The sequence below is a fragment of the Lissotriton vulgaris genome, chromosome 4_1 (genome assembly GCF_964263255.1).
Source record: "Lissotriton vulgaris chromosome 4_1, aLisVul1.2, whole genome shotgun sequence".
Classification (NCBI taxonomy): domain Eukaryota; kingdom Metazoa; phylum Chordata; class Amphibia; order Caudata; family Salamandridae; genus Lissotriton; species Lissotriton vulgaris.
Window position 1 is genome coordinate 542,789,961 of NC_141691.1, and position 1,153,433 is coordinate 543,943,393.

The 1,153,433-nt window shown below is 44.1% G+C and overlaps 2 protein-coding genes across 2 annotated transcripts; one reads left to right on the top strand and one right to left on the bottom strand.

Moving 5' to 3' along the window:
* Positions 1 to 88,147: 88,147 nt before the first annotated feature.
* LOC147722214 (rho GTPase-activating protein 6-like) lies at positions 88,148 to 876,058 on the top strand. The gene is made up of 13 exons (XM_086964682.1): positions 88,148 to 88,447; positions 193,041 to 193,121; positions 302,417 to 302,573; positions 566,439 to 566,501; positions 691,516 to 691,772; positions 694,150 to 694,345; positions 699,889 to 699,944; positions 721,165 to 721,315; positions 721,667 to 721,815; positions 737,024 to 737,200; positions 786,339 to 786,436; positions 824,156 to 824,403; positions 870,177 to 876,058. The coding sequence occupies exons 1-13, from the start codon at positions 88,148 to 88,150 to the stop codon at positions 870,707 to 870,709; spliced, it is 2,466 nt and encodes an 821-aa protein (XP_086820808.1). The 3' UTR covers positions 870,710 to 876,058.
* Positions 207,957 to 221,594, bottom strand: LOC147722215 (uncharacterized). Its single transcript, XM_086964681.1, has 2 exons — positions 221,490 to 221,594; positions 207,957 to 217,420 (listed from the first exon to the last, which is right to left on the bottom strand). The coding sequence occupies exon 2, from the start codon at positions 217,379 to 217,381 to the stop codon at positions 210,923 to 210,925; it is 6,459 nt and encodes a 2,152-aa protein (XP_086820807.1). The 5' UTR covers positions 217,382 to 217,420; positions 221,490 to 221,594; the 3' UTR covers positions 207,957 to 210,922.
* Positions 876,059 to 1,153,433: the final 277,375 nt, after the last annotated feature.

Here is a 1,153,433-nt window from a genome sequence, read left to right on the forward strand (position 1 = left end):
CTGTTCTCTTAAACTCTCTAGTGAAAAGAGAACATTAACCACTACATTTGCATAGCAGTTGACACCAGAACTGTTTTCAAATTGAAAACCGACAACATCTTCAACAGAATCCACTTTCTTTCTGCTAACAATTTTCGGTTCATTGACTTTTAGTCTTTTTGCAACAACCTCCCTACTATTACTGATATTTCTACGTTTCCGGCCTACCACACGTTTCTCAAACAAAGGATATTGAGGCAAATGTGGCGCATACTCTCTTCTTAACCTATTGTATTCCTTAACACAATCTAGATCCGCACAAATGTTTGTGACATCAGTCAATCCAGTACAATCCCGATAAAGTTCTAACTCGTGACAATGCCACATATGCCATACCCTCCTTGAACACAGAACTGCCAATATTCACCAATGCGCTGTCTACACTTAAACCTTGCGATTTATGGATTGTCACCGCATATGCCAAGCAAACAGGAAACTGTTTACGGCGAACATATAAGTCTTTAACAAGCAAAAACCTAGCAGAACAACGACCAATTTGCTGTACTTCCTCAATGCCATCAAATTTAATTCTTAAAAATTCTATTCCATCTCTATTTCTGTATTTCTCAAAATCAACAACATTACCCATTGATCCATTTACCAGACCTCTTTCTACATGTAAATTCCTTCTCAAAATGATTCGGCAATTTAAACACACATTCAAAGTCTTTTCAAAACCCGCTGTTTTAGATATAGTCTTCTCTAATGAATCCAATTTTGATTTCAAATTGTCTGACAAAATAATTGTTGATCCCATATGCTCTAATTTGTCGATAGCTTCAAGTTTCACAATCTCTTGCTTTTCTAAATTCAACATTTTGTTGTTGAAGATGGCACATTCTGCAAGAGTTGGCATCAAACATATCCCGGATTTCTTCTCAGTAATTTTCTGAAAAATATTCTCAGGCACAATCTCTTGTTTGGGATATAAATTTGACAGTAATCGTGCATTTAAAGCTTCTTTCCCATGCTCTGTCACTTTTCCAATTCTAATATCTTGTAGAATATTCTTGTAATCTTCATCCTTTGCCTGACGCATATTTTCATGCAGTTCAGCATAATTGAAGTTTAACCATATATTGACGTTGCCAATGCTCCCTAGGCACTTCCTGGTATCTTCATGCGTGAGTATTTTGAACACAGGTTGACCTTTTACTGGTGTCAGCTGCAGAAGATCTCCGAAAACAATGATGTGTTTGCTACCAAATAACACATCATACTCTGTTTTAAGTACTTCTTGCATTCTCAAATGCACAAAGGCAAGCATGACATTAGAAACCATGCTTACTTCGTCAATGATAAGTAGTTTCATTTTCCTCAAGACTCTTGAAACTTCACAGCAAGCATCCCCAGATAACTTGTTGTATTGTAATTTGTTGTCATGCTCCACGGGCAGCATCAGTAGACGATGCAAAGTAATACCTTTAATGTTATGTGCTGCCAGTCCAGTAGGAGCGGTGACAACACAAGACAGCGATGACTCAGTCCTTTCCTGCAAATAACAAGAAATTGCTTTAATGAGGAAACTTTTTCCAGTTCCCGCTTCTCCACTCACGTACAGTCGGACAGGCTTCAACGATGTACATGAGCACTCGTTCTTCTCATGACTTAATCCGTGCTCAATTTCCTTGGTAACTTCATCATATATTTTCCTCTGCTCAACGTTGAGTTGTTTTTCCAAGTCTTCTAAGTTAACTGAATCCTCCTGAGCATGTGCCATGGCTCTTTCTACTTCATTCATAGCAGTGGCAGCTTCATTTTCGATAATAGGTCCTCCAAGTGGATCTTGACTCAATGAAACAGAACTCTGACTGTCCTGAGAACTGTCTCTGGCAATCTCGGCTGCAATCGTTGCTTCCTGCTCAATTTCCAAAGTTAGCATTTCTTGATATTTAGGAAAAGCAGGACATTCTATGGACTCCTTGGCTGCATTGAAAGAGTCTTCGTAACAGAGGAAATCTCCAAGCAGTTCCTCTTCTGCACTCCAAGGCTTGAAAAGTTGCAAAAGTGCTAAATAGAAAAACTCCTTTTTTTCTGGAGATTCACCACTCAATTTTCGATGGTTTACTAATTGGCATTTTCTTTGCTTGACCAGGCATCCCTCACTTCCAATTACAGCATACACTCCTTTCTCAATATCTTCTTTGATGTTCCTCTTGAATATATAATTTTGGAGAACCTCATATAGACAAACATTCTCAAGGTGACTGCTTCGATTTGGATAATATGTATCCAACATGTTGCTCTTCAAAATGTCGGTACTGTTTGGTTCCTTTTCTGCCAAATACTCAATTTCCCGGACAGGTTTTAGAACTCGATTTCGCGTTGCAGCAAGACCAAGACTCGCCCAAACGAGACTCCTGGATTTGGCATAGAGACTTGCTGAAGACAATCGATCAGAACATTCGTAAGCTCCGATTTCTCGATGCGACAACATCTTCAGACTGAAACTGTACAACTTCTTGCTGAGGCTCTTTTCATGGGAAATGTCCTCCCACATATCCTTCAGTTCTGTCTTTTCTTTTTTGGTGAAGTAAGATGTCACATACCGAGCCACAGCCATACAGTTGTCAGCCACAAACTGTATATCCATGTTAGCATTCCACATTGACAAAATCACTGGGTTGTAGTCATTGATGTACTTGGACTCTTCGTTCCTTTTCAAATTGTATGTATTCTTGGGTGATTTCCTCGTCACATTATGTCGCAGCGAAGACATCAAACTGTTCACTCTTCCTTTAGAAATCACCGGTCGTGGAAAGTTGAAACGACATTTGGTGTAGAACTTGTCCTTGTTTCTGAATTTACGACAACAGTACTTTCCACAACGATGGCTTTGGAAACGTAGAACTTGTTCTCTTAGGCTTTTCTTCTCCGTTGCGTTTGGAACAGCACATGTAGAATATTGTTCTATGAAATTCATCACTAAGTCATCCGGATCTGTTCCAAATTTAGGTGCATCCTTGATCCACAACAACATATGTATATGAGGGGCACCTCTTGCTTGGTACTCCTTTCTCCAGAAGAAATCCAACACCTCTCCAAGAGGTGGATTCTTTTTATTTGTGATGAAAGACATCATAGCTTCAAATCTATGATTGAAGTACCTGCATACATTCACTGGATCCAAAGAACACAGTTCTCCAGGTGTCTTGAATTCAATGTTTTCAATATTTCCATTTGCCTCTCGTAGAAATTCAAGTAAATCTTCCCAGCCATACTCGGCACAGCTCAGAGTGAGGAACCATGTTGGAGTTCCTAAGTTCCTCAGCATACATTTTAAATCACCATGACGACGGTACCAGTACTCATTAGTACCACGCTGACACGCCATGAGATTAATTAAGTGAGAATCCAAAATACTGTCTTGGACATTGACTTTATGCATAAAGTCACTTGCCGAGATGTTTCGCATCTGTATACCACTTTTTAAAATGTGGTTCACTGCATATGACAGTCCTGACAGATCGCTTTCAAACAGGAGATGAAACAAATAGGGAATGCATTGACGAAACCTAGGATCTTCTGCATACAATCGTAAAGTCCGGTATTCAGACGCAGGAATTTGATGAGGTCGCTCATCATATCTTCCTCCTTGACCTGTGGGAAATAGCTGTGGGAAACACCGAGCTTCCAAACTTTCCTCCCAAACACTAATGGGACTCCCTTTGGCTTGTTTCATTTGAAACAACTCAATAGCATTCCCCATGACTTCCTTGGAATGCAAAGGATGAACACTATAATGTTCATATATTTCTTCACTATTAGACACCTCTACTTTCTCAATTTGGCCAGCACACAAAACGCTATCCTCTTCATCACTTACTTCTTCTTCTGCAACATATACATTCTTATAGTACTTATTATTTTTCTTCAAATACAAAGTTGCATTTTTCACTTTCCTAACATCCACTAAATCTTGCCATATTTTCTTATTCTTTGTCGGAACCCCATTAACCAAGATAACCAGAGGTTCCTCTTCCACTTTCTCAACTCCAATTGTGTTAATGTTTTTGTTCAAATCTAGAGGCAAATAAACAACTCTTCCCTTTAATCCTCTCTGTAAATCTGCTGGAGGCAACTTCCCTGTCTTTGGCTCCATTCTTACAATAGCCTGAAAGGGATGGATACTTTGAATCAAAATAGATTCATAAGTATTTAAATCCTTCAATTCTGAAGGAATCTCAACCAATTCCAGATTATTATGAACTGCCCTAGCAGGCATCTGGTTTTGATTTAATTTATTACAACAATAAGTACACACACGTTGGTCCACTCCCAAATCAAAACAATTTTCTACCATCAAGTATGTGGCAAAATCCTTCCATTCACTATTATTTTCCCTTTCAGTTTTTGCATATAAATCCACTAACTTAGTCTGATTCTTATAATAAGTGCGTCGACAACATACACAAGTGAAATTAGGCCTCTCACTTGATTTCATCTGAAAAGTGGCAATTTCCTTCTGAAAATTATCTGTACTGGAAACCTGTACATTATCTTCAACTTCTGGGTCAATTTGAACATTCTCATCTCTACTACCAAAGTAACAAAACTCAATTTCTTCACAAATATTCTTCACATCTATTTCAGACCCATGCAAAAGAGCAGCACATAATTGTTTAAGCATAATTGCTGGACTCTTAGCATAATACAACATTCTCACTAATTTTCTCACTTTATTATGATGCACTGCTAACATCCTGAAATGATGAAAAACACTCTGGCATACTCTCCTGGAAAGACAAGCCAGTGAATGACCATGCAAACCTGTCATTTGTCTCACTCTGCAAGGATCTAAATCTTGCAACAACTTCATTTTCTGCTTCAAACTTTTCTTATTAAATGTCCGTATAAAATCACAAAGCAAATTGATGGAAACCTGTCGCATACTGCAAATAGAACTACACTTCCAAATGTACACAGGACCCTTAGGACGTCTTCCTAAAACCTCATCACTTAGCGCCTCTTCTGTCTCTGTTGTCACAAGTTGTTCTTTTTCAACTGGACAACCATCCTTCACTTCATAAGCTCGACCACTGGTGTCAACTGCAAACACCAAATCATTATCCTGAAAATAACTCTTCTCATTAAAAAATGCCTCACAACTTGAACTATGCATCCATTCTCCGGAAAAAACTTCACAAAAGTTAGTACGATTTACTACTCTCTTCCATCTACTTTTTGTTTTGAAATCAGAAATTACCTTGCTTAGTTTCCTAATTCTATTGATTACCAAAATAAACAACTTTCGCTTAATTTCAAAAGCGTGATCAATAATTTTCTCTACATTTTTCTTCTTCTTATAAAATGCCGCTTTCTGTTGGCCTTTTTTTAAAATATTTTTCAATAAATTAACTATTATCCTGTTACGGAACATTCGATGTCGAATGTCCCTAAACTGTTGTTTCCTTCTACTATCATGCACAGAGTTATCTCTTCCTCTACCAGTAACATTTTTGATGGGTCTCTCCTTTCCATTTAAATTGCTTTTCTTTTTGTGGACTGAAACATTTTTTGGAGAAATACTTTTTTTACTACAAATATTTCTTAAGAATGATTTCGTGCTCTTACCAGGAGCTTTCTTGGTGTTTTGACAAGTATTTGGGGAAGAGGACTGCTGCAATAAAACATCATCCTGCTGTCTTTGACGTTTTCTAGCCTTTCTAATTCTATTTTTTGTAGGCATTTTCCAAACTATGAAAGAATCTGCAGTTGAATCTGTGGAAAAATATAATAAAAAATGTTATTAACCACTATTACCAAACAGTAAATGAATAACAGTCATCAAAAACTTAATGCCCTACTTATTATTTAACATAGCAAATCTTTTGCACCAGCACTGCATCACAAAAATGACACACAGTGGTACAAAACAGGCATACAACAGTCATAAATCTCTCCCTAAAAAAGGTGTATGACCCCAAACAACCTATGAAGCTCTAGCAGGACATATTCAGAAATTTATTGAAATTGATTTCAAAAATGGTTTCAGCTTACATAAGAGACCATGGAATGGGCTTCATATACAACAATAACTTGTGTTACTGCATGCCAGAATGGTGCACCGAATATGCAATTACAATTTCTCAAAGAAACAAAATCTATTTCTATATCACTACAGACAAAGCCACAGTTTAAAAACACAGCTTTCTTCATCATTTTCTCCTTAGCAAGATTTATGGCAAATGCGATAAAAAAAGGCTGCAATGCATGAATATCGCTGAAAAGTCAGCGATATTCATGCATTATCCAGCAAATGCTCTTAGCCATGTTATCCACCTTCCATTGGATAACATGGCTAAGAACTGCTCGCAAATGCAAAAAAAAAACGGCCGCAATGCATGAATATCAGCAAATGCTCTTAGCCATGTTATCCACCTCCCATTGGATAACATGGCTAAGAACTGCTCGCAAATGCGATAAAAAAACGGCCGCAATGCATCAATATCGCTGAAAAGTCAGCGATATTCATGCATTATCCAGCAAATACTCTTAGCCATGTTATCCACCTTCCATTGGATAACATGGCTAAGAACTGCTCGCAAATGCAAAAAAAAACGGCCGCAATGCATGAATATCGCTGAACAGTCAGCGATATTCATGCATTTTCCAGCAAATGCTCTTAGTCATGTTATCCACTTCCCATTAAATAACATGGCTAAGAACTGCTCAGGGCCCCATGAGGAACACTATCCATTTTAAAAGGAAAACAGAACATCAAAGACACTCAAAAGCCTTATAAATATGGCCCAAAACAACCTATGAAGCTCTAACAGTACATATCCAGAAATGTAATTGATTTCAAAATTCGTTTTTAAACACAGCATATAAATCAATTGTATACCTGTTTTCAAGAGGAAAGGACTGAAAATGTCCTAGACACAGGAAAGCGTTTTCTTGAATGCCCTACCACCATTGTTTGGACATTATTAACATGGCTATGTAACTCCCATAATCAAAATCTAAATTTGCAAAGCACAAGTGGGAGCGTATTTACAAGAAATTTGCACCATGAAGAACGTAAAATAGCATAATAGACACTCAAATGCCTTATAAATATGGCCCAAAACAACATATGAAGCTCTAGCAGTACATATCCAGAAATGTAATTGATTTCTAAAATCGTTTTTAAAAACAACATATCGGTTTCAGCTTACATAACAAACCATGGAATGGGCTCCATGTACCACAATAACTTGTGTTACTGCATGCCAGAATGCTACACCGAATATGCAATTACAATTTCTCAAAGTAACAAAATCTATTTCTATATCACTACAGACAAAGCCACAGTTTAAAAACACAGCTTTCTTCATCATTTTCTCCTTAATTCATACTATTCTCTATCTAAAATAAATAAATCTTTTCTCACCTTAGCAAATACTTTTTGAGTTTTGAAAACAGTCTCAGAAATACACCAAATTGTCTTCAGCAGAAGAAAAACGATGCACTCCAGAGGCTGCAGCTATTGAAAGCACAGAAATACAGATATTCATTTCACATATCTCTCATATTAGCCAATCATAACTCTTCCCTCACTTTTTTCAAAACAAAACCCTTCCCCCCTCTGCCCTCTCTGCCTTTTTTCCATAGCAACCACCTCCTGGAAGACCTCTCATGTTTGCAAATTCACTCAACAATGTTTCAATTGAACTCTGAACTCTCAGTGCACCTGCGTATCCAGTGCAATCTTTCATTAAATGTTTCTTCCTTGACCATTCAAATTACATCTTTCAAAGAACACATCCATGCACCCTAACTTTCTGTTTTCAGAAATGGAAATGCACCAATCACTGCTAATGATTCATTAGCATTGGAAATCCACAGTTTTTTTTCTTTACAAACTCCTACTGTTTCAACTGCCCTTTCATTACCACACTTCATCTGACTGCAGAACAACCTTCTCCCACCATGTTTAAGGTCTGGATTGTTGGACATAGTTACATCCACTGGGCTCAAAGGTATGCTGAGAACAGAAATTTACACAACCTCAATTTACAGGATGTGGAAATTAAGTGGTTGGGCCAAAGAGGATTAAAATGTCACCAATTGATACCATTGGTGAAAACCTTTATGCATTTGCCAAAACCTGACCTGTTAATAGTGCACTGTGGATGTAATGATTTGGGCACTTTGACAGGGGTAGGTCTGGAAATGCTTTTAAAGGACACCTTTGAGCAATTAATGGCACTTTTTCCTCAAACTGCTTTGGTATATTCCAATATATGCCAAAGACAGAAATGGAGGTGGTCCAACCAATTTTCTCCACAAATTGAGAAAGCGAGGAAGCATGTAAACAAATCTGTTTCAGCTTTCATGAGAGACCATGGAATGGGCTCTCTGTACAACAATAACTTGCGTTACTACATGCAAGATATCTACAGAGGAGATGGAGTTCACTTCTCAGATGAGGGCAACAGAATTTTCATTCTGAATTTAAGACTGTGCATTGGTACCTACTTATAAGTACCTAAATGTACCATAAACCCAAAAGCTCTTCTCAGAGCTACCCTTCATCTGATCACACACTTTTATTATTTTTTTTCTAACTTTTTTCTGTAATTTTCAACAAACTACGCTCAAAGAGCGCTATCCGGTACGCGAACTGGAAGCTAACCGCGCAAAATTTCAAAAAAAAAGTTTTTCCTCGCACATATAGTCCTCCTCAGCCACCCTCAGAAAACGTAGGGGGGCAAAATACTTGTACCATGCCCCCTTCTACCCATTCAGAACATTATTTACCCGCCATTTTATACCTTGATTCGACCGAAACACAAAATGGTGGACTCCCGTTACGTTCCTAGTTCGCGGACCGGACCGCTTTCCGGGAAACGGTCCAAAAAAAGGTGGGAAAGTAATTTACAGAAAAACGACTAGAGACACTCTCACCAAATATAAATTAGCTCATACTACATAACAATCCCTTTCATTCTCACAAATTTGATTGAAATTTAATTTAGCCATTTAGCCTGTAGACCTCTCCAAGTACCGTGAGGTAAATTACTTCACAAAACACATCTGAAGTGTTGGAATTGACAACCAATGAAAATGTTACTTTCATTTTCTACTTTTATTACCTGACATTTGATTGGTTATATACTTGAATATATAAAGGAAGAGAAGAAAACACAGCCATTTTGACTACTACTTCTTGTTGTACATCACATTTCAATAGCTTCCAAAAACTTCAACTTCTTTGTGAAGGTAAGTTATAATTTTTAAAAATGAAATATATTGTGCACTATAACTTAATATAGTAGACTTTTTCTGCTAGATATACACTATCCCTCTGTACTAGGAATGTATTTAGATAGACTTCTCTGTTATAGTTATGAATGGAGTTAGGCTTGTCGTGGTTAAATCACATACACTTTTTTATAGTCCTATTTCCACTCTGATACTATACACTGCCAAAAGATAAATTCACTGATAAAAAATGACTATCTAAAATTAATCCCAACAGTGCCCTATCTCTACTAATATATATTTTTTTAATCCAAATTTCAGGCAAAATGGAAGGCGAAAACCAAGTTTCTTTTGAAATGGACCTGCAAGAGAGCAGCCAGGAATTGATTGAACAAATTGACATGGAATTTATGGATCAAAGCTTGGATAATGAACTGCTGCAATGTGTCCAAGCAGTAGATGCCCTCCTTGCAAATGAGGACATTTTACAACCTCACAGATTGCAAACAATATTTCAAGAAAATAATGACATTTCAGACACTGAAATGTTAGAAAGTTTAATAAATTATGAAAAACAATCAAAATAAAAAAAAAAAGTTAAAAATAAAGAAAACAACAAAAACAACAAACAATTAACATTTAGTCTTTGAAAAGTATATCATTCTATTATCCTTATAGTACGCTGCCTAGAACGCTTTCCGGTTCGCGTACTAGGCGCTCAACGCGAAAAAAAAAAAAAGAAAAATTTTTTTGGAACCCTGCTGGGCCCTTTTAAAACCTCCACATAAAACCTAGGGGGTCAGGGAGGATCTACTATGCCCCCTTATGGAAATTTCCCCCTTTGTTTTGGCCTCCTCTTGTCTCTCGATCCTACCGAGAGACAAGATGGCGGCCGCACCGGACTGTTTAGAATGTTGACAGACACCGAAGAGCCAATCAGCTTTCCGTGCGCAAAGTTCCGATAAGCGAAAAGTACGCGAACCGGATCGCTGCCCGGAGCGCTGTTACAGATATATATCTTGATTTAAACGTTAATTACTCAAAATCCACTGGAGCACATATATTGAGACCTAGCAAAGGCACATCGGGCTACCAGTCCCTACAATTTTGCCAAGTTTGGTGGAAATCCATTCAGCCGTTCGGGCTAAAAGTGAGTCCAACCGCCCTATGGAAATTAACATGGGAAAAACGCGTTTTGGGACCCCCCTTTTTTCTCAGCCCCCCCTTGACGAACCCCCCCCCAATTTCCAGGAGCTGCTCAGAAACAAAATGTGCCATTTTCCTGAAAATTTCAACCGATTCCGTCCACAAACGCCAAAGTTATTAGACATAGAATTTTCAGAAATCCCATAGGGAAAAAATCCTAACTATATATACCTACTGGCGACCGCCAGTAGGTAATATATATATATATATATATATATATATATATATATATATATATATCAAGCTCCAAAGTTGCCCACGCAATGAGTCGCACTCAGAATCAGCGGTAACCAGAGTCTTTATTCAGGTAAAAACATCGCCTGCAGCATGATCCGGTTTAACAGCCTTTCCATCCTGTAAGCCTGACGCGTTTCAAAGGGTAAACCTTCTTCCTCAGAGGCTGGATGGATCCTGTTTTCGCATGCCACACCTCCTTTCTTTAAAGCCAATGTCCACGCCCTCAGATGGGCTGTTCCTATGACTCAGTGGGGCTTATGGGAGATGTGGTCCTCGCATTACATACTGTTCCTAAAGGTTTAAAGCCCACAGATGGGCCTCATGCAGCAGTGTCCGTTCTGAATCCTGCGCTGAAATGCCACCAAAAGGCTCCATAGCTGCGGAACCCGTGGCCCTCCAATTCTCTCGGGGTGGTGCGTCCTCGGCGGCTGGGTCTGCCGCCAGTATATCAAGCTCCAAAGTTGCCCACGCAATGAGTCGCACTCAGAATCAGCGGTAACCAGAGTCTTTATTCAGGTAAAAACATCGCCTGCAGCATGATCCGGTTTAACAGCCTTTCCATCCTGTAAGCCTGACGCGTTTCAAAGGGTAAACCTTCTTCCTCAGAGGCTGGATGGATCCGGTTTTCGCATGCCACACCTCCTTTCTTTAAAGCCAATGTCCACGCCCTCAGATGGGCTGTTCCTATGACTCAGTGGGGCTTATGGGAGATGCGGTCCTCGCATAAGCCCCACTGAGTCATAGGAACAGCCCATCTGAGGGCGTGGACATTGGCTTTAAAGAAAGGAGGTGTGGCATGCGAAAACCGGATCCATCCAGCCTCTGAGGAAGAAGGTTTACCCTTTGAAACGCGTCAGGCTTACAGGATGGAAAGGCTGTTAAACCGGATCCTGCTGCAGGCGATGTTTTTACCTGAATAAAGTCTCTGGTTACCGCTGATTCTGAGTGCGACTCATTGCGTGGGCAACTTTGGAGCTTGATATATATATATATATATATATATATATATAACACTCAATCTTTTACAAAACACTGATACTCACTGTGAGATGTCATGAGTGATGTCATTGACCATGTCATGAGTAATGTAATATGTGAGGTCATAAGCAGGGCATTGCGGGGTGTAAGTTATAGTTAGCTCAGCTAACTATAGCTGCTGATTTTCACTGGTTTTATATGAGTGAAATCTAAGCCTAACTATAACATCCCTAAAAACTTTTTTTTTCCAGTATATATATATATATATATATATATACTAGCAGCCCGTCCCGATCTTGTCCGGGAGCAATCAGGCTGCCCCGACCCCCGCCTGCCCCGACTTTGCCCATCAGCCCCGTCCCCCGGCTGCCCCGACCCCCGCCTGCCCTGACATTGTCCTCCGGAGGCTTACCTCACACAATTATGCCAGAGGCCCAGTGTTGCAGTGGTGGCCAGCAGCAGCGCCTGAGGCACTGGGGAGCTTTCTGGGTAAGTGGGGCTTTGGCGCTCTGTTTGCAGGGAGGCGAGGATGAGCAGAGGTTGCAGGGATAAGAGTAGGAGTTCACAGTGTATGGAGCGGACGGGGGAGTCGGGAGCTTGAGGACAATTATGCCAGAGGGTCCCCCGCCTGTCCCGACCCCCGCCTGCCCTGACATTGTCCCCATGAGCCTTTTTGTTGTAACTCCCCGTGCCCCGACCCTCGCCTGCCCCGACATTGTCCCCCGGAGTCCTACCTCCGGGCAGGCGGGGGTCGGGGCACGGGGAGTTACAACAAAAAGGCTCCAGGGTACAATGTCAGGGCAGGCGGGGGTCGGGGCAGGCGGGGGACCCTCTGGCATAATTGTGCTCAAGCTCCCGACTCCCGCCGTCCGCTCCATACACTGTGAACTCCTACTCTTATCCCTGCAACCTCTGCTCATCCTCGCCTCCCTGCAAACAGAGTGCCAGAGCCCCACTTACCCAGAAAGCTCCCTAGTGCCTCAGGCGCTGCTGCTGGCCACCACTGCAACACTGGGCTTCTGGCATAATTGTGTGAGGTAAGCCTCCGGAGGACAATGTCAGGGCAGGCGGGGTCGGGGCAGCCGGGGGAGCAAGGGTGGATGCCCGAAATGCGTCAGATTTTGTTGGACTCAACCTTTTAATAAACTTTGTGCCTTCATCTACGCTGGATTCGTGTGGTTTTCCTGGGTCGTTTGTTACACGGAGCTTTGGGAGACTGCTGTTGATATATATATATAATATATTTCTGAACCACAAATCTCAGAAGTGCCAGGATTCAGCAGCCAGGTGTGTGTCAGGGTCTGAGGGAGCCCTAATTATGTTCTTTTTCACCAATTGCGGAAACTCTGCACAACACGCACTCCAACCAGAAGAAATCATGAAGAGTTCAATTAATGTTCCAGAGTGAGTTTATTCTGAAGCCAAACAAACCCAATGCATTTCGGCGTTGAGTGTCATACTGTGGCATAGCATATAGTGTAGTACCGTAGAATTGATTGGCGCAGAGTGTAGTGCTGTAGAATAAATTATTGTACAATGTAATAGCGTACAGTGGAGTGGCAAATAGTTGAGTGGTGTACAGTTGACTGGCGTATAGAGGAGTGGTGTAAAGTGGATTGGCATATAGTGTACTGCTGTACACTGAAGTTGCATGCAATGTAGTGGCATAGCGTGGAACAGTGTAGAGTGTAGTATTGTGCAGTGGAGTTGTGTACAGTGGAATGGCATACAGTGGAGCAGCATAGAGTTGAAAGGCGTACAGTTTATTTGCATACACTATACTGTCATAAAATGGTGTGGCATAGAGTGCTATATAATACAATGTAGTAGTGTAGTGTAGAGTGGAGTGGACTTGCATACCATGGATTAGCATAGAGTGGAGTTGTGTATAGTATAGTGATATATAATAAAGTGGCATAGAGTGTAAACGTGTGGGATGCAGTGGGATGGAGTGTAGGTGCATGCAGTGGAGTGAGGTAATTGGTACAGATGTAGTGAGAAAGTGTGTAAATGGATGTAGATGCAACGTGGCAGGAAAATAGAATATTTGATGTAAATGGTAATTGTTGGCAGTGTGTGTGAATAATGTACCTATTGTTAAAGTTATTATTTTTAAATTACTTAGTTCTGTGGTATATTGCAAGAAGTGTTAATGGGTAGGGAAACATGTCAAACCCAATACTTAACTACATCTAAGGGCTAAACCCAAAACACAGGTAAGCTGTACTTAAAAACAACAAGGTAGCCTTTAACCCTTTAACTTTTGAAAAGGCAGTCATTAGCAAATCACAGAATGACTTATTATCACTATGCACCATGGTACTTCCACAAAATACTGTGGAATACCGTGAAAATACAGCAACAACAGATATAACCAAGTTAAAATTACTTATAACTTAACACATACTTACCCTACTCACCTGTAGTATCCGAAAGGATCATCTGCACACCAAAATGTCTAATCATGAGAAGTTTCACGTAAATCCGTACAGTTGTTTTGATACTATGTCCAATACAAATGTCTATGGAAAATGCATTGGTGGAAAAACGCATGTTAGTACTCCCTTTTATCTTTGCAACCCCTTGACCAATCACCACAAAACTTTACATCATCCATCAGTGTAACAGGAGAGAATAGGTCTGCAATGTTTCGTGGAGAGCAGTTACACAGGCGCAGTTGATAATGGTGAAAAATCCAAAGAATTCCAACCTCTGGCAACTCTAAACGTAAGTACAGAGTAGTATATATGGTTATGCCTACCTTAAATATACTTACTATGCATGGTAAAAGCATTCATGGTAAAGTCATCTGCAAGGCTTGTATGGTAAAGGCATGCATTGTAACATTTTTCAGCCTTTTGAAAAACACCTATGACTCAGTCACTTGAAAAAGCGATTGCAATAAAAATACGCCCACCCATAAATGCACACAATACACAATAAATGCCTACAGAATGGAAATGCCAACTTACTGTAGGGGGAAACACTGAAATCCCTGCACTACATTAACCCGTTCTATAAAACCTCATCAAACTGGTTGATATGAAATTCAGTCCGATGTAGTTCCATTAAAGAAAGCAAATTGCTTTATTTCTTTGCAATCGGGTGTAAATTACATAAAGGGAAACTGGTATGAAAGATAGAGGTGAATGGAATATGGTAGATGAAACACAGGGAGGACAATAGAAAACAAGTCAGAGAGTGACTCTAATAACTACTAGGATGATTTTTATTTAATTAACGGAGATAAAGTAAAAGCAATGCACTTATTAAAAAGATGTCACCCCTCCTCCCCCTTTAGATTCGATGAGACAAGAACAATAAATAATACTGCACATTTTCAGGTGAATCAGATGATAAAAATCCTATGATGTTATGGACATTAAAGATTTAGGACCAGATGTGCATAGCTTTGGATTTGCAATTTCATAATAGTACGTTTTTGTGATTCCAAGTGGGCTGCAATTGTTCTACCTCATTATTATTCTTGAGGTTGGTCGCAAATTGCGACCCGTTGGGAATCAATAAAAACACAGGGATTGTGGCCTGCTGGGAACAGCAGACCACCATGTCTGTGTTTGCTTTTAAATACGGCAAAAAAAATTTAATGTACCCCATTTTCCTTATTGGAAAACAGGATGCGTTTCAAAAAGAAAATGAAGCTGAAGAAAACTTAATTCATCTGGTCCATAATTCACAAAACCCCAACAATACACAGGCGCACACTTGAAAATGTGCACATTGTAAATGGGACTTTCGGTCTTAGATGTATGTTCTATTCACCACAGCTGCTGGACATACACCAACCTAAATTCAAATGGATATAGCAAAGATCCGAATTCAGGGGTGTGCTGTGAATTGAGGACAGTTAAATATGCGCAGTGGGTGTGCAAAAGGAGAATCTAAGGGAAGATCAAATCAACTAAAATGAAAATCAGCAGTTTAGTAAATGGGAGCTGATTCATAAATACTTCTCTGCTTTAAGAAAGTGTAGTATTAGTTGAGGTGGATCAGAATCACCTCAAGTAATAATCACAATCCTTGACCAGGTAAACCACAAACGTCACTAAATAAAACTGTGCTTAACCCTTTGCTACCTTGGCATAAAATAGTCAGCCTTAACTTACAGGCAATTTGTAAAGTATTTATGTAGCTCTCAAACAAAAATAAACTGAAAACAAAACACAAGTAAAAAACAAAAACAATTCAGAAAAATAGAGTTGATTTTACAAAATAAACTGACACCAAAACAATAAAAATCTTTTAAGTAGAACCAGAGATTTGCATGTTTGATTTTTGAATGAAAAAATAGCGTCAAAAACCACAAAGCACCAATCAAGATTATCTGGTTGTGCTAGTCCAGCGCAAAGTAAGAGGCAAGGCAGACCATGAGAGGGCATGTTTCGGATATAGGGAACAGGTTCGTCCTGGTGAAAGTTACCAGTCAGACTAATAAAAAGTGGTAATTGACAAAGTGTTGACGGTAAAAGCTGCAAGCTTGACCCTGAAACAGAGCTTGATGCCGGCGGCTCATTAATGAGTGGGGTCCTGACATGGTAGTCATCGAAGGCAGAAAAACTCATGAACGGGCAAAGTCCAAAGTCTGTGCCTAGGATGGTTTTGATGTCAACTGGTTGCTGCTCGGCATCGGTCTACATGGCGCTGTCTACGTTCATATGTAGAATGTTTTCTGGAAGTCATATCTCGGAGATATGAATTATTAGATAGTAAATGCTTTCTAGTGCCTAGAAGCCAAAAGAATCAACTTAGTACACGTTTCAGGATGACTGCTATGGAGCGCCGGTCGGAAACGATGAGGGTAGGGTCAGGTCAAAATGTAATCTTCTGACGTAGTCTCTTTTTTAAGGGTCCTCCTCAGGCTGGGTTGCAGTTCTATGACAGTGGCTTGCTTCAGCAGAAAGCCTCGGTGAACTCCCGGAGATCTCGTTGATGGTAAAAATCTCCAGAGCTTCAGCATGGAAAACATAAATGTCAGGTCGAGTTACAGTTCTAAGTCGCTGGCTTAACTCTTGATGATGGGTTGTTCAAGCTATGGAGCTATCTAATAAATTCTCTAAATGGTCTCAAACTTCTGGATCGTCATCTAGAAGGTACTTTTGGGGTATTGACGTGTCCACAACACCAGTCCATGGTTCCAGAAGCTCTGAGTTGGTCCTTGGGAAGTTGGGACTACAAGACCTATAATGCAACTGGTCAAATCTAGTTAGAGCAGGCAGACCCTGAAGCAGAGGTCAGACCCGGGACCAGGGTTCGATTCCCGACGCGGCAGGGTGTTGAGCTCAAATGTCCACGGACTCGATAATTCTCACTTCGGTGCCTGACCTAATCATGGGTTCACACTCTGCAACTCTGGGCATTAAGCTTGCTTAATCTCCACAACGGCCCCCCGCGGCGGGATGCCTGGCTTTCACCTTGGGGATGCCCTGTAGGGGCTATCTCACAGGGAAAAACCAGGACGGGTTCCCAAGGCAAGCGCGGAGATACCCCTTCGGGGGTCGATTCTGGCGCTATATAAGAAATGTAATAATAATAATAAATCCTTCAAAGTCCAGGTGAAGCTGGTCAGCTGGGTTCTCCTTTCTGGAGAAGATGCAAGTGGAGCTGTTTTAATGTGTTGCTTTCAGGGAGTCCATCTCTGGCGCTATAAAAGAAATGTAATAATAATAATAAATCCTTCAAAGTCCAGGTGAAGCTGGTCAGCTGGGTTCTCCTTTCTGGAGAAGATGCAAGTGGAGCTGTTTTAATGTGTTGCTTTCTGGGAGTCCATCTCTCATGCTTTTAGAGCAAGGCAAAGTCCTGCCTTTGGTGGAGCCAAAAGTGTGCAGCAAGTACAGTCTTTAAGAGTGCAGTCGTCTTGGTGCAGTCCAGGGATTCAGCAGGGCAGTTCTTCGTATTCTTGTTTTTCCAAGCTGGATCTGAGTTGCTGGGTAGCTCTCTGATATTTATCCAGACTTCTGGGCTGACTAATAGGGTGTTGGGTGCTACTCTCTGTGATCACCACATCCCCTGAAGTATGGCATTTTCTTGTCCCAGAAAGCACTATTCCACAAAAATCAAAATGGGGATAATGTCTCATGGAGCCTCAGGTCTGGCTAACCCAACCTACAGGTCTGTATGCATTTCCCTAAAACTCCCATTCCAGCCCCTCTTCTAATTTAATTACAGGGGCTCCCATCTGGCTGGTAGTGCAGGGAATGGGGATGGGCCTGGTTCCTGTCCTTACTGTCGTTCTTTCTTTGAAGATCAGTTTCGCTACCCAGCCTCCTTCCTGACTTTTGCTCTCCCTCTGAAGATGTCCTCCCACCAGATTTCTCATTGTTTCTTTTCTTTTAAGACCACTTCATACCTCATCACAGCAGTTTGGCTGAGCCTGTCAAAGTCTGGCCAATCGGGAGCGGATGCTCCAAAGCTGGATCCAGGCACATCAGAAAAGCAAGTTCTAAAACATATTTTCTGTCATAGTTATAATAAATGCAAACTTTGAAAGTTGTTGGGTTTATTCTAACTATTATTTTAACACTTTGAATTATTATTTTAGCTCACTCTGCTCAGAAGTTAAACTTTATTAGAGTTTAATTGAGTCTTTCCATATTTGCCTGTGGAGCTAGTGTAGTACAATGGGGAAAACACAATTGGCAGTTTTTCCCTCACCAGGGCTTCTAAAACATTTTAAAATGTTCCTGCTTATGATTAAAAAGCACCCTACTCTTGGGACACCTAGAGTATATCTTAAGGGAGACTTATATGTAAGAATACAGTAGTTTAAGACATTGGACCTACTTTTAATTTCATAGTCCGATGTTGACATTGTTTATTATAAAAGCAATCAGCAAAGCAGGGCTGGCTTTTAATATTCAACAGTCAACACAGCCGTGCACACTCAATTGCATTAAACCTACATGCACTACCATGTACAAGGGGCTTATTGTTATTTTTTACACCATGCTGCCTCAGTTTTTACCCAGCCAAATGCAAATCAGTCTTGACCCTGCTCTAATGGGAGTAGTCCAGACTGAACTGCAAGGCCAGGTACTCCCAGAATAGGAACACCAGTAATCCAGGCCTGGTTTTACAACAGTTAGGGCTTTTCTGCCAGGTATAGTTGGATTCCAGTGACAGTGTGCACAGGACCCACATCTGGGCACACCCTTCTCACTTGGCTAGACCCCTGTGCTTCCACCTCTCAGCACTCAATCAGCGCCAGGAAACTTATGGCGACAGAGCGCTATACAAAATCCCCTTAAGATAAGATAAGACCCTTCTCACTTAGGGTGACACACTGAAGTATACAAAAAAAGTGTTGGATGAAATGCCTGAATTAATCTCAGCCACTGGTAATCACTTGTGGCTGCATCCCAGCCCATTATTATTTTGCACACCGTGCCACCTAAGTTTGGACTGAGCCATATGCAAATCAGTTTGACGCTGTACCAGTGGGTACAGTCCAGACTGTAATGCCAGCCCAGGGCCTCCCTGAACTGGAACACAAGCAACCCAATACCGTTTTCACCAAAGTTAGGGCTTATCAGCCAGGTATAGCTTGGTGCCAGTGACACAGTGTGCACTGAACCCACATCTGGGCATACCTGTCCCACTTGGGGACACTTAATATCTTTAAGTAATTCCACAGAGAAACAGACTAGAATGTTGCTTTAAAATTGAAAGTTTGCAAGGTATTGATGAACTCAGTCTGTGAAATCTCATGGAATGCGCACCAGAGAGGAAGGCAATTTGAGATGGTTAGGAAATTATGCCAGAATGATTTCATATAACTGCATATACTTCCAGGACTTGTGACCGTAAAGTTTGGCAAAAAATGTGTCACCTGGCAGAGTATGCAGACAGAGTTTTTTTTTTTATAGCAAAGTTAATATAATTAGTTTTTTTGTTGTTGATCACTCTGGCGTAAAATAGGATTCTGTTTGAATATGTTTGAAGCTGTAGATGATTATTACCCCTCCTCCAGATATCTAGCACCTTGGCCAAGGTCAATGATAGGATTATTTTCAGGGATAAGCAGATCCAATATGGTTTTGAGAGCCTTATTCATCAACACCCCCATTAAAAACGTGGTTTTACTTTGCAAGATAGTTCTGTTAGAAAAATCTAGACTATGTTTGACCATGGTCTACAACTGCAGTAAGTATCTCAGGAAGGAGTAAATGACTTTGCTTGTAGGAGTAGAGGCTAATATCTCAGTGATAGTTGGTTGTTAAGTTTATTCTCTTTACCAGTAACGGATGATGCAAGAGGCTCTGACCTACGACTGTGGAAATGTGAAGCTGTACTTTAGATTTTGCTGAGGAATCAAGTGGCCCTACATGTAAGCTCTTATCTTGGACTAAAGTGAGGATATCTATTTAAGTGAACTAAGAAACCAGTATGTAAGGGTGTGTTTTTTAGTTGTATCTATGCACGTCATGCATGGATAGATAGTTCATAAAAGAGGAGGGAGGGATATTGTTTGAGTGTCTTTTGAGAGATTTTGCACATCAGAATTGGTTAGCAAAATGTCCAAGAGTGGCTAGGTTAGTTTCAAGGAGGAAGTATCCATCTTGTTAACTAGTAAGATCTACAATATCATACTCCTTGCACAAAGTTCATCTTTGTTTTCTATTTAGCAGAACTAGCATTAGCAGCATAACTGGAATGGAAAGAATGAGTCACTTTTGAGGAATGAAAGAACTGGATGATTAGTCCATAATGCATAAAAGAGATCAATTAAATCTTACATCATGCCCCTGCCTAGGATGTACACATCAGACAAGTTACCAAAGTGGTGTGAACTAAGTTATAGAAAACTGAAAAGATATTCTTGGAGTTTACATGCTGATTACTAACATATTACAAAATGCTTTTTGCTAAATCCCACCCCACCACATCCTATCATGTATTTCCCATCAAATTATCAATGTATCTTTATCTCAAATAGACATTTTCTATCTGAATCTTGATCAATCATAGATTATCCATTAGAACACATAAAACTGCAGCTTCATCAGCTATTAATAAGCTATTATGTTGCATTTATGGGGGTGTTTGGACAAAATATCGAGTTGCAAATATTGGGAGACATAAATATCATAAAACAAATATCATGACAACAATATTATGGTACAAAACTATTGCTGTCAAGGATAATGTTTTTCTGAGTAAGTAAAATCATTTTTAAGACTATCGTTTTTAATATAGTTTTCAATAATATAGTTGTTAAAAAAGATAGTTTTAAAGTATTTTAATGTGTTTACGTGCATATATTAATTCTAGGTGTTAGTATTGTTTGAATAATTGTTCTTCATTTTTAAATAAAGTTTGTCATTTTGAGAGATTTACATTTTTTTACTTAATTGTTAATAGTAATTTGTAGTGGGTTGTTGGGTTTGTACGGTGAAGGGTAGTAAGTTAAGTAAGTAAACACTAATTAGTAAATATTTTTTATTAATTAGGTGATTAATATTAATTAGGTAATACTGATTTATTGTAGTTATATTTTAGGTGTGATTTGCTAGGTTTGTAGGAGTGTAAGTTAGGAAGTTAATTAAGTAATAATGAATTGACAGTTAATTATTATTTTATTAATTGTTTGATTATTAATTATGCAAAGTGTTTAATAATTATAAATTATTGTCATCTTTAGGTGTGGGCTGGTCGGTTTGTAGGGGTATAGGGTGGGAAGATAATTATTCAAATATATTGTTTGATTACTAAAAACCATAACAAAATGTTAAAACCATGTGACTCATGAATACATATACAAAGATTTAAAAAAACAAAAAAGAACCTTGGTCAGTGCAAGAACAGGGCAATAATCTTGCGATAAAAGTGGGTTGAAATAAAAAGTTGTCTGAAAATGCATTTGTCTTTTATGGATCAGGCTTGTTGAATAACATAACTGTCACGGAATGATTTTAAGAAAATCTAGAACAAGGAACAAATAAATAGGGCAGCTAGTTTCAAAATGCTGAAAACAGTGTCTATGTACGTCTAGCGGAAGGGGTCGGTGGCCGCTAGAGTTTTTATTACAAAGAAATGGCAAGGCCAACCAGCAGAAGAATTGCTGCCTTCTCTTTCCACAGCACTTTAGCAGCTCTGACAAATTTAGTGAACCGAATGTTCAGCTTTGTATTTTTTTGGTTCATAGCTGCTATTATGGCCTGACGACATGTGCGAGCTCCTAGTTTGTTCCACTCCGCTCGCAATAAAGTCCTTCTGTCATTTAGCAGAGCTGAGCATGTGTAGGCTATGGGCTCCCAGCTTTCTGAGTGGTAGCCGCAATCCCTGCATTCGATATTGAGACTGAGGTGCCGCCATTGTGGCAAATACTTTAAAAAGGGCCACTCGCCTAGTCTTAGGGCCATGAACTTAACCTTTCCAAAGAAGGAGTATGTGCTTGATAAGTAGGATGACTCAACCCCCGGTTTGTAATCGGAAACAACGGCCCAGACATGTTTTCTTCTGGATAATTTTGCCCTGTCGGAGTGGAAAGACCAGAGCCGAATGCTTTGCTTAATTAGGGTCTTCAATGCTTGTTGTGGTGGATTTGTTCCCCAATATTCCGTGACTCTGAGAAGTGGGCCAAATGGTGCCAATATTTTTGGCTAAATGCGCTGGTCGGTATTTCATTCCAGAGTTTGGACTCAAGACTGCCATCCTACATGATGCGCAGTCTATTACAGAACTTGATAAAAGCACCAGCCTCGACACCGTTGTGACCTAGCAGGCCGAGTTCTAATCTGACTTGTGCCAGAGATGAAGACCTCGGCAGGCCCCATGCTAGCTTAAAAATTCTGGTGGTTGATTTATTTAATAAGATGTTTGTTGAGCCCATCATAATCTCGTGTCCGTATGATAAGAAATTGGTGATCTTGGCCTTCATCACCTTGAGCAGAGGAGTTAGGCTTGGCCCTAGTAAATGTTTTGAAAGTTTTGCCAACGCAACCTCCAGCGACCGTGCTGGGAAGGTAATTAAGTAATAGTTAATTAGCAATAAATGATTAACTGCTAATTACTTATTTACTGATTATCAATTATGTAAATTGTGCTATACTTATTTATTTTAGTTACATTTTAGGTATGGGTTGGTAGGTTTGTAGGGGTATAGGATGGGAAGTTAATTAAGTAATAATTAACAAACAAAAATTAATAATGTATTATTAGTTATTGACTATTGATTATGTAAATTGTCTAATAATTATATATTTTTGTTATGTTTTAGGTGAGGGCTCCTGGGTTTGTAAGGCTACAGGGCAGGAAGTTAACTAAGTAATATTTAATTAACAATTAATTATTCATTGTTAATTACTTTTTTTAACTGATTATCAGTTATGTAAATTGTGCTAAATTTATTTATTTTAGCTATATTTTAGGTGTGGGCTGCTAGGTTGGTAGTGGTATAGGAGTGGGGAGATAATTAAGTAATAATCCAATAACTATTTTTTAAAGGATAATTAATTATTTAGTTGTTTAATAATTCTGTATATTATTTCATTGTTTTTAATTTTTATATATATATAAATATTTTTAATCTAATAATGTTAATATTAAGACTTTATTATTTGTTCTAAATTAATAGGGGTATTCAAATATGTAATGTGTTTGAAGTAAAGTACTTTCCCTACTATTGCTTGAACTGGAGTGGAAATCGTCAATTTAACCTCTCCAGAGTCCAATACTTTCCCTACTTGTTTCCTGTTTGGAATGGGAATAGTAAATCTAATCCCTCCAAAGTAAAATACTTTCTCTATTGCTGTGATGACTAGAATGAGAATAGTAAATCAATCAATCAATCACATGTTTGTTAAGCGCTACTATTTACCAGTGAGAGTCTCGAGGACCTGGGGGAGGGGGTTTTGCAGGTTCCAGTCCAACAAGGAGGGGGTCTTTTGAAGAGCCAGGTTTTTGAGGTTGCTTGTGAAGATGGGGAGAGATGTTGTCTGTCTGAGGTGGAGAGGGAGGGGATTCAGGGCTCTGACCGCGAAGGAGAAGAAGCGGCTGCCTGATCTTGTCTTTCTGGTGTGGGGGACCACAGTGCAGGAGAGCTGGGCTGATCGTAGAGTCCTTTGGGGTGCGTGGAATTTGAGTCGGCTGTTCAGGTATGCTGGTCCGGTGTCGTGGAGGGCCTTGTGAGTGTGGGTGAGCATCTTGAAGGTGACTCTAGCTTTGATGGGGAGCCAGTGGAGTGTGCTCAGATACTCGGATATGTGGCAGTATCTTGGCAGGTTGAACACCAGTATTGTAGCAACGTTCTTGATATTCTGTAGCTTGCCTGTGAGGTTTTTCTTTTTTTTTTTTCCGGCATAGAGTACATTGCCGTAGTCAAATCTGCTGGTGACCAGGGCGCGAGAGGCGGTCTTTCTGTGTTTGAGGGGGATCCATTTGAAGGTCTTGGGACGGAGGCAGAGGGTGTGGAAGCAGGAGGATGAGGCGTTGTTAATCTGGTGGTCCATTTTGAGTTTGGAGTCCAGGATGTTTCCCAGGTTGTGTGTGTGGTCTGTGGGATTAGGTGGACCTCCGAGGGCGGGGGCCACCAGGTGTCGTTCCAGGCGCGGGGTGTGGGTCCATGATGAGTACTTCTGTTTTGTTGGTGTTCAGTCTTAAATCTTAACATTCTGAAGTTCAACGCTTTTCCTACTGTTGCACAGACTGGAGTGGGAATAGTAAATCTTACCCCTCCGAAGTCAAACACTTAGACTGCAGTGGGAATAGTAAATTAAATCCCTCTGAAGTCCAATTCTTTACCTACTGTTGCATAGACTAGAATAGGAATAGTAAGTTGTACCCCTCCAAAGCGCAATGCTTTCCCTACTGTTTCACAGACTGGAGTTGGTTTAATACATCTTAACTCCTCCAAAGTCCAGCACTTCCCTGCAGCTGCATAGACTGGAGGTGAGATAGTAAATGTGCGCTGTGTGGAGTGGGAAGAGCAAATCTAGCCCCTCCGAAGTCCAACACTTTCCCCGCTATTGCACTGTTTAGAGTGGGAATAGTAAATATGACCCCTCTGAAGTCCAACACCTTCCCTACTATTGTGCTGTTTGGAGTAGGAATACTGTATGTTATCTCTCCAAAAAACCTACACTTTCACTACTGTTGCATAAACAGGAGTGGGAATAGTATATCCAACATTTCTTGACTCCAATACTTTTCATAGTATTTGTTAAATATATGTATTATTTTTTTATATTTTAATTAATGATACTTTTGGTAAATGTCTTTATTTGTTTTATAATATTACTAGCAGCCCGTCCCGACCTTGTCCGGGAGCATTCAGGCTTCCCCTACCGCTGCCTGCCCCGACATTGCCCAGCAGCCCGTACCCCCGCCCGCCCCATACCCCGCCTGCCCCGACCCCCGGCTGCCCCAGTGTAAGGTGCGTTCCCCTGTCTTCGTGGTGGGGTCTACTACCAAGCCGATTCTGACAGTGAATGGGAAGACAGATGAGGTGGTGATTGTTATGCCCCCGAGACTCTGACTTTCGCCTCTGTGCTCCATAAAGACACACATGCATCTATTCATTATTAGAGCATGTTGCAGTAACCCCAAATGGTAGCAGGAGTATCTGTGCATCTTGTGAACTTTCCTCAGCCGATCCCCATCCCCCACCTGGCCCGACATCCGCCTGCCCCGACATTGTCTCCGGAGGCTTACCTGATGCGTAGCAGGAGTATCTGTGCATCTTGTGAACTTTCCTCAGCCGATCCCTGTCCCCCGCCTGCCCCGACATTGTCCCCAGAGGCTTACCTGATCCGTTACTCCTCAGTTTACCGCTCCTCGCCTCTCTGCTCCTCACCGCCTGTCTGCCGCCGCTCCTCCCCCGCTCCATGTCCACCTCTCCGCTGCTCCCACCGCCGCTGGCCTCACGTCACCGCTCCTCCCCGCGTTATGTCCGCCGCTCCTCGGACGCCTCTCCTCCCCGTGGTGATGTGAGCACGCACGTCGCAGCCAGCGCTACTTTGGGGGGACTACTTTTTAAAAAAATATAAATATTGTAAATAACGTTTTATTTTGACATTTATATAGTCTATAACCATCTACACACCCTGACGATTTCAACGGTGTATCAGGTGTGTAGATTGGCGCAGTGGTTCCCGAGTTTACCCGCCTCAAAGCCTGAAAGTTCGTATTCTATTATAGTAGTATAGATTTCTGATATTTTTGTGCTTACCCTTATAAGTATAGGGCCACAGTATTTTTGTAAACTTTAGTTTTTACACAATATTTGTTTCAATTGATATTCTTTACCTCCATATTGTGTCACTGATCCATTTACCGATGATTGTGAGCAGCTCAGGAAAGCATTTGCTTTATAAGTCACTGTTCGTCACAGAACACAAGCTGAGCAATCTTCTTTGCTACTCTGTTGATAACACTTGGGTAATTAATTCACACCTCACTAGGTACCTCCAGACACACTGATGGGAAATCAGCTTTTCACACATCCTTTCAGGGACTCAATTTATGATGCCTCTTCTTTGTCTGCTCCTAATACCTCTAAAGCTTGGTTTTAAAAAAATGTCTGGGTTGTAATTAACAAGTCATGTGCTTGTTTTAATTTCACTCTATTTATTTACAAATATAAGCATTTTCTTAGATTTTGACAAATAGTGTTCAGAAAATGAGCAATTTGCAAGTAGCATTGACAGTCCACAAAGTAAGAGGAGATATTGTCAATGTTTGTTTGTAATCTATAATTCATACAACTACTTCCACAGCTTGATTAGGTTTTCCGCTGTTTTCCTTTCTGATAGCTTCTGCTCCACAGAAGAAGAGGTTATCTTGATTGAATCTGATTCTTTAGTTAATGGAGAAACTCCAACATGCTTTTCTACAATACCAAGTCGAAATGAAAAAGCAGGACATCCTCCACATCAACATTATGCTGTGCGCTTATTCAAAATGGGGGTCAAGATTTAGGTGCAAAAATAGATTCCGTATTAGAGAAGACATTTGCCCTTAGCACTAATTGTCAGATTTTCTGATTATTTTTCAATCTGAGAATGCAAAATTAATCTGTAGAAAGAATGGAAAAAAAACGCACATCTTGCACATGAGCACGTTGATAAAAAGTATTTCTGGTTTTGCAAAATATAACGGCCAGGGATTTAGTGGGGCAGAAGCAGGGGCATTGGTCATTCAAAAGGGTATCTGCCTGCTTCGATGCCCGAGAAGCATTTATTTCAGACCTTGCAGCGGGCATGCCTTCATAACCTCTTTATCTATATGGAATTCATATAGCATGAACCTAGCCAAAATGCATTGCAGCACTAAACGGGGTCAAAGATATAGGCAACCCTTAATGAATAAGCCTATGGGATAGTTTGAGGTAACACTCTTTTCTTAGGCTTTCTCAATGATCTGGCAGCCCATCTCACAGACAAGCTTGCCCCCTCCGCAACCACGACAGGCAACGCCCCAGGAAGGCCACCTGGTTCTACGCCGACCATGACAGAATACAACCAACTCATCAGATCCATCAAAAGGAACGTAATCCGAAACATAATCCACACCAACGCCAGCAACTCCAAGGAACTCTTCAGCATCATTCAGGAATTCACCAGGCCCCCAGCAAAGCCACAGACATCACACCCTCACAGTACCTCTGCAACAAACTCGGCTCCTACTTTCACCCAAAAATAAGTTCCCTTTACGACAATTTCAGCGAATGAACTCCGGACACCGAAACCACTCCTCCCCCAGCAAGACAACCAGCCCACCATCCTCTCCTGGACCCCAGTCACCACTGAAGACACAACATCGACTAAGAAAGGCATCCACTCAGGAGCCCCGAGGGACCCCTGACCTTCGCACATCTTCCACAGAGCCATCCCTCCATTGCACCTGAACTTCGACGCACCATCAATGCCACCTTCAAAGCTGGTACCTTCCCCGATGACTGGAAATGTGCAGAAGTCAAGCCCTCCTGAAGAAGCCCTCAGCAGATCTGACAGACCTGAAGAACTACCAACCCATCTCTCTCCTCCCTTTGACGGCTAAACTCACTGAGAAGATCGTCAACATCCAACTAATGAAATTAATCTAAGGGAACTTCATCCTCAACCCATTCCCAATCAAGATTCTGCAGCAATTACAACACTGATACCACCCTACTCGCCACCACAGATGACATCCACACCCTTCCTCGACCAAGGCCACACCGCGGCTGTTATCCTACTTCACCTCTCTGCAGCCTTTGACACCATCTTCCAGCACACTCTCACCGCCAGACTCCATGACGCCTGCATTCAGGGAACCGCCCTCGACTAGATACACTCCTTCCTCAACAGTAGAACCCAAGGAGTCAGACTTCCACCCTTCCTGTCTGAACCCACAGAGATCAACTGCGGAGTATCCCAGGGATCATTGTTCAGACCCACGTTTTTCAACATCACACATGGCCCCCCTCACCTCCATCTTCAGACAGCATGGACTCATCGTGGTATCCTCTGCCGATAACACCCGGCTCATCCTCTCCCTCGCTAAAGACTCCCTCACCACCAGACTCGGCTTCGAGGAAGGAATGAAGGACATTGCATCCTGGATGAGCAGTAGTGCCTGAAGCTTAACTCCGAGAAGACAGAAGTCCTCGTCCTCGGACTCTCCCCGCTGCATTGAACAACACCTGGTGGCCCACCACCCTCGGCAACCCCCCACCCGCACAGACCACGCCCAGAAACTCTGCATCATACTGGACTCCTCCCTCACCATGACCGGACAGATCAACGGATCGCCTCTACCTGCTTCAACACCCTCCGCATCCTTTGCAAGACTATCAAATGGATCCCCCCTAATCAAGAAAGACCGTCACCCACACATTCATAACCAGCAGATTGTACTACGGAAACACCCTGTACACCGGGATCAACCTATCTCTACTCCGCAAGCTCGAGACCATATAGGTCACCTCAGCCAGACTTGTCCTCTGCATCCCCCGATACAAACACACAACACAACACCTGCGAGACCTCCACTGGCTCCCCGTTGAAAAGAGAGTAACCTTCAAGATACTCACCAATGCCTTCAAATGCCTTCACAACACTGGACCCCAATATCTCAACGATAGAATCTCCTTCACGTACCAAAGAAAACCCTCTGTTCCTCCACCATTGCCCTCTCCAAAACCCCACGCATCAGCAGAGCCAGAACGGGCGGAAGAGCCTTCTCCTATCTCACGGCAAAGACCTGGAACAAGCTCTCAATCAATATCAGACACGCCACCACTCTGTACATCTTCAGGAAGACCCTCAAGACCTGGCTCTTCGACTGACCAGAGCTGAACCAATCCACCCCCTGCGCCTTGAGATCCTTACGGGTGAGTAGCGCACTTCACAATTCCCTAATTGATTGCTTGATTGATCATGCAGTTGCCGGTAGGGGACATGCTTGGGCAGAAAGCTGGCACAGCTCCAAGTCTTAAATATGTACTATCTTCCAATCCACATAGAAAAGCTGTTGTTACATGAGGAGAACTCTCCTTAAGGATCGGACTGATCGAGGACATTGTTTGTCTGACATTGTGGGAGTTGATTTATTGGACATGAGGACATGAGTTTATTCTTGCTTTTTCAATACCAATTGCCGTAGTTGCCCTGAGGAAGTCAGTGGCTACTTCTACAAAAGCAAAACGCGTGTTGGCTAAAATTATTTAGCTGATAGCCGAAGTAACTATAACCATACAGAACTTGGAATAAACGAGATCAAAGAAGATTTCTACGAAAATGTGTGGACTCATTAATCTATCACGGACTCTTGTTGCTCAGGATATTGAATCTTAATGTAGAATATGGTTGTAATTTCGGCTGCATGGTTCATAAGTGCCCACATGAATGTCCTATCAGTTAGGTAGTCTGTTACTGTTAAGCATCCTACGGCGCACCAAACCTGCAGGGTCAGAATTGGTAGCAAGGCCTTCATGGTAGCAGCATCAGACCTCTGGAATGTATCTTCTTCCAGCCTCCATTTCCAATCACTATCCAACCTTCTGTAGACCGTTCAGTGTCTGTTCCCAGGACCATTCATTCATTCTTTATTACACCTTGAACATTTGGACAGCGGACACAAGCCTAGGAAGTCACACTGATAGTAAAAGACCAATGAATATACTATTAATGAAACATTTAGATCTTTAATTATGAACACTACACTACAATAGGAGAATACCAGATAATAGAGATAATTTACAGAGGACAAGTCTGGAAAACCAGCAAACACAAACGCTGAAAATGTAAATGTGAACAGTAGTCTAGCGATACAGTGAATAAGAAGGACTATCATATTCTGCTGACTATGGATTATCGAGCGTCAAGACTAATATCACTTTGAGTGTCAGAGGACTGGAATATGGGGTTCTTACTGCAGCATTATCAATCCTCTGAGAGGGCTTTATACTCCGATAATTGCTGGCCACCCAAGTTAAAGGGGAGGGAACATATGACAGGTGAATGGTAGTAATCTTAATAGCAATGCCATTCAAAATGTTCATTAAAGTAAATGTAACAACCAGTAGCAGTACCTAGATTGCCCTTGGTTGATTTTTGTATTTACATGTTCTTACACCCTCACTAATAACATTCACATTGGTGCCTGGAATGAGTAAATGACGTCTTTACGAGGTCTTAGCTTAAAAACCTTTAATTAATTATGTGATTTCACTGATCTACTTACAAAGTTATGTTGTCGGACAGGAAGTGATATGAAACATCATGATGCGAATCAGACTGAAAGTTCTGCTGTTTAGAAGGGCCTTAAGCTGAAGATGTTCTTGGGAGCTTTGACTGCACTGGGGCACTCTCGAGAACGGGTCTTGAATGCAAAGTGCTTAATTTGTAAAAGAATGAGTGCCGGTACCCATATCCCTGCTCTGGTTCGGCAAATAAAAATTGGCATGCCGAATCGAGTTTTGAATAGTCTTGAATGCACCCCATGTCTCTTTAATCCACTGCCAGAAAAGTCTGCCCCTTTATCTCGCTCTTGTCTGTCCCTGCTTTCTCCCTTTGTGCTGGTTTTTCCGTTTTTCTCGTCCTCAGCCTTTTCACTTTGTTTGTTTTTCCCTCTCTAGCTCACGGTCTGATGAGGGAAAATAAGTGCTGGTTGCTAAAAATGAGTGCCGATGACCCTCACAGGCAACCACTGGCTCAAATTCAGTACTGTGAATACAACATCATTTTATGGAGATTGCACCCTCCAATCACCTTCCTTTGGACCCATTACACCATTCTACAATATATGGCTTGAGTAGAAGCTAATAGTTTCTCCAGATTCCAGTAAAGGAATTATTAATTTGCTTCCGAAGAAAGAGAGAAAAGCAAGTCTTTGGGGAAGAGAAAAAATACGATACTCTATAAAACAGACTGAGTATTGCGCACTGTGAGTCAGCATTGTTGATCAGAAATGATCAATAGTGAACTCAGCCTGCTCTCACCAATAAAGTTCTATCAAGTGCTTGGCTCTCCTCACAATCCCTACTCTGCCCGAGCTCACCCTCCAGACAATCTTGGAGGGAGGTCCTGGCATTCTGTGTGCTCCTGAATGTTTCTGCTGCTTGATAAATATTGTGCCTTGTGGCTGTGGGAGAACCGGTTGTATGACGTTTCAACGCATGCTTTTACAACGCATGCCATTACGATGCAACTTTTACAACGCAAGTCGTTACAACGACTTGCGTGGGGGGGCGCTGGATAGTGAATAGTTTAATTTACTATTCCAACTCCGGTCCCTGTGGATAGTAGGGAAGGTGTTGGATAGTAATTAAACTATTCCCTATCCTAGAGCGCCCTCAAGCGCAATTCGTTGTAATGACTTGCGTTGTAAAAGTTGATTCGTAATGGTAGTGCGTTGTAAAAGTTGAGTTGTAAAGGATGTTTCCCGGGAGAACCTGTCCTATGGGAGTTACTGGGATTTAATCCAGAGCACCTATTGTTCCACCACTTAATCAGCATAAGGAAAGGAACTCGGAGGGCATGGAAAGACACCTTGACCCGTGAAAATATGCAGGTCTCCCACAATTTCAATGAGGGGGTTTGACCAGACATGGTTATGGTTAGATACGGTCTGCAACTTTTTTTTATAAATTGCAGTTAGGTCATGCCTTAATCCTTCACTAGGTGCTCCAATAATTCTCTTCCTCCAAACGTTCTACCCTTATTTTACCAAACCATTAGAAATGCTCTTCATTGGAGTGTCAGATAAGCTCAGCAATAGAAGGTTGCATCGAAGTGTTTTCCAGGAAAAGGAAGCAGAGACTCTGTTCTTCCTGTTACTCATGCATGACTAGAGTACTAACATACTGTATAAAGCAACCTTGACGATCTCTTGAGGAGACTTCTAAATCATCCTAATTCGCGTCCTACTTTCCACACCACACACTCGTGAGCCTCTGACGTGTCTGTATTTAAAGTGAATCATGCGCCTCTTCTCTTGATGTTTCTAAACTTCTGTGTAAAAATATAATGGCATATTAACTGTTTACGTTTACCATCCGGGCCATAAAATTGGCCTCTGAATGATTCATGCCCACGTTGAATCACTTACTTACTTAAAAGAATCAGTCCAACTCCTTCATTTACGTTGTGTGCTAGATTGTACATATGCACCCTTGTGCATTAGATTATAGCCCTGGGCACCAAGTAGTCAAGGAGCTAGAGTGCTAAAGGCACTTAGGGTCTGATGGAGCTTTGGGTGGGAATAGCATAGTACCCCTAGTCTCCATTTATAAACACATTTCAAATTGGGTCCTACATTTTGAGTTAGGGATTACGATTGTCTGACCTACTTACGGGGAGTGTCGTGAAGTTAACTGTAGCCACTGACTACACACACTCCATCCTCCTGCATGCATACCTGCGTCATCACTCCGTCACTTCCAGGAGGAGCGGTGCTGTCAGTGAGGAGGGGAGTCATGGAGGAGGATGCAAAGATACCAGAACATATCTACTGCCACCTACCAGCCTCCCGAACTCTCTCACGGCTCTCAACGCAAACATGACGCCTCTCCTACATGACGGTCCCAGCCTCGTCTGCTGTCCCTTTCCACCCTCTCCGCATGCACAGGAGGGACGCACTGCCCGCTCTCAGGGCTGGAGAGGAAGTAGCTGGAGGAGTTCATACACAGCCCCATCCACACAGAGCCTCCCAGTCTGGCGAAGACCCTGTTATGCTTGCACATATGCCTGCCTGTTCTCTTCCATCTTAGAAACCGAAGGACGCTCAGGAGAGCAGAAGTAGCCAAACAGTGCGAGGGTTCTTCTTTAAATCAAATCTGTGACCTATGACGTTGCGGGGAGTCAGACTTTGCTCTCCCATTTATTCCCAACAACCTACAGGGCTCTGCTGGGCTGCACTTTATCGTTTTTATAAATATACCTTAATGTCCAACTTATACAACATTCACCATGCAGCTAAAGAAAACATCTATGATGTGATCACAACATTTCAGTCATTTTACAGCTTGCTACGTGCAATCCATTTACAACAGAATAAATTCACATATTACTGCAGCATAAATGAACATCATTGATGTTACTGAGGAATATATCCATTCCAATGCATGCATGTCTGCAAAAGCGTGCCTGATTATGCTTATGCTTTAGCCAAAGGCCTTTGCTGCATTCCTTGCTCTAGTCTTTAGGCTCAGCTGTTCATCACTGATTCCTTTCTTCTCCTCTATATTGTCACCACTCTGAGTTCAATGGATCTCTCTCTTGTTCTGTTTTTCGGCCTCTGTCTTTCTCACTTAGCCTTTTTCTATTTCTCCTGGCTCTTTCTGCTTTTTTACCTCTCTCTTTTTTTTATCCCAATCTGTTTTTTCATTCGCTCTTCTCCTAAATGTCATCCCTTCCCATGCTTTTTCTCTGTTCCTCTTTTGTTTCTCAGCACTGCGATGTCTACACTCTTCACACGCAAACTTTCCTTCTTTCTCGCTCATCTTTCCTTTGCCTGCCTCTGCGATATGTATACCCCTACAACCTGTCTCTTACCAACTATTCGGTATATTTTTCTCCCTGCCCTTTCTCTCTACCTTTCCTCTGTTTTATGTCTCCATCTCTCAGGTCTTTCATTGCTCTCTCTATCCCCCTCTGGTTATTTTATTTTTTTCTCGTGTCACTCTTTAAGTCTCTCTTCCCTGTGTCTATATCAGTAGTGGTGCGTGAATGTAAGTGCGGTGGGCGGGGTGGGTGAAAGTGAAAAAGACAGGATAGGGAATGTAAAACCAATAAATAAATTAAACCACTTACCTTGCGGTCTCCATAATGCCTAGTCGGCGATGTAGCGAGCGCAAGGTAAGTGGCTTTATTTATTTATTTGTTTCACTTTCCCTATCCCGTCATTTGCCACTTTCGCCCCCCCACACCGCCCCACCGCGCTTACCTGCACGCGTCACTAATGATCTAGACTAGACAGATGCCGACCTCTTATGGGAATGTTTACAGGGGATGTTCAAAGACTACTGAAGTGCTAATCGCACATACTGGGTAAACTAATATTATTGCATGTAGAGACTGGAGGCTTTGCCAGCCACATGTAGCCATCCCAGCGCCCTGATAATTTGAACGAAACTAGTTAGCTGGATGTTGCTCTGTTTGTACCAACTGTTGGACTTGGCCCTTTTTGTCGGGTCATCCCTGAACTTTTTGCCTTCCTCCTGTATTTTGTCTGACCTGTTTTTGTTGATTTTATGACTCTGGGCACTTTATTACTGCTGTCCAGTGCTAAAGCACATATGCTCTCCCTATGGTAAATTGATGTATGGATTAGTGATTCCATGATTGGCTGGTTTGGTTTACCTGTCAGACCCTAGTACAGTGCATTAGGAGTGCCCAGGGCTGGTAATCTAAATGCTGCTAGTGGGCTTACAGCACTGGCTGTGCCACCCACAGAAGCAGCCTGTAAAAGTGTGTCTAAGGCCAGCCACTGCAGAGCCTGTGTGCAGTATGGTACTGCTATGCTGACTGGGCAGGTGCACCCACTTTCCAGTCCCCAAACCTTCCCTTTTCTTCATATCAGACACCCCTATGGTAAGCCCAAGCCCAAGTGCATGGTGCATTGGAAGTATAAGGTAGGACAAGCCATGATGTATGTGGCATGTCGTAATAGTGAAATACAGCCATTTTTGTTTTTCACTATTGCAAGGCTACCTGTTCTCAATAGGCCAGAATGGGCAGTTAGATTATTAAATTTTATAATCCTAACTGACTCAGGGAACATAGTTGAAATTCGAGTTTATTATGCCTGAACTCAGAATGATAAAATTCATCTTATAGTGAAGTTGGCTTTAACATTCTGTGTTTGAAAATACCACTTTTAGAAAGTAGGTATTTTCTTGTCTAACTATCCAAGACGGCCTCTGCTAGGTTGTGTATTCCTTGTCTGGAGTTTGAGTGACAGGGCTGGGGGATTCCAGGAGACAGGGTGAGTCCACCCAGTGGTGAATAGAGAGATCTGCATCTAGCTGGGAGGGAGAAGTTGCACCTGGGACCTGAATAGGATTGTGCTTGTCCCCCCCCCCCCCCACAGTTCTGGCTCCACCCCCTGTGGAACATCTGATGTCTCTGCCCTGCACTGTGAAAAGAGAGATGGAGTCAGGTCAACAAAGTGCTCCAGGGCTGGGCCTTCCCTCCACAATACTGGCTTCACCTCCTGTGGTGCGTCTAATATCTCTGCCCTGCACTGTGAAAGGAAAGAAGGAGTCATGTTAGAGTGCTCCAGAACTGGTTTGGACTAGGCAAAGGCCCCTCTGCCCTCAGAGGCCAAAGGATATTGGGGTATAAATATTGGGATCCTGATCCCAAGAAATTATTTCACTTTTGGACAAACTTTTGCTGAGGAGTGGAACTAGAGAGACTGAGGAGAGACTATCCCTAAGCTGAAGTGCGGCTTTGGGGATTGGCCTGCAGTGGTTGCCTGACTGCCAAAGAAAGAAGAGAGGAACTTTGTGTACTTTATTTCAACTTGTGAAGGATCTCCAAGGGCTTGGAACAGAGTTTGCTTCCTGCTGAAGTAGTGCGCTATATAAATGCCTATACATACATACATACACTAGCTCCCCAAGAGTCTTCCTGAAGTGCCTGCAGATGTGCTGGACTTTTTGAGGACTGGTGTGTCGCAGGGAGGTGGAAGCATGACTCAAGAACACGAAGCGTGTCGCCGAACTGCCGCTGACGCTTCACAACACAAAGCGCCTTGCACCACCGGAGAAGAGGATCAACGTCGCAGCAGACGCCGCCACATCACCGGTAGGCATGTCGCAGGAGAAGAGGATCGGCGTCGCATCAAACGCTGCCACATCTCCGAGAAGTGTGTCGCAGGGCCTGCCACGGCTCATCGCTGGGGAAGAGGATCGACGTCACAGCAGACGCCGCCGCACCGCCGGGAAGAGTGTCGCAGGGCCTGTCGCGGCTCACATCGCTGTGGAAGCAACTCACATCGCCAGGAGAGAGGATCAACATTGCAACAGATGCCGCCGCATCACTGAGAAGCGTGCCACAGGGCCTGTCACGGCTCACATCGTGTAAAGCATCATGCATCACCGGAGAAGAGGATCGATGTAGCAGCAGACGCCGCCGCATCACCGGGAAGCGTGTCGCATCAAGGAGAAAGCGCCATCTTTATTTCTTTGTACCAGATCTTGCCGCATTTTCATCCTTGCAACACTTTTGTTGCCCTGCGTGTCGCACATTAAGGCACCTTGACTCAAAGTATTGCATTTTAAGAACTAAAGAGAACTAAGCTAAACATACCATTTTAAATGCCTTATTGTGGATTTTTGTCGTTTGTGGTCTTGTGTTAAATCTATATAAAGAATACTTATTTTTAATATACAACTTGTGTGGTGTCCCTGTCCATCTGTAGTGTTGTCACTTGATTACTGTATGTGTTCACAAATGTTTTACACACTGCCTCTGAGATAAGCCTGCCTGCTCGTGCCAAGCTACCAAGGGGGTGAGCAGGGGTTATTTTAGGAGTGTACCCACATACCCTGTCTAGAGACAAGGGTCCCTATTTGTCACAAGTATCTAACTGTGCCAACTAGAGACCCCCAAATCTAACATCAACTAAATAAAGCTGATGACTGAATTGGATACTTGGCTGGACTTATTATCTGGATAGTAGTGAATTTGAGTACTGTGTATGGTGCACAACTCCATTAATTTTATTATGTTTTTCTGCATCTGCTGTTGCACCTAACGACGGCAGGGTGTTTGTGCACTGACCATTGTTATAAAAAGGAAACAGAAGAGCGAAGTGCGGCGTTCACAGTCCGCCGATGATGGTGCTGATTTAATCATTGCCTGGTTAACATGGTTCTTACGGGTTGCTAAGCAACCTTTTAGTGTAGGGGTACTCTGCCCCCATTTGTTGTCCTTTTCGGGCAAGCCCAGCAAAACTCATCCTTATGGGTCAGATATGGTCAATGTTATTTTATTCCCGAATTGCTGTTGTGGTGAAGCTGCGCCCTTGATAGTATTCCAGTGGCCTTTATTTTGAAGGACTTAGTATGCCCCCTGCTGGGCACTGCTGCTTTCTTTGTAGTTGAATTGTCAGCGTGGAAGTCCCTTAATTGAATAACATCTTAGGACTGTTTGAGCTACCAGGGCGACGACTGCTTTTGTTCCTAATTGGTACCGTCTCTTGGTTCCTGTTGCTAGGCATCAAGGGAAATTCAAATTTGATGAATACATTTCCCTGCTCTGGCGAGTAGGCAGGTGTATTTTTCTGACAGGCACCAATCCGAAGCTTCCATGCAGGACCTCATGCCCTTGATCCATAGGATAGGGCGTAACAGTCGGGTGCGATCACTGGCCAATTTGGAGCAACAACATAGAAGATTTAGCAAAGATTTTTTGTGGTAGTTACAGAGCCAACAAAAGACTGCGTTGTCTTTTCGGGCCCATGTTTGGTTGAAGTCCAAAATCTCGAGGGGAATAAACCGCATGAACAAGATTTTCCTTCAGACTTGAGCTAAGAGTGCATCTTGCAGAGAAAGTTGAGATTTCCCTGGGATGTACGAGCTGTCCAATGACCGTGTAAAGGGGTTGTGGCAATTGTGGCGGAGTGAGGCTTGATCCAATTTAAAAGAGATAGTCCGGAAATGCTGTTTCACTGCATTAACCCAGGTGGAGTGTGGAATCTCATGTAGCGACATGCTTTCTGCTCCTATTTTCAGGGTTCCTATTGCTTGGTTCAACTTGGTGTTTCATGGAGGTTCTGCTTCCCTGAAGATCATTTTGAAGTAATGTTTAAGGGAGGTGTCGGGGGCATTAGGCACCCTGATATAATATTGTATTAGGTCCCCAGTAGTGCCAGATCCGGTCTATTGAGTCCCAAATCCAGTCTTAGCCTCGTATTCCTGCAGCTCTAACTTATATGCTTTTGTCTGGGCTACAATAATAAGTTTCTCTAAAGCTCATGGGAAGGCTAGATGGCCATAATTAATTGCTGGAATTAGTTTTGCCCTGAGTACTATCAGCATAGACTCTGCTGTTGGACTTGATAGGCGCTGACTTAGGCATCTGAGTGAAAGAATTATTCTATTGATTTTTTAGGTTTAGCTCTTTTGTGTGTTTAACTGCTGTAGCCCGCTCTGTTAGCAAAACCCCCAGATAATTGTAAGAGGGTACCGTCCTTATTCGATGGTCGCCCAATATCCAGGTCACTTGCTTTTTATGAAGGTATTTGCCAAATACTACTATCTTTGTTTTGTTCTCATTTACTACCAAGCTATTTTCCTGATCATACACTGCTAGGCTCTTTAAAACTCTCTGCAACCCCACCTTAGTGTGGTTCACTGTATCATTCGCATACTAGAGAGTTGCTAGGCTCACCTTACCCAGTCCATGCACCACCTTCAGCAATCTCCTTGTTGGAATAAAACACAGCAAGCGTATGGTTGAGGAAGAGCTGGTTTATTCACGTCTTGGTCTCTCGCACTCCTGCGCCTCACACCAACGTTCTATCACAGTCGCCCTGCTAACATTCCAGAGCGCTGATAACACGGGGAAGGGGAGGGGTGTTGGAACATACCATTATAGACAACCAGTAAAAAGGAGATTACAACACATCTCCCTCTGTACGGAAATAATAACAATTTGCGACCATTTCTCTTAGGAAGAGAAGCTACTACAACCTACCATTTGTATGCTACTAGGAACAATAGACAAATCATGTGGAAGGTCCTCGGAGAGGAAAGGTTACATCGCTTAGGTTACATAGTCCTTTTGCCAACTAGGTGGCTGACGCATCCTGGTCACTCTGTTTCCCTGCGTGTCCGATGAATCATCGTCTGGGGTTTGCTCACCAACAGCCGTTGGTACGCACACATCTGGGCAAGCACACACATTGTCTATACTCCATGTACTTCCGTCGTCCAGTACTAAGGAGTTATTATTCACACTCTGTATCCTTGCAGGTTTAGAGAAGGAGGACACTTTAGCTCGACCCACAGCAGGTCTTTTGACCACCACCCACTGGCCCACATAGAACTTCTTGGATGATGTTCCCCATTTTTGGTCGTACCTGGTTTTGTACTCCTTTTGGTGTAGTTCCACCTTGTCTTTCACAGACTGCCTGTCCACCCATACAGGACTATTCCCATTCAACCAATTTGGGTTAAGCTTGGACCCAGGGTTTCTCCCTTTGAGGGACACAAATGGAGACACCCCTGTCACTGCATTAGGGGCAGAATGATACGACCACAGAGTTTTCCTCACTGCCTCCTCTACTGGTTCACACATAGTAACAGCCATTTGAATAGAACTCTTTACCATCCTGTTTGCCCTCTCCACCATACCGTTGGCCTTGGGACAGTAAAGAGGTGTTTTTATGTGTGAGATGGCTAAATCAGACAGAAATTTTTTCATGACTTCTGACGTAAATTGGACCCCATTGTCAGTCACTAGGGAACTGGGGATACCTTCAGTAGCGAATAATTCCTTCAGGAATTCTATCATATCCTGAGTGGTTATAGAGTGGACAAACTTGGTGCTGATCCAATGTGAATGGTAGTCTATAATCACAAACATGAATCTCTGGTTGGCTCTGAGGAAATTCATGGGCCCAATTATGTCAAGTCCCAACTTGTCCCACGGTTTACTGGGAACCTCTACAGGAATAAGGGGGGCTTTGTGTACAATTTTAGACTTGTCACTCCTGCCACACGCTTCACAATTCTTGACCATGCTTTCTACCAACCCATCCATACCTGGGAACCAATAGTGTTGTCTCACTTTACTCTTTGTCATACTTCTTCCTGGATGACCCTCATGTGCAAGCACAATGATCCTGTTTCTCATTCCTACGGGGGGAATGACCTTGCTCCCTCTCCACAGCTGACCATTCATGCTTGATAATTCATCCTTCACAGACCAATAAGGTCTGAGGTTCTCAGTTAACTCTCTATTGTGCTCAGGCCACCCTTTCTCATTTAAATTTCATAAGATCCTTTAATTCTGGGTCATTTAGGGAATCATTCTTCCATTCCTCTTTACCAATGGCTGGAAGTTCCACCGCAAGTATAGTTTCATCTGGTGGCTCACTTACACTGTCTTCACCTTTTTATGGGCAACCTAGACATACAATCTGCAATGGTATTCTTCTCACCAGCCACGTAACACATTGTGAAATTGTACCCTTGTAATGCCAGTACCCATTTGGCGATACGTGGAGTGGCTCTCTCCAAATTCTTAGTTGAGAAAAGGGGAATCAATGGTTTATGATCAGACCTTAGTGTGAAAGGGATACCCCACAGGAAGAATTTAAAGTGGATTATAGCCCAATAACACGCTAAGGCTTCCCTCTCAATGGTGGAGTAATTTGATTCAGGGTCCTTAAGTGTTCGGGAGGCGAACGCAATGACCCTTTCGCATCCACCATTGGTTTGGGTGAGGGACGCCCCTAAGCCCTTACTGCTGTCATCTGTAGTAAGAGTGGTCTTTTCATTGGGATCAAACGTCCCCAAAGTGGGTGCTCTTGCGATGGCTGCTTTAATGTACTTAAATTCCTTCTCGCACTCCTCACACCACTTAAAAATGCAATTTTTCTTTAGGAGTTCTCTCATGATACTTGTGTGACTGGAGAAATTCTCCACAAACTTGCTCATGTACTCGACCAAACCCAGGAAGGATCTGACCTCCTCTTTAGTAGACGGAGAGGGCGCAAGGGATACAGCATCTACCAAACTGGTTTTTGGTTTTATCCCTTCCCCAGATATGGTATGCCCAAGGTAGGTCACAGTTTTGACTCCTATTTTACATTTGTCCTTTTGTGTAGTAAAACCAGCTTTACTTAATTTACATAAAACTACTCTTAAGATAGAGTTATGCTCGCACTCAGAGTCCCCATAAATCAATATGTCGTCCTGGAAACACAGAACCTTACTGAGGTCTTCCAGGATGTGTTGCATTATGCGTTGGAAAACCGCCGCCGCGGACGCCAACCCGAAAGGCATACGATTATACTGGTATGCTCCGAATGGCGTAATGAAAGAGGTAAGGTTCTTGGACTCCGGATGGAGGGCAACCTGGTGGTATGCCGCCGAGAGATCCAATACACTGAAAAATTTGGCACCCTTTATGACACTGAGCATCTCATTTATCCTAGGGAGGGGATGCCTCTCTACCCAGATGTTGGCGTTGAGATCCCTAAGATCCACACATAAACGAATCCCTTTGCCACCACCTTTGGAAGCGACCACAATGGGGGCCAACCACTCAGAACTCTCAATTTTTTCAATCACCCCCAAGGACTCCAATTTCTCCAACTCCTTTTTAAGGGAATCTCTCACCACCAATGGCACTGATCTGGCTCTGTGTACCGTGGGCTTGCAATGTTTTTTAAGTTTTATTTTATGAAGGAATCCCTTTAACAAACCTAACTCACTGGAGAATACTTCAGGGAACTCCTCACACACCTCATTACCGATGTTGGGTAACTCAATCAGGTAGACAGGTTCTGAGGCGTTGGGGTCTAATCTTATGCCTAGGTCCTTTTGATGTCTCCATCCCAGTAAGCACGAACCTTTCTTGGTTAGATACACTTTACCCACTGTGGCTCTATCTTTAAATCTGATGTGCATAACGATCATTCCTACCACAGGTATGGTATCATGGTTATAACCACCCGGGTTGATGTCAGTGGGTAAGACTTCGTAAACTTTGTCAACAGACTTGGTCTTGAATGTGGTTTCATCTATAAGGGTGTACGGTGAACAAGAATCCGCATAAACTTTATACGCCACACCATCAAGCAATATTTCACATTCAGGATAGCTACATCCAGTATTTTCCAACAACTCATTAACCATAAACACAATGTCCTCCCTTGGTTCCTCATCATTCCAAATCATATGGGTCATTTCTTTCTTAATATCATGACACACCTTGGTGAAGTGTCCCCTCTTGTTACATTTTCTGCATATGGCACCCCTTGCTGGACATTTTATACTATTCGCCAGGTGATTAGGATTACCACAACGGAAACATTTCAACTTTTGAGACTCTTCTTTTACGACAGTGCTACTCTTCTGAGACAATTTGCTCTTGTCATATTTGTTGGACACCTTAAGGATTTCATCCTCACATACTTGTTTCACCTCAACCGCCTCTTTCATTTCATTCATACAGAATGCTGTGTGCTCAATGCTTTTGGCTATGTCAATAGCTTGCTTCAATTCAGGGGCATCAGCCAGTAACTTTTCCTTTATTTTTCTATCAGACGTGCACCTGACCAATTGGTCTCTTATAAGTGAATCTGTGAGATTTCCAAAATCACAGGTGGAAGACAACCCTCTAAGGACAGCTATGTAATTCACCACCCTTTCTTGTTTTCCTTGAACCCTTGAAAAAAATTTGTGTCGCTCTAATACCACATTAATTTTTTTTCCAAACTGGACTTCCAATTTTTTCAAAGCAATACGGTAAACATCTGGTGGAACATCCCCTTCTCCTTCTCCACCTCTATTTTCCAACTCAACTTCTGGTAAATTATCATACATTTCTCTAGCATGTTTACCTAAATTGTGTAACAATATGTGCAATTTCCTTTCTGATGAAAACCTGTTACCTCCTATAGCTATCAAATAAGATTCAAAAACCTTCTCCCAATTCTTCCATGGAGTGAGAGGTTCTCCATCATCATTGAGAAATGGAGGGGGTTGTGACATCGACATTGCAGTAGCCATTAGAATCTAATCACTCAATACTCCCAGTGAAATTTAAAATTGCAAAACACTTTTAAATAGCTCTAGGCAAAACGTGACGAAATAGGAATAAACAATGTCACAGAAAAGATTCAGTCTCAATAAGCTGTGCCCATCAGCGTGACACACACAAACAGGCTCCTGAAAAAAAAAAAAAAAAAATGCCTAGTAACGTTGAAAATATTTAAACAGAGCAAAGGCAACCTCCGAAAAGCTTTAAGATGAAAGCTGAATGCTGTGCCTGTCAGCGTGAATGCTCAACAGGCTCGCGAATAAAGTGCCTTGTAACATTGAAAATATTAGACAGAGCAAAGGCAACCTCCGACAAGCTTTAAGATGCAAGCTGAATGCTGTGCCTGTCAGCGTAAACGCTCAACAGGCTCGCGAATAAAATGCCTTGAAACGTTGCGAATATTTAACAGCGCAACAGCAACCTCTGACAAGCTTTGGATGAAAGCTGTGCTTGTCAGCGAAGAATATCTTCATCTGCGCTTCACTCCCATAAGCCTAACATTGGCTTTGTATGGGCATCAAACAAAGCTCAGGCTCCTTAATTGAGGAAATTGCCATAAAATCAGCTACACAGCGTCACTCCTGTGCTCACGTTCACTCACTGGATGCCCTCCAATAACCAGAAGACTCCCAAGACACACAGCTTGGCTTTGTAGCTGAAAAATGACGGAGCGCTAAACTGCAGGAATAGCTGGATGCTGTAGGTGGCGTCAAGGCTGATATCAGCTGACAGGACTCCTCTGAAGGCTTCTCCGCAAAGTCTCTCACACGACTTACATACGGAGAAGTGAGACGGCTGCACAATACTCTGGCACCGTGACAATTATTACGATCATCCGAGATAACTTAGGCTAACACGCTGCTCCGTTCAAAAGTCAAACAGTGGCGGCAGTTACAGATGAAACGTCACTCTATGGACAACTCACGGAGCGAGGCCCTCCGCAACGATAGTTAAGAACTGGCCTCAAATAATATACTTCTTCCGTAAAATGTCACATGTCACGTTTCAAAGAAATCAATCATCTCTGATATGCGGGACAGTCTAAGCTTGCGTACCGTTCACCGCAATCTGTCCTCCGCTCAAAAACGATAAACTGCGCACACTTTAAGGATGACTCACGGTTACTTCTCGGGCTGGTGTAGTGGCTCACGGCAGTGCTGAATGAACGGGGGAAGACCAGGACCTGCCCCCCGCGCAGCCCCGTCGCCAATTTGTTGGAATAAAACACAGCAAGCGTATGGTTGAGGAAGAGCTGGTTTATTCACGTCTTGGTCTCTCGCACTCCTGCGCCTCACACCAACGTTCTATCACAGTCGCCCTGCTAACATTCCAGAGCGCTGATAACACGGGGAAGGGGAGGGGTGTTGGAACATACCATTATAGACAACCAGTAAAAAGGAGATTACAACACTCCTCACAGACTTCATCTCCACATCTCGATCAGCTTGAAAAAACTAATCTTACTCTGCGACCTTAACTTCCATCTCGACAGCTATTGTGTTATGACTATTGTCTAGCGGCAAAGTGATTTTTGATCTATGTGAAGTTATGACAATTGCCCAGTTGGCAAAGTGATTTATGTACTTGTGGTCTATGTGTTTTATATTAACCCTGGGCGTAGTATGCGTAGTGGGGCTACGCGAAGCTATGCAAAGTGGGCAAGAAACTACGCCCACCTACGCACTTCGCATAGCCCCACTACGCGCCGCCTGCCCCCCTCCGCTACATACCTAATTTTTGTAAATTCAAGAACTAAAAGTAAATCAAAGGCACTTACCTTGTCTGCTGCGTCCCGGGGCTCCCTCTGCTCGTTCGCGCCACCGCCATCTTGGATACCAATGCGCATGCACGGCCGCCCGCGCATGCGCATTTCTCACGAGAAATGTGCATGCGTGGGTGGCCGCGCATGCGCATTGGTATCCAAGATGGCGGCGGCGGCGAGCGAGCAGAGGGAGCCCCGGGCGGGAGGGAGGCGGGTGGCGGGCAACTTCGCTACGCCCACGGAGTGGGCGTAGTGTTGCCTGCTACGCCTACTTTGCAAAGGGCGAAGTAGGCAACACTACACACACTCCAGGGGCGTAGCGAAGTCCTTCGCCCAGGGTTATTTTATATACAATATACACGTTATTTTTATGTAACCTGATGTGGATTCTCTTTTGTGGTGTACCTAGTGTGTAACTGATGTGTGTGTGCCTCTGGGATAAGCCTGACTCCTCTGTCAAGCTACCAAGGGGGTTTTGTTGTGTGTGTGTGTGTAACTTCCTTACCCTGACTAGAGTGGTGGGCTCTGCCTGAATTATGTGCATACCCTAGTCAACCAGAAACCCAATGTCTAACAGATGCAATCAGATGTATGCTCTTCAGCAACAAGACTCCCCACTGACACTAGAGTCACCCAGGCCCTCATCACCAGCAAACTGGACTATACCAACATCTCAAATCAACTCTTACAAGGACTCCAGACCACCCATAATGTCACTTCCAGACTCATCTTCAACATCCCCTGCAGTGCACACATCATACCCCTCCTCAGAGAGCTACACTGGCTACCAATCCAGAAGCGATGCCAATTCAAACTGTTCACCCACACATACAAAGTCCTACACCTCCTCGAACCTGCCTGCCTCAACTACTGACTCAACTTCCAAAAAATCACCCCTCAACGGTGCTCAGCCTCAATCCTCCTCACTCACTACCTCACATCTGCAGGAGCAAATCAGGAGGACGTTTATTTTCCTACATCGCTGCCAAGTCCTGGATCAACCTTCCACCCCACCTCAGGACCTCACCTTCCTTTCTCGAATTCCAAAAGTAACAGAAGACCTGGATTTTCGACCAGGAGCTTGATCGGCCTACTCATCTACTCCACCGCCTGGGTACCCTTTCGGTGAAAAACACGCTCTATAAATCCTCATAGCATATCAACATAACAGAACATATCATAACAATACATGACATAACATAACATAAGAATCTGCCCCTTCATTTCTCCAGACCAAGCACTCTTAACATATAATGCCTACCAGCATGGATGGGATGTGACTACTACACATTGTATTCCTCATTATCTTAAGTAACATATACTATACATTGATTTACACACCTGTATGACTTTTTATGTATAATATATTTTTGATGTAAAGCAGTTTAACAGTCTACATTGGATTGAGCACTATATAATAAATCTATGTATATGAGAGGGAAGCCAAGGTGAGATGAGGGGCACCGTTGGAGGGTGGTAGTGAGGGAATCTGTTAAAAAGGAGGTCAAGGGGAGGGGCCTCCAAAAAATTAAGCACCAGGCGCCATTAAGGCTAAAGCCAGCCCTGCCTTTATGTATTAAGAGATAGTGGAACTCTCACAAAGCATGGTTACTGTAAAGAATCATATTCCCACAAAGATTTTCACCAGCTCTAGGCCTCTAGGCCTACAAGTTTCCATCATAGTCACTGTCTAGTGCATGTGCCAGTAAATGTGATCACACTGCAGGTTAGGTAAATGTATAAAAGCATGTTTTATTAACTTATACATAACAGTATATTTTGTCACAAATTTCCGTACATTATTTGTGACTAACACCCATCACCATTACAAAAGAACAGGACGCTCTTTAAAGTCAGCTTGGCAAAAAAGCACACACTTAAAAAAGCACTCGGAAAACTTTACATTAAAACTGGTGATGGCCCTGATATAGAACCCTTAACTTTATACTTTCAGGGCTGTCATCATTATCGTCTTTTCATGTGCTCCTAAAGACACTTATGGTAGATACCCTGGACTTAATGGGTTGTGACCATTTTCTGAAGTCTCTACTGAGTTGAAAGTTTCTTGAGTAGTCGACTGGCAAATGTGCCTTCCCAAAAAACAATCAATGCGTTTTCGACGTTCTGTATTAAGGCTTTTGAGTGGTATCTCTATCAGGCCCTAGGAGCTGCATGGGCCGCCGTTCCCTCTGGCACAATACACGTGTATCATGAATATGCCTCCGGATTACTGGGCACCAATGTTATGTTCCGCCGGTCTATTTTAAAATGCTCATCAGTGTGATCCATGAACGTGGCATAGGAAAGGACCTGAGCCGGCGTCCGCCAGTGCCTCGCGCTCTGGGTCGGGGTTCGCTTCAGATTTGCATACGTACATGTAAAGTGTTGCCTATCCAAGTTTTTGCAACAGGCACTCTTTCTGAACGAACTATGAATATTCGCTGTGGCCCTGCTGCAGTTCAACATTTTGGGCGTGATTTACAAAGACTTTGGAATGACATATTCTGAAAGTACTACAGGCGTACTCCTACGCTCCGGGAGTAAGCCGGAGGGACTACACTTATTCCAACCGATATGTTTGGGAATCGGTCCCATCGAGGCAACATGTAACGCAGTATCCATTCCAATATGATGTTTGTCTTAAAGAACCAAGAATGTTTAGGTAAAGTACATTAAACAGTAATGTATCCTAGAATTTCCAAGTTATATTTACTGTTTTCTGCCTGGAGATGCCCATCCACGGACAAAGATGGTTTTGTGATGTCAGTTTGACAGAGTAGCTCAGCCTCTCAGTGCTTGCCTCAGTCACTCGGACATACTTAAAACGGCTCCGTCTACCTTTTGGCATTCCCGGGCGTGTTTTGTGGATTCTTTCCACATGCAGAAAGAGCAAACAGATGGGATATCACATTTCAGATGGGCCGCCCAAAGGCCCTTTGCTGTTACGCCCTCTACGTTAATGTGTACATTTGAGGGAAGTGGAATGTGATGAAACAAAAAAGGGGGGGGGGGGGCACAGTTCTGGTTTCCTTTTTGATCCCTTTTCCCACCCTTATGATAGTTTCCTCTGTGGTGGTGTTGCCACTCACTGCTCTCCAAAGAGACCGTTCCTTGGTGTAGTGTGTGACTGTGTGCTGTGCTGTATTGTATATTCATGCGCTTATCATACAGTTTACCAACTTGCATCACATTGAGAGATCTGGAAAGCCCGACTAACCTCTAATTTGACTCCCTCGTGCTCTCCAGGAGACAAGATGTGCAGACTCCCAATCAATAACCTCTCTAGCCGCGGACTCCCTGTTCAACCAGTGATGGAAGGCTGTGTTGATCAAGGGCGGCACAAACCTAGAAAAGCAACATCCCTGCCTACTTTTCATGATGCTGTCACTGAAAGGGGGGGGGGGGGGTGGTGGCAGGCGCTCGAGAGAGAGGGGGGGGTGTTTGGGGGGCAGTGGCGCGCATGGAAAACACTGCAGCAGGGGCCGATATTGCAGCTTGGCACCCTGGCGGCCCACCAGGGAAAAGCCCTGTGCTCGCTTCGACCAGTCCGGCCATGTTTATATCCTGAGTGGGAGTATGTGAAAAAGGGGTAACAGAACTTAAGTGCAACGTTTAATTATGTTCAGACATATTTAAACTTTGATAGTTTAAAAGAATAATTGTGAAAAATTGAGGCGGGGTGATTTTTTTTTTTTTCTATTCTTATACACAGCAGTCGGGGTGTCAATAAGTTTAAAGACCACTGACCTTGAGTGTCCTACAATCAAGAAAATATCTCGGCTATTGAAAAAATGGGAAAAATATGAAGCACAGTCCTATTTAATTTTGAGGCAGACTGTTAGACGGACCGGGAGGGTCGGCCGAGGACAAGGGGAGAGGTCTCCGGGGAGAGCCGTCTCCAGCGATCGTACAGACGAGTAACTTCCCCCCCCACAGAGGTACACCACACAGAAATAAGGTTTAACGTTCTTTATAAGCAATTCGTTAAGTACGGTGGAATGGTACAAGGAGGTCTGGACTCAGGGGTCCCCTCGATTCTAGTCTCTTGGTTTGGGGAGAAGGGGTAGCGGGACAGTCTCGTTACCAATCTGGTAGATGCGATGATAAGATGGATAGCTCACAATCCTCGAGCTCGGCGTTCTAGATGATCGGGCCGCGGCGGAGCCAGCAGGTCCTGAGAAGGTGGTAGTTACAAACGGTCCGCGGCCACGCCAGCAGGTCCCGACGAGGATGAAGGCTTCAGAAGGTTGCGGCAGCGCCGGCAGGCAAGACGATAGTTCGCAAGGCAGGGCTACGGCAGCGCCAGTAGTCCGTCAAGGATGAGTTCTTCACTGCGTCTCTCGACTCCAGGATACAACTGCCTTCCTGCTCTGGAGCTGCCCCAGTTATAGGTCTGGCGCCCTTTGATGTCCGGACCCTCGCACTTGGAGGTCGGGAGGTCCGGGATGAGGGAGTCCAGACACCCAGCAGGGGGGTGGAGCCAGCGCCCGGGGGAGCTGGGGGGCGATCGGCACCTGGCGGGGGAGAGCCATCGACACTTCTTTCTCCCGTTGACCTGCCAAGTGGTCCGTTCACCTCCTGGGTGGATGGTGGTGCCGGGATGTCGGGGCCTGGCCAGGCCCAGGGTTAGGGTCGATCGGAGGCCACGCGGCCTCGTGGTGCAATGTCCAAGATGGCGCCCAGGCCGGGCGAGGGGGCCGGTAGTGATTTGGGCCCATGATGCAGGGATGTTCGGGGGCAGGGGTCCCGTATGAGACGGGGAGCGGGTGGTTACTGTGGGTTATACCTGGAGGGCCGGGCTCGGGCCTTGTCATCAGGGAGGGAGCAAGCACTTCACGTGGCCTGTCCAACATGCGTCCCCCCCCAGCTGAAGGCGGGGAGAGTCACCCATCCTCTTGGGGACTCTCCTCGTCGAGGCGGAAAAAGCGTGACAGGCCATCTGCGTTGGCGTGGTCTTGCCGAGGTCGATGTTCCACAGTGAAGTCCATCCCCTGCAGGGAGATGGACCAACGCAATAGTTTTGGGTTTTCCCCCCGCATCTGCATCAGCCACTGCAGGGGCCGATGATCTGTCTGCACCCGGAAGTGGGTACCAAAGAGATAAGGCCGGAGCTTTTTGAGGGCCCACACCACTGCGAAGGCCTCCCTCTCGATGGTGCTCCAGCGCTGTTCTCGGGCCAGGAGACGTCTGCTGATGAAGGCCACTGGTTGGTCAAGTCCTTCGGGGTTTAGCTGGGAAAGGACTGCCCCAATGCCATGGTCGGAGGCATCCGTTTGGACGATGAATTCCCGACTGTAGTCGGGGGCCTGGAGCACAGGGGCGGAGCACATGGCGGCCTTCAGTTTCTCGAAGGCCGCTTGACAGTCTGGGGTCCAGTTGACCTTCTTTGGGTGGTTTTTGGATGTGAGTTCCGTGAGGGGCCCCACAATGCTGCCATAGTCCCTCACGAACCACCGGTAGTAGCCTGTGAGTCCCAAGAAGGCGCGGACCTCGGTCTGGGTGATGGGGGGCTGCCAGGACTGGATGGCAGCGATCTTGAGTTGCAGAGGGGCCACCAGACCGCCTCCCACCTGGTGCCCGAGGTAGGTCACGGACCCCTGGCCAATTTGGCATTTGCTGGCCTTGATCGTGAGGCCGGCTCGTTGTAGGGCCTGCAGAACCTCTCGGAGGTGGTTGAGGTGGTCGGACCAGTGGCGGCTGTACACAGCGATATCGTCCAGGTAGGCGGCGCTGAATTCCTCAAGTCCCGCCAGGACCTGGTTCACTAGCCGCTGAAAAGTTGCTGGGGCATTCTTCATGCCGAATGGCATGACCTTGAAGTGGTAGTGGCCATCAGGAGTGGAGAAGGCAGATCGTTCTTGGGCCCGGGGTGTGAGACCGATCTGCCAGTAGCCCGCTGTCAGGTCGAAGATGCTGAGGTAGCGGGCAGCTCCCATGCGGTCGATCAGTTCATCTGCTCGGGGGATGGGATGTGCGTCGGTTCTGGTAACGGCGTTCAAGCCCCGGTAGTCGACGCAGAACCGGAGCTCAGGGGTGGTGCCGGGGGAGGCCGCTTTGGGGACCAGTACCACTGGGCTGGCCCAGGGGCTGTCTGAGGGCTCTGACCCCGAGCGTGAGCATTTTCGACACCTCCTCCTGGATGCAGGCCCGTACCCGATCTGGTACGCGGTAGGCCCGATGTCGGATAGGGGGACTGTCTCCAGTGTCCACGTCGTGCAAGCACCAGGGGGTGACCCCTGGGGTGAGGGAGAACAGGGTTGCGAACTGCAGTAGGAGGTCTCGGCAGCCTTGGCGCTGTTCCGGGGTGAGGGCCTCTGAGAGTCGGACCCCGTCCACGGAACCGTCCTTCTCCCGAGTCCGTAGGAGATCAGGAAGGGGTTCGGAATCCTCTTCGACTCCGCTGTCTGTCGCCATCAGGAGGCTGAGCTCCGAACGCACAAAGTGGGGTTTTAATCTATTGGCGTGGAGGACCCGGAGGGGGTTCCGTGCAGATTCCATATCGATGAGATAGGTGACAGGGCTCTTGCGCTCGACCACTTTGAAGGGTCCGGTCCACTTGTCCTGCAAGGCGCATGGTTCGGTGGGGGACATCACCCACACTTGTTGGCCGGGTTCGAATTCGAGGGAGGAGGCATTTTGATCGTACCACCTTTTCATGTCTTCCTGACTGGCCTCCAGGTTCGCTTTTGCCATTTCTCTGAATCGCCTGGTCTGATTGCGTAGGGTCAGGAGGTACTTGAAAACATCTGGAGGGTTCTTCAGGGGGGGCATCTCCCAACCTTCTTTGACTAGGCTGAGCGGCCCTCGCACAGGGTGTCCGTATAAGAGTTCGAACGGGCTGAAACCAAGGGACTTCTGGGGGACTTCTCGATAGGCAAAGGGGAGGCACGGCAGTAGCACATCCCACTGGCGACGGAGGGGCTCTTCCAACCCCCCAATCATCCCTTTGAGCGTGCGGTTGAACCGCTTGACTAGTCCGTTTCCTTGAGGGTGATAGGGGGTCGTGAATCGGTAGGTGACCCCGCACTGTTGCCAGAGGGACCTCATGTATTTGGAAATAAAGTTCGTGCCTCTGTCGCTGACGACTTCTCGGGGGAAGCCCACCCGGGAGAAGATCCCCATCAAGGCCCGGCCGACCACCGGGGCTGTCACAGTTCGCAGGGGAACAGCCTCGGGGTAGCGGGTGGCGTGGTCCACCAGGACCAGGATGAACCGATGTCCTTGTGCTGTACGGGGGTCCAGGGGCCCCACAATGTCTATCCCCACCCTCTCGAACGGGGTGGTGACAACTGGGAACGGTTGCAGAGGTGCTTTGAGTTTGCGGCCGCTCTTCCCGCTGGCCTGGCACGTGGGGCAGGACCGGCAGTGGTTGAGGACGTCGTTTCTCATCTTGGGCCAGAAGAAGTGGGTCACCAGGCGACTGTAGGTTTTGTCTTGACCCAGGTGACCAGCCAGGGGGACATCGTGGGCCAGGTTCAGTAAGAAGTCTCTAAAGCGGAGGGGCTCTACTGGCTCGACTGGCCCCTAACTCCGCGATTCTCTGTTCGCTATACAACAGGTCGTTGTCCCAATAGACCCAATGGGCCCCGGAGGTATCCCCTGCGCTCTGGGCGAGGGCTTGTTGGCGGAGTCCCTCGAGGGAGGGACAGGTCTTCTGCTCTTGACGAAACTGTTCCTGGGTGGGCCCACCTTCTTGACGCCACTGAGCCAGGTCGGGAAGGTCTTGGGGCTGAACGAGCTTTTCGGGGGTTTGCTCTTGAGGGTCGGTCCGGTCGGCGTCTTCTGCTGGAGCGACCGGGGGAGGAGGTGCTGGCCATTCTGGTTCTTCAGGTCGGGGGATGGCACGGGCGGCCATGGACCGGGTGGTTACGCACGCCCAGTCCGGGAGGCCCAACATCCCCAGGTGTTCTCTTCTCTCTACGGCGGCCCACGGGGAACTCTCAAGATCATTCCCCAGGAGACAGTCCACGGGGGAATCATCTCGGACTGTTACCTTCAACATGCCGGAGACCCCTCCCCACTCGAAGGGGACGCAGGCCATCCGGCATAGACTCTCCGAATTGTCGGCTGAACGGACAGGGCAGAGAATGTTCGGCAGGATCTGTTCTGGGGTCACCAGGTGACAGCGGACGGCTGTCACACTGGCCCCTGTGTCACGTAGGGCTTCGGCCCGGCGTCCATTAATGTTCACCCACTGACTGTACTTCCTGGTGTTGGCGGGTAGGGGGGCCCGCGGGACCATGTCTCTTCCCCCTAGGCATGCGAGAACCATGGCGGCTGGTTCCCACTCTTGGTGTTCTTGCTCGCACTCCTCTTGTTCCTCGGAGATTTGTTCTTCCCCCAGGGCGGCGGCAGCCATCTGGCGGGGTCTCGGAGTCTGGTTCTGTGGACAGCTCGGGTCATTTGCGTAGTGGCCGACTCGCTGGCATCGGTGACACGTGACATTGGCTCTGTACCCCGGGCGCGCCGGGGGGTTGCCCCGGTTGGCCGGGGGTGGGGTGCTGGCAGCGGGAGCGGCCGGGGTGTTGTCTCTTCCTCGTCCCTGGCCCCCTCCTCCTCCTCGGGGACGGTGCTGGCCATGGTCGTTCCGGTTCTGTTCATGTGGCCCATTCCGGCCCACTCGGGTGATTTCCCACCGGTCAGCCTCGGCTGCGAGCTGCCGTGGATCAGTCAATTTACTGTCGAGGAGGTGCTGCCTGAGCTCGACGAAGCAGTTGTTAGATAGGTGTTCCCACACTATGAGATTGAAGAGTTGCTCATATGTCGTTACATTGCTTCCCTTGATCCAACCCTCGAAGGCTCGACTGAAATAGTTCACATACTCCACCCAAGTTGTACCCGGGATCCGGGTGCAGTCTCGGAACCTCTGGCGGTACATTTCGGGTGTGAGCCCATAGCGGGTGAGGAGGGTAGCCTTCATGTGGTCATAGGAGGTCATCAGGTGGTCGGGGAGCTGTAACAGGGCGTCGCGGCCCTCATTGACGAACCTCCCCCATAGCCCGGCTCCCCAGTCACTTCGATCGATCCGGTGGGAGGTCATAGCGATCTCGTAGGCCTTGAACCATTGTTGTATGTCGTCATCTCGGAAATATTCTCGAACGACATCCTTGGGGATGTGTACTTTCTTTTCTGTTGCTCCTGGGGTGCGCGGTTGCTCGGGCACCCCTAATTTTTTGTTCTGCTTACGTAAGTCTATTTCTGCTAGCTTGCGCTCGTGTTCATACGCTAGTCTCTTTTCTTCGAGTTCTCTTTGTCTCTGTTTTTCTTCCCGTTCTTCTCGGAGCCGCAGATGTTCTAGGTTCAGTTTTTGTTCGGCTAATTTGAGTTCGCCATCCATTTTGAGCCGGGCCATTTCTAACTCATGTAGTCTGTTTTTTTTCTCTCTCTTGGATCTCTTCCTGCGAGAGACCCGTTCTTCGCTCCTCGGGAGCCGTGGTGTTCCTCTCTGATGCTGCAACATTTTAGTCCGGGGGTCTGACGGCCCCGGTTTCTGCCCATGACTCAATGGCGTGCTTGAAATCGTCTTTAGTACTCAGACCGGTGGTAGCGATACCTAGTTCAATGCAGAATTGTTTCAACTCACGATGGCTGTATTCTTCCAATTTCTCCATCTGGAATTTCTCGGTGGATCCGCTCTCTTTGGTTGTCATTGTGGTTTCGTCGTGGGGTGAGCTACTCTCTGTACGATTACGCGTTGATTCGGATCGCGCCGCTGGCCACCAATGTTAGACGGACCGGGAGGGTCGGCCGAGGACAAGGGGAGAGGTCTCCGGGGAGAGCCGTCTCCAGCGATCGTACAGACGAGTAACTTCCCCCCCACAGAGGTACACCACACAGAAATAAGGTTTAACGTTCTTTATAAGCAATTCGTTAAGTACGGTGGAATGGTACAAGGAGGTCTGGACTCAGGGGTCCCCTCGATTCTAGTCTCTTGGTTGGGGGAGAAGGGGTAGCGGGACAGTCTCGTTACCAATCTGGTAGATGCGATGATAAGATGGATAGCTCACAATCCTCGAGCTCGGCGTTCTAGATGATCGGGCCGCGGCGGAGCCAGCAGGTCCCGAGAAGGTGGTAGTTACAAACGGTCCGCGGCCACGCCAACAGGTCCCGACGAGGATGAAGGCTTCAGAAGGTTGCGGCAGCGCCGGCAGGCAAGACGATAGTTCGCAAGGCAGGGCTACGGCAGCGCCAGTAGTCCGTCAAGGATGAGTTCTTCACTGCGTCTCTCGACTCCAGGATACAACTGCCTTCCTGCTCTGGAGCTGCCCCAGTTATAGGTCTGGCGCCCTTTGATGTCCGGACCCTCGCACTTGGAGGTCGGGAGGTCCGGGATGAGGGAGTCCAGACACCCAGCAGGGGGGTGGAGCCAGCACCCGGGGGAGCTGGGGGGCGATCGGCACCTGGCGGGGGAGAGCCATCGACACTTCTTTCTCCCGTTGACCTGCCAAGTGGTCCGTTTACCTCCTGGGTGGATGGTGGTGCCGGGATGTCGGGGCCTGGCCAGGCCCAGGTTTAGGGTCGATCGGAGGCCACGCGGCCTCGTGGTGCAATGTCCAAGATGGCGCCCAGGCCGGGCGAGGGGGCCGGTAGTGATTTGGGCCCATGATGCAGGGATGTTCGGGGGCAGGGGTCCCGTATGAGACGGGGAGCGGGTGGTTACTGTGGGTTATACCTGGAGGGCCGGGCTCGGGCCTTGTCATGCGGGGAGGGAGCAAGCACTTCACGTGGCCTGTCCAACACAGACACACAATATATTTTCTTAATTTGGTTACGTAAGTCTATTTCTGCTAGCTTGCGCTCGTGTTCATACGCTAGTCTCTTTTCTTCGAGTTCTCTTTGTCTCTGTTTTTCTTCCCGTTCTTCTTGGAGCCGCAGATGTTCTAGGTTCAGTTTTTGTTCGGCTAATTTGAGTTCGCCATCCATTTTGAGCCGGGCCATTTCTAACTCATGTAGTCTGTTTTTTTCTCTCTCTTGGATCTCTTCCTGCGAGAGACCCGTTCTTCGCTCCTCGGGAGCCGTGGTGTTCCTCTCTGATGCTGCAACATTTTAGTCCGGGGGTCTGACGGCCCCGGACTAAAATGTATAGAGTTTTGTATAGAGCAGACAATGTCATTTTAAACGTCACAACACTTACACATTTATAAATAACAGTGTGTAAACATTATGGTAGTGATTGGGTTACGGTTGACAGAATGTTCAAGTGACAACAAGCAAATCGTAATCAGTGACATTTGAACAGTAGCTTCTTCAAAGTCTCAACCTCATGAGTACCTTCACAATGAATTACAGAGGAAGGGGTTTCTGTTGAGGTTTTGTTGTGGTCTACTTTTTAAATGTCGAGAAAAATGGTTTAAGTAATTTACTTGCTTGCATTGAAGAACAGCAGGGACAGTGTTGCCAGAAATGTTACTCCATCTCTTCAAGATCTGTAACGTTACCAACTGTAGTGGAAACTGAGGATCGAATAGGAAAATAACAGGAAGATGGAGTTTAGAAAGTGCCCCTGCATAGATGACAAAAAGCAAATCCATCATAATGAATATTATGGTCAATGTGGTAATGAGGCAATGTGAAAAAGTAGCCATATACTGGATAATACAACTACTTTCAGGAGCATGTGTCCCTACGTGGAATTATCTAAGGTTCAGTTGGCTGGTTGGCTAAGGGTGAAACATCCTTGGGTCGCAACTGTATTGTCGCTGATACAATAGTTACTGTATGTCAAATTAAAAGAGAAAGTAAAGCCCTGACTGCCCCTAAAAACAGCAGATAGAGAAAAAAATGTAACTCTTATTTCATTCCACACATCAAGCAGCTGAAACAAACATTTTGCTGGTTGGAAAATAAAAGAAGGAACATGTATATTTGCTGTGGATAAAATGGTCTGTAGACAATAACAAACAGTGGTAGAGAAATAAGTTAAGAAGGCAAAGAAGATCTATTATAAATGCATTATTATCAAAAAGACTATGGGCCACATGCACGTCTGTCAGGTTTTGCGACTCACAAATTGTGATTTTTAGCAATTTGCAACTTTCAAAACTTGACACTGTTTGTGATTCCCAAATGGGTTGCAAGGGACCTGCCTTACTAATATTCATGAGGCAGGTTGCAAATTATGACCCATTGGGAATGGCCGGCACTCACAGGGATGGTGGCCTGCTGGCGTCAGGAGACCCCATGTCTGTGACCACTTTTTTAATAAAGCAGTCTTTTTTTTAAATGCAGTCTGTTTTCCTTAAAGGAAACATGATGCATTTCACAAAATAAAAATGACAAGTTTTCTTCATGTTTTTTACAGTGGGCAGTAGTCCATGGGATATTTATTGCCTGCTCTAATATTCTTTTGGCGCCCCTTTCACAAAGAGGGAGGGGGCCCATTCCCATTTGTGAATGGCTTACCACAAATTTGAAATTTTAATCTGTGTTCTCGTCACAAAACAGTCCTACATACCACTGCACCTCACCATTAGGAAGGGATTCCCTTTACTCGCCCCTTCCTAATAGCAACTCGCAAACCTATTTTGCGATCCGGTAATAGGTTACCGATGCGTAAAATAGGGATAGTACACAGGAAAATGATTTTTACCTCTCACAATGGGCTGGTACATCTGATCCTATGTATCGGACGTGTTGAAAATGTTTAGCAAATGAACTTGCATACCTAAACATGAATTCTGTGGCTTCTCAGGAACCGTCTGAATAATGCTGAGAAAGCCAAGCTCACTGTAAAGCAGATAGTTTCCTAGTCCATTGTAGCAGTATCATCTAAGTTCAGAAAATATATTAAGCATGTCTTGGAGAAGCCAATAGGATGCAAAGTGCCTGCCTACAGAGACTCCACTGTTTGTTACCGGGTGCTCCTTGCTGATTTGTGCCCCCACGCCTCGCGGCCCCCGCTGCGCGGGAGCCGCTTGAGGCTCCTACCGCCTTGGCTGTTGACCGGCTGCATCGTCGAGGGAATCTACCACCACCAGGGACTGCGAGGACCAGTGGGCGCTGCGTTCTAAACTCGCCACAGCTGGTCCTCTTCCCGCCCCTCCCGCTCGACTTGAAGTAAGGAGGCGAGAACTCACCTCGGTGTGCCTGCCTACAGAGACTCCACTGCTTGTTACCGGGTGCTCCTTGCTGATTTGTGACCCCACGCCTCGCGGCCCCCGCTGCGCGGGAGCCGCTCAAGGCTCCTATTGCCTTGGCTGTTGACCGGCTGCATCGTCGAGGGAATCTACCACCACCAGGGACTGCGAGGACCAGCGGGCGCTGCGTTCTAAACTCGCCACAGCTGGTCCTCTTCCCGCCCCCTCCCTTTACATAACTTCAACCTACGACGCGCTAGCGGGACGCGCGCGGGGCAAAGCGTGGAGCTAAGCCCGGGCAAAGGGCGGTCCCTCTGAGGCCCTCAGAGGACCGAGGAGACCGGACTGGACATTACCCTCTGGTATTTTATCTTTTTGTACCTTAACTATTTGTTCATTTCCGCTGGACCTCTGTAATCCTTGTTTTATTTCTTCAGATTAGAACACCCATTATGTCTGACAAGCAGGGAGGGTTGTTAAATAAAACACTTGATGACTATTTTACCAAGGCTTCGCCAGACATCCCCTTGGAAATTGCCTTAGCAGAGCGCCGAGCTGAACGCCGTCGCTCTGTGGAAAGAATGAAAAACCGCCCACTGTCACCATTATTCCTAGCCCCTTCCTGTACTATTGAGAATCCCCAGTTAGCTAACGTTATTGTACATATATCAGCCAGCCAGCCACAAGAAGCAATTAATATCACACCATCCTTAATTGCTTCCCCTGAACTGGATATAAACGGTACCCCTCCAATTATCCACATGAGCACCCCTAATGTCACAAAGCCATCTGCCCTCATACCAACTAAAACAACGTGCAATAGGGGAAAGAAACCTATGCCAGCTTCTAAGATTCATGGACCCCCTCCTTGCAAGAAGAGGCGTAAAGGGGGGAATGTACCACAACCTAAGTTAAGTCATGCTGACTTTGGGAAAAAGGCGAAGAATTCTGTCAACAATACTGATAATCTATTAGTAGACACAATAGGGGTTACCACTATACCATCGCTACCATCTAACATCCCCATAGATATAGAGGGTGGAATGGAAGTCTCCACGATGGACAAAGTGCCCCAAGTAAATGGTGACCCTGTTACCTTAGATACTCTAGAAAGTTTAATCAAAACCTATTCTGCTTCAATTCTAGAGAGGCTGATTGAAGTGGAACTTAGACTAAGCACAATCGAGCTGGCACTGGGAAACAAGGGTGCTGATAACATCATAACCCCCAATGTAGTAATGCATAAGACCATTACTCAAGTTGAACCTACCCCAGTTGCTTCAGCTCCTATAGCTAATTCTACTTCGTTGGCAAATCCTTCTACTTCTATGTCTAAAGTGAACAAAACTATTGTTCCGTTAATTCCTTCATCCAAAAATCCACATAAGTCAGATCCTACGCCGGTTACCTTGGTAAGCAAGCCTCCAAATGTTACGGCCAATACTCCCCAGGAAAGAACCACGGCAGAGGCGGGGGGCCTGAAGTCTAGCTGGGGGAGACCTAAACAGGCTCCCATTCCCGAATTACCACCAGAGGCAGTGCCCTTTGTGGTAGTCCTAACAGGGGTCCCTGTGTTACAATCCAACAAACGGGAGGGTTTTGCACAATTAAAAAATAAGATCATGCATTGGCTAGGTCTTTACAGGCCAATAGCAAACCATGTAAATGGTGATATTGTGCATGTTCGCCGTCTTCAATGGTTGGGAGGTAGACCCAAAAACATTGAGGGCGACGTGGTGGTTTTGAATTTCAGGGACCCCAATGCTGTACAATATATTCTAAATTGGCCGCCAGGTACTACCAGCAATTGCATAATCCCTAGACCACTGACATATTTTTATCCTAGGTCAGTGGTATTCCCTCCCCAATACCAACCACCCCCGCTTATAGCACCCCAAACCCAGTCCAGTTGTTATCCACCATTTACACAGAGGGCTAGTAACACTCAACATATATTGCAACCGCCAACTAGACAAAATCCCAGGGACCCCTACTATCCACCAAACCCCGTGCCCATACCTGATCCCCTTGGTTGGAACTGTGTTCCTTATAGACCCCTCAAATCTAACAATAGAAGAATGGACCACTTAAAGCCTTTCACACCCCTAGAAACCACTAATAGATTCGATATATTTAGTGGACTAGATGATTGTGATTGATGCCATATGTCCATTGGGAGTGGGGGAAATGTATCTGAAACTGTCAACTCGGGTGGGGAGGGGGTTGTGGGAAATGAACTTAGTTTATTGAGATCTGGTGGTATCACTAATGAAACTGAACCTATGGCGAATATAGGATCCCTACCCCAGACTGTACTAACAATTAGGGATAGCTATACATTAAATGAAAGTGTTATTCACCCAAGTAATCCTTTGCCCCCCCAGGATGATGTGACCAGACCAGAAGGGTCTTTAGTTGAGCAACCTGAGGTTTTTCCCAACTGTAATGTGATGGAAAATGAACCCTTGGAAAAGGCACCAGAAATAAGACAACCACTCAAACTGGTCTCTTGGAACATAGCAGGGGTCCTAAAAAATCTAAGGGACCCCAAATGGGCAAGTTATATCGATTCCTTCGACTTCTGCATGCTACAAGAGACCTGGTCAGTCGAAATCAAACACAGACTAGGGTACAAATCGTATGGTATTAGTGCCATTCCATCTAGGTGTGGAAGACCCTCGGGTGGGCTGATAACTTGGGTGAAAGTCAATCTAAGGGTGAATATTGAGGTGGTGGATGCCAATTCACCAGATATACTGGTCTTAAAAATTACTGCAAGAGAAGGGAAAAAATTATTCCTAGTAAACATCTACAATAGGCCATCACCCATAACAAGAGAATCCCCAACACTTTCTTATCTAGACACCTTTCTGAGCAATCTGGACATCAGGGAGGACCTTATTATCATGGCTGGCGATTTTAATTGCAACTATGAGCTGGTCGTGGGAATTAGTGATATCTTTCTAGAAGAAGATGAAGCTAACAAAATCCCTGCTTTAGGCAATATCAAACCAGTTAAATGTTCTACTATGGCCCTCCAAATGACGAAAATATGTACAGAATATTGTCTTAGGGCCTGTAATGGCTGTTTACCGTCGGATAGCTTGAAGAAGCCTACCTTCTTTAGGGGGAACTACAAAAGTAACATAGACTTTGTCATTGCCTCCATACCAACTTGGGCATACCTCCTTGACATGGAGGTAATAGAAAGATTAGAAAGCGATCACTTCCCTCTAGACCTTAGAATGGAGGCCTTGCTACTAGAAGATACAGCTTCCTTCAGGTCTCAAGAAGGAACCAATGGTGAAGATAATGAGACCCACATTAGCAACAACAGACGATCTCTAAAATGGCCATTTATTGTGGACAATGGCGAAATTGTCGCAGAAATATATACACTTTTCGCATGTACCTTTGGCCCATACTTAAATCACTCCCTAGTTGAGGGAAATAATAGCCACTTCAAGATGTTACACCAAAAATTCTTTGATGCCTTAAAACTGTTAGTCACCAAAATGCCCAAGAAAAGCCAGCAGAATACACATAATCTGTCTCACAGCAAACCCTGGTACAACAAAGCTTGTAGGGAGTCCAAAAGGGCACTTATAACTGCGATTAAATCCAAGGCACTTTTAGATATTAAATCAGCTAGGAACAACTATAAATTGGTTCAAAAGACATCCAAATTAGTTTGGGAGGAAGAGAAATGGGCTGATTTGCTGCACGCAGCAAAATCACGTGACAAAGTAGCTTTTTTGGAGGCTAGTAGCGAATGGAAACCACCAAGGGAGAGTGACCAAGGACGTCTACTTGGACGAACAGACCTGGGTAAACCACTTCACTAGCCTTTATAAAAAATATGAAGAACTCCCCACTGATATGGTTGTCCTAAGCAATGCTCTTCCAACAGACCATTTGAACTTTACGCTAGGAGAGACAGAACTGGCAATAAGCCAAATTAAACCTGGCAAAGCTCCTGGGTTAGACAAGATCCCGGGTGACTTGTATAAACACGATTTGAAAATATGGGCACCCTACATTAATTACTTGTGTAATGAGTTATCCCGAAATCTAGACTACCCAGAGAGTTGGAAGGGAGACGAAATCGTTTTAATTTTTAAAAAAGGAGACAGGATGGACCCCTCAAATTACCGGCCAATAAGTTTAATGGACATACTCCAGAAAATATATGCACGACATATTTTATTTCGTGTTAACGATTGGCTGGACGAAAAGGCAATTTTGACTAGATAACAAGCGGGATTCAGACCCAAAGTAAGCACAATAGATCAAATTTTCCAATTCTGCTGCCTCTACTGGAAATATGTTAAGATTAAAAAGGGCCAACTTTATGTTGCATTTGTCGATCTAAGGGCAGCATTCGACCTAGTGCCACGCAAATTACTATGGGAAGCATTGAGTGCAGTAGGGATGCCAACCACCTTAATAGTGCAAATCAAAGAGCTCCATAGAGACAATTTTGCGAGAATCCGTTGGGGCCCTAATGGAGAACTAACCCAAAAATTCCTATTGACCGTGGCGTGCGCCAGGGGTGCGTCCTGGTCCCTACACTCTTCTCCCTTTTCGTGAACGATATTCCATCATATTTAGAGGGATGTAAAAACGACTCCCCCAAGCTTAATGGAGAAAAGGTAACTTCCCTATTATTTGCTGACGACACTATTCTTATTTCCCAGACAAAAAAAGGTCTCCAAGCACTTCTAAATTCCTTCAGCGAGTACTGTAGCAAGAAAGGATTGGAGATAAATGGGAAAAAGACTAAGTGTATGGCCCTAAATCCAACTAAAACAGATAAAGGCTGTTTAACCCTTAATGGTTTAAAATTAGAATTCGTTCCTTACTTTGTATATTTAGGAGCGACCTTGGATTCCAAATTTTCATGGAAAGCCCAACTGGAAAAAAGTATGATGACATTTTGCCAGAATGTAAAACCCATACTTAGGGAGCAAAGTCTGAGTACCAGCAAAGCCGTATCTCCTGCGGTTGAACTCTTTAAATTTAAAGTGCAGCCAGCAGTGCTTTACGGCTCAGAAATCTGGGGCCCTGAGTCGAGAGGCACTTTTAGTGTCTTAGATAACAACTTTCTGAGAAGTCTGGTTAGGGTTCCTAGAAGTACCCCTCTGGTGCCCCTTCAATTGGACCTAAACTTTAGAAGAACGGACCATCATATTATTTTACGTCCTCTGCTGCTATGGATAAGGCTATGGCAGGTACCAGAATTACTAGACTATAGAAATGGCCTTAAAGAAATTATGGAGCTCGATCATTTCAAAGCAATATCGTGGTTTAAACGTATCAAAACCTGGCTTCACAATTTGGGCCTGAAACACTACCCCGGACTCATTACCACCTAACTCAAAAAAAATAGTAAAAAGGGCATTCTGGATATACATTACAGACATGACTAAAAGTGCTTCATCTAGTGGGACACTGGTAACAAAGTTTCTCACCTTTAAAGACGATCCAATTTTTGAGACCTTTTTGGATGAAATAGAACCGCCGCTTGCAAAGACTCGATTTTTAAAATTTAGATATGGCAATCTCCAAATAGGCTCTACATTGGCTCGTTGGACTAGTGGTGCAAACACCTTAAACCAAGTGGTAGATGAACTCTGCCCCATGTGTGGAAGCCGCCAAAAAGAAAATGAGCAACATATCCTCTTTTTCTGTCCTTTATATGCCCAGGCCAGGAAAAGATGGATCAAACCAATATGCCTACTGTTACGTTTGAGATCATGTTCCCAGGCGCTGAGAATTCTTTCTACCAACACAAGCCAACCCATAATATTTAGTGTTAGTAGATTCTTGCATTGTATCTTTTTCCAAAGAAAAAAAACTGGGCTATCGACTGTAAATAGGTAATACTGTCAATTTCCTTTCAATTAACTAATGAGGTGTCCACTGCAGAATTTTAATGCTGTTGTTTACAATTGTCCCCTACAAAAATGAATTGTTATTTATGAATGGTTTTATGTTCCACGCTGTACAGTTTTTAATATGGTCTTATTGTATGTATTTGAACTGCTTCTTTTATGGCATTCATGCCGAAATAAAGATTCTTTGAATTGAAATTGAATAGGATGCAAAGTGTACTATAAACAAATATTAAGATCCGGTTACATGCTCATTTATACCTAATTTAGGAATACGCTAATTTGCAGGCTTGTGTAGGAAGGCAAGTCGAGCACTCCTTAAGAACCATGTCCAGAATGAGTGCCAATGCATTTAGTGACCATTCATAGCCGCCTTGCTGACTACTACAGTAGATGAATCTTTGAGTGAGACGTCTTTGAGGCTCTTAATCAATTATTGTCATACTGCAGAGCACCAAGCACGTTCTCATCTGATTTTGAATTCGCCCATTGACAGAAGGGGTGGTTCAACAACAGCTCAGACGATGCCAGAGTAGTTGTTTATCACACAATATCTCTCAGCAGGGCCGTGGAAGTAGGGGTGTGGGTGATGCTGCAGCACCCCCGAAATAACTTTGTATGAGGCCTGGAGGAGAATAAGCTAGAAAGAGGCCTTTACATTTTGTTTTTATTTTGTTGCTATGTATTCAAGGACAGAGATCAAATATCAGACAATGGCTGTGTTCTAACACATTGCTGCATTTTCTTTTAACGTGGAGATTTGCTGATTTCTTTAATTTCTTTAACTGTATGTTAAAGGAAATTTGTAATGTGAATGAGTGACAATCTTGCTGGTAGTAAAGGGAGGATGTCCAATATTTTATAACATAAACAACATTTAAATAGTTGCAAATAAACTATACAATTATTTCAAAATATATCAGAAGCAAGCAAAGTATAAACAAGGCATGCTGGGGTTGTAGTAAGTCTAAAATGTGGGGTAAACAAAGATTTCAATGTAATAAAAATAAAACAAGACACTTTACGCAAATGAGAAATATGCACTAAAGCCCCATTGTATGTGTGCAATATATGTTTAGCTGTAAAACCGCAAGCCTTACGACAATTTAGTCTCCCTTTCAAGAACCCATTCCACAGATAAATGGCAGAACACTATCCGACATGCTGTAGCCATACATTAGGGACCATGTCACCCATATGAATTCAAAACCCCCTATCCGGTTATGTAAAAACACAGTTCTAGAGAATCTCTGCTCAACACCTGATAGCTTTGGCATAAGCAGCAAGCAATTACCAGAGAAGTGTGTGCCAAGTTCAATCAGAATCAACAATTGTAAAGGAAAGAAAATAACATAATAAAATTCTCACACACATTCCTTAAATATAAAACAATGTAATGTGCATCATGACATACAAATCATCTAAATAGGGTAAGGTAAACCATGGATATGAATATTGAAGCACAGTGGAAATAGAACAGTTTGTGGCAGACCTGGACCAGGACCATGAGCCAATTTCAAGCCAACCATGATGGAATGGGGGTCAGATACACCAAGCAGATTGTCCCGGTAGAACATTTTACCTTCTGCCTTAATGCCTGATTTAGAGCTTGGTGGACAGGTACTCCATCACAAATGTAGCAGCCTTACTATAACTGCATCCTATTATAATGCAATCATAATAAGGTGTACGGATACCTGTCACCTATATGAAGGAGTACCAGTCTGCCAAACTCTAAATCAAGTCCTTAGACTCCAACAGTGACAAAAGATTCTACTGGTTAGTCCTGCAAATGCTAGGACCTCAGTTGAGGCTTCTGTACTCCAGGCCACTCTCCAGACAATTCTCCTGCAGGGTCCAGTCCTCTATAGTCAAATGGGTCCTCTTGGAGGCTGTAGTTCTTCTCTTTTTTTTTTCCCTGTAGCAGGTAAGCAGGAGGCTTACCCCCTGGCCCTGGTAGAGCAATTCCGGTCCCTGGGTGATGACAGGATTCTGGGGTTCTTGAATCCCTATGTGAGTCCCTATCCTTCAGCAGGAGTAAGAAGTCAGGATATATTCAGCCCAGCCCTTACTCACCCTGTAAAGGCAGGACACACCTCAACCTCCCCCCCCCCCTCCAGTGGTTGTCTGAACAGAATGCTCATCCCAGCACCTGTGACTCCAAAGCCAGACAATCATTTAACAACCTATCAGAGGCACACTGAATGGGTAGGCAAAGAAATACCTACTTTCTAAAAGTGGTATTTTCAAACCCAGAATGTAAAAATAACCCTTAGTAAAAGATGCATCTTAACATTCTGAGTTCAGGCACATCAAACTGTATTATCCCATCTTGTTCCCATGGGCAATTTTGCTTTTAAAATGTTATAAGCAAACTCCCCTCATTCTATCCTATTGGGACAGATAGCCTTACAATAGTGAAAAACAAAATTGGCAGTATTTCACTATCAGGATATATGACACACACATCAAGGGATGTCCTATCTTTCACATACACTGCATCCTGCCCACAGGGGTACCTTGGGCCTAACTTAGGGGTGACTAACATATAAAAAAGTAAATGTTAGGGCCTGGCAAGTGGGTGCACTTGCCAAGTCAACTGGGTATTACTGCACTGTATATAAGGTCTCCCATGGCAGGCCTGAGATCTTGTTGCAAGGCTGCTTGTGTAAGTGGCACAATCAGTGCTGCAAGCATACTGGCAGAATTTGGTTTAGAGGTCCTGGGCACACACAGTGCACTATACTAGGGACTTAACAATAAACGAAATAGACCAATCTTGGAAACACCAATCCATAAGAACAATTTATGAAAAGGAGCACTTGCACTTTGGCACTGAACAGCAGTGAAACACAGAAGGCAAAGGCAAAAATACAGGGGAAACCCAAGCAAATGATGCCAAGTCTAACCAGGTGTAAGATGTATCATGTGCAATACCCAGTGACTGGCTAAAGTCTACCACTCAATCCTATTTTCTCAGTCCCCCACCTAGCTTTGCAGCACTTCCTCTTTGCCTTACTGTAAATTTGCCCTGAATCTGCTATTTCAACATGAAAGGACGCCACTGCCTCCTACTGTGGCTGGAGGCTGACTGTCTAAGTGGACCCCAAGGATGAAAAAGAGAATCCCTTCATGGCAACTTCAAGATGAAAGATGTAGTGCCAAAGTTGGACTTTGGTCCTGTCCAATCCCAAATAGATAATCCATGCTATGTGGGAGTAGTTAACACCCATCCGCCTTTCCTGGGCTTAGAGACAGGCCACTGTTGTATGAGCCAGAGTCAATGACTCTGCCAGTCAAGGATGTGTTTTCTAACTCTGGCGGTGTGATAAGTAGCAAAACTGGTTTAAGCCAGTACATGCTCAGACAGCCTAAAGTACATTTTCCTCTTTAAGTTACTATAACACTAATTTCACCATTAAGCTACATTTTGAAAAAACGAAGCCGGAAATAACTTTGAAGCACTTTTCTAGCCCTTTATTAAGAAGAGTTAGGAAATAAAGAGTTAAATCCCACCTAGGTCTATTAGGTAAAGGTCTAGTCTGACATACACTTGAAATATCTTTTGGATTTAATTTCATTGTGAAATATATATTGCGCAATATTTATATTTATTAGCACAGTTACCTGTGCACTTACAAGTCACACTGAACAGGGGCACTGGATTATGCATCAGAGAAGCACCAAATTATGCAGCAGGGTAGACTAAATTAAGTGTCAAGACAAAATCATATTGAGTGCCATAATACAGCATTGATTTTGATAGCATTACTTCATATTTTGTAATGTTTACACATGGTTATACTATCTGGGCATAGATTTCACTCATAAGTACCAGTTTGACAACCAAGTAGAGAAATAGCCAACTAAAAGATGATCAGTTAAGATTTTCGAAAAACCTCCCTCTTTGTGTGAACAAACGTCGCTATGTTTGTAGTAACTTTTGATTCCTTTGTGCTAGAAATATTTTTGGGGTTAAAATCTGCAGATTATGCATCAGATGATTGCATAATTATGGATTTGCCACATAATCAAAGAAAAGCTTATGAATATAATAGACTTTTCCTGTATGATAAAGGAGTTTTTCCCCGTCATGTGTTGCAGCACTACATTTGAGCTGCTTACAAAATTCAAGCCGCAGCCCAGCCAGAGCACAATGGTAGGCTCCTGGGATATATTTGGTCATATCTGTGGGTGGGTGGGGTAAATACACATTGGAGCTCAAATATGACTTTTAACTATCCATGTCATATGTGCACTTTCAAACCCATTCACAATGGACTTAAGGGAAGTAAAATAGGCCAAAGAGGAAGCTCCAATGTGAGCCGTATGATTCACAGTGGACGTACAGTCACTTTATTGGAATAAGCATTGGAAAAGTGCAAAGAGTCGTAATGCTAGAGAAGATAGGGTCCAGAAACATGTGAAAAATCTTGGGTGACCATGCAGAAAAGGTGGATTAGCTACACTTAAGATTAAGATGGTCAGAACAAAGACATGTAACATGTAGGGGGGAGACTTGGCCTAATAGATATTTGTATGGTGGAATGGATACCATGAAGCAGGATCTACAGTTTACATGGACAGTGACAGAATGTGGGTAGTATCGGTTCAGAATCTACGGATTACAGGAGAGTGATCTAGTGCAGTAATCAAGAGAATATAATAGTTTTATTGAAACTAATGTGTTCAAGATTATCAAGGAATGTGAGAAGATGGAAAGAGAAAAGATCTGGTGATAGGGACATTCTGTAAGTTAAATACTGGTGATGATGTGTTACTTGTTTAACATTCTTCAACTAGCTCAGCTTTTGCTGTACAGCATTAATAAAAACATTTTAAAAAGCAAATACAAGAAATAAATAACACTAGAAAGAAATTGGATGGGAAAAAACACAATGAAAACAGTGACAAAAGAATAACAACAAAGAACATAGATGTGGTAGAAGCAGTCCAGTGTTTAATTTGAGCAGGCGATAGCAAGTAGGGGCCATCTAGATTCATTTTTCGGTCGAGGACCGGAAATGCTGGCTTGCCATCTTCCGGGAGGAGATCGTATGCTGTGTAGTAGACAGTTTAGTCCCGCCTCTCAGCTCCGTTCGCTTCCATTGGCTGGCTTCCTAAACAGAGGCCAGCCATTGGAAGAGAAGTGAGTCATTCCAAACAAGCCCCGTCTTTTTCGGATTTGGGGGCGCCATTTTTGCTGTTCTTTAGCTCGTGACGTTGTCCGTCACTCAGGACAGCAAAACACGCCCCCAAATCCGAAAAATTTTAGAAGCTCGAGGCAGCCATTGTTGCCCAGCCGGCGCCGAGTACGGTGATGCTGCCGCTTTCCACCCACACTAGTGCCGCTTCCTCTGCTCTGACACGGGCAGTCAGGTAAGTTTTTTTTTCGTATTGTATCGTCACCGGCCCTCGATCTCCAGAAGTGATGCGGGCATGCTTTAAATTCACCGCCGACTGCCCGAGGCCAGAGGAGCCGCATTCGGCTGCTCCCAGGGCTGGGCGATGCAGGCCCCTGCTCCGGATTCCTCCTGCTCCGGTTGATGTGCCCCATGGCTTTTCTCTAATTTGCCTCTTGCCTGCTGAGCGTGCTCTCAGAGGCACAGTCCGCTCCACTCGCTGCCTGTCCCAGCCTGCTCTGTTCTCAGCTGAGCTCTGGAACACGAGCCTGAGCTGCTGATAGTCTGGTGTCTACGCCCGCCCGCACAGGATCTCAGCATCGGGGAGGGGGGGTGCTAGACTGGAGTGCGGGTAGCAGCTGGTATCCGGCGCTCTGCCAACATACATTGCCCCCTGCCTACCTCCTCCACTCCTGACTCAGCTCCCCCTCGCCTCCGGGCTCCCATGCAGCGCCCTCAGTGAAGTCGGAACCTGAGCCTGAGACCATTGTGGAGGGGAGCGCTGCCGGCGGGCCATGTCCTGCTGATTTGGGAGCTGGGTTGGCCGGGTCACATGCACGCCATTACAGGCGTCTGGTACCGAAGCCTGCTTACAGGAGGCATTTCGCAAATCTTACTTCCTCACCTCGTGTACAGAGCTGAGGCGCTAAGGGGAGCTGTGTAGCGTCTTTTTTTTTTTTTGCATTAAATGCCACACACACACAGAGCTAGTCTAGGGATTTACGGAGCCCGGGCCTGCTGCTGACTGACTCTCTTTGTCCCTCAGTAATGGTCCCTGCATGCGCTGATTGTGCGCGCTGAATCTGCACTTGGCCAGGGTTACCCCTGCCCTTCTGTGGTGGCACATTTACTGCTCATCTTGAGTGAGGGTTAAACGCATGATCTGTGCTCCCCCCCCCGCTATCCCCCCCGCTGCTCCCCCCTGCTCCTCTGTGCCCTTACACGCGCCTCCTCCGCTTCCCTCTCCTTCATCGTTCATTTGAGTGTCGTGTTTGCACCGCCTAGTTCCTTCCATGCCCCCCCATTACCCTCCTTGTTTCCAATATGTTTGGTAATAAATTTACATTTGAATCTTTCGTGTACTAGCGTGGGTTTATGGTCCGGGTTTGCCTAGTCTACAATGGTTTGCTCTTCGAAATCTACTTCACTCTTCATGTGACTGTGTAAGGCTTTGTATCGGTTTTCTCTTCTGCAGAATGCCTTTCTGTACCTCAGCTATTTAACATAAGCGATGAAAGTACTGTCCCAACACCTGTCCCTCCCTTGTGTCCCGAGAGACTTGGGTTACGGCTTGTTCATGGTTCGTGGAATTGTTCCCCCCCCCCCCCGCGAGTCCCGCAGTTTGTATTGACCGCACGACTCCCAGCTGCTCTTGAAGTGCTCTTTATGACTTTCATAGGGAACCGTTCTACATGAATGAGATTCGAAGCCCTGTATTCTCTTTGCAGTGCATCACGTCAGTAAAAACCAAAACCTGGCTTCGGTACCTGTGTCTTCCTTCACTTCCTGTGTCTGTCCTTCACTTCAGAGCATATCTATAGGTACGGGGGGAGCCTGGGGGTGACAGGGCGCGTTATAATTTTGTATGACTCACTCAGATGGCCGAATTAGACCGACATACATTCAACATTGTGCCCAGAGCACAGAGTGAGAGTCTGCTGTTGTACGTGTGATGCAACAAATATAAACCGGTCCTGCTGTAACTGCCACTACCTCCTTTTGTCTTCTTTTCCCCTTCCCATCTCCCGCATTACTCTGCTAGCTTCCCCAATTCCCTCCGCTCTTCCTTTTCTCTGAGGCTTTCCTCAGTCTTTGTCCTGCTTTCTCATCCTACTTACTTTCTTCTCTCTCTTTCCTTCTTTCTCTGTTTGTTTCGTGCACACCAGCTCTCTTAGTTAGTTAACCGGCTCTCAGGTTACACAAGCACGTTTCATTTTTCTCACACTTTAGATCAATGTTTTGTGAATAACATGACAAACATTACTAATGTGCCGGCCCAGTGCGCACTCGAGAAATAAGTCCTAATAGCATAAATGCATAAGGAGGAGAGTGAAAGATGAGCCTCGGTTGTTGGGTGTGTGAGTGTGGGGGGGTATCTCGAGCTCCATTTGTACAATTGAGGAAAAGGAGAAACTAGGCGTAGGAAAAAGGAGTATTAATCTATTAATGTTTCTTAGTTAGGGGGTTTGAACCCGCCCCTATTGACATTGTAAATGACAATGCCATTTATTTATGATTTAAAAAAAATGTTTAAAAAAATGTAATGAGCAATGCCAATAGCTCTACCTTTAATAATGCCGAGACCATTGCATTGTAAATGCTTGTTGAGATTGAGACTTAATTTTTCGTCATCAGACTTTGCTCCAGCGCAAGAAAAAACAGATAAATACTCAAGCGGGGACATGGGGGGGAGAGAGGTAGACACACAAACTGACATGGGGAGAAAGCAGGAACCTGAACAGTGAAATAAAAGGGCAGGGAGTGTCTTAATGTGGATTAAATCCTTGCATGCATTGGACGGCACCCGGCCGTCCGACGCCGTGGTACTCGTGTACGTCGGACGGCCGGATCTGTCCGATTTGCGCTCATGGGAATTTTGCCACACCGCGGCAAAATTCCGGGCGCGCCCAAGGGGTTAAAGAGTAATGAAGTAGAACCAAGACTACATAGCCTTGGTATTCAGCACACTGACATTCAGTAGTGCCAGATGTGGATTTCTGAGCAAAACTTTGGACCACTGACTTTATTATTTTACAAATTAAACACTGGGTAGAAGAAGTGAGGATGAATCACAGCACTAGACATGGAAGATATATTAAGACCATATGAATGATGGGGATTAAGCATGTTGCCAATGGCTCATACTTAAGGCCATATTAGAACAGGTGGTGCAGCTAAATTTGTTGTAGATTCCAATGAGCAGCCTAAGCTTAGCTAGAAGGGACTGACAGTGTCATGCTATGAACCCAGGATTAAACGTACATTCAAGCCACTTTGTGGAAGACCATTCTAGACAAGACAGACCACAGAAATGTGGTTAAATTGCTGTCTCTGGAACCAGTTTGAACGTAATCAGTCTCACTGCCTTATTCCCTGGCGGCAAACCCCTCCTTACAGTATTCTCAGCCTATTGCATTACCAGACTTCATCATCAGCCATCCTTAATAATTTACAATGCTCCGATGTAGACACTTTGGGAATGCTGATTATAGCCATGGTCCAAGGATCTTAAATATTTGCTCAAGTCTCCCATTCAACGTGGGTGCATTGTATCTTCAGCTAGTAAGTACCATCTCTGTGATGCAGAGAAACATAGGAAAAAAGCCACAACCCTAAGATGCAACTGGTGTTTGCCTTATGCGTCCTTATTATACGTTTCTGTTAAGTTTGTGTGGGTTATTTCTTGGCTGGTAAAGAGGAGTTTATAACTTTCTTAGTTTGTCAACCAATAATTTCTGAGACCTTTATATTGGTTGGTAGGGCTGATACAGGAAAGACCTCAACTTCCTTGCTTTGTGAGTTAATCTTCCTATTTGCTTATTTCAAAACAGGCGAAGGGCATGGGTCTGAATTGGAATCTAGTGGCTTCTAATTGAAGACTTCTGTGTTTTGATTAACTATTGATTGCTTTCGTAGAGTGACTGACTTGTAAGATGATGCGTTGATTCTGTGCTTACTCTATGATATCAACCACATTTTTCCTTACCAGATTATTGTGAAATGTACATATTATCTTGTCTCATGGATTTGTCCTTTTGCAACCGCAACTCAATGAATGTGACTAGCTCTCAGCGGTGGTCCCACATAAACAAAGTGGTGAGGCATGGTAGATCGCACACGGGGGGGTGCAGGTAAATGGAGCGTGGCAGAAGATGTTTAATAATAATACCATTTTTAAAAAGTCTTATTTGTCCCAGCAGACACTGGGACGACGTCACAAACTCCTTTTCCAATCCCCGCGCTGGTCCCCTGCGAGGAGAGCAGCGCAGGGATTGGTCTAAGTGGACTCAAAGACACTCAGGTCAGGAAGATTGTGAGGGTTCTCCAACCCATCTGTTCAATACAGCCGGTTTAGAGAAACGTAAGTGAGCATGCGTGTTTGGCCGGCCTGAGGCAGCCGGCCAAACATACATGCTCACCTAGAGAGTGCGCATAGCACTCTTCCTCTCCCCCAGGCACCGCCCAGGCCCCGGCCCACCCCTACCTGTGCACGTTGGCTGAGCCAGCTGATTAAAAATAAAATGACAATGGAATATCATTTTATTTTTTTTCTTTTGGCTCTGAGCCAGTGGGGCAACGGTACTCCGCCATTGTGGAGCAGCCGACCCTGTAGCACTGTGTTTTCGTTATTGGGTTACGATGCCAATGCCCCATGGAGAAGGGCCCCTATGGGCCGATCTGTATTAGCAACTGAGGTCAAGAGGCCTCACTTGTTTATGTGATAAACTACAATGAACGATCGTACGGATACTCTGGTGGACTCGACCTCCCATTTGCTTCTGTTTAACAGTAACAGGATCATTCTCTCACTTTTAACAACTATTTCAGACTCGTCTGGGAATAGGGGCACTGCAGGTCTCTTACAATGTCATTCAGAGTCCACTCATATGGGTTTTCTCTAAACTTCCACTGTTGCAAGGGACAGCCTCGCATACTCAGTAATTGCTCTACTGCGTTCCCTGTCTGACTGTCATGTGCCATAACTTTGGATGCTTCAGAAGTTCTAAAAGGTCACTATCATGGCTTGAAGTGCTGGAGGTTTTCTTTGAATATGAGTTTGAATTTCTGCACATATCAAAACGTATCTCGATGTGGATGAGTCGTGCATGTATATGTGGCAACTCTCACTCTTCCTGAGAGATTGGTCTGATGTTGTTGAGGCAGGTTTTGATTTGTGTGTATGAGTCTTGCATGTATATGTGGCAACTGTCACTCTTCCTGAGAGATTGGTCTGATGTTGTTGAGACATGTTTTGATTTTACAGCCACTTGTTTTGCTCATTGTTTTGTTTTGAGGGCCAAAAGGGGATTTGAAAACTTGGGTCGCCCTGTGAAAGCTTGGTTACCTGCATGATAGAAAACGTTTCATATTGGGCCCTGAGAACATGGATCACAATGGTACCTTGTTCCACAATGTAAGAATGGTTGAACGAGGCTGATACTTAGAAAAGTAGCTTGTTGAGCTTGTATTTAGATGTTTTCCTATTTGCACTTAAAATTACAAGTCTTATGCTTTTGTGACATCATGTGTTGCATTAGCCTAGGGAAGGGTTTGTTTTCTGTAATATAGGGCCATGAACTGGTTGCTGCTGCCATGTCTGGAATGCATCACGTATTCAGGATAAATTGATACTTAAAGAAAAGCTGATAAAGAGAACTGCATCCATACTTATTTTGTTCTTGATGATGTGCCCAGCATAGGCAAGTTGAGCCAGGATATTGTTACGTTCAAGTTTGTGATAATCCGACCTTGCTTGACCATTTTGAAATCAGTTTCTTGAATGTAAATAGTAATTCTTTCTATAAGAGCCAACTGAATCTAGGGTGTCTATGTTTTCTTCCCAAACTCGGTTCTGACTGAAGGCTTCCAGTGGATGATGAATCCAAGTATTGTTGATTTTCTTGAGATCTGAAGTGTGAACCTGTACCTCTTCACGTTTAGGAGCCATACATGGTTCTTGAATTGTTTGGACTTGTTAGTGGTGATCATGAATTCAGTCATCAATTGATTCAGTTTGAGGTGGGCTCTTGATTTCAAGGCATGGATGAGATTGGGGCAATCTGAATAGATCTGCATCCTTTAAAGTAGAGACTTTTAAACAGAGTTGGGTTTATGTATCATCAAGGTACCTGTAAATGTTGGTACCCTTTTTGACAAGGTTACTCTCAGATGCTTCCTTCACACATTGAAGTTTGGGGGGTGTGCTGTTAACTTCAAATACCTAACAAGTAAATCAAAGCTGTTAGGATCTGTACATTCTCTGCTGTATGAGTTGGCAATGGCTGGAGATATAAGACAAGAACCAGAAGAGTACATTGATGTCAAATCACATGTACAAAACAAGTCACATGATATTGCATTTGGCTTGAGAATACTACATGTTTTTGAGAGATGAGGCAAGGGCAGGATTCCATGACCACTGCTGCCTGTGAGGTGGGAGGAATTAACAATAGCTTTAGGAGTCACATATGAGTGATACACCTAGATGTGAGAAATACTCGTGGTTGAATAATAGCTGGTTGTAGTAATGGTGGTCTTGTGTACGAATTTTGAGTGATTGGAAGGTAGCAGGTGAGGTCATCAGTGTTAAGGTTTGCTTCCTTCTATAGTAGGAGAACCTTCTCTATTTTAAAGATAGCTGGGGAGGGTATCGGTGTTCGGGTCTGCTTTCTTCTGCTGTGGGGGGACCTTATCTATATTAAGTATAATGGAGAAGATGTATTGAGCAAGAGAGGAGTTTATGATGGTGAGATGATGTGGCAGTTATTCTCCAGAGATAGATGTACTTCAATTTGACTGGTGATGGGAGTATGTCACCTTCACATTTGGTGGATTTAAGAGGTTTAATAAGGTCTGTGATTGATACCTTTTTAAAGGTGATCTATTTAGCTATGTTTCAGGGTGGAATTGATATAATCTTAGCAAGTTGATTGATGCTTACTATGTGGTGCCTAATTGTACTCTTGCCTGTTCTTGAGGAGAGGAATACGGCCACCCACATACATTGTTGATATATGGGGCCAGATGTACTAATCTGTTTAACAGTTGAAACTCCTCCGATTTGCTTGATGATTTACAACCACTAATAAACATTTTTGGATTTAGTAAATCCATTTGCAGATTCAAATAAACATTTCCAAATTGGTAAATAAGATTGGAAATACATTACGAATTGCAAATTGGAATGGACTCCCACAATATACCCATTCTACTTGTGAATTGTACTCTGATATAGCAATGGTTTACAACTGTAATTGTGGTTGAAAACCATTGAAGAGTTACTTTTTCCCTGTAACGGGGTAGTAGCTGATGCACAAGTAGAGTGGCATGGAGTTCAGTGGTGAAAAGTGCAGTGTTGGCGAGTAGAGTGTCATAGAGTGCAGCGGTGTAGAGTGCATTGGTGTATAGTGGCGTAGATTACAGTGGTGCATAGCAGTGGCCTAGAGTGCTGTAACAGAGAGCAGTTGTGTAGAGTGCAGAGGCATAGAGTACAGTGGCATAGAGTGCAGTGGTATGGTGTAGATTGGGATAGACTTCAGTTGGTAAAATAGTGGCGTAGAGTGAAGTAGAGTGGTGTAGAGTAGATTGTTTCAAAGCAGAGTGAAGTGGTGTAGAGTTCAATGGTACATGGTAGAGTGCAGTTTCATAGAGTGTAATGGCATAAAGTAGTGTAGAGTGCAGTGGCATAAAGTGCAGAGTAGATTAGAGTGGTGTACAGTGGATTGGTATAGAGTGCAAGGGCATAGAGTTGAGTGTTACAGAGAAAAGCAAATTGGAGTAGAGTGTATAGGCATAGAGTGCTGAGGTGGAGAATGCAGTGTTGCAGAGTGGTGTAGAGTGGAGTGGCATAGAGAGGAGATGTGCAGAGTAGATTGGAGTGGCCTAGACTGGAATGGTGTAAAATGCAGTGGCGAGGAGTGCAGCACTGTAAAGTAGAGTGTCATAGAGCACTGGCATAGAGTAGAGTAGAGTGGTTAAGAGTGAAGTGGAGTAAAATACAGTGGCGTGGAGCAGAGTGCAGTGGAGTACATTGTAGTGGTGTGGAGTGTTGTAGAGTGGAGTGCTGCAGAGTAGGGTGCAGTGGCATGGAACAGTGCAGAGTAGAGTGGAGTGGGTGCGTGTGGAGTATGCATAGTGTGGTAGTGCACTGCTATACAGACAATACATTTTCAATTGAACTGACTATTACATTTAAACGATATGCAGTTTTACTCATAAAACTATATAGCGCACAAATGATAATGTGTTGAAATGCCATCACCTACTGTATTGATTTGATACATTAAGGTTTTGTTTCCAGCACCCTTCAGAATTACTCAAAATGATGTTTCATTGATTTGCATGCCTGTTTACAGAAAAGAGCACTTGTGAAAAAATACCAGGGGAGTTGGTGTGAAAAGGCTTTTCTCCTCGAGATGGAATATGAGCAGGGCCAGAATGGCAGTAGCGGGGATTGGGTATTTCCCTAGTGGGCCGCCAGGGTGGGGGCGGTTTTGGGCCCCTGGGGGCTGTTTTTGATACTGGGACCAGCAATATCCGCCCCTCTGGCAGTTTACCAGGGCCGATTTCGGATCAGTCTGGCCCTGAATGTGAGTTACAAACCACAAAGCCAAATATAAACAAGCACTTGCAATGCAATAGGACTTTCATTTACAAGAATTTAAGCTATTGGCATTGTAAATGACAATGCCTTTTTTTATCTGTTTTGAAAACCAACACATTAATAAAAGACATTGTCATTTACAATGTCAATAGCTCAAACTCTCGCAAACGCGAGACCTATTTCATTGCAAATGCTTGTTTTTAAATAGTGTGCTCTCAGTTGAAACCCGTGTACAGTGTTTGAATACCGCTATACAAAAACTAATAGAAAGAAATAAAATACATTAATTTCTAAGTAAATCTGCTGCCATGTATGAGACCATTTTAAACCTGTGGAAAATTATCAGATAGCCGCATCTTCGTTGTGATTGGTGTAATACACATATTAAAAATTATCTATAGATCCTCGGGGGTTGACAAATGGTGCCATGTTGGTGTGTATATAACAAATGCTTCACAAGGTTTCATACACATGACCCCATATTTGCAAGGTGTTATAAATTTTCAGTTAACACAAAAGTGTATACTCCTTACGTGCATAGTTCTCTGACCTTCCTACCGAGCTTACCTCTTTTCCGAGCTGCTACAGGGGAGGCGCTGTGCACCGGGACTGCTGACCTACTGACCTGCTCGTGGCTGTTGCCATTTTACTGCGGATCCGCCACCAGCGCCCTCACTCCAGTGGGACTACACCTCCCAGAAGTCCCAGTGGCGCCGTGTTACTGCGTCACCATCCAGTGCCGGAGGCGCTTTAAATTGTGGGTGGACCCACGCAGCGCGGGACGCACGGGCGTGCTCGGGCGCTGCCCGAGCGAAGTCCGTGCCAAGGGCTGGCCCGTCCGCGCCCGTCAAAGCCAGGATAAAGCGGGGCTGGGCCACCCCCCCTTCAGTTTCCATCTGGCATCTACAAGGACCTGGTTAGTATTTGTTCCTGGATTGCCATTTAGGAAATTATTTGCTTTTATTACTTCTGGTTTTATATTGCAAGTAGGTTTTGGGACTAAGAGTGAACAATGACTAAGACTGCTCAAAAGGGGGTTGTTGGGACTCTTGACACATTTCTTTTACGAGCAGAATCTGTTCTTATCAAAGAAATTGAACTTACACAAAGAAGATTGCCTCTCGACCCCCGTAGAGTATCAGCTGGGGCTCCTTTAGTGTGTCTCCTGGAGGGGGTGGGTTTACCAGATGATGAACCACAGCAGCATCTGTTGGGGCCTTCACTCCCAGTGCTAGTAGTTTCATCCACCCCAGATAGAGCACCTTCGCCCACAAACCCATCTTCTGATATGGTGCTAACACGCCAGCAGCATCAAAACCAGGCTAAGAAGGGGGACAGTCGAGCTTTAGCCTTACCTAAGAAAAGAAAAGCTGGTGAGCTTCTTTCTACCTTGCACCAGGCTAGCAAAGTGGCCAAAACTAAAGGGCCCGCTCGTAGTAGAAAAGACTGTGTTCAAGAGGCTGTTACATCTAAGTCTCCTAGTCCGGTACCTATGGCCTCCACTTCCTCTAGCCAGATCCCATGTGATATGGAGGATAGGCTATTAGTCAAGTTTGAAGAACGACTTCAGAAAATGATTGAACCACTGGTGTTAAAATTGGATGTCATCTGTTAAAGATTGACAACTATTGAGGATCGCCTATTACCATCAGAAGGTAATACTATGAGTCATATTACTGCTTTAAATGAAGCATTGGTTCCTGCCCCTATGATCCCTGCTAGAATACCGGCTAGTAACAACGCTATGATCGGCACTAATGTAGTCAATCCTACACCCACCTCATTTGGCAATCCCCTAGCACCTGATCCATCAGTATTCCATGGGAGAGAAGCTTCGGGGTGTAGTATAATCAACAAGGTCTCACAGGGAGGTATGAATAGGCATCACCCCAATGATTTCCTCAACCTACCCCCGCGTCTACCCCCTACACTATTGTACTCACCAATGTACCGCATCTGCAATCAGGTGCTGAGAAAAATTGGGCCTCTCTGAGGAATAAGGCTCTCCATTTAATTCTAAAACTAGATTGGGTGGTTCCTTATTTGGGAGCTTCAAAATGGCATGCAGAACAAATTGGGTAAGCCCCCGAAGGAAAACCAGTAGAGTCGATTGTGTGGTGGTGAATTTTGGGTCACCCCATCTAGTCAAAACAATCCTTGACAGGGCTGGCTCATGGTATTTGAGAGAAGAAGGCAAAAATATCGTCCCGTTAGGGTTTTTTTACAAAGACACGCAGCCACTGAAATTATCTATGGGTGACCGTAACTTTGTATCACAAGCACAGGGATGGTATGAGCTTTCTGTTCCGACCTTCAACAGATTTGAATCATTTACCAACTTGGAGGACATAGACTGACTGGGTCAGGACACCCAGTCATGTCTAGCCCTTCGTAGTCAGGTCCAAGAAGGTAGTGGCCGTGGTGCCCCTAATACAAGTAGTGGGGGGAACCCAGTCCTACAAGAAAGCAGTTTGGGTCACCAGGTAATACCGGGGCTTTGCGCCATTGATGAGGGTCCATTATGTATAATCAATGATCAGGCATCACTCACCCCAATGTCAAATTCGGAACCAGGACAGTTAATTAATGTACCAGAGGAGTCTTGTGCAGCTCTTAAAATTGTCTTGTGGAACATAGCAGGGCTGGCAACTAAACTCGTTACTAACGAATGGACCTCATTTGTCGAGAAACAAGACATCATTTTTCTACAAGAAACCTGGGCAGTGGACCAGGTATTTTATGAGGGTTTCATTAACTTTTCTAAACCAGCTGTACGGGGTGACAGGGGCAGATCAAAGGGGGTTTATTAATCTGGGTTAGACAGCTCCATTCTTACAAACTTGAGGAGATTGCCACTGACAGACAGGACATCCTTATAGTGAAACTTTCATTTGGTAACTCCCCAGACATTATACTCATTAATGTCTACTCTAGGGGGCAGCAAGGAGTGAGGGCATCAGCTACAATTGATCTTTTTGATATTTTATTCATACATCATAGAGACAATAATAACATTATATTTGCAGGGGGCTTCAACTGTACCTATGAACCGCTTGAGTGTGAGGACATGAGCGTTCGTTTTGAGGAGCATGACCAGTGGCTGATTCCTCCACTGGAACTTCCTCTAATAAAAAAGTGGACGAGAGCAGCACTCCAATTAAAAGATTTCTGCCTGGAACATATGCTAAGAGCAGCAAATGGCTGTACAAAGTCCGACAAATTAGGGATGCCAACATTTAGCAATGTATTAAAAATAAAGTGACTCAGTCTCGATTTTATTGAAGCTGCTTTTTATTCAAAGCAGACTTTATACCCCTTTAAATTAATTCTTGGGTATCGATGTATTTTTCATCAAGTGTTTAAATTGATTCAATTCATACATTTACTATTGAAGATCGTCCACGTTTTACACATTGCTGTACATTTATAATTCACAAACTTATATAAAACATTACTACACAAGACAATTGTATACATGACAAATGGCATTATTTACAAAACAAATTAAATTAGTACCCTAGTACTTCTTTTCTAACAATCCTACAACCCTTTTTGTTTGGCTATGTTTTAGGACTGGTCACACAAGGGATGGTTATTTTTTAAATCATGACTTTTATACACTTATAACCATTTGTGGATATGGAAATTGTGAAACAGCCGATGCGTTTCCAAACCCGTTACCAAGTTGCCGGGTTTTTCATCAGGGCTTAACTGGGTACCTGTTGAGGGATCAGGGGGAAACAAATAAGTGTTTTGTACTTCACCTCTATTCGATTGAGGTATGTGCATCTGATGCTTGAAATTACCTCTTTCTTGCTCGTGCACTTGATACTGCGATTGTTTTAATCTAGAATGAAAGACTACTTATTTGTCTTAGGCTACATGAGGCATTTTTGGAAGAGACGAATTTTAAGAATATGGCCCATGGACTTACTTGGAGAGATCTTGTTTCAGTCAAGTCTATCTGGTCCTGTTATTCGTGTTCAAAACCTTTGACTCTGTTTCGATAGGAAGTGGCAGCGTCTATCTATGGATAGATATGATTGCTGTGATGAGGTGTATTCTTTTTTTATTACTAATACCAAAAAAGGGCCAGCTCCATCCACCATAAAGGAGCACCGTGGTATAATTCCAATTGTCGCACAGCCGATAAATCCCTGGCAGTTGCAATTAGGAGCAAGGAACAGGCCCATGTTTGAGAAAGGAGGCAGGCTTACAAGAAAGCAAAATCCAAAGCAAAACGTGAATGGGGTGAGGCACACTGGGCGGAACTTCTTGAGGCTTGTTCAGGGAGGGATAAGACACGATTTGGATACCTGGTGAAATAGGGGATTGGTACTCCCAGTAATGTCCCCGTAAACCAAGTGGAACCAGACCAGTGGATTTTCCACTATAGTGGCCAATTTGCTAACACTTCGGGGGCTCAGGACACCTTTGTTGTGCCGTTGGCCTCTGTTCCACTTAACATCACCAAAAAGGAAGTGGAACAGGCCCTCCTCCAAGTTCCAAAAGGTAGGGCCTCAATCCTTGATTGGATCCCTGCAGATCTTTTTGCCCAAGACCTGACATCCTGGGTAATGTATATCCAAATTTTGATGAATGCCATTGATGACGGAGCAGCGATTCCTGGTTCATGGGCAGGAGTAGTTATCCTTCCTATTTATAAAAAGGGGGATCCCTAACAACCAGGAAATTATAGGCCCAAAAGCCTGATTGACTGCATTCAGAAGGTTGTGGCAAGAGTAATTCTATGCAGAATGCAGGTATGGATGGACGACTTCCATATTCTCTCAGATTTACAAGCAGGTTTCCGACGAGGGATTAGCAGAGTGGACCAGGTGTTAAGGTTCATTCTTATATATTGGCATACTGTTACTTTGGGGAAGGGTCTTTCTATGCAGCTGTTGTGGACCTTAGGTCCACATTTGACCTAGTACTGCGTTCAAAATTGTGGCAAAATCTTATAAAGTTGGGTATGCCACAGGAAATCCTGGCCTTTGTGGTTAAATTGCACACGGACAACTTCACCCAGGTTAGATGGGACAATGCAGGTCATACTACTGAAAACTTTCCAGTGGAAAAGGGGGTTAGGCAGGGGAGCGTCCTCGCACCCACCCTTTTTTCTATCTATATTAATGGGGTATTAGAATATTTTGAAAATGGCCCCACTGATGCCCCTACCTTAGGTGGTAAAAAGATCCCACTCCCAATGTTCACTGATGACACCCTTATCCTCTCTAAGACACGTCAAGGGTTACAACGTGCTTTATATAGGTTTGAAGAGTTTTGTGCAGATCATGACTTGGCTGTCAAAGTAGATAAAACTAAATTTATGATTCTCCACAACTCTAGCAAACCAATCTGTGAAGTTAGGATGCATGGAGGTGCTTTAGAGCAAACAGATCTTTTCCTATTTGGGAGCAACCCTAGACAAACGGATGAGCTGGAGGCCGCAAATTGACTGTCTTGCGGTCCGACATGCCCAACTTTCGGGTGTGCTGCTTAGGGAGCATAGTCGCTCTTTTACTAAACCCATATCTCCAGTATTGCACATTTACAACACTAAAATGAGTGCCTCTATTTTATATGGCTCCGAGTTATGGGCCCATGTGAACTTGGAGCCTTTGGCAGTGGCACAAAATACTTTTTTCCGGTCATTGATGGGGTTGCCTCAATCTACCCCTCTGATTCCCCTGTTTTTGTATCTGGGGTGCAACTCCATTAGACATATAGTTTGATATAGGCTATTATTATACTGGAGAAGGCTTTGGGTGACTCCTGAACTTGCCATCTATGCTTCAGCTGTCTTAGAAATTCGAGACATGGATGTGAATAATAAAATTGAGTGGTTCAGGAGTATTAAAAATGTCCTCTATGAATTGGGTATGAATCAACTGTTGACTTTCCAAGTTGGCAGCCCATTTCCTAGCAAAGTAGAGCTCAAGGCAGCATACTGGCATTTGATCTATTCCAGGCAGTTTGCATCTTCCAGCAGTCCAACTTTGTCTAGCTCCTTTCTCCAAACTAGATTCAAACCCAAATATGAACCGTACTGGGATCTAGTCACCTCATCTCGTGATAGAAAACTTTTCCACCAGTTCAGAGTAGAAACCCTACCCACAAAGGAGTTCACTTCTAAGTGGTCTAATTCATATCCTAATATCAACAATTGCCCCTTCTGCTTGGCCCAGGTTGAAACTGTGAACCATGTGTTATTTGCTTGTCCAGCGTATCGCAACCCAAGAAGACGCTGCTTGAAACCAGTGTGCTTAACTCTGGGGACAAGAGACCACAGTGTGGCCTACAGATTATTTAAAACAGCAGTGGATGGCCCCCTTGTGGTCACTCTAGCCAAATTTTTGGCCTGGGCATGGGGGATTCTTTTATCTGCAGGGAGGAACAGATAAAACTCCTCCATTTTATTAACATTGATTTAATGTCTAGAACTTGGATTTCTACTTTTACTTTTGTATGACGATGTTCTTTTAAAAAACAAATAGATGCTGCTCTTTTGGTTGCCACCTTGATGTGGTTTTTTAAAATGTACTAAAGTGTTATTTATTGTTTTAACAATGTTGTAACCGATCGTGATACTCAAATCGTGCTTCATGTGTTAGTAATATCATTAATTAAATCGGTCCCCGTGTTTGCGCTGTGATGATGATTTATTTTAAAATCGAAATAAAGTTTATAATCGGTATACTCCTTACCTTTGCGGTGCATACTACATTATTTATGTTACAGCGCCACTTGGTGGAAGTTTTGATTCATGCCGACCCGTTGTTTGCCACTGCTGTGTCTGTCCAGAATTAACTACACCCCCCACGCTTGAGAAGAGACAAAACAAGAAAGACCTAGGCAAAGAGAAAAGGTGGTCGCCCAGCCACACAACCCACCTACCTCACTGGAAGGCACCTGACATGGTAAAAAGGTCGTGTAAATACAAAATATAAACCAGCCTCTATAGAAAAAGACAACAATTGGAGAAGCTCCTAAGCAAGATTTCAAAATGTGTTGGAAAAAAATGACATATAACTTTATATGTATTGGATTCCCATCAATCACCAAGCCTGGTGATACGCTTCATCATTTGGGTATCCTTTATGGATAGTATGACAATCAAGCGCCATATATATCAGAGCTCTTGAGTGTCAAAGGATATGTTTAACCAAGATGAGCAATGTTACGTTTGTGGGATCAAAGTATCATAGTGCAGTGCAGAAAGTGAAGTGTAAAAAGATATAGAGTGCAATGGATATAAAATTGATGCGTGAACAATCTTAGAATTTATTAATGTAAGTCACGATCAATGGTTAAAAACAAAACTCTAGGACCAGTTTTAACAAATAGCTGCCCTTAGCAAGAATGGTCAACATGTTTCAGCACTTCTCGGCCAAATATAAAGCCATGTGCTTTCGTCAGGACCTTTTTGAAGAAAAAGCTACTGCTATTTACAATACTAGAAAAGGATATAGTGTGAGTATAGCATCTCACAGCCCAGGAATCCTCACAGTGTTCATGAAATTCTGAAAAATTAAAAAACAGAAAACAACATACATTTGAAACTTGCAAAAGGAGGGGAACTCTATCGTTCTCTATTACTGTGTGGCTCCAAAATTGTGCCATCACCCACACACCCACTCAAAGGGGCAACATTCCATCTTACCTTGATAAGATAGAGGACAAAACCTCGCCCCACCTGGCAACAGCTCAAGATAAAGGAGGCACTACTCTAAAAAGAAGAGTACACCAGACTAAAATTATTGATATGTACTTTTCTTTAACATTAAATTACAAAGACAAGTGTCCAAAGTGTACAGTACAACAAATCTCCCCAACTCCTGAACACACATATGTAATTATATAATTCCAAAAATAGTACATTGCAGGCTCCAAACCGCGCCAAAGATGGTGTACACAACTTGGCTGAAGCTTTGCAACTGTCAGTAGCAAACAAACAAAATTACCAAAATTAGCCATATTTGTAGAAGCCGATATTTAGCAATATTCACAGTCAGGACATACAGTGAATCCTCTATGACTGCATGACGTGTGTCTAGAGTATAGCCCTGGTGTTTACATGTCTTTACCACGGCCAGTCCCAACCCTCAAAACCCTCAAAACAGACGGATCAGCCCAAACAGCCCGAGAAAGCACAATGCACAATCAGAGCCTCTCACCTTTCCGTCAGTACCTCAGACGGTCAAGAGAACCGTTGGGGGGGCGGGGGGGTACGGAATGGGAGGCTTCAGTCAGTTAAATAGCCTTGGATCATCAGTTCCTGTTTGTCGGAGTCACGAACAGGAAAATGAACGATGTAATCTCGCGGAATTACAAAATGGACTACAAAAAAGATGGGCATTGTAGTTCCACCGCTACATGTTAGCTTCTAGATGCATGGGTGGTTACAATAAAATGCACAAAATATATGAGGTAAATAGTAACTAAATACCTAATATCCATAAAGGAAACTAATTATATTTAAAACGAGAGACCCAAAAAGAGCGGGATCACGCGAGATTACGTATGGAACTACAAAATAGTTTGGGCAATGTAGTTCGTGGTATCTCCGGTAATAGCGTTAACAAATTACAAACAGAAGGAAAGGACCAATCATACATGAACTACCTATAGATACCCAAGGGTCACGGGATTTCAAAGCGTGGCGTATGTATGAAAAATCTAGCATTGGTGCTGAGAAGTATGCCCCATAAAGTAAATCTAGAATCAAGGTGCACACATCTAGGACTGTACAATGACTGGTCTGGTGGTCAAGCTTAGAGTCACAGCTTGCCTCATCCCTGGAACCGTGGTTGGACGGAGACCAGGTGGCATTACAAGTCCTGTAGATACCTTTCTAAAAAATGCATACTTCTCAGCACCAATGCTAGATTTTTCATACATACGCCACACTTTGAAATCCCGTGACCCTTTGGTATCTATAGGTAGTTCATGTATGATTGGTTCTGGTGAAAAACTCTAAAGACTTTGCAAGTGTACTCGCTTGTCGGACTGCTTCTACCATGATGCTTAAGGTGACCCTGTTGGGAGGTGAAGCAGGGTGCTCCACACCAATTTTCTACTTGAATGCTCCCTCGAGCTGCAGTGGGCTGACGAGCTCGTGGAGAGGCACATGTGCGCCTGGAGAGATACTACGTTCCACGGATACGGCAGCCTGCTCAGCAACCCCAAATAATGCCTAATCTCTGCTGATGACAGATAATAATCTAGAAACACGTGTCCAGAGATGGCCAGCACTAATCTGCACCCACCTGGTGAAACACTCTAAAGACTTTGCAAGTGTACTCGCTGGTCGGACTGCATCTACCATGATGCTTAGGGCGACCCTGCTGGGAGGTGAAGCAGTGTGCTCCCACACCAATTTTCTCTTTAGCAAACTAGACAGCTGTGTAGTCTGGTAGGCTTTGACCTAAAAAAGTAGTTCATGATGTGAGCTACGAGCAGATACACGTCATCCGATGAGAACAATGGTAAAGAGCCATACTCCAGAAGCGGGAGAAACACAAGAATAGGAAGGAAACCAATCGAATAAGAAGTTAATAAATGAGATTGACAAGATACCAATAAATAATAAGCAAGGGGCTGCCCCAAAGTCCACTTGAAGTATTGGTATTGCAGCAATAGGTTTTCTACAGCAGACAGATGTAGATGGCACCTAAAAATAAGGGACAAAATTAGTTGCAAGGGGGAAATAATGTAAGAACAATATGGCAACAAATGTGTTGTGGTGCATTAATCACTTGTCAATGCCTCCTTCTACACGTTTCAAATAGTATCTGCCTTCCCAAAAACAAAATCTTGGAGTGGGAGTTTCATAATGAATTCTCCTGACAGACCACCATCTTGGAAAGGGCAATGTAAATAAAGGTCGTGTCCAAATCACTTTTCAGAAACTCTTGGTGTCGATTTGACACGGGAAGAGGTGCAAGTTTGTCATTCTTTGTGCAGAGGTGTAATCCGTGGCCTGACAGCCAACATTCTTGCCTGATGTTCCATGCGGTTGATTGAACACCACTCAATCAAGGTGATCGGAAACGCCATGAACATAAATTGGTGTCTGATGTAACAGGTTCCCATTTTAACATTGTTGCCAGGAAAAACAATATTTTAGAGTGCATTTTATTCACATCTCTGATGTTCTTGCAATTGTATTTGCTGAGATAATTCTGGCTTAGGTCACGGGTTGTATGATGTCACTTACAGTGACATTATCAAATATGCTATGTAATGCACACACCTGATAAAATTGAAAAGTTGAGGTCACTGTTGGTGTATTCAGACTTACCCTTCTTATGACTATATATATTTTAATTCGAATACGGGACAACCAGGTGGTCAAATTACATTTCATAAGATCACACAGTGTGTCCGTGATAAGCATTGTACTGACCAGAAGCCAGGAGTCAAGCCAACAAACAACAAAACATCGTATTTCTGATCTGATAACAGTAATCCCTTTTCATTCACATGGTGCAGGGCACTGGGCGGGCTTTCCTAGGAAATACAGGTACTACCCCCTAAATGGATTGCGCTCGTACTGTGAAGTGGCAGCATTTGCACTGCCTTCAAGAAAGAACGATTGCGCCCACGGCTTGGTCCAGTACCTCTGCAAAGAAAGCTGCGCTTTTCAGCTTCACACAGGAGGAAACGTCGCCGTCATTTTCATCTCTCTGCTTCAGTACCAGCGCATAGGATTTCAAAGGCTGCGCATGGAGCCCGTTTGGGCGAAACAGGCGGCACTGTTGCTTTAAAAAGCAACCCTGCGGGCTCTCTCGAGCCCCCCTCCCCTCGCATCTACACATGGAGTTTATAGAAAGTCCTTTTGGCAGCGCAGGAAATGCCTCTCTATCTCCGTCCGCTGCCTGTGCCTTCTTTCCAGATGGGGAGTGCGGCTCGCTCCGCTCCGACTGCAGTTCCCGCTCTCCCTCTCCCGAGGAAACTTTCAAGGCGCCTTTGAAGCCGCTCTGCTGGACCTGTTCGGGGCCCCGGGGAGCCGCTGCGCAGTCCGATCTGAAGAGCGGGAAGGCACAGAAGCGACGCGGTGGGCTCCCTTCATCCCCTCTCAGCCAGTGGAACATCGGGCATCTATTTTCCATTCAGGTAAACAGACTTCGCGTGCCTTGTCTGTGGCGATGCGTGAGGTATGTGTGAGGTGTTCTGACAGATTCCCTCGGTGAGAATCCACCGCACGTGTGCTGCTGTTTGACGTTCAGGTGAGGGACGGGTTTTCCGTAATCTTTGAGTGGTACTCTGACAGTTAAATTGTTTAACACGAACCTTTCACATTCCCAGACAGCGGCTTCTCCCCGGACTCTTTCTTCCTCTCACTTGATAGTTTGGGCGTGAAGAAGCAGCCCGGGCTGTGCGTATTTTGTAATTTGATAGTCCAAGTGCTTCCAGTGAAGCGAAAGGAAACTACAAACCCCAAAATGCATTTAGCTAGTTTAAAGAATTCCAGTGGTGTAAACACGCGTCATTCAGTGCCTCGGAGACAGTGGGCGACCCCAAATCCCACCTGCAGCGGGCCACGACCCCTTCAGGGTAGTCTAGAGGGGGCCAGTTGCAGTTCCTGGTCTTAACCCTCTGCTAGATCGGATGGGCAGTGTGTCCGCCTCGGTTTATGGCCTCATGGCTTCAGGTGTGGGTGGGTGGTGTGAGGCTGCACACGGGGTATCCTTTAAGAGGTCAGCAGGGTGCCAAGGCCTCTTTTGTTGTCGTCCCCCCACCTAATGCCCCCTATCGGCTGCCCACTAATCGCACGGTCCATCCAAAAAGAACGTGGAGCGCATTAACTACGAGGAACCTACAGGGGATTGGTGACTTGCGAATACTGCACGTAGTGAACGCCTGTGGACACACACAAGGAAGGAGTGATGCGCCCTCCACACATGGAAGGAGTGATGTGCGCTCCACACATGGAACGAGTGATGCGCCCTCCACACATGGAACGAGTGATGCGCCCTCCACACATGGAACGAGTGATGTGCGCTCCACACATGGAACGAGTGATGTGCGCTCCACACGTGGAACGAGTGATGCGCGCGCCATATTATAGGGCTGGTTTTATTAGCCCAGCCGAACGCTTTAGAAGCCAAATTGAGAGGTTCTCATCAGTTCGCACAATATGAACATTGGGTACAAACTTGGCACCAAGAGAGCCCTGATAATTACAGATTTGATGTCCTGCGCAACTAGGTTGAAACAGCAGTGGGATTTTAGCAAGAGCATTTTTATTGTAGCTTTTGCATCTGATAAAATAGTGCTTGTAAGCTTGTGTAATCTGCACAATGTTTTAATGTAATGAAATCAATCGCCTTTGTGTCATTTAAGATATCAACTTGATGTGTTTGCTTTATAAATGGTAATAAAATATGGGTCGCTCGCTAAGAAACTATATTCGTTCTTTGTTCTATTTGCAAATGGTCAGAAGGATTGTACTTCGTTTATGTTTCAACTAAACGAATGTTAAAATGTTTATAATTGCATGCGCTTTTTTAATATAGTCTTCTAAAGCCTTCAATGTTTTCCTTTCGCAGACATGTGTACAACTGCATGGGCGACACTATACTATTTATCTGATGACCCTGTACTTTACAACTTGAAAGTTTATTTTATTTCCTGTCTGCTATTTGTACAAACCTTCTGTTTCCTGAAGCGTTCTCTCACCCATAGGTACTGCCGGCGCAAGATAAAAATGACAAATAATTAAATGCATAACTACATGGCATGTGTATCAATACTTAACTTTTATGCCCACATATACTTTCTTAGGAACGAAGTAAAAAGATTCTATCTCTGTTTTGCCTGTAAAATATGCTCGTTCCGGAGGTTGCATTATTTCCGGTCACGTAACATCCCCACGTGATGTCATTTTGTGTTATCTATGCCAATTCATTCCCCATTTATGTTGTAAGATGTGTGCCCTGGTGCATAGTATTTATTTGCTCAGGGCCTCATTGGTCCATCTGATAGTTCTGCCCTGGTGTGCGTCAGAGGGTATCTGGGGCAGTCACTTCTCTGCCCCTCCATTCTTGGCTGTGACGCATGCGCCTTGCTTGGTTGCTATCCTCAGCATCTGCATGGGCTGTCAAGCCTTGACGATGTGGTAGCCGTGCACAGGCCCTCAACTTGGAAGAGTTGTCTTATTATTATAATGAAGGAATCGCCTGGTACAAGTGGCCTATCCTGTTCGCTGTCTTACAGTGAGCTAGGATATTGTCATGCGCTCCTGCCCTCATGGCTAGTCTCTCTGATTCATGGAGTGCTGAGACCCGTGTTTGAAGTGTCTCCTGCACTTTGGCAGGCCATAGAGCAGGAGTTTCTGATCAATATTTTAAAGTCGTTAAATCATTATGTTTGCCGGAATTATAGGTTGTTGACCTAGTACACCCGTTACAGATACCTGTAGATAAGTGGACATATTTTTTTAACCCCTTCACTGTGGCGGCTATTCCGCCGCCGTGCTAATGGGGCGGGGCGGCCGCGCGGCGGCCGCATGCTGGTGACGGAACCGCTCCGTCACCAGCGTTGGTTGCGCTCTGCTTATGACGGAGCGGTTCCGTCATGGCCCCGCCCACTCAATGGAACGCTCAGCGCAGGCGCGGAATTCGCGCCGTGCATGAGCGGCGGGCGGGCCCTGACGGAACCGCTCCGTCATCAGCACAGCGCCACCGCAGCTGATGACGTAGCGGTTCCGTCATCAGCACTTAAGGGGTTAATAGTCAGAGTGGGTACGCTTTTTCAGAGCTTTAAGTGGGATGAAAAAATTAGGGGGAGGGTCTCAACAGGGCGTGGCCGATGTAATTAAGGGTGTGGCTTATAAACACCTAATCTAAAAACCTCTGCTTGCCTAGTATTTTGATGCTTCTATGCTTGAATCCAGATATATGATACAACAAGTAGCATTACACCTACAACAAGCCAGGACTATTGGCTTTGTTAATGGTTGTTAGTTGCATAGGATAAATAAGCAGCAACCATGGCTTTGTTGCATAGACTATTGAAAATGCTTCCAATATGAAACGAGGAGACTGCAAAAGTACAATGAAAGACTTTGAAATTACATCAAAGGCAGTGAAGGGTGGGACCGCTGCAGAGTTGAGATTTATTTTTTCACCCTGAGGGTGAGGGGAAAAATGGAGAGCCTGATAGAGACCCGTCTCAGTACCTGCTATATGGAACTGCCGGTGCTGAGCACCGGCGGGACCCGGCCCACTTAAAGCTGTGGTGCTTGGATAACACAGGCATCAAAGTGCTCAGTTTAGAGAGAGTTAATGTTAGAAAGTGGGACTCCCGCAAACTCCTCTGCTCTGCCCCTGAGAACCTTTACTGGTGTACCCCCTGGATGGCAGACGCCCCTCCTTCGGTCCCTTAGAACCTTCACTGGTGTACCCCCTGGACGGCAGAAGCCCCTCGTTCGGTCCCTCAGAACCTTCATTGGTGAGCCCCTGAACGGTCGATACCCCTCTGTTGGTTCCTGAGAACCTTCACTGGTGACCCCCTGAAGGGCAGAAGCCCCTCCTTCGGTCCCTTAGAACCTTCAATGGCGACCCCTGAACTAAACCCCTCTTTGGTCCCTCAGAACCTTCACTGGTGACTCACTTAATGACAGGAGCCACTCCTTTGGTTCCTAAGCGCATTCACTGGTGTACCCCCTGGACGACAGAAGCCCCTCCGTTGGTTCCTGAGAACCTTCACTGGTGGCTCCCTGAACGGCAGAAGCCCATCCTTTGGTCCCTCAGAACCTTCACTGGTGACCCCCTTAATGGCAGAAACCCCTCCTTTGGGTCCTTGTCTGCTCAGCTTTTGACTTTGAGGTTCTATTCAAGTGAGTTGCGGGAGACCAGGGGTTTGGCAGGAAGACAGCATCTGGGCTAAAGATAGGGAGGCGCACAAGAGACCAACCGCAGCCTTTCTGGATCCTCGGAGGCTGTACCTGTACTCTTCATGTCAACGCTTTTATCCAACCACTCATGGAGGCACAGGAACCACATCGACTCTATATCAGTACAAGGACTTTGGCAGTTTGTGTGAATAATTCAACTTCAGCAAAATGATGAGGGCTGAAATATTAACGTTTTTTACATCAAGTGTTCAGAAATCGAGTAGAGTTTTTGATCCGATAGGGACCCGTTTCACTGTTCTTTTTTAATGACTACCGGGTCTGAGATCTGGAAGAGCCCGTCTCACCTAAACCCCTAAAAGGATTGAAAACAGATGCTATAAACAAGGTAGGTGTAGTATCATAAGAATGAATTAAAAGATGAATTGAAGTAAAATAAGGTTAGGTTTATTCCATAAGTAAGAGCACATCCATACAGATCTTCTGTCAGCATACACAGTGAGTAACTGTCCTCACAGCGATTACATCATGGAACATAGAACACAGATAATGAAATGAATACAAGCCAGTTAAAGGGGAAATGCAAAATATATAATAGAAACAATGCCAGATACTACAGTAGGCTACCGCCGGCTATGTTTTTGTGTTGCGAAGTTTACAGATTCGTGGAATATTGCAAAAGGTAAAGAGACAGCAGCAGTAATACCGGAGATCCGAAGTCCCTCCTCACAAGCGTGCACAAGGCTAAGCCTTTGTATAGCGCCTCTTAAGAGCAGTTCTGTGCCCCGAGGGCCGCCTGTAAACTCGGTTCTGAGGATTGTCGCTGAAGGGAGCTGTGGCCATGCGCCATCTTGTCTGGCCTGTGTAAAGACAGGTCTGTGCTGCTCAGCGTTTAGTGATGGTTTCTGCAGGGAAGAACGGTGGATGGTTAATGGCTCTGTTTCTCAGGTTGCAGGGACCTTCGTGGTGGGCGGTTTCTCATCTGGTGGAGTGAATCATATGCCTTTGACGTTTAGCTTGTGACGAAAATAGCAGTCCTCCTGAACCAGGTCATGAGTGGAAGTACACATTATATAATACACAGCGGACTAACAAGCTGAGACCATGGCAGTAGAGTTCTGAAGTCTGTGACGTCACTAAATACAAATCGTTTTTGTTTAATTATGAAACGACTTGGCAGTGCACATCAGAGAACATTGCATTATTGAATTGAGCCACGAAACCGCATGGGGAGAGTGTTGTGTAATTCAAGGGTTTGAAGGGACGGAAAAGTTCTTCTTTCCTGTGACTCTATCTCGTATGACTTAGAGCACAGTTATTATTGGGTACAGAGGGTCAAAAGAAGGAAAGCGGGAACACAGGAATGTCTTGTCTCGGGGCTTGCAATGTATGGATGCTAGAGTGCAATGTCCATTGCCTTTGAAGGTTTTACCAAGCCTGGCTCTGTTAGGCATCACAGTGCAATAGCATGGTGTACTGAACAGCTTCTGAAGGGGCTGTATGCAAGACCCCTGGAATTATGCCATTCTGCGGCTGCAACTTTTTCAGATAATTTTGGATCTGCCACATAATCCACAATCCGAAGATTTTAACAAAGAAAATAGTTTCTAGCTCAAACGGATCAAAAGTTACTAAACTGTTGAAACGTGTTTGCGTGCAGTGAAAGGACCTCCGCCTTGGGTTAAATATTTCTTATGATTTTCATGTTACATATCTCCATCTATTGAAAGAATAAATCAAATAACACTACGATCTCTCCATGTTAAGATTTTAAAAGCAAAACATTACACTTAAGTACTGTCTCTAAAATGCGTCTCAGTATCGTTGTAAATGGGGCATGGAACTCCAAAATGTCAGCTCTTCCATTTCCTATTTACTTAGCGATTGAAGTATCTTAATAAACAGTGTTCATATGTTGTTTGACAGGATTAAACTGAAAGTTAGCTGTTGTAATATGGGTTGCAAAACCCACTTGCTTGCTGCTGAGATTTTAATGTGTGTCAGTCTATGATGTTCAGAAGTAAATATTATAAAAATGAATGCTTTAAAATATTTCTATTACTTGTTTTGTATCTCCTGCATGCGTGCTTTATGTGCGTTGAACAGAAAAAACACAATAAACTCGGCATCTCTACTTCTTAAATCGGCCAATGTTTAGAGTAGACTTTTCCCAAATATTCTGAAGGCTTTAACAAAATAAGTCTCTTTGTACTTATTTATACTGAGGTTCTTGAACATTTCTTGTCATCATGTTAACTTCAGTAATCTTTGTGATCGCCGCAAGCAGTTTATAATTTGTTCCCTATAAGTTAATATATGCGATTCCTTGGGGTAAATAAAGTTGGCGTTCTCAGGGATAACATTTCTGCTGTTGGTAAGACTGCACAGTACACTGAGTATTCCTTCCCAATATTTGATTGTAATGAGAGCTAAATTCTTTATAGGATGCATAGAGACCATCTTGAATTCTATGTGAGAAACAGTGTGCTGATTGGGTGTATTCTGCTCATATGAAACTAGCCCTCGTGCATTCTAAAGGAAGCACATACTAGTATGTGGAATGGTACCCCAAACAGCCAGCAGCATGAGGTAAGAGAGCGACAGTCCTCAGGATGGAGCCAAAACCTCACTCTGTATTTTTTAATGAATTGGCACACTGGCTGTAAAAAACGGTGTTGCCTAGTGATGAGCAGTGTTCAGACACGATGTCCAGTTAGTAAGCTCAGCACATGATGATTCAGAAGCGGTCAGCTGCTTTGGCAGCCACAGTAGAGCACTCTGTGTATGATGGGACTTCAGTAGCTTAAAGTTGTTTTGATGACCCATGTTGTTTTTTATTGAACTTTTTCTGCCAAGAATTTGTCTCAGGAAATCACTTGAAGATTTTCTCTGGTTCAAAAAAGTTTTTATATCCATGTGCTTTTTTTATTTTTTATTTACGCAGCAAATAACGGCCATTCAGTGTAAAAATCAATGAAGTAAATGGGGGTTATGAGAAATGCTTCAGATGTAGTTAAGCATCACTTGGTGAAAAACAAGTGGTAAAATGGAAAGACGTGATTTATAAAACCCCCTTCCTGTTAGTTTTGCATGAACGAAAAGCAGAATGAAAAGCACAAATAAAAATCTTAACAGCAGCCGTCCGTACAGGTAAACGTGGTGGGGCGGGGAGGGGAGAGGGGAGGGGAGGGTAGAGTAGGGATGCCGACAGAGGAGTAATTGTTTATTTATTTAAATTTCTCTGTTCCGTCGTCTGTCAAATTCCCTGCCCAGCCCCCGCCTTACTTGCAAAGACCACCGCTGAATCTTAAATCGACGATAGTAACAAATTACTTATGTACATGTTTCAGGCAAAGTGCCTCAATGATTGACAAAGTTGTCCCACTCACATATCTCCCATGTAAAGCGACCACTGCCAACCAACCTCCAACACTCATGAGCTTTGTGGACTATTCTGTGGCTTTTGATGGAGTGGATGGACATATTATGGAGGAAACTGTCAGACTGGGGCATCCCCCAAACCCTTTAAAAAGCAATTCTCGCTCTCTACATGGATACATTGGTGCCAGTTAATCTTAGCCAAGGGAACAGGGTATCGCAAAAAAATCTACACAAATAGGGGCATTAAACAAAGCTGCACATTTAGTCCACTACTATTCAGTCTGTACACCGCAGATCTGGGGATCCGCACATTTAGTCCACTACTATTCAGTCTGTACACCGCAGATCTGGGGATCTCGATCGCAAAGGCCAAGTCATTTCAAGATCATCTCACAAAAAATCCCAAAACTACAATATAAGGACAATCTAGTTATCTTGGACCAACCTACAATAGATTCTTCCGCGATACTGAGATGAAGTGCATAAATTCAATCAAAGCAACAGGATGGATGCAAATAAAAGTAAATTCACTGCCTCTGGGAAACTCATGGAGGAAGCAAAGAAAGTTCGGAAGCTGGCCCCCTAAGATTAGAATACACAAGAACATACAAGTATTTGGGGGTTCGACTATCTGATATTAGCACAGCATACGCTCACATTAGGGCTCTGTAGAAGAAAGCACAAAGCCGAATATTTACCCTATGTAAACTAAATGCAAACTTGTACAGTCCATTGGCTTAGGCCAAAATAAGAGTCTCTAAGGCCACATTAATGCCAATAATCTCTTACGGTCAACAAGACTTTCCATCAAAATTGGAAGCCATGCTGGATAAAATCCAAACCGAGACCTACAAAAGAATATTTCAATTACTTGATGCATATAGTGAGCCCAAATCCGGATAGAGTTTGGATGAGTAAAACAAGATTAATATGTAAATCACAATTTTTCAAGGGCTGCTATCAGATTTTTCCCGCCAGGCTCAGAACATTAAAGGCAGGGTTGCAGGGCATCTTCAATAGACTGGCTAATGACATGTCTCGATATTTAGATCAGACTTGTTTCGATCTAGCCCTTGACCTGGATATACTAAGGGAAGGCAGACTACCATATTCTGCAGTAAAACAACTAATACTACAGTGGAAAAGATTAAATCTTGGGAAAGGTATAAACCAACCTTGTAGCTATAGGATCAATTCAAAGTAATCCCCCCTTCATATGTAACCTTATGGTCACAATATTACTTGAAATATTATTTTTTTCAAGTCTTGTAGAAGAAAGATACTTGCAGCAAGGCTTTTGGCACTTCCCATAAATGATTTTCAACCTCAGTGGAGGCATGATTCAACTATTCCTCCAAATTGTAGATTCTACAGCCACAAAAAAATCCTTAACTTATTTGTTACTCTGCTGCCCAAAATTTGGGACCGCTCGCCACTCCCTTTTGAAACCTTTGTTCTTGTTATAGGGATGCCAAACTTGCAATTAGGCCTTATCTTTACGGTTTAATCCTCGTGATGACCCAGTCTTGGCTCACGAAGGGAAATTCTTTAACATCATTTTACACACATTAAGCGTGGGTTAACAAAAAGATTCCAGGTAGTCGGCAGCATGTCTCTGACCCCTGATAGTGCAAAGTGGGCACAGACAATAGGGTATCTAAAACCCAAGGGCCACAGCCGCTATCTTCGCATATCTGCACAGCGATTTCTGCTTTAAGCCCAAGGATCACTGATGATGAGAACCTTCTGTGTGGGGTTATTGTTGGGGTGGGTGGAATATACACTGATTTAATTTGAGTCAAGTCTCCTTGAATCGGCCCAAGACAGACGTCCTTATCACATGGAATAATTCTTCTTCTTGTTTTACGTCCTTTTCTATTGGTGGGTTTACCACTCTGTGTATTTGTAAAGATTTTTCAATAATCATACAGAATACAAATTATGCGTACATAGAATTCCATTATAGTCACCATCTGCATTTTGGTGCAATTTAAAATACTGAAAAAAAATAACATACATTGTAACTGTTGTTTTGTTCTGTATGGCGAATATTGCTCCATATGGTTTGCATATTTTATTCTTGTCAAGTCTAAAATAAGTCCTTAAAACCACACACATTCTTATTTTTTTTATCTTGTTGTGTTATGTGGGTGGTAGGATGGTTTAGGGTGTTGACCACTTCTCACTGAAAATGTAGTGTTTTAGAGCCCATGAATTAAAGTTCGAGCAAAGCTAACTTAGCCTTTTCTTTTTTTAGAGTTGATAAATTGAGCACCATTAAAACGGGTAATGGATGTATTTTTTATTTCTATGCGTAGAAGTAGCAGAATTGTAGTATGAAGTGTTTCCTCAAATACATTTTAATTTCTGTTGGCCAGAAAGTTGCCCGGAACAGCTACAACCCAGGGTTGTATTATTTTATTAGTATGGAACCAACTTCAGTACAGCGAAGGGAATGTGAATCCTTTTACTGAGGGGGAAGGACTACCTGGCCACATGATAAATTTAAGATGTATTACTATTTGTAACAGGATGTCCTTGAGTGGAATAAGATAAATATGAAGTGACTTTTGCATGCCATAAGTTTGTCAAGTGAGCAGCAAATGAAAGTTGCCCCCTTCATGAAAGAATACTCTGCAAATGGGAGCCCATATACCCACTTATGTAGTAGAATATTGTTGGAAGTTACCATCTTTTGTGTGGTATTCCCTCAGATTTCTGCCTTCCTTGGCTGAACTCATTTTTGGGACATAGGACTCTGCACCCTTTACTCCTGCTAACCACTGATAAAGGTCTTGTGCTTTCAATTTTAAACATTGTAAAATTGGCTTACACCTAGTTGAACCATTTAATGTACTTCTAAATCCCTACTATATTGTTCTACATGCACAGAAGACCTGTAAATTAAAAGCTACAAGGGGCTGCAGTACTCTTTGATCGCCCACTGAAGGAGCTCTGAAAAACATGTCTCCAGGCCTACCTTGCCAGACTGTGTGTGAAGTTTTAAACAGAAATTTCGACCTGGCAAAATAACCCTTAGGACTGGCCTAAAACAATCCTTTTCTGTACTTCTAAGTCACCCCTAAGGTAGATCCTGAATGCCCCTATGGCAGGGTACATGGTATTAAAAACAATGTAGGTGTATATTTAAAGTTTTACATGTCCTTTCAGTGAAAAAACTACAAAGTCATTCTTCACTATGGCAAGGCTGGACCTCCCTTAGAAAATACTGAGTTACACAATAAAAACTTGTTTCTGCTTGATTTCAGTTTGGAAGCTACAAGAAAAGTGGTTCAAAAACCTAATGCCTAAGTCAGATTTTTGTACTACTATTTTGAAAATTAGACCTTTAGAAAGTTGTAATTTTCCCTCATAAGCCAAATGAGCCTTTCTGCCACTGTCCACAGTAGCCTGACTGTTAATGACTTGCCTGTGATGAGATGTGGATTGCTCCCAGACAGTGAAAAATATGGTGGGTAATGAGCAGGTGTTTTTCCTTCCTTGGGCAGAATGGCCTTGGGTGTATTTCCAGCTCATTCATGAGCTTTAATGGATGCCTACCTTGTCACTGGACAATATTGCACATGTCTCTCTTTGTTCTCATAGTCAGTTTGGCTTCAAACATAGTGGGAGGGGGGGCTGCCCGAGAATAGCCTTGGGGATATTTCCAGCTCATTCCTGAGCTTGAAAGGATGCCTACCTTGTTACTGGCAGATGTAGTTCACACCTAGGCCTCTCTCCCTTTGTTATTGTTGTCAGTTTGGATTAAAACCCAATGGGAGGGGAGGCTGCCCCAGAACTGGCTTAGAGTGACCTCAAGGTAGGGTTTGCCCATTTATCATAGCCACAACTCTGGCCTGGCAGTAGAGCTCTGACCAGGGGAAGAAAGGTTCTGCCATGTAGGATTTAGGTAGAGAAGGGGACTGTGGGATAGTTAACAGCAAACACACACAGCAAATGTTCCGAAAGTGAGGAGAGTCTCCCCTGGGAACTTTTACACCTTTTGGTCAGAGAGTGACTGGGAGTTTCCCTCACCCATAGGCTAGCACTAGACATGCAAGTGGCATCCTGAGTACACATCTCAGGACACTTGTGGACCTGAGAAGAATCAAATGAAGGACTACTCTGCTGTCTGAAGAACATGAGGGAAACCTGACCAGCTTGTCTTGAACTCGGGACCCCAGAAATGATGTTGGGACAGAAGGGTCAGTTGGCTGACTTGCGTGATCTATAGGGACACAGCATGTTTGCAACTGCCCTTTTCCTTGTGGCTGCCCGGCTGACCAGTTCCAAGTGGACCTTCCTTGAACCCTACTGTTGGCCTCTGCTGAAGTGAGTCCTAAACCCAAATTGTGTCACCCAGGTCCTGGAACCTTGGCTGGAATTAGAGTGTACTCATCCTTTCTAAACTGCAAAAGCTGGGACTTATAAACGTTTAGCCAACTTTCTGCCTGGAGAACCGTCCAAGACAGGGGCCACCATTGAAGCCACAGCTGTCATAACACTGGTCAGCCTTGGCTTGCTAGTTTGCCCTACCAAACAAGTTAAGACTTCCATAAAAGTTCTAAGTCCGAACGTAGAGGGCTTCAACGAGACCAGCACTGAGCCAAAGTCAATCGACGCTGAGACCTTCCTGTGCGCAGACTTTGGACTTTGCCAACTTGCAGCTTTCTTACCTTTGTCAATAAATGCACGTGGAATGTCACTCTAAAAAGTAATCTGTCATCATTGAACCCTGCTTCAGATACAGCCAGCATCTTGCCCCGCCAGTGACTCATCGACGACTATTTTTTCTAAGTCAGAAAGTAAACTTACTGTCCAGACGAACCTGGTCTCTACTATATATCCAACATTCCCTTGCAGTCAGACTTAACTTTTTGACTTTGATCAGGTCTAGTGCGACCAAATAACCATAATTGGCACTTTTTGAAATTCAAACTTAATTGGAGATTTGTCGTTTTGGTGTTATTTTATTTATTGAAGTTTACTCTATTTTACTAAAGTGGTTTGGGATGGTTTCCTTGTGTTTTTATTTTATTGCTGTTTGATTACTGCATAAATAATTTACACAGTGCCTCTAAATTAAGCCTGTTTGCGTTGTATTAAGCTACTAGAGGGTGAAGCACAGGTTTATGTACTGACTTTTGTGGTTCACCCGGACCAGGTTTATAATTATTTTAACTGAGTAGTCATCCCCTCAACTAACATTCCATTTTCTTACAAATATTTATTCCAACCACACCTAATGAGAGAGCAATAACTACTATGCTGTGTCCTACTTTGGCCCTATCTTGCTTACCTCTGAGAGACTGACTCGTAGACTATTTGACCAATATTTTTTCCAAATAGGAGTTGCTATATCATAACATTTACTTATAGATAGTCCTGTTGGATAATGTACCCAGCCACTGAACACACAGCCCAGATGTTAGAAAAGTATTTTCTTCTTTGTTCTGAGACCGTAGTAGAGTGATAAATGGAATTGGAGAACAAAAAATAAAGTAATGAGCTTTGACAGATTTGGAAGTTTAGAAATCTCAGTGATGGCACAGCAACCCAACGCATAAATGGGATCAGAAAGAGAGGATTATGTCTTATCTACCTCTCGCTATCCCCAATTGTCTGAATGATTGATCTACTTGCAGTCTCACCATACTTTTTCTTTCTATCTTTAAAAAAATTAACTTCCTCTTCATCTTGGAAAAAAATATTCTCCTCTCCCCCTTCATGGCTACTGTGCTCCCTTTTAGCCAATTTACACTCTTATCCTTCTTTCTCGTATGCCACTTTCTTCTCTGATTCCCCTTTCTCACTGTTATATGGAAATAGGTGTCACAGAAGTATAAATCACTCCATCCAATCACCTATAAAGTTATGTTTACGAGCTTCATTCATTAAACCATTTAGGGAGCAGTGAGGTTTACTCAGACCTCCAGCTAATCCACAGATTCTTTTGCCACAGCAGGAGGTGTCACTCTTAAACGTATTAATACATAAGCTAAGCAGACCTTGTTTAGTTACTCAGACATTGTATTCTTTTTCATGTAACACATTTGGAAACCGTAGGAATTAAAGGCAGTTCTGTTGTTAACTAACCCCTTTTCACTAGATGATTAGTCTAAAAAGTCTTCATTGACACTCCTTACCCATGCTTTTTTTATTTCAAAGTATTTAATTAATTTCATAAGCAAACACATTAGCATTTCTGTTACAAGGTTAGCCATACATAGTTTGTACAGCAGTGTTTATAGACACTTCGAAAGATATGCCTAGCCTTTAAACATAATGGTATACTGATTTTGCTTTAAATTATCAATTCAAAATATTGGAAAGATGTGATCGAAAATTAAGTTTATATTATGACTAATCTATTGTGTTATGCACTCAACTGGTTCCAACTGCAAAGATAGTACTGGAACTAATGCTGAACGTCCTATCCCTGCAGGGATTTGGGGAGGGGGATGGAGGGGAGTTGACAGAATAAGAAAGAATAGATTTATGATACTAGTTCGTCAGCAACTGTGCGGCACAGCATTAACAGGAGACCCTCTGAGTCTGCTAGGTAGATGTGCACAGGGCCATAACCTTTGATTTTATGAAGACGCAATACACTAGAAATGACAAAAAGAGACAAATATCATCAAATCACTACAGGCCTCTCAACAATGGATTTGCAATAACTTCAGTAACTTACACGTAAAGTCTCTTTCAAAAACACAGCAAGGACACAGAATAACCAGAACCACAGATTAGAGCTAGACACTCCCAAGGAAACACTTGGAACATAGATTGGAATTAATGACACTCCCAAAGATAAACTTGAAACATAAATATCAGTACAGAGTTCATACATGAATAAAGCAATCTAAGAATAGTTTCTTAGGCACTATTGTTCATCAGAAAAGCATGGAGGAAAGTCTCTAGTCCTTGTATAAACAATTCAAAGGCCAAGGTTGCAAGAAGAGTCCGGAGCAAGAACAATCAAGAAGTCACTGGAAGGAAACTTGAAGAGAAGTCTATAGTCTTGAAGATGCTGATACTCCGGCCTGCTTACTACTATTAAAGGGTAGTGCACACTAACTCTATACTTAACCAAGTACTTTAGCTTGTTCTAAGCTCGAAGAAGGTCTTGACTCAGGAAATCTGAAAGGAATTGGAGTAGCTGAGCAGGATGTGGAGATGAAGGATGCGTCGAGGGAGCAGGAGCCAATGGAATCACTGGAGGAGCTTGAACTGCAGCCGAGAAGTGCACTGCAAGGTCCGATCATTTGTTCAGGTGAGTGGGTAGGCAGGAAGCTTGTTGGGCAGGGAGCTAAGGCCAAACATGGGACTCTGGTTTAGGTGTGGTTTATGTAACATGTTCAGGGTCCAATGGATACATTAGGTTCACATGGCACATGTGGCATTCAGGAAGGTTCTTCAAGGCTCCTGAAGGAAACGCGTGTTAGTACACTGGCTATGGCCTTACAGAAAGGGCAGGTGCAAACTAACAGATGGAAGCAGTTAACAGGAAGCAAATGTTTAGTTTTGTCTAAACGTGCGCAAGGGTGACACTCCAAGGACCTAGTACCAGTGGGAGCAAGGCAAGCTATTCGTTCACGTGTTCAGTAAATGCTTGCAAGCTCAGGCATACTGAAATCAGGGAGATTGGGGAAACCCTGACATGGAATAATAGCATGCCACAAGGCGCCACAGGAGTAGCATAACCTGAGCACTGCGTGCCAGGCCCACTACACCGGGGCACATGAGGGGGTCGTGACATATTGATAAGAATTAGTTCTTCCAACAAGTGACCATTAACCCAGTTATTACTTTCATTGACTTCAGATTCAGTAGAACACACAAATGAATCAAAATTAAAACTGAAAACTTTGAAGGATTAACAGTGGCAGCAAGAGGACCGTCATATGGATGCCTCACCTGTTTACAAAAAAATGAGTTGAAAATGTGGCAGTAAAAGATTAGGTGGCTGGCAAAGGACATTTTCAGAGAGTTTTACCATGAAGTGGATATGGTAAGAGCCATTTAAAAATAATTCCACAGTGTAAGATTTGTTTTTGTTGTATTACAATAAATGATTGTCAAGGAGGCTGGTATTGAGAGAGTAGGCACATCATTCTAGCAGGTCACAAGAAGTTGTAGTAGGTAAAAGGCAAAGAGGGCAGCCGTACTACTTTAAAAGGTCAATGGTGGAGATAATGAATTTTCTAGTGACTGCTAAACTTCGAATTCTGGCAATTCCCTCCTGTTTTTTTGATGAGTTACTATCATCAATATGATATGATAGTGCACCCTTCTGGGAAACATGTGTCCCTATTCGATTGCCTAAGTGGGTATTTGAGTTCAACGTTGGCAACAAAAAACTTTGGGCTACCTCAATAACTCTTGGCTGGAAAGTGCCCTCCTCCTTCCAGCAAATTACTTTTCCACAATTTTTACATATGTCTTTAACCTTTCAAAGAAGGATGGGTTTTATCCACCAGACCTTAAGTTGGTCACAGCCACCCCTCCCACCCACGTTGATGATGTTGGAATAAGCCAGCTGATCCTCCATTTCCATCTACCTTATGTTTGTGGTGGGTATATTGATCTTCTGAGAGCTGCTCTAGAGCCATCTTGGAGGGAAGCAGTCAGAAATAATGGAATGGGAGTATTTACAGGTACCTGGTAAATATCACTTGTGGTTTCCCTTTAAGGCTCCTTGTTATCCCCTTGTATCTGAAATATCTACTTCAAACCTCCTTAATAATGTTGTCTCGGGTAATTTATCATTGCTATGCTTATGGCACATAGATCTTATTTCATAGTCAAGGGGGAGAAGGTCATCAAAAGCTTATACCATGCTCCAGGCTATTTAAACTTAGATGTCCGAGAGCTGGTTAAAAGTCCTATGGGCTGCACCTAAAATGAGAAATACCACCACATTTATTTGTCTTCCTTGCATTGTTTGAGCATACTTTAACTCCAGGTTTCAAAACCAATAATCATCTTGGTATATAATCTTGATAACTCCCATGTAACGGAGCTGCAAGGATCAGTAATCTAAATTCTGCAGTTTGATTGGTCTGGGGGCCCTAAGAAAAGAGCAAATACATAGAGATGATGGACGGAGCGCTGAAACTTTTCAGACACTCACCCCCCAGTCACCGATTAGGGTTAAATCCATTATTGTTCTTTAGCTCACTTTGCCACACCCAGTTTAAACGCTGCCATATACAAATCAGTCTTGACCCTGTGGATGCTCGTTTCCGTTCCAGAGGGATATACGTTGTTACAACGCATGCTTTTACCACGCATGCCTTTACAACGCAGGTTTTTCAACGCAAGTCGTTACAACGACTTGCGTTGGGGGGCGCTGGATAGTGAATAGTTTAATTTCTATTCCAACTCCAGTCCCCGTGGATAGTAGGGAAGGTGTTGGTAGTAAATTAAACTATTACCTATCCTACAGCGCCCCCCAGCGCAATTCGTTGTAATGACTTGCGTTGAAAAACCTGCGTTGTAAAGGCACTGCGTGGTAAAAGTTGTGTCGTAAAGGATGTTTCCCATTCCAGAGAGCACCTGGCTTCGCAGTTCGAGCTGGACTGTTCCCATGAGAAACGGGGTCAAGACTGATTTGTATATGGCTGGGTCTGAACTAGGGGTGGCGAAGTGAGCTAAAAAACAATGATGGATTCAACTCAGATTTTTGAGTTGGAGTGAGTGTCTGAAAAGTTTCAGCGCTCCGTCCATCATCTCCTTGTGTTGGCTTAAGAAGGCAATTGTTTTGTCCTTCTATTTTTCAGTTGGAGGTATGATGTCAAAAGCTAGCTTTGTTTCTGCTCTGCAGTGGTTTTACAGTTCGGTGCTTTGCATCAGCTTCAGTTTCTGGTGACACTGTACAAATGCAGTCTACCAGAACAAGCACATCTGGCAAGTAGGCAGCACTGGAAGTGGGGACACTGTCGATCTGTCCAGCAGCTCTTTAGATGCTTTGTGTCTGGTAAAAGTGTGGAATGGTTGGTGAAAGGAATCTGTATTCTGCAAATGCTTTAACATAACCTGTAAGCTTAGAAGCATATGTAAGTTGAATACTAGGAGGTAAAATGTTCAAAAAGATTAACCTCCGTGAACTCTATCATCTAGAGGAAGTTCTGGAGAAGAACATTTTAGGAAGACACCTTGCATATTAAACACAAATGATTAGATTCACAAAAGCATGTATTACTGCCGGGAGTAGCACTATAATGTGGATGTATGTATGATTGAACCATGCATGCAATTACCATGCATGCCTTTACTATGCTGTCAATATAATGCATGCATCATTAACTCGCACGCATATACAACAAACTTTTTTACTAAGCATATTCCTTTACCACACATGCATTTACCAAAAAGTTTTAATTGTAAAAGCATGGTTGGTAAAAGCTTATACATGCTCTAAATTTGGCATGTGTGATAATGGTCAGGTTAGGCTGCGGGTAAAGTTTGCGCTATATAAAATCGCATTAAATAAATAAAAATAAATAAATAACGTCCACTTGTGGTTATAACTGTGTTGTAAAGGCTGTTCCCCCTATAATTCATTCTTTTACGTGCTCTTGAATGCCTTTGTCAGTCGCCCCACAACTTCCAACTCCATAGTAATAACCGTGCAAAGAGGACACTATCCTTTCTATTTGTGCTCACTGTGTATGAATATTTCCTGAGTATTCCCATTTTATATCCGCTTTAGATGTTTTGGCGCCAATTTACAAAGGCATGCAAGAGGATGTAAAAAGCATTCTTCAAGAGTAATTCTTTACATACTACGAATTGCCTTTGTGAATTGGCCCTAGAGGCTCGACAATCTAGCACATGGAGCTGTTTTGAATTTGAAGTGGGACTAGGAATAGGCTTGCCTTTTTGTTTAATCTGACAGATTTTTGGGGATTTGTGTGACAAGATTGGCCATTTCTGGTATAGCGGAGATAGTGAGGGTTAGACGTCCCCTTGTGAAAGAGACTGATAAACATGAGAAAGAGCTGTGAGAACTAGAGGTGGGAAGACCGGGTAAAGCAGAGGTAAAACAGCTTTTGGATGCCAGGGAGCAGATAGCGTTGGATATGGAGAAATCGCACAGTTTTGATTATAGAGAGCATAAGAAAAGAATGGGTGCGGAACGTGACAAGGCAGGTGCTTTGCTGCCTGGCTCACAAACCTTAAGAGTAGAGGCAGACAGATATTGGAAATAGATTCTGAGGGTACACACATCCGTACACAGGAAGCCAACAATAGAAGATTTAGTAAATGCCATGCAGGTTTGTAGGCTATGCAATTGGAGCTTTCACCACGTTTTATAAATGAGTTTTTAGAGCGAGTTGAATTGACTAAGATTGCAGAGGAGGAGAAAAAAAACCTGGGTGGGGAGGTAACAATTCAAGAGGTAAATGCTGCCATAGTGCATATGGCAAGAGGGAAAGTCCCCGGAATGGATGCCTTCAATGTGGAATTTTATTTGACTTGTATAGAAGAATTGGCACCAAGATTAGTGCATCTTTACTTGGCAGTCTGATAGGCAGGGTGATTGCCCCAGACAACTGCAGAAGCAATAGTGATCCCATTGTTAAAGACAGGAAGGGCCTCTGAGGATTTACAGGCTTATTGCCCACTTTCTGTGGTAAATCTGGATTACAAGATATTGAGCAGATTATTGGCGATGCACCTATCTCCATTAATCTCTTAGATAATACAAACAGACCAGTCTGGGTTCATTCCGGGAAGCAATCCGCTCACATTATTAGGAGGGTATTAGCGATCATGGACTCTGATTTTGCAGAGAAGGAAAAAGTGGTAATTGTAGCAATTGACATTGAAAGGGCATTTGATAGTTTATATTGGGCTTTCCTTTGATGAAATGCTCAGTAAGATGGTTTTGGGAAACCAATTTATTGCATGTATTAGGCTTTTGTATGCAGCATCTACTGCTCGTGTCAAATGGGTAGGCATATTTTGGGAAAATATGTAGTGGGAAGAGGGGCTCGACAAGGGTGGCCACTCTCGCCATTATCATTTGCAATTGCTAAGGAGCCACTTGCTAGTTGAGTGAGGACAGGAGGGATTTAAAGGGGTCTGGAGGCGTGGGGTGTGTAACATGTTTCAGCATTATATGCAGATAACATGTTATTTCTCAAAGATTCGAATTTTGATTTGCCATATCCCATGAACCTCTTAGATTGGTTTGGGCAAGCCTCCGGGTTATGCATCAACTGGAATAAATCATATTTGTTCCCTTACAGAAGGATGTGCTTCAGCCTGTGGATCTGAGGGGGCTTAATTGGGAGGAACATATCTAAATATCAGGGGGTGAGATTATACCCTGCTCTCATTGTTTTTTTCGAAAGTAACATTGGTGTGGCGATTAGAAGTTTACAGAAAAGTCTAGATTTTTGGAGAATGCTGCTGCTTTCAGTTTCAGGACAAATAGCAGTAACAAAAATGGTGGCATTGCCCAGATTGCTTCACAACATTGCCCATGGTGATACCATGTAGAGTATTTAGGGAAATTGAATCTCTGTTGGTTTCTCTTATATGGGAAACAGGTAGGTGAGAAGTTGCATTGGCAAACCTGCAATGGCCCACTAGTCAGGGTAGACTAGCCACTCCAGATATGGAAAGCTATTACCTAGCAGCACAGTTGCAATGGTTTACAATAGATTAATTCACAAATATTTCCGGTGGAGGTGAATTTGGAGAGAAAACCAGATTTGGATATGTTGTATAGAATACTCCTGGCCCCTGTCTGAGGACCAGTGCAGGAATGCCCACTATGTGGAAGGTTGTGTGGCACTATTGGCATTGAACGCTTCAACAAACTCATACTCAGTGGCCCTATGCCCCAGGAATTCCATTGAGAAGTTTGGAACAAATCATTCTGGCGTAGAAGATTGTCTGGCCTAGCAGAGTGGGCAAACCAAGGGGTGCATATGTTAGGAGATTTCTGTAGTGAAGGGGTGATATTATCATTTAAGGAATTGTCAGCCACTTTTAAGTTTCTGTAAGGGCAATTGTCAGCCACTTTTAAGTTTCTGTAAGGGCAATTGTCAGCCACTTTTAAGTTTCTGTAAGGGCAATTTTTGTTGCATCGAGCAGTGGTTGCTAGATTGCGCAACATTGGGGTTTGGGTTTAGTAGATATACAAGTACATAGTGCTTGCCAAATATTGTGTACCACAATGGGTCATATGAATTATGTGGCGTGCCTTTATCAGGCAAGAAGAAGTGATCTGACATTGCCTCTCATTGGTCTAAGAGAAAAGTCGAAGGAAGATTTGGCACATCCAATATCAGAGCGGGAATTGTTTAAAATTCTTGGAAATTTATTCATTGTATCTAGAAATACGAGATTTAAAATGATACATTTTTCTACTTGCACACACAGTATTTAACTCTGGGAATTATAGCTTGAATGTATCAGACAAATGTGGCATGCCCGAGATGTGATGAACACGGCGCAGAAATTTTGCACATGGTATGGTCATGCGCATTTTTAATGGAAAATTGGAGGCAAGTAACATTCTGTATAAATGAAGCAACAAAGAGATCATTAGTGCACTCATATGGTCTGTCTGATGGGGGGGATTTCCAAGACCTACAAAGTGTAAAAATACTACAGTATTTATAGATTTAGCTTTGGTGCTTGCAAGACCTGAAATGACTATGAACTGAAAGACGCCCAGGGCCCCTAGGGTAGTATATTGGAAAGTGGAGATGGTTCATTGGGCGGGTTATGAGAGTGCAGTGTGGTATAGTATATGAGAGTAGGAAAAAGATCAACTGAAAAAAATTGGGCAGGGGATAATTTATTTTCCCTTTAAAATTTAGAAAAGACTGATGCGTCTGTGGAAGAAAATGGGAAAAATTAAGTTTTCTAAATAAACGTGTTGTATATAAACTGTAATGGGGACTGGACTTAAGGGAGGGGGGTGGGAGTGGTGTGGTTTGTTATGCATGTCTTATCAAAAATGCTAATAAAAATGTGTGTACAATTCCACAAAGAGGGGATATTTGTGGTGGCTAAGTGGACTAATGCAACCACTGCAGGGGCCTGTGTTTTGACTTCATAGTTACAGGTTCAAATCCTGGCACGTACACTCAGCCTTTCATCCATCTGAGGTCAATAAAATGCGTGCCACTGAGTTGAGAAACAAACATCTGTTATTCAGTGGACAAATTCCCACGGGTGAACATTTGCTTTACAAATACACGTTATGTTATTTTATGTTTTAGATCTAGGTGGGCAACATTTGACTTCATTATCAAAACTGAATAAATTATTCTAAATTTCCTCTCCAGTTGACAACTGAATGCAGGTAAAATGTTGACAAGCAAGGTTCTGAAAAGGCCTCTCCCAATCGGTGTCTGTCTACTAGTAGACAGACATTCGACAAGCGAGCATTGGGCTGTTAAGGATAGTTTTTGATGCTATTCACCTAACCCTAAAGACACCCTGGAATGCGCTAGACGCTTAGCAGGGACTTGCTAATTACAACTAATAAACAAAATAGATGTATTGAGCAGTATTTTTTCTTTTTAGGCTTTGAGCAGTATTATATTGTAGCTATCAGTTGTATGACAGTATAGTAATGAATCTGCTACGTAAAATAATCCAGCTCTTTGGCTTGTTTTTTTAAGCGCTACTGTGGAACAGGAGGCAGCCAGAAATGTGCAATTCGAAATTATTAAATGGAATGAACACCATACCGTTTTTGTTAAACAAATTATTCCCATTCGCACATTATAAGGATTGAGAAGGTCCATGCTTAAAGAGAGAAAGAGAGGCATGGAAGACTTAGCATGTTTACAGGGATGCAAAACCGAAAGGTGAACAAACCCAACTGGGCTGCGATGGCTACGACCCTTGCATGTTGTTGTAAGGGACTGATGGATTGCAGACACCTCTCTCTGTAATTGACCTTTCAGGAAGCCCTTCTTGGGAATCCCCAGCATATCCCGGAGTTGTACAATCTTCACTCATACCCACATTTGCATGTCGACATAGTTGAAAACTCCATCCTTTTCCAGTAGAACAGTGAGTGGCCGCAATGTTCTTGTCTGCAGGCTTCGAGCCATTAAGTGCCTCAGAGAAAACGAAGGATCCATAACAGGAGAGAGGATGACGCCTGGGGGTTCGTGGCGGGGCCCATCAGATTTTCACTCCCCACGTCCCCAGTATTTTTTTTTTTTTGTTTTTAAATGTTTTATTTATTTTTTTGGGGTGGGGAAGGACCCGGTTGTATATTGCTTCTGGGTCCTACACCTTAAAAAAAAAAAAAAAAATGTGCACTATTTTGTAACTTTTCATTTGCTGCTGCTTCTCCAATTGATAAATAATGGGCCTCGCACTGTTTTGTAGGTGCCCATGTGTAACGAATGGTGCACATGCATGCAGGGCTTTAAGTTGGATGAGAAAACTGGGGGTCTCTCAAAGGGGCCTGGTCAATGTAATTAAGGGCATGACATAAAACACGTAGGCTAAAAATCTGTGTTTAGCACAGTGTGCAGCCCAACTTGTATTTTGCTGTTTCTGTCATTGCGTCCAGATATATTTATTTATTTTATTTTTAGAGTTTTCTATAGCGCGAACTTGAACCGATTAGGTTATCAGAGCGCTTTACATAGCACCAGTTCCGTTACATGTTATCACAGCAGTTTACATAGAATCAGTTACGTTGCACATTTCAGGATCTTGAACCGATTAGGTTATCAAAGCGCTTTACGTAAGACAGCATTCGATGTCCAGTGCCCTCCTCCGCCGTGTAGCGGGGGACCTCTTCCAGCCCTCCGAAGTCGTCAAGCTGTCGGGACTAGGCTCCTGGAATTTCAGCTGCCCCTTTACAACTAATTTGTTTGAAGTCATGACAGAAATCTCAATCCCAGCATCTCAATCGGTGCATTACAGGTAAAAACAGGATATAGGACCACTACGTAAGACCAAATAGTGTAAACTGTGGGCACCCCGGAATATATGAGGAAGCAGTCGGTGCGTTACAGGTAAGAAACAATTTCATAACAGGTTATAGGGCCAGTACATAGAGAAACAAATTGTTGTACATTGTAAGCATCCAAGAATATATGTTGTAGCAGTCGGTGCATTATAGGTAAGGACAGTTGCAAAAACAAGTAGATGTAGAAAAGCTGCAATAAAAGGCAGACACTATCACAAGATACAGGCAAGTAAGGAGCGCGGTAGTAGAACTTAGACTATGTGTCTGGTCTCAGCTCTTGCTCCAATAGTGAGATTGAACTAGTCCATGATGGCCGCCACTGCGAAAGAACAGTCTAAAATGGCCGCCAAGAAGGGGAATCATAGTCCTCTGTTTGTTGTTATTGCTTTGGACCTGTGTGGAAGAGATATGCCGAGGAGCCTCGTGGGCCTCTGGAGGTACCGGCAGAGATTTATGGTTTCAGTTAGTGACCCCTGCCCTTGTGAACAATGGCGGTTTAAAAATGTGAAATGAGTGGAGTAAATAAAGTACCTTATGGTTATTTTCAGCTCAGTGGCGCCTTAGAGCTTAGAATGCAGTATTGCCGATATCACATTTTGCAGGGTCTATTCAGGAGGTGAAGTAGGATGCGGTGAATTACTGGCAGGCTGCGTGCTAGCCCCCATGCCCGATCCTCGGTCCCCGCCAGCACCGCAAGAAGGCTGTTGGTCCGCAGGTCTGCTCCGCAGCACTGCTCCTAGAGCCCTTGCAGCAGCATGAGAGGGGGGGGCGCCTGGAGTCATGCTCGCCGAATGAACCTCGCTGTTGCCTGCACATCGTCCAGAGCTCCTAAGCTGCACCCCCTCCCGTCTCGCTCGGTGATGTCGTGTGTCTCCCGCTATCCTCTCCTTTAGCCTCGGAACTCCCTCCTTACCGCATGTGCCTGGGTATAATCCGCCGAACAAATATGAGGGCAGCTCCCTCGCGGATCCTCACGGTGGGCGTCTCTGCTCCCGGTCAGCGGGCAGGTATCCTCTACTGGCTCCGCTCAGCGCCACATATGATACAACAAGTAACATCATACCTACAAGTCAGGACTATTAGCTTTGTCAATGGTTGCTAGTTGCATAAGATAAATAAGCTGCAATTATGGCTTGTATATAATATTGAAAACACTTTCACTTAAAGTCCTGGTGGTGACACCATGGCAATGATGATGCTCCTGAGTTTCAAAAAGCGAGGGAAACCAGAGAGAAAATGACTCTGTTTAACCCCTTCACTGCGGCGGCTATTCCGCCGCAGCGCTAAGGGGGTGGGGCGGCCGCGCGGCGGTTCCATACTAGTGACGGAACCGCTCCGTCGCGGCTCGCGGGCGAGCTGTGCTTGTGACGGAACGGTTCTGTCACGAACCCGGCCGCCCATTAAAGCGTCAGCGCAGGCGTGAAATCAGCGCCGCGGCGAGTGGGCCGTGACGGAACCGTTCCGTCACAAGCACAGCTCACCCTTGGCTTGTGACGGAGCGGTTCCATCACAAGCATGGGAGGGGTTAAAGGATTTCCCTTCCTCTACAATGCTCATCACGTGCGCATCGATGTGCTTGCCTGTCATGCAGTCCGGAAAAAAACCAGACCGCCTGTGCCAGGGCACAAAACAGAGCCGGTAGAGACCCGTTTCGAGGCCCTCTTAAAAAAACTGCAGGTGCTCAGACCAGGTGAGACCCGGCCCACTTAACTTAAAGCCCTACGTGCATGTCATCAAATCGGCTACAAAACGATGCATTTGTAATATTGTTCCTTTTGTAATACTTTTTTTTGGGCTGTTCTGCACAACATCTTGACTATGTCGTACAGCGTCACGCAAAGGCATCGGCAAAACGAATAATTCCCAAAGGTGAGACCTTTTGGCTTTGCCAATGCTTGTTCTCGTACGCAATGAAGCTGATTGGTCAAGGGCTACACAACGCGAGATGGCATCCATTATGGAATGTGTTTGATTTTACAGCTGGCACGTTAGTCTTTAGACCGGTAATACTGACTGGATAACAAGCATTGGCACGGCTAATAGATCTGGCCTATACAAGCCAGCATTTATTGTGTTTGCGAGCATATTCCATAGACCTGAAACATGTAAAAGTAATAAAAAGAAAAATTGCTGCTGTCTAAATATGGGGTACACATGCTTGCAAAAAACAGTAAGTAAAAATGACCCATTTCAAAAAAATCATGAAATAACAGTGACCAGGAAAATGAAAGCATAAGTTGGCCCTCTAGCCATGGCTCTGAGCTGGACTACTTTCTAGGCAGAGATACACATGTGCATAGCAAAATGCCGTCACTGATAGCACAGCTAGGCAATGGCTAAAAGGGCGTTGGGTACGCCACATGCTCTAGGCTGTGGTGGGCGGGAGCGAAACTTGAATGACATTAGAAAAGATCAGTAGCTGAAGACGGCCTGAAAGTCACTCTTTGGGTATATATTTTTATTTCTATTATGATTCCTTTTTTACATTTAGACTTGAGTCTGATTAGCTACAGCTGTGTCTATGCCACACCTAAAAAGAGCACCTAATGTGCAAAAACAAAATCTTTTAAAAAACATTTAGCTGAAAACTTGTCTCAGGCACACACGACTTTATAAATGCCTTGAACATAAAATGGAAAAAATTGTGCAATACATTTGAAAAATAGCTTTATAATTGGGAAAGAATGCTGAGATGTCAGCAGATGAACAAATATAGATTAGCCAATGAAAGGTCGATCCTCTTGTGGTGGTGAAGTGCTGATCCCGCGAAGAGGTAAGGACAGGCAGCATGCCCCAGTGCACGAAGCCAAGTGCTAGACCGGGGCGAGGGTGCGATTCCTTTGCTCTCTGCTGTTCTGTTAACAGCAGATAGATTGCTTAGTTATGTAAACACTTCTACATTGAATTAAATCGTCAACACTGCAGAGAGCCTTCGGTCCTTGGCATGAGGCCATATTTAATGAAACATGGTTCAAGTCCCACTGTGTAATTTTGGCAGGCCTTAGAGAGCAAAAATATGGACCTTTGGGCTCAGATAGCGAAACCAGGTGCTATTTCTACTGAAAAGCATTTAGCCCCAGAACTAAATTCACTATGCCAGCAGGGAAGCAGAGGTTTTATTCTGTCTCAAAATTAGCACTAACACCCCTAAAGATCATTATCTGTAGCTGTGCAGTGTGTGTGGCCTAAAAAGTGTGGCATGTTATCTGAGTTCACATACCTACTCACAAAATGACATGCAAATGAATCCCAGCCTGCTGCCACTTCACCAGTTTAGCAATGGTTTCTTGTTTAGACATCTTAACTTGTGATTACTTTTCAGTAAAAATTAAAAAGATTGTGCAGGTCAATGTCTCACTTACCTTCCATGGCTTCTGATGATGGAATGTGGAGATCTCTGTCGGTAATTGACGTAGTCATATCTGCGTCCAAGATACTTCAGAGGCCTCCCTCGTGTAAAAATGGTCTCTGTAGTGTGAGTCCTTACTGAAACGAGCCTGCCCCCTTAATCTCAGGTTATTGTAAACATTAATGCTTAAGGCAATAGTAGAGTGAAGTTAGCTCAAATGTTCACAATGGGAGAGTCTCTTAACAATACTTCCACCACCGGTGCTGCTATGATCATGCAGAACATCCACAGGCATACCCAACACACAGATAAAAGTAATAGATGTGGGAGCATAGGAAGATTTTTTTTTTTAAAGCAAGAAGGGCTGTTAGACCAAGTGACAAACTGTAGTGATAGCAAAACACTTTTGCAAAGTTGCTAGGCAATAAACAGAATGTTCTTTGTGTCTTTTTGTGCGCATTAAGCATTACTGACCTGGAAGTAAACAAAGACCCAGGAACACCTCCCTGCATAATATAAACCAGACCACTAACCTATACCTTAAGTAAAATATTCCTGTCTTCCATATGTTCCAGGCTTTCTGAGTGTGCTACAAAACTTGATCCATCCTATCCCCGACTACTCCCTTCTAAACCCTGATCGAGACAGTTGGCAACACGCCATGTATGCCTAAGTGGGCAGCTGAGATAGTGAGTGCACCTGAAAATGATCACACTCCATGTCAATCACGGGTAGCTCCTGCATTGCCCCTTCTACCCCGGGTGTTCATGAAGACAGCCACAGGAACATAAAGTAAACAGGGTATTTGGGCCTTTTTTTACATTCTTTAGTTTCCGTTCACTGTTTTTCTCCTAGATACTAACCAGCTTTTAAGAGACAGTTGAGTGGATAAGGGTGGGAGAAGGGTCCAACCCTGTGTTGATGTTTGTGGTTGAATGTTGCATGATGTCAGCTTTGCTACTTGTATTATTTTGGTGAATCAATACAATTTAACGAACACCAAAATTGTCTGGTCTCTGCATTTTGGCACGTGGCAGCACAGCCTCTGCCCTGTTGGTACTGTCTGGATCCTCTTCCTACCTCAACCGACAGGTGATAATGGGGAGTAGCAGTAGTTCTTCACAAGCCTGTGGGTGATTGGCTGTAATTTTCTGCATCAATCCACACCACAGTCTATACATCCAACAATGCAAATGGAAAATCACCTTCCCCTAATGGAGATCTTTTAATCTGTACCAGATTATTGCATCGTTCTTTACCACACAGTAGACCAATGGGCACATTATTAGGAAGTGTGGCAGGGTCATTACCACAGTGTGGCTTCAGTTCCTCAGTCCTCCAACCCCAAGGGTCATACATGGACTTCCACTGGTGTATCACCCAAGCGTCGCCGGCCACGGGGAGCCACACACATACCCAGCCCCTTCCCCATCCTTTGGAGAAGGAACAGGAGCAGTGCGTGTTACACAACCCCTCTTCGACCCGAGTAATCACCAAGGCCATTTGCTTGCGTTGCTTCTACTGTACCCACTGTCCTATTTAACGAACAGAAATGTGCAATTACTGCAGGTAAAGCAGAGGGCACCGGGATTGTGCGCAGTTTGTATGGCCTCTTCCCTCCAGCTCCTTAGCAACAGCTGAGACGCGGCGCGCGCCTGACGTCAGGAGTTCCCAGGAGCCTTCTGATGCACACATTTCGCAGCCTAGCAGCAATTAGGCCTTTTTAATACACACGTCTTGGTAAGTACAAAGCACCGTAGAAAAGGATTTGAATGACGCTGCAATGGCAGAGCTTTCAGCAGATGGCTGAGTATCCTCCCCACATGTGTCATCAGTTTGTCTGCAGAAGTTGACATTTGCCTTTAGCTCTGCTATCTGTACAGATTCTAAGAAGGATCGGATTACACAAAACAGTCAGATCCAGTTGCTCATGAGAGAGTGGCGCCTTTGCTCCTTGTAAAGTATTTTGTTTAGTACAAAGCGTAGCAATTCTGAAGAATGTACACAGGGAGCTAGCAATATGGCGATCGATAAACCATTCCACAGAGCCCTTAGGCGGCATGGCTTGAAACTAGAAGGGGGTGAGCCACTGAAAGCTCGGGCCTGAAGCCTGGATCTGGGCCAGCTCGAGGTCCAGTTGGTACCTCTAGTCCGCAAACTGTGTTATCTTGGGCAACTATTTTCTAACGCAAAACTCTTTTTCTTTGTTATTGCGTAATTTTGTGAACTTGGAAGAGACTTTATTGTATTTGACGTGATCTTTCTGTACGATCTGCATTGAACACACTTCCAGGGCTCCGCTGGGTCATGGGTTTTAAGACCTGAGCAAGACCCTGGGCCCAGCCCTACCTGTCAATTTGTCGGCTCGCCCACCTCTACGTGAAATCTCTGAAGTTGACGCTGGTAGGTGCAAAGTGAACGGAAGTGCAAAGTTCAGGAGCCAGAGATCGCTTCCAGTAGATCATCCTGACATGCATGGCTGTTTGGAAGTGCATGGGCCATGCCTTCCTGCCATGCCATGAGGAGTTGGTAACCGCATCAGAGCATCTTGCAAACAGTGAAGCTTGGTAAACCTTTACATTTGTGGAGGAACTCTTACATTGTGTAGTGGAAGGACGTAGAGAGCACAGTGCCTTCCAAAGGCACCTTTAAGACCCTATCAAAGTTTGTATTAGGACTTGACAGGAAGAAGGTACTACCAGGCCTTGGTGCTATTTACAGGGCACCAGAATGGTGAGAGACGGGTGCCTGTTCATCTGTTGAAATAGTTGAGTCTACTGAGGACTAGAGAATAGAGTAGGCACTCGGCAGTAAGATGTGAGGTAAGGATCAAACTTGAAGATCGTTTTTAGGTGGCAAATGTGTCAGTAGAGAGGATAAATGCAGACACGCTAATGTGACATGCGAAAGGGGCTCAAAGCTTTCTGGGTCTGGGGTATCGCTATCAGTGGTGCAACTGGTGCAGCGGTGCCAGGCACAGAGGTGAGAGGGGGCTCAGTCTGCCTTGCACCTGTTTCAGTTCTTTCAGAAGCTGTCCTTTCAGAAGAAGAGAGGAAAGCATTACAGAACGGGAGCAGGATTTAGGGATCAGAGAGAAAAACTAAGGCAGTAAGAACAAGCAAAAGGGACAGTGGAAGTGGAAAGAAAGAATCCACAAATATGAAATCAGGAGAGAAGGGAAGAAGTGCGCCTGGAAGAGTACGAGGTATTAGAGAAGTAAGAGAGAAACCAATGAAAAGGATAAGGAAAAGAGTGTGAAAAGGAGGAAGGAAATGAGAGAGGGATGGAGATAGGAGGAGTGAAGAAAAGACTGGTAGAATGGGGAACTTGGAGGCCCATAAGCTGGGCCACAGCTATCATTAGGGCAGCAGGCACAGAGACAAAGAGTCCTCGGAGTATGCTGGTACATTGCACCCAATTATATTTTTATTTTAATATCGACCAGAGGGCCCATTTTGCTTGCTTGTGTTAGACCAGGCTACGCCACTGTCTGGTTGACAAGAAGATGACATTATCAAGAGTTTGAGATAAGAGGGATACTTTCTGGGGAAGTTTGGAAGTAGGTAATGCCTGTTGAATGTTCTTAAAGAGTAAAATGTCAGCTGGGGGGGAGAATACAACTAAAAACCAACGTAAGAGATGTAGTTGCTAGAGACCGTGATGTTGCAAGACAAGATGTATGGGGACAAAGAAGGGTTTAAAACCCATGACAAATCTGAGGAAGACATTTCTGTTTGGTAGAAGATTAACAGGCGAGTACTATGCTTGCAGTCCTAGAGTAGATGTAGTTATTAATAGGAAGTTGTGGTGAACTGCGTTGAAGATTGTTTTTATAGACTGTTCTTTGGATCTGCCACAAGGCATGTGAACACCCAGTATTTCACATTCACAGTACGAGACCAGCAGGACTTTTTGGACGAAAGAGGGAATATGAGGAAATATTAGGCTAATTCCTGTTCCCTAGATAGCTCTGGTGGCAGCTGAAGTATTTTCTGAGCAATGGATGTGATAGAGCGCACAGGTCACCCGACTTAGATTACCATACTCACCTGGGACCATAAACAACATATGATGAGATTTAATCAGGTAACCTGTGCACTTATTCTAATCAGTGATTTATCAATTTCATTTAGGACCTATACCATTGACTTACCAATCTACGTCATCGGTACCTAGAGCCCTAAGAGATCAAAGGTGTTAGAATAATAGGTAAAATAAGAACATTTGCACTCATAAAATAAGCACAACTCGGGAAAGGTTTAAAACTATTTATCTAAAATCTTTAAAATGTCATAATCCAAGCATTGAATAATAGAAATTGCTCAATTAGGAAAATAACGATTAGAATGAAAATATGCAGAGTTTTTATAAAGCAGTCTTTACGCATTTGACAAGAGGGTTGGAAGAGAGAAGGAAACGGTACAATGACATACCCACATTGAATATTTACCTAATATGGCGTGAAGATTTTACCCTGGCCACTTGTCCGTTTTAAGGACAGAACCCCAAAAGTGCAGGCACCATAAAGGCAAGCAGGTGCAGATCAGAATCAGGACAGGTAAAGCCAAATTGGATCAGGACAGGACCAACGAGGGCTAACACCAGCACCCGCAGTTGAAGGTGCAACGCCTGCGTTACTCCCTCTCTGCATCTAACAGCCAGAACCCGGTAAGAGTTATCGATTTCTCCGACAAAGTGCTTCGACAGCACTTCAGCTCTCAAACCCCTATCTGGGTTTCGAACCTTCTGACAGAGGGCTCCGCCAGCACCTTTGCTCCTGATCACCTATTGAGTGCGTTGGGTCAGTGACAGGTCAGCTATTCGGACAAGTGGAACAAATTAACTAGCTAAGCCTACCCTAGTTATACTATTTTCCAGGTCAGTGTACCACCCACCAATGTTGCAAGTGTAAGTTTACCCAATTTTGATTGGACAAGGAAAGGGAAGAGGTCATCACACCATAACAAAATGAAACTTTTCTTGATGATTTTAAAATCAACGTTCCCGCCCATAACTTTATTTTCCCATGCACTTTTATTCTACCGGGCATTGAATGTATCAATCAGTAACACTAGCATTCAGTATTGTACAGTCCAGCTTCCTCTCCTGGAGTTGAAAGTTCACGCTCCCAGGCACATCTTCTAGTGCGCTGTAAGCTTGGCTGTGATTCAATGACGAATGACATAGCTCCTTCTGGAGTTTGACATGCATAGTCAAAGATGGCGTAATTGCACCTCCCAGGCCCAAAGATTACGATACATGAAAAGTAAAAAAAAAGAAACAGTTTTAGAACACAGAATAAATGAATGTACTGTATACCACTTATCTCTACTCTATTCCCAATATTTTTAATTTAACTGTGGCGTTAATGATTAGGCAAAATGAACAGCTTAGCAAAAGCAGGAGTGTAAGCTTCATGCATGCTGTAACACAGAGCAGCCATCTTAGTTCTAGTGCGCAGAAGTGAAAGTTTCCCTCCAAGCCGAGAAAGACGTCATGTCACATGAGGTAGACAGTATGCGTAGTAGGAAATCCCGCGTAGCAGCGGCCATTTTAGTGCAAGCGGATCCTTGTTAGTAGAGGCACATAAGCAAGCTTCTTCTAGATACCTAACATGTCATGAAATGCAATATTAATAAGACAAACATGTTGGTTAGCGCATTAAAGTTATATGGAGAGGACTGAATTCAAGCAAGTCGTGTTACATTGTTATTGTTATTGTTAATTTGGATTTGTAACGTGCCCAATCACCTGCAGGTCTCTAAGCGCTTGGATATCGATGTTATTACAATAACTTGGCTCAACACCTCAGAGAGACACAGCTACCAGTTTACATTGCGCTCAGAGCTTTACCAAACAGCAGTGTTTTCAATGATTTTCTGAACCGCAAAAGATTCACTTCCCTGCGTAGCCCCTCAGGCAGCTTATTCCATAGCTGGGGGGCCAAAACGGAGAAGGCTCTCCCTCCCTTGGTTACTCATTTGTAGCGGGGGCAGACCAGCAACTGGGAATCCGATGATCTAAGTGTTCTCTTTGGGTTGTATACCTCCAGGCAGTCTTTAATGTAGACAGGAGCATGGCCGTAAATCGCCATGTGAGCTATACATAAACTCTTAAATTCAACCCTCTCTTTAACAGGGAGCCAATGAAGATTTTGTAGTAGAGGGGAGGCCTTCGTTCTTCTGGGTAATCCAAAGATCAATCGTGCGGCGTCGTTCATCACGACCTGTACATGCGCAACCTTGCTCCATCAGATGTGTAGATCCTCTGTTGGCTTCCTTCCCTTTCTCATGGTTCCTTACTGATGACAGTTGTGACATTTTTGGAACAACAGTGACATGAGTCACTGCTCCGACCACAGCCCAGACTCTACACACTCTTATACGGCAACATAAAGATATCAGTGCTACAACAGAAAACCTCAATTTTGAGATAAACAAAAGGTCATAATTTTGCAACAGCTTGATGGCAATTTTGCAACATAAGCAAGCCTATATTTTACACTTATTTGCACCATAAATTAGAAAATCATTCTGACACTTACTGAACGACTTTTTCAGCAAGTCCGATTCCAAGAGGGCAAACAAGAGACATTCACCTCCTTTCCCACATAAGGGATCATTTCCGTAGTCTCCCTAAAGCAGTAGTCTCCATGCCAGTCCTATCAAATGACTTTTAACATTAGATATTCATAGTTTTTAAAGTAGGATGGGGTTTCCTCCTTTGTCTTCAAAATGTGACATTCTTTGGATTTTTTAGACATGCAGCATACATCCTGTTGCTCAGAGGGTTATTTGCCTCCCTGTCTGCAATGCCCATCACTTTTCAGTCTCATTCTTTTTGGCAGGTGATTCCTGAATGGGATCCTCTCATTGTAATCCTACTAGCTCTGTCATTGGGTAATATCGTAGAGCCTCATCATTGCCCCCAGTTACTTACCAAGCATGAGCATGGAGGAGAGGGAGGCTCTAACTGTCTCTGCTTGCTCACTTTTTCTCTGTCCTGCACCGACCTCTTGTAGTACTTTGGTGGCAGATGACCACAATGGGCTCTTCTGTTTATCATCATCAACCACAATAGCTAAAAGTTTTTATGTTTTAAGCAATCAATTTCCCATATCATGAAATTTACATTGATGTGAAATTTGTATTAAAACTGCTTATTTAATGCTATTTCTTTAACAATTTATGTGCACTTGAAAGTTCTTTTTACACCTTCTGCATCAAGCTATACAAGAAGAAACAGAGTGTAAGTTACCTTCTAAAGCAATGATACTGTAAAATGTTTATGAAACTTTGGAGATCACCTTGGCTTTCTAAAGCTTCACTATAAACAGTTATGCAGGTGAGGGTTTATGATTGCTTCATGTCTTCTTTTCAAATATAAAGATTAAGTGTTAATTGGTGATGTCTCTCTAGGGTTCTAGCTGCCTTTGAAAGAACGAATGAAAACGTGTAAACATGTATCAAATTCCTGTTTTGCATGATCAATATAAACACAGAGGGGTAGCTAGAGCTTGTGGCGCCCGGGGCTAATCCACGCGTTGCCGCCCCTGAAGGGTGCTGGGAAAAAAGGACGGCGAGCCCTTGAAAGAGGTCCAAGATTTACCTCCTTTGACGCACTTATGTTTTAAATGCCAATTTCCTGCTTGTCAGGCCCTTGAGTTAATTTCACCTCTTGCACAGAGTTAAATAATTAAGGAAGGAGGCCCGTGTTCGGCCTGTCACCTCCTGACCCTTGACACTTGCTGCATGCTCAGGCCCTATCATGGTGGGTTCTTTCTGGTTGGTGTGAGTCTGAGAGAAAGTGCTGAGTGTCTTTAAAAGACAAAGGGCACAGCTGTCAAGACTACGGTGCCACTTTGCAGCCTCTGTCACTATCATCAGTCTCAGGGCAGGACTGGGAACCAAAATCTGCCCAGACAAAGTGCTTTGCCGGCCCCTCACCCCCCACCCCCGGTTTTCGGCCGATTTTGTTACAGGGCCGAATTTGCAGCTATGCTGCAAAAACGGCCCTGTAACAAAAACAGCTCCCAGGGGCCCAAAACCGGCCCCCCACCTGTGCGGCGGGGTATTGCCCGATGTCCACTACAGCCAGTCTGGACCTGATCTGTCTCTGTGATGTATCCCGTTTGCCAGCAGCTGTCTGCAGCCAAAGAGGGTGATACTCCAAGAGACTACAGGGACCTTAGGCCAGTAGTCTCTGTCTTAATATCCCTAGCTGCCGCACTGTGACTCACAGACTTGGTAAAAGTTCCTGCTAAGGTCGGTGTTTAAGTTTTAATTTCATGGTTAGATATTTGTTTTACGATACGATTAGGTTACTAGGGCACTTCCGTTTCTCATGCTTTACAGCACTTTCAAGATCTTCTTACCGTTTTTCATTGCTCAAATGAGTGTAAATACTGACATTTATATGTTTATCTCATCTTCATTTTGTTTGCGTGAAAGTGTCACTCATAGCAATGTGAAACGTTGGCAGCTATGTTCCTCCCCTCTGAAAACCTTTTAGCTCTTACCACACTCTGCCTCCAGTACTCCACAGTGGTGGCAGCCAAGGTCTCTATGGTAGGGGTTGGTTCACTTCTGCTGCAGCAGCCAGCAAATCGCCCAGCACTGCCACTGCCCCAAACTTGACTCCTCACAAGAGCGCATAGTGGTGGCAGGCGTGACACACCACTACTACATTTTCAGCTCGTGGGTTGGCCAAAATGATGCACATGGCAGTCCTTGGTAGCTCTGGCGCACTACAAGATTGACGGCCCTGGGAGGGCCCGACAAGCAACCACGACAAACTCGGTACATGGGGCTGCAATAATTACAGCTAAAGCCTGCTGTACCAATACAGACCCTTGCGTGCCTCCGTTCGATAATTGCCTGAGTCTTTCCCATCTGACCTCGGTCCGGTCGCGCACCACACCACCACTACGATAGGTGGTGTGCGCTAAAGTTAAAAGGGCATCGCTAAGTTTATGCTATAAAATAGTTTATCCGACCCTTTAAAACCCTAACGCACTTTTCTTTCTCTTTAGTTTGGGCCCCCTCGCGTCGCATGCTCAGTTCAGATGTAAGTTCGGCTCATTCATTTTTCCAATCAATGCGCTTTTAAGAACTTCACCAGAGAACTGAATGTCCACTTGTTTTCTTTACTCTAGTGCTTATACGGAGTGAAATAGGAACGTGAGGTGCTGCCTAAAACCGGTTTCACCCATGTTCAATTGAGAAGGGAGGCTGAGGCACCTTGTGCTGCAGGAAGCAGTTGCAAGGAGGGCGCTAGCACTTTAAACGGGGCCCCCGTGCGTGGCACTGGTGGCCCGTTGCGGCGGCCTTTATAATTTATTTGGGGACACTGACACTACTGTAATGACTGACAGTAGTGTCAGTGAGTGTCCTCAAATAAATTATAAAGGCAGCTGCAATGGGCCACCAGTGCCGCGTGGCCGCCGCCCCCGAAATAGTGCCACCTGGGGCAGACCGCCCCGACCAACCTCCCTAGCTATGCTGCTGTATGAACGCCCACAGGGATTCATTTGGATTTGAAAGCTGGGCCTAATTAATAAATAAATACATCAGTTATAGGGCACATCAATTTTCTTAGGAGTGATGAACCCTCTGCCTCTGCTCCTCTGTTCGGGCTACCAGCTTCATCTATTGTCACCCTGGAGATTGAAATTTTATCCTCAGATCATCTTGCAAACAGTAAAACTTTGTAGACTTTACATTTGTGGTTTGTAAATACCTGGCTTGAAAAGGACCATGTAACTGAACGGGGCAAGTTTACCTTCTTATAAGGGCGGCTCCCCGGCTCCTCCGCGCACTCTGCCCGAGAACATTTTAAAGACCATAGTGTGACATTTACAGCGCAATTTCATATAAATGACACCAAATCTAGAATTTCTGAAGGGACTCCAGTTAAATTCTTCAGTAATTTTGTGTTGTACCTAAAAGCTTTACCTTCCCCAAATTTTAAAGTGGTTTCTATTTCAACACGTTATATTTCAACACGTCTGAAGAGCTATAGGTGTTACAAGTAGGTAAAAATCTAATTCTGCAATTTGATCTGCCTTATCATTTATCCTAATGTATATAGCATTTCTCTTCAATTCACTTTCCATCATGGAATTTCCAGGCAGGGTCTGAGAAGCTTCTTCGCAGGAGCAAGTTGGACAATTCAAATGTATACACCTTTAACAATCATGCGCCAAATGCAGCAGTGCTAGCTAAATCATGTTGGCTCATACAACAACTCTGCTTCTCATTTAGCGCTTAAAAGATCGGAGAGCGGGGGGCGTGGCCAAGATGGCGGGCTGAGAGGTCGCACTCGCCGAGAGCTCCCGGACCCCTGAATTCCTGCACCGCTCGTAACCGCTGATTCCCCCCCGGATCACGCGGCGAATGAGCCTGGTGCCCCCGGTAGAGATGTGGAGCGACTGCTGAGCCTGGTTGCGCCGTCGGGGGTGCGATTCTGACCGGTGACGCCTGGGTCGAGGCCCGCTGCATGGACTTTGTGTGAGCCGGAAGCCGCGAGTCTCCCGACCCTCGGAGCCTGACGGAGTACTCTGCCTCTTGTGTGTGAAGCCCGCAGCAGTGCGTGTACTGTCGGAGTGGGAGTCGGCAGCGGCTTCGCGAGCGGAACGGAGTTGCCCAACGGCGATGGTACGGAGCGGAGCTGAGCGGAGGTGAAGGGCGGAGGCGGAGCCGGCATTGTCTTGCTACGCCGGCCCGCGGCTTGAGGGGGCTTGTATTGAGAGGCCGCTCCGGCCAGCTGTCGGTGGTGGAGCAGTGGAACTGGGCTTCTGGAGCGGATCTCCCCCTGGACTTGCGGGCCCCGGTGACCATCGCACCACGAGTTTGCCCACCGGCCGGATTTCTGGATCCCGGACCAGGGACGGAGAAGGGACCTCCATCTTGGGCGTTGGCCTCTCGATATCCCAGGGCGGCCATTTTGTGAACCCCGGCCTGGCAGCTCGGTCTTCCTAGTGCTCTTTGTGTGGCGCTACCCCCGGCTGGTGTGTAGCCGCGCCGGTACGGCGGTTCTCTTTGCTGGACAGTAAGCCTCAACGTCCTCTACTCAACTGAAATGTTGAACGCTAGAGGACAGAGAAGGGGCGACCGAACCTTGCCGGACATGCTGGGACGCGGCGCCCTCCGCAGTGGGGGAACCCAACCCACCACGACTTCCCCAGCCCCGGCCAGGGGTGCAGATGGCGGAGAACCCCCAGTGACGAGATCGTTTCTTGAGTCGCTCTTCAGCTCCCTACGGGAGGACTTTCAAACGCTCAAGCGTGAGGTGGCCGGGGAGGTCCGTGAAGTAAGGAGAGAGATGGACTCCCTAGGGGACCGTGTGAACACAGTGGAGGAAGCGGGTCACTCCAGGGATGAGGAGATCACCCAGCTGCAACAGGAGGTCCTGCGACTGCGGGAACAACAGATTGAATTGCAGGCCCACGCCGAGGACCTTGGAAATCGGTCCAGGCGGAATAACATACGGGTCCGCGGAGTGCCGTCCGGCGAGGAGGGTGAAGATGTGACTGCATACCTGGTGGCCCTCTTTCGTGCGATCCTGGGGGAGTCGGAAGACTTTCGGATCCGCATAGACCGAGCACATCGGGTGGGTCGCCCCCGCAGAGCCACGGCGCCCGCCCCGGACATTCTGGCTTTCCTCCCAGACTTTCCCCTGAAGGAGCGGATCCTACGAGAAGCATGAGGGCAGCAATCTTTCCGATTCCGGGACCACCCTGTGACCCTGTTTCAGGACTTATCCGCGGTCACGCTGCAGAAGAGGAAATCATTCAAAATCGCTACTGACTTCCTTCGGGAGCGAGGGACACAGTACTCTTGGGGGCACCCTTTCCGCCTGATTTTTAGATGGGACGGCGTTTTGCACCAGCTCCGGTCCTTCCAAGATGTCTGCGCGGTGCTGGGCCTCACAGCATCGGACACGGATACCCCGGCTCCGCGGCGGAGGCGAAGCACTCGTGACGGATGGCAGCAGGTGGGAGAGGGGGGCTCTCCTCCGTCGGAGCGACCGGGCTCGCCCACGATCCGGGCGGACATGGCGGCCGCCATCCAGGAGGCCTCCAGAGTGGCGGCAAACGGCGAAGTGGCCTTGACGGCCTGAACTCACTCCGGGGGGAGTCTACTCTAGCTTGTTTCCTTTGCAGGTGCGGGGATTCGGGGGGGGTGGGGAGGAATGGCGAGTGCTGGAGGTGGTGGCTGGACGTCCACTAGACTGATTTACCACGGTCTTGTCCGTTCCGGACCGGACTGGGACAATGGCTTTTTTGCAAAGTTTGAGAAGTGGGGTGTGGGAACGGGACTGGCGGGTGGATGTTTTGATTCTGGGGCCTAGAGGGGGGGCTTGTTGCGGGGGGTGGTGTAGATTTGGTTGTGTGGGATTTCGGGGGGTAGGGGGGGCCTTTCTAGTTGTGGGGTGTTGGGGTTTGGGGACTGTGCTGTGCCTGTGGACTGTTCATAATTGCTCTGTTTTGAGGCCTCGAGTGGTGCCTTCTGTGTTTGCCTGCTGGGCTTTGCTTTTTGATATGTGCCCCACTGATTCCCCTCCTTGACGGCTCTTAAAGTGCTCACTCTCAATGTAAAAGGGCTGAATAATCCGGTTAAGAGGCGGGCGGTGTTATCCTTGTTGGAAAACTCACAGGCGGATATCTGCCTGTTGCAGGAGACCCATTTGCTAGCTAAGGACTGCTTGAGAATGCGTACCCCCAAGTTCCCCACTCAGTTGTTCTCCTCTAGCGCCTCCAAGACGGCAGGGGTGGCGATCTTGTTTTCTAGGGCGTTCAGGGGAGAGGTCGTGTGCAAGGTAGCAGAGCAGAAAGGGAGACTTCTGGTATATAAGATCAAGATGGGGGGCTTAGCACTGACTGTTGGCACCATCTACTGCCCCAATGATCATCAGGACCAATTCTTACACAGGGCTTTGGAGGATGTGGCATCCACCTCTGATAGGCACATAGTGTTGGGGGGTGATTTGAACTTGGTTTTCGATGCAGCAATGGACAGGTCTGTGCAGCGGCGCCACCAGTTGGGTGAGCTTACGGGCTCGATTCGCACTCGACTTGAGGAGCTGGACTTGCATGACATGTGGCGTCACCTTCACCCTACCACCCGCGCATACTCCTATTTCTCACATGCCCACAGATCCTATGCGCGACTGGACCATCTACTTGTGTCGGGCCCAATGCTCCTTCTGGCTTCGAATGCAGATATGGGGGTCCTCTCTCTTTCCGACCACGCTCCGGTGGAGGGCGCTTTCACTCTGCCGCCGGCGGTTCGGCCTAGGAGGGTCTGGCGGCTTCGAGACACGCTATTGCACAGGCGATCGGTGGTGGACCAGATCCGGGCGACCATCTTGGATTTTCAGACCGTGAATGATAATGAGGACACTTCGCGTGCGACACAGTGGGCAGCCCTGAAGGCGGTGCTCCGGGGCGAATTTATAGCGATTTCCTCGGCCGAGAATAGGGACCGACAGCTCAAGAGGGATGAGCTCACCCAGCAGGTGAGGGAGCTGGAACAGGTTCATCACAGGACAGGGGCACCCAGGGTTTGGAGGCAGTTGAAGGCGGCACGGAAACTCTTGGCAGCCCTTGATACGGACCGGGCGGAGTATGCGATGCTCCGCCTGAAACACAAATATTACACAGGGGGCGACCGGTGCGGGCGGCTCTTGGCCAACAAACTCAGGGTGCAACACCAGCAGCACCGAGTGAAGGAATTAGTTGACCCAACCGGAGGTATGGTCATGGCTGACCAGCAGATAGCAGACGTCTTTCGCAGCTTTTATGCTGACTTCTACACCGGGGATGCCCCCTTGGCCCAGGCTGAGGAGGACTATCTGGATTCAGTACCGCTCCCGTCGTTGACACTGGATCAGGCTCAGTATCTGGAGCGTGATATCCGTGTCGAGGAAGTGATCAAGGCGATATCCCGGCTCAAATTGGGCAAGGCCCCAGGTCCGGATGGCTTTATCCCTTTGTTTTACAGAACCTTCTGTCAGGAGCTGGCGCCTCTACTGGCCCGCCTTTTCAACTCCTTTGCGGAGCCGGGTGCCATCCCCTCCGAATTTCTCCAGGCCACGGTTTCCGTGATCCCGAAGCCGGGCAAGGACAGGACCGCCTGTGGGTCCTACCGTCCTATCTCGCTGCTGAACACAGATTTGGAGGTGTTCACCAGTATATTAGCTGCACGCCTGGCGTTGCACCTCCCGGGCATGGTCGATTCGGACCAAGCGGGCTTTGTGCCTGGTAGGCAAACAGTTGACAACACAAAGAGGGTGACCCACATCCTTGAGAAGGCTTCCAGGATCCCTGGGGAGAGGATGCTCCTGTCCATAGACGCGGAGAAGGCTTTCGACAGGGTGCACTGGCCCTACTTAGAGAAGGTCCTGTGCAAATTCGGGATTGGGGAGAAGTTCCGTCATCTGATCTTCAATTGTTACCGGTTCCCATCTGCAGTGGCCCGAGTGAACGGAGGCAGCTCTCGACCCTTTCCCATTGAACGGGGTACGCGACAGGGGTGCCCACTATCCCCTTTGCTCTTTGCCCTGTACATGGAGCCATTTGCCCAGAGGGTTAGGCAGAACCCCGATATTGTCGGTGTCAAGATGGGTGAATTCCATCATGCGATCAGCCTGTACGCGGATGATGTCATTCTGACGCTAGATGACCCGCGGAGGTCGCTGCCGGCTTGCGTAGAGGAACTGGACTTATTCGCTGCCGTGGCGGGTTTCAAGGTGAACCTGGGGAAGTCGGCTGCCCTTGACATCTCGCTTACTAACGCCACTAGAGCGGAATTACAGAGGCTTTACCCTCTGAGCTGGTCCAAGGACCGGATCCCGTACTTGGGGATCCTGTTGGCGCCCTCCCTCCCGGAGATGGTCACGGCCAATTATGCGGCTTTGGGCACGAAAATCAGGGAGGAATTAGGCCGGTGGGATAAGGGTACGTTGTCGCTACTGGGTAGGGTGGCCGCGGTGAAGATGACCCTCCTGCCTCAGGTGCTTTACCTTTTCAGAGCGTTGCCGCTCCAGCCCCCCGCGGGGTGGCTTGCGGAGACACAGACTGCCATTGCGCGGTTCGTATGGCAGGGCCGCAGGCCGAGGATCAAGAGGAGTATCACTATGCTGACGCCCAAATCTGGGGGGCTGGGGATACCGGACTTGCGGAAATATTTCCAGGCCGCCCAACTCCGCTATCTGGTGGAATGGAGCCGGTGGGAGTCAGACAAGCACTGGCTGTTCCAGGATCAGGCAGTGGCGGGTAGGACGCTACAGGAAATACCATTCTTGAAGCGGGCCCATCGACCCCCTAACCTCTATGCGTCTCTGGGGACGCGGGTCCCGCTTCGGACGTGGGACTCGGTGGCTGCCAGGTACGAGCTCACTACCTTCCCCTCTCCCTTTACGCCGCTCATTGGCAACCCGGACTTTGGCCCCGGGATGGAGCAGGGTGCTTTTGAGCGCTGGCGGGTGGCCCGCTGCTGCACTTTGTATCACTTGTACAGCCCTGAGGGAGTTGTCCCCTTCCAGGACTTGAGGCGGGATTATGGCCTCCCAGAAGCGGAGCGCATGCGATACATGCAGGCGCGTCATTGGGCATTACAACCCCAGGTGCGCGATGCGGCACACCGGGAAATCACGGCGTATGAGCGCTGGTTAATCACTCGCACGTCGGACGCTAAACTGATCTCAGACCTGTATAAAATGCTGCAGACCCCCTCCTTTCACATTCACAACCCTGGTCGGGAACGGTGGGAAAGGGAGCTCGGGCGAGTGTTGAGTCACAAGGAATGGGAACATATCTCCTTCCGCGCGCGTCACTCGGCCTATCACACGGGTCTTACGGAGACCTTCACTAAAATCTCGACCTACTGGTACCGCACTCCGGAGAAACTGCACGAGATGGACAGGGCAATACCAGGGACGTGCTGGCACAACTGTGGCAACACTGGTACACTAACACACATCCTGTGGGAATGCCCCCTACTGGCTCCTTATTGGGAAGAGGTCCTGGGTGAGGTGGACAAATGCTTTGGGATAGAATTGCCGAGGTTCCCTGCCTATGTTCTGCTAGGGTTACCAAATGGGTTGATGTATCCCCTTAGGTCTCAGAGGGGTAGACAGATCGCGATTGCTCTGGGGTCAGCGGTGCAGAATATTCTCGTACACTGGCGCTCTACCACGCTTCCCTCTGTAGTTGGCTGGCTGCATAGATTATGGCATGTCCTTGGAATGGAGAAGATGTCCTTAGTGGCCCTGGGAGATACTGATACCTTTGAAGAACTGTGGGCGCCCTTTCATAGCCTGTTATGCTCCGAGTTTCGGGAGATCACCTGCCCCAGATACCTTAGGTTGTTAAGGCTGACGCCGCCACCGGACCCTCCTGTCTGAACGGGCGGGGTCGATACTGCATAGCGGGGATTATTGGAGAGTTGAATGAAGAGGAGGCTGTAGATAATGGCACAGTACAGGGGGTGGGTTGGGGTATGGTAGTTGGGGGTTCTGTTTGGTTGGGTAGGTTTTTGGAGCGGGGATGCTTCCCCACCCTTCACCCCCCCCTCCCCCTTTTTTCTTCTTTTCCCCCTTTTCCCCTTCCTCTTTCCCCCTTTTCTTTTCCTTTATTTTTTCTTTGTCCCCCCCCCTCCTGATTTTCTCTTCCTTTCCCCTATCCCGTCCTTCCTTCCCTCCCCCTTCCCCCCCCCCCCCTAGTTCTTTGTATGTGACCACAGGTGCGAAAGCTGTGCTCTCGAGTTGGATTAAGCCTCTTGCAAAGTTGTAACTGTATTGTTGTACTTGCAGTATAATGCGCACTGATTGTGCGGCTCCTGTGGTTTATCTGTTCCTTGCCCTATTGTGTCCTGCCCCACCCTGCTTCAATAAAATACTTTAAACCTAAAAGATCGGAGAGCAAGCAGATTACATCAGTCTGAAATGATGAAGCCCCAAACAGTAGTATTATCATATAACATTTTTCCAGTATCGATGATGAAATGCCTTCCTACAATTCATGGAACAAAAGCTGTTGCAGTAAGTGATACCAATGACAGTGTGTGGCTCCTCTGCTATGGAGGAGGACCATGGCCCCGCTGCTTTTGAGCAGTGAAGTAAAGAAAATATAAAGTGATAATAACTTTGTGTTATCATTTTATGTTTCCTTTGCGGACGGGTGGGTGGGCAAGGCTGCTCTGAGGACAAAGGAGCAGGGGAGGAGTGATTTGCCCACTCCTAAGTGCACAATAACTGTTGGGCCGGCCCTCTTGGGCTGGCCAAACCAGTCATGCACATTTTCCACATTCTCCATGCAGGCTGCATTACAGCCTGCATGGAGAACATGCCCAGGCTCCCATTTCCTGGTTGAGCATCGAACCAGGACACTCAAAACCAATCACAACTCTGCTTTGCAGCATTGTGATTGCTCAGGGGAGTCTTGGTGCTTACAAATCACAATGCTGCATTGCAGCATTGTGATTCGTAAGGGCAGCCTGGCTGTTCTTCCTGTCCCACTAGGAGAGCAGGAGCAGAGATGCGGGACCTATGGAGATCTCTTAAAGGTGTCTTCATTGGTGCTACGATCTACTTCTGAAGCCCGCTGCTGCTCAGGAAGAGTAGAATGCTCGTGTAAGACCTTGCACAAGTAGCCTGTGACACCCAGTAATGTTTGTGCATGGGGAGACAGATGAGGAAGCACACATCTATAGAATTTTTGAAGCAGAAAATTGAGACCCTAAATGATTCACTCTCAAATATTATCCTTGTACCACCTCCAGCTCAGCCAGCGCATAGGTGCAGCACAATGATCTTCTCTGGATCATTATACAATTCATGTGCAGAAGAATCTTGTACACGCGCTGTGCAAAATGCTACAAAACCAAAGGGAACTGGAGTATTATAGATACAATTGTGAATGGAACAGTGGTATAGTGCTCCATTGTGGTGCTCAAAACGCAGCTGCCCACCTTCTCCTTAATATTTCAAAATTTCAGTCAGCCTCCCAAGCAATAGTCGATCTTCACTGTCTGCTGCCAAATAAACAAGTTGCTTTTAGGGCCCTTTGCATTATACAACGCTTCATGACTCCGGTCAGGAATACCTTCGGACTAGATTCCAATGGTGGGTCCCCAATAGAATGCTACATTCCACATTTTCAAAGAATAGAGTGATACCTACATCTAAAAATGCCTTTTATGGTGACATAAATTTCATCTCGTCTACCGTATAATTGTGGCGCAATTTGCCTTTGCATCTAAAATCTCACACCAACTTGACTCGTTTCAGGAAATCGCTCAAAACCTATCTGTTTTCAGATTAGTTCTAGCAGGATTATAATCTGGCCCACTTGCTTCAAACAAGGGTTCCCTGTCTACACAAATGAACCATACCCCTAGGTCAGGGAAATTGCACAATGGAAAAAACAACCTAGGCGGAAGTCTTAAAATGCCTACACAATGGTTACAGGACAAAAACAAGGAAGGTGGGGGGGGGCGGGAAAGGAGTGGGGCCGCAGTTTCCAATAAAAATTATACTACTTGTATATATACTAAATAGATTTTATTTTTAAACAAACAGTATAAAAATGCATATATTTCAATACAAAGTAAAAATGTAATTCATGAACAAGACAACGTAATAAAAAACACATATAGATTTCTTTTGCAAATTCCAAAAGGTGGTGTGTCAAGTTGAGTGTCAACGCGTTTCGGCGTCCAGCGCCTTTATCAAGACAGAGAAACACTCCCTGGAAATAAAAACACATTGTAACCATTGTGTAGGCATTTTAAGACTTCCGCCTAGGTTGTTTTTTCCATTGTTATAATCTGGCCCAGCCAGACCACTAGCACCAAAACGCCTATGGGCATGTGCGCGCTTTATTAAAATTATTACGCGTTCATTCATGCTGGTATTTCATCTTTCATTGGTAATGTTTTCATTTATTTAATGAATCCAAGGTGCTTTAAAGCTGAGCATTAAATGTTGCAGTTTTCTTCTCAGTGGATTCCTAATCTTTCTTCATTAAATGTTTCCTCTACATTGGCACACATGGCCAATGAAAAGGGCGGAAATAGAAATACACACACAATCGAGAGAGAGTGCATGTGTGACACTGTGGCACAGCAGACTATCACAGGGCTTTTAACTGTAGTACATTGGCTCGGAACTACCCTCTCAACTTGTTTGTCTTTCCTCATTGGCAGTGGTTTCAGGTTTTAGACATTCTTATGATTGAACTCTAATGACCATAATCGTTGATAGCACAGGAAATGAATTCACAGGAAGTAATCTCGCAAATGGTGCATTCAACGATCGCCACTTTTTGACTCATTCCAGATCCTCTTCTCAGTTGCTACCACGGCTAATTAATTGTTAAAGTTTGAATCACATAATAAGGCAGTGTAAAGTGTTATCTGTCAGTGCCTTTGCAGTGCCAAGCACAACAAAATGAAGAAATCAGGATTAACATTAACTTTTTGCATTGAGAAACAGAAATATGCCTTAGGAGTGTTATTACCGCTTACAAAAGAAACAAGCCAGATGCTTGTTTAGAAGCGCTGATTTCAATTGACAATCCCTACAATGTTGGTTCACACTGTCAAAATGTGTGATCCTAGACAAATCAGAGTAGGTGACAAAATGCGACATGAAACTCTTATGCGTGTGTTTTTCAACTTGAGTAAAGTGGGAGAAAGAAGCACCAGGAGCGACTATAGAAGTCCGGGAACCTTACCAAATACATTACATGAAGCACGACATACCAGGACAAACAGAATTGTCGTTCTGCATCTCAACTTTAGAGGTGAACTCAAAAAATGCACGTCGAAATTGCATTGATTGTTGTGTTTGTTTGTTTGTTGAACAGTTAAAGTGCAGTTGCCCAGGTTGGTGTTTCACAGACTGCTATAGCTTGTTGAAAAGCATCTGCTTGCATTAACCTTATTGTGCCTCTGCGGTATGCCTCGCACCCCAGGGTGACTTTTGATACTCTCCACTGCCTGCTGCTAAGCTGCTCCGTGTGCTGCATACGAAACCGCAAACCGCATCAGGGCAGCCTTGTGCAGTCTGTAAAGAAAGTTGTGGGCTCTCGGCCCATATACTTTGTAAATAAGTGACACAGACACTTCGGCATAGTACTTAGAACTGGCCACAAGCACGTGCACTCTGGCGCACTTATTTGGCAGGGCCACCTGACCGGTGATACCTGTGTTGGATAGTGTGGGGTGGGTGCAATGACAGCCCTCCAAGCAGTGGCTGGTAAACCAGTACCTGCTGAGACACTAGAACGTGTCTAGTAGGACACTAGCCAGTCCAGAACTTAGGCCACATGTCAAACAGGTTCTCAGTGGACCCAGCCGCTCTTAGTTGTTTCCATCCAGCCTACCAATGTCCAGGCATGAGGCCAGTGCCACACATCAGCCTTGTGGACCGGTTCCCCAGCCTGGCCACTCTCCGCTCTCTCCATGATCCAGCAAAACACCCCACACACACACACAATCTGTCTCAGTCACTTTTACCATTTACATCCTCCTGGTTCTGTGGTTCTCGACTTCTAAGGCCGGTGTCAAGTCTGTTGCAGTGCATCGGGGCTTCGGTGTCCACCACGTCAATGGTCCCTCACATGCAGCACACATGCTGGGCCATGACTTATCCCTCACCACCTCTGACCTAATGGGCCACCAACTGATTGAGGCGGAGAATGGGACTGTGAGGAGGCGAGCTGCACTGCACCGCAAACTCACATTTGCCAAGAGAATGACGAATCCCCAACCCTGAACCAACCCAAGCCTCCCATGAACCAGTGGAGGCTCTTGGCTGGCTTGGAAGGTAGGTAGGTACTCCGGGCAGGCCACACTAGCAATGCTCGGCACCACTTTACTGGCCTGTGTGCTTCACTGCACAGCACCAGGCCCCCACGTGAGAAAGTATAACCGGAAAAGTGCGTCCATGCACTCTGACAGGCTCCTGGGGCCCATAACATGAGTCATATGTTTGCAGCAAAGAGTCCATGCTGATGTGCGTGGGAATGGGCTGTCCCAGTGAGACAGCTGGTTCTCTGACCTCTTCGCGTTATTCCCATCTGCAATGCATGAGACTCGAAATCTCTGCATTGGATGGACGAATTAAACAAAATAATGTGATTGTGAATGAGATCACAAGACACCCTAATGTGTTCAACTCTAAACCTTTCATCAGATCACTCATTCAATGTGATCCTATTTAAGAGTTAAAGTTGGAAAAAAGCTGGGAGGGAAGAAAGCCGCAAACTGTTCTTGTGCGTGTCTCATACAGAGACCCAAGGGAACCTTTTGTTCCTGTGAAGTTCAATGCGCTGGGCATCTGCCCTGTCTGCAGGGGAGCTAGTAAGGGGCACATTGTGATAATGTGGGGAGCACAGGGACTGGAATGTGTGGCACAAACTGTCCCGGATCACAAAAAGAAGTGCTGGTGGTGCCCTCCACTGGACAATACAGGCACGAATTAGGCACTGTTTGTAAGAACATAATGTAAGTCACATTGTAGCGCCAATGCTTCTATTCACCCTAGTCATTCTAATAGGGTTAGTTGGAAAATGATGAATGCAGTCTTGTGCAGCATGAGGTTACAGGACATAAAAATGCCGATGCTGCTGTGTGTTGAGTAAGTGAGGAAATGTCTAAAAAGCCGTGCAATCAAGGCGAATCTTGAGGAATAGTGTAGCGTGGCTACTCCATATGCTTGAATGGCTATTTAGTTTGAGTGACTATGATTATATGGAAGTATTGTGTAAAAATAAAAAGGGAACACAGGTGCTAAAGCCATTTCAGGAGTTCTGAGAGCTCATAGGAAGCTTGAAGGAAGTAGGGAGAATGCAGATAGAACATTGAAACATATGGGATTCAAGACGAGAAGATCATACTTGACGAGACTACTTCCCTGATGTGCTCCAGTTTCTGTAATACCACCAATTCAATTGCCCCTCCATAGGTGCACGTTTTTACCCCACCCTAAGCCAAAGCTACAACTTCACCTCTTTCAAAACAAAATATCCCTTGTTTGGAAAATGGAAAAGGCTGAACAAGAACTCAACAATCTAAATACTCAATCGGAGAAATCGTAGCCACCGAAACTCCTTTAGACCGTAACCATTCAAAAGGCCACTAATTATAAAGAACATTTCAAAAGCATCATAATATTTTTCACCACCCGTGCCACTTGAGCAATATGTGTGTGTATGTACTTTTTTCGAAAATGTCCTATCTATCCACGGGGGCGTTCACACTTAACTTACCTCCCTCCCTCCCATGCCTCATCGCTGTTCTCAAGGTTAACTGATGGCCAAATAATAAACCTTATGAATCCTCTCCCAGCCTCCCTGAGGTACCATGTGTTAGACATGGCAAAGGAAAACAACAATTGGATTGATAAATCAGTCATAGTAATATGAACACCTCCTCTTTGTCGTCATCTCAAAACATTCTGCCAAATCAGATACTTTGGGGAACAATCGCGGCATTGCTGGTCTCCGCTGATTATCAGAACTCACCTTAAAAGCCATTTTCACTAAGAGACATCATTGATAGACCCAGTGTGATCCTTTATTTCAGTCTGCCTGATTCTCTCACGAGATCAAGACATCCACGTTGCTAGTCTAGATCTATATATGAGATTTAGATTTCTTTATCTCGCTGAATCATGCTGGACCATTTAAGCAAGTATGCCAATGGCACCTAAATCACATTGAATCTTTGAGTAGACTTGGAGACAATGCAGGGATTTTTAATCAGTAAAGTGTGAAGGTGTAGGATTGAATTGTGCAGAGGTGCTCATGCTTAACAACAAACAAACGAGATCATTTTCTTCAGAGATGGTGGACAAGGACTGGCCTCTTTTGTTCTTCAAGATGACTTTCCATTGGTGTAACACACTTGATACTGAGGATTAATGCCATCATATATCTCTGGCGGTACAAAAGTGGGTGGTGATGGACGGAGCATCTGAATCAATCAAACACTCACACCCAGTCAAAAGATCTGGGTTTAATCCATCACCGTTCTTTAGCCCACTCTGCCACCCCAGTTCAGACATGGCTATATGCAAATCAGTCTGACCCTGTGCCTCATGGGAACAGTCCAGCCCGAACTGCCAAGCCATGTCTTCCCTGGACCGGAAACAAGCTTCCGAGGACTGGTTTCTGGCATTTGAGCTGTCTTCAGCCCGGCTTGCTTGAATCCAGTGGCAAAGTGAGCAAGGGACTCACGTCTGAGCATACCCTGCCACACTTATGGCGGCCAAAAGCGTCATCTGATGAGTTTAAATTGTTCCTGGCACAGGAGTTCCCTTAGTTGTACTTTCTTGTGATGAGGTTTTGTGTGACAGTTTTCCATGTGCTGATTGGGAGCCATTTGTTATTCTTTCTCAACATCTGCATGGTATTGAAGCATGAGCGAGTGATGGCGTGGACTTTGGCAGTCATGTGTAATTTGTTGTCGATGAAGAGCCTAAAGGTCTTGGTGTGTGTGTCAGTTCTAGGTCTGTTGGCCACCAGGTGGAGTCCCACAGTGGTGCTCTTCATAAAGATCACGGTTTCGGTCTTCACAGTGTTTAGCTTTAGTACGTTGGTTGTCGACTAGTGGACAATGGCAGCCATGCAGGCACTGAACTTGATCCGGACGTCTTGTCCATAATGGAGAGAATGAGTTGAGTGCCATCAGTGGAGGAGAGGACGCTGATGTCCTCAAAGCGGATGATGCTGGCTAAAGGGATCATGTATGCTCTAAAGAAGATCAGGCTCTTGGAGGATCCTTGCAGAATTCTGCAGATGTTGTCATAGGCTTAAGAGGTGTACCATGCCAGGCTGCCTGACTGGGTCCCTCCAGTCATGTAGGAGCAGATCCATTGGACGGCGTGTGCTTAGATTCCGATGTTGTGTAGACAATGCATGAGGATGGGGTGGGTAATCTTGTCAAACGTTTCAGAGGTCCAGGAAGAAGAGGTCTGCAGTGTCTTCTCTGTCAGTCATGCAGATGTAATCTGAGGTGGTGATGCGGGCAGTCTCCGTGTTGTGGTTAGGTCTGAAATCAGACTGACTGAATGGTGTCGAAGTTGGTGGTCATTGAGGTACTCAGTGAGGTGTCTGTCAGTGAGCTTTTCTAAAACCTTGCCTGGAAATGGTAGTAGGTAGATCGATTTGTTTGTGATCGTTGAAGGGTCTGAAGGGGGTTTCTTCCATTGTGGGAGGACAATTATGTGTTTCAAAGCATCTGTGAAGATAATGGAAGAGGTGGAGGCCATCATAATGGGTGTTAGCATTGCGCTGATTGGTTGAAGTTCTCTGAAGTAGCGTGGTGGGGGCAGGGGCTCGCTGGGGCCCATGAGTGGATGGATGTCATGGTGGTGGCAGTTTCCTCTGGGGTCATGAATGACCATGTGGTTAACCGCATAGTTCTGATACATGAACTGTGGTACTTGTGAAACAAACCTGCTCAAAATCATAGGGAGCCTCATAAATTATTTGCCATGGTACTCTTAAGCTCACTGGAGAGCATACCCATTTAAAACATAACCATGAGTGGCAAAACTGTCCAACTGTGCGGTTATCAAGTATAACGTTCATATGTATGTATCTATTAACTGTTTCTATACCACAAACCTAGATGAAAGGCATCTGATCCTTGTGTCAGGAGAAGAGCAGAGATCCAGTCAATGTGTGATTGGAGGATAGCTGGCTTCAGAGTTTTATTAGGCTAGCACTGTCATGATATAGTGTTCTTCAAAGAGGTGTGTCTCCAGCTCTTTTATAAACTTTGAAATACGGTAAAACATAGTATTTCTTTAATGTTTCTCTCCTGTAGTTCATTTCAAATGTGATTTTTTGGGGGTGAGGGAGGGCATTTCTGTGCCAATTTCTTAGACCGATCCTTCTCTCTTGCATATGAAACTGAAACTTTTTAACTTTGAAGAAAAGTGAAAATGCAAATAAGAAAAAATACAAACTGTCAATATCGTCTGATACTCTCTTAACACATTACACAGTGTACCAACTGAATTTATTCAAAATTTGCAATGACCAAGTGCAAAAAACAGCCAGAATTTCCAATGTAAATGCTTGTTTGAGTTTGTAATGCATGGTAAACAATAGATATCTTTCTATGTAACACATCTCTTGAAACAGAAAAAAGATGTTCTTGTGTAAGTGTAGGATATCTGAGAGAGTAACATATATATGCCCTCTTACGGCATAATTTACAATTATTTTATGACCATAAATATAACTTGCACAGGCAAAATGGAACATCCAATTCTCAAAATTAAAGATTTTGGCTTGAAAACCCATGTACTAGTGCAAAAAAGCCTTCCTAAGTGGATTGCTATATTTGAGGCGATTGTTGCCGGAGTAGGCAATCTTTTTCCACGTCCGGTATTTCCGAGTGCAAGAGAGGGAAGCACATACAAACGAAAAAAAAAGAAAGACGGAAAAACTGTCACAAAAGGAGAAAGGAGGAACCTGCAAAGGTGATCTAAAGGGGAAGGAAGTGTCTACTAGTGGATTAAAAAGGCTTGAAGTGGATTGAAGACTGCTCAGCCTTGGTGTTCGGCGTGCTGACCTTTAATTGCACCGCAATGGGCTTATGAGCAGAACTTTGGGCACGGGAACTTAATATTATACAAATTAAGTACTGCCTAGGGGATGAAATGTTTTCAAGCCCCTAAACCTTACTATACACAACAAGTGAAATGGCTATACCCGGGAAAGGGCTTATGACCTTACAAGATAATGTGCACACAGACGAATTCACAATTTCAAGTGTGTTTATCAGTTGGCATCTCTGGGAGCAGTGGCTGAGTTTGTAAGAGGTGTAGGGGGTTAAGTTGGGATGTCTGACCAACCAGCATTACTAAGGAATCCCTTTGTGCCCGATCATTATGGCTGTCAAGCTGTCACAGTAAAGTTCCAGGTAGACTGCAGCGAGGAACCTACCTGCAGCATAGACATTATAAAAGGAACTCACTCTACATACAATCAAGGAAGTATCTCGAAAGGGCAATAGACGAATTATCAGCTCGTTCTGTATGGCATACACCACTCTCCCAAGAGTCTTTTAAAAAAGTCACCAAATGAAAAATGAAAAGATCCTCGATTGTGAAAAATAAAGAGTCCCTTGCGCAAAGATAGCATGTCTGGATGATACTGAACGAGTATAAATCTTTTAAATCGCAGCCCTATTTAGAGACTTGTTGGGCCATGAAGCACATTTTTTTTTATGAGAGCACGATTTGGTCTTCTCCTAGGCCTGGCTCATGCGATGCCTTGACTGCGGGTAACAAAAACCACATGCTTTAAATTATGTGAAAATGGAGTGGAAAACATTATGCATTTAGTCTCTCAGCCTGGCATTATTGGAAGAAGGAATGGAGCTATTAAAGATACCCTTTAATAAACCGGGAATACGTGCATGCAGACAGACAGTGATACCATCTTTTAAAACATCAGATATAGTTCTGAATTGCACTTTAACAACGTTTTTCACACTTGTGACTGGGAAACTGGATTCCTATGATGCTAGTTCAGCTTCATTTCAGCAGGGATAACAAAGAGGACTAGTGTATAATTTTGTCAATTGTAGAAACCTGGTAGCTGTTGTTTCAGGAATCTTAATTTGATTTTAAACTGTAATTTGAATGCGTTTTCATGTGCCTAAGTAATTTTAATATATTATATTCCTTAACGTGTTTCTTTTTCTGATTGCATATTGTTTGATAATTTTAATTAATCAACAATAACAATTTGTGAATAACTCACTCTACAAGTATGCTACATAAAGCAGATCTTACCACTACCATACACAAACATAATCAATACATCCTAGGGCAGAGGTCTTCAAACTTTTTGATGCCGAGACCCCCTTGTAAAATCTTTTTAGGCATAAGGACCCCCTTCCGACAAAAGTTTCTAGAAACTGGTACTCCTCATCAACTTTTGACAACCATAAATGCGCCTGTTAGACCTCATCACATCCCTCCATCATTCATCCACCCACACTTTCACACATCCATCCATCCACCCTTTCATCCTTCCATTCATACATCCATCCACCCTTTCATCCTTCCATCCATACATCCATCACCCATCCCCCCTTCCTTCCATCCACCCATCATTCATTCACCCATCTTTTCACACCTCCATCCATCATTCATGCAACCTTTTATCCATTCATACATCCATCCACCCTTTCATCTTCCCATCCATACATACATCCATCCTTCATCCATCCACTCTCTCATCCTCCCTTCCACCCTTTCATCCATACATCCATCCACCCACCCTTTCATCTATCCATCATTCATCCCCCCACCTTTTCACACATCCATCCATACATCCTTCATCCGTCCACCCTTTCATCCTTCCATCCATACATCTATCCTTCATCCATCCACCCTTTCATCCTTCCATCCATACATCCATCATTCATCCATCCACCCTTTCATCCATCCATTCACCCATCATTCATCCACCTATCTTTTTACACATCCATCCATCATTCATCCATCCACCCTTTCATCCATCCATCCGTCCACCCTTTCATTCTTCCATCCTTACATCTATCCTTCACCAATCTATCCTTCATCCATCCACCCTTTCATCCTTCCTTGCATCCACCCATCATTCACCCACCCACCTTTTCACACATCCATCCATCATTCATCCATGCAACCTTTTATCCATTCATCCATCCACCCTTTCATCTTCCCATCCATACATCCATCCTTCATCCACCCACTCTTTCATCCATCCATCATCCATTAACCCTTTCATCCATACATCCATCCACCCACCATTCATCCCCCACCTTTTCACACAACCATCCATGCATCATTCATCCATGCAACCTTTTATCCATCCATACATCCACCCACCCTTTCATCCTCCCATCCATACATACATCCTTCATCCATCCACCCTTTCATCCTCCCATCCTTGCATACATCCATCCACCCTTTCATCCTCCCATCCATACATACATCCATCCTTCCATTCACCCTTTCATCCATACATCCATCCACCCTTTCATCCATCCATTCACCCATCATTCATCCACCGATCCATCCATCATTCATCCATCCACCCTTTCATCCATCCTTCATCCGTCCACCCTTTCATTCTTCCATCCATACATCCTTCACCAATCTATCCTTCATCCATCCACCCTTTCATCCTTCCATCCATACATCCATCATTCATCCATCCACCCTTTCATCCATCCATCCATCCTTCATCCGTCCACCCTTTCATTCTTCCATCCATACATCTATCCTTCACCAATCTATCCTTCATCCATCCACCCTTTCATCCTTCCATCCATACATCCATCATTCATTCATCCATCCACCCTTTCATTCATCCATTCACTCATCATTCATCCACCCACCTTTTCACACATCCATCCATCCTTCAGCCTTTCATACATCCACATCAATCCATCCTTCAGCCTTACATCAATCCATCCACCCATCATTCATCCACCCACATTTTCTGTGCCTCTCTCATGGGGGGGGGATCAATATCTCTCTGCGTCGTCGTCCTTCTTCTTTCCCGCTCATGGGAGGGCATCTCTGTGCCTCCCTGCTGGGGGCGGGGGACGTGTCACAGGACCCACAGGCTCCAGGTGTGCAACATCCATTGAACTCAAATGGCTAAACTACAGCCACTCCCCCAGCCATCCCCCCCCCCCCAGCTCGTGTATGTGAGCCCGGCTGAAACAGCTTCAGGGACACACAAACAGTCACACCCAAGTACTTGACAGGTCTTTAAAATACCTTTTACTTGTTAATGAGGCGTTTGTTTTTCACACCTCGGTGTGAATTAGGCCTCCGCCGTGAGCACCCTCGATCAGCCCAATGCCAGGAACCGCACTCTGCAGAATCTGCGACCCCCTTCCCAGGACTCCACGACCCCCCTGGGGGTCGCGCCCCACAGATCGAAGACCGCTGTCCTAGGGTGTGTTGGGTGCAGGGGAGTTCGGTGCTCTAGATGTACACTCAAGTATGTATATGTATTCTCTTCATGATTATTCATTAATTGTGACCCCGCTGATTTTTATCTATGTTGCCTTAGGTGCTCTCCCACCATCATGGCAACAAATATTTTTAGGTCTCCTCTAGCGAACGCAGCGCATGCGCTACTTCAATTGGCGAGCCTCTATTGTTGTGGTTTTGTGAGCGAAAAGAGACAAATCATGTGCGTGCACGGAAGGTGATGTGCACGCACATTGTGTCTCCTCTCTGCCTCATATGCTCCCACCGCACGCTCACACTACAAGGCAGACACCTGCTTGTTGCTTACTGAAAACTGTAACTTTAAGAAACGGTTCACAACCTCTTTCCTTCTTTCATTTAGTTGCTTCCCTGTGAAATGGATCCAAAAAATAAAAACACTCTTGCGTGAAATGCCCTTTTTCAGAAATTTTTCTATTTCATAGTGCAGCCTCCAGATGGAGAGAAATGAAAGATTTTAAATATGAAAAATAAATACATATCTAAATAAAGCATGACAGAGTGGTTGCAAAGTGGACAGATTGGTTTTATTCAGATCCAAACACATCAGAGTCACTCTACAGACTTTGCAGTGAAGCGCTACTTTTGTTTTCTCGTCTTTATTTGAACAGCATTGTTGTCCCCAGGTGGGGAAGTGTACCATTCCTGGATGTATTGCAATACCTGGTTGATGGGTGGATTGGAAAACAATATGTGTACCATGGCTCTTTGTTTATGGACGTGGTCTTTTTAAACCATACTGCTTACGTTTTGTAAGGATATAAGCACTGAACATTGAAACGGTTCCCTTCAGGGCCCTGTAGTCATGTCCTTAACCTTTCAGGTAAAACCACTCGCTGATTTCTGAATAGTGAGTGAGCGATCGTTAAGGTAACTGCTTACATTTCACATGCTTTACTTATTCTTGCACTCCCTATGAGTGTTTGCTTTTACTTTTTTTTTTTAGGCAGGATATTACTCAAGTGCATAATTTGAATTGAGCCACATCCAAGCGTTTATAGCGGGCACAATTTGGTTGTAGCTGAAGGCAGTGCGAGTTTCTCTCAGTGGGGCAGTATGGTGTTCAGTGGGGGAGAGGATGTGGCACTATGGCCAGAGCTGTCTAATTTGGAACTGGGGAAGCGGGTTCAGCCTTCATGACGAGTCCACCAGACCACTCTACTGAGGGAGCATATTCCCATGCTTGACCTTTGAAGGCCCCGAAAGACCTTAGAAGGCCTGATATCTTGGCACAAGCAGGTGTACCCTAGTGGGGTCAATTGTGGGTTAATCTTGAAGGCCTGTCCACCACAATCCATACTAAAGCTCATCTCCAGTCTTGTGGGCAGGCCTACAAAGCAGCACACCCTAGAGCGACAGTGAATCAGTCACGCTCTCTTCAAACGGATACAAGGTCCGTATACAAGGCGGTATTTACTTTGCTTTTGTTCTCCTAACACACAACAGTGCCATCTTCTGTAGCATTTGCTGCCCTGCCCAAACTCCTCCCTTCGCTCCTGGGGGTCACCCCGCTCCACCATGCAATGGATGTACCGCCTGCACTTGGTAAGCGGCACGCTTTATTATGCCCATTTGAAGGTGTTTGCGACACAATAGCTTACGAATTACACAATTACACAATTACACAGTAGTAAAAGCAATTATGCCTGCTACGTAGTCTTTTGTTGAAAACTGAATGCCAAAAACACAGTACTTGTGGGCTGTATAAGTATGCTTATCAATGAAAATGCCTTTGTAAATTGGCCCCCAAGTTGTTTAGATCCCTGCACTCCAGCAAGTGAACATTCAGCATTTGCACCACTTAGGACTTTATTATGCCCATTTGAAGGTGTTCCCGAATGTGTAATTTGTAAGCTATTGCGACACACAATTACGCAGTAATAAAAGCATTTATGCCTGCTATGTAGTATTTTGTTGAAAACTGAATGCCAAAAACACAGTAATTGTGGGCTGTAAAAGTATGCTTACCAACGAAAATGTCTTTGTTAATTGGACCCCAAGTTGTTTTAGACCCCCGTACACCAGAAAGTGAACATTCAGCATTTGCACCACTTAGGATCTTTGCCAGAGTGCAAAGACGGAGCTGGAATTGGAGCAAGGTCGAGCTGGGGCGCAGCTCCCAGGTGTGTGCAGTCTGTGTGGGCTAGGCCGTTTCAGGCTACCTCTTGTCCATGTATCTGAGCACAGATCTCTTCTTTTGCTTTCATGCTCTGTGAAAATGAAGATTCATAGACTACCTGTGTGTTATTAAAGCTTTGGTGCTCAATTGTTACCACTCTCACATTTTTAATAAACGATTTATGACTCAAAGTAATGTCACAACATCGTTCATTGGTCCTGGTTTAACCTGGGCAGCCTGCCACCCTGTGCATCCTTATTTTGCTGACCTACATCCGGTTCGAACTTTAGTTTGGAAGAGGGTAGGGAATAGGGGGTTGAGAGGTCATGCACTTCTGCTGTAATTTATATATTATCTGCAAGTCACTTGCTCTAATCCAAGTGTCTGATTAGTCATTTATTGCCTTTCATATTATAGCACTTAATACCGTTGCGCGGGCTTCAAATAACTTTGAATAGTAACATTAGTTATGACCTATCGGCACCGCTACCCTTTTTAATGGCATTGGTAAGATGAGTGGTGGTGATGTGATTCCAGCTTTAATGTGATAGATTAGTGAGCTATTGTAGCTGTGTGTCACAAGTTGCAGTGCAAGCTGGACAGCCTTTAATCTTTTCGCTGTCGAGACATTGCGTACCATTCATTCGGTAAAAGTGTTTTTCATCAAACGTTTTCTGAGACAATTCATCCTGTGATAACTGATATGAATTTTCAATAATATCAAGGCCCTTGTGAACATGGCAGAGTCGAACTTGGGCAGCGCATGCACTGCTCTTGGAGGCATGCTGTATTCAAGTATGGACCTGAAGCTCCGCTCACTCTCCATCCATATTTTTCATTGGCTTTTGTCATTGTCCACTGTGAACTGAGGCTTTTCTTTGGTCAATAGGCTTAGTAGTACATCCTTAGTACCACTTTGTCTTTTTTTGTAACCTCCCATAAGGACACCCCTGTTATGTTTGTTAGAACACGGTAGGCTATAGCCTCCAAGCACTATTTTCATAAATCACTTTGTCCATGCTCTGTCCTATCTCTCCTACTGCATAAAAAAAAGCATTTGCAATGCTAAAGGTCCTCAATTTGCGAGAGTTTGAGCTATTGGCATTGTAAATAAGAATGCCTTTTATTTATCTGTTTTAAAAACAACACATAAATAAAAGGCTTTGTCTTTTATACTGCTAATAGCTCAAACTCTCGTAAATGTGAGACCTATTGCATTGCAAATGCTTGTTAGTGATGTCACTGAATTCATCAACACCTTGCTTGACATTTCCAGGATGGAAAACCCAAGAAAAGGCACCTCTGTAATAGCAGGAGTAAGTGTTTTTTCTGTGGTGATAAATGAATCCACCCGTAGTTTTGTGGGTGTTGGTATGGGTTTTTTCCATGACCACAGCATTTTGTCCACAGACTAAACAAGCACTGGCGTTGCCAATAGGTCTCGCAGTAGGAAAGTTGGAGCTATTGGTTTTGTAAATGACATTTTATATTTGTTTTGTGATGCCAATACTTTTGACTTTAGCATATGTGACACTTTCAGTATTTGTAATGTCACATGTTTTGTATTGCCTTTACTTAGATGTATTGATATTACAATTAACATTGGCTTTTAATTTTTTTAAATAATTAATACTTAAATAAAAGTGATTGTAATTTTTAATGGCAATAGCTTAAACGTTTGTAAATAACTGTTGTGAAGATTATGTTCAGTGACTAAAATCCAAGAACAGAAGTGAAATATTAACATTTGTTTGTGACATTTGCAATAAAGCTTCAAACATTGAGAGAACATATTTGAACCAGTGATGCTGTGGTGGTGCTGAGTGATGCTGTGGTGCCCCTGAGTGATGCTGTGGTGGAGCGATAGATAGATAGAGGGCGATAGATAGATAGACAGAGTGAGGGCGATTAGACAGTGACGGCGATAGATAGAGTGAGGGCGATAGATAGATAGACAGTGAGGGCGATAGATAGAGTGAGTGCGATAGATAGATAGAGTGAGGGCGATAGATAGATAGAGTGAGGGTGATAGATAGAGTGAGGGCGATAGATAGAGTGAGGGCGATAGATAGAGTGAGGGCGATAGATAGAGTGAGGGCGATAGATAGAGTGAGGGCGATAGATAGAGTGAGGGCGATAGATAGAGTGAGGGCGATAGATAGAGTGAGGGCGATAGAGAGTGAGGGCGATAGATAGATTGATAGAGAGAGGGCGATAGATAGAGTGAGGGCGATAGATAGAGTGAGGGCGATAGATAGAGTGAGGGCGATAGATAGAGTGAGGGCGATAGATAGAGTGAGGGCGATAGATAGAGTGAGGGCGATAGAGAGTGAGGGCGATAGATAGATTGATAGAGAGAGGGCGATAGATAGAGTGAGGGGAATAGATAGAGTGAGGGGAATAGATAGAGTGAGGGCGACAGATGTGTGTGCGGTTGTGTGTGCGGTTGTATGTGTGAGTGGTTGTATATGTGTGGTTGTATGTGTGAGTGGTTGTATGTGTGAGTGGTTGTATGTGTGAGTGGTTGTATGCGTGTATGGTGGTGGGGTTGTGTGTGGGTGTTTGGGTGTGTGTGTGTGGGGCTGCGTGTGTGTAGTTGTGTGTGTACTTGTGTGTGTGTGTGTGTGGTTGGGTGGGTGTGTGGTTGGGCGTGTGGTTGTGTGTGTACTTGTGTGTGTGGTTGTGTGGAGGCTAGCCAAAATGACTATGTGAAAGTTTTAGTGATGGAAAAATGACTTTAATAAATGGCCCAAAAATAAGCTATACAAATGACATAATTAGTTGGCCACAAACCAGCAAACCTTCTGAAGTGAGAAACCTCTAAAAAACTGCAAATTGTGTTCTGGCTTAGTTCAACGGCTGATTGCCATCTAATAGTCTTTATTGATATTTGAGTGCCTTCTCGTTGCCCAGCAGCAGGCAGTCCCAAGGACTGATCCCAGCCTCTGCTCCTGCTGTGTGATGAGCACTGACACAAACTTCAAAGGACCTGGATATGCTTGCAACCATCATTTTCTTTGGTGGTTGCTGAGGTTGTGACTTTCTGTTTGTTTGATGCTTATGGTCTTATTCAGTCAGTGTATTGGCCAACAACACCGTACTTGTTTCCACTGTTTGTGCATGTCTGCATAGGGAAAGATGCATGTTTAATAGTAACTATGAAAGGTTCACTGCATATCATAATATCCTTGCACATCACGTGCACCTATTAACACTGTGTCTCATTGTAAGGATCTTCACACGTTCCTGTTTCCGCGCCTCTCTTGCACGTCGTCTGCACTGGGTATTAGCTGTATGAAATGATTACATCGATTCTTCTCAAGCATCTGAAGGGTTTAATGGAGTCGGTCCCAGACCACTTTTGCTGGCACTCAGTTAATTGAGGATCGTCTGTATCTTGAGAGGAGGAAGTTCTTCGGTCCCCAGCAGATGCTGACACCTCATTACCTCTCGGAGAAGCCCCGCACAACTTCAAGTAGATTAATACATTTCATAAAAAGGATAATGCTAATGGATAAAGTGGTTTGTATTCTGTCTTGGGTTATGCTTTAATAAGCTCATAAGTGAAAGAGTCAAGCAAATGCAGAAAACAGAAAAGAGAGCTATGAGGGGTGACAGCCTGGCTCATAGGATGAAAGAAAACAAAGGGACGAATAAGACCGACAAACTGAAATGAAACAAACGGGTAGGCAAATAATCTGGAGAGAGACACAGTTAACACATAAAGATAAAGAGAAAGAGGGAGCTGAGAGATAAAACCGTACAAGAGAGGGCACGTGATAGCGTGAAAGAGAATTAGGGAAACAAGAGCGGCCGGGAAACTGAAAGTATGGCCGGCCAGCCATGAATAATTAGGGGAGGAGAAGCCGCAGAGCACACGCTGGGAGAAGCCCTTTGATGTGGTGGCGGCCGTGAAAAAATGCAATTAGGAGGGAGGGAGGCTGATGCGCGTGCTTGTTTGGTCACGTGATTCACGTGAACTCGCAGAAAACCGCACAGAAAAAAGCCTTCGTTTGACGAGTATTTTGAGCACTAGAATTCTCTCCATTTTCCATTCCTGTGGAATGGAAAAGGCGAGACCTAAAAATGTGATTTAAAAGAATGTACAAAAGACAGTTTACACCCTTACACTAAGGGGGTCATTACGATTGTGGTGAATCTGCATACTCTGGGCCGGCGGAAGCCACCGCCGGCCCGGAGTATGCGAATTCACCACGGCGGACATACAAAAGACCCCCAGCCAGATTAGGATCATTTTTACGTCTGCACTTTTCCACCGCGAGACCGCGGCGGAAAAGCTCTCATATGGTGGCAGTGTCTAGCAGACACCGCCAGCCATATTAGGATTAGCATTTTGTAATGCCTTTCCGCGGCAGCAATGCTGCCACGAAAAGTCATACAGTCTTTTCTTTGGGGGCCTGTTGCAGGCCTCACGGGTGAAGGGGGTGGGGGTGCACATGGGGGTTACCTATGGTACCCCCCTGCATTTGCATGCACAAAGCGGCAGGCACCGCGCGGTGCCTGCCGCTTTGTGCATGCAAATGCACTGCTTACATTTTTAACATTGCGGCGGGTGCTGCTTCAAGCAGCACCCGCCGCAATGTTAAACATCCAGGATGTGACCGCCAGGGTGACGGTCACATCCTAATTTGTACGGAGGGACCGCCACGACCCCTGCGGACGGTCCTTCCTCCTCTGGGGTGGCGGACGGACGCAGGTCCGTCCGCCATCCTAATAGGGCTCTAACTTTGCAGTTTGTCCATCTGCGGTCAATCTACCTGGCTTATGTGTAGTCTGAGATTTAAATGCATACAGCAGTGTAACCTTGTTAAATCCAAAATAAAAGTAACTTTAAGAAAAACGTAATTTTTACTACCTTTTTTACTGTCTTACGGTTGCACTTATTTTTATGGGCAGTGTTTTATCAAAGTCATATGCAGTATTTGAAAGTCAATGATCATTCTTTTTATTCAAGCAAGTGAAAATTCGGAGTCATAAGTAACATAGATTGATGTCTCTACATTTCTTGCCACTATTTCTAAATCCATTATCTTACGTGAGTCATTTTAGGCAAGCAACAGGTATTTTTTTGCATAGTTTTGTCGTGGTTTATCTATACTTTGACATTTATACTCATGAGTTAGTGCAGTGATGCACCTCGCCTTACGTATTTTCAAATATAGGTGCTCCTGTGCACATACAGGCTGAACTCTGCTCTTAGAATAGCTCAGACCATGCTATGTGGGAGGGCCTGTCTGCAAGCTCAGAACAGGTGCCTACTGTTGATCATGGCACACCCAGAATGCATTGGAGCATTTATCATAACACAGTTAAGATGTGCTGCATAACTCATGATACACTGCCTTTATAAGACTTATTTACAGTGAGTTCGTAGTGCAGTGCATGCAGGCCACAGGGAAGTGGCTTTACGCCATGTGTCTTCAACCTTTTCTGTATATAGAGCTACTTATATTAAATGAAAATTATCCTAAACTACAAATATTATTAGTGTTTTGATAGTGACCACATCAGACCATGTCCCGTTAGTGGCCACCATATGCAAAATTAGGAGCAGTGATCACCTCAGCTCTTCAGGCATGACTGCCAGCAGTTATGAAATAGGCTTTATCAATGGGGAATGCCTGTATGTGGGTAATACATAACAGCCACAGCTGCAGCGCTCCGGGCACCAAGGTATTAGTAGTAATGTCTCCCCAGTGTTGTGTGGTCTATCACTCAAATATCAGCTCTAAAAATATTTTAGAAATTTAACTAGTTTCCTGCATAAATTAGCTTATGAGTTCTGAAAATATAAATGTTTTATGTTGAATACACACTTTTCAAAGTTGGCATCTATCTATCTATATCTACCTAGATAGATATAGGTATTGATATATATATATATTCAACCAAGCACAAGCTTCTAATTTAGAAGACAGGGTTGCACACTTTAGAGCTACTTATAAGCAGCTGGAGAGCCATCAGTAGCTCACAAGCTAATTATTGGAGAAGACTTGTTCATACCTTCTTTACATGCCAGCCAAGGGCATGTGATAGGCCGCTGTAGCCCTGAGGCTTACACCAACTCATATGGACGATGCTTAAAATACTAATTTATGCAGACATTATGGGAATACTAAACAGCAACACAAATCAATGCTGGAGGCCAATCTGTCATATGAATATGATGAGCCACCCTTGAATGTGCCATTACAGTACCAAACTCCACTCCTTTGCCATTACAGCATCTGCTTCCCACGATAAACATAAGTCACTTGAGCATGTTATGTTGTGTTGTCATGTTCTGAATTTTAGAGTGCACTATCACCCGGGAGGGCATCCTGGTGCTGAGCAGGTGTTCTTATAGGCAGGCACACATAGGGCCTAGTGGGACTACTCAAAAAGAAGTAAGCAGGAGGAGGCTCTTATTTGTAGTGACGGTTGTTCAATGCTTCGGGAGACACAATCATACAAGGCAGCAAGTTGTGACCTCACAATAGAGCAATAGACTTACAAATTAAAGCGCATAAGGAGAATTCAGAGTACATCCATACCTGAGGGATTAATTACCATCAGATCAATCACTTCACAAAGAAGAAGCTCCACTCCAATGCTGCAATCACTCTTAAATATCTCAGACCCCCTCATATCAGTAATGAGCATTTGTTATGCCAGGCACTGAAGGAGAGCACAAGCCGTCACAGACACCCTGCTGCTATACAGCCAGTACTGACTACATCATGGTATGGAGGGATGCCATGAGACCCATATCTACCGTAGATGATCTGCCCTAGAGAAACCGACAGCTAACAGGTGACATATTGATAACCTAACATTGCTTTCTTCCAAGAACCAGTTCTGAATTAGCAGGGCATGCCTTTTCACCTCTTTGTTTTGCTTATTGAGAAGTGAAGTCGTTTTGCATGCAGATTAAGTGCCCGTTGCTTCTTGCTAGTTTGGGGTCCTTGTACTATATCTGTTATGCTATGTTATGTTAAAAATATTTGTGGAGCGCACTTACACCAAGCTGTTTCATGGCGCATATCTTTAATCGAAAACATTTTAATGAGGCAACGGTTATTATGAACAGTGACATTTCTACCTGGCTGGACTATGTACATTGTATCCTATATTTTCCTTTGTGTCTGTCCATTGCAAGAACTTGCAGGGTAAGGGTGGCCTTCTGAAAAGAGACAATAATCCAAACAATACCAATATTTTATAATATAAAAAAACTGTTCTCCATTCTGTGCCTTTACTCCCTACCTTTAAACTGATACCCTTATTTACCTGCTTCCATGACTTCACACTTAGTATGGCAACATCCATTTAGGAGTCTCTTACTTGACCAACATTGGCGCTTGAAGTATCTCCCTCAGTCATGAACTGCTGAGGGATGTTGTTGAATAGTCAATGGTTTTCCCAGGTTTTTGACTTTGTTTTCACGAGGGTATGAATGCAAACCAGACTGTAGACATGCTCAAACATTAGAAGAACAGTCTTAGATGTAGCATAGTAGATGACCTTGCATGGCATCCACAAACTCTGAATCATTATACCCACCTTGGATGTTTTCTGTTATTTCCCATTGAATCCTTTGTAGGGCTGAACAAGTACAATTTATTCAAAATATAGAAAAGGCACCAGAAATGAGGAATTCTTTCCAATCTTATGGAAAATAAGACTGACTATAAAGCATCAGAAATTGGCAGGGCAGGAACAATTCAAAGGGACACAGCAATGCCAGCTCACACGAGCAAGAATATGTACTACGTTGTCCAGGAGGCCACGGGGTTGGCCATGCCCACTGGGGCGGGACTTTGTTCATCTATAACTGGTGCTTAGAAATGGATCAGCTGTGCGAACTTACAGAGCCTTTGAAAAAGTGTTTATACACGAAACGCGTCAGGCACTGAATCAATTTCCTGCATGCTGTGCGGCATCTCTTTCCCTGAACCTGCGATAATTAAACCTTGGCTGGTATTTACTTGTCGAGTGGCAACTCCTTTACAGGCAACCTGTGTTTAGGATATATATATATATATATATATATATATATATATATATATATATCCTACTGGCGGTCGCCAGTAGGTAGTTCTAGTTAGGACCTAGTTTCCATAGGAAATCCACAACATTCTATTGGGAATAACTTTGGCGCCAGTTGATGAATCTACTCAAATTTCTCAAAGAAGATGACCCGCTCTGCTCAGCTCCTTCCCTGAAAGTTTTGGGGGGATTTGTCAAGTGGGGGCTGAGAAAAAAGGGGGGTCCCAAAACGTGTCTTCCCCATGTTAGTTTCCATAGGACGATTAGACACGGCTACAGCCCGAACTGCTGAACGAAATTACAAGAAATTTGGCGAAATGGTAGAGTCTGATTCGCAGATCACGCTTTTGCTCAAATGGTGTAAATCCCTCCAGTAGTTCCTGAGAAAATCAAAACTAAAAAAATATATCTATAAGCGCGTACCGTAGGCGTACGGTACGCATACTTTCCCGTGCACGAGCTGCATGCCGATTGGCTGTCAACTGTCTGTCAACACTCCAAACCGGAAATTGTTGGCAGCCATCTTGTGCCTCGGTAGACTGAGGCACAAAAAAGCAGAAAAACAAATGTGTAGAACTCAGAAAGGAGGCAGGGTAGAAACACCCTGACCCCCTAGACCTGCCCAGGTGGTCCCACAAGGACCCCCTAGGCCCCTATTTTTTATTTTTTTTAAACCCGGTCTGTTTTTTTTTCAAATTACCCTCCGGGGGTCTAAATCGCGGGGGTATAGCCTCATTACACCTCTCTGCAATGCAGCCCCCTGGCTCATACTGGAGGTTCCAGGTGGACTAGTTGGCCCCCAGGAACCCCCAGTATGCAAGGGGAATTAGTTCCCCCTCTGCAAACGCGCCCGGGGGCTGCGTTGCAGAGAGGTGAAAAAAGGGTGTGGCCTCATTACACCTCTCTGCAATGCAGCCCCCTGGCTCATACTAGAGGTTTCAGGTGAGCTAGTTGGCCCCCAGGGACCCCCAGTATGCAAGGGGAATTAGTTCCCCCTCTGCAAACGCGCCAGGAAGCTGCGTTGCAGAGAGGTGTAAAAACATAATTTTTTCAATTTATATTAAAAATATGTAATTAATAAAATATCTAAAAATAAATAATTTAAAATAATGTAGTAAATCAGTATAAAAAATATAACAATTAATAAATAAAAAAATTATCATTGACAAAACTATTGAAATTCACTGAAAAAACCATAGGTTTTAGCCACGTTATAGTTAGAAATTAACATTTAAAATACCTTTGAAATTCACTGAAAAAACCATAGGTTTCAGCCACGTTATAGTTAGGAATTAGCATTTAAAAAACCTTGCTAATTCACTGAAAAAACCATAGGTTTCACAAACGTTATAGTTAGGAATTAGCATTTAAAAAACCTTTGAAATTCACAGAAAAAAACGTAGGTTTCACACCAGTTATAGTTAGCTGGACATTTTACTCATACAAAACCATTGAAATTTCCCCGTTATAGTTAGTTTTACTCACTATAACTTGCGCGCCCGCAATCTACTGCTGATAATGTCACATATTACATCATTCATGACATGGTCAGTGACATAACTGATGACATCATCCATGTGACCATGAAATACACCTCATCACACACTAGCATAATATTTCATCACTCACTGTAAAATAGAAAGTGCCATATTTCAAACCATTGACACACCAATAGTAATTTCTAAACACTTACTCGGTGATTCATAGATCTATACACACATCTAATTACTTACCTATAGATTCAGAGTTATATGCAGTGAATAATTAACAGAACACTATCAAATATACTTATACGCCTGTTTCAACATTACACACCAGCACACATTGTATTCACTTATAAAGACAACCTTCTGACTTATGCAAACAATTGATTATACTTACTTTTACTCATCTACACACTTATACAAACACCACTTCATCGATATTATATAAATAGTAACTCACACTTACTGTGTTATAAAATCACTATTACAAGTATAAGTTATCCATATATTGACTCATACAATCACTAAGTCTTAGACCGTGTCATGAATGATGTAATATGTGACATCAGCAGTGGATTGCGGGCGTGCGAGTTATAGTGAGTACAACTGTCACGACGTCAATGGATATTACCACTAACCTCTGAAAGATGTCAGCAGGAACGATGGAAGGATGACTAGTCCCCCTCGTCTCCAGAACGCACCACACACAGTGTAGGGTAACACAACTATGCGTAAGTACCTCCCGGAAAAAAGGGGGATATAACCAAAGTAAAACGTCCTCTTGGGCTTTTCAGGAATACAGGGAAATCGTCCACCCACTTTCTTGCCAGTCTCTAGGACCCCCGGAAAACACTGCAGAAGGGGAAAGAAGAATAACCAACAGTTTAGAACTCCGGACTGGGACAGGATATAAAACGACAAGATGTACTTGACCAAAAGATACTAACTGTAAAGTGGGACTGGATCGCTGAGGAAAGCCCTTAGGATAGTAAAACAGGAAACAACAATCCATTCGAAAGAACCAAGACGTTGAGATATCAGCTCGGCAATTTCCAATCCTGGTTCGGAATGAAGGCAAAATCAGCAAGGAAAAATGAAAACAAAATCAGCAAGGGATTCTCCTGGAAAAGCGTACCGGCCGGCACGCCACGAAGTTCCGAAATAGGTTATCCAGGAATATTACAGTGACGGAGACGACAACGCGCTCCTGCGCGGGTCTCACAAACGCCACTGGCTAGAGCGAGTTCGTCCGTCTTACCAAAACTGCGGGGACTCGCTTAAAAGAAACAAAGTGTTGCAAGAAACTGTCTCGAGACGATTCAGGAGCAGACTCCGTTCTGCTCAGGACTTACAAGACGCTTGATCTCCGTTCAAACTAAACCGGCATGGCTCCATCCAAACTACGCTCAAGGTCCTGATTGACAAGCCCCGAGCCGTTACTTCCGAAGGCTTTTGTAATCACTACTCTTCCGTTTCCTAGTCTGATGGGCCTCTGGGGATTGTAGTTCCGCAGTCGCCGAACACCCTCTAGTGGCGATATGCGGTAATTTCTTTTTCTGACTACCGCTAGCCGCCCTCTCCAGACCTTGTTCCCCAGGGTGATCGCTACAGAGCCTCCCCTCAAGGACCGACGTCCCGGCGGTCGTCCTGGCTTGCTAGGATAGGTGTCATGGAACCGGTCCAACAACAGAGGGCAATGCAAATTGGCCGATGGTTCCCAAGTTCTGTCTTCCACTCCATATCCCTTCCACGAAACCAGGTACTGCACCCTCCCTCGGGACAAACGGGAATCTAGGATCTCCTCTACCTCATACTCCTCATCCCCGTCCAGATCAATGGGGCCTGGGCGAGAAGGAAGCCTCATTCCTACCCGACAGGGACGAAGCAGAGATACATGGAATACCGGATGGAGCCGCCAAGAAAGGGGAAGGGATAAACGTACGGCCACAGGGTTGATAATCCTCTCAATTCCATAGGGCCCTATGAACTTGGGAGCCAGTTTACCCCTTCCCTTCAATTGTAAGTTCCTAGTGGATAACCAGAACTTATCCCCCACCTTGTATTCAGGCTCAGGAACCCTTTTTCGATCAGCACATCGTTTCTGGGATGCTTGAGATTGCGCCAGGTGGTTCCTAGCGTCAATCAAAACAGCCCGAAGGTGAGCGTGATGCTCCTGAATGGATGGATGCGTGGAGGTGATAGGCCACTCAAAAGGAAGCATATCGGGATGGAATCCATATGAACAAAAAAAAGGTGAACAACCTAGGGTGGAATGGTCGGCGTTATTATATGCAAATTCAGCCATCCATACCAGAGGAAACCAGTCACCGGTGTTCAGCAAAGTAAAACACCGTAAATATTGTTCTAGGGACTGGTTAAGTCGCTCCGTTTTCCCATCTGTTTGCGGATGGAAACTGGTCGATAAACGAGCCTCCATATGCAATGCTTGGCAAAGAGCCTTCCAAAAACGAGAGGTAAACTGAGAACCCCGGTCAGTGATTAATACTCTAGGTATACCATGGGCTCGCACCACATGCTGTAGAAAAACCAAAGCCAATTCAGAGGAGGAAGGCAATTTCTTCAAAGGAATAAAATGACCCATTTTCGTCAGATGATCTATGACAACTAAAATGGTGGTGTATGTCTCACACGGGGGTAATTCCACAATAAAATCCATCGACACTGTATGCCAAGGAGAGGGTGGAATGGGAATGGGACGTAAGAACCCCACAGGTTTGGAATGACTGGCCTTACTCTGAGCACAAACCGCACATTTTTGTACATAGTCTTTGACATCCTTTCGCAGCGAGGGCCACCAAAAGGAACGTTCCATATTAGCGATGGTCTTGTATTCTCCCAGATGACCTCCTAGTGTAGAATCATGACACCAATGCATGGTTTGTTCTTGGAGGATTTTCAGGGGCACATAGAGAGCATGATAATGATATAGTAGGTCATCCTTGGAACTTCTATGATCTGGTTCTTCCTGCATCCATGCCTTGCCATCGATCTGTGATGTTGCCACCTTGACGTCGTCCAAGAATTCTCCCGATACCACAAGTGCCAACGTTGATGTCGGAAAGGCCGAAGGAGAAATAATAGGAGGAGGTTCCTCATGTGCCATCTGCTGAGGTTCTGCATGATCTACTCTGCGGGATAGCGCATCTGCCTTGCCATTCTGGGTTCCAGGTCTGTATTTTATGATGAAATCGTAGTCCGAAAAGAAAAGAGACCACCTTAACTGCCTGGGAGTTAGCGCTTTCGCAGTCTTTAAAAACAGCAGATTTCGATGATCCGTATAGATTTCGACTGTATGTAGAGCCCCCAACAAGTAATGTCTCCATTCTTCACATGCCCGTTTAATGGCCAATAGTTCTTTATCCGTGATTGAGTAATTCACCTCACAGGGGGAGAGTTTGCAGGAGTAAAAGGCCACTGGATGTAACTGTCCCGTCTCGGGATGGCGCTGAGACAACACTCCACCCAGGGCATATTGTGAAGCATCATCCACAAAAATGGTAGGTTTACAAAGGAAATGGAGCCTACACTGATTCAAAAAAGTTTCAAATTTCTTCGTGTCCCCATAGAATCGCTCTGGTGGTGCCAATGGTATACCTGGATTCTGGATAACATGAACTGTGGGACCAGGACTGAAAGGTGAGGGATTAGAGGGTGGTGAAGTAAAAAACCCACCTCCCATGGCCACTCCATCTGGGTTTTGAGAAGGGGGGGGAAGTGTTGCCTCTCTAATATAACTCCGCCCTTTGCGAGAAATACCCGCCACCTCCCGTCTTAACGTACTCACTTCTGTTCTAAGGTCTACATTTTCTTGCCTTGCAGCATGTACCTCCTGCTGGAGTGCATTCACGCTCTCCAGCAAAGTGGTCAACACTGTAGTAGTATCCATCGTTCAGGCTGACGAATTTCGTGGGCTTGTCAATCTGTCACGACGTCAATGGATATTACCACTAACCTCTGAAAGATGTCAGCAGGAACGATGGAAGGATGACTAGTCCCCCTCGTCTCCAGAACGCACCACACACAGTGTAGGGTAACACAACTATGCGTAAGTACCTCCCGGAAAAAAGGGGGATATAACCAAAGTAAAACGTCCTCTTGGGCTTTTCAGGAATACAGGGAAATCGTCCACCCACTTTCTTGCCAGTCTCTAGGACCCCCGGAAAACACTGCAGAAGGGGAAAGAAGAATAACCAACAGTTTAGAACTCCGGACTGGGACAGGATATAAAACGACAAGATGTACTTGACCAAAAGATACTAACTGTAAAGTGGGACTGGATCGCTGAGGAAAGCCCTTAGGATAGTAAAACAGGAAACAACAATCCATTCGAAAGAACCAAGACGTTGAGATATCAGCTCAGCAATTTCCAATCCTGGTTCGGAATGAAGGCAAAATCAGCAAGGAAAAATGAAAACAAAATCAGCAAGGGATTCTCCTGGAAAAGCGTACCGGCCGGCACGCCACGAAGTTCCGAAATAGGTTATCCAGGAATATTACAGTGACGGAGACGACAACGCGCTCCTGCGCGGGTCTCACAAACGCCACTGGCTAGAGCGAGTTCGTCCGTCTTACCAAAACTGCGGGGACTCGCTTAAAAGAAACAAAGTGTTGCAAGAAACTGTCTCGAGACGATTCAGGAGCAGACTCCGTTCTGCTCAGGACTTACAAGACTCTTGATCTCCGTTCAAACTAAACCGGCATGGCTCCATCCAAACTACGCTCAAGGTCCTGATTGACAAGCCCCGAGCCGTTACTTCCGAAGGCTTTTGTAATCACTACTCTTCCGTTTCCTAGTCTGATGGGCCTCTGGGGATTGTAGTTCCGCAGTCGCCGAACACCCTCTAGTGGCGATATGCGGTAATTTCTTTTTCTGACTACCGCTAGCCGCCCTCTCCAGACCTTGTTCCCCAGGGTGATCGCTACAACAACTGACTATAACGGGGGAATTTCAATGGTTTTTTATGAGTAAAATGTCCAGCTAACTATAACTGGTGTGAAACCTATGGTTTTTTCAGTGAATTTCAAAGGTTTTTTAAATGCTAATTCCTAACCATAATGTGTGTGAAACCTATGGTTTTTTCAGTAAAAAAAAAAAATATATATATACCATACGTTTTTCTTTGGAGATCAACGATGGTGCTGCCAAATACTGCAGTCAGCACTAAGGGGCTGATAATGTGTTTGGCAGTTACACTGCCCGCCCGCCCGCAACTGTGGCGGTTGGGAGAATGGTGCCAAGCCTGCAGCATCCTGACCACCACATTACAGTATTACTGCGGGGCTGGCTGTGTTGCATCAGCACAATAAAGGCGGCAGCATGCTTTGGCCCTAGGGGAGAGACTGGAGCCAATGTAAGCTGCACTGCTGCACGTTTGGTGCACTGTTGCCATGCTCCATGCATTGCATGGGAAACAGTGTACGCACTGACATTGGTGGCATAGGCGGCTCAATCTGGGCCCCATCCCTAAGCCGCATGAGCTTCATTGCCCTGGGACCCTTTTCTGTGGTCCTTTACCTGCCTTTCCTCTGACCTTTACATGGCGGTGTTCCCTCTATGAAAATGTTGGCAGACAGGCAGGTCATAATACACACAGTGGTGCTGATGCCGGCACAGCCACCACTGGCTGCCTTTGTCGCATCGCTGCTGCAGCAGGAGCTCAGATCTAGCGCTTCGCGTTTGCATCGTGTATTACTGCTTTTAACCTACTCGTTTTTCATTTGTTTTATCATTTGGCTATTTTACTTGGTGGGGATTCGTGGGACGCTTAGCCCCCCTTACCTGCACTTTAATTGGTTGGTACCGCTGTTGAGCGGGTCCGGTTCCCGGGGTGGGGTCATTTTCTTAGCGGCCATCTTGGAATGGTGTTGTTTGCCCGGACGCTAGCATCTTCGAGCACTCTAGTGCGCAGGATCTTGTGAGGGATGCCTACTTAATGCTCACTGCCAAGCACAGCGGTATCGCGCAGCGGGCGCGCCTTCGCTTAGCCTGAGTCGTGCCAGAGTCCTGCCCGTCTGCGCCCGTCCGCGTCACGGGCCGGATGGGCCGGTCAGATCCGAGTTACCTTTTGCCAGTATCGCGGTGAGTATGGCGATATGCTATTCTAGAGACGACTTACTAGCTATTAGACACCAGGTCGTCCGTTGTGATGCGGGGCCTGTGAGCCCACTATGTGGCCCCTACCAGTGTGTTTGTGGTAGATGGGCGCTCTGTACTCCCGTTCTTCCTAGCTCTGTGGGTAAACCGTCAGCTCCCAGGAGTATTTGCCTCCCACGCAAGCTTAGCATTTGGAACCTTAATGTCAGGTCGCTGGTGAATCACTACCAGGCCATTTATGATCTGACTAAGGATGAATCTCCTGATATCTTCTGTATCACTGAGACTTGGTTGCAGGAAGCCGACACCGCCATCCTCAACTTGGCTTTCCCGCCTGAATATTCGGTGTATACTCTTAATCGCCCTACTAGAGGTGGGGGTATAGCGCTTGCGGTTAAATCATGTTATCCCTGTGACTGGAGAGGTTTAAAAATTGCGGGCTGTGAAAGTGCCTCTTTCCAGATTTCCATCAGCCCCCAGTTATCCTTCTCTGGCATGCTAATTTACCGTCCTCAGGGCAGTGACGTGGCGTTTAGGGAGGCCCTCCCAGATGCTATAGGTATGCTGGCAGTAGGATGTGCTAATTTTTCCATTTTAGGGGACTTGAATCTCCATTTTGAGAGTCTGACTACCCCTGCTGTCAGTAGCACGCTAGCGGATCTAGAAGCTTATCAATTGTTCCAACGAGTCACCTTCCCCACCCACGTGGGAGGGCATACTTTGGACCCTTTCTTCACCAACCTCACGGAGGCTAGGGTTCTATCCTCTACCCCCCTCGCCTGGACTGACCATTTTTTGGTTAAGATCCAGTGCCCACTGTATGAGCTTCCCCCTAAACCTATGGCCAGAGTCGTCCCTAGACGACACTGGAACAAACTTAGGTTAGAGGACCTGTACCGCACTCTGTCTGAGGATTCACTGGGCCCGTTTGATAACGCGGATATGGGCTATAACCTTTTTTGTGAGTGGATTACCCGGGCCTTGGATTCCATCATCCCGGTTACCCTGAGCAAATGCAGTGTAAGGGACCCCAGCCCCTGGTACGATGACTCGTTACGCACATTGAAGAGTGCATGCAGACGCGCGGAAAGGGAGTGGCGGAAAGCCTATGACACTAGTAAAAAAGTGTCATATCTCGCCACTATTAAAGTCTACCATCGCGCGGTCTGCAGAGCGTGTGCGGCTTTTTACTCCTTGGAGTTCCGCAATAGCTCTAACCCCTCCAAAGCTATTTAGGCCCTCAAAGATCTTATGGCAAAAAAGGCCCCCACTAATGACACGGCCTCTATCTCACATTGTGAGGCATTGGCGAACTTCTGTTTGGAGAAGGTCCAAGCCATCCGTCGTTCATTTTCTACGGCCATCCAGGACGCCGGACCGTCTCTCAGGCCCGAGGAACACATGGTCCTGCACACCTTTCCCTGCCTATCGCCTGAGAGTTATAATCAACTGGCCCAACATATTAAGTCCGGTTCTCCGGCAGATCCACTGAGACCGGCTCTTTTCAGGGACACGTTGTCTCTGGACTTTTTACCGGTGTGCTCTTTGATCAACCTTTCGCTCTCCACTGGTATGGTTCCTGCCAGCTGGAAGCATGCTGTGGTTACGCCGATTTTGAAGAAGCCGGGTTTAGATTCTCTTAAACCAGAGAATCACCGGCCGATATCACTTCTTCCATGGCCTACGAAAGTAGCGGAGGCACACGTAAATCGAGTCCTCTCGGATCACCTTTTGCGGGCAAACATCCTAGACCCTACGCAGAATGGTTTCTGTGCTGACCACAGCACGGAGACAGCCCTTCTTTACATGGTGGAACATCTGCGTATGGGGTTAGATTCGGGTCAAACGGCAGCGCTTGTTTTATTAGATCTGAGCGCTGCCTTTGACACCATCTCCCACACTATTCTCCTCCAGCACCTGGAAGAAGCTGGTATTTCTGGGACTGCCCTCCAGTGGTTCCGTTCTTTTCTTGCCGATCGATCTTTTTGCATATCCATCCCTCCACATCAGTCCAAATTCCATCCGCTGGACCAGGGGGTCCCCCAAGGATCCTCGCTGAATCCCACGTTATTTAATCTGTATGTGAGGCCGCTGGCTGATGTCATCAAGAAATGGGGCCTGACTATGGTCTCAAACGCAGACGACACTCAGCTGGCGGTCACGCTCAGTGGGGACTCTGATTTGGAGGCCCCTAGGTTCCAGAATGGGCTGAGGGTGCTTGCTAGCTGGATGAATTCCACCTATCTCCAGCTGAACGCAAAAAAGACCGAGATAATGATCATCGGCAAGAAACCGGAACTTTGGGGTGACAAATGGTGGCCTCCGGAACTGGGACCTACCCCGACTCCGGTAACAGAGATTAAAAATCTTGGGGTCAGGTTAGACCCCGCCCTTAGTTTTGTTTCCCATACCAATAAAACTGCCGCCAGTTGTTTTGGCATTTTGCGAGGATTAAGACCAGCACTGAAATTTTTTGACGCCGGTACCAGGCAGCTGGTGTTGCAGGCGACGGTGATCTCTCGGCTTGACTACGCCAGCTCTCTTCTGGTAGGGGTGAACCAAGCGGAAATTATACGTCTGCAACGGGTCCAGAACTCGGCAGCCAGAGCAGTGGTGGGCTTGCCCAGGTTCTGCCCCGTTGCCAATACCCTACGTTCCCTCCACTGGCTTCCAGTCAAGCAGAGGATCCAATTTAAAGTGCTTTGTTTGTCCTACAAAATTCTCAAGGGCCTCTCGGCCCCGATTCTCAGGAATCTCTTGATGCCCTATGTTCCTGCCCGCTCCCTGAGATCTCTGGGTCAGGATTTGGCTGTGGTTCCTCGGTTTAAACTCAGCCGAGCTGGAGGCCGCTCCTTTCGAGTTCGGGCTGCTATCCTGTGGAACTCTCTTCCCTTAGAGATACGTGCATCTGATAATCTCTTTTTATTTCGCAGAGCTATCAAGACTTTGTTATTTCCCTGAGCCTGCCCTTTCTTAGTCTATGGTCCCTTGGTTGTGTTGTGTTGGATAACTTGTCAAGCGCCAGAACGCTCCTTCGCTGGAGCAGCTGTGCGCTGAATAAATACTCCTAACATAACATAACACAACAGAGGTGGTGGTCTGGAGGGGGTATGGATGCCATCTCCCCGCCCATATGGTAATCCAGCAGTCGGACCACCAGGTATGCAGGGGTCGGATGCCAGAAAGCGTCAGTGGTTCCCGAACTGCCAATGTCATAATCAGGCCCTAGGCCTGCCTTTTCTTGATTTTACCTGATACCTCTCTTCCACCCCTTTATTCATCCTGTCTCTTTATCTCAATTATGCAAGTACTGTTTATTTGATGCTTTCTCCATTTGTAGCGGTTTTCCTTTTTTTCTCTTTCTCCTTCCTACTCCCATTTCTGCCTTAGTCTCTCAAAAATGAGTGTCGGTGTCCACCACCTGCAACCACTGGCACAAACTTAGCACTGTGATTCATCTCTAAAGCGCATTCACTGATTGATTTCTTTTTCTATATGTATATCACAAGAAACTACTTGGACTACATTTTCAAAAGCTTTATTATCATCCGAGAAGCACTTGTTCTAAATTTAAACATGCGTTCTTTATATCAGCTGGAAAGTAATTTACCTAAATAGCGATATGCATTCTTTTTTCCCTTGGAGAATAGCAGCCTCATTACAGCATCTTTCTGCGCTAAGGAAAAACAGCACTTGAACTCATGCAGCGCAAAATAGTTAGGGCAGGGTTTATATGTTCGCATTTGTGGTCTACTTTCCTCCAAGGCACAAGGTAGGCATTTTATTTCAGTTGCTAAAACATTTTAATGTTTGAATGTCTGGTTTACATTTTTTTGCAAGAATAATATCAATGTCACGTGTTTGCTAGGAAGACGGTATCTTTATCAAGCTATGCAAGCTAGAGGTGAATCTGTAATGTACTCGCAGTCATAGGCATCTACGATTTGTCAGAATTCCAGCTTGAAAAAAAAATATACAGCAGAAATAAGCAAAATGCAAAATTTTGTTTTTTGATGTACTTATGTTTTGACGATGAGGGATTGCTCGCAAGCGCCTACTCGCAGTTCATGCCTCTCACAGAGCCATTTCGTCTATGTAGTGCGTGATCTTTTTCAGAATTCTCAAAGCTAGTGGAAGCAGTTGCTGCTGGCATTACTTGTGGGTGGGTGGGTGGCCAGGGGGTCGCGCGGGGGTTTATTAAATAAAATAAAAAATAAAAAACTTACGTTCGCCTCCAGTCCTGCGTCACGTCTCCTGTTTATCTCTGCTCACAGGAAGCGGAAGCAGGCAGCCTCCCTCTTGTCCCCTAAGCCAATCACAATGCAGCAATGTGATTGGCTAGGAAGCCGTCCGTACAGGTGTCTATGGGAAGTCCTTCTTCTCCATGCAGGATGCATGCAGTCTACATGGAGAAAACGGAAGAGTGCTCATGACTGTTTTGGTTGGCCCTGGGGTTGAATAAACAGTCAGCTCCCATAGCATTGGGCTAGCCACTCCTCCCGACCCTCCCACCTGCCCGCCCCCAACCAAAGCCATCATGTGCTTTCTCGCAGTGCGAGAAGCAGAAACATAAAGTGGTATTTATACCATTTTAGGTTTCAGCTTCTCTCACTGCGAGAAAGCAATGGGGCGGCGCTCCTCCGCCCACGTGGAGGAGATTGCTCTGCAGAAGTCAGAGATGCATACAAAACCTTTATTTTCAAGAAAATGTGACTTCTGTCACCTGCAACTATTGAAGGTGCAATGTTGTTCTGTAAGTTATTTATTAAGAGGGATATTTAGAAGCTAGTGGATGGTCCTCTGAGCTTGCACAGGACACTATTGCCAGCTTTTTCTATCCACCCAACTGCAAACTGTTGCCTTTTTTATGGTTAGATGCTGAACGGAGGGTCCGCAGAATGAACCATAAAATGATAATACCTCACGTTATGATCATTTTATGTTTCCTTCTGCTGCAGCAGCTTCTTGGGTGGGCCAGGGCTGCTCCGAGGACAGAGGAGCAGGGGAGGAGTAGTTAGCCCACTTCTAAGTGCACATGACTGTTTGGTCAGCCCTCTTGGGCCACCCAAAACAGTCATGGGCACTTTCCATATTCTCCATGAAGGCTGCATTGTAGGCCCCATTCCCTGGCTGAGCACCGCACCAGGGCGCTCAGACCAATCACAATGCTGCATTGCAGTGTTGTGATTGGATATCGGGAGCCTGGGAGCAGGGTGCTTCCTGCTGCTTCCTGTATCCTGCTGCAGGACCAGAGTAGGAAGAAGAGGACGGAGGAGAGGTGGCAGCCGGTCGGTCATCACAGGTAGGTGGTTTTAAAAATAAAATGTTTTGCCTCCCTGCCCCACCACCCGAGTCCAGTAGCAGCCACTACTGGTCCTCCCCACTGGCAGGCGGGGACACTTTTGTCAGAAATGAAGGAAGGCAGGGACTGCTCACCATTCTTTTTATTTTTCACAAATAAAACCCCAGAATAGGTGTTTATATGTAAAAACAATGACCTTGGTGCACAAGGAGTTTTCTCTTTTATTCCTGTGTGTTAGAGCCATTGTTGAATTTCTTTGCCCAGGTCCATCTTGGTTATGGTCAGGAACTGCCGGAGGACCCCCCCCTTCCATTAACAAACATTATTAACCAGGACATGAGAGGGATTTCTATGGAAGGCGGGTGGTCTTACGACCCCCTGGCCGTATTTATTAAAACATACCAAATAAATCAAAAATTGAAATAAACAATATTTACACAATTACGCAGAAAACATTACAATTGATATATACAGATATCAGATGGCTAACCTTAACATACTTCTAGTACAAGGTATTTCCTATCCGAAACTAACATATCAATCAGAAAAATACAATATTTATTTTCTGCGTACCTATTTGGGCCTACGGCAAGGTCAATAACTGGTGTCAGATCCTTATCACTAAATCACGCCCTCCTGAAGGAGTGCGAATGCGCAGAGGGCCCGTTTACCGTGAGGGTACTTCTCCCCCCTAGTTGCCCCCATATGGCCTATTAACTCCATTAAAAGGGGACCCTTGCATCTCTGCGCCGTTTACTGGCGTCATTGTGCACGTGCGGGTGGCCAACCAGCCTAGAGAAAGTGTGACTCTCCCCTCCCCCGCACCCATGTAGCCAACAAACTGTAATCCCCTGGAGTTGTAGGAGAGACCACTTGTCCCTCCGTTTGGGCGACCCCATTCAAGAATGGCACCGCCCTCTAAGGACCTTAAATTAACTCCTCACCAATCATGACCTTACCGCCTGACCAAGGAATAGCAATAAATACGATGATTGATGACCTGTAAACGGGAAAAAGTTCTAAGGAACAGAAACTTATTAATCCGACATTCTTGTCATCATAAACATTAGTAGCAAAAGACTGCGAAAACCTTCATAACACACAATACCAATCATCTGCTTCAGGGGATGGTGGGTGGGGAAATAGAATTACAGCCTCCTATAGGCAGGATAGGCAGGCCGCGGCGCGCGGAGTCACAGAGGCAGACTCCCGTGCTCCATGGCCTTTTGAACCCCTCTTTGGCCACGCAGGATCTAACCGGCCTGGCCTTTGTTCCATGGCAACCCAGAAGTGATTCAATCACTACCGGGTCACTCTGGGACCTGGGATCCAATCTACGCTGAGGCGTGCCTGCCGCGTCATGGTGATGCGATTGGGGGAGGGGGGCGCCCCCCAACAGCGCTAACGGGTACCAGATGGGGGCTGGTGCGCCCGCCATAACTCTTATGGTCAGGGACTGCCGGAAGACCCCCCCTTCTGTTAACAAAAATTATTAACCAGGACATGAGAGGGATTTCTTTGGAAGGCGGGGGGGTCTTACGAACGCCCAGCTGTATTTATTAAAATATACAAAATAAATCAAAAATTTACATAAACAATATTTACACAATTACGCAGAAAACGTTACAATTGATATATACAGATATACTTAACATACTTTTTTTTTTTTTTTTTTTTTATTTCCATGCACTTCACATTTACATCTCCAGGCCTACAACCTCAAGGGCCGGCAGCATCATACATATGTCAAGTAAACAATTGGCCCTTGCATACACAGCCCATCAGCCGACATCCCGGGGGTCCGGCGGCGTGTTCGACTAATGCACTAGCGAATTTAACAGTTTCATCGTCAACAAAAATAACCAGGGCATAGATTCGTGCATGTTTTCCACTTTTCCTCAACTCCAACTGTCCATCCCCGCCCTCCCTCCCTCCAGTGCTGCAGCTTGGTTTAGCAACCGGTGCGTTAGCAACATAACTTAACTAATACTAAGTTCCCACCCATCTACTGATCTTACCCCCTCCCGCCCCTCCCTCTTGCCTTCTCAGTGTATGCTAATGGTGCATGCACCATGCTGAAGCCTTGTCTATTCTGCCTCCCCACTCACTCCATGTGTGTTGCAGCGCTAAGTCTGGTTCCCGACTAATCTTCCTAGCTAGGGTGTGTATCCCGGTTGCAAAGATCCCACCAGCTAAGGGTAAGCAGTGTGTCTGCGCCACCTTCCCACCCCTCTAGCCAGGGCCCGCGCTGCTCTGCGCCGCTGTCTGACTCCGCAGTGCCATTCCTGAGCCGGGCGACTCTGGATTGTCTGTTTCCTCCTGCGCTCTTCCATTGAGGTGTGTGCGGTATATTGTCCAAAAGTTCTTGGGGCGTCTCTTGGGAGGCAGCAATTCGCTATAGTTTTCCACCTGGGTGCTACAGTACAACATGTCTCGCGCCCATCTGGCTTTGGTTGGGAGCGGCCCTCTGATCCAGCAGTGTGCTACTACTCTCTTAGCCATTAGCATCCCCATGTCTGCAAGTCTACGAATCGCGACTGGGAGACGCTTGGAGTTCCATATGAGAGCCAATCCTGGTTCCGGGGTCATGTCCACCTCCAAGATGGTGCTCATTTCCGAGAAGATGTTACACCAGTACGACTGGATGCCTGGGCAGTGCCACACCAAGTGCATGAAGTCCGCGTTTGCAGTGTGACATTGTTCGCATTCCGCCGTTTGCCAAAGGCCGTATCTGTGGAGTCTCTCCGGTGTGTAATACACCCTTTGCAGAAACTTAAAGTGAATCAGTCTGTGTCGACCATTGAGCGATATCTGCTTCGTACTCTCACAGCAGTACCGCCATATAGCGCCATCTAGTGTAATGCCTAGATCTTTTTGCCATGCAAATCTCGCTTTCATAGGCTGATGTTCTCCTTGCATATTGGCTACTCTATACAAATTCGTGATTAGCTTCCGTGGCTCCTTAGCCTTGATAACATATGTCAATTCTGGGACGTCTGGAGGCTCTGCCATGTCTGGACCTAGCAGCTCCAGGAGTGCACTTCGCGTTCTATGAAATTGAAAGCGCTGCAGCATAGGGATCTCTGTGTTTTTCACCCCGCATCTGATCCCAGGTTTTGGCGATTCCATCCTGAAACAAATCGCCTGCTCGGTGAATCCCAAGGTTCGCCAATTCTCTAGTGACACCCCTCTGGCCCATAGGAGGGAGCCAAAGCATCCACTCCAGCGGCATCTCCGGCGAATAAAGCAAAGCGCCTCCCTGTCACTGCAAGAGCGAGTGCCATGCATGGTTGGTGGCAGTGATGGAGTCCAGTACTCCTGTTCTGCGATCTAGTGGCTTGCATATCCTGGCCGGTAACAGCTGCGGGTGCGAAAAGAGTCGCTCCATTTGGATATGCGGGATCATCTTATCTCCGTGTATCCACGTGTGGAGGTGTGCCGCTTGTGCCACTCTGTAATAAAGTTCTAAGTCAGGGGCCGCAAGACCTCCCATGTTGTACGGCAGGGTAAGGGTCGACCACTTGACCCTGGGCTGCTTTTCCACCCACGCCAGGCTAATCATAAGACTCATCAGCCATTGAAAAAAAGCTTTAGATAGGACTATTGGAAGGGCATTAAATAGAAACAGGAACCGCGGCAGTACCACCATTTTCATAATGGCTATGCGGCCCATAAAAGTAAGAGGGAGTTTGCTCCAGAGCGCTATATCATCTTCCAGCTTGCTGATCGCCCTCCCATAGTTTTGGCTAATGAGCTGGTCCAGATCCGTTTGGAGTTGTATTCCAAGATACCTATTTGGGTCCATAGACCACTGTAGAGGGTACTCCATCTCCACCCGCCCAGTCACCGGTGTGAGGAGAAGTACAATGGATTTTGTCCAATTTACTTTAAGGCCGGAGAGCGTGCCGAAGTGGACCACCTCCCTTAACATTGGAGGAAGGTTCGTCGCGGGGTCATGCACGTAAAGTAGCGTGTCGTCGGCATACATTGACACTACTATTTTGTAGGTCGGGAATCGTACCCCCTCATGACCGTGATATTCCCTCAGTGCACAGGCCAGAGGCTCTGCCGCCAAAGCATATAGCAATGGGGATAAGGGGCATCCCTGTTGTGTCCCCCTACTCATAGTGAGAGGGTGTGAGACTGCATTACCAACGCGCACTCTTGCTAGAGGCCCTTTGTAAAGTGCTCCAACCATTTGCAGAAAGGGCTCTCCAAGTCCCATTCGCCGCAGTACCTGAAGTAGAAACGGCCATTCCACAGAATCAAATGCCTTTTCCATGTCTAGGAATATAGTCACTGCCTTTACATCCTGTCTAACATGTTGGATAGTGCCCAATACGGTTCTTATATTGTACGTCATGTTTTTGCTCGGGATAAAACCTGCCTGCTCTGGGGCTACTAATTCGGGGGGCAGTAATGCTGATCTGGTTGCTAGTACTTTTGCGTATAACTTAGGGTCCACATTTAGCAACGACAGTGGTCCGTATGATCCGCACTCCTCCTGTGGCTTATTCGGTTTAAGAATAGTAACAATCATTGCCTTCCTCATGGAGCTTGGCATGCTACCCTGGATACAGATGTCGCCCATCAGTGTGGAAATGTGCGGGAGCAGTTGTTCCTGGAATGTTTTGTAAAAGTCTACAGTTAAGCCATTGATGCCGGGCGCACTGCCCGATCGCATGGAGCCAGAGGTTCCTTGATCTCATAGTCTTGTATAGGATACATGAGGAATTCCCTTTGCGTGTCAGAGAGGAACAGTAGTTTTATGTGCTCTAGGTAATCTTGAATTGCGGCCGTCATCTCCCCACTCTTCGAGGAGTATAGCTCCAAGTAATAATCTCTAAAGATGGCAGCGATTTCCGCCTCGTCCGTGGCGGTGTGTCCTTCAGCATTCTTCATTTCGGAAACCAGCGGTTTCCCTCTCCTGCCTTTAATGAGATTTGCCAGCACCGACCCCGGCCTTTCACCCTCTCCATATGTGCGGGCAGTGGCATATTTGCCCAGGTGTTTCACCTCTGTCTGCCTCATCATGGTATTCCACTAGGAGTTGTTTGATCCTCTCCTCAGTCTCGTCCTCTGGTCGATTCAGCTGCTGTAACTCCAGAGTATGTAACTGTCCTTCAAGCTCCGTCAGACGGCGACTTATCGTCTTCAGGACACTAGAGTGTTTCGATATTGCGACGCCCCTTATGTAAACCTTGAACGCCTCCCACACCATTTCGAAGTCTTCCACCGATCCCACATTCTTTTAAAAAAATAGGTCTATCGACTCTGCTAGTTCCCAGCGAAAGATTGGGTCAAGTAGCGAGTATGGTGGGAAGCGCCATGTGAAGGGGGGATTTTCCCAACCGGGGTTTCCATCACCAGCAATATGGGGGAGTGATCAGACAGCATGCGCGGCAGCACCGTGCATTGTCTAATGTTGCGGTGTGCATCCGAGCTGGCAAACCAGTAATCTATCCTAGTGGGCACTCCATGATAGGCCGAGTAGTGTGTGTACCCTCCCAAGTCTGCATTTCTACTCCTCCATACATCTACCATGTCCAACACATGAAGTTTGGCTGCAAGCATCTATGCCGCTGCGAGGTGGGCCAGTGGACCTGTCCAAGTCAGGGTTAAGTGTCAGGTTAAAGTCCCCTCCCCAGATTATATGGGGTGAGTTGTAAGTGGTAATTTTCGCAGCTATCAATGCAAAGAATTTGGGGTCGTCCTAATTGGGACCATAGGCATTAACCACTGTCAAGTCCATCCCCATGCCCTTGCAGGACGCTATGACATATCTGCCCTCTGGGTCGGCGCTCAGTGTATGTAAGAGGATTTTCGATCCCTGGTTTACCCAGGTAATGACCCCCCTGGCATGAGTCGTGAACCCAGCTGCTGCTATGTTCCCCTCCAGGCCTCTGCTGGGTAACATCCTGCTGGTGGGTGGCAAGTGTGTCTCTTGCAGTAGCGCTATGTCTATTTTATGTCTTTTCAGATAACCTAGTACTTTCCTTAACTTTCTAAAATCGTTCCATCCCCTGACGTTCCACGTGAGTGCGCGAACAGTGGCTGGCTGTGCTTTTTCCTGTTTTCCCGCTATCTAGCCATCCTGTTGTCGCTCTTAGCGTGTGGCTCGCAAGGTCTCAAGAGGAGATCTAGCCTAGCGCACAAGTTCTTGGGGCCAGTTTTGTTGCAAACACGGGCTATCGTGCAATGAGCAATTCGTGAGGGTGCATACAAGGCGCACAGTGCATACAATCCTGAACAATAAGGCATTCCCTTCCCCTTAGTTGCACCCCCCTCCCACAGCCGACCATCCCCAACTCGGCCTAGCATGAAATTACTCTCCCCCCCCCCCCCCCAAACTTCCCCATTGTCCTATGCTGGTCCCCGCAAGAACCAGTAGTGCATACAGCGCTAGGGCGGAGGTCGCAAAGAAAAAAGGACAGGCACCACCTGTTGGCAAACTGCTCTCTCAATACGGCTCCTAGCACCATCACCCAATGCGTATCCTTCAACGGTAGCCAATATTAGTGTATCTTTGTGTATCGTTCAGTAGTCCCACACCACAGTTACTCCATACCCCCCAGCTTTCAATCAGGCACAGTATAGTAGGATGCACTTGCCCACACAGAGCTTACTAAGGTCCATCCCCAGTGTCCAAATAATCAAACATAACATGGAAAAGTCTCACCACATCCCGGGTCGTCCGAGCTCACACAGGCACCATAAGACTGCTCCGCACCTCACTGCCTATCAAGCCGAGTGTTCAGTTAGTCGAGGCTCAATACTCTTATCTCGCTCCAATTTTCCCTCAGCTTGCCTCGCGTCGAGGTTATAAACATGGGGCCACGGTATTATTCTTGCTCATCCAAGAGGCTGGTGGGTTCCTGCTCCTCCGTCTGGCTTCTGGGGCTGTTCCTTTGTTCCTTAGCCCATGTCTTTAAGACCTTTTGGAGGTCTTTTGGGTCAGTAAAAAAGTGAGAGTGCCCCTGCCGGTTAATTCTGAGCTTCGCTGGGTACAACATGGCATAGTCCAAGCCAAGATCTCGGAGTTGTTGTTTATACGGAGCGAAGTGCCTCCGTTCCTCCTGCACCTTCGCTGTGAAGTCTGGGTATAGGGAGATGGCCGCCCCCTCAAACTGCAGCTGACCCTTCTCTCTGGCCAGCTGAAGCGCAGTATCTCTGTCTCTGTAGTTAAGAGGTTTAGCGATAATTGGCCTCGGGGGTGGGGCTCCCGGGCGCGGGCAGGGACCCAGCGTGCGGTGCGCTCTCTCCACTGTGAGCATGGGCGAGAAGACATCTTATCCCAGTAAGGTGGTCATTAGTTTCTCTATGAATAGTTCCATTTTACCTGTGTGTGTAGTCTCCGAAACTCCTGTGATGCGTATATTCGAGCGCCTAGAGCAGGCTTCCAAGTCTTCCGACCTGTCCTGTATTACCTGGAGGAGCTTGCAGATTTTTTTTACGGTCCTTGTCCAGCTCCATTTGTCCCTCTTCAACTTACGTCAGGCGTCTTTCCGACATATCCAGTCACTTAACCGTAACATACTTCTAGCACAAGGTATTTCCTATCCGAAAGTAACCTATCAAACATTATACAATATTTATTTTCTGCGTACCTATTTGGGCCTACGGCAAGGTCAATAACTGGTGTCAGATCCTTATCACTAAACCACGCCCTCCTGAAGGAGAGCGCATGCGCGGAGGGCCCGTTTACCGTGATGGTACTTCTCCCCCGGTTACCCCCGTACGCCCGATTACCTACTCCCTTCTGTCGAAGTGTGCATGCGCAGAGGGCCCGCTTACCATGACGGTACTTCCTCCCCCCAGTTACCCCCGTACGCCCTATTAACACCATTAAAAGGGGACCTTTGCAACTCTGCACCATTTACTGGCGTCATTGTGCACGTGCGGGTGGTTAACCAGGCTAGAGAAAGCGTGACTTTTCCCTCCCCTGCACCCATGTAACCAACAGGCTGTAACTGCCCCTGGAGTTCTAGGAGAGACCACTTGTCCCTCCACTTGGGCAACCTCATTCAAGAATGGCGCCGCCCCCTAAGGACCTTAAATTATCTGCTCACCAATCATGACCTTACCGCCACAAGCCAGCGTAGTTGACCGACTATCTGGCCCCCCCCTACTCTCCTACACTGAAAAGTCATGCCCTATCCTTACAATTCATAAACCTAGCCATTATATTTTTTAGCCCAGCAATCAGGCCCTACCAACTCACTGCAAGGTCATGCCATGTCCCTATACGCCCCTAACGAGGCCAGAAGATCCCCTGCGACGGCTTCAATACCGCGGTGTGAACAAATGGACACCATCTTCTTAAGAAGCACGGCTCCCCCCAGATCCACCCCTGCGCTATAGACTGTAAGCGTCAAGCCCTAGCTAGCCTCAGTAGTTTGTTACTAGGCATTTGTTTCCAAAAGTCCAATGGCCTCACATGATCGTTTCCTCCCCTTGGAGGCTCTGGAACGTCTGGGTGTACCCTGGTGCACCAACATGTCGCCCCACTTAACACCACTAACTGGGCGTAAAGATCTTTCCGAAGGTTTCATTCCCTACTCTGGACAAACAGACACCATCTTTGGAATCCCTGGAGTCGCTGAGACAGGGCGTATCTTGACCCTAGACGTGTCGAAACCAACCTATTTCAGTGTTCCTGACCACCCAATCCCGCTCAAGTTGCAGGGTCCTAATGCTGAGGCTGGCCTACTCATAGGATTTTGACACACCCTCTTGGAGCCACTACCTGGCCCCCGTCATTAGAATCATGGTGCACCGGATATTCACGCCTCCCCTCTCAATGCTAATCGTTGTTGCTGCAACCATACCATTGTAAGGCTAAGCTCTGTGCAAGCCTACCTTCCTACGACGGAGCCTTCTAACACCATGCAGTGTCCATTATTAGGGCGCCCGCGAGCACAGGCACTATCATAGCAGTAACTGTTTCACAACAAGGGTGTTGTTGTGACGCCTTCTCCGTAATACTGCATTAAAAACCTAGTATATGCTCCATTTCATGTAGTACAGATTCACGGACAACTGAGGAACTCAACAGTAGGGCAGCCACTGAGGAGATGTGGACGGGTTGCAAACCTTTGTGTGGTGTGGTTCTTCCCTTTACCTGGCAAGGGCCTGCAGAGCATTTAAGATCAGGCTTAAATTAGAATACACCTGACTGGAGAACGCGGTAACTCTGATCTCTGGAGCTCCATTGAAAATGAGTTGCAGCAGATGCAGTTTGTTCCATCCTTCACTTCTGCAGTTACCCTGGGTATGACTCCTAGACATCAGTCACTCACTCGTTTTCGTAACGAATTTACTATGCCGGTTCATACTATGCCCAGTTTCTAAAATCAATATCAATGCAAGAACACAATGAAACCGAAAGCCTCTTTTAAATACCCGAACCAGATTCTCCCTTAGTGCTTTTTCCTTCATTAAAATAATTCATTTTTTCATGCCGCTCTAAGAAAAATGCACAAAATATTATTTCCCATGTCACTCTGAGATTGCCATTGCCCTTCTTTCCATTTTTCATCCGTGCATTTTAATATTTGCCATTCCCTGATGTTTCTTCAATTGTGTTTTCTGAAGAAAAACAAAGCAAGACATGCAGATTCATCTTGGCTTAATGTAAGGCCTCTACAGGTTCCCAGATTGCGGCCTCGGACCTGGATGCCAGTCAGTATAAGACATCTGTGCCAGAATTCATCAGGGCAGCAGATGGCCAATGCTGGACACACATCCTTACATTCATATATTTTTAGAATGTACCTCCACCCCGATAACATAGCAAATGCAGAAGCATGCAAGAGCTTTTAACAGAATGGTTTCGCTGCTAATTTAATAATTCCATTAGGGGCCTGTTCGCCCACAACAGTCTCTCTTTGAGACCCCAGAGTAGGAGGAGGAGATGCATTTAGTGAAGCAGGAAACCTTAAGCGTTTTCTTTGATCCTTGCATATCAGTGCGTGGCAAGAGACCTCTAAGTGGGGTCAGTCACAGTGTGAAAAATATGTGTTCAAGCTTCCCTGCATAGAAGCCAGAACAAGAACATTACCTCTTGACCTCCCACAACCTACAATCTACAGCTGTTCTAAAATGCAGCCCCCAGGTACGATCCTGGAGTAGGTAATATTGGGGCATATTAGCAAGAACCTCGTTAAAATGATCAGTTTTAGTGGCAGGAAACTGCTGCTAAAACGGCGATAATGGGCTTGCTAAAATACGTTATAGAATTCCAATAGAAGCCCAGGTTAGATGTCCTGCACATCTAACCTGGGCTTCTATTGGAAATCTATAACTCATATTAGCAAGCCAATTATCGCCGTTTTTGGTGTAGTTTCCTGCCGCTAAAACGGCAATAGTTTGTAATGTGGTTCTTGCTAATATGCCCCATTGTTTCCTGAGCCTTCAAGCATTTTAAGGACAAAAGAGATCTGAACTTTTCTAAGTTTGCATTTGAAGCTGTCACAGCCGGTGCAGGTATGAGTGTTAGGGCCGGGGAGAGGAGGGGGGAGTTAACAGATGAGAAAATAGTAAAAATAAAATAAAAAAATGAATAAAACCACTGACCTTTGCCACATCGCTAACTCAGCAATGCGGTGAGCGAAACACAAGGTAAGTGTTTTTCTTTTTTTTAAATTTAATTTACCCTATTCATCGGCTGTAGACTTACTGCCCGACCACCTCTCCCTCGCCCACCCTACTGCTTCTACCTGCACCAGCCACGACTGGTTTGAAGTCTAAGAATAGTTTGTTTGATGTGTTTTTGAAAGTGGGAAATAATTGTTTCTCACTTATACGGTATGCTCATGGTACAAGGTTTGCTTCTTTTTGAAGATAAATGGAAATGTCTAGTCTGAAGTTTTCATTAACTACCATTTCCCAGTTCTCTTTTGGGGAATGTCTCTTGTAAATGTAATGACCTACCTTCCGATGATCCAAGTTCTGTGGTCTGCTCGACACCTCAAATTAGAAGCTGTGAGCTCATTACTCCAGTATTCAGATCCATTCATAAGTTGCAGCCACAGGACAGTGAGATCCTCGGACCTCTTGAGTGTGTCCAGTCTTTGGATTCAATTAGGATTAAAGGGGTTGATCAAAGACACCCTCCTATCCAGTATTTGAAATCACCCTTGTACTGCCACCTACAATAAACCACTCCAGTAATGAAATAAAAATGATTGTATTTATTGTAATCTTTGTACCATGCTCAGTAAGCTAATCACAGCAGAAAAGCAAATGGAGGACATATGATTTGTAGTTTTGGGAAGCAGTAGCACATGCATAATTTAGAAATTTTATTTTGTTCAAGAACTTTAGTTTTATCTGATATATGATGCAATTGGCGATCAAATACAATAAAAACTCTTCTGATGAACTTCTGAAAAGATAACACATAGAATTATAGATGGGTCACAATGAATTATAAGATGCTTTCACCGAGTGATTCTGAGTAACATCAAATAGACAACGAAAGCAAAGCTCAAGTTGTATGTGATGACATTCAAAACCATGAGAGGAAAAATCCAGCAATTAACATTTACCCATCTATAATGTTATGTTATGTATTGCCCCTAAAATCTTCCGTCCCTACTTTCAACTGCTATCTAATGGGAGAGGAGTAATGGGGGAGCCATACATAATGGCCTCTGCTATGTATCCCAGTTCTAAAGGTGAAAAAAGTATCTGCCATCCATTCCCAACCCACAACAGCTTCCCCCCTTAATTCCCCCTCCTACATCTGTGATTTCATCTTTCAGTCAAAGCAGGCAAGCAGAGCTGCTCTGACAGGCTTGCTGGAAGGCCTGTCTGCCTGTTGTGGACGGCTTTTAGGACATAACAGCAGTCAGTAACCAATTTTGTTATCAACTGTTGCTGTGTCATAGCAACGGGTTATGATAGTCAGAAAGTGACATACATGATAGAGGCTCTCTATGAGAGCTATATATAAAAATGAAGTAGCATACCAGTTATGCACCAAAAATGTGCCATTTCTATGATGTAACAATATAGTTGTGTTCTGGGTGTGAATATCATTTGCTTTAGGAATATTCGTCATGAACCTTAAACTGCCCACTGCTTTCCTCTGCGAAAGAATTCAGAACTAGACATGAATGGCCCACAATCACACATTCATTGTCAACTGAAGATTTGTGGTTCAGATAATTTAAATTATCTACCTTCATCTGATAGAGTTCATTGAAAGCACTAAGGCCAACATCAACTCCTGTCTGTATTGCAGGCTGGAATCAACTTTGATTGAAACTTGAGAATACCTCAGAACTACAGCAAAGGGGAAAAAGAGGTTCCAAGTATATTCTTCTAGATTTGTTAGCAGCTTTTTACATGCTCCATATCACCCTCCTCTTTTGGCTCACTTACATGGGTCCACCATGTAGGCAATACTTAATTTGAGCCAGTATTCGCTGGTACTTGACACCAGCACTTAATTCTCAACACCAGCAGAGTAAACACATTCACAGAGTATTCAATAAATATACATAAAAAATCAATATTATCAGCACATCCAGACCATTCTTACAGCTTTGGTTGGCCGGGAGTGGTTTAAATTGTTGCATTTGTAGTAGTGTAATGGTTAGTAGTTGTGTTGATTCTGGAATTTAGCAGCAACATTGGCTGGTGCAAGCTACAGTGACAGCTAGAGAAATACCCTGGGCCCTCGCACTTATGTTTTTGTTTCAAATTAATCACTGCTTGTAGGGCAGCGGACTGGATCTCCTACCTTGCATATAGACCAAATTTACTTTCCGTTCTCTTATCTTCCCATTCTTCACCCTGCCTCTCTCGTGGTCCATCAGATCTCAACCAACAATCCCCTCCTGTCAACCTAAAACCCAAAGCCCTTGCCAAATTGAACCTGTCTTTGCCCTCACCTTATATATCTTAGCAGGTGACATCCAGATCTTCAATCAACTGTAACACTTGCCCAACTACAATGCTTTCATGCATGAATTTTGCACAATTATAGTCAATAACTGGATGAGTTTGAGCCATAACAACCCAAATACCTAAAAGCTAAAAGGATGTCCAGCCAAAAATACTCACTTATTTATCCAACTCTTTAACACAGCTGGGAAGCATTATAAAACAGGACCTCCCCTTGGTAGCTCTTGTCACCTCAGTAGTCAGATTATCCTACCATCAGGATCCCCGACCGGCCAGGCAGCGTCGGGGATCCGATCGTATGCAGGTTGTGAAGGTACCGGTTTAGTCGGTATAGCTTCCCGCTCGATAGTGGGTTCTGCAGTTTGCTGGTCCAGAAGGTACCGACTAAACCGGTACCTTCACAACCTGCATACGATCGGATCCCTGATGCTGCCTGGCCGGTCCCGATTTGGGTGACCGTATCCCCTCGAATACCCCCCTTAAACTTTATGGTTTTTAGAGGCTTACAATTATTAGGCATGTACTTGAATGTCCTGATGATGATTCCTTTGATCTAATAGCGGGATCGAAACGCCGTCGACCAATTGACGTGCCTTATACACTGTGTGCATATATTGTACTATTATTGACTGTAAAGGCGCAAATGAAAATACTTGTTCACACTGTGATTTGTAGAACAACTTGAGCTTTATTGCCTAAAAGCCCTTTTTCCTTTCTTTTCACTTTGATTGTACTAAAGTGTTTTTGTGTTTAAATGAGGTACAGGCTTGTGCCCCACTACGTGAGTTTGTTGAAGGATATTTTGCCTTTATCTTTTGATCTAAGTAAATGCACTTTGACCTCTATCTGGCTGGATAAGTCAGTCAAATACAGAATCCACTGTCTGTATTTATTTGTCTGATATATCCTATTTTGCATGGGACCAATGTTTTTATAAGTATTTGAACAAATCACAGGTATTGCTTGTGACTTTAACTATTTCTATATACTACTGGATTTGTTTTTTTGTGCTTTTTTGTAGTCATGACTGTGGATCTTGTAGAGAAGTTTGTCTTGATTCGTTCATTTTTCCTGTTACACCCTCTTTCCTTTACTTTTAGATCAGGAAACTCTTTGTTTAGCCAAGTATTGGCTGTTTAATTCTCTCACTTGTGTTTGAATTTTTTTCAAAGCACTACATTAACCAAGTTTCAAACTATGGTAGTCGAGAGTGGGTATGACTGAAATGGTGTAAGCACAGCAAACTATAATGACTTGTTTTGAGAGGATGTGCCTTTGCATTTCAGATGCCTGGTGATTGAATGTGTGTTGGGTTGGTTAGTTTGAAAATAACATAAACAAACCTGGATTTTGGAGGCATCTCTAAGACCTTTAGAAGCTGAGGTGATGCTAATTGCAAGAGTGAGACCACCTTTATGGATTGAAACATGTAAACCTGGTGTCAGCGCATACACTGAACACGTGGCTCAATAAATAATGGTCTGATTTGATAATAAGATAATTGTCCAAATAGATAACATTTGCAATAATTGCGAAATCGTTCGAAGAGTATTATAAGTTTTGGTTAAGAATAGGTCCTTAAATTCTAAATTGGAATCAGAGGTTAGGAATATAGTTACGGCACCATTTTTTTTTGCCATCCTTTCATTTTATAAACAGATATTTGAGGTTTGGTATTGTTCCAACTAGAATTTTCAAATACTCTAGTCAATCTAGTGTCACCAGAGCTATTCCATTCTTTGTCTTTTTCCTTAATCCTACAGGACACAGTTGCTGAATGGTCAATGTAGTTCTAGTGTGTCATTTCTAGATTACTTCTATTTTGAGCTAGAGTTCCAGTTTTAATTGGTGGCCATGAATTGATCCGTGCTAATTTTAGATTTGTAAATTGGAGTTCGGTAATGGAGTCTGGGGATTCGTGTAGCCAATTCAGGACACAAGTAGGCAGGGAGGAAGAGTACACAATTATAACCATATATAACCATATATAGAAAGATGCAAGTACTGATCAGTAAGCATGAGCTGGGGTGCAAGAAGCATAGTGTATCAAGGGATAGGCTTCCCTTGACACGATTGTCTAGAAAAGTGTTATGTTTTCATTATTGGGAGTATTTATGTGGGTGGATGAGTTAATTGTTTGTCATTACTCCTTGCAAGCACACAACAGGACATAAGCAATATTTGTAAGAATTCTTCAAGAAAGTGGTCTTTAGTTTCCTTTCTTCAAGGAGCTTGTAGCCTGCATTTCTTTCATCTGGCAGTGGCGCCAGAATTTATTCAGGGCTAGAGACTGGTACGGGGAAATCACTGAGTTATCCCAATGCATATCCAATGTATTATCTAAATGTAATAAAATGAAACCACTAAATGTTGCGGTGCAAACCTAGCTGGAGAATCAAATGTGGAAATTACACTAATAAGGTTTGCTATCACTGTTATATATGCATCCAAATACCTGTAATAGCAGCACCAATGTCCCTCTTCCTTTGTTGCTTTATGATGAAGGCACAGGCAATTCTATTTAATTATATATTTATCAGTAAATAACCCCTGCCACTGGTCACATGGACCTTTGTCGTCAAAGAAGTAAAGAGTGATCTGCATAAATACATAGCAACATTTTTTTTTATTATTGAGTGGTTTGCAACAAAAAAGATAAACAGCACAATAGCATAATATAGCTTACATCAATCAATCGATTTCTGCGTACATAGGTACAGAAATAGTGTGATGCGATAAAGTGCTAGAAGTGCATCAAAAAATATCAAGAAAGACTAAGCAGCTTGTGTCAAATCTGACAATCAATTCATAATTACATTGATAAATTGCTAGTGCAATCGGTCTAAAGTACTAACCTTACCGGTTAGAGAATAGAATGCATCAATAAAGTGCTGATGCATTATCAATTAAGTGCTAAATTGAAAACCCAGGAATATCGAAGAGATAAGAAGCACAGCAGCATATAACCAATGAAACCATCGATTCATAGATACATGAATAATGTGCTAATGCGATAGAAATAAAATGCTAACAATACAGAATCGGGCATAACCTATGCAAAAAAAAACAATAACCATTATCTAATATATCCAATATATCTATAGCAGCGTCTTGTTTATACCCTGAGATAAAGTGCAAATAGTCGAATATCGCTTAAATAATAAGCTAGCTTCATAACCCATTAAGGATGCGGGTGACGATGAGCATTTTAAAATGCATTATTGAAAAACACTGACCAGGTTGCTACAAATCTACGAAGAAACCCTATCCGCTTGGCATATGCTTCCTCCCAAATATATGGCTTAACCATCTTTCCTTGCCATTGCTGAATCAACGGTGACTAATCAGACTTCCAATTTTGTAGAATTAGAGACCTGGCCACTGCAATAGCTATTGAACAAAAGTATTGTTGATATTTAGACAAATGTTGGACCTCTATTGAACACCCAAAAAGAGCTGTTTTAATAGTAGAAATAATGTGGACTGATAGAGCTAGAGATTGATTAAACCATGAAATAACACCAGACCAGGGGCGGTAAAACATAAATGTGGTTCCAAGACCCTATCTCTGGGTCCCCACTTCTGAAATAAAACTCAGAGGAGGCCGGACGGAATGTATTCAGTCTTTTAGGTGTATAATAGACTAGCCATTTTGAAAAATAGGCCACTCTTTTATAATTCTGAGACCAGTTTCAAAAACAAACCAAATTATATTCAAAGCTAACAAACAATCGATTATTAGCCAAATATTGGAATTTATCCATCATTATTTATTTCTTTTGTGCGATATCTTTTTTGAAAAAACACAACCAAAATGAAGAACTTTTCATATATATATATGTGTAAAGAAACAATTAGAAAACTGGTCTCAGTATTGGCATTCTCTTTGTTGGTTCTAGTAATAGACTCTGCTTTACTGGTGGTGAGTCAAAGCCCTTGTTTGTTGTTTTGAATTCTTTTATAATTAGCACCTCTAAATGCCTTATTTCCTACTTTGCATTTTGCTAATACTACAGCCAGTTTCTGTTAATAGTTTAGGAAAAAAGATATCGAGAACTTTCTGTTGACCCAGCTACATTAGGCAAGAATGCCAATTACCCACTCCATTTAGGCCCTAAACGTATAATTATTTTAATATACCGTATTTAAAGCTGCATTATAAGTCACAACGTAATTTGTTTTTGAAAAAACTCGATATTTGATTACAACTAAATGCCAATGCTGGAAATCTAGGGCACAACTGCAGGGACATTATCTAGCTGGTAATCAAATTAGATATAAAAACAAAATTACCTAAGTTTTCAAAACCTGCCACCTTCCATAATTCACAGACCCCGAGAGAGCTGCAAGCCGAAGGGCTGACATTCACAAATTTTTAATATTTTTTAATATAGATGGTATCTAGGAATTATATGTAAATTGAAAAATACTTGTATGCGACAAGCTAAATCAACTAATGCCTTGTATCTCAACTTTTTTGGGTATTTGGGAAAACATAGAAAAATGGGTCATTGGATTGCACTCTCCTACACTATAATGTTTGAGAATACATTCTCAAATGTTGATGTTGCCGATGAGTGCTGAACCAGGAAATTCAATAATGCAGCCTGGTGATAGAGCTCGAAAATTGGGAGGGGGCGAGTCCCCCATGGATGTCTCTAGTTGTAAAATTGCTAAAGAAGTTCTGGGCTGGTTCTGTGCCCATATAAAATTCTGGAATAATGCATGTACTTCAGTTAAATATGATTTAGGAATTTTAATCGAAAGATGAGTAAATAAAAATACAAATAATGGCAAAATGTCAATTTTAACCAATGATACACGGTCCATTAAAGTTAAAGGAAGAAGAGACCATCTATCTAAAAGCATCTTAACTATTTACAGGGTGTTTCCATAATTAGGTCTAAAAAGATGTTCATAATGACAATTTACATATAAACCTAAATATCTAATAGGATTGGATATATTCTGCTGAGGAAGAAACGGCAGCGACACTGATAGGGAATTGAACCAGAGCACCTCCGTCTTTGCTTGATTTAGCCTATATCCACCTATACGTGTGAACTCTTCAATTTCCTCAAATGCATTCAAAATATTTAAAATATTAGATGGTTCTGCTGATAAATATAAAATGATATAATATGCAAATAATTTCATTTTTGCCATGGCCGCTCTTGGAGGCATTATCTGGAGATTATTGTGAATTTTAATTGCCAGTGGCTCTATAAAAAGTGAGAATAAAAGGGGGGTCAGCAGGCATCCCTGTCTTGTCCCACACTGGATCTTGACTAAACCTGCCTATTCTCCGTTAATCAAAATTCTCACCTCTGAGCCTGAATAAAAATCATTTTTCATTTTAACCAAGCTTTCAGACAAGCCAAACTTAGACAATATAAAAACAATGCCTGCCAGTCAACAAGGTCAAATGATTTTTCTGCATCAAGCATTAAAATTGCTGCCTTAACCTTGTTGACTGACAGGTAGTCAATTGCTTGTGTCAAAAAATATGTATTAGAGGCCATAGATATATTTCGAATAAGACCTGTTTGGTCTATATGGACCACCTGTTGTGCAACCGGAGTCAATACTACTGCCCAGATTTTCACAAAGATTTTATAATCTATATTCAAGAGACATTTGGGTCCATATGAACCCATACTGGATTGTTAGAATATGTGTCTTTCTTGAGAAACAGACCCTGACGCTTCCTTAAAGTTCTTAGATATTGGTTCACCATTTTTTATCAGACTGTACAATTTAGTGAGAAATGGTAAAAGCAAGAGTTCAAAGGTATTAAAAGCCTCAACAGGGATCCTGTCATTACCTGTGGCTTTCGCATTAGCTATAGATTTCAATACATTGCTGACTTAATCTTGTGAAATAGGTTTATCAAGAGAATTTTGCAAAGTCTTAGAAATAGAGGGCATTTCAAAAGATACTTAAAAGTATATAAATGATGCTTGAGTAATTTCCTGCTTCTCCTCATAAATCATTTTACAATGCCATTAAAAAAAAACCCTGCAATTTTCTCTTTGGAATCTACAATTGTATCCAAGACTGGATCTCTAATCCGAGTAACTGCATTTTTTATTATTCTGAGTTTTTGTTAACCAGGCCAAATAGCGTCCTATATGTTGACTCTCTTCATAAAGTTTTTGTTTATTGGCCTTACTCACCTTGATTACCTGAAGATTTAAAAATTGCCTGAGTTTATCTTTAGCTACTGCTAAACCTTGAAGGAAAACGATCTTTTGACATTCAGACCTAGCTGTCTTTAAATTAACTTTACCTTTTTCAACCTCATCATTTAGGGAAAACATCCCCTTAGAGCGTCTTTCAAGCAGCGCCGATGTATATGCTATTACCTGTCCTCTAAAGGATGCTTTAAAAGCTTCCCAAACAGAGGAGATAGGAGCGGAGTTCTCGTTAATTTAAAAAAAAATGCTTAATAAAAGACTGCATTGCAGCAATCGACTCCTCATCTTCGAGAAGAGATTCATCAAAGCACCACTGCTTAATATTTCGAGGATGTGTTCCCTTCATATGGATTTTAATAGAAATAGCTGAATGGTCAGAAAAGGCATTCAAAATGATCTGTCTTACTTCTGGATAACAGATTATCAATCAAAAAAATCTATTTGAGAGTCGGTCTCATATCTAGAAGTATAATATGTATAATCTGACTGCCCTGGATGACTTCGATGCCACAGATTCAGCAAAGTCAAATCCTTTTTCATCATATTATTACATTTATTTGATTTGGGTTTTAGTTTTCTGAGCTGAATTGGAAGTATCTAGTCAAAAATCCTGAATAAAGTGAAAATCTCCCCCTCCAAATTATAAATGTAAAAAAATAAATGTAAATTGATACTTGTATAGCGCACTACTCACCCGCAAGGGTCTCAAGGCGCTTGTACGAATACCACTGTGGAACCCTTCCTGACTTTCCCTGTCAGGCGTCCACTCCTGGGCACCCCCAAGGTGGAGGCCAGGCATCCTTAGCGTTGTGGGGGCCGTTGTGGAGATTAAGCAAGCTATTGCCCAGAGTTGCAGAGTTGGACTCCATGATTGGAATAGGCACCGAGGCGAGAATTATCAGGTCCGTGGAATATTTGAACCCAAGACCCGCCGAGGCGGGGAATTGAACCCTGGTCCCGGGCTAGATCTCTGCATCAGGGTCTGCCGCTCTAACCATTGAGCCACACCCTCCAAATTATAGAGCCCTTAGAGACAGCCAATAGATCATAGATTTGAAGTAAAGCTGAAATGTCATCAAATATAGACCATAATAGTTCAAGAGATCCAAAAATATTCCACTACGGTTAATTTGTACATAAATCCAGCGGGCTTGAACATTGCGACTAACTTTTAATTCTTGGCAATTGCAGTTATTAGAAAATATAGTAGCAACTCCATGAACTGACGAGTTAGCCGAAGCACTTGTGGGGAGAAAGAAAGCAACCAAGTTAACAACGCACCTGCTTTTCTTGAATTGAACCACCAATTCACATTGCACAAAATTAGTTTGATGCTATCCATTCCTAATAGAAATAACAGCTTCCATCGCACCAGAACACATAAAATGAAATATTAAGAGAAATAGGAAAAAACACACTTATGTATGCAATCAAAAAGTAGTTCACTCATTTTGTCTCTACTACAAACCCCAAAACTCCACGTGGTGGGTGTCCCCCTAGCAGCACGCCACACGGAAACCCTGGCTGATGGATGCTATGCATCCTATACTGTCAGTATCGGGTCCCCACAACCACCACCACCCAACCCTACTTGAAAAAAAAACAGAAGGGAGAAAAAAGAGAAAAAAAGAAGTAATACGACACTATATATATCTCTAATTTTGAATTGTTTTTAAGAAGTCCTGTGCTTTTGAGAGAACATTAAAGATCGTAATTTGTCCTTTCCAAAGCACCTTCAATTTTGAAGACTGAGCCAAGGAGGCTTGTGGTTAAATGCATCTAAATTCAAAGGCAACTGATTGAAACGCCTTTCTCTGCCTCGCTGAAGTCCCAGAAAGATTGGAGAAAAACTTCAAAGAGGCTTTTTGTAAGACTGTGAAAGTTTTATGTTGGATTGCTCTAGTGAGGACCTGTTCCTTAAATCCAAAATTGGAAAAGTGTACCAGAATAGTTTGAGGATATTTGGTCCCAGGTGTCTGATGGAAATGAACTTGATGAGCCCGCATGATTGTCAAATCCTCAGGAGCAGATGATAAAACGTGATCTTTAATCAACTGATTGATAAGCTGAGGAACTGATTGTATTTGACCCTTGGATTCACTTCCTTCCGGTATTCCCGTAAATTGAAGATTGGAACGTCTTACATGATTCTCCATTGATTATAATTTTAGCTCCAGTTCTGTGATTTTTGCAAATTTAGGTGTGGTACGGGATTGCAAGAGTACCAATTTGTCTTCAATATCCGAAATTCTTTGCTCCGCTGCCTGTATCTGGTTTGGCAATACCAATAAGGTCTCCTCCATTTTAGTAAGCCTTTGCTTTATTAGCCCCATATCCAAAGCTTGCTGGACTTTTAGACTGCGGATCTTCACCAGAATTGTATCAAGTATTTTTTTCAAAGCTTCTGGCAGGAGCTCCTGAGTCAAAGAAGGTTTTTTAATCAGCGATGCTTGTGAGTGAATATTCAGTTCAGGAGCAGCTATCGCTTGTAAGCTGAGATTGGTGCTTTGATCTAGCGAACAGCCGTAAGAAAACTTCATCTGAAGCTCCCGAACATCCTGAAACAATTAGAGGGGTATGATCCGGTTTCTCTTACACGTTATGAGCAGCGTCCTCAGGTGTTGGATTTGAGGGTCTCAGGACCCTATTATTATTAATAATATTAGTGTTGTAATCGGTGGCGATACTCCCACTCTGATCTCCTTGCTAGAAAGCTTATATCTGACATTTGTGAACAAAGGAAAGGTTTTTGATTTTTGAAGAGGCTAGTTCTCTAGATTTTTATCCAACCCCGCGTTCATTATCAGTGGAATAGAGGCTGGAGATGGAGATTAATTCTGTGAGCTATTAGAAGTTGAAAAGGAGGTGCAAGCTTTTTCTAATGCTGCTGAACCAGGCTTGTGTGAAAAAAAATTCCACTGTCCCCTTTCCCTCTTCTTTTAGTGGCTGGACAGGATTAAAAGAATGACTAATGCTGAATAGTAGCAATCAGTCCTCTAAACTGAGGAGACCTCGGTAAATCTCTGAAAGCTTAACAGCTGGAACTAAGTCTCTTTGCCTCATAAATTTCCCAAAAATTAGAGACCGCTGGAACCAAGTCTCCTTGCCTCAAAATCCTCAAAAAATGCAGACACCACACTTCTGCCAAGCTCCATTGCCTTAACGAAAGTTGGTCAGCCCACTGGGCAAAGAGTGGGAGTGGAGAGAAAAAAAAACCCTTTGGGGAAAACTGCAGCAACAACTCTCCAAGTCTCATCACGCCTCCTCCATAAACTCCTTCAGGTCACTTTCCCAGCACCATCAAACCACTGCGGTTCAAGGTGACAGTTTCAAAATCCGCTAACCATGACACCGGCTCTGCCTTTCCTTGCTTGTCAACACCTCATTTTGGTGCACTTTGCTTTGTACACGGAGCTCCAGCAGCGTTCAGAGTGCCAGCGCCTGCTGTGAGGGGCGGGGGGGGGCTGGAGGATCCAGTTCAGCAGTCAGCAGCGGGACATGGGGTAGCCGCTGCCGAGGACATAGAAACAATTATTACCTTTAATACAGTCAATAAAGAGAATTAATGTAAATTAAAGGGTTTTATTTTCAATTCTTTTAGTCTTTCATCATTTATTCTTTGAGAATTAATATTTCGATTTCAACATTAAAAGTGATTATAATCCATCAATCGATATTTGATTATAAAATAGAATACAATATTTGTTAAAAATACAGTTAACATTGCAATAATACAAGCGCTTTCCATAAAAATCAATTTCCTAATCTAAAGTAAATTAGAATAATGAGAGAAGAGGTGTCAGTCTATTTGCCAAAGGAAGAGTTATGATGCAAGGGTCCATACGCAAGCATAAAGCCTTTGCATAATAAGCTGGGGTGTATTCTCAGCTCAAAAGCTAGCAGACCATCAATAAAGTCTGAGTAAATGAACCTCTCATGAAGAAAGGCATCAGAAACTCAAAGGCGAGCCTGTAGTCGGAGTTGGGGAAGGAAATCTGGCGCTACTCTAGGAACACGCACTAATATAAACTCACAATATTCTATGTTGCAACATTGTTTTCCATTCATCTTATGCATCTTCCAATAGAATTTGAGTAAACTCCTTGGAATAAGCAAACTCCCCATTTTGCAAGACTGATACAATAGCCTATAGACATTAGAACATGAAAAATTACATCGCTGGTGTTATGTAGACCAGACTGTTTTTCTCATGACTCATTCTTCCTGTTGCCTCCTCTCCTCCTGGTGTGAACCTCCCCATCAGTGGTCAAATACAAAACAAGTGCCTATTCACTAGCTAACAGATGGCTTCTTTGAATTATTATAATTTTTTTTCTTTTCTTGGTCTGTGTATATATCAATTTAAATTTTACAAATCTGATAAAAAGAATTAATGTGAAAATAAAGTATGCAAGGCCCTCTTTTTTTCTAACATCACCTTAACCCGTTTTTGTGATTGTGCATTTGATTATTATTATAGATTAGCCCAACTTTCCACTGGAAGCGTTGTTTCTTTTACACATGACATACCCTGGTTCCTAGTGAGTAGGGTGCCCCTTGTTCTTCTTGTTGCCGTCTTTGAAATTACATCTGCAAAAAGAGAGAAAAACATAGCACAAAAAACAACTATTCAATGTAAAAATCAAGCCTGTCCATGTTAATACATTATTTTTCAGTTTACATGGCATCGACAGCTAGGCTAACTTAAATCAACATTTTTATTTTGCCTTTAGGCCTATAAAAATTAAGTACGATTTCCTCCTATACATTTTTCATTTTTTATGTGCTATGTTTTATCGTAGGCTTTACACATTATTAATGACAAGAAAAATACATTTCGTTTGCAGATAACATTCGTTTCATCCATCACAAACAACCTTTAAATCCTGGTTGTGTTCTAGACCCCATTTGTATGTCCTATCTTACTTCATTTTCTTGAATTTTGTGTTTGTAATAAACGGTGTGCGCCACTTACTATTCTACAATAGAGTTACAACTGTACTAGTATCTCAAAGAGTCTAGAAAGGTGGCATTTAGAACTCTTCTGACTTCTGGAGTGTTAGAAGTCTTTGAACATAAATAACATTTCTCTCTGAGAGTCACATGTCTAGTAGCAGCAAAGATGAAGTTTGCTTAGTGCCAAAAATGAGGACAGGGCATTTTGCTTCTTTCATAGGGCATTCTTGGTGTTCTTTTCGATCACTGTGTACTGTGATGCTACAATAATTTGGCCTTTATTTCTAACTACCTTCCATCATTACATGAACACGAAATATATAATATTGGAGAACCTATTCAATAAAAACCTCCTATAAACCATTTGTGCTGGAAAAGGAATTGTAATTGTGCAAGTCCTAAAATGTTTCTGTTTTATAGTTTTTTCCTCGAGCAATTACGGTTATTCGGCTTTCACTGGTGCCATATTTCTGTCTGCAGGGCTCTAATGAATCCAAATATCTTTTCAGTCATATTTCTGCAGCATGTGATATCCATTTACATTTATGCAACAGTTCTCGTTTCATAATGTTTAATACACATTGAAGCACCAATCAGCCTTCATTCTTGCAATTCCATGCCAATTAAATGCTGGGCTGGTCCCCAGTTTAGTTTTGCAGCCATGCTATCACAATCGTGTATTAATGGTGCAACAAGGCTACTGCCCTTTTGGACTTCAAGGACCTATATGCACTCATTTCCAAATGTATTTTCTGTACAATTTGCTATGAAAAACACAAAAGCATGGTTTGTGCATTCCTTTGAGAAGCGTGGCTCAGTGGTTAGAGGCGGCAGACCCAGAAGCTGAGATCGGCCGTGGACCAGGGTTCGATTCCCCGCCTCGGCGGGTCTCGGGCTCAAAATTCCACGGAGTCGACAATTCTCGCTCTGGTGCCTACTCGACTCACGGGGTCACACTCTGCGACTCTGGGCAATAGCTTGCTTAATCTCCACTACGGCCCCTCGCGGCGGGATGCCTTGCTTTCACCTTGTGGATACCCGGCCGGGGTATCTCACAGGGGAATACCAGGACGGGTTCCCTAAGCAAGCGCCTTGAGGCCCCTGGGTTAAAGTGCGCTATATAAATCGAAACACATTTACATTTACATTTACACTTTGCACCTTAAGGTGATCACCAAACTCCAACTGGACTGATACTTGTAGTTTGTTTTCTTTTGAAACGGTTGCATTTAAGATTAACAGACTACAGTAGAACATAGAAATGGACAAGCTACTCACACCAGAACTCTGTATTAATCTGTCTCATCATAAATATGGAGCACTGCTCGTTTGAAGGGCGAAATTTAATGTATTGATCAATATTTTTACAGTGTTACACAAACCTGGTTTGGGACCAATGGATGACTCTACATAGCAACAGCAGTAACATAGGAAATATGTCACAGAAAGTGAGAGAAGAAAAGGAGTGACACATCTTATTATAGTTGGAAGTATCAGCAGTGAGCAGTGGTGCAAGTGGCCACCTAACAAATCCCTTGGGCTTTAAAGAATTGTTTTTTTTTTGTTTTGAACAAAGTAAGCTGCATAGGAAGCGATCTCAATGATCTGTATATCCATATGAATCACAAGGCATCTCAGAATCCAAAATATATCTACAGCATCAACATAGACTTTTTTAACAGAGCACGGACAACCTAGTTTGCCATCTCAATCTGGCTAATGCACCACAAAGGACAGCATGAGGAAAGAGGACAGCATGAGGAATGACCCAGCATGGGAAAGAGGGCAGGAGTCACTAGGCAAATGTGGTATGTTTGCATTGCAGCAGTTCAATTCATAACAGTCTATTTTTATATAATATCACAGTGCTTTACAGTAGATTTTCCTCATGCTTTAAATGCAATATCTCAAGATTCTACATATCGCCTGCTATTTGCACACGCCTCCTGCCTCTTTGACATTCCATTTTTGGGTTTCTAGGACATTGGGAAACAGAAGAATGGAGTCTCTGGGCACCGTCTTCCGCAGGATCTGTTGCAGGAGAGGGTAGCAGGTCACCAGGTATCATCTGAATTGTTTTGGAAGTTTAACAAAGATGGGTTTGGATGCGGTGAAAAGGCAATGTTTTTTTTAGGTTTTGCTAAGAGAGAATGAGACCCCAGAGAGGATGTTGAAAGAAGACACCAGGCACTTGTTATGCTATAGTGACAATACAGAAGTGAATAACAAAACTGAATGCATGTTACTATATTGTCAGTGGCCAAACAGACCTTCGTTGTGTAAAAAGGAAAAAAGATCCTTCAGGCTCTGCACCTCACCCTGCTGGCACACCCTTCCAGTTTCTAGAACCTACTAACTTTGCGCTTCCTAGAAATGAAGGAGTCGGGAGAACTGACCCGATTAATCCGGTTCTGGGCTTGGTCCAATGTACTCCTAACCAATAATTCGATCTGGCTAGTCAGCCTTGATCCACAGTAATTATACAAAACCGTGATGAATGGAATGCTTGAATTAATGCCAGCCACTGGTATTTAGTCTGGATGCATCCCAATCCATAATTTATTTGCACACTATGCCTCCTCAGTTTGGACACACCTCTATGCAAATCAGTCCTGACTCTGCTCCAATAGGAACAGTCCAGCCCAAACTGCCAAGCCAGGTCTTTTCTAAACTGGAACAAAAGCAACTCAGGACCGGTTTCACCCGTACAACTTGGTTCCATTGATACAGTGTGCATGAAACCCGCGTCTGGGCATACCCATCCACTTAGGGTAATACAGCAAGTTTACAAAACAGTGATGGATAGAATTTCTTGAATTTATCACAGACGCTGGTAATCGCTCTGGCCGCATCCCAATCTATTAATTTTTTGCACACCATGCTAACTCAGTTTGTAGCCATCTATATATGCAAATCAGTCTTGACTCTGCTCCAATACGAACAGTCCAGCCCGAACTGTCAAGTCAGGGCCTCCCTGAAGCAGAACACAAGCAACTTAAGACAGGTTTTGCCCTAGTAAGAGCTCATCAGCTGGGTACAGCTTGGTTCCAGTGACACAGTGTGCATGGGTCCTACGTAGGGGACACCCCACCTTCTTAGGGCGGTACAATAGGTGTACAAATCAGTGATGGATGGAATGCTTGAATTTATCACAGACGCTGGTAATCGCTCTGGCCGCATCCCAATCTATTAATATTTTGCACACCATGTCACCTCAGTTTCGCCCCAGCTGTATGTAAATCTGTCATGACACAGCTCCAATAGGAACAGTTCAGCCCCTACTGCCATGCCAGGACTCCCCAAACTGGAACACAGGCAGCCTAGGACAGGTTTCGCCCTAGTTGATCCACAATCAGGCATTCTTTGTGGAATCACATTAACTGAACCCCCAAGATGAAAACCACTGAGAGACGTGTTCCAATGTGAACCAGTGACCTGCTTGTTACCTCTTGCTCAAGTGACAAAATGCACATTTTGCCAGATGCCCAACAAGAGAAGAGACCAGCACCAGGCAATATATGAATAGGTTTCATCAGCCATCTTGAATTTGTGGGAAAAACAGCAGATCTTGAGAGTAAATCAACACAATGTGTTTTGAATATTTTTTGTGACAGTTGCACTCACAAAAAGAGGACTAAAGAGAGATGTATTCATTGGGTATATAATGTATTTTGTATATTGCCAGTCATTGGGTGTATATTGTGTTTTGGTATTGCTAGTCATGGTTTGTCTCCTGAAGCCCTACACTACTGATCTTTGGTAATGCTTCATGGGAAAGAAGGGAGGCAGGTGAAAATTCAGAGCATAGAACTACAGATGCGTTTACCATGGAGAAATTGGTGTTTTCCGCTTTGGTGTTATGAGTTAGTTGAACTTCACTATGACATGCTATGACACTCTTGGAATCCCTCGTTGGAAATAGGTGTTGCCGTACATCCTGAATTGTATATTTTTTTCTACTAACACGATCAGTCCTTGTGCCTGCCTTTTTACAGAAATAAACATCTTTTTGTGCCACACATGTCTCATGATCTACAAACCTGATGCATGTGGAAGTTACCAGTTTTACCATTATGTGTCCTGGTTTTCACCATGGTTGTTTCACCAAAGATGAGCATTGGCTTGGCAGTGGCTGGTCTTTTGGCTACCTCAGTATTTGTGCTTGGTGCCACTGTCGGATTTACTTGCTGTGTCTCCCAACTCTGGTTCATGAAGAGCTGGGAGGTGGTAGGCTTAAAAGAATATGTGAACAAAATCTATCCTATCCACGAGGCATGGCAGCATGGACTTGAAGAGGGGGAAAAGTGATGCATAGGTGAGCTATCTGAGGAAATTTATTGGAAAGGGGGCATAAGAGAGGTGATAAAAAGACAGAAATTAAATCTTTTTTCTTGATATTGGTGGGTGATATGTAAAGGAGCTGCTGATTAGAATGAGTTATGTTTTTTTCTATATCAAATGGGCTAAATAGCATTAGGAAGAGTGTTAGAAAACAGTAAGTTTTTCATATTTGAAGAGAGTTTGGCAAATGACAGGGAGGTGGGGATGACTGTTGGAGAGATCAATAATAAATATTTTAGTGTTTCTTTACTTCCAAGCTTCTACTCTTTGCAACAAGAGCTTTCTTGTCTTTCATATTCGAGGGATGTTTGGTGACCCATCAAAGAGAACAACACCGTTACTAAATGTGGAGCTCATTACGACTTTGGTGGTGCGGTGCCGGGGCTGTACTGCTAAAGCCGTGGTCGGGCCTCCCACCATATTTGGAGTTTCCTCCTGTCTGGCGGGCATTTTTTTGGGCGGTCCCATGGTGGTGCCTCTAAAAATGTGCACCACGATGGGAACACCAAAGACAGTTCCTGCACGGCATGGAATGAAAAGTCCATGCCGTGCAGGAACTTGGGTGCATGCACACAGGTGGTACTGCCAAGCATATTGATGCCTCCTGACTGGCTCAACACAGCCGGTCAACAGCAGTTCCCTGGCAGATGTGAGAGGGCAATGGCAGTCAGACCGCCTTCACCGAAATAGGATGGTGGGGAGACCGCTGCTGCCACGCCCCCAGTAGCGGACCACCTAACTCGTAATTGAGCCCTAAGTGTTTTACAGGGCAAGGCATCAAGATTCTCACACACAACTTAAGGTCCGTACACTGAGAAGTTTGTCTTTATTTTCACTCATACCCTTTGAAAAGCTCTCTAGGAAACATTTAGTTTTGCAGATGATTTGCAGTCAACAACTTTATCTACACCATGCCAAATATAATAGTAGTTCCCACTTTGAAGCATGACCTACATGTTTACAGCTTTGATATTACCATCTAGAGACGAATAGAGTTATTCTAGTTTATACTTTAAAAAAGTGTTTTAATCAGTTAAACAAATGAAAAAATCAGACTTTCAGAAAAACCAAGTGTCTCAGCAATAATTTGTTTAATACGTCTATCTGATTAAAAACTGAAAGCTCAAAACATGCACAGAAACATACTTATAAATAGTGCCTAGCACCAGCTAATATATATTACATTTAGTAAGCTAATATGGGACAAATCTGAATAATTTTTTAGATTGGTCTTCAAAATGAACTACACTGCCAACATTAGGCAGTCACGTCGATGCATAGATGTATTCTGTAGATCATGTACTTATAATATGCTTAACTGATAATCTCTGATGACTTTTTATGGAGCGCCTACAAGATTTTCATGCATTATTTAGAATGTCTTTTGATGTTACTCAGATCAACTTTGATTGCCCAATCCCATTCATCTTTAGAAGGTTAGTCCTCCCTCTCTGTCATTGTCACTTTGGAATCTTGATAATTGCCTACTGGTGCAATTATTCGTCATATTTATTATTTATGTAGTGGCTATCAGCTAGCTTTACCTCTTTTATGCCTTTTTTATGACCTACGGGTTGATTTTCGAGTGGTGCTTCTCATACATGTGATTGTTTCTACTGTGGTAACTTAATTATAGTTTGTTTTTCACAAGATTATACATGTTACCCGCCTAGAGATCTGGATAATCAATTGTGAAACTTACACGTGGTTTCATGTTAAGCTATTTTATTTTCTTGAACATTGTGATCACGTGGACGAATTTGGGACTGCCCTCTACTGTCCTGGCTATATAATGTTGTCATTTTTTGTAAGAGAGTACTGTTATTTGGTTAATAGTTAAGGGAGAGTTAGGTTTGTTCATATTATTGTTGATCCTATCGTGGTCTTCATTTCATTCCGTTGTGTTTGCTATGATTTGAGGAGTCTTATGTAGATTTTACCATTTTTATTGATTCGACTAATATATTTATGGATTACCAGTTTGGAGTTCAATAGTATTCCGTATTTTTTTCGTAAAGAATGAACCTGTTCTTTTCTGAGCTATTGCCCTGATAACTTTAATTGTTTTACTGGTCAGTCATTTTTCCTGGCACAACTTACCTTTTGGCTTAATAGATTGCCTGTGAATTTCTTTTTGAAAGTCTCTTTGCTGTGAGATATGTAGGCATTGATTATTCAAGAAACTACACATTTTCTATAAGTTATTTAGTCCATTTTTGATTTTTATGCATATATATTGTTGCATTTATGTAGTGTTTAAACGACCCACCCTATTGTGTGGTGCCATGTGAATACAGAATTATGGACACGAAGATTAAATGTAATTGTTATTATTATTATTATTATTATTATTTTTAAATCAAAATGCATCAAATGTGTAGCTTAAAGTAACTGGAAATCTTGTTGGAAGTTATGAGTACTATTCGTGGAGAGTGATAACTTTGAGAATGTTTAATGGACAAAGAAGTTTGTGCACATTTATTGTGGTCCTGGAAATTACTCATGTCACAAATTTTATTAAACCGTTTACTAGGCCGTACCTTGACAGCATGCATAAGCTGTGTGCAAGACCTGCTGTAATCAATACAATTACACTATTCCCGCCTCCTGCTTCCGATTGGCTCATCCCAGCGTCGCTTTTCTTTGCTGCTTCCTGTCTCGTTCCCGCAACAGATAACTCACTTCCTCTCTCAACGCTCAGGAGCATCGGTAAAGTACAGTGTACTTGCGCTTGCCTTTTTATCTCCTGTTTGTGAGAACTTTTTTATCTTTATTGATGATTTTGGTCCGTCTCTGTTTCTGCCCATTTTGCTTTCCTTTCTGCTTTGTGTTATAAGCCCTCCCCTACCCTTTGAGCCCCCACAGCCCCTGCAGCAGTCGTCTTTTGGCATGTGTTTCCCTGGTTTCTTTCCGGTATTGCTGCTTACACCAAGCCACCATTCTCCTACAAAAATGCAGTGTTTCCCTGTACTAAAGAGTCCCCCGACACAAATGCTGTGTTGTAATGCGCTGAACTCTCAGCACACCCGGAGTGAGCCAGTTTGACAACAATCCCACTGTGATTCTTGCCTCCGCTTCTGTCCACTGTTTTTAAAAAAGGTTTCTTTACGCCAACCCTTCTTTCACACTCCCACCACCTTTCCACGCAAGCGCATGTCCCTGGTTGCTTTCGCCGTTGATGCTTCTGCCCTCCCACCATCCTCCGCCTCACTGTTTAACAAAGTGCACCTTAATTAGTGCCACAGTCACGCTCTATTGTGGCAATAACAGCAGGGTCTGTTCACAAAAAGAGGACAAAGTTCCTATACAAGGGTGCAAAAGTCACCCGTGTAATAGGGTGCAAACAGTCACCCATACATTAAAAACAGGAAAAAGTGGGAAAAAGTAATCCTACGTAAAAAGTACCCTGATAAGAGAGGGAAAGACCTTCTACATCCTCTGCTGCCCTCACACACCCCGGAGGATGTCATGCTTCGTCATCGGGCGTTTTGCTCCTCGTAGGGCCGGCGCTGCAATTCCCTACAGGTCCCCCGAAGGGTCACTTTATCGGAGATCTTCTTATTTTTGGTCCTGAAGAAGCATCAATGACCTACGGGCGATAGAGGCGCGAAACATGTTGACCACGACTAGTGACACCCAGGCATAGTGGGCCTTGTGGGGTCAGTCAATTTTTAAGCAGTACTAACAACTGCCATGGGTTAGCTAGACAATTTTGTCGCTGCTTCCATACCCTTGATTTTACTACACCATTATGTTTGCACATCATTGATTTACCCTCCCTTACCCTTCCCCTCACACCCGCATGCAACATCCGGCTAATCCTCTAAAAGATCTCAGATAAAGTGACCCTTCAGGGGACCCGTAGGGAATTGCAGCGCCGGCCCTACGAGGAGCAAAACGTCCGATGATGAAGCATGACATTCTCCGGGGTGTGTGAGGGCAGCAGAGGATGTAGAATGTCTTTCCCTCTCTTATCAGGGTACTTTTTACCTACAATTACTTTTCCCCACTTTTTACTGTTTTTAATGTATGGGTGACTGTTTGCACCATATTACACGGGTGACTTTTGCACCCTGGTATAGGAACTTTGTCCTCTTTTTGTGAACAGATTTGGTTTAGGAGCATGGACACTGGACCTTTATTGGCTCCTTCGCCCCCCCCCCTTTCTCTCTTTCTCTTGTTGAAGAAATAACAGCAGGGTGTCAAATAACAGAAGTGGTGGCAGCCCCCCATGCCCCGTTCTTAACACCCTGCGCCATTTGTGGCCACATTTAGCAAAAAATGTGAATGTCTCAGCCGCCACAGTTCAATTCATTTCACACAAAAAGCAAGATCTGGGCAGTGCGTTCTTTAACCCAATTGCCATTTTCAAATCACAGCCCCCTCTCTCAAGGTGGAGTTCGGGGCCTAATAAGTAGGCCTGCTGTAATACAAACAAACTTTCCCCCTGCGTGTAAATACTTCACAGAAGCAGCCAAATGCCACGTGCGATTGCAACACGCCGCTGTCACCATGCATGAAAATAGGTTTTTAAAAAAAGCTAATTCAGTGGGCCTGCAAACATCCACATTCACTTTCTGAGGCAAACAGCTTGCCCTCTACAGATTACTTCCTTATTTCACTGTTCACTCTTATCTTTCACTCTTCACTGTCACTCGGGCTGTGCAGCACTAGCTGCACTGCACCATATGTGAGCTCTCTCAGCTGCAGGTGAACCATTGCGGTGTCCATCAAAGGGGGTATCGGGGAAGAACATAAATACTCTTTTCATTCTTGTTTTCCACTTTTTTCCTACCTTGTTTGCTTCACTAATAAAACACTAGCTGCCCCACCAAATCACCACACCGCTTCCCTTCTATCCCACAACTCTCCTACATACTATTTAACTCCCCTTACACATACGCTCATGCGCACATCTACAATTACTCTCCCACCACCTAAATTTTATCCCTTTCCTAAAATCCACTTTCTTGGCATCCCATAAGTAAAAAAACATTGTCATTTACAATGTTAAGAGGTCCAACTCCAACAGCCCTATTGCATTTTCAATGCAATTTCCGTTCATTGGAAATCTTGCATGGTCTGCAAACTTCCTTCTGCGCCGTGGTTTTACTGACATCATTTCTAGTGTTCAATGAAGTAAAAATTATTGTGCTCGCTGTTAAGTATTAAAAACATTGCTTTTATGTGTCGACAATAGCCGCAGTGCACTTTCAGCACCTCGCAGTGCATGGGCTGTAAACTTAACTCCCCTCTGCACCATGGTTTTACTGACATCATTTCTAGTTTTAAATGCAAAGAAAATTAATTGTGCTCGCTGTTAACTATTAACAGCATTGTTTTTATGTGTCTACAATAGCCACCGTGCTCTTTCAGCACCTCGCATTTATATGTAAATATGGGATTTCCTGATCAAAACATTTAATGAGAAGAAGCATGGAGGTATTTCTGAAAGTAGTGATGCGCTATTTGCTTAATCAGATACAAACAATACCATGAATTAGAAAACGGATTCAGGGTTTCGTTTATTGACAGTTTTTTAATTGGCTGTGGACAGCTTTACGCAAATTATATTATATATTTTCTCACACAGTCAGCTTTGTTTGGTGCAAATAAAGTGCTGTGCTGTTATCCATGTAGACAATACAAGTTCAAATATGATCTGCCTAGCCTTTCCCACAAGCTCTATGCTCAGTTAATCTCCTTTTCTCACGTGAGAGTAAGTTAATTGAAGAGTGGGTATATAAATGAGTGTCTGCTTGTATCAGTGATTGTATAAAACAGTAAGTATGTGTTAGTATCTGCAAAAAAAGTGATGTGGTGTGTGTATAAATAACTCGGGTGGTGTGTACAACTGCATACATGAGTAAATGAGTATGTAATTCCTCCTTTGCATGACTGACTAGGTGTGTGAGTAACTCTATGGAAGAGTGGGAGAGTGTGACTGTATGTATATGTGTATGAATACATATGATAGAACTGTAATGATAAGTAACTGCATGTATAAGTCACTGGATGTGTGTATAGACCTAGGAAATAGTCGGTGGTATGTAGTATCAGGCATTGTTGTGTGAATATATTCAAAAATAGTAGTCTGTTTTTTAGAGTGGGTGTATCAAAGTTTATATTAAAGCATCAGTACGAACCTCCAATTACACTTTGTGAATTGTTATACAATTTTCAACACATCTCACACTCCAGGTCTGGCACACTTTTTTAACACAGTCTCCTACGGCTTTCTACCATGCTTTGAAACAGTTTTTCTTTTAAAAGCAGACTTCATTCATTCGATCATCTCTGGAATAACAGAAATAGTCCCCATAATTCTCGCTCTCTCTGCGGCCATCTTACTACTAATTCTGCTTGTAAAAAATAGCTACGCTCTCTGTGGTAACAACTATGTCCAACAGAATATGCCTCTACGCCAAGCTACATCAATACTGGTAAAAAATGGAAAAACTTTTTGGCTACCTGCCTCTATCTAATATTGGAACCAGCTACAACATAACATTTATTTACACATATGCAATATGCGTACAGCCATCTTTTCATTACAAAACTTGCCCGTTCAACTGACGAATGGATCAATGTCTTGCCAACATCCCAACAATCGCTCCCGATATACAGCAGATAATGCAGTATCTTGAAAACCATGAACGTGATTGTTCTGGCAGTGGAGAAATGGCGTATGCAATGCAATGCAAAAAGGTATTGTGGTGGAATGGGGTTTCTGCGCAGCCGCAAAAGATCTCCTGCAACGCGCGACCTTTCACAACATCGCAGATTGCCTGCCAATTCAAATTGCCGCTCCAACATTCAAGGAACATTACTGTCCCTTCGAGGATATGAATTGGATCGCTTAGCTTTTCTTACACAATGACAACAATAGCCTCTTGGAACATTATTAATCTCAAGCCGCTGAAGAACTTCTGGACTGCAATCTCCAAGACTTGTAAGAAACTCACGTTATTCTTGGATGGATTATTTCCATCTTTTTGACTTTTTCCTTTACATTTTTTATAATACGCTTTAATTCTACTACTTGGATATAATATCTTGCTAAGTGTACTCAGACATTTGAACTCTATCTTCATTATTGGCCCTTATGTCTCCACTCTAACCAGGGATGGGTGATGTATGATCTATGCAAATACGCTATTTACTTGCTAAATTAGTCTAAACCCAACACCCATTTAGAAACCACGTCTATTCTTTGTGCACTTTCCTCTCTGCCTGCCTGTTCTCCACGAAGCCCTTTCACACAAACTTACCCATACTCAGCCACTGCTCACAACCTGACGATAAAAATGAAAAAAGACGACTTTGTTTAGGAACTCGTTGGCACAGTGTGGTAATCGTATCGTACCTTCATTTTCATTATACAATTTAGTCATTCATGTCTAATAGCTATTGTTTATGTCTGTTATTCATGTCTAATAGATATTGTTTGTCACATATGTTTATGTAATGTGCAATTCACTGATGCAGGGGCTTTGGTTTGAATACAGCAGAAGTGGTTGGAATTTGTCTCAGTTCGATGCCTTAGCTCTCTACACAAAAATGTTTTTTTAAACAGCTCAAGACAATAATGAATGGTTTGACTAGAAAGTTACCAAATGTGCTTCTCAGAAGCGCAATGTTTCTATTCCTCCTCAAAGTTCCAATGTGGGTAGAACTTGTACCAATTCTGACATGCACCACATTGAATCTACTATACAACACACTGCTGACTGTTTTACTGTTGATAATTTTGTGTTACAAAAAAGCAGTACCAGAGTACCTAAAAGGTTTTATGATTACATTTTGCAATTTCTTTTTTTTCTTCTTTCTTTATTAAAGGATACATGTGGTAATCATATCCTGCCTTTATTTTCCTTATAGAATTTAGAGTCATTCAATTCTAATAGGTATTTTCTATGTCACATGGAACTGTAACATGTAATATGGAATTCACTGATGCAGGAGCTTACGTTTGAATACAGCAGAAGCAGTTCAAGTTTGCATCAGCTGGACGCCCTAGCTCTTGCACTAGTGGGTCCAATTATGGCACTTAAATAAAGACACTTTCTATATCATTTTCAAACTCCATCCCTTTATTACACACAGCCACTTTCTTACTCACACCTCATTTCACCATTTGTCTTCTGTGGCATTGCAACATTCTGCATTATATTCTTCACAATTATTTCTTTATTCCTGCTTGCTAAAACACTGCATTCAAGTCTTCAGACAGGTAGAGGTGAGTAGTTCGCATCTCACTCCCTCTATAGTATAAACGCATACTAACACTACTTACACAGGTATGCTACCGCAGCCAGTATCCTACAGCGCCCACAGCACATCACTTTACAGAAATCAGCTCACGACTTAGACTCACAATTTCATCCCAGAGTCTTCAGACCAATACCAGTGAGTAGTTTGCCTACCACTCCCGCTATACTCTAAACGCATAGTAACACCACTTGCATACCTATGCTACAGCGGCCAGTATGCTACAGCGCCCAGAGCACATCCGTTTACAGCACTCAGCTCACAGTTTCGTCCCCAAGTTTACTGGTGCCTCACCTCAGCACCATCTCACTCTAGGCAAAACAGCACTTTCACACCGGTAAGGGTAAATACTTTTCTTAGGCCAGTATGCTACAGAGCACTCAGCTCACAGTTTAGGCACACACTTTCATCCCCAAGTTTACTGACCCCTCACCTCAACACCATCTCACAGTGCGCAAAACAGCACTTTCACACCGGTAGGGGTAAATACTTCGCTTCGGCCAGTATGCTACAGCGCCCACAGCACATCAGTTTACAGCACTGAGCTCACAGTTTGGTCACACGCTTTCATCCCTGATAGGAGTAAATACTTCGCTTTGGCCAGTATGCTACAGCGCCCAGAGCACATAAGTTTACAGCACTCAGTTCACGGTTTAGACGCATGCTTTCATCCCCAAGTGTACCGGCAACTCACCTCGGAATCATCTCAGAGTGGGCAAAACAGCACTTTCACACAGGTAGGGGTAAATACTTCGCTTCGGCCAGTATCCCTCAGCTTTTAACAATTCTTACAACAATTTTTCCCAAAACTGGATCACTACGTATAAGATGCCAGTGTTTGGTTAAAATGCTTCTCACCTGATTGTGTTGAGTATTGAATGTAGTTATCATTCTGCACTCATTTTTCTCAGCGCTTTCCTTTCTCTTCCTAGTATTACTCTTACTAAAGAGAACTTCTTCTCTTGTTTTATGGCTTTGGAAATTGCTGAATTGACACAGGTTTCAGTGAAGCCTCTGGCTTTAAAGCGTATCTTCAATGTTAGTAGTTCTCCCTCACAACTCTCCTTACTACTACAGTTGCGAATAGTTCTCAAGCTTTCCCCATATGGGATACTCATAATCCATTCTCGAGGGTGGAAACTCATGGCGTGTAACAATGTGTTACCAGCCGTTGGTTTTCGATAAAGTGTAAATAAAGTGCAGTATGGAGACGTGGCAGTTATGACTTGGCACATGTGGTTTCAATATATATATATATATATAGATATATATATATATATATATATATCAAATCCCATTCCGCCAAGGCAGTAACTCGCGCACACTCAGGATTTCTTTAAATGACGATCACGAAATCCGTGCGATCTTCGTTGTTTTTATTCCATAACAGCTATTTGAAGTCACATTACTCGACGCGTTTCGGTCTCGCAGAGACCTTGCTCACAAGACACAATAGTCCTGACTGGGGCCATTTTGGAAAAAAAAATATATGTATATGTATATGTATATATGTATATGTATATGTATATATGTATATATGTTCCCAAGTTTGCCCATGCAATGAGGACGCCACTCCACAATGGTAAGTTCACCTGAACTCTTTATTTTCAAACCGGCTTTCATTTCTGAAATCTTCTGTTTCCCTAATGCATTTCGGAGCTTATTGCTCCTTCCTCCGAGGGAAGCCTGAAAGAGTCACAGTGAAACCCTGCACACCTTGCATGAATTAGTTTTCATTTCGCCCACCTTTGGGCTTTCACCAAGAGTTCTTGCCTGCTGGGATTTGTAGTTCAAATTTCGTGCAGTGTCACATTCTCTGTGCGCTTGCAGGTCACTTTTAAATCATTTTACACGCCCTCCAGTGGGCCTCAGAAATTCGTGCCAGTTTGCATTGTAAATACCTTTGTGCTGACAACAGGAAAGAAAAGTTCCTCCTTGCAGACGCAAGGTGTGCAGGGTTTCAATGTGACTCTTTCAGGCTTCCCTCGGAGGAAGGAGCAGTAAACTCCGAAATGCATTAGGGAAACAGAAGATTTCAGAAATGAAAGCCGGTTTGAAAATAAAGAGTTCAGGTGAACTTACCATTGTGGAGTGGCGTCCTCATTGCATGGGCAAACTTGGGAATATATATATATATATATATATATATATATATATATATATATATATATATATATATATATATTCACTGAAAAAACCATAGGTTATAGACCATATATAGTTAGGAATTCGCATTTACAAAACCTTATTTTACTCACACAAAACCATTGAAATTCCATATATAGTTAGTTGCACTAACTATATATCGCGCACCCGCAATCCACTGCTGATGATGTCACATATTACATCATTCATGACATGCTCAGTGACATCACTGATGACATCTCAAATGACATCACTGATGACATCACTGATGACATCTCATTTGACATTACTGATCACATCACTGATGATATCATTCATGTGATAATACGATGAACCTCTTCAGACTCTAATATAACCTTAGATACAATCAGTGTAAACAGACACTCACAGACTGTCACTCATCCATGGAGTTACTCACACACCTAGTCAGTCATGCAAAGAATCAATCACACCTCCATTTCCTCAACTATACAGTTATACAAACATTACTTATTCAAACATATACTAACACATATTTACTCTCTTATACAATCCCTGATACAAGTTCACAATGATCCATACAGCCACTCACGCATTCACTGGCTCTTATGCACAGTTATTTATATATGTCAACTCTCACATGTACTGTGTTTTACATATGTACTTACTTTGACATGTAGCACTGAGATATCCATTCACTCACCAATACACTCATGCACACAGTCAACCGCCCATACAGCTGTTTCCACATGCACTTTTGAAACCATACATCTAGTGAATCAACTGCTCACACATCTATGCACAGTCATACACCTCCCAGCCACCCACACACACACTCAGTCTCCCATACAAATACTTGGGCAACCAATCAATAACCCATATAGTTACACATATAGCTACTTATCAACACATGCAACAGTTTACAGAACAACAGACATAATGATGCACAAATTAAGACAGTTTAGTCACTAACCCATGCATTCAGTGAGACACATTTAATCACTCACTCATACAGTCAGTCATGCACCTACTAAATCCTTCATCCAGACACTTATACATCCACTCATTCTTCAATATGTAAGACATATTTTAACTTTACAGAAACATACAGTCACTGGATGTTGTCATCAGTGATGTCATTTGAGATGTCATCAGTGATGTCATCAGTGATGTCACTGACCATGTCATGAATGATGTAATATGTGACATCAGCAGTGGATTGCGGGTGCGCGATATATAGTTAGTGCAACTAACTATATATGGAATTTCAATGGTTTTGTGTGAGTAAAATAAGGTTTTGTAAATGCGAATTCCTAACTATATATGGTCTATAACCTATGGTTTTTTCAGTGAATTTTCAAGGTTTTGTAAATGCTAATTCCTAACTATATATGGTCTATAACCTATGTTTTTTTCAGTGAATATATATATATATATATATATATATTCACTGAAAAAACCAAAGGTTTCACACCAGTTATAGTTAGGAATTAGCATTTAAAAAACCTATGAAATTCACTGAAAAAACCATAGGTTTCACACCAGTTATAGTTAGGAATTAGCATTTAAAAAACCTATTAAATTCACTGAAAAAACCATAGGTTTCACACCAGTTATAGTTAGCTGGAAATTTTACTGATATAAAACCATTGAAATTCCCACGTTATAGTTAGTCGGACTCACTATAACTTGCGCGTGCAATGCACTGCTGATGACATCACATATTACATCACTCATGACATGGTCAGTGACATCACTCATGACATCACTGATGACACCATCCAGTGAATATGTGCCTTTCTGAAAAAGTAAATATTAGTGAGTAATGTTTAAATATTTAAATATATATATTAGTGTTTTACTTTGTGTATAAGTGGCTACATGTGTTGGTAAGTAGCTACATGCGTATGTATATGGGTTATTAGATGTTTCTCTTAGTATCAGTATGAGTGTCTATATGGTTTGGTGGGGGTATTACTTAGCACATAGATGCATGAGTGACTGACTCTCTGTTTCTATGTTTTGAAGACAGCATATGTACAGGACTGTATGGGTGGATGAGTGTCTATATGTGTTTGTTAGTGAGTGAATGACTGTCTCACTAGTGTCTTTATCAGTAACTACATATGTTTTAATCTAGTATATATGAATATTGATGTATATAAGTGAGTATATGTGAGAGTAAGAGATTGTAAGAGTTCCTGTTTAAATAAGTATGTGTTTCTATAAGTGATTGTTTAAGAGAATAAATATGTGTAATTTTAAATAGAAGTAAGGTGGAAGTGTGTGTATAACTCTATATTCAAATAAATGGATGTCCAATAGTTTATCTGCACGTGTGAATATGTGTGTGAGTAACTTTTGGATGAATGTCGGTGTGTAACAGGATGTATAGGTGTATCACTTCATATGATGAGTGAGTATATGTATGAGTGACTATATAAAACTATTGGTGAATGAGTGGATGTGTATATAGATAGTGGAATTACTGAATTGCTTGTTGTAACTGATATAGGTATCTCCATTTTTTTAAAAATTTCAGTTTCTATTTTTGAATATGTGTCTCAAGGGTTACATTATAGTGAAAGGAGGTCTGTCACTATGTCACAAGGATGGTGTCATGAGTGATGTCACTGACCATGTCATGAGTGATGTAATATGTGATGTCATCAGCAGTGCATTGCACGCGCAAGTTATAGTGAGTCCGACTAACTATAACGTGGGAATTTCAATGGTTTTATATCAGTAAAATTTCCAGCTAACTATAACTGGTGTGAAACCTATGGTTTTTTCAGTGAATTTAATAGGTTTTTTAAATGCTAATTCCTAACTATAACTGGTGTGAAACCTATGGTTTTTTCAGTGAATTTCATAGGTTTTTTAAATGCTAATTCCTAACTATAACTGGTGTGAAACCTTTGGTTTTTTCAGTGAATTTCATAGGTTTTTTTAATGCTAATTCCTAACTTTTTATATAGACTCATACCTATGTGTTTTTTAGTGAATTGCTAAAGTATGTTTTTGTAAAAATGAACACTATAATGTATATTGAGATAATATTTTTAATTTAAAATATTTTTTTTTATATTTCGCTTTCGGTGCGCGCACCGGTGCGCGTACCGTCAGCGCACTAACAAAAAAAAAGAAAAAAAAATGAAGGAGGGACTGTGTAATAGATAGTAAGACAGATAAAAAGTGTAAAAGGAAGTAACTGAGAAAAGAAAAATGAATAAGGGAGCAAAAGAAAGAAGAAATAGGAAGAAGACTAAAGCAGAGGTTAAGGGAGATTGTAAATGGATGTTGAAAGTAAAAAGAAGGACAGTTAAGTATGGGAATGTCAGGTAGTGACGGAATCAGAGGAAAAGAATAGCAGTGATTGAGGGAAAGTAAATATCAGTGAATATAAGTAAAAAGGGGTGAAAGAGGGTACATGTAAGTGAATAAGGGTAACACATGGGGAGTAATAGAGACAAACAAGAGAGAGAGTAAAAGAAGGACTGTCACAAAGGGACTAAGTGAACCAGTAAAAAAGGTAAGTGAAGGAGTGTGCATAGGCAGAAGTACTGAAAGAAATTGAATGTGGTCGGAAGTAAACATGGAACAAAAGAATAAGTGAGGGAAGCAAAGTAAGGAAATAGGGGTGCGGTAGGGTGACAGAAAAATAGTGAAAATAAAACAAAAGGTGATAACAAAAAAGATTTTGTAAACACACTTACCATATAATCAATGCAAACTTGTATCTATGAAAGATAAAAGAAAAAACACGTTATAATTTCTTAAAAATATATAATAAAATAGAAACAACAGTTCATGAGGTTTAAAAATCTACAAAAGTTTACTAAGAAATGATGCAATAGTGAAGGATACAAAAACAGAAAGAAAGTAATGTAGAAAGAGAAAAAAAAAGGAAAAAGAAATAGAAAGAGAACAAATTCCTAAAGGTAAATAAGATACTAAAAGAATGTAAGATATCAAATCAAAATCAGTAAAGATAAGAAAATAAAAGAAAAATGAGTGAAAAGGAGAGAAGTCTGATTGAGAAACTATAAATAAAAAAGAGGAATAGAAGATGATTGAGAGTGAGTGAAGTAAAGTAACAGAGTGAAGGGATGAAAGGAATGAAGTTAGTATAGAACGATGGATAAAACAGGAGTGAGAGAGTAAGTACACAGAAAGACAAAAGGAAGAACTAAGTGAACTACAGTACAATGGATGCGAAAGAAAAAAAAAGGAGAAAAAGAAAGAGAGGGTTAGGAAACTAAAGCAGTGGTACTGTGAGAATATGAAAAAGATAAAAAGTGGTGGAAGGAACAGAGGAAATGCAGACAGTTCCTATTAGATTAAGAAGTTGTGAATGAAGTGCACTAAAGAAACAGCGATGAAAAAAGAGTGTAAATTAGTAAAGAGAGGTAAATAAGGGTGAAAAAGAAAATGAGTATAAGACAATGTGAACACAATATAAATTACACAATGCAAACTACACAATAACTTCTACAATATGTTACATTATTTATTTTTGCTGTTCTCAGAATATATTGAATTTCACTTAAATTAGTGAGATCAAAGTCTTCATCATATAACAGCGGGAAAAAAAAAACACAATCTAAAAGATTGTGTTTAAAAAAACCCATTCAAACATACATCTCATATAAGTACACTAATCTTTGATTCACTTACTTTTCCGTGAGACCAAATTGCAGATAGTGAAGGTCCTTTTGGTGGAAAAAAGTCTGCTGTGCTCTATAACTTCCATTTCATCGACTTCCTATGAAAAAAGATCTAACAACATCATATGTTACACTTTCCTCACGGCCAATTTGTGTCAGATATATCAGTATTTTTTACTTTGAGATCCACTTAAAGTATCTACATGAGATTGCAGATAGTGAAGGTCCTTTTGGTGAAAAAAAGTCTGCTGTGCTCTATAACTTCGATTTCATCAACTTCTAACAACATCATATCTTACATTTTCCTCACGGCCAATTTGTGTCAGATATATCAGTATTTTTTACTTTGAGATCCACTTAAAGTATCTACATGAGATAAATAATTTCAAATATTAGATTAACTAACTAACTAACTAACTTTTATTAACTATTCCCGTCTTCAAAGGCCAATTCCCTTTACTAAAACTTTGGTTTTAAAAACACTAGATAAGAATTTGTAGAGTCATAAGGCAAACGTTGTTTATAAGTTAAATGAGAATCATTGCAGTAACTCCATCCATTTTCAGATTTTAAGTAGCATGTATAATGTCCTGAGGTGGTCGAAGATCCATCATGATAAATAATAGCTTCAGTTGTAAAGGTCCTTCCAGAAATTGATAACTGAGAAGCCACAAAATTTTTGATAGAAGTTGTCAATTTAGTTCCATCAGGTCTACATCGTTGGAAAACTAAAATAATATACTGCCCATACCTTTGTATAAATAATGTGGACAGCATTGTACAGTTACATTGGGTACACACCATATTATGATCTGCTGCTTTAACTAGATTTTTAAAAGACACTGATTTACAGTCTGGTAAAGTCAAATATATAAATCTTTCAGTGTCTATTGTAGTAGTACTTGATAAACTACAATTGTGGCAGTCATGCTGCCATTGATAAGAAAGACTGAAAAGATTATCTACATCTACACCTTCATCTTCCAAAACACCAAACATATACATTAAAAATTCCTGACAATCCTGCTGAATGTTCTGTGAAAATTTATCTTGACCAGAACACAAATCTAAAATATTTCGAATTTCTGTTACACTTTCTATTTGTGCTGTAACACTGCTACATTTCTGAAACACAGAATTCAATAAACCACACAATCTTTGATCCCGATTTTCAACAATCTGTTCTTGTAAACTTTTAAGAAAAAAAACAACATTAACCACTACATTAGCATAGCAGTTGACACCAGAACTGTTTTCAAACTGAAATCCAACAACATTTTCTCCACAATTCTTTTTCTTCCTGTTTTCAATTACAGTTTTCTCTACTTTTTGTCTTTTTGCAACTACCTCACTACAATTATCCTCATTTCTTCTTTTTCGGCCTACCACACGTTTTTCAAACAGAGGATATTGAGGCAAATGTGGAGCATACTCTCTTCTTAACCTATTGTATTCTTTAACACAATCTAGATCGGCAGAAATCTTTGTCTCATCACACGCAATCAAGTACAATCCTGATAAAGTTCTGACTCGAGATAATGCCACATATGCCATACCCTCTTTAAACACAGATCTTCCAATGTTCACCAATGCACTATCTACACTTAAACCTTGAGATTTATGAATTGTCACCGCATACGCCAAACAAACAGGAAACTGTTTTCGGCGAACATATAAGTCTTTTACAAGTAAAAATCTAGCAGAACAACGACTTATTTGTTGTACTTGTTCAATGCCATCAAATTTTATTTTTAAAAATTCAATTCCATCTCTATTTCTGTAATTCACAAAATCAACAACATAACCCATTGCTCCATTTACCAGACCGCTTTCAACATTTAAATTCCTTCTCAAAATGATACGACAATTTAAACACACATTCAGAGTCTTTTCAAAACCAGCTGTTTTTGAAATACTTTTCTCCAATGAATGCAATTTAGTTTTCAAATTTTCTGACAAAACAATTGTTGCACCCATATGCTCTATTTTATCTATTGCTTCCAGTTTCACAATCTCTTCATTTTCTAAGTCTAACATTTTTTGATTGAAGATGGAACATTCTTGCAGAGTTGGCATCAAACATATCCCAGATTTCTTCTCAGTCATTTTTTTAAAAATATTCTCTGGAAGAATGTTTTCATTTGCATACAAATTTGAAATTAATCGACTATGCAAAGCTTTTTTCCCTTTCTCAGTCATTTTTCCAATTCTTACATCTTGTAGAATATTTTTATAATCTTCATCCTTGGCCTGTCGCATATTTTGAAGCAGTTCAGCATATTTAAAATTTAGCCATATATTAACATTTCCAATGCTTCCAAGGGACTTCCTGGTATCTTCATGCGTGAGCATTTTAAACACTGGTTGTCCTTTTACTGGAGTCAACTGCAATAGATCTCCAAAAACAATAATGTGTTTTCCTCCAAATAACACATCATAGTCTGTTTTAAGAATTTCTTGCATTCTCAAATGCACAAAAGCAAGCATTAGATTTGAGACCATGCTTACTTCATCTATGATAAGAAGTTTCATTTTCTTCAAGACTCTTGAAACTTCAGAACACGCATCTCCAGATAGCTTGTTGTAATGCAATTTATTATCATGTTCAACTGGCAGCATCAATAAACGATGTAGAGTAATCCCTTTAATGTTATGTGCTGCCAGACCAGTTGGAGCAGTTACAACACAAGACAGTGGTGAATCAGTCCTTTTCTGCAGATAACTTGCAACGGCTTTAATTAGAAAACTTTTTCCTGTCCCCGCTTCTCCACTTACATACAGTCGGACAGGGTCAAATAATATACATGAGCACTCTTTTTTCTCATGTCTGAATCCATGTTCAATCTGCTCTGTGACTTCATCATATATCTTTTTCTGCTCAATGTTTAGTTGCGTTACCAAATCTTCTAAGTTAACTCCATCCTCTTGAGCTTGTTCCATAGCTCTTTCCACCTCATCCATGGCAGTGGCAGCTTCATTTTGGATAATTGGTCCTCCTAGTGGATCCTGGCTCAATGAAGTAGAACTCTGACTATCTTGAGAACTGTTTCTAGCTATCTCTTCAGCAATTGTGGTTTCTTGCTCCATTTCTTCATTCAACATTTGCAGATAATTTAGAAAAATAGGACATTCTATGGTATCCTTAGTTGCATTAAAAGAGTCTTCATAACAGAGAAAATCTCCAAGTAGTTCCTCTTCTGTACGCCATGGCTTAAAGAGTTGCAAAAGAGCTAAATAGTAAAATTCTCTTTTGTCTGGAACTTCACAACTCAATTTTCGATGATTAATCAAATGGCCTTTTTTCTGCTTCACTAGACATCCTTCATAGCCAATGAGTGCATATTTTCCATTATTGATATCTTCTGTGATGTTCCTCTTATAACTGTAGTTTTGAAGAACTTCATACAAACATGTGTTCTCAAGGTGAGTACTTCTATTTGGATAGTATGTATCCAACATATTTGTCTTCAAAATATCTGTACTGTTTGGTTCTTTTTCCGCCAAATATTCAATTTCTTGTACAGATTTCAAAACTCGGTTTCGTGTTGCAGCAAGACCAAGACTCACCCAAATGATTGTTCTTGATTTGGCATAGAGACTTGCTGATGATAACCGATCAGAACATTCATATGCTCCAATTTCTCGATGCGACAACATCTTCAGACTGAAACTGTATAATTTCTTGCTTAGACTCTTTTCATGTGAAATGTCCTCCCACATTTCCTTCAGTTCTGTCTTTTCTTTTTTGGTGATGTAAGATGTCACATATCGAGCCACAGCAATAGAGTTGTCAGCAACGAACTGAATATCCATGTTAGCATTCCACATGGACAAAATCACTGGGTTGTAATCGTTGATGTACTTAGATTCTTCATTTCTTTTCAAATTATATGTGTTTTTGGGAGATTTTCTCGTCACAGTATGTCGTAGAGATGACATCAAATTATTTACTCTTCCTTTAGAAATCACTGGTCGAGGAAATGCAAAACGACATTTCGTGTAGTACTTTTCCTTGTTTTTAAATTTTCGACGACAGTACTTTCCACAACGATGAGATTGAAAACGTAAAACTTGTTGCCTTAAATTGTTTTCTTCAGTAGATTTTGGAACAGCACATGTTGAATACTCTTCAATGAAACTCATCACTGTTTCATCTGAATCTGATCCAAATTTGGGTGCATCTTTAATCCACAACAACATATGTATATGAGGAGCACCTCTCGCTTGATATTCCTTCCTCCAAAAGAAATCCAAAACCTCTCCAAGGGGAGGATTTTTTTTGTTGGTAATAAAAGACATCATAGCTTCAAATCTATGATTAAAATATCTGCAAACATTCACTGGATCTAAAGAACACAGTTCTCCTGGTGTTTTCAATTCTATATTTGGTATGTTTTCATTTGCCTCTCGTAGAAATTGAAGTAAATCGTCCCAGGCATACTCAGCACAGCTAAGAGTGAGGAACCATGTAGGAGTTCCTAAGTTTCTTAGCATACATTTCAATTCTCCATGACGACGAAACCAATACTCGTTGGTTCCACGTTGACATGCCATGAGATTGATTAGCTGAGATTCCAAAATACTGTCTTGCAGATTAACTTTCTCCATAAAGTCCCTTGCACATACATTTTGCAAATGAGGTCCACTTTTTAATATATGATTAACTGCATAAGAAAGCCCAGACAAATCACTTTCAAACAGTAGATGAAATAAATATGGAATGCATTGACGAAACCTTGGATCTTCTGCATATAATCTTAGAGTCCGGTATTCAGCTGCAGGAATTTGAACTGGTCGATCATCATATCGTCCACCACAACCTGTTGGAAATAATTGTGGAAAACAACGAGCTTCCAAACTTTCTTCCCATACACTAATGGGACTTCCTTTTGCTGCCTTCATTTGAAACAAGTCAATTGCATTTCCCATTACTTCTTTGGAATGCAAAGGATGAACAGTATAATGTTCATATATTTCTTCAGTTCTAGACACATCAACTTTTTCAATTTGACCAACTGAAGAATCACTATCTTCTTCTGTAGCTGTTTCCTCTACTCCAACACTTACATGTTTGTAGTACTCATTGTTTTTAACTAAATACAACGTTGCCTTCTTGACTTTTTTAACATCCACTAAATCTTGCCAAATTTTCTTACTCTTTGTTGGAACCCCATTAACTAGAATAACTAAAGGATCTTCTTCTACTCTTTCTACACCAATTGTATTAATATTTTTCTTTACATCTAGAGGCAAATAAACAACTCTTCCCTTTAATCCTCTCAGTAAATCTGATGGAGGCAATTTCCCTGTCTTAGGCTCCATGCGAACAATAGCCTGAAAAGGATGGACACATTGAATCAAAATAGATTCATAAGTATTTAGATCCATCAATTCAGAAGGAATATCTATCAACTGAAGATTATTATAAACTGCTCTTGCAGGCATTCTATTTTCATTTAATTTTTTCAAACAATAAGTGCAAATACGCTGATCCAAACTCAAATCAAAAGAATTCTCCACCAACAAATAACTTACAAAATCCTCCCATTCACTATTATTTTCCAATTCACTTTTTGCATATAAATCAACTAACCTAGTCTGAATTTTATAATGAGTCCGTCGACAACACACACAAGTTACATTAGGCCTCTCACTTGATTTCACCTTAAACTTGATAATTTCCTCATCAAACTTTTCAATACTTGAAATTTGTCCATTATCTTCTGCATTACCATCCATTACTATATCTATTTCTACACTGTCCTCTTTGTTCCCAAAATAACAAAACTCAATTTCTTCACAAATAGTCTTCACATCCACTTCAGATCCATGCAAAAGAGCACTATTTAACTGTTTAAGCTTAAGTGCAGGACTTTTTGCATAATACAACTTCCTCACTAATTTCCTTACGTTATTATGATGCACTGCTAACATCCTAAAATGATGAAAAACACTCCGACAAACTTTTCTAGAAAGACATGCTAGTGAATGCCCTTGCAAACCTGTGCTTTCTCTCACTCTGCAAGGATCTAACTCTTGCAGGATCTTCATTTTTTGTTTGAGACTTTTTTTACTATATGTACGTAAGAAATTTCGAAGCAAATCAATTGATTCCTGTCGCACACTACAAATACTACTGCATTTCCATGTGTACACTGGACCCTTAGTACGTCTCCCTAAAACTTCATCAGCTAAGACCTCTTCTGCATCTCTAGATACAAGTTTCTCTTTTTCCATCACACAACTATCTTTCACCTCATATGCACGACCACTGGTGTCAACTGCATGCACCAAATCATTTTCCTGAAAGTAACTCTCCTCATTAAAAAAAGGCTCAGAACTTGAACTATGCATCCATTCACCAGAAAATACTTCACAAAAATTACTCCGATTAATAATTCTTTTCCATCTACTGTTCGATTTGAAAACATCCATTGCCTTATTAAGTATCCTAATTCTATTGATTATTAAAATAAATAATTTTTTCTTAACTTCAAAAGCCTGATCAACAATCTTTTCTACACTTTTCTTTTTCTTGTAAAAAGCAGCTTTTAGTTTACTTTTCTTTTCATTTTTTAGCAAATTTAAAACTACCCTATTGCGAAACATTCGCCTACGAATGTCCCTAAAAACATTTACCCTTCTATTGCTAACCATTCTCTTCTCTCCTGGTCCAATGGAAACATTTTTTGTGGGCTTCTCTTTCCTTTTTAGATTTGTTGACTTTTTCTGTATATTCACATTAGCAATTTCATTTTTTTTCCTACGACATATGTTGCGAAGAAAAGACTTAATTGGCTTACCAGAAGCTTTTCTGGTGTTTTTTGAAGTAGTTGTTGAAGAGGATTCCATAAACTCTGTTGTTGATGTTCTCCTTTTCCGTATGGTATTTTTGATATTTCTTTGCCTTGAAGGCATTTTTGCTTCCTTTTCAGAAGTTGATTTGAATCTGTTGTTCTGTTAAAAAAACACATGAAAGACCACTATTAGCAAACAACAAAGTAATGTTAAAAAGCAAACAATATAAACAATAAATTGCAACATATTTAAGTTTATACAATAGCAACACATGGCTTTATTTTTAAAGGCCTTGCGCCACCAGTGCGTCACTTATTACCCATGTTTAAAGTCAAGCATCAGCTGCACATGGCATTCATAAATAAGGGCCAAATGCAAATACCAATCAATTGCACCCAAAAATCGATTTTTCAATAACATGTAAGAAACACTGCGCAAAACCTAAGTACAACCACTCAATATCATCAAACAAAGTCAGGGTCTGATTTATAAAGGCCTTGCGCCACCAGTGCGTCACTTATTACCCATGTTTAAAGTTTTGCATCGGCTGCACATGGCAATCATAAATAAGGGCCAAATACATATACCAATCAATTGCACCCAAAAATCGATTTTTGAATAACATGTAAGGAACACTGCACAGAACCTAAGTACAACCACTCAATATCATCAAACAAAGTCAGGCCTTATTTATGAAAGCCTTGCGCCACCAGTGTGTCACTTATTACCCATGTTTAAAGTCATGCATCAGTTGCACATGGCAATCATAAATAAGGGCCAAATACATATACCAATCAATTGCACCCAAAAATCGATTTTTCAATAACATGTAAGAAACACGGCGCAGAACCTATGTACAACCAATCAATATCATCAAACAAAGTCAGGGCCTTATTTATGAAAGCCTTGCGCCACCAGTGCGTCACTTATTACCCATGTTTAAAGTCATGCATCAGCTGCACATGGCAATCATAAATAAGGGCCAAATACATATACCAATCAATTGCACCCAAAAATCGATTTTTCAATAACATGTAAGAAACACGGCGCAGAACCTAAGTACAACCAATCAATATCATCAAACAAAGTCAGGGCCTTATTTATGAAAGCCTTGCGCCACCAGTGGGTCACTTATTACCCATGTTTAAAATCATGCATCAGTTGCACATGGCAATCATAAATAAGGGCCAAATACATATACCAATCAATTGCACCCAAAAATCGATTTTTCAATAACATGTAAGAAACACGGCGCTGAACCTAAGTACAACCACTCAATATCATCAAACAAAGTCAGGGCCTTATTTATGAAAGCCTTGCGCCACCAGTGCGTCACTTATTACCCATGTTTAAAGTCATGCATCAGTTGCACATGGCAATCATAAATTAGGGCAAAATACATATACCAATCAATTGCACCCAAAAATCGATTTTTCAATAACATGTAAGAAACACGGCGCAGAACCTAAGTACAACCAATCAATATCATCAAACAAAGTCAGGGCCTTATTTATGAAAGCCTTGCGCCACCAGTGCGTCACTTATTACCCATGTTTAAAATCATGCATCAGTTTCACATGGCAATCATAAATAAGGGCCAAATACATATACCAATCAATTGCACCCAAAAATCGATTTTTGAATAACATGTAAGGAACACTGCACAGAACCTAAGTACAACCACTCAATATCATCAAACAAAGTCAGGCCTTATTTATGAAAGCCTTGCGCCACCAGTGCGTCACTTATTACCCATGTTTAAAGTCATGCATCAGCTGCACATGGCAATCATAAATAAGGGCCAAATACATATACCAATCAATTGCACCCAAAAATCGATTTTTGAATAACATGTAAGAAACACTGTGCAGAACCTATGTACAACCAATCAATATCATCAAACAAAGTCAGAGCCTTATTTATGAAACCCTTGCGCCACCAGTGCGTCACTTATTACCCATGTTTAAAGTCATGCATCAGCTGCACATGGCAATCATAAATAAGGGCCAAATACATATACCAATCAATTGCACCCAAAAATCGATTTTTGAATAACATGTAAGGAACACTGCACAGAACCTAAGTACAACCACTCAATATCATCAAACAAAGTCAGGCCTTATTTATGAAAGCCTTGCGCCACCAGTGCGTCACTTATTACCCATGTTTAAAGTCATGCATCAGTTGCACATGGCAATCATAAATAAGGGCCAAATACATATACCAATCAATTGCACCCAAAAATCGATTTTTGAATAACATGTAAGGAACACTGCACAGAACCTAAGTACAACCACTCAATATCATCAAACAAAGTCAGGCCTTATTTATGAAAGCCTTGCGCCACCAGTGCGTCACGTATTACCCATGTTTAAAGTCATGCATCAGCTGCACATGGCAATCATAAATTAGGGCAAAATACATATACCAATCAATTGCACCCAAAAATCGATTTTTGAATAACATGTAAGGAACACTGCACAGAACCTAAGTACAACCACTCAATATCATCAAACAAAGTCAGGCCTTATTTATGAAAGCCTTGCGCCACCAGTGCGTCACTTATTACCCATGTTTAAAGTCATGCATCAGTTGCACATGGCAATCATAAATAAGGGCCAAATACATATACCAATCAATTGCACCCAAAAATCGATTTTTGAATAACATGTAAGAAACACTGCGCAAAACCTAAGTACAACCACTCAATATCATCAAACAAAGTCAGGGCCTTATTTATGAAAGCCTTGCGCCACCAGTGCGTCACTTATTACCCATGTTTAAAATCATGCATCAGTTTCACATGGCAATCATAAATAAGGGCCAAATACATATACCAATCAATTGCACCCAAAAATCGATTTTTGAATAACATGTAAGGAACACTGCACAGAACCTAAGTACAACCACTCAATATCATCAAACAAAGTCAGGCCTTATTTATGAAAGCCTTGCGCCACCAGTGCGTCACTTATTACCCATGTTTAAAGTCATGCATCAGTTGCACATGGCAATCATAAATAAGGGCCAAATACATATACCAATCAATTGCACCCAAAAATCGATTTTTGAATAACATGTAAGGAACACTGCACAGAACCTATGTACAACCAATCAATATCATCAAACAAAGTCAGAGCCTTATTTATGAAAGCCTTGCGCCACCAGTGCGTCACTTATTACCCATGTTTAAAGTCATGCATCAGCTGCACATGGCAATCATAAATAAGGGCCAAATACATATACCAATCAATTGCACCCAAAAATCGATTTTTGAATAACATGTAAGGAACACTGCACAGAACCTAAGTACAACCACTCAATATCATCAAACAAAGTCAGGCCTTATTTATGAAAGCCTTGCGCCACCAGTGCGTCACTTATTACCCATGTTTAAAGTCATGCATCAGTTGCACATGGCAATCATAAATTAGGGCAAAATACATATACTAATCAATTGCACCCAAAAATCGATTTTTCAATAACATGTAAGAAACACGGCGCAGAACCTAAGTACAACCAATCAATATCATCAAACAAAGTCAGGGCCTTATTTATGAAAGCCTTGCGCCACCAGTGCGTCACTTATTACCCATGTTTAAAATCATGCATCAGTTTCACATGGCAATCATAAATAAGGGCCAAATACATATACCAATCAATTGCACCCAAAAATCGATTTTTGAATAACATGTAAGGAACACTGCACAGAACCTAAGTACAACCACTCAATATCATCAAACAAAGTCAGGGCCTTATTTATGAAAGCCTTGCGCCACCAGTGCGTCACTTATTACCCATGTTTAAAGTCATGCATCAGCTGCACATGGCATTCATAAATAAGGGCCAAATACATATACCAATCAATTGCACCCAAAAATCGATTTTTCAATAACATGTAAGAAACACTGCACAGAACCTAACTACAACCACTCAATATCATCAAACAAAGTCAGGGCCTCATTTATAAAAGCCTGGCGCCACCAGTGCATCACTTATTACCCATGTTTAAAGTCATGCATCAACTGCACATGGCAATCATAAAAAAGGCCAAATAAAAATACCATTCATTTGCACCCAAAATCGATTTTTAAATAACATGTAAAAAACACTGCGCAGGACTTATATACTAACATACAATTTCACTTCTAAAACATAACTATCTGCTTCCAAATATTCTCCATAGAGAAAATAAATCTCTATCTAAATTAAATGAATCATTACTTACCTTTAGAAATGCTTTTGGAGATTGAAAACAGTGTCAGACACACACACCAATTTTTCTTTAGCAGAGGAGAAGGTGTGCTCTCAATACACTGAAACCAAGACTGGCATAGAAAATCTCTATCTTTGTACACATATGCCTTAATTCAACCAATGAAAACTCTTCCCTCACTATTTTCAAACCAACACCCATCCCCCTCTCAAACCTTTCTATCTGTTACCATAGCAACTCCCTCCTAACTGAACTCTAAGGTTCAAAAGTTTATCTTACAATGTTGCAAATTAACTCAGCAAGGATGTTTGACCTGTCAATACAGCAGCCTATACAGGGTATTTTTGCTTTTGGTGACTTTTTTTAAACCATTCAAATTGCTTCTTTCACACAACATAACCATACACCCTAACTTTCAGTTTTCAACTATCTGAATCCACCAATCATTGCTAGTGATTCAAGAGCACAGAAACTCCACAATTATTTTTTTGTGAACTCCTACTGTTCCAACTGCCATTTCATTCCCACACTTCATCTGACTGGACCAGAACCTTCTCACATCATGTACTCTGTTTGGGTTATTGGACATAGCTACATCCACTGGGCTCAAAGGTATGCAGCTAGCAGAAATTTTCATAACCTTGATTTATCAAATGTGGAAATCAAGTGGATTGGCCACAGAGGATTAAAATGTCACCAATTGATACCATTGGTGAAAACCTTTTTGCATCTGCCAGAACCTGACCTTATAATTGTGCACTGTGGTGGAAACGATCTAGGCACATTAACTGGGGTAGGTCTGGAAATGCTATTAAAGGACACCTTTCATCAATTGATGATACTTTTTCCCCACACTGCCTTGGTATATTCCAATATATGCCAAAGACAGAAATGGAACTGGTCCAACCAATTTGGTCCACAATTTGAGAAAGCACGGAAACATGTAAATAAATCTGTTTCTGCTTACATGAGAGACTATGGAATGGGTTCATTATACAATAATAACTTGCGTTACAACATGCAAGACATCTACAGAGGAGATGGAGTGCACTTCTCAGATGAGGGGAATAGAATATTCCTCCTGAATTTAAGAATGTGTATTGGAACCTACTTGTAGGTACCTAAATCAACCACAGAACCCAAAAGCTCTTTTCAGAGCTACCCTAACTCTGATCATTCAAAGCGTTTATTTTTTTCTAACTTTTTTCACTATTTTTCACCAAAGTACGCTTTCGGGTACGCTTAAAGGTGCGCGCACCAGGCGCTACCCCCGCGAAAAATTAAAGAATTTTTTTTTTTTTTTTAACGTTTATGAGCCTCCTAAGCCCCCCTCAGAAAACCTAGAGGGTCAAGAAGTCTCTACAGTTCCCCCTTCTATCCATTCCGAACATTGTTTACCCTCCATCTTGTGTCTCGATTGTTCCGAAACACAAAATGGAGGACTCCCGTAACGCTGCCAGTGCGCGTAAAGGAGCGCGCACCCCTAAGCGCTCGTTAAAAAAAGGTGGGAAAGTAATTTACGGAAAACCCAATGGAGACACTTTCATCAAATATAGAATACGCCCTACTACATAGCAGTCCCTACCATTTGCCCAAATTTGGTGAAATTCCATTGAGACATTTAGGCTACAGGCCTGTCTAAATATCCTGAGGTAAATTACATGACAAAAACACACTTGTAATGTTAGAATTTACAACCAATTAAAAAGTATCTCTCATTTTCTACGATTATTTCCTGACGTTTGATTGGTTAAGTACAACAATATATATAAAAGAAGAGAGGGAAACACAGCCATTTTGACTACTGCTTCCTGAAGTACACTTGAAAACAAATTTCACTGACAACTTCAACTAATTTCTCTAAGGTAACTTCTAATTATGGAAGTATATTGTACACGTTAAGTTTATTTCTTAAAAAATATTCTGTTAGTGATATGCTATCCCTCTTTAATAGTTAGAGATAGAGATAGACTTCTCTGTAATAGTTATGGATTGAGTTAGGCTTCTCTGGTATACTAGCTCTACTAATATAGTTAATTTATATGCAATTTTCAGAAAGAAAATGGAAGGAGAAAATAAGGCAAATGATACTTCTATCAAAGTAAAGGTGGAAAAACCAGAAGATGAAAAAAAAGAAGTTGATTTCATGGATGACTCTTTGGATGAACAGTTTATAGAATGTTTGGAAGAAATTGAATCATGTACATATAATTATGAGGAAATTCCGGACAATATTATGTTAGAAATTTTATTAAATTATGAAAAAGAATCAGAGGAATAAATTTATCTTTAATAATTTCAATTGTTTCAGACAATATTCTTTTTTATATGTAATTCATGAAGTATTACCAAAAATGTTTAAAATATAAAGTGAGACTTATAGTATACTGTTCAACTATTTTTCTGTTACATAGTAAGTTTACTCATAGTTACTACCTTTCTCCCACTATATTATCTCATATGAATATTTTACACCTCATTTTCATAAGTGAACAGGATAGACTACTCATGATCCCCTAGAAATTCTCAGGGAGTGCTTAAAAGATCTGTTTCTCCTTTCCAGACAGACTATATTATGAATTCCATATACCACAAAAAATACAATAACAACATGCAAGATGTCTACAAAGAAGATGGTGAACATTAAATTTAAGTCTCTTCATTAGTACCTACATGTAGGTACTTACATAAAATAAAAAAATAAAAAAAAAAACAATTCATAAACATACAATTTTTGAAGTGATTATTTTTCCATAGTACCCTCCTCGATACGCTCCCCGGTGCGCGCACCAGGCGCTTCCCCCGCGAAAATCGAAAAAAAAAAAAAAAAATTTGAGGCCCCGCGGGGCCCTTTAATGGCCCCCATATCAAACCTAGGGGGTCAGGGGGGGTCTACCCTGCCCCCTTATGGTCAATTCCACCCTTTGTTTTTGCCACCTCTTATGACTAGATTTTACCGATAGACAAGATGGCGGCCGCTCCGGACTGTTTAGAATGTTTACAGACAACTGAGAGCCAATCAGCTTTCTGCGCGCAAGTCGCGTGTCGCGCCGGGAGCGCTCACCGGTGCGCGCACCGGAGAGCGCCTATAGATATATATATTTTTTTGAACGTTAATTTCTCAAAATCCACTGAAGCACATATCTTGAGACATAGCAAAGGCACATCGGGCTACCAGTCCCTACAATTTTGCCAAGTTTGGTGGAAATCCATTCAGCCGTTCGAGCTAAAAGTGAAATCGACCGCCCTATGGAAATTAACATGGGGAAAACGCGTTTTGGGACCCCCCTTTTATCTCGGCCCCCGCTTGACGAATCCCCCCCAAACTTTCAGGGAAGGACCGGACCGCCATGAGACCATTTTCCTGAAAATTTCAGGCAGATTCGTCAACCGGCGCCAAAGTTATTCAAAATAGAATGTTGAGATTTAACATTGAAAATTATCCTAACTATAACTACCTACTGGCGACCGCCAGTAGGTAATATATATACATACATATATATATAAACATATATCATCTGTATATCTATATCAATACAAACATAAATGCATGCATACATATACTTATATGCATACAGATGCATGTTATTTACATGAAAGTTGAAAAAACACTAATAAAAGCAAAGCTAAAAAGCCACCTCATTACAAACAGAATGGCTTTAACTTAAACGAGTGCGAGATCTAATACATTTTCAATGCTTGTTTACTTTGGTTCCATCAAGAAGGCATTCAGATGTGTCACACATTTGCCATAAATTCTGAATGTTAGCACTCTAGTTGCACATTAGATCACTGTAGTAAAGCTACTGCTCACCAGGGACGTCTGCTGCTGGTATTCAAAGTGCATGTTTCAGTCTGCATGTCAGAATTTTTTTAATGAAATAGAAGAGGATTTGAGAAGTCACTCAAAATGATCCCTAATTTTTCTTTCTGAAGCACTAATCATACTTTCTATGGCAAAATTAACCCCCTCATGTTGTTCCTTTTTAAATTGAGTGTTTTCAGACTTACCACTTCATTCCAATCAAGATGGCTTCTGGTGTGCCATACTTTTGTCATAAGTAAGACTGTTAGCGCTCTAGTTGTTCTTTAGAACACTCTGGGACATTCTGTCATTGGGCCATACTTGGGGTACATCTGGGTGATATTTGGGCTACATTTAGGCTCTTTTGTCTCTGGTGGCCATCTTGGGAGACTGTATGTCAGAATTTTTTAATGAAATTGAAGAGGGTTTGAGAAGTCACTCAAAATGTGCCCTAATTTTTCTTTCTGCAGCACTAATCATAATTCATATGGCAAAATATACCCCCTCATTTTGTTCCTTTTTAAATTAAATGTTTTAAGAGTTACCACTTTATTCCAATCAAGATGGCTTCAGGTGTGCCATACCTTTGTAATAAGTAGGACTGTTAGCGCTCTAGTTGTTCTTTAGAACACTCTGGGACATTCTGTCATTGGGCTATACTTGGGCTACATCTTGGTGATATTTGGGCTACATTTGGGCTCTTTTGTCTCTGGTGGCCATTTTGGGAGACTTCTATTTCATTAAAACATTCTGACATGCAAAGGATTTGAGAAGTCACTCAAAATGTGCCCTAATTTTTCATTCTGCAGCACTAATCATACTTTCTATGGCAAAATATACCCCCTCATGTTGTTTCTTTTTAAATTAAATGTTTTAAGAGTTACCACTTTATTCCAATCAAGATGGCTTCAGGTGTGCCATACCTTTGTAATAAGTAGGACTGTTAGCGCTCTAGTTGTTCTTTAGAACACTCTAGGAGGCTGCAGTAGAACACAAAGGAATCAACTGACAGTCTCTGTCCTTGTTGGATGTACATGTTTTACTGAGAATGTCAGACTTCATTTTCACATGACTGAGAAAGATAATGTGAATTTACAGAAAATATGCTTTCAGTTTAGCTTATAGATCCCCTTCCAAACCACTGTGGGAAAATCATGAGATATTAGTTTTCTTTCAAACAATATTCATGATATCACAGCAGAAGGTTTTTTCACATGGTAAAATCACCTTAGAACCCACCACAATTCCTAAAACGAGTATGGTACCATCAACAAATGATTTATAATGTAACTAAAGTCCTAAAACCCTCTATTAACTACAATGCTTTTTAATGAGGTGCTATCATGTATATTGGTCCCAAGATGGCTGCCAACACTTCTTGGATGAAGTGCTGACAGCCAATCAGATCAGATGTGTGGTTAGGCTCCGCCCAGATATATATCTTTTTTTGAACCTAAATTACTCAAAATCCACTGGAGCACATATATTGAGACCTAGCAAAGGCACATCGGGCTAACAGTCCCTACAATTTTGCCAAGTTTCGTGCAAATCCATTCAGCCGTTCGACCTAAAAGTGAGGCCAACCGCCCTATGGAAATTAACATGGGAAAAACGCGTTTTGGGACCCCCCTTTTTTCTCGGCCCCCCCTTGATTAAACCCCCCCAAATTGTCAGGGGCTGCTCAGAAACAAAATGTTCCATTTTCCTGAAAATTTCAGCCAATTCCGTCCACAAACGCCAAAGTTATTAGACATAGAATTTTCAAAAATCCCATAGAGAAAAAATCCTAACTATATATGCCTACTGGCGACCGCCACTGGAGAGCCAGCCTGGCTCTCCAGTGGTTCCGTTCCTTTCTTGCCAACCGTTCTTTTTGCGTGACCGTCCCGCCTTATCAGTCTAAACTCCATCCTCTGGATCTGGGGGTCCCCCAAGGCTCCTCGCTGAGTCCCACGTTATTCAATCTGTACGTGGGACCGCTGGCTGAGGTGGTCAGGCAGTGGGGTATGACCATGGTGTCATATGCCGATGACACTCAGTTAGCGGTCACGATCAGCAGGGATGCAGATGTGGATGCCCCCAGATTCCAGAACGGACTTCGGGCGGTCGCCAGCTGAATGACCTCCAACTGTCTCCAGCTGAACGCAAGCAAGACGGAGGTTATGATCTTTGGCAAGCAAACGGAACTCTGGGGAGATAGGTGGTGGCCGTCGGACCTGGGTCCTACGCAAACCCCGGTCGCGGAGTTAAAAAACCTTGGGGTTTGGCTTGATCCTACACTCACCTTTGTCTGCCATACCAAGCGCACGGCGGCCTGTTGCTTTGGTATCCTGCGTGGATTACGGCCTGTGCTGAAATTCTTTGATGCTACCACCAGGCAACTTGTGATTCAAGCAACCGTGATCTCCCGCCTTGATTACGCCAGTTCCCTCCTAGCGGGACTAAATCAAGCAGAAATCACCCGCCTGCAGCGGGTCCAGAATGCTGTAGCGAGATCTGTTGTGGGGCTACCTGGATTCTGTCCAACTTCAAACACTTTGCGTGCGCTGCATTGGCTACCAATTGCACAAAGGATCCAGTTCAAGGTCCTCTGTGTAGCCTACAAAATTCTTAAAGGATCCCCTGCTATGATCCTTTCTAACCTCCTGTCCTGTTCCTATCTGAGCCTTAAGATCTTCAGATTTAGAACTCACGGTGGTCCCCCGCTTCAAGCTCTGCAGGGCAGGCGGTCGCTCGTTTCAAGTCCGCGCCGCAGTGTTGTGGAACTCCCTTCCCCCTGCGATCCGCGCTTTAGGGGACCTGTCTTTGTTTCGCCGTGCTATAAAAACCTTCCTGTTTCCCTAATTTTTCTTTCCCTGCTCTGCCCAGTTATGTTGTGTTGCTATCTTGTCGGGCGCCAGGACGCTCCTTCGCTGGAGCATCTGTGCGCATAATAAATATGCTTAACATAACATAACATAACTGGTTTGTTCGATTCCCTATCATTGTCACTTGATTAAGAATCAAGTAATCCTCAAACATTGGCCCTGGAAAGCCAGATATACCAGCTCGCTTGCAGTTTTCTTTTTTTACCTTTCACTTTTCAAAAAGCCAATGCTCATTTAACAAAGGCAAGCCTTTAATATTCTTTAGGGGACAGATGTCAGTAGTGAGGAAGTCCCTTCAGGTATTTATATTTGTGTGCAGCTTTACGTCACACTTAGGTTTCCCAGATGACTACGTGGGCTGCGGTTGAGGCAAATGTGGTGAAGATCCACATAGTTGTACTTTTAGACATTCTGAAATGTTTAAAAATCCTTCCGCGTACTTTCCTGCACTTTTGAAAGAGCAACTGAATGAAGCAAGCAAAAGTGGTCAGAGAATAATTGAATGAACGCAGGACACGCAAAGTTTCAATGGTGTGGAAAGGGAGTAGATATCTTATATGGGAAACATGTTTATGCAATGAAAAAAGTACAAAAGAAAAAAATGCAAAATGTAACCAATTTTCTACAGCTTGACCTGCATATATTTTGCAATGCAGAGAGTCTAAACTTAAAAGCCAACCTAATGCTCACCAATAGCTAGATTCTCTTTTACGATCCCTGTTTGACAACAAATAGAACCCCACACTATGTCAGACCATATCTCAGCACCATACCTGCAGACTCGTCCCTCCCTAACTGCTTTTACTTTATTGATTAAGTTCTCTTTGTAGAACCCATTGCCTTCTATATATGATATACCATTTTGTGTTACCATGATTCAATGTATTATTTTAGGCCATTGCTACTAGCATGATATAGTTGTTTCTTACTTTGGTCCTTATGAGTTATGTATATTTTAGGTGTGTACTTTTATTATTCATGCAAAATCAATAAAATCTTTTGAAATGAAAAGGTTAAGTGTGATCGAAATCTGCTAGGGCACTTACAAAATAAAGGTGCGTGCATAGGCCTGGCTTCAAATGGTGTCCACAGGACTGTGGTGCACACATTCTGAGACTTTTCATGAGATTCAGGCCCTCCATCTTTGTGAGTTTGCCTGTACATACAAGTTGTACCTATAATTAGGGTGCACAAACCTCTTTGATGGTAAATAATAAATAAAAGCAATCCATATACCCATTACCTGCTTGGCTGACTGTGATCAAGTTTTTATAATAATTGGATTTTTTTAACCTTCCTTTAGAAAACAGCATTGTGTAGAGCAAGAGTATCTACACTCTATCTTCTGAGCCTTGTATAGTTTAAAAGGTCCCAGAATATCATTATTCCTCCTGCTAACTTCCCTCTTTATCCTTTGGTAGATTTGTTCATGCATTTACATACCTTGAGGAGCGTCTATTGCTTTCACAAAAGCAATATTTACTGTTGCATATAGGAGATACTGCTTAACACCTCCGTGTCCTGATGGGAGAGGTGGGGATCTGGATTGAAGCATGACATTTATGACTAATATCCACACTGAGAGCGCCATGAACAGTGGACCGCTTTATGTGTGTGCTCTTCCGTGACAAATGATTGAAAGTGCATTAGATACAATCAACCTTGTTTTCTAAAGGCAGCTTTAGTGTCATAAGAGAACAATGGCTCAAGGCCAAAGTGGAAGGATTTTGGCCATACTGGATGGGTAAAATTGCCTTGAATGATAAGCTCTTCATCTTGCAGTCACTCAGAGCCTTGCTACTCTCAGCTTTTCCATGGGTCTCTCATCAACACAACCCTCCAATATACTCATAGGAGTAAATAATGGGGTTTAAATCTAAATCATGGCAAATGTAAAACCGATGTTGGATGAAGGAGCCTGATTTTGATCAGTCTGTCTCGGTTGGATTCTGCTAGTTTATGTGAAAACCTACAGACCTTATTTTGGCAGAATGTTCTAAGATCTAGTGAAGCTGCTTTGAACATGTATATTGACCAAAGATATGTCTGACACCCTTGCCTTTCTCATTCATCCATTCTTTATATTTCAAGGGAAAATGTAAAGAAACATATTTTCATCTTTTCCACTTTCATTAGTTTCCATCCATTACTGATTCATCGCCACTTTCCCAATGTGTTGTTCCCTACTTCCCAATTCTCTCTATTCATGTTAATCATTTCTATCACATTTAATGTTTATCTACTCTCATTGAAAGTCACTCATGGTTGGGTTGCCTTTTGGAATTAATTCCGCTGTCCTGTGTGGATGCTCTAATTATTACTTTCTCCCCATAGTGCCCGTTGTTATAAATGTATTGCAACCATCGGACCAGTCCACATTGAGCACTCCTTCAACGAATCTGTTCGTCTATAGTCTTTAGGAGCTTGTCTGAATCTTGATGACAAATGCACTGCTTGTTAAGGATACTGGTGTGACACAACTGGGCGAGTAAGTCCTGTCTTGCACAGTGAGCTTCTTGCCAATGCAGATCACAACACATTTTCACAAACCGTGATCCACCTAGTGCTAATTCTAACATATTTGTTAATGTGTGCTATTTGTGATACTTATTTGGTAGAAATTGAACACTTCACTACTACAAGCGAGACAAACCTGCCAAGGCATTTCACATAGGTTACTGATCAATTCATCAAGTTGTAGAGATTTTTTTTTAAACGTATGAACACCTCTCAGGGCTTTAGAAACTCTTGTGACATCCAGTTTGATTGATCATAAAATATATCTAGATACACTGCAAAGTGCTGAGTCATCCATCCACCCTTCAGTGGATTCAGCAAATGGATAAAAAGTTGCCTACACGGTTAACAAAAAATTGTGTAAAGCAGGCTTGTCAAATGTGCTTCCTCACTTCTTCTATAGTTGAAATTCTACTTTGATCTGATCTTTCAGATAAGTAAATACACTAGCACCAACAAACTTCTTACGGAGTGCCTTCCACACTTTATGAATACAAGCTTATATTGGATTGGATATTCTGCCTTAAGTGGCACACTCCACATCTACTGCACTTGCAGACTGTTACCAAAGTGTGCCGGTTGTCTAAAATGAGTGCCTGTACTCAGCATTGGCTAACACCAGCACAAGTCAAGCTCTGTCAGATGGACCTGCACAATGCTGGTATGACGTGCAGCCTGTGCAGTGATCTGGTCGAGCCCACTGTTTGCATTGTTTCATTGCTATCTGTTTAGGGCTAGCATGTTTGCCTCCAGATTTTCTACGCTGTTCATCCCCAGATCATATAAACTAGGTGTTGTAAATCAACGCAAGAGAAAGGCTTGAAAATGGGTACAAAAACTACATTTTTGTATTTTTGTCGGCCTATGTCCTGTAGATCATTGCATATTTTCTGGTAATAAGCAGTTTCTTTACTTAGTGAGAGGTCTTCCTCTTGGGGTGCATTAAGAGCCTTTCTCCACAACCCTCGTTGAGTGCTGAGGAGCTACCATTTCCTCTAAATAAAGGCATAATTCTTTTCATTTTCAGACATCTCGGGCAGGATTAACTGAACCACCAAGTTGCAGGCTGCTGCTGTAAAAATAGCACCGACCACTGCAAAAAGAAACGGAGGAAAATAAAGCCGAGTTACATCATGAAATAAAATGCTAAAGAGTACTCTGTAACACATTAACCTAGCATTCAAATAAGTAGTCCCGTGTCGAGGGAAGCATTCAACTTCGTTCTAAATCCTTCGCAGGTGCAATATTTCCTATATTATCTATATTATCTCCTCACTTGCTCACTGACCGTGTTTTGCCCTTTAATGATTTATTAAGTGGCCATTTTGATTTGTCTGTTGGCAGCTGCAGTGTCTAATCCAAAATGTTGCTATGTCAGTATCTAATAAACGTCAATATTGTTATGATTCGACTATGGAAGATTGAGCAAAGCATAACTGCTTTCCTTCAATTTGCTTGTTGATTAGCATTTTTACTTTATTAATTATAGAAGAGGCCGTGTGTTTTGGTAGAGGGAGTCAACGTAATGTATCTTTATATCACAAAATATTCTTTCCTATTACAGTTAAATCTGGGAAAGTGTTAATTGAATATTGATTCTGGTAAAAATTCGATTATTCCTTTTAATTTATGACATATTCAGATTGTAAATGCTGTGTATAACACTGGCTCACTGTTCTAGCAGCCAACACAATTTGTTTTATAGAATGACAGACCATAACAACGAGAGAATTTGTCACTTGCTGTAAAATGAGCATTTTTTAAAGCCGTAAGATCCATACTCGCAGCACATTGGTACACGGCTGGATTTAGATTTTGTAATTCAATATTTGCTGCTATTAATGAACTACAAGTGCACGATGATCATTGTTGAAGCGTCTGAAAATAACATTCACGTTCTTCAAATAGGTTCGTAAGCTTTTGTAAGGATAAATGTGCAACCTTTCTAATAGCATACAGAATTAATTTTTCATGTAAACGTGGCTTGTGGCACTCCACGTGACATGTTATGTCTGTTTATCCTTTAGTGTGCATACTACAATTGTAAGAATTATATTGCGTTAAATTCATCTCAATTTCATTTTGAAAATGACTTTTGTTGTTCCATCCTTTTCATTATATTGCAAAAGATTTTGCTTAAATATGTTACATTTAATCTTAAATTTGTTTGTTATAGTTCCTTATACATTCTCAGTGGTCTGAAATGCATGGGAGACTTCTGAGTTCACTTAGCCAGGCAGTCCTCGACATCCCTCATCAGCCTGCCATGCTGTATTGTTGCTTCTGGTCTCTGGTCTCTGCACTTTTGGGTTTCTGCCTCCGGTTTGCACTTCTTGTACTCGGATATCATCCCTGTTGGAAAAGCTGACTTCCTTTCCTGGACATGCACTGTAATGAGCGGGCCATTAACAGAGTAGTAGTTTGCAACATGAAGGCAAGTGCAGCAATGGGTTGTAAGTCAGTGTTCAATTCTACCTCGATGAGACCTTGCGCAATACATTTCTAGCTTAGACAGCTCTATTGCCAGCTATTTGTGTCACGTATGTGTGTGTATTATATCTTTATTCACTGGAAAAACGAACAAATTAATGAAATTCAACCGTTTTAGTTAGTGAGTTAACTAGAACTCTCACCTCTGCTATGCACTGCTTATATCCTCACATATCACATCACTCATGAAATGGACAGTGACATTACAGATGACATCACTGATTACATCTAAAATGACATCACTGATGACATCAGCCAGTGACTAGGAGTGTTTTCTAAAATGTTTCTGTGTGTTAAATATACATACCAAGGTGTATTGGGGAATCGGTGCGGCACTGACTGTATAAGTGAGTGATTAAGTGTGTTAACAAATGTGTGAGTGAGTGACTGGTTGTGTGAATGTTTGTATCTGTCTGTCACTGGGTGTCTAAGTGGCTGAATGGGTTTGTGAGTGGGTATGTGAGTTTCTGTATGGGTGAGTGATTAGTTGTCTGAGTACCTTTATGGGTGTCTGAGCGTGTGTGTGAGGGCGGTTGAGAGGGTGTGTGACTGCCTGTATGGAGGAGTGAGTGGGTGAGTCAGCGTTCAAACAAAGATAACAGGTCCAGGGATCCTAGGTCTAGATTTTAATTCCTAATATATCAGACGGTGAAGGAACAGTGCTCGAAGCTCTGGACCGTGGTAGCTTCGCAATTCAAGTAGGGTTATATTTTAGTGAGCTGGTGTTCCTTCGTCTTGGACAAATGTTAAGACAGCTAGGATGAGTCCTTTTTATCAATTATTTCTTTAGTTGACAGTTAATAATTAATATCCAATATTTTATCGCTCATTTAATCCATAATGCTCTTTGTTTGCTTTATTGAAGAAAAGCAGCCAGCTTGTGTTGACAGTGACAAAGAACAGCTGACACATGTTTCGCCCTATGTGGCAGATCATGCCAGGGCTTTCTCAAGGCTAAGTAATAACAGTAGTTCTTATCATTAAATCTCAGTAGGCAGTATTCCAGGTATTGCAGTATAACATTCACATTTTTGAGAGGTAAGTTTTTCCGAGTCCTCGGATAAATCAGTTTCGGCTGAAGTCCACGCCGTAGTCTGAGTGTGTGTGAGGGGGGTTGAGAGGGTGTGTGACTGCCTGCATAGAGGAGTGAGTAGGTGAGTCAGTGGCTGTATGCGTTAATGAGTGTTTGGCTGTGTTGGTGAGTGAGTGCATGTGTCAGTGGTATCTGAGTGAGTAACCGGGTAACTGGGTATGTGAAAGGCAGTATAGGTGAGGGATGGGGTATATGAGTGACAGTATGGGTGAGTGAGTGTGTGCAAGGGAGTCTGTATGGTTGAGTGCGTGCTTGTGTCACTGACTATATAGGTGAGTGAGTACGTGTTAGTATCTGTGTGAGTAAATGAGTTAGTGTTTGTCTAACTGAATGGAAAAGTAAGTGACTGTGTGATTCTGTGGGTGAGTGAGTAGGTGTCTGAGTAGCTCTATGGGTGACTGACTCAGTGTGTGTGTGGCTGTACAGATGTATGAGTGGATATGTCAATGGCTGTTTTATTGAGTTAGTGGGTTTAATAATGGCTGTATGGGTGAGTGAGTGGATGTGTGTGTTGATCTATGAATCAGTGAGAGGCTGTGTAAGTACTGGTATGGGTGTGTGAATGGGTTTCAGAATGGTAGTGTGGAAGTTCGTGTGGGTGTATGAAATGTTTTATGAGATGTGAGTGGGTGCATCGGTGAGTCTGGGGATGGTGCTATCAGTGATGTCATTTGAGATGTCACCAGTGATGTCACTGATGATGTTATGAGTGATGCAATTTGTGAGGTCATAAGCTGTGCATTGTGGGGGCACAAGTTATAGTTAACTCACTAACTATAACAGCTGAATTTCACTGGATTTCAATGAGTGAAACCTGAGCCTAACTACAACGTCCTTGTAACCATTGTTTTTTTTGTGAATTTCCAAGTTTTTTTTAATACCATTTCCTAACTATAAAGGCCCTATAACCTTTGATTTGTTTCACGTGAATTTCTATGTTTTTTTAAGTAGTAGTCACATTTGCAGTGTTGTAGGAAAAGGGGGTGGGAATCCCGTGTGTAGGACTTGCAGGTGGTACAAGGAGTGCTTCTTGACCCACAAGGTCCCTCAAGAGTAAAGTGGACTTCATCCCCCAACCAGTAGTAAGACAAGAGCTGCATTTGCACAGTGGTGGAGAAAGGGGGCATGGCCTCTAAAGACCTCTTAGCAAACCAGCTGTGTGGGACTTATTGGAGATAAAAAAGGGGTAGTTGGCCACCAAGGACGTTCTGCAGTCCCACAAAGCAGGATTGCTGAGAAGGTGACAGAGGCCACACCACCTTTACAAGCATCCTGTCTGATCTGAAAAGTCAGGCGTCCCTGGTGCTGTCTTGTGTGGCTACAACTCTGCCTCTGTTTGAACGCTAGAGGGCACCAGAGAGCTGAGAGAACGCCGAGTGCGAGAGCCAGAGCCAGAGCCAGAGAAGTCACGTCTGCTTCGGCACTACTGCTGCCTCGGTACCGTTTCTATACCGCCGGTATCACCAGTACTGCCATCGGCTAACGGGCCGTCTCATAACCGTGTCCTATCCCGTCTTTGCGGTCCTTGCTGTGGAAAGCACCACGGAACCCTGTGGGACCGCAGACCAAGCTTCACCAATCTCCAGCGGTAGCGTGAGTAGCTCGGGGGGCCCTGCTCGCCCTGTTCACCCACCCGCCTGCCTGCCTGTCTGAACTTCTCTCCGAGTGGAGCGGCGTGGCCCGCAGCCGTCCTGCTGTCTTGCTTGTTGCACCGAGGGCAGTAAGTGAGACCCGACCCGACCTGCTTCAAGCAGCCTACCTGTGAGGAACTGCAAGCGGGTGTGAGCGGGTGTGAGCGCTACGTGGAGCTACGTGGGGCGCTGTAAAAACAACACCGCTGAGGCAGCAGCAGGAGCTTCATTTGACAACAGTCTCCCACGGCGAGCCATCTACAAAGCCGGCACTTAAGGTAGGACCTAAAGACTAACTAGCGACAACCACAGTGCGGACTTAGACTTCCGAATTACACAGTAATCGCAATTGCGGTAGTCCTCCCTTAAAAAGGGGGGCCCTGTGATGCATCCCTTTAAGGTTTAACCAGAGAGTGTCCCAAGTGAAAATATATTCGCCATAAAGCACTGTTTTTTTCATTTGAAAAACCCTTTTTCTCTTGAACAAACTTTGCAGGCTCAGGGTCGCGAAAAGCACATCTGACCATGCTATAAAGGGCTTGAGCACTTATCATTTCAGGCACCATTCAATACAACACTTGACTATTGGAGAACATCTGGGAAGTTCTGTGCAGCACATACAAGGGAAAGTGATTCAACTTGCCGGGATACTAAACCGTTGGTGGCACTCGATAGAAGAACTAAAGCATTGTGTTGCCCACCTACTGCTGACGACTTTCCACAAAACAAATAGCTCACAGCCCAGGCCAGCAATCAAATCCCACTATTTCTTACTGCCAGAGAGCGCCAGAGAGCTGCCAGAGAGACGCACGAACGCTAGAGCCAGAGCTGAGTGTGCAGCGATCTAAGGCAGAGGAGCCGCTAAAGACCGCCTTAAGACTGATTCAAGATCTATCTACGCCACAATTGACACTCACTTCTGCGCAGTAGCTCTAGAGGCCAGCGCGGGGTGAGGGCTAAGAACCAGAGAACCAGAGCAACGCAGAGCGGCAATCTAAACCCACCTTTAGCTCTCGGTCAGTTATGAGGTCAGGAAAAGTGAGAAGGTCTCTCACAAAACTAGCATCCAGACGAAAAAGGGCGGCAACTAAAGATGCAGGAACCTCCCCATCATCCACAGACCAAAACCTCAGTACAACAATAAATGCAAAGGAAAAAGTCAATTCCAACGAAATCAAAACCAGCAAAGAAATTATTGATTACATGGGCTGCCCCTGGTTCACAGGTTTGGAATTTACTAAAGACAATAATCCTGCAGACACTACGGGCCAAAAAAATGCATCAAAACCAAGCAAATCACTGAAAGGATTAAAAAGAGCCAGAACTGAAGACCTCATAATTATAGATGGTGAACCAGTTACTAAATCTTCACACACTTACCAACCAAAAATCTATACGACATTTGCGTTCCTAAAACATCCTGGAACAGCAATTTTTACAAAAAACGAGAACTTGGAACAACTACCCACTCCCTTGGAACCTGGGAAGATAGAACATTCCCCACCACAAGCACAAGTACAACAACAATCGGAAGCAGAAAGATCCTTACAACTTGTAACGGCGGATATTCACATCAACAGTCACCAGAGGGTACAAACTGAAATCGGGCCAACAACTAATAAGGAAAAAAACGAAACAGCCTGCACGACAATAGATCTGCCAGTGGAGCTTAGCAGTCCACCAAATACAGCATTAAAGAGCGTTCAAAACACACAGACTCTGCCTAGAAGGATAAAAGCAGAAAGCTCCCCGGTCAAAGACACCTCTCCAAGTCGGCCAAGGTTAAATGGAGTACTAGACGCCTCCATTATTTTCGAATTTCAAGACTCACACGACTGGGGCGACCTCTCATCCCGACCATCGCATAAAAAAGCCCTGAGTGAGCAGGAAGGAATGGGAGCAACATCTCAACCGATCAGCACCCCTCCACTGACGCTCATGAGCTCGCGAGACACTCACCGAACGGCCCCTACAGAGCAGAAAGATACAGGCCGTTTTAACACACCGAACACACCTAAAAGTAAAAAAAACAAGAACACCTACACCACAGCCAACGATATGACCTTTCTTGCGTCACAGGAGTGGCAAGACTTGGTGATGGCCTATAACCTAAAACCCAGTAAAACCCCCAGTGCCACTATACCGGAGAACGAGAGTAAAGGCTCGTGCTTCACGTTCTGGGCAAATCTACTAAATACAATACAACTATCTGCAACAGCTTTACAATATCAATCAGAGAAATTAGACATGCAACTAACAGTATTACAAACACTCGCAGAGTTCACCTCAGGAATCGAGAGGAAACTAGGCGATTTAAACGGTCTCATAAAAAGGGGACAGGAAGCAGCAGAACTTTCAGCACTAGGAAAAATAGAATGTGACTGCTTCCCAATAATAAATAAGCTATCGACGCTACGAACTATGCTATAGAACCTCCTGGACGAGCTGAAACCTCTCAATGCACCGGCCCCAACAGACATAGTCACTAAGGGAAACGAGACTAGGGACCCCCAACCGAACGGAAATCAGACTCAAGCAGAGAAGAAACCACTCCAAAACAGGAAGATCAGCTCACCTCAAGCGACTCAATCGCCAAAAAATCTAACCCCAGCCCTTATGTCTCCCAAAACAGAAATCATAGCAGCACCTACAAATTCACGAACCCGCCGGAAACAAAAAAGGAAAGGTAGGAACAGGAGAATGATAGCCATAACTCAAGGACAGGAAAGTCAGCTACAGGAGTCCTACCATCAAGAGGAAAAAGAAGAGACCGCACCTTCCCACAATGAGATCGAGCAGACCTCGACCACAGGCAAAGAAATGATTCCAGGGAAAAAATTGACCGCCGCAAGGACCTCCGACAAACTTGACAAACCCAAAAAACCAAACACAATAGAAACAACTGCAATAATAACCGATCGTTCGGAACGTAAGGATGAGTTAAACACACAAAGTACACAACAGCGGAAAAGTCTTGAGCAAGAGCCCCACGAACGTGGCTTAGCTAGGAGCCAAAACTCTGTACCTCAAAGCGAGAGCCTGCTGGCCCTGAAGCAGGATCAGGAAAACTCCCCTGTCAAATTTAAAAAACCAACTCCAATAGAAGCTTTTTCATCAACAACAGATTATCCTGAACACAAGGAGGAGCTAAACCCACAAAGCATACAACAGTGGAAAAGGCCCGAGGAGGAGACCTATGAATGTGACGTAGTCAGGAGCCACATCATCACGCCTCAAAGTGAGAGCCTGCTGATGCTGAAGGGGGACCAGGAAAACCTTAAACCAAGGGAAATCACAGTCATAGCAGACTACAACCGTGACCAATTCTCCAACAGGGCCAACGACCCCGGCCACACTGCAGTCAGAGAACCACGTGCCACGCCACCCAACAAGACAGACATACTAATATTCATCCCAGAATATAAAACCAGAGGCCGAGTGGATGTTTTGAACAGAGGGAATATTATGAAATTGATAAACTCAATCGAGGGCCTGGAGGGCATCTGCTCAACTGACCTACTCGAAATCGAATTCCTACCTGCACTAGTGCAGAATAAATCAGAAACAACTAAGACGACATGGTCATCAAATGACCTGGTCGATCGCATCTTAGGAAGGTTGACCAAATTCGCTCAGTGGGGAATAAAACTTGAACCAGGCAAAAGGCCTTGCTACCCAACACCCTTTCTAAATGAAGGCGGAAAAGAACACCGTTCCAAAGCTACATCAATACTAAAAGGAGCACTCAGTCTCTCACCAGGCTACCAAGGGAGGCCTTCCTACACCGAAGTGGCAACAACAAAACTTCCAACTTCGAACTCTGACATAATACTGCGAACAATAACAAACAGAGGTGGGCACTGACAAGAACACTCAGCAGAGCCCCTGGGACTCGCAAATTCGATTACCCTCAGAATATGCATCTGGAACAAACTGGACGACCTGGACACATTAAAATACTTAAAGTCATTTGACCTAATACTACTCCAAGAAACTTGGGAAGAAGAAGAAATATCCCTGGAAGGATATATGATGCAAACTTCCCCTGCGACCAGGACATCAACCTTTGGACACAGTTCAGGAGTACTTACGATTTTTGCATCAATATCATCAATTAGATCGATGAGGGAAATAAAAACCAAAACCATAACTCCTAATGTGTTACAGGCGGCAGTTATCACACTTAACACTAGGAAGCTTGACCGCCCTCTTGTAATAATCAATTCCTACATACACCCGAAGCACAAGCAGAAGGGCGCAAGAGAGCTGGCCAAGGAAACAGCAAGAATCCTGGATGAGGGGGAAGCTGAGGACTTGATCCTGGCAGGAGACTTCAACCTTCTTCTCCTTGGAACCGCCGCGGACGAGGAACTATCATGTGAACTCGACAGAGCATGGGGAATCCCAGCGCAAGCTCAAGTACCGGTAATTAAACGAACAAAGTGTTCAACACAATTGCTAAAAGATCTAGAGCAATTAAACTTAAGGGCGCTGAATGGACGGTTTACAGAAGACACCCCCCCAGCATCAACTTTCCACTCTGCCACAACCTCTTTTCATTTAGACTATGCATTTGTAACACTCTCGCTATTTGACGTCATTAGCTCATATCAATTGGGTGCCAGTGACCAAAGCGACCATCTGCCACAAGAAATAGTCTTAAAACCTCTCAGTGGGAATCCCAAGGAAGTCAGGGCAACCGCAGGCTCTGGACATACAACAGACTTCAAACGCATTAGATTGAAACAAGACAATATTGAGGTGCTGTCTATTGACGCGAAGGAACTAATACATCAAGGGACCTCGGCCGGAAACCAAATAGAGGTCTGGGAAGGGTTCACGAAGGCCCTTGGGACCAAATATGCAACTAAACCAATGGCGTCTAAAGGCAAACCCTCGAAGGCTACATCGAGAAAGAAAAGCACACCGGAGATAAAAAGCCTCAAAAGGGTCATCAAGCAAACCTTGAAGCAATTGCGCATACAGCCTACAAAAGAGCCCCTACATTACACCCTACGCGGTTTAAAAGCAAGTCTGAAAAAGGCAACCTGGGAGAACAAAAGGCAGACGAACGATGAATTTTGGGCAAAAATAAAGCACGATTCAAAACAAAAAAACAGCGCCAACTTTTGGAAAAGGATTCATAGCCTGCAGCGGTCAGGGCGCCACGGGATAAGCTCACATATATCAGAGCCAGTTTGGGCAGATTACCTGCACAATCATTTTAATCAACCCAACCAAGGCAACTCCACAGGTCCGACAACACAAGGAAATGAGCTTATTACAGAGATCAGAGAAACAAGGAAGGTAGGAAAAGGGCCCAGAAACGCAGGAGAAAACATCAGAGCACAACATGACCAACAGAAGGCAGGGGGAGAAAAGAATAACAGCACATCAACATTCAACCCTGAAAACGACATCGAAATAACCACTAATAGGATAAAAACTCAAATAAAGAAGGGGAAAACGGAAGGAGCCCCGGGCCCAAACGGGATACCACCATCAATATTCAAGCATGACATTGAATTCTAGAGCGATATCTTAGCGCCACTCTTTTCGAGCACACTGGAATTAGAGACATGCCCGGAATCCTGGAAAGGATCTATCGTAAGCCCTATCTATAAGCAAGGAGACAGGAGCAATCCTGCCAACTACCGGCTGATAGCCCTACTAGATGTAGAGGCCAAATATTATGCTGGCATTCTATTAGAAGAACTGACTTCATGGGCAGAGACAATGCACATAATTCCATCGACCCAAACAGGATTTTGCAGAGGACAGGGTACTTCCACAAATATCATGGCTCTATCCCTACTTACAGATGTGGCAAAATTAGGAAAAAACTCGCTGTTTCTGTGCTTCATAGACTACAGCTCAGCCTTTGACCATGTGGACCGGGGTAAATTATGGCAAAAGCTTGAAAAATGGGGGATACCCCACCTACTCTTGAGGCAACTCATCCTACTCCATACCAACACGTGGCTCAAGATCAAGCTGGGAGATGGGACGCACCTTTCAAGGCAAATTAACACTTTCAAAGGCCTGAAACAAGGGTGCGTCCTAGCCCCGACCCTGTTCAACCTTTACTTGGCAGATCTACCAGGGGAACTGGACAGTACCAAATCGCACGCCCCGCGGCTAGGGGACATTACGTTGACCAATCTCCTCTATGCCGACGATCTTGTCCTAATAAGCCGCACCTCAACAGGCCTTCAACATCTTTTGAACACTACCAGTTCATTCTCGCATCGTAACGGCTTAACTATCAATTTGAAAAAAAACAAGAATCATGGCTGTGAATTACAACAAGGCCAGGAAGAACAATTGGCTCCTGGATGGTCACAAATTAGACCAAGTGACGTGCTACAAGTACCTGGGTGTCCTACTGGATAGCAGAGGGTCGTTTAAACCTCAACTAGAGTCGCTACATCGAAAAGGAACCATGACCTTCCTCGCGATGAAACCCTTGAAGAAGCTTCTGCCAGACCACACGCTCGACCCCTTTTTGCAGGTACTGAGAGCTCATCTCCAACCGACACTAACATATGGAGTGAACCAACGTTTGGAAAAGACGCTCTGACAATAGACAAAGTAATCACCAGAACCTACAGGTCAATCTTCCAGCTTCCTAGTTATGTCTCACCAGCACAAATCCGTCTGGAGTTCGGGGTACAAAAGCAAACAGTGGAAAGAAGGGGCTGCTTCATAAAATGCTGGCATAAGATCAGAAACGCCGAGCCAGGCACCCTAAATCCCCACCTCTGGACTGAACTGCAAAGACGAGAACGATCACACGCTAGAGAGTATCTGACGGAATCTCTACAAAATCTTGAGTTGACTGGCCTTTGGAATAGCCCAGTAGACCATAAACACTTTAAAAAGCTGGTAACAAAAGTAACTAAAATAACATCCCTGCTGGAAGACAAAGAAACCCTGGCAAAAAGGGCACATCGATGGATAGTCTTAAACGACTATAAAACTCTAAAGCCTCAAGCGTATTTAGATCAAGGATTTAAAAAGAAGATTAAGGAAAAAATCCTAAAGATGCGGTTAGGCATTCTTCCAATTCTCCCTCATCTGGCTCCATGGAAGAGGACTCAGGATGACCAAATTTGTCGACTCTGCAAAACGGGTCCTGAAGATCTAGTCCACACAATATGTATTTGTCCCAGCTTAATGGACCTAAGAAGAACACTATTACGTGTAATATGGAATCAGAAGGGGATTAGATCCTGTCGACAGGCAGTCAAACTGTGTTTCAATCCGCAAGAGATTCAACTAAACTGCAGAATTACAAAATACCTTGACGCAGTGGTAAAAAGAATTAATAAAGCAGAAAAAGATGTAAATGTGCAATAGCCAGACACTGCCCTGAGCAATCCTGAGCTTACGATCCAAACGAAGTACATTAACTGACTAATTGACTATGTACTACGCAAATAATTTTAAATGTTTGATAACCAATTTTTATGTATTTTAAATTGTGAGTTTTAATTAACTGTGCAATAAATTTACTTACTTACTTACTGTGGTCACACCACCTTTCTCCACCACTCTGCAAACATGCCTCCTGGTACACTACAAGTTGGGGGATGAAGTCCCCTTAGCTCTTGACAGTCCTTGGGGGACAACTACCCCTTCTATTGCCTCCAGGAAGTACCACACAGCTGGATTGCTAAGAGGATGTTGGAGGCCACACCTCTTTTATCCACCACTCTGCAAACACACCTCCTGGTGCACTACTGGTTGGGGAAAAAAGTCTACTTTAGTCCTGAGGCACTCAGGAGTAAGATGTTAAACCTTCCCAAACCAGCAGCGCACCAGGAAACGTGTTTGCAGAGTGGTGGTGAAAGGGGGCTTGGCCTCCAACTCCTCTCAGCAATCCCACTGTCTATGACTTACTGGAGGTAACAGAAGGGATTCCTGGACCCCAAAGACTCTCAAATATATATTTTAAGGGGGGGGGGGGGGCTGCAAGGACCCCTTCTCTGGGTCACTTTCCATCCTGGCGCCCCAGGGCCTGGACTTTTTTCAATGGGTGACGGTGTCTGCGCGGCACCCCTCCTGGGGTGACTTTGGCCCTAGGAACCACATCCCCTGGGGATTATCCCTTTTTTCTCTTTTTTTTGGGAAAAAGGGAGTGGGCAGCAATCCCTGATCTGGGTCAATTTTGGCCCCAGGGACACCATCCCCCGGCACCTGCCCTCTCTACTGGGTGCCCTGGTCCCATAAAGGGCTCCCAGTCCTTTTCATTGGGGACTGCGGGGGAGCCTGCAGGCCCTGCGGTCCTGGCTGACTCCCTGCGTCCGGTGGGAGATGGCAATGCTTTTGGATGGAGGGACCTGCTAACATGCAGCTCCCTCTGTCTAAAAGCAATTCTGCTCTGCTTCGTGCAAGCAAGAGCATTGTATATGCTCTCACTTGCACGAAGTGGAACAGTGTTTATCATGGCTTGGTGGGAGCCATGCTCCAGTCAAGCCGTAGCAAACTGCAATGTCCTGTGGGTTGGCACCCCTGGAGATTGCTGGAGCCGGTCCTGCATGGTGTTGGTGCCCAGGGCTATCAAGGGCTTCATGACGTAGCCAGACAGCCACCCTACTTTTGTTATATTTGCCCCCACATTCTTTCTTGTTAAAACCTAGGGGAATTGGCGGTCTCTGGGTGTCTCCATGGCCCACCATTTTTAAAAATAAATGCCCAGGAGGTGGGGACCCCCAGGACTGTGGGGGGGTCCAAATGGCCATTCCACGTTCTTAATACATACAGCCCCGCAGAGGTTGTGGTCCCTGGGGCTCAGGAAGGGTCCAAGAGGTCCCCCCCAATTATGAAAATATATGCCCCAGGGAGGTGGTGGTCCCCGTGCCAGTAGGAGAGGCTGTATGGGCCTCCACTGCATTCTTTGTTAAAAAAATCCCCAGGGAGGTGGTAGTCTGGCCCACCTGAGAGCCAATTAATAATGAAGCACTGGAGACCGCTTTTAGTTTTGTAAAACGTTTCAGCCGGATCCACTGATCCCGGTGAAAATAAAAAAAACGAAAATGCCTTTTTTGGCCCTACAGGGTCCCAGTGGAAGCACCCAAGAGGCATAGGAGGTTAAGGTGTTTCTACCCTGCCCTCTTCTTTTTACTTTTAAAAAAAAAACATTTTTAGTGGGGCTCGGTTCAACTGAGTCCCAAGATGGCTGTCAACACTTCCTGGTTGAAGTGTTGGCATCCAATCAAATTTCATTAGGGTTTCAGTAGGCTGTTGAGCTACCAGTTATCTGTTTTTTAACTCCAATATCTCTGAAACCACTAACTTTCTGCCAAATTTGGTCTAATTCAGTTCAGCTGTTCGGACTGTAGACGTGTTGAAAACACTGCAATATCCTCATGGACCTGAAACTGGGAAAACTGGTTTTATAACCCCTTGAAGAATCATCCCGAAACTTTCAACACAGCAACTTAACCAGAAAGGGGAAACGGTTTTCCTATTGACCTTTGGTCCTACTAGAAGTTCCTACTGGCATATGTGTAAATGTGTATTTACATACCCCAGAGCTTTATAGGCAGAAATGTACAAATTGCAAGAAGCCGGAATCTAGCACCTAGGTGGAATACGTGTCTTTTTTTTGCAGAGCATTGATGGTTGGGTGAAGGATAGCAAGGCAAATGATTTTCAGGCGCTTTGATTTGATTGCATGGGAGCACTTGTTCAGTAGTTGTTTTACAGAGGTACGCCAGCACCTGATTGATAGTAAGCTGACTGATCCCAGGAAGCTTGCTGTGGAGGTGGACCGCGGGGTCAGTACCAGGGTCCACAAGGGTCTTGTGGGAGAATCCTCAAAATGTGGGCATGGTCCCCAGCAGAAGAGTGGAGTGGAGTGGACATTGGTAAACAAAAGGAGTTCCAAAAAGGGCCCCAAAGTAATCCCCAAGATAAGGGTGCCCAGCCTCCCACTGCAGAATGGTCCCAAAACCTGTTTTAGCTGTGGTCAGGTGAGTCGCTTCCAGGGAGATCCTAAGTGTGCCAAACCAGTTACCACTGCACCCACTGGTGCACCGCCCCGGGAAATAGCTAGTGTAGCCTTGGGGAGGAGATGGGTGCCCAAAGTGGGTGGAGTCCCATAGAGATGTCCCTGGTCTCTTTAGGAGACAGTGAGATGGTCCTTAGGGCTCATCTACATGATAACACTAAGAGGTACAGGCAGTGGGTGACCATCAATGACCATAGTTTAGAGGCTCTAAGAGACACCGGAGACAGTGTGACAGCTGTCCGTTTTCGGCTGGTGTCTGAAGAGCAGGTGGTCCCCAACACATTCTACCCTGTAGTTGCAGCTGACAACTCAGAGTGCCTCTGCAAAGTGGCACAGGTTCCCTTTGAGTGGAGGGGGGTTTCTCAGGTACCTTGAAAGTAGCTTTGAGGCCAGCCATGCCTGTTGACTGTCTGTTAGGCAATGATTTGGAGAGCTCCCCTTGGGTTAAGGTGGAAAAAGGTCTCATTTGGAGATATTGGGTCAGCCAGAGTGGGCGTGTGTGACCACTCAGTCAATGGCAGCCGGTAAGGATATTCAAGAGGACCTGGAGCCTGATATAGTGGCCTAGCTGCCGGCCTTAAAGAGAAGAGGCTGGGGCCATGGGAAGCCGCCCCCCACAGTTTCCACAGCTAAGGAGGAGGCAGTTCTTGAGGGGGATGCCCTGGAACCAACAGGGGAAAAAGTAATTGAATTGGGGGACCTGCCTGAGCTGACCCATTGGCAGCAGGAAGGAGGCCCCTCCAGGGAAGAGTTCTGTGAGGAGCAGAAGAAGAGCCCTTCTCTTGTGGGTGTGCGGCAACAGGCTGCAAACCAGGCAGATGGTGATCAGTCTGGACCACATTGGATTTACTGTGAGATTGGTCTCCTGTATAGTGAGCCTGAGGTTGCTGAGCCTGGGTCAGCCAATGTGCTGGTCATGCTCCTAGCAACAGATGCTGGAATGGAAGAGAAGACTGAGCCTCTTCCTGACCTCCTGCCTGCAAAGGAGCAAGATGGGTCAGTTGACGGTGTGAACTTCTCTACCGCTCTGACCCCCCTAAGCAGCAGGATAACTGTCGCCAACTGTTGGGGCAGTTTTCTGACCAGATCTTCCTGACCCCCGGTGTCACTCAGTGGTGCGTCCATGATGTGCATATGGCCATGTCTGAACTGGGGTGGCAGAGTGGGCTAAAGAACAGTGATGGATTAAACCCAGATCTGTTGACTGGGTGTGAGTGTTTGATTGGTTCAGATGCTCCGTCCATCACCACCCCCTTTTTTACCGCATGATATGAACACCGGCGGACAGTCCTCCAGTAAAACATAAGATTTACAGAGTGACTGACCGGGTCAGAGCTTGCATCAAGGAGGAGGACTCAAAGATGTTAGCGCTAGGGATGATTGAGTCCTCAATAGGCTTTGGGCCAACCCAGTGGTCTTGGTTAGTCCTAAAGGCCACCGCACCGCGTGCCACACCAGAACTTCGGTTCTGTGTGGACTACAGAGGGCTCAATTTAGTCACCAGGACTGACGCGCACCCCATCCCCAGAGCTGATGAGCTCCTTTATCGGTTGGGGGCTGCCCGGTACCTCAGTACGTTTGACTTAACGTCTGGGTACTGGCAGATCGCCTTAACCGATGGGGCCAGAGAGAGGTCAGCATTCTCCACACCAGAGGAGCACTACCAATTCCGGGTGATGCCCTTTTGGATGAAGAATGCCCCTGCCACCTTTCAGAGGTTGGTCAACGAGGTGTTGGCTGGACTGGAGGATTTCAGTGCCGCCTACCTGGATGGCATTGCAGTGTTCAGTGGCACCTGGTAGGAACATCTGCACCACCATCGGGGAGTGTTGAAGGCGCTGCGGAGGGCAGGCCTCACGATCAAGGTGAGTAAGTGCCAAATTGGGCAGGGTTCCATGGGTTCTTGGGGCACCAGGTTGGGAGCGGCCAGGTGGCGCCCCTACAGCCAAGATTGATACCTTCCTAGCTTGGGAACCCCCAAAGACCCAAACAGAGGTGAGAGCCTTTTTAGGGCTCACAGGGTATTACAGGAGGTTTATCAAGGGGTATGGTAGCATTATCACACCCTTGACAGAGCTGACTTCCAGGAAGCGTTTTGCCTTAGGGCTTCGTCAAATTGTGCCGACGAAGCCCTAAGGCAAAACGCGGCGTTGCTGTTTGGTTCTCGCAATAAAATCTTTGTGGAACTACCCCCTGTGTGCGCTACTTTCCTGAAGGACCGACGATCCTGGGATGTTTGAAGCGTAAATATATATATATATATATATATATATATATATATATATATATATATATATATATATATATATATATATATATATATTATTTCATTCTTCTCGTGACCATCCAGTGAATGTGTGTCTTTCTGAAAAAATAAATATGTTTTATATACGTATATGTAAAGGTCGATGGAAGAATACATGTTTAAATAAGTGTCTTAATGGATGTTTTTAAAAAAAATGATTGGTTAACTGGCTTATTAAGTGTATCTTAGTGAATACATATATTAGCAAGTATTGTTTAAATATTTAAATGTTTGTATCAGTGTTTCACTTTGTGTATAAGTGGCTGCATTGGTTGGTGAGTAGCTACATGTGTTTGTATATGTGTTATTAGATGTTTTTTTTTTAGTATCCTTATGAGCATCTGTATGGTTTGGTGGGGGTGTTATTTAGCACATAGATGCATCAATGACTAACTCACTGTTTGTATGTGTTTTGAAGACAGCATATGTGCAGGACTGTATGCGTGGAAGAGTGTGTATATGTGTGTGTTAGTGAGTGAATGACTGTCTCACTAGTGTCTTCATGAGTAACTACATATGTTTTAATCTAGTATATGTGAGTATTGATGTATATAAGTGAGTATATGTGAGAGTGAGAGATTGAAAGAGTTCCTGTTTAAATGAGTATGTGTTTCTATAAGTGATTGTTTAAGAGTAAGTATGTGTAAGTTTCCTTAGAATTAATGTGCTGTGTGTGTATAGCTGTATATGCAAATAAATAGATGTTCAATAGTTTATTTGCATGTGTGAGTATGTGTGTGAGTAACTTTTGGAAGACTGTCGGTGTGTTAACGGATGTAAAGGTGTCTCACTACATATGATAAGTGAGTATATGTATGAATGACTATATAGAACTGTTGGTGAATGAGTGGATGTGTATATAAATGGTGGAATTACTGAATTGGTTGTTGTAACTGGTATAGGTATCTCCACTTTTTGTAAATGTTAGTTTCTATTTTTGAATATGTGTTTCAAGGGTTACATTACACTGAACGGAGGTCTGTCACTCTGTCACAAGGATGGAGTCATCAGTGATGTCATGAGTGATGTCACTGACCATGTCATGAGTGATGTAATATGTGACGTCATCAGCAGTGCATTGCAGGCGCGCAAGTTATAGTGAGTCCAACTAACTATAACGTGGAATTTCAATGGTTTTATGTCAGTAAAATTTCCAGGTAACTATAACTGGTGTGAAACCTATGGTTTTTTCAGTGAATTTCATAGGTTTTTTAAATGCTAATTCCTAACTATAAGTCTCGCTTTATAAGTAAGACTGTTAACGCTCTAGTTGTTCTTTAGAACACTCTGGTACATTCTATCATTGGGCTATAGTTGGGCTACATATGGCTGATATTTGGGCTACATTTGTTTTTTTTGTCTCTGGTGGCCATCTTTGGGCTACATTGGGCTACATTCGGCTACATTTGGGCTACATTTGGGCTCTAACATATATATATAGCCCAATGTAGCACAATATATATTTTTTTGAAAGTTAATTTTCGTAAAAACCACTTGAGTATAGCAAAGGCACATCGGGCTACCAATCCCTACAATTTTTCCCATTTTATTTTTTAAATTTATTTATTTAAAAAAAAAATGTTTTTTTTTCCTTGGAGCGCTCCCGGTGCGCGCCCCGGTGAGCGCCCCGGAGAGCGTACTCGTTTGAAGCGCCTCGGTGCGCGAACCGGGAAGCGTGCCGTTAGCGCCAATGTCGCGAACGAAAACATGATTGTGACGTATCGCGTTGCCGCGTCCGCGTGATACGCATGGCATAAACGCACCCGGAAGCATTCGACGCACTTACGCGATGCGCCCCTGGGCGCGCCCCGGGACACACCCCGGGGCGCGTAGAGTAAGTGCGTCGGGTCATGTGACCTGAAAATAACACTTTTGATTGGTTCACAACAGTTTTGTTTTCCAAATGATGAAAGACCCCACCTTTTTTCCTCATTTTCACTTTGTTGTTTGAGTGAAGAAGACCTGCATTCTGTGAGAAATGGCTTCAGTAGTAGCAGCTGCAGGTGCATCTGCACCACCACCACCTCCACCACCACCACAAGACCACATTGGTGGTCATGAAGAAGAGGAGGACGAAGAGGAGCAGGAGGAGAGGCAATATCTGCCTGAGGACAATCCCCCATACAAACCCAAAGAACATTTTATTTGGGAGTTTTTCAAAATGCCAAGGGGTGCCAAAAAAGTAAATGCAGCAAAGGTGACTTGCCTCATCTGTGACCAAGAACTGTCAAGAGGGAACCCAAACAAAAAATATTCGTTTGGGAACTACACGATGATAAGGCATATGCAGAGGAAGCACCCAAACAATTATTCAAGAGCAGAAGTCAGGCAACTGACCAAGAACCCTCCCCATCCTTCTACTTCCACCACCTCCAACCAACCCACTCCATCGGGTGCAGAGGCTAGGGAGATGGTCCCTAATGTCCAAACCAAGTTTTCAAAATTTAAATTTGTTTGCATATATTGCAACAAAACTATATCATATGGTGAGCAGAGCATCACTTTACCTAATCGAGCTGCAGACAACCATCACTGCAGCAAGCAACCTTAATTTTTTTCTATTTTTTTGCTCCAGTTGAGCTGTTTGAAATTCCCTGTCTTTTGTTTCACCCCAGAAAAACTACAAAAAAATATAAAATAGTTCTGAAAATCAAAAAAATATATAAAACAACAAAAAGAAAAAAAAACAGTTCTTTTCAGAACTACCTCCAATTTATATGGAAATGCTACATTTTTTAAAAACTGTCTTTCTTTTTCCCCCATGATACGCTCCCCGGTGTGCGTATCAGGCGCTCCCCCCGCGAAAATCCCTTTTATGACCCCCACATCAAACCTAGGGGGTCAGGGGGGGTCTACCCCTGCCCCCTTATGGTCATTTCCCCCTTTGTTTTTGCCACCTCTTGTGTCTCGATCCTACCGAGACACAAGATGGCGGCCGCTCCGGACTGTTTGGAATGTTTACAGACACCCGAGAGCCAATCAGCTTTTCGCGCGTGAACTCGCGTAGCGCACTGTTTCGCGCACCGGAGCGCGCTTATAGATATATATATTTTTTTTAACCTAAATTACTCAAAATCCACTGGAGCACATATCTTAAAACATAGCAAAGACACGTTGGGCTACCAGTCCCTACAATTTTGCCAAGTTTGGTGTATATCCATTCAGCCGTTCGGGCTAAAAGTGAGGTCGACCGCCCAATGGAAATTAACATGGGGAAAACGCGTTTTGGGACCCCCCTTTTATCTCGGCCCCCACTTGACGCATCCCCCCCAAACTTTCAGGGAAGGACCGGAGCTCGACGAGGCCATTTTGAGGAAATCTTCAGGCAGATTTGTCAACCGGTGCCAAAGTTATTCCAAATAGAATTTTGAGATTTAACATTGAAAAAAATCCTAACTATAACTACCTACTGGCGACTGCCAGTAGGATATATATATATATATATATATATATATATATATATATATATATATATATATATAATTGTATTATGAGCTGCTACTCCCCTCACTACTTCAGCCTTCCCTTTAAGCCCCACTCCAGCACTTTCCCCACAAAATACCCTCGCCTTTGATGCTGTACCCCAGCTTCCCATTACCTCAGCTTCCCCTTCTTCTGTACTTCACACTCTAAAACACTCCTCATCTACGTTGCAATTTTATTTGTATTTTATCAGTATGCGCCATGCTTGTGATGCAACTCTCTCCTTTGCGTCCTCTGACCTCTCCTTCTTTCATCTCACTATCTTATTACTCCAATGTCTGTCTCATTTTAAATGTAAACGGACTCTGCTTATTCCCCCAGTGCTTGTCTAACAATCTGATCATCATATTTCAGGGCAATGTGCCTGCTTCTTGTAAATCACTCAGTTACCTCTGTGCCCAAGCACACTCTATGTAAAACCAACACATAAATTACTCGTTGCCCAAGACCCTCAACAAATTTAATATCAGAAACGTATATGAATCATGCCGATGAAAACTTTCTGAGTCAGGTAGCATTTAAAATTAACTTTGGTTTTATTGACACAAGGGAGATTGACGCTTGCTACAGAACCACATGGGTGTGGAAAGTGTACATGCAGGGCTAATTGCCCAAGGCCCTGCACTTTCAGGAGCACTGTTCTGTACTGCGCACTCATAGTGCTGGAATGATTGTTTTGCTAACTGCTATCAGTAAGCATCGCAACATGTGTAGATATTTCACAGCCCCACAGAAGCAGCTCACTCAGGCGTATTGAGTAGTTCTTGACAGTGGTGGCCAATGGATCTGGGGCAGTGGGACAGGGACTCAAGGGGGTAAGGAGGTATAATTGTAAAAAAAAAGAAAAATTCAGTTACCTCTGTGTCGATCTGTCCCATGTCGCCTCTCCTCTGCTGAACAGGAAGCAGCCTGGCTCCCCGGAGCCAATCATAACGCTGTAATGCGTTGCTGTGATTGGTCTGAGCGCCGTGGTTCATGCTAAAGGGCGCATGACTGTTTGGCCGGCCTGAAAGGGATGGTCAAAGCATCATGCACACTTTAGTGTGCCCACCACTCCTCCCTTGCTCTGTCAGCAGAGCAGCCCCACCCTCATGCTGCAGCAACAGGAAAGAATAACATGATAATAGCATTGCATTATTATCAATTTATTTTTCCTTTTTTTTTTTTTTGCTGCTTCACAGCAGCAATGGGGCAACGCTCCTCAGCTTTAGCGGAGCAGCTTCAACTGGTTCTTGATTTCCTGAGTGAGTGCTGTCAGATGGCACCTTGCACTGAGCTGTGCAGCATGTGAGTTGAAGAAGCTTACCCTTTCAGGTTTCTCCAGTCCCACTACTCCTTTTAATGTTTGCTCTGCAGCCGCGCACAGACACACCCAAGGTTCAATGCACTCGCAATGTGCCCTGTCCAAGCAAGACACAATCTGCGGGGCTTCTATTATTGGAACTGTCAGGTCATGCGCTGGCTGGTGTCTCTTCAAGTCACTGCACGAGGGAGACCATTGTCTATGTACTTTGTCGACTTAGCCTTTATTTTCTTATAACTGCCAATGCAGGTTTCCTGTGCATCAAGCTAGTCCAGCCCCTACAATCAAGTGTGTCTATTTGGCATTGTTCCTATTTCTGATGAGTGAGCATCAGGTAAAGGTCGGAGAAAGGGTTTGGGGAAGTAGCAGATGCCTGCTATGGGTACACAATGAGATTAGGAGGGGTGGAGCTATTATCCACTGAAAACACCTATTTGCACATACTCCCCATGTATTTGGTTGGTAGATCATTGCTCCATTACATTTAGTAGAAAGGTAGTAAAGATAACCTAGGACCAGATGTAGAACTCAGTTTTTCAGTCACAAACTGTCCGATTCGGAGCTTGCAATTGAAAAACTGTTTTTATCAATTTACTAATCCTATTTTAGTAGTCAGTAACTATCTACATACTTTTATGGGTTTAGAAATAAATAAGGAGTCACTATGTGGAAGTGACGTGTTGTAGAAGTCGCTTACAAAAAACGATTCCTATCCATAGGTCTCAATGATTTAGGACGAAATAGCATTTGTAAACCACTGCAAAGTTACCAACCCCAATTTGAAGTTTCAACCCATTTGTGTAAGTTAAAAAAATAAACTTTTCTTTTTAGATGCAGCCTGGTTTTCTTTAACAATGTAATGCACTTACAGCAAAATTCTGAGGATGCTGGGAAATCTGGCTCAGAGTGCAGATTCCAGGGCAGTCAATTTTGTTTTCCTATTGCGCAGCTGTAAGTATCTTGGGAATTGATGCTTCCACTGAGTTCAGTAGGTTTTTCCTCTTTTCTTGACCTTTTCCCCTCTCACTCCACAGTAGCACGCACTTGAACAAATTGTAAGAGAAAGCAAACCTGCAGTGCTTAAATGCACAACTTGTAAATCCTTTGAATGAGAACATACCTATTCCCCCCCCAAATCCGAAATATAGTATATTCTATAATGTGGGCCTAGTGTTTTTCAGTTTAAATTGCAAGGGTTCAACGTCATTTTAAATGTATCATTCTCCACAAATTTTCCCAAAAATGCATTAGGTGATCTGTCCGCTTGAGGGGGTAAAGTTGTCCAGCCATGTATTTTTCACTGATGTTACAGTCTTGATGTGTTTAAAAATGCTCCACTTTCACTATTGTAGATATTTCCAAACTTATATAGTACTTCATACCCCTAGCCAAAAGTTTGTATATCCGTTTGAGTTTTGGTATTCTTCCTTTGAGATCTGCCCCTAGCCAAAAGTTTGTATATCCGTTTGAGTTTTGGTATTCTTCCTTTGAGATCTGCCCCTAGCCAAAAGTTTGTATATCCGTTTGAGTTTTGGTATTCTTCCTTTGAGATCTGCCCCTAGCCAAAAGTTTGTATATCCGTTTGAGTTTTGGTATTCTTCCTTTGAGATCTGCCCCTAGCCAAAAGTTTGTATATCCGTTTGAGTTTTAGTATTCTTCCTTTGAGATCTTTTACTATTATATAGAATAAGTATCCAGTATCTAGCATTTGACCGGCCTGTTGGTTGGACAGCGAAGACGAGATACATATATTGTTTTCTTGCCTGTTTATCTCAGGTCTCGCCGTAAATGGATCTGTGCAATTTGTTGGGACTTGGGCTTGACAAGGTATCTTGTGGCGTATACAATTTTAAAGAGTGATACCTCTCCTGTAATTGTTTTTGCTATCGGTACATTTTTACAGACAGTATAGGTTAAGCGTAGCAAAATTGCAGCAAAGGTAGTCTAGTGAATACGATGTATTTTGACTCTCAATTAATATTAATTCATATATACTTTCACTTTTTAAATTGTTATGAGACCTGTGATAACATTTTGTGATCCTTCTTTTGCTTGTTTACACACAGCCAAAGGCTGTCTTTGTACTAACTGTATATAGGAATGGATTAGAAGTGGTATTGATTTTATTGTATGAATGAGCTATTTGTTGTTTTGAATTGCATTTTTAAAATTTTACATACTGTTATTATGTTGTGTATGTATGTATACGTTGATGGTGCATGGATATCAAATAAAATATTACTACTACAGGTACTTCATACTCCTAAGAGACCATGACGTTCTCAGGATTGGCTGTAGGCTCCTAGGTGATATTTGAAATGTATGACTGAAAGAATGTAGTATGTCCAATATGATTATTTTTGGGGAAGTGCAGGTAAAAAAATTGTTTGGAGACCTAATTTGCGTCCTCTTAAGTCTTCAGTGTTAGAAGTCCATATCCTTTTTGATGGAAGTTTTCCCCACTATTTTACCAGAAATAATTGTGAATAACATCCAAAATCATCACATGTTCTTAAGAAGTGGTGTAGGCAGAGATTGCAAAAGTTATGCACACTTTTTGATACTGTCATGTTGAGGCAGCAGCTTAGCGCAACTACTGACCTGGAGCCCCAAAATGCCTCCGACAGCTGAGGGACCATCAGCCTGATTGAGATCTGCATGCGCACCAGCATGGGGAGTGGGTTTGGGAGAGTGGGTAGACTATAAGTTATTCTTTTTTTTCATTATTTTTGGAAATATAAACACTGACAATACTGTCAATTATGAATGATCACTGTATTGGTTGACCTTTCAGTTCTATAGGTATTTTTGGAAAGAAAGAAAGAAAGAACTGGTGTTCTGTCAACCAATGCTCTATAGACTAGAGAAGCTGATGAGTGGGACTTGGGCAGTGTGAGAGGTTGCAAAGTGTTCTGCTCTACTACAATTAAGTGCCAAAGGTTTAAAACTGCAATCATGTTTAATGGAATTCCTTGACAAGAATTGAAATATCACAGATTAAGCTGTGATAATTACAGTGGCGGCTGGTGGATTTTGAAAAAATATGTTGCAAATTGCTCCTACCCGAATATAATGCACTAGCTAACGCAGCAAGCAAGCCTGAGTTAAGAGGAAGTGCGAGAGGTGTACTCTCACTTGGGTGAAAATTATGTATTTTATTGAATACATTTTGGGAAAACGTACTACAATTTATTTTAAAAGACTGCAAATGGTACCTTCCTGCACTCAACACAATGCACTTAGAGACCCAAAACTCACCCTTCACTCAGAGAGACATCATGCTCTCTCTGCCCTCTATCAGGTGCAACAGTATCTCTCTCACACAGCAACATTGCTTCCTCTGCACTCTCACAGCTTACCTTGTAATCACACCTGCACACAGTTCACCCTGCACTCACACTGCTCACTTTGCATTTACAAAGTCTCATCCATTAACCAGACACCACTCACCAACAGTGCTCCATCTGCACTCACAAAGGCTCACTGCTCACTCTGCTCTCTCCCAGGCACAAGATTCACCCTGTAATGTCAGGTACACTACATAGCCTTAACTCATACAGGTACACTGCTCAGTTTGCACTCACACAACCCATTGCACTCACCCTGGCACATTGCTTATCCTACTCTGCCCTGAGCCCTACCTTGTTCAACCTATACGCTTCCCCTGTAGCCACCATTGTGGAAAGTCATGGTATCCAACTAGTGTCATATGCCGATGAGACAAAGCTGGTCATCTCACCTGAAGTTGCGGCATCCAGCTTCAGTGCTTGCATGCAGGAGCTTGCTTCCTGGATGTCTAACAACTGACTGAAGCTGAATGGGTCCAAAACTGAAGTGCTCGTGGTGGGAGGGGGTCCGACTGTGTGGTCCTCGGCATGGTGGCCAGACTGCCTGGGCTCTACTCCAGTGCCTTGTCAACAGGCTAAAAATCTCGGGATATTATTTGACTCCGATTTGTCATTTGCTCCCCAGGTTAATCGGTGGTCGGAATGTGCTTCGGTATACTCAAGAGCTTACGTAAGGTCCTGGACCTACTTCCTGTTGGTGCCAGACAGACCCTTGTGCATGCCTTGGTCACATCCAGGCTCGATTACGCTAACCTTCTATATCTGGGTATAACAGCTAGAAGCCTCAACCGTCTCCAGGTACTTCATAATGCCACAGCCCGGCTGGTGCTGAGGCTTCCTAGGAGAACGCCCTCTAAAGATGCTCTGAAGTCCCTTCACTGGCTTCCGATCAGAGAAAGGATTACCTTCAAAGTTCTATGCATGTGTCATCGCATCTTTGGAGGCAGGGCGCCCGCCCCCCTAAATAGCCTCATTACCCCCTACAGACCAGAGCGGATGCTTAGATCCTCTGGAACCGGTCTGGCAGTTGTCCCCAAAATTCGTAAAGCTCACATGGGGGGCAGATCTTTCAGGCTCCTCGCAGCCAAGAACTGGAACCTGCTTCCAACAGAACTTCGCCTCTAACCTTCTGAGGCCAAGTTCCAAAGAGCCCTAAAAACCTACCTCTTCCGCCTAGCACTGCTGTAACCTCTTGATCTGAATACTCCATACTTCGCTCTCAGCGCGGGGACACGCCGGGGCATGTAACCAGGCGATTTATAAAACTCTATTATAATAATAATAATAATAATAATAATAATAATAATAATAATAATACTCTGAAAAGTCAGTAATGAAGCATTCCAGTACTTTCATGGTCTGGAGTGGGGGAGAGCAAAGTCTTGGGTAGCGGAAGAGCCGGTTTGTATCAACAGCAGTTATTATGGTGCATTCAATGAAACAAAGTCACATGGTGCATTTAATAAAAGCAGTTCTAAGCGCATTCACTAAATGCAGCCCTCTCTGGACAATTAATGCGGTTACTGTTGAGCATTCAACAAATGTATTTGACTGAAATGCAGTTCATAAATAAATGTGGCTACTGAAGCCAGCTTTAAGGCTAATTGAGTTGAACCCTCATTGCTCACCAATGCGATAATCTGGTGATCATGAACTCAAAGCAAATCCTGCAATGGCAGATTCAGCCTTCAATCTTTTTGAGGTCGGTAAATCGAGCATTGCAAATTAGGTGTCTAAGAGTCCATGCCCATCCAGGCTGTCCCAGTCTCCTAGTGTATAGTACACCCGTCACAGATAGGTATCTCCCTTAGCTCTGCAGTAAGTTCTTTTATGCCAGGCGCAGCCACTTTAAATCTATCCTGACACAAAAGTGGGCACAGAGCACACACTCTGACTGCTGGTGCCAGCGTTTATTGCTATACCACATATTCCTAATTTTTAAGCATGTAAAACAAGTACATCACACTCTCAGGAGTTTTTCCTAATTTATTCACAGGTGATTACAATCCACATCCCACCAGGGACCACTGACACCCCCTTAAACTCTGACACACCCTTGAAAACTCTGCAGAAAAAAAGTCTGGGACAGCCTGACCACTGTGCAATAGTGGATATGTACATGGTTTTAAAACTTTTGGATTGATGCGGCCCATGATTGAAGATGGGCCCAGGGGATGTGTGACTACATGAATGAGTTTATATACAATCTATAAACTGCCAGAAGGTGGTGCCAAGATCTCACCGCAATTCCCTGAATGCTCTTGATTGGAGTACACTTTTGTGTGAGGCTATATATATATATATATTCACTGAAAAAACCATAGGTTATAGACCATATATAGTTAGGAATTCGCATTTACAAAACCTTATTTTGCTCACACAAAACCATTGAAATTCCATATATAGTTAGTTGCACTAACTATATATCGCGCACCCGCAATCCACTGCTGATGATGTCACATATTACATCATTCATGACATGGTCAGTGACATCTCAAATGACATCACTGATGACATCTCATTTGACATTACTGATCACATCACTGATGATATCATTCATGTGATAATACGATGAACCTCTTCAGACTCTAATAGAACCTTAGATACAATCAGTGTAAACAGACACTCACAGACTGTCACTCATCCATGGAGTTACTCACACACCTAGTCAGTCATGCAAAGAATCAATCACACCTCCATTTCCTCAACTATACAGTTATACAAACTTTACTTATTCAAACATATACTAACACATATTTACTCTCTTATACAATCCCTGATACAAGTTCACAATGATCCATACAGCCACTCACACATTCACTGGCTCTTATGCACAGTTATTTATATATGTCAACTCTCACATGTACTGTGTTTTACATATGTACTTACTTTGACATGTAGCACTGAGATATCCATTCACTCACCAATACAATCATGCACACAGTCAACCGCCCATACAGCTGTTTCCACATGCACTTTTGAAACCATACATCTAGTGAATCAACTGCTCACACATCTATGCACAGTCATACACCTCCCAGCCACCCACACACACACACTCAGTCTCCCATACAAATACTTGGGCAACCAATCAATAACCCATATAGTTACTCATATAGCTACTTATCAACACATGCAACAGTTTACAGAACAACAGACATAATGATGCACAAATTAAGACAGTTTAGTCACTAACCCATGCACTCAGTGAGACACATTTAATCACTCACTCATACAGTCAGTCATGCACCTACTAAATCCTTCATCCAGACACTTATACATCCACTCATTCTTCAATATGTAAGACATATTTTAACTTTACAGAAACATACAGTCACTGGATGTTGTCATCAGTGATGTCATCAGTGATGTCCTTTGAGATGTCATCAGTGATGTCATCAGTGATGTCACTGACCATGTCATGAATGATGTAATATGTGACATCATCAGCAGTGGATTGCGGGTGCGCGATATATAGTTAGTGCAACTAACTATATATGGAATTTCAATGGTTTTGTGTGAGTAAAATAAGGTTTTGTAAATGCGAATTCCTAACTATATATGGTCTATAACCTATGGTTTTTTCAGTGAATTTTCAAGGTTTTGTAAATGCTAATTCCTAACTATATATGGTCTATAACCTATGGTTTTTTCAGTGAATTTTCAAGGTTTTGTAAATGCTAATTCCTAACTATATATGGTCTATAACCTATGGTTTTTTCAGTGAATATATATATATATATATATACATACATATATAAACCTATATCATCTGTATATCTATATAAATACAAACATAAATGCATGCATACATATACTTATATGCATACAGATGCATGTTATTTACATGAAAGTTGAAAAAACACTAATAAAACCAAAGCCAAAAAGCCACCTCATTACAAACAGAATGGCTTTAACTTAAACGAGGGCGAGATCTATTGCATTTTCAATGCTTGTTTACTTTGGTTCCATCAAGAAGGCATTCAGATGTGTCACACATTTGCCATAAATTCTGAATGTTAGCACTCTAGTTGCACATTAGATCACTGTAGTAAAGCTACTGCTCACCAGGGACGTCTGCTGCTGGTATTCAAAGTGCATGTTTCAATCTGCATGTCAGAATTTTTTTAATGAAATAGAAGAGGATTTGAGAAGTCACTCAAAATGATACCTAATTTTTCTTTCTGAAGCACTAATCATACTTTCTATGGCAAAATTAACCCCCTCATGTTGTTCCTTTTTAAATTGAGTGTTTTCAGACTTACCACTTCATTCCAATCAAGATGGCTTCAGGTGTGCCATACCTTTGTAATAAGTAGGACTGTTAGCGCTCTAGTTGTTCTTTAGAACACTCTGGGACATTCTGTCATTGGGCTATACTTGGGGTACATTTAGGCTCTTTTGTCTCTGGTGGCCATCTTGGGAGACTGTATGTCAGAATTTTTTAATAAAACTGAAGAGGGTTTGAGAAGTCACTCAAAATGTGCCCTAATTTTTCATTCTGCAGCACTAATCATACTTTCTATGGAAAAATATACCCCCTCATGTTTCTTTTTAAATTAAATGTTTTAAGAGTTACCACTTTATTCCAATCAAGATGGCTTCAGGTGTGCCATACCTTTGTAATAAGTAGGACTGTTAGCGCTCTAGTTGTTCTTTAGAACACTCTAGGAGGCTGCAGTAGAACACAAAGGAATCAACTGACAGTCTCTGTCCTTGTTGGATGTACATGTTTTACTGAGAATGTCAGACTTCATTTTCACATGACTGAGAAAGATAATGTGAATTTACGGAAAATATGCTTTCAGTTTAGCTTAAAAAAGGGGGGTCCCAAAACGCGTTTTTCCCATGTTAATTTCCATAGGGCGGTTGGACTCACTTTTAGCTCGAATGGCTGAATGGATTTGCACGAAACTTGGCAAAATTGTAGGGAGTGTTAGCCCGATGTGCCTTTGCTAGGTCTCAATGTGTGTGCTCCAGTAGTTTTTGAGAAATTAACATTTAAAACAAGATATATATCTGTAACAGCGCTCCAGGCTGCGCTCCCGTTCGCTTACTTTTCGCGAAACGGAACTTTGCGATGCGAAGCTGATTGGCTCCCCCGTGTCTGTCAACATTCTAAACAGTCCGGAGCGGCCGCCATCTTATCTCTCGGTAGGATCGAGAGAGAAGAAGAGGTGAAAAACGAAGGGGGAATTTAATGAAAGGGGGCAAGGTATACCCCTCTTGACCCCCTAGGAATTTTGTTGGGGTTATTAAAGGGTCCCGTGGGGAAAATAAAAAAAAAATGATTTTTCACGGTAGAAGCACTTCACGCGGCCGCGAACTGGGCCGCAAACTGGTAGCGAAACGGGAATTCGCCATTTTGTGCTTCGTTTTAATTAAATTACTAGGTATAAGGGGGTGCGGGAGACGTATCTTAATCCCCTATGTTTCATGAGGGTGGCTGAGGAGGCTCATATATGTTGATACATCTCTTCCAGCGGCTGTGCGTGAGCTTTTTATTTTTTTTGCTGCGTGACGTCTGTTAACGTTCGATTCGATGGAAATCAGGAAGTGTTGACCGCCAATTTGTCACTGCGATAAAATATTTTGTTATAAATGAATCCTTATTGATAAACATTGTCTGCGCCATCTTGCCTTTTTTCCAATGCCACAATTTTGTCGTGCACGGCAGCCATATTAGATGCCAGGCTGGTCCCAGGCTATCACCTACCCCTGCGGATGTAGTTTATGGCCCCAGCTGTAGAGAATCCAGACATGCCAACCCTCCCGATTCAGGCGCTAGACTACTGATTTCAGTGCTAGTCTCCCGCCTCCCGATTTCTGCAAGCAAAAACCCGGGGGCATATTACCAACAACTAGCGATAATTTTTGTCTCTAACTTGTTTAGAGACAAAAATTATCGCCGCACATCGGCAATTTTTATCGCAGATAAACCTTGCTATTAGCAAGGTTTATCGCAAATGCGATAAAAAACGGCCGCAATGCATGAATATCGCAGAAAAGTCAGCGATATTCATGTATTATCGAGCAAATGCTCTTAGCCATGTTATCCACCTCCCATTGGATAACATGGCTAAGAACTGCTCAGGGCATTATCACTGACATGCAAAGCGGGGCCCACGATGGTCGCTATCTCCTTTTAGCTGTCACTAACTGGTGTTAGCGACAGCTTGGTAATAGGGAGATAATTTTATCTCCGCTTTCTTGGCTTTTAAAGCCAAAAAAGCGGAGATAAACCCCCTTGATAATATGCCCCATGATTCCTCGGGGGTTTCAGCTGACAGGGCTTGGTATTGTGTTACGTGGTAATTCTTCCAGGAAACGTCAGAGGGTCGATGCAGGGGTTCTAAAAGGGGTGATAAACCATTTAAGCCTCATAAACAAGCGCATGGTCTTTTAAAGATCTGTGAAGTACTCGGGGCGGCGGTGTGTGTGTGTCCTCTTTCAGGAGCGGGGGGGGGGGGAAATGCCAGCAACATCCAGGCTAGGCAGTGTTCAACACTTGCATCACCCTTTCTCTGCCTGCTATTGCGCTCCATGCTTCGGAGAGGTAAGAAAAAGAACGTGCATTTGAGTTTGAAATGTCCGATCCTGTAGCAGTACACTTGCAAAGCCCACACATGACAATAACCCGATTCAAGGCCCCATTCACCCGTTTAAAAAAAAATATATAACACTCCAACAAAGTAAGATTATAAAACTTTATTAACTTTTAAATATAATGAACGGAACAAAAACTGTAAAAACATTTAAACATTTTTCACCAAAAAAAGCAACAATTGTCAGAAGCTGTCTTTTGTGCGAATAGTCCCAAGGCAGCACAACGTGCTGAGTTCTGGACGGCACCCAGATGATGTCGCCTGGGTGCCGCACTGGTTTTGGTATCCTACAATGCTGCTCCAAAAATTGGCGTGGGGCGTCCCGGGTGGTGCGGGGGGAGGCCTCGTCAGTAGCGGTCTGTTGTGCGAATAGTCCCAAGGCAGCAGAACGCGCTGAGATGTTGATGGCACCCAGGTGATGTCCAGTAAACTGCCGCACTGGTTTTGGTATCCTACAATGCTGCTCCGAAAATTGGCGTGGGGCGGCCCGGGGGGGGGCGTGGGGGAGGCGGCGTGAACGGGCCTCCCCAGGTGGCGGCCATCCAGCTGAGTTGCGCCCGCTCTTGCGGCTACAGCGTCTCGCTCACCATGTTGTTGAGTTGCTCCCACTCTTGCAGTGCAGCGATAGGCGGCTGCCACATGACTCTTAATATGGCGGACGGCTCTTCGGTTTTGGGCCTGGTCCACTGAAATGGCCCTGGGACACCTTGGAACTCGGACGCTTGCCTGCTAGGGCTTGGGCTCCATTCTCGAAAAGCGTCCCCTCAGCCGTGAAGATTCTACAAAAGTCTTGGGGGCCCCCGACTCCCGCAGGCTTCCGGTGGGGAGCGGCTGCCATGATTGCTCGCGGAATGACCACGACGGAGCTACGAGATGGTGGTGCTCTCATGCTGACGCCAGCTTTAGTCTGAAACATCCAGAAACAAGGTGGGGCTTTCATCGTTTGGGAAAAAAAATTTTTCTAAACCAATGAAAAGTGTTATTTTTAGGTCATATGACCAAGCCTTCCATCTTTAGGAAACCAAAAGTAAAATGAACCAATGAAAAGTTTTATAAACAAGTCACATGACCTGTTATGCGGCATAGGGCTACAAAAAGCGTAGAAAATCCGTTGGCACATGAGGCGGCGTCAGTAGCGGACCGATGTGCGAATAGGCCGAAGGCAGCACAACGCGCTGAGATCCGGATGGCAACGAGGTGGTGTCCAGCAAATTGCCGCACTGGTGTGGCCATCCTACAATGCTGCGCCGAAAGTCGGCGTGGGGCGCCCCGTTGGCCTGTGAGGTCGCGTCAGTCAGTGGGGGCTGTGCGTCTCCCCCAAGATGGAGGCTCCTCGGCTGCAGTGCGGCGCCCCTTAGCGTTTCACTCGCCGTCCAACTGAGTTGCGTCCGCACTTGCGGCTACAGTAGGCCGAAGGCAGCACAACGCACCGAGATCCGGATGGCACCGAGGTGGTGTCCAGCAAATTGCCGCACTGGTGTGGCCATCCTACAATGCTGCGCCGAAAGTCGGCGTGGGGTGTCCCGTTGGCTTATGAGGTGATGTCAGTAGTGGACTGATGTGTGAATAGGTCGGAACCAGCACAAGGCGCCAAGATCCGAATGGCAAGTCCTGGATGTTGAGTGCCATAGTTGAGAGTTCTGAGCAGTGCTTGTAAGACTGTCTGAAGCTTATTTGCACCTGCTGCAGCTTCACTATTGCCCTGGTGTGGCCAAAGGTCGCACATGACATAGGCGGCCGGCTCCCGAGGTTCGGCGGAACTTTTTTCCTTTTCTTTTCTGCTTCTTGTCCTACAATCCCTTTCATCTGAAAACACGACCAGGTCCCTGAATGTGTGCAGGGGGACGCTATTGAGTGAATGAAAATGGCGGCTTGCCACAAAGCTGACTCAAGCGTTGCTGTTGATGCTATACAGACAAAAATTGGTTTTCAGTTTGTACATTCTTCAGGATTTTTTTTCCATCCAAGGCTGATTGAGAGTTTGTAGAAAAATGGCTTCAGATTTTCCACATACTACTCTTCAACATTCTTCCTAAATGTAACAATGTGAAACTCACTAGGAGAACGGCTGTTTATGTTTCCTTTCAAAATGCTGCCAATAATATTTTCTGAATGGAAGACACCATCTTGTAGCATAAAGGGCCGAAAGGGGTTCTGGTCTGGCCGATGGTTGGTGGAGACATTTTGACTATATCTTGGACCTGCCCGGCCTCGCCCAAAATGGCGCCGGTATAAATGGGACTCGTAACTCATTGTTGTGTACTAGTTGAACAACCTTGATATCACGAGATATGAATGCAGTTTTGATGCTCATGGCGGGCGGGGACGAGAATTGATTGAATATTTCAACATCCCTATTGATATTAAGTTCTGATGTGTTATTGATTACTGTACTATTGAAAGTTCGAATTAACGTCACCCATGGTACTTGCACGCAAATGTATATCTAGATAACTTTTTTGTAAGTGGCCCTGTCGTATTTTAATTACAAAATGTACGTCCACCGATTCCGCAATTGTTAGACACCTTAGTTCTTGCAACCTAATGGCTCGTTCATTACGTTCCTCCATAATGTAAATGTCTCCTCATCATATACGATTCCAGTTTGCTCCGTGGCCGGCCCACGTGGTTATAGACCCGTATTTGTATACTGACATTTTCACAATAAAGCTTTTTAAAACAAAACATGGTAGTAGTATTTACATTGGTAAAGTTTTTACTTTTAGTCACTGTTTTCGAATCAGTAAAAGGCAAGTGAAATAAAGTAGTCCAATTACATGACGGATAAAAGGTATAATATGTAGGAACGCAGTAAAGATAAATGGTCAAGGGCAGTTGTGTTTTTCATTTCTGCAACATAAAGTGATCGATAAGAATCTGATAATCAGGCGTATCGGCGACTAAGACAGCAGGCCGAGTCTCTTTTACTCAACGGCTCCGTCATGGAACGAAGAAACGCCCTTTTTCTCGAAAAAGGAATATATTTTACTTGCAGGACAGTTGTAAATTTTCCGGGAAAGTACATTAGCCTGGAATATTATAACATATGTTTAAAAAAAAATAATGTTCGAAAACAATAAAAAGCGTAATTTTTAGGTCATATGACCAAGCTTTACATCATTAAAATAACAAAAGTAAAATGAACCAATGAAAAGTTTTATTAACAAGTCACATGACCTGTTATGCTTACGTTACACGCTGCGCGCCGCGCCTCGGATCACTTCCGGGTGTGCTAACGCGGCGTGTCATATAACGCATTACGCGACAACGTAGGTCAAGAATATAGTCAAAATGTCTCCACCAACCAGCGTTCGGAACACAACCCCTTTCAGCAGTCCAAAAAGTTCTGTTAAATGACAAGAGAGGGGACAGGCAACAAGAACCATCAGTCAAAGAGGGGAGGGCAAGTTCTTCTCTTCCGGGTCATGTTGGGGCGCTACCGGAACTGATCGAATTGGTAGTCTACAGTGTTTCTGGATGTTTCAGAGTAAAGCTGGCGTCAGCATGAGAGCACTACCATCTCGTAGCTCCGTCGTGGCCATTCCACGAGCAGACATGGCAGCCGCTCCCCACCAGAAGCCTGCGGGAGTCGGGGGCCCCCCAAGACTTTTGTAGAATCTTCACGGCTGAGGGGACGCTTTCGAGAATGGGACCCAAGCCCTATCAGGGAAGCGTCCGAGTTCCAAGGTGTCCCAGGGCCATTTTAGTGGACCAGGCCTAAAACCGAAGAGCCGGCCGCCATTTTGAGAGTCCTGTGGCAGCCGCCTATCGCTGCACCGCAAGAGCGGGAGCAACTCAACTACATGGTGAGCGAGACGCTGTAGTCGCAAGAGCGGGCGGTAAACAGCTGAATGGCGGAAGAGGCACAGTGTAGCAAAAGCGGGCGGAATGGCAACTGAAACGGTAAAGGGGCGCCCCACTACAGCGTGTCTTCAGGTCAAACGGATTGTGGGACAAGGTCCAGAATAGAAGAGTCATCAAAAGGCAAAAAGTTCCGCCGGACCCCGGGAGCCGGCCGCCTATGTCGGGGGCGATCTCAGGCTACACCAGTGCTATAAGACTTGGGGAGGGGGTCGGAGCCAAGCGTCTTCTCCGAGTCCATGGCCATCACACCGCCCCTCGGGGGCCTCCGTCAAGCTGTTTAGGAAGGTAACATATAACATTGTTTTCAAATGCAGTCAGGTCCACAAACGACACTCACTTACTTTGAGAATAGTGAAGCTGCAGTAGGTGGAAATAAGCTTCAGACAGTGTTACAAGCGCTGCTCAGAACTCTGAACTATGGCACCCAACATCCAGAACTTATGCCATTTGAGAATGGCAGTGACATTGAAGCAACTCAGGGACCAAAACCATTAACGTACTTTCACGTATGAAAATCTTACTTGGGGAGGGGGCAGGAGCGAAGCGCCCCCTCCCAGTCCGCGCCACCACACCGTATGTTGAAAATCTGAAGCCATCGTTCTACAAAGTCAACCAACCTTGGATTGAAAAATCTAGAAAAATGTACAAACTGAAAACCAGTTTTGGTCTGCATAGCATCAGTAGCAACGCTTGCTATCGGAGTGCATGAGTTTCATGCTCGATCGATTGAGCTAGCCGGATCGGGCAATAAAAAGTATAAAATAGTTATGTAAATAGTTATTTAATAAAATGTTTTACCCTGTTTCTTTGCTGGTGTGTTGTCTATATTTTTAATATTTGCATAGGGTTTGTCGTTATTTTGGGCGGGGTGGGTGACGGAGTCGAGCTGTCTTGCAGCCCTCATGGTGTGGAGCTCAGTTCATCTCACTATTTTCGTATTTCTCATGAAGGGTTGTTCCTAATATTTCTATTTTAGCGAGGTCAAAAAGAGATCCAATTAGTGGCCTACTGATTTTGCTCGATTACTTTTATTTTTTTACACGATTTTTCACTATCTGCAAAGACTAAACAGAGTATTGCGACTTTGTGCTTGTTTGTAAATAGAGAAGGATCCAAAGAGAACCAATTCTAAAACAGTAAATGCTTGGATAACAATCAATCAAATGGAGAGACAAGCAGGCACGACGGATTACAACGGGGGCAAAGGCCTGCGTTAACTACCGTTCACTATCTGCAAAGAGAGAGTACTACTAAGAGAAAAGAGGGGAGGGGGGGGTGTGCAGCGTTCAAAGCACATCAGCGTGCATAAATACGAAAATGTTTTTATCTATCACGTACTTGACATTTTAAAGCTTTTCATATTTGCTATTAAAAAACCATTGAAATTCACTGAAAAAACCATAGGTTATAGTCGATATATAGTTAGGAATTTGCATTTACAAAACCTTGAAAATTCAATGAAAAAACCATTGGTTTTAGGCCATATATAGTTAGGGATTTGCATTTACAAAACCTTATTTTACTCGCATAAAACCATTGAAATTCCATATATAGTTAGATGCGCTAACTATATATCGCGCACCCGCAATCCACTGCTGCTGATGTCACATATTACATCATTCATGACATGGTCAGTGACATCACCGATGACATCTCAAATGACATCACTGATGACAACTAAAATGACAACTCAAATGACATCACTGACAACATCACAGATGACATCATTCATGTGTTAATACGATGAACCTCTACAGACTCTGATATATCCTTAGATACACTCAGTGAAAACAGACACTCACAGACTGTCACTCATCCATGGAGTTACTCATACACCTAGACAGTCATGCAAAGAATCAAACACACCTCCAATTCCTCAACTATACAGTTATACACACCTTACTTATTGAAACATATTCTAACACATATTTACTCTCTTATACAATCCTTGATACATGTTCACAATGATCCATACAGCCACTCACACATTCACTGGCTCTTATGCACAGTTATTTATATATGTTAACTCTCACATGTACTGTGTTTTACATATGTACTTACTTTGACATGTAGCACTGAGATATCCATTCACTCACCAATACACTCATGCACACAGTCAACCGCCCATATAGCTGTTTCCACATGCACTCTTGAACTCATACACCTAGTGAATCAACTGCTTACACATCTATGCACAGAGTCACACACCTCCCAGCCACCCACACACATACTCAGTCTCCCATACAAATACTTGAGCAACCAATCAATAACCCATATAGTTATTCATATAGCTACTGATCAACACATGCAGCAGTTTACAGAACAACAGATATAATGATGCACAAATTAATACAGTTTAATCACTAACCCATGCACTCAGTGAGACACATTTAATCACTCCCTCATACAATCAGTCATGCACCTACTAAATCCTTCATCCAGACACTTATACATCCACTCATTCTTCAATATGTAAGACATATTTTAACTTTACAGAAACATACAGTCACTGGATGATGTCATCAGTGATGTCATCAGTGATGTCACTGACCATGTCATGAATGATGTAATATGTGACATCATCAGCAGTGGATTGCGGGTGCGCGATATATAGTTAGCGCATCTAACTATATATGGAATTTCAATGGTTTTATGCGAGTAAAATAAGGTTTTGTAAATGCAAATCCCTAACTATATATGGCCTAAAACCAATGGTTTTTTCATTGAATATATATATATATATATATATATATATATATATATATATATATATATCCTACTTTCCATAGGAAAGCGTTTTTTGTTATGCTAATAACTTTGGCACCGTTTGACGAATCTTAAGGACATTTTCAAAACTAGTATGCATCTGAATTCAGCTGTTGTGTGGAAAGTTTTTGGGTGATCTGTCAAGTGGGGGCCGAGAAAAAGGGAGGTATCAAAACTCTTTTTCCCCATGCATTTTCCCACAGTGATTTGAACATGACTACGGCCCGAACTGCTGAACGGAACTGCACCAAGTTTGGCAGAAAGCTAGCTCTTGGTCCAGAAGAAAAATCTTTTTTTGTGATTTGGTGTAAATCTGCTCAGTAGTTTTTGAGTTATTATAGGAAAATCAAATTTGTATATCTAGGAACGTGGACCTGCCGCGGGTCCCAAAAATGTTCATGCTGAGCTGAGATTGACTGCCAACACTAAAACCAAGAAGTGTTAGAAGCCATTTTGGGACTCAAACTCAGCCAAGTTCCCAAAAAAGAGAGAAGGGGGCAGGGTAGGCCTGGTGGTTGGGTCCCACAGGGGCCAGGCTGGGAGCCAAAAACATTTTTGTAATATGTAATATTTTGTGAGAGCCTAGCAGCTGTATTCTGCTTTGAGCTTCTGACTTCCATCTGTGGTGAAACAACCTAGTCAATTTTTTTTTTTATTTACATTCAGGGATAGCCATCCGTCATATTGGAATGGTAAGCTAAACTAAAATAAAGGAGCATAAAACGGTTTCCAAAAATGCATGCATGTGTCCAACTGACTTCTTGGAATGGATTTTCTTTTACTCTCAAACATTCTAGGATTGCTGTTGTGCATGCGCATCCATACTCTCAGGACACTTAGTTATTTTTTGTTCTTAATATACCATTACAAGATGGTAGATGGTCATCTAGGAATTATAACTGAATAACAGGCATGTGCAAAGCCTATAGATTTTATGTGGATACCTATTGGCTTTTCAAATGTTTGTTAAGAACTGTTCCTGCAGTTTGGAACCGGTGGCCCTAGCTCTTTTGACAGGAAAACAGAGGGGGTGAAAAGTAACTTCTTTTTCATCATTTAATGCGCTCTGCAACATTATGAAGCCCAATCGCCACATGTTCTGGTCTAGACCATGCAAACAGATGGCTTACTTTCAACAAAGGACTCCCAACGTGTTATAGAAACTAATGGGCTTCAAAGAATGCAATAAATATCACTGAGGACGTTTTTAGGCAAAGTTTTTTTTCTATTGTAAATATATACTCTATTATTCCCACGTTTGAAAATATGGTATATTAGCCCTGTATTAAATGGAGAACCGAGGTCAATTTGTGCTGCAAATTGTCATGTTTGTATCAAGGTATGCAACACACATAAGAGCTACTTTAAGAGCTATTAATCGGGCAGCTCTTTTAGCGCCACCCGCTTACTGCGAAGTCTGCAAGAAACAAATAAAAGGCAAGAAAAAACGCTCTGTGTGTGACCTGTTTCTTCCTAGGATTTCACGTTGTTCCCGCTTCTGCACAACTTTTCTTGACAGATTTATTAGAGATTCAGCTGCTGTAAAATCTCCAGTGATATTTTTTTGTGCGTGAGTGTAAATTATTAACTTTTTCCTTTTTGTGCTCCAGGGTATTTCTGGGTGAGTCATCCAACTTAAAGTAGAAATGTAATGAATAATGGATCAATGAGCACAGCATGCAGGAAGCCGGCGAAGGGAAGCAGAGAAGTGTTGTTGTACAGTAAATACCGGGCAAGGCTCAACACCACCAACATCTCTGCTGCTACCGGCACTACTGCACATGCTTTCTTCCATGCATGTCTCATTTTAAGCATACATTTTTTTTTCTAGTTTGTCGTCTTTTCTTTAATTTTTCGTTCTATGAAATATCCAATTATTTCTTGCCTACGTTCAACCTTGTTTTGTATTGGATTAGCATTTCTATAGCAATTTACATACCTCTTATGACACTTAAGGCCCTTCTTGGATTGTCAAATTGGTAGAATGTTATTTCTTCATTTTATTTTTAGAGGGTTGTACGTGGGAAGAATTTTGATGTAGTGCATTAGTCAGTGCAAACTTGTTGCAGCAAATATGTAGCTACTCTAAAGAATGGCACGCTGTCGCTAGAAGTGGGAGGCATAGAATTGCATTTGCACCTAACAAACTATGTTATTGAGCTTATAGATTCTGGCAATTGGATATGTTGATGTGTACAACAGGTGAAGACTCGAGGAATAGACACAGATGCCTCAGTAGAGTATACATGGAATCCCGCCAAATAGCACGGAAGGTGTGAACAGCCAAATATTCCAGGTCACCTCAGTAGGCATCATACAATCTAGAAGGCAAGAAAGAGATGTCTAACTGTCTTTCATATATTCTCTCAATATAAGTATCCCCAAAATAGAGCATAGGACAACTGCCTGAAGCTCAATATGGACAAGACAGAAGTGCTGATTTTTGGAAAGAACACCTCGCTTGGAACAACACCTGGTAGACCACTGAACTCGGACACACACCAAACTGCGACAGACCATGCCTTCAACCTTGGCATCATCCTGAACAGCAAACTCATCATGAAATGCCAGATCAATGTAGTCTCCTCTGCCTCCTTCCACACCCTCCACATGCTCCTAAAGATCTTCAGATGGCTCCCCGCCAATATCAAGAAAACCATCACCCAAGCCCTAGTCACCAGCCGGCTGGACTACAGCAGCGCACTCTACACAGAAATCACCTCCCAACCCCTGCAGAGACACTAGGCGATACAGAACTCAGCTTCCAGACTCGACCTCCCCTAGCAGGACCACTCACCCCCACCACAGAATCCTCTACTGGCTCACCACCCAGAAATGTTTCAAATTCAAGGTACCAACATGCCTACAAGGCCCTCCATGACCAAGGACCGGCATACATCAACACTGCCAGAACTTCCACCAACCCTCCAGACATCTACCCTCCATGTCCCACTCCTCGAACTCCTGAAGCTACATTGGAGGACAATCCTTCTCCAACCTCGCCGCCAAGTCCTGAAACCACCGTCCCCTACACTTTGGAGCAGCATCTTCCCTCTCGGAATTCAGAAAAGGACTCAAGACCTGGCTGTTCGACTGATCCCAGCAATAGCCCAGCACCTGGATACCCTTGCATGTGATTAGCTGTGCTCAACAAATCCAAATTAATTGATTGATTGAGAACATGGCATTCAATGACAGTAAAGTTGTCAAATGCTGCAAAAAGTTGGCCATTCTTAATTTATGTGATGATCCTTTTTCAGGATGCAGGGTCACACACCCTGCTTGTGCATGTTTCAACATCTGGTCATGCTCCAAACTGGAGAGATGTGCATTTTATGATAGTCCCTTATGGATCACTTTTTGGATACCTTATTTCATGTGTTCATGGGTCACAGGACACACTGAACACCCTCTTGAAATAAAGGTTTTTCAAAGGAATGAAAGCAGGTATAGATTGTGTAAAGTGAATTATGATTATCTATGCATTTCCTAAACTCAATGTTTATTATTAATCTAATATTGGAATCCATGATCAGAATAAAAACTGAAAGGAATTGGAATACATAATTGTCCAAGGAGTCAGTAGGCGGTGGTTGGCATATTATTTGGCTGATAAAGCCCTGTAAGGTGTGTGGCATTCATCAGGCCAAGGTTTGCCCCATAATCCAAGCATTTTTTGGGCATGTGATTTGGCTTCACATGCCAATGTCACACAGCTGCTTCTGAAGTTTGACCAGCATTTCTTGCACAGTAATTGACATCTTGGAAACTGCATTTCTGCAGTAAAAGAATGGCTAGACCAGAGGGTTCAAAAGATCAGTTTAGATGAACATCTTGGAGAGTTTTAAGACCTACTGAATTGTTTGGAAAGGCTATGGTCTCTATCGCTGGGAGATATTCCTGCCCCAGTAGCTTATCTAAAAACATTGGGATTTGTTTTGACTGAAATCGCATTCCATTGTCAAATTTTAAAAGTATGAGCTGTCTGTCTGGGTAATACATATCTACAATTTTTTTTTAAGTACAGCAATTTATACTGCAAGGCAAGAGTCAGTGGCTAGCCCAATGATACTACCTCACCTTGACTCTGAAAGTAATGTGTAATTCAGTCTCTCGGAGATATAGCTGAGACAGTTGTAGAGAATTTTAAATGTGCAATCAGGATCTTCTAAGAGCTCAGTAAATGCAATCGCATCTCGGCCTGCTCATCGCTCTCTACACTGGCTCATAATCCAACAGAGGATACTTTGTTAAATTACCTAATTTCTTCATCTCTTACTGTTTTCCTAGAAGGTCTCTCAGTTCTCTTTAGTTCAGTTCAAACTCATTGTGGGAAGACTTTACAGGATGCTTGGCCCCAAACTATGAAATACCCTATCCTGTCAGCTCCACCAAACTGGATAACCTCTTTCTTTGGAAATATTGAACAATCTTTTTCTGCTGCTAATTCTTCATTTCACCAAGTTTTTTTATTTATAGTGCTGTTCAGCAACTGTTGGTCTGAGTGCTAAGAGTCCTCTGCTAGATAGTATACACTCACTGTAGATCAAATGTATTTGGATACAAGAAAATGAAGGCTGGAGTGTAACCTAAGGATTGCCACAGACAACTCATTAGAGGGTCTATGATGTATCGCCAAGAAGCTATGAAAGCATGATGGAAGGATTTCCAGCAACTTCGCATGGGTGTACCACCCAGAGTTCTGTAGGCATAACCGATTGTCCTTTAGAAGTAGCCCAGCAGTGAATCATCCAAAAGCGGTGAAAGTGTAAACCAATGAAATTCACAGACACCTCAGGAGATGGTCTTGTGTATCCACTGACAAGAATGCAACCACAGAAACAGTGAACCTGCAACACAAGGAAATGTATACACTTTTCGGTTGCTGTCTATAGTATGCCATCCAAAGTAGTTCAAGTGCGAACTCAAGGACATTTACTAGCACTTCAGTAGAGGGTGTATAATGTCCACCCAGAAATACTTAACATACGCAGCAAGGTGATAACAAGACATCTTGGCCTTTGGGACCCCTATTAGTTTTGACAGTGTTTGGTTTCTGGTCTGCAGCAAACATATCAATCAGAAAGCAACAGAGCAACACCACCTGGACTAAAGAGATTGGATAGTGTTGCAGATGAAGTCCTTCCAGGGGGTTGTCTGGACTGTGACCTCTTAATATACATCCAAGTAACTATTAGCTTTTCACACTTTGTAAAAATTTCAGGAAGAAGTCTGCAAGATGATTCCTCTTTGATTGGCTGTGGAAGGTGAGACACTATTTGGATACTAGCGTATTACCAGTGGTCAGACTTACACATGAATAAGAAATTCTGCTGCATCGAATAAAAGCAATAAAATATCACAGCAGCATTAATATATCCTGCTGTTTGTGTGAGCCTGGGACGTATCCTAGGACGGAAGGAGAAGAGAGAACTCTCGTTTATGACAAAGAGGAGTGGAAGTCAAGGTCTGGCTTAAGGAGGTCTTCTTGAAGAACTGACGCAAAGAGAGAGCCCAGATGACCTAAACCGAATCTGATAAAAGCAGTATCCTCATGAGAAGCTTGAAATTATTGTATGAAAGGACTGCCTGCAGTGAACTTGCATTTTACATGTAGTCTTAGCTGCCAGTATACCAGGGCCCATGGGTAAACAATGTTTTCCACAAAGAGTTTTCCCCACAGGGAATTTCTCCGCAAGTTGGAACAATGACTTGCGGAGGGGCTGATGGTGTTGGATTTAAAATCCTTCCCTACTGTCCGCACAGACTGGAGTTGGAATAGTAAATTATACTATTGCAACATCCAGTGCCCCCCCTCCGCCAGTTGTTGTTACGACTTGCAGAGTAATGGTATACGTGATTACAACGCGGTTGTTGTAACGACCGCATTATAATGCCCTGCAGGGAAAAATAATTTGTGAATAAGATGTATTTTTGGGCCCATGAACCATGCACTGTGATTTAGATGTATGGCATTAATGAGACCATTATGCTCCCTTTGATATTGTGAGGTTTCCTAGTCGAAGACAACAAAAAATTCCCATATTTACCATTCCCAATGGATTATTCAGAAATGTTAAGTATTATACCCCAGCCAAACACTTTATTTGAGGGAGAAGTACTGGGCGATATAAATTTGCATCTTGATGATGCACTCAGCTCTGGGGCAGAAGAGTTGCGCCAGGAATTAGCAATATTACAATTATTGCTAAAGTCTGAATACCCTACACATAAGTTGGGACATTTACTTGACCCCATTTTTGCCAATTGGGATGCTTTGGTTGTGGAGCCTCCGCTTCCGGTGCTGTGGTCAGATCACTTTTTGATACCGTTTACAATACAGCTACCAGTTCCCAAAGCACAGGAGAAAGTTAAAATTGGTTTTAAAAGTAGGAAGTGGGTTGGATTCTCTCAGGGGGGCTTTCACTCAGGCCCTTGTAATAGATGGACCACCCTCTGGTTTGGATGCTAATTTAGCTTGTGAAGCTCTAGGGAGGCGTATTACCGACGCCCTTGATTGTACTGCACCCTGGTCATTTAAGGTGTCCATAAAAAAATGTAAATCAGCTCCCTGGTTTGGCGAAGAAATGGCCAAATCAGGGTGTAAGCGCCTAGAGAGACGCGGGAGGAAAGATTTTTCTGTCCACCTGGAAGAGGAATATAAGATTTGTATTAAGTCCTACCATTCGCTTATTAGAAAGGCGAAGGCAGCCTATTTCAAGGAAAGAATTCAATGAGCTGAAAATTCTACTAAAGAACTATTTAAGGTTTTTAAAGCAATTTTCTCCTTGACATCTATTGCAGCACCCGTTGTTGGATCTGAGGAATCATGCAATCGGGTTGCCGAGTATTTTGCGGCGAAGGTAGGAAAGATGTATTCCTCTTTCCCTGACTCTGCTCGTGGGAGCGGGGGTATGGAGGAGGAACCTGGGGATGCCCTAACAACACAGTGTCTTGAGGAATTTGTTGTGCCCGCCCCGGACACTCTTAAACAGATAGCCTCTAGTATTACATCAGGGTCACCTAGGCATCCAGCTACTCCTAGGGTGCTTAGAGGGATGTATGGACACACTAGAGCCTTTTATTAGATACCTCATTGAGATGTCTTTTAGCTCAGGAGTGGTTTCCAACATATGGAAGGAGGCAGTGGTGCTTCCTTAACAAAAGAAGCCCCATATCAGTGCCAAGCAACTTAACAACTTGCAACCCATCTCCCTACTTCCCTATTTTTCTAAGGTGGCAGAGAAGATGGTGAATATACAGCTCACAACACATATCTGTAAAAATACCCTTCTCCACCCCTCTCAGTCTGGTTTTTGTGCCCTTCAACCCACTAAATCGGCTCTGTTGTACTCCACCAAGATCATTCGGGAGTATGTGGACAGCAGACAAACAGCTGCCCTAATTTTGTTAGATCTTCGTGCCACTTTTGACACTGTTGCCCACCATACCCTGATGCAGGATCTTCGAAGAGGCAGTGCCATCGGCAGAGTTGGAAGTGGCTGGAATAGTTTCTGTCAGAGCGTAGCTTTCAAGTTATGCAAGGGGCTCACTATTCCAGGAACATCAAGTTGAAGCAGGGGGTGCCTCGGGGATCTATTTTGAGCCTGACCTTGTTAAATCTTTATGTTGCCCCCCTGGCACAAATCTTAGATAAATATGGGATTAATGCTCTGTCCTATGCTGATGACACCCAGCTGGTGGTCTCTCTGACTCAAGTCCGAGCTGACGCTGCCTCTAACTTTATGTCCTGCCTTCAAGAACTGGCGGGGTGGATGGCAAACAGTTGTCCAATTGTCTGAAGCTGAATGGTACTAAGACTGAGGTGTTGGTGATTGGGAAGACTCCGTCAGTTTGGTCATCGGCTTGGTGGCCTCAGGCGTTGGGCCCTACCCCTACACCGTGTGAGCATGCGAAGAATCTTGGTGTGTGGGTGGATAATAAGCTGTCTTTTGATTATCATACTGGGCGGGTGGCAGGCGCCAGTATCTTACGGGGCTATGGAAGACCTTTGACACCCTTCCCGTGGCATCGAGAAAGATCATGGTGCATGCTTTGGTGACCTCTCGCCTGGATTACTGCAATCTCCTGTATTCGGGTGCAACTGATAAGTGCATATGGAGATTGCAGTGTATCCAGAATGCAGCTGTGAGACTTGTTCTTATGTTACTGAGAAGAGCTTCAGCAAAAAAAGCACTGGCCTCCCTGCATTGGCTGCCCATCAGGAAAAGAGTGAAGTTTAAGGCCATGTGTGCGAGTCATCGGATCCTACAGAAGAAGGGCCCTATGTATTTGCACGACCTTCTCACTCCTTGTGTACCAACCAGGCTGCTTAGATCGAGTGGAAAAGGAAAGGTACATTCCCCAAGATTATGAGATCCAGGATGGGCGGCTGCTCTTTTCGGTATTTGGCGGCCCAGCTGTGGAACACTCTTCCTCCGAGTCTCCGGTTGGAGTGCTCAGAACCCATCTTCTGGGAAGGTCTGAAGACCTACTTGTTTCCTGTGCTATAATCTTGTTCTGCTAATCAGGTTATTGTGTATACTGTGTTCTACTAGTTGATACCGTAGCGCGGGGACACACTGGTTCAGTGTAACCAGGCGCTTTAGAAATGCAACTATTATTATTAGAAGAACAGCTAAATAATCTCGTTCATGCGGGCTATATTTATTTATCTCTATTTATCTGTATCTACTTATGTTCAAAAGCAAATTAACTTTGTACTATGTGCTTAGCTATTGTGACATAAATGTGAGAGACAACTCACGTAAACTACCTCCATGAGCCTATTTGGTTGCAATCCCAACCAGCTACTGTTTTCATCATAGGCGGAACTCCTTATTGCAGGGATAAAAGTGAAAGAAAAAAAAACCTGGGATAAATTCCTTTCAAACACAGCAGAAGGGGGGCAAAAGGCATATACAGCCCTTAATATCACCCTGCAATCAACTGTGTCAGGACCTCAAAATAAATGAGTTCTGAATTTCACTCAATCCATCAACTGAAAATGTGTGCAGAAAACTATTGAAATAGATTTAGTAATTCAGACACTGGTGCATGATTAAAAACAATATCTTGTAATGATTTCTCTTCTGGGCCCACTTTGGTTCTCCCTTGGTTTTGCATCTTTAACGTTTTAGTCTGTCCCTGCTCTGCATAGCTCCATATAACACGTTTGTTTTCATGCCATTGTCCTATGCAGTACATGGTGTCCATTATTCAGAGACTCTTCTTGGGAATTTTTCCGTACATCTCATGTAAGTTTGTTAGGAATAAATAACAACATAGTGTACTGTTTTCTTTGCTCAGCAACAGCTCCTTACATGTAGAAATAACACTGTTACAAAGCTGCATCTTCTAACACAAAAGTTTATCACATAAACTGTGTCCCCTCCTTTTGGAGGCAGAGCAGAGAATTCCGGCAGAGAAGACTGTTCTAGAATGACAGCAGTGCTTGACATGCCGCACTGCGTAAAGAAAGTTTACACTCATGATACGGAACACCTAACTGCATACACCAGTTATAAGGCCTTAGGCCAATCCCAGAGATCGTAAATATATCCCTGTGCTCACATAGTAAGGGTAGACTTAGATAGATATATAATTTGCCATGGTTGGGTTGTTTGTCCTATAGAGTTTGTGAGTAATTCTATTTGGTTTGTTTAGTTGCATCTTCTTTGCGTCTTTCTTTTGTTGACTATAGTCATGCATGAGTAAGGGCCATGTTCGAGGTTGCTGAAATCACCTGTTACTCTGGGAATGTTAGGAGTTAAGATGAGGCACTGTGAGATAGCCAGGATTGGGTTGACAGGTAATGACACCATAGGGAAACTCAGCCCCTACATTCTGACATCTTGTCGTCCTAGCACAGAGTTCTGTGCAGAATCTGTGCAACATTCTGACCAATAATCTTGAGGGACCAATATGTTTTATTGCTAGTAAATATTTCAGCAGAGCTAGAGAATCATGAGATCACCCATTTTATGCACAGCACCAAGAGTTCACTGGATGAGTAAATACCGTTGTACACTAGCTTCAATTATTGTGTATAATCACATTTTGTCTTTCCCGCCTATGGTGCTGGTGGCTCCAACTCTCTACACAAGGGAGATTCCTATTCGGCCTATTTTTTATATGGCCAGGTCTGAACTGGGGTGGTGGAGTGAGATAAAGAATGACAATGGATTAAACCTAGATCAGTTGACTGGGGGTGAGTGTTTGATTTGCTCCAACACTCCGTCCATCATCCCCTTCGGTATGGCTTTGTTCACCCTAAGTTGGCAGGGTATGCCCAGACGTGGGTCCCTTGCTCACTTTGCCACTGGATTCAAGCTAGCCTGGCTGATGACAGCTGATTTGCCAGAAACTGGTCCCAGGATGCTTGTTATCGGTCCAGGGAAGACGTGGCTTAGCAGTTCGGGCTGGACTGTTCCCATAAGGCACAGGATCAGACTGATTTGCATATGGCCATGTCTGAACTGGGGTGGTGGAGTGAGCTAAAGAATAATGATGAATTGAACCCAGATCAGTTGACTGGTGATGAGTGTTTGATTTGCTCCAACGCTCCGTCCGTCATCCCCTTTGGTATCACCTAACTGCATGCACCAGGTACAAGGCCTTAGGCCAATCCCAGAGATCGTAAATATATCCCTGTGCTCACATAGTAAGGGTAGACCTAGATAGATATATAATTTGCCATGGTCGAGTTGTTTGTCCTATAGAGTTTGTGAGTATTTTGAATTGTTTTGTTTAGTTGCATCTTCTTTGTGTCTTTCTTTTGTTGACTATGGTCATGCATGCGTAAGGGTCATGTTCGAGGTTGCTGAAATCACCTGTTACTCTGGGAATGTTAGGAGTTAAATTGAGGCACTGTGAGCTAGCCAGGATTGGGCTGACAGGTAATGACACCACAGGGAAACTCAGCCCCTACATTCTGACATCCTGTCATCTTAGCACAGAGTTCTGTGCAGAATCTGTGCAACAGTCTGACCAATAATCTTGAGGGACCAATATGTTTCATTGCTAGTAAATCTTTCAGCAGAGCTAGAGAATAATCAGATCACCCATTTTATGCACATCACCAAGAGTCCACTGGATGAGTAAATACCGTTATACACTGGCTTCAATTATTGTGTATATTGTGTATATTCAAATGTTGTCTTTCCCGCCTATGGTGCTGGTGGCTCCAACTCTCTACACAAGGGATATTCCTTCGTACCCTATTTTTTAACCAAATGTTTTTCATATTTTAACAAGGATTCCTGGGGGGATTCTCGTTGTGTGGACCGTTTGAAAAAATCCCTTATGCACTACACTTTCTAATTGATCATGAATTAAGCTTTTGTCCTCCGGTAAACCTGGGCTCCGTTGCTCCCTGTCGATGGTGCCCTCACAGGTCTGTATCCCTAGGATTGCACAAAACCAAACAACGCCAATGATCTTGACTGCAAAATACTGTTAATAAGATTGAACCCCAAAAGACTGCAAGCATACTTAAGTGCTAACTATGGGGATGCATTACATTTCTTCTTTGAATGTAGAACCTAGCTAGGACCAGTCAGGTCATCTGGCCGCTGAGTATTTGTTGCACTACACAAATCAAAATATCAATTAAAATCGATGCAAATTTAAGGTATGTGAGAAATTAGAATAAGAAATAGTTCACATTTACGGAGGTTCGCTGATGCAGAAATGTATTTACTAAAAGACTAAAAACAGGGCCCTCAAAACAGTCCTGAGGAGGCCTGTTAAGCAAACTAAGGGGCTGAAATTTGTCGACAGACAAAGTAGCAATTTTTGCCCACGTACAAGCTACAAATGCAGGATTATGAGCAGTGGCGGCTGCCAGCTATGGAGACAAAGGGGCAGGCAAATAAACGCAAAAATCTATAAACTATTCATGCCAACATGCATTACATTATTGTTTTACAGTTAAAATGTTTAACTTTAAAACAGTAATATAATGCATGTAGGCAAGTTAGGGCATAATACACAGATAATACACTTACATTTTTTTTAATGAACACTCTCTTAACTTGCTGCATGTCCTCTCTCTGTTCTGGGTTCTCTCCTTGGGCCCATCCAGCTTCCCTAACCAGTCCTGCCGCTGCTCTCATTCTGTTAAGCAGCATGAGAGCAGTGCCATGTTTGGATGGAGCAGGCTCTCTCAGTGCTCCAAAGGGCACTGGAGTCCTGTGCTCATTATTAACCCAGTGACCAAGACAGCTGGGTTGAGAGGTTTAAAATGAAAATGTCTGGATAGACGTCCGGCCAAAGAGACATGTGCACTTTAAAGTGCCCAGCCCGTCATTTCTCTCTGCTGTTGGGAGTCAGTAGTGGCACCGCCCCCGTCCTGTGACTCGGCTCGGGGCAAGCTTTGCAGAGTCAATGAAATATAAAGTGGTAATAATGTCTATTACTATTTTATTTTTCGTTTGGGGCATGTTAATTAGTGAGGCCATGGTCCTCTGCCTTAATAGAGGAGCCGCCCCTGACCAAAAAAAAAGGTCACTCAAAAAATACATTTATAGAAGACTCTTATATTTAAACTTGTATCTCCACTCAGAAGCGTTAGTCTTACCTGAACTATTGAGACTAAAGGAGAAGCAATATGTTGAGGGTTAGAATATGTAAAACGTTTTTTAATTCTTAAATTTGTATTGAAATTGATACATGAAGTATTTTGTGTGCAGTAAAATATGGAAAGCAAAATTCTAAAAGGGTAGTAGATTTTTTCAATAGAAAATAATTAACATTTTTTTAAATGAACATGAACTATGAGAGGGCATTGATAAAGAATGTATTCCTTACGCCTCAATATCTCAGGAAATATATCAATGTCTCTTTTGGGCAGTAATATATTACTTTAAATTTAATGTGAATTCAGAAATTTTCTCAATATTGTAGAATTTCCAAATTTGCAAATTTAGTGATGCGGATCGGTGTATGAACACTTCTCAGTGGGCCTATCTGCAGCAGTACCTGACCAGTCACAAATGCATTACTTTTGCCCATATTTTTCCACCCTGAATTGCATGCACATTTGCTCTTTTCAAATGTAGTGAAAAACATGTTTTTCAAGGTGAGGGGGTATCTGCTCCATATTAATTGGAGCTTTTTGGAGAGGGAGTTCCTCGTGAGAAAAGATGTGTTGGCCATGGAAGAAACCGACAATTGAACATTTACAAATGCACATTTGTATAATACAAATACGCATAACGAAGTGAATGTCTGAGGCCTGAGGCAATTCCACAAGCTTAAATCAACAACTGTCATAGATTTCTTAGGGGCTGCCTGTAAATTCAATTAAAGTCAAATGCATGCACCAAATAGCTTTCTAATTTCTGATTTCCGCTGCTAGAGCTTAGTGAATCACACCTATATGAATTAATCCGTTTTATTGTCAGTCTATACCATATGACTAGAGCCACATTTCCTTTCTCTCGCCACAGAGATGTAGTCTTACTGCGTAGTTTTTTACTTTGTGTTTTTCTTCTTGTATAACAATATGATTTTAATCAATGCACACTCACATGACTTGGTTGGGATCGGTGTTTTATTGTTTAACACTGCCACTGTTTAACACTTATTGTTTCCCCTTCTCTCCCACCAGGGAGCTATTCACCTTGGTATTCGGGTTTCTAAGAACCGGCTCTCACAGATAATGATAGGGCCCTACTAGACTTACTCCTCACTGCCGCTGTAAAGACTGCTCTTAATAACTCTTTTAAAGGTTGGTTAAATTGGGTTACCAACCTAAGAGTGGCTGATAACATTTCACTTCAAAACACTCCATGGCACCCTCCTCACAGACAAATGTGGGTCACTCTTGATAACTACTTCAGCGCACACAAACCTCCTTGAACTTTTCACCTACTCCTCCGTCTCCAGCTAAACACGACTCTACACGTTCTCTGCCGACTCTAGCTCAGTATACCATACACGCTCTCTACGTGCTAATCCAATAAGTCCATCATCTTCAATGAATGTGAATGCCTGCAGGTCACTGTTCTTGTGTTGATATTACCTATGCAATGTATACGATTGTTGTCAAGCATCTTTTTTCTTTCTGTTTGTCCCATGTTCCCATATTGATCTCTTAATATCTATTATTGCCCATGCATTTATTTATTTTTATTTCTACAGCCAGTCGCCATTCTTATTGTACCTATCATTGGTTCCTATGTTTTTCTTATTGTATGTACATGCCTTTTGTGTTCTTTTTGGAAACAACCAATAAAAACTTTTGAAATAAAAAAAACACTGCCAATGTACATGAATGTGCATGTTTAATGTACTCCTCTACACGTAATACCACATAACTTTAATTTGTGCACACAAGGGGACATGTTATTTGTGGAAACTGAAAGCAGACAGGAGACTCCTGGGCACAGTTGTGCCCATTGAGCATAGACAGATTTTCAGAGTTCTCATACAGACTTAGCAGGGCCGTGGTGGTGTGTGTTTCATCAGAACTGACTTGTTTTAGTAGATACCCGCACACACGCCAAGAGGTTTGTGCGGTAACAGGACACTTCAGTGATCCCTTCTGTGTTTATACTTGTAGTTCTTTGTTGATGCTCAACATTTTTCCAGGAGAAAATATACATGATCCTTATTTTTGGCAACATTTGTTATTTTCTTAATTTCTCTGAGGGTGTTGAGACATTGTTTGCCAAGAAACTTGAGGTTCGTCCAAGAGTTATGCTAATCCTCATCAGCAGGGAATTTTGGCAATATTATTAAACACTGTTAGCCTATTGGTAGAACGGTACGTAGCCCTCCTGTAAAACCATAAGCAAAGTTTAAGAAAAAAGTTTGAGAGCAGCACTTATCCTTGATGCAGTTAATGAGCACCAGTATCCGAGGTCGCTCCAATGGTAACACAGTTCTTTAATTGGATCACCTTCGAGCCATCACTGTGCTAAATTAATTTATAAAAAACATATTGTTCTGTGAGGTACTCCTGCTAGCCATTTCATTTAAAGAATTGCCCCATTCCAACTTAACGCATCAATAATCATTGCAAAAAAAGGCACATTAAACTGCATTAGCGTGTCACCTATATTTGCACAGACCGTATATTACTAGAACAAAACTTTTCAAACCATCTTTTGCGAAGTGCCCCACAAATACATCAAATGTCACATAAAAAAGTGTCCAACATAAAATGCCACTTATGTCAGTGGTTCAAGTCCAGCATTCTTTTTCATTTCAAACGGACAAATCAGACGGCCCATTGAGGTCATGCAATGAGGAGATCATGCAATGATTTAAGCAACTCTCCTTGACCTCATAAATATGCTGACACATTTTGACCTTCTTCAAGGGGACCTTAATTTCAACTAAATGTCTTCCTCGGCGTTGTACTGGTTGTAGGATACCCGCCATCGACCTGAGACTTTTTAAGAGGAGATTGGAAAGTACAGCTTGTATTCCTCTTCAATAACACAATGGGTCACCATCAAAGCCTCAGAAATGGACTTACATGCAGGATCATCAAAATCAGTGTGCTCATGGAAGCCACTGGACCCGCCCAGATGTCGCCTCGGTGACTCACTTGTGTGGCAAGTCTTCCAGGTGGGGTCTGAATGGGTCCAGTGTGAGGAGAAACATTGGCCTGCAGAAAGGGATTGGAAGGACATATACAGTAGCTTGGTATGCCCTGCAAGTAGCAAGAAGGACTACCTACCATCCATCGTGAAAGTGTTTTCCATGAGTACTTTGATTTTGACAATCCTGCTGGTGAGTAAATTTTTGAGGATATCCTTATTTAGCAGATCTACTAGTCAGACAGTCAGCGATACAAATAGTCATCTCAGGAGGACAAGAGGTCTAAGAAGCAAGAAATCTATGTTGCTGGAAACTCTCAAATTTAAATATTTACTAACAAGCAAATAGTCTTTCGCTCGGGCAGTGGTTACTGTATGTTATTCTTTACCTATGTTATTCTTTATTTAAATTCAGCAAACTCACACCTCTCCTTACTTTTAGGAGACCACTCAAAATGCATCTTCTCAAATAATTCATGACTCACTGTTAGCTATTTACAACAAGGGGTGGTGAGGGACAGAGTCTCTGAATTAAACAGAATACTCTCACCCAGTCAAGAGATCAGGGCTAGATCCAACACCGTTTTTTAGCTCACTGCACCATCCCAGTTTCAGAACCTGGCTGTATGCAAATTAGTCTGTTCCTGTCCCAGTGCATGATGGGAACAGGGCAAACCAAACTACAAAAGCCAATTCTTACACTGGGAAGGAAACAAGCTACCGGGGACCGGTTTCTGGCATTTCAGCCGTCTTCGGCCCGTTAGCTACACTCCAAATATTTACTGCCTAGAACGGATTAAAGAGACTAGGTTACGAACCATTGTCTGCTTAGTAATGTTTATAAGACTTTACCTTGATTATCACTATACATTTTTACCATGGCGTAATATGTAACTGTTATGTTCCCCTCCCCTATCTTAATGCATTTGACGTTTCAAAGTAGTGCTATGTGTAAAGTATCCATATATTTCCCTGTGTCAGGCTATGCTGTATAACTATTCAACTAATTAATTCATTAATTACGTACAGTTATGTGGAGAATTAGTAAAGCCCGTAAACAATGTTTGTGTTATTGCAAAAAGCCAACCAGTAAGGAGACATTATTGCAAAAACGCTTTGTAGTCCCTTGAGCGTCATGTGGGATGATAGTTGTGCAGGGAATGTTGAGTCTTTGTAACACATTTATTCAGAGCTAACTCAGCAATTGTTATGAAAACCACCTGTTTTCCAATTAATGTAGTATTTATGTTACAGGTACTGTGGGAGTAAAGCAGTATTGTTTTTTAGGATCTAATGCATGAACATTTTATTTTTATAGTATAACTTTCCAGCATTACTATAATTATCATTTGTGGCACTAAGGAACTGAAATTGTTGCTCGTGGGGCACAAGTATGCCTATGAATATTTCCTATAACAAATCAGCAAGTGTTCCTAAAGGAATAATTTAACAATGCTTTATCATTTATAATTTGTCACAACAGTGAACATGAAATCATAAGGCTCAGGAGACATTTGTATCAAAAATATATTTTCTTTTTATGTATCAATTTTTCTTTTCAAACATATACTTTTTTATATTGTACAGATATTGATCCACATATCCATTCATGTAAGGCAACAGAAATTGTACTGCATTTTTCTCAACATGTGCAGTACGTTTTTTATGACACTTTTTAGACGTTATATGGACAGTATTTACAGATCAGCCATATATACATTTATTTACAACATTTTTCATTGCTTGTCATTTATTCAAGTAGAGGCAATATATACAAAAAAGCGCACAGCCCCGGAAAACACCCCGCTGCGAAGGGGTTAAGAGCTAACATTAAATTCACTTCTAAATTTTAAATTGCTAATTTAGCTGATGTTGAATTCTTGGAAATGGAGCTCATTTCAGAAACTGGAGGACAATGATGTATATCTCCTTAGTGAAGTTCAGAAGATCTTCTAATTTGTAAGAACAGATTAACATGAACTATTCAATATTATACCGATGGTTGGCTTCTGAAAAATGAACTGCATTGCACTGTATTACAAGAGGTTGGCCAGTCATCCTAAGCACCACAGGAGGATTCTACTCATGTTTGGGTCCACAGTGTAACCAGAGGAAAGGTTGAGGGCCATAAACCTCTTTGGCTGAGATTTAGTTTCAGGGACTAGTCTGCCTGTTTGCATTGAAATTGCTGCAGTGCCTCATGATCAACATAAAGGTCCTGAGCTTGAGTAATCTGCCTCTAAGTAAGGTGGTTTGAGATGTTGTGCTGTGCGTTACCTAGTCCTAGTTCTATAATATATATAAGCATGTTATTTCATGGTGTAGTATTCATGTGATAAGTACACGACTTGTTCAGTGTGGCTGCCCTTATAATTACCAAAAGGCCTGGGCCACAGAGTAGTCAAATGGCGTCCAACATCATTTTCAGACACAATTGTCATTTTATTGCATAATGCAGTCTGCAAAGATGAGAGAAATGACACTGGTAGCAGCTGGGCCAATCTTGTTCCCAACAGTTAACTTAAGACAAGTACAGTGGCCATGAACTGGGAAAAGACCAGGGTACCCACGTATTCAGAGTGGCTGTAAGGTATGGTAATATGTAATGATTAAATACTTACCTATGCCTTGAAGCAGCCTCTGCCTCTAGGCCTAAAGTTATTCGGGCCCCCTATGGGGCATACCTCCCAGGGCCCGGCTGGCAGAAAGAGATGAATCAGATGCAAGACATGTGCATAAAAGTTGTCCCCTCTGTAGGGATACTCTATCTCTGTAGTTCCACCGCGCCTACTGCGATTGAGATACCGGTGTGCTGCCGAGTAATTTCTGGTAGCCATTCCGATTATTATCCATCAGTGTCACTCAGGTCCTGGCTCCCAGACTCTGTGCCGAGTCTAACTTTATCTTTCGGAGTATGAGATGCTACTGTTACCTCTCCTTAATGGACAACCGCTTTATCCCGTTTTGCATGACTTGCACCCATGTTACCACATGATTCTTACTGCTTGTTTGCTAGAACATGTAGGTGTTTACTTTAGGGCATAAATAAATAGGTACATATACATAACTTAAAACAGCTACAGAGGAAGATGCACTTGTGGAAAAATGTATGTAACCAGTAGAACTATAAGTGGCATACTCAGCCAGTCTAAGAGGCATGTATTTTCCCATTTTGTCGGTGCTAGAATCAGACATGAATAATCTTACTTCTTAGAATTCAGGGTTTTAGACAAGTACATCTTGGCTAACTGCAGTGTAAGAGTGGGAACAACTTTTGAGGCGCTTCCTTCGAGAGCATACGTTTGTATGGTGTCGTTCCCCCCTGAGGCAGCTGAGCATTGCAGTGCTAAATGCTTGGCATGGCGGGTCTCACCCACCCGAGATGTCCTATAGTTCAACTGGCAGGGACTGAATCTGTCACCTTGAACTGAATGGTAACGGTTGAAGTCAGGCTGTTGTACGCCCTGATGATCCCAATCACATTTGAGGTTTTCACAGAGTCATGTTTACCCAAATCACAGATGTCCATCAATGTGTCAACCTATTAAAAAATATGTCCATGTTTGGGATGAGGGTGACTGACCATAGGCCATGGTCACGCTTGCTATGGGGTAGAATAGTTCATTTTCAGAATACTTACATGATAAAATGACTGTGTACAAGGGACTTCCAGCTTCTGCAAAGCAGTCTATCACAGCGACCAAGTAAGGTCCACGGGGTATGGGTAAAGGCCCGGGAGCCTACTTTTTTTGGTTACCCAAGATGAACCATAATGCGGAATTATGAGGACGGTTTCCTCCTCCTTGCACAATCTGTGATGCGCTTGAATTTATATTCTAAGAAGATGTGGTTCATACGCCTCTGCTTTCTTTTTATGTTCAATGAAATTATGCCATAGCAAGTCTAACCTTTGATTTTATTCTGTCATTTGTGAAACCAGTACTTTCCCCTTGTAAAAGAAATGCAAACTTTAATATTTTAATCGTAATAAATGTGTTCTCTTCTTCACTGCTAAAGGCGGTGCTGCATATGTTATTAGCCAAACTGGCTAGTTATGCAAGATGGATTTTCCAAAGTATGTTCAAAACAGCAGCTCAAGTTTAAGAGAATACTCCTAAAAATGTTATTCATTTACAGCGTGAATCCTTGTTCAAATCGGTCTCCTCTCTGTCGGCTTTGAGAGAAACGAACAACTACTGTTTAAAGATACCGTTGCGGGACTGTCCTGGCCGGCAGTGGCCATGTCGCATTCACAACTCTGTAAATCAGATTTTTCCACCGAAGCCAGCCGTGGGTGTTTCTTAAATGTCCTTCCGATTACTTATGTTGCTGCAATGATTCTGCTCCCTACAGTGTTTCTGAGAACGTATGTTTATTCCTCATTCCAGCTCTCATCGTTCAGTCCTGACTGGGTGCAGTAACCAAAAAAAGATTCAGCACAGCTGTTTTCTAACGTGGTATTTAACGTTGCAGGACAGAGGGTTATGGCCTTCAGGAAATGACGCACATGTTCCACGGGAATCACCCGCGGTCCATTTTACATACTTTTTATTTATTAAAGCATTTTGAAAATTATGTCGATTTAAGCAAACCTACCTGAAACGTGCAAAATTATTCATTCATTTACGTGTGTATTCTGCACGGCACAGGAAGTCGCCAAAGGCCACTTAAAAGCGCTAGAGAGAATAGAGAGGGCAACATATTCATAGAAATTTGATTAAACTGGGTTTTAGGGACAAGTAAAGGTAAACGTTTCATCCATGACTTGGTGTGAGTTTTAATACTTCATGCCTGCGAAGAGTTCCATCGTTGGCAATACGTTTTAGAGCCTGTCGAACTGATAGCCCCAAATAAACACATGCACCAGTACTAGAAAATGTCCTCCCATAGTCAGCATTCCAAATCAGTCTTTCAAATCAATGATGCTAACGGGATACAGAATAGAACAAGGGACCAAAAGAAGACGTTCATCCAACAAAGCGTTTCTGGACTATGGCAAACCCCCTGGTCCTTTGCCTGCTCATTACTGACAGTCCTGACCACTGTGGCAATGTGAGGCACATGTAAAGACCGAAAGAGACTTCCCCCCGTGAGACCACTGCACTTCCTACCATTGTGGCCTTAGTTGGAGACAGGTGAAAGGCACCATGCCCTCTGTACATATTGTCCTGTCTATTTAGAAAAGAATGCCACTGTCTGAATGCTTTGATTAACCACCTACTAAGGGAGCTGTCTCTTCTGTGTGAAATGAATTTAGAGTGCAAATGCCAGACCATGGGATCACTGGATCAATGGATCAAGAATACTGTACATAGTCCCATATCTCTGACATGTCTGTCTTTCCCAGAAGGGGAAATTGTTTTCTGTTTGACACTTTGATCGTAATGTGCACTTCAGCACTTTGTGAGCCCAACACAACGAGGTTTTTATTGGGATCACCAACTTTCCAGGTCATTCCCATGCAGCACAATGTATTCCATGTGATGATGAAAGTGCATTAGGACAGTGTTTGGTAAAGACACAACAGACTCCATCCAAAATATCAGCCAGCTTACTTGTATGTGCATCATGTTTCATAACTCTGTATTATTGCCTAAAATGTTTCGTAGGAGGCTGCTGCCTACTCCCCTACTGGCACCATCCATTTTCCCCAGTAGCATCGCCCACTCACCTTCTGACTCCACCCACTTCCAAAGCTGTCCCCACCTCCTGCCTTCATGTACATTGCACAACATTGAGGTAATGCAAGTGAGCATGCAAGCAAACCCGCCTTTTTAAAAATTTATTTTTCAAAGGGAGGTTTGTGGTGCCGAGGAAGTTTTCCCTCCAAGGAAATTTTGAATGAAAGAAAAGGGTAAAATATTGCATTATTACAGCCGAATTTAAAATTAAATCTGCAAAAGGTCCATAAACTCTGAAACAGTATTATCATGGGCACTCATGAAATATTCCAATAATTTCAGCGTAAGTAAGCGGGTGGAGTCAGATGTTGAGTGGGCGGTGTTACTGGGGAAAGTAAGGGCGTGGGTTTGTGAAGCGGTGCACTGCTCCATTAGACCCAAATGTGTGGCAAAAACTAAAAGTGAGAAACAAAAGAAATTCTTACCAATGAAATTGAGTGAAATTAGTAATAAACTGTAAATAACTTGCCAATGTTGGGATTTTCAGTTGATGACTGGTTTACTCATTCAGATGAATATACTTTGGTTCATTATTTGATTGTGGTCATTGAGGAAGTTGATCCCTAAATTTCATTTGAATTATGCCATTCTGCATGAGAATGGTTCTTTCTTTTCAATTCTAAAGTGAAATGTAAGGAAAGGCAGACAATAATATGTTATGTTAATTTTACTACTGGCTCTATTGAATTGATAAACAAAATGTAGGAGCGACTCAATACCTCAATGACGGCAATTACATAATTAGCGAAATAAAACAGAGTCTTAAAGGCCACAATGAGCATGATCCTTCTCTCACAGCTCTTGAATGAGACAAGGTACATCTTGGCTTCTGGAGGTATGTTCTGTGACTGTTTATTCTGCAGTTTCTGTGTAAACATTGTAAACAGAGAAGCATACTCTCTCTATATCCCTCTCACTCTCTCCCCTACCTCTCCCCCTCTCTCCCGCTCTCCTCTCCTCCTCTCCTTCACCTCTCTCCCCTTTCTCTCTCCCTCCTTCTCTCCCACCATGTATCTCTCTTCACCTCCCTCTCCTACCCTCTCCTTGCCTCTCCTCTCTCTCTCTCTTCCCCTCTCCCTCACTCCTCTCTCTCTCTCCCTCCCTCCCTTCCCTCTCCTCTTCTATTACCCCTCTCCTCTCCTCGCCTCTTCTCTCTACCCTCTCTCCTCCCTCCCCTTCTCCCCCTCTCCTCTCATCTCTTCTCTCTCTCTCCTTTCTCACTCCATCCCTTCTCTCCCCTTTTTCTATCTCTCTCCTCCCTCCCCTACCCTTTCCTCTCCTCTTTCTCCTCTCGCTCTCTCCCTCCCCTCTCTCCTCTCTACCCTCCTTTCCTTCCCCCTCTCCTCTGTCTCTTTCTCTCCTTTCTCTCCTCTATCTCTTCCACCTCTTCTCTTACTCTCTCGCTCCTTCTCTCTCCCTCCCTTCTCTCTCCCCTTCTAGCTCTCTCTCAATACCCTCCCTCCCCCACCCTCTCCTCACCTCTTCTCTCTCTTCCCCCTCTCCTTCCCCCTCTCCCTCTCCATTCTCCCTCCCTACTCTTCTCTATCCTCTTGTTCTTTCTCTCCTCTCTGTGTCTCTCTCTCTCTCTCCTTTCTCCCTCCCTCCCTTTTTTCTCCCCTTCTATCTTTCTCCCTCTCGTCACCTCACCTCGCCTCTCCTCACCTCTTCTCTCTCCTTTCTCTCTCCTCAGCCTCTTCTCACTCTCTCTGTCTCTATCTCTCTCCTCTTCTCCCTCCCGCCTCCCTTCTCCTCTGTCACCCAGGGTTTTTTACATGTCAGCAGAGCAGTGAGATGGTAAAATAGGCAGAACCATATTACACGTTACCTGCATTTTTATATTACATTTTTATTTTCAGGTTGTTGGCTTGAAAATACTTTTCTTCAAAGTGCAGATAACAATAGACACTGATTGCAATTACAAAGTTTAGGTTTGCCTTTCGTGAATAAATTGCTGCTAAAACAATGGATACTGGTGAGGGCCAGAAAATGTATGTGATTCTGTGGCTGCAGCCTACTACAAAATGATGGAGATCTAGGAGGTTTCTGTCATGGTGTTTGTCAAGATCAGATGTCTCCTACTAGCGGCAGCAGTCAAAATAGTACTCACCAAATGGAAGGACACTTCCAAATCCACCTTCAGGGGGTGGCTCAACTGGGTGACATTCCTGAGAGGTTCCGACATCACAGCCTTACGAAACTCACCATGGAGAAAACCCAACAGGGGTATGTGGGCATCCTTGGATAAATTCCTTGTACCCTACGAACCCCCATGAATGTACCAGTCATAATCAACCAAAGGGCCCTTCTCCACACCATCCACCAGAGCAGGACACCCCCCCCCCCCTATTCTCTTCCTTCTTTTTCTTTTTCTCTCAGAATAGATAGGCAACAGGGGGCCCGTCAAACACATATTTCGTCTTGATCCGATTAGCCTGACCGTCACGTCCAGCACATAGCGCCAAGGTATACATGTTATATGTTTTATATGGGATTGAACTGATATAGGGACGGTCAAGCTGATGTGCCCTATGATTAAACTGTACCACCAGCAGCTAAGCCACATGGGCTGTCATCCCTGGATGGAGAATGCGATGATGATTTTATGTTATATGTTATATATTGTAGGTGTAAAAAAATAATAATAATAAAACCAAAATGAGGGATTAACTGTATTTGCCACATCATAGGCACAATATGCTGCTATCACAATAAATGTTATTCATAGCTAGAATGGATGAAAATACTGACAGGATTATTCCCTGTAATTGTCTACCATCCTATAGAATCCTAGTAGCCCTGACAGTTGTAAAGCTCTGCAGAGTGGCATGGGGGCTGTACTTATGATGATGAGATCTGTATTTCACAGGCAGCCACCATGAAATAGTTTCAGGTTATAACATACAATTGCATTTTGTGCAATAAAAACACCATATTTATATATATATATATGATGCATGTATGCGCTGGTTGTATTTATTTAATTCTCTGGTTTAATTTAGCACTGTGTAATCTGGATATCTGGGCGAAATTCCCAGCTTCGTCTACCTGGCTTGATTGTGTGATCTAAGGCGAAACTCTTGACTTCACTTTTCATCATTTTCTGTAACCAACCAATTTACGACCACATTTAAGTAATTCCATTGAGGATATACTCTATGATTTTTTCCCCTTATCTATGATTAATATAAAAATATAATTGCTTACTATTTCATAACAAAAGATCAAATATATAAATAGAACATAACAAATTGACTTATCTGTGGTAACTTGTGACAACGTTACTTCAGATAAATGAAGCATGAGAAGGACTTCTTTTTGATTGGGAACTGCTGGAGTGGATGCTTTCTCAGTGGTGGCTCCCACCAATTGAAACTGGTAGGGTGGCACGCCAGGAGAGGATGGGAAATAAAAAATAAAAAACAATCACTTACCTGATACTCTGTTCCCGCTGCTGGCCGCCTCCTTGCTCTTGCTCCTTTTCTCCTCCGGAAGTGGATAGGCCTGAAAGCACAGGCTCCCCGCCCAATCCAGATGCTGCTCTCATAGCATTAGATCATTGTCAGGATTGGTCTGAGCGGCCTCGTTTGCCACTCAGACAGTGCCTGGGAGCCGGCAGCATGTCTCCAACCTGGCTGTAGAACACAAACGTGCACATCCCAGTTTGGGCTACAACTCCTCCCTGCCATGTCCAAGCCCCACCCCTCCCACTCCCATGTAAGGTGTGCAAACAGAGATAAATAACATGAGAATGTATTATCATTTAATTTATCATCGGCTGGCATTGCAGAGGAGCCGCCCCTGTGCTTTCTGACACCAACGGGGTCAGGGCTGCTCGAGGACGCAGGCTCTGACTGACTCACTGCTCCATGTTGCCTTCGGCTCCTGTATTCGTGGCAGGTCTCATGGTTGGTGCTTTACTCCACTGTAGTACTTGGTCATGAGTAAGTGAGTGCTTGAGCAGGGGAACTTGCATAGACATGACTTGCAACTGTGCAGTTAAACCGTATTAAGCAGATGTGAACCAATCCAAGCCAGGCATGGGTAACGTCACCCGGCCGCATAACCAGATGCTTTGGCAGGTATTGACAGCCCCCCCAGGCTGCAGCATGCAAAATCTGAGACCTGACGGTATTCCATTTGTATTTGACCTGACCAATGGGACCGCGTCCGCGGGTGGGTGCCTCTCTCAAAAAAGTGTATCACTCGGACCCACTGGCACCCACCGACACCCATCTGATCAACTTAACCACTGTCCACATTTCTTCCAAGAATTAGTCCATGCTGTCCACAGGCACATCTGACACCAATCAACTGGATGTAAGCTCTGTCATGCCCGCTCCATGTTGGAGATTGGCATGAAGAAAAATGTGTCCTAAAATCATAGCTTTTCTGCTCATCTCTCTTAAAAAAATAAAAATAAAGCCATATGTCTTGTAGTTTAATTGCTATATTAAATTAACAAATTACCAGCCTTTAGTCAAGTCAAATTAAAAGGCAATGAGAATCATCCCCCTCAAGTTTAAATTCTGACAGTGACGTGTTTTTAGTTTCAAACAAGCCTCTCTCTCTCTTTACTTTTAATCCGATGTTCAGCTCGAACTCATACAACTGCGTGAGATCCGGCCAGACTTCAGCTCCCCGAGGGGTTAAAGTGCAGTGACTGCGAAGCATGTACTCATCACATTAGCACCCTAGAGAGAATGCACGCTCTTAAATGTGTTAGACACCAGCCTGGTCGTAAACCGTGTTCAGCTCTAGGAGCAGAAGGTCTATTTTTAGCGACTTTTAAGTCAGGCATGAGTAGTTGAGCACCAGCTAGCAGAAGCTACTTACTTTACCAGCCTTAGCCCAATGCAGTCTTGGAAAGGAGAGTGCCAAAGTGCGTTACATTTTATCGGGCACATGCATCAACGATAATTGCATTAGCAAATGGTGCGAATCGCAATTTTCGGCCGTTTGCGAATGCAATTACCAAAATTGGAAAGCATCATGTATTTCGCAATTTTAGGAATCGCAATCATGTTGCGATTTCTAAAATTGCAATTGCATTTAAGAAATCGCAATTTCAGATTTCTTAAATGAAATGCATGATCATTTTTAAATTGCGAATTATCAATTTGGAAGCAGTAAATTAGCATGAGGTTGGACCTCATGCTAATTTACCGAAAACCTTCAAACCTGCACAAAAATGCATTTTTGAAAGTTGCATTTTACACACACACATGTCCTTGGGACATGTGTGTGTGTGTGTAAGTTGCACTTAAGTTTAATTTCAGGGGTGCAGGGAGGGGTTCTTTGGACCCCCCCTGCACCCTTGAAATTGCATTTTCAATTTGCGATTCGCAAATTGAAAATCGCAAATTGTAAATGCCTTCACATTGATTCCTATGGGCATGTGGCCGTAAGTTCCTTACTTAAGCATCACATGAATTCTCTAACAGCTGAATCAGCCATAGACCCATTAGGATGCGGGTTCTAGTGATGTGGGGGTTACTTAAATAATTAAAACAAGATTGAAAGACATGGTGTTAGTAATTTACTTCCGTGGGTTATCTGTGTTGTCAAATGCAACACAGGATAAGCATTACTTCGGACTAGAATGTTCCAAGATTTTGAGGGAAAGCAAATTGTCAGTGAACCCTGTGCACCTGAACTATTTAAGGTGATTATATGAACGTCTATGATAGTGTTGTAAAATTAGCGTTCATTTCAGAAGTTGGTATTTTCCTCAACCAAGACAGTCCAACACTCTAGTTACACTGTCCAGTGTTTAGGATGGAGTGGCTGACCACTGCCAAGAACTTCTTCCTTGAAGAATGAGCACCCTTGCAGTCCGTGTTATCAGTTATATATTCAGTGCTCTTGGAGGCCACGACACAGGAGACAACTCTTTAATTATGCTATCCATTTTACTCAGCATTTTAACTAATCTGGCTGTAGATTTGAAAGTGTGAGTGGGCCAGTTTACTTGAGAAGGGGAATTGTGGCAAACAAATTGTATGCATTTTCCTATTCTGATATGTTGGTGAATTTGTTACCCAAAAATGACGAAGTCCATATAGACTGCATTTTCTCTCGTAGGTAGTATAGTTTATTTCTCAATCAATAGTTAAATCAATTGTCTCTGTATCTTTGAAAGTGAACTGGGTTGAGGTGCATTACTTCACGTATCTCCAATAGCACTCTCTGTAGCTCCATAATGTGCCTAAAACTGTACTTTGGGGAACGGTACCTATCTAAGGTTGAAATCTATGTGTTTCCATTAGAAGTAGGTCAATTAGATTCATCTTGGTGTAAAAAAAACGGTCAAGGTGCACCACTTAAACGTTTTTAGTAGACTCTTATCTCCAATCAGGTAAACAGGAATGATCACATCAGATTTCTCTTTTGTTCTTGAAAGTTCTTCATTCAAATCAGTTGATAAAATGTATAAACAGGATCTACAGCCGACGCGTTTCGTCCTCAAGGGACTTCTTCAGGGCTGTTTACAAAAAAGACAATATACAAGACATACAATTAAAAACTTAAATTAATAAAGCTTTTAAAAAAATGACTACGCTAGTACAAAGAATGCCAGGCCTCATCAACAGTACATCACAAAATTGAAATTCGTCCAAGTCCTATATTTCAAATGCCAACAAAATAGGATATGTCTAGAACCAACTTGATTGTCTTAAAAAAAGAATTCTTTAACCCATTTTTTTGGAGTGAAAAGATAAGTAAATCAACTTCATTCATTGAGCTTATCTGTTTAGTTTTGAGGTAGCCAAGTTTCATTTGTAATTCTCATTTGCAATATTAACATCTTTTACTACTTTCAGAATAGGAGACAGTACTTTTTACATAACGCATAATACAGGTTTTTGCATATCATTCTCCATATATTTGTTTGCCCTTAAAGATCTGGCGCTCCTCATTCCCTATAGGAGTCTCAGGAATGAAGGCCACGGTAAAAAAAGGGGGAAGTAGGGAGAGAGACTAACAGTAGTGTATTTGCCACTAGATAGCAATCCTACCAAGATATGTTCCCCATAAAGGTCTCAGGAATGAAGGCCCCAAAGTATAAAGGGGGGGAAGTAGAAGAGAGACTAACAGAAGTATGTTTAGTACTAGAAAGCAATCCTACCAGAATAATCACTATCGATGTTATCCCTGGATCTTCTCCCGTTGTTAAAGGGGTGTGTATGAATATAACTGTACGATTGTATAATGGATCACGTGGCATCTGAAAATGATCAACAAGAAATCCTTAATACAAGGGTAATTAGAGGGCAGGAGACAAGCCACATGTGAATACATTCAAGAAGCCAATAGTGGGTCTGTTGGCTTAAATGCAGTAGGTAACCTGAGACCTACCACATCTTTCAGACACCTGTCCGAATGGAGTTTCGTTTCAGCAGATATCTTCTTGTTGAAGGGCAATAAGTTTCGTTTAGAAGTTCGACTACAACCGAGTCACACCCATGATATGAGGTGTTTTCAATATTATATATTCAAGCCACCTATAGGATAAACAAAAAGTGTCAAAATCCCACTAATGACAGCAAGGCAGGGGCTAGTATGTTATGGGTTTTCAAGAGGATTGGCTTGGTGTGACACTATAAGTGAATGGCGGCATCATAATCACTTACATCCAAAAATGAGGATAATAGTCCAATAGCAGTGGAACCAGAGTAGAAGGGTAATGGGGACCTCCGTTTATCGTCTATTACAGGAAACACATAAGGGCATAGATAATATAAAATATATATGGTGGAAATCTAAAAACAGAGTCAAGAACCCAAAAATACATTCCTTGACCACGTATGTATAACATGCTATTATGTGCCCAACTAATTGTGATGTATCACTACCTCTCAGTTAAAATTAAAGAGAAATCTGCATGTCTTACCTACTAGTATCTTCTTTTTTGTAGGAGGAATATATGGAAGTTCTATTTCTAGGAAACTCTAAGAAAAATGAGAAGAAGACAGAGAGAAGTCCTTACTGGGTTTCCTGTCTTTATATGACATCTCATAAAGGATACTTCTTTGTCTATATACATTAGAGAGAAAAAGAGCAAGAGAAAAAATCTAAATTGTAATGATCTGAAAAGAACCTAACAAATAATGGTGATAAGAAAAAGTCCCTTAATTTTAGATCAAGGGAGATGACCAAATAAATACTTCCCCAAAGGTATCCACTGGGCTCCAGATCTTTTAGGTTCCCATATCTAATCTATTTTGGTATCCCCTTTACCTTAGTAAAGCGTTTTGCAGCATCCCCTGGTTCCTTCGTGGCTTGATAGGATAGCGTGAAATGACGACGTCCCCCTCCGTCAAGAGCCGGCAGGATACTGACATATTTTGTCAAGTTTATATACCCCAGAGGCTATCGCTAATTGCATACACCTGGGTTACATCCGCCAATTAGTTTCGAAGCTAGCCGCGGTGGCCATATTATATAAGTGTTTTTTAAAATAATATTAGAGAGCCAAATGAAGTTACGCGGCCGCCATATTGTGTTTGAACGCGAGTTTCGTTATGCGATATTAGTTTGTGAATCCTGCCTTAAATTTAAACATTATGTGAGTCGGAGCCCTAGAAGCAACATAGTCATTGCCATGTTTTATTCGAGTAAAGAACCAAAGAAAAACATTCACAGCGACGATCCTCTATATGGTATCTCCACGTAGCGGCCATTTTAGTTTGGGCAAATTATTTGTCTAATAAAGACGGATTGAATTTACTTCCATCAGTCGATATTCATTGCATGATAAGATATAGAGGGAAAACCATTGCTGACAAGTTCATAACAGTATGTCTATGAGAAGGGGAACGCGTCCATAGCCACGATACTATGAAAAGTATTCAATCGTAGCGGCCATGTTAGTTTGGGCAGATCTATTAGCATGAATACATCGGAGAAAGAATTCCCACTGAGAGCTATTGTTCCATTTCCAAGTGTGGGGGAACGCGTCCCTAGCGACGATATTATGAAAAGTATTCAATCGTAGCGGCCATGTTGGTTTGGGCAGATCTATTAGCATAAATACATCGGTGAAAAAATCCCCACTGAGAGCTACTGTTCCATTTCCAAGTGTAAACGGCAAATAGCAGACTGTAAATGTCAATCGTTTTCATTTATTTTATCATATATAATTTTTTTTAAAGTTACTGCATGTCATTTAAATGGCATAAATAGTTTCTCACCTTTGTATGGATCGATAATATAACTATAGGCATCGGTGCCTTTGCAGGTGTTTACTAATCAGCTGCAGCCATATTATGAAAAATATGGTAACCATAGGTCGGTCTAAGCCTATGCTTAAGTCATAGCGTGACGGCCATATAGAAAAAGTTATAAACATGTTGCCCTAGTTTAGTGTGGTAGATAATTAAAAAGGTTCCTAAGAACTAAGGAAAAGAGAAAGAAAAAAAGGTAATGCATAGATTTCCCCCTAGAGAAAGCTCCCTTTAGAGTCCATCATGGGCATCATGTTTGTTAAATGTCCCTGTGTGGTAGAGGGAGTCGCAGTGCAAATATATGAGAACAATATGCTGTGGAAAAATCTTAACAAAATATGTCCCAACAAAGGTTGTTACAAATATGTACCTAAAAGATAATATGGTATATGGAGGGAAATGTCTATCTACATAACAAAAAAAATGAGTTCTTCAAAGCCTCTTCCCCTAAAAGTCCTATACTGGACATTCTATTATAAGAAGTCCCCTTGTAGTAGGAAGGGTGGCAATACTCAAGTGTTAAAACCATGTGTTACCGATATATCTTTACACATATGTCTCAAATACATCATGGCAGAGTGTAATAACAGCTGGCTAATGTTTGAAAGAGAAATCTATATACATGACACAATAGTTTCATTTTAAGGTGTAAACAACCATCAGACAGGGACACATCAGTTTGATCTTAAACTTAGCATAAAGAGGAGAATTTGTTAAATGGCAGAATATAATAACAACTGGCTATTATTTGAAAGAGAAATCTACATACATGACACAATAGTTTCATTTTAAGGTGTAAGCCACCATCAGACAGGGACACATCTGTTTGGTCTCTAGCTTAGCGTAAAGAAGAAAGTTTGTGTAGGATTCAAGAGAGAATTGCTATTGACACGATAGTTTCAATTATAGATGGGGTTGAAGGTCATCTTGGTTTGTATCTGGTTAAAGGGCTTCATTTCGAGGTGACTGATGAAAGGAGGCCTGATGTAAATTGGCAGAAGTTCCGATCCTCATGCTCTTAGTTTCCACACCTGATTTACCTCGTTTTGAGGTGGTGAACAGCTGTGTTTCAGATGGTATTGCTTCATTCCATTTCCACTCCCTGAAATGCCTTCAACTGAAGCACCTGATGCAGAACTGCCACCTCCTTGGTGTCTTCCTGTTTAAGAGCCATGCCTCCTGGGTGTTTATTTCCTTGCCTGGGATTGTCCGGCACAGCATTACTGCCCCAGGCAGGGAAACACAACGAGTTCCAAACACCTGCCCACATCCCCCAACCCTGTGCCCGAGCAAACTCCCAGTGTATCAAGAACATTGATTTTACATGTTTCAAAGACAAATTCCACTCGGCTTTTCGTCTTTGAAAAATGTAAAAATTAATTGCTAGTTAATCAGCCAGCAGTGTCAATTAACAATTAAGCCAAAAGTGTTCCTGATGTGTCAACTGCAGTGGTGGCTGCGCCGGGCAGTAGTAGTGGGGCGGGGAGAGAGAGAGGGAGGGAGGGGGTTCAAAAGAAAAGGAAAATATCGCTTATCTGCCAGCAGGGTCAGCCACCACCTCTCTTCCATTCTGTCGGTGCTCTGCTTCTGTGTAAACCAGAAGCACACAGGCTCCCAGACTCCCCTAAGCCAATTCCTACTCTGCTGTCACCATGCCAATAGCGTTTTTATTGGTCTGAGCACCGTGGTTCGGCACTCAGACAGAGCCTTGGGAGCCTGTGCATGTTCTTCACCCAGGTTGTGCATTACAGCCTGGTGTAGAACACGTTTAGTGCACATGACTGGCCAGTCCAAGACGGCCGCCCAAACTGTCATGCGCACTAAGAGTGCCCCAACCACCCCTCCCTCTGCTCTGTGACAGTGAGCAGCCTAGCCCCGCCCCACAGAAATGACTCCGCACAGAAAAATAATACAATAACAGTCTGCTATTATAATTTAATTTTTCCTTTTTTGCTGTGCTGAAAACCAGTGGGGCGCCGCTCTTCCGCCTTTGAGGAAGAGCCGCCCCTGAAAGCATCTTTGCCCAAATCTCCTCCTTCAGGGAGCTGAAGTATGCTGGCTGAGTTGTCATGAGGATGACAGAACTGGTGCCTTGGCAACCATTGGCTTGTCGGTCACCTGCAGTAAACTTAGTAAGCTTAACATAGACGCCACTAACTTGTCTTTAGAATCAAATCATTAATACTTCTTATGGGGTTTGAGACAAACGTGTACATAAAACACCAACTTTTTTGCAATAGATTCAGGGAAACAGTTTTAAAGTGTGGATATTTAAAAAATGAATGCAATGAAAAATTCTCAGAGGTTATAGGGTATACGCTCAGCCTGCAGTTCTTTGTCTTAGCACTCTTCATAATATGTGGATCTGTTTTTGTGTTCCTCTTTCCTGCAGGGCAACTTCATCTGGGCAACAATGTTTGGGCAGAATGTCAGACTGCAGCCAGCGCCCCTGCAGAGCCTTTCTGAGCTCGAGCGAGCTCGACTGCAGGAAGTTGCATACTACCGACTGCAGGGGAAGAATCTAAACTGTGATATCAGCATCCCCAAAGGTAAGAAGTAGTGGATCCTAAGACCCAGACCGCGAGTGCTGGGTGACAACACACGAGGCGAGTTAAGATTAACCTGTCATGGAGTGCTGCGCTGCTTCAGCCTAACCCTTTTATTACATTAGGGTTGTGAAAAGAATGTTTGAAAAGTATGCAGGCCTCACCTCTTGTAATTTACTTCAGATTTCTATTCACCAATATTTTCTACTCATAAGGACAAACTAAAATTGTATTCCACTTAGAAGACGGACATCTCTCCTTTCCACACTGTTTGGATGATTTCTGCTTCACACTAAAAAAAGGAGTCAAATCTAGTAGGTATTACTTGACCGGAAGTTAATGTGACCCAAATTATTGGCCTGAAAACAATGATGTGGGTACGAGTGGAAAGCATGGAACTGTTCAACAGTATCTTAAAAACAAATTATTAAGTATTTACCTTACTTTTATAAGCAGTGATCGGTATTTGTCTGCCTTGCTGCTCTTTTTGAGTTTTACTTGCTCAGCGCTTGCACAGAGATCATGAAATCTCTTATAATTAAAACAAAAAAGGTTTTAAAGGAAGCTTACAGCCTATGGTGGCCGCTTATTCACGCTTTTTGTGTACTTTGAGCCATGTTGCACAGCAGCTCAATTTCTGTCCAACATGTAAAAATCATTGACAAACCATATAGATTTCGCATAGGCAAAAACCTATTTGCTTTGTCAATGCTTGTTTCTTGGCTGCTGTGACCATACCCAAAAATGTGAGGGCCAGCAGGTCTCAGTAGATAGCATAAAATTCTACCAGTAGACCAAAACCTAGACTCTTACTTTTGGCATCTTCAGAGATTGCCATTCTTATCTCATAGACCGTAAACCTTCCATGTAATTATGTATCTTTATATTTATTACTTTACTTCTTATTCAGCATCTCCAATGCAGTTGCCTATATCTCATCCTCTACCTCTTTCAATATATGCTTTACCTCCACTCTCTGACTTATCTTAAATCTCATTCTACTACTCTCTCCAATGCACTACACTATTTCTCACCCTATACCACTCTCAATATGTCCTCTACCTCCACTTTCTGACTCATCCCAAACCCCATTCTATTACTGTCATCCCAAAAACAACCCTTTCTAGACTCTTTACTCTTCTACCCATCCTTGCATCATTTTAAGCCTTTTTTTTACTATTCAGACCTCCCAATGAAGCCTTTCTAAACACTTCCCTCTGACTATGCCCCTCCCCCACCTCTCCCCTTTACTCATCCCAAACCTCTTCCTTCTGCTAGGATCTCCAAATACCACTTTCTAGATCCTTCCTTCTTCTATCCCTCCACTATCCTTTTGAACCCAACTCACAGACTCGAATGTCCACTGCTCAAATTGATTTCATATTTCCCTATACTAATTTCTCACTAATCCTGTTTGGGTTCTGCAGTAGGCTGCTACCTGCAAAAAGCACTTTGACACCTCATCAGGGGTAGCAAACCCTTTCCTCTTTTATCCCTCCACTATAAATTTTCAATCCAAATAACAAACTCACATGTTCACCGCTCAAATTAATTTCATTCTATGCTAATTCACCCCTAATCTTATTTTGGTTCCGGAGTAGCATGCTAAACGCTAGAAAGCGATTCAACACCTTGTTAGGGGTAGTAAGTGCTATATAAATGCAACTGCAATTACAATTAAAATATGAAGTTTGAGGTCCATGTTATGGTGGGAAAAATATACCCTCAGTTATCCGTGGGCGCAGCAGGTCTCTTCTATTGAGTAGTAGCTATTTTTGCTGTCTTAGTCACATCCCTTTGTTTTATCCTGGACCCAGCCTTTTTATTATGATAAAGTAAATAGGCAAAGTAGTAAGATAATGTAGTTGCCAATTTACTATGGAAGATGAGCCATCTACACTCTGCTCAATTTTACAATAATGATTCAATCATTAAGATTCAAGGTGAACTCCTGAAAAAGCTATAGAAGTATGACTTCCAATACTGGCTCTTGCATCGTGAAGGCAATTATAGATTATGTGGCATGATTCATCTTCGGGGAAAAAGTTTGAATACTTAACCTCTTTTGTGTAAGAGTGAGTCAATAAAACGCTCTTTGTCCAGTGTGACAATTCTTTGGTATGAAAGAAGTGCACATTATTTTCTCATGCAATTTCCAAGATATTAAATAGCTAGTTGGCACTTGAAGGAGATAATTTTTAAGTACTTTCATTTTAATGTTAGAAAAGCTTATCTATTTCCTTAAGTACTTCTACTTCACTTCTGTGAAAACATCTGTTCAGACTGCATATTTTATGATTCTGATTTTAAGTACATGATTAGTTGGTACAAACTATGGCACAGTGTGCTTTATTGTATTTAAAAAAAACAACAATGGCATAGTCAACCAAATAATTATATAATTTCAACAACAATACAACCTATGCTAACATGAAAAATTTAGATACATGCAAATACGACACGCTCTATTGACTGTACTCCCACCATACACTGAAGTCCCTGAAGCTTCCCCGTTAGAGGATCGGTTAATGACGGACCATATGTCCCAAAGTGCCACTTCTTTCACATCTCGAAAACTTCTTAACAATCTGCCGGACCCCACAGGGATCTTGAAAGAGAAATGGACTGCAGAGATAGGAGACATGGATGACCCGGAATGGAGAGAGGCCCTTGCATCATCCAAGGAAGTAGGCATCTCGGCTCGGCTGAGGTTGGTGCCGCTTAAAATCTTGCACAGAATATATTATACTAGGACAACCCTACATAAAATACAGAGGGCAACACACCCATTTTGCCTAAGAGGATGCGGGGACAAAGGAACCTTTTTTCACACAGTCTGGGATTGCCCAATAATAGCTAACTTTTGGAGACAGGTGCTACGCACTATTTCACAGACAACAGAATCAACACTCCTGCCAGAGCCAAGAAGATGTTTGCGAAACATATGGGAACCTAATGACCTCACACGATATTGACTGACATGGGCTACACTGGGGCTAATAATCGCGAAGAGAGACATTGCACAGAAATGGGGAGCAGCAGAGGCACCGACACTGTCTGCATGGTGCAGAAATATGGACCTAACAATGATCACTGAATGTACAGTATATGCCTCCGGAAATGCCCGCGGAAATGGAATAAAATATGGGCGGCATGGAACTCTTCTAGAGGGGACATTTGTGATCCACTGCCAGAGTCCTAATCCTCCTCAGTCAGGTTATCTTGAATCCAGTGGCAAAGTGAGCAAGGGACTCACGTCTGAGCATACCCTGCCACAGCTGACGGCTGGAATGTCAGAAACCGGTCCTCGGAAGCTTGTTTCCGGTCCAGGGAAGACATGGCTTGGCAGTTCGGGCTGGACTGTTCCCATGAGGCACAGGGTCAGACTGATTTGCATATAGCCATGTCTGAACTGGGATGGCAGAGAGGGCTAAAGAACGGTGATGGATTAAACCCAGATATTTTGACTGGGTGTGAGTGTTTGATAGATTCAGATGCTCCGTCCATCACCACCCCCTTTTGTATAACTACTGACAAAGGCAGTAGCCTTTCACTGCTATGAAGGTAGTATTTTGGGCACCCATCCTGGTCCAACAAGATGGCAGTTCTTAAGAGAGATCTTTGTCATGACACACATGCATGGTCCGTGTTTGCCCAGAACAACAAAAGTTAGCATCATGAATACAGACATCATTGTAGGTGGGACACCCAGGGCAGAGGGACACGTCCATCACCATGTGAGGGACTTTTCGGTCCCAACAGGTCATTTTATAGGTCTGTGTAAAGCACACCTTTCCAAAGTATATATACTTAGCTGGTTTTAATGTAATTGAAAGCAAGATTCAAGGCTCATGGAGACCACCTACTGAGAAGTGGAGAAGTGTGGCTCAGGGGTTAGAGGCGGCAGACCCGGAAGCTGAGATCGGCCCTGGACCAGGGTTCAATTCCCCGCCTTGGCCGGTCTTGGGCTAAAAATTCCACGGACTCGATAATTCTCGCTCCGGTGCCTTCTCGACTCACGGGTTCACACTCTGCGACTCTGGGCAATAGCTTGCCTAATCTCCACAACGGCCCCTCGCGGCGGGATGCCTGGCTTTCACCTTGTGGATACCCTGCCGGGGCTATCTCACAGGGGAATACCAGGACGGGTTCCCTAAGCAAGCGCCGGGACACCCACTGCGGGTAGCTGTGCGCTATATAAGCTCAAATACATTTACATTTACATTTACATTTAATAAAGGTGATCTGTTTAGTGCAGGGTGTGACACAAACGTTTGAATCGGAATGAGATCGGCTTTTGTGCTCTTGCACCTGCGGTACAATGCGGGGGCAAATGCCTATTCCCAATTTGCATGGGGATATGCTCGATATCAGGTCAGGAAATGCCCACTTGTAATCACTCAGGCCCGATCTACTCTACGGAAGGGGTTGCACCTTCTGTAATTCTGTAATGATAAAGTTACCAATTGGCTTCAAAAGACGTCTGTAATTGACTTGTGCTGTCATTAAATCGCCCCTCCTTGTAGCAAAGCACACCTTTTAATAAGATGATTTGATTTTAATATTATTAACCATCTATAGAGTGCTTACCACAAACTACAATTCTTCTAAGTGCTTATAAGGAAAATCTGTCTTAAAAACATCTGCATCACTTCTTAATGTAGTTCAGTCCCAGTAGCAAATAATGAAAGAGGACTTCCCCAGAAAACATCTTCTATGTGTGCCTATGTGCTAAAGACTTTCAGTTTTTGCTAGGGACTGAAATCCTAATGTAATATTTTGTAAAGCACACATTTGGGTGAGGTAGATTCTCTTTTTATGTCTCCTTCTCGTGCCATCCTATAGACACAGCCTTTGTGTATAGTGAGATTTCTCACAGCAGGAAGCACTGGCTCTGGCTCCGACGTGGAGTGCCCACAGCATAGAAATCTCACCTGGCTGAGTCATATTTAATGAAGCAATAATCAGTGCCTGACATGGGAGGGGCCTTGAAGAACAGAGACTACTCTTCACGTGTGCCGTCTACTGGGTGAAGGTGCTACAGAAGTCTAATCTGCAACTCTTATTTAAACAAAAGGCCTCATGGAATTTATAAAGGTAGCACCTTCTTTCTCTCTTCTCACTTCGTTGTATAGGTCTTTTCCCTACTGCTACAGGAATATGGGTGGTGCAGTCTTGACTGACTGGGAAGCTTTAATCCCTTCACCCCCCAAAAATTGTGCAATGTTAAACCGAGGGCATTTAAATAGATCACACTTTCCTTTGGTAATTAATGCTGTGAGGCAAAATTTAGGGTAAGCATTAGAAGACATCTGCTCCATCATCTATGGAATATCCTTTTCGATGTTTTTATCATTTATCCTTTAGGTTCTCTAATGTTGTTTTGATTTAAGGCTTCTGTCTCATTCAAAGTAGCCCAAATCTCTCAATATTTCCCTATATGTGGATCTAACCAGTACTTTACACTTCCAACCCCTGAACTGATCAGCTCTGGTGGCTTGAGTAGTAGTCTAGCAGTATCCTAGCAGCAGGCTACCTGATTATATGGCCTATCAAAAGTAGCTATTATAGCACTATTTCGCATGCGAATAATGATATTAAAAAGCTGTAGGAATGTTTTGCAAAATCGGTGGGTAGTAGGAAGTCTTAAAAGAAAGAAATATTGTAGCCTACATGAAAGAAAATATGCTTGCTGCCACTAGGCAGACTTTTTTAGAGATAGGAATTGAGTGGCTACCAATACTTATGCGCTGAAGCCATAAATGCCAACATTTTAGTACAGGGAAGTGGAAGATTTTGAAAATAAGATTGGGTACATATATTTTCCCCATTGACTTATACAGCGGCAGAGACACCTTAGGCAGGCAAATAATAAAATTAAGCCCTTTTTGGCTTTAAAGATACAGAGTCTCCCTTCTGAATCTAGTCTGTTGGTATGTATATGCAGAAACCAGGTGTATGCTCTAAATGATAGAACGGAAATGTAGTCTGTGTTACTCTGGTGTAGATACTTTCTTTGTCTATATTAGTGCATTTTGATGTGAGGATGGTGTATAAAGTTCATAGGATGAGCTTTCTGAAATTCTATCCCTCAGTCAGCCAAGAGGAGTCTATTTTTTAATCTGCATTTGATAAACTATGCTTGAAAAGAATCTCAGTATTTTAAAGAATGTTTAAAAAAGCTGGAATTAGTTGGATTAATGTGTTTATGATACTTTTATGTTGAAATCATGAATTATTTGTGCTGTGAAGTAAAATTTAGAACAACTTGTTGCGTGTTTATCTAGGTTCCTGATCGATACTGTGACCTTATGCCCCTATTCGGCTATAAATCCATTTATTCCCTATATTGGCATAACCGTTCAAGTGCGATTTTCTGAAAAGTCATCTCTGGCCTCACACGAACAGAGCCACATTCCAGCATGACTCTCTGCTACTTCCTTTGCGACCAATTAGTGCAATGACAGTGCAGCAGTCCCTATCTGATATTCCTAGATAACACTCCGAGTTCTTCAACAAGATAAAAACTTAGCAAACCTGGAAATCCCCGCTTGCTATGTTTTGATTAGTAATGGAACTCTAATGAGCAACTGATAACTATCACTTCCTAGTGACATCTTTAATTGACGTCTTATGTCCAGCAAACTTGCGTCAAACCCGGCACCTGTCAGGTATAAATATTACCAACGTTGCCTTAAGCAATGTTCGTTGCCTGTTGCTGATGCCAGCTGCCTGCATGACCCTGTGTTGGTAAATCTAGCACTCTGTCGCTGCAGCCTGCTATCCTGTGGTGGTGAAGCTGCTGATTACCATTATCGCCGCTACAGCGCGAACTATGGTGCAGTACGCTTAAGGAGCTGAACAGCCGTCCCTCTGCGAAGACATCCAGCAGATTCCAGCTGCCCGCGGACGCTGTCCCCCCTCCTTCCTCGACGCGCTGAAGAGACCTGCTGCCTTTCTCGTGCAGAGAAATCCAGCCACGGCGTTTCCGGTTTACCCTCGCGGGTGACTGGGATATAGAGAGAGACCCCTGAAGGAGATACCAATCCTCCATCATTCTATTCAGAGGTATGGTGTTGACTAAACCCTTAGACGAGAATTCTTGAAACAAACCTTGGCAAAACCAACTTAACTTAAAGCTTCTTACTTACTCCCCTTCTCACGTGTTAGGCTTAGGTCAGGCACACTGGGGTAGGCTTAGTTAGAAGCACCAGTTGAGTATGTTAGCCTAATGTATATATGACTGTATATATGTTTTATTACTTTTAAACCATTGTATGGCTAAGAAACCATATCAATGCTTTTACAGTTCTATTTCGCAATACTTATCTTACTGTACGTACTTTTTATAATAACAATTATTGCAATTGTGGCAATACATTTCTCTTGTACGAGAAGAAAGACTGTTCAATAAATGTTAACCCTTTATTGATACACGCCCGTCTCTCTATTCTCTACATCTCGTGAAAGTAAACTGCACTAGACTGACTGAGTGAAATCTATGTCTATTGTTTCACACGACCCTAGAGATCGACTCTTGATCTGAGGAGCAAAGTTGTCATGTTGCACGGTTGTTGGAAAACTGAATCCCTTCTTGTCTGTGCCAAGGAAGCTGATCACTTCCTATGCAGAGAAGAAAGTTTCCAGTGACCTCTGAGCTAGTTGGTAACACAACCCAATTAAGTTTAGCATAGTCAGTGGAGGCCTGGAATATAAGCAGTTCCACGTCGATACTACTGTTTATGTTATTCCAATGCGCAGGGCCTAGTGGGAAACTAGGAACTACACTACAAACTGAACAAACCAATCATGCCTTGATGCAAATATGTGCTATGCTTAATGTGTGCCTGTGGTTGCATGTGGTGGTCATCAGGACTCATTTTTGATTATCAGACTTTGACCTAGAGAAACAGGGAAAAGGGTAGAAAATGTAGAAGGAAGAGAAAGACAAGACAAAGGAGAACACACGAATAAACCGCAATTTGCAAAGCTAATAGGTCTAAACTTTGAGACCTTTTGGCTCTCTCAGTGGTTTTTAGTCAAGCCGGATTACATTTCCGATGCAGAGCAGCATGGCTGCATACGAAAAAAAAAAGCATATGATGCTTCAATTTTTTTAATACATTTTTTAGCCAATTCAAGCGTTTTTTGTAGGGCGTCTGGGGGGATGCGACATAAAGGATGCCGTTGGCAGAAAGCAACAGGAGGTGGGGAGTATAGGCAACAGGCCATTGAGGAGGGTGTGGATGGGAGGAAGAAACATGGAGTAAGGGAATGGTGATGAAATACAGTGGCAGGAGTTCAACGTGAAGCAGGTGGAGAAGAAGCACACAAGTGAGAAAGCAATGAGGGTGAGGACATGAGTGAGCACAACTTGAAGGGGTGGGGAGAAGGACACAGATGGCAGGGAGCAACACGGAGTGCATGGGAAGAGAAGTACACGTAGGAGACAGCTGGAAAACCCATGCGCGTTTATGGAGTGCTTAATCCAAAAGAATACAGTAGTGTTTGAAATACAGCAGGGGAAGCACAGCACCCAGACAATTAAAAGAGATGGTAAAGAGACCATGCTCCATGAGAGTAAAAAAATTAAGATGGACAAACTAGAACACGTACAGAAGCAGGCAAATTAGTGAGAGGAAATCCAGCAAATGGTAAGCAATGGGCCTCTCCTAATCCCCACATGTTCTTCGTAAAACCACAATATGTCAATATGTCTCCAAACAGATAGTGCATGCACTGTGTAGTAGACGTGACTTTAAAAGTGCCTGCAAGGATGAGATAAACAAACTGGAAATATAGAGCGGGAGAAGAAAGAGGCACGAGTTAGAATTAAGATGGTTCAAACTTGGTATTCAGCAGCTTTAACAGCAACTACAGAAGTCCTAAGTAAAACAATTGGCCCTTTGCTTCTTTATTTACGTAAAACTAAAAAATATATGTACTGGAATAAAACCCAAAATCACGCTTCTTTTATTTATGAATTACCACTAAATATATAGACTGGAATAAAACACAAAGGCCAGATGTACGACCATTCCAAATTGCGACTTGAAATTTGCGCTCAATTGCAAGTCATAAATTGCGAGTCGTAATTTGGAATGTACAACAGTGTCATAGACAATTATTGCGATTCCCAAGGGGGGCGCAAAATGCGAGGCTCATGAATATTAATTAGCCACTCGCAATTTGCGACCCCTTTAGGAATGACTGACCATCCCAGGGAAGGTGGGCTGCTGCGCCCCGCAGACCTCCGTGTCTGAGACTGCTTGTCAATAAAGCAGTTTTAAAAAAAAAAATGCAGCCTGTTTTCTTTAAAAGATAATGGGATGCATTAAGAAGAAAAAAAATGAAACGTTTTAGTTTCATTTTTTAAGGGCAGGTAGTGGTTCCTGGGACCCCTGCCTGCCCTTAAAAAGTATTTTTAGAGCCAGTCACAATGGGGAAGGGGTCCCCTGGGATCGCTTCCCATTTGTGACTCGATTACCACACTCTTGAACAGGGTGGTAAATTGCAAGTGCCATACATGGCTAGAGAGTCGGTATTAGGAAGGGGACAGCCGTTCCTAATAGCGGGTCACAAAACACCATTTTGCAAGTCGCAATTTTTTGCAAGCCGCAAAATAGTGTTTGTACATGGCCATGTAGGTTTTTTAAATGCGCAAACGGGTCGCAAACCCGTTTGCACATACAAAAACTGGTGGTACATCTGGCCCAAAATCCCTCTTATAATCTGATATTTTTGTTAAATTGTAGTCGGCTGATCTCAGAAGACAAAAAACATTTGTTACAATTTTTTTTCTTTGAAAAATAGTTGTTTCTTCATATTTTATGATCCTAAAAAACAAAACAAATTGTAACATTTTGTAATCTGGCAGGGCCGCTTTTCAAAGTTAATCTGGACATACCTACTCAGACCTAATGTTGGACAACTGAAGAGTTTTATAAGAAATGTATTCGAAATCGAACTGTCATTGCAATTTATACAAAGCCTATCACCACAGCTCTTGGAGAGACTACTGAAAACACTCTATACATGAATGTTCGTGTATGTAAAATATTAATTGGAACACCAGGATTAATCCCACATCTATAGCTTAAATCAGTCAACCAACAAAACTAAGTTCACTCCAAAAGAGACACAAAGAATGAAGCATATTTTGATATGTTGTTTACTTAGAAGCACAGTCGTGATTTATCGAGGTTCATCTTGCGGGTTCTGAAGATGTGCAGCGTAAATTACCTACCCAGGGCCGTATTTATGGGGACAATGATAATATAGGAATGACAAGGCTGACTTTAACTGATAATAAATTATAACCTTTTTAGTGATATTAGCACAATTTTGCTGCACAAACTTGTTCAGTTTACTATATGGAGGTGGATGCTTTTTATGAAATATACAATTACGCCTATTTTCCTATTACTGTTATTGCATTTTTAATACTGTTTAAGGTTAAAACACTAGACTTCCATTTAAAATTAATATTTTACATCCTTTCTTCAGCCATTTAAAAATAATTTAATCAAAGAGTAATTTATTTCTAAATGTTGCAGCTGAAGCCCCTTTTTAAACTGGAGAAATCGATGCTCCTTCCAGGCACTTTAGACATGGACCTGGATGGTATGTGTTCGATGTTATGTGTAAGAAATTGGGTTATTGGTTAAGTGGGGGTGGAAGCCACAGTCCATGTCAGGGTGAACCACAAAATGTAACCTGTGCTTATCCCTCTGGTAGTTTGGCACAAAGGCAGTCAGGCTTAACTCAAAGTCATTGTGTTAAGTATGTATGTTTCACACAAGCAGCAATAAAGTGGAAACATAATGCAAGAAAAAACCCACACCAATTTAGAAAAACAAAGTAGATTTCAATGCAAACAATAATACAAAAATGCAATCAGTTGAACTGGAAGTATGCAGTTTCAAAGTTTCAGGTAAGTAAGTTACTTTCGCAAAGTCCGCAGTGAAAAGTTTTGTTAGTGGTGGAGGAGATGACGAGGAACATGGGGAGCATCATGAATGATCATCGCTGTAGCACGCAAAGCAGACAAGGCATCATAGACCGTCATTGCTGGTGCTTCGCATTTGCGGTCACTGCAGACTGTTGTTTCTTTAGCGTGAATCAGAATTTTCATGTTGCCAGTCGTCGCTGGCAGTCGATGTAGCATGCAGAGTCGGAGGCTTCACATTGGAGGTCGTTGCGGTGGCAGAGTCTTGGCATGAACGGGCCCATTTGTGGTTGTGTAGAGCCCCAAAACTTCAGGATTCATCATTCTTTACAGGGAAATGCATTCTGATGCCAACCAAGTATCCAGGACCTGGAGAGGCGTCTCTTGGGCGTTACAGGCTCACTCTAGCTGAGGCCAGCTGGGCTCAGGCCGGTCCACTTGCAGGCCTGGTCAACTAGGCAGATGCAGGTTAGGTCTCTGGGGCTTATGTCCCAGTAGCTCACACAGGAGGCCAGTCAGCTAGTCTTTGGAGTCACTCTGGTGGTCCTGAATTCAAGGAGCAGGTCCAGGCTTCCTTTCTCAGGAAGCTGGGTAGCCCTTCCAACGGTAGGTCAGCAGGGTAAACCTTCTGAGTCTTCCATAGGGCCAGAAGTGATCTACTGAGTGGCTCAGAAGGTCCAATGTTTATACCATGACCCAACATTTGAAGTGGGGAAACTCCCTATACTACCTCTACATCTGGTTCATGAAAGTTCTTTTTTCCCCCTGCCAAAACATCTCTGCCCCTCAGTTGGCATAAAACATATCTGGGTATGAGGCATAAACTTAGACCATCATATGTTGACATTCGGAATAGAACGGAACATCACGGCCTGGTATCAGGCCCCCACACATTTGCCTCAAGCCTGAAATGAAAACATCATGGAATTAATATATTAATAGCATGAAGGCACAATCTCAGGCTTCTCCTTAGGGTAACAAGAGAACATTATGCATAACCGTATTAGCATAAATCACGTGGACATAAACATGAAGCACCATAACATCAGTATTCAGCATCAATCACCTTTGCTATAGGCCTGGAAGGAAAACCATTATGGTATAACATTAGGCAAGATCACAAGCCTTAGGCCTCCTCAGGAGCATGAGTACCTTTTGGCCGGAACGGTGAGCATGGGGCATAGCACCTGACGCAATCCAATAGGCGTCAGGTGCTATGCCCACACTCCGCACCTCCTTGGAGTGCAGGCAGACAGACGATAGCGCTCACGAGACGCTGGGGCAGGAGAGCAGGCAGGCAATGCTGGGCTAGATCAGCAGTCCGTGGGCACTCATCAGTACAGGACAGCAGCTCCTAGAAGCAGTCATCTCTCATAAAATGGCACTCCTCCTGGCACCGCAGTCTCCACTCCAGCAAAGGGCTCCCACTAGCCCGGTGGACAGCAGAGGGGTACAGTTGGGCACAGGGGCCAGCACACAGGCCGATGCAGCGGTTCCTCCTGGCAGAGTGTCCCCTCTCATTCAGGTCCATGCTCAGTCTGAGCACATGGCATCTCTACTGCTCTACATATACACCCCTCCTCCCACCTACCAGAAAGGGCTGGAAGCTTCTAGAAGGTCCTTGCCACTTCAAACACTAGACCACCTCAGGCAGGCAGCACAAGCAGACAGAATTGGGGTCCATCTTAATAGTGACATTTTACAAAGGCGCATTTCTACAATGGTGGAAATAAAGATGCGTACACCATTGCACAACATTTATTATTTTCAGTTCAGACACACCATGTCAGTGAAAAGGCTAGGGGAAAAGCAAAAGAATTTAGGACAATAAGGGCCAAGTCCAACAACCATTAAAGAGGATTTTAAATTACAATTAATTTGAGCATAAACATAATTTTCCTATTTGTTCCCAATGTTACGTTATCTCTTATAAAGTGGAATAAGGTAACCCTTTGTTATCCTATGCGAGAGATAGGCCCAGCGACATTGAAGAACGACTTTAGAAGTTTTTTACTACTAGGACATGTAAAACTTAAGCTCACATGTCCCATGTTTCAAACACAATGCACCCTGCCATAGGATCCTTTTGGTCTACCTTAGAAGTGACATATATGTATTAAAACAGAAGATTTAGGCCTGGAAAAAGATTTATCTTGCAAGGTCCAAATGGCAGTTTAAAACTGCCCTACAGACTGCAGTTGCAGGCCTGTGATGTTTTTTCAAAGGCTACTTTAGTGGGCAGCACAAAGAGTGCTACAGGCCCACAAGTAACATTTAATTTACAAGCCCTGGGTACATGAAGCACCATGTACTATTTACTTACAAATAAATTAAATGTGCCACTTAATGGTAGGCCAATTGTACCACACTTTAGCACTTTAGCAGTAGCTAGTAGCGGCACAATGCACGGAGTCCTACTGCCTACAAAACAAATTTCAGAAAACTGGCGACGTGAAGGCAAAAGGTTTGGGGATGACACTACAGAGTGGCCCAAGTCTACCATTATGCAACAGTGGCATATTAATCTAATAGTGTTCATGAACAGCCTCACTGATATGCCATAGTGAATATGAGTATTTGCATATCATTTCTCCAACCCCTCCTTTGTTATTATTTGTATTTTACTGATATAAACCAGAAAACGTTAGAGCTATGTATATTCCTTCCATGGCAGTAATGATGTCTCTGGAGCAACCCTAAAGCAACCTACTCTTCTCGATACTTTTGTAAAGAAATGTTGTACAATATAAGGTGTTTAGCACCACTTTGAAAGGAACATGTAATTCATCACTCCGCAGGCGTTATATTTGAAAGAGATTTTGGTAAAGTGTCACCTTTCGGTTACAAGAAGGGAAGGAGCCAAGACTAGAGGGCGACTATTTATCTCTTTTATTGTGGGTAACAGAATGATGAACACAAAAAGTAAGTCTTAGGTCAGACGCATCAACAAAATCCGGGGTCAGGTTTTGGGGGTCCTCGGGACACTTCTTGGGTTGAGGTCCGAAATACTCCAGCACATGGAAGGAAAAGAAAAGAGCGAGGCTTTTAGTGTCCTGTACACTTTCTAGAGACTTGTGAAATAGGAAGGGAGTGAGGGAATAGCAAGAACCACCACCACATTCAGTGACTTGCAAACTGTTCCAATAAACGAGGTGCCCCGGTGCTTGCACTGTCTCTACCCGGTCCCTCCCTTCTCTAACCGCAATAACGAACTCAAACAAGCACGCACCTGGGAAAGCCACGCGTCCTCCTTCGCATGGCTGGACGAATTGCGGTGTCGTTGCCTCCTGGCTTTACAGCTGCCGCCGTCCGTTTCTCTTCCGTTTCCGATCCGGCACCTTCTCTGCTCCTGGTGTCGGCTCTCTCCAAGGACTCCGTCGTCACGGCGCTCTCAGCTTCCCCGGTCGCGTTGTTCTCCTGGCGTCTCACTTCCTCCTCCCACGACGGAGACACGGCGTCTTCCGGGTCTTCCCTCATATGGCGAGGGGCCTCTCCTGATAGGTCCAAAAAGTCAGGTGGTCCAGAGGCGAGGCCTTCGTCACGAACACAATGGCTATCCTTAAAGGGCCCGTAGTAATCCGCCTGTTGAGGAGACGGACAATCGGTTAGCCCTGCCGGGGCCGAGCAGGGGACCCCCTGACATAAAGTAAGTGACTATTGCTAATGTCTGTCCTTTACTACATGGGCGTCCGCAGGGGGGGGGCAAGGAGGGGCACTTGCCCCCCCCTGGAATGACCCCCCTTGCCCCCCCTGCGGACACCCATGAAAACCGTGACTTCAAGACGGGGTTCTCACTCTTTACTCTCCTTTCTTTTATTTGCTTCCCTGTGAAATGGATCCGAAAAAGAAAGACGCTTTTGCTGGAAATTTCATATTTTTCTGACATTTTAATTCCAAAATGCAGCCTTGGGAATAAAAGGATAAAAATTTGAATAATAGATAAATAACTAAATAAAGTAAGACAGAGTGGTAGCAAACTTGTTATATTCACACTGAAACACATTAGCGCCACTTTTACAGAGTTTGCCAGTGAAGCGCTATTTTTGTTGTCTTGTCTTTGTTTTCTCTGTACTTGGAACTAGTGCACCAATCCTGGAGGTACTGCAATGTGTGGATTGGAAAACAAAATGTGCACTGCGGCTCTGCGTCCAGGGATGTGGTCTTTTTGCCATACTGCTTACCTTTTGTAAGGGTATAAGCAATGGACATTGAAATGGGTCCACTCACAACTTTTCAGGCAAAGCACTCCCTGATTTCTGAAGAGTGAGTGTAAAAGCATTAAGGTAACCATGTTGTTCCTGCTTACATTTCCCATGGTTTGCTAAATTCTGTATTCCCTATAAGTGTTTGCTTTTTCCAGGATGTTGTTACTTTTTTTTTTTGTAGGCCGCATATTGCTCTTGTCTGGTGCTTAAATTAAATTTAGCCACATCCAGGTGTTTATATTGGGCAACAATTGGGTTGCAGTTGAAGACAGTGGGAGTTTTCCTCAGTGGGGCAGTACGGTGTTCAGTGGGGGAGAGGATGTGTCACTATGGTCAGAGCTGCTGAATTTGGAACTGGGAACCAGGTTATGCCTTAATAACCAGTCCACCAGACCACTCTCCTGCGAGAGCACAATCACATGCTAGACCTTAGAAGGCTTCGCAACACCTTAGAAATCCTGGTGTCTTCGCACCAGCAGGTGGACCCTAGCTTGACAAGTGTAGGTTAACCTTCAAGGGTTGTCAACCCCTACTATCCATGCTGAAGTTCACCTCCAGTCTTGTGGGCAGGCCTATGAAGCAGCACACCCTAGAACAACAGTCACTGAGGTCACAGGACCCTTAAGAAGGGCCAGCTCTAGGGCGGTGCAACCAGTGTGACGCACTGGGTGCTGACTTTAGGTGGAGGTATCATGTTTGCAAGTATATTATGGTTTTAAAAACGCTTGCTGCCTCCTTCCTGGCCTCCAGCAATTTTCAGCAACAATAGAAATGTCATGATGACTCTGGTGATTAATGTTCTTCCTAGATAGAGATCAGAATTTTGTCTAGTGGAAGTTTTGACTCATGGAAAGGTAGCTCAGAGGATTAACGTACCGGCTGCAAAGAACATGCGCCTTGCAGATCACAAAGTGCACATAATCTAAATAGGTCAGTGGGCTACTGCTTTTGTCAGAGAGATCCTTTTGTTACTTGCAGTTTATAAAATCCTAAATTAGAACAGTGAGCTATTAACTGTCATCTAAGAGCTGTATACAAACTGCAAGGTATAAATAAGAGCGTTATGTTCCCCCCCCCCCCCCCACCCCCCACATTTTGATTATCCTAATGTCCCAAAAAGTGTTCTTTTGGACAGAAATCAATTCTGATTATTAAGGAGAACCCCTAACCATGGTATTACATTTTAAATTCTGGGTATTGTGTTTCTCCAGACCAATCACTATAAAACTATACGGGCTACTAGTATGGTTGTCATGTGGCTCCTACACCTTGTAGTCCTTAGTCTTATGTAACATTTTCTATACAGTGATTTACACACATATTGATTGTCTCTGTGTAATGTGTGTGATGTAAAGTGCTCTGACACCCTACAATAGTATGTGTGGCGCTGTAAATCAAATTAAACGCATCTGAGAGAGAGTGGTTATGGAAACTTGGGGGGGCACAGTTAAAGGGTGGTAGTGAGGGAATCCATGGAAGAGGTGGTCATTGGGGCGCACTAACAAACATTAATGCACAGGACACAACCAGTGCTATGACTGTCCCTGTCCTTGAGGCCAGTGTGACTCACCCATAGGTACCTCCATTGGCCTTGTTTCAGCAGTAGTAGCTGCAACTTACCAGGGATTGGCAATGCAGGACTTGCACGCACACCAAACTAAGTTCGCAAATTTACAGTCTCCCTGCTTCATTCACAAGCACTTTTAACATGTGCTGCCCGCTGTGGGGCTTGGTGAATTAATTATGCAGCAAAGGATGACAACATTATGCCGTAGTGTTGACTACATTATGCATTAAAACAAAGGCTGCAGCGTAATGCAGTATATTTTCAGATATTGTATTATTTCGACGTGTGTACACATGCTAACAGTCTCTGGAAAGATTTTGCCTTATTAGTACCAGTGTAAAAAAACGCAGCAGTGAGAGGTGACCAGTCAACCTTTACAATAGGCCTTCCACTCCGCAGCAACACAAGTCACATTTTATATTAACTTTTGATATGTTTGAGCTACAAACAATTTATTAGTTTAAATGGTCAGATCATGCAGCAGATCTTTCATTATGAGGCAAATATGGTAGAGCCATAATTTTAGAGAAAACATTTGCAACCTAGGATATTTTGCCATTCATATTTGAACTGCTGTTGTGGAAAAAGGGAGTAGTGTTGATGACAGAAACTTCATGGCTCGGAGACAAATGGCTTGTGTTTCCACATTTTATCGTATTTGGTACATTCTGTGAATAGAAGCATATCCCACTTTGTGAATTTATTTTAATGTTAATAACTCATTATATCCTTAAATAATCATGTGTATCCATTGGTTGATTAAACTGGGCAGTGAAATGCCAAACAAATACTAAAAATTGGGATGTCTGTGCATTCTGGTCACACCTCTGGCTCCTCCCACAGATCCAATACTTGGGTCATTCCCGCCCTCTGATTCTCCACCAACTGTTCCCCTACTTTTTTTCCCCCACTTCGAACACTGTGTAAGACTCGGCAGCCCTGGACCTGTGATGTGCTGCTGCTGCGGGCGCCGCATGTGCCACACATTTACGGGGCCGGGTTTCCGGATAAGGGAACTGGCCATTATTGTATCCCTAAATGTGGGCACGTTGTCAGTTTGACATTGACTACACGTAGAGGGACTCTAAGTTTCTTAAAAAAAATATAGCTAACATTTGGACCTATACATTTTATTTTGTATAAATTAATTGAATGTGTGTAGAAATGTAGCAATGCCCGGGGAATTCTAGTAAAGGGAGCACCCATTGGCGAATCACTAGTGTGTGTGATTGCTGCATTATTTATTATTAACTTTGACGTTGTGCTTTACCTTTGGATAATAGTTATCCTGAATTCTAGCACCAATAAGCCAATATTGGTAAATATGTGTTCTACAAATAATCCCTAACATACACTGTGCATTTAGTATATTCAATCTGGTGCTTTAATCATAGAATGTTTTAAAGTATTCTGATAAAAATCGAATCGTGCTGAAGACAGCCTTGATTGTTGTTGGATCGAGGACCCGGAAGTCTGCACATCTAGCAGACCGAGATAAACACCCTGTCAGAAAGTTTAGCGTTTTCCCTACAGGTGGTGTTTGTTGGCCTGCGGCAGGGTCAGTCAAATGTCCTGGATTCCTGGTATTTAATTGAGTCTATCCCAGTTCTGCGCCCCATTGTTTCTTGTGCCCCACCTGGCACACATCATGTCGGAGGATGGTGATGATGTTAACATTTTGCCCCCCCCCCCTGGAAAAATGTCTGCGGACGCCCATGTCGAGGCCCCTTTGGAATGTGGGGGACCAGGATAGTCCCCCTTGTTGTCCCTTGCCTTAAAACGCCCCCCTTCTAAAAGGCTCTCTGTTTGGGTTTGAACACTGAACCATTGCAGAGTTTGTGTATGTTATTTCAAACTGCCAAAAGCATCTTACTTGCAATATGTGAAAACAGGTATTTCGTGACGTGTAGAGTTCACAGATATTTATCATGTAGTAGATGTTTGCCTTTCTCTTGAAGCAGAGGTCCCTTATGTAAAATTGTTTGATTAATGTGTTATTACATGAGAGCTTTACACCATAAACACCTCTTCCTGCAATTTTTAGATTATTGTGCAGGATGTGCATAGAAAAGAGTTTTCAAGGGTATTGGAAATGGAATATTTATAAGGGTAAAGGATATGGGAACTACAGGTGTATAAATACAAATTCATGTAGAAGATATTTTGATGACTTAAAGTATTGAAATTACAGCGAAAAGACCAAATCAGAAGTTATTGTCAAAACACAGAGAAAGCTAAAATATGGGACGTGCTGAACCTGAAAGGGGGTCTGGCGAGAAGAAATCCAGCCTTTGCGGGATCTGTGCCTGGTGGGAGCCTAAGCCCAGGCTGCGTTGCTTCCTACACCGCATCTTACTCCCTGTCACTAGCCCAGACTGCTGCTTGCTCCACTGGGACTGCAAGCCCCAGGGCACACTTTGTGGCCAGTCCCAGCCCCACAGGTGCCGCAGGTGAGAGGGAGAGGAGTCACCATCGCTCTATAAAGAGCAGCCTCCCCTTCCGCGGCGTGGGACGAGTGTGGGCGAAGCCCGGGCCAAGGGCGGGCCCTCCTTGCCCGTCACTCCCCCGAACAGGCTGGGCGGGGCCACCCCCCTTTCATCTAGCAAAGGATTATCTTCCACCAGCATAAAGAACTTAAGGTACTGTGTTATTTTATCATGCCTTCCTCTGGCACTCCTTGTGAACTATTCCACCACGGACATCTGAAAAGAATCGCCATTTAACTTTTCTCTTTGGAAGACTCCGTAGTTTGGACACTTATTGAACCCTGTTTTGTCTACTTGCGTGCTACAGTGTTACCACCTTGATCGCATCATGGACAAGAGAAAGGCAATGGAGGCGTTGTCTGCAAACAATGGCAAATGCAAGTAATAAGGAGGTGGTTAGTTCGCCCCAGGGGCTTCTCCAGCTTGTTCTCTTGCTTAGAGAAGATATAGGGGCCTTGAGAGCAAAGATTGACTGATTGTTGTGATAAATACTTTGACCCCTAGGCAAACAGCTCATAATCAGCCTCTAAGCTCCCTGGTAGAAGAGTGCATATGCTCACAGCGACCTTCCCCCTCTAGACAGCAACAAAGCACACAACCAGGGGGGGGGCATTTGCTCCTCCAGCTACAATGATGGATATAGTACCTCCCCCTTTAAATAATAGATCGCACAGGACCTTAACCCCTTGTCCCCAGAATTCCATTCTGCTGCAAATCCCAGTACCTTGCTTAGGAACTAGTAAAATACCAGCATTAACAATAACCCCTCAAACACTCGCAGGGAATTGTCGCCAACCAACTCCCCACTTAGATGGGAACAAAGTTTATATAGTGAATGTTCCAAAACTGGTTATTGCAGAAGGCCATGAAAGCGAAGAGTCATTGATAAATAAGTCAATACACTGGATCCGTCATGTTAGGGGGGTGTCGCTCTCCTATTAGGGAGGATATTGTTAGGGCAAGGAGGCTCACGGGACGCACACAATTACAAGATCACATTGAGTTGACTCTAGCTAGTACATTCCTGGTAGAGAACATTGTTTTGCTGGAGTTTCGCACCTCCTCCCACGACTCCTCATTAATACAGCTTAGGCGGTTCCCACTATTTTCACCCTTAGGAAGAGCGAATGACCGAAATCCGGTAGAGCTGACAAGTGGATCTTCGCTCTTGGAAGCCAATGATTGACCATCATCAGAGATGCACCCAGTGCAGCTTCCGCACACACCTTTGCCACCTATGTATTCAGCTCACCCAAATGATTTGGATCTCCACCAGGCACCCATCACCGCCCTAACTCATGACACATCTAGTAATTTCCAGCTAAAAATCATATCATGGAATATCGCTGGCCTGAGTAATAAGTTGTCTCTACCCCATTGGAATGATCTGGTTGGGGGCTATGATATTTGTGCCTTCCAAGAAACTTGGAGCATGGTCCCCCTATACAAATCGGGTTATAGCTCTTTTTGCATACCTGCTAGTACTAAAGGGAGGGGTCGCCTCTCAGGAGGGCTGATTATATGGGTTAGCATTGCCCTTAATTGCTCAAATGCCATCCCTTGAGCCTTGATGTCATGAAACTCACCATCAAGTGTCTGGTGGGGGGGGGACTGTGCTGAATCTTTTTAATGTTTACATAAGGGGGTAACAGGGGGCAACATCTCACCGGCGCTTACAATTCTTAAAGAGGGTCTATCAAATTGTTTGCCCAAACCCAGATATTTAGTAGTAGGTGATTTTAATACTACTTTCGAGCCACTTAGTACAGAGGATTTAGTTGGGATAGAGGAGGAAGACAATCGTTGGGGCGTACCTCCTTTCACCATACCCCCCTTGACCATACCCCCCGTAATTCTTTCCCCTGTCAAATCTGGCTCGCCCTAGGACAGCTGCCCCCCATATTCTAAAGGAGGTGTGTTCAGCTATCCCATCAGGAATCCTTTCTCTTTTGAATGAATCACTCACACAGGGCAAGGTTCCTGACAAGTTTAAAAATGCCACTGTGATTCCACTATTGAAAAAACCAGGAGTAGACCCCCTGGATCCAGCCAATTACAGGCCTATTTCCCTCCTCCCTTTTTTCTCCAAACTCCTGGAGGCTCATGTATCCAGGTGTATGTCTAATTTTATCGAAAGCTCAGAATATCTAGAACCAAATCAAGCGGGATTTCGACCATCTCACTCAACAGAAACTGTCATTTTGGCTGTCCAAGATACGTTAAGATCTAATGCAGATAAAGGCATCCGCCAGGCCCTGGTGCTCCTTGATTTGTCGGCCGCGTTTGACACAGTTGACTATAACATTCTGATCAGACGTGTCGAACAGGCCGGCCTCAGGGGCCCCGCACTGAACTGGACTGCCTCTTTCATTACAAATCGTACACATTCAGTGAGATTGGGGTCTATTACAGCCCCCAGGATGTCATCTACCTGTGGGGTCCCCCAAGGTTCGTCACTCTCCCCTTTATTATTTAATCTTTATCTTCCTCCACTGATTCACTCTTTAAAAAAAAAAAAAAATCACCCTGTACAACTATGCTGACGGTCTTCAGTTAATCATTCCCCTAAATACCCCAGACTCAGCCACCGAATGCTCGGCTGTAATGTCACACATACAGAGATGGATGACTCTAAATCATCTCAAACTTAACCCGGGCAAGACCGAATTGGTCTTGCCGGGGGAAAGCGAACTGAGCTGGGGTCGACATTTTTGGCCAACCGATATGGGAACCCCTCCCACAAAGACCCATTCGGTTAAAAGCTTAGGGATCACACTCAACAAGGATCTATCTCTCAAAGGCCAGGTAGGAATGGTGGTTTCTGCTAGTTTCTTCCAACTCAGAAAGATTAGGAAAATCGCCCACTTTTTAACACACTCTGCACTCATTCAAATAGTGATTGCCCTTTCTCATCTGGATTTTTCTAACAGTCTTTACTTGGGCCTTCCAACCGGCCTATTAGAACGCCTACAGATGGTCCAAAACCAGGCGGCTAGGCTCATTTGGAAGCAACCCAAGTGGCAATCAATTAGAGCCGGGCTGGAAAAACTCCACTGGCTGCCAGTGGCCCAGCGAATTGCTTTTAAGGCAGGGTGCATCACTTTCAGGGCGCTCCATAATAATGGCCCTATATTTATTAGGAAGGCCATCACTAATTACAAACCCCAGTGCAACTTACGCACCACACATTTAAGCCTTGCAAATGTCTCTTCATTCAAAAGGAAACACCAGGGTGGCAGCTGCTTTTACCATCTAGCTGCCTCCCTTTGGAACGCTCTCCCACTTTCTATTAGCAGAGCAATGACTTACTGGAATTTCTAAAGTCTTTAAAAACGTGGCTTTTCCAACAGGCTTACGCTTAGAATTGTGTTTAGTGTCTTGAACAAATAGCACCAAGAAACCCAAGGGTGTACGTGCGCTCTAGAAATAGTTATTAACATAACATAACAAAGCGATGGACCCAGGTGGCTATCCAACTAAATGCCCTCAGGGAACAGTCCAGTCCGAACTACAAAAGCCATGTCCTTCCCAGAACGGAATCAAGCATCCGAGGACCGGACCGGTTTCGAGGTAACACCTCTCATCAGCCCGGCTAGCTTGACTCCAAGTGGTGTGGAGTGGGGCACAGGGTCAGAGCTGATTTGCATATCGCCATTGTCTAACCCAGGGTGGTGTGGAGTGCAAAAAAACGATGGATTTGGGCCCAGATCTTTGGACTGGGGTGAGTGTGTGACATTGATCCACATTCGGTCCATCACCTGTTGTTTTTGCATATTCCGCCCTAAGTGCGCTGGGGATGCCCAGACGTGGGTCCCAGGCACTCCACACCACTGGAGTCAAGCTAGCCGGGCTGATGAGAGGTGTTACCTTGAAACCGGTCCGGTCCTCGGATGCTTGATTCCGTTCTGGGAAGGACATGGCTTTTGTAGTTCGGACAGGACTGTTCCCATGGGGCACAGGGTCAGAGCTGATTTGCATATCGCCATTGTCTAACCCAGGGTGGTGTGGAGTGCAAAAAAACGATGGATTTGGGCCCAGATCTTTGGACTGGGGTGAGTGTGTGACATTGATCCACATTCGGTCCATCACCTGTTGTTTTTGCATATTCCGCCCTAAGTGCGCTGGGGATGCCCAGACGTGGGTCCCAGGCACTCCACACCACTGGAGTCAAGCTAGCCGGGCTGATGAGAGGTGTTACCTCGAAACCGGTCCGGTCCTCGGATGCTTGATTCCGTTCTGGGAAGGACATGGCTTTTGTAGTTCGGACAGGACTGTTCCCATGGGGCACAGGGTCAGAGCTGATTTGCATATCGCCATTGTCTAACCCAGGGTGGTGTGGAGTGCAAAAAAACGATGGATTTGGGCCCAGATCTTTTGACTGGGGTGAGTGTGTGACATTGATCCACATTCGGTCCATCACCTGTTGTTTTTGCAGAGTAGAATAGAGTGGCATAGAATGCAGTAACATAGAGGACAATGGTGTAGAGTGCAGTAGTGTAAAGTGTTGCAGAGTAGAGTATAGTGGCACAGAGCTTGCGAAGTAGATTGGCATAGAGTGCCTTGGGCGTGGAGTGCATTGGTTTTGACAAGTGGTGTAGAGTGCAGTGATGCAGAGTAGAGTAGAGTGGCATAGAGAAGATTGTTTCAGAGTAGGCTGGAGTGGTGCACTGTAGAGTACAGTGGTGTAGAGTAGAGTGTCCTAGAGTTCAGAGTAGATTAGAGTTGCATAGAGTGGATTAGCATAGAGTGCACTGGCATAGAGCGGAGTGGTACAGAGTAAAGTGCATTGTTGTATAGTGCAGTGGTATAATGTGCAGTGTTTCAGAGTAGAAAGTGTATTGGCAAAGATTGCAGTATTGCAAAGTAGAGCAGGATGGGGTAGCGTGGCACAGACTGAAGTGGCATAGAGTGGAGTGGTGTAGAATAGAGTGCAATGATTCAGTGTGGAGTGGCATGGAGTGGGGTAGTGTGAAGTAGAGCAGAGTAGAGTAGAGTAGAGTGGTATAGAGTGAAGTATGCTTGGAGTGGTAGCACATTGCCAATACAAGCGACACATCTTCAATTGAAATGAACATTACATTTGCACATGCTTATAGTTTTTCTAATACAATTATAGAGCACACAAATGAAACGATTTGTAGAAATGTCATCACCTAGTGTATTGATTTAATCGTATTAAAATATCAGTTTCCACCACACTTCAGAATTACCAAAAATATACTTCATTTGTCATTTTCTATTTCTAACATTTTTTTAAATATCTGCACAGTTCATTTATGGACATTTCAAAGTTGTTGTGTCCTAAAAAAACAGATACCATCATACAGCCTACCTCAAGCACCCTCCCTCCATTAGCCAACAGGATTGTCACATAAATCCTCTCACTTTGAAGTCAGAGAATGTAAAGTAAATGCCAAGCTCCATGGAAGACAGTGCCTTACTTTTGACCTCTGCTGTCTTGAATGCACACCAAAGGTGACCAGATTAGAACAAGATTGAAAGAACTGTTTACAAATTCTAGTACTGATGGGAAAATACAGTAAAATGGGTTTGTGCAAGAGAGGGAACAAAGTGAAGTTGGACAGCCTAAAACTGATTGAGTCAGCTAATAGAAAGCAAGAAAATGTGATTACAAACCAAAAAGGGAATAGTAAGCATGGGCGGAAGGCATTCCCAGGGAAACGTTCCATATGTCCCCAGGGTGTCGTTAGCAAACTAAGACAGCTGTGCTTTCTGGTAGGCTTCGACCTAAAAATGTAGTTGTGCAGGTAATTGATGCGATCTTGAAGTTTAACATGGATGACTTTATTTAAGGAGCTTGCTTAAAAATGGTATGTGAATTATGGGCCACTAGACCACAGGGACATCAGGATCCAGTGTAGGCTTCCTTAGGTGTAGGATGATCATGCCATTCTCAAGAGCTTCTGGGAAGATGCCTTTAGTTAGGGAGGCATTGGCAATGGCAATGGCAATGGCGAGTAGATATGAGAGAGCATCTCCAGAGATACCTTTGATGACGGATGAGGGTAAGACCTCATCTTCATAACAAATCGGTTTGCAGGGGTTGAGTATGTAGGTGAAATCTACAAGAGATAGTCCTTTGAAAGCAGAGCACTGTAGGATAATGCAGGATGGGAAGTCCATAAGAGATGATGCAGGCTTGGTACTGTTTGATCTTCTATATATTCTCAATGACCAGAAGGCATTGCACTTTTTTTTGCAGTGAGGACTAAGTGGGTCTGGCAGGGTTTGCTGTAGTGCTTTACTATCTTGAAGAACATTCTGCTTCTGTTGGTGGTTTCATTGATGATGTTAGTATAGTACTTTGTTTTGACTGATGTGATTAGGTGTATGCATGTTGCGGTGAGGGACTTTAGTATCATGGGGTCATTCGGAGTTCTGTTTAACAATCATTTTCTCTTCTGTCTGACGATGGTTTATTGATTGTCCACAGGGCCTTTAGAGTACCAAGGTACTCAGGACTTTGGTTTGCACTTGTGTGTTTTGATTGGGACGTGAATGTTTAAATAATTTTACCAAAAAGTGTTGAAGATGTTTAGAGGAGTGTTGGCATACAGGGTAACAAATTATTTCAAGTATTAGGTTACCTATGCGGAAGTCTTTGAAGGATCTGAAGGTTGGTCTTTTCTTTTGGGTGGCACTCAGTTTGTTGGTAGGAAGCTGAGCAGGGAGATAGCGATGGCAAACTGGTGAATGCAGTCAACATACTTGGGTGATTTGCAGTGAAATATATGTGATATTGAGAAGACAAGGTTGAGGATCTGGCCTTTTAAGTGTGTTGGATTTGTGATATGCAGCACCACTTTGAGTGTGTCGCTGAGATTAAAGAGGGTGTCTCCTGTTTTTTTTAGCTTTTGTTGTCTTTGAGGTTAATGTTATGAAGAGCGTGTTGTGGGCTTTTAGATGGACAAGGGGGTGGGGGAATCGGAGAATTAACGAATGAAGTCCTTTTGCAGAGTGAGAACTAAAATGTCAGCAGCTCCATGGAATTGTGTGTTAGGTGCTTGCATAGGGTGCAGGACCAAGAGGACATATGTGCATGAGAGTATGGCCTCTTCCCTTCTTATGTGTGCAGCCCAAATGATGGATGCTGTGACCTTTTGGAAGAAGGACGTATATGATGTGGGGTTAAACTATGTTTCTGTGAGGAAGAATGCATCAAGCTTGTGACACGTGATTAACTCCATGATGTCTGGTGCTTCGTTTTCTGCAGAACAGGTGTTGATAGCTTCACAAATATGAGAACAAGCTGCTTGTGAGCCATATTTTAATGATAATAACCTATAATCAGAACACCAAACTGTATCTCAGTTGGCGTGGACCAAAGAAGGAAACCTCACTATTAATTAAATTAATTTATGGAATATTGGTAGTAGCATAAATGAGCAAGAAATAGTTTTCTGCATGGTCACCCCTGATTTCTCACCTTTTTCTGGACTCTTCTATTGCTGGACTTAGAACTCTCTGCCTAAGAAGAATAAAGTGCCTACGTACCTCTATAAACATGGTTAAAATGGTTTAACCATAACTGGAACATTTTATTTTCCTGCAGGGCATAGTAAATGGTGTGTAATATCCATGACCTGGAAAGTTACATACTACTTGTGGACTGCAGCATGATTTGTGCCATCTACTATAGGTGCACTGTAAAAATAGCTTCAAGTGCTACATAAAAATGGCATGTCTGCCTTAGTGACTGAGCTGAAAACAACATTGTAAATGGTGAGGCTGTAACTGGCAAATAGATCATACACTTTAATCTATAGCTTTTGACCAGTACCAGCTACAGACGCCATTTAAAGACCTATTCTTATATGTCTTATATGTAATAATATTTCAATCTAACAGTAACGTTGGACTTTTATTAAATATATAGCAAAAATTTAACTTTTAGTTTTAGTAAGTTACCCTTTACTTTCCTGAACTTTCAAAGAACTAATTATCATTAGCCTCTACCAAGTCCCAACCTGTATTTGGCTCGAATTTAATGTGAACAAGGTGTGAAATTCCTCTGAGGAGCAACACAACAGGCCATATTCACTGACAGGTCAAAATGAATGGACAGGTATCATTCTGAGGAGCTCAGCATAATATCAGGGTGAGTAATTTTGGCATCCTGTTAACACCTCAGTGTCAGAGATCTTGCCTGACAGGTCTGTGTGAAGCACGTGTAAATCTTTGGCACACTTAAAAAGGACCAAACCGGATTCCAGTAAAATTCTTGTGTATTCCCGGTCTGGGTGCTGCAGGACCCAGCTCTTGTCCTACTGAACAACTGTCTTGCTTCAAACTGGAGTTTGGCATTAAATGTGGGGGGCACTTGTGTTTCCTTATGACATTGCCACATGCATTCCTAGCCCTTAGAGCCCAATTTCAGTATGGCTGAAGTCTTTCGCCTTCTTGAAAATTCACTGGCATTTGTCATTTTTGGTCTGCTTTCAATAAAGCAACTAAGAACTACTGAAAAGTGTGTAGGGTTACCCTGGAAACGTTTGCCCCATTAGTAAGGTAGTGCACAGGAGTCATGCCTACACACTATCTGGTGGCAGGCTCTCCACATCACTGGAATCAAGCTATCCAGGCTGAAGAAGGCTGAAACCGGTCCTTGGATGCTTGATTCTGGTCTAGGAAAGACATGGCTTGGTAGTTCGGACTGGACTGTTCCCATGAGGCACAGGGTCAAGGCTGATTTGCATATAGCCAGTGTCTGACCTAGGGTGGTGTGGAGTGCAAAAAAACGATGGATTTAGGCCCATATCTTTGTACTGGGGTGAATGTAAGACATTGTTCTGCATTCTGTCCATCAACTGTGTTTTTTGGCAGGCATAAACGTGGCATCCCCATGAACTCTCTTGAGAATTCTTAGTGGACCCGTGGAGGAACAGAAGAGGACCAAACTTTCTGACTGTGACCAGAGAGGAACCAAAGGATTGAACCTGCTCCCTCTTGTCTCCAGGACAAAGAAGTGGACTCCTGGGTTCAGATGACTGACCTCCTGTGTGGTTACAAAGACACAGCCTTCAATGATCATTTTCCCTGATGTGCCTAGATGACCAGTGGAAACTGGACTTGAACTGGACATTGCTGTTGGCATCTGCTTAACATCCTGAGCGTCTCCAAGTGCCTTCCCCTGAGGTACGGAGGCCTTCAAAATGTACGTCTGTGGATGTTGTTGCACCAAAAGAAAGTTTGAAAACTTTTTCCAAGCATTTTGACTGCCAGACTTTTCACCAGGACCAATCCACTTGTTCTATCTGACCTGTACTCCATCACGATTGGCCTCAAATCACATCAAAGTCTTGGTCTACTGCTCCCATAGACTTCCTGTGGCCCTTCATGCTTTTATCCCTTCTTCTACTTAAAACTTTAAACCTTCATGTCTTCTGTACCTTTATGGGATATTTCTCATTTTGGAGTCTTTTTGTTTATGAAATTGTGATCTATTTTTCCAAATCATATGGAATTTTTATTGCTTGGTGTTTTGACCTGGGTACAAAACACTACAAAAACAGTAACAATTTTAAGCCTGCCTGTTCTGTGCCATAGCGACCAATGGGTTGAGCACAGGTTAATTTACTGATGAGAAGTGTTACTCACCCCAAAAAATAATCCTCTTTCCTACAGATGGAATTGCCCATAGTTAGATGGCCGCCACTTTTGTTTCTACCCTTTAGAGTCAAAGTAATATATGTATACCCTGTCTACTTGCCCCCTCCATAAACAGTGGTTATTACTGCTATTTAAATCAGCCAGAGTACATCGCATCAATGCACTTTAGCAGTTTAAGTTGCAACTTCAAGAATTGAATTGTTATGCAGTTGCACAATTTCTTGTGCATTCTTGTGAAGTGTGTAAATATGAAAAGGAAGAGTATAGGAACTTTTTCACTTATGGAAAAATGCACATTCATACAAACTGTTGCAAAGTCATCCTGTGCCCTGGGCACCCCCCCCCCCCCAACGTTTTGCTGACTGATGCTGGTGGTAACTGATTTTGACTGACACTGGGCTCTGCCTAACCAGGCCCAGGGCCAGTGCTGAGCTGAAAGGAACCCATTAGAATACAGTTAAAACACCCAACATACACTAGGGTACACTATGGTATGGTGGGGTACCCTTGTAATTGGCATGACCTACCCCATAGGCCCCTAGTATATAATAGGGCAGGGGATTGAAACTACCTAGAAGTCCCCAGTACCCTGAGGCATGGCAGTTTAGAGGCCATCAGCTTTTTCAGCACTACCATGTGTGCACTGCTGAAGCCACCGGAGGTTATTTTAAAAGCAGCACTGGGTGCCAGGACTGCTTTTAAACAGTAAATTGTGCCCAAACTTGACTTTGGTGGTAGGGCACTTAAAAATGGAAAACCTACAATGTTTTGGCATATTGGGGATCCCCAGGGTTTCCCTAGGTATCCCAGATGTGGGGGGGGGGGCAGTTATCTATATGGTACACCCTTATAAAATGAGTTTTAATATGCCTTGGTAAAGTGCAATTTCATATTTCACTCCCCACATTGTGTTAAAGTGCTGCTCAAATTCGACTATGATGCTAGGAGCAGTGGGTAAGGAAGATCTGCATTATTTCTGCAGATTCAGAACCCCTAAAGTCTCCCTTAGGTGCACAAGGGGTGGGGGTCCTGTAGAACTTTAGTAAATACTTATAAAATATGTTTTAATAAGCCCTGGTGCTAGAAAACTGGCCAAAGTAATTTTCCCCATTGCAAATCCCATGGCCCGTAGGTTAACATGGCAGGGAAGTATTAAAGAATAACTCCTGATAGGAAGGAGATAGAGCTACCTTTCAAACTCTTCCTAGATTGGTAGGGGAAAATCCAACAATATTATGTTGTTGAATTTCTTCTAAAGTGTACCTATAAGAAGTTATGAGACTTTATTGTTTGTAAGCCCAAATTCAGCCTTCCAGTGGTCTGCCTTAATTGATTAGAGTTAAGTGGATTGGCCAGGCTGCTTTGAAGAGGTGATATAGAGCCCCTGTGGTTAACAACTCTGCTGGGAGGGCAGTGTGCTGGTCTATAGGAATGCCAGGCCAGGGGGTGGAGTCGTAAACCATGCTCTTCAAAGGCAGAGGGGAGACCTGAGTTTCGGTTTCACTCTTACACTCTCGAACCAGAGTCAGGGCTAGGCTTAAGGAAGGTATATGCAGATGGTAGGGATATAAGTCATCCCAGGGGGCGTGTTTAGCCAGCTCTTACCTCCTTTCTGGAAAATCAGCCATTATGGATTTGGAAGACTTGATGCCCTCTGGGACAAAATAATCCCACACTCTACAGGATGTGGTCATAACTATGATGAGTTACCCTGCTCTCATTGGTCAGAAGTGACCTGTTGCTTGACCCAGAGAATTTTGAATAAGTATCTGAGAAGGGCAGTGCCCTCCAGATCTGCTGCAAACTGAATGAAGTGAGAAGCGCCCTGCTGAGAAGATTTTTCTGTGCAAAGAACTCTAAGGTCTGACCTATGAAGACTGCACCATTTGAAATTGCAGCCCTGTGGATTATCTTGCTGGTAAAGAACTAAAGAGTGGACTCCCTGAAAGCTACAGGTTAAAAGATGCTCAACTGGAACATCACCACTCAATCTACACCTAAGAGACCCATCAGTGGATTTGTCAAGGTTTTGTACCCGTGGATTGTGGGAACTGAAGTTCTCAACTTTCAAGGACCATCTTTGAGGTTTCAGACCCTTGGAGTGAGTTTGAGACACTTTGGGACCTTTTGAGGAACTTTAGGAAGAAGTTCAAGAAGTTTGGGCTAACTTTAAAAAAAGCTCCATAGAGGGACCGACTCAACCTGGCCAGTCAGGCCGCCTCCCTTCAACCGTGAGCCGATCAAGTCAACCATATTCGACCCGCTAAAAGCTCCATAGCATTGACTTCCAGAGATTATTGGGTACTATAGAAAATCTGAAGCCGGTGAACTCTCACTGGATTCAGCTACATGAGGAGCATCGAGAGACCCCGCGGGAAAAAGCTCCAGAATTTTTTTTTCGGCCGCTCGTAGAAAAGTCAACCGGGAACAACCGCGAGAGCCAAGCCGCGTGCATTCCATCGCGTTTGGGCCTGGATTCCAGGTTTGGCCCGCTGGAGCAAACATTAAATATTTTCTAAGTCCGTTCCAGGGAAGGTCACCGGGACCTCGGCACAAGTCAAGCCACCGAACCCTCACCGAATCCGGATTGCCTGGGAGATTAAAGGGGCCTTGAGAGAAAAAGCTCCAGAAAAGTTTCTAAGTGTGAAGGCAGAAACTTAGACCGGGACCTGCCGGGGGCTGGAGCCACTCAGAGCTCGAATGCGCCCGGCCTGAAATTTGACTTTGCCCCGGTCTTTCACGAGCAGGTATCACAATATGGTGCTAAAATCTTCTAAGTGCGATATTTTATTAAATATTTAAAAATTCAGATCTTCGGTTCCCTACATTGGATTTTTGTCATTGTGGTGTCAGTTTAAAGATGCAAATATTTCCTATTTTTATAAATTGGTGTTGGATTTTTATTATGTGTTGTGTCTTAATCATTAACTGAAATTGAGTTTTTAAATGCCTACATACCTGTCTTTGAAGGTAAGCCTGTCTGCTCGCAGTCACGTTACCAAGGGTTGAGCATAGGAATAATTTTCTAAGACCTATGCTGGGTCTTATCATGTGTTAGTGGCCTTATTGCCAATGGCAGACCTACATTTGCCCCTACCAAAAACCCACTTTCCAACACACACACACTATGAATTGATGAATTTTTGAAGATAGTAGAGATTAACTATTTGACCTCAGGATCAAAATGTCTTCATATTTTGTGTTTTCTATTGCAAATCACTGGTTATAATTATATAAATGACTACTATCTGATTGTTTGCGTGTGCACACTTTTTTTATGGGCGAATCCCAAAATAAAAAAACAATTGATAGTATTATTGTTATTAATATTATATTTTTAGTAGTGGAAGTTGTAGAATTATTATTCTCATTTGCATTATACCGTTCATATACTTTGATGGTTCTTGGTAAACCAAATAATATATATATATATATATATATATATATATATATATATATATATATATATATATATATATATATATATATATATTCACAGAAAAAACCATAGGTTATAGACCATATATAGTTAGGAATTTGCATTTACAAAACCTTGAAAATTCACTGAAAAAACCATAGGTTATAGACCATATATAGTTAGGGATTTGCATTTACAAAACCTTATTTTACTCGCATAAAACCATGGAACTTCCATATATAGTTAGTTGCGCTAACTATATATCGCGCACCCGCAATCCACTGCTGATGATGTCACATATTACATCATTCATGACATGGTCAGTGACATCACTGATGACATCTCATTTGACATTACTGATCACATCACTGATGATATCATTCATGTGATAATACGATGAACCTCTTCAGACTCTAATATAACCTTAGATACAATCAGTGTAAACAGACACTCACAGACTGTCACTCATCCATGCAGTTACTCACACACCTAGTCAGTCATGCAAAGAATCAATCACACCTCCATTTCCTCAACTATACAGTTATACAAACTTTACTTATTCAAACATATACTAACACATATTTACTCTCTTATACAATCCCTGATACAAGTTCACAATGATCCATACAGCCACTCACACATTCACTGGCTCTTATGCACAGTTATTTATATATGTCAACTCTCACATGTACTGTGTTTTACATATGTACTTACTTTGACATGTAGCACTGAGATATCCATTCACTCACCAATACACTCATGCACACAGTCAACCGCCCATACAGCTGTTTCCACATGCACTTTTGAAACCATACATCTAGTGAATCAACTGCTCACACATCTATGCACAGAGTCATACACCTCCCGGCCACCCACACACACACTCAGTCTCCCATACAACCAATCAATAACCCATATAGTTATTCATATAGCTACTGATCAACACATGCAGCAGTTTACAGAACAACAAACATAATGATGCACAAATTAAGACAGTTTAGTCACTAACCCATGCACTCACTCATACAGTCAGTCATGCACCTACTAAATCCTTCATCCAGACACTTATACATCCACTCATTCTTCAATATGTAAGACATATTTTAACTTTACAGAAACATACAGTCACTGGATGTTGTCATCAGTGATGTCATCAGTGATGTCACTGACCATGTCATGAATGATGTAATATGTGACATCATCAGCAGTGGATTGCGGGTGCGCGATATATAGTTAGCGCAACTAACTATATATGGAATTTCAATGGTTTTATGCGAGTAAAATAAGGTTTTGTAAATGCAAATCCCTAACTATATATGGTCTATAACCTATGGTTTTTTCAGTGAATTTTCAAGGTTTTGTAAATGCAAATTCCTAACTATATATGGTCTATAACCTATGTTTTTTTCTGTGAATTTCATTGGTTTTTTAAAAGCTAACATCTGTAGCTGTAAAATGTATTCTTCTTTAAATCTTAAAATATATTTTAGATGTTTATTAATAATTTTTTTTTAAATATTTTTTTCTTCGCTTCTAGTTCGCGAACCGGGAAGCTTTCCGTTAGCTCATCTTGATGCCGCGACCTAGTCCGCGAACCGGTCAACGTTACGTTAGCGGAACTGTGACGCGTCGCGGAAGCGCGACGTATCACGTTGTCGCGTAATGCGTCTAATGACGCGCTGCGTTAGCGCTCCCGGAAGTGCTCCGGACCGCGAACCGGAAGCGACCCGGGACGCGGCGCGCACCGCGTAACGTAAGCGGAACAGGTCATGTGACTTGTTTATCAAACTTTTCATTGGTTCATTTCACTTTTGGTTTCCAAATGATGTATGACTAGGTCATGTGACCTAAAAATAACACTTTTCATTGGTTCAGAACTTTTGCTTTTCCCAAATCATGTAAACCCCTCCTTCTTTCCTCACTCTGACTTTCATCTTGGTGAGAGAAAGACCATTTTCCTGGAGTTCAGCAATGGCTTCCATACTTGCTGCAGCTGGTGCACCCCCACCACCACCTCCACCTCCTCATAAGAAGAGAGGACCACCAAGTCAATTTACCTCCAACAGAGAGGAGGAAGAGGAGGAAGAAGAAGAAGAGGATAGAGATCAACCAGAATTTATCCCGGAGTTGCCCCGTGTTTCTAAGAGAAAAACAAGTTTCATCTGGCAGTTTTTTTCCATCCCTCCAGGGGAGAAGAAGGTGAATGCTAAATATGCCACCTGCCTCATCTGTGATTACAGATTGTCTAGAGGCACAGAGAAAAAATATAGTATGGGCAACTATACTATGCATCGACATATGACCAGGTGGCATCCCTTAAACTACAGCCGGGCTGAGTTAAGGGACCTACAAGACAATCCCCCGACAACTCCTGTGGCCAGATCTACCTCAACAATGTCTTTGACAGGAAGAGAGGCACAGGAAACTGTGCCAAACATTCAGACAAATTTTAAACATATGAGGTTTACTTGTATATATTGTGGTGCTATGCTGTCGTATGGGAACATGAGCGTCAACTTGATTAATATGGTGTTCGAAAACCATAAGTGCCCTAATGCACCCAAGAAGTAATTTTTTTTTTGCTCCTGTTGAGCCCTTTTCAATGCCTGTTTTTTTGTTGTTTCCCCTCCATAAAAAAGCACAAAAAAAACATAAAACTGTTCTAAAAATACAAAAAAATCAAAAAATGTTCAGAAAAAAATAAATAAATAAATAAAACAACAAAAACAAAAAAAAAAGTTCTTTTCAGAACTACCTCCCCTTTCAAATAAAATTGCTAGAATGTTTATCACTCTGGCAAGCTCTATTTCTTTTGGTTCGCTTCAAGTTCGCTGACCGGTTCGCGAACTGGAAGCGAACCAAAAAAATATTTTTTTTAAAAAAAAGAAGAGTTAGTATAAGGGAAGTAAACAGAGAATAATGTAAAAAGAAAGACAGCTATAGAGAGTAAATGAGAGATAGTGTCAGTGACATCATCAGCAGTGCATTGCGGGTAAAAAGAGTAGAAAACATTTACCTTATAATTCTTGTTACCTTTTTAAAATATTTTTTCATACTTTCAATCTGTAAAACAGAGAACAAACATTTCCAAAAATATTAAAACATGTATTTAAAAATTAGAAAAGACAAGGGAAAAGGTTCAAGAACAAACAGTTTTTCAACAACTTTGACATTTACAGAAGTCTCTGCTTCTCTACGTCCCCTACACAATCCTAAAGATATATATTTTAAAGAAACTGTATCTTGATGTTGATGAACGAAGGCCTATTTTGGAACATGGTGCTTTTTTTGCACTGCTAATGTCTCACAATAGTGATGCAATTGCAGCGCAAAAAAGATGTAAAGCCATCATAAAATTGTGTCTAACATTTTAAATGATTGTTTCAGGATGCAAATAAGATGTGTGCTTTCAAGAGCTTTCTTTGAGGTGAGGCCTATTCATTTTTTTTTTTTAAAAAACAGTACCCAGAAGTACAGCACTGTAAGCATTAAAATTGACACTTACAGAAGACTCAGTTTCTCCATATCTACTTCACATTTCTAAATGTATATCATAAGTACAAAAAGCAAAACATTAATTATACATGTTAAATGGTTTATTTTTGCTGTTCTCAGAATGTATCAAATTTCACTTAAACCAGTGACTTGAAGGTATTCATCATGTAACAGCGGGGAAAAAAAAACACAATCAAAATGATTGTGTTTAAAAAACCCATTCAACATAAGAAATCTGAATTCAAAACTCCTTAAAATTAACTTACTTTCAATGACGTCGAAGGATGTCCTATGAACAGCGTCCACTGTGTTGTGCTATAAATATTGTCAGCCCGCCACTTTCTGAAAGAAAACCTCCAACGATTCGAAAAATATGCTACATACAAGAAAAGACTTCTCACATTCTACCACATGTTTCCACTTGGCCAAATCATGTTGCAGCTATTCACAAGTCTTGTAATTCTTCCAATCAAATCCCGTCATTTTCTATATTCGCAACTTTCAAAAAGAAAACATTTAAGATAATTTTCACAATCCTGGACTACTAATATCTTACCCTTCTTTGTCACTCATGTTCTCCTTTTCCTATGACACTGATACTGCTTACTATGAAGCAGACTTACTTGCATCAGGTTTATATAGTCGGATTTTACAAAATAACATTATAATTAAAAGTTTTGGACCAATAATCTAGACAGCATTGCAGACTTACATTCCCTCAACTTGATGAACCTTTTCCAATTCTTCACAGGAAATCTCGAGATTCTTTCTTTAAAATTTTGGTTTTAAAAACACCAGGTAAGAATTTTTAAGGTCAAACGGCAATTTTTTTTTTAAACTTACAACGGAATCATTGCAGAATGACCAGCCGTTTCGAGACTTTAAATAAGCTGTATAATGTCCTGAAGTTGTTGAAGGACCATCGTGATAGATAATTGCTACAGTTACAAAAGTCCTTCCTGATATTGAAAGCTGAGAAGCCACAATTTTTTTTATTAAAGTTGACAATTTTGATCCATCAGGCCTACATCGTTGCATCATAAAATGACATACTGTCCATATCTACGTATAAGTAATGTTGACATCATTTCAGATTTACATTGGCTACACTCCATGTTGTGATCCGCTGCATTTACTAGCTTATTAAAGGAGACTGATTTACTGTCTGGCAAAGTTAAATATATAAATCTTTCTGAGTCTACACTAGTAGTACTTGATACCCTACAATTCTCGCAGTCATGCTGCCATTGATAAGAAAGCCCAAACAGTTGATCTACATCTACACCCTCATCTTGCAATATATCAAGCATATACATTAAAAACTCCTGACAATCTTGCTGATTATTTTCAGAGAAGTCTGTTTGACCTGAACATTCATCTAACAGATAACGAACTTCAGACACACTTTCTACTTTTGTTCGATCAGTGCTACATTTCTCGAAAACAGAATTCAACAAACAGCATAAAATTTGTTCTGAATTCAACAGAATCTGTTCTTTTAAACTCTCTAGTGAAAAGAGAACATTAACCACTACATTTGCATAGCAGTTGACACCAGAACTGTTTTCAAATTGAAAACCGACAACATCTTCAACAGAATCCACTTTCTTTCTGCTAACAATTTTCGGTTCATTGACTTTTAGTCTTTTTGCAACAACCTCCCTACTATTACTGCTATTTCTACGTTTGCGGCCTACCACACGTTTCTCAAACAAAGGATATTGAGGCAAATGTGGCGCATACTCTCTTCTTAACCTATTGTATTCCTTAACACAATCTAGATCCGCACAAATGTTTGTGACATCACAGTCAATTAAGTACAATCCCGATAAAGTTCTAACTCGTGACAATGCCACATATGCCATACCCTCCTTGAACACAGAACTGCCAATATTCACCAATGCACAGTCTACACTTAAACCTTGCGATTTATGGATTGTCACCGCATATGCCAAGCAAACAGGAAACTGTTTACGGCGAACATATAAGTCTTTAACAAGCAAAAACCTAGCAGCACAACGACCAATTTGCTGTACTTCCTCAATGCCATCAAATTTAATTCTTAAAAATTCTATTCCATCTCTATTTCTGTATTTCTCAAAATCAACAACATTACCCATTGATCCATTTACCAGACCTCTTTCTACATGTAAATTCCTTCTCAAAATGATTCGGCAATTTAAACACACATTCAAAGTCTTTTCAAAACCCGCTGTTTTAGATATAGTCTTCTCTAATGAATCCAATTTTGATTTCAAATTGTCTGACAAAATAATTGTTGATCCCATATGCTCTAATTTGTCGATAGCTTCAAGTTTCACAATCTCTTGCTTTTCTAAATTCAACATTTTGTTGTTGAAGATGGCACATTCTGCAAGAGTTGGCATGAGACATATCCCGGATTTCTTCTCAGTAATTTTCTGAAAAATATTCTCAGGCACAATCTCTTGTTTGGGATATAAATTTGACAGTAATCGTGCATTTAAAGCTTCTTTCCCATGCTCAGTCACTTTTCCAATTCTAATATCTTGTAGAATATTCTTGTAATCTTCATCCTTTGCCTGACGCATATTTTGATGCAGTTCTGCATAATTGAAGTTTAACCATATATTGACGTTGCCAATGCTCCCTAGGCACTTCCTGGTATCTTCATGCGTGAGTATTTTGAACACAGGTTGACCTTTTACTGGTGTCAGCTGCAGAAGATCTCCGAAAACAATGATGTGTTTCCCACCAAATAACACATCATATTCAGTTTTAAGTACTTCTTGCATTCTCAAATGCACAAAGGCAAGCATGACATTGGAAACCATGCTTACTTCGTCAATGATAAGTAGTTTCATTTTCCTCAAGACTCTTGAAACTTCACAGCAAGCATCTCCAGATAACTTGTTGTATTGTAATTTGTTGTCATGCTCCACCGGCAGCATCAGTAGACGATGCAAAGTAATACCTTTAATGTTATGTGCTGCCAGTCCAGTAGGAGCGGTGACAACACAAGACAGCGATGACTCACTCCTTTCCTGCAAATAACAAGAGATTGCTTTAATGAGGAAACTTTTTCCAGTTCCCGCTTCTCCACTCACGTACAGTCGGACAGGCTTCAACGATGTACATGAGCACTTGTTCTTCTCATGACTTAATCCGTGCTCAATTTCCTTGGTAACTTCATCATATATTTTCCTCTGCTCAACGTTGAGTTGTTTTTCAAAGTCTTCTAAGTTAACTGAATCCTCCTGAGCATGTGCCATGGCTCTTTCTACTTCATTCATAGCAGTGGCAGCTTCATTTTCGATAATAGGTCCTCCAAGTGGATCTTGACTCAATGAAACAGAACTCTGACTGTCCTGAGAACTGTCTCTGGCAATCTCGGCTGCAATCGTTGCTTCCTGCTCAATTTCCAAAGTTAGCATTTCTTGATATTTAGAAAAAGCAGGACATTCTACGGACTCCTTGGCTGCATTGAAAGAGTCTTCGTAACAGAGGAAATCTCCAAGCAGTTCCTCTTCTGCACGCCAAGGCTTGAAAAGTTGCAAAAGTGCTAAATAAAAAAACTCCTTTTTTTCTGGAGATTCACCACTCAATTTTCGATGGTTTACTAATTGGCATTTTCTTTGCTTGACCAGGCATCCCTCACTTCCAATTACAGCAAACACTCCTTTCTCAATATCTTCTTTGATGTTCCTCTTGAATATATAATTTTGGAGAACCTCATATAGACAAACATTCTCAAGGTGACTGCTTCGATTTGGATAATATGTATCCAACATGTTGGTCTTCAAAATGTCGGTACTGTTTGGTTCCTTTTCTGCCAAATACTCAATTTCCCGGACAGGTTTTAGAACTCGATTTCGCGTTGCAGCAAGACCAAGACTCGCCCAAACGAGACTCCTGGATTTGGCATAGAGACTTGCTGAAGACAATCGATCAGAACATTCGTAAGCTCCGATTTCTCGATGCGACAACATCTTCAGACTGAAACTGTACAACTTCTTGCTGAGGCTCTTTTCATGGGAAATGTCCTCCCACATATCCTTCAGTTCGGTCTTTTCTTTTTTGGTGATGTAAGATGTCACATACCGAGCCACAGCCATACAGTTGTCAGCCACAAACTGTATATCCATGTTAGCATTCCACATGGACAAAATCACTGGGTTGTAGTCATTGATGTACTTGGACTCTTCGTTCCTTTTCAAATTGTATGTATTCTTGGGTGATTTCCTCGTCACATTATGTCGCAGCGAAGACATCAAACTGTTCACTCTTCCTTTAGAAATCACCGGTCGTGGAAAGTTGAAACGACATTTGGTGTAGAACTTGTCCTTGTTTCTGAATTTACGACGACAGTACTTTCCACAACGATGGCTTTGGAAACGTAGAACTTGTTCTCTTAGACTTTTCTTCTCCGTTGCGTTTGGAACAGCACACGTAGAATACTGTTCGATGAAATTCATCACTAAGTCATCCGGATCTGTTCCAAATTTAGGTGCATCCTTGATCCACAACATATGTATATGAGGGGCACCTCTTGCTTGGTACTCCTTTCTCCAGAAGAAATCCAACACCTCTCCAAGAGGTGGATTCTTTTTATTTGTGATGAAAGACATCATAGCTTCAAATCTATGATTGAAGTACCTGCATACATTCACTGGATCCAAAGAACACAGTTCTCCAGGTGTCTTGAATTCAATGTTTTCAATATTTCCATTTGCCTCTCGTAGAAATTCAAGTAAGTCTTCCCAGCCATACTCGGCACAGCTCAGAGTGAGGAACCATGTTGGAGTTCCTAAGTTCCTCAGCATACATTTTAAATCACCATGACGACGGTACCAGTACTCATTAGTACCACGCTGACACGCCATGAGATTAATTAAATGAGAATCCAAAATACTGTCTTGGACATTGACTTTATGCATAAAGTCACTTGCCGAGACGTTTCGCATCTGTATACCACTTTTTAAGATGTGGTTCACTGCATATGACAGTCCAGACAGATCGCTTTCAAACAGGAGATGAAACAAATAGGGAATGCATTGCCGAAACCTAGGATCTTCTGCATACAATCGTAAAGTCCGGTATTCAGACGCAGGAATTTGATGAGGTCGCTCATCATATCTTCCTCCTTGACCTGTGGGAAATAGCTGTGGGAAACACCGAGCTTCCAAACTTTCCTCCCAAACACTAATGGGACTCCCTTTGGCTTGTTTCATTTGAAACAACTCAATAGCATTCCCCATGACTTCCTTGGAATGCAAAGGATGAACACTATAATGTTCATATATTTCTTCACTTTTAGAGGCCTCTACTTTCTCAATTTGGCCAGCACACAAATCGCTATCCTCTTCATCACTTACTTCCTCTTCTGCAACATATACATTCTTATAGTACTTATTATTTTTCTTCAAATACACTGTTGCCTTTTTGACTTTCCTAACATCCACTAAATCTTGCCATATTTTCTCATTCTTTGTCGGAACCCCATTAACCAAGATAACCAGAGGTTCCTCTTCCACTTTTTCTATTCCAATTGTGTTAATGTTTTTGTTCAAATCTAGAGGCAAATAAACAACTCTTCCCTTTAATCCTCTCTGTAAATCTGCTGGAGGCAACTTCCCTGTCTTTGGCTCCATTCTTACAATAGCCTGAAAGGGATGGATACTTTGAATCAAAATAGATTCATAAGTATTTAAATCCTTCAATTCAGAAGGAATCTCAACCAATTCCAGATTATTATGAACTGCCCTAGCAGGCATCTGGTTTTGGTTTAATTTATTACAACAATAAGTACACACACGTTGATCCGATCCCAAATCAAAATAATTTTCTACCATCAAGTATGTGGCAAAATCCTTCCATTCACTATTATTTTCCCTTTCACTTTTTGCATATAAATCCACTACCTTAGTCTGATTCTTATAATAAGTGCGTCGACAACATACACAAGTGAAATTAGGCCTCTCACTTGATTTCATCTGAAACGTGGCAATTTCCTTCTGAAAATTATCTGTACTGGAAACCTGTACATTATCTTCCACATTACCCTCTACTTCAGGGTCAATTTGAACATTCTCATCTTTACTACCAAAGTAACAAAACTCAATTTCTTCACAAATATTCTTCACATCTATTTCAGAACCATGCAAAAGAGCAGCACATAATTGTTTAAGCATAATTGCTGGACTCTTAGCATAATACAACATTCTCACTAATTTTCTCACTTTATTATGATGCACTGCTAGCATCCTGAAATGATGAAAAACACTCTGGCATACTCTCCTGGAAAGACAAGCCAGTGAATGACCACGCAAACCTGTCATTTGTCTCACTCTGCAAGGATCTAAATCTTGCAACAACTTCATTTTCTGCTTAAAACTTTTCTTATTAAATGTCCGTATAAAATCACAAAGAAAATTGATGAAACCTGTCGCACACTGCAAATAGAACTACACTTCCAAATGTACACAGGACCCTTAGGACGTCTTCCTAAAACCTCATCACTTAGCGCCTCTTCTGTCTCTGTTGTCACAAGTTGTTCTTTTTCAACTGGACAACCATCCTTCACTTCATAAGCTCGACCACTGATGTCAACTGCATGCACCAAATCATTATCCTGAAAATAAGTCTCCTCATTAAAAAATGCCTCAGAACTTGAACTATGCATCCATTCTCCGGAAAAAAATTCACAAAAGTTAGTACGATTTACTACTCTCTTCCATCTACTTTTTGTTTTGAAATCAGAAATTACCTTGCTTAGTTTCCTAATTCTATTGATTACCAAAATAAACAACTTTCGCTTAATTTCAAAAGCATGATCAATAACTTTCTCTACATTTTTCTTCTTCTTATAAAATGCCGCTTTCTGTTGGCCTTTCTTTTTAATATTTTTCAATAAATTAACTAATATCCTATTACGGAACATTCGATTTCGAATGTCCCTAAACTGTTGTTTCCTTCTACTATCATGCACAGAGTTATCTCTTCCTCTACCAGTAACATTTGTGATGGGTCTCTCCTTTCCATTTAAATTACTTTTCTTTTTGTGAACTGAAACATTTTTTTGAGCAAAACTTTTTTTACTACAAATATTTCTTAAGAATGATTTCGTGCTCTTACCCGGACCTTTCTTGCTGTTTTGACAAGTATTTGGAGAAGAGGACTGCTGCAATAAAACATCATCCTGCTGTCTTTGACGTTTTCTAGCCTTTCTTATTCTACTTTTTGTAGGCATTTTCCAAACTATGAAAGAATCTGCAGTTGAATCTGTTGAAAAATATAATATAAAATGTTATTAACCACTATTACCAAACAGTAAATAAATAACAGTCATCTAAAACTTAATGCCGTACTAATTATTTAACATAGCAAATGTTTTCCACCAGCACTGCATCACAAAAATGACACTCAATGGTACAAAACAGGCATACAACACTCATAAATCACTCCCTAATATTTTAAATCATTAATTCAGGATGACGATAAGATGTAGCCTATCTAAAGATTTGTTTAGGCCCAGATCTTTAGACTGGGGTGAATGTGTGTCATTGATCCACATTCAGTCCATCACCTGTTTTGTTTATTTGAGGTGAGGCCAACACATGGTTGCAGATAAGATTTTCACAGAAAAAAACCAAGGTAAAAAAACATGTGAAGGCCTACCAATGAAGTAAATCATTAAATGAAAACCAATACATTTCTGGAAATATGCACTACTAGTGCTTCATAAGATGTTTTGGGTCATATTTATAAGGCATTTGAGTGTCTAGTATGCTATTTTACATTCTTCATGGTGCAAATTTATTGTAAATACGCTCCCACCTGTGGTTGGCAAATTTAGATTTTGATTATGTGAGTTAGATAGGCATGTTAATAATTTCCCAAAAATGGTGTATAACCCCAAACAACCTTTGAAGCAAATGCTCTTAGCCATGTTATCCACCTCCCATTGGATAACATGGCTAAGAAGTGCTTGCAAATGTGAAAAAAAACGGCCGCAATGCATGAATATCGCTGAAAAATCAGCGATATTCATGCATTTTCCAGCAAATGCTCTTAGCCATGTTATCCACTTCCTATTAAATAACATGGCTAAGAACTGCTCAGGGCCCCATGAGGAACGCTTTCCATTTAAAAAGGGAAAAATAACATCAAAGACACTAAAATGCCTTCTAAATATGACCCCAAACAACCTATGAAGCTCTAACAGTACATATCCTGAAATTTAATTGATTTCAAAATTCGTTTTTAAACACAGCATATAAATCAATTGTATACCTGCATTCAAGAAGAAATGACTAAAAATGTCCTTGAGACACATGAAAGTGTTTTCTGGAATGCCCTAGCACCATTTTTGAGACACTATTAACATGGCTAGGTAACTCCCATAATCAAAATCTAAATTTGCCAAGCGCAAGTGGGAGCGTATTTACAAGACACTTGCCCCAAGAGGAACGCTTTCCATTTAAAAAGGTAAACATAACATCAAAGACACTAAAATGCCTTCTAAATATGACCCCAAACAACCTATGAAGCTCTAAAAGTACATATCAAGAAATGTAATTGTTTATCACAAATGCGATTAAAAACAGCCGCAATGCATGAATATCGCTGAAAAGTCAACGATATTCATGCATTATCCAGCAAATGCTCTTAGCCATGTTATCCACCTCCCATTGGATAACATGGCTAAGAACTGCTCGCAAATGCGAAAAAAAACGGCCGCAATGCATGAATATCACAGAAAAGTCAGCGATATTCATGCATTTTCCAGCAAATGCTCTTAGCCATGTTATCCACTTCCTATTAAATAACATGGCTAAGAACTGCTCAGGGCCCCATGAGGAACGCTTTCCATTTAAAAAGGGAAAAATAACATCAAAGACACTAAAATGCCTTCTAAATATGACCCCAAACAACCTATGAAGCTCTAACAGTACATATCCTGAAATTTAATTGATTTCAAAATTCGTTTTTAAACACAGCATATAAATCAATTGTATACCTGCATTCAGGAAGAAATGACTAAAAATGTCCTTGAGACACATGAAAGTGTTTTCTGGAATGCCCTAGCACCATTTTTGGGACACTATTAACATGGCTAGGTAACTCCCATAATCAAAATCTAAATTTGCCAAGCGCAAGTGGGAGCGTATTTACAAGACACTTGCCCCAAGAGGAACGCTTTCCATTTAAAAAGGTAAACATAACATCAAAGACACTAAAATGCCTTCTAAATATGACCCCAAACAACCTATGAAGCTCTAAAAGTACATATCAAGAAATGTAATTGTTTATCACTAATGCGATTAAAAACAGCCGCAATGCATGAATATCGCTGAAAAGTCAACGATATTCATGCATTATCCAGCAAATGCTCTTAGCCATGTTATCCACCTCCCATTGGATAACATGGCTAAGAACTGCTCGCAAATGCGAAAAAAAAAGGCCGCAATGCATGAATATCGCAGAAAAGTCAGCGATATTCATGCATTTTCCAGCAAATGCTCTTAGCCATGTTATCCACTTCCTATTAAATAACATGGCTAAGAACTGCTCAGGGCCCCATGAGGAACGCTTTCCATTTAAAAAGGGAAAAATAACATCAAAGACACTAAAATGCCTTCTAAATATGACCCCAAACAACCTATGAAGCTCTAACAGTACATATCCTGAAATTTAATTGATTTCAAAATTCGTTTTTAAACACAGCATATAAATCAATTGTATACCTGCATTCATGAAGAAATGACTAAAAATGTCCTTGAGACACATGAAAGTGTTTTCTGGAATGCCCTAGCACCATTTTTGGGACACTATTAACATGGCTAGGTAACTCCCATAATCAAAATCTAAATTTGCCAAGCACAAGTGGGAGCGTATTTACAAGACACTTGCCCCATGAGGAACACTTTACATTTTAAAAGGAAAACATAACTTCTTAGACACTCAAATACCTTATAAATATGGCTCAAAACAACCTATGAAGCTCTAGCAGTACATATCCAGAAATGTAATTGATTTCTTAAATCGTTTTTAAAAACAACATATCTGTTTCAGCTTACATAACAGACCATGGAATGGGCTCCATGTACCACAATAACTTGTGTTACTGCATGCCAGAATGTTACACCAAATATGCAATTACAATTTCTCTATGAAACTAATTCTATTAGTATATCACTAGAGACAAAACCACATTTTAAAAACACAGCTTTCTTCATCATTTTCTCCTTAAATCATACTATTCTCTATCTAAATTAAATAAATCTTTTCTCACCTTAGCAAATATTTTTTGAGTTTTGAAAACAGTCTCAGAAATACACCAAATTGTCTTCAGCAGAAGAAAAAGGATGCACTCCAAAGGCTGCAGCTATTGAAAGCACAGAAATACAGATATTCATTTCACATATCTCTCATATTAGCCAATCATACCTCTTCCCTCACTTTTTTCAAATCAAAACCCTTCCCCCCTCTGCCCTCTCTGCCTTGTTTCCATAGCAACCACCTCCTGGAAGACCTCTCATGTTTGCAAATTCACACAACAATGTTTCAATTGAACTCTGAACTCTCAGTGCACCTGCGTATCCAGTGCAATCTTTCATTAAATGTTTCTTCCTTGACCATTCAAATTACATGTTTCAAAGAACACATCCATGCACCCTAACTTTCTGTTTTCAGAAATGGAAATGCACCAATCACTGCTAATGAATCATTAGCATTGTAAATCCACAGTTTTTTTTCTTTAGAAACTCCTACTGTTTCAACTGCCCTTTCATTACCACACTTCATCTGACTGCAGAACAACCTTCTCCCACCATGTTTAAGGTCTGGATTGTTGGACATAGTTACATCCACTGGGCTCAAAGGTATGCTGAGAACAGAAATTTACCTAACCTCAATTTACAAGATGTGGAAATTAAGTGGTTGGGCCAAAGAGGATTAAAATGTCACCAATTGATACCATTGGTGAAAAACTTTATGCATTTGCCAAAACCTGACCTGTTAATAGTGCACTGTGGAGGTAATGATTTGGGCACTTTGACAGGGGTAGGTCTGGAAATGCTTTTAAAGGACACCTTTGAGCAATTAATGGCACTTTTTCCTCAAACTGCCTTGGTATATTCCAATATATGCCAAAGACAGAAATGGAAGTGGTCCAACCAATTTTGTCCACAAATTGAGAAAGCGAGGAAGCATGTAAACAAATCTGTTTCAGCTTTCATGAGAGACCATGGAATGGGCTCTCTGTACAACAATAACTTGCGTTACTACATGCAAGATATCTACAGAGGAGATGGAGTTCACTTCTCAGATGAGGGCAACAGAATTTTCATTCTGAATTTAACACTGTGCATTGGTACCTACTTATAAGTACCTAAATGTACCATAAACCCAAAAGCTCTTCTCAGAGCTACCCTTCATCTGATCACTCACAATTATTATTTTTTTCTAACTTTTTTCATTAATTTTCCACAAAATTCGCTCCCCGGGGCGCTACCCGGTTCGCGAACCGAAAGCTAACCTCGCGGAATTTTTAAAAAAAATGTTTTTTTCCGCACATATAAGCCTCCTCAGCCACCCTCAGAAAACCTAGAGGGTCAAGCTAAGTCTACCATGACCCCTTCTACCCATTCTAAACATTATTTGCCCTCCATCTTGTATTTTAATGCGACCGAAACACAAAATGGTGGACTCCCGTGACGCTTAAGGTTCGCGAACCGGGCCGCTTCCTGGAAAGCGGTCCAAAAAAAAAGGTGGGAAAGTAATTTACAGAAAAACGACTAGAGACACTCTCACCAAATATAGATTAGCTCATACTACATAACAATCCCTTCCATTCTCACAAATTTCATTGAAATTTCATTTAGCCATTTAGCCTGTAGACCTCTCCAAGTACCGTGAGGTAAATTACTTCACAAAACACATCTGAATTGACAACCAATGAAAATGTTACTTTCATTTTCTACTTTTATTACCTGACATTTGATTGGTTATATACCTGTATATATATAAAGGGAGAGAAGGAAACACAGCCATTTTGACTACTACTTCTTGTTGTACCTCCTATTTCAATAGCTTCAAAAAACTTCAACTTCTTTGTGAAGGTAAGTTATAATTTAATATATTGTGCACTATAACTTAATATAGTAGACTTTTTCTGCTAGATATACACTATCCCTCTGTAGTAGTAATGTATTTAGATAGACTTCTCTGTTATAGTTATGAATGGAGTAAGGCTTTGTCTTGGTTAAATCACATACACTTTTTTATATTCCTATTTCCACTCTCATACTATACACTGCCAAAAGATAAATTCACTGATAAAAACTGCCTATCTAAAATTAATCCCAACAGTGCCCTATCTCTACTAATATATATTTTTTTAATCCAAATTTCAGGCAAAATGGAAGGCGAGCAGCAAGTTTCTTTTGAGATGGACCTGCAAGAGAGCAGCCAGGAATTAATTGAACAAATTGACATGGAATTTATGGATGAAAGCTTGGATAATGAACTGCTGCAATGTGTCCAAGCAGTAGATGTCCTCCTTGCAAATGAGGACATTTTGCAACCTCACAGATTGCAAACAATATTTCAAGAAAATAATGACATTTCAGACACTGAAATGTTAGAAAGTTTAATAAATTATGAAAAAGAATCAAAATAAAAAAAACACTTTAAAAAAAAAAAAACAAAAAAAAAACAAGAAAAACAACAAACAATTAACATACAGTATTAGAAAAGTCTTTCATTCTTTTATCCATAAAGTTCGCTGCCCAGAACGCTTTCCGGTTCGCGAACTTGGCGCTTACCACGCAAAAAAAAAATGTTTTTTTTTTTTTTTGGACCCTCCTAGGCCCTTTTAAAACCTCCACATAAAACCTAGGGGGTCAACGAGGATCTACTATGCCCCCTTATGGTAATTTCCCCCTTTGTTTTGGCCTCCTCTTGTCTCTCGATCCTACCGAGAGACAAGATGGCGGCCGCTCCGGACTGTTTAGAATGTTGACAGACACCGGAGGGCCAATCAGCTTCTCATCGCAAAGTTCCGATACGCGAAAGGTTCGCTAACCGGATCGCTGCCCGGAGCGCTGTTACAGATATATATCTTGATTTAAACGTTAATTTCTCAAAATCCACTGAAGCACATATATTGAGACCTAGCAAAGGCACATCGGGCTAACAGTCCCTACAATTTTGCCAAGTTTCGTGAAAATCCATTCAGCCGTTCGGGCTAAAAGTGAGTCCAACCGCCCTATGGAAATTAACATGGGAAAAAGGCGTTTTGGGACCCCCCTTTTTTCTCGGCCCCCCCTCCACAAAACCCCCCCCAAATTTTCAAGGGCTGCTCAGAAACAAAATGTGCCATTTTCCTGAAAATTTCAGCCAATTCCGTCCACAAACGCAAAAGTTATTAGGCATCGAATTTTCAGAAATCCCATAGGGAAAAAATCCTAACTATATATACCTACTGGCGACCGCCAGTAGGTAATATATATATATATATATATATATATTCACTGAAAAAACCATAGGTTATAGGCCATATATAGTTAGGAATTAGCATTTACAAAACCTTGAAAATTCACTGAAAAAACCATTGGTTATAGACCATACATAGTTAGGGATTAGCCTTTTCAAAACCTTATTTTACTCACACAAAACCATTGAAATTTCATATATAGTTAGTTGCACTAACTATATATCGCGCACCCGCAATCCACTGCTGATGATGTCACATATTACATCATTCATGACATGGTTAGTGACATCACTGATGACATCACTGATGACATCTCAAATGACATCACTGATGACAACATCCAGTGACTGTATGTTTCTGTAAAGTTAAAATATGTCTTACATATTGAAGAATGAATGGATGTATAAGTGTCTGGATGAAGGATTTAGTAGGTGCATGACTGACTGTATGAGTGAGTGATTAAATGTGTCTCACTGAGTGCATGGGTTAGTGACTAAACTGTTTTAATTTGTGCATCATTATATCTGTTGTTCTACAAACTGCTGCATATGTTGATCAGTAGCTATATGAGTAAATGTATGGGTTATTCATTGGTTGTCCAAGTATTTGTATGGGAAACTGAGTGTGTGTGTATGGGTGGCTGGGAGGTGTGTGACTCTGTACATAGATGTGTGAGTAGTTGATTCACTATATGTATGGGTTCAAAAGTGCATGTGGAAACAGCTGTATGGGTGGTTGACTGTGCATGAGTGTATTAGTGAGTGAATGGATATCTCAGTGCTACATGTCAAAGTAAGTACATATGTAAAACACAGTACATGTGAGAGTTGACATATATAAATAACTGTGCATAAGAGCCAGTGAATGTGTGAGTGGCTGTATGGATCATTGTGAACATGTATCAGGGATTGTATAAGAGAGTAAATATGTGTTAGTATATGTTTGAATAAGTAAGGTGTGTATAACTGTATAGTTGAGAAAATGGAGGTGTGATTGATTTTTTGCATAACTGACTAGGTGTGTGAGTAACTCCATGGATGAGTGACAGTCTGTGACTGTCTGTTTACACTGATTGTATCTAAGGTTATATTAGAGTCTGAAGAGGTTCATGGTATTATCACATGAATGATATCATCAGTGATGTGATCAGTCATGTCAAATGAGATGTTATCAGTGATTTTATCAGTGATGTCATTTGAGATGTCATCAGTGATGTCATTTGAGATGTCATCAGTGATGTCATTTGAGATGTCATCAGTGATGTCATCAGTGATGTCACTAACCATGTCATGAATGATGTAATATGTGACATCATCAGCAGTGGATTGCGGGTGCGCAATATATAGTTAGTGCAACTAACTATATATGAAATTTCAATGGTTTTGTGTGAGTAAAATAAGGTTTTGAAAAGGCTAATCCCTAACTATGTATGGTCTATAACCAATGGTTTTTTCAGTGAATTTTCAAGGTTTTGTAAATGCTAATTCCTAACTATATATGGCCTATAACCTATGGTTTTTTCAGTGAATTTCATTGGTTTTTTAATAGCAAATATCAAAAGCTGTCAAATGTCAAGTACGTGATAGGTAAAAACTTTTTCGTGTTTATGCACGCTGATGTGCTTTGAACGCTGCCCCCCCCTCCCCTCTTTTCTCTTAGTAGTACTCTCTCTTTGCAGATAGTGAAGAGTAGTTAACGCAGGCCTTTACCCCCGTTGTAATCCGTCGTGCCTGCTTGTCTCTCCATTTGATTGATTGTTATCCAAGCATTTACTGTTTTACAATTGATTCTCTTTGGTTCATTCTCTATTTACAAACAAGCACAAAGTCGCAATACTCTGTTTAGTCTTTGCAGATAGTGAAAAATCGTGTAAAAAAATAAAATTAATCGAGCAAAATCAGTAGGCCACTAATTGGATCTCTTTTTGACCTCGCTAAAATAGAAATATTAGGAACAACCCTTCATGAGAAATACGAAAATAGTGAGATGAACTGAGCTCCACACCATGAGGGCTGCAAGACAGCTCGGCTCCGTCACCCACCCCGCCCAAAATAACGACAAACCCTATGCAAATATTAAAAATATATACAACACACCAGCAAAGAAACAGGGTAAAACATTGTATTAAATAACTATTTACATAACTATTTTATACTTTTTATTGCCCGATCCGGCTAGCTCAATCGATCGAGCATGAAACTCATGCACTCTGATAGCAAGCGTTGCTACTGATGCTATGCAGACCAAAACTGTTTTTCAGTTTGTACATTTTTCTAGATTTTTCCATCCAAGGTTGGTTGAGTTTGTAGAACGATGGCTTCAGATTTTCAACATACGGTGTGGTGGCGCGGACTGGGAGGGGGCGCTTCGCTCCTGCCCCCTCCCCAAGTAAGATTTTCATACGTGAAAGTACGTTAATGGTTTTGGTCCCTGAGTTGCTTCGATGTCACTGCCATTCTCAAATGGCATAAGTTCTGCATGTTGGGTGCCATAGTTCAGAGTTCTGAGCAGCGCTTGTAACACTGTCTGAAGCTTATTTCCACCTACTGCAGCTTCACTATTCTCAAAGTAAGTGAGGGTTGTTTGTGGACCTGACTGCATTTGAAAACAATGTGATATGGTACCTCCCTAAACCGCTTGACGGAGGCCCCCGAGGGGCGGTGTGATGGCACGGACTCGGAGAAGACGCTTGGCTCCGACCCCCTCCCCAAGTCTTATAGCACCGGTTTAGCCTGAGATCGCCCCCGACATAGGCGGCCGGCTCCCGGGGTCCGGCGGAACTTTTTGCCTTTTGATGACTCTTCTATTCTGGACCTTGTCCCACAATCCGTTTGACCTGAAGACACGCTGTAGAGGGGCGCCCCTTTACCGTTTTAGTTGCCATTCCGCCCGCCTTTGCTACACTGTGCCTCTTCCGCCATTCAGCTGTTTACCGCCCGCTCTTGCGACTACAGCGTCTCGCTCACCATGTAGTTGAGTTGCTCCCGCTCTTGCGATGCAACGATAAGCGACTGCCACAGGACTCTCAAAATGGCGGCCGGCTCTTCAGATTTGGGCGTGGTCCACTAAAATGGCCCTGGGACACCTTGGAACTCGGACGCTTCCCTGATAGGGCTTGGGTCCCATTCTCGAAAGCGTCCCCTCAGCCGTGAAGATTCTACAAAAGTCTTGGGGGCCCCCGACTCCCGCAGGCTTCTGGTGGGGAGCGGCTGCCATGTTTGCTCGTGGAATGGCCACGACGGACCTACGAGATGGTAGTGCTCTCATGCTGACACCAGCTTTAGTCTGAAACATCCAGAAACACTGTAGACTACCAATTCGATCAGTTCCGGTAGCGCCCCAACATGACCCGGTAGAGAAGAACTTGCCCTCCCCTCTTTGACTGATGGTTCTTGTTGCCTGTCCCCTCTGTTGTCATTTAACAGAACTTTTTGGACTGCTGAAAGGGGTTGTGTTCCGAACGCTGGTTGGTGGAGACATTTTGACTATATTCTTGACCTACATTGTCGCGTAATGCGTTATATGACACGCCGCGTTAGCGCACCCGGAAGTGATCCGGGGCGCGGCGCGCAGCGCGTAACGTAAGCATAACAGGTCATGTGACTTGTAAATAAAACTTTTTATTGGTTCATTTTACTTTTGTTATTTTAATAATGAAAAGCTTGGTCATATGACCTAAAAAATACGCTTTTTATTGATTTCGAACTTTTTTTTTTTAAACATTTTTGTTATAATATTCCAGGCTAATGTACTTTCCCGGAAAATTTACAACTGTCCTGCAAGTAAAATATATTCCTTTTTCGAGAAAAAGGGCGTTTCTTCGTTCCATGACGGAGCCGTTGAGTAAAAGAGACTCGGCCTGCTGTCTTAGTCGCCGATACGCCTGATTATCAGATTCTTATCGATCACTTTATGTTGCAGGAGTGGAAAACACAACTGCCCTTGACCATTTATCTTTACTGCGTTCCTACGTATTATACCTTTTATCCGTCATGTAATTGGACTGCTTTATTTCGCTTGCCTTTTACTGATTCGAAAACAGTGACTAAAAGTAAAAACTTTACCAATGTAAATACTACTACCATGTTTTGTTTTAAAAACCTTTATTGTGAAAATGTCAGTATACAAATACGGGCCTATAACCACGTGGGCCGGCCACGGAGCAAACTGAAATCGTATATGATGAGGAGACATTTACATTATAGAGGAACGTAACGAGCGGGCCATTAGGTTGCAAGAACTAAGGTGTCTAACAGTTGCGGAATCGGTGGACGTACATTTTGTAATTAAAATACGACAGGGCCACTTACAAAAAAGTTATCTAGATATACATTTGCGGGCAAGTACCATGGGTGACGTTAATTCGAACTTTCAATAGTACAGTAATCAATAACACATCAGAACTTAATATCAATAGGGATGTCGAAATATTCAATCAATTCTCGTCCCCGCCCGCCATGAGCATCAAAACTGCATTCATATCTCGTGATATCAAGGTTGTTCAACCAGTACACAACAAGGAGTTACGAGTCCCATTTATACCGGCGCCATTTTGGGCGAGGCCGGGCAGGTCCAAGATATAGTCAAAATGTCTCCACCAACCATCGGCCAGACCAGAACCCCTTTCGGCCCTTTATGCTACAAGATGGTGTCTTCCATTCAGAAAATATTGTTGGCAGCATTTTGAAAGGAAAGATAAACAGCCGTTCTCCTAGTGAGTCTCACATTGTTACATTTAGGAAGAATGTTGAAGAGTAATATGTGGAAAATCTGAAGCCATTTTTCTACAAACTCTCAATCAGCCTTGGATGGAAAAAAAAATCCTGAAGAATGTACAAACTGAAAACCAATTTTTGTCTGTATAGCATCAACAGAAACGCTTGAGTCAGCTTTGTGTCAAGCCGCCATTTTCATTCAATCAATAGCGTCCCCCTGCACACATTCAGGGACCTGGTTGTGTCTTCAGGTGAAATGGATTGTGGGACAAGAAGCCGAAAGGAAAAGGAAAAAAGTTCCGCCGGACCTCGGGAGCCGGCCGCCTATGTCATGGGCGATCTTTGGCCACACCAGGGCAATAGTGAAGCTGCAGCAGGTGCAAGTAAGCTTCAGACAGTCTTACAAGCACTGCTTTTCTAAACATTTTTTGATTTTTTTTGTATTTTTGCACAGTTATATATATTTTTTTTGTTTTTGATGGAGGGGAAACAACAAAAAACAGGCATTGAAAAAGGCTCAACAGTGCAGGGCGCCTTGTGCTGGTTCCGACCTATTCACACATCGGTCCACTACTGACATCACCTCATAAACCAACGGGGCACCCCACGCCGACTTTCGGCGCAGCATTGTAGAATGGCCACACCAGTGCGGCAACTTGCTGGACACCACCTCGGTGCCATCCGGATCTCGGCTCGTTCGAGTCACTGTACCGCAAGAGTGACCGGAACTCAGCTGGACACGCCGTCTTTCGGCGCAGCATTGTAGGATGGCCACACCAGTGCGGCAATTTGCTGGACACCACCTCGGTGCCATCCGGATCTCGGCGCGTTCGAGTCACTGTACCGCAAGAGTGACCGGAACTCAGCTGGACACGCCGTCTTTCGGCGCAGCATTGTAGGATGGCCACACCAGTGCGGCAATTTGCTGGACACCACCTCGGTGCCATCCGGATCTCGGCGCGTTCGAGTCACTGTACCGCAAGAGTGACCGCAACTCAGCTGGACACGCCGTCTTTCGGCACAGCATTGTAGGATGGCCACACCAGTGCGGCAACTTGCTGGACACCACCTCGGTGCCATCCGGATCTCGGCGCGTTGTGCTGCCTTCGGCCTACTGTAGCCGCAAGTGCGGACGCAACTCAGTTGGACGGCGAGTGAAACGCTAAGGGGCGCTCCACTGCAGCCGAGGAGCCTCCATCTTGGGGGAGACGCACAGCCCCCACTGACTGACGCGACCTCACAGGCCAATGGGGCGCCCCACGCCGACTTTCGGCGCAGCATTGTAGGATAGCCACACCAGTGCAGCAACTTGCTGGACACTAACTCGGTGCCATCCGGATCTCGGCGCGTTGTGCTGCCTTCGGCCTATTCGCACATCGGTCCGCTACTGACGCCGCCTCACGTGCCAATGGATTTTCTACGCTTTTTGTAGCCCTATGCCGCATAACAGGTCATGTGACTTGTTTATAAAACTTTTCATTGGTTCATTTTACTTTTGGTTTCCTAAAGATGGAAGGCTTGGTCATATGACCTAAAAATAACACTTTTCATTGGTTTAGAACATTTTTTTTTTCCCAAACGATGAAAGCCCCACTTTGTTTCTGGATGATTCAGACTGAAGCTGGCGTCAGCATGAGAGCACCACCATCTCGTGGCTCCGTCGTGGTCATTCCGCGAGCAATCATGGCAGCCGCTCCCCACCGGAAGCCTGCAGGAGTCGAGGGCCCCCAAGACTTTTGTAGAATCTTCACGGCTGAGGGGACGCTTTCGAGAATGGAGCCCAAGCCCTAGCAGGCAAGCGTCCGAGTTCCAAGGTGTCCCAGGGCCATTTTAGTGGACCAGGCCCAAAACCGAAGAGCCGTCCGCCATTTTAAGAGTCCTGTGGCAGCCGCCTATCGCTGCACTGCAAGAGTGGGCGGAAGTCAACTACATGGTGAGCGAGACGCTGTAGCCGCAAGAGCGGGCGCAACTCAGCTGGATGGCCGCCACCTGGGGAGGCCCGTTCACGCCGCCTCCCCCACGCCCCCCCCCCGGGCCGCCCCACGCCAATTTTCGGAGCAGCATTGTAGGATACCAAAACCAGTGCGGCAGTTTACTGGACATCACCTGGGTGCCATCCACATCTCAGCGCGTTCTGCTGCCTTGGGACTGTTCGCACAACAGACCGCTACTGACGAGGCCTCCCCCCGCACCACCCGGGACGCCCCACGCTGTTTTTCTGAGCTGCATTGTAGGAAACCAAAAACCAGTGCGGCACCCAGGTGACATCACCTGGGTGCCGTCCAGAACTCAGCACGTTGTGCTGCCTTGGGACTATTCGCACAAAAGACAGCTTCTGACCATTGTTGCTTTTTTTTGTTAAAAAATGTTTAAATGTATTTACAGTTTTTGTTGCGTTCGTTATATTTAAAAGTTAATAAAGTTTTATAATCCTACTTTGTTGGAGTGCTATATATTTTTAAAAAATCGGGTGAATGGGGCCTTGAATCGGGTTATTGTCATGTGTGGGCTTTGCAAGTGTACTGCTTCAGGATCGGACATTTCAAACTCAAATGCACGTTCTTTTTCTTACCTTTCCGAAGCATGGACCGCAATAGCAGGCAGAGAAAGGGTGATGCAAGTGTTGAACACTGCCTGGCCTGGCAAGTTGCTGGCAGTGCCCCCCCCCCCCCCCGCCCGCTCCTGAAAGAGGGCACACACACACCGCCGCCCCGAGTACTTCACAGATCTTTAAAAGACCATGCGCTTGTTCATGAGGCTTAAATGGTTTATCACCCCTTCTAGAACCCCTGCATCGACCCTCTGACGTTTCCTGGAAGAATTACCACGTAACACAATACCAAGCCCTGTCAGCTGAACCCCCCGAGGAATCGTGGGGCATATTATCAAGGGGGTTTATCTCCGCTTTTTTGGCTTTAAAAGCCAAGAAAGCGGAGATAAAATTATCTCCCTATTACCAAGCTGTCGCTAACACCAGTTAGTGACAGCTAAAAGGAGATAGCGACCATCTTGGGCCCCGCTTTGCATGTCAGTGATATTTATCACTAATGACATGCAAAGTGGGCGTGCCAAGATGTTAGCGACTGGAAACAGTCCCTAACATCGCTATCTCCTATTACCAACTTTTGGAGATATTCGCGCTAAGCGCGAATATCTCCAAAAGCTAACACCTGCCCTGAGCAGTTCTTAGCCATGTTATCCAATGGGAGGTGGATAACATGGCTAAGAGCATTTGCTCGATAATGCATGAATATCGCTGACTTTTCAGCGATATTCATGCATTGCGGCCGTTTTTTATCGCATTTGCGATAAACCTGCCCTGAGCAGTTCTTAGCCATGTTATCCAATGGGAGGTGGATAACATGGCTAAAAGCATTTGCTCGATAATGCATGAATATCGCTGACTTTTCAGCGATATTCATGCATTGCGGCCGTTTTTTATCGCATTTGCGATAAACCTTGCTAATAGCAAGGTTTATCTGCGATAAAAATCGCCGATGTGCGGCGATAATTTTTGTCTCTAAACAAGTTAGAGACAAAAATTATCGCTAGTTGTTGGTAATATGCCCCCGGGTTTTTGCTTGCAGAAATCGGGAGGCGGGAGACTAGCACTGAAATCAGTAGTCTCACGCCTGAATCGGGAGGGTTGGCATGTCTGGATTCTCTACAGCTGGGGCCATAAACTACATCCGCAGGGCTAGGTGATAGCCTGGGACCGGCCTGGCATCTAAAATGGCTGCCGTGCACAACAAAATTGTGGCATTGGAAAAAAGGGAAGATGGCGCAGACAATGTTTATCAATAAGGATTCATTTATAACAAAATATTTTATCGCACTGACAAATTGGCGGTCAACACTTCCTGATTTCCATCGAATCGAACGTTAACAGACGTCACGCAGCAAAAAAAAAAAAAAGCTCACGCACAGCCGCTGGAAGACATGTATCAACATATATGAGCCTCCTCAGCCACCCTCAGAAAACATAAGGGATCAGGATACGTCTCCCGCACCCCCTTATACCTAGTAATTTAATTAAAACGAAACACAAAATGGCGAATTCCCGTTTCGCTGCCAGTTTGCGGCCCGGGAAGCGCTTCTACCGTGAAAAATCATTTTTTTTTCCCCACGGGACCCTTTAATAACCCCAACATCATTCCTAGGGTGTCAAGAGGGGTCTACCTTGCCCCCTTTCATTAAATTCCCCCTTCGTTTTTCACCTCTTCTTCTCTCTCGATCCTACCGAGAGACAAGATGGCGCACGCACAGCCGCTGGAAGACATATATCAACATATATGAGCCTCCTCAGCCACCCTCAGAAAACATAAGGGATTAGGATATGTCTCCCGCACCCCCTTATACCTAGTAATTTAATTAAAACGAAGCACAAAATGGCGAATTCCCGTTTCGCTACCAGTTTGCGGCCCAGTTCGCGACCCGGGAAGTGCTTCTACCGTGAAAAATATTTTTTTTTTATTTTCCCCACGGGACCCTTTAATAACCCCAACAACATTCCTAGGGGGTCAAGAGGGGTCTACCTTGCCCCCTTTCATTAAATTCCCCCTTCGTTTTTCACCTCTTCTCTCTCGATCCTACCGAGAGATAAGATGGCGGCCGCTACGGACTGTTTAGAATGTTGACAGACACCGGGGAGCCAATCAGCTTCGCATCGCAAAGTTCCGTGTCGCGAAAAGTAAGCGGACCGGAGCGCAGCCCGGAGCGCTGTTACAGATATATATCTTGTTTTGAACGTTAATTTCTCAAAATCCACTGGAGCACATATATTGAGACCTAGCAAAGGCACATCGGGCTAACAGTCCCTACAATTTTGCCAAGTTCCGTGCAAATCCATTCAGCCGTTCGAGCTAAAAGTGAGGCCAACCGCCCTATGGAAATTAACATGGGGAAAACGCGTTATCATCAGTGATGTCATTTGAGATGTCATCAGTGATGTCATCAGTGATGTCACTGACCATGTCATGAATGATGTAATATGTGACATCATTAGCAGTGGATTGCGGGTCCGCGATATATAGTTAGTGCAACTAACTATATATGGAATTTCAATGGTTTTGTGCAAATAAAATAAGGTTTTTTAAATGCTAATCCCTAACTATATATGGTCTATAACCTATGGTTTTTTCAGTGAATTTTCAAGGTTTTGTAAATGCAAATTCCTAACTATATATGGTCTATAACCTATGGTTTTTTCTGTGAATATATATATATATATATTCACTGAAAAAAACATAGGTTTCACACCAGTTATAGTTAGGAATTAGCATTTAAAAAACCTATTAAATTCACTGAAAAAAACATAGGTTTGACACCAGTTATAGTTAGCTGGAAATTTTACTGACATAAAACCATTGAAATTCCCATGTTCTAGTTAGTTGGACTCACTATAACTTGCGCGCCTGCAATGCACTGCTGATCACGTCACATATTACATCACTCATGACATTGTCAGTGACATCACTCATGACATCACTGATGACACCATCCAGTGAATGTGTGTCTTTCTGAAAAATAAATATTAGTGAGTAATGTTTAAATTTTTAAATATATGTATTAGTGTTTCACTTTGTGTATAAGTGGCTGCATGGGTTGGTGAGTAGCTACATGTGTATGTACATGGGATATTAGATGTTTTTCTTAGTATCAGTATGAGTGTCTATATGGTTTGGTGGGGTATTACTTAGCACATAGATGCATGATTGACTGACTCTGTTTGTTTGTGTTTTGAAGACAGCATATGTGCAGGACTGTATGGGTGCATGAGTGTGTATATGTGTGTGTTAGTGAGTGAATGACTGTCTCACTAGTGTCTTTATCAGTAACTACATTTGTTTTAATCTAGTATATGTGAGTATTGATGTATATAAGTGAGTATATGTGAGAGTGAGAGAGTGAGAGATTGTAAGAGTGCCTGTTTAAATAAGTATGTCTTTCTATAAGTGATTGTTTTAGAGAGTAAGTATTTGTAAGTTTCCTTAGAAGTAAGGTGGTAGTGGGTGTATAGCTGTATATGCAAATAAATGGATGTTCAATAGTTTATTTGCATGTGTGAGTATGTGTGTGAGTAACTTTTGGATGACTGTCGGTGTGAAACAGGATGTATAGGTGTATCACTACATATGATGAGTGAGTATATGTATGAGTGACTATATAGAACGGTTGGTGAATGAGTGGATGTGTATATAGTTGGTTGAATTACTGAATTGGTTGTTGTAACTGGTATGGGTATCTCAATTCTTTTGAAAATGTTAGTTTCTATTTTTGAATATGTGTTTCAAGGATTACATTACACTGAAAGGAGGTCTGTCACTCTGTCACAAGGATGGTGTCATCAGTGATGTCATGAGTGATGTCACTGACCATGTCATGAGTGATGTAATATGTGACATCATCAGCAGTGCATTGCAGGCACGCAAGTTATAGTGAGTCCAACTAACTAGAATGTGGGAATTTCAATGGTTTTATGCCAGTAAAATTTCCAGCTAACTATAACTGGTGTCAAACCTATGCTTTTTTCAGTGAATTTAATAGTTTTTTTTAATGCTAATTCCTAACTATAACTGGTGTGAAACCTATGGTTTTTTCAGTGAATTTCAAAGGTTTTTTAAATGTTAATTCCTAACTATAAGTCTCAGTTTATAAGTAAGACTGTTAGCGCTCTAGTTGTTCTTTAGAACACTCTGTGACATTCTGTCATTGGGCTATATTTGGGCTACATCTGGCTGATATTTGGGCTACATTTGTTGTTTTGTCTCTGGTGGCCATCTTTGGGCTACATTGGGCTACATTTGGGCTCTAACATATATATAGCCCAATATATATTTTTTCGAAGTTAATTTTCGTAAAAACCACTTGAGCATATATCTTGAGACATAGCAAAAGCACATCGGGCTACCAGTCCCTACAATTTTGCCATTTTTTTTTATATTGTTTTTTTTTTATTTGCCTTGAAGCGCTCCCAGTGCGTGCCCCAGTGAGCGCCCCGGAAAGCGTAGTTTTATGAAGCGCCACGGGGCGCGCACCGGGGAGAGTCCCGTAAGCGCCAATATCGCGAACGAAAACATGATCGTGACGTATCGCGTAGCCGCGACCGCGTGATACGCACGGCGTAAACGCACCCGGAAGCACTCAAGCGAATACGATCGCGCAATGTAGGCGTCTGACGCGCTTATGCGACGCGCCCCTGGGCGCGTAGCGTAAGCGCGTCGGGTCATGTGACCTGAAAATAACACTTTTTATTAGTTCATAACAGTTTTGGTTTCATAATGATGAAGCCCCTGGTCATGTGACCTGAAAATAACACTTTTCATTGGTTCAATACATTTTTGTTTCAAAAGGATGAAAGACCCCACCTTTTTTCCTTATTCTGACTTTGTCCTTTGACTTAGGAAGACCTGTTTGTACCTCTCTGTACCTTTTTGATCTTTATAATGGCTTCAGTAGCAGCAGCAGCTGGTGCATCTGCACCACCACCACAACCACCAAGAGGACCTCCACAAGATATCATTGGTGGTCAACAAGAGGAGGAAGAGGAGGAGGAGGAAGAAGGGGGGAGATGGCTTGATGAACAAAATACCCCATACCAGCCAAGACCACACATTATATGGGAGTTTTTTTCCATCCCACATGGGGGAAGAAAAATGTAAATGCAGCCAAGGTGACTTGCAAAATCTGTGGCGTGGAACTTTCCAGTGGAAACCCGAATAAGAAATATTCATTTGCAAACAACACGATCATACGCCACATGCAGCGCAAGCATCCAATAAATTATTCTGCTGCAGAGATGAGGGAACTGGCCAGTAACCCTCCCCAATCCACAAGCACCACCTCAAAAAGGAAGCAACCCACTCCGTCGGCACCAGAGGAAAGTGAGACGATGCCGTGCATTCAGCCACGATTTGCAGATTTCCGAATTATTTGTAAATATTGTGGGAAGACCATCTCCTACGGAGAACCGAGCGTAAAGCTGATCGTCCTTGCTGGGGACAACCACAAATGCCCCAATAAACCCTAATTATTTCTTTTCTTTTTTTTTTTGCTCCAGTTGAGCCATTTTCAATTCCCTGTTTTTTCGTTTCTCAAACACAAAAAAAGTACAAAATGTTCAAAAACAATAAAAAAAATATATAAAACCACAAAAAGAAGAAAAAAAACAGTTCTTTTTAGAACTACCTCCAATTTATAAAAAAAAAGGCTAAATTAAAAAAAACCTCTATTATTCATTTTTCCCCATGGGAAGCTCCCCGGTGCGCGTACCGGGCGCTCCCCCCACGCAAATAAAAAATTTTTTTTTTTTGCCCAGCTGGGCCCTTTTATGGCCCCCACATCAAACCTAGGGGGTCAGGGGGGTCTATTCCAGCCCCCTTATGGTCATTTTCCCCTTTGATTTTTCCACCTCTTATGTCTCGATTTTACCGAGACTCAAGATGGCGGCCACTCCGGACTGTTTCGAATGTTTACAGACACCCGAGAGCCAATCAGCTTTCTGTGCGCAAGTCGCGTGGCGCGCCTGGAGCGCTCCCTGGAGCACGTACTGGGGTGCTGCCATAGATATATATATCTTTTTTAACCTAAACTACTCAAAATCCACTGGAGCACATATCTTGAGGCATAGCAAAGGCACATTGGGCTTCCAGTCCCTACAATTGTGTCAAGTTTGGTGGAAATCCATTCAGCCGTTCGGGCTAAAAGTGAGTTTGACCGCCCTATGGAAATTAACATGGGGAAAAAACGTTTTGGGACCCCCCCTTTTATCTTGGACCCCGCTTGACGAATCCCCCCCAAACTTTCAGGGAAGGACCGGAACTCGACGAGGCAAATTTGAGGAAAGTTTCAGGCAGATTCGTCAACCGACGCCAAAGTTATTCCAAATAGAATTTTGAGATTTTGCATTGAAAAAAATCCTAACTATAACTACCTACTGGCGACCGCCAGTAGGTAATATATATATATATATATATACCAGCAGCCCGTCCCGAAGTTGTCCGGGTATGAATTGCTGCTTGCTTGGCTCTCTTTATTATTAGTATGACAATATATGCAGAAATCCAAAAACACGACTTGTGCAGGTTCGCCAATTCGTGCTGCTGGCTGCAATCTGGACACGGACCCAGGGTATGTGTGTCAAGTTTTGTTTATTCCTTTCTTGTCAAGATGCGTTTTGCAGCCACATCTATATATATATCACTGAAAAACCATGGGTCTCAGGCATGTTATAGTTAGAAATTAGCATTTAAAAAAACCTTAGAAATTCACTGAAAAAACCATAGGTTTCAGGGAGGTTATAGTTAGTAGGACAAAACCATAGAAATTCCACTGTTTTACTTAGTTCAGATAACTATAACTCGCACCCCCGCAATGCACTGCTGATGACGTCACATATTACATCATTCATATCTTGGTCAGTGACATCACTGATAACATCTCAAATGACATCACGGATGATATCACTTATGACATCATCCAGGTAGGACATGTGAAGAAAGAGGAAGAAAAGTGCAGAAAGAAGCAAGACAAATGCTGAAAGAGTCCACAGAAGTCCAGAAAGACAAACAAAAGTGTAGGAAGAAGCAAGAGATGTGCAGAAAGAAACCACATAGGAGCATAAAGTCCTCTTGTGCCCCCAACTTTTTATTGACACAGCAAGTGTGCAAATGCGCCCCCTGAAGCGTTGAAATTGGGGATTAAATACCCTTGAGACTTGAGGGTCCCTGGGGGCCAAGTAGCCCACCAGCTACCTCCAGTAAGCGCCACAGAGCTGCTTTGCAGAGAGGTGTAAAAAGGGGCATGGCCTCTGAACACCTCTCTGCAACGCAGCTCCCTGGTGCATACTGGAGGTACCTGGTGTGCTAGTTGGCCCTCAGGGACCCTCAGTATTCAAGGGGACTTAATTCCCCAACTTAAAACATGCCACAGGGTGCGTTTGCACACTTGTCACATCAGGCCACACCCCTCCCTGCACCACTGTGCAAACGCAGCCCCTGGTGCATTGTAAATTGGGGGATTAAGTCCCCTTGAGTCCTGAGGGTCCCTGGGGCCCAACTAGCCCACCAACTACCTGCAGTAAGTGCCACAGAGCTGCGCTGCAGAGTGGTGTAAAAAGGGCACGTGGCCTTGGACCTCCTCTCTGCAACGCAGCTCCCTGATGCTTACTGGAGGAACCTGGTGGGCTAGTTGGCCCCTAATGACCCTCAGGATTGAAGGGGACTTAATCTCCCAATTTACAATGTGACAGGGGGTGCGTTTTCGCACTTGCTATGTCAGGCCCCACCCCCTCCCTGCACATCTGTGCAAATGCGCTGGAATAAAAAAAAATCTTTTTGGGACCCCCTAAGCAAGCCTAGGGGGTCAGGGTGTTTCTACCCTGCCCCCTTTTCTTGTTTTATATATTTGTTTCTCTGTTTTCTGGTGACTCGCGTCCACCGAGTCACAGATGGCTGCCAACACTTCCAGATATGGAGTGTTGGTAGCCAATCACAGGGAAGCTCATGCTTTGGAGTTAGGCTCCACCCAGATATCAAAACTTTAATTTTGTCAATTTCCCGGCAACTACTGAACGGATTTACACCATTTAAAAGGTGGTCGCTTTCTGATCGAAGCAGTACCTTTCTGCCAAATCTGGGGTAATTCCGTTCAGTAGTTTTTGCTGTAGCCTTGCCCAAAGTTTCCTATGGGAAATACATTTTTTTACTTTTATTTTTTGGATTTCTCAGAAACTACTGAACGGATGTACACCATCTAAAAAAAAAAGGTTGCTTTCTGAACCAAGCTCTACCTTTTTGCGAAGTTTGGGGTAATTCCGTTCAGCAGTTCAGGCTGTAGCCCGTCTCAATTTCCTATGGAAATTAACATGGGGAAAACTCGCAGCCCGTCCCGACGTTGTCTGGGTATGAATTGCTGTAGTATATTGTTATGTTGGCTTTCGTTTCGATAGCATTTCTTATCTGTGACAGGCCTGTGAAACGCTACGATTCACAGTGCACTGCTGATGCACTTAAGAGTGCGCGTTCAGTAGTGTGAACTCGAGTTTCCCTACTTTATTTTTCCTTGCAATATTATTATAAAGCGCGAACTCGACAACATGGAATGAGCACAATTTATATTATAGAAGAACACATTCATTTGTGGTAGGCACGGGGAGACAACGCGATTTGCCTGGAATCACAGGATGTTGAACTGATGCTGCGATTAAAACGTAGCTCCCCAGCTCTAAAGTTCGCAATTCAAGAACTTGGGGCGGGAGGTGTGTTTAAAAGTGTATGTCGGGGTTGGCCATCAATGAGAGAGACCAGCGCATTTTTCAAATGGGTGGTGAAAAAATATGAGTCTGCTGCTGGAGATGTGGGCCGCCGTGCCATCAATGTACTTACCGGCGGAGGGTAAACACCCATTATTCCGCAATTTTCTTTCCGCATACCATCACTCTGAATACGTTCATTACGAAAGTACCATGACTCCACAATGCCATTATAACACATGGCATTACATTTTATATGCTTTTACCACGCATACATTTGCAACAAAATTTGTTGTTAATGCATGAATGGTAAAAGAATGTTTTTTTAATGTTTGGATAAGGTAAGTATGGGTATAGGGGTATATGTTTTAGGGTACTGAGGTATATGTTTTGGGGTGTTTGGATATTTGAAGGGTTTAGTTATAGTTTTGGGTTATGGGGTACAGGGGTAGTTTTAGGGTTTAGGGATAGGTATGGGTTTTGGCGTACAGGGGTATTTTTAGGGTTCAGGGCTAGGTATGGGTTTTGGGGTACAGGGGTATTTAAGGTTTCAGGGCTAGGTTTGGGGGTACAGTGGTATTTTAGGGTTCAGGGGTAGGTTTGGGTTTTGGGGTACAGGGTATTTTTAAGGTTCAGGGATAGGTTTGGGTTTTGAGGTACAGGGGTATTTTTAGGGTTCAGGGATATGTTTGGGTTTTGGGGTACAGGGGTATTTTTAGGGTTTAGGGATAGGTGTGGGTTTTGGGGTACAGGGTATATTTATAGGGTTAATATGGGTTAGTGTTTAAGGGTGTTGAGGTATTTTAAGGAGTAAGGGTGGGTTATGATTATGGGGTGCAGGGGTATTTAAAGGGAGCAGGGTGAGATTAGCACACGATATGAGACATGGCATGAAGGGCGGAACGTACCACACGCCCCCAGCGTTTGTCACGCTCCCAGCACACGCCCACAATACAAGGCAGACACGCCCACATGGGACTACTTTGCTGGCACGGTTCTTTTACCTTTTAAATGTATATGGTGGGTGTCTGCATAGCCTATGTCCTTCTGCTGCAACTGCCCTTTCCAACGCTGTATTGGGTGTTGTGATTGGTGCTGTGGTTCCTGAGATTACCCTCCTCAAAGGTTTGGTCTCTCTCTTTATTATATTAGTATGGATATAGATATATATATTAGTATTTTTATTGTTATAAAGGGTGGGCAGAACTCAGCGAGTTTTACTCCATGAAGTTCCTCAGAGTTTTATAAAACTCTGCAAGTTTCTGTGGAGTTCTGTGTGCTGTAGAGTACGGCATGTCACGTTTCTCTCACTGACTTTTGGCACCAGGAGCTTGCTCCACTCTTTGAAATCAGCTTGAACTGCTCCATGCAGCACACCAGAAGGCGCTGCTTCTTTCCACCATTTGAGTAGATTTTCTACTCGAGCTGCAGCTTTCTCAATGTGAATGATAGCAACCTACCGTGACCCAGTGAAGCGCAAGTAGGCAAAACTCTGCATACTTCGCCGGTGGAGTGGAGTTTATTGCTAACTCAGTTATTGTCAACATAATAATACTTTTCTTATGAAAGAAAAAATACAAAAGGTGACTGTGAAATGACATATATGTTCTATCTCTGCCTGCAGTAGAACCCAGGCAGCAGGCACTAGAAGTTAGGGAAAAGAGGAATATCCCCATTGAAAATGCTCCAATTTCAGAATTCCCTTTTGGTCTTTGATAAACAGTAGTTTCAGAACTCCGTTGGTGTTTTAGCAATACTTATATGTCTGTGGTACCTGTGATGATTTTAGATTTTGTAATGATTGAAGCCCTACATGTTCTAAGCATTTTAACTAAACACATGTTATGTTTTTTTTTAGCATGTGACTCATTTAGTACTACCATGGTTTGGTATTAATGTAAGTCCAGCAACGATAATAACAATAATACGAAGAATAGGATTGTAATAATAGTAATAATACAAATAATAATCATAATAATGGTTGTTGTTGTTATTAATATTACTTGGATAACAACTTGGATAACAATTGTATTTGTAATAATTCTAAAAAAGAAACATAATGTAGCTTAAGATTTATTGAAGAACCTTTGTTTTCCATATAAAAACATGCTCTCTTGACACCAATCACTTCACTAGATAAGAAAACATAGTGATGGACGCCTCTGTCATCACTTGAAAGAAATTAAATGGTTATCCCATATGTAAAATTAATTACAAGGTGTCCTATAGAAGCATACACTGCATTTTTACATCTTGATATCCAGGGGGGTGCTTGAAAGAGAACCAAAGAGTTTAATGCACCATTCACCATGTAGAAACAAAGTGGAACCTGGCAGTTGTTCAGTTCTTTGATTATGTCTATCTGTCACTGCCGCCCTAAACTTGATGTGAGCCAGACACTTGAAGTAGCAGTAATGGACTCTATAACTCTTAGGATTGACCTCTTAGCTGTGTAACCTTATTGGAGTTGTTTGTTTAAAGAAAAACAAAGGTGGATCCTTGCCAGTTTCAGGGCTGTGCAGATGTTGAAGTTAGCTAAATTGTACTCAGCACCCTGATAGGTTTAGAATGAAACTTTCTGTGATGCAAATAAACCTATAAGAATGAAGACGCAAAGGTGTATTGAAAAATGAAAATGTGAACTCATTTTGTTTTTCACCTGTAGATTTAAAATCCAGATGTATGGATTGAGGTTGCTCTGTGTGTGAGAAGAGAGCAAATTATAAATGCATGAAGTTTTCTATATTCTTCTAGGTGACATTTCAATTTTTAGGTCTCGCCTGAGACAGAGCGTGCATTGCAGTTTCTGAGACATTTTGTGTGCTAAAATAGACTTGGAGCCCGCCTATTGCTTACTGTTTACTTACTTAACTGTCACGCTTATTTGCTGGCTCATGATTGGTCAGTGTGTCCAATTTCACTTCCTCTTCATTCGTTCCCCCTTCACTGGTGCATGGACCAAGTACTGATTGCTTCTTTTTGATTATTGTCCTTCCGATTCTCACGCTGGGATGGAGGTACTTTTCCTTTCTTCGTTCTTCCCCTGTTTTTTTCTTGTTCCCCGTGCCCAGACCTGCATGAGCATGTGTACCACCACCATACAACCCCCATCGCCTAACCACCCCTTATTGAGATCGCATTACCACTGCACACCACCCTACCACCACACACTTTCACCACCTTACTACCACCTCCATACCACAACTACCACCATCAATACCCTAATCAGCAGCACCACCCTACCACTATTATCACCACCAGGCTAACCATGTCCTCCCTAACACCACTACCACCACCCCCTAACCACAACCAGCACCTTAACTACCACCCTACCATAACCACCACCACCCTACCATAACCATCCCAACCACCACCTTGCTATACCCACCACCACTTTAACCATCCCCACTCTACCTTAACCACCACTACCACCAACACCCTAGCCAACTTCACTAATATCGTAACCACCACAACCTCCTTACCACCACCCTAACTACAAACACCACAACCCTACCCTAACCATCACCACCCTAACTTAACCCCCAACCAACTCTACCCACACCCATACTAACCACCACAACTCTAATCTACACCACCTCCCTATTTTCCACCCTAACCACAACAACCTAACCACCTAAACCCTCACCGCAATCACACCCACCCTAACTACAACCACCCTACCGTAGGCATGGGCGGAAAATCCGTTCCGCTCGCGGATTTTGCGGATTTTCGGGAAATCCGCAATCCGCGAGATTTGCGAATTTCCTGCAAAATCCGCAAATCCGCGAGCAGCGGATTTTGCTCGCACTGCTCGCACTGTTCGCGTGAGTTCGCGCCCCGCGAATAAGTGCGAAATTGCAGAAATATGATCTAAGCAAAACTGAAAGTAACTACTTACCAGGTTCAAAAGTTCAGGCACATCATTAGTAGCCATTTCCTGTAGTGCTTCCTGAGGGGCCCCTCCAGAGTTCAGTTGCCAGTTGAAACTATTATGTGACCCTGCTCTGAACCTCAGAATAGTTACACATATGCCACAAAGGTCATGAATTACAGCTAAGGGAGACAAGCAGGAGCCAGGCTGGAAGTTAAAATCCATTAATCAGCCCCTAATTCATTATTGTCAGTTGGGGCAGGGCAGGTGTTGTAACTAATTTTGCAACAATGAGAGCACTTAGCAAGTGCAAAAGATCACTAATCAGGGCGCACTAAGGAAGCAGGTGCCAGCTAAAAAAATATTCTGTGACACATTAATCAGCCCCAAATTAATTCAGGTCACTTGAGGCAGGGAAGGTGTGCTTTGCTTTGCCGAAAATAATGTACACTGGACAACCAGAGGGTGTGGTGATGAAACAGAGGGTGGCATGGGTGGGCCAGAGGGTGGCATGAGTAGTCAGAGAGTGGCAGTGGTGACAGAGAGTGGCAGTGATGAAGAAGAGTGTCCCAAACAGGTTGGACACGTAGAAACAACAAGTTCGCAAAACTTGCGACCCGACTGGTAAGTTCGCAAATTGCGAAATTGTAAAAACCCTCGCGAACTGGCAGAAACACGGGCGAACACAAAAAAAAAAAAAAATCCGCAAATTCGCGGGAATTCGCGGATTTTGCGGATTGCGAGTTCGCAAATCCGCAAATTCGCGGATTGCCAATCCGCAAAATCCGCTCATGCCTACCCTACCGTCAATCTGAGGATCACCCTAACAAGCACCATAACTACCACCAACCTAACCACCACCACCACCACTCAAACTACCACCACTCCCCTGTCACCTCTACCTTACCCCTAACATACCACCCTACCACTAACATAACTATCACCGCCACCATAACCATAAGCACCAATACCCTAAATACCCCTACCCTAGCCACCACCACGCTACCCAAAGAACCACCTCCCTACCATAGCCACCAACATAACCACCCTAACATCATCCTCACCAGCACTGTCAGCCTATTATCACCCTTACCAGACTAACTCTACCCTCCCAACACAACCAGTCTACCACCCTCTACTACCACCCAAGCACCACCAATTTCAGTCACATCCCTACCACCGCCACCCACTCACCATCAACACCCTAATCACCACCCTACCCCAGCTACACCACCACCACCAAAACCCTAACACTGCCACCAGATTAACCACCACCACTATCCTAGCCACCACCCTACCCTAACCACTACTTTACCACCACCGTCCTACTGCCACCACCCTACCATCACCCTAAACACGACCCAACCACAACCATCCTACCTCCACCTTAACCACCACCACCCAACCATAACCGCCATCACCATACCCACCACCTCCCTAACCACTACTGGAACCCCTTTCAGAGGGTCACAGGGCATGCAAGGGCTAATGACCACAACTGCGGTGGTTGAGACCTTTTACATTTAATGTCCCATTGCCCAACCTACTATGGATACGTAGCAATTGGGCCAAGTATCCCTTCTGCCCTTTGACTCTCCGTGGTAGCTGTAGACGAGCAATCAAATGCTCCCTTGGGGGGAGGGAGTGTAGATACAGTTTAGTGAACATGACTCGTAACTGAAAGTACACTCAGTAACCAGACCGACCTGCCCTGGTCAGACCCGATCGCTCCCCCGCCACCGCTGCCAGGCCGAGTCTCTGCCCCTGTGTGGAGTGGCCCCCTGCTCTTGCCCGCTTTCTCGGGCCGCTAAGGGTTGCTGTCTGAACTCGTGTCCTGCTTTTGCTGCTTTGCCTCGTGTTGCTGTCTGTTCCGTCGGTCCCCTGCCCCTTGTAATTTAGCTCCGCCTTTGTATTTTGTGCCCTAAACTCTGTTGCTGTTCCTATTGTATTTTGTCTTATCACTGTACTCGCTGTACTTTCCCTGTTCCCCTGACCACCCCGCTCCCTGCCGCTGCTCCCCGCGGCCCCACCCATGCTCCCTCCGCATCGCCTCACCGCTCCCCCCCACTCGCCAACCCGCTCCCGCCTCCCAGCTGCCCCTCCCTCCCACTAAGTAGTACTTAAGCCCGGCGCGCGGGACGAGGAGCTGTGACCGACCGACCGGCCTGTCCTGGTCAGACCCGATCGCTCCCCCCGCCACCGCTGCCAGGCCGAGTCTCTGCCCCTGTGTGGAGTGGTCCCCTTGCTCTTGCCCGCTCTCTCGGGCCGCTAAAGTTTGCCGTTTGGACTCGTGTCCTGCTTTTGCTGCTTTGCCTCGTGTTGCTGTCTGTTCTGTCGCTCCCCTGCCCCTTGTACTTTAGCTCCGCCTTTGTATTTTGTGCCCTAAACTCTGTTGCTGTTCCTATTGTATTTTGTCTTATCACTGTACTCACTGTACTTGCCCTGTTCCCCTGACCCACCCCGCTCCCTGCCGCTGCTCCCCCGCGGCCCCACCCACGCTCCCTCCGCATCTCCTCACTGCTCCCCCCCACTCGCCACCCCGCTCCTGCCTCCCAGCTGCCCCTCCCTCGCTCCGCCCCCCACTCTCCATTTATGGCAGAGTGCATGCGTACGCGCAGCGTTGGCGCGCAACGGGTGCGCCGAAGGCACGCCAAAGGTAAGCCCGTCTGCGCCCGTCCGCGCCTGGACCTCGCCCAGTCCCAGGACCCCTGGCCCCTACCGATGCAAGATGACCCGACAGACCTACGACGACGCCCTCAACGCACTCAATGCTGGCCGGAACCCCGCCTGCTGCTGGGCCGCCCCGAAACGCATTCACGGACCCTTCACCTGCAGAACCTGCAAGTTCACCTGCCTCCGAACCTGCACCACACCCGCCAAGCCAAACACCAGCAGCAACCTCAAGTGCATCCTGCTCAACACCCGCTCCATCCACAGACACGCCGTGGAACTCTGGAACCTGCTCGACACAACATCACCAGACGTCGCCTTCCTCACGGAAACCTGGATGAACGCCTCCTCAGCCCCTGACATCGCCATCGCCATTCCGGACGGGTACAAGATCACCAGGAGGGACCGCGTCAACCAAACCGGAGGAGGCATCGCCATCGTCCACAAGAACACCATCCCCATCACGACCAACTCCAACGACACCTTCGCCGCCGCCGAGCACCTCCACTTCCAGATTCACACCGACCCAAAGACGACCCTCAGAGGCACACTCATCTACAGACCCCCGGGACCACGCACACAATTCAGCGAAGACATCACGGACTTCATCAGCCCACACGCCCTCCCCTCCGCCGACTACATCCTCCTAGGGGACCTCAACTTCCACCTGGAGAACAACAAGGACCGCAACACCGCCGCCCTGCTGGAGAACCTCGCCAACCTCGGACTCCAGCAACTGGTCAACACCCCCACCCACTACGCCGGCTACACGCTTGATCCCGTCTTCTCATCCAGCAAGCACATCACCTTCAGCCACTCCACTGGACCCACTGGACCGACCACAGCTGCGTCCACTTCAGCTTCAGAAGAACCACAACCCACCACCACCCGCAACAGGTTCCTCACAGAAGCTGGAGCAAGATCACCGCCGACCAGCTCACCACCTCCCTCAGCCAGAACCCACCCACCAGCACAACAGACCCCAACGAAGCAGCCCTAAACTTCACCCAGTGGCTGACCGCCTGCGCCGACGAACTCGCACCACTGAAGAACCCTCCCAGCAGACCCAGAAGCAAGAAGGCCTCCTGGTTCACCGACGAACTCAAGGACTCCAAGAAGACCTGCCGCACCCTCGAGACAGCCTGGCTCCTCGACAGGACCGCTGACAACATGACCGCCCTCAAACACGCCACCCGCAAGCACCACCAGCTCATCCGTACCACCAAGAAGAAATCACTGAAGGAACGACTGGACAACAACGCCCACGACAGCAAGGAACTCTTCACCATCGTCAAGGAGTTCTCCAACCCCAGCACCGGCAACAACGACATCACTCCCTCAAAAGATCTCTGCAACTCTCTCGCCTCGTTCTTCCACAGCAAGATTGCTGACATCCACAACAGCTTTGGCGCACCACCCACGCACCCAACCGTCGAACCAATGCCCCCCACCGCTACCCTCCGCACCTGGACCACGGTGACCACCGAAGACACAGCCCGCACGATGAACACCATCCACTCCGGATCTCTGACTGACCCCTGCCCCCACCACGTCTTCAACAAGGCCAACTCCACCATCGCACCCCAACTCAGAGACGTCATCAACACCTCCTTCGACACCGCCACCTTCCCGAGAGCTGGAAGCATGCCGAACTCAGTGCCCTACTGAAGAAACCAACAGCGGACCCCACCGACCTCAAAAACTTCCACCCCATCTCGCTCCTTCCTTTTCCTGCAAAATTCATCGAGAAGATCGTCAACAGACAGCTTTCCGCCTTCCTCGAGACGAACGGATCCCTTAACCCCTCGCAGTCCGGTTTCAGAGCCAACCACAGCACCGAGACCGCCCTCATCGCAGCAACCGACGACATCCGAGCCCTGCTCGACAACGGGGAGACAGCGGCACTCATCCTCCTGGACCTCTCCGCAGCGTTCGACACGGTCTGCCACCGCACCCTAATACAGCGCCTCAGCAACATCGGCATCCAAGAGAAGGCACTGGAGTGGATCGTCTCATTCCTCGCCGGAAGAACACGGAGAGTCCGCCTCCCCCCGTTTCCATCCGAGGCCACCGCAAGGATCATCACTCAGCCCCTCCCTCTTCAACGTCTACATGAGACCTCTTGCTGCTATCGCACGCCAACACAACCTCAACATCATCTCCTACGCCGACGACACCCAGCTGATCCTCTCCCTCACCAAGACCCCGACACCGCCAGAACCAGCCTACACGAAGGGATGAAAGACGTCGCCGAGTGGATGAAGAACAGCCGCCTGAAACTGAACTCAGACAAGATGGATGTCCTCATCCTGGGACCATCGGCCTCCGCCTGGGACGACTCCTGGTGGCCCCCAGCCCTGGGCACCGCTCCCAAGCCAACAGACCACGCACGCAACCTGGGCTTCATCCTGGACTCCTCCCTCTCGATGACCAGACAAGTCAACGCCGTCTCCTCATAATGCTTTCACACCCTACGCATGCTTCGCAAGATCTTCCGATGGATCCCAACCGAAACCAGGAAGACTGTCACCCAGGCACTCGTCACCAGCCGATTGGACTACGGAAACACCCTCTACGCCGGAACCACAGCCAAGCTACAGAAAAGACTCCAACGCCTCCGCCCGACTCATCCTGGACATCCCCCGACACAGCCACATCTCCGGCCACCTGCGGACCTGCACTGGCTCCCCGTCAACAAGAGGATCACGTTCAGGCTCCTCACCCACGCACACAAGTCTCTCCACGACCTGGGCCCGAAGTACCTCAACGACCGCCTGACCTTCTACACGCCCACCCGCCAGCTACGGTCTACTAGCCTCGCCCTCGCCACTGTACCACGCATCCGAAGCGCAACCGCTGGAGGCAGATCCTTCTCCTACCTGGCGGCCTAGACATGGAACTCCCTCCCCATCCACCTTCGGCTGACCCAGGACCATCTCGCCTTCAGGCGACAACTCAAGACCTGGCTGTTCGAGCAGTAGCAGACCCCCCTCCTCCAAGTGCCTTGAGACCCTTCCGGGTGAGTAGTGCGCTATACAAGTGGTATGATTGATTGTTTGAGTAATTTCAATAATCAATGTCTAGCCAAATTTTTGTGTTTACATTTTTAAAGCATTTTATTTCTAACTAAATGCATTCAAATAAGTATTAATACATTTGTACAAAACAATCCCCTTCAGGTTTGAGAACTGGCAAGTCCTTACAAAAATGTTACAGGCCTTCTTTGGAGATCATGGTATCTCTGTAGAGGGAGATCAGAATACAGCACTGAGGAGTAAATGTACCTTCCCACCCCCATCAGTCACTCCCATGTGAAGTATTAGTGTTTGAGCAGGCAGTCCTCAGAAAGATTGATGATATTGAGTATAACACCAATAAGACCATTCACAACTTCAATAAAATTGAATCTTGAGCTCTTGCAACCCTGAAAAACAACACTGAGCTGGCTATTAAACCAGCCGAAAATGGGGGGGGCAATAGTGGTCATGGACAAAGCCATGTACAAAACGGAGTGTCATTGTCTCTTATCAGATAGAGGGAGTTTTAAAGTCCTATATAGACCTCTTTTTCAGTCTAACCAATTGGATTACATTTATGGTGGAGAAGGCACAAGCCCAAGATTGGATAATTAATCACAAGGCTGAAATCCTTATTGTGGAGAAACCCAGAATCCTGAGGTATTACACCCTACTAAAAATGCATAAATAAAGATTACCACCCCCTGGGAGGCTCATTGTGCTGGGGTAGGATCACGACTGGAACCACTATCATAGTTCAGTGAGCGTTTCCTGAAGCCAATTGCAAAAACAGGACACTAGGGATTTCTCATGTCTACTTCAGGATATGTAGATCAGGATTCCAGAAGATATGATAATATCTATGGATATAGAAGCACTGTACACCAGCATCCCGCAGTGATGTACACTGGCGGTGGTAGAGGGGATTCTGCCAGAAACCGAGTAGGATTTCATGACTCCCAAGTACTTCATTATGAAATGTGCAGAACTGGACAAACGTTTGTTTTGTTCAGTTTGATGGAGTGATATACCTTTAGATATAGGAGACATCAATGGGGAGTACCTTTGCTCCAGGTATGGCCTGCCTCTATGTGCACCAATTTGAGGCAGGCCACATTTCCACCCAGGAGAATCTATACAAAGGCAACATTAAGTTGTGACTCAGATACATCTATGATGTATTGAAAATATGGCATGGCAGTGAACAGCAGGCCACAGATTTTGCCAGTTGGATTAATTCCAGAGACAGACACTTGAGTTTCACTCATATGATATGTAAAAAAGAGGTAGTGTTCCTGTACTTGGTGATTACCAACAGGCATGGTGGCATAGTGATGAGGGCTCATACTAAAACCACAGACAAGAACACTTTGTTTCTGTGCGACAGCTTCCACCCGAGGGACCTACATGAGAACCTTCGAGTAGCCCAGTAAGGCGCAACTGTTCCTCCCTGGAAACCTTTGAGACACAGGCCACCATTCTTGAAGAAACCTTCTGGCATGCCATTATCCTAGTAAAACTGTTAGAGGCAATGTGTTAGGCAGAAAAACACAACAAAAGATAAATCCAAACCAATTTAGAAAAAATAGAAAACATTTTAATAATGTGACATCAAAATGACAAAATTCCATTCAGAAGAACAGGAGCTACGAATTTTTTAGGTTTTTAGTGAAAAGATCAAAGCGCCAACCACAGACATCTAGTCATGTGAAACTGGGTCAAAGTCGAAAAATAAGACTGACCGCAATGGAGCACAGTTCAAATACAAGAAATGAACTAGACCAGATGTCTGGGAAGTTAAAGTTCAGACTACAGGTGGTGTTCAAAGAGGGAGCAGCATCGTCGGATACCCTTGGTAGAACCAGTGTTGATGATTTCTGTGCTTGGACTTAGTCACTAAAATAGAAGTAAAACATCTCCAACAGGACGAGGGAGAAGGCTATATCTGAAGACCGTTCCATGAGGTTGATACACCTTTGACATAGGTCTGCTAAAAAGGATTTGCTGCTGTGGAGAAGAAATAAACGGGAGAAGATTCGAAATCAAACTTGACCAGCAATGCACCTCAGGTAGATAGGCGAGCAGGTTGGTCCCGGTCTCCTCCTGGTTCTTGGAGCACTTTTGGGCCAAAATCTTCCTAAGTACTCAATTTTTGTTTTTGCCCATCGGGACACCTTCAGCACACCAACCAAAGGTCCAAGGCTGGCAGGACACCTATTCGGGGTTCAGGACTCACTCAGACTTGGTCCAGGTGCGGGTTCAAGATGGTGGAAGCCTTTTATGTACCTGTGGCTCTGAACAGGAGGCCACCAAACTAGTCCTTGGATTCACCTCTGGCAGTCATGGGTGCAGGTAAAGAAGCAGGTTTCAACAGAAGGGCTGCCTTCTGAGTGTTCAAGACATGCTCAAGGCAGCAAAGCAGTCCTTCCAGGTACAGCAGCAGTTTGGCACAATGCACAACAGGTTACAGCAGCAGGCAGTGTTCTGAGAGCCCTTCCATAGGTCCAGAAGTCAACTGAAGAGTGGGTCTTAAGATCCTGTTTTTTTACTCTGGTACCCTTCATTTGGAAGACGGTAGAAGGTTCTGAGCTGGTTCTTTAAAATGCATAGAGGACCTGACTCCCCCTCTCTGGCTCCAAGCTGACTGTAGTGACAATTCAGGGTTGTTAGGCCCTTTGTGTGAAGGCAGAGCAACGGCTATTCCGTTGAAAGTGGGGCCGTGCTCAGCTCCACCCCCATCCTGCCAGCAGATCGCCCATTGAGGCACACCTAATCCCTTTATTGTATGACTGTCTGGGGGAAATTCACAAAATCTAACTGTCAGCTAAACCCAGTCTTGTGCCTCAAGAGAGACTGCAGGCACAAAAGGACTAAGGGCAGGTAAATAGCAACTTTTTTAAAGTGCCATTTTCAAAATTGTAATGAATTATCAGACTTTACCATTAAAGAGGGTCGGTCTTTGTAAATTCATAGGTAGCAAACATGACCTATCCATCTGCTCCCAGTTAGAATTGACAGCTTATTAAATGCAATAAGGAATCCCCAATGTTATTCTATGTGAAGGGTAGGCCTCACAGTAGTGAAAAATGAATTTATTAGTTTTTCTCTACCAGGACATGTAAAATTTTAAAGTACATGTCCAACCTTCTAATTACACAGCACCCCACCATTCGACTACCTTTAGTCTACCGTATGGTGACTTTAATGTAATAAAAGAGGAGTTCAAGGCTTGGCAAGTGGTGATTTTAGATGCCAAGTCAACATGGCAGTTTAAAACTGCATTTTGGCTGCAATGGCATGTCAAGGACATGTTTTAGGGTGCTACTTAAATCAGTGGCACAATAAGTGCTGGAGGCCCACTAGTAGCATTTAATTTACAGGCCATTTGTAAATAGTATACTACTCTACAGGGGACCTATAAGTAATTTAAATATGCCAATCAAACCATGTTTAGGGGAGTGAGCACAAGCACTGTTTAGCAGTGGTAAAGTGCAGAGGGTCCTAAAGCCAACAATAACAAATGTCAGCAAAAAATCAGAGGTAAGTAGGCAAAATGTTTGGGGGAAGACTACTGTATGGCTGATGGGTCCAACAGTACCAAAAGCAGCTTTAACAGGACTGGGACTCGACAGGCCAGTATCAAGTTTTACCTGCACCAGCAGCACAGTAGCATTCGGCATTTCAGCATGTGCCCTGACCGTGGGCACTTGCAATGTTCCAATTCTGCTAGGTTGAGTAGGTCTGCATATACGATGCGCAGCAGCCTCCAGCAGGTGCAGGCTTTCTTCTGAGCATGGCGCCGGCCTCCACAGTGATCAGAGATCTTCCAGGCTTCCGTTGACACAATAAGTTATGTTTTTCCCTACATAGGGGAGGGGGATGATTTTCGTACTTCCAACCTGGTCCTATCAACATTCTCCGAGCTCACAGGGCACGTCAGCTGGCAGGTCTTGTTGCTGACTTCTGACCTGTCCCACCCTGTTCTATGCCAATCCAGTGAGCTCAGACCTGATTCACAACGTTTCCGCTTTCACTTTCGCCACCAGCCACCAGCCGGCAGCTGTACTCGAGAGCCGGAACTGGAGTCTCTGCACTCGGCCATCAAGCCCCTGGGACCCGAGCGTTGTCTATCTGCCGCCGTCACCATACCAGCCTCTGCTTTGCCGGTACGCCCCCCTCCCTCCCTCCGCCCTGCCACGGTAAGATTACAAACAGTGTCTTGCGGGCTGCCAGTTGCAGTGCAGCTTGCGGCGCACGGCCGTGGGCTGTGGCGGAGGGTGATGGGCTGGTCGGTGCAGACAAAGCAAGGTGAGGCTGGTTTGGCGTGGCTGGCGCGACCAGCGAAGCGCGGTGGCAGACTGCGGCAGACTGCAGTGGCGATCCTCACTCCTCAACTGCCCGCTTTGCTCACCCATTGCCCACTTGCTCAACTTGCTTCCTGCTTGCTTGCTTTCTTTCCTTTCTGTTTCTCCCTATCTCCCTATCTTACAGTCTCTGTACCCGCTTTTGCCCACAGCCTATTGCAGTGCTTGAGAGACTGGGGGGAGAGTCCAGGGGTGTGGAGTCAGAGGAGGAACAGTAGCAGCTGGCAGTGATTGCAGTGTTAGGGCAGGTGCAGGGCAGGTGCAGCGCAGAGCCCTGAACCGCAGGCTTCACAACCATAGAGACACATTGGTCTAATTACTGCTTTGGCTCTCAGAGGAACTTCCAGATTGGTTCACAGAGAGTGGAGAGCTGGTGAACACCGTCCACCCTACTCAATCCATTCAACCCATTCAACCCACTTCGGCCGCAGCAAGGGGGAAGGAAAGAGGATAGAAGAAGAAGAATATAAAGGCCCGCTTGTGACTCCTCTGATATTAAGAATGGCAGAAGAACGGTGGTCAGAAGAGGAAATTCTTCTCTGTAATTAAAGGAGGATGTCCAAGGATAATAAGGACAGCAAAAGGATAGTGGAAGTCAGAGAAAAGCCAGAGAAAGTCATAAAACACGATACCAGAAAAGCAGCGGTCACAACAGCTAAGACAGTCAAGACAGCTACTTCAACTAAATCAGCCCATAACATCTTGTACGCAATAATGCGGTCCGGGAAGTCAAGGCAGCAGTCATCAGTAAACCCTGCCAAAAGAACGAGGAGGACAACCAAGAAGACACTAAACAAGGGAAGTGCCGAAGCACACGTGAGGACAAAAGATGAAGCCTTCAATCTAATCTCTCCGCTTTTCACCAGCCCTGAACCCGCAATAAATGGCATGGCAAGAGTTCAAGCAGTGATACTATCTTGCCCAAGTCAAGTTACCAACCTAAAATATACACAAAATGTTCATTTATAAAGGATGCCGGGTTGGTACTGTGTTTAAATAGCAGTAAAGTAACTAACATCCCCGATCCACTCCAACCTTTCAAGGCACACCAAACGGAACACCAGTTGGCACAAAAGCAGCAATGGCAGCAGCAAGGGCCAGACTGCAGAGGCTTATCGGTCGCCGGCAAAAGCCATGGTAGCGGCGATGCAAGCCCTAAAGAGGGAACAGATGCAAACAAGGAGGCAAAGACCCAAGGAATCGAGGCAAACTAACACCTAGGATACGACGACCTGAGCCAATTGGAGATAGTCCTGCCTATAAACATCGCAATCGATAATGAGATCAGGCACAACACGCCTGGACTGGCAGTGAGCCACGGAGCAACAACCACAGAGGGAGGAACAGAAGGTATGAAGAAAAAAAAAAGGGAAAGCACCAACAACTGCATCACCTGCAAGCATGCGAAGGATGGATCCTTGGATAAAATTCTACCACACCAATTGGGAGAAGAGGAGGAAGCTTTAGAAGAACATAAGAACAGCACAGCTCTTCCCGGATCCTTACAGCGACCTGATATGTCGCCAAAGGCCAAAGTGGAAGATAGCTCCAAAGACAACCCTTTCTCCTCGGGCACTCTTGGTCAGGACTCATCGGAGACACTTGAGAGACTTGGGACATGTGAGCACAAGGAGGCATTCACGGCCAATATGAGCAAAGTAGATAGCGAAGACTCCCATAATATAACAAAAAAATCGAAGCCGAAAAAGTACCATCAGCACAAGATGAGCACGCTCAACTAACCTGGGGACAACCTAAAACTCAACATGGTCTAGGCATTGTCGTACCTCAACCCAACTGTAATACACAACGGGCGCCAACATGATTACTAATGTCTCATGAAATTTAACCAGAGTCATCATATCTCACACCTGAAGAATGGGAGGCATTAGTTGCGTCATATTCTACTGCCCCCGGAGGTGAGCCTGAAAGAAGAAATAACAGTTCTCCGAAACCCAACATCGAAAAGGATAAATCCCATGACAAAGATGATATCTGGTCCACCCTGTTGCACACAATGCAAATGTCTGTGAACGCATTGCAATATCAATCAAACAAGATAGACCTACAGTTGTCAGTCCTCAACTCGCTCTCCATTTTCGTTGCTAGCATAGACGATAAGCTGGCAGACCTTAACAGTCTGTTCAAGAGGGCACAGTCAGAGACACAATTTGCCCAGGCTAGCTGCACTTGCATAACAATTGTGGACAAGCTAGAAACACTACCATCAGCACTGGATAAACACCTTGCAGACATAAGGAAGGCAGTGCCAGCCCAATCAGCTCCTGGCTTGGCCCACACCAGCAGCTGTGAGCAACCAACAATAAACCTAAGTAAAGTCCCAAGACCCCAGGCACAGGCTAAGCAAATTGCAATTGCCCAGACATCAGATGGCAGGCAGCTTTGTGAGGATGGGGACCTACCCATATCAGGGTTAAACAGCAGCTCACTGACCCAAGGAGCAACAGCACCCCCGACGAGCAACACCTCGCAACCCAGTAAATTCCTGGAAAAACAGGAACCGACCGAAGGTGCACAATTATCCTCCAAACAGTGGAGAAAACAAAGGAAGAAGGGGCAAAACCAAAAACCAACACAGGTTTTGTCACATAGTAGGGATAGAATGTATAGTCCCCGGTATGCACCAATGGACGACCAACAAGTCTCCTCTAGTTGAGAGGAAGAAGAGACTGACCCAGGTCGGGAAGGAAAAAAGAGACTAATCCCGGAAAAAGCACTAGAAAAGATAGAGCGAGCATCTCCCAATAATTGATGGACTGGAGCAGAAATCGGGGAACAAAAGTAGGAACTCGACAGGGGAACCATCAATAACAATAATAAAGGACCGGGCACTCAATAAGGCAACACAAGGCTTATCAACATCATCAACAAGAGTAACTATGGATTCAGCAGGTAAAAAAATAGCTCTACAGAGTAGCAAATGCACAGAGGGGGAGATAATTATAACATCAGCTTCAAGCACAGAAAAAGTTTCAGCAAGCAACAGTCAGCTACTCGACCTGACCAAACCATCACGGGGACCACCACCGTTAACAGAGATCTCAACAGAGAACATCTTGGACCAACAAATAGGTCTCTCAGGCGCAACAATGACAATCCTGATTAACCCAGAATACATATCAAAGGGGCGGGTTGATACACTAAACAGGTGCAACATCCGGCATTTACTAAGGTCCATCAACACCTTAAAGAACATAAAAACCACCGACCTGGTGTCAGTTGAGTTTAAAGAATCACCTGATTGTCCAGGAACAGAGTCAGCGAAAACAGTCTGGGCCACACCAGACTTAGCCGAGAGAGTCCTAAAGGAACAAACCAGGTTTAACGCAAGGGGCATTAAACTTCGGCCACTTGCAAAACCAAGGTATCCTGATCCCTTATTGGCCGAATCAAAGTGCCAAGAAGAAAACCCTAGCTCTGGACAACCGAGCTCACGATTATTCTCAGTACTGCGAGGAGCACGCAGGAACAGCAAAGAGTACAGGGAAAACAGAGAATATAGCAAACTAAGGGCACACTCTGTTAGAAGCAAACCCACACTGGTCCAAGATGGCGGATTGACACCGCCGGAGTGGAGAACGCTGAATGGGTCCAGGCGATACGAAGCTAATGGACGATTGACACAGCTACACAACGCAGGAGCTGTATCGCTGTAAGGCTGTATTGGAAAGACGGAAGAGCTCGGCGAGATCGACGGCAGTCAACTGGTTTGGTCTGCGTTCCCCCGCGGCACCGGCAGCAGTGCTGTCAGAGAAGGCGAGCGCTTGCGGGATGGCGCCGAAACTTCCAACACGGACCAGCCCGGTACCAGAAAATTTTACCAAGTATGTGTGAAGTTAGAATACTAACTTCTGCATCACGCTTCGTGAAGCGAAGACGCTGCCACCTTTCCGTAGAAGTAAAGACGGAAGAGCTCGGTGATTTATTCAGACCGCAAGGATCGAATTTTGAATGCGGCATTTACGGCTGATTGGGAGCCGTATCCGGAGCCTGCTACGTCCCGCTAGCACACAGAAACTTGCTCAGGAATTCTTGAAAGGTTGGTCGAGCTGGGCGAGCCTGTCGAACTGGGCGAGATCGACGGCAGTTGACTGGTTTGGTCTGCGTTCCCCCTCGGCACCGACAACAGTGCTGTCAGAGAAGGTGAGCGCTTGCAGGATGGCGTCGAAACCTCCAACACGGACTACCCGTACAACAGCAGCTAGCGGGAGAGCGACGGCCACACCGGTATCTTTGTCAATATCGGTGGCGGCTATAAACGAACCAGCAGCACGGAAAAAATCTTTAACTACCAACAACGCTATGGAATCAACTTTGGACATGGAACAACTGCACACCGGCAAACTCGGGGAAAAAAACCCAAACCGAGCAAAAGGTAACTCAGCAGATAACATTACAGATAACACAGATAACACAGCAAAAAACCTGTTGTTAAACGAAGGGATTCAAATAAGAGCAAAGGAACCCGAGTCATTATGTCAAAGTGGTACTGCAGTAACTCAGAATGACGCTACTTTAAGCAATGTAAATATCTTATCTGTGTTAGTTACTACGGAGTTGGTAGGTGCAGAGGATGGGGTTACAGATCTAACTAATGTGTCTACTATTCTGGCTAAAGGAGGTACTGAGCCCTTAGAACCCTTAGAACCCTTAGAGCCTCAGACTCTGAGTAAGGTGATCAACCTCAACAATAACGTAAACGCCTCTCACATTGAAATGATTAGCACGACTAGCATGCCTCAAGACAAGGGGAATGCCGAAGGCGTGGAAGAAGGTGAGGGAGGTGAAAATACTGACAATACAGACGTCGTTGAGACAGATGAAGAATATGTGGATCTTAATGATCAAGGGAGTAATACGCCTTTAAAAGCGATCAGAGACAAAAATAAAGCTTTCAATACTAAAAAATCGAAGGGTAAAAATAAGAATAAGGTTACTAAAATTACAAGCAAATCCAAGACAAGTGTTTTGAAAGCGATTGCTGAGAACAGTCCAATTAGACAATGGGTGCAGGCTAAGGGTGGCGTAAAATCAATGGCAATGAGACTGTCTGGTAATAGCCCTAATGATCAAACTATTATTACCAAAGATTTAAAACAGATTAATGTACCACCCAGCCCCACTCAGTCTACTATTTCTAATATCACAAAGGCGAAGACCGATAGTCTGGATAGGTCTGGCCTGATTAAGGAATCTACAAAGTCTTCTGGGGAAAGTTTATTGGGCCATCCACACCCTTCTGTACCTCCTACGATACCTATGGAAGACAATTCTGCTTCTTTGTCAATTAGCTGTAGCAGTAGCAATAGCAGTAATAACAGCAGTAGCAGTATAACCCAAGATTTGCCTAATACTCCGATGGCGTCTACATGCGATGCAGCAACAGCTTCAGTAGAAGAGACTATACAAGAAATACACCCGGAAAATATTGTTTCTTCTTTATCTAGCGGGTCAACAGAATGGATTCCGCAAGGGGAGGTATCTGCTTCTTTTCAGACAATACTACATCTTCAAAATGAACAGAAACAAGAAGCTAAAAATCACTACCAGCAAATGAGGGAAGATAATAATAGAACTCAAACCTCTTTGCAAGAGATGGCGTGCAAACTGGGGGCGGTGTCTCAAGACATAGAGGAACTGCAGCAAAGAGTGGTGGTAACAGAGGAGAAATCACAACGCTCTGAAATAGCAGTGAATAAACATGCCTCTCAGCTTCTTCAGATGCAAGCTAAGCTGGAAGACTTAGAAAATAGACAAAGGAGACAGAATCTCCGCGTTTTTGGTATTGCTGAAGGAGCAGAGGGGGCAGACCCGAGAGCATATATCACTCAATTATTTCAAAAGGCCTTTCCCGACCTCTCAGATTGGGATTGGGACTCTCAGATTCAGCGGGCTCATCGATTACCCCTAGTTCAAAAGGATAAGAGTGGTAAATTCCCACGACCAATTTTGATTTATATAGGTAACTACTTGCTCCGACAAGCTATCTCTTTAAAAGCACGGCCTAACACTCCAGTCACCATTGATTCTACTATTTTTTTTGTGAGATCGGATCTAAGCAAACTCTCGCTAGAAAGACGTTGAAAATTGAAGCAATTCATCGATCCGATTAAAGAACTTGGATATCAAGTTTATCTGCAGGAACCTGCAAAACTGAAAGTGATTAAAAACGACCGATCCTATTTCTTTTTGGAAGTAAATGAGGTTGAAAATGCTATTGCCTCCTGGTGATTGGGGAAATGACTAAGTTAATGATTAATGCTTAGTATATATGGCTTTTTGGATTCTTTGGTTTTTTTGGTTATACTTTTTTTGTTAGCTCTAAAGTTTTGCGGTATTTAGGTGATTGCTCTTGTGGCTAAATCACAGTCGAGATCCAGAGCATTGTGTAGCACGGGTTTTTTCTTTTTCTTTTTTTTTGCTATGATTGGTATTGAATACCTGGACCCTATCAGTGCTCTATCCGCTCACCGACTGCCAGGGGAACGGCAGTCAACCAAACGGGGGGACCAGCAGGTAGCTACTGGGTGGGAAATGGGGGAGGGGAAATAATAAAAAAAATGCATCATGAGTATAAATATATCTGTGTTTCACTGGCTAAGGAAAGCTTACATGTTTTGCAAAGTGTTTCTTCTTTTCTTTTATGGGTAGAAGGCATGTCAGAATATATATTAAAATCAATTAAATGTATCAATTAAAGCTTCTAGTATGGAATGTAGCTGGTTTAAATAGTCGGACTAAGAGGAGTCTAGTATACGAAGAACTTAAGATGTACAACCCTCAGATAGTAGTTATAACTGAGACTCATATTGTATACAAGGATAGACGTTTATTGAATCAATTAGACTATGATCTTTTGGTTAGCACAGAGTTTAATGCCTCAATCCGAGGTGTGGCTATATTGAAGCATAAACAGCTTAAAGTAGAAGTTAACAGAAAAAATGACAGATAAAGCGGGCAGGTGGGCCATGGTACAAGTGACTTTGGAAGGTCTCCAATATATAATATGTGGGGTTTATGCCTCAAATCAGGACGAACCAAGAATAATTGATCAGGTTAATATGGAGTTACTCACTTGGGAGGGGGAGCGGATAGTGTTAGGTGATTTTAATTGCGTAATGGATTACAATCTGGACACAACCAGAAAGGGTTCGTTTCAGAGGATGCGTAAGACGAGGCAGCTATTTTAGACTTGGCCACTATACATGCAATCAAAGATGCTTGGAGGTATCTATATCCTCACATAGCAGGTTATACTTATTATTCATCTGCCCATAAACTCTGCTCACGCATCGATATGGTCTTTGCTTCCGACTCTATTCTGTCAACCAGTTCAATGTCAATATGCCCTAGGGTAACATCGGACCATAACCCGCTCTTATTCACAATAGAAATTGATACGGACATGCACCCACCCAGGCCTTTTTCCTTTCCTAGGTATTTATTTTCTGATACTAAGTTTGTGAGCTTGTTGAAAGGGCATATAAAGGACTTTATTGATATCAATAGGCTTTCTACATCTCCTTTGATGGTGTGGGATGCATGTAAGGCTAGCATCCGTGGGTTTACCCAACAGTTTGTCTGGCAACAAAACAAAGCCGGTAGGCTTCAAAATAAAAAAACTACTAGATGATATATCTAATATTGAAGATAGGCTATCTAAGATGTTAGCTACTACTACAATGGCAAAAGAAATTGAAGAGTTAAATTTAAAATTGATGGAATCAAGATGAGCTCTGAAAAATCTCTTTAGGGAGAAAAGCATCTCCAAACTAGCTAAATACAGGCTTAATCAATATGAAAGTGGGGAGAGGATAGGAAAAATTTTGGCATATAAAGTGGCAGAAGACCGAGACCAAATGTTGATTAAGGAAATAAAAGGCGACGACGGACAATTACATCAAGATTCCAAATCAATCCTACTTCAGTTTGCCACATATTATCAAAAGCTATACACGCCTGAAACGACCCCAGCAGGAGATAATATAACAGCTTATTTGACAGAAAATGTTGTACAGAATATAGAGGATGAGCAAGCTGATCACTTAGAAACAGATATAACAGCAGGAGAAATTCAGGCAGCTATTAACTCCCTAGCACTGGGAAAAGCTGTAGTCGAAGGCGCAATCCCCTTAGAACTTTACAGAAAATGCATGAAGGAACTAATCCCTCTCCTAATAATGGTCATCAAGGCTATTGGCAAAGGAGAACAAGCTCCAAAATCTTGGAACTACACTCAAATTATATTTTTTCTTAAAAAGGGGAAACCCCCACAAAAGAGAGGGTCTTATAGACCAATATCATTAATTAATGCCGATGCAAAGATATTTTCAAAAACACTAGCAACAAGACTTGCGTCACTAATGTCACAGATGGTCTCACCATTTCAACACGGGTTTATCCCTAAACGGGATACTACTGCTCACATTAATACTGCTATAACAGCATTTGACGTTGCTAGGACGTGTCCCACCCCACTCGGTATGATCCTTTTAGATGCAGAAAAGGCATTTGATCGCGTGGGGTGGGACTTCCTTTAGGCAGTTTTGGCGGCATTCGGCATTAAAGGTCAGTATTTGAAATGGGTTAAATCCCTGTATGATCAACCAAGGGGTAAGGTATGTTATTCAGGACGATGCTCACCTACCTTTCCAATCAAACGTGGTACACGACAAGGGTGTCCTCTATTTCCTTTGTTATTCGCTTTAGCAATAGAACCTTTCTTGATTGCACTGCATAAGCAAGAGATGATTATACCATTTAAAAATGGCCTTAATATATTAAAAATAACTGCTTATGCAGATGATGTAGCGGTTTTCTCTACAAATGTCCCTGATGCGATATTAGGTATAGGTACCGAAGCAGATAAATATGGTTTGGTATCAGGGTATCGGTTAAATATTAGCAAAACGCAAGTAATCATACACTTTTCTCCAATCACACCAATACCTGGAGAATGTAACGTGGCAACATACCTTGGGGTAAAAATTTCTTCTAATCCTGAATCAATAATTGCACTTAACTATGAACCCCTGTTAAAAGAAACTTCTCTTCTCCTTAAGAAATGGCACAAACTTCCAATGGGGATTTTGGGGCGAATTAACTTAATTAAAATGAAGATCTTGCCTAAATTTTTATATCTTTTTCGGTCTATACCTTTAAGAGTGTGTAACACATATTTTAGCAGACTGGAGGGTATTATCAGCAGCTTCATATGGGGGTATAAAAAAGCACGACGGGCTTTATCTCTGCTTAAACTCCCCTATGACCAAGGTGGACTTGGGTTACCAGACTTTAAATTATATTATTGGGCTGCTTTTTTAACTCGATTTCGCAGCTTGCTTATCCCTGATAAATGTCTTTAGTTTCATAGATTTATATTAGGGGGGGAGGCTATTATGCTTTTATATAGACTTAATGACCCTAACTACTTTAAACGAGTACGGTTTAAGACGATTCGAGACATGGTTAATATTTGGCGATCTATTCTTAATAGGAATAACATCTCCTTATTTCATGCCAAAACGCCCCTCTGGTATAATCCAGGGTTGCCAGGAGTTTTTCATGACTCAGCTAGTACTATGTTTTCGGATAATAGCATAAGTAATCTTGGAGACCTGTATGACCATATTGGATTTTCTACTTTTGAAAAGCTGAAGATGATACATAATCTACCAGAAGGGGCTTGGTTTAAATACAATCAGATCAAGGATTATATTATCCGTAGAACAGGCCTTGATAGCATAGCCGAATCTGAAATTTGGAGCTGTATGTATAGAGATTCTGACAAGGCACTGATCAGCTGTGGTTATAAGACTTTTTCTATCTTACACAAGGATAACATCAATAAGGTGGCAGAAAAGTGGAGTATAAAGTTAGAGGTGAATGTAACCCCAGATATGATAACCTCCTCACTAAACAGTCTAAATAACGCAGTTCAATCGTCAAGTCTGAAATTACAGCTGTTTAGAACTCTGTTTCAACTGTACTATTCTCCAGACAGGATTTTAAAATGGGCTTGCAATAATGAATTGAATGATCGTACTAAATGTCCTAAATGTGCACTCAAAGGGGCAGATATTGTTCATATGTTTTTTTCATGCCCTGAGTTATCCATTTTCTGGAAGGATGTAGCTGGTGTTATCTCAGCCAAAATGGCTAGGCCAATTGTACCCACGCAACTGGATATTATGATCGGGGTTGTTGGGGCAAATAATAGATTTCGGGACTTGATGAATATACTTTTGACATGTGCCAGATTAGCTATTGCTAGGGTTTGGATTCAAAGTCATCCCCCCACGGTTATGGAATGGTGGCTTTTGGTTAAAGACATTTATAATATGGAAAGCTCTCTGGCGATAACTAACGGACAGAAGAAAAAACGAAAAATGGAAAAAATTTGGGGATTAATCATGTCTTAATGTTTAAACTGAAATATTGATTTTTAGTACTGTTTTGATCAATGCCTCATCTCACATGATTTGTCTGATACCCTTATTATTTTGAACTTTTTTTTTTCTTTTTCTTTGAGTTATCTGTATTTGATGTTACTCATGATGCTAATAAAAAATATTTTAAAAAAAACAAAAAAGAAAAAAAAAGAAAAAAGAAATAAATAAATAAAAATAAAAAAGAAGCAAACCCACACCAGAGTGGAGCAGGGTTTCCAGAACAATAAACATCAAACTTGAAAGACCGTGACATTCCAAGCAGAATGCATCCTCACCCAAGAACTCTAAAAATCTGTTCCTGGAACATCAATGGTCTGGGAGACAAGACCTCTGACCTGGAACTGCTAACTTATCTGCAGAAATGTTATATAATTTTGCTCCAAGAAACATGGAGTGGAGTACCAACTGCACTGCATGGCTTTAACTTGCTCCATCTACCGGCAACAAGAAGCACCAAATTCGGAGACAATAAGGGATGCCTAGCTACATACAGCTCCATAAGCAGCATTTATGCAGCAGAACCTTTGCCAAGCAACCTAGCTCCACCAAATGCAATGTAAGTAACTAGAATTACCCCTCAGGGGAAGATAAGTAAAGAGCATATAATACTTGTAAACCTCTATCTTCACCCACGCGATAAAAGCAAAGGGAGTCAACAATTAAAGGAGGACCTGGTGAAAATAATAACAGAAGAGAAAACAAACAGCTGGATAATAAGAGGGGACTTCAACCTAAACATGCTCAGGAAAAGAGCTGACGACATCCATTCAGATGAGGATCCATTTGCTTGGGAGGAAATGCCTCAAGACATCAACACAGATGGAAGACCCACAAACATCTCGAAAAATCTACAGTAGTTCTTAGAGCAACTGGGTTCACTCGCATTAAACAACAGATTTTCTGGAGATCGCCCACAAACAGCAACATTCAACAATGCAGTAATAAGGTCCACAATTGACTATACTTTCTGCTCTCCCTGCATGTTCTCAAAAGTAAAAAACTATTGCATTGGGAGCGTGGCTTTTAGCGATCACTTACCCCAGGAAATCACGGTAGAAGAGACATCAACATACAAATTGCCCCCAGCAAATACACTCTGCTCAGAATTTACCAACAACGAGAGAAGAGAAAAATGTAGCACCAATGATCCCAAAGGCCTTCTCACCTTTGCGAAACAACTCTGGGAAGAAGTGGAAGCAGCCAACCCTGATATAATTGGCGGCTGGGAGGCATTCACAAAAGCCCTACGAAACAGCCACAGAGACATAAATGGACATTCTCAAAACAGGAGAACAATGTGCCGCCAATGGTCCGGCTCCAACCTATGGAATAATGCTGAACTAAAAAAGCTAAAAGCACTGATAAACTTCACACTACGGAGGCTGAAGAAAGACCCCTCGGCATTGCAAGAACTGAGGCAGTTAAAAGCCACCCGCAAAAAATGTATTTTGCAAAAGAAAAAAAGAAAGCCGAAGAATCTCTTTGGGCAAGACAATTTTGGAAGAAGAATAACGCACTGTCTAACCCGCAAGGCCAGTGCATCAGCTCCAACGTCACAGAAGAAGCTTTGATAACTTACCTCGAACCACACTTTAATAAAGAACAGACTTCCTAAATTGGCTTAATTAACCCTGCGCCTATCATGGAAATTCAACCACTCCAGCCACCAATGCAGAACAGGGACAGAACTTCACATTAACGAACATACAAGTTTGTAAAAGAATCTTGAAAGGCAGACGTGAGGGAGCTCCTGGCCCAAACGGGATCCCGCCCATACTATTCAAACAAGATCCTGAATTCTGGGCTTCAGTTTTAAAACCGATCTTCGACAGAATTCTGCAGACATCAACAGTACCATCATCATGGAGGGGCTTGATAATCTCTTCCATCTACAAAAATGCAACAGGAGTGACCCAAAGAGCTATCGGTTGGTAGCTCTTCTGGACAATGAAGCCAAATATTATGCCGGTGTACTCCCCCAAGAATTAACAACATGGGCCACAGAAATTAAAGCAATACCCTACAATCAAACCGGTTTCTGCAGAGACATGGGCACTGCCACTAACATCCCCGCCCTTTCACTAATGTTAGACGGTGCTCTTGTAATTAAACAGCCCTGTACATCTGCTTCATTGATTACAGTTCAGTGTTTGATCATATAAACAGAAATAACCTGTGGCAAAAACTAAAAATGCTAGGTATCCCATCATTGCTCCTAAAACAACTAATCCTTTTGCATAGTAACACCTGGGTACAAGTAAAGTTGGGGGCAGTCGACCATCTAACGAAAAAGATTAGCACAACCTCAGGATTAAAACAAGGCTGTGTACTTACCCCTACACTTTTTAATCGATTTATGGCCGAGCTTTCAGTCCAACTTAATGGAAGCAATTTGCATGCCCCGAAGCTAGGAGGCCGTCAGCTATCCAATCTCCTATATGCAGATAACTTGGTTCTGATCAGTTGGACACCCATAGGACTACAACGCCTGCTTGACATTACATCTCAATACTCAGAGAGCAACATACTAAGTATTAATCAAGATAAAACAAAAGTCATGTGTGTAAATCACCGGAAAATAAAAACAAAATACAACTGGTACCTGGCAAAATTCAAGCTTGAAGTCGTACAAGACAACAAATATCTGGGGGTTATGATCGACAACAAAGACAATTACAAAGCACAACGTGAGGCAATAAAAAAGAGGGGACTAACAACAGCGGTAGCATAAAGAAATCTGAAAAATATGAGCGCTGGGCCAAGTTTTCTCCCTCTGACCAAGGTGATACAGGCTAAACTAATTCCATCAATCACCTATGGAAGTGAAGCCATGAGAGGGAGGGACGCGGAAACATTGAACAGCACTATTGCAAGAGCACTGAGAATAATATACAGGCTGCCTGGATATACATCTCCGGCACAAATGAGGCTTGAATTCAGGATGCAAAGACAAGAGCTGGCCTGAAAAGGAGCTTTCATTAAAACCTGGTTCAAGATCAAAAAAGGGCAGTCAGAAACGTTAAATTCCTACTTGTGGAGAGAAGTAGAAACCACAGAAACCTGTCCAGCTAGACACTTCTTGGACACTACACTGAACCAGCTGGGGTTACGGCAACTCTGGGCATCGTCAGGACCATGGCAAGCTTAAAAAAATTGTAAATCACATTGTCAAAAAAGAATCTATCTTACAAGACAAAGCGGCCTTGACAGAACGCTCACATGGCTGGCTCACTGTACAATCCTATAGTAAAGCGACTCCTCAAGCTTACCTCCTTTTTAACTTCTCCAAAACCACCAAAGAGAAGTTTCTGAAATTCCGGTTAGGCTTATTACCATCTGGCCCAATGGATGTGCCCTCCGAAGCCAGCAATTTGCCGTCATTGTGGGGAAGGAGAGGAGGACATAGTCCACATCATAACCATATGCCGTGAACTGATGCGGCAGCGCCGGTTACTACTCAGACCTATCTTTAACAAGAACCAAATACGGTCATGCAGACAAGTGGTGGTTGCAAGCTTCTCTGGCGAAGACATTCAACTAAGCTGCTGCCTGGTAAAAATGTTTACTACTGCTGACCTCCGATTGAAACAGATACCGCTAGATCATCAGAGAAGTTGCACTGGAACTTAGATGGAGACGTCCTATTAACCCTTTGCGCAACAACCGTAACAGCGTTTTACGCACATAACTTTAAGCATTTTTGCAAATGCAAGACTCAAGAGAAAGTATCAACAGGCTAACCATAGCATATTTTTGTACAAAGCAATTGATGTTGATTCAGCACTATGCACTTTAAACTTGCACCTATTTGCCTGCCCTCATTCAATACTCTTACAAGGGGGTAATTCTATCTCATGAACTGCAGCTAATTTCTGAAAACAAAAATGAAGAAACAGGACTATCACCAAAGCCTGGGGAGTGGATCTCTTCCGTAATTTTAATGTGTGTTCTTAACTGTGGCTATTAGCCTTTTAAATCAATGTTTTACTGTTTATAAGAGACGGCCAACTTTTGTAATGGTTTTAATTAACTGTACACTAAACATATTACTTACTTACACTTCTGACCTGCAGGTCTCCGCTTCAGTTTCTCCCTCCTGGCATACAGAGTTGCCACTGTCAAGGTGTCAAATCTTCCTATGCAGTCACCTATACCAAGGCAACTCCTACTGGCATACGGGGTCATTGCCAAGGTCCACACAAATCTTGGGTCTTGGTTGGCTCAGTCTTTTTGATGGTGTGGCATTCTGGAATGCAGGTTCTCCGCAACAAGACAAGCTTCACTCTCATCAAGCTTAGTCCATTGTGCCGCTCTCCTGGCATATGGAGGTCGGTCACTGGTACAATCCTGCACATGGGCAACGACCCGTTTAGTGCACAGTCATTTCCTCACAATTGGCAACGGAGTCCTATCGGTTGGGCTCCTGTCTGAGCCTCATTCCCTCTAATGCTAGTCTCCCCCTCACTTGCTTGGTAAAAAGGCAGGTGCTGTGCTCTAGGACAGGGGGTCTTTATTTGCCTGGGGAGCTTTTCCTGCTCATACATTCCGTCTGGCTGTTTGGCAAATAACACATTTTGAGGTCTCAACTTCCCCTTCTCATAGTGCATTTCCAGAAACCAAATGGGATTCAGGGTATTTGTAGTTTTATGTTGGGATTCTGTTTCTATTACATGTACACTATTCTCCCTCTTCTTCCTCTTTCAGGGTTATCTGTCACATCTGGAGAGCCTCTGAAGCTTATAATCCCACAACAGAGGCTATGGGACTGACTAGCTATCGCACCTCAATGTCCGCCACAGTGATATATGCATCAAAAGGATATCCCGGGCTCCACCACCCTAACCACCAAACGAGCCTAACCATTACCGCATTAACCACAATCATCCTAACCACCACCACCTACATAACTACCACAGCTGCTTAACCGCTACCAACTACCCTATGCACCACTATAACCAGCACCACCATTTTCACCACTTCTACTACTAACATAAGCATCACCCTAATCACCAACACCACCATCCTATTCAGCCTACCATCACCCTCCCCTAACACCACCAGTGCCTATCAGGCCTCCAAAAATCTACTCGCCCACTCGCAGTGGCGAGTCATATTTGATCAGGTTGAGCTATTTTTAGCACCTACTGGGCTGAATTGGTGAGTGAACATAATATGGAAAGGAGCCGGTATTCTGTTCATTCAGAAAGTGAATGAGCAATAAAGATTCCATTAAATCTTTTTTTATCGTGACACATTTGGTGCCTGTTCAAGAAAAGAAGTCAAATGTCAGTTTGTCTTTTTACTAATTGTTGCTTGAAAAATAGTATTTTTTTCTTTCTCTTACCACATTCAGTGGTTTGAGTCAAATGAGCTGTCTGACAATTATTAGCTGTAAGATGTCAATTTGTTTTCTAATACATACGATTTAAATAGCTTGTAAATGAATAGTACAAATATTCAAAAATATATCGGGAATGACTAAAGCACATTCTTTAGTAATTGAGAAGTGTGATGCAAACAAAGATTTAAATAGGAGCAAAACAAATCAGAACACTTTACTTGGTGATGTGCAAATGAAAAATATTCACAGAAACTCGATTTCCAAACATCGTTCTATGTACTTTTATCAGTAAAAGCAATTGTCAGGGGAAATTTTGTGGCCAGTTCAATGTAAAATCTGCTGATTTTAAATGATAGTGTGCTACCACATCATTCTTTGTTATGTATTTATTAAAAGTGGTATGCTTTAAACATGATTTGAGAAAATTGCCTCCCCTCACCTTGATGACAATGCTGTTCATGAACTCAGAGGCAAGTCGGGGGGCTATGTGTATCCTATGGATCACTGAAATAATATCGAGAGACAGAATATCGACCATCAAGAATATCGTTGACAAAATATCGAGTTTCTATCTACAAACAGGTAAGTACAAAAATATAGAGTTAAAAATATCGTTTACAAAAATATAGTTTTAAAAAATATCAACTTTACTAAAACAATGTTAAATTAAATAAATATTAAAAATTAATTACTAAAATATACTTAAAAATACTTAAATTAACTTATAATAATTAAATCATTAATGAAAGTAAAAAAAAAATGTTTTTAATTCATATTTCTTAAAATATATATATATATATATATATTCACTGAAAAAACCATGGGTTATAGACCATATATAGTTAGGAATTCGCATTTACAAAACCTTATTTTACTCACACAAAACCATTGAAATTCCATATATAGTTAGTTGCACTAACTATATATCGCGCACCCGCAATCCACTGCTGATGATGTCACATATTACATCATTCATGACATGGTCAGTGACATCACTGATGACATCACTGATGACATCTCAAATGACATCACTGATGACATCACTGATGACATCTCATTTGACATTACTGATCACATCACTGATGATATCATTCATGTGATAATACGATGAACCTCTTCAGACTCTAATATAACCTTAGATACAATCAGTGTAAACAGACACTCACAGACTGTCACTCATCCATGGAGTTACTCACACACCTAGTCAGTCATGCAAAGAATCAATCACACCTCCATTTCCTCAACTATACAGTTATACAAACTTTACTTATTCAAACATATACTAACACATATTTACTCTCTTATACAATCCCTGATACAAGTTCACAATGATCCATACAGCCACTCACACATTCACTGGCTCTTATGCACAGTTATTTATATATGTCAACTCTCACATGTACTGTGTTTTACATATGTACTTACTTTGACATGTAGCACTGAGATATCCATTCACTCACCAATACACTCATGCACACAGTCAACCGCCCATACAGCTGTTTCCACATGCACTTTTGAAACCATACATCTAGTGAATCAACTGCTCACACATCTATGCACAGAGTCATACACCTCCCAGCCACCCACACACACACTCAGTCTCCCATACAAATACTTGGGCAACCAATCAATAACCCATATAGTTACTCATATAGCTACTTATCAACACATGCAACAGTTTACAGAACAACATACATAATGATGCACAAATTAAGACAGTTTAGTCACTAACCCATGCACTCAGTGAGACACATTTAATCACTCACTCATACAATCAGTCATGCACCTACTAAATCCTTCATCCAGACACTTATACATCCACTCATTCTTCAATATGTAAGACATATTTTAACTTTACAGAAACATACAGTCACTGGATGTTGTCATCAGTGATGTCATCAGTGATGTCATTTGAGATGTCATCAATGATGTCATCAGTGATGTCACTGACCATGTCATGAATGATGTAATATGTGACATCATCAGCAGTGGATTGCGGGTGCGCAATATATAGTTAGTTCAACTAACTATATATGGAATTTCAATGGTTTTGTGTGAGTAAAATAAGGTTTTGTAAATGCGAATTCCTAACTATATATGGTCTATAACCCATCGTTTTTTCAGTGAATTTTCGAGGTTTTGTAAATGCTAATTCCTAACTAAATATGGTCTATAACCTATGTTTTTTTCAGTGAATTTTCAAGGTTTTGTAAATGCTAATTCCTAACTATATATGGTCTATAGCCTATGGTTTTTTCAGTGAATATATATATATATATATATATATATATATATATATATATATATATATATATATATATATATATATATATATATATATATATGTTCAAGCAATTGTCCCTTGCTGGAGGAGGAGCGACCATTCAGCTGGTGCCGGTGCCGAGTCAAGGACAAGACTCGTTGAAACTTTCCAAAGCAATTTGAAATAAAACACCGCACTCTTCTAGGTTTTGATTAAGCTCTTTAATCCATCAAGGAAACGACTTCCTCACCTACGCGTTTCAAACAGATTACTGTTCTTGCTCACGGTAGTTACAAGTCCATTTTTTCTTTTTACTATTTATACCCTCCTACCCATATGGCAGTTAGGATGCATTATGGGAGGGGTAGTTTTTGGTGAAAGCAAACCATGTCAGGTCTCTTTTACAAGATATCACAGTCTAATTAATTGACTTTGGGATGACTTATGATGGCTGAGTGCCTTTGGTTTTATTAAGAAAAACCATTAGATAGCGGGTCGAGTTGTTATCTCGCTCGCTGCATAAATGTACATAGGAGCACAGACGATCTGGAGCGGAGACGCCCTTTCCAAACAGTCCGTGACTGAACCTGGAATCGAGAGCGCGTTCATCGGAGAAGAAAAACATCAGTTTCACCGGCTAAGCGGAGCATACACACACCTCTTGCCAGGTCGAGCGCTGACGCGAAAGTGCCGGAGGGCATTCAGCGGTCCAGGAGACTCCCCGGTAAGTGTAACAACCAGATGTGCCGTGTGTGCCAGTGTGAAAGAACCGATCAGTGCTGCAGCGAGTTAATACACCAAAGTCCTGACTACTCGGGACTTCGGAGTAAGCTATAAAAAGCGTATCACTGTCTAGGTAAAGCAATCCATCAATCACAGGGCAAATAGCCTTGCAAGTCAATACCGAATGAACTTCCCACGTTTTAGTTGACAAGTGCAAAACTAAACGCGAGGTACAATAACAAACATAGTGAATAACACGAACACAATTAACGGTGTTCTCTGGTCAGAACAACCCGTTATTCTTCGAGCAACATGGAAAAAAGAGCAGCGAAGCGCTTGGAAAAAGCGGAGAGTTTGTTTTCAGATTCCCAACAACCGGGAAAGAACCAACCCACAGATCCTAAAGCTACAACCTCCAAACCAGCGCAGACAACACTAAAACAACTCTTTCAACAACTAGAAATTACTGCGCAAAGAGATATCTCGTTCTTGGGAGATAATAACACTGGAAAAATATTTGGAACTGAGCATGGTCCCGAGGGGCCTTCGCATTTTCACTCTTCCAAATCATCCAGACACCAGCCCTGCCATGCTTGAGGAATGGGGGCGTAACAACATGGAATGTTCAAAAAGAATGATAATGATAATAATAAAACATGCAAAAATTGGAGTAACAGATCTACACACGAAAATAGAGGAAATAGAACAACTAATAAAAGCCTCACAAGAAGGGGAAGATGAAATGAAAAAACTAAGAACCATAATGGAAAATAATTTAGACAAACACGAGAGTGAGATAGAGGAACGTAAACAGCGCAAATTCAGGAGAGACCAATATGACTATGCAAACGGCGCAATTTTCACATTTGCAAAACGATTTGATGTGACCAAACAACAAGGAGCAAACAAATCAAAACCCAAACCAGGGGCAAGTGAAACTGAATCTGACGCCAGTGAAGGGGAACAAAGAGGGAGAGAAAGAATAACCAACCAAAAGCAGCTCTCTTTTTTAGAGGAGATAGAAATGCTATACAACGACCAACAAACCCCAAAACCAGCAGGGAGAGGACGTGGAAGAGGGAGACAAAGAGGGCGAGGAAGGGGCCAACCATCAAGCTCAAACGCAAACGCAAAACCAGAAGAGCAAAACGCCCCAAGATATCCATTGCGCAATCGCACCTTATCAAAGAAGTAATAATGGATAACACAAGGAAAAACAACATGAATCCAGATCTAATAATAAACTTATCAGACTACACCCTCACCACCAATGAAAGAAAGGTTTTGAATAAAGGATTAACATTCAGCCCAGAAAAACATCAGGATGAAGTGGAAACGAAAATTGACATATACAAATATATAAGAAAACTGAAATTAAAAATGTTTTTTGCCAAATCGAACAACAAAAAAAGCACACAGGAGCTACATGGGACCAATAGTGGAGATGAGGCTGGATACACAATCTCTGACCTCCCAGCACTTGTAGTAGCTCACAACTTGGCAACTGAGGATGACAATACTTCCTTAACGGAAACACAAATTTTGAAAGAAATGGATATAGAACATAATAAACATCCAAAAACATCCTTCAGAAACCCGTCAAAATTCTGCCCAATCCTACATCCTGGCAACAAAATTGATGCATTCCATGACCTAGTCACTGCGGAACTGGACAAAATGAAGAATGTTAGCAACAAAAACAAAGAAAACCTAACTTGGGGGGGAACGTCAAGCATTGAACTCTCTCAAAACGAACTTAAAAATTGAAATAAAACCTGCTGATAAAGGCGGGAATATTGTGGTCTTAAACAAAACTGACTACATAGAAGAGGCCAATCGACAACTGCTAGATACCAAAAATTATACAAAATTGGAAGCAAATCCAACAGCCAGAATGACAACAGAAATACATCGTCAAATAAAAACTTGGCAAGAAAGTGGTCTGCTGAGTCAGGAAGAAGCCAAGTTTCTGACAGTAGAAAATCCCATAACACCTACTATCTACTTTCTGCCGAAAGTTCACAAGACATTGTGTAAGCCTCCGGCACGACCGATAATTTCCAGCTGTGGGTCACTGTACGAAAATATTGCCTCATATGTGGATCATTTCTTAGCTCCCATAGTACCCACACTGAACTCCTTCATCAAGGACACTGGAGATTTTCTGCGAATTATAATGGACACACAGTGGCAACCAACTTATCTGTTAGCTACAATCGATGTAGTCTCACTTTACACATCGATAGATCACCATATAGGTCTTGATGCAATTGCTTATTTTTTAAGACAGAGACCAATAGGGGAACTTAAACACTCTGCTATGCTGTTGGACATGATACGCATATGCCTAACGAACAATGTGTTCCTGTTCAATAATGGAATATATTCCCAAAACTGCGGAACTGCTATGGGGGTTTCCTTCTCTCCGAGCTATGCTAATCTCACCATGGGATGGTGGGAGAAACACATAGCTTGGAGAGAAGAAAACGAACCATATACTGCCAAGACTGTTCTTTGGCTGAGATTTATTGATGATCTCTTCCTGGTGTGGAATGGAACCAGGGAGGAGTTGGAAGAATACATAGGGATCTTGAACCAGAATAATGTGGGCCTACAATTTACTTTCAATATCCAAGAAAAGGAGATAGATTACTTGGACACAAAAGTATATATTAAAGACAACACAATACATACGACCCTTTTCCGTAAAAAAACCTCTACTAACAGCATCCTGCATGGGACCAGTTTTCATCCAACATCCTTGAAATCAAATGTACCATATGGAGAGTTTTTAAGGATGAAACGTAACTGTTCAGAACCAACGGAAATGGAAAACAAATTTGCAGAAACAGTCAATCGGTTTTCCCAAAGGGGATACAAGATGAAAACAAAAAAAAGAGGAGAAATGAGAGCACGAGAAAAAACCAGAACAGAGACATTGATAGTAAAGAAAAAAGAGGCTACCGAAACAACAAAGGAAGAGAAACCACGCCTCATCCTGACATATTCAAAAGAAAGTGTAAATATAAGAAAAGCGGTCACAAAATACTGGAGTGTATTGAAAAAGGATCCTGACATTGGAAGCACAATAGGAGATGCCCCCCTACTTTCTTTCAGAAAAGCACCATCAATTGGTGACATTCTGGTCAACAGCCATTTTATAAACAGAAGAGAAGAAACATGGCTAGAGAAAAGACAAAAAGGGTTTACCAAATGCTCATCTTGCAAAGCGTGCAAAATCGGAAAAAATCTCAAAAAAAATCTCAAAAAAGAAAAAATCTCAAATCCATAACTGATCCTAAAGGCCAACCATTTGAAATTCAAACAAAGATCACCTGTGAATCCCATTATGTTGTCTACCTCTTGGAATGTGAATGCGGTAAGAGATATATTGGATCGACTATATGTGCCCTAAAGAAAAGGATGTTAGAACACATTAGGGCCATGCAAAACAAGGACCAAACGTATGCTATGGCAAAACGCCTCATGACTCACAAAAATAAAACCTGGCTAAATGTAAGATATTCAGGACTGGCAATGATACCGGACAATGAGAGAGGTGGCAATCGCCTGCAGAAACTCAGACGTTTGGAGTCAAAATTAATAATAAAGTTCAAAACTAAGACCCCGCAAGGATTGAACGGGGACGAGGAACTTTATGTACATTTATGACTTATCCAACAGTCCAATATACTCACCTGACTAGATGTATGAAGATCTCCGTGTGAAAAGATGATATAATATTCTTCTCAAAAATTATTTCTCACAAAGTAGTGTTTGAATCTATAATACAATATCTGGAAATGTAAACTTGAAACTTGAACCGAACGTTTTGATTCCTTTGAGTACATAATGCTTAAAAGTCTGAAATATATAGGGTTAAACTGAGTACATATGAAAAAATATGCATAATTTATTGTTTGTTATTTACAGCGTTTATTTTAAATAATGTCAGAGTCCTGGAACAAGTTATAAGTCATTGACTTTTACAATTAGCACTCAGCTACCACCCACAATGTACTATATATGTACATTTATGCAGCGAGCGAGATAACAACTCGACCCGCTATCTAATGGTTTTTCTTAATAAAACCAAAGGCACTCAGCCATCATAAGTCATCCCAAAGTCAATTAATTAGACTGTGATATCTTGTAAAAGAGACCTGACATGGTTTGCTTTCACCAAAAACTACCCCTCCCATAATGCATCCTAACTGCCATATGGGTAGGAGGGTATAAATAGTAAAAAGAAAAAATGGACTTGTAACTACCGTGAGCAAGAACAGTAATCTGTTTGAAACACGTAGGTGAGGAAGTCGTTTCCTTGATGGATTAAAGAGCTTAATCAAAACCTAGAAGAGTGCGGTGTTTTATTTCAAATTGCTTTGGAATATATATATATATATATATATATATATATATATATATATATATATATATATATATATATATATATATATATATATAACATATATCATCTGTATATCTATATAAATACAAACATAAATGCATGCATACATATACTTATATGCATACAGATGCATGTTATTTACATGAAAGTTGAAAAAACACTAATAAAAGCAAAGCTAAAAAGCCACCTCATTACAAACAGAATGGCTTTAACTTAAACGAGGGCGAGATCTATTGCATTTTCAATGCTTGTTTACTTTGGTTCCATCAAGAAGGAATTCAGATGTGTCACACATTTGCCATAAATTCTGAATGTTAGCACTCTAGTTGCACATTAGATCACTGTAGTAAAGCTACTGCTCACCAGGGACGTCTGCTGCTGGTATTCAAAGTGCATGTTTCAGTCTGCATGTCAGAATTGTTTTAATGAAATAGAAGAGGATTTGAGAAGTCACTCAAAATGATCCCTAATTTTTCTTTCTGAAGCACTAATCATACTTCCTATGGCAAAATTAACCACCTCGTGTTGTTCCTTTTTAAATTGAGTGTTTTCAGACTTACCACTTCATTCCAATCAAGATGGCTTCTGGTGTGCCATACTTTTGTCATAAGTAAGACTGTTAGCGCTCTAGTTGTTCTTTAGAACACTCTGGGACATTCTGTCATTGGGCTATACTTGGGGTACATCTGGGTGATATTTGGGCTACATTTAGGCTCTTTTGTCTCTGGTGGCCATCTTGGGAGACTGTATGTCAGAATTTTTTAATGAAATTGAAGAGGGTTTGAGAAGTCACTCAAAATGTGGCCCAATTTTTCTTTCTGCAGCACTAATCATAATTCATATGGCAAAATATACCCCCTCATTTTGTTCCTTTTTAAATTAAATGTTTCAAGATTTACCACTTTATTCCAATCAAGATGGCTTCAGGTGTGCCATACCTTTGTAATAAGTAGGACTGTTAGCGCTCTAGTTGTTCTTTAGAACACTCTGGGACATTCTGTCATTGGGCTATACTTGGGCTACATCTGGGTGATATTTGGGCTACATTTGGGCTCTTTTGTCTCTGGTGGCCATTTTGGGAGACTGCATGTCAGAATTTTTTAATGAAATAGAGGATTTGAAAAGTCACTCAAAATGTGCCCTAATTTTTCTTTCTGCAGCACTAATAATACTTTCTATGGCAAAATATACCCCCTCATGTTGTTTCTTTTTAAAATAAATGTTTTAAGAGTTACCACTTTATTCCAATCAAGATGGCTTCAGGTGTGCCATACCTTTGTAATAAGTAGGACTGTTAGCGCTCTAGTTGTTCTTTAGAACACTCTGGGACATTCTGTCATTGGGCTATACTTGGGCTACATCTGGGTGATATTTGGGCTACATTTGGGCTCTTTTGTCTCTGGTGGCCATTTTGGGAGACTGCATGTCAGAATGTTTTAATGAAATAGAAAAGGATTTGAGAAGTCACTCAAAATGTGCCCTAATTTTTCATTCTGCAGCACTAATCATACTTTCTATGGCAAAATATACCCCCTCATGTTGTTTCTTTTTAAATTAAATGTTTTAAGAGTTACCACTTTATTCCAATCAAGATGGCTTCAGGTGTGCCATACCTTTGTAATAAGTAGGACTGTTAGCGCTCTAGTTGTTCTTTAGAACACTCTAGGAGGCTGCAGTAGAACACAAAGGAATCAACTGACAGTCTCTGTCCTTGTTGGATGTACATGTTTTACTGAGAATGTCAGACTTCATTTTCACATGACTGAGAAAGATAATGTGAATTTACAGAAAATATGCTTTCAGTTTAGCTTATAGATCCCCTTCCAAACCACTGTGGGAAAATCATGAGATATTAGTTTTCTTTCAAACAATATTCATGATCTCACAGCAGAAGGTTTTTTCACATGGTAAAATCACCTTAGAACCCACCACAATTCCTAAAACGAGTATGGTACCATCAACAAATGATTTATAATGTAACTAAAGTCCTAAAACCCTCTATTAACTACAATGCTTTTTAATGAGGTGCTATCATGTATATTGGTCCCAAGATGGCTGCCAACACTTCTTGGATGAAGTGCTGACAGCCAATCAGATCAGATGTGTGGTTAGGCTCCGCCCAGATATATATCTTTTTTTGAACCTAAATTACTCAAAATCCACTGGAGCACATATATTGAGACCTAGCAAAGGCACATCGGGCTAACAGTCCCTACAATTTTGCCAAGTTTCGTGCAAATCCATTCAGCCGTTCGAGCTAAACGTGAGGCCAACCGCCCTATGGAAATTAACATGGGATTAACGCGTTTTGGGACCCCCCTTTTTTCTCGGCCCCCCCTTAATGAAACCCCCCCAAATTGTCAGGGGCTGCTCAGAAACAAAATGTTCCATTTTCCTGAAAATTTCAGCCAATTCGGTCCTCAAACGCCAAAGTTATTAGACATAGAATTTTCAAAAATCCCATAGAGAAAAAATCCTAACTATATATACCTATTGGCGACCGCCAGTAGGTAATATATATATATACATTTGAGATGTCATCAGTGATGTCATCAGTGATGTCACTGACCATGTCATGAATGATGTAATATGTGACATCATCAGCAGTGGATTGCGGGTGCGCGATATATAGTTAGTGCAACTAACTATATATGGAATTTCAATGGTTTTGTGTGAGTAAAATAAGGTTTTGTAAATGCGAATTCCTAACTATATATGGTCTATAACCTATGGTTTTTTCAGTGAATATATATATATATATATATATATATATATATATATATATATATATATATATATATATATATATATATAGTAACAAAATATAATTAAATAATAGCCAATTTTAACGTACAATAACAAAAGTGTATAAATTACTATTCCCACTCCAAAGAGTGCAAGCATAGGGTAAGCGTTGGATAGCGTAGGGGTTAAAATTACTATTCCCACTCCAGTGGGTGCAACAGTAGGGAAAGCGTTGGATAGCGTAGGGGTAAAAATTACTATTCCCACTCCAGTGGGTGCAACAGTAGGGAAAGCGTTGGATAGCGTAGGGGTTAAAATTACTATTCCCACTCCAGTGGGTGCAACAGTAGGGAAAGCGTTGGATAGCGTAGGGGTAAAAATTACTATTCCCCCTCCAAAGAGCGCAACAGTAATGTAATGTAATGTAAAATAGCTCTTCTATAGCGCGCTCTATCACTCCAAGGAGCATCTTGGCACTTAATACCCCCCTGAATGGAAAAGGTGGTTAGCTGGATCAATTCCCAAGAACAAATCCTTTACACTAAAGCTTTACAGGCAGCATCGGTAAGCGTAAAGACCCAGGTCTTCAAGACTTTCCTGAAAAGAGATTCTGATGGGATTTGCCGGAGCGAAAGAGGCAGTTTATTCCATGCTCTGGAACCTAGTACCACAATGGATTTTCCACCTTTGGTGGCTAGTCTGAATTTTGGGACAACAAGCAGATTCAGGTTAGAGGATCTCAGATTCCGGATGGGGAGATGGCGTTTGAAATTTTTTGAGAGATACCTGGGTCCATGTGCGTGATAGGCTCTGTAAGTAATGATCAAGATTTTAAAAAGGATACGTTTGTGTATGGGAAGCCAGTGTAGGGCGTGTAGTGCGGCTGAGGCGGAAGATTTCCTGGGCCAGCCCAGGACCAGACGGGCGGTGGCATGCTGGACCATCTGCAGCCTGTGGAGCACGGACTTATTGGCTCCCGCATACAAGCTATTGCAGTAGTCCAGTAGGGAAAGCGTTGGATAGCGTAGGGGTTAAAATTACTATTCCCACTCCAGTGAGTGCAACAGTAGGGAAAGCGTTGGATAGCGTAGGGGTTAAAATTACTATTCCCACTCCAAAGAGTGCAACAGTAGGGAAAGCGTTGGATAGCTTAGGGGTTAAAATTACTATTCCCACTCCAGAGAATACAACATTAGGGAAAGTAAATATTTCATATATTATTAAAAAATCTAAAAATGAATATCTATTAATAATTAATTAAAAAATGTTATCTAATATAATAATTAATATTTTAAAATTACTAATTCACAATAATTCAATTAATCACCTGTTAATACAAATTAATTAAACATTAACAATTAATTATTTAATACTTAAAAAATATTTTACAATTATTTCCATATAAATAAAGTACTTCCCACCCTATGCCCCTATAAACCCACAACCCGCTACAGAATTAAATTACGCAATAATTGTAAAAACAATATTCATTAAATAAAATTATTTATAACAGAAATACACACTTTGCACACATATTATAACATAAAAATACACTATAAAAAAATGTATATATTAAAAAATCGATATTTTTAACTATCTATATTATATACTTCAATATTATTACTATCTAGAACAGTCGATATTACTTCACTTACCTTAAAAACGATATTTTTGTTATCTATATTCTGTCCTGTCGATATTTTGTCCAGTCTATATTAAAAACTCGATATTATGTCCAATCGATATTTTGGACTCGATATTATGTCTCTGCACCGTATCCTATATGTGGCTAAATTTTTATTATATATGGAGTAAAGATTTAGCCTATTAAATCAAACGGTATACTTTTTAGGTCGAGCCTAAGCAGTACATGCACTGTCTTTTCGGGACATGTTGTATTCACTCTGTGGGCTAACTGCCTGCCCATTCTATTTTTTTTTCCGTCCTATTCGATTGTCATTCAAAAATGCGTGCTTGCTAGTGGTTAATCCTTCCTCTCTGTCCCATCTTTTTAAGTTTGCTTTCTTCCCATAGAGCACTGCCTAATTATTGTTAACATTACGCTTCTGTGTTTATGCGTTCATTTGGGGGACCATTTTGTTCCTCGATTCCTCCTCGTGTCCCTGTTTGCCCTACATCGGTGGTTCTCCTTCGGCACCTGCTGCTTAATCTCCCTTTCCCATTCAAAAACCAAGAAGAAAAATCAAACCCTTCATACGCTGTTTTCAAAATTGCCTCTTTCATTTTTTCTGACTTCAAAGTGTGAGAATTTCCCCAGAACCCCTCCTGCTTCTCTGCGTATTGCTTTAGCAAGCCTTGGTCACTGGAACTTCAGCAGCCCAACCTTGCAACACAGTTAAGGGCAAGTCCTGGGGAACTTCCATCACTTTTTCTCTGATGCTTACTTATATAATGTGAAATCGAGTGACCCGTATGTGTAGCATCGCTTTATATGAGTGTAACTTACAGTAGACAATGTCAGATGAATTTTTGGGGACAGTTTTATAGAGCGCTAACTTGAGTGACCCAAAGGTATTGAGCGCTTAATAAAAGCTCCAGTTACATTACACAAGGCCAGGTGATTTTTTTTTGTTTTTAGGTGCACACAGATTAAGTGATGCCGATGCAACCCCAGTTTATTCATTATGTCCCCTTTACCTGACAAGTGGGAGCACCTCCTTCCATGTTGCTACATGCACGCAACGCTTCCTCTTCCTGTCATCCTCCTCTTCTCAGAGATCTTATTTCAAAGTTCAAAGATCTAATTTCAAAATTTCTTGCTTCGCAGTTGGCAGAAGCGGGCAATACCTCCAAGGAACTCTTCAGGATTCTACAGACTTTTGTGAAACCCATTGCCTGTGAGAGTCCGGATGATTTCTCCCAATCTCCGTGCGATGTCATCTCTCTATTTTTCGAAAACAAAATAGAGGCAATTTATGAAAAAAATCACGAAAGCCATTAACCTTAAGGGCAGTGCCGCCAGTACTCCTTCACAATCACCCACACATAATAGAGGAACACTGACTGTCTTTACGGAGGTCAGTCAATGTGATATTAATTCCCTGATAAGTCATAATAAAACAGGATCCTGGATTTTCTTCCGGCCAAAATGGCTGCCCCCTTAGACAACTTACTTTGCCACTTGATTCAAACAGTCATGAATCTTTCCCTTAAGGAAGGACAGGTCCCGCAAGAATGGAAAAGAGCTGTAGTAAATCCCATTCGTAAGAACTCAGCCATGCCATGGACAGACCTATCTAACCTCCGCCCCATTTTCCTTCTGCCGTATTTGAGCAAGATGACCGAGAAGCATGTGAACACCCACCTGTCTAATTTCATCGAGGCATCGGGAGGTCTTGACCATACCCAATCCGGGTTCAGACCCAACTACAGCACCAAATCAGCGCTCCTCTCTGTGACAGATACCATCAGGATGGCACAGGATAGAGGGGGCTCTATGATTCTGGTGCTGTTGGATCTGTCCGCAGCGTTTGACACAGTGCCACATGACATCCTTCTCGGTCGTCTGCAGAAGGTGGGGATAGGAGGTTTGGCTCTGTCCTGGCTTGAGAGTTTTCTCTCAGGCCGCTCAAAAATTGTCAGTCTGGGCTCCTATCGTTCTACATCCAGGGAGCTCACTAAGGGGGTCCCACAAGGCTCATGCCTAAGCCCCACATTATTTAATGTGTATGTGGCCCCCCTAGCTGACATTGTGAGAGCACATGGATTTATTCAAGTGTTTTACGCCGACGACACTCGGCTTCTGTTTCCATTCCAGACCCTTACTCCTGCGATCAAACACTCCTTTCACGAAGGTATGAGAGTGGTGTCTGACTGGATGGCCTCCAACTGCCTACAATGCAATGTAGGCAAGACCGAGGTCATGCTTTTTGGGGAGGCTCCCCTCCTATGGTCACCGGATTGGTGGCCACTGGACCTAGGACCTGTCCCCTGTCCCAAACAGACAGTGAAGAACCTGGGCGTGTGACTGGACCAGGTATTATTGCTAAAAGAACATGCGAACCTGGTGACTGGATCCTGCTTTCGGATAAAGAGACGCGTGTTTCCGTTTCTGTCGGACGTCTTCAGAAAGACCCTTGTCCAGGCCCTTGTGGTCAGCCGGCTGGATTATTGCAACAGCCTTTTTTTATCTGCCAATGAAGATGTGCTTAGCAGACTGCAAGTGGCTCAAAACACCGCAGCAAGCTTGGTCCTAAATGTCCCGCCCAGAACACCTTCTTGCCCCCTTCTGGAAAAACTCCACTGGCTGCCCATTCGCCAACGGGTTAAGTTCAAAATCTGTTGCGTTATACATAAAAGCCTTTTTGGCTCAGGCCCTCAATACCTGGCTGAAAAACTCAAGATTTATAACCCAGAATGCCTCCTGCGCTCCAGCAACCAACTACTGCTAAAAGTTCCACCAATTAGAAGGGCAAGGCAAGGTGGTCGAGCACTCTCGTACATGGGCCCCACCCTCTGGAACAACCTTCCCCTCAGCCTAGACAAAACTCCAACTACCTTATCTTTAGGAAAACACTAAAGACACATCTGTTTCTGACAGCATAATCTCTCGCACATCTCTAAAAGCTCTGTTCCATGCACATATGGCGAACCAAGCGCAGACATACCCCTACGGGGGTCGAATCCAGCGCTATACGAGCATATAAATAAATAAATAAAGCACATTCACAGCAGCTCCCCAGGGACAGTGAGGCATTTTAAAATATATTATGTGAACTCGAGTGCCCTGAAAGTTTTGGAGCATTTTACATGAGCGTTAGTTACATTTTCCAATGTCAGATTAATTTTCTGAGGGCATTTTTATATAGCGGTAACTTGACTGACCCAAAAGTATTGAAGTGCTTTACAAAATTGACAGTTTAATTACACAAGGTCAGGTTATGTTTTTTGTTTTGAGGTTTGCGGATTTTAAGGGATGCCAACGCCGCTCCACTTTATCCATTATATCCCCTATACCTGACAAAGGGAAGTAGCATTTGTCCATCCCACCTACTCCCCTGTCTCTGCATGCCTGCCCTGCTAAATCTTCCTATCGCCTTCCTCCTCTCAGAGTGCTAATTTCAAAGTACATTCATTGCAGCTCCCCAGGGACGTTGAAACATTTTTTTTTTATATAATGTGAACTATAGTGACCCAAAGGTGTTGGAGCGCTTTATGAGTGCCAATTACATTATACAAGGTCACATTCATTTTTGGGGGCAATTCTTATAGAGTGCAAACTCAACTGACCTGAAGTAATGGAGCGCTTTACAAAAGCACCAGTTACATAATGCAATACATAATACAAGGTCAGGTTAAATTTTTTGTTTTTAGGTGCATGGAGATTAAGTGATGCAGATGCCATCCCTGTTTGTTCATTATTTCCCCTTGTTAGAAATGGGGTTTCTGGTTGGCTAGAATATGAACCTTAGACAGGCAGAACCCAGCACTCTAGTCAATATAAGGGAGTTACACTCAAAAGATAGTCCCGCTCACCCCCTTCATAGCTTGGCTGAGCAGTCAGGCTTATCCCAGAGGCAATGTGTAAAGTAGTTGTGTAACACACTCACACACCAGTTACACAATAAGCACACCACTAAAGGGACTTCACACAAGGTTATATAAAAATATCCTTTGTATTGTTCATAAAACACATAAGACCACAATCACATAAATCACTGTGCCTCTAGGCACTTATCATGACATCACATAGATCATAAATCACTTTGCTATATGGCATAAGCAGTGCAAAATAGTAAACACCTGATAAGTTGCATCTGTTTCAAAAACACCCTACACTGTGCAGTTCCTGAAAGAATGCTTATTATCCTCTCCTTGCAAGGCATAACCGCATCATACATCTTTACATCAGGCATGAAAATGGAGCAGGCCAGGGCACGCTAGATGAATTACCACATAGTACAAGCACCTTATTAGGGGCATGCGACTGCATATTTATGCAGACACATGCTATTGTACTCATTATTCTTACCCGTTTAGGGTAAAAAACAATTGACTAATTGCACTGAGAGCGTGACCACGATAATTTTAAATAGTTGTGTGTAAATTTGTGTTTTTTAAACTAGCACGGATGCACTTTCATTTTTAAAAAACCGGATTAGACTCCACTCACAGACTTCTTTGTGGCGATCCTTGCCACCCCTGCTACCCTGGTCCACCGCAAGCATTAGGCTTGATTGTAGTGGAGGGTGCAGGGCGCTACCTTTCTTCCGGGTTCCCTCCCGGTGCCGGGCAGCGATTGGTCGAGAGTGTGGGGAGGCGGTGCTGATCGCTAGCACGGCCTCTACAAAACACTGATGACACCTAACACGCGCAGCGGTGACGCGCAGCGTCCGAGCGGTCCCCGCGCCGAAGACACGCCAAAGACTAGCCCGTCTGTGCCCGTCCGGGCCAGGACGGGGCACGGGGCAGAGGGCTATGTCTCCCATGCTAGGCCAATACAGGTGTTGTCACCCGATCAGCTGAAAGTACTGCGCCCTATGTAGCACGACGACTGTACTTTATTTGAAATCCCACACACTGGAAAGGTAATCTGCCCAAATTGCACTTTCACGATATCTTCCTTTCAACCCTTCCCCCCGCGTAGATCCAGACATAGGAAGCATCATAAACAGTCCTGTCCCACTGACAAAGATTTTGTGTTTTATTACATTAATTGCCGCTCCTTACCCAAACACAAACTGGACATTCTCAACCTGTTACTAGATGACAAACCTAGTGCACTGTCCCTTACCGAAACCTGATTACATGAGGGCTCAGGTCCGGATGTGGCCACTGCTCTTCCAGCAAACTATGCGATTCTCAGGAAGGATAGACCCCTTAAAATTGGGGGTGGACTGTCCATTATCTATGACAAAACACTCAAATGTACGTTTGAGCCGTTAGATATCCCTGACTGCGAAGCCGCACTTTTTAAAATCTGCTTGAATCCTAATTTCACGCTCTCAGGCATCTTAATTTACCAGCCGCCCGGGAATGGCACGAAATGGGCTTCCGAATTAGCAAATCGTATTACCCCTTTTTACTTGGCCTCTAAACTTCTCTCTTATTGGAGACTTAAATCTACACTTAGAGGACCAATCTAACACGACTTGCGCTAACTTGCTAGAAGATCTGACAGCGTTAAATATTAATCTCCTCAACTCTGGACCCACCCACAAGGCAGGACATTTGCTCGACCCATTTCTATCTAATCTCCCAGAACTCACCTGGCAGGACACCACCCCGGTATGCTGGTCTGACCATTACTTAATTAAATTTAATCTCAAACCACCTGCCACTTCGTTCGATCAATCTGTACCCCCGGCTTCATTAAGAAAATATTGGAAATCCCTAGACATCTTAAAACTCAACACAGCACTCAGCATGAATCCACCCAATAAAATTCAAGATATGGAAGGTATTGCAACTGCTACCCAACAATGGCTCAGCAAGGCGGCTGAGACCTGCCTTCCTAACCCTAACACCAAGGGCAATAGACATCGCCCCCCTCTCCCCTAGTTCAATGACTCACTCAAAGAGGAAAAAAACAAATGTAAGGTACTTAAAAGACTGTGGCGAAAAGATTTCGATCCTGATAAGAAAAAAAGGTACCAAATTGCCAGAAACCTATACCACACCACGTGCAAGAAAACACGCGCCGTGCATGTCTCTAATACCATCAAGTAAGCTGTAAACAAAGCCAAAACATTGTTTAATACGGTCAAAGATCTAGCTGGGGCTCAAACTATAGCCCCGACTCGCCCGTTAAACGAAAGGCAATGTCAGGACCTCGCTCAATTCTTTTCTGAAAAAATAGATAAACTAATCGTCGAACTAGACAGTAACAACATTGATACCATCACAAAGCAAGAGTTGGAGTATACCCCTAGTGTAAACCAGACCTTACAACACTGGCCGCCTATCACAATTGATACTCTTCAATCTATCATGAAGACAATCAAATCTGGCTCTCCGCAGGACCCCATTCCTATGAATATTATGAGATTACTAGATACCTCCTCCCTTGAAATTATTGTTGACACATTAAATTCGTCCTTGGAGCTCGCTACAGTACCCACCCTATGGAAACATGCCATAGTGACCCCACTTTTAAAGAAACCTACAGCAGACCCGGAAAATCTAGCTAATTACAGGCCCATCTCACTTCTCCCAGCTTTTTCTAAATGTCTGGAGAGACATGTGCATTCTGCTCTAACTCTATTCTCTGAAGAAAATTCCCTTCTCCATCCAACCCAATCAGGATTCAGAGCGGGTTTCTCTACGGAAACCGCTCTGTTGGGAGTTTCAGAAACCATTTGGAAACACCTCGACGACGGTCAAACGGTTGTAATTATTCTTCTCGATTTAAGCGCAGCCTTTGACACTGTGTCGCACAAAAGGCTGCTCACCACGCTAGAAAAAAACGGAATTCGTGGTGATGCCTTGAAATGGATTAGATCCTTTTTGGACCAACAGACATTCCAAATAGCATAATCCGCTGCGTGCTCTGTACCCGTCAAATCCCCTCATGGAGTACCGCAGGGCTCTATCCTTAACCCGCTTTTCTTCAACCTTTACCTTAGACCCCTGGCGGACTTAGTGGAGAAATCTGGACTTACATTTATGACGTACGCAGATGATTCTCAGATCATCTTCTCGCTGTCAGAATCCCACCCATCATCTCCGTCTCTCCTCAAACAAGGTCTCCTGAACATCTTTAACTGGATGAATATAAACCAGTTAAAATTAAACGGTGACAAGACGGAGATTCTCCTCATGGGTAAGCAGCCAGATCTATGGAACGCCTCACACTGGCCTTCCCAGATGGGAAATCTTCCTACTCCAGTCACCCATGCAAGGAATCTGGGGGTAATTTTGGACAATTCATTGTCCATGAAGCAACAGGTCAGCAAAGTAGTTGGCCTCTGTTTCACCATCCTAAAATGGTTCAGAAAGATCCTATGGATGCTGCCCATCTCCACGCAGAAAACAGTAGTCCACGCCTTAGTTACATCCCGGCTTGATTATGGGAACATCTTGTACCTAGGTGCTAACAAAGCAGTTATAAAGAGACTACAGATGATACAGAATTCGGCTGCCCGGATTCTTTGTAACATACCAAGAAACACCTGCGTGTCCCCCTATTTGCGTGAACTTCACTGGCTCAGGGTGGAAAACTATATTAGATTTAACACCCTAAACTATATGTTTAAAATAAAAGCAGGCACTGCACCCACATATCTTCAGGCATTAGTTCATCCCTACATCCCAAAAAGAAACCTACGGTCACACTCAGCAGCAAATTTCTGTGTGCCCAGATCCAAGCTCTCCAGGATGGGAGGCAGATCGTTTGCCCATCAGGGTCCATCTGGAACGCACTACCACTCCATATACGCAAAGAGGGGAGTTACTCCAGGTTCAGAAAAGAAATAAAAACATGGTTGTTCGATCAATAATCTGGAATCTTCTGTGCTGTGTCTTTAGGCGCCGGGAAACCCTTTCTGGGTAGCTGTTTGCGCTCTACAAGTTTAAAAAATAAATAAATAAAATATAAATACATCAATATCGGGCCATGTTATTCAGCTGTAACATTCATGGGTCAGCACATGTACCTGCAAGTATCACAAAGTACCACCAGGAGAATATAGGGTGCAACACATCTGCACACCTATACCTTGAATACGGCAGATTCTTGTGGGGAATCAGCGACCTCAGTTGTGATTCCACCCCATCCCAGCAATCCAGCAACAATGTCCCAAGTATATCTAAACAAAGGAGTGAGGCACTCACACTGACCATGCATGGCGGGAGCCCTCAACTCCCAAATGCTGGTGCCAATGGCCTCCCAGTGCTGAAACACCCGGGGGTCCAATGGAGCTGGCCAGATCAGACTAGCCTGAGGTCCTCGGGGGCATGGGCTGTGCCAGGCTCAGTTGCGTCTCTCTTCCTGGCACAGTGCACCTCGCTGATGGTGGTGAATGGCCCCCTTTCTCCTGTGCATCGTGTATGAGGCTGGGCCAAGCAAAGCTCCTTTCATCTGGCTGGGGTTGCGACTCCTCCCCCGCCTCGGGGGCAGGCGAGGCCGGACTTCCTGGCTGGGCTTGCTTCTGCCCATGGCAATGCTTCCTGGAAGGTTGCTGGGCAATGCGTGGGGTCTCCTTCCTTCCACACCTCTGCCAGCAGGCCCTCCCAGCTCATGGCTTTGCCCCATATGGGTGGGGGCTTAGTGGCTGCAAATACAGAGCCAGTGTGCGAGGCTTCTAGAAGCGTAGGAGGCCCTAAATAAGACCTTCAGCCCAGTAACCACACTGGGGAATCTTCCCCTACTGTCCAGCACAGAAAGGTTTGCAGTTGCTTCAAGATGAAGCACTTCACCAGGTGCTAGAGTTTGCAACAATCAAGGGGCATTACAGCACTCATTGGAGAGCACTGGAGGCACCAGAGGTGGAGAACAGGCAGTCGTCCAGCACAAAGGGTCCTTGTGGGCAGGTCGGCAGAACAAACAAAGTCCCATGGTGGTTCCTCTGGCAGCATAAAAGCTCATCCTGGCCACGTGCAATTTGTAGAGCCAGCAGTATCTAAAATGATGGCATCTAAACTCCTGTGCTTAAAGTCCAAAAGTCTTTGTTCTGAGGGGCACTTCAAACACTGTTTAGAAGTGCATAACACCCCCATTCACATCCCAAGCCCTGTCCCCAGACACATTACAGGGAGGCTGAGACAGCCTTGCACAAGGCAGGCACAGCCCTATTCAGGTGCAGGAGCAACTCCTCCCACGACTTTAAAAGCACACCAGGCCTTTTCAGGCGCAAGGAAAACTCTTCCTGCTACTCTAAATGCATCCAAGGTCTATTCAGCCAGGCGAAGAGGCACCCAGGAAAGGCATGAAAAACCTCAAACCACCCCCCCTTGTGACCGTCTAGAGTGAATGCAGATGCCCTCTCTCCTGTGAGTCAAAACTAGACGGTGAATACACATCCAGGCAGGGCACGAAGACTCATGGGCACACAGAATTGCCCACTTATAAAAGTGTCATTTCAAAAATAGTAATACAAATTCCACTTTCACCAATAAGCAGGATTTATCACTGCTATTCCAAACATACCAAACATGGCCATGCTACCACTCTCATATAATACATTACCACTGAAGGACATATCAGGGAATCCCCAATGCAAACCTATGAGAGGGCAGCCTCACAGCAGTGACAATCCAAATAGGCTGTTTGTCACTACCAGGACATGCCACACAGATGAGGCACATGTCCTACTTTTTACCTACACAACACCCTGCCCATAGGGCTAGCTAGGCCCTACCTTAGGGGTGACCTATATGTAGTAAAATGGGTGTTTCCGATGTGGCAACCACTTTACATGCCACATCAATGTGGCAGTAATCCTCACACAGGGCCTGCAGAGGCAGAAGCCTGAGACTAGTTTGAAAGGCTACTTCTGTGGGTGGCGCAAGTACAAGGGACTTGCAGGTAAAGTAAATATGCCAAACAGGTGTAAACCAATCTTACAAATTTTACAAGAGAGAGCACATGCACTTTAGCACTCATCAACCCTGGTAAGGTGCCCAGAGTCAGAAAACTAACAAAAACTGTTTCGAAAAATACAGGAGGAAGGCAAAAAGTTCTGGGATGACGTGCAAAGAGGACCAGTTCCACCACCCCTCTACCTGACAAATGGGAGCATTTTGTTGTTTTTGCTATGTGCGCCTATACCCAGGGTGCTGGGACAGAGGGCGGGGCCTGGGGCTTGCCGGTAAACAGATGGTGCGAGCAGTGTTTTGAATGGAAATCTCTAGAGAAGGGTGCCTAGTGAAAAGATGCCTGAGGAAGGAGAGAAATGTCTCCGCTACTGGATATTTCTTCACTGTTTATTTAAATTGGCTGTTCAATACTGATGTAGTCTCACACAGAATATTATAGTGCTATTACTTGCATTGAGGCATTTGTCTTTCTGTCTGTGCTTTAACAAGCTTTGGAATGTGTCCATAAATGATTCCTGAGGCAATCATGTATTCCTGAATCACACTGCATGACCCAGTGTTTAGTAATTGTATAGCTCTTCAATCCCTGGAGGCACAGCACCCAAGATAATGTATTGCATGGCTAAACACATAAGGTCCCAAAGGTGAGGCCTATTGGCTATACCAATGCTTCTTTGTACAACAGGCATGCAGAACATGCATATTTGAAGGTGCTCTCCTATTTTATAATAACGAAAATGGAGGCTTAGTGAATTGAAATATTTGCCCAGGGTCCATCAATCAGTACTTCTAGAGTGTGGCTGATCACCTGTGAGGGTATCCAGGAGTCTAAGAGCCAGGTCTTGAGTTTCTACCTGAAGTCCGATACAAAGGGTGATGTTCATAGTAGAGAGGAGGGCATTCCAGGACTTGGCGGCCAGGTGGGAGAAGGAGTGCCTCCCCTGTGTTTAAGGCTGATGCGCGGTATCTTGTGAGGGTGAGGGAGTTGGAGCAGAGGTCTCTTGATGGTTTGTGGAAGTTCAGGTGGTTGTTCATGTATGCTGGCCTTAGTTGTGAAAGACTTTGTAGGCATGTAAGAGACTTAAATTGCCATCTTTTCTGGATGGGGAGCCAGGTGTTGGTTGAGGTGGGTCCATTTGGGCAGTTTGCGGATGAATTTTGCAACTGAGTTCTGGATCATCTGGAGCCATCTCATGTGTTAAGTGGTAGTTTCTGCATATGGTGTGTTGCCGTAGTCCAGCTGGCTAGTGATTAGGGCTTGCATGACTTTTTATCTTCTGCTGATGGAGAGCCATTGAAGATTATTTGGTGCATGCAGAGAGTGTGGAGCAGTCAGAGAAGATTATGTTCATCTGTCATTTTATGGTGAGTTTGCTGTCCAGGATGATGCCGAGGTTGCAGGTGTGGTCTTTTTCTGTGTGGGTAGGTCTGAGTTCTGCAGACCACTAGATGTCATTCCAGAGGGACGCGTGGTTGCTAAAGATCAGCATTTTGCTCTTGTGAATGTGGAGCTTCAGACAGTTGTCCTTCACCAATTTGCAATATTATTCATGCAGTTGTGGAAGCTGGTTTTAGTGGTGGTGGGATCTGCTGAGAGCGAGAGGATGAACTGGGTATTGTCGACCTAGGATATGATGTTAAGATTGTGGGTTCTGATGTTATTGGCTAGACGCACCATATAAGTATTGAAGAGGGTGGGACTGAGCAATAAACCTTAAGGGGTGCCGGAGATGGTGCTCGTGCGCTACGTGGATTCTTTGCATTCGTCCTTTGAGGAAAGATGTCATCCACATCACATGGGTTGCAATCAGTTTATGGGTCAAGCGCATTTCAATTGGGTTGAGTACATTATTTAAGTCACTAGACTTGCTGGTCGGTCTAGTAAAATGTTTGAGTTTTAGAGGCCTGCATATGAGCTCTCTAACTACAACCACCCTACTACCAACAAACCGACAAACCTGATCACCTCAACACTTTCACCACTACCACCATAACCAGCATCACCACCTAACCGCACCATGCTGCCCTAACCACCACCAGCCCACCCTATCGACCACCACCCTTTCCTAACCATCTGATCCACTACCATCACCACCCTATCTGCTACTACCACTGACCTTAATCACTACCACCCAAACCACAAACACACTAACCACCCGTCTAAACATTGCTACTATTTTCACCACCACCACTACACCATAACCACCTTCCTGCTAACCATTGCCCTAACCACCACCTTCACCACCATCACCCTAACCACTAGAACACAGACAACCATCCCCAAATCTCTCCCTATCACCACTACCCTACCACTACTACTCTACCACTACTACTCTACCATCATGCCACCACCACCCTCATGACCACTCTAATTACAAGCAAAACAACCACCTATACCACCACCTCTACTACCCAACATCTTCATCACTACCCCGCCCTTACCTCCATCATCACCCTACCCTAACTACCACCATTCACAACACCATCACCCTAACCACTACTGCACTCACCAGCCCACCAACACCCTACAACCACCACGCTGCCATCACCACCCTAACCACTACCACAATGCTAACCACCAGAACCCTACCACCACCACCACCCTACAATAACTATCACCACCTTAGCCACCACTAACTTCACCATCTTCTCCACCAGTGCATTTCCTAACACCACTACCCTAGCACTACCGCCACCCTTTTCACCACCACCCTCACTACTACTCCCTAAGCACCTCAATTCTAACTACCACCCTAACCATCATCAGTAGCCTCACCACCATCCTTTCCACCACATCACACCCCTCACCACCACCACCCTACCCACCATCAAAACGAGCACCCTAACCACCACTACCCTAACTTCCTTGCTATAACCACCACAACCATTTCACTAAACACGACTCTCAATTCCTGTGGAAGCTATTTCTTTTTTTGTTATTTTGATGGAAATTTGTGACCTATGTTTGCATTGTTTACTCTTGAGTAACTTGTTCTCGCCTGAAACTTTGCATCTAGGTCTCTAGTAAGGCAAAGTCATATCAAATAGTAAGATATATTCACATGTTAGCTATAGCTGTCTATCAATGTGTCAGACTTATCTAAGGAACTTATCATGTGAGCATTGAGAAGGAACTCTATGGTAGGTTGTTGCTGTTTACCCAAGAGTGAGTTTGTATAAACTTCATGTTTGATTGCTTTGAACGTTTTATTGCTGTGCAGTAGAAATAAGAAAATGTAGTTTTAAACATATTACTTGCCATGCTTTTAAGAAAGCAACCTTCAAACGCGTTCGATTTTGCTTTGAAGACTGGTTGTGTGGGCTTGCCTTTCTCTTGTGTAAGTCCCTCCGCTGGAGCATGGCCTCCTTAGTTAAGTCCTTCCGCTGCTTACTTTCCAGACACTCCTTTTTGCCTAAGTACACCATGAGAGTGAATTTGTTTTCCATCTGTCTCCCTCATGTACTTCTCTTTGCTCCTCACGCTCCATTATGCACTTGCCCTTGTGCTTCTTTCCTACACCCCTCCATGTTATGCTTGCCCTTGTGTGCTTCTTCCCCGCATTGCTTTCTTGCTCATGAGCTTCTCCCCATTACATGTTGACCTTTCTCTTGCCCCAGTGCTTCTGTCTCCCATGCTCCATGTTGTTCTCTACCACCTGTGTTGTGTACTTCTCCCATCGTACTCCATGCTGCTTCCAATCCCATCATCTGTGATCCTTCCCCCCCTTCTCGTTTGTGATGTTGTGGTGGCGCCGAGTGATGTTATGGTGGCGCTGAGTAATGTTGTGGTGGCGACGAGTGATGCTGTGGCATTCAGTGATGCTGTGGTAGCGCATAGTGATGTTGTAGTGCCCCTGAGTGATGCTGTGGTGGTGCTGAGTGATGTTGTGGTGATGTAATAGAGCAGGGGTACTCCTAGTACGGCCCGCGGGCCGCTGGCGGCCTGGCAAGCCTTCCTTGGCGGCCCGCGGACCTTGTACACATCATACCAGTGTTTACATTTTTTTTTTTTAAGAGTGTCTGCAAACTAAGTTACAGCAGCGCTACTCAGACTCTCTGCTGCTCTGTGGGGGCCGGCCGGGCGATTCCTGCCATAGTTAAAGTGGAGCTGCAGGGGCGCTAAGAGGTGAACAACACAGCCTCATTAACATGCTAATGGCCTTTTAAAGACCTGTTAATGCGCTCGGTGCGGCTATGTGTGTGTGTGTGTGCTCCGAAGCGGTCTCAGACCGGGCGGACACAGAGGCAGGGTGAGATGGCAGAGGGAGAGGGAGGGTGGGAGAGGGAAAGAAAGGGTGACAAAGGGAAGGGAAGGGGAGACCGGGTGAGGGAGTAAGAGAGGGAAGGAGGGAGTAAGGGAAAGGGAGAGTGAGGGAGGGAAAGGGAGTGACAGTGAGGCAGGGGGAGGGAGACCGGGTGAAGGAGTGAGAGAGGGAAAGGGTAGCAGGGAAAGGGAGGGAGGAAGGTAGGGGGAGGGAAGGAAAGGGAGTAACAGTGAGGGAGGGAAAAGGAGACCGGGTGAGGGAGTGAGAGAGGGAAAGGGAGACAGAGGGAGTGAGGGAAAGGGGGACAGAGGGAGTGAGGGAAAGGGAGACGGAGGGAGTGAGGGAGGGAAAGGGAGACGGAGGGAGTGAGGGAGGGAAAGGGAGACGGAGGGAGGGAAAGGGAGTGACAGAGTGAGGTAGTAAGGGAGGGAAAGGGAGACAGAGCTTGGGAGGGAAAGGGAGACAGAGCGAGGGAGTGAGAGAGAGAAATGGATGCAGGGAAAGCGAGGGAGAGAAAGGGAGTGACAGTGAGGGAGGGAAAGGGAGACCGGGTGAAGAGGTGAGAGAGGGAAAGGGTAGCAGGGAAAGGGAGGGAGGAAGGCAGGGGAGGGAGAGAATGGGAGTAACAGTGAGAGAGGGAAAGGGAGACGGAGGGAGTGAGGGAGGGAAAGGGAGACAGAGTGAGGAAGGGAAAGGGAGACCGGGTGAAGAGGTGAGAGAGGGAAAGGGTAGCAGGGAAAGGGAGGGAGGAAGGGAGGGGAGGGAGAGAATGAGAGTAACAGTGAGGGAGGGAAAGGGAGACCGGGTGAGGGAGTGAGCGAGGGAAAGGGAGACGGAGGGAGTGAGGGAGGGAAAGGGAGACAGAGTGAGGGAGGGAAAGGGAGACCGAGTGAGTGAGGGAGGGAAAGGGAGTGACAGAGTGAGGGAGTAAGGGAGGGAAAGGGAGACAGAGCGAGGGAGGGAAAGGGAGACAGAGCGCAGGAGTGGGAGAGGGAAATGGATGCAGGGAAAGGGAGGCTAGAGAAAGGGAGTGACAGTGAGGGAGTGAGGGAGGGAAAGGGAGACCGAGTAAGGGAGTAAGAGAGTGAGGGAGTGAGAGAGGGAAAGGGAGACAGAGGGAGGGAGACAGAGGGAGGGGGACAGAGTAAGGGAGAGTGAGAGAGGGAGGGAGAGGGAGGGAGAGGGAGGGAGGGAGACGGAGAGAGAGAAAGAGAACGAGAGAGAGATGTGTGTATGCCGGGTCTGGTGGCTCAGTGGACAAAGGTGTCCGCTGCAGGGACCAGTGATCAACCTCATGGTCAGTTTTTTTTCCGTTGCTCTAGCTCCGCCCCATCTGACCCCGCCCCCACTGGTGCGGCCCTCGAACACAAACCACAGTGTAAATGTGGCCCCCGAGAGAAAGTTTGTGAGTACCCATGCGATAAAGTAAGTGCGATAGATAGAGTGAGGGCGATAGATAGAGTGAGGGCGATAGATAGAGTGAGGGCGATAGATAGAGTGAGGGCGATAGATAGAGTGAGGGCGATAGATAGAGTGAGGGCGATAGATAGAGTGAGGGCGATAGATAGAGTGAGGGCGATAGAGTGAGGGCCATAGATAGAGAGAGTGAGGGCGATAGAGTGAGGGCCATAGATAGAGTGAGGGCCATAGATAGATAGAGAGAGTGAGGGCAATAGATAGATAGAGAGAGTGAGGGCAATAGATAGATAGAGTGAGGCCGAACTGCCAAGCCATGTCTTCCCTGGACCGGAAACAAGCATCCTGGGCTAGCACAAAGTATGAGAGTTCCACTCTTCATAACCTTTACTTTGTGCACACACCTAACACTGCAAGTTTCTGTACTTCGGTGTCCTGAGAAGTCTGATTGGCTAACCTAGAAAGAAAAGCTTAGTTGTGCAGATGTCAAGACACATTGCGAGTTGCTACACTGTAGGAGATGTATTTCACACAGTACAAATCAAGTTTTGCATTTTTACTGCTAATAGCCTCAATAGGTAAGTCAATATACTTTCAAATGTGGCGCATAGCAGAGTTGATACTGTGCGCAGCCGAAGATCAAGTGAACAAACTGAGCCTCACTCTCAGAGCATGTCCAGAGAAAAAGCAAAAGGAGTTACCGTGGGGAGCCAGGCACACATGGGAGGTGAAGAGTGTGGAGGGCTGAACAAGCAGACAGAAGGAATCAAGAGTCACACAGCAGTGAAAGAAAACACAGACCACTGAGGTGGTGGGGGGGGGATGTTTAAGAGCAACAACCTGTTGAGCATACACATCGGAAAACCCATGGCCTATTTCAATATAGCTATTGGCACGAGACAGAGCAAATGATGACCGGCGGTAAGAAGGCACACTAGCAGAGGTGCGAGTAGGCAAGACAAAGGAGGATCATGAGGGCAGTAAGATGAGCCACCATATCATGCCCCCAAGACAGATTCCACTAAGTAGCACAGACATGAGGTGCACAGGGAGAGAGTGCGAACACTACAGTGTGCATGCAGAGAGGACAGACCATGTAGTGTACAATGAATGGTCTTGTCACTGCCCAGGCTCCACGAAGCAGGCTCGGTTATTGCTTTCAATAAAATCCTGCATACTGGTGTACGGTACCAGCATGGAGCTACTCGGGGGACTCACTGCAGCCTTCGCATTACTAAGATATTTTGCCCTGGGGGGCGCTGCTACCGCAATAAATGTGTATTTGGAATTCGGTCAGAGCACCAGATATCTCATTGACAGAACCAGGTCTTCAATATTCCTTTACAACAATATTTAAATGCCATGATCAACATGACTGTGGACGAATCGTTTGAACTAAAATATTATCAAGGCGCCATGTTTAATAAACACTGGCGTTCCGTAATTGGAAGCACTGTTAGCCATGGGGGGCGCTAGAGGGCGCACTGCGGAATGGCCGCACTGTCGTGAGGCTCCCGCTGCCCGGAGCTATTATCCGCCTAGAGATCCTGTTTACCATCGATGCGCCCTGATCTGACCCTATAGATCTACTGGGATATCGACTGACCACCCACGGTCCAAATCCTGGGCCATTCGGAGGTTGCTGACCGAAGTTACGAGGATCCCAAGTTTCCCCGACTTGCGCTCTGGAGGTCTGGTGTCCTTTGGCCCGGCGTCATCGTTCATGCCAGTCCGTGGCTCTGCACGTGGGATGTAGGCCCTGCTCTGCCCCTCTCCACCGGGCCCGCTCGCTGGCCGGGCAGGCTGTTTGGCTCTTCCTTGCCATTGGACTGATCTCTTGGCTCCTACATCTGCCTGCTACGATACCATTGCTCACGGAGTCACAGCGGATCTCCTTCTTGTCGTCTGGGGGATCGCCCCTTTGATCTGAGAGCGGAGACGGCCATTTTTCTCGTCGTTGGGAGTGGCGGGGCGCGCTGGCCTGCTCGTGCCCCCACGGTTCGGTTTTTCGGCCGTACCCTTTGTCCGACCTGCCTCCTGACTCCTATTTGCTCTGGTCCCCCACTGCACTATTAGCGCACCATTATGGGGAAGCCGGACACTAAACAATCCAAGTTGTCCTTTGACTCTGGAGGAGCTAGGCGGGGGACGCGTTTGCTCCAGGATGCTGGGACTTCACGGTCCCCCCCCCCGACTGTCGCTGATAGTGTCCCGCAGCCACCACCACCGGACTTTACCCAGATGATGCAGGAGATGAGGCAGGGGTTTGCCACGATAGTGGACAAGGTGGACAAAATATCTTCGCGCATGGATGCGGTCGTCCAGAAGCTGGACGTGCATGAGGAGCGCTTGACGGCGGCGGAACAGCGCATTTCGGACCACGACGACACGGCAGCCACCCATACCACCCAACTGGCGAGAATGGACAACATCTTGCGTGTAATTGCCGCCAAGAATGAGGAGTTGGAGGCGAGGAGTAGGCGCAACAACGTTCGCATTGTAGGTGTGCCGGAGTCCACAAATGTGGGCAAAATGGAAACTTATGTGGAGAGGCTACTGGTGGGCGCTATTGGGGCGGAAGCGTTCTCATCCCAGTTCATCGTTGAGAGAGCGCATCGGTCACTGGGGCCTCGGCCGGCCTCTGGGGCCGCACCGCGCCCCCATCATCGCGCGCCTTTTGAACTATCGTGACCGGGACGCTGCCCTCTAGGCTGCCCGCACTAATAGGGCCCTCTCCTTCGATGGGGTGTCTTTCACCATGTACCCCGACTTCACGCCGATGGTGCAGGACCAGCGTCGTAAGCTCCTGGGGGTGAAAAAGAAACTTCGGGATCTACAAGTGGACTACGCCTTGCTGTACCCTACCAAACTTAGAGTGACGCACCAGGCTAAGCAACATTTTTTCACCAACCCACAGCATGCTGAGGATTTTGCGAAGCGCCTCCAGCGCGAGTGAGCGGCTGCGGATCGGAGAGGCGATCGAGACCCTGAAGATGAACCTTCGGCGGCTGAGGAGGAGGTCGCCTGATTGTGGTGACTTTGATCTTTGTTTCTCTTTTTACTGGTTTTGGAACATTCTGGACGTTTGCCTTTCACACAGACTTCTACTGCCTTCCTTTTCCGCATTTGCGGCCTAACTGTTGTCCGCTTTTCCTTTTGTTGGTGCGGGGGTCATGTCTTTACTGAGGTGTGAGTGTACGTATTGTTTCTAGGGGTCGGAGTGGAACCGCAGGATGGGGCTATCTGGTGTCGCGCTCTGGGCACCCCCCCCCCCGCGCTGCGCCTGGGGCCGTTTGATACTCGTTGGCTCGGACACTGGCGTGGTGTGCGGGAGTGGTATTGTGCACCTCTAGAAGGTTCCCCGGAGGGTGTGCCCCACTTGTACCTTTTGGTTTGGATTCTAGTCCTTTGTTTGTTGACTGGATGTGTGTTGGGGAACGGGGGGGAGAGGGTGCGCATGGCCTGATAGTTGGGGTGGTATCAGGTGGGTGGATGGGGCGGGAATGAAGCTGACCACACTTGCTTGCCCAGGACTCATGGATCAGTATATGGGTTGCTGCTGTTGTCTGTGTGCACAGGCGCGGTTTCGTGCCCGCTGCCTCGGCTGGTCTATTTATCTATTTGACGGAATCGCTCCTGGGGCTCGTGCCCCCGTCTGCCATGGGCCTGGTTGGAACGGCCGCCATCTTAGGCAGCCGCGTGGCGGAGAGCGCTATGCACGAGGAACACGTGTGCGAGTTGTGGGCCGTATAAGCTGGATTGGCAGCGTGCTGTGCGCCGTATGTTCTGAGTGTTTGTTGCATGGATGGTTCAGCTGGGGGGCGGTTGTTGTGGTTTTGGTTGCTTGGTTTGGAGATGGCTGTGGAGTGTGTGGAGTGTATGCGGGGGGACGACTGCGCCCTAGGGTGTGGACCTGTCGCTGGCTGTTGCTGGTAGTTGGATGTTTTGTATTCGCTTATTGGGTCCTGTGGGGCCCGGAAACTGGGTAATGCCGACTGCTGTCATAGATCAGATATCGATTTTGTCCTGGAATGTACGGGGACTTAATGATGCCAGGAAATGTCGTAGTGTGATCCAGTATCTAGACAGGCATGCTATTCATGTTGCTCTCCTCCAGGAGACGCATTTGCGTCCCGCTCCTTCCCCCAGCTTTGGAGGGAGGTGGGCTGCGGCCAGGAGGTTTGCCTCCTATTCTTCTTATGCTCGCGGGGTTGTCATCCTTGTTAAAAGATCGCTCGCATTTCAAGAACTGGGATCTGTTGGGGACTCTGAGGGGCGCTATGTGCTACTGTGGGGGCGGCTTGGGCAGAACACTGTACTGTTTGTTAATTGCTATGCTCCTAATGTCGATACGCCAACCTTTTTTGTCACATTGTGGGGTCATGTTCTTGCTGTGGATGCCACCTACATTGTGTGGGGGGGGGTTTCAATCTAGCATTTCATGCCCAGTCGGACAGATCGGAAGGGAGTCCTCAGTATAATGTGCAGGTTAGAGAAGTATTGCGTGGGATTGTGGAGGAGGCTGGGTTGGTCGACAGCTGGAGGTACGCCCACCCTGCCACCAAGGAGGGTACTCATTACACTACACATGCTCGTTCATGGGCGAGACTGGACTATGTGTTTCTCTCTAGAGGGTTGGTAGCTGGCCTATGGGGGGCTACACATCTGGCTCGGACGTATTCTGATCACTGTCCGGTGAAGGTTGCTCTATCCGTCCCCGGGCTGCATAGGCCGCGCCCGCCTTGGCGCCTTTTTCCGACTGCTTTGCTTGACCCGGTGTTCAAGGAGGAGCTTGGTGAGGAGGTAGAGGCGTTTTTCCCTAGAAACAAGGCTCTAGAAACAAGGGCTCTGTGGACAGCATCGAGGTTATATGGGAGGCGTTCAAGGTTACGATCCGGGGAGTCACTATTTCTAAAAGTTGTGGAGTGCTTAGACTGATTGTTCGGACCCTCGAGGGCTTGGAAGCTGACTTGCGAGACTTAGAACGCAGGATGCAGGTTGACTCTGATCCCGATCTTCTGGCGCAGTTCCGTACTAAACTCTCCGAGTATGAGGAGGAGGCTGCTAGAGAAGCTAAGCATAGGGGAAAGTTCTGGACGGTGAGGCGATACTGTGAAGGGGAGCGGCCAGGTAAAGTCCTCGCTGCCCTTACTAGGCATCCAAGGCATGGGTCGGACGTGTTGGAATTGGTGTCGCCGGATGGCACTCGCTGTCGGGACACTTCGGAGATTCAGCGTACTTTTATTGACCATTACGCACACCTTTACACGACACAGCAGACTGGTGAGACCCGGTATGGCGGATTTCTTGATGAGCTGGCACTCTGTTGGTTATCGGATGATCATCGAGCGTTCTTGGGCAGGCCCCTAGAGGTGGAGGAGGTCAGGAATGCCATCATGTCTCTGTCTGATTGGAAGGCCGCCGGTCTGGATGGCCTTCCTGCTGAATTTTTTAAGTGTTACGTGGACACCATGGCCCCTGTTCTCCGTGAGGTTTTTGAGTAGTCCCTGGAGGAGGGGCGGCTGCCGTGCTCCATGCGGGAGGTCGCCATTACGTCGCTGCTCAAGCCGGGGAAGGATCCGTTGGATGTGGGCTCCTATAGGCCCCTCTCATTGCTCAACTGCGATGTCAAAATTCTTGCTAAAGTCTTGGCAGTGAGACTTGCCGAGCTCATGCCCGTTATTGTACTGCCTGATCAGTCGGGATTTGTGCCCGGCCGTGCTACCTCCCACAATCTTCGCACCTTGTTTTCGCTTGTGTCGACCATCGCTCCTGCTGTCCCGGTTGCCGCCATCTTTCTTGATGCCTCTAAGGCGTTTGACTCCGTTGAGTGGGGCTATCTTATTGATGTTCTTTGTCGGATGGGCTTCCCCAGGATCTTCATCTCATGGGTTAAGCTCTTATATACTGATCCGATGGCGAGGGTGGTGGTGAATGGGGTGCTGTCCCCGTCGTTCCCTCTTACGAGAGGGACCCGACAGGGATGCCCCCTCTCGCCCCTCTTGTTTGCCATTGCCATTGAGCCGCTGGCCTGCAGGATTCGTCAGTTTCACCAGCAGAGCGCCTTTAATTGTCTTCAGCGGCAGGTCGGTATTTCTTTATACACTGACGATGTTACACTCTATGTTAAAGACCCTGAGAACAACCTTAACTCGCTCTTACGAGAGTTGGTCGCTTTTGGGGGTATCTCCGGTGTCCATATCAATTGGCGGAAGTCTCAACTTTTCCCCCTCACTGCTGCTGTAGCTAGGTTTCCCCTTGATTACCCTCTGGAATGGTGTGATTCGGAGCTGCGATACCTCGGCATTGTCGTGTCCTTGGATAGAGAAGAATCGGTCCGGCTTAATTATGGTGTAGCTATTACTAAACTTGCAGATGATGTCACTAGGTGGATGTCTTTGCCTCTCTCCATGGCCGGTAGGGCGTCCCTTATCAAGATGGTAGTTTTGCCCCGCTTTCTTTACCTCTTTCAAAACCTTCCGTATTATCCTGGTGCTTACTTTTTTCGCAGACTTCGATCCGAGCTCATACGATTGTTCTGGGGGGGCAAGCAGCCCCGGGTGGCTTGGGCTACCCTTACGTTGCCCTATGCTGATGGCGGGTTCGACGTACCTGACTTTGAGCTTTATTATCTTAGTGCTCAGGCGCATTACGCTTATCACTGGATGCGCCCCACGCCGTTCATGCCCCAAATTGCTGCTGAACATTGGGTTGCCCACCCGCTCCCACTGGAGGGGATGGTGTTGGGCAAGGTGTCGGATGTGGAAACGCCTCGCACGACGGTGACGTGCACGGTGGATGCTTGGAAACGGGTGGATCAATTGCTGGACGTTTCCTTTCTTTATTCGCCTGCCTTGCCTCTGTCTTATCATCCTGATTTGTCTCTGTTGTTGGAAACGGGGTTTCAACTAATGTGTAGGCGGCTCGGTATCCTCACGTGGGGTGACTTGTTTCATGAAGGTGTCTTCCGTACGCAGGCTCATTTCTTCGGAGCGGCTGCTTGCTCCCCTTTGGAGCTGTTCAACTTTATCCGCTTGCGGCAGGGCATGCGTGCTCTGTTACCAGATTTCCCTTCGGAACCTGGGGTTACCCTCCCCCTCCACGTGCTGTTGATATCAGATGGGCGACACCTGGTGTCGAAATTATACGGGGCTATTCGCAGACAGCGTTCGGTCCCGGCCAATCGGGTGCGCGAGCAGTGGGTTGCTGAGTTGGGAGCCCCTATTGCCGACGAGCAATGGAAGTACTGCTGTGGGCTCACGGCCAATGTTTCCTCCAGTTGTCGCCTTAAAATTATCCACTACAAATTTGTTCAGAGGTACTATTATACCCTGGCGAGGAAACTTCGGTTTCATTTAGCGGAGGATGACAGGTGCGCTAGGTGTCGTGCGGAAGGCGCTGACTTTCTGCACTTGGCTTGGAGTTGTGCGGGGGTGCTGGAATATTGGACTCAGGTCCATGAAGCCCTGCAGATTATGGCGGAGGATGGGGTGGCATTTGACCCCTTAGTGATGTTGCTGGGCTACTCTAAGGACGTGCCTGCCTCTCACCGTAGATTTGTTGACGTGGCCCTGCTGCTGGCTAAACGTAGGGTTGCTTGTTGCTGGGGTCGTGGCAGGGTGCCGCGCTTCCAGGATTGGGTGACTGACCTCATATACTGTCAGGATCAATATAATATCTACTCTGAATTGATGCCTGTCAGATGCAGACCGAAGGACTTTTGGAGTCCGCTCCAGGTGTACCTCCTAACCAGAGCTGTGCAGGATTCTGATTCTGAACTTGGGGACCGTGTAGGGGTTGGTTGACGGCTGCATGGTGGGCTGGGATTTTATTTTACACTTGCTGCTCCTCAAGTGTCGGGGGAGAGGCAGGCTGACTCCTCTACATGTGAGCTTTCGTGGGCTGTAGTTCCCCTTATGACAAGGGGATGGTTAGGAATTGAGATCGTGTCCCTGTCAGGTTCCTTTAATTTTTGTGGCCCTTCTACCTGAGTCTCCTTTGTTTTATTCGCTATGCGCTAACAGAGTGTGTCCATACTGTATTGTCTTATTAGCTTGCCTGAACATGCTGGATCATTGCTTTCTCATTTGCACTGTACATTTCGATGTGGCTCTATGTATTGACTGATATGCTGCCCTGTACTTGCTTCTATCTCATTTTTCGACTCTGTCATACCATTGTGATGGCCATATGTGACTGTATGTATTGTGTATGCGCTTCCCTTGTCCCTGCTTGTCTCCAAATAAAGGTTTAAAAAAAAAAAAAAAAAAAAGCACTGTTAGCCATGGCCACTGGGCGTTGCATGTCCTGCAATAATAGAGAAATGCATGAAAGTGACAGAAACTCACCTATGATCCACACTACAAGACCAGCTGATAAAATTGCTACAAAAACGTTTTGTCCAATAGGCCTTTATTTATGAGTTGCTTTTATGGTGAGCTATGTGTATTTCAGCTGGAAATGACGCTATTCTAAAGTTACTTCCTAGCGAAAAAATCAAGTGGGGAAAAAAATAAGACAAAACTTGCAGCCAAACTCACTGATGCCTATGCCCAGCAGGTGAAAGGCTGTGGCATAACATCCAGAGCTGCTGACTTTGGGACTGGGGAACCGGACTCCATTCTCTGTCGGTAAAAATGTGCCTTAAAAAAAAATGAAACTCAGACAGGCACGTGGAGGGACCATAAAAGAAGGAGGAGAGGATGGAGCATTGGTTGAATGTGGGTTAAGGGCCATTGAGGCTGACCTTGAAGTTGGGCAACCAGGTTTCAGTCTCCACCGCATGAAAATTGAATGTGTCCATCTGTAATGCAATTGGTGGTAATGTAAAGCACCCATATAACCTTCAGGGTTGAGTTCACACTATATAATACTGACAAAAAATAAAAAAAACTGTTGTGAGGTGGGAGTGGCTGGGGGATTAAGTAGCCACAAAACTGGAACACACAGCATGGCACTAAAGGGCAAACCCCCTTGCAGGAAGTAAACAGAACACTTAAGAGCAGAGGCAGGCCAACAAACAAACGAGCATTTGCAATTCAATAGGTCTAGCATTACTGAAAGTTTGATATATTAGCTTTGTGTTATTATTTGCAACGCCAATAGCTCAAACTTTTAGAAATTCGAGACCCATTGCATTGTACAGTATTTTTTTTTGTTGCAGTGGTGTGATAATATGAGACAATCGGAAGAGCATATATGGGTGACTTACCTGAATATTGTATGCATGTAGAAATTGAGAGCAATGTGTCTAAAAAAAAAGGAGTAGTACTCACCCCCAGAGTATGGACCCATGCTCGGGACGCACAATTACACGTTATGTAGGGAACGCGTGTACACCACCCAGGATTGGGTGAACAAACGTGGAGCATTAAAAATACAAATGCCGCTTAAAGCCGAAGCGGGAGAGGGAAGTGCACTGAACAGATGCCCTTGTACCGCTTTGATGAAAGTAAACAAACAAATGCTGGTGGAAAGCCATAGCGGAAGGGGGAATTGCACGGAAGACGCAAGGCCGTCATTGTTAATAAAAATTATGCAATGGAGGGGGAGGCGCGTATTTTGTAAATAAAGGCAAGCGTTATTCACAGAGCTTATAAATGCATAATGTGAAAAAAAGGAATATTAATCATCCCCGGAGTATGGATCCATTATCGTGATACACAATTACACACGATGTAGGGAATGCCTGTAAACCATCCAGGATCGGGTGATCACGTTGTGGAGCATTAAAAACAAAGAAGTGCAAATGTCGCTCAAGTGGGAGGGGAAGGAGCACGGAACAGGCACCCTTATACCGTTCTGATGAAAGTAAGCAAAGACATGCAAATGCTGGTGGAAAGCCAAAGCAGGAGGGATAAGTTCACGGAAGACGAAAGGTCGCCATTGCTAATAAAAAAAAAATGATGCGCTGGAGTTGGGGGAGGAGCGCATTTGTAAATAAAGGTGAATGGCCACCAGTGGCTGCTACTCTGACAAAAAAAAGCATGCGGCTGCTATTGTTCACAGGTGCCGCCTAAAAAAAAATGCTTTATCGATGAAAAGGTGCAAGTAGGGCGAGCTGCGCATTTTGTAAATATCACATGCAACCACCATTTCTATTAACAAGCTCTCGACAATGCTGTGGCGGGGGGGCGGGGTAGCGGCAGCCTTTAAAGTATGATGCTGAGGCACAGACCAATGGTGGTGCGCAATGTGCACACCTGGGGGCGGGGGAGCGGCAGCCTTTAAAGTATGATGCTGAGGCACAGACAAATGGTGGTGTGTTATGTGGCTGGCGATGGCGTGCACGCGCATAGATCAAGGGTGGGAGGGAACGAGCATATGGGGTGGGGGGGAGCGATAACCAAAGTAAGAGGGGGAGCAGGAAGTGAGGCTGAGCCGCGCGCTGGCGAAAGCAGTTTGCTGCTTTCAAGTCGATGCCCGATGCCAGCTTCGCGCTTGAATGCCTCACATGCACTGGCCATAAACTGCATTCCAAAGGTCTTTGGTAGACTTTTTTTTCCCCTTACTATAATCTCGCCTGCAATGCGCAAGCGCATTGGCTCAGCGAGACCTAAAAAGAAGCTAGAGAACTACCTTTTTTTAATTTACCAATCAAAGTTGAATCAGTAAATAAAAAAGGCAAAAAGACTGAACATTTTGTAGGTGGTTGCATTTTATGGTGCATGCGCCTACAACAAAACTCATGACATGGCCGCTGCATCAAAGCACAGTTTTTTTGTTTTCTTCTTTAGCCATGCTGCACAGCTTTTCTGAAAAACCATTGGCAAAGATAATAGTTCCCAATAGAGAGACCTATTGGCTTTGCTAATGCTTGTCAGTGTGTCGATGTGTGACATTTCACGGCCACATGTGTGACACTTTGAGTGACCCATTATTGCAAACAAAAGAAAGTTATGAAAAATATAATTGCACACTGTTTGCATATTTTGTGCTTTAAAATAATCTAAAAACTGCAGTAAAACTGCTACGATGCTCATGATTGAAGTTCTATTTCAACGTCCCTGACCTCCTACTGTCTACTGTAAGTAGCCCTTGTCAGGTGGCCACTGCAGTTTTAAACATCCATTGCCCTTGCCAGCCACGCCAACGACAATAGCTGTGAACTATTAACCATAACACTCCTACAGGTGTGATAATTCAAACTATCCCAGGCCCCTAAAGCTATAATAATGGTTTGGGAAGGTAGAATGAATTGTTTTCAATGTATATTGAATTAATAAACCGCTTTTGTTCTGTTCATCTCTAAATTACATAGACAGCGCCACCATGTGGCAGACTGTCATAAGTGCCGATGTTCGCAATTACGTGCTGGTGCATAGCACCCTAAACCACTGCCTCAAATTAGGTACTGTCATTTAGCATCATTTTTAGTGACATTAAGCATGTAACCCTATTATTATATTCCAATGGGACAAGTCATGTGTGGCCGGGAGGCTGCGAGGAGCCTGGCGCTAAAAGCCTCCGCAGTGCAGATTTACATGTGAGCAGCAGTGAACACACTCCTGTGAGTGAACAGCTTTTTCTACATGGGAGACCTAGAAGAAGAAGCTATAGTACAGATGGTATAACACACTAGCACAATTGACTACACAGTCGACGAAAGCAACAACTCAAATATGCACATAGATCTGTTACTCTATAGGTATGCAGTTTTGGGTACCTGCAGGAGTAAAAATGGATTTATAAGAGCGACACATTACCACACTGAGCAAATCTCGATTTACTTCATATGCTTTCATAGAGCCTTTTTCAACAGCTAACAAAAAGCCATCGTCTTTCAGCCAAGCGTTCCCAACAACAACATATAATGTCTATTTTGACTTTTAGAAGAAAAACATGTTAAAGCAAGATTATGTTACAATATATGTTTCCGATGGCCTTCATGTAAATATTACTTAAATTAACTTTCATAGAATGGAATTAAATACCAGGCAGTCTATTACCGCAATTAGCTAATTACATGCTGCTTACCTTGAAAGCATGGCTGTTCACCAGATGCTGTGGGCAGCAGCATGCACCCCAAGAGACGAATCAGCTGAGACAGTGCGTTTTCTCTCTGGGTCCTGGCCCTGCATCCAAATACACTAGTGGGCGGCAGTCTTGTGCCTGGATCACTGCCACTCTTTTGGTGGCGGAGAGATCGGGGCATCTTTCTCAGTTCAGTGCATCACTGACTGGCGCTCGAGGAAAGGTTAGACAAGGTTACCCTGAATGAGAGACACTCACTTGGTTTGCTGAACCCCGAGAGCGTTCACCCATTCCTTTATTCTAATTGACCAGTAGCTGCTAATAGCTCTTTGTAATGTACTGTTTGTTGTAGAGCATGGGTACTCACAAACTTTCTCCCAGGGGCCAAATTTACAGTGTGGTTTGTGGCGAGGACTGCACCGGTGGGGTGGGGTCAGTGGGGGGGGGGGAGGTGGGGCCAGAGCAAATAAAAACTGTATCCCTCCCTCAGTCTCCCTCCCTCTGTCTCTCCCTCTGTCTCCTTCTCTCTCTCTGTATCCCTCTGTCTCCCTCCCTGTCTTACTCCCTCTGTCTCACTCCCTGTCTCCCTCCCCCCGTTTCCCTCCCTCTGTCTCCCTCCCTCCCTCTGTCTCCCTCCCTCCCTCTGTCTCCCTCCCTCCCTCTGTCTCCCGCCCTCTGTCTCCCGCCCTCTGTCTCCCGCCCTCTGTCTCCCGCCCTCTGTCTCCCGCCCTTTGTCTCCCGCCCTTTGTCTCCCGCCCTCTGTCTCCCGCCCTTTGTCTCCCGCCCTCTGTCTCCCTCCGTCTCCCTCCCTCTGTTTCCCTCCCTCTGTCTCAGTCCCTGTCTCCCTCCCTCTGTCTCAGTCCCTGTCTCCCTCCCTCTGTCTCCCTCCCTCTGTCTCCCTCCCTCTGTCTCCCTCCCTCTGTCTCCCTCCCTCTGTCTCCCTCTGTTTCTCTCTCTCTGTCCCCCTCCCTCTGTCTCCCTCCCTCTGTCTGTGTCCCTCCCTCAGCCGCTCCCTCTGTCTGTCTTCCTTCCTCTCTCACCCCCTCCCTCTGTCACCCTCTGTCTCCCTCTGTCTCCGTCCCTCTGTCTCCGTCCCTCTGTCTCCCTCCCTTTGGCTCCCTCCCTCTGTCTCCGTACCTCTGTCTCCCTCCCTTTGGCTCCCTCCCTCACTCTGTCTGTCACCCTCTGTTACCTCACCCGAGCTTCCCGGGCACACACACAGCCGCACCCAAGTACTTCACAAGTCATTAAGACCAATTACTTGTTAATAAGGCTTTGTGGTGAATTGCCCTGCCCCAGAGTGTCTTGGAGTCCGCACTGCTGCGGCGGTGTTTGCTGACCCTCTCTGCATTTTTGTATTTTTTTTAAAACACAGTTACAATGTCTGCAAGGTCTGCGGGCCACCAAAGAAGGCTTGCCAAACCGCTGGCGGCCCAGGGGCCGTACTATGAGTACCCGTGTTGTAGAGTGTGGCCCCTTTGGTGCCTTTGGTGAGCACCCAAGACAGGTGCAGGCCGGTTCGGACTGGTCCAGGGCAGTGCCAACTGTGGAGCCGCAGTTATGAATTTTCACGGGCGGGATGCCTGCTATAGGTGATTGGCCGGTGGGAGTGGGCCGGGGCACCTGGGCAGTTGTGAGGGCAGCCAGGTTAGGATAAGGGGAGAGTGCATCCCCACACAGTTCCCTGGGTTTTTCCTCGCCTGGCTGCCCCTGATGACCTTATTGCTGTGCCCGCACCCTGGACCTTGCCGCTGCTGCTGGGTAATGCATCATGCGAAAGTTTGGATAAGTGAATAATTCTTTTGATATAAAATGTTGTGTTTATGTTGATTGTAATAAATGCCGCCTGAGAATAGTATATTCTCTAACGCAGTGATGGTGTCTGCGTGTCTATGTCTCCCTTAAATGAATCCCAATTTGAGGGGAGGGATGATTTGGTTGGGGGGAGGGAAGATTTGGGTAGGTCTTGGGCCGGTCCTCCACCTGTGGCGTCCCTATAGAGCACGCTGCCGCCTGAGCTCCGCAGATATGAGATTAATCTCTGGTACTGTGAAGATGCAGAAGAAATCTCTAACTTCCGTTCCTCTAACTTGAGATCTGTGCACTTAAGCAGAGGTGAGTGATTAGTTACTGAGTCTCCTACACCTACCATGAACTGTATGTACATTCTATATAATTATAGATGAGTAACAGTGACTTACCTTGGGGTCTGAGTGCCATCAAATAGTCCAGAGTGACCTTGGAGTAGAGGCATAATGGGGAGTCCTACCTAACATGGGTTATTTTCCCTGTCCCACATGTAACAAGCATTGGTAAATGCAATTCGTTATGTCTATGTGATTAATAATAAGTTATTTTTTGTTGTACGTTTTAGCTCGGTGAGTAGTTGGGCAATATAAATTACTGAAACTGCGTAAAAATGTTTGCACTTGTTTGTGTAGAGAGGCAAAATAGTGTGCATTAACTGATCGTATTATAAAGCGGGTATATTAGATGAAGAGCTGAGGATTCAGCTAAAATGAAATGCAGCCCACAACGTTCTCCAAATAAAAATGTGAGAAACATGTTTTAGTGCGGTTGTTATGGAATGAAAGATGTACATAACATAACAAATGATAGCAACTGGTGTGCAGTCTATCACTCCTTTTTGATTGATGCAATTCCCTGCATCAATCTCAGCCACTGGTAATTGTCATAGGCTGCATTTCAGACCGTCCAATATTTTGCTCAATGTACCTCTCCAGACATGGATCAACTATATGTAAAACAGCCTTTGGACTACACTACAAAGAATAGTTCAGTGCGACCTTTTGTCATGTGCCCCTGAATTGAAACACAAGCAACCACCTATGGACTTCTTTTTCCTATCACCGAGGTACATCTTGCGTCCTATTGGACCCAATTCTGGACATACACTTTGCACTTTGGGCATCTCACTGAGAATAAACAGTATTGATCACGCCTATACGTCTGGCATTAATATGATAACGTATGTTCCTGCAGGCATGCACCACTGTGCCCAACCTATTTGTATCTTGTCTGTATGCAACCTGCCTCTTACTATACCTTCTTTGTGGCTTATTTTTTATTTCCCGAGTTTGCAGTGTCATGCAGCAGGTTACACAGTGAAATGGAACAAAATTGTCGGGGTGCATTTGGCCATGCCTACGTGTGTGTGTGTGTGTGTATTAGCAGATAGCTTTGCTAGTGCGTGCTTCCTGACAGGATGGACTGTTAAAAGTCTCCTCGTATTATTTACCATACTAATTCTTCAGTTTGAATAATTATGCAATGATTTTCTGTGACAAGTCTGTCGTGCTAATTATTCCTGTATCAAGACAGTAAGAAAAAGTGTTGTGTAGATTGTATTTTTTGTTCACATTGTTGAATGTGATATGTGAGACACTCAGCATATGTAGATCACGGCAAACATATCTTTGAAATGAAATTAACCTCTCCGTGTAGAAGCTTCCCAATTTGTCATTGTGCTGTCTTCATTATGGCATTATCTCTTTTCGTTCAACATGATTCATTGCAGCTGGCAAAGTAGTTATTATTAATAAACTGTGTTTTTGATTTATACCTTGAAGATTTCACCATTTTATGTTTGACAATTTACATAGTAAATTAAATGAACTAATGATACATTTACTATTAACAGAATGTCGGCTCCTCAGTGCAGTCTCCTTATCTACGTTGCATATTTCCTGATGTTTATAAAAACTGCTCTAAATTACTTAAAGCTCCCCATCTAATATTAATAACTTGATTTTTACATAGCTGCGACACCACACGTTTGCTGCTTCTAAGTTGAACCGTAATGAATGGAAAGCTGAATTGGCTTTGTTGGGGTTTAGACTTGTGAACTACAGATTGCCAACTATTTTAATGGTGAGCATTCATCCCACTGAGCTGTCGCACAAATGATGAGTGATGCTCCGGTGCCACAGATACAGAAGGCCCAACATTTAGTAAGGTCCTTTTCAGACCTTTATATTTTGTGGCAATTTTAGAAGCGTGGCCTGGTGTCATCCTCTTTCTCAGAATACAAACACTTTTAACAGGGCACAATTCAGAACTCTGTCCATTAAGGGCAGCCCGATATTCACTTCTAGAAAACATTCTGCCCGCTTTGTTAGGTCTCACCTGCTGACCACGCATGCACTGTGATTGCTGTGAGGGGTATTGCCTACTACAAAGGGTTTGGAGCCTACTCATTACTTACTATTGATTGGCATCATCCTCACTCTTATTTGGTGCCTCCTAATTGGCCAGCACGTGCTGGGCATATCTTGCTTTCCTTTCTGTGGAGCATGGAACAAGCAAAGATTGACTCATCCTAATTAGTGTCCGCCCACTGTTTGCACTGGGATTGAGGTACTATTTCTTTGTTCCATTCTAACCCTCTTATCCTGGAGCTTCTTCTCCCTACCAACTATCCCTTCTCTGTGTTGCTCCTTCCCTTCCCCCAGCCCAATGTCAAAGTCTGAGAGAGTCGTCCTAGAGCTCGCTGATTTTCAACTCTGGAATATATTCGGATTAAACCTCTGACAGTCTTTTCTGTTTGATTCTTCTCCCCCAATGGGTGATTGTTACTCACTATCAGTCTCTATTGTGATTGAGTGCTGAGCACATCTTTATGCCCCCCAATCACCCCTCCTAGTTTGAAACACATTTATTTGTTAATAAACTAGTTCACACAGAAGTGTTGCACATACTCTTGCATCAGATCAGATGTTTAAATAGATTGTAGGTCGGAATACTTGATAAAATATTAGATTATATTTGCATTTGTGAAGCACAAAATGCTAAGAAAATGCCACTTCATACTAGGCCACAAAAGGCCACTATATTCCACACAATTTCAATCCACGCCACATGATTCCATTCCACACAATTTGCAGTCAACGCCACACAGTCCCACATCATACATTCCATACCACACAATTCCTTACCACACAATTCCACTCCACTCCTTTCAACTTCATACAATTCCACTCTACTCCACACTATTCCATTCCATGCCAGACAATTTCACTCCACTCCATGTCACACATTCATACTCCACGCCACACAATTTCACTCCAGGCAACACAATTCCACTTCATTCCATGCCACATAACGCCACCACACTCTATGCAATGCATTTCCAAGCTACACAATTCCATTTAGCTGCACACAGTTCCACTCCACACATTTCAGCGCCACGCCTCTCAATTCCACTGAATGCCACACAGATCCACTCATCACTACAAAATTCCTGTCTATTCCACGCCATGCAAAATAATTCCTTGCTATGCATTTCGACTACACTCACTCCACACATTTCCACTCCACACCACACATTTCTACTCCAAGCCACACAATTCACCTCCACTCCATGCCACACAATTCCACTTCATACCACCCCACTCCAAACAATTCAACTCCATGCTACTCCACACAATTCCACCTCATGTAACTTTACTCAATGCATTTCCACTTCACACCACTCTACACAATCCCAATCCATGCCACTCAGTTCCACTCCACTCAATGTCAAGCAATTCCATTCCACACCACACAATTTCAGTCCACTCCATGCCACACACTCTACAGAATTTCAATCCACTCCACACAATTCCATACCAAAAAATTCCATGCCAATCCACGCCACTAAATGTCATGCCACACAAATTTTCCTCCACTCCACGCTACACAACTCTATGCCAAACAATTCCACTACACTCTGTATAACTAAAGACTGTGTAATTCCCCTCCACTCGACTCTTGTCCACATAATTCCACTCCACACAATTCCACTCCACTCCTCACAATTCCACTCTACCCCACACAATTCCTCTCCACTTAATCCCACTCCACTCCACACAATTCCACTACATTCTATGCCAAAGAATCAAACTCCATTCCACACAATTCCACCTCACTCCACTCCACTCTATGCAAAACAATTTTACTTCACACCATACAGCTCCATGGCACAAAATTCCACACCACTCCACGCCACACAATTTACTATACTCCTTTCCACACAATTCCACTCCATGCTACTCCACTCAATTCTGCACATTTCCATGCCACTCCACGCCACAAAATTCCACTCCATTCCATGCCACACAATGCCACTACACTCCACACCACAGAATTATACTCCATGCTACTTCACTCCAACAAAGCCAATAGTTCTCACTTTGGCAAGACCTATTGGCTTTTTTGTCAATGCTTGGTTTGATGTTAACATTGTCGCAGAAGGTTTTTAACATAAAGCTGAGATGGTATGTTTTTTTAGTTGGTGCTGCAATGATTTCCTCTGAATGCTGAACTACGTCCCAGTAAAGGATTTCATTGAAAATCCGAAGATATGGATGTAACAGGAAATATTGTGACTATGTGTCCGTCTTATATGATGACTAAGACACTGATGGTCATTTACTGTAGACCACAATGTCACCCTAAAGCTGATTGATGACTTTAGCACTTTTTTGCAGCATGAATAAATTCATTGTTAGACTCTTTTGGATTTGTATGCCCAGAAAACTGTGTTAATTAGGCAATGTGAGATGATTCTTAAACAGACACTCTAATTACCTTAACCTCTCTTTTAAGATATCTTTTCTCGGCTTTGATTGAAATGCTATCTTACTGTGTAGTATGGCTCCAGTTTAAACTACTTGACATTATTTTGTGCTTGGTGAAAGAAGTACAAAAAAATTCTGATTCAAACGTGTGGACCATCGTATTTGATCACCTCTGTGGTGATCCTCTGCAAAACATATGTGTAGTCTTAATATCTGCACTGAGCTTTCTTTATTCAAATTACTTTTTTTGTGCAAAATAAAAGAGGAGCTGATGCTTAGTGAGACACTGAGTAATGATCTCGCACCAGGTGCTCCTCAAAAAAAGTGTGAAAATTGCAATATGTTTGATGTAAACCCAATTTGTTTATTCCATTTTTATTGCAAAAGTAGCAGACCCAGTAGAAGGCAAGTCACCAATACGCATCGGCTCGATCTTGTAGACGGAATTAACTGTGTGTATGTGCCATGGAAGTCCGGGTGCATCTTGACTCATTGTTCTGGAGAAGAACGACAAAGTGATAAAATATATATATATCTCCTTCCAACAAATGAGCAAATCTGCGCGCTCTTAGGCAAGAAGACACAGCAAACTCCAAAAAGGTGTCTAGGATGTTTAATCCACACAACACGTTTCACCACATGAAGTGGCTTGATCACGTGAATCTCGTGCAAAGCATTCACTACATTTGTGATGCTCAGACACATACACATAGAGATGGGACTACCGTCCCTGTTATTCCACATGCAAAGTTGATGTAGCAGAACTGTACAATAGCAACTACGTTTTTTTGCACTTACCTTTTACCACTTCAATACCACGGGTAATGCACACTTGCCTGGACATGACTACATTGTCCCTCTTACTGCTGTGTGTGTTTAGAGAGGATAGTTGCCTCCAGATTTTTCCATCCGTTCACCGATGTTTCTCCATGATTAATTGATTATTTGGATTTGTATGCTATATTAACTGTGGCTACATTCGATTTCGTTTTTGGCACTAGCCAACACGGAAACACCCGGGTGGTGTAACACGACTTTGTCAATTGCTTATCCTGGATTGATGGACACTTTTTTGATAAAGCTTTGCACTTGCAGTATTTTGAACTTTATTGCATGACCCACTGTTGACACTCATGCCAGATGCGGCAGTTTAAGGAGGGGGCGGGCTGGGCGGGACCTAGTGATTACGTAGTCCTAGGGGTGTCACCATACAACCTTTTGGTCCGTCCGACTTCATAGTATGCTTAGTATGCTTGGGGAGCCAGGGCCTTCTCCGTCGTTGCTCCACAGCTCTGGAACATCCTGCCGATGGAGATGAAGACTTTACCCTCTCTAGCGCTGTTTAAAAAGGCCCTAAAAACGTGGTGCTTTTCTAGAGCTTACACAGGTTGAGCTGCAGGGTCTTTGTTATGAGCTGGATTTGGAATTAGGCGCCTTGACGCCCATTGGGCTATGTTTGCACATGACAAGATCCCTTTAAATTAAAATTAAAATTATAGAACTAACTACGCTCCGTATTCCAAGATTTCTGGGACACAGTAATAACTGCATTTACATTTGTTTTTTATTTACATGCAATACTGTGACGAGAAGGTCTGTGTATGCAGTTAGCGATTGTGAAACATGATTTTATCCATGGACACATGCAACTGTTATGATCATTCATGTAATATGTGTGTTAGCATTAGAACATCGCCAATATCTTTGGTATTTGCTATTGTACAGTTCTGCTACATCAACTTTGCATGTGAAATAACAGGATTGAACTGCCGGTTTTCTCTGCCGGCTTGCCCGCCACTCTTCATGGGTCCTGAGTGGTCCAGAAGGAGTAACTGTGAGTATGGATATAGATATATATATATTTAATTAATTAGCTTATATAGCACCTGAATCACCCCCAAAGGGGTATCTCTGCGCTTGCGGGCAAGTAGAGGGAAGATGCCGATGCCGATGCTGAGGAAGACCACTAGAATAAAAATGTTTTAGGGACCTTCTAAAGCGAAGGTAATATGTGCACTGCCTAAGTGCTAACGGGAGCAAATTCCAATTCCCAGGGGCAAGGTAGGAAAAAGCCTTGCCCCCGGTCCAAGCTTTGTAAATGCGCGGGACTTTAAGAAGTGATTTGGTGCTGGATCGTAGGTCTCTAAGGGGAGTGTAGTGACTCAGCTTCTCCGTAAAGTATGTTGGCCCGTGCCATATACTGCCTTATGAGTAAGCAGCAGATCTTAAAAATGATTCGCTTGCACACCGGTAGCCAGTGCAGTTTCTACAACAGCAGATTTGACGGAGATCTATAGGGGGCGTTCAATACCAGACGCGCTGCTGTATTCTGCACCACTTGCAAACGATCCACTGCAGCTTCATTGGCTGAGATCAATAATGCATTGCAATAGTCCAGTCGACTTATTACAAGAGACTGGACAAGGGACTTCCGAGTGTGGTCAGGAAGAAATGGAAACACACGCCTCAGAAGGCCTAATACATGGAAGCATGAGCTAACCATTTGAGACGCCTGCTCCTTCATATTTAGGCTCTGATCGATGCATACCCCAAGATTCTTTACTGATGACTTCGAAGCGGGGGGACACCCAGCTCCCTCACCACCATTCTGGTGTCCATAACAAGGTGGCTTCTCCAAAAAACATCATCTCTGTTTTCCCGGCATGTAGTTGGAGATAGTTGGTACTCCTCCACTGAGATATTGCTAACATGCCATCAGAGAAGTTGGTTAGGCTGTGGTAGAATGTTTGTCAAAGGAGAAGGTGAGATGGGTGTCATATGCATAGGCTATTGGAACAAATCTAAATGTCCTCATAAAGTTGGCCAAGGGAGCAATATAGATGTTAAATAAGGTAGAGCTTAAGCAAGATCCCTGTGGTTCTCCCTAGGACAACTTCTTAGACTTGGACATATATGGGCCCACGCAGACTGTCTGGGAACGGTCGGAAAGGAAGCTGGTAATCCACTGCAGTGCCTTATCTTTTAGCCCGGACTCCTCTAATCTTCTGAGCAGAATTTGATGGTTTATAGTGTTGAATTCGCCGAGAGATCTAAAAGCACCAATAAGGTGGATTGACCTCTGTCAAGTGATGTCCTAATTGTGTCCGTGACTGCCACTAGGGCTGACTCCGTACTATATTTTGGCCTGAAGCCCCATTGTGACACATCCAGACAATTTGACGCTTCGACATAGGCTGATAGGTGTATGTTGATGTGTTTTTCAGCATTTTGCTCAGGAGCAGGAGGAGAGATATAGGTCGCAGGTTAGAAAGATCTTTCATGGAGGCCTTGGTGTTTTTGCGTAGTGGAATGACCTGTGCTGCCTTCCATTCTGCAGGTAGATAACCTTCCTTTAGTGACACATTCAAGAGGGATCAAATAGAGGCGGACAGTTGTTTAGAAAGGCTCGCCGATATTTTGGCTGGTACAACATCAAAGGAGAGCCTGATCTGATGGTATGTAATAGAGCATCCGCTTCATCACAAGTCAGAAAGGGGAAGCTCATCAGATGTGTCCTCTTTATGTCTGGGGAAGGTTCCTGAATTATAGTTGGACTCAGATTGCCAACTGTGATTTTATCATAGATGGCCTCTATTTTCTGTCCAAAATATTCCCCAATCGTGTCGCATAAGGCTTGAGATGGAGATTCCTCCATATCACACACTTTAGGGTTTGTGAAGGTCTTGAGGATCTGGTATAATACTTTAGGGGCATTCCCAGCCTTAGTTAGCTGCAATGCAATGGTATATATAAAGTACTAGTTCAAAATGATGTATAAGCAACCCATGTGTTCCACATGGTTTTAAAATAATGTTTCCTCCATTTCTGACCTGATGTCAAAAAAGTCTCTCATATCGTTTGGAACAAAAATTGTTTACTTCACAAAATATTAGTAGTAAACCTTTATTTAGTGTAGAATTATACCCATAAAAGATAAAATCCCGACGTTTTTATTGGCTGATTTAACGAACTTACACCGTGTTGAAGTTTGTGGCCTGTTCAGACGGTGAAGCCGGGGCCTCGAGTATCCGCAAGGCTGAGCTGCAGTGCAACAACATCGGCTGGGGACCTCGGCAGGGTCCGGTCGATCGCAGTGGAAACTTCATCTATGCCCGAATTTGGTGGCGATTGTTTTCCTATCCCAGCATCGATAGAGAGGTGACCTGCTTGCTGACTGAGGGTGGGGATCCCCGTCCCGCGGACCCGGAATAGATTTCAGCGGGGTCTCGGCGGGTTGGGACCCCGGCCAGTCTGTTCTGCCAAGTCATCACGGCTGAGGATAACGGCGGGTCACCGTTTACGCCTGCCCTCTCATGATCCTGTTCGCCCCTCCTGGAAATACCAGTTTTCGCCCGGGGAGCTGATTGATACTGGTGCCGAACTTGATCAAATGGATCAAACGACATCTGGGCTAACGTTAAGATCGATACTGTCGGAACTTTGGGAGTGTTGCTCGCAAATGGATGTCTTTGACTAAAATGGATGCATGCCTAACTGGGATTCTGCTCGGGGCTCGGGGCCCGGACCCCGCCATACCGTTGAATCAACAATCTACAGCCGTTCAAGCAGCTGCCATTTTGCCTTTGTGTGAGGACCCCGTGAGGAAACGAGTAGAGAAGCGATTATTAGAATCAACGGATGGCTCCCCTCATCGTGTGGTGGTCTCTTCCTCCTTTGGATACTCTACGATCCCGGGACGTGAAACATCGAGACGGTCCAGCACGGGGAAGGACACTTTTAGTGCTTGAACTTTTAGTAGAGTTATCAGCTACAAGTGGTACTGGCTTGACCTTCGATGGCTTCCGTCTTATTTCTGACATGTATGTGTGCTCATGGGTCTCGATGGGGAAGGTCCGTGTGGTGGTTCGGAGGGGTCAGGGTTAAGTTTGTTACCTTGGGATGATTTGGAACTACTGTTATTGGTGCCTGAATTGCAACTGTTTGATTAATGAGGCGGGGCAGTGTTTTGCGGTACCCCCTGTGGTCTTTCGTAGGAGTAGCTCGACATCCGTTCTTTGCGAAAGGGGGGGGATCTGTGTTGGGCGGGGGACTAAGGGGTCGGAAACATCGTATGAATATGCCCTCCTCCACTCTTCTTCTTCTTTTCCCTTCTTGTAGAGTTTAGGTTAGTGGGCGACAGGCACGCTGCTAGTGGGGTTAGGCTATAGCCATCGGCAGGGGTGCAGGGTGGGGGGGTTGGAGTTTTTTTTTTTTATTTTGCCTTTTTTATTTTCAATGGCCTTTCTTTTCTCCCCTCCCTTTATTCCTTTGGATCAGTATGGTTTGTGCCTTATTTTGACTTATCGAGCTCTGGTATTTAGTGCCCTTGATTTACGTTCGGTCGAACCTTGGGTGGGCAGGTCTTGAGTACTGGAGTCTACGGAAATGTATATTGCACTGTTCTGTTCTCTGATTCATAAGTTATAACACCAGAATCCCATTAATGGTTCTTTTATCTGCATATCCTGATTTCTTGGCCTGTCCCCCGTGTCCTATTGTTCATAATGTATGGCACCTGATCCGCTCATTTAAATAATATAAAATGAAACCTTTATTATCTCCTGTAAGTATCAATGCGTTCTAGTACAAGATCCGTTCTGAATCGCTGCCGTACCTCAGGGTTGTCGGCTGAGGAGCTGTGTTAAATTCTGGTAAATCATGATAAATCAGGTTTTGCTTCTGTTTAGCGGCCGGCCCCCGTGGTTGAAGGCCCATACTTGTACCTTATGAATGCTGCAATAAAGGTTTTCAAAATAAAAAAAAAGACTAAGTTAAAAATGTTACAGATCAAAATGATGTAATCAGCAAATCAAACTCGAACACAGTAACATCCCCAAAATCACATAAATAAGATCATCAGATAAAAGGAATAAAAGTAATCATGCCTAGTGTACATCAGTCTCATAGCAGCTCTTGTAAAACAAGAGACTTTAAAAATGATATGCTCATTAAAAAATAGCTGTTGCAACATGAGGGCGGGTCGAACTTGCTTAAATTCATGGATTACAATAAAGGCAGAATAAACATACACCTGGGTAGCCTAAAATAACTGCAAAAACATCAACAAATGTAGGGTTTCCTGCGAAGACTCTCGACCCAGAGAACCAGATGGACTCCAACCAGTAGAAGAAGCAAAGAGATGATGCGGTATATTAAATCTAAATCTGATCAATAAAAATCTATTCCTGTCACTATTTACAATAAACAAATATGGTTCAATAGACTGTACTGTGCCATGGGTTTCTTCTGCTCTGACTGCTCTCTATATAACGAGTTCACACAATAAAAGACAAGCAGCAATTATTATGCAAATGCAGCCCCTATGTTTTTTAATCGGTCAAAACCTTCTGTAACTTGGTTCTTGATATTTATAGAGCATCTCTATTGCAGTAATGCACATGATACTGTACACTTATTTAAGGAAAAATGAGGCAGCATATTACTCTAGTTTCCTCAGTGGTGCACAAGAGTGACTTACAGGTATTGTGGGGCAGACTAACAAGAAAACACCTGAGGAGGCCTTTATTACATTAGTGTATTTGCAAGACTAGCGCGTTCGGTAAGATCAGGCTTGTGCCTCCAACTAATTATGACGCCAAATTACAAAAGAAGCTCAAAACCACACTTTTTATTTGAGGATGTACAGTGATTCACTGGTAAAGGGAATATTAACACCCTATCACCATATCAACATGTCTGAGAGGTTTGCTGAAGTGCACACAAATTGTCAGTTTGCTTAATTCACTGGCTACATTTAAAGCAAAAAGATGTTCATGTATACTTACAGTTGTGTGAATAAAGTACTATGCAGTCTTAACCTAATACCATCTTTTCATTTGAGTATGACTGTCCTAGCCATCATATTTCACACTGTAAGCAATGCATTAGATCTGCATAAATGTATGCTTTACCTTTGGTTAGTGTTAGTCTTCCTCTTGGCCCCACGTCCCTTATGATGGCTGCGTTTTATGCTGCCATGGCTTTCATTTGTTTACAATTCATCCAGTGAAGTAGAAGAGTAGAAGCGTCTGTCAGACACTAAAAACGTTATGACCTGCCTAAACACTTCCTGTATTAAATAGTAATCAAAAATGTTTCAGGTTTTGCCTTGATTTTAGGCAGTCTTCCATTTACAATCCTGGCCCCTTCATTTCAAATACGGTCAAAAGGGGGTGGTAATGGACGGAGCATCTGAACCAATCAAACACTCACACCCAGTCAAAAGATCTGGGTTTAATCCATCACCGTTCTTTAGCCCACTCTGCCACCCCAGTTCAGACATGGCTATATGCAAATCAGTCTGACCCTGTGCCTCATGGGAAAAGTCCAGCCCGAACTGCCAAGCCATGCCTTCCCTGAACCGGATACAAGCTTCCGAGGACCCGTTTCTGGCATTCCAGCCGTCTTTAGCCCGGCTTGCTTTAATCCAGTGGCAAAGTGAGAAAGGGACTCACGTCTGAGCATACCCTGCCACACTTATGGCGGCCAAAAGCGGTACAAAAGGGGGTGGTAATGGACGGAGCATCTGAACCAATAATTCATTTCAAATAGCTTAAGCTTGTAGCCATGGTTGAGGCTACTTCTATTAGGGCCAGATGTACGATCATTAAATTTAGCGTCTCGCAATTTGCGACAAATTACGAGTCGCAAATTGCGAGGCGCTAAATCCAATGTTCAACAGTGTCTCTGACACTGTCTGCTATTTCCAATGGGGTTGCAAATTGTGAGGCTCTTGAATATTAATTAGCCAATCGCAATTTGCGAGCCCATTGGGAATGACTAGCCCTCCAAGGGATGGTGGCCTGCTGGGCTCAGTAGACCACCATGTCTGGGACTGCTTTTCAATAAAGCTGTTTTTTTTTAATGCAGCCCGTTTTCCTTAAAGGAAAAAGGGATGCATTTTTAAAAAAAATTAAACATTTTAATTTTATTCTTTTAAGGGCAGATAGTGGTCCCTGGGAATACTGCCTGCCCATAAAAAATATTTTGAGAGCTAGTCACAAAGGGGAAGGGGTCCCCTTGGGACCCCTTCCTGTTTGCAACTCCATTACCACCCTCTTTAAGAGGGTGGTAATTCGAGAGTGTTTTGCGACAGCAATTGTGGTCACGAAACAATCATAAATGGCTTTGGGGTCTCTATAAGGAAGGGAATGCCCTTTCCTAATAGCGACTCATAATTCCTAAATAGCGAGTCGCAAATAAATTGCGACTCGTTATTTAGGAATTGTACATGGCCCTTAGTGCCTTTTCAGTGCATATTAAGTTGGGGAGGTGAGATGAACTGCTTTTCACCTGCTCCTTTACATGCAGTTCAACTATGCAATAATAAATTGTGAGTTACAAAGGACTTGGACTGAAACTGCGTCCTTGGTCGTTTTAATATGATGCCTTAAGCAAACATAATTGTGGTGTGATTTTCAATTGCTACACAATTTCTGTTCCTTTTTAATATTTCTGTAATAATGTCTTCTTACTAATTCTATGGATTAATCTTTTTTTTTTTATATTTGCTGAACGGCAAACGTACCTGTTAGAAATTGGGTTACTGATAGAGAGAGGAGAAACCCTATTCAAGTAGCAGCCACAATCTCTGTCAGGGTGAAGACACAAGCAACTCCCAAATTAACCTGTGCCTAACCTTCTGGTAGTGTTGTGTAGTTCCTATATATTCATATACAGAATATGCAAGTTCAGATAACTTAAACTGTGGGTTTGGTGGCAGCCTGGATCTGAGCACCCCCACCGAGAATGTTAGCCTGTTTTCATTAGCTAGCTCACAGAGCCACTAGAATCTCTTCTTATCAGGGAGAGAATAGTTTCTGGCAACCTTAGAACATGTCAACCCTGATCCCTCAGAATCGTGGAAACCATGAACTACTTTTTGCTCAATCACTCGCGCTCACTTATTCGGTCTCAGAGAGTTACACAGAAGAAACAGTTGAGCGTGTTACAATAAGAATTTATTGCACAGTTGTTCTTCTAGTTTGAAAAAGATGTGCTGCATCAACCGTTAAATAGTAGCAGATATATATGATTAGCAGTACCGTGAATATAAAAGAATAGTACAGTTTTACCATCCTGCAATAATAATGAATACATACATGAATATAAAATTCATGATAAAAGAAAGCGCATACTCCTATGTTATAGGACTATTGTTCAGGACAAACCCTCCTTGTGCGCCCAGGCCTAGAACGAGGTAATGAACTAGGGAATGGTTCAATCCTAAAAGGGTTATTACTGTGTAGTGTAGGGAGGTAATGTAGGCAGTAGCGGTCGGCAGTAGGTGTTTCTATAGGGCGGTGACGTGGGCAGGAGGAGGGGCAGGGTGGGGGGAAATAATGTATGGATTACGGAGTTTTACAGGTAAGTAAACATTTAAATGCATAAAACGAATTTCGTTGCGCACACTGCATCACCAAATGTGATGCAGTGTGCGCAACGAAATTCGTTTTATGTATTTAAATGTTTACTTACCTGTAAAACTCCGTAATCCATACATTCTTTCCCCCCACCCTGCCCCTCCTCCTGCCCACGTCACCGCCCTATAGAAACACCTACTGCCGACCGCTACTGAATGTAGGTGAAGGTATATGATATCACCTGTGCCCATATTAAGGTACCTAATAACAGTAGCTTTTCACAAAGCAGCCAGGCTTAACCTAGAGGCAATGTGTAAAGTACTTATGCATTACACAAACACAAATAAAGTGAGCGCACAGCACAATAAAAATCCTAAACTAATTTAGAAAAATAGGATAAATTGTATTAAATATTTGTCATTCAAATGTAAACAATCCAATCAGTGGAACCGACGATATGCAAATTACCAGTTTAAGTAAAAATATTGCTTTAAAAGATCAAAGCGCCAACTGAAGTTATGTGGTCATGCAGGACCATGAAAAGTCACAAGTTAAGACTGACTACGATGGAGCGTGAACCAGATAGAGGGACCAAACTAAATCTGCAGAACAAGAGTAGCTTAAATCCTGGTTGCGCGGAATTGCGAGATCCCACGAGTAGGATGCATCATGCACTGGAGGTTCCATGGAGCTGCAAGGCTGCAATCCAAGGTTCTGCATCATCATTGAGGCTGTAATTGACAAGCGGCTTGCCATGCGAAGCCCTGCATCGAAGGTGCGTCACACACCGGCGATTCTGAAGAAGCTGCAAGGCTGTGCTGCAGAGTCATGCATTGTCATCAAGGAGACCATCGAGGGGCTTGCTATTTGAATGCCTGAATCTAAGAATGTGTTGCGCACAGTGGCGTAACATAGGCCCACGCGGTGTGGACCCCATTAGACTGTAGGACCTGGATAAGGTATGGTACAAATTACAATTGATCCAAACTGGAAATATTCAAGTTAGACCATAAATTGTACCTGACACCATGAATAACATACATTTCAATGAATTAAATTCATTTTTTTATTGAATACCAAGTTCTACAATATATTATACCACAAAGTTGCTCCACAGTGAGTGGAAGGTAAGTGCTGAGTAGAGTGCTCACAAGTAGATCCTGGGGTGGAAACGTCAATATTTCTTATTATATCTGTACTGGGATAACCCTCTAACATGGAATGTATATGCTTATAACTGAGGTAAACCATTATCTAAAGTGTTTCCGCACAGGCTCTAACTGAATTGTTTGTATATATTGTATATATTGGCACTTGAATTCCCTATTCTTTTCTTATCTACTCACCAGCACTATACAAAGCACTTACCTTCCACTCACTGTGGAGCAACTTTGTGGTAAAATATATTGTATAACTTGGTATTCAATACAAAATTGAGAATTTAATTAACATTAAGTGTCTGTTATTAATGGTGTTGGGTATAATTTATTGTTTAACTTGAATAATTCCTGTTGAGACCAATTGTGTTTGGTACCAGGTAGCCCCTCAGCACAGTACTGTTGCCGGAGAGCTTCTGATTGAGTCCGGTGGGGCCCACTCCAAGTACCTTGCAAGGGGGGCTCTCAAGTTTTGTTACACCACTGGTCGCACAGCTGCTGTTCCAAGGAAACTGCAGGTTGCCATGCGAGGTCCCGTGTAGAGAATGTGTCGCATATCGACGGTTTTGAAGCAGATGTGAGAGTAAATGGATCATGCTGCATTGGTTCTGCCCCCAGGAGTATAGCTGGCTGGCCAAGCGCATTCAGTGCCACTTACAAGGGTCCAGGACTTGGGCGGCCCAACTTTTCAGGAGCTGCCTCTTTTATAGAACTCTCTCCCCATGAGCCTAAGAACTAAACTCACACTGCTGCCTTTCTGCCAACACCTACAGACAGGGCCACTTGAATTAAGTGATTATGCGGCAGCAGCATTTTCTTCTGCATGATTATGGATTTGCTGCATTTGCCAAATGATCCATAATCTTCAGATTTTAACAAAAAAATATATATTTTTAGCTCAAACAATTCAGAGGTTTCAAAAAAATGCAGCAATACATATTGCTCACAGCAGAAATCCCCTTGCAAAGGTTGGCTTGTCACTTTTTCCTATTGCTTATTGCTATATTTAAATGTTAAACTCGTACTTCTGATATGCACTTTATAGCTATACAGTGTTAAAGTCGCAAAATAATGAAGTAATACTATAAAAAATGTGCCGCATTAAGCCACATAATTTGTCTTTTCTTGCCACATAATTTAGTCAACATTTGCCACATAATTTGGCCCTCTCCTGCTGCATAACTCTAGTGACCCTGCACCCTTTCAAATTGTACGTGACTCGATAGGCCTAAAGTTTCTTTATATGCGTATGGTCTTGTTTCAATCCATACTTACAGCACACCTTCTTTATCTATGTGTTACTGTCCATCTACTGTTTACTCTTCTTCTAGCCTCCTCACTTAGGTTTTGCACCTGCCATCAATCAGTTACATCCCCTCCTCCATGCCCCCATTCCCTTTCCTTTCCCACCATATCCTCCTCCCTGCCCTAGTCTTTCTTTTTCTGAGTTCCTCACCCCTCCTTGTGGATTCCTAACTCCTCCAACTTTCATTTCCATTGTAGCTCAGTGCACCTCATCACTTATTTAATTTCCTTTCTAGCTCAGTGCACCTCTTCTCTGCTATCGAACAACTGTTCTCCATTCATTGATTTCTTCTCCCCTCTGTTCTGCCTCCCCACTCTACCTACCCACTATTCTCTCCCATGCTCTTCACTCTCCCCTCAGCCCCACCTTGGGGGTTACTGTTAGCTTCACTGCCCAATCCCCTCTACCTGCCTTTCCTTTCCTTTCCTTTCCTCCCCTCACTCCCTTAGCCCCTTCTCCTCTGTGCTATTCCCCTACTGATCATCAAGGCTTTTTCTGGTAATTGTCATGTCTGATGATTGACTTTCAGGTCCTTGTTAGTTGTATAAATTCCATGTCATTCCAAAACAGCGACACACTCAAACTTCACCTTTCATCTTACACCTGTCAAGGGCAGGCTACAGATATTTCTGCCTCACTGGGAAGCAATAACATCTGACCGGTGGGTTCTAGACATCATAAGGGAGCAGTATTGTTTAGAACTCACCCAGACACCACCCAACGTTCCCCCATGCAGAAACAAGTAGTTCAAAAAATACCAGCACCTGCTACAAGAGGAAATGTGCACACTATGTGTCAATAGGGTAATAGAGCCAGTGCTACCACAATATTGCAAAAAATGGGTGTACTCCCTGTGCTTTCTCATTCCAAAGAAAAATGGATTTCTCAGGCCCATACTCCACCTTTGCCCCGTCAACAAATAAGTTTTGTCAGAACATTTTCACATGGTCACACTTCAGGATGTCATCTCTCTGTTGCAGTAGGGCGACTTCATGACTAACCTCAATTTGATGGATGCCTGCTTCCATATTCCCATCCTCCCTGTCCACAGAAGATTCCTGCGATTTGTGGTGAGTGGACATCATTATCAGTATAATATGCTGCCGTTCGGGCTAAAAGCAGCCCCCAAAGCCTTCACCAAGTGTCTAGCCATGGTAGCCACTCACCTCAGGTTGGGTGGCATCCACGTGTTCTCATACCTTGATAACTGGTTGATCAAAAGCGCCACACAGCATCAATGTCTGGCACACACACAAACAACCATAGACCTTTTTCACCAGTTGGGCTTCAGGTACAGACCTTCCTTAGGGCTACCTTAGACTCAAGAGTAGGGAAGACTTAGCCAAGTCTTGCCATTGTCAACGCTTTACCTCTTTTTCAACCAAATCGTCAGGTAATGCTTTTTTTTGGTCATGATGACGTCCTGAATTGCAATAGTTTCCCATACAAGGCTACATATGTTTTGCTTACGACTGTGCCTGCCAGCACAGTGACCTCAAGCGGAGGGTTAGTGGGAGGATCTAGTGTTGATTTGGGGCTATACACATTGCTCTCTGCATTCTTGGAACATCAACAACTTGTTGGAGGGGCGGCCTTTTCTGTCCCACAGGAGGCCATCACAACGGATGCCTCAGTCTCCGGATGAGGAGCCCATCTAAGATCACACTAGCCAGGGCTTGTAGACACCTATGCAGTAGGGCCTTCACTTCAACCACCTGGAATTGCTAGCTATTTAGTTTGCTCTTCGAGCAATCCTTCCACACATTTGTAACAGTCATTCTAATCCGCTCGAATAAGACTACAGACTTTTTTACCTAAAGAAATTAGGTGGCACTCACTTGCCCCAGCTGTCTGTTCAACCCATTAGCATCTGGAAGTGGACGATACATCACAAAGTTTAGTTGGTTATACAGTTCATCCCCGTCTAGACAGCGATTTGTCAGACCTGCTCAGCAGGACACATGCCCAGGCCCAACTTTTGTATTTCAGGTGGGCGGGATTTCTCACATAGACCTGTTTGCCACTGCTGAAAATGCAATATGTCCAATCTTTGCTGCTAGGTTGCCACATCTGCAGTTCATAGGCAACACACTATGGATGAACTGGTCTGATATATTTGACCATTCTTTTCCAAATCTCCCGCTCAACCGTAGTTCCTTAGTGAGCTAGATATCTCCTACTCTCACCCTCATTGTTTTGCCATCCTTGGTACTCCACTCTGCTGAAACTCACTCTAGTTCTTCACGAGAATCTTCTCCAAAGGCCAAACCTTCTAATGCAAAATCACGATACCCTCCGACACCCCAAGCCTTAGTGACTCAAACTTGTGATATGGCTCCTGAGGTCTTGGAGTTTGGATACCTTAACCTATCACACATATGCATTTCCATTCTTTGTGAAGCATGTAGTTCTACTGCCAGGGCATGCTATGCAACACAATGGTAGCACTTTGTGCATTATTGTCTTCCAAAACATATAATTCCTCTAACACATTCAGTTCATGACATTGTCTATTACCTCCTTCCTGCTCTAAACCAAATAAAGGCTGTGCTATTTCCAAAGCAGGTATTGTTCATTGGCTTGTCAAGTGCATCCAAACCTGCTATGCTAAAGCTAAATATTCCTACCTGTCTCTTCCAGACCCAGTTTAATGTGCAAGAAAGGGGCTTCTATGGCTTTTTTAGGGAACATACCACTAGCTGACATCTGTAAAGCAGCTACTTGGCCCACTCCTCACACTTTTACTAAACATTACTGTGTGGATGTCCTGGCTAGGCAACAAGGTAGTGTTGGCCAAGTTGTCTTACCTACAATATTTTTCAATCTTCTGCAACATCCTCCGGCTGAGCCACCGCTTTGGGGCGACTGTTTTATAATCCATGCACAGCTACACTTGCCACAAACAGGAAATTGTGCTTACCCTGCAAGTACCTGTTTATGGCATGTAGCACGATAGTTTCACATGTTCTCACCCTCCTCCCCTAGTTATCTAGGGTCCCTTGCAGATACTTTCATTCTTATGTCCTTACGTTGCATGGCCATCTTTTCTGTATATCATTGCTCCATCTACATCTTGGCCCTCGAGATGGGAAAAACAATCTGACTATGCAGCAGATGCCCATCTGATGTAGTGACCACACCTCATGACTCGAAAAGACGTCTTCGAACAAAAATAAGTTGCATATGTCCGAGCCCAACACTGGATGACAGAAGTATCCACAGAATGTGAATCTACAACCCTACATGCCACAAACAGATGGTTATAGGGTAAGTGACATTTTCCTTAATTTATGTAAAACAGTAGAACATCAAAAGATGGTAAACAATCCAAATGAATAATCTCGGGCTGTGAGTGTGAATGAAAACTATGGCAAACAGGAGGAAGGCCTGTGGGGAAGGAAAGGGTCTGCAGGGACATGCTCCCTATAAGACTGCATGTCGATAAGGAAAACAAGAGTACCTGCGGGAGCCTGCAGCCAGTGGAAAGGCACTAGCCATAGGTGGTCCATGGTCCACACAGGGATGAAGAGTGAAAGTCCTGGAGGAATCTGAAGGTAAGGAGGCGGCGCTGACCAATAGAAAGCAAGGATATCAGAGTGCTGTGGAAGCCAACCAAGGGCAAGTAAAGGTGAGTAATGGCTGGACTCTAAACACCTTTGAATATTTTTTTTCTTTAAAATAGATTTTGCAGGCACAGCACAAGGGCTGTGTAAGCGAAACCTAATAAAAGTACAACTTCAATCAGTTGTCATACTTTTAAAGAGGAACATCTCCGTTTATGAGACAGTGATATCCGGGAGATGCGTATCTTTAGCTTTGAGCTAAACACCTGCATATTAAGAAAGCGTGACTACTCGATGTATTACTGGACGTATATTCCACACAAATCGATGATGAGTAAGTGTAGTGTAATGTACTCGTGCTAGTCTAATGTACTCGTGCTCTTATCTTGAGAATGTGGGTCGCATGCTGGGGAATGTATACATGTGTTCTTTTGAATGTGGGGAGCCTTCAGAAGCCAGGTGTCCGTTGTGGTTCTTCAGTTACTACTTGGACTCCTGGCTGATGAGGCGCTCCTCCTGTGATGGAAACCTATATGGAATAAACCTGTCTTTGGAAGAAACCGTTGTCCTGGATTCATTTGGGCAATCTGTCATCTTTACATATTGGCGACGATCGGGATTGTTTCCTTCACCAACCCACGCAAAGAATTTTTTTTACATTTCTTAAATTTTGGCGTTTGGGAATCTTCGTGGCTATACCTCTGGATTTTGGCTCTTCGTGGCTATACTTCTGGATGAGGAGCGGATTTTTGCTGAAATTCTAATTTATTTCTCGACTCTTCCAGTTCATTTGAGACTCTTTGCAGCTGTCTGAAACTGTTTGTGCTCGCAAGCGACCTGACTGCAACTGACTATAGTTTGTGAATCGGATGGTTACTGGCTCGACTCCGTGACTTTTTGGGTGCCGAGTGCTTCCTCATTTTAAATTGCGCGCTTACCGGATTTTCCGTGGAACCCTGAACGTGAACGTTCTTGCCTGCCATTCCGCTGGAACCTTCATTGCTGGACGTACGTCTGGAACTTCGATCTCCTGGTGACTCTTCTGTGCTCGAACCCTTAGTGCCGGGCTTCTGGAACTTGGAACTCCTGGTTGCGCTGCTCGTCGCAGCGCGTCTTTCTGGCTCTTCTCGTCAGAAGTGCCGCTGGTGATTCTGGGAGTGCGTCTGACGTCCTACGTTAGACATTACGTTCAGCGGCCATTTTGATGAAGTTTTTCACTTCACAGCTTCTTTATTCAACTGCGTGTGATTCGTTTTCGGCGATCCACACGCCTGTGTTTCAAGTTAATTACTTGTTCCTACTAACGTAAAGTTTTCTTTCAGGGGGACAATTCATATGGATGTCATTGTTTATTCACAAGTGTTTGTCTAGAAGGTATCGTTTTAACAGTATTTCATTTGTTATTACTTTATTTAATTGGTTCTTATTATCCTTTTTTTTGACATGGCTTCTGTCAGAGAAGTCACTCAACCTCCTCCTTTTCTAGAAAAACCTGGAAAACCTGCTTTGTTGTGGTCTGAATGGTTTGGCTTGTTTGAAAACCATATTATGGCGATTGATGCGGCTGACTATTCCCCTCCCAGAAAGTTTGCCTTACTGTATGGTAGTTTGGGTCTTGCCGCTCAACGCATTTCTAAAAGCCTCGTTCCTATTCCACCTCCAGCTGCTCATTCTGGGGATAATGAGTGGAATGTTTATGTGGAGGCTATCGCTAGATTAAAAAAGCAGTTTGAAGAATCGCCTAATATTATGTTGGAGAGGCACAAATTCTATAAGAGAAAACAAAACGAGGATGAAAAAATTGATGAATATATTTCCGCATTAAGGGTGTTAGCGATCACTTGTGATTTTGGTCCTTTGCTTGATAACTATATTCGTGACCAATTCTTATTTAATTGTGTTTCTTCCAAAGTTAAAGAAAGGATCCTCAGTTGTAAGAATCCATCGTTATCTGAAGTTATTGATCTTAGTCTTAGCATTGAAAGATCAGTAATTTCTACGAAAGCGATGTCAGTAGATACTTCCGCTAAAGTTAATTTTATTTCGGACGAAATGTCTGAGGAAGATCTATATGCTGTTTCTGGTAAAGAAAATAAGGAGAAATGGCAAAGTAAAACAAATGTTAACCTAAACAAACAAAGTTTTTGTTTCAGATGTGGGTCTAAATTTCACATTGGTAACTTCAAGGGGTGCCCTGCTGTCAATAAGCGCTGTGTTTTGTGTAAGAAAGTGGGACACTTCCAAAAGGTTTGCAGGTTTCAAAAGAAATCTATTAAGGTCAACTACGTTGATGTGGATGAATGTTGTGACAACTTTGACAATTTGATGTTAATGGTAGAAAGTGGGGATTCAGAACCTATTAAAGGACCGTTTTGCGAAGCTCTGATTGACAATATTAAACTGCAAGTAATGGCGGACTCTGGGGCTCCCGTTACTATTCTCAGGGATTCTACATTTGTTGACAAATGGGGGAATGGTATGAAATTAAATCAATCTGATATCAATCCGAAAGCTTTCGGGGAGAAAGATATTGACATGTTAGGCTTTTTCTTGGCAAACCTTCAAGTCCTAGGTAGATCCATTGTTACAAAAATTTATGTAGCAATCAAGGGAAAGGATATTGTAGGTTGGAAGGACCTCGCTAAGATGGGGTTATACCTTGTCCCGGGAGATGAGAATCCAATTAAAGTTCGGGAGTTCCCTATCTGTTTTGTAGAAGATGCGAAAATTGATAGAACTGATCTTTTAAATGAGTTTAAAAATGTGTTTAGTAACAAAATTGGCCTGGTAAAAGGGGCGGAGCACAGGATTAGACTTATTCCGGGGGCATCTCCTGTTTTTCATAAGGTTCGCCCTGTTCCCCTTAGTGTCAGGACTGAACTTAAAAAAATGCTAGAGGATTTGTGTAAAGACAAAATTATAGAACCTTCAGAATCTTCACAATGGGTTGCGCCCATCGTCGTAGCACGCAAGAAAAATAATGAGATCAGGCTATGTGCGGACCTCAGGGGTCTCAATAAAAACATTAAAATTGACTGTCATCCCCTCCCTAAAATTCAAGAGCTGTTGGCAAATCTAGGTGGGGCTAAATGGTTTTCATTGTTGGACTTAAAGTCCGCTTACCATCAGATTCCCTTGTCTAAAGATTCACAAGAGTTAACCACCTTTGTTACACCATTGGAGCTTTTAAGTTTCTGAGACTTCCATTTGGGCTAGCTTCAGCGGCCAGCGTTTTTCAAAGGTTAATGGACTCTTTGTTTGGGGATCTGGTGGGGGTACAAGCATATTTGGACGACATTTTGATTTTTGCAAAGATGATGGATGAACATAATATCCTATTGAGAAAAGTTTTGTCCATTCTGGGAAGTAAAGGAATGACTGTCAGAGAGGACAAATGCAAGTTTGGCGTGTCCGAATTGAAGTACTTGGGTCATTCAATTTCTGAATCTGGCATTAGACCTAAATTTTCTGTGGTTAGGGCTCTGATGGAAGCTAAACCTCCAAGTGATAAAGATGCTCTGCGTTCATTTTTAGGACTGGCAGAGTACTACGCCAGGTTCGTGGAAGGTTACGCTCAGGTGGTGGAACCCCTGCGGTTGCTCCTTAAAAAAGGTCAGAGGTTTGTTTGGACCAAAGATTTAGATGAGACTTTTGCTAAAGTCAAGGATTTGATTATTTCTGCACGTTCCCTTCAGGCATTCAGGGACGATTCCATGTGAATTATTGCGGTAGATGCAAGTATGAAAGGCCTTGGAGCTGTGTTATGTCAACAGGTGGAGGGTAAAGAACACACTGTAGCCTTTGCCTCCAGATCTTTGAAAGATTTTGAAAAACACTACAGCACGATTGAGAGGGAGGCGGACTTGGCCTGTGTGTGGGCCTCTCAAAAGTTTAAGATGTACATCTGGGGCCGCAAGTTTGTGATTTTATCTGATCATAAACCCCGTTCATTTATATTTAGCAAAGTTTCCGGTACTAATAGTCTTTCTCCTAGTCTGACTAGACTGGTCTCTAAACTTCAGGAATTCAACTTTGAGTTAAGGCACATTGCTGGGGGTAAAAACTTCAGAGCAGATTGCTTGTCCAGGATGTTGATGGACAAAGATGATGAGGATGACATGGTGGAGGAGGACGTAGAGTGTGTGTCAGTGGTGGACGCTGTTGAGGAATGGAATTTGGTTGTGTCTGAAAATGATTGGAAGGAAGCTAGTGAGAAGGATGGTATTTTGTCTCAAGCTTTGAAGTTTTCTGCTAATGTTTGGCCAGAGGCTAGAAATCTTTCTGGGGATTTAAGGAATTTTGCACAGGTGGCAGAAGAACTTTCAGTCAAGGATGGGGTTTTGCTGAGAGGCGATAAATTTGTTCCTCCCAGTGGGTTAAGAAACACTATTGTCAAGTTAGCTCACGAGGGTCACCTTGGGGTGACTAAAACTTGTATGAGAATCAAAGCTCATTATTGGTGGTCGGGTATTGATTCCCAGGTAAGAGCTACTGTTGACAATTGTGAGGAATGTTTATTGTCTGATAAACATTGGAGGACTCATCAGACTCCATTACAACCTTCTCAATTTCCGGGGATTGCTTGGGAGAAGGTTGCTTTGGATTTCTCTGGTCCGTATAAAGTACTTCCTGAAGGGAAGAGATACCTTATCTTAGCAATTGATTACTTCTCGAAGTGGATGTATTATAGATTTGTAGAGGCTCCGGATTCAGATAATACTATTTCTTTTCTGGAAAGGTTGTTTCTATTGGAAGGAGCTCCTCGAGTTTTAGTGACTGACAATGGGACCCACTTCGTCTCGGACAAAATGTGTACATTTTTGAAAGCCCACGATGTAAAGCAACTGAAGGTGGCTCTTTATTCGCCCTCTTCCAATGGACTGGTGGAGTGTGGCAATAAGGTTTTGAAAGAAGGAATTCAAACGGCTCTAGCCTCTGGTGTGGATGTTTTTAAGTTTTTGGAAAAGAAAATTTGGAATTATAATGTCTCTCCTCATTGTACGACTCAAGTGTCCCCTTTTCAATTGTTGCGGGGTAGGGAACTACATTCTCCGTTGTTTCCTGCTTGGTTAAGGAAGGTGGAGGGCAACCAATTTTCTTCAACTAGGGATAACATTGACTTCACGGTCAAACAGAAGCAGGCAGTGATGAAAGAGAATTTTGACAGAGTGAAGAGCGTGAGGGACGTACAAATGTTTGTGGGGGATTGGGTTATGATCAAAAAACCCTATAAAGTTGCGAAAGGTTTGTCTATGTTTTCAAGTCCGGTTCAAATTGTTAAAGTCAGCAAGAATGCTGTTTTCCTGGGGGACAAAGGCTGGTGGAATGTGAGACAATTGGCAAAGTTGACTGCGGACCAAGCAGCCCTAATTTCTAGGAGGAAAAATGTATCTACTCAGGAGGGATGTGATTGGTCGCATTGGTTACAACCAAATGTGGTACAACCAAATGTTGGTTTAGATCCTCCTTCACTTACTTCCTCAAAAGATTCCTCTCCTGCGCAAGGTCCTGCAGTTATCCCTGCAATTCCATCTTGTAGTCGCAGTGGTCGTGTCAGAAAACCCCCTGCGAGATTTAACGAATTTGTTGCATTTTAATTTTGTTTTCTTTTTATCTTTTTCCTCGTTGTTTTTGTATAAGGGGGAAGGTGATGTAGTGTAATGTACTCGTGCTAGTCTACTGTACTCATGCTCTTATCTTGAGAATGTGGGTCGCATGCTGGGGAATGTATACATGTGTTCTTTTGAATGTGGGGAGCCTTCAGAAGCCAGGTGTCCGTTGTGGTTCTTCAGTTACTACTTGGACTCCTGGCTGATGAGGCGCTCCTCCTGTGATGGAAACCTATATGGAATAAACCTGTCTTTGGAAGAAACCGTTGTCCTGGATTCATTTGGGCAATCTGTCATCTTTACATATAGCCTTGCTCATCAAATGTGTTCCAAACCGCTTTGTTAATGATAGCTGGTAGACGTTCTGTGTTATACTTGGATATTCTTGTAATGGTACCACTGCGAAAATTTGACTACTCCAAGATGCGAACACTTCGCAGTAAAATATTGCCAGCGGGAGGGGAGCAGGAACAGGACGCTACTGTGGGAAAAAAATGAAACAAAGGGTCAGGGTGCCAGACGGTTCGTGTTTTATGCAGCATCAACTGAAGTGAATTTTTTAACTGAAACCTTTTCGCACACTTTTCAGATTATTCCATAGGGAGTGATAAGTGTGAACAAAACAAATGCAACATCAATGATGATTATACAATGCGGAAACACCTCAGTTTTTATAATTAGATCTGCTGAATTTCTTTCTTACTTTTCAGCTATCTTTCTTTCTTTCCTTTTCCATCTCCCTTTCTCTTCCTCTTTCCCTTTTAATTATTTCTTTTCCCTTTCTTTTCTTTTTCATGGTCTTCTCTTTCCCTTATCATTGTTTTCTGTAGCTTAATTCTTTTTCTTTCTTTTTTCTGTCTTTCTTTTAATCGGCCTTACGTTTTCTCTCTCCCTTTCTTTTCTCTTTTCACTTTCTTTTTCTCGTTCATGCTTTTTCTTTTCTCCTGTCCCCTTTCTTGTTCTTTCTTTTTCCTTTGCCCTCCTTCTTTGCCATTCATTTTCATCTCCTGTCTTCCTTGCGTTTATTCCCATTTCTTCCTTTTCTTTCTTTATTTTTTTCTTTCTTTCTTTCTCCCTCTTTTTCCTATCTTTTTCCTTTTTTCTTTCTTTTCTCCGACCTTTATAAACTTCGATTCTTCCTTCATTCCATTGACCTTTTTCTTCTTTTCTCTTTCCATTTTCTCTGTCCTTCTATTTTCTTTCTTTTTCCTTGCCTTTTTTCCTTCTCTGGTTTGTTCTTTCTTTTTTTCTTTCATCTTTCTTTTATTATCTCCATTCTTTCATTGTCAATGATTCTTGAATTGTTTTTGTATTTTGTTCTTTTTTCTTCTATTCTTTTATTTTTCTTATTCTTTTCCACTTTTTCTTTTAGCTATTCTCTCTTCACAGTCTGTCTTTCTCTTTCTTTCCTTCATTTATTCTCGATCGTTTTCATTATTTCTTTTATTTATTCTCTCCATCTCAATGTTTACTTTAAAACATGTTTGGAACCCATTCAGAACACTTTTATCTGCAGAAGATAGTAGGAAGCATTTGTGACTACTCTGCGTCTCTGAATTTTAATTCTTCTCATTGGAATTTGAGGAAGCAGCTGTTGTTCCACTTAAATTCCGAGGAGTACAGTGGTTTGACCCTGTGACTCAAACAGCCCAGTGGGTGGAATTCAACACTTTGTTGTGCTGCTGTCAGAAGAGTTTTGTTTATGGAAGACGTGCATGAAATTCAGCCACAATCCTAAAACACCGTTCAAGCAGAGTTTCTCACAGTGTGTGCGTGAAACAGAAACAAAAAATATACAGCAGTCTATTTTGGAGGGGGCGTCAATCTCAAAACTGGTTTTCATCAGCGATTTATGTTCATCCCACACTTCCCTGAAAGTCCTAGCGTGCGTGCTCCTCAGCTTCACTATCGTTTCACATTCAAATTGGAGAAATGCCAGAATCAGAAGCTGCCTTTTCCTGCCTCGTTGGGACTTGCAGCGCCCTATGCAGACGGCAGCATTGATACACTGCCTATCGCATTGATGAAGAGGGTAGGCTTTCACGTACATGACCGATTGTGTCTTGTTGGTTCTTTTTAATTTATATGAGTAACAACTCAAAAATTGCAAGAAGAGTAAGCTGACAATTCTGCCTTTGGTAGCTGAAAATCTAACAAACTTCGGGAATGCTAATAGGTCTGGCATGCGGGCGAGCTCTTGGCTTTGGCAATCGGTTGGAGGTGGGTAACGGGGCAGTTGGGGGTGATAACACGACGTTTAAAAATAAGCACTATGAAGAGGCTAGTGCTCGCCACTCAATAGCACTTTTTTCTTCTGTGAGATGGGTGGGACAGAATAAATCGAGGCGGAAGAGGGTGGAAGGGTGTGGAAGGGGGGTAGAAACAGGGATGGAGAAAGGGTGGGAGGAGGGAGAAGAAACAGGGACTTCGAGAAGCCAGCTGGGCGGGGAAAAGAAAGGGGGACTGGAGGGCAGGTGGGAAGGGAGGAATATGAGGGCAATCTGTGGAAAAGGAAAGAGGCATGTGATAAGAGATAAAACAGAGGCACTGAACTCCGCCACTCTGATTAACTTTTATGCATGTTCACTAAAACATCTTCCAATGATTTGAATTACAGCCTCAATTTTCATTAATATTCACTCTCTAAGGCAGATGTTATAGTTGCTACTTGACTGTTCGAGCATTGCAAGATCAACAATCTTAATGTTCTGCTGTTCGCCAGTCTTCGCAGTTCATGTAATCTTACTAGAGCTCTAACATCACATACTTTGACATTCATTCATAGCATGAGCACCATTGTCCAGGGTAAGACTGCTTCCCATTCCTGTTATGTCACAGGATAACCCTAAGAGGTAAAATGTAACTATTCCCAGTCACAGAAGAGTTCATATAAATTCTTAAAAACAGCTCAAAGTTAATTTTCACCCACAACACAGATTTCTGAAATACTTTTCCTGTATTCTTAATGTCCTTCGAAACAAAGCCGTGGCCTTGTCATGGGAAACTTGAGATCCACGTAGCAAAGTCCTAGCCGCAGAAGCATTGTACAATAATTGTAAGGCGGATGAGGTAGCAAAGGCCCAAGGATTTCAAGGCTTTAGACAACACTTGAATAAGTGTGGTTAGTTAGCGGATGGAGACGCACTCGAAGCTCTGGACCTCTTGGGCTTCAGGGTTAAGGAAACAGTTTTGAGAAGTTGTGAGTGTGATCTCCACATAAGATTGGTTTAATTTGCCAGGATTAATATCCGTTTTTTCCAGCTCGTGATATGAAGGACAAGAACATCTCTGTTTGCAGAAAGATTACTTTATTTTATTCATACGGTAAGGACAGCCGACACGTGTTTCGCCCCCTCTTGGCGATTTGCGCCGGGGCTTTCTCAAGGCTAAATGAATTAATTCATGTCGAAAATTCCTGTTTCAAAGTTGTGTACATTGTCCGTGGTATAAAAATATAATTCTTCAGTAATAAAACATTTCTTTTTAGGCTAATGCCTACAATCCTAAGGTCCTCCCAGCATGGCGATTCCTCGTTCAGGTCCTTCCCAAGGTAAGGACCTGAAGAATTATATTTTTATACCACGGACAATGTACACTACTTTGAAACAGGAATTTTCGACGTGAATTAATTCATTTAGCCTTGAGAAAGCCCCGGCGCAAATCGCCAAGAGGGGGCGAAACACGTGTCGGCTGTCCTTACCGTATGAATTAAAATAAAGTAATCTTTCTGCAAACAGAGATGTTCTTGTCCTTCATATCACGAGCCGGAAAAAACGGATATTAATCCTGGCAAATTAAACCAATCTTATGTGGAGATCACACTCACAACTTCTCAAAACAATAATTGTAAGGCAAAGATGCCGTGGCACTAAGGGAAGATATATCCAGATATCCAAGATGGCCCATTGTTTCTTCAGACTATGGAAGAGTGGCCTGCTACGAACTGTATTTCATTGTCGGGATGCTGTTGTATAGTGCTTTCCTTGTGGCTTTCAAGTACAGATGAAATTAAATTCTTCCTGACACTCTGGAAAATAGGGTGGGCATTGAGTGAACCCACCTGTAACACTTTCACTTATACCTCACCAGCAGCTCTCAACTGATAAAAAAAATCTGAATCTCTCTTTCTAATCTCTCTCCCATTTTGTGTGGCACACATCACTGCTCTATCCTACAACCTTTGATAACTATTATAAATGTTGAACCCCTAAGTGTACATTTTAAAGATCCTTGCATCTCCCCTCACCAATATGCAGATGACACCCAGGTCTATCTCAGATTGGAATCCCCTGAATCTATCTCTAAGATAACATCTTCATTGTAGAACGTTATCAATTGCATGGAGCAAAAACATCTCAAATGCATTGCTTTGAAAAGTGAATGCCTTCTCCATGTCGCCAAGACTGACCCAGAAACCAATATACTCTGAATTGAATCTTTAAAGTCGGCAGATACTCTGCCAAATTGGCTAATTCTCCTAAATCCTTGGATATCATTATCAGCTTACAACACATCTGATACAATCTCCATAAGGTTAAGAAGTTAAAGCATATCCTGTCCCTCCACCATTTAAAGTTTAAAGTTGAGACTGTGGTCATCTATTGTCTTGATTATGACTCTGCCCTCCAGAAATCCATACACACCTGTCTTACAGCTGCTCTCTGTGCTGCTACTTGATTTCAAGGCCACATAACCCATGCAATTACCTATGTCTTTTTCCATGCATACATTGTCAAAGCAGCTTTTTGTTCCCTGTGTTATAACACCTTCGTAGGTCTACCTTTCTGACACACTGCCCTTCACAAACTGCATTTTGTAGTATGTAAGGTATTGTTCATGAACTACAAAATGCTATTCACAAACCTATTGGATGAGGCACACTGTGGTTTTCGCCCTTTGCATAGGACCAAGTCTGCCCTGGTTAAGGTGCTAGATGATATTGCAATGGCTAAAGACAGGGATCAACCGGGGGCCTTTGTGCTGTTTGCCCTCCCTGAGGTCTGCAACACAGTTAACCACAAAATTCAAATCTCCAGGTTAGCTATGACAGGGGGGCAGAGGAAGAGCCTTGAATTTGTGTAAATCATATTTGTAGGAAACTATGCAAGCAGTACACCCACTATTTTCATTCTACCATCCAAGCAGTCGTCCAAGGGGTGCCCGGGGGTTCTTCCACAAGGACAACATTGTTCATTATCTACCTTAGACCAAAGGCCCTCCTGCTCATATCCCATTGCATAATAATAACATTAATATTATTATTATTATTATTATTATTATTATTATTATTATTATTATTATTATTTGTAAGGCACAACAGCTACCTCAAGCAGAGGTGTCCCGGCGCATAAAATACGTTAATTACACAGATGACACACAATTGATTCTCACATTCAATCATACCTCTCTATAGCCAATGACCTTGTTTCATTAGTGCATGTGCAACATCTCGAGTTGGCTGTGTGCCAACTCACTTAAATTCAATGGTGATTAAACTGAAGTCATATGCTGCTATTTGGGAAGTTCAATGCACATTGACAATAGATTTGTGGCCTACTGACAACTCTCTCCCAGTGGTCCCGACTTCAGTTGGGAATTGAGAATTGCATGTTTATAGTGATATTTTGCCTATCAGTCATATTATTAACTCTCATCTTCCTGCTTTACATTAATGAAGATATGACATGTTTTCTTTACCTCTGCGTCCCAGACAGCTTTGCCCACTAATTGTGCAGGGTGTTATTCTGAGTAGACATGCTGCAATGCATTGTTTCTGGGTGTTCCCATGTATCTTATTCAACTTCTTTTTGTATTCAACTAGCAGCTGCAAAGTGAAATAGCGCTCTTCCACTCAGTTCTTCCACCAGGGCTGCCTTAGACTATCTTCATTTGCACCCTTTGCCAAAGTAAATTCACTTTAAAACTCTGTAGATCGTCTGCATAGATTTCCTTTGAGTAGGATCACCCTTTCCTCAGGATAAACTGATATGCAACATTCCTCAAAGATCATAAGCTCATCCAATTTTAACGTAGTAAAGATTCCTAAATTCAACAAGGCTTTACCCGGGGACTAAGCTTTTCTGGTACAGTGAAACAGCCCATCTCCTGATCTTCTTGCCATTAGTGATCTCTATACATTCTCAATGCTGTTCTCTCTGCCGCTGCTTGATTTCTCACAAATAGAAAGAAACGAGGCAACATCACCCATGCAATTACCTATAATGGCTACATATTGGGAATACAGCTTTATGAGAATGTCCTGCCACGTTTTAAGAAAATCCATGCTGTGCAGATCTTTCAGTTAGTGTACCAAAATCTGGCAAAATCTCCCTCTTCATAGCACGACTGCACCCGCCTTTCAAAGCTTCAAATCTATTTTAGGAAGATTTAGGAAACTCCCAAAACTAGGCTTTCCTACTCTTAGGAATTGGGGTCTCTTGTTGGCACTGGCTGGCGCCCCTGTCCAATTAGGGACCCTCCCTCCTAAGTCAGGGCAAGTGGCCTTTCGAAAACCTCTTCTCAACCATGTGGTAACGTAGCATGAGCAGTTAGGCCTATCTCAGAGGCAGTGTGTGAAGCGTTTATGACCATGTACAGCAAGGCAGTAATGACACCACAAAAGGCACAACTCGGGTAGGTATAGAAAAATAATATCTTTATCTCGCAGTTTAACTCAACTCTCAAAGCACTTCAACAATAACAATTCACGTCGTCCCATAGGGACTCAAAGAAATGACAACGTATCGACCCAAGCGTAACACTGACTGAGTTCAGGGACGGGGCCTAACCCACCCATTGTGCACCAAGTACCTGTCGTTGAAAGGGGGATAGCATGCAGCTTCTCAAAGAAGTGGAGATTGTGACAGGCGGACTCCCAGCGATCACAATACGGGGCAGCAGAGTTCCGCAGCATGCACCCACATTGACTTGGGCACTCTGGTACAGGCAGGCTCTCCACAGTAGCAGCACGTGGCAGCGGCGGCCCGGGTTGGGGGAGGCAAGGACTCTCGACGTGTCACTCCGAGGTGGGCGCACAGCAGCAGCAGCTCTCCTGTGGCAGCAGCCACTCACAGGACAATTCTGGAGGGGATGCAAAGTTGTCAAGGGTGCGGGCGCTCAGCGTCCACAGCTCTCTCTCAGCTGCGGCGGCCTGCAGGACAGTTCCAAAGTGGGATGCAAAGTAGTCAAAGGTGTCAAGGGTGCAGGCGCTCAGCGGCTACAGCTATCTCTCAGCTGCGGTGGCCCATGGGACAATTCCAAAGGGGGATGCAAAAGTGTCAAGGGTGCCGGCGCTCTGCGGCTACAGCTCTCTCTCAGCTGCGGCGCACCTCTGGACAATTCCAACAGGGGATGCAAAGTAGTCAAGGGTGTGGTTGCTCAGCGGCTACAGCTCTCCTCTGGCTGCGGCGGTCCACACAACAAAGCACGATGATGCACAGTAACAAAGGCTGGTGGGCGCTCAGTGGCTACAGCTCTCCCCTGGCTGTGGCGGCCCTTGATTTATACAAATAGCAATCCTAGGCAACTGTGGGGTCCTAAAGGATATCAGGTACAATGGCACAAGAAATATAGGCACCACACAATAAACCTAATGCAGTGTACAGGAAAAACTAACAAATACGACTTCAATAATTATATAATTCATTTATTTTAAAATATACATCACATGAAAAATGATTATAAAATACATAGAGATAACACCATTGTTAAAAAGATTTGCACATTTACAAATATATAATCATGTATGAAGAAACATAAATGCAATCATAAAAAAAAACAACCAAGTGGGTAAATAAATTGTCTCTACGCGCGTTTCGGCGTAACAAACGCCTTCTTCGGGAGAACCACTTGCAGATTCTAAAAATAGAACAATATACAAATTACATAACAGTATATATAATCCAGTACACTGCAGTATTGCACATTTACTACATCAAATATAGCTACTGAAACTCTGGAAGCTGGTTAGTGCAGAAAAAAGGAAAAAAGAAAGGATTCCAATCACCAAACTGAGATATATGAGGATTGAATGTAAGCCAATACGTGAAGTACTACATATTAGATGATAGATATACAACCACCATGAAGATGGATAGATAACTAAATAAATATGAAAACCCAGGGCCTGTGACTCAAGGGCTGAACCTAAAAAGGTTTTATAATTAAAATGTTTCAGATGCCAGGTAACAGGTTAAGTTATATACAATTCAGAAACGGGACATGGTCCTATAGGAGTGGCGGCCCTTGAGACAGCTCACCGGGGTGCACAGTAACAAGGGGTGTGGGCACTCAGCGGCTACAGCTCTCTCTCGGCTGCAGCGGCCAACGGGACAAGTCACAATGGTGCACAGTAGCAAAAGGTGTGGGCACTCAACGGCTACAGCTCTGTCTCTCAGCTGCGGCGGCCGACGGGACAAGTCACAATGGTGCACAGTAGGAAAAAGTCTGGACACTCAGCCATGGCAGCTCTCCCTCAGCTGCAGCGGCCCACACAGATTCTGTGGAAGGTTGGAGGGTGCTGACTTAGGCGGGCTCTCAGCAGCAGCGGCTCTCGTCTTAGCTGTCGTGTCCCGCACAGGTTTGGCGGGTCCTCAGCGGCAGCAGTTCCCTCTGAGCTGCAGCGGCCTGCACAGGTTCAGCAAGGAAAGGTTCAAAGGTTCAGAATTAGGCAGGCGCTCAGCGGCGACAGTTCTCTCTGAGCTGCAGTGGCCCATACAGGCTCAGCAAAAGTTTCAAAAGAGGCCCAGTCCGCGGCCCTTACAGTAGAACTAGAGGCTCCAGATTACTCGACGGGGGCCTCACCTGCAAGCAGTACTCCCCGCACGGGAATGCCAATGGCCGACTGGGTGAAGTCTAATGTCCCTGTGACTTCACAGGAGGCTCCCTCAATTTGGCTCCTTGGGTGGTTTCTTCGGCAAGATGGGTTAAAGATGCAAAGCCATTTTCTCGGTTCACTCGGACAGTCTCGTCTTGACATTCAGAAGGAACACCCTTGGCCAAAGTTCCAGCGCAGCATTTTATACCTACAAAGTCTTTGTTCTCTAAGGTAGCAAATCACTAACTCCAGTCAGAACCAGATCGGTGGGGTCGGGGAGCACTTGGTTTACGAGGCGATTTCCTGCCCTTTCAGAATGAGTGGTCTGCTATCAGACGACCAGTGGGCTGTGGAGCCATCATTTACCTTGCAAGGCATGACCCTGCTTGGATCAAAGAATCACCCCTCCTACGTTTGGAATACCAATCTCTCTCTCTCCAGCCAGGTCTAACCCAACTGACACTGCTGTTCCAAAACCAGATGGCCAATACGCATACTGGCAACAGCTCGCAGTAAAGCTTTAAACAAGAAACTACTGCATTTTCAGGAAAGACATTTCACAACATATAATACCTGAACGGTCCTTACTAAAAGGTGGCTCTCGCGGCCTGATCATAAGCATGTCGAACTCGTAGTTCCTATTGGGTTCCTAGGCCCAGATACAGTGATAGAAAGTAAACCTTAACCAAACAGGCTATACTAATGTAAGCGTCAGAGTTATCCTAATTCACACAGTCATTTATATACAGGGGGCATTCGCGCTGTGGCACTGAGTAGCAGTGGCACGGCGCCCAGAACATCTATATCCAGCCAACATACAAAAGACAGGCAGGGTTGCTGGGGAATGGAGACCTACGCCAATGATGCCAGGTCTAACACCTACACTTAGATCAATCATGATAGTCTGTGCCAAAATGCCTTCCTCGGCTTACTCATGCTTTATTATATTCGAAAAAGGTAATAACAATAATAGCTGATATAATATTCACCCCTTCAGCGCGGCGCAAATTTTTGCGCTGTGCTGAAGGTTCGAAAAACGGGCGTGGTCGTGAAGGAACGGTTCCGTCATCAGCACAGCCCACCCGACGCTGATGACGGACCCGTTCCGTCATAAGCATCGAAGGGGTTAACAATAATAATAAGATTAAGAATATAGACAGAGACCTCTCCTATATTTTCTGTGCAAAGATCTCCACCACGGTGGGAGGAATTTGTTTTGGGGGTCAATGTGGGAGGGACAATGACAAGGGGGTTGAAAATGGGGAATCCTTACTGAAATTTAGGAGGGTTTATTCAAGCTCGAAAGATGATACCCATTGCTTTCCACAAATGGAACTTCTACAGTTACTACTGCAGTAAAAGTGTCAAAAGGTGCAAATGCACTCCCCTTGAGCCTTTCATTAAATTATTTTTTACATGATATTTGATAGATTAATTAAAATAATAATTGCTTAATGCACATTTGTTTTTGATGTGTTAATTTGCTATAAACTTTGATCTGATTAGCAATAGGATAATTAAAAATGAATATACATTTGTAATTTACATTAAAATCTTTTTTTAATAAAAATAAACTTGAATAATTTTCTTATACTTTTCCAAGGGGAAGTCGCCACCATGGTGGTGGTGATCTTCTCCTACATGTGCAAAGTTACTAGGACTAATTTTGACATCATAAATCCTGTTGTAGGATACTTCACGCTGTAATTTGAGAGGGGAGAAAAATGTCTACATTTAGGTGTAAATCTATGTTTGGAAATTGCAAAGTGAAGAGATCCACCTAGGTTAGTTGCAAATAAGGGTGCAAGTAAATATACACTTGATTATTAATCTTTGTGAGTTGGCCCCTTAACTTGCTCCCTGTGTAACTATCACACATGTCCTCGGAGATGCAACAGTTGTGTGAGTTATGATTCTTCTTCTTATTTAATTTCAACTCTTCCAATCTCCAAGCCATAGTTTATGTTGCCGATCACGTACATTACTTATTTGTTACAACTTGGTCTTACTGTTCAATGCACATGATATATTTCCTGCTCTGGTTAATCTATGCTCTAATATGTTGATGTTTATTGCTTCTATCTAAGACCTAACTGACCTATATGTACTTATCCAACTTATATTGTATAATTTCCTGACATTTTACTTCTTCCCATAATCTATTTACTACTATTGCTATGACTGCTCCTTTCTCTAGTAAAATTTTTATATGGCCCCAGATCTTCTCCATCTGTAGTCCGTCTCACACACCCTAGTATGGAATTACAATCAGAATTATTTCTCGCTTCAGTATTTGTTCGTAAGCAGTGTTTCTCATTTCTTTATCTTTCATTCATTTCTCAACTCTCTTGCTCTGGCATACGCATCACTGATTGTCTCTGTGCTGAGAATTATAAAATCAATGCTGTTTATCTTATATTTATAGTAAACTGTGTGTCATTCTTATTACAGCTGATATGCATCGCTCACTTCTATTCTATGTACATAGCAGCTGTGCTCCTTATCACTCATTACCTCTGTAAACCATGCTACATATGTGGTATATGTCGTAAGACTTTACCTGTTATATTCTACCGTAGTCGATACATCATTGACTTCTTGTTTTATTTATGCTTTGCACAGCATTCTGAAACCCCGACACATGGAGTTCACATTATATAGAAAAATAAATAATCCTTCTAGAATTATTACTCATAATAAAATTTCCTTTTGTTCTGGAGAGTCTCATCATTCCAGTGTTTGTTGAAACTGATTTCAGTATGCCAGACTTACCATACAAGAGACAGAATTTATATTTAGAGTAAACAACATTTTTAGTAAGTGGTATTAGGTGCCATGCTTATGCTTATACTTTCACTCAACATATATTGTATTTTAGATTTATAAAGCACAGTGGGACTTACTGAGGAAGTCTCCTACTAGTCTTCTACTAGAAAAGGAGAATCTGTAAGAAAGCAAGAAAGAGTGATCAAGAGCATGGTCTTGGGGTAGACGAGAAAAAGAGTTTGCAGCTTTTCTTTAGGCCACTGTACTTATGATATCCTCTTGATTTTGAGAGATGGCATTCCAGAGTATGTATGCACATATGGAAAGCATTCATCCACTCCATTTTACTTAAACATGTGGATCACCAGAGTGAACTTTCTTTTCCTTTATAAAACCTTTTATTGATTTTCTCACTTTAAATGGCAAATGGTCTATATAAAAGCGCATTCAGCCGCCGTAATAACAAAGGATGCAGACAGAACAGCCAACATACCCCAAAGCATCTCTCTCCACAGCCCACAACATCTGTCAGGACCGTTGTGTGTCTCCTTCCCAATCTATCCCCCATCTCACTGGTGCATGGTGTGAGTCTAGAGTTCCTCATCTAGAGACCTTTGTGGGGCTGCTTGACTTTGTAGATCAATACCTCTATAGCGGCAGCATGCAGCCCATATTTTATTGTGTTTATATGGACAGCTTTATAGATTGGGATTTCCAGTGTCATGCATCTGTCCATCGTTGACTTCAATTTTTCTAATGGCATTGGTCCTCACTTTTCCAGGCACTAGCAATGTCCCTTTTTGCCACCACTAGACCCAGGCACAGCAACGCGGTCTTGTATCTATCAGTATCGACCTCAGTCGTTATATGGAGGAGGGTACATTTTTGGGTTTTTGGGTAAAGTCCAGCCCAGCACCTGCCCCACCATCGCCACCACCCCCTCCCAGAAAGTGATTAGCTTAGCGCATGCCCAAGCTGGGTGAAAAAAGTTTCCCATCAGTGTTAAAACGTAGGCAATCTGATGAGGCTTTAGTCCCCATTCTCCACAGCTGTTCTCGTATGTGGCATGCTCTCTGAAGAGATTTCCATTGCACAAGATTGAACTGGAAGGCAATGACGAACTTAGTGAGAGGCCAAGCCCTCCCTCTAGTTGTCATTAGAGAGTTGTCCCAGTTCTTTCTCTGAGGCCTCTCATAGGCGGCCAAAGATGTCTTGTGTATGAATCACTAACAAGCAGTACACCTGGGTGATTTTATTTGTGGTCATAGCGCCCAAAAGGATTTTAGTTTATAATGATTTATCATCCAGTATCTCATTGAGCCTATACCACAGCTTCCATTGGGTAGGCCATGGGGTATATTGAGGTTTTAGCTCTGTTAAAAGTAATCCCTGGGAAAGCCCCAAAGGTGCAAAGGTACCGGAGCCCTCGGTCCCTGAATCCTGAGGGTCATACAGTAAAATTAGGACGTTGTCAGCATGGATTGGTATTCTGTCCGAGATGACAGGATCCGGCTCTAATCCCTAGACCTTGACATCGACCCTGAGGTACCACGCCAGGCTTCTAATCGCAAAAGCAAAAAGCAGAGGTGACATTGGGCAACCCTATCTCGTCACTCTGCACACCAGGAAGGGGTCTGTCCATGAGCCACCACACTAACCCTAGCCTTCAAGTCTGTAAAAAGCACCTTGATCCAGGAGAGAAAACGGGGTCAGAAATGTAAGGCTTACAACAGGCAAAACAGGTAGTCCAGGTTTACTGGGTTGAAGGCCTTTTGAAAATCCGTAAACAGTAGCACATGTGTGCCCGGTATGCAATCCGCTTGCACCAGGGCGATGTGTCGCATAGTCTGATGAAGCCTGACTGAAGTGAGAGGATCATGTTGTCATTAATGGCAACAGTTGATTGGCCAAGGCAACGGCCCAAACTTTGACTTCGATATTTAATTAAGATATAGGGTTATAGGAGGAGCAGCAATCCAATGAGAGTCTGGACTAGGAGACAACCACAAAGTCCGCTAGGCGCAAGTCCAGGGGTAAAATACCAGTCTCTTGGGCCCTCATAAAGATTTCGTGGAGTGGGTCAAGGAGTAGGGTTTGGTATATTTTGAGAAATTTTGCTGGAAACCCATTGGGTCCTGGGGTCCTACTAGGTAAAAACTGAGACAGGATCTTCCCCAACTCCTCTCCAATAGTTCTCTCCATTGCTCAAGAGTTGCTTGGAGAGATCTTTCATGAAGATGCAGCGAGCGTCCGGATATGTTCTGGGTGGTGGGGCATGTAGCGCTGTGTAATGAGGCAAAATGGCAGGCTATATCTACTCCCCCTGTGTGTTTGACCCCAACATCATTCAAGATGTGGGTATCGGGGATGTATCGAGACATGTTGGAGCAAAGGCGGTGTAGTGTCCTACTCGTTTTGTCATCCCAGTGATAGATGCAGCTTTGTGCAGTGAGCTACACAGCCATTACTTCATCATGTAATAGCTGATTCAGAAGTGTCTTAATATTTAAGATGTCTTGAAGTTCGTCAGGGGCCTGTGATCTGTCATATTCTGCCTTGAGCTCCACGATGTAGGACTCAAGATCAGTCAGTTCCAGCACACATCTCTTGTGTGTCCCAGACTATAACTATTAAAATTGTCTGTGATTGTTGCATTGAACCCTTCCCAGAGGGTTTGTGGGGACCCAACAGAGCCTTTGTTGGATTTTAAGTACTTTGTTATGGCTGTCTATATATGTTGTCCGGTCCTGGTGTCCTGAAGCCACCAGCTATCCAGATGCCACCCCTGTCAAGGCTGTTGAGGACCCAGTAATATGAGCAGTTCTCCAGGGGACTTGTCGAGCAGGCACCTGGCATGAATGTGGGCATCAAGGAGTCTATGGGATTCCGATTTCAGTAGGAGGAAATAGTCAAGTCGGGAGAATGTTCAATGTGCCCCATGTACTAAGTATATCCCCATTCTTGAGGATGAAATGACCTTAATCATGTCCGACTGCTTTCATAAATTGTGCTGAGAATCGAATATCTAATTTTTCTCTGTGGGTCTGGGTGGATCTACCCAAGTCCCAGGCCACCACTCCATTAACGTTACCCCCAATCACCCAAAGTCAGAGCAGGAACTATGCTGATAATGCAATCAAGGTATTGAGTAAGTGAAGTGTAAATGGAGGTGGGGCATACACACTAGCCATAGCTGTTGGCTGGCCCGAGAGAAGGCCTGACAGTGCCACATATCGTCTCCGGGTACCATGCCATAGCTTTGTGATTGTTATTGGCACTTAAATGAACCCCACATGAAACAACTGTGAATATCCCATGCGAGCAAGAAATGGGCACATAGTGCCCAGCAGGTGTATTTCTAGGAGAAGTGTATCTGTATTGTCCTTCAGCACTGCTTCTCATTTGACTGGATAAAGAGGTCCATTAACATTCCTTGTCAGGAGTCAAAAAACAACCACCAGTGGTAGAGTCCGGTCAGGGCCATAATGGCAAGTAGGGGGCATCTGCCATTTCCCCTGGAGGCTTAAAGGTGGTGGGTGGTTTTGCAGCAGTGCTGCAAAAACGGCCCCCAGTAGCATAACCAGCAGTTCTTCTCACTTGCAACCCCCACCTCCCGGGGGGCTGGTTTTGCAAACTTGCCAGAACTGCTTTGGGTTCCCAATCCGGCCCGAGTCAGGTAGCTGGGACATGAGATTGATCTACACCTGCATCGGGTATTGATAGGGGAGGCTTGTATCAAATATTTATTTATTTTGTGTTTTATAGAGTGCAAACGTGACCTGTTGGGGTATCAGATCACTTTATAAAGATAACAAGCTAAAATCAAAGATTAGGAGCCAATGATCATGAATACACTTGAGGGAAAAAATACTGACAGGAGCAAGGGGGACTGCACAACATCAGCCCCTGCCCAGTAAAATTACAGAGAGGTACAGGTATGCTGTATGCTAAACATTCTCCATGCTACTAGAATCACATAAGTTACATCTTCGAAGTCTAGTGAGGCTTAAAACAGGTGGTGATCATATAAAGAGCAATAAAGTGTTGCAAAGTCACAGATTTCGAAAGTGCTCTGAGAGAGGTTATGATAGGAATTTGCCAATTAGAAAAGTCTTAGCTTCCTTCTTGAATCTAGGCAGAGATGTTATTCTTCTGATGCTTGGTGGCAATGAGTTCCAGATTCTAGGAGCGGCCCTAGAGAAAGCTCTGTTGTATGTTTCTTCTTCCAGAAGGAGGGTGGTTTCAGCATAAGATCCCTGGCACTCTGGGAGTGCCTACCTCCTCCGGATACCTCAATTTTATGAGCAAGATGCAAAGGTGACTTAGAGTGTAGCGTAATACAAGCCAGTTTGAGTTGGTTTCTGGCTTCGTAGGGAAGCCAATTCAGGGTCTTCAGGTGTGGTGAGATGTGGTCGAAATGCATAGCTGTGTCAGTGTGGTGTGGCTCACAGTTTGTGAATGCCTGTGGTGTTGGAAAACTACTGTACCATTGTATACACAGCCCAAAACTACCCTCCTCCACCACCCCATACCTCGAGAACATGAATCTGTTGTGGAATAAACTGGGAACTGTTGCCAACTGGGCGGCTTAACCACAACTACGTTTTCAAGGATCATACCCAAAACCCTTATGAAAACACAATCCCACCAACAAAACAAAAAGTTAAAGGTTCAGGTGGACAATGGAGTGTCACTGCTGCTTTTCTACAAACCGTGTATCCAGAGGTGCACCTTAAGTGTCAGCAGAGGAACCAGTGGCCCCTTCTGAGACAGTAAGAAGTATACACCATGGAGGGTGTCGGGATCAGGGATAGCTAGCGTCTTGATCAGGGACTGGCTGCACAGCCTGCAGGTGAGCAATATCACCTCAGCTTGTGCCACATCTGCCGCAGCAGCTGCGTCTATCCTCGATATTCCATGGAGTCCTCTTGGCATGCCCGGGAGTGTCTTGCTGGCTGTCACAGATCATTCCTTTCCTTTAGCCAAACTCATGTGGAGGTGCATATACTGCATTTGAAGTTGGCTCAGTGTTTGCTTAATGTCTCAAAAAGCCCACAGCTGTTGTTGGACCCTCATCGTATAGTCCAGGAAGACCATCACTTTAGTTGAGTTACAGAGCAGGGCCTCTTGTTTCCGGAAAGCCCTCAGAATGACAACACAATTGATAAAGTTGAAGATGCGAGCCACGATGGATCACGACGGGGCTTCAGGTGGAGGCCTCGCCACCACGGACATATGTGCCTTCTCCACCATGTAACAGGAAGGCATTTCATCTTTTAGAGACCAAGACTGCAGCCAAGTCATCACAAACTGCTTAGGCCCCTCCAGCACCTCATGGACCCCCGCAATCCTTTGGTTGTTCCTGTGGTAGCAGCCCTCCGCATCTTCCCACCACAACTCAAAGTGACTGATTGATTACTGGAGGTAGATATTTGTAGTCTGTAATGTGAGTATTGTGCCCTCAGCTTCAGAGATGTGGCCTTCATGTTCTATAACCTGTGTTACTGTGCTGCCACCCCATGTTTAAGGGAAACCAGGATGCTGAAACCACAACAGCTCTATCCAGCCTCTTCAGGGAGGCCATGGGGGGTACTTTTGAGGCAATAAGCCAGGAAGGGTCCGCCATTATGAGCGCACCATGCTCTCCCGCACAGGCCAGAGAATCATCAGTTCCAATCCTCCTCGGTACTTCCAGACATCTACCAAGAGGCATGCACAGGCCAGACTTCCTTCATGGGAAGGAGATCCAGAGCAATAAAGGAGGGAGGTTTCACCATAGCCTCTGGTGCTCCACGGGTTTGTCCACTCCCTGCAGTCCCAGGCAGGGCCTCCTCTCTCTGCGGCATGGGCAGGGGGGATGACCTCTTCTGCATGCAAAGCATGGAGGCACCCTCAGTCTGATCCACGGCAGGGTGTGTCTCAGTCTGCAGTCAGCTGATTCCTTCTGACGCAAGCCATACACTCAGTCCAGCTGCACTCGCCTGCCTGAAATCAAATTCAGCCTCGGGGCGCTCACCGAAAGACCACCTCATGGGCAGGAAGCAACAAGACTCCAGGAGCCCCCTATTTGGATCTTGGTGGCAGATTTCAGCAGAGATTCGACGGAACTCAAATAGCAGCTGGCATGCTTGGCATCATAGCCATGCCCCCACCAGTGGGAACTTTCTGACTTGCCTCAATCTTCGTGTTTGTTCACACAGTGTGAAATTGTGCCTTATGATATTAAGTCCTTTTTTCCACATACCATTATGTCCCCTGCCAATTAAAACACATTTTAAAGAAAGATTTCTGGCTGTCAAGATATTCACCAAGCGCATTTGAAAATCTATACATTTTGTAGCTTTCTGGGTGTACTCTCGCTCCGCTATGCTGATTCTTGTAAATTTCAGACAATCCATAGTAGCAAGGTGTGCAGGAATGTGCGTCAGTAAAACATTTTTCCTACACCAGAAAATGTGCTTCCCAGTAAAGAAAACTGCCTGTCTACACCCTAATGGAGCAGTGCAGTTTTTGAGGAATTTTCTATTCTTATTGTGCATCCACTTTTGGAGTGAATATATGTGGCAAGTGATGACAAAAGCAACTGGATGGGAAGTATGCTAATACTCCACCAAGTTACATCATTCTAGCTTTAACTTTACATTCTATTTGCTGCTGGTGCTATGTTTCATCTGCATGTGCAAATGCCTGGCTATCCTGATTCTTGGAATTAAGAAAAAGGGGATTTAAGCCTGCTGATGCATTTCTTTAGCAACTAGGTTAAAAATGTGATCATCTAAACCAATACTTGTGCACTAGGCCAAAGTTCTGACTTAAGAAAAATGAAACTTAACAAGGCTAAGGGCAATATGCATGAACACATCTTCCCATAGACCTAGAATGGGCAAAACCCTTTATTGCATCTGGCCCTAAAACTTTTTCTATGACGGGCAGGAAAGTGCAGAAACCGAGGATGTTTTATATCGAGGGAGCCCCAATTGTTAATGTAAATTTTTTCTGTAGTTTAGGGGTCTTATTCTCGAGTAGTGATGGGTCCATCATGTTCTAACACTCAGTTGAAAGTGAGTAGAATATGCGAGGGAATGTTCACATTTTCACATAAGATCAGCAGTCGCCCAATCAAGCCAATGATTGAAAATTACAATGCGAGGAGTGTATCAGCTGCCACTTATGGGGGGACCAATGGGGATATGCACACAGCTATCCCCATCAGGTGGAAGAGACCCACTTTCTAAAACGCTTGCTTCGCGCTCCCAGATCCACGTCTTCTTTTATAGTACTTAAAGAGACTGGGTTACACTTTCTAGAGGACATGTTGGCCTTAAAACCCCTATTGCTTTGGTAGTCTATATGGTCGAAGGTAGAAACACATTTTACCAAGTCTATTATATCTGATTGTCTAGCTCCCGACCATGCTATGAAAATACCCTGGCTGTCTTATATTAATGTTTTTTTTTTTTAATGCTGTTCGATTTACCCATCTTGACTACCACGCATGCTGCTCCCCTTTGTAGAAATGTGTCATTAAGCCTACTTTTTTTTAACCATAGAAAGGAGCTTAGAATGCTTGACAAATCTAAGAAGCATATTGTTGTTTCTTATGTGTCTTTTGACTTGTCAGAGGGATGTCCACCTTATTTGACTTGGGTGATGTTAGAACTGGGGGTCTCTAGTTGGCAGAGGTAGGTACCAGTGTCCAAATAGGGACCCTTGCTTCTAGTCAGGACAAGGAGATAACCCTCTCAGATAACCCCTGCTCGCCCTCAAGGTAGCTTGGCCGGAGCAGTCTAGGCTAACCAGAGGCAATGCGTTAAGTATTTGTACCAACACTCACAGTAATACAGTGAAAACACCACAAACTGATTCCACAACAGTTTAGGAAAATAAAGATATTTATTCTAAACTACACAAGACCAAAAACGTCAAAAATCCAACATACACAGTTCAAGGTTACGGTTTCAAAGGAGTTCTTCAGGTTGTAATCAAAGTTCTTTACGTTGGGATCCAATGATCCACAGATGCGTAAAAAGTTCACAGTTGCGTCACGTTTACTCACAGTACCTTTTAGATGCAACAAAGTTCCACAAGTAGGAAGCTGGTGCGGTGGAAACAAGCGGTGCGTTACTCCTGAGACCCTGGGGAGGCGATGCGACAGCCCCGCTGCAGCAGCGGGCGTGCGGCGACGAATCCGGTCTGTAAGGGGAGGAAGGCAGCTTGCGTAGATTCCGGTGCGTAGGTTCCGTGGGAAGTCTGTTCTCGGCAAGGCACGATGCGATGATCTCGTAGGGGCTGCGACGATCTCCGGGGCGACGATGCGCAGACCAGCGGTGACCCTCTCACTCGCAGCTCCTCGATGTGATGACTTTCTGCGACGATGTTCGCAGCGACGTGATGCGGTCCGCAAGCAAGCGGGGCGGCGATCTCACCCAGACGACAGGCTCTGCGACGACACTCGCAGCGATGTTCGATTCTCCCGCACCGGTCTGGTGCGTCCCGCAAACGAAGGGTGCAACGGCCTCGGCAGCGATGTCAGGGGCTGCGCCGATCTCGACCCTCGTAGCGGCGGGAAACTTCTCACACTGTCGGGGATGCGCTCCGCAAACGAGCGATGCGACACTTCTCAAGCTTCACTAGTTTCTCAGCTTAGTCTCAAGCTTCCCAGCTCAGGTTCAACTTCTAGAGGCCCCACAACTGGATCAAGCGCTCTACGAAGGACAGAACTCTCTCAGCAGAGTTCAGGGAGACTGGGGGTGAAGTCCTTTTGTTCCTGGGACTTCGGAAACAGGGAGCCAGCTCTTCTCGGGCCCTTGGAGATTCCTTACAAGACAGGGGACACAGCTCACAGCAAAGTCCTTCCCCTTTCCTTGGCAGCAAAGCAACAGCAGGTCAGTCCAGCAGAGCAACAGCGGGACAATCTTCCTTCTTCCACGTCAGCTTTCTCCTTGGCAGAGGTTCCTTCTTGCTTTCCAGGATGATCTAATTTTCTGTTGTCAGGGGTCCTGTACTTATACCCCTAAAGTCTTTGTTCTCTCTGTGCATGTGGGCCCTGAGCCCGGTCTGAACCAGTTCTGGGTGGATCCTGAGCACCTTAATGTGTTGGCTGCGTCTTTCCTTTCAGAGTGAGGGGCAGAGTCCTCCGCCGCCCCGCAGGAGGTGGAGCCCGCATTGTGGCAGGCAGGCACAGCCCTATTCAGCCCAGGTGCCAACTCCTCCCACCACTCAGGTCGCAATCGTTTCATTCAGCCTAGTGCTGACTCATCCAGCCTCGGGGCTTTCCCCGGCTCCTGTCACTCGCAACCCAGACAGCCAATACACAAACAGTCTCAGGCACACAGAAGGGTCAGACAAGAGAACAGCAACTTTCTAAAAGTGCTGTCCTCAAACACAGGATCTAAAAACCACCTTTCCTAAAAGATGCGTTATTAAATTCTGAGTTCAGGGATACTAAATACTTATGTCCTATCTTGCTCCTATGGGAAGAAATGCCGTTGACCACTGTAGCCGGCATCCCCCATGTTAACCTATGGAGCGAGATAGCCTTACAATAGTGAATACGAGAATGGCGGTAATTCACTACCAGAGCATGGTACCTGCACCAGTACATGCTCTACCTTTCCCATACACGGCACCCTGCCCAGGGGGGTACCTTGGGCCTTCCATAGGGGTGACTGATGTGCACGAAAAGGGAAGGGTTGGCCTGGTCAGCGGGGACGCGGACCAGGAGGACATGGCAGTTCTAAACTGCCCGTAGGCGCTGCAGTGGCAGGCCCGAGACACCATTTTAGAGCTACTCCTGTGGGTGGCACAATCAGTGCTGCAGGCCCACTAGTAGCATTCGTCATCACCGGCCCTGGCACACCCTGTGCACTTTACAAGGGACTTCGTGGTGATACGAATATGCCAAACATGGATATCCAATCATGATAACAATTTACATAGGGAGCACTTACACTCTGGCACTGATCAGCAGCGGCAGAGTGTCCAAAGCATCTAAACCAGCAAAACGAATCCAGCACAGCATCAAAAAAAATACAGGAGGCAGAGGCAAAAAGATAGGGGTAATCACGCCAAAAGATGTCAGGTCTAACACGTGTCCCCTCCAGCTGAAAGTGGGGAGAACTACCCACCCTCTTGGGAGTTCTCTTCACTAAGGCGGAAAAACCTGGACAGACCATCAGCGTTGGCGTGTTCTGTACCAGGGCGGTGTTCCACCGTAAAGTCCATTCCCTGTAGGGAGATGGACCACCTCAACAGTTTTGGATTTTCACCCCTCATGTGCATTAACCACCTGAGGGGCCTGTGGTCGGTCTGAACACGAAAGTGAGTCCCAAACAGGTAGGGCCTCAACTTTTTCAGAGCCCAGACCACAGCAAAAGCCTCCCTTTCAATCGCACTCCACTTCTGTTCCCTGGGGAGTAGCCTCCGACTAATGAAAGCTACTGGCTGGTCTCCATTCTCCTCAGTGGCTTGTGAGAGTACTGCTCCCACACCATGCTCTGAAGCGTCCGTCTGAACTATGAACTCACTGGAAAAGTCAGGTGCCTTGAGCACCGGTGCTGTGCACATCGCAGTCTTCAGGGCCTCAAAAGCAGTTTGGCAGGCGTCAGTCCAGTCAACTCTTTTGGGCAACTTCTTGGAAGTGAGTTCTGTCAAGGGGGCGACAATGGTGCCATATCCCTTGACAAACCGTCTGTAATACCCGGTGAGTCCTAGAAAGGCTCTCACCTCTGTCTGGGTCTTGGGGGGCTCCCAAGCCAGAATGGTATCGATCTTAGCCTGTAGGGGCGCCACCTGGCCGCTCCCCACCTGGTGTCCCAAATACACCACCGATCCCTGCCCTATCTGGCACTTGCTGGCCTTGATAGTGAGGCCTGCCTTTTGCAGAGCCTTCAACACTTCGCAGAGGTGTCGCAAGTGTTCTTCCCACGTGGAGCTGAACACAGCAATGTCATCCAGGTATGCGGCGCTGAATTCCTCCAGCCCGGACAGTACCTGGTTAACCAGTCTCTGGAACGTGGCAGGGGCATTCTTCAACCCAAAGGGCATGACACGGAACTGGAAGTGCCCCTCTGGCGTTGAAAATGCCGACCTCTCTTTGGCCCCGTCAGTTAAGGCAATCTGCCAGTACCCCGAAGTCAAATCGAATGTACTGAGGTACTTGGCAGCTCCCAACCGATCTACGAGCTCATCAGCTCTGGGGATAGGGTGTGCGTCAGTCTTCGTGACCGCATTGAGCCCACGATAGTCCACGCAGAACCGGAGTTCTGGCGGGCCACCGGGGGTAGCAGCTTTCTTGGGGACCAAGACCACTGGGCTAGCCCAGGGGCTGCTGGAGGGCTCAATCACCCCTAGCGCCAACATCTTGGAAACCTCTTCCTTGATGCTGGCCCTGACCTTGTCGGCTACCCTGTAAAACTTTTGTTTTACCGGCAGACTGTCTCCAGTGTCCACATCATGGACGCACCAATTGGTGACTCCTGGGGTCAGGGAGAACAGAGAGGAGAACTGACCCAACACTTGGCGACAGTCATTCTGCTGTTCTGGGGTCAGGGTGGGCGAGAGGACCACACCATCCACTGACCCATCGTGCTCCTTAACTGCCAGGAGGTCAGGGAGAGGATCACTATCCTCTTCCATTCCTGCATCTGTAGCCATGAGCATGGTTACTTCAGACCTCTCAAAGTGTGGTTTGAGGCGGTTCACGTGCAAAACTCTCAGGGGCTGCCTGGGAGTCTTCAGGTTAACCAGGTAGGTTACCTCACTCTTCCTTTCCACCACCTCGTATGGCCCAGACCACTTGTCCTGGAGCGCGCAAGGCTCCACTGGCGCCATCACCCACACTTTCTGCCCAGGTTGAAATTCGACCAGAGTGGTATTCTGGTCGTACCATCTTTTCATTTCTTCCTGGCTTGCTTCCAGGTTCGCCTGAGCGAGTTTCCTGAAGCGTTGTGTCTGGTTGCGGATGGCCAGCACATAGCTGAACACATCCTGGGGGGTTTTTCCCCGGGACTTTTCCCAACCCTCCTTCACCAGCGAGAGAGGTCCTCTGACAGGGTGGCCATACAGGAGTTCGAAGGGACTGAACCCTAAGGACTTCTGAGGCACCTCCCTGTAGGCAAACAGAAGGCATGGTAACAAGAGGTCCCACTTACGTCTCATGGGCTCCGCTAGGCCCATAATCATACCTTTCAGGGTCCGGTTGAACCTTTCAACCAGCCCATTTCCTTGAGGATGGTAAGGAGTGGTGAACTTATAAGTTACCCCACACTCCTCCCATAGAGACTTCATGTACCGAGAGATGAAGTTGGCACCCCGGTCGGAGACCACCTCTCTGGGGAACCCCACACGGGAAAAGATCCCCATCAATGCACGGCCCACCACGGGTGCTGTGATTGTCCTGAGAGGGACTGCTTCCGGGTACCGGGTGGCATGGTCCACCAAGACCAGGATGAACCTGCTGCCTAAGGCTGTCTTGGGGTCCAGGGGCCCTACGATATCTATGCCCACCCGCTCGAAAGGGGTGCTCACCACTGGGAAGGGTTGAAGGGGGGCCTTCAACTTCATTCCAGTCTTGCCACTAGCTTGACAGGTTTGGCAAGATCGGCAAAAGGAACCGACGTGCTTCCTCATCTGGGGCCAGTGGAAGTGGGTGACAAGCCGGTGTAGGGTCTTGTCTTGCCCCAGATGTCCTGCGAGAGGCACGTCATGAGCCAGACCCATTAGGAAGTTTCTGAAGCGCTCGGGTACCACCAGCACACGGGCTGCCCCGGGCTCAGCAAACTTAGGCTCGCTATAAAGTAGGTCACCTTCCCAGTAGACATAGTGATCTTTGACTGCTCCACCTGCTGCCTGGTCTACAGCCTGTTGCCGCAGACCAACGAGGGAAGGGCACTCCTTCTGCGCCTGGCAGAACTCCTCCCTGGACGGACCACCTTCTTGCTGCCAATGGGTCAGCTCAGGTAGGTCTCCCAGTTCGGCTACCTGTTCCCCTGTAGGTTCCAGGGCATCCCCCTCAGGTTCTGCTTCCTCCTGGACCGTGGGAACGGCTGGGGCTGGTTTCCCGCGCCCTCTGCCTCTTCCTCTCTTGGCAGGTTTCTGGGCCACTGTTCCAGGCTCCAGTTCTGCTGATTCACCCTTACTGGCTGCCATAGCACGCGTGGTCACGCAGATCCACGCAGGCAGACCCAACATCTCCAAGTGAGTTTGGTGTTCTATGTCCTTCCATGGAGAACTCTCCAGGTCGTTACCTAACAGACAATCCACAGGCAAGGCATCACTGACAACTACCTCCAAAAGACCAGAGACTCCTCCCCATTCAAAGGAAACCTTCGCTATCTTGCAGAGGCGCACTGAGCTGTCAGCGGCCACTACAGGGCGGAGTACACCAGGGATGATCTGCTCGTCCGACACCCACTGACACCTCACGGATGTCACACTGGCTCCGGTGTCTCTCAGAGCTTCAACCTCCCTCCCGTTGATGGTCACCTTCTGCCCATATTTCTTAGTGTTAGAGGGCAGTAAGGTTTCCGGGACCATCTCTCGGTCTCCTAGCGAGACAAGGGTCATGACTGCTAGCTCTCCCCAATCACTAGAAACCAAGTCCCCACCCAAAGCTACACTAGCTAACGCCGGGGCGGGAGCACCAGTGGGTGCGGGTTTCTTTTTGGGACATTTCGGAGCAATATGGCCCACCTCGTTGCAGTGATAGCAGGTAGGAGGACCCTGGTTATTTCTCTTGTCCCGCCTACCCTTAGAGGGCCATGGCTGTTTAGGCTTGGGGGGTTGGGAATCCTTCTCCTGGGAACTACTTTGGGGCCCTTGTGAGAACTCCTTTTGGTTACCCTTGTCCCCCCCACTCTTCTGCTGGGGACCCTGCCCACCTTTGGCTGTGGTACCCACAATTCCTTTGTGGACCCTGGTACTGGTCCAGCGGTCCGCCTCTTTAGCAAGCTCAATGGGGTCTGTCAGCTTGCTGTCTAAAAGATGCTGGCGCAGCTCTGGAACACAAAGACTACTCAAGTGCTCCCAACTGATTAAATGCAACAACCCCTTCAAATCAGTTACTTTACTGCCCTTCATCCAACCTTCCAGTGCACGCGAGTACCCATTCACACACTCCATCCAAGTCTCAGACTCTTTCTTCTTGGAGTTTCTAAACTGCAGTCTGTACTGCTCTGGAGTAAGGCCATACCTGAGACATAAGGCCTCCTTCATATTGGGGTAGGCCATGGCACCTGTCAACTCTAAGGGCTCTAGAGCACTCCTCCCAGACGCCTCAAAATGTTTCCACAGGCCCGCCCCCCAATACTTGTCAGGCACATCATTCATCTTCAATGCAATTTCATACGAAGTGAACCAGGCATAAATATCCTCACTCCTATGGTAATTCTGCACCAGGTCTTTGGGAATATATACCTTACCCCCATGCACTGGCTGTGCGCTGCCACCATTAGAACTGGCATCCACCTCCTTGTTTTTCAGATCCAGCTCTTTTATTCTCAATTCATGAGCCAGAAGCAATTTCTTCTCTTCCAAGGCGCGGGCATCCTTGCTTTCCTCCGCCGCCTTCTCGACTTCCATTTGCCTCATTTTCATTTTCATGACCTCCAAGTCATATTCTCTTATTCTTTGATTTTCCTATAACTCTTCTGGGGTGAGGCCCCTACTGGAGTGGTTGCTGCCAGCTCCTGAGCCTACTCTGCCCACTGGCAGATCTGTGCCTTGAAAAGCATTCTCTACATCCACATCGTCCTCTCCCTCTTGTGCCTCCCAATGGGCTTTCAAGATCTTCTGCAGCTCCTCTTTCCTGTAGGTGCTCTTTATGGGGCACTCAAACTGCTGGCAGAATTTCTTCAGATGCTTTACGGAGTAGGAGTACAGATCTTCAATCGAGAATTCCAGATCTACCTCTGCCTCCTCACTGGGCGCTTTCCCATTTAGAGACATGATGTTTTTCGAAGAGTTACTCAACAACAGAATTCAAAAACTCAAAAAAAACCAGTAGTATGCGGTGGCGTAATGGTCTGCACTCACTAGTGATGTACACCAATTACTGTGGGTCAAGTACAAATACAAGTTCAAATCCCACCGCCTGACCACCAATGTTAGAACTGGGGGTCTCTAGTTGGCAGAGGTAGGTACCAGTGTCCAAATAGGGACCCTTGCTTCTAGTCAGGACAAGGAGATAACCCTCTCAGATAACCCCTGCTCGCCCTCAAGGTAGCTTGGCCGGAGCAGTCTAGGCTAACCAGAGGCAATGCGTTAAGTATTTGTACCAACACTCACAGTAATACAGTGAAAACACCACAAACTGATTCCACAACAGTTTAGGAAAATAAAGATATTTATTCTAAACTACACAAGACCAAAAACGTCAAAAATCCAACATACACAGTTCAAGGTTACGGTTTCAAAGGAGTTCTTCAGGTTGTAATCAAAGTTCTTTACGTTGGGATCCAATGATCCACAGATGCGTAAAAAGTTCACAGTTGCGTCACGTTTACTCACAGTACCTTTTAGATGCAACAAAGTTCCACAAGTAGGAAGCTGGTGCGGTGGAAACAAGCGGTGCGTTACTCCTGAGACCCTGGGGAGGCGATGCGACAGCCCCGCTGCAGCAGCGGGCGTGCGGCGACGAATCCGGTCTGTAAGGGGAGGAAGGCAGCTTGCGTAGATTCCGGTGCGTAGGTTCCGTGGGAAGTCTGTTCTCGGCAAGGCACGATGCGATGATCTCGTAGGGGCTGCGACGATCTCCGGGGCGACGATGCGCAGACCAGCGGTGACCCTCTCTCTCGCAGCTCCTCGATGTGATGACTTTCTGCGACGATGTTCGCAGCGACGTGATGCGGTCCGCAAGCAAGCGGGGCGGCGATCTCACCCAGACGACAGGCTCTGCGACGACACTCGCAGCGATGTTCGATTCTCCCGCACCGGTCTGGTGCGTCCCGCAAACGAAGGGTGCAACGGCCTCGGCAGCGATGTCAGGGGCTGCGCCGATCTCGACCCTCGTAGCGGCGGGAAACTTCTCGCACTGTCGGGGATGCGCTCCGCAAACGAGCGATGCGACACTTCTCAAGCTTCACTAGTTTCTCAGCTTAGTCTCAAGCTTCCCAGCTCAGGTTCAACTTCTAGAGGCCCCACAACTGGATCAAGCGCTCTACGAAGGTCAGAACTCTCTCAGCAGAGTTCAGGGAGACTGGGGGTGAAGTCCTTTTGTTCCTGGGACTTCGGAAACAGGGAGCCAGCTCTTCTCGGGCCCTTGGAGATTCCTTACAAGACAGGGGACACAGCTCACAGCAAAGTCCTTCCCCTTTCCTTGGCAGCAAAGCAACAGCAGGTCAGTCCAGCAGAGCAACAGCGGGACAATCTTCCTTCTTCCACGTCAGCTTTCTCCTTGGCAGAGGTTCCTTCTTGCTTTCCAGGATGATCTAATTTTCTGTTGTCAGGGGTCCTGTACTTATACCCCTAAAATCTTTGTTCTCTCTGTGCATGTGGGCCCTGAGCCCGGTCTGAACCAGTTCTGGGTGGATCCTGAGCACCTTAATGTGTTGGCTGCGTCTTTCCTTTCAGAGTGAGGGGCAGAGTCCTCCGCCGCCCCGCAGGAGGTGGAGCCCGCATTGTGGCAGGCAGGCACAGCCCTATTCAGCCCAGGTGCCAACTCCTCCCACCACTCAGGTCGCAATCGTTTCATTCAGCCTAGTGCTGACTCATCCAGCCTCGGGGCTTTCCCCGGCTCCTGCCACTCGCAACCCAGACAGCCAATACACAAACAGTCTCAGGCACACAGAAGGGTCAGACAAGAGAACAGCAACTTTCTAAAAGTGCTGTCCTCAAACACAGGATCTAAAAACCACCTTTCCTAAAAGATGCGTTATTAAATTCTGAGTTCAGGGATACTAAATACTTATGTCCTATCTTGCTCCTATGGGAAGAAATGCCGTTGACCACTGTAGCCGGCATCCCCCATGTTAACCTATGGAGCGAGATAGCCTTACAATAGTGAATACGAGAATGGCGGTAATTCACTACCAGAGCATGGTACCTGCACCAGTACATGCTCTACCTTTCCCATACACGGCACCCTGCCCAGGGGGGTACCTTGGGCCTTCCATAGGGGTGACTGATGTGCACGAAAAGGGAAGGGTTGGCCTGGTCAGCGGGGACGCGGACCAGGAGGACATGGCAGTTCTAAACTGCCCGTAGGCGCTGCAGTGGCAGGCCCGAGACACCATTTTAGAGCTACTCCTGTGGGTGGCACAATCAGTGCTGCAGGCCCACTAGTAGCATTCGTCATCACCGGCCCTGGCACACCCTGTGCACTTTACAAGGGACTTCGTGGTGATACGAATATGCCAAACATGGATATCCAATCATGATAACAATTTACATAGGGAGCACTTACACTCTGGCACTGATCAGCAGCGGCAGAGTGTCCAAAGCATCTAAACCAGCAAAACGAATCCAGCACAGCATCAAAAAAACATACAGGAGGCAGAGGCAAAAAGATAGGGGTAATCACGCCAAAAGATGTCAGGTCTAACAGGTGACTAATACTCAGCATCTCTCTGTGCTATCTAGATTACAATTGGGTATTGTTCACCATCTTGTCACTTTCTCTCAGATGAAAAGCATCCGTCAGCCACAATAGCCTGTCCCTGCGCGGAGTGTCAGCTCAAAGCACACAGCATTTTCTTTTATTCTGTGGTTTTTATGATTGTTTAAGGAGATATTATTTAAAAACCACATTTCCTTGCGTGTAATATTAGGGACTTCATAGATGCCTTAAAATCTATATTTTTCCTCCAGAGAACCCTCTGGTTTGTGTTATAAATGCACTTTATATATGGAGTGCTATACATGGAAAAGTATTATACTATAATGTATTTTATATAGAAGTTTTAGAACTTTTATTATTGTTTTTTTATATTGCTATTTATGTATTGGTGACCATTGAAGAATTGTTTCCTTTTTATGTGCTTTTATGGCCTTTGTGTTTGTGCCCAATAAAGATTTCGAACGAGATTGTATTGCTAGATTTTTTATCACCCTTAATATGTATGTAAAACAAGGTAAGTGGCTGCACTGGCTAAGACAGAAAACGTATGTAAACTATTACAAATCGGTAAGTAAATTATTTGTTTATCAAAAGTTGAAAATCATTTTAATACAGATTATTGCATTGAAATAAACTAGGATATTCTCTAAGCCAGATGAAAAATGCATGTTCATCTCTTCATAAAGTAGACTGAAAAGCAGGCATATTTCCAACGTTACTTAAATGCTAAAATCTGTAAAGCAAGGTTTAATGTTGGTTATTTAATGCCTCTTCCATTTTGTAAAGTCTAGCAATACTTGCAAACAGCCAAAATTATATTTTCCAAATGACTGTAAAATGAAACGTCTTTCTTTATAGAAAGGAATTTAGTTTTCAGCCCCCGCATCCCTCAGGGAATCTTTCATTAAATGCATCTCTGGGTTATTTACAGATTGCCACATGTTCTTTCAGCTCATATCTCTTCACAATTCTTCAACAATGGACATTTCCAGGAAATCGATGTAAAATAAGTATATGTCTTGCAAGTCTTGAGATGTGCATATCCTTATGATGAACTTGAAGGAATGTAAGAACGCAAAATGTATCCCTAAGTAAATTATCCCCTTTGCCAACTAAGAGGCATGACACGAAAGGATCATCAGGCTAGAAGGCCCAATTGAATTAGCACAGAGTTCTGATACTATGGGCTCCATTAGGATGACGGGCGGACTTTGTCCGCCCGTCATCCTAGCGTGGATTGGGACCGGCGCCATTAGGGCGGGGGTCCCGTGGGTGGCATTAGGATGCGGCCGCCACAGTGGAAAATTTGACAGACCCAGAGGTAAACAAACTCGTTTCTTCTCTGGAACTTATGGGACTTACCCAAAGGGTAGAGGGCGCCACACATAGAGCAGCAAGGGGTGGTGATGGACAGAGTTTCTGAATTAAGCAGAATACTCTCACCCAGTCAAGAGATCAGGGCTAGATCCAACACCGTTTTTTAGCTCACTGCACCATCCCAGCTCAGAACTTGGCTATATGCAAATTAGTCTGTTCCTGTCCCAGTGCATGATGGGAACAGGGCAAACCAAACTACCAAGCCAATTCTTACACTGGGAAGGAAACAAGCTTCCGGGGACCGGTTTCTGGCATTTCAGCCGTCGTCGGCCCGGCTTGCTTGAATCCTGATGGTGCAATGAGCAAGGGACTCACATCTGAGTATACCCTTCCACGCTTAGGGTGGACAAAATATTTAACAAGGGGTGGTGATGGACAGAGTTTCTGAATTAAGCAGAATACTCTCACCCAGTCAAGAGATCAGGGCTAGATCCAACACCGTTTATTAGCTCACTGCACCATCCCAGCTCAGAACTTGGCTATATGCAAATTAGTCTGTTCCTGTCCCAGTGCATGATGGGAACAGGGCAAACCAAACTACCAAGCCAATTCTTACACTGGGAAGGAAACAAGCTTCCGGGGACCGGTTTCTGGCATTTCAGCCGTCGTCGGCCCGGCTTGCTTGAATCCTGATGGTGCAATGAGCAAGGGGCTCACATCTGAGTATACCCTTCCACGCTTAGGGTGGACAAAATATTTAACAACAAGGGGTGGTGATGGACGGAGTTTCTGAATTAAGCAGAATACTCTCACCCAGTCAAGAGATCAGGGCTAGATCCAACACCGTTTTTTAGCTCACTGCACCATCCCAGCTCAGAACTTGGCTATATGCAAATTAGTCTGTTCCTGTCCCAGTGCATGATGGGAACAGGGCAAACCAAACTACCAAGCCAATTCTTACACTGGGAAGGAAACAAGCTTCCGGGGACCAGTTTCTGGCATTTCAGCCGTCGTCGGCCCGGCTTGCTTGAATCCTGATGGTGCAATGAGCAAGGGACTCACATCTGAGTATACCCTTCCACGCTTAGGGTGGACAAAATATTTAACAACAAGGGGTGGTGATGGACAGAGTTTCTGAATTAAGCAGAATACTCTCACCCAGTCAAGAGATCAGGGCTAGATCCAACACCGTTTTTTAGCTCACTGCACCATCCCAGCTCAGAACTTGGCTATATGCAAATTAGTCTGTTCCTGTCCCAGTGCATGATGGGAACAGGGCAAACCAAACTACCAAGCCAATTCTTACACTGGGAAGGAAACAAGCTTCCGGGGACCGGTTTCTGGCATTTCAGCCATCGTCGGCCCGGCTTGCTTGAATCCTGATGGTGCAATGAGCAAGGGACTCACATCTGAGTATACCCTTCCACGCTTAGGGTGGACAAAATATTTAACAACAAGGGGTGCAGTGAGATAAATAACGGTGATGGATCAAGCCCTGATCTTTGGACTGGGTAAGAGTGGTCTGCTTAATTCAGACACTCTGTTCATCACCACCCCCTTTTCTGAAACACATAGAGCAGGTCACCAAATAGATCTGGTCTTTACCAACATAGACCAGCTAAGGTGCGACTCTCCCGATCCTCTCTACTGGATGGTCTTGATTAATAGGCAGCAACCAGGCCAGAAGACTGCTAATCGCCTCATAAGACCGAGGCGGCCTCCACCCCTTGGTACACGGCAGAACTTAAAATGGAAAAAGGTAGTTGCAGGCGTCTGGAGAGAATGTTGCGCTCTGGTAAGAACAATGAAAATAAATTACTTTATAGACAGGCTCTAGCAAAATACCATCTCAACCTAAAAAGGGCCAGGCACCAGTTTATCGTTACCCATATTAAAAATGCCAGCAATTCTCCTAAAACATTGTTCGGTATAGTGCAGGATTTTGTATCCCCTAAAGTGTGTAGTCAGGATCCGGTGGAATCGCAGGAACTTTGTAACTCCCTAGCACTCTATTTTCACAATAAAATTCTAACATTTATGAGAACTTTCCTCCACCAGTCCCACATGACGCGCCTTCCTCTAGCTCATTTGAGAAGCAGAATGAGAGTGTAGCTAGCTCCTTTAGTGGTTTTGCAATGATAACAACAGAGGAGGTCTTGAAAGGTCTTGTGACGGCCAAATCAGGGTCACCTTCAGATCTCTGCCCGCCGAAAACAATGGCAATATTAGCAACCTGTTGTGCCCCAGTAATTAGAGACATATTTAATCTTTCAATCCATGCGGGTACCATTCCAGTGATTTGGAAGGAGCCATTTGTGCGCCCTATTCTGAAAAAACCCACAGAAGCACCTCTAATCCTTGGTAATTGCCGGCCCATTTCTTTGCTACCTCTGTTGAGCAAAATATTGGAAGGGATTATCAACCGACAATTAAGTACCTATTTGGAAGATAACCATCTCTTGGATCCATCACAGTCAGGGTTTCGGCCAGGCTTTAGTACAGAGACCGCAATTCTCTCAGACAGACTATTGATGCGGGGCTCAGCAATTCTGATCCTCCTAGATCTGTCTGCAGCTTTTGATACCATCTCGCATTCTAGGCTGGCGGAGAGATTTGTAGCCTCTGGTATTAAGGGGGTTGCACTTAAGTGGCTTAACCACTTCTTGTCTGAGAGAACCCAAACAGTGATGCTGGGACCTTACACCTCCGAAAAGAGACACAGTGATAAGGCCGTTCTACAGGGCTCTTGTTTAAGCCCAACCCTCTTTAACCTATATATGGCACCATTGGCAGGGATTGTCGAGTGGCTTGGTTTTGAGATAATTTCGTATGCTGATGATAAGCAGCTTATATTTAACATCGGTCCAAACCCAGCTCTCGACAAAGCCCGTTTTGCGACTGGTATGTTTGCCATCTCCGACTGGATGACTGCTAATTGTCTCCAGGTGAATCCGGAAAAAACAAAGTGATGCTTATGGGGAAAGCTATGGATGTCTTGTCAGAGGACTGGTGGCTGGCTCAGTTAAGCCTTCCCCCCTCCCCCCCCCCCCCCCTAAACTGACTGTAAAAATCCTGGGTCTAAAATTGGATCCGGTCCTGAGTATGAAAGATCACGTATCAGCCACGACAAACAAGCTCATGGTACTATGGCCTTGGACTCTTGAGAAAAATTCTACCTTACATACCTATCTCCCACCGTAGAATGTTAGTACAGGTCATGGTAATCAGCTGCCTGGATTATGGGAATGCTCTGTTGGTGGAAGTAGGAGAGACACTACTGATCAAACTTCAAGTAGTGCAAAATACGGCAGCCAGAATGATTCTAAATCAACTTGCTCGTTCATCTTCGGCTCCTCAGTTGAGGGAACAGCACTGGCTGTCAATAAAGAGGAGATCCTTTTTCAAGATTTACTGCCTAACATACAATGCACTGAATGAAAGGTGCCCTCTGTATTTGTGGAAAAAACTACAAAAATACTCTCCATGTAGGAATCTTAGATCTAGCGCTCAGGATTTTTTACAGATTCCCCGAATTCGGCTGGTCCGTATTGGAGGTAGAACCTTCTAATTTCTAGCCCCAAGGTATTGTAATCAACTCTCACAGGCTCTACATCAAATCACAAGCTATAATATCTTTAGCAAACAGCTGAAAGTCTTTCTGTTCTAGTAACCTTTGCTTTATTCATGTCCATTTCCTCCCTCAGTCATATTTCTGTCTAGTCAGCGCCGTGATGCCCCAGGCTGATTTGAGCACTTTATAACCCCTTAACATAACATTACATACGTCTGGACGAGGTTTGGTACTGAGTTCAGTAATGTCGAGACATTCATGTTCAACTTTCTTTCATTTCTTCCTGGTATGGATCTGGCAACAAAGTTGCTGGGTTTAGAACAGTACACCTGACTATGGTTACGTTCTCAGCCCCTAGTATAACTCAATCATATTTTGTCAATCGACTAGGAGTAAGATACTGAGTTTGTGTTCTTGTCAACAGAATTGCAACTGAATGTGGTATGTACACCTTTACAGGGTGTCCCATAACAATTGATTTGCATTGTTCCAGACTCATGCACGTTGCAGCTACAGCTTTTAGACAACTTGGCAGTGCAGATGCCACGGGGTCCAAAGTAGCAGAAAAATATGCCACAGGACATCACATTAGGCCATGTCTCTGGGTTAGGACTGAGACTGAACATTTATCTCTCCCGTAATAGACTAATGCAAAGTATTTCGAATAGTCTGGCATTCCTAGGGCAGGTGCTTCACACAAACATTCAGGACATCTTTTCAAAATGTGATTAAAAAATTTAAGGCTTTCAGTGTACCCTAGAGGTACACAATTCCAAACGTAAACATGCTCCTCAAATTTAAAATAAAATAAAAATTGACTATCGGGGTGCAATGGAATGGAGAAAAAGTCATGGCATGAATCAATTATGGTAAACCATCCTGCTGTCAATGATATCTGCTATAAAATTACTGATGGATTTAGCACTACAGGGTAAAATGGCATGACAATCTTATTAATCTTACTCAGATCTTAAACCACCCTATATTTCCCGTTAGGTTTCTTTATTCCAATTATGGGTGAGTTACAAGTACTACTCATTATTTCTTTCAGAATGCCTTCCTCAACCAATCGATCAATTTCTGCTGCAACACCAGCTTTAAATTCCGGACTAATTGTGTATTGTCAGGTATTTAGATAAACTGCACCTTCTTTCACAGTTACTTTTACTGCATCTACATTTGCCATTAATCCTACTTCTTTTCCTGTAAAATCCAACTCTTCAGGATTTACAGTAGATTTGACCTCATCTGGTAGCTTGTCTTCTGTCATCATGGAAAACTTTTCATTTACTTCTGTTACTTGCTTGGCTAACATGATTTTGTAGACTCCGTCTTCATCGGGGGTCTGAATTGCAACACCATCTGGTGTGCAGAATATTGTGCAGTTAATGTTGCACAATAAATCCCTTCCTAGTAAGTTTACGGGACTTAAGTCACACACAACAAACGTATGCATCTCTTTAAAATTGCCAATACATAGTTCCATTGGTTTTGTAATTGGGGTCCTAATTTGTTTATTACAAACGCCCACTACTTGGATCGTTTCTCCCGAGAGGGGGTAGGTTTGGGATGTCTGCTGTTCTCACAGTAGAACTGGTAGCATTAGTGTCCAACAAGAAGGTGATGTGATTCCCTTCAACCTTACCATCTATATATGGACCTGACTGATCTACTGTCATTAATGTGCAAAGTACTCACTCCTCTTCCTCCCCTCTCAGGCACTGTCATTGTATATCTTTGTCAAAATTGGAATCCTGCATAAGAAACGGTGGTGTTACAAAATTTTCCTTACCACTTCCTTCCTGAAATTCGGTGTCCACACTGTACTTGGCTTGACTCACACAATTTGGCATAGGGGCAGGTGGCAATTGACTCTGTAGAATTACAACCTGCTGTGGTTGTCTTATTAACACCTCATTCTGCATCTTTGAATTTAAATTTTGATTTTGGGTGTTATTATTCTGTATAATTTTACACTTGTTTTTCCAATGCACCAATTTTCCGCACCCGTGACAGGGACACTTTTTCTTTGCCTCGTCTCCTCTCAATCGCCCTCTTGATTTACCTCCACTATTTTCGCCTTGGCCTTGCACTTTTCCTTGGTTTCCTGCCTGATTATTTAGCTGGAGTTCTTGTGGTTCTGCTAATTTAAGTTGGGCCCACATTACTTTTTTTTCTAAATTCTTTCGTCTGTTATCGATTTCATCTCCACAGCACTTTGCGTACTTGAGGATTTTCTCTATGGTCTTCGCTTGCCAGCACAACATGTGCTGCTTAATCATTTGCAATATCTTCAACCTTAACCCAGACACACACCGATACACGAAATGTGTCATGTCTTTGTTTCCAATATTCTCAAACCCACTGTACTGCTTGAACACCTATAAAAGACGTTCATAGTAGGCATGTACTGTCTCATCCTTTTCTATTTTTATCCAATCCGTTTCTTTTGTGGGTATCTTCCCTTCAGGAAAGTGATTACCTGGTGATATTTTTTCATTACTTCTTCTGACGGGGATCCTGTCTTTTTATCATTGAGCCAATCTACTGTAATTTTTCTTTCTGTCCACAAATCGGCAGGTACAACTATGTCGAATAGACCATCCAAGTCCTTCAACAAACATTTTGAAACTTTCACACACCTTTCAATTTGCCAGTACCATTCTACTGGTTCTTCTCTCACCTTTGGAAAATCATTGGTAAAAGATAAAATATCCTGTCGGGTCCACGGGACATGTACATAACCCTCTCCTGGAACTTCTGGGCACAGTCTTTCAACCTTTTCTGTTTCTTTCATTCAATACTCAGATGTCGTTCGACTCACCAGTGCTTCTTCCTTTTTCTTTGTCCACCTACTTTTCCATCTATATAAATCTCCCTATTTTTGCAACAGGGTCAATAATTCTTTTATCTGTAATTTCCTTCCTGAAACATTCATGTTTTCTAAATCCTTTTCAGAAAATTCTGTTCTATATGGTTTCTGCAATACTTTGGATTTCCCTATGTCAATTCCCATTTCTGAGGCCAAATTAATCAATTTTTCATGAAATATTTTTGTATTTCGGCTCATGTTTCTGCATATGAATAGCAACTCTTCCTCACTAAAGGTGTTTAATCTATCCACTATTACATTCACAGCTATCATCTCTACCAATTCAACTCTTAATTTAAATATATCTAATATTTTTAGTTGTGGTTTTGGTCTCTCTATTTCTCGTGTCTATCTTTGTTTCTTTTGAGGTTACCATTGTGGCATTTTTCATTCCTGTAGATGTCTCAATTCACACTTCTTTCGAACAACCTGGTGTGACTTTTCTTGGTGAATCATTTATTTGCCCTCTTACTGGCAAATCCTCTAAGGAAATTACCGATTCACATTCACTGGCTTGTTCATCAATTATTCTATTTTCTTTTCTGGGTTGCATGATTGGTGTAGTCATGATAGGTGTTTTAGGACACTTTTGCTTATCCCCATATAAGGGAACAATGCCACTCTGGTAGAGCTTCAGCCTGGACAAAAGGTGTGGGTCTTGGCCCCAGTGGAGCCCTGTGCACTTCAGGATAAGTGGACAGGTCCATTTGAGGTTTTGGAGCGCAAGAGTCCTGTCACCTACCTGGTGAACTTGCAAACTCCCAGGAACCCTTTGAGGGTCCTACATGTTAAACACCTTAAGCCCCACTTGGAGAGCTCCGAAGTGGGCATGCTGTTGGCGACCGATGATGGAATGGAGGTGGAGACCGAGCCTCTTCCGGACCTCTTGGTGGCCTCCGAGTGAGATGGGTCAGTGGATGGAGTTAACCTCTCACCCTCCCTGACCCCTGAGCAGCAGAGTGAGTGCCACCAGTTGCTGAAGTAATTCTCTGACTTGTTCTTCCTGGTTCCGGATGTCACAGATTGGTGCGTCCATGATGTGGACATGGGAGACAGCTTACCGGTGAAGCACAAGGCTTACAGCGTGGCTGACAGGGTACGAGCCTGCATCAAAGAGGAAGTCTCAAAGATGTTTGCTCTTGGGGTGATTGAGTCCTCCAGCAGTCCTTGGGCCAGCCCAGTGGTCTTGGTCCCGAAGGCTGCGGCGCCGGGAGCCACACCTGCACTCCGGTTCTGTGTGGACTATCGAGGACTCAATTTGGTCACGAAGACTGACGCGCACCCTATCCCCAGAGCTGATGAGCTCATCGATCGGTTGGGAGCTGCTCGGTACCTCAGTACGTTTGACTTAACGTCTGGGTACTGGCAGATTGCCTTAACCGAAGGGGCCGAAGAGAGGTCAGCGTTTTCCACCCCAGATGGGCACTACCAATTCCGGGTCATGCCCTTCGGGATGAAAAACGCCCCTGCCACCTTTCAGAGGTTGGTCAACCAGGTGTTGGTTGGACTGGACGCGTTCAGTGCCGCCTACTTGGACGACATCGCAGTGTTCAGCGGAACGTGGAAGGAACACTTGTGGCCCCTTTGGGAAGTGTTGGCGGCTCTGCGCAAGGCAGGCCTCATGATCAAGGCAAGCAAGTGCCAGATCGGGCAGGGTTCTGTGGTGTATTTGGGACACCAAGTTGGGAGCGGCCAGGTGGCGCCCCTTCAACACAAAGTTCAGACCATCCTGGCTTGGGAAGCCCCCAAGACCCAAACGGAGGTGAGGGCCTTCCTCGGACTCACTGGGAATTACAGGAGGTTCGTCAAGGGATACTGCACCATCGTTGCCCTCTCGACAGAGCTGACTTCGAAGAAGCAGCCCCAGAAAGTGATCTGGACCGACACCTGTCAGGAAGGATTCGACACCCTGAAGAAGGCCATGTGCACGGCGCCCGTGCTCCTGGCTCCTGATTTCTCCAATGAGTTCTTAGTGCAGGCAGACACCTCAGAGCATGGGATAGGGGCTGTCCTTTCACAGATGACTGAGGAGGGCTGAGATCACCCTGTGGCCTTCATCAGCCGAAGGTTACTTCCACGGGAACAGAAGTGGAGTGCGATTGAGCGAGAATCTTTTGCTGTGGTCTGGGCCCTGAAGAAGCTAAGACCCTACTTGTTTGGGTCTCACTTCCGAGTTCAGACAGACGACAGGACCCTCAGATGGTTGATGCAAATGAGGGGTGAAAACCCGAAACTGTTGAGGTGGTCCATTTCTCTACAGAGTATGGACTTTACGGTGAAACACCGCCCTGGATAGACCACGCCAATGCTGACGGTCTGTCAAGGTTTTTCCGCCTTAGTGATGAGGAACTCCCTGGGGTAGGGTAGTTCTCCTCACCTTTTTAGCTGGAGGGGACATGTGTTAGACCTGGCACCTTGGCCTGAGTCTCCCTTCCACTTTTTGCTGATGTGCCTCAGATGTTTTGCTGGTGTTCGATGCTCAGGGCACTGCGCCACGGCCGATCTGTGCCGCAGTGCAAGTGCTCCCAATGTAAAGTGTATGTGTAATTGATTTCCACGATTGGATTATTTGGTTTACTGTCAGTCCCCAGTAAAGTGCACGAGGCGTGCCGGGGCTTGCAGATACAAATGCTGCTAGTGGGCCTGCAGCGCTGGTTGCGCCACACACAGAAGCGGCCTCGTAAGATATGCCTCTGGTCCGCCATTGCTGACCCTGCGTACAGTCCCGTACTGTCATGCTGGCTGTGCAAGTGCCCACACTTGCCAGTCCCAGAACCTTCCCTCACCTTCATATCAGTCACCCCTATGGTAGGCCTACGTGCACGGTGCATTGTAAGCGTAAGGTAGGACAGGCCTAGAGTGTGGCATGTCCTAGTAGTGAATTACCGCCTCTTGTTCTTCACTATTGAAGGGCCACCTGTTCTCTTAGGCCAGATGAGCTGACGGAGCTATTACACGCTATAGTCCAGGCAGGCTCCGGGAACACGGTAGCAAGTCGAGTTTAGTATGCCTGAACTCAGAATAATAAAATACTTCCTTTAGTAAGGTTTATTTTAATATCCTGTGTTTGCAAATGCTACTTTTAGAAAGTTAGCCTTTGCTCGCCTAACTGTTCAGCCCGCCTCTGCCAGGATGTGTATCTGGTGTCTGGGTTTGTGTGAGTGATAGAGCTGGGAGATTCCCGGGGGATAGTCGGGGGCTCAAGGTGGTGAATGAGATGCTTACACCAGGATGGGTGGGCGGAGTAGTCCTTGACTCTGAATAGGGTTGTGCTCCACCACCACTATGCTGGCTCCACCTCCTGCAGAGCGCCTGATGTCTCTGCCCTGCACCCTCAAAGAAGACGGCAGCGTCCTGTCAACAAAGTACTTCCGAACCGGGTTGAACCAGGCTCAGGCCCCCTGGCCTGCAAAGACAAAAGAACTGCAGTATAAATATAGGAGCTCCGCTCCTTACAAATCAGATCCAGTTTTGACCACGACGAACCTCTGGTTTCCGTCCTTCAGCTTCTCTGGGTCCTTCTAGTCAGGCAGTCTGTATCCTGTAAGACTGGCCTGCAGTGGTGCCTTGCTGAGAACGGAGAGGAAAGGACCAGATAGGACTTTGTAGACTTGTGCCTGAAACGATCTCCAAGGGCTTGATTGAGAGCTTGCCCCCTGAACGGAACCCCAGGACCATTGGGTTCTATCTGCTTGTGCCCCTTTGCTGTTGGGCCTCAGTTCTTAATCTCTCGCCAGAGTTGTGACTCGGGTGCCTTCACCCTCTCCCAGGTCGTGACAGCTCGGAGCTTGGTCGCCCCGCCGTAGAGAGCCCCGCTCATCCCTGAGCCGCTCTCCTCTTCAGTGCCGGGCCGCCTGCTCTCCTGTCACCTCGCTGCTTACGGAGCGAGCTTCGCACCTCTCATCTTCTCCAGCCGGAATCTGCACGGAGAGCATCTCATAGCCTCGGACGGTCCGTACGTCGTAACGTGCCCAGCTGTCTCGCTTTGCGCTCCTGCATACCAAGGCGTGTGCCGCACCTCAAGAAAGGCCTCCCCGTACCGTGGTACCGGAAGCCTGGTGCTGCACCCGTCTGCCCGAGAATTCGACGCCCCTCACAGATCCACGAGTAAGACCCGGCGTGCTAAGAAGTAGTATGCCCCGCAGGCCTGAACAGCGCCTCGCCCCGTGAGCTGCACCGATCCCGAATCGCCGCAACCCTCCACAGTCTAGCTCCTTCACCTCGCTCCTCGAGGGGGATTGAGCCGGAGAGATCCTCTGGAGAACCATCGGCCTCGTTCGGGGTCCACCCTCACAAGTAGCGGCGCCTGAAACGCCTCAGACTCCCACCAGCAAGATACACTTGAACTCTGTCTCGAGTTCATATCGGATCCAGGGTCCGCAGCGTTCTTATTTCCCTGTCATCGTACCTTGCTAAACAACGAACATTGAAAAACTAAGTTTGCCTATTGTAATCTGGTGACCTCAATTTACTAAATGTTATTCTGGTCTTGTGATAATCCTGCTTGAATCTATCTTTTATATAAGGTATACGTATTTTTGATACAACCATACGACTGGTGTCCATTTGTGGTGGGTCAGTGGGTTTACTGTGTGTGATCATGAATGCTTAACTTACTGTCGCCCTGAGGATTAGCCTTGTCGGCTCGTGCCACACTACCTAGAGGGTGAGCAGGGGTTATTCAAAGGAGTAGTTCCCTTGCCCTGACGTGGAGCTGAGGGTCCTTGCTTGTCACAAGTGCATACCTGTGCCAACCAGAGACCTCCGGTTCCAACAATTGGCCTAACAACTCTAATTAACACCTCCTTACAAGTATGGTAACATTTCTCCTTCTGCCAGTACAACACACTTCTCTCAATAGTAAAGTGTTTTTTGAATGACCCAGCCTGCATTGCCTTTGATTCATTGCAGAAAAAGGCACAAATATCAAGTGAGTGGCATGAAAGAATTTGACAGCTCGACCACACACAGTTTTGGGATGACGTGTAAAATGTCCAGAACAATATAAAGTCTAAGACAGACAGGCTTGTGAGACCTACTGTATAATTGCATAGCATGCTAATAGAAGGCTTCATCCATGTGCTTCCAAATGATAACATGATATTTGCTACATTTTAGTATTTTTTTATAATAGTAATTTTCAAGTTTTAAAATGGAATATTCTGGAAGATAGCATTTGAAAGAGTTAAGTAGAGAGCAGCACTGGTAAAATAGGACAATGATTTATGCCATGGTCCTTTAAATCTAAAAAGCAAAATGTATGCAAGCAATGGAGAAATAAATAAATTAGGGGAAAAGAGTAATAAAAAGATAACAATAAAAGGAAACAAACAAGGATCCTTATTGTTTAGAATGAAAGGATGGGGAAAGGTCATGAAGACTATCACTATGAGTCACAATGTAAGATAAAAGAGGAGTAGTGCAAAGCCATGGGGAAGAGTAACCATTCAGTTCTCTGACAATTGAGATAGCTGAAACAACAGTCTATGAACCAAAAAAGAAAATGTAAAATGTAGAGAAGCAAGCAAAATCTATAACTGCTACATTACCTGAACATAGTGATGCGGATTGAAAATGGTAGCTATAAAAAGTAATCAAAAAAGCGAATACATAAATAAAATGCTGGTAACATAATACTTAACAATCAGAATAAAATAAACATGTGGTTTAACATAAACGGATACACAAACTGAAAAGCTCGAACAAATATAAAAGTCAAGTAAACAGGGGACATGGATGGGCATAACACAGCAGGAAATACTAAATACTTAAGCATCTGCAAATGACAAGAATTCAAAAACTTTTCATTTCGATAAATATTATGTAACATCTTTTTTTATTGTTCTCAAAAATATAATTTTCTTCTTTGTGTAGTTAATTATTTTTTCTCTTAGTTTGAGCAATTCTTCAAATGAATACAATCTGTCTTTGTACGTCACTTTGAAGTATAAAAGACCAAGGGCCATATGTATCAAGATACCCATTTGCGATTTTTAAGAAATCGCTATTTGAGAATCGCAAATGGGTATGTATGGACAAAATCGCATTTTTTTTGCGATTCCTTAAAATTCCCTAATTGTGATTAGCAAATTGTGAATCTCAATTAAGGAATACTTTCCCATTCATTTCTATGGGCCAGGAGACCCATAGAAATGAATGGGAAGTTACTCTTAATTTGCGATTCGCAATTTGCTAATCGCAAATTGAATATAATTTCAAGGGTGCAGTGGTGTCCAAATGACACCCTGTTGCACCCCTAAAATATGCATGGGTGCACATGTAGCGCACATACATGCCCTAAAGGCATGTATGTGTGTCACATGGCACTTTGAAAAATGCAAAAATTTGCATTTTTCAAGGAATTTTTTCAAGCATTTCGCATTTGTGATTCCTTAAGGGCATTTTGCAAATTTTTTTGCTACATACATTGCATTTAAGGAATCGTAAAATTTGCGATTCCTTAAATGCAATTGCAAAATAAGGAATCCCAAATTTTGCGATTCCTTATTTTGCACCAAATTTTTCTTAATACATTCCATTTAGCAAATTCGCATTCGCAAAGGCCGAAATTCGCAGAATTTCGGCCTTTGCGAATGCGAATTTGCTTGATACATATGGCCCCTAATCTACAATTCATTAGTCATAATGGGGAGAAACGGATGGACATTTTGTTTTCCACTGTGACTCATCAAAAAGTGCAAATTTTCTGCCTAGAGCTTCAAGCTCATAACTTCTTGAAGCACCTTCTTAAAAACTGTTTATTAAAGGAAAATCATTATTATAACCCTAGATCAGTTTTCTTTGACCTGTGTGATGGTCCCTTTGCATGCTAATGTTAATCAAATCTGAAAATTATTTGCATATTCTCCTTTAAAAAAGAGATGAGATTGTGGCCTTCAATCCCTTCTAGAACAACATACAGATGTTGTTTGTCTCTTCTATTTCTGTTTTCTTGGTCATCCGCATATCACTTCAAGAAACCTAGTTCTTTTCCCATAGCTTGTGCTCTATCTATGGCATCTTACACATTACTGATCCACTGTACATCCTCAGAAATCCTTTTATTGAGGTTAAATCATGTTGTTCTCAATTCTTTAAAGTGTGCTTTTTGTTTCCATTGCACTGTCTCTTCATGTACTCTACTAAATCTTCACGAGTGTGTGTCTTTTGTGACATACATGAGGTTTTGGCATCCTTAGATCCTGTTGATCATTTTTGATTTCACTAGAATCTAAATTCTCCCTACTGGCATTTGCGTGTGTATGACGGAGGCCTAAAGCAGAAGGTAGAATGTTTTGCTCTCCCATACCAAAAAGCCATATTGTAGGCTTATTATGAACTATAGTGGGCTTACTGACCACCAATTTATTAACATTGTTTGGCTTTAATGTTACTCTCATATGAGTACCTATTATTTGGTCGCATTTCCCTGTCCTATCTTGTCTATCTTATATTTTTCACCCCTAGACCGTAGCCTCTTTAACATGCTTTTGCATGACTGACTTGTATCCTCAAACACACAAGAATTGATGGAGGAACACTTGCACATAGTGTAACCACTAGCAATTGTTTGGGGTAGCATTCAAAACCATAATGTTTTTTCCCACAATTCCACCTCAAATTAGACCACTGCCATATGCAAATCAGCCTTGGTCCTCCTTCAATGGAAACAGCTCCCTATGAACTGTCAAGGCAGATCCTCTCTGAGCCAGAACACAAGCATCCCAAGAACTGTTTTGGCCTAGTTTGGCCTTTTCAGATAGGTGCTGCTGATGTGTCTTGGCGGGAAAATTAACAATGGGTTGGAATACTAGTCCGAGCTAATGCCTGTGTTTAATCCAATTGCAAGCACTCCTGCAATCACAATGTGTGCTTTCTCCCATGCAATCCCCCGCCCCTCCAAAACAACAATGGCATGCCCGATAGGTCCAAAAGTTGAGCCCTACTGGCATCGCAAATGCTTGTTAGAAATATGTTTCAACTTTGTACATCTCCCCTTAAGTATTTGACTCACAATTAAAGCAAGATAATTTAAACTTCAAGACAAACACACGGCTAAAGCAAGCCAACTATACTTAAAGACAAACAAACTGATAATCTGAATTTATTATACACAGTCATTCAGTCGCACAGCGTTTAATAATGGCCACTAGACATATTAAATATGGACCCTTAGCCTGATTTTCAGATAGGGTAACCTCTCAATTCTCATTAGCTTGCATGTTCATGAAACTGCGCTGGTAACAAAATAACGAGCGCTAATGGACCAGCTGAGAACAGAAGTCGCGTCAATCAATTACATAATTTGACATCACCAGACTCAAAAAACGTACCAGTGGGCTCTGCCTTCAAGTCCAGTGTTCCCCTCCATTGATGACACTCACATTTTGGCTACTTTGACAAATAATCGAGAAATGCCACAAACAGCAGTGTCACCTTTTTATAGTACTCAACCAACAAAGATAGCCAGACAGAATCCTGGCACCTGTGAGGCCATCCATTACTGTGCAACTATACATGAGTGACAATCAACTGTCACGTTCAGGTACTTTTTGCCACCACGTACCTAGTCTAGAGTCTGAGCCTTTTAATTAATTTTTATTAATGTTCAATATCTCTATACAATCCTTACACCATTCTCTATCAATATCAATTTCAGTTTTGGCTCCATCCAGTCCGTGTCCTGAGGAGAACCCATACTAATATAGTGGTTCGAAGCGCATTGACCCCAAGCCCGGGAAAAAGAAGAAGGGTGCCACTAGGGCCATTCAAACTTATACATCTGTGATCCCTAGTTTTGCAAACCGTAAATTCACTTCCCTATCCCTGGTTTAGTAAGACAGGCAGGCAGTGTTTTCGAGTTGTTTGTCCGCCTGTCTTCTTGCACCTAATATGAAGGACTGGTTCCTAATGTGAATTAATCTTTAGGTATTTGATTGATTTGTTTTTGGTGTTGCTTATATGAACTAATTGTATTGATTATATTGATTATATTGATTTTGAGCACTTGTATAGCACTTGTATATTTATGCACAACCTATTTGTCTGTATGTATTATTCTACTGTTCGTTAACTGTCTGTTTGATGACATATACAAATCAAATGGTAAAATGTTTTTCTAAAAATAAAAATACTAAAATAAAATAGATGATCCTCCAGAACTGATCGGCTGGGTGGTATCAGAAAAATCCCAAAAATAAATCTGTCTGGCTATCTTTGTTGGTTGAGTATGTTGTTTTCCTAAAAACAAAAGCCTACTTTAGGAGGGCTGTTTCGTAAAAAATAAATGCTGACGAGCATGCAAACTTGCAAACATTTGGAGTAAAAAATATTTTCATGTTTCAAAACCATCAATAATCATAATAACTACATCTCCAGAAAGAACACTCTTGCCTCCAGATCTCCATATCGCTACAAAGCGCCTTTCCATAGTTGTAATTTATTGCATTCTTCAATATTAGAAATATATGTAATTATCATTTTCGTCCTAAACCAGTTGGATGAAGCCCAAAGGTCGACCCCTTGGAGACTCTTCTGAATGACAAAAATGTGTGATCGCACTAAAAGAAACCATCAGTCATATATGAAAAACTGCATTAAAGAGATGAAATGGTGCCAGTAGGTAAAATTGGGAGTGCTTACTCACTTATAAAGGAAAGAAAAGGAAAACGAATGGAAATGTACATTTCATAAAGACTATGGGCCAGATGTATCAACATACCCTTTTGCGATTCCTGAATAGCGATTTTTAAGGAATCGCTATTTAGAAATTGCAAATTGGTATGTATGAAGAAATTCGCTATTTTTAAGAGATTCCTTAAAATTCCTTAATTGCGATTAGCAAATTGCTAATCGCAATTAAGAAATAATTTCCCATTAATTTCTATGGGCCAGGAGGCCCAGAGGAATGAATAGGAAATTATTCTAAATTTGCGATTCGCAATGTGCTAATCGCAAATTGAGAATAATTTCAAGGGTGCAGGGGTGTCTCAAGAACACCCTGCTGCACCCCTGAAAATGACATGTGTGCGCATATGGCGCACATACATGCCCTAAGGGCATGTATGAGCGTCACATGGCACCATTGGTTTTTCAAAAAAATGCTTTTTTAAAAGAATTCGCAACTTACCACCAACTAGAAGATGGTGGTATTTTGCGATTCCTTAAGGGCATTTTGGGGAAAAAAAATCCTTGATACATTGCATGTAAGGAATCGCAAAATTTGCGATTCCTTAAAGGCAATCGCAAAAGAAGGAATGGCAAATTTTGTGATTCCTTATTTTGCACCCAAATTGTTTGATACATACCATTTTGCGAAAATGGGTTCGCAAACGCCGACATTCTGCGAATCTCGGCGTTTGCGAACCCATTTGACTTTGATACATATGGCCCTATGACCCAATCAAGTGTTTCTATTTATTTTTGATGTATGTTCTAAAATAATTTTGACACAACATTCTGAATTACATGAACATTGACACTAAGCACACTTGCCAAAGTGGAACAGCATTGATATGCTCTGTGGCATGCCATGTGGAAGCTTGGCAGAGATGTCCATCCAATTTATTAGTAATGGATTGTGGATATACCAGTTCTAGTTCTCCTTGCATTTTTAAAACTAAAGGTCAATGACTGGTAAGCTTGTAGTCATGTTTATAGTCCAGTGACTAAGAGCTTCATTTATACTGTCCAGGATGAACAGATAGATGTAGTGAGGTGAATACTGCTCCTTCATCGAAAAATTGCTTAAAATGCTTTCAACTGTAGTTCTGTTTTTTCTGTGACTAAAATTTTCATGGGTTTTATCAATACTGATTTCGTTTTTTTTGTTAGTTTTTTTGGGGAATTTTATATAGCGTGAACTCGACCCGAAGGTATCAGACCACTTATCATGAGCACAAGTTTTGTTACAGATGAACACATTCATTTTGTTAGGCATTTGAGATTAAGTGCTTTGCCCAGAATCACAGGATGTTGAGCACCCTACCGAGACTCGAACCCGGTTCCTCAGCTTCGAGGTCGACCGCTCTAGCCATTAGGGAGCATATAAAGTACCTCCAGCAGGAGCCATACTGAAGTGATTGCTTCCCATGGCAGTTCCTCAGTATGCATACCTGGTGTCATGTAGCAGCTTTCCCACCAACACGAAGGCTCTCATTATGAGCGTTCAGGATTACTCTGTTAAAAGCTCCGCTCCTCCATAGTTATTGATACAGAGGTTCCCTGTAGCTCCAGAGGAGTGGAGTAAAAGGGATTATAGGTGGTACTCTGAGGTTCCTTTTGGAATGAGAATGTCCTCTGCATTGTAAACTGACTTGCTCGCCTGCCCTTAGTGACCTGGCTGCATGTGAACCTGGTATCCCGATTATTTTGTTGGCGCAGCTAGCACAAATATCTAAGGTGTGCATCAAGGCTTAGGACTGTCCATACTAACACCAAGGTTCAGAACCTGTCCATGTCCTGAATTGTTGACATTATACGACGAGGAAAGCATGCTTATTTTGGTGAACTAATACTCCCGAGAAGATGTTTTTGCTGCTTCTGGAAGGAGTGCAGCCTACTATCTCCACTTATGCAAAGTCCCACTCAGATGGCATACCCAGACCCTTGCAGTGACTGTCCATGCAATTATCAAACGCATATGTGCATTGTGGATGCAGAGCACATGTATTGTAGCAAAACTAACTGTGCAATGAGAGTTCATTACAAGATGGAAGTTGAATACAGCTTGTAAGTGCATATCCTTCATGTCTGAAGCGGGAGAGTGAAGACCAAGGCAATGAAGGGAATGATATAGACAGCTACAATTTGAAATTATTTGTGGACCTTTTAGCAAGGTATTGTTGATTAGTCCTTTCTGAGCACTGCCATTTTGGTGGATAGTATTGGACAGGGAGAGGGTCAGCAGATCCTTTTGTCAGAGGTGAAGAAACTTCTAGGGTCTGCCCTTCTTTCTGTCTTTACTGCTGCAGGATAGCGAAGGGCAATCTGATGCAGAGACTTGACACTTCATTGCACCCATGTTTTAGATATTTCAGCTTGGACTCAACATTATCACTAATTGGTGTGAGAGCCATCACCTTGCACAACTGTTGTGTCTGCACCACAGACAGTGGATAACATTTTAAAGGGGACCACACTGCATGACAGTAGGCGTGGGCGGAAAATCCGTTCCGCTCGCGAGATTTGCGAATTTCCCGCAAAATCCGCAAATCCGCGAGCAGCGGATTTTGCTCGCACTGCTCGCACTGTTCGCGTGAGTTCGCGCCCCGCGAATAAGTGCAAAATTGCAGAAATACGATCTTAGCAAAACTGAAAGTAACTACTTACCAGGTTCAAAAGTTCAGGCTCATCATTAGTAGCCATTTCCTGGAGTGCTTCCTGAGGGGCCCCTCCAGAGTTCAGTTGCCAGTTGAAACTAGTATGTGACCCTGCTCTGAACCTCAGAATAGTTACACATATGCCACAAAGGTCCTGAATTACAGCTAAGGGAGACAAGCAGGAGCCAGGCTGGAAGTTAAAATCCATTAATCAGCCCCTAATTCATTTTTGTCAGTTGGGGCAGGGCAGGTGTTGTAACTAATTTTGCAACAATGAAAGCACTTAGCAAGTGCAAAAGATCACTAATCAGGGCGCACTAAGGAAGCAGGTGCCAGCTAAAAAAATATTCTGTGACACATGAATCCGCCCCAAATTAATTCAGGTCACTTGAGGCAGGGAAGGTGTGCTTTGCTTTGCCGAAAATAATGTACACTGGACAACCAGAGGGTGTGGTGATGAAACAGAGGGTGGCATGGGTGGGCCAGAGGGTGGCATGAGTAGTCAGAGAGTGGCAGTGGTGACAGAGAGTGGCAGTGATGAAGAAGAGTGTCCCAAACAGGCTGGACACGTAGAAACAACAAGTTCGCGAAACTTGCGACCCGACAGGTAAGTTCGCAATTTGCGAAAGTGTACAAAACCCTCGCGAACTGGCAGAAACACGGGCGAACACAAAAAAAAAAAAAATCCGCAAATTCGCGGGAATTCGCGGATTTTGCGGATTGCGAATCCGCAAATCCGCAAAATTCGCGAACGCGAGATCCGCAAAATTCGCTCATGCTTACATGACAGTCAGTATCCCACAGGTGATATGACATCACCTGAAGTCAGTACAACTTGCATGGGAAGCTGTAGGCCCCATAGCACCTTGAAGCCGAATGCGTGCTCAGAGAGAAATTGAGAGTACCTAGCCCTGCAGGAGGCGAGACTTGAGGACAGAGCCAGACATTTTCCTGGCATTTGGAATATCCAGAAGAATCTTGCAGTCCTTAACAGCGAAGCTAATGCCAACCCAAGTGAGGTCTCCCTGTGCAGTTGATGTGGTGAATTGCATGAAGAAACTACAAGCTAGAGCAACAGTGTGTCCATAGGATCAGTGCTGCTACTGCCCAGTGAGTGATGTATCCTGTAAGAGCCAGAATCGTATCGTAGACGTAACAGGGGACCTTCCCCACTACTTGCCGTCTGCAACTGCTGAAGGCATGTCTGTTGTACTGTTCATCTCTGCAGCCAGATTGAGGAATGTAGCTCCCATTCGCAATCCAACACTGTCAAATATTACACCACCAGTGTAATCCAGGTGAGGCACCATTTAGCACAGCACTAAGCTACGTCTCCACTGGGCAGGTAACACGAAACCTGATATCAAAATCTATGCATACTACTTCCCCAAGATGCATTCGACTTCCCACTAGCTTAGAGTCAAGTGCAGAGGGAGTTTACTTGATCTACAGCCATAGTAAGATGAGCCCCAAAGGCAAATGGCCACAACCCCCACTATTGTATCCCACAGTCCCTATCTGTCTTGTGCCCTCCCCTCTTTACCCCCGAAACGTGGGAATGAGGAATGAGGATTTACCTGGGGAAACAGTAATTCCAGGTCTCATTATTTCAGTAATTACTCATTTTCCCTGGTGGCCCCATCTGGAGATTGATTCTACTTTCATCAGCCAAAATTTCCTTGTGAAAATAAACAGATCACTGCGCTCCAGCATATTTCATTATTGTGATGGGAACTTCAACTACTATGACAAACCCATCAGCTGTAAATAACCACTCTTAATGAGACCTGTATACACTGGGTGACCATACACAAAGAATCTGCCTCCTGTTAAATTATAGAATATAGAGATCCAGATTTCAGCACCTCTCCAAGGGTTCCAGGAGTATTGTTTGATGCGTTTCTGTAATAATAAAGAGTTAATTCATCCTTTCATTTGATAGAATTATTCCCATTCAAAATGTAATTTCAAATGCCTTGTAACTAAGCTTAAAAGGATTTGCAAAGACGGAATATGCAAAAGCAATTTTTTCCTTACCTTTTCCCTACATGGTGGTTATTACTAACAGAGGTAGTTGAAAAGAACCTAACCTCTTAGAAAGCACATGTCTTTTCATGTTTAGTTTTTGCTTAGATGTCACATAATACTCAAAATGGGAAATCCTATTGCACTAAAACTGAACTAATATCTAATAATTTGGATAGTATTTTCTTAGATCAAAGGTGATTGATCTGCATGTTGGAGATCTTCTAACCCCCCCCCCCCTGCATGTTGGATTATGAATTATTATGAATAATTCTCAGAGCAATACCCACCCTAACTCAGTCCTTTCCTGGCATTACTTCCTTAACTCTATTGTTATTGATTTACCTTTTAATGACTACAATGCCTGCAAAAAAATTGGTTTCCGATCATAATAATTTAATCAGTGTGGAAGACCTAAAAAAATGTAAGTAAAGCCATAGCTGGCAGGTTCCAAGATAGCCTTACTTTACCTAGTCCCTCAACTCTATGTACATTTAGTGAAATGTACATAAATGGAATTAATAATTTTTATGTGTGATAATTTGTGTGTCTATCCTAATGTTTTGTGATTTTTGTATGTAATCATGTATGCACTGTATTTGTATTGTGTTTTTTGTATTGATTGTGTAAATATCTCTTTGTGTGTGTACATGTTATGCCTTTAATACACATAAATCATTTGATTTGTTCACGTGTAGTTATTTATTGAAATTGGGAGAATTTGAGTTGTTACTCTTTCATTAAATGAATATCCCCCGGCTGGTTGGTTAGACATAAGTATTGATATCCGAATGCGATATAGGTAGCAGAACCTTTGTTCATTTACCAATAAATGTTCAAAAGCCTCAGCCCTTGGGTGGCCTGTCTGCAATTGTGTAGATCAGTCCGACATTCATGTTTTTTTTTGTCCTGGCTATAAAATTGCCAGATGGCGATGGCTTGTCCCACGTTGCAGAAATCTAAGTTTTAGGCATTGTATGGAGGCACAAGGAATATTAAAAACTGATACTCACCCACATATTGTATCTAAATTCTATGTGGCAGCAATACCCCAAGTATACAGCTCCCATATTGTTTACGTTGCCATATTTGATCTATTTTTAACTTTTTAATCATTTCTCAGTTTAATTTGAATCTCCTTTTATATATTGTACAAATAACAGCATTATTGAAATGAAATTGGACAGTACCAAAATAACACATGGCCACCTTTTTATTTATGATTGTGATTGCAAACTGTGTATTTGATCTGGCAGTTGTTGGACGTTGATCAGATATTTTAGATCTGTTTTTCGTTGCAATTTTTATTCTGCGATGAATTGAAAAGTGGGTAATTTCCAAGTTTTGGGGTTTTTGTTCTTATGTATTGTGATTTTATTATCAAATACTTGTTATGGTCTACTTTGATCGAAATAACGTTTATTGGATTGGATTGAAATGTAGGCACATTCTACCAAAGGTCACTTTTTTGTCAGTATTGTATGCAAATAATTCCGGTACGCTCTGGCTTGCAGCCCAAGAGCATCCTTTGACTGTTATCTGCTATAGACCTTTATGTAAACAAGCGCAGAATTAATAATCTAAAAGAAGGTACACCAACTTTGGCACCTGCTCTCAGTATCAGTAATGCCTGCATGTTTTTTTTTTAGTGTGCTTTTCCTAAATAATCCCATAAACCATATGACCAGAACTTCTGAAATTATGTAACAGCTGGGCACTAAATTATGCAGTAGGGACGACTTAATTATGCAGCATGCAAGGGCAGTGTATGTGATGCTATGCAGCACAGTCCCTGGCAGTATTATCTCGATGTTTTGACATTTTAACACAAACTCATCTGAAAGGTTCACAAAGCTTTTATTTATCAGATCCGATTCAAAATGTTCAAATATTATTGGGCAACAAACAATGATTATATCTTGCAGAAAAGAAAAGGGACACAATTTATTTGTATTGTACTTTTTGGGAAGCAGAAAACCAGTCCACGATAGCATGTTTCATGCAATTAAAAGGATATCTTTTTTTTATTTTAGGTATCCAAATTACGTTTTAGAACTGGTCCATTATACAACATATCCACATTACTGCACCCTGGAAACAAGTCTTTACATTAAAAAACAGAAGGTGCTTTCCAAAACAGGACTGTACACAAAACATGTATAATGTAGTAAAACCTTACTACAAGCTATTGTTCAATTGAAAGCATAGAGAAGTAACATTTTCTGAGAAATCCCAGTACAGATTGTTCTCTTCATAGATGTATTATTTTGAGATGTGTTGTAATAAATGTGCACACATTTTAAAGCAAAACAATTTTGTGATGTAGAAAGAATGATTATCTCCCTGTTACAATTATATTTAAATACTTCGAGATTTCGAGGGGCAAACAGTACAACTCATTAGTACCAATTTAATATCTGAATACAGTAATCCACAACTGAAAGGGTACCAGTTAAACCCTGCAAAATGTCTGCCACTGCACTACATCACATGTGACAAGATAATTTTTGGTAGCATTTGATCTGTTTGAGCTAGAAAAAAAAATATGTGAAAAGTGTGGAATATGTGGCAAGTACAGTAAATAGCTAACAAGGCAGAAACACTGAGCCTATACAATTTCATTATTTCTCTGATCTCCAAGAGTATAATTATTGCCCACAGCTATTCGCTCAGTACGATGTTTACTATCTACGGCATCAAAAACAACCACTCTTCAACTTATCTCCTGAATACGTAGCAAACTTTTTCAGGAGAAATACCTATATATATTTAAGCCTTCACAGTGTAAAAAGTAGAGAGATACATTGTCCAGAATTGGTGCATGCTGATCGCATTCTTCTGCTTCTCTGAAATTCAGATGTGTTCTTGAAGCTTGCATTGAGTGGATTGAGACAGTAAAATTCTGGTTCCCCGATTACTGAAATGGGTGAAAATATCCAAGTCAAAACCTTACCTTTATCAGAATCCTATCAATTTGAATATATTGAAACGTTAGAAGTCACTCAAATGGGCCTCTGCTAGTAATAAATATTTGGTCCAAGTATTTTGCAGAACCTGTAAGAATCTTTCCACAAACTTGAGGGATTTTTTTTTATTTGAATGAAGGAGGATTCTGATAGCTTGTCTTTAAATGATTTTTGTATCTGCGGCAAGATAAATACTGTTAAAATGAAAATACTGCCCAAAGTAATGTAACAATTTGATTGTATACCCCACACCTTATATAAGAAATACTTACATTAATGAAATTGTTTGAGTGGGACTTTCTGTGGTATCAAAAGAAAAGCTTACAGTTTATTGGGAGATATTGAAAAGTAATATAAGAACTTTGCCCAGGCTTTACCTTTGGAACAATGGATATTACAGAAGGTCCTGGACATAGGATTTTGGTCCCTTTTTTTAAGCGCTAAACAGGCACATGCATCAACCTTTTTTGCAAGCGCAAACAATGCTATTCGCAAAATCGCCCATTTGCTCCCCCAAACAGGGCTATTGCGATGCATTAAGGTGTAAGGAACTCGTAATTTAAGAAATCGCAATTTATTGCGATTTCTTAAATTGTGATTGCATTTGAAAGAATCGCAAATTGCAATTCCATAAATGAAGTGCAAGAACCTCTTTCAAATAGCGATTTTGCTATTTGGGCCCGCTAATTACTGAGCAATTAAACTGGTCGGTAATTTGCAAAAACTTTGAGAAATGCACTAAAGTGCATTTTTCCAAGTTTCATGTTGCGCACACACATGCTCTTGGGGCATTTGTGTGCACAACATGGGTGCACATCACAATTTCAGGGGTGCAACAGAGTGTCCTTTTGACACCCTTGCACCCTTAAAATTCCATGCGCAATTTTCGAGTACCTATTGGTACTCGCATATTGCCCATGCAAACTCCTATTCATTCCTATGGGCATGTAGGCCCATAGGAATGAATGGGAGCCATTCCTTAATCGCGACTCGCAAATTGCAGGTCGCAATTAAGCATTGTTTAGGAATCGCTATTTTTATAGCGATTCCTACATGCATCTGCTTTAGTGAGTCCTTAATTGCAATTCCTTAATAATCGCAATTAGGACTTGCAAAATCCTACATTGATGCATGTGCTCCAAAGATGTTTAAACATGTGCAAATCTTCATTGCTTTCCTCGAGCAATTGCTGTAATCCAGTCCTTACACATGGTAGCTACATCACCTTGTGTTAGCAAAGCATAATTTTTCCTGACCGAAGAATTACTTTGACAACTATTTTATCCTATATTCCAAGCTTTCATTCACTGAACTAAAAGCTAGATTCATCAAAGGCCCGTTTTGCGAGTCAGTAATAGCGATTATTAAAGGAATTGCTATTACAGACTCGCAAAACGGGATTCATGTACAGATCGCGATTTATTTTACGATTACAGCTTCCTTATTTGCGATTAGCTAATTTCTAATCGCAAATCAGGAATAACTCCCCATTCATTCCTATGGGCCTAAAGGTGGTGTTTTATATTGTTAAACACGTTTTCCCTAAGAGAGGGAACAAGTTTTCATATATTTTGTAAATGCCCCTTCCCCTGTAATTGCAAGACAATTATTATACATGCATTGTAATGAAGGTGGCATTGTCCTTGTGTATGATGGTTGAACATTTAATTTAGTTGGAGGAGTGTCTGAGTGGGTGTTAGACCCCAACAAATCTGCTATCATGCTTTCACCAGAAATGTAGCTTAGAGCATGGTGATGGTTGTGATCTATGGGGACTACAGTCAAGCCTTGGACCGAGGTGCCCATGTAATCCTCAAAACAAGAACACCCTAAGAGCCCTACTGCAGTTAATAGTATACACTTTGAGTCACTCATTCTATTAGTTTAGAATCCATGTCTGGGTTTTTGGGTGACACACATGGATGATAGATTGACTTTTAATGCTAGGGCAAGAGTTTGCTCAAAGTTATACATGTCTGGGATCTTAGCTCCCAACTTACAATACATTAAGCCCCAACACTAGGTACTCATGACAAGTGGGTCTCTGCTAAACTAGAACCCAGTGGAAAAAAGGGATCTGTTTCTGCCCAAAACTCCTGGACTTGGTCATGGCTGCTGCTCCCATAAGCTAGCAGAATGCCACCAGTGAGGATGGGCGAGACAGCCTTTTCCACTATTGACTTTGCCAATTTGAAGGAGGGAAAGCAAGGTAGAGAGGGGCTGGATTACTGATGCACAAACTGTTAACTTGAATCCTGACTTTGGTACAGATGCCTTCCTATTCTTTTTCTTCAGCATAAGAGAGAATCCCCTGAAAAAAGAGTTAAGCATACTAGGATTAGAAATTATGAAAAGGTTGTAAAAACTTCTAGTGGGAATTCTGTCTTCACAGAGGGAGACCCTGCAGATTGTTTTTGATTTCCGTGCAACGTACATCAATAGACGTTTAAACTAGCCCTTTATGACAGAATAGGGGTCCCAAAAAGAACCCTTGGTGTATTTTTCTCCTTTGAAAAATAAAAGCAAACTCCATTTGTTTCAAATCCTGTGTTCTGTGTTGGTGTTTTACAAGCCTCCAATACGTTGCTATTTAGAAACTTGTAAATACGCTGATCAAACTTAATTTTGAATACAAATTAGTAATCATTTAAGAAACTGGGATCAACAGAAAGATACGGTTTTACAAAAGGATATAACCGCAAAGCTGCAAAAAACGAATTTCAGTCACACATAAAAAATGCTTAATACCAAAGGTCTATCAAAGAGCTGACACTTCAAGCAATTTGAAAATGTGAACCTGTTTGAATATAAGAAAGAGAATTGGTTTAGTATCTGATTACCTAGGTTATACATTGAATTTATTCCACGTCAATGTGAAGGCAAAATCCATAAGATCATATACACTCATGAATGTCACAGGAAGGAATATGATTTTGGTATTATTTAAATCAACTTCATAGACTGACAAGAGCAGGGATAGAGCAAGGAAAAGATGGATACATATATACAGATGCCCAACTCCCAGTAGGTAAGGTTGTGTTCATTACTGCACACACTCCTGTGTGGCAAACATATGCAATAATGACAATGGAAACTCGAACTTGGAGACACTTAGCGTACAGTGAATGGACATCTTCCCAGACGAAAGGATGGAGACAGAATCTGTTAATTCAAGATGGCCTGAAACGCACAAGTCGCAAGACTACAAAGCAAGTCATACTGAAGCTGGGGGCCCATGTTGCGTCTGCTCACGATCAGGTCGGGCCGTTAAATAGGAGGAGAAAAGCCTGATGCCCCTTGTCTGCCATCAGTTTGTTTCGCGCTATTAGTCATTCTGTTTAGTCTGCCGAGAGTCAGAGGCACCAAAACCTCTTCTTTGACATTGAAATATGGGGTGTGAAGTGGCAGGTCATGTTAGTAAACCTTCCCTTATTGGAGACTCCTATGTCCGCTCTGGGGTTTCGAAGTTCATAGTAAATTGTGGATTACTCTTGTAGAGGCCTTGTAGCGCGCAGCAGCTCTTCAATCCATCCCTACAGTGCAACCCACGGTGGAGGTCGGATGCGCGCGGCGTGGGCTGAGTTTACGCAGGGCACGGCGTGACGTCCTCTTTGAGGGGATTTGTAAGAGCCGGAAGCTTACAGCCAAACTCTTGCAAAAGGCAACTGCAACTAAGGATGAGTAAAGTGTCGCGGGGAGCCTGAGAAATAAATGTTCACAAGGCTTCAGGCTCGCAATGACTCACGGGCTTTCCATTTATTAGGAAGTGTTTATTTTTTCTTAAACTATGGGCCTCACGTCCTGGAAGCCAGGGCGATGACATCTGCTTTTCGTTGCAGCTCGGAGAATCTCAGGCGCTGAAGGAATGAGATATTAATAATGCCCTACCCCACCACTCATCCATGCGGGCCATACAAACGTGAACGCCCAACACAGACCTGTGTTTTCAGAGCATTGTTGTGACGCAGCGTGTCACTTGGCAGAAGGTTCACTGTCCTGACTCAAGTGAATGCTATTCCATCCTCGGTTGCATTTACAGAATACATGTCATTTGCACTTGCTTTATGAAAATTACTCTTCTTCTTGGAGATGCCTGCAGCTTCTAGCCCACCTCTCCTCTCAAAAAAGTCACAAATGATAAAAAACAGAGCTAATCCATCCATTTGTCATGCATTGGACTAATATTTCGATGCCTATTAAGGATTAAATTCGACCTGTTTGAAAATGGTTTCTATTTTGCAGCTGGACTTTAAATAGACTTCTGTCAGCCGATTTAAGGTCGAAGCCAAGCCTATTTTTAAGTAAAGGTTTCTGTATTATGTTTGGCAACAGGAACAGTTTTCTCTGTGTCATGTCAATAGTAAGTGTATCTTCCCACATTTTAAAGTACGTTCTACTGCAACTTTCTGGGCAGATTTGATTACCCAGTCACATTTAGGATTAACTGTTTCTGGCGAATGTATTCATAGCTTAAAGTAAGGAAATGCAGCCCTTAGGTAGTTGAATTCAGGATAATAATGTCTGTAAGAGAGATATTCTACAGTCATAAATTCACAGAACCACTAGTACGGGGATGATCTAAATTGTATGTGCTTATAAATCACTGTGCACTTTAAGGTTTCTAAAGAAAAAAGGACAGAGAACAGGCAACGCATAAAGAGAATTGGGAATAATGGCGCATCATTTGCGATGGTAGCCACAGAGAAATTCTACAGTCACTTCAGAAGTCCAAAATGTAAAAAACAAAATAAGTCTTTAAAAGATTGAACTTTCTAAAAGTGGGCTCACTGGTCCTAAAGTAGGCTAGATGGAAATAAGACTACCTCCAAGAGTAGCTGATACTACTAATAAAAACGCTCATTTACACGTCAATTTCAGAAATGATAAATAAAACATGAACTTTTGTACAGAGTAATGGGACTCAAAGCTGAGATACTCGACCCACCTGTCATTTACGTGCAAGCAGCAGGTATGAATGCCCTCACGCGATTCCTGCAGGTTTCTATGGACTTTATTTCTGCCTTAATTAAGGTTTTTGTTTACTTTTTGTTGTTGACAGTTGCACTTTATAGGCTAGGTATGGGGGTGGTAGGAAGTCGGGTAAAGACATTGCTTGCTCATAGGGTATTCACCTGTTACAACGCATTTTTTACTCCGCACTACCACTACAACGCAGGCATTACAACGCATACCGTTACAACGCATTGCGCTGGGGGGCGCTCTAGGATAAGAGGTAAGTTTAATTTACTATCCAACACCTTCCCTAGGGTCCACGGGGACTGGAGTTAGAATAGTAAATTATACTTACCACTATCCAGCACCCCAAAGCGCTATGCGTTGTAGCGGTATGCATTGTAAATACCGCGTTGTAATGGTACGCGGAGTAAAAGTATGCGTTGTAACGACATACATCCGCTCATAGATATAGTAGAAAATAGTTCAGTGCTACAGGAGGAGTCTGCATAATTCTGGGCAGAAGAACGGTGTAAGCAGATTACTTCTAATTAGTTTCCTTGATCTGGGAAAGTCTGTTTCTAGGTGAAGTAGAAGAGGTAAAGAGATCCAGTGGATGAAGCCTAAAACATTTGTATTTAACTGGGTTGATGGAGGGTCTGGTAGTCATAACATTGGATAAATGGGAAGGCTCACATATGGAGCAGTCTGAAAATAATCCAATAGATAAGGGTGTTTTTCTTGTGTGAGTGACATTTAGCATAGAGTTCTACTATTGGCATACCCACTCACAGAGTTTCATACCTTTTCTACACTTACGCCAGGCATACTTCTTGTCCCTCAAACTGTCAATATTTTCTTATGAAGACTAGTTGGTGCTGGAAATGAGTGGGCCATTTTTTGCAAGATCACTTTAAAACCGTTGTCCTTTTGATTTTTAAAGGGATATACTTTGACAATCTCTCCTTAAACATCTTAATTTAAAAGTGGCTTAAGTGTCCTGTCTAAACGTAAAAACCCACACGCAGAAAACTTTGAGAACATTCCCCCAAATTCATCAAAGTGCCGTTTTGCGAGTCCTTAATAGCGATTTTTAAGGAATCGCTATTAAAGACTCGCAAAACAGGATGCATATAGAAATCGCAATATTTTTTGCGATTTCTACTGCTTCCTTATTTGCGATTCGGTAATTGCTAATCGCAAATAAGGAATGGCTTTCCCATTCATTCCTATGGGCCTAAGGGCCCTTAGGAATAAATGGGGAGTCATTCTTTATTTGCGATTAGCAATTAGCGAATCGCAAATAAGGAAGCAATTTCAAGGGTGCCAGGGTGTCCAAAGGACACATTGTAGCACCCCTGAAATGCAAATGTACACTGATGTTGCGCACACACATGTCCAAAGGACATGTGTGTGTGTAACATACAACTTAGAAAAATGCACTAAAGTGCATTTTTCTAAGTTTTCGCTATTTAACACGAAGTTACACTTCGCGGTAAATAGCGACCCCATATTGCGAATTCGCAATTTTAAAAAGGTTCATGAATAGCATTTAAGGAATTTCTAATTGAGATTCCTTAAATGCGAATTTTCACAATTTAGCGATTTCTATAATTGCGATTTTTGCATTTGGGATGATGAATCCCAAATGCAAAAATAGCGCTTGCAAAGGGCCAGATTCTCACCCCCAGATTCATCATGCTCCTCTTTTGCGAGTCCTTAATAGCAATTATTAAGGAATCGCTATTAAAGATTCACAAAATGGGATGCATGTAGAAATCGCAAAATTTATAGCGATTTCTACATCTTCCTTATTTGCGATTCGCTAATTGCGAATCGCAAATAAGGATTGACTTCCCATTTGGCCCATAGGAAGGAATGGGGAGTCAATCCTTATTTGTGATTAGCAATTAGCGAATTGCAAATAAGGAAGCGATTTCAAGGGTGCCAGGGTGTCCAGAGGACACCCTGTAGCACCCTTGAAATGGTGATTTACACTGGTGTTGCGCACACACATGTCCAAAGGAGATGTGTGTGTGTGTAACATCCAACTTAGAAAAATGCACTAAAGTGCATTTTTCTAAGTTTACGCTATTTACCACGAAGTCAGTCTTCGCGGTAAATAGCTGCCATTTGGGATGATAATTCCCAAATGCAATAAAAGCGCTCACAAAGGGCCAGATTCTGCTAATCTGACCCTTTGCGAGCCGATTTTACCTTCATGAATCTGGCTGTATGGGTCCTAATCTGCACTTGTATTTGCAAGAATTACAGGATGCTTGTGAATTTTCACACCCTAAATAGAATTATTAATTTGAGCCTGTTAGAACTGGGGGTCTCTAGTTGGCAGAGGTAGGTACCACTGTCAAAATAGGGACCCTTGCTTCTAGTCGGGGCAAGGAGATAACCCTCTTAGATAACCCCTGCTCACCCTCTAGGTAGCTAGGCCTGAGCAGTCTAGGCTAACCAGAGGCAATGCGTAAAGTATGTGTACCAACACTCACAGTAACACAGTGAAAACACCACAAACTGATTCCACAACAGTTTAGGAAAATAAAGATATTTATTCTAAACTACACAAGACCAAAACGACAAAAATCCAACATACACAGTTCAAGAATATGGTTTCAAAAGAGTTCTTAAGGTTGTAATCAAAGTTCTTTAAGTTGCGATCAAATAATCCACAGATGCGTGAAAAGTTCACAGTTGCGTCACGTTTACTCACAGTACCTTTTAGATGCAACAAAGTTCCACAAGCAGGAAGCTGGTGCGGTGGAAAACAAGCGATGCGTTACTCCTGAGACCCTGGGGAGGCGATGCGACAGCCCCGCTGCAGCATCGGGCGTGTTGCGACGAATCCGGTCTGTATGGGGAGGAAGGCCACTTGCGTGGATTCCGGTGCGTAGGTTCCGTGGGAAGTCTGTTCTCGCAAAGGCACGATGCGATGATCTCGTAGGGGCTGCGAAGATCTCCGGGGCGACGATGCGCGGTCCAGCGGTGATCCTCTCTCTCGCAGCTCCTCGATGCGATGGTTCTGCGGCGATGCTTGCAGCGACGTGATGCAGTCCGCAAGCAAGCGGTGCGGTGATCTCACCCAGCGACGACAGGCTCTGCGACGACACTCGCAGCGATGTTCGATTCTCCCGCACCGGTCTGGTGCGTCCCGCAAACGAAGGATGCGACGGCTCTGGCAGCGGCGTCAGGCGCTGCGCCGATCTCGACCTTCGTAGCGGCGGGAAACGTCTCGCACTGTCGGGGATGCGCTCCGCGAGCGAGCGATGCAACACTTTTCAGTTTCAAAAGTCTCTCAAGCTTAGTTTCAAGCTTCCCAGCTCAGGTACAACTTCCAGAGGCCCCACAACTGGATCATGCACTCTAGGAAGGACAGAACTCTCTCAGCAGAGTTCAGGGAAACTGGGGGTGAAGTCCTTTTGTTTAAGGGACTTCAAAAACAGGGAGCCAGCTCTTCTCAGGCCCTTGGAGATACCTTCAAGACAGGGGACACAGCTCACAGCAAAGTCCTTCCCCTCTCCTTGGCAGCAAAGCAACAGCAGGTCAGTCCAGCAGAGCAACAGCAGGACAGTCTTCCTTCTTCAGAGTCAGCTTTCTCCTTGGCAGAGGTTCTTTCTTGATTCCAGGATGATCTAATTTTCTGTTGTCAGGGGTGCTGTACTTATACCCCTAAAGTCTTTGTTCTTTCTGTGCATGTGGGCCCTGAGCCCGGTCTGAACCAGTTCTGGGTGGATCCTGAGCACTTTGTTTTGCTGGCTGCATCTTTCCTTTCAGAGTGAGGGGCAGGGTCCTCAGCCGCCCAGCAGGAGGTGGAGCCAGCATTGTGGCAGGCAGGCACAGCCCTATTCAGCCCAGGTGCTAACTCCTCCCACCACTCAGGTTGCAATTGCATTCATTCAGCCAAGTGCTGACTCATCCAGCCTCTGGGGGAATTCCCCAGCCTCTGTCACTCACAAACCAGACAGTCAATACAAAAACAGGCCCAGGCACACAGAAGGGTCAGACAAGAGAACAGCAACTTTCTAAAAGTGCTGTTCTCAAACACAGGATTTAAAAACCACCTTTCCTAAAAGATGTGTTAATAAATTCTGAGTTCAGGGATACTAGATACTTATGTCCTATCATGTTCCTATGGGAAGAAATGCTGTTAACCACTGTAGCCAGCATCCCCCATGTTAACCTATTGAGCAAGATAGCCTTACAATAGTGAAAAACGAAAATGGCTGTAATTCACTACCAGAGCATGTCACCTGCACTAGCACATGCTCTACCTTTCACATACACTGCACCCTGCCCAGGGGGGTACCTTGGGCCTTCCATAGGGGTGACTGATGTGCATGAAAAGGGAAGGGTTAGGCCTGGCCAGTGGGGACACTGACCAGGAGGATATGGCAGTTCTAAACTGCCCATAGGCGCTGCAGTGGCTGGCCTGAGACACCATGTTTAGAGCTACTCCTGTGGGTGGCACAATCAGTGCTGCAGGCCCACTAGTAGCATTTGTCATCACCAGCCCTGGCACATCCAGTGCACTTTACTAGGGACTTCATGGTGATACAAATATGCCAAACATGTATATCCAATCAGAATAACAATTTACACAGAGAGCATATGCACTTTAGCACTGATCAGCAGTGGTAAAGTGCGCAGAGTCCTATTGCCAACAGCCACGGGTCAGGAAAAATAAGGGAGGAAGAAGCAAAAAGTTTGGGGATGACCCTGCAAGAAGGGCCAGTTCCAACACAACCCCCTTCCAGCCTAAAGCCAGGGTAGACCAAACGATACCTCGATGGGATTCCCTGCTTAAGGCGATAGAACACAGAACCTGGCCCAAACGGCAGGGCACTATTCCTGTTCTACGCCTTCCTGAACCTAGTTGTATCACTCTATCCATACTCTCAGGGTCCACCATGCCAATCCATATGGAACTCTTCACCTCACCTGTGGACACCACCTGTGCAGCACCTAACCTTAATTTCCTCACAGGTGTGTCCCAACAGACCAACAGCAAGCCACAGTGACCACCAACAGTGATCAGGGATGAGACCCAGGCCTCATGCCTCTCAGGGCTCTCAAACCCCTGTGGCATCAGAGGGTGGGGGGTAGTAGCCCCAGGTGCTTGGCACCCTTTGTCCACTCTCTCTCTTGTCAGTTCAGGTCTGACACTCTGGCACTGACCCACCAGTCCCGGACCTGTATCCGTCCACCAAGACAACCAAGAACACAACTTTCCTACCAGTTCAGGACCTCCCTCCAGCAACTGGTCTCCCAACCTAGGATTTAACCCCTCAGGTTGCACCGGGGTCAGAGGCGAGTGCTCCCTCCCTCTGCACCCCCTTCCAGAGCGCTGCACCCTCCCTACTGGAGGGGTACCCCATGGAACCATATCGGTCAGGACACTGGTTACAGATGTCCTCCCTTCCAGGTCAGGCAGATCCTGAACCTGATCTCCCAACCCAGGGACCAAAACCTGCGGTTGTGCATTCGCCTGGCACGCCAGGACTTCTGGGGACTCACATAGTACCCCCTTGAGGGTGACACACAACTCATGTGTCCTGTGACAGTCTGCCTGGCGCAGATCTCCCGACCCCTGTCCACCTGACAGTGCGGGAAGATCCCCCAGGACAGAAGTGGTGTCACCATGGTCACTCCTGGGAGACTCAGCCCTTCTGACTGGTCCCTGACCCACTGGTTCTCCCACTGGGGACTCCTTCCCCCTCTCACCCCTCAGTCTGGACTTCTGTACCCTCTCAAATGGAGCGGCACTGCCAACCACCAGAACTGATGGAGGCCTGGTTACAGGCACTCCCCGTTCAACAGACACTGGGAGATCCTCCTCAAATGGCCTACAAGTACAGTCTAGGTCCCCAACCTGGTGTTCCCTTAAGGAACCCTCCAGGCCCTGAGACTGGGTTTCGGGCACCGTGAGACACACCGTCCCACACTCATTCCTTCTCCACTGAGACCGGACAAGAGCCCCTACACCCCTCCCACTACACTGGGACCTAACCGGGCTACACTGAACCTCTTCCACCTCACAGGTCTGGAAGATATCTAAGCCGCTCCTTTTGGGATCACTCCCCAATGCCTCCTCAGACTCTCCGGAATTCACTAAGAGGTCTGCCTCCAACGCAAGCTCTCTGGGGTCAGAGAACTCACACTCCACCGGGTGTTGGCATAGCTCTGGAAAACAGGGACTTAAAATATGCTCTCCATCAAATGAATCACACAGCCCCCCACAGTTGTTAACCAAGCTACCCTTTGCCTCACCCTCCAGTGCCTCACACAAGTACCCCACACCACTCTCCTGAGACTGGCAAGACAGTATCTGACTGTCTCTGTCACACAACCCACACTCTTCTGGCTGGTCTTCACTCACACACACCAAGGTTTCTACCACGGGGGAACCCCTCTCCCTGTACCTCTCATCTAGAGTCAGTAGAGTGTCCCTCCCACCACTGGGAATATGGTCCCCTGTGCCAGTCCCCCAATCTACTTCAGGGACACTGCACTCCACTGGAACTACATCATAAACCTGAACCCCTTGGTGTATGTTGACCCCCTCCCTCAAGTCAGGCGCCCCATCTCTGGGTGTTTGTACCTTTCTCTCAGCACTAGATATCATAACCATGCTGCCACCATCTGAGCTGGACTCCACCTCCAACTCAGCAAAGCTCCTCTCTTGAGCTACCCATGTTTCTTCTTCAGCTGAGACCCTCATGGCCTCACGCCTCTTGAGCTCCATCTCAAGCTTCCTCATTCGTAAATCATGGGCCAAGGACAATTTCAATTCCTGCAGGGCACGGGCATGTTTGCTCTCCTCCGCCGCCCTTTCCTTTTCCATTTGCTTCATCTTCATTTCAAGCCTCAACATTTCTAATTTATGATCTCTAGCCCTTTGGTTTTCCTCCAACTCCTCTGGGGAAAAACTTTCAGCTGAATGGTTGCTGCCAGCCCTTGAGGCTGCTCTGGACACAGGCAGATCCTGTGGCCTGAAACCATCCCTCTGTGCATCCTCATCCACTTCTGCATCATCTGTCTCCCCAGCCTTTTTGGTCTCCCACCAGGCCCTTAAGGCCTCCTGTAGCTCCTCCTTCTTGGAGCGGCGCTTCATGGGGCATCCAAAGTTCCTGCAGAACTGCCTGAGTTGACCTATTTTGTAATCGCTTAACATTTCAATATCAAACTCCAGTTCTGCAACATCACTTGCTGGTTTACCATTCTGAGACATGATGCTTGGATTCTTTCAGGGTTACGATCAAAAATAGAACCAAAAATAAAAAATGTAGTATGCGGTGGCGAAGTGGTCTGCACTCAATAGTGATGTACACCAATTACTGTGGGTCAAGTACCAATACAAGTTCAAATCCCAGTGCCTGACCACCAATGTTAGAACTGGGGGTCTCTAGTTGGCAGAGGTAGGTACAACTGTCCAAATAGGGACCCTTGCTTCTAGTCAGGGCAAGGAGATAACCCTCTTAGATAACCCCTGCTCACCCTCTAGGTAGCTTGGCCTGAGCAGTCTAGGCTAACCAGAGGCAATGCGTAAAGTATTTGTACCAACACTCACAGTAACACAGTGAAAACACCACAAACTGATTCCACAACAGTTTAGGAAAATAAAGATATTTATTCTAAACTACACAAGACCAAAACGACAAAAATCCAGCATACACAGTTCAAGAATATGGTTTCAAAAGAGTTCATAAGGTTGTAATCAAAGTTCTTTAAGTTGCGGTCAAATAATCCACAGATGCGTGAAAAGTTCACAGTTGCGTCACGTTTACTCACAGTACCTTTTAGATGCAACAAAGTTCCACAAGCAGGAAGCTGGTGCGGTGGAAAACAAGCGATGCGTTACTCCTGAGACCCTGGGGAGGCGATGCGACAGCCCCGCTGCAGCATCAGGCGTGTTGCGACGAATCCGGTCTGTATGGGGAGGAAGGCCACTTGCGTGGATTCCGGTGCGTAGGTTCCGTGGGAAGTCTGTTCTCGCAAAGGCACGATGCGATGATCTCGTAGGGGCTGCGACGATCTCCAGGGCGACGATGCGCGGTCCAGCGGTGATCCTCTCTCTCGCAGCTCCTCGATGCGATGGTTCTGCGGCGATGCTCGCAGCGACGAGATGCAGTCCGCAAGCAAGCGGTGCGGTGATCTCACCCAGCGACGACAGGCTCTGCGACGACACTCGCAGCGATGTTCGATTCTCCCGCACCGGTCTGGTGCGTCCCGCAAACGAAGGATGCGACGGCTCTGGCAGCGGCGTCAGGCGCTGCGCCGATCTCGACCTTCGTAGCGGCGGGAAACTTCTCGCACTGTCGGGGATGCGTTCCGCAAGCGAGCGATGCAACACTTTTCAGTTTCAAAAGTCTCTCAAGCTTAGTTTCAAGCTTCCCAGCTCAGGTACAACTTCCAGAGGCCCCACAACTGGATCAAGCACTCTAGGAAGAACAGAACTCTCTCAGCAGAGTTCAGGGAAACTGGGGGTGAAGTCCTTTTGTTCCTGGGACTTCAAAAACAGGGAGCCAGATCTTCTCAGGCCCTTGGAGATACCTTCAAGACAGGGGACACAGCTCACAGCAAAGTCCTTCCCCTCTCCTTGGCAGCAAAGCAACAGCAGGTCAGTCCAGCAGAGCAACAGCAGGACAGTCTTCCTTCTTCAGAGTCAGCTTCCTCCTTGGCAGAGGTTCTTTCTTGATTCCAGGATGATCTAATTTTCTGTTGTCAGGGGTCCTGTACTTATACCCCTAAAGTCTTTGTTCTTTCTGTGCATGTGGGCCCTGAGCCCGGTCTGAACCAGTTCTGGGTGAAACCTGAGCACTTTGTTTTGCTGGCTGCATCTTTCCTTTCAGAGTGAGGGGCAGGGTCCTCAGCCGCCCAGCAGGAGGTGGAGCCAGCATTGTGGCAGGCAGGCACAGCCCTATTCAGCCCAGGTGCTAACTCCTCCCACCACTCAGGTTGCAATTGCATTCATTCAGCCTAGTGCTGACTCATCCAGCCTCTGGGGGAATTCCCCAGCCCCAGTCACTCACAAACCAGACAGTCAATACACAAACAGGCCCAGGCACACAGAAGGGTCAGACAAGAGAACAGCAACTTTCTAAAAGTGCTGTTCTCAAACACAGGATTTAAAAACCACCTTTCCTAAAAGATGTGTTATTAAATTCTGAGTTCAGGGATACTAGATACTTATGTCCTATCTTGTTCCTATGGGAAGAAATGCTGTTAACCACTGTAGCCAGCATCCCTTATGTTAACCTATGGAGCAAGATAGCCTTACAATAGTGAAAAACGAAAATGCTGTAATTCACTACCAGAGCATGTCACCTGCACTAGCACATGCTCTACCTTTCCCATACACTGCACCCTGCCCAGGGGGGTACCTTGGGCCTTCCATAGGGGTGACTGATGTGCATGAAAAGGGAAGGGTTAGGCCTGGCCAGTGGGGACACTGACCAGGAGGATATGGCAGTTCTAAACTGCCCATAGGCGCTGCAGTGGCAGGCCTGAGACACCATTTTTAGAGCTACTCCTGTGGGTGGCACAATCAGTGCTGCAGGCCCACTAGTAGCATTTGTCATCACCAGCCCTGGCACATCCAGTGCACTTTACTAGGGACTTCATGGTGATACAAATATGCCAAACATGTATATCCAATCAGAATAACAATTTACACAGAGAGCATATGCACTTTAGCACTGATCAGCAGTGGTAAAGTGCGCAGAGTCGTATTTCCAACAGCCACGGGTCAGGAAAAATAAGGGAGGAAGAAGCAAAAAGTTTGGGGATGACCCTGCAAGAAGGGCCAGTTCCAACAGAGCCACTGTTTGGTCAGAAGTTAGTAGTGATGTCAGAGCAGGTGAGATGAGGTTCAGACCAAGGATGAGGGTAGAGGCAAGATGTTTTACTCTTTTGTGTGTGACATTCACCTTGGCTGGAAGACCTCCAATTATTCAGTTGCAGTAATCGATCTTGAAAATCACCACTGCTGGGACAAAGCCCTTCCTTTCAGGCAAGGGTATGAAAGTGTGGCTTCCATGAAAGACCCACAGATTTTTATTTATTTATTTATTTATTTATTTTTAATTTAAAAATCTTTTATTGGCATACAAAAACCATACAAAAAATATATATATATAGGTGGAGCGTACAATAGCGTTTTTTTCTATAACAGTCCATTTGTGGATGCGCGCTCTTAGCGTTTGTTTTCCCTCAATTACAAGAAGGGAAGGAAGAGAAAGAGAGAAAGAGGGGGGAGAGAGGGGGGGGGGGGTGGCGTGGCTTGGATGGCAAGGGGGAAGCAAACCTAAGTCCGGAGCTCCCGACCCCCCGAGTCAAAGAACGGCGAGCAAAGCAGACAAAACGCAAAGAAGTGCCACAAGAACCGAGAAAGGAGGTGTGCGAACGGAAGGGGCACCACTTGAGCCGAGTCAAGCTGGGGTACAACCACCAGGAACAGGAGAGAAAGAAGGAAAAAGAAACCAGCCAAGACGAGAAGAAGTAGAGGGAAGATGGCGGACGCCTCGGAGAGGAACTGAACGGACCGCCGCGACACCAAGCAAGAAGCTCCAGACCTCAGGCGCAGAGCACCCCCCGAGGCCGGTAGAAGGGAGAGGTACCCGCCAACACCGTGAGTACGGCAGCGAGCAGAAATACCCCCCAACCCCCCCCCCCACAGACAAAGACCGAGGCGGCCATCTTGGTGTGGGAATAGGCGAGGGGGGACCGCACCGCAAGCGGAGTGCAAGAGGAAGTGAGGAAAGACCGCGTAGCAAGAGAGCGGTCGGAGGAGACTAGCGCGAACGAGGGGCAGGCAGCGGAATAAGCCGAAGCAAGCGGCAGCTGGGAGGCACGTAGGCCGACACGGAACGCACCGGGAGAAGCGCCTTGGGGAAGAATGAACCTGCCGTTTGAAGGCAAGCGCTGACAGCGAAGGGGGAAATAGGAACAATACAAGCAGTTAAAAGTGCCCCAAGAGAAACACCCAGTGCAACCACGAGGCGGTGGCTCAAAGGGGGTCGGCCATCTTGGTAGAGGTCAGAAGCGAGCAAGCGGCCATTTTGGTTAAGGTGAAGCGAGGGAACCTCGCGGAAGCGCCACACGAGCACCCGAACCCTGAGGCTGAAGGAGAACACACCAATCCGAGACCAACACAGGCAGAGGGGGAGATAAATAAACAATAACAGAACCCAAGAGCTATCGCTCAGTCCAACCACGAGGCAGAGGTACAAAGAGAGGCGGCCATCTTGGGAGAGGTGCCGAAGCAAAACAGGCGACCATCTTGGAGAAGGTGGAGCGGGGGGCACTCGCGGAAGCGCCGCAGGAGCACCAAGCCCACATCCCAAACCAACCCGCAAGAGAAACAGCAGAGGGTGCGGAGCTACAAATTTTAAGCCGAAAAGTGCGGAGGAAGGCAGGATAAAGGGGCGAACCGCAAGAGGCTGGCTGAGTACAGGACAAAAACCAGAGTGGTCAAGTGGCCACCCAGGTTCAGAGACAACCCCCTAACAGCAATAAGCACCCTAAGGAACAAGGAAGGAGGAAACAGGGCCGCCACAAGACAACCGCCAATAGGAGGGAAACCCAAGACTAGACAGGCCAGAGGAAGCACCGACGCCATGGCAGGGAGAGACGGGAAACACGGTGCGAACGACTTGAAAAAGAGCAAGAATGAAACTCTGGCCTCCCCGATCAAGGAACGCAACGGCCAGGGTGACGGGACCATCACACTAGACACTCTCCTAAAGAAAATAACAGAAGGGAACGAGTTGGCAAAAGCCACGAAAAAAACAGACAGCATCCAAATGGAGCTAATAGCGATCAGAGCAAAGCAAAGCCAACGGCAGGATAGACGAGGCAGAGAAAAGGATCGGCCTGCTGGAGGACAATGCCACCATAACACACAAAGACCTGGGGCTGTTGATAAAGAGAACGACAGCACTACAAAAGGCCATGGCGGAGCAGGAGGACAGGAGCCGCAAAGGCAACATAAGACTCCTGGGAGTGCCCGAGGAGGAGGAAGACACACCGGGGGCATGTGCCCTTATGCTAGAGTCTCTAATACCCAAGCTCACCGGTCTCAGTTTCGACAAACCGCTCGAAATCACCAAAGCATATCGCATACCGGCCAGAAAACAAGTGAATAGCAACGCCCCGAGGCCTATAATATGTAAACCGCTAAGAGAAAATCACACCGACGCGATCTTTTCCGTAGCCAGGAAAGGTCGTCCGATGCTGGTAAACGGAAGCAAAGTAACAATCACCCAAGACTTCTCCAAACTAACAGTCGAGGTGAGGAAAGGCTTCCTAGCCCAAAGGGACCACCTGCGAAAAAAGAACATCGCCTTCACATTTGCAGGCCCGTCAAAAATGAGGGTGACGGACAGGCACGGAAGCAGAATCTTCGACGACCCCAACGACCTACACAGATACCTACAAGGGCCGGAACCAGAGGAAATGGAACTACCAAGCCCGGGAGCGAAGCGAAGGGCATCCTCGGACGAGACACACGAAGGGGAGGAATAGGAAAGAGAAGTTTCGTGTAACATGCATGCGCAACCTAGCATGAGACTCTGAACTTAAACGAACAAATCTACCTCAGACAATCGCTCAACAAGAGCAAACGCAGCTACCTCAGTAGAGACACCGCAGCCACAAAAGAAGGGGCAGAACAACAGCAACCATATCCTTTTTATAAGCCAGTACATGATCAAACGAATTACCCTTAAGGGCGGGGGGCCAGCCCAACACCAGGAACTTATCAAGGACTCGGGGGGGAGGGGGGAGTGTGAGGACCCTTGCTGTCACACACCCGAGGTACTACGGACGGGGGGAGGGGTGGAGGAGGGGAGGTGGGCGGGCAGGGGGGAGAAGTGGAGCAGGTGGACAAGACAGTACATGATACAGCCTCCATCGGTGTGGTGAACAAAATCCCTTTACTCTTTCCTTTTTCTACATACATCCTTTACTTTTTCCCCCTTTCTACTCCCACCCAAACCCCAGGGGGGGGCCGCAAAATGCAAGACAACAGCGACAACACCAAACCACCATGACAGACCCAACGAAAGCAGTCCTGTCTACCGACCTGAAGATAGTATCCATGAACGTTAAAGGACTGAACCACCCGGTCAAACGAAGGAAAATATTAGAACACCTGGCCAAACTAAAGGGAGAGGTATACATGCTGCAAGAGACCAAGCTCTCAGAGGAAGAAGCAAAGCAACTCAAGGCTAGATGGATAGGGGAAATACACTGCTCACCAGCAAAAGGGAAGAAAAGAGGAGTAATAACGATCCTGAGCAAGAAGGCCAACCTAACAACACAATCAACAGACGCAGACGAAGACGGCCACATGCTAATAACGAGCGTCCAAAGAGGGAGCGACAGAATACACGTGGCCAACATATACGGCCCCAACTCTGAAGAGAAACAGTTCTGGCAAGCTGTGAACAGCAAACTGTCCGGCCTGCCCCATGAGGACCTCCTGATCACAGCCGGGGACATGAACAGAACAATGGACCAGGCAACGGACAGACACCCAAACAGACCAAGCCATACCTCCAACAACAGCAGCAACACCCTGAAAGACCTGTGCATCAAACAGCATCTAGCAGACCCATGGAGGCTACAACACCCAACAGCGCGTGAGTACACCTTCTACTCACACCCACACAACTCCTTTAGCAGGATCTACTACATACTGATGTCCAACACTCACACGCACCTTATAGAACAGACGGAGATAGCTCCAATAACCATCTCGGACCACGCTCACATAACGCTCACTCTCAGTGGCAAACACAACGAAAGCCCGACGAGGAGATGGAGGCTCAATGACGACATCCTCCAGAACAGAGAGAATATTAAAGAAATCGAAGCCACAATTAAAGAGTACCTCGAGCACAATGATAATGGCGAAGTAGGCAAAGACATCATTTGGGACGCCCTCAAAGCGACACTGAGGGGAAAACTAATAAACATCAAATCCAGGATGAACAGAAGCAGAAACAAGAAAATCTCTGAGCTGGAGGAGGAGATAATAGCACTGGAGAGAGGCCACTGCGCAAACATAAGACAAGAACACGCTCACCCTGCTCACAAAAAAGAAATACAAACTGAACAAGATCTTAAGCGAGAGAGCAGGGTCCTGGCTAACGAAGTTCAAATCAGTCAACCTATGCGCAGCAAACAAGCAGGGAAACAGCTGGCATCCTACCTAAAGGCAAAACAGAGGCAGCACACGATAGCAGCAATAACAGATCGAACGAACAAGTCTCAAACAACGAACAAAGGAATACTTGAAGTCTTCAGACAATTCTACCAAGAGCTGTACACCGAGGATCAGACCCTGAGCAAAGATGCAGGACTAGATCTGCTCAATGACACCAATCTGCCAAAACTCAAGGAGGAGGAGAGGGAGTCGCTTGAAGCCGACATAACGGAAGAAGAGATTGGAACAGCCATAAGCCAACTGAAACAGAACAAAGCGCCAGGACCAGATGGATACTCCGCAGCGTTCTACAAAACTTTCAGCGAACACATTAAAACGCTAATGGCACAAACGTACTCGACATGCATCCAGAACGGGAAGATGACGGAGTCCATGTGCGAGGCCAATATCACCATAATCCCCAAGGAGGGGAAAGATCCACAATATCCCCAGAACTACAGACCAATATCGCTAATAAATGTCGACTGCAAAATTTACGCGAAGGTCTTAGCCAACAGACTAAACAGAATTCTGCCAGACATCATCCACACCTCACAAGTGGGATACATTAAAAACAGACTATCGCAGGACAACACAAGGCTACTGTGCCATCTAATCAACCACACAGCAAGTAGCAATGAACAAGCAGTCATGATAGCGCTGGATGCGGAGAAGGCCTTTGACAGAGTCTCGTGGCCCTTCCTGAGAAACTGCATGGGAAGTTTCGGACTGGGGGAAAAATACACGGCAGTGGTCATGGCCCTCTACAACAAACCGAAAGCAAAAATAGTGGTAAACGGCAGTGCATCCGAAACGCTCACGCTGGGAAGAGGCACCAGACAAGGATGCCCCCTCTCCCCCGGCCTCTTCTTGCTCGCTCTAGAACCCCTGCTAGCCAGAATAAGGGACAACACGGGTATAACAGGCGTCAAGATCAAGAAGAAGACTGTCAAACTAGCGGCGTACGCAGACGACATCCTAATCACAACAGCAAACCCCTCCACGTCAATAAAAGCGCTAATGGTCACAATAGGAGAATACGCGGAAGCCTCAGGCTACAAACTCAATAAGGAGAAATCGGAGTGCAAGCCAATGAATGTCCATACCACAAGAGAGCTCCTAGGCGAATCCGGACTGGCATGACAGACGAAACCACTAAAATATCTAGGACTCCACTTTGGAAGAGACCTCACATCAACGCTACAACATAACGAGGACCTCACACTGAAAAAAATAAAAGAAAGGCTGGAGCTATGGTCGCCAAAATACATAAGCTGGTGGGGACGAATTGAAACCATCAAAATGATGATAACCCCGGCGATAAACTACACGCTGACAATGCTACCACTCCCAATGACAGAGACATTCCACAAAAAACTAGACCAACTCATAAACATCTTCCTATGGAAAAACAAAAAACCAAGGATAAGCCTACAAAAACTAAGACTGGCAAGGGACCTTGGAGGCCTCAACCTGGCGAACTTCAAAACATACCAAACGGCATGCCTGGCGAGACAGGGTATTGCCTGGATAGACAGCACACAAACATACAAACCAGTATGGCTAGAGGTCGAACAAGACATCCTGGGAGGGCTCAAGCCAATAGCCCTTCTAACAGCAAACCGGCACCCACTAAAGTCCAACGCCATACTGAAACACACGAGGGAGGCACTGATGAAAGTAGACAGACGCATGGCGCAGAAGCTGAAAAGCACAGCATGGGAATCTATCTGGTTCAACACAAAAGTAACCTATCATGGAGCGACATTGCACAATGACATATGGATCGAGAAAGGCATCAGCCTCCCCAACCAGACAGAAACCAAGCAAGGACCGCTGACGTTCCAGAACCTACAGCAGCTACACGACCTCCCAAACCAAGAGCTCTACAACTTCCTAAAGATGAAGACAGCAATAACGAAAGCTAACCTACGCAGAGAGGAGCCAGGCATCATCAAGTACCTGCAACTCCTCAACTCAGCAGGTCACCAAACTGCAAAGAACTACAAGCTCCTAAGCCCCTCCACGCTGGCGCAGAACAAGAAAGCCACTAACGCATGGGAGACGCTCCTGGGCAGGCAACTGAATGAAATAGAACGGGCAAAAATGTGGAGCTCAGCGACAACAAACAAAGTCATCCCACAACTAGCGCAAACAAAGTATTGGCTGCTCCACAAGGCCTACTGGATGCCATCCAAGCTCCACAAGGTCGGCATCTCAGAATCAGACAAATGCTGGAACTGCCAGAAAGAAGAAGGCACCCTCGAACACCTCATTTTCACCTGCGTGAAAGTCAAGAGGTTCTGGACACAGATCAACACCTTCTTGAACGATATGCTCAAAACCGACCTAACAATCAGCTTCGTAAGCCTGGCGACAGAACACCTAACCGCGAACCTAAAAAGTAGAGAAGAGAGAGAACTCCTAGACCTACTCCTCACAGCAGCCCTTAAAATAATCCTAACCAACTGGAAGAACACAGCCAAAGCAAACTTTAAAACATGGATTAATTGGGTAACTTTTCTGAGAGGAGCAGACAACATCACAGGCAACTTCTCGAAAGAACACAACGCCAAACTACACATGTGGCGCCCACTCGATGACCACCCACAGATTTTAGAAGGCATCTTTGAAGATGTGATTCATTGAAGGGAAAAGAGAAAAGTTGAACCTATGAAGCTCCAAAGTTTTACACTTTTTCTAAGACTATGACAGTCAGCCAAGACGGCAGGATTAGTGAAATAATGGGAGTTTGTCAAGTCAAAAGAAACTTTATTTCGGCCTTCAAGACCGTAAAAGCACATATGAAACAATAACCAATTCATTACAGTTTATCAATGTAAATTTTTTTGTATACTCATAAGAAGATATAAGAACATCTAAAAAGTAAACAAAAAAAATATATTGAATAGCTTGGTAGGCATTAAGTATCTCGGTCAAAAAATGCAAAGTTGAATGTATTAAGAGTTAAAACTAACTAAAAATGTGGTGTCTGGGGTCTTGGAAAGTGCAGAGGGTGGGCCGTTTAAACTTGTACTTTCTTTAAAACTGCGCAACGAGCACACCACATTTGGAACAAGTAACGGGAGACAGAATAAACAATTGGCATGCCGGTATCATATTTCAGGATTCTGTAGGCCTGTAGGCAATGGGATGTTCCAAGATTCCTACAAAGCTGTCTTAACCAACGAGCCCTTATGTCCTTATAGGTAGGGCAGAAAAAAAACACATGCAAGTCGGTCTCCGTGCAGTCTTTGCAAGACGGACAATCTTTCGTCAGACGACCCCCTCCCCCCACTTAAAGGTAACAGCACATAAGGGGAGTTTACATGCCTGAACTGCATGTAGAGTTTTTTAGCTAGGGAGGGCTGTATGCCATCAATGCTAGTTTCTAGCAGGTATAGGAATTTGACATCTAGAAAGGATGTAGTAAGTGTGCCTGTCCGGGGACCCCTTTGGAGTAAATTGAGATGGTGATCCTTAAAGTTTTTTATCGGGACTTGTTACAAAAGAATTGTTACCATTAAGGTTCTTTGTTTCCTGCCTGTAATGGACCTAACCGTGTTCTCTTCATTCCCTGTGGACTGTAGGAACCTCAGTGACCTACAACCACTCCTAACTACATGTAAAATGAGCTCTCGAGATGTGTGTTGGTGATAAGGAATTTCTATCCTCAGTCTCTGTCCAGTGTGTTTGATGTGGAGATGGAGCTGTTGTTCATAACGTAAATCTCATTGTCAGTTCTGCAAAACAATGGTTAAGGTGTGCTGATCTCCTAAATAGGTAGCTCTTGAGTAGTTGCTAGTTGTATTGGAAACCAGAGGAATTGTGTTTTTGTTGAACTCCATACTTGCGTACGAAGCAAACATACTCTTTCAGGTGAAATATGAAAGCCACTTCAAGGCTTTGTGCAAATATAGCAATATCACACTCAACATGCCTCACAACATCCCACCTCATGCAAAAATATTGTTAAATCAGTTTGTGTGTCTAAATTGTGTAAAACCTGTCTGAAATCCATGTGTAAGAGAGACTCAGCAGGAACTTGGTTTGAAGTTGCTTTAGACATAGAGCAACTTAGTGCTCCTGTTATTTTGTCTGAAAACTGTGCAGGCATTGCAACTCGTATAATAGCTTAAATAAAAATCGAGTAAGCACAACAGAGTCAGAGGAGAAGCTGCTTCTTCTTACCTTAGTTTGGGAGTACCCACGTACACACTTTCATATTCACGGCTTACCACCCACTAGTACTGTTGCGCTTCGGAAAGGGCACGTTTTTAGCTCGAGCCTACAGTGCACATGCGCCGTCTGCAAGACCGGCTGAAGTCAATAACTTGACTTTGTTTCCACCTGCTGCTTACCATAAGTTTACTCGACTGTCGCTTTTCCTTCCTGCCTCGTATCTGCAGTCAAAACATCACTTCTGTTGCCAGAGCACTGGCCAAGTACGGTTTTCTTATACGTGCAGTGTTTAGCTGTTGTTTGGAGGAACTCGTTTTCACCTTTATTCTCCCTCTTCTGAATAGATATCTCCTTCAAGTCATTATCCACTTTGCAATATAATTATTTGATACACCATTGAAATGTGCACAGGCTGTTATAGAAGAGCTGTTGCATCCTTCACCACATTCCTTCCAGACATAACACATTGTTGAACAGAAAGCTCCTGTCAGACAAGGTCTGTTACCAACTTAGTCCATGAAGGTAGACCAGACCTTTCACAAACGCTGCGTGCTTGATACATAAAACCTTTCTCTGTCTATGATAGTTTTTAGGTCTCGCCTGTCGATGCGCATGCGCATCGAGCAAGGCGAGAGTATTGGGACTTATCCGCTCTTTATCTACACTGCAAGGAATCGTGGCGATTCCTTGCAGTGCCCGTGACTTTTAAGCTCAATGCGCATGCGCATTGAGCTTAAAAGCGCGTGCACGTCAGTCTTTGTTTACCCGCTCCGCCCCCTCCCCTTCCCGCCGTCTCGCATTTCGCAATGCCCTCCTAACACACACACCCTCTCCCCCGCTCCGCCCCCTCCCCGCCATGTCTGCCCCCTTCCCGCCGTCTCGCATTTCGCAATGCCCTCCTAACACACACACCCTCTCCCCCGCTCCGCCCCCTCCCCTGTGCGATGAGGCATTACAACCCTCAAGTTGTTTCTAGGCGTGACAACAACGTATGCTCCTATAACCCAATTTAATGGTAAAGGCTAATAAATGAGCCTTCCTTTCCTGAAGCTTCCTCGTTCAAGTCGGGCACAGCACATGGCTTCTCTTAAGGTCCAGTCGGGCCCGTCACATACCCTCCTCACACGTGGAGCTTCCACAACGTATGCTCCTATAACCCAATTTAATGGTAAAGGCTAATAAATGAGCCTTCCTTTCCTGAAGCTTCCTCGTTCAAGTCGGGCACAGCACATGGCTTCTCTTAAGGTCCAGTCGGGCCCGTCACACACCCTCCTCACACGTGGAGCTTCCGCGTGACTTGAAACCAGCGGCGGGCGGCATATTGCAAGTATCGCTGGCCGCAGGGCGTCGCTCTTGTGAGGCCCCGGCCGGAATGCAGAAGGCGGGTCCGGTGTCTCAGGCCATGCTGTTCCTTTCCACTGATCCCGCGCGTGCTCTCCCAGTGCGCCCGAGGTCTTCCCTCGTGCTTCAGATGACGCAACCTTCCGTCCTCCCCTCATACTGTCTCGCAGGAGAGTGGAAGAACGTACAGTTCCCAGGGAAGCCTGTCCCCTTGTCAGGGTGTTGTCTGCCACTCTGTAATAACCGGTAGATCAAGTATCCAGCAGTGAAAGGCCTTAGTGCACCTTTCCGTGTTCACATTTTATGTCGTTTGTAGACTCCTGTCACATAGCAACTCTCTTTTCTTGTGGGCGTGTCTCCTCTCTCTCGGAATGCAAGCCGGTTGTGACACCTTAGAAGGTGACCTTGCGGGGTCCAGTCTGTCTTGTTTGCCAGTGAGTTATGGCTAGTATAGGGCTATGTAACTATCGCGAATAATCTTTACGTCAGCGGGTAAAAGCAAACAATACACGTAGTTCACCTCACCCGAGGCTTTAAATGTGGACGGCCATATTACAATGGTGTACATGTAACCTGGTATATCCCTCTTTGATGCTCTGCTGACAAAGCAACAAAGTGCTGACCTTTAAGGGAACACGAATTCTGCGCTTGATTCGCTGTGTACTAGTCACTGTGACTATGCTGACCCATGAGTCATTCCAGTGAGCAAAGAGGGCTATTCAAACGTTAACGCTGCCCAAACATTTTTTTATTTGTCGAGTGCCCCTGCTGCTCGCCGCCAGAACCGCTTTGATGATTCACCAAACGACGAACGTTTGCTATTTTATAATAGCCATAGTAGCCATGAACCGGCCCACTATGGCATTGTTGAACACCTGATTGCGCTTGTACAAGAGAACATGGCATGCCGGTATCTCACTCACGTTTTCACAGGTCACACGTAATTTTAATATGAGACATCCCATACCGTAGCCACCCTCACTCACCCTCACCCTCACTCACCCTCAACCCCTCACCCTCAACCCCTCACCCTCAACCCCTCACTCTCACTCATCCTCACTCACCCTCAACCCCTCACCCTCACTCACCCTCCCTCACCCTCACCCACCCTCCCTCACCCTCCCTCACCCTCACTCACCCTCACTCACCCTCACTCACCCTCCCTCACCCTCCCTCACCCACCCTCACCCACCCTCACCCTCACTCACCCTCACCCTCACTCACCCTCACCCTCACTCACCCTCACCCTCACTCACCCTCACTCACCCTCACTCACCCTCACTCACCCTCACCCTCACCCTCACTCACCCTCACCCTCACTCACCCTCACTCACCCTCACTCACCCTCACTCACCCTCACTCACTCACCCTCACTCACCCTCACTCACCCTCACTCACCCTCACTCACCCTCACTCACCCTCACTCACCCTCACTCACCCTCACTCACCCTCACTCACCCTCACTCACCCTCACTCACCCTCACTCACCCTCACTCACCCTCACTCACCCTCAACCCCTCACCCTCACTCACCCTCACTCACCCTCACTCACCCTCAACCCCTCACCCTCACTCACCCTCAACCCCTCACCCTCACTCACCCTCAATCCCTCACCCTCACTCACCCTCAATCCCTCACCCTCACTCACCCTCAATCCCTCACTCACCCTCACTCACCCTCACTCACCCTCAACCCCTCACCCTCACTCACCCTCACTCACCCTCACTCACCCTCACTCACTCACCCTCACTCACCCTCACTCACCCTCACTCACCCTCACTCACCCTCACTCACCCTCACTCACCCTCACTCACCCTCACTCACCCTCACTCACTCACCCTCACTCACTCACCCTCACTCACCCTCACTCACCCTCACTCACCCTCACTCACCCTCACTCACCCTCACTCACTCACCCTCACTCACCCTCACTCACCCTCACTCACTCACCCTCACTCACCCTCACTCACCCTCAACCCCTCACCCTCAACCCCTCACCCTCAACCCCTCACCCTCAACCCCTCACCCTCACTCACCCTCAACCCCTCACCCTCACTCACCCTCACTCACCCTCACTCACCCACCCTCACCCTCACTCACCCTCACTCACCCACCCTCACCCTCACTCACCCTCACTCACCCTCAACCCCTCACTCACCCTCACTCACCCTCACCCACCCTCACCCTCACCCACCCTCACCCACCCTCACTCACCCTCAACCCCTCACCCTCACACAGTGCAATAGGTCTCAGAGCATTTGAGTTAGAGCTTTTAGAAATGTTTATGGCTTTTTTTTTTAATTCTTTAGCATTGGCTACAGGAAACAAAAATGCTAAAGATTTACAAAAAAACCCATAAACAATTCTAAAAGCACTAACTCTAATGCTGCGAGACCTATTGCATTTCCAATGCTTGTTAGTATTATCACTCAGCTTTTATACGCGACTGTGTGACAGGACCTGTCACTGGCTAACATTGACACTCTCCGCCACTGCGTTGTCAAACCAGTTATGTCATCGTCTCTGTTAAGGGTTTGTGTGCTCTGACACATGCTACTGTTGCTTTTTCCACAGACTCTGCAGTGACCTAACAAGGGGGGGAGGGGCGGCAGGCCGTCCCGGGTGGCACAAGCATTTGGGTCTGTAGGCTCCCTGCCCACAGACCCTGTTCTTCCATGCAGCCATTGGGCGGCAATCACAGGAAACGTCCCCCCTTACCACTTTACAGTCCTGCCGCTACAAGCGGCACAAGGCCTAGCTACGCCACTGAGACCCTGTGCCTGATTTCACAGTTCAAGCTGTCTCACACACAGCCAAAGCACTACACACAGCCTCTGTAATGGCGTAGCACACCAAAAGCACCGTAAAAAGGCCTCAAGCTACACGTGTCAGACATTCTCTTGTAGGGTGACTATAACTGCAAATGGTCTGTAATTTAGAAAAAAAACTATGGGTGTAAACAATTCACATCGCTGCATAACATCTAACTCGCCGTACATTGGACTCACTCTGTGAGTGACTATTTGTGCTTTAACAATTTAACAGGGTCAGCAACTGCACTCCTGTTTCAGACAACAAACCCGCAGTGACTTTACACAGACTCTGTGGCTATAAACAAGTCTCTCACATGACCTTGCATTCCCTGTTATTCTGCAGGTCTCTCTTTCACTTGATTTTAAAATGTTGTTGCATGTCATTAAGATTTTGCATAGCTCCTAAAAGTCTTCAGCAGCCCAGCGTTTTGTTCTTCTAAAATGACTGTAAAGATGCCACTAATAGGAGAAGGGCTGTTCACATCCCTCTCACTGCACACTTATTGCACAACCCTTGTCGCTGTGCACAGGTGCGTTGACAGCTGAATAACCCAAACAGACCCTGTCATTGCACACAAGCCTCTAACAATAGTAAGGCCTTACACAGCCCATGGCACTGTACACATAGAACTCCGAAGCTGTTACTGCATACAAGTTACACAGCCCCTTTCACTGCACACTAATCTCAAACCAAAGTTGGACCTTGCACAGCTCAGGCCACTGTACTCTGCTCTCTGACAGCAGTAACATCTTACACACATTTGTAAGAGCACTAGGGCCGTACAGCGCCTATGCCTTGTTTCACACTCTGAAACAGTTTCTCCCACCCAGTACAGACACAAGTAATGCCTCCAGGACATTGCACTGCGCATGTCATTATTAAGACATCACCTAATATAAGTGTCAACAGCTTCGGGACCTTGCGCAGTGCCTATCACGGTGCGTAAGCCTCCACCAGGACTCTGAATTATCTCCTGTCATATACTCTGACACTTTACAGGTGCTTCACACATAGGTTTACAAATATTCCTTTTATTGTCTATTCTAGTGTAGACGTTTTTCCCAAACAACACTGACAGGTTCTTCCACAGCCCCTGTCTCACCTTCTTGAACACACACACCTCGAGCAAGGGAATTTCCTATGCCGATGCAGGCCCTTTGTTTGGTGTGTACAGACACAAGTGTGGCACACGTTTCACCCCTTCACAAGATCTGCTCATGTGGTCATCTATAAAAGATCTTAAAGCAGGCACTACTAATTACAGTGGCGGCTTAAACAGACCACTAAAATCGCATGGATCATGCACAGACACACAGAAGTCACTCTATTCCCTTATATTCGGTCACTGTGCAGGTACGTTGTCTTCCACAGGCTCTTCGCATTCATCTGTCTTTTACTGTAAGACTGCTTCTCTAGGACTGGCAGCCTGCTGCTATTCACTGCATGCACTTTTCCAGCACCTCCGTTCATTCTTTCTGATGCTCTGTAGAGATCTTCAGGAGCACATGGCACACTCCAATCACACATCCTCCTATTATGCAGTGCCTACACGCCCTCGCCTTTCACTCACTGTACCACCTTTTTTCTACACACTTGTCGCACGCAGCTTCCTCACAGTGGATTGCACAACCAAGCACCACCTTTAAAATTTTCTGTCAAACTAAGTCACCCTAAAGAGAGCTTCAGCTGAACATGAAACACTCTTCTCACACACGGTTTGCTATTGTGCACACCAATGGCATAGCAATAGTAGGGGGGAGGTTACGGCAGAGGGCACAGGCGGGCCTGAGAGGTCATGTCTGGGTCTGGAAAGTGTGTGTGTGTGTGGGGGGCATCCATGCATTTTGCAGGGGGGGCGTAAGTTCAGTTAAGCCACTAGTGCACATATACTGATCTCACACTTACTGTGATGACTTCTGCTTGCATAGCGTTCCAACACCATTTCAACCCATGTCAGTTTATGGGGATCCCCAGCGGCACCTCTTACTCTTTTGTGATGAGGTTTGTTATGTAATTGTAATTGTAAAAAATATTTATTGAGCGCGGTTGCTGCCCGCAGACGTCTGTGCAGTGACCTCAGACTCACTCATTTCTTACCAACTGTGCTGGTTAATTCAGCAGACTTCTGAGAGTCTTTTACCACACAGTGCATGCACAGTTCCAACACCACCGTCCAGTATTACTGTCAATCCTAGCCTCTTTGTAAAGACCTTCTGCATCACCTGAAACACTCTTCTGTTTTATCGTTTCTTATTGTGCAGTCTTTTCAAATGTACTCATCTCTCACACACTGTGCCTGCTTCTTCAGCAGACTGATCCGTCATTCTCTTGTTGCACCCTTCCTTAGGACTGGCCCTGTTACATGTTTTGTTACTCTAGATGTTTTAATTACAGCTTCCTCCACTATTTTGTTAAATCCCTTTCTCCTGCCTGTTGTTGCAGGCAGGACACGCTCTTGCCCAAACCTTTAAAAAATAAAATATTAATTTAGCTCCAATAATGGGGGTTGCGCTTTTTTTCTTCTATTTGTTTACTTTTGAAGCAATCACGGCACCCGCACTTTTTAGCTTGATATGGGTGACGCAATCGTAACAAAAGTAAATACATAGAAAAAAGTGTGTGGCTGCCATTTGTTTTCTATCTGTTTACTTTTGGACCACCATGATTTACCTTTAAACATCTTCTGCTAAAGCGCGGGTGCTGTGATTGCTTCAAAAATGAAAAAATAGAAAAACTTTTTTTTGTCTATTTCTTTACATTTCAAGCAATCTCAGCAGTTTCGCTTTACCTTAAGATGTTTAAAGCTAAAGTGCAGGTGCCATGATTGATTTGCAAAGCAATATCTCTTGCATTACTGAAAGTTTGATCTATTTGCGCTGCATTATTATTAGCAATGCCAATAGCTCAAACTTTCACTAATGCGAGACCTATTGCATTGAAAATACTTTTTTTTAAACCTAAGCGCACAAAGCCTAGTAAGCATGACTGGTGGTCACATGATGAGAAGCACCGCTGTGTTGGCATAGGTTGTTGTGAGTGAACGCCATGTGAATTTAATCTATTGTACAACAGAAATGAAGTGCAAAGTTAAACAATGCTCCTGGTTCTTCACAGGGTGTAGGATCAAACTATCTTGTAAATGTCAATTATGTGTCAAAACTAATTGTCTTTGTTTCAGATATTAAAAAATAATATGTAGTCACATGATTGGGTACGCTAAGGAATGTCATCAAAAGCAAATAGTTGGCTATGCTGTGCACCTTCTCAAATGTGATGCAGAGGAGCGGGAATTATGATGGACCATGCCACCTGTGGTGGATGGGAGCTTATTCCTTTTAAAGTATTGACTAGGACTGACCACTTGTAACAGAGTATAACAACAAGGAGCCAAGAGGGAAAATTTGGTCATGGGTCGCCCTCCACTCAATACTATTGTCACACAAAATGACCCAGACCAACAAGGCACTTAGAAATTCATTATTTTCATGTTGTACCAAATGTTACAATACTTTTGCAACTAATTCCTCTATTTTAATTATTGAGGTAGGAGGTACATCCATGTTGTGCCATATTAAAAGAATGCCCAAGCCCTTAATATAAAATGTAACAGTTGTGAGACGACTAATATCACACACCTTAGTGTCGCACTCAGACAAACATGTAAAAAAATGTAAAAAAAGTGTTTGAGAGCAAGATGGCGCCTCAGGGGCGCACCACCAACGGGAACCTGGCAGGTACTCACCAGGATTGCCATGATCTCATTGGCACCATCAAGCTCAAAAGGAAATTGTGTCCAAGAAACAAACAAGAAAGAGTGTTTGTGGAAGGGTGCAGTGTGAAAAAACCACAGACAACACCTATAGTGTCAAAAACAACTTATAACCCACAAACAACACGGATATATGCCTTTATTCTGTCTCTTTCGTGTTGGTTGTGGAATCTAAAAAAGTGTGTATGGCTACTCCTTATCCAGCCATAATCTACTTGCCGACATGTTTCATTGCCATCAACATTTTTGTCAATTTCTTCAGGGCATCAAACATTTTTAAGCCACTGCACTGGACATACGTAGTCTTCATAACTGTAAAAAACACATATAAACCTGTTTTATAAAACCCTTAAAATAGGGGAGAAATTTGAAATGAGTGGTCCCAAATGTACACAACTGTATATTATTTACCCTTGGTCGGCCAACCAGACTCCTACCAGCCGACAAGGCGAAACCCTCCTGTGTTTCTAGACGACTCCAAATGTGAGTCCTCTTAAGCTGCCTTCAGTAGATTTCACTGTATGGAATGAAATCATATAAACCTTAAGATGTAGAAGGCACTTAATGAACTTCTATACAGCTTGAATCGTCCATTTTTTCTTATCTACAAGGCAGCTTGATCTTGCCCCCTGTCTGCTTCTCCTGTGCCCTCCACCTTGTTAAAACAACTACCACACATCTTCTAATTGGTAGTTCGAATGGTCAGTGCCAAATATTAAAAAACAAGCTTTTTACTCTTAAATCCTGAAATGTTTTCCTGTGTTCCCTGATTACAACACTGATTAAAATTCTTAGAACTCCGGTGTCTCTTTAACTATACCACAAACGATCCGAGTTTCGGGAAAGGATCAATCGGCACTTTCCTATGTGTCTCGATACCTTACTTGTGTCGGCCTGCTCTCGGACCCCCCACTCCTTACAGATAGGGACGCTTATGACAAATTGTGTCATCAACCCGTTTTCCTTAACTGGACCTCGTCTTCTATTTGTGCAATTCACAGTGTATCTCACAGGATTGAGTGGATCCGCTCAAAATCCCGCTCGTAAACCCGCGAGATACATCCGGCGCCATCTTGGTTTGGGACCATGCCTAGTGCATTCTATGGGCGCCCCGTAATTACAACGCTCTCGCGAGCGTTCAGCGGATCACTGTGAGCTCGGTATACTTGAGAGAGCTTGTTTTATTTATTGATCGATACAAGAGGGATATCTTGAGAAATATTAAGTCATTTCTTTTGCAGTCAATGATTATATTCATGTGGTGAGTTAGCAACCCATAACAACTTTATAACGACTTTTCACTACCTTAATGAAGTGTGACTATATGTAAAACAGGGCATTTAAATAATGTTTTTCACAGTCATGCTGTTGAAAAAAACAGCTTCCGATGAACATTGCAATTAAGGAGTGAGGTGTAGATGTGATCAATCCCGTGAGATACACTGTGAATTGCACAAATAGAAGACGGGGTCCAGTGAAGGAAAACGGGTTGATGATACAATTTGTCATAATCGTCCCTATCGGTAAGGAGTGGGGGGTCCGAGAGCAGGCCGACACAAGTGAGGTATCGAGACACATTGGAAAGTGCCGATGGATCCTTTCCCGAAACTCAGATAGTTTGTGGTATAGTTAAAGTTAAAGAGACACCGGAGTTCTAAGAATTTTAATCAGTTTTGTAATCAGGGAACACAGGAAAACATTTCAGGATTTACGAGTAAAAAGCTTGTTTTTTATTATTTTGCACTGACCATTCGAACTACCAATTAGAAGATGTGTGGTAGTTGTTTTAACAAGGTGGAGGGCACAAGAGAAGCAGACGGGGGGAAAGATTACGCTGCCTTGTAGATAAGAAAAAATGGACGATTCAAGCTGGATAGAAGTTCATTGAGTGCCTTCTACATTTTAAGGTTTATATGATTTCATTCCATACAGTGAAATCTACTGAAGGAAGCTTAAGGGGACTCACATTTGGAATCGTCTAGAAACACAGGAGGGTTTTGCCTTGTTGGCTGGTAGGAGTCCGGTTGGCCGACCAAGGGTAAATCATATACAGTTGTGTACATTTGAACCACTCATTTCAAATTTCTCCCCATTTTTAAGGGTTTTATAAAACCGGTTTATATGTTTTTTTTACAGTTGTGAAGACTACGTATGTCAAGTGCAGTGGCTTAAAAATGTCTGATGCCCTGAAGAAATTGCCAAAAATGTTAATGGCAATGAAACATGTCGGCAAGTAGAGTATGGCTGGATAAGGAGTAGCCATACCCACTTTTTTAGATTCCACAACAAACACGAACGAGACAGAATAAAGGCATATATCCGTGTTGTTTGTGGGTTATATGTTGTTTTTGACACTATATGTGTTGTCTGTGGTTTTTTCACACTGCACCCTTCCAAAAACACTCTTTCTTGTTTGTTTCTTGGACACAATTTCCTTTTGAGCTTGATGGTGCCAATGATGAGATCAGGGCAATCCTGGTGAGTACCTGCCAGGTTCCCGTTGGTGGTGCGCCCGTGAGGCACCATCTTGCACTCTCACACTTTTTTTTACATTTTTTTACATGTTTGTCTGAGTGCGACACTAAGGTGTGTGATATTCGTCGTCTCACAACTGTTAAATTTTATATTAAGGGCTTGGGCATTCTTTTAATATGGCACAACATGGATGTACCTCCTACCTCAATAATAAAAATAGAGGAGTTAGTTGCAAAAGTATTGTAACATTTGGTACAACATGAAAGTAATGAATTTCTAAGTGCCTTGTTGGTCTGGGTCATTTTGTGTGACAACACTTGTAACAGAGATCAATAGAGTGGGATTTAAACCTCACCCAATATAGCACTTCCCTTTTGGGCTAGCGATTTAGAACCAATTTATGAAGAAGAAAGCGAATAGGACACGTTACAACGTAAACTTTTACAATGCATGCCTTTCCAATGCGGTTTTTACAACGCAACATCCATTACAACGCATGATTTTACAGCGCATGCCATCACAATGCATTTTTAGAAACTACCATTACAACGAATACTATTACAACTCATAATACTTTTAGGATAACAGTAGAGTAAGTGTTGGATATTGTAGGGGTAAAAATTACTATCCCAACTACAGTGATTGCAACAGTACGTTAAGTGTTGGATAGTGTGGAGGCAAAAGTGACTATTCCCACTCCAGCGAGGGCAACAGTAGGGTAAGTGTTGGATAGAGTTGGGGTGAAAATGACTATTCCCACTCCAGTGAGTGCAACAGTAGGGTACATGTTGGATGGTGTAGGGGGTAACAATTACTATTTCCCATGACTTACCTTATAATGCTTTGTAATGGCATGCATTGCAGTGGCATGCATTGTAATGGCATATGTTGTAGTGACATGTGTTGTAATGGCTGCATTGTAATGGCATGTGATGTAAAGAATGTTGCGTTGTAATGACTGCATTGTAAAGGTAGTGCTTTGTAATGTCCGTTTCCCGGAAGAAAACAGATTTTGTCACTCCATGCGCTAGTATTTATTTTACCTCTTCTATCGGAATTATAGCATAGGCCAGCAGTGAAATTAATAAAGCTCTAGCGGACATAGAATAAAAATATGGACATTTGGTGGTTTCAGAAATATCTTGATTATTATTATTTTTTTTAAAGAACTTTCTTTCGGATTTAAACTGCAAACCTTGTTAAATTATAATCTCACAAATACGGTATAAAAACTACCAACAACCAATTGCAAAAACTAAAAATATCTAACAAAGGGTTATCATACAATGACGTGCAATCACCACAGGTGCAATCACCACAGATATGAAAGTATTTGCAAATGTACAATTTTAAACTACAAAGGGCAATTTCTTGTTCTGAATCAATGACAGCGTCCTGATGTCATGGGTAAAAATCTCACAAGAAACATAATTTTTAAAACAGATGATAACCGTGTTGATGATATTAAAAATAGCTATCGACACCCCCCTTCTTTTGTTCCTGCTAGTGTTTATGTCCTGCCTGACAGAACTCTGCTGGATTCTGCTGGGTCTATTGACTTTCATTACTCAAATACGCCCGTCTGTCGGGATCCAGCTGAGACTAGTCAATTATGTTTGCACTCTGAACCTTTCTCTAAACATTCAGAACATTTCGAGCGTACGGTGCTGCGTCCAAGATGGGAATTAGTTCGTGCTATTTTTGAGATCGAATAGGAGTTCTCTGTTTTCCAGATCTTTTTCTCATGAATTATTTGTGGAACAGCAGGATCAGGGTTAGCAGACTGTCACGATTCAATTAGTTGTCCGCATCAATGAGGATTGTTCGCTTAGTTCGGGTCATAGTCATAAGCAGAATTGAGAATAATGTAGGCCTTACCTAGATTGTTTAAGAAATTCCCCAGGCAAATCAGTCATGGGGATGGACTTGGACCTGTTATTTTATGTACTACTGCAATATTTATTCATTTATGTATTTATGTGCTACTCCAATATTTATCAATGTATTTATTATGCACAACTGCAATATTTATTTATTGAGATGTGTAGAATGCTACACTGCCACCATGTGCTCACTTTAGAGAGCTGACCAGTCTAGAAGATAAATTAGAAGATATAACATGCAAATTGTAGTGAAGGTGTTGTGTAACTGGCTAAGGTAGACCCCTGACTAGCATTTCTTGTCTCCTTCCATTGTGAGTGCACTTAGTTGACCAGTTCACATATTAGAGGTTTCTGGAGCCCACGTGGAGAGCTCAAGTTGTTCCAGAGTTTGAGCCCCTGAACACCCAAGGACCTTCCAACACTTTTTAGCCATTTGAACCCTTTTTTATTGAATCGGTTTGGAGGGGGTTGTTCAGAGGTTGTTGGTATGCCACGACGGGTCAATTATTGGTCAGAGCCTGGTGGTCCCTCCATAACCCTATGTATGATGCATAAACAAGAATTTGGTTGCGACTGGAAGTCATGGAGTAATGTTAGTGCCAGCAGATTCCTCAAATCATCGGATCTCTGACGGCTTTCATATCTAATCAGTGGTAACCTGGCCAAGGAAGTACTAACAGATCTATCATACCGAATCAGTGCTGCGTTTGCGAGACATACGCTTCTCATTGTATGGCAAGAGCTCCCTGTAATTATCGCGCATGTATAGTATCATTAAAGCCACAGCACGTATTATCATCAATTTCCCCTGAGCTATTTCACCTATGCAAACTAGCGGCCACATTGTAGACAGGTCACCAGTAACCCTGACAGTAAAAACGCTTCGAAAATCATGATATTAAAAAAGTCAAGAATCTCTAACAGACCCTCTGGTCTTTTTCCCATCGCCACGCTTTTCCAGATGTTGCTTAATCTGTTAGACATTGGAGCCCAGATGCTGTCCAAGAAAGAACAATAAGGCCAGCAGGCAGCAGTCAGTAGACGGTAGTGAGGCTCATGTTCCCAGGCAAAGCAGGAAATTGAACGTTTATTTAGGGATCTCGTGAGAATCACGGGGAAGACACTTTGAACTCAAAAGAAGCAATAACTTACTAGGAAACAGTTGGTTTTTTGTAGAACTTAGCTTCTTTGTACTGGCTTCCAAGTGACACTGGATTTGTGGAAGTATTTTTATGTTAAAAAGTATAGTATTGAAAAACGCCAATGCATTCATCTTCATATCATTACAGCCTAAAAAGGTTCTCGTATTTAATATGCATGTACGACAGACAAACTTTAGGCCACTTCGGAACACTATAGGGTGTCACAAAGTTTATGGCTGGTTCATTTGGTGTGCACTAAAGTCTAATGAGATGAGAGAAGGACCATATTCTATTTTTCTCAAGTGGTGTCCCCGATTTTGCACAGAATTAATGTGAGCTAGAAAAATACTGTTTTCAATCTCTTTCTGAGGCACTTGTATAATAATATTAATAATAAGGAGATTTGTAGAGCGCCTGGTTACGCGCACCGGCGTGTCCCCACGCTGTGACAAGTGGAAGCAACAGAATCAGGCGGCCAGTAGCAGTGCATGTCTAGCGGATAAAGAGATAGGTTTTAAGTTTCCCCCTGAATCTGGATTCGGATGGCTCTTGGCGCAGCTCTGACGGCAGTCCATTCCAGCTTCTTGTAATTTACTTATGCTCTAAATCTTGCATTCCACAGCCTGGACCCTGAAACCCAGGAGGTCTGAATAGGTGCTTTGTTACATAGAACCTTATTAGGAGATTGTGTGTGACATCTCAGATGCAGGTGCCTGTAGGGCATGCAGAGGTTCAGTTTCTACAGGTTTCTAGCCCCTATAGTCCAGTATTCTCAATGCACTGTGCAAATAACTTTGAACGTTAGCCATGTCTTCAATGGGGTTCAATATAGTATTTGAGGCCAGATTTTGTTAGTACATCCTTTACATTTGTTCCTGAGACTATTGGCAATGTATCACTTATTCATATAAAAAGGGTTAAAATCTCATGTAATCTCAGAACACAACCGTACCTCAGTCTTTCTCCTTATGCCTTTCTTTAGTAAGTCATCATTCTCATTCTGCAAGTTTTAATCAACTTGAATTGTGTTGCGATCTATAAAACGAAGCACCATTAATTGTGAAACTCAACCTTTCCTTTGTTTTAATGTTGCAGTCTCATTCCATCACAAACTTCACAGTTGGTTTTGATTGATGATTCCAAAGCAGTTGACATACAAACTGGAAGAAGCTCTAATGCTGCTGTTGGGTGGAACTATATTAAAAATCACACTACAGAGGTAACCACCTTCAAGACCAGACCCACAAAAACAACAGCTGGAACATCGGTGACACAAGTAGACTTGTAGTAAATTTGGTAAAACCTAGGTTGCTCGCATGCTTTCATTGTCACCACCACAGTCGCTTAGGTTGGCAAGGTCAGTAAGATCCTAACCAAACCAGTTCATTCAAGATGACCGAAAATCAGAGTGGCATCATTTTTCCTTCCAAATCTCTCACAACTTGGGCTGCTATCTCGATGCAGTCTTAATGGCGTACCCCCTTATCATGATCACCATCTCCAGCGTCTGTGAAAATGAGAATTGTCCAGTTCACGTCTAACGTCTCCAGTCAGGAAGTGAAGGCTAATAAGAAATGCACAAGGTAAAGAGAACAATTCCTTCTAACACAGGCAACTCTAAAGAGCAGCTCATGAGCTACTGGTAGCTCACTGGCTCCCTGCAAGTAGCTCTTCTGCGTGCAGGCCAGCCTTCCAAATTAGGAACTTTTGCTTTTTTGATTTAATGTATGTATCCTAAAATTGAAAAGCCTGTATTCTGGATGCAAACATATGCTCATAATGTGACGAAAAATAGATTTCCATAATATATTTAAAGCTGATGTTTTCATGGTAATCATGCATTGTTGGGGAGGCTTATTACAAACACTATTAACTTGGTGCTAGGTGAATTGCCCTGGCTGTCAGGTATAACTGATGTAGAGGCATTCCAAATTGCTAAAGCCTTTTTTTTAAATTACTGCTTGCAAATCTACCTGATACACTGAGGTAGTCACTACTGGTGATCTTGCATTGGGTGGCCACTAATGTTATCGTTTCTGACCTGGTCACTGTTTCAACACTGATAATAGTAGCTCAGGATGATTTTCATTGAACATAAGTTGCCCTTATTATGCAAAGGGTTGGAAAACCTAAGAACTTACTTGTCTAACTCTGTCTTTGATGTCCACGTTTTGGCCTTTCTTCTTGCTACCTGTTACCCGTACAGCAAAGTTCCCTTATCTCAAAACCTAGAAGCAAATCCGAGCCTCTAACATGATTCCTGATGGATCATCATGTCATGCACCCTGCTCCAAAGCACGTTTTGTCAGAGCCTCTTGCACTTTTGCCCTTTGAGCACTCCACCTCTGTTTAATGTCGCACAGACCCATCTGCCAAAGCATGTTTTTATGTATAGAGCCATAGGATTGCAAGCCTCTTCAGTTTTGATCTTTTGGACAAGAAGTCCTAGTTATATGCAAGATCTGTTTTTGCATCCGACCCAACAAAACTTGACAAATCCCTTTGACAGCTCTCTGTTAATCTGATTGCCAAGGTTGTGACCAAGTGGTTTGCTGTCTAGGTTTGGCGAGGAGCATGTGGTCTGCATGGTCTGCAGAATGGGATGGTTGGTAGACCTTCATAGACACTAAGTAAGACAGTTGTTGCTGCCTCTGAAAGGGATGTTCCTGTGTGACGTCCTTAGTGAGTACGTCCATATCATTTAGAAGTACAACTATTGTTCGGAATGGAAAATGGTAAAATACTCTGGTAATTTGTATTACCATTTCGATATTTGGGACATTATTTTCAGTGTAATTTAGGGCATTATGGTCTGGTATGTTAAATCCCTTTATCTTGAGAGAAAATAGCAACAAGGTAGTTCGCGTTTCGTTTGGCTGTGACTTATCGAAGTGCCTGAGCCTTGTAGGTGGCTTAAAGCGGGCATTTAGCTCTTGCCTACATTCATTTTAAGGTAGGATGCCGAATGTATCAGGGCCTGCTTGCTGCTTGTCGTTAACATGCTTTAGTTGCATTGACTCCCTTACTCTGCTTGTTGTCATTCTTGTGTTCGTGGTACTGCCCCTTTAGTATCACATCTGGGTCAAATACCAATATATTTTATTATGATACTACCATTGCTGTCTCCTCGAAGTCTAGGTGCACTGTGGGAGATCTACCTTTTTCCTATTTTTTATACGTGTTTCGAAGGAGTATTACGAAGACTGAAAACCAATACCTCAGCCTACCCAACTGTGTTTCTTTTTTTACATTGTCTTTTATTACTGGCCTGACGAGGGCGAATGCATGTGTGGATTAGCTTGAGTCAGTCTTGTTAGGGCTGCTGAGACTGAGTCGAAATAGACTCAGCTCTGGAAATTAACCTCAGGTGCTTATTAGTTTTTCAGCCTTCTAGAGTGCTATCCAGTTAACAATACCTGAACCAAAAGTAGGAAAATTCATCATTGTCGCTCATTTTGTTGACTTGTTTCAACCATTTTTGCTAGGAGGTGGCTGACTTTAGACATTTCACTCCTCTGACTCTGCTTTCTAAATTCTAAAATGTTACCACCGTCTTCACAACAGTAGTTACGGCTTACGCCTCTGGTTACATATCATGAAGTTTATTTGTCATTATCATCATCAAAATCTTTATTGATGTTTCCTTTATTTAATGCATTCCAACAAAAGGATTTTATTGTGCTAGAAAGAATCTAATTAAATATGTTTTCATGCCTATTCATTCCTTCAGTAGTTCCCCATCCCTGTTCTACAATTCAGCAACCAAAACACAATAAAGTGAGATGGCTGTATGATACCTTTTATGTCAGTGTATTCGAATCCCTGGTTGCATATTTGGGCTTACCGAGACCCTGATTCGGAAGCAGGTGGAAAACGACCAATTTTTTGAAAGAGGAGGTCTCACCCAAGTAATATGACATGCTACATCATAGGCAACCTCTCCTCACCTGGTAGGACCATACCACCAGGGCGGACTCGACCTCCTGGTGGACCAGATGAAGTTCTTAGATAAGGTATTTCTTGTACAAACAGGGGATCCAGGTTGAACTGATAGTATCTAATGGTAACTGTTTGTTCACCTTTTAATAATAGTATCCTTTGGTGCTTCTAAAAACAACTATACAATGGAGTGAGAGCACAATGATTCGAACTATCATCCTGGTGCCAACATGTTTCCGCCCAAATTTTAATTGCCTATATTGGTCGCAGGTATTCTTCAACCAAATTTGGTGTAATTTCATTCAGCTGTTTTAGTGGTATAGCTGTTCCACTGTTTTCCTATGGAAAATTGCATGCGCAAAACTAGTTTGTGGATCCCCCTTGATTCTCGCCCAAACTTGTCCGATCACCCTCCCTGAAACTTTCATAACGGATCTGAGGTGGATGATTTTTGTTTTTAAGTAAAATTTTGTAAAGATCCGTCAAACAGTGCCAAAGTTATAAGCAAATCAAAAAATCAATGTCCCAAAGTGTGCCCTTCCCCCCAAAAAAATTCACTGACCAGCGCACTTACCTAACTACTTTAGCCACCTCTTGCTCCAAATAGGACTCAGTTGTAAAGCATCTATTAAAATTCTGCTTCCGTTCTAAAGATATGGAGTAGGTGAGAACAAAGTAACCAGGCATACACTAGTCTCCAAATGAGAGAAGCATTGTCCCAGCCATAGTCAGTATACCAGAAGTTCGTAAAATATTAAAATATTTTTTACCTTTGACTTGTAGAGCTAAGACCATAGCAGAAAGGACAAAATATCAACAAGTGGCACATGTTGCTTCTAGTGGCCACTTCGCTTACTTCTTGTTTAGAGATAAAGCACATTTGTTTAATAAAGCACGAATTTGCCTCACACATTTTACTATCAAATCACTTGGTGAAAAGCACAAAATATTAAAACAGACAGTACGTTAACTCAAAACCTTTTGCAGAAGCCTTTTCTGCGTGAACTAATGTTTAACTGAAATGGGAAATAGATAAAAATAAAACTGAAACCTTCTATCTTTGCTAGCCGTAGTTCTGTTTACATTTTTCTAACATCTGCTTACACGTTCAGCACTCACGCCATAAAAATAGTCTGTGCCCTGTCCCTCCCAGCCAGCAATGTGTGCTGCTTAAGTTCCAGTAAAATGAGGTTAGGCTGGTAATCTTGATCACAGACCAGAAAGTGTATTTGTGCTGATTTGTTTTATAGTGAACAAACAAGAAATCCTTTATCAATTAAAATGATATACATTAGAGAATGGTACATACAATCTAGAGTACCTAGATTGGGAAGGCTACAGTAAAAGTAATCTATCGTAATAAACACAGAAATGTACACATATAGAATTGCACATGAGTAGTTATCAACAAAGCCATGTTATCAACTGTGGGACTGAGAGTGTCCCCGTAGACAAGGATAGCAAAACAAGAAGATGCAACATGGTGGACTGATCATGGACATTGCCACCACGGTGGAAAATATTTAATTTATTAAAAATAGAAAGCTGGTATTGTCTCAAAGTGTGAAATACAATAGCTGTAACAAGGCCTCTTTACAGAGTGCCAACATTGCTGACCTATGCCTTTCACATGCTCAAAGAATATGGGGAATTAACACATACGCTGCAATTTACGATCATGGCCAGCAGCAGAAAAAGGCAAGCATTTTTCGAAAACTGCCTCTGACTACACAGATGAAAATGTCAAATTGTTCGAACATTATGTGCATAATTCATATCAGATCCCACTACAAAGTGCTTAATTAGACGAACCTATTTCCACAAGTGAATAACGATGTAATTCTGCTTAAAATAATCTATCACAGCAGGGTATGAAAATATGGAATCAATAATGTTAAGGGGCCCAGGTTCATAAAATCTTGGTTTAGTGAAGTTGAATGTCAATAAAACCAGGACTGCTTCATTGCATATATAACTTCTTTGATTTAACCGTTTACGCTAGCCCATAGAGCTGGCAGAAAATATTGTTACAAATATTGTAGATTATATAAATGTTTTAAAAGTGTTGGGGTCAGAGGGAATTAACGGCCAGATTCATCAACATAAAATCGGCTCGCAAAGGGCCAGATTCTGAGAATTTTTGCATTTGGGATTCACCATCCCAAATGCAAAAATCGCTATTATAAGAATTCGCAATTTTGCGAGGAATTGCATTTATGGAATCTCTATTTGAGATTCCTTAAATGCAATTCATGAAACATTTAAAAATTGTGAATTCGCAATTTTGGGCCGCTATTTACCGCGAAGTCAAACCTCGTGGTAAATAGCGGAAACTTAGAAAAATGCACTGAAGTGCATTTTTCTAAGTTGTATGTTACACACAGGACATGTGTGTGCGTAACACCAGCGTCCAATATCATTTTAGGGGTGCAACAGGGTGTCCGTTGGACACCCCTGCACTCTTGAAATCGCAAACTCAAAATGCGAATCGCTAATAGCCCATAGGAATGAATGGGGAGTTATTCTTTATTTGCGATTAGCAATTAGCTAATCGCAAATAAGGAAGCAGTAGGAATCACAAAATAAAATGCGATTTGTACATGAATTCCGTTTTGCGATTTTGTAATAGAGATTCCTTAATAATCGCTATTACTGACTCGCAAAACGGGACTTTGATGAATCTAGCTGAAAGAGTATTGTAAAAGAGCAGGTACATAGAGGAAAGTGAAAAGCGCAATTTTATTATTAATCACTTATCTGTCTATTTCCATTAATCACAGCTGGCTAGAGAATGTTCCAGTGCTCATACTGAATGGAAACCCATACCCCTGCCCCTTCTGTTTTAGCATCGGTATTATATAAATCTGTCCTTGTTCTTGATTTCCCAATCTTAGCAAATATCTACAAATAACTGAAATGGTGCTGATAACAATAATATTAGTATTAGCCGGCGTTCTATACAATCTTTTATAGAGCACTTCTGCCATTTCTAAGTGCTATAAATAACAGATGCCACTATTATCCAGTTGTTTATTTCTCAATGTACCAACTTCAAAAGGATGTAAGACTGAGTCGGCCTTGTCGGAATTCACCTTTCTGATGTTGGGCTAGCACCCTAGCACACAAGCATTCACACTGAGAACTGCAGTGAGAACCTACTGAAAGTGAGTCACATCCCAAAAGTGAGTTCAATGCATGCACTTTACATCACCACCAAATCAAAACATGCCTGTGTTATCTAAAACATCTTCTATATAAATGAACTCAGTCATAAGTAAGATATGATAATGGCTACCAATGAACCTGAAATCAAAAGCCATTAGAAGCTGGGTATAATCTCCCAGTTATTGGAAATAATAGCAGTTGTTAAATGGGGTTTTATAACATTAAAGTTGTCAACAGCAGGGATACAAAAAAAGGGTAGAGTCTGCTCTTATTTTTAGCAGTGAGGACTGTGAAAAAGTGGACAGGCAAACAGCAAGTAGTTTTTGCACTTGGAAAGTCTAGTATTTTGTGTATAGCACAGAACACAGAATTCTATCACCACATTATAATGCCTTCCGAATCAGCCAACCAGTAAAAAGATAATCAAGGAGAAAGATCAACATGGAGGTGAAGGTATTGGATGGGAAATCATCCACTGATGGATATTCCTTGGAGAATTCAATATCTATGGCATGTCAATTACTTTATTTTGTGTTTGTTTTTTCCAGTATTGCAAGTCAAAAGCACTTCATATGAGTCTTATGTCCTTTTATTCTTTTTGGAGAGTCCCCTTCAGGGTAAGCTTGTATGTACCCTTACCGTGAGTGACCCAACTGCATGTATCTCCTGAGGTCTAGGCCTGTCCATGATGATTTTAAGGGCTAAAAACAGTTCTAGGACCTCGATTGGCACACATCGCAGCACATTAGTCAACCAGACTTATTCCTGGTTCAGGTGAAGTGTGGTGCGTACTGCCTTACTTGTTTAAAGTTCCTGTTATGAGTGACATCCAGACACGTGCGGTGCCATCATGTGTGTGTACGTAGAGTGTGTGTGTGTAATATGCTTGGTAGTAAGACTCCATGTAATTGTGAGATAATGATTGCTGAGAACAGAGGGAACCATATTGGATTGTCCTTGATTTGACATCGCAAATGATGGACATTGGATTTATATTACTTGCATTCATGGAGCTGAAGGGACAAGATCTCAACACTGAAGTGTGAGAGAATGGCAGCAAGACTACCCTCAGAAATCAAGTGAGGACCTTTTAGCAGTGGATTGCTGATGAGTCCTTCCTGACCCCTGACATTTGGTTGATGGTGGGAAAGAGGGCGAGCCATTAGATTGTGCTGTAAGAGGTAGGGATGTTTCTAGGTAGAGCCTATCCCTTTTGTCTTTCCATTAATGCTACAACAGGATGGTTTATAATGAATATGGCACGTTAGTCCGCATGCTTTTACAACGCATGTCATTACAACAAGGTCATTAAAACGACCGCGTTGTTACATCGCATACCTTTACAACGCAAGTCGGGACAACGACTTACTGTAGGGAGGGTTGGATGTTAAAATAGTATCATTTACTATTCCAACTCCAGTCTGTGCAACAGTAAGGAAGGTGCTGGATTTTAAATCCAACACCTTCTTCCTCCTACAATGTAAGTAGTTGTTCGGATTTGCGTTGTAATGATACGCAATGTAACAATGCGGTCGTTGTCACAATGGCGTTGTAATGGCATGATTTGTCTTGCATGCATGGTAAACAATGTTTACCATTCCTAACAGCCAGGTGCTGAGTCTTCACTTATCATTGTGATCATGGTATGAATACTTCTGCCTAGAGCCAGCATCATCACAGCCTAGTGTGACATCCATCAATTTTCACAAAGACTGTGTCTGCACTGCAATCAGTAAATTAATTTTGTAAAGGACCCTCCCCAAGTCATCTTGAAATTCCTGAGTTTTTAACCGTAGATCAACATAATCTGTGTGAAATTTTGGTATGAAGCCATCTGTTGAAAAGTGTGTTTCTTCTTTAAAGATGAGAAGAGGCCTTGTAACTATAAGAGAAATATTTATTTGTAAGTAGTAAGGAAAGATAGCTCAGCCACCCAACTGGCTCTGTCTACAGGTGATCTTCAAGCCCCTAGCAACATTCTATAGCCAGCCACCGACTGGAAAACATTCCTAGAACTTACACATGCATTGTGATGAAGAGATACAGCAGAAGCCCATTTCAACACCATCCTACTTTTTTACAGTTCCATATTCTTCTTGATCAAGGACTGACGTGTTCCACAGAGTCCTCAAAAGCTGCTGTGATCCAGGGATGCTGTCTGTCCTCAGACATGTGGGGACATCACCTGAAGTCTTCACAACCTGCTAGAGAGCTGTGGTTTTGCCAAATGCCTAGAAGTGTGTCTGTCTCGTCAGAGATGTAAGGGGTATGGCTGGCCATTCAGGATGAGAGATTCTGCAGGAGAAACATATTCCAGTTCTCATAGTGTGGAGCACCCAGAAGAAGAAGTGTCATCCAGCCTCCATGCATGGTTCATTGGGTGAACTGTTGGAAGTATCTACAACCCCAAGTCACAGCCTACCATCTATAATAGCAATGTGACCAGAGAGCCCCTGTTCATCATGATATGAATCCTGCACCGTCCAATAGCATCACCATAACAGAGGTTCCTCACTGACCAGGAGCCTGCAACTATTGCAGACCTGTGCCAGCTACTGAGGCACACTATAGTCTTCTTCCTTAGCTTGAATATCCAAAAGATAGGGCTGCAATCTGCAAGCCCACACCCACTGGCTGAGGCATTTGATGTGCGATAGCAAAGGGGACACCACCAATCTCATAGCCATACCAAATCTCCAGGAGGCCTGAAGTGAGAATCTAAGAGAATTGAATCTGTCTTGGAGAAAGATAATATTGTTAGTTTTGGATTAGGAATGATTGCTAGCATGAACTCTCTGCTCAAGATACTTAATAAACTGACCTACAGCTTACCAAGCAGAATCACTGTTCTCCAAAGCCCAATAAAGCGCTCATGCCTAGGATACATTTCATTACTACTAAATCCCCATATTTGGTGTGAGAGCTGTAGAAACAGACTGGAACCCAGTAGTGTACTACAGAACCTCATCAGTGCATAGTACTATGGTTTGTTGTATTATTAAAGTCGTTAATTTTTTATTGAGACAAGCACTGGGCTGGACAGTGAACTATTGTGTCTGTTGTTTGACTGTTCTGAATCTTTAGTCCTTTACTACCTCACTGAGAAACTGATACGATCTGACAATGGACGGCAGGATGAGTTAAAGTCATTAATCTATCAACAGAGACACAGTCCTTATGCTTCCTTCTCCATCAACAGCTGTCACACTTCTTCCCCAACATTCCATCCGGTTGTCTAGGTGCCCTTGCAGCATCACTGGTGGGATATCTATCAGGGATATTCCACGGACAAGCCACAACATAAGCCTTTGATGGCTCATCCTTTGCTACTCTGAGATTGAAGTATGGAAAGGATGTGTATGACCCAGTTTTGCAAAGCCATAGTTGAATGGACCTCGTGATACCAAAGACAAATAATCTCCATCACCACAGCTGTGGTCCAGTAGCTCCTGACTGTTCTTTGTAATCTTCCTGAATGGGGTTTGACACATTCTTTCCTATAATTGATGCACAATAGTTAGGAACCTAATGTTCTAGCCTAAGGTTAAATGATTTTAGTGTTAGGATCCTAATTTACCAATTAGTACCACTATTTACTAACAGGGACGCTGAAATATGCATATAATAGCAAGTTACTGTTTGTGTTGCATCCAATAAATGTATGACAGTACCACATAGTCTGTCACTGCCAAACCAATGGCCAATTGAATCCTTTTCTCAACATTTGTGATAAAATAAATGGATGCATATCGTTTTTTCCTGTCGGACAACGACGCTCTTAATCAATGAGCCAAGAGGCCAACTTTATATAAAAGTTTAATGAAGGAAGTCCACATTCTTCTGAGATCCCTGTAGTACAGCAGATCATTTTTGTATTAGATGCAGGTGAGAAAGTCTTCAGTATTTGCTCACATGTGACTCACTACATGCATAACTTAAAGAACATTTCTGACTACCTGTTCTCCTTTTTCTTTTTTTTACCGTTAGGTGGACCAAAGCGGAGGAAATCTTTAAGGAGGAAGCTGGACAGCTTTTCTAAAGAGAAGAAAGGTAAGAATGGTTGCACTTCCATTCAAGCATTCAATGTTAACTTTGGTTTTCACCTCCTTTGTTATTGAGCTTGAAATATTCTAGATAAATACATTAAGGGCCATGAAATTTGTTAATAAGGCATGTTTAAATAGCACATATATGTGGCAAAACCGATATGAAGCACCTTAAAACAACATTATTATCAGGTTTCTTCTTATTCATATGTATTTGTCACTTGCCTTATTGTGCCCTTGCATCTAATCATCTAACAACAAATAGGATATTATTTTTGTTTCTGTGACTAGATGTAGCTCATGGTGTTTATGAATACTTTGGCTCTCATTTCAAGTTTCCCTGAACAGTATCTGTAAGGAGATGCCCCTCGGGCAACTATGACTTTCACTGCGTCTGAGCCTGGAATTTATAGGTCTATAAGCTCCAGTTGTATCTTTAGGTAGGATTGGATTTCAAGAAGATAGGCCAGAGGCCCCACCTGAGACACAGGATCCTTGCTACATAGATCAGTGACATAAGCACTAGGAATTGGGAAAGTGAGATTTTTGATTAATTATCAGATCACCCTAACTCCTATCTCACTTAAATCGTTTGGATCGATTGTTGTCTGTCATTGAGTAAAAGGCAAACCCTACATAGGTCAAACCAGCCCCAAAACTGACACAACTCTAAAGAACCACTTACTACGGATACATTTAAAGATTTATTATGAAGCCAAAATTAGTTGCAGGTACAAACATCTCAATATAAGATTCAAAAGATACACAGGTAATAAGATGAACATGAACTCTCTGAGAGATCTTAATCGACAGAAGAAAACCATCAAGACTAATTCAAAAATCAGTAAGTTATCATCGACACAAGATGAAGCTTGAGCGTCATTTACAGAAAAGAAAACAAATCAGGTTAGACTGACCCTACACTAGACTAGATGACATCCCTACTTAGCAAGTACTTTACCTAAAAAGGTGTCAGCCGTGTTGACTTCCAAAGAAGTTCAATCACTCTCTCTTAGTCTTAGATGAAAACCTATGCATGGTAGCAGTACCCTTTCTGCCTACCCATCCGCTCTCTAAGGGTCCTCAGGCCATCTGCTCTACCTCCTCCCCAGGGCGCTGTCCCTAATACAGAAACACAGTATGGGTGGAACGCCCCTCTGAGACGCCCACCACGTACACAATTCACGTGGTCTCGATTCTGGTTTTTTCCATAGTTTCGCTTCTTTGGTCCGTCTGTTAAAGTTGACCTTGCTTCCCAGGCTCTGTCTCCAGCATGCTGGTACCCCCATGACATTCCAGTAGACTCCTCCGGACCCGAGCCTATCTCCTCGAACAGAGCTCTATTCATCAAGCTCTTGATTGGTACCCCCCTCGCACCTGCAAACAGATACTTCGAAGCAGGGCCCCAAATTCCAGGCTCCCCTTATCAGGCTAGGCCATAAAACTTCGACCAGCATTGGCAATTTATTTTAACGAGGCTTGACTTTTAACTAACATGTGCAGATCAAAGAAGACACTTTATTTCTCCAGGCCTACTAAATTACGTGCAGTAGCCTGCACCCTGTGAACCATTATTTCTAAACTTAAAATAATATGCTAACACACCACACTTTGGTTATACGAAACACTTCTATAAAACATAACCTTTAACATATAAGCAGAAATCATTGAATAATATTGAATCTATATTACATGAAAGATGCAATTATACATTTCGTTCTTATACAGTGCCATGTGGTCTGCACGTTTCTTCATTTTGCACATTACATCCTTCTTCATTTAGCAGCTACATAACATGGAACCTGATTAACACATCTAACATTTCTAAACATTTCCACACATTTCTATATTAGCCCACACTCTTTATGTGCTCTCTATATCTAACAAAGCAATCGTGAGTAAATGCGGATACATATTTTCATATCTCTAGTTACCGAAGCTAACTTTACGCAACTGGTTTGTAAATATGGCGTATTCATACCTTTCATTCAAATTGCGCTCTCTTCAGAATCAGGCCCTGTTGAACTAGCAGAGAAGAGAACAGGAATAGAGAAACACTGGATAAAATTAATTTCTGAGGCCCATGCACCACCTCTAATCATTCACACAGTCAAAAGAGTTCTACAGGTATGTGAAATATAGTTATGTTTGTAAATGTACACCCAAATCATTCATATTACAACTCAAATTTCTGGTGGATATGGGACTGTGCCACCAAAAGGGCCAGTCCGAGGATTCCAGGATGAAAGGAGCAGAGTGAGGAAAAGGAAGAGATATGGTTTGCCAGTGAGGAAATCTCTCATAAATTTCCACAAATGATATTACCTTAAATTTACTTAGAGAACTTGAAGTTACAAACCTTTCTCTGTCAATGGATCTTTGCCACAGGAGTAGCCCTAAAATGGTGTCTCAAGCCTGGCACCACAGTGCCTGTGTGCACTCTGTGAACTGCCATGTCAACCTGGCCAGTGTCCCCACTGACCAGGCCTAACCCTTCCCTTTCTGTACACATTCAAAACCCCTATGGAAGGCCCAAGGTACCCCTCTGGGCAGGGTACAGTGTATGTGAGAAGTAGAGCATGCACTAGTGTGGGTGACATGCTCTGGTAGTGAATTACTACTACAATTGACAGGGGAACCCTACTCGCTGCCTGGGCAAGGTATTTAAACAAAAACAATGGCTCCTGTGGGTAAATACTGAACTACTTATAATATTATAAATGCACAATGGCAATATGGGTGATATAAAGGAGACGAAAGGCAAGTAAGTGGTATATGCACAAGAAGAATATATTAAATACCGGAAAAAAGGAGACGGAGGGTATACATATAAACAAATTTCACACCCATATACATCTATACAATTTCAAAACAGTGTAATCGTGTTCCAAGTGAATAGTTTCTAACAAAAAACCTAAACATATTACAAACATTTAGAACAAAAATGACATGACATTTTTTGACATAGATGACTACGCGAAGGGCATAGCCTATCCTGGTACTCTAACGCACTTCGCGTACTCGTTCGGCCATTCCTGCCACTGTGCAGACGCCGGTTGTACCCTCGGGATTGTCCGAAGCCACACATCTATTCCAAGAGCCAACAGTAACTGGTCCCTGAAACAAGTTGCCCGCATTGTTTTTAAAGAAATCGCCCCATCTGCAGCACCAATTGGTGCTTGGAGGCAACTCTTAACTAAAGTCGCAGACCGGAACAGACCGTGAGACTGCGCTCCCTATTCACGGTACATCTAGTCACTACAGGGGTCCCAGCCGGGATCTCTGTAAGTTGTCTTTATTCACCTTCCTCACGGTGACACTATCAACATGCACGGACTGCAGTTATAATCGAGCAGGTGCCCCATACCCACTTAGTCCTGAAGAGACCTTCTATCCCTATAAGGTCGAAACGTCGTCGACAACTCTTGGAAGAAGCAGACCGTTTGAAAATAAGTTGTCGTAATTGGGCAACTTTTTTGTATTTATCTGAAAATTAATACATGGGTCGCTTCTTTTCCCTTTGCAAAAAACTAAAAAACGAATCTATGTCAAAGAATTTCATGTCATTTTTGTTCTAAATGTTTGTAATATGTTTAGGTTTTTTGTTAGAAACTATTCACTTGGGACACGGTTACACTGTTTTGAAATTGTATAGATGAATATAAGTGTGTAATTTGTTTATATGTATTCCCTCCCTCTCCTTTTTTCCGGTATTTAATATATTCTTCTTGTGCATATACCACTTACTTGCCTTTCGTCTCCTTTATATCACCCATATTGCCATTGTGCATTTATAATATTATAAGTAGTTCAGTATTTTCCCACAGGAGCCATTGTTTTTGTTTAAACTGGTAGTGAATTACAGCCATTTTTGTTTTTCACTATTGTAAGGCTATCTTGCCCATAGGCTATCATGGGGAATGCTGTCTACAGTGGCTACCTGCATATCTTCCCATAGGAGCAAGATAGGGCGTAAAAGTCTGGTATCCCTGAACTCAGAATTTAATAACACATCATTTAGGAACGGTGATTTTTAAACACTGTGTTTGAGAACAGCATTTTTAGAAAGTGGCTGTTATCTTGTCTGACCTTTCTGTGTGCCTTGGCCTGTTTGTGAATTGACTGTCTGGTTTGTGAGTGACAGGAGCTGAGTGGCTCCCAGAGGCTGAGTGGGCCATCCCTGGGCTGAAAGCTCCATCTGCATCATGAGTGGTGGTATGAGTTGCACCTGGGACCTGAATAGGACTGTGCCTGCCCCCCACAGTGCTGGCTCCACCCCATGTTGCTCGTCTGATGTCTCTGCCCTGCACTGTGAAAGGAGAGAAGGAATCATCTCAACAAAGTGCTTTAGGGCTGTGCTTTCCCTCCACAATGCTAGCTCCACCTCCGGCTGGGCGGCTGACGACCCTGCCCCTCTCTCTGAAAGGAAAGGAGAAGCCAGGAAAACAAAGTGCTTAAGGAACACCCAGAACTGGTTCAGACTGGGTTCGGAGCCCTCCTGCACAAAGGGAACAAAGATTTTTGGGATATAAGTACAGGACCCCAGACCACTGAACTTTAGATCATCCTGGAATCAAGAAGGAACCTCTGCCAAGGAGAAAGCTGGAAGACTGAATAAGGAAGATTGTCCTGCTGTTGCTTTGCTGGACTGACCTGCAGTTGCTTTTCTGCCAAGGAGAAGGGAAGGGCTTTGCTTTGTGCTGTGTCCCCTTGCTTGAAGGAATCTCCAAGGGCCTGAAGAAGAGCTGGCTGTGTGTTAAGAAGTCTCAGGAACAAAAGGACTCCCCCCTCCCCCCCCAGCTTCCTTGAACTCTGCTGAGTCCTTCCTAGAGTGCTTGGGTCAGTTGCGGTGCCTCTGGAAGTTGTACCTGTGTTGGGAAGCTGGAAACCAAGATTTTCAAGACTTTCTGCAAGTTTTAATGCATCGTCGCTTGCGGAGCGCATCCCCGTCAGTGCGAGCAAATTCCCGCCGCTACGAAGGCTGAGATCGTCGCAGTGCCTATTGCAGCTTCCAGAGTCGTCACAGAGCTATCGCATGGAGGGGCCGCGAGAGGAGAAGATCGACGCTGAGCCGCGCATCATCGCCGCACCGGAGATCATCGCCGCCCCGAAGATCGTCGCATTGTATCTTTTGCGAGCCGCTTCCACCGAAACCTGTGCACCAGAATCCACACAAGGTTTCGCATCCCTCCCCATACAGACCGATGTCATCTCAACACACCTGCTGTGTCCAGCAGGGTTGTCGCATCGCCTTACTAGGGTCTCAGGAGTGACGCATTGCTTGCTTTTCATCGCTACAGCTTTCCCCTGGAACTTTTGTCTCATCTAATGGTAGTGTTGGCTAAAACATGACGCAACTGTGAATTATTTTAACACAACCTTAAGAACTCATTTGAAACCATATTCTTGAACTGTGTATTCTGGACTTCTGTTGTTTTGGTCTTGTGTAGTTTAGATTAAATACCTTTATTTTTCTAAACTGTTGTGGAGTCAGTTTGTGGTGTTTTCACTGTGTTACTGTGAGTGTTGGTACAATTACTTTACACATTGCCTTTGATAAGCCTGAATGCTCATGCCAAGCTACCAAGGCTGTGAGCAGGGGTTATCTAAAGAGTGTATCCTCCTTTCCCTGACTAGACGCAAGGACCCCTATTTTGACAGTGGTACCTACCTCTGCCAACTAGAGACCACCAGATCTAACAGAGGTAGAGTTAATAATAGCAAATCTATGCATTCTCACCTTCACAATATTTTGATACTCTATATCGGCCTTCAATATTTTGTCAACAATTCTTCTGTCGTAAGTGGAATGAATGTCATAAATGGGAAGTCAATGAGCAAGGCATTATCCATTAATGTGGGAAAGAACAAGGGTTGATGGTTTTCAATCTTATTTTATTTTATTTGAGGTTTTATAGAGCGCGTACATGACCCCTTAGGGTATCAGAGTGCTTTACGAGGAGAACATGTTGCGTACAGGTTAGGCACAGGCAAAACACTAGGATGGGGATAGGGAATTGATTAATTAGGACAAAAGCCAGTGTTAAATACAATAATCAGTACAAAACCATAATCAGCAAAGCAACATGTCCGCGATAAAGAGATGAAACCAGCAATTGTATATGAGGACAAATATGATAGCAAAAAGGCAGAGAGAACCAGCGGAACATTTGGAGGAGTAAGAGTTGGTATACGAAAAGGGCCAAGCAGTACAGGAAATTATTCACAGAAACAAAAGCCATGACGAAAGGTGGTATGCAAGACAAAGGAGTTATTGGAGGAATCTGCTCATTAGGAAGGTTTTAGCTTCCTTTTTGAAGATTGACAGAGAAGTAATTCTTCTGATGGATGATGGTAGCGAGTTCCAGATTCTTGGTGCAGCTCCAGATAACACTCGGTTATACGTTTTTTCTTTACGGAAGTGGGGTGGCTGAAGCACACGGTCTCTGGAGGACCTAGAGTTTCTTAAACCCAAGATACCAATGAGTTTCTGGGCAAGATATGCTGGGGAGTTCATGTACAAGGCTTTGTGTGTGATACAGGCCAACTTGAGCAGGATTCTGTCTTCAAGCGGAAGCCAGTTCAAGGCCTTCAGATGTGGTGAAATGTGGTAAAAAAAAAATGGAGCCAGACAAGAGTCTAGTTGCAGCGTTGAGGCAAGCTTTCAGAGGGGCCGTGGAAGCCTTTGGTAGGCCAGATAGGGTAGAGCAGCTGTATTCATTTCTGGAGATAACTAACACCTGGACTGTGGTTTTTAGGTCAAGGAAGGGTTTAGTTTTCTCAAGTAGCTCAAGTGGGGCCTGGCCGTTTTGGCCATCAAGTTGATGTGTTCATGCTTATTCAGGTTGCTGTCCAAGGTTATACCAAGAGACTTAGCAGAACCGACTATGGTCGGTGTGCAGTTAAGTGCTGTGATCAAGTTAATCAATTCCAGGATGTCATTGGAGTTTTTAGGGGGGAAGATGAGAAGGAACTCCATTTTTTGTCATTCAGTTTGAGCTGGTTGTTAGCGAACCATTGAACAGTCAGCTTCAGGGTGTCATTCAGATAGGTAATTTCCTCAACAGAAGAGATTTTGATGTAGATCTGAGTATCATATGTGTACGTCTGAAAGGAGATGTTGCCCGTGCAGAGAATGTCAGCTAAAGGTTCAAGGTTGAGATTGAAGAGGGTAGGGAACAGAGTAGAGCCTTTTGGGACACTGATAGATATCGGGGAGGCAGCAGATAGGTTGCTGTGGACTAAGAATCTCTGGGGGTATTTCAGGAGCAAGGAACCAAACCATTTGATGACGGTACCTCTAAACCCATCCTGTGTTTGAGGCGTTCAAGAAGTTTCTCGTGGTTGACTGTGTCAAATGCCGAGGAAAGATCCAGAAAGGTCAAGAGACAGGTTTTGCCTTGGTCAAGGCCTTGGAGAGCATCATCTACGATGTGAAGAATAGTAGTTTCAGTGCTATGCCCAGTAAAGGAAGTTGAAATTAGTAATATGTTGGTTTAGTTTTAGCTGCACACATTTCACCAAAACTTTAGCAAATAGGGGAATATTGGAAATTGGTCTGAAGCTGTCTGGAATTCCAGGATTCAGAGTTTTTTTTAGGATGGGGATGACTTGCCCGCTTTTCAGGGAGTCAAGTATGGACTCTTGAAGAAGGGAAGCATTGATAATTATAGTCCAAATGGGAACGATGAGTAAGGAGGTTACTGCTAAGCAGTCGGCGGGGAGGGGGTAGTTGAAGTCGGTATTCGGTTTTAAGAAAGATAAAATTCTTGAGATGGAATGGCCATCGTATAGTTGAAGTTGGACCAGTGAGCTTGGTTTTATCCTGAGAAAAAGTTAAATTTGATACCAAGCTGTCTGGATTTTTTTATTGTTCCCTGAAGGAGAGACTTGGGCACATTTAGAAACTATGGAGGTTAGCAAAACTATGGAGGTTAGCATAAGAGGGTTTGGTAGAGCTGCCAAATTGCCTCATGGTTTACCAAAGTTTGATTAGAGTTTGCTGGAATTGAGCAAGATGTACTTGATGTGTTTTTTTAGTTTGAAATCAAGGTTGAATTCACTCTATCAGAGGACATTCAGATTGAGTGGAATGTTGGCAGAATTTGAGGTTTTGGATGTTAACTGCTAAGGTTCTCCTCAAGTAAAGTTGTGTCTGATCAGCCTTTTAATGAGTCTGATGTCCAGATTACTTAGAATGACTCCATGTAAAAATTAATTTGGGAGAGATTAGATTCCTAAAAGGTTTCCCTATTTATCAGGGACATGACTGATTTGAAGTACTACAATTGGACATTTAAATTGAGAACTGTATCATAAAGGCACAGTCATGGGAGGACAGTTGAGCAGTGCTTGGTTTGATTGTTTTGTAAAAATTCAAACAAATCAAAGCCTAAAATGCAGAGATCACTCTTGTCTTTGATTTGGAAAAGGTCATTAATGATTTTGAGCGCAGTAGTTTCAGTTTTGCAGCCTTGGTAGAAGACTGATGTAGTAGTAGTGTGTTGCACTGGTTTATGTAATGTTGAACATGCAGTGCTACTCCTTTTTCAAGGGTCTTGTTTAGTAAGGGAGGTAGTTCAAAATGCTGTAATTACATAGTTACTTTGGTCTGTTAACTTTCTTTAGCAGGGCAAGCAGTTGAGTGACTTTCATTGAGAAGCCATGTTTACATAGGGGAACAGGGAAATTGATAAAATTATATTAGGGAAGTGTGGCATTTTAGGTTGTATATAAATATATACTTACATCTAAAATGGTATTCTTGTTGGGTTTTAAGTGAAATTTTAAGATTGGGTTTTAAGTGAAATTTTAAGATGTCCTGCTGGAATGTGGGGGTGGAGAGATTCTGTAAGGCAGTTGGCGAGGCAGTGACTCAGCTGCAGTAGAATCTGTTTGCTACTACTTAATTATTATTACTGACCTGTGAAATAAAGAAGATCCCTGTCATTGAAGGCTTGGTTTCTCCCTCTCATAGGAAACGTTGTTTTCACAGACACTATCTTTGAGGAGTATGGGTCAGGTTAGTTCAGTCATTAGTGGTAAGGAGTTGAACTGAGGTCGAAGTGGAAATGTTACAAGGTGGGATGTGAGGAGTGGAAAAATGGATGTTATGGGGACTGAAGTGGTCAATATTATTGCAGATTGATTTATCTTATTGATAATTGAAGTTGTTATTTTCATGTTTTCTCAAAAGAGTGTGCCTGTTATCAAGTAGCAAAGCGATAGCAGTTTGCCAGACTGTTTTAAAAATTCTGACACTTTTAGGTTTTGCTTCAGTAATTGCTTTAGAGCAGTGGGTTGATTTGGCTTACAAAATGGAAGGTTTGTGGTCCGAACATGATGTAGTTTTGGATTAATTCCCTGGTTGAATGCCAGGTCTTTTCAAGTTTCCAGATTGTGAGTTCAGATGTATTCATATCCTTGGTGTACCATGGGGCATTTAGTTTAGTGGTCCCTTTGGGGTGCATCAATACATGGATGTCAATAAAGTGTGTGACAGTGGGATTGAGGAAGTTGAAGAGGGACCTTGATGTGCTAAGGGAAGAGTGTAGTAAGGATAGTTTTTCTCTAGGGTGGTTTTTGAAGGATAATGTGAATATGAGTTTCGGTTTTCCCTTGAAAAGTCATTTGCTAGGTGTGAGGCTGAATGGTAAAGCAAAATGATCAATGATACCTCCAATCAATGGTTTGTGATGAGAGGCAGACAATGGATGTTGACATAGATAGGAAGAGGTAGAGATTATTGCCTGAGATGTGATTGGTTGAAGAGACTTTGGGCAATAGGCTGAGTGAGATATTGAGATTTAAATTGGATTCTCTAAGGCCTATGGTGTTTTGAGTATCTTGGAGATTAAATCCCCATAGTAAGTGTTAAAGAAGAAGGAAAAATGATAAAATCATACAGGAATATGGCCACAGGGGTGACTGGCACATGAGCTGGAGTCTAGTATGATGCATGGAGGTGTTTGAGTGGTGGGATGTTGTACATTCAACACCATTTTCAATCAATCAATCAATGAGCACATTTGTATAGCGCGCTACTCACCCGCTAGGGTCTCAAGGCGCTGGGGGGAGGGGGAGTCGCTATTGCTAGAGGAAGGACATTGATGAAGATCTGAAGTTTGTAAGTGATGCCATGATTGCCAACAAGTTTGTTTGGGTGGGGTATGTGATGGATACATTATCCATCAGCTATGCACGCTGCTAAGAGGATGAAAATCAGCAGTGAACCTGGTCTTTGTGATGAAGAGGACGTTGAGATAGTGGTCATTGAGGAGGTTGACAGTATTAGTTGAGTGCCTGTAAACAAAGTGAGAGCTAATTAGCATGTGGGTGAGAGATCGGCATGAATGTGTAACAGGTAGCGTTGAATCAGTAACTTTGTGTATAATATTGGTCTGGGAATGCTTGCAGGTGTATGGGTGCATGGGTTTGTAAGTGGTCAATAAGATGGGAAAGATAATGGTGGGGTAAGGGCTGAGTTCGTTGATGGGGACCTGCGTGTGCTCCTAAATATATACAGCAAAACAAATGGTTTTAAGCACACACAGGTCCCCATCAACGAAATCAGCCCCCAGCTCGGCAGCACACCAAAACGCCCAGTAGCCAGTCCGGCTCTGCACATATATCATACAATTTTGCATTCGCAAATGGTGTGAATAAGTAATTTTGTCCATTTGCGAATGCAAAATAGCCTTTCAAGATGTATGAAACGTTATGAAGTCGCAATTTTAGGTAATCACAAAAATTGTAATTACCTAAAATTTCGACTACAAATGGGGAATCACAATTTGCGTTTCCCTTAGCAAATGTGCCAAGCATTTTCTAAATGCGAACTATGCATTTAGGAAATGCTTTTACCATTGATTTCAAGTCAATGTTAACCATGTGCACATTTCGAAAAATGCACAAAAATGCATTTTTCCAAGTGTCATGTAGCACACACATGTCCCAGTGCATGTGTGTGCTTTACATGCGCACATTTTTTGGTGGGGTTCTCCGGTGGGGAGGGGGGGCTAGACCCCAGGGCAGCCTTGGTTTTGCATTACCTAATTTGCTATTACCAATTAGGTAATCACAAATTAGGTCATGGAAAACCATTTACACCTAAAGAACGAATGGATTACTATTCCCTAATAGCGATTACATAATTGTGATTGTGAATTTTTAGGAATTGGAATTAAGTAATCAATATTTTCTTACATACTATTTTGCATTCCTTCAATAACGATTACCTAAAATTCGCTATTTAAGGAATGGAAAATGGATTTTTGATCCATGTGGCCAAATTGTATTGGCTTGAAGCTTGTTTTTATTTTCAGTAAAATATGAGGAAATATACATGAACACATTTTACAAACTGTGTATATTCTGTGCGTATGCTTTATGAATATATTCAAAGTTAATTCATTATACAAGGTATGTTAAAATAAGTAATATTCTTAGTTAAACACTTTTCAAGTCTTACAGCAAAGTTGCACCTCTAGAAGCAATAAAAAACATATTAATAGATAGTTAAGACTCATCCTAAATGACCCTCTATTTTTTAATTTTGTTTAAATGTAATTATAATATACTTATTGGAACTTTCAGCCAGGTATATTATTGTGTCATTCACACTTTTCTTTCATCCCCCGCAGCACATAGCAAGGGCCAATTGCTTAGCTTACTTTAGCCACTTCAAATGTTTTAAATTTAAATATAAATATTGCTAAACGAAATACACTATAAATAATACATTTTCTAAAGCTAAAAACCCTCCCTATGTGTTGTGTTATGCCGAAGGAGTCAGCAGGTTTTAAAACATGATAACTCTAATAGACTGAACGTCTCAAAAGAACATTTACAGATTTAAAACTCTGGACTTGTTTAAGACTAACACATGAAAGGATGAAACATGTTTTGGGGTCTCTTCCAGTTTCAGTATGTCTAAATCTACTTACATGCTGACATGAAAGTGCAATATCCCAAAGGTGCTTGATCTGCGGCATGTCTTCTCCTCCTATCACATTCGTGAGTTAAATTAGTAAATACATTCTTTATTAGAGCTCCTTGGTCTTTAAGTAGCAGTTTTAGGGAAACAGGATGTTCTGCAGCATGGGGTGTGACTGTAAAGAGGCTTCGTTTTGGTAGATATTGACCAAATTGCAGCAAAACAAAATATCAGCATATTGGTATTTTTCAGCTATATATTATTCATACATAATTTATTTATAATGTTGGAGATTTACAAAGACCATGTAAATAATTTAATTCCACAAAAAAATGCATCCAAAAAATAAACTTGTGAAATATTTAGATTGTCAGCCACTTTTTATTTACTTTAGACTATATTCTATTCCATTTGTTTTTGATCGCCGTGTTTCTACGTACAGGGTTAACCATATGCAAATAAGTATTGGTCCTGCGTAGTTAGGTAATGCCCAGCCCAACTGCTATGGGAAACACCCGTTACAACGAATGGATTGCATTGCGATGCCATCGCAACGCGACTATTACATCGCGGACGGCATCGCAACACATGCTATCGGGACGCATGCTATTGGATCGCATTGACATATACATCGCTAGCGATGTATACCATGTGGTCAAAGAAAGTTTTTTCATTCCAGCCTCGCAGAAAAATATCAAAGAGGGTTGTGGAGATATAAAAGCAGTGCTTTAAGTGGGCCAGGTCTGAAGGGGGCCTCGAAACGGGTCTCTATCGGGCTCTGTCATGAACCCTAGCACAGGCGGTCCGGTTTTTTCCGGACTGCAGACAGCAGTTTGCTGTCACTGCAGTCCGGAAAAAAGCGCCAGGGTGCTAGAGCCTGATAGACCCGTTTTGAGACAGCAGGCATATAGATGTGCCCTGCTCACACTACTCACTTCTCAACTAGTGGAGAAGTTACGTCATGCCAGGAGATTTATTATCTCTCTGGATTTCCCTTCTCTTTTTGAAACTGCAGGAGCAGCAACTTTGTGTTAGGGTCACCAGGGCTTTAAGTGGAATCTTTTTCAACATTATATGTAACAAGCTATAGTTGCAGCTTATTTATCTTATGCAACTAATAACCATTGACAAAGCCAATAGTCCTGACTTGTAGATGTTACTTGTTGTATCATATATCTGGATGCAATGACAGAAACAGCAAAATACATGTCGGGCGGCACTATGTTAAGCACAGATTTTGAACGTTAGTGCTTTAAAGCCACGACCCTAATTACACTGGCCACACCCCTTCGAGAGAACCCCCCCAGTATTTTCATCCCACTAAAAGCCATGTATAAAAGGAATCTCGTGAAATTTCGTGGAATAAGTTCAAAATGTGTGGGGAATGCAGGAGGCAGGATCACAAGATGTGAAAAATGCAGGCTAGCGCTGCCGACTTTGGTGCTGGAAAACAAGGTTCGAGCCTTGAATTTAGTGATGACAAAGTGTGGGAAAGTACAGACACGGTTTAATGATCATAAAAAGTTTTTTCATTACAGCAAGTTCGAGCCTCCTATCTAGCGATGACAACGTGACCAGCCTTGCAGAAAACACTTGAAAACAGACAAGCAAAATATCAAGAGGGTTGTGGATGACCTTCAGTAGATTAAAAGTATTGGGGAGATATAAAAGGAATCTAAATAATACAGAGATATAAGGATATGGCTATGTTGATGACATTTCGTGGAATAAGTTGAAAATATGTGGGGAATGCAGGGCCACAAAAGGGGAGAGGATGTGGTCTGACGGCTAGCGCTGCCGACTTTGGTGCTGGGAACCAAGGTTCAAGCCTCGTATCACGTCTCCCCGTGCCTACACCCAAAAAACGTACAGTGCTACATCTACTTTTTATGTGCTGCATGGTGGGTGGGTGGATGGATGGATGGTGGATGCATGATGGGTGGATGGATGCATGATGGATGCATGCATGATAGGTGGATGGATGGGTGGGTGGGTGATGGATGGATGCATGATGGGTGGGTGGGTGGGTGGATGGGTGGTGGTGGATGGATGGATGGATGATGGATGTATGCATGATGGGTGGCTGGGTGGGTGGTTTGTTGGGTGGTGGATGGATGGATGGATGCATGATGGATGCATGATGGGTGGATGGGTGGTGGTGGATGGTTGGATGGATGCATGATGGGTGGATGGATGCATGATGGGTGGATGGATGCATGATGGATGGATGCATGCATGATGGGTGGCTGGGTGGGTGGGTGGGTGGATGGATGGATGCATGATGGATGGATGCATGATGGGTGGGTGGGTGGATGGGTGGTGGATTGATACATCATGGGTGGGTGGATGGATGCATGATGGATGGATGCATGATGGGTGGATGGGCGGGTGGATGAGTGGTGGTGGATGGATGGATGGATGCATGATGAGTGGATGGATGCATGATGGATGGATGCATGATGGGTGGCTGGGTGATGGGTGTATGGGTGGCTGGTCATGGGTGGGTGGGTGGAGATGGGATTCGTACATACATTTGTACATACATTCCCGTGGTATACTGTACATTTTTGTTTTGTGAATACATTTTATAACTTTTATTTTTTGCCTCAGCCATTCTCTCTCTCTTCCCTGCCTCAGCCCTTCTCTCTCTCTTCCTTGTCTCAGCCCTTCTCTCTCTTGCCTGCTCCAGCCCTTCTCTCTCACTTTTGGGACCTTATAAGTATTTAGTTATGCAACACAATATCCTTGGTGCAACAACTTCAACCGTTGCATGGCTAAACACTAATAAAGTCCCAAAGGCGCGACCTATTGGCTATGCCAATGCTTGTTTTGCTGTTCTGTTCGCCGTCCCACCCCAAAAGTGATATTTACTGCTATCCTTGATAGGAGCAAGTATACAGACCTATCAAAAACGAGAAGATACTTGAGAAGAGCTAGTGAATGCCCCAAAAGGTTGCGTTTAATAGCGCAAACTTTTGAGAGCCGAAAGACTATTTGACTCGTTACATTTACACGCGCACAATTTTAAGAATCACACCCACATGGTATAAGCATGTTTTAACTAATGCATTCTTCGTTGTGACTGATCTTTAAATAAAATTATTTGCTAACCGGTAAAGAAAGGTGTGCTAGTTTAGCCTAAAGATCGGATCCTCGGGGTACTTTTGTCTACTATTTGTAAGACACTTAGCCGAACTTTATTTTAAACGCCATTCCATAGAGTGGGAATTATTCCGTGTCATTATAGGGTGATGCACTACAAATAGTTTTAGAGCAGTGATTGCTTCTCAGAGATAGTGTTAGATGCTTCACTCTTTACTTGTGAAACATAATGTACGATATTTAGCAAAGCAGTCACAAAGTTTTTTAAACGATGAACCCGATATTTCAAAGTACTTGAAACTTTGTGTTAAGCACTCTAATGGCGTTGTACTGTGTTTGTCCGGGCCGTTAGGGAGAATTTTGTGGTGTGATGCAATGCGTGGTATTTGTGTGCGATGAAAAAGTCTTTTGCATGCGTGTCAAGGTGGAGTGTGATGTAATGGTTGCCCTGGTGAATGCGTGCGATGTAATGGTGCGTGCGATGTGAGGAATGCGATGTAATGGTGTGCGTTATGTTTGTTTGCGTTGAATCGTCATACATCCAACTGCTACGGCCTATCCACACTACATCAAAAATAAAAAAGATATTGGAAAAGCCAGTAGGTCTCGCCTATATGACAGCCATTGGCTTTGTAAATGTATGTTAGTCACGCTGTACAGCAGGGTGGCTGATGTGCAACATGGTTAACAATTTAAAAACTAAGCACTACGATGCAGCTAGTGCTTGCCGCATCATAGAACTTTTATCTGATGGGATGGAAGTAAGAAGCAGCAATGACAGCAGGGAGGAGGCAGAGACACTGCAAGAGCTGTGGTGTGAGCAGCTCTGGCCATGTCATAACAATTTTATTTCTAGCAGGGGGAAGCAACAATAATGGAAGAGGGGAGTATGGAAAGGCAACCAACACTCATGGGTGGGCAAACAACGGGAGGGCAAGCAACATTGTCACGCTGGGGGAGGGTGGGGAGCAAACAACAATGACAGGAGGTGTGCAAACAACCATAACAGTTGGAGACGAGGAGAAAAACAATAACAATGGGATGGGCAAGCAACAAAAACAGGAGGTGAGCAGCAGCAAGCAACAAACCGGGAGACGGCAAGCAACGACAACAAGGACGCAACAGTGATAGGAGAAGCAAGGGGGCTATGAACAATGATGGGAAGGCAAGCAAAACGTGCTTGAGGGGTTGGAAGGGAAGGAAAGCAACAGTAAGGTGTGCAAATAACAATATGAGGGCAGAGGGAGCCAAGCTACAATAATGATAGGGGCAAACGACAATGACAGGAGGCAGACTGGTGCAAGCAACAAGATTGGAGGGTGAAAATAATAATGCTGATATATCTCCGTGATTGAGCAGTGGAAGGATACTAGTAAAGTAATTATTCAGTCAGCTAGCGCTAAACAATGGGCGGGCTCCAAGCCCCTTTTAATTATCAAAATATCTTGCAAGCAAAAGTGCATACGCTGTCTCAGGGAAGACCTAGCCCTAGTTTGCTTTTGCCATTTTTAGGCCTTGATAGCTTGAGTTCTAACGTGAGTTTGTACAGTGAGAAAAAGGAACCACATCTGGGCATACGTTTCAAACTTAGATTTCCAATTGATTTACACATTTCTACACTGCATCTTAAATCATTTAATGCATGATTGGGAAAACATACTACCATTTTAAAATGTACTAGCAGCACCATCTAGAATCATTCCACATGGATATGTACATAGCCTTCAGACAGAGTTAAACATTATCACATTTGAAAATGTGTATAGTGAATTAATTGATAATGGTAGATGCTCAAACAAGTGAAAAAAGAAATAAGCCTTGGAAATGGCAATATAAATTTATTTCATAATATTGATGTTATTGGGTAGCTTAGTATGCCTGTCCTATTTTATATGGGATGTGGCTGTAAATATTGATGTGCAATTAATGCTGTACTTTTTTCTTACGCTTGTAGATGCAATAAGGCTTCCACAATTTATGCCATATCATTTGTAGGTTATGAGAGTCAGCATTTATAATCAAGTTGCTATCATGACATACATTGGAATGCATTTTTCTCGAAGTTTCTTTGAAAGCCTGCCCTACTAGTTTTTAGTGAGCGTTTCTGCAGCACCAGTCAAATTCTACTATACTGCCAGCTTCTTACGTGTAAAGACACCTTGGGGGAGAGTTCCTAAGATGTAAGCCATTATTGTGTCACAAATGTGGCACAAAATAATTTTTACCTATTAACTTCAAGTGCTAAACTTGTTTAGCGCTGGAAATAATAGGAAAGTAATGCAAAGCAGTGGATACGATGCACCCATTTGAATCTGAGGACAAACCCCTCCTATGCGGAGTGCCCCAGGGTTCTGCCTTAAGCCCTTTATTGTTTAATGCCTATGTGGCCCCTCTTGCCAAGGTAGTAGAGTCCTGGGGTGTCAGGGTGGTCTCCTATGCTGACGATACTCAGCTTGTTTTTTCCTTTAGAGACCATTCTGACTCCCTCTTTTCCAACTTTAGAAACTGCCTTGGCAATATTTGCACCTGGATGTCAGCCAATCACCTTGCCCTCAATACCGACAAAATGGAGGTGCTTTTTTTCAGCAAGAAATCTCCTCCCCCTGCAATTCTTTGGTGGCCTACCGTTTTGAATCCTCCACCCACTCCTGTACAGGCTGCCCGCAACCTTGGCTTCACCTTTGACAACTCTTTGTCTGGAAATGCCCAAGTCAACAAAGTTGTAGGAGCTTGTTTTTCCAAATTGCGCATGATCAGGAAAATTTTCCCCTACCTCCCTCAATCATCTCGCAAAACAGTGGTCCAGGCACTCATCACCACCCATCTAGACTATGCGAATAGTCTATATGCAGGTGCCCCCCAATACCTAATTGACCGTCTGCAAATTGTCCAGAACGCGGCAGCCCGGCTTATTGGTAATATTCCTGCCCGCACCTCGGTTAGAGCCTACCGGGATGAGCTTCACTGGCTCCCCATAGCCCGACGCACCGATTTCAAAATTCTGACCCTGGCATTCCGAGCAATCCATGGAATTGGCCCGCTCTATCTGAGAAAACGTCTCAAGATTTCTTCTTCAGTTAGACACCTGAGATCCAACAGTCTACGTCTACTGATGGTGCCTAGATTTAGGCTTTCTCGGAGTGGCGGCAGATCCTTCACCGTCACTGCTGCCAAGCTCTGGAACAGCCTTCCTCTTGACCTCCGGTTCACTGAATCCGAGCCAGCCTTTCGACGCAAACTCAAGACCTGGTTGTTCACGAAACGTTAGGTCTTCAGTTTCTTCCTTCTCCCTCAGAGGGATGTGATCCTGGTTACTCTCTATGGGGACTCTCATGTAATCTTAGCGCCGGGACACCTCCGCCGGAGGTAGCCGTGCACTCTACAAGCTTCTAAATAAATAAATAAATAAATAAATAGCGCGCTTTGCATTACTTAGCGCCAATGCGGCATACCATGGGTGGAGCATGGGCATTCATATGCAACCACACAAGGTTTCTCACCCTAAACGCAATTTACTAAACAAAGTGAACAGGGTTTAGCGTGAGAAAACTGCACACTTTCAAAATAGGTGCAAGGAGGGAGTTCTTTCATTTCCCCTTCCTTTTCCGACTTTGCATGTGTGCTGCACTGTACAGCATGCATACAAAGTGGGAAAAGGCTTGAAGTTAGTTAAAAGCATAGTATTTTGTATTGGAAGGGATGTACTGGAAGGATTCCCTTCCAGTACAAAACCTATACTAGACTCACTGAGACACCCTTGCAACATGGTGCAAAGGTGTCTCCGTGGCACACAGCATTTGAATTTCAGCTCTGGCTCAAGGGAGAGGGGATGAGAGTGCCTTATTTTAGTAAATTGGGCACTCACCTTCTCTCTCCTTTTCTCGCAGCACAGCATTTCCGGCTGCTGCAGTTCGCTTCGTGAAAACATGGTAAATCTCCCCCATAGTATTGAGTGAAGCTACATCCTCCTTAGGTACTGGCACAACGTCAACAAACGAATAGGAAACTGGAATTCATTCAATGTAAAGATTGTGTCTGATGAGCAGTTTAACATTTTGTAGGTATATGCTGGAATATTTATCTACCGTCAGAACTCCATGTATAATTGGCAATCTTGCGACCATGGCAACGTGGTTCCTGACTGCATGGAGAGCGGACATTTTTGCAGCCTGGATTATATGTATTCAAGCACTGCAGTGCAGTCCTGCATTGTCTCTCTCACATCTATGGCAATAGAGCATGCTCTGTGCCGTCTTTTTACAAAAACATTTCAGACAGTTCATGAACTCAAATGAAATGTATTAGTGTAGGTTTGCATGCCAGTCACCAAAAGTGACCGGTAGAGATATTAAAAGGGTGGAAGGTTCTGGAAAAGAGGAATATTAACGGTACCTCAACCATTTCAGAAGTGACTTTGAAGCACATGTTAATACGAAGGTAGCAGTGAGTAAACCGGTGCCACATCCCCAGTAGATGTGCGTTATTGAATGGGAAGCAAAGACACAGTCTGATATAAGAACTTAGCATTCAAAGCAGCTCTTGGATACCCTGACAACTTATAGGAAGACCCAGCTCCCTAAGGTGTTGTGTTGAGACCCAGAGATATGGGGCTCACAATACATGACAAATATGAGCGGTTGGAGTTTTACTCGGAATCTAGACAGGTAATGAATGAAAGACACACACACACTCATATATATATATATATTCACTGAAAAAACCATAGGTTTCACACCAGTTATAGTTAGCTGGAAATTTTACTGACATAAAACCATTGAAATTCCCGCGTTATAGTTAGTCGGACTCACTATAACTTGCGCGTGCAATGCACTGCTGATGACATCACATATTACATCACTCATGACATGGTCAGTGACATCACTCATGACATCACTGATGACACCATCCAGTGAATATGTGTCTTTCTGAAAAATAAATATTAGTGAGTTATGTTTAAATATTTAAATACATATATTAGTGTTTCACTTTGTGTATAAGTGGCTACATGTGTTGATAAGTAGCTACATGCGTATGTATATGGGTTATTTGATATTTTTATTAGTATCAGTTTGAGTGTCTATATGGTTTGGTGGGGGTATTACTTAGCACATAGATGCATGAGTGACTGACTCTTTGTTTGTATGTGTTTTGAAGACAGCATATGTACAGGACTGTATGGGTGGATGAGTGTCTATATGTGTTTGTTAGTGAGTGAATGACTTTCTCACTAGTGTCTTTATCAGTAACTACATATGTTTTAATCTAGTATATATGAATATTGATGTATATAAGTGAATATATGTGAGAGTAAGAGATTGTAAGAGTTCCTGTTTAAATAAGTATGTGTTTCTATAAGTGATTGTTTAAGAGAATAAATATGTGTAATTTTCAATAGAAGTAAGGTTGAAGTGTGTGTATAACTCTATATTCAAATAAATGGTTGTTCAATAGTTTATTTGCACGTGTGAATATGTGTGTGAGTAACTTTTGGATGAATGTCGGTGTGTAACAGGATGTATAGGTGTATCTCTTCATATGATGAGTGAGTATATGTATGAGTGACTATATAGAACTGTTGGTGAATGAGTGGATGTGTATATAGATAGTGGAAGTACAGAATTGCTTGTTGTAACTGATATAGGTATGTCCATTTTTTAAAAATTTCAGTTTCTATTTTTGAATATGTGTCTCAAGGGTTACTTTACACTGAGAGGAGGTCTGTCACTGTGTCACAAGGATGGTGTCATCAGTGATGTCATGAGTGATGTCACTGACCATGTCATGAGTGATGTAATATGTGATGTCATCAGCAGTGCATTGCACGCGCAAGTTATAGTGAGTCCGACTAACTATAACGTGGGAATTTCAATGGTTTTATGTCAGTAAAATTTCCAGCTAACTATAACTGGTGTGAAACCTATGTTTTTTTCAGTGAATTTAATAGGTTTTTTAAATGCTAATTCCTAACTATAACTGGTGTGAAACCTATGTTTTTTTCAGTGAATTTCATAGGTTTTGTTAATGCTAATTCCTAACTATAAGTTTCACTTTATAAATAAGACTGTTAGCACTCTAGTTGTTCTTTTTAACACTCTGGTACATTCTGTCATTGGGCTACAGTTGGGCTACATCTAGTTGAAATTTGGGCTACATTTACAATTTTTGGTCTCTGGTGGCCATCTTTGGGCTACATTTGGGCTACATTTTGGCTCTAACATATATTTAGCCCAATGTAGCACAATACATATTTTTATAAAGTTAATTTTTTTACAAACCACTTCAGAATAGGGCTACCTGTCCCTACAATTATCCCATTTTTTTTTTTTAATTTTTGGGGGGAGCGCTCCCAGAGCGCGCCCCGGAGTGCGCCCCGAAAAGCGTATTTCTGAAAAGCGCCCCCTGGCGCGCTCCGGGGAGCGTCCCGTGAGCGCCAATATCGCAAACGAAAACATGATCGTGACGTATCGCGTAGCCGCGACCGCGTGATACGCACGGCGTAAGCGCACCCGGAAGTACTCGAGCGAATACGATCGTGCAACGTAGGCGTCTGACACGCTTACGCGGCGAGCCTCTGGCCGCGCCCCGCGGCGCGTCGCGTAAGCGCGTCGGGTCATGTGACCAGAAAATAACACTTTTTATTGGTTCATAACAGTTTTGGTTTCATAATGATGAAGCCCATAGTCATGTGACCTGTAAATAACACTTTTCATTGGTTCAATAATTATTTTTTTCTAAATTTAGAGAAACCCACCCATTTCTCTCACTATTGATTTGCACTTGGAGAAAGCAAGAGGTGTTTTGTGAATTTTGAACTCATACTTTCCTGATCTACAACAATGACTGCAAGGGAGTCCTCCAGCAGTGATTCAGATGGATTTGTGCAAGAGGACCCTCCTCACCAGAAAACAAAGAACCACTTCATCTGGAAATTTTATGACATCCCTGAAGGACAAAAAAAAGTTAATGCAAGTAAAGTAACTTGTAAAATATGTGGAAGTATTTTATCCAGAGGCAATCCTCTAAAAAAATACAGCTTTGGAAATGCCAATTTAATTAGGCATGTCAAAAGAAGACACCCCAACAATTACTCCAGGGAGAGTGTCAGGGAGCTGGCAGAGAAGGCACGAAGAGATGGCAGGAGCACCTCCACTGGTGGAGCAACACCTTCAGGTTCAACACGTGCAAGAATGGTCCCTAACATCCATCCGGTATTTGCAGGAATAACATTTTTATGCAAGGACTGTGACGAACTACTCTGTTACGGGGAGCAGAGCGTTGAACTCATTGCAATAAAGAAACAGGAACACCAATGCTCTCCCCGTCCCTAAATTTTCTCATTTTTTTGCTCCTGTTGAGCATTTTTTGAATCCCTGTTTTTGTTTTTCCCCTGAAAAAAATCCAAAAAAAATATAAAATCGTTTCAAAAAGTATAAAAAAAATATAAAACAACAAAAACAAAAAAAAAGTTCTTTTCAGAACTACCTCCAATTTATAAAAAAATGCTATTTTTTTTTTAAAAAAAGTGTCATTCTTTTTCTCAATCGTACGCTCACCGGTGCGCGTACCAGGCGCTCCCTCGGCGCAAATTAAAAAAAAAAAATTTTTGGGGCCCCGTACGGCTTTTTTATGACCCCCACATCAAACCTAGGGGGTCAAGGGGGGGGAACCTGCCCCCTTTTGCTCATTTCCCCCTTTGATTTTTACCACCTCAATCCTACCGAGGTACAAGATGGCGGCCGTTGCGGACTGTTTCGAATGTTTACAGACACCCGAGAGCCAATCAGCTTTCCGTACGCAAGTCGCGTGGCGCGCTTTGAGCGCTCCCCTGCGTGCGTACCGGGGCGCGGCTCTAGATATATATATTTTTTTGAACCTAAATTACTCAAAATCCACTTGAGCACATATCTCGAGACATAGCAAAGGCACATCGGGCTACCAGTCCCTACAATTTTGACAAATTAGGTGGAAATCCATTCAGCCGTTCGGGCTAAAAGTGACATCGACCGCCCTATGGAAATTAACATGGGGAAAACGCGTTTTGGGACCCCCCTTTTATCTCGGCCCCCGCTTGACGCATCCCCCCCAAACTTTCAGGGAAGGACCGGAGCTCCACGAGGCCATTTTGAGGAAAGTTTCAGGCAGATTCGTCAACCGGCGCCAAAGTTATTCCAAATAGAATTTTGAGATTTAACATTGAAAAAAATCCTAACTATAACTACCTACTGGCGACCGCCAGTAGGTAATATATATATATATATATATATATATATATATATATATATATTACCTACTGGCGGTCGTCAGTAGGTAATATATAATATAACCTACTGGCGGTCGTCAGTAGGTATATATAGTTAGAACCTAGTTACCATAGGAAATCCCCAACATTCTATTGGGAATAACTTTGGCGCCGATTGAGGAATCTGCGTGTAATTTTCCTTAAAATTGCTTCGCTCCGCTCCTTCCCTGAAAGTTTTGGGGGGATCCGTCAAGCGGGGGCCGAGAAAAAAGGGGGGTCCCAAAACGTGTTTTCCCCATGTTAATTTCCATAGGGACCTTTAGACACGGCTACAGCCGGAACGGCTGAATGGAATTACACCAAACTTGGCAAAATGGTAGGGCCTGGTATGCAGATATGCCTTTGCTATGTTGGTGAAAATCCCTCCAGTAGGTCTTGAGAAAATTGAATTTGAAATTTTTCAAATGGCATTTTCTATGGGACCTTTAGACACGGCTGAACGGAATTACACCAAGCTTGGCAAAATGGTAGGGACAGGTATGCAGTAGTGCCTTTTCTATATTTGGTGAAAATCCCTCCAGTAGTTGTTGAGAAAATTGAATTTGAGCAAATTATATATCTATATGCGCTCACCGTACGCGTACCGTACGAGTACCGTACGTGTACGTACCCTTTCGTGCGCGAGTGAGTTTCTGATTGGCTTGCAGTCGACTGTCAACATACCAAACTGTCCAAACCAGGAAGTGTTGGCCACCATCTTGTTTTTCAGGAGAACTGAGGCACAAGAGAACCCAAAACAAGAGTGGGAAACACATAAAGGGGGCAGGGTAAAGACCCCCCAACCCTCTATCCCTTCTCAGGGTGTCCCAAAAGGACCTCCAAGGGCAAAAAAAATAAAAAATCATGAGGTACGCGCACCGTACACGTACGGTACGCATACCGTGCACGTACCCCACGATTTTAAAAATAAGTACATTTTTTTTGCACTTGGTGGTCCTTCTGGGACCCCCTGAGAAGGGCTAGGGGTCAGGGGGTCTCAACCCTGCCCCCTTTTCGCGTTTTCCACTCTTGTTTTGTGCTCTCTTGTGCCTCACTTCTCCTGAGAAACACGTCGGCTGCTCAGGTTGTCCCAGAAGGATAATAACATATATAAACGTTATCTGCTAATAGAATTAGCATTTACAAAACCTTTGAAATTTATTGAAAAAAAACTATAGGTTTCACGCCTGATATAGTTAGTTATTAGCATTTAAAAAAACCTTGCAAATTCACTGAAAAAACCATAGGTTTCAAGCCTTATATAATTAGGAATTAGCATTTAAAAAACCTTGCAAATTCACTTAAAAAACCATAGGTTTCAGGCCTTATATAGTTAGGAATTAGCATTTAAAAAACCATTGAAATTGCTCCTATATAGTTAGTTGTGCTAACTATATTTCGCGCACCCGCAATCCACTGCTGATGATGTCACATATTCCATCATTCATGACATGGTCAGTGACATCACTGATGACATCACTGATGACAACTCAAATGACATCACTGATGACATCACTGATGACATCTCATTTGACATCACTGATCACATCACTGATATCATTCATGTGATAATACGATGCACCTCCTCACACTCTAATATACCCTTTGATACACCCAGTGTTAAATACAGACTACCATTCTTGAAACCATTGACACACCAATACCAGTTACTACATACGCACTCACTGATTCCTAGGTCTACACACACATTCACTCATTCACCCATAGAATCACTCATACATACAGTCACTCATCAGTACAACACTATCATATGCACTCATACACCTATACAGACACTCACACACTGCCACTCATCCATGGAGTTACTCACACACCTAGTCAGTCATGCAAAGAATCAATCACACTTCCATTTCCTCAACTATACAGTTATACACACAACACCTTACTTATTCAAACATATACTAACACATACTTACTCTCTTATACAATCACTGATACAAGTACACAATGATCCATACAGCCACTCACACATTCACTGGCTCTCATGTATAGTCATTTATATATGCCAACTCTCACATGCACTGTGTTTTACAAATGTACTTACTTGGACATGTAGGACTGAGATATCCATTCACTCACCAACACACCCATGCACACAGTCAACTGCCCATATAGCTGTTTCCACATGAACTCTTGAACTCCTACACCTAGTGAATCAACTGTTCACACATCTATGCACAGAGTCACACACCTCCCAGCCACCCACACACACTCAGTCTCCCATTCAAATACTTGGGCAACCAATCAATAACCCATATAGCCACTCATATAGCTACTGATCAACACATGCAGCAGCTTACACAAAACAGACATACTGATGCACACATTCAGACAGTTTAGTCACTAACCCATGCATTTAGTAAGACACATTTAATCACTCATTCATACAGTCAGTCACGCACCTACTAAATCCTTCATCCAGCACTTATACATCCACTCATTCTCCAATATGTAGAACATATTAAAACTTTACAGAAACACACAGTCGCTGGATGTCATCAGTGATGTCATCAGTGATGTCAAATGAGATGTCATCAGTGATGTCATTTGCGATGTCATCAGTGATGTCATCAGTGATGTCACTGACCATGTCATGAATGATGTAATATGTGACATCATCAGCAGTGGATTGCGGGTGCGCGAAATATAGTTAGTACAACTAACTATATAGGAGCAATTTCAATGGTTTTTTAAATGCTAATTCCTAACTATATAAGGCCTGAAACCTATGGTTTTTTAAGTGAATTTGCAAGGTTTTTAAAATGCTAATTCCTAACTATATAAGACCTGAGACCTTTGGTTTTTTTAAGTGGATATATATATATATATATATATATATATATCAAGCTCTAAGGAGAAGTGTCCAAAACACAAGCAGCACTTAAAAGCAAGTAACCTGTCCCCATCGGTTTTTTAATGGTATAGACATGAGCAGTTGGATACAATTACAAGCACCAGACTAGTTTTCGCCGACGCATTTCGTTGCTTAACTTCTTCCTGGGCATATTGATTTGAGCAGCCTATTGAGGCAAATGATTATGCCAAACTACGGAACACAGAGATCCATAATGCACCTTCCTGACTCGATATATATATATATATATATAATTAGTCCACCTTCAATTTATGTTCAAATCCAATTCAGCCTTTTATTCCTTCTTAACGGAGGAAAAGATGGTACAGGCAGTACAATACTGTACCATGTAGACAAACGAACATCCTTAACATGTTTCGTTCACAGTGGACTTTGTCAAGGCTGTGAATAGCAAAATGTTATGTATATGTTTGTTATGTTAAAATAAGTGATTCATATACAATATGTATATCGCTGTTTACGAAAAACTAAGGTCAAATTGTGGCTACATGTGAAGTCTTTACAGAAATGATTGTGAGATAAATTATACTATTCAGTGACAGGGGCTTGTCCAAAGTTGTGCAATCAAATAAGGCCATGACTGTATAAAAAGTGTGATATGGTATTGATTAACAGTTTCAGTTGTAGTAATAATCAATAGCTAGGAAAGAGCACTCCTGGGATTAGTGCAGTTTGCAAATATACAGTGCCACACAGATCACAAATCATGACAACATGTGTATATTTAGTGGTGTAATGAATTTAGGTATCCATATCCTATATTAAAGATAGATCTATATCAGAACCTTGTAGGTTGATCTGTTCTTGTACATTGAAGGAATACCTCTCCGGTATCTTCGAAAGTACAAGGTCTAGAGTATTTTTGGTACCCAAGTAGTCCCTTAATGTAGTGGGGGGGATTAGTCTGTGTTTAAACATAAAAGGGGGTGAGAAAGAAAATCATGACTGCTACTGCAAAATTGTGTTTTGTTCTATTTACCAAACCCTTTCTGGCTTGCAAAATGGGATTTGTGACCCATTCTACTTTGCAATTAAGAGGGTGCGCAAAGAGCCTCTGATGGTTAGCAATTATGATTGTGAGTTCCGCCACCCCATATTTGTAAACCCAGAGTTTTACTCTGTGGAATTCCACAGAGTTAAGTAAGAATTCTATGATATTCCACAGAGTTCTGGGAGCAGCGTTATTCCAGTCCGCTTTCACCTAATAATTTTGATTGTAAGGCTGAGGCCTTGGTCCCATGTCAAAGGCAGAACATCTCGAGCACCAAGAATAACGTAGCGCTACTGTACCAAGAAGGGAGGCAAAAAGCCTGTATGACATCAGATGGGCTACATAATGAAAGGATCACCACCTTTACAATCCCATAATCAAACGTTTTCTTCCTTTACACCAACCAATCCGACAAGTTTCCGTTTAACTGACATTCTCCTTTCTAGGCTTACCTCGTTTGGCCAGCTGTCCAGAATGCCATTGACAATACACTTATTTTATTTGAGAAAGAATTCCGTGATCCGCCATTACTCCCTTAACGGATGGCTTCTAATTATGGCAAGCAAGGCCAGTGTGCGAGTGCCTCAGGTGCTCACAACCAATCAGGCAGTTGAAAACGTATTCTATTTGGTGGTAGTAAAGGGTAGTGATCTTGTATTCGTTGGAAGAACTCTTATCACAGGATTGGTTAAAGGAGTTATTTTCTATTTCCAGTAGGATGTAGAACCTTGCAGACTATGGTGTGACCTCCAATTGGCTAAAGCAATGTTTACTGGTTGTTCATTGGCTGTGATGGTGTCTGGAAAGTGCTTATAATCGTACCTGATGCAGGTATGTGCGGCTAGGTCAATAGAGTGGGTGCCTGACTCTTGAAGCGAGTGATTTTTCAGGCAGCATTAAAGGAGACCCCCTATAAATAGCTTATAGCCGAAATATAGTCATACACATTACTCAACATATTCACACCTAGCCTGTGAATGCTTCACTTGGGGCACTTCCACACATGCCTCAATCATGCCTAAATATAGGAGGATCCCCCAACTTCTTCCTAACACATGTTCCTCAAGGGGGTTATTTTGGAGCTCAGTTCACTGCAGTAGCTGCAACAATGTAGCCGTGAATTGTGCACCTACTGCACCCTACCTTTGTTCTGGTCCTTGGCTCATCTGGTTGCCGCTGACAAAACATGAAACATTAAGGAGACATATTTTCAATCTGAAGCCAAACTTAAATTGTCCATTATGAAACTGTTTCACCTAATGCAAATAACACTTCATCTGGGAGACATGATCAAAGCCTGACCTCTCCCTCCTCAAATATTGTTTATTATGTTCAGGTGTGTAATGTATTTTGGGTGTTTGAGGAATTTTGGGGTTTGAACGTGAAGCATTGCTTAGGATGGAGGTGAAACGCGTGTGAGCTAATGTTACCCCAGTATAGTATGCCTCATCTTCCTGTGCTTCTAACTTTGAAATCCTGGCCACTGATGTTACATATAAACACTTAAAGAATGCCTTCTGTAATTAATACGATTTATGATGTGACCAGAACATTTGTGTATGGAAAAGGAAGAGGAACAAGAAGCAGTTTTGACAAGACATAGCAAAAGTATTGTGTTTTGTAAGGTCCAAAACAGTTTGGGTGCTTAACATTTAGGATTTTGTGGACAGGAATGCAGAGTGAAAGATGATTAAGACACAGTACACAGACGTAATAACACATATTGTAATATATACAGCATATATGTGTGTTTATATTATAAACCAGATGCGACAAAAAAGGGAGCAAAGATAATGAAATAGTGACGTCTAGTTACAGTGGTTAGAAGGTATAACTTCAGAGCAGTTTGAAAAGTTGGAATGGAGGAGATGGAATTAATATCAGTAAGTAGCTGGTTCCAAAAATATGGGCCAAGTTAATAAAGCGTATACATTGAGGACTTCAATGTAGTATTTAAAAGCAAGGAATTCCATGACTTTAGAGAAGAAAAGAAAAAGACAGACATTACTATATTTAGCAGAATTACATTGGCCAGGGTGGTTGTCTGAATTAGACGAATAACTGACAAAGAGTTAAAAAAAATGAACATGAGTACCTGAAAAGAGATGTGGTTAAGGTGGTATGTCATGAAATAATCTGTAATGTCAGAGGAAGAGTTGTGATGATTTGAGGGCTAAGAGGGTTAGAAGGTGCAGAAGTAGGGGCTGCCTTAAGTATAGGATTTAGCACAGCTTTTAAGGTTGGTGAGAAGGAGACAGTGATAAGTATGAAGGAGCTGCAAATATGGAATTCATGGTGGTTCTAATACTTATAATCCTCTTGGAATGAATGATTGAGTCTTATGCAAAGAGAGGGGTTTAACAGGCGAGGCGGGACAGAAGATTGTTGATTGCATGAGTGAGTATCTTGGGTGGGAATGTAGTGAGCTGATCGAGTCAAGGAACTAGTTGAGCTCTTCAGTGTTGTATGCAGATGTGAACAGCTGCAGGGCTGCTACATATTCATCAAGATGTTTACTACATTTTGATTTATGCCATTTATAGAGCTCCACCTGTACTTTTATTTTACTACACTGAATGTCAGGGCAGATCCATGCGTGAGGGGAGAGGCTGGTGTGGGAGAAGGTTCATATTGTCTAGTGTGTGTTAAGAGTGGTTCTCGTGGTGTTACTGACCAGGTTAAAGAAGATTAAGTGAAGGGTTGGCAACGTGATTGTGAATTTGAGTGAGAAAAGCAGAACAGACTCTAATAAAAAAAATCATTACATGGTGATTTGTTTCTGGGTTAGATGAGGGGGTGTAGGCGAAAAACATATGTAAGAATAATTTTTCAGACAGGTGGTTGGTTGATCAGCGAGAGAGAGATTTGGAGACCAGAATAATACTAGGTGTTTTTCCCCAGATGTGTGCAAGGAAAGCATAGGTGTTGAAAAGAGAGCGACTTTGTCTAAGAATGATGGATTGTGACTGATTGACAAGATCAAGAATGATTTCCTCTACAATGATAATGGGGTAAGTGTGTTTGAGGTTCCAAGATGGTGTCAATATTATTAAAGGATGTATCAATGAACTCTAGTTGCTTGTTAACCAATATGAACATTGAAACTGTATGTGATTGGTATTGTAGTTAGTAAAGTAGGAAGCTATACAGTCTGGAGTAGGAACATTGTGTTAGATTCGCTAGCGAGGAGGACTTTGCCCCAGCCTTTTCAATTGTTGTGAGGCATGTGTGAGAAGGTGGGGTCGTCTGGCGCGATCCATGTTTTAGTAATCGTAAAGTGTAATAGGGAGATGACCATGAAGCATTCGGTGAATTAAATGGTATTATTGCAGATGTAGTGTTCATTCCAAACATGAAAGGAGACAGTAACACATTCATTAGGAGATGCTTTGAATCAATGTGTCTATGAGGTATTTAGCCAAGAAAGGGTTAGGCAGATTTGCTGTCTCACCTACGAACGGGGCGGATTAGGGTGTAATGGTGAGGTGATTGACGTGTATGGCGTAGGGTAGTGAGTACTGAGAACAGCATTGGAAGCCCAAGACATTAGATAATATCTGTAACAGGAGATGTGGAACAGGAGCCCATATTACCATCGATGCCCAGGCTGCTGGCGCAAGACGCCTCTTAGTTCCCATTCTGAATAGTTACCAAATAAAGAGACGGGCGCTTGGAAGCAGGAATCAAGAACAGAGTTTAATTCTCATGAGGAGAGCCTGTCATTTCAGACACGAAACAAGGTGCCATCAGGAGGTGCTCTAACAAGTGAGCTGAGACTCAACCTTTTATACCTTACAAAACACTTGGTATTACAGTCACAGCATTGTGAAACGAAGGAAAGATAACCCCATAATCCTCGTGTCAATCATACCCCACATGTGTTCACAATAGGGACCCTTGACCTGCTGATAAGAGAGAGAGCAATGACGCAGCTGAATGTTCCGCTGATTATTAGGATGTGTGCGCCTGATCGTAGCCCAGGGGGTGGGGAGACCAAGATCAATAGTGGGTCCTTTGAAGAGGAGTGACTTCATACAATAAGGGCAGTAAATGGTATCTCCTGGCTTAGGCGATGGCCCTGGACATGTGTGGTCAGCCGGACTCGGGGGAAGGGGTCATCAAAGGAGTGGTATTCATGCCGCGTGGACAATCGAGCGCGGAGGGAAGGCTTGTCAACAGAGGGGCATTCATGGAGGGAAAGGAGGTGTTGGTCAGGCGCGGCCGTGACTCCCAAGGACAGGGTCTTGCAGAGGAGGAAGGTTTATGACTTGTCCATGTGAGGGAGAAGGAGGGGGTCAGGGTGCGCGCAGGGACAGAGTCGCACAGAGAGAGAGAGATCTTATGACCCGTACATGAGAGAACAGGGGCAGTCAGATACAGCTGGGGGGGGGGGGGGGGTTGTCAGCTGAGGCGAAGGATGCTTCTTCGAGAGAAAAGGGGGGGGGTGCATGGGTCAAGCAGGAGGGTTGCCTTTCATAGCAGGGTCGCGCAGAGGGAGAGGGTTTCATGGTCTATGCATGTGAGAGTGGGAGGGGGGGGTGCTCAAATGCGCGCAGGAGGGAAGTCAGTGATTCTAATGAGTGGGCAAGAGGCCAAGGTGCCTAAAATGGCTGTCATGTACATATGGGCACGGGCTTTTACTGGCGGAGTGATGCGGTCAATATTTTATGGTATCCATAGTGCATACAGGGAGAGGAGTGGGAAAAGGGAAATGAACGTTGCTCATGTACATCAATATTTCTAGTTTTCTACAGTCGCCCCTTTTTACATAGCAAAGTTCATTTTTGTACTTGATTGGGGCACAAATAAACAGGTGCGGTCGAAGAATTAGCATTTGCCAATACTAACATTTTGCATATAAACATGGACAGTTGATGTGATGGGCAGAATACAGCACATAGGAGATTGCATTTGTCGAGTTCCTAACATTCAAGCGCACTACACAGCATAAATGTTTCTGACTTAAAAAAAATGTGACCAATGAACATTTTGACCAAGTAGTTGAGGGCGGAATTCAGTACGATACACAAGATCTCTTCGTCACAGTGTCTTTTTCAGCAGTGAGCCATCACTGGTAGGCTCTAGTCCGTATCCTTTCGTTGGCGCTGTTGAGCACCGGCGGTGGAGCTATAGGTCCAGCTCGGGTCTATCCTTACGCGTTGCAGGGTGCGGTCAGTCCTCTGCTGTTAGACCACAGTCCTGTTCCCTAACCAGTCCTTTTAGTGGTGCCTTATGCTCGGCACCTATATTTCCGTGGCAACACCCTTTTCCCATCTAAATGCCGTTCTTCCTTTTGGCGTGAAGTCATATGGAAAAGGGGGTGTGTGGTTCGAATAATCGATAGGAGAGAGGGCGGGGTTGGGTCAGAGTTCCTGGGACACACAAAAGGGACCAAGGGAGCAAAGGATAACAAGCAGGCAGGCCCATCAATCGGGCCCAAAGAAGGGGGACGGAGACTCCAGGCACACGTGGGTTAGCAGACGGAGGGCTTCAGGGCAGCCCGTCATTTTTCATTTTCCACGTTTGAAATTGCTGTCTCGTCCCGTATCTTGTTGCTCTGCAGCTCCACCTTTGGTCGAGGTCGCATGTGTCTCAAGATCTGCAGCCAGGCACGTCCGACCCTTCTCCTCCGGTGATCGCAAATCTTTGAATAAGTACAAAACAAGTTTTTAGAGAACTGACAGAAGAAGTCATCTATGCAGGTGAATTCCTCCCTCGAATCTACGCACTTGGGAGATACGCTCATCGGTCACAGTCAGAGGTCTATTACCAAGCAGTGCATATGTCGGCATTCCTACTGAGTTCATGCCAAGTTTATTCATCGTCCTATTTATAACTCAAGCAGGGATAAATAAGATTCCCATCAACTGTGCATTTCATCATATTCAACATTTCGGAACATTTCCCTTCAAGGCTGGCTAACCTTTTCAAACAGGGTGGGGACGCTATCATCGACAGTCAGGGTAAAACAGGCTTTTCTCGAGGGACGACAGTTACTCATGGTCATCATGTTTATATCCGGAACAGCAGCTGGGGTCTATCAAATGGGGCGGGGATGCTTCGGGCGTTCGCGCTTGGGTGCAAAAGGGGGTGCGGCAATCCGGGCATTGGGGGTCAATCTAGACGTTGGTGCTTGTCTCTGATGAACAGAAAAATAAGGTGCCATTGACATACAGTTCCCCTATAAAAGGCCAAATTGGGGGACCTTAGTCGTCTTACCTGTCCTTTCCTTCTCAGCCAATTCGAGTTCATTCATTTTGTAGAAAGGAGAGGTAGTAATATGGCGAGATACAATCATTTTAGTTTTGGTCAATTTCGCTGAACACCTTCGCGTTCAATAAGTATCCAGTCAGACTGGTGCCAGCGAGGCACGATTTTACCATAAAAAGGAAGAGGAAATAAGGAGACTCTCAGAGAGTGAGAGTCGTCCGCAATCTAAACGAGCCATTTGGTACACGTATGACATGTAAAGAGAGAGAGAGACAGAGTGAGGGAGAGAGATAGAAAAAGGGGGAGACGTGTACAAAAATAGGTCATTTAGTGCGTTCATAACACAGAACAGTAGGGGGTCAGGTAACGGAGAGACGCAAACAGAGGGAAAACATAAACCCCTACAGTGCACACACACACACAAAACTCAGACGAAGGAAGACAGTACCTGTATTACATATATAAGACATTCATAACAAAACAGAAAATAATAGTTGGCCAACAAAATCTTCTTTTTAAATCCCATTTATCTTTTACTATCCTATTTATCTACGTGCTTAGCTCCTTCTACCTTTCTCTCCTTTTCCCTCCTTTTCCTTTTCGTTTGTAATCTCTTCGAGCGTTCTCATTTGCCAATACTTACACCTTGATTAGTCAATCAGAAATTAACCTGGTCGCGCTATTTACCCATGGTTGGATCTTAAACCATTTTTCAGTTCCTTCCTTTGGTGGGAAGTTCTCCAGGCTGAGGCAACGGCAAGTATTGATCGGGAGAACAGTCGGACAGCTTGGCTAGATCTATAAGAGTGTGAGAAGGGGGGAGCAGTATATTTTGAACATCAGCAACATTTCTAACTTCCCAGACGGGAGCAGCCTTGGCAACCCCTACCCGTGCATTTTTCTTTTGTCCTTTCCCTACCTAGTCAAACGTCTAGTTACATTCTTTAACGTGTTATTTCAAGTCAATTTTCGCCATACAGTACCCGTCAAGTCTCTAGGTCAGTCCATCCTCCCAGCCGTTCTAACGTGCTAATTTCCAGTCAATTTCCGTCATACAGTACCCGTCGAGTTTCCATGTCAGTCCATTTTCTCAGTCGCTATGCTCTAATGGAGGAACAGTCATATTTAAGTCTATGTCTCTAAAAACTTATTGTCATAAGGACTATGCTCATATTCCCTCCTTCCCTTTTTCGTCGGTTGTTCGACCATCGTTCTCCCATACTTCAGCCGATGTTCCAACGCGACCTGCAGAAGGGAGGAGAAAGAAGGGGTGGGGGGCAGCATTCAAACCTCATCAGCATGCAGTAATCTGGAAATGTTTTTACCTACCACATACTCGACCTATCTCCACGTAGTGCATTTCTTTGCCATCTCGGCGTTTAAGCCCAGAGGGATCAGTAGTGTCAGATAGATAATCATTGACGATATGCGTATCTACATGAGCTACTTGGTCGCGACCCCTTTAGGTTACGTGCAAGGGTGGCGGTCAGGTGGCATTTCTGTGGTGTCGTTTAAAAGCGTCTAAAACACTTTTCCGGCTGCTTGTCACACATAATGTAGCTGCTAAATATCGGGTCCTTTTTAACCTTCAGCCTTCATCATACTTTCTCGTTGCTCACAGTAGTAATGCATTCAAAACTCATTAATGCAACCGCTACAACTATGCTTTCTTTTTCAAAATACTTTTAATAAAAAGTGTTGGTGTATAAAATACAGGCCTACAACCCAGTGGACCAGCCACGGAGCAGATTGGAACTGTACATAGGAAGAAAGAAGTTGATGGCAGTTCATTGCATAAAGTGCGGCGGTGCAATAAAATCGTATCGAACTTTACTACAGAGCAGGCATGATGCATGTCAAGGATTCCGTTTTTCAATTAATTCATTAGTTCATTATCCAGATGCTCGTCCACTGTCTAAATTACACCAATCCATAGTTCCCATTCATAATTAGTACCCACCCTAAATCAGTTCTTTGTCCAAACACATGGTCAATATCTGTCTTACATTTGCTTCTTTCTTTAAACACATACTCATTATCCATCTTATCGACTTCCATTGTTCAAAAAATGCATACATATCTCTGAGCATCAATATTCGAGCAATCCGGGTGAACAGGGAGTTTGAAAGTTTCATTTCGTGTATCGACGCCATTTTGGGCGAGGTCAGGCAGGTTCCGGTGTAGTCAGAATGTCTTCAATGACTCATGGTTGGACCAGAACCTTCCGTTGGCAGTTCAAAAAGTTTTTCGCAATGGGGTAACAGTCTAACAATATGGTCCATTAGTTCAAAGACTGGGGAGGGCGGCAACAATTTTCCTACCGGGTCATTCTGGTGTTCCACCGGAACTGAACAAGTCTGTACCTTGGCTGTGTTTTAGCCATTTCCAAACTGAGGCTGGCGCCGGCAGGAGTGCGTCGATGTTGCGGTTCCAGTGAGGGGGGCGGAGACGCCCATGTAGAGGGGTCGGGGGTCCCCCCCGGCTCTCATAGAATCTTCAAAGTTGAGGAGAGAAGGCATGGGGCGTGTGCCCGCCCCGGGCAAAAGACCGCTTTTTGATGTGGACCCTCTTTGAGTAAGAGCGTTGGGGTGTCGCTGGAAGCCTCCACCTGGAGGGAGGTGGGGGAGGCTCGTTCGCGCCACCTCCCCCTTCCAGCGACCCCTCGCCGATCCTCGGCTCCGTCGTTTCGATATTGGCCGTGTCGGCTATTGAAGATGGGGGGGGGGGGGGTGGTCGGTGGCTGAGGCAAGACAGCCCCCCCCCCCCCTTTTGACATGTGGCGGGACTACTTGCACTTGTCCAGGCGTAGACATGTGGCGGCACTACCTGTAACTATCCAGGAATTTGACATGTGGCGGGACTACCTGTAAGCGTCGCCGTTCTCGCTTTTGGCTTCGGCCTTCTTCGCGGGTCGGACCAGGCGAGAGACAGAGGGGGGGGGGTGGTCGGTGGCTGAGGCAAGACAGCCCCCCCCCGTGGCCTGCAGGGCAGTAGAAGAGGAGAGAAGGAGAGGCCATCACCGTTTTCTGGGCCGTCCGCCCAACAGCATCTCCTTCTGACCGCGGCCAGGCGAGCCCCGCATGCCTCGAGGCCTCGCCTTCCGGATGGGCGTAACCGCGGACCTGTTGCACTTCGGAGCTTCCGGAATGGGGGTAGGTACCTATTTATTTGTATCTATTTCATGTAACCGTTATTTGGGCGTGGTGGGCAATGAGGCAGACATGTTTGGAGCAGGAGTAGGCAACGGAACCTAGCTACCTCGTGGCTTGCTTTGGTGTCAAGCTTGTCTTCCCTCGCCATTTTTATGTTTCTTATTGCGAGTTATTTCTAACGTTTTTTTTTTTTTATTTTTTTATTTTTATTTTATTTTTAGCGAAGTTGATAACTCATCAGTGGCCTACTGATTTCGCTCAACTCTTTTTCTTGTATTTTTACGCCATAACCTATTATAAGTTATAGCGACTAGTCCACACTTAATGAACAGGTCCTTATTAGGTGTGCCCTCCAGTGGAGCTGGAAGGTTCAACTCCAATAAGCGGTCCGGGCTAAACAGGCTACCAACCAGTGGGGAGAAGAAAGGCATGACGGATTACAACGGGGACAAAAGTCTGCATTACCTATCTTATCACTGCGGGCAAAGACTAGGCAGAATACTTCTATTCTCCGTTGTTTGGCGGCGGTGAATACCTCAAACGAACCAATACCGAACAATCAATGTTCGTTCAACCAAACAATTCAGTGGGGAGAATAAGTGGGCACGAAAAGTTATCGTTACCCACTCTTTCTCTACCTGCAAAGCGAGACCTTGTTCTTCCCTGTTTGCAGACAAAGAATCTCCAGACAATAATCCACGAACGACAGTTCGGGAAACAGTGGGGGAGGAAGATAGGCACGACGGATTACAATGGGGACAAAAGTCTGCGTTACCTATCCTTCACTGCTTGCAAAGAGAGAGCCTGTTTGTTTTTCCCCATTTGCAGACAGTGAATCTCCAGAGGTTTCAACAAAGCGTAATACTAGTATTATCCAACAAACAATCATTTCACAATTTGTCGCATTTATGCGACCTTACCCGGAACGGACCGTGTGGGCAGTTCTTCGCCTTCCTCCTTCCAGCGCCCGATCGTTCTCTTAATCCATGATTTTACCGCAGCAGTCCTGTGGGATTCCAGTCAGGACAATAGGTCACTCAAGAGAGGTCCGTTCAGAATAGGTGAAGTTCATTCAATCGGCAGCCGGACGAGGGCCCTCTCAAGGCAGGTATACTCCGATCATTTAGATGTTCACCTCATCGTCTGGATCTCTCTTACTGGACCTTATGTCACTGATGGACCCCGCGTTGGGACGCCAATTGTGGAACAGGAGCCCATATTACCATCAATGCCCAGGCTGCTGGCGCAAGACGCCTCTTAGTTCCCATTCTGAATAGTTACCAAATAAAGAGACGGGCGCTTGGAAGCAGGAATCAAGAACAGAGTTTAATTCTCATGAGGAGAGCCTGTCATTTCAGACACGAAACAAGGTGCCATCAGGAGGTGCTCTAACAAGTGAGCTGAGACTCAACCTTTTATACCTTACAAAACACTTGGTATTACAGTCACAGCATTGTGAAACGAAGGAAAGATAACCCCATAATCCTCGTGTCAATCATACCCCACATGTGTTCACAATAGGGACCCTTGACCTGCTGATAAGAGAGAGAGCAATGACGCAGCTGAATGTTCCGCTGATTATTAGGATGTGTGCGCCTGATCGTAGCCCAGGGGGTGGGGAGACCAAGATCAATAGTGGGTCCTTTGAAGAGGAGTGACTTCATACAATAAGGGCAGTAAATGGTATCTCCTGGCTTAGGCGATGGCCCTGGACATGTGTGGTCAGCCGGACTCGGGGGAAGGGGTCATCAAAGGAGTGGTATTCATGCCGCGTGGACAATCGAGCGCGGAGGGAAGGCTTGTCAACAGAGGGGCATTCATGGAGGGAAAGGAGGTGTTGGTCAGGCGCGGCCGTGACTCCCAAGGACAGGGTCTTGCAGAGGAGGAAGGTTTATGACTTGTCCATGTGAGGGAGAAGGAGGGGGTCAGGGTGCGCGCAGGGACAGAGTCGCACAGAGAGAGAGAGATCTTATGACCCGTACATGAGAGAACAGGGGCAGTCAGATACAGCTGGGGGGGGGGGGTTTGTCAGCTGAGGCGAAGGATGCTTCTTCGAGAGAAAAGGGGGGGGGGGTGCATGGGTCAAGCAGGAGGGTTGCCTTTCATAGCAGGGTCGTGCAGAGGGAGAGGGTTTCATGGTCTATGCATGTGAGAGTGGGAGGGGGGGTGCTCAAATGCGCGCAGGAGGGAAGTCAGTGATTCTAATGAGTGGGCAAGAGGCCAAGGTGCCTAAAATGGCTGTCATGTACATATGGGCACGGGCTTTTACTGGCGGAGTGATGCGGTCAATATTTTATGGTATCCATAGTGCATACAGGGAGAGGAGTGGGAAAAGGGAAATGAACGTTGCTCATGTACATCAATATTTCTAGTTTTCTACAGAGAGAGCTACCAATGACATTCTGAAACATTTGATATAGTGTTTTTGTGTTCAGTCAGGCAGTTGGATATATATAGTAGATCTGTGCAGTAGGTATGTGTAACAAGCAATATTTTGAATGAGGGAACATTTATTTTAAATTAATGCAGTGCCAAGCAGATATACCATACTGGAAATGCAGCAAAGTGAACTTGTATCCAATTTGTAAGGAGTAGCTTGGATTTCAGGTGCAGTAGGAGGATCATCCTTGGATACACATTCCGACGTATAGCATTCTATAAGCGGGTGTAGAGATGCTTGCCATAGCACATCCCTAACTGGTCCAAACAGGCGATCTGCTCGTTGACGTCTGACTTTTGCCTGAATGCTCAGGCTAGGATTGACTAGGGGTGGGCCTAATATGGGAAGAGGAGTTCTCCTGGCTCCATCAACAGGGAGAATTGGCCCTGAAACACTGCTGCCTTGGTATGAAAGGGTAGGAAGGCTGATTCCTCACTGAGTGGCTGCGGACCAACATAAATTGGTGGGTCACAGGAGGCAGTGGGGAAAAATAGACTGTAAACTCCCAGCAATTGTCTGCAATGCTGTAATGCAGGAGTACTCGTTACAGCCACTAGAAGAAGGCGCTGCTACTAGCCTACCTCAAGGTAGAAAGAATTACAAAAGTTCAAAATTGCAATCAAATACCGCAGGAGAATCAAAATATAAAGTCTTATGGAAGAGCCGTTCCAGTAAAATTATTTTATCTTTTGAATAGATTGCAGAATCAACTCGAAACCTATTCCGTTAGAAGGACTTTCCATAAACATCGAAGGCATGGGTGTGTGAAGAGACATTGTTTATAGCATTTAGTGATTTTGTTTGTGCTTGCAGATATCTTTGGTATTTGACGGCAGGGGATCAGAGTCATTGTTTTCCTAGAAACGTAAAATTATAAAATATTTTAAATTCACCTTATTTAAGATCGGAGTAATCTGCTGACTAGTTTATACAGTAAAGACGGGATACTTGGAAAAGCTTGTGCCGTATTTGTACAACTGGCTGAAGGATTTGAGAACATCCATCCTCTTTTCTTTATTAAATGCAGACACGAAAATCTGTATTTCATTAGGATGTGGTTAAAGTCTCTGGGAATTGTTTCAATAACTGATGTTGTTTGGTAGCGCAGCAGTCTCAAGGTTACTGTAGAAGCTTTTAATTCGCGTTGAATGCTTGTACCTCGGGGGATTAGCATGCACTCTATGTCAAGTAAAGATTATACTCCGCTTTCCTTGGTTCGGAAATTTCCGTGCCTCTTTTTGACGGATTATGACGGATTTGAATTTTGTGGAGTGCCACAACCAGTTTTGCACATGATGTCCGTTTCTTTCTTACACATGCACTTTGCTTCATGACTTTTTGGATCTAATTATTTTGCAGATAAAGTGTTAACTATTTTGTCCTGTGAATATGTTATTGGGTCTGCAATTTGTTATGATCATATTCCCTGTTGTACAAGGCACAAGTCGTAAAAATAAGTGGGGGGACTAACTAAGTTGGGCAGTATGCAGGTGACATCATTGCGTGTGACATCACGCATGTGGCATTGTATGTGGCATCACAGGAAGTGATATCAAAATCTATTACCTCACAGGAAGTGACATCACAAAAGTGACATTAGAGTTTAAGACCTCACATATATGCCTAGCAGATCTATCATGAGTGCATTTCGGTGCATAACAAGATTTAGTAAATGAGATTTTGCATCAAGGTTATGCCAAAAAGTGATGCAACCAACACAAAATCTGGCCCTCGACCTCTACATTTTTTTTTTTAAACTGCCACAAAGAAATTGGCAACAAGGAGAAACGTGCTAGTACATTTTTTCAGCTTCTTTGTTTGTCTGCATATTAAAATATCTTATGGGGTTGAGGCACATGCTGCAGAGACCTTTGTGTACCCAGTAAATCTTAGGGAATAAAAATGATGGTAAAATAACTGTGGAGGCTAACAAATTTGCTAGAAAGATCTGTGTTTTTTCTAGTCCCCGTTCTGAATCAAAGTAGCATGGAGGGTTAATATGTCTGCTGCAAAGCATATCATTTAACATGGAAATGGCAGGATTTCATTTTATATTGCTAGGTAAGCGAGTTACTGATTTTAACCCAGAGATCCTTTTGTTATTTGCAGTTCATAAATTGTAATCCTTCTAATATAGCACAGCAAGCTATGAAGGACATGTGAATCCTACACCTTGCAATCCTCACTGTTTTATTAAACTTAACCTATACACTGATTTACACACGTTTTATCTTCAATGTATAGTGTATATTTGTGATGTAAAGAGCTCCTACACCCTGCATTGAGATGACTAGCACTATAAAAGCACTATTAAAAAAAAGAAAAATAGTGGTATTTAAATTGTTTTTGTGTTAATACTGGGGAAGGCCAACACATCTGACATTCCTACAGTGCTTGCATTTCTCTATGCAGGGACTGATGAAAGTAAAAACTATGCCTTTCTTAAGTACATGTGAAGTGATAATATGGTAGGTTATCACTTCATTAATATGACCCTCATTGATGATCTTTGGTCCAGGATCATTCATGAATCCCTCTTACAGGGAAAGATTCCTGACTGCCTAAAGGTTGGGCAAGTTGCTTCCATTCCTAAGAAACCCAATGCGTACCTATCGGATCCAAACAACTTCAGAGCTATAACCAGCAGTATGACTCTAGCCAAATTGCTTGAAAAAATGCATCCATTCGCAGCTCTGCAACCACATTGGGAAATATCAACTCCTTGACCCTCATCAGTCAGGTTTCAGATCATGGCGTAGTACTGAAACGGCACTCACGCACATTGTCCATGACGCCTTGATAGCCCTTGACCAAAATGTCCCTTGTCTCAAATCCTTCTGGACTTGTCCTCAGCCTTCAATTCCATCAAACATGAAAACCTGATTGATCTTCTTCAACATAAGATGGGTTTCTCGGGCCCTGTCCTAAATTGGTTTGCCTTCTTCCTGCACAATCGCACGCAAAGGATCAAAGTTAAACATTCCCTTGCTTGCAGTATCCCTGTCATAATTGGAGTCCCCCACTCTCGCCCACTCTCTTCAACCTTTTTATGGAGCCACTTGCTGTTATTCTGAACGAGCAAACATTCAATACCACATGTCTGCAGATGACACGCAACTGAAACTGAATATCTCCTCTCAAGAGGCCATAAAACAATGGTTAGCTCAGAAGTATCTCCTACTAAATACTCTCAAAACTGAATTTATTTGAACCCCCACCCAATCACTCAGCTCCTACCCTTCACTGGATTAAACACCTCACTGCTCTTAACTGCACTCCTCATGTTGTAGACCCCGCCAAATCTCTGGGTATCACCTTGGATAAACACTTAAACATGCAAGCGCACACTCAGATCTTAGGCCGGCGGTTCAATCCCTGATCATCCCTAGATTGGAATATGGGCTGGACTTCCCAAAGCTAGCTTGGCTCCACTCAGAGCCACTCTGAATGCATCGACTAGACTTACAACGAGCTCAAAAAAATATGACCACATTTCCCCAACATTCTGCAGCTAAATTGGCTATCTATTGGAGTCAGAATCCGACTCAAGATAGCTTGCCAGACTTATAAAGCCATACACTACAACACCCCGAACAACCTAGCAAATAGGTTTGAACTATTGGGCGCCAGCCGGAACCTCGGAAGTATGTCCACCCTTCTCTTGAAACCTCCAAGATTGAAAAAGAAAAGATCTTACAACGTGCTTTCACTCGTCTTGCCCCGAGAATCTGGAATTCCTTGCCATCCGAGATCAGATCCAATCCTTCCACTACTTCCTTTAACAAACTGGTCAAACCACTACTGAACAAATTTTAACAACCTCATCTTATGATCATGCTTTTGTTTTTATTAATACCAGTATTGTTGTTGTACTACACTGATGCATTATTGTATGCTTTTACGTTATTCTGATCTAGTCCTCGATGGCTCCTTAATTTCATTAACTGGTGAACTCGCTCTTGTTCTTGTTAAAATTCCCTGACTCGTATTGCCATTCTTTGGTGAGTTTTATTTTATGATGTATTACTCTTTATGTTCTAGGGCACCTTTGATACCCCGACTCTTACCCTGAATGTTTTCCCCTATGTTGGAACTCAACCTACTTTCACATTGTGTTTGTACCCCTTATTGCGCCAACTCTGTACAGCGCTCTGATATCCCTGTGGGTCTTGTTCGCGCTTTATAAAACTATTCAAATAAATGAAATAAATGGTGTGCGTTTTTATTTCTCCCGTGTATTTGCATCTAAATGTGAGGCTTAGCTCCTAGCCAGGATACTCTAACAAAAGGAGTCTGGCTGGCCTCTTAACTTCGTCTTTTGTTTTGGGCCCAGTTGGAATTTCAAACAGCAAAGCCCCCTCTGTGTCTGCACGTTTCTGCTCGGAAAGCAGACAATGTGCAGGGGCTGCTGAATGTGTACCTGTGTATGAAAATTACACTGGGACGATTTCAGCATATGTGAGCGGGGCCCACCTTCTTAGCATGGTGGATGATGTTGACTCCAAGAAAATAGTGGGTGGACACCTTCTACCCACATGTGCCCTGCCATTTCAATTCAAAGGTTTTCATAGGAATGCAAAGTAATTTGGTATTCAAAACACGAGGTGGGTGTCACTATTGCTCAGAAGTGTAACTATCAATAATGCAGCAGGTGCAGTGACAGCTACATGTAGGGCCCACTGCACCCCATTAGGGCAGTTTTTACTACTGGAATGGGATAAAAGCTGGACACTTTTTCCATGCCTTTCTTGTGGTACATAGAACCAATGGTACAACACTGCCTGAACATACTGCTCGCAGAGCTGAAATGCAATTTCTATTTGAGGAAAACAAAATGTGTGAAGGGCTTGATTCCAGTGATGAAAGACAATCTCCTTATTGTATTGAGCAGGGCTTCGTTTGTTTGTATAAGAAAGAGGGCCAGTGCCTGAAACTCTGCTCAGAAGCCAGCGGCAAATGCAATTAAACATTGGTGCATGGATACTAAGGCGGGTACTGAAAACACTTAATACCATTTCAATTCCCTACCAGTCACTCCCTCTCTCTTTGTCTCACACCTTCAAGCTCCTGTTTATCCTTTTGTGAGGGGTTTGCCATCTTTCTCTTCCTCCATCTTTCTGATCTGTATAATTTGCCTTTTTGGGGGTTGGTAAAGTAAATGATGGGGAAAAAATAAGTGCCTGTCTCTAAAAATAAGTGCTGGTGCCCCCTCTGGCAAACACCGGCTCAAACTAAGCACTGACATGGCATCTAACTGCCATAAGGTAGTCATGGATAATGGGTATGGAAGTACACACATGTTTCACTTGTGTGTGCATTCTATGGTGTTGCCATGCTATTGGTAGCACCTTTGTGACCGGCTCCCCATGTAATAGTACTAATGGTAATAACACACATAGAATGCTTTTCAAGCTTTGTACCTATTGTATTACTTCGGAATAATTCCTGATATTTGTAGTGAGGAAACTGAGGAACATAACTTGGCCTGCCAAATTGGAGGTGTTAGGTGAGCCTGAGAGTTCCCAACAGTTATCATAAGGTCCTAGTTTACCATCATTTATGACTGTTCTAAAGACCATGCTGCGATGCAAACCACAATGCCATTCAAAATATGTTTTGTACTGACAACTTGGCTCGGGCAAATTACAGAAATTGCTCTTCAGCATGGAGTGGCAATCCTCCTGTTATCTATGCAGAGGGGGGACAACTAGCCATGAAAAGCCCAAACATGCAATTTCACACAAAGCCACATCTACTAAAGTAGTTTTATATTAGTTTGCATGAAATCCTAATGGCAAATTAAACCCGGCACAAGTAAAGGGCAAGCAGAATATTGAGTGTTATTCCCAACTCTAATATGTTTAATTTCAACAAAATGACACATTATTTGCAGCAAAACGACACATTATTTTCAATTCACGTTCTAGTAGTTGCCATCGTGCAGAATTTGTACTGGAAGCTGTCCATCAAGTATAAATTTCAAGCAAAAAAACAATGACTTAACTTTGCCCCAATGCTCAATGCATAGCCTCCGCCAAATATTTTTTAACCCAGCTTATGAAACTTTGTAAATATTGCAGTGCTCTTTTTTTCCATTTGGACAATGTAGTGTTACAGGTGTCACCTCATTGCTGCACTGTATGAAGTGTACTAAATCCGAGCCTTAAGGGATGTTGCAATGAGCAGGAGATGTGGGAACCTACAAAGCTGTGAGGGTAGAAGGTTGGGAAATTTGGGAGAGAACATTGACGTTTTGCAGAGCAAACAGCAGTCTTGAGGTCTTTCAATCTCTCCAAGCACTTGGATTCCTGTATGTTGTTCATAAAACAGGTAACTCCACACCCATTGCAAAATACATGTGAGGATAGGGGCGATCAGACAATGGCATCCATGCCTTTAATACCAGCCTTGCCATCTGACTCTAAATACCCCAATAAGTAAGAATTTAGTGGTGGTATTCTCAACACAAGTTTTACATGACCTGGAGGGAAGATGGCACTCAGGCCTGCCATCCGAGAACTTGTAGTAGTTCCCAAATTTATCCTTTGCCAAAGTTAAAGAAATCTACCAGAATTCTTCCAGTCTGGTGCATATGGCTGATGTGCATGGGGGAACCTCTGAGCCGCAATGGGTAGGAGAAAGGACTATTGTTAACCTAGCAACCCAAGGCATCATGGGAACCCTTAGAAATATCCTGCCTGGGGGTTGTACTAACACCGTGACAGACAGGAATCCTGCTAGTACAACAGTGCTTCCATCTCATTTTATCTAGATGGAGGATGTGCTTATATACCCCTGGAGGGTAATCGTAAGGATTACAATCATTCCTTGGACCAGTGAGTAAAGAAATTACGGGAATATCATGTGGCCCAAAGATCCGTGATATTCTTACAAGGTATTTTTTCCACTAAGTGGCCCTGCAGGACTGTTAAGCAGAAAGAAGATCCTTCACCTCCATGCTGATGTCTACCACCCTTGCGGTACTCCCAGCACAGCCTACCTGCCCCTGTAATAGAGGGCAGTTACATATTTTAGCCACAAGGGATGGTGGAGTGGTGGTGGGGTTTAAAGCAGGGCAGATCAGAGGCAGTTTAACTTACCAGGTCTACATTAAAGCTCTTTGGCTCTGTAGGTTACAGTCTCCAGTCCAATGAGTAACCCAATAGATTGTGAAACATACAGGACATAGGCTCCAATTATACTAAAATGAAAAATGTGTGCATGGGTGTTTGTGCTTGTGTGTGTGTATTTCTTTTTGCCATAGGAGCATCTTACTTTAAGTGAGGCGCTCACTACTGTATTGAGTTCATGTGGTCTGGGAGTAAGGTGCTTGTGGTCTGGTTGAAAGCAGATTAAAAACAAGCACTGTCATAGTCAGTACTTCTCCCCTTTTGGACTTTATAAGTGTTTAGCCATGGAGCACATTATGCTCGGTATGAAGCCATAGGTCTTGGCAATCGGAGACTCTGGGGTTCCAGAAACTTCTATGAAGTCCGATGCTCTCTTCGAAGCAAGTTTCACTAACCCGCTCTCTATAGGAATTAAAATACTTTAACAAAATAAGTTCAAAAAGGGCAGTTTTAAATTGCTCAAGTAGTACAATCTAAGCACTTTAATATTTACAGAACGTAGGCTAAGGCCAGTCCATGACCCATGTGGCTAGCACCAGGGAGCAGAATGGAACCCAGGAAGAGAGAACTGATTGGAAGAGCCACCCTCCATGAAGAGTCAGTGTGCCTCGGACCAAGACTCTAACTGGATTCTTTGTCAGCCTTCTATATTCGAGGACATAAGATTAGGCTGTTCAAGCAACTTGTCAATGCGAAGGCATCTACGAAGGTAGGGAGGTGCCATACTGGTCTTCACCTCTGATGGAACATCATGCTGGAAAGCCTCATTGATTAACCTTTGGACGGGATTGATTCAAGTATGTTTGAGCTGATTCCATAAAATCAGCGGTTTCGTGGGACCCCCTTTCTCCCCTTTAAAATGGACAATTATATGAAAATTAAATGAGTTAAATAGTTTCTTGTGAGATAAGCTCTTGAAATACACCCCTAGCCTGTGAGAAGCATATACTTTTATATCCAGGTCCATAGAACATAATCTGATAAATTCGCAAATGTGTTCTTAATTTGTCTAGACAAAGACTGTATTCCTCGGAGTCAAAAACTAACTTCAAGGGGCGCTCAATGTTCTATTTATTATATCAAAAAAGAGTTGAGGAAGATTTTGTTTTATTCAAGATAAATAATTGTGTGCCTATGAATGACAATGTGCTAAGCGTACACGATTTCATCGTCAAGGTTGCTCCATCCTCAAGACAGTGGGCGTGTTTTGGCCTGTCGGAAAAAAAGTGGGAGAGCTCTATTTACACCTGTACTCGGGTATCAGCTATTCATGGTGTATATTTCAATTTAGACCAAAATACAAAAAGTATGTATGCTATATTTTATCGGTACATGGATACTTTGACAGTATACAATAAAAATGGCAAGGAAGCATTCTGATTTAAATGTGAATAAAATAAAATATGCATGGTAGTAATTCACTGGGGCATGTTGTTACAAGGTAAACTACAAAGTAGCAATGAATATCCTTTTGAATAATGTCGACATCACTCTAATGATTAAGAGAACTGCCGTTGAGGTCCTATGGAAGATTGTATGCTTATTTTATTTTCTGTTACCAAATATGTATTTATGAACCAACAGCGTAGACGCTCTTATAGCCTTCGTTTTTAATCGGCATTGCTCATATGGCCAAGAAAAGCTGTTGGTTGGGGTTCTGGTTTCACACTCCACACGCTTTCGCATCCTTTCCGTTTGTGCCTGCCATGTTGATGCCCTCTACAATCACCCAATATGGTTGAGAAGCTTGCGCACCTACTTTATCCCTGTATTTCTGATTGCTTTGAATATTTTTAGTATTGAAATGGGCCCTTTTCGGAGTACTGCTTCTTGTGTGTTTGGCATTTAACGTAGAGTTAATTTGTTATTTGTCTTAGCATGTTTTGTGTGCTCTCAATACGTTATTTTCCGTTGTCTCTGCTCATGAGACATCTTTCTATAAATAGGCCTTTTGGGAAGAAATACTTGGCGGTTGTCACGTACAGGAGACACTAGTCTGGTGTTTCACTACAACTGTGAACTGAATAGAAAACTAGGATCCCCTTTCCACCCACACAGTCTTTACTCAGTGGCTATGCTGTCTATACACTTAAAGTGGCTGCAGCACAGCTGGTTGAACTTGTCTAAACATTGTCATAATACATACATGACGCAAGGGTCAGAAATGAAAGAATTTGAAAAAGTGTAATACATATTTTAATTAGAAAAGGGTGGAGAAGGATGTCTAAGACCCCAGAGCAAAGTAACAACCTATTTGATGGGGATAAGGCTAATATTAGTAACTGTGACGTTGTAAAGGTTTTGTTAGTATATAATCTTTATTTATGATACCGAATCTGTGTGCAGTTGGTCAAGAAAAAGATGCTGCAAACCCACAGTCAGGCACATTTGTGTACCAAGTATAATACAATCAAATTGAAGTTTCCATCAAGATTGTCAGCAAGGCTAGCTCCAGTACCTTACTGAGATGCAGTATCCCTGGAGATCTACAGATAAAACAACTTGCCATTAATGTCCGCTGGTGCAATACAGACGGCATTCTTTTGAACCACGATTCACTCTTCTCAGCCATGGAATGTGCGTAATCAGAAAGTAAAGCTGCATACAGGCCCCTCACTACAATCTGCAGCCCTCCGCCATCAATGTATCATCTTTTACATTGTAAATGTAAATTGATACTTGTATAGCGCACTACTCACCCGCAAGGGTCTCAAGGCGCTTGTACGAATACTGCTGTGGAACCCATCCTGGCTTTCCCTGTGAGGCGTCCACTCCTGGGCACCCCCAAGGTGGAGGCCAGGCATCCTTAGCGTTGTGGGGGCCGTTGTGGAGATTAAGCAAGCTATTGCCCAGAGTTGCAGAGTGGGACTCCATGATTGGAATAAGCACCGAGGCAAGAATTATCAGGTCCCTGGAATTTTGAGCTTAAGACCCGCCGAGGCGGGGAATTGAACCCTGGTCCCGAGCTAGACCTCTGCATCAGGGTCTGCCGCTCTAACCATTGAGCCACACTTCTCCACATTCACAAGGAAGAGGAAACCGAGTGAAAACTTAAGGAATGCTATTTTACCCAGAGAGTTATTCGCTCTTCTCCAACTATGGTCTTTCCAGTAATTATGGCCAGAAGAAAAACAAGTGGTGCAGAACTGCATTTGGATGGTGTGTGGTTCCTCAATCAAGGTATGAAGAGAAGCAGTTGTATGAATCCCATCATCCCCAATTGTCTTGCAGACCTAAATGTAGTTCTCAATGCTAGGCTAAAACATTAGCTATCACCAGCTACAGTTGTATGAACATTCTGTTTACACGAATATCTTTTCCAATGCTGTAAGGTGAGTACATACAGGTGCATTAATTTAGGGGAAGAAGGATTGTAGAATGCGATGTGTGAGGTCTTTGAAGATCACCTTGGTATATATAGAAGGATAGTTCACTAATATGTACATCAAATAAAAAGGAGCATCTAACTAGGTTTCTTGCAACACTATCAATGATTAACACTGTCTTCTTAATTTCTCAGTCACCTTCTCTATTCCTCCCAAATAATAAGCCAACATGTGCTTTCAATTGCAAAACGTCCATGTAAAACGCTCTCCTCAAAACACCATTTTATTATATTTTATATGATGCCCATATACTGGTGGAACCCGTTGTGGATGATCATTCCTGGTCAGTTAATCCAAACCTCTAAATCCTAACAATAGTAATGCCTCTAAGAGGTTTATGTCCAGATCTTTGGGGAGTGTCCAGGCATCACTGGAATATCCCACAGACTCAATGTAACAAATGAATGCTAAAAAACAACTTTCAAGCTCTCTTCAGTATCAAAAGTGAAGAATAGCCCAGCTCACAATGGAGTCAAATCCAGCCGCGGCCATTGCAGGTAAGAGCGGTGGGATCGGGTGGGGGTGGGGGTGGGGGGATTTTGAGTGTCAACTTTGAGGGAAAATTAAATAAATAACTAATGTTCCCTCGTTGTCGTCTCTCAAATTATCTCGATAATAGTGAACAAATAATTGTTATTTGTGCACCATTCCATAAATCCTCCACTTTGGAAATGGTGTCAAATAGGGACTGATCATGCTCCTCCTGAAGGCTTTCCAAATGGGATGCATTTTTTTTAAGTAGTTTATTTAAAGAACAGTAGCTGCTTTAACAAATGTTTATCCTTTAGAAATACAAACTCTGGGATTTGTGTCTAATGTTCATTGCAAGTCACTGTCCCTGTGTTCGTAACCAATTGTAGGTGGTCGCAATAGTAAACAGCCCAAGTAATATTTTTTAGGCAGGTTATTTTGCGACACCCCAAGCGACTGGACTTTTTGTGAAGTAAACCATCCCACTAAGATCACAACAAAATGAAAGATATGTTGCAATTAGTTGCATGTTACACCCACTACTTGTGGATTGCCATTTAGTTCAAAATGGCCATAGCTGCTTGTTGACTTGAGTGCCCCTTGTCTACTACTTCATATTTAGAAACCCCTTTTCACCCTAAGCATCACTCCAGCATTGACAATTAACACTGCTGAAGTCAGTGCTTTGGCCAGATCATAACAGAGAACCACCATCCATCTTGATTCTGAGTCACTGATAAATGTGCAATTAGTATCATATTAGAAGTCTCAACTGCTATTGAGATCATTTGCTATGACACACACCTAAAATTATAATGAAAGGAAGATATTTTCATATGGTAAAATATCCTGACTACATCATTGCCCAATGAGATTAAAGAAAGGTGGGAGGCTCCACCTTCAGCCCTAGATTAGTATAACTTCCTCTATGATAGGGGCTGGTGTTCTAATCAATGCTGCCCAGTTTCCATGTTAAGCCAGTAGGCAATCCAGTAACACAGTGTCGGGTGCACCTCCAGTATTCTGATGGTTTTGATGTCTATATGTATGTTTCAATAGTATCCAACAAAGAAAGGCTAAGAACCCAGCAGAGTCATGTCATATTCTCCAAAGGACACATTTACATATTTGTGTATCTACATTCATTTTAGGTTTGCCAAATAATTAGTTTGTGAGGGTACAAATTCCCAAACTTCACAACACACTCAGGAGTTGCTGAATTTCGCCCTTATGAGTGCCCTTGTAAATTGGATTGGTGACAATGTAAATTCTGCTCGTATGGTAGAATTTCTGCATTTCGAATTTCAGGGCAATGGTAGGACTTGTGGATGTTTTAGGAAGAACCAACATGTGAATGTAGTTGACATCCACAAACTTGTAAGCTTGAGAGTATTCACTTGACTGTTGCAGATAATATATTACCCTAGAAATGGTTGCAATTATACTACTATTGCAGAAAATTTAATATATTCAAAATTCCCTCTAAAGAAACAACATCAATCCTTGTCAGTGTGCTTATGTGGGTGACACAATCGGTGGGTCTAACAGTGTGCTGCAGTGCCCTTCACATTTTGCTCCCCCAGCATAAATACAAGGTACAGGGTCTGCCCACTTCAGCCACTGTCTTAGCTTGCTATGAGTGGCCGCATTAGCCATTGACTGAGCTTCCTATGAGTGACAGCATCAGCCATTGGCTTACCTTGCTATGAGTGGCAGCATTAGCCATTGGCTTACCTTCTTATGAGTGACAGCATTCTGCTATTGCACAATGTGCACTTCTGCTCAGTCAATAGTCCTCTTCAGTGCTAAGAGCTTCTGGCGCTTATAAATAGACATTTTAGCTTTTAGGAAATGCTTGTCTTTATATAATATGTTTCTTCAAAGAAAAAAACATTCACTAAACAAAAAGCACTGCCAAGCCCACAAGGTCACTAGACAACGCAGAATAATGGCAAACTCAAAAGGTCCCAAAGGTGGGGCCTATTGGCTAAAAACGTTGACAAAAAACCATTGGCAAAGCAAATAGTTGTTGCACAGGCAATACCTATTGGCTTTACCAATGCTTGTTTAACTTTAGCCATGAACCACACATGCACGTGGTGGGGAACGTGGGTAAAAACCATATGCAAAGCCAATAGACCACACAGGTGAGACATATTGGCTTTGCCACTGCTTGTTTAGAAACTGACAGTTTGATTTTTGTTTTCCAAATACACTAAGAAAGACTGCACCTTTAGTATTCCTTCAATGCAGATGAACTCTCTGCAGTTTGGGCCTCCACTAACTGACATCTATTTTCAGGTATGTAATAAAATAAAGGAGAAAGGGAATGCAGAGTGCCAGCAGTCTTACTCCATGTCTGTTTCAAACATACCGGACATAACAAGCAGAATCACATGTGCAGAAGTAAGAACACTCTCCCATTCACTATTTCAAATGTTTTGGTCTGAAAATATTTTCTGTAATCCCAAATAAATTAATGTTACGTTAGGACGAGTGTAATTAAAGATGGCAGTCTTTAATGCCATTAAATGCAGTTTATTGTATATCAGAAAACAATAGATGTCCCTTCATCACATGAATGGCGAGGACCTTCTTTACTCCCCTAAATATAGGGCCAGTGCATACCTATTTATTTACCCACGTCGACAGGGCAGTGGTTTTCCAGTTATTTGCTTTCCTTTCACAGACCACCGAAATCTGGTACTTCAATCTCATTTGTTTAATTAAAATGAATAAAGACTACAAACTCGAGAATGTAGGGAATTTTCACAGAAAGGCCTGGGCTAGAACTTGGTGCTCCATGTTACTCAAGTCTTAGAGCAAATGTCCTAGATGTGTGACACCCTTGCAATGAAATTATCTTGTGTACTTTGAAGGTCTGAGTTGCCAGAAATGCTTTTGTGTAACGTTGAACATGGATGTGTTGCAGAAACTAAACTGAATATAGGGAAGTACTCATTGGTGAAGGTGGTGAGAACAAGATCTCGAGTACAAGATCCGAGCTTACTGACACGGACTCCTTGATATTACTGCACAGATCATCATTTCACAAGCACTGGGACTGATTTAACCAAGGGAAAAGGGAGCAGAATGTGCAACACCGTCTTGGATAAGGTGTTTTAAGCACTATGCTACCAAGTCATTTTTTAAGAAGACATTGTTCTTTCAATATACAAAATGGAAAAATGTAGATGACTACAACAAGAACATTGTAGGCAATGTTTACTGTTATGAGGCAGCTAGATAATCCCTTATTGCTTCAAAATGCCTAAAGATCTAATTGCACCTGCCAAGATGTCCACATCCAAAGCATCTCCATGGTTTAGAAATTGACATTTTGACGTTTTCTAGTGGACTAAACGATAGTGCTCCTTTAGTGTTCTGTCAGGGCCAATAAAGCCTCGTCAGTTCTGTGCAATGAAATCAAGGATAAAGGGAAGGTGGGGGTGCTGACCCTGTACTACCTTGTCTTTGTGAAACACCTGAGGAATAACAAGCAGAATTTCATGTGCAGAGGTAAATGTATTCTTCCATATCTATTGCTAACCCATTGTTTTGTAAATGTATTTGATACCAAATAGTTATAATCAGTGCTTAATTTGAGCCAGCGGGTTCCAGTGCTTGGCACCAACATTTAATTGTCAACATCGTAACTTATGTCAGTCTGACACATGGCAGTGCTGTATATCTAATTTAGAGATGACGATAATATCATTTATTTATTTATTTATTCAATATACAGTAAAAATGACTAATACTTGCCTCCCAAGCCATTCTTATGGCTTTGGGGACATGGAATAGTCTGAATTAACATACTTGTGTGAGTGTGAAGGTTAGTAGTTGTGTTGGTACAGTTATTGGCAGCGCTGGCAGGGGCAAAAGTTTTCGCAAGCTGCATTTGCCTCCTAGCTAGGACCCTGACACTTCTGTTTTTTACACAATAAGCACTGGCTTATAATGTTACATTAGCACAAGTGTAATTAAAGATAACGTATCTGCTTCATCATCATTAAATGCAGTACGTTGTGGATGCCTCCCTTTGCCGCAGGGGCTGTGTTAGACCTGGCATCATTGGCTTGAGTCTCCCTTCCATTTTTAATGGATTGCCTCCTCTGTTTTGATATGTTTTTGCTGGTTATATGATTTGGCACTGTGCCACTGCTATTCAGTGCCATAGAACAAGTGCTCCCTACATTAAATTGATGTACTAATTGGTGATTCCATGATTGGTTTATTTGATTTACCTGTCAGCCCCTAGTAAAGTGCACCATGTGTTCCCAGGGCTTGTAAATCAAATGCGGCTGGTGGGCTTGCAGAACTGGTTTTGCCACCCACAGAAGCAGCTTGTAAAGTGTGTCTAAGGCCTGCCATTGCTCGGCCTGTGTGCGGTCTAGTACTGCCATGTCGACTTGGCAAGTGCACCCACTTGCCAGTCCCTACACCTTCCCTTTGCTTCATATTAGACACCCCTATGGTAGGCCCAAGGGCAGGGTGCATTGTAAGTATACTGTAGGACATGCTCTGGTGTGTGTAGCATGTCCTAATAGTGAACTATAGCCATTTTTGTTTTTCACTATTGAAGGCTACCTATTCTCCATAGGCTACAATATGCAGTTAGATTATTACATTCTTATAATCCTAACTGACTCAGAGAACATGGTAGAAATTCGAATTTAATACACCTAAACTCAGTATGATAAAATACATATTTTAGTAAAGTTGGTTTTATTATTCTGTGTTTGAAAATATCACTTTCAGAAAGTAGATATTTTCTTGCCTAACTGTCCATGCCTGCCTCTGCTAAGTTGTGTATTCCTTGTCTGGGTTTGTGAGTGACAGGGCTAGGGGATTCCAGGAGACAAGCTGGGGCAGCCCAGTGGTGAATAGAGAGATCTGCATCTAGATGGGAGGAGGAGTTGCACCTGGGACCTGAATAGGGCTGGAACTTCCCTCTACAATGCTGGCTCCACCTCCTGTGGCTTGTCTGATGTCTCTGCCCTACACTGTGAAAGGAGAGGAGGAATCCTTTCACCAAAGTGCTCCAGAGCTGTATCTTCCCTCCCCTGTGCTGGCTCCACCTCCTATGGGACGGCTGATGTCTCTGCCCTGCACAGTGAAAGGAAGAAGAGAGTCGTGTAAACAGAGTGCTCAGGAACTGGTTTGGACTAGGCAGAGGCCTCTCTGCCTTCAGAGAACAAAGGATTTCGGGGAATAAATATTAGGACCCTGATCCCAAGAAATTAGAATACTTCTGGTACAAGAAACCTTTTGCCAAGGAGAAGAACCAAGGAAGCTGCAGGAGTTTTACTGCCCCTCTGCCAATGAGCTGTTTGCTGGGTTGGCCTGCAGTGGTTGCTTTATTGCCAAGGAAAGGCGGAGGACTTTTTTAAGGACTTTCATAATTTACAGAATATTCTCCAAGGGCTTGAACTGTGCTTGCCTCCTGCTGAAGTCTAAGGAACAAAATACTTCATCTCCAGCACCCCTCTGAATTCTCAACTCGACATTTGCGTGTTGCTGAGAGCTGGAAGCGCAACGCATCAAGAGGAAGAGTGCGCCGCCGCAGCTGAAATCGTTGCATCGCCGGAGAAGCGAGCCTTTGCCGCATCTCCCTGTAAGCGTGAGTTCATCGAAGCTACCTGCTGTCACATCACTGCAGAAGCGTGACGCCATCGAGAAAGTCACCATTGCATCACCGGAGAAGCGTGTCGCAGGGCCTGTCGCGGCTTCAAAGTACAGAGTCGTTGGAAGGCTGCCAGGGCATCTACGCATCGCCATCGCATCTCCGCATCAAGGGCGCCGTCTTCTCGCATCGCAACCGGATCATCGCATCGCATCAAGATGCCATCTTGCGTACCACAACGGGTGCAGGCCGAGAATCTATGCATCACCTCCGCACTCGTAAGGATTACGACGGATCCCCTACTCTGCGCAAGCATTGAGGCACAATGCATCATTTCCCCCAGATCAGGGAACCAATGCATCTCCCCTTTTGCGAGCCTTTTGTTTACTTTGCGTTACGCATCCAGGTACTTTTTTGAGAACTTTGTCGCATCTATCATCAACTTGAACTAAGTAACTTTGATCATCTTTAAAGCAATTTTAAGAGTAGTATTTTGGATTTGTCGTTTGTGGTCTCGTGTTTAGGTCTATATAAAAAATACGTATTTTTATAATACCTGTGTTGTGTCCATCTGTAGTGATTTCACTGTATTACTGTGTATATTCACAAATGCTTAACATACTGCCTCTGAGATAAGCCTGTCAGCTCGTGCGAAGCTACAAAGGGGGTGAGCAGGGGTTATTTAGAAGTGTAATCCCCTTATCTTGACTTGGAAGTAAGGGTCCCTATTTGGACAAAGGTGAATACCATTGCCAACTAAAGCCCCTCAGATCTAACAGGCTGCAAGCACTTTCTTTGTTCCTCTGTTTACAGTGCTAGTACATCCATATACAATCACTACATGCTGCCAGCGACACTTACTTCAGGTCTTGTGCGTCTCTTATACAAATACTGATATGAAATTTTCCAGGTCTATTTGTGCCATTGAAAGGAATCAATAGTGCAAGTTCAAAAAGGTAATGAGTTGCTACAGCAAGTCCTGGGCTACAACATGGTGCTCTGGGCTACACCAGTGGTGTAACATAGACCCCCCATCCCCCGTGTGGGGGGTTGGGTGGGGGTCTCAGGACAGTACTCTCGCCTGAGAGCTCTAGACTGACTCCAAGGGGGTCCCTCCATGTGCTTTACAGGGGGACCCCCTCAATATTCGCTATGCCACTGGACAACATGAGTCCTCTGTCAAATATGATAACAGAGTGACTCATATGTACAGAAATATTCTTCTGTAACGTTGACTCAGAGGTAAGTTCCTTTTGTGTAACACTGAACAAGATTAGGTTTCAGCAGTCAAACTTCTAGATGACCGACGCTTAAAAGTTGCACTGTCAACAGTGTGGGCACCATTTACTGCGACAGAAATAACGTGTCATAGGAACCAACTCTAAAACTGAGATATTCTGAAGGTTTCATTGGAAAAGTTGATTGTGTGAGAATCCCATTAATGGTAAAATACGATGACCCTCCTTCTGAGTGGTCCAGTAATACCAATGCAGTATTCCAGCTCCTGGAATTATCAGTGCATTCGGCGCCAGTAAATTCTGAGATGTGGAATATTGCAGTCAGACCTGTATCCTGAAAAATGGGGATTTGTGTTTATACACCTTTTTCTATCTTAGTTACTCATTGTCAGACAATTGTCCACCCACACATTTCCATCAGGAGTGCGGTGTTACCCTGTTACTTGTACACCTGTTGTAGCCAAATCAGGATTTTTTTGTGGTTGGCTCTGGATAATGACCTTATTGAACAAGCATAGGTAAAATTAACAGGCAGAGCCAGCAGTGCTGGGAATATTTTCATGGAGGTGTGGCGTTCCATCAATGTTACATCACTAAAGTCATTGGGAGTAGCAAAAATTATAAAAGTACACAAGGTGTAGCAAATGAGTCACACCAATTCAGGAGGAGAGTGGTAACAGTGTATTAAGTAGCTAGTAGAGCATTTTGGAGCTCACTGTTACAAATATATTACTAAAGAATGGTGTGCTAGTGCAATGTTATTTACAGGCAGCACATATTCCATTGAAATGACCACCAAACTCACCTTGGCATGTAGGTTTACTGATAAAATATATAGCGCACCAAATATACAGATTGAAAATCTGTTTTCAGTAAATATTTATCATTTGCACATCACCAAGTAAGGTGTCTTGTTTTGTTTTAATCCTTCTAAAATCTTTGTTTCCATCACACTTCAGAGTTACAAACAAAAGTGCTTAATTTCTGCTTTCCTAGCTATTGATACATTTTGAAATATTTGTCCAGTACACTAACAGGTCTTTCAATGTTGTTGTTTGTTGAAAGAAAACTGACATGCAACAGTCTTTCCTTTCTCACTCCCTGCCCCTTCAAGAGTGTAGTTCTTTTTGCAGAATCCTATAACATTGCAGTCAGAGAAGGAAAGATAAACACCAATCTCCATTGTCAAATACTAAGCAGCAATTTGCCAGGAGACATATCCTGACATTTGACCTCTGTCTTTCAACTCACAGCAAATGTGGCAAGATAAAAACAAAATGTAATGGCATATTTGTTGCTCATTTCCCTTCTGGAGCTACAGCATTTTGTTTGGGGGGGGGGGAGGGCTACAGCACTCGCCACACACCCCAACGCCTCAGGGCAGGGCTATCAGCCAGCTTAGGGTTGAACCTGCAAAGGTTCAGGGTCCTCCATCTTTGTTTTTGGTAGATGTTTGTTTTGTTCAAATTCTGAACAGTTAGACTGGGCTGTGTGTCACTATTGATTATGTTTCAGAAAAATAGAATGCAGTTAAAAACAAGTTTATTTTAAGATCTTCTTCCCCTGTAGTCGTCTTGGATCACTGTGTATAAATAGAGCTTAATGAAATTTCACAGCCATACTTAGATACTGTTGCTCAAGTGGAATAAATTATGATACTCTCTTGAATGGAAAGTAAATGTTTTTAAGCATAAGTTATTGTTGGAACTGACCATTATCTATAAATGGCATGGACCTGACAGGCATGCAGGGATGTGGTATGAAAATCTCCAAAACGTTCTTCGTCATCCCAGATGGAAAGCTTTACTCAAAACAAATGAATCATTCACTTAAATCAGGCCTCGTAAGAGCCCCATCTAGTCCTGTGCCTCCCCCTATGCCACTGCTGAAGAGATTTACTAATGTAGATAGGCTTCAGACCAATCTCTACAGTTCATACTTAGAAGCCGCACAGCCTAAACAGGGTCAGACTGGGACAGAAAATTGGCCCGTGCACCAAAAGAAAAGAGGGACGAATCAGATAGCTAAAAAGTGTCCATATTTGCAAATCGGGCAGCTTTCAATTTGTACATAGGAGTTTTGTAAAGAATGGGAGACTGTGTGCACTTCTACTTGCTGCAGGAAATGCGTGTGGAAATTTCAAGTAAATCCACAGCAAAAAAACGGCCCATCAGACAATGAAACAAGCCCATAACCTGCCAAAAAAGTGGCCCACACATTTACCTGTCAGACCAGCCCATCAGTCACAGCCAGATTGTCCTGTAGGCCAGACTGGCTCTGCCTGACCCTACCTGTAAAGGGCACAGCCAGCCACCTCAGAATTAAACAGAATAGAAAGGATAGACAGCAGAGAAGGTTTCTAAACTTCTTAGAGGTTTCAGATCAATGCAAGGGGAGAGCAGCAGCCTTGGAATAAGTATAATCAGGAGGAAGCTGTGGAGGGTGTGGCCAAGGCGGCCATCATGGAGGACACAACTTGAAATCGCTCCATCTCCTCACCCACACAATTGACTGAAATCCATGTCGCTCTACCAGTGTGCTGCACTACAAACCACCTTTTAATACAGCGCTGGGCGTTGTATTGAGCCTGTTTGAGACTGCTCATTGTTGCAGATCAGGCATCGAGAAGCACAGATGTTGGTGGCATCCGAGAGGATTCTCATGAGGACAACGAGCACTCTACCCGCCCTGAACGACCGCAATCATCGGAGCATTGGCTAGGGGGCTCCTAAAACAAATAACCCTCTTGTCCGGTTTTCCTGCTTTGGCCGCAATCCTCACCTCATCTGATGGAGCCACTGTCATTCGGCCCGGCAGTGCATAGCATCTGAGGCTAGGAGGCTTTACGAATGCCTGGAGGGGCATGGGGCAGCTGTACACACTACAAAGAGCCCACATTGCAGACGGCCTCCAGGGCCTAACACTCTCCCTGGCCTGATCTGACCCTCATTGCACAGGCCCAACTGGTGGTTGCCGGATATAGATGATCTGATGGAGGCCTCCCAGCCCAGAATCCCCTGCACCTTCCACCTGTCTCTGAGTCAGCCGGCCCTCGGGGAAACAGTCAAACCCAACAGTAGCATGAACCGGCCCCCACTAACATGGAGTGGCCCGACCTGCAGCCACTAGATCATGTTGATGGACTCACTGCCTCTCTCAAAAGACTACTGTGACCCTCCTCAGAGCATTGGGGCATGCTGACACCACATGAAGTTTCCATCCTCCACCTCTGGTCCTGCTAAACTTGAACTCTTTGGCAATGAGGTGAGCCCTGTACCTATGTGGGGACTGGGTGACACATGGGGGCCCAGGGAGGAAACTGACACAGGGCTATTGACTCTTCATTGGCATGGTAAACCTCCCATTTGGAACCCCCTTTCACCACTATCAGTAGCCCGGGGTGGGCCATGGTGGAAAGAGGCCCCTAGCTTACTTTCACCTGAAGCGCCCCCCCCCCCCCCACCCCTCCCACATCACAGTTGGAAGCCAGGGCTAACACCAGTGGGGACATTTGCATACAACCCTGGGGCCTTTTGTTTCAGCACCCAGCGACTTTTCATAGTAGACTGCCCATTGAGATTGGAACTAGGACTGGGGCACACAAATGTTCCCTAGGGGAACATGACTTGGCACAGAAAACCCTATAAAAAGTGCAACAGATGGGGCCCGGGAGATGGAGAAAGATTCCTTTGATTGCAAACCTCTACTCTCACCACATCCCCCTCTCTAGAAAGTGCTCTGGGGAGGGCCCTCCCTCCCCCCACAGCTAGCCAACCTGGTGCACTCCAGGGAATCACAATGGGCTCTACCACACCAGCACCACATTCAGCCTCCTGCCCACCTTACTCCATTGTGCAGGATACCCCAATGCCGGAAACGTCCCCGTCGCTCTCCATGTTCGACAAGTACTGGCAGCTATCGAGCACTCCAGAGTTTCCATGGACACCAGATTTAGAACGCTTACCTGCAAATTGAGCTTCTTGCTGGATGACCACCGCAAATTAGCAGAGAAAGTCTCAGATTGTGAAAAGTTGAAAAGACTCTCTCCACTATACAACTTTAAATAACGGACAATAAGGCAGTGATTCATGACCTACAAGCTAGGGTTCTGCAACACAAAAAATGGGTGGAAGATGTAGTGGGACATTCCTGAAGGAGCAACATTCGGAAACTAGGTCTACAGGAAGGAGTTGAAGCCAGGACCCAGTCTATTACCAGGAGTTAAACCATTCACCCCAGTAATGGTTGCTCCTTTTTACATGTGGAGAGGGTCCACAAAGTCCCGGCCCATCTCCCCTCCCCAGGAGTGCCACCGTGCCCTATGCTGGCTAACCTTTTGCACTACTACTTTGGATATGATTCTCCGATCGGCCAGGCTGGGAGGCCTACTCCACTTTGAGGATAAAATAGTCATGATCTTCCCAACTACACTAGTTTAGTACAACAAATGCGCACATCATTCCTGGAAGTCATGCGCCTTCTCCGCCAGCTCACCTGAAGATTATCTCCAATGACACAACCAGATTTTTCACAGACCCCAAGGAGGCCCAGGACTGGGTGGATCACTATAATGGTGGACGCTCATCACAATGCTCTGAGCTTCATTCCCCTCCTTCTGATCCCTAGGTGGCACTGGAAAGGCAAAGTGAGGAGGCCAAAACTCCTGTCCCACCAAGTCCGCCTCTCCAGATCATGACCAAATCATCGCAGTTCCGAAAAAGGCCTTGCAAGTCAGAGGCCAACTTAGGCTGTGCTGTGGCCTCCACAGATGAGGAGTCCTGCCCACACATTTTCACATCTGAAAATGGCTCCATTGCATCAGACGATCCCCACCAGGACTTGCAACCACTTTCCTTATTCATATGTATGTTTAGATTGACAAACATGTTTAGACTGACAAACATTATGTACCATTGTGCTCCTTTTGCTCCGCTTCGTGTACATCCACAGCAGCTGCTACTAGCCACGCGCCCTCTCAATTCATTAATGCTGCTGAGGGTCTTGGTGGCTTAACCCCCACCCTTTTTGGTGCTGATGATCCCATTGGTCCCTTTAAATGTAAATGTAAATGTACATGTATTTATATAGCGCAAATCACTGACCGAGGTCGGTATCTAAGCGCTTGCTTAGGGAACCCGTCCTGGTATTCCCCTGTGAGATAACCCCGGCAGGGTATCCACAAGGTGAAAGCCAGGCATCCCGCCGCGAGGGGCCGTTGTGGAGATTAAGCAAGCTATTGCCCAGAGTCGCAGAGTGTGAACCCGTGAGTCGAGAAGGCACCGGAGCGAGAATTATCAAGTCCGTGGAATTTTTTTTAGCCCAAGACCCGCCGAGGGCGGGGAATTGAACCCTGGTCCAGGGCCGATCTCAGCTTCCGGGTCTGCCGCCTCTAACCCCTGAGCCACACTTCTCCACATCTCTTTAACACTCCACCCCTGTGAGACAGACCAGCTCTACCCAAGAGTCTCCAGGGCCTGACATTCCTCCCTACTTGCCTATAGAGTAGACCTTAAAATATGATCAGTTTGGGCTTACAAACAGTTGTTTTATCGAAGACCCCTACTATGTACCCATCACCTCCCCTTCACCCACTTATACAACAGAGGCAAGCAAGTTTAATGCATACGACAGGGTATGGGTAGGCCAAAACACCAGGGCAGACTTCTTACCCCTTACCCCTTACCCCGTTCTCACCGACTTGCCACACCACCCCTATGAAGATGCCTGCCACCAACATTAGATTTCCTACTCTGAATTTCCTAGGGATGCCCACAGCTAGGAAGTGCTACACTGTCTATTCATATAAGAGACACCACCAGGTACACAAAGTGCTCCTCCAGGAATCCCGTATGATGACTGAGTAACTAGCATGGCTGCACAAGAAATGGTGAGGCACTCTACATGCCACTACCTACTCTCTCTACGCTTGAGGCATCCTGATATGGGTCAGATCTGGGGTGCCCTCTCAAACTCTTGGCATCATGGTTGACAGATTGGGCAGGTATATACTGCTGGAGGGCCACCTGGATGGTCGATCCGTATTAATTAGAAGTATTTATGCACCCAACCTTGAGCAGGGTCCCTTATGGCTGACCTGGCCCTCAAAACGTGGACACCCTAGATCCTCGGCACAGATTAGAATTGCATGCTTGATACTGCCCGAGGCAAATCTCATCCCCCATTGCGATAATTCTCCCCTAGCATGCAGGTGTCCTGAATCCACAGTTGGGCCCAGCACTGGTCCTTAATTGATGCCTTGAGAACACAGCATCCCAATACCAAGCTTTACGAATTTTACTCTATTCCATATAACCTCTATGTCCCCCTTAATCATTTAATCATTTTCTTTGTTCAAGTTCCATCATTCCCCTTGTATGACACTCAGATTACTTGGGCCGACTAGCTTTGTACCATGATGCCCATGTCATATATTTGCAATGGCTACCCCTGGCCCCCCAGCAATATTATGGCGTCTTCCTCGTGACACACTGGAGGATCCAGTGTCCGGGCATCACAGGAGATGCATAAAAGGCACTACTTTGCCGAGAATCACAACACAGCCACTACCAGAACTATTGAGTGGGATGTGTTCAAGGTAGTCATTAAAGGTGCTTTAATGCAGGAGATAGCCGGGGTCCACAGGACATGGAGCGAGAAATCACAAACACAAATGCCTGACCTACCCACTTAGGGATCAGGGCTGATTGACACCCTGCCATTGTCTCAACCTAGTTAAAAGCGAAGTCGGACTATGCCACTCTTTGTGCGCCTGCAGCACTTCAAATTCACAGATCATGTGGCCAAAGTCCACAGAGAAGGGGATACAGCTGGGCGCCTGCTCGCCTGGCTTCTTAGACAGGACACCTCTATACGCTTTATGGTGGAAATTTGTTCATGCTCGGGTGTAGTGATACGTACTCCGGGTGAGATCTTGCAGGAGTTCTACTCCTACTACTCGACAATGAAGACCCCGAGATGCCTCACTGTTTGCACTACAAGCATTTCTGGCAGACAGACCCTTATCCCTATTCTAAATTCTGTTAGATTGAGAGAAAAAGTCAAGGTGTCAGTACAGAAACCATATAAAGAGCTCTAATGAGATGAGAAAATCAATGTGCAAGCATAAAGTCTTTGTAGAATAAGCTGCAAAATATTCTCAGCTCAAGTTAGCCGCAGACAATTCAGCAAAATCTAAGTAAGGCAATCGTTGATGAAGAGAAGGCATCAGAAACTCAAAAGCAAGTCTCTAGTCAGAAAGTTTGGGAAGGAATCCTGGAATCTATTTGCTACTCTAGGAACACGCACTAATATAAATGCACAATATTGTATGCTGAAACATTATTTCTCCATCTTATTCATCTGCCAATAGGATTTTAGTAAACCCCTGGTATTAGACATACTCCCCATGTTCCAATACAGGCAAAATAGACTTTCATACATTAGAACTTGAAATGTTACTGTGTTGATATTTTGTGGTCCAGACATTTCTTCCTTTGAATCATTCTTCCGGTCACCTCCTCTCCTCTCAGTGAGAACTCACTATCAGTTGTTTAATATAAAACAAAGGTATTTTCACTACCTAACAAAAACCTTTTGAGATCATATAAGCCTGAAACAAATGTTTCAGTGAATTTCTCTGAATGCCATGCTCTATCAATTTAGCAGCAAGCATAGTGTTGTTAGGTCTCGCGTAGAGAGCGCTTGTGCTGTCGCAAGACCTATAGTAAACTCAATAAGTAGGGCTATTTATCCTGTGGCTTGCCATTGGTTGATTCTGGCATTGGTCTTCTCATCTGGCTTATGGTTGACTTTTCATCCAATACCTCACTTCCGTTTTGCAGGAAGCAGCAACGACCAACTACAGTCTAGTTCCGCTGCTGGCTGTTATATATTCATTTAGGAACTACTTGTTTCACTTTGCCACCAGGACACCTAGCACAGCGTTGGTTATTTTGCCTTCAAAAGCTATTTAAAATATCCTGTTGCATTGTCGTGCTGGGTGCCGGCAAAGTCCCCCAAGCTATATCCTGTTTGTCGCACACTCTACGTAAACATTTCTCCTCATATCAGTATTACTGTTTTGGTTATGTAGCTTTCAAACGTCCTCCTTGCGCGCCAAGTCACCCAAGTTCCTTCCTGTTCCTCGCACGCTCTACAGTGAACGTTGAGGTTTTCCTCATATCAGTCCGATAGAAAACGGTGCTTGCATCTGGTCTGAGAGATGGTATTTTTTATTTATTTATTTTTCTCCTTTTTTTCCATCTTGTGCGCCTCTGCCCCCCACCCCGCTTTGGGACCAGACACCACCTCCCCGCGTCACATGCGAGCCGTCATCAAATCCCCTCTGATGGGTGAGCGCAGGGGGGGACTGAGGTGAGGTGCGTCGGGGGAACTTTACTGCCACGGCAGCGGCTTCTCCCAAAATTGAATTTGTGGCCCATTTAAGCTCCGGTAAATCTTTAGTCGCACCTGGTCCTCATTTTCATATTGATTACCAGAATTGGATTTTCTGTCCATGCGTAATTATTGCGTATATTGAAATCGGCCTGCACTGTTAAACAGAGACACATTTGCAGAGAGGTAATTAAGTCTGAGATAAAACGAAACAAGAGAGTTTTATTATCTGAGAGAGGAGAGCTTTGGATGGCTCTTCAATGTAATGTGAGGGTCCATTTGTTTAGCAGTAGGGTCAGGTTTGCCAATCGTGCTCGCACTTTGTGATTTTTCCCTCGCTTGTACATTCCTATGTATTAGTTAAAAAAGTGGAACTGTCCTGGGAAATCTTGCATGTCTGGTCACTCTACCCCGCCCCCATATTCCACCTTATCAGGCTTCCATTTCCTCCGTATTCTCTACAAGAGCCTCCTTGGTCATTCTCAACCTACCTTTCTTTACTAATACATGTCCCTTTGCCTACTCTGAATCTTTGTTCAAAATCTAAGTTTCTTCTTCCTGTACCTCACTTTTTTGTGCACATCCTCCGACCTCTTTCTCTCTTCTTGCTGCTAGGATTTGAAGCTCTCTTTCCTTTTTGTTCCAGCTGCCCTCTCATTGTCTTCTTTTTGTCCTGCTCTGAACAGGAACATTGAATGGATTTATGAATAGGTACATTTTAAATCAATCCGAGCGAAGTAATATTTTGCCTGCTAGAGCAATCCCTATATGCTTAAAAACACCTATTTTAGGTGTGTGTATAATTTTGACACCGCCACTAGGTGGTACTCTAAGATGGTAGCCTATCCTTCATGGCTCTGAAACCTTTCTCACAATTTTAGGTCTGGCATTAGCCAAGAACATTTGGTTTAGATGAAAATATATTTATTTGATACTTCCTTATATAGGCTTTCAGTCAACTTTATTCCTGCATTGGGTTAGCGTGTCATTCACACTTCAGTTCTGCCCACCATAGCATACAACATGGGGCACTGGGCCAGCCCACTTTAGCTATTGGGTTAGCTCTCTGTGAGTGACAGTATTCTGCTCTTGCACCATGTGCATTTTCACACAAAACTAGCCCCATTGCAGTGTTTCACAAAAAACATTCAAACCCGTTAGCAAAGCCAAATGTTCGCAGTCACCAACAGAAAGTTTGTTTAGAACCATACTCTTTCTTACCCAACATTCTATTATTAAAAGGTTGCAAAAAGCGTTCCTTGCCGTAATAATAGACACTTATGAGTAAGTAATACAGAAGTGGTTATTAGTAGTAATTACTCACTTGGACAGATACATCTGATATTCTTACAGTGCATGCATATCACTTTTATATCAAGCTTAATAATATAAAAAACAATAAAAACCTGGTAGAAAATCATAGTTTATCTTTTGAGCACTTGTTAAGTGATAAGGTGTGTGTCAGTTTTCCAAAATGGCATTGGCATCAGGGATTTAAGCTCTAGCTGGCTCCCAGACAGGATGACGCTTGTATAAAGGTGGTGCTGATGGCCCTTTAATTGGGGCATTTATGGTGGGTCCAGGTGAAATTGAAAATAAAAGCCCTCCCTCAGACCCTGCAGGCTCTGAACACAAAGCATGCAAAGTGCCGGTGCCAGCGAATGTGCTACCCATTTACAAATTGCAGAAAGACACATTTAGCACATTTAGGTAGTCAGATCCGAGATCCAGCACAAAGAATACGTCCCTAATCCTGTGCGATGTGTTCGAAACACAGGAGACCCAGAAAGAACAAGCATTGGCAAAGCCCATAGGTCTTGCCTTTGGGCGACCTTTTGAATTTGGCAATCTGTGTGGTGGTGAACGGAGGATTAGATGGGGGTGGGGGCTTTGAACATGAGAGCGGGTGAGGGTGATGAATGGGAGAGCAGGAGGATGTGGTTAACAGAACTGATAAAAAAGCGTTATGATGCAACCAGCACTTTTTAGGTCGAGCCTAGCAGCAGCGCGCATGTGCTTCTAGCTATGCGAGACTGCTGTAGTAGAGTATGAGAGAGAAGCCACGCCCACTCTACTCCCATATTTTTCATTGACTTGTGTCATTAGCTTGTGTCATTGTCTTGTGTAAATGCTGCCTTTGGTTTTGTTAATAGACTTATTAGTCCCTAGTATAGCCTTCTCTTCATTTGTAACTTCCCACTTTAACCCAGCATTATCTCGTGTCTGTTTCAACCCCTGCCCCCCACCCCCAACCCCCCAGGTAAAAGGGATTTAGAAATGATTAGCAAATTAAGTCATGTGAATTCCAGGTAGCACATAATTGTGTGCTAATGGGCTGAAGCTGACAACAGCACATCTGTGTTGCATGTCCTCTGTACTAAAGCCACCTGAGGGGTTGTTTTTAGAAGCTTGTTTTTATTAAAAACAACAACAGCACCACCAATACCCTGCCACCACCACCAATACCAAAAATATCACAAATACCACCAATACCAACAATACCACAAATACCACCATCACCACCACCAATACCAACAATACCACAAATACCACCACCAATACCAATACTACCACCAATACCAATCCCAACACCAATACCAATCCCACCACCGCCACCAATCCCACCACCACCACCAATCCCACCACCACCACCAATCCCACCACCACCACCACCACCAATCCCACCATCACCACCACCAATCCCACCACCACCAACACCACCGCCACCAATACCAATCCCACCACCACCACCACCAATCCTACCACCACCAATACCAATACCACCACCAACAATACCACTCCCATCAATACCAATACCACCACCACCGATACCAATCCCACCACCACCAATATTACCACCACCACCAATACCACCACGCAGCGCCTCACGCTCACTAGTAATAGCAGGGGCACAGCACAAGGCCGGAGCTGCAGCTGAGACCATCCCTCCCTCCCTCTATGCCTGCCATAAAGCACAGCCCGTCCTGCCTCAGGAGGTGAAGCCGATGTCACACTGCACACTCAAATTACATATAGAGCAGGAAATAGCCCCCAACCCCTCCCACTCTTCCTCCTTAGCCATGACAGTGTAATCCAAGAGCCAAAGGTGTTGGAGCGCTTTGTTAGTGTTTATAGCTCGGATCATATGTAACTCTCACTTTACACTTTGAGTCTGTGTAATTTACAGCACTTACACATCTACTTCCCTGCACTGTTTATCACTACTTTAGAGACATCAGAGGCCTGTCTCTTCTTTTGATATTTACAATCTAACAAGCAGTCGTGAAAGCCCTTTATTACAGTGCAATAGGTTTTGCATTTATGAGAGTCTAAGCTATTAGTATTGTGAATCACAATGCCTTTTACGCTTTAAAACCCAAAACATAAATAAAAGGCATTGTTATTTACAATGCCAATAGTTCAAACTGGTGTGAATGCGAGACCTATTGCATTGTAATTGCTTGTTTTTGAGCATGTTATCCCTCCTTGATCAGTGGTAGGATGGGCACCACTCATGTACACCATTAGCAAAGGAAGGGATCCATCCAGGAGCTCCCTAATTCCATCACATCGTTTATAGGAGCGAATCTGGCGATGTTTCCTAGACAAGAGAGAAACTTAGGTAACCTCTCTAGAGTGTGTGGAGGCGTAGGCACGCCATGATTGACATACGCAGTGCTGAAAACTGGTCTCACGCCGCTTTCGTTTTTCAGTGCGTTCCTGACTTTAAGTTCGCTAAATCCACAGCCATACCACACTGTTGCTAAGACGGTAAAGGATAAATATGACTGAATATGTTTTTATTATTGACTTTTTGGAAATATAAGTGTCGTTCCGCATGCAATAAACTGATGATGCAGTATTACTACAGTACTCAAAAATCTGCATTTATTGTTGGAATTGTGAGAGAATGTAATTAATGCACATTTTTGTAAAGTTAATTTAGAAATTAACCACTCAGTGCCTGGACAGTGACATTTCCAAAAATGTATTAATTAAGACTACTTCAGTTAGCGAAATATATAAAGTGGCACAAGGAATCTCAGAAACGAGGAGATGGTGATTACGATTTAAGAGGGGGTCTACGATTTTAAAAAGTGATTTCGTTTAAAATGCGCGATTAGAATGAATTGATCCTGCAAAGTTGGAAAATCATTCTGTAAAATTAAAAATAATGTCAAGTGATATGATTGAGGCAAGACTCGAAGTGCGCCAATGAGTGCGGAATTTACATGTTAGTCAGTCATTTGGAGGTGGGTGATGTATTTCGATGCGGACCAAACAAGCCATGAAAACATTTTGAAAGTGAGTAATGGCAGACAAAATGAATGGAACCATTTCGCTTGTGCTAACCTAACACGATATCCACGTACAGCTTGCTGGCATAGTGCAGTATGCACTTGTCTATCAAGGCGGTTTCCAGCTTGCTTATACTGAATTGAAAGCTCACATCTTCCTCAAAGTGTATCATCTGTCAGCGTACTTAGGTGGTCAAGGGTAAAGGGGAAACCAAAGGAGTACATACACTTCATAATTCTTACCGACCCCAAAGATGTCCATTTAACTCTCCGCAACCTTCGAACCTCGTCGTTACCATATTTTGTTTAATCAACTATGAGATAAATGCTATGAAGGGGGGAATGGATGACTCATAGGCGAGACAACCCACACTACCGGAAGTAGCTAGTACCTTTATTTTTAATTGACAGCTAGAAAATACTCACCGAGGGAGCCCCGGGATTGCAGAGATAAATACGGGGTGGAGTTCATCTGAAATTCCAGCACGCGGCTCAGCTTATCACTGTGTTATATAAATGAGAGGGGGGGATATTATGGCATATAATGGAATAGTATAAGGACAATTCATTTTGTGGAGTGCGGATTGTGTAAGGTTTGTAGTGTCATCTCTTTGAGAACGGAGATGAAACAATTCTTCCTTGCTCTCTGCTGCCATCAAGAGGAATTCGATTTAGTGTCCGAGAACTCTGTGGAAATGCAATGCTCGCTTGGATGTCCATTCGAAGTTTATTTAACACTCCAGAAATCATTTTAATTTGCAAAAATTTCAACACTTCAGGTCAAGATTTTTCTTTTCTCAATGGACTCCATGGAAAAGCTATCTCAATTAGCTATCCACAAAATATTACGTAATACGTGGAAAGCGGGCAAACTACGTCTGTGGTACACAGCATTTAGTTAAAGCTCTTTCTGGCAAGTGCCAAAATTTCTAAAATATCTAAAAGGGAGCATAAATTACAAGAATAGTCTAGTAAAAAAAAAAGACACATTTGGCAGATCAAAAATGAAGCAATGGCACAGAATAGGGGATTTCTTAGTTTGTCGCAATATTTTAGTTCACAAACTAAATAAATTATTTTCTCGGAGTTTTCTCCCACATCACAACACCGCATTTCTCTCTCAGGCTCTATTAACTGTGGAAACTGAGGGAGTGTACAATATGACTCGAAGCGGAAGCAGGAAGTTTGTTCATATGTATACTTACATTAATGTAGTGCTGTCCAATATAGGTCGACGCAGGATGGATGCTGGATAGATTTTCCAATGTCAACGTTGAATATGTGTGTTTACAAGAAATGTAATTAGTGTATGGAGTAATAGGTAACCCAGTAATCTGGCATGGTACTTACCTCCTGGAATTACGTGGGACGCCAATTCATAAAAGAAAGGGCTAGGGCAGGTTTACGACCTTGGCAGTTGTTATATTGTTGACGGTCTAGTAGTTGGGGTGGGAGGAACTAGGTGGGCTGAGGGGAAGAGGTGGGGTCAGGAACAGGAAAGGGCAGTTAGTGTAGGGACGGGGAACGAGCAACAGGTTGAATAAAGAGCTCGTGCAGTAGCAAGTCAGTGTCCTGTGTATTTGTGGGTCGGGACACGACAGCTGGCGACGAGGGTGGGATTAGAAAGGAACCCACCCAAGAATGCCCCGTCCCGCAGCGTAGAGTGAGCTCCGCTGTAACGAAGCCCCGTGGCGCCGGTGACGAGCCCCAGGAGTGGCCAGATCTCCCCTCGCAAGGTGAAGAGGGTCGAGGAAGGAAACGACGATCCAGCAGACGAGTGCTGACGTGCCCTGAAAAGCGCTAAGTTGGAGCGCCAGAAAGAAGCAGAGGAAAAGCGCGCCTGAAAGCGGCGGAGGAAAAGGGCGCCAAAACGCCAACCGCTGAGCGCGTGGAAGAGCTTGCAGCGCACTATTCCCGGCAGGAGCCGGAGACGCCCTGACACTGCCCAGGTGAGCCTGCACCGCCGCGACGGCGGAAAGAAGCGGAGAAAAGCCCCACACACGCGCGACCCGCCCGAAGCCAGCGCTTCGCCAGCCAGAGGCAGCCGAGGCGGCAAGGGATACGCGAGACCAGCGCGAGGCAGACGACGCTCACCTCAACACAGCGCGACAGTGCCCAGCTCAACTGTGAGTGCATGTGTGTCCAGAGTGAGAGAAAGACCTCGTGGGCTGCAGAGGGGGCGGCCATCTTAAGGTCAGGCGGCCTAAGGGACAGACCCTACGTGATTGAAAGGCGGCCATCTTTGAGTCAGGCGAAAGTTGAAAACAAGCACTGGCACATCCAAATTGACGTTCCGTGGCCTGATCACCCAGCATTCAATGCCAGACAAGTGCCGAACAAGCAGTGGTAGTGGCAGAGAGCAACAGTGAACATCAACGTCAGTAATCACAACCAGCGTTCAGTGCAAGCTGAAAATACCACTGCCAAAATGTCCAACCCTCCTGCGCAAGACGCCCAAAACACTGACCAGAAAAAGGAGGTCAAAGGCACGCATCTGCGTGCGCCGGAACCCTTGATAATCACCTCTGGGAGTAGCATGGGCCTGAAATGGCAAGAATGGCTGGAGGACTTTGAGGATTATATCAAAGGGTCTAGAATTGAGGCAGATGAGGACAAGATAATAACCCTTCGCAATCTCGGAGGGCGTGAGCTCAGCAAAATAGTGCGAGAGATCCCAACCAACGACGGTGACACCTATGTCAAAGTGAAGGACATACTGAACAATCGCTTCCTACACAAAAGAAACGTTGATTATGAGAGGCACAAGTTTCACCAACAGCACCAGGACAAGGATGAGCCATTGACGTCCTTCATACACCGACTAAGGCGTCAGTCACAGTACTGCGACTTCACAAACTTCTCCCCGGACGCGGCCATCAAGTCTCAAATTATCTCAGGATGCCACTCAGAGTCGCTGAGGCGAAGACTACTGAGGAAGCCACAAGAGTTGGCGGAAATTGAGGAAAACTCACGAATATATGATCAGGCTGAAGAAAATGCAGCAGAAATCGAAGTCAAACCCAGCACCAGCCGAGAACATGCCAACCGCGTCTCCGACCGCCAACATGGCCGACAGGCCCACCGAGGCAACCCACGTGACAGATCACGCCGATCCAACTTCTCACCCAGACGCCGAACAGATTACCGGCCAAGAGACTCAGAAAGGAGAGACCGACGACCCGAACGCACAAGACGGTGCTACAGATGCGGATATGATTACCCCCACATTGACTCGTGCCCTGCCATGGGCCAGCGCTGCCGAAAATGCGGACGGTCCAATCACTTCGAGGCCATGTGTAGCGAGTATCACCGAGAACAACGTAACGGTGCTGATCGACGCACCAGCCAGCCCAGATCTTCAAGGACCGAAACCAGGCGGCACCACGCCAGAGCCGTCCAGAATGAACCTGCTCACTCTCCAGCGTCCTCTCATTCCAGTCGTGAGTCCAGACGGTCCAGATGGGATCGCCGATCCCCCTCGAGAGACTCCAGATCCTCCTCCTCCAGGAGATCGGGCTACACCACCGAGTATGTCAACATCGCTGACAACGACCAGCTCAAACGCTACCCCCGGCTCGACATCATGGTAGGCAATCATGCAGCAAAGTTCGTCATGGACAGCGGTGCCTCTCTCAATTACATATCTGTTGCTGAGCACGAGCGCATGGTTCCCAAGCCTCACCTGCGCTTTGCACCCGTTCGAGTATACACATGGATGGCGAGGAAACCACTCCCATGCCTGGGGAAGTTCGACACCACCCTCGCACACGGCGATATCACCATTCCCGCCGTCATTCACGTTATCAAGGGACCGGACGCTGACTGCCTGCTAAGTCTTCCGACTGCTGAGCGCCTGCGCCTTGTCCACATTCTTTTCAACATAAACGACAGCTCCAACTACGTTGTGAAGTACCCAGCCCTCTTCAAGGGTTTAGGCAAACTAAAAGGCCGACAAGTACACCTGCATATCAACGAGCGGATCAAGCCCACTGCTCAACATCCACGGCGAGTACCGTTTCACCTGCAAGCCGCGGTGGCCCAAGAGCTGCAAGATCTTCTGGATGCCGACATCATAGAACGCACCGAAGGACCAACCCCCTGGGTGTCCCCGGTGGTTGTCGTGCCAAAAAAAGGGACCCCCGAGAAAGTCCGTCTATGCGTAGACATGCGCCTCCCGAATACAGCCATCGAAAGGGAGAGACACCCCGGCCCACACCTGAGCGATATGATTACAGCCCTCAATGGAGCCACGGTCTTTTCCAAGCTAGACCTCAACAAGGGCTATCACCAGCTCGAGCTAGATGACGACTCTCGCTCCATCACCACGTTCGCCACACACCTCGGCCTCTTTCGATACAAACGCCTCAGTTTTGGTGTATCCTCAGCAGCTGAAATTTTCCAAGAGACAATTCGACTTATCATCCACCACATTCCAAATTCTCTCAACTACAGCGATGACATTCTGGTGTATGGAGCCAATCTTCGAGAGCACGACATCGCCCTTGACCGCGTCTGCAGGGCTCTGCTAGACGCTAACCTGACCCTCAATAAGGACAAGTGCGAGTTTCATCAAAAGACACTGAAATTCTTTGGGCACATTTTCTCATCCAACGGCATGAAACCAGATCCTGACAAGGTGGCTGTGCTCAACAATACCAAGAGCCCTGAGGATGTAAACGATCTACGCTCCTTCCTTGGGATGGCGAGCTACTGTGCTCGCTACATCCGCGACTACGCCACAATAAGTCATCCTCTGAGACTCCTCACGAAATCCAACCAGCCCTTTGAGTGGACCTCAGACTGCGAGCGTGCCTTCAGAGACATCAAACGGGCAGTTGAATCGTCCGACTGTTTGTCCTACTTCAACCCCAAACGCAAAACGGAGATCACCGTAGACGCCAGTCCCGTAGGCCTGGGCGCGATCCTGGCCCAATATGACGACGAATCTGACCAACGGAGGATAATTGCCTACGCCAGCCGCAGCCTCACGGACCCGGAAAGGAAGTACTCTCAGCCTGAGAAGGAGAGCCTGGCGGTCGTGTGGGCGTGTGAGCACTTCCACATCTTCATCTATGGGAAGCACTTCACGCTCATTACTGACCATCAGGCACTCGTGACAATATACGGTAACCCGAAGTGCAAGATGCCCCCCAGGATTGAGCGGTGGGGCCTCCGGCTGCAGGAATACACCTTTACGATCATTCACAAACCGGGGAAGGGTGACAACCCTGCCGACTACATGTCTCGCCACCCCCGAGACTCTCCAGCGCCGACGTCATCTATAGCGGAGGAATACATTCACTTCGTCTCAAACCATGCTCGCCCCCCAGCCATACCAATGGACACCATCCGCGAAGCAACCAGCAGAGACGCCGTTCTGCAGATCGTGATGCAGCGAATACTGTCCAACAGGTGGAGGCATCATCCGCAAGACGATGAGGAAAACCCCGATGTCAAAAGCGAACTCCAAGCATTCCGACATGTAGCTGATGAACTGTCAATCACTGAAGATGGCCTTCTTCTAAGAGACCACCGGATAGTCATCCCGGCCACCCTCTGACAAGGCGTAGTTGACCTAGCTCATGAAGGTCATCGTGGGGTCGTCTCCACCAAGAGGGCGCTCCGAGAGCGTGTCTGGTTCCCTGCCCTAGACCAGATAGTCGAAGCCACTCTGAAGGACTGTCATCCCTGTCAGCTAACTGGTCCCAGCACGCCACCAGCACCGCTCCAAATGACCCCGCTACCTGACGGTGTATGGCAGGAAGTTGCAATGGATTTCTACGGGCCCCTGCAGTCAGGGAAATATGTGATCGCCATTGTAGATGAATATTCACGGTTTCCAGTGGCTCAATTCATCCCGTCCACCAATGCCACCTGTACCCTTAAAGTGCTGGAGGAAGTCTTCGCAACCTGGGGTGTTCCCAGAATCATCAAAACGGACAATGGGCCCCCATTCAACGGGCACGAATTCAGTGACTTCGCGAAACAGATGGACTTCCAACACCGCAGGGTCACCCCGCTCTGGCCACAAGCCAATGGAACTGTCGAACGCTTCATGTCCACCATCAAGAAAACCTTCCAACGGGCCACGGCTGAAAAAAGGGACCTGCAAGCAGCATTGAATGAAGTCCTCTGTGCATACCGAACCACTCCCCACTCCACGACGGGTGTCTGCCCTGCCACTCTCATGCTTGGGAGGACACCCAGAACTCGGATCCCAACCTGGGAAGGTGCACTGAAGAAGCCCCTCTCAGACCATCAGATCGAAGACATGGCTGCAACAGATCGATATCACAAAGAGAGGATGAAGGAACATGCGGATCTTAAACGGAGGGCCCGATCCCCTTCCCTCAAGGAGGGCGACAGAGTCCTTGTCAAACAAGAACAGCGCCAGAAAACTGACTGTCGTTTCAGAAACGAACCTCTTACAGTGGTGCAGCAGAAGGGCACAATGGTGACTGCAGAGTCAGAGAACAGGCGGGTCACTCGGAACGCTTCCCACTTTAAGAAATGCCCTCCTGAGAAGCGTGACCGCACGCCCCCTGCCTCCGTGCCGGAGAACGCTGAGCACCCCGAGGCAAGCGCACCTGACTCGGCACCCCGCCTGGAACCAGACCCCGTGGTCGAGACTGCTGTGACCACTTCGGGTCGCCCACGACGCCAGGTACAGCCTCCAAAAAGACTGATTGTTGAAATGGACTAATTTCACTTTGCTATTTTGTTAAGAAAGGGGGAGTTGTTATATTGTTGACGGTCTAGTAGTTGGGGTGGGAGGAACTAGGTGGGCTGAGGGGAAGAGGTGGGGTCAGGAACAGGAAAGGGCAGTTAGTGTAGGGACGGGGAACGAGCAACAGGTTGAATAAAGAGCTCGTGCAGTAGCAAGTCAGTGTCCTGTGTATTTGTGGGTCGGGACACGACAGCAGTGTGGATGCAGGCCGCAATGCCACTGCCCTGCTCCCCCACCCTCAATGCCGCCCGCCACCCATCCACCATATTATGAGTTTTCTTGTGCTCTCGCCGTGGGTGGCGAGCCGGTACCACAGTGGCGCCTGTAAGAAAGGCCCGCAATGGGAGCGTCAAAGGCCGTTCCTGCGTGATATGGACTGTGCAGACCATGCCATGAAGGAAAGGAGGAACATGCACACAGGGGGGCACACCATATGCCCCCCTTCATGCATCCGCATGCACAGGGGTAATAGGGGGCCCTTTGTTTCCCCACCATGAGCATTTTCATGGTGGCTCACAGCCATAAAAAGGCTGGGGGTGTGGAAACTCTTAATATGCTTGGTGGTGCCGGAGCTGCACCACCATGCATTTTACTTCCCTAGACCACCATACTCGTAATACGGCAGTCCCCGACTACCACAGCACCTCCACCGCGAGTTTGGCAGTCCCATGGACCACCAAACTCTTAATCAGCCACTAAATTGGATACAAGGTAGAAGATCAGAGGTCTATATGAAACCATGACGTACCTATTGAATGTTGTGTTTTTCATAATAGATTATTTCAAAATAGTATTGTCCACTTGAAAGGTGGTTTATAATTTCTGGTGATCATAAAACGTAGGTAGGACATAACTCTGCACAAGTAGACAGTAAGTACCCAAAAATCATAATTCCTATATAAATGTTGTTTTTAATACAAGGTGCATGAAACGTCCTTTCAGTGTTATTTACTTACTGCTAAATGTATTGAGCATTTGTATGCTTTTACCTGCGGGTCAGACGGCTGCTTCAAACTGCGTAATTGTGAGGGCTGAAGAAGTAGCCTAGACAGCACAGTATTGTGAGGAGTCATATATGAGTTAATCAACAGTGAGAAAAGGTGGGACTTGAACGTCTTCAGGTATTGCAGATGGCCTGCTATGCTTCTTCTATTAGTGAAAGCGCCAGAGAATTACATAGGCCTTGCAAGCATCGAAATCTTATAAAAATCGCCACAAATTATGTCACCTTAAAACCTAATTAGAGAACCAGGAAAATCCATATTTTTCTAGGATGAAATCTTCTCCACCATTTTAGAATAGAGCTTTACACGACAATGACAATTATAGTTGCAATGGATATTCCGTCAATGAAGAGAGGGATGGTGAAGTTTTGAAAGTTTATTTTCAATTTTTCGTAGATTACTTGATATTTTTGTTATTTTTATTCAAATTATTGGCAAATCAATTAGAGAAATATAAATAAATTACATTGGTTAGAGCAAGCATAGAGAAATAAAAACTATGTGTTCTATTCAGAAATAAAGTTCCTATTCTAATCTAAAATACCTATCCTATCTTAACAAGAACTATTAAGAGTTCTTACTCGAAAAGAGCAGGTAGATTTTGGAGCAAAGTCCGATAACTAAAGAAAAGTTTGAACTCCCCATAAAAGGTAGTTCTAGCGACTCAGCCAAGTTCTCCAGACAAGTGCAGTAGCAACCGTCTATGGAAGTGAGAAGGAGATGACCACAGCTGCAGGTGTGATCAGCATAAAAGCAGAAAGTCTCCTTACAAAGAGTAAGAAAAATAAGGAAATCACCATAAGCACTAGTTTTGGCAAATCGAGCTTGAACAGCAATGCGCTAAGGGGCTTGGCAGGGTAGAGATGCATTGAATGCCTCGAGATGAGTGAGTAATGGCGTCTCTAGCTAGGAACACGTGCTATAAAGAAAACAGCTAAACATGTTGCAAAAACAGATGAATGTGATACCGGTGTCAAATGATGAAAGATCTTTTGAAGGTTAGTAATCTTCGTCCTTGATTCCCATAGTAAACGTTCATGTCAGTATGAAGTCGGGTAGAAATGACTACATCGTATTGCAGAAAGTTACATCAATGAAGGTTCTCATTGGAACCTCTTGCAAGCCCACTTTTAGCTGTCCGGTGTCCCATTATATAACCACGAGCAGCTTTATGAAGTGAAACATTTAAATTCTGGTATGTCCTGGTTAGATCACAAGCAGTAAGCTTCTGAAAGCATTTTCTTTTCATCAAGTCACTTGTTTATTATCTATATGTGCCAAAGAAAACAATCTAAATACAGTGAAGTCATATGGTGTGAGGAAAGAAGGGATGCATTTTTTCAGGAAACAGCACATTTCACAAGTCCTAGAGTTCAATTTCAACATAAAATTACTATTTTATGGAAAAACATTTATTTTTCCTAAAGGGATAGGGTAGAATAAGAGAATAGTGAGGTCTAGTAAGTGGAGAAATAATGAAATGAAAGCTTGCAATAAGCAACATTTTTCAACTTTGCACTTTAAGTGAAGGCACATTTTCTAATTAACTTATTATGCATTTTTCATATTAATATCTAGCACATTTCTATATTATTGTGTGGTAAACATTTTTTACTGGTTTTTAGCTTCCTCATTTCCTCTATCTTTTCACCCCCCTAAATTTAAGTGAGTTCATGTAGGTGGTGTTCATGATGCCATGTCATTTTCATATAATGTCTTTTGAAATTTTTCTTGTCTGTTTCGGAGTTTGTATTTGCAGCTCAGTAATAAATCTTAAACAAATATAAGACAAAGCCCCACTATTAGTATTGGCATTACTATAGATTTCAGTATACCTTTTCCTACTGGTGAAAACCAGTTTCCAATTGTATTAATCACTTTCCAAAATTTTCATGCAAGCTTAGTGTTTCTAATTCATGTAATTCAGGTTCTGAATTAATTTAAGAATCCAGCAGACCCCACTCTTTTTGGCAAGTAACCTATCTAATGCAAGATGGTATTGTAAAACCATTGATCGTCTACCTATTAGTTCTGAATTTATTACAAGCAAAGCTCCAGATATAGGAGTTGCCATTTTGTCGACAATGGTTCAAAGTTTCCTAATCTTTTTGCCACTTATATTGACACCTACAAGTGGAATGACCGCTCCAAACGTGTCTCCTACTAACCCAGCTTCTGTACTGCGTTTCTGCCTATGTGGGGTGTTAGTGTCAGTGCATCTATCCTTTTTAATTGATACATTTTTGGAATTAATATGCCTAAGTAGCAGTTCCCCTTCCAGTCAGCTGGCAGTAGTAAATAAACATTCTGTCCACAGATATAATGAAGCAATGTAATGACATTCTGGGTTCCCTTCAAAATTTGGCAAAGTCCACCCACCAGTTCGCACGTGTTCACAGCTACTAATCCCTACATTTCCAGTTCGTTAAGGTGTTTGTTAGATTGCCTTTAGAAGCCTTTAAACTCTAGGTCTATGGGAGAAGAAATAGTACCAAGCTGTATCCATTTCTTTTGCTTGTGAGTGTAGGTTGATGCTTTATAATAATTGTACTTGGTAACCTATTAGATCATCGAATCATGGACAGAATATCGACTACAGAAATATAGATGACAAAAATATTGGAGCCGAAATTTCAATGTCCACAATATCGAAGTCCTATCTACATTATGGTAAGTAAAAAAATAGCGGATAAATAATATGGTTGTTAAAAATATGGTTGTTAAAAATATATATTTTTTTAACGTTTAAAAAATAATGTAAAATAAATTAATAATACTTATAATTAAAACAAACCTATTTAAAATTATTTTAATATGTTTAAAATCATAACTAATACATATAAGGTAAAAATAAATTAATTATATATACATGTAAAATATAATATATATACAGACTAATATTTATAAATAATTATTATAACTCCTACATTGTTAAAACATGTTAAATCATAAATACAAAAACAATAATCTAAATAAATATATAAATATATATATAACAAATTAAACAATTAAAATGTTTGTAATTAAAAAAAAAAATTATACACTACATTAACTAAAACAGCAGAGAAACTTTTGGATAGCGGAGGGAATAAAATTACTATTACCACTCCAGAGACTGCAACAGTAGGGTAGTGTTGGATAGAGTAGAGGTAAAAATAACTATTTCCACTCCAGTGTGGGCAGCAGTAGGAAACGTTTTGGATAGCGTAGAGTTAAAAATTACTATTCTCACTCCAGTGAGTGCAACAGAAGGGAAAATGTTGCATAGCTTAGGGGTATAAATTACTATTCACACTCCAGAAAGTTCAACAGTAGGGAAAATGTTGGATAGCAGAGGATTAAAATTAAGAATTAAATAATTTTTTTAAATTAAATAACCAATTAATAATTAACAATAAATAATTTATGAATACCAATCAATGACCATTAATACTTACTTTATTAAAATTACATTATTTCCCAGCCTATTCTCCTATAAACCCACAACCCACTCCTAAAACAAATTAACACAATTAATATAATTATAAATTGATAAATGAATAAAAATTAATTACCAAATAATAATTAATTGGCAATAAATTATCAATACCAATAAATAAAAATGAATAATGACTTTATTATAATTAAATTACTTACCACCTTATGCCCCATTAACCCACAACCCGTTCATGAAATAAATTAACACAATTAATATAATAATCAATAAAATTAATTACACATGAATAATTGACATTACATTATCAATACCAATAAATACAAATGAATATTGAATTTATTATAATGTATTTGCTTCCCACCCTATTTCTGTATAAACTCACAACTAGCTCCTATTTTTTAAACAAAATTAATATAATTATCAATTAATACAAATTACCAATTAATTAACAAGAAATTAATTATGAATACCAATTCCAATTCCAATTCCAAAAATTCTTTATTTCGGCCGCATAGGCCATAAAAGATACAGTAAAATACAGTACATATATACACAGTAAAATGGAATGCATATATTACACAATATTTACATATAAAAAGGCTAGAGGGTCTGCATGAGGTAAGGAAACACAGTGGCACCAATTCAGGGGGACATTTTCTTCCTTATTAACCAAGCTGCCATTAGGAATTTTGATACCGCAAAAACAATGTGTCCCAGGGTGTTGGTTTTCATAACCCTGTATGCTTGTAGGTAATCCCGAAAACCCAGGTTTCGGCACAGCGGTGCAATCCAACGCTTCCTGGGATTCTGGTATGCGTGGCAAACAAACATTATGTGCAAATCATCTTCATTCTTGGTTTTACAACAAGGACAGAGTTTGTCACCCCCAGTGAGCCATTTGTGGGTAAATACCTTAGTGGGGAGTGTGCCAAACCTCCATTGCAGAAACAATTTCCTCGCCAAAAGAGGAAAAATAAAATCCATAAAAGGTTCAAAAAGGTAAGAATTTTTGGAGTCCATAAAACGACTCGTCAAGGTGCCGGTGCTATGAGCATTGTCCATGTCAGCCAAGTTTTTGTTTTTGTACAGCTGGGCAAGTGTTTTGCGTGTGATCCTTTGACAGCCCTGAACTGGATCATCCCAGAGGTCTGGCAAGTTTAAACTGGACAATTCTGATTTAATAAAAGCCAGCCAGGGGATTTTGTTACTGCCATTCAACCTCAGAACATGGATAAGGTCCTGTCTGTAGTGGTGCAGTTCCTCAGTGGACCATATCCGGTGCCAGAACTTCACGGGTTTGGACAAAAGATCTTCAGCGATGGAGTGTAGGCCCAAATCCAATCTTAGGGGGAGGAGTGGCGTTCCCTGCGGGAGAGCAAGTAGGCGTCTCAAGAATGTATTTTCCACCGCTAACAATGCCTTCCCTGCTTTGTAACCCCACAGCTCGCTGCCATACATGGCTGCTGCCTTCGCTTGGGATCTATAGGTTTCAAGGGCCGGACTTACAGGCTTAAAGGTGGATTTATTTGCCACCTTCAGGAGTGCGCCCGCTAGCTGGGATAGTTTCAGCCTTGATCTCGCTATCTGACAGTCCCAGGCCAGGTTTTCTTGTAATGTTACCCCCAGATAGACAAAGGTCGAGACCCTCTCAAGACTAACTTCCCCCAGTTTTGGGTTGGGTCTGGTTCTGGCAGGGGGATTAAAGATCATAAACTTAGTCTTTTCTGTGTTGACCTCCAACCCGTGTTGCCGACAGAAAAGGCCAAAACCATTCACAATCCTCTGGATCCCCATAGGGGATTTGGAAAGCAGGAGGGTATCATCAGCAAACATGATTGCCGGAACCCTCCTGCCTGCCAAAACCGGGGCATCATTGTCCTCGACAGTGTCAAGATGTTGAATGACACTGTTAATGAAGAGGCAGAAGAGGGTTGGCGCTAAGACACAGCCCTGTCTGACTCCTCTAAGGACAGGGAATTTGCCCGAGAGCTTACCATCCCTCCCACACCTTACTTGGGCATAGTTGTTCTCGTGGAGCCTGATGATGGTACTAAGAAGGTGTGGGGGCACTCCCAGCTCCTGCAAAACCCCCCAAAGTTTCCCTCTAGGGACTAGGTCAAAGGCTGACCTCAGATCCACGAAGACCATGTACAGTCTTCCACCCTCTATGGTAACCGTCTTCCAATATAGGAGAAGAAGGCGGAAGATCTGGTCCATGGTCGACGTGTTCTTTCTGAAGCCAGCCTGAAGGGGGGTCATGATGTCATTTTCCTCCACCCAGTCCAGGAGGTGATTAAGGATGAGGCGCGCAAAGAGCTTTTGGGGTACATCTATTAGGCTAATGGGCCTGTAGTTGGCGGGGAGCAGAGTAGATCCCTTCTTATGGATCGGAACAATCTCTGCCCCCAGCCACGACCCGGGGATTGACATACCTCCTAGGATGGCATTAAAAAGAATAAGAAGGTATGGGCCCCAGATGTCCAGGTGGTGCCTAAACAAATCCCCAGGTAGCCTATCTAGACCCGGCGCCTTCCCCGCTGGTAGTTGCTTCAGGGCTGCCTCCACTTCCCCCAGGGATAGTTCCAATTCACAGTCCTGTGTGCCACAGGGCGCAACCAGAGCTGTGGCAGGACAAGGATTGGTATCTTGATAAAGTTCCCCAAAATGGGCCTCCCAAACCTCGGGGGCAATATTGGGTTCTACTGCATTTTTGAGTTCCCCTATGCCATTATTAACAAGGGCCCAGAATTTACGGGAGTCCCTAACTTTTAGGGCATCATGAAGATCATGCCAATGATTCCAGTCCCACTCGGTCCTGGCAGACGCCATCACTGCTTTATAGTGTTTCCTATGGGCACGCACCTTGGCCTTATTAGACCCCTCTTTTATTGCAGCAATGAGCTCAGACTTTGCTGCCCTACAAGAGGAGGTATACCAGGTGGGAACATGGGTCTTTTTCTTTCTATTTGGCACCAGCGGGTGGAATACCTCAGCCAAATCTCTTACAAGACCCTGGTGGATATCACCCAGTTTCTCATTGTATTCCGGGGTTCTTGGTGCGTTTAGCAGTGCATCCACCTCCATAAACCTTGGGAGTGCCAACCCGTATAGTTTGCTAATGGCCTCTTCTGAGCTCACAAGTTTTCCCCACTTAACCCGTCGCCTGCTGGTTGCGAGAACCAAATCCCCCTCATCTCCCCCTGGGTTTTCTACCACTTTTCCCACTACATGGGGAGGCCACTGGATATTTAAACACAGGGCATTATGATCGCTATCTGACCTGTTATTACCCTGAAGTCGAGGACTTTAGGCCAGAGTGTAATGTCCACCATGATGTAATCTATCCTCGACTCGTGACCCCTCCTATTAAAAGTGCACACTGAGGGAGTATCGGAAAGGGTACGCCCATTACAAGCCCTCAGTGCGTAGTTCAGGGTAAGGGACATAAGTTGTATTGCAAGGGGGGACCAGGCTTTGGGATATGGGGAGGACGAGGGTGGGACTCCCCAGTAGTCATCCTCAGCCGTGAGGGCACCCTCCGACATGCCCTCAAGGGGTTCAAAGTGGCAGTTGAAGTCTCCTCCAAGCACCACCTTGAGGTCTCCCGGGAGCTGCCCCAGGAAGGAGGAGAGGTCGTTTAGGGTTGGGGATTCGTTTGGCGAGGCAACTGGTCGAGAGTAGACATTCACAAGGGCCCAAGATGGTTTACCAGGCCATGTGAGCCGAACACACTGGATGTCCTGGGAGGACGTATGTACCTGTTCCGCCTGGCATCCGGTGTGACTCGCAATCCAGATTGCCAGCCCGCCTGACGGCCTCCCCCTCCCACCCCATTTGGCAGGAATTTCAAATACATCAAACCCATTCCTGGTTACAGTGTCCCGCGCCCACGTTTCTTGAAGGAGGAGGATGTCGCTACTGGCCACTAGATGGTCCCACTCCGGTGTGCCCTCCTTGTTTGCAATACCCGCTACATTCCACGAAACAATTCTCAGGCCCTGATCTGTAGGTAGAGGGCCTTGACCCACAGTGGGGGATTGCGTAGGGACTATGGGTGGAGGAGTTCCTGGCACGATGGTAGATGGACCAGACAGCTCGTCCCCCCCGGGTTGCCGTATGTGGCCAGTCCCGATGTTGTGAGAAGTCCCCTGTAAGCCCAGACTGTCACCGCTGTTAGGTGGTCGATCTCTGGCGTTAACCTGCGGGGCGTATTCAATTGCAGGGGCTACAGTCATTCCCACCCGACTTTGCGCCTTGACTTTAGCCTTAACCTGGGGACCAAGTTCAGTTGCAGGGGCTCTGCTCTCTCCCACCCGCCTAAGAACCTCATCTACCATCTTTCCCGAGCCAGATGAGGTCTCACTGATTTGTAGTCAGTCGACCTGATCTAGGCAGGAGAATCTGTTGTGATGTATGAAGTTTACCTGTGCATGTGGAAGGTGGTGCCTTGGTCTATAGCGTGAGCCATCCACAGCAAAGCCCACTCTAGTCCACCCCTTCTCCCCCCTTGCCTCTGTGCTACTTGCATTTGGGTAGAAGTACGAAAGGGGGACTAATTCTATGTTGGACTTGTCAGGCCTTGCAAGCCAATTAGAGATGTAGTTGGCTACGTGGGGGCTTTTAAAACTTATGATGATGCAGTCCCCAGCCCTATTCTTTGGGGTGTGACCAATCCAAGGGATCCTCCTAGCCATCAGGACCTCGCCTTTCAGGCTAGGAGGCAGCGGCCTGTTGATGCTAAGCCAGCTTATCACCTTGTTTCGTAACGAGTCTTGGGGCTCCCTCATATCACCAGTTAACTCAGGTACTCCCACCATGATTACCGTGTATGGGACAGCTTCTGGGGGCAGGTTAACCACCCTGCGCCTATCACAGTGGGGAGCGGGACCATCAGTAGCGCCATTTGTAGGGATCACTTCTCCCCCAGTCTGTGGCGCTGGAAGTTGCTTTGATCTCCTTGGGGCCGGAACAGGGGGCCTGGGAGCCGAGGGCAACAAAGGGGGCGCCTGAGGAACAGGCGCACCGTCCGTGCCTAGCAGCACCGCATTAGCGCCCTGTGACGGTGCAGCGGACCGCCGGCTATTCACCAGGGAGGCCCGGGGGACTGGAGGGGGGTTAGTCACATTTGTGACTATCCCAGGGCTTTTCCTTAGATGACTGCTTTCCAAGGCCTTCAGTCTGGACTCTATGGCGTCCAGTTTAGCTGCAATGGGGGTTAACAAGCTCCTCATAATGTCAGTGAGTGTGTTGACTAATGAGTCAGTGCTAGTGGAAGTGGAAGTTGCCCCACCAAAAATAAAAGGGCCCGTGTGCAAGGGTAGGGAAGCAGGAGCTGGAGAGCCCATGCGATTCGACCTGGACCCTGATAGGTTGAGGTCAGGAGAAGCAGAAATGTCTATGCTGTCAGTCTGATTTGGCTCTATTGTGTCGACTTTGGCCCTCTTTGCCTTCTTTGCTTTCCTGGACCTTTTCCTTTTGGGGGGGTGTTCTACTATGCTGCCTACATCGTCTATGGGCAAGTCGGCCTGACCTGGGTCTTGCAGGACTGTTCCCCTGCTTTCCGGAATGGTAGTATGGTCAGAGATCCCAGATAGCCGGGAGGAGTTCCTGTCCCTCTGCGTCAAAGGAGTTCTTAACTGCTGAAGGACCGACTCGATCGTCTGATCAATGCTGTCCATTAATGACATGTGGGTGGCATCCAGTGTGATCGGTGTACTAGCGTCTGTGGAAAAGGTATCCCCCTGATCCAGAAACACACTTTCCGGGCCCATCTCGAGGTGCGCCTCAGGGATTGACGAGCATTTACTAGCTAGGTTACTCGTCTTTGGGAAAAATTTTTCCAGAGTGCTTGTACCTTGTTGAGCAGACTTACTTCGTGAAGTTCTGGTCGCCATGATGGAGTATGTAAGGGGAGCTACAAGGCCCGGGGCGTCAGAGGGGTGGCCCGGTCCGGTCTCAGCCGGCCTCTAACGGCCTAGAACGGCCCGCTCTTTGCCCGGTCTTCGCCCCGGTGGCCGCCCCGCGCGCGTCCCGCGATGCGCGTGGGCAGGTTCACCTAAGTATGACAAGGGGGCGTGGCCAATAAATACAAATTTATAAGTTCTTTATTATGATAAATTACTTCCCAACCTATTCCATTATAAACCCACAACCCGCTCCTAAAATAAATCAACAAAATTAATATTAGCAAATAATCAACTAATATGAATTAATTAGCAATTAATAATTAACAACAATTTAATTATCAATACCAAAAAATAAAACTAAATAATTGCTTTTTATATATTTTTTTATAATTAAATTACTTCCCACCCTATTCCCCTATAAACCCACAACCCACTACAGAACTAAAAAATAACATTTAATTAAAAATAATTTCTAAAAAATTAATATTTAATTTACTATAATTAAATTATATCCCACCCTATTCCCCTATAAACCCACAACCTGATACGGTACTAAAATGCTAAATTTACCTTGATGACTAACTTCTAAAAATGTAATATATATATTAAAAAAAATACAATACTGAACAAAAATATAGAACACATACACATAAAATACATACTAATATACATAACTCAAACATAAACATCGATATTATTAACAAACATATATTTTTGCAAATAATATTACTGACTTTGATATTAACAAAAATTATATTTCTAACCTTCTGGTCGATTTTCTGGTCATCGATATTCTTGATGTCGATATTCTATCCCTTTGAGATTTGCAACTCGATATTTCTGTGGTTCGAAATAAAAAAACTTGATATCGTGTCTCTGCACCTAGATAATCATTAAAATAAAAGTACCTCAAAATATCCTTTCCCATATACTAATGATAATAAAATACTGCAAGAAATCGCTTAGGAAAAACAGCATGATATATTAGGTAATGTATTTTGTCTCTGATGTGCGCAAACATAGAAATCTTTTGTGTTCATTAAGTTAGTGTATCCTTGAACTAACCTAGAATAGACAATAGTGGAATAATCATCTTTCTTGTAGCTTATAAAGTAGTAACTAAAGGAATCTTCCATAGTGTTGTAGATATGCAAATTAGTAGTTTTCTTGCCTTTAGACTCTGACTACGGTGCTAAGTAAAATCCTATTAGTAATATAATGATCATTATTATTGTAATTACGATAACTGAACCCATTATAATCCTATTGGTACTATAGTTATCCTTATTATTGTTATTACAATAATTGAACACATAATATATTTATATTTATTTCTAATGCAACACTTTCTCTGAGTCAGTTCATAGCTCTTGGTTTAATAACTGATGATGACGTTTAGTGAGGAATTCTTTAGTGTGGTTATTTTTTTTCTTTTCTTTTTTTTCAGTTATGCTCCTATCCAGACAATGCTTAGCCCTACTCAGGGGTCGATTACGATTCGGGAAACAAATCCGTACGACGATTCATATTCGTAGCCGTTTCCGTATGAATCGTACAGATCCATACGAATCCCGTGGTACGATCCGTAGGTAAAAAATACATCAGAATCTTTGCGAACCATACGAAACACGAGGTGAAATCCGTACGACATAGACCCTCACAGTGAACAGTACGAATCGTAAACATGCCGTACGACCCGACAAGTACGATCCGGACCGGAGATTGAGTACGCGATTCGTACGGAAAACGTCGCATAGAAGCAATTTGTACGGAGAGCCACACATTCACATATGCACTGTACCTCTAAACTCAAGGGGTGTACGCACGGGGTGTACGCACCGTACACCTACGGCCTTTGGGGTTACAAACCATACCCCTACGCACCGTATACCCACAATCATGGGGTGTACGCATGGGTCATACGCACTGTACCCCTGAAATCCAGGGGTGTATGCACCATACCCCGATGCACCGTACCCCTGAAATCCAGGAGTGTACGCACTGTACCCAAAGGGGGGGCGTTTTGTACCCATTTCAATTTGAAATCTGTTTTTCTCAATGTTTTCAGCTCCCGTATCAAGAGAGTCATACGGAGTGTTGGCCATACAATTCATACTTGCTGGGTTGGAAAATGATGCTTCGATCCATACCGACATTGCGTACTGCATGTTCCGAATGCGATCCGTACGGATTCTTGAGTCGTACTGTCCTTTGTACGATTCGTATGGAGAACTGCTTTGGGTGCACATCGTACTACATCCTACGTACGGGGACGGTTCGGGATAGGATTCGTACCGGAAAACTGCTCCTTACGGAGATTCGGACAGGATTTTACCGAATCGGAATCGGCCCTTCAGTGTTCTTCTAAAATGTTATCCCTATGCCTTCTTAACCTTTAATTCGAACCTAGGTTAGTCTTATGTAACATAACATACTAAAATCAAACCTATCTAATAGACAAAGTTTAAATCTTTCTTCTGTTCAGTTTCAGATTATTTCTCAATTATTTTCCCTTTTGTTTAATTTTGTTTTAATTTAAGGGAGCTTTAAATAGTTCAAGATTCACTTTGTGCAAATCTTCCAATGTACCATTCAAAGGAGGGCTCTTAAAGTATGACCATTCAGGAGCAGAATACCTGTGATAAGGCACCTGTGCTCTTTCTGATCTTCTCAGGTTTTACTAATTTGGGTCTAGGCTGCTTTCATCACTAGACTAAGTCTCTTTAGTTCCCGGTTTTTGTGCTTGAGCTATTAAAGCACTTCGCCCCTGATTCTTGTTTTCATAGCTTAAAGGCCATTCTGTTTGTCAATGGCTTCTCCTTATTCCAGTTCTAGTTCCTTCACCTGGATTGTCTTCTCTCAAAGCCACAATTGAAGCACTTCTTCTTGGTGATTCCTGATTCCATCTCTACTTCTCTGTCTTTGGATATTTCCACACCACTCTGTGTTATTTTTAGTATTTGCACTTGATTTTCTGTTCTCTCTTCTTCCCCCCTTTTATCTCCCTCTTGTTGAACTGGCAAAAGTGCTGCAGGTCTAAGTGGTGTCTTGACTGGTGGTACAACCACCAATGCTCTTCATTCAGGATCAAAGAGTAAAGGTGCTTCTTCTGGATTGGTCACTCTCTTGGTGTGCATATCATGAATCCAGTTCGGGCCTCTAGCACACTTACCAGCTGTGTGTTTAGTAAGGGTCACCCGAAAGGGGCTTTTCCATCTGGGTTCAAGGCAAGTCTTCTGAACATGCTTCTTGATCACAACCCAGTCATCAGGATTGAGGTCATGGCACTGTTCTTGATGTGGATCTTGGGTGGTGGCTGAGACTTGATGAGAGACAAAACAGATGATGTCAGCCAGTTCCTTACAATAGTCCAGGAAAATATTGTGAGTAATGTTCAAGAGCGCATTTGCGGAAACATGAGGTAATCTCATGGTCCTACCCATCAATATTTCATGTGGAGATAACCCTGTCTTCCGGTCAGGTGTCCTCTGAATACTCATCAGCACCAATGGTAAGGTATCTGTCCATTTCAGAGAGGTGGAGACTGTGGCCAATCTAGACTTGATGGTAACGGTATGCTGTTCAATTATACCAGAGGCTTCTAGTCTGTAACTGCAGTGTAATCTTTGTTTGATCTGTAAGGCTGTGCAGATCATCTTAATGACTTCTTTGTTGAAGTGGGTTCCTCTATCTGACTCAAGAGAAATTGATATGCTGGGGATCAGTTCACGTAATAAGACTTTTGCTACTGTGAGGCTGTCACATCTTTTAGTTGGTTAGGCTTCCACCCATCGTGAGAAAACACAATATCACCAGGATATATCTCAGCCTGTTATGGACAGGCATCTTGATAACATCCATCTGCATCCTGTTAAAGGGGCCACCTGATCTCCCTAGGTTTGTCAGTGTGACATGTGTCTTTTCACCTTCGTTTAGCTGTTGACAGTAATGCACCTATGGCAAACCTCTTCTACCAGCCTCCTGCATCTGGGCCTGTACAAATTCTGCCTGCAAGCACTTTACGACAACAATTTCTCCTGGCAGCTGCAGTGCATCCAATAGGATCTTGATGTGCATCTCGTTTTTTATTGGGGTTCCTGAGAATGTGAGAAAGCCTCACTGTGTCAACAACTGAACTAAATCATGGATTATACCAAACCCATACTGGCCGTCAATGAATATGGTGCTCTTATTTGAGCAGGTAGACCTCCGGCTGTAGTAAGAGCAATTGATTCAGCAACTTGGGCAGAGAACATTAATTGAAGCCACGAAGCTTCGACCACATAATTTATGGTGCACACGGCATATGCTCCTTTGAGTGTGCCATCATTTCCTTTCAAACATGAGCCATCTATAAATAACACATGATTGGGATCAATCAGGGGGTCATTCTTGATATCAGGCGGGGCGGCTGGTGCACAGTTCTGTTTTATCTAGACAGTTGTGTTTATTTTCATTACAATTTACATCATTTACAGGCAATAACTTTGAAGGGTTCAAAGCTGTGCAACATTTTAAAACATTTTCAGGGGATAAAATATTTTGTTCATATTTGGTCAACCTGTTATGGTCGTGTATTGATTCTCTGTTTTCGCTACCAACAGTTCCACAGAGTGAGGGAGAATGACAGTTAATGGGTATCTCATCACTATATTCTCTCTCTTTTCCAGACTAAAAGTGGATTTATGGCATCCATCACTTTAAGGCAACCAGGAAGTCCTGAGGCTACAGGGTCAAGGGTTGTAGAAAAGTTTGCAACAGGTTTTCGAGTTCCCCATGTGTTTGTGTCAAAACCGAGAGCGCACCCATCTCTCTCTCTGGAAAATAGTGTGAACTCTTTTGTATAAACTGGCATTTCTAGTGCTGGGGTGCAACACAACTTCTTCAAATCTAGGAATGCTTTTGTACATGCATTGTACCATGGAATCGGATCAGACACATCTGTGTGTCATTCTCTGTAGAGGCTTTTCCACCAAGAAAAAGTTTGGTATCGACTGCCTACAGTAGCCAATCATTCCCAAATACATCCTGATTTCTTTCTGAGTTCCTGGTAGATTCATCTGCAAGATTGCATCCACTCTTTCTGATTACACTCTTCTAGCTCCTTTCACAATGGTGTGTCCCAGCTATTGAATTTCTTTTTTACAGTAATTCAGTTTTGCTGGAGAGACTTTGGGGCTGATTACGATGGTGGGTGGATCGCCACCAATGGCCCGGCTGTGGCGATCCGCCCGCCATTGAAACCTGATTTACCAGGATGGCGGTTGCATGCTAATTCACGGTGCAGGACCGCTGTATAACTGGCGGCTGTTCTCAACACCGTGGGGATAGCGAGCGGACTTAAGTCCGCCCGCCATCCTAATCACCCCTTTTATGTCAGTTCTCAGCCAGGTGATTCAAGAATGCATTGATGTAAATTTTACATACATTCTGCATTTCTGAGTCCACAAGAAAATCATCTATATATTGAATAAGAGTGGACTTGTGTGGCATTACCAAGGGTCTTTAGATACTTTTTAAAAATCTAGTTCCAGATATGTGAACTCTCTGTAAACCCCTGTGGGACATGACGCCATGTTAAAGTTTTCTGCTGGAAGACAAACGAAAGTAAACATTGTCTCCCTTCATGCAATGGCAGTGAGACACAGATCAATGTGTTAAACCATTCAGTTCTTTCTGGATCCCTTTCTGTAACATGTCATTTAGCATTAGTTGTACTCCTGCAACAGTTTCTGGGGTCAAATAGTATGCTGGTGTTCTGAAGTAAACAGCATTTAGTATCACTGTAATTCAGACTGGTTCTACACCTTTAAATAATCTGATGACTTTCTCTGCAAAATCCTAAACTTTGGTATTCACTGTTCCTCTCCGATCTTCAGGTAATTCATCAACAAATGAAATAGTCCTGCCTAGGTTTGTTTTCTGATCAATGTAATATCCACATCCTTATTATGTGTTTGGAATGCTACATCATCTGGTGTACATTAAATTGTGCAATTTAACTTGCACAAAAAATCTCTCCTTTCTAGGTTCACAGGATTTGAATTGCAAACAAAAAGTGTTGCTTTTCTTCAAGGGATCCTATTTTTAGTCTTTCAGAAACTGGAATTTGATTTTGTTTATTAATTACTCTTACAACATGGATTGTCTTCCCTTAGAGAGGTAAGTCTGTGACTTCCATTGTTTTAACAGTGGACCGGGTAGCACTGGTGTCAATGAGCAATGATACAGTGTGGCCGTAAACCTCTGCATCTACATATGGGCCACTCTGGCCTACCTCTAAGACTGAACCAAATACGCAATCTTCTTCCTCTCTTAGGCACCATCATTGAGAATTCGCTGAACCAGAACCATCAGTCTCAAATAACAGAAATTGTTGCAAGGCATGCTGGTTTGGGTTCTGGAATTGAGGCATGGCATTCTAAAATTGATTCATATTCATTTTTGACATCTGATCCAAATTAAATCATAGAGGAGGGGGGAGGATGTGCCCTAACAGCTAGGGCGGTCAGCCTCAAATGTGGGGAACCGGGTTTGAGTCTTGGCAAAGATGCTCAACATCCTGTTATTCTGGACAAATCACTTAATCTCCCCATGCCTATCAAAAATGCATGTGCCTTATGTAACACAACTGGTGCTCATGTAAAGTGCTCTGATACCTGATACCTTTGCGTCAAGTTTGCGCTATATACAACTCCCCAAAAAATAAATATTAAAAAACTATAATTCCCCATCCATGCCATGCAATTGGCATTATTAGGAACTGTCCCTGTGCTGACATTTTCATTCCCTGACCGGGCACATTTTGCATTTGCATACCTTGTGGCATTTGCATATTTCCTCCAGGGTTTTCAGGATTATATTGCATTTCTCTTCCAATGGCCTGTTTTTTGACAGATGTGACAAGTGCAAATCTTTATCCTAGCGGCAACATCTGATCCAGATCCATTAACCACAGGAACACCTTTACCTCTTCCCTGTGACATGGACATTCATCCTTGGCTTCCTTGAAACTCTGTTTGGGGCATCACAACTCCCTGCATATTTGATTGGTTCCCTACAAAAGAAGGGCTCTGAAAACATTTCTAAGCTAGCTTCGTTTGAGCTCATCGGAATTTTTATTTTATTCTTTTCTGCTTCATGTCTTACTCATCACTACAATATCTCAAGATTTCAGTGAGTGACATATTCTGCCAACAAATCACACTTTGGGTTATGTGCTAACTGATCTTTGACTTCAGTCCAAGTACAACCTTGGACACAAAAATCCCCATATCCTTTTCCTCCGGATATTCATGTTCACTATGCTGCTGGAATACCTGCAAAAATCTCTAATATTTGAGTACAATCTCCTTCGGATCTTTGGTAGTTTTTAATTTTGAGCCAATCCAGATCTTTTAGGGGCACTCTGCCCTTCAACAAGGTAATAACTGCTTCATACTTCTCCATCACTATAGGACACAGCACATTTGTTCCAGCCACTCTCTGCATTTGTCCCAGCCTCTCTAGGCCACTGCACTGTAGTTTTACATTCAGCCCACAAAATTGGCAGGCAGTACAAATTCAAAAACCTTAATCAAATCCATCCATAATACTTTTGAATTCTTTATGAACCTTTCCACTTGTGCCTGCCACTACACCGCCTTCTTTCTTAATTGTTTATGAATGCAGCCAAATCACCACAACTCCAAGAAACAATGACATATGCTCCTTGAGCTACTTCTCTAAGTGGGTAAGCTGTTGCTTCTTCCCTACTTACTTCATCTTGCTTCCCTGCAATAGCTGCTTTCCTCTTTTTCATCACAAGTTTCTTGGCCCATTTGATTTCTAATTTTTCAAACTAACCCAACGTATCAATGCACTTAACCAATTCTATGATATGCAGTCACAGTGCTGTAATCCTCATATTCACAAATGCAGGGTCATCTAATTGAACTCTATAGCTTACGTGTGGCTGCATATTTTTTGTAAGATCTTTCCCATATTTCTGATCAGGTTCAGTTAGTTTGTCATGAATTCAGCAGCTCTCCTCAAAACTTCCTTGCACAGGTACATGAATTATTTCCTTTGATACTCTTCTAAGTGTTCAAGCTCTAGACATCCCCATATTATTCTTTAATTTCAAATTTACGTTGTGAGATATTCATAGTTTTTTTCTTCAATCTCTGATTTCTCAGATGTACCCACATTCTCTGCCTTACTAGATCTTCCTGCTTCCTGGAAACAAGCTGGTATATATCCCTCCTCAGTTGCAACTATTTCTTCAGATGAGATTGGGGCTGTAAATATTAGCATCGCTCCATCTATAAGGGCTTACACCATTAATGGTGGTTTTCAGGCAACTACCTATGAGTTCTGGGAAGTTGGGACAAATCCTGAAGTATTTACTCCTCCGTCAACTACTGAGTCTCAGGTCATATTTCTATAAGCGGAGGAGCACTGGTTACCACCCGAGTTACAGATGGAGCACTAATGAAAGGTAATGGGGCAACACAAGGCACTATGGCTGTAGAATTCACAACCACTTGTGGTCTAGCTACTACTGGTGAAAAGAATTGCAATATCTATAGGGGTCGTTCAATATGGGACACACCCGGCTGCTCTGGAGCAGTTGCCACTATAGAACAAGTACTAGAACCTGAGCTACTCTGCTCTGCAGGGGTCATGTGTGGCTGAGATCTCAAAGTCAAAATCTGTTCCAGTTTTCGATCTCCTGAATCAGTATCTGACTCATCCGCTTCCTTCATTCTGAAATCTTTGCACTGTCCCCTCTAGGCAGGTCTCCGAAGTAAGGACTGGATATAATCTGTTCCCTTCTATAATAGTTTTCCTCCATCTCCCCTGTTGCTCATCCCATCTCTCTGCTCCCTTTTCCAGCCAAGGCGATTGAGAAGGCCATCAACGGCCAACTTTCTGAGTTCATCGAAGCAGACCACATCCTGGACCTTTCCTAATCTGACTTCCAAAGCAACCACAGCACAGAGTCCTGTAAATTGTCATCATGAATTATTTTAAAGAGCTTAAAAGTTTGGTGAGAGGGGATTTTTCTATTCCAGTATATAAAAGCAGAAATGTGCCTCTTGACCCCTCTCGCAGGCAGGAACCACAGACTAAACATCATCTCATACACTGACACCTAGCTGATCCTCTCCCTCATCATCGAACCCATTTTCGCCAAGAGCAACTTCCATGACAGGATGAAGGCTGTTGCCACCTGAATGAAGGACAGCAGCCTCAAGCTAAACTCGGAACTCAAAATCCTCATCCTGGGCTCCACCCCTCCACCTGGGATGACTCCTAGTGACCTGAAGAATAAAAGCAAAAAGTCTCCCTACAAAGCATAAGAAAAATAAATTCTGAGGGGCGTGGCAGGGTTGAGATACATTGAATGCCTCGAGATGAGTAGAGTAGTAAAAGTATCTCTCTAGCTAGGAACATGTGCTAAGCAACTAAACATGTTGCAAAACAGATGAATGGTCATCAGCGTCAATTGGGTAAAGATCTTTTGGTGGTTCGTCATCATCGTCCTCGATTCCTCCGGTAAATGTTCATGTCAATATGAAGTCAGTTAGAGATGGCTACAACATATTACAACAAGCATTTGCAATGCAATAGGTCTCGCATTTAAGCAAGTTTGATCTATTGGTATTATAAATGACAATGCATTTTATTTATGCTTTGATTTTTAAACATAAATAAAAGGCATTGCCATTTACAATGCCAAAAGCTTACACTTGTGTATATAAGAGACCTATTGCCTTGCAGATGCTTCTTGTAAGTAGCATTTGCGCATAAAAATGCCACTGCAGTGGTAACTTGTCAAGTCCGCCAACCTTCTAGCATAAAACACTTGATTTCCACAGCAATCATTAGTAAAAACCAACCAGTACTGTTTTTAATTAAATCGTTTTTAATTTTGGCAGTCTACCACACTAAAGACAAAACATTACAACTGCTTGTTTTAATTACTACGCAGTGGCAGTTGCAGTGCTGAAAAAGCGCTTTGTTGATTTTAGCTAGGCCTTAATCTTGTACACACTGAGGCGTACGCCATTTCTCAGACTTAGTTGTAATGCTTTCTGATTTAGTGGTGTGCCTTAACATTAAATCTAATGGGGACAGGGCTGTAACCAGAAAAAAATGAATTCAGGAAGTCCCAGGAGAAGGAACCGAGACTAAACTGAAAACAATAACAGTCACAGAAAAGTCACCATTCAATTCATTTTCAATTTATTTCTTCAACAGCAAACACGTTCTACCAATCTACATCTTCGAGGTTTCGAATTAAATGGTGGGAGCACTGCAGGACCCAGAGAAGGGAAGGTGGCGAGAAGGGGTGGCAAGACATTCATTTAGAGCACCACAGCGGGGCTTTTCCCGAAACTGCGCCCACCCTGCAGACTTTGTAATGCTGGCCTTCTACATCTGCAGCATGTTTTATCTGGTAGCAGTTTCAATCTGAGTTGTTTGCATGAATCGGAGTGAAGAACAACGGTCGAAGTACTGACAAGGACCAACACCGCTCTGGCATTTTCATTTACTGGCGAATCTTCGCCTGCATGGGAATATCTCACATGAACTGTGTAATGCACCAGTGTAACCGCACATTGGTCACTTTAACGCATTCTCTTGCACCTGCAATCCCCCTTCTTGCTGGCTCTGACAAAGGACTTCTTATTACAGCGGGCAGTGACTTTTTATTGTCATGGTTTGGTTTGAATGCCACCACCGCTTTTGGCCCACCAGGGATGCTGTTCAACTGAGACGTGTGGCTTCAGTAATCGTTGAAAAAAACTGGCGCATACTGACATCAGGTAACCTCACTTGGCAAAAACCCAGATTTGCAAATAAAAGGAGCAGAAACCTGAAATACATCTTGGTCCACACGAGACCACCACCAAAAACACCGAAACAACACACCAATCTATGGGGAAACCCACAAGCACAGGGACATTACCCTTGTGGCTCATGCTCCGTCTGCAGCCTCACAAAACCGACCAAAGAGCTCCAACTGCTTTCCAACTTCAAATGGACCCTGAATAGCCACACAAACTGCAACACCACACACGTGGTGTACATGATCACATGTCCGTGCAACCTGAAGTACGTGGGAATGACCTGCAGGAAAGCCAAACCGAGACTGTGCGAACACAGGAGCAATGTGAAATGTAAAAAGAGCACTACTTAAATGGCCACTCACTATCTAGAGAAGGGCCACACTGTACAAGATCTACAGTGGGTCATCCTAGAAACCTTGCCAAACAAAGATCACAATGCAGAAAGGATTATTTTTGAAAAAGAACAAAGATGGGTGCATAGGCTCAAAACTGATAGCGAAGGGCTAAATGACAATATACCCTGGCTGGCCTTGGCTAATAGATAAACTCCCCGTACGTATCACCCCTGTAATCTTGATTACACATAACATGGTAAACATTCCCCTGTTACCATGACAACTACAGCCGACCAATAGGTAATCACCAACAGCGGTATCCCAGCCTGATAAAAACGACCCGGAAACACCACCAAATGTTTCCCTATCAGTAAGGGCAGAGCAGCGCACTCACAAAGCAAGCTGAGGATCGGGTGCAACAGGTAGCGAGACCAATGATGGCGTCTCCAAAAAACCACAAGTATTCTAAACCACCCATGCTAACCACTCCATATCTCTACCCTTTAGCCCCTTCCAAGAGCTCTACGATCCGACAGGAGCGTGTTAAGCAAATGCACGAGGTAACATTTCCTGAGCACTCGTAATCACTAACATAGTTCGAGTCCGCATAGCGACTGCAGAACACCAGCACCCACCTATGGCTCACCACTATCACCACTTGACAATAACCATAGTTAAGATCAGCGCTCTAAGTCGACACTGAATACAATGTAACCACTGTCGAATAGCACGCTAAATACCCGCTGCATGAGTTTGGAGAGAAAAAGAGAGAGTTGACATTGCCATGATTGTTAACCGGTTTTTAAAGTATTGCCATTTTTTAGTTGTTTATGTATTCATGTATGAATAGATATAAGCAGCAACGTTCTGCTTGGTGTGTGTGTCCCCCTTCCCCCGCCCTGTATGTATGCCGAAAACTTGTGCTTACTCTTTACAGGTACCATAAGACCTCCAGTCCAGAGAAACAGGGCAACACCTTTTTCTTTCACATTTGAGCACTTAATTTTGTTAAACCTCACGTTTTCCCACCACCGGTCCTGATGAATGCCCGTAAGTCCTAAACCCAGGCAGATAGAGGCAGAAACATGGCGACCTTTTTTAAGAATACCCCCACAACTCCCCCCTTTTTTAACCACTCTGAGTGCATCCAGTACTCGTAACTCAGTCCAGGTGATGCACTCCTATAGAGTTTACCAGATCAACAACCAAGTACAATAAAGAATCAGAACTCACGGCTGTTGTGTCTTTTTAACAGAACCCTTATCACTGGCTCACTACTGTGTCAACCATGGGTAAGAACCTTCTGGTGGAGGCTGCATAAACCGAAAATAGACCTAATGATTATGCACACACGTGATCCATAAGCGGAGAACCAAGATATACCGCCTCAGATACCACCATACCCATCACGTGCATGAGGGTCTTTTTTCACTGGGACATCCTCATTCCTGCATACCTAATGGTTGAGCAGGACAAGTGATCCATTCCCCTTTGATGATTAAATTCTGTAATCAAGGAACAACGGTACAACGAGGAAAGGGTGACTCAAAAATCCCTTTCATCCTTTTGACTGCCTGTTCTTTTAAAGCGCGGATGCAGTTGTTAGTTTCTCTGCCTGATTGTGGAGCACTTTACCAACTTCCTGAGGGTTTTGCTTGTGCTGCTCAAATATAGCATCAAAAGGGCTCTCACAGCAAAAAGGACATTAAAAATCAGCTTCAAAGGTGAACAAGGAGATCACAAGGCTGGTTGATGAGGCATGTGCTGCGCTGAAAATGACTGTGAAGTGAAAAACTGATGAGGCGCGCGCCGCACTGAAAGCGACCGTGAAGTGAAAGGAGCTACAGCGTCCCACAAGTGGTGCGTGCGCACTTGCGCGCAGATGCTCGTAACCGCAAGCCATATGCCGGAAGTCCAGAGCGATTCTAAGAGGTCGTTTTCTAGAGTAGCCCATGTGTGCTGCTCTAGGTTCGACCTAAAAAGTTACATCTACAAAGTTTCTCATGAGGACCTTTTGAAAGACCACTCCGTTAGGGATCTGCTGTCACATCATATGACAACACTTGGCATAGCCAATAGGTCTCGCCTTTGGGAGCTTATGAGTGTTTTGCAAGACCTAGTAGCAGACAGTTGACGTTTACTCTAGCCACACCTAAAAACTGGGACTCTCAATGACTATTAAGATGGTTAGAGAGGGAGTGGACGAGTGATACTCTTGACATTTTGCTTCAGAAGAAAATAAATCTTTGCACATAAGCAACACTAAACCTGTGGGTGTAAAGGAAATCCCCATTGGCCAGAAATGCTATCCACCACATATAACACGCACACAAAACATTGTTCAAAGTTAGAGGAAGAAAAGGTCTGGAAGGCTCAACTGTAAAAGTAGGAAAAAGGGGAGTTCTAAACACACCTTGCAGAAGGATCTAGATTAGGTCATCCAGAGCAAGTCATGGAAAGGCCCCTGACTTTTTTTTCTAAAAACTGGCTGTGCTCAATGACAGGGTACGTTACTGTATTACATTATTATATAAAAATGTCTATGAGAGGGATAAACGTTTGGACCCAAATTTCTATCAACAAACAGGAATCAAATTTTAGTATCTAGGTTAATTAGGTGTTTTCTTTAGAGGTCATGCGTCTGTGTTTACATTTTCCAACGTTTTAAAAATTTTAATATGTAAAAATGAGTCATTGAAGGGCGGCATTGTAAACTACATGGGCGGTGAGGGGGAATCAACCTTCTCATCAGCACTTAAGTGGATATTAAAGAAAACAACTCAGTTACGTCAGCCTCAGCGAAGGAAACTACAAATAGTGCTGATTAAACTGATCCAAAATGCCCGTATGCACAAAGCTGCAGCCCTGTGCATGGGATCTTTGAAAGCAGCACTGAAGTGCTTTGTCAGTAGCTCAGTTTTACGTCTTGCCTAGGCAGCGCGCATGCGCTGCCCTAGGAGAGGGCCTTTAGGAATCGGTCTTCACTTTTCAAGCACTCGTGCTTGTGGCAGCATCCACCTTGCGGGAGCGAGCAGCGGCGTGCAGGGGCCATCTGTTTGTAATCAACGTGGCGGCACCTCTGCTCACTACTGCAAGGTGGATGCCGCTACAAGCACAAGTGCTTGAAAAGTGAAGACCGATTCCTAAAGGCCCTCTCCTAGGGCAGCGCATGCGCGCTGCCTAGGCAAGACCTAAAGCTGAGCTACTCACAAAGCATTAGCTGCAGCAAGCATTTTTTTCACTAATACACTTGTTCATTATGTATATGTGGCAAAGAAACAAAATCATATGAAATGAGGAAAGAAGAAATGCATTTTTTTCCCGGAAACTGCACATTTCACAAAAAGCCAAGCCATAGAGTTTGATTATTACGTTAAATCACTATATTATGAAAAAGCATTTATTTTTCTTAAAGGGACAGAGTAGGATAGTGTGGCCTAGTAAGTTGAGAAAGATAGAAATGAAAACTTTCTTCAGAAAATAAACACATTTTTCACATTGCACTTTAAGTAAAGGCACAGGGCCCGATTCATAGAACTAACTTAAGACAAAATTCTAAACCTACTACCATTTCACAGAAGGCACTTACTTCAGTATTCACAGAAGTTAGGAGTCCTAACTTTAGGAAACCTAAAGGCCTTCTGTGAATACCGGAAGTCTTTTAGTAAGGATTTTTCTCCGTTTAGGAGTAGAAAATTTAGGACTCCTAACTTTAGGACTCCTAAACTGAGAAAAATCCTTAGGCTTTATGTCTTTTGATGGGAGTGCAATCAGATTTATTCCATAGATATTTTTGGCTATAATTCTATTTTAGACTCAACGCGTCACCTGATTAAACTGGACCTTCTATATTTGGTTTATAATCATTTGGGAGTTATATCTGAAATTGAGCTGCATGAGATATTGATCTTTGTGGACTGAAACAGCAACGCATGAGAACTTCCGCGAGGGAGTATAAGACTTCATATTCATGGTGCATATTTAGACAGGCACTTTACTGTTGAAACCTTGCCTCGCATGTTCTGTCAATAGCAAGAGAGTTTTCTCTACTTTATCAGGTTTACTTCTTGAGACAAATCAAAGGTACCGGCATCAAATTGATGCAAATCTTATTAGTTAATTTTCACTGGGGTTTCATAAATATAATAACACCATGGTTGAGCCTGGGTCCGGAGCTGTTTGATCACGTTACAACAGTGAACTAGAAGTAATAAGAACATGATGGACGTATCTGAATGTCTAAATGTTAATTTGTGTTTCACAATGTATATATCTTGTGGCAAAAGCAGAGGACTGCTGAAAAATAATACTCTCACTTTATTTTGGAATAGTCCCTTTGCACATGGTTGAAGTAATGTGGGCTCTATTGGCACTGATTCTAGTGCTACTGTATATAATTACATATGTGTAATCTTCATTAATTCCAGCCCTGAGGAAGCCGTAGGTTAACCCTACCACGGCGAAACGCGTTGGCACAAAGGGATTGGAATGTGGTGAAATTAAAGAAAAGAACAAGAGCCCAACTGACTTTTTTGCTGATTTATTCACATATTTATGATTGAACTTTTGACCGTGCATGTGTGCTCCAAGATTTGCTGTTTAATTTTGTTCAATCTCAGAATGAGTTTAGGGAAGTAGGGTGTTTCCTTCCTATACTTTGGATGCACCAAACTGATTACCTGGGAGGCTAAACAAAGTAGTAATTACTATATGAGCTCCCATTCATCCCATACACCCAAAAGCTTTATGTTGTGTACGGATCAGTGGCAGCTGATAACGTGAGTAGCGGGGATTGCAGTGGTCACATATGCGCACATATGCTCACATTGACCCATCTACAAAGACATTCTCTCACATCTATACTTTCACAACTGCCCACATAAACCTAACATTCACAAGCATATACGCACACATACACCCATTCACAACACAATATTCCAAATATATATACATTCATACATACACTCCGGCACCCAACATTAAGAAACCAACTTACCAGGCTCCTGGTGGTGACATCGGGTGGTGAGAGGAAAGCATTGGTTGTTCCTCGACGATTGGGACTGCTCTTTTCATTGGCTGACCTTGTTATGGGAGGAGGTAGCAGTACCTTACTCTTCACAGAGTGGGAGGGGCTCAGTGGGAGTTGCTTTCCCCACCCCACTCTGTGACAAATGTCACTGATGGACACTCATTCCTTGGCACTTAAGGGTTAAAACGGAAGTGGCCAGATCTGAGTCTATCTGTAACGCGCTCACCTGTCATGAGGGGGAAGACCTCCAAGTGCTTTCTGGGCTGAGGATTTCATGCCCAAAGGGATGCATAATCTTCAGTCCAGTAAATTTCGGCACAGGCCGCCATGCACCTGTGCATTTAGCACATGTACAGCCCCTGGCTGCCTGACTCGGCCTTGAAGTGTGGTTGCCAGGCTGACTTTTGCTCATTCTAACAGACACTCTTCATGTTTGCTAAAAGGTGGGGGGGTGCAGGTCCCTCCGCCCTTAAGGACTGGCTGCACCTGATATTCAGCACCTTAGGATCCACAGCTCACTGCTCAAAAATAAAAATCTTCCTCGTGTGTATGAACACTTATTGGCATCTGCTTTCCTTAATGAACATCAGGGACCTGATTGCAAGTGTACAGGGGGGGGGGGCACAGGTAATTTATCACCTAATAAAATCTGATACTCTTTGATGCAAAATGTATTGGGTGCAATAATTTCCACCTTTTCTGACTTAATGCAGAATAGGTGGATTTTGGTGCTTGCTGCATAAAAATCCCCATATCTCAGCTGTTCAGTTTGACCTGAGAAAATTAAATCGAGGGGTGGAAACATTATCACATCTGGGGGCATATTTACAATAACTGGCGCATCCCTGCAAATTAGCAGGGATGCGCCAGTTATTGTGCGCCACAACTCCACCATCATGGATGCGCCGCATTTACAATGCGGCGCACCATGGTGCAAAAACGGCACAGATGCGTGACGTATCTGTGCCGTAAAAGTGACGCATTGCTGGAGTTGCATCGCAAGCGCGACGCAGCTCCAGCAATGCTCTGGGGGCCCTATCTAGTTAATGCTGCGTCAATCCTTACGCCTGCTTCAGGCAGGCGCAGGGTTTTGGCGCAGCATGGGCCTAAAAGTGACTGAGTGAAATCTTGTAGATTTCACTCAGCCACTTTTAGGAGGCGTTCCTGCGCCGGAACGCCCCCCCCCCGCCTTAGCACAGGAACGCCTACATGTGGCGCAGGGCATTACAACGTGACGCATCTCCCAGATGCGTCACGTTGTAAGTACCCCCGCACCATGGAGCAGGATCTGCGCCGCCGCTGCTTCACAAAAGTGACGCAACAGCGGTGTAAATGAGGCGCAAGGGGCTTGTAAATCTGCCCCCTGGTGTTTACTGAGTGCTATGAATTCTGTACAATCAGAAATCCGACCAGTGCACAACAATGGTTTGCACAGAGGTTGGAATTTTCATGACATTCTAGTGATTAAGCCTAGCCTTTTTTATTTGTCACAATTATGCACATTTGGCCACTAGGCCTCATAATATTTTGACAAAAGGTAACTACAATAAACACGATAAACCATGCAATTCGATGACAGTACCAGGAAGAAGAAAAATCTTAAATGTGTCTTTGGAAATTGTTATTAACTTGGAATGAATGTAATTTGGAACCAATATTTGCAGAGTTCGTACTAGTGACCTACTAATCACTGCCTATGTTAGTGTCAAGCCTTTAATTCAATGGAACATCATGGCTAATGGTGGGCTAATTCGCATACCAGGGACAATTTTAGCTGTGATTTTGTAAAGCACCTTTAGCGTGTTGCAGTGTAAATGCTGGTTAATCTTTGCTCGGCACAAACAATGATTTTGACACTGAAACACTTACGTGGATTATGCACATGTCTAGAAAAATTACTTCGAAACTAACAAAAGTTGAAGTACCAGCACTGTAAAAAAGTGCTTGTATTTGTAGAAATAAAAGAGTTTTAGATACAATGAGATTGACATGCTTATAAACTAATTACTTCATTATTTTAACAAAGTTGTAATGAAAATATTTTTTATGAAAATGTTTGTTACAGTGGAAATTAACAAATAATTATTATTTTAAATGAATCTCACACACTATTGTGCAAATGTTAATAGTTAAACTTAGCATCTCTGCCCCATAGCAAATGAAAAGTTGGTGCAAATTCTTTCTCTAAAGTGATACATAATAATGTCCTTGTATGCACTTTAAAATATTTTAGTAGTAGGCCATACTCGGAGCTGAACATTTATATGCAGTAACCGTTGACATGAGTTATAATTATTTCACTATATGATGTGCTTCTTTAATTTTGCTATGCTTGAACTTCATTATGAGTTCCTTTTAGTAAATAAGAAATGCTGGCTTTAAATGCAATGAATTGCCTTTTTGTCTTAGGTTTGCATTATTTCATAGCTGATGGACTTTTGCTATGGTTCCTTGAATATTTCTTTATCTGTTCTCTTCTCATCGTATTCCAAGCAAACATTTACTTTTTCCTTACTCCTGTGTGTGAAAGCATGGGAACTTGAGTTCTTACTTTCACACATGAAGAGCTACAAAGTAAATATCTTTTGTGCCGACTAACCTGTGAGGACAGAATGAACACTTGTTTCTCATGACAGATATGGGGAAATAACTAGAACCTACTAATTTGTACCTTCTGAATGGAAGAATGATCACATGACGATCAGACCACAGTGGAGTGACGACAAATTTCACAATTGAACTATTGGAACTATAAATAGTGAGTTCCATGGGCGGAGACAGGACACTAGCCCCAGTTCAAGCTTTGGTTCATGCTGCCAAATTGCCTATGGATTCTACTGCAGGCCCCCTTGCCTCCCCGTCTACTGATGCTATTTTGCTGATGAACTTGCCTGTTTGATGATTTGGAGCTGTCTGGTGAGAGAAACCAAACCAGAACTTTCCTGATCATAGCTCCATTCTAGCTCCATTCCTTGTTGCAATGCCCATGGACTTTCCACTTTAGAAACTTTAACCAGACCCTCTTGCCCATGCTTAGGCAATTCGTTTGAACCATCCTCTTGCCTTTGTTGCTATTAGGAAACCCGAACCTAAGCCATCCTCTTTTATGGATTCTTTTAATTTAGTAATACATTTATTCTTACTAAGTGTAATTTTATATTACACGTTATGAGACTCATGACTGAACTGCTTAAAATGTTACTTAATTGCATTGATTTTGGAATTTTAATGCAATAATCAAATACATAAAAAAATGTGTCTGAGTCTTTTATTAATTTTGTCTCAAATGTTTTTTCCTGTGCTTAGAAAGATTTGATTTCTAATGCATTATACAGTTAATCATAGATTGTTTTAAGAGCATTAGGTTCTGCTACTTCTGTTCTGCGTAGCTAGTTCAGAACTACTGGTCTCTAGGTTTGGTCTCCCTGGTCCTGAGGGTGGTGTATTTGAATTTGATCACTAATTTGTGAGTCAGCTGCCAATGAATTGGTCTTCATTATGAGGCCATTAGTTCGACCCCTTTCTTCTCAACCCTCACTAAGACCACAAGGCCCATCGGATGACCTATCCCTCTCTGGGTGAATTAAAAATCGAATTAGTATGACTAAACTTGAGTACGGTAAATCGTTAGTTGGGCCCAGAACAAACTTCCGGTGCCACAAGCATCACAATCCTTGCAATTTCTGATGAACGCCACGATCTGAAATTTTTGTTACTGGATCTGCTTTCCAATGCTTTAATGCCCAGGCATGTCTTCTTTCCAGTAATGTATAGTGTATGTAATCCTCATTATGGCAAGCATTATCGTCCGTCACATCGAAGGTAAGCCTGTTTGAAATAATATAATTAAACCAATCGTTTCCATTGAGGTGTCTCCACCTTCGGAAGCTTTAAACAGGGATCATGTCATGAAACAAGTCCTATGTCTTACAACGCTCGCTTTCTTACAACGCTCGCTTTCTTCAACACAATACGATCTTCATAGATTTAATATAAAGATGATAAAAATAGGTGATTTTGCGTCTACCTAATAATCTGTTTTTGTCTTATTTCTTCTTAAAATTAGGGAATACCCAGGTATACCTACCCTGTGTCACATTCAAATTTGAACCGTTGCTCCAAATAAATGTTACACATGCTTTAATCGGATTGGTGTCAGTACAACGCGATGTTTTACAACGCGTTCCGTTACAACGCGATTTTTACATCGCAAATACCATTACAATGCATGCCATTACAACGCATGGCATTACAATGCAGATGGTATTACAACGCATACCATTACATCGTAAGTATTGGTAAGTATATCTTTTTTTTAAAAAATGTAATAAAGTTAATTAAATTAATTTAAAATAATAAAAATAATATAACATTTTTAAAACAGTAATTAATTTAATTATAGTAATTTAAAATAATATAATTAATGATATATAAAAAATTTATAAATAGAAAATAATATAATGTAATTAATTACAATAAATATAATTATAATTTAATTAAGTTATAAATAATACATAATATAATTATAATTAATAAAAATAAAAGTATTTAATTAATTAAACATTTTTAAATAATATAATTTAATTGTAATCGTTTATTAATACAATTAAATTAATAATTGTAAATATTGTTATTAATTTAATAAAATTTAATAAAATTAATTTAATTAATTTAATTTATATAAAGTCGTAATACCCCTGTACCCCAAAACCCATACACTGCCCTAAAACCTAAAAACACCCCTGTACCCCAAAACCCAAACACTGCCCTAAAACCTAAAAACACCCCTGTACCCCAAAACCCAAACCCTACCCTAAAACCTAAAACACCCCTGTACCCCAAAACCCAAACCCTGCCCTAAAACCTAAAAACACCCCTGTACCCCAAAACACAAACCCTACCCTAAAACATAAAAACACCCCTGTACCCCAAAACCCAAACCCTACCCTAAAACCTAAAAACACCCCTGTACCCCAAAACCCAAACCCTGCCCTAAAACATAAAAACACCCCTGTACTCCAAAACCCAAACACTGCCCTAAAACCTAAAAACACCCCTGTACCCCAAAACCCAAACCCTGCCCTAAAACCTAAAAACACCCCTGTACCCCAAAACCCAAACCCTGCCCTAAAACCTAAAAACACCCCTGTACCCCAAAACCCAAACCCTGCCCTAAAACCTAAAAACACCCCTGTACCCCAAAACCCAAACCCTGCCCTAAAACCTAAAAACACCCCTGTACCCCAAAACCCAAACCCTACCCCAAAACCTAAAAACACCCCTGTACCCTAAAACCCAAACACTGCCCTAAAACCTAAAAACACCCCTGTACCCCAAAACCCAAACCCTGCCCTAAAACCTAAAAACACCCCTGTACCCCAAAACCCAAACCCTGCCCTAAAACCTAAAAACACCCCTGTACCCCAAAACCCAAACCGTGCCCTAAAACCTAAAAACACCCCTGTACCCCAAAACCCAAACCCTACCCTAAAACCTAAAAACACCCCTGTACCCCAAAACCCAAACCCTACCCTAAAACCTAAAAACACCCCTGTACCCCAAAACCCAAACCCTGCCCTAAAACCTAAAAACACCCCTGTACCCCAAAACCCAAACCCTACCCTAAAACCTAAAAACACCCCTGTACCCCAAAACCCAAACCCTACCCTAAAACCTAAAAACACCCCTGTACCCCAAAACCCAAACCCTGCCCTAAAACCTAAAAACACCCCTGTACCCCAAAACCCAAACCCTACCCTAAAACCTAAAAACACCCCTGTACCCCAAAACCCAAACCCTACCCTAAAACCTAAAAACACCCCTGTACCCCAAAACCCAAACCCTGCCCTAAAACCTAAAAACACCCCTGTACCCTAAAACCCAAACACTGCCCTAAAACCTAAAAATACCCAAACACCCCAAAACATATACATCAGTACCCCAAAACATATACTCCTATACTCATACTTATTTTAAAAAATACTTAAATTAATATATTTAATTTATAATATTTAAAAACGAAATAAATATTTTTTTATAATTAATAATAATTAAATCAATAATAACATATAAAGTAAAATAAAAAAAAAATTAAATACTTACCAATACTTACGATGTAATGGTATGCGTTGTAATACCATCTGCTATGTAATGCCATGCGTTGTAATGGCATGCATTGTAATGGTATTTACGATGTAAAAATCGCGTTGTAACGGAACGCGTTGTAAAAGATGCGTTTTAACGGTAACACACCGCTTTAATCAACCTCAAAAGACAAAAAAATGATAATATTTAGTAGCAGCAGCAAGGAGGCCCCGAATCTGATGCTCACTGCGTTGCATTTTGTGCCTTATGTTGCTACTCTGAGCTGTAAGACAGAAATTCAATTTTTAATTTGGATCAGGAGCACATTTTAATAATTAAAAGTGGAGATGTTGTAGCAGCCAATTACTAAATAATTTGCCACTCTCCGGAGCTTGCAGCTTGATGTTTTAAAATTAATATTGGGTCTATTTTTAACTGTCTAACCTCCAATTGTTTCTTATTTATGATAATGAGCAATTAATTTAATGTTCAGCTGTGGTTCATTTTTTCCAAGGACAAGGCCTTCTTCGCTGGTAAACACCAAAGATCCTCTCTGTGTCTGAATGTATGAATCAGGAGGCCTGTGTTTTATTATTGCTCACTTTATTGATTCTCGGATTAGGATTTCAATTTAATTGATCAATTATAAACGAGCACTGTGCTGAAATCTTTAATTGTATTTTCAGGTTTGAAAATCTGTACGACTTGTAAGTCATTTATTTACTAACTAAAATATATTTTTCATTTGCTCTTCTTTACCAGTCACTCTTTGCTACCTCTATATTTTTGCAAACATTTACGCATTCTTATTAGCCATTTTCATTGTATTTCATCATTTCTTGTATGTAATCTCCTGCACTGATTTAATACCTGAAGTTGTACATCATGTATATATTACTCAAATTTTTAACAAATTATGTTCAATTTGGTCTTGTATTTCCTGTGCGTAATGGTGTGTATTTTCTACAGTTATTTACATATAATCCAAGCTTTTGAAACTCAGATTTTGTCATGTTGACTCTAAAACAATACAAATTCCAATTTGGACTTCATATTTATCTGGGATTATTTCATAAAAATACCTCTACATTGGAAGATGCTGGCCGCAGAGATGTGTACCACTCCTAGTTTAGAAGAATAGATCACTGGGGAAGTCCAGAAGTAGAGCTCCTTAAAACGCAGAGCTGTAGATTCTGAGCAATGTGTCTACACAAAGTTGCAGCTGTGTGTTACAAACAAGATGTCGCCGTGAGAATTATGATGGTCAACTTTGACATTTGGTGATATTGGCCAAGGAAACTACAGTCATATAGTCATATTAAAAGCATAAGACACCTTACAAGTCAGTAAATGTGGTATTCTGGCTCTAGAAGAAATCTGCTTTGAAATATAATAATTTATCAAAATCTTCATGGACGACTCATTTTTAACTAAATCGATATGATCATTTTGCCTCATTCAATGAGGGCTTAAATAATATTCTACTTGAACAAGACAGTGGCATTCAGGTGGAAAGCCATTGGTTTCATATGCACTGCGCTTGCGCTGTGCATGTAAACTCTCATGTAACAAAAAATATCTTACATAGAGGTTAGGGCCCACCCATTACTTACTTAACTTATCATTAGTTGGCTCTCATGTCACTCTTGTTTCCTTTCTTCTTGTTGGTCAGCACCTCCTCCTACCTCCAGCTTCTGTCTCAGCCCAAGTCCTGGTCTGTGCCATGGAGCTGGGACCAGGTACTACTTCCTGTGGTCAGTGTCCTTCCACTGGCCGCACGCTCCCTTTTTAAAATTGTTTAATTTAGTTTTTGGAATGCAAACCCTCTCCTTCACCCCCACTATTCTTTGTAGTGGCATCACACGCCCCCTCGGTGTTATTTTACATGTTGCATAGCAGCACAGGCTGCGTTGTAACATGGCTTAAAGGGGAGAAAAAAGTGCTATAATGTGGTGAATGCGGACCATGCTTTCTCATTTTTTTTTTTTTTACTACACAACTACTGTGTTTGTGGATTAGATATGGCTAGGGTCTGTGTTCCAGCCTAAAAAATTCCCTCTAGTCCACTAGTGCCCGGCAACACAATACTGCCTTTGGGCTTTATGCTCTGAGAAAAATGTGTTAGAACAAATCTTGTGGAAATTAGAGCATGAAGTGCTTCAGAATTTCAAATGGCTGTCCAGTTAAATGCACTGCTGATCCATACGGTCTCCTTTTTTTGCAGATTTATCAAATGTGAAAATGGAAAAGCAGCAATAGGGCACAAAAATGACTACTATGTGTTTCGATGAAAGTCACGTAATACACATTTTTAAGGCATAATATTATGTGATGTGACCAGAATCAAAGTATGTTGAGCTGACGCAGAGATTCAAACCTGCTTCCCAGGTTCCAGTGCTGGCAGCTCTGGCCATTATATCTCTTCCTTGACAGTGCACATCTCACTTAACTTCACACACAATAAGGTAAAAAAGAAGCCATGGCTTGCACAATGTGCTTTATATTTAATTCAACAAAGCAGGTTGAATGAGACAAATAATAATGAATAAAAAGCCGAAAATAAGTTAAACCAGGCTTAGGCAGTGATTGCTAGTGTGCAATGTGAATCGATATGTCTGATATAATCAAGCGCCAGATGCTCCCTTTTCAAGCCTAATCAACAAGAAGTCCTTGGCGATTCTGCGTGAGAGCTAAACTCCATAAAACCTTATTTTAATGGAGGGCAAGTTCACACTAGGAGATTTGGAGTGGGAGAATTCACCCTGCCATCATGTCTATCCTCCAGCTCATGTTTCAAAACATTGACTCCAACATTGCTAAGATTTGCATCAGAAAGTCAACCCTATCGCGCTGGAGGAGTCTGCACACACTCTGACAGCCTGTAAATCTGGATCGCCGGATGATCGCTGTCCTCCTCATATTCTTGTCTACAACTGGGATGCTATGGAACTACCCCTTTAAATCAGCTCTTATATCAGTCTGTAAGACTCGCCACATTCCCTAGTGACTGAAAACAGGCCAAGTTCATTCCGCTCATGAAAAAACCTTCGGCAGACAAATCCAACCTCAGCAATTTTCGACCTATCTCTCTGCTGCCAGCCCTTGCAAAGATGCTAGAGAAGTTCATAAATAAACAGCTCTCAATGGTTGTATGTCAGAGCCATGCATGCTATTACCACACATCCAGTTACCCAGCAGTCATTACAATGACAACAACACTACCACAAGTGCCAATACCATGCAAGTCTTAACACGCATATGCCTTTACCACCCATGCCTTTATAACTAATTTTCATTGTAAAGGCATGTATTATAAAGGCATATGCACGGTAAATTGTTAAAGATGTAACAGGTAAGGATTACATATATATGTGTGTATATATGTAAATGTATGTGTATATATATATGTGATCAAGGCCCAGGTGGTGCTGAAACGCGTCATGGCGGCGATGCAGGATGTTCTTTAATAAACTTACTGGGTCAGCGAAATTCATCTTTCCGACTGGATTGGATTGCTTTGGATGAAATACTGTGATCTATATCCTCTTCGCTGCTGATGACGAGCTCAGCTTGTCATCAGCCACGGTGGTCATGTCCTGATGACGAGCTGAGCTCTTCATGTGACGCAAGTTTTTGCAATCTGCAGCACCCAGCGGGAAAAGCCGCCGCAGCGATGCAGTTAAATATATATCTATATCCAACAAAAGGAAACGCCATATATATATATATATATATATATATATATATATATATATATATATATATATATATATATATATATATATATATATATAGATATATATATATATATATACACACACACACACACACACACACACACACACATATATATACATACATATTACCTAATGATGGTTGCCTGTCGGTAGTTATAGCAGGACCATGTTTCCATAGGAAAAACATTTTTTGACATGGCTACAACTTTGGCGTTGTTTGACTAATATTCGTGAAATTATCCAAAAAAAAAGTCTCAAGGTGGGTTTTTTTGCTATGAAAAGGTTGGGGGGAAATCCGTGCAGTAGGGGACCAAGTATTTGGGGCGCAAAATAAGGTTTAGGGTGTAATGTTGAATCCCATAGGAACATTTAGCCATGCCTACAGCCCGAACCGCTCAATGGACTTACACCAAATATGGCAGGTAGGTAGACGTTGGTTCAAGGAAGTGCCTTTTGCTTATTTTGTGTAAATCCATTCAGTAGTTTTTGAGAAAATTAAGTTTAAAACTATAGTTATATCCCTGGTTGCTAAGTCTTCGCGACCAAAGAGAGCTTGTGCAGTGAAATGCACTGCTCTAACTGGCTGCCAACACTTCAACCAGGATGTGTTGGCAGCCATCCTGGGACTCAGCTTCAAGCTGAGTCCCCACAAAAAAATAAAGAAAAGGGGACAGGAAAGAAATACCCCTGCCCCGAGGGTCTCCCTAGGACCCTTCCATGACATAACACATTTTTTTTTTAAAAAATCAAAGCTCCCACCCTTGCTTTAAAATAACCTCCGGGTGGGCCAGGTCCCAGTGCATATAATATATATAGGAGGGGGTGCACAGGGCCTCCTACTAGCGCATATGGAAGCCCCAGGGACTGCCACCTCTTCAGGTCTAATTTAAAGAATGTTGTGCGGGCCTTGGGAACTACGTTGCCCCGGGGACCACCACCTCCCCGGGGCTAATTTTAATAATATAGGGTGGCCTCAGGACCCCCTCCCTGCCCTGGGGACTGCCACCTCCCCAGGGCACATGAATATAAAAAAAATTAGGGAGGCTCGAAGGCCTCCCCTGCAGCCCTGGGGACTGCCACTCCCCAAGGCATACTAATTAAGGGGGTCCATTGCAGACCACCACCTCCTTGGGTCTATATACCAGATGGGAGAGGGGCTGTGTGGCCCTGCATGTCTCTGGGGAATGCCACCCCCCAGGGACAGCTCCAGCAATGTCCTGGGGTGCCCACCAACGGGTCATTGTAGTTTTGCTATGGCATGGCGGGAACACTGCTCCTGCCATGCCATAGCAAACACTGCTCCACTTCATGGAAGAGAGAGCATTAAAAATGCTTCCTTGATGTGGAGCAGAATTGCTTTCGGACAAGGGGGAGCTGCATGTTTGCAGGAGGCGGGGAGCGGGTAGGGACCTTCTATAAAAGGCTGAGGCCCCAGGGGATAGGATCCCCCAGGTTCTGGTGTTAACCTGGGCTTCTATGGGAATTCACAAGGGCATATTATCAAGCCCATTATCGCCACTTTAGCTGCAGTTTCCTGCAGATAAAAGCAGTAATAATGTATCGCCCTTTCTTGATAATATGGCCCATGGTTTTTATGATCTAAGAACAGAAAGAAAATCTATAAAGGAGAGAATATTTTATTTGTATTAGTGTTTTTAGTCAAACCATTAAGGTGTGCTGCAGTGCTATGACTCTCATACTAGGTCGTCTCTGTATTCATTACTACATGAAATGCATTTTACTATTAAATAAAGCTTGTATTAAGGTAAGGTAAATATGTTTAATCCATTAATGCCCTGTGTTAGTTTATTATTTAGGCAGCACATTTCAGAAACAGAAAGGGGCAAATCCAATCACTGTTTTGGAGCAGTATTCTCTAAAAATCCACCTCTATCTCCGATAAATACTGGGTTAAATACATTTATTTTACACACAGCGTACTTATGCAACAGACGCTCAGCTCTGCAGCTGAGGCAGCAGAGCCCATGAGGATACAGCCCCTCTACAGCAATGAATGTTGCCAGAAAGTTGCCAACAGTTTCTAGTTTATGTTTGGAAAATTCATTGTGGCCCGTTGGGCAGAGCATTAAGTGATGGTCTGGCAATGATTTATATGAATCCCATTTGAGGAAAAATAAAGAACAATATATGATATACTGTGGATGAATTTCTTTGCGTAGTGTGCCAGTGACATTTTCCAGACTGTAATGTTTTGAAGTAGCCTCCTGTCTGGCTGAGACCAAAGATTCTGTCTCTCTTTAACACTCTCCACAACACCCTTTTTAGTCCGAGTTCCCTGACCTTTCATATCCTTTTAATTCAAACTTTTGCCAGGTCCTGTTCATCTAATCATTCTAGCCTGATATTTGTTAACATTTATTTTTATCTTTTATAGTGTGCTCACATTTATACTGTGTTGATATCTGCCCTTAAATTCCAACACATATATCTTACATCACACAGATCACAGTTTGTTGGTATTCATTGAAGGCCATAGCTTTCTTTACTTCAAATCCAACACCAAGCATGTCTAAAGTTTACACATCATTTCTTTGAAGAATTCTTTATGACCGAACAATGTTCTAGAATCTAGATCCTCACATTTATATCTACTGCCACGCAGGGGAGGTTCTGATGGTCATCCAAAGTCTACGTTGCCACATTTGAAATTCTTTATACATCAAATCATTATGCAACATATCAGATTCACTTATTTTCAGGTGAATGCAGCAAGGCACTATTCCTACTCATGACACCCATGACTGACCCAGCCATTCTTCAATGAACCATTCATCCATAAGCACCGCTAGGGTTGGGACAGAAGATTTGTACTGCCTGCAAGCCAGTCCTTCCTCCAGCCAGCATGGCACCTGTAATGTTCTGATACTTGCTGGGCGCTAGGACCGGCACATGAGGCTAGGAGGCAAGAGGAGATGAGGTGGCGGAAGAGGTGAAGCAAGACAGAAGGCAGAGTAGAGCAGGGATAATAAGGTGTAGGCGGCACGAGAATAAAGCTCCTACAATTAAAAATAGTGTTTGTGTCATTTGTGTCGACGCAACAACACTACAACTGGCGATGAAGATGGTAAACTGTTGCCTGCTACCTACCTGTATCTTGGTGTGTGCTCCACTGCGTTGGAACCGTGCTGAATTGGGAACCGGGTGCCCACCCCTGTCGCGTTGTGCCCACTGTGTTGGCTGTTCACTTCGCCGAATCTCCTGGCTCTGAGGCAGCGTCGCTGCGACCCGGGAGCCCACCCCGGTCACATGTGCAGGGGAGGCGGCGCAGTATATTGGTTGCGATCTGGGAGCCCACCCCGGTCGCTTGCTCTGGGCTGCAAGTGTCTGTGCCCGAGTGTCGCCTGCGGAGGAGTTCGGGGTCCGGTGCTGTGCCTGGTCGTCACTTACCAGGTACTGGAGTCTGTCTGTCCCCGTGCTGCTGCTCTCACCAAATGAATCAAGCCTGAAATCTCGCGAGGAGTGAGATTTCTCTGGGGGCCATCTTGAAGTCAGGCACCTCAACCAATCCCTTGCGAGGTGTGCCCAGTGGTCATTTTGAGAGCAGGCATCTGCTCAAAGGTTCAACAAGCATTGGCAAAGGACTGCCAGAGGAGCTTTCAGGTGCCTTATATTACATCAAAAGGACATATTGATGGGCTTATGAGACTGCCTGCTCAGATGGTCGCCAGCCCTTGATGTTTATTGATGCAAGTGGAAATACATGCATGTCAAGTAGATGTTGGACTGCTCTTTCAGAGGTGCCCAGTCACTGACCCTACACTATAGCGCAATTGAAGAGTGGCGCTGATGGTGGCATTTTGAACCGAGTGGCAGGAGCTGTGAGGGTTCCTGTGGTTCGAATATCCATCACAAAGTATTGGCCCCACCATATTCATATGAGATGTCCGGATCGCCAACGTCAAGACAGAATCATGCCTCTGCTAGCGCCAGTACCAGGCAGGGGTCACCTACGTCCACAGCACAAATGGGCGGACACAGACTTGATTTGCTCGGAGTCTCTTTTCTACTCCAGCTGGAACCTTTGGTCCTTGATCCGGGGGGAGGTATGGGCCTTCGCTGGCAGGAATGGCTAGAAGACTTTGAAGACTTCATGAAAGGGTCTCATGCGACTGAGATGGAGCAGCAACTGATTGCATTACGCAATTTAATCGGGAAAGAGGTTGGTCACATTATAAAGGAGCTTCCAGCTGACGCTGCTTCGTCCTATGCCAATGTGCGTGATGCACTAAACAGAAAATTTCTTCACAAACGGAACATAGACAACGAAAGATATAGATTTAATCTGGCTTCTCAAGAAAAAGACGAGCCCATGAGTTCTTACATCACGTGACTTAGACGCTTGGCCCGCTACTGTGAATTTGATTCTTTCTCACCCTTTGCCTGTCTGAGTCGTTACGCAGACCTGTACTAGAGTAAACCTATTCTCTTGGTGAGATCGAAGAAATGACTCGAGTACATAATCAGGCAGGAGAACATGCAAAAAACATGGAAGCTGGAAGAGGCGAAAAACGTGAACAAGCATTTTGGCTCCGATCCCGTAACAACAACAAGTCTTCCTCTGCAAAGCAACGATCATCCAGATCCAAAGTTCAGTCCTTTTTTTACAAGTCGTCGGCGTCACAGTTCTAGCCAGACTGGTAAACGAAAGGAGCGTCAACTCAAATGCTATCACTGTAGATATGACTTCCCTTACAAGGAGACATGCCTTGCATTAGGCCAAAAATGCAGGAAGTGTGGCCGGGACAACCACTTTGAGAACATATGCGGACCCTCTTGCAAAGACACCCACAAAGACGATTACAGACAATCCAGATAGTCTAGCACTCGCCATCATGCCAAAGCAGTGTGGAACTACAGAGATTCTTCCACTGGTTCTTCACAGTCCAGCCATCAGTCTCACGTGACATATTGATCCCGTCGATCCCATTTTCATGAGTCAAGGTCGCTGTCACCAATATCGCAAGATAGCAATGAGTATGTCTGAATGGTTGCGGATCTGGACCGGTTGAAGAAATGCCCGCGACTAGATCTTAAAATGGACCCACACTAGGCCAAATTTGTCCTGGATAGTGGAGCATTTCTCAACTATATTTCAGTTGCAGAATACAAGAAAATTAGTCCACCACCATACTTGCATGAAGCCAACGTGCGGGTGTACACTTAGATGTGAAAGAAACCTCTTTCTTGTTTAGGACAATTCCCGACTAATCTCACGTACAAGGACAGAACTAATCCAGCCCACATTCATGTCATTGATGGTCCTGAAGCAGATTGTCTTCTTAGCTTGCCCACGGCGAAATGCCTTCGACTTGCAGACATTTTGTATAAAGTCGATGATGAACCTGACATAGTTCACAAGTCGCCGAAGTTATTCACCGGACTTGGAAAGATGGCTCACTGCCAAGTTCAATTGCATATAAATGAATGAGTGACTCCTGTAGCACAAAATCACGGGAAAATTCCATTTCACCCTCAACAGTCTTTAGAGGAGGAACTGCAGGATCTTCTCCAGGCTGATATCATTGAGAGAACGTCAGGACCCACTCCCTGGGTCTCTCCAGTGGTCATTGTGCCTAAGAAGGGCTCACCTGGCAAAGTTCACCTTTGTGTAGACATGAGGGTACCCAACACCGCCATTGAAAGAGAAAGACACCTGGGGCCTCATATTAGCGACATGGTTGCGTCACTCAAAGGTGCACAAATATTCTCCAAACTAGACCTTTACAAGGGCTATCACCAACTGGAACTTCACAAAAAAACGACCCCAGCCGACTGTTGCAGCTCTTATACAGGGCACACTTGGAGTGGGAGCTCTGGGTGGTCCATCCAGTCGACCCCAGATGGGCACACCTGGCCCCATTCTGGGAGCTCCGGACGGAACATCCAGTCGACCCCATTCGAGTGACCCAGGTCTTTGCTTGGGAGCTCCGGACATTCTATCCAGTCGACCCCAACTAAGACAGTTTCCCTGTCCCTCTTATGAGGAATTTTGCAGCTTGGCACATACGGTCGCCTCGGGCTCTCCGCTCGACCCACTACCTCCCAAATTTTGGAAGGTCTTCCACGCAGAACTCTTTCCGCCGTTGCATGCCATCTGCCTCCAGTCCTTGGAGTTGGCCTGGGTTCCTGATTGCTGGAAGCTAGCAGTAGTTTCTCCACTGCTTAAGAAGCCAACGTTAGACCCTGCCTGTCTCTCCAACTACAGGCCAATCTCCCTGCTCCCATTTCCTATTAAGATCATGGAAAAATGGGTGACCCGCTCGCTCTCAGGCTTTCTTGAGAACATCGGTTGGTTTGACGAGGCACAGTTTGGCTTCCGCCCCGGGCACGGGACGGAGTCAGCACTGGTTACCGTACTGGACAATCTTCGGACGCGTGTCGACAGCGGTCGGGCAGCCTTTTTAGTGCTGCTCGACATGACGGCCGCGTTCGATACGGTCTGCCATCAAACCCTCATCAGAAGACTGGAGGAGTGCGGGGTCACAGGGAGTGCAAGAGATTGGCTGGCTTCTTATCTGGGTAGTCGGCAACAGCTGGTTTTGCTTCCTCCATTCCGCTCTAAGTCAAGGAAAGTGGGACAGGGGGTCCCACAGGGCTCGGCCATCAGCCCTATACTTTTTAACCTGTATCTTCGCCCCCTGGTCCAGCTTATAAAATCTTTTGGTGTCTCGGCCTTTAACTATGCCGACGACACCCAGCTGGTCTTTTCTCAGGAAGGAAACAACGCGGTCTCGCTGGAGACATTTCATCGCAGCCACAGCGGATTGGCTTCAGGCCAACTCCCCCCAATTTAGCAGCTCTAAGACGGAGGTGCTCCACTGCTCCAGTGATCGAATTCCGCGGGTTCTTCCAGAGAACTTCTGGCCCACCGCCTTTCCTGAACCAGTAGCGGCGGCGGAATCAGCCCGCAACTTGGGGGTAATTTTCGGCCCTAATCTACAGCTTGACTTGCACGTAAACAAAACCATCTCTACGTGCATGATGCTGCTACGTATGTTGCGCAAAGTTCTGCCCCTTCACCCCGCCCAGGCCAGGCCAGAGGTAGTTCGCAGCACTATTCTAAGTCGCTTGGATTACTGCAATGCGCTACTTCTGGAGGCCCCTAAAAATCTGGTGGGGAAGTTACAACGGGTGCAGAACATGGCTGCCAAGTTGGCTCTCTCGCGCGCCAGGTCTAGCTCTTCCACTCTTGCCTTAAGAGACCTGCACTGGCTCCCGGTGCATTTGCGAGTGGTGTATAAGGCCGCGTGTTTGGTGTTTAAGGCAGTACACCAACAGGGCCCAGTACCACTTTGTGACATGCTTGCTTGGTACTCTGCCTCGCGGCGCCTTCGCTCATCTTCGGCCAACTTGTTGGTGGTCCCGAGGTTCCAGAGAGTTAGGATGGGTGGCCGCTCATTTAGTGTTGCGGTGGCCAGACTTTGGAACTCCCTGCCTCTCTCTTTGAGAAGCCACAAGGATTACCTACCATTCAGGAAAGCGCTGAAAACGCATCTGTTTCCGAAAACTGCCTGAGCAGTGAGTAGTGTTTCCGCCGAAGTTCAAAACGCCAGGATGCCCTCTGGGTGATAGGCTGCGCTTTACAAGTATACAAAATAAATAAATAAATAAATAAATAAATAAATATATCACCACATTCTCGACTCATCAAGGCTTGTTCAGATACAAAAGACTCAGCTTTGGGGTTTCTTCAGCCGCTAAGATTTTCAGGAGGCCATCAGAAAGGTAATTCATCACATTCCCAACACCCTAAACTAGAGTGACGACATCTTAGTCTAGGGAGCAACAATGCAAGAACACGACACAGCATTTGACAGAGTCTGTTATGCTCTATTGGAGGCCAATCTCACTTTATATAAAGACATATAAAGACAAATGCGAATTCCACAAATCTACATTAAAAATTTTCTGAGACATCTTCTTAGGTGCCGTAATGAAACCAGATGAAGTAAAGATTGCCGCTCTAATTGACACCCCCAGGCCACGAGACGCGGCGAATGTACGCTCCTTCCTAGGCATGGCAAGCTACTGTGCACGATTCATCAAGGACTATGCCACTATCAGTTACCCCCTGAGAAAGCTGACCAAACAAGGACACCCATTGAAATGGACCACGAGATGTGATCAAGCTTTTCATGAAATCAAAGCTGCGGTTGAATCTGCCAACAATCTTGCATATTTCAATCCGAGAAGAAAAACTGAAATCACTGTGGATGCGAGTTCCATAGGACTGGGAGTGATATTAGCTCAATATGACAAAGAGAGTGATCAATGGTATATTGTTGCATATGCCAGTCAAAGCCTCACGGACACAGAGAGAGCCTACTCACAACCTGAAAAGTAAAGCCTGGCGGTAGTCTGGGCCTGCGAGCATTATCACATCTTAATTTACGGGAAACACTTGACACTTATCACGGATCAACAGGCCCTGATAACCATCTTTGGAAATCCCTGAGCCAAAATGCAACCCAGAATAGAGCACTGGGGCATCCGCCTTCAAGAATATACTTATACTATCATCCACAAGCTGGGAAAAGGTGCAAATCCTGCTGATTATATGTCCCGACATCCCAAGAAAACGTCCGAATCCAATCCATTATCAGCTGAGGAATACCTCCATTTTGTGGTGGCTCAAGCCAAACCACCTGCAGTCCCCATGGAGGCCATCCTTGACCCTGCCAATGAAGATGTCACACTACAAAGTGTAAAACATCGCCTTCGAACAAACAGTTGGAGCCATTTGGAAGAATCCGGACAGAGTTCACAGATTACCAATTAGGAACTCTCCTCTTTCAGACATGTGAAGGATGAGCTGTTCCTCACCTCAGATGGTCTTGTACTAAGGGACAAACGGATCATCATCCCGAAACAGTTGCGCAAAGGAGTCATCAACCTAGTGCACAAAGGGCATAGAGGCATTGTAGCCACGAAGAGAGCGTTGCGGGAACGGCTCTGATTCCCTATCCTGGATCAGATTGTGGCACTTACACTGAAAGACTGCCCACAGTGTCAGCTAGTTAGTCAGGAGGATCCCCCTGCGTCGCTTCAAATGTCTGAACTGCGGGATGGCATTTGTTATCATGTCGCAGTGGACTTCTTTGGATTGCTACAATCCGGCAAATATGTCCTGGTCATAATGAACGAATACTCCCGCCTCCCAGTTGTGCACCTCATAACGTCAGCCAAAACCGCCACATTCAATTGACAAGACTTCGCTGAAATTGCCAGGCACCTCAAATTCAGACACTGGAAGATCACTCCTTTGTGGCCCCAGGCCAATGGAATGGTGGAAAGATTTATGGCCACTCTAAAGAAGACCATCCAGCAGGCAGAACTTTCAAAGTGTGATGTGCAAGTGGCTCTAAATGAAGTATTACGCGCCTATTGAACCACACCGAATACTACTACAGGCAAATGTCCGGCAACATTAATGCCGGGTCGCACTGTACGCACCAGAATACCAACTTGGGAAGATACAGCTAGTGATTTGTCTCAAGACTCTGAGCTTGAAGAATTAGCAGCCACAGACAAAATGAAAAAGGAGAAGATGAAGGAATATGCAGACCGACGGAGAAAAGCTGCATATCCATCCATGAAGGAGACTGGGTACTGGTGCAACAAGAACAAAAAACAAAAGCAGAGTGTCGATATAATACATGCCCACTGCTGGTGACAAGACAAAAAGGGACCATGATTACAGCTGAGTCGGAGAACAAAAGGGTCACAAGGAATGTGTCGCATTTTCAGAAATGTTCCCAGGAGAGCAATAGCTGTCCAACTCAGGCTTATAAGCCTGTCACCCAATTCCCCTCCCAATATTTGATGTCACTCAAGCCAACCACTCTGCTAAGATCTGTGCTTTTAGCTAAGACATTAAATGGGACAATCAGAGAGAAAGGGGACTGCCCACCCAACAAGAGGATAGACTCAACTTCCCCCTTGATCGACTAATTGCGCCCCTTCACTAGTTGCAGGTTGCTGCTTCCAGGATTTTTCACTGTCGTTTGAACTTGGAAGAGCTGAAGTATGCACCACTCCCGTTTTTGCTGGAGTGAGGTTCACCTATGTTTTCCTTTCAAAATAGGTGAAACAAAGAATGCATTTCATGTGAACAGCATGTACTTTCTTCAGCCATAAAATATTGCACTTCAAACCATATTTCCGCCACTTTTACAATAATGGCAATGACCATCCATTGCAATTCAGATTCCATGTTTCAAGAAACCTGATAAGGTGGATTTTATTTTGAAGATATTACCTCTTGTCTCTTTCAATGGAAAGGGTTGTCCATGCCTGGGTCACTAAGTACACAGACCATAAGCAATCCTAGGTTTTCAAAAGCTCAGTGATGCCTGTATTCCTGCCAAGCATTTCAACCCCTTGAGTGCATGAACTTTGTCTTATGTGATTCTGGTTCAGAGCACAGCAGCATTCTCAAACAAAGATAACTGAATGTTTACTGGGGATCTATGTGAGAATGAACCATTTTGATGTGTTGGGATAACACTTGTTTTACATTGCCTTCTTCAAGAATTGGTAATGGTGACTGACTGACTGCAGATGATAGACTGTATTGGTTCATTTTAGAAATTAGCCTTAATATTCCCTGACATAAGAAAGGACAGTACCTACTCTGTCATGTTGCATATGTTCAAACCTGGAATCTTACTTTTGTGGTACATATGCGAGAGATGCCGAAAAATCCTACTATTTGCTGATTAGCAGTAAAATGAAATGAAATAGACTAACAATTCCAAGCTGTGGCTGGCTCTCCCATGGATACCAGCAGTGGCAGCTGGTGACTATTAAATGTGGTGAGGCATAATGCGTGGCGAGGCATAATACGTGGCTTGAATTCCAGTGGGCAAGACTCACTCACTTACTTGGAGTGTTAAGGAGGGGTTCGCTCACACATCACACAAGGCAATCAATCTCTCACTTATTCTCACTCGGTCTTAATCATTTACTCTCATTCATACATACAGTCACGTTTACTTACTCTGACTCAATTTCACTGACTTATGCAGTCTCACTCATTATAGCTCTGACCCACATAGTCTCACTCATTCTCAATAACTTTCACTCAATCCCACTCATCCTAAGTCATTCTTATCTGGCTCACTAATTGTGCCTGAGTCTAACTCAATTTCACCCAGCTTCACTCTGACTCAGAATTCCTGCTCAATCTCACTCATTCTCACCTAGTTTCCCGGAGTATTCCCCTCTGACTCACTTGCTCTCCCTGATTCACCCAGGCCCACACCTTCTGATTCACTCAATTGCACTGATTTACGCATACTAAATCAGTCTCACTGATTCTCACTGAGTATCACTCATTCTGACTCACACAATGTGACTTTGACTTACTCAGTCTCACTGAGACATACTCTGTTTCACTGCGACTCACTAATTCCTGATCAGTCTCACTCCTTCTCATCTGCTTTTACAGGGTCTCCCTTAGCTCACTCATCCTCCCTGATTCACTCAGCCTTACTCATTCTGATTCAATCTTACCGTGAATCACTCATACAGGTTCACTCATTCACACTCAGCCCTTCTAATTCTGACTCACTGAAGGCTCGAACTAACTTAAGAATAAATCTTAAACTTACTACCATTTTGGTATTCACAGAAGGCACTTACTCATTTCGGTATTCACAGAAGTTAGGAGTTCTAACTTTAGGCCTTCTGTGAACACCGAAAGTCTTAAAGTTAGGATTTTTCTCAGTTTAGGAGTAGTAAAGTTAGGAGTCCAAACTTTAGGACTCATAAATGCCTTCTGTGAATACCAAAGTCTTAAAGTTAGGATTTTTCTCAGTGTAGTACTCCTAACTTTACTACTCCTAAACTTTGCCATTGTGCGCTTGCACCTGTGCCATACTATAAGCTAGTCATATGTTTTGTGATTGTAATCCTACAGCACCCATTTTAGTACCCTGTGCCTAGAAGACCTTACTTTGTGTCACATTATATTTTGTTGTATTAAAATAGTGTTAGTGATTCATGTAGAAGAATGCAGTTATATTATCTTAAATTTCAGTTCTTGACAAGTCCTGACTGGGCTCTCGAATGGTCTTATATGGAATGATGTATGTTTCTATAGATGGAGACTCCCAGACCTGAATTGCAAAGATTATTGTGATATAGGATGATCTTTGAATAATACATGCAGGCTCCAGTGTCATTCCTTTAAAACAATGGACAAATAATTTTTATGTTTAAAAATACATTTATTTTTTCATTTTCCTGAGGATAGGGTGAGTCACCCAAGTAGAATGTATGACATTTAGTTTTTTCGCAAAATGCTAATAAGATACTACACCCATTGTGTAACAATTGCTGTTTATTTTACAGAAGCAACCCCAAAGGCCTTTGGAATTTCCTTGTCTCAAGTGATAGCCAATGATCGGGCCCACAAGCAGAAGCAGGAAGCTGTGAAAGAGAGTCGCCGGGATTGCCTGGAGGTGGAAGCCACAGTGATCCGGTTCCTGGCTCAGAAGCAGAAGAAGTCCCCTTCGGACCGCAACTCTGTGCTGGGGACTTCTCTGGAGTTCCGCGATGAACCCCTTTCCCCAACCTTCCTGGACAATGTGTCTCGTGCTCGGAGAAGGGTGAGACTCGATCCATAATTAACCCGTTCAGCGCTTATGACAGAACCGTTCCGTCACGCGCCTCGGGTGAGCTGTGCTAGTGACGGAACTGTTCCGTCACGGCCCGCTCGCCGCGCCTGCGCGGCGCGTTCTATTGAGCGGGCGCGTTCGTGATGGAACCGTTCCGTCACTAGCACAGCTCACCCGAGGCGCGTGACGGAGCGGTTCCGTCATAAGCCCAGGTGAGCCGCGCGGCCCCCTCACCACCTAGCACTGCAGCGGAATTGCCGCCGCAGTGAAGGGGTTAAGTACTGTTGTGTGAAGATATGAAGTCCGGCCATTGATGTTATTTCCAAACGTATATTTTTATTGCAGTAAACGAAGACAGCATGTAGTAGGTCTGAAGGGCTCAGGAGTTCCGCACCAGCTGACTCCAAGGTTCTCTCCCTCTACATCATCACATTCTACAATACACGTTCCACGACAGAATACTAAACACGGTTCCCCCACACCTATGTATGAGCAGCCATTACTTGAGTTACATGGGTTACTCATGCTGCCAGACATTGGTCTTCTGAGAAGCCGTGTATAAAAGAATAGGTTAGTGTTATAGAAAAAATATAGGTGAAATTTACTGAATGTATACTAAGTGCAACCACTGTAACTCTTTGGTAAACTAATAAAAGTGCTGTATGACAGCATAAGCCCCTAATGGTCTGCATGTGAGCTGCAAAGCACAAAGGTTTGTTTTTCAAACGATAGCTTTCATGAAAGGAAATCCTTTTGAGTGCAAAAATGCCATATTTTCTTTCACATTTGATGTATTCTCATATTTAAAAAATCAAACACGTTAATAACATCAAACTGATAACAAATATGATGTGGCTGAATCCTAGACTGATAATTTTGCAAAAACAAATGTGCCAGTGTGCCATGCATAATCGTTCATAAAGTCTTTCTTCCAAAGACGCTTTTTAAGTCAATTGTGCAACAGATCTTAGAAAACAGACACCTCAGGGTCTAATATTAGTGGTTATTGCTTTAAGGATAAAATGGCCTCTCTGATAATTGTCTGTTTGTGATTGTTTCCTGCAGATACATGTATCAACGACTTTTGGTTCGAGACGGTCAATCTTGAGCAGGCTTGCACTGCTAGGTCCACTCCATGGGTCATGATTTGTATCACCCCAAAGCCACAGTGGGCCCTGATTAAATAGGTTTGCTCTCGGTCTTTGATTGTGGTACCAAAACCCCTGAATCCCCCTGCACGCTTATAATGAAGACACTTAGTGAACAGTTTTTAGAAATGCTCTCCGTTTTTACCCCATAACAGGAAAGCAAAACATTTTGGTATCAAATAAATAGAATTTCATGACCATCTCTTTTTTTCTGGCTGACATCCATATTAACGGGGAGTCATGATTTATTTGGATTTTCCCAACTGAAAACAGTTTTTCAAGTAAAAGTACCAGATTATATTGCTGCTAGGCACTTCACAAATTCGGCTATTTGCCAATGACATGTATATATGTCTTATAACTACATTTGTTTTTATCAATATATGGCTTAAAAGATTACTCAGTTTTCTGGTGATTCTATTGTAATTGCATTTATATAGAGTTCCATACCCCTGACAAGGCACCAAAGAGTATCAGCAGATGGGTAGCACTCTTACCCTAGTGGGTGGGGGGTTTGCTTGGTTGAAAGATTGTTGCATTGCTCTGTGGCCTGTGTGAGGTTTCACTAAGTGTCATGCACGAGTGACCAAGCGACCAGGTTCCCTAATATGCATGGGGGTACTTTCCCAGTTTGCTCAAATGCGCAGCTCTCAAGTGGTGCACATGGTGCAGCCCAGGATAATGCACCCTATCATGATGATTGAGCTGCCACTACAGCAGCTATGAACTTGCGGTTGCGTGGGGGCAACAACGCATTCAGTGAAATAGAGAGCAGCTGCTTCTAAGCCGCTCTTTGTTTCTGAGGCAGGCAGAAACCTGCTTGCACTTTGAAGAGGGCACAGAGACCCCCCTGCAGGGCGGTGCAGTGAGTAACTGCACCTGCCTAGAGGGGGATACTTGGGAGGTCCATGATATCCCCTTCTAAACTCCAGAAGGCTGCCCTCTTGGCACGGGCATATTTAGCTCTGCACCTGCGTCTGTAATACTGTGTAAGCACAGAGGCAAAGCGATTCCCTCATTTACATGGGGCCACAATCCTATGACACTGAGGGGATGCCCTCTCATGACTTCACTGGTGCTACATGTGCGTCAGTTGTTTACCTTTAGCAGATGCTTCCATGTCCAACAATTCTTAACTTGGTGTATAAGAATTTATTGCAATGTTCTGTATTTTCAAGGATACATGTCTTACATGGTGATAATTTGTGTTGTGCCTTCAGGGGGCCTTATCAGTTGACTCTATTACTGACCTCGATGACAATCATTCCCGATTGCTGGAAGCACTGCAGCTCTCGCATCCCAATGAGCTGGAGAGCCGGAGGGTCCTGGAACGGAATAAAAAGCTGAGCCTTAATCCCATCTATAGGCAGGTCCCCCGCATTGTTGAGCGATGTTGCCAGCACATAGAGCTTTACGGTAAGAACAAATCCTGCTAATGGGTGATGTTAAATGGGCATTTAAAGGTAATTTATCAGAACAACAATGAACATTCTAGAGAACACTGTCATGAGTTTATTGCCTGCCACCCAAGTTATGTGCTATAAGCTAAAATTAGGCTGCATGATGAAGTAGAATGGTGCTTATCTGAACATTTTAATGCTATAAGATAAATCTTTTAATGGGCAGCAGTGATTTAGAAAACTCCTTTTGAGTCTTGGGTTTAAAAAAGAGACACAACCCATTTGTAGTTGCCCTGTTAAACAGTGTTAGTTGATACTGTGGTGTGATGTCATTATGAGTATCTTGATAATCATTGATTAGCTATTGAAATATTAATACATCATCTTATTCAGAGGTTTAAGATGCAGGCCGTCACTGCCAGTTAGGGTCCAGTATTAGCAAGTTGTTAGGAGATGCAATGAATTAAATGTGCTTATGGAATTGTGCTTTGTCTATTCCATGTGAGCAGATCCCTGTCATTCCACCCTGGGAACAAATAAATACAAAATCTGCAAACTAGGTCCTAATCCATTAGTAGTCCTAGAGGGCCAGTTTAAAAAAGTCTGGACAGCTTTCCATCCTTGCTTTTATCATTCAGCCAGATGCCATCAGGGAATTGGGATCTGCATGGGGATGTGCAAATGCACATCGGTGAGTAGCAAACTGCTTCTCACGGATGTGCATGTGTTGACTAGGAATCCTTCCCAATGCTCTAAATAGTTCCTAAAGTCCCTTGATACCACAAAGGATAATGGCACAAAGAATTTCAAGACACAGAAATGATTGGCCCAGAGATCAAACATGAATATTTTCCAAAAGTAAATACAAGGAGATGATTGACAGAGCGTTGAAACGTTTCAGACACTCACCCTCAGTCACAGATATGTGTTTAATCCATAATCATTCTTGAGCTCATTTCGCCACTCCAGGTCAGACCCAGACATATGCAAATCAGTCTTGACCCGGTTCCTCATGGGAACAGTCCAGCCCGAACTGCCAAGCCAAGTCGTCCCTAGTCTTGAAACAAGCATCCTAGGTCCGATTCGGGTTTTCACCCCTCATCAACTAGGCTAGCCTGAATCCAATGGCAAAGTGAGCAAGGGACCCACGTCTGGGTGTACCCTGCCAATTTAGGGCGAACAAAAAGTGCAAGGAGATGATGGACGGAGCACTGAAACTTTTCAGACACGCACCCCCAGTGACAGATCTTGGTTTACACCATCATCATTTTTTAGCTCACTTCACCACCCCAGTTCAGACACCGCCATATGCAAATCAGCCCTCTCCCTGTTCCTCATGGGATCAATCCAGCCCAAACTGCCAACTTCCAAAAGTACTTGTGCTAAACCAAAAACTAACCTTGAACATGAATAAAATATGCATGGTTCCTAAAAGGGAAATTTGCAGCACATGACTGTAAAAATATGATTTGTGCTTATGTAAATTGTATTACTTGTGACAGTCTGTTAGGAGATGCTAGGCCTGCAAGGATTGTGGTAAGCTGGAGGTTGCTTATGTCATGGTCTTCAGATTTGTGGACCTCACTGGGATTGCGGATCTGACACAGGGTAGCTCACCTTGGGCTGTGGTACTAGGGAATTCCCTATTTTCCTAAAAAGTGTAGGGGAGAAAAAGGAAGGTACCTTCATCATATTCAGCTCTCGAATGTGGGAGACTTTGCAGAGGGCAGAATTGGTCGGGTAGCTAAACTGCTCAATCTGTTATGGCCTCCTAAGGTTGTTTCATAAGGATGTTTTCTGATCCAATTTTTTGTACTTCCACTTCTAGGCTGTGAAGGAGTGCACCTCCTGTTTGGCAGGTTTATGATGGCTCTGCCTTCAGCTATGTTTTCACAGCTAATGTATCTAGGAGTATCCTGTGGTTATTCCCCTGCATTTTTGGAAGAACTCTTCTGAGAACTGTCCAGTATTTTCTGTTTGTTCCTATTTGCTTTTATTAATGAATAACCATCTCTACCTTTTAATAGTTACTTAGCCACTGGGTGATTGGCTTCCCCTCTACTACATCTGTGGTTTTGCTGCAATTGCTTACCAGTAATAGTAGTATTCTGAGTCCTCTCGCACTGGTGAATCACATAGTCAGCCTCTTATGTCTCCATTCACAACCCCCCTCCTCACTTGCTATTCCATACCAAGCCCAGACACCACACAGTTGGACTGGTCAGTAGGGTGGGAGGGAGGACCAGATTCATCACAGCAAACAGAAGGACTCAGAGTAATGCTATTACGGGTAAGTAATCGCAGCATTACCTCATTGACCCTCTTGCCATGATAATTCACATAGTGAGATGTACTCAAGCCACAAAATGGACCAGTACAACGGCACAGAATTTGCAAACACAAGTTCATTCCTTAAGCAAAAACTGTTTACAACACAGAAGCCAAGACTTTGGAACCCCGCAATTCTGGAACCTCCAGACCCTGAACCGCACAATAATGAGTCACAAAGGTAAAGCGCACTGCCCAAGTGGCAGACCTACAGATCTGCTGCAAACAAGCACCTTTGATCCTTGCACCAGAAGCAGACATGCCCCTAGTGGACCTCCCCTGGTTCCCCCATAGGAGACGGCAGATTAAACTGCTTACATACGAGCAGAATCACAGACTTGATCCATCTGCTGAAGGTCTGAGTGGAAGGTTTATCTCTCTTCCAAGTGGGCCAAAAGTTCACAAATAAAGTGGAGGACCCCTGGAACTCCTTCACCCATTCCACGGAAGATCAAAGCCACACTCCGCACATCCAGTGAATGAAGTGCCAACTCCTTAGGAGACTGAGGATCGGAGAAAAAACTGCAAGAATCACTTACGGCTAACAATGAACCAAAAAATTCCCCTTGGGCAGAAAGCCAAGGCCCAACCTAAGAACAATCCTGTCCTCAAAGAAACGAGAGAAAGGAGACAGACAAGACAACAAGTCTAGCTCCCTCAGCCAGCGAGTAGATGTTAGAGCCACAAGAAAAAACCTTCTTCAGGAGTCAGGAGCGCTAACTAGAGGGCCCAGTCTTGGGGTGACATCCTCGTTACCCCTTTTGGTCTGGAACCACTTCCTGCAGAAGGAATTGGAACAGGTGCCCTTCAGAGGGACATCTGTGTTGTTCTTTGTTATTGAGTGATTACAAGTCTTAAAAATGTCCCAGAAGATAACCATAGGGCCAAGGGTGCTTTTATCTTTGAAGGATTTCCAGATCAGACCAGCCAACCGTTCACTGAACAGTTTGTCACCCTCAAATGGCAGTTCGAGAAAGACATCTTTTCAGCCAGATCTGCCTTCCAGTCCAGTAGCCAGAGGTTCTGCCGAGCCATGATAGGAGAGGAGGAGGCCGCAGAAGCTGCCTTAATATTATCCACGGATAAATCAGCCAGGAACTTGGCATGTTGTTCCATAAGTACCAGGACATCCAACACACTTGCCTTCTCTTGCATGACCTCTGCCAAATCCTGAAAATCCTTTACTACGGACAGAACTTTCAAGACCCCGTACAAGGCAGCCCTAAGAACCAGATTAGATGCAGTTAATTACTTCTTCAGTTCCCCATCTACCTTGCACTCCACATGATCCGTAGGCAAACAATTAGCAGGATTTAATGAGTGCCCACCAATAGGAGGAGCCAATATAGAAACAGCTTTAACAGAAGGTGCCATCAGCATATCCCCTTATTCCAGTGCATAGGACTTCTGAAGAAAATGGGGAAATCTGCTATGCCCAGGCTTTTCCCAGGAATTAAAGATTGCCTCCTTGATCTTTGGGTGCAATGTCAAAATGAAAGCTGTAGGTTTAGCACATTACGGAAATAAGGCCACAGCAGCCCACTCCACCGTAGGCGACGCCATGCGCAGCTCGACTCGGATATGAGTTAGAATGTCCTCCAGTTCATTCCTGGAAATGATCTTTCTGCCAGGTAATACATGTCTCTCAGTGACGGAATCAGCTGAAGAGTCAGAATCCGGATCATCTTCCAACCGGACTGACGCACGCTTCTCCCAATGCTTTGCAGCTAAGGTTTTAGTTACTACAGCATCAATCATTGCCTGCACTTCAAGAGCAGACAGGGAAAAGGACACCCTAGACAGGGCACAGCCATCTTCTGCATGCGCATCCTGCCAGTAATCACTCTACTCCTCTGAATCAGGAGAGTGTGACCTACACCTCTTCCCCATTCGCTTCTCCTTTGTTAATCAACACAGACAACAACAGAAAAACATCTCCCAAATAAATGGTCCCCAAAGTGATACCATTGGGGGAGCAACTTCCTCCAAAGCACACCATATCTGTACAAATTGCTTGTAACATGCCTGGCCAATCCCCAGCTGACATGTGCACAATACCCAGTTGTAAAGCCTTATTTTTAACATACAAAATACCCACACTCAAACTGTCTTAATCTCAGCAGCCCGAGAAAACCAGCAGACAGAATGCTGGGTGTATTTTTAATCTCCCGCTCAAAACTAAGCAAAATCGCTTACTGGTCCCTCCTAGTAACCCAGACAGAGTCACTGTGGCTGGAGGAAGGCACTGCAGACCTCCGGCCGGGCAGCACGGCTGATCCTCAGCAAGTCTACCACACAGCATGCACACGCCGATCACCTCACGGGCCCGGGGGAAACTCTTGCAATTACCTGTGTATCCAAATTATGAATACTGGAGTTGGCTGCCCCTCAGCACCACTGTGAGAACAAATCATGCTACTCCCGAGCTCAACGGCACTGCACGGCATACAGGGGCTGCCCCAGCACTGGAGCATGTGCACCATGCCTGCCCTGAAAGAAGCTGACGCACTAAAAAGAAACAGGAAGTGTAGAGGGGAGGACTGGTTTTAATATGTTGGGAAGGGATTGAGAATGGAGACACAGGGGCCTCACGATGTGATTCATAAATGTAAGAGGGACGAAGAGTTAAAGTCTTCTGCAACTCCTGGTTGAAGATGCCTCACACGTGTTCCTACTCTCTAGTTTCGAATATACGACACTGACTGGCAAAGGGGCCTCTTAGACAGGAACCAGGAACCTTAGAAGCAACCCCATACAAAGTCTTAGGCAAACTGTGAGTCCAGGTTTGCAGGGGCAGATAATAGGGTAAATCACGCACAACAATGCAGACCAGTGTCGACACAAGGTGTGATTTAGCCAAGTCTCACAATTTTCAGAGCCCCATCGCTGCCGTTGCTAAATTTATTTCTGTATCAGGACACACCAATCCTGACTTTATGATATATTTATGACAAGACGGGTAAAGCAAGACAAGTCTTAGATTAAATCCCGGTATTGGAGATGACCGGAAATATGCCCATGGATATTGAATTTACTTTTAATGAGGTCTTCATGCAGATGAGGGAGGGACCCTGGGTGCTTGTATTAGACAAGTATCAATATCCAGAGTGAGTGAAAGAGGCTAACCCCTTTCTTTACTTGAGTTTGTCATCCAGTAAGCATGTAGTCAATGTATGATTGAAATTACGTTATATTACTTGCATCTCTTGTTAAGCTTATTTTTCATTTCAGGTCTACAGACTGTGGGAATTTTTCGAGTAGGGAGTTCTAAGAAAAGGGTACGACAGGTATGGTGTTTTGAAAGCTATTACACTACAACAATTCCGGGTATATACTTTACCTTTAATGTTTTCTAGTGATGACTTTTCTAAACTTTTGTTGGAGGGATGTGAACCACGCCTTTTTACTCAAAAGGGATTAATGTTAGAGAATGTGATAACACAGTAGATAATTCAGGGAAAACATATGCTTGTGTATGATACAAAGAAATGGCAATGGAGGAATAGTAAGCTTTATTTTGCTGTTTTGTACAATGGAAAGTCCTTATTAATATTGTAGAAATCAATAATAAAAAATCAGTCCAATTGCCAGCGGCATTTCAACCCCTGATTACAGTAGCTCATGATCAGGAGTAAGGATTCAAGAGCAAAATCTAAAAGTAAAGATATACAGGCGATTGTAATGATCAAGTCCACAAGTGATCATGTAGTTTAAAGATGGTTTATTTCAGGATAGTTACAAGATGATAAGTAGATAGGAACAAGACCACAGGGAGACCCCACCAGGAGCAGCCATCATGCTGCTCAGCCCAGCCAACTGTGGCTATTTGATTCCCAACGGTCTGTGAAGTGACATCACATGAGGATTCCACAGAGAGGGAAGGCATAACATAGGAGTCAAGATACAACATATCCCCCTATCTCCTTAATAAAAAAAACAACAGAGAAAGAACAAAAGAGAAGAAATGAAAAAGATCAGAAGCAGAGTGATGCTGGTAGGGGGCGTGGCCTCCGGCCTGATCCTGTTTCCTTTTTCTTTTATTTTTTTAAAGAAGGGGGGCTGTGTAGCCCTCCTCCTTTTTCAAATTCATTGGCCCTGGGGACCCATTCCCCCACGGCCTGCCCCCAATTTTTATTTGAAAAAAATGAAATCGGGAAGGGGCTCACGTGGTCCCCATCCCGAGGCGATAATTTGCCCCGGGGACCCCATCCCCCGGGGCATGGCCCTTTTTTAAAAACATTTTTATTTTTGAGGGGGGCTACCTTGCCTCCCTCCCGGACCACTACCAGCCCAGGGGACCCCATCCCCCGGGGCTGGCCCTCTTCGTTGGGTACCCAATCCCCCCAAGGTCCCGCCAGCTCCCCGACTCCTGCAGGAGCCGGCATTGCTTTCCCATATGGGGAGCAGCTAACATGCTGCTCCCCATATGGAAAAGCAATTTGCTTTTGTTTCCCTGCTCTCGCTTCAATGAAGCAAAGCAGTTTGCAATGGCAGGGTGGCGTCCGACGTCACGGTGGGCGATTGCGTCAGACGGCCGGGAGCCGTCCGATCTGTGCACACGTGGATTTTCCCGCACTGCGTCCATGCTCAGTAGAAGGCAGGTTGACTGGTCATCTTTTAGTTGCTTATTCCTGTATTTGGGTGTGAAATTGGTACTAATACGTGAAATCTTTTCTCAGACAGTGTTTCCATATGTAAAAATGACAAAATAATGAAGCAATTCCAGTGGCCCTGCAAAGTGCTAGGGGTGCCACGGGAAACAAAGTATGATCAATTACCTATTGCTTTATCCAATGACATATAAAAGTAATGGTGTTGCTGTACTATAGTTCCAGTTTCCTGCACTTCTAGCACCATTGCAAAGCAATACTACAGTTGGCTTTTTTCCATGTCACTCAAGTGTCAAATGAAAGCCATCTTTAAAAAGCACTTCTTTCAGGTGTCGTAAAACCGAAAACATATGTGTTGATCACAGCAGGTCGTACACTAGAATGTGGTCAATGTTAAAGTGTTTACATCCTAGTATGAAGGCAAGTGTAACTCAGCTTTACTATTAAGGGAAGGGCCAATTTCCGGATAAAATCACTGCTCTGCCGATCAAGTATGCCACCAGAAGTCTTCCCACAGACGCCACACTGCAACTCAACATTGTTGCAACCAAGTAAACACTAGGGTGTAGTGTGCTTCTCTGAAGTATGAAGCGCTATAAAACTGCAAATCTATTCGAATATAATCAATCATAACTTCAGCAAACCACGATGAAAAACGTTTGTTTTAATTTTAGTTATTCTAAGAAAAAGATTACGATAATGTTGAAATCTGAAAAGCCTAACTACATTTTTGCAGCTTTGTTAGTCTCATGCACCTTTCAAAGATATTCAACACTCACAGATGCATTTTGTTCCGGGTGTGGCTCGATTATATGATGCCATTGGGGTGCGTTTTCAGAAAAACCTCTATTACAGGGTTCCCACTAACACAATTTTGATGTTATATGCCTAAAGTGACCCTGTCTGTAGTCTTCACAGGAGCTACAGTGTTGGGATCACAGCAGAAGTTTCAAACTGCCTAGAAAGAAAACCAGTACGCTTTTCTAGTAGCTTACATTAGTGCTGCTGTACCCATTTATTTATTTATTCAATTTATATAGCGCGTTATCACCAATAGGTCTCTAAGCGCTTGTAATTGGAAAGACTGAACATTACAGAAACAGGAAACCAGATTATATCACACCCCATGCCTCTCGAAAGAGCACCGTTTTTAACATCCGCCTAAACGGCAGTAGATTAGACTCCTTCCGAAGGCAGAGTGGCAGTTTGTTCCAAGCTGCCGGAAGAGTGGTCGAAAAGGCACGTCCGCCGAGAGTAGACATGTGGTAGCGAGGGCTAACCAAAAGAGTGTCCTCAGACAAGCGCAGATTCCTCCTAGGGGTGTACTGCAACAATCTGGCTATGATGTAGCTAGGCACATTGCCAAAAACTGCCTTATGCGCGATGCATAGGCCTTTGAATATTATCCTCTGCCTAATAGGGAGCCAATGTAGTTGGCATAGGAGAGGAGAGGCATGCGTGCTCCTGGGTTTCCCAAAAATCAATCTAGCGGCATCATTCATGACTATTTGCAGTCTTGAGAGTTGTTGCTGGGGAAGCCCGACATAGAGGGCGTTCCCGTAATCCAAACGTCCTAAGATCATTGCGGACACCACACTCCTTAAGGTAGAAAAGGACAACAGTTAGGAATTTTTTTGCAGTTGCCTAAGGAGGCCGACGCATGTGCCCACCACAGAAGACACTTGATTCTTCATAGATAGGTTACCATCAATATGGATGTGGAAGGGTTGAGATTTTGATCAATACCTTATCACTATCGATCTAAAACCCCGGTCTGGTCGACTGAATCTTTATTGCCTGTCTTTGAGGAAAGAAGGTGCATCTCTTAACAAGTTAGCTCCCCCAGTAAAGGACTCTGCTTCAAAGGATCACAAACAACTTCTAGCTTTCAAAGATTTATTATAAGTTGCAGGTACAAGCATCTCAAAATGAGATTCACCAAATATACGGGCCCAACTACATACACGTGTTCTCTGAAAGCCCTCAGACGAACAACGGAAACTATCAATACCAGTTCTAAAAACAATAGTGCCGTTAGCATAGACACGTATTGAAATCTATCGCTCATTACAGGCGGAAGGAAATTACAGGTTAGGCTTTCCCTACCCTGCTCTAGATGGTATCCCTACTTAACCAGATCTTATTCTATCAAAGGTGTCAGCAGCGAATGACTCCCAAAGGAAGCCACCCACTCTCGAACTCTTGGTGAAAACCTATAGTTCTCCAGTCACGACCCCTCTCTGCCTTTCCATCCGCTCTCTAAAGGGTCCTCAGGCGTCTGCTCTGCCTCCACCCAGGGGTGCTGTCCCTAATACAAAAATACAACAACATTTAGGACGCCCCTCGTGAGACGCCCCTCACGTGGTGTAGCTTCTGGCTTTTTCCATGATGAGGCCTTGCGGTTAGAGTCGACCTTGCTTCTCAGACTCGTCTCCGGCCCGCTGATACCCCTTAAACATTCCGAAACCCTCCTCCATGTCTGGTCCATTTCTTGAACAAGTTTCTATTCATTATTTTAATCATTGAATACCCCCTTTTCTCTTCTAGACAGACTTCTGCAGCCTAATCCCAATTCTCATGGTTTTCCAACCGCGTTGCAACATTCCCCGGTCCAGACCAATATGTGTAAATCAACACTAAAAGCTTTCCAGCTCTACTATATTTTATAGCATTCAACTTCTTTAATTATTAGCATGTTAGTACTCATTTTCTACTGACTTCGGTAAACACATCTATAAATCAAAAAAAGCCTACTCATTAATTCTAAACATTAGTGCAATCCATATTGTATATTTTAATCGCCTTCCCCCTCCCGCCTTGCTCAGGCCCTGAGGCCTACCACATTTCAACGTTTCCGTATGCCATCATACATTTTAGCAGCTACACAACATGGATTCAGGAATAATCATGTTTAATAAAATCGCATTACTTCACACAACTCTGTATTAGTTCCACTTCTATTTAAACTTCTATATTAACTACATATTTCAGAATATATCTTTGGATACTATCAGCACTCATGGCATTTCTCTTCATGATTTGTGCTTACTACGTGTAAGTGTGATGTATTTCTACATTTTGGTCAGTTTGCGCTCTCTCAGTTCCCCCCTTTGATGACCTCTCGGGGTCATCATTAATATTCAAACTGCAGTGATTGCTAGCATAACTCGTTTCTGTGTTTCCAAAGCCCTCAGACTCCGGTACTGACTATCTTGTATGGCAGCCAATCTCTGCAGCTGTTTACTCCGAGCTCTCTCTGACCTTCTGGATCTGTACCATTTGAATACCCTCACCAATCCCCACAACACAATCCCACAGATCAATATTATGATGATAGGTTTCAGTATTTTCCACACAAAGCTTTTGCCTAAGGTGGTGAGCCAACCTCCTGCGTCACTTATCCCCTGGCCCACCTTTTCCCAGACATTTTCTCTGCTCAAATCTTCGATCTCCTTGTGAATATCAGTTATGTTCCTAATAACCTTTTCAAGGGGCTTCGAATTGTCTGGAATGTAAGTACAACATTCTTGGACCTTCAAAGCTTTACAGACTCCGCCCTCTTTTGCTAATAGGACATCTAAGGCAAGACGGTTCTGAAGAACCATAGCCCTTATCGATTGCATCTCTCCTTCTACCAGCATTAAGGACTGAGCAGTACTGGCAGACAACCTGTCTACGACTGTTGCTAGTCGTCTAATTTTAACATCATTAAGAATTAATCCTAGAAAAGGGAACACAGCTCCAAAGACATCTCCAACCATTTCTGCACCTCCTACATCTCTCCTTCCCCTCGATGATGTCTTGCCCTCGATAATCTCTAAGTCCTGGGCATGGTATATTTTAGGGAAGATAATTGCCAAGTAACATGAGCCATACCAATTATCAGGTAGCTTCACGTAGGCATTTCTTCCACATACGAAATATACATTTGGAATCACTTGCATTCCCTTCAGGAAGTCCTTGGTGTAATACTCTAAATTGAAAGCATGTTCACAGCTAACTTCTCCCACGTATACATTTTCATAATACGTTTTGGCTCTGTGAAGACATAACTTTCCTCTCTGCGTTCTATCTAAAGCTATTGGACCACTACTACCCTTTCTTTTGTGTACCCTTTCTTCATCGGTCCAATCTGTTTTCCCTTGTCCTGATTTTTTCAAAATCTTTTGTCTCCTATTCCGATCATCCACCTGCCCTATGAACTTTTTCTCGACCTCTGACACCTTGCATGTCAAATTATTTCTGCGGGCATGTGAAGTATCTAAGGTAATCCAAGGAATGAAGAACTTGGCCAATCTGTCTTCACTCTTCCAGTAGTCCCATTTGTTCATTTGCTTATAATTTGGGACTTCTGGTAACACTGAGTCATAATTGGAGAAATAGTATTCAAAACTATCTCTCCCATAAAATATACTAAGCAATAAGCTACATGTAATGCCATATGTCAGCGGGAGGTGATGATAACGAATGCCTTCGTCTACAGATGCCGGCAACTGCATGCAGACGTAGCAGTCCTTGACCTCCATGGCATCCACATATTCATACAATAATTTTGCATAAGCATTTGACCTAAAGTCACCTTGGGACTCATCTACATGTAACCTGCGGGCTTCTGCAGCTAATAACGCTTTCTCTTGTGTGTTTTCCCCTTTCCCACCAGCAACGGTGGGTGTAAGCGCCTCTACAGATTTCACATCAGTTACCTTCGCCTCTTCCTCTCGTCCCTTTACATAGGAGACTGTCACTACTAGAGCTATTAGTATTATCACTCCTACTATTAGTGTACCTATTATACATTTTGCTCTGCGGTTCTGAGTGCCGGCCTCCATTTCGTCAAATAGTGTGGTTCTCTCGTAACTCAGCACAAAGTTCTTTTCTTTCTTTCTTTCTTTTACAGTCTCTTTATTCCCTTTATCTTGAGAACCACGCAACTGGAAGCTGACAACCCTTTCCGCCAAAGTTCTTTACAGTTCAATACAGACAACCCTAGCCCTTCTCCATCAACTCAGGGAAAGTCCCTAAGATTCTCTGCTTCCTAGGCGCTAGGTAATCTTCTTTTCTTCACGCTTATTTACAAAGTCTTTTAAGCATCCACTATCAGGCGCTCGCCTGCAGCTTCGACAGCAAAATTCAATATTTCCAGACGAAGATTGTGCTCTTCTGCGGCTGAAATCTTTGAACCAAAATCAGGGAATTGCAATTCTGTGAGAAACATGTCCTTTATCTTGCTGAGGCGGGGAGGACGGGGGAGCATGAATGTCAGTGACCCTTCTTGTTCGACACCGGGCACTAACAATCTTATCTCCACTGTTACGATGGGCTCAGAACTGGACACCACCACCGCTCTGATCCTCCCCGTCACTGGTTTCGAAGCCATCTGTCGCCAGATATGTCCACTCAGGGGTGGAGTATCTTCTGTTAGGCACACGCACTCTTCTTGACCTCCTCAACTCTGGTGCTTCAGCGCCCTGAGCACCGTCTTCTGGGTCTGAGTCTTCTGATATTGGAGGAAGGGTTCTCTCCAGAGTTGACCTTAGGCTAGAGCTCCTTCTCTGCGGCCAATCAGCTTCTCCGCGTACCCTTCTACTCCGTCTTCTCCTCGTTGGTTCACGCTCTCTGTCAGACCTGTCAGTGTCTGACTCGTACTCCCAGCTACTTTCTCCTTCAGTAGCGTTGTCTGTTTCGCTGTTGTACTGACCGTCCTCAGCCTGGTCAGACTCGTTCCCTGCTTCCGCTGGCACCCCTACAGCTTGGCTAGCCCCCTCTATGGCTTCTCGGTCCGCTGCTGGACGTCTATCCGAGAGAGGAGCTGTTTCTATCAGAGGTGCTGGAACTCTCCGCGTATGCGACGCGTGGATCCAATTGGGCAGGCCTCCCACTTTCACGGCTGTGTTTGTGGTCAGGATGATCTGGAAGGGCCCACGCCAACGAACATCCAAGCAGCTGCTTCTCACGTGCTTCTTCACCAGGACCCAGTCTCCAGGAAGCAAGTCATGACAAGGGTCCTGGCACGATGGTACCTCGGCAGCCTGCACCTGAAGGGACACAGAATGAATGGCGTCAGACAGCCCCTTACAATAGTCCAGGATCATATCATCTGTGATGCTAATCAATGCAGCAGTTGGGACAGAAGGTAACCTCATTGCTCTTCCCATCAGTACCTCATGAGGAGACAAACCAGTTCTCCTATCCGGGGTACTACGGAGGCTCATAAGGACCAATGGCAGCGCATCAGGCCAACTCAAGGATGTTGATGAACACACCTTCGCAATTCTGGCCTTGATGGTGCCATTAATCTGTTCCACAATTCCTGAAGCTTCTGGTCTATAACTGCAATGTAGCTTTTGATCGATATTTAAAGCTGCGCAAATCATTTTCACAAGCGAGCTGTTGAAATGCGTTCCCCTATCTGATTCCAAAGAGGCCGGCACCCCGAAGCGCGGGATAAGCTCCCTGAGCAATATCTTAGCTACTGTGAGGGTGTCGCACCTGCGTGTAGGATATGCCTCAACCCATCTGGAGAAAACGCAAACAACCACCAGGATATAACGGAGGCGGCTGCACCTTGGCATTTCAATAAAATCTATCTGCATTCTGTTGAATGGGCCTCCTGCCCTCCCTATGTGGCTCAGTGCAACTGGGGTCTTTTTCCCTACATTCAACTGCTGGCACGTCACACAACGCTGGCACACTGCTTCGGCTGCTACTCTGAACTTGGGGTTGAACCAGGTCTGTCTAAACACTCTCAGCATAGCATCTCTTCCTAAGTGTACAGGACCATGTATTTGTCGGGCCATTGGGCTCACCATCTCATTGGGCAACACTGCTCTGCCATCTGCTGAAACCCAGAAATGGGCCTCCCCCACTACACATCCTGCCTTTTGCCATGTTTCTTTTTCACAGTCAGGAGCATTTTCTTGCATTTCTTTCAGTTCGTCCCAAGTGTCAACAGTTTCCAATATCATAGCTAATTCAGTCCTTACATTTATTCCACCCACTTCCACCTCGGTGAAAGAGTACCCCGTTTCCGCGCAATACCGTGCGACTTCGTCGGCATATCTATTGCCTTGTGACACGAAGTCCATGTTTCGGGTATGTGCGGTACACTTCACAACTGCGATACCTGCTGGACATTGCAATGCCTCTAACAACAGGCGCACAAACTCTCCATTGCGAATGGGAGAGCCTGAAGAGGTCATGAACCCTCTTTGAGACCACAACTGCCCGTAATCATGAACTACCCCGTAACCATATTGACTGTCAGTGTATATGGTGACTCGGATTTGATTGCCTGCCAGGCAGGCACGCGTCAGGGCAATAATCTCGGCTACCTGAGCGGAGTGTACTCCTTCCAGGCATCCAGCTTCCACTACTCCAGTAATTGTACAAACAGCGTAAGCTGCTCTTAACTGCCCAACTTCGTCTCTTACACATGAGCCATCGACAAAGAAAATTTCATCGGGGTCAGTCAGTGGCTCATCTACGATGTCGGGTCTTGGTTTGGTGCATAGTTCAGTCACATCGAGGCAGTCATGGTCTGTACATTCTTCATCATCCTCAATATCATTTGGAAGTGGCATTAAGGTAGCAGGATTTAAAACAGAGCATCTCCTGAGGGTCACGTTCTCTGCAGCAAGAATGACTTGCTCATAGCGCGTGAGCCTGCTATTCGTCAGATGCTGAGTTTTAGTCCTGGTCATCAACAATTCAACAGAATGGGGCACATGTACCTCTAACGGATGCCCCATAACAATATTCTCACACCTCTCAATGCTGACACCTGTTGCAGCAACGGATTTGAGACATCCGGGCAACGCTGCGGCTACTGGGTCTAAAGTAGCCGAGAAGTATGCGACTGGTCTACGGGCATTCCCATGGATTTGGACTAACACAGACAGCGCGCATCCCTCTCTCTCACAACAGTAGAGTAAGAATGGTTTATCGTAATCTGGCATTCCCAGAGCCGGAGCACGACACAAGTCCTCTCTCAGCTGCAGGAATGCCATCAAACAGTCTTTGTCCCATGGTACCGGATCACTCACCTCCTTGTGCGTCAGTTTTTGTAAGGGCTTTGCTTTCAGTGAAAAGTTTGCGATCCACTGTCGGCAATATCCCACCATTCCTAGAAACATCCTGACTTCTCTCTGCGTTTTAGGCGCACTCATTTTCATGATGGCCTCTATCCTGTCTGGTGACACCTTCCGTTTCCCTTTCTCAATTCTGTGTCCCAAGTACTGTACCTCTGTCAGGCAGTACTGCAATTTTCCCGGGGACACTTTATGCCCATTTTCGGCTAGATGGTTTAACAAAGCAATAGAGTCTTCCCTGCAAGCTTCCTCTGTCTCTGACGCCACAAGGAGGTCGTCTATGTACTGGACCAGAACTGACCTCTGGGGCAGTACTAGACTTTCAAGATTTCTCTTCAGGAGCTGGTTGAAGATCGATGGGCTCTCTGTATACCCCTAAGGAATACGACACCATGTTAGGACGCGACCTTCCAGCTTAAATGCGAAAAGAAAATGGCTTTCTTCGTCCAAAGGGATCGAAAAGAAAGCCTGGCAAAGATCAATTACAGTGAACCACTCTGCTTGGAACGGTATCTGAAATAGTATCACTGATGGATTCGGTACCACTGGACAACACGAAACGACTATGTTATTAATCTTTCTGAGGTCCTGCACTATCCGAAATTTCCCATTGGGTTTCTGCAGACCCATAATCGGGGAGTTACATGGACTACCCACGATTTCCTTTAGTATTCCCTGCTTAATCATGGACTCAATCACGGGTTGTATGCCTGCAATCGTTTCTGGTGTCAATTTATACTGAGGGGTTCTTGGGAACTCAGCATGTGGTTTCACTACAATTTTCACTGGGTCCACTCCCTTCACCAACCCAATCTCTTCCCCAGTGAAATCCCATACTTCTGGAGCAACGGTCTCCCTCAGATCCCAGGGTAATTCGTCTACTGTCAAAGTGGGATACAGTTCCACACATATTCTGGAATTGGCGACTTTGAAGTCAGCATCATCATCATTAGTCAGTACCTCCACGCCCTGTGGTGTGCAATATATAGTGCAATTTAACTTGCACAAAAGGTCTCTTCCTAGCAGACATACAGGACTAGAATCGCAAACCACAAACTGGTGCTCATCACTGTACTTCCCTATCTTCACCTGCACGGGTTCCGTCAGAGGACTGGTCATTCTCCTGTTAGCGACCCCCACCACTTGTATGGTCTCTCCAGACATGGGCAGGCCTGGCACAGCGGCTGACCTGATCGTGGATCTGGTGGCTCCTGTGTCCACTAGAAATGTCGTGGGGAACCCTGCCACTTCGGCCTCAACATAGGGTCCCCTCTGATCTACCTCTAGAGCTGCCCCGAGGGTGCAGTCATCCCTTTCTACCCTCTGTCCAGTTAGTGGGTCCACATAATAGCATTCCTCTCCTCCGACAAACAGTGGCATCTGTCTATAGGTCTTACCCATAGTCCCTACTCTGGGTGGCTGCGGGAACTGAGCTCGGGGAGGTGGCCCCCCCCCTTTGAGCATCTTTCCTTGGTACTGCGTTACCCCTCTTGTAGGCACACTCTGGGTCTCGTCCTCCTCTACCTCTTGGTCTCCTATCTCAACATTATAGGGACACTCGCGTTTCCAATGTCCCACCTCGTTACACTGGTGGCACCTAGTTGTTTTCTTTAAGGCAGTTATATCTATCCTGGGTCTAAAGGTGGAGTTCTCCTCATTGCCCTTGTTCTGGCTGTACTGTTTCTTTCCTCCAGTACCTGTTCCCGGTTGCTGTTGCTGCTGTCCCCCCTTCCCAGCTGCCTGCATCTGTACCACCATCAGTTTCTCCTTTAGTTTCTTAGCCTTGGAGTCTATCTCATCACAGCAGTACCTAGCATACCTCAGTATTTCGTCTAGGGGTTTATTTTGCCAACAGATCAAGTGTTGCTGTATCATTAAACTAATATCCGGTCTCAGACCCAAGACGAATTTGGACACAAATTGCCCTATGTCCCTTGGATCCATTACATCCAGACCGCTATACTGTTTGAACGCCTTCAGCAATCTCTCATAGTATTCGTGGACTGTCTCTTTGGGTTCCTGTCTTGTTCGGTCAATTTTTACCCAATCTATGTCTTGCATTGGCACTTTATCTTTCAGCCAAGTCATTACTCTCTCGAACTTTGCCATCACACTCTCGGACGGCCCATTAGTCTTAGCATCTCTCTCGGGCTCTATGGTGGGCCACTCAGCGCTAACCTTACACGCGGTCCACAAATCTCCTGGCACTACTATGTCAAACAGCGTGTTCAAATCTATCCATAGGACCTTTGAGATTTTTACAAATCTCTCAACTTGCTTATACCACTCCACTGGGTTTTCCCGCAATTTGGGGAAAGAGGTGGTAAAGGCAGCCAAATCCCCCCTACTCCAAGGGACGTGGACATAGGTCCCATTTGCGACTTCCCTCAAAGGGTATGTCTCTACTCCCTGCTGTCCTCCCGGTGTCATCATAAGTGTGCTTCTCCTGACGGTCCCTCTCTTGGACCACCTCTCCTCCCACTTATCTAGGGCCCTCCATGTCCTTATTCCAGTGATCAGTTCCCTTATATGTGTTTTCAATCCGATGGTTCGCCTCTCATCTAGGTCTCGGTCTGTGTAATGTAGCCTGTGGTTGCCCTGTAAGGCTTTGGTTCTTGACAGGTCTACCATGTACTTGCCTGCCAGTTCCACTAATTTCTCATGGGTTGCTCTCGCCTTTCGAGTTAGGTCCTTTGCTATGAACAGAATTTCACCCTGCTCATACATGTCTATTCTTTCTAAGGGCAGGGTACCATCCACCATGTCATCCAAATCTGACTTTAAGCTAGAGACATCGAGCCTTTTGGCCTTTATTTCTGCTCGTAATATCTCCTTCGAGGGAGGTTCACAGGTGTCTCTCCCATCCCAACTCCGGGCCCTTCGTTTGGGTTCGGGAGAGTTGGGGAGTGCTCTCTCTCGTTCCCATCTCTCCAGATCCCATGCTCGGCCATCCGACCTTGGAAGATGATGGAACACAGGCTTGTTACCCCCTATCTTACTCTGTCCGTTCTCTCCTCTTTTCTCACAGTAGGACTCCCTGTTATTCTCCCTTCGGTCCCCATCCTCTCTTGGCCTTGTATCACTCAATACCTGATACGATCCTTCTTGGTTTCCCATATTCCCTGGGCTGCGCTCATGTCCGTCATCACAGGGACTATGATGCGGCCTTTCGCAACTCCCACTCTGCTCTCTATTGTCTGGTACGCAGTGGATGCACTTAAAGCTGTCTCTGTACTCCCGAGCCCTTCTATCTTCATCACTACATAGCGGGCGAGACACCCCTCCGTTTTCCAGGTCTGATCTACCTCCACTCCGGGCCCAATGGATGCCTCTCCTACTGTCTTTCTCCTTCCCGTCCCACTCCGGACTGCTCTCCTCAGCCCCGCAGTGAGTTCGGGCTCTGCTGTCCTGCCTTTCTCTTTCAGCTTCCGCCACTATGATGCTCTTGTGAGCCTCAACTGCCTCATCCCATTGCTTCATGTACTCATTTAACTCTTGAAAGGATTTCCGTCCTGGTCCCCTCATATCCTCTGGGTATCTAATGTTCCCAAGATCCCCTGCCGTGGGTACTGGGGTACTCCACTCTCTTGGTATCGGCATCTGGCTTGGGGAGTTGATCGTATCATTCCTTCTTGTCATCTCTGCTCTTTCTCTGTCCCTCCGTATCCGTTCCTCCCCTCTAGCTCTCTCTGGGTCATATATCGATACTATAGGACCTATGGTAACAGGTACTTGTAGTGCATCGGGTAACGCGTAGGATGTGGCACACCCCATTTCTGGCGCTCTTTGCACCACAACCCTCCCGACCACCTGCTGCCCCTGGCTAGGCTGGGACAGTTCTTTCTTTGTAGCAGGATTCCATTCGGAACTGGGAAGCGGCCCATGCTCTCCTGCATTGCCCCCCCCTTTCTCGGCATCCCCTTCTGCTCTGTTATACGGAGGCGGCCTGTCTGTCAATAATCTGTTTATCAGGCTATCCTCTGTCTCGCTCTCGTCATCCTCTTCTAGGGGGCTTTTATTTCCGGGCATCTCTAACACTGGATACAATTTGTTTACTTCCATGTTATGCGCCCTCCATCTTTTAGCATCCTCATCCCACTTGGCATCCTGCACTGCTCTTACCGAGCGTTTCACTCTTTCCTGCCGTCTGTTCATGTTCTTTTCATGCGCTGCCCTAATCCATGCATTAAGGGCTTCAAACTGTGTTGGTCTAGGCAAGGGTCTCGTAGAGGTCATAATTGCTTTTAATCTGTGTAGCACCTCTAGTCTATACGTCCCGTACTTCGGGAACGTGAGTTCCTCATTTCCATCTGTCATCTTACTCCACTCTGAGATCCACAGAATCGTGTGCAGCCCAACATTTACCCCCATGTAATGAGCTGGCGTACCCTCCGGCGGGGCTTCTTCCCCTTCATACGATCCCCTACGTTCTCTTTTAAACAGCGCTTTTAACCATTTAAAACACTTCATAATTATGCGCAAGATTTCCAGCTTGAATACTCTGTTTACTTCCTGATGACAATTCACCAATCCTAGCGCGGCTTTGCTAGCTGGCCTATCGCAGCGCGGTCTTTCACCGGCCGACCAATCCCAGCGCGGCACCTTCTGACGTCGCTAGTCTCCGCTTCGCAGCAGCACCCCTCCTTTCTCAGCTCTCCTCGCGGTCATGCATGCGTCCCATTCATACACCGAAAAATGACTACTTCCGACCAAGCGGTCACTTCCCTCGACTGTACGTCCACAGTCTATCTGTAATTATCAACACAACTGACGAGATGTCTGTCGTCACTCTGATAGGTTCTTTACGCACACAGTAACTTCCGACCAGCGTCTGTTACTCGCGCACTCTCCCCCTATCTGGTCCTTCGGGTGGTCACTGGTACCTCATGACCCCCTTCACCCTGGTTAATAATTACTTCTGGGTGTCCGATACACCCGAACCACTTAAGCTCTCTTTGAGCCTAAGATTTCCACCGGTTGCGCGCGCTCACAACCTGTTCCACAGCCACTCTACAGTCATTCAACTCCGCCAAACATTACAACATAGATACAATACAAAACACCGCAATCTTAACACGCATGACCCTTTATACTCACTCTCGACCGATACTGCTGCTTCTCTGCTTCACGTCATCCGGTCCTTCTTCCACGGGCGGTTCTTCCGATCATCGGTCTCTAGGGGCTTGGGGTAATCTAACCTGGCCTAGATCACCTTCCTCAAGAAGGCAACCATCCTCTGCTACCAACTGGAAGGGTTGAGATTTTGATCAATACCTTATCACTATCGATCTAAAACCCCGGTCTGGTCGACTGAATCTTTATTGCCTGTCTTTGAGGAAAGAAGGTGCATCTCTTAACAAGTTAGCTCCCCCAGTAAAGGACTCTGCTTCAAAGGATCACAAACAACTTCTAGCTTTCAAAGATTTATTATAAGTTGCAGGTACAAGCATCTCAAAATGAGATTCACCAAATATACGGGCCCAACTACATACACGTGTTCTCTGAAAGCCCTCAGACGAACAACGGAAACTATCAATACCAGTTCTAAAAACAATAGTGCCGTTAGCATAGACACGTATTGAAATCTATCGCTCATTACAGGCGGAAGGAAATTACAGGTTAGGCTTTCCCTACCCTGCTCTAGATGGTATCCCTACTTAACCAGATCTTATTCTATCAAAGGTGTCAGCAGCGAATGACTCCCAAAGGAAGCCACCCACTCTCGAACTCTTGGTGAAAACCTATAGTTCTCCAGTCACGACCCCTCTCTGCCTTTCCATCCGCTCTCTAAAGGGTCCTCAGGCGTCTGCTCTGCCTCCACCCAGGGGTGCTGTCCCTAATACAAAAATACAACAACATTTAGGACGCCCCTCGTGAGACGCCCCTCACGTGGTGTAGCTTCTGGCTTTTTCCATGATGAGGCCTTGCGGTTAGAGTCGACCTTGCTTCTCAGACTCGTCTCCGGCCCGCTGATACCCCTTAAACATTCCGAAACCCTCCTCCATGTCTGGTCCATTTCTTGAACAAGTTTCTATTCATTATTTTAATCATTGAATACCCCCTTTTCTCTTCTAGACAGACTTCTGCAGCCTAATCCCAATTCTCATGGTTTTCCAACCGCGTTGCAACATTCCCCGGTCCAGACCAATATGTGTAAATCAACACTAAAAGCTTTCCAGCTCTACTATATTTTATAGCATTCAACTTCTTTAATTATTTGCATGTTAGTACTCATTTTCTACTGACTTCGGTAAACACATCTATAAATCAAAAAAAGCCTACTCATTAATTCTAAACATTAGTGCAATCCATATTGTATATTTTAATCGCCTTCCCCCTCCCGCCTTGCTCAGGCCCTGAGGCCTACCACATTTCAACGTTTCCGTATGCCATCATACATTTTAGCAGCTACACAACATGGATTCAGGAATAATCATGTTTAATAAAATCGCATTACTTCACACAACTCTGTATTAGTTCCACTTCTATTTAAACTTCTATATTAACTACATATTTCAGAATATATCTTTGGATACTATCAGCACTCATGGCATTTCTCTTCATGATTTGTGCTTACTACGTGTAAGTGTGATGTATTTCTACATTTTGGTCAGTTTGCGCTCTCTCAGTTGCCCAAACTTTTCACCACGCCTGCTGGTACTGGAGTCCTACCCAACTCCTTGGGCCAGAAGCGATTGTTCCACGGTTGCCCGAGATGGTAATAGGCAACACTACGGTCTTCTCTGGATTAATCTTCAAGGAGTTGGTGGACATCCAGTTACTCGTAAACTTTAAGATGTTTTGCAGCCTGGCTTGGGCTCCTGATGAGTCCTCAATTTGGATGATGATCTGTGTGTATATCTGACAATCCATCTGATTGAGAGCTGAAATCAATGGCTGCAAATATATGTTAAAAAGGAGCGGTGAAGAGCAGAACCCTGCGGAACTCCACTGGTTATGGCCGCTGCTGTAGATACCAGGTCTGACAACTGAACCCTCTGCGATCTTTCCTGCAGGAATGAAGTTAGCCAGCCTAGTGCGGCCCCCCGATGCCCAGATCTCTCAGACGCTTCAACAGTAGATTATGACACACCGTGTCAAAAGCGGCGGAGAGATCTAAGAGCACCAGGGCCCGGGGATCTTCTTGTCAGCTCTGCATCTTAGTTCATCCAAAACCGATAACATCACCAGCTCCGTGCTATGATGTTTCCAAAAGCCATCAAGACACCACTCCTCTGGAACATTAATCCTAGAGCAAAAATGTGGATAGTTTATGATAGAAAGCATGGGTATCCGTTGTAGGTCCAGGAAGGCAGTATCTATGTCGTATTTCAGGATATTCACGTATTGATAGTTTCAAGAGGTAGAAGTTAACTTTATTTACATAAGCATTGTTAATCCTACAAAATATTGTCTGACGCTTATGATGCTACTCTGGTATCCAAACATGGCACTTCTTAAAACTGTGCATAACAAAAAAAGAGTAGATTGGTGAAGAAGCCTACAGCACAGGTCCCTCACACCAGGGACAGAAAGAACAGTTTGCCTGTCCCTTGCCGAACCTACTCCTGTGTCAAGACGTTTCTGTTGCAGTCTGTGTTTTGTCTCCACCAGAAAGCCTCGTAAGGCGTCTAGCAGGTGACAAAGGACTCATTCATAGTGAAATCTGGTAAAATAGTTTAACAGGTAAGGGTCTGGGCTACCCAGTCTGCCCAACTCTGAACTCGTGTCGCATTCGCTACACTGTTGTGTTAGAGCTAGTGGTTTGCTGTTTCCTAGATGCTCCCCTCCTTCGCTGTTCTTCTCTACTGACTGATAAGACCCACCCCCATATCAGCAGCCACTGGCCTCTCTTAGGAATTGCTCTTTGCCCCTGTCCATATCCTGAAATTTTTCCCTACCCCCAGGGCTTTGAGTGGAATGAAAAAACTGGGGAAGGTCTCTCCAAGGGGCGTGGCCAATGTAATTAAGGGCGTGGTTTAAGAACACGTAATCCAGACATGCCAACCCTCCCGATTCAGGCGTGAGACTACCGATTTGAAGGCTAGTCTCCCGCCTCCCGATTCCTACAAGCAAAAACCCGATTCCTTGGGAGTTTCAGCTGACAGGGCTTGGTATTGTGTAAAGTGCTAATTCTTCCAACGAGTGGCGAGGCAGGGGCTCTCGAAGGAGTGAAAAACCAACAAAGCGTCATTAACAAAGGAATCGTCTTTTAAAGACCTGCGAAGTATTGGCGGGGGGGGGGGGTCTGTTTCAGCCCTGGCTGCCACAGGGGGGTGGGGGGGGAGCTTGCCCTGCCAACAACCTGCCAGGCCAGTGCCCAACACTTGCATCACCCTCTCTCTACCATAATGCTCCATGCTTCTGAAAGGTAAAAAAAATGCGCATTTGCGTTTCAAATGGCCGATCCTGCAGCAGCACACTTCCAAAACCCATACATACCAGTAACCCGATTTAAAGTCCCATTCTCCCGATTTTTTTTTTTTTAATCTCCCACTTTGCTCTCCTGAAATGTTGGCATGTATGACGTAATCTAAAAATGTGCATTTAGCATAGTGTCCCACTGACTGGTATTTTGCTGCTCCTGTCATTTCATCCAGTTATATAACACAACTGGTAACATTACACCTACAACAAACCCTAGCTATTGGCTTTGTCAGTGGTTGTTAGTTGCCTAAGATAAATACGCAACAATTATGTCTTCTGTATAGAACATTGAAAGGTTTTGAAATGATGAGACTGAAAGATCTATAACGAGTATCTTTGAAGTTACCTCAAATGCAATGAAGGGTGGTACTGCTGCAGAGTTAGCATCAGCAAAAAAAAAAAAAGAGTGATGACGTGCACATGCATGCGTAATCATGAATGTGCGCACATGCGTAATGAGGCTATGGCGGTCTAGTGTGATGACATACACATACACTTGCATTGCCGTTTAACATGATGGAGGGAGTTCCAGAGGAGTGGGTGAGGGAAACGCAGAGGGAGCAACAGGAAGTGAGGGCAGGTGAGCAACAGAGGAAACTAAGGTGGGCAGGATATTTTTTTTAAAGCAAAAAAAGCCGAGAGCAGTGGGGAAAGCAATTGCTGAGAGAAGAAGCAAGCAATATCAGGAAAGGGATGGGAAGCATATATTTGCGATTGAAGAAACACAAAATTAAATGAGTGCAAGAAAATGATTGCACTTCCATAGAGTGCTGACAGGGAAAAAATAGTTTCCTGAATGTGTCAGCCAATAAAAATGATGGCAAAGAAGCTATGCTAAGCAAAGATTTATAAATCGATCTCTTAGAAGAAAATAATGTAGCCTTATATAAAACCAGGCTCTATTATGGCTGCACATAAAAAATAAACTACATTGATAAGATGTATCTCACATATCTTCGAGTTTTTTTAACGTGTCTGCAATCATTGCAGCTAAAGGGAAGTCAATAAAGGAATTTAGGCATTCCGCTAAATATTTACATTTGTTATTTAAATTCTAAAGTAAAAAGGAATATACCCATCTACGATTAGTGTTGAACAGTTTATTATTGAATTGGAACAAGAGTCTTCTCTTCCTAATGAGCTTCTTCAAGTTGTAACTTTCCTCATTGCCTCTTATATATTTACAGTGGGCTTTGAAACTGCCTCCTTCAATCATTTTTTCAAACAGCTTCTTTCAACTTTTGGCTTAAGGCATTCTCATTCATATCTTGGCTCATGGCAGTGGAGTATTCTTCTCTAAGCTAATGCCATTGACTGCTTGCATCCCGCCTCCATACTAGTACTTGCATCGAATTGCAGGAGGTACTATTTTAGCACTACAGACCTCTATTGGCTCCATTGTGCTTGCTGTCACCACCACTCCTCTCCTATTATCAATATCCATTGCTCTTTGCCTTTCCTTTTTATGTGTATCATGCTGCTCATTGTCCCTTACCTGTACGTCACTCCCGCCCTTTCATTCTTTGTGTTACTCTCTCAGTTAGGTACTGGTAATCTTCATTACTCCAAGTCATAGTCTTCCTCTTCATAGTCCTGAATACTTCCTTCCCGCCCTTGGGAGGACAGGAAAAAATGTCTGATATTATGTGTGCTTTGGTATTCCAGGATTATCTTTAGGCTGAGTTCACCTTTATAGGATACATGACAGGAACTTCCTGTGAGGCCAAATTGTATAGGGAAGTTTGATTTTTCTTCTTGGGTTAATTTCTGTCCATGGAACATGGGGTTCTCAATGGTAAGGCTTATGACAAGGAATGCTATTCTCATTTCCCCCTCTGCCATCTTTTCCACATGCCTGCCTCGTTGCCAGCCGGCGTCGGTAGTGGGAGTACCTGTTGGGCGGTGACGTGGGGAGGGGGAGGGGCAGGGTGGGGGTTAGTAATCTATGGATTGCGGAGCTTTACAGGTACATATAAATAAATAAATAAAACAAATGTTGTTGCGAGCACTGCATCCCTAAATGTGATGCAGTGCGCGCAACGAAATTCGTTTTGTTTATTTATATGTTTAGTTAGTAAAGCTCCATTATCCATAGATTACTACCCTCCACCCTGCCCCTCCCCCTCCCCACGTCTCCGCCCGGCAGGTACTCCCACTACCGACCATGGCTGCTCCTTGCACTTGCTCCTCCTACCTATTTCCCACTGCCATTGCTTTCCATCCCCACCTGTTTTCTTCCCCACCATCCATTCCCCAGCACAATGTGTCCCACCACTTTACTCCCTCCATTGCCTGCAGATGAGTCTCCCTTTCTTCAAAGGCCTGTTTCTCACAGAAATAAAAGACCCCGGTGCCTTCATTACAATTCTCATATTCTTTTTATGTGAGATGAATTTGGGGGCAAGGAACACTTCATTGAAGTCCTTCGTTTATTTCTCTATAATAGGGATGAGCAAATAGCTTTATTAAGGGCTCCAGCGCTCTCTAGCTTCGGCTCATATAGCAACAGGTCAAGATAGTATCCGGCACGTGTTTTGGCACAATGAGGATGCTAAGAAATGTTTTTCGCTGGATCCCTCTGTCGGCGAGGAAAACCTTTGTCCAGTCATTTGAGGTCAGTCGGCTGGACTATGGTAACTCGCTGCTGGTGGGTACCAGGGAGGACCTACTAATGCGTCTACAGGTGGCGCAGAACACCGCAGCCCGTCTTGCCCTAAGTAAACCGGCACGGACTCCGTCTGCGCCATGTTGAATCAGTTACAGTGGCTCCCGGTGAGGAAACGTGGTATCAACAGGCACGACAACTAAGATCCAGTAATGCCAACCTGCTGTGTACTCAGAAGATACAGAGGGCAAGAAAGGGCAGTAAAGCCTTTTGTCACCTGGCCCTAGACATTGGAATAAATTGCCAGCAAGCATCAGGGCTTGCAGGGAGCTACCCAGGTTTAAAACACTTTTAAAGACATGGCTGTTTTAGATGGTCGTGTCCTCCATATCTTTCCCTACAGCGCCGAGAGATCCCCTCGGGGATGATTTGCTTGCGCTCAACAAGTTCACAAAGTAAAGTAAAGTAACGAAAAGAAGACTTTAATGGAGCTAAGCGGACCTTAAATACATACCTCCATTCCTTTCCTAAATGTGTCTGACTTTAATGTGCTAACCCTATTTCCATGCGTTAATAAAATAACCCAGGCAAATTGGTATTGCCAATGATTGTTTAATTTACTAATATCAGTCTTTCATTATTCAGGCTTTCCCTGTTAATTTTGTTTGACGTTGTCCTCTTTAAATTAGTTTATTTAATTCTTATTCCTTCATTTTTTAACTTGTAATCTTATTTCGCTCACTGTGTTGTTCATTGTAATTCCCCGGTTTTGTTCTAGCTGCGGGAGGAATTTGATATGGGTTTAGACGTGTACCTGGACGAAAGCCAGAGTGTCCATGACGTGGCTGCTCTACTCAAGGAGTTTCTTCGTGACATGCCTGATCCCCTGCTACCTCGAGAGCTTTACGCTGCCTTTATTGCTACTGCGGGTAAGGAAATGACGTGTGTGGATTAACAGTCAAGTGCTTTTATTTTGACTGTAAAGTCTTTCGACATGAAATTGTTATACATTTTACAGAAGAGAGGCCCTTGAAATACGAACCAGAATTCCATCTGGCTCTACATTAAGTAACCACATTGCCACCATTTTTAGCCCATCCAAAACAGAACGACTCAGTTCTTGCTAGTGAAAATGCATGGATCATTTGTTTTGTGACAGTGGTTTAGTTTTTCCATAATGACTACGAAACTTGCTGTGTATTAATAATGAGGAACACGAAATAGGTTCCATATTTCGATATAAGCATGTTTTATTCATTTCGCCTGCTTTGTTTGCATAGCTTTACAGTCCCAGGAGCAGCTGGCAGTGCTGCAGTTGCTTATCTACCTTCTACCTCCTTGTAATGGAGACACGTTGCTGCGCATATTGAAGTTCCTGGACAAAGTGGCCCGACATGCCCATGACTCCTGTGGCCCTGATGGAGAAGAGGTAAGTTCGAAGATAACATTCATGGTCCACCTGTTCTTTCTAAAGCCATTTTCTATGGTTGGGAGCTGGTTTCTCCACACAGCAGTAAAATGTGCAGCTCATCTTAGCATAACTATTCTAGATATACTATTGCGTTTAACAAAAACTATCTCACAAGAATTGGTTTGTGGGTGTTGGTAGTCCATGAAACACAGCATTTCAGTCAGAAGGGTGTAGACGGAGCAACACAAATGAATCCATTACACGGCAAGAGTTGTTCATCATTGTAGATATTTGCTCTATAGTTGTTTTTTGGTTAAAAAAAAGTTTGTTTTCTAGTAAACCTTTTAAACGCCTTACAAGTTTGAACGTGATGATGACAACAGCTTCCACTATACTCTTTACAAAAGAAAAACAAGCATTTGCCATGCAATCCGATTCGCCTTTGGGATCTTCTATGTATTTAGCTATGCAGTTCATTAGCCTGGGTGCTGAAACATCTACTGTTCTTTAACATGAAGGGAAAATAAGCACCAAACTGCAGAACATGCCAGGTATGGGAACACTTTGAGAGAAATATTGCCTTTCAGCAGGAAATGGTATAGTCCAAAGCTCTGTTTTTATTACAGAATCAGGGCCTTCGGTGGTCATATCACAAATATTATTGTCAACTGGTGCTCGTGGAAGACAATTTCTATGGAATGTAACCTAGAGAATGTTAAAGTGATTCTGGTATTTTACTGACCTCTGCTGGTCGTTTTCTATCAAGAAAGTTCAATAGAGGCAGTTGCCAGAAACATTGAAAAAAAGAAAGTCAGCCGCGGTCGGTAGTGGGTGTACCAGCAGGGCGGTGACATGGGAGGGGTAGGATGGGGGGTAGTAATCTATGGATTACGGAGCTTTACAGGTAAGTAAACATATAAATAAATAAAACCCATTTTGTTGCGTGCACTGCATCCCCAAATGCGAATCAGTGCGTCCAACGAAATTCGTTTTATTTATTTATATGTTTACTTACCTGTAAAGCTCCATAATCCATAGATTACTACCCCCCACCCTGCCCTCCCCCTCCCCACGTCACCGCCCTGCAGGTACACCCACTACGGACCGCGGCTGAAGAAAGTCCCTATATCTAAATGTTATCCTATGAGTGAGGTAGGCCTTTAAGTTGTGAAAAACGAAGTTATGAATTTTTCACTATGATTAAATGTAAAAATTAAAAATACATGCCCTAATTTTCAAATGCACTGCTCCCTGCTTAGGGCCTAACCCATGGGAGACTTATATGTATTAAGAAAGAGAGTTTTATGCCTGGAAAAGATTTACTTTGCCAGATCGAAATGGCGGTTTAAAATTGCACACACAGGCTGCAACGTCAAGCCTGAGACACTTAAGAGGGTGACAGGCCCACTAGTAGTATTTAATTCATAGGCCCTGGGTACATGTAGTACAAATCTACTAAGGACTTACAAGTAAAGTAAATGAGCAAATCAGGTGTAAGCCAGTGTTGCCAGGTTTTAGGGAGAGAGCACAAGCACCTTCGCAGTTAGCAATGATAAAGTCTGCTGGGTCCTAAGGCCAGCAATAATTAAGTCCTCAAAAACTGCAGGATTTAAGCCAAAACAGTGGGTGAAAACCATGCCAAGAGTGTCCGGTCCAACATGCTGAAAGCAGAGTGAACTATCCACCCTGGAAGTTCTCATTACTAAGGTTGAACAACCTGAAGAGACCATTAGCATTGGCATTGTCCGTTCCAGGGCATTGCTTCACTGTAAAGTCCATTCTTTGTAAGGAGATGAACCCTCTCAACGGCTTGGGATTCTCACTCCTTATCTGCATTAGCCATCTGAGGGATCTGCCTGAACCCAATAGTGAGCCCCAAACAGGTATGATTGCAACTTCTTCAGTGCCCAGCCCAGTGCAATTGCTTCCCTTTCTATTGCACTCTACCTCTGTTCCCTAGGAAGTAACTTTCTTCTAATAAATGCTATCAGTTGATGTAGACTCTTTTCATTTCAGCTGTGAGAGTAAGGGCCTTATGCCATGCTCTGAGACATCTCTCTGCATAACTAACTCTTGGGAGAAATCATGGGCCTTGAGCACGGCTGTCCTTGTATATGGCCTTCTTCAGAGTATTTAAAACAGTTTGGCATGTCTAAGTGTAGGTAACCTGGGCTGCTTCTCAGATATCAGCTGTGTAAAGAGAGAAACAGTACCATAGCCCTTGGTAAATCTCCTGTAAGACCCGGTGAGGCCCAGGAAGGCCCCCTCCTCTGTCTGGGTCTTGCGGGTGGCTCCCAAGCCGGATTGATTTGGATTTTGGCCTGGAGTGGATGTAGCTTGCCCCCTCCAACTTGGTAACTCAAGTAGACCACATAATCCTTCCCTATTTGGCACTTACAGACCTTTATAGTCCGGCCTGAACACTGTAGAGTCTGAAGCACTTCTCTGAGAAGGCACAGCTGCAATTTGGAACTGAAGAGCACAATGTTGTCTGAGCAGGCAGCACTGAAGTTCTCCTATCCAGCCAGGACCTGATTGACCAACCTCTGGGCATCACTTGAAACTGGCCTTCTGGGGTAGAGAATGGACAACTCTCTTTAGCTCCCTCAGTTAAGGCCATCAGCTGGTACCCAGACGTCAGATCAAACTTACGATGAACCTAGCTGCTCCCAACCTATAAATGAGCTTATCAGTTCGGGGGATGGGGTGAGCATCAGTCTTAGTAACTACATTGAGACCATGGTAATCCAATCAGAACTGGCATTCGAGTGTGGTACTTGGAGGGGCGACCAAGGGGACCAGCACCACTGGGCTTGACCAAGTGCAGCTTGAGGGCTCAATTGCCCCAGGTCCAGCATTTTGGAGACTTCTTTGTTTAAGCTGGTTCTAACCCTGTCGAATAGCCTGTAGATCTTATTCTTCACAGAATACAGTGTACCATGTGTATATCATGAGTACACAATGTAGTGAGCCCTGGGGTTTGGGAGAAATGGAAGGCAAACTTGGCAACACTACCTCTGTTTCTCTAGGGTCATGGTAGGGAATATGTTGACACTCTACACCCACCCAATCGTGCGCCTTGGAAGAGGTTCACTTTACTCTTCCACTCCGTTATCAATGACCATTAGCATGGTAATCTCTGAAATTTTAAAGATTGACTTGAGGCAATTGAAGTGCTGAACTAGCAATGTTTTACTGGGGGCCCTGAGTTCCACCGGGTAGTTGACCTCCCCCTTGGGCTGTTTTACCTCATAAGACCAAGACCATCTGCCTTGCTACACAGGTTCCATCACCCACATTTTTAGGCTAGGCTCTACCTCAACCATAGTGGCCTTCTGGTCATCCCAGAGCTTCATGACCGCCTGGTTGACTTCCAGATTCTCCTTCACCTCCCTTCAGAAGTGCTTCATCTTGGTGTGGAGCGCTTGCATGTGGCTGACCACATCCTGAGAGGCTTTATTCGTAGCTGGCACACAATCCCCTTTTCTTGGCTGAGAGGACCTCTGACTGAGTGTCAGTGCAGACCTTCAGAGGGGCTGAATCCTACCCCTTTCTGAGGTACCTCCTTATAAGCGAGCTACAGACACGAAAAGACGATGCCCACTTCTGCTTCAAGGGCTCTGACAAGCCCATGATAAATTCTTTGATGGTCCTGTTGAACCTCTCAACAAGCTTATTGGTTTGGAGATGATAGGTTGTGGAGAATTTGTAGTTTACCCCTCACTTTTCCCACATGGACTTCATGTATGCTGACATTAAGTTGGTACCATAGTTAGATACTAACTCCTTGGGGAACCCCACACTTTTAAATCTCCCCATCAGTGCTCTGGCCACTGCAGGTGCAGTATAGCCACCAGGTACAGAGTGGCATAGTCCACTAAGACCAGTATGATCCTGTTGCTCACAGCTGTCTTGGGGACCAGAGGTCTAGCAATGTTGATGATACCTTTTAAAATGGGGTCCCAGCGACTGGAAGGGGAACTAGGGAAGCCTTGTGCTTCCCTTTTGACTTCTCACTGGCCTGGCAGGTGGGACATGACCTAGAGAATGCATTTGAGGTCCCCTTTATACAGGGCAAATGAAAGTGGGTGACAGTTCTGCCAAAGGTCCTGTACTGCCCTAGATCACTTGCCTGGGGAACATCATGCGCCAGCTTAAATAGGAAGGCCCTGCAGCTCTAGGGGAACACCAGCACACAGGTTGCACCAGGCTCAGGAACCTTAGGCTCACTATATAGGAGACAATGTTCCCAGTAAATCAGGTGTCACTGTCTGCCTGGGCCTGCTGCTGTAAACCTTCTATAGAATGGCATATTTCCAGGTATGGGCAGAGATCCACATCTTTTCAAATGGTGTGCTTCCCGTCATTATGGAGCAGGCATTCTTCAGGCATGGAGTGTGAGGGGGTTACCTCATCCTGCCCCTTTTTCTAGGGCCTGCAGGACACCCCACCCTTCACTAGGTGTGTTCCTCCTGAGACTGGCCCCCAATCTTCTTCAGGGATCCTATGCATCTCCAGGAAATCCAGATAGATTTTAAACTACTTCTTGAAGTCAACTCTTACAAGAAAGCTAAGCACCCAATCATTCAGATTATGGACCGTCCTGTCTCCATAGCTCACTGTGGGTATGTTACCACCATTATGGCTGGACTCCACTTGTTTAGTTCTGATATCCAGCTCTCTTAGACTTAGCTCATCAGCCAATATCCATTTTCATGGCCAGTTTTTCCTTTGCCAAGGCTCTCTCAGCTTCAGCCCCCCTCCTCTGTTCCAATTTTAGCTTCGCCATTTGCAACTTTATCTTCCTTTCAGCCTTCCTGTTCTCCAGCTCATCTGGGGACAGGACATTGGAAGATCTACTGCTCCCTGGCCTGGGAGGAGACTCCACTACCTTGGGCATGTTTTTCGCCCTTCTGGGTTCTGCAAATCAACACCTGTGTCCAGTTCCTCCCATTGCCCTTCCAAATCCTCCAGTTTATCTGGTGATTCGCATAATTGGTGATACTCCACCCAGATCTCCAGATCCTCAGGGCCTTCTGGAGTTCCACTTTCCAGGTATTCCTCTTGACTGGAATCCCCCTCTTCTTATAGAACTCCTTGAGCTTAGCCACAGAGTAGACATGCATGTTGACAAGCTCGAACTCCATCCTTACAGATATGGTCACGGGCACAGACAGTCATGAAGCGTGAGGGAACTTGAAAAAAGCAAAAGGGCCAAATTAAGGAGAATCAAAAAAGCTGGAATTGGTATCACATTATTTATCTGGGCCTTCTAGTATCACACCAAAATCACTCTGTCACTGCACAAACACCAGCCCTAATCCCACCACGGAACACACATGTAGGAAATTTAGTTAAAGGTTGAGGGGGTCGAAACCTACTCAAGCAAAAACCACAATTTCTGTCATGGCGTAATCACAAGCAAACCCAATATCAATCTGTGCTTAACTTTTTGGTAGCTTGGCACAAAAGCATTCAGGCTTACTTTGGAGGCAATGTGTAACGTGTATGCAGCTTTTCAAAGTAATAAAGTAAAAACACTACACAAGCAAAGTCCCATGAAGCAGATATACAATTTTATAGATTTAAGTAGATATAGTGGCTAGAAGCGGGAAGCACCAACTCTAGTTATCTGGTCATGCCGTAAAGTCGCCAGTTCATGCCAACTTTGATGGAGCGCAGGCTGTGTACAGGGACCAAGTTAGGCCTGCTGCAAAAAGTACCTTAGATCCGCGTTGTGGAGCATTGGGAGGTCTCGCATGGAGGATGTGTCGCATTGTAGCAGTTTTGATGGGCTGCGACCTGCAATGCGAGATCCTGGTCAAGGTTGTGTCACACAGCTGATTCCAGGAGCTGCAAGGCTGTGATGCGAGGTCCTGGGTCGAGGATGACTTGTGCAATGGTGGTTCAAAGGAGTTGTGGGGCTGATATACAAGGTCCTGCATTAACGATGCTTGGTGCAGCAGCTCTGGGGCTGTGGTGAAAGGTCTTGCACCGGTGAGGTGTCACGCAGAGGTTGTTCCAATGCAGAGCTAAGAGGCGATGCTTTGCTATGCTTTGGTTCTGCTTGGATTATAACTAGGCTCGCCTTCATACCCAATTCCAAGGGTCCAGGCTGGGGTAGCACCACCTGGGGGGTAAGACTCACAACAGGTAGAGTCATGGGTGCTGGGTTTAAGGTGGTTGGAGCCTTTTTTGTCCCTGAGACTCTAATCAGTAAATTACTCTGGTGGTCCTGGGATTAATAGATAAAATATATGTTGCTCTATCCGGGCAAGATTTGGGTAATTTTCTAGGGGAAAGACATCTTCTTCGATAATCCACACTGTGCATGGGAGTGAGTTGCAGAGCCCCCCTGATGTTGAATGGCTGAAGCTACGACGCCCTGAGACTTAGTTTGACAGAAGAGCAGAGGTAACGTAGAGAGTGGGGCTCATTGAGGAGATCAAAACAGCAACAGAGAGACTCTGCTCCGGTGACCACATGGGATAACACAGAAGAGCGGGCTCATATACAGATATTGGAGAAGACTTACCTGCAAAGCGGTTGGGGGGATGTACGGGAAGGTCCATGATTCAAGTGACTAGGCACCTCACACTGTACTATTGCCCTACTGGTTTGCTGTATAAAGCTGGGTAGGTGGCAATAACAGTACAGGAGGGTGTTGGGCATTTCGTAAGCTAGGCTTGAGGTTGATGCTATGTAGGAGGGGAAGGGAGACAACAGACCTTTTCAAGTTGGAAAAGTAGGTTTTTTGGAGCTTACACAAAGAAAAAGGTGGAATAGGAGGACAGTTTTTATTTACATTTTAGAAGCACTCTATACACTATGGCTAACACGAATAGGCGAGGTATAGAGAACTAAAGAGACCCCGTGGCATCAAGAAAACTCCCCGGCCACATCACTGTGTTCAGCACTATTTATGTGATACAAGGCTGATATGTTGAAGGTCCTTTCATGGAACGTGAATGGGTTGGGCTGCAAGATCAAAAAGGGGTGGTAGCTTAATACCTTCAGTGACACACCCTAGACATAGTGCTACTACAAGAAACACACCTGCTGGGGAAACAATTGTAAGTGTCTCCACAGAGGTCGGGATGTTTTGCAGGCTACACGGGGGATTAAAGGGGGTTGGCCATCCTGCCAAAGAAACAGACCGCTTTTCAAGATGAGAGCCAATGGATAGACACTGAGGTTGCTATATAGCCATACAGGGAAGGAGGAATAGAAAGGAACTTCTTATAACAAATGTGGACTGGGACCTCTTTTGTTAGATTTAGGGCGGACTTAAATATGATGGGTGGTGATCTTATTGATGTAATGCACTGGCACCTTCAAAGACACCCACCTTGTGAGAAGCCACAACAAGCTCCCAAGGGTCTTGTGTGCTTTGTGAGTACAATGGAACTAGTGGGCATGTGGAGAGTTGGACCTTCAACATATAGACAATACTTGTTCCTATTAGGGCGTCCTAGGTCTCTCTCAAGACTGGATAACATGTTTATCCTAGCAGGCATGGTACAATGGGTGAGGGAAGTGGAATATCTGCCTAGAAGCATGTCAGACTAATCACCATTGCAAGTCATTGTAGATACACATGGTTGGGGCACTGCTCAAGTGAGGACAGAACTCATGGCTACAAGACAAGGATATTGTCAGGACCCTACAGGTCGACTCTAGGATGTACTTTGAGGAAAATAAGAAGTCAGTGAGCATAAAGTGACACTTTGGGAGGCATATAAGACAATGCCTAAATATAAAGCCATAAAGAGGAAAGGCAGATGCTTGTCCTAGAGAAACAACCCAGTGGACTGGAAAGAGAGTCGGCACAAAAAGGGAACTCAGGAGTATACTTGCTACTGGTGGGGGTCCAAGAACAGCCTCATGAAATGAACGAATAAATGAATGAATGAAGAAATGAAAGGGGTTCTTGTAAAGCGCATGGCTACCCGGGAGTGTCCCATCGTTGATCAATCATAACCTCACTCATAATGCTGCTCGTAACTGTTACCTGTCTATTCAGAGGAAGGTATATGAAACAGGAAATAAGCCAATTAGCCTATTAGCAATGCTGGGTAGGAGAGGGGAATAAGCAAGGTGGGTGTCAGAGATACTAACAGAAGGCATGGAACTGGCCCTTACAGACAGGGATATAGCATAGTTGTTGCACAGTATTTTAAAAAGTTTCACACAGTGAGGGAGGAATGCTTCAAACAAGATATAGAAGCATTTCTGGGGGAGTGATGGGTTCTGATTTTAGAAGAGATAGATCACAAAGCGCTAGAGGCAGTCCCACAGAGAGAATGTGCTGGCAAGTATGAAAATGGGGAACACTGTGAGCAAATGGCCTCCCAGTCGAGTAGTTTAAGCACCTTGCTGTACTCCTCAAGTCACACCTTAAAAGCCTGTTTCATGCTGCCAGGTATAGGGGAAGCTCCCAAAAGATCTTAACCACATGATTATAGTTGTGATTCCCAAATAGGGTACACCCTGAGCCCTCTATGCCTCTTACAAGCCTATTTCCCTCTTGACAACAGAAAGACACCTTTTGGCTGAGATCCTCATAACTAAGATGGCCAGGGTGATTACCTCCCATTTACACGAAGACCAGACAGGATTTATGTCAGGGAGGGCCACTTGCCTTAACCTTAGATGGTTGCATGTGTGATTTGATCCCAGGGCTAGCCTCTTATGGGATGCTGAAAAGGCTTTTGGTTCTATAGACTTAGATCGGCATTACTTACATTGGACCCTGAGATTCTTTAGATTCAGCCCAAAGTTCTGTAAATGAGTAGCCCTGATCTGATAGCCTTATAAGGCAGCAGTGAGAGTAAACTGGGTATTGCCAGATAAGTTTAAGCTGGGAAGAGGGAAGAGGCAGGGGTGCCCACTTTCCCCTTTCTTATGTGTATCATGCCTGGAGATCGTGGCTTGTTGCATGTGATTCAGAGCTGACATAACTTTGTTCCCGGAAGTGACAAGCAAACCAGAAAGGATTTTGATTTACACACATGATGTCTTGATTTATCTCACCAGACCAATGATGGTGATCCTGTCAATATTTCACAATTTTGAGACTTATTCTGAGTACCACATTAACTATGACAATTCCACACTTTACAATTTGTGAAACTGGAATGGAGTGGATGGTGTGCTCAGGAACCTTTGTGTCTCTCAAGGGGGTGCTTAGTACCTAGGTATCAAGGTAACAGCCAACAGGAATTGATTCCTGGAATGGAATCTTAATGAGATCCTGCAGGAGTTTAAATCAAATGTAGATAGGTGGTGTACTCTTCCCCTGAGGATTCTTCTATTCAACTTCCATTTAGAAAATAGAATGAACCATGACACCCAAACTTTACTAGAATGTATGAATGGTTGCGGCCTTCCACAATTAGTGAATACCCCCACTCACATTGCGGGCCACCCCCTAGATGGGATTTTTTTCGAATGATGATCGAATCCTGGTGGGCGTGCCCCTTCTGCTTTCGTGGTCAGATCACTTCGCAGTTCCTTTTGAATTAAGGGCCACTACTTTAGTTAGCTCTCAAAGGGCTGTTCTGAAAGTGGTTGGAAAACAAAATCTCACTCTGATTGCAAATAAAGTGGTCGGCACTGCTCTCGCTAACTTCCAGCAATCGACCTTCATAACGTTGATACGGCTGCGGGAAATCTTTCCCAAAAAATTACTGCTATGATAGACTCTCTAGTCTGTACAAAACTGTGTTATTCGGCCAGGAAAATGTCCTCCGCTCCTTGTTCTCTGATCATCTGCGAAATATGAGACAAGAGTGCAGAAGGAAGGAAAGATACTGGAGGAAGGATTTGGCTCTCTCTGGCAGGGAGTCACATAAACAATGTCTGAAGGCATATAAAGCAGCTATAACTGAGGAAAAGGAAAGATACTACTCCAAGATCACAAGGGATATCACCACTCCTAAGGAGCTCTTTAACATCTTCAACTCCCTTGCTGCACCTACAGACTCTGATAAAGTGGAGCCTTCACAGGACCTCTGAGACAGCCTATTTTCTTTCTTTTGCTCTAAGATCTCCGATATTTATGATCAGATGGCGATTCTAAATGCCAATCAGACACCTGATGCCTCCTCTTAAACTCTCCCGAACAGCTGTTTTAGTAAAATGACTTCGGCAAGTTTTTGTGCTTTTCCGATGTTATCACCCGAAACTGTAGACCTCTTGCTTGAAGGTATCAAATCCGGGTAACCTTTGTATCCCTGTCCCCTTAAAGTTGTGAAAATGGCCACGGTGGCTTTGACCCCGCATCTCACGACGGTCCTGAACTTAGCCCTATCTTCGGGCCAATATCCTCTGATCTGGAAGGCTGCGGTGGTTAGGCAGATCCTAAAAAAGCCTTTCTTAGATCCTCTTAATTTAAAAAACGTCCGTCCCATTTCCCTTCTGCCACTCCCTGCTAAAATCCTTGAATCTCATCTGAACTCACACCCGAGTGCTTACCTGAGGGACCACAAGATTCTGGACGGTTCCCAACATGAGTTCAGATGGGCTCATAGTACGGAGACCGCTCTCACCACGGTGTTGGATAATATTCGAGTTCAGGTGGATGCAGGGCACACCATTCGCCTTATCTTACTCGACCTTACTGCCGTATTCGACAAACTGTCTCCCTTGAGACTGGTAGGGCGTCTCAAGGAGATAAGGGTTGGGGCCCGGGACCTGGACCTGCTTGCTTCATTCCTTAGTCAGCGGTCTCAAACCGCTATAATGGGCAATTTTTACTGTGAGTCCTCCCCCCTTCTCTGTGGAGTGTCTCAGGGCTCCTCCTTGAGCCCCACCTTCTTTAATATCTACGTGGCCCCGCTGGCAAGGGTGGTGAAATCATTTGGGCTGGAGGTGTTGTCTTATGCGGACGACACTGAGATCATGGTCTCTATTTGACAAAAGATCAGGGACTCCGCACAAAACTTTAAAGACTGTATGACAGCTGTCTCATCATGGATGGTTCAAAACTACCTCAAATTAAATGGCGAGAAGACAGAAGTCCTGGTTTTTGGGGACAACTCTGACATCTGGTCGAGCGAGTGGTGGCCCAACTTCCTTGGGACCTGCCTCCCATGGGAAAAATCTTGGAGTGGTGGTTGAGGACTGCCTTTCCATGACTCGTCAGGTCTCTAGAACAGTAGCCACTTGTTTTGGACCTATTCGAGTCATAGGAAAAATTTCCCAGTTTTTGTCACTTGAAGATCATAAAAAGGTGGTCGTGGCCGTGATATTGGCCAGACTGGACTACTGCAATGCCCTTTATCTGGGAATTAACAAGGGTCAGCTTCGGGACCTTCAGCTGGTGCAAAATGCCGCTGCAAGGCTGGTGCAGAATCTTCCCAAGCGCCATTCGGCCTCATCTTCTCTCTGTTCTCTGCACTGGCTTCTGGTGGACCGTAGTGTCTTGTTTTAGACCCTATGCCTCACCCATAATGCATACTATGGACATGGCCCGGTGGGCATAAAGAATATCTTCCATAGGTACGCTCCTTCTAGGAACCTCAGGTCAGCTAATACAAATCTGCTTGTGGTTCCTAGATTTAAAAAGATGAGATGGGGTGGGAGAGCCTTTTCACTGGCTGCTGCCAAGGCATGGAACTCTCTTCCTGTTTCCCTCTTGGGACAACAAGTTCACTCAATCTTCCGTAAGACCCTTAAGACCGACTTGTTTCCTGCGAGACGGGTTTGAGTATAAATGCTGGTTTTGTCTGTAGACTTGTCTGTACACAGCGCCTTGATGCCCTTGGGCTTAGTTTGCGCTTAACAAATTGCCCATTCATTCATTCATTCATTAGTAGAGCATCTGTTTTCAAAATGATTACCTTGTACATATTTCTCTCTATACTACAGAATACCCCCTTTGAGGTACCAGAGGCCTACTTTGGCAGGATAAATATAATCTACAAAGGTTACTCTGGAATAAAAGTGCCCCGATGATGCCCCATCAAACTTTCTATAGGTTGACCTAACGCACTTCGCTAAATGAGGGCATACTATAGGGCTACACAACTTAAGGTCATTAATGAATGGGGATCTGCTCTACATACAGAACTGGCATCCAGGCTAGAAAGAATTTGGACAGCACCTGACACATAATACACTACATTTATCAGAGTCCTGCTCACTTCAACGAAGGCAATGTTGAAAACGTGGGCTGACACCAGTAGAACTGAAAACACCACTGTGGAAAGGGATGGCTCTTCAAAGGATACAATGGGAATATGTGGGAATATATTTTTGGGGATATGTGATTAAAGTGGGGAGGTAAAGTAATTCAAAGCACTACAGCCGGAGTATCAACTAGTGTTTACTTAAAGAAGAAAGTACATTCAATTGCTGCATGCACTTGAGTAAGAAAAATAGAGCTGGATAGATGACCCCAAGTACAGCTAGTTGGAAAACAGGCTGATGAGGGGCGAGATCACTCAGAGGCCAGTTTCTCACCTCTACCACACCACTGTATTTATGTATGTATGTATAGGATTTATAACGGGCAGGATTCACCCAGGAGGGGTATCTCCGCGCTATCATAACTGGAAAGTTAGACGAACATGTGCAGACAGAAATTAAGCTCTGAATAATGCAGTTTGCAGAAGTTTCCTGAAGCGTCGAAGATTAGAGCATTTACGCAGGTTCCAAAATTTCAAGGCCAGATGGACAACATGTTTGCTGACTTTTCTAAGCTTCTTAAACCAGGGGACCACCAACAGCCTTTTCCCTTCTGATCTAAGATGACGATTCGGACCGTAGACTTTGAATTTATCTACCAGGCAGCTGGGGCTCGTGCCATAAAGAGCTTTATGGGTGAGACTGCCGAACTTGAAATTTATTCTCTGGCGGATAGGAAGCCAGTGAAGCTGTTTCAATAATGGTCTTACCGAGGTGCGTGGAAGTTTTTAAGGGCACGGTAAGCTGCCATTATTGTTGACCCCTGATAACCTCCAAAACCTGTGGTTTAAGTGGAAAATAGAGATAGGAGTCCTAGAAGATATTGCCTAGGAGGCAGCCATGACGTACCTGAGGGATGTAGTCATCGAAGTGTGGCTGAGGTTAATACAATTAAAAATACTAAATCAAACCTTTTTTTATCAAAAGCAAATTATTTAAAATGGGGAGAGCTGCCAACCATAACTGTCTACAGTGTACCACTGAAGAGCGCACATTCATACACACAATCAGGATACCCCAGGATTAGCACATATTGGGGGACAATGATGCACGACTGGAGGCTGTTCTGGAACTCAACGTTGACATTCCTAAGATGCCTAACTGGGAATATTTGTGATCCAAAATGATTATGATATTCACAGAATACCACTGGTGTTTTGTTTGTTGGGGTTTATTGTTGTAAAGAGGCATATGGCCAAAATGTGGAGTCAGAAACGAGTCCCAACACAAAGGATGTGGCACAAAGGTATGACATTTGCATGGCGGCAGAAAACGTGGTATACAAGGATTGAAGTAGCCCCAAGAAATGGAATAGTTTCTTGGGTAAATGAAGTGTTTACCATGGACTGGATAAGGAACTCTGTGGCTCAGCTTGTGGCAATGCCTCTAGGTAGCGTCCACTGGAGGATTGGTAAAGAATGGGCTACCTTTGGGAGAGGGACATGGTTAAATTCCCCACCAAGTTGGGGGACGGGATTCAATGGGAGGGGGTGTGGAGTACTTTACCTAGGAGGTTGTTTGGGTATCTGACTGTAACATATACAATGTTGTTTGCCATTAAATCCAATAAAAATAACTTCTAAAAAAAACAAATGGTGACACTCAACAGAAATAAATGAAAGTTTGTGTGAGATTTTTAGAAGGGTGGTTCTGCACTTACAGAGGAGCAAGCACATTGAAATGACAGGGACCCGGAGACTCTCCAGGTTGTATATGCCAGAGTGACAAAGAGAATGAAGCTTAGGAGAATCCTCTAGCGAAAAACTTTATCAGGTAGTCAGTGCAGCATATCTCAGTTATCCTCGGTCTTTCCATGGTCGTTAATACTGTCTATCATGAGGCACTTACCGCCATCCTATCTTATACCCATATGATTATGTTTCCACTTTAGAAACTCAGCGAATAAATAAGCAATTCTGAAAGTGCGTATAAAAGAAAGCAGGTACCTTCTTGCCTTTATGTTGGAGGAAATAGATCATTCAATCCTGGGGTAAATGTATATTTCCAAATCAACTTGCAATTTGTATGCAGAACATGATGCTAATTCACTGCCTAACTGCATTCTGTCTTTCACTTGAAAATGTGTTCATTCATATTAATGGTAATCACAGAAGCAAACTAGTAGTCTGCACTATCAATCCTGTGCCAGCCCAACCCCTGCTGGACTGTTGTAATTCAATCCTACTTCTGAATGAAGGCAACTTGTTTCTGAAGTCTTTTTAATGTTTTCTAATGTTGGTGACCCAGAATGTAATTTACAGCTTTCTGAAAATTATGAATATCTAATCTTACTGAGGCAAAGTTCCATCTCCATGGGACTCTTCCATGGGGCTCTGCCTGTCATAACCTCGGTAAACTATGGTTTTTGTTAACAGCAGATCCAATAGATATCTCAAAGTCCAAGTAATAAGCTAGACTCTAAAAAAGAAAACTACTGTTGATGCAATATATGTACTGCTTTATCTGCATTCCATGTCGTGAATATCATGCTAACAATGTAAAGTGTGTAAATTAAAAAAAATACAAAATGGATCTGGGTGTCTTTTTCTGCATTATGATTATCCTAGTTTGATTGTGATCTTTAAAAGAAATGTAGTCACTCTCAATCAAAATCCCAGGTAATACTTATTGAAGTAGTCTTTTATTTACAGTTTATGATTTAAGATATGGCTACATAAAGTAATATGCAACCCTATTTTCTGATGTAATTCTTTTGGGTCAACCTACTGATTCATATCTTCTAGGGAATGCTATCCATTATGTGGAATCCCAATAAATGGTAACATTTCTGAAATAAATATTGAGTAAAATACTATGAGAAATGTTTGCTTAATATTCTCTTGCTTCATGGAGTTATTTAGGAATAATTTTTTAAAAAACCGCTGAGCTCTTAGCATTGGGCCAGTGCAATCAATTTAGTAAGATCACATATTGAATCAGTTATTGCTTTTTGCTGAATTATGAAAGTTATTGTTTCTTATTATTCTAGTGCTGTATCCATTGCAGAGCTGACACCTTTCCCTCTCCTGGCTCTTAGATTCCTGGCAATAAAATGACTATTGGCAACCTGGCCACTATCTTTGGGCCAAATCTTTTGCAAAGAGAGAAAGTTGCAGAGAAGGAATACAATTTACATTCTTTGGGAATTGAAGACAGTGCAGCTATCATCACAGTGATCCAACGGTTAATTGAGAACTACAGGACTCTGTTCATGGTAAGGAAATCAGTTCACAGTGAGCCTATTGTTCTGTGCCCAATCAGTGGCTGTGTTTAAGGAGGCCTGTAGTGTCTAGTAGTTTTGGTAAGTAAGGACAACTCTGATTACGCTTCTGATGGAGCCATGTTGTTAGTGAAACCTGATGAGCTCATTTTAGTCACCATCAGCTGCTCAACATACTTCACAGACCTTAATATTCTAGATAGAGGAAATGGAGTAGAACACAGCATTACACACTTTTGATTTATCCTGTTAGAGGGCCAACTGGGACAGCCCCTGCTGTTGTCCTTTACATCTATCTTGGATTTAGAAGAACTGAGTGCTTCATGAAAACTGATGGCCCTCACAAAATCCAGCATCATTCAATATGTAGTGTATGATTTTGTGCACTGCCTTTTTTAACCGTCTTCTTTCTTGACTTTTTTAATTTTTGGTATATATTTATAAGTGCATCACAGTCTGAATCTGGCAGTTTTTACCGTTAACCTAAGAGTTTTATAATGAGACTGGAAGCTTTTTCTCCATATGTTTCATACGTGCTCTGGACTATTAGACTTTCGGAGGAGGGTTACATCCTTCGTTGGCCAATGCTTAGGGTCAGATCTGTCGTTTTCTACTAAGGAGGTTATTCTTGGGCTTAAGAAGCATGATAATAAGGCTACAATGTGTTGTGTGACCATTCTATTAGCTACTGCATGCCTTTGTATTGCGGGGGGAAGGGTTAGTCCTAATCCTCCTACCTTATTAGAATTTCTCGCTCTTTTGCCAGATATTTATGAAAAAGAACGGGCATTGGCTAGAACAAGATCTATTTGTTTCGTTCAATGCAAAGATTTGAACGAATATGGAAATACTTAAGTACTAACTCGGGTATTTAGTACATACCCCTATACTTTGTTTGCATCTAAATGTATTTGTACTTCCGTTTTTGTATTGCTTCTGTTTTGCTCTGTCTGTCTCTTTAATTTGTATTTGAATTTGAATATCATGTACCATCCATCAAGAAAAGTGAAAAAAGAGCCTGGGAGCTTTTTCTATTTGCTCTAAAAATTGTATGAGCCTCCAGTGAGATTACCTCCTTAGAATCATTTTGATTCATGCAGTTGCAATTGTTCATATCTTTTTCTTATCTCTAAGTCATAAACAAAATCTGAGTTACATCGGAAAAACTATTAATGGTCTTGTGTATGAACCCAATTATTTCTGACTCATTTGTATCAGTAGTTACAGACTCTTGAGGAGCTGCTAGAACGGTCACTATGTTTGGGTTACTATATTTGCCTGCATAATTTGGTCCTCCCCTGCTGCGTAATCCCAGTGACCCTAACCATGACAGAGAGATTCTGATGAGTGTGGTCATGCTGCTTTGTTGCTTGCAACCGGCTTGGCATGGTGCACATTATGCAGCCACCTGGATCAGTGATCTCACAAGTAGCTAAATTTGAATCATAATGCATTTTTGTGTTTTCATTTGCAAACAAATCCATCAGGGTGATTCCCATTGTCTAGCAATAATATGTTTGAATACTGAATTATTACCATACCACCATGTAGAGAATGGTAATTCATATAAGAAATCATACCAAGTAACAAAACTTCACTCTACTTTTATTCAAACCAAGTCTTTACAATTCTTGGATATTGCACAACCCTATAGGGACGGATAATGTTTATCATTCTGTTTGCATGTATCATTAATTTTTAGTAGAAATATCAAATGATTACAAGAATAATCTTTTAGGCACATTATGCAACAATAAGGAATCTATATAATGTTGCTAACTTTGAGTTTTTGTTTTGGGATTGTCATACCAGTGATTCTGGTTACTAACGAACATTACTTTTATGTGCACTTCGGTGCAATGCCTTTAGTGTGACAGACATGCCTAGATATGGAGCCCCTAAATGCACTGTTACTGGAACCCAGCTACATCCTACTGAGGAGCCTCAACCAGGGCAAAACTGATCTTGGGTTGCTTGTGTTCCTGTTCAAGGAGGACCTGCCCTGGCATTTGGGCTAAACAGTTCATATTCAAGCAGTGTTAAGACTGATATCAATATGTCTAGGTCCAAATGAGGTGGCATTGCAAAATAACAATGGACTGTGGCGCAGCCCTAAGTAATTACAAATGCCTGAGGTTATTTCTAAAATTCCACCCATTGTTTTTTTTGCACATGTCTATATGTACATGAAACCGTTATTTTGCTCTCCCTATGCACATTACATTAATCAGTTTCTTTAAGCTTATGCTTGCTTCCATAAGGTCTTCTAACACATTTCTAAATCTGATTTCTCTAATGTTTGTGGGTGATTATGCTCACTAACATTTTGTACAGTTTCTTTTTCAGTCATAGCCCTCCAATAACATGTTTTAAAATAACACTATGCACATTTCCAATGTATATTTTCTGTGTTTGTGCTCTTTTGACTGTAAGTTCAAGCGTTCCACCCATCACTCTATTGCATAGGTCTATATGCATATGTTCCTGGCATTACAGCCCCAGAAACATTTATTTTTTTCTCCTTATGTACATTATGTTAGTGGGTTCCTGTGAATTAGTGCTAGGTTCTATATGGTTTTGAAACACAAGTAAAGTATATCCCATAAGCATAAGTTAATCCAGTATTAATCAATACCTGTTTTCCTTTTGAGATTTGATGTAAGTGGCACTTTACGACCCCATGTCTGTGGGATTTGAAATTATATATTAATTACATGTTTGTACTCACTATATTTTAATGAAGCAATAATATTGAAACTTGCATTATTACGTTTATTCTTACAGATGTTAGGTTTTCTTTTTAAAGGTGTTTGTTGAGGTCTTTGTTTTTCTTGTAACTTCGTGGGACATGTGCTTGATATTTGCCTGTTTAAAAACAAAATTGTTAGAATATGATTGCATTTTTTTTTTATAGTATATAGTTCTATAAGTTGTTTGAGTTTGGATTTTGAAAGATTTTGGGCCAGATGCATCAAGCGAAATGCGCTCGCAAAAGGGCCAGATTCTCAGAATATGGCCCTTTGCGAGTGCAATTTTTGCATTTGGGATGCATCATCCCAAATGCAAAAATCGCAAATAGAGAATTCGCTAAATTGCGATTGTGTGCATTTAAGGAATCTCAAATTGAGATTCCTTAAATGCAATGCATGAAAGTATCAAAAATAGCGAATTCTCTAATAGGGCACGCAAATTACCACGAAGTACAACTTCATGGTAATTTGCAAAAACTTTGAAAAATGCACTTTTGTGCATTTTTCAAAGTTTCATGTTGCGCACACACATGCCCTAAGGGCATGTGTGTGCGCAACATATGTGCACAGATCACATTCAGGGGTGTAACAGGGTGTCCTTTGGACACCCCTGCACCCTTGAACTCGTAATCTCAATTTGCGAATCGCTAATTGCGATTCGCAAATTGAGATTTTCTTCCCATTCATTCCTATGGGCCTCTAGGCCCATAGGAATTAATGGGGAGGTATTCATTAATTGCGACTCGCAATTTGCGAGTCGCAATTAAGGAATTCTAAGGAATCACTATTTTTATAGTGATTGCTTGATGCATTCCATTTTGCTATTCCTTATTAGCGATTCCTTATTTTTCGCTAATAAGGAATCGCAAAATGGATGCTTGATGCATCTGGCCCGATATTCCTATTTTCATCTTCTAAGTTTTGGCTTTGCTGTGTTATTGTTTGCTATATTTGGGAAATATAAATAAAAAACATTATATGAATTTTTAGGTTTAAATTAAAGCTTGTAAGTTTGTGTTTTCTAATTATAACTTTTTTATTTTATACTACTGATTTTTTAGAGTAGGCTTTATTTTCGTTGGAGTTGGTTTCTTTGTAGAATCTGCTAGAGTTAATGCACCCTTCTAGAAGTGTTGGTGTTCTTGCTGTAAATTAATGCACTTTTCGTGTCCTTTTTTATAGTGGTTATTTAATTAGCAAAGTATTTATATTAGTTCTAGGTTTAAACTTCAATGTTATTGGTACTTATTGGCATGTTTTCTGCTGCAAAACATACCTATTTATTTTTGCGTTACCATACAACTTATTATTCACAGGGATGAAATCAACACTTAATTTTAATAGTTGTATTTGTTTCTTTCATCTTTTTAATATATGACACGTACCATGTATGTGCGCTCAAAATAGGTATTATTTAGGCATTTCACTATGCTGTCCCTTTTAATTACTGCTTGAGTGTACGTCAAAACCTTTATGCAAATCCAGCATTTGTCTGGTCCACTTTACTAACAGGGGGAATCCTGGACAGGCTTCACTACTATAGAAATATGTCAAACCACATCAACGCAGATGCTCTCTCTCTGCTCCCCTCAGGAATTAACTCATTCTGAATCAACTACCCACCTGACTTATTAAAAAATAAAACCCAAAAATTCAAACAAAACACTCTAAGTAGTAACCCTGAAACACCGATATCTAACTCCTATTTCTGCCTCTCAAAATGAGTCATTAAAGACCAATCTGAAATGCCACACTAAACACACAGCACAATAGAGGAATGTGATTCACTCCCTCAAGGCAGTCCATACCCTATGGCCTCAAACTCATATTATCACCCTCCCCCATCACTCAAAGTGAAAGCTACCATCTTGATTTATATAAAGGGCGACATCATTAACCAAGCAACGGACAATGACCTGTAAGCATTTGACTCACATTTTAGTCACATAAAATGGCAAGGAGCCATACTCTGTATCCTATCCATTACCCTAAATCGACCAACTCCACGCTAAGAATCCCACCCAACGGCAATCCGAGCCCTGAAGCCTACACCACCCTACATTCACCCTAGTGTGACCCTTCTACAATCACCCCTGTCAGCCCAAGGAACAACTACTAAACAACAAGAAGTGGGTCAGTGCAGAAAAAGAGCAGGTGATAGAACCAAAAAAACAGACAAATCCCATAAATTTGCAAACACTCATACAAAAAGATATTGTAATGTTTCAATGCCCAACACACAATACCCATAAACTAAATCAACAACAATTTGCAATTACTCCGGGAGGACGTAGAATGGGTCAAGAAGAAAGAAACCACTCTACTACCCACCTTAGAGAAGATTTACATGCCCACCACTAAGTGAACTTAATCCCCTTCTAGCAGTAAAGCTAGCCATAACAGCAAACTCACAACTCCCTGAGATAACAAACTTCAAAGGCCTAGAAGAAAAAGCAATCGCCTCTCGGATGAAGAACTAAACACTGCTTTTATTCTGTCAGGCCGTGCATAAATCTTCCAAAGATCCATATCGTCAAGACATCCCACTTCAATAACCACAGATACAACCCTCTACAAGTCAATCACAACAACCTGATCCCGATTGCAACAAACACACTGTGCACCACAATAACTCTCAAAACAATAACTAACCTGAAATGCATGCTGTATAATTGCAAATCCTCTGCTAAGCACGCCACTGATATAGCAGTTGTGATCTTAGAGCATGATATGGACATTCTCTTCCTAACTGAAACCTGGCTCAACCCAACATCCGCTCCAGTACTAAACTTTCTCATTCTCCCATATTTTGCATTTAGGCCTTTAACCATTGAATTGATTCTACCATCAGAGATATGCAATTTGGTCTCAATACAAATACAAGTAGATAACGGCAAGAGTGGTCCACTAAGTTGGATGGTTTATTTCCAAAGTGCATTCCTGTCCACTGATGGAATGAAAATGAGCAGACGTCAGTTCTGAGTCCTGATGAGAACCTTCAATTGTAAATGATTTGAAAGGCGTTGACACATTTTCAGCCAGAAAATGCATGATATCAAGGAGTGTTGGGACCTTTGGTGGATATTATTGAATAGCAACAGAGTCAAGCCTTTGGTTCCCAATCAGCTCAGCACTGTGTGGCTGATAAGCCCATTAAGAAAGAATTCACATTGAGGTAGTAGTCGGTGATAAAGAGCATTTCCTTTTGGTTATTTGTTAGAAATGGGACTGTCTACTTGGCCAGGGTTTGTACCTTTGTCCAAGTAGGGACCCTTCCTTCTAGTCAGGATAAGGGAGTTACACTCCTAAAATAAACCCTGCTCACGGCATTGGTAGATTGGCATGAACAGTCAGGCTAATTTTAGAGGCAGTGTGTAAAGCATTTGCACATAACCAACAGTAACACAGTGTGAGCACTACAAAAGGACACCACACCAGTAAAAATATCCAATATTTTTATATACTGAAGACAAGACCAACAACGATAAAAATCCACAATACAGAACTTAAAAATCTTTTGTTATCCAAATAAACTTGAAATGAAGTTCCTTGAAGTTAATAGCTCCGTCTGGGACTATCACGGCGCCATGAACAACAAGTTCCAAATAGTTGTGCGTCACCGGATAGCTTAGGTGTCGGGAGGATGCACAAAACAGTACCTATAGAAATGCAGGACTCTGGTGACCTCTCGTTGAGCTCCAAAAGCTCAGCATCGGTTCCGGAAGTCTGTGCATTAGTTGTTGGGCCCTTGAATTCACATGCATTGCAGATCGAACTCCTTGTGGTTGAAGTCAGGAGTGCTGGCGTCGGCAGGCGTTGGGTGCTGTGGTGCGCAAGTGCAGCGGTGCTCGTCGCAGTGCTGGCATGTCACAATGCAAGCAGCGGTGTCGTCGTTGCAGAAGCACTGTTGTCAGCTGACAAACTGGAGTCGATGGCGCTGGCGTTGGTAGTCCAAGGATGTGGTGTGGGATGAGGACGGTATATCATGTAACTAACGAGCGATGACCCCAAACCACAGCGTCGGCGTCGATGACGGCATGAAGCAGCATTGTCGGTGATACCAAGGAGACGATGCGAAGCGAGGCCGGTGCGGAGTGCAGTGCCCACAGGTCATGGTGCATGCAGCGACTTGGTGGCGGCATCAGCAGGCGTCGTCATTGACACCAGGGTTGCTATGCAGCATTGCGCTGGTGCCCTCTGTGATCCCTTTAGGACACAGAGTAGGTAACTGAGTCCTAGAGGGTGTCGGGCTGCTTTTTCTTCTGTTGCAGCACAAAACACACAGTCCCCAGTGCTGTGGGCAGAAGAACTTGAAGTCTTTGATGTTCCTGAGACTTTTTGAACTGGGGGCAAGCTCTACCTGAAGCCCTGGGAGAAATTCACAAAAAAGGATTGCAGAAAGTTCAAGTGCAGTCCTTTAACCGCCCAAGACAGAACCAGCCACAGCAGGCCAACACAGCAAAGCACACAGCAAAGTGGTAGTTCTTCAGCTCTTTTTCTTTGCAGTCGTCTTGGTCCAAAAGAGATCTCAAGTTCTGGCTTCTGGGCCCCAATATTTATACTCCAAATTCCTTTGTCCTCTCAGGTAGCGAGTGTCTGTGCTAACTCCAAACTAGTTTGGTCCTCTCTGGCCCAGCTTCCCAGCAGGAGGTGGACACAGCATTGTTCCAGGCAGACAGGTGCGAGGGAAATCTCCTTACACCCCTCTTAATGCTGCCCAGGCCTTTTCAGGTGCTAGTGAAAACTCCTTCCACTACTTTTCAGCTAAGCCCTGACTCATCTACACTCTCTGGAGCCACTGCACATCCCCAGCCCCTGTCACACAGCCAGCCAGTCAATACACATCTTATTAGAGACACACTTGATGGCTAAGCAAGAACATACCTACTTTCTAAAAGTGGTATTTTCAAACACAGAATGTAAAAATCACCCTCTCTAAAAGATGCATTTTAACTCTCTGAGTTTAGGCATACTAAACTTTATTTTTATATCTGGTCCCAATGGGAAGTTATATTTATAAGATGTTATGTATTAACTCCCAATTGTTCCTATGGGACAGATAGCCTTTCCCTAGTGAAAAACAAAATGAACTGTAATTCACTACAGGAAATGTCACACACACCAGTACATGCCCTACATTTAATATACACAGCACCCTGACCACAGGGGTACCTTGGGCATACCTTAGGGGTGACTAATATGTCAGAAAATTGAAGATTAGGGCCTGGCAAGTGAGTGCACTTGCCAGGTCGACATGGCAGTTACAAACTGCATGCCGGCTCTGCAGTGGCATGACTGAGTTACCTTTTCAGGGCTACTCATGTGGGTGGCACAATTAGTGCTGCAGGCCCACTAGTAGCATTTGATTTACAGGCCCTGGACACGCACAGTGTACTGTACTAGGGACCGACTAGTAAATTCAATATGCCAATCATGGAAACACCAATCCATAGTACAAATTTTACTGACAGCATATGCACAGTTTATTTGTGTCTGTAATTAATTTTGTTATTTGTGGGGTGGATGAGATGTATTGTAATGAACAGTGATGATATGCTCATATTTTATGTTCTGTCTATTACAATGTATTATATTTAAATTATTATTTTGCTAGGATGGTTATATAAGAAAAAAAGAAGAAATACATGGTGATCACTGGTAATAGGTATAGTGATCATGAGCAAAAACAAAAGTATTTAGATTCAGAGTTGCTATTGGCAAATCAAATGTTGAGTTGACTGTTAGAAATTTGTTTTTTTCGTACCTAAACCATATAGTGCCTTCTTCCTGGCTCTAGAATACTAGTCTGGGCTGGATGACAGCTGGCTTCCTGCATTCCCTCTAGACAGGAACTCACAAAGAAAGGATTGGCTTGCCTGAGTGATCAACAGTATGCTGATGAGTCTGCCTGAACGGATGTGTTGGAGGGGTTGACACCTCTACCTGAAAGGTCTAAATCCTTTACCCACACGAAGGGATGCATACCCCTCTGTAGTGATTCTGGAGCCAGGGCACTACAAAGATCTTTCTTTGAAGTCTCCCTACTTCAAAGGCTAAAATGGGTGTAAGTACTGGACTCTGACACCCTGTACTCAGTTCACTTTTGGGACCTTAGGAGACCCTGCCAGGAAGTGAAGCTGCGTTGCAGGAGGGACTGCCACTTTGCTAACTGCTCTGTTGTGTTGGCCTGCTGCCTGCTCATTGCTGTGCTGAAGGAGGGACTGCCGCTTTGCAACTTGCCCTGCTGTGTTGGCCTGCTGCCTGCAACCTTTTGCTTGATTGTGAGTAAAACTGGATCTACTCTCTGCATCCTGTATAAAGACAACTTAAGTACCTCCAAGGGCTTGCTGGCTTGCACCCTGTTCCAGAAGGCTCAAGGCCATCAAATATTTTACTACTACAAACACCTATTGGACCTAGCTCTCCAAGAGCCCCACCCTGCTGCGATCACCCAAAGTCAGTCAGGGGTATCAAGCTAGTGTTCCTGCAGCTGTTTGCCCACTTGTTAACTGATATTGCCTTGTTTGCCTGCCTTGCCGCATCACTGCTTAACAGCCAAGTGCAGGCTACTCAGCATACATCGCAAGGGGCATCCTCACTGTGGAAATAATCAAGGGAGACTGATGTGTCTGCCCTCTTCCTCCAGCCTGCTGAGGCTACTGCAACTGCTGTTGCAACACAGCATGAGGATGACTCGGCCAGCTCGCCAAAACACTGCAGCTTGCCGAATGGAGGAGATCCCAACACATTGAGCTCCATTCACCTTTCAGCTCCCCCCGAGATAGGTACTGTGAGTATTGAGGCACCCGAGTTCTCCATAGCCGACCTGTGTACTATTGTGGGCTGCTGGATTTGCCTGAATTCCACTGGTCTTGAGGGACATGCAGTTACCCTACTATTTCCCTGACTGTGAAAGTAACATATTTGTTCTAACATGCTGAGAAAAACAATTTGCTGATCCTCAGCTTAAATCGCTGTAAATTCCCTAGTGCTAGAGTAAACCACCCACTAGAAGAATATGTGTTTTCAACACTGTTTTTGCATGCATAGCTTTGAGCAATAACTTGTGAACCATTAATTGGATGTCTATCGTTTTGGTCTTGTTTCAAAGAGTAAAAGGGATGCAATTTTTCTAAAACAGTGTAGAGTCTTTATGAGGTGTTTTCACTGTGGTACTGTGTGTGTGCACAACTAATTTACACATTGCAGCCTGACCTGACTGCTCTGTGCCAAGGTACCATAGGGTGAGCACAGGTAATGTAAACATTTAGTGTGTATTACACTTATCATGACTAGGATTGTTGTTCCTTCTTGTAGAGGGTGCATACCTCTTCCAACCAGAAACCTATTTTCTAATACTATCCCTAGTCAAGCTAGTGTCCATCCTTTGGAACACACCAACCCCACAGTCACAGCACAAAGCAAGAATACTTAACAATACTCTCCTACAGTCCCAAGAAAAAAACAGAGCCTTCTGGAATAGTGTCAGATCTCTGTCTGAGGGTGAAATCCAGAAAACCATCCAGTCCATGGAATCAACCACACATTTCAATTGCCCCATTCCCACTCACCTACTGGAAGAGATCCACCAATCTGCCACTCCCTTATGGATAAAAATTGTGAACACATGTCTCCAACAAGGATCATCCCAGAATGCTTGAATATGGGCCAATTATCTCCCTTACTAAAACAAAATAAAACTATTGGGTCCTGACTATTAAGAATTAAACAACTTTCATCAAGTATTCAGTCTGACTTTCCTGGATAAATTGATAGAAAAATACCCCCACGATCAGTTATGCAAACATATCAATAAGTTTGACCTACTAGACCAACACGAATCGGACTTCAGGCCTCAACATAATAATGAGGTCACTGTTCTAAATATCTAAGTAGATATACAAACATTTCTAGACCAAAATGAATCCTATCTACCTCTAGAATTTTCAGCGGTGTTCGACATGATCAGCCACAAATGCCTCAGAGATACTCTTGAATTCAGGATGGGACTATCAGAAGCCATCCTTAACTGGTTTTCCTCCTTTTTGCAGAACCGACAACAAGGAGTCAAAATCTGCATCACCCTGTCTGATGTAGCTGATATTGACAGGGGCGTTCCACAACGATCTACAATCTCACGATTGCTCTTCAATATATATATATAAGGAACCACTCACTGAAATCCTTAAACATCAAAACTTTGATTGCACAGTTATGCTGATGATGCGCAGCTCTCAATAAAACTTTCAGTTCAAGAGGCTATCTGAAAACTAGATGATATACAGAGGAAAAAACAGCACTGGGTCGCACTCAACCATCTGGAAAGGAATCAGATGAAAATAAATGAATTATTTTCCCCCGCCCTTTAGATCCCTCCAATTGTAACCAATATCTCTTCTACTCAACTTATTAAACTTCAACCCAACCATCTGTGAATACCTAAAACCACTAGGCATCACACTAGACTCCATTCTAAACATGAAAGCTTGCATAGAAGCTGCAACCAGAAGCACTAATCTACAACTGTACTTTCTAAGAAAACTAAAACCATTCATATAGCCGGATGACCTTAAAACGGCTGTTCAATTTCTAGTGCTCTCAAGACTGGACCATGGGATTGCAACTCTCATAGGTCTACCTACAGCCAGCCTATCCCTAAAGAAAGAGACATTAAATGCATCAGCAAGTCTTTTAACAGGCAAATGTTATTATGATCGCCTTTCCCCAGCACTCAGGACCCTCAACTGGCTCCCAGTTTAAGCTAAAATAAAAATGAAGGTTACGTGCATGACACACAAATTGCTACACAATTCTGGGCCCAAACGCATGGTGAAAAGTATCAAGCTATCAGGAGGTGAAAAGACTCTAGAAGTGCCAGATTCCTCATACTAGAACCAGACAGATTCAAATAAAGGAAACTTGAGGCCTTACTTTAGCTGGATCTGCTGCGAAAAAATGTGGAACTCCCAGCCAAGCTCAGCGAGAGCAATCGCCTCACCCTGGCTTTTCAAGAAGAAAGTTGGAGCTAGACTTCTAGGAAAAATTATGGCATGATGGATCTATTGAAACTGTCATTCATGCTTTTTTTATATTGTATCCCATAGTTTTTTAGCTAACTTTTCGAACTCTATGTACGATGTATCCAGTGGAGGCGGTTGATCTTTGAAACTGGTAGGCATAATATTTGCATTGAATTGAAGTGAGCTAGCCCAAATTCCTCTTGAAGGGCTATGTAGTATTTAAGTGTCACCATGTTGGCGTGGATCATCATCTATGTACTGTTTTATGTCAAAAATTACATAAAACATGGCAGGCAGGATATTTGCCATTGATTGCATCTATATGCCATCTGTGACCCACATGTTACGTTTTACCAGTAATATGCCAAGGTCAGAATTTTGATATGCTTGTCTGTCTCTCCATACCCCTCAAAAAATGGCAGGCCTCCCTAATGCTAGAAATTGTTGCCAGAGTGCAATAGCCAGCCTTTTTCAACGTTCTGTATCTCACATACATCCACTCATTCATTCACTTACATACATTATCAACCAGACACCTTGAAGTGACTATGACATATGCTGCTTGGAAAAAACTACATAAATAATATCATGGATGCGAAATGAAGAAGAAATGTGAAATTGAAGCACTCTTCATCATTCACATGGTTTACCTTAACGTCTGTTGTGATAATCTTTTTAAGACATACTTCTGTGCTTCTTCTTTAAAGTTAAAGCAAAAAATGCAGGACCAGTTAGGAGGCCGTTTCAAGTATTGCTTTGAATTGCTTTCCATATAGGGCCACTTGAGGTTCACATTAGGCATACTCTAGCCACATCAGTGGAACCTGGTTATTGGCATAACTATTTCCCTTTATAGTGTGATCAGCAAAATATCTTTCTTGTAGCTGCACCACATTGTGCAGACTCTATCCACATCAATGTTCGTATCCTTCTTTTTCTGCTTTACCCATCTTAAAAAGTCTTTCAGTTTTGACTCAACACCTACATTTCAGACTCTCCCCATATTCCAGTGTCTAAAACGTGTTTGGTGATCGCTCGTAACCAAGTCTGCTAAAAACATGAAATGTTTGATTCAATTAGTTGCAAGCCAACCTAGAGACACACCAGCACATAGAAAACGACCACAATATTCAGTACATACATTAATGAGCCTCTAATCTTAATGAATTTGTTGTTTTTAGTAAAACTGTACTCCTCCTGTGTATACAATAAAGTGCAGTGTGTTTGCAAAAGACTGACAATGGAAAAGAGAGGGAGGTAAAGAAGTTGGAGGCTTCGGGAGAGGCCGATAAGAGGACAGACTGAACTGTGACAGGAGATGAGACAAAGCCAGTCATCCTTTTGCGGTTCCAATTCTCTGACACAATGCTGTGAAGCACTGCAATGCTTGAAGGAGAAAATTAAAGCAAGTGGCATTCTTCTGTAAAGAGATACACCATGCACTATGCAGAGCAAAGCATGTGCATTGCATATCTGTATTCTGCATGTGACTCAACTTCGTAGAGTCATCAGAGTTCACAACTCTAATGGCGCCATGTCACATGGTTGTAGAAAGCTGGCTCTGTATATACTATACCAAAGTAGGATACAGTATGCACAGAGTCTGGTGGATCCCCAAAGGTTAGGCAGAGGTAAAAGTAGATCATTCTTACTCTCTTCATGTAAATGTTATAATAATTTGCAAGAATTATGCAGTTAAATACAGTTTGAATGCGGTTGAATGCAATTGGATTGGTTACAGGTAAGTCACTTGTTCATAAAACAATTGAAAAAACTTTTCAGTTACTATTGAGATTACTTTGTATGTTACTTTTCAGATTACTTTTTAAGTTACTTTTTCAACTTGGTGTTATATGCCTAGATATCACACTGGAATATTTCCTAGATAAAAGATAAGCCAATCAGGTTTTGGACATACGCAGCTTCTAAAGGTTTCATACATTCCAACTGGATTCACAACACTTTTCACAAGAAAGCAGTTCAAAGCAGTCCTATAGGAAAAAAAACAGGTTATCGGATTAACGGTAAGTACTTAGGTTTGGAAGTTGGTTTCCTAGGTTTAAAACAAGGGTTCCCCCAGTGTCAAGGACGTACTCTCAAACACTGTGGGCTCGGGCACGAAGATCCTCTGAAGGTGACCACTGGTTAGAGAGGTAAGTTGAGATGTCTTAAGATGCCGGGACACCATTGGTTGGGCCACCCAAGGCCATGGGGTGTCGGGCGCAGGGCTGTCTTTTGACATCAGGATTTTCTTACTGGCTCCAGTCGCGGTCGGGCAATCCTCCAGAAAGGGGCTGCAGGTGTCGTCGGGAGACTTGAAGCAGGTCCGGGATTACCAGATCCCAGGTAATGATTGCCGGGTAGACCTCCTCGTGGTGTTGGGCAACTTGAAGTCAGGCCGTGGGCATGGGGTACGGAGTTGTGCAGACTTGTGGATGTGGCTGGAGCCAGAGTCTGTTGGTGAGCAAATCCGGTGCTCACGGATGATAAAGGCTTGTTTGAGAAAGCAGGGCATGTCCTCCGGGTTCTGCGGGGCTGCTGGCAGCAGGACACACGGGAATTTTGCTAGAGATGGTTGAGGTTGGGACAGGCTGATAGAGCTGGGGCCAAGTTAATCTTCATCAGCACAACTCTTCGGTCCTTCTTCCTCTGGTTTCTTCTTGTCTGAGGAGGCAGGGTTCAGGGTTGCCCCTGAATGCTAAATTCAGGGACGTTACAGGTAGGTACAGGTCAGGACCAATCGGTCCCTTCACTGGGGTGGGTCCAACCCCTATCATGCCAGTCTCCAGTGTGAGGGGGTATAAGCCTCACCCTGGATGGCTGGGTCCCCCCATCATCAAGATGGTGGGGACTAAGTGTTGCTTCACCTTGCCTCCCCCACCTGAGGGGTGCGGTTGGCAAAGAAGGGCACACCTCTCCTCCTAACATGCTTTCCCCGCTGATTCTCCTGCCCACAGTGGGGGTCAGAACCAGTGTGGGCAGTTACTGGGAGCAGCAAATGTCTGGGGTAGCTCACAAACGTGGCAAGCCTTTGAAGCTTCCCCTTCGAGGACCCTGCCTGCCCTCAGGGAGGAGGCTTGGCACCTCTATCCAGGATGTGCTTTGCTTCAGGACCCCAAGAGCAACAGGCTCTCAACCCAGCGGTTCAGAAACATATCTGGTGGTGGCAGATGGTGAGCAGCCACTCATCCAGGAATCTAGAGTTCAGTACTTTTTCAGGAGTCATCACTAAGATGACCTTTGAGTGCATTTCTCATTAAATCCCACATGGGCATCAGTGTGGGTTTAATGTGCTGTGAAGTTTGATGCCAAACTTCCTAGTTTTCAGTAAAGCCATTATGGTGCTGCAGAGTTTGTAATGACTAACTTACATACCATATACTTTTTATGGCATTACTGCACTTTACAATGTCTAAGAATTTACTTGGACACTATAGGGGTACAGGGCTCATGAACCTGTACCCTCACCACTGGTATAGTTCACCCAGATAGAGGGGTGGCTTACCTATTCCAGGGTGTGGATTGTAGGCATGGCACACAGGGATGTGTGCCATGTCAACTCTTTACTTAGTTCTGCTCCAAAACACACAGCCTGCAATTGCAGTGTATGTGTGTTTAAAGGTACAGGGCCTTTAAGGGTGGCACAATAAGTGCAGCAGCCCTTGGAGGCCTTCCATGGTCACAGTGCCCTTGGTACCTTAGGTTCCTTTTACAAGGGGCGCACATGTGGCCAGAGAGTTGCCAATTGGGTATTCCAACAGTACAGTTTAGGGAAAGAACATAGGCCCTGGGTACCTGTTTGGCAGGAACCCAGGGGGCACTCAATCAAAGTGCATCAACATTAGGCAAAAAGTGGGGGGCAACCATGCAAAAAGAGGCACTTTCCTACAATGGTAGAATGCCACCCAGGCTTTTCTCCCTCCCACATAGGCTGGGTTCAGCACTTGGAAATTGATAGGCACCCCCGGGCAGTACTGGGCTGATACCCTAAGGGACCAGGCTGTCTTACAAATTGACACTTGGTGTATGTCATAGAGGGGTGCTACCAGACATCCCTGAAGATGGCAGGCCAGAGCTGGCTTAATCCAGTAAAGCTATCTTTGGTGGGACATGCACACTAGTGCATGTGCCTTGGAATTGGCCTGACAAAAGTGAATTCTAATTATTATTGTAATAATTATAATAGCAATTAGAAAATTAACATCTAGATCATGCCAGGAAAAATGGTGGGTGGAGCCCCGCGCCTAAGAACACAAACTACCCATGTACAGAACTGAAGTAACTGGGTTGCTTTATTGTGCAGTATCTTTCATCAACTTTCTGTTTGTCCAGTGCTCTAATAACGTGATGGTCATACTTGTTCTTTATAAAACACAATAAATAAAATACATTATGTTCATTTTGATGCTCAATCATAACTGTTCTTGATAGATAAATGTATGCCCCTAACCTTTGCTCCATTGCAAAATGGCAATTATTTTCTCATGTTCGGCCTTAGTTACACCTTCATTATCCTTCCTTACTGTTTATTTTTTCTCAAGTACATTTATGGTGGTTAGTCTGTTTTCACTTCCTTCACCTGTGATCAAGGCAAATGGACTGACCACAGCTGCATCCACTTCAGCTTCAGAAAAACCACGACCCACCGCCACCCGCAACAGGGTCCTCGCAGGAGCTGGAACAAGATCACCGCCGAGCAGCTCACCACCTCCCTCCGCCAGAACCCTCCCGCCAGCACAACGGACCCCAACGAAGCAGCCAGCAACCTCACACAGTGGCTCACCAACTGCGCAGATGACCTTGCACCACTGAAGGACCCTCCCAGCAGACCCGGCAGCAAGAAAGCCCCCTGGTTCACCGACGAACTCAAGACCTCCAAGAAGAACTGCCGCACCCTTGAGAAAGCCTGGCGCCACGACCAAACCACGGACAACATGGCTGTCCTCAAGCACGCCACCCGCAAACACCACCAGCTGATCCGCACCACCAAGAAGACAGCATTCAAAGAACGACTGGATAACAGCGCCCACAACAGCAAGGAACTCTACAGTACAGTCAAAGAGTTCTCCAACCCCAGCGCCGGAAACAACGGCATCACTCCCTCGCAAGACCTCTGCGACTCTCTCGCCTCATTCTTCCACCGCAAGATCGCCAATATACACAACAGCTTTGGCGCACCAACCACGCACCCAACCACCGAACCAACACCCCCCACCAACACCCCCTGCGCCTGGACCCCGATCAGCACCGAAGACACCACCCGCACGATGAACACCATCCACTCCGGATCACCAACTGACCCCTGCCCCCACCACGTCTTCAACAAGGCCGACTTCATCATCACACTCCAACTCCGGGACATCATCAACACCTCCTTCAACACCGCCACCTTCCCGGAGACCTGGAAGCACGCCGAGCTCAGCGCCCTCCTGAAGAAACCAACAGCGGAACCCACCGACCTCAAGAACTACCGCCCTATCTCGCTCCTCCCTTATCCTGCCAAAGTCATTGAAAAGACCGTCAACAGACAGCTTGCCGCCTTCCTCGAGTTGAACGGATCCCTCGACCCTTCGCAGTCCGGCTTCCGAGCCAACCACAGCACCGAGACTGCCCTCATCGCAGCCACTGACAACATCAGATCCCTGCTCGACAACGGTGAAACAGCGGCCCTCATCCTCCTGGACCTCTCTGCAGCGTTCAACACTGTCTAGAGGCACTGGAGTGGATCCTCTTGTTCCTCGCCGGAAGAACCCAGAGAGTCCGCCTCCCCCCGTTCAGATCCGAGGCCATCAAAGTCATCTGCGGCGTACCACAAGGGTCATCACTCAGACCAACCCTCTTCAACGTCTACATGAGCCCTCTCGCAGCCATCGCACGCAAACATCTCAACATCATCTCCTACGCCGACGACACCCAGCTGAACCTCTCCCTTACCAACGACCCCGCCACCGCCAGAACCAGCCTACACGAAGGGATAAAAGACGTCGCCGAATAGATGAAGAACAGCCGCCTGAAACTGAACTCAGACAAGACGGAAGTCCTAATCCTGGGATCATCGCCCTCCACCTGGGATGACTCCTGGTGGCCCCCTGCCCTGGGCACCACCCCCAAACCAACGGACCATGCACGCAACGTGGGCTTCATCCTGGACTCCTCCCTCTCGATGACCAGACAAGTCAACGCAGTCTCGTCATCATGCTTCAACACCCTGGGCATGCTCCGTAAGATCTTCCGATGGATCCCCACCGAAACCAGGAAGACGGTCACCCAGGCACTCGTCACCAGCCGACTGGACTATGGAAGCACCCTCCATGCCGGAACCACAGCCAAACTTCCGAAAAGACTCCAGCGCATCCAGATCCCCTCCGCATGACTCGTCCTGGACATCCCCCGACACAGCCACATCTCCGGCCATCTGAGAGACTTGCACTGGCTCCCGTCAGCAAGAGGATCACGTTCAGGCTCCTCACCCATGCACACAAGGCACTCCACGACCTGGGCCCCAAGACCTCAACAACTGCCTGACCTTCTATGCACCCACCCGCCAGCTCCGATCGACAAGCCTCGCCCTCGCCGCCGTACCGCGCATCCGCAAAGCCACCGCCTGGGGAAGATCTTTCTCCTACCTGGCAGCCAAGATATGGAACACCCTCCCGATCCACCTCAGGCTGACCCAGGGTCATCTCTCCTTCAGGAATCTCCTCAAGACCTGGCTCTTAAAGAAGTAGCAGACCCCTCCCCCCAGCGCCTTGAGACCCTTCCGGGTGAGTACCTCGCTATGCAAATGCCCATGATTGATTGATTGATTTAAATGGAGGAACATGTTGGGTGATACGTTCTGCATTCTGAATACAAGTATTGTTTGTCTGCCTTTAGAACTTTTGTTTGTGTTGGATGTACTATTAACACTCCTCACATCCTCTCCACGGTTGCACCGCCTCCAAATGGGGCTACAGTGCTACTGTTCCAAGAGACATTGCGTTGTGGATAATATAACAATATTTGAATATTGCTTGAATTGCAGGATAATATATGCAGCTCTCCTAACTATTAACATATAATGCACCCAGTGGTTACAGAGAGGTAAAACGGGGAGGGGTGTTCTCTGAAAGGGACAACAAAAGTGTAAGTAGGAGGACCTATGTGATTAAGGAACTGAATTTATGCCCTGACTGTTGCTCAGCCATCAAGGACCTAAATCTTACTCTAATATCGCCTACTTTGGCTGAAGTACAATAGAAAATGTGTATAGTCCTGTGTCTACCTTTGACCTTGCCCCTATACCTACTATGATGAACCTAGTGTCTCGTAATCTCATCCGCCACCCATCATCTTATCTGAAAGTGTACACACCAGTTGTGAGGAGGGCTTATGGTGGAGGAATAAAAAGCTGATTACACACCTTATTGGGAAGTTAAATTTTGTTTGAGAATGGAATTGCAGTCTTCAAAGTCCTAAAACTCCTTTCCCATGACAGACACGAGTCAGAGGACTCCTTGAATTAGGCATGTTAGAGGTTGCCGCTCCATGATTTGTGAAGATATTCTTAATGCTCCAAGGAGTCCAACAGCAAACTCCCTGTAAGATCTGATTAAGCTGACATAGAAAGATGGAAGGTTGGGGGAATAATTTGGTTGCCCTTGATACAAGTTGTAGTCCACCAAATAACTCAAGCATACAGTTTAAATGCTGTTGGCCTGGTACTGATTTGTTTTGTCGGGGCCAATACAGAGCAGGCACATCATCACCATTGACGGATGTTGATTTACTTGGGACACTTTCTAAATCTGTAACTCTCTTGACTTATCCAATACTCATGGAATCTGATCTGCCAACCAGGCCCAGATTTCACACTAATATCTTGGATGTTGAACCCAGACTGTGTAGTTTTTTCTGTAATGTCTAGTTCTATTGTTAATAGTGCAGCTGCAACTGTTGTTGTACCTACGGAGCATGTTAATAACCAAGAAGTCATTTCAGACTGCAGGCATTTCTCCCATATTGTGAAAACCATAGATATAATATACCAGCATAAGAGGCTTGTTCCGACGCAAAGGCCTAATGCAGTCACATCTCTTACTTCTCCTAACACATACAGTCCTGAGTGGGGGCCAAGGAATGTCAAATCTAATCATGTTGTTATCCATTAGACCAAAGTGAGGGCTTATTTATGTAGTGCAGTGGATGATTCCGTAGCTATTTCAAGCTTGTCTGTTATTACTCGGAACTTGGTAGGGATCTACCTTAAACTTACTGACCCAAGGTGGGTTACTTTTATTGCTGTTAATGATATTTGTATCTTCCAGGAGACTTGGGCTACTAACAGGGTATTTATCAATGGCTACACCACATATAGTATTGAGGAACTAGCCCCAAGGAACTCAGGGAGGACATCTAGTGGGCTAGCAATGTTTGTAAAAACATTATTTTGCTTGTGCCCATAAACAGATGTTGATCAACTCACACAACTTAATGGAGTGTACAGATCACCTTTCCATCAGGGTTGGTTTTTACTATTATTATTGTCAATGCCACGTCTGTTCCCACATGGTCTGACTCACCTATCCTGTCCTTGCTAGATGATATGGTTGTTGCTTATCAGCCCCTGACAAAGGTGTTGGTAGCTGGGGACTTCAACACCACACTTGAACCATTCCCCCTAACAAGTATTGTGACTGAGACTGAAGATGAGTTCTTGGGAATCCTCAACTTAACACACAAAGCAAGAGGCCTTTGTAGCTCAAGTGCAACCTTTAAGCTCACTTCACTGGTTGTAGGGAGAAGTCTATGGGAGTTTAATTGTCGGACTCGTTCGGATCTTAACAGGCAGAACACATTCAAGAGAGGCCATAGCTCTAGTGTTATGAAATATATCATGGTGGATGTCATAATTTGACAATTGGTGAGGGATATGATGATCCGGTTCGGACAGATAGCAATCGCAACCCCCTGCCTATATCAATGGAAGGTAGTCCCCTCAAAAGGGGTTCCACTGGTAGTCCACAAATTTGCCAGGAACCCTTATTAAGTAACAATCTCCAAAACGTTTCCTGGCCTAAGATCTTAGAGGATAGCAAACAGCAAGTAAAGATATACAAACTATTCTTACATTATTTTACCAATATTTATATAGTTATCTCCCCTCCAGAGCTGATACTAAAAGCCCGGGGAAATTTCTTTGAGGCACTGAGACCTGAATTCTTATCAAAATCCCGTCAGTAGAAACACTCAGAAGTAAAATTACATACATGGTTTAACAATGAGGGCAATCTGCAAAATCTGAGTTGAGGCTGGCTATTCGAGAGGGTGCTCGCCCACTTGTGGCTCAAGCATGTAATAGTTACAAATCAGCACTTGCCAAGGCCAAGCGGTACTGGGTCGTCAAGATATTGATCACAGCCAGGTGTAATGATAATCATTCATTCTGGCATAATTTAGCACGTGGGAGTCTAGACAGAGTTCCTACTCCTGATTCTTTTATCCAGCCCAAGAAGGGTAGACCACTTCATCATGCTCTATGACAAAAGATAAGTTATTCTTCCCAAGAATGTTATAGAAATCCAAACCCTTTGCAAATCAATTGAGACAGCAAGTGATAAACTGTGGAGACCCTCTTTCTAGCCTGGATGATAATCTTAAGGCTATCGATAGATTAAAAACAGCAAAATGAGAGATTGCATTTAGGCTACTTTACCCTTAGGGTTTTTAACACCTGAGCACCTGAATCAGACTCAATCACTTGTACTGCTTGTGGCCATGTTCGGGAGTCTGTTGAATATATTCTTTTCTTTTGCACCAAATACCTTTTCCTTCGAAGAAGGTGGTTCCGACCTGTCTGTTGCAATCTGGGAATCAGACATTATTGGCTTGCTTTGAGGATCCTAAGGACTGATGCATCAAATCCTATTGCCTTTACTGTTAGCAGGCTTTTATTGAATGTTGGTTTTAGGTGACAGAAGTTTATAACCTAGAATGTTTGGGAGGTTTTCACTACCAGTGATGTAATTATGTACATGGCAGCTAGGATTCTGTTTCTAGGAATTTTACTATGATTGTTTGATCACAAGTGGAACTTACCACATTAATTACATGATAGTATCTTATTAACTGTGGTTTTAATTGTTTTTTATGGAAGTCTTTAAAAAAATGTTGTTTCAAGATGGGCAAATTGGGAAAAGAATGTTTTAGTTATTTATTGTCACATATCAATTGTGTATACTCAGATTGGCTGATAATTTGAAGCATATAATGTTGATGAAACAGCCATGAATCCTAAAAGATAATGATATCTCCAGATTGGTATGGATTAGGCACACAGTATAGCAGACCCCTTTATTCTGTGTTTTAGGATTTTGTTTTTTTTGTTGCTTAGAGCTTATGGCTCCATCAGAGGATATTGTACAAGATTAATTGTTTATTTATAGAATATGGAACTGTGCATGTATTTTGGCTGCTATAACAATGTATCATATGTATTTATTGCATTTGCACTTTTATGGCCATGTGACCAAAATAAAGTATTAGTACAAATGAAGTGACATAAAACCCTGCACTTCACACGTCATGGCTCTTGACCAGTATTTATGCTGTTTTCTGTTATCTAATCCAGCCATATCACACAGTGAGCATACTCCTAAAGCAAACCGGACATATTGGTTTTCCCAATGCTTGTTAATAGATAACTAAGTGTTAAACATGGCATCCTAGGCGTGGTTTCCGCTGACTTTTTGCCTCTACTTCTTGTATTTTTGTCTCGGTGCTGGATTTCGTTGTTGCTGGTTTAGAAGCTTTGGGCACTTTGCCACTGCTGATCAGTGCCAAAGTGCAAGTGCTCCCTGGTTAAATTGTAATTGTGAGTGGTTATCCATGATTGGCATATCTGTTTAATCAGTAGGTCCTTAGTAAGGTGACAGTGTGCCAGGGCTGGTGATTCAAATGCTACTAGTGGGCTGCAGCACTGATTGTGCCACCCACAGTAGTAGCCCTAAGATGGTGTCTCAGGCCTGACACCGCAGTGCCTGTGTGCAGTTTGTTAACTGTTGTGTTGACCTGGCCAGTGTCCACACTTGCAAGGACTGACCCTTCCCTTTTATCTACACATAGGACACCCCTATGGTAGGCCCAAGGTACCCCCTGGGCAGGGTGCTGTGTATGTGAAAGGTAGGACATGTACTAGTGTGGATAATATGTCCTGATAGTGAAATACTGCCAATTTAATTTTGTTTTTTCACTATTGAAAGGCTATCTTGCCCATAGGACAAAATGGGGAATGCTGTGTAACATGTTTACCTGCATATATTCCCATGCGAGTGAGATGGACACTCGGAGTCTGATATCCCTGAACTCAGAATTTAATAACACATCTTTTAGGGAGGATGGTTTTTAAATTCAGTGTTTGGAAATAGCACTTTTAGAAAGTGACTATTTTCTTGTTCGACCTTTCTGTGTGCCTCTGCCTGTTTGTGACTTGACTGTCTGGTTTGTGAGTGAGAGTGACAGGGGCTCAGGTGGCTCCAGGAGGCTGGGTGAGTCAGTACTAGACTGAATAGACCTATCTGCATTTGGTGTGGTGGGAGGAGTACCACCTGGGAATGAATAAGGCTGTGTCACCTTCCACAATGCTGGCTCCACCCCCTGCGGTGTGTCTGTTGGCCCTGGCCCACCCTCACCAAGGAAGAAGATGTGCACTGGCAGATTGAACCCTGAACTGCTTTGGACTGGATCCAGGGCCCCTCACTCATGAAGAACAAAGACTTTTGGGGTATAAGTATCAAAGCTGAAACACCTGAACTTTAGACTACTTCGTAATCAATAGGAATCACTGCCAAAGAAGATCAGCTGAAGAGACTGAGGAGTAATACTGCCCTTGCTGTGTGTCTGGGATTGGCCTGCAGTTTGCTGTTTCCACTAAGGAGAGATGCTAAATATCCTAAAACCTTATTTCGGCTGCGAGCATCTTACGGTCCTGGGAGATCTGAACTATCATCTAGAGAATTCGGAGTCCAGTGATACCACCTCCCTGCTCGATACTCTGTCTGCCTGTGGGCTGAACCAGCTGGTGAGGGGTGCCACCCATCAAGCGGGTCATACGCTTGATGGAGTTTTCTCAAACGATGGAAGGTTGACAGTTGATGATACTTTTCCTCTCTCATGGTCTGACCACTATGCTGTTCCAATAGAAATGTCCTGTCTCACTATGGATAGCAATGTAAAGGGCTTCAGTAAGATGGAATCTTGGAGAAACCTTAAGAACATTACTAATAGCACCCTTGCCCTTAGGATTCCCAGTATGACAATCTCTCAGGAAGAAGACGTATGTCTTGTGGTCTCACAGCTAGAAAATGCCTTTACTATGGCGCTTGATGAACTTGCCCCCGTCCGCATGCGCTACTCTGCCAGGAAAAAGCCATCGGCCCCGTGATTCTCTGAGCCATTAAGACTCCTTAGGCAGTGAGTCAGGAGGCAGGAACGCCTATGGCGGGCCAGTTGGGATCTGAGGGAAAAAGAGGCCCACAAAATCTTATTGAGGAGCTATAAGGTGGAAGTAATAAGAGCTAAGCAAGAATATTTCACTGCCTGTACCACCTCACTTTCCTCCCCGAAAGAGCTCTTCAAGATTGTTGATTCCCTGACTTCCCTTCAGATTCCTGATCCCGTTATTGGCTCTCAGCAGTTGTGTAATAACATACCCTCTTTCTTTCAGGCAAAGATTGCTGATATCTATTCGGCCTTAGAGCTTCAGAAGGCCTCAATCTCTGATTCCTCTGGACCCTCTGAATTTGCCTTAACTTTGGCGGAGGATATTCCCTCGGGACGCCTGGCCTCTTTTCCACCTCTCTCACTTCAGGAACTAGAGAACCTGCTAATTAAGACCAGATCAGGCTCCCCTCTAGATCCTTGTCCTCTTAAGCTCCTCAAGCAGTGTACGGAGACTCTCCTGCCCCCCCCCCCTTTTAGATATCCTGAATAGGGCAATGAGAGATGGCACTTTTCCTCAGCAATGGAAGAGGGCAGTGGTAAAGCCACTGCTTAAGAAGCCAACACTGGACCCAGGAGTACTCAAAAACTTTTGCCCATTTCACTGCTCCCTGCCCCTGCGAAGATGCTGGAAACCCATCTCAATAAGCATATAGCGGCCTTTCTGGAAAACTCTGGTCATCTGGATCACTCGCAGCACGGATTCAGGAGGGAACATAGTACCGAGTCCGCCCTTACCATAGTGTTGGATAATATCCACACCCGAGTTGATAAGGGCCAGACCACCCTCCTCATCCTGTTAGACCTTACGGCTGCGTTTGATGCCCTTTCTCCCTCGGTTTTAACATCTCGCCTGAGGGAGATTGGGGTGGAGGGGTCCGCTCTTAGTCTGCTGACCTCCTTTCTTGACCAGAGGGAACAGAGAGTGAAGCTGGGGAGTTTCTATCTGCATCCCTGTCTATGCATTGTGGGGTCCCTCAGGGGTCTGCATTAAGTCCGACCCTTTTCAACATCTGTGTTATGTTAAATGAACTTTTTGAGCGCAACTAACACCATTAGGTTCCTTGGCGCTTTGCTGAGGGAGCAGGGAGGAGAGACATAAAATAACAGCTAATTATAAGACTCAGTGAAGAGGAATGTTTTAAGGGAGGATCTAAACTTGGAGTAAGGAGAGGGCAACCTAAGAGGTAGGGGTAGGGAGTTCCAAGACGACGGGGCTAAAAATGAAAACCTAAGGCCACTGTGTTTCTTCCTCTTGAATCTGGGAACTGATAACAGGGCCATCTGGGATGACCGAAGGGTTCGAAGGGGGACATACGGGTGAAGCAGGGAAGAAATGAAAAGGGGGCTGTGACCTGCAAGAGATTTGGAAATAATGCAGCCAAGCTTGAATTTGCAGCGGGCAGATACCGGAAGCCAGTGGAGACCTTTTAAAAGGGGGCGAACATGTTGATCTCTGGGTTGGTGGTGAATCAGGCGAGCAGCCTGATTTTGGATCAACTGGAGTCTCCTAAGTTGATAAGCAGGAATGCGTACGTATAGTGCATTTGCGTAGTCAAGCCTAGACATGACTAATGCAAGCAGGGCCAGAATAAGGGCATCGGTGGTGAGTAGGCGAGACATTTTACGTATTTTCCTTAGTTAGAAATGGCTTGAGGAAACTACAGCGCTTATCTGGGGCGTCATAGAGAGGTCACTGCTTATGACTACTCCCAGACTTTTGGCTGAATTGACAGGGCAGGGGGGGGCTGCCAAGGCTTGCAGGCCAGAAGGAGGGGTGCCAGGGATTGGAGGGTCCCCCGACAAGAACCAGCTTGGTCTTGTCGGGGTTGAGCTTCAGGTGGTTTGAGCCCATCCAATTGCTGATGAAACAGAGGGTATTTTGAAAAGTGGTGATAGATTCATCAGAGGAGTCGATGGTAAAAACCAGTTGAATGTCATCTGCGTAATTGAACGCGGAGACATTAAACCTACGGAGGGAACGGATTAAAGGGGCCAGGTATAAATTAAAAAGGAGGGGGGATCAGGAAGAACCCTGTGGGACACCGCAAGTCAGCTCGACTTGAGTAGCGGAGAACTGGGACAGCCTGACTGCTTGATGGCGTTGAGTCAGGAAAGACCGAACCCAGTGCAGGGCGGTGCCCTGGATGCCAGCCTGTCTGACACGGTCGACCAAAATGTCATGGTCGACCGTGTCAAAGGCGGCCGATAGGTCCAGGAGGACCAGGGCTTGACAGGTGTTGGAGTCGGCCCCCCTGCGCAATTCGTCCATCACAGAAAGGATAACTGCTTCTGTGGAATGCGCAGGTCTAAACCCAGCCTGCTGGGGGTCCAAGACACACAAGTCTTCCACAAAAGTGCTGAGGGTTTGAGTGACATGTGACTCCAGGACTTTGCTGAGGAAAGGGAGGAGGGAAATTGGACCATAGTTGCTCATGATGGACGGTCTGCCGAGGGTTTTTTCAGAATGGCAACCACCTCGGCCCGTTTGAAGGATCCAGGAACCTCCCCCATAGTCAAAGAGTTGTTTAAGAGGGCTAGGGGGGTTCAGGACAGGAAGTGAAAGCTTCCCGAAGGGCCGAGGGGGGGGGCAGCAATCGCTAGGGGAACCAGAGGAGACTTTATGCAGAAGTGAAAGAAAATTGACCTTTGAGATGGGTGGATCTGAGTTAAGGTGCCAGTATTGAAGTGGCAGGGGGCACTGGGCAGGGGGGGGACGGGTGAGGCTTGAGCAGAAATGCTAGTTTTAATCTTAATAATCTTGTCCACAAAAAATTGGTTCAGGGAGTCACACAAGGGCTGGGAAGGGAGGGGAGCAATGGTGACTCTCGCCAGGTTGGACAATTCCTCAACAATTGAAAATATGTCTTTGGACTTGTTTGAGGAGTCCAGGATTTTATTAGAGAAATAGCGAGATTTAGCTAGAGCTATTGCAGACTTGTACTCTCTCAGCTGAGAGGAAAAGATCTCTTTTGTCTCGGGGGAATATCCCCGACGCCAGCACCTTTCTGCCTGAAGGAGACTGAGTTTTAATGCTTTGAGATCCTCGGTGAACCACCTATGGGCGTCATGACTGCGCCTTGTCTTGACTGGTTTTAAAGGTGCCACCGAGTCAGCAGCGGAGATAAGCCATTGGGTTAGATTCTCTGACTGAGAATCCGTGGAGATAGTGGGTCCCGTAGTGAGTGGGGCAGATGAACTAAGGAGGGAAGTGAATTTATTGAGATCGGCCTTGTTCCAATTGCGTGCCAGGAAGTTGGATTCTCTAACGGTGGTGAAGGGGGAGGGCATGGCTAAAGAAAAAGTGATTAAAAAGTGATCTGACCAGAGGCAGGGGAGAATGAGGGGTGCAGAGATGTCTAGGGAAGAGGTCCAAACCTGGAACAAAGTATGACCTTTAACATCTATGTGACCCCACTTGCCAGACTGATAAGATCTTTTGGGATGGAGGTAGTCTCCTACGCCGACGATACCCAGATCCTGGTCTCACTCTCCCAGTCTGTCAGCGCGGCTGCCTCCAATTTTAGATTCTGTGTGGAGGCAGTCGCTCAATGGATGATTCACAATTTATTGAAACTTAATGGTGAGAAGACAGAGATCTTGGTGTTTGGAGGAAAGGATGATATCTGGTCGGCGACTTGGTGGCCTGCTTCACTGGGAGCTTGCCCGGTACCTGCCGCTTTAGCTAAAAACCTAGGAGTCCTGATTGACCCTATCCTCAGTATGCGTCAGCAGGTGAATAGAACAGTCTCCACCTGCTGGGGCATAATTCACATTCTGAGGAAGATCAAACACTATCTTTCCCAGCAGGCGAGAAAGCAAGTTGTGGTTGCACTCATAGGCTCCCGACTTGATTATTGTAATGCGCTGTATGCCATTCTCAACAGGGGGTTGCTGCAGCGACTACAAATGGTCCAGAACGCGGCGGCCAAGTTTGTGTTAGATTTACCCAAACGTGCCTCAGCCACTTCCGCTAGAAAGTCGTTACACTGGCTCCCCATTGAAGACAGGATTTGCTTTAAAATCATGTGTCTGACCTATGGCGCCTTAGCGAGAAATAGGTCAGCTGGGATTGGTGCTCTCCTGGGCCCCTACAGCCCTTCCAGAAATTTGCGTTCCGCCAACAAGTCTCTGCTATAAGTACCACACATTCGCAGAGTCAAATGGGGAGGCAGAGCTTTTTCTACCATAGCACCAAAATTGTGGAACGCTCTTCCTGTAGAAACTAAGTCCCTTCCCACTATGCAGTCCTTTAGAAATGCCCTGAAGATTCGGCTATTTGCTAAAGCATACCTGTAGTTCTGTTTTGCCTTCTTTGTGATTTATTTTGATAGGCGCCTTGATGCCTTCGGGTTTTAGTTGCGCATTATACATTTTCTTTCATTCATTCATTCATTCATCTAATGGACTTTGATGTGTGCTGTGTTCCCTGTTTGAAGAAGGACTTTGCTGTGTGCTGTGTCCCTCTGAAGAAAAGTCTCTGAGGGCCTGAGAAGAGCTGGCCTCCTGTTTTTGAAGCCCCAGGCACAAAAGGACTTCCACCCCAACTCACTGAACTTCCTTGCTGGGAAATCCAGTCTGCCAGGAGGGCCTGTGACTGTGTGTGAGGCCTTTTTGCTGTTGGGAGCTGGAAGAGCGATGCAACGAGAGAGAAGCATGATGCCACCACTGCAGGTGCTGTTGCATCATCGAGGAAGCGTGTCGTCGCTGTTCACCGTCGCATCACCGTAGAAGTGTGTCGCGGTTACCAAGGGTGTTGTGTTGTCGCATCACCGGGGATGTGTGCCGCTGGGCCTGTCGCGGCTTGCATCAGAGTCCCATCTTATCGCATCAAAACCGCAGTGCAGGAAGAATCGACACTTCACCTTCTCTGCGCCCCTTTTGGTTGTTTTGCGTTACGCATCCTAGGTACTTTGAGACTGAGTGTCGCATTTGATCATCTACAAGATTTTTGACAACCTTTTTAACGACATTCTACTGAGTTTCTGTATGTTGAATTTTTGTCGTTTTGGTCTTGTTTAGTTTATATAAAGATATTTTATTTGTCTAAACTGTTTTGGTGTCCATTTGTGGTGTTTTCCCTGTGTTACTGTGAGTATTGGTACCATACTTTACACATTGCCTTTGGGATAAGCATGTCTGCTCGTACCAAGCTACCAAGGGGGTGAGCAGGGGTTATCTAAAGTGTGTATCCCCCTTACCCTGACTAGAAGCAAGGGTCCCTATTTGGTCAAAGGTACCTACCTCTGCCAACTAGAGACACCCAATTCTAACAAAAAGTAACATCAATTATTATGTTTTTAAATATTTTGACTTGAAAGTGTTTTATTTCTGAAAAAATGATACCGACACTCAAACATTAGTAAAGAGCAAAAGCACAGAAAATATACATTGGAAATTTACAAAGTATTTTTTGAATCCGTGTTATGGGAGAGCTATGACTAAAAACGAAACACGACAGCTGGAAAAAGCAAACCCTCTTAGGTAATGAATGCTAGTTTAAGTTAAACGCATCTATTGTAAAAGGGACTGCAGTCCTCACATTACCTCATCGTCCCTCCCTCGCTTCCCTTCCTTACAGAATGAGGCATCCCTGCCTCACCAGACACCCGTACCCACGTGATTTGTCACGTGGGGACTATATATAGCCCCCAGCCCCCTCATACCTCCTGTTTTTTTCTGTCTCACCACTGTGAGACGCGCGTCCCACGCGCTGGCCGTTCTGCGGAGCTGCGGTCTTTTCACTTTCTTGAGGGCTTCTCCCTCTCTTGCTATTGCCGTCCTGGGTCTGGCGGCGCCGACCTGGTGTATGCAAGCCTTCCCCACCGCGTTGGTGTTGTTGCGGTGCACTTCTCGGCGGCTGGGCGATCGGGTTCCGGGTGACGGGGTCACCGGCCCTGAGTGGCTGGGGCTGTAGTTCCGGTTCAGATGGCCGGAATGGAGGTGGCGGCTGGCGGATGTGCTGTGGCTTCTCGGCTGGCTGTTCCCGATGCTCCTATGCGGTAGGGGCCTCGTTTTGAGGTCGTTTTTATACATTTTTGTGTTTTTGGTGATTGGATTCAGTGTCTGCGAGGCTTCTTTATTGGTGGCCTCGTGTGTCTTTGTTTCTATTGGTTTACCCGGCTGGGGCTGGGTTGCACATTATTTAAGGGCTTACCTCGGCTTTCTGCCCTGTCAGTTTCACTATGGCTAAACGGACATCGAAGCGCTTGAGGGTTTTGTCCTCCTCTGATGAGGATGGTGAGGTGCCTGTCCCGGCTCGTAGGACCAGGTCCCAGGGTCCGGTGGATTCTTCTGCCCTTCTGTCTGCTTCTGAGGTGCAGTCCATGAGTGAGGCTGCTGTGTCTCGTGCTTTGGAGGCGAGAGGTGCTAAGCCACGGCGCAGGTCTTCTCGTGTTGCGGGGGGTCCGGTGGACTCTCCCTCTGAGGACTCTTCTTCTTCTTCGGACTCTGCCATGCCTTCTACATCTTCGGGGAAGTTTGTGCGTAGGGAGGAGGTGCCTGCTATTCTCCAGCACATCAGGGAGAACTTGGGGTTTTCTCCTTTTGCTGCTCCCATGGGGTCCGAGGACATTTTTCCCCAATATGTTAAGCCTCCTGTACTCTCTATGCCCTTTCATGGTCGCATCAAAGACTTGATTTCGGGGGAATGGCGAGACCTTGAGCGCTCCTCTGTTCCTCGCTTTTTGCAGAAGCTTTATTCCCTGGAGGAAGGGGAGGTCTCTCTTCCTCACTCTGTGAAGGTGGATGCCATGTTGGCCACTCTTATTGGGCGCACTTCTATTAATCCTGAGGATTGTTCGCCTTCGGATGCCACGGATAAAAAGGTGGATGGTGCGCTGAAGAAGGCCTTTTCCGCTGGGAATTTGTCTTTACGTGCTGGTATCTACTCAGCGTATGCGGCGCAATCTTTGGTGTCTGACTTTGGCAAGCTGGCCACGGCTGTTCAGGAGGAGTCGGACTGCTCTGGCTTGCTTGTCCACATGGAGCAGCAGGCTAAGCTCTTGGCTGACGTCTCTTCAGATGTTCTTCGCTCTGCGGCCATGACCTCTGGCTCCTTGGTTTTGGCTCGTCGGAACTTGTGGATGCGTGACTGGAAGGCTGATTCTTCGGAGAAGTCCTCGCTCCTTAAGATTCCCTTTGATGGCAAGTTGCTCTTTGGTGACCAGCTGGATAGTATGGTCACTAAGGCGTTCAAGGACCGTAAGCATGCTCTGCCTTACAAGGGCAAGGCGTCTTCCTCTGGTTCTCGCCGTTTTTGGAATCCTGCTCCTTCCTCCTCTGCGTCTTTTCAGTCTTCCCGCCAGTCCTCCAGGAACTTTTCTGCTCGTCAACGCCAATTCAGGCCCAGGAAATCTTCGGCCTTGCCTGGTCCCAAGCTTCCGGCGGATACCTTCAAGAGGAAGTCCTGACGTCGACTGTGTTTCGCCCTCGGGTCCTGTGGGCGGAAGGCTGTTGTCTTTCCTGGACGCTTGGCAGCTGGATGTAAGGGATCGCTGGGCATTGACTATTGTCAGGAGAGGCTATATTATCGACTTTGTCGCCGTTCCGCCCGGCTGGGGCACCATCCTTACTCCTATCCCCAGGTCTCCATCCAAGAGGGAGGCTCTACTGGAGGGGGTTCGGGATCTTCTGTCAAAGAAGGCGATTGTTCCGGTCCCGCTGGCGCAGCGAGGTCTGGGATGTTATTCCATTTTGTTTCTGGTCCAGAAGGTGTCAGGGGGATTCCGGCCGGTTCTGGACCTGAAGAGGGTGAATGGTTGGGTTCGGACCGTTCACTTCAAGATGGTGACTTTGCAGTCCATCATTCCGTTGGTGGGGGTCCGGGACTTCATGACGTCTATCGATTTACAGGACGCCTACCTTCACGTTCCTGTGGCTCGGACTCATCAGCGGTTTCTTCGCTTTGCAGTTGGCGGCTTCCACTTCCAGTTTGCGGTTTTGCCATTCGGGCTGAAGTCCGCCCCTCGGGTCTTCACCAAGCTCTTGGCCCCCTTGGTGGCCCTGGTCCACTGTCAGGGGATATTTTTACATCCTTATCTGGACGACTGGCTGGTTCATGCTCCCTCTTTCCAGTTGACTGTCGCTCACACAGACTTGGTGCTGGCCGTTTTGAGGGGGCACGGCTTTCTTGTCAATCTGGGCAAGTCGTTTCTTGTTCCTTCCCAGGATCGTCTCTTCATTGGGGCCAGGTTTCGGACAGATTTGGGAGTGGTCACTCTGCCCGAGGCTTGGGTGGTCAAGATTCAGTCTCACATCCTGTCTCTGCTGTCCGGTCCGGTGCAGGTGGCGGCACGTTGGCTGCAGGTCCAGGGGGATATGGCTGCCACGGTGTTTCTGGTTCCTTGGGCCAGATTTCATTTACACACTCTGTTGGCTCATGTTCTGGCGCATTGGTCTCCCCATTGCCTTCCCCTCTCTTCTCCGATCCCGGTTTCCCCTCAGATCAGGTCTTCTCTGGGTTGGTGGCTGGTTCGGGATCATTTGCTGAAGGGTGTCTCTCTCTCTCCTCCGGCTCCGGTTGTGGTGACGACCGATGCCAGCCTCTCGGGTTGGGGGGCCTGGCTGGGGGTTCATCAGTCCAGGGGCTTCTGGTCTCCCGCTCAGAGCAGGATGTCATCGAACTGGAGGGAGTTGGAGGCTGTCCGTCTGGCTCTGTTGGCCTTCTCCCAGTTTCTGCTGGGTTCCGTGGTCCTGGTCAGAACGGACAACGTCACGGCCATGGCTTACGTCAACAGGCAGGGGGGGACGAGGTCCTCTTCTCTGTCCCTTGTGGCGAGGCGGTTGTTTGTTTGGGCGGAGTCTCATCTGTTGGCTCTCTCGGCGATCCATATTCGGGGGGTGTCCAATTCCCGGGCGGATGCCCTCAGCAGGGCCATTCCGTCGTCTGTGGATTTCTGCCTTCGTCGGGAGTTGTTTGTGGCTCTGACGTTGCGTTGGGGGGTTCCGGTGGTGGACCTCTTTGCGGATGTGGGAAATGCCTTGGTGTCCCGGTTTGTCTCCCGCTGTCGGGAGGGGTCGGCCTGGGCGGTGGATGCTCTCTCTTGCCCTTGGCCCCGCGGGCTTCTGTATGCGTTTCCTCCTTTCCCCCTTCTTCTCCGCTTCCTGCTGAGGGTCCGGTCCTCGGGGGCTTCTGTGATTCTGGTGGCTCCGGCGTGGCCTCGTGCCTCCTGGTTTCCTCTCCTGGTGGAGTTGAGGTCGGAGGTGGAGTGGTTGCTGCCTCTGTCTCCTCCCCCTTTGGTCTTCCCGGCGTTTCAACAGGATGTTCTGGGCCGGATGCGCTTGGCGGCTTGGAGGTTGAACGCCTAGGTCTTCTGCGACGTGGGGTTCCGGCTGGTTTGACCTCTACTCTGCAGGCGGCTAGACGCGCTACGACCAACAAGTCTTACCTACGGCACTGGCGTTCTTTCAGTCGGTGGTGTCTTGTCAAAGGTTTGGACCCCTCTTCCTCTTCTTTGTTTGAGGTGATGCTGTTTCTTCAGGAGGGTGCTTCCTTGGGCTTGAAGGTGTCTTCCCTTCGTTTACAGTGGGCTGCGATTAGGGCGTTTAGGAGCTCTTGGGGCAATCTCTCGGATTCTGAGGGGTTGGTCAGTCGCCTTTTTAAGGGTTTGAGTAACGTTCTTCCTACCCCTCGGCGGCATTTTCCGACCTGGGATCTTTCTCTGGTCTTGGACGCCTTGATGTCATCTCCCTTTGAGCCGTTGGTTTCTGTGGATCTGCGCCTGTTGTCCTTCAAGACTTTCTTTTTGGTGGCCATTTCATCTGCTCGCCGCCTGAGTGAACTGGGTGCTCTTTCTTCCAAACACCCTTTTTTTCGGGTTTTTGATGACAGGATCGTGTTGCGACCTATTCTTTCCTTTCGTCCTAAGGTGGACTCTCAATTCCACAGGGATCAGGAGTTGGTTCTTCCTTCCTTTTTTGGTTCCCCGTCCTCGGAGTCTGAGGTGCGGCTTCACTCTTTAGATGTTAGGAGGGCTCTCCTGGTCTATTTGGTGCGGGTCGCTCCTTTCCGTCTCTCGGATTCCCTTTTTGTTAATTTTGGTCCTGTGAATAGGGGTTTGCGTCCTTCTACTCCTTCCTTGAGTCGTTGGGTTCGTTCTCTGATTTCTTTGGCATACAAAGAGGGGGGACACCTTTCTCCTTTAGGGGTTCAGGGTTGTTCCACTCGCTCCATGGCTGCTTCCTGTGCAGAGGTCCAAGGAGCTTCCATTTCGGAAATCTGCCGGGCTGCCACCTGGGCTTCCCCGCTGACCTTTGCCTCTCATTACAGGATTGGCCAGGAGGTTGACTGTGCTGATGTGTTTGGACACAGGGTTCTTTCCACTATGATTCCTGAATAGTGGTTTTTCCCCTGGTCTTCTGTGTTTTTTAATAAACCTGTTTTTTGCATACCTTCTTTGGTTGTCCTGTTTGGCTTTGTACATCTCATTCTGTAAGGAAGGGAAGCGAGGGAGGGACGATGAGGTAATGCTTCAATTACTTACCGGTAATTGCATTACTCTGAGTCCTACTCCCTCGCTTCCCTTACTTACATCCCTCCCTCCCTCCCTGATGGTCCAGGCCAACCTTTTGGTATGGTTTCGATCTGTGTGGTATTACAGGAGGTATGAGGGGGCTGGGGGCTATATATAGTCCCCACGTGACAAATCACGTGGGTACGGGTGTCTGGTGAGGCAGGGATGCCTCATTCTGTAAGAAAGGGAAGCGAGGGAGTAGGACTCAGAGTAATGCAATTACCGGTAAGTAATTGAAGCATATATTACTTTGAAGGTTTATACAGTTATTGTTTAAATATTAATCAGTATTTTTGCTTGCAAGTTTAATGAGGTGAATATAGGTGCCTGTAGGGAACCGTTTCAAAGACAGTTTTTAATTAATGCTGAGGGTGAGCAGTGGCAGGCAGAAGCGACCGGGTAAGGCACAGAATGCACCCGACACCTTTCCAAATCCTTTCACGCAAGCCGGTATCGCCTAGCAATACTTAAAAGAGCCAAGCGGCTTGAAGAGGTTTTAGGTGCATTAACATTACAATGCACTTCGCTCTATCAGGGGAGCAGATGGCATTGCAAACAAAGACACAGCCCTCATGTCACACTGTCCCCTCGAGTGTCTCACTGCTTCTACAATAAAAGGACCTCTCCTCGCTGAATTCTCTTATCCTGCTCCACCGCACACACTAAGAAATCTTCCATGTATGCTACTGATTTTTTTTTAAAAAAAAGAAGAAAACAACTTTTGGGAATCATTTTTCTTGATGGAGACTACACCCTAGGAAAGTGTGGCGTGCAGGCTGGGGTACTCTATAGCGTGCGTACTCCATAGGGAACATAGGCTGAAGTGGCTAAAGGCCTGGTTACTGAAATGTAATCAAATATTGCCTTTGATATTTAAGGGGGCGGGGGGGGCGGGGGGGTTATTATCATAGCTCCACCACATGCACTGAACCACGACTCTGGTATCAACACAGAAATTCGTCTGTTTAGTTTGGCTGTAAAAGGAACAAAAGACAGAAGAATAAAAGTGTAATCAAGTAAACAGTAAATGCATGTATGTTACAGGTATCTTCACAAATGTAATACCTGCCTTTTAGTAAGATAAATTACTTAACCCACAACTGACATGCGCTGAAAATCTCTCTTGAAAGAAAAAACAAGTTTACTCACTATTTCATTGTTAACTTACATGGCAGAGGGGGATACTGGATGAGATCCTGTTTAGTCACAAAACTGTAATTACACCTACCACTGTGAACTAATATCGATAAATGGATTTGGATCGGTGCAGGGGATCAAAGAAAAGTGTCCCTTTTACTGCAAATTAAAGCATCTGCTTACAAAAGTTAACTTTTAACTGAACAATATAGCACAGGGCATTACAGGAAGCCATATGAAATGAGACATAATTCTCTGGCTGAATGATGCCTGAAGTTGAGCAGAAATTCTGAGACGACTGATGTTCCCCATACTCAAGGAGCCCAACAGTCGTGTTTTGTAATGTTCCCCTTAAGGTTCAGAAATAATGTAGGTGTTTGACTGTGATGGTTTTTACTTTAACCAAAGCGAGATAGAGAGGGAATTGGCTTATGGCCTTTGCATTGAGACACGGTTCTCCAAAAATAGTCAGTTATTTTTATTTATTTCAGAGCAGATAGTTGGAGTGTATCATATGTTCACAACGAAGAACAAACTACTTAATCCAGTAGAATCCTCTTAGGGCACAGTCTTTCAGGATGAGCTTTGTCCTCCGGTTATGCTGCTTCCACACTGCAACCCAGGCTGTACTTCCCTAGAGGCAAGGCAAACCGAGAAAAGAAAGGACACTACAGTCACTTATCTGTCCGAATTACTTACAGGCTCTAAGGTGCTCCCCTTTCACCAGTGTTCTAAGATCACCACAACAAAGTAAGGTAAGGAAGGTAGTGGGTAGAACAGGTAAAGGTAACAAGGAGGGTGGGAATCATTACATGCTCTTATTTGCGCCAAAACCCCCACCAACCCTTCTCCTCCAACCTCTGTTTCCACCCTTCCTTCCCCGTCACTCGCCTGGGGCTACGGTCCCTGGTGACCGTAGCATTCGGTATCTTGGCATCCTGTGCCTTCAGGGAACTACCGGATACTAGCGCGTTGTACTTTGGGGTTCTTTTCTCCTCTTCTCCTGTCTCTGGTCCCCCGGACTCCTGTTCTGACTTTCTCTGTCCCTCGAGCTCCCTCGCCGCTGCTCCGCGCGCTCCTCCTGATTGCCCCGATTCTCTCCACCTGGGATAACCGTCGTTCTCTCCTCTGCCTTCCTGTAAGGCTAGACTGCTGAGTATTGAGTTGTCAGGCGCCCGGCCGGGCGCCATCTTGGAGTTCTCGGCGTTCCCATGATTCGGCCATCCTATATTACATTGACATTGAACTGAATGTATTCAGGGATTCATTTATGGGAGCTTATTTATCCCTATCATAGCAACATCGAACCTCCTTGCGTTTTCAATCTGATAAATGTCATGCTTGTCGTAAACACCTTCATGTGAATGTCAAAGAAATCTTTGCATAGCTCCTAAAAACAGATCATTTCAGGTTTACGTAATCTGAGTTATTGCGCAGAATCCTTATTGTCCCTGCCTGTATCTCAAGAATTCTCTATATTTAAAGGAAAGGTTTCTTCCTCTGGTAATGTCGACCCCGTCACCTCCACTACCTTCCCTCCTTCTCACCTCCTTCTCCTGTCCTCACCCCTAGTACTGCATCCTCTCTACTTAAGTCTCCAACATTCTAGCGTTCCCCTTCTCCTCATCCTTCATCTAACCCCATTGACCTAATCTTCCTACTACACACCCCTTCAATGCCCTCTCAGGAACAATGCTTATTGTAAGATCTGCCATCAAGAATGCTTATGACATCCATGACCTCACGTCTGATCTTTCACCCCATTTACTAGCCATCACTTAGACCTCGGACAGTGACTTCTCTCTGCCTGACATGAACAGCATCTTCCTTACTACGACTAATAAAAAAGGAAGAAGGGCAGTAGTGGCAGCATGGCCCTGATTCACCATAATTCAATCTCCTTTAAAGAGATCACCAGTCTCTCATGTCGCTTGAGTACCTGGTGTGCAGAATGGTCAAAACATAATCTCTTCCTTAACAATTGCAGTGATCTACCATGCCCTCAAAAATGCCTCACAACCTTTTCCTTTGACCTCCTTGATTTTGCCCTACACATTCTGTCCATTTCCAATTGTGTCTGTATAGTCGAAGACCTAAATATCTGGGTCGATGACACATCACATTCCGACTGTCAAGCAGAGACAGATACATTTGACTTCTCCCAAAAACTCACTATTCCCACCCACACTGAAGGTCAATGTTCAGGCTTATGCCTCTCTACCATACCATTTTCGGAGCATCTGTAAGCCACTGTGGTCTTATCATATCATGAATTCGTTAATTTCTTCATTTGGAATCGGATCAGAAATTAACTGATGCACCTAAAGTCTCTCCAGTGGCGTACCTAGTTTGTGGGTCCCAGGGCCGTCAATCTTTAGAGCTACCAATGACGGCCCTGGGACAGCCCCACGTGCTGTGCTCCTCTGACGCGTTGCGGCGGTCGCGCGCCAGCACCACGTCTGTGGGAGGAGACGAGACGGCAGCGCAGGGTAGCATGGGCGTCCGCAGACATTTTTCCAGGGGGGGGGGGCAAAATGTTAACGTCATCACCATCCTCCGACATGATGTGTGCCAGGTGGGGCACACGAAACACTGGGGTGCAGAACTAGGATAGACTCAATTAAATGCCAGGAATCCAGGACATGTGACTGACCCTGCCACGGGCCAACAAACACCACCTGTAGTGAAAACGCTAAACCTTATGACAAGGTGCTTTATCTCTGTCTGCTAGGTGTGCAGACTTCTTGGTCCTCGATCCAACACCAATCAAGGCTGTCTTCAGCACGATTCGATTTTTATCAGAATACTTTAAAACAGCCTATGATTAAAGCACCAGATTAAATATACTGTATGCACAGTGTATGTTAGGGATTATTTGTAGCACACATATTTACCAATATTTACTTTTTGGTGCTAGAATTCATGATAACTTTTATCCAAAGTTAAAGCACAACGTCAAAGTTAGTAATAAATAATGCAGCAATCACACACGCTAGTGATTTGACAGTGGGTGCTCCCTTTACTAGAATTCCCCGGGCATTGCTACATTTTACACACATTCAATTAATTTATACAAAATAAAATGTATAGGTCCAAATGTTAGCTATGTTTTTGAAAAGAAACTTAGAGACCCTCTATGTGTCGTCAATGTCAAACTGACATTGTGCGCACGTTTAGGGATACAATAATGGCCAGCTCCCTTATACGGAAGCCCGGCACCGTAATTGTGTGGCACATGCGGCGCCCGCAGCTGCGCCACATCACAGGTCCAGGGATGCTGGGTCTTACACAGTGGTTGAAGTGGGGGGGGGGAAAGTAGGGGAACAGTGGGTGGAGAATCAGAGGGCAGGAATAACCCACGGTTTGGATCTGTGGGTGGATCCAGAGGTGTGGCTAGAATGCGCAGACATCACAATTATTTGTATTTTTTTGGCATTTCACTGCACAACTTAATCAACCAATGGATACACATGATTATTTAAGGTTATAATGAGTTATTGACATTAAAATATATTCAGAAAGTGGGATATGCTTCTAGTCACAGAATGTACCAAATACGATAAAATGTGGAAACACAAGCCATTTGTCTCCGAGCCATGGGGTTTCTGTCATCAGCACTTCACCCTTTTTCAACAACAGCAGGTCAAACATGAATGGCAAAATATCCTAGTTTGCAAATGTTTTCTCAAAAATTATGGCTCTGCCATATTTGCCTCATAATGCATGATCTGACCATTTAAACTAATAAATTGTTTGTAGCTCAAACATATTAAAAGTTAATATAAAATGTGACTTGTGTTGCTGCGGAGTGGATGGCCTATTGTAAAGGTTGACTGGTTACCTATCTCACTGCTGCATTTGCATGTCACACTGGTACTAATAAGGCAAAATATTTCCAGAGACTGTTAGCATGTGTACACACGTCAAAATAATAAAATATCTGAAAATATACTGCATTCAGCTGCAGCCTTTTTTTAATGCATAATTTAGTCACCACTACGGCATAATGTTGCTATCCTTTGTTGCATACTTAATTCCAGTGGCCCCACAGCAGGCAGCACATGTTAAAAGTGCTTGTGAATGAAGCAGGGAGACTGTGAAGTTTGCAAACTTAGGGGCATATTATCAAGGGGGTTTATCTCCGCTTTTTTGGCTTTAAAAGCCAAGAAAGCGGAGATAAAATTATCTCCCTATTACCAAGCTGTCGCTAACACCAGTTAGTGACAGCTAATAGGAGATAGCGACCATCTTGGGCCTTGCTTTGCATGTCAGTGATATTTATCACTAATGACATGCAAAGTGGGCGTGCCAAGATGTTAGCGACTGGAAACAGTCCCTAACATCGCTATCTCCTATTACCAACTTTTGGAGATATTCGCGCTAAGCGCGAATATCTCCAAAAGCTAACACCTGCCCTGAGCAGTTCTTAGCCATGTTATCCAATGGGAGGTGGATAACATGGCTAAGAGCATTTGCTCGATAATGCATGAATATCGCTGACTTTTCAGCGATATTCATGCATTTCGGCCGTGTTTTTATCGCATTTGCGATAAACCTTGTTAATAGCCAGGTTTATCTGCGATAAAAATCGCCGATGTGCGGCGATAATTTTTGTCTCTAAACAAGTTAGAGACAAAAATTATCGCTAGTTGTTGGTAATATGCCCCTTAGTTTGGCGTGTGCAAATCCTGCATTGCCAATCCCTGGTGAATTGCAGCTACTGCTGCTGAAACAAGGCCATTGGAGGTACCTTTGGGTGAGGCAGACTGGCCTCAAGGGCAGGGCCAGCCATAGCACTGGTGGTGTCCTGTGCATTAATGTTTGTTAGTGCCCCCCAATGACCACCTCTACGCCATGGATTCCCTCACTACCACCCTTTAACTGTGCCCCCCAAGTCTCCATAACCATTTTCTCTCAGATTTAATTTGATTTACAGCACCACTCATACCATTGTAGGGTGTCAGAGTACTTTACATTACACACATTACACAGAGACAATCAATATGTGTGTAAATCACTGTATAGAAAATGTTACATAAGATTAAGGACAGGGTGTAGGAGTCACATGACAACCATACTAGTAGCCCATATAGTTTTATAGTGATTGGTCTGGAGAAACACAATACCCGGAACTTAAAACGTAAAACCATGGTTGGGGGTTCTCCTTAATAATCAGAATTGATTTCTGTCCAAAAGAACACTTTTTGGGACATTAGGATTATCAAAGACTGGGGGGCGGGGGGACATAACGCTCGAATTTGTACCTTGCAGTTGGTATGCAGCTCTTAGATGACAGTTAATAGCTCACTGTTCTAGATTTTAACTTATAAACTGCCAGTAACGAAAGGATCTCTGACAAAAGCAGTAGCCCACTGACCTATTTACATTATGTGTACTTTGTGATCTGCATGGCGCATGTTCTTTGCAGCCGGTACATTAACCCTCTGAGCTACCTTTCCATGAGTCAAAACTTCCACTAGGCAAAATTCTGATCTCTCTCTAGGAAGAACATTAATCACCAGAGTCATCATGACATTTTTATTTTTGCCGATAAATTGCTGGAAGCCAGGAAGAAGGCAGCAAGCGTTTTTAAAACCATAATATACTTGCAAACATGATGCCTTTACCTAAAGTCAGCACCCAGTGCGGTCACACTGGTTGCACCGCCCTAGAGCTGGCCCTTCTCAAGGGTACTGCGACCTCAGTGACTGTTGTTCTAGGGTGTGCTGCTTTATAGGCCTGCCCGCAAGACTGGAGGTGAACTTCAGTATGGATAGTGGTGGACAAGCCTTGAAGGTTAACCAACACTTGTCATGCTAGGGTCCACCTGCTGGTGCGAAGACACCAGGACTTCTAAGGTGTTGCGAAGCCTTCTAAGGTCTAGCATGTGATTGTGCTCTCGCAGGAGAGTGGTCTGGTGGGCTGGTTATTAAGGCTGAACCTGGTTCCCAGTTCCAAATTCAGCAGCTCTGACCATAGTGCCACATCCTCTCCCCTACTGAACACCGTACTGCCCCACTGAGAAAAACTCCCACTGTTTTCAACTACAACGCAGTTGTTGCCCGCTATAAACACCTGGATTCGCATTTTAAATTACGCACTAGACAAGAGCAATATGCGGCCTACAAAAAAAAAGGAACAACATCCTGGAAGAAGCAAACACTTATAGGGAATGCAAAATTTAGCAAACCATGGGAAATGTAAGCAGGAACAACATGGTTACCTTAATGCTTTTACACTCTCTATTCAGAAATCAGTGAGTGCTTTTGCCTGAAAAGTTAAGGACACGACAACAGGGCCCTGAATGGACCCATTTCAATAGCCATTGCTTATATCCTTACAAAGCGTAAGCAGTATGGTAAAAATACCACATCCCTGGACGCAGAGCCGCAGCACACATTTTGTTTTCCAATCCACACATTTTGGTACCTCCAGGATTGGTGCAATAGTTCCAAGTCCAGGAAAAACAAAGACAAGAAAACAAAGATAGCGCTTCACTGGCAAACTCTGTAAAGGTGGCACTAATGTGTTTCAGCTTGAATAAAATCAGTTTGGCCAGTTTGCTACCACTCTGTCTTACTTTATTTAGTTATTTATCTATTTTTCATATTTTTAGCCTTTTATTCCCAATGCTGCACTTTGGAATTAAAATGTCAGAAAAATACGACATTTCCAGCAAAAGCGTCTTTGTTTTTTGGATCCATTTCACAGGGAAGCAAATGAGAGAAAGGAGAGGAAAGAGAGTGAGAACCCCGTCTTGAAGTCACGGTTTTCATGGGCATCTGCAGGGGGGGCAAGGAGGGTCGCTCCAGGGGGGGTAAGCACCCCTCCTTGCCCCCCCCCCCTGCGGACGCCCATGCAGGTTAGTGCGTGCTGGCTGCTAGAATGAAGAATTAATGTGGAGGAGTGTGGGTCAATGCTTAGAGCGGCAGACCTTGATGCAGAACGCTGGCCAGGGACCAGGGTTTGATTCCCGCCTCAGCGGCTTTCGGGCTTAAATTCCACTGACCGGATATTCTCGCCTCAGTGCCGAGTCTAAGCTTGGGTCCCACGCTGCAACTCTGGGCAATAGCTTGCTTAGTCTCCACAAAGGCCCCCGATGCACAAGGGATGCCTGGTTTCACCATGGGATGCCCAGGAGTGGACACCCCACAAGGAAAAGCCAGGAGGGGTTCCCTTGTGGTAAGAGTACAAGCGCCGGGATGCCTCCGGGTCACTGTTCGCGCTATACAAATACGCCACATTTACATTTACATTTACCTTCTTTGATATCGCGAGCGCCGTCGTGTCCCCTTCAAATTTGGGACTGACTTCTTGGCCGATGGCCGAGGTCAGAGAGAAATATCATTTATAAATTAAATATGAATGAAGTTAGAAATATGGCACTGTGCAGTGGCACACAATCAGATCGCAATCGCATTACTCCCAGACAGTCCCCAATGCCGGCCTAAGAAGACAGACAGTCACAGTGCTATAAATAATGAGAGCTTTAAAGAGTCGTGTCAAGGAGCAATTTAATCATGATTTATTTCAATCAGAGCTGGTGTTCGCTACATTTTTTATGTGTGTTGCTGTGTCTGTCTTTCTACTTCTCCTGGGCGCGTGCCAGCACTCATCTTCAGAATCCAGGTAAGACGTGACTGCCCCCGAGGCCAGGCCCCACCCCGTCCGACCGAGGACAGTCAGAGCCAGAAACTCTCTTTATACCCGGGCCCAGTGTACTCTGCCCACCCAAGGTTATTTTTTTTAACCCGGGGAATATCACAGGAAATACATTGTCAGTCTACACCCATAGCTGCCAAGGTTTCAGATTGCTATGTGTGACATGACATTTTCATAATTTCAGGATAATTATGAGTGACATTTCAAAGATTATGAGTGACACTTTCTTATGAGCAAAAAATCAAGCAATAAACACTAGGGAAACATATAAATATCAAAAATTAGACCAATGTGAGCAATGATAAACTCTAAGTAAAGATTTTAAAACTGCTGCAAACAATCTTAAAACTGCTGCAAACAATCTTGAAACTACTGCAAACGCCTGCCTGGGTGACTCATAATTATAATGAAATTATCAAAATGTCACATAAGCTTGGTTGCTATGAAAGAGGACGGGCATCTACTGTTCTTGACACCGAGTCTTTTTTACTTACACATTTCATAAAAGTGATAGGAAACAAGTGTTTTATTCTATTGCTATTTAATTGCTTCTTTTGTAAAATGCTGATCATATAATAAACTTGTGAATTTTGGATGGCACAATATATTGACGAATAAGCAAATTCTGTATGTAGGAATGTAGGGCTGGTTAAGTAACTATCAATACCAGCCTCAGATGTCACCACTAGAAAACAATAAAAAGGGCAGAACGAGTCGCCATTCTCCTCTGGTGGTTTGGTTAAATGCAGGGCGTGGGGGGAGAGTCTGAATTGGTACTGAAGGTCACTTCATATCCCAGGAGGCACAACCAATTTACAAACTTTACGATTCTGTATGGTCCCGTTATTTGCCATCTGTGTCCACTGGCGGACTCGAAGCGGCGGAGGTCCATGCGGTAAGTCGTGAGGGGGTGCACCATGAGTTACCCGCATCGGGTGACACCAACCCTAGTGACGCCACTGAGTCTCTCAAATCTGTACCTCATAGAAGAATGTGAACGATGTACAACTAGGTCATACCTCCGTATTAAGGGATGTTCCCGATGTAGATTTGAAATCCAACCCTGGAAGAAAGATGGACACTCTCACGCTCTCTGCCCTCACACATGAGAGACTCCTCCTCCTAGGGGACTTAAACTACCACTTTGACGACCCCCTGAACACTGAAGCTCAGGAAATCAGACAGGAGCTAGCAGCCATACAGATGCTGTTAAAATCAGAAATGCCCACTCATTGCCAGGCTCATCTTTTGGACCCTATCTACGCTAATTGGGATACTTTGACCGTAGCACCCCCAACTCCTGTGATTTGGTCTGACCATTTTTTAGTCTCATTTCGGGTAGCGGTCCCGGATATTGGACTTCAGAATAGGACAACCATTTCTAATAAACGCAGGAAATGGGCTAAGTTTTGCCCAGAGGAATTTAACAAAATAATAGAATCCGGAGGCCCTCTCGAGGGCGAGGAAATTGAATCTGCCTGCGAAACACTAGACCTACGAATCCAAAAGGCGCTAGATCACACAGCGCCATGGACTCGGAATGCGCCAGTAAGGAAATCCAAATCTTCCCCCTGGTTCAATACTGAACTATGAGGACAAAAAGCCACATGTAAAAATTTAGAGAGAAAATAGCGGAGGTTCTATTCGGAGACAGAGCCAAATATAAGAAAGGCTTAAAAGACTATCGTGCCCTGATCCAGAGAACCTACTTTTGCACCAGAATTAAGAATGCGAACAACTCCATGAAGGAAATGTTCCTAGTATATAGGGAACTATCTGATCTCGCCCCACTGACCGCCCCGATAAGAGGATCAGTTAGAGCCTGTAATCAAGTAGCAGAGTTCTTTGCCAGTAAAGTAGACAAAATCTATGCGGCTTTTCCGGAGGCAGCTAGAGTAGGCGATGAGAGGGTGGAAACTTCCCCTAACTACACAGAACAGCAACTGCCTCTCAGCATTTCTAGTGCCCTCACGGGAAATAATATGCCATATAGCAGGCAGCATTAAATCAGGATCACTGAATGACCCAGCCCCCCAAAAAAAACTATATGGCAGCTTAACCACTCTGGAGCCATACATCAGTCACCTACTTGCTCTCTCATTTGCATCAGGACAAGTCTCTACACTCTACGGAGTCTGCCCTGCTGTCCTCAACGGAAGCCCTACGGAGATATGCGGATGAAGGCCAGACAGCGGCACTGATCCTTTTGGATCTTAGTGCCGCTTTCGACACTGTAGCGCATCACACACTGCTGCAGTGTCTTAAAAAGGGAGGAGTGAGAGGCAAAGCATGGGAGTGGTTGGAATCATTCCTTACAGGCCGCAGTTTCCAGGTCGCACAAGGACAGTTCAGGTCCAATGAAATAAAACTCAAGCAGGGAGTCCCACAAGGCTCCAGTCTCAGCTCCACTTTATTTAATTTGTATGTGGCCCCTGTTGGAGTGATCACAGACAAATTTGGGGTTGAGACAGTGTCGTATGCAGACGACACGCAACTGATTGTGACGATGACGCAACCAGAAGAGCAATGTGCGGCAAATTTCATGAGCTGCATGCAGGAACTGGCAAAGTGGATGGCGGACAACTGCCTCCGTCTTAACGGAAATTATGACAGAGGTACTGATCGTAGGCAAATCTCCATCAGTGTGGACCTCAGCGTGGTGGCCGGACGAGCTGGGTGAACTGCCCACACCCAGCAATCTAGTGAAAAACCTAGGAGTTTGGTTGGATAAAAACTTATCCTTCAACCACCAGACCAAACAAGTGGCAGGCACTTGTTTTGGTACACTACAGGTCCTTAGTAAAACACTGGACCCTATGCCCATTCCGGTATGCCAGACCCTAGTCCATGCCCTGATAACATCCAGGCTGGACTACGGAAATGTACTATATCTAGGGGCCAGCAAAAAATGTGTTTCTAGACTGCAACGTATACAAAATACGGCGGCCCGCCTGATTCTTCAACTACCCAGAATGGCATCATCACAAAAAGCTCTGAGAACACTTCACTGGCTCCCTATTAGGGAACGGGTGATGTTTAAGGCCCTCTGTATAGGACATCGGATCCTCCATGGGAGAGGCCCTGGGTACCTGCATAACTATCTTAAGCGGTATGAGCCAATCCGCCAGTTAAGATCCTGTGGCACGGGGCAGGTACAGGTCCCGAAGGTAAAAAGAGCAAGAATGGGTAGAAAATCCTTTAGAGCCTTGACTGCGAGGTTATGGAACAAGCTGCCAGAAAGGCTGCGCTTGGAAAACTCGGAGCTTATATTCTGTAGAGAGCTTAAAACAATCCTGTTCCCCAAACCTCAGTGCTCCAAATAGGTCCTCTCTTCACAATCGGAATCAAACACTAATGGAAACAACAGCAGAAACTAGCGCGGGGACACACCTGCTGGTGTAACCAAGCGCTTTATAAAATATTTACAAAAAAAAAAAAAAAAAGTTAGCATTGTTCTTGACATTGGTTTTCTTGTCCCACAAGGAAGATGGCCTTAACCCATTCTAGTAAGTGGTTCACTGTACACTTCCTGTATTTGATATGCAAAGGCAGGGCTCAGAAAATATTATAGATCAAAACAAAGCTCAGTTTCTATCAGACAACGTGTAGACTACACACAACAGTTTTTAACCTAGTATGCATTTAAACAAAGATAAATGTTCCCATTCTTGCATCGATGATGCTTAACGTTAAACCAAAGTTCTATTCTACACCTTCAAAGAGATGGTAACTCCCTGTTTTTCGTCCAAAGGCCACACTACCTGTTTTTCGTCCGAGGCCCATTTTGGGACACCTGCTATGTGAAAGTTGTAAGTCTGGGCCTCCCACATCTGCTACATATCACCAGAATAATTAACGCATTCCTCACCAGTGGATCCATTTATCAATCTTCTAAACATGGCACTATAATGTATATGCAAAAAAAATATGACGAGGGGCACCCGCCCTATGATGAAGCATGACACCTCTCGGGGTGTGTGAGGGCAGCACGAAGAAAGACCTGTCTTTCCCCTTCACTCCTTCCCTTCCCCTCCAAAACCCCCCCTGTCACATAGGAACTGCATATCTTTAACTACTTGTCTCATTTGGGAGCTTATGTGCAGGACCTCACAACCCAGCTCTCAGTCCCCGCCTTTTCTTGGTTAAAAACCATATGTAAAAACAACACTCAATTGAATCAAATGTCTTCTCATTTGCCATTGGAACGGGATTTCTTAGTGTACAAGGAAGCATAAATACTTTAACAGCTTTAGGGATGAGTGCGGGGCAGAGGATGTATGAAGTTACTACGTGGTCTTTACACCGCACTACCATTACAACGCTGGTTTTACAACACAAGTCGTTACCACGACTTGTGCTGTAGGGTGCTGGACTTAGAAATAGTAAGATTTACTATTCCAACACCAGCCTATGTACAGTAGGGAAGGTGTTGGAATAATAAATCTACTATTCCTTAGCCTAGAGTGCCCTCCAGCGCAAGTCGTGGTAACGACTTGGGTTGTTAAAGCTGCGTTGTAATTGTAGTGTGGTGTAAAGACCACGTAGTAATGGATGTTCCCCGGGGCAGATGTTAGGGTGGGCCAGAACCACTGCATTATTTCATTTAAAAAATGTTACTGCCATACAGTGGGCTATCTGCCCCCTTAGGGCCAAATTGGAGCAAACCTCCTGTCTTTTCCAGGGGGAAAAAGACTGGTTTGTTTCTTTTCTGAGGGTGGGGGTTTGGTCAATGCAAGAATGCAACAGCTGCACTACTTTGGACTTTCTACCCCCAGGATCATATTTGATGCAATCTCCACAATTGGGACAAAACTGGGGAAGAACATTGGCCCATGCCCGGGGGAGGGGGCGGGTGGGTGGAGTTCCTCCACCTGCCCCACAATAAGGCTGCATACATGTAATCTCCTGTTTCTAGTGGGCTTTCTGCCTCTTCGGGGGCAATTTGGGGTAATTGCCCCAATCTGCCCCTGGCAGGGGCAGAAAGTATGTGCCCTTTTGTGGTGAGGCACAGCCATGCCCATGGTGGGCAGTCCTTTTCTCAAGGTGTCTAGTGGACTTTCTGCCCCATTCCCCCCAGAGGGACAGATTGGGGGTAAACAACCCATTTGCCTTCGGGAGGGGAAGAAAGACTGTCACCATATGTTTAGCAGGGCATGGCCATGTCCATAGAGCGCAGCCCCCACACCTATATTTATTTTAATGTACCCTGGCATCTTGAGAGGGGCAGAAAGAGTGTCTGGCCAGTGGCCGACATATGCACCTAAACTGTTAATGATCTTATCTTAGAATTAGTAAACATTTTCATATGACTGGACCTCAATATGTATTATTAGATTTTCAGTTAAGCAATTTTAAGATTGAATCAATCACTGTGGAGTGAGTGAGTATAAGCCTAGTTGAGGAAATCTATGGCTCATAGAATCTACCAAGTCAATCATATAAATAAGAATGTCTTGTTGATTAAATAGACAATTAAAAAATTTCAGAAACCACCAGTTAAAGATAGTATTTTAAAATAAACGGCATGGATGGTATGCAGCAATTGAACCAAATGTCATATGTTTTGTTTTAGGTGTCTCCAGAGTTGCAGAACGAAGTCCTCATGCGCCTGCTGCAGACGGATCCTGATATAATTGATTACCTCCTACGGAGGAAGTTTAAAAGCCCCTTGTAAGTTTTGTCATGAGTGCAATGGGATGGAGTAGCTTGTAGATACCCACATGCTACACATGCTGTATCTATGCAAATTGCAATAATAAAATATAAATACATCCTGGAGTACACAACATATATTAAAAATGAAAGATGTGTTCTGCAGTTAACGTTTGTGCCTGAGATAGGTGATTTATAAAATCAATGATGTAATAGATGAGAATTTTGCAATGGAGTTTAGCTATAGTGGAGGTGCAAGTTCTAGAATTAGTATTAGGCTGAACCTTAGCATTAGGGCATTAGTGGACAAAAGGGAAGCTAATATTAAGTGTTAAAATTAAAGCGTATTAATGATAGGGATTTACTTTAGAGTTAAAATTAGTGTTTGAGATGTAGATATTCATTCTGTACATGGTATGTTACTGAATACTTGGCAATGTAGTTTTATAATGAAAATGTTTCAAAGTAGGGTTCGTCATTCCAATATTTCACTTGAACCATTAGTCTTCAAATCCATGTAGATCCAAACAATTAAATTTACTTTCATTACATTTTCAATTTTGAGGGGGCAGTGAAAGTTGTGGATTGTCTTAATCACTCCACTTCCCAAAAACACAAATCCCTGAAATTGGATGAAGACTTCTAAGGAATTTCAGTAGCAGTTGAAATCCTCAAACTTGTCACGGAATGCTGTATCAAAAGAATCCACTGACGGAATTTTCTCCACCATAGTAATAGTATAGTGAAGGAAATGTAGCCAATTTTTTCTCCTCTGGGTTAATCACTTTTAAATTGAACCTGTAACCAAAGCCTAACTGTCTTCTCAAAAAGCTCTTCTATTAATCTTTTTTGCAGCATGTTCACATGGTCTGAGGTACTGAAACGAGAAATGGAAACACATGTTAAGACATATTGCACTTGTATTTTTGTAACCTTGATTCTTTTAGACAGTAATCGTCTCCCCATCATTCTAAAGAATAAATAAGATAATATCAAAATTAAAGAGGTGATACACTAATAAGTTCATCTGAAACTAGCATAGCTCACTAAGCATGGTACAATAATGAAGGAGCACATGTTACAGTAGGTTTTGCTGTCATTTTCAATGTTTGTTATCTTGACTCATGCAAAGGTATTCTTTACCTGTATTGAAGTGGTTTGTAGTTGTGTAGTGATTTTTACTATCATTTTGTTCCATAGTGCTCGACCTCAATCCCTACATGTGAATGTGAACCATTCTGATCCACCCTTTCAAAACAGTATTCTATTCCTTTTCAAAAACATTTTTTTGTGGGTAGAGCTGCCCTTTAGTTTAAATATTTGTTTTATTCCTTAGCAAAGCCTATATTTAGTAAACCTTCACTATGAAATCCTTTAAAAGAGTATCTCCTAATGCTGGATGTTACACCACTGCCTTTCTTGACTTCTAACATCACTTTTTCAAAAATTATTTTCTCATCATAAATAGTCATTTTGAGATGGAGTTCCTTCTAAGTTCTTAGTTCAAATTTTATGGATTTTTACCGAGCTTGTTTAAAGATTTCAATGCCAGTGTCTTGATTGTTTCTAATTCTCAGTTGCTGGCAAAAAGTAGTTTACATATTTGTCTGCTTTTCCTATCCTTCTCACCAGCACATCTTAACAACCCCCTACTTCTAAGACCATTTATTTATTTAAAAATATTTTTTATAAATAATACATACATATGGCTTCATGTAAATGTAAATGTAGTTGAGCTTATATAGCGCACAGCTACCCGCAGTGGGTTTCCCGGCGCTTGCTTAGGGAACCTGTCCTGGTATTCCCCTGTGAGATAACCCCCGGCAGGGTATCCACAAGGTGAAAGCCAGGCATCCCGCCGCGAGGGGCCGTTGTGGAGATTAAGCAAGCTATTGCCCAGAGTCACAGAGTGTGAACCCGTGAGTTGAGAAGGCACCGGAGCGAGAATTAACGAGTCCGTGGAATTTTTGAGCCCAAGACCCGCCGAGGCGGGGAATTGAACCCTGGTCCAAGGCTGATCTCAGATTCCGGGTCTGCCGCCTCTAACCCCTGAGCCACACTTCTCCACACTTTCATGATGTGGAGGAACTTCAAACTGTTTCTGTTTTCAATACGTCCTGCACTTTTCTACTGTATATTAACAGATGCGGCAAAGAGAATTACATTTTGCCCAGAAGGATCACACGCATTAATTATTTCACAGTATCTATACTTAGGAAATGCTCAATCCTTTTGGAGATAGTGTAATTACACCATTCACAGATGATTGATAAATCCTCAACCATGCCTATATAAGATTTTTCTACCTGAATCATAAAGTTATGTAAACTACAATCATCATTTGCTTTCTACAAGTGAGGCACAATGCCTCTAATTGTTCAGGAAATTTCTAAAGTCTTGAATCTATAGTCCAGTTTCACAAGCAATTACAAAGATTAAATGAGTTAGTAGAAAATTAAAACAGTGGGCCCAATTTACAAACTGAATTTTATATGAGATAACGTAGTACCACAGTAGCACAACTTACATACTACAAAATGCAATTCACTCCAACCCAGCCTTGGAGTACGTTAAGCACCAAACATAGTCAAACACCGGTACTGCAACACACTCCAATTGCAAACAGTGAAGGCAGGAAATTACAAAAGACCCTGTAGGGAATACAGTTAAGTACATTTAATTAGTTTGAAATTTAAAATTATAATTGCTATGATTTTTTTGGGGGAGGGAGGTGAGCCTGTCCCTATAACGTTTGTTTTTTAGTCAATTTCAGTGTTTTGTAAAATGATATAAATTGTACTACAATTTAACCTATAACACAATGCAGTAATACACATTTCTACAAGTGGATAGACTTATTTTATTCACACATTTATTCTTAATGTACATTTTAGAAGTAATAATTAACAAATCAGCGTAAGGTTAATCTTTTTTATAAATGCAATACAACAATACCGCAATACCACCATGAATCCATCATGATTCCAGGAACACACCCAAACCTGAACTTCTCATTGGATACAGTAAGTCTCCACCCACCTACATTGGAAATGAAAAGAAAATTGGTCAGAAAATTGTCCAATGCAATATATGCAGTCAAATTTGTCAAGAAGTATGAGCAAGAAGTATTCACTAGGCATATTCTCTATTTGAAAACACCTGGAAACTCAAACATACAAGGAGGGATCACAGTATGATGGTAGAGAGGGAAGGTAATGCATCATCCTGAGCAGCTGGTCCATCTGTCGGACTCTTACCACCTAACCAGATGATTCCCATCCCCACTGTTCACCAACACTGCAAGACATGGCTACTCATTGTGGCAAACACCATATGCCAGTTGCATTAACAATTTCATCTTTTGCCTAGGTTATGAATGCTGTTAACAATCACAATTATTAATGTTGTCTTCATCTCACTGTTCCATCTTATGTTCCTCTTTAAACACAACTAGGGATCTGAAAAGCAAATATAGAATACATTTACCTTAACATGTCATACTATTATATTACATACTATAAACAAGTGAGTAGCTCCAGAAGTTGGTTATGTCTGTGTGTCAGAGGCCGTGCAACTGAGTATGGGTGTATAAATAGGTCAAGAGGGGCTGCACGGGTGGGTGACTGGTTATTTGAGACGTTGAGTGGATATGTGAGTGAGTTTATCAGTGCCTCTGTGGGTGTGTCCCTAGCTGTGTTGGTTTGTAACTGTGTATGGTAGTGACTGGATTGGTGTCTAAATTGGTATGTAAAGGGCTGTGTGGATTGGTAACTGGCTGTGTTAGTGGATGTTTAGGTGTGCAGCTGTGTGTGGAAGTGGCTTTGTTAGTGTTGGACACATAAGTGCTGTGTGGGTGTATGAGTGGATGTTTAAATGCATGTGTCGCTGTCTGACTGGGTGAGTGAGTGGCTGAATGGTTTTGTAAATAGGTATGTGAGTGACTGTATGTGTGGGTAACTGGGTGTATGGGTGTGTAAGTGCATGTGTAACTGATTTTCTGAGGCCCGGGTACATGAATGGCTGTATACATCTGTGAGTGGGTATAACAGTTCCTGTATGGGTTAGTGAATGACTATGCAAGTGGAAATATAGGTGAGTAAATGGGTGTGTGAATGGCTTTAATGGGTGTATGACTGAGTATGTCCGTCACTGTCTGGCTATATGAGTGGTGGGTGCTTTTGTGGGAGTGTAACTGGGTTTGTAAGTACCTACCTGGCTGTGTGAGTGGGTGCAAATTATATATTATTAAATTACATACTGTAAGTGACCACTAACATCTAATTTCAAACACCTTCATTCATTCTTACTGGCTTAATAAAATAACTATTTTCAGTATAGCAATTCATCTTCCTCCTTTGCTGCTCACTATTTTTTAGATAATGTTCTCATCTAACCCCTTTCTATTTTGCCTTTTACTGTAGTGTCCAGAAGCTACACATTTCCTATCAGCTTATATACACTCATATGATTTCTTTTTAATATACTTTTTATTATAATACAGCCTAATTACTAGACCAGTAAAATCTATTTGCCGCTGTCCACCTTTTATTTTAATATCTGTTAGCATCTGTATTCCACTGCAAATCTCAAGTAGAAATATGGCAATCCTCTTCCACTCAATACAAAAGTACCAATAATGAATACTCTTCTCACTGTGCTCTCACTCATACTCCTGTACTTAGCAAATTACAGACTTCCTTTCATCTTTTTTTTGTTACAACACTTCTAAATGGTCTCTATTTTCTAACCCTTTCCATGTTTCCTGTAGCAAAGCCCAATTTGGTAGGGTTTTCACTGATTCACTGTGGTCCTCAGTGCAGGCTCCTTGTGAATCTGGGGAGGATCTGCAGATGCCCCTAGAAGTATTCAACAATCTACTCTTTATGCTTTTCACCTATGTTTTATTTTGTAAAATATTGTCAATCACGACATACATGGACATACACTGAGCAATTTGTGTTCGCTAGTCTGCTTTTCAGTTTCACTCTGCAGTATCTTTTGTTCCCACTCCCCAAACTTCTTAGCTCTGTTTCCACAGTAACCATGTTTCCAGCAGTCTCTGCCTACAAGTAGGACAGAAGACTTTCTCTAAACAGCAGACTCGCCTCATATTAAGTGCAGCAGGTGTGGTTGACTGTTCTCAATTCCAAGCATATCCCAAGCAATATAATTTTTTATTTTTAAAGCAAATCAGAGTTAACTCCTTTTTTCTTAAAGTCACTACCTAATTTTAGTCCCTGCACATCTCCACCAGCCAATCAAATATGTTATTTTATATTTTACTTGCTACCTTCCAATGTAACTGCCTTTCATCTTCAAAACTGACTCATACTGCTGCAGCCCTATCCTGTGTGCTACTCCTGCTTGTCTCCAAAATGGTCAGAGTCTGGATTGTGGGCCATAGTTTTGTGTTTTGGGGCAGAGAGAGTACAAGAAACAATGGCATTAACAGGGATCTCGGTTTAACTTATGTAGACGTTATTTGGATTGGCCGGAGAGGGTTAAAGTGGCACCAATTGCTGCCTTTGGCTGAAGGCACTTTGTATTGCCAACATCAAGACCTCATGATTGTGCACTGTGGTGGCAATGACCTGGGTACAATTACTGGGGTAGGGTTGGAAATCGTAATGAAGGATACCTCAGGTAAATTAATGTCACTTTTCTCACATATTGGGTTGGTGTTCTCCAACGTTTGCCAAATATAGAAATGGCAGTGACCAACCCAATATTGTCTGCAGATGGAGAAAACCAGGAAACATGTCTATACAGCTGTTTCTGCACTTCTCTGAGACCACAACATGGACTCTATATAACATATGAACTTCCACTTCGACATGGTTGGAATATATCAAAAAGACAGAGTCCATTTCACAGACACAGGTTACAGGGTGTTCCTCAACAACTTAAAAGACTGCATACTGTTCTATGTGTAATTATCATCTACACACCATAAATACAAAGGGTCTCTTCAGAACCATCCCTTTTCCCAATCACTGGTTATTTCTGCTATCAAATCCTTTTTACAAATTTCTCACTTGGATCTGCAGATCCATTGCCAATCCTAAGCCAAATAAAGGTTCCATCGGCTATGTTGCAGGAAGGTCCGGGGATTTTTTCCCAATCAAAGCACACATTTAATAAAAAACAACAACACATTTAATACAGACATATCCAATTACAATTTATATACTTGTATCAGTGCCTGTCTGTTGGTGTGGGAGTAGCTCTGTAAGTTACTGTGCGGGCGTGTAAGGGGATATATGGCTGTGTGAGTTCAGTTTCTTGATCTCTGAGTGGGTGTATGAGTGGAGGTATGGGTGTGTGAATAGGTGTGTGTGTGTGTGAGTGGTTGTGTGGATGTGTAAGTCATGTGTGAGCCTGTGAGTGTGGGTGGGACTGCCTGTGTGGGTCTATAAGTGGCCTTATGTGTTTGAGAATGTCAGACTGGTTGAGTTGTTGTGTAACTGACAGAGTGTTTTTGTTGGTCTGTGAGTGGGTGATTGAGTGGTAGTGGGTGTGTGGGTGGATATGTGGGTCTGTGAGTGAGTGGGTGTGTGAGTGGTTTGTGGGTCTGTGAGTGGGTGTGTGAGTGAATGAGTGTATAATTGGTTGTGTGGGTGTGTAAGTGGATGTATGGATTTCTGAGTGGTTGTAGGGGTGTGTGAGTGGCTGTGTGAGTCTGTGAGTGGATGTATGAGTGGTTTTGTGGGTCTGTGAGTGGGTTTGTGAGTGGCTATATGGGTGTGTGAGTGGTTGCATGGATGTGTAAGTGGGCGTGTTGATATGTGATTGGCTATGTGGGTCTGTTAGTGGGTGTGTGAGTGGTTTTGTGGATATGTGAGTGGCTGCTGGTTAGCTGAATGGGTGTGTGAGTAGCTGTATGGGTGTGTGAGTGGTTGTGTGGGTCTGTGAGTGGTTCTATGGGTCTATGGGTCTGTAAAAGGGTGTGTGTGTCTTTTCTAATTGGGGTCTTGATCTTTGTATCTACCATAGAATCACATGGGCCATGCTAAGCACCATGGTGAATTCGCAGACATTCGCACATGAAAAATAAAATGTATTTGGACCATTTTATTGCCCATGAGGGGTCCTTCAGAGACCCCTCCATCAGTCCCAATGGGTCAGGATATATATATCCTGACCCCTTATATCCTATTTATACATTAGTCCTCCACCCCTGGGTACAGAGGCCCAAATCACAAAATGGCAGTTGCAACCTTTCTCTCATGTTGCAGCCAGCCAAACACGGCATTGCTGTTAGCTCATGAATCTGTAGATCCGTGTCTCTAGAGATACGTAAATCTTTTTTCTTTAAGAACTCCAAAACTACTGAACAGATTTGCACCAAATTACAAAAAATCACTCTTTCAAGATCTAGCTTTCTTCCAAATTTGGTGTAATTCTGTTTAGCGGATCGGGCCATAGTCATGTATAAAATCCCTATGGGAAATTGCATGGGGAAATGTATTTCGGGACCCCTCCTTTCTCTCGGCCCCCACTTAATCACTTAATAGATCACCCCGAAACTAACCATGTGCAAACTAGGCAGAAGAAAGTACTTTCTTGTAAAGTGTCATGGAGTTTTGTAAAAAACAAAAAATGCATCTCCTATGGAAAGATTATCCTAACGATAACTACCTAGTGGCGACCACCAAAACACTATGAAATTCACCAGTTATAGTTCTCTCTAGTAACTATAACTTGTGTGCTAAGGAAACTTTAACTCATCATTGATGTAATTTCAAATTTTGCAATGATGTTATAAATTATGTTATAGAACATTGAATGAGTTGTATAATTAGCTGTGTGTTGCGAGGGCGTGAGTTATAGTTGTCATTAGGAGGCTTACTCCACTGGGATTGAATGGGCGAGTTGGTCCAAGGGAAAAAAGCCCCCTAGGCCAAACAAAACCCTCTACTTTTTAAAATTATAATCGAGGGACTCTCACAAGAGTCCCTCAAACCCAACCATCCACATATACAAATATTTTTGATCCTTAACCCTTTCGATGCTGATGACGAGCTCAGCTCGTCATCACCCACGGGTGTCGTGTGCTGATGACGAGCTGAGCTTGTCATGGAAACAGCAAAATGGTAATTCCCAGCACAGGAGGGGGAAAACGCCTAGCAGCCAAGGTGTTAATATCTCAAAACCTACTGAACGGATTTACACTAAATGACAAGAAGGACACTTTCTGGACCACAATCTAGCATCCTTACAAATTTGGTGTCATTTTGTTCAGCAGTTTTTGTGATATTGCTTTCCAAAAAAGTCTGTGGAAAATGCATGGTTAAATTTGGTGGTGAAGACATGCATGTATATTCGTAGATGCAAATCCACACTGATATAATGAATAGCAATAAAACAGAAGATTTAGACAGAGGTGTTGTGGTAAATATATGTGTCTGTGTAAATATACATGTGCATATTTAACTTTATGAAGTGGGCCCATAGAGTCAGTACAATCCCAAAGTCCAGAGGTGTGGTGTCAATCAAAATAAAGTATGTCACTCACTGTCTTATCTTTTAATCTTCCTTTGATATGACTACCATTAAGTGCCTCACATGCATTGAGCTTGGTAAAACTTGTAATGTTTCCAAATTGTCCATAAGAGATTACAACTGCAGCTAGAGGAGGAACCTGCTCTTGACTGTGAATAAAATATACCCTAATGTAGATTTTCTACTTTCACCGTTTCTTCTGTATTGCCCACGTCTAAAAAAGAAAAGGCTTCATCAATTTCTTCATACTTCCTACACGTGCCACTAAAACTTGCAACATTAATCACCTTCTTATAATACATGGGATCCTGCAATCCCTAAATAACAACATATCTCTATTTCCTTATTCAAGGCGACTTATGGCATACCTAGGCACCTGTAATAAAAAAATGACAAAGCTGCATAACTGCCATAAATTATTACAGTTGAGCGGCTATGTCATATATCTTATTACAGTTGAGTTATGATGTCATAATGTAGGTGCCGCAGCCAAGGGCAAAGGCAGGACATGGAGCATAATTAAACTTGTTTATAAATAAAAAAAATAAACATGCCTTTTCCTTCTTTTGCTCTGTTTGTGTTGACGCACAGTGACTACCAGAGAAGAGATGTTTATGGCAACCGTTTTTTTCACACACATTAGGTAATTCTAGTAAAAATAAAATCAATCTGCGTGTTTCTTAGGAGCCTGAGCTGCAGCACCCTTTTTTAAAAAAAAACAAAAAAAACACTCTGACATGTTACCCTGAATCTAACATCTTTAAATAGCAATTTCTTTGGAGTGTGTTTAATTTTGCACTGGGTCTCTAAACCGGTCCTGGAGGGCCGGATCCATGCCAGATTTTTAAAATAACTACATGTATCTCAATGGGGATATGCAAAAAATCTGGCATGGATCCGGCCCTCCAGGACCGGTTTGGAGACCCTCATTATACTTTTATTCTTCATGTTTGGAAAAATCCTGTTTCTTTTATATGGAAGAACAATGCACTAAGGATTTAAGTGGTTTGTGGGAAAGGTGATGGTGTGACCATGTAATATAAGGAGTTAAGTACCCCTTATCATCCATTATGAGGATATTGCAAGTCACCTTGGAGTTGCAGACCTTTTAAGGTAACTCGGACTTCGGCCTCATTCCTCCCTATGAACTTCCTGGATGACTTGCAACATCCCTACAATGTATGGCTTCATCCATTTTATTATTATGAGCATGTATAGTTACAGGCTCAGAGAAATAAGGCCAGAAATCGCACAATGTGCTGAATAAACTAAACCATTCCATGCTAGGCTTTTCTCCTTCTCATATCCACTTCATTTCAACTGCAATCACAACCTCTGACATTCATGTAATGATAGCCTGTCAAAAAAATGCATATTGTAGATGCGCTTTGTCCAATTAAAATTCATATTCTTTCCGCTGAATGGGAAACTAGATTGGACACAGGAACACTTGCTTTTATGCTGCTCAGGCAGCCTGCTTGCTACATGACTGCCCTGATGCTTCTGAAGATGAAAACAAGAAAAAGTAAGGAAAGAAATTCAATCATTCTTCACAGTTCTGTTCATGAATTCAAATGAGAATGACACTTACCAGTGGACTCATCAGCAGTATTCCTTTCACACTGAAAATAATGCTTCTAAACAAAAAAGGCTTATGCAGTGTCAAGTCAAGTCAAAGTCCACTTTATTCGATTAATTAAAATCATAAAAGTATTCTACAACAAATATCATACGTTCATATATCTTAAAAACAGTTAATACAGTATTAAACAGTAGATAGAATTTAAAAAACAAGTTAAAAAGGCATTATTTACACAGAATTCTTTGCAGTTTGCACTCAACATTACAGTAAACATGAATTCAAGTATCTATCCTCAGTTGTGAATCCAATCTTAACCTTGATCTCTTACATCTAACAGATGCAGCCAAAAAACTAGCGGTGCAATACATAATCAAAGGGGAATGCAACATCTGTAAATATAACAGCGCAAGCTTGTACTGCGTGAAGCCCAACTCCCTCAGAATTGAATTTAAATATCGAGTACGGGGTTCGTGATAAAAGGAACAGAAGAACAAAAAATGCGCATTATCCTGAGGGGAAAAACCATCACATTTGCATGGGGACGAGTCCTCGAGCTTACACCAGTCTTTCTCGTCCCGCAGAACCATATAATTTTGGTTAAAACGGAATTTGGACAGTAGCCACCTATGAAAAGAATTAGTGACCACTGCCAAATCATCTATGCTATTTTCTCTTTCATGATACCTGCATGAGATATTATCTCAGGACCAGGATGAAGAAAATAGAATCCCCTCCCTTCCAAACAAATAAACATTGCGTGCTTCGTGTGGACATAGTTCCAATCGGGCAAACGCGGTGTAGGTAACAGTCGAGATATAACAGCTTACTCGTGCATTACGAATGGTGTTTACAACAGATTCCTTTGCATAGCAACCACCTCCGACAAACAGTGCATTGCATTGAATGCAAATAACTATAGTAACAATGTCCTTGGATATATTTTGCCTCATGATTAACTGTCTCATGATCATTATCGGGCTTGTTGTTGCAAATGGCCTTAAGGACAACACAGGGCATTCTCGAGTCGTAGCTCAGAACATTATAATGAACGGAGACACACAGCCAGTTGTTACAATGTAATACGTGCAAGATGCGCATTAATTTACCTTCGAGCTCCGACCTTTTTGTTGCTAGTTATTTTTTCTTTCTTTTCCTCAATTTTCATGTTGACTTTAGCTATATTTGCCAAATATCTTTCCTGTTTTTATTTTCCACTACTTGAATCTTTGTCTTCAGCTATTTTGCTTTGCTTCTATTATTTGTCTTTATCAGAATTCAAGGCCTACTAATTGCAGATCATTGTACAAAACATATGTTAAAATTCGTTACCGTGATAAGTTCCCACTTGCAACATGTGCTTATGACTCACAATGTCCACAGTAATGCATATTCAAACTAATGCGGGGAATGAAAGAAGACAGAATTAAGATTTCAATGCCAAATCCTAAATTAAAATAGTCTACCCTTTCCCTCACCACCACAATGTAGTCATTCTAATTACTGTAAATACGTTTTTATGAAATACAGTATTTTTTAGGTCATCGTTTTGTCAGTAAAAAGTGGTCGTATGCACTAGGCAGGGTGGACTGTTTGAGGCGGCAGGGATCAGCTTCCTGGCAAGAGAGAGAAAATTCCGCAGAAGACAAGGGCTTTGTAAACATATGAGGAAAATAACATTAAACTAATTCCTATTGGGTGATTGGCGGGCAAGATGGCCGCTGACCGGCCATAGGGAGCAGTTGCATACTTCCCCTCTCCCTAAATGAATGAGGATGCTGTAATATGCTGTGCACTCCTACCTGGCTGCGGCGCTTATTGAAGTGGCCATTGAAGGTGGAAACCCGACAGCTTCCTCACCGAGTAATCTCTTTGGTGACCAGGGCGGCGAAAGCCCATTTCTTCCTGAGATCACGCTTTTTCACATCTACAATGGCGCCGAGCGGGCCAAAGGTGCAGAAAGAACAGAAGGAATCCTCTGCCACTAATGGCTCTGTGGTTCAGACTCCTCCATCTGCTCCCAACCTGCGAGCGGCGGCACAGGCACGAAGGCAGGCCGCTAAGAATGCGGGAGCTCTTGAAGACACAGGTGAACATATTGTCGGAGATAGAAACAAGGATAAAGAAAGCGTTGTAAAAAGAGGGGGTAAGACTCGGCAGAACGAACCCAAGAAAACAACTCTCCGTCAACATACCTTGTTTGAATCTTTCCCTGTAACCCCAACGAGCCTTGAGGCATTCAATGCTGGAAGCACTCTCCATGCGGATGAGACCGATCCCAGGAACGCAGGTAGAGAAGATGAGCCGAGTGATGAACACGCGGATGATCCACGTAACGCGCGGCTCAAGCAGGCACCTAGAGGTGAGGAAGAGCATACGCAACAGATAGTGGAGAGCCGTGCGGGCGCCGAGCATGAGAGAGCTGCCCAGCCTGCGATCCAGCTCGGGATCCAGACAGTTCCTGGGGCGGAATTACACACATTAAAGGTATCAAGACGACCAGGACTACTAGCAGTACCAGGTGTGGGGTCAGAGCAGCAGCTACGAGTATGATAGCTCAAGCGACGGGGGGATCTCACTCCATGGCACTGAACAGGGTAGTGTGCCGGGATCTTTGGTAAATATTATAGAAGGGAAAAAAGCAGTAAAGACATTCTTACTGATCCTTTTGCTGAGGGAATAGGTCAAGGGCCATTTACTACAGGGTTCCTAGTAGCCCCATCAACATCACTTACTGCTACTGGGCCGACTGCCCCTAAGCATAGTATTATTTCCTCCCGACTCAGTCCCAGGTTCTCCCAATGATTATTGTTTTTTTCCCTGAATGACAATTCAGGGTCATCGTTATCAAGTGGGGAGAGTTACACTGGAGACTCGGACTCTGAGCTTTCAGAAGTCGAAAGCACCTCAGCCCAGAGAGCTTCGGCTATTCAGAGGGCAAAGCGTCAGAAAAATAGACGCCGCTCCAAGCAGAAGGACGCAGGGAGCCCATCACAGACAGAGTCAGTTAAAAAATTGGACTGGGGTTACTCTGCTACCTCTCAGCTGTACCAGGAGGAGGGGCGTAACCCTCCACACACCCTGCCATGGACTTGTTGTACACCACCTTGAAACAGATGGAGGGGGAGGCAACGTCAGAAAGCCGAAGGGCCAAGCAGGCAAATAAAAAAATACAGGGGTCATTATGGAAAGTGAATAAGCTCTAAGCAGGCATGGCAGGCAGAGTTACCCAGGTGGAGGAAAGGACGGGTAAACTGGAGAACAAAGTTTCTAAATGGCAGGAATTCAAGATGGCACAAGAAAAAATTGCGAAGGATGGACAATGGAAGCTCGAAGATTTCGAGAATCGTCAAAGACGAAATTACATCAGACTGCTGGGCTTGGCGGAGGGGGCAGAGGGGCAGGATGTCCTGGCATTTGTCATCACCTTACTGAGAAGGGCTTTTCCTGAAATAACAGCATGGAATTGGGAGAACGAAGTGCAGTGCCCTCATCTGTTCCTTTTGACCCAGAGGAGAGGATGCGTGGCATCCCAGGCTGATACACCCAGGGCCCATACTTGTCTATGTAGGGAATTATCTTCTCAGGCAGGAGGTTATGGACAAAGCGAAGCCCGAGGCCAGGCGATCCTACAACAGCACAACATTTTTTGCTTGTCCAGACTTCTGCCCGCCACAGTGGAGAGGAGATGGTGGCTTAGCCAGTTGATATCTGCCTTTCAGAAACTGGGGCGTGAGGCCTTCCTGTTATTACCATTGCCTCTTAAGGTGTTGGCGAATGGTCAAGTTAGGATGTTCTTCTCGGAAATAAAACCCAAGCATACTTGACTGAGTTAAAAGAAACAAGGGAGCAAAGGGCCACTAGCGCCGCATTAAGATAATTGACCCTGCAGCCATGGGGATGCAGTAATATATTCAACATCGAAAGCACTGTAACAGCACACGTTTATTAGATTAGGACACACGGAGGGGGGGCGCACAACTTCTTACGGGCTCATAGCTGTCACACATAGGTCAGGATTGACCTATTTGCCTATAAGGGGGGGTGGGGCTCTGAGGTAGGGGGCTGGGGGGAGCGGGGTGGGCTTCGGGTACAGGGCACAACACTCACCGGCACTGTTTGGAACATATGTATAGCACATGTTGGAGTATGCAATATAAATTGACTCTGGAAATGGATCTTCGCGGATTAGAAGACGCCAAAGGAAAACTGATCTTTTTTTTTCTGGCTAATTGGCTAGGACAGGCACCAGATGTATTTTAATGTCAACACGTGTAGTTACGCTTAATGTGTGCAGCCTGAATGATCGCCTCAAGAGGCAACGAGTATCTGCAATATTGAGATCTATGCGACCTGACTTTGTGTGCCTGCAGGAAACTCACATTGAAGGAGCCAAGGGATTCTTATTAGAACAGTTAGGGTTTCATCTGCTTGCCCATTCCAAACAGGGGGTTAAAACTAGAGGGGTGGCTATTTTGTCTAGTCTTAAAGATGTGGTAGTGAGGTAAAAACTTGTGGACCTGTGGGGGAGATGGGTTTTAATAGAATGCATGATTAATAGGGACTGGGTTACCATGGGGTCAATATATGGCTCTACTGAGGACGACCCAGAGATGTTTGCGTCTTAAATTTAGAGTTAGCTACATGGGCTCCACGTGTTATTCTTTGTGGGGACTTTAATATTAACAGGGTAGGTGTTTTAGGGTTGGACTCTATCGAAGATATCAGGGACGGAAGAAGAGAATGTGCTGTGCAATACTGAGTCTAGCAAAGAATTATGCAGTAGTAGATGTATGGGCAAAGTTAAAACCTGGTGACTCTGGGATTAGCTATTGCTCGGCTCCCCATAGGGTCTCTGTTAGATTAGACTATTTCTTTGTTTTGAACTGTTTATCAAATTCGCACATTGAAAAACTGCCTCCGATCATCTGACCACAACCCCCTGTTTTTTTTCTTGGATACACGAAGGGAAGTCAGGAAGGAGTGCTTGTGGACTTTTGAACGGGGTTTATTGAATTTGAATTTGAATTTTAAAATATTTATAGAGCGCACTTATACCAGAATCGGTTTCATGGCGCTAGATGGCAGAAAACCAGTGGGTGCGGGGGAAGGGTTATAAAGCTACAGATCTGGAGAACAAGAATGTTTTAAGATGTTTGCGAAATTCCAGGTAGGAAGATGACGACCTGAGAGTAAATGGAAGTGAGTTCCAGAAGGAAGGAGCCAGCACTGCAAATCTGGCCCCACCGGACTTCTGTTTTCTGAAACGAGGGACTGACAGAAAAGCCAAATGAGTGGAACGGAGTTCTCGGGAAGGAAGGTAAGGGGAAATGGCTTCACACAGGAAGACGGGAGCGGTCCCTGATCTGGCCTGGTAGGTGATACACCCAAGCTTAAAAAGGGCCCTCTCCCTCACTGGGAGCCAATGGAGAGATTGCAACAGAGGGGTCGTATGGTTGAACCTGGGGAGACCGTAGATCAGGCGGGCCGCCTGATTCTGAATCTGTTGAAGCCGGCGGAGCAGATAAGCCGGCGCACCATTGTAGATGACGTTCCCATAGTCAAGGCGCGAAAGCACCATGGCCATGAGGATGAGCTTGAGTGCAGCAGTTGAGAAGAAGCGGGCAACCCTTCGAATAATCCGCAGAGAGAAAAAACAAGCAGATACAACTGCATTGATCTGCGTATGAAGGGTAAGCATGGGATTAATGAAAATACCCAAGGTTTTAACCTTGGAAACAGGAAGAGGAGAAGGGCCAAGGGCAGAGGGCCAGAAGGAAGGAGACCAGGGACTGCAACCACCCCCCGTCAGGACCAACTCTGTCTTGTCCGGGTTCAGTTTGAGGTGGTTGCAGTTCATCCACCCTTGGATAAAAAGCATAACCTTCTGGAAATTAGAAGCCGAGGAAGGAGAAGAGGAAAGGTTGAAAACAAGTTGGAGGTCGTCGGCGTAGTTAAACACCGAGACCTCCATCTGCTGTAAAGTAAAAATGAGAGGTGAAATGTATAGATTGAAAAGCAAAGGGGACAGGGAAGAGCCTTGGGGAACTCCACAAGTCACCCTCCTGGGAGGAGCGGTGAAATTGGCAAGCTGGACAGCCTGTTCCCTGTCCATCAAAAAGGAACGGAGCCAAGCATAGGCCGAGCCCCCAATGCCCGCCGCCACGACACGGGACAACAAGATGTCATGGTCCACCGTGTCGAACGCGGCGGACAGGTCTAACAGGACTAGAGCCTGTGGCCGGCCAATATCGATCCCCTCTCTTAATTGATCCATCACCGACACGACTACCTTCTCGGTAGAGTGCAGCGGGCGAAAGCCCGCTTGGCGGGCGGCCAAGCAGCCTGTGGATTCCACAAAGGAGCTCAGGGACCTGGTGATATGAGCCTCTGAGACCTTTGCGAGGTATGGGAGGAGAGAGATCGGGCGGTAATTGGCAGGCGCAGAGGGATCGATGCCAGGCTTTTTCAAAATAGGAATGATGACTGCTGATTTGTGGGCAAGGGGAACAATGCCCGAGTTGAGGGAATGATTGATAAAAGTAAGTGGTGGAGAATAGCAGTTAGAAAAGAGCTCTTTTAGGACAAAAGCAGGACCAATGTCCCGAGGGGAACCTGATTTGATCCGAGCTAGAAGAGGAAGCAGAGAGTCTCGGGTGAGGGGAGGAAACTGAGTGAAGGAAAGGGGAGGGAGGGGTGGAGGGATAGCAGAGGGTACCGTGGGTGGGGGAGGAATGTTGGCCCTAATGAGGGCAATCTTCTCAAAGAAAAAAGAGTTAAGGGAGTTACAAAGTGTTTGGGACGGGGGAATTTTTGAGACCGCCCTGTCGGAGGCCGCCAACTCATGAATGGTGTTGAATATCTCTTTCGATTGGTTTTCTGCAGCCAAGATTCTGCCAGAGAAATACTCCGTTTTGGCTTTTAGAATGTCGCGTTTGTAATCTTTTAGGGACAAGCAGTAATTAGCCTTAAGGAGAGGGCAGTAAGTGCGCCGCCAGGCGCGTTCCGCTCTGCGGGTCGCAAGTTTTTTCTTTTCCCCCTGAGGGCGGGAGTAAACCATCGGTTGGCCCCATGGGCACGCTTGACAGTCACTCTCTTAAGGGGAACGATGGAATTACACGCCTTTAGCAGCCAGTTGTTAATGGCTGAGAGCTGGGAGGGAGGAGATAAATCATTAAGCTCCGGGCTAGTAGCCTCTAGGGAGGAGCAGACCGCCGGGAGGGCCGCCTTATCCCACTTTCTGGCCCAGATGTTTTTGGGCAGAGGGGGTTTAGGTGGTCGTCCGAGGTTGGCTGCGAAGGAAATGAGGGAATGGTCTGACCAACAACAAGGGGAAATGATTGGAGGGCCCATAGGGATATTAAGGGACCAAATTTGGTCAAGTTGATGACCTTTGATATGGGTGGCCGAACTCAGCTGAGGGAGGAAGTTTAGGCTGGTGAGCAGAGCCGTGAACTCCTTAGATCTCATATCTTCAGCTGGGTCATTCGGCCAATAATTTAAGTCTCCCAATAGAAGGATGGCAGAGTTGTTTACCACAAGGGTGGCCAGAAGATCCTCTAGAGCGGGTAGGAAACCAGGGGTAGACTGGGGCGGGCGATATAAAAGAACATTGAAGGATGATAACTACGTTCAGCACATGAAAGAGTGGAATAAAAGCTTCTGGGAAATTAATAGGGGTACTACCACCTCAGGAATCGCTTGGGATGCCTTTAAGGGTGAGTCACAAAGCTTTAGTTTGTTTAGACAGAAGCAGGAGAGGTTACGGATTGCAGAACTAACCAGGGAGCTTGTAGATGCTGAGGAGGACTTGGCTGGATGCACGGCCTAAGGTGCGCCGCTCAACCAGGCACATATCAAGCTTTCGAGAGCGAAGGCTGAGGCAGAGTAGAATATTTCCTGTAAGGCGGCTGCCACGTATTGAGCAAAAAGGGAACTGTGTTATGAACTCAGCGAGCGCGTGGGTCATACTTTAGCAGTACGGGCTAGGCAGAAAGCAGCTATAGGCGAAGTAAAAGAGATCACAGATAGTTCTGGCCAACCTATTAAGGATTCTGAGGCGATTCGTGAAGTCTTCAGTTTTATGCCACACTTTATGATGAGGCTCAACTGAATGATTCTTCTGAGATCCAGTCATATCTTAGGGATATTCTCACCTCATGCCTTTCTCACGAGAACAAGGAAATCCTAGATGCACCCTTGGAGGCAGAAGAGATTATGGCAGACTTATGAAGCCTGCCATCTGGTAAAGCAGCAGGCCCAGATCAGATCCTTATTGAATTTTTTTAAGTCTTCCGGGATGTCATTAGTCTGGATCTGATTGTTACGATACAGCAGGCTCAACTAGGGATATCTGTTGCAGGTACCTGGGCAGGAGCGGATATTGGTATTATTTTAAAGAAAGGGAAGCCACCTACAGAGCCAGGGTCCTACGGACTAGTAACACTGATGAACTCAGATGTAAAGATTTTTTCTAAGGAACTAGCAGCCAGGCTATCATGGGTAATTCATAAGCTGGTTAGCATAAATCAGCATGGTTTCGTCCCAGGAAGGGGCACGATGCAGCATACTCGTAAAGTTATTACTTTATTCAATGCCAAGGGAGTTCCAGGAGACCCGATGGCAGTTATGCTACTAGATGCAGAGAAAGCATTTGAACGGGTCTCCTAGGAATTTCTTTGGTTAACTTTAAGATGATCTGGCTCCGGAGAGAGCTTTATTAAAGCAATTCAGGCACTATATATAGCCCCTACAGCTCGAGTTCGCGTGAATGCCGGATACACAATGCATTAAGGGAGGTACGAGACAGGGCTGCTTGTGTTCACTACTCTTCTTTGCTTTGTTTATAGGTCCTTTGGTCCGCAAAATGGAGGTGAATGATTGGATTCCTCCTATAGAGACACAGTCGACAATGTAAGATTCTGGCGTATGCCGATGATGTGGCGGTTATCACCCCAGCACCCATAGAGGCTATGTGAGGTGGAGTTGGAAGCTGCACGTTTTGGCCAGGTTTCTGTATAGGCTTTGAATAGATCCAAGACGCAGAATATCAAGAATAAGCGCACAGATTGTCTGGATCCTCGTGTGGTGCAATTGGGAGTCTATCTGGGCGTTAATATCTCTGCGTACTTGGATAAGTTGGTGGAGACAAACATAGAGCCGATAATTAATAAAGCTACTGAATGGGTGGGTTTGAAGATAGATGAATCACAGGCATTTGCTGAAGTTTTTCCCTAGCAAAACAGTTTACACCTCTCATATAATTTCCTAGTGCAATTGCAATATCTGATTTTTCATTTCTATCAGTAATACAATGGCATGAGCTTGTGACCTTATTCCGTATTTTACAAATAGTGGCCGTAAAAACAGTTTTCTCACCTTTAGGACCATAAGGCAATCTAACAGTATGTGCAGTATTTCACTGCATATGCACTGGTCAGCAGTCGTAAAGTGTGCAGAGTCCTAAGGCCAACACAAAGAATCAGCAAAACAGGAGGTAAGCAGGCTAAAGGTTTGGGGGAATACCACCCTAAGGATTACAGGTGTAATATTTGTCCCTCCCAGCTGAAACTGGGAGCTATGGCGTTCTTGTCATTAAGGCGTAAAAACTTCAAAAGGCCATCAGCTTTGGCATGGTCTACCCTTGGTCTGTATTCTACCTTGATGTCCACACCCTGTAGAGAAATGAACCACCTCTACAGTTTTGGATTCTTGCCCTTCACTTGCACAAGCCACCTGAGGTGCTGGTGGTCAGTCTGAATCAGGAAGTGAGTACTAAACTTCTTCAGTGCCCAGACCATAGCAAAAGCATATTTTTCTATAGCACTCCACCTTTGTTCCCTGGGGAGTAGCCTCCTGGAGATGAAAGTTACAGGTTTGTCTAGGCCCTCTTCATTTAGCTGTGAAAGTATTGTCCCAATGCCATGTTCTGAGGCATATCTGGGAATGAGAAACTTGAGGAGAAGTTAGGGGCCCTGAGCACAGAAGATGTGCATATGACCTGCTTAAGAGGGTCCCATGCTTTTTAGCATGCCTCTGTCCAAATCACATTTCTGGGCTGCTTTTTAGACTTTAGCTCTGTCAAGGGTGCAACAATGGTGCCATATCCCTTACCAGACCTACTGTAGTATGCAGTGAGGACCAAGAATGCCCTGGCCTAAGACTGTGTTTTAGGGGGCTCCCAGGCTATGAAAGTCTGAATGGGCTGCACCTTACCCATTCCCACCAGGTGTCCCAACTATACCACAGGCTCCTGCCCTATTTGTCACTTGCTGGCCTTGGTAGTGAGGCCTGCCTATTGCAGAGCCTGAAGCACTTCCCGGAGGTGAAAGAGTTGTTCCTTCAAGCTGCTACTGTGAATAGCTATGGCATTCAGATAGGCAGCTGAGAAGGCCTCCATATCAGCAAGGACCTGTTTCACCAACCTCTGAAAGGTGGCAGGGACATTTTTGTAGCCCAAAGGACATCACCCTAAATTGGTAAGGGCCATCTGGAGTGGACAAGGCTCACCTCTCTATGACTCCATCTGTTAGGGTGATCCCTGATGTTAGGTCTAAGGTTCTTAAGTACTGGGCAACTCTTAATCAGTCAATCAGCTCATCAGCCTAGGAGATGGGCTGAGTATCTTTCTTTGTTACTGAGCGTAGTCCTCTATAATCCACATAGAACCTGAGTTTAGGTGCGGTGCCCAGTGGAGCAGCTTTTGGTACCAGAAGCACCTGACTGGACATGGGGCTAGTGGATGGATCTATGACCCCCCACTTCCAGAATTTTAGAGATTTCACTCTTAATGCTGGTCCTCACCTTACAGACAACCTGTAAGACTTATTCTTGACAGGGAGGCTGTATCCTGTGTCCACATCATGGGTACACAGGTGGGTAGTCCCAGGGATGAGGTGAGCCAGATAGGCATTCTGCCCTAAAACTTGGTGCAGTGGAGTTGCTAGACATTTGGGCATCTGTTCATATGCCACTCAACAGTGGCCGCATTGAATGGCAGGGGTGCTGTCAGTTGCTACGCCAAGAAGGCAGGTAAAAACGAGGGATTCGGCCACCCCCAAAACTCATGCTTCCTTTGGAAAACCACACTCATCCCCTTGCTACACCATTAACTTGGTGGCATCCCTCTGCTGTTTGGAAATCAGACTGAGAGAAAGGATTACTCCTTCCACAGACCCATCTTTCTCTTTGGAGTCCAAGATGTCAGGGAGAGGTTCATTCTCCTCATCCTCTTTTCCATCTGTCACCAACAGCATGGTGAGCTCAGACCTCTCAAAGTTGAGATTGAGGTGGTTGACATGTAGCACCCTGTTGAAGTGCCTAGGGGTTTTAAGATCCACCAGGTAGGTGGCCTCACAATTCCTCTCAATCTCCTCATAGGGCCCAGTCCAACGGTCCTGGAGGGCCCTGTACTCCACCTGTTTCATCACCCACACTTTGTGCCCAGGAGTCAATTCCACAGTGATGCAATTGAAACCTTCGGTCATAACACTGCTACATGATATCCTGGCTGGATTCTAAGTTGTATGCAGCCTGCTTCCACAACTTCGCCATCTGACTACTGAAGGCAGGTAGGTGGCTTCACCCTTCCTCTCAATCTCCTCATAGGGGCCAGTCCCATGGTCCTGGAGGTCACTGGGCTCCACCGGTTCCATCTACAACACTTTCTGCCTAGGATTAAGTTCCACAGTGATAGAACATAGCTCTTTGCTCATACCACTGCTTCATGACATTCTGGATGGCTTCTAAGTTGTTGGAAGCTTGCTTCCACAACTTCGCCATTTTGCTTCTGAAGACCAGCATGTAGCTCACTATATACTGGGGAATCTTCCTGGGAGCTTGCTCACATCCTTCTTACACCAAACTCTTAGACCTCTGACAGGGTGTCCTTACAGAAGCTCAAAGAGGCTAAAGCCCACTCCCTTCTGTGTTACTTCGCTCTAAGCAAATAACAGGCATGGCATGAAGATGTCCCACTTACTCAACGCCTCAGGCAGGCCTCTAATCATGCCTTTCAGGGACTTGTTGAATCTCTCAACAAGCCCATATGTTTGTAGGTGTCAAGAAGTTGAAAATGTATAGGTTACTCCACACTCCTTACACTTTGACCGCATGTAAGCAGGCATGAAGTTTGTGCCTCGTCAGACACCACTTTTTGGGGGAACACTTGGGTAAAAATGCTTATCAGGGCCTTTGCCACTGCAGGTGCTTTTGTGGTCCTTAGAGGGTTTGCCTCTAGGTACCTAATGGCATGATCCTCCAGGATAATTCTGTTGCCAGAAGGAGTCTGGGATCCATAGGCCCAACAATGTCGATGTCCACCCTGAAAAGTTGTGCCAATGACGGGCAAGGGATTAAGGGGGGGAGTTGAGCATCTGCCCAGACTTCCCACTGACCTAGCAGGTTACACAAGTCCTTAAGAATGCATCTGAAGAAGTTTTCATCCTAGGCCAATAAAAGTGGGGGACAGACCTTGTTTTGGCCCAGGTGTTCTGCCAGGGGAGGTTTGTGAACCAGCTCCAATAGGAAAGTCCTGTTGTATGGAGGGACCTTAAGGGCTCTTGATGTCCCATGCACAGGAGCCTTAGGCTAACTTATAGGGGTTTCCCCTCCCAATAAATGTGATGACTCCCAGAGGCATCACCTGCTGCTTGGGCTTTAGCCTCTTGCCTCATGTCATCAAGGATTGGGGACTCCCTCTGTGCCCTGCAGAACTGCTCATTGGTGGGTCCTCCTTCCACTTGTTATCCAGCAAGCTGATCCAGTGACTCCTTGGATCTGAGGCACTGAGTGTAGTTCACCGCCCGAGGTCTTCCCGTGCAGAGCGGTCACCTATGGGAAGTGATTCGCCTACTGTCCTGCAGCAAAATGAAAACTCTAGTGGCCATTCCGTATCAAGGAGTCCCCCCAAGTGATCCTTTGATTCCTGGGAGCTGAAACGCCGAGCGTTATTCACTGCCCATAGCCTCCCTGTGGTGAGCCCCTGCCTTCGGAGAGTTATTCGCCCACTGTTCTGCGATTAGAAGCTTGTTTGGGGTATGCCATATCCAGCATAGTTTCAGAGGCCTGTCCCCACCGTAATATACGTTTTACCCCATAGGTTCTTTAATACCCCGGCACTAGTTGCATTTCCCTTTCGCCCATGTCCTGATGAGGCCTGACTCAGTGGATGAAAATGCATTGATTTTCTGAATTGGAGGAGTCAGACCATTTGAAAGCAATACGCAGGACACCCGGATGCACACTTTTTGGACTAGCAATCCTCCATTGTGTGTACTGGACTACTTCCTGTACGGATTGCTTACACATTTTTACTTGCAATCGACTTTTGAATGTATGGGTTGGAAGGAACTTTAATTTTTGATGTTGGCTGTGTTTATTTTTGTATGTATTTTTTAAGAAGAGATAAAGAATCCTTCTGCAAATTCACTTGTGGTTGGTTTGTAGATGTTAAATATAGGAAAAGCTATTTAATTGGGACTAAGTACTTATACATAAGGATTCATTTACTGTTTTTCCTACATACAATTTGTTCTTTATTCATTCCCACACATCAGTCTTGTTGATCCTTATATGTTGTTGCCCAGTTGGGGGGGGGGTGGGGGGGGCGAACCCCCTCTTGTTTGTGGCTATCCAGCAAGCTCAGGCAGATCACCAAGGGGAGCAACGCCCTCCTCATTAGCCTCTGGGGCCGTCACTGCAGGTGCCCCATCCACTTCACTAGGGATATATTCAGGGGCTGGCTTCCCAAGCCCTCTCCCTTTCCTCCTTCTTAGCAGTTGGCTGTGCCATTTTCTCAGACCAGCAGGCCTTTCAGGTCCACAGTCAAGCAGAGTGTCAGTCCCTGCTGCAGCACAGCAGTTCTTCTGACAGAGTCAAGTTGTAGGTCCAGAAGTGTCTGATTCGGTGGAGTCGGAGATCCAATACTTTACCCAAAATGTGCCTTTAAGTTGGGGATGACTCCAAAAAGTGGTCAGCCTAGCTCCATGCTATTTGTGGACTGTAATCAGTCCTTTATGTGGGATCAGACCACAATCTATACAGTTGTGAGGATCAGCCCCTCCTTCCCTTTCTGCCTAGGATGAGCCTAGGATGAGCCATCTTTTCACTTTCATGCCCTCAGGTCAGGGTGGGCCTTAGCGCGCCCATAGTGCCGAGGTTTAGCTGATTGGTCCTGAAGAATGCCAGGCAATTAACACCACGATGGTAGAAACATGTTGACCCCACTATATGGAAATAGCTGAACAATATATTCAGATTAATTTCCTTCACCTTGTTTTTAATTTGTCTGATTCGCCACTTAATAAAGTTATTTTGGACACAATCTAGACACTTTTAAATCACTTCACCACATATTCACAACAAACCAGCTCTGCAGTAATCTGGCGTAGCAGCACACTGGGGAGGCACTCAGCCTCTCCCGGTAGGGCCCAATGATGAAGCATGCCACCAACCAGGTTGGTGAGTGAGGGCTTTTTTAAAATCTAATAAGATTTTCCAGGCTCAACTCTTTTCCCTGCTAAAATGATTTAGTGACACTCTTTTGTTGTTTAAATTACTTTACCAGGGGGACTGAGAGTGTCTCCAGTACACTTACCCGCTCTCTAACTTGCAATAAAAAGGAGTCACTAAAAACTAAATAAACATTGCAGCAGCATGCCAAGGTAAGACTTATTGGCTTTGCCAAAGCACATTTAAGGATTGGGGTTAATGTAAAAATCAGAATTACTTTTCTCTTTAAGTCAAATGTTTCTCAAAAGGAGGATAAAATACTTAAGTTCTGTTGTCATTCTATAATTTTAGAGATACTACGACAAGAATAAACTGGAGAATAGTTCTACATATGTTGTTAAAATGCCTCAAGGTTTTAGGCTAATGGTCTCTACCTACTTGTAGACCAAGTGCTGCCTAGTTCATGTAAAAAGTTAAAAAAAAACCATTATCTTTGAAGGAGATGGCATGAATAAGCTGATCGCTCTACCGCCAATGTCTTGGAGAAAGACTTTTGTGAAGGGTCTGAAATGGTTTTGACAGGCACTAGTAATGTGGAGCATTATGCTGAAAATAGTGCTCTTTTTTCAGTGAAAAAAGAACAGAGAGGCAGTGATCCACTCTTTAATGGGCGATCAATAACCTATTTTGTCACCCATATTATGCCTAGGAGTAGATGCCAAAAGAGAAAGAAAATGGGTTATTACTTGGGGCAGGTGCGAGTACTTCCCAGGTAATGAGTCCGTACCCCTGTCAAGTTAAACACAAGGCTTCAATAAAACCTGAGCCCAACCCCTGGTAGCTATGGCACAGAATAAATAGGGTTAATTTAGGAAAGGTTTGTGAAGTTTATAGCAGTACGAAAACAATTTAAAATTCAAATCAAAACCCATAAGAAATCCCACAACCAATTTGCAATGAAACCAGCAATATTTATTAGGAAAAATGGCACATAGCTAAGCACATTTCCAATAAGTAGAACCAGAGACATGTTTTTTAAAATGTTAATAAACAAACAGCTAAAAAAGTATGAACCATCATGCTTAAGGCCTCATTACAATGGCAAAGAGGCTGCCACCAACAGCCATAGAAGCGGTCCCACCGCTGAATTGAGATTCAGCAGTCGAAGGCATCAGTTGTTGGGACTTACTGCTGCTTTTCCGATGGGCAGAGCTGTACCTTTATCCCTACAATAGAGGTGTGCCTTCCCAGGCACTGCCAAAGGGATTACGATGCCCATTTCCCTCAGCCTGTACATGGTAGTCCGACCGCCATGAACAGGCAGACGTAAATGGACTGTGGGGGTCCCTAGCAGGGTCTGTCCCCTGATGGCCTCCACTACGGGGTTTGGGAGAACATGTGGTGCAACCACAAACATTCATGGAATCTGTGCCAGGCCCCTCATAGTGTCTGGACACTGTGCATGGATGTTTAAAAAAACCTATTTCTAGTGTGACTTCTATTGCTGCCCTTTTCTGGGCTGATGGACAAGCCACAATAGAAAATTGCATGTTCCCAACTGCTTGTGCGGCAGTCAGATCGTAATTTGACTGGTGGAACTGCCAACTACTTGCCGGTCGGTATCCATCCCACAATGATGAAGGTCAGATGCTTGCCCAACCACCATCTTAGTCTCTTTCTTGAATATTTCCAGTGGCACAAACCTGGAATCTGTAGCTTTAGCAGGGGATACTGAATTTAGGACCAGATGTAGGACACCAAATACCGGTCGGTAACTGCAGATTTCCACAGTTACCGACTGGTATTTGGTTTTAGATATGTAGGGGGCCTTAACATCTACAGAATCGGTAAATTTACCGATTCGGTAAAATACTGAATCTGTAAATTTACCGAATCTGTAAATCTAGATGTAGGTGGCACTGAAAACAGTGCCACAGGCCCTTAGGAATTTGTTATTTACCACAACATAATATTTTGTGGTAAATAACGAATTCTAGTGTACATGCACATCTGTGCATGTACACCTGTGCCATGTGGCACACAGACATGCCCTAAGGGCATGTATGTGTGTCACTTGGCACAAAAGCCAGAATCAGGGGTGCAACAGGGTGTCAAATTGACACCCTGTCCCCCTTGACAATTCAGTAATTTTACCGAATCGGTATTTACCGATTCGGTAATTGACATTGATTCCTATGGGCCTCAAGGCCCATAGGAATCAATGGCAATTATCGAATCGGTAAATACTGATTCGGTAATTACTGAATCATACCGATTCGGTAAAAATGACCGAATTATTTACTACATCTCATTTACCGAATGAGGTAAAATTCTGTATTCTAAAGTCGGTAAATGAGATTTACCTACATCGGGCCCAAAGATACCTGAGCTGTGAGGATCCACTGAGTTCTTCTTTCAGGTGGCAAAAATATCAAGGAAGGACCAACTTGATTTTCTTGCACATGAGGTCACACATTGTATGTATAACCTGGGGTCATTAGTCCCAGTCCTCCGGAAATCCCAACTTTTGGAATTTTTTGGTGTAGCTACTTGTAAGTCTCCCAGAATGTCAGGGTCAGTATCTAGACTCTGGGATCCACTCCAGCAGAGGCCAGTAGCACAGTCCAATCATGGTCCCCTTCCCACGGGGCAACGGGTCACTACAGGAAAAGGTTCCTAGCAGCTTTTTGTGTCCCTGGAGCCACACAACATCAGTCAACTCACCCTTGGAGTCCACTTCTGAGACCTTGGTCCAAGTGGCAACATATCCAGATCTTTGTCTAACCACAGTTCACAGACAGCAGATCCAGGCAACTTATGTTCTTCCACAAGTCCAGATGTGTTCTGAAGAGCTAGGGTGGAGGTGCTGCTTTTGTTGTTTTCGCTAGCCAATTGCATGGGGTTGACTCTGGGACAATCTCTAACCAATGGCTAAAAAGTTCCCAAGGCTAACCCCTCTCTCTTTTTCAGCACATAATGTTTGCACCACTGTGATCGGTCTCCCAGTCTAGTACAACATTTCCAGAAAAATCTAGCATAGGAGTACTTTTCTGACCAAGGAGCAGGGTTGTGGCACACCCAAGGGTGTATCTAGATTAATGAGCTATCCTTTCTACTCAACCAATCCAAACTGATTTTGTGACAAACTCCCTCACCCCTCTGACTAGTGCCAGGATGGCTCAGGTGTATCCTGTGATCAAAATCATCTCTCCTCCAGGCGCCACATCACTAAACTGGACAGAAACAGGTTCCCCCTAGTCCTTTTCAAGTTATAGTTGTCCCTATACCTTGCTCAACTCCTGTTCTTGGGAAAAGCTGAGTCACATACCTTCCCCAGGTCATTGATTCTGCACTGACAACAGTATATCACACTGCATCAAAGGTAAGCATTGACAGGCCAGCTGCAGGCAGGCTATTGCTAATTAGTGCAAACACAACAAAATGATGGACGCAGTGGGAGTGCTGAAACTTTTCAACAATTCACCCCAGTCAAGAGATATTGGTTGAATCTGTTGTTCCTTTGCTCACTTTGCAGTTTGGACCTAGTCATATGCAAATTAGTCTTCACCCTGCTCCTCATGGGAACAATCCAGGTCCTCCCTGGGCTAGAAACAAGCATCCTGGGGCCAGTTACTAGTTATCACCCCTCATCAAACAGGCTAAATTGAAAACAGTGGCACAGCGAACAAGGGACCCACGTCTGGGAATACTCATGGCCACTTAGAGGGAACATAGCAAACACAACAAGATGATTGACCAAGTTCTGAAACTTTTCAACCACTCACCCCCAGTGAAGAGATCCAGCTTGAATCTTTTGTTCTTTTGCTTACTATTCTTCCCTAGTTTGGACCCAGCCATATGCAAATCAGTCTTGAACCTGCTCCTCATGGGAAATGTCCAGCCCGAACTTCCTCTCTGGACTGGAAACAAGCATCCTGGTATCAGTTTTGGGGTATCACCTCTCATTGTTGACTGGGGGTGAATGGTTGAAAAGTTTCAGGGTCAAGACTGATTTGCATATGACTGAGTCCAAACTTGAATGGCATGGTGAGCAAAATGAACAATGGATTGAGGCCCAGATCTCCATACTGGGTGTGAACGTTTGACAATCTTCAGCATTTTGCCCGTCATCTTTTTGTGTTGCTATTGCTAATCAGGCCCTGCAACTTATGGAAGGAAAAGTATAACTTTCTAACCAGTACTGTTCCTGCATATACATACAAAATGAACTTCACCACTTTACTGGACTTTTAATAAATATTTAAAAAAGAGTGCGGAAATTAATTTGGTAGCTTTTTCCTGGACAAATGTAAAACAATAGTACTTTAATTTTACTTTATCCTACTTATGAAACAAACCACAGCACAATACACTGAAAATAGCGTTTGGTAGCTAATCACTGTAGGAAGATGCCAACGTTCAATTCTTACATGTTGCACTTTTAAACACTGGACACCTTATCCTGTGACTACAACGGCAACATTGAAGCGAACTACTTAACCCCTTCGCTGCTGGGGTAATTCCCCCACAGTGCGGGGGGGGGCCCACGGAGCGCATGAAGAGGCCAGCTCGCCATGAGTCACAGTAGAGCTGTGCTCATGACGAGCTGGGCTCATCACGACTCTGCCCACTGATTAATTTGCCCTTCACAACCGGGGACTCAATCGCGTTTGGGCGGACCGCCGCAGTTATGACGAACTGGGCTCGTCATGAGCACAGCTCCACTGTGACCCATGACGAGCTGGGATCGTCATGAGCAAGGAAGAGGTTAATGTTTAAAAGTAGGATTCCCTCCTGCACCCCGCTCGGTAGTGGGAGTACCGGCCGGGCGGTGACGTGGGGAGGGGGAGGGGCAGGGTGGGGGTTAGTAATGTATGGATTACGGAGTTAAACAGGTAAGTAAACATAAAAAAATAAAACGAATTTCGTTGCATGCACTGCATCACCAAATGCAATGAAGTGCGTGCAACGAAATACGTTTATTTATGTTTGTTTACTTACCTGTTAAACTCCGTAATCCATACATTACTACCCCCCACCCTGCCCCTCACCACGTCACCGCCCGGCCGGTACTCCCACTACCGGCCGGTGCTGCCCTCCTGTCAAAAATGGTTGTTTGAAGGTTGCAGCAGTCTGGCAACAGGTGTTCAGCACCCATGCACTGAGGACTTGATATCTGTAGCCCATTTTGTAGAATTCAAAGCCCTGCAATACCTACTAGCAAATAATGGCGGTGACCACACAAAATATGCTTTTTCTAACAGGGAGGTTTCCAAGAAGTATTCGATTTTGAAGAAACACACTGCGGATAAGTTTACACTTTAGGAAGACCAGGCTGCCCATAGCATGCTGACAATCATCTATTTCATTGACTTTTTAAAACCAGAGACTCAACATAAGTGCAATGTTTGAATTGTTAAAAATGTTTAGAACTTCCAATTTTAGAAAGTAATTGTGAAGAAATAAGTTTTAATTCTAGAAGCGACAGATTATATTTGTTACCATGGGAGGCACGACATTAAGAAGTTTGAATAAACTGGTCATACACACGACATATCAGTGGTCTTCAAAGGGGACGACATTGCTAGGTGAAGGGTATTTGCAACAGGTGTCAGTTTTCCTATCACGCCTGTATGCCAACAGTGATGTGTAAGTTTACAGTCTTTGTGCATTGTCGAAGATGTAATGCTGAATAGAAGGGTATACGGCTGGAAAGGTACCCAGAGTGCAGAACTCCAGAATGACATTGGAATTCACGATGGCTGAGTTTCATATGCTGTAGAAGAACTAATAGGGGAATTGAAGATTAAAGATTGTCAGGAACTGACAGAAACCATTGTCGTTAATAAGCTTTCTCACAAGGATTTGCCCCAGAAGAATTTTTAATTTTTTTATTTTTTTATTTTTGGTAAACCTTTATTGATACACAAAGCAGTTACAATCACGGGCAGCAAATCAGTAAAAGCCATAAGTACTCAGCAGTCCGCCTCCCAATTGCCCCATTGCAGCTCAGGATAATGACTGTACCATATAGGTACCAGGATGAAAGAGGTTTCTTTTTTTTTTTAAGGTGTAGGGAAAACCAGGATCGGACGCCGTACAATCGAACAATCATTATATCAAGGGCTGTCAGTAATCAGGATCTTCGCAGCAGGACTAATAAAGGCAGAGCGTTGACACTAATGCGTAGTAAACAGGATAGACAATGAACAGTACAGTTCGCACGCCAATGCAGTACATGCCTGCTGCATCTTAAGTCTGTTTCAAGAAACAACACCCCTCGTAATTCGGACCAGAGAAACGTACGGTAAACAACCTATCGCTTGGTTCCAAAGAAGAAGGGGAAAGAACGAGGAGTAAAGGCAAAGCCAAGAATAACAAGTGAGAACAAAGGGGCCCTAGAAACGAAAAAAGAAAAAAGAAAACAGTGATACCCCTCCCCGAACCCCCCACCCTGCATCCCTGCCTATGGCTACGGCCTCCCCCTCAGCAGCGTGCCTGTCGCCCGTTATAGAACCCGAAATGTAGAAGAAAGCGGAAGAGAGCTATAGCTCGACTTAAGTTAAAAATCTAGAGGAGAGAAAAAGGAAAAAAAGAAAGGAAGAAAACGGAGGAGGAAACCAGGACAGACCCCAGCCCTTGCCCGCCCCCCTCTCCCCACCACAGAAGATACCCACTCCAAACGGAAAGCCGGAATGCAATACAGTACACGTATTATGAGTGGGTTCAGTCTTTGCCAGTCTGCCGTTAGCGCCATCATGACATAGGTAAAAAGTCCCGCATCGGACCGCACTGAAAGTAGCATTACAATACTCAACCCAGGCCCGCCCGGTCCAAATCACGATTGCAACCCAGTCTCCACGTTACAGGTGTAGGTGAATCAGAGTACCAGACTGAGAAGAGGATGTCTTCCAAAGGCACGATAGTACACAGTGATGTTGCTCGAAGGACGTAGCTATCCAACTGTCTAGGGGCCATCAGGGAGCGTGAGAGATGGTGCTCACTCCTCAACATCAGTCCAGAACAAAGGGAAAAAGGGCTTGTCATAGCACCATCGCTACCCGCCGCTGTCGAGCAGTTAGTCATTAGAACCGGGTAATGCTCCCATAAATGACACCATCGTCAGATATTCGGCATCCGCTGTGATTGCTGGACAACACACCGCGCCACTATCCCTCTGTCGAGCGTGGGCCCATAGGACGTCACCATCTAGTCCCGAGACCACCAAGTCCCGGGGGCACCCATGAAGCGACTGCCAACAATCAACATGGCACACAACATCCAGTAATCCGCATATTAGGGCAGAAGTCGCTCCACCTGGATGACCCCACGCACAACAGCATCCAGGTCTCTCCCCACGGTCTCCATCTGGTTTTGTCGTGCGAGTTGCAAGTAAGCAATGGCCGCCATGCCATCCTCCAGCTGAAGGTTCTCCATCTTTCCCCCAGTAGCGGCAGTCATCGCATCCAGCGAGGCTCCAGCGCACCAGGCCAATCCGCTCCAGGTGTCCGATCGCGCCATTTTCGTGGCCCCAGCCGAGTAGTAAAGGATCGGTATCGGTCCCCTCAGGTGCAATTGCGTGCAAGGCGCTCCCACACGGAGCATACCCCACTAGGCGGAGAGTGTCCCGGGGTCGCTTATCAATTAGGGGGCAAACAGTCCCAGCAAGGGTATTGGGAGACACTCACCGCCATCGGGATCGATATAATCTGCACAGGGCGCACACCCACAGAATGACCAGCTGGGGGGGGGGGGTCGTTGCTTCAATATTCAGGGGAGAGCAGCAAATCGAATCTCAACATTGCTGTGGCGCTGCGTAAAAATCGCCGTCAAAATCAGGTAAGTCCGGGTCGCCATCCTCCCAGACCGGCACGTCCGGCACGCACCCTGCCATTGTTGTTGTGTTAGGGGCCGGGCAGTTCAGTACCCCAGACCCCGGCTTCAGGCAGGGGCGGGCTGCAAACTTCGAGACGGCACATCTCCGGCAAGGAAGCCGCCAGAGCACTCGGGCGCGCATGGATCTGCGCCGCTTCATCTCCGCCGCACAGGAGCATAATAGAGGCGCTGGCTAGGGAGCTAGATGTGGTGGCAGGAGACCGCGGCCGGCGGAGCCGGGAGCCCGAGCGGCCATCTTGGTCCACGACCTGGATCCTCCCCTAGATAGTGCCCCAGAAGAATTTTACGTGGACAATCTGTATGTATGCACGAAAAAGTGTTGCTCACTGCTTGTGGTAATATATTAGAAAATATACGCTAAACATACTTTTGCCCATTTTAATGAAGCACAGTTAAATATTAGCTTAGAGTCCAGTTACATAATATGGTGCCTGAGAATATATTCACCAGCTGCATAATATTATGCACAGATTTTCGGAGCACTCTGAAAGTGTCTTCCCAACACTTACAAAAAGCCTCATCTCTGGGTTACTTGAACATCAACCACGCATTGTGCAGCACCACGCTCTTGCAATACTCCCAGTCATTCTTGTCTGTTTCGCCCTAACCTAATGTATGGAGGGGTACCCTGATCCCTAGGTGAGGAACCAGCTAACCTCGCTAAAGCAAGTTGATTCTCTGCTGATGCAGGAGGGCATGTAGCGCCCCCCCCCCCCATCAATAACAACGCCTTATATCAAAGCCCGTATCACACGCTGAAGTACATGCTACCAATAAGGAAAGCTGAAGCCAGGGTTTTAAGTAGGGCGGATCCCTCTGGGTCTCAGACCCCGCGCAGTAGTTACAAATTGACTTTGAAACAGGTCCCTACCAGGTCCTATAATGATGTCCTTAACTTTAAAGGCAAAAAAACATGAATCAAGTTCTCAACAATAGCTGTAAAAACCATCACAGTATGCCATTTCCCTGAGGTGTTTCCTGCTTATCATTTCGCTTAAAGTTGAATTTCCTAAGATTTTTTTTTATGGGGTTTTGTACAAGTTGTGAAATAAACCCAGCCTGAGCTGCCAGGCAAGTCTGCCCTGTGCCAGAACACAAGCAACCCAGGACCGGTTTCACCCATAAAAGGGCTCATCAGCCGGGTATAGCTTGGTTCCACTGGCACTATGTGCAGAGGACCCACATCTTGGCATACCTGTTATACTCAGAAATATGGAAAAAGGTGATTGGCCTGAATTAATCTCAGCTCCTTATAATTACCTCCTAGTCCATTGTTCTGTATACAACAATTGAGTGGCCATTGTGGAGAAGTGTGGCTCACTGGTTAGAGGAGGCAGACCTGGAAGCAGAGGTCAGCCCGGGACCAGGGTTCAATTCCCGGCTCTGCGGTGTCTTGAGTCCTAAAATGTCCATGGGCTTGACAATTCTCGCTCTGGTGCCTACTCGATTCATGGGTTCACACTCTGCGACTCTGGGCAATAGCTTGCTTAATCTCCACAACGGCCCCTTCCGGCGGGATGCCTGGCTTTCACCTTGCGGATACCCTGCCGGGGTTATGTCACAGGGGAATACCAGGAGGGGTTCCCTAAGCAAGCGCTTAGAAACCGCTCAGTGATTTGCGCTATATAAATTCCTGTATATTTACATTTACATTTACACATTGTGTGTGGAGGAATTGAATGAAGGAGATGCAAGAAAGTGTTTAGAGTGGGAGCGAGTGAAAAGAGGGTGATTACGAGTAAGGGTGGGCGGCCAGCTACGCTCCGTGCACGGAGTGTGCGTAGTGCTGCCTACTCCGCATTTTGCGGAGCGGGCGTAGCCAGGCGGCACTACGCACGCTCCGCAGACGGAGCGTAGCTGGCCGCCACCCGCCTCCCTCCCGCCCTCCCTAAATACTTTCAATTAAAGGAGTCAAATAATTATAACGCACTTACCTTGCCCGCCGCGTCCCCGGGGCTCGCTATCTTCCGTCTTCCGTCTTCTTTACTAATGCGCATGCGCGGCGGCCGCGCATGCGCATTTTCTCGTGAGAAATGCGCATGCGCGGCCGCCCGCGCATGCGCATTAGTAAAGAAGACGGAAGACGGAAGGAAGATAGCGAGCCCCGGGGACGCGGCGGGCAGCGGCGGGCAAGGTAAGTGCGTTTTAATTATTTGACTCCTTTAATTGAAAGTATTTAGGGAGGGCGGGTGGCGGGGCTGGCGGCCAGTGGTGTTTGCGTAGTGGGGCTACGCGGAGTGCGGAGGTGGGCGTAGTTTCTCGCCCACTTCGCGTGGCTCCGCGAAGCCCCACTCCGCCAACTCCGCCCAGGGTTAATTAAGAGCAGAGATGAGGTGTGTGATATGTAGATGGGAGATGTTAGAAATATGTTGGGCGAAAAAGGCTGTCCATTTCTAACAAATAGAACATACAGAGGGAAGTGCTGTGAAGGAGAGAGTGTGAGTTAATTAGACAATCTGAAAACCACTACTGCTTCCAAAGACATGAGCAATATTTATTTTCAAGTCTCATATTTTTAGAATTGAAATGTTTATTTCTCACAGCGAAATTGACATCCGATACTGCTACAGATATTGCTACTGCTTACCCTTGGTAAAGCCAGTAGGTTTGACTTGCTTTAGACCAATGTCCATTGTTGTGTGGTGTACCTGTATGTAATAGTAAACAATTTGGAGAAGCACCAAGAGAATGGTCAGGTGTCACACTGAAAGAAACACAGGTTTTTATTCTACCTGTTTTATTCCTGGAAACGCATTGTGCTTGTTGCTGTGGAGGCAGGTATGCTCTACTTATGTTTGCTTTGTTCGCCCTAAGTCATCTCTTTGTGTTTGCTCTGCTCTACTTGTGTGCCAGTGAGGCATATTGGAATATATGAGATTCCCCGATCCCTGCCGTGAACCAGTAGGTATGTCACCAGACCCGGAATACATTGCAATACTTTCAATGTACATTTAAATGAGGAATAACTTGAGGAAAAAGTTCTTCTGCTGACTTTCCCTATCTTCTAATGCAAAGTTTTCACACAGGGGTATGAGTTTCCTGCAAAATAGTATGACCACTCAATTTTAATGTTGTGAACTACAAAAAACGTATAAATTTGTAGTAATCTGTTTACCCTACATTTTTTTCAGATTTCATCCTCTGTAACTGAGGGCCTGACCCAGACCTTTTATTCCATAAAGATTTGCATTAACTCAGATTCGTTAAAAAATTACCTCTAAATGAATGTAGATGAAGTAGTAGAGGTAAAGCCTAGAATACTGAAACCTATAGTGCTATTCGCTATTAACAGCCCTTGCCTTTCGCAGGAGTTTTGTTGAGTCTGGTTCTCCTCGGATAACTTGTATAATTTAAGCTCCAACATTTCTGCCTTACTTGGGGTCATTTTGGTAATCCTCCATCTGTGCCTGCCTAAAATATGTCTGTTCTTACATGCCCGGTATTGTAAACTCACACTCTCTGGCACAAAGGCTCAAATGCATTTCTTTCATATCACAGCTTCTCAGGTTCCATTGCAAAGCCCTCAAAATGTCAAGGAGTAATCCTCCTTGTTTTCGATGTGATGTAAGACGCCATCACAGGCCTCCAAGGAGAACTCCATAAAAGGACCATTCTAAATATGTGATCCGCTCGCTCACGTGTTGTGGCAAAGTGAATAGTTCAATCTGACATGCTTTTAAATGTAATTATTTCTATGCCCTTTATTTCTGGAATATGCATTCATGTACCCTTATATCTAAAAGTATAACAGTGTGTTTGGGTTTTAAACATACCCTTTTCTGCCCTCTGCTACGGTTGGTGGTGGCATGAATACCCTTTGGATGCATAATGGGTACATTTAAGAAATCATTTGCGTTCCTTTTACAATCTAATTCATGTTTTCGTTTTTATCACTATGGGTTACATAAATCCTTACATTGTCATGCCGCAAATATCGCTCTCATTTCTGAACACATACCCAGCAGACAATGACTGAGTGATGAAACAAGCATCGAATCAGTGCAGTGACAACGTCAGGGGATGATAAAAAACACTCAATCGTCATAAAATGGAAGACAGAAAGATGCACGTGAAATGGAGAACAGTGTATCGATAACATTATGCACGCAATCGTTTAATTAGTAATGTTAACTCGCATTAACTAAGTTGAATTCAAGTGCACAAATTAATCAAATTATATTTTTTAGTCACATCTCTATCCACAAACATGAATGAATGCTCGAAAATTGATTTGTTTACTCATAATTTTGAACAATTATGGCGTAGTATTATATCTGAGCAAATCTCCTAATAAGCAAGAGATTGTTCCTGGGTCGTGGGCAGAAACAATCTTGCAAGATGTCGGCTATTCACTAACTGTGGGGCCGATTCACAGAACTAATCTGAGACAAAATCCTAAAGTTACTATTTTTGGTATTCACAGAAGGCATTTAGTAGTAGTAAAGTTAGGATTTTGTCTTAAGTTTGACTTAAGACAGACTTTAGACAAAATCCTAACTTTACTACTACTAAATGCCTTCTGTGAATACCAAAAGTAGTAAGTTTAGGATTATGTCTCAGATTACTTCTATGAATCGGGCCCTTTGCCACCAAGTATACGGTTGGAGATTTACTTTTGTCAAGTACAAAAGTAAATTCTTATCCATGGTTTGTGTAGGACGGGTGCACACCGAATGCCAGCTTTGATGCAGACGAACTGTTTTCTTTCTAGAGAAGAACTAAAAGAAAACCATTTTTTTAAAACTCAAATGCACTTTGGAGCACATTTTGCATATGTGAAAATATACAGTTGCTTTAAGAGACTTCACGTTTGACTTGAAAGGCGTAATCATTCAAGAAATACTACTAGCAATTGTAGGTTATTCCGGCGTCCCTACAATACTTTCGGGGTTTTTGTGAATTTCAAAATAATTAGAAAATTACTCCAAATGTGGGTGCAAGTATCTGAGAGTAAATTTGAAATTGTTCACTTTTAAATTGTGCCAATATTTATTTCTAGTCGCAAAGCAAATTATAGTATGCAAAATCGTCTTTAAACAATATTTGTTTTGCACTTATATTACAGGTGTAACTTGTTGAATTATGTGTTTTATGAGTACTGGCAATGTCCTAATTGAAGGTATTACTGCTCATGGTGGAAAGATGGTTAAAAAAATGTGTTAAAACTCACAAAACTAGGCCATATTTCTAATGGTCATCCCAGATCAAATTAGTGCTTCAGCATATGAACTCTCTCATGATCACGTAAGATATGCCTTTGCGTGTTTGCCCTGCATCATTTGTTTAATCTTTTCTTGTTGGTTCCTTAGGAACTCGGAAAGCAGTGAGGCTTCTGGAGACCTGGATGCATCTCAGGTGTCTATTGATTCAGCTCAGCTTGTAGATGGGAAAGATCAGTACTCACATTTCTCCATCATAGACCTCTGTGCCCGGGCAAAGTCTAATCAGCAAGAGATGAGCTCTGAAATGCTGCTACACGGAAGTAAGCCCCTGGACTGTTTCCAACACTTCCTGGATGGGCATGGAAATGGAGCAGCCTCACCACAGCCAACCGCAGGCAAGTGAGGCAAATGTGCAGGACATGCATGTAAACTCTCATTTGTGTATAATGTTGGCTTCATACAGGGGTGGGAACATTTATACTGCTTGTGCACAGTTGTATGAAAATTAAAATGCCAGTTATGACGAATAGCCACAGTGTTTCCCTTCTGTTGTCTGTCAGGGAGCCCCCAACTTGCTTCAGAGGTTCCGTTGGCCTCTTTGGTTTCTCCAAATGGGGGCGCATAACTTCAGGTTGCAGACACCCTCGATTTAGTCTTACTTCGCCAATCTTCGGGGTTACACCCTAAAACTGGCTCTTCTACTCAAGGTCTGTGCCCTGAGACTGAACATGTGCCTGGAAGTCCAGGAATTTACTGGGTGGGTACACAGTCTCCCTCAAGGATGACACACACTAGTCTTGTTGTGAGGGATTTGTCTGGTGCAAGTCTCCTTTCCCCTGTTTCTGAGGCAGGGCAGGCAGAACCTCCAGGACTGAAGTGGTCTCCTCCGGGTCAGTTCAAGGGTGATCTCTCAAAAAAGGGTAGCCTCTGACCGTCCGGTCCTCAGTTATAGATGACATCCTTTTCATATCACATGCTTTTCATGTGGGCCCTCATACCCTCAATTTAAGGATTGTAGCTCTAGAAATCTGTATTTTTGGGGCACCCCTCACTGCCTTTGCCTCTTCAGTATGAGCTCATTTCCAGCGACGCCGTAAATGGGCATCTGGGAACTGACAATGACCCTCCTCTGGCCAATACCCCTCCCATGCTAAGAAAACCATGTCCATACAACGTACATACTTGGGTTAATGTATAATATGACCTGGCATGGGTTCATGCATAACATGACCTGGCATGGGTTAATGTATAACATGACCTGGTAAAAACTGTTGTGGGGAAACCAGCATTGCTACCAACATGATGTGGCCTTGAAGGTGTAACTGGTCACCCAGGCCCTTGAGGAGAAAAAGTTGGCATTGGCTGCTGGTATCCCGTAGAGCAGTGACAGGGATCCCATTCACACCAACCTCCAGGAAATTGTCTACCACCTTCAGGGATCACCAGCTTAGCTTCATGGTTCAACTCCCAGCTACGGGATACTAGGCCATGCTCTACACCCTCTTTCTGGCAATAACCTACCCATGGTGCTACAGTAGTCACCTCTGTGGTGTGCCCACTCATGTCCTGTCTGTAGACAGTCAGACCACCAGGCCTGGTAACATGGCATCATGGATTTCTTTCCCCCACCCTTGCCCCTTCTGCTCAGAAGTGGTCTGGGGATCCCTCTCCTCAAAACTCTTCTTGGGCACTTTTTGGAACTTTTCTATGATTTCCTGTGCTCCTCCTGCCTTTTGCAGAGGGGAACCCGTGCCACCCTTCCTGCAATCACTTCCGGATACCTTCTAGGACACTATGGTGCTGAGCCAGAGATTCTGCTTCTTCCCAATCTGTCTTAGCACAGTGTGCTTGGAATGTATAAGGTGCGGGCATAAATCTGTAAAGAAACTTCTCAAGATGTGCTTCTTCATGAACAAACTCTACAGCCCATCATAATCCTTTACTTTATTTCTCTTCACCCAACTTTACAGTGCCTTGCTAGAGGAGTCTACAAAATCCAACCATGACGGGTGTGCCTGCTTCTTGCTATCTCTGAACATTAGGTGACATTTCTCAAGGTTCTGAACACATTTTCCAATGAGGAACTCTTTCATGTGACACACCTAACCTGGTCTTCTCCTTCTAGGGCCACTCAGGTATACATCACATTAATAGACATGTGCTTCCATAGCCTACACCCCAAGTCCTTCTCTGGGTCTCTATCCATGTGCAAGTCTTCTTCATATGCTGCAAACCATTTATCCCTGCCACCCCTCACCATGTTACTAGGCACCTGTTTTGTTGGGATGTGGACTTTTCCTTTACCTCTCCTAGGCACTTCAGTATTGCTGCTACCATCATCACTGGAGTTGGAGACCCTACAGAACCTCGGGTCTAGCTTGCCCTGGTACCTCACTTAGGCCTTGAGGACCCTTTTCCTCTCTAAGGCAACTTTTTCAATTCCGGTGCCAAAGTGCCTTTTTCGGCTTCCTTCCATTCCTCAGCAGCCAAGGCCAACTTTTTCCTCTTTAGGGCCAGAGTGGTCAGTAGCAACTTTAAGGCCCTTTCCACTTGGGTGTCCTCCAACTCTGATTTGGACAAAATTACAAAATTGCTAGATGACTCACTACTCCCTACCCTAGATACCACAGGTGATGTTGCTCCTTGGGGAGAACACTCCTCTGGAACAGGGGCCTCTTCAATGTCATCCTCATTTGCTTCCACAACTTCATCATTGTGATCCTCTGAGATGTACTATAGCTGACAGACGTCTTTCCAAACACTGAAGGAAAAGTGGTAATCTGCCTTCATGGAATGCTGGTTTAGCTTCAGTCCTCATTACTCCTCAGCTCTGCCATGCTAAGGCTCTCCACGTTAGCCAGATCGCCCTCTATGTTCCCCAAAAACGTAAGGGACAAAAATTAACAGTACAGGAAAAAAAATTAAAATGACTCAATAGGAATCAAAAACCAATTAAAACTCTAAAATGTCAATTTTTGCTGTTGATTTAGAAAGGGCCTTTTAATTTCAATTTAAGTCAGTCAAGTAAGGGAAAAACACAAGTCCTGGATCCCATCACTGAACACCAGTGTAATAAATTGGAATATTATTTAGAGTGGGCAACTGGCCACTTCAAGGAAACATTTCAACTCTTGTCAACCCTTCCAAGTGACTAAATGAATCTGAGCCCAACTCCATGGTAGCTTGGACCAGAGCAGACAGGCTTAACTTGGGGAAGTGTGTAAAGTGTTTAGGCAGTAATGAGGCAGTAATAAAGTAAAAATGTAAAACAATAAAAATCCCATACTGAATTAGAAACTTAGAGTAACATTTAGTAAATAGAATGAAAAACATACAATAATATAACACATTTTGAAAGTTTAAATTATATACAGCCCCAAAAAGCACAAAAAATCAAATGATAGCCAACAGTCATGGTAGACCGAACCCTAGGCACAATTTGAAGTCGACCTTGATGGAGCGTGGGTGGGACACACCAACCAAGTTTGTCCTGCTCTAAATTTTTACCTGACTTGCAGCCTGATGATTAGATCTTGGTAGATGGGATGCTCCATTATAAACGTGACGGATGTCCCGTTCTCCGTATGTCTTAGTATATTATGCACTTGTAATCAGCAGATGGGATATCCATCAAGTTTGTGATGGAGTATCCTATCTGCCAAGATCTAAATTAAAACCATGGCCTCAACAAACCACAGGAGTATTCTATGGCCCCAAGGACCTAAGGGGAAACACTTAAGAGACTGACATGGTGACAGGCAGAGACCAACAGCACAGTCAAATCCAGGCACAGTTACCCTTGGTCAGCTGGGTACTTCCAGGAAAAGGCCTGTTGCAGCTTGTCTCCCTTTAGCCCTTAAAGTACAAGTCTTTGTCTTGGGTATAAGAGGGAGCAGGTCAAATATTCCAGGGCTCCTCTCAGGTTACAGGTCCAATCCTTTGCTGATCTTCTTCATGTCCAGAAAGTGTTCAGAAGGAGGTGCCTTGTGGTGGCACATTTTTGCCTGGAACTAGCTTGCGGATAGCAATGCCTCACTTACTAACCAATGGGACCCAACGCCGACCCAATGAGGAGCAGGTCCAGATGATGAAGCATGACACCTAGCTTGCTGGGTGTGTGAGGACCCTAGTTCCGCATAAGCAGGATCCCCTCCGAATCCCTCTCCCTCCCTGGGCTCCTCTGCCGCCACCATCCTTGTGATGGTAGTTGGTCCTCTGATTTAAATTAACTAGGCACCACTGCAAGAGGAGCAGCATTCTACTAGCTTTCAGAATGTTCTAATTGCCTTATAGCCCTTCGTAGCAGGGCTATACCGGCTAATAAAGTCCCTCACCCTTGTTAAAGTCCCTCGCCTTCGACTCAGGCCTTTAACGTGGGAGCCGGCCTTTGATAGCCGGTATAGCCCGCTACGGCAGGCTATAAGGCTATATTATGATTCATTAAGAAAATGACTTCACCATTATGTTGGGCTTACTTTTAATAAATATTAAAAATAGAGGTTTATTAATTTCTTTAGATGATCCCCATCCCGAGATAGCAGCTTCAATATTTTAAATTGCTTCTCAGTGTTTCTCTATGGAACACCCAGCATTCCTGCAGTCAAAATAGTGTTTTGTGCTAATCATTTTAAAGACGTTAACTTTAAATGTCTGCATATCCTAAATCTAAATACCATAAATCTACCTTCTTAGCTACAAGGACAATATAGGAATGACTCTGGTATCTGTATGGTTTGTGCTGATAGCACTAGACCATGTTGAGACATCGCTCTGCTGCACTGACTAAAACAGCTTAGGTGCCTATCCCAACATGAATATACATTTGCTGGTATTATTCTTGCCAAGTCTATCTGTTGCATTTATTGACTGACTGTACTGATGTTGCAGTTAGAGGCTTATGGAAATAAAATATATAAGACTAGAGATGAATTAACCTACAACAAAGAACCTGTGCCATTCTGCCAGTATGGCATTTTCCCTGTAGGCTTCAACGGTGAGGCTTCTTTCAGAGGAGGATGGTCTGCCATGACCCAACCGTACCACCATTGCCTTTTTTAGTCATAGTTTCCGGCACTGTGTGGTTGGATTGAACATTTTGCGAGGGCTGATTTTGGTTTCAAGCCCGACTCTGCAAGGTTCTAAGTAGTCTCTTGTAAATTCTTATATGTATTTACGGATTGGTGTCAGTACAACGCGATGTTTTACAACGCGTTCCGTTACAACGCGATTTTTACATCGCAAATACCATTACAATGCATGCCATTACAACGCATGGCATTACATAGCAGATGGTATTACAACGCATACCATTACATCGTAAGTATTGGTAAGTATATCTTTTTTTTAAAAAATGTAATAAAGTTAATTAAATTAATTTAAAATAATAAAAATAATATAACATTATTACAACAGTAATTAATTTAATTATAGTAATTTAAAATAATATAATTAATGATATATAAAAAATGTATAAATAAAAAATAATATAATGTAATTAATTACAATAAATATAATTATAATTTAATTAAGTTATAAATAATACATAATATTATTATAATTAATAAAATTAAAAGAATTTAATTAATTAAACATTTTTAAATAATATAATTTAATTGTAATCGTTTATTAATACAATTAAATTAATAATTGTAAATATTGTTATTAATTTAATTAAATTAAATAAAATTAATTTAATTAATTTAATTTCTATAAAGTCGTAATACCCCTGTACCCCAAAACCCAAACCCTGCCCTAAAACCTAAAAACACCCCTGTACCCCAAAACCCAAACCCTGCCCTAAAACCTAAAAACACCCCTGTACCCCAAAACCCAAACCCTGCCCTAAAACCTAAAAACACCCCTGTACCCCAAAACCCAAACCCTGCCCTAAAACCTAAAAACACCCCTGTACCCCAAAACCCAAACCCTGCCCTAAAACCTAAAAACACCCCTGTACCCCAAAACCCAAACCCTGCCCTAAAACCTAAAAACACCCCTGTACCCCAAAACCCAAACCCTGCCCTAAAACCTAAAAACACCCCTGTACCCCAAAACCCAAACCCTGCCCTAAAACCTAAAAACACCCCTGTACCCCAAAACCCAAACCCTGCCCTAAAACCTAAAAACACCCCTGTACCCCAAAACCCAAACCCTGCCCTAAAACCTAAAAACACCCCTGTACCCCAAAACCCAAACCCTGCCCTAAAACCTAAAAACACCCCTGTACCCCAAAACCCAAACCCTGCCCTAAAACCTAAAAACACCCCTGTACCCCAAAACCCAAACCCTGCCCTAAAACCTAAAAACACCCCTGTACCCCAAAACCCAAACCCTGCCCTAAAACCTAAAAACACCCCTGTACCCCAAAACCCAAACCCTACCCTAAAACCTAAAAACACCCCTGTACCCCAAAACCCAAACCCTACCCTAAAACCTAAAAACACCCCTGTACCCCAAAACCCAAACCCTGCCCTAAAACCTAAAAATACCCCTGTACCCCAAAACCCAAACCCTGCCCTAAAACCTAAAAACACCCCTGTACCCCAAAACCGAAACACTGCCCTAAAACCTAAAAATACCCAAACACCCCAAAACATATACATCAGTACCCCAAAACATATACTCCTATACTCATACTTATTTTAAAAAATACTTAAATTAATATATTTAATTTATAATATTTAAAAACGAAATAATTTTTTTTTATAATTAATAATAATTAAATCAATAATAACATATTAAATAAAATAAAAATAAAAATTAAATACTTACCAATACTTACGATGTAATGGTATGCGTTGTAATACCATCTGCTATGTAATGCCATGCGTTGTAATGGCATGCATTGTAATGGTATTTACGATGTAATAGCTGCGTTGTAACAGCATTACGTTGTAAAAGTTCCGTTGTAACGGTAACACACCGTATTTACTTATGTACTAACAGATGCTGTCAGAACCTGTCTGTGGAGAAGGATGGGAGTTGAGAGCTATAATTTGCGACCATGGAAGTCTTGGATAGTTTGTGCATTAATATTCATCTAATTTTTTGAGCTTCTTACTTTTTCTTTAGAGCATATATTCAAAGTGAGTTGAATAAAGCAGTACTAATCAGTCACAGTACACTGAAGATCAGATTACAAATCTGGCGGTCCGAGGACCAAAAGACTCGCGGGGGTGCTGCCACTGCAAAACTAGTAGTTCAAGTACCCCATTGTGAGTTGGGTGGTCGGACCTCCCTGGGACCATCGATGTTGCCAGGGAACCACCGTTCCCTGGTGGTTTTGTGTCACAGAGGCCACAATATGCTTGTCCAGAGAACCGTGGTTCTGCCAAGCATATTAAGAGTTTCTTCTCTGCCGGTAGTGTCATTGAGATTCTTCCTCCATGTACACCATGGCAGAGAGGAAACAAAGGGGGCCCTAGAGTGCCCCCTGTGCCTCCTCCGCATGTGGATGCCACAGGAGGGTATAACATATGTCCCCTGTGTGAATGCACACCAGTTACTGCACGGCATGGACTTTTGAGTCCATGGCGTGCAGCAACCTTGTAGTGCGGTCATATTGTGGGGCCTTTTTCAAAGGCAACGCCATCTTTAAAAGAGGTACAACCGCAGGACAGCCACTCCACCCACATGCAGTGTGTTGCATATAAAGGGGTCCCAGTTGCGGAATTTTTTTAACACAGAGAAAATTGTCAAAATAATCAGAATCAAACTTACAACACTCTATTTCTTGAGTGATGTTATTTATTCACATCCTCAGTCATAAACTTATTATGCATACATTTTTTGAATTGTAGAACGCATAATTGCCCAAAGTGAGGTGTGGGTAAGAAGGGAAAAGGGGAGGTGGGTTTGGTGATTGGTGAGGATTGAGGTAGTATAGAAAATGTTTACATTTGGTCACATAGGTACATTTGTAAGTTGACATCACATGGGCATACTGGTCTGGCCATCAATCACTTCTAAACATATATATATACACTCCTATCCCAATTATTTCAACACAGCCAAAAATGTTCTCTTGCACTTGGGTAGGACAAATAAATGATAGGTTGACGTTTCGACCCCTTGTGGTGTAGGTTCACTTGCACCTTACCGCGGGGTCTTCATCAGGACTGGTGAGATGGGAAATTGGTGGGGGAGGGTACCAGAAAAGCCACTGTGAGTTGTGTGACAACGTACAAAAAGGAATTCATGGGCCCAGGGGCTCCAGACATCGAGAGAGCTACAGCTGGAATGTCTGTGCATTCAAAAAACTCCTCGTGCGTAGCTCTTGGGAAATAAATTACAGAAGTCCTGGTCGACTCTTTGCTTAAATCGCGGATGTAGCGACAGGCAGTATCTTGGAAATAAATTACAGAAGTCCTGGTCAAATCCGAGCCCTAATCGCGGACGTAGCGGCAGGCAGTATCTCACATGCATCCATCAGAGAGATTCCCCCCACGTGCAGTGTGGCGCCAAAGCTGTGCCATATGGCCCACTCCTGCACGGGCAAAACTCAGAAAGTGTCAGCCAGCAATTTTTAGTTCTAGCTTTTCTAGTTTTTGCTACGTAATACATCACATTCTTAATAATTACTCAGTACAGTAGTACTACAGATGGGGCTTTGGGTCAGTCTCCTTCAAACAATGGCGAGTTGTACTATTATTCACAGAGTCAATAGGGCAGCATACATAGAGTTGCTGACTACTGACCAGATCAGCCCTGTTCATTCATTGGCTTGCAGTGAATGTCATTCCTCAGTACTTACCTTGTCAGACAGTGTGGTTACTATATTCTTCCACACCTACTATATTCTTCCTACTATAGTCTTCGACACTGATTACTATATGTTTCCACACCTGGAGGCAAAAGCCCAAGACACTCAAAGTAGTTCATGTCTACATGTCCTGTAGGAGAGCCCTGGCATCTCTTAGCAAATGTGAACCATTTGTGTGGACATATGAGGGGATCTCGCACAATGTTACTACTTTCCGCTTGTATTTGACGGCTTTACTTACATCTTGTCAGCTGCTCATACTGTATGCAAGAAACTCCAACTGTTATTGCAGTCCACCTTTTGTTGTCACTGCCTTGAAGAGAAAAACTGAAATGTCCACTGTCCAATAGCATATTGGCAGCACAATCATTTGCAAGGATGATTCAATAATTTATACACTTTTTGTTATCACACAAACAGTTTCTAACTCAGTAATTATACTGAGTTTCTTGGTACAGCGCTAAAGGAATCTATAGGATCAAGTATGTTTTGAATTGGTCAAACAGAAATCGTTTTCTACTCCAATCCACTCAGATACAGTTGGCAACCCTCCCTCCTGTGAAGATTTTGATGCCTTCTTCGCGTAGAAATCACGGCTCATCTCTATTGACCTTGCTTCGAAGAAGGCCCTATTACACTCCTCTATTGGCACCCCACCCCCTAACCTCTTTGAAAAGTATAACTCGCCCCGCCTGAACGTGAAGAACAATGCGTAATAGTGCACTTTTTCCCCATTTACTGAAAAAGACATCAACAAAATTCTTCAAACTATCAACCAGTCCAACCACTTCGGTGACCCGTTGCCTACGACCATATTCAAAGAGCTCAAGCTCTCTTTCATCCCCACCTGGACGAAGATTGTAAATGCTTCCTTAGCACAAGGCATGGTCCCTGGCTGCCTAAAAGCAGCTCAGATCTCACCTATTCTAAAAAAAACAAAGCTGACAAATCTGATCTCAATAACTTCTGTCTCATCTCAACCATCCCCACTCTAGCGAAACTCCTTGAAAGAATTTTTCAATCCCAACTCTGTGCTCACATAGAGAAGTACCAACTATTAGACCAGCATCAATTAGGTTTTCGTAGAGGGCGCAGCACCAAATCGTCCCTCACACACGTTATGGATGACATTCTGAAAATGCTTGATCATAATGAATCGTGCCTACGATTCATTATGAGTATGAGTATAGGATATGAGTATGAATGAGGATTTATGAGTGAATGTTTGATTGAATGTTAGTTATAAGTGACTACAAATGTTTTTAGGTAGGATTCCTTTCCTTTCTCTCTCCTTTGGATTTTAAGCTATTTTTGATACCGAAGAAAAGTTGTTGTCCAAATAATGTGTTGTGATTCTTTACTTGAAATAAATGGATTAATTCAAATGAATAATTGATTTGAAGACACAGTTTGAGTCTGTTCTTCATGGTTCATCTCTGATATGAGTAAATTGCAGTATTGGCAATTGGTTGTTGTTTCTTACTTTGAAATGGAGGCAAACCTCTACTGGAGTCGGGGATTAAATTGCTTTGTAGGGGTAGGGTGAATTTATACGGGCAACTTCTGGAGGACTGCTTCACTCCCTGCAGCCTCCCACTACACGTTCAAACATGTTGGTGGAGACCCTGCTGCTAATCTTGCAGCTACCATAAAGAAAAATTGCAAATTGTATCACTTTGCGAGGGGGTGGGGGGATTAAGTGGTGCTCCTTGCCCCAGGGCTTCAAAACTTGATGATGTGCAAAAGTCACTCTTCTCTCACTGCATAGCATTTTTATTTTCCTTTTTAAATGTGTGGGTGCATGCTCTGGATGTCTTTAAGGGCTGCAGGGAGAACCCTGAGGTCAATTCCACCCCAGCAACTTCTCTGCTAGAGCGAGCACCTCCTGCGTTACAAGATGGCACTGGAACTCCTCATGTTCTAGAGTAGTTTTTCTCACACTTGTGCATGTGGGTGGGAACGGGGGCACTATCCTTGACTCTGCTCCTTGTGAACATGATTGCTAGAGGCTGCTGTGCCCTGCCCCTCCAGACATGGGCACAGGGAGTGGATCATAAACCCTACATTGTAATCGCTCCAGGACGAAGAACCCTGGGACCCTAAGATGCACTCATCGGGCTAAAGTTTGGTTGTGGAGGAGGCACTGCACACACCTGTCCCCTAAAATTTTTAGATAAAGGGACATTAACACCTTGGAGCTTGTCCCTTCCCGGATACATTTATTGCCTTTTTCTGTTGTGCACTTTGCTCTCTGCTGGATTCCCATGGGGGACCCAGTTTACAAAGGAGGTTCCTCTAGCCACATAGGATTAATTTGCGTATTTCTAGGTTGATTTTGTTCCTGGAAGCGAGACCTAGCATCCAGCCACATTTATTCAGATCTCCTTGCCACTAAAAGGGTGCCTTTGGTGGGGAGCATAGTTTTCCATCTCCCTGTGATAGATGTGTCCTCTGCCTGGCTCCTGGTACTCTTTGCCTAACCGTGGGGATGTCTTGTTTAGTCAAACAGCATCATATACTTCCTGCAGCATTCTAGCACCCCACAGCCTCCAGGCTACTTGCAGGGCACCTGTGTTTCAGCTGAATTAAGGGCCAATCCACATAAGTCACAGGGTAACCATTCGTGGTCCCCCAGGAAGTCAATTTCTCCAACTGTTCCTCAGGTAGCGTAAGGGAGCTAGTGCCTAGAGAAACCGATCCTAGTCACGGGCATCCGCTAATGTCAAAGTCCTGAAGTCAATCCTTGTAGGGCATCAGGTGACTTTTCCTTCCAGGTGTGCATCTTTCACCACAGTCTCTCATTGGTCCGGTGTTTTCTAATTTGCCTCTGCCTTGTGAAGGGTTTTTTTGTGGGGAAGAAAGGTTCTGGAAGTCATTCACCCTAGCCAATACAAGGGGGTCACATCACTCCATCCCTGTACTGCACAGAAGTCTGGAACAGATCAATATGGTGACTTCAAGTTGTCTGTGGAAAGAAATTCCCTGAGTGCCTCAGCTCCACCCACAGTTGACACAACTTTCTATCTCTTACCACCAAAACTTCGAAGGTGAGCCCCTCCTGTGTTTGGTCCAAAGAGGTGTGGCTCTCCTCCTTTGACCTTTGCTGTCCCAGCACAGGTGTAGAGTGACAATCTAATTAACAGATGCAATTCCTTCTCACCTCCTCCATTCCCAGGAACTCTGTCAAGGACTATTATTAGTTCTATTGTGTGGGGAGGCTTAGATTTTCCTTCTTCTTCATCCATCTGCATAGGGATTGACATCGCTGGATTTCCCATCATCCATCTGCACAGGAAGTGACATCACTAGATTTACCATCATCCCTCTGCACAGGTAGTGACATCACTGTGTTTATGCCCAGGAATCTAAACTCCATGCTTTTGGTCTCCACATAACCCCCAACACTTCTCCAAATGTCATAAACTAAATCTTATTCTATTATTCTCTTACTTCCATGCTTACGTCATCCATTATTCTAACCATAGTTGCATTATATATAGTTGGAATGCCTATTGTGTACTGTGTGATGATTGACACCTTTCAAGCTATGTGCCAGAAATGTGGTTTTTTTCACTTCTTTCTTATGCTCTAGGTCCTTTTTCCATATACTATAGATCCAAAGGTAAGAATCCTTTTATTGTAACTGTCCTAAAAGCTTAGAAGAGCTTTCAATGCTCTGTGCTGTCTTAAGATCTAAGGTAAATGAAGAGGTAAGCACAGCTGTTAAAATCATCAAATGAAGAAACAGTTCCTCAGGTCTCACTACAATACAATAGACTATGTTTCTGTTGCATAAATGGCAGTTGCCTATTCTGTCCATCTCTTGGCCTGTCTCTGTCTTTGCCTTACCCTCTCACTCACTCCCATTATCTCTCTCTTTATCTCTCTCTCTCTCTTCTTTGTTTCTCTTTGTCTCAGTCTTTCTCTAACTCTACTTTTCATGGACAGATATCTGATGGATTAATGATTTTAAATACTATTTATATCTTCACTGTTTATATTTGATTCCATTTCTGCATACCAATTCCTGTTGCTTCGGTCTTTCCTCATATCTGCTGAATGGTTCCGCATTCAACACTATAGGCTGCTTCCTATAGTTTCCCTGAATGAACATTTAAGACCCAGATTTATCAAAGGGTTGCTTTGGCCTTGCCTCACGCAAGTTGACACAAGGGCAATGCAATCCTTAAGTCAGATTTGCCAAGCTACGCAAAGCTACCTTGCATGGTCCTGCATGGCTAGATGATACATCTGGAAAAACGCACTTCAGCGCAAGTCAGTGCCTTGCATTACTCTGCGCCGAGAAGGCGTTACATGGAGAGAATGATTGTACTCCCACACCCACCCATGCTTTTTGACACATTGTAAGAATTATATCAACAACGGAGGAGGGGATTAGGGGCACTTAGAGGTCAAGCATACATGCCCTAAGAACAAATCAATAAGGTATGCAGTTCCTAAGGATACAGAGAGAGAATTCAAAGGTAGGTCTGTACATATATCAAAGGGGTAGGACAAGGGTCTGCTCCTTGTGGAACTGGGGCCTTCACACACCAGAGAGGGTGTCCTGCTTCATCATAGGGATTACTCCTCGTCTGACCGGCCCTGCAAGGCCTGAAAGGCACCCTTCAAAGGGCTCTTCGACTGAGATCTTTCTATTCCAAGTCGTAGTGCAGGTGTAGACTACACACCCATCTACACCTCACAGCATCTACACTTCACATTATGGCTTGCAATGAAAGATCTCCATCAAAAAGCCCCTTGAAGGGTGCCCGTTGGGCTTTGCAGCGCCGTCCTGACTAGGAGCAAGGCGTATGATGAAGTATGACACCCGCTCGGGTGTGTGAGGGCCCCAGTTCCAAAAGGAACAGACCCTTGTCCTGCCCTATGGATATATGTTACAACCTACCTTTAAATTGTCTCTCTGTATCCTTAGGACCTGCATACCTTATTGACACAGTCTCCGAATGACCAAGAGATGTAATCCTGGAAATGTGTCAAAACGGTATGCCTTCACAATGGAGGCACAACGAGGTGGAATATCTTTATTTCTCCTCGTTTTTTCCTCTTACTAAGTGGCTGCTTTCTTCAGCACAATTAGAAAGTGGGAGAGCCTTTAAGGGATATTTTTGTGCATTAAGGTATCCCTTTCTGCACACAAGCAATCCTGCCTGCAACGCAGGTTCCCTTGCACCTTGGCGCAAGGATGCCTGGTTGGTGTCAGGCGGTGAGCCAGTGCACTGAGAAAGCAGGAATTCAGGTAAATATGGTGCATTCCTGTCTTTGAAGCAGCACAGCAAGTTGTATTGCTGTGTTGCGCTGAGTCAAGTTATGATATATCTGGCCCTTACAATCCACTGGTAGAGGTAAACTGTTTGGAGTGTCATATTTTTTTTCTGGAACGCTGATGCGTTGTTTTAATTTCTATGAATGTGCACCCAAATGTAAACGGCACAATCGTCCTGGTTGATGGAATATAAATGTACACAAGGCCTGTATTTTTGTACCACCCATAATTTAGGTCTGAAAGTGATTTATTTAGGTCTCGTCTACGCAGCGCGCATGCGCCACACTAGATGAGACCTTTAGGAATCGATTCAGTTTCTGGCCCAAAAACGTGCAAGGGTTGCAATGCTTTCAATGGCAACGCATGCACGTTTGGCGATTCCCTTGTGGGAGCGAGCTTTGAAACCGTCTGTTTGTAATTAACAGATGGTTCCCGCTCGCTCCCACAAGGGAAACCGGCGCAGGCCCCCTCCTCTCTCCCCTCCCCCTGCTGCCTCCTCCTCTCCTTGTCAGACTTGTTTTTTTTTTACTTTCAGCGCGAGGCGCGCACGCGCTTGTTGCACTTATCTCTGATTTTACATGATCGTAAGTGATGTTGGTTCCGGTAAAATTTCGCAGATAATGAATCGACATCCAGATTTCACGTGCACAGTGGCCATTTTGTTCTGTGTAAATTAATCTCACGCGCTGAAAACATTTAGTAAACAGCCCCAGTGTGCTCATGAGGAGAGCCACAACACCCTTTGTGCTTCTGATTTTGGGGGCATTTAAAAATGGCGGCCTCTCGTGACCAACTCGCTCCGGTGATGTCACCATCTGGCCACATCCCTGCGATTTATATTCAGTTACGGCCTCCCTCTCAGTTCACTCCCCACCTCCCCCCCCCCCCCACAGCCCCAAGTGATCTCACTCCTCCAAATGCCTCAAGTGGTAAAGTAGCACTATCCTGACGGACTGGCAGAACTCCCCGAGGGTCGGCTGGGAACTCGGGGCACTCACATGTCCGGTGAGCCTGACTCCACCCCAGACCTCCCGGCCTCTCCGAGACTGGCTGCCGAGGATCCGCTCTGTGGGTGAGGATTACTGTCAGCGCGCAAAATCTCTGTGATTGTCGAACATTGTTGAGGGAAACTTAGATAGAAACTCATGTTAATAAGTTATACCAAGCTCAACCAGTGTCCATTCAGAACACACATATGAACGAAATCTCACGCTTTACAAGAGGCCTGCTCATTGCTTAATTAGAGCCGGGGGTTTGTAGTTCTTTGCATCTGCACTTAATTGTCAACCCAGGCGCTTGTGACGGTCATGCCACAATGTGGCGCTGTCTTGCTAACTTAGAGAGGCCCACAACAGGTAATTACAAATTCATTATACATTAAAAATTACTATTACCTGCCGTCCAAGCAATTCTTATATTTAGGGGTCTGAAATGGTGCAAATTATCACACAGGAGTGTGATGTTTAGTAGTTGCGTTGCTAATATCATTGGCAGCACCGCAGGGGCAATGTGTAGTGCAAGCTGCAGTGGTATACTGGGAGCCCTAGCATTTGTTTTTGTTTTCCTTTTACAAATTAAACATTGCCACCTGCTGGTAAATTGAAACACAGGGGTGACTGACGGGAGCATTTATGAGTATACAAAGGATTTGGGGGTGTGGGTGTAGCTTAACGACCAGAGCTGCCCGCCTTGGAACTGGGGAACCAGGTCAGCTCAGCAGCCTGTGATACTGCGCAAATCACTTAATCGCCTACCAAAACAAGCATTGGCATAGCCAATAGGTCTCGCCTTTGGGACCTTGTAAGTAAAAAAAAAAAAAATGAAGTATAACACCGCGTTTACATTTACTTAGTATATAGGATGCAGTAAATGTAAATGTGAAATCTTACTCTTCAGTTTTTTTTTTTACTTACAAGGTCCCAAAGGCGAGACCTATTGGCTATGCCAATGTTTTTTTTATTGATTTGGAAGTTTGTTGATCGCTGAATGGTAGAACGAGTCACTGCGTTTATAAATCTATAGATTAGTAGATGCGATGTTGGATAAATTGTTGACAAAACCACACATGCAAAACAGCAAATCAATTCGCTTTTATTAAAAAGGACAGACTTATTGATTGATAATGCTTGTTTTCATATTATTTGTGTTTTCTTTCACTTTGTATGTGATGTGTGCAGCTCATGCATTTGATGCTTTTACGTGCTGCAATCTAGATACATCTTTGTTTACGTGATGAATAAACCATATATTGGGAAGACTTGACAATAAAAATACAGCTTAAACTGAACCAAGAACATGACTAGAATTCAAAAATACACGAATTGTAAAAATCAATACTTCGTACATCTTCAGACAGGACGCGGAGTAATACCAGCAGAACACATTTGCAGCATATCAACATATTGTCACTAGATGGCAGTATCACATCATAAAAATATAAGACTATGAAAAAAAACTGCCATGTTTGTAGTCACTTGTAACATATCTCATAATGTGTGCGTTGTAAGATATCGGGAAAGCGTTTGTAATTGGGTGCTTTTGTTGTGCCGCAAACGCTTCGATACCTAGGATTTTAAGCTGCACTACATAAAAAGAAAAATACATTAAAAACACCTTCCACCGCTGCACTAAATTAAAATGAGATTACAACAAAAATACCTTTCACCTGCCTTTTTATTGGTGAAGATGTGGAGCTATTATTAGAGCATTTGCCTTAAAACTGGAGAAGCGGGTTCAAATCTCGTCGTATTATTCTGGGCAAATCACTTAATAAAAAAAAAATAATGTGACCTTGTGACCTTGTGTAATGTAGCTGATGATCAGTTAACCATCTTCAATAGCTTGGGCTCGAATTCGAGATATTTGAAACTGCGAAAAAATGGCAAGGCCCATTTGATCTGCTAATATTTTCTAAGTGATTCCTGTGTTATAAACATCCAAGCTCTGTCCGTGCCTCCGCGACCTGCTTATATTTCTAAGCTTTATCTAAAAGCGAAAGAAAAGACACATATATCCTCCAAATACTATTTATTATTTTAAATCCTGTCTTTTACAGCACGTCAGTTCACATGTGTGAAATGTGCACAATAGACCGCTGGGCATTTACAGATTTTGAGCTTTAAGACACTCAATACAGGATCACTAGACGTTTTCACAACTGCTGAAATGAAATGCATAGCTGCAATGTTAGATGGCGCAAGTTTATGGTTGTCATCTGACCGAGCTTTTTATCGACATGACCAGTATTAATTAGGAACATCATCTAAAGCTGGCATTTTTTGCTTTTCTATACATGCCAACCCTCCTGATTCCGGCAGAAGACACAGTGTCGCCTTAAGGATTTCGTGGCCCTGGGCAAGTCATTTTTTGGGGCCCTGTTCATAAATTTACAATCCATTTTCGACCAATTTTAAGCCCTCATGATGCAAAACAAAACTTAAAAAAAAGACGTTTGAAATATATGTTTCCAGGGCCACCAGGAGTCCTTATGATGCCACTCCGCAATGAAAGACAAACTCAGAAGTAAAGCTATGCACAGAGGAGAGAGTCTGTGATATGGAAATAGACAGAGGTGGGCCACTTAGAAGGATCTTTTCCAGGGAACCATTTGGAAATCTGGAGCTATTGGCAATTGCCCACTTTGCCACGGATTTCGAGACTTGTCTCATGCCTCCCGCTTCCAGCATGCAACAACTCTGATCCTATGTGGGCTTCAGCCAACAGGGACTGGTTTTATGTGACTCGGAGTGTGCACTGCCTGTAATCTGCTCCTGCAGGCCAGTGCACAACACTTTTGTCATGCTCTCTCTGTCTGCCAAAGCGTTTCTCAGTGCTCCACACAGAAAAGGAAAACTTTTTTTATTTACATTTGATATCCGATCCTGCAGCAGCTCACTTGACCGTCCCAACCATGCCAATAGACCTGATTCAGGCCTCAATAGATGTCAACAGTAGAAATACATTCTCAGGATTATGTTTTCAAAATCTTCCTCTTTCCTATTCTAAAATGTTCTAGGTACACAGTTAAAAAAAAGCAAATATAAGAAGAAAGCACTTTTAAAGGCATTCTAGTGCTGCCTAAATGTTCCATGACTGATAAAGTAAACACAGGCAAGGATGCCATGTGTTAAAATGGACTATTTGAAAGAAAGTCCTATTTGGTGTGTTGGCAGAATCTTAAAACATAAACATATGGCTTTTATTTTTTTTTCTGGGAAAGGTGGCAATGTTAGGTGCAATTATTTGTTATAAACACCTTGTTCTGCTGTATTGTGAAATGTGAGATTTTGCAGCAGGATTGTATGGCTCAATTCTTAATACTCACCTAACTGCAACAAAGTTTTCTTTGTTTATAACGTTGTAGATATAAATCAGACAATGGCCAGCACATTTGCACCGCCGGGACGCCACTTTTCTGATGTTCTGGTGGCGCAATGTGCCACAACATATTTACGAGGCAATGTAAAGCCACTTTAAGTGGCTTTTCATGGCCTTATAAATATGTGCCCCTTTCACACAATTTCAATTCCATTCTTATTTTGTTATGATATGGAACTCCGACAGAGGTCTACAAAGGTACACCAATAGAACATACTTTATATACAGTACAAAAATCATGAAAAGTGCCTCCGTAGATTAAAAAAGACATACTTTATATACAGTACCAAATTCTTCAATATCAATCAATCAATCACAAAAATTTGTATAGCGCACTACCCACCCGTAAGGGTCTCAAGGCGCTGAAGGGGGGGGGGGGGGGTTGCTACTGCTCGAACAGCCAGGTCTGGAGTTGTTTCCTGAAGGAGAGATGGTCCTGGGTCAGCCGTAGGTGAGTGGGGACGGAGTTCCATGTCTTGGCTGCCCGGTAGGAGAAGGATCTTCCACCGATGGTGGATTTCCAAAATCGTGGGACGGAGGCAAGGGCGAGGCTGGCGGATCGGAGCTGGCGGGTGGGTGTGTAGAATGTGAGGCGGCTGTTGAGGTACTTTGGGCCCATGTCGTGGAGAGCCTTGTGTGCGTGGGTGAGGAGTCTGAACGTGATCCTCTTGTTGACGGGGAGCCAGTAAAGGTCTTTCAGGTGGGCAGGGATGTGGCTGCGGTGAGGGATGCCCAGGATGAGTCGTGCTGAGGCGTTCTCGATGCGCTGGAGTCTTTTCTGGAGTTTGGCTGTGGTTCCAGCGTAGAGGGTGTTCCCGTAGTCCAGAAGGCTGGTGACGAGGGCCTGGGTGACTGTCTTCCTGGTTTCGGTGGGGATCCATCGGAAGATCTTTCGGAGCATGCGCAGGGTGTTGAAACAGGATGATGAGACGGCGTTCACTTGCTTGGTCATCGTGAGGGAGGAGTCCAGGATGAAGCCCAGGTTGCGTGTGTGGTCCGTTGGTTTGGGTGTGCTGCCCAGGGCAGGGGGCCACCAGGAGTCATCCCAGGCGGAGGGAGATGGTCCGAGGATGAGGACTTCCGTCTTGTCTGAGTTCAGTTTCAGACGGCTGAGCTTCATCCATTCTGCGACGTCTCTCATTCCTTCCTGGAGGTTGGCTTTGGCGGTGTCGGGGTTGTTGGTGAGGGAGAGGATGAGCTGGGTGTCGTCGGCGCAGGAGATGATGTTGAGGTTGTGTTGGCGGGCGATGGCTGCACGAGGGCTCATGTAGATGTTGAAAAGGGTGGGGCTGAGTGAGGATCCTTGCGGGACGCCGCAGATGACTTCGGTGGCCGCAGATCGGAACAGGGGAGGGGGACTCTCTGGGTTCTTCTGGCGAGGAACGAGATGATCCACTCCAGTGCTGCTCCTTGGATTCCGGTGTTGCTGAGGCGTTGTATCAGGGTGCGGTGGCATATGGTGTTGAAGGCTGCAGGGACCTGATGTCGTCGGTGGCTGCGATGAGGGTGGTCTCGGTGCTGTGGTTTGCTCGGAAGCCGGACTGTGAGGGGTCGAGGGATCCGTTGGTCTCAAGGAAGGTGGAGAGTTGTCTGTTGACGGTCTTCTCAATGACTTTGGCTGGAAATGGGAGGAGCGAGATGGGGCGGAAGTTCTTGAGGTCCGTGGGGTCTGCAGTGGGTTTCTTCAGGAGGGCGCTCAGCTCTGCATGTTGCCAGCTCTCCGGGAAGGTGGCGGTTGCGAAGGAGCTGTTGATGATGTTCCGGAGTTGGGGTGCGATGATGGAGTACGCTTTGTTGAAGATGTGGTGTGGGCAGGGGTCGGTAGGGGATCCAGAGTGGATGGTGTTCATCATGTGGATGGTGTCTTCGGTGCTGACAGGGGTCCAGGTGCAGAGGGTGGTGGGAGGCGCTGGTTTGGTGGTTGGGTGCGTGGTCAGCGCGCCAAAGCTGTTGTGTATGTCGGCGATCTTGCGGTGGAAGAGCGAGGCGAGAGAGTCGCAGAGGTCTTGCGAGGGGGTGATGTCGGTGTTGCAGGTGCTGGGGTTGGAGAGCTCTTTAACAATGCTGAAAAGCTCCTTGCTGTTGTGGGTGTTGTTGTCCAGTCGTTCTTTGAATGCTGTCTTCTTGGTGGTGCAGATCATCTGGTGGTGTTTGCGGGTGGCGTTCTTGAGGGCGGTCATGTGTTCTGCTGTCTGGTCGTGGCGCCAGGCTTTCTCGAGGGTGCGGCAGGTTTTCTTGGAGTTTTTGAGGTCGTTGGTAAACCACAAGGCTTTCCTGCTGCCGGGTCTGCTGGGAGGGTTCTTCAGTGATGGTGGTGCGAGTTAGTCGGCGCATTCGGTGAGCCTCTGTGTGAGGTTGCGGGCTGCCTTGTCCAACCATCAGATGTTACAACATACAGAATAGACTTGAAAATTACCTAATAAATAGCCAGAAACATTAACAAAATGATATTCCTATAACAAACCATTTCATTTGGTGGGGACAGAACAAATGGCCGAGCCTCCTGAGCAGAATGCATATTACATTTGATAACAGATGATCTTAAAAAGGTATACCTAGCCTTTTGTAGTTCCATACATACAAATAGCACATGATTAAGATCTTGGATATGTAAAAAACACATTTCACAAATTCTCTCCTCTCTTGGTATTTTGCTCATGTACCAGTAACTTCTCTTAGGGGCAACAAGTTAGTTCTTAATAAAAGTATTAACCTTCTAATCAGGTTCTGGTTATATAGAGGTGCGGTCTGTTCCCGAAAGCACTCCCACAGACCACCTCATTGCGGGACTTGGACTGGCTTAAAGCAATGTCTCTAACCATACTGAGAGAGGATGAGGACTTCTTTGTAAACATCCTCAGTGCAGGCCTTGGCATAGGAGCATCAACATTTAAGTTAAGCCCAAATAAAGCATTTGCGTGTGCAAAGGACTTGAAGAATCTTGATTGTCCTTTCAATTTATCGAAAAGTTTTATTCTCAAGGCCACCCTAAGAGGCCCCTCATCCCCCCAACAGAGGGAGTTACCCCACCTCAGGACCGCTGCCAAAGATAAAATATATGAGGAGATTAGACCGAATTCTAAGCGTAGTACATGTGAGACAGCCAAAGAATTTAAACTATAGATTTGGAGAAGAATGTGTCCTTCAACCTTATCAAAAGAGAGCCAGTAATTAATATCCAATACTTCAACAGCATATGTTATTACAGGGGGAATTTTAACCTTAAATATCGCCAAAACGTGGCTAAAGTGGCGTCTCCCACAAGTTTTATAAAATCTATTTAAAGCTCCAGCCTGGGAAGCAGCCTTACTAGCACAAAGTTTAATGTGCTCTAAATCTCACCCATCTTTGAGAAAACCTTCCCTAAATATAAATACAAATCAACCAGTTCCATCTCTTCAGTCCCCAATGACCACTTCTACCCTCTTTTTAATCTTAGCCCTTTTTTGCGGAAAACCAAGTTTTACTTTTGGCAATAATAATTCTCAAAAAGTGGTCTTCTGCATATTTAGATAGGGAATCCAGGCGATGTTGTAAATCAATGGGCGTAAGATCAAAAATTGCCACACCATCCGCGTATAATAAAGAGCCAACGGACATTGTGCCAATTCTGGGGGCATCACACCTCACTGAGTTCAACACACCGGGGTGATCAGATATGTACAATGAAAACAAAAGAGGGGCCAGCAGGCAACCCTGCTTAAGCCCATTATGTGCTTTGATCTTACTAGATAGCCCCAGCGAACCTCCCATCAAAACTTGGCACTGGGTGTCTGTATGTAATTTTATAATAAGACCCAAAAGGTGGTGTGGTATGTCAAGCTGGTAGAGCTCTCCACAGGATTTGGCTATCCACCTTGTCAAACGCTGTGGAGCAATCAATAAATGCGGTATGAATTGGCATCCCTCGTAAAAATTTATTTCTCAACAATGGTCTGGACGACCGCAATATTGTCCAGGGTACCATGGTTCTTTCTAAAACCAGCTTGTTCTGGTGGTAAGATGTTCTGGTTGTGTTCCATTGCTGCAGATGACATAATATACTTTTTGTAAATAATGTACCTGATGTATCCAGCAATGCAATCAGTCGGTAGTTGGTTGATAAGGTTTTGGGCCCTTTTTTTACAGCGGGATTATAATGCAAAGAGGGGGCAATAGAACTCGTTCAAAATTTGAACAATGACGCTAAAAGGACTCCCCATGCAGCTGACTCCTTTTTTGATTAACACAATCGGAATTCCATCCGGCCCTTGTATGCTGGTGGTTCTGACATTGTTTATAAAACCCACTACTTCATCCCCGGACGGGGGACCATATTCTAGAAAAGAGGATTCCTCTACATCAAGCATCACAGAAATTGCTGGGCTGTTATTTTGATATAAAAATGATATAATCCACCCTCTCCTCATCTGGATTGGTATAGGCAAGGCCCTCTGCCTTGCATCACAATATTCTGCGATCAGGTGCCAGTACTTTCTTGAATCTTTGGCGGCTTCCCTCAACCCATTCCACTTAGCGTCAAACTCCCTTCTCTTTTTGCTAAGTTTACGACAGCTTCTTACTCGTTTAAGGCAATTCATTGCCTACTGTTGCCCCGTAAGGAATTGTATATGTTGTTTTCGAACTAGATGGTTAATTTCTTGATTTAGAGCTTTCAGCGAGGACTTATCCTGTCTAGGCAAAATGAGACCGACAGTTTTGGAGCTCAACTTACGTATCTCTCCGATTTGAGCCTCAAAAACTGTATAATATTAGTGTAAGCATGACAGAAAGTGGGTGAAATGGGTTTTCCATGGGTGTTGCTGTGGGTATTCCCAAGCAACACCCATGGAACCTGAAGCATTCACAGATTTACGAGGCATTGTAAACCTGGGAATGCTTTAGAACCTGACGCCAGCCCAGGGGTGTCGTTAGGGAAGCGCAGCGAAGAGAAATGTTTTCATTTATTCTAATTTTTCCTTTTTCTATGTGTGCTGCATTCTGCATCACACATAAAAAGAGGAAATTGCCTCTTGTGATTGATTGTGTGCAGGAAGGTGTTACTTCCTGCACAAAATCAATCATCCCCACAACGCAGGCACCCGTGCACCATGGTGCAAGGACGTCTGTGTTGGCGCACAACAGCCTATTGTGCACTGATGCAGGGGAAAAGGACAAGAATGTGAAGTATCTTATAGCTACAGTGCAAACGTGACCTTTTGTATTGCAGCGTAGCAAGATTCCTGGTGGCACTGCTCTATGCCAAAACGCATAAATTAGGCCTATTGTCTTTTAACAGCAGGCAAAAAATGGAAGGAGAAGTGTTGGGATGAGAATGCATGGTGAATTGGCTTCCATTTCTGATCTGAGTTCTTGACTGTATGTGAAGCTGGCTTTTATTTTGACCTTGGTGTCATAATGTTCTTGGGTGTGCACAAAGGCCTAGGCTTAGGCCTGTCCCAGGCAATGCCCAGTCCGGGACCTGTCCCTGTGACCTGGTGAGGTGCACCAGGCATGCACTCATTGGGGACACAGGACTACTATTCCTGTCCTCGATTTAGCACATAAAGCCTTGGGGGCACTGCACCTTGTATTGTGGAGAAGTGTGGCTCAGGGGTTAGAGGCGGCAGACCCGGAATCTGAGATCGGTCCTGGACCAGGGTTCAATTCCCCGCCCCGGCGGGTCTTGGGCTAAAAATTCCACGGACTCGATAATTCTCGTCCCGGTGCCTCCTCGACTCACGGGTTCACACTCTGCGACTCTGGGCAATAGCTTGCTTAATCTCCACAACGGCCCCTCGCGGTGGGATGCCTGACTTTCACCCTGTGGACACCCTGTCGGGGCTTCTCACAGGGGAATACCAGGACGGGTTCCCTAGGCAAGCGCCAGGATGCCCTTTGTGGTGACAGGTTGCGCTATATAAGTATACCTACATTTACACATTTACATATTGTGATTTTACAAATGACCAAACATTTTTATCTGTTTCAGTGAGAGTGTGGCCTACCCACTCTTCTTGTGTATAGAACTACTGTTATATGAAGCCCAGAACGGGAAACATCCTTTGACTCTGCAGTCAAAACAATGACCTGCCTTTACAGTGCAGTCACTATGCCGATTGCGACATTGCAACAAGTTACTTTACCCCGTAAATTGTTACAACAACTTACTTTAAGGGTCGCATTGTTGGACTGGTGTTGGATTATAAATCTAACATCTTCCCAACTTTTGCATAGACTGGAGTTGGAATAATAATTTATAGTATTCCAAAGTCCAATATCCCCCCTAAGGCAAGTCATTGTAATGACTTGTGTGGTAAAGGAACCCATAGTAACGTTGCATTCAGGGTAGTGACTATGTTGTAAAGGCATACGGGGTAAAGGCAATGTAGAGTTCTGTCATACAACTTCCTTACTTTCTGTGTTTGTCGAATGTATGTGCGTGTATAGTATGCATATACTACATTTGTTGTAGCAATACTCTGTGTGGGTGAGTCTTAGTATTTTTTTCGTTCTAGATATTTTATTATTTTCCATAAAGACAAAGAAAACAGCATTTATGAAATACAAATAATAAAAATAATTATTTCATCCATCTGCAACCTTATGTAAAAGGCTCATAGGTGAACAGAGTCTAACATGTTCACTACTGTCATAATTCCCTATACTAATTCCCCAATAATTCTGTTTAAGTATTGGAGTAGCGTGCTACCCATTAAAAAGCATTTCAACACCTCATCAGGGGTAGCAGGCGTAATATAAATCCAATCCCTCCCCTCTTCTATCCCTCTACTAACTTTTTTACAATCCAAATAACAGACTAACATATCCACCACTCAAATCAAACACATTTTCTATTTTCCCTGCATTGATTCATCACTAATCCTTCTTGGGTTCCAGAGTAGCGTGCTACTTGCCAAAAAGTGATTCCGCAACCTCATCAGGGGTAGCAAGCGCTATATAAATGCAACTCCTTCCCTCTTTTATCCCTCCACTATTCTTTTCAATCCAAATAATAGACTAACATGTCCACTGCTCAAATTAATTTCATATTTCCCTAGAGTAATTCAACACTAATCCTTTTTTGGTACCGGAGTAGTGTGCTACTCGCCGAAAGAATCCTTGGACACCTTGTTAGTGGTAGCAAGCACTATGTAAATGAAATTAGAATACAATTACAATCACAGTGCAATAAAATCTCCAGACGCAGCAGGAAGCAGAGAGTAATGAGGAAAGGAAGGGCGAGGAAGAGTGGGTAGGAGGAGGTCACAATGTAATTATTGAGCAACAAGAAAAGCGTGAATGTTACTGCTCATGTCTGCAGAAAGTACAAAGTGGGCTTGAGGAGGATTAGTTGATGGCCATAAAAATATCAAGTGTATGCCATATTGATTGAGCAGAGGCAGGCATCCCCGTATTGTTTAAAAGCCTTGTCTGTCTACTTCTAAGATAGGTAACCCATGCCCAACATGTGTGGTATGAAACATTTTTGAGCACCTTTCCTTTCTAATAAAATGACTTTAATTACCACTCTGAGTGAAAAAAGGTCTAGAAGAGCTAAGTCTCTGTTAGTCAGATCTAGCGGAAGGTCGGTCGCGTGTGGGCGGACAATATAAAGGATAAAGTTAGTGAGAAATTCACTTTAAAAATAGCCTCAATGTGTTTACTTACATTGTCCCAGTATGAGGAAAGGTATTTAGATGAAAGAAAGGTGTTCTGAATCGCTTCTGACTTTTCCACTTGACCAGCAAGAGTCGGATTCAGTCAGCTTTAACTGAAACTAAACTGGATGGGGTCCAATATAGGAAATGGGAAGCAAATAATCTTGTCCGAGGTAGTGATGGATCAGTTTATTCTTTAGCAAGTTATTGGAGAATTTGGCCTAGCGGTAACAGGTCGGAGGGGTGCATTTGTAAGTTTGGAATGGGTAGGACAGAGTTGGATTGTAAGTTGCATAACATTTTGTATATTGTAGTTGTTATCTGGCCACCCTTTCCAGCTTGTTGAATAAAATGGATCAAAACTGGTGGATGTAGAGGTCCTAATTTGGAGAGTCTAAATTTGATTTAAAAAAAATCATAAAAATCCATGTTGGCATGGGAGTGTTTTTCCTGCGTGAAGCAAAGGTAAGTGGCTCACCATTAACGAAGAGATCAGATACCAAAATTGATGCTGTTGGTATGAGTATGATCATTGAAGCAAGTTAGATCCGTTTTGATGCCCCTGGCTTGGCATGCACCAGATGGAGAATGAGGAAAGCTTCCTCAGCCAATAAAAGTTTATTTCCTGCATTCATGTTAAAGAAAGGTGGAGAGCCTCACACTGAAGTGACATGGCTGGAGACAGAGTTACAGTTAGAAATTTCATGAATACTTTGTTGCTGTTGTATAGGTATTTTTGAGAAATATAATTTGGTTGATAGTAGAGGTGAGGGGTGGGAATGCAGTTTCTGTAGTTCAAGTTGAGGAAGCATCTAGGACAGGCCTACTCTTTTGTCTGTACTTTATTACTTCTTCTGAAAGGCTGACGGCAGAAAAATCACACTTCTAGTCTAGTTTCGGAGTGTTCTGCTTGGACACAGCTCCAGTGTTATCTGCTGTGAGAAGCATAACTTTACACAAAGGGTGTGTCTTGAGAGAGCATCCTGAGAAAGACACTTGAAAAAAGAACCAACAAAAACCGGTTCTGAAGTTTTAGAGAGTGAGTCCTTATCCCCTGCCATGAACATGTGCATAAAATTGTGATCCAAACAACCCCACATTGCTTAATTGTAAAAAGCTGGAGAGAGGATGGGGACGCGCATACTGTCCCCCTGCCAAGGGGGCTGTAATTGTGGCTCAGAGGGAATATTATGAGGCCATTAGATCAGCCAAGAGTGAGTACTATGCAGGTTGGATTTCCAGGGCCAATAATAACAGCAAGGAAATCTCTCTATTGTAAAAGTTTTCTCTCCCCTTTTGCTGAACATCCTACTGTCCCTTCGTCCGCTCAATGGTGTGAGGTTTTATCCTCTTTTTTCATAGACAAAATAGCTGGGATTCAGGACAGCTTGCGCTCAATTTGTCTGGGTCAGAGCAACCAGGATACGGTCCATCACACACCTCCTCTCTCTTCTCCTCACGCCTTCAATGTATTTTCCCCTCCCACTGTGGCCGACACTTTTGCTGTCCTTAAATCTATGAAGTAGGGGTCCCCTACTGACCCGTGTCCGGCCCGCGTTTTAGGAGGGTGGTCTGTTTCGAGGTGGCTGAGATAATCAGCCTCTCGTTCAGGACTGCCACAGTCCCCGTTTGTTGGAAACAAGCTAAATTGCTGCTGCTTCTTAAAAAATTAGAGTCAGCAGTCCCTGCTTCTTAAAAAATCAGGATTAGACTCAGCAGTCCCAGCAAACTATCGGCCTATCTCCCTGCTACCGGTGTTGGCCAAAGTATTCAAGAAAGTTGCATTTCGCCAGCTGGATGCTTTTGTTAAAGCTTCCCATGCTCTTCACTCTGCTCAATCTGGGTTCCGTGCTGCGTATAGCACTGAGTCAGCACTGGTGGAAATTACTGAGGCCATCAGGGAATGCCTGGACACTGGTGGCAGAGCGGCTCTGATTATGTTAAATCTCTCTGCCGCCTTCGGTTCCCCATCAGTTGCTGATCACCCGGATGACATCCATTGGCATCACTGGTTCTGCATTAGAATGGCTGACCTCATTTTTGACCAGTCGGACTCAGCAAATGTGGATTCCCCCTTATTCTTCCTCGGCCAAGCTGCTTTCCACTGGGGTACCACAGGGGTCCACATTAAGCCCCCTGTTGTTTAACATCTATTTGACTCCCCTGATTTTCTTGGCCAAAGAATTAGGTGCAAAAATAATTGCCTATGCAGATGACACGCAGCTGCTGTTCACCTGGCCGGGTACGGAATTGGACACTTCATCAGTCCAGACCTGCCTCTCCTCTGTCTTCAATTGGCTCGCTCTCCCCCAGCTTAAATGCAATGAAGATAAATCCGAAATACTTCTCTATGGGCAGTTTCCACCTAATTTTAGAGAATCTCTATGGCCGCCTGATGTCCCCTACCCTAGTTATGTTGGTAAACCAGTTAAGAACCTGGGGTTTGGTTTAGGGAAAACCTAACATTTGATGAGCATATTATAAAACTCATGTGTGGTTGCTTCAGCACCCTCAAAGCTCTTCGTAGGTTTTTTCCCCTGCTTCCGAGGATGTCTAAAGAAACAGTGGCAAGAGCTCTCATTCTTTCTCGCATCGACTACGCTAATGCCCTGTTCTCTGGCATTCCTGCCTACCTTACCAATCGCCTTCAGATCATACAAAATGCTGCGGCCAGACTCCTTTTTAACATCTCACAGCAGTCCAGCGTTTGACAGCATCTGCGCAGCCTACACTGACTCCCTGTCGCACAACGGGTTGTGTTTAAATCCCTTACTTTTGCTCATAGAGTCATCCACTGTCAAGGGTCGGTGTCCCTGAGGAAGCGTTTCTATTGGTACTTACCCAACTGCCCCCCTACGGTCAGCCACCCATCATCTGCTGACCGTCCCATGCTTTAAATGCTCCCGTCTTGGGGGACAGTCTATTACCATGAAAGCAGCCGCCGTGTGGAACGCCCTTCCCCCGCTGCATCGCGCCACTCAGGAGTTCAATCTTTTTAAGAAAAGACTTAAAACCCATCTTTTTAAAATGTCATTGTAATTAGTTTAGGTCTTCTGCTGCCTATCTGCATTCTCACGTGCCAGAATACTCCTGAGTAATTGAGCAGGTTATAAAACTACAAATGACATAACATAACATAACATTGTTCCAGTTCCACGTTTGTCATCACCAAGGAAGGAATTGTTCCTCAGAATACTCAAAGAACTGCAGTATGGCCAGGGCTGGTGTTCCAGTCTCCCAGAGGCGAGTGGACCTCACCAGGAGACTGCACTTTCTGCTGGAGGAGCTGAGTGATGTCACCCCCAGATTTTTGCCATATCTGCTTCCTTGGGTTTAGAACTCTGTGCACTTTACCCCTGTTAGCTAGGTGTACATATTTTCTGCTTCCATTAAAAAAAAATGTTAAATAGGCTTTTTACTGATTGGCATATTTAACTTACCTGTATGCCCCTACATGTCTGTGGCATGTTTTAAATACATTGGTGTTTGTTTTTCTCTCAAGAGCATTTTGTCATACTTGACATATTATTTATCTACGATTGGTGGGTCATTCAACTACAGCCTCAGGTGCACACTGAGTCTATATAAAATACCTTGTGCATATTAATGCTACAGCATGGATTGCCCTCCCTCCCCGCCCCACTAGCAGAAAGCGCCCTATTCACAGCACCATTTGAGATGTACACTTGTTCATTAAAAACATGCCACAGCAGGGCACTTCTCTCACACAATGGGAAGGGGCCTGGCATATTCACATTTCTTTCATAGGGCCAGCATTGGCCTGTACAGTCTGGTCAGCACGCCATATATTTCACAATCCCACCTCCTGCTCTGTAACTTCCTACATTCCTACATAACATAACACAAGGGAACTCATGATGGGCTGTAAGGAATCTATTTACTATCTGGGGTCTTCGCTTGCGGCTCCAATAGTACAAAGGAGCTGCATTCTACTTGCAGTTGTCCTCTGTCCTCAGAGAAATACAGGCACTTGTGCCAATCAGACTTTATTTGTGTACTGTGTAACACAAGAGACCTCCACTCTGCCTATTAAGTCATTGGGTTTCATCTTGTAGTCTGCGCTACACAAAGGAGCTCCAGTCTGCCCAATACGTCACTGAGATCCATCTTCGATTTTATGCAACGTATGGGACCTTGTGCTGCTTCGGACTGTTGTAGATCCCATATTACACCAATCACCTGAAGGCAGCACATATGTTCCTCTCATTCAGGCAACATTCGGAAGCGTATATTACTAGGGCTTTTCCTACAATCTCTGCTTGGCAAGGGCCTTTCAGCTGGTTGGGGGCTTTACTTGAATTCCGTATATCACAAGATAACCAAGTACTTCCAAAGCGTTTGTGCCCCATATACCACCAGGGCCTCATACATTATCTCATTCGATGCATTCCATGGTATTGATCAAAATTTTGCAGTCTGGGGGCCCCTCTGTCATTCCTTACTATAAAAGGGCAGCCCATTAACTCCTTGTGGCATTGAGACCCTACGAAATGCATTTATTGAAGGCAACACAGTGGACCTGCTTCCTGCCAAGCATTGATTATTTTACACGTGACACAGAGGACCTGCTTGTTAGCCACAGCTTCCATGCATTCAAGGAAGTGTGGCTCACTGGTTAGAGGAGGCAGTCCCTGATGCAGAGGTCAGACCCGGGACCAGGGTTCAATCCCCAACGCGGCAGGGCCTTGAGCTCAAAATGTCCACGGACTCGATAATTCTCGCCTTGGTGCCTACTCGAATCGTGGGTTCACGCTCTGCAACTCTGGCCAATAGCTTGCTTAATCTCCACTACGGCCCCACCACGATGGGATGCCTGGTCTTCACCTTGGGGATGCCCAATATGGGTAATCTCGCAGGGAAAGGCCAGGACGGGTTCCCAAAGCAAGCGCCTTGAGACCTTACGGTGAAAGGCGCTATATAAGAACGTATGATTTACGATTTTTATTTATTCCGAGTAACTGCTGTCTGGGACTTCCTTGCATATCATGTGACACAATGGGCCCACGTGCTGCCGAAGGATTCCTAAACATGTAAAGCAGATGCCAGCAGAGAGCCTTGAATCACTCCTCCATTTTGTCATGTCTCCTTATGTCATTTGCAATAGCAGGGTATTGTTTTGGGATTTGTGATTTTTCACATTATGGCAGGTTGTTGGTGCTTGTGACATTTATAAAAGCAGAACATCCCTGCATAGTGGCGCCTATAACAACTTACTGCTGTACACTGTTTGTACATGTGACACATCAGAGAGCAGTGCGCAATGGCACCTGCACACATCTAACTACAGTGAACTGGTGGTAGATGTAAGATCTCGCAGTCCATTGAAGCTGAGTATGGGGGTTAAAAATCCTTGTTTTATAAGTGCTGAGCTGCTATAGTAAACTTCCTTTCCAGCGGCACTACATGACTCACCAAGTAATGAGCATGCTGTACAAAGTTCTACAAAAAAAGACACACAACAGTTTCTTGTTTTATTAAGGTGGGGAGGGTATATCCTGACCAAACGCAGTAATGTTTGGCCATTTACCTGATGTATTATGTAATTTTATAAATATTAATTATAATTGTTTGTGTGCCATGAAAGGCAGCGCTCAATAGCACACCACATCATTAAACTCCACTTTATACCATACCACAACACAAAATACCATTCCACATAATTAGACTCCAAAACACACAATCCCACTCCACATAATTCCAATACATTCAATAACACATAATTACTATCCACATAATTCCACAAATCACCATGCCGCATAATTCCACAACACAAATCCCCTCCACACCACACAATTCCACAGCTAACTAATCCAATCCAACCCACATAATGCCACAACACACCACATGCATGCACTCCATAACACATAAGTAAAAAAATTGCCATTTACAATGCCAATAGTTCCAAAAAATACAAGACCTATTGTATAATTACAAAATATTGCCATTTACAATGCCAATAGGTCCAGCTCCAGCAAATGCAAGACCTATTGCATTTCCAATACCTATTAAAACATGCTGTTCGCTTACACAGGTCCCACATATTTTAAAATAATCAACTTTGTCTTTTAAAATGTCATAGTGCTTTTGTGATGTTTTATTGTGCATACTTTAATGGATGTTAGAATGAATCCGGATAACATTTTATTGATTGATTGATTGATCACCTGAATGTGTGCTGTAGGTCCCTGCCTTTGTCCTACAAGCCCAAAATATTGTGGGCATAGGGCCTACTTTAAACTGAATTTTAGTGTTAGATATGAGAGGCATTGGTGATTACTGTTAAACCTGTCAGCCTTAGAGCGGTCTTCCCCCAAATTTTTGCTTTTGTCCTTTGTTTCTGACCTAATTGTTGCTGTCCTTAGGACTCTGAGCATTTTACTACTGCTAACCAGTGCTAAAGTATATGTTCTCTCTATCTGAAGCATGGTAATTTAGGTTAATTCCCAATTAGCATACTGAATTCATCTATAAGATCTTCATTGGCTTCCGATCAGGAAGAGTATCAGTTTTAAGATCCTGCTCCTCACCCATAAAGCCTTATACAGGACAGACCCTGGTTACCTGTGAGCAAGAATTGAGTTTTACACTCCCTTGAGAGCTCTGCGCACTGCCGACCTCTGTCTTGCCATAATTCTGCAGATCAAAAAGGCAACATCTGGGGGTAGATCGTTTACCTTCCTAGGGCCCCCTCTGTCGAATAAAAACTCTCCCTGGAACTCAGACACATTGAAACTAACACCCCCCCACCCCCTATTCCAGAAAAAGCTAAAAACGTGTCTTTTCCCTAAAAAATTGTTCCATTTCCATATTCTCCCCACGTTAGCCCTTTTTATGCATCCGCGCCAGGACACTCCTTGGAGTAACAGTTTGCGCTCAAGAAATCACATACATACATAGTTAAGTGATAATACATGTACTCAGTGCCAGTAAATTAAATGCTACTTATGGGTCTGCAGCACTGATTGTGCCGCCCACTCAAGTTGCCCTTTTAACCATGTCTCAGGCCTGCCATTGCAGAGCCTGTGTGTACAGTTTACACTGCCATATTGAACTGGTGATATTGCCTTATATTTTCATTAATCAATGGGGTAGGAGAAGAAAGGAATTGTGACTCCTTCAGCTTCCTTGTCATAATATCCAATAATCAGTAGGGAATGAATCACTCGACCTGAGTAACCAGGGCTAGCAACTTTGTGATAAAAATCCCTCAATCCTGTTTAGCACGGTCGTAAGGCGGTATATCTTGGTTCTCCGCCAAGTTTAAAAAAGTGTAAGCATCATCATTGGGCGCCCTTTTGTAGTTTGCTTACCTCCACCAGGAGGAGTGCCACTTGTTATTGCAGTAGTGATTAAAGATACCAGGGTGCCATGGGAAGAGTGAGCACAAGTCATCGCCACCCCATGCTCCACCACTTAACTGTACTTCTGAACCTGTGGATACTCTGACAGGGAGGAATGCTGTGCTGTTGAAGGACTGACACTCTGCTGGACTACATTTTGCCAGATTCCTGCTTTGCTGTGCTGACTTGCTGCCCTTTTGCCTGCCTACTGTACATATTGCCTCTAGGTTAAGACTGACTACTCTGTACCAAGCTACCGGTGGTTGTTCGTAGGTTAATTTGGGGTTTAATTGTGCCTTACCCAGACAATGATTGTAGTTGCTGCTTGACAAGGGCTTGCACCTCAGTTAACCAATAACCCAATTTCTTGCAGTTAGCACAGTATACTTCCCTAAACAGTCACACTACTTGCACACCAAGTTTACTTTGGTTGAAGACTTTCACCATCTTTAAAAATCCCTGGCACATTGCCTTTTGGGTATGTTTGAAGTAAGCCAAACAGAAACTACTGAAAAAGTTGATACAGTTGCCCACAGGAGCTTTGACCTCATTGGTTTATTTTATGTATTTATTATTTTGAAACTTGTAAAGCGCAACAAATGCCCTTGGGCGTCTCGGTGGTAAGAGAGTGCCTAGAACTCACCCTTACACATTAGTTAGTGCTGGGCTTTCAAGTGTCACTGGAAGCACCCCCTCTGCCCTGAACTGTATGTGCAGAAGAACAGAGGAGGACGTTCCCTGCTGTTTGTGAGCTTTTACACCACTATCTTGAATCTTTCTTAACTTTAAACACATCCCCACAGTACCTCCCTTCAGATTGTGTGACTGCATGCCATCGCTACCACTGAGAATCGAGGGAGGAAAGATTTGTACTTGACCCAGTTTACATAAATTACAGTAAGATGAATTTTGGGACATCATAGCCATATGGCTTCCACCCCCACGGATGAGACCCAGTAACCCGTGCTTGCCCCGTGCCCTCATTCTCGAACAGGGTCTGTCATTCACAGGAAATTTGTGCATCCATATCTAACTCTTTCAATCTGAAACTCAGTAGGCAGGATGGTTATTCAGTAAATAGATTTCAAATGTGATCTTCAGTTCACAAGTTTGAATCCCAATTGAAACAACTCTGCCTTCTACTTGTGTATTAAAATTAGTAGTAGTAAGGCTTGGGAGATCTTCTATACAGCGTATGTGTGATATGAAGGACGACTTTGCTGTTGTTTCTATTAATTAATTGTCAAATAATCCACAAGCTGTGCCACATTTATGGTGACACCATCTGTACAGCAGATCAGATTCACATAGCTCAATATCATTAGCTTAGACACAGCATTGCTGTCTTACCATCTTCCTGTAATCAAGAAGAGCCATACATACACATTTTACATACACAAAGAGAGCATTTGGTCAACCCCCTTCATACACTGTTCAGTTCCATTCTCCTATTGCTTCCACCACAATGTTCCTACTATTTCTGTAAGACTGTGTGTTTGGAAAACATAAATGTCAAAATTGTGCGGGACAGAGTACATGCACCCTATCAGGGTTTGTTGACTTTAGTCCTGGCTAGATCACAGTGCACAATGTGAACCTATAAACCTTACAAGGTACTGGATGATATGTAGAACTTCAGATCATGACAACCCTAACTCCCCAAAGAAATTGTGGAAATAGACTCTACCCTTTCGTAAATAACTCCGTTATACCCAAAGGAAAACACAGGAGATACACAAATTGGCATTTCACACATTTATTGAAGCAATAAGATTCTTGTGTAAAATACATGTGCCGCAATGATCAACAGAAGGAAACAAAACAGAATAATCAGCATTATGAGAATGGTAAAGCAAATAAACAGTTTAACCATTGTGCTGTTGCATTGATTATATGAATACATAATATTGTATTTATACTTCTTCCTAGTGCTTTCAACCTTACTTTGCATAGAGTTTGTTGATATCCCAGAATGTCCCAGAGTGACTTAACTCCCCATTACCTGAGAGTAGGTATCATCTGGAAGCCCGTCTTTGGTGTAAAGCAGGCCACTGTCCTACTCAGGATGGTAATGGGATTCAGCATGCCTGGAATTCCGGCATGGGGTGACCTCGATAGTAGCAACTTCATTTCCCTGTCCCTAAATGAATGTTCAGGGGCCTGATAATATGCCTATGAAGAAGTATAAGTGTAAGCAACCTATTTCTGAGAATATTATCACATATGGGTAACCAAGCAAATGTATGTTAAAAGTTACCATTTATAAAAAAGATTTCAATGTTAAATGTGAACATGTACAATGCTTTTGTTCAGTGCAGTTCATAGCTCCTAGAACAGAACAAGGTGTCAACTGATGTCAGCCACTGCCTCTCTTCCTCTGTGCTTTACAACATATTTTTCCAATCACATGTTCCTATTCAACTATTTACAAGTGCACTTCTGCACCATGGTTGGAGGGCTAATACGATTTTCTAAATATTGTAATTGAGTTCTCTCCATTTGATCCCCCTGGAGTTTTTTGCTTACTAACTACCTTTTTCTGGGAATTTTACCTGACTCTCAATCACATTAAATGGATGTTAATGAGACTGCTGAGAGGACTAACCACCAGTGTTCAACTTTTAAGATAATGCCACTGCTAAGCAGTTAGGGTAAGTGGGCCTACATGTGAACACATGAGCACATGCATGTACGCTTGTGTGCAGGATGCGCATGTGAGACTGTCATCTTGTGTATCCCAGTATCTGCACACAGGTAACCTGTCACAGAAGGGATGTTTCAACAATTTGTGCTGATGTGTGTTAGGCCCTTTAATGTGAGTGGATATTCATAGTGTAGGTACGCATTGCTTACTGAAAGTCTGCGGTGCTATCTGAATTACACATTGAAGGCACAATAATCACCAAAGTACACATATAAATCTCAGGGTAAACATGCATGCTCAGTGTAGATTCACATCAAGATACATTGATGATATTTTTTATTATATGGAGAGAATCATTAGATGCATTACAAGAATGTGTTTCATACCTCAATTGCATTAAATCTCATCTCAATTCCCCTGTCACTCAGACAAAAATAGTATACCCATCCCAAATCCCCAAATTTCCTGCAGAAGAATGTATTCTGACTACATTACTATACACAAAACCAACATACAGGAACACTTTGCTGGCCTACTGCAGTCACCATCCATGAGCCCTGAGGGATGGCATCGCACATGGACAGTTTTAATGGATAAGCTGAAATTGCACTCATAAGATTGATTATTTTAAAGAGGCTAACTCCCTTACCGACAGACTCATTGAGAGGGGTTATCCAAGATGGATAGTGAAGTCCGCCCTTAAGAGAGCCTGGTATTGTCATTGTGAGAATCTGTTGACCCCCATTGAAAAACCTGAGAGCAATAAACTCACTTGTGTAACCGTTTTTTCACCCCATTCCACACAAAGTTAAAAAAAACTTGTATCAGTAGATACTGGCACATTATCCAGAGTGTTAATCCGTGTATGGACATCCCAATGTTTCTTTTAAATGAAGAAAATATATTAGGAACCACCTGGTACACGAGGCTGGCCCTAATACAAGCAGAGCAAGCACAATTGGCACTGCATTGTGAACTAGCCCTATCAAGGGGCACTACAAATGTGTTCCATCAAATTCCGCTCCTGCAAACGGCAGAACCACATACTACTGATGACATCAAGTGGCAAGTTCTTGAAACTGCCAACAGGGCCGGCTCTAGGCTCATGGTGGCCATGGGCAGGGAGCGTAGGTAGGGGGCCCGGAAGAGGGGGTCCGGGCAGGGCGGAGTGCGCAGGCCAGTAAAGAGGGGAGGGGGTCAGGGAGTTTAGAAGTGGAACAGAGCCAGAGGCCGCCAAATCCCTGCCAGGGGCCACCAAGCAAATATGTATCCATCCTCAGAGGATTAATATATTAAGGATATATATTGGCGTGGTGGCCCGTGGGGTTTGGTGGCCCTGTGCAGGTGCACAGCTTGCACATGCCTAGAGCCGGCCCTGCTGCCAAGTTCCCTACCCATGAGGGCGACCATGCCCTGATTCTCTAAACACTGGAATACAAATAGATCAGTACCTGTAATTACACCATTGAAGGACTAAACTCTATGGAAGAGTGGAGAAGCTATATTTCCTGTAACCGGTAATATGGACAGGAAACATCAAAACTATAAATTGCCACAGAAGCTAGGATCCTGTGGCTCTTTGCCCCTTTACAGTATTCTTTGCCCTCTGGGTGTCTGTGTTAACTGACCTCAGATGCCTTCCTTTTCAGTCCTTGTTTAGTTTTCATTTTATATTAATATTATGTTTATTAACCACCCCTCCTGCTTCAATGTGTGCTTATACTTTGTCGCACATTTACCACAATATGGCGTCTGTGATCTCATTCTCTCATGCATGCCTCGCTTGTGTACACCTAGCAATTCAGCCCACATGAGGTTCACACTGAGCCAACACCGGTCCTATATTATTCTCCCCACATGTTCTCAATTAGATTCTGTTTTAGCCCTTATCACAGCACCACTACCATTGGTTGATACACTCACTCCCCCCACGCTCGCCGTGCATGCCTAACCCACACCCACCACAGCATACATAGATGCTTGTCCCTGGGAAGTGCTGAGACTTGCACCACAGCCTAAGAGACGAACTGCTTCATCCCTGGCCACAGCCATGCTAACTGAGTGTTAATTTTGGAGACACAGGACCCACAAGAAGACTCCATGTTCCCCGGGACGCACTGCTCTGGCCTTCCTCAGCATACCATGAGTGCAGTCTCTAAGGCCTGGCATAGAAGTGTATCCCAACCCCAGCACTCCTATTGCTGCACCATTCCTTGGACTGCTTGCAGTTTTGATGCAGCCACACTGCACCATTCCGTGGACTGCTTGCAGTTTCGGCGCAGCCACACTGCACCATTCCGTGGACTGCTTGCAGTTTCGGCGCAGCCACACCTGCATGTATCTCATTCACCTCAAGCCACCTGGGGACTAATTATGATTTCAATACATACATATTCCTTGTTTGTACATCAGAGTAATATCACCTTCTTTAGTGTTAGGTGCCACAGGCATGCCCTTGGAAAGCTGTTGTACATCATGAGCACATAGCTGTGCTTATGCTCCAGCCCTTGAACATTAGGTGACTATTATGAATATATCCCTCCATTTCTAGCATGCTCTCTGTGCATGCCTCACCCCATAGATTACACTTCAATACTGAATTCCTGACAAGCACTTGAGACATGAGTGTATAGCAGTGCTAAGGGGCTCTCTTGATTATACACGTTCACATCTATCATGCACCCAGTCACTCATTAGTCTGTCCTTCATCACCACAGTCATGCCTCCCCGAGAAGCATGCTCACCCTGCATGCTTTGCCCTCACTCCAGGGCTCACAACCACAGAAATTGTTAACACCCCCCTTCATTGATTTTTCATTTCTGTTCTTTACATGGTGTCCCATTATTTTCATCCTGATGAGACCTCTACATCTGGTTGTGGGTCAATATGCTGACAACAGTATAAACCAGGCAAAACGTATGTTAATCATTGATATCATTAATCAACCTGAGGAGCTGTCTGTCACCATAACAACTTTTTTTTCCTTCTGTATATATATTTGTTTTTTGTTATTTATTTGTGTTGTATTTAACACTTGGGACATATTATGTTATAGGTATATTTTTGTATACACACTGTAACTACCAATGCCATTAATTGGGACTCTAGGTTAACTTAAAATCAAAAATCACCTTAATCTTTTGTGTTTATTATTGATTATTATTGTCATTTTTGGTTATTTTCTGTATGTTATCTGTCTGTGGCAGTACTGATTAGGTTGGTGAATGGCCTTTTTACACACTTCTTGTCACCTTGTTTATGTATATTTAAAAAAACTTTTTTTATTCTTTTCAGTCTTCATTAAATGCAGCATTTGATTGTGTATGGTTGTCCATTTGAGCCTTTGTAGCACTTACAAAGTATATACCCAGGTTCTAATGGGTTAGAGGGTTGCTCTTGTAGCTATAATCCGAGCGTAGATCCACAGTCACTTTCATCTAACTACACTCCTTATGGCACTTTAACATTTGTCATATTTCTCTGGCTCCACAAAAATCTGATTGCAGGCGTTGCCCCCCTCTACTGGTCCAAGTTATTTACTCTGCTGCCTAGCAGCAGACTCAAAGGCCTCCTCACACAAAGAGCCATTAACAGCTCTAGGCCCAATTGATGGGAAAGGAAGAAATCCGGAACAAATCTACTTATGCTAATTAACTGTTGACCCTGCATATGGTTTAGACAAGACAAGCACACAGAAATAAAGGGAGAAGTGCAGACCTTCTGGGCCAATCGCTGGATGCGCTCCTCTTTGAATTTTTGTCAGGAATCGACCCAGTGGATGTGTCACCTACCATGGAAGGTTGCCATGCTTAAATGTCCCAAAATGTTGTGCAGTATTATTGAAGTAGGAATTGACTGATGTGGCATCCCAGGAATATGCAGTGATGCCTGCCTTCCAGAACTTCCAACCCCCACAAGGAAGAGACATTTGAGAATACACTGGATCTGAGGGTGGAATAATGACCAGCTAGAGGAAAGAAGACCGCAGAACCTCTGTAAGGGTAGACAAAATGCTGTTACTCCAGCTGGCACCCCAGACTAGGATAGGTATCTCCAGGGCCTGTAATGTTGGATTTAATATGCCCCCAGAAGGAACAGTTGTGGGAGTGGACATGATTGGGTACTCTGGAAGGTTCCACAGTGACTTCTGTGGACGGGCCATTGACTGTGCTGATGCACAGGTGCCCTTCAATTAGCCAAGAGGCCCTGGGATATGTATAGTGCTGCAGGGAGTGTGTTTGGATTGGTGGCTTTGGAAGATGCCCTCCACACAGGAGAGAGCATCATGATCCCAGGCAGAGGACACGATTAACAATAGAAGCCTTAAGAAGTCAGATTACCAACTAAAGCAAATTTAAAAGTCAGGAGGCCTGAGTAAAATGTTCCTGGTTCCTATGGGACTGAATATTTCAGCAGGAGGATCTTGGCCCCCCGGGGAGGGGAGTGGTAAACTGGGAGCATAGTGCTCCACAGCAAAATTGGAAAATACCCCAGGGATGGGTCAGGGTTCGGGCACACCCAATTTGTTATTGGTGAAAGGGAGGTGGCATGAGTGGGGCCTCCTCCATGAAACCATCTTAGACCTCAGGACCACCACCACCCAGAGCTAGACACAATGAAAGTTTGCACACAGACCCCACCTTCCCAAGACAGCAGAACCAATAGACGCCACTGTGGTCCTTGTGGTATGCAAACCCAACTCCCGGTTCCTATGTTTTGGGAGACCGGGGTGCACACCACACCACAACTCCATGCACTGCCCTAAGGAAAAGGCAGAACTGAGGGGTTTGTGGGCACAGGCACCCACTATTTAATAAAAATTAAGAATGTGGTGCAAGGCTTTTATTTAAGGATGGAAAACAAAAGGAAACACACTTGGCAAACATCTGATAATTTACTATGCATGCCTCTGAGCATGGGATCACCCCGTGAGTTGCAGAACCCTAGCAATGTGCATAACCATCCTTTTTGTGATTCAAAAAGAACAGCTGAACTACCAATGATCTTTTAGTCTGTTTGAGGGGAGGCTGGCAATGCGGAAGACCCCCGAAAGGTTATCCTGAATGCTAGCCTTAAGCCTCCCTGGAGTTTGAATCCCTGACTCCAGGCCAGTAAAGGCTTTAAATGTTATCAAGCACTCCTTGAGCTGGAGCTTTTGCTCATAAGATCTGAAATGCAGGGGCCCCTTTTGGTTAGTCTTACCTGTGCAGTGGCAGCATTGGGGTTAGACCTGGTCCTCTCTAGGGTGACCATCAACCCTTTTGCCTTTACGCTCTATTTGCAGTATTTGTGTTTGTTGACCCTAGGACTCTGTGCACTTTACCACTGATAATCAGTGCAAAAGTGCTTGTCCTCACTTCCCTAAACATAACATTGTTTTACACTGGTTTGGCAAATTTAATTTACTTTTAAGTTCCTTGTACAGTGGTAAACCATATACCCAGGGCTTGTAAATTAAATACTACTATTGGGCCTGCAGCACATATTGTGCTGCTCACTAAAGTAGCCCCTTAAAAATGATCCAGGACTTCTATTACAGTCTAACTGCAGTTTTAAAATGAAAATTCGACTTGGCAACATAATCCCCTTGCCAAGTCTTCAATTCCTCTCTTATTGCATATAAGTCAGCCCTAAGGAAGCCCCTAAACATCCCAAAGTGCATTGCAATTAAAAAAAGTGGGACATGTACTTTTAGGTTTTATATGCCCTGGTCGTGAAAAACTCCTACATTTATTTTTCACTACTGTGAGGCCTACCTGTCTCATAGTATAAAATTGGGTTGCCTTTTTACATTTAATAAGTACTAACCTTTGATTTGGACACATACACATTTCACGTTCAGTATCTATGAAATGGTACTTAAAAGTCAGATTTTAAATTACAATTTTGAAAATGACACTTTTAGAAAGTTAAAACCACAGTTGATGGACAGAATGCAGAACAATGTCATACATTCACCCCAGTACAGAGAGCTGGGCCTAAAGCCATCGTTTTGTTGCACTCCACACCACCCCAGTTCAGACATGGCCATATGCAAATCAGTCTGACCCTGTGACTCATGGTAACAGTCCAGCCCGAACTGCCAAGCCATGCCTTCCCTGGACCGGAAACAAGCTTCTCAGATCTCTGTACTGGGGTGAATGTATGACATTGTTCTGCATTCTGTCCATCACCAGTTGTTTTTGCACTTTTAGAAAGTTGGCATTTTATCAGCTTTTGCCATTTGGTGCCTGCAGCCTCCCCAAATTCAAATGTCTCACTGTAGTTGGCAGGTAGGACTTTGTTAAACCCTCCCAGACAGTTAAACAATAGAGGGATTAGGTGTGCCTGCCTGGGCCATCTGCTGGCAGGACTGGGGTGGAACTAGGCATAGCCCCACTTGCAACTCAATAGGCTCTGCTCTTCCTTCACATAAAGGCCTTGACACCACTGCATTGTCCCTGCTGCCAGCATGGAGCCAGGACAAGGTAGTCTAGAAATTCCAAGCACTTCAAAGAGAAGACTCTAGAAACGTCTCCTTACGTCAAACAAGGCACCGGGTATTAAAATAGGGACCTTAGGCCTCCTCTTCAGTTCCCTTTTTGGACCTGCAGAAGGACTCTCAGAGGACTGCCTGCTGCTTAGCCTACTGTGTGCTCCACAATTCTGCTTTTCTGCACCTGGAAGGACTGATTTGCTTCCTGGAGTCTGCCTTGCACTTTAGGCATGACCTGCAGCTTGAGCCTTGCTTCATCACTTAAACCCCAGACTACCAGAGTTTCTCCAAGAGCTAGTTGGCAGACCTCCTGTTTAGACCCACAAGGATTTAATTGCCTCCCACCATCTTGAATCTGTACTTGAACCCAGCCTGAGTGAGTCCTAACCTCCCAAGTGGTGCCTCTTCAGTCTTGGACACTAGGTGGTGGTACTAAAGGTGCCCAGAGCCAACATTGAAAATTTGGCAAAAACAGCTTTGAAACAGAGGGAAGACCAGGACCATCTTGCTTGTCTATCCGTGCAAGGTGCATCACCAGTCGACCTGACTTTACAGTAGCGCCCTCTGTTCTTCTCTGCAGCAGCAAATCCAATTCAGCAGTCCTTCCCCAAAAAGGGTATCTGGCCTCCTGGAACTCTTGTCAGCTACATCCTCCTGCCTCGTCCCGCTGGAGATAATTAACCTCCATAAAAGTACAAATGTAGAAATATATACAGTGACTTTGTCCAATGTCTCCTTGACACTCCTTCCTCGGACAATGCCTGCAGCTTTGCTCTGATGATCTTTACCTTTTGAGAAAATTTTTCCAAGAATTTCTACTAAATCCGGACCCAATCTACTTCTTGTAGCCAACCTGCACTCCTTTGTGGTCAACCATATTTTTTTAGTTTGACATCGCAGCCATGGATGACATCCGAGCCCTGCTGGACAACGGGGAATCAGCGGCCCTCATCCTCCTGGACCTCTCCGCGGCGTTCGACACTGTCTGCCACCGCACCCTAGCGCAGCGCCTCAGCAATGTCGGAATCCAGGAGAAGGCACTAGAATGAATCATCTCCTTCCTTGCCGGAAGGACACAGAGAGTCCGCCTACCCCGTTCAGATCAGAAGCCACCGAAGTCATCTGCGGCGTTCCTCAAGGCTCCTCGCTCAGCCCCACCCTCTTCAATGTCTACATGAGCCCCCTTGTGGCCATCGCACGCCAACGCAACCTCAACATCATCTTCTACGCCGACGACACCCAGCTGATCCTCTCCCTCACCAACGACCCCGCCACCGCCAGAACCAACCTACACGAAGGGATGAAAGACGTAGCCGAGTGGATGATGAACAGCCGCCTGAAACTGAACTCGGACAAGACGGAAGTTCTCATTGTGGGCTCCTCGCCCTCCGCCTGGGACGACTCCTGGTGGCCCCCCGCCCTGGGCAGCCCACCCAAACCAACAGACCACGCATGCAACCTGGGCTTCATCCTGGACTCCTCCCTCTCCATGACCAGACAAGTCAACGCCGTCTCCTCGTCTTGCTTCAACATCCTACACATGCTACGTAAGATCTTCCCGTGGATCCCCACCGAGACCAGGAAGACAGTCACCCAGGCCCTCGTCACCAGCCGACTGGACTACGGCAACGCCCTCTATTCCGGAACCACCGCCAAGCTCCAGAAGAGACTCCAGCGGATCCAGAACGCCTCAGCAAGACTCATCCTCGACATCCCCCGACACAGCCACATCTCCAAACACCTGAGAGACCTGCACTGGCTCCCGGTCAACAAGAGAATCACCTTCCGTCTCCTCACCCACGCACACAAAGCCCTACACAACCAAGGCCCAAGATATCTCAACAGCCGCCTCAACTTCTACACTCCCACTCGCCAGCTTAGATTGACCAGCCACGCCCTCGCCGCCGGCCCCCGCATCCAAAGAGCCACCACAGGAGGAAGGTCCTTCTCCTACCTGGCCGCCAAGACCTGGAACTCCCTCCCACCTCCGCCTGACCCAAGACCACCTCGCCTTCAGGAAGCAGCTCAAGACCTGGCTGTTCGAGCAGTAGCGGACCCCCCTCCCCCAAGCGCCTTGAGACCCTCCGGGTGAGTAGTGCGCTAGATAAATGTTTTTGATTGATTGATTGATTGATTTTTTGGGGGGATTGAAAGTCCAGACGTCCACAGTTTGATTTATGATCGTTTAGGAGCTACTGTATACTAAAAACTTTACAAATTCCTAATTCTGGCTCTACTGATTAGATTTGTGTTGTTTTGGTGTCAAATTATGTATTACATTCTACTCTAGTTTTCTCAGTTGGTTTCACTTTATGTTTTCACTTTAATACTGTTTCAGTGCTGCATAAATACTTTACACATTGCCTCTAAGTTATGCTTTTCGAGCCAAGTTACCCAAATGTTAAACATGAGTTAATTTATGGACTTTTTGTGGTTCGTCATTCTAAGAATTGTGGCTGTTGCTTACCCAGGACTAAAACCCCACTCAGCCAACAACCTAATTTCTCCTAATGGATAAAAGTAGAAGTGAGAATCTGGGACACATTTCCCACTGTAATGTTTTATTAACAATGGTAATAACTGGCAATGCAGCTTTTTATATTACATTGAACACTTTTGAAATTTGATACTATACCCATTGACTTCTCATGTGTTACAATTGTGATTTATTACATTTTGCTGCTTCTACTGATGTGTTGATATCCTGACAAAGCTAGTAGGCCTGCCTTATTAGTATGGACCCCAGCTTGTATTGTGATATTGTAAATTGGATAGGTTTAGGGTTGGGGGTTGTGATTGTGGGTTCAAGTTTGTACAAGCCTAGCCCTCACCAATTATCCTGAGCAGTCTTCGGACTGCTCTACTTCACTGCCCTGAAAGAGTCAAGGGCTGTAAGGGCTGTAAGGGTGTACTTGCTTTCCAGTAAAGAAAGGCTCACATCCTTCACATCTAATAACCCAAATTTGTACACTACTACTTTTTTGTTTCCGTTCCATATAATGTTTAGTTTTAGTCATTTGTCTGTGCTTAAACTATGTATTTTAGGTTGCAGTAGTTCAAAGCAAGAAGTACCTTTTCTTTATGCCAATATTTGCAAGCACGTGCCTGCGATGTTGAGGTGGCAGCACAATGTTTTTTCTTTTTCTTTTTCTTGTGAATGCTTGCAATATGTTTTTTATATGTAGCCATTACATCAGCTTGTTAAGCTTGTTTGCCAATGCGTGTTGTATTCAGTTATCAATAAGAATGAAATTCTCCTTTTAGATGGAGTGGAAGGCCATGTTTCATTTCAACCTCATTTCTATGCATTTATGCAATTTATCAGTATAATGTTTATTGACTTTTTTTTACAGCTCTTTGTTGTATCATGACATTTTATTATATACTTGAACACTGTTTCAATGACTTAAAAGATTAAAATGACAGTATATTCGTTTGTGCACCTATTCTGATGGTCAATGGTGTTCATTTGCACCGACAGACGTTGCTTCTTGTCCCTGATTTTCTCTTCTATTCTTACAAATTCTCTTTTCTGTATATTGTTTTCTATGCCTGTCTCTCTCACTATCTCGCTATGAGTTTGTCATTTTCTTAATTAACAATGTTGGCATTTATTTTGTAGGTGGATCACAGTTAATGTCTCGACCGTTATCCCAACGCCGATCCTCCCGTTCTCACGAAGACCTCTCACTAAAGGACTACTCTTCTTCCATACAACAGGATAAGCAAGAGAAGCCATTGTGGGGTCGAATGACAGAAAGACCAAAATTCCTACCATTATTCTCTAAAGTCCATGGTGGGTCGCAGCAAAGCCCCGAGTCCCCACAGACAGACTGGGACAAACTTCTAGCCACCAGCCCTCAAGAACATGACAGAAGTCCAACATCTACAGGAATAAGGAGGCTAATCCCAGAGATGTGTAGAACACGTGGTAGCAGAAGCCCATCTTCCATTTCTGCTGATGGTGCAAACTCTTCCCCATTAAGTACGCACACCAGCCATGGCACTCTGTCACCAAGTGAGCCAGCAACCTTAGTATGGGTTAGGCAGGACTCAACAAACACACCACAGACTGAAGAGCCCAGCTCAGAGTGCAGGCTCTGGGAAACCTGTGAAGGAAGGAATGGCGAGCCCCAAAGAGAGACTGTTGTGTGAGATATTGTGTTCATATCTGGTATTAACCAGTTGAAGGACCCAAAGTAGTTCTAACGTCTTCTTGAGAAATCATGGCACCAGGCAAAAGTTGTCAAAGAAAAAACATCATGTTATATGAACACTGGTGAAGACTTTTTACTCTGGACACAATGTTGGTACAATGTCTGTATTTTTCAGACAAAATGAAGAACTATTTTAATATTTACCCGATTGAGGTTTCACAAAATAACTTAATTAGCCTTCTGCATTAGGTCACTGTGTTGCATAAAGCTTTACTGGCCCACTGAATAATTCCATGTGTCTAATAAAATATTTCTCTGTTCCCTTGCATGCAGTCATGGTATAGCCATCCCAACTGAACATGGCATAGTTGTAAGAAATACACACAATTTTTAAAACAATGATATTACTTCATCTCACAAATAGGGTCTTATTTCTCTTTGCTGAGGAGAGCACCATAATCTCCATTCTGTACAGAAGTACAAGACATAATTGTTGCTTTTTGTTTCAAGGTGTCCTGTGACCTTTTGCTAAATATTCCTGCAAAATAGATTTGCATGGACATTTTTAAAAACCTGCAAGTGGAATAGCACTCTGCTTAAATTGGGGGTAAGCATGTGCTAAAATCCTGGTGTTTCTCAAATAACAGTTCTAAACGCTTTCCATTGTTTGTTGTAGCCAGAGCCGCATGTTTAGAGTTAGCATAGTACTATTCAGTAAAATGGGAAAGACTCTGAACTGCACTAAACACATTTGTGAGTGACCGGAGTGTTGTATCTATGGTGAGAGGACCCAAGTGCAGTAATATCAATTAAAGGTTTCCTACTGCAAACCTTCTTCCAGTCTTTGAAAGCTAAGCATAAACAGTAATAATTTCCATTCAGGAATAAGCCACTTGTGATGTTGCTGGTGATGATAGAGACACGATATCAGTAGTCATTACTCACAAATGGATGTTCCATTTCTGCAGTCTTCCTTCTTTGCAGGATGCAGTGGATTGGTGTAATGTGGTGCAGGAGGCAACCCTTGGGGGAAAGAATTTCAGGGGGACCCAATTGAGATCAAGATCAATAAATATTTGTGAGATTTGGGAGACCTGTGAGCCCTTCATCACATTCTTTAGGGGGGCATCATTTAGCATTACGCCACTGAGAGGACCCTTTGGAAAGGTGCATCAAGTTCTCTTTAAGGACAGGAAGTGAGTTCCACTGGTTGTAGGTTTTATACATGTGACTTCAAATCTACTTCATTTGTTCACTTGACTTTACTTTTACATAATCATAGTGCATGTTTTATATCTGTGTCAAAGACTACTGCACAATTTTGCAATGCTATTCTTTCAACCAATGATGCTAATAATTGCTTTGTAGTACAATGGTCATGGCTGACCTTCTTCCACACCCATTTTGCAAAGTCAACCACACTTTAAAAAATATTTTCCAGTGGGTGTACATCATGATGGTATGTTTACAAGCAATACAAACATATTGTGTTCTCCAGTGGTTATTGCATGAACTTAACTTCAGTCAGGATACTGGAGGGGCAGATTTACTAAATTTCTTACTCATGATTTCACTGATCGTATTTCAGTAAAGTGTTTGGGGTTGTATTGCATTTAACAAATCGATCTAGAGATTTAAGTGATAGTGCATAACATAATTTATTGCATTTTTATTGTTCAAGCCAGTGTGAAGGTGACCAGCAATATTATTAGGACAATGTGTAAGAACCCATAGATTTGAAACAAGAATGCCGAATACATCACTTCCAATTTAGAAACAAACATCATACATTTTAATTGTAGTGTAATTTAGTTCGATCAGAGTTAGTTACAATGGTGTTTTTACTTTAATGGATATCATATTTTCAGTGGTAGCATACCATCATCCTTGACTGGCTTGTCCACAGGATTGGATACATGAGATGGCATTTGACCTTGCACAGTACTTATTTAACCGCATCACTGCGGCGGCTTTTCCCGCTGTGTGCTGGATTTTTTAAAATCCCGAGTAACATGACGAGCTCAGCTCGTCATCAGCATACGAGCGCCGTAGCTGATGACGAGCTGAGCTCGTCATCAGCAGCGAAGAGGTTATATACACAGCAAAAAATGTCCCTCATAAGAAGGTAAAATATAAAGCACTGCCTGAAGTTTTCCTTAAATAACTGACTCCCTCCTCCTATTGGTAGTGTAAACTTTATTTTGTTACTAAATGAGCAGGTTTCTGTGAATAGGTCCTATGATGTTAAAAAGCCTTGTACATATCCCTGTAATAAAGAAATATATTGCCTGTTTCAGTGTATTATATTATACCTATACCAACAAACCAAATATTAAGGATCTAGTAAAAACAATATATTATAATGGAGTTAATATAGTATCATAGAGTTTGACTTAATTTTATCACATAAATATACTGACAGTGTAATCTGAATTCCCATGCAGTCTTCAGATCTCCTGAACTTGTCATTGTATTCTTTCAAGTTTGCCAGCTCCTCTATAAACACACTGAGTAGTACAGCATCCCTCCTCTTTCAAGGCAGACCACAGGACCAGGATGTTTTTTGATCATATTCTTATTCCTAGCCTTGAGGACAAAGGTGAACAAAAGAGTCCTGTTTTTGACAAATGTCTCTATATGCTTGTGGAGCATCACTTGTTCTTCAAGTCCAAATTAAAAAAACATGTCACTGGCTTAGGGTTCCATCATTTATTTTTCCTGGCAGAACAGGTGAAAAGCCAGGGATAACCAATCACAATTTAAACTTTCATCCATTCCAAGCATCTTCATTGATTTTCTTCTCAGGATTTTGGATGACAACCTAGGGGAAATGCACCAAGGTTCATGTTTGTGTGAGCAAAGGTTAGACTTCCATAACCGGGTTAGCCTAAGCTGCTAGGGAAAGAGAAGGGAGACATTTTGGCTGTCATGAAGGTGATCCATATTACCAAGTTTGGACACATCAGTGGGGTCCAGGAGCTTGGATGCCAGGGATATCAACATTTATAGGTCATGGCAGAATCGTGGAAAGGGGCGTGGTGATAGAGTGTATGCTTAGCATAACAAGTTACAGTACATATCTAGGGACATCAAGAGATATTTGACATTTTCCAGGCGGATAATGTAGTGATCTGTTTAAATGATGTTGTTTATTTCTGGTATGCTTGTTGCCAAGTGGGTTCTTCTCTATATTCAATATTCATGTAATAAATTTACAAGATATATTGGTTCATTGGTTTTGTGCCCTCAAGTCAAGTCAAGTCTCTTACCAGGACCCTCAATCAAAAAACAACTACAATGGATCATAAATGGAAAGGAATTCAACAAAGTATGCATTACAAAACCAGAATAGATTTTAAACTGAAGAATTGAAAGAAGACAGTGGATGAGAAGCATAGCAAACAATGGCAGACCAGGGCGGGCAATTGATGTACCTTAATTCTTGCATGAATACGTAGGGGTTCATTCATTGAAAAATATGCTTGTTCTCAAGATCTATGGCTTGCTGTCACATGAAGACAGATACTTTCAACTGTCAACAAAGGCACTTATGGAATGTACACAGGACTACTGGTCAAATGTTGTTCAGATCTTGTAACAAATGAAACATGACAAATGTATCACATAATTTATTATCGGTCTTACAATTTTGCAATTTCTGAAACAATATGTTTATTTCATCTGGATCAAAAGATTACAAAACACTATTGTATGTTTACACCTGTTATAAAAATTTGTCTGAGGCCATTTACATTTGATATATTCACCCGAACAAAGTTATCTCTTCTTTTAAAAAAACAAAGTTAACCTCTTGTCAAACATATGAAAGTGTTAAAAAAAAGAATCATCACTAAGCAGTGTTGTATAAGGAACTCAAGAAACTTATAACTGCACAGATGCATGTCAAAATATACACTGAATGCTACTTATATAATTATCACATAAAACTCAAAGAACATTTCTAATAAACGGCTACATACAGCAGAGTCTTCTTACTTTAAAAATACGTGCCTCGTTTTGACACATATTACCCAGAAGTGTATTCGGTACATTTTTATCACTGGTCAACAAAATTGGAACTAGTGTGCTTCATAGTCAAGGGGGTTGTGGATGTCACTGAAATTTGTATGCATGCTAGTCAATTTTTTTAAGTAGTTTATATTGAACTTTTTAATAACCAATCTTTTCTCGCACAAACTTGGCTTGCTGAACATATTTGTGTTTCAATATTTATATACTTGTTTGATATCCATTATACACCGAAGACCAAAGTTAAAGTATGAAATCCGTTTACATGAAATCCTTGCAAAGTTGAGATATAATGGGTTTACTTTTGTGAATGACATTCAAAATATGTAACATAACGTATGTAATGGAAATTCATATTGCGTGAGACCTATTCAAAGCAGCTTACAAATGCTACCTGAACATCCTGGGAAGCTAATGCACTCATTAAGCATGTAGAAATTGGAAATTCACAACATTCACAATCAAAGTATTCAATTATTACTGTGACAGCACGCCTGGCGACTTTATCTGCATGAGAATAGTTCAGTGACCTGCTTTAGATATGTTTTATGAAGTGCATGAAATAATACTTTTGCCATTCTGCAACTCACATACACCTGCAATGTGGAAAACAGAGACTCAATTGTAAAACAATACTTTTTTTACCTATCGATCCAAGTGGGTTACATATTTATAAGAAGTTATTTACAGTGTTAAACTGCACATAAATCGCTCTTGTGATAAAATAATGAATTGCAGAAATGAGACGATTTGGTCAACTGTGTCTAGCTTCCGTCTGATTGTCATATCACAAGCTGTTTTGTTAAATGGTTGGATTGGAATTTGTTGTCCTTGTCCAGGTTTACTCCACTACGAGTTATTTGTGGTGGTGGTATCCCCAAAATGTCTACTGACAGAACACTACAAAGCAAATCTATCCCTCCATTTTTAAGTGAAGTAAAGGTTGATAATTAAGTATTAATTGCTAAACCATCAACAAAACAAAAAAGCACAACAATTAAATACTATCTAGAAGAATATTACCTCAAATTAACTCAATTCAATATGAACATGCCAGAGAATTCACATGTTACCGTTGGGAACTGACTGTGGATATTGGGAAGAGAATCTAGGACAATCATGTTAAAGTGATGCCACACACAGACAGCCAAAACGACTCATCATAATAATTTAATTTTTATCACCAAAACAATTTTTGCATGATTATCTGTTTTTATGTATTTTTTTAACGTCTGTTTTAATGCATATTTTAAAGATATGCCTGTAGGTTTTTTTGCATCATGTATAATATATTTAGTTAAAAGGTGTAATAAAAAAGTTTCATAATAAATTGGTGCTTTGTTGATACTTAAATTATCTACTTCCTACTAAACCCTTCAATGGGCAAAGGGTTTGTGATTGCACCAACCTTGAAAGGGGCCCATATGACTTTATAGCCATTGTTAGGCCTGTAAGGCAAACTTACCATAGGCTTGGTCTTTGATCTGAAGAAGGTGTATTTGATTATGGAGTTGAGTTTCAACATTGGCATTTGTTTTTATCAGCCTGGTATGGCAATGACTCATTATTTAATTTACTAAGATTATTATCGTGGCGTAGAAGCTAGCAACAAAATTATTTACCAACTATACATCAAAGAGGTGTAGCAGTCAAAGGGGGTACCCCATGTCAATCACTGCCAAACACTCAACACTGCAGTTTACATAACTTTCATATTCCGAACTTAAAGCCATCTATTTATGATGCATCACTCGGGATTGATTACACAGTACACTCATCCTTATGATGGAATGGTGCTGCTATCCATCATAATGTGAGCCACATCTCACTGTGTTAGATTTGGTTACGAGCACCAGAGGTAGCCCCCATTCTGGATTCTCTTTCAGTTGCTCGGAGATAGCTGGTATTGGAGGTGGAGGTGTTTCAGAAAACAAACCTGCATCTCTGTGTTTCAACCCTGCTTATCTGTGTGTTTGAATGTTTGTCGTTCTGGGAATGGAAAAAATAGGGCACCGTTGGTTATGTATCGTTCATCAGACGCCTCTTCTTTTATTGGATATTTTAATAATCCTGCCATTGGTGTTGTGAGCGGTTGAGACACCTATTTTGCTTTCAGTTTCACTACTGATGCAGCTAAAGAGTTATGGTTTCCAGGAGTAAGTAGTTTTGATGAGCAGCAGTGTGTGAGTTGGGACAGCAGATTAGGGAAATAATAGTAATTAAAAAAAATCTTGCATGTTCGGCCACTGATGCTGCAGGCCGCCTCAGTGCTTCTCTCCTCTCCTGCTCCTGTTGGTGTCCAAGCGGACCCTGGGACACCAGTACAGTGTCCCCACCGAATCTCGGCGCTGCTCTCAATAGCATAACAACAGTTCCAGGATTGGTCTAAGTGGCTTGGTTTGAGCGCAGAGAGTGCCTAGGAGTCTATGCTGTTCTCCAACCCGGCTGTGCAACACAGCTCGGTTGGAGAAACTTAAGTGGGCATGTCGGTTTGGCCGGCCTAAGCCGGCCATCCAAACTGTCATGCACATTTACAGTGTGCACTACTCCTCCCCTGCTGTCATCATGGCCTGCTCCACCTAGACTTGGCTGCTCTAACAGGGAAAGAAAAATGAAAAATGATAAATGGTTTTACTATCATTTTATGTTTCCTGTCACCCTCAGCTGGCTCTCAGCAGGAGGGGTGCTTCTCCTCCATAGTGGAGGAGCCGCCACTGGTGAACAATAACATTCGGTGTTTATTGGAAGGACAATGGAACCAAAATGGTGACTGTTAGACCTGACATCATTGGCTTGAGTCTCTCCTCCATTTTTTCTGTTTGCCTCCTAAGTTTACAATGTTTTTGCTGGTATATCGCTCTGGGCACTGTGCCACTGCTGATCAGTGCCGCGGTGCAAGTGCTCCCTATGTTAAATTACTGTATTGATTGAATTCCATGTTTGGCTTATTTGGTTTACTGTCAGTCCCTAGTCTAGTGCACCAGGAGTGCCAGGGCTTGTAAATACAAACGCTGCTTGTGGGCCGCAGCACATGTTGTGCCACCCACAAGAGCGGCCTAGTAAAAGTATGTCTAAAGGTCTGCTATTGCTAGACCTACGTGCAGTCTAGTACTGTCAAGCAGACTGCGCAAGTACACCTACTTGCCAGTCCCCAAACCTTCCCTTAACTTCATGTTAGTCACCCCTATGATAGGCCCGAAGGCAGGGTACATTGGAAGAATAAGGTAGGACAAGCCTGACGAATTTGGCATGTCCTAATAGTGACGTACCGCCATATTCGTACTTCACTATCGTAAGGTCGCCTGCTCTCTATTAGTTAGAATGGGCTGCCGGGATTATTAATGGTATGATCCTAGCTGGCTCAGGGAGCATGGTGCAATGTAGAGTTTGATATCCCTGAACTCGGGGTTTGATAAGGCATCCGTTTGTGCGGATGGTTTTTGGACTCTGGGTTTGAAAAAAGCACTTTTAGAAAGTGGCTTTTTTCTTGTCTAACTATTTCTGGTTTCTGCTGGTTCGGTGTGTGTGAGACAGGGGCTGGGTGGCTCCAGAGTTCTGAATGAGGCAGTGTGGGGTGAGTGGTGCATTTGCATTGATAGTAGGGCGAGAGTAGTTCCTGATAGCCTGCCCTGCCTGATACAATGCTGGCTCCACCTCCTGCCGGGCGACTGATAGCTCTGCTCCTGCCAGTGACAATACTGGCTCCACCTCCTGCTGGGCGTCTGAGGACCCAGCCCTGCACAGTGAATAGACCAGGTGCCTCTGCCTGGCTACACCCACAAACTTCCCAGGATGAGGGGAATTCCCCTGCATGGACAAAGGGATCAAAGCCAAAAAGGGGTATAAGAGAAGGACCCCTGAACCAAAAATTTAGATCAATTCTGACAAGGAACCCTGAACCAAGGACAAGAAGCCTGCTGATCCAAGGACTTGCCGACCCCTTCTGCCAGAGTGCTGTTTGCTGGGGGGGAATCCTGCAGTTGCTTCTTTATTTTTGTCAAGGAACCAGGAGAGCGGAACTGAGTGTGTACTCTCAAACTTTGCTAAAGAAAATCTCCAAGGGCTGGAAGAGTGCCAGCCTCCTGTTGAAGTCACAGGGCTAAAGGACTTCATTTATTTGCTAAAAGTGCTTGTTGCTGGAACCTGAAAATCCAGCACCTCTGAAAGAATCCAGCAATCTCGGCGCCGACTGACGCCGCCGAATCCAGCTTGACATCGTGAGTAACGGCTCCAGTGTCCCGCTTCCTCGACGCCGGCCGCCGGGCCCGATCGACGCCAGTAGCGACGCCAGTGAGTAGTGAGTTCGGCTCCAGCTCCAAGTGACCCCGTGTCTGCACCGCCGCTGATCGCATCGACTCAGAGCCCTCTCGGCGCCGTGAGCGCTGCTCACTTTCGCAACATCATCATCGACATCGACGACGACGCCGCATCCTGCTTCGCCTCGTGAGCGGTGCTCCTGCCTGACATCTGTCGACGCCGCTGCAGATCGCCCTGACTCCGGGGCTCAATCGACACCAAAGACGCGACGCCGGACTTCTCGACGCCGCTGATCGTGTGCCTCGCATTTCCAAGGTACTGTGTTGTGGGGGGTCCGTGTGACTCCGGGCTCGACGTAGCGCTCCTTGCGGTCGACGCCGAACCTTTGGATTAACTTTGCCTCGACGTCGTGTGACTCCCGTGTGGGTTACATTGTTGCCAAGAACTGTGATTTAAAGAAGAAGAGTTGCTTTTGTTACTAAAGACTTTGTGCTAAGAAGAAATTACACTTGAACTATTATTTTTCCTTCCAAGAGTATTTATTAAGATTGTGGTATATTTTTGTCGTTATTTGGTCTTGTGCTAAGCCTTATATAAAAATCCTTATTTTTATAATACTACTGTGTCGTGTCCATTTGTAGTGTATTCACTTTATCACTGTATTTGGTCATAAATGCTTAACGCACTGCCTCTGAGATAAGCCTGTCTGCTTTGCCAAGCTACCAAGGGGGTGAGCAGGGGTTTTCTAAGTGTGTGATCCCCTTGCCCTGACTAGAGGAGGTGAGTCCCTATTTGTCAGAAGTGTATACCTCTGCTAACTAGAGACAGCCAAGTCTAACATTGGTGGGTCAGCTATGAGCATTTGAACTTTGCATTTATGACCCATGTGCAGTGATTAGTGTGCGCTACATAGTGAAAGCAGACCATAGCGCAGCCACAATCTATTTTGGTAGGATTCTATTTTTGTTCTCCGCTTTTCTGAAGCTTGATTTTTTTAACACTGCCAGTTTTGACAATGAGTGATGCCGGAGTCACTACCCCTGTTGTTGTTGTGGAGGAATTTGATAGAGCAAAGATAAACGACTACAAGCTACATGAGCTGAAATCCTTTTGCAAGCAGTTTAAAGTTCCTACCCCAGACATCTCCAAGAAAGGGGAATATCTGAAAGCCTTGGAGGCCTGGTTAGAGGCCAGAAATCCCTCTGATGCGGTGGTGATACCGCCAGGGGAAGGGTAGGAGGCGGTGCCAGTGAATGGGCCAGTGTCTTCTCCCGGTAGCAGTGTGTCCTCCAAGGGTGTTTCTCCGGAAGTAAGAGATGAAAGGGAAAAGGAGCGTGCATACAACATGGAAATGGCAAAACGTAAGATAAATGGGCAGTTGGAGTTAGAAAATGCAAAAGGCAGAAGAGAAGCTGATATGGAGATCAAAAGGTTGGAGTTTGAAAGAGAAAAGTTAGCTTTTCAGCGTGAAAAAATGGTGAGGGAAATGGAGCTCCAAGCTAAGAGTTTAGAAATGAATCCCTCTGGTAGCAACGTCCCATCTGTGCCTGCAGAAAGTAGGTTTTATTTTTCCAAAGATGTGATCAAAGATTATCATAAGAATGAAGATATTGGCCAATGGTTTAAAGCGTATGAGTTAGCATTGTTGGCCCAACGGGTCCCTGAGAAGGATTGGGGAGCAGGGTTGTGTGGTCGCTTTGTGAATGAGGGGAGAGATACCCTGTTAGATATTCCTGTGGAGAATAGGATGTTGTATACTCATATGAAAGATGCTTTAATGTTGAGGTATGGCCTAACCCCAGAAAAGTACAGACAAGCCTTTAGAGAATGTAAGAAATTGCCTGGTACGACGTGGGTTGAATATGTGTCATTTTTTTGCAGAGCCATGGATGGTTGGGTAAAGGGCAGCAAAGTGGAAAGTTATGAAGCTCTTTATGATTTGTTTGCTTGGGAGCATTTGTCTAATAACTGTTTTCCAGAGCTGCGCCAGCACCTTATTGATAGCAAGATATCTAACCCTAGAAAACTTGCTAAGGAGGCGGACTGCTGGGTCAGTACCAGGGTCCACAAGGGTCCAGTGGGAGACTCAGCCAAAGGTGGGCAGGGTCCCCAGCAGAAGAGTGGGGGGGACAAGGGTAAACAGAGGGAGTACCAGAAAGGGCCCCAAAGTAATCCCCAAGGGAACCAAGGAAAGGGTTCCCAGCCTCCCCCTGTGAAGAAGCCAGGGGCCCCGACAGGTAAACCTGTTCATAGGGGCCCAATGACCTGCTATGTTTGTAAGCAGGTGGGACATCGTTATTATGATCCCCAGTGTCCCATGAGGGACTAATGCACCACCACGTGCATCCCCCCATCAGTTGGCGAGTGTAGCCCTGGGAGGGGAGGAGATGGTTGCCACTGGTGGGAGGGGTCCCGCAGAGATGCCGCTGGTCTCGCTAGGAGACATGGAAATGGTCCCTCCAACCCCTCTGCCTAGTAACACTAATACATATAGGCAGTGGGTGACCATTAATGGCCAGAAAGTGGAAGCTCTCAGAGACACCGGAGCGAGTGTGACAGCTGTCAATTGTCACTTGGTGTCCAGAGAGCAGGTGGTTCCCCACGCATTCTACCCTGTGATAGCTGCTGACAACTCCCAGAAAGAGTGTGAGGTAGCCCAGGTTCCCTTTGAATGGGGGGGAGTTTCAGGTACTCTTCAGGTTGCTGTGAGGCCCGCCATGCTTGTTGATTGTCTCCTGGGCAATGATTTCGAAGACTCCCCTTGGGCTAAGGTGGAGCGAGAGACACATTTGAAAATGTTGGGTGTGCCAGAGTGGGTGTGTGCAACCACTCGATCGATGACAGCAAGTAAGGGTGTTGATGGGGTCCCGGAGCCTGAAAGTATGGCCCAGGACCCAGCTGTGAAAAGAAGAGGCAGGGGGCGCGGGAAACCGGCCCCCACCATTCCCATGGTCCAGGAGGAGGTATACCCTGAGGGGGATGCCCTGGAGCCCACAGGGGAACAAGTTGCTGAACTAGGAGACCTGCCCGAGCTGACCCACTGGCAGCAGGATGGTGGTCCCTCCAGGGAAGAATTTTGTGCAGAACAGAAAGTGTGCCCTTCTCTTGTGGGTATGAGGCAGCAGGCCTCAGCCCAAACCGCAGGTGATCAGTCAGGGACACATTTTGTCTACTGGGAGAACGACCTCCTGTATAGCGAGCCTAAGGCTGCTGAGCCTGGGTCAGCCCGTGTGCTGATGGTACCCCAGCGCTTCAGAGCCTTCCTACTGGGTTTGGCTCATGACGTTCCGTTAGCTGGACATCTGGGGCAGGACAAGACCTATGACAGGCTTGTCACCCATTTTTATTGGCCTCAGATGAGAAGGGATGTAGACGTCCATTGTAAAACCTGTCACACTTGCCAGGCACGTGGGAAAAGCGGAACGAAGCAGAAGGCTCCCCTCCAACCTTTTCCAGTCGTCAGTACCCCCTTTGACTGGGTGAGGATTGACATTGTTGGGCCCCTGGACCCCAAGACAGCCCTGGGCAACAGGTTCATCCTGGTCTTGGTGGAGCATGCCACACGGTACCCGGAAGCCATCCCTCTCCAAACAGTGGCGGCCCCAGTGGTGAGACGGGCACTGATGGGTGTTTTCTCCCGCATGGGGTTCCCCAAAGAGGTGGTGTCAGACAGGGGCACCAACTTCATTTCCAACTATATGAAGTCTCTGTGGAAGGAGTGTGGGGTAACCTACAAGTTCACAACTCCTTACCACCCTCAAGGTAATGGGCTGGTTGAGAGATTCAACCGGACCCTTAAAGGCATGATCATGGGTCTTGAGAACCAATGAGGCATAAATGGGACGTCCTCTTGCCATGCCTGCTGTTTGCTTACAGTGAGGTGCCACAGAAGTCTCTAGGGTTCAGCCCCTTTGAGCTTTTGTATGGACACCCGGTAAGAGGACCTCTGAGTCTGGTCAAAGAAGGCTGGGAGCAATCTCCCAGGATCTACACAGTTACATGCTGGCCTTTAGGAACCAGACTCAGCGCTTCAGAGATCTTGCTCAGGCAAATCTGGGGGCCAGCCAGGAAGAGATAAAGCTGTGGTACGACCGGAATGCCACTCTGGTCAAACTTCAGCCTGGTCAAGAAGTTTGGGTCATGTCCCCTGTGGAACCTTGTGCGCTCGAGGACAGGTGGACTGGACCGTTTAAGGTTGTGGAGAAGAAGAGCGATGTCACCTACTTGGCGGACTTGAAATCTCCCAGGAACCCCTTGAGGTTCCTGCATGTCAACCGTTTAAAGCCCCACTTAGAAATGTCCGAAGTGGGCATGCTCCTAGCTACAGATGCTGGAATGGAGGAGGAGACTGAGCCTCTTCCTGACCTCCTGTATGCAAAAGAGCAAGATGGGTCAGTGGATGGTGTTGTCCACTCTGACACACTGACCCTTGAGCAGCAGCAAGATTGTCGCCAACTGCTGGGACAATTCCCTTATCTGTTCTCCTTGATTCCTGGTGTCACTCAGTGGTGTGTCCATGATGTGGACACCGGGGACAGTCCTCCTGTGAAGCACAAGGCTTACAGGGTGACTGACAAGGTCAGAGCATAAATTAAGGAGGAGGTCTCCAAAATGTTTGCCTTAGGGGTGGTTGAGTACTCTGGCAGTCCTTGGGCCAGCCCAGTGGTCTTGGTACCGAAGGCTGCAGTGCCTGGTGCTTCACCAGAACATCAGTTCTGTGTGGATTACTGAGGGCTCAATTCAGTCACCAAGACTGACGCGCACCCCATCCCCAGAGCTGATGAGCTCATAGATCGGTTGGGGGCTGCCCGGTACCTTAGTACGTTTGATCTGACGTCTGGGTACTGGCAGATCGCCTTAACTGACGGGGCAAAAGAGAGGTCCGCATTCTCCACACCAGATGGGCTCCACCAGTTCCGGGTTATGCCCTTTGGGATGAAGAATGCCCCTGCCACCTTCCAGAGGTTGGTCAACCAGGTCTTGGCTGGACTGGAGGATTTCAGTGCCGCCTACCTGGACGACATCGCAGTGTTCAGCGCCAGCTGGGAGGAACACTTGCGCCACCTCCAGGAAGTGTTGTTGGCACTGTGCAGAGCAGTCCTCACAATCAAAGCCAGTAAGTGCCAGATTGGGCAGGGTTCAGTGGTGTACTTGGGGCACCAAGTAGGGAGCGGCAAGGTGGCCCCCCTGCAACCCAAGATAGATACCATCCTGGCTTGGGCACCGCCCAAAACCCAAACTCAGGTGAGAGCCTTCTTAGGTCTCACGGGTTACTACAGGAGGTTTGCCAAGGATTATGGTAACATTGTGTACCCCTTGACTTCGCTGACTTCCAGGAAGCAGCCACGAAATGTGATCTGGACTGACGCCTGTCAGACAGCCTTCAACACCCTGAAAACTGCAATGTGTACAGCACCCATACTCCAGGCACCCGACTTTTCTAAAGAATTTGTTGTCCAGACAGACGCTTTAGAGCATGGCGTGGGGGCTGTTTAGCTCAGGTGAATGAAGAGGGCCGAGAATTACTCGTAGCCTTCATCAGTAGGAGGTTACTTCCCAGGGAACAGAGGTGGAGTGCGATAGAGCGAGAAGCGTTTGCTGTGGTCTGGACGCTGAAGAAGCTAAGACCCTACCTGTTTGGGACTCACTTCCGGGTTTAGACAGACCACAGGCCCCTCAGATGGTTGATGCAGATGAGGGGTGAGAATCCAAAACTGTTGAGGTGGTCCATTTCCCTACAGGGGATGGACTTCACGGTGGAACACCGCCCTGGCACAGATCACGCCAATGCTGATGGTCTGTCCAGATTTTTCCGCCTTAGTGATGAGGACTCCCTAGGTCAAGGGTAGTTCTCCCCACATTTCAGCTGGACGGGACACGTGTTAGACCTGACATCATTGGCTTGAGTCTCTCCTCCATTTTTTCTGTTTGCCTCCTATGTTTACGATGTTTTTGCTGGTATATCGCTCTGGGCACTGTGCCACTGCTGATCAGTGCCGCGGTGCAAGTGCTCCCTATGTTAAATTACTGTATTGATTGAATTCCATGTTTGGCTTATTTGGTTTAATGTCAGTCCCTAGTCTAGTGCACCAGGAGTGCCAGGGCTTGTAAATACAAATGCTGCTCGTGGGACTGCAGCACTTGTTGTGACACCCACAAGAGCGGCCTAGTAAAAGTATGTCTAAAGGTCTGCCATTGCTAGACCTACGTACAGTCTAGTACTGTCACGCAGACTGCGCAAGTACACCTACTTGCCAGTCCCCAAACCTTCTCTTAACTTCATGTTAGTCACCCCTATGGTAGGCCCGAGGGCAGGGTGCATTGGAAGAATAAGGTAGGACAAGCCTGACGATAATAGTGAACTACCGCCATATTCGTACTTCACTATCATAAGGTCGCCTGCTCTCCATTAGTTAGAATGGGCTGCGGGGATTATTAATGGTATGATCCTAGCTGGCTCGGGGAGCATGGTGCAATGTCGAGTTTGCTATCCCTGAACTCGGGGTTTGATAACGCATCCGTTTGTGTGGATGGTTTTTGGACTCTGGATTTGAAAATAGCACTTTTATAAAGTGGTTTTTTTCTTGTCTAACTATTTCTGGTTTCTGCTGGTTTGGTGTGTTTGTGGCAGGGGCTGGGTGGCTCCAGAGTTCTGAATGAGGCAGTGTGGGGTGAGGGGTGCATTTGCATTGAGAGTAGGGGGAGAGTAGTTCCTGATAGCCTGCCCTGCCTGATACAATGCTGGCTCCACCTCCTGCCGGGCGACTGATAGCTCTGCTCCTGCCAGTGACAATACTGGCTGCACCTCCTGCTGGGCGTCTGAGGACCCAGCCCTGCACAGTGAATAGGCCAGGTGCCTCTGTCTGGCTACACCCACAACAAACCCAGGATGAGGGGAATTCCCCTGCATGGAAAAAGGGATCAAAGCCAAAACGGGGTATAAGAGAAGGACCCCTGAACCAAAGAAATTAGATCAATTCTGACAAGGAACCCTGAACCAAGGACAAGAATCCTGCTGATCCAAGGACTTGCCTACCCCTTCTGCCAGAGTGCTGTTTGCTGGGGGGAATCCTGCAGTTGCTTCTTTATTTTTGCCAAGGAACCAGGAGAGAGGAACTGAGTGTGTACTCTCAAACTTTGCTGAAGAAAATCTCCAAGGGCTGGAAGAGTGCCAGCCTCCTGTGGAAGTCACAGGGCTAAAGGACTTCATTTATTTGCTAAAGGTGCTTGTTGCAGGAACCTGAAAATCCAGCACCTCTGAAAGAATCCAGCAATCTCAATGCCGACGGACGCCGCCGAATCCAGCTCGACATCGTGAGTAACGGCTCCAGTGTCCCGCTTCCTCGACGCCGGCCGCCGGGCCCGATCGATGCCAGTAGCAACGCCAGTGAGTAGTGAGTTCGGCTCCAGCTCCAAGTGACCCCGTTTCTGCACCGCCGCTGATCGCATCGACTCCGAGCCCTCTCGACGCCGTGAGCGCTGCTCACTCTTGCAACATCATCATCGACATCAACGACAGCGCCACATCCTGCTTCGCCTCGTGAGCGCTGCTCCTGCCTGACATCTGTCGACGCCGCTGCAGATCGCCCCGACTCCTAGGCTCGATCGACACCGAAGACGCGACGCCAGACTTCTCGACGCCGCTGATCATCGTGTGCGTTTCCAAGGTACTGTGTTGTGGGGGGTCCGTCTGACTCCGGGCTCGACGTAGCACTCCTCGTGGTCTACGCCGAACCTTTGGATTAACTTTGCATCGACGTCGTGTGACTCCCGTGTGGGTTACATTATGCCAAGAACTGTGATTTAAAGAAGAAGAGTTGCTTTTGTTACTAAAGACTTTGTGCTAAGAAGAAATTACACTTGAACTATTATTTTTCCTTCCAAGAGTATTTATTAAGATTGTGGTATATTTTTGTCGTTATTTGGTCTTGTGCTAAGCCTTATATAAAAATCCTTATTTTTATAATACTACTGTGTCGTGTCCATTTGTAGTGTATTCACTTTATCACTGTATGTGGTCATAAATGCTTAACGCACTGCCTCTGAGATAAGCCTGTCAGCTTTGCCAAGCTACCAAGGGGGTGAGCAGGGGTTATCTAAGTGTGTGATCCCCTTGCCCTGACTAGAGGAGGTGTGTCCCTATTTGTCAGAAGTGTATACCTCTGCCAACTAGAGACAGCCAAGTCTAACAGTGACCACCCTACATTCAATCAATATATCATGCACATGAGTGTTTTCTTCTTGCTACATTGCATGTTCAGATTTCAATGTAATTTTTTTTCCCTGTAATCATGAATGTACAAGAGATAATTTTTTCTATGAGGCGCATGTTCACTTACTGTTGCCTCATTATTGTGTAGAAATTGGGATTAATGTCTTTGGCACTGTTTAAAGCCCCTATCGTCAGCAGTTATCCCTGTGCAATTGAACTGAGTTTGTTTGGCCTTCTACTTGTGGGATTTTGATGCCATTCCATTCCCTGGTTTCTTTCCAGCCTGTTGGTTGTTTCTCTCCAGTTCCTTGCTCTACTCTCATCTTGGTTCTCCTGTTGGGTTGAATGACTGACTGAATGAATGAACGAATGAAAGCTTTATTTGATCGTTAAAAAACAATCATATAAGCACAAAATATATATATATATATCTACATTAAAACACAGAGCTGCCTAACAATACAGACTATCCCAATATTTAATTCATTAAGAAATAAAAATGATTATTACAGTGAAAGAGTTCAAACATAAGCTTTTTCCTGTGACACAAGGCAGAATTTGAATAGGAGTAAACCCTAAAACATACTAATCAATAGCTAAGATCCTGAAAAAACAGTAAGGCAGTCTTACATTTTACCAAACCAGCCACCCCCCATACAGGAATTAAAACTCTTTTAGTATAAACACAGAAAAACCTGCAGAAAAATGTAAACTGAAATATATTTTGTGCTATTCGCATGGGCATAACATAATTGTTGACCTTTCCAACTGGCCAAAGGGAAAATATAAATGATTACTAATAGTCACAAACCTGAATCTGATCAGTTAAGATCCAATCCCATGAATTAAACACATGTCCAAAAATTGCTCCACACTCATAGCTGTGCACATCCGAAGATGTTCTTCCTTTGTTGTCTTACTTAATTCCACATCTTCCTTTTCCTTCCACTTCAGTGCTATAAACCACCCTTTCTGTTCCCACGGCCCAGGAGGAGGCAGACCTTGAGTGGAATGCTCCGTTGGCTTCAGGGGAACAGGTAGCCAAATTGGGGGATATCTCTGAGCTGACCCATTTGCAACAAGAAGGGGGTACCACAAAGGAGGAGTTATACCAGGAGCAGAAAGAGTGCCCTTCTCTGGAGGGTCTGCGGTGGCAGTCCGTAGCCCAGGTGACTGGTGATCAGTCCGGGTCATTTTGGATCTACTGGGAGAACGATCTCCTGTACAGCGAGCCTAAGGTCGAGGAACCTGGGTCAGCCCATGTACTGGTGGTATCCCAGCGCTTTCGGACCTTCCTACTGGGTCTAGCTCACGATGTGCCTTTGGCAGGACATTTGGGGCAGGACAAGGCCTTTGACATGCGAAGGCAGTCGGATGTATATTGTTGGTCTTGCCAAACTTGCCAGGCAAGTGGCAATAGTGGGAGGAAGGTCAAAGCTCTTCTCCAACCATTTCCTGTTTTTGGGACACCCTTCAAAAGGGTAGGGATGGACATTGTGGGGCAACTGGATCCCAAGACAGCCATGGGCAACAGGTACATCCTGGTCTTGGTGGACCATACCACCCGGTACCCAGAGGCAATCCCTCTCAGGACAACGACGGCGCCAGTGGTGGGATGACCATTAATGGGGACTTTTCCCATGTGGGGTTCCACAGAGCGGTTGTTTCTGACAGGGGAACCAATTTCATATCGAAGTATATGACATCTCTATGGAAGTAGTGTGCGTTACTTACAAGTTCACCATCCCTTACCACCCCCATGGTAATGTTCTGGTAGAAAGGTTCAACCAGACCTTTAAAGCCACGATCAAGGGTCTCACCGAACCCTTGAGGCGTAAGTGGAACATCCTCTTACCGTGCCTTTTCTTTGTGTACCGGGAGCTACCCCAGAAGTCTCTCGGGTTCAGTCCCTTTGAGCTTCTGTGCGGTCATCCGGTGCTAGGAACTCTAAGCTTGGTGAAGGAAGGCTGGGAGGCCGCTACCAGGAACACACCCCAGGATGTGTAAAGCTACATGCTGGCCTTCCTAAACCAAACTGCCCACTTCAGAAACTCACTCAGGCAAACCTTGAGGCTAGCCAGGAAGAAATGAAGAAGTGGTATGGCCAGAATGTCACTCCGGTCGAGTTTCAACCTGGGCATAAAGTGTGGGTTCTGGCCCCAGTGGAACCTTGTGCCTTGCAGGACAAGTGGACTGGGCCCTTTGAGGTGGTGGAGCGCAAAAGTGAAGTCACATACCTGGTGGATTAGCAGGCTCCCCGGAACCCTTGACTGGTTTTCCACATGAACCACCACAAGCCCCACGGGGAGGAAGCGGAGAGTGAGCCTCTCCCGGATCTCCTGTCTGCCCAAGAGAGGGATGGGTCGGTGGATGGTGTGATCCTCTCCTCTACCCTGACTGCTGAGCAACAGAGTGAGTGCCACCAGTTGCTGGATCAGTTTGCCCTGCTGTTCTCCTTGACCCCAGGTGTTACTCACTGGTGTACCCGCGATGTGGACACTGGTGACAGCCCCCAGGTGAAACATAAGATTTACCGGTTGGCTGACCGGTTCAAGGCCAGCATCAAAGACGAGGTCTTGAAGATGTTGGCGTTAGGGGTGGTTAAGCCGTCCAACAGTCCATGGGCCTGCCCCGTGGTCTTGGTCCCGAAGGCCGCGGCAACCAGTGCCACCCCAGAACTGCGGTTCTGTGTGGTCTACCGGAGTCTCAATGCCGTCACTCGGACTGATGCACACCCCATCCCCCGAACTGATGAGCTCATCAATCGGTTGGGAGCTACCAAATTCCTTACTACATTTGATTTAACATCGGGGTACTGGCAGATTGCTCTAACCGAGGGGGCCAAGGAAAGATCCACGTTCTCAACCCCAGAAAGACATTACCAGTTCCGTGTGATGCCCTTCAGGTTGAAGAATGCCCCTGCCACCTTTCAGAGGTTGGTCAACCAGTTGTTAGCCGGGCTGGAGGAATTCAGTTTAAAAAACAAAGAGGGAGGAACCCTACTATTTGACAATAGGATATTCAATTAGGTTATTGTGGATGTATGTACATACTGATGGGGTGCTTTATGTATTTTTAGCCCAGTCTGTTTTTCCTAATATACCAACCATTAGAGGGGGGAGATACGGAAGGCAATTAGGAAATGCCCGGTTATTAGGTTTAAGACGGAGATACCAATTTAAACAGTATATATATTGGAAGAGGAAGTATGATATTTGACATTATAAATGTTGTCTTAAGATATTGTTGCATTTAAAATCGCAGTTCCACCACTATATACCTAGCTATGAGAACTGTAGGGCCCAACAGGTAACATCAGGTGGTTTGCTTTAATTTTATATGCCCCCAACTTTATAATTGAGTCTAGGTCTGACGCATGCCTTGACCTTTCTTTAACAGGTTTATTGATGAACCTACAGCCTGCAGAATAGATTTCCTTACAAAAATTCGAAGGTAATTTTATGCATCATTATTAGATTGGTCTGAGAGTTAGAGAGAGCACGAGAGGTATTAATGCCCTGGTTCTAACAATCTTTTGCAGACCAATAAGAAGATTCCCATTGTGGATGATCAGTCGCTATCCAGTCGCGAACTGTTTAAATACTTATTTATAGGCCACATACAGGCTGTCCCCAGGCAAGTTGCTATGGAGTTTTGTTACAGATCAATATGTCATTAGTGAATTTTCGAAGAGAAAGCTTAGGTAGTCTTTTCAATTTTACTTATTTTCACAGCGGTCCACTACATAAAAACGGTGGCACCCATAGAAGGTCTCTTAATATTTACGTCGTTCACCCATTGGTATGTATATATCCCCTTACCACCGATAATATCCTAGCAATGGAGAGTTTGTAATGAAAGACTGTCCTAAAATCTGATATTGTAATAATTTGCAGGTATTAACCTTGGGTGCAAATACATTGAATCCATGAAACTTTATCCTCATTTTATCCTGTCTACATATATCGAAATTGAAAGCCCTGTGGCTAAGCTAGGTATGTTAATTATGTTGTCTTAAAGGTTAACAGCCTCTAGTCAGGATATATGACACCCCTTAGTGATTAAACGGTATATCAAGGTGGGGAGGGGCTAAGCACTTTTTGGAATATCGAACAATAGATATGTATAGTTTCCTCGTATATGAGGTCTTTTTTTTTTAAATCGAAGATGTGATATTTTCATAAAATATATAGAGAGAGAATAAGTGATATCTTTTAAAGAATTTAGTTGAACACATGAGATTTAGAGGTGTAAGTGCCAGACAGCACGGCACAGGGCATTAAAACAGAATTGAAATTGTAATTCAATTAAAAATTGTTACATGTAAGAGAAGGTGGTCCCAACAGCAAGCATTAGTAATAACACCAATAATTGTTTTTATTTAGAAAACTGTCCTGAAGAAGGTGACCCAACGTCTCCAAGGAATTTGTCGTGCAGACCGACGCTTCAGAGTATGGAGTGGGAGCGGTGCTCTCACAACTTAATGAAGAGGGCCTAGACCAGTCTGTAGTCTTCCTTAGCCGAAGACTACTTCCCAGAGAACAGAGGTGGAGTGCCATAGAAAGGGAAGCTTTCGCTGTGGTCTGGGCACTGAAGAAGCTGAGACCATACCTGTTTGCGACTCACTTCCGGGTTCAGACCGACCACAGGCCCCTCAGATGGTTGATGCAAATAAGGGGCAAGAATGCAAAACTGCTGAGGTGGTCCATCTCCCTACAGGGAATGGACTTTACGGTGGACCACATCCCTGACACAGAACACGGCAATGCAGATTGTCTGTCCAGGTTCTTCTGCCTTAGTGAGGAGAACTCCCAGGAGGGTGGGTAGTTCTCCCTACTTTCAGCTGGAGGGGACTTGTGTTAGACTTGGCAACTTTTGGAGTGTTTCCCCTGAGTTTTTTTTAATTTTGGCCTCACGGTTTTAACCCTATTTTTGCTGGCATAACGTTTTTGCACACTTTTCGCACTGCTGAACAGAGGCAGAGTGCAGGTTCTCCTGTGGTAAAGTATGTTATAGATTGATGTTTTCACGATTGGATATTTGATTTATGTGTCAGTCCCTAGTAAAGTGCACTACGGGTGCTGGGGCCGGTGAATCAAATGCTACTCGTGGGTCTGCAGCACGGATTGTGCCACTCATCTACATAGCCCGAAAAAACGTATCTCAGACCTGCCATCGCAGGGTCTGCACACAGTTGCAACTGCTATGTTGACGCAGCCCACCCCATGCTGGCCCGTCATGGAACCTTCTCTTTTCTTACATGTCAAGCGCCCCTAAGGTAGGCCCAAGGGACCCCTATGATCAGGGCGCAGTGTATGTGAAAGGCGGGACATGCCTGAGTGTGTGTGGCATGTCCTGATAATGAGCAAACTAAATTCGCTCTTCACTATTGTAAGGACACCCCTTTCCCGGTAGGTTGATTTGGGCTGTTCGTTTATAACATCTTATAAACCCAAAGGGCCCGGGAAAGGAGGTAACGAAATTAAGTTTAGTATGCCTGAACACAGAATCTCAAGACGCCCCTTTTTTTGCGAGGGTGCCCTTTTCATCCTGAGTTCATAAAGGCCACTCTTAGAAAGTGGGTATTATTTTGCTTGGCCATCCTGTGTGCCTCTGCTGGAGTGTGGATTGCCTGTCTGTGTTTTGGATGGCAGAAGGCTGGGTAGCTGGTGTGGCTCCAAGTAGTCTAGGTAGTTCAGGAAGGGGCTGAATAGACCTGTGCTGCAATGGGGGAATAGGGAGGAGATTTCCATGCGTCTAAAAGGGCCTAATCTGCCTCAGACAATGCCGTCTCCTCCTCCTGCCATGAAATCACACCAGAGTAGGCCGGACTGGTTCTGGCCAGACATAAAAACCCTCTGCCTGAAGGATCAGAGGATTTTTGTGTACAAATACTGGAGCCCAGACCCCTGAACTTTAGAACTCATTTGGATCAAGATGACTGCTAAAAAGATTAGGCAGAGAAGCTGTGAAAAGGAACGACTGCTTGCTTAGCTGAGTTGACCTGCAGTTGCTGCTTCTGCCTTGGGCAGTGAAAGGCCTGGACTGGACTTTCTGCAACCTAATTTGTGAGTCTCTCCAAGTGCTCGAGGTAGAGCTTGTCCCCTGTTCACAAAGTCTCAGGAACAACAAAGACTTCAAGGCCTGCTGCCCGCAGCACTAGGGACTGTGTGTGTTGTGATGCAAACAGAAGAAAAGCAACTCAACATGTCTACGATGCCGAAGCCGACTCAGTGTCCTGAAGGCACCGCAGAGGGCACTGCTGCAATGCCGCACTGCAACCTTGGTCTCACTGACGACACCTGTCGCTGCTGCCCATGAGCCGCTGCTTGCACCCTGGCAGTGGGCACCACACTCCGCAATGCCTCACTTCATGCTGAAGCTCTGGCACCACATGGAGCACTGCCGAAACGCAGCACCGCGACCCTGGCCTCACCGATGATGCCTGTTGATGCTGCCACAGAGCTGCTGCTCGCACCGCGACCTGTGGTCACCGCACTCTGCACCGCCTTTCTTCATGAGGACGCCTTGGCCTCCCAGATGTTGCCGCTCCACACCAAAATCTATGCCGCTGCTTGCACCGTGTTTCAAGGGCACCGCTCGTAAGTCACATGAAGCACCACCCTCATCCTCATCCTCGGCCTAGGCCTACCGACGCCAATACCATCGACTCCCATGCGCCAGCCAACGATAGCGCTTCAGCAATGATGACGCTGCTTGCACCGTGACCTGCTAGCAACACAACGAGCACTGCCTTCATCTCGCACTGCGACCCTGGTCTCACCGATAATGCAACTGACACCGCCACCGAGCCGCTTCTCGCACCACGACCTGAGGGCTCTGCACGCTGTTTAAATTGAGTAGAACCAGAACATATGTCCAAAACATTTCGAATATCAGAAACACTTAGAGGCCCATTAGGATGGCGGACGGATCGCCCCCGCCAGGCTGGCGGCAGCCACCACTGGCCTGGCGGGGGCGCTCCGCCCGCCATCCTTGCTCTGAAGACCCCCGCCATATTAGGATGGCAGGAGGTATAATATGGTGGCGTGTCTCTCAGACACCACCACCCATATTATGATGGGCAAATATGAATGCCTTTCCATGGCGGCAATGCCGCCACAGAAAGGCATGCAGAAAATCCCTGCGGGGGGACTTCGGGGGGGTGGGGGTGCACATGGGGGGTACCATAGGTACCCCCCATGTGTACCCCCCCGCATTTGAAAGTGCAACATGGCAGGCACCGCGCAGTGCCTGTCATGTTGTGCTTTGAAATGCACAACATGCATTTTTAGCATTGCGGCTGGAGGCGCTTTCAGCAATGGTAAAAAAGGTACAAATACAGTTTGCGCCCGCCAGTGTGGCAGGTGCATCCTAATTACCAAGGTGGGACCGCCGCTCCTATGGCGGGCGGTCCTGTTTTGCACGGGGATGGCGGAAGGGTAAAGTCCACCCGCCATCCTAATGGGGGCCATTGTATTTTACTTTTATCACTAATACATTCCTCATAAACAGAATACAACAATGAAAAGAATCTTTCTTCCCGATTTTCAACAATTGTCTTTTTAACTTTCGTAACATCCACTAATTCTTGCCAGATTTTCTTACTCTTAGTAGGAACGCCATTAACAAGAATAACTATAGGTTCATCTTCTACATTTTCTACACCAATTGTTTCAATATTTTTCTTTAAATCTAGAGACCAATATACAACTCTTCTCTTTAATCCTCTCAGTAAATCTGAAGGAGGCAATTTTACTGTCTTAGGCTCCATACGAACAATAGCCTGAAATGGATGCACACATTGAATAAGAAAAGACTCATACGTATTTAAATCCATCAGTTCAGAAGGAATATTTACCAACTCAAGATTATTATGCACAGCTCTAGCAGGCATTTTGTTCTCATCTAATTTGTTATAACAATATTAACAAATCCGCTGATCAGAACTCAAATCATAACAATTCTCTACCAACAAATAAGTTGCAAATTCCATCCACTCATTATTATTTTCCTTTTCACGTTTTAAATACAGATCAACAGTCCTGGTCTGATATATTAATGAGCTTGTCGACAAAAAATACAAGAATAATTTGACCTTTCAATTGAAATCACCTTGAACTTTGTAATTTCTTGCTCAAAATTTTCTGTATACAATGTTGAGCATTCTCTTCTACATTTCCTTTTATTAATGTATCAATTTCTGCACTGTCTTCTTCAGGACCAAAGTAACTCACCTGAATTTCATCACAAACGTTCATTACATCTGATACAGATCCACGCAAAAGAGCACTGTTCAGCTTTTTTAACATTAGTGCTGGACTTTTTGCATAATACAATCTTCTGACTAATTTCCTCATTTCAGTATGATGTACTGCTAACATCCTGAAATGGTGAAAAACACTTTGAAATACTTTTTTAGACAGACAAGCCAGAGAATGGCCTTGCAACCCAGTATTTTCTCTCACTCTGCAAGGGTCTAGTCATTGCAACATCTTAATCTTTTGTTTAACACTTTTCTTAGCATAGTTATGTAAGAAATTGCGTAAAAAATCAATAGATTCCTGCCGTACACTACAAATACTACTGCAATTACAAGTGTACACTGGAGCTTTAGGACATCCCCTAAAACTTCATCAGCTAACACCTCTTCTGCATTTCTAGGAACAAATTTCTCTTTCTCAATAGGACAACCATTTGTAAACTCTTAAGCACGACCACTGGTGTCAACTGCATGCAACAAATCATTACTCTGAAGATCATTCTCTTCATTAAAAAAGGCTCAGAACTTGAACTATGTTTCCATTCACCCAAAAAAACTCAGAAAAATTTACTTCTGTTAATTACTCTTCTCCATTTACTTTTGGCCTTCATTAAATGGATTGGCTTATCTAGTGATCAAATCCTATTGATTTCTAAAACAAACATTTTTTTCAATTCCAAAGCTTTCTCAACTACGTTTTCTATACGATTCTTTTTCTTATAAAATGCTGTGTTTTTTTTTACATTTCTTAACTTCCTTGATCAAATTCGACAAAACTCTATTATAAACATTATTTTTCTAATTTCCTGAAACTGATTCTTCCTCCTTTTACTATACACTGCTTTTTGACAAGATGAATTCTCATGGTTGTTCTCTTTGCTCTTGCTTTTATTTTTAGTTGCAAATACACAATTTCTATTTTTAACATTGTGCACACTACTCCTTGTATTTGATAAGTTCTTCAAGAAAATCTTCGTTCTCTTACCAGAACTTTTTTCTTTTTGTCCGTACATTGTTGTTCAGGTACATCTTGTGGATGACTTCTCTTTAAATAATAACCTTTATTACGTTGTTTCCTCTTTTCACTTTTTGAAGGTATGATGAATTTATTTTACTGTTGATTAATAAAATCTGGAATAAAAAATATATATGACATTAATTAAGCAGTTAATCTGCTAAACCCTACTTCACTGCATCAATACTTGAGTACTGACTAAAAGATTACACTTCTGTAAGGAGAGTGCCTGACTGAATTTATAAGTGCTTCAGCGTATGACGACTCACAAACAGTATGAGGAAACAGGGAAGAATATGAAGAGAGAGGAGTGAGAATGGAGAAATAGAGAGGAGTATAAAAACACACAGATGTGTAGAAGTAGACAGGGATGTGTATGAGTAAAGAGGGAGAAGTATCAGAAAATACAGGAGAGCATAATGAGAGGACGGAGTATGAGGAAAGGGGGACAAATGAGCAGAGAGGGTGGACTAACAGGAAAAAAGAGGGTATGAGGAGAGAAGAAAGAGTATGAGGAGAGAGAGTGTGTGAAGAGAGAGAGAAGATAATATGCAAAAAGAGGCGAGTATGAGCACAGACAAGGGGATTATAAAGACAATGGGGAATATGAGTAGAAACAGCGGAGTAACAGGACAAAGAGGAAAATACGAGGAAAAAGGGGAGTATGAAGACAAGGAGCACTATGAGGAGAGAGAAGTGAGAGTAAGGAAGAGGGGGAATATCAGAAGAGAGGGGACAGTATAAGGAGAGAGAGGTAGACTGTGAGTAGAGAGGGGGGATAATATGCAAATAAAATGAGAGTATAATTCCGTAATGTACACAGACGCTCAGTGTGATTCTAGACAAAAAATATGAGACCATGCATTTTACCAAAACACATTTACTACTCTAAAACGGTTAAGTGATTACACACATTCCATTTATATACCTACTACACTTCAGCGGACACCCCTGACTCATTTTGCAAATACAATTCCAATTTGCTGCATTATTTTTGCCGTGGTAACAATGAGGGTTCTGGCTAAAGCAGTAAGGCTGTGCCAATATCAAAATCAACAAAGAAATGCCAGTACTGCACTTAAATTCAATAATTTGAAAAATTGAGTAGCAATCCTCAATTCAGAAAGACCAAAGATTCAGTCTACAATCGTATGAATACTTCTTTTTATTTTTGAGTTTCTTTTATATGTTTTTTCTTTTTGGTTGTGTAGAAACTTTTAAACGAACATTTTTTTTCACAAAAGAAGAGACTTGTAAGGTATATACAATAACATCCAATATATACAAGAACAACAATTTATCTCAACTCAGATCCAATATGTAATATGTATCATTTTGCAAAACGTTTTGGGGAACCCATAAAACATTCAAAAAGACTACACTTAGTACACTTAGGGACATAGACATACAAGACCAGACAAATTGCCAACAGTATGCCGAAAATTCACTGTTCTAAAGTGAATGTAAACGCCCTGTTTTTAATAAAGTTCTTGTTGACCTACAGGTGCGGATACTAGTGCTTAGTACAAGATATGTTAAAGCATATTTTATACAGTAGACCATCCAGTAATTCAATTTTTAAGTTTTAGTCAAGGCGATTGGTCTATTGAAAAAACGATGGTTCTAAAGAACAGGGGTCGACGCGTTTCGAATCCCTTTATATGGCGGGGATTCTCATCAGGACCGTGTGGGCTCAATCTACAAAAATAAATAAACAAACATTCTGTCAGTCATGCTAGGTAACACTCGACTTCAAGCAGTCACACACTCTCTCAGGTCATACCTGTGTTTTAGTTTGCAGTAGTCGGTCTCCCACAAGATGGTTTGCTCATATGGCTGTAATGTGTAAAATAAAATGAGCATGATTAAAGTTGGTTTGCCATAGAAGCAAAACAAATTGATGGCATGCACCAATCTGAGTACTTACATAAATCGGCAATGTGACCGCGTGGTCAGATTCACTTTCTCCAAACGATTCTGAAAATGAAGGGAAGGATGTCTTATTAACTTTGTGTGGGTACACATATGGGCATATTTGATTCATAAGGTTAACGCCGGGTGTTTAGTGAGGATCAAATACTGGGCGTGCAGTCGCGCCCGAAATCATTTTAGCGGAGTGGAAAGTGGTAACTGATTGAAAGAAGCACTTCCGAGCTCCTCGAAGAATGGCAACGGGAGAAATTGAAACTACGGGCATTCGGGTCCCCGAGTGCATCCAAAGTTTGTATCTAGTTACACGGGGGGAAATCTTACCGGTGTCAATTATTCAAGTCTCCTCCATACGCATCCACGTCCATTACTGAGGCACGTTTGTGTTTGTCCCGGTTGACCCGGTTGTAGAAATGGTTAGGACCCGCTGCTTGGGTTTATGGGAATTGTAGTTTATTGATCTGTTAAGGTAAATGCAAAATTGTGGAAATGTTTATTAGGTTCTTTATGTAGCGCGTTCGGCGTTCCATGAGTCAGCTTGATTGTGAACATTAGATCGTTGGTGAGAGTCTCGTGTAGTTTATTATAGATCGCTAAATCTGCAAGAATACTCATTCTGTCAGTCGTGGTTGTATATTGTGGTGCATTCGCCAATTTGAATAGGTCCGGTTAATTGAAAGCATTAGATCGGTGATAAGAGTCTTGTGTAGTTTATTATAGATCGCGTATTCGAAGAAAGGTGTCCAAGGGTCTGTGAAATCACTGAAGTATATGGGAGAAAAACGACTCTGTTTATAAGTTGTAAAGTTCCGACATTTCATTCAAGCCTTGAGTGGCTGAGTAGAATTTCAGGATCAACATTGCTTCTCGTAGTTTAAGTTTGGCCTCTAAATCTCCACCCCTCTGGTCATGCTCTAACTTCGAGATGACAGTCCATCTGAAATCGAGGTCACCATGTGACTCGTCGATCCAATGTTGTACAAGAGGTGCTGTGGTGATTTTCCTCTTTATTCTTGATTTATGTTGGGATATTCTCTGTCTGATTTCCTGATTTGTTTTTCCTATGTACAATTTGGCACATGGGCATAGGATGGCGTAAATCAAATTCTTGGATTTGCAATTTGTGAAGGTGTTATGCTTCCATGAGATTCCTTCATGTTGGAATACATTCCCTTCAATTGTGGAGTTGCAGCACAGGCATGTGCCACACTTTTTGTGTCCTGTGACTGGAGGTAAATTGACAAGGTCACGTATTGTGGGTACCTTCTTGACAGGGACAGCTGCCCTGATGACTTGGTTCGCAATGCTCTTATCCTTTTTAAAGGCAAAAAGAGGTTTGGCGTTTAACTGTGCATCAACATCCTTTATCAAATGCCAGTTCTGGTGAATGACCTTTTTGAGAAAGTTAGATGATGCCCCGAATGTAGTGACACATACTGTGCGCTCAAGTTTTATCTTTTCTTTCTTTCTCAAAAGTTCTTCTCGTGGTGTCCACCACGCGCGTTTTATTGTTTGTTTGATCAATTTAGATGGATAGCCCCGATCTAAAAGTCTCTCCATGAGCACGTTAGCATGATACATATACTCGTCTTTGAATGAACAATTTCGACGTATACAGAGAAATTGGCCTATTGGTAAATTTTCTTTGAGGCTGCGCGGGTGGTTACTTGAAAAGTGTAAGGATTTATTGCGGTCAGTCTCTTTTCTGAAGAGAGTAGTCACCAACTGTCCGTTAGTACAATAAACTTCCATGTCTAAAAAGGAAAGTCTTGTGGGTGATGATGCTGAATTTAATGTCCCTTGTGCGATTATTTAGCCATCCATGGAAATCAGCTAGTTGTTCCGTTGTGCCTGACCATGTGAAAAAAATGTCGTCAATGAAACGAACCCAACCCCCTATCCATTGTGAGAAGGGGTTGTTGTTATGTACGTGTCTGTCTTCATATTCACTCATGAAGAGTATGGCAAGCTCCGGGGCAAAGGGACAGCCCATGGCTACTCCCTTTATTTGTAAAAAGAAGTCCTCATGGAATTTGAAGTAATTTTTAGTCAAAGCCATTCTAGCCAGTTTCAAAATAAAGTCCGTAGGAATTCTTGCTGGACGTTCTCTTTTGTCCAAGAAAATTTCCACCACCTCATGGAGAGACTTTTAGATCGGGGCTATCCATCTAAATTGATCAAACAAGAAATAAAACGCGCGTGGTGGACACCACAAGAAGAACTTTTGAGAAAGAAAGGAAAGATAAAACTTGAGCGCACAGTATGTGTCACTACATTCGGGGCATCATCTAACTTTCTCAAAAAGGTCATTCACCAGAACTGGCATTTGATAAAGGATGTTGATACACAGTTAAACGCCAAACCTCTTTTTGCCTTTAAAAAGGATAAGAGCATTGCGAACCAAGTCATCAGGGCAGCTGTCCCTGTCAAGAAGGTACCCACAATACGTGACCTTGTCAATTTACCTCCAGTCACAGGACACAAAAAGTGTGGAACATGCCTGTGCTGCAACTCCACAATTGAAGGGAATGTATTCCAACATGAAGGAATCTCATGGAAGCATAACACCTTCACAAATTGCAAATCCAAGAATTTGATTTACGCCATCCTATTCCCATGTGCCAAATTGTACATAGGAAAAACAAATCAGGAAATCAGACAGAGAATATCCCAACATAAATCAAGAATAAAGAGGAAAATCACCACAGCACCTCTTGTACAACATTGGATCGACGAGTCACATGGTGACCTCGATTTCAGATGGACTGTCATCTCGAAGTTAGAGCGTGACCAGAGGGGTGGAGATTTAGAGGCCAAACTTAAACAACGAGAAGCAATGTTGATCCTGAAATTCAACTCAGCCACTCAAGGCTTGAATGAAATGTCGGAACTTTACAACTTATAAACAGAATCGTTTTTCTCCCATATACTTCAGTGATTTCACAGACCCTTGGACACATTTCTTCGAATACGCGATCTATAATAAACTACACAAGACTCTTATCACCGATCTAATGCTTTCAATTAACCGGACCTATTCAAATTGGCGAATGCACCACAATATACAACCACGACTGACAGAATGAGTATTCTTGCAGATTTAGCGATCTATAATAAACTACACGAGACTCTCACCAACGATCTAATGTTCACAATCAAGCTGACTCATGGAACGCCGAACGCGCTACATAAAGAACCTAATAAACATTTCCACAATTTTGCATTTACCTTAACAGATCAATAAACTACAATTCCCATAAACCCAAGCAGCGGGTCCTAACCATTTCTACAACCGGGTCAACCGGGACAAACACAAACGCGCCTCAGTAATGGACGTGGATGCGTATGGAGGAGACTTGAATAATTGACACCGGTAAGATTTCCCCCCCGTGTAACTAGATACAAACTTTGGATGCACTCGGGGACCCGAATGCCCGTAGTTTCAATTTCTCCCGTTGCCATTCTTCGAGGAGCTCGGAAGCGCTTCTTTCAATCAGTTACCACTTTCCCCTCCGCTAAAATGTTTTTGGGCGCGACTGCACGCCCAGTATTTGATCCTCACTAAACACCCGGCGTTAACCTTATCAATCAAATATGCCCATATGTGTACCCACACAAAGTTAATAAGACATCCTTCCTTTCATTTTCAGAATCGTTTGAAGAAAGTGAATCTGACCACGCGGTCACATTGCCGATTTATGTAAGTACTCAGATTGGTGCATGCCATCAATTTGTTTTGCTTCTATGGCAAACCAACTTTAATCATGCTCATTTTATTTTACACATTACAGCCATATGAGCAAACCATCTTGTGGGAGACCGACTACTGCAAACTAAAACACAGGTATGACCTGAGAGAGTGTGTGACTGCTTGAAGTCGAGTGTTACCTAGCATGACTGACAGAATGTTTGTTTATTTATTTTTGTAGATTGAGCCCACACGGTCCTGATGAGAATCCCCACCATATAAAGGGATTCGAAACGCGTCGACCCCTGTTCTTTAGAACCATCGTTTTTTCAATAGACCAATCGCCTTGACTAAAACTTAAAAATTGAATTACTGGATGGTCTACTGTATAAAATATGCTTTAACATATCTTGTACTAAGCACTAGTATCCGCACCTGTAGGTCAACAAGAACTTTATTAAAAACAGGGCGTTTACATTCACTTTAGAACAGTGAATTTTCGGCATACTGTTGGCAATTTGTCTGGTCTTGTATGTCTATATCCCTAAGTGTACTAAGTGTAGTCTTTTTGAATGTTTTATGTGTTCCCCAAAACGTTTTGCAAAATGATACATATTGGATCAGAGTTGAGATAAATTGTTGTTCTTGTATATATTGGATGTTATTGTATATACCTTACAAGTCTCTTCTTTTGTGAAAAAAAATGTTCGTTTAAAAGTTTCTACACAACCAAAAAGAAAAAACATATAAAAGAAACTCAAAAATAAAAAGAAGTATTCATACGATTGTAGACTGAATCTTTGGTCTTTCTGAATTGAGGATTGCTACTCAATTTTTCAAATTATTGAATTTAAGTGCAGTACTGGCATTTCTTTGTTGATTTTGCATTATTTTTGCCAACATTACATCCCATCCAAAAATGTGACACAATAGAACAACAAAGGGGCTTGAAAATCTGCCCAAGAGTGTATGCAGCAGTGTATGTATACTGACTGGGGGATTGTTAAGAGGGAAGTATGATGACAGAGGGAGGAGTAAGAAGACAGAGGAAGGAGTATAAAAAGAAGGGAGAGTATTAGGAGACAGAGGAGACAATGAGGACAGAGGAGAAACATGAGGACAGGGGGGACTATGAGGACAAGGAGCACTATGAGGAGAGAGAAGTCAGAATAAGGAAATAGGGGGAATATCAGATGAAAGGAGATAGTATAAGCAGAGAGAGGTAGACTGCGAGGAGAGAGGGGGGAGATTATAGAAAAAGGGGCAAGTATAATTCCTTAATGTACACAGACGCTGAGTGTGATTCTAGACAACAAATATGAGACCATACATTTTACCAGAAGACATTTACTACACTATAACGGTTAAGTGACTGTACACATTCCATGTATATAACTACTACATTTCAGTGCACAACCCTGACTCATTTTCCAAATACATTTCCAATTTCCTGCATTATTTTTGCCAACATTACATCCAAAAAGTGACACAATAGAACAACAAAGAGGCACAAGAGGCTTGTAAATCTGCTCAAGAGTGCATGCAGCAGTGTATGTATACAGACTGGGGAATTCTTAAGAGGGAGGTATGATGAGAGAGGGAGGAGTAAGAGAACAAACGAGGGAGTATAAAAAGAAGTAAGAGTATTAGGAGACACAGCAGACGACAGAGGGGGAATATGTTGACGGGGGACTATGAGGACAAGGAGCACTATGAGGAGAGAGAAATGAAAATAAGGAAAGAGGGGGAATATCAGAAAAGAAGAGACAGCATAAGCAGAGAGACGTAAACTGTGAGGAGAGAGGGGGAGATTATGGAAAAGGGGGCAAGTATAATTACTTAATGTACACAGATGCTAAGTGTGATTCTAGACAAAATATATGACACCATACATTTTTCCAAAACACATTTACTACACTAAAACAGTTAAGTGACTGCACACATTCCATGTATATAACTACTACATTTCAGTGGACAACCCTGACTCATTTTTCAAATACATTTCCAATTTGCTGCATTATTTTTGCCAACATTACATCAAAAATGTGACACAATAAAACAACATAGAGGTGCAAGGGTCTTGTAAATCTGCCCAAGAGTGTATGCAGCAGTGTATGTATACTGACTACAAAATTGTAGATTTAGAACACAAGTCTAATTCTAAGCAAGCAACACTAATAACTACTCTACAACTAAAAAAGTGACTGCACACATTCTACATTTTTTAGTACTGCACTTTATTGCACAAAAGTAACTCACTAAACATATTAACTTACCAAATGATTTTATCACAATAGTTATCCAATTGCAGACAAACTCAGAATATGATTCTACAAACTTTAGAAGGATAAACACATTACTAAAAATAAAATGCACCACATACATTCCCTTAGAAGTTATCAACTCACCTCTCAAACTGGTTGGTAGATTAAGAAGAATGCCACTCACACAGCAGATAGTCTTATACAGAATTTCTCTACTTCAGTGCTTGCAGCAGAACCAAAGAATGGCACATTTTCTCTCTCAATTTACACATATATACACGTTAATAACAAATTAAATTCCTTCACACATTCAAAACCAAACACACATTTCTATTGGTTCAACATTTCAAACCTTTCCAACTGACATAACTTTCCACCCTACCCCCAACAAATCATACAAAACTCAACTGTCAACAGAGGTCAAAAGTTCAGCCATCTGTAAAACACTCCTCTTCAACAAGTTTAGACTTTGCATAGGTACATACTTATAAGTACCAATAAGAGAAAAGGTCTCATTATGACCAACCAACATATAAACACATAAACTTGATAGCTATGGTAGGGTGGGAACCATGAGGCTCCCGCCCTACCATAGCAAACAGCAGTGTCCTGGGGTAGGCACCCCAGGACACTGCAGGCCCTGGGAGGGAGTGGTCCCCAGGGCCATCAAAGGCTCCAGGAGGGGGGCCGCGTGGCCCCCCTCCCAACATTCAAAATCCCCAGGGTGGTGGTCCCCTGGGCTAGGGGGTCCTTCACGGACCCCCCTATTTTCTATATTATAACCCTGGGGAACCCCCCCACACAGGTGTTTTTATAAACAAAAGAAGACCCTGGGGATGGGATTATAAAAAATTAGTGATAGAGGCTATTTTTGTTTTTTACGGTAGATTTACCGTGTGCGTACCATGCACGTACGTATGAGGTACGGTGCAAAGTCTGTAAGTCGTCCCGTAAGCGTACCTAAGCTAGAAAAATAGAAGATTTTAACCTTGGGGTACATTAAAAAACCACCTAAGCATCCCTAGGGTGTCAGGAAGTCCTATAGCAAATAGTAAACTTTTACTGTGAATCTACACATCTACACACTCAATCTACACACATATACAAATAAATAACAAATCACATTTATTCCCACATTAAATTAAAACAAAACACACTTTTCTATTGCTTGAACTTTTGAACCCTTTCCAACTGACAAAACTGTCAACCCTTCCCCCATTCTTCATTCTGCCAGTTACCATAGAAACACTTCAGGGAACACCTAACTGAGCACACAGGTGAAAAGTTCATCATACATTGTTGCAAATCAAAACAGCAAGTGTGCTTGGGGCGAACCCGCTGGTGGGTGGAGCAGTGTGCAACCCCATGGATTACAGCAAGTGTGCTTGACTTGTTAATACACCAGCCTGTCTTAAGTAATGTTCTTTTCTATCACTATTTCTTAACCAATAAATAACAGGCTTTTAAAAAACAGAAAATTGCACCCTAGTTTTCTTTCTAAAAAGTTTTCAAAAAACCAATCACTTCTTTTCTTTTTTCAAAACTCTACTTATCCACCATTTTAGAAAAAGAAATTCTTCAAACTGCCCTTTCATTTACAGAGACCATCTGAGTACAACCAGATCTCTTTTCAAGATGCTTAGAGTGTGGATTGTGGGACACAGCTATATTTTCTGGAGCCAAAGGTACGCAGAACAGAAAGGAATTCACAAAGACCTAGGTTTACCAAATGTAGACATTAAATGGATTGGACAGAGAGGGTTAAAGTTGCACCAATTGATGCCATTGGTGAAATCCTTTTTGCATCTCCAACACCCTGACCTCATAATTATGCACTGTGGTGGCAATGACCTAAGCACTTTGACTGGGGTAGGTCTGGAAATGTTTATGAAGGACACCTTTACTGAACTGATGTCACTTTTCCCCCAAACTACCTTTGTCTATTCTAATATATGCCAACGGCAGAATTGGAACTGGTCCAATCAATTTTGCCTACAAATTGAGAAAGCTAGGAAACATGTGAATAAATCTGTTTCTGCTTTTCTCCTAGACTATAGAATGGGGTCCATTTACAACAACAATCTGTGTTTCAATATGCAAGGCATCTATAGGAGAGATGGTGTACATTTTACACATGAAGGAAACAGAGTCTTCCTCATGAATTTTAGACTCTGCATCAGTGCTTACTTGTGTAGGTACTAAAATCTCCCAATAAACACAAGGGCTCTTTTTAGAGCCACACAACATGTAAACACATACACTTCATAAATATCTAAAAATATTTAAATTGTTCTTGCTTAGGTACGTTCACAGGACGACTTAAAGACTTTGCATCGTACGTCGTACGTACATGCATGGTATGCGCACGGTAAATGTACCGTAAAAAAATAGACTCGATCACTAATTTTTTATAATCCCCAGGGACCCCATCCCCTGGGGCTGAAATATAACGTTGAGGACCGTGTGGGGAGCCCCAATGCCCCCACGGTCCCAGCCGGCTCCCCGCATCGTTCGGGAGCCAGCATTGCTTTTCATCAGAGCGAGCAGCTTGCATGCTGGTCTCTCTGGGGAAAAGCAATCTGCTTTCCTACTTGAAAGAGAGAGCAGGCAGGTTTCCTGCTCTTTCTTTCAAATATGAAAGCAGTTTGCTATGGTAGGGTGGGAGCCACGAGGCTCCCGCCCTACCATAGCAAACAGCTGTGTCCTAGGTGTAGGCACCCAGGGACAATGCTAGAGCTGGCCCTGGGAGGTGGCGGTCCCCAGGGCCATCAAAGGCTCCCGGAGAGAGGCTGCGAGGCCCCCCTCCTAACAATCAAAAGCCCCTGGGGGTGGTGGTCCCCAGGGCTGGGGGGTCCGTCACAGGCCCCTTTTTTCAATATTAGAGCCCCAGGAGGTGGCGGTCCCGGGGTGTGTGGGGGGGCTTGAGCCCCCACACAGGTTTTTTTAATAAAAAGAAGCCCTGGGGTGGCGGTCCCTGGGGCTGCGGGGGGCCTTGAGCCCCCCACCTACATATAGTTAAAACCCTGGGGGGTGGCGGTCCCCGGGGCAGGGCCCCCCATTATGGAAAAAAATTGCTCCCGGGATTTGGCCTCCCTGGGGGCTAATTAAGAATAAAGCGGTTTAAAAAAAAAACATTAGTGACCGTTGTGGGTCCTTGTGGGACCCCCTGAGCAGGCCTAGGGGGTCAGGGTGTTTTGACCCTGCCCCCTTTGCGTGTTTTCGCGTTTCTTTTGCTGCTTTCTTGTGCCTCCTGCTCCTGGTTTGGAGTGTTGACAGACAGTCAAGTGCCAGCTAGCCAAGAATCTGGGGATTAAGATCGACAATAGTTTGACATTGAGATCCCAGATTCTGGGTCTCACTGGCACTTGCTTTGGCCTCCTCAGGATGCTCTGCAAGTTTCTTCCTCTGCTCCCAGAGGATCACAGGAAGATAACGGTTCAGGCTATAGTTGGCTCGAGAATGGACTATTCGAATGTCCTTTATCTCGGCCTGCCGGAGTATCTTCTGCAACGGCTGCAGGTGGTCCAGAATTCGGCAGCACGGGCCATTTTTGGACTACCCGGCCGAGCTAGAACCTCAGGTCTCCTGCAGTCACTTCATTGGCTGCCTATCCGGAAGAGGATAGTTTTCAAGTCCTTGACCTTGGCCCATAAGGCCCTACATGCGTCAGGAGCAAAAAATCTCCAAAAGAGGCTAGCTTTTTATCGCCCTGCTCGGTCCCTGAGATCTGAGTCTCTATTTCTCGCCGTGGTCCCTCGTATAAAAAGGGCACGTACAGGAGGCCGGTCCTTCAGATTGCTGGCACCGCAGCTCTGGAATTTTTTACCAGTGACACTGCGCAGCACTTCCAATCTGCTGGCTTTTAGGAAGGGCCTGAAAACCTGGCTTTTTACTCTTTAGATATGAGTCTTGATTTTTGTTCATGGTCTTTTATTCTTTGCTATTTTTCTTTGTTATGTTTGGCACAGGTCTGCAATAAAGCACCGGGACACTCTTTGAGTAGCCGTGCGCTATACAAGACAAATTTAACATAACATAACATAACAGTTGCCAGCCAATCCGCATGCAATTGGTGCTCGTAATCATACGTTTTACGGTACGCTTACCGTACGCCTACGGTACTTCATTTATAGATATATTTATGACTTTTGATTTTCTCAGGAACTACTGAACGGATTTACACCATTTAACAAAAAGCGTAATCTGCGAACCAAACTCTACCTTTTTGCCAAATTTGGTGTAATTCCATTCAGCAGTTCGTTCTGTAGCCCGTCTTAAAGGTCCTATGGAAAATTGCATGGGGAAAACATGTTTTGGGACCCCCTTTTTACTTGGCCCCTGCTTGACGAATCACCCCCAAACTTTCAGGGACGGAGCAGAGCAGAGCAGGCCATATTCTTGGAGAATTTCGAAATGATTCGTCAACCGGCGCCAAAGTTATTCCAAATAGAATGTTCCGGATTTCCCACATCTCTAGGTACAGGGTTTGGGAACAAAGACTCCATCTCCTATAAAGGGCTGTGGTTGACTTCATCCTGACGTATGTTTTACCTATAACTAGTTTATTGACCTTTCTAAAAGGTGTTATTTCTGAACATGGACTTTAAAGAACTGCGAAATCATCCCAATAACCTCATTCCAACCAACTTGTTAATTTTGTCTCTGGAACTGTTTGTTTTGTTACAAAGCTATTTTGTTCTTTGGAAACATCTAAAAACATCTACAGTTCTACATCTGTAATTTCTTATGTATTACACTTGGCAAAGGGAAAACGTGCCAACGATGTATCACTTTTAAAGTTGTTTGACAGTTTCTAAAGTTTTCTAGAATTAACATGTTCACTGGTCACCAGGAGTTCCTACACATACTGCTGATTGTCACTATTTTGCCAATACTTGGCAACTTATGGTTACCCTCCGAATCACAATAGGCCATTTGCAACTACTTTGCTATGCCAATCTTGGATTATGAAATTGGTAATTTTGCCTCAGTGTTACCAGGATGAAGAAAAGCAGATTTTTCTAATTCTGTTTAGCCACTTCAATGGCATCCCACCAAGAGTGGTACCCCTCTTATGAAACTGTACCTCTCAGGACAAGCTTTAAATTGTGCATTCACTTAGGTATTACTGATAAGTTATGCTATGTCAATTTGTATAGCGCACTAATCAGCAGAGATGGTTTCTAGGTGCTTGGCCAGGTGTGTAGGTGTGTGGTCCCCAAGGCACATATACAAAGAGCCAGGTCTTTAGCTTCTTGCAGAACTTGAGAAGTGAGGAGAAGGCTCTGATGTGTTTAGGGAAGTTGTTCCATATATTGGGTGTGAAGTAGGAGGATGATCGACCACCATTTTTGCTTTTGCAGATGTGGCGAGTGTGTGTGAGTTTACAGTGATGCAGAGCGTAATTGTCTGGTGGGTTGGTGAAAATGCATGAGGCTATTCAGGTATTCTGGTCCTGTGCTGTGTAGGGCTTTGCTTGTATGCATGAGGAGTTTGAATTGGCTAAGCTTTTGAAATGGGAGCCAGTGAAGGTTCCTGAGGTATGGGGTGATGTGGGTGCAGCATGGAAGGTCAAGTATGTGCCTTGCAGCAGCAGTCTGGATGGTCTGGAGTCTTTGTAGAAGTTGTTAGGATACTCTGGCATAGAGAGTATTGTTGTATACCAGCCTGCTAGTGATGAGTTCTTGCGTGATGGCCCATCTGGTGATCTGAGGCAATCATTTTAAGATCTTTCACAGCATATGCAGGTTGTGCATGGAGGAGGTGCTCAACACATTGACTTAAGCAGTCGTGTTGAGCTTGTCATTTAGGTTGTTCCCTGGATTTCTTGAGTGGTTAGTGGGTATGGATGTTGTTCATAGTTCTGAACGCCACCAGGTGAAGTCCCATAGGGAGGTCTTGTTGCCAAAGACCAGTACTTCTGTCTTTTTGCATTCACATCAAGTTGGTCAATTGTACTACTTAAAACAATCATGTAAAAGGCAACAGCTTTGTCTCTTAAAGTGTGAGCATACATTTGGTGTGTTACATCTGTTTTTTATTTACAAGAAAAACTACAAGGTTTTTTTTATTCTTCAAAACATATAGTCAAACAAATAATGTAATCTTACAAAAATGCTTTCTGTGACATACCAAAATTAAGTAGTGTCAAGCATGACACTGGCCCACATGTGGAGTTTCGCAGACAACATTCTGAGTGACTTACTTGATGCATGTCCTGTCCATTGTACTGCAAGTGCCATGGGGAATAATTCACTTTTATTACAGTGGATGGCATTGACATCATGTTTTTAATGGAGTTTCCCATCTGAGGAACTCAAAATCAGTCCCTGTTTATCCGCAACCTACTATTTCATATCTGTTCCTTAGCGATGCATGAAGGACCCTGGAAATATCTCCCAGATTTCTAGGTCACCTTTTGTGAAAAGCTTTCTATACAGAAGATCATGTATTAAATGTTTATCAAGATAAGTCTGATTTCATTATTAATTTATGTTAATGCCATTATCATTGTAGGACCCTCCGACAGAGGTAAATTCCGGGAAAGCCACTGAAAATCTTCCACCTACCACTCCAAATCCTACAGAAACCTTCAGTGGACAGACATCTACTGGTCTTGATCATGAGGAGGAACAGGCTGGCACAACCAGTTTGTTTGAACAGGCTATGAGGGTGATCCTCACTTAGCCGATATCTACAGCAACATCATGTAGTGTAGCCCAGGTCACTACTCAAAAATCAGCTGTCCCATCAGCTCCTTGAAGCCATATCCAAAACCGGTTCTGTAGTGTGCACCCCAGTCCTGGCTTTTGCCAGTACTGCAACTACAACTGCTGTTGAGCCAGGATTTACTGTCACTGTGCACACCATATCAAGTTCACAAGGTAGTGAGGATAGAGGTATGGCTCCGCTCAGTGAGGCCACAGATGCCCATAGTTTGGGACAAGAACATCATTGGCATAGCCTCCAGGCATGAAGATCAGATGGGGAAGGTGATAGTTCTCCAAAAAAGCAATGACCTCCTGTTGAACACATTCAGTTGTAGAGGGAGCATAATGACCTTATGGAACATCAAATATCAATCTTATGATCCCTTTTGTGGTGACATAGGATGTACAGAGCCTGCAACTCAGGAGACATCCCCCCACCCCTAGGAGAGTTTTTTCCATTTGGATCAATAGGAGACGGCTTCAACAAGACCATCACCAAGAGAAGTGCAAGTAATAAATTCCTTCAGTGAGGCACCAACATTCCATTTTGGATATTTTCTTGAACACATTCCCCTTTTAAAAAACGATGTTGTTTCTGGACATGGATTTCAAAGAACTATGAAATCATTCTAATAACCTCATTCCAACCAACTTGTTATTTCTGTCTCTAGAAATGCTTTGTTGCTACGAAATTATTTTAATCCTTTAATAAATGTTTTTGTTAAAATGTGATGTCTGTAAAATAAAGTCAGCTTACTAAAAAAAAAACAATTATGTGGTTTCTACTGTGGTGTCATGGCATACACTTGGTTTTAAATTATTAATGTCAACATTGGGAGGTTAATATTATTTAAAAAAAAATCACAAATACAAGCATTATACTGTTATGTATTACACATTTTATTTTTTAAGTGATTAGGTTGATTTGATAATGTACAGTAATAAAACGTTTTAATACATGGATTCACCAAACAGAAACATTCATATTCATAAGTAACCTGTAACATTGTCCCTTTCACTTACATTCACTTAGTTGCTCCTTTAAGGGATTTAGTTCTTTTTCAAGCAGCTCCATGGCAATAGAATGTATATGGTTGCTCAGAGGTCAGAGAGTCAGTTGCATCTGACCATATCAAGCTGATAGATGGGACATTTCCTTCTCCTGAATAAACTTATTCTTGTTCATCATGTGGAGGATTATTATTGATTTTACACTGGCGACGATGGTTTCAAACTTACTCTGCGTTTGCTGCATTTGATTTACAAGGATTTGTCTCAACATCAAGAAATGTATTTTATCTTCAAAGTGGAAGGAAAGACTGACTGATGAAACCTTAATTTTTTCTGCTCTGTTCTACAAGGAGATTGGCAGTTTTCAAGTGAGTGATTATTTCCAGTAACATTTTGAGCATCGCCACATGCCTCACTCTAAATTCTATAATATTTATGTTTGGGAGGCTTCGATGTGGGCTCTCTAAGCTCTCTACATGTGCGTGGAAAGCTTTTAGTCTTTGTCTTAATGTGACTTTCACTTTCTCACTAAAGATTGTCTGCCTGTTCAAATGTTGATAATTATCTCCCTTTGATTGTAGTAACAGCAGCTTCATAACTCTGGGGGTTTCTAGGAAAGTTCTTTATTGCTTGTTTCAATTGTAAATCTGAGAAGGAAGGTCAGTTTCTCCTCCTCCAACTTTAAAATTTGAATCTTTCAGATCTGTTCTTTTTCACTGTGCAGTGTTTTGTTTGCAACATATGTGAATACCTTGACAGCTCATTTTTTTACTTTCTTCTTTGATTTTTCGCCACTTTGACATTTAAATCTTATTGAAGGGACAAGTGTATACATCCTCAAGAGTTTTAAACTCTCTGCTCATTTGGAAATTGTGGGAGAATTCATTGCCTGATTAGGTGCAATTGTGAGTTTTGAACTTCCTGCTCTTCTGGCAAGTTAAAAGAATTCATTGCATGAACAAGTGCAATTTTTAACTATCATCTATACAGCGACACCAAAGTACTTAATCTAAATTGATTTTGTGGAAGTTCTTATGTTTTTTTTAATTGGTGCTGTCCTTTGTTTTAACCGTTGTGTCCTTCACACAAACTGCAACATTGAGGGAGCTCAACTCATCAAAAGTAAACAAGGACAATCTCAAACTGATTGAAAATAAACATATTCTTAACTGCTTTCTGCCCGCTTCGCTCTCACCTGTTCCTATGTGATGCTGCAGTTCCATTACTGTCAGCTGTCTTCATTGTAGCTCTGCCGTCGCAGCTCTTCAAGGGTCACCGACAGCGTTTTTCTTCTGAACTTCCTCTCCCTGCCTCGTCACTGTGCAGCACTGCGTGTGCGTCCTACGTCACGTGGGTGCCATTTTGCATAACATTTTCGGACTTCGAAATGGAAGGCTCCTCGATACTTTGATTGAGCCTATTACAATTCCTTGAAAAGTTTCCTTTGAAGAATAATCTCAAGTAAGACTTAAACAACTGTTTTTAAAGAAGAAAGGGAAGAATAAGGATCTATTCTTTGGTATCTTTATTCATTTTTGCAGCCTAACATTGTGCAACATTGTCATCTTTTGGATGTTTGTGATAACCTATGTGGTTTGTTTTTCAGGTTGACACCAGGTATATTTCCTGTCTCAGCCTCATCAAATACCTAAAAACTGTGTTTTTTTGCCTTGAGTAACATTGTTTTACTTGTTAGGAAATCAGAAAATTGTGGAGCTGTAAGAATTGATATACTTGCTGTTCATTGGAGTGTTGCTCTTCTTCAAATCTATTTGAACTTGTTATAGTCCAGGTGCACCCCTCATTACATTTTATGTAGTGTTGAAGTTTCATTCTTAAAATAAATACACATACATGTATAGTGTAAAAATGCAGAATGTGGCCACACCTCCATTTTTCCTTTCAATGCATGGTGATCCACCCGTAAAGTGGCAAAAGTAGAAAAAGGTGTTTTGAAAGGTAAGGTACGCAAAGGTGTGTGGTACGGACTTGAGCGCAGAACGTAGAACTGCACTTTTATTACATTTTTAGGGTTTAAGTTTTTGATCACCTTACTGATATTAATGATGAAACGTTTAATGAGTATGAAATCTGCATATCAAAATTGGATAAACATTATCTACCGAAGGTTAGTACCATTCTGGAAGGGTACCATTTTGATCGCAGGACCCAAAATGAGGGTGAGACAGTAGAAAATTACATCACAGCTTTACGAAAACTGGGCCCATCTTGCAAATTCGATGCTTTACTGGAGGAAAGAATTAAGGACCAGTTTATGTTGGGTTGTAATATTCAAAAGGGTAGAGATGACATCTGGCAAAAAGATGATCCCTCTTTAGATGAAGTTATAAACATTGCAAAGCAAATTGACCGTTCTTTAAAATGTGTCAAGTTATCACTAAGCATGAAAATAAAGGTGATATAGGACATGTGGTTAAAACCTCTTACCAATGGAAGAGATGCTAAAAAGAATTCCAAAGCTGTTAGCTACAATTCACATTTAGTTAAAAAATCTACATTTCTAGGCAAGTGCTTTCGATGCGGTAATGTGGGTCATTTAGCCAATGACAGGAAATGTCCCATGTTGAAAGCCACATGTAGTATTTGCAAGAAAGTTGGGTACTTCACCTCAGTCTGTCATTCTAAGAAAAAAGGTGCCAAAGTTAGTTCAGTGTCTCATGAAATGTTATCTGATAGTGATTCAGATACAGAAGTGGATTGCGGACAAATTGTTTCACAAGTGTCTGATTGTAATAAAAAGGGACCTTTTGAAGAGATACTTGTGGAACAAATATCTACATGTGTATTATTTGACTCCGGGACAATAATAACCATTATTTCAAGACATTTTTACACTCACCATCTGGAGGGTAAAGTTAAAATCCTAAAAGCTGTCATAACCTTTTGCATATGGTGGTGAACCCATCAAAATCATTGGATATTTCCATGGGTGGATTGAATATAAAGGGAGATTAGTCTCTGGGAAGGTTTATGTATCCCACAGAGGGGACCGCATCATAAGCGGGTTCCACCAGTGAGACTTAGGGGTCATGTTGGATCCCAACAGTAATCCCCCCATTTTATTGAAAGAGAGAGTGAATGTGTGTGCAATTGATGAGTGAGAATTATACCATGTATACTGAAGACCTCAAGAACTTATTTCCCGGTGTTTTTAAAGACAAGTTAGGTTGTCTACGTAATTACACTCATAAAATTAAATTAGTATCTCATGCCGAACCTGTTGCATGTAAGGTTCAAGGTGTACCTTTCTCAGTACGTGAAGAAATGAAAAGTCAATTAAATAAGTTGAAGAGCGAAGGCATTATTGAGGAAGTTGAAGGCACACAGTGGATGGCCCCAGTGGTCGCAGCCAGGAAATCTGATGGGAGCCTGCGCCTATGCATCGACTTGCGCTCTCTCAACAAGCAGGTCATTGTTAATAGATATCCTCTCCCAACGATATCTGATATGCTCATGTTGCTCAAAGATGCCAAAGTCTTCTCCACAGTAGACCCAAAGTCGGCTTACCATCAGATAGAGCTAGATGAAAGTTCCGGAGATCTCACTGCTTTCATAACCCCTTTTGGCACATTTAGATTCCTAAGATTGCCTTTCGGTCTAGTCTTAGCAGCATCAGTTTTTCAGAGGGCATTAGAGAAAGTTTTACAGAATCTAAATGGGGTAAAGACACTGTATAGTTAGAAAAATGTACATTTAGAAAATGGTCTATTGATTATTTAGGTCGCACTATTTCTGGTAAGGGTGTATTGAGACTATCCAAAATTTAACTGGGCATGACAGAGTACAACAGTAAACTTGTAGATGGGTTTGCTGAAAAAACATAAGTGTTGGAACTGGCCCTTCTTGCAGGGTTATCCCCAAACTTTTTGCTTCTTCCTCCGCCTTTTCCCTGATCCGTGTTCCAATGGATTGGCATGGTGGACTCTGAGAGTATGGATAGAGTGATCCAACTTGGTTCAGGTCGGCATAGAACAGTAATTGTGCCCTGCTGTTTGGGCCAGTTTCTGTGTTCTATCGCCTTAAGCAGGGAATCCCATTGAGGTATCGGTTGGTCTACCCTGGCTTTAGGCTGGAAGAGGGTTGTGTTGGAACTGGCCCTTCTTGCAGGGTCATCCCCAAACTTTTTGCTTCTTCCTCCCTTATTTTCCCTGACCCGTAGCTGTTGGCAATAGGACTCTGAGCACTTTACCACTGCTGATCAGTGCTAAAGTGCATATGCTCTCTGTGTAAATTGTTATTCTGATTGGATATACATGATTGGCATATTTGTATCACCATCACCAAGAAGTCCCTAGTACAGTGCACTGGGTGTGCCAGGGCTGGTGATGACAAATGCTACTGGTGGGCTTGCAGCACTGATTGTGCCACTCACAGGAGTAGCCCAAAAATCTGCCACTAAACATCTATGGCCGAGTTAATCTCATCAAAATGACTATCCTTCCCAAATTGACTTTTTTATATAACTGCATCCCTTTATCATTCTCTTTGAAAGACATTAATAATCTCCAGGGTAAGATTGGATCATTTATATGGGCCTGTAAATCTTCTAGGATAGCCTGGAAAAAATTGAGGAGGGGTCTAAAAATCGGAGGTTTAGCCCTCCCAGATTTATTATCATATTGTCATGCCTTTCACTTTAAAAACTTCAGGCTACTTGCTAATATGTTAGATGCATCATCACAGGGCCGCTTGTTCCAGGCTTTACTTTACGATCTACCTTATGGCCATGACTACTTCTTATTTAAGTTTGGAGACCAGAAATTAAAAAAAAGAAATCGCCTTAAGATACTTCAGACCGCACTTAAAAACTGGGGGTTTATTCGGAAGGTTTTTAATATTCCTTATTATCAAACGTACACTCCAATTTGGGATTCCTCAGGAACTCCCCTATGTCTCCAAGATCAGCTTTCACAACCTTTGAGAATAGCTGGATTACAAAAGTGGGGAGATCTATGGGTAGAATCGGGCCTAATGGACTGGAACTCCTTAACACAACTTACAAATGGACACCTGACCAGGTTTAAATATTATCAATTATCTGCCTGGTGGTCAAGTCAGAATCTGCAGCGGGAAAAAGATCCTGCACTTCTTGATGCAATTTGTAGGGGGGGGAGATTGATAAAAGAAGTATCTTTTTGGTATAAGCTGATAATCAAGGATGAAGAGAATAAACTACATTCGGAGGTGATAAATCTATGGGAAAACAGTATAGCGGAACATCCCGAAGAATGTAGTAAAATATGGTTAGACTCCTTCACCCTATCCCAAAGATTAATTAAGCCAGCCAATTTAAGACGTAATCACTTATTTACAGTCTATAGAGTATATTGGACCCCGGCCAAATTACATAAGATAACGCAAAATAACTATTACTGTCCCCGTTGCAATCATGACGCAGCAGATGATCTCCATATCTTTTTGGAGTGTCCGGTAATTCAGGATTACTGGAGATCGATAGTTGGTTTTCTAGGTGAGGTGTTAACAACAACTATTATATGCTCATCTAGACTTTTATTTTTTGGTTTACTCAAAGACTATAACATTAACAGTTTAGATACACAGTTTATCTTTTACGTAGTAGTTATTGCTAGGAGACAAATTTGCAAAGAGTGGAAGTCAACTGCTCCCCCCAGATTTGCAGAATGCTTAAAATATATAATGGAAGTATGTAAGATGGACATGGTTGGACGTAATGAGAATACTGAGAATGTCTGGTCTAAACTTGAGGTCTGGTCCAACAAGTAAATGGTCCGATGATTTTGCCAGAGGTTGTGTCGGTCCTGTCCTCCCCCTGGCTTAAAGCTTTCCATCACCGGCTAAGGGGAGTTGGATAAGGAAAACAACCTACCTCTGCGACATCCCTGTCTGCTATGATACTGTCTCCAGGGCGGACTCGGAAATGTCAGTATAAGAGGCGACAGCGAGACCCATCTAGAGCATACAAAATCTGGTGGCATATATGAGGACAAAAAAAAAAGAGTAGCCCCAAAATGTTGTCTCAGGCCTGCCACCGCAGTGCCTGTGTGCAGTCTGTGAACTGCCATGTCCTCCTGGTCAGTGTCCCCAATGAGCAGGCCAAAACCTTCCCTTTTTTTGCACATTGGTCACCCCTATGGAAGGCCCAAGGTACCCCTTGGGCAGGGAGAAGTGTATGTGAAAGGTAGAGCATGTACTGGTGTAGGTGACATGCAGTGAATTACAGCCATATTTGTTGTTCACTGCTGCAAGGCTATCTTGCTCCATAGGCTATCATGGGGATGCTGGCTACAGTGGCTACCAGCATATCTTCCCATAGCAACAACATAGGATATAAAAGTCTAGAATCCCTGAACTCAGAGTTTAATAACACACCTTTTAGGAAAGGTTGTTTTTAAATCCTGTGTTTGAGAACAGAATTTTTAGAAAGTTGCTGTTCTCTTGTCTGCCCTTTCTGTGTGCCTTGGCCTGTTTGTGTATTGACTGTCTGGTTTGACAGTGACAGGGGCTGGGGATTCCCCAGGAGGCTGGTTGAGTCAGCCCTAGGCTGAATGACTGCATTTGCAACTTGAATGGTGGGAGGAGATAGAACCTGGGCCTGAATAGGGCTGTGTCTACCTTCCACAATGCTGGCTTAACCTCCTGCTGGGCGGCTGACGACCCTGCCCCTCACTCTGAAAGGAAAGGATAAGCCTGAAAAACAAAGTACTCAAGGAACACCTAGAACTGGTTCAGACCGGGCTCAGGGCCCTCTTGCACAAAGAGAACAAAGACTTTTAGGGGTATAAGTACAGGACCCCTGACAACAGAAAATTAGATCATCCTGGAACCAAGAAGGAACCTCCGCCAAGGAGAAAGCTGAAACTGAAGAAGGAAGATTGTCCAGCTGTTGCTCTGCTGGATTGCCCTGCTGTTGCTTTGCTGGCAAGGAGAGGGGAAGGACTTTGCTTTGTTCTGTGTCCCCTTGCTTGAATGGAATCTCCAAGGGCCTGAGAAGAGCTGGCTCCCTATTTTTGAAATCCCAGGAAGAAAAGGACTTCACCCCCAGCTTCCCCTGAGCTCTACTGAGAGAGTTCTGTCCTTCCTGGAGTGCGTGGCCCATGTGTGGTGCCTCTGGAAGTTGTACCTGTGCTGGGAAGCTGGAAACCAAGATTTAAAGGCTTTGCTACAGAAAAGTTATCGCATCGCTCGCAGCGGAGCGCATTCCCGACAGTGCGAGGAAATTCCCGCTGCTACGAAGGCCGAGATTGTCGCAGCACCTGTTGCTGCTGCCAGAGCCGTTGCATCCTTTGTTTGCGAGATGCACCAGACCGGTGCGGGAAGACTACCATCGCTGCGAGTGTCGTTGCAGAGCCTCTCGTCGCTGGGTGAGATCGCCACACCACTTGCTTGCGGACCGCATCACGTCACTGCGAGCATCGTCGCAGAACCATCGCATCGAGGAGCTGCAAGAGAGAGATCGCCGATGGATCGCGCATCGTCGCCCCGGAGATCGTTGCAGCCCCTACGAGATCGTCGCATTGTGCCTTTGCGAAAACAAACTTCCTACGGAACCTACGCACCGGAATCCATACAAGTGGCCTTCCTCCCCATACTGACCGGATTCGTCGCACCACGCCCGCTGCTGCAGCGGGGCTGTCGCATCGCCTCCCCAAGGTCTCAGGAGGAATGCATCGCTTGTTTTCCACTGCACCAGCTTCCGCTTTTGGAACTTTGTTGCAACTAAAGGTACTGTGAGCTAAACGTGACGCAACTGTGAACTTTACACGCAACTGTGGATTATTTTATTGCAACCTTAAGAATTTTATTGCAACCTTAAGAACTCTTTACCATATTCTTGAACTGTATATGTTGGATTTTTGTTATTTTGGTCTTGTGTAGTTTAGATTAAATACCTTTATTTTTCTAAACTGTTGAGGAGTCAGTTTGTGGTGTTTTCACTGTGTTACTGTGAGTGTTGGTACAAATACTTTACACATTGCCTTCTGATTAGCCTTGACTGCTCGTGCCAAGCTACCTAGAGGGTGAGCAGGGGTTATCTCAGAGGGTGTCCTCCTTACCCTGACTAGAAGCAAGGGTCTCTGTTTGGACAGTGGTACCTATCTCTGCCAACTAGAGACCCCCATTTCTAACATTATTGGTCAGTGCTGGGGATTTGAAATTGTATTTGTACTAGACCCACAGTCATTGGTGTACATCACTAGTGAGTGCAGACCACTACTCCACCGCATACCACGGTTGAGTTTTTTATTTTTTGTTCTATTTTTGATCATAACTCTGAAAGAATCCAAGCTTCATGTCTCTGAACGGTAAACTAGCAAGTGATGTTGCAGAACTGGAGTTTGATATTGAAATGTTAAGTGATTACAAAGTAGGTCAACTCAGACAGTTCAGCAGCAACTTTGGATGCCCCATAAAGCGCTGCTCCAAGATGGAGGAGCTACAGGAGGCCTCAAGGGCCTGTTGGGAGACCAAAGAGGCTGGGAAGACAGGTGGTGCATAAGTGAATGAGGATGCACAAAGGGATGGTTTCAGGCCACAGGATCTGCATTTGTCCAGAGCAGCCTCAAGGGCTGGCAGCAACCATTCATCTGAAAGTTTTTCCCCTGAGGAGTTGGAGGAAAACCAAAGGGCTAGAGATCATAAGTTAGAAATGTTGTGGCTTGAAATGGAGCTGAAGCAAATGGAAAAAGAAAGGGCGGCGGAGGAGAGCAAAAATGCCTGTACCCAGGAGGAATTGAAATTGACCTTGGCCCATGAATTAAGAATTAGGAAGCTTGAGTTGGAGCTCAAGAGGCGTGAGGCCATGAGGGTCTCAGCTGAAGAAGAAACATGGGTAGCTCAAGAGGTGAGCTTTGCTGAGTTGGAGGTGGAGCCCAGCTCAGATGGTGGCAGCATGGTTATGATATCTAGTGCTGAGAGAAAGGTACAAACACCTAGAGATGTGGTGCCTGACTTGAGGGGGGGGGGGGCGACATAAACCATGGGGTTCAGGTTTATGATGTAGTTCCAGTGGAGTGCAGGGTCCCTGAATTAGATTGGGGGACTGGCATAGTGGACCATATTCCTAGTGGTGGGGGGACACTACTGACTCCAGATGAGAAGTAAAGGAAGAGGGGTTCCCCCATGTTAGAAACCTTGGTGTGTGTGTGTGAAGACCAGCCAGAAGAGTGGGGGTTAAGTGACAGAGACAGTCAGATACTGTCTTGTCAGTCTCAGGAGAGTGGTCTGGGGTACTTGTGTGAGGCACTGGAGGGTGAGATACTGTCTTGCCAGTCTCAGGAGAGTGGTCTGGGGTACTTGTGTGAGGCACTGGAGGGTGAGACAAAGGGTAGTTTGGTTAACAACTGTGGGGGGCTGTGTGATTCATATGTTGGAGAGCATATTTTAAATCCCTGTTTTCCAGAGCTATGCCAACACCCGGTGGAGTGCAAGTCCTCTGATTCCAGGGGGCTTCCATTGGAGACAGTCCTCTTGATGGTGACCTAGTTCTAGGACACCCCCGCGCCACACGGCCACCAGCTGCTGCGTGTGCCCCCTCTCCTGGTGCCTCGCTGCCCGGCTCTGCCGCGTGACCACGCCCCCTGCCCTCGTGCGGCGTGATCCGTCCTGTAGTGCTGCCTGTGATCCCTGACTGTGCTTCCTGTCTGCCCTGGTATTGTTAGTGTATTTTTGGGTTTTTTGTTCCCCACTTGTGCCGTTTTTGCCGCCCTCGTTGCATCCCTCCCCGCTACCCGCTTCCCGCCATCTCCCTTAACCCCGCCCCTTTTCTTTCTGTACCCTCCCCGCTCCCGCCTCCCAGCTGCTCCGCCCACCCATGCACTTCGCCTTAAATGGCGACTGTGCGAACGCGCAGCGGTCACGCGCAGCGGGCGCGCCGATTGTGCGCCGAAGGCGCGCCAAAGGTAAGCCCGTCTGCGCCTGGACCGCGCCCAGTGCCAGGACCCCTGGCCCTCGAGGACCCCGACCGACCCGCCTGACGTACACCGCCGCCACCCTCATCGCACTCAACACCGGCCGAGTCCCGGGATGCTACCGAGCCACCCCACGACGCGTCCACGGACCCTTCAGCTGCAACACCTGCAAGTTCACCTGCATCCGGACCTGCCCGACACCAGCACCCGCCAAGCCGAACACCAGCAGCAACCACCTCAAGTGCATCCTGCTCAACACCCGCTCCGTCCACAGACACGCCATCGAACTCTGGAACCTCCTAGACGCCACAGCCCCTGACGTTGCCTTCTTCACGGAGACCTGGATGAACGCCTCCTCAGCGCCCGACATCGCCATCGCCATCCCAGAAGGCTACAAGATCACCCGGACGGACCGCAACGCCAACCAGGTGGGAGGAGGCATCGCCATCATCCACAAGGACACCATCCGCATCATGACCAGCACCGACAACACCCCACCCTCCGCCGAACACCTGCATTTCCAGATCCACACCGACCCGAATACCACCCTCAGAGGCACCCTGATCTACCGACCTCCGGGACCACGCACTCAATTCAGCGAGGACATCGCCGACTTCGTCAGCCCGCACGCCCTCTCCTCCGCTGACTACATCCTCCTGGGGAACTTCAACTTCCACCTGGAGAACAACAACGACTGCAACACCAGCACCCTGCTCGACAACCTCGCCAACCTTGGACTCAAGCAGCTGGTGTCCACCCCCACCCACCTCGCCGGACACACACTCGATGCCATCTTCTCATCCAGCAAAGACATCGCCTTCAGCCACGCCACAGAACTCCACTGGACGGACCACAGATGCATCCACTTCACCTTCAGAAGAACGACGATCCACCACCACCAGCAACAGGTTGCCCGAAGAAGCTGGAACAAGATCACAGCCGACCAGCTCGCCGCTTCCCTGAACCAGCACCCTCCGGCCAGCTCAGCGAACCCCAGCCAGGCCGCCGACAACCTCTCGAAGTGGATCAGCAAATGCGCAGACGAACTCGCCCCTCTGAGGTTCCCGCCCAGCAGACCCGGCAGTAAGAGAGCCCCATGGTTCACCGACGAACTCAAGAGCTCCAAGAAGAACTGCCGAGCCCTCGAGAAAGCCTGGAGAAAGGAACCCACACCGGACAACAGGACCACCCTCAAGCTCGCCACCCGGAAACACCACCAACTGATCCGCACCGCCAAGAAAACGGCTTTCAAGAACCGACTGGACAACAACACAGACAACTGCAAGGAACTCTTCAACATCGTGAAAGAGCTCTCCAACCCCAACGCCGGAAACAACGACATCACCCCATCGCAAGACCTCTGCAACTCCCTCGCCTCCTACTTCCACAACAAGATCGCGGACATACACAACAGCTTCAGCACTCAACCGACGCACGCCACGACCGCAGCAACGCCACCCACCACCACCCTCCGCGCCTGGACCCCGGTCAACACCGAAGACACCGTCCACATGATGAACTCCACCCACTCCTGATCTCCGACCGACCCCTGCCCTCACCACGTCTTCAACAAAGCCGACACTGTCATCGCACCCCACCTGCGGGACATCATCAACACCTCATTCGACACCGCCACCTTCCCCGAGAGCTGGAAGCACGCCGAACTCAGCGCTCTACTAAAGAAACCTACAGCAGACCCCAGCGAACTCAAGAATTACCGCCCCATCTCTCTACTCCTGTTCCCAGCCAAAGTCATCGAGAAGACTGTCAACAAGCAGCTGGCCGCCTTCCTCGAGACGAATGAATCCTTCGACCCATCGCAGTCCGGATTCCGTGCCAACCACAGCACCGAGACCGCCCTCATCGCCGCCACCGACGACATCCGAGCCCTGATGGACAACGGAGAAACAGCGGCCCTCATCCTCCTAGACCTCTCTGCGGCTTTCGACACGGTCTGCCACCGCACCCTAGTGCAGCGCCTCAGCAACGTCGGAATCCAGGAGAAGGCACTGGAATGGATCGTCTCCTTCCTCGACGGAAGAACACAGAGAGTCCGCCTACCACCGTACAAGTCAGAGGCCACCAAAGTCATCTGCGGCGTCCCTCAAGGATCCTCGCTGAGCCCTACTCTCTTCAACGTCTACATGAGCCCCCTCGCGGCCATCGCACGCCAACACAACCTCAACATAATCTCCTACGCCGACGACACCCAGCTGATCCTCTCCCTGACCAACGACCCCGCCACCGCCAGAGCCAACCTGCACGAAGGGATGAAAGAGGTAGCCGAGTGGATGACGACGAGCCGCCTGAAACTGAACTCAGATAAGACGGAGGTCCTCATCCTGGGCTCCTCGCCCTCCGCCTGGGACGACTCCTGGTGGCCCCCCGCCCTGGGCACCGCACCCAAACCAACGAACCACGCACGCAACCTGGGCTTCATCCTGGACTCCTCCCTCTCCATGACCAGGCAAGTCAACGCCATCTCCTCGTCGTGCTTCAACATCCTGCGCATGCTTCGGAAGATCTTCTGGTGGATCCCAATGGAGACCAGGAAGACCTTCACCCAGGCCCTCGTCACCAGCCGACTGGACTACGGCAACGCACTCTACGCCGGAACCACCGCCAAGATCCAGAAGAGACTCCAGCGCATCCGGAACGCCTCAGCCAGACTCATCCTCGACATCCCACGACACAGCCACATCTCCGGACACCTAAGAGACCTGCACTGGCTCCCGGTCAACAAGAGAATCACCTTCCGCCTCCTTACCCACGCACACAAAGCTCTCCACGATCAAGGCCCGAGCTACCTCAACAACCGCATCAACTTCTACGCTCCCAAACGCCACCTCCGATCTGCCAGCCACGCCTTCGCCACCGTCCCACGCATCCGTAGAGCCACTGCAGGAGGAAGGTCCTTCTCCTACCTGGCGGCCAAGACCTGGAACTCCCTCCCGGCCGACCTGCGCCTGACCCAAGACCACCTCTCCTTCAGGAAGAAGCTCAAGACCTGGCTGTTCGAGCAGTAGCGGCACCCCCCCCCCCCCAAGCGCCTTGAGACCCTACGGGTAGGTAGTGCGCTCTATAAATGTTTTGATTGATTGATTGATTGATTGATTCCAGAGAGTCCGAGGAGGCATTGGGGAGTGATCCCAAAAGGAGTGGCCCAGATAGCTTCCAGACCTGTGAGGCGGAAGAGGTTCAGTGTAGCCCGGTTGGGTCCCAGTGTAGTGGGAGGGGTGTAAGGGCTCATGTCCGGTCTCGGTGGAGAAGGAGTGAGTGTGGGACGGTGTGTCTCACGGTGCCCGAAACCCAGTCTCAGGGCCTGGAGGGTTCCTTAAGGGAACACCAGGATTGGGATCTAGACTGTACTTGTAGGCAATTTGAGGAGGATCTCCTAGTGTCTGGTGAAAAGGGAGTGCCTGTAACCAGGCCTTCATCAGTTCTGGTGTCTGGCAGTGCCACTCCAGTTGGGAGGGTACAGAAGTCTAGACTGAGGGGTGAGAGGGGGAAGGAGTCCCAAAGTGGGAGAACCAATGGGTCAGGGACCAGTCCGAAGGGCTGAGTCTCCCAGGAGTGATCATGGTGACACCACTTCTGTCCTGGGGGATCTTCACGCACTGTCAGGTGGACAGGGGTCGGGAGATCTGCGCCAGGCAGACTGTCACAGGACACTTGAGTTGTGTGTCACCCTCAAGGGGGTATTGTGTGAGTCCCCAGAAGTCCTGGTGTGCCAGGCAAGTGCACAACCGCAGGTATTGGTCCCTGTGTTGGAAGACCAGGTTCAGGATCTGCCTGACCTGGAAGGAAGGACATCTGTAACCAGTGTCCTGACCAGTTTGGCTTCCAGGGATACCCCTCCAGTAGGGAGGGTGCATCGCTCTGGAAGGGGGTGCAGAGGGAGGGAGTCCTCGCCTCTGACCCCAGTACAACCTGAAGGTTTAAACCCTAGGTTGGGGGACCAGTTGCTGGAGGGAGGTCCTGAACTGTTAGGAGAATTGTGTTCTTGGTTGTCCTGGTGGTCAGGGTTGCCCCTGGAAGGGGGGCAGGAGTCTCACCCTGGGGGTAGACTGGACCACACTGTTGTATTGGCCAGGTGGGTACTGTCTACCAGTGTGGGCACATCAGTGAGTGAAGTCCTGATGCGCCAGGCAAGTGTTACACCGCAGGGATTGGTCCCTGGGTGGGGAAGCCAGGTTCAGGTTTTGTCTGACCTGGAGGCTTTGGAGCCTAGGTTTGAGGGCCAGGTCCGGGGTGTACCCCCTGACCTGGAATACCAGTTGCAGGATAGAACCCCTGAATTGGTGGGTGAATGGTGCACGACACCTGCCACAGGTGCCCAAACTATTGTAGAAGGGGGTACCGCTCCAAGTTGGAGGGTACAGAGCCCCAAGGAAGAGGAGGGCTGGGTGTGGGGAAGCCCACCCCAGCCTCCTGTCCAGCCACCGGATACAGGTCCGGGACTGGTGGGTCAGTGCCAGCGTGTCATACCTTACCTGACAAGAGAGGGAGTGGACAAAGGGTGCCAAGCACCTGCGGCTACTGCCCCCCACCCTCTGACGCCACATGGGTTTGAGAGCCCTGAGAGGCATAAGGCCTGGGTCTCATCCCTGATCACTGGCGGTGGTCACTGTGGCTTGATGTCTGTCTGTTGGGACACACCTGTGAGCAAGTTACAGTTGGGTGCTGCACAGGTGGTGTCCACAGGTGAGGAGAAAGGTTCCACATGGATTGGCATGGTGGACCCTGAGAGTATGGATAGAGTGATCCAAGTAGGTTCAGGTCAGCGAAGAACAGGAATTGTGCCCTGTTGTTTGGGCCAGTTTCTGTGTTCTATCACCTTAAGCAGGGAATCCCATAGAGGTATTGGTTGGTCTACCCCGGCTTTAGGCTGGAAGAGGGTTGTGTTGGAACTGGCCCTTCTTGCAGAGTCATCCCCAAACTTTGTGCTTCTTCCTCCCTTATTTTCCCTGACCTGTGGCTGTTGGCAATAGGACTCTGAGCACTTTACCACCGCTGATCAGTGCTAAATTGCATATGCTCTCTGTGTAAATTGTTATTATGGTTGGATATACATGATTGGCATATTTGTATCACCAAGAAGTCCCTAGTAAAGTGCACTGGGTGTGCCAGGGCTGGTGATGACAAATGCTACTAGTGGGCCTGCAGCACTGATTGTGCCACCCTCAGGAGTAGCCCCAATATGGTGCCTCAGGCCTGCCACCGCAGTGCCTGTGTGCAGTCTGTGAACTGCTATGTCCTCCTGGTCTGTGTCCCCACTGACCAGGCCCAAACCTTCCATTTTTGTGCACATTGGTCACCCCTATGGAAGGTCCAAGGTACCCCCTTGGGCAGGGTGCAGTGTATGTGAAAGGTAGAGCATGTACTGGTGCAGTTGACATGCTCTGGTAGTCAATTACAGCCATTTTCGTTTTTCACTGCTGCAAGGCTATCGTGCTCCATAGGCTATCATGGGGGATGCTGGCTACAGTGGCTACCAGCATATCTTCCCATAGGAACAACATAGGATATAAAAGTCTAGTATCCCTGAACTCAGAATTTAATAATACACCTTTTAGGAAAGGTTGTTTTTAAATCCTGTGTTTGAGAACAGCACTTTTAGAAAGTTGCTGTTCTCTTGTCTGCCCTTTCTGTGTGCCTTGGCCTGTTTGTGTATTGACTGTCTGGTTTGAGAGTGACAGGGGCTGGGGATTCCCCAGGAGGCTAGCTGAGTCAGCCCTAGGCTGAATGACTGCATTTGTAACTTGAGTGTTGGGAGGAGATAGCACCTGGGCCTGAATAGGGCTGTGCCTGACTTCCACAATGCTGGCTCTACCTCCTGCTGGGAGGTTGACAACCCTGCCCCTCACTCTGTAAGGAAAGGAGAAGCCAGAAAAACAAAGTGCTCAAAGAACACCTAGAACTGGTTCAGACCGGGCTCAGGGCCCACTTGCACAAAGAGAACAAAGACTTTTAGGGGTATAAGTACAGGACCCCTGACAACAGAAAATTAGATCATCCTGGAACCAAGAAGGAACCTCTGCCAAGGAGAAAGCTGAAACTGAAGAAGGAATATTGTCCAGCTGTTGCTCTGCTGGATTGCCCTGCTGTTGCTTTGCTGGCAAGGAGAGGGGAAGGACTTTGCTTTGTGCTGTGTCCCCTTGCTTGAAGGAATCTCCAGGGGCCTGAGAAGAGCTGGCACACTGTTTTGGAAGTCCCAGGAACAAAAGGACTTCACCCCCAGCTTCCCCTGAGCTCTACTGAGAGAGTTCTGTCCTTCCTGGAGTGCGTGGCCCATGTGTGGTGCCTCTGGAAGCTGTACCTGTGCTGGGAAGCTGGAAACCAAGATTTAAAGGCTTAGCTACAGAAAAGTTATCGCATCGCTCGCTGCGGAGCGCATCCCAGACAGTGCGAGGAAATTCCCGCGGCTACGAAGGCCGAGATGGTCGCAGCGCCTGTTGCTGCTGCCAGAGCCGTCGCATCCTTCGTTTGCGGGACGCACCAGACCGGTGCGGGCAGACTACCATCGCTGCGAGTGTCGTCGCAGAGCCTGTCATCGCTGGCTGAGATCGCCGCACTTCTTGCTTGCGGACCGCATCACGTCACTGCGAGCATCGTCACAGAAACATTGCATTGAGGAGCTGCGAGAGAGAGTTTGCCGCCGGATCGCGCATCGCGCCCCGGAGATCGTCGCAGACCCTACGAGATTGTCGCACCGTGCCTTTGCGAGAACAAACTTCCTACTGAACCTTCGCACCAGAATCCATACAAGTGGCCTTCCTCCCCATACAGACCGGATTCGTCACAACACGCCCGCTGCTGCAGCGGGGCTGTCTCATCGCCTCCCCAAGGTCTCAGGAGCAACACATTGCTTGTTTTCCACTGCACCAGCTTCTGCTTTCGGAACTTTGTCGCAACTAAAGGTACTGTGAGCTAAACGTGATGCAACTGTGAACTTATCACGCAACTGTGGATTATTTTATCGCAACCTAAAGAATTTTATCACAACCTTAAGAACTCTTTTGAAACCATATTCTTGAACTGTGTATGTTGGATTTTTGTCATTTTGGTCCTGTGTAGTTTAGATTAAATACCTTTATTTTTCTAAACTGTTGAGGAGTCAGTTTGTGGTGTTTTCACTGTGTTACTGTGAGTGTTGGTACAAATACTTTACACATTGCCTTCTGATTAGCCTTGACTGTTTATGACAAGCTACCTAGAGGGTGAGCAGGAGTTATCTCAGAGCGTTTCCTCCTTACCCTGACTAGACGCAAGGGTCCCTATTTGGACAGTGGTACCTACCTCTGCCAACTAGAGAACCCCAGTTCTAAAAATAAGGAAATTGTCATGCAAAGGTGTTGACTTTCATTGGTCTAAGTTGTGTGAGGATGAATTTATCAGCTTGAATGAATGTTTGAGAAAGACTCCTAAACTCAGGAGTTTTGATCCGTCTTTGAAATAAGGATAAGAGCATGAAGGGACTTCGTGCAGTTTTGCAGCAAGAGCATGGGGAGGAAGTGAAGGTCATTTTGTTTCTCTCTCGCAGTTTGAAAGATGCTGAGCTCAGGTACTCAGTGATAGAGAGGGAAGCTTTAGCAGTTCACTGGGCAATTAAAAAACTAAAAAATGTACTCTGGGGCACTAAATTTCTGGTGAGGAGTGATCATAACCCCTTGTGTGAAGTTTTAATAAAAAAGGGTTTGATGCTATATCTACCAGCATTTCTAAATGGATTGTGGGTTTGCAAGCTTATGATTTCAAAGTTGAATATCTCCCTGGGGTGCGTAATTGCATTGCCGATACGCTTTTCAGGCTGGTCAACATGGAGGAAGGTGAAATAGATTAAAAGGATGAAGAGTTGAATGAATGGGTCTGCAATGTTCAACATGATTGGATCAAAGAGGACAAATGGCGCGAGGCATGTGACTCTGATGCAGAGTTCACAGAGTTACGCTCATTGGATAAAAAGGGTTGGTCAAACAAAAATGGTGGGAGTGTGGATGATTGTTGGATATTTAGAGGTCCAAGATTAATTCCACCTAAGGTTTTGCGTGAGGAGCTGATAAATTTAGCACATGAGGGTCACCAGGGAATATCCAAGACTAAAGAAAGACTTAGGCTTACCTAGTGGTGGCCAGGGATAGACATTCATGTGGAAAGAATTGTCGGAGACTGTTTACCATGCTCTTTAATTGAGAAATTTTTAAAACCTAGAGTTCAACCCATGATAATAAGAGAACAGCCAAAGAGTCCATGGCAAGAACTTGCCCTAGACATATTGGGCCCTGTTACTTCCAATGGTTGTGAAATGTTTGTCCTCATTGACATGTTCTCAAGATGGCCAGAAATCAAGTTTACAAAAATGTTGACTCCAAGCAAGTCATGATTTTTCTTAAGGAAGTCTTCACGAGGGAGGGTTTGCCTGGTTCCCTCTTTACAGATAATGGGGTACAGTTTGTGTCTCGTAAAATGGAGGATTTCCTACAGCGATGTTCTGTTAATCACAAGCTATGTGCACTGTAACATCCAGAATGCAATGGCATGGTAGAACGCTTTGTGCAAGCGCTTAAAGAGACTATTTCAATGTCCAAGCAAAATAATCTTGACTGGAAAAATTAATTGAATAAAAAAGTTGAAGCTTTACCCCACATGCACACCACTGGCTGTACTCCGTTCAGCTTGTTGAAAAACAGACAACCCAACACATTGGTAGCTCCGTTTTTGGTACATTTTGCTCAATCTAAAAGGAATAAAGGTGTTTCCTCAACATTTATGAGAAGCAAATGAGGCGAGAAAGGCGATTGCAAGGAAGGAGTATTATGTCTCCATAAAAGCTGTAAAATCTACAGTTGTCCATGTGGAAGATTTGGTCATGATAAGGGAACCCTTGGGTAAGAAATCTAAGGGTTCTTTTCTAAACCTCACAAAGTTATCAAAGTTTTGAGAAATGCCATAAAGACTGAAGACTCTCGCATATGGAATTTAAATAGGGTGGTAGTAAGAAAAATAAAGCACTTATCAATGACAAAAACAAAGGTGAAACAGTTGAGCCTAACACTACATTTACGGTTCCTACTCCAATCCAGCGAGAATGTAGAAAACAAATGTACTGTCCAAATTCAAAGACTTTGTTATGAATTTTTTGTCTTTTGTTATTTTCAGTTTTTTGGTTGTATGGATGGAAGGTGTGTAACATTGTGCCTTTGACTTACATTCACTTAGTTGCTCCTTTACGGGATTTAGTTATTGTTCAAGCAGCTCCATGGCAATGGAATGTATATGTGTGCTCAGAGCTCAGAGAGTCAGTTGCATCTGACCATATCAAGCTGATGGAACATTTTCTTCTCCTATTGGGTTGACAACCTACTGTAAGTCATGGGCCGACCAAAGCCTCAAGAGCTATCTAGAAAAACAGGTGCATACACACCCAGATCACCCTAAGAAAAAAAAAAAAAAAACAAACAAATAAACAGACAATAGAGGTGTAAGTCTGATTACAAATTGAAAATGTAATACATCAGACGAAAAATAGGATCTGGAAAAGTCAGAAAGCAAACAACACAAAAAGATTTCAAATAAAATTAAAATTCAAATGGGGCTAAAACCCCTCAGGAAAGCATGACAAAACCAACTCAAACCTCTGGTACAACTCTAATTTCACCCATAAAATCAATATTTGGATAAATAAATCCAAGCAGAAATTTCCACCTTCTTAAAGGATATAACAGCGGTAATTTAGGCAACCACAGATAAAATTACGGGCCTACCCAACCCACTGACGGATCAAAAGCTGGGAACTTCACCAGAAGAGGACTTAATATTAAGTGCAAAGCAGTCTAACAGCATCTGAAATGGTCACAAACCTAACCGCAGCAGCCACTCAGCAAGTGGAACCTAAAACAAATCACATGGGCAGCAAAAGGACAGTCACCTATGCCCAAGTGAATACTAGAAATCTAGTTCACTCTACCCCAAGGTAGGAGAAATCTAATAAGCACATACAGGGGGACAACTCTAACATGGTAAAACCAAATGACTCCTGGCTTGAGTCAATCTCTCTGACAAACAACATGGATTTAATGCAGGCACTGGAAGTCATAGCGAAGAACCCAGACGACATGCAAGACAGTACTCCAACAACAAACCAACTGGATGCTCGACAATAAACAATAATTGAAATAACAAGCTCGCTGGAGCAGACAAACAGCGGTGAACTGAAACAAATATACAAAAATAAAGCAAACTAACAGCAACAAAGTAAACTGGTTGTTATTACCATCTGATTACTTGTTTTTTTTATTTGCTCCTTGTTTCTGGGCTGTGATGTAGGGCCCAAATATAGACTGTGCGGGTATCAATGGTGATAAATGACCTAAAGGAACCAGTAACTGCCTCTCAGACTAAGGGAAATGACGATAAATCAAACATAAAAGCTGAAGACCTTTTAAACATGCGTACTGTACTATAAAAACCTTGCAAACTACAACCAGCTTGAAATATTGACAGAATGTGTAACTCAGAAAAACAGCACTCCCGCCAATATGCCAAGAATTCACTGTCCATGTGGGCCACTTGGCACTGCATATTGCTGTAAAGTCGATTTACGTTGATCAGTATCTGCTCACTCTGCTCGCTGTTCATTTGGGAATTTCTCTGCTAAACCACTTCCTGTTGTCTTTAGTGTTTATTGATACTTTCCTTAATGGTTAATGCACTGTATCTGTTCTTTTGTGGTTAACTAGTACATCGTTTGTATTCTGGGCAGTTTCTTGAGAAGGTTTTACCATGCCTAAATGGCTTTTGCTCTTGTTGACACTCAAGGAAAGCATGACAAAACTAACTCAAACCTCTGGTACAACTCTAATTTCACCCATACAATCAATATTTGGATCAATGAATCCAAGCGGAAATGTTCACCTTCTTAAAGGATCCAACAGCGGTCATTTAGGCAATAGCAGATAAAATCACTAACAAATTAGCAAGCACAATAATTCGTATTAATGTTTATGCACATCCAAAGCAGAAGATCAAAAAAGCCAGATTCAATAAATTAACAACTGCAGTAACGCAAATAAGGTTCGAACATCCAACATGGGAAATAATTGTAACCAGTGATTTCAACTCAACCCTGATATATACTCCAGGGGAGGATATAACATAACAGCAGCAAATGCAACATGGGAAGTACAAGCTCAACAACGCACAATCTTAAAGCGACATTGTTAGAAAGGGGTTCTCTAGTTGCAGAGGTAGGTACCTTTGTCCAAATAGGGACCCTTACTTCTAGTTAGGGTAAGAGGGAAAAACACTCTAGATAACCCCTGCTCACCCCCTTGAAAGCTTGGCACAAGCAGACAGGCAAAGGCAATCTGTAAAGTATTTGACCCAACACTCACAGTAATACAGAGAAGACACCACAAATCAACACCACACCAGTTTAGAAAAATAAAGTATCTTTATCTAGACTAAACAAGATCAAATTGACAAAAACCAACACACAGATATTCGAGAACATGTCTTTAAAAACGGATATTGCAACAATAAGCTTGAGAAACTCAAATAGCGCCAACTGAGGCTATCACAATGTCAAGACAGCACAAAGTCCAAAGTACGATGCCACCCGCGAGGTTCGTGGCATCGGGTGTGGAGCCACACAGACTCCCAAACAAACAGTACCTTGAAAACGAGGTTGGTGATGGTGCACAGCGTCAAGGATGACCGATGTCGCCTCTGGTGGTGATGTGACCTCGAAAAGTTTCTTGAGTCACTCTCGGCTGTTATCGGCGCCACGATAACAAGATGCAGGCATTGGTGAAGATGGAGTTGGTGCGAGCACTGGTGTCGGGCAAGGCCCATCACTGCCGGTGTCGGCGGGCATCGTAGGCCGTCAGGGCTGTGGAGCAGGCCGGGCGCTGCGTCCTTCACTTCACGAGCATCTCCCCGGGCCTCTGTGCAAGTTGCGGCATCACAGCAGCGGCATCAACTGGCGTCGGAAACAGGGTTTCTTATTTCTCTTGAGTTTTTTCCAGCTCCCAACAGCAGAAACAACCTCCAGGGGCCCAACACAGTTACAGGCACCCTCTGGCAGGTCAAAACACCCAACAAGGAAGTTCAGGGGAGCTGGGGGTGAAGTCCTTTTGTTCCTGGGACTTCAAAACGGGAGGCAAGCTCTTCTTCAAGCCCTTGGAAACTTTCTTCAAGCAGGCGGGACACAGCAAAGTCCTTCTCATTTCTTTGGCAGAAACAGCAACTGCAGGCAAATCCCAGACACACAAGAAGGGCAGTATTTCTCCTCAGGTTCTTCAGCTCTTCTCCACAGCAAAGGTTCCTCTTGATTCCAGCAATAGTCTAAAGTTCAGGGGTTTTAGGTCTAATACTTATACCCCAAAATGTCTTTGTTCCCTTTGTGCAAGAGCTCTGAGCCCAGTCCAAACCAGTTCTGCCTTCACTGGTGCAACATGACCACAGCAGGGGGAGACATCATTGTGCAAGGGAGACAGGCCCTATTTAGGTGCAGGGTAAATCTCTTCCCACCACTCTATATGCAACCAGGGTCTATTCAGCTCAGGGCTGGGTCATCCAGGAAGGGGTAGGCACACGTCCCCCCTCCAGAGGCTGTCTACAGGGAATTCACATCCACTGTCTCTGCCACACTGAAACCAGAAATTCAATCCACAAACAGGCAGAGGCACACAGAAAGGTTGAACAAGAAAATAGCAACTTTCTAAAAGTGCTACTTTCAAACACAGAATTTAAAAACCATCCTTACTAAAAGATGTGTTATTAAATTCTGAGTTCAGGGATACCAGAATCCAATTTTCTACCTTATCCCTATGGGAAGATATGCTTGTAAAATGCTACAAAGAATTCCCCATTCTGACCTATGGGCAAGATAGCCTTTCAATAGTGGAAAACTAAATTAGCAGTATTTCACTATCAGGACATGTTACACGTACTAGCACATATCCTACCTTTCGCATACACTGCACCCTGCCCAGGGGGGTACCCTGGGCCTACTATGAGGGTGTCCTATGTGCAAGGAAAGGGAAGGGTAGGGCCTGTGAAGTGGCTGAACTTGCAGGGTTGATATGGCAGTTAACAAACTGCGCCTAGGGACTGCAGTGGCAGGCCTGAGACCTCTTTCAGGGCTATTCATGTGGGTGGTACAATGAGTGCTGCAAGCTCACTGGTAGCATTTGATTTACCAGCCCTGGCACACTCCGTGCACTTTACTGGGGACCTGCTGTTAAAAAAAATATTACAATCAGGGAGAACCAATCAAAATATCAATTTACACAGGCATCACTTACACTTTGACACGGATCAGCAGTGGCAAAGTGCCCAAAGCATCTAAACCAGCAAAAACGAAATCCGGCACATCATTGAAAACATAGGAGGTAGAGGCAAAAAGTCAGGGAAAACCATGCCAAGGATGCCAGGTCTAACAGACAGGAATTAAGTGGACATAAACTAGTGACATGCCTAGAACATCTTGGTATGAGAGTGTTAAATGAAACAACACAGCAGGACAGAGCCCAGTCCTGCACATATCATGGCCCATTGTGCCGGGTCAATAATAGACTTTACTATCCTTAGATCACTGCTGCTTGCTCAAACAATGGAATTCTTGATCAAATACACCACCAAAAGTGATCATCCTGACAACACTGATAATCTCCTTGCCAAGATACATGACAGCACCACCAGAGGGAGGGTTAACAACAATGATGAATCTTAAACACATAGGATGGACAAGTAATTCACTCTGAAAATACTACCAGGGCAAAGGAATTGATAATAAATCATGCCTCAGTAGAGGTCTCGATAACAGAAGCTTGGGCCACCTTTTTAACAAATTTACTAAAGGATGCCCCCATAATAAATTACTCTGGAGGATCAAGGTATAGCCAGTATAAATAACTGGGAAAATAAGCAAGAAGCCTAAGAAAAGCTTTAAGAGGTGCAATAAGATCTATTAGGGGCACAGCTGTATCTAAAGCAAAATGGGAACAAAATAAAAAACTTTTAAAAAGCAGTACAAAAAGCAAATCTTGGAAGACCGAAAAACTCAGTGTATAACTTTTGGTCCAAACTTCTATTTAGCGCAAAACAGTCAAACGTTTGAGGGAGTTAGTACGCGGCCTTATAGGATCCCCAAAGGTAATCAATGCTGTGTCACTTTATTTAACTTCCACCTTTGTCAAAGTGGCCAACATAAGTGAAGAATCCTTTGTAGCATTCAACTATTCTTTAGCCAAGTATCACAGTATAATAAACCAGTCTACTTCAATACATCAAAATATACACCATCTTCAGAACCACCAGCTTTAATAGAGCTGGCTAAATCTCAGTCAACAGTCAACATACTAAAAAAATTAGGATACTCCCCAAAGACCACATCACAAATCAATGCACAGAAGAAAAAATATCCAAGGTAAAAAGATCTGGCCCACTGGACGGAGCCCCAGGCCCAAATGATATACCGCAAGCGATCTATAAATCAGACCCTTACTTTTGGGTGGTACCAGTGTCTCATTTGTTTTGCGAGGTGGGCAGCACAAATGCACTCCCCGTGAGCTGGAGAGGCTCATTAATTAACCCAGTGTACAAAGGAGGTGATCAAACCGATCCAGCAAATTATAGAGTGATCGCCTTAATAGACGCGTAAGCGAAACACTATGCTTCAATGATCCTCAGTGACCTAGTAGAGTGGTCAGAGAAGAATAACAAAATCCCCATTAACCAGTCTCGATTCGGCAGGGGCGCCGACACTACCACGAACATCCTTGCTCCAGGATTAATGGCCGACAAGAGTCCATGGCAAAAAAAAAATCTATATTTATGTTTCATAGATTTAAAGCAGCATTTGACCAAGTTAACAGAGGTCTTTTGTTGAATAAATTAAAGCATTGGGGTCTACCGGAACCAACTCTCCAAGCCATAATGCAACTGTACACAAACACGTGGAGGCAAGTTGAAACAGCTGATGGCAGGAGGCTGAGAAGAAGAATTGCTATGGAGATTGGATTAAAACAAGGTTGTGTTCCAGCAACACACCTCTTCAACCTTTTTATGGCTGATCTCTCGCCAATGCTAGGTCAGGCCAACTCATATCCACCACGCCTGGCTATATTGCCCATCACACATCTATCCTATGCTGATGACATAGTACAATTAAGCTATGCAAAAGTAGGCCTCCAAAGAGCGCTTAATGTATTGGGAAACTTTGCCAAGCAAATATGCTAGAAATAAACACAACTAAAACAAAAGTGATGACCATAAGTCGTGGCACTTAGAAACAACAGCCGTTCAAACACGCCAATATAAATCTGGAAACAGTAATCTATTACAAGTAATTAGGCATACATATAGATAATCGACTTAGCTCTCAAATACACGAGTACCTATTAAAAAAAGAAAACATCCTAATATTTGCATTCTGTTGAAACGCAAAGAGCCTACAAGGCTCATCTTTTGTCCCATTGCAAGCAGTTATCCAAGCAAAACTTATGCCGACTGTGGCCTAGGCAAGTGAAGTTCAGCACAGGAAAGATGAAGCAACCTTGGAAAGACTTCAAACTCGGACATATAAAACAGTATTCCCCCTACCTCTGAACTGCGGACTGGTGCAGGTCCAGTTGAAGTTTAGACTGCAACAGCAGCCTAGTCATAGAAAGTATGTATCAATAAAAACATGGTACAAAACCTAGATTCATTGACAAAACGTACATACCGGCAGTCTCTGGAAGGCACAAGAAGATGACCCCCAATCAGCTTACTCCAAGTACCTTCAGTCATCTTTAAAGCTAACAAACACGACAGACCTCTGGCAACAGAACTTACCGTTCTCGTATCTTCTGCAAATAATGAAGAAAACAGCAAGAATGCACTCACTAATGGATGACAAAACCATTTTAAACAAGTGTGATCACCCATGGGTGGTCTTGAAATCATACACGAAACCCAAACCTGCAACTTACTTGGGGTTGACTAACTCCCCCTTCTTAAAAACAAAGCTGCTAGCTATGCGATTTTGGCTCACTGCTGTCTAATGCAGATCAACCAAGCTGAAAGTATAATGGACCAAAATCCTATGGCCTCTTTGGAGCGTCAAAGCAGGACTCTATCCATCTAAAATGCATTGCTCAGGTTTAAAAACCATATTGACGTTTAATATTTAAAAAACACTTTTAACATTTGGTCTACCTGCACCTGCAGATCTACAATATTAATATGTCTTGACCTGAATGACACACAGCTCAATTGTAACCTGGTAAAAATCTTACTTCAGTGCGAAAAATTACTGAGAAACAGACTCATGGGGAAAGCACAATTGCACTTTAAGCCATTGCTGCATAAAGGTGACCTAGTGCCATTTTAAAATGTATGTATTATCTTAAACTGTTTTTAATGTGTATATCTTATCTGGTGCAACTCACTTAGTTTTACTGGCATATTGTTATGGTTTTAACTAACTCAAACAATAAATAATTAATTTACAATATACAAATCTTGGTTATCTACAATGACGTGGGTCCCTTGCTCACTTTGCAACTGGATTCAGGCTAACCTGGCTGAAGAAGGGTGTTACCCAGAAACCGGTCCCAGAATGCTTCTTTCCGGTTCAGGGAAGACCTGTCTTGGCAGTTCGGGCTGGACTGTTCCCATGAGGCACAGGGTCAAGACTGATTTGCATATAGCTGGGTCTGAACTTAGGTGGCGAAGTGGGATAAAGAATGATGATTGATTCGATCCGTGCATGTGGATGAGTGTCTGAAAAGTTTCAGCGCTCCATCCATCATCTCCCTGTGTTTGCTTTGTTTGCCCTCAGTTGGCAGGGTATCCCCAGACGTGGGTCCCTTGCTTACTTTGCCACTGGATTCAAGCTAGCCTGGCTGATGAAGGGTGTTACCCAGAAACCGGTACCAGGATACTTGTTTCCGTTTCAAGGAAGACCTGACTTGGCAGTTCAAGTTGGACTGTTCCCATGAGGCACAGGGTCAAGACTGATTTGCATATAGCTGGGGCTGAACTGAGGTGGTGAAGTGAGCTAAAGAATGATGATGGATTCAACCCAGATCTTTGACTGCGGGTGAGTGTCTGAAAAGTTTAAACGCTCCGTCCATCATCTCCTTGTGTTTGCTTTGTTCACCCTAAGTTGGCTGGGTATGCCCACTCTTGGGTCCCTTGCTCACTTTGCCACTGGATTCAAGCTAACCTGGCTGATGAAGGGTGTTACCCAGAAACCGGTCCCAAGATGCTTGTTTCCGCTTAAGGGAAGACCTGGCTTGTCAGTTCGGGCTGGACTGTTCCCATGAGGCACAAGGTCAAGTCTGATTTGCATATAGCTGCGTCTTAACTGAGGTGGTGAAGTGAGCTAAAGAATGATGATGGATTCAACCCAAATGTGTGACTGGGGGTGAGTGTCTGAAAAGTATCAGCGCTCCGACCATGATCTCCTTGTGTTTGCTTTATTCACCCTAATTTGGCAGGGTATGCCCAGACGTGGGTCCCTTGCTCACTTTGCCACTCGATTCAAGATAGCCTAGCTAAAGAAGGGTGTTACCCAGGAACAGGTCCCAGGATGCTTTTGTCCAGTTCAGAGTAGACCTGGCTTGGCAGTTTGGACTGGACTTTTCCCATGAGGCACAGGATCAAGACTGATTTGCATATAGCTGCGTCTGAACTGAGGTGGTGAAGTGAGCTAAAGAATGATGATGGATTCAACCCAGATGTGTGACTGGGGGAGGAGTATCTGAAAAGTATCAGCGCTCCAACCATTATCTCCTTGTGTTTGCTTTGTTCGCCCTAAGTTCCCTTGCCTTCCTTTGCCACTGGATTCAAGCTAGCCTGGTTGATGAAGTGTGTTACCCAGAAACCAGTCCCAGGATGCTTGATTCCAGTTCAGGGAAAACCTGGCTTTGCAGTTCATGCTGGACGGTTACCATGAGGCACAGGGTCAAGACTGATTTGCATATAGCTGGGTCTGAACTGAGGTGGCGAAATGACCTAAAGAATGAGGATGGATTCAACCCAGATCTGGGACTTAGGAGGAGTGTCTGAAAACTTTCAGCGCTCCTTCCATTATCTCCTTGTGTTTGCTTTGTTCGCCCTAAGTTGGCAGGGTATTCCCAGACTTGGGTCCCTTCCTCATTTTGCCACTGGATTTAAATTAGCCTGGCTGATGAAGGGTGTTACTCAGAAACCGGTTCCAAGATGCTTGTTTCTGGTTCAGTGATGTTCTGGCTTGGCAGTTCAGGCTGGACTGTTCCCATGAGGCACTGGGTCAAGACTGATTTGCATAGAGCTGGGTCTGAACTGAGGTGGTGAGATGAGCTAAAGAATGATGAAGGATTTGACCCAGATCTGTGACTGGGGGTGAGTGTCTGAAAAGTTTCAGCGCTCCATCCATCATCTCGTTGAGTTTGCTTTGTTTGCCCTAAGTTGGCAGGGCATGCCCAGACGTGGGTCCCTTGCTCACTTTGCCACTGGATTCAAGCATGCTAGGTTGATTAAGGGTGTTACCCAGAAACCGGTCCCAGGATGCTTGTTTCCCGTTCAGGTAAGACCTGGCTTGGCAGTTCGGGCTGGACTCTTCCCATGAGACACAGGGTCAAGACTGATTTGCATATAGCCGTGTCTGAACTGAGGTGGCGAAGTGACCTAAAGAATGATGATGGATTCAACCCAGTTATGTGACTGGGGGTGAGTGTCTGAAATGTATCAGCGATCCTTCCATCATCTCCTTGTGTTTGCTTTGCTCGTCCTCAGTTGGCAGGCTATGCCTAGACATGGGTCCCTTGCTCACTTTGCGACTGACTTCAAGCTAACCTGGCTGATGAAGGATGTTGCCCAGAAACCGGTACCAGGATGCTTGTTTTCGTTTCAGTGAAGACCTGACTTGGCAGTTTGGGCTGGACTGTTCCCATGAGGCACAGGGTCAAGACTGATTTCCATATAGCTGGGTCTGAACTAAGGTGGCGAAGTAAGCTAAAGAGTGATGATAGATTCAACCCAGATCTGTGACTGGGGGTGAGTGTCTGAAAAGTTTCAGTGCTCCGTCCATCATTTTCTTGTGTTTGCCATTATCGTCATAACCATGACAATATTGCATCCACATTATATCCTTTGGCGCTTGTAATATGGCGGATGAGATATCTTTCACATTTGTGACCGAGTATCCCATCTGCTAAACTCTCAGCAGCCCCTTTGTTGTAAAATAGAAAGGTGACGCACCCTAGCCAGTATCATGTAGAGGAATCAGTAAGGATCAGGTAACACAACATTTTTGACTGGCTCTATTAAGGTGTCCTTGGTGGTAAGGTAAGAAAGTACAAGTTGAAAACACCTTTTCCCACCCTATTATGGTGGAAAGGTAATCTATGTGGTAATGTATGAAAAGAATGTTTATCCATATTTTTTATGTAGCATTTTAGTGTGCTAATGATGTGTTCTATTACTTGTGAGAAGCATTTTGTTTGATTGGTTGAAATGTACACCGATATGTAATTATTCTATTATGTTAGTTTGTGTATGTTATTGTTCCATGTTCTATTCTTTACTTTAGCTGAGTCATCAAATACTGCTACATTTTCAGCCAAAAGCAGCACATACTTTTCAGATACCTGTGACAAGCAACTTTTTGCTAGTGTCTAAGTTAGTTAAATAGTTGTGCTCCAGCTCTCCCACTATTAAAGAAGCCAGTCAGCCCAAAATGGTGGCAGAGACTGTGGGCTGTATCCCAAACATTTCTGATTAGTAATATTTCATGTTCTTGGTGGTAAATTAAAGTAGTGCTTCCTCCAAATACTTTTTACTACCATATTATGAAAACAGGACTTTGGACATAGTAATGTGTGATAACAATATTTATGCACATTAGTTGTGTGCCATGTTGTTGTGGTGCTGATGTGCTCTGTATAATGCTGTTTTTTGCAGCATTATTTTAATGTAATAATGCTGTGTTGAACACTCTGCATTGCATTTGATTTTGACTATTTTGTGCTGATGTGTGATGCTATGTTTTCATTGTTTTATTATGTAGCTTTGTTTATATTTTTGTGTTATACTCTCTTGATTAATTTAAATAAACAATAAAAGTTGCTACATTTTATGCCAAACAGCACATGACCTTGAAGATTTCTGTGGCAAGGAACCATTTACCTCTGTCTAAGATAGTAAAATAGCGTTGCTCCTGGCCAACTACTTGAGACATTAGTCAGCCCAAAACTGTGGCAGAATCTTAGGACCTGATTAGGATGGCGACCCTATCTGGGATTAGAACCGCCCTACAGGCTGTCGGCAGTCCCGCAGTAGGCATTTTGATGAGACTGCCACCATGGCGGTCGCAATGCTTAAATTTTGCATTGCAGCATGTGCTACTGGCTGCAGCACACGCCACAAGGCAGAAAAGGGACACGGCAAATATCTGTGCACTACCTACGTGGCAGGCACCATGCGGTGCCCGCCACATGGTGCAGGGATGTGTAGGGATGCACCATAGGTGCTCCCCAGGTCCTGTGTCTGGGCGCCAGAGGTATGGGGTGGGCCTTCTATGGGGCCCCAATGTTCCTTTTCACCAGCTACCAGCCTTTTAAAGGCACACTATTTTCAAGAAACATCTTAATGCCTACGCTGGTGCCTGGTAGGCACCGCTACAATTGTAGGCATAATTTCACCTCCGATGGACTGACTGGCTCCCATCGGATCCGTGGGGGTCAGTATTCCCGACCACTGCACAGTTGCCCGACATCCAAATGTGGCGGGCGTAAAACGTTTTTTGTGATGGGGGTGGGACGGGCTGTCAGTGGTGGGCCCACCGCCATCATAATTGGGCCCTTAGGGCCTTATGAGTACAGTGATCCTGGGAGTCCCATACTCACAGTGGCGGTCCAGCCACCATCACCCTGGTGGTCCGACTGTAGTGTTATGAGTGTGGTGTAGGGACCACCATAAGACCTCCACCTACAACGGGAGCCGCATCTGCTAGGATCAAGGATCCTGCTTTGATAGTAGTCTACAAGCGGCCTGAATATGCTGTCTGTGCCGATTCCAGCACCCACCAGCATGTTGCAACCTGCATATCCAACCGACCTATTCATGGTAGGGACCTTTCCATGAAAGGTTGGCAGACATGCAGGTCAAGGGACCCTTACCGGGCCCCCGGCAGAATCTGGGCCTGGGGATGTTTGCAAGGGGGCACATGCTATGCCCTCTGGAATTGCAACCTCATTCCTGCACAGGGTGGCATGTACAACATGGTGCATGACACACCATGCAGGAATGTGCTGCAGGCACTCTCATGGAGACAGTATGCTGGTAAGGCGCTACTATGAGCCTAACACTGCAACCGCCATTAGACCGCCACAGCACCGCCCACCCGCCCTGCATTAAAATCATAATCGGGCGGGTGGGCTCATCATGGCTTTTGTGGTCTTCCTGGGACTGCAGCCGTGGAGTTCCCATTGGAAGAACATCAAAGTCGTAATAAGGCACTGTGCCTAAGCCTAACGCTGCCAGTGCTCACTTTATATGGGTCAGTCTTGGGTTTTAAATTAGTCCTTGTAGTGCTCATTTCGTGCATACTTAATTGATAGTGCAAATTAAGAAAGATCTCTGCCTCTCTTAAACTGTTTTTTGCTGACTGATATCTTAAGTAGTTGAAGAGCTTGAGGAGTGGCATTATACCACATTAGACAAAGGTATATGATTTTGGATTGAATTGTAATTGGATATGCAGCTTTTGCCTGTAAAGTCGTAGAATTTGTTTATTTTTCAAAAGTAAACACCAGAACATAACTCAAAGCAACACTACAATAAAACTAAAATATAATGGGTACATCACAACATAACACTCAAAACAGAATGCATTACAAAAACCACAGCACAACACAGCACAATGCAATAATATAGCACAAACAACAAAACATATCACCACCAATACAAAATGAAAAATAACAATTATATACATCCTTGTCACAAAATACCACCTCCAGAAATCCGCTTTTATAACACAGCGGTTATGAAAGAGGCCAGTAGGCACAAAAGTGTGGCAGAGACTGTGGGCTGGATACCCCAATTTTATTTTTACTGGTATTATTTCATGTTCTTGGTGGTACATTAAAGTAGTTCTTACTCTAAATACTTTTCACTACCGTATTATGATAATAGAATTCGGGGGTGGTGAGGTTTGATTACAATATTGATTCACATTAGTTGTGTGCCATGTTGTGGTGGTGCTGACGTGTTCCGTTGTATGCAGTTATATTTTTGTGCAGCATTATTTCAATGTAAATTAGCTGTGTTGATTTTTGTGTTGCATTTGATTTTAACTGTTTTGTGCTGATGTGTGTGCGATGCTATATTTTCATTGTGTTATTGTGTAACTTTGTTTATGTTTTTGTGTTATGTTCTCTTGATTGGTTTAAGTATGACAGTGAATGTTGCAAAATGTATAGCCACAACCGGAAATGGCATTGAAAGTTTATGTGACAAGGAACCATTTACCTCTGTCTAAGGTAGTAAAATAGCACTGCTCTAGGTCAACTATTTAAGACACCTGTCATCCCAAAGCTGTGGAGGCTTAAGGCCTTATTATGAGTACAGCAGTCTTGGACCGCCATACTCGTGGTGGCAGTCCAACCGCCCTCTTCGTAGTGGCTCGACTGCAGTATTATGAGTGTTGGGGTAGGACCGCAATGAGACCACTCCTCCGCCAAGTTCAAGGATCAAGCTGCGGCGGCAGTCTGCAAACAGCCTATATATGCTGGCAGTGCCTATCCTGGTACTGCCAAGCATATTAGGACCTGCATACCCACCAACCTTTTCAAGGAGGGGACCCCGCTTTGAAAAGGGCGGCAGCTGAATCTGGGCTTGAAGATGTGTGCAAGAGAACACATGTTGTGTCCCCCTGGAATTTCACAGTCGTTCCTGCACAGTGTGTCATAGGCAACATGGTGCATGCCACACTGTGCAGTAATGGGCTCCACACACTCTCACAGCGGAGGTACGCTGTTAAAGCTCTCCTATGAGCCTAGGACAGTCACCAGCATGAAATCGCCCCAGCACCCCCACTCACCATGGATTAAATGTATAATCCAGTGGGCGGGCTCACCACAGCCTTGGTGGTCTGCCTGGGACCGCCGGGGTGGCAGTCCCATTGGAAGACCACCAAAGTCAAAATAAGGCCCTGTGTCTTAGCCAGCACTGCCTGTGCTGACTTTATATGATGCAGCCTTGGGTCTTAAATTAGCACTTACAGTGCTCAGTTTATGCCATACAACACTGATAGTGCTAATTTAAGAGAAATCTCTGCCTCTCTTAAACAGTTTTTTGCTGATTGATATCTCAAGTAGTTGAAAAATAGTGGCATTTTACCACCTTAGACAAAGGTCCAGGATTGTCAATAAAAGCGTAATGGGCTATGCAGCTTTTGGCTTTAAAAGTAGTAAAATGTGTTGATTTGTTAAAAGTAAACACCAGAACATAAGTCAAAGCAACACCACAATAAAACTAAAATATAATTGGCACAACACAAAATAACAGTCAAAACAGAAGGCAACACAAAAAACACAGTACAAAACAACACAATGCAATAATGTGGCACAAACAACAAAACATATCGCCACCACTACCAAATGCAAAATAACTAGTACATACATTCTTGTCACACAATACCACCTCCAGAAATCCGCTTTTATAGTACAGCGGGAAAGGTTATTTGTATAAAGCACTGCCCTGCTTACCATCAACGACATGCTGTCTGTGTGTGTGTGTGTGGGGTGGGGGGGGGGGGGGGGGGGTGGTCAAACATGTTTTGTGATGAGGTACTCTATATATTTTTTTATGTTCAAAATAATGGTTCTCTATATTTTTAACAGCCCTGCCTTATTCCTACAAATCACAAGAGTCCCAGTTAAAAATCTTACCCGGAAATGTAACTTTATCGACCCAAGCTTTGGCCATTTTGGCCAAAGCTTTGGTAGAGCTGCAGTTGCAGGCCGCCCGAAAACTTGTAATGGTCACTACTGTTAATCACTTGTCCACATATCAAATAGATCACATTTTGTAAAAAAAACATCTAGTTTAATGATTAGAAGACAAGTTTTGGTAGCTGATTAAATGCTCCTGCAATTAGTTGTTTCGTTACTGAAGCCCTGGATTCCCTCAAGGGGCGCTTTGCTCTCTGAGGTGGATTTCCCTGTGCTGCCTGTCTGAATCTCTCTTTAATTGGGTCCTTATGTTGTAAACAGAGGCCTAATGAGTAAAGCGCACAGTAGGTCTCCCAAGAATTACTATGAGTAATTAACACCCAGGAGCCCAGTTAAAAAGAAGTCAAAGTTGTTTAATACACTAACAATCGAAATATATTTTTCGTGTAGGATTAAGATCTTTCTCCAAGCAATTAACCTATTGTGCACACCTACCATTAACTCCAGTGCTGAACAAATTAGCATTCTTTTGATTTTTGTATATTGTGTTTATTTCAGCGAAATACCTACAAAATGATAATACCTACAGTGCGCACATTTCCCAGTGATCCTACGATCTTGCTCAACCATCAGTAAAAAGGATTTCCCAATTACTGTCTGTTACTGAAATATTCAGTGGCCAAATAGAGGGGCAGTTTTTCAAACTTTCACACAGCAGGGGGCAGCAAGCCATCTTGCTGAGTGAAAGGGAAAGGGCAGGAATGTGCCATATTTAACATTACATGGCACATTCCTGTCCTTCTCTTGAGCTGCTGTACAAACTGCTGCCTAGCACCAACGTAGGCACAAGTGCACCACGGGGCAAACCTGCCTGCGTTGCAGACAAGATTGTTTTTGTGCTGGAAGAGGGCACATTCCTGCACAAAAACAATCCCCTGAGGAATTTTCCTCTTTCAATGTGTGTTGTGGAATACAGCACATATAGAAAGAAGGAAAAACGTGGAGAAATAAAGATATTTCACCTTGTTACGGCTCTCCTGGGGAGGCATAGCATTTTGACGCATTCCCAGGTCTACCAGTACTGATAAGTCTTGGAATTGTCAAAATCCATGGGTGGGTGCGTGGGAACAACCACGCTCCACCCATGGAACACCTCCCTTGTGCAGAGTAATGCAAAGCAGCAATTTGGGCTGTGTTGTGTTACTCTAGATTTATCAAGCAAGGCAGGGCCAGGCAAGGAGGCCTTTTGTGGCTTGGTAAATAGAACTTGGTAGTTGCGTCACCCTTGCACCTATTGCGCGGTGCATGGGCAACGCAACTGAATGATGAGTCTTCCCCCAGGTCTTGAATTAAACACACTGTAGAGTGCCACCCTGCCTCTACAATAAACTATGGCCACATTACAACCCGAGGATAGGGCTGGGTCTGAAGGGATAAATAAAAGGTGGAGTGGCCCCTCGTGGTCACTCCAACTGCAGTGGCATAGCGGCTCTGCATGCAGTTATTTAGCGCAATACCACCTGCGTCACCAGGGCTGGGGAAAGTCACACACACACCACAGTCCCTTTCAGGTTAATAACTTTAACCATCAGTGGGGGATATTCTCAAGGTAGTGGCGGTGAGAGGCGTTAGCCTCCTGGGCTTAACACCTCTCACCTCTACTTCGGAAGCACAAGGCTGCACCCTATTCTCAATAATGTGGTGCAGCCTGGCATTTCACCTTGCGATGGTGCTAAGCTTCATGACTTAGCGCCAATGCAAACATCCTTGCACCAGAGTGCATGGGTGTCTGTGTGCAGGGGAGGGTTGTTCATGTACAGGAAGGTGCCCCTTCCTGCACATGAACATTCCTGAAGTACCATTTTGCTTTTCCCATGTTATGTTATGTTATAAAATATTTTATTACGCGCTCTGCTACTACAGAGTATCCAGCCTGTGTGCTGCCTTGTGCAAAAACGAGCAGAAATATAGCATTTCTCATCATTTTGCCTACTTAAGACCAGGATTTTTCTGGTCTTAAGTTTGGCGCTGCCACCTATTATTGCCGCCCCTGATAATAGGTTGCAGCGTCAATCACAATGGGTGTCGTTAAGTGGGTTAATGCTGCCTTGAGAATAAGGCACAGACCCTATCGCCATGGGAACATCAGAAAAAGTGACGTTACCATTGCAATAGGGGCTTGAGTATGTGCCCCAATGTCTTTTTCACTCTGTGCACAGGTATAACAGTTCTCACGTTCCACCTGAGCCAATTGTCCTTTCCTCACTCTTGCCTGGCCAACCCAGGTCAAACAAGATTACTTTAGAAGCCATCCCAGTCATTGGAAGATCATCCAAATACTCAAAGTCATTTTCACAACATCAGGCATCCTCAAGCTCTTGAAGTCATCAGCAGACTTTAGAAACTTGAACTTGATGACTTGCGGATGACTTGAAAATGAGCATCTGATGACTTCACAAGGTGTGACTAATCGTGATGACTTCAGGAGGATTTAAGAATGAGCATCTGATGACTTCACAAGGTGTGACTATTCCTGATGACTTCAGGAGGATTTAAGAATGGGTATGCGATTACTTCATAAGATCCAATTGTGCGTAATGATTTGAAAATAAACATCCAAATCTCCACAAGTATCATTTCTTTTTAACATTATGAAATTGCTCCTGATGTTTTGAGAATGATTATACTTCTGGTGCAGATGGGTAATTGAAGAAAAATGTAACACAGAAGCCAAAAGTGGCTGCAGTGATCAAATATGAGGTGCGTTCCTTAGCTTCCTCTGCCTACTTTTTAAAAGTAGTTGACCTTTAGAAGCGCTGTTCACCTCGATAATCCATTTTCCAGCCAGCACTTGTGTTGGTTATTACTTGTATTAAGAGGTTTCTTTTTTTAACGTAGGAACTGGCATCGCAAACTGCAGTAGTGTCCAGCATAGGTTCACGAAGATTGGATCTATGCCACATTTTCATCTGTCCTTAGACTGCATCTTATCTAACAAGCATTAAAAATGCAATAAGTCTTGCCTTTCATTAAGTTAAAACCATTCGCTTTGCTATACAATACCATTAGCAAAGCAAATGGCTTTAACGTAATCAAAGTTGAGACCTATTGCATTTTCAATGCTTGTTAGTCTACCATTCAATTGCAGATTCTTGAGTGGTATTTAGTTTATTCATTTCAACTATGTTATACTAACTGTAGCTTGGGCCTGGTCATCCCTTCATGTATTACATTTTAATTGAGGATGCTACCTTCCCACAGCAGCATTAGCAAATCATTTTAAGACTTGAGCTTGGCTTCTACTTCAATTAGTCACAAGTGCTACAAATAGCTATTAATCGTTCTCTTTTTCTGCATTTGTGGATGGGCGTGTGCTGCGGGAGCTCAGCTAAAGCAGGTTAAACTTCTCGTCGCCCTATCACTTTTACACTGTCTTTAAGTCTCTTGCTCTGAGAAAGTTGTAATTAGATTTTTCAGACATTATTGTGGTGGTTGAACTTGTGCACTTATGGGGCTCATAGTGTGGACTCCTTTGTGTGGGATCATGTGAATTTCTAATCCATTGCCTTATTTGCGCTGGATAATAATGTAATATGTATTTTATTGATATAAGTGTGGCCTACCTAACAATGTTACCTGGATTGCACTGCGTGCTGCAGTTTGACATAGCACACATTTTTATTTTTCAGTTTTGGTTATTGCTGTTAGTTGTGAATGTTTACGTGATACGAGCTGTAGGAAGTGGGAGGCTCTAGTTGGCGCAGTGAAACACTAGCGACAAGCAGGGACTCTCTCTTCCTCGTCAGGGCTGAGGGTTACCTTCCAGACAACCTCTGCTTACCCTCTAGTTAGTGTGGCTTAAGCAGTCGTAGGCTAATCTTTGGGGCACATAGGGTTAAACACTTGCAATATTACACCGTCACAACCAACCCACCACACAATGAGACCAGACTGTATTCTGTAAAAATATATATATCTTTATGTAGACTTCAAGCAGGCTTATGAATACAGTTATCAGACTTTCAAATAGCGGTTCCAAGTTACTTAGTTCAAGTTGCCACAGTTCTTTCGAGCAATAAGAGTTCTTTAGGGCCTTCTGTCCAGTTCAACAAAGTTCTTGTGGAGCAGGCGGCTCCCAGGGGATCTGTCCCACGTCGCGTTGCCTTCCCGGGGTCGCTGTTCGTTGCGGCTCTCAGCCGAGCAGTTCACGGGTCATCCGGGGCAGCGGTGTTCTGTGGCGGCAGGGTCCTTTCCTCGTCGTCCGCTCCGACCCTGGAGGCGGCGGTTCCGTGGTGGCGGCAAGTGGCAGTACGGTCCTCAAGTGCAGGACGTACCCAGCCAAGTGCCGGTGCAGCTGTGCGCTCACAGCTGAGCTGTCGGGCAAGGTATCGACCTAGGGGACTCTCACAGGGCGACTGTCCGTCTTTGCAAGTGGATTGGCTGCTCGTTGCGCAGTCAACTCGAGAGCTCGGACCGGACGGGTCCTCCTTCGCTTTGCTCTCGGGCTCCCGGTGCAGTTGCGGTCACGGTGTTCGGGCCAGAGGCGGCTGGTCCTCACTTTGCTCTCGCTGTTGCTCTGGGCCCTGGTCACGGTGGTCAGGTGGATGTCGTTGCCTTGGAGGAGATTCCTCCGTCGGTACTGCCACGAGGAGCAGCACAAGCAGTTGCTTTCTTCAGGGTGTAGCGCCCACTGGTCCTGGGGCGCTGGTCAGGGGGCAAGTTCAGTTTCAAGCCCTTGGAGATCTTTTTAGCAGAGTTCGGCACAAAGTCTTGTAAAGCAAAAGTCTTTTCGTAGTCTTTCCTTTTTCCTCTCCTTCGGCAGCAAGGCACCAGACACAGGCAAGAGACAGCACTCTTCCTTGTCCTTCCCGGTCCTTCTCGTCGGGCAGAGTTCCTTCTGTAGCCCAAACAGGATCTAATTTTCAAGGAGCAGGGCTCCTTCTTTTATATGGCATTTCTTTTGTTCTCGCAGGCCAGGGGGGCCTTTGCATAGCCACTCTCAGTCCTCGAGTACCCTGGCGGGTGTACTCCGGCTTCTGCTTTCAGTGTGAGGGGCAGGCGCATCAGACGCCCCACAGGAGGTGGAGCCAGCATTGTGCGGACAGGGGCAGCCAGAGTACCTTGTTGATGGGGCTTCGCCCTTCCTGGGCCAGGTGTCGGCTGAATCATCCGACGCTCCCCAGGAGGGTGGAGCCAGCATTGTGGTGGCAGAGCACAGCAAGATCCAGAGTCAAGAGCCACTCCTACCTCCCACTAAGGTGTAATCTGCGCATTCACCACCTGTCATCCTCCCAGCCCTGTCACTCACACGTCCCAGACAGTCAGATACACATACCAGCAGAGGCGGGCTGAAATGGTTAGGCAAGCAAAGGCTAACTTTCTAAAAGTAGCATTTGCAAACCCAGGATACTAAAATAAACTTTACTAAAAGAAATATTTTATCATCCTGAGTTCAGGCATACTAAACACAACGCGCTACCATGCTCCTTGAGCCTGCTGGGGTTATAGGGTGTAATAACTCCAGCAGCTCAGTCTGGCCTAATGGAGCAGGTAGCCTTCAATAGTGAAATACGGTTTTGGTTGTAAGTCACTACTAGGACATGCCACACACATCAGGGCTTGTCCTACCTTACACCTACAACACACCCTGCCCGCAGGCCTATCATAGGGGTGACTAATATGTAGTCAAGGGAAGGTTCGGGGGCTGGCAAGTGGGTGCACTTGCCCAGCTAGCGTGACAGTACGAGACCGCACGCGGGTTCTGCGGTCGCAGTTCCCAGACACATCTTTACGGCTGCTTCGGTGGGTGGCGCAACCAGCGCTGCAGGCCCACCAGCAGTATTGGCATCTACAAGCCCCGGCACTCTCTAGTGCACTTTACTAGGGACTAACAGTAAATCCAATGAACCAATCATGGATACCAATCGCATGTACAATTTACAGTAGGGAGCACTTGCACTGCGGCACGGGTCAGCCGTGGCGCAGTGCCCTGAGTATCGGAAAACCAGCAAAACATCGGAGGCACATCAGCAAAAAGTGGAAGGGAGACTCACGCCAAGGTGCCAGGTCTAACATGTGTCCCCTCCAGCTGAAATGTGGGGGGAACTACCCTTCCCCAGGGAGTTCCACATCACTAAGGCGGAAAAATCTGGACAGACCGTCAGCGTTGGCGTGATCGGTGCCAGGGCGGTGTTCCACCGTAAAGTCCATACTCTGTAGAGAAATGGACCACCTCAACAGTTTCAGGTTCTCACCCCTCATTTGCATCAACCATCTGAGGGGCCTGTGGTCCGTCTGAACTCGGAAGTGAGACCCAAACAAGTAGGGTCTTAGCTTCTTCAGCGCCCAGACCACAGCAAATGCTTCACGCTCTATTGCACTCCACCTACTTTCCCGTGGAAGTAACCTCCTACTTATGAAGGCTACGGGTTGGTCAAAGCCCTCCTCAGTCATCTGTGAAAGAACAGCCCCTACACCATGCTCTGAAGCGTCTGTTTGCACTATGAATTCCTTGGAGAAATCAGGAGCCAGGAGCACGGGCGCCGTGCACATGGCAGTCTTCAGGGTGTCAAAAGCCTTCTGACAGGTGTCAGTCCAAATCACATTCCTGGGCTGCTTCTTCGAAGTCAGCTCTGTCAAGGGGGTCACGATCGTGCCATAGCCCTTGACAAACCTCCTGTAATACCCAGTGAGCCCCAGGAAGGCTCTCACTGCAGTCTGGGTCTTGGGGGGTTCCCAAGCCAGGATGGTCTCAATTTTGGGCTGCAAGGGTGCTACCTTGCCACTCCCAACTTGGTGTCCCAAGTACACCACGGAACCCTGCCCAATCTGGCACTTGCTTGCCTTGATTGTGAGGCCTGCTCTGCGCAGAGCCGTCAACACTTCCCAGAGGTGTCGCAGGTGTTCTGGCCAGGTGCCACTGAACACCGCGATGTCATCCAGGTAGGCGGCACTGAACTCGTCCAGCCCAGCCAACACCTGGTTGACCAATCTCTGAAAGGTGGCAGGGGCATTCTTCATTCCAAATGGCATAACCCGGAACTGGAAATGCCCATCTGGTGTAGAGAATGCCGACCTCTCCTTTGCCCCATCGGTCAAGGCGATCTGCCAGTACCCAGACGTCAAATCAAACGTACTGAGGAACCGAGCAGCCCCTAGCCGATCAATGAGCTCATCCGCTCTAGGGATGGGGTGCGCGTCAGTCTTCATGACTGAATTGAGTCCTCTGTAGTCCACACAGAACCGGAGTTCGGGTGTGGCTCCCGGCGCAGCAGCCTTCGGAACCAAAACCACGGGGCTGGACCAAGGACTGCTGGAAGACTCAATCACCCCCAGGGCAAGCATCTTGGAGACCTCCTCCTTGATGCAGGCCCACATCATGGACGCACCAATCTGTGACACTCGGAACCAGGGAGAACAGATCTGGAAACTGCCCCAGCAACTGGCGGCAGTCTTCCTGTTGTTCGGGGGTCAGGGTGGGTGAGAGGTTAACTCCATCCACTGACCCGTCTTTCTCACAGGCCACTAAGAGGTCAGGGAGAGGCTCCGACTCCTCCTCCATTCCGTCATCAGTTGCCAACAACATGCCCACTTTGGACCTTCGCAAGTGGGGCTTGAGGCGGTTGACATGTAGGACCCGCAAAGGGTTCCTGGGCGTCTTCATGTCCACCAAGTATGTCACGGGGCTCTTGCGCTCCACAACCTCGAATGGGCCTGTCCACTTATCCTGAAGGGCACATGGCTCCACTGGGGCCAGGACATAAACCTCTTGTCCAGGCTGAAGCTCGACCAGAGTGGCATTCTGGTCGTACCACCGCTTCATCTCTTCCTGGCTGGCTTCCAGATTTGCCTCGGCAAGTTGTCTGAAGCGCCTGGTCTTGTTTCTGAAGGCCAGCATGTAGCTATATACATTCTGGGGAGGTTTCCTGGGAGATTGCTCCCAGCCTTCCTTTACCAAACTCAGTGGTCCTCTCACGGGGTGACCGTACAGTAGTTCAAAGGGGCTGAACCCTAGGGACTTCTGGGGTACCTCGCGATATGCAAAGAGTAGGCATGGTAAGAGGACGTCCCACTTACGCCTCATCGGACCTTTTAGGCCCATGATCATGCCCTTCAGGGTTCGGTTGAATCTCTCAACCAACCCGTTACCTTGGGGATGGTAAGGCGTGGTGAACTTGTAAGTTACACCGCACTCTTGCCAAAGGAACTTCATATACTTGGATATGAAGTTGGTCCCCCTGTCGCTCACCACCTCTAGAGGGAATCCTACTCGTGAGAAAATTCCCATCAGTGCACGTCCCACCACGGGGGCCGTCACTGTCCTCAGAGGGATGGCTTCAGGGTACCGGGTGGCATGGTCCACCAAGACCAGGATGAACCTGTTGCCCATGGCTGTCTTGGGGTCCAGAGGCCCAACAATGTCAATACCCACTCGCTGGAATGGCGTACCGACCACAGGGAAGGGTTGGAGGGGAGCCTTCTTCTTCCCTCCGGTCTTCCCACTTGCCTGGCAAGTCGGACAGGTTCTGCAATGAGCATCTGAACTCTTATGCATTGGGGCCAGTAAAAGTGGGTGACAAGCCTGTCATAGGTCTTGTCCATCCCCAAATGTCCTGCTGTTAGACGGACCGGGAGGGTCGGCCGAGATTACGGGGAGAGGTCTCCAGGGAGAGCCGTCTCCAACGACTGTACAGATAAGTAACTTCCCCCCCACAGACAGACACCACACAAGATTGAAGGTTAACGAGACTTTATATGCAATTCTTAGGTTACGTTGGTACGATACAAGGAGGTCTGGACTCAGGGGTCCCCTCGATTCGAGTCTGTGGTTGAGGAAAGGGGTAGCGGGACAGTCTTAGTTACCGGTGAGTTCAAAATAGCTCTCAATCCTCGAGCTCGGCGTTCTTGATGATCGGGCCGTGGAGGAGCCAAGCAGGTCCCGAGATGAAGGAAGGACGACGGTCCGCGGCGGAGCCTGCAGGTCCCGGTGAAAAGATGACGGTTACAACGGTCCGCGGCCACGCCAGCAGATCCCGACGACGATGAAGGATGAAGGTTACGACGGCTGTGGCAGCGCCAACAGGCAGGACGATGGTGCACAGAACAGAGCTACGGCAGCGCCAGTAGTCCGTCCAGGATGAGTTCCTCTTTACGTCTCTCGACTCCAAGATACAACTGCCTTCCTGCTCTGGAGCTGCCCCAGTTATAGGGCTGGCGTGCTTTGATGTCCGGACCCTCGCACTTGGAGGTCGGGAGGTCCGGGATGAGGGAGTCCAGACACCCAGCAGGGGGGTGGAGCCAGCGCCCGGGGAGGCGATGGGCGAGCGGCACTTGGTGGGGGAGAGCCATCGACACCTCCTTCTCCCATTGACTTGCCAAGTAGCCCGCTCACCTCCTGGGTGGATGGTGGTGCCGGGATGTCTGAGGCCTGGCCAGGCCCAGGGCTGAGGTCGGCCGGGGGCCAGGCGGCCACGTGGTGAAGTGTCCAAGATGGCGGCCCGGGCTGGGCGCGTGGGCCGGCAGTGGATCGGGCCCACGAGGTTGACATACTCGAGGGCAGGGGTCCCTGAGGGGACGGAGGCCGTACAATGGTGGTGTGGGGTGCTTGTGTGACCGGGCTCGGGCCGGGTCGAGCCGGGGGAGAGCGGCCCTTCGTGTGGCCTGTCCAACATGCGTCCCCCCCAGCTGAAGGCGGGGAGAGTCACCCATCCTCTTGGGGACTCTCTTCGTCGAGGCGGAAAAATCGGGACAGGCCATCCGCGTTGGCGTGGTCGGACCCAGGCCGGTGTTCGACTGTGAAGTCCATACCCTGCAAGGATATGGACCAGCGTAGCAACTTGGGGTTTTCCCCCCGCATGTGCATCAGCCACTGCAGGGGTCGGTGGTCGGTCTGCACCCGAAAGTGGGTGCCGAAAAGGTAGGGCCGGAGCTTCTTGAGGGCCCATACCACAGCGAAGGCTTCCCTCTCTATGGTGCTCCAGCGTTGTTCCCTTGGTAGGAGTCTCCGGCTGATGAAGGCCACCGGTTGATCAAGGCCCTCGGTGTTCACTTGGGACAGGACCGCCCCAATGCCCTGGTCGGAGGCGTCCGTCTGGACGACGAACTCCCGGCTGTAGTCTGGGGCCTGGAGCACAGGAGCGGAACACATGGCGGCCTTCAATTGTTCGAATGCCGCTTGACACTCTGGGGTCCAGTTCACCTTCTTGGGCTGATTTTTTGACGTGAGCTCGGTGAGGGGGCCCACTATGGTACCATAGTCTTTCACGAACCTTCGGTAATAGCCCGTGAGGCCCAGGAAGGCTCGTACCTCGGTTTGGGTGATAGGGGGCTGCCAGTCCTGGATGGCGGCAATTTTCAGTTGTAGAGGGGCCACTAGGCCGCTTCCCACCTGGTGTCCGAGGTAGGTCACAGACCCTTGTCCAATTTGACACTTGCTGGCCTTGATCGTGAGGCCAGCTCGCTGAAGGGCTTGCAGCACTGCTCGGAGGTGGTGGAGGTGCTCGGTCCAATGGTGGCTGTACACAGCGATGTCGTCTAGGTAGGCGGCGCTGAACCCTTCGAGCCCCGCCAGGACCTGATTGACGAGCCGTTGGAAAGTCGCTGGGGCATTCTTCATACCGAAGGGCATGACCGTAAAATGGTAATGGCCATCGGGGGTGGAGAAGGCAGAACGTTCTTGTGCTCGGGGTGTGAGGCCGATCTGCCAATAACCTGCTGTCAGGTCGAAGATGCTAAGGTAGCGGGCAGCTCCCATTCGGTCGACCAGTTCATCTGCCCGGGGGATGGGATGTGCGTCCGTTCTGGTGACTTCATTCAGGCCCCGGTAGTCGACGCAGAACCGGAGTTCTGGTGTGGTTCCGGGGGCGGCTGCTTTGGGGACCAGTACGACCGGGCTGGCCCATGGGCTGTCTGAGGGCTCGATGACCCCGAGCGTGAGCATCTTAGCCACTTCCGCCTGGATGCAGGCCCGTACCCGATCAGGTACGCGGTAGGCCCGGTGGCGGATAGGAGGGCTGTCTCCGGTGTCTACATCGTGCACACACCAGGAAGTGACACCTGGGGTGAGGGAGAACAGACTGGCGAACCGTGACAGGAGGGCTTGGCACTCTTGGCGTTGTTCTCTGGTGAGGGTCTCCGAGAGTTGGACCCCATCTACGGAGCCGTCTTGCTCCTGGGTCCGCAGGAGGTCAGGGAGAGGCTCGGAGTCGTCTTCAACCCCATTGTCCGTGGCCATCAATAGGCTGAGTTCTGTTCGTGCAAAGTGGGGTTTCAGTCTGTTGGTGTGGAGGACTCGGAGGGGGTTCCGGGAGGACTCCATATCGATCAGATAGGTGGCAGGACCCTTGCGCTCGATCACCTTGAAGGGCCCCGTCCATTTGTCTTGGAGAGCGCATGGCTCCGTGGGGGACATGACCCATACCTGTTGTCCCGGTTCGAATTCAATTGATGAGGCGTTCTGGTCATACCATTTTTTCATGTCCTCTTGACTGGCCTCTAGGTTGGCTTTTGCCAGGTCTCTGAACCGCCGGGACTGGTTGCGGAGGGTGAGGAGGTACCGGAAGACATCTGGAGGGTTCTTGGTCGGAGGCATCTCCCAGCCTTCTTTGATCAGGCTGAGCGGCCCCCGCACTGGGTGCCCATAGAGCAGTTCGAATGGGCTGAAGCCTAGGGATTTCTGTGGGACCTCTCGGTAGGCGAAGAGGAGGCACGGCAGCAGCACGTCCCACTGGCGACGGAGGGGCTCTTCCAATCCCCCGATCATTCCTTTCAGCGTGCGGTTGAACCGCTCAACAAGTCCGTTCCCTTGGGGGTGATAGGGGGTCGTGAAGCGGTAGGTGACCCCACACTGTTGCCAGAGAGATTTCATGTATTTAGAGATAAAGTTCGTGCCTCTGTCGCTGACGACTTCTCGGGGGAACCCCACACGGGAGAAGATCCCCATCAGGGCCCGGCCGACCACTGGGGCTGTCACGGTCCGGAGAGGAACAGCCTCAGGGTAGCGGGTGGCGTGGTCCACTAGCACCAGAATGAAGCGATGTCCTTGTTTTGTACGCGGGTCCAGGGGTCCCACAATGTCTATTCCGACCCTCTCAAATGGGGTCGTGACTACTGGAAAAGGTTGCAAGGGGGCTTTTAGTTTGCGGCCGCTCTTCCCACTGGCTTGGCACGTGGGGCAAGATCGGCAATGTTGGTGCACATCGTTCCTCATTTTGGGCCAGAAGAAGTGGGTCACTAGGCGACTGTAAGTTTTATCTTGTCCTAGGTGCCCTGCTAGGGGGACATCGTGGGCCAGGTTTAACAGGAAGTCTCTAAAGCAGAGGGGCACTACTAGTACTCGGTTGGCCCCCAGCTCGGCGATTCGTTGCTCGCTGTATAACAGATCATTGTCCCAGTAGACCCAATGAGTTCCGGAGGTGTCCCCTGCGCTTTGGGCGAGCGCTTGTTGGCGGAGTCCCTCAAGGGAGGGACAGGTCTTCTGTTCCTGGCGAAATTGTTCTTGTGTGGGTCCCCCCTCTTGGGCCCACTGGTCAAGGTTAGCGAGGTCGGAAGGTTGAGCCGGTTCGAGGGGGGTGTCCTGGTCGGGGGTTTCGGCTGGGGCGACCGGAGGCGGTGGCGCCGGCCATTCTGGTTCTTCCGGGTGATGGTTGGCACGGGCGGCCATGGACCGGGTGGTGACGCACGCCCAGTCCGGGACGCCCAACATCCCCAAGTGTTCTTTTCGCTCCACAGCGGCCCACGGGGAGCTCTCCAGGTCATTCCCGAGGAGGCAGTCCACGGGGGCGTCGTCTCGGACCGTCACCTTCAACATGCCGGAGACCCCTCCCCACTCAAAAGGGACGCAGGCCATCCGACACAGACTTTCCGAGTTGTCGGCTGAGCGTACAGGGCAGAGAATGTTCGGTAGATATTGTTCTGGGGTCACCAGGTGACAGCGGACGGCGGTCACACTGGCCCCGGTGTCCCGAAGGGCCTCGGCCCGTTGTCCATTGATGCTCACCCATTGGCTGTACTTCTGGGTGTTAGCGGGTAGGGGGACCCGCGGGACCATGTCTCTTCCCCCTAAGCACGCGAGAGTCATGGCGGCTGGCTCCCACTCTGGATACTCTTGTTCGTCTGTTTCTTGTTCCTCGGAGATCTGTTCTTCCCCTAGTGCTGCGGCGGCCACATGGCGGGGTTTTGGACTCTGATACTGCGGGCAGTTTGGGTTGTTTGCATAGTGGCCGACTCGTTGGCATCGGTGACACGTGACGTTTGCTCTGTACCCTGGTCGCGCCGGGGTGCTGCCCCGGTTGGCCGGGGGGGTGGTGCTGGTAACGGGGGCGGCCGGAGTGTTGTCTCTTCCCCGCCCTTGGCTTCCTCCTCCTCTGGGTCGGTGGGGACCATTGTTGTTCCTGTTTTGCTCGTAGGACCCATTCCGGCCCACTCTGGTGATCTCCCACCGGTCAGCTTCGGCTGCGAGCTGCCGGGGATCGGTTAACTTGCTGTCGAGGAGGTGTTGGCGTAGTTCAATGAAGCAATTGTTGGACAGATGCTCCCATACCATCAGATTGAACAGTTGCTCGTAGGTCGTGACGTTGTTCCCTTTGATCCAGCCTTCGAAAGCTCGGCTAAAGTATGTTACATAGTCCACCCAAGTTGTACCCGGGATGCGTGTGCAGTCTCGGAACCTCTGACGGTACATCTCGGGCGTGAGGCCATAGCGGGTGAGAAGGGCCGCTTTCATATGGTCGTAGGAGGTCATCTGGTGGTCTGGGAGCTGTAACAGGGTATCGCGGCCCTCATTGAGGAATCTGCCCCATAGGCCGGCTCCCCAATCGTTTCTATCGATCCGGTGCGCAGTCATAGCGATTTCATAAGCCTTAAACCATTGCTGGATATCGTCCTCTCGAAAATATTCTCGGACAACATCCTTGGGGATGTGTACTTTTTTCTCCGTGGTCCCGGGGGTGTGTGGTCCCTCGGGCACCCCCAACTCTTTATTCTGCTTGCGCAGGTTGATCTCGGCTAGGTTCCGTTCGTGCTCGTACGCTAGTTTCTTTTCCTCGAGCTCCCTTTGTCTCTGTTTCTCCTCTCTTTCTTCTCGGAGACGTAGGTGCTCTAAGTTTATCTTTTGTTCGGCCAACTTGAGTTCTACGTCCATCTTGAGTCGGGCCATTTCTAGCTCGTGTAGTCGGGTTTTTTCTCTTTCTTGGATCTCGTCTGGCGAGAGGCCGGTTCTTTGCCCTTCAGGGGCCGTGTTGCTTTTTTTCGCGGTGCTTTGCTCAGGAGCTTCGGTATCCCCGGTCTCTGCCCAAGATTCTAGGGCATGCTTAAAGTCGTCCTTGGTGCTTAGTCCGGTGGTAGCGATACCTAGTTCAATGCAGAACTGCTTTAGTTCACGATGGCTGTACTCCTCTAGTTTTTCCATTTGGAACTTCTCAGTTGATCCGCTCTCTTTAGTTGTCATTGTGGTTCGTTGTGGGGTGAGCTACTCTCTGTACGTATGCGGTGATTCGGATCGCGCCGCTGGCCACCAATGTTAGACGGACCGGGAGGGTCGGCCGAGATTACGGGGAGAGGTCTCCAGGGAGAGCCGTCTCCAACGACTGTACAGATAAGTAACTTCCCCCCCACAGACAGACACCACACAAGATTGAAGGTTAACGAGACTTTATATGCAATTCTTAGGTTACGTTGGTACGATACAAGGAGGTCTGGACTCAGGGGTCCCCTCGATTCGAGTCTGTGGTTGAGGAAAGGGGTAGCGGGACAGTCTTAGTTACCGGTGAGTTCAAAATAGCTCTCAATCCTCGAGCTCGGCGTTCTTGATGATCGGGCCGTGGAGGAGCCAAGCAGGTCCCGAGATGAAGGAAGGACGACGGTCCGCGGCGGAGCCTGCAGGTCCCGGTGAAAAGATGACGGTTACAACGGTCCGCGGCCACGCCAGCAGATCCCGACGACGATGAAGGATGAAGGTTACGACGGCTGTGGCAGCGCCAACAGGCAGGACGATGGTGCACAGAACAGAGCTACGGCAGCGCCAGTAGTCCGTCCAGGATGAGTTCCTCTTTACGTCTCTCGACTCCAAGATACAACTGCCTTCCTGCTCTGGAGCTGCCCCAGTTATAGGGCTGGCGTGCTTTGATGTCCGGACCCTCGCACTTGGAGGTCGGGAGGTCCGGGATGAGGGAGTCCAGACACCCAGCAGGGGGTTGGAGCCAGCGCCCGGGGAGGCGATGGGCGAGCGGCACTTGGTGGGGGAGAGCCATCGACACCTCCTTCTCCCATTGACTTGCCAAGTAGCCCGCTCACCTCCTGGGTGGATGGTGGTGCCGGGATGTCTGAGGCCTGGCCAGGCCCAGGGCTGAGGTCGGCCGGGGGCCAGGCGGCCACGTGGTGAAGTGTCCAAGATGGCGGCCCGGGCTGGGCGCGTGGGCCGGCAGTGGATCGGGCCCACGAGGTTGACATACTCGAGGGCAGGGGTCCCTGAGGGGACGGAGGCCGTACAATGGTGGTGTGGGGTGCTTGTGTGACCGGGCTCGGGCCGGGTCGAGCCGGGGGAGAGCGGCCCTTCGTGTGGCCTGTCCAACACCTGCTAAAGGCACATCATGAGCCAGACCCAGTAGGAAGGCTCTGAACTTCTGGGGTACCACCAGCACACGGGCTGACCCAGGTTCAGCAGCCTTAGGCTCTGAATACAGGAGGTCGTTCTCCCAGTACACGTAATGTGTTTTGGCCTGAACACCATTGGCCTGGTCTGCAGCCTGCTGCCGCATACCCATGAGAGAGGGGCATTCCTTCTGCTCCTTGCAGAATTCCTCCCTGGAGGGTCCTCCTTCTTGCTGCCAATGGGTCAGCTCAGGCAGGTCCCCCAGTTCGGCGATCTGTTCCCCTGTAGGCTCCAGGGCATCCCCCTCAAGGTCTGCTTCCTCCTGGACCGTGGGAACCTCAGGGGGCGGTTTCCCGCGCCCCCTGCGCCCTCTCCCTAAGGCCGCTTCCTGGGCCTCTCCTTCAGGCTCCAGGACCTCTTGATCACCCCTACTGGCTGTCATTGACCGGGTGGTCACGCACGCCCAGTCAGGCAGACCCACCATCCGCAGGTGAGTCGTTTTCTCCACCTTTTCCCAAGGGGAGTGCTCCAAGTCATTCCCTAGCAAACAGTCAACAGGCATGGTTTTTCTTACACAGACCTGCAGAGTACCAGAGACCCCCCCCCCACTCGAAGGGAACTTGAGCCATCGGACACTGACTCTCAGAATTATCAGCGTTGATAACCCTACAGTAGGCATGGGGTACAACCTGCTCTTGAGACACCAGGTGCTGCCTCACTGCAGTCACACTGGCTCCTGTGTCTCAAAGAGCCTCAGCTTCCTTGCCATTGATGATCACCATCTGCCCATATTTCTTAGTGTTAGAGGGCAGGTAGTTCGTAGGGATCATCTCACTGTCTCCTAGCGAGACTAGGGCCATCTGAACGGGATCTCCACCCCCCGGGACCATCACTTCTTCTCCTAAGTGAACACTAGTCACTTGACGGGGCGGAGCACCAGTGGGTGCGGGTTTTCCAAACAGGCGACACTTGGGGTCACTGGATATGTGCCCAGGCTCGCCACATTTGTAACAATTGAAGGGCCCCTTTGGAACAGGTTTACCTGTCGGGCCCCATTCTGCTTTGGGGGTGGGGGAGGCTGAGAACCTTGCTGCTGGTTCCCCTGGGAACTACTTTGGGGGCCTTTTTGGAACCCTTTCTGTTTTCCCCCCTTGTCCCCCCCACTCTTCTGCTGGGGACCCTGCCCACTCTTGGCGGAGTCTCCCACGGGACTCTTGTGGACCCTGGTGCTGAGCCAGCGGTCCACCTCCTCAGCAAGCTTCCTCGGGTTGGACAGCTTGCTATCGATCAGGTGTTGGCGTAACTCAGGAAAACAGTGATCAGACAAGTGCTCCCATGCAATTAAATCAAAGAGACCTTGAAAATCATTCACTTTGCTACCCTTCACCCAACCATCCAGTGCTCTGCAAAAATAAGTCACATACTCCACATACGTATTCCCAGGCCGCTTAGTACATCCCCTAAACTTCTGTCTATACATTTCAGGGGTAAGCCCGTACCTGCGCATTAAAGCTTCTTTCATGCGGGAATAGGATCTCTGTTTCTCAACGGGTAAATCTAGCAAGGCATCTCGCCCTTCGCTAAGGAACCTTCCCCACAACCCCGCTCCCCAATCCTTGTCAGGGACCCGGTGGGAGGACATGGCTACCTCGTATGCCCTAAACCACTGTCCTATGTCATCCCCCTTAAAGAACTCCTTAACTACGTCCTTCGGGATGTGCACTCTTGACTCTACCTGCACTGGCGATGTGCTGCCACCAGAGGGAGGACGATCCAAGTCTCTCTCCTTGAGACTTATCTCCCTCATTTTCACTTCATAATCCATTTGGTGCTTTCGCTCTTCCAGCGCCATTCTTTTTGTTTCCAACTCCAGTTGGATTTTCAATTCTGCCAGCTTTCTTTCGTGATTCCTTGTTTCCTTCCTGTCTGCCAGCTCCTCTAGCGACAGGCCTTTACCCAAGCTGTGCACGCTGTCTTGCCTTTCGAGATCCACCAGATCCACAGGTGCATTCTGCTCTTCAGTCACATCTTGCTCCGCGAGGGCATCTTGATCCTCCGGGGCCTTTCTGGACTCTATCCAGGCTTTCAGGGCCTTGTAGAATTCTGGCTTATTCTTGCAACCAGCGTGCGGAACTTTGAGTTTCTTACAGAAAAACTTCAGCTCCGTCTTTGAGTATTTGTCCAGCTTTGCGGCGTCCCACTCCACCTCCAACACCTCAGAGGTCGTGGACTCCGCTCCATCCAGGCTCTTCGTGCCCGGCATGGTTCTCACACTCGGAATCTTCTTTCAGCGAAAAGGAAAGTCTGTGGCTAAGTAACTGGACTGAAATCACTGTGCAATGGTCGGAAGCTAAGGTATAGATACCGCAAGTGTAAATTCGAAAAATCCTCACCGCTGCGTCCAATGTAGGAAGGGGGAGGCTCTAGTTGGCGCAGTGAAACACTAGCGACAAGCAGGGACTCTCTCTTCCTCGTCAGGGCTGAGGGTTACCTTCCAGACAACCTCTGCTTACCCTCTAGGTAGTGTGGCTTAAGCAGTCGTGGGCTAATCTTTGGGGCACATAGGGTTAAACACTTGCAATATTACACCGTCACAACCAACCCACCACACAATGAGACCAGACTGTATTCTGTAAAAATATATATATATTTATGTAGACTTCAAGCAGGCTTATGAATACAGTTATCAGACTTTCAAATAGCGGTTCCAAGTTACTTAGTTCAAGTTGCCACAGTTCTTTCGAGCAATAAGAGTTCTTTAGGGCCTTCTGCCCAGTTCAACAAAGTTCTTGTGGAGCAGGCGGCTCCCAGGGGATCTGTCCCACGTCGCGTTGCCTTCCCGGGGTCGCTGTTCGTTGCGGCTCTCAGCCGAGCAGTTCACGGGTCATCCGGGGCAGCGGTGTTCTGTGGCGGCAGGGTCCTTTCCTCGTCGTCCGCTCCGACCCTGGAGGCGGCGGTTGCGTGGTGGCGGCAAGTGGCAGTACGGTCCTCAAGTGCAGGACGTACCCAGCCAAGTGCCGGTGCAGCTGTGCGCTCACAGCTGAGCTGTCGGGCAAGGTATCGACCTAGGGGACTCTCATAGGGCGACTGTCCGTCTTTGCAAGTGGATTGGCTGCTCGTTGCGCAGTCAACTCGAGAGCTCGGACCGGACGGGTCCTCCTTCGCTTTGCTCTTGGGCTCCCGGTGCAGTTGCGGTCACGGTGTTCGGGCCAGCGGCGGCTGGTCCTCACTTTGCTCTCGCTGTTGCTCTGGGCCCCGGTCACGGTGGTCAGGTGGATGTCGTTGCCTTGGAGGAGATTCCTCCGTCGGTACTGCCACGAGGAGCAGCACACGCAGTTGCTTTCTTCAGGGTGTAGCGCCCACTGGTCCTGGGGCGCTGGTCAGGGGGCAAGTTCAGTTTCAAGCCCTTGGAGATCTTTTTAGCAGAGTTCGGCACAAAGTCTTGTAAAGCAAAAGTCTTTTCGTAGTCTTTCCTTTTTCCTCTCCTTCGGCAGCAAGGCACCAGACACAGGCAAGAGACAGCACAATTCCTTGTCCTTCCCGGTCCTTCTCGTCGGGCAGAGTTCCTTCTGTAGCCCAAACAGGATCTAATTTTCAAGGAGCAGGGCTCCTTCTTTTATATGGCATTTCTTTTGTTCTCGCAGGCCAGGGGGGCCTTTGCATAGCCACTCTCAGTCCTCGAGTACCCTGGCGGGTGTACTCCGGCTTCTGCTTTCAGTGTGAGGGGCAGGCGCATCAGACGCCCCACAGGAGGTGGAGCCAGCATTGTGCGGACAGGGGCAGCCAGAGTACCTTGTTGATGGGGCTTCGCCCTTCCTGGGCCAGGTGTCGGCTGAATCATCCGACGCTCCCCAGGAGGGTGGAGCCAGCATTGTGGTGGCAGAGCACAGCAAGATCCAGAGTCAAGAGCCACTCCTACCTCCCACTAAGGTGTAATCTGCGCATTCACCACCTGTCATCCTCCCAGCCCTGTCACTCACACGTCCCAGACAGTCAGATACACATACCAGCAGAGGCGGGCTGAAATGGTTAGGCAAGCAAAGGCTAACTTTCTAAAAGTAGCATTTGCAAACCCAGGATACTAAAATAAACTTTACTAAAAGAAATATTTTATCATCCTGAGTTCAGGCATACTAAACACGACGCGCTACCATGCTCCTTGAGCCTGCTGGGGTTATAGGGTGTAATAACTCCAACAGCTCAGTCTGGCCTAATGGAGCAGGTAGCCTTCAATAGTGAAATACGGTTTTGGTTGTAAGTCACTACTAGGACATGCCACACACATCAGGGCTTGTCCTACCTTACACCTACAACACACCCTGCCCGCAGGCCTATCATAGGGGTGACTAATATGTAGTCAAGGGAAGGTTCGGGGGCTGGCAAGTGGATGCACTTGCCCAGCTAGCGTGACAGTACGAGACCGCACGCGGGTTCTGCGGTCGCAGTTCCCAGACACATCTTTACGGCTGCTTCGGTGGGTGGCGCAACCAGCGCTGCAGGCCCACCAGCAGTATTGGCATCTACAAGCCCCGGCACTCTCTAGTGCACTTTACTAGGGACTAACAGTAAATCCAATGAACCAATCATGGATACCAATCGCATGTACAATTTACAGTAGGGAGCACTTGCACTGCGGCACGGGTCAGCCGTGGCGCAGTGCCCTGAGTATCGGAAAACCAGCAAAACATCGGAGGCACATCAGCAAAAAGTGGAAGGGAGACTCACGCCAAGGTGCCAGGTCTAACACGAGCCTCAGTGTTTTTACATTTTACAAATCACCTACATCTAGGCATGATTGGCGGATGGCACCCGAGTGTTCTTTTTTTCTGTGGCAGGATGAAATGTTGCACGTTGCATGTGTTATGCACCTGATTATGTATTGTGCTGCTAGTAGGGGGAAGCACCAGCGTGGTAAATACATGTTTAGTTACTGGAAACAGTTATGAATGCATTGCATTTTATAAATGAACCAATACAATTTAGTGCCTAATAAAGGGAACAAAATCACAGAACCGTTAGGACTCTGCCAGCTCTTGTTGTGGTTGTGAAGCAAGTAATCACTTGTGTACTGAACGGAGGGTCATGATGGAATGGGTGGGGTTGCAGGAGGGAGTCATGCAATCATGCCTGAGGATTGGATCCTGCCTCCATTATATTGTGCAGAGAAGTCTTGGGCTCCATCCCCGATAGACTCTGCAAAACTGTCAAAGTGCACACTCTTTCCTCAGGATCAACGAAGAGAATGCAACTCTAAACACGGAGGCAGGATTCCAGACTTTCCAAATCATACTGTGAGAGGGATCTTCCAATTAAACCATAAAACCACTTTAATACCTTTCAGGTGGGCTGTGTGCACGTCCTCGTTGTATGTTTTACATTGGCCCACTTGAGGAGCATTACAGTATGTGAAAACAGACACCAACAAATAGATATACACACAGGGGTGTGGCTTGGTCAGTAAGATTTTGGGGGGTGAGCTTCAGATGTTTCAACAATCACAGTGACTGTTAAAATACACTATAGGACAAGCAGGCGCATGGGAGGAGCTTAAGGGGCAGTGGAAAAGTAGAGGAATGCAGATAGGCAGGGTAACTAAGTGAGAGAAAACACATTATTTTGTGAAATAACAAAAAAGAAACATTCCTGGTGAAATTCGCCTTACACGATACACCACAACCATACCCGATTGAAAGGACCTGTGCCCAACTATTAATAACCACATACATTTATTAGGGGTATGCAAGACCCCAAATGCCCCCACACCCCCCATAAACTATGTCCCTGTGTACACAGAAAATGAGGAACTCGTCTCTATTCATTCTCTCGCTTTGTGTGCTTCATAGGTATGTGCCCTGATTTTATTGTCTAAACGAATGGTGCCTGGTTGAAAGTCACTTAGTAACAAGGCACAAATAAGCTGTTCAGGTTTGTGCATTCCTTTGTCTACGTGCATTTGCATATTAAATCCAGACCTATTGGCTTCGTCACTTCCTGTTTTTAGTGTCTATTGTATTTTTGTACTGCTAAAGCGTGGGGAAGTGTATCAAAGTTATAAGACAACCAGATGATGATCTGAAGTTAAAAGCTCGCCCGGAAACACATTTCAAGTCCAGAGTACCTGCAAAGGATCTGTGCCAAGGCTATAAGAATAGAAGTGGGTGTGTAAGCACAAATGTGGGTTACAGTGCTTACAAGAGAGGGGCTAAGTGGCCAAAACCCTTATCGAGGTCTACAAGTTACAGGAAACACACAAAAGAGCACTATTTGAAAACCATATATAAAAAAGGCATAGTACAGAAAATGGCTTGTGCCGCCATAACTGGGCCCTCTCCCACCGGGCATGATTTCTACCGGACAAATGCCAATCCAATTACCCTGCAGTGCTGTGAATTTACAAAGACTCGAATTTCAGTGGAAACCTTGATGCTGCAAAGGTTAGCCATTGTTGGGGAAATAAAATCTACATGGTTTAAACAATAATATTTCCCTAGCAATATATTTGCTGAATGTATGCTGAAGACAAGCATATTGTACCCATGAATGAAGAGCATTATGCAAATCCGGTAACCAGTCTGGAAGATTATGAATAACAAGTAAACTTCGTTATAGTGAAACTATCAGCTGTCAAGACTGATCGCATCCTTTTTTTTAGGTCCCGCCTGCTAATGTGCTTGCGCATTGCTGGCGAGAGATATGGGAGCTTAACCAGAGCTTAACCAAACGGGCGATTTCATGCAGTGCCCGTGAAAAGCATGTGCACGCATCAAAGCCACCAGCCTCCCTCACACAGGCTTCCCCCAGCGTGCGCTCTGCCTCAGGCATTCCTCCTCCCCTAATTATTCATGGCCGGCCGTACTTTCACTATCACGGCCGCCAGGCCGTGTCTCGCGTTTACTAGAAAACACGTTTGCAAGTTTCCAAGCCTCGCCTGGTGTGACACTTGTTTTAAACTTTTTTTTGTTTTCACTCTCCTCTGGTTGTTTACAAAGTGCGTCTTTCTTCTTTGCTGTGCGCCCCCTGCGCTAATTCAAGACTTTTCTCGTAACTGTCTTTTTTTGTTTTTGTTTTAATAGTAGGACCACTACCTGTGTCTGTCTTTTGTTTCCATACTCCAGGGGTTGCTTGCTTACCTCCCGTGTCCTCTCTTTGTTTTTATGCTGGATTTAGCAGTAACCGAGGAGCCAGTGAGATTTTGATTCTATCCTTCTCCTATTTTCGATCTCACTGCCTATCTCTGTCTCTCCCTACCCTTCTCTCATCCCCGTTTCCCTTGTTTCCATTTGCGGTACAACTCTCTCCCTTTCTGTTTTACTTCCCAGTGCCGCCAGACCGTCTCTCGCGTTTCTCCTCCCCCCTCCAAGTGTACTTTTATTTTTTTAAACTTGTTTACTTTAACAAGCAATTTCCATCAACATGCAAGTGTACCTAGACAGTTACACTTCCTTGGTTCTGGTGGCTTACCTTCAGCTGCTTTCACAGTGCTGCTTTTCACGTTTTTTGGGGTGCATGTGAAATACACGTGTTTGCAGATTTGAAACAGTATGCGTTTTGTTAGTTTTTATTGTATGCGTTTGCAGTTCCATATAAGAAAAGCAATGCCAGTGTTTTATATAGCCAGCAGGCCTCCACTTATTAGCATATTGTACAACTTACGATAACATTCAAATTGCCCCTTTTTTTACATGACCTTATATAGACCAACAGAAAATGGTGTTGCTTGTTTCATCTGATAATTACCATCCAAGGCAGCACCGTGGTCTCGGGCTTAGTTGGCCTCCGTCAGGCACGGCACTTCTTTCACGGCCACCAAGCTGTGTCTCACATTTTTTCACTATTCTCTTCCCACCATTTGATGGGTCACCGTTTGCGGGCAGCAGCTAAACTCTTGTCTCCAGGGCTCACAGGGTCAGTATTTCTTTCATGCCCTCGGCGCCGCGTAACCTGTTTCTGTTTCTAACCACACCGGGTGTCAGAACTACCTTTCCCAGCACGCTTTGGGATTAGACCTTATTTCCCAGCACTCTTGGCGTCCTTCCGTTCAGCAACAATTTAACACAAACTGGAGGTCAGCCTCCAAGAATGCCGTCAGGTAAGCGATGTAGGTCTGTGCAATGGCAAATGTGCAGGTTATTCATGTGGGACGCATTTAAAGATAATGAATAAAGCATAGCAGTTATCTTTAAGAGCTATAACAGTTGCAGCATGCGTGTAGGAAAGATGGGCAGCTGTAGAATAAATTATGTGATTAGAGTTCTCGGAGTTTAGATGACATGCCGTTTTCGCTCAAGTACATTAGAGGCAAACCTTCCAATTTTCATTTAATTTTATTTACGATTGACCTGAACCCTGAATAAATATGCAGCTGGAAGTAGTCCATTCCAATGTGGTACAGACATACACTGCACTGCATGAAGTCGAAAGTCCTTGCATGACTTGAAAGCCTTTGCTCCACTGCTCTGTTTTATTTTTTGAGGCCTGCCCCTACTTTCTTGGACTCAATAATCTGCTACATCACCGCAGGCGCTATATGATTTTTGTTATTGTTTCAGTCCGCAACTCTGGCGTCCAGGCAGGAGGTGCGCCTAGTTTACCCACGACCAGGCGTATGACACAGGCCCCCTTGCAGGGGCCCTAAGCTGCAGGGTGGCCCCTCAGCACAGTCAGGGGTGGGTAATTCATATCGCCCAAGACATCAAGATTTCTTGTGATGGCAAGAAGATTTATTGTCTGTTTTGCCCAAAGGGCAAGTGGACAGTAAATTATGACAAACGGGACCAAACTAATCAAACCTGTTGCCCACAGCCAATTAGAAAGTATTAAGGATTTTCCACCTCATTCTCAAATGTATAGTTGTTTGTGATTGATCAGATGGCCATCAATGCAGACATGAATTCCATGGGATTGGATGATCGGAACCCTGAGCCCGCCCCCTTTTTTCACCTTCCCTTCCTATTGGGTAACCCAGCTCAGGGGTAGGCTCTGGGCGTTTGTTCATCATAAAAGAATGACTGAAAAAGGTGTCTACTTTTTCGTTTCCCCGGAGTGGAACATGAGCATGATGTAGAATTCTCAGAATCCTACAGAATACCACAGCACCATAAGGTAAGAGGTTTGTTCTTGCCCTGGTATGACTCATGTGGCATCTGGGATCCTGCCCTAGCCCTTTCATTCCTTGGAGCACGAGGCAAACATGGTGCTTCTGCAGCTCCAGAACACCCACAGCACCCCCTCGCAATCAAGGACTGCAGTGAAATTCTTTGATTTTTGTCATCATGCAACTCTTGGCCCCTCCCTTCGCACTTTGCTTTCCTTCTATGCTTAATGTATTCCCCTCCTCCTTCTTCCTTCTGGGCCACTCTTGCACCCCCTGTGTCACCCCCTTCGGCCTCTGAAATCTCAATATTGAAGCCCCTTACTTTCACAATGGGAATCACATGCAGCCTACAAGCCTGTGCTTTCCTTTCCAAGAGCCCCTAGAGTCTTAACCAGTGCCTAATCATGCTATGTTCTTCCACCTATGGCTTATCGGGAGGTGCTACTCGCCAGTGCCTTCTGTCCGGAGATTTAGGTGCTCTTCAATTGTCCATTCACCAGCACCCGGGAAAGTGCAGTCAGGAAAAGTGAGAAGATGTGGCAAGACAGAGTTTGGCTTTGCAGCCAGGTTTGCCGTGTTTTTTTCACCACAGACTGAAAGTTTAAGCCTTAATTTCAGTGATACGATGTCACCAAGACCTTTAACTTGAAACTATGATGGGCTTCATATGCAGTCCTGTGCAGCGCCAATCATGACTTTAAACCAGCATGGGATGCAAGTCTGAGGGTGATTCTTCAACAGCCAGGGCAAAGGGAATCCATTACTAGCAACAGCCATCGGATGCAACCTCAGGCCTTCACGTGGACCACAGCTCTGCTCTCACTTACATCAGCGATGCCCTCAGGCGTTCCAATAATACACATTTTATCTGATTTACTGCTATAACAAGCAAGTCTCTAAAAGCACTTTTTGTCCCCAATAATCCCTACAAACATTATAAGGTTCTGGTTAAACACAGTGCTCCTGTGGTGTTTCTTAACTGACTATTGTTTTAGGTAGCATCTAAAAAATTAAACGGTGTTAATCGTTATCTAATCGCTACCAATCTTGCAAGATTCAGAAATGGAGGACCAGGCAAATAAAACTCTTGCCCAGGATCACACAATGTGGTTAGGTGGTGGTGAGTTGCAGTTATCAGCTCAGCACCCTCTCATTTGGCAGCTGATAAGCTTCATTCTCACATGTGCCTGGTGCACTGCATGCCAAGATAAGGGACTTATGTGGAATGGTAACCTCAATTGTACCAGAAAGGGTAAGTAACTAAAGGAACTTGTATGGCTGGATAGTGTGTTCATGCAGTGCAAAGAAATGGGCTTCTTAAAAGTGGACTATGAAAGCAAAAATGGTCATGTAAATGTGTCCAAAGAAAACCTGCTTAGAGTAGATAGGCTGGTGAGGCCCCCGTTTGCTTCACAACAGCAAGACTTGTGACTTTCAAGCTGTAAATGCTCTGAGACTATAAATCTGTCCTTTGTGTTGTGTTGGCCTTCTCTTCCCAGTGTCCCAGTTTCTCTGTAACAGCTACTACATCTTGCAGTGGAGAAGAGTTTGAATTGGCACCACAGAGTTAAGACTTTAACCCACAGGCGGTCAGGAAGGTAGTTTTTTTCTTTTTGTCTGTTGGAAAGTAATCACATGCACTGAATGTCCTGTTAAAAGCTAACGTTCCAAACCTCTCCAGAGAGACAGCAGAGCAAAGTGAAAGTACTGACTGGGGACCATGCATTGCTGCAATTGCTGACCACTTCAATAACTGGCCTACGGAAAGCAACCCTGAGTTGTACATAAAGCCTGACACACAGGTCTGTCTCCTGAGGTGACATACCTGTCTTAAATTGTCTGCAGAAGTCTGCCACCATCCAATGGTAACATTCAGGTTTCATTTACTGTGGTCAATCACTGGCACAGCATACAAGACTAATTCTCTTTCGCAGACACAAATTCCCGCAGTTTGTACCTTGATATGTCGGGAGCCTGTCAAAACTAGCAATATCAATAAGCAAAGCAATGGTTCCTCCCTGGTCTCTATATCATCCAATGACATGTTATTTAAGATTGTGTGCAAATCAGTACATGAACTGTCCTTGAATGATTTGTGAATATAGAAAGCAGAGGCAGTGCAATTTGCCCCTGGGCTCAACTTAACACCTCCTGGACTGACAGTCTGGGTTCTTCTTCAAGAGTGTCTGGCATTGTTTTATGATCCCATATAACAGTAATTGAATTGAGTCTTGGGCTTGTTGAAGATATTACTGGCCGCCAACCAGTTGACTCATGATTGGTCTTCTTTTGAAGCTGTTGCAGACTCTTTTTCCGAAATGCTCGGATCGACGTCTCTGGTGCAGCAAGGATTCAGACTTAGGGATTTTTCCACATGCTCTGAAGGGCACTTAATTTTCAAATAATGCTTCTAGGGCTGCCTGTGTTCCTTTGGTAAGACTTCTACAGCATAGGCCTTAGTGTGTGTGCCCCCCACACCAAATGGGCTGCAGGGGTATTCAATCTTGCTGTTCTGTATCACAATGTCACAGAGCTTGATTTGTTCTAATGAAAACCTTAGACATTTTCAGAGATGATGCTTTAATCTAATTGGGGCAGACATATGCAGACCCATCCCTTATGAAAAAAGGAATTGTCTCATCCCCTTCCCAGGACAGATTGAAGAGTCCTGTTTGCCTGAGCAGGACACTCATCTAGATATAATCACAGATCGCATTCATATCCATCCCTGACTATTACCAGGATCTCAAATGTTTTGTGGATACCTGCTTGGTTCTAGCTGACATGTGACTGCCTTTTATATGTTTTGCCAATACATTATGCAAAAATGTTATCCTGTAAATAGACAGTATTGATTTACCAGTAAAATGTATACCGTTTAATGTATCATTTCTGATTCCTATATGGAAACTTTGTTGAAACTGTTCTTCCAAATGGCAGCTTCAATGTATCAAGTGTTTGAATATTTAAAACCGTATTTTCACTCTACCTGCCCATATAATTGATTTAGTGAAGAAGTAAGGCAAGTGGATTTCTTTTCAGTACAAGTGGATTTCTGTACTATTTTTCCCATTCCACGAGTAGATTTTTTTTTACCAATTCCACATCCCAGACGGTGCTTAGGCCTGGGAGCTCCAGATTAAATCGGAGCAGGGTCCCCCTCCATGTACATTGCAGGGGGGTCCACTCAACTTTTGTTACGCCACTGCACACAACTATAAGTGAAAATTGCTAATTCCACGCATGTCAAGCTGAGCATCGATGGTAGATGATTAGGGTTCAGGGGCATTGGCATTTTTACCTGTATGCTTCAGGGGGATGTTGTTTTTTCCCGCCAAAATGTTAATGCATAGTGTTGTGTGTGGGGAGGGGGATGGGCTTATGCGTGTATGTGCATGTGTGTTTAGAAGGTTGGTTAAGTATTATTTTTTGACTGATACACAATGTGCAGGGAGAATGCTGTACTTTACCAGCCGCGGTTTAGGCTTGTCTAATGTGGTTATTCCTGTTCCCATGACAAGGAGTCTGCTGCTTTCCATGTGTCTGTAGGAAAAATCACATTAAATGACTGGGAGGCCAAGGAAATATGCCTTTGCTTATCTGTCAGCCAGATTCTACTTACAATAGAGCAGGAGCCCTTTGTCACCCTTCTGAGTAGTATCCTATTACCTTCGATGGCCCAATTTTATTTGTGAAAACATTAAAATTTGTCTCCAGCACTTTGATTGTCAGAGAGAGTAATATTTTAAGTCAAAATTGGATACTAGCTCTATATTTTAATTCCATTATCCCATCAGGTGACGAGGAGATGTGAGTGGGTTCTTCCTTCTTATTGGTGCCCTCTCCAACTAAAAACCTTGACCCAAACTTGCCACTTACGAGATATGAGACCATGATGTTTACCACCTCTGGAAAATATTGTTGGCTCTTGCCCATTGCAGCACCATTGCTTTAACTTGAAAACAAGTTCAAGCCTTAACAAGTTGCCCCCTCAAGTGCATCCCCCATATGATACCAATAAATGGGATCCAAATTCCCCGGTAAACTGGACTGAGTGACTGGTAAAACAGTGTAGGGGCACCCTGAAACATCACATCCAATTTGGGTAGGACTCCTGTTCAAGTCTGGATGTCATTTTGTGGTTAATGTGTAAAATGGAATTATTAATCCTGGAAATAATAAATACATACGTTTAAGGTAACTATCTTGCTGGAGTACAACGCAGATCATTGAGGAAACTATACTGAGGTTCTGATAGCCATGTTACAAGTAACAGGTGAGGTGAGATAGGTTAAAACAACATAAAAGTAAGTGATACAATAGCATGTTCAAATAATTTAAGGTAATCAGAAAATAATTAATAAGCGAAATTGCACAAAAATGATAAATATTGGATTCAGGAAATAGGAGATATGATTTTTGGCAAGTGTTTGAATCAGAAAATGCCCACGGGAACAATGGGTTTATAAAAATGAATGTAAATTATGTTCATTGCCACAGGCTACACTGGGAAGCCATAGTGGATCCAAAGATAAAAGGAAGGAAAAGTTACTACCAAACAGTTCTGACTGCTGGAGGTTGGGAGAACAGGGTCAAGGTTGTTTACCTTTCCAGCTGCTGCTCGGAAATTATTCAAGCTTCCCTGTGCCCTACCAGGGACTACCGGCCCCTCTAAAAGGGAAAGATAGAAATCTCTTTTACAGCTTAATGCTACAGCCAACAGGGGTGTAACAAAGGCCCCCGCGGTGCGGGGGGGCCCCACTCTCTTCAGTAAATGAAGGGGGCCCGACCCCCTCAGCTTTTCAGTAAGAGCTGTGTGAGAGGCTTGAGCTAAAGCAAGCCTCTCTCCCTCCAAAGCAGGAGTTTCTCTTCAGTCAGAGCCCACCGGAAAAAGGATGGGGGGTGGGTCCAAAGACAGCATTACCACAGGGCTCTGCTCCTTTGAGAAGAGACAAGGACAAGGATGGGGACAAGGATGGGGTGCGGGCCCCAGAGACAGCATTCTCCAGGGCAATGCTCATATGAGAAGGGATGAGGCAGCAAAATGGTGCACCCAGGTAAGCACTCTTGTTAGAGCCTTGGGAGCCCGAAGGGCGGGGGGCACAGTCAGAGCCGGCCCTAGTCCATCATGCTTTTGAAATGGTGCCATTTTTCCAGGTGGCAGCCCCCTCCATTAGGTGGGAACGGTGCAAGGGGGTGGCCGAGAAGGGTGCAAGGCAGAGGGGAGAAGGGTGCAAGACAGAGAGGAGAAGGGTGCAAGGCAGAGAGGAGAAGGGTGCAAGGCAGAGAGGAGAAGGGTGCAAGGCCGAGGGGAGATCGGTGCAAGACGGAGGGGAGAAGGGTGCAAGGCGGAGGGGAGAAGGGTGCCAGGCAGAGAGGTGAAGGGTGTCAGGTAGAGAGGGGAAGGGTGCCAGGCAGAGAGGAGAAGGGTGCCAGGCAGAGAGGAGAAGGGTGCAGGGCAGAGAGGAGAAGGGTGCCAGGTGGAGTGGAGAAAGATGGAAGGCGGAGGGGAGAAGGGTGCAAGGCAGAGGGGACCAGGGTGCAAGGCAGAGGGGAGAAGGGTGCAAGGCAGAGGTGAGAAGGGTGCGAGGCAGAGGGGAGGAGGGTGCAAGGTAGAGAAGGGTGAAAGGCAGAGAGGAGAAGGGTGCAAGGCAGAGGGGAGAAGGGTACAAGGCAGAGGGGAGAAGGGTGAAAGGCAGAGAGGAGAAGTGTGCAAGGCAGAGGGGCAAAGGGTGCAAAGCAGAGAGGAGAAGGGTGCAAGGAGGAGGGGAGAAGGGTGCAAGGCAGAGAAGGGTGCAAGGCAGAGAGGAGAAGAATGCAAGGCAGATAGGAGAAGGGTGCAAGGTAGAGAAGGGTGCAAAGCAGAGGAAAAGGGTACAAGGCAGAGTGGGGAAGGGTGCAAGGTAGAGAAGGGTGCAAGACAGAGAGGAGAAGGGTGCAAAGTAGAGAAGGGTGAAAGGCAGAGAGGAGAAGGGTGTAAGGTAGAGAAGGGTGCAAGGCATAGAGGAGAAGGGTGCAAGGCAGAGGGGAGAAGTGTGCAAGGCAGAGGGGAGAAGGGTGCAAGGTAGAGAAGGGTGAAAGGCAGAGAGGAGAAGGGTGCAAGGTAGAGGGGAGAAGGGTACACGGCAGAGGGGAGAAGGGTGCAAGGCAGAGAGGAGAAGTGTGCAAGGCAGAGGGGCAAAGGCTGCAAAGCAGAGAGGAGAAGGGTGCAAGGAGGAGGGGAGAAGGGTGCAAGGCAGAGAAGGGTGCAAGGCAGAGAGGAGACGAATGCAAGGCAGAGAGGAGAAGGGTGCAAGGTAGAGAAGGGTGCAAAGCAGAGAGTAGAAGGGTACAAGGCAGAGTGGGGAAGGGTGCAAGGTAGAGAAGGGTGCAAGACAGAGAGGAGAAGGGTGCAAGGTAGAGAAGGGTGCAAGGCAGAGAGGAGAAGGGTGTAAGGTAGAGAAGGGTGTAAGGCATAGAGGAGAAGGGTGCAAGGCAGAGGGGAGAAAGGTGCAAGGCAGAGGGGAGAAGGGTGCAAGGTAGAGAAGGGTGCAAGGCAGAGAGGAGAAGGGTGCAAGGCAGAGGGGGGAAAGGGTACACGGCGGAGGGGAGAAAGGTGCAAGGCAGAGGGGAAAAGGGTGCAAGGCAGAGATGAGAAGAGTGCAAGGCAAAGGGGAGAAGAGTGCAAGGCAGAGGGGAGAAGGGTGTAAGGCAGAGAGGAGAAGGGTGCAAGGTAGAGTGGAGTTGGGTGCAAGGTAGGGAAGGGTGCAAGGCAGAGAGGAGAAGGGTGCAAGGCAGAAAGGAAGGAGAAGGGTGCAAGGCGAAGGGGAGAAGGGTGCAAGGCAGAGGGGAGAAGGGTGCAAGGCAGAGAGGAGAAGGTTGCAAGGCAGAGGGGAGAAGGGTGCAAGGCAGAGAGGAGAAGGGTGCAAGGTAGAGAAGGGTGCAAAGCAGAGATGAGAAGGGTACAAGGCAGAGGGGAGAAGGGTGCAAGGTAGAGAAGGCTGCAAGGCAGAGAGGATAAGGGTGCAAGGCAGAGGGGAGAAGGGTACAAGGCAGAGGGGAGAAGGGTGCAAGGCAGGGAGGAGAATGGTGCAAGGCAGGGAAGAGAATGGTGCAAGGCAGAGAGGAGAAGGGTGCAAGGCAAAGAGGAGAAGGGTGCAAGCCAGAGAGGAGAAGGGTGCAAGGCAGAGGGGAGAAGGGTACAAGGCTGAGGGGAGAAGGGTGCAAGGCAGAAAGGAGAAGGGTGCAAGTTAGTGAGGAGAAAGGTGCAAGGTAAAGAGGGTACAAAACAGAGAGGAGAAGGGTACACGGCAGAGGGGAGAAGGGTACAAGGTAGAGAAGGGTGCAAGACAGAGAGGAGAAGGGTGCAAGGTTGAGAAGGGTGTAAGGCAAAGAGGAGAAGGGTGCAGGTAGAGAAGGGTGCAAGGCATAGAGGAGAAGGGTACAAGGCAGGGAGGATAAGGGTGCAAGGCAGATGGAAGAAGGGTAAAAAGCAGAGAGGAGAAGGGTGCAAGGCAGAGAAGAGAAGTGTGAAAGGCAGAGGGGCAAAGGGTGCAAAGCAGAGAGGAGAAGGGTGCAAGGAGGAGGGAAGAAGGGTGCAAGGCAGAGCGGAGAAGGGTGCAAGGCAGAGAGGAGAAGGGTGCAAGGCAGAGAGGAGAAGGGTGCAAGGCAGAAAGGAGAAGGGTGCAAGGTACGGAAGGGTGCAAAGCAGAGAGGAGAATGGTACAAGGCAGAGTGGGGAAGGGTGCAAGGTAGAGAAGGGTGCAAGGCATAGAGGAGAAGGGTGCAAAGCAGCGGGGGGAAGGGTGCAAGGTAGAGGGGAGAAGGGTGCAAGGCAGAGAGGAGCAGGGTGCAAGGTAGAGAAGGGTGCAAATCAGAGATGAGAAGGGTACAAGGCAGAGGGGAGAAAGGTGCAAGGTAGAGAAGGGTGCAGACAGAGAGGATATGGGTGCAAGGCAGAGGGGAGAAGGGTACAAGACAGAGGGGAGAATGGTGCAAGGCAGGGAGGAGAATGGTGCAAGGCAGAGAGGAGAAGGGTGCAAGGCAGAGAGGAGAAGGGTGCAAGGTAGAGAAGGGTGCAAGGCAGAGAGGAGAAGGGTGCAAGGCAGAGGGGAGAAGGGTACAAGGCTAAGGGGAGAAGGGTGCAAGGCCGATAGGAGAATAGTGCAAGACAGAGGGGAGAAGGGTGCAAGGCAGAGAGCAGAAGGGTGCAGGGCGGATGGGAGAATGGCGCAAGGCAAAGGGGAGAAGGGTGCAAGGCAGAGAAGGGTTCAAGGCAGAGAGGATAAGGGTGCAAAGTAGAGAGGGTACAAAACAGAGAGGAGAAGGGTACACGGCAGAGAGGAGAAGGGTACAAAGTAGAGAAGGGTGCAAGACAGAGAGGAGAAGGGTGCAAGGTTGAGAAGGGTGCAAGGCAAAGAGGAGAAAGGTGCAGGTAGAGAAGAGTGCAAGGCATAGAGGAGAAGGTTGCAAGGCAGAGGGGAGAAGGGTGCAAGGTAGAGAAGGGTACAAGGCAGGGAGGATAAGGGTGCAAGGCAGATGGGAGAAGGGTACAAGGCAGAGAGGAGAAGGGTGTAAGGCAGAGAGGAGAAGTGTGCAAAGGCAGAGGGGAATAGGGTGCAAAGCAGAGAGGAGAAGGGTGCAAAGAGGAGGGGAGAAGGGTGCATGGCAGAGAAGGGTGCAAGGCAGAGAGGAGAATGGTGGAAGGCAGAGAAGGGTGCAAAGCAGAGAGGAGAAGGGTACAAGGCAGAGTGGGGAAGGGTGCAAGACAGAGAGGAGAAGGGTGCAAGGTAGAGAAGGGTGCAAGGCATAGAGGAGAAGGGTGCAAGGCAGAGGGGAGAGGGTGCAAGGTAGAGAAGGGTGCAAGGCAGAGAGGAGAAGGGTGCAAGGCAGAGGGGAGAAGGGTACATGGCAGAGGGGAGAAAGGTGCAAGGCAGAGGGGAGAAGGGAGAAAGGCAGAGGGGAGAAGGGTGTAAGGCAGAGAGGAGAAGGGTGCAAGGTAGAGGGGAGAAGGGTGCAAGGTAGAGGGGAGAAGGGTGCCAGGTAGAAAAGGGTGCAAGGTAGAGAGGAGAAGGGTGCAAGGCAGAGAGGAGAAGGGTGCAAGGCGGAGGGGAGAAGGGTGCAAGGCAGAGAGGAGAAGGGTGCAAGGCAGAGAGGAGAAGGTTGCAAGGCAGAGGGGAGAAGGGTGCAAAGCAGAGAGGAGAAGGGGTCAAGGCAGAGGGGAGAAGGGTGCCAGGCAGAGGGGAGAAGGGTGCCAGGCAGAGGGAAGAAGGGTGCAAGGCAGAGGGTAGAAGGGTGCAAGGCAGAGAGAAGGGTGCAAGGTAGAGACGGGTGCAAAGCAGAGAGGAGAAGGGTGCAAGGCAGAGAGGAGAAGGTTGCAAGGCAGAGGGGAGAAGGGTGCAAGGCAGAGGGGAGAGGGTACAAGGCAGAGGGGAGAAGGGTGCAAGGCAGAGAGGATAAGGGTGCAAGGGCGAGGGGAGAAGGGTTCAAGGCAGAGAGGAGAAGGGTACAAGGCAGAGGGGAAAAGGTTGCAAGTCGGAGAGAAAAAGGGTGCAAGGCAGAGGGGAGAAGGGTGCAAGGCAGAGAGGAGAAGGGTGCAAGGCGGAGGGGAGAAGGGTGCAAGGCGGAGGGGAGAAGGGTGCTAGGCAGAGAAGGGTGCAAGATAGAGAGGAGAATGATGCAAGGCAGAGAGTAGAATGGTGCAAGGTAGAGAAGGGTGCAAAGCGTGTCCAGGGATGGCGAAGACAGCGAAGATAGCAAGATCGAAAGATGATGCATCGCGAGCACTCTACTACAATGACCAGAGTCCTTAGGGGCAACTTCTGCCGGTGTGTGAGTAGTGTGCGACCCCACCCCCTTTTTGTAACTTAAAGATCCCTTGAGCAGCGGGCTGACGAGCCTGGGATCCGGCACCTACGCGCCAGAGTGGTACTATACCTGGCAGATATTGGCAGCCATCGGCGACCCCAGAACACTGCCTATCCGTGCTGACGAGGGTTGAAAACCCGAAACACGTGTCCAAGGATGGCGAAGACAGCGAAGATAGCAAGATCGAAAGATGATGCATCGCGAACAATCTACTACAATGACCAGAGTCCTTAGGGGCAACTTCCGCCGGTGTGTGAGTAGTGTGCGACCCCACCCCCTTTTTGTAACTTAAAGCTCCCTTGAGCAGCGGGCTGACGAGCCTGGGATCCCGCACCTACGCGCCGGAGTGGTACTATACCTGGCAGATATTGGCAGCCATCGGCGACCCCAGAACACTGCCTATTCCTGCTGACGAGGGTTGAAAACCCGAAACACGAGTCCAGGGATGGCGAAGACAGCGAAGATAGCAAGATCGAAAGATGATGCATCGCGAACACTCTACTACAATGACCAGAGTCCTTAGGGGCAACTTCCGCCGGTGTGTGAGTAGTGTGCGACCCCACCCCCTTTTTGTAACTTAAAGCTCCCTTGAGCAGCGGGCTGACGAGCCTGGGATCCCGCACCTACGCGCCGGAGTGGTACTATACCTGGCAGATATTGGCAGCCATCGGCGACCCCAGAACACTGCCTATCCCTGCTGACGAGGGTTGAATACCCGAAACACGTGTCCATGGATGGCGAAGACAGCGAAGATAGCAAGATCGAAAGATGATGCATCGCGAACACTCTACTACAATGACCAGAGTCCTTAGGGGCAACTTCCGCCGGTGTGTGAGTAGTGTGCGACCCCACCCCCTTTTTCAGATAAGAGAAGGGTACAAGGCAGAGGGGAGAAGGGTGCAAGGTAGAGAAGGGTGAAAGGCAGAGAGGAGAAGGGTGCAAGGTAGAGAAGGGTGAAAGGCAGAGAGGAGAAGGGTGCAAGGTAGAGAAGGGTGCAAGGCATATAGGAGAAGGGTGCAAGGCAGAGGGGAAAAGGGTGCAAGGCAGAAAGGAGAAGGGTGCAAGGCAGAGAGGAGAAGGGTGCAGGGCGGATGGGAGAAGGGTGCAAGGTGAAGGGGGGAAGGGTGCAAGGCAGAGGGGAGAAGGGTGCAAGGCAGGGTGGAGAAGGGTCCAACGCAGAGGGGAGAAGGGTGCAAGGCAGAGGGGAGAAGGGTGCAAGGCAGAGGGGAGAAGGGTGCAAGGCAGAAGGGGGAAGGGTGCAAGGCAGAGGGGAGAAGGGTGCAAGGCAGAGAGGAGAAGGGTGCAAGGCAGAGAAGGGTGCAAGGCAGAGGGGAGAAGGGTGCAATGCAGCGGGGAGAAGGGTACAAGGCAGAGGGGATAAGGGTGCAAGGCGGCGGGGAGAAGGGTACAAGGCAGAGAGGAGAAGGGTTCAAAGACAGAGAGGAGAAGGGTGCAAGGTTGAGAAGGGTGCAAGGCAAAGAGGAGAAGGGTGCAGTTAGAGAAGGGTGCAAGGCATAGAGGAGAAGGGTGCAAGGCAGAGGGGAGAAGGGTGCAAGGTAGAGAAGGGTACAAGGCAGGGAGGATAAGGGTGCAAGGCAGAGGGGAGAAGGGTACAAGGCAGAGAGGAGAAGGGTGCAAGGCAGAGAGGAGAAGTGTGCAAGGCAGAGGGGCAAAGGGTGTAAAGCAGAGAGGAGAAGGGTGCAAGGAGGAGGGGAGAAGGGTGCAAGGCAGAGAAGGGTGCAAGGCAGAGAGGAGAAGAATGCAAGGCAGATAGGAGAAGGTTGCAAGGTAGAGAAGGGTGCAACGCAGAGGAGAAGGGTACAAGGCAGAGTGGGGAAGGGTGCAAGGTAGAGAAGGGTGCAAGACAGAGAGGAAAAGGGTGCAAAGTAGAGAAGGGTGAAAGGCAGAGAGGAGAAGGGTGTAAGGTAGAGAAGGGTGCAAGGCATAGAGGAGAAGGGTGGAAGGCAGAGGGGAGAAGTGTGCAAGGCAGAGGGGAGAAGGGTGCAAGGTAGAGAAGGGTGAAAGGCAGAGAGGAGAAGGGTGCAAGGTAGAGGGGAGAAGGGTACACGGCAGAGGGGAGAAGGGTGCAAGGCAGAGAGGAGAAGTGTGCAAGGCAGAGGGGCAAAGGCTGCAAAGCAGAGAGGAGAAGGGTGCAAGGAGGAGGGGAGAAGGGTGCAAGGCAGAGAAAGGTGCAAGGCAGAGAGGAGACGAATGCAAGGCAGAGAGGAGAAGGGTGCAAGGTAGAGAAGGGTGCAAAGTAGAGAGTAGAAGGGTACAAGGCAGAGTGGGGAAGGGTGCAAGGTAGAGAAGGGTGCAAGACAGAAAGGAGAAGGGTGCAAGGTAGAGAAGAGTGCAAGGCAGAGAGGAGAAGGGTGTAAGGTAGAGAAGGGTGTAAGGCATAGAGGAGAAGGGTGCAAGGCAGAGGGGAGAAAGGTGCAAGGCAGAGGGGAGAAGGGTGCAAGGTAGAGAAGGGTGCAAGGCAGAGAGGAGAAGGGTGCAAGGCAGAGGGGGGAAAGGGTACACGGCAGAGGGGAGAAAGGTGCAAGGCAGAGGGGAAAAGGGTGCAAGGCAGAGATGAGAAGAGTGCAAGGCAAAGGGGAGAAGAGTGCAAGGCAGAGGGTAGAAGGGTGTAAGGCAGAGAGGAGAAGGGTGCAAGGTAGAGTGGAGTTGGGTGCAAGGTAGGGAAGGGTGCAAGGCAGAGAGGAGAAGGGTGCAAGGCAGAAAGGAAGGAGAAGGGTGCAAGGCGAAGGGGAGAAGGGTGCAAGGCGGAGGGGAGAAGGGTGCAAGGCAGAGGGGAGAAGGGTGCAAGGCGGAGAGGAGAAGGTTGCAAGGCAGAGGGGAGAAGGGTGCAAGGCAGAGAGGAGAAGGGATCAATACAGAGGGGAGAAGAGTGCCAGACAGAGGGGAGAAGGGTGCAAGGCAGAGGGGAGAAGGGTGCAAGGCAGAGAGGAGAAGGGTGCAAGGAAGAGAAGGGTGCAAAGCAGAGATGAGAAGGGTACAAGGCAGAGGGGAGAAGGGTGCAAGGTAGAGAAGGGTGCAAGGCAGAGAGGATAAGGGTGCAAGGCAGAGGCGAGAAGGGCACAAGGCAGAGGGGAGAAGGGTGCAAGGCAGGGAGGAGAATGGTGCAAGGCAGGGAAGAGAATAGTGCAAGGCAGAGAGGAGAAGGGTGCAAGGCAAAGAGGAGAAGGGTGCAAGGCAGAGAGGAGAAGGGTGCAAGGCAGAGGGGAGAAGGGTACAAGGCTGAGGGGAGAAGGGTGCAAGGCAGAAAGGAGAAGGGTGCAAGTTAGTGAGGAGAAAGGTGCCAGGTAAAGAGGGTACAAAACAGAGAGGAGAAGGGTACACGGCAGAGGGGAGAAGGGTACAAGGTAGAGAAGGGTGCAAGACAGAGAGGAGAAGGGTGCAAGCTTGAGAAGGGTGTAAGGCAAAGAGGAGAAGGGTGCAGGTAGAGAAGGGTGCAAGGCATAGAGGAGAAGGGTGCAAGGTAGAGAAGGGTACAAGGCAGGGAGGATAAGGGTGCAAGGCAGATGGAAGAAGGGTACAAAGCAGAGAGGAGAAGGGTGCAAGGAAGAGAAGAGAAGTGTGGAAGGCAGAGGGGCAAAGGGTGCAAAGCAGAGAGGAGAAGGGTGCAAGGAGGAGGGAAGAAGGGTGCAAGGCAGAGCGGAGAAGGGTGCAAGGCAGAGAGGAGAAGGGTGCAAGGCAGAGAGGAGAAGGGTGCAAGGCAGAAAGGAGAAGGGTGCAAGGTAGGGAAGGGTGCAAAGCAGAGAGGAGAATGGTACAAGGCAGAGTGGGGAAGGGTGCAAGGTAGAGAAGGGTGCAAGGCATAGAGGAGAAGGGTGCAAGGCAGAGGGGGAAGGGTGCAAGGTAGAGGGGAGAAGGGTGCAAGGCAGAGAGGAGAAGGGTGCAAGGTAGAGAAGGGTGCAAATCAAAGATGAGAAGGGTACAAGGCAGAGGGAAGAAAGGTGCAAGGTAGAGAAGGGTGCAGGCAGAGAGGATATGGGTGCAAGGCAGAGGGGAGAAGGGTACAAGACAGAGGGGAGAATGGTGCAAGGCAGGGAGGAGAATGGTGCAAGGCAGAGAGGAGAATGGTGCAAGGCAGAGAGGAGAAGAGTGCAAGGCAGAGAGGAGAAGGGTGCAAGGTAGAGAAGGGTGCAAGGCAGAGAGGAGAAGGGTGCAAGGCAGAGCGGAGAAGGGTACAAGGCTAAGGGGAGAAGGGTGCAAGGCGGATAGGAGAATACTGCAAGACAGAGGGGAGAAGGGTGCAAGGCAGAGAGCAGAAGGGTGCAGGGCGGATGGGAGAAGGGTGCAAGGCAAAGGGGAGAAGGGTGCAAGGCAGAGAAGGGTGCAAGGCAGAGAGGAGAAGGGTGCAAGGTAGAGAGGGTACAAAACAGAGAGGAGAAGGGTACACGGCAGAGAGGAGAAGGGTACAAAGTAGAGAAGGGTGCAAGACAGAGAGGAGAAGGGTGCAAGGTTGAGAAGGGTGCAAGGCAAAGAGGAGAAAGGTGCAGGTAGAAAAGGGTGCAAGGCATAGAGGAGACGGTTGCAAGGCAGAGGGGAGAAGGGTGCAAGGTAAAGAAGGGTACAAGGCAGGGAGGATAAGGGTGCAAGGCAGATGGGAGAAGGGTACAAGGCAGAGAGGAGAAGGGTGTAAGGCAGAGAGGAGAAGTGTGCAAGGCAGAGGGGAAAAGGGTGCAAAGCAGAGAGGAGAAGGGTGCAAAGAGGAGGGGAGAAGGGTGCATGGCAGAGAAGGGTGCAAGGCAGAGAGGAGAAGGGTGCAAGGCAGAGAGGAGAAGGGTGGAAGGCAGAGAAGGGTGCAAAGCAGAGAGGAGAAGGGTACAAGGCAGAGTGGGGAAGGGTGCAAGACAGAGAGGAGAAGGGTGCAAGGTAGAGAAGGGTGCAAGGCATAAAGGAGAAGGGTGCAAGGCAGAGGGGAGAGGGTGCAAGGTAGAGAAGGGTGCAAGGCAGAGAGGAGAAGGGTGCAAGGCTGAGGGGAGAAGGGTACATGGCAGAGGGGAGAAAGGTGCAAGGCAGAGGGGAGAAGGGAGAAAGGCAGAGGGGAGAAGGGTGGAAGGCAGAGAGGAGAAGGGTGCAAGGTAGAGGGGAGAAGGGTGCAAGGTAGAGGGGAGAAGGGTGCCAGGTAGAAAAGGGTTCAAGGTAGAGAGGAGAAGGGTGCAAGGCAGAGAGGAGAAGGGTGCAAGGCGGAGGGGAGAAGGGTGCAAGGCAGAGAGGAGAAGGGTGCAAGGCAGAGAGGAGAAGGTTGCAAGGCAGAGGGGAGAAGGGTGCAAAGCAGAGAGGAGAAGGGGTCAAGGCAGAGGGGAGAAGGGTGCCAGGCAGAGGGGAGAAGGGTGCAAGGCAGAGGGTAGAAGGGTGCAAGGCAGAGAGAAGGGTGCAAGGTAGAGAAGGGTGCAAAGCAGAGAGGAGAAGGGTGCAAGGCAGAGAGGAGAAGGTTGCAAGGCAGAGGGGAGAAGGGTGCAAGGCAGAGGGGAGAGGGTACAAGGCAGAGGGGAGAAGGGTGCAAGGCAGAGAGGATAAGGGTGCAAGGCCGAGGGGAGAAGGGTTCAAGGCAGAGAGGAAAAGGGTACAAGGCAGAGGGGAAAAGGTTGCAAGTTGGAGAGAAAAAGGGTGCAAGGCAGAGGGGAGAAGGGTGCAAGGCAGAGAGGAGAAGGGTGCAAGGCAGAGGGGAGAAGGGTGCAAGGCGGAGGGGAGAAGGGTGCTAGGCAGAGAAGGGTGCAAGATAGAGAGGAGAATGATGCAAGGCAGAGAGTAGAAAGGTGCAAGGTAGAGACGGGTGCAAAGCAGAGAGGAGAAGGGTGCAAGGCAGAGAGGAGAAGGTTGCAAGGCAGAGGGGAGAAGGGTGCAAGGCAGAGGGGGGGGGTACAAGGCAGAGGGGAGAAGGGTGCAAGGCAGAGAGGATAAGGGTGCAAGGCCGAGGGGAGAAGGGTTCAAGGCAGAGAGGAGAAGGGTTCAAGGCAGAGGGTAGAAGGGTGCAAGGCAGAGAGAAGGGTGCAAGGTAGAGAAGGGTGCAAAGCAGAGAGGAGAAGGGTGCAAGGCAGAGAGGAGAAGGTTGCAAGGCAGAGGGGAGAAGGGTGCAAGGCAGAGGGGAGAGGGTACAAGGCAGAGGGGAGAAGGGTGCAAGGCAGAGAGGATAAGGGTGCAAGGCCGAGGGGAGAAGGGTTCAAGGCAGAGAGGAAAAGGGTACAAGGCAGAGGGGAAAAGGTTGCAAGTTGGAGAGAAAAAGGGTGCAAGGCAGAGGGGAGAAGGGTGCAAGGCAGAGAGGAGAAGGGTGCAAGGCAGAGGGGAGAAGGGTGCAAGGCGGAGGGGAGAAGGGTGCTAGGCAGAGAAGGGTGCAAGATAGAGAGGAGAATGATGCAAGGCAGAGAGTAGAAAGGTGCAAGGTAGAGACGGGTGCAAAGCAGAGAGGAGAAGGGTGCAAGGCAGAGAGGAGAAGGTTGCAAGGCAGAGGGGAGAAGGGTGCAAGGCAGAGGGGGGGGGGTACAAGGCAGAGGGGAGAAGGGTGCAAGGCAGAGAGGATAAGGGTGCAAGGCCGAGGGGAGAAGGGTTCAAGGCAGAGAGGAGAAGGGTACAAGGCAGAGGGGAAAAGGTTGCAAGTTGGAGAGAAAAAGGGTGCAAGGCAGAGGGGAGAAGGGTGCAAGGCAGAGAGGAGAAGGGTGCAAGGCAGAGGGGAGAAGGGTGCAAGGCGGAGGGGAGAAGGGTGCTAGGCAGAGAAGGGTGCAAGATAGAGAGGAGAATGATGCAAGGCAGAGAGTAGAAAGGTGCAAGGTAGAGAAGGGTGCAAAGCGTGTCCAGGGATGGCGAAGACAGCGAAGATAGCAAGATCGAAAGATGATGCATCGCAAACACTCTACTACAATGACCAGAGTCCTTAGGGGCAACTTCCGCCGGTGTGTGAGTAGTGTGCGACCCCACCCACTTTTTGTAACTTAAAGCTCCCTTGAGCAGCGGGCTGACGAGCCTGGGATCCCGCACCTACGCGCCGGAGTGGTACTATACCTGGCAGATATTGGCAGCCATCGGCGACCCCAGAACACTGCCTATCCCTGCTGACGAGGGTTGAAAACCTGAAACACGTGTCCAGGGATGGCGAATACAGCGAAGATAGCAAGATCGAAAGATGATGCATCGCGAACACTCTACTACAATGACCAGAGTCCTTAGGGGCAACTGCCGCCGGTGTGTGAGTAGTGTGCGACCCCACCCCCTTTTTGTAACTTAAAGCTCCCTTGAGCAGCGGGCTGACGAGCCTGGAATCCCGCACCTACGCGCCGGAGTGGTACTATACCTGGCAGATATTGGCAGCCATCGGCGACCCCAGAACACTGCCTATCCCTGCTGACGAGGGTTGAAAACCCGAAACACGTGTCCAGGGATGGCAAAGACAGCTAAGATAGCAAGATCGAAAGATGATGCATCGCAAACACTCTACTACAATGACCAGAGTCCTTAGGGGCAACTTCCGCCGGTGTGTGAGTAGTGTGCGACCCCACCCCCTTTTTGTAACTTAAAGGTCCCTTGAGCAGCGGGCTGACGAGCCTGGGATCCCGCACCTACGCGCTGGAGTGGTACTATACCTGGCAGATATTGGCAGCCATCGGCGACCCCAGAACACTGCCTATCCCTGCTGACGAGGGTTGAAAACCCGAAACACGTGTCCAGGGATGGCGAAGACAGCGAAGATAGCAAGATCGAAAGATGATGCATCGTGAACACTCTACTACAATGACCAGAGTCCTTAGGGGCAACTTCCGCCGGTGTGTGAGTAGTGTGCGACCCCACCCCCTTTTTGTAACTTAAAGCTCCCTTGAGCAGCGGGCTGACGAGCCTGGGATCCCGCACCTACGCACCGGAGTGCTACTATACCTGGCAGATATTGGCAGCCATCGGCGACCCCAGAACACTGCCTATCCCTGCTGACGAGGGTTGAAAACCTGAAACACGTGTCCAGGGATGGCGAAGACAGCGAAGATAGCAAGATCGAAAGATGATGCATCGCGAACACTCTACTACAATGACCAGAGTCCTTAGGGGCAACTTCCGCCGGTGTGTGAGTAGTGTGCGACCCCACCCCCTTTTTCAGATAAGAGAAGGGTACAAGGCAGAGGGGAGAAGGGTGCAAGGTAGAGGAGAGGCGCAAGACAGAGAGGAGAAGGGTACAAGGTAGAGAAGGGTGAAAGGCAGAGAGGAGAAGGGTGCAAGGTAGAGAAGGGTGCAAGGCATATAGGAGAAGGGTGCAAGGCAGAGGGGAAAAGGGTGCAAGGTAGAGAACAGTGCAAGGTAGAGAAGGATGCAAGTGAGAGAGGATAATGGTGCAAGGCAGAGGGGAAAAGAGTACAAGGGAGAGGGGAAAAGGGTGCAAGGCAGAAAGGAGAAGGGTGCAAGGCAGAGAGGAGAAGGGTGCAGGGCGGAGGGGAGAAGGGTGCAAGGTGAAGGGGGGATGGGTGCAAGGCAGAGGGGAGAAGGGTGCAAGGCAGGGTGGAGAAGGGTCCAACGCAGAGGGGAAAAGGGTGCAAGGCAGAGGGGAGAAGGGTGCAAGGCAGAGGGGAGAAGGGTGCAAGGCAGAAGGGAGAAGGGTGCAAGCAGAGGGGAAAAGGGTGCAAGGCAGAGAGGAGAAGGGTGCAAGGCAGAGAAGGGTGCAAGGCAGAGGGGAGAAGGGTGCAATGCAGAGGGGAGAAGGGTACAAGGCAGAGGGGATAAGGGTGCAAGGCGGAGGGGAGAAGGGTACAAGGCAGAGAGGAGAAGTGTTCAAAGACAGAGAGGAGAAGGGTGCAAGGTTGAGAAGGGTGCAAGGCAAAGAGGAGAAGGGTGCAGGTAGAGAAGGGTGCAAGGCATAGAGGAGAAGGGTGCAAGGCAGAGGGGAGAAGGGTACAAGGTAGAGAAGGGTACAAGGCAGGGAGGATAAGGGTGCAAGGCAGAGGGGAGAAGGGTACAAGGCAGAGAGGAGAAGGGTGCAAGGCAGAGGGGAGAAGGGTGCAAGGAAGAGGGGAGAAGGGTGCAAGGGAGAGAAGGGTGCAAGGCAGAGAGAAGAAGGGTGCAATGCAGAGGGGAGAAGGGTACAAGGCAGAAAGAGAAGGTTGCAAGGCTGAGAGACAAAGGGTGCAAAGCAGAGGGGAGAAGTGTGCAAGGCATAGAGGAGAAGGGTGCACGGCAGAGAGAAGAAGGGTGCAAGTCGGAGGGGAGAAGGGTGCAAGGCGGAGGGGAGAAGGGTGCTAGGCAGAGAAGGGTGCAAGACAGAGAGGAGAATGGTGCAAAGCAGAGAGGAGAAGGTGCAAGGTAGAGAAGGGTGCAAGCAGATAAGAGAAGGGTACAAGGCAGAAGGGAGAAGGGTGCAAGGTAGAGGAGGGAGGCAAGACAGAGAAGAGAAGGGTGCAAGGTAGAGAAGGGTGCAAGGCATAGAGGAGAAGGGTGCAAAACAGAGTGGAGAAGGGTGCAAGGTAGAGGGGAGAAGGGTGCAAGGCAGAGAGGAGAAGGGTGCAAAACAGAGAGGAGAAGGGTGCAAGGTAGAGAAGGGTGCAAGCAGATAAGAGAAGGGTACAAGGCAGAAGGGAGAAGGGTGCAAGGTAGAGGAGGGAGGCAAGACAGAGAAGAGAAGGGTGCAAGGTAGAGAAGGGTGCAAGGCATAGAGGAGAAGGGTGCAAGGCAGAGGGAAAAAGGGTGCAAGGTAGAGAATGGTGCAAGGTAGAGAATGGTGCAAGGGAGAGGGGAAAAGGGTACAAGGCAGAGGGGAAAAGGGTGCAAGGCAGAGAGGAGAAGGGTGCAAGGCAGAGAGGAGAAGGGTGCAGGGTGGAGGGGAGGAGGGTGCAAGACGAAAGGGAGAAGGGTGCAAGGCAGAGGGAATAAGGGTGCAAGGCAGAGAGGAGAAGGGTGCAAGGCAGAGGGGAGAAGGGTGCAAGGCAGAGGGGAGAAGAGTGCAAGGCAGAGGGGAGAGGGGTGCAAGGCAGAGGGGAGAAGGGTGCAAGCCAGAGAGGAGAAGGGTGCAAGGCAGAGGGGAGAAGGGTGCAAGGCAGAGGGGAGAAGGGTACAAGGCAGAGGGGAGAAGCGTACAAGGCAGAGAGGAGAAGGGTGCAAGGTGGAGGGGAGAAGGGTGCAAGGCGGAGGGGAGAAGGGTGCAAGGCGGAGGGGAGAAGGGTGCAAGGAAGGGAAGGGTGCAAGGCAGAGAGGAGAAGGGTGCAAGGTGGAGAAGGGTGCAAAGCAGAGAAGAGAAGGGTACAAGGCAGAGGGGAGAATGGTGCAAGGTAGAGAAGTGTGGAAGACAGAGAGGAGACAGGTGCAAGGTAGAGAAGGGTGCAAGGCAGAGAGGAGAAGGGTGCAAGGTAGAGAAGGGTGCAAGGCAAAGAGGAGAAGGGTGCAAGGCAGAGGGGAAAAGGTTGCAAGGTAGAGAAGGGTGCGAGGCAGAGGGGAGAAGGGTGCGAGGCAGAGGGGAGAAGTGTGCAAGGCAGAGAGGAGAAGGGCGCAAGGCAGAGATGAGAAGGGTGCAAGGCAGAGATGAGAAGGGTGCAAGGCAGAGATGAGAAGGGTGCAAGGTAGAGAAGGGTGCAAGGCGGAGGGGAGAAAGGTGCAAGGCAGAGGGGAGAATGGTGCATGGCAGAGGGGAGAACAGTGCAAGGTAGAAAAGGGTGCAAGGCGGAGGGGACAAAGGTGCAAGGCAGAGGGGAGAATGGTGCATGGCAGAGGGGAGAACAGTGCAAGGTAGAAAAGGGTACAAGGCAGAGGTGGAGTAGGGTACAAGGGGGAGGGACAAGGGGGAGGGGGAGAAGCGTGCAAGGGGGAGGGCAAGAAGGGTGCAAGGCAGAGGGTAGAAGAGTGCAGGGGGGATGGTGATGAAGTTAAAAATGTGCATTTCTCCGGACACCCATGGAACACACACTACTTTGTGAGAGAGTGGAGTGAGAGAGAGTGGAGTGAGAGAGAGTGGAGTGAGAGAGAGTGGAGTGAGAGAGAGTGGAGAGAGAGAGAGTGGAGAGAGAGAGAGAGTAGAGAGAGAGAAAGAGTGGAGAGAGAGGGTGGAGAGAGAGAGTGGAGGCAGAGAGTGGAGCGAGAGTGGAGCCAGAGTGGAGCCAGAGTGGAGCGAGAGTGGAGCGAGAGTGGAGAGAGAGTGGAGAGAGAGTGAAGAAGAGTGGAGAGAGAGTGGAGAGAGAGTGAAGAGAGATAGTAGAGAAAGAGTGTAGAGAGAGAGAGAGTAGAGAGAGTGTTGAGAGAGAGAGAGACAGTGTAGAGAGAGAGTGTAGAGAGAGTGGAGGGAGAGAGTGGAGAGTTTGAGTGGAGAGTTTGAGTGGAGAGTTTGAGTGGAGAGTTTGAGTGGAGAGTTTGAGTGGAGAGTTTGAGTGGAGAGTTTGAGTGGAGAGTTCGAGTGGAGAGAGAGGAGAGAGCATGGAGAGAGTGTGCGAGAGAGAGTGGAGAGAGAGAGTGGAGAGAGAGTGGAGAGAAAGACATTGGAGAGAGAGTGGAGAGAGAGTAGAGAGAGAGTAGAGAGAGAAGAGAGAGAGAAGAGAGAGAGAGTGGAGAGAGAGGGGAGGGAGAGTGGTGAGAGAGAGTATAGACAGAGTGGAAGGAGACAGTGGAGAGAGAGAGAGTGGAGAGAGTGGACAGAGAGAGTGGAGAGATTGTAGAGAGAGGGTGGAGAGAGGAGAGAGAGAGGAGAGAAACAGTGGAGAGAGTAGAGGAAGAAGGGAGAGAGGGTGGAGAGAGAGAGTGGAGAGAGAGAAAAAAGAGGGTGGAGGAGACAGTGGAGGGAGAGTGATGAGAGAGTGGATAGAGAGAGTGGGGGGAGACAGTGGAGATGGTGAGAGTGGAGAGAGAGAGAGTAGAGAGAGTGGAGAGAGAGAGAGTAGAGATAGTGGAGAGAGAGAGTGGAGAGAGAGTAGAGAGAGTGGAGGGAGAGAGTGGAGGGAGAGAGTGGAGGGAGAGAGTGGAGGGAGAGAGTGGAGAGAGAGAGTGGAGATAGGGTGGAGATAGAGTGGAGAGAGAGAGTGGAGAGAGTAGAGAGAGAGAGTGGAGAGAGAGTAGAGAGAGAAAGTGGAGAGAGTGAGAGAGAGAGTGGAGAGAGAGTGGAGGGAGGCAGTGGAGAAGGAGAGAGAGTGGAGAGAGAGTAGAGAGAGAGAGTGGAGAGAGAGTAGAGAGAGAAAGTGGAGAGAGTGAGAGAGAGAGTGGAGAGAGAGTGGAGGGAGACAGTGGAGAAGGAGAGAGAGTGGAGAGAGAGTAAAGAGAGAGAGTGGAGATAGACAGTGGAGAGAGAGAGAGAGAGAGAGAGAGAGAGAGAGAGAGAGAGAGAGAGAGAGTGGAGAGACAGAGGAGAGAGTGAGCGAGAGAGAGTGGAGAGAAAGAGGAGAGAGAGAGCGGAGAGATTTGGGAGAGATTGGGGAGAGAGTAGAGAGAGAGTAGAGAGAGAGAGAGAAGAGAGAGAGAGAGTGGAGAAAGAGTGGAGAGAGAGAGTGGAGAGGGAGTAGAGAGAGAGCGGAAAGAGAGAGAGTGGATAGAGAGAGAGTGGAGAGACAGTGGAGAGAGACAGTGGAGAGAGAGACAGAGGAGAGGGAGAGGGAGAAGGGAGAGAGGGCGGAGAGAGAGTAGAGAGAGATTAGAGGAGTGGGTGGAGGGAGACAGTGGAGGGAGACAGTGGAGCGAGACAGTGGAGGGAGACAGTGGAGGGAGACAGTGGAGAGAGAGAGTAGAGAGGGAGAAAGTGGAGAGAGAAACAGTGTAGAGACAGTGGAGAGAGTGGAGAGAGATACAGTGAAGATAGAGGGGACAGAGTTGAGAGAGAGAATGGAGAGCGATTGAGAGAGAGAGAGTGTTTTTGAAATGGGATCCCTGGCTGGCCAGGGCTTGCGCCAAAGTCAGTCAGAGACCATCACTCCCATGTCAGGGCAAGGGAGTCACAGGCCATGATAACCCCTGCTCACCCTCTAGGGTAACGTGACGTGAGCAGCAAGGCTAAACTTGGAGGCTATGTAGGTTAAGTGTTTGCGCGTGCACCCAGCAACAACACCCACGGCCTACTACAAAGGTAACATCACACAAGGTTATATATAAAAATAGCCTTTGCATTATACCAAAACACATTAGATAAAAACACACACTTTACAATGTGCCAACAGGCACGGGCAGAATTTACAGGGGATATGTACAAGACAGGGCTACATGGACCACTGTCAGGAAATAGGCACTTTTAGAACTAGCACTGGGTAGAATTAGCACTTAGAACACAAAATATAAATATCTGTAGCACAAAATAGAACATAAAGCACATAACCAGTAACCACTGGTACAGTTAAGTACCACCTACGCAACCCTAACCACCTTAGGAGAATATTACGCAAGGAATCAAAACCTCACTATCACCACCTGTACTAGCAAGAACAACCACCTAAGTATCACAATACATGCAGGGGGTATAGGCACATTACACATGATGCATCACAACACATTCAGAGGTGTAGGGAAGGAAAGCACATGATACATAAACATACATTCAGCGGTGTAAGAACAATTGCGCCAAACTCACATAAGTCACCACCTGTGACTGTCCCTAGGCCCTCTGGCCTTGTTGGAACTAGGACGCCCTGTGTCCCAATGTCAGGGGAGTCTAAATGTGCCAGCTGCCCACGAAGTGCTGGGCAGCTGTGTAGACAATGATGGGCCAACGCTGGAGCTTCGTGGGCTCAAGAACAACAATGGGGTGAACACCACGTGGGAGCCTCGGGGCTCTGACCAACTGGCTGTGTCCCCCAAGAGCCTCGCTGGGCTCTACACAAATGACTGGCACTCAAGTGTCTCGCCGGGCTCGTATCACCCTATGCCCCCTGAGCCCCCTGGACTCTGAAGAGACTGAAATGCCCCCTTGCTGGTGGAGCCTCTCGGGCTCGGCAGACACTGGCCCTCTGGCGTGAGAGCCACGGGCTCTAACTGAAATAAGGCCCCAGGGCGTCTTGGCAGGCTCTACGCAACTACTGTGCCTTCGTTGCAGTCCCCTTCGGGGGCAGGAAATATGCAAATGCGCGGGAACCTCTTAGGGCTCGCGATAATAAAATGCCCCCTGAGCCTCTTGTGAACTTGCAGCAAAAGGCCTCCTGGTGTCGGAGTCCCGCTCGGGGGACTCGAGATAGTACTGTGCCTGCCCTAGGCACTCAGGATCATGCCCAGAGCACCCCCCAGACCGTGTCACCCACCGGGCTGTTTCCTCCTTGGACTCCGCTTCTCTTCTAGCTGCTTCCCGAGAGCTCACGCTCCTCGGGGCTCTTTCTCCACACTCCTCCTTCTCTCTCCGGGGCTCTCCCTTGCTCTCGGGAGCCACAGTCAGGAGGCAGCCGATTTCTCCTGGCCTCTGGAGCGCGTCGTAGGGAACGGGTGCGCTCCCGTCTTCCTTCCTACTGTCTCTGTCGTCCCGCCTCCGGCCTGCCTGACTTCCGGTTCGGCCGGGCAGCGATGGGTACAATCTCGGGGTTGGCTCCCGATTAGGGAAAAAGGAATTCGCGATGCCGGCAATGCCCCTGGCGGGGTCGGCACTCGTCAGGGGCCAACAAAGGGGGCAGGCACACAGCAATCCGCGGTGTTGGCAGCCGCAAGAGTAGAATAAAAGCGCTACCAAGCGCTTAGGCAGAGACAAGCGCTCCCAAGCGCTGGGGGTGTCAGGAAGATCAGGGCAAAGCGCTCCCCAGCGCTATAAACAATAATAAAGCACTCCCAGTGCTATGGCCCAGATAAAGAGCTTCCAGGCGCTTGAGGACAGTAAGTCCAGCCAAAAGTTCTTTTAGGCAGGCAGGGGGGCAAGGCTGGGCCCAGAGCCAGCTCACTGGGCCTCCAGGCAGGGAGGCAGTCCAAGTGCCGGCCCTCCTGGTGCCCAGCAGCAGCTCCCCTCCAGAAATTAATCCAGGAAGAGAACCAATTGTAAGGGGACACAGCCCCTTCTTATACAAGAAAATCCTTTGTCTGGCTTCAGGGTGAGGGGAAACACCAGTTGCAGCTGGTTTGTAAGCACCCTTGACGTGCTCAGCCCCTCACTCTATTCACTGGCAGGGCTAGGGACATTAGACGCACCACAGGGGGTGGAGCCAGCTTTGTGTGGGGAAATCCCAGCCCTATTCAAGACCCAGGTGCACTCCTCCCCAGCCATCAGCATTCTAATCTCCACACTCACCACCGGGCAGACCCATCATGAGTCATGGAGACTGGCATCCCAGCCAGCTTCAGCCAATCACACGTCAGCACCTTTACAGCACACGCACAGCCATGTCTAGAAGTGGCACTTCCCCACTAGACACATACATGCTGCATACACCATTGTGCAGCATTCATTCACACGAGTCCGCACATACCAAACTCGAGCCTGCACACCTCACGCAACAGAAACTACCAGGGACACAGCAAAGCAAAAAGTTTAGGGGTGAACCTGCCAGAAGGGCCAAGTCCAACAGAGAGTAGAGACTGACTGACTGACTCAGAGACTGAATACTGACTGATCGAGAGACTGGCTGGCTGAGAAACTGACAGAGAGAGAGAGAGAGAGAGAGAGAGAGAGAGAGAGAGAGAGAGACTAGCTGACTGAGAGAGTGACTGTGTGACTGACAGAGAGAGAGAGACTGATTGAGAGTGAGACTGACTAACAGAGAGAGAGACTGACTGACTGACATAGACTGACTGATTGTGGTATAGAGATACTGACTGACAGAGAGAGACTGAGAGAGAGAGGCAGAGACTGACTGACTAAGAGAGATAGACTGATTGACTGACTGAGAGAGACTGACTGGCTGAGAGAGACTGACTGACTGAGAGAGACTGACTGTCTGAGAGAGACTGACTTAGAGAGACTGACTGAGAGAGAGAGACTGACTGAGAGGGAGACTAACTGAGAGAGAGACTGACAGAGAGAGAGTGAGACTGACTGAGGTAGAGAGAGAATGACTGACTGAGAGAGACTGACTGGGAGAGAGAGAGACTGACTGACAGAGAGAGACTGACTGACAGAGAGAGAGAGAGAGACTGAGAGACTGACTGGCTGAGAGAGAGAGACTGACTGAGAGAGAGACTGACTGACAGAGACTGACAGAGAGAGAGACTGAGAAAGTGACAGAGAAAGAGAGACTGACCGACAGAAAGAGAGACTGACCGACAGAAAGAGAGACTGACTGAGAGAGAGAGACTCACAGAGAGAGACTCACAGACAGAGACTGACTGACAGAGAGAGAGACTGACTGAGAGAGTCACTGACTGAGAGAGACTGGCTGACTGCGAGAAAGAGAATGAATGACTGACTGAGAGAGACTGACAGTGGGAGAGAGAGACTGTCTGGAAGACTGACTGACTGTGGGATAGAGACTAGGAGAGAGAGATGCTGAGAGAGAGACACTGACAGAGAGACTCAAAGAGAGAGGGAATGACAGGGAGAGAGACTGACTGAGAGAGCGAGACCGACAGAGAGAGGGATTGACAGAGTGAGCGACTGACTAAGAAAGAGACTGACTGACTAAGAGAGAGAGAGAGACTGACTGACTGAGAGAGACTGATTGAGAGAGAGAATGACTGAGAGAGAGACTGACAGAGAGGGAGAGAGACTGGGACTCTGACAGAGAGAGACTGACTGACAGAGAGAGACTGACTGAGGGAGAGAGAGAATAAGAGAGAGACTGACAGAGAGAGACTGACTGACAGAGAGAGAGAGAGAGAGACTGGCTGAGAGAGAGACTGGCTGACTGAGAGAGAGAGACTGACTAACTGAGAGAAACTGACAGAGCGAGACTTGCAATTGCCCCTTTCTTCTCTCAGAAGCAGTCCTACTGTTTCACAGGCAGAGCTGGATCTTGCACCTCATCAAGGATTAGTCATTGCAAGGAGAGTAGACCTACTACAACCTTAATATTGGGACCTTCAGTCAGTAGAAAATATGGCTAAGAAAAGTTACTCACCCAAATTAGTCACCACGGGCCAGATGTAAACAAACGTATGTTTGCGATTTCCTATTAACAGATTTTTGCAATTCTCTGTTACTAAATTGCAAACAGCTATGTACAACAGTGAGTTTTACACTGTTTGCGATTCCCAATGGGTCGCAAGCAACCTGCCTCATTAATATTCATGAGGCAGGTCGCAATTTGCGACCCATTTGGAATGGCCAGCACTCGCAGGGGTGGTGGCCTGCTGGGGTCAGCACATCACCATGCCTGTGACTGCCTTTTAAATACAGCAGTTTTTTATTTTGAAATGCAGCCCATTTTACTTAAAAGGAAAACTGGATGCATTTAATTTTTTTTTTTTAATTACCTTTTCATTTTTAAGAGTAGGTAGAGGACCATTGGACCCCTGCCTGCTGATAAAAAATGTTGGCACCCACATTCACAAAGGGGAAAGGGTCCCTTGGTGACCACTTCCCATTTGTGAACGGCTTACTGCCTGCCTCACAGAGTCAGGAAATTATGAATGTTTTGCAACTACATTCCGGTCACAAAACATTCATACATGCCCCTGTGATTCGCAATTAAGAAGGGACACCCTTGGCATGCCCCTTTCTAATAGCGACTCTGCAATTCGGTAATAGCTTACCGAAACACAAATAAGGCTTTGTACATTTAAAAATGCTTTTTTTCAGGTCACCAAAGCCCGATTCTGTGAATCAGACGTTTGTGAGCTGAAAAAAGCATCATACATCTATCCCCACAACTCTACCTTCACCCTTCAACTGGACATTTATTAACAATTAAATATTATTCTGCATAGAAAATTCACTTTACTTCTATAACAAAACAGCATTTGTAAATACACTCACATGTTCTACTGAAATGCTTCAAAGTGTAGTCAGCTGGGCCACCGTGGTAAACCTGGAGCCTTGATCATCAAGTCATTCATGCGAGTGATGAAATGAACACTGCTACCGCCATTTGACTTACATGTCTTTGGTTCCTTGATGCAATTTTGGAACCAACTTACTGTAGCCTTACTGAAAAATTAAGTAAGTCAATTGGGTATAGCCAAAATGTATCTCCTTGAATTGAGACAGAAGACACATTTTGAGACTACATGACAGTACCACAGTCAAAATATCAACAAACATCAGTCCATAAAAAGGTGAAAATACTACGGAAACGTCACATAAACGACAACATTGTTATAGGCTGCTAATATTTTTGGACTGTTTCTGTTGGAAAATCATTTTCAGTCATTTGCTTTCAAACCTACTAAGCTATTCAGCCTTGCATGCAGACCTACTAGGGAATCACAGCAGAAGATAGATGTATTATATCTAACTTAATACAGTGTAGCATTATGACTTGCATCACTATCTCATTGCTTGACTGTAGTAACCGAACACTTCAGTAAACCTGCAACTTTATAAAGGCTTCTGAGAACTCTTAAACTATTTCCATGTAATCTATATTGATCCATCATATTTTAGTAAAGCCTTTAAAGGTATAAGGAAATGTGTGTTTCCCACAGGGTCATCAGGATTTTTTTTTTTTTACCTTTTTACTGAATCCTATTTGTTGTTGTCTATAAACTGCACATTTTGATACCCAGTGGTAAAATGTGTGTGCTCTCCCTTTTAAACATGGTAAAATTGGTGTTCACCTTATTGGCACTTGTAATTTACTAAAAGTACCTAGTATTTGCTACTACAATCATCCAGGGTCTGTAAAATAGATGCTGCCCATTGGTAATAGCACTCATTGCACCACCCACTAAAGTAGCACTGAAAACATGCCTCCAAGCCAACCACTGAAGCCTGAGTGTGCAGTTTGAATTGCTATTTTAGACTGAAAAAAATCAACCTTTTGCCAGGCTAAAAACTTTTTTTTAATACTGATACGTTACCTCTATGGTAAGCCGAAAATGGCGATAGGGCAAATGGATTGTATTTAAAACTAGGAAAAGCATATAATTAAAGTTTGTCTGTCATGGCAGTGACAAACCTCCAAATTCATTTTTCTATGTGACTAGGCTGTCTTCTACATAAGTTAACACTGGTTTACACTATTACATTAAATAAGCACAAAATTTGTTTTGGAAAAAGCTAGAAAAATATTTCCAAGACTCATTTTAATGGTCAAGTCGGATTTTACATTTCTATTTTGGAAAATAGGTTTTTAGAAAGTTGTAATTTCTTTGTCTACATCTTAAAGGCTTTCTTGCCAATATCAATCTGTCACCTGGCCCTTGTTGGCTTCCCTGTGGTGACATGTGTATTGCTCTCAGACAGTGGACAAACAGGGGAATGGGTCTCCTCCCTTGACAGGATGGCCCGGAGGATGTGTTCATCCCCTTCTTGAGATTCAAAGGATGCCTACTTTGTCACTGTCAGATGAAGCGCTCACGTAGACTTGCCTCCTTTTTAGCTCACCAGTAGTGCTATCTCGAAGCCATGAATGAAGGAGGGAACTGACCAGAATTGATTTAGGGGTGGAAAAGGGATTGTCATACACTCACAGGCTGGCACTGGGCATAAATATGAACCCTACAGCCCTCTCATCATAACACTCCTGGACCTGTTAGGAAGCAGAAGCAGTACCGCCATGCTGTCTGATGAAACTGAAGGAAGAGTGAGCCTGCATTCCTTGAACCTAGAACCCCAGAAGTGACTCCAAGAGTCAGGTGGCTGAAGTTTTGTTTGATCTAAAGTGATACAACAAACTTCCAGAGGCCTCTATCCCTGAAACTGCCCAGCTAGACAGTTTCAATTGGACTTCCCATGGGCACTGCTACTGGCCTTTGTTGGAGTGAGTCCCAACCCCAAAGTGGTGCTTCCCAGGACCTGAACATTTGGCAGATGTTAGAACGTGCTCCTCCTTTCCCCAAGCTGCAAGATGTAGCATTTGGAATTGTTTTGCAAACTTTTCGCTTGGAAAACCAAAGGATACCAGGGTCACTGTTGAAGGTCAGAGCTGTTAAATTGCTAGGAAGTCCAAATTTGCCAGTTTGTCCTGTTGAAAACATCTGACTTCCAGAAAGGTTTTAAAGTCTGAACATAAAGGGCTTCACCAGGACCAATGCTGAATAGCATCCAATCAATGCCGAAACCTTCCTCGATACTGGTGTTGGACTTTTCTTGTTTGGAGATTTCCCACCTCCATCAACAACAACACCGGGACTCCTCTCTTCAGCAGCTGTTGTCACCTGTCAGATCGCAACAATGTGATGCTATCTGATAGCCCACGCTGCTTGGTTTGCAGTGACGATATGGATCCAAATCTGCCTACTCTACCTTGCCACTTGTGTTTTAAGTGCCATCCACAAGGGAGCTCAGTAAGGGCCTAGGAAGAGGGCCTGGATGATAGACATCATTGTAGGTCCCCTTGTGTAATTGTCAACCTTCAAGAGGGAAACAGAGACAGGGTATGAGTGACCTATGTTCTGAAGCTCTGTCCCAATCTTTGCTGAGTTCTGTCTCTAATGTAGTTCCCTTAACTCCTCCTATCTGTGAGCAATTACTGGAATTGTGACATCCTGGTGGTATTGGGAATGACTGTCATGTGAAACTGCAATGACCGCTCGAGTGCCCAAGTACACATGCACCAGAACTAGTAGTAAGGCAATTTAGTTCAGAACATCGTGTGAAAACTTGTTATGGTACAACATGTAACAAAGAAAACACATCATACACAGAGGTGGGTGGGTGTTGGACTTGGCCCTTCTGGCAAGTCCACCCCTGAGGTTTTTACTTGTTATATGTGACCTGGGGATGGTGATTCCCACTCTGAGTGCGTGTGGTGAGAGAGGCCTGCCCTCTCATAGGAATGCATGGGGAATGTGAGCGTATCCCTGGTAGTTCCTGATGCGTGGGGGGTACAGCCTCGAGTCTGGTATGTGCAGACTCGTGTGAATGAATGCTGCGTGATGATGTATGCTGCGTGTGTGTCTAGTGTGGAAGTGCCACTTCCAGATATGGGTGTGTGTGTGTGCAGTAAGTGGGCTGGCGCGTGACTGGCTGAAGCCGGCTGGGGAGCCTGGCTCCAGGAGTCTGTGTGGGTCTGCCCCGGTGGTGAATGGAGAGATTAAGATGCTGATGTGAGGGAGGGGCTGCGCCTGGATCCTCAATAGGGCTGGGCTTTTCCCCCACAATGCTGGCTCCACCCCCTGGGGTGCGTCTGATGACCCTAGCCTGCCTGGTGAATGGAAAGGGTAGCTGGGGAAAACAAAGTACTCCCAAGACCAGCTGCGACTGGTTTCTCCCCCACCCTGCACCTTTAGACAAAGGAATTTCATGTATAAAAAGAGGCTGCGACCTCTTCTAAAAGGTTCTTGTTCCCAACTTGAATCTACCAGGGCGTGCTGCTGCTTGGGCCCAGGGGAAGGCTTGCCTCCCTGGCCCCTGCCCAGCTCCTGGACACCTGATGGACTTTCCTTTCTAGGAGCTGCTGTGCTCCAACTGAGGTCCTGGACCCCTGAAGTACTTTAATGTTTCCTGCTGGCCATAGCGCTTGGGAGCGCGTTCCTTGGGCCCCTGGTGTTTGAGAGCGCTGTCCCCCCTGCCTAGCGCTTGGGAGCGCTTGTCCTTTCCTGCTAGCGCTTGAGCACGCTCTTCGTGTCCCTAGCGCTGGAAGCGCATTGTTTACCAAGCCAGTGCCCACCCGGCATTTGCCCTGTCACACGGAGGTTCCTGAGCCCCCAGCGAGTGCCTACCTCACTGTTTCCCTTATTTTCTGTATTTTCGAGGGAGCCTACCCCTCGCTATCTCCCCCAAGTTCACCGCCGCTGGCCCGGACCCCTCGTGACGTCGGCCCCGGGCCGCACGGGGAGCCTACTCCGTGCTCCTGCATTGCCCGAGAGAAGCTGCCGACCCCCTCGGGGCTCCCGAGAGCGAGTGATAGCCCCAGAGAGCGAGAGGAGGCCGGCGGAGAAGAAGAGACCGGCGCGCGAGACCCGGTGAGTGGACTGAAGGGGAGGAGGGGCATCCGGGCACATTGCCGGTGCCCGCCCCTCCCCTCCAGATGAGTCCCCTTGTATTAAGAGGCCCGAGGGGCCTCGAATGATGCAGAGTCCCCCGAGAGGGACTCCTCCTCACCCCTACAATTATTTCCTGAGCCCAAGAGGCTTCCCGAGGCCCCAGTTGTTCTTGAGTCCCCCGGGAGGGACTCCAACGAAGGCCCACATTAGTCCAGAGCCCAGAGAGGCCCAAAGGCGGCCCAGTTGTTCTCGAGCCCTGAGAGGCTCCACCGATGGCATTTCTCTTTCGAGCCTGTGAGGCTCAGCCCCAGCACCTTTGCTCTCGAGCCAGAGAGGCTCCACCTTTTGCATAATTGTGCCGAGCCTGCGAGGTTCCAACGTTAGCCCCCCTCCCCTCATCATCCTCTACAGTTGCCCTGCACTTCGTGGGCAGCTGCCACGTGTAGGTTTGTTCATGGCTACCTGCAGCCTGTCCTGACATTGCGACATTGGGCGTCCTAGCCCCAGAAAGGCCAGTTGGCCTGTTGAAAGTTATGAGCTGATGTTAAGGTGATTCCTGAGAGTTATTATGTGTTGCACCTCTGAAGGTGCTTCTGATGTGTTATGTGCCTTGTCATTTCTTCCCTCCTGAATATCCGATGCCTCATGTATGTTGCTTCTGATTAGAGTGAGTTCTAATGCTAGTTCTATGAAGCTCCTAGTTGTTATGTGTTCTAATGCCAATTCCACCAAGTGCATATTCCTGGCAGTGGTCCCCCTGCCTCTGGCACCTTGTAAAGTGTGTGTTCCTATCTAATGTGTTCTTTTAATACAAAGGCTATTTTCATATATACCTTGTGTGGAGTTCCTTTTGTGGGGGGCCCTGGAGGTGGTTGCTGGAGGGTGCATGTGCAAATGCTTTACACATCGCCTTCGAGATAGGCCTGACTGCTCGTGCCAAGCTACCAAGGGGGTGAGCAGGCGTTGTCTTGGCAGGTGACTTCTTTACCCTAACTTAGGAATGGTGGTTTCTGCCTGGCCTTGGCGCAAGCCTTGAACAACCAGGACTCCCATTTCCAACAGTGGGTTTTTATGACTTGACATCCTCCAGGAGCTCTAGAGGACCTACAAATTCCAGGGACGCCCTTAAGGACTAGGCTGATTGTGACTGTACTAATCCTGCAAACCACACCTAAGACTGTCGAAATGGATCATGTTTTGTCCTGCTATCCTGCGTGAAAGAATCACAATATGTCAGGTGTTGAGCACGCTGCGCCTAAATAGCAGGCAACGAGTGAGGATATTCGCACTACATCTCCCAGAAGGCCTTATGGGTGGGACCTGACTTATATAATCACATACTACAAGGAGCATTGTACGTGATTCTGGCGAAGTGCTTGTTTCCTGTTTTCAGAGCGGCTGCTCTGAACCATCGATGCTCGTGTACCTTCTTGGATTTTTCCACGTCCTCTATTGAGGCGCGGAAAGGAATACTTGATGTTTGCCTAATTGGGCTCCTTTCGAGTCGTGCTACGCGTTACGCTCGGCTGAACGCCTTCTTAAGTGGTGTCTACTTCCCGCTAGCGGCTGCAGTGGGATTGCTCGGAGCGTCCGTCTCTTCATTACTGCCATCCTACTGTCCTTTTCTTGTCCTGCAGCTGCAGACACGAAGAGGTGATATTGCCGGAGGAGGCAGGCTGGTAATCACTGGAGGGCTCCTACACGCCATTTGAAATCACTACTCTGGATATTGAAAGTTCGGTAAGCTCCCTGGGCTTCTGGAGTGGAGGTCCAGCTCAGAAACATTTTCCTTTTCCTTTATATGAATTATCCTGGAATAACAAAACTATATAGCTGGGTCAGCTGATTATTCTTGGAGCCTAGTTTTCATACTTTTACTTTGTGTTATTTGGAACGCTCACAAAACGGAGATCTCCAGCATTTTGATGTTCTTTTTTGATTGCTACATGATACGAACTTAATTAATAAGATTTCTGCCCTGGTTCTGGAGTTGGCCTTATCATTGGGATTAAAGGGTGTGTGACAGAGAGTATGTATAGTGAATCACTTTCCTATGGAAAGAGAATTATCTTACCGAAGAGAGAGAGGAAGGTTTCCCCTCAGGGACGGTCCTTTTTTATGGTATGACTACGACTCTGGTGAGAATTATATGAGAGTAGCCAGAGAGTAATACTGTATGCGTATTTTGTTACAGGTCTCCCTTTTCCACCGCTGTTCATACCATAAATCCATCCCTTGCTTGATTGCCTTTATACTGTATATTTAATTAGTCAGAGTGTGGGGACGTCATGAGGTTGACCCTTCTGAGCATCGCCCTGATCCCGAGGAGCTCGGTAATTGTGACACAATAGGTATGAAGCACTTTATAGGTGGACTAAAGGTTCCCAGGAACATTCTTCCCGGCCATACACTTTCCAGTCTGCCACGTAATGAAGTCTGCCATGCATACTTTTGGAATCTAAGACGCTGCAGACTTCGTATTCCTGCTCTCCTTTGATTAAGAGGATGGAGGTGGGTATCTCTTTCTGGTCTCATGGGGATATGGCTTAACATGGGATATATGTAATTCTAGATGTATTAAAAAAAATAAAAATATTAACATAGTTGTATGCAGCATATAGACAATCAAGAATCAGCAATGCATAGATGCAAGTCAGACATTTACACAACAAGAGTAGCAGAACATTACATAGCACTAACCTCCTTTCAGTTACAATGATTTGATGCTTCTCCGTTATACCTGTATCAACCGCCAGAGGGATGAGGGAGAGGAAGGGGAAAGGGGCGAGGCTCTTCATCTTTCTTCGACTCCTGAGTCCTGCCTCATAAAGGTGTTTACATTATCTTCCCCCTCCACAGTTAGCCCATAGATTTGTATCCAAGGGGTCCAAATCTTACGAAACTTCTGGGGTCACCCTCTCATCTGGTAAGTCACTTTTTCGGCTACCATTAAGAAATCCATATGCGCCCTCCATCCAGTCAGCGTGGGCGGGCTTGGGTCCCCCCATAGGCAAGCAATATTTCTCTTGGCCACTACTAGCCCTAAGTTATAAAAAAGAAGTTTGTGGCGGGGCAGGTCTGTTTCAGTGGGAATGCCCAATAGGGCATATTTCGGCTCCAGCTCTATTTGTGTCCCTAGGACTATATTTTGCTCCCCTGCTACCCGGCTCAAGTAGCGTTGGATCTTCCTACACTCCCAAAGCTTGTGTATGTATGTGCCTTGTTCTGTATTGCATCACAGGCACTGAGGTGACTGCGCTCTACCCCTGTTATGGAGACACACCTGATCAAAGTAGACTCCATGGAGGACCTTAAATTGCATTAGACGCAATTGCTCTCTCATCACCACTTCTCCCGGGTGCATCAGGGTCACCTCCCAATCAATATCTTCCAATGGACTCGTAACAGCTTCCCACAGTGCCCTGAGAGTTCCTAATTTGTCTGGTAAGTTGTTTATTAGCGTTTTGTAGGTACAAGAGATGGCCTTACAAGAGAGTTCTTCTTGCAGCAGTTTACCTTCGAGAGGGGCAAACTCTGGCAACTGCGCAGTATCTATCTCCTCTGCGTTCCATGCATGTTGCAGTCTGAGATATGAATATCTCTGAGTGTCTGTCATTTGATATGCTCTGTGTAACTTTTCAAAAGAAGCAAGAGTCCACCCCTCTATAACGTCACCTGTCTTAGTGATCGAGATTAAATCCCATTTTCTAAGGTCACGGAATTTGCCAATCTCCGGCAACCTTGCACCCTGATCTGTTTGTCATATCTCATCTGCCTTTCCATTCCCTCCCAGACCTTGATTGCCCTCTGTGTGGCAGGCAAAAGTTGGCAAACTCCCTTGCCCCCGTATATGTAATGAAGATATGTGTGTTCTTTAAACTGTAGCCACTCAAGGGCATAGGTGGGGTATCCCGCTGCATGTCCCCATTCATTAATCACTGTCAAAACGGTGGCTCTGTAATATGCCCCTATGTCTGGTAAAGTGAGTCCCCATTAAACTGGTTTAGTTGCTGTGTCTGCAATGCAATTTTGGGATGTCCTCTATTCCACAATAACGTGCGCAAATCAGTGTCAATTGCGGCAAATATATTTTCATGTATTCTGCAAAATTTGTTTTGCATCACATACAACAATATCGGAAGCGTGATCATTTTATAAAATGCATCTCTTACCCTTATCGTTAACGGCAGCCGTCTCCATCTCTCAACATCTCCATTAAACTCCGCATTTACCCTTCTGATGTTGTGAGTGAGGTTGGTCATATTGTTGGTGGTAATATTAATACTAGATTTATCTTCACCGTGTGGGGAAGAGTACATTTTATGACAACAGGACTTACAATTGTAGAAATATGAAAAGGGCATATACACCGGGGAGAAATGCACTCTTTCATTAATGATTTTTTCAAGACCTACATTTGTATGCCACAGTACTTGTTATTAAGAATAAAATATTCAGTAATATAATAAAATAACACCAGTGATAAAAAATAAATAAAAGTACTGTAGTAAAAAGAGAAAGAACCATTCCTAATCATGAGTCCAGTGTGGTTACAATGCATAAAGTACCAAGGTACATCTTGTATCCTAGGAGTACTACCTATTTAGGCCCACCTGAGCCTAGCTGGGTGCTGCCCAGGAGCTTTGGGATGCCTACATATTATAAAAACGGTTCCTTGTAGTAAACCCATGCTCAGCTAAGCGGGATAGCTCTTGGAGCAAGGAGCTTACTCCATCCCTAGCTGCCCCCCTTGGCCTAAAAATGCTAGATGGGTGCTGCCCATGAGCATTTGGATGCCTGCACTTTATAAAAAACATTCCAAGTCATAGCCCAGGGTAACTATTACACATAAAGTGCTGAGGTGCATGTTAAATCCTAGTAGTTGTACCAAGCTCTGCAAGGCAGGATAGGGGTTTGAACATCAAACAAAGAGAGAAGAGCTCACTCCACCCCTAGCAGTCCCCCTTGATCTCAAATAAAGTTATACAGTCAATGCTAATGGGCTCTGAAGCATAATTTTAACGGTCAGCCTTTGGTCCGCTTTAAGTGGGACTATTGGCCTTCACAAGCTTACTCCATCCCGGGAAGCCCACCTGATCTCAAATAAAGTTCTGTAGTTATTGCTAATTGGCTCTGAAACAAGGTTTTTAAGAGTCAGCCTTGGGCCCGCTTTGAGGGGTATTTTTGGCCTTGACGAGATCCTAATAGACATCCATGAACTGCACTAGTCGAATATTTAGCATTATGTTCCATAGGGTCAGTGACTCCATCACAGTGAATCTGCACTTCTTGATTCCTATCACTTTAGTATTTTTATTTGTATAATATGGGCATCCCAGGGGCAGTAGTTTAGAGGTAAAGGCATGACCATTTGGAGTCACAGGCCGTCCTATTGCAAGGGTTCAAGTACTACCAGTGGAGGGGAGGTGTTGCAAATTATTTTCTCTTACTCTGTTGGTTAAGTGTTCAATTCCTGGTGTTTCACCAAAAAAGAAGAGAGATCTAGCTGACAATACCCTCTTGATCTCAAAGACCCAAATGGGGCAACAGCGCTTGGTTAGCAAGTTTGAAAACGTCTGTGCTGATAGAGCATCTTGAGCCAGGTCCATCTCGCCTGCACTTATGGTGTAAGGTGTATAGAGCTAAGGCTGAGAGTTGCACATTCTACTGAGCTGAACTATGGGGCTTCTCAAACCTTTCTAGACTGAGGATTTCAGAGAATACATTTCTAAGAGCTATAACTATTTTTTCTATGAATACTCTCCTAATACCGCTAAGATGAGATATGAGTGTGAACTCAATAATACATTTAGCTCAATTAAGACCATCATTGTATTGGATAAGGTTGAACCACTCTAAAGAGCTGAAGGGCTATTGTGGAGCCTTGGAGGAGGTGATCTCACTGAATAGATGTCTTTAAAATATAGGGGTTACTAAATGTAAAACAAATACAGATACAAATTGGTCTAGGTGACTTTTGGTCTTTTACGACATCCATGCCCCACTAAGCCAATGCTACACTCAAAGGTGCATACTGGGCTTACATATTCATAGTGAATTCCAGAGACTGACCGATCACTTACCTCTTGATGATTCTTAGATTTTAAACCTTTTAGACTGAATCCTTTTGGATTTCACTATCCCATTTACTACAAGGGCATTTTTACTTAAATTTTGCAATGGCACATGAAGGAAGTGACCTGATTAGGGCCACCCAGGTCACTCACAACCACTTCTCAGCCTTCCATACAAAGGAGTAGTCGGTCAGACAGTAGAGAATACAAACCAAAGTTATTTATTATTATACACTCGAGCGGAGTCTGGTTTGACCAGCCTCCTCAGATTGCTGCAGAGGGATTCATCTTAGATACCTGAAGACCCGTCCAGACTGGTATTTTCCAGTCTAGGAGCTGGTGAACAAAGGAGGTACCGAAGGATGAGCTACGATCTTTGGACCGGGCACACATTGCCTTGCATTCAAGGTTACTTTGTCTGCCCACACCATTCTGAGCTGTGAGAGCAGGCTTATCTAGATAGAATCGTATGCAGTAATATAGGCAGTTTATTCATTAGCACAGCAAACTCAACCTTGAAGAAACACATGTACAGAGGGCACATTGGCAGCTGCTTTTCAATGAGGCAGACACAAGTTGAGACAGACGTGATTTTCGATCATTTCCCAAATTGGCGGCTAATGCAAAATGGTGCCGCAAAAGCTAACTTAAATCGTACAATGTTGGAAGGAGTCGACCAAACGCATTTTCAGTCCGACAGACTCTCCTTTTAGCATTTCCTAACAATTTTGTCTAGTGTTAGGAAGTGAATAACTTCTTGTAAAATAAGAAGGCTACTATTACATGTTAATGCACACAGTATCAATATTCAAAAATACCTTCATCTATTGACATTAGGTCTTGAACAGCCTGCATCAGCATAGCCTTAGGCTTGGTATCATGTGCTGGGGTCTTCGGTGTGGGTGTCATTTTTCCAACACAGCAAGCAGAAAGGCAGTGTGCACACAAGCAACATGTGAAAATTATACCTGCAACTGCTACCAGAAAGATAAGTATCTTCCACCCCAGGATGTTAGTAGACCCGAGAACCAACCAGAAAGAGTCAAAGGATGATGTCTTACACCATCCTGTTCTGTAGAGCAACAAGTCTCGTAGCCTGGAGCTCAGATGTAATATTGGTCCAATTTCCTGCTGTGGTATTAATGACCCATTCTGCAACTCTGGTGAGCCGACAAATATTAAGGCTGTAGGACAAAGGACCCCAAAAGGGTATAAGGCCCTTCATAGCATCTGTGAACTGTAGAGTGGTGTCTGTCTGATCTATGTCTTCTGAATTAATAAACCTTCTCATTCGAAACAGATGGGCACTCCTACGCTGTATTCGATGGTCCTCATGATAATTATGCGTGCTATGTACCCTGGGGGAAGGAGGAAAGAAAGGTAACACATACCAGACATCCACTAGGAAGCCAAACATAAGTTAGAGATCCACAAACAAAGTAGATATTATGCTGTGGGTGCAAAAGCAGGCTACTACTCGTGCTCAACGTATGTATATAATTGCAATTACTCTTTCTGACTTTCACATTCCCAAGCCCTCAAACACAAAAACCATCTCTTGTATTGACTACTGACACCAGCATTGCCTCATCCTGAGTAATATTGCGCATTTGAAAGGAGCAAAAGTATTTAGTGACTTTGAACCCTTGGAAGTCCAACGTTTCATTTTGAAGCCATGTTGCATTTTTCTCTCTGTCATACACATTCATGCAAGCTACCGGGGACAATGTATCAGGGGTCCCTTGTTCTCCCGGTGTAAACCCTTTGTGGACACGTATATATTCTAACACTGTGTGATAATCAGCAGATGTTATATTCATAGTACAAGAATGATAATGAATGTATACCATAGAGAACAATTCAAACCAAAACTCACAGCTACCTAGATATGACAAAGGGCATCAATAACAAGCTATCACTTGTGTAACTGAAGGGAGCAATCCACATATTCAACAATTTGTGACATTAGACGTATCAAGGCATTGGTGGAGCGTTTGTAAAAACACAGTATCTACATATGTCTTTCTGTGTTCACCTTTATGATGGGCCAAAGTAACAAACATGTGTTCAGGAGGAACAGGCGTTGTGCCAATCAAAGAGTGCATTGGATATTTCTCCTCTAGGAACCATATTATTCCAAGTACTGCTATCAGGGAAATCAGAACAATCACCAATAAAACTATTTTACTCTTTGTGGACCAACTGCACCATCCAGAATCCTTCCGCCTAAAACATGGTGCTGCAAATGGCTGTTCCTCCTAAATAATTGGGTGACCAATCCGATACATTGTAACCAGAGGAAAGGAAATGCAATGGAGGCGATGACAAGAAAACAAGAAGGGGCAAATGTTCCTAGTGCTCTTCTGAGCCTCACTGGTAGACTCCTATTGTTCATCAACGTTTGTGCTGTTGAGCACTGTCGGTGGAGCTCAGCGATACCAGCTCTTCTGAAGAAATCCCATGTCACTCTGGATAAGGTATCCGCTTCCAGGGGAGCATGATCTATTTATCCTGTCCAACGTCTGAACTATTGCACCAATTTTGCCTCTCCCTAATCTACTGGGGCCTGACTTATCGAGTTTGTCCTTGCTAATCTGACGTTTCCATTGGTGTACTGTTCCTCCGTCGGGCGCAGATTGAACCTAGCTACTCCAGGCACAGAAGGGTCAGGAAAAAGGAGCTCAGACGCAGAGAGGCCAATGGGCTGGAACTCAAACACAGTTGGGTCAGCTGAGCGGGTGTTTTGAATGGCTCGGAACTCAGGGGGCACTGCTGCATTGAACACTGCATAATTTTCTTACTCCGTTTGGGTCCAGGTCAGCTGGGCATCCAAGAAGGGGACAAAGCGGGCAGCTGTTCCCCCTCTGAGTCCCGATGCTATCATGAACCCAATGATTGTAAGGCGGGGCAAAGGCACTTGGTGGCAGAAAAAGGCGTCTTGGACCTGTTGGTGAATAAAATGCAGACTTTTAGTTAACTCATATAGGTAATCTACCAACAGAGGATATTCAATGTCTGAACATTTACGAGGCTGCAGCACACCCCACACATTTGCCGGGATTCCAAACATGACCTCGTAAGGTGATAATCCTGTCCTAGAGTGTGCATTACTCTTTTAGACAAAAGGGCTAATGGTAAAGCATCTGGCAACTGCAAACCTGTGCTCGCCTGACTCTTTGCCAATTTCAGTTTGAGACTACCATTGTACTTCTCCACTAAGCCTGCTGACTGGGGATGGTGTGCGGCATGGAATTTCTGTTTAATATGTAGACCTTCACACACTAACTGAATGACATTTGAATTAGAAACGCTGCCCTTATCACTCCAGATCAAACGGAGAAAGCCGGAACGAGGGAAGAACTCCTTTAGGAGTGCTTTTGCAATACCACAGCTGTGTTCTCTTTAGTGGTGTAAGCCTTAACCCATTTACTAAAGGCACAAACAACCACTAACACATCTTTCAAATTGTTGACTCGCTACAGTTCAATGACGTCCATCTGAAGGACCTCAAAAGCAAAAGTGGGATGTGCCAAATTACTAGGGGGTGTAGGGGTACCTTTCCGAGGATTATGCATCATGCATACCATACAATATTAGCCAAGTGGGCAGCAATCTTTGGGATATTGTAATTCTGCCATACAGGCACTAGCAAATGACAAATGCCTTTCGCACTGATATGGGCTGGCCTGTGTGCCATAGTGAATAAAGGGAGGAAATAAGCATCTTGTAACATCCATCACTTTTTCCTTGACTTATCCATCCAACATCCATCCTCATCCAAACATGCTGTGCTTTCTTGCCATACTGCTAACCGTTCAATTGTTGCTTCACTCTGAATCTCTTTCCCATTGTCCAGTGTATCCTCAAACATAGTTACAGCGAGCACCCACCTAGCAGAACCTTGTACAAACATCTTTCTCTTCTTCGCCTGAGCTATCTCCTTGGCTGTCAGATCTGCAAATGCATTCCCCTAGCCACGTTGTCAGTACTTGCCTTGTGGGCACTGCACTTTATTATGGCCAATTCCTTAGGAAGTGTCAAAGCAGACAGAAGCCTATGTATAAGAGGGCCATGCTGGATGCATGTCCCATGGGAAGTAAGGTACTCTCTCTCTGCTCAGAGACACCCAGAAGTATGGGAGACCTGAAGGCATACTAGCTGTCAGTGTTAATATTCACAACCAGTCCCTTGCTCAATTCACAAGCTAGAATCAGGGCAACAAGTTCAGCTGTCTGGGAAGACCGATAGGGAACTCGTGATGTCTCAACTACCGTGTGCAGCATAGTGAGTGCGTATTCTGGAGTGATGGTGCCATCTGGTAATTTAAAACAAGAGCCATCAACATATAGTTCCCCTTAGGGTGCAGATAGATAAGGGAACATCAGTCAGGTTTCTACGTCCCTTCGTTTCCTCCTCCATCCGAAAAATGCAATCATTTTTATCAATCTCCTCACTCTTAGAAGGGAGGGGTAGCAACACAGCTGGATTTAGAGTGGCACATCTTTTATTCGTAACATGTGGTGCAAAAATAGTCAATTCGTAACCGGTCAGATGTGCACCGGTGAGGTGCTCTGTCTTGGTTTTATTCAAAAGTGTATCCACAGCATGGGGTACCATGACTGTGAGGTCAGTATCAAGGTCAAGCCCAGTCGATTACCTTACAGAAAGCTTGGGAGAGTTCTTGCAACTGGGTCAAGAAGAGCCAAAAAAAGCACACATCCTTTGCTTATTTTCCACAGCCTATGTTGAGACAGAAAGCATGCAACCGGCCGTCTTGTGTACATACAACACGAACGGCTCTGCCTAGTCAGGCATACCAAAGCACAGGCGCAAAGCAAAGCACAACTTTTAATTGCTCAATAGATTGCTGACAGTTAGGCATCCAAGGCAGGGGTTCATGCACATCTTTAGTTGTAAATGCAGGCAGGGGTTTGGTTAGTAACAAAAAATTAGGGATCCACTGTCGACAGTAGGAAGTAATGTCAATAAAAGTGCCTAGATCACTCTGAGTTTTATGGATAAGCTTTTACACAATAGTGCTGACGCGCCCAAGGGTCAATCTTCTATCCTCCTTTGACAGTAGGTGACCTAAATAGGTGACCTCCTATCGACAATATTGAAATTTAGAAAGGGACTCTTTATGTCCATGCTGAGCCAAATGTAGCAACAACTTAACCGTATTGACTTTTCATCCCTGTGTCAGAATAGTATTTCATCCACAAACTGAAGCAATACATTACCTGAGGGAATTGTGAGGGAGTCCAATTGGGCTTTCAAGGCTTGGCTATATATACACTAGGGCTCTCAATATAGACCTGAGGAGCTCAACAGAATCTAAAGTTCCTGTCAGCTAGGGTAAAACCGAGCCAATGTCTGCTTTGAAGATGGATTGGCATACTAAAGCGTGCATTTTTCAATTCAATGACAGAAAGTAATTTAGCAAAGGAAGGAATCATTGTCAGAAGGGCAGTAATGTCAGGGACCACCGGGAACTGAGGGACCACTATTTTATTAACAGTGCGCAGATCTAGCACAAAATGATAAATATCTGGGTGATCATCAGGGGAGTCTGAAGATGCCTTCTTTTGAATCAGAAGAATAGGGCTTTTACACACATTTGCCATTGTCTCTTCAACCTCTCCTGTCTCAATCAGGTCCTGCATAATCTGCAACAAAGCTCTTTACCCCACATCTGGAATTTTGTACTGGGAATATGAGGTAAATTGGCATTGTTGTTAACTTTAATGGAAACCAGGGGAATTTGCAACAAATCCTACATCTGTGTCACCTGTTGCCCACAAAGTGGGCGGCACATCCGTGAACTCAGCAGGAAGGGGCCTATCTTGGGACAGACACTGCTTAGAGTTGACTACGTTCAGACTCATTGTCATATAAACACCTTCCGGAGAGCAATACATAGTCATATGCAACTTCTTTAGTAAATGTAGGCCCATTAAATGTTGCCACAGTTTGATGTCAACAGGAACGGTGAATTCATAGTAAGAGGACCTAGAGTCAATGTAAGAGGTTTGGAAATGGGGTTTACAACTGGTACACCAGAAAATCCTACGGACACATTATTAAGGCTAGACAGAGCTGCCCCAGGGACCAGTGTCCTGGAAACAGAGCTATTCATGGCATCTGTATCCACCAAGAAATCCTTAGCTGAGCCATGCAAATCTGCAATAACATAATGTCTGCGCCAATCTACAGGTACCTGGACTAGTCCCTCACTCTGTCCCTGGCTGTCCTATCTGTGAGACATTCCTGTCACTTCATCAAAATCATAGCCATCATGGCTACCCCTTTTTTAATCAAAATAATTACTGTCTGAATGACCCGGCGATGTGGCAGCATGTTTGGCTCTGTCTTGTCCACCAGCTCCACAATCCCTTCCATTAGAACCTCGTCCTCTAGGGGCCGTGACTTTCTGCAACAACATGGGATAGTGTCCCTTCTCTTTACAATATGCACACTGATTTGGCCCTACAGGCATAGTATTCCAACTAGTCTGAGGCAGCTGGTGGGAAATAACACCTCGTCCTCTACCATTCCTCGAAGACTGCTGCAACAATACCTCTGTCTCGGCCTCTTCCTCATCTGATTGTATTAACATTCATCCTAACCATTCCTTTAGTTTCATCCAGTCCTTATCCTCATGGCCACATACTGGCATGTCATTATTTTGTGACAGCGGGGAATTAGGGAAAACAGTAGGGGTAAAAACAGAATTAACAGGCAATAGCGTCACTACTGGCTATGTCGTAGGCATACAAGCTGTTGAGAGGGATGCCGAAACAACAGATGTTGCTGTAACACCAACCAACATAGTTGTCACAGATGATGAAGGCAAAGAAAGGACAGGAGGTGCAGTGGCCAAAGCAAATGGAGTAGCAGAGGCAGAGACAACAGAAACAGACAATTCGGATGGCTGAGGCGGTGGGGGAAGTACACAGTACATCCTCTGCGGGGCATACAGAGGCAGGGGTCAGACACCCAATAATTCCTCCACAAACTGATCATTATCATTTCGTGTAACAAGACTTTTCACATTGCAATTGAAACTTCCTATCAGCACATTCTATTCCCTTCTTTATTTTCTCACTATCATACGCTACAGCTTTCTAAGTCACTGTCTGCATCTTTCCCTTCGAGGACTCCTTCTCTGCTTTCATTCCTCTCTGCTTAGCCTCCTTTTGCCATGTTCAAAGGGAATCAAACACCAACTGCCTACTTCTTTTCACAAACAACTTATCCTGCAGGAAATTATGTTTGTGTTCACAGAAAGGGCCCGTCAATGGCCACTGCAACTTGGCATTATCCCACTTGTATTTGCGCCATAATGTACTAAACATAATAGGGCCGACGCTGTGTTTCACATACATATCGAAGTTAGGAGTGCCTTCTGGAGGCTCAGGCTGTCTTTCTTCCAAACGAGCATCAGTAGAACAGCAGCGACAGCTCAAAGAGAACAATTGCTAGTGCACAGAATTTTTCAAAAGAAAACAAATGTACTTTTTATGCTGAGCAGATATTTGCAAATATCTTACCAAAGTTAGTCCTCAGACCCCACCAAATACAAACCAAATGGTAACTTGTTCACAGAGAACTCAAACAAATTCAAGTACTTGTCCAAAGACGGTCCTCAGACCGTCACCAAACCCAAACCAAAATAGAAACGAAAAGGATTATGCTGGCTAGAGTGTAATGGACGTGCACTTGAAGGCCAAATAGCTTTTAGAGTCTAGAAAAAATGGAGTGAGCATCACTACTGTGTCCAGTCCAGGAGAAAGAGTTAAAATATTCAGAGACTTGGTGCCTGACTTTAAGGAAGGAGTTTGATATAGACAGGTTATTTCTGGCATAAGAAGGAGCTGTAGAGGTACAGAGGAAGTCTGAGGTGCTTTAGAAGTTTTATTTGTGTGGTGGGAGGGACAACGTATTGGCTCTAGAGAAGGGAAAGAGGTTGAGATATCCCACTATACAGGAGGCCCTTGTCAGTAAGTACAAATTAACCTAAGAGGAGTGCAGGTTGAAATTTAGGGTTAATCAGAAACTGTGTCACTAGTGCTAGGAGGATTTTGTGGGGTATTTCTACAATGTTTTTTTAAAGTGCTGATGTTTTTGTACGAAAGTGTTTCTAACAGTTTTCTACTTTTTCTTTTTTTCCAAAGAGAACTGAGCTGAAGCAGCTCACTTGAAACAACAGTTGGAATACACTGTACTGTTGAGAGAGGCTAAGTTGTTATGAACAACGGTTGAAGAAGACACCCTTTACTTAGCATTAGCAACAGCATTAGCAGAGGGAGTTGAGTAACTAATTGCCTCTTCTATCTGACTTCCACTCAGCTGTGAAAGTTTTATGGAAAAGACTAAGAGTCAGATCATATGACCTTGATGGATGGGTCGAACAGAGAAGGGAAAGAAAAGTGTAAGTCATGGAGGAAGGACCGGTTGAGATGTAATATTTATGACTGGCAGAGAAGGATACACAGGATGCATGCATAGGTGGGTGAAAGGAATCAGATGCATGGGTGGTTAAAGAATGTGTGGAAGGTAAAATAAAAGATGCCTGCCTGGGTGGGTGAAACTGTATGGTGGATAGCATGAATCCTCTGGGGTGTTTCATGGGTCAAACTCCAAGCCAAGGCAAGCAAGGAAGGAAGGACGCATTGGTGGTGGGTTAAAAAAAATACATGTATGTTGTTGGTGAAAGAAACCAAGGTTTGTTGAGATATTAAGAATTATAGACATGTTTACTTTGAATGGATGGATGCCTGGTTTATATTCATCATAGACAGCAAAGGTGGAGAATGTCACTGGATGAAGAGTCTTAGTTTGAAGAGAATATAAAAGAAACTGCGTCAGAGTAGAAAAGCCAAGGAGAATAGAAGTTGTATTTTCAGTATACACCCTTGACTCACAGTAGTTTGCAAGCACAGCATATATATTGTGTATGTATGCCGCATGCTCCCCCGAATGGCATGCCTCAAGGTGCGCCTCGAGGTGCACCTAGAGGAGCGGGTAAAGATCCTGGTGGACAAGCAAATGAGAGCACACCAAACCCGATAAGAAACAAAAGACCCTGTTGAATTGCCCCTTTTTTATTCCTTTTTTTGGTGGGAGTGGAATTGGGTGTTAGGGTTTTCTCTATTCACCGGACATTGGTTGGACTTTTTCTTGTTGGACATTGGTTGGGGTTAGAGAAAGGGGTGAGTCAGGTGTTGTGGAATTTTTTACATAGTTTGCTTTTCTTAGGGGATTAAATTATATTTATACTTGAATTTTACATACAACGTTAATGTTTTGTGGGGGGGTTACTGTTTATTGACACATGGGTTCCTTGTATTCTAGATCTGGTTTTGGGCTTTCAGCCCTCACCTGTCAGGATAGCTTGACTCCAGTGGCATGGAGAGCACGGGACCAACATCTGGGCATACCCGTCCCACTCGGGGTGACAAATGCGAAAAGAACAATTGATGGACAGGATGCAGAACAATGTCATACATTCACCTAAGTACAGAGACCGGTCCTAGAATGCAGTTCGTGCTGGACTGTTCCCATGAGGCACAGGGTCAAGACTGATTTGCATAATGCCAGGTCTAAGCTGAGGTGGCATGGTGAGCAAAAGAATGATGGATTTAACCCAGATATCTTGAAGGGGGTGAATGTTTTGTTCTGCATTCCATCCATCAATTGTGTGTCTTTTGCAGAGGGTGAGCCAGCAGCAGTGGCAGGCTGTGGTAAGTTATAGTCCTTACGTATTGAGATTACACTTGCTGCAAGGATGTACACTATACTCTTGAGAGAGACTAAGTTGTTGTGAACAACGGTTGAAGAAGACAACCTTTACTGACTTCAACTTAGCTGTGAAAGTTTTATGGATAAAACTAAGACTCAGATCAGATGACCTGGATGGATGGGTTGAACGTAAAGGGAAAGAAGGGTGGAAGTCAAGGGGGAATGACGGGCGAGATGTAATATTTATGACTGGCAGAGAAGGATATGCGGGATGCATGCTTATGCAGCTGATAGGAATCAGATGCATGGGTGATTAAAGGATGGGTTGAAGGTGAAAGAAAAGATGCCTTACTGGGTGGGTAAAACTGTATGGGTGGAAAGCAGGAACCCACTGGGGTGTTTCGTGGGTCAAACTCAAAGCCAAGGCAAGCAAGGAAGGAAGAACTAATGGGTGGTCGGTTAAAAAAAATGTTTGGTGAAACAAACTAAGGTTTGTTGAGAGATTAAGAATAGTTATAGAAATGTTTTCTTTGAATGGATGGATGCCTGGATGGTATTCATCATAGATAACATAGGTGGAGACTGTCACTGGATGAAGAGTCTTAGTTTGAAGAGAATGTAAAAGAAACCGTGCCAGAGTAGCAAAGCCAAGGAGAATAGAATTTGAATTTTCAGAATACACCCTTGACTCACAGTAGTTTGCAAGCACAGCATCTATATTGTGTATGTATGTTGTTATCAAGCGCTTCCCTCGGACTCTGAGGCCCTCTCCCTACCTATGGTAATTTATTTTTGACTGTGTTAGCCTGCTATGGGTGGCCTGTCGGCTGCATGTTCATTGTTCACACAATCAATCAAAAAAGGTACCTCATGTCGTCCCATATATAAGCAATGATCATTTGGATCAGATATCATCTGCCTTTTTGTAGTAGGCAGGACAGGTTAAATGTTAAATTGAGCATTTGCCCTTAATGTAACAAATTATGGCCAGTGCCTCCCGTAATAGAAAAATACAATGATTTTGTTGTCACTCGGCTTCCCCACCTGCAGTCACTAGTAAATTAAAACTAACATGAGCCTGCCTCACAAGTATATTTGTCTTGGGTGCAAGCTGACTAAACTGGGATGCCGGCTACAACAAGGTTACTTAATTTTGCTAAACAAGATAGAAGAAAAAGACTGGTGTACTGTGTACTCGAGTTCATAGTGCTAGTATACTGCCTGACCCTCTCACAAATGTTAGAGGGTGAGGAAGTGGGACGATATATACATATCACAAATTTTATGTTCTGTGCTTGGTAGTGCTACTGTGCCACTGTGTGTAGAATTAATTTGTCTTACTGTTTTGCTAAGAGTATATTGTTTCAATAATCTTTTTTCTTCTTCTTGATATAGCTACTCCTTCCAAAGGAACATCTAAACTGTCAGGAAGGAGTTGGTAGCCATGGCCCGGCACCGGATGCTGGAGGCTTACAAAACGAATACTGGCGGCTAGTGGTTCTGGCACAGGAGGAGGAGGTGGCAGCAGCTGCAGCCACCTCCAATGCCCAAGGTCCCAGCCAGGCCTAGGCCCCTCCAGTGGTACGGCGCCGTGGTCAGGCAGGCACCCGCCGCCGCACTACATCCAACACTGTAGCCCCCCCTAAGGATGCAATTGTAGGGCATTCAAGTGCTGCATGTTCCTCCGAATGGCACGCCTCGAGGCGCACCTAGAGGAGCAGGTAAAGATCCTGGTGGACAAGCAACTGAGAGCATGCTGAATATGAAAAGAAACAAAAGACCCTGTTGGATTGCCCCTTTTTTATTCCTTTTTTTGGTGGGTGCTAAATGGGCGTTGGGGTTTTATTTATTCAACGGACATTGGTTCGACTTCTTCTTGTTGGACATTGGTTGGGATGAGAGAAAGGGGTGGGTCAGGTGTTGTGGGATTTTTTAAATAGTTTATTTTTGTTAGTGGATTCAATTATATTTATACTTGAACTTTACATACAATGTTAATGTTTTGTGGGTATGTTACTGTTTTACCTCACATGCTGCATGGCCACAGCCAGTGTTTGATTTAAAAATAATCTGCAGATTGTGTAACATTCAAACAGATAGATGGAGACCCCTCTCTGAGTGACTTGTCCTACTAGTATTGTCAGTCTGTCCTTCTAGTCTATGCATTCTGCAACAGGAGGACTCAAGGGGTGTGGGAATTAATGAATTAATATTATTATTCATACCTCCCCCAAACTTTTTCTCCTACCTGTGATTGATGTTTAACTTAGACACAGTGATGGTTGCATGGCGATGATGGTTTGGTTTCCCAAGATGCCATGGTTGTAGTGGTAGTGGTTGACACTGGCAGTAGCATTTGCAAAAAAAGAAAATAAGACAGTCAGTCACCTGAGAGAGAGTCTCTGGGGGGAGGGGTAGAACATAGTATAGTACATACACAAGAAGACTGCCAAACAATAATAATAATGCTGATAAGCAATGCTGAAGTAAAATAAAACATTATGGTTGCGGAATAGCCTAGTACAACAAGTTACAAACTGTAGTTGTGTCGAGTCATTCGATACACGTGTAACCTTTAGCGCTGTGTAGGAGGATGATGAATACAATCAATGCCAGCAATTTATTATGATGGATTAGGTTCCTTTGCAAAATAAATTTACTTGAAAATATACTGAGCATGGGTGGGCAAGCAGAAGAAGATCCTCACCCTGCCTTGAAATTGAATTAGTGTTGCTTTTACCACATCCGCCCCAGCAAGCGTGTGAGCAATTTTTAGTGTACATTAAATTTAGTCACACCTCAATATAAATCTCACAGCCCAGGGTAAGAGAGTTAGGGTTTGATGAATGGGTGGGAAGCGGGGTTTGGGGAAACTTTGACAAAGAAAAACACTATGCATGGAGAAACAACAAAGCAGAATCTTGACCGATGACCATCATATCCATAAATCTGTTAAGCGACCAAAAGGAAATGAATGCAGGATGATGATGACTTGATGATTAATGATAAGTAGTACTCACTAACTAGACTAGTAGACTGTAAAGGGCAGCAGTATATTATTCATTATTATTCAATGAGCCATGCCTGTCTTCCCTCAGAGAGACCCAAATTACATGCATTTTTACTTCTGTTGTACTGGGCTTACTTTTTAAAGCTAGCAAATAAAATAAAAAAATAGCTGTAGGGATCAATTATAAGCAGAAAGCAAACAATACCCAGTCGTAATGATTGAAGAGAAAAATGAATCAAATTATTTAAAAGATGAAGAATGTTGATACTAAAGTGTTACTGTATGTTATACTGGTTAAATCGGGGAGTTGCATCTTGGCATTCCTCTTGGTCCTCACTTCCATGGACGCTGCATCTGTCTTTCTTGGATGCCACTGCCTACCTGGCGGATGTGGATTGGTAGGTGAGTGTGAGTTGTTTTTCTCTGTTTAGCACAGGGTAAAGGCCGGCCTGTACGTGTCAATGGAAAAACAAAAGGGATATTTAGAAACCAAGGAGTAAAAAAAGCATAAATTACATAGGAGTGTAATCATTTTCAGAGCTGCAAGGCTAAATCATATCTACTCTGTTGTCTGTTTCCCGTATTAACCTACAACAGCAACAGGAGAGAGATGGTCCACGGCGCCCATCCCACCTCCACTTAGCTTCGATTTTGACTGAGCCAGACAGAGCACACATTTCACATATACAGCAACATAGCATTTTCCAAAGTAAACTAAATAAATGGCATGCACAGCTGTCAGTCATACTACCACTACTACACTTGTGACTCGACTCCACTACTACACAGACATGTAGGTCTGCTGTGGTTGTTGACTTGTTTACCTTTCCTGCCACTCATTAAATACCTGGGTTATTCCGGGCCTACTGACTGACTGCGAAGATATTATGTCACTGTGGTCATCATCATGGTGTTTTCCAACTCAGTCTGCAGTTTACTGAGTGAGTCCAGATTCCACTTTCGAAAATGCAATAGATTGGCCTGCAGTAGAAGTACAATTTTGTTATTAAACAACCTGAAGGGAAACATTGACTTGAGTCTCTTTTAGTGTGTAGATTAAGAAAAAGTAGAAAATGAATTCACTTCATGCACAACAGAGCACAACAACACAAACACCAATCACTCCAAGTCAGCGTCCAATGCATGCCATCATTACCTGTTCCTTATTCTCATCTTAAGTTGAGGGGCAGTCTCTCTCGGCTTGGAAAGGAGGGTAGTTATAGTAGTCATCAGGTTCCACTTCTTTTGGAGGGACTCGACGAGGCAACATTTTTTGTACTATTCTCCATCCAATCATCATCTGGCTTGAGGGAAATGGATTTAGGGCAAGTCAGGAGGATGGAGCAGGACTCAGAAGAGTGGACTTAAGTTAAATGCACAGAGCTGCCACTCCAATATGCCAATAAAAAGACTAGAAGATGGTGGTGATGGATTTGTTGTGATTCAAAGTTTTGAACCAGAAAGACAGAGACACACACAAATAAAAGTAAAATAAGGAAGAAAGAAAGTAAGAAGTTCCAAGTCACATTGTCAGGAAAGTATAGCGCTTCTTTAAACTCTGGTGATTCAACCAGAAGTAGGTAATCATCTAAGACACTACTTCCATCTCCAAAGTCGCTGTCCCTATCTTCTAAAACTGTCAGGAAGGAGTTGGTAGCCATTGCCCGGTGCCGGATGCTGGAGGCTTACAAAACGAATATCGGTGGCTAGTGGTTCTGGCACAGGATTCACATATTTTTTAATTCGGTGGTATAAAGTGCTGATTAATTTTGATCATGGTTAACCTCTCCACATTTTTGGGTGAGAGACTAGTCCTTTTCCACTGTTACAATGGCGCCAGCAGCACTGCAAACACACTTAGAAGAGACACTTGTGACAGGGCAAGCCAGATAGTTTATTGCCAGCCTGCTGAGCACTGGCCATTGGCCCTTTTTACCATACCAATACAGCAATGGGTTTAGATCAATGTAGACCGTTGTTGGGTCATTTAGATAGGTCTGGACCTTCTGCTCAATGTTCAGGGGTGCTCCACTTTGCTGGGCCTCTTTTTTCTTTGCATCAGCACTGCACCTAGCAAGTCCTGCCTGTAAATATCCTTCCTGTGCTGATTTTACTGGGGCTAATGATCCGGTTCTTGCTGTTGTCGATAGTGTTGGTGACAGGTCTGAGCGAAATGCACAGCCCGCGGGCTATGAAGTTAAACTTGACGCCGGATGCCCTGCTGCAGTACTTGTGGGTTTGAGTTACCAACCCTTCATTTTCCAAGTCACTGGCTGCCTCAGCTATCCAAGTTTTGTACTGGGCAACATCCACTTCTGAAAAGGAATTAACGTCTCAGTGTTCCCTGCCAATGTGTACCATGGATCCAAAATTGTGGCACAAGTGAAATGTTTTTCTTAAACAATGCGATTTTCCACCCTTGTATTTTCAGCTAAGCGATGGGATAAGCTCTCCACCAACTCATATGCTTAATTTTTTTCCTCCACACCTATGTATGTTTCAGACACCTCCTTCAGCTGTTGCTCTAGCATGTGCAACAATGGGATAGCTAGGCCCATAGTACGGTCCTCCTTTTTGACTTCTTGTGTGAAGAGCTCAAAAGGAAGAAGCATCTCTGTCAGGCATTTATCTAAGCCTTATTGGTCAATCTGTAGGGTCATGCCTTTCAAAGTTGCATGCCTTATTCTTTGCATGGCATACTCATTGATTGGTCTGTACTGATCAAACAGATGATCAAGCATGTAATAAGTTGGGGAGGAGTTGACCTAATGGCTATGGCAGTAAACCTCAAATCTGGTGAACTGGGTTTGAGTCTTGGCAATGATGCTGAACATCCTGTGATTCTGGGCAAATCACTTAATCTACCTGTGCCTAACAAAAATGAATGTCTCCTCATGTAAGGCAACTGGTGATATGTGAAGTGCTCTTATAGCCGATAAGGGTCAAGTTTGCACTATATAAAACTCTGTAAAATAAAAAATAAAAAAATAAACATGTTGGCAACTCCTGGAACAGTGCTTTGACTGGCATTCTATTCTCACATTGAATGATCCTCAGCTGCTTCTGGGCTTTAAAATAATGGTTGAAATGTGTGCATATTCTTATGCAGGGGGTCAGTAAGTTGCTGACTCTGTCTTCTTTTTTCAGAAAGTCTTGAACAATAATGTTAATACAGTGCGCCAAACACAGGACCTTGAAATAGCCACCACCCTGCATGGCCTTAACTATATTACTGCCATTATCTGTGGCAACAAAACCAATGTTAAGCCCTCTTGGGTTCAGCCATTCATAGACCTGGCTGTTAAGCTCTTCCAAAATGTTTGCAGCAGTATGAGATTTATCCATGGCTATAGTTGAATGTTTCCGAGTAGCACAAAAAATCTCAGCAGTGTCAACACCTGCTTCAGATACCTTTTCTCTAACCCTCACAGAAGAGACCCATTCTGCAGTGATGCATATGTAATCAGTGGTTTGGCAACTGGTCCACATGTCTGTTGTCATCTCTGCTGCAACGTTGTTCAAGCAACTCTGGCAAAATAGGACAGGCTGGTAACCTTCCACTTAGGGCATATGGCTGTCAGAAATTCAAGGAAACCCACTTCTTCCACAAAAGAAAAAGGGAGAAGGTCCATTGTATTCAGCTTCGCATTGTACAAACGTGCCGTTGGGTTGTTGCGTTCATACTGCCCCTCTGACCTAAGATTGCTGACAATGGTAGGCTGGATTTTTTTCCTTGCTGGTGCTGCTGATGCAGGTGACTTCATGAACCCAATTAGGCTCAACAAAGCACTTTTTTTATTGCAGTACTCACTACGGTGCCACTGAAATGTTGCTGGGGAGGATGTGGGCGGTACCACTACACTGCTGGGGACAGGGCTACTTTGTGTATCAGAGAAAATGTCTCCCTCTTGTTCACCTTCCACCGCGATCATATCTTCTTCTATTTCTTCATCCCCACCAACTGCAAAGGGTGCCGTTTTACTTTTTTGTATGCTAAGTAGGTGCACCTCCCACTGGATCATGTGGTGTTTTTTCAGATGGTTGTTTGGACTCCGGTACCATAGTTTGTTCTAAGCTTACCCCGACTAACATCATGTCGACAAATTGAGTATATAGCAATGTTGTCCTACTTACAGTTGACCAAAAAGAAGTTCCAAACTGGGGAGGTTTACTTTCTTGTGCTGCTGGAGGTGTCACTTGTAATGCTAGATGAATTGAAGGGTGTGCCTGGAATTTAACTCTGTGCAGTTACAGTACCACTACCTATTGAGGTGGTGGTTGAGCTGGATGGAGGTCCCTGCCGGGCATTTTAAAATACAAATATGGAAGCTGGAAGTTTTGTTGGTGTTACCTGTGTTGGTGGTATCCATGCCACATCCCTTACAGCAATTTGGGATGGGGTAATTATAATGTCAGTCTCCAACTCCACTGGGGCAGGAGTAATCTTCTTGATGACTGGCTCGTCATCATTCTCCTCTTTTACATCTTCCTCCATTACTCTAAGGCTTTCCGGAACCTTCCTTTTCCTTAGCCTTGTCGCGTGTTGTGCTTCACTCTCAGGCTGAGCTAGTGGGTTCCACATGGTATCTAAATCATCAGAAGGGGGGCTTGAAGAAGAAGTTGATGGACTAACCCTTCTTTTCCTTGCAGGGGATCTGGAACACAATTGATCCTCTTAAAGAGTGTCTTGCTCTTCTTCGTCTGCAGAAAGCTCCATTTCCTGAACTGCCCCTACTTCGGGAGGAACTACTACTATTTTGGGCTATTGTTGCGGCTGTTGTTGCAGCTGTGGTTTCCCACTTATCTGCCGAGTTTCCGCCTGCGTTGATTGGGTACTACTTTGCTATAATGACATTTCAACATCACTGCTCTTTGGCATTTGCACAAGTAGACTGGCCACCTCTACAATACTTATGGGCTTGGGCTTAGGTTGGTGGGGAGGACCCGCTGATGCGGAGCTGCTGCTCCCAGTTTGGTCCAGAGACACCGCTGGTGCAGGCGTAATTTCCCAAAAACATACTTGGCGGCACATCAGTCTTGGTATGTGGCAGTGCAACTTCCTTCTTCTGTTCCTTCTTCTCACTGGAAACTTTCTTGGTACTGGAGGACCTGTTACCTTTCTTTGGGGCCATTCTTTTTACAATGTCAGCAGGACGCAGATGCACAAGTTGCATAGATGTCAGTGGTCACACGTCATGTGATGTCGTGAGCAGCAGGACTTCTGTCTGGCAGTAAAGCGGGTGATGGTAATGACACCTCCTCCTCGGGCTTTTTGTGCACCTAAAAGCAAAGAAGCTAAAATAACATTAGTGAAATGTTGCATTTGTTGTTGTTCAATTACTACTAGTACAAACACACAAATATAATATGTAACTTAGTGTGTGGTGGTCACACTTGTTAGTGTTATGTTATTTTATTTTATTAACTCAGTTTAAGTTATAAAAAGAAAAAAATAAGAGTGTATCCATTTGTGAGACTTTGACTAAAAGGGCTTTCATGGTATACTGTGAACACTCAGGAAGGATAGGAAAGAAGAAGAACAAAAACACAAATGTAATGGAAGTGGAACCTGCTTAGAATTAATTTGTGCATCACATCATTCAAGGTGGTGCAGTAAGCAAAGGGGATGGAAGCAGTAAGCCAAGAGGAACAAAGGAAAGACATGCAGGCCTATATGGCGAAAGCAGCACACTAAACTACCACCACAAAATGGCCACCAGCCACATGGTCACTAACAGTCATAACAACCAGTAGGCCTGGAAAACAATGAACTCAAGCAGGCCTATATGGTCAGACAAAGGAGGCATGCTAAACAACACAGGTTGAATGCAAAAATGCAAAAACAAAAATCCACTGGGCCAAAAAAGGTTGAAAAGTTATGCAACAACCACACCACACACACACACATTCAACAAAGGCATTTACTTAACACACACCAGAAAAGTGACATTTTCCAATTCAATCCAATGCCATCCATGCCCTAAATGATGTTCAAATTCAACAGACACACAGAAACAGTTGTTTCATGCACCCATGAGTAGATCTGGGCCTACTGGATTAAAGGCTTATTGGCAGGTTAGGCCACAAGCTTGCATGTGTATGGCAAAAGCACACTGGCTTGCTCCACAAAATGGCTACCAGCCAAATGACCAGGCCACCCACAACAACAAGAAAGGGAAGACAGACAATGCAGGCGTATGGCAAAAGGACACTGCCTGGCTTCAATATGGCCGCCAGCCACATGGCCAGGCCCACAACAACAAGAAGCCTAGGCCATAAGGAGCAAAGGAAACACATGTAGGCCTATATGGCAAAAGCAGCACACTTCTAAACTACCACCACACAATGGCCAGCAGCCACATGGTCACTCACAGTCACAAAAAGCAGGAGGCCTGGAAAACAATGAACTGAAACAGGCCTATAGTATCCAGACAAAGGAGGCATGGTATACAACACAGTTTTAATGCAATAAAATGCAGAAACAAAAATCCACAGGGCTAAACAAGGAGTGCAAGTTACACAACAACCACACCACACACAAACACATACACACACATAATACAGGCATTTATTTAACACACACCCAAAAAATTAAATACCTCCCAAAATATACATTTTGCAATTCAATCCAATGCCATTCATGCCCTAAATGATATTTCAAATAAATTCAACATACACCACAGAAACAGTTGTTTCATGCACCCATAGCTAGCTCTGGGCCTACTGGCTACCCACAGTATATATTTTTTTTTAAATTGTGAAAAGAACAAAAATTGTAGTTGCAGCAACTGCAATGCCCCAATCAAACATACAACACCAACGTACTTGAAAAATCTCAAATCCAAAAGCCCTCAAATACAATGATATAGTATGCAGCAGACACAAAAAGTGATCCTTCCAGCTCCAAATCCAAATGAAATGTGAACAGGACATGGACAGAGCACTGGGAGGAACCTGCTGGACAGGGACAGGAAGTTGGAGACTCTGGGGCACTTCCTTCGTCTCCAAAAAAAAGTTAAAAAGAAAAAGAACTCCTTGCACAAAAAAGTACAGCCAAATGTCAATCTGAGGAGTTTTTTTAATCCAAATCATCATTTTCGAGTAGGTTGTATGCTGCTAGAGACATATTCTTCTCCAGATTGCAAATCTTTCTTGTTTGGCATCTGGAACTTCACCAAACTTCTGCCGGATATCCGATTAAAAAACAACAGTTTATGTACAGAATACAGAACAATGTCACACATTCACCGCAGTACAGAGGTCTGTCCTAAATCCATCACTTTTTTGCTCACCATGCCATTTAAGTTTGAACCCATTCATATGCAAATCAGTCTTGACCCTGTGCCTCATGGGAACAGTCCAGCTCTAACTGCCAAACAAGGTCCTCCCTGGACTGGAAACAAGCAACCTAGGACATTTCAGTAGCATGGAAAGCACAGTACTCATGTCTGAGCATACCCGTCCCACTCAGAGTGGCAAATGCAAAATCAACAGTTGATGGACAGAATGCAGAACAATGTCATACATTCACCCCAGTTCAGAGATCTTGGCCTAAATCCATCACTTTTTTGCTCACCATGCCATTCCAGTTTGAAATCAGTCATGTGCAAGCCCTGTGCCTCATGGGAACAGTCCAGCCCTTACTGCCAAGCCAGGTCCTCTCTGGACTGGAAACATGCATCCTTGGACCGGTTTCAGGGAAATCCGATGGCGCATCCGAATGACGTGTTCGCGATCGCACACTCTTGTGGGATCGCGCGGCCGGCGCTAAAATCTTGTGGTGCACGCAGACAGATAGGAAAACACATCGGGGAACACAGGGATCCTGGTAAGTCACTGCGCTTGCACAAAAACAGACTTTGAAAGCGCAAACAAGGGAAAAACTCTGCTATGCCTCGGATCACGGTGTTTTCGGTAAGTCCGCATTCTACGCGGAACGCGGAGTTGTCAAAAATCCGCAAACTCCTTGAGCGGAGTGGATTTTACCGGCCAGGGTAAGGCCAGGGTTAGGGAATACATTTTTTTACCCCTCTGCGATCCAAGATCCAACAATTATTCTACTATTGCATTCAGTGAGTGGGAATAGTAATGTTTACCCATCTGCTATCCAACACTTTCCCTACTGTTGCACTCTTTGGAATGGAAATAGTAACATTTTTTCCCTCTGCTATCCAACACTTTCCCTACTATTGCTCTCACTGGAGTGGGAATAGTAATTTTTGCCCCTCCAGTATCCAACACTTTCCCTACAGTTGCATTGTTTGGGGTCAGAATAGTAATTTTTACCCCTCCACTATCCAACACTTTCCCTACTGTTTCACTCTTTGGAGTGGGAATAGTAATTGTTACTCCTCCGCTATCCAATACTTTCCCTACTGTTGCATTCTTTGGAGTGGGCATAGTAAATATTCCCCTCCGCTATCCAACACTTTACCTACTGTTGCTCTCACTGGAGTGGGGATAGTAATTTCTTCCCCTCTGCTATCCAATACTTTCCCTACTGTTGCACTCACTGGAGTGGGATAAGCAATTTTTTCCTCTCCGCTATCCAACACTTTCCCTACTGTTACATTTACTAGAGTGGGAATTGTAATTTTTTCCCCTCCGCTATCCAACACGTTCCCTATCGTTGCTCTCACTGGAGTGGGAATGGCAAATTATACCCCTCCTCTATCCAAAATGTCCCTACTGTTGCACTCTTTGAAGTGGGAATAGTAATGTGTTTCCCTTGGGCTATCCAACACTTTACCTACTGTTGCTCTCACTGGGATCACTGAAATATTATCGATTGCCAAAATATCGAGTTGCAATATTATCGTTGACAAAATATAGACTGTCAAAATATCGAGTTTCTATGTACTAACAGGTAAGTACAAAAATATTGAGTTTTAAATATCGTTTACAAAAACTATAGTTGTAAAAAATATCGACTTTAATAAAAACAATGTTAAACTACATTAATATTAATAATTAATTACTAAAATATATTTAAAAATACTTAAATTAATTTATAATAATTAAATAATTAATGAAAGTCAAAATATTTTTTTTTATCATATTTCTCAAAACATATATATAGAGTAACAAAATATAATTAAATAATAGCCAATATTATTAACGTACAATAACAAAAGTGTAAAAATTACTATTCCCACTGCAAAGAATGCAAGCATAGGGTAAGCGTTGGATAGTGTAGGGGTTAAAATTACTATTCCCACTCCAGTGGGTGACACAGTAGGGAAAGCGTTGGATAGCGTAGGGGTTAAAATTACTATTCCGACTCCAAAGAGTGCAACAGTAGGGAAAGCGTTGTATAGCGTAGGGGTAAAAATTACTATTCCCACTCCAAAGAGTGCAACAGTAGGGAAAGCGTTGGATAGCGTATGGGTTAAAATTACTATTCCCACTCCAGTGGGTGCAACAGTAGGGAAAGCGTTGGATAGCGTAGGGGTTAAAATTACTATTCCCACTCCAAAGAGTGCAACAGTAGGGAAAGCGTTGGATAGCGTAGCGGTAAAAATTACTATTCCCACTCCAAAGAGTGCAACAGTAGGGAAAGCGTTGGATAGCGTAGGGGTTAAAATTACTATTCCCACTCCAGTGGGTGCAACAGTAGGGAAAGTGTTGGATAGCGTAGGGGTTAAAATTACTATTCCCACTCCAGTGGGTGCAACAGTAGGGAAAACGTTGGATAGCGTAGGGGTTAAAATTACTATTCCCACTCCAGTGGGTGCAACAGTAGGGAAAGCGTTGGATAGCGTAGGGGTTAAAATTACTATTCCCACTCCAGTGGGTGCAACAGTAGGGAAAGCGTTGGATAGTGTAGGGGTTAAAATTACTATTCCCACTCCAGTGGGTGCAACAGTAGGGAAAGCGTTGGATAGCGCAGGGGTTAAAATTACTATTCCCACTCCAGTGGGTGCAACAGAAGGGAAAGTGTTGGATAGTGTAGGGGTTAAAATTACTATTCTCACTCCAGTGTGTGCAACAGTAGGGAACGCATTGGATAGGGTAGGGGTAAAAATGACTATTCCCACTCCAGAGAATACAACATTAGGGAAAGTAAATATTTCATATATTATTCAAAATTCTAACAATGAATATCTATTAATAATTAATAAAAAATAAATAAATATATTATCTAATAGAATAAATAATATTATAAAATTACTATTTAACTTTAATTATTGTAATCAATCACCCCTTAATACAAATTAATTATACATTAACAATTATTTTTTTATACTTAAAAATTATTTCACTATTATTTCCAAATAAATAACGTTCAATTATTTTTATTATTTAATTAATTATTAAAAATTACTTTGCACCCTATGCACCGATAAACCCACAACCCACTACAGAAAATAAATTAGTAAAATTTACATAATTACCAATTAATCAATTAATATAAATAAATTAATAATTATAAATACATTAATAAACTAATATCAATTAATTAACAATTAATCACTAATTAATATCAATAAATAAATTTACATATTCATGTAATTATAATTAATTTACTTCCCACCCTATTCCCCTATAAACCCACAACCCGCTACAGAAATTAAATTAGTAAAATTTACATAATTACCAATTAATCAATAATATAAATTATTTGAAAATTCTATTTAAATTAATTAACAAATATAAATTAAGTTACAATTAATTACTAAATACTATCAATAAATACATTTACATATTTAATTAATTATAATTAAATTACTTCCCACCCTATTCCCCTATAAACCCACAACCCGCTACGGAATTATATTACGCAATATTCATTAAAAAAAATTCATTTAATAACATTATTTATAACATAAATACACACTTTTCACACATATTATAACATAAAAATACACTATAAAATATTATATATTTTTAAAAATTCGATATTTTTAACTATCTATATTATATATTTCGATATTTTATCTATCTATATTTTTTACAGTCGATATTACTTCACTTACCTTAAAAACAATATTTTTGTTGTCTATATTCTGTCCTGTCGATATTTTGTCCAGTCTATATTAAATACTCGATATTTTGTCCAAACGATATTTTGGACTCGATATGTCTGTGCACCCTCTCACTGGAGTGGGAATAGTAATTTTTGCCCCTCCGCTATCCTACACGTTCCCTACTGTTGCTCTCACTGGAGGTGGAATAGTAATTTTTCACCCTGCGCTATCCAATACTTCCCCTACTTTTGCACTGTTTAGAGTCAAAATAGTAATTTTTACCCCTCCGCTATCCAACCCTTTCCCTACTGTTGCATTCTTTGTAGTGGGAATAGTAATTTTTACTCCTCTGTTATCCAATACTTTCCCTACTGCTGTATTCTTTGGAGTGGGAATAGTCATTTTCCCCAATCCGCTAGCCAACACTTTCCCTACTGTTGCTCTCACTGGAGTGGGAATAGTATTTTTACCCCTCCGCTATTCAACACTTTCCCTATTGTTGCACTATTTGGAGTGGGAATAGTAATTTTTAACCCTCCACTATCCATCAGGTTCCCTACTGTTGCACACTTTGGAGTGGGAATAGTAATTTTTACTGCTCCAAAATACAATACATTCCATACTGTTGCATTCTTTGGAGTGATAACAGAATTTTTTTCCCCTTCGCTATCCAGCACTTTACCTACGGTTGCTTCCACTGGAGTTGAAATATTAATTTTTACCCCTCAGCTATACAATACTTTCCCTACTGTTGCACTCACCGGAGTGTGGATAGTAATTTGTACCTCTCCACTATCCAATACTTTCCCTACTGTTGCATACACTGGAATGGGAATACATTTTTTTACCCCTCTGCTATCCAACAATTATTCTACTATTGCATTCAGTGGAGTGGGAATAGTAATGTTTACCCCTCCGCTATCCAAAACTTTCCCTACTGTTGCACTCTTTGGAGTGGGAATAGGATTTTGTTCCCCTGCGCTATCCAACACTTTACCTACTGTTGCTTTCACTGGAGTGGGAATAGTAATTTTTACCCCTCCACTATCCAATACTTTCCCTACTGTTGCACTGTTTGGATTTGGAATAGTAATTCTTACCCCTTCGCTATCTAACCCTTTCCCTACTGTGCCTTCTTTGAAGTGGGAATAGTAATTGTTACTCCTCCGCTATCCAATACTTTCCCTACTGTTGTTTTCTTTGGAGTGGGAATAGTATTGTTACCCTCTCTTCTAGCCAACACTTTTCCTACTGTTGCTTTCACTGGAGCGGGAATATTCATTTTATCCCCTTAGCTATCCACCACTTTCACTATTGTTGCTCTCACCGGGGTGGGAATACTAATTTTTACCCCTCCGCTATCCAACACTTTCCCTATTGTTGTACTTTTCGGAGTGGGAATAGTAATTTCTAGTCATTTACTATCCAATACTTTCCCGACTGTTGCCTTCTTTGGAGTGGGAATAGTAATTGTTTTCCCAACGCTATCCAACACGTTTCCTACTGTATCTCTCACTGGAGTAGGAATAGTAATTTTTACCCCTCAGCTATCCAACACTTTTTCTAATGTTGCAGTCACTGGAGAGGGAATAGTAATTTTTACTTCTCCGCTATCCAACACTTTCCTTACTTTTGCATTCACTGGAGTGGAAATGATTTTTTTTTTACCCCTATGCTATCCAACAATTATTCAACTTTTGCATTCAGTGGATTGTGAATAGTAATTTTTACCCCTCAACTATCCACAACTTTCGCTACTGTTGCACTCAATTCTAATAGTTTAATGTTTTAAATTATAGTAGACTTTTTGTATATTTTGAATTATTGATATATATATATTTAATTTATATATATTTACATTTTAAGTATAAATTAAAGATAATCGTTTTTAAATTATTTTTAAGTTAATATATATGTATAAATATTATGTTTGTGTGTTTGTCTTTTTTTATTAAGTTTATTTGTTACATTTGGTTAAAGTTAAAATGTATATTACATGTAATTAATTTTGTTAACATTTATTTTAATATTTAATGTATTTAAAAGATATTATTTTATTTTATATATATATTTATATTGATATGTTTTACATCTATATTTTTTAAATCAATATTTTTGTACTTAACTGTGTAGGTATGGGAGTCGATATTTTTGTATTCTTTTTCTTTTCAATATTTTTAACATGATGATTTTGTCATTGATATTCTATTAGTGAACCTACACCATATTAAGCTTGTCATTTAGGATGATCTCTAGATTTCTTTCACAATCACAGGGAGTGGGTGTTGCTTGTAGCTACGACGGCCACTAGGTGGAGCCCCCTTGCCTCAAAATGTTTAGCCCAATTTTCAAATTTAGATTTTCTGACACTGTCTGAGGGCCAATAATGCATCCTCAGATACACCAAACTTACTTCCACATACTAGAAGGAGTTGGATTTAGAGCAGTGGGTCTGCTAAAAGCACATGAAAGACAAGCCTTCCTGAGCCTAAGCAGGTAGCCATGGGGAGGTATTAGGAAAGGTGATCCTGGCACCCTTGTAGTCCTGCGAGTGGAATTTGAATGAACAGGTAGTCAAATCATATTCTAGGTTTTTTTCATAGGGATTCAGTGTAGATAGAGGCAGATGTTCATGTTTAAGGTGACACTGTGGTCAAGGCACTAACCCAAACATAGCTAACAGTATGCATCTAGTGGTGATTGTGTGACTGATGGCTGGAGAAAGGTGTGGCTGTTTGCTAGTGAAAAGCATGGCAGTTCCCTGGTAGCTAGTTTGACTATTGCCTGTTGGAATGTGTGGCTGTTTGATAGCAAAACTTGTGACTGTTGGCTGGTGAAAGTACAGCTATTGGCTGTTGGAGTGCTCTCAGTCCAACTAAAGGTAGTTTCTTTTTCATAACTGCTTAGTGATTGGTGTTATAATGTAAGAACAATGGGTACTGAACTGCCTGTGGAAGGTAGCGAAACACAAGAAATGATTAAACTTCTTGTTCTGAACTAGGACCCGACCAGTACAAATTAGCTTACATTTTCTTGGGGTCCATATGAATACTTGACGGGGAAAGAATGAAGCCTAGGAAATCTACTCGAGTGAGTGATGACTTTGCAGCCATTGCAGGTCTTTTTTGACATGGGTAACATGATTTTCCTCTGTTTGGGAGTATATTGGATTATCATCAATGTATAAATTGACATACAGATCCAAAAAGTCCTACAAGGTTTTGTTTATGAAGAATTGAAAAGCCACTGGGGTGTTGCACAACCCGAACGGGATGACACAATATTCAAAAAGGCTGTACTTTGTGCACAAGGCAGTTTTCTACTCATTTCCTTCATGAACTCTGCCTAAATAGTAGGCACCTCTGAGGTCAAGTTTATTGTATTTGGTGGAGCTTTTACCTGATCAAATAGCACAGCTAAGAGTGGTAACAGGTATTTGTTTTAGATGGTTGCTTTGTTCAGGGCTCTATAATCAATGCAGGCCCACAGCGCTACATTCTTTTTGGAGCAGAAGAACAGTGAAGATGAGATCAGTGAGGAAGAGTGAAGAATAAACAAACATGCCAACAACTGATCTAGATGTTGCTTTAAATGTTTTGTCTCTGGTCCTGTATAGGCATAAATTCAGCTAGTATGTAACTATGCCTGAGGTAACAAATCAATTTTTCAATCAAAGCTTGGATGAGTGGGCAGATCAATAACTTTAGATTTGTCAAATATATTGTGAAATTTGGTATACTGTATGGGCAAGTTTGAAGTACCCATGGTTGTGGAAGAAGCACAAAAAGATGAGCTTTCCAATCAGCCTATTGCTGATAATAGTGTAATATAAAAAATCTAAATCAGGGTCACAGAGCAAGAGGACCAGTCCATATGTGGGTTGTGCAGTTGGGGCCAGGTAACTCCAAATATTGCCCCAAAAATGGGTGGGCCCATCAAATTGAATTGGATATTTTCAGAATGTCTGTTGTCTCAGACAATAACATTGTCATGGTGTCAGATGATGAGACCTGAGGACAGCCCAGACACATCTACAGCCTTGACAGGTTCAGGTTGTTCGTTGGGAAGGAAAGTAACACCAAATGCTTTGGCAATATCTAATAAGTTACTTGTGGACACGGAGTCCAAAAAGATGGGAATGCTTTTCTGGAGTTGTGTGAACATTACTTGGGTAACTGTAATAATAATATCTTTGAGGGCACAAGCATCAGTGTTTGCCAGATAATGAGAGATTGCACATGAAGCAACACTCAAAGGGTCAAACTCCTGCCCCTCCAAGCCCCTTTTGTTTTCCGACTGAGAATCCTGAAGGTCAGCAGGAGCTATAGTTTTTCTAGGATCCTTAGGTTTGACAGGACATTTCCAAGCAAAATGTCCTCCTTTTTCTCAATACAGGCACAAATGAAGTTTATGGCTCTTCTGTTTCTCTTCTCAAGGGAGCGGTTCGCGGACCCTACCAATCTGCATGGGCTCACTGCCGTCTTGCATTTCAAATTCCAGACTCTCTTTTTTTTCGTTCTGTAACATCATGACACAAGGCAAGTCATTTCTGGCCTTTTATACTAATCTGTGCTAAATTTTGACCACTAAATCAATGAAGACAGGGCAATCCTCAGGGGGATCCATAATCTTTTAGTGAATTTCTTTAAGCTCATCTCCTAGCTCGCAACAGAAGAGAAGCTCTTTTCTCTTCAGGCCAATGAGACTTTGTGATCAGCCTATTACAATTAGGTATCATATGTAAAAGTGGCAAGCTGGCTAAGAAACTGAAGGAGACACTGAATCATTCAGACACTGTATCTAGTTCTGTCACCATTGACACATTCAGGAACCTCCAATGGTACTGGACTTGAAGTCATTACAATTAGAATCACTGGCTGATTCCCAATGGACTTTGTGAGAGATTCATCAGGAGCAGATGCAGAAAAATGCCCCAGTTGGGTACATGGTGTTTGGATGTTAAGGACTGTTCCTAGGAACCTCTGCCATGGTTTGCCAGTGGAATTGTACGTAACCTTGGACCTCAACGCTAAATGCTTGCACTTCAGTTTGCCTGTTAGTCAGAGCCCTGACAAACTCTTCCATGGAAGGAGTAGACCCTAATGACGACTGGAAAGAGTTGAATCCATGGAGGTAAAGGGGCGTCTGTGCTCCATCTTTGCTCAGGCAGATATGAAGGTCATGGTCTTGGCTTCCTGTCAAGACTTTCCTCACCTGAAGCTCAGGATCTGCAGGTGTAAAGACAATCCAACAAATCCCTCCAAGAACAACCCTAAACAGACAGTAGACATGAGTGCTAGCAATTGTCCCCAGGGGGAAAGAGGGTCAGAAAATTAGAAGGATGGGGATAGGGGTAGACAAAACCTTCAGGGAGGTTTGCACAAATGACAACGTGATTCACTCCGGCTCTCCGGCTCCTTATTACCTCTCTGGCTAGCCTTCTAAATAAGGGCTGAGGTACAGTTAGTATTATGCAGCAGGCCATTAGCCCTGATATTGGCACACTCATTATACACTTAACCAAGATTTAAAAGGCAATAAATAAAGTTTCTAATGTCACTTGATTCTCAAAAATCATTGTCTTATCACTGTGGAAAATTAAGTTCAGTGCGTTGACCTGTTCTTTCCTTTTCTTTTTTTTCAGGAGGATGCCCCATAGGCTGGTACAATGGATGATATTTATACAATACTGCACCTGAAATGGGTGCCAGATCTTGCCCTATTTCTGATTCTCATGAGATTTCAGCAGTTGTGTTGGGGACTTAAAGAAGGCCACAAGACACATAAGGTAAGTGGGAGCAGTAGGAAAACACCAATGTCTACCTTGATGTTCTACCCAAAATTTGGAGGCATGAACATGACTTTAAAATGAAATAGCATAATTTTAACAATGCCATTGCTAAGGAATAGGTGGGAGAACTGAGGATCAACTAATATGAAAACATGTTGGAGAGGTGGGTAAGGCCTCAGGGGTCATTCAACAGCCAATTCTGATATAGTGTCCCAGGTGCTACCTGCTCACGAGCCATAAAGGGCACAGGTGGTATAAGATGTGACAGAGAGTGTGACCTGGTCACCTACACCAGCTGTGCACTGTCTCCCACTGAACAAAGTTACTTGCAGATAGTAAAGATAGCCATTGCAGTACACAGGGAGTGCTGCCACTTCCACCTGTATCCTTATGGACACGCTTTCAAAGTCCACACAAACCACAAGCCATGAATTTTGTCCAATCAAGGGTCCACATCCAAACCACCACACAAATCAAGAAATGAATTCTGCAGCTTCAAAAATATAATTTCAAGATTGTGTACAGAATGGGCTCCTGCAACCCATCTGACTTCCTTTTGAAGCACGTCTGACGTGCAACCCCAGATGAGGAAGCACTAGCACAGGAGACAGAACAGTATGTAAAACGTGTAACTTATGTTGGTGCAAGTGGTAGCGGAGGCCATGGAACATGATGACTGCCTTCAGCTCATTATCAACCCACTCAGAACCTCTGACTGGAGGATCCTAACAAACGAGTTAACCTACCACACTGAAGATGTACAGCAAATACTTAAGCCCATTCACAATGTGTGGCAACAGCTGTTGATCACTTTTGAAGAATGCCTTCTACGAGGCGCAATGCTAATGCTGCCCACAGTCTAAGACAAAAAGCGTTCCAACTCATTTCACAGGTCCCATCAAGGGGTAGTGAAAATAGAAAACTGATTTAGGGCCAAGATCTGGTTCCCGCTTTAGACCATCTGATAGAGACGATGGTGCAATGAATACCAAGCTATCAGCCTCCTGGATCCCCCAGCCCCGGTATACATGGAGGAAGGCCTAGGATCCCCATGGCAAAGAGCCAGTGCCAATTTCAGTAGCCTCTCAAATGGGACTATATGATCATTGTAAACGATAATTTATCCAAATATCTTGAGGTAGAAAATGTACTATCTACCTCCACCATAGGCATCATTCCAAATATCATAGTGACTCATCGATTGATAGGAGAAATCTGGACTGACAATGGACCCCCGTTCAATAGCAGCAAGTGACCAGAGTATATCCGGTCCCAAAACACCCAACACAGACTCATTATGCCATGGTAGTGTTGGAGCAGAAGTCTCATTCCATTTGTAGTGGGTGCATCATATTCGTGTGTAGAGCGCACCTGCACCTACTCTTGTATTGTACAACATGAGGTGGCAGTATTTTGAAATGTACTAACTGAGCTAAGTGACATATTTTATGTTAATGACAAGTGCTATTGAAAGTTAGCTTAAGAAATCAGGGCAACTGGTAGAATACATTATTCTGTAGTACTCATGTTGTGGAATCCAACACTACTCATGTACTAAAGGTGTTTATTAATGGTATATTTCTTGCATTGGTTGCCACTACATAAGAGAATCCTTTTCAAGATTTTGCTGACCTCTTTCAGAGCCTTAAACAAGATAGGTTCAAAGTATCTTGTGAGACGTTTTGTAAGCTATAATCCTTCAAGATGTCTAAGGTCTGCAGGCGGCAACCTAATTAATATCCCTAGATTTAATTACAAAACCAATGGAGGTAAGACTCTTACCGTATAGGCCTCTAAGCCATGGAACGCCATGCCCAAAACTCTAGGACTTCTGACTCAGGAGAATGCCTTCAGGAAACAATTAAAAACTTGGATTTACAGTCTGCCAGACAGTTCTGTAATGGCTGCTATCTAGGTTCTAATATTGTTTTGTACACTGCATCAGCACCAAGTTGCTCCTTTCAGAGCGGTAGTTCGCGCTTTACAAATTCCGTATACAAATACAAATACACTTAGGTAAATGTATCAGTTGAAAAGCAGTAATGATTAAGTGAATCTGTAATGCTTAAGTGACACATTTTTGTTAGCCTAAGCAGTAGGCCTAAAATGCAAGCCCCTGACTACTCTCGCTTTTGAATTAATGTAATGAATTTCATATGCAATGTGGAACTGATCTTTCTCACGTTTTGTATTGCAGGTGGAGAAACATTTTTTAGGCAAATTGATATCTTTGTTTTAGCAGCTAGGCCAAGAGAAAAGAGGCAACAATCATATGACCCGAAAGCGATAAAGGAAAGATGTTAATTTCACATGGTAGAAGGCCTGGTAGACGAGGATGAATTGTTGCAAAAGATGTACATGGAGAACACCATAGAAAAATATGCTCATGGCTGTACCCACCGTAGAATTCGTGCCATGCTGTGCATCATGAGAAACTACCTGTGGATAACTTGTTGTTGGAATTGGGGAAAGTGCCCACATATTTCCTGCTTTTTGAGAGAGAGCATCTCAGAGTGAGCTCTTTCTTTTGTGATTGTTGCTTTATGCTTCCTGGCCCAACTTGATGGTGGAGAGACTTCTTAGGAAGATTCCACGACTGAAACCTTTCCCCTCTCGACCTCTTGACTCAAATTGCTCACCCATTAGCATAGGGATGTCATTTTAGTGATAGTATGGGATAGATTTGATGCTTTTTATTAATCAACCCTCGATGCAGGGAAATTTAGACAATTGCTTCCTAATCATTTGTATCCTCATTCTTGCGCAAATAGTTTTGTTTATGTTGCAACCGTCCAAATTGGGTGCGTAGATTTGGCTTTATGCTGTTTCCTTTGTATTTCCATACACTTGTGTCGAACTATTTTTGGCACTGTAATAAATCACTCTAACCTATCCAAATTGTCCTATGGTTATTATGTGTTTGGAAGTGGCTTAAATTGATTTTGAAATAATGATTTTCTTCCCTTTACACTTTCGTACTGCTAAAAAGATCCATCAGAAAGTATCTCTAGAAAAGTCCAGAATGAATTTATGGGCCCTTTTCACAGCCACAATGCAACAAGGAGGCAGAACGATTTGTGAGAATTCTAAAGAAGCAGGAAGGGAGAATATAGAGATTGCGATCTACATGTTTCTGTAAGATTACCATGCCATGCCACACTCCCCCAATGAGGTCTCCTCAAGCAGGCTAAGCATGGTATGATTTTTTACAAACACCATCCCAAACCACCCACTGTTGGTTGAAAACCTGGATCCACAACAGCAAGAGTTCAGCCACATGCCACGTTGCAAGGACAATGCCAGTAGGAAGAGGCGAGCTAAGCATCAGACCTGCCAGTCAGGAGACAAGGTTCTAACCAAAGACTGCTACCCCAGTGGAAGTTCAGGCTGCCTTTTGAGCCTCAACCATGGACAGTAATCGAATTGAGTGGCATGATGGTAACCTCCCACAGAGAGGAAGAATATGTGTCATGGATCATATCTCACTTTAAATGGTTATTGACGCCCAATGAACAGTCTAATGACACAAGCCTGGAAGCATCAATTAAAGGGACAGCGAGTTCTGTCCGGCCAGGGCAGACGAGGAGGACCTCCTGTACCTTCAAGATCTCGAGAAGGCACACGTCAGCATGAAAAAGAGGAAGCTAAAACAGAAACCAGTCCAGACCCAGCTCCACTCCGAGGGTTACAGAGGTACCATCTAACAGCAAACCCAATGCTGTAGCAGTGGTACAAGCACTTTGTGAAGGAATGACTGAGTGGGAGGTCTGGTCCTCAAACAAATAGCAGCTGGTGAAGGGGACACATCATCATAAGACCCTGGTGCAGTATATTCTTTACATTTTTCCTATGTCTCTCACACCTGCAGTTCCATCGGTACAATTGGGGTAATGTCTATTTAGGTTTCTTGTTTTGGCCATCCATGTTAAAAAGGGGGGCAGGGGGTGGAAGAATTTCAATGTCCAATTTTAATTAGGGTAAAGGAGAAATGTAGCATTTCAATGTGCCAGCCGGTCTACCCCTCTGTATAACACCTTGGAGGGGGATTGGCATGCTCCACCTGTGTACTTTCAAGTCGTGGGGCAGCCAGGTGTGATGATGTAGGCAAAACAATAAAAAGAGGACGAGAGCAATGCAGGCCATTCAGTTCTTAAATGGAGTCAGTAGTTTCTGGTGCTCGGCACGGGCACTTTGAGGTCAGTACCAGCTCTTATGACAGGATGTCACATGGTGGCGTTGTTTGTCTTATTTTTTGAGGATCACACTGCTGTTGTTTAATAATTGAATATACATTACAGTTACTAACAACTTGCGCCAACAGCTATCTGAATAGCTTGGATGGCATATATTAGTGAGTTTAAGGCATATTTAAAGTGTGAATAGTCACACTTGTATGAGTGTGATGGCAAGCAGTGATAGCCCCAATGGCCATCACCCCCATGCTGAATGCCTACACCCCCAAAGCCCTGAGGTGAATCCTTCTCAAAGTGCGCTCCCTGCACAGATATGCCATAGAGATCTGGTACCTCCTCGACACCATCACGCCTGAAGTAGCCTTCTTCACAGAAACCTGGACCAACTCCAACTCCGCCCCTGACATTGCTGCAGCCCTCCCAGGTGGATGCAAGATCCAGAGGAAGGATCGCCCAAACCGCCCGGGTGGAGGACTTGCCATTGCACACAAGAACTCCCTCCAACTCACCACCTCCAGCACAAGCGACTTACAGTCCACTACGAACACTTCCATTCCCAGATATGGACCAGACCCAGAACCACCCTATGTGGCACTCTCACCAAACAGGCCCCCCGGACCTTGAACACTGTCCACCACTATCATTGCTGACCTTATCGCACCCCACGCCATCGCCTCCATGGACTACATACTCATTGGAGACCTCAACTTCCACCTCGACAACCTCAAAAACCAAAACTCCTCTACCCTCCTGGACAACCTTGCCAACCTTGGATTGAAACAGCTAATCACCACCCCCTCCCACATGGCAGGACACACCCTGAACCCCATCTTCGCAGGTGGGAACAACATCCACTTCAGCCGGATATATGACGTTACCACGCATACTTTTACAACGCATACTTTTACAATGCATTTTTTACAATGAAAATACTATTACATCACATGATTTTACAACAAATACTATTACAACGCAATATAGTGTTAATAATAGTAAAGTGCAATTACAACGAAAACATTTACTACGCATACCATTACAACGCATATATAATATATATATATTTTTTGTACAATAAAACCTGGAACGGGATGCAGGGAAACTAGGGGTTTTGGGTGGGGAAGTGTCTTAAAAATTATAAGAAAAACTAAAACGTAAGAGATAGAAATGCTACCATTTAAAAAAATTAATACCCGAGTATTAAAATTAATACTCGAGCATTAAAAAATAATACTCATGATTTCTAAATTGTAGTAATTTTTGCACACGCAACGATTTTACAAACAAATAAACTATACATACACATAGTCACCATTTTCAATATGAAGTTCAAACGTTTGTCCTACTACTATTTCCATGAAATAATACCCCAACACTACCATCAAAATGGATGCCTAAACAGCATGAAAAACGCAAATAACATATTTTAACAAACTTTTAAATTATATCTTTACACAGAAATAAAACATCACGGATACCCTGCATCTGCTCTTAGATCGAGGAGAAACAGTTGCGCTGATCTTACTCGATCTCAGCGCAGCTTTTGATACTGTGTTACACAGCATCCTTCTTAAATCCCTCGCAGCCATCGGAATTGGAAACAAAGCATTGGACTGGCTCGCATCCTTCTTATCTGACCGCACTTTTCAAATTTTCTCCAAGTCATCGTCCTCCAAGAGTTACTCATCCCCCCATGGTGCACCCCAAGGGTCTATTCTTAGCCCTCTTCTTTTTAATTTATATGTCACACCTTTGGCCTTTGTTGCACATTTTTCAGGATTAAACCTTTTCTCTTATGCCGATGATTCACAAATTGTTTTCTCACTGTCCCAAACTGATCCCACGGCTCACTCTCCTCTGCAAACAGGACTCAGCAAAATATCCGAATGGATGAACAACAACCTACTCAAGTTAAACGGCGGTAAGACGGAGGTCCTTGTTCTTGGCAACAAACCAGATCTCTGGAACCTGAGTCACTGGCCCACTACCACGGGTCCCCTCCCAACTCCATCTGAACAAGTGCGTAACCTGGGTGTAATCATTGACAGGAGACTATCCATGAAAGAGCAGGTCAACAGAGGCACAGCCACCTGTTTTACCATTCTAAGCTGGCTGCACAAAATCTTCTGAATGCTCCCCAAAAACACCCAGAGATCTGTTGTGAGTGCCTTGGTGACCTCCAGATTGGATTACGGCAACGTGCTCTATCTGGGGTCCTCTAAGGCCGTCACACGGCGCCTTCAGTTGGTGCAAAATACAGCAGCCCGGCTTCTCTGTGGCTGTCACAAACGGGACCACATTACAGAACGCCTGAGAGAGCTGCATTGGCTCCGTGTTGATAACCGGATAAAATTCAAAGCTTTGTGCTTTATGCACAAGATAAGAATTGGATCAGCACCCCTCTACCTTCAAGCCCTTGTCAGCCCCTACCTCCCTACCCGTGCTCTTCGTTCTTCATCCCTTCATCTCTTCAATGTACCCAAGTTCAAACTTACCAGAATGGGCAGTAGTTCCTTTGCGAACTTAGGACCCAGACTATGGAATTCTCTTCCCCTGGCCCTACGAATGGAAAACTGTCATATACGATTTCGCAGAGTGGTGAAGACCTGGCTCTTTGATCTCTAATTCTCCTGTCTTATGTAGTCGATCTGCCTCTTAGCGCCGGGAAACCCTCAGGGGTAGCTGTCGCGCTGAATAAATTCAATTAATAAATAAATAAATAAAATATAATACAAACATACCAACGCTGTGTTTACAAAAAAAAACGTGACACTAACCAAAAATTTTAAATACGAGTCAGGCACCATTTTTAAAACAGTTGATTCTCAACTACCAGAGTGACCAGACGCCAAACTTGACCCTCTGACCTCTTCACCTAAACGAAATCCGTATCGCATCTCAGGAGAATTATTTTACGAAATACAAGTGAGTTACTGAAATTCTTTTCAGAATAATATTCTAAAACATTTATAACGCTGCACCTAATATGTTGATGTTTGCAATTTAAAAACAATATTATACCACACACATATTACTACAATTATTTATACATATATACATATATACAAAACCCAACATTTTAAAAGCTGAGAAATACATATAATAAATGTCGTTTAATATTTTTAAATGAAATCAAATAAATAAACATAAAATATTTTTCTAACATGTCAAAATGTTTTTTTTTTATTAGTCGAACTACTAAAAACTACGCCGCTAAAGACCAGTATCAAAAAATTGTATTTTGTTACACAGCCAACAATGCTCTTCAATAATAATTTGGAGGTACTTTTGAATATTTTATTCGACAATTCAAAACACACGAAACGCAAATAAAATTATTAATACACATATATTTATTTTAATTTTTACAGAGAAAATTATTTTGGAGAAAACTATTTAATTTGTTCGACTTAGAAAATTGAAACGTCAACCAATTAAAAAGGTAATTATGTTATTATTTACAAAACTGCAGTAAAAAATGCTGAATAATGTAGTTGTCACAATTTCTAATCAAATTTCCTATTGTGGCAGCAATGTATTAAGTGTAGGATGTTAAAAGGATATTATTTTCTATTCTTACTCCAGGAAAATACTGAAGTATGTAAAATGTAAGAAAGTGTAGTAGTATCAATTGAAAATCTACTCCAGTTAAATGCAGCAGAAAGGAAATTGTAGGATGGTAAAAGAGTATTATTTTCAAACCATAATCCAGATATTGGTACTCAAAATAAGTGCTGCTAAAGAGAAAGTGTTGAATAATGTAAAGATATCAATTTAAAATCATTACAACTGTATATACAGCAAAATAGAAATTGTAACATATGTAAAGGCTAATAAAAACAGATTTGCTAACATTATTTTAAACAGCAGAAACATTTCACATTAAAATAACATTGCCATTTTGTAAAAATCTCAATAATCTCCGGATCATCAAACAAGGATTATTTTTCAAAGAGAGCGAAAACCAAAAATCCTACCAACCAACACACCATCAAATCTGATTTACATTAATTCACATTTCTTTTTTCCTTGTTTTAGAAACTCAAAAGAAATCTTTAAAGAAAACCAAGCAAACACCAACAATAAAAAGAAGACCACAAATAAAAACATCAATCTTAAAGGTAAATAGAGAACATTGCATGAAAAACAGATTTTCAAAAGTGCTTGATACATTGCTGCAGTAGGGAAAGAACTGAATAGTGTGAGGGTATCAATTACTATTCTAACTCCAGGTAAGTGCTGCAGTAGGGAAAGTGCTGGATAGTGTGGGGGTATCAATGACTATTCTAACTCTAGGTAAGTGCTGCAGTAGGGAAAGTGCTGGATAGTGTGGGGGTATCAATTACTATTCTAAATCCAGATAAGTGCTGCAGTAGGGAAAGTAGAGCTGGATAGTGAGGGGGTATCAATTAATATTCTAACTCCAGGTAAGTGCTACAGTAGGGAAAGTGCTGGATAGTGAGGGGGTATCAATTACTATTCTAACTCCAGGTAAGTGCTGCAGTAGGGAAAGTGCTGGATAGTGTGGGGGTATCAATTACTATTCTAACTCCAGGTAAGTGCTGCAGTAGGGAAAGAGCTGGATAGTGTAGGGGTATCAATGACTATTCTAACTCCAGGTAAGTGCTGCAGTAGGGAAAGTGCTGGATAGTGTGGGGGTATCAATTACTATTCTAAATCCAGATAAGTGCTGCAGTAGGGAAAGTAGAGCTGGATAGTGAAGGGGTATCAATTACTATTCTAACTCCAGGTAAGTGCTGCAGTAGGGAAAGTGCTGGATAGTGTGGGGGTATCAATGACTATTCTAACTCCAGGTAAGTGCTGCAGTAGGGAAAGTGCTGGATAGTGTGGGGGTATCAATTACTATTCTAAATCCAGATAAGTGCTGCAGTAGGGAAAGTAGAGCTGGATAGTGTGGGGGTATCAATTACTATTCTAACTCCAGGTAAGTGCTACAATAGGGAAAGTGCTGGATAGTGTGGGGGTATCAATAACTATTCCCACTCCAGCAATGTACAGCTGTAACAAAAATGATGAAGAAATATAATGTATAATTTTCTAATCACAATCCAGCTACATTAAAAAAAAGCAAATTAAACATTAACATTTCTTATTTCCTTGTTTTAGAAACTCTAACCAATCTTTGAAGAAAACCAAGCAAACACCAGCAATAAAAAGAATACCACAAATAAAAACATCAATCTTAAAGGTAAATAAAAAACATTGCACGAAAAACACATTTTCTAAAGTGCAAAATAATTTACTGCAATAGGGAAAATGCTGGATAGTGTAGGGGTATCAATTACTATTCTAACTTCAGGTAAGTGCTGCAGTAGGGAAAGTGCTGGATAGTGTGGGGGTATCAATTACTATTCTATCTCCAGGTAAGTGCTGCAGTAGGGAAAGTGCTGGATAGTGTGCGGGTATCAATTACTATTCTAACTCCAGGTAAGTGCTACAGTAGGGAAAGTGCTTCATAGTGTGGGGGTATCAATTACCATTCTAACTCCAAGTAAGTGCTGCAGTAGGGAAAATACTGGATAGTGTAGTGGTATCAATAACTATTCCCACTCCAGTAATGTACAGCTGTAACAAAAATGATGAAGAAATATAATGTATAATTTTCTAATCACAATCCAGCTACATTAAAAAAAAAGCAAATTAAACATTAACATTTCTTATTTCCTTGTTTTAGAAACTCTAACCAATCTTGGAAGAAAACTAAGCAAACACCAGCAATAAAATGAAGACCACAAATAAAAAACAATCTTAAAGGTAAATAAAGAATATTACACGAAAAACACATTTTCTAAAGTGCAAAAAAATTTACTGCAATAGGGAAAATGCTGGATAGTGTAGGGGTATCAATTACTATTCTAACTCCAGGTAAGTGCTGCAGTAGAGAGAGTGCTGGATAGTGTGGGGGTATCAATTAGTATTCTAACTCCAGGAAAGTGCTGCAGTAGAGAAAATGCTGGATAGTGTGGGGGTATCAATTAATATTCTAACTCCAGATAAGTGCTGCAGTAGGGAAAGTGCTGGATAGTGTGGGGGTATCAATTACTATTCTAACTCCAGGAAAGTGCTGCAGTAGGGCAAGTGCAGGATAGTGTGGGGGTATAAATTACTATTGTAACTTCAGGTAAGTGCTGCAGTAGGGAAAGTGCAGGATAGTATGAGGGTAACAATTACTATTGTAACTCCAAGAAAGTGTTGCTGTAAAGAAAGTGATAAATAGTATAAGGTTATAATTATCTATTCCCACACCAGTAATGTGCAGCTGTAAGAAAAGTGATAAAAATATAATGTATAAATTTCTAATCACAATCCAGCTACATTCAAAATAAAGCTAATTAAAAACTTACATTTCTTATTTCATTGTTTTAGAAACTCTAACCAATCTTTGAAGAAAACCAAGCAAACACCAGCAATAAAAAGAAGACCACAAATAAAAACAGCAATCTTAAAGGTAAATAAAGAACATTACACGAAAAGCACATTTTCTAAAGTGCTAGACAAATTGCTGCAATAGGGAAAGTGCTGGATAGTGTGGGGGTATCAATTACTATTCTAACTCCAGGTAAATGTTGCAGTATGGAAAGTGCTGGATAGTGTGGAGGTATCAATTACTATTCTAACTCCAGGTAAGTGCTGCAGTAGGGAAAGTGCTGGATAGTGTGGGGATATCAATTACTGTTCTAACTCCATGTAAGTGCTACAGTAGGGAAAGTGCTGGATAGTTGGGGGGTACCAATTACTATTCTAACTCCAGGTAAGTGCTGCATTAGGGAAAGTGCTGGATAGTGTGGGGGAATCAATTACTATTCTAACTCCAGGAAACTGCTGCAGTAGAGCAAGTGCAGGATAGTGATGGGGGTATCAAACTCTATTTTAACTCCAGGAAAGTGCAAAATAGTGTAAAGGTATCAAGTACTATTCTAACTCTTGAAAAGTGGTGCAGTAGGTAAAGTGCTGGATATTGTAAAGATATCAATTACTATTCTAACTCCTGGAAGGTCCTACAGTAGGAAAAGTGCTAGATAGTGTGGGGGTATCAAATACTATTGTAACTCCAGGAAACTGCGGCAGTAGGGAAAGTGTAATTTTATGCTTATAAACTTGAAGTACACAAATGCACAGACTTAATTGAATACATTTTTTCCTTGCAGATTATGTCTACTCAACCAACTGCTAAATACATCAGGTCCAGGAAAGGAAACCGACTTTTAAATCATGCAGGTTACATTTATTGTAAGGAAAGGATAAGTTTCCCTAGAAACTTTGGAGGTGCGTGCAATACTTTTCAACCTGTTGCAGCGGCAGAGCGGTTACGGTTGATGATATCATTGTAAAAACAACAGACCATAACCACTCTGCCTCTGCAATGGAGGTTGATGTCAGAGAAACCGTAAACGAAATGAAAGTACTTGCAAGCACCTCCAATGATTCTACAGGATCCATTTTACGAGAGGTTGCTCAACATGTCCCTAGTCATGTAGCTAGTAATATGCCCACCATCCATAATTTGAGAAGAATTATTCAACGTCAAAAGCAGGCAAGTAATACACAAACAAATACACCTCATACTTTTTCTGACATAATTATTCCTCACAAACTCACTATTTCTTTTGCTGATGAACCTTTCCTTCTGCATGATAATGAAAACCCTCACAAACGTATATTAATTTTTAGTACACCCCGGAACCTTCTAAAACTTGAAGCTAGTGAAATTTGGATGATGGATGGGACGTTTAAAAGTACGCCCCATCCATTCACCCAAATTTGTACTATACATGCTAAAATTAACAATAGTGTGATCCCCCTAGTATATAGTTTGCTGCCTGATAAGACTTCTGCAACCTACACTGAATTTTTATCAGTAATAAAATCAAAAACAAACCAAAGCCCTAGGAAAATTATTATAGATTTTGAATTGAGCATGATCAATGTGATCACCAAAACGTACACGGATACCCAAATTCAGGGGTGTTTTTTCGATTTTTCCCAGGCATTCTGGCGCAAGTTATAAAAAACACCCCTAGTTACAGAATACTCTCAGACAGCAAACTACAGGTACAATTAAAAAAACTGACTGCTCTTTGTTTTGTCCCTCCCGAAAGTGTAGACAAGTACTACACTGCCATTACAGAATCTGATTATTACATTGCAAATGAAGAAAAATTGGCACCCATTCTAAATTATATGGAAGACACATGGATTGGACACCTAAGCAGATCGGGTCGCAGGAGGAAGCCACATTTCCATGTGGAGTGGTGGAACTGTTATTCAAGTTGCTTACAAATAATGCCATTGAGGGATGGCATAACTCCTTCAACCATCTAATTGGTAAACCCCACCCTAACTTCTACTCTTTTTTGGAAACTTTGAAGAAGGAGCAAAGTTTTCAGGAGATGAGAATTTCCCAAACTCTTTCAGGTAGTCTAAACTCACGAATAACTCTAAAAACAAAGGAAATGTCCGAGAGACTATTGGCACTATTACAACAGTTTACGTTGTGTGTGGCTCTAGACTACCTGGAAAATCTAGCTAACATTCCTTTGGGGGTCATTACGATATCAGGCGGATTGCCTCCGACAGGCTTGCGGTGGCCACCGCATGCCTGGCGGAGGCAATCCGCCCGATTTCGTCTTTCCGTTTCCACCCGCCATATTAGTATGGATTGGGTGACCGAAGCGGTCAAAAACACCGCCCGCTACTTTTCCACTCCAGCTGCCTTGCTGCCGGGGCGGAAAAGGAATAATATGGTGGCGGTGTCTATCAGACACCGCCAGCCATATTATGATGGGGTTTTCAGCAAGCCTTTCCGTGGCGGCAATGCCGCCACGGAAAGGCAGGCAGTCTTTATTCTGGGGGCCCCCAGCGGGCCCCCAGAGTGAAGGTGGGTAGGGGGGTGCACACAGGGGGTACCTGTGGTACCCCCCTGCATTTGCATAATGAAAGCGGCAGGCACCGCGCGGTGCCTGCCGCTTTCCTTATGCAAATGTGTGCATTTACTTTTGACATTGTGGCAGGCGGTGCAGTGAGCACCGCCCGCCACAGTGTTAAATGGAGGATTGCGCCCGCCACTGTGGCGGGCGCATCCTAATTGCACCCCCGGGACCCCCACCCTTATGGCGGGCGGTCCAGATTCACGATGGGATGACGGGCGGACAAAGTCCACCCGTCATCCTAATGAGGCCCCTAGTTTTTAATTATCTGTCACACATTACTTTCCTGCTTTGCTCTAAATTTATATCCTTCCTAAATTTAATTGGCTATAACATTTTCCAAAATTATTAAATTAAAAATTATTAAGTCGGGTCTCCTTACCTTTAGTTGTCTTCTTTTTTCTTTTTTCTTCTTTTTGCAACTTTACAAAATCCATAGTTGCAAAACAATCCAAAAAATCCAAATAATCCAATTTATTGCATCTTTCCCTTTTTTAAAAAAAATAATCCACTCTTCTTCTTTAAATATTTGTGATTTTTGAATGATTAAAAAATGCATTTGTTGAAAATACTAAAATCTTCTCTTTTTTACTTTTCACGAAAATTGTCAAAAAACGCTTCTTCAAATGAGTAAGCATTACTTTCCTAAAAACAATTTGAACAGAAAATATGTTTTTTCAAAAAAAAATTTAATTTGAAAAGCTAAAAAGTAATCCATCTTTTTTCAGATTGGAATTTTTCTAATTCACCCATCTCCATTAGCATATTCTAGAAAACCACAACATAATTTTAAATCCTTAAAATGTTGTCAAAAAAGAGAGATCCTTTTTTTCTTCACTTGTCTTTTACCAAAAAATCTCAATTCATTTGCATTTCCATGCAATTTTGTTCTAAAACATCCAATTGTCTCCAAAAGCTTCTTCAAATAAATAAGGATTACTTTCCCAAAAATGTTAATAACTAAAACAAGTTTTTCAAAAAGTAATTGAAATTGAAAAGCAAAAAAGTAATCCATCATTTTTAAGATTGGATATTTTTCAAAATCACCCATCTCCATTAGCATAGTCTAGAAAGACACAACATAATTTTAAAACCACAAAAATGTATTCAAAAATAGAGTAATCCTTTTTTTCATGACTGGACTTTTACCAATAAATCACATTCCATATGCATTTGCATGCAATATTTTTCTAAAACATCCAATTGTCTCCAAAATGTGAACAAAAATCCATCTCTGTTTGGAAGCAATATTTTTATTAAAACACAATACATTATGCATCTTAGTTCACTCCACGACATAACTTTTTTTTTTACAAATATCTAACTAAAATACCAAGCAGCATATATATTTGGTAAAAATAATTCCAAAAAATTCACATACCATTAGCATTTTACACTTGTAAATTTGTAATTTTTCAAAAAGCACTCCATGTGTAAACATAAATAAACTTGTATCTTCAAGATAACATTTATGAAAATACGTTATAACAGTACTATAAATGAAACCTTCTTTATAATCCTACTCTGTACATTATGTCAAAATATTAACATTTCACTATGAAATATTCTTATACTTTTAAACAATGGTCATCAATAGACAAATATGCTAACTCTCTAAAATATTTCCAACAAAAAACTCGTACTTATTTTTTGGTAAACCTTAAGTCGAAGAAACCGACAAGACCCTTTCAAACCACGTGATCTCTCTGTACATTATTAAACAACACAACAATCCCAATAAAAAGTATCCTTACCCAAAACCTTTATAAAACAACTGTTTACTTTCTAAGAAGCTTTTTTCAACTATTATCTAACCTCTTTATTCTCTTTCTTAATAGAAACAAAAACAATCGAAAAATTCAAAAATGCATTTTTTACATTTCTTCAGTACTGATAAAAAAATTGTAATACATAAACATCTTTGCTTATTTTTTTAAATAAAGACAACTTTGTCAAAACTGGATAAACATTTCTTACTTTTACCCTCCAGACCCGACATAGGCATACTCTAGCTATACGATTAGCAACATGCTTTTTAACGTACATTACATCATTTACGTATCGAGCAACCTCTCCTTATCCTTCCCTTACAATAAATGTTTACCTTTTTAATTTAATTACTTAAAATAAAGTTTAAAATGTTTCCTACCTGGACGCAGATCAGCTTCCAGCTGCTTCCTCCTTGGATACTCTTCAAAATGGCCGCTTACGCTGACGTTTACGTCGTTACGTAATAGAATGCTGCAACGATAAAAAAGGGACTACTTTATTTATTAATAATTATTATATGTATTTTGAATTTTTTCATACTGTTTTGCTTATAATAAAAATATGTACATATATGTAATAAAATCGTAAAAATACAAAGAAAAATACTATATGTTTAATCAAAAATACAAATGTACTGAAACTTTGTTATCATGTTTTTATTGTATTCAATTTATCATGCATACATTTTTTGACTAATTATATATTATTGTAAATTATATATTTGACCCCTTACCTGTTTTCTGTTTCCATTTCCCATCTTTATTTCTTCTTTCTTCTTCTTTTCAACATTCTTTTTCTATTCCCCGAGACTCATAGCAAGTATCATGAAAATAAAAGAAGGACAAAGTTTGCCATTGGATTCAATGTTAAAACGTGGGAAGCAAATCTTTCATTAATTTTTTCTATTACATATTTTGTTTTTAAAAATGTCAGTATATTTTTATAAAAGTTATAAGATCCATTTAAATACATAAGTATTAATATTGACATTTTTAAACGATCTCTATATTTGATTTTTTTTTAAACTAAAATATTTATGGAATAATAATTGTAACTTTATTATCAATAACAAAAATAATATTTGTAATTATTAAAAATTATCTTAAAAAACTGTTTTATAAAACATGGTAATTATTTTGCACATTGGCTTTTGCAAATAATAAATTATATTATTATTAATATTTATTATAAATAATATTTTATAATAAATATTTATCATTAATAAAACTAGTTATTCCAAATGTATCCAATTATATATATTTATAAATTTTCAATACATATAAAGTATTTTAGAATAAACTTTTTTATTATTTTAGATTTCATAAATATAAAATATAGTCAAGTCAAGTCAAGTCAGTAAATTTATATAGCGCACTACATACCCAGAGGGTCTCAAGGCGCTTGAAGAAGGGTGGGGAATTATTTGTCAAATATCCACGTTTTAAGTTGCTTTCTGAATGCTAGGTGGTTCTGAGTGAGGCGAAGGTGAGTGGGAAGTGAGTTCCAGGTTTTAGCTGCCAGGTAGGAGAAGGATCTACCTCCCATGGTGGTTTTGTTGATGCAAGGTACAGTGGCAAGGGCTTGGTTGGAGGATCGTAGCTGGCGGGAGGGGGTGTAGAAGGACAGTCGTGTGTTGAGGCATTCGGGTCCGATTTCGTAGAGTGCTTTGTGTGCGTGGGTTAGGAGCCGGAAGGTTATCCTCTTATTGACGGGGAGCCAGTGGAGGTTTTTCAGGTGACCAGAGATGTGTTCTTTACACGGGATGTCTAATACAAGTCTGGCTGAAGCGTTCTGGATGCGTTGGAGTTTTTTCTGGAGTTTTGCGGTGGTACCGGCGTAAAGGGTGTTTCCGTAGTCCAGTCGGCTCGTGACCAGAGCGTGGGTGACCGTTTTTCTAGTTTCGGTGGGGATCCAACGAAATGTTTTTTTGAGCATGCGAAGAATGTTGAAGCAAGATGAAGAGACGGCGTTGACTTGTCTGTTCATCGAGAGTGAGGAGTCCAGGATGACGCCCAGGTTCCGTGCGTGGTCCGTCGGGATGGGTGCTTTTCCAAGGGCCTCAGGCCACCAAGAGTCGTCCCAAGCGGAGGGGGAGGTGCCTAGGATGAGGACTTCTGTTTTGTCTGAGTTTAGTTTCAGACGGCTATGCTTCATCCATTCGGCTACTTCTTTCATTCCTTCATGCAGGTTTGTTTTGGCAGTGTTCGGGTCTTTGGTGAGTGAGAGGATCAGTTGAGTGTCGTCGGCGTAGGAGATGATGTTGAGGTTGTGTTGGCGTGCGATGGCCGCGAGGGGGCTCATGTATACGTTGAAGAGGGTGGGGCTGAGTGAAGATCCTTGTGGTACGCCGCAGATGACTTCAGTGGCCTCTGACTTGAATGGTGGAAGGCGGACTCTCTGGGTTCTTCCGGTGAGGAACGAGGTGATCCATTCCAGTGCTTTTCCTTGGATTCCGACGTTTCTGAGGCGTTGTAAAAGGGTGCTATGACAGACCGTGTCGAAGGCTGCGGAGAGGTCGAGGAGGATGAGGGCGACTGTGTCTCCATTGTCCAGTAGAGTTCGAATGTCATCTGTTGCTGCGATGAGGGCGGTTTCAGTGCTGTGCTTGGCTCGGAAGCCGGATTGTGAGGAGTCGAGGGATTTGTTGGTTTCGAGGAATTCGGCGAGTTGGTTGTTGACCGCTTTCTCGATGACTTTGGCCGGGAATGGAAGGAGTGAGATAGGGCGGTAGTTTTTGAGTTCTGTGGGGTCAGCTGTGGGTTTCTTCAGGAGGGCGCTGAGTTCGGCGTGTTTCCAACTTTCCGGGAAGGTTGCGGAGTTGAGGGAGCAGTTGATGACATCTCGGAGGTGCGGTGCTATCATGGAGTCTGCTTTGTTAAAGATGTGGTGAGGGCATGGGTCTGTCGGGGATCCTGAGTGGATAGAGTTCATCAGACGGATGGTGTACTGAGTGGAGATTGGCTTCCAGTCATTGAGGATGTTCAGGGGGGGTGGGGGTCCTGCGGGGGGTTGGTCTTCGGGTCGATTGTCGAAGCTGTTGTGGATGTCTGCAATTTTGTTGTGGAAGAATGAGGCTAGGGAGTCGCAGAGGGCTTGAGAGGGGGTGATGTCGTTGGAGTTGGCTGAGGGGTTGGTAAATTCCTTGACGATGTTGAATAATTCCTTGCTGTTGTGGGCGTTGTTATCTAGTCGGTCCCTGAAAGCGGCTTTCTTGGCATTTCGGATCAGTTGGTGGTGTATGCGGGTGGCGTTTTTGAAGGCGTCTTTAGTGCTGGTGGTTGGGTCTTTTTTCCAGGCCTTCTCAAGGGAGCGGCAGAGTTTCTTGGATTTCTTAAGATCGTCGTTGAACCAGGAGGCCTTCTTACTGCCTAGTTTGATTTGTCGTTTTTTCAGTGGTGCTAGGATGTTGGCGCTGTTGGATAACCATTGGGTGAGGTTGGTGGCTGCTTGGTCGCGTTTGATGAGTGGGCTGGGGTGTTTTGAAGAAGCGATGAGATCTGGTCGATGGTGATTTTGTTCCAGTTTCTTTGCAGAGTGGGTTGGGGGTGGTTGTAGGATGTGGGCTTGTTGTAGGTGAAGTGAACGCAGCTGTGGTCCGTCCAAAGGAGAGCTGTGGTGTGGCTGAAGGAGACATGTTTGCTGGAGGTGAAGATAGGGTCGAGTGTGTGACCTGCGATGCGGGTGGGGGTAGTGACAAGTTGTTTAAGTCCGAGGTTGGCGAGGTTGTCCAAAAGGGTGGTGGTGTTGCGGTCGTTGTTCTTTTCAAGGTGAAAGTTGAGGTCTCCCAGAAGGATGTAATCCTCAGGGGGGAGCGCGTGTGGAGTGATGAAGTCCGTGATGTCTTCAGTAAATTGTGCACGGGGTCCTGGTGGCCTGTAAAGGAGGGTGCCTCTGAGTGTGGTCTTGGGGTCGATGTGGATCTGGAAGTGAAGGTGTTCAGTGTTGGCGAGATTGACGTCTGAGCTGGTTGAGATGCGGATGGATGTCTTATGGACGATAGCGATGCCTCCTCCTGTGTGGCCGGTACGGTCCTTGCGAATGATCTTATAGCCTTCCGGGATGGCAATGGTGATGTCTGGGGCAGAGGTGGCGTTCATCCATGTTTCTGTTAGGAAGGCGACGTCCGGAGAGATGGTGTCTAGTAGATTCCAGAGGTCGATGGCGTGCCTGTGGACTGAGCGAGTGTTGAGCAAGATGCATTTTAGGTGGGTGGGGTCGGATATCTTTTGTGTGTTCGTAGATGAGGAGTTGTTCTTGGTGCCATCGAACTTGCAGGAGTAGCAGGAAAAGGGTCCATGGGTGTGTCCAGGAGCGGCTTGGACGCAGATGGGGGAGCGGCCAGGGTTAAGGGCTAGGAGGGTGGTGGCATCGTAAGTAATGCGGGAGGGGCGCAAAAGCATCTGACATATGTGGATAGCGGAAGGGGAGGGGCGAGGGAGGGTCTGCAGGGAGGCGGGGTGGAGTCAACAACAAACAAAATGGCACAGTAAGCAGGCAATATCAAAACAACACAGGGGCACAGTGGAGGCGAGCGCGATGCTAAATCACAGCACAATAGCAGGCAATAATGTTTTTTCAGGCAGCACTGACTCGGCGCTTCGCTGAAATAATGCTACTTAACAAATGAATGCTCGGCGGTCTAGCGCTAATAATGCTGGTTATGTCAATAATGCTACTTAACAAATGAATGCTCGGCCGTCTAGCGCTAATAATGCTGGTTATGTCAATAATGCTACTTAACAAATGAATGCTCGGCGGTCTAGCGCTAATAATGCTGGTTATGTCAATAAATAAATGCTCGGCGGTCTAGCGCTAATCACACACTAGGCGCTTCTATTCAATAATGCAGGCTCAGGTAGGGAGTGAGATCGGCGTCAACAATACCACTTCCAGGAGGCAGGGAGCAGTGAGTGGAGCGGCCGTTTCTGCTGAAAGCAGGACGGTCACAGCGCGATCGAGCTGGGGCAGCGAGGTCAGTATCAGTGGGAGGGAGGGTCTGCAGGGAGGCGGGGTGGAGTCAACAACAAACAAAATGGCAGCAGTAAGCAGGCAATATCAAAATAACACAGGGGCACAGTGGAGGCTTGCGCGATGCTAAATCACAGCACAATAGCAGGCAATAATGTTTTTTCAGGCAGCACTGACTCGGCGCTTCGCTGAAATAATGCTACTTAACAAATGAATGCTCGGCGGTCTAGCGCTAATAATGCTGGTTATGTCAATAATGCTACTTAAAAAATGAATGCTCGGCGGTCTAGCGCTAATAATGCTGGATATGTCAATAAATAAATGCTCGGCGGTCTAGCGCTAATCACACACTAGGCGCTTCTATTCAATAATGCAGGCTCAGGTAGGGAGTGAGATCGGCGTCAATAATACCACTTCCAGGAGGCAGGGAGCAGTGAGTGGAGCTGCCGTTTCTGCTGAAAAAATAATAATACTAATAAAAATACTCTAGTATTAATTTACAAGCTTAAAAAATACTCTAGTATTAATTTTAAACCTGCCAAAAATAAATATTACAATCAATACTCTAGTATTAATGTAAAAGCTACAAAAATACTATTGTATTATTTTAAACCTACCAAAAATAAATATTACAAACAATACTCTAGTATGAATTTTTCAAAGAATTACAATTTTAGAAATGGCTTAACATTTATTTTTTAATCTTATAATTATTAATTATCATATAAATATTTTCAAAAGTAATACTCTAATATTAATAATTTTATTTATTATACAAATACACAATATTTTCTAATACTAATACTCTAATATTACTTTATACATAAAATGCGTTGTAAATGTACATGCGTTGTAAAGGCACCTGCGTTGTAATAGTATGCGTTCTAAAAGTATGCGTGGTAAAAGTCTTTGCGTTGTAAAAGATGCGTGGTAATGGCATTGCTTGCTAAAAGATGCGTTGTAACATTTGTATACCCTTCAGCCAAACCACGCAACCCCTCTGATTGGACCACCGCTGCGTACACTTCCACTTTGACAAATCCGCCACCCCAAACCTGCACCCCACCCACCTCGAAGGAACTGGAGCAAGGCCACTGAGGAGCACCTCAAGTCCACCATCAACTGCGATGCCCCCTCCACCTTGACAGGCAACAACCTCACAGCCAAAGAACTACACAGATGGATCACCAACAGCGCAGACAAACTCGCACCCTTTCGCAACCCCAACAGACAGCACCCCAAACAATCAATCAAACAGGGGATTTGTATAGCACGCTACTCACCCATGAGGGTCTCAAGGCGCTGGGAGGCAGCTCCAGATTAGTCGAAGAGCCAGGCCTTGAGGTCCCTTCTGAATGCATGCAGGGTTTGGGAGAATTTGATGTTCACAGGGAGCTCATTACAGGTCTTGGCTGCAATGTAGGAGAAGGCTCTTCCGCCCGTTCTGCGGATGCAGGGGACCTCTGCCAGGGCGAGGTCGGCGATGCAGCGATTCCTATTGGGTACGTGGAAAGATACTCTCTTGTTGAGGTACTAGGATTTGATGTTGTAGAGGGATTTGTAGGCGTGGGTGAGCAGCTTGAAGGTGACCCTATTCTTAATGGGAAGCCAGTGGAGGCCTCGTAGGTGTTTATGTGTTTGTGACACAGGGTCCCAAGGACGAGTCTTGATGCGGCGTTCTGGATAGTTTGGAGTTTGAAAGGCCACCTAGTTCACCGTCGACCTCCAAGAATTGAGATGCACCTGCAGACATCTTGAGAAGAATTCGCGAAACAGCAAAACTTTGGAAGACTGCACCACATACATGAACGCTATGACAGAATACCACCAACTCATCAGATCAACCAAATGGACCTTCATCTACAGCAAGATTACTGCCAACTCCAGCAACTCAAAGGAACTCCCCATCATCATCCAAGAATTCACCAAACCCCCACCGAGGCCACATAATTCACCCACTCCCGGGACCTCTGCAACAAGCTCAGATCCTACTTCCATTGGAAAATCAAGTCCCTCTTTGACAACTTTAACAAATGGACACAGACTCTGAAACCAGTCCCTCCTCCAACAATGCCAGCAAATGCACCATTTCTGCCTGGACTCCAGCTACCACTAAAGACACCAAATCAACCATGAAAAGCATCCACTCAGGAGCAACCACAGACCCCTGCCCTCTGCACAACTTCCACAGAGCCGCCGCCGCCATTGTACAGTAACTACAATGCACCATCCCCACCACCTTCAAAACCGGCATTATTCTCTATGACTGGAAATGCGCAGCAGTCAAGCTCCTGCTCAAGCAACCCACGGCAGATCCTTCGGACCTCAAAACTACCAACGCAGCCAAAGTCCCTGAGAAGACCGTGAATGCCCAACTAACAAAATTTATTGATGAGAATTCCATCGTCGACCCCTCCCAATCCAGATTCTGCTGTAACCACCGTACTGGGACCGCTCTACTCGCCACCACAGACGACATCTGCACCCTCCTTGACCCAGGCAACACCGCCGCCCTGATCCTACTCAACCTCTCTACAGCCTTCAACTGATCACTCACCGCCAGACTCCACAACATCAGCATACAGGGAACAGCCCTCGAATGCAGAGTATCTCAAGGATTGTCACTCAGCCCTATGCTCTTCAACATCTACATGGCCCCCCTCGTCACCATCGTCGGACAGCACAAACTCAACATAGTCTCCTACGCTGAAAACACCTAGCTCATCCTCTCCCTCACCAAGGATATCGTCACCACCAGACTTTCAGGAAGAAATGAAGGACGGTGCATCCTGGATGAGCAGCAGCTGCCTGAAGCTCAACTCGGAGAAGACATAGGTCCTCATCCTCTGACCCTCTTCCACCGCATGGGACAACACCTGGTGGCCCACCACCCTCGGAACCCACCCACCCTCACGGACCACACCCAGAACCTCAGCATTGTACTCAACTCCTCCCTCTCCATGACCCGACAGGTCAGCGCCATCACCTCCACCCTCTTCAACACCCTCCACATCTTTCGCAAGACCTTCAAATGGATCCCTCGAATCAAGAAAGACTGTCATCCATGCACTCATAAACAGCAGACTGGACTAGGGAAATGCCCTCTACGCTGTAATCAACAAGTCTCTGCTCGGCAAACTCCAGACCGTGCAAAGTACCACAGCCAGACCCGTCCTCGACCTTCCTCGACAAAAAGACTTCACCCAACACCTGCAAGACCTCCACTGGCTTACCGGTGAGAAGAGAGTAACCTTCAAGACACTCACACACACCAACAAATGCCTCCACAACACCGGACCCCATTACCTGAACAAGAGAATCTCATTCCACGTACCAAAGATAAACCTTTGATCCACCAACCTCACCCTCACTGAAACCCCACGCATCCGCAGAGCCAGAAAGGGTGGAAGGACCTTCTCCCACATCCCAGTCAAGTCCTGGAATGACCTCCAGATTGCCATGAGACTTGCCCCCTCACTACACATTTTCAGGAAGACCCTCAAGACCTAGATCTTCAACAGTGAAGCTGCTTACTTCCCCAGCGCCTCAAGACCCTCATGGGTGTGTAGCGTGCTTGAGAATTCCCTGATTGATTGATTGATAGTGCTGTCATTGTGCAGCACTAGTGGGATCAATGGGTGGTGAAAGCTGCATTGGCCTCCTGACAAGGGCCCTGGCACTTCTATTTCTACAAATCAAGCACTGGGGCCAGTTGAAATGCATTGCATGACTCTGGGGTCTGTGTCTCACAGGTGCACAGCTGTGCACATTACACCCTGCAGAAAAACATTACCAACCACTAACCTTGTCCTCCATTTGAGGAGGTGATGGGCCTCATTGGGCGGGACATCATGAGGGACTCTAAGGAGACAAGGAACTCCGCCTAGCGGGAAACATCGATATCCACTGCTGTTCCAAGCATGGTGCAGACTCAGGCAAAGTTAAGGCTTGTTTGTACTGTCAGATACTGGACGATCTTGTCCCAAGTATAAAGGTACTGTATACTCAGTCATATTTGTTTTACTTCACATGGTATATTGTTTTTCACTCAGAAACTGTCACAACCAGTGCAATGTTCGAGAGTCCTCTGACTTATTACTGCCCCTAAGCTAGTTCTTCATTCCCATTGGAAGTTCTTATTTTCTTATTTTTTTTCGTAATGGCAAATTAAACCCTTACATTTTAGGAACAACGGCCCTTGCAAGTGTGGATTCTGCAGCATAAATTTCATATTTTCACGGCGATGTGCTCTTTAGTTGGGGCAGACGCAGCCTGTCTGGGGCGGAGAGCAGGGCTTCAAGAGGGATGAAAAAACTGAAAGGGGTGTGGCCAATGTAATTAAGGGCATGGCTTTAAACAAGTAAGCTAAAAATCTGGGCTTAGCATAGTGTGCCACCCAGTATTTTACTGCTTTGTCATTGCATCCAGATACATGATACAACAAGTAACATTATACCTTCAACAAATCATGACCGTTGGCTTTGTCAATGGTTGTTTTTTTACATAAGATAAATAGGCAGCAACTATGGCTGGTATATAATATTGAAAAAGCTTCCAGTTAAAGCCCTGGTGACACCACGGCAATGTTGCTGCACCTGAGTTTCAAAAACAAAAGGGAAATCCAGAGAGAAAATTACTCTCTTTAAAGGATTTCCCTTCCCCTATAATGCTCATGTGGCATCATGTGGCATGATGCCATGCCGTAACTTCTCCACTAGTCAGAAGCAAGGAGTGTGAGCAGGCGCACCTTGATGTGCCTGCTGTCACTGCAATCCCAAAAAATGGACCGCCTGTGCCAGGACAAAAAACAGAGACCAATAGAGACCCATTTCGAGGCCACCAGCGAGACCCAGCCCACTTAGAGTCCTGGCGGAGAGGCATCGACAATCGTCGGACTTTGTTTGTGTGGCTTCCAAGCCAATTGTGAGTTCACTTGAAAGGGCTTATATTTTTTGGTTGCAGCCAATTAACCCCCCAGACTATCATAATTTATAAAAGGACGTTATTTTGCATTTTGTGGTCTTAGAGGAACTAACCCTTTCCTTTGAGACTTCACATGTAGCCTTTTCTTGACTTAGGGCCATTTGTAGGTAGCTCAATACCGGTCGGTAACGGTCGAAAATCAGTAAATTAGCCGTTACCGACCGGTATTTAGGCATTTGAGATGTAGGAGGCCAAAAAAAAGGATTCGGTAATTATGAATCGGTAAATACTGATTCATCATTACCGAATTCCAAATGACCGAATCGGTATTTACCGAAAACTTATTTACCGATTCGGTAAATAGGAAACGGTAAAAAAGAGAAAAGAGATATAGGTAAAATAGGAAATTCGGTATTTAAGAGTCAGTATTTACCATGGATTGAAAGCAGGTGGGAACCAGGTGCAGGCCATAAAACAGGCCCCAAATGCAACAGTTTGATCATAATGGCGGCTTTCTATGTGAAAACAAGGCGGCTACGGCTACAGGCAACAGCAGTGAGGATCTGGAGATGGGAGGAGCAGCAGATCACACTCTTCCAACTTACTGAGGCAGAGATCCATGAAAGGTACAGGCTACTTCCCACACCATCCTAGACTTGATAAGGGACCTGCACCCACTCCTGGAGCACCCAACACCAAGGGCGCATGCCATACTACCTCATGTGCAAGTGCTCTGTAGCCTACACCTACTTGCATCTGGCAGTTACCAGGGGGTGATAGCTGCGGTAGGTGGGATGTCCCAGAGCTGCCTGTCCCATTTATTCAGGAAGTTCCTGGAGGCCATGATGCAGAGAATGCATCATTACATCAGCTTCCCTGACTCACATGCGGAACTGCTGAAGACCAAGACGGACTTTTACCAAATGGCACCGTTCCCACATGTCATCGGCTGTATTGATGGCACACACATCCCAATCTGCCCACCTGCAGCCACTGAGTACATCTACAGGAACAGAAAGTCCGGCCACTCTATAAATGTGCAGGTAATCTGTGATACTGCCAACATAATCCCAGACATTGTGGCCAAATTCACTGGAAGCACCCACGACTCCTACATCTTCCAGAAGAGTGGGATCTACACACGCCTGGCAGCGGGGGAATTCGGAGAAAGATACCTGCTAGGTAAAACACTGTGACACACCCCGATAGATACTGCAGATGTAGGTGTTGTGCATGTGATTAATGGCTTTCCCTTTTCCACATAGGTGATAGCGCATATGCCGTCCGCTCATTCATCCTCACTCCCTACCTGAACCCATCAACCCCGAGTGAGAGACGGTACAACGTGGCACACAAATCTACACGCAATGTTGTGGAGCGCATCTTTGGGCTGTTAAAAAGCATGTTCCGCAGCCTCCACAAAAGCAGAGGCGCACGTCAGTACTCACCCCTCATCTGCTGTAAAATCATTGCAACTTGTGCAATGCTGCACAACCTTGCCACTAGGAAAGGAACAGCAGTAGAATTAACAGGTACTGAGGATGAGGATGATGAATTTACACTCCCTAAGCCCAACACAGCAGCAACAGATGGTAGACAAAGACGGGCAGAGATCACATGCACTTATTTCTAAGTAAGTAAGGAGACACAGCCAGTTGTTGTATGTACACGCGTAGTTTTAATATCTTGGCTCTATGCCAGTACACAAAGGCCCAAATGTGGCAGTCCTATTGTTGCCATCCATTAGGGAAGTCCTGGGTTACTTCACCCATTGCAGTTCAGGGAGTGTGGGCAGCATCAGTGTTTGCGGCATGCCCACTGGTGCTGGATGCCATTGGCTGGCTGTCCTCACTGGCTGTGTGGGCAGTGACAGGCGCATGCCGCCTGCTGCTCCTCCGGGTGTCAGTAAGAGGGGGGTCATGCTGATTTTACAGAATCGGATTTTACAGATTAGCTTTTTACCAATCGGTGTTGGGGATTCGGTAGTCCTTTACCGAATTTTACCGATTCAGTAAAAAATACAGATTTTTTACCTACATCCCAAATACCAAATTCTTATTACCGATTCGGTAACATTCGGTTATAATCAGCATTTAAGATTCGGTATTTGGGATTTACCTACATTTGGCCCTTAATGTTTTCTTTGTATTCAATTGAGCTGGGGTCTATTTAAGATTTACTCACTCATCTGCCATGCTTGCCTGTTGGGTTTATTTAGCTATTTCTGAGTTAAATATGTGTCCTACTAGCACTTAATACATAGATTTCCTGCCCCTGGTCCCCAAAAAAATGAGGAAATGGAAAGGAAAATGCAATTCTTTGTTGGGTAATTGTTGGGTAATTGTAAAAAGAAAGCCCTATCTTTACTAATGCACATTTAAGATGAAGATCTACACTACTAAACAAAGCTCTGTCACTTCTGGCTGTGGCAGAGATGACTGAACTTCAGAAATAGTCGGATCATTTTCCATAGTTTTTTACATAAAATAATGCTAATGGTGAGGAAGGAATATGTACTCCAAAACCTAATATTGCTATTCTCAATGATCAACGAGCAAGAACTAAAAATATAGCAACTTTTGATTGGGCTGTGCCACTGCAGTCCCTGCTCATTGAAGCCTTGTTTAAAGCTGTATTGACGCTGACCAAAATAATAAAAGATCTAGAGAGAGGGACAGCTTTAGAAAACACTTACAATAGGAAATGGCAGCTACATTAAGATAATCTTATACATTTGAAAACAGCAAAAAATGAAATCTCCTGCCCAAAGCTCTCCAGAGTATTAAGATGCTAATGGATAACTCTGTGAGAATTAATGGCTACATGGCCACCAAGATAGTAACTACTGTACTTTTTTGGAGTAGGGAACCAGGTGCTAAGAAATGATTTAACTTGACAGGTTGGCTCTAGGTTTGTAGAAACAGGACTTGCACCCTTTGAAAGATCGTCTAGGTAATAGGATACTAAGGGTCACATGCATCATGCATTTTACCAGTTGCAATGGCCCTATTTTGAAGAATCAGGCCTTTTGCGACCGGTAAAATGCTTTCTAGCATGTATGAATTCCAATTTCAAGTCAGTAGCATGTTACCAAATCTCAATATGGAATTGCTAATACATTGATTTGATTTATACATTTATAAAGCACCAATATCACTTTGAAAAGAGCATCTTGGCACTGTGCAGAATTAAGCAGAGAGATCAGACAGGCATAGCTTGTATTATGATTACACCAGAGAGAAGTAAAGTGTGTCAGAAGCTGAAAAATCCAGGTTTAAGTGCTTTCCTGACAATGGGTTCTGATTCTAACAGTCTTAGCTGTGTGTGCAAGAGGTCCCATGCTCTGGCTCATAGAGCTGGCAAGGATTTTCCTCCTTTAGTTTTGTATTTAAATGGAGGGGGTTGAGCAGATTCGCTGAGGAGGATCTGGTTCACACTGTCACCCTCTGGTTCACTACTACCACACTCTTGTTCACCACTGCCACCCTCTGGTTCATCACTGCCACCCTCTGTTTCATTACTGCCACCCTCTGGTTCGCCACTGACACCCTCTGGATCATCACTGCCACCCTCTGGTTCACCACTGCCACCCTCTGGTTTGCCACTGCCACCCTCTGGTTCATCACTGCCACCCTCTAGTTTGCCACTGACACCCTTTGGTTCATCACTGCCACCCTCTGGTTTGCCACTGCAATCCTCTGGATCATCACTGCCACCCTCTGGCTCACCACTGCCTCCCTCTGGTTCATCACTGCTATCCTCTGGTTCATCACCTTGTGGTTCACCACTGCCACCCTCTGGTTCATCACTGCCACCCTCTGGTTCATTACTGCCACCCTCTGGTTTGCCACTGCCACCCTCTGGATCATCATTGTGCCCCTCTGGTTAATCACAGCACCCTCTGGTTTACCACTACCACCCTCTTGTTCACCACTGTAGATTATGGGGGGAAAGCAAAGCACACCTTCCAGCCTCAACTGAGATTAATTCATTTGGGGCTGGTTAATGTGTCAATGAATTTGAGCGTCAAGTCTGGCACCTGCTTCCTTAGCTGTAAGTGCTTCCTGTTGCAGTTGAATTTTTTTTACAGGAGCATTGTGCCATACTTGTAACTATTCTCTGACCCTGCTTCGAGGGTCAGAGCAGGGTCAGAGAATAGTTGCAAGTAGGCAACTGAACTCTGGAGGGGCCCCTCAGGAAACACTACAGGGAATGGTTACAAATTAGCTTGAACTTTTGCACCTGCTAAGTGCTTTCAGTTTTGCAATTTCGCAAGATTCACGGGGCACAAATTCGCTCGAAATCGAACTTGCAATCGGCGAATTCGTGGTAATTTGTGGATTTCTTTTTTTTGCGTGTTCGCCCGCTTTTTATGCTTATTCGCGGACCGCTTGCAGTGCACCGACTGCGAGGTTGCCCATGCGGTCGTAGATGGGCGTAGCCATCTTGTGCACATTGTGTATTTCCATTTCCGGGTGCTATTGACAAAGTCCCGTTGTGTGCGGCGCGCTATTACGAGTTCGCGCATGTTTTTGCGTACTCGCGGGGGAAAAATCGCGCAAACTTACCCACGCGGTCCTCAATGGGCACGGCCATCTTGTTTTATTCATTGCTATGGTTCTGTGTATGCTTTCTAATCCTCCTTTCATCTGTGCAATCCTTTGTTTCTTTGGACTTTTTTTTATCTTTTCTACTCTATATCTATCCCTCTTTTTTTCTAGATCTATATTTTGTGTTTTTTTCAACTTTTCGTTACTTTTAAAGCTACTTTTTCAAACTTTTTTTTTACTTTACTTTTTCCCTATTCTTTCCTTTTTTTTACTTTCTGCCATACAGGACCATGGCAAAGGGAGCTGGGAAGGAGAAGGGGAAGGGTCCCGCACCCCGTACCCGGCTCCTATACGGGCAATTGCGGGGGGAGCTAGTCACAGCCCAGGAGATCTTCAGCGCAGAGGAGGTGGCCGCACTGGTTTACTATCAGCAGCGCTGCCTCCCCAACACCATCGTGGCAGGCAGCAGGATCGCTAGCGGGTACAGGCTCCGGGAGCGTCAGAAGCAGTGGGAGAAGGTGTGCCGGGCCATGTATCAACACTCTTGGGTCTGGCGCACCTAAAACCAGGCCACACACCGGTGGTCCGACCTCCTGGACCGTGAACATGACCTGCTTGACCTGCTAGGCGCCGAGATCCCCGGGCTTGGTGAGTAGTAGTAGCTATTTAATCACTACTCTGTTTTCTCCTGCTCTATGTGTTATCATATTGCAAATTTTTGTTTTTTCCGAAGAGCAATAATGCTGCTGATTAGATTGTAGGTAAATTATGTTTCAAAATGTTCTGTGATTGCATTTCAGGTGCACTGCTCTCCTGCTCAGTGGCGGTGCTACTATGCTTATTTGTTTTCAATTTTTTTTGCTCATTTCATTGGCCTGATTAATTATGTATGAGTGTACTTTACAGAACTGCGTAATGCTAGACACTTAGGGGCAGATTTACATTTACGGGCGCATCCCAGCAAATTAGCAGGATGCACCAGTAATTGTGCGCCACGCCTCCACCACCCATGGTGCGCCGCATTTACAATGCGGCGCACCATGGAGCAAAAACGACACAGAAGCGTCATGCATCTGTGCCCTAAATGCAGCGCATTGCTGGAGTTGCATTGCAACCACGACTGCCAGTCCTAGTCGAACCTTTTTGTAGTTTGTTTAGTGAGTTACATAACTTTCCAAGTCGACGGTCCGCGAATCCAGCAATACTAATATCCTAGAAGATCACATCAGATAGGTCAATAAATGTAGTTCAATTGTTGTCTATTTGCTATTTCCCCGAAATAATTTGTTATTGTTCTTTTGAAATGTTTGATTTAGTTGACAACAATCATCCATGTTTAGGTCTTTCTTTCATGTTGTACATCAGCTCCCCCCAGGGGCAAGAGGACAGCAGAGGAGGTAGCGGCGCCGGCGGACTAGGACCAGGAAGGTCAGGATTGGTCCGGCAAGGGCTCCTATGCTGGCCCTTGTACGTTTTCATGTTAATAATAATAATTATACTTCCCTATCCCAGAGTTGGCAAAAGGTGTTAAACGAAACTCCCATTCTATTCAGTAACAGCTCTATGCACTGAGTGCAGTCCTCTGGGTTGTCCATAATGTCTTTTGAAGTCTTCTAAATGTTTATGCTTTGACAATTCACAACAATAAACTGTCAATGACCACCAAGAAAGAATAAGATACTAGTTTACTTTTTGATTGGATATGAGGACAATCCATACTACTATTGTTGCAGGGACAATTCTACACAAACAGAACTATGGACACTAAATAGTGCATTGCTTATCAATTATAATAGGCGCAGTTAGACTTTCTACATACCTCAGTCATAACAGAATTTGAACCCCCAATCTCCTTACTGACTAGCTAGTGTAACAGAGTCATTTAGCTCCCTAATTCATCATTGATTGATCCCCAATGATGATTATCCAACCCAGGACATAAGACTACGGAGTCAGAGTCCAGAACTGTCAGAGCCACGGACTCATGCTTGCAAATTGCAAACCCTTTCGCTCACTCACTCATGACTAAAAACCACAGAGTCTATGTAAGTTTTAAAGCTTTATTAAAAGTAAAAACATTTATTAAAATCAAGATCATCATACAACATGAACGGTGGATTGAAAATGGAAAAGTGCTTAGTGATATCAAAACATTAATTGTGGGCGAGCCCTCACCTGGTTGGAACTTCAAATCTTCTTTGTGGTGCTGAATAGTTGCTGACTCCGTCCTACTGATGATGATCTGATGTTGCTCTTGTTCTTAGAAGGTAAGCTTCTGTCTGTTATGAGAAAAACGGTGCATGTTAAAAAGCAAGCATTCATCAGTTGTGCCAAAAAATGTAGCAAGACAACACCCTTCCCTGAAAAAAAGTGCAATTTTTAGTTTTGACTAGACAGTCACAAATTATTACATTTGTTTGTGTAGTCGTAGTGACATTTTTTCATTCCTAGACAAAATACTAGGGAGTGGTGTATATGGCATCCAAGAATCTGAAATGTATTGTCTAGGCGGAACATCAGCACAACCATCCACCGGTGCCGGGGCCAGCGCGGAGGTGGGCACTCCTGGGGAGGAGGCGGTGCAACAGCCAGCGGAAGCTGCTGTGGGGGATTCCACGGTAGTGGCGGACAGTGGTAAACTATTATATTCCTTACTTATTGAGATAGCAGACTGCAGAGTGTGCTCTCTGCACGGGTGTATATGTTGTACAGTACAAGTATACTATACTGTTAAGAAGACTTACAAATTTAGAACTAAGTTTTTATTAACCAGGTAGTAGCCTCCTCTAAATTGACGTCAACTCAGCTGTGAAAGTTTTTTCGAGAATCCAAGTCAGATCAGAGATTAACTTAATGGATGGGATGAACGAAAAGGGAAAAAAGGGTGTAAGTAAGTGTGGAAGGACGAGCGAGTTAAAAGTAATGATGACTGGCAAAGAATGATACGTGTTTTTGAATGCTGCCCGAGGTGGCAGGGAATACGATGCATGTCTGGTTGAAGGATAAAGCGAGGATGGATGGAAGGAGAAAGGAAAGAGGACTGCCTGGATAGGTAAAACAGAAACTGTATGTGTGTGCAATATATCCTTTGGTTGAAATTCAAATGCAAGTCGAGCACGGATGCATGGCTTGTGGTTTCAAAAATAAAATGAAAATGTTCTTTTCCTGTGAGAAAAAGTAAGGTTTGTCCACTTGAGACATTAAGAAGAATGATTGACATTTACTTTCAATGGATGGATGCCTGGATCGTGGTACTATCTGACTCATAGATAGCATATGTGTATGTAGAGAGAGTAGACGGTCACTGGATGAACTAAGTGTTACTTTGAAGAGCATGTAACACCGCACCCGCACATCCGTTCCAGTGTAGGAAAGGCAAGGAAAAGAAGTTGTAATTTTTCCGAATACTACCATGAATAGTAGCAGTACTTTGTATTGCAAGCACAGCATATATCCGGCGATTACGGGTGCGACTCACTACCTCTGTTAATAATTTTAGTACAACTCTGTCATTCATGTGTGGCCTATCAGTGTTCACTCAATAAAAAACAAAGCACCTAAAGTCATCCCATATGTAATCAAATACATATCCTGTGAAGGGATAGATAATCATATTATTTATCTTCTTCATTTTCCTTTTCTAGTAGTCATTGGCACTGTAGGGTGAAAGTTAAATTAATTAAGCAGTAGCCCTTGCAACAGAGTATTCTCAGTGCCACCCGTAAAAGAAAAGTAACAGCTTCACCACCTGCATGTACTGGACTGGTACAGTAACGCAAGCCTGTGTCATCATGGCGTGCAAGTTGACTGCGCTGGCATTATGCCGGCTTCCAGAAGTTTACTTACCAATTTCACTAAACAAGAGAGAAGAAGAAGAATAAGACTGGTGTACTTTCATAGTCGACTCTAATGTACTGAGTCCATAGTGCTCATAGAATTGATTCCTGAAACTCCCACTAATGTTAGAGCAAGGCTGAAGAAGTGGGAGGTTAGATAGATACAGGCCACAAATGTTATGTACTGTGCTTGCAAGAGGCTAGTTCTACTGTGACACAACTTTCTGCTGAATTATTTTGTGTTAATCCTAAAGAACATTGGTTACAGACTATGTTTTTCTTTCTTCATATAGATGCTCCTTCCAAACTGTCACGGAAGGAGCTGGCTAGACGGGCCCGGCAACGGAAACTGGAGGCGACTTTCGCCGAATATCGGCGGCTGGTGGCCCAGGAGGAGGAGGACACGCAGTCGACCACAACATCCACAGGGACAGCTGCATCCTCATCCGCGCTCCCTGGGTCAGCCAGTCAGCGCAGGCCTCCAGCGGTACGGAGCCGTGGTACCGCAACTTCCCTCCACCGCCAAGCAGCCAAAAAATCAGCTGCCCCCCACAGCAGGTGCAAGGCACGCGTGCACCGCCGAACCCTCAGGGTGTCCTACCTTGAGCAGGAGCAGAAGAAACTGAGAATCCTGCTCAAGAACCTCCGCAAGGAGTATGACCACCTGGCCCAAAAAGTACGCCGCCGGCTGCATTAGAGAAGGAGAGACTGTCCCTTGCCCCTTTTCTAAAGACTTTTGGGGGGTGGGAATTGGGAGTTGGGTTTTTTGGACTTTGGGGACTTTTTATTTCACGGACATTCTTTGGGGTTAGGTGGGGGGGTGGGTTGGGTCTTCCGGGATAGTTTATTTTTGTTGGGATATAAATAATTATTACTTTCAACTTAAACATAGCATACGTGTTTTTACTGCAGTTGAGGCTGGGGGTGGGGGGGGTTACTGTAAGTTTGTTTTCCCGAAACTTAAGTGACTTCTTGATTCAAATTGTGTAAGTAATTGCCCAAATGTTTACAAAAGTAAGTGCCTCTCACTGAGTGAGTGAATTCAATTGTTCTATGACTTTACTAGTACTACCGCCAGCCTCTCGTCTCTCATACTACTCCATCATTCTCCCCCCCCCAAACGCGTATCTTACCTGTAATTCGTGTTTGAAAATAGGGCTCGGCACAGGGCTGGCTAGATGGCAAATGGCGATTAAGGATGGCAATCCTGAGCGGTTGAAATGGCATCATTGCAGTGGTACTAGTGGTGGTACAGAGTGGCAGTTGCAGCATATGAAAAAAAAGAAATTGAAACCTTGATTGGCCTGAGCGGAGCATTAGAACGGTACAATAGATACTATAGCACGTGACAGTACACTAGAACAGTGCCAAAATGTAGCCTTACAAATGCTAAGGTATTGAAAGTATAACTACTACTTGCGTGGAATTTAACATTGGCTACTACTACAAGAAATAGTACTGAAGGTGAAGGACACAGCAGCGTAATCATTTGCCACTTGTAGGAGGAGGATGTTCTTCATGATCAATCCAGTTGATGGCGCCCATGAAAATCTGCTTTGATTTGCCAATAGTCGTGGGTCTGTGTCAAGCTGAGTAAGAATATATCCTTCGATTCCTTAACCAGCCTTGAAATGTAATTCATTTTCAGTTGCTATGACCTTATCCTCCCTGAGGTTCTGTAATTCTTGAGTCTGACTCCATTTTGTCCTGTGCCACCATTTTGTGTTGCCCTCACGTAGGCCTGTGAAGGTAGTCTGGCGAATAAAGTGGCCTGGCCTTCTTAGTTCATGTATTTATTAACTAAGGTTTCTTTTTGACTCTGAAATGAACTGTAAGAAACTAACCTCTTCACCTGAAACTGACCTCACAAAGCCAATTTCCCTGATCGATATTTGTCTGAGATTGCCAATCAATGTTCAGGACATTGTTAACTTTTAGTTTCCTTGCACATGCCTTATCTTGTTCATCATCTGTTACTGTTTCTTTTTATGTGTCTTTATTACATGGGTTATGCTTTCAATTATAGGTTTGTCTGGCTTTTGGAGGTTGAATTTGGGACATTCTTAATGATTAACTTTTGGGTTGGGATACTGTACATGTAATCATGCCATGCCCTGCAGTGCCATCTAAATCAGATTAACCTTTGTGAACTATGTAATTATAATGTTTTGCCGTTATCCTGCTAAAACCCCAAAAGCTACTCAACTGCTGACCCTCCAGATTTTTCATTTGTTTAGGAATGTAATTGGTACAACTCCCTTACATGCCTGGGGCAGGATAAAGAGTATATAACACATGAAGTAAGACCATTCTAGCAGATTGCCTCATTCAGTTGCTAAGGCTTCTGTGTGGCGTAGTCTCACTCATTTGAGGTTAATAAAAATTTACTTTTATATTCCAGCTTCTGTATCAAGTTCTTCTTTATGAGTTTAAAAGGACTAAGTATCAGTGGAACCCCTGACAAGTGGATTTTTGATTTCTACAAATGGCGTGGCCAACGCGGGCCTCATCAGAGAAGTGGCTATCTGAGGGAGTTATCTTGTCAGAAGACAGAAATCTACTGAGGAGGACAGGACTCTACTAAGGAGGTACTCTGTGCACAGAGGTTCTGGGGATTCTTTGTCTCTGCAGCTCAGTATATTTCTGATCTTCCTCATTTTGATCCTCCACATGATGTCACTCCTGACTGAGAACCTTTTCGGCGTGAGTATTTTTAAAAAAGACCGTTAGGTCATTTAGAACTTGGCACTTAGAATTAGGCCAACAATTTGTTTGGTATAGCTTTGGAATTTTGGAATTTGTGTTGGCCAATTTTGGATTTGTATAGGTTTGTATATGCAAATTGCAATTTGTGTAGGCAGGTAATGAGGAGATTTTTGTCTATCTGATTTTGTTGAATGGTGCATGTACGAAGAGTACTTTAAGCACTACTTTGGGTATAATATTGCATATTCTAAAATATTTTTGGCATGCCTGTTGCAAGCACACATCGAAGAATTTGCTGCTTTTTTTTTGGAGGTACCATTGTGAGATGTGAATTAAATATGCCGGCTCCCTTGAGGGAATATATAAATAGGTTTAGGTATAAAAACATATGTCTGCCTTGGTGATTCTGTATCCTCAGGGAATTCAAATATGACAAAAAAAACATACAAGTATCCTTTGTTCTGTGCAATTTTATGAATGGAGATATGCAGAGCGATTTTTTTTTTGGTGTTCTGCCAGCCAAAACTAGTGAATTGAGTGTATCTTGGCTTCTTGGAAATAAAGGTCTGTGGCGCTGTTTTTGCAGACTTTTGGAACACTATTGAGAAGCGTTTCTTGTAAATATGACTTACAACTAGCATTTACAAATGGTTTGGTTTTAGTACAGTATGTGGGCTGTCCTTTGTTTCAGTCCTATGTGTTGATCTGTGGGTTAAATGAGTGTTTAAATGTCTATGTGGTTTTTACCATTAGTGTAACTTCTGTAAGTAAATAGCGATGGCGCTATTTATGAAACAAATGGCTAAAGTGCTGTATTGTGTGTCCTGAGTGTTTGACCCCATTCTGTTTATGTCTGAAATGAGCTCAATGTGTGTTTGTGTTTTTTTTATGTTTTCAGTCTGTTAAGTAAAAAGTCAGATTAATTAATATTAAGTAGAAATTAAATAAAAATCCAGCAATTTACCATGTGATATGCTAAAATAGCTATATGTTGCTATTTAATTTATACACTAGGTAAAAACGCATATGTACAAACTGTGAAATACTTAAAAAAGGATAAAAATAAAATTCACATTCACTAGGAATATAAAAGGCCTCAAAAACAAATTGTGTAGTTTGTAGAAAAACAAACTTATAGCATTTTTTTACTTACATACATTGTATTACTTGTAAACAGGCAAACACTTCAGCTAAAGTGAATGTTTGCTAAATTCAAATGCATATTATTGCACACGCATTTTAAATGTCTTTGTTAAGTAACACTGCAACCGTGCTCAGGTTTCAACACTGTGAAGGGCTCTTACTGCCGTTAAGGAAGCAAATGTTGTTTTTTGAAGGCCACGAATAACATAGGAATGTTTATTTAGCCGGGACTTCGCCGTTAGTTAATCACGGTTGGAACTTTGCATTTCAGAATAGTGTTTTAAAAGGTAACAAAATAAGGTTCATTATTTTGTATCACAGGAAGACATGTCAATTGCGGTTTTCCTCTCTTTAAGCATTTTTTGTAAGCATATTCTTGGTTCTGTTACTAAATATTAATTGTCCTTTTAAAAAAAAAAGTGGTGCAAAAATCTGTCATGTTTTAAGTTAGGCTTGTGTGCTTAGGCTCATAAATGAATGCGTCTAAAAATGATAGGCAAGAGATGCAGCTTGCTTTTATATGTGGAATTATCAAAAATGATTGGGTTTATTAAAAATAATTATTAATTATGAAAAATAATTATTAAAAATAAGTGCTTCTAAATTCTTTTTTTACTATTTATAAAGCTTAATACTCGTACTGTGACCTCCTAGCATTACAATTTAATTTAAGTTGTGTTTTACTGCATAATGAGGACATTTGCATATGGAATTTCACTTGGCGCAGGGGTAAAAAACTCATTTTTCTAAGGAATTACATGAGATATGTCTAATGTCCAATCTCTGCAATCTGTAAAGAACATTGTGAGAATGATTACTATGTAGCACAATTATAGGATATTTATTTTTAAGTGCCCCAGGTGGCAAAGTCGAAATTGGGTGAGGGCACTATTTAGGCAGCATTTTTTCCATTTAGAGTAGCTTTTAAAGTGCCTTAGGCTTCAGTAAATGCAAACATTTAGGTATAATATAAATTTGCAGGTTATTCTTATTCGGGGTTGCTTTTAATGGCTCAGTGAGCCAATATGCCTGGTGCAGAGGTTTGAGTTTAATATCAGGGTTGAAGGTTTTAACTCTAGCTGGGCCTACTGAGACGTTCATCCATTTAAGGTTGATGAAATGCGTACGATTGCATAGGGTGGTAACAAGCATTTGTTCTAAAGCTGGTATGTTGTGTTGTTGTGTTCTGTGAATTATTCACAGTTGATGTTTTTGAGTCTGGGAATAGGAGTGGATTGTGGCCCCTAAAGGGAGTAATATATATGGTATGTGGTTTTGAATAGGTTTGGTTATTGCAGGTTGGAAAGAGTTAGGAAGGCTTTTTGTCTTTGACAGCTTCAGGGTGAAGAGAGAGAGGGCTGAGGAGAGGCAGATTTTGACCTTGAGGTCAATAAGGTGGGGGTTAGCAGTATGTTGAAACAAGATGAGTTGTTGTATGACTCCTTTGAAGAAAAAATGTTTGTGTGTTTTTCACGTTTTTGCATTTTGTCCTTCTATGAATTGTTCCTGCTGGTCCTGTGTGTCAGAAGTGACACAGTAAGTTGTATTTGACAGCTGATCACCACTAACTGGTGACCAGTTGTCAAAAGGAGGGTGAGGAAAGTAAAAGAAAGTAATTTTGGTGTAATTTCGATTTTAAGCCTGACAAATTAAGCAGGCCCGAATATTGGGTTTTGGGCTGCAGGTTCACAGTGCATAAAGTGCATGCAATGGTGTTGTGCGTCACCGCTCATTTACATGTGCTATTGTAATTTGTCTATGCTTTTTGTGCTTGGTATACAGCACGTATGTCGGATGGCTTAACATGTGTGTTTTTTTTTAATTTTATGTATGTTTTTGTTTTCTGTTGTTGCTTCTGATACTATTACAAGTTTTCCTGTGTTGTGAGGGGATGTCATGACGATGTACATCTTTGAGCAACAGTTGGTTGAACTTGCTATGATACTAAATTTCACAGATATGATATTTCCATGCTGTGAATAAGACAGACAACACTTCACCAGTGCATGTCAATTTGGCTATAATGATATTTAAGAAAAATAAAACAGATATACAGGATCAAAGTGTGTCACCTGCAGTTAGTCACGTTACTGCCCCTTCCCTCATGGAACAGGCAGCCCTAGATTTATGTTTCATTGATTGGACCTAAGAGTGAAATTATAGATCTGTGACTCATGTACAAGGTGACCTAATTTCTATATTGCATTAGTTAATCATGTTCTGCTTCCTAAGTAGTATATGGCTTTGTTCCTTAAAAGGAAACCAGGTTTCATTTTCCCTGAAAAAGGAACTGGAACATTAGCTGAGATTACCGTATATAGTGTAGCAGCCAGCGGTAGAGCTAAAATTTCTGAACTATTTTGATTTTTGTGTATCACCCGTACTCTTGGTGTTGTGTCACATACATGACTATCACCCGAGTAATTTCTTGTTCTTACTATAGATTTTTATTTTGCCGCTTCTCCCCTTGACTGATGTTGCATTGTGCCTAGTCATTTGGGATTTTAGCTGTGTCCTACTCCCATTTCCCTTTTCCGTATTCCTTTCACCAGTCAGCCCATTTATTATAATTGGTGTATTGTTCAGGTTCACACTTCCAGACTTCAGTGATGTACCAGGGACCCCCATATTATGTATAATTCCCTTTTGTATGACCAGATGGGTTTTTCAAGAATTTTACTTCATGCCCACTTGGATGTTTTTTTTTATAGTCTGACTGTCAGGATGGAGATGGACTGGTTAACTGACTCAATACTATAGTAAGACAAGTTTTCCACCTCAATAGGAGATACCGTACGTTTATTTTTTGAATATGACAAATTCAATACCTATTCTAATTTGGTTTTCAGTTCCTTTTTTCTGTTGCTTTAATTTTTGGTGGGATCAGATGTGTTTTAATAATGGAAATACCAGGACTCTCTAGTTCTTGTCTTTTGTTTCCACATTTGATCATTACCCTGTGTATTGCATAGTGCACCTGATGCACAGTTATTAATAGGGAGGTATCTATATGTCCCTGATAATCTGTATTATGTGATTTCTCTTTTGAGGTGTTTTAGATTAGGAACACTTAGACTTAATCAATGAGAAAAAATGTTTACCCCATTAGACGATGTCACCATGTATGAGGACATCCATTCATATAGAATTCCCATGTAGTTATCTACCCTTAGATGGTAGAGGATATGCTCTCATATGGAAACCCAATTGAAGAGGCTAGAGGCACTGTTTTGCCTACTGCTTTTGTCTTTGTATTCTATGAGAATGACAGTGTATTGCCACTCCTTTGAAGATTGCAGGCCACCTGCTTGCAGTCCCCTTGTTAAATACAATGAACTGTTTTTGTACTGAATTGAAGGAAACTAATAACTGTGTCACATTTCCTACATCACTAGGTTCTGCGGGATCGAGTCATGACCTGCAGAACGCGGATTTAAGCCTAATTCCCTTCAGTGACAGCTACAGATGAATAGCAGACGTCTTGGCCCTACAGTCCCAGCACCCAGAAAGTAGCAAGGCTGGACAGTGATCGCCAGCGCGCCATCAATGGTATCTCCAAAGTATCGTGCTTGCTTCATCAGAAGGCGTTGTACATCAGAAAAGAAGGAGGAGCTGTTGATGGCAGGGTTGATTTGAGCCTTGGGTTTTCAAACTGTCATGTGCTGGTAACCTCTGACAGTGTGCAGTCCCTTGAACCCCTTGGCCTGAGTTTTGGCCACACACACACCCCTTTGTTTTGCTCCAATGGAAGGGCAGTGCACTGGAGGATCCGAGATTGACAAAAGGCACTACATTATGGTGCCCATGAAAGAGCAGCCTGAGCATCCTCTGACACTGAATATTGAGTGTTGGAGCCTGAGAATAAAGACCCAGGTCTGCATGAGATGATCTGTGCCCATGACCAATGAAGAGTACATTATTTGTAAAGTCTGCCGCAGAGGAGAGACACTGGTGCACTGCCTTGAGACATTGAAACTTTCGAGTGAGCTGTGAGTGTTTGCCAGGAGGGCACTCCAACTAAGCAGTACTATTTTCATGAAGAGGCCTGAATCGAGAGGCCCAAAGCGGAAGAAGACAATGGAAGCACATTTGATGGACGATAGAAGCCTGCCAGAGAGGCTTTGAATGGACTTTGGGCACAGTTGCACAAGCAATTCCAGTGCAATTGTATAAAGTAAATGTTAATTAAGTTCTCATTTGATTGAATTGCCATGGAAGAGGAAGTGGCCCCGCCTCTAGCATCCAAAAATGGTCCACCAGAAGTGAGTCTTTGTGCTACTATGTGTGTTCGGAGACCTGTCCCGAGAGAAGTAGAGAATAATAAGATGATGTTACAGCAACACCTTGACGACCTAATGAATATCGCTATAGACCTAGATTCAGATTAACATGAGTCTTAGGTTATTGCCTACGTAATGGCAAAAGGATGGTCTGAGGTTCTGTAATTCTCGAGTGTGACTCCATTTTGTCCTGTGCCACCATTTTGTGTTGCCCTCACGTAGGCCTGTGAAGGTAGCCTGGTGAATAAAGTGGCCTGGCCTTCTTAGTTCATGTATACATTAACTAAGTATTCTTTTTGACTCTGGAATTAACTGTAAGAAACTGACCTCTTTACCTGAAACTGACCTCGCAAAGCCAATTTCCCTGCTCGATCTTTGTCTGAGATTGCCAATCAATGTTCAGGACATTTTTAACTTTTAGTTTCCTTGCACATGCCTTATCTTGTTCATCATCTGTTACTGTTTCTTTTTATGTTTCTTCATTACATGGGTTATGCTTTCAATTATAGGTTTGTCTGGCTTTTGGAGGTTGAATTTGGGACATTCTTAATTATTAACTTTTGGGTTGGGATACTGTACATGTAATCATGCCATGCCCTGCAGTGCCATCTAAATCAGATTAACCTTTGTGAACTATGTAATCATAATGTTTTGCCGATATCCTGCTATAACCCCAAAAGCTACTCACCTGCTGACCCTCCATATTTTCCATTTGTTTAGGAATGTAATTGGTACAACTCCCTTACATGCCTGGGGCAGGATAAACAGTATATAACACGTGAAGTAAGACCATTCTAGCAGACTGCCTTATTCAGTTGCTAAGGCTTCTGTGTGACATAGTCTCACTCATTTGAGGTTAATAAAAATTTACTTTTATATTCCAGCTTCTGTGTCAAGTTCTTCTTTATGGGTTTAAAAGGACTAAGTATCAGTGGGACCCCTGTGAAGTGGATTTTTGATTTCTACATCCCCAGCAAGTGTGTGGAATTATTGCTGTCATTTACTCACACATCAATGAAAACCACACAGCCCGGGGAAAGAGGGTTAGGGTTTGGAAATTGGATTGGAATGGGTTTTTTGGGGAAAGTTTTGTTGAGAGAGGAAAACAAAAACACAGCATGGACAAACAACAAATAAAGATAAACAAATCTTTGGATACTAAGATATCCATAAATATTTTAAGGGACATAAAGGAAGTGCATGCACTTCTGCAGGCATGAAGTTGATTGCTAAATGGATGGTTAGGTTACTTAAACTAAGTAGTACTTTCTAATGAATGAAAGAATGCAACAGTACAGGGCTGCAGTAATTATGCGTTTACGCCTATCTCAGCACTTTGTTCATTAAATTAGTTTGAAAAATAGCAAAGTAAACAAACTATACAATGGCTTGAGGGATGAATTTAGAAGCAGAGAGCAAAGAAATGCAGAGTCACACTCATAGAAGTTCACAGCAATAACATTACTTGAAAGATAAGTAGAAATTAATGGATACTATTACTGTATGTTGTTGTACTTGTCCTGTTGAATTTGGTAAGTTGCATGCATCAAGCCATTCCTCTTATTTGCGGTACTCCTCCATTCCATCTGACACTCCGCCAATCAATGTTGGTGACCAGAAGACACCCTGTCCACTGCCTGCCTGGCCTATGCTCAATTGCGGGTCGCTAATGTGAAGCCTGACTTCATCCTTTTTTCCATTGCACAGGGTGAAAGCCGCCCTGTAAATGTTGACGCAAAAAGAGGAAGTGATATTAAAACACCACTGAGAAAAAAATATAAAGTACGTACTCTGTGTAGTGCAAAAAGTCACACTTTCAGTTTCAGAATTGACAGTACAATAGTTTCAAAAGGGCGTACTTTGAGTCTCCTTTTGAAGGATAAATAAGTATGGGCGAATTTCGCAGATCTTTCCCCTCAAGCTAGGTTTAGTGTAAACTACGATTTTAGAACAAAATTAGACCTCCCCAGCAGTGCTCCCTGACCCTTAAACACAGACGCTAAAATGTAGAATACCCCCAATCAGACCACAAAAAACGTGCGATACTGCTACCTGTCTGAGGCCTAGTGGAAAATGGTGACAAAACGTACTTTGAAAGTAAAGTAGGCCCAAATCCCCCCTTTCCCACCATGGATTTTCTTCAAACCAATTGCAACCAAAATTATACATTTCTCGGCAAGTGCTCCAAGAGTAGACCCCAGAACCCAGTTGCCAAAATCTCGAGCACCCCCAAACACATGCAATACTGCTAACCCTAATGAGCCCTAAGTTTAAATAGTGTCAAACGCTTTCTTCAACTAGGCCCTAACTCTCCCTTTTGCCACCATGGATTTTCTTCAAACCTCTTGCAATCAAAAGTATTCATACCCAGCGTTGCTCCAAGACCCCAAAACCCACCCACAACCACCAGGAACCCCCTCAAACAGCCCCCCGAAAATGCTAAAGTGAGCGAAATGCCTGAAAATGGAAAAACCTTTTAAACTCCGATTTTGTCCAAACCACTTTTATCTGGTATTAGACCTTCACAGCAATGCCCCCAGACCCGTCAACCCAGGTGGAAACAAGTTTAACCCCCCCAAACAGCCAAAAAGAAAAAATGGACCTAGTACCTTCAATTCAGTCCAAATACGCCGTGCAGCTAGGCCCTAACTCCCCTTTTCCACCATGGATTTCCTGAAAAACAAATGCAATCAACATTAGACTGTGCCAGCAGTGCTCCCAGACTCCAAAACCCACCCACAAAAACCTGGAAGCCCCCAAACAGCACCTCCAAGACAGGCAAGTGAGCAAAAACGCAAAAGAAATGTCACCATGGATTTGGTCCAAACCACTTGATTCCAATATTAGACCTTCCGAGCTATGCCCCCAGACCCCTGCAGCCACCCGCAAAAAAGCAGAACACTCCATAACAGGCAAAAAGCAAAAATGCAAAAACTCATACTTGGAAAATTTTCAGCCAACCAGTCAACATCGTTCCAAACGCGCTCTGCAGCTAGGCCCTAACTCTTCTTTCCCACCATGGATTTTCTTCAAATCACTTCCAATAAAAATTATGCTATCCCAGCAGTGCTCCCAGACCCCCACACCCTCCCCCACTAATCTATAACACCCCCAAACAGCCCCCCAAAAACATGCAATACTGGTATTTTCAAAACATGGCAAATTGCACTGTTCACAAAACATTGCTGTTTTCAGCACTTCCACTACTTTGATCCTCTTGAAACTCACCTGGACAGTCACTTGTTCCAACAATTCACAAAAATCTCAGCAAGGCAGAACAAAATCAAACCACTGCGCTCTTTGAAGAAGAAGAAGAAGAAGAAGAAGAAGAAGAAGGTCTACTACTAGTTTTTACCCAAACAAACGCGCCCGCAAAACACCCAAAAAGGCCACAATTCTGCCAATTCTGGACCAAAGAACACCAAACCCCCCTAAAACATTGCCAACATCATTATGAACGAGCCTGCATCAGGCCCGAGCTCTAGAATCAGCGCGAACCATACCAACTTAAACCCAAAAACCCTAGTAAATTGCACTGAACCCTAAACCGTAGCTATGCTTTGTCTGTCTGTGTCAAAGAGCCTAGGTATGCTACATCAGGAGGATGCTTCACTCAGTGGTGCCTGCCTTGACCGTCTGCATGGCCCTGCCGCAAGCATGGGCCAAAAATCCGTTTTGCTCAAGAATTTGCAAAATACCGAAAAACAGCAAATTTTGCAAACATAAAGGATGTTTGGCCCAAGCTTGAGGCAGTGCCATGCAGAGGGTCAAGGCAGGCACCACTGAGTAAAGCAACCTGATGTAGCATACCTAGGCTCTTTGTCAGGCAGACAAAGCATAACTCATTGTATGCAGCAAGCCGCATAGCCCCAATTTTACATGAACTGCTGTCTGGAGTGGACTCTGCCTGGCATAACAACAACAGTACACTGCCTTGCCCTCGACCAATACATACCACGAATAGACAGACATGTAGTCCTGCTGTAGTAGTTGTTGTGGACTGGTTTACCTGTTTGCCACTCACGAATTGGCCATAGTTCTTCCGTAAATCGACGCTGATGATCCATCCATCCCAGTGAGTGACTCTAAAGAAAAAAGATATATTATTTAATCAATCATCATGGTATATTGGCTAGTCCGCTTCAAGGATATTTTGCATATTTTGTGAAATGCAATATAGTGGCCCCTGAATTTGAAGTACAATTTGAATTAAACAAGGTAAGAAAAAAGAGTTGTTGACATGAGTTACAATTACTGTGTGAAAGATTAAATAATATCGAAGACAAGACATATGAATCATCATTTCAAGCACAAATAACAAACAGCAATTGGTTTCATCAGAGCCAGACAGCCACTGCTATCCAGTGCATGCCATCTTCTCAATTATTCATTACCTGTTCTACTTTTTATCTGCATCTTCTTCCGAAAGTGAGGGCCCACATGGCAGCCTCTCCTGTCAATATCAGAAGTAACTCTGTCAGCAATCAGCAAGCATGTAGTCAGTCATTCATTTCAGTTCCACTTGAGGGGACTCGTCATAATCCATCCATCTGCCTTGAGGGAAATGGATAGGGGGAGTCTGGAGGAGGAGTATAAAAGATGCATAATTGAGTTGTGAACTTGTGAACCTCAGGAATGCAGACTGCGGCACCTTCAAATCAATAAGGAATATAAGATGAAGACAGTGCTGCTGATGGACTTGTTGTGATTAGGTGATTAGAGTTTTGATGTGGTAAAAGTTGCAAAACAAAGAAAGACACACAGGAATAAAAGTGAATAAGGACAAAAAAAGGAAGTCATTTTCAGGGCTCGGTGTCAGGGAAGTAGAGCTCGTCCTCAAACTCCAAGAATTGAGACGGGAGCAGGTCAGGTAACAGAGAAAAACTTCTGTCACCTAAGTCGGTGTCCTCTTCTTCCTGCATGCATTCACGTACTTTGTAATCTGCAGGTATCAAGTGCTGATTCATCTTGATCAGTGTTAACCTCTCCACATTTTTGGCGGAGAGGCGGATCCTTTTTGAAGTTACAATGGCACCAGCAGCACTGAAAAGTCGTTCAGAAGACCCATTTGCGAGTGGGCAAGACAAATAATTTATAGCCAGGTTGGTGATCAGTGGCCATAGAGCCATTTTCCTGTACCAATACAGCAATGGGTTCGTATTAACAAAGACCTGTGTTGGGTCATCCAGATAGGCCTGCACCATCAACTCAAGGTTCTCCACGGTTGCTCCACTTTGCGTAACATCTGTGGCCTTCTCAGCACTGGAACAAACAAACCCTTGATGAGTTAGCCAATCCGCTTCCGAAAATATTATGGGTGGGCCTGGTGCAGGTGAGGATGATGATACGGTTGCTGCTGGTGTCGTTAACGGCTGTGAGGGAAAGTTACTCCCTTCGCCAACAGATTCAGAATGGGAACTTGACGCTGGATCGCCTGCTGATTCAGTTGGACTTCTGACGGCTCCTTGAATTTTCTGCCGATCTTTTTCGAACCGACTGGATGACACAGCTAGCCAATGTTTGTACTTTGAAACTTCTGCCTCATCAAAAGGAATGAATGCTTTGCTGGCCACTGCCTTTTTGTACCGTGGATCCAAAATAGTGGCACAAATGTAATGTTGTTCTGTATGTATATTTTGAAGCCTTTCATTGGCAACTATGCGGCTTAATAAGTTCTCTGCCAACAGATATGCAGCTTGCTTTCCAATATCATCTCTGAACGTTGAAGACACCGCCTTCAGTTGGTGCTCTAGCATTCTAGCATGCGCAACAATGGGATAGCTTTGCTCAAAGAACAGTCCTCCCTGCTGACTTCACGTGTGAAGACCTTGTTAGACTCGGGGGTCTCTGGTTGGCACAGGTATGCACTTGTGACAAACAGGGACCCTCTCCTCTAGTCAGGATAAGAGAACTACTCCTTTAGAAATAACCCTTGCTCACCCTCTAGGTAGTGTGGTGCGAGCAGACAAGGCTAATCTTCAGGGCGATAGTTAGTTAAGCATTTATTATCACATGCAGGAAACCCACTGATCCACCACAAACGGACACCAGTCGTAAGGTCGTATAAAAAATGTAAACTTTATGTAAAAATACATGCAGGATTATCACAAGACCATGTAACGTTTAGCGAATGATGGCCACCAGATTTAAATAGGCAATTGTTCGTAAGTGTTCTTGGTTAGCAAGGTACGATGACAAGGAAAACAAACGTTGGGGACCCTGGACCGATGCGAACTTGGGATAGAGTTCCAATGTACCTTGGGATGAGTGTCCGAGGCGTTTCAGGTGCGGCTACTGGTGAGGGCGGACCCTGGACTAGGCCAACGGTTCTCCGAAGGAGCTATCCGGCTTGGAGCCCCCTCAAGGTGCGAGGCGGGAGAGCGGGACGGTGTGGAGGGTTGTGGCGATCCAGGATCTGATGCAGCTCACGGGGGGAGGCACCGTTCAGGCCTGTGGGGCATACTACTTCTTAGCACACCAGTTCGTACTTGTGGATCTATGTGGAGCTTCGGGTTCTCAGGCAGGCGGGTGCAGCACCAGACCTTCGGTACTGCAGTATGGAAGACCCTCTTGAGGTGCGGCACGGGCTTGGTATGCAGGAGGGCAAAGCGAGACCGTCAGGTACGTTACGACGTAGGGACCGTCCGAGGCTATCAGATGCGCTCCGTGCAGATTCCGGCGAGAGAAGATGAGAGGCGCACAGTGTGCTCCTTAGCAGGCGAGGTGACAGGAGAGTGGGCGGCCCGGCACTGAAGCGGAGAGCAACTCAAGCTTGAGCAGGGCTCTCGGCGGCGGGCGACCAGGCTCCGAGCTGTCACGACCTTGGAGGACGAAGGCACCCGAGTCACAACTCTGGCGAGGGAATAAGAACTAAGAACTAAAGGACCAACAGCAGACGGGCACAAGCAGAATAGAACCCAATGGTCCTGGGGTTCCGTTCAGGGGGCAAGCTCGTGATCAAGCCCTTGGAGATAGTTTCAGGCACAAGTCTTTAAAGTCCTTTCTGGTCTTTTCCTCTCCGTTCTCAGCAAGGCACTACTGCAGGATTCCTTCTCCTCAGCTTCTCTTGGTCCTTCTAGTCGGGCAGAGGTTCGTCATGGTCAAAACTGGATCTGATTTCTTAGGAGTCCTGCTCCTACCTTAATACTCAATTTCTATTGTCTTGGCAGGCCAGGGGGCCTGAGCCTGGTTCAACCCGATTTTGGAGTACTCTGTTTACAGGACGCTGCCGTCTTCTTTCAGGGTGCAGGGCAGAGACATCAGATGCTCCGCAGGAGGTGTAGCCAGCATTGTGGCATGTAAAAGGTTGAGTTCCAACGTGTTGCCACCTCCTGGATGAGTCCTTTGACTGGCACTTTACGTACATGTTGAATGCTCCTCAGATTTTTCCGGGCCTTAAAAGAATGGCTGAAATGTGTGCAGATTCTTCGGCAGGTGGCCAGTAACTTCTTGACTTGGTTTTCAGTTTTCAAGAAATCTTGAACAATCAGGTTTATACAGTGCGACAAACACTGCACTCTGAAATATTCACTGTCCTGCATGGCCTTAACTATATTACTGCCATTATCCTTGGAAACATAACCAACTATGCGATTTCTTGGTTTCAGCCATTCAGAGACCTTACTGTTAAACTCCTCCAAATTTATTTTTGCAGTATGAGTTTTCTCGATGGCAAACATGGCTAATGTTGCATGTTTCCGAGTAGCTTGAAAAACTGTGTCCAGGTCAAGAACTGCACTTGACTTGTTTCTAACCCCTGCAAAAGACCCCGCAAAAGAGACCCAGTGTGCAGTGATGCACATGTAATCAAGGGCTTGGCAACTGGTCCACATGTCCGTTGTTAAGTGGATAGTGTGAACAGCACTCTTCTGCAAAGCTGCCCCAATCACCTCCAGCACATCTTGATGTAGTGCTGGAACCGCAACTCTGGCAAATAGGACCGGCTAGGAACCTTCCATTTAGGGCAGACTGTTGCCACTAATTCTAGAAACCCCACCACTTCTTGTTCGTCGTCATCAGCCATAAGTCGAAGCTTTGCGGGAGCCTTCCTTTTAGGCTTAGCTACCTTTATCGGCTCATGGCGTGACTCACTCTCAGACTGCATTGGTGGGTTCCAATCAACATCAAGATCATCAGAAGGAAGGGGGTTTGAAGAAGAACTTGTAGTAGCCCTCCTTGACCTTTTTCTTGCTGGGGATCTGGAAGACAATGGATCATCATCAGGAGTAGTGGCTTCCTCGGATGATACCTCCTCTTGAATAGCAATTTCCTGATGTGCCCCTACTTCTGGAGGAACAAGCGTTGTAGGCAGTTGTGCAGCTCCATGAACCTCTAGTTGCACCTCTCCATGCACCTGTCCATGCACCTCTCCTTGCGGCTCTACATGCGCCTCTCCTTGCGGCTGTACTTGCGCCTCTCCTTGCGGCTGTACTTGCGCCTCTCCTTGCGTCTGTACTTGCGCCTATCCTTGCGGCTCTACTTGTGCCTCTCCTTGCGGCTCTACTTCCGCCTCTCCATGCCCATGAACTTGCGCTTGTACTAGTTGCACCTGTGTTTGTGGCTGTGGTTGTTGAACACTCGTCAGGTGAGTTACACCCGGCGTTGATTGGATGGTACTTACTTGTGATGAGCCAAGATCACCGGTCAATGGTGATTCAACAACCAAAGTGGCTGCCGCAGCAGCACTCATGGTGGTCTTGGACCTAACTTCGCGTGGTGGCACTGAGCCCCATGAAGCGGAGGTGCTGCTTTCAGCTTGGTCCTTGACGGACACCGCTGCTGCTGTAGGCGTAGTTGTTTTTTCTCCCAAAAAAGGTGTCGGTGGGCACACCATCCTCCTTGGTAGTTGGTGTCACTTGCTTCTTCTGCTCCTTCTTACTGGCAGTGGCACTGGCAACTTTTTTCGCTGAGGCGCTACGGCCAACTTTCTTTGGGGCCATCTTCTTGAGATGTCAGAACAGCAGGCCGCAGTTGCACGAGTTGCAGAGTTGTCTTGTCTGTGGCCACACGTAACGTCACGTGATGTTGTGCTGCACACACAGCTGCAGGACTTCTTCCTGGCAATGGTGGTTTTCTTGTCCACCTAAAAGCAATGGAAGCCAGAGGAACATCAGTTATACACCACAAAAAGTCAAAAAACACAAAAAAATTACCACAATCCCATGCCATACATGCCTTCAATGATGTTTAAATTCAAGACACCCCACAGAAAGACAAGGTCCATGCACCACTGAGTACCCCTGGGCATAATGGTTGAAAGCAAGGCAAACTGGGTGAAGGCCTGAGCACACTGCCTGGCTACAAAATGGCCCCTTGACCTCCACCACATGGCCAGGCCCTGCCTGTACCAGGCCTCAAAATGGCCCCCACCCACATGGTCAGGCGCCAACACCAACCCAAAGAGTGGAAAAACACACAAAAATCACCACAATCCCATGCCATCCATGCCCTCAATAATGTTTAAATTCAAGACACCCCACAGAAAGACTAGGTCCATGCACCACTGAGTACCCCCGGGCATAATGGTTGAAAGCAAGGCAAACTGGGTACAGGCCTGAACACACTGCCTGGCTTCAAAATGGCCCCTTGATCCCCACCACATGGCCAGGCCCTGCCTGTACCAGGCCTCAAAATGGCCCCCACACACATGGCCGGGCCCCAACAACACCCCAAAAAGTCGAAAAACACTCAAAAATCACCACAATCTCATGCCATCCATGCCCTCAATGATGTTTAAATTCAAGACACCCCACAGAAAGACTAGGCCCATGTACCACTGAGTACCCCTGGGCATAATGGTTAAAAGCAAGGCAAACTGAGTGCAGGCCTGAACACACTGCCTGGCTTTAAACTGCCCCCTTGACCCCCACCACATGGCCAGGCCCTGCCTGTACCAGGCCTCAAAATGGCCCCCAACCACATGGCCAGGCCCTAACAACACCCCAAACAGTCAAAGAACACTCAAACATCACCACAATCCCATGCCATCCATGCCCTCAATGATGTTTAAATTCAAGACACCCCACAGAAAGACTAGGCCCATGCACCACTGAGTACCCCTGGGCATAATGGTTGAAAGCAAGGCAAACTGGGTGCAGGCCTGAGCACACTACCTGGCTTCAAAATGGCCCCTTGACCCCCACCACATGGCCAGGCCCTGCCAGTACCAGGCCTCAAAATGGCCCCCACCCACATGACCAGGCCCCAACAACACCCCAAAAAGTTGAAAAACACTCAAAAAGCGCCTCAATCCCTTGCCATCCATGCCCTCAATGATGTTTAAATTCAAGACACCCCACAGAAAGACTAGGCCCATGCACCAATCACTACACCTGGGCCTACTGGCTAGTGAGGCTTTACAGGCACCCCACAAGTTTTTTAAAAAATCAACATATAACAGTGAGCTACAATTCCATGACATAAATGAGAATTAAGTTAAAAAACAAATCACAGAAACAGTTGTATCATGCACCCATGACTAACCCTGGGCCTAATGGATACTGTGGCTACCCACCTCAATATATATTTTGTTAAAGTTGTGAAAAAGTTTTAGAACTGTAGTTGCCTCAACTGCAATGCCCCAAACAAACAACAACACCAACTTACTTGTAAAATCTCAAGTCAAAAAGTGATCCAAACTCCAAAGTCCTCAAATACAAATATCCAGCAGCAGTCACAGAAAGTAATCCTTCCAGCTACACAGCCAAATGAAAAGTGACCAGTACATGGACAAAGCACTGGGAGGAGCCTGCTGGACGGGAAAAACAACTCGGCGGACTCAGAATCATGGTATGTCAACGCCGCGCGCGCGATATTGTATTTTTCAAGCGCGACCAAGCAAAATAATTCATAGCTTGCGAATTTGCGGATTATTGGGTAAATTTGCGTGATTCGCGGATCGCGAAATCATCAAAAATCTGCAAATTCGCCCGCGAAACGGATTTTACGCCCACTCTTAGACTCAACCACCCCCGATGTCGCCTTCCTGACGGGGACATGGCTGGACACCACCTCTGTACCAGACATCGCCATTGCCATCCCAGAGGGCTACAAGATCTCCCACAGAGACCGCATCAACGGAGTGGGAGGGGGTATAGCCATCATCCACAAGGACACCCTCAGAGTTTCGACCAACACCGACGACACCCTCACCACCGCCGAGCACATGCACTTCCAGATCCACACCAACCCCAACACCACCCTCAGAGGAACACTCGTCTACAGACCACCCGGACCCCGACCACAGTTCAGCGACACCATCGCCGACCTCATCAGCACCCACGCCATCGCCTCCACAGACTACATCCTCCTCGGGGACCTGAACTTCCACCTCGAGAACAACTATGACGCCAACTCCGCTGCCCTGATCGACAACCTCGCCAAGCTCGGACTCAAACAGCTTGTGACAACACCCACCCACGCCGCCGGACACACACTGTACCCCATCTTCTCTGCAAGCCTCCATGTGTCCTACGACCACACCACCGAACCCCACTGGAACGACCACAAATGCATCCACTTCACATTCAGGAAACCCAACACACACCACTGCACCCAACACATGTCACGCCGCCGCTGGGGCAAGCTCATAGAGGACCAACTGACCACCACCCTCGCCCTGGGACCATCCGCCGATCCCACTGACCCCAACACCGTTGCCATCAACCACAAACAGTGGATCAACGACTGCACCAATGCCCTCGCCCCACTGAAGACCTCCAGCACCAACAAGAAAGCTGCATGGTTCACGAAGACCTCCGGACCTCCAAGCGCATCTGCCGGAAGCTGGAGAAGAGCTGGCTCAGCGACCGAACACCAGACAGCCACACAGCCCACAAGAACGCCACCCGCAGACACCACCAACTCATCAGGATCGCCAAGAGGACCACCTAGACAGCAACACACACAACAGCAAAGAGCTCTTCAACATTGTGAAAGAACTCGCCAGCCCCAGCTCCAACACCAACGACATACCACCATCACAAGACCTGTGTGACTCACTGGCCACCTTCTTTCACCGCAAGATCACCGACATCCACAACAGCTTCAACACCGCCACCCCCGCATCCACCACCGAGACCACCACCGCCGCGACCACCACCCGCACCAGTCGCCTGACCACCTGGTCCAATGTCAGCGATGAAGACAGCATCAAGACCATGAACTCCATCCATTCCGGATCCCCATCTGACCCAAGACCTCACCACATCTTGAACAAAGCCTGCACAGCCATTGCACCCCACCTTCGGAAAACAATCAACATCTCCTTTGAGACAGCAACCTTCCCAGAAAGCTGGAAGCACGCCGAGATCAACGCTCTACTGAAGAAACCCAAGGCGGACCCCAAGGACCTCAACAACTTCTGGCCCATCTCCCTGCTCCCCTTCCCGGCGAAGGTTACTGAGAAGATTGTCAACAGACAGCTGACCCGCTACCTCGAAGACAACGACATCCTGGACCCTTCCCAGTCAGGCTTCCCCAGCAACCACAGCACCGAGACCGCCCTAGACACTGCCACCGACGACATCAGGATCCTTATGGACAAAGGAGAAACAGCCGCCCTCATTCTCCTGGACCTCTCAGCAGCCTTTGACATGGTCTGCCACCACACACTAACAGCACGCCTCCATGATGCCGGAATCCAAGAGAAAGCCCTGGCCTGGACCACATCCTTCCTCTCTGGCAGAACCCAGAGCGTCCGCCTCCCCCCCTTCTGCTCCAAGACCACCGAGATGGATCATCTGCGGCGTCCACAGGGATCATCCCTCAGCCCGATGCTGTTCAATATCTACATGGCACCACTCGCCCACGTGACACGACAACACAGCCTCAATATCATCTCCTATGCTGACGACACCCAGCTGATCATATCCCTCACCGAAGACCCCCACTCCACCAAAACCAACCTCCACAGAGGAATGAAGGCCGAATGGATAAAGAACAGCAGGCTGAAGCTGAATTCAGACAAAACAGAGGACCTCATCCTCGGCCACACCCCCTCAGCCTGGGACGACTCCTGGTGGCCTACAACGCTAGGAACAGCCCCAGAACACAGCGACAACGCACGTAACCGGGGGGTCATCCTCGACTCTGCCCACTCCATGACCAACCAGGTCAACGCCGTCTCCGCCTCCTGCTTCAACACCCTCCGAATGCTCCGCAGGATCTTCAAATGGATCCCCTCCAACACAAGAAAAACCGTCACCCAGGCCTTCGTCACCAGCAGACTAGACTACGGGAACACCCTCTACGCAAGAACAACAACCAAGCTCCGGAGACGGCTGCAATGCATCCAGAACGCCCCGGCACGACTGATCCTCGACGTCCCCCAATGCAGCCACATCACACCCCACCTGAGAGGCCTGCACTGGCTCCTCGTCAACAAGAGAATCACCTTCAAACTCCTCATCCATGTACACAGAGCCCTACACAGCACCGGACCAACATACCTCAACGACCGTCTCAGCTTCTACACCCCCACCCGCAGCCTCCGCTCTGCCAACCTCGCCCTCGCCACAGTTCCACGCATCCGGAAAACAACCGCCGGTGGCAGATATTTCTCCTACCTTGCCTCCAAGACCTGGAACACTCTCCCCACCGGCCTACGACAGACTCAGGACCTGCTGGCCTTCAGAAGACTCCTCAAGACCTGGCTCTTCGAGCAGTAGCAGCCCACCCGGCAGCACCTTGAGGCCCTCACGGATGTGTAGTGCGCTTTACAAATGTTATGATTGATTGATTGAAATGATCCCAGAGTCTGTAAATTAAATGCTACCATTGGACCAGCAGCATTCATTGAGCCACTCACACAAGTGGCACTTTGAAACATGTCTCAGGCCAGCCATTGCAGGCTGTTGTACAGTTTAAACTGCCATTTTGACGTGGCAAAATAAACCTTTGTTAGGACTACACTTTTTTTTTTAATACTTAAATTTCACCCCCAAGGTAGGCTCTAAAAGTCCAAATGGTAGAGTGCAATGTATTTAAAAAGTAGGACATGTGTGTGATCCAGCAGTTTTGATCGTGTGTTTCTGGCGCAACCGGTATCTAAGGATTTACCTGCTTTACTGGATCATTTACTACCACTTTTTTACTTGCTAATTGGTTCTCCATTTAAAGTTTTTGTGTCACACTGTGGTGAAACAGAGTTAGCATGTCTTGTCCTATCAAGTTAATTTCAATTAATAGTGCAGCCAATGTAACTACACAATTAGGACCAGGACTTGGTAGCCAAGTTCAAGGATGTTATTTCAAATTAGGAATCAGGTTCAAATGTATCACACTTAAGCTTAGAGTATATAAGTATAAAATACCAACAGGGAGACCAAGTCCACTAAAGAAATTTAGGGAGACAAGGATCAGACAAACGAGCAGCTCTGTAGCCGCAATACAAAATAACAAAATATTCACTTTGTGTTGAGAAAACAATCTCAATTTATCCTGTCTATACATTAGAAATCTAAATCTACCAAGCACAGACAAAGGTACAGGAATGCTCAGAGTTCATAGTTTAAATAACTCTATAGAAAACGATAGGAACAAGGTAAAAGTGTACGAGCAGTATTATCAATAGAATTTCAGAAGTTCAGGCAAGAGACTTTACTAGGTCATAAATAAGTGTCCGTCTAAACCAGGTTTGGGGCAAGACAATGGGACATAGGGGAATGTCTCTAAATTTTCAATCAAAGGGCAACAGGATTCGGGAATGGTTCAGGTCAGAGTCCTAGGAACTTTCTGCATTGGATCTGCAGAAAGGTGTTCAGCAAAGACGTTCAGCATGCAGTTGTAAGAAAGTCTAAAGTCATCTGCCCACAATCAGGGGCAAATCTCTAGAGCTCTGGGTCCTCGGGGCATCTGTGGCGTCTCACTAGCAAAAATGGGCATCTGGGAAAAAAAACAAGGTAGCCAGTAAACTACAATCTGTAAAGTCCACGGCAAGTCACTTTTGGTTGCATCATCAATAGAAGTCCATTGTATTTGTTTCAATCTCTGTATGGATTGACATGGTACACACTGCAACATTCAAGTGGAATACGGAGAGGCATTCAAGTGAAATACGGAGGGGCTTTAAAGCAGCTTCTTTGTGTTTCTCTGTGCAGGCGGCAACCTGCCTGCACTTTAAAAGGAGATTAGAGATCCCATAGCAGGCGGGTGCAGTCAGTGACTACACCCGCCTACAAGGGAATGTCTGGGGGATCCATGGGAACCACTTCCTCCCTCTGAAGGGCTGCCCTCAGGGGCCCCACTAACAGTGTGCCACCTTGAAGGTGGCGCTCTCTCCGTGCGCCTCCTGACAGCTTCTTTCCCTTTGCATACACATCTGTAATAGGGCGCAGGCACAGAGACAAAGTGATTCCCTAATTTGCATGGGACACCCCCCCATGCAAATGAGGAAAGCCCCCTGAAGGTAGCGCTGGTGCTTTATTTGTGCCAGCGCTATTGGTATAATAGAAGGGGCCAAGGTGCAGCTCAAGCATCTGTGGCCCCTTTTGTTATAACAAAGTGCCCCGGGGGCACACAAAGTGGGAGCAAATGCATGTTGTGCCCCATGGGCACTTTGTGTAATACAGTCCCTGATCAATAATGCACATTTAGCATGCATGTGTACACTTCAGACATGTACGAATATAATCGACTTTAGTACCTGTATTTCATTTAGCATTAATATGTATTAAGTAATCAAATATCACAATACTAGGCACGAATGTGAGCTACATTTTATAACGCACCATTGTGTAACATTAATGTATATATTGAAGTTTCTTTATCGTTTGACTTATTTTAATATCCTAAACACCTAAGGATCATTTAGAGCTAAGAACGACATATCTAGCAGTTACACAAAGTAGCACACATTTGAGAAGTGTGTGTAAAGCTTCAGCAATTATAGAAAGAAGATGGTTTAAAGTGCCCTACACATCGCAAATGATTTCATCTTTCAATATAGCAAGTGTTGTAACTATACACCCATTTAGTTGTAGCCAATATATTTTATTTGATTATTACATTCTCTTTATTTTACCACATCAGATAATTGTTTTCTTAATCATCTATTAAGAACATCTCTCATTTAGTGAAGAAAGATACTAACTTAAAAGTCAAATACATTTCTCTCTACATTAGTAATACATTCTATTTAAGAATGATCAATTCTTCAGTAAAGACTCTGCAAAAGTAGTGCCAGGTGATACGTATGCACCAGTCATTATAACACATAAGGCTCATGTGCAAAATTCACGTTTTATTTTCTGTGTCAGATGTAATTCATGTTAGACTTTCAGTGACCTGCAAAGAGTGGGCAGCTTCGCGCTGCACCATGTGTTTAAGTTTTGTATGTCCTGGTAGTGATGCAAAGATGAGATAGTTAAGGGGTCTCAGGTGTATATGCCTAACAGAATGGGAATTCATGAACGCCTTATTTCCCTGTAGCCTTATTATATACCTTACCTTTATAACATCTCAGGTGGGTCACTAAATGAAAAGTACCATACTGTAACATAATTGGAATTCTTTTTAGGTTACAAAGTCCGCTTTTTCTTAATTGACCTTAAGGGATTATGAGTGTTTTATAAAGCTGACTTCAAACACAGAAATAAAGAACGAGTAATGAAAGCAATGACACGGGCAGTATTTTTAATGTAATGTATGCCACGTCACAGAAGAATGAAGTATGCATTTTTACAACTTATACATTATAATTGATATTTGAAAAATGTATTGTGAATACCCTGGTATCCTAGTTGAATGTATGTTTTTTTTTCTTTTAAGGTTTGTTCAGAAAATGAAAACTAAAACTTAACAATTTGTTCCATTATATTGAAGTTAACAGCAAAATATATCAAACCTGTAAGTATTCGACAAAAGTATGGCTTTCTTTAATGTGTACAGGAAAACAATCATAAATGTTGTCATTCATACTTCGGAGGAAAAAGAAAGTCAGGAGAGATGTTACAGGAAATATGCCTGCATTGGTTTTTATCAGAGGTGCTATTAACATTAGTGTTAAGTGAGAATTGCCTTCGTTCATGACTTATCATAAGAAGAAATCGAATGAAATATACAAACCCCACGGACTAGAATCCAGAGAATACGAGTTCTTGCCCATTTATGACACATATTCTAAAGTGAGACCTCCATCAAGAGTAATACATGCTGATAACAGGCAAGAGGATTCCCATCTACTAACACTGTTGTCTGCTGCAAACTCTGCCGAGTCGGACAACCAGATCTACCTAGCAGTTGTATTGAGCCCCGACATATCTGGTCTGTATTGGAGAAAACAGGCAAAATGTGAAAGAGAACGTGAGCTATCTGGCTCTCAAGTCATTAATGCACAACCTGGAGGTAACCGGACAATATGTTTTTTAATGTATTACAATCTGATTCATGCTCTCTATGCCTTCATCTGTTCCATTTGTACTCCCTGGTTTTTCCACTTTCAATTTCTGACCTTTAGTCAAATTTCTTTCTCTGTTCGTGCATTGTCTGTGGAATCGGTCTTGCAGCTCCTGCTCCTTTCTGCAGTTTACATCTGCCGTCTTTGCTCATCATACCCCTTCTGTCATTTATCATTTCTGAGTTGCCGACTGGTTGCCTCAATCTTTCTTAGCTGGATTGTGTTTTATTTCTTCTTATTGGAATTTCTACATTCTATGGGCCAGATTTACAAGCCCCTTGCGCCGACTTTACGCCGCCTGTTGCGTTACTTCTGTGACACAGCGTCGTCGTAAACAGTGCGCAATGATGCAACATATTTACAACGTGACACATCTAGAGAGATGTGTCATGTTGTAAAGCCCTGCGCTACATTATACCTGCAAGGTGGGCGTTCCCTATTAAGGAAACCTCATAAAAGTGACACATTAAAATCTACAAGATTTCACTGAGTCACTTTTACGACCCTACTGCGTCAAAACCTTGGCCTGCTTGAAGCAGGCGTAAGAAGTGATGCAGCATGATAGGAATAGGCATTCCTAACTATTGCTGGAGTTGCATTGTGCTGGTGACACGACTCCAGCAATACGCTGCCTTTAAGCTGACAAGATGTATCACTCATCTGTCTATCCTTGCGACAAAGTGCTTCGCATTGTAAATACGGTGCATTCATGGTGGCGCAAGGCTATTTTCCAGTCACGCAAATTAACTGGCGCCAGTTCTTGTAAATCTGCTCCTATATTCCCAGGTGAAGGATTTTCCATCACATATCTAAGGGGACTGATCTCTGCCAGGTTTTCGAAACAATATGGATACCCAGATTTAAGATTATTGCATGAACATTTATTTATGTATTGCATTGTATTACAATGCACCGTTTATTTAGCGCCCACTACCCCTACGTGGAGCTCTGAAGCGCATTCCCACGCAATCTATACTCTGTAGGATGAAGAGTTGGGAGTGTGTTGTTTTTGTTTTGAACCTATATGGGAATTGTTTTCATGTTGTTTGACGACCACCGAGATGTGCTTATTATGGTATGGGGCGCAGAGCCTGACTGTTTCTTTGATGAGGGAATGTGAAAGATAAACACTCAAGTGCAAACTTACTAAGATTTCATGCACCACAGTGCAAATCTGGTACCAGATGTTGATGTTCGGAGGCGTCCTCCCATGACTTTCTTCTCTGTCCTGTGTCAAATGTTTCTCACCAGTTGGATTCTTAATCCTCCCACCTCATTTTTCACCTAGCGGGAGACTCATCCCCCCACCTTATTTTTCACCTAGTGGGAGACTCGTTCCCTCAACTTCCAGCAATTGTCTCCATTTTCACAGATTCTTTCATCCATTTGAATGTTTGTTTTTCCCGGATTCCAGGTCATTCAGCACACTTTATTGCAGCCTTTCCACTCTTTGAACGATAGCCACTCGGACAGCATCATCTCACACTCCCCTCCTCTGGTGCAGTTTGTTCTGGCAGCCAGTGTAGGCAGCAGGTGCACCAGCGCATCCTTCCTGCTCCCCTTTTTCTCTCTCCTCTTGCCGGTCCTACCTCAGTATGGCCTCATGGGGAACATCTGTGCCCTAGCCTCAGATCTCACAATCTCCTAATGCTTGCAGGGATCACCATTTCACTTTAGACCTGCTTCCCTTCAGCGTGTGCCTACTTGCGGGGCATCTCCAGAGGCTCTCCAGGGCAATGCCCCTCAGCCAACAACTTGCCTGCTGTATCGCTTGCTCTATCAATCATCTCTAATTTAGAAAGACACAACTAAGTGAGGTTTCAATCCGGATTACACAAGATGTTAAAAGGGGTTAGACAGCACCTCAAAGAAGCGTCTTCCATGCCATAGTGGCAAGTCATACTCCCCAGGGTAGTGCTACTGCCCTTCAAGTTAAGGTTACCTGCCCTCCCACTCAACCTGCCTGAGGAAATATATTAACTTTCTGTGCCTCTTATGTAGAGACTTACCAGCAGGGCTTTGAGTGGGCCGGGTCTCACCGGTGCTGAGCACTGCCAGTTTTTTAAAGAGAAAATTACAAAAAACAATTTGATGGACAGAATGTAGATCAATGTCTTACATTCACCCCAGTACAAGGATCTGGGCCTAAATCCGTAGTTTTTTGCACTCCACACCACCCTGGGTCAGATAATGGCTTTATGTAAATCAGCTCTGACCCTGTGCCCCATGGGAACAGTCTAGTCCGAACTACAACAGCCATATCTTTCCCAGACCGGAATCAAGCATCCGAGGACCGGACCGGTTTCGAGGTAACACCTCTCATCAGCCCGGCTAGCTTGACTCCAGTGGTGTGGAGGCTCTGGGACCCACGTCTGAGCTACCCCAGTACACTTAGGGAGAAAATTACAAAAAACAATTTGATGGACAGAATGTAAATCAATGTCTTACATTCACCCCAGTACAAGGATCTGGGCCTAAATCCTAAATCCATCGGAGTCAAGCTAGCCGGGCTGATGAGAGGTGTTACCTCGAAACCGGTCCGGTCCTCGGATGCTTGATTACGTTCTGGGAAGGACATGGCTTTTGTAGTTCGGACTGGACTGTTCCCATGGGGCACAGGGTCAGAGCTGATTTGCATATCGCCATTGTCTAACCCGGGGTGGTGTGGAGTGCAAAACACAATGGATTTGGGCCCAGATCTTTGGACTGGGATGAGTGTGTGACATTGATCCACATTCGGTCCATCACCTGTTGTGTTTGCATATTCCGCCCTAAGTGTGCTGGGGATGCCCAGACGTGGGTCCCAGGCACTCCACACCACTGGAGTCAAGCTAGCCGGGCTGATGAGAGGTGTTACCTCGAAACCGGTCCGGTCCTCGGATGCTTGATTCCGTTCTGGGAAGGACATGGCTTTTGTATTTCGGACTGGACTGTTCCCATGGGGCACAGGGTCAGAGCTGATTTGCATATCGCCATTGTCTAACCCGGGGTGGTGTGGAGTGCAAAAAACGATGGATTTGGGCCCAGATCTTTGGACTGGGATGAGTGTGTGACATTGATCCACATTCGGTCCATCACCTGTTGTGTTTGCATATTCCGCCCTAAGTTCGCTGGGGATGCCCAGACGTGGGTCCCAGGCACTCCACACCACTGGAGTCAAGCTAGCCGGGCTGATGAGAGGTGTTACCTCGAAACCGGTCCGGTCCTCGGATGCTTGATTCCGTTCTGGGAAGGACATGGCTTTTGTAGTTTGGACTGGACTGTTCCCATGGGGCACAGGGTCAGAGCTGATTTGCATATCGCCATTGTCTAACCTGGGGTGGTGTGGAGTGCAAAAAACAATGGATTTGGGCCCAGATCTTTGGACTGGGATGAGTGTGTGACATTGATCCACATTCAGTCCATCACCTGTTGTGTTTGCAGTTTTTTAAAGAGGGCCTTTGAAAGGGTTCTCTATCGGGCTCTGTTTTGTGCCCTAGCACAGACGGTCCGTTTTTTCCCCGGCCTGCAGCGACAGCAGGCACATCGACGTGCGGGTGCTCGCACTGCTCACTTCTCAGGAGTAGAGAAGTTACGGCATGACGTCATGCCAGGTGATGCTAGGTGAGCATTGTAGGGGAAGGGAAATCTTTTAAAGAGTAATTTTCCCTTTGAATTTTCCTTTTCTTTTTGAAACTCAGGAGCAGCAACATTGTCGTGGTGTCACCAGGGCTTTAAGTGGAAGCTTTTTCGATATTATATACAAGCCATACTTGCTGCTTATTTATCTTATGGAACTAACAACCATTGACAAAGCCAATAGTCCGGACATTTTATATGTATGATACTACTAGTTGTATCATATATCTGGATGTAATGACAGAAACAGCAAAATAAAAGTCGGGCGGCACACTATGCTAAGCACAGACTTTTAGTTTACTTGTTTTAAGCCACGCCCTTAATTTCAATCGCCACGCCCCTTCGAGAGACCCCCTAGTTTTTTCATCCCATTTAAAGCCCTGCTTAACCAATGCTTAATTTGGAGAAATCGAAGTGCCAGTGCCCTTATCAGGAGGCCAATGCAACGTGCACAACCCATTGATCCCACTGCGCTGCCAATGACAGCACTATCACTACTAGCCATCACATTCATATAAGTGTGACAATTCAAACTTTAAATATGCATTAAAATCATGAATATATGCCACCCAAATTATTCATATAGCTGTTGGCACAAGGTGTTAGTCATTGTAATGTACATTAAATTATTAAACAACAGCAGTTGTGATCCTCAAAAAATAAGACAAACAGTGCCATCATGTGACAGGCGGTCACAAAAGCCGGAGCTGACTCTAAAGTGCAGGTGCTGAACACCAGAAACCAAAGGCTCAAATTAAGCACTATCAATTGGATACAACCATAGCAGCTGCTGGGAGACTTTCTTGGACAGTCAGCAATTCTACTTCCTCAGAAGTGCGCCGGGTGGCCATTCGATTCCATACAAGGGCAGCATTCTTAAGTGTTGGAGACACTTGATTCTCAGCTGCTCCAGGACTGCTGCCATTTTCTCCATAGACATTAGAGTTTTTGCTTTTCAACTTACTTCTCTATGTCTGTGTTCTTTCCAAGGCTCAGTACATTTATGGATAATGGAGAATCTGTCTTTATCAGGATTTTGGGCCGCTTGCTTATGTGGAGCAAAGTGAGGCAAAGTATTGTGTTGATTTATTTGCAATCAGGCTGGTCTGGGGAACCAAAGGGAGACCTTGCCAGCTCCTACAGCTTCCCGCCAATCTCTCCTCTCCTTTATCCCATTTGCTTGTCTGCTCCCCTTCTCTCTATCTTCCTCTTCGCTCCCTCAGGGCCCCTCACGTCCGCTCTGTGTTTAAGCCTCCCTGTGCTGTTTGCATTTAACCTCATGAACAGGGGAGGGGCCCCAGCGGGGACCCATTGATGAAGCATGTCACCAACTAGTGGTGAGTGAGGGTCCTTTTACAAAGTGGTAGACTTGCCCCATCTGATGTTTGTAAACACATCATGACAAAGGTTGCTACTTGTTGGTTGCCACTTTGGGTTTGCCAGTAATTGGTTAACCGTAGTCTGGTGGGGGTCCAGTAGTGTTTAACACACGGTTGAGTCACCCCTGATTTACTCACATTCATAACTTGTGTTCCAAATGCCGGCTGGGCGAACTGGGGCCTTAATATAGTGGCGATGCCTAGCAGGCACCGCCATCCATATTAGGATGTGTGTTTGCAAAGGCCTTTCTGTCATGTAAAGGCTGGTGGGGAATAGCTTTGGGGGCCCGTTTCAGGCCCCGTGAGGATTGGGGGGCAGCTCTATGGTACCCCCCTACATTGCCATGCACAAGGTGGCAGGCACCGCGCGGTGCTTGCCACGTTGTGCATGGCAATGCAATACATGCCATTTTTGCATTGCGGGGGGGGTGCTGCTCACAGCAGCACCCGCTGCAATGTTAAGATTGTGGAATGCGACCGCCAGGAGAATGCGACCCCCAAGGTGGCGGTCCCATCCTAATCAGTGGTGCGGGACCACCGCATGTTGGGCTGACGGTCTCAGGACCACTAGGGTGGCAGGCGGACAAAAGTATGCCTGCCATCCTAATAACCCCCAAAGTGTTCAAGTGGTGATATTAAAGCACATGTCACTGGCAATACGATACCTATTTAACCACCAAGGTGCATTTCCGCACAGCGGTGTACACTGGAGGGCTGAGTAGGAAAGTAGTGTACTGCTCCAATATTGAGCTTGTATGCTATATTTGATTTCCCAATACCATGGCAATATCTACATATATTAAAATATTAAACGACAAAGATATGTTGCCAGTGAATAATGCTTTAAACTATTGAACTACAAGTCCCCACACGGAGGTCTAGCACAGTGACTCAGGAGAAGTTTGAGCGTCTGCTCAAAGCAGGCATTAATCGAGGAATGCTAGATCCGATTTGGGTGGGACAGCATTCCCATGATGGGTGGTATTTGAGACACTTTCCTGTGCTGAGACATGTAGCACCAAGTTCAAAGACTCTGGCTTCTGTCACACGTCTTGGCCTTCTAATGAAATTTCAATGTTTGGACTCTCTAACATGCTTTATTGTTGCACAACGCACACTTAATTAGGGGACAAGATACACTCCCTCATCTCTGTATCTATCCAGACAGCCATCCATTCATCCAGCCATTGATATATTTGGCCACTCACCAACCCAATGAACCACACACTTATACTAACTCAACTGGGAATAAAAAAGTACTTTTAAGTTATTAAAAAAGACAAGTCAATTTATATTGCTAACCCCCTTTGAAAAACATATTATATTTCGGAAGTCTGAGCTCTGCTGTGTTATTTTTTTAATGTTAATATAACAATTATTAACTGTTTGGAAGAATGAAATCTCGAAAGTTGGTATAGGTTATAACTTTAACCAGGTCCCAACAATTGTTTTGCAAAGTAATGCTGGATTACAATATTTGGCAAATGTGTGAATATCTTCAGGGAAGATACATTGTATCCTATTGCCATGTTTTAAACAATTACTGTAATGCACTTTAAACATCGACCAATTGGAACTTACAGTATGTTATATATGTAGAAAGTTTTTCACATATATTCAAAGATCATTGTAACTCTTTTTAAAACTTATCATGATTTAATAAATAATAAATATTTTTGTACCCAAAATGTTTGTTAAGATATATTTTCTATTGTCTAATGTCAGTCTAAGTCCATACTTCAACCTGTTACTAATTTATCGTATTCTCAATTGTTTGATTTATCCCGAATTAGGAACTCTAGTCGGGGATACCCTCTTTTTGTACAAACAATATCTTCAGGGAATTACAGATGATTTTACAGTCACATTGTACATTCTAAATGGCATAGAAGGACGCCGGCACATCAATCCATATTTACTATCATATATACTTAGGCCAATACTTGCCAAGGCATTGCGGTTGTCCGAAGTAATGCAAAACAAGGTGATGGAGCAAGGTAAAGAACAACATTTTGTTCAAACTTCGCGAAGTTAATCTCTCCTAATAAAAAGTAAACAGGCTAATAAGCTTGTGGTGAAATTATTAATCAACTTAGTTTCAAAAATGCACACATGAAATACAGGAGGAATTAATATGCTTTTTTGTTGCAAACGCAAAGAAAAATTAATAAACTAACCATGTCTATTGTCTTTGTCAGTATTAAAATGCAGCAGTTTTATTTAATGGCATGTGCTTATTTTATGTGCTTATGTTATGTCTTTTGTGATAAAGGCTCTAAGAGTTCCTGACTTTCGAAAAGGACTGGTAAATATGATGCTGCTTTGTGTGCTAAGCTAGGTAACATAATTATTCGTGTTAATTAGCAAAGGGGGAGGGTAACAGAATGGGTCTCAATTCTTAAATTAATTGATGACTTGTGTTTGTTTAAATAATAGTTTCCAAAGTAAAGCCTGAAAAGTGGCTCAGAAAAATATGGCTGACAGAGATGCAGATGTGAAACCTTGTCCAGAGTGAAGCCTTGCATTTACGCAGTAGTGGAGATTTTTGCTGCACAAACATTATTAATTGAAAGAACAATTCTTTGCTTGAATAGACTATGATCACGGAGAGAAGGCTCAAGGACAGGAAGAAAGTGTCTGCCAAGATTAGGAAGTAATGTCCTGATCTCAAAGAAAAGTTACTGTTTGAAGGAAGCTGAATGTCGTGGAAGAAAAAGACAATAGGGCTTATGTGAAGCCCGGACTTGGTCAAAATTCAGAGATGACCTAACAGTGGACTGACATGGCTCAGCCAATGAGAAATCTGTATTCCACTGAAAATGTAAAATGTAGAAAGTTTTGCTAGAGAGAAAGGAATAAATTATGACACCATGAGTGGAGAAAAAACTCTTACTTTCCGATTCCTGAATGGTGCACGTTATGCTGATGGACCTTTGGCGCATGTAAGGACAGCAGATTTATAATGATTTATTCCTTTCAAGGTGAAGACAGATTGAGACAGGGAAATAGGTTCAGGGAAAGGAAACCGTTATTTTGCTAATTCTTCATGTTTCTGAGTTAACTCTGAAATGTCAGTTCTAATTTTAACTTCCTTATTAAAAATGATGCTTTCTTATTTGCTTATAAAAGAAAGATTTTAAACTTAAATGATCTTTCTTTGAATAATGAAGCTAATAAAATTAGATTTTAAATGACAAGCTGGTTTTGTTTATTCATGGTCTAGTTTCCATTAGTTGATCCATCAACCATAGTGGTTTGATTTAATTAAAAGCTTGTTTTATATATCATGGTAATGAAGAATAAACTGCAGCTGTACATATTGGTGTAAATATTATGTGATTAGTATATAAATCAAATCACTTGATTCAGCTGCTCAATAATTGTCTCAGTGGTGTCATGGGCCTGTATAAGTGTTTTATAAATAATGGTGAGTATTGAGGTGTTAGGTAGCAATTGTGAGACAGTTTTTCTATAGGAGCGCTGGATCAAAGGCATAGTGACACATCATATGTTCTATCCATGTTTGCACTGAAATGGTACCCTGTACTTAGTGCAAAAACTGATTTGCGTTGTTTGATTCACTTTGTGTCAAGTGCCAATACTAAGATGGATAAGATCAAACACTCATAGGTTTTTAGAAAAAGTCGAATCTTCAAAGATAGCTAGACTGTAATTTGCATTAAAAATGAACATCTACTTTAAGCAGACATACATAAGGGGAGCTTTGTTTATTCAGCTGAAAGCCGATGCACTGCATGTGTGTTGCAGTCCACAAAAACTAACCAATGTTTTGATCCTTCTGAGTTAGTCTAGGCATAGGAATTTTAAAGTCATTTTTATGTAGCCTGTCACTGCAGGGAATCAGTTCTACCACATTATATGTAGATGCTTCCTGTGTTCTAGAGTGTTTAAGACGTTAGAATGTGTTAGCTCCAGAACTCCACTGTTTAGTTACTGTTGGGGTGTCTTGTGGATAGGACGTTCCTATACTTCGATTTACTTTTACGAGCCTAAGAGACAACTGCGCTCTGCAGCACAACGCCTTCTTGTGGTTCCCCGCTTTCGCCTTTCTCACATGGGGGGCCAGGTCTCTTTCTTTTGAGGCCTCTGTAGCCTGGAATACCCTTCCATTCAAACTTCGGAACACTCAAGATCTCAGGTTATTCAAGAAGCATTTAAAGACTTTGCAATTTAATTAAGCTCCACCTGCTCAGTTGTATGTTGCTTGATGGCTGTCACGTCGGGACACTCTTTGAGTAGCAGTGCGCATTACAAAAAAACAAATAACATAACAACACATCACTTCAAATGAAGAAGAAACTAATATACTCTACTGTATCCATTGTGCTTCTTCACACCTGCTTGTAATTGGTATGTTGCTGTCTCTTTGACTACTGTGCCATTCTGTCAACAATTTCACTGCGTGCGCAGTGCCTTTGTTCGGCAGTCAAGCGTCAGTGGTACCTATAGCAACAAGAAACACACCATTTTAGCTTTGATATGATAAAAAGTCATGCCAAGTTTTTAACCCATCAAGCCAGACTTTCTTTAAAGAGGGAGGAAATTCGAGGCTCAAAATTTTAACTTGTAATGAGAGCCTTTTTGACAGTGACAGGCACACTCTTCCTGCCTAATTTAAAGGAACTGAATATCTCTCTGTCTGTCACTGTCTTTTACGGTGATAAGCACACATTTAACATTCACTGGATTGACTTTAAGCTGGATATCTTTCTGCCTGTCACAGTCTTTCAGGGTGATAGGAACACTATTTAACATTCAATGGAGTGACTTTGTTTGTTGGATCTCAATGATACATTGACAGGCACTCCTGCCAAAGCTCTCACAGCAGGAGCTCGATAAAATCTTTTGATTGTTTACCATGGTGATAGACACATTTGATCGTAGGCACACCTATCAACCACTCATACGCTGAATTGTTTAGACACATATTTCATTTTAGCTTATTTTGACCTCACAATCTCCTGTACGAAAGACTCTGAACTCTCTTGCTTCACGTTCAAGTGTAACACCTTTGAATAGTGTGTATGTGAAATTTGGAAGGTCTATTAATGCTTATTTGTAGCAGTTGTGTGCCAAAATAAAGAATGTCACCCCTCCTTCATTTTTTCTCACAAATCCTGGTGAGCCAGGAATTTGCTGGTCCAAATGGAAGAAGGTTTCCTTAAATATGCTCGAGTTTGTGGTGTCTCTTTAAGCGTAAAAGGAGATCTGCACCTCTCTAGAACTGTCTAGGCTCTGAAGGCCAAGAGGTGTATGAACACCTTCTGGACCTGAATAAGGGTGAGTCAGATAACTTTACCAAATTTGAAATTTGTTTTTAAAAAAACTTGATAAACATTACCTTCCAAAGGTAAGTATTATTTTACAGAGGTACTACTTTGGAAGGCGGTTGCTAAAGCCTCAAGGTTGAGGTGTATGTGACAGCTCTTCGAAAATTAGGTGCCATGCAAATGCATTTCCTCATCGGCCTTCATCAGTGCATAAAATCAAAATGAATGAGCACAGCTTTACGAAGTTTAAATCCTTCTGTATGGCTTTTTATGTGTGGGGTTGTGAACCAATCACTGAACGGCAATTCCAACATCAGGGATATATGTGAAGAACGTGAAGGCATCAATGTCCTATAATGCATTATAAATGTTCATTTTAATGCGGTCCTCAAATCCGGGAAAATTATTTCTTATGCCTTTCACTGTTTTTCTTATTACTGTGCCGCTGTTCCAGTCAACCTTTTATTTTGAGCTGCGCCCATCTCCCTGGCCTGCTGCTTTATGTTATTTCCGGTCGTCCTGTAGGTGTCCCCCTTATGGCAGGGCACCTTGGACTAGTTTAGTCCACATCATTTTGGTTGCTGGGCACGTGACAGCAGTCGTTCAGACTGGCCAACACAAACAGCTTTATACGATGCACCCTGGCAGTTGAACCCTCTGCGGGTGCTTCAGTGGAGGGGGGTGCTACCACCTTTGTTACACAACAACTTCCAAGCGCAGAGCATTCACAGAGTAATGAATTGTTTTCTTCAGGCAAATGCATTTCGGCATCAGCCTTCATCAGTACATAAAATCAAAATGAATGAGCACAGCTTTATGATGTTTAAATCCTTCAGTATGGCTTTTATTGGTGGGACTGTAAACCAATTACTGAACAGCAACTCCAACATCAGGGATCTATGTGAAGAATGTGAAGGCATCAATGTCCCATAATACATAATAAATGTTCATTGTTATGCGTTCGCCAAATCCAGGTAAAATATTGCTGATGCCTTTTACTGGTTTCTTGTCACTGTGCCGCTGTTCCAATCATCTCCTTTATTCTCAGCTGCACCCATCTCTCTCGCCTGCTGCTTGATGTCATTCACGGTCATCCCTTGGGGGTTCCTCTTATGGCAGGGCACCTTGGACTTGTATAGTCCACATCCTTTTGGTTGCTGGGCACCTGACAGCAGCTGTTCAGACTCGCCAACACAAACATTTTTATTCAATCCACCTCGGCAGTCGAACACTCAGCGGGTATTACACTTGGTCCTGTATAATACTTCACCTTTTGCTTCTCTCACTTGCCTTACATTTAGTGCAAGGAAAGAATCCCCTGATTGTATCTTTTCTTTTTGGTTTGGCTCTATAATGGCTCCTAACTAGATGATCTTTCAATGAGGTTCCTCTCCTATAGGTCACTAGGGGATTGTCTGGAATTAAATCTCCTACAATATTGTCTGCTTTAAGTAATATCCAATTCTTTCTCAAGGGCTGTGCTAATTCTGGTGATTTATCTGTGAACTCCATAATGAATCTCACTTGGGTGTGTTCCTACACTCCTCCTTTCTTCAATTCTGATATTTCAAATTTATCAACTAACAGTGAACTGTATTTTAAATTGTCACTTCTCGCTTCGGCTCTGTCCAACACTGCCTTTCGATACCCTCATTTGTGAAATCTCAATCTAGCTTGTTTCCTAGCCACTTCGTATTCTGCTTGGGTTGAGCAATTTTGCTTCATCCTTAAGAATTCCCCAAAGGGGATGTTATGCACTACACTCCTTGGATGAAAACTTCCCGCATACATAATCGAATATCCAGAGGTGGGTTTACGGTAAAATGCAGTCTGAAGGACACCACCCTCAACATATACTCTCAAATCCAAGTACATAACTTCTTTTTTGCTTATGGTGCCTGTGAAATGTAGATTACTGTCATTAGTATTTAATGCTTCAATATAATCTTATGCCTCTTTTTCTGGTTCACGCCAGATGATGAATAAGTCATCAATATAGCATGTCCACAAAACCACATTATCAACCCACTTTTCGTTCACCCCCGTCCAGGCCACGTGCTTCTCCCACTGGCCCACAGAAAGATTTGCGTAGCTGGTGGCGAAGCAAGTGCCCATCGCAGTGCCCTTTTGAGGAATATAAAGCTGGCCTGCAAAGGTAAAGATATTGCTGGTTAGACAAAACCATATAAGTTCAATTAGCAGTAAATTGTGGTTTTGTAGTTCCAGTGGTCATTTCTGTAAAGAGAATTTCATACCCTCTACTCCTTTCTTATGTTCAATGCCCGTATAGAGTTTTGTGAAGTCCAATGTTATTAACAACATTTCCTCTTCCCAACAGATGTCTTGTATAATCCTATAAAAATCTTTTGAAACTTTTATAAATGAGCTTAGGTCTTTAACAAAGGTGGACTCGCTCTGCTCCATTTTAAAACATATTATGAAGCAGCTTTTTTTGACATAGTGGTGGGATTATTAAGGAATAGACAGACAAGAGACAATTCTTTTTGGGATAAAATGCTTGAGGAATCAGGCTCTCAAATTTTTTTCTTTTTAAAAACTGCAAAGCTTCCTAAGAAAACCAGATATAAAACACTGATGGGATATGCATCAAGATTACGGCTCTTATTTAAAAAATATGGTTCAGATGGATCTATCTATTTGAAACTGATAGAATGTGCTAAGATGGGTCTTCAGATATCATTGAATCACCTGCTAGAATGGGAATCCGCTGGATTTGGGGAAATAAGGCACCTACTCATCCAAAATTCTGTAATTGGCTGGCAAACGGTAATAGATAGAGCACATCCTAGACGTATTAGGTTCTTCGAATATATACAACTGGTCAATTTTATAAAAAAAGAAATAGGAGGGCTAGATACAACACCTAATGTTTTGTTAACAGCTCTATATGGGGAGAAGCATACAGGTATTGGATTCTGGTATAAAAAGCTCTTCCCCTCTGGACCATCTCCTATAACTGCTTGTCACTTAGAAAAAATAAGCCTTATGACTCAGTGTGTTTTTACAGATAAAGACTGGGAAGTAATATGTCATTTAGGAAACAAAGCACTCCGTGCAGCTAATTTTAAACGTATGTCTTTTTTTTCTCGTTGGTTGTTATATTATACCCCTGAGGCTTTGCAGAGAATAGTCCCTGCATACGAGAACAAATGTTTCAGATGTAAAACTAGGGGTCAGGGTGGCTGGAAGCATATCTTCTTCTCCTGTCCTAAGTTAGAATCCTTTTGGAAGGGGATTTTTACAGACTTAGAGATGGCAATTGGGAAAATTCTACTACCAGAGGTAGAGATAGCCCTTTTCGGTATCTGTAAAGATAGGAACAGGTTTAACAAATCAGAAGAAGTGTTTATTTTTATCTCTACGGCGGTAGCACGATCTTTAATCTTACAAAATTGGAAATCTATGATAGCCCCATGCCAATTAAAATGGATTAATAAAATGAGAAGAACATGTAACTTTGAGAGAGCCTATGCAGGTAGAGTGGGAGCGATTGCTAGGTTTGAAAGGAACTGGAAATATTTTGAGATGCTTGAATCGATAAAAGGAAGTTAATAGTCTTATTTAAGTCAAATTTTTAGAATGTATTGCTTCTACATTTTTAAGAATTTCAACTACATATTTAATCTGCTATATTATACCAGTCGTTTGTGTATTCCATCATAGATATATTTATTTGTTAACGTTGTGCGATTTTGCATTTGTACTTTAAAGAAATAGGATATTACTCCTCCTGATATATATTGTCGGTCCACCCACTTTAACGCTCTAGTCTCTTTACATATGCCAACTTTACATGTTACTGCACCAGCACTTTAAAAAAAAAAAAGAAAAAAAAAAAATGTACAATAATATTCTTGCTGTTTTAAATTAGCGGCTTCCATACTACATTGCACTAGCACTTTATCAATCCGTATTGTAATCTTGATGTTTGTTCCATACCAATAGTTTTTATATTTTCAATCTGACTACGTTTTTGTTTTAGCATTTTATGAAAGGAAAAACGTTTAGTCATACGTCATTGCAGTTTGTGTAGTTTTGTCTCTTGTATATTGTCTGGAAATTTTTTCTAATTATGAAGTAATTAATGTACCAATGTTTATCCTACGGCTTGTTTAATAAAAAAAAAAATAAAAAAAAAAAAAGGTCTTTAACCAAATGAGAAATAAAGTAATCAATATACATTGAAGTGCTCTCCAACAAACTGTTTTTAGAGGACACTTTCGGTCGTCCCGGTGGAAAGTAATTATCCTTATGTAACTTCGGCAGGTGATGGAAGGTGGCTACTTCTGGATATTAAACAAAGGGTTTTGAACTGGGCGCACAGCTGTTTAGTGATTTTAAATAGTCTGTGAGGAACTTCAGAGTATCGCCTTCTGTCTGGAGGCGTGGAAAATATTAGGGGGTAGCACTCTCAAACATGAGATGTGTCCTCCGGGTTCCAAAAAGATGGGCATGATTTGAATGCCGAAATGCATTGGGATGATTTGAGTGCACTAATGGAATTTTGATGATGAAATACATTCTTGTGAATGCAACGAGAAGTGGAATAAATATTTGAATATCTTTCACATTCAAAGTGTCATATTTACCTTTCAACTAATCATTCAAGAAACCTTCTTGTAAGGACCTTTTTGGAACCCGGAGGACACATCTCATGTTTGAGAGTGCTACCCCCTAATACTTCTGGATATTCACAAATTAAAAAGGTGTAGTCCTGATGATCTAGGATTCCTTTTGTCCTTCCCTTTGATGATCAGCTCCGGGAAGGATAGGATGCTTTTCTCATAATCCAATTTACTGATAAGAGAATAATGTTCCAGATTCTGTACCTGTTTAAGAGCTTCTCCTTCATATTGTTCTTTGTTAAGAATCACCACGTTCTCCCCTTATCAGAGGGTTTATTACGATGGTTTTGTCATCTTTTAAACCGAATATTGCTTCCCATTCATTTTTCTGAAGATTCCTTTTGTTTCCTCTAAATTTCTCAAATTGTAGTTGTTTCAAGTCTTCAATTATGAGTTTTTGAAAAGTGTCAATTCCATCATTTGGTGTTCGTGGTATTATCTTGGATTTTGCCTTTAAATTGCTCCTGCAGCTCCTTTGTTCGATGCCTGTTTCCTCCAGTATCTGTGTGTTCTTGATACCTATTTGTTCTTGAGAATGCAAATCCACCTCCAATTCATTGCCACTTAGTAAGGTTTCTAGATCTGCACCCGTCAGAATTTCCATTGAATTGGATGTCTCTATTTGGACTCCTTCTTGTCTTCGAGGATTCAACAAATGAATTTTCATTAATTTGATCTAACACACAAACTTGTAGACATTAATACGTACTTGTGTGTAATCAAACTTGGCAGTTGGACAGAATGTAAGTCCCAATTGTAATACTTGAGTTTCTTTCTCTGTCAAGATGCGATCAGACAGATTCAATACTGTTTGTTTATTTTCATCTAATTCCATCACATTCCTCATATGCTGCGTGTGACCCTAGGCATTGGTTTGTTGACCATAACCTTTCTTGCTCAGCCTTGTTCTCCGTCTTTTCTTTTCTCTGGGGTAGTGTTCTTGGGGCTGGATGATGTCTTATTCCAATTATTAATTCATGTTCCTGAAAAAAAAGTAGTTGGTTATTCAGTAGTTCTACTATATTTATATCCTGTTAATTGTTCTCCTTCCGATGCCTCTACCTCAGATTCAGAGGTGTCTGGTTGTGCTCTTACTGTATCTCTCTGGGTCGTTTCTTCATTTGTTGCAGTGAAGAATTAACTTCACTGCGTTTTGTATCCTTTTCATTCAGGATTTTAGTTTCTAATTATTTTATTTGGTATTGCAATTTGGCACGGTCACTCCACGCACATTTGATCAACATTTTCACCATGCCCTTGGTGTCTTCTGCCATATACTCCGACCACTCCTCCAAAAGTGCCAGATCTGGGCTTTAAAATGAGGGAACAGTATATATTCTTAGACCACGTGGTATGCACCCCACATCCAAATATTATTGCAGACTATTTGCCTCCCACCACTTACGTATTCCTTTCTCATACTTTTTTTCTAGTGTGGTGTAGAGGCTTTTTAGAGTAGTTTGTGCTCCCTTCTGTCCAATATTGTCCTTAGTAACATTTTTATCACTTGATTTAGAGAATACGCTAGCTGCTGCCTCTTCCATTTCAGTGTCGCAGAACATACTACTCCCTCCAACACCCAGATTAATAACAATGCTATTCTTACTTCATACTCCAACGCGGTTGCCTGCATTTTCGGAGTGCCTTCACCTCAGAGACTTCACTCGTCTCTGTGCGTCACTGCCACAAGGTTTCTTTGCTTCCGCCTCTGAAGCACAGCAATCTCTTCATGATGTAGGTCATGTAAAACTACTCGTACTTCTCTACAAAACATGGCGGGTCTGATGGCATTTACTTAATCAAACAAAACGCTATCCCACCTGCCGTCGCTCCTCACACAGCAAGTGCCTCCTCAGCGCAAGGTGGACTTGCGGGTACTATGCCTTCGCTGCAACTAACCAATGCCAAAGTTGCTAAAATCGAGTGCACACTGGAGCCAATAATTATATTTTTTTATTTAATCCGGTGTCAGACTGACAAATGTGTGTCAACGTTTCCGCCTTCCTCAGTGTCAGTTTCACAATGCATTACGTGTGTTTAAATAAAATTACGTTTCTCAAAATACATTCAATGAATTATTGACATAGAAAGAGGCCCTCGCATTGATCACGAATTTGCTCAAAACGGGCAGAAATCTTGGATTACCACTTTCGTCAAGTTTTTCACTTTGCACAACAACATATTTACATATTTACAGAGATGGCAATAACTGATCATAATTCATTTTATATGTAATGATACTATTTGGGTATCTTAAACTGTATATTACTTATATACTGCAAATCATGGCAGAGAATAATGAAAGTATACATAAATAAATGAATTAGTCGTGGTTCTTATTGATCAACTTATTGTGATGAAGCAACATATGGATGGAGAATGCCCATTCAGGGCAGAATAAGTTCACGTGAGGAAATGTTTAATTGGGAGATGTGATGTAAGCCCATTCAAGGCACAACAAGTTGATCACTAGCAACCACGACAAATTCATTTTGAATAAATGAGGTGTTGTATTTATAATTGTATAAGTGAGTAAATGTAAGTGTGATTAATTTTTTTCATGAGTGAGTAGGATGACTGCATAACCGACTAAGATGACTGCTGATGTGTCATTATCTATATATGTAGTGACTGCATGTATAAGTTATTCTCTTGTTGAATGGGTAGATGTGTGTGTAGATTTAGGAATCAGTGAGTGGGTATGTAGTAACTGGTTCTGGTGTGTCAATGGTTTCAAATATGGTACTCTGTTTTTTACAGTAAGTGATGAAAGGTTATACTAGTGTATGGTGAGGTGTATCACATTGTCATGTTGATAATGTCATCAATGATGTCATCAGTGATGTCATTTGAGATGTCATCAGTGATGTAATCAGTGATGTCACTGACCATGTCATGAATGATGTAATACGTGACATCATCAGCACTGCATTGCAGGCGTGTGAGTTATAGTTAGAAGAACTAACAATTACGAAGGAATTTCTATGGTTTTCTACAAGTGAAATGTCCAGCTAACTATAACATCCCTGAAACCTATGGTTTTTTTCTGTGAATTTCGAACGTTTTTTAAATGATAAATTTTAAGTGTGATAGTAGTTATACCTATTTTTTTGTACTGATTGTCTAAATTTTTTTAACTGTTTATTTATAAATATTTTATTCATTAAATAACATTATATATTTTTCTGGAAATTGCAAAAAAAATAAAAATAATTCAAACTTAAATATTGTTTCATTTTTTGTTTTATTTATTTATTTTAATATATTTGTATTATTTTCTTTTTTTATATTCTTTTTTCCAAATTTTTTGCGGAGTTGCACACCCGAAGCGTACAAATCATGGTGTGTGCGTGGATTCTAGCCGCCATACAAAAGTCGTGAAGGATCCGCGTACGGTGTGCGATGGCTGCGTGTTTTTCAGTTACATCATATACATTCAACATTACGTGATGTGCGCGATTGGTATGCGACCAGTCCATGACTCCTGCTCCTGCGCGTTCGCGGCACATGCACATTATGGTAAGCGATGCTTTGTCCCACGTGCCGTGACGTCATATGCGTGCTGGGGCACACTGGGTGTGCGACTCCTGCAATTTTTTTTATGATATAAAATTATATGTATGTGTCTTTAATATAAATATTAGGGCAAGAGATTATCTAAGATATTAATAAAAATAATATATTTGTACTTATAATATTTTTAAATATATTTTCGCAAAGCCGGGTCGGGTCCGTACTTTGTGAGCGCAGTGGGCGCAAATCCCATGTGACATAAAAAAAAGATGAATCTGGTTCATAACATTTATCACTGTAGCCATTTTAATTATTCTGGATGGAGCATCTTTAGAGAGGCATCTCCTTTCCTACAGGAACCTATTTTGCTTGTTTTTTTGGTGTTTTTCAAAAAATATCAAACAAAATGGCATCTGGACAGCAGCAGTAGGAGGAAGTATCTTCTGAAGAAGAATTCTTGCAGGAGGCACCACGTCCACAGAGGCCAGAATCTGTTGTGTGGAAATTCTTCATTTTTCCACCTGGAAAGAAGAAAGTAAATGCGAGAAAGGTGACGTGCAAAATTTGTGACCAAGTCCTGTCAAGAGGCAGTGAAAAAAAATACTCTTGTGGCACTGCTTCTATGTGCAAGCATCTCAGGACCACACATCCTCTCAATCTTGCTCGGAAGGAAATGAGGCGAGCTGCTTTGAACCCCTCACCTGCTGTGGCAAGAACATCCGGAGCATCCTCAGGAACACCTGCAATGGACATTAGGCCAGAATTCGCCAGCAACACTGGGTGAAGTTTAAGAAACTTATATGCTTCGGTGAGCAGCCGGTGGGTGCAGTTTGTGCTGCGCAACGCAACCATCGTTGTTCATTTTTTCTTTGTTTGTTTTTGGAACGATAAGTAATTCCAAAATGTTCCTGTTTTAGTTGTTCTTTCTTTTGTTCATTTATTTTTAAAAAACATCAAAAAAGATGCAACATTGTTCACAAAAATAAAAAAAATACAAAAGAAAAAAGAAGAAAAAAAAAGTTATTATCAGAACTACCTTACCTGGTTAAAGAAGGAACCATATTTGCAAGGTAATGTGTACAAGTTTGGTTGAATATATGTATACAGCATGATTGACTGAAAGAATGCATTAGTAGTGTATGGTGGATTTATAGGTGAAGATTTATGAGGAAATACTGCATCGTGACACTGGAAGCTCTTTAGATGCACAGCACTGTGGCACTTCCGAAGCACAGGGATGTGACATATGTACCTGAATATGTTGCAACTTTGTGTTTCCCTCTGCACTGCTGCACAAACTGCAGCCATGCTGTGACACGGGCAACCTTGCACCACGGTGCAAGGATGTCTGCGTTGTGCGGAGATTGTTTTTGTGCAGGAAGGGACATCTTCCTGCACAAAAACAATCAGTGAAGGCATTTTCCTCTTTAAATGTATGCTGTGGAATGCAGCATGCATTGACAGGGGGAGAAATGAGGAGAAATGAAAACAATTCTCCTCATTGTGCCTTGCTACACCAACTCTAGAGTGGCACAGCATTTTTACACACATCTTGAGATTCACGATTTCTCATAAATCTGGAGATGTGTCTTGTTCTATGGGTGTTGTGTGGGAACACCCATGGCAAAACCTATTGAACGCCCCTTCAAAGCAAGGTTCTGTTTATGAAGGGGTTGTATTTACAAGGAGAGGAAAAACTATGCAGGGTTGCGTTTCCTCTCCTTGTAAGGATGGAGGAGTGCCTGGCGCCATCACTACGTTACTAAAAGTGACATACTGGTGGCGCAGGGTGCTTGTAAATATGCCCCATCAGTGCTTATGTATTGGCAGATTGATACAATAAGAACATAGTGCTGGATGGGTGATTGAAGAATTGCATGAGACTGACAGGAGGCATCCTATGCTGCATGGGTACTACTTCAGTATTTATTGCAGTGGGCCAGTAGTATGTATCTGCTTCGACATTTGTAGGGATTATGCACAGAATATATTATGTGTACTTATGTTGGTGCCTAGGTCATTTTATAAGAATACCACTAGTTAATGGAATGATGACAGTGCTGCAAACAGAGTGAACACTTACGTATTGGTAGAGTGATAGAATAAGTAGATAGTGGTAGATAAGTGATTAAAGAAGTGCATAGGCAGACTGGACGATTCCTACACTGCATGAGTACTAACTGGGTATTTATAAGAGTGTATCAATAGTATGTAGCTAGTTATAGGTCTGCTTGGATAGAGCACACAATAATATAGCTGTACTTGTGTTAGTAGCTAGGCCATTCCATAAGTTCATGACTAGTAACTAGAATAATTACAGTATTACAAGCAGAGTGTATAGTGAATTTATAAGTGCTTAGGTATTGGTGGAGTAATAGGATAAGTAGATAGTGCTGGATAGGTGATTAGAGTAATGAATAGGACAGACGGGAAGATTCCTACAATGCATAGGTAATAACTGGGTGTTTAGAAGAACTATCAATAGTTTGTAGCTGGTTAGAGGTATGCATGCATAGTGTTCAAAATATTGTACCTGAACTTGTATTAGTGACTACGCCATTCCTTAAGTATACGACTAATAACTGGAGTAATTTCAGTGTTGCAAAGAAAGTACGTGCCGAATGTATAAGTGCTTAGGTATTGGTGGAGTGATAGGATACCTAGATAGTGCTGGATGGGTGAATGGAGAAATGCATGGGACAGACATAAGGATTCCTAGACTGTATAGGTTCTAACTGGGTATATAGAAGAGCATATCAATAGTATGTAGCTGGTTAGAGGTCTGCATGCATAGTGTACAAAATATTATACCTGTACTTGTGGTAGAGGCTAGGCCTTTCCTTAAGTATATGACTAATAACTAGAATAATTTCTGTGCTGCAAAGAGAGTGCATGCTAAATGTATTAGTGCTTAGGTATTGGCAGAGTGATAGGATACGTAGATAGTGCTGGATGGTTGAATGGAGAAGTGCATGGGACAGACAGAAGGATTCCTAGACTGCATAGGAACTAATTGAGTATTTAAAAGACTTTATCAATGCTGATTAGAGGTCTGCATGCATAGGGCACTGTATATTGTAGCTGTACTAGTTTTTCTGGCTGGGCAATTCCTTAGGTACATGACTAGTAACTAGAATAATTTCTGTGTTGCAAAGAAAGTTCCTGCTGAAATTATAAGTGCTAAGGTACTGGTGGAGTGATAGGATACATAGATAGTGCTGGATGGGTTAATGGAGTAGTGCATGGGACAGACATAAGGATTACTAGACTGCATAGGTTCTAACTGGGCATATAGAAGAGCGTATTAATAGTATATAGCTTGTTAGAGATCTGCATGCATAGTGTACAAAACATTGTACCTGTACTTGGGTTAGTGGCTAGGTCATTCCTTAAGTATATGACTAATAACTGGAGTAATGTCAGGTCTGCAAAGAAAGTGCATGCTAAATTTATAAGTGCTTAGGTATTGGCAGAGTGATAGGATACATACATAGTGCTGGATTGGTGAATGGACAAGTGCAGGGGACAGACAGAAGGATTTCTAGACTGCATAGGTACTAACTGAGTAGTTAAAAGACTGTATCAATGCTATTTACCTGATTAGAGGTCTGCATGCATAGTGCACAGAATATTGTAGCTGTACTACAATGGTAGTCTGTATTTTAGGGTATGAGGAGGTGCATTAGATGATCACGTGGATGATGTCATCAGTGATGTCATTTGAGATGTCATCAGTGATGTCATCAGTGATGTCACTGACCATGTCATGAGTGATGGAATATGTGATGTCATCAGCAGTGCATTGCGGGGTCGCGAGTGATAGTTAGCACAACTAATTATTATGGCTGAATTTCTCTTGTTTTGTACAAGTGAAATGTCCAACTAACTATGACATCCATGAAACCTGTGGTTTTTTCAGTGAATTTCTAAGGTTTTTAAAATGCTAATTTCTAACTATAATGTCCCTGAAACTTGTGTTTTTTCAGTGAATTTTATATATATGTATTTAATCTCCTCTCACTCTTACACAGAAGGAATCAGCACGCAGGTTGTAGCTTTGAAGTATTTAATCTGCAAAGGACGTGATCCACGCTTTTCGGCTCATCCGAACCTTGATAAGGAAACATGACGTCATTTTAGCCTCCTTATTTAAATGTACAAATGCCTCCAGTTGCCAACATTAACAAAGGACTACATATTACTTTAATCCAAAAAGCCTGTGGCCATATTGACCTAGTCACAATGTGAAAATTCAGGAATTGATACAATAGAGACAAGAAAACATGTGTTAATATGCACACAATGTCATTTCAGCATATCTTGCCCTGTGACCGCCATATCTGTATGTTCGTCAATAAGACTTATTAATAAAAAACATACTTAGGATTGCAAATATCAACATAAACACTGAACTACACAGTACTTTAAAGTGAAAGGCTATCAACCATATTAATCTGAGCACGTTGCGTATTACAATGGTTCTTACACAAAAAAAGGGGTGTAAATATACACACACTATCCCTAAATAAAGTTCTACTGATTATAGTTCCATTCCATTCACAGCTCATTTGAGATGACATGAGTGATGTCATGAGTGATGTAACTGACCATCTCATGAATGATGTAATGTCTGAGGTCATTAGCAGTACATTGCAGGTGCGAAGTTATAGTTAGCTCAGGTAACAATAACTGTTGAATTTCACTTTTTGTGTATGAGTGAAATCTGAGTCTAACTATACCGTCCCTGTAATCTTTGTTTTTTTCAGCAAATTTCTATTTTTTTATTAAGGTTAAGTAAGATGCAAATCACAATGGATGGTGGGGGTGTTGGAAGCAGGGCTTGACATGTGCTGCCCCACCCAAGCTTGCTTCTCCTGCCTTCCCTCCTCCTGGCCATCCATTGTCCAAGTCCCTGCTCCCTTATTACAGCCCTGTGTGGCTGTTGTTCTGCCACTGGCCTTCCTGCCTTCTCTGAACAGTTAGCCTGCTGCCTCATCCACCTCCTCCCTATCCTCTGTTGTCTGAATCCATGGACTAGCCTCCTCCCTCCTGCCATGCATGGTCTGATGTGCTGCCGAGTGGATGACGACCAGCCGCCTGAAACTGAACTCAGACAAAACGGAAGTCCTCATCCTGGGCTCCTAGCCCTCCGCCTCGGACGACTCCTGGTGGCCCCCCGCCCTGGGCACCGCACCCAAACCGACAGACCACGCACGCAACCTGGGCTTCATCCTGGACTCCTCCCTCTCCATGACCAGACAAGTCAACGCCGTCTCCTCGTCGTGCTTCAACATCCTGCGCATGCTACGAAAGATCTTCTGGTGGAGCTCCACCGAGACCAGGAAGACGGTTACCCAGGCCCTCGTCACCAGCCAACTGGACTACGGCAATGCCCTCTACGCCGGAACCACCGCCAAGCTCCAGAAGAGACTCCAGCGGATCCAGAACACCTCAGCCAGACTCATCCTCGACATCCCACGAAACAGCCACATCTCTGGACATCTGAGAGACCTGCATTGGCTCCCCGTCAACAAAAGAATCACCTTCCGTCTCCTCACCCATGCACACAAAGCCCTACACGATCAAGGCCCGAGCTACCTCAACAACCGCATCAACTTCTACGCTCCCAAACGCCACCTCCGATCAGCCAGTCACGCCCTTGCCGCCGTCCCCCGCATCCGAAGAACGACAACAGGAGGAAGGTCCTTCTCCTACCTGGCCGGCAAGACCTGGAACTCCCTCCCTCCCGACCTGTGCCGGACCCAAGACCACCTCTCCTTCAGGAAGAAGCTCAAGACCTGGCTGTTCGAGCAGTAGCAGCACCCCCCACCCCCTCAAGCGCCTTGAGACCCTCCGGGTAAGTGGTGCGCTCTATAAATGTCTTGATTGATTGATTGATTGATTGATTGATTGACTGCCACTGCCCGCCATTTAGCATGATGTACCAGTTCACTCCTCCTGCCCTCCTTGGCCCAATTCTATACCCTATCATTGACCTCCTGCTTAGCCTCTGTGCTAAGGTTTCTGCCCCTATTCTCCTTCCCTCTGCCCTTCGATGTCTGTGTGCATGCCCCTGCTCCATCTATTTTGCCCAACATGTTCCATGGACCTGCCACTTCTATCTACTCTGAGTGTTATGTTGAGCTGCCACTCCCCTCCCACCTGCCTAGCATTGTCAGATGACTGTAACCTGTCCCTGCCACCTATACCCTGCTTGTCCACATTCCGTGCCCCTATCCCCTTACTCCTGTCCTCCATGGTCCATTTTACTACCACACCCTTCTGCCCTCTCTGGTCTGTGGAGCTGCAACTGCTCCTCCTGCCTGCCACATGAGGTCAGTTGTGAGGCCCCTTCCCCTGAACTCTCTTGTCTGTGCCCAGGTCCTGACCCTCCCTTCTATACTCCATGTTCCTTTCTGCATGCCCCTGCACCTTCGTTCTTGCCCATCATAGCCATTGTGCTGCCACTAACCCTCCCGTTTGTCATGCATGGTCTTCTGTGCTGCACTGGCCCCTCCTACCTTCCCTGTGTGGTCAGCTAGCTGCCCCTGACCCCCTCCCACCTTCCCTCCATGGTCTGTGTGTATGCCATTATAGTCTCACTGTTGCTCTCCATGGTGTGTCTTGCTTCTAGTGCCCATCCTGTCTGATCTCCATGGTCATCTCGCTGCTCCAGCCCTGCCCCCTTGCCCTCAGCCCTCTGTTTCCATGTGCATACCCTATTACCTCCCTCCTAGCTTGTCTTTTCCATTGTAATGCCCCTGATCCATGCCTCCAGCTCTTTATGGTCCGTTATGCTGCAGCTTTCTCTCCTGTCTGTCCATTCTGGTCAGCTAGCTGCCATTGCCTCTTTCCCCTCTGTTCTCTTGTCCATGTGCATGGTCCTATCCCCTCCCTATTGCTTTCTATGGATTGGTATGCTGCACTCCCATCCCACATGCCCTGTGTGGTGTATTGTGCTGCTGCAAACACTGATGCCTGCCCTGTAGGGTCAGTTTGCTGCACCTCTCCATGTCTCTCCTGTCCACAGCTATCCGAGTCCATGTCCCTACCCCATTTCCTCCTGCCTTCCATGAGCCACTGTACCATACACTAATATTTTGTACTTGGTAAGAAGGGAGATTTTGAAAACAACTGGGGTATTGATTTTCCCCTTTGGCTTACATTAAAAAAGAGGAGATTGTAGACAGGAGACAGATAAAATCAAACCCATTTGGACTTAAAAACATTGGACGTTTCCTGGCTGAATCGGGTCTGTTGGCATGTACGGTTGTACCACCACTGCCTCTTCCTTCTGCCTACAATGGTCTAATACATTGCCATCGCCTCACTTGCCAGTCCTGTACTGTTGGTTTGTTGCCCCTGCCCCCTTTCTTCTGCTCTCCATAGTCTGTTTTGCTGCCACTGCCCTTCCTGCCTGCCCAGTGTGGTCAAATTATTGCCTCTGCACCCTCCTACCTGCCTTCAATTTTCAGAGTCCGTGCCCCTGGCCTCTGCCTCTCAACAGTATTCTAATGAACAACTAGATTGCTAACATTCTATATTCATTACAAAAGTGTGGAACGCCTGACGTCATCTTGATATAATCAAAACTATAATACCTAGAGCATTTCCTTTAGAAATTACATATATGATAGGGTCTTATTTGCATCAAAATTATGGTTAGTGCTCTAAAAAACAAACATTAAGACATATTTTCTGAGTTCTCAAAAAGCAACAAAGCACTTTTAAATTATTTGTGATCTTTATGTTTTTTTTATCGAGTTGACCACTTGATTAAATGTTGCACTTAGGAGAGAGGATGTGGTGTTACTTCCGGAACTGCAGACTTTGCAACTGAAGAACCAGGTTGGAGTTTCTGCTTCAGCTCGACATTCTGTGATTCTGGTCAAATCACTTAATCTCCCCATGTCTACAACCAAAATGAACTTGTTCTTGTGTGATGTAACCAATACTCATCTAAAGCACTCCAATACCTGACAAGTCTGAACTTTATAAAACTGCAAAAACACAAATAAAAAGTGTTTTGCACACTTCTGTCATTGAACTACAAGTGGGCTACATCTGGGTGATATGTGTGCTACATTTGGGCTCTTTTGTCTCTGGAGGCCATCTTGGGAGATTTATTTGTTATGAAGTTTCCTTATTTCCTCATTAACTTAGTCTCCTCAGTAGGAAAAGCTTTCAGTTTTTCACTTTGATTCCATCAAGAAGATATTCAGATATGTCACACTTTTGCCATAAATTCTGAATGTTAGCACTCTATTTGCTCATTAGATCACTGTAGTAAAGCTACTGCTCACCATGAAAGTCTGCTGCTGGTATTAAAAGTACATGTTTCAGTCTGCATGTCTGAATTTTTTTATGAAATAGAAGAGGATTTGTGAAGTCACTCAAAATGTGCCCTAATTTTTCTTTCTTCAGCACTAATCATAATTTCTATGGCAAAATGAACTCCCTCATTGTGTTCCTTTTTAAATTCAATGTTTCAAGTGTTACCAGTTTATTCCAATCAAGATGGCTTACGGTGTGCCATACTTTTGTCATAGGTAAAACAGTAAGCGCTCTGGGACATTCTGTCATTGAGCTATACGTGGGCTACATCTGGTTGATATTTGTGCTACAATTAGGCTCTTTTGTCTCTGGTGGCCATCCTGGGAGACTTATTTGTTATGAAGTTTCCTAATTTCCTCATTTACTGCAGTCTCCTCAGTAGCAAATACTTTCAGTGTTTTACCTTTGTTCCATCAAGAAGCGATTCAGATGTGTCACACATTTACCATACATTCTGAATGCTAGCACTCTAGTTGCTTATTAGATCACTGTAGTAAAGCTACTGCTCACCAGGGAATTCTTTTGCTGGTATTGAAAGTGCATGTTTCAGCCTGCATGTCAAAAAACATTTATGAAATAGAAGAGGATTTGAGAAGTCACTCAAAATGTACCCTCATTTTTCTTTCTGCAGCACTAATCATACTTTCTATAGCAAAATGAACCCCCTCATTTTGTTCCTTTTTAAAATAAATGTTTTAAGAGTTACCACTTTTTCCAATCAAGATGGCTTCAGATGTGCAATACGTTTGTCATAAGTAGGACTGTTAGCGCTCTAGTTGTTCTTTAGAACACTCTGGGAGCTGCAATAGAGTACAAAGGAATCAATTAACAATCTCTGCCCTTGCTGGATGTACATGTTTTACTGAGAATGTCAGATTTCATTCTCACATGATAGAGAACGATAATGTACATTTACAGAAAATATGCTCTCAGTTTAGCTTATAGAGCACCTTCCTTCCAAACCTCTGTGGGAACAGCATGAGAAAATAGTTTTCTCTCAAACATGATTCATGATATCTCAGCAGAAGGTTTTTTCACATGGTAAAATCACCTTAGAAAACACCACAATTCCTAAAATGAGTATGGTACCATCAACAAATGTTTTATAATGTAACTGTAATCTTAAAACCTTCTATTAACTGCAATGTATTTCAATGGGGTGCTATCATGTATATTGGTTCCAAGATGGCTGCCAACACTTCTTGGATGAAGTGCTAACAGCCAATCAGATCCCACGATGAGATGTGTAGTTAGGCTCCTTCCAGATATATATTTCTTTTTCCATTAATATTTAAAACACTACTGAACGGATTTACACCATTTAACAAAAAGAGTTCTTTCTGAAATAAGGGCTACATTTTTGCCAAATTTGGTGTAATTCCATTCAGCACTTCGGGCTGTAGCCGTGTCTAAAGTTTCTTATGGGAATTCACTTAGAGAAAAAACGTTTTGGGACCCCTCCTTTTTCTCTGCCCCACTTGCCGAATAACCACAACACTTTCAAGATAGGAGCGGACCGTAAGTTTTGAAAATTTCTTAAAGATCTGTCAACCGGCACTAAAGTTATTGGGAATAGAAAGTTAAGATTTTCCTATCGAAACTAGGTCCTAACTACAACTACCTACTGGCGACCACCAGTAGGTAATATATATGGTAATATATATATATATATTACCTACTGGCGGTCGCCAGTAGGTATATATAGTTAGGATTTTTTCCCTATGGGATTTTTGAAAATTCTATGTCTAATAACTTTGGCGTTTGTGGACGGAATCGGCTGAAATTTTCAGGAAAATGGCACCTGTTGTTTCTAAGCAGCCCCTGAAAATTTGGGGAGGTTTCCTCAAGGGGGGGCCGAAAAAAAGGGGGGTCCCAAAACGCGTTTTCCCCATGTTAATTTCCATAGGGCGGTTGGCCTCACTTTTAGCTCGAACGGCTGAATGGATTTGCACGAAACTTGGCAAAATTGTAGGGACTGTTAGCCCGATGTGCCTTTGCTAGGTCTCAATATATGTGCTCCAGTGGATTTTGAGAAATTAACGTTCAAAACAAGATATATATCTGTAACAGCGCTCCGGGCTGCGCTCCGGTCCGCTTACTTTTCGCGAAACGGAACTTTGCGATGCGAAGCTGATTGGCTCCCCGGTGTCTGTCAACATTCTAAACAGTCCGGAGCGGCTGCCATCTTATCTCTCGGTAGGATCGAGAGAGAAGAAGAGGTGAAAAACGAAGGGGGAATTTAATGAAAGGGGGCAAGGTATACCCCTCTTGACCCCCTAGGAATGTTGTTGGGGTTATTAAAGGGTCCTGTGGGGAAAATAAAAATAAAATTATTTTTCACGGTAGAAGTGCTTCCCGGGCCGCGAACTGGGCCGCAAACTGGTAGCGAAACGGGAATTCGCCATTTTGTGCTTCGTTTTAATTAAATTACTAGGTATAAGGGGGTGTGGGAGACGTATCCTAATCCCTTATGTTTTCTGAGGGTGGCTGAGGAGGCTCATATATGTTGATATATGTCTTCCAGCGGCTGTGCGTGAGCTTTTTTTTTTTTTGCTGCGTGACGTCTGTTAACGTTCGATTCGATGGAAATCAGGAAGTGTTGACCGCCAATTTGTCAGTGCGATAAAATATTTTGTTATAAATGAATCCTTATTGATAAACATTGTCTGCGCCATTTTGCCTTTTTTCCAATGCCACAATTTTGTCGTGCACGGCAGCCATTTTAGATGCCAGGCCGGTCCCAGGCTATCACCTAGCCCTGCGGATGTAGTTTATGGCCCCAGCTGTAGAGAATCCAGACATGCCAACCCTCCCGATTCAGGCGTGAGACTACTGATTTCAGTGCTAGTCTCCCGCCTCCCGATTTCTGCAAGCAAAAACCCGGGGGCATATTACCAACAACTAGCGATAATTTTTGTCTCTAACTTGTTTAGAGACAAAAATTATCGCCGCACATCGGCGATTTTTATCGCAGATAAACCTTGCTATTAGCAAGGTTTATCGCAAATGCGATAAAAAACGGCCGCAATGCATGAATATCGCTGAAAAGTCAGCGATATTCATGCATTATCGAGCAAATGCTCTTAGCCATGTTATCCACCTCCCATTGGATAACATGGCTAAGAACTGCTCAGGGCAGGCGTTAGCTTTTGGAGATATTCGCGCATAGCGCGAATATCTCCAAAAGTTGGTAATAGGAGATAGCAATGTTAGGGACTGTTTCCAGTCGCTAACATCTTGGCACGCCCACTTTGCATGTCATTAGTGATAAATATCACTGACATGCAAAGCGGGGCCCAAGATGGTCGCTATCTCCTACTAGCTGTCACTAACTGGTGTTAGCGACAGCTAGGTAATAGGGAGATCATTTTATCTCTGCTTTCTTGGCTTTTAAAGCCAAAAAAGCGGAGATAAACACCCTTGATAATATGCCCCACGATTCCTCGGGGGTTTCAGCTGACAGGGCTTGGTATTGTGTTACGTGGTAATTCTTCCAGGAAACGTCAGAGGGTCGATGCAGGGGTTCTAGAAGGGGTGATAAACCATTTAAGCCTCATGAACAAGCGCATGGTCTTTTAAAGATCTGTGAAGTACTCGGGCGGCGGTGTGTGTGTGTCCTCTTTCAGGAGCGGGCGGGGGGGGGGGGCACTGCCAGCAACTTGCCAGGCCAGGCAGTGTTCAACACTTGCATCACCCTTTCTCTGCCTGCTATTGCGCTCCATGCTTCGGAAAGGTAAGAAAAAGAACGTGCATTTGAGTTTGAAATGTCCAATCCTGTAGCAGTACACTTGCAAAGCCCACACATGACAATAACCCGATTCAAGGCCCCATTCACCCGATTTTTTAAAAATATATAGTACTCCAACAAAGTAGGATTATAAAACTTTATTAACTTTTAAATATAACGAACGCAACAAAAACTGTAAATACATTTAAACATTTTTGACAAAAAAAAGCAACAATGGTCAGAAGCTGTCTTTTGTGCGAATTGTCCCAAGGCAGCACAACGTGCTGAGTTCTGGACGGCACCCAGGTGATGTCACCTGGGTGCCGCACTGGTTTTTGGGATCCTACAATGCAGCTCAGAAAAACAGCGTGGGGCGTCCCGGGTGGTGCGGGGGGAGGCCTCGTCAGTAGCGGTCTGTTGTGCGAATAGTCCCAAGGCAGCAGAACGCGCTGAGATGTGGATGGCACCCAGGTGATGTCCAGTAAACTGCCGCACTGGTTTTGGTATCCTACAATGCTGCTCCGAAAATTGGCGTGGGGCGGCCCGGGGGGGGGGGGGCGTGGGGGAGGCGGCGTGAACGGGCCTCCCCAGGTGGCGGCCATCCAGCTGAGTTGCGCCCGCTCTTGCTGCTGCAGCGTCTCGCTCACCATGTAGTTGACTTCCGCCCACTCTTGCAGTGCAGCGATAGGCGGCTGCCAAAGGACTCTTAAAATGGCGGACGGCTCTTCGGTTTTGGGCCTGGTCCACTAAAATGGCCATGGGACACCTTGGAACTCGGACGCTTGCCTGCTAGGGCTTGGGCTCCATTCTCTAAAGCGTCCCCTCAGCCGTGAAGATTCTACAAAAGTCTTGGGGGCCCTCAACTCCTGCAGGCTTCCGGTGGGGAGCGGCTGCCATGATTGCTCGCGGAATGACCACGACGGAGCCACGAGATGGTGGTGCTCTCATGCTGACGCCAGCTTCAGTCTGAATCATCCAGAAACAAGGTGGGGCTTTCATCATTTGGGAAAAAAAAATGTTCTAAACCAATGAAAAGTATTATTTTTAGGTCATATGACCAAGCCTTCCATCTTTAGGAAACCAAAAGTAAAATGAACCAATGAAAAGTTTTATAAACAAGTCACATGGGCTGTTATGCGGCATAGGGCTACAAAAAGCGTAGAAAATCCGTTGGCACGTGAGGCGGCGTCAGTAGCGGACCGATGTGCGAATAGGCCGAAGGCAGCACAACGCGCCGAGATCCGGATGGCACCGAGTTAGTGTCCAGCAAGTTGCTGCACTGGTGTGGCTATCCTACAATGCTGCGCCGAAAGTCGGCGTGGGGCGCCCCATTGGCCTGTGAGGTCGCGTCAGTCAGTGGGGGCTGTGCGTCTCCCCCAAGATGGAGGCTCCTCGGCTGCAGTGGAGCGCCCCTTAGCGTTTCACTCGCCGTCCAACTGAGTTGCGTCCGCACTTGCGGCTACAGTAGGCCGAAGGCAGCACAATGTGCCGAGATCCAGATGGCACCGAGGTGGTGTCCAGCAAATTGCCGCACTGGTGTGGTCATCCTACAATGCTGCGCCGAAAGACGGCGTGTCCAGCTGAGTTCCCGTCACTCTTGCGGTACAGTGACTCAAACGCGCCGAGATCCGGATTGCACCGAGGTGGTGTCCAGCAAGTTGCCGCACTGGTGTGGCCATCCTACAATGCTGCGCCGAAAGTCGGCGTGGGGTGCCCCGTTGGCTTATGAGGTGATGTCAGTAGTGGACCGATGTGTGAATAGGTCGGAACCAGCACAAGGCGCCAAGATCCGAATGGCAAGTCCTGGATGTTGAGTGCCATAGTTGAGAGTTCTGAGCAGTGCTTGTAAGACTGTCTGAAGCTTATTTGCACCTGCTGCAGCTTCACTATTGCCCTGGTGTGGCCAAAGATCGCCCATGACATAGGCGGCCGGCTCCCGAGGTCCGGCGGAACTTTTTTCCTTTTCCTTTTTGCTTCTTGTCCCACAATCCGTTTCACCTGAAGACACGACCAGGTCCCTGAATGTGTGCAGGGGGACGTTATTGATTGAATCAAAATGGCGGCTTTACACAAAGCTGACTCAAGCGTTGCTGTTGATGCTATACAGACAAAAATTGGTTTTCAGTTTGTACATTCTTCAGGATTTTTTTTTCCATCCAAGGCTGATTGAGAGTTTGTAGAAAAATGGCTTCAGATTTTCCACATACTACTCTTCAACATTCTTCCTAAATGTAACAATGTGAGACTCACTAGGAGAACGGCTGTTTATCTTTCCTTTCAAAATGATGCCAACAATATTTTCTGGATGGAAGACACCATCCTGTAGCATAAAGGGCCGAAATGGGTTTTGGTCTGGCCGATGGTTGGTGGAGACATTTTGACTATATCTTGGACCTGCCCGGCCTCGCCCAAAATGGCGCCGGTATAAATGGGACTCGTAACTCCTTGTTGTGTACTGGTTGAACAACCTTGATATCACGAGATATGAATGCAGTTTTGATGCTCATGGCGGGCGGGGACGAGAATTGATTGAACATTTGGATATACAAATGTATATCTAGATAATTTTATTGTAACTGGCCCTGTCGTACTTTAATTACAAAATGTACGTCCACCGATTCCGCAACTGTTAGACACCTTAGTTCTTGCAACCTAATGGCCCGCTCGTTACGTTCCTCTATAATGTAAATGTCTCCTCATCATATACGATTTCAGTTTGCTCCGTGGCCGGCCCACGTGGTTATAGGCCCGTATTTGTATACTGACATTTTCACAATAAAGGTTTTTAAAACAAAACATGGTAGTAGTATTTACATTGGTAAAGTTTTTACTTTTAGTCACTGTTTTCGAATCAGTAAAAGGCAAGTGAAATAAAGCAGTCCAATTACATGACGGATAAAAGGTATAATACGTAGGAACGCAGTAAAGATAAATGGTCAAGGGCAGTTGTGTTTTCCACTCCTGCAACATAAAGTGATCGATAAGAATCTGATAATCAGGCGTATCGGCGACTAAGACAGCAGGCCGAGTCTTTTTTACTCAACGGCCCCGTCATGGGACGAAGAAACGCCCTTTTTCTCGAAAAAGGAATATATTTTACTTGCAGGACAGTTGTAAATTTTCCGGGAAAGTACATTAGCCTGGAATATTATAACATATATGTTTTAAAAAAAAAAGTTCGAAATCAATAAAAAGCGTATTTTTTAGATCATATGACCAAGCTTTTCATTATTAAAATAACAAAAGTAAAATGAACCAATAAAAAGTTTTATTAACAAGTCACATGACCTGTTATGCTTACGTTACGCGCTGCGCGCCGCGCCCCGGATCACTTCCCGGTGCGCTAACGCGGCGTGTCATATAACGCATTACGCGACAACGTAGGTCAAGAATATAGTCAAAATGTCTCCACCAACCAGCGTTCGGAACACAACCCCTTTCAGCAGTCCAAAAAGTTCTGTTAAATGACAACAGAGGGGACATGCAACAAGAACCATCAGTCAAAGAGGGGAGGGCAAGTTCTTCTCTACCGGGTCATGTTGGGGCGCTACCGGAACTGATCGAATTGGTAGTCTACAGTGTTTCTGGATGTTTCAGACTAAAGCTGGCGTCAGCATGAGAGCACTACCATCTCGTAGCTCCGTCGTGGCCATTCCACGAGCAAACATGGCAGCCGCTCCCCACCAGAAGCCTGCGGGAGTCGGGGGCCCCCAAGACTTTTGTAGAATCTTCACGGCTGAGGGGACGCTTTCGAGAATGGGACCCAAGCCCTATCAGGGAAGCGTCCGAGTTCCAAGGTGTCCCAGGGCCATTTTAGTGGACCACGCCCAAATCTGAAGAGCCGGCCGCCATTTTGAGAGTCCTGTGGCAGTCGCTTATCGTTGCATCGCAAGAGCGGGAGCAACTCAACTACATGGTGAGCGAGACGCTGTAGTCGCAAGAGCGGGCGGTAAACAGCTGAATGGCGGAAGAGGCACAGTGTAGCAAAAGCGGGCGGAATGGCAACTAAAACGGTAAAGGGGCGCCCCACTACAGCGTGTCTTCAGGTCAAACGGATTGTGGGACAAAGTCCAGAATAGAAGAGTCATCAAAAGGCAAAAAGTTCCACCGGACCCCGGGAGCCGGCCGCCTATGTCAGGGGCGATCTCAGGCTACACCAGGGCTATAAGACTTGGGGAGGGGGTCGGAGCCAAGCGTCTTCTCCGAGTCCGTGCCATCACACCGCCCCTCGGGGGCCTCCGTCAAGCGGTTTAGGGAGGTACCATATAACATTGTTTTCAAATGCAGTCAGGTCCACAAACGACCCTCACTTACTTTGAGAATAGTGAAGCTGCAGTAGGTGGAAATAAGCTTCAGACAGTGTTACAAGCGCTGCTCAGAACTCTGAACTATGGCACCCAACATCCAGGACTTGCCATCCGGATCTTGGCGCCTTGTGCTGCTTCCGACCTATTCACACATCGGTCCACTACTGACATCATCTCATAAACCAACGTAATGTAAATAGTTATTTAATAAAATGTTTTACCCTGTTACTTTGCTGGTGTGTTGTCTATATTTTTAATATTTGCATAGGGTTTGTCGTTATTTTGGGCGGGGTGGGTGACGGAGCCGAGCTGTCTTGCAGCCCTCATGGTGTGGAGCTCAGTTCATCTCACTATTTTCGTATTTCTCATGAAGGGTTGTTCCTAAAATTTCTATTTTAGCGAGGTCAAAAAGAGATCCAATTAGTGGCCTACTGATTTTGCTCGATTAATTTTATTTTTTTACACGATTTTTCACGATTTTTCACTATCTGCAAAGACTAAACAGAGTATTGCGACTTTGTGCTTGTTTGTAAATAGAGAATGAACCAAAGAGAATCAATTGTAAAACAGTAAATGCTTGGATAACAATCAATCAAATGGAGAGACAAGCAGGCACGACGGATTACAACGGGGGTAAAGGCCTGCGTTAACTACTCTTCACTATCTGCAAAGAGAGAGTACTACTAAGAGAAAAGAGGGGAGGGGGGGGCAGCGTTCAAAGCACATCAGCGTGCATAAACACGAAAAAGTTTTTACCTATCACGTACTTGACATTTGACAGCTTTTGATATTTGCTATTAAAAAACCATTGAAATTCACAGAAAAAACCATAGGTTATAGTCCATATATAGCTAGGAATTTGCATTTACAAAACCTTGAAAATTCACTGAAAAAACCATTGGTTATAGACCATATATAGTTAGGGATTAGCCTTTTCAAAACCTTATTTTACTCACACAAAACCATTGAAATTTCATATATAGTTAGTTGCACTAACTATATATCGCGCACCCGCAATCCACTGCTGATGATGTCACATATTACATCATTCATGACATGGTTAGTGACATCACTGATGACATCACTGATGACATCTCAAATGACATCACTGATGACATCTCAAATGACATCACTGATGACATCTCAAATGACATCACTGATAAAATCACTGATAACATCTCATTTGACATGACTGATCACATCACTGATGATATCATTCATGTGATAAGAACCTCTTCAGACTCTAATATAACCTTAGATACAATCAGTGTAAACAGACAGTCACAGACTGTCACTCATCCATGGAGTTACTCACACACCTAGTCAGTTATGCAAAAAATCAATCACACTTCCATTTTCTCAATTATACAGTTATACACACCTTACTTATTCAAACATATACTAACACATATTTACTCTTTTATACAATCCCTGATACATGTTCACAATGATCCATACAGCCACTCACACATTCACTGGCTCTTATGCACAGTTATTTATATATGTCAACTCTCACATGTACTGTGTTTTACATATGTACTTACTTTGACATGTAGCACTGAGATATCCATTCACTCACTAATACACTCATGCACAATCAACCGCACATACAGCTCTTTCCACATGCACTTTTGAACCCATACATATAGTGAATCAACTACTCACACATCTATGTACAGAGTCACACACCTCCCAGCCACCCATACACACACACTCAGTTTCCCATACAAATACTTGGACAACCAATGAATAACCCATACAGTTATTCATATAGCTACTGATCAACATATGCAGCAGTTTGTAGAACAACAGATATAATGATGCACAAATTAAAACAGTTTAGTCACTAACCCATGCACTCAGTGAAACACATTTAATCACTCACTCATACAGTCAGTCATGCACCTACTAAATCCTTCATCCAGACACTTATACATCCACTCATTCTTCAATATGTAAGACATATTTTATCTTTACAGAAACATACAGTCACTGGATGTTGTATATATATATATATATATATTCACAGAAAAAACCATAGGTTATAGACCATATATAGTTAGGAATTTGCATTTACAAAACCTTGAAAATTCACTGAAAAAAACATAGGTTATAGAACATATATAGTTAGGGATTAGCATTTAAAAAACCTTATTTTATTTGCACAAAACCATTGAAATTCCATATATAGTTAGTTGCACTAACTATATATCGCGGACCCGCAATCCACTGTTAATGATGTCACATATTACATCATTCATGACATGGTCAGTGACATCACTGATGACATCACTGATGACATCTCAAATGACATCACTGATGACATCACTGATGACATCTCAAATGACATCACTGATGACATCACTGACATCTCATTTGACATTACTGATTACATCACTGATGATATCATTTATGTGATAATACATCTTCAGACTCTAATATAACCTTAGATACACTCAGTGTAAACAGGCACTCACAGACTGTCACACATCCATGGAGTTACTCACACACCTAGTCAGTCATGCAAAGAATCAATCACATCTCCATTTCCTCAACTACACCATTATACACACCTTACTTATTCAAACATATAGTAACACATATTTACTCTCTTATACAATCCTTGATACAAGTTCACAATGATTCATACAGCCACTCACACATTCACTGGCTCTTATGTTCAGTTATTTATATATGTCAACTCTCACATGGAGTGTGTTTTACATATGTACTTACTTTGACATGTAGCACTGAGATATCCATTCACTCACCAATATACTCATGCACACAGTCAACTGTCCATACAGCTGTTTCTACATGCACTTTTGAACCCATACACCTAGGGAATCAACTGCTCACACATCTATGCACAGAGTTGTACACCTCCCAGCCACCCACACACATACTCAGTCTCCCATACAAATACTTGGGCAACCATTCAATAACCCATATAGTTACTGATATAGCTACTGATTTAAACATGCAGCAGTTTACAGAACAACATAAATAATGATTGCCAAATTAAGACACTTTAATCACTAACCCATACACTCAGTGAGACACATTTAATCATTCTCTCATACAGTCAGTCATGCACCTACTAAATCCTTCATCCAGACACTTATACATCCACTCATTCTTCAATATGTAAGACATATTTTAACTTTACAGAAACATACAGTCACTGGGTGTTGTCATCAGTGATGTCATCAGTGATGTCATTTGAGATGTCATCAGTGATGTCATCAGTGATGTCATTTGAGATGTCATCAGTGATGTCATCAGTGATGTCACTGACCATGTCATGAATGATGTAATATGTGACATCATTAGCAGTGGATTGCGGGTCCGCGATATATAGTTAGTGCAACTAACTATATATGGAATTTCAATGGTTTTGTGCAAATAAAATAAGGTTTTTTAAATGCTAATCCCTAACTATATATGGTCTATAACCTATGGTTTTTTCAGTGAATATATATATATATATATTACCTACTGGCGTGTCGCCAGTAGGTATATATAGTTAGGATTATTTGTCTATGGAACTTTTGAAAATTCTATGTCTAATAACTTTGGCGTTTGTGGACGGAATCGGCTGAAATTTTCAGGAAAATGGCACATTTTGTTTCTGAGCAGCCCCCGTAAATTTGGGGGGGTTTCGTCAAGGGGGGGCCAAGAAAAAAGGGGGGTCCCAAAACGCGTTTTTCCCATGTTAATTTCCATAGGGCCTTTGGCCTCACTTTTAGCTCGAACGGCTTAATGGATTTGCACGAAACTTGGCAAAATTGTAGGGACTGTTAGCCCGATGTGCCTTTGCTAGGTCTCAATATATGTGCTCCAGTGGATTTTGAGAAATTAACATTCAAAACAAGATATATATCTGTAACAGCGCTCCGGGCTGCGCTCCGGTCCGCTTACTTTTCGCGTAACGGAACTTTGCGATGCGAAGCTGATTGGCTCCCCGGTGTCTGTCAACATTCTAAACAGTCCGGAGCGGCCGCCATCTTATCTCTCGGTAGGATCGAGAGAGAAGAAGAGGTGAAAAACGAAGGGGGAATTTAATGAAAGGGGGCAAGGTATACCCCTCTTGACCCCTTAGGAATGTTGTTGGGGTTTTTAAAGGGTCCCGTGGGGAAAATAAAAAAAATATTATTTTTCACGGTAGAAGCGCTTCCCGGGCCGCGAACTGGGCCGCAAACTGGTAGCGAAACGGGAATTCGCCATTTTGTGCTTCGTTTTAATTAAATTACTAGGTATAAGGGGGTGCGGGAGACCATTTTGTGCTTCGTTTTAATTAAATTACTAGGTATAAGGGGGTGCGGGAGACGTATCCTAATCCCTTATGTTTTCTGAGGGTGGCTGAGGAGGCTCATATATGTTGATACATGTCTTCCAGCGGCTGTGCGTGAGCTTTTTTTTTTTTTTGCTGCGTGACGTCTGTTAACGTTCGATGCAAAGGAAATCAGGAAGTGTTGACCACCAATTTGTCAGTGCGATAAAATATTTTGTTATAAATGAATCCTTATTGATAAACATTGTTTGCGCCATCTTGCCTTTTTTCCAATGCCACAATTTTGTCGTGCACGGCAGCCATTTTAGATGCCAGGCCGGTCCCAGGCTATCACCTAGCTCTGCGGATGTAGTTTATGGCCCTAGCTGTAGAGAATCCAGACATGCCAACCCTCCCGATTCAGGCGAGAGACTACTGATTTCAGTGCTAGTCTCCCGCCTCCCGATTCCTGCAAGCAAAAACCCGGGGGCATATTACCAACAACTAGCGATAATTTATGTCTCTAACTTGTTTAGAGACAAAAATTATCGCCGCACATCGGCGATTTTTATCGCAGATAAACCTTGCTATTAGCAAGGTTTATCGCAAATGCGATAAAAAACGGCCGCAATGCATGAATATCGCTGAAAAGTCAGCGATATTCATGCATTATCCAGCAAATGTTCTTAGCCATGTTATCCACCTCCAATTGGATAACATGGCTAAGAACTGCTCGCAAATGCGATAAAAAACGGCCGCAATGCATGAATATCGCTGACAAGACAGCGAGATTCATGCATTATCCAGCAAATGCTCTTAGCTATGTTATCTACCTCCCATTGGATAACATGGCTAAGAACTGCTCGCAAATGCGATAAAAAACGGCCGCAATGCATGAATATCGCTGAAAAGTCAGCGATATTCATGCATTATCCAGCAAATGCTCTTAGCCATGTTATCCACCTCCAATTGGATAACATGGCGAAGAACTGCTCAGGGCAGGTGTTAGCTTGTGGGGATATTCGCGCTTAGCGCGAATATCTCCAAAATTTGGTAATAGGAGATAGCGATGTAAGGGACTGTTTCCAGTCGCTAACATCTTGGCACGCCCACTTTGCATGTCATTAGTGATAGATATCACTGACATGCAAAGCGGGGCCCAAGATGGTCGCTATCTCCTTTTAGCTGTCACTAACTGGTGTTAGCGACAGCTTGGTAATAGGGAGATAATTTTATCTCCGCTTTCTTGGCTTTTAAAGCCAAAAAAGAGGAAATTAAACCCCCTTGATAATATGCCCCACGATTCCTCGGGGGTTTCAGCTGACAGGGCTTGGTATTGTGTTACGTGCTAATTCTTCCAGGAAACGTCAGAGGGTCGATGCAGGGGTTCTAGAAGGGGTGATAAACCATTTAAGCCTCATGAACAAGCGCATGGTCTTTTAAAGATCTGTGAAGTACTCGGGGCGGCGGTGTGTGTGTGCCCTCTTTCAGGAGCGGGCGGGGGGGGGGCACTGCCAGCAACTTGCCAGGCCAGGCAGTGTTCAACACTTGCATCACCCTTTCTCTGCCTGCTATTGCGCTCCATGCTTCGGAAAGGTAAGAAAAAGAACGTGCATTTGAGTTTGAAATGTCCGATCCTGTAGCAGTACACTTGCAAAGCCCACACATGACAATAACCCAATTCAAGGCCCCATTCTCCCGATTTTTTAGTAATATATAGTACTCCAAAAAAGTAGGTTTATAAAACTTTATTAACTTTTAAATATAACGAACGTAACAAAAACTGTAAATATATTTAAACATTTTTTGACAAAAAAAACCAACAATGGTCCGAAGCTGTCTTTTGTGCGAATAGTCCCAAGGCAGCACAACGTGCTGAGTTGTGGACGGCACCCAGGTGAAGAACCATCCCTTCTTTAAACCCCATGGTGACCAACTAAGTGCAGGTTTTACATAAAGTAGTGTTTACCTAGAGTGGTGCTGTGTAGGACACTCTGAATGGAAATTAACCAGAACTATAACGATAACAACAACAACAACAATAATATAACTTTTATGCTTAAATTACGCAAACATTTAGCTAATCTGCTAAAGGGGGGAATCGCCATTTCTTTTGATAATTTATTCACCCATCCGTAGCCTCTCTATTCTCCATTACAATGTGTTTCTTGCTGAAATCAACCAGAACTATAACCATAACAACAACAACAACAATAATATAACTTTAATGTCCAAATTACGCAAAGATTTAGCTAATCTGCTAAAGGGGGGAGTAGCCATTTCTTTTGATAATTTATTTATCCATCCGTAGCCTCTCTAATCTCCATTACAATGTGTTTCTTGCTGTCGCTAGCTGATGAAAAAACTAAAGTGATAACTGCCTCATCCTTATTTTGTCTTTCTTTGTTCCTTAAGATGTTATCTGTGTCAACCTCTTCCGAGAATGCTGATGCGTTAGGGATTTTCTTGTGTTTCTTAATAGCATTGGTGTCTGCACACTTCTTTGTCAATTCTGTTTATATGATAACTGCTTCATAAACAGACGATATCTTTGTTTAGTCATTAGTGTTAAGTGTGCCTGAAACTACAGTGCCGTTCTGTTTTTCTTCCTTCAGGCTCTACAGAGTTTTGTGTGTTGTTCTTTTGAGCGACAATTATTCCAGAGGTTTCAGGTTCACTTGTTTTGTCCTGCAGTGAGTTAACAGCTTTAGAGACTTCATGTTTATTTGCTATGTCCTGCTGTGCGTCAACTGCTTCAGAGACGTCAGCCTCATTTGTTATGTTTGACTAGATCCTGGACCTGCCCGGCCGCGCCCAAAATGGCTCCGGTGTAAATGGGACTCGTAACTGCTTGTTGTGTACTGGTTGCCCAACCTTGATATCACGAGATACATATGCAGTTGTGAAGCACATGGCGGAGGCTCGTCTGCTGTAGTAGGGCGCCCCTTTATCGTTTCAGTTGCCATTCCGCCCGCTTTTGCTACACTGTGCCTTTTCCGCCATTCAGCTGTTTACCGCCCGCTCTTACGGCTACAGCGTCTCGCTCACCATGTAGTTGAGTTGCTCCCACTCTTGCGGTGCAGCGATAGGCGGCTGCCACAGGACTCTTAAAATGGCGGCCGGCTCTTCGGATTTGGGCCTGGTCCAGTAAAATGGCCCTGGGACACTTTGGAACTCGGACGCTTGTCTGCCAGGGCTTGGGTCCCATTCTCGAAAGCGTCCCCTCAGCCTTGAAGATTCTACAAAAGTCTTGGGGGACCTCGACTCCCGCAGGCTTCCGGTGGGGAGCGGCTGCCATGATTGCTTGCGGAATGGCCACGACGGAGCTACGAGATGGTGGTGCTCTCATGGTGACGCCAGCTTCAGTCTGAAACATCCAGAAACAAGGTGGGGCTTTCATCGTTTGGGAAAAAAAATGTTTTAATCCAATGAAAAGTGTTATTTTTAGGTCACATGACCTAGTCTTACATCATTAGGAAAACAAAAGTAAAATGAACCAATGAAAAGTTTTATTAACAAGTCACATGACCTGTTATGCTTACGTTACGCGCTGCGCGGCGCGCTCTGGATCGTTTCCGGGAAGCTGCGCCTTGCGCACCGGAGCACTTCCGGGTGCGCTAACGCGGCGCGTCATATGACGCATTACGCGACAACGCAGGTCCAGAATATAGTCAAAATGTCTCCACCAACCAGCGGTCGGAATACAACCGCTTTCAGCAGTCCAAAAAGTTCGGTTAAATCTTAAGAGCGGGAGCAACTCAACTACATGGTGAGCGAGATGCTGTAGTCGCAAGAGCGGGCGGTAAACAGTTGAATGGCGGAAGAGGCACAGAGTACCAAAAGCGGGCGGGATGGCAACTAAAACGGTAAAGGGGCGCCCCACTACAGCGTGTCTTCAGGTCAAACGGATTGTGGGACAAGGTCCAGAATGGAAGAGTCATCAAAAGGCAAAAAATTCCGCCGGACCCCGGGAGCCGGCCGCCTATGTCGGGGGCGATCTCAGGCCACACCAGGGCAACACGACTTGGGGAGAGGGCAGGAGCCAAGCGCCCCCTCTCAGTCCGCGCCATCTCACCGTCCCTCGGGGGCCTCCGTCAAGCGGTTTAGGGAGGCACCGTATCACATTGTTTTCCAATGCAGTCAGGTCCACAAACGGACCCCACTTACTTTGAATAGTGAAGCTGCAGCAGGTGCAAATAAGGTTTAAACAGTGTAACAAGCGCTGCTTAGAACTCTGAAGTATGGCACTCAACATCCAGGACTTATGCCATTTGTGTAAGGCAGTGACATCGAAGCAACTCAGGGACCAAAAGCATGAACGAACACTCACGTATGAAAATCTTATTTGGGGAAGGGGCAGGATCCAAACGCCCCCTCCCAGTTCGCGCCACTACACCGTATGTAGAAAATCTGAAGCCATCGTTCTACAAACTCTCAACGCTTGCTATCAGTGCATGAGTTTCATGCTCGATCGATTGAGCTAGCCGGATCGGGCAACAAAAAGTATAAAATAGTTATGTAAATAGTTATTTAATAAAATGTTTTACCCTGTTTCTTTGCTGGTGTGTTGTCTATATTTATAATATTTGCATAGGGTTTGTCGTTATTTTGGGCGGGGTGGGTGGCGGAGTCGAGCTGTCTTGCAGCCCTCATGGTGTGGAGCTCAGTTCATTTCACTATTTTCGTATTTCTCATGAAGGGTTGTTCCTAATGTTTGTATTGTACCGAGGTCAAAAAGAGATCGAATTAGTGGTCTACTGATTTTGCTCGATTACTTTTATTTTTTTACACGATTTTTCACTATCTGCAAAGACTAAACAGAGTATTGCGACTTTGTGCTTGTTTGTAAATAGAGAATGATCCAAAGAGAACCAATTCTAAAACAGTAAATGCTTGGATAACAATCAATCAAATGGAGAGACAAGCAGGTACGACAGATTACAACGGGGGTAAAGGTCTGCGTTAACTACCGTTCACTATCTGCAAAGAGAGAGTACTACTAAGAGAAAAGAGGGGAGGGGGGGGGCAGCGTTCAAAGCACATCAGCGTGCATAAACACGAAAACGTTTTTACCTATCACGTACTTGACATTTGACAGCTTTTGATATTTGCTATTAAAAAACCATTGAAATTCACAGAAAAAACCATAGGTTATAGTCCATATATAGTTAGGAATTTGCATTTACAAAACCTTGAAAATTCAATGAAAAAACCATTGGTTATAGAACATATATAGTGATGAATTTGCATTTACAAAACCTTATTTTACTCGCATAAAACCATTGGAATTCCATATATAGTTAGATGCGCTAACTATATATCGCGCACCCGCAATCCACTGCTGATGATGTCACATATTACATCATTCATGACATGGTCAGTGACATCACTGATGACATCACTGATGACAACTCAAATGACATCACTGACAACATCACAGATGACATCATTCATGTGTTAATACGATGAACCTCTACAGACTCTGATATAACCTTGGATACACTCAGTGAAAACAGACACTCACAGATTGTCACTCATCCATGGAGTTACTCATACACCTAGACAGTCATGCAAAGAATCAATCACACCTCCAATTCCTCAACTATACAGTTATACACACCTTACTTATTGAAACATATTCTAACACATATTTACTCTTTTATACAATCACTGATACAAGTTTTCAATGATCCATGCAGCCACTCACACATTCACTGGCTCTTAAACACAGTAATTTATATATGTCAACTCTCGCATGTACTGTGTTTTACATATGTACTTACTTTGACATGTAGCATTGAGATATCCAATCACTCACCAATACACTCATGCACACAGTCAACCACCCATACAGCTGTTTCCACATGCAGTTTTGAACCCATAAATCTAGTGAATCAGCTGCTCACACATCTATGCACAGAGTCATACACCTCCCAGCCACTCACACACATACTCAGTCTCCCATACAAATACTTGGGCAACCAATCAATAACCCATATAGTTACTCATATAGCTACTGATCAACACATGCAGCAGTTTACAGAACAACAGATATAATGATGCACAAATTAATAGAGTTTAATCACTATCCCATGCACTCAGTGAGACACATTTAATCACTCCCTCATACAATCAGTCAAGCACCTACTAAATCCTTCATCCAGACATTTATACATCCACTCATTCTTCAATATGTAAGACATATTTTAACTTTACAGAAACATACAGTCACTGGATGTTGTCATCAGTGATGTCATTTGAGTTATCATCAGTGATGTCATCAGTGATGTCACTGACCATGTCATGAATGATGTAATATGTGACATCATCAGCAGTGGATTGCGGGTGCGCGATATATAGTTAGCGCATCTAACTATATATGGAATTTCAATGGTTTTATGCGAGTAAAATAAGGTTTTGTAAATGCAAATTCCTAACTATATATGTTCTATAACCAATGGTTTTTTCATTGAATTTATATATATATACTAGCAGCCCGTCCCGACCTTGCCCGGGAGCAATCAGGTTTCAGGGCCCCTGCCGGCCACGGCTTCCACCCACTCCTACATTGTCCGTGGGTCCCCCGGATTAGCAGCCCATCCCGACCTTGGCTTCCGGGCCCCTGCCCGCCCCGACATTGTCCGTGGGTCCCCCGGAGCCTTACCTCATCCGCCGCATCTCCCTGCGCTCCTGAGTTCACCGGTCGACCGCTCCTCCCCGCTCCTCGCCACTCCTCCCCTCTCCTCCACGCTCCTCCCCTCTCCTCCCCGCCTGTCTGCCACTCCTCTCCGCTCCTCCCAGCCTGTCCGCCGCTCCTCACCGCTCCTCCCCGCCTGTCCGCCACTCCTCCCCGCGCTCATGTCCGCCTCTCCTCCTCGCGCTCCTGGACGTCGCTCCTCCCCGCGCTCCTGATGTCAGCACGCACGTTGCGGCCGGCGCTACTTCCATGGGACTACTTTTTTTCTCGTAAATTTTTTGAATAACGTATATTTTTTACATTTATATAGCCTATGTCCATCTGCACACCCTGACAATTTCAAAGATGTATCGGGTGTGTGGATTGGCGCTGTGGTTCCCGAGTTTACCCGCCTCAAAGGTTCAAAGTTCTTCCTTTATAATAGTAGTATAAATATAGATTTCCACGCCAGTATTCTTTGAAATCTTGTTTCCCCTTCCTCTGTTTTCTACCTCATTTAGTAGGAAATTTGTTTCTATTAGTTAAATAATCACTGCTAATGCCTGTTCCAGACTACAGGCCATAAGGTTGAGTCCTACCAAGGCCAACACAACCTTCCATCCTTCCGAGGACAGTCAACTGAGAACCATCAAATCTGTGAAAAGAAGAACTCATTGATAAAAGCACTTTAAAATGACAAATGGTGGTATGGATAGCTAAATAAAAATAAGTTGGCATTATTTTCTCTTCCACAATCTCCTGTAAGGGTTTGAGCAGATTCTCCAAGGACCCTCAACTCAGTGCCATATATAATAATGCTTTGGGAATGAGCGACTGTCACTACCAGGGTGCCCAAAATTCTTCACTGGGTGGCCCCATGCAGCCCAAAGACTAATGACGATCTCGATATCGATATGGGAGACTTGGGTGTACCACATCACATTCTGTAGGGGGGGCAATCATTTTGCACTACGCCACTGGCTTTCCTCTCAGTGTAATTGTGTTGTGGGCTAATCTCCCATCACTGTTCAGTGGTCTGAGAAGATTAGTCCTTCCTGCTCAGTTGCAGCAGGGGGGCGAGGAACAGCTGTTAGAGTCTGTGGTTTGCAGTATAAGCCCCACACACATAAAAGTGACAGGAAAGAGCGGTAACACCTCTGCTGCTACAGACGGGCATTATGAAGATCACACAGTGCTATAGTGTACACCTGGACAGTGAATTTCGACCATGAAAATGTTTTCTTTGCCCCGATTGCTGCTAGAAATCGAAATGTCCGGGGAGCAAGTGGGACATAAATGTTCATACATTTAAACATGCGCACAGCTGCCTGAGGGGTACTAATTCATTAGGCCCAGGGCAAAATCAGTTAGTGATAATCTGGGTTAATTGAACTATGTGGCGGGGACGATCATGCCTCAGAGTTGACTTCATTTGATGGCAAGAAAAGGCAAACTATGCAGCATAATGCATCGCATTTTGTGATAGTATTACTTCGTTATTACAATTCTTAACACTGTCTGCGCGTCGGTTTTACTTCATTCATAAAAGTTTAACACCCTGATATAGCAATATTCAAGAGAAAGGTGCGTCAAACTTTGTGAGGGGCCTTCCATTGCACTGCAACTTGTAACCACACTTTTAGTCACTGTTGATCAGTGTGAGCTACAAACAAAACATTCTTTTTGTTAAAATCTTCAGATTATGCAGCAGTTGATGGATAATGTGGCAAATGTGGCAAACGACACGAAAATAGCATGAGTACAGTGACCATGATTATAAGCACTTGCACAGGAAGACTCGCCTCAGACTCCCCAAAACGCGAAAAGAGGTGTGCAGAGGCAGGCCTAGCTACGAACCTTACCCGAGTTTTGGAAAAAGAACAGCGAAGCACGTCTTTTCCTAGAAGCAAAACTCATGTGCTCTAATCCCATTCTTGTAGTGTTGGGTCAGGTAAGAGCAATGAGTGGTTAGGTGACTGGATCTACAAATCATTACTGTGTCCTACACATTTCTTCTTGCGCCATGAGTACTGCATACATTCAAACGGAGCTCCCGGTCTCTGCAGGAACCAACAACACGTCATTAATAATTACGGCGCAGCGGCACAGCAGAGGCACAGCACTGATGTCAGCACGCACGTCGCGGCCGGCGCTACTTCCATGGGACTACTTTTTTTTCTCGTAAATTTTTTAAATGCCGTATATTTTTTACATTTATATAGCCTATGACCATCTGCACACCCTGACAATTTCAACGATGTATTGGGTGTGTGGATTGGCGCTGTGGTTCCCCAGTTTACCCGCCTCAAAGGTTCAACGTTCTTCCTTTATAATAGTAGTATATATATATATATATATATATATATATATATATATATATATATATATATATATATATATATATATATATATATATATATATATATATATATATATATATATATATGTTACCTACCTGCGAAAGCCAGTAGGTAGTTATAGTTAGGACCTTGTTTCTAAATATTTTACATATTTATATGTTATTTATTGATTGCAAAAGGTTTGATTTACTGAATCACTAGTCATAAGACACGTTAGTTGTATTATATGGTTTCCAAGTATTATGCCATTGGTTTAATATTGGTACACGTCAATACGCATTTAAGCGGTCATATGTTCGTTGCAAATTCAACCACATTGAAAGAATCTCTATTTTAAGTGCAATATAAATTATGCTGCTATAATTTTTATCTAAGCTGGCAAAGTTGCAATTTCTTGTGCACATGTAAAACACCCAACACGCTAAAAAAGTCTGTTTTCTATGTTTTTGATTACTAGAACACGTGGTGTTACTATAGAAAGAAAAAAACGAGTGTGTGCGCTATTTAAAGTGACACTATCTGCATTTCCGTTATGTGATCAAGGGCAGTCCCTGCCCGAAACGCGTCATGCCTACCTGAACTGCTGACAAATGGATAATAAAAGTTCGCTGTGACGCTCTGCTGAATCGTGTGGTGGTCCGTTACTTCTGTGGTCTAAACTGGGAACAGAAATTGCTCCATATATATATATATATATATATATATATATATATATATATATTACCTACTGGCGGTCGCCAGTAGGTATATATAGTTAGGATTTTTTCCCTATGGGATTTCTGAAAATTCTATGTCTAATAACTTTGGCGTTTGTGGACGAAATCGGCTGAAATTTTCAGGAAAATGGCACATTTTGTTTCTGAGCAGCTCCTGGAAATTTGGGGGGGGTTCGTCAAGGGGGGGCCGAGAAAAAAGGGGGGTCCCAAAACGCGTTTTTCCCATGTTAATTACCATAGGGCGGTTGGCCTCACTTTTAGCCCGAACGGCTGAAGGGATTTCCACGAAACTTGGCAAAATTGTAGGGAATGTTAGCCCGATGTGCCTTAGCTAGGTCTCAATATATGTGCTTTAAATCAAGATATATATCTGTAACAGCGCTCCGGGCAGCGATCCGGTTCGCGTACTTTTCGCTTATCGGAACTTTGCGATGCGAAGCTGATTGGCTCTCCGGTGTCTGTCAACATTCTAAACATTCTAAACAGTCCGGTGCGGCCGCCATCTTGTCTCTCGGTAGGATCGAGAGATAAGAGGAGGCCAAAACAAAGGGGGAAATTTCGATAAGGGGGCCTAGTAGATCCTCCCTGACCCCCTAGGTTTTATGTGGAGGTTGTAAAAGGTTTCTGCAGGGGGAAAAAAAAAAAAAAAAAAAATTATTTATGCGTGGTGAGCTCCTAGTACGCGAACCGGGTAGCGCTCTGGGCAGCGTACTATAAGGATAAAAGAATGATAGATTTTTTTAATACTGTATGTTAAATATTTGTTGTTTTTGTTGGTTTTTTTTTGTTTTCTTTATTTTTTTTTTTTTTTTATTATGATTGTGTTTCATACTTTATTAAATTTTCTAACATTTCATTGTCAGAAATGTCATAATTTATTATAGGGTGTAATTGTTTTTCATTTTGAAGCAGGTTGTCTACTGCTTCAACACATTGTAGAAGTTCGTGGTCTCTACTGTCATCCATAAAGTCATCAAGTTTGTCTTGGCTGCTCTCCTTCAGTTCAATCGAAAATGAAACTTGTTGTTCGCCTTCCATTTTGCCTGAAATTTTGAATAAAAAAATATATATTAGTAGAGATTGGGCACTGTTGGGATTAATTTTAGATAGGTAGTTTTTATCAGTGAATTTTTCTTTTGGCAGTGTATAGTATCAGAGTGGAAATAGGACTATAAAAAAGTGTATGTAATTTAACGAAGAGAAGCCTAACTCCATTCCTAACTATAACAGAGAAGTCTATCTAAATCCATAACTACTACAGAGGGATAGTGTATATTTATCAGAAAAAGTCTACCATATCAAGTTATAGTGTTCAATATACTTCATTTTTTAAAATAACAACTTACCTTCAGAAACAAGTTGAAGTCTTAGGTAAGTATTGAAATGTGATATACAACAAGAAGTAGCAGTCAAAATGGCTGTGTTTTCTTCTCTTCCTTTATATATATTCAGGTATATAACCAATCAAATATCAGGTAATAAAAGTAGAAAATGAAAGTAAGATTCTCATTGGTTGTCAATTCCAACACTTCAGATGTGTTTTGTGAAGTAATTTACCTCAAGGTATTTAGAGAGGTCTACAGGCTTAATGGCTAAATGGAATTTCAATCAAATTTGTGAAAATGAAAGGGATTGTTATGTAGTATGAGTTAATCTACATTTGGTGAGAGTGTCTCCAGTCCTTTTTCTTTGAATTACATTCCCACCTTTTCTTTGGGCCGCTTCCCGGGAAGCAGTTTAGTCCGCGAACTAGAAGCGTAACGGGAGTCCACCATTTTGTGTTTCGGTCGAATTAACATATAAAATGGAGGTTAAATAATGTTCAGAAAGGGTAGAAGGGGACACGGTACAAGTATTTTGACCCCCCAGGTTTTCTGAGGGTGGCTGAGGAGGACCATATGTGCGGAGAAAAAACATTTTTAAAATAATTTTGGGCGGTTAGCTTCCAGTTCGCGTACCGGGTAGCGCTCTTTGAGCGTAGTTTGTTGAAAATTACAGAAATAAGTTAGAGAAAAGTATTAATTGTGAGTGATCAGATGAAGGGTAGCTCTGAGAAGAGCTTTTGGGTTTATGTTCCATTTAGGTACTTATAAGTAGGTACCAATGCACAGTCTTAAATTCAGAATGAAAATTCTGTTGCCCTCATCTGAGAAGTGAACTCCATCTCCTCTGTAGATATCTTGCATGTAGTAACGCAAGTTATTATTGTACAGGGAGCCCATTCCATGGTCTCTCATGAAAGCTGAAACAGATTTGTTTACATGCTTCCTCGCTTTCTCAATTTGTGGACCAAATTTGTTGGACCACCTCCATTTCTGTCTTTGGCATATATTGGAATATACCAAGGCAGTTTGAGGAAAAAGTGCCATTAATTTCTCAAAGGTGTCCTTTAAAAGCATTTCCAGACCAACCCCAGTCATAGTGCCTAAATCATTTCCTCCACAGTGCACTATTAAGAGGTCAGGTTTTGGCAAATGCATAAAGGTTTTCACCAATGGTATCAATTGGTGACATTTTAATCCTCTTTGGCCCAACCATTTAATTTCCACATCCTGTAAATTGAGGTTGTGTAAATTTCTGTTGTCAGCATACTTTGAGCCCAGTGGATGTAACTATGTCCAACAATCCAGATGTTAAACATGGTGGGAGAAGGTTGTGCTGCAGTCAGATGAAGTGTGGTAATGAAAGGGCAGTTGAAACAGTAGGAGTTTGTAAAGAAAAAAAACTGTGGATTTCCAATGCTAATTATTCATTAGCAGTGATTGGCGCATTTCCATTTCTGAAAACAGAAAGTTAGGGTGCATGGATGTGTTCTTGAAACATGTAATTTCAATGGTCAAGGAAGAAACTTTTAATGAAAGATTGCACTGGATACGCAGGTGCACTGAGAGTTCAGAGTTCAATTGAAACATTGTTGTGTGAACTTGCAAACATGAGAGGTCTTTCAGGAGGTCGTTGCTAAGCAAAAAAAAGGCAGAGAGGGCAGAGGGGGGGAAGGGTTTTGATTTGAAAAAAGTGAGGGAAGAGTTATGATTGGCTAATATGAGAGATATGTGAAATGAATATCTGTATTTCTGTGCTTTCAATAGCTGCAGCCTCTGGAGTGCATCCTTTTTCTTCTGCTGAAGACAATTTGGTGTATTTCTGAGACTGTTTTCAAAACTCAAAAAGTATTTGCTAAGGTGAGAAAAGATGTATTTATTTTAGATATAGAATAGAATGATTTAAGGAGAAAATGATGAAGAAAGCTGTGTTTTTAAAACTGTGGCTTTGTCTATAGTGATATAGAAATAGATTTTGTTACTTTGAGAAATTGTATTTGCATATTCGGTGTAGGATTCTGGCATGTAGTAACTCAAGGTATTGTTGTATATGAAGTGCATTCCATGGTCTTTTATGTAAGCTGAAACAGATATGTTGTTTTTAAAAACCATTTTGAAAACAATTACATTTTGGATATGTACTGTTAGAGTTTCATAGGTTGTTTTGGGTCATATTTATAAGGCATTTGAGTGTCTTTGATGTTATTTTTTCATTTTTAAATGGAAAGCATTCCTCATGGGGCAAGTGTCTTGTAAATACGTTCTCACCTGCGCTTGGCAAATTTAGATTTTGATTATGGGAGTTACATAGCCATGTTAATAATGTCGGAAAAATGGTGCTAGGGTATTCCAGAAAACGCTTTCGTGTGTCTCAAGGACATTTTCAGTCATTTCCTCTTGAATGCAGGTATACAATTGATTTATATGCTGTGTTTAAAAACGATTCTTTTCTATGATGATATGTTTTCTCTTTTAAATGGAAAGCGTTCCTCATGGGGCTCTGAGCAGTATTTAGTCATGTTATTCAATGGGTGGTGGATAACATGGCTAAGAGCATTTGCTGAATAATGCATGAATATCGTTGACTTTTCAGCGTTATTCATGCATTGCGACCGTTTTTTTTCGCATTTGCGAGCAGTTCTTAGCCATGTTATCCAATAGGAGGTGGATAACATGGCTAAGAGCATTTGCAGGATAATGCATGAATATCGCTGACTTTTCAGCGTGATATTCATGCATTGCTACCGCTTTTTATCGCTAAGGAGAAAATGATGAAGAAAGCTGTGTTTTTAAATTGTGGCTTTGTCTGTAGTGATATAGAAATAGATTTTGTTACTTTGCGAAATTGTAATTGCATATTCGGTGTAGCATTCTGGCATGCAGTAACACAAGTGTGCTTGGCAAATTTAAATTTTGATTATGGGAGTTACATAGCCATGTTAATAATGTCCAAACAATGGTGTTGAGTAGTTTTTAGCCATGTTATCCAACATGGGCTTCGATTGGATTTCCACAGAGCATATTATGGAGCCCATTATCGCCGCTTTATCAGCCGTTTTCGGCCAATAATGCGACGATAATTTTAGTGTACAGGTTTGATAATATTTCCCTACATTCGCAGGGCTAGGTGATAGGCTGAGACCAGCCTGGTATGTAAAATGGCTGCCGTGCACGACAAAATTGTGGCATTGTAAAAAAGGCAAATTGGCGCAGACATTGTGTCTCAATAAGGATTCATTTATAACAATGTGGTATTTTATCAAGCCTGTGCGCTTCAATTATCGCCGCTTTATCGGCCGAAAACGACCGATAAAGCGGCGATAATGGGCTTGATAATATGCTCTATGGATTTCCAATCGAAGTACATGCTAGATGTGAAGACATCTAAAATGGGCTTCGATTGGAATTTCACAGAGTATATTATCAAGCCCATTGTCGCCGCTTTATCGGCGATAATTTTAGCGCACAGGCTTGATAATATATCTCAAAAGATTTTATCGCACTGAGAAATTGGTGGTCAACACTTCCTGATTTCCTTCGAATCGAACGTTAACAGACGTCACGCAGCAAAAATTTAAAAAAAGCTCACGCACAGCCGCTGGAACACATGTATCAACATATATGAGACTCCTCAGCCACTCTCAGAAAATATAAGGAAATAGGATACGTCTCCCGCACCTCCTTATTCCTAGTAATTTAATTAAAACGACGCACAAAATAGCGTATTCTCGTGCAGTTTGCGGACCAGTTCGGTGTTTGGGAAGCGGTTCTATCGTGAAAAATATATATTTTTTTATTTTCCTCAGGGGACCCTTTAAAAAATTCCAACAACATTCCTAGGGGGTCAACTGGGGTATACTTTGCCCCATTTTATTAAATTTCCCCTTCGTTTTTCACCTTTTCTTCTCTCTCGATCCTACCGAGAGATAAGATGGCGGCCGCTCCGGACTGTTTAGAATGTTGACAGACACTGGGGACCCAAGCAGCTTTGCATTGCTAAGTTCCTTTTCGCAGGTGGGAGCGTATTTACAAGAAACTTGCACCATGAAGAACGCTTTCCATTTAAAAAAGAAAAATAACATCATACTCAGTCATATGCCTTGATTTGCTATGTTAAATAATAAGAAGGGCATTACGTTTTTGATGACTGTTATTCATTTACTGTTTGGTAATAGTGGTTATTAACATTTTTTATTATATTTTTCAACAGATTCAACTGCAGATTCTTTCATAGTTTGGAAAATGCCTACCAAAAATAGAATTATAAAGGCTCGAAAACGTCAAAGACAGCACGGTGATGTTTTATTGCAGCAGTCCTCTTCCCTAAATACTTATCAAAACACCAAGAAAGCTCTGGGTAAGAGCACAAAGTCTTTCTTAAAAAATATTTGTAGTAAAAAAAGTATTTCTCGCCCAAATGTTTCAGTTCAGAAAAAGAAGAGTAATTTAAATGGAAAGAAAAGACCCATGAAAAATGTTACTGGTAGAGGAAGAGATAACTCTGTGCATGATAGTAGAAGGAAAGAACAGTTTAGGGACATTCGACAACGAATGTTCCGTAATCGGATAATAGTTAATTTATTAAGAAATATTAAGAAATGCAAACAGAAAGCGGCATTTTATAAGAAGAAGAAAAATGTCGAGAAAATTATTGATCATGCTTTTGAAATTAAGCGAAAGTTGTTTATTTTGGTAATCAATAGAATTAGGAAACTAAGCAAGGTAATTTCTGATTTTAAAACAAACAGTAGATGGAAGAGAGTAGTAAATCGTAGCAACTTTTGTGAAGTTTTTTCCGGAGAATGGATGCATAGTTCAAGTTCTGAGGCATTTTTTAATGAGGAGAGTGATTTTCAGGATAATGATTTGGTGCATGCAGTTGACATCAGTGGTCGAGCTTATGAAGTGAAGGATGGTTGTCCAGTTGAAAAAGAAAAACTTGTGACAACAGAGACAGAAGAGGCGCTAAGTGATGAGGTTTTAGGAAGACGTCCTAAGGCTCCTGTGTACATTTGGAAGTGTAGTTCTATTTGCAGTGTGCGACAGGTTTCCATCAATTTGCTTTGTGATTTTATACGGACATTTAATAAGAAAAGTTTGAAGCAGAAAATGAAGTTGTTGCAAGATTTAGATCCTTGCAGAGTGAGACAAATAACAGGTTTGCGTGGTCATTCACTGGCTTGTCTTTCCAGGAGAGTATGCCAGAGTGTTTTTCATCATTTCAGGATGCTAGCAGTGCATCATAATAAAGTGAGAAAATTAGTGAGAATGTTGTATTATGCAAAGAGTCCAGCAATTATGCTTAAACAATTATGTGCTGCTCTTTTGCATGGTTCTGAAATAGATGTGAAGAATATTTGTGAAGAAATTGAGTTTTGTTACTTTAGTAGTAAAGATGAGAATGTTCAAATTGACCCTGAAGTAGAGAGTAATGTGGAAGATAATGTACAGGTTTACAGTACAGATAATTTTCAGAAGGAAATTGCCACGTTTCAGATGAAATCAAGTGAGAGGCCTAATTTCACTTGTGTTTGTTGTCGACGTACTTATTATAAGAATCAGACTAAGGTAGTGGATTTATATGCAAAAAGTGAAAGGGAAAATAATAGTGAATGGAAGGATTTTGCCACATACTTGATGGTAGAAAGTTATTTTGATTTGGGATCGGATCAACGTGTGTGTACTTATTGTTGTAATAAATTAAACCAAAACCAGATGCCTGCTAGGGCAGTTCATAATAATCTTGAATTGGTTGAGATTCCTTCTGAATTGAAGGATTTAAATACTTATGAATCTATTTTGATTCAAAGTATTCATCCCTTTCAGGCTATTGTAAGAATGGAGCCAAAGACAGGGAAGTTGCCTCCAGCAGATTTACAGAGAGGATTAAAGGGAAGAGTTGTTTATTTGCCTTTAGATTTGAATAAAAACATTAACACAATTGGAGTAGAAGAAGTGGAAGAGGAACCTCTGGTTATCTTGGTTAATGGGGTTCCGACAAAGAATAAGAAAATATGGCAAGATTTAGTGGATGTTAGGAAAGTCAAAAAGGCAACAGTGTATTTGAAGAAAAATAATAAGTATTATAAGAATGTGTATGTTGCAGAAGAGGAAGTAAGTGATGAAGAGGATAGCGATTTGTGTGCTGGGCAAATTGAGAAAGTAGAGGCCTCTAAAAGTGAAGAAATATATGAACATTATAGTGTTCATCCATTGCATTCCAAGGAAGTCATGGGGAATGCTATTGAGTTGTTTCAAATGAAACAAGCCAAAGGGAGTCCCATTAGTGTTTGGGAGGAAAGTTTGGAAGCTCGGTGTTTCCCACAGCTATTTCCCACAGGTCGAGGAGGAAGATATGATGAGCGACCTCATCAAATTCCTGCGTCTGAATACCGGACTTTACGATTGTATGGAGAAGATCCTAGGTTTCGTCAATGCATTCCCTATTTGTTTCATCTCCTGTTTAAAAGCGATCTGTCTGGACTGTCATATGCAGTGAACCACATCTTGAAAAGTGGTATACAGATGCGAAATATCTCGGCAAGAGACTTTATGCATAAAGTTAATGTCCAAGATAGTATTTTGGATTCTCACTTAATTAATCTCATGGCGTGTCAGCGTGGTACTAATGAGTATTGGTATCG

Excerpts from the sequence above, each read along its gene's own strand:
- LOC147722214 (XM_086964682.1), top strand. The coding sequence starts at position 88,148 with ATGGAGTTTATAGAAAGTCCTTTTGGCAGCGCAGGAAATGCCTCTCTA. Across the intron at positions 193,122-302,416 it reads AGAGGGTAGCAGGTCACCAG|GGCAACTTCATCTGGGCAAC; the intron begins GTATCATCTGAA and ends TCTTTCCTGCAG. Across the intron at positions 786,437-824,155 it reads AGGAAGTTTAAAAGCCCCTT|GAACTCGGAAAGCAGTGAGG; the intron begins GTAAGTTTTGTC and ends TTGGTTCCTTAG.
- LOC147722215 (XM_086964681.1), bottom strand. The coding sequence starts at position 217,381 with ATGCCTTCAAGGCAAAGAAATATCAAAAATACCATACGGAAAAGGAGA.